General features: G+C 44.4%; 1 protein-coding gene and 1 pseudogene across 3 annotated transcripts; one reads left to right on the top strand and one right to left on the bottom strand.

Annotated features, from left to right (window-relative positions):
• Positions 1 to 181,706: 181,706 nt before the first annotated feature.
• LOC144772966 (F-box-like/WD repeat-containing protein TBL1X) lies at positions 181,707 to 1,134,014 on the top strand. 3 transcript variants are annotated; one of them, XM_078657677.1, is made up of 19 exons: positions 182,858 to 183,272; positions 443,379 to 443,442; positions 461,802 to 461,865; positions 528,206 to 528,289; positions 693,190 to 693,409; positions 857,481 to 857,588; positions 955,436 to 955,581; positions 962,867 to 963,119; positions 1,000,475 to 1,000,607; positions 1,014,379 to 1,014,520; positions 1,015,791 to 1,015,854; positions 1,018,104 to 1,018,201; positions 1,038,771 to 1,038,831; positions 1,066,325 to 1,066,446; positions 1,069,515 to 1,069,589; positions 1,108,894 to 1,109,021; positions 1,114,853 to 1,115,018; positions 1,119,537 to 1,119,638; positions 1,133,413 to 1,134,014. In XM_078657677.1, exons 6-19 carry the CDS (start codon positions 857,531 to 857,533, stop codon positions 1,133,437 to 1,133,439), a joined length of 1,575 nt encoding a protein of 524 aa, XP_078513803.1. In that variant the 5' UTR covers positions 182,858 to 183,272; positions 443,379 to 443,442; positions 461,802 to 461,865; positions 528,206 to 528,289; positions 693,190 to 693,409; positions 857,481 to 857,530; the 3' UTR covers positions 1,133,440 to 1,134,014. The 3 variants fall into 3 exon arrangements, with proteins under 3 accessions (XP_078513802.1, XP_078513803.1, XP_078513801.1); XM_078657676.1 differs by lacking the exons at positions 182,858 to 183,272; positions 461,802 to 461,865 and adding an exon at positions 181,707 to 182,058; XM_078657675.1 differs by lacking the exon at positions 461,802 to 461,865.
• Positions 838,745 to 847,231, bottom strand: LOC144773819 (uncharacterized; annotated as a pseudogene).
• Positions 1,134,015 to 1,153,433: the final 19,419 nt, after the last annotated feature.

Genomic DNA, 1,153,433 nt, shown 5'->3' with positions numbered 1-1,153,433 from the left:
TAGGGCATGGACTGTTTGTTTGGCAAGAGAGGTCCCGTTCTTCAATAAATAACCCTGCCACCACTCGCAGAATTCGGCTGATCTCCGTGTGCGTCCCTACAGGGGGACACCTTGTTGGAAATATATACATATATATATATATATATATATATATATATATATATTCACTGAAAAAACCATAGGTTATAGACCATATATAGTTAGGAATTAGCATTTACAAAACCTTGAAAATTCACTGAAAAAACCATAGGTTATAGACCATATATAGTTAGGAATTAGCATTTAAAAAACCTTATTTTACTCACACAAAACCATTGAAATTCCATATATAGTTAGTTGCACTAACTATATATTGCGCACCCGCAATCCACTGCTGATGATGTCACATATTACATCATTCATGACATGGTCAGTGACATCACTGATGACATCACTGATGACATCTCAAATGACATCACTGATGACATCACTGATGACAACATCCAGTGACTATGTTTCTGTAAAGTTAAAATATGTCTTACATATTGAAGAATGAGTGGATGTATAAGTGTCTGGACGAAGGATTTAGTACGTGCATGACTGAATGTATGAGTGAGTGATTAAATGTGTCTCACTGAGTGCATGGGTTAGTGACTAAACTGTCTTAATTTGTGCATCATTATGTCTGTTGTTCTGTAAACTGCTGCATGTGTTGATCAGTAGCTATATGAGTAACTATATGGGTTATTGATTGATTGCCCAAGTATTTGCATGGGAGACTGAGTGTGTGTGTGGCTGGCTGGGAGGTGTGTGACTCTGTACAGATCAATGTGTACTTGTATCAATGATTGTATAAGAGAGTAAGTATGTGTTAGTATATGGTTGAAAACGTAAGGTGCTCTATGTTTAACTGTATAGAGTAGAAAATGGAAGTGTGATTGATTCTTTACAGGACTGACTAGGTGTGTGAGTAACTCCATGGATGAGTGGCAGAGTGTGAGTGTCTGTATAGGTGTATGAGTGCATATGATTGTGTTGTAAACATGAGTGATTGTATGTATGAATGATTGTATGGGTGAATGAGTGAATGTGTGTGTAGACGTAGGAATCAGTGAGTACGTATGTAGTAACTAGTATTGGTGTGTCAATGGTTTCAAAAATTATACTCTGTTTTTAACACTGGGTGAAACAGAGGTTATATTAAAATGTGAGGAGATGCATTGTATTGTCACATGAATGATATCATCAGTGATGTGGTCATTGATGTCAAATGAGATGTCATCAGTGATGTCATCAGTGATGTCATTTGAGATGTCATCAGTGATGTCATCAGTGATGTCACTGACCATGTCATGAATGATGTAATATGTGACATCATCAGCAGTGGATTGCGGGTGCGCAATATATAGTTAGTGCAACTAACTATATATGGAATTTCAATGGTTTTGTGTGAGTAAAATAAGGTTTTTTAAATGCTAATTCCTAACTATATATGGTCTATAACCTATGGTTTTTTCAGTGAATTTTCAAGGTTTTGTAAATGCTAATTCCTAACTATATATGGTCTATAACCTATGGTTTTTTCAGTGAATTTCAATGGTTTTTTAATAGCAAATATCATAAGCTGTTGAATGTCAAGTACGTGGTAAGAATTTTTTTTTTCGTGTTTATGCACACTGATCTGCTTTGATTGCTGCCCCCCACCCCTCATTTCTATTAGGAGTACTCTCTCTTTGCAGATAGTGAAGGGTAGTTAACGCAGCCCTTTCCCCCTTTGTAATCCGTCGTGCCTGCTTCTCTCTCCATTTGATTGATTGTTCTCTTTGGTTCATTCTCTATTTACAAACAAGCACAGAGTCGCAATACTCTGTTTAGTCTTTGCAGATAGCGAAAAATCGTGTAAAAAAACAAAAGGAATCGAGCAAAATCAGTAGGCCACTAATGGGATCTCTTTTGACCTCGCTAAAATAGAAACATTAGGAACAACCTGTTGAAAATAGCAATGCGTATGTATATAAGCGGCGTTCATTTGTGTTCACAGTACCCCTTGTTGATTGTTTCAATCGAGCATTGAATTGTTCGAAGTTAATTCTCTTAACGATCTTCTCTACCTGCAAACGAGGAAGAATAGGAATATTCTATCTCCCTTTGCAGATAGTGAAGGGTAGGTAACGCAAGCCTTTAACACGTCGTACCTATTTCATTCCTCATTGATTGATTGATTGTCCGAACATTGACTGTTTGGGAATTAGTTCTTTTTGGAGGTATTCCCTGTTTGCAAATAAACGTAGGAAAATCTTTGCAAGTAGTGAAAGGGTACGTAATGCGGACCTTTCTCCCCCGTTGTAATCTGTCATGCCTATCTACTCCCCACTGATTGATGCACCTTTTTCACCCGGACCATTTACTAGAGATACGTCATCTGGCCCGACCAGAGAGCACCCCTAGTGAAAAGGACATATGCAATAATAACGAAGTGATCACTGTATCCTGTTAACAGAAACTTTACCATGAAACAACCTGGAAAGAAAAAAATAGGAAAACGAAAATCAGTAGGCCACTGATGAACATGAACTTTTATTAAACAACAAACAAAGAAACGATAACATAACGTAATGATAAAACCTATTAATGTCCTAGAAACAAGAAAACGTTAAAGTATGCCAGTGGTGAGAGACCAGAAAAACAGTCCGAGAAACCAAATCACCCCTCGCTGTCCCAACTCATGCACTCTGAAAGTTCAAAGTTTTGAGGAGTGCTTGTAACATTGTCTGAAGCCTATTTGCAATTGCTTCATCTTCACTATTCTTAAAGTAAGTGGGGGCTGTTGTGATGCGGTGCCACCCTGAACCGCTTGACGGAGGCCCCCGAGGGACGGTGTCATGTCGCGGACTCGGAGGGGGCGCTTGGCTCCGGCCCCCTCCCCAAGTCGTGTTGCCCTGGTGTGGCCTGAGATCGCCCCCGACATAGGTGGCCGGCTCCCGGGGTCAAGCGGAACTTTTTTCCTTTTGGTGACTCTTCCATTCTTCACCTTGTCCCACAATCCGTTTCACCTAAAGACACGCTGTAGTGGGGCACCCCTTTTCCGTTTCATTTGCCATTCAGCCCGCTTTTGCTACACTGTGCCTCTTCCGCTATTCAGCTGTTTACCGCCCGCTCTTTCGACTACAGCGTCTCGCTCCCCATGTACTTGAGTTGCTCCCGCTCTTGCGGTGCAGCGATAGGCGGCTGCCACAGGACTCTCAAAATGGCGGCCATCTCTTCAGATTTGGGCGTGGTCCACTAAATGGGCCTGCGACACCTTGGAACTCGGACGCTTGTCTGCTAGAGCTTGGGCTCCATTCTCGAAAGCGTCCCCTCATCCTTGAAGATTCTACAAAAGTCTTGGGGGCCCCCGACTCCCGCAGGCTTCTGGTGGGGAGCGCCTAGCATGATTGCTCGTGGAATGGCCACGACGGAGCTACGAAATGGTGGTGCTCTCATGCTAACGCCAGCTTCAGTCTGAAACATCCAGAAACACTGTAGACTACCAATTCGATCAGTTCCGGTAGCGCTCCAACGTCACCCGGTAGAGAAGAACTTGCCCTCCCCTCTTTGACTGATGGTTCTTGTTGCCTGTCCCTTCTGTTGTCATTTAACAGAACTATTTAGCCTGCTGAAAGGGGTTGTGTGCCGTCCGCTGGTTGGTGGAGACATTTTGACTATATTCTGGACCTGCGTTGTCGCGTAATGCGTCATATGACGCGCCGCGTTAGAAAGTTTAATAAATTATGAAACACAATAAACAATCCTTAAAAAAAAAAAATAAAAAAAAAATAATCAACAAAAGCAACAGCTAGGTAATACACATATAATTTTATCTCCGCGAAGCGGAGCGCTGTTACAGATATATATCTTGTTTCTGAACGTTAATTTCTCAAAATGCACTGAAGCACATATATTGAGACCTAGCAAAGGCACATCGGGCTACCAGTCCCTACAATTTTTCCAAGTTTCGTGCAAATCCATTCAGCTGTTCGATCCTACCGAGAGACAAGATGGCGGCCGCTACGGACTGTTTGGAATGTTTACAGACACCGGAGAGCCAATCAGCTTCGCTTCGCAAAGCTCCGTAACGCGAAAAGTACGCGAAGCGGTGCGCTGTTACAGATATATACTTTTTTTTTAACGTTAATTTCTCAAAATCCACTGGAGCACATATATTGAGACCTAGCAAAGGCACATCGGGCTACCAGTCCCTACAATTTTGCCAAGTTTCGTGCAAATCCATTCAGCCGTTCGATTATTATTATTATTATTTTTTTTTGCCCCGCGGGGCCCTTTTAAAACCTCCACATCAAACCTAGGGGGTCAGCGAGGATCTACTATGCCCCCTTATAGTTATTTCCCCCTTTGTTTTGACCTCCTCTTGTCTCTCGATCCTACCGAGAGACAAGATGGCGGCCGCTACGGACTGTTTGGAATGTTGACAGACGCCGGAGAACCAATCAGCTTCGCTTCACAAAGCTCCGTTGCGCGAAAAGTCCGCGAACCAGTGCGCTGCCTGGTCCGCGCTTACAGATATATATCTTTTTTTAAACGTTAATTTCTCAAAATCCACTGGAGCACATATATTGAGACCTACAAAAGGCACATCGGGCTACCAGTCCCTACAATTTTGCCAAGTTTCGTGCAAATCCATTCAGCCGTTCGGGCTAAAAGTGAGGCCAACCGCCCTATGGAAATTAACATGGGAAAAACGCGTTTTGGGACCCCCCTTTTTTCTCGGCCCCCCCTTGACGAACCCCCCCCAAATTTTCAAAGGCTGCTCAGAAACAAAATGTGCCATTTTCCTGAAAATTTCAGCCAATTCCGTCCACAAACGGCAAAGTTATTAGACATAGAATTTTCAAAAAACCCATAGAGAAAAAATCCTAACTATATATACCTACTGGCGACCGCCAGTAGGTAATATATATATATATATATATATATATATATATATATATATATATATATATTCACTGGAAAAACCATAGGTTTTACAGACGTTATAGTTAGGAATTAGCATTTAAAAAACCTTAGAAATTCACTGAAGAAAACATAGGTTTCAGGAACGTTATAGTTAGTTGGACATTTCACTCATACAAAACTATAGAAATTCCCCTGTTATATTTAGTTCAGCTAACTATAACTCGCCCCCCGCAATGCACTGCCGATGACGTCACATATTACATCATTCATGACATGGTCAGTGACAACACTGATGACATCACTGATGACATCTCAAATGACATCACTGATTACATCATCCAGTGACTATGTGTTTCTATAAAATGTAAATATGTTTTATATATATACCAAGGTGTATTGAAGAATGAATGGGTGTATAAGAGTCAGGATGCATGATTAAGTAGGTGTGTGACTGACTGTATAAGTGAGTGATTAGTTGTGTTTTACTTAATGCATGTGTTAGCGACTCATACAGACATTCACACAGTTTAGGTTGTCAGATGGTGTGTATGGGCAATTGATTGTGCCTGTGTGGGTGGGTGGGGGTATGAGTCTGTGCATAAATGTGTGAGTGGATAATTCACTGCGTATATGTGTTCAAGTCTGTATCTGTGAAGGGATGTATGGCTTGGTGAGTTTGTGTAATGGTGTCTTGGTGACTGAAAGGATGCCTCAGTGGTACATGTGTGAGTAACTGCATATGTGAAAGGCAATATATGTGAGCATTGGACTGTATAAATGACTATATGTGAGAGTGAGTGATTGTGAGAGTGCCTGTATGGATCAGTGTGTGCTTGTATTAGTTATTGTATTAGAGCGAAAGTATGTGTTAGTATATGTTTAAATAAGGGAGGTGGTATGTGTATAACTGTACAGGTGAGTAATTAAAGTATGATGCATTATTTCCATTACTGACTAGGTGTGTGAATAACTCTATGGATGAGAGGCGGTGCCTGAGTGTCTGTATAGATATGTGACTGGATATGATAATGCTGTATTGTTGGCCGACTGTATGTATGAGTGAATGTATGGGTGAATGTATTGATGTGTGTATAGACCTATGAATTAGTCAGTGGATATGTACTAACTGGTATTGGTGTGATAATGGTTTCGAAAATTATAGTCTGTAATTTAGAGTTGGTGTATCAAGTGTTATATTAGGGTCTGAGGAGGTGCATCAGATTGTCACGTGGATGATGTCATCAGTGATGTCAGTCAGTCAGAATAACTTTATTTCGCCAACACAATGAAGGCATAAAAAGTATACTACAATAAAAAGAGACATTTGCAGTGTATCACAACATTACAGTATGGATAAAATATATAAAAATGATAATATAAAATACAATTCATAATTATGTACAAAATACAATAAAATCAGTTCATTGTTCGTCATATAATTTTAGCAAATTGTATGCCTCTCTTTTAATGCAGATAGCAAAAAGGACACCAAAGAACAACAAACAAAAGGGTCAGGTAATGATTGGACGTAATAAAGGGCTACACGACTCTGTCTGAACTTCATCTTACGCATAATGGGGATTCTAAATCGCTTCCATGCATCACAATAAAATTTACAGAACAACAAAAAGTGCATGTCATTCTGAGCAGATTGCTGATCACATGGACAAAATGGGAGGTCAGAAGCAACATAAACATTACGAGGAAAACCCAGCATTAGAGGTATATAATTCAGACGAAATCTCACCAGAATGTACCCATGCTGTAGATTAGTGAAGAAGGTTAAATATATGGTATTTGTATCTTTTTGCATTATGCTAGGGGAAGTCAAGTATGTCTTTACTGTTATCAGATGAATATTTTTAGCCTCCCTTTTTATCTGCCGATTCGAAAGCAATTGCATTTTTAGGTCAGTGATGTCATTTGAGATGTCATCAGTGATGTCATCAGTGATGTCACTGACCATGTCATGAATGATGTAATTTGTGACGTCATCAGCAGTGCATTGCGGGGCGTGAGTTATAGTTAGCTCAACTAACTATAACAGGGGAATTTCTATTGTTTTGTCTGTTTGAAATGTCCAACTAACTATAACGTTCCTGAAACCTATGTTTTTTTCAGTGAATTTCAAAGGTTTTTTAAATACTAATTCCTAACTATAACGTCTGTAAAACCTATGGTTTTGTCAGTGAATTTCGAAGGTTTTTTAAATGTTCATTTCATATTTTAATATTTATAAAACCTATATTTTTTCTAAAAAAAAATCGAATATTTTGGAACTCTATTATCCTTTTTTTTACTTTAAAAATTATGTAATGTTTTATATCTTCAAAAAAAGAATATGTATATAACTTTTTTTTTTAGAAAACTAGAGTGTTGTAGCGGTAGTCTACCAAGCTCCATCAGCACGCGCATCCTATCCGCCATATTGAAATGATGCGCATTTCGTATCCGACGGGTTCGTGGCTCTGCGTCCCGCGTAACAACATATACGTATGAGGTTGCGCCAGCTGCTACTTAGGTATGCGATGTGTAAGCAGTACCAAGCCGCGCATTACATCATGTACGGATGGGGTCATGCCCGCTGCGTGTTGCGTATGTGGCGAGTGCACGCTGCCAGGCCCTGTGTTATGTCATAGACGTATGGTGTTGTGCCATGTACGCCATTCCCTCATTTGATTTTTATGTCTCAAAACTATATCTAAATAACTTAAAAGTGTATGAGAGCAAGCGATAATCTAAAATATTTTAAATATTTATATATTTCTAACAGTAGTAAATATATTTTCTCAAAATCGCGTCGGGTACGGCCTCCTTGCATGTTGGGTGTGCGTTGCCATGTGACCTTAAAAAAGCATTTGATTCGTTTATAACAGTTCCCATTGTAGCAGTTGGAAAACGCCACCCATTTTAGTCATTCTCTCTACAGCATTTGAAGAGACACACCTCTTCTGCTTAGAGAGCTTTTTTGAAAACTTTTTGCTATGTACACATATCTTACACTACACACAACATGCAACCATCATCTTCATCAATATTCATGGTCTGTAAAATAGCCTTCCACCTGTGATAGCCAAACACCTAAAAGTTACATAACCAAAGTTTCCCCCACTACCAGAGGTAACATGGTTGCATACGCGTCCACAGCAAAATGTAATGTGGTATAGCCCAGAGGCAGTATCATGCATAGATAATGAATACACAGACACAGATAGATAGTGGAAGTGGATACGGGCACGTGCGCTCAACACCTTTTTAATTTTATTACCAGGGTCACATATCCAGTGACGTCTGTGCTGGATGCATGTGGGGTGAGTGTAAACCAGCCCTCAGGGAATGGTTGCTGCTAGCATCAACTACAACAGTAATCATTGGATCATACACAAAGATTCAATAATAAAAGAGTCAATAGTTTGTGCTGCAGTAAGGTAGGGACAGTAGATGTGAAATAATACACAAAAAATTCTATCGTAAAAGAACCACAACTTGTGGTATACTGAGACACAAGCAATAGATCTGAAATAATACACAAAAAGATTGTATCATAAAGGGTCCATCAATTCTAGTGCACTCAGATAGCCACATCAAAAGCATTCAGCATGTGCACTGCCAGCGATGATGTGTGCTGTGGGCGGGCCGTACTTGGAGCAATGTCTGTTGCCATCAACACTGCATAATCTGCAATAGCAACTCGATATGAATTGTGAACACTGCTGTCTGCAGTGTAGGCCAGAGAGAGCGGTCAGCAAGGGCCCACAGCTACATAATGTGGACTTGAGCTACCCAGTTTGTCATACAAGAAGATACAAAAAGCTTGTGCAGAGCCTGCAATGATGCGTATGTGTGGTGCGGACAGAGCACACTGGAGCAATGTATTTTCCTACAGGACTGCGTCATCTACAATAGCGACTGTAGGCCAGAGGCAGTGGTTATTAACGCCTCACAGCCACGTACCATTGGATTCGAAAGCACGGAGTTGGTTGCACCTGATCGGAGGGGGTACACAGAAATAATCACAGACTTTAACTTCTGACATCCTCAATCATAGAATAAAGACCCTGTTTCACTGTTGGGACCTGCTGTACCACGGTGTACTCCACCGACTGGTGTCATCCAAGCACAATAATCATGTGCAGCAGTTAGCTACAGAAGCACAGATTCTGATGCACCTCAACGAAGGGAGTTGTGTAAAAGCAAACAGCAAGTAATATCGGACATCATACATTGTGGGATCAAGACACCCCCCCCCCCCCTAGGAGTCTGAGGTTTCAGCGCTGGGATACTCGAGGGGGACTACGCGCTCTATAAAAACCTAAATAATAATAATAATAATAATTCCACTGTTGGGACCTAGAGTAAGTTGCACCTGGTCGAAGGGAGTACCTTCATCTCCACTCTCAGATGCAGTTCTAACATCGTCCATTGAGGGATCAAGACACAATTCCACTGTTGGGACCTAGAGTTGGTTGCACCTGGTTGGAGAGGGTACACAGAAATCATCACAGACTTTAACTTCTGACATCCTCAAACATAGAATCAAGACCCCGTTTCACTGTTCGCATCTGTTGTACCGCGGTGTAGTCCAGCGACTACAGTCAACCAAGCCCAATAATCATGTACAGCAGTTAGCTACGGAAGCACAGAGTGTGATGCACCTCAACGGAGGGATTTATGTGAAAACCAAGCAGCAGGTAATATCGGACATTGTCCATTGTGGGATTTAGGCACCGTTCCACTGTTGGGACCTAAAGTTGGTTGCACCTGGTCGAAGGGAGTACCTTTATCTCCATTCTCAGATGCAGTTCTAACATCATCCATTGTGGGATCTAGACACCGTTCCACTGTTGGTACCTGTTCGACTACTGTGTTAGTAGTATATAGAGCACTCCACGCTGCTGGGCCTCAGACTGGGCGCTGCATGCCTTTGTCATGGTAGCCAGTGTTGATCTCAGGAGCCTTCCAAGCTCACAGTCCTCAGCCCAGGAGCTTTCGCCGGCAAGTGGTGGCCCACTTTTTCACATACGGCGGTGTCGAAAGGTGAACTGTGCGCCATATGTGCGTCGCAGCGGCCATGCCGGTTTCTGAGTACCAGCACGCTGAGAGCATCATTCACGCAGCCACCTTCGCTCATGGGGTCAACCTCGTGGCGGTGTAAGCTGCGCAGACCTGACCTGGCAGACATGTTCGCCATTCCGGAACAAAGCCACACGCAGAGAAACGTGGTTTTATTCATACCCCTACGCTAGCCTTGCGTACGCCGAGCCAGCCCACTACGCTAAAGATTTGGGGGGGACGCACGTGCTATGTTTCCGTAATCTTCCCTACTGACTGTACTGTTATGGTTGCGTCCACTGTCTACTTCACTCAATAGACCATCAGTGTATGTTGACATGTACATGGCTGTGCTCTGCATACTCAAGTCTGTCCAGCACATCCCCTCAACACTTTGCATTATATACTTTTATAATCGAGAATCACTTGCCACCTTCGCACATACTTTGCTCCCATCTCCCCCCGCATTCTGCATTGTGTAACAGAGGTGCCATGCCATGTTTGGTTTGTGTACATGGCTAGCCACGGTTTTCACAGTATGTGGTGTTGTTGTGTCTGCTAGGTGTACACGTTGTTTGTCATGTTATATGTGATTATACAAGGTAGCATGTTTATTCATGAGCAGTGGTTTTTCACATTTACATATCGTTGTCTTATAGAGCATACAGAAGTTTTTCTCACAGGTGAAAACTGTGACCACAATAGCAGTCATTCATTACTATCCAAGAATGTTCAATTGCACAACGCTTCTAAGCTTACAGCCCCCAATCTTGCGTGCTTTCTTAAAAGCACGCCAACTCCCACAATCAGACCAACATTCACCCAGCTTTCTATTGGCAGTTATCTGCTTCTCAATAACATGCACTCCTATGAAATGTGAGCTGGTATACTGTATGTCCTTACTCTTTCAAACCGAGTAACTTCCTGTGGCAATGTCTATTCCACCCACAGAAAGTAACTCCCAAACTTCAACTTGGCCTTCAGTTCCTACTTTGAAAACAGATTTCATTAAACTAACCAAACTGAAAGTGCTTTTGTTCAGAACAGAAGTGTCCCTCACTTCTGCAAAAGAAATGTATCGACTGCAGATAACACAAACTTCAAGTAAAATATAGTCCCTTTTAAATACGAACCTCCCATTACACTTTTTGAATTGTTACACAATTTTCAACACATCTCACACTCAAGGTCTGGCACACTTTTTTAACACGGTCTCCTCCGGCCTTGTCACAGGCTTTAAACTGTTTTTGGTGTAATACCAGACTTTGTTAATTCGATCATCTCTGGAATAATAGCAACAGTGCCCATAATTCTCGCTCTCTTTGCAGCCATCCTACTACTATTTTTCCTTGTAAAAAATGACTGCGCTCCCTGTGGTAACAACTATGTCCGACAGAATACGCCTCTACATGAAGCTACATCAATTTCCTGAAAAAAATGGAACAACTTTTCGGCTGCCTGCCTCTATCTCTTATCGAAGCCAGCTACAACATGACATTTATTTATACACATGCAATCTGCGTGCAACGATCTTTTTATTGCAAAACTTGCCCATTCGACTGGCGAATGGATGTATGCCTTGCCAACATCCCAACAATCGCACCCGATATCCAGCTGGTAATGGAGTATCTTGAAAACCATGAACTGATTGTTCAGGCAGTGGAGCAATGGCGGATGCAACACAAAAAGGTATCGTGGCGGAATGGGATTCCTGCGCAGCTCCGAAAGATCTCCTGCAACATGCAACCTTTGACAACATCACAGATTGCCTGCCAATTCAAATTGCCGCTCCAACATTCAAGGAACATTACTGTCCCTTCGAGGATATGAATTGGATAGCTTTGTTTTTTTCACACGATGGCAACAATGACCTCTTGGAACATTACGCATCTCAAGCCACTGAAGAACTTTCGGACTGCAATCTCCAAGACTTGTAAGAAACTCACGTTATTCTTGGATTGATTTTTTCCATCTTTTATTACTTTTCCTTTACATTTTTTTAATACACTTCAATTGAACTACTTTCATATAATAACTTTCGAAATATGCTCAGGCATTTGAACTCTGTTTTAATTATTGTCCCTTATGTCTACACTCTAACCAGGGATGTTAATGTTAATGTTAATGGGTATTTATTGAGCGCACTTACACCGGGTGGCTTCATGGCGCTAACCAGAGAACAGAAAAGAAAAAAACTAAAGGCGAACTGAGCAGACCACAACTGTCAATTATCCCAGATTATAGGCTAGCTGAAACAGCCATGTCTTGAGGAGCCTCCTGAACTGCATAATGTCAGTACAGGATCGAATTTCCAAAGGAAACGAGTTCCATAATTTGGGTACCAGAACCGCAAAACGGCGGCCCCCCTGACGCACCCGTTTGAACTTAGGTACAGAAAGCAGACAGAGGTGAGTTGAATGAAGAGTCCGGTTTGGCACATATCTAGGTAACAGGTTAATGATGAAAGCAGGGCTTTTCGCATACAGGGCCTTAAACACAGTGCAGCCTGTTTTGAAAACGCATCGCTGGAAGATGGGAAGCCAATGGAGTTTCTGAAGCGCTGAGCTAATTGGTTGCCATCTGGGCTGGCGCATGAGCAACCTATCTGCCTGGTTTTGAACCAACTGTAATCGCTTAAATAAGTATTTTGGCATCCCTAAGTATACAGAGTTTGCATAATCCAGATGTGATATGACCGAAGCCATGAGAATCAGGACAAGAGCGTCCTGAGTAAAAAAATCGATGGATTTTCCTGATCTTTCTCACCTGAAAGAAGCATTTTGATATCACACTGCCCACCTGAGTTTTTAATGTTAGATCCTTGTCCATAAAACCCCCCAGCGTTTTAGCTGAGCTGGAAGGAGAAGGAGATGGACCAAGCTCCGTGGGCCAGTAACGAAAACCCCAGAATTTGCCACTGTCCCCGGACAAGACAAGCTCTGTCTTGCCCGGGTTAAGTTTCAGATGGTTACAATCCATCCACTGCTGTATAAACAGCAGTGTTTCATGGAACTCCGCCACTGAGCGATCGGAACCATCCATCTCAAGGACCAACTGCAGATCATCTGCATAATTAAAAACTGTCATATTTCTCAACTTCAGAGATTGAATCAGAGGAGAAATATAGATGTTAAATAAGTGCGGTGACAGTGCTGAGCCCTGAGGACCCCCAAAAGTGATTATGTGTGGGGAAGCAAGGTAAGGCCCTTGGCGGACTGCCTGAGACCTGTCACTCAAAAAAGATGACAGCCAACTGGCAGCCGCCCCCTGGACGCCTGCCAGTTCGACACGGCTGACCAATATTGCATGGTCAACCGTGTCGAACGCCGCTGAAATATCCAACAATACCAGTGCCCGTGGAGAGCCCCTATCCACATGTTCTCTAAGAGTATCCATTACTGCCACTATAACTGCTTCTGCCGAATGAGCTGGGCGGAAGCCCGCCTGGTGGGGGTCAAGATAGCCCGACTCCTCCAAAAAATCAGATAGTCAGTTTGCTACATGGGTTTCCAATAGCTTTGCCACAAAAGGTAACAAAGAGATCGGGCGGTAATTGGATAGCAGTTTAGGATCTGCCCCAAGTTTCTTCAATAAGGGGACAACTATGGCCTTCTTAAAGGCCAGGGGGACTTCCCCCGCAATAAGAGACTCATTCATTAAGGCTAGAATAGGACCAGGAAAAGCCAAAAAACAGTCTTTGAGAACATGCGGCGGACAAAAGTCAGAAGCGGCCCCAGACTTGACCTTCACTAGAAGCTTATGGAAGGTTTCTAGGTCAATATTAGGGAATTGGCTTATCACCTGAGTGTTTTTAAGATGGTCATCAACACTAGGTGCAGCGAGACATTTAGGAATGTTATTTTTAATAGTAATGATTTTATCAATGAAGTAATCATTGAGAGAGTTACATAATTCCTGTGATGGTGCCGCCTCAATAATATCCTATCTGGATTAAACAATTCATTAACAATATTAAAGATCTCTTTTGAGTTGTTATTTGAATTGATGATGCGGTTAGAGAAGTGTGCCGCTTTAGCTGCCAGAATATTTTTCTTATATTCTTTCCTGGCCTTCACATAGGTCAGTCTTTCTTCCTGGCCATACTTTCCACGCCACTGTCTCTCCAATTTACGAAGCTGTAACTTCTGATCTGTGATGGGTGATATATGGCCTATGACACTATTTACTAGCTAAATTAGCCTAAACCCTACATCCATTTTGAAACCATATCTATTCTTTGTGCACACGTCTCTTTGCCTGCCTGTTATCCATGAAGCCCTTTCACACAATTTACTCATCTTCAGCCTCTGCTCACAAGCTGGCGATCAAGATAAAAAAACACGACATTGTTTAAGAACTGGTTGGCACAGTGTGACAATCGTATTCTACCTATATTTTCATTATGGAATTTAGTCATTTATGTCTAATAGCTATTGTTTATGTCACATGGAACTGTAACATGTAATGTGAAATTCACTGATGCAGGCGCTTTGGTTTGAATACAGCAGAAGCGGTTGGAGTTTGCTTCAGCCTGTTGCCTTAGCTCTCTGCACAAGAATGTTTTTTTGAAACAGCTGAAGACAATAATGTATGGTTTGACAAGAAGGGTCCCGAATGTGCCTCTCAGAAGTGCAATGTTTGTGTTCCTCCACCAATTTTCAATGTGGGTAGAACTATTACCAATTCTGACACACACCAAATTGAATCTACTGTACAAGAGATTGCTGACTGTTCTACTGTTGATAATTTTGTGTTACAAAAAAGGAGTACCAGGGTACCTAAGAAGTTTGATGATTACATTTTGCACATATTTTTTGTTTGTTTTCTTAAAGGATACTTGTGGTAATCATATAGTACCTTTATGTTCATTATAGAATTTAGAGTTATTCAAGTCTAATAGGTATTGTTTAAGTCACATGGAACTGTAATGTGTAATGTGGAATTCACTGATGCAGGAGCTTACGTTTGAATACAGCAGAAGCGGTTGGAGTTTGCCTCCGCTGGATGCCTTAGCTCTTGCACCAGAGGGCCCATTTATGGCACTTAAATAAAGACACTTTTTATATAACTTTCAAACTCCATTGCTTTATTACACACAGCCACTTTCTTAGACACACCTGATTTCACCATTTGTCTTCTGTGGCATTGCAACATTCTGCATTATATTCTTCACGATTATTTCTTTATTCCTGCTTGCTAAAACACTGCATTTGAGTCTTCAGACCGGTAGGGGTGAGTACTTCGCTTCCCCCTCCCTGCATAGTATAAATGCATACTAACACTACTTACACAGGTATGCTACAGCGGCCAGTATCCTACAGCACCCACAGCACATCACTTTACAGCAATCAGCTCATGGCTTAGGCTCACTGTTTCATCCCTGAGTCTTCAGACCGGTACCAGTGAGTAGTTTGCTTCCCACTCCTGCTATACTCTAAGCGCATACTAACACCACCTGCACAGCTATGCTACAGCGGCCAGTATGCTACAGCCCCCAGAGCACATCAGTTTACAGCACTCAGCTCACGATTTAGGCGCACGCTTTCATCCCCGAGTGTACCGGCACCTCACCTCAGCACCATCTCACTCTGGGCAAAACAGCACTTTCACACCGGTTGGGGTAAATACTTCACTTCACACTCCCTGTATACCACGCCCTAACCACCCCACACAGGTCGCAGCACTCCTACCCTCCTCTTTCCTACTTTTTCACCCTTTTTTCCCCTTACTCACTTCAACGGAAACACAAAATGGCTGCAAACACTTCCCAGTTGCAATCGTTCAAAGCCAATAGGCAGCAAGCTCGCGCTTGTAACGCCTCAGCCAATCAGATGACAGAATTCCCAAATATCGATATCTGTAAATTTCGATATTTCTCCAAAACTACTGAATGGATTTACACCAAATAAACAAAAGTGTGCTTTCTAGACCAAGACCCTTCTCCCTGCCAAATTTGGGGTAATTCCGTTCACCCGTTCGACTTGTAGCCTTGTCCTATGGAAATTGCATGGAGAAAAAAACGTTTGGGACCCCCTTTTTTCCTGCCCTCCCTTGACAAATCACCCCCAAACTTTCAACATAGGAGCTGATATGAACAAAAAATTTGTTTGGAAAATGTCATGAAGATTCATCAATATGAGGGACGAAACGCATCATGGCTGTTGCATCATGGCTGTTTATCTAAATAAAGATAGCAACTGACAAAACTCGGCGGTCCACGCTCTTTCTTTGTGCCCTCGAGTAATGGCCGAATGAGAAGGAGTTTGTTCAGATATATATATATATATCTATCTATATATATATATATATATATATATATATATATATATATATGTTTGACAATTCTGTCTTCAAACAATTAAGAGGTGTGGCTATGGGGGCAAGTTTCTCCCCCAGCTACGCGGGGCTCCACGTTGGCTGGTGGGAGGAACATGTCCTCAAGGTACAAAATGCCAGTGCATGGTCTGCACACATTGTAAGGTACTGGCGTTACATCGACGATGTGTTCATTGTTTGGCGAGGGACTAAGGAGCAGGCAAATGATTTTGTCAATGGTATCAACGAGAATGAGGTAAACCTCCATTTTACTGCCAGTATAGACACTAAGATGACCAATTCCTTGATGTTCAAGTCCAAGTAATGTCTTTACAGGAAGTCTATGTCAGGAAACACTATATTACACGCTGGCAGCTTTCATCCCCAGCACACCATAGCTAGCATACCATTTGGGGAATTCCTTAGGATCCATAGGGCATGTAGTACTCCAGAAGCAGATGCTGTCTCCTTCCTCTTCTACACCATATAGTTAGTAATATATTTTAATCACCCTTTTTTCTCAATTTTGGGCTTTATTTTTAGTTTCATAGTTTTATGCACATCACCACATAGGACACAATAAGAAGTTGATTCACATGGGGCGCCATAGGGGTATAAGGCAATTGAGATCAGGAGACTATGAACTTAGCCATCTATAAAACATTTGACCATTATATGATACATACCTCTCTTGTATTTTGTTTAGGTCCATTGTATCCTATGTCTTTTTTTTGTGTATTTGTACAGACATTATTTGGTAGATGGGATGACCTAGTCTAGCATATGTGCAGGTATCTATCGTTGCATTAGCAATCAGAATTATCTTGATGGTAATATATCAGGGGATATTTATCATTGATGTTCACTTTCGTATTTGTACGATTATAGTTGCACTAACATACGTGTCCATTCTTGCCATTTTTTGCACATTCTTGGAACAATTTGCATTACAAACATTGAGATTAATTTAAGTTCGCCCGTATTTCTAATAGAATGTTTTTTATCCCATCATAAGCATTCTCAATAGCTAGTAGTTGCCTTTTAACATCATTTATGTAATATATATGAAATGTATTTATATATGTATATATGGTTTTAAAACTGCATTTTGCAATTTATTGAATCGTATGTTTACATAGGCACTTTGCACTTTAATATTTTTTACAAATAATTATTCTTGTTGAAGATATATTTTATATAGTGCTGTTTGATTTTTCGAAAGGGCCAAAATGTTACTTTTATCGATGTTTGTTTTAGTGCTATATCATATGTAGCGCACATTGTTGTATTTTGTAGAATGAGAATGACATGCATTATAAGATGGCCGTCTCCATTCGCGAAACAGTACTACAAGACATGTCTGTTTCTATGTCTATACCTTATACGGTGTTGGCGCCAAATGGGTGTTTAAATTCACAGTTTTAGCCTCCCCGTTTGTTGAAGGAGCAAGGACACAGCCTCGTGTACGAAACGTGTCTGAGGCATGCACCGTTTCACTAATATATTATAAAATAAATAAACTCTGATACCGGCATACTTTGAGTCTGTGTTTCCGTTCTGTGCGACGAGGCACTTGGGAAGCGTGGAGACGATATATATATATATATATATATATGTCCAACACAACTTTCCGAAGAAAAACAATGGGTCGCACTCATAAATAGGTAATGTAATTCTCTTTACTTTCAGCAAATCCCCATTCATCCGGACCGAAAGCAAACCAACACGTTTTGGTCTCACTGAGGCCTTGTTCATGGTAATCCTTGTGATGCATTCTGACCAATTATATATATTGTTGTTCAGTACAAGCTCAATGCTCATTTCCTGTTTTCATATCAGTAAGTATTCTGGGAGATGTAGTTACATGAGAATTTTTTTTTAAACAAAATCAAAAATGATCAAAACACTATCATGTGAAAAAAAATTACGTAAAAAAAAACATTGTGTAAAAATCAAACCCGCTATCAAATTATCCATATTTCACTTAATCAATAACTTATATCGCAAGATATTGTTAATTCATTTTATCGATTAACAGTCTGTCACGTCAAATCATGAGTCTTAAAAACTAATTAAACCCTCCAGTGGGTTAGCTCAAAATTAACAAATGATGTTAATCGACCCCTTTCATCCAACTCTCCAGTGGGAATAGATCGTTCAGTCTTCACAATCACATTATATTAAATTTTCTAATTATACTATTCCTAAGCGGGTTTCTCATGATTGTAGTGCAATGTTCTAATAATGTGAGTTTGAATTAGGTAAACTAAAAGTTAAAATGTGTGAAGCAAAAGGAATGAACATGAAAGGGTGTTTATAGATGTACATATAGTTCTTCACTCTAATTTAACCCATACGGTGTGAAAGTCCGCAGGTCCAAAATGTGTTGCGATTCTCTTTGTCTTAGACTCCTCTCCCTGTCACTGCCTTGATCATGGAGGGCTACAGTTTCAATTGCATAGAATTGTAATCATTTCCAATGCCCACCATGTGTGACTCGATGTGTTTTGCTACCGCATTGCTGCAGTCTTTGTTAATGGTTGCAAGTACATGTTCTAAAATTTGTTTTTTTAAGTCACAATTGGTACTCCCAACATATTCAAGAGAACAAGGACATTAAATTACATATACTACATATTGACTCTTACATGTGATCAGTTCCTAGATTTTCCAGGTTGTATTGTTTGACAATTTGATTTATTTTGTGTATTTCATCAGTGTCATCAGTGATGTCATTTGAGATGCCATCAGTGATGTCATGAGTGATGTCACTGACCATGTCATGAGTGATGTAATATGTGATGTCATCAGCAGTGCAATGTGGGGGCGTGAGTTATAGTTACCTCAACTAACTATAACAGCCGAATTTCTCTGGTTTTGTAGGAGTGAAATGTCCAACTAACTAAAACGTCCCTGAAACCTGTATTTTTTTCAGTGAATATATATATATATATATATATAGAGAGAGAGAGAGATCTAATTTTGATATAAACAGTTTCCAACATTAAGTATCAGACCTTAAAATACGGTCTAGCCAGAGGTCGAGCAATATTGGAGGGATTTCAGCAAATTTGCCGGTGCTGCTTACAAGCCTATGCACCAAGTGCAACACCACTTTTAGTGAAGGAATAGATGTTTGCTGGGCACCAGCCAAGATGACATTTTTGAACTATCATTTGGCTTTGCCCATTTGCTGCTTAAGGACCCCCGTTTACTTGTGGAATGAATGTGAGTTCTGGGTCCAGTATAGATTCACAAATAGTACAGTAATAGCAAACTCTGACAAAGGCTGATTCACTTTCAACAAAAGAGTACCCGCATATTACAGAAAAACAGTTATGCTTTTAATTGTACAGTACTGCGAAACATGTTCAGGTTTACCAACATCAGCAGTGAGCATTCCATATAATCTTTTTTCCCTGGGTGTTGTCCTCCTAGGTTTTGGTTTTCTCTCCTTTAGAAATGCGTGTTGACAAATGCAGAAATGTGAAATAAAAATAAAAATATAGAACTGGATGAGCTCCTCAATCCTGACATGACGCAGTACAGATACTGCATGTAGGCATTGAGGAGATACACACGGAGGAATAGGTCCAGGGCTTGCTAGGAATGTGAACTTGACAGAGGTTTGTAAATGATTACTCAGCCAAGTGCTCACTTACTCATTCATGTACTCAAACTTCAAATCACTTATTCATCAATTCATTTAGCATGTGTGTAATGTATACATCTGTGTGAGTTTAGTTTAATATGTATGCTATCCATTTACCTGCTGAAATCCAGGGCCCTGTTTTAGTCTAATCAGAACACATCCTCCGGCAAGCTAGGCAAATGCTCTCTTATTCATGAACCCACCTACTCATTAATTCACTCATTAATTAACCCACTAATTTACCACATCACTCGGGTACCAGTTTGACCACTCAGCTCAAGGACATACTCTGTATATGTGTTGTGTGCCTGAAATGAAAGCATCTGACTCCTGAAATCAGTATTTAGTCAGACCAACAGCATTATTTGCTGCAGGGCGTCTGTTGTCAGACCCAATAGATCCTGACTTACACATGGAACACCAAACAGATTTCTCTAGATGCTTTTCCTGGCCAGATCAGGGGCGTGATACATATTCTGGTCCAAAAAATAGGCATGAGTGAAACTGCTACAGAGTCCCCAATGTGCGTTTCTGACGAGGATGCTCAAATAAGAAGGGAAGCTAGCAGGTTTTAAGGTAAGTGAACCACCTTCTTGTTCTATAAATGTCACACCCTTGTGGGTCGACAATTAACATAGCACATGCCATAGTTACCAGGTGCAACTATGGCACCTGGTATAGGGCAAGTAATGGATCCCAGTTATGTGTATGCTACGTGTTTTACTGGAGAGGACTACGAGGATGCCTCTCCTGTGGTACAAGCAAAAAGCCCTGTGCTTCTGTTTATGCATTCTACATTTAGTCTCCCGTGGGATGGCCTGAGAGGATAACATCCTCCACTAGGACCCAACTTTGAATAATTAAATAAATATATAAACATTACAGCTAGCCAGCCACACTCTACTTCCAGTACCAATCAGTAAACATTTCCACATTAAGAATGTTTGAAGGCAAATCTGTTTAAAACAGACCAAGAGGAACAGTCAAAGCTGTCGACTTTGGAACTGAAGAACCAGGCCCAAGTCTCTGCTTTGGCTCAACATCCTGTGATTCTGGTCCAATCACTTCATTTTCATTTTTTTGTTTGAATATTTTTATTGTTATTATTATTGCATTTCTTGCATGAGGTTACATTAGGACAACTAAGAAAACAGCAATCTTGTTTAAGTGGTACACTGTTTGTTTTCCCATATATCCATCTCTCGTACCCAACAGGAAGAAAGGAAACGTCAAACATTTCAAGCATAACTGTGCAAGGATATACGTAATTAACAACAGCTTACTGTAAGAATCGCCACTGCCACATGCAACCTGTAGGGCAAATAATCGGGTTATCAATCACTTCATTTTCATGTGCCTAAAAAACTAAAATGTGTTTTTTGTGTGATGTAACTAGTGCTCGTGTAAATTGCTCCAATACCTTCGGGTCGAGTTCACTCTACATAAAAACAGAAAAAAAGAGCCAATTATTTGACCTGGTCAAAAGTTAACATCGTTCTTAAGTGGCCAGACAACTGTGATGTTTCCTAAGGACATAGGTCACCTGACATGGGTCACCACTACTTTGCCTCTTTAATTGGGGATCAGATATAAGAGCACTGGACATCCTCAATCCTGCTTGCACCCCAAAGCAAGTTAGTTTTAATGTATCATATGTACAACAAAAATGATGACTACTGCCATTTCACCAACTTTGTTTTCTCTTAAATGGTTCTATCCCGTTCCCGTTTGGTAAAAATCGATTTTAAGAGATTCTTACACTTTCAAAGCTCACTTATCTAGGGGCAAAATGTGTATTAGCTGGTCATGGATATCACCCCCTCCAAACCAGCTCGTGAAAGTTCTCAATTGTCTCATTTCAATACAATCAACACAATTTATTTGGAATCATCAAATTTACATTTTGAAGGGGGAGGGGGAATTACTGATATAGATTCCATACGTAAGCAAGTATCACTCAAAATCTCAATGTTCAATGTTTCCATATATTTACACAAGAGTTACACTCAGGAGAGGAGATTACCTTGGATTGCGATCGCGACGTTGCCGGTACCCTCCTGGAAACTCAACTTCCCCTGGTTTACCAGTACTGTGGGCATCGGTACCTCCAGTGGGAGCAGTTAGCGGGAAGTACAAATGTAACCATGAGAGTACCCTTTCCAAATCAGGAAAGGTCTGCGAAATCTGTTTTTCAGGTCCCAATTTCCCAATGTTATTCACTTTTTCTTTAACGATGCCCAAGGTGGTCATAACACCCAATCAAAAATAATTCTGAAAAAGTCCTTGCTACTCGCCCTTCTATAAGAAAGGCAATGCGCAATAATCGCCCCTGTTTCTGTAGCCCAAACCTCCTTCCAGGAATGTGAAGCCGACTCGATAATGCATTTCACATACAATGTTGGTGGCGTATAGGGCAAGGACACAGAAGGAGATGCCAAAACAATTCAATCAAATGAGGGAAAGGAAATGCACTTACAATTTTCTAGGAGCTGGATATGCTACTAACATTTAATTGCATTTGCAAAAATGTGTGTTTTTACATATGCTGCCAGGCTCTTTTCTACTGGGCGAGTGGAAATTCAAAAACCTCCACCTTCCTGTAGGGAGATAGCAGCTTTGAGTTTTCAGACTGCACAACTAGTGCAAGGATAGTATGCCCTCTGTAGGCTCAAAAAATGATTTTTTTTTGTTATATAACTAATCGCTATAAAACAAAGGGGCACTAATGGAAGTGTACCAGTTACAAAACCTTACATCAAGTAAGAGATACACTTTCTTATGCGTGAGTTCGCCTCTCTTTCCGACCTATATTTGTTGAGCGCTCTGTAGTTGTGCTTTTGTAGATTAGTATCCAGAGAGCATAAACCACATAACATACTTAAATCTGGTAAACATGTAGCAAGTAACAACATCACTCAGTATCTTCGCTACAATAGGTAATTTCTAAGCAATTGCTTCAAGCGCCATCTGGAGGTCAGGGCACTGGATTACCCCTACAATGTGTGTTACTGACCAGTGAAAAAACAGAGTAATATGCAGGAAAGCTATACCTGGGCACAAGACTGACCTTTTACCTTGTGGATTAGGGTAGGTGGAAGTGTGGTGAACTGGTGATGCTTTTAATATAGTTCTGCGGTGAGGTAATGATACTAGATATTGTGGTATAGTACTGTGTTGGGGCTAGCACGTACATACTATGACACATACAAGCCAATATTAAATAAGCATTGGAAATGCAATAGGTCTCGGATTTATTTGAGTTTGAGCTAATGGCATTGTAAATGGCAATGTCTTTTCGCCATGTGTTATGGAGTGTAGGCATGTGGTGTGTAGCGGAATTATGTGGGTTGGATTTGAATTGTAGCAATGGTGGCATGCTGCGCTTTAGATGAATATGTTTAAAAGTAAAGTGTGCCATACTATGATTGCTACAATAGTTAATTGTGGATGCGTTAACAATTGATGTGTGTACTGATGGCTGGTGGTGTGTGTGCCTGTAGAAATTGTGCACTGATGGCTGGTGGTGGTTGGTGGTGTGCGTGCCTGGTGAAAGCATGCACTGCCGGCTGGAGGTGTGTGTGCCTGGTGGAAGTGTGCACTGACAACTGAGGGTGTGTGTGCCTGGTGAAAGCGTGCACAGACAGCTGGTGGTGTGTGTGCCTGATGAAAGCGTGCACTGACGGCTGGTGTTGTATGTTCCTGGTGAAAGTGTGCACTGACGGCTGGTGTTGTGTATGCCTGATGAAAGTGTGCACCGACGGTTGGTTGTGTGTGTGTGGTGGTGAGTGTATGGTGGTGAGTGTGTGGTGGTGAGTGTGTTTGTGTGTGTGTGTGTGTGTGTGGTGTTGTGTGGGTGGTGGTGTGTGTGTGGTGTTGTGTGTATGTGGTGTTGTGTGTGTGTTGTGTGTGTGTGGTGTGTGTGTGGTGTGGTGTTGTGTGTGGTCTTATATATGTAGTGTTATGTGTGTGGTGTGTTGTGTGTGTGGTGTTGTGTGTGCCCCGTTAATCCGGGGACCTTCTGTGCACTCCGGAATGGAAAGACCTCGCTTAGGTGCTCTCTGGAACCCTTCTTGAAGAGTATCATATATTTCAATTAGATTTGTTGCGTTATTTACATGCCAAAAATATTGATGGGCAGTGGTGCAAAACACAGGAAATATCGCTGTTCAACAGGCTAATCATGGTTCTGGACCCCGGTGCCATGGCACCTGATGCACCAACGGTAGCTGTGCCCTTGTTGATGCCTTGGCTCCGGTTATGACTCTTAAAGCAATGCCAGTCCCATGATTCATGTCTAGCTCTCCCTATTAATCTGGTGGCTTGTACCCCCTTCAATTAAAACATCATGCACTCCAAAAATATAATGTGCAGTCAGGCGCGGTCCGAACATTCAAGGTACAAAACGGAGTGTGAGGTGAGGTGGGGTGGGGGTGGTTGGGGGGGGGTTTCTGGGTGGGTTGCAATGCGGACGATAAAAGACATAACGGGTGGGGGGTGCGCGGGGCAGCTGGCAGGCGGGGGATTTGCTGGGGCTGAGAGCTTGGAAGGGGGCTCAAGGAGGGGGGGTGTCTTGATTGAGGAAATAATTGCATGGAATAGTAGATGGATGGGATGCGGGCAGAGGAGAGAAGACTGGGGCAAGGACTCAGCAAATGGTAAAGAGTGGGGGTGGCATTCACCACAAGCGCAGGAAGGCATACGAAGGCTAAATACATTTAAGGAGACCCCCGTCCCTGCTCAGCGTCCAGCAGACAACCACCGGTGTGGGAGCCTCCAAGGCTGCAGCAGCAGAGAGGGCGAGGGCGCCTGGGGAGGAAGTGCAGACTCCGCAATACAAAGTGTGCAAGAAAGCTTCACGAGGAAAGTGTGGTTGTGGCCTCCGTGCACCGCAATGGGTACGAACTTGGTGCAGGGTGCTGGGGGCCACGTGGTGTGAAGGTGATCAGTGTCCCTGTGGCAGGCAACAATGATCACAAAAAGCGTGGACGGAGTCCTTTGTTAAAAGTGCTGGATGGACTCTTTGTACAAGGCGCTACACCTGTGGGTAGAAATGCTGGATGTGGTTGTGCTGTCGTGGTGCAACATGTTGGAGGCGATCATTGTGCAGGTACAGTCTGCGTGCTCTTGGCCTTTCGTCTGACTGAGGGCGCCAGGGATCAAGGGCAGAGCGGGGTCCGACGCGGTGCTTGCCGCCGCTCGGGGTGGTCAGAATAGGGCGCGTTGGGGTGGACTATGTGGGTCGGGCATGGCAATGGGCGAGTGCAGGGAGATGGCAGTTTGGGCGGCACCGCTAGAGGACTGGCATTGCTCATAAGGAGGTTTGGCGTTGGGGATTGGATGGGTTTGGACAGGCAAAGCGGGGCCCTGGCGTGTTAATGGCTGTGGCGTTTTGAATTTTGGGGGGGCTCATTCGGGTCCCGTTTGTTGACCTGGTTGGGGTGGCAGAGGGGCATGTGCTGGGGATTTCTCGGGAGGTGGCCTGCAGAGCATGGAGCATCGCAAGTTATGCCAGGGTCGGAGCCCGTGGGGTGACAGGCGGCCGCTCCACTTGAATAGCCAGACTGGGGTTGCTGTTGTCCTGCAGGCTTTTCTGGAGCCGAGCCCTAAAAAGCTGGCACTAGACACGGGACAGAGAAAGACTACTCAGGCGTTTGCACCCACCCAAAGAAGGCACTTGTTGACAGCTGCAAAAGATGTACCCCCTGCCTGCGGTGCCTTTAGCGTGTCCTGAGCACCGCACTATGCTAATACCGCACTCATTATCCTCCTCTATACACTCGGAAGCTACAGTTCCAGCCAATCGGATCCCCAGCCCAGTGTGTGCGCACTTCAGTGCATACATGCATTCAGGCTTAGAGGGTGGTCGGTGGCGGCTTTACACAACTATTTCTCAAATACTTACTGCTGGGAGTATACATTGCTAAGTGTGCAACATATTAAATACGCAAATCACTCGTTTTTGCACGGCAAGAAGAGAGGAGTGCTCTTTTAGACTTAATATTATTTGAAACTTTGCCTCCCAAATATTGTTCTGTTCCTTCCTAAACTCCACTTCAGGCCATGGACCACCCGCGAGTTATGCTAGCTTTGTTTCTCTTTTTTAAACTCTTGCTGAGATTGCTGACTGTCAGGGACACAAATCCCATGTGTATGGTCTATTAGTGAGCGCAATACATGCCCACCGAACAGCAGCTGTATATTGATAGAGAGGCGCTATCAGCTGGGCCACCCCAACCCTCGGCCCACACCACACTGCTCTCCTTGCATGGATGGGTACACCTCAACTCCCGATTACAGTCTGACCTCCACCCCACTTCTGATGCCACACTTCCTCTGTTGCTGACCCTACTGTTTTAGAACCACACTGCCCCCTACCTACTGTTGCAACCACAACACTCTTTCTCTTAGGATGAGCAGGGGGCTCACCCTAAGGGAGAGACGGCTTGTTTTCTCCTGGATTTATGTCTCGTCAGTGCATTGTAATAGAATGTTATTTTGAGCGTTGAATTCTAAAGTTATATAAAACTAGACGCGCCCATTAAATTATTTCAAAGAGGTGTATGCACGCCTTTCCCCCAAAGTGAAGGCTTTCACTTCGGCTAAGCATTTACACTCCTCTTTCACTTCCGCCATGTCTACAGCAGACTCCGTACCACACAGCTGAATTCTAATTTTCATAACACTGTCACACATGGATACAAAATGTGATCACATTTGTACTAGCCTCCCAGGTTTAGTGCCTTACGTATATCACACCTTCTAAAATGTTGCATTTACATCGGGGTCGGGGCGGGCCAGAAACAGGGTCGTTTGACACATAATATAAGGGAGGCATAGGTGGGGCGTGCTGGGTGTTTCACATTCCTGGGCCTTGGTGCTACTGCACCTGCTGTCCCCCAGTAGATTTTAAGAGAGCGACAGACTAAATATATTTGAGCAGTTCAATTCACTAAAATTAGCCTTAATTAATGAGAGTTGTGTGTGCCATACAAACTGCATAACAAGGTAGCTAACAGCAGTTGGCGGTGACTTGCAGACGCCACACTCACCGTATGAAGGATATCGGGAATGGACCAATCGCTGAAAAGAATGAAAAAAAAAAAACTACGGAAGGCAAAGCATCATTGAGGGAAACGGTGTGCGTGAGAGAATGAGGGATCATTGTGTTATTGGGCAAATGACATACATAAGTGTGGGGGGGTTGTTGTTGGGGGGCGGGCGTGGCCCTTCTACTATGGGTGTGAGTGTTTGTGTACTTTTTTGCATTACAAATGCAAGACATGCCATTCAGACAAACCAGTATGTTGTGACAACCCGTATATTTCCCCGCACCTAAGATTTGCAGTAACTCAGAGAACGTTGCTTTTAAATGTGAACATTTAGGACCACCTGGGAGAGATGATCTAACCCGGTACTATGTACACTTCTCGGGGGGACAGAAATTAAGAAATGCCTGTCCTCCCAAGCATATGGCAGTGTCCTGCATGCATGCCTATGCGCCGCTGAGCATACGCCGCGTCAGGGGCGCTTACCTTCCCGGGTGGGCAGCAGGTCCTGGTCGGTGGTGGCCGGCGGGATGCAGAGGTCATTGTCCTCGGGAAAGCGGTCACACTCCAGCATCTCGGGCCAGGGGAAGCCGAAGGCGGACATGACAGGCGCACAGCTCTCCTTCACCTGCTCGCAGAGTGAGCGGCGCGGCTGGATGGTCTCATCCAGGTCGTCGATGCAGACGGGCGCGAAGAGCGAGCACAGGAACTTCTTGGTGTCCGGGAGGCACTGCTTCTGCACCAGCGGGATCCAGGAGGAGGCCTGCTGCAGCACCTTCTTCAGCTTTTCATGAAAAAAAAAGGCCTGTGAGTAGTGCACGCGTGCGCGCCACTGCAAGCATATGTTTTGAATTATCGCGGCTGTCAAGCCACGATAATTCAAAACATATGGCCTCTGGAGCGCGTAACAGACACCAATAGGCCATAGGCGGAGCTACGCGACCTCCTATGGCCTATTGCGTGTTCTGTATAAAAACAGCACGCACGCCAAGGCCAATGAAAATTGACCTTGGAAATCCACACACACGAGCATGTGGAATTTTAAGGTTCATTTTCAAATCGCCCGGAATAGGACTCGGAGCTGCGCGACACTGCTGCGCAGTGTACGCAGAGCCCGAGCCCTAAAAACCCCTAGAGGGAGACTTGGAGATAAATAACAAACTTAATTTCACTTCTTAACCTATGACGCTGAACTTGGATATCGCTGCGTTCTCATGTATGAGAGAATTTCCCTATGCATTTACAATGTTTCTCCTATATTTTAATTATGAATGTATTTTCTATTCCATGATTTATAATTTCAACCTCAAAACACTTTTTAGATAATTCATGTCAATAATTCCAATTGTGTAATTATAGTTCAACTGAATGCATTTTGATGCCTGTGCATCTTTATCAGTCAATATAGTATTGTAGTTTGGAAATGTTAATCACAAAAAAACTATTAGCCATATTAATCATTATATTTCTCACGATAATTGGAACTATTTTTGAACTCCACTATCTTTTTTACTCCCATCTCCACAGCTTCATATATTCTAACACACCATCCAGTAAACCATCATTTTATTCAGCATCTTCTTTCAATGTTGACTAGCTGTTATCCTCCTTTTTTAGTCTATATATCACATGAGTCCCTCTCTCACCTTTCAAAGGGCCATATGTAGGTAGGTGTATTGCGATCGCAAAAGTGTGTAATGCGATGTAGGTAAGTATTGTGCCACGCAAAATTGGTATTCGCAAAATTAGCGATTAGCAATTTTGCGTGTCATGGATTCTGCAAATAAAATTGCGAATTCGCAAGCTGCGTCCCAATATTTGCGAAAATTGCAAAAAGCGTCATGCAAAATGCGAATTCGCAATTTACTATGTAGGTAAAAATCGCAAATTGCGATTTTACGAAATTCGCAATTTTGCACTTCTCAAATACCACCAACTCAGAACAGGTGGTAACCAGGTGCAACCTATTTAAACTGCCCCACAATGCCACAGTGGCTTCTCACAATGGCTGGGCTTTATGTAATAGCCAGGAGGCTGCGTATCAGAGAGGCTGAAGAGAGAAGGAGACGCCAGGAGAGGATCTACAGAACACGCATCACCCTCTTCCAGCGCACTGAGGAGGACATCCATGTGCACTGCAGGCTGCACCCAGAAAGTATCCTGGAGCTGATAGAGGAGCTGACACCCATGCTTGAGCACCCCACATACTGGGCACACACCATTCCCACCCACATACAGGTATTGTGCTCACTGCACCTCCTAGCGTCAGGGATTTTTCAGGGGGTAATAGCCACAGTAGGAGGGGTCTCCCAGAGTGCACTTTCGCGCTTTTTTCACATTTTCCTCAATGCTATGATGCATCACCACATCAAATTCCCAAACACACAGCAGGAACTTGACCAGACCAAACAAGATTATTACCAAATAGCTCAATTTCCCCACATGATTGACTGCGTAGACGGAACCCACATCGCACTGTACCCCCATCACACAATGGCCATGTATTCAGAAACCGAAAATCATACAATTTTTTAAACATCCAGGTAGTCTGCAATGCTAAACATGTAATCACAGATATAGTAGCAAAATTCCCAGGAAGCACTCATGATTCCTTCATTTTCCAACACTGTGGTTCAAATCGCAGACTCACAAATGGAGAGTTTGGAGAGGGATATCTGCTAGGTAATTGCATGGCACACACAAACACTAGTATGAAATGTCTGAACTGGCAGTATATCACTAAACATCAACATACTTTATACCTGCAGGAGACAGTGCATATGCTGTGCGGGACTACATCCTCACACTCTACCTCAAACCATCCACAGCAGCAGAGCAGAGGTACAACACTGCCCACAGAGCCACAAGATCCACCATTGAGAGGACCTTTGGAATTCTCAAAAGCTGTTTCCGGAGCCTCCATAAGAGTGGAGGTGCCCTGCAGTACAGCCCGGAGACGTGTTGCAAAATTGTGGTGGCCTGCGCAATGCTACACAACATCGCTACCAAGAAGGGCACCCCAGTGGATCTGACAGATGCAGACAGATCAGATGAGGAGGATCCAGCTCCCCAACGCAGACGTGAAGGTGGAGCGGGGGCAGCTGACGTGATGACATCACACAGAACTACTTCTAGGTGAGAATAAATAACACAATGCCAAATGTTGATGCAAAAGAAATAGGTTTATTCCCTTAACAGCAGGATGTGTAATGTCACACAGTGTGACTGTAACTATGTTGGTAGCACATGTTATTGTCCTCACAGTGTAAAATCAATAAGGACTAGCCTATTTGTGAATTAACATAGACTCAAAAACTGTATAACAGAATGCAAACCCTTATGTTTGTTCATGAAGCCCTCACCCACCAACCTGGTTGGTGGCATGCTTCATCATTGGGCCCACCCAGTGACACCCAGTGTGTCCCGGGTGTGCTTCGACGCCTGGATACAGCGGAGCAGGTATGTTACTAAGAGTGCAGTGTGGTGAAGTGAAGGTGAAAGTTAAAAATCTATACAGGGATCCCAGTACCCGAGGGTAAATTATACTTTAATGACTGGGTCACTGTTAGTATTAAAAAAGGCTGCTGGATGTATTAGGAGTATATATTAGGGTCTCCTGCATCCAAGTGTGGTCTACATGTTTCAGCCAGGCCTTTGTGATTAAAACTGGCTTTCCTCAGGATCAAAAAAGTGGTGGTGCGATTATCTTATTTTAAGTGAGTGTGTGATTGGAAAATGTGAAGCACTCGCTAAGGTGCTTTATGTGTGCGATGGGGGTTACCTCTTAAAGCATCACTGGACATACAGCATGTATGACAATACAAACATAAAGAAGAGAGTCTTAGAATGGTAGTACATATTCACACAACAGACTTATAGCCGATTTCTATTGTGCAGTGTAGACGATAAAAAAGCGGCAAATAGTGTAGCCATATTGGTGGTATGGCCAGAGTAAATGTTATCGTATAAACATTAAAGTTTTGTTGTGGGCTAGGCATCGTCAGCACATCAACCCAAGCAAGGAGTGGTAGGTGCATAAAGAGAATGTTATCCTCACATTGGCGAATTGCCATAAATACCCCATGGAGTAGTCCTGGCAGTGCTATTGGCCCTAGAAAGATAAAGGGTCCTCGGGAGGTTAGTGACCTGCAAAGGAAGTGCTTACCCGGGCCGTTGCTGAAGTGCTAGTTTACTCACGATACTTTAGGTCGGCATCTGCGGTGAACCTCTTGCTGTCTCTGGGACCTCCGTAAGAATGCCACGGCCTGTGTTCATGCCTTAAGTATTAGCCGGTAAATGCGGATCACCTGTGCGTGCAGAGAAACAAAGGAGAGACTATGCGGGTGGCGCTGAGTCATACGGACTAGCTTTCTAGTCCTCTTTCTCTTTTTTGATAAAGATACATTGGCCTCACAGTGCCATCATAATAGTGAGTCAGTTAGTCCTTTTGGCATGTGTTGCCTCACATGATGCCATAGATGCATCAGGGCATGCAAGCCCTGATGCCCCTCCTTCAGCCTGCGCACTTGCCTCACTGTTGTCTTCCCCAGCTCTGGCCTGACGCCCACTCCTGCGCCTTTCAGCAGTGATTGGTGAAGTCGAGTGCTCCTGCTGGACTGCCCATCAGTGTCCAAGCTCCCTGGTGTACCAATTCCACCGGTAACTACTGCACGCAGTTGATCTAGTGCATGTGTGACCTCACCAGGCCCCTGGCGACATCCTGGCAGCAGTGTGCCATCTCATGTAAATGTAAATGTAAAATGTAAATGTAAGTGTACTTATATAGCGCAAACCTGTCACCCAAAGGGCATCCTGGCGCTTGCTTAGGGAACCCGTCCTGGTATTCCCCTGTGAGAAACCCCGGCAGGGTGTCCACAAGGTGAAAGCCAGGCATCCCGCCGCGAGGGGCCGTAGTGGAGATTAAGCAAGCTATTGCCCAGAGTTGCAGAGTGTGACCACGTGATTCGGGTAGGCACCGGAGCGAGAATTGTCGAGTCCGTGGAATTTTGAGCCCGAGACCCGCCGAGGCGGGGAATCGAACCCTGGTCCACGGTCGATCTCAGCTTCCGGGTCTGCCGCCTCTAACCACTGAGCCACGCTTCTCCATATTGCATGCTAATGCATCTCCGAGCTAGCATGGAGATTGCTGTTGATTGGCGGGTGACAGCCCTAGTGAACTGGTCCAGGCGGGTGTGTAGCCGATGATGTTCCCTGCGCCTGGCCAGCCTATCTCTTCTGGTCTCCCTCAGATTAGCCTCTGAAGCTTGTGCGATGGTAGTCACCCTGAGTCTCAGCTCTGACATGTGACAGTTATGTTGTGCAAATTGGCGCTGGATTGACATTATCCCTTTGCCTTGCAGGTGCTGTGCACGCAACATGTTGCCCTCCAGGCCTGCAAAGACCGAGTCTGTTCCCGAGGAGGCATTGCTAGTGGTGGCCCGTGCCCTGTGTTTTGCACCACTGCCTGTTGAGGTTGGTGCGCAGGATTGTGTGGTGCTCTGCCTTGAGATTTGGGTTGGAGCAGCCTGTGAGTCCTCATCAGCATCCGTTGACTCAGACGCCATTGGTTGTAGTGCTGGAACAGGTCTGCGCCGTTTGGGTGGCGCTGATCGTGTGTCCCTTGTTGCACCCTGCCTCTCCTGCACTGCACGGTCCTCATCTGTTGCTTTCTCCCCCACTTCAGCCCCTGTGTCCTGTGTTGTTGGTCCAGCTAGAAAATTAATAGCACACATGAGTTGTGTGTCATGTTTTTTTTACAAGACATTAAAGTTCTTGATACTACTAATGACATGACTACTTATCTATTTTGCACATTGCCAGTATGACTTTTCCCTATGTATCCTTTGTATGTGTCACAGGACCAAGTTTCAGTGCATGGGACTACATTTCCCATAATGCATTTCTGGGTGACCCTGAACACATGGACTGGATTTCTAATCATGCATGGGTGGTTTGGGCTGTGAGTGGGATGGGTATGTTTTGGGGATATTGGCATGCATCTTACCTGCTCTGGTGTCTCTATTTTCTGAGCTGTCAAGATCAGCCACGCCCGTCACTGACTCAGGCATGAGTGTGCCCTCCACCAACTCCTCCAGGGGTGTCGGCTGCGGTGCAGTTGAGGTCCCACCTCCAGTTGCCTTTGCCTCTGCCAATCTGGTGGCCACCCTCTCCTTTGATCTCTGCCTCATGTCATACCACCTCTTCCTTAAGTCCTCAGTGGTGCGGTGTGTTACACCTATGGCATTGACCTTTTCTTGGATGTCACTCCAAATTTTCCTCTTCCTGGCCTCAGGAACACGGAGTGAGGCTTTCCCAAACAGGAGGTCATGTTGCCTCACAACCTCATCTGTCAACACCTCGAGCTCCCTCTCTGAGAACTTTTGCTTTCTCTTCCTGCTGTGTTCCTCAGCCTGCTTGTCCCCACCCTGGGAATCCATTTCAGCTTGTATGAGATGCAGAGACAAAACCACACTACCTCCTCACTGTCTCTCAGGCAGCAACTGACTCAGGAACAGGTGCAGGCAATCAGGTAAAGCATGGGCAGGCACACTTCCAGGTTGTGATGTCATCATTCTGCACCTGAATTGCTTTTTTCCGTTGTTACGATTCCTTAATAGCGAATTCGCTAATAAGGAATCGCTATTTGAGTAATCGCTTTTTTATGCGATTTTTGGTAATCGCTATTTTATTGCGATTTTTTATCTACATCGCGTTTTGCGATTCTGAAAGTGCGATTTGCAGAAAATCGCATTTTCAGAATCGCAAAATTGCATTTACCTACATATGCCCAAAAGCTCGTCTTTCATTTCCTCAGAAGTGCACAAAAAGCACATAAGTCATGCATATCACTGAGTTGTCTCAGACTTAAGCATCTAAAGTGCAATCCACTTTATTTCACTTTGAGCTAGGTGCCTTGTTTGGTTCCCCCTCCCAGGAAGGGCTTTCCATTTCTCATCTAACAGGTCATCAGTTGTGGCCGGCATGGATCGCGGGTGGGGGGGGGGGGTTGCACGGGGAAGGAGTGGGGTGTTAATCACAAGAAAAACATACCTTCGCCTCCGGTGCCGGACTCCCGCGTCACGCCTCCTGCTCTCTGCAAACAGGAACCAGAAGCAGGCAGCCTCCCCCTCTTGCCCTAAGCCAATCACAATGCTGCAATAGCAGCATTGTGATTGGCTAGGATGCCGTCCTTACAGGCGTCTAGTGGGAGGCCGTTTTCTTCATGCATGCTGTGCAGCAGCCTACATGAAGAAAAACTGAGAGTGCTATGACTGGTTTGGTCGGCCCTGGTGTGGAAAAGTAAATTTTGCCATGTTCTGTGTCCCTACGTGTCATCCATCATATGTTATGTGTGCATGATTAAATATGCATATGCATTCCCCATGTTCGATTCAAGACGCAATTATAGTTGTGTCCACCTCTAGTATGTCAGTTTCCAGTTCTCGTGAATACTACGTATATCAGGCCTATGTAAAGCTACGTTGCCACGTTTCTCAGTGTGCACGTTATTCCATTGTAAAGTCCCCGTTTCTAGGCCTCAAAAGGGCCCGGACATCAGATTCAGCTCCTGTCTCCTGAAACTTCGCTGAGGAGCGATACAGCCCCCACCTGTATCCTCGACCCTTCACTTACTTCCTGCCTCGCAGTGCCCGGCTCACCCTGGCTCAGCCTCTGAGTCTGCCAAGAATATGTTATGATTCCAGTTATCAGTTCAGTCCTCCTTCTCTGCATTCCTAAAGCTACTGAATCGCATCGATAGTTTCCGTCATTGTCTAGCCTTCACGTCTCCACGTTAGAGAAATACTGCATTTAATGGTCATTTAATATTCTTCATCACGCACTACATGTAGAATAATGCATGGTCCAGTCTTAGAATCAAGTTAGCCTTTCCCCTCCTAACTTCTAGTTTATATCAACATGTTCTCTAAACATCAGATACTAGATACTGCTTAGGTACATGTCGCCCTGACTCTCCAGACTTCAGTCTCTGCTCCTAGCACAGAGTTCATAGCCCCCAGCTTCTCCTAGTGATACGTCATTGCTAGTTTGCGCGCACCATCAGGTTAGAGGTCCCGGCTCCTTAGGTAGCCCCCTCCATGGTTTCCGCCCCATTCATGACATATTCTGTTACGTTTGCATCACATGTCTATGTATACGCCCTGTTACACCTCTTTTCACCCTTATCTTTCGCGACTGCTACGCGTCACACCTTCTGCTCCACCCACTGCTACGCCTATTGCAATGTAATGATATGTGTTTGCGTTATGTATATATGCTCATGCACTGTTATTAAAAAAGTCATCCTTTTCCTTGTCCCGATCCTGACACCAGCAGCGCTGCTGGGCCTTGCCATCCTATTCCTATGCAGGTTGTCCTGTTCCTGTCCTTTATGCTGTAATAAACCTGCAAAACTCCTACTACCTCGAATTTTGACTCTTATTTATTGAGCTATCTGTTATTCATTTATGCATTCAAAAATAGGGTATTATTTATTTATTTACCACACTGGGGCAACCAAACAGTCTGCGCCCATAACATTGGGCTAGCCACTCCTCCCCGACCTGCCCACCTGCCCGCCCCCAACCAGGCATACTCTCTTCTGCTTTTTCGTAGTGCGAGAAGCAGAAACATAAAGTGATATTTATACCATTTTTCGTTTCTGTTTCTCGCACTGCGAGAAAGTAGTGGGGCGACACTCCGACACCCACGTGGAGGAGCCGCATCTGCAGGTCTTTCTGGTTGACTGAGAGGCAAGAGGGAGTCAACATTCAAATAAAAAAATTTAAGTTTGTGTGAACCATTTGGTCACACAATATGGACCAGGGATCAATAACTAAAATTAACTAAGTTTATTACAAGTTAATGATCATAACGTGAAATGCAAAGATCAAGAACATGTTATAAACGTAAAGAATTGGGACCAATAAATTAAGGCATCAAAGTAAATTCCCACTCAAAAGCATACAGCATAAAGTAACAACAGTTACAAATGCCAAGAACTAGGAAAGAATGTTCAGTAGAAATCTTCTAAAAAGGTCAAATCAGTGTTTAGCTTGAAGCTACATACTAACAAGGAAAGAAGAAAGGAGAGAGGTCTGTACCTTTGTAAGCCAAAAGGGATATACTCTAACTTCTAAAAGTGTGAACACTAATTAAAACACACCAAGAAACTCCATCATCAGCCATATCTCGCACCATGCCTCCAGGAACCAATGGTGTTAAACTCCACAGGCACAATTGCAAAATCTTCAAACTTTTCCATCCTACAGAACTTGGATAGCCTCTGCAACCTTGAGTCTCCCTCCATTCCTTATACACGGTGAACATGAGGGTTGTTCTGCTCATTAAATTGTCCCGTTCTTGCCAAGATTTCTCTTTTCAGGGCTCACTATCTCTAGTACACAATACTCCTTTCTCTAGCTATGAAATCTTGAAAACGCACCAGGAAAGAAAAAGAACATACAGAGCAAGCAAAATGCATTTTATGTTAAGAAATAAAGGCCTAGGACCAGATGTACCAATGGGTTTTACCCATTTTGTGTCTATGGCAAAATGTGTTCGAACATATGCCCCCTAGTTATGCCAACTTTAGTTAAACATTTGTAATGTGTACATTGAATTCATGATTATATGTGCACATATAACTTCAGAATAAATGCAACAAGAATAAATGTGTTCATGGTTACTTATGCAATGTACTTTCAAACGAACGCAATACGACTTGAAACACGAGTGTAAATATATGTGAGAACTATATGTTTTGAGGATTAAAATAAACATTAATATGCACACGTTCAGGAGTTTCATTTTCTACAGTGAATACATTTCAAGAGTACTGTGAATACTTCACTCTATGTTAATAAAGTAAAGGCAAAGAATACATATAGGGTTAATTGCACGTAAATATTGTGCTCTCTGGGACGTGAAAGGGTGGAGTCTAAATTGCAGTGCTCCACCCTTTACTACACTTTAGATTGGAGGTTGATTAAGAAAGAAAAACTAAAATAACATTATATAAAGATTTAAACATTCAGAGTCTCCCCGCTAAATGGTGGGGGGGGGGGGAGTCTATGTACTATGACATGATCTCTGCCCATGCTCACTGATATGTATGATTGATGTGATGTATTTTTAGCTGGCCAGGTCAGTGCATGTGTGCTGCTTGCAGATATGTAAGACATGCCCTAAAGGTCATCCCCCTTCCGTTACTTATTTTTAACATCTATTCATTACTATGCTGAGCCAGAGGAAACCTGACGGGGAACATCCTTTACAACGCAACTTTTACAACGAAGTACCTTTACGACGCAACCATTACAACGCAACTTTTACAACGTCTTGCCCTGGGGGGCGCTCTAGGATAGGGAATAGTTTCCAACACCTTCCCTACTATCTACGGGGACTGGAGTTGGAATAGTAAATTAAACTATTCACTATCCAGCGCCCCCCAACGAAAGTCGTTGTAACGACTTGCGTTGTAAAACTTGCTTCGTAAAGGCATGCGTTGTAATAGCATGCGTTGTAACGTCATACATCCAAACCTGGTATTGCCTAGCAGAAGCACATTGTTCAGAGGCACAGCCCGATAAGAGTGTTTTTTTTTACCTGAGCTTCCTGAGACAGCACATGTTTAAACCTGTGGGGTATGAAACAAGAGTGCTCCAGAAAATTACCCAGAGACTGACATGAGGTGATGTCACTCAAGAGTCTTGGATCAGGATGCAGCCTACGAGCTGCTGAAATGAAAGCTGTTTTATGCACAATATCAGTCCCCATTAGTAGTGTTCGGTAAAATATACAGCACATGTTTATGTGTGCACCTGCATTTCTCAGACTCATACTTCTAACAAAACCAGACAGGAGACGTGTAAGTGATGGGTGGCACCACTGAGGTGTCACCTATGTCTTCAGGCGTGTTGTCCTCCTTCTTTACGCCTGTGTTTGCACTCTATTGCTCAATGTAAGTGCTTTCCCACCATGCCTAGTAGAAAATTACATAGTAGAAGTGCAAAAAGAGCAATTACTTAGACATCGCCATAGAGAACATATTCCACCTTCACACTGCTCCTGGGTCTGCAGCCAGAGACCCCAAGATGGCTGAAGGAAGAGAAAAGGAGGACCCTAACTTCAGCTGCGGCCCCTCCACGATGGCGGAGGAGTGCCGCTCTTCCACTGAGAGAGCAGGAAACATGAAAAATAAAATGGTAATAAAACAAATATAATACCATTTTATTTTTCATGCTGGCAGCAGCCAAGTCTAGGGCAGGGCGGCAGCAAGGAGGAAGAGTGTGAACTTCTGTTTAAAGTGTGCATGTCGCTCTGGCCGGCTGTCTTGCGATGGACAACCTGACAGGCACACTTTAAACACTTCAACCCAAGCTGTATTCAACAGCTGGGTGGAGAGCAAGCACGGGCCCCGAGAACCTGAAGGATCGTCGAACCAGCATGGTCCATCCAATCCTGGTGCTTCTCTAATGCTACCTGAGCAGCATCAGAGCAGTGTTTGGATTGGTAGAGGGGAGTTGCTGGCTGGAGCTCTGGGAGCCTGTGCTGTCAAGATGAAGAGGAGCACCGAGGCAGCAGGCAAGAACATCTTTTTATTTTTTATAAAATTTGCATTGGTTTAACTAACTGACAGGCACTGTGAGAAACTCACAGTGCCTTCAGCCTCAACTCCAGAGCTCTCAATCGTGGACAGTTATAAACACTGTTAAAAATGGACAACGATTGAGAGCTTTGTCAAAAGTCAAAGTCAAAAGATAGCTTAATTCGATTTTTTGAGTTTAAGATCATAACAGCAACAAGATAAAATAAATTACAAACATTTTCAATGTTAAGAACAATTAAAAGGTTTCATATCATAATGGAACTGTATCTAATTACACGTTGCAGTTATATATTACAGAATGAAAAACCTTTAAGAACAATTAAGGGGATTCAATTCATGGAGGATCTACATCTAATAATACATTTCAAGAATGCTGATCCTAGATACAGTGTCATTTCACCTTCCAGCATCTGAAGTTTCAAAAGGGCTGGTCTACACTGTCTCAACCCCCATTTCTTCAGTAGGAATAATATATACTTTTTCCTAGGGTGAGAGTAGAATTTACAAAATAAAACATAGTGAATCGTAGACTGTTGTGATACATCGTCGCAGGGACACAAAATCAGGTTTTTTATCCAGCTATTTGTTTCTGGGAAGGTAACTAGTCTAAAAAAGCTGTCTCCCCTGAATCGTGTTAACAACATCCTTGAGTAACTACTCTGGATAGAAGTTAAATATTGCTGTAGTCCATGAACCTGCGATATTATTTGATCAAACAGACCCCTTTTTTCCCTCAAGCTGCCAGCGTTTATTCTCTAACAATTCAAGACAACTTTCTTTTAAATTTTTCCTGGTAATTAACATCAAGTCAATAGGGTAATCAAAATATTCAGGATGCCCAATCTCTGTTAAATAGCCCTTTACATATCGGAGCCACTTGATTTTATGTGCCCCCTGGAGCTTTAGACAACCCTGTATTGTTTCCCTATTAAACCCGGTTTCTTCAGATGTCCAAACCTTATGCCATAAAAGCACTGGGCTTATTTTAATAAGATCTGAAACGTATTCCAGGCCTAATTCTTTAAGGCATACATAAGTAGATGTTGAACTTGGGACAGCTAATAAATAGCGGAGGAAAGCATTTTCACACAATTGAATTTCCTGAGTATAAGCAATCCCCCATATACCTGCCCCATATGTTACAGTGGAGACACATTTTGATTTGTAAATGTCCACTAAAATGTGTACTGGACGACCCTCCAATTTATTTGCGAACTGTCGTACAGCTCCAATTGCGCGAGCAAAAGCTAATTGCCTTGAAGCGGCTGCTGACGACCAAGTCCCCTTCTTATTAAAAATAATCCCCAAATAAGAAAAGCTATTCGTTGTCTCTATCTTTGACTTTGATAAATACGTGTTGCATTGAACATTAATTTTATTTGAACAACACATGTTAAAAGTTTTCCCAATGTAGATTTTCAGGCCTCTGGCTCCCTGATATTCTTCGCCAAAGCGCCGGGATGCTCCTCGGAGTTGCCGTGCGCTATAGAAGAAATAAATTAACATAACATAACATAACATATAACCTGAAAACTTGGTGAGCACGCATTGTAGGCCTACTTGGGTTCTAGCCATGATTACCGCATCATCTGCGTACAGTAGTATAGGAACTGGGCTGTCTGTAATCTGTGGAAAGTCCAATTTTTCTGTAATGAGATGATTGGCCACATTGTTTATATAGAGGTTGAATAAAAAGGGCGCAAGAATGCAGCCCTGTCAGACTCCTTTCTTTATGGGGAATATAGATGTGCATTCACCCTTAGATCCATAACGTACCTTTGCCCCTGCGCCCCTATATAATTCCTTAATAAAATTCAACATGCTGGGTTCGGCAAACCAGCATAGTCCATCCAATCCTGGTGCTTCTCTAATGCTACCTGAGCAGCATCAGAGCAGTGTTTGGATTGGTAGAGGGGAGTTGCTGGCTGGAGCTCTGGGAGCCTGTGCTGTCAAGATGAAGAGGAGCACCGAGGCAGTAGGCAAGAACATCTTTTTATTTTTATAAAATTTGCATTGGTTTAACTAACTGACAGGCACTGTGAGAACCCCACAGTGCCTTCAGCCTCAACTCCAGAGCTCTCAATCGTGGACAGTTATAAACACTGTTAAAAATGGACAACGATTGAGAGCTTTGTCCTTGAGCCTAAGGGGAATGCTGTTTTTTATTAGTGACTGTCAGTGGGTTAAATATTTGACCCACCCATTTTAATTTCCACTGACCGCCACAGCCTAGCTCTGTTCCAGAGGAAGAAAAGCTAATCGGGGATGGTGCCCTCAACTTTTCCCTCAGTTTCATGGACTTGAGATGGCCCCTGGCCGTGACAGCGCCTTACATGAGTGCCAGATTATATTACACATTTTTAGCCACAGGAGATTAAGGGCCTGATTTAGAGTTTGATAGTCGGAGTGAAGGCAGTCAGGGTAGGGGAGAACTTTACGTCTGCCACCCTGCCTTTACTGTGCCCACCAAATTTAGAGTTCACCGCAGGCCCAGCGGTGCACTCTGTGTTTTGGATGAACCGATGCAGTAGTGATTCATACAAAGAAATTTAAATGATTGGTGTTTATCCATCATTTGTGACGGACTGTACTTTAAAATGTTTTTACTTTGACAAAATCATACTCCCAAAGCGGGAGTTGTTTTTGGAAAAGTAATGACTCATGGCCTCAATACCATGGGGGGAGTTTTCTTCCATGCTGTGGGGGTATTTTTTATTTTTACTGTCTCTCATCAGAAGGGTATTCCTGGCATTGTGGGGAAAGTAAAAAAAAGCTGTTGAACAACCCATGCTAAATAGGACAGACTGTTGGATGTCTTACCTCTAATGGCCTACACTCCCGCAAGCTGTCAGAAAGAAGGTTTACCTCGCAGTTCAACCAACTCAAATTTGGGTGGGCGGACAAAGAGTTTGGGGAACAAGGTACTCCATTGACATTGTGACAGAGTACGATGTCAACCAAACTCTAAATCAGGCCTTAAGTAATTTTCCCAGATTCACAAGAAATCGAGCCGAGAGTGGGACTCAGGGATGGTTCCCCCATTCCAGAATCAGCAGCTCTGGCCGATCATTATTAAATTAAACATGATGTGTACTTAACTTTGATAAGTTTTTCAGGTTTCAGTCTACTCCATACATTTCAGGACACAGGTGACTGGGAGCATAAAAAGGGTATGTTTTAATGAATACCAGTCTTTACGACAGTCCTTTTCTAGTATGTTGTGCATAATCTCATAAAAATAATGCCCATGCTTTAAGAAGTCAGTTGAGACTCTGATCATAAGTACTTATTAGGTAACCTGCAAATCACTAAGATAATATGGAAATCACACGTCATGGAATCATCTCAAAATTCTATGTATTCCTATTATCAACGGGTGCACGTAAAGTCAAGAGTAAGGCACACCATGCTTGTGTTTGGTTTTCCATGGGAAAGGCCTATATTCTAGTGTGGAATGTCAGTGTGGCATGTCATGTGTCAGTGGAGACATCACATTTAAAAATTGTGACATTTGTAACTATGTATATTAGAATGTGGAAAACGTGCCATGGCTGCTCCTTTGTTGCCCACAGTGACCCACTGGCCTAGGGGACATATGAGAAATTTACTTGGGCAGGGGCCTATGGATTAAAGCAGTGTTAATCTATTTAACAGAAACTAATGTGAAAAGGAATCCATGAACGTTGACACACATAAAGTAGTGGACAAATGCAATCATGAGTCTTTCACTCTCAGCAAAATCCTTTGCAGCAGTTAGCCAGTAGCAAGGTAGGGAGGAGCAGGTCCCGTGAATAAGGCTAAAATGGATCCCAATACAACTCCGCTGCAAGTGAGGCACTAGACAATACCAGCAGAGAAGAGGAGGATGGGATTACTCCATTGACATGAGTGTGCCCACCTGCAAAGATCATTGTCTCAATGTCTGAATCAAAGATACCCGAAGCGGAGGCAACAGTCATAAAAGTGAGTGGAAACAATTGACACCACATGCCAGAAGCTTTCAGATGATGGGGTTCCTCCTGGCTATGAATTACCTACGTTATCAGAAGAAGAGGCCCTTACAACATCAGGTGCATGTTGGGAGCAGGCCATCTTGCAAGACATTGACCATGTGGGGGACAATATATTTGCTGCACGCGAATGCAGTGCAAGATGTTCAGCACTGGGAAATCATCTGTTTAAAGTCCTGCAGGATTTTCACCTGGATACCCCTGTCCGTCCACTCCTCCCCACACTGTCATTATCAGTCCCTGTTTGTCAACTGCCCCTGCCTCTCCAGCTCGCTTAGTGCGGCCCAATACTCAGGAGGTATCCATTCTTTCCCTGCCAATTTATGTACCCACAGCCAAGGAGGTGGTAGAGGTGAGCTTCACCACGTATATTTAGGAGACTCAAGAGATTCAAGAGATTCTTCCTTCAACCCAGGACACCGATAAAGAAACCATGTCTGGGTTGTTGGAATGACTTTATCTTTATGTCGGGCAATTTGGGAGTTTTGTTTGCCAGTAACTTTGATGTGGAGCATAGAGACTTCTGTTTAGACTTGTCATTTGGACATTTGACTTCATTTCACCTACCTTTCTCCTTTGGATACTGTCCTCACAACCCTACATTTCTAATTGCATGCCCACATCCTCCAAGTTTAGTCTCCCTACCTGGACTCAGGAGGCATTTTTGATAGGTATCCCACTCCTCAACACATATCCCGAGAACACATGCCCATTATTGTTCACATTTCTTTTTTTTATTCAGATAACTATTTCTGTTCATGAAGCTCAACTTTAATATGTTTTTATTATGCACATTCTCAATGAGAGCCCTATTGATGTATGTATGAGTGATGACCAGAGGGTGAATAGCGCAAGAGAAAAAGCAAGTACTTTAATCACACAACAGGACTAAATACTGCATGTTTCAATTTATGTTGAGCAAATACAGGGTTGAATCCATGATTTCATTCCTCTACTCCAGTAGTCTCTCCTCATTCGGGTGACCCTGCATATTACTTGCTCTTGTATCTGGTGGCAGAAGTATGAATTAGGCACAGGTGCAGATTATCACTGTTAGTTTGTTGATGTTTTGAGTGCTAATCAGTCACTTGTTATCTTTGATTTACTTTGTAAGAAAGTCTGTGGGCCTGATTCACAAAGGGCCAACACACTTGTGGCGGAGGCCCCGCAGTCTTGGGGGAGTCTCCACACTTGAATTGAATTTCTGCAATGAGAATTATCATTGCAGATATTCTGCCAAAGTGCGGAGACTGAGATTACGACTGAGTGTGTAGACTTCCCCACAACTGCAGAGGCCTTTTGTGAATCAGGGTCTCTGTGTTTAACTACATTGGGGCATGTCTTTTTATTGCTCCAGTCACTGTAAAGCCCTGAGATTCCTATCTGCCGGTTGTCGCAAGTCAGGTGGTGAGGCAGCGCAGCCCATAACTTATTACTTTGCGGAATCCTGTCTTTGGAGTAGACAGGTGAAGGAAGCTCAGCTGATTCGGGACCACAGCAAGCATCATACAGGAGTTGCAGCCTTCTAAGCCAATCAAGCTCATGGTACCAAGCTGCAGTTGCAGCCTCTCAGGCCAATTAGGTTCACAGTGACTAGGTGTAGTTGTGGCCTCCCAGGTTGATAAGGCTCAATGTGGTGAGTTCATTTGTTGCCTCTTAGGCTGATCAGGTTTACAAAGGCGAGGTGGTTTGCAGCTTCCTAGGCCGATCTGGCACACAGCGGTGAGGTGCAGTTACAGCCTCCCAGGTTGATAGGCCCCACAATGCTCTTCTTGCAGCATAGGCAGCACCTGTTCACAGCCCACAGTGACTGAATGATACGGTGCAGTCTCTGGGGACATTTTTAAGAAGGAGCCATGCAGAGTGATCAAGAAATCCATTTACAATTTGATTTGCTCCTGGCTTTGGTCTCTGATACTGCCTGTTTTCTTTGGGTGCTTCACACATCAGGCTCCTGAACAGCTTCTCCTTGACAGTCTCTCCTCCTGCAGGACCAGGCACACTCATTTCCTCTCTCAGCATCTAGGGTTTTTAGCACCAGGCCGAACCTTAGCTCCTCCAGCAGAAGATTTAGACTTCAGATAATGTTCCCACACTTCTGGGAGGATGGTTGTCAGGCAGACACTAGACCTGGCTACACAGCCGATCTTTGATTCCTCAGAGGAGAACACTCTTCCTTGTTCAAGACTTGAATCCAAACAAATTGGGGTGGCTTGGATCGCATCTTTATTTAATTTATTTTTCCATACAGTGGGTGTAGATCCACTGTTCAAAACTTGTGAACCAATTTGGGTTGGTTCTCCTTTTAAGTGTCCTTATCAGGCTCCTTTCCAGAGATAACCATTGTGTAAAGTGATGCTTTTCACAATTATGTGACACAATATCAACATCACAATATTGAAATTACAAAATATTGCAAAATAAAATGTAGCTAACCTAAATATTATCATCCTATACTTAAACAAGAAATACACAAATATCAATAACAAAAATATTGCTGTAACAAATATCCAAAATCCACCATACTGAACAAATAATTGTAAAGAGACAGACCAGTATAATGGAATAGGAAGGAATCAACAACTGGAAGTGAACTGTCCTTTAGTTCTGAGTCCTGAGGAGAACCCCATACTGATTACGGGTTTGAAAAGCGGGTTTGAAAAGCGCTGACAGCACAAGAGAACCAGACAGCATGTTAAAAAAGGAAGCACAGGCATGCAGGGAATCTTGCAGTAGAATAAATAAAAGTATAGATCCCTGGTTTACGGATTGAATGACCAAACAAGTGTTTGCACCCCCTCTAGTTGGCCATTAAATTAGAGGCTTCCATGGTTAAAATATGCAGGCCCCAGTTGGTTTTCAAAATACAGAACTAGGACGTTGATTATTTCATGTTCTATAAATGTTAGTTGTGTTGTTTTATGTAACAATTCATTATGGTGATAATGTGATGTTATTGTTTATGTGATGTGGGTTACACAAAAATGTGAATAATTCATGTTGACTGTTGTTTATGTGTTTATGGCAGGTTCATTATAAATTTAATAGAAAACAGTATGTTATAAATAAGGTTGTAAATAAATGGTCATCACAGCAATTGAGTTGTGTGATCACAAATATAATCTTTGTTTTGTTAAAGGACAGTTAGTATTGGCATTTTGTATATTTTTGAATTTTGAGTGTCCTAGCCTTGCTGACGTTAAATTGACCCAACCCCTCTGTTTGTTCACTTTTTGAAAGTCGCCATTTCTCTGCCTTATCCATTTACTGCCTGTACATGTCTCTGTTCACATGACTGGGTGTAGCTGACAGTTGGGCTTTGTGTATTCCTCCTACACAGCCACACACTATAGGAAGCTTAGTTGTGCCTGGATGGGCCATCACTGGCAGGATGGGAGGGAGGAGTTGGGCCCAGCCCCACTTACATCTGAATAGGCTGAGTCCTGCCTACACACAAAGTGCTGTATACCTTTTGTAGTTAGTCTGGGACCAGAGCAGGGAAGGCAGGATGCCGGGGGGCTTCAAAGGGAAAACTCTAGAAGCTTCTCCCCCACTTCAAAGGCACAACTGGATATAAATAATGGACTTCAGGAACCACCACTTCAGTACACTTCTGGACCTGTGAATCCTCTGCCAGGAAGAAGTACCGATGTGCTGCTAAAGGACTGCCACTCTGCTGGACCTGCTTTGCTGTGCTGACCTGCTGGCCTCTTGCCTGGGTGAGAAGGACGGGACAATCATTTCTTGAACCAAAACCCCAGAATGACTCCAAAGGCTAGTTGGTTAGCCTCCTGAACAGATGCCTCAGGGACATGACAGGCTTCCAACAACCTTGAATCTGCACTTGGGCTCCGTCGAGACTGCTCCTCTCCCGATCACGTGTGCAGTCGGGCGGAGCCTTAACATGAAATAAAGATTGCTGCATGGACGGAAGAGCGCTTCACATTCTAGCTGAACATATAATGCAGGAGAATGATTCAGTTGAGGAGTACAGAGGTCAGAATCAGTATACTAACATGTAAATGAACAGAATACCTCTGAAACCATTGATCACAGTATTTCTTTTGCCACACTAGTCCTTTTTATTGACTCTGGGCCTCAATTCTTAATTTTTTTTTTTTCAAACCTTATTTTTATTTAAGAATCCCTTCACCAAGTAGATTTCAACATCTCCTCGATATTTTCCCAAAAAAAGGAAACATTTATGTTAATGTTAATGTTAATGTTAATTGGGAATTTATTGAGCGCTCGTACGCCCGGAGGCTTCATGGCGCTATAGAAAATAAACCAAGCAGGCAGATAATAGAAAGAGCAGTGCTATCAGTAGTGAGCTTGAGTGAAGAGCCAGGTTTTCAGAGAATGTCTGAAACTGAGGATGTTATCGTTGAGTTTTATGTTGAGGGGGAGAGAGTTCCAAAGACCTGCAGCGAGGTGGTCGAAACAGCTGCCTCCAAGGCGTTTATATACCAAACGTATGCACAATATTTGACTGACTAGACATCAAAGCCGACGCGTTTCAACCTTATGTTGGTGGGACCAGAACACTATGTTTATGTAAAGGTCTTCATCAGGGGTGGGCTTGGTTGGAGTAGGACATCTTTTACCTGTGCAAATAACAATATGGCTACTTATAGTGTGTGCTACAACTCATTGTAACTATAAAAATACTTGGATTTAGTCTCTTTACGTAACGTTTTCTGTTACTGCATTGTGGTGCAGTGGCTTTCTGCCTGTTTAAATAAAATCAAGATGACATCTCTATTATACGGTGCCTTCTCATATATTCTTTATAGTACGAAATCTGATATTAAATGTCCATACACCTACCGGGTCAATTGTTGTATGTGGAAAAGGGTTTCAAAATGTTGCCGCTTCTTGGGCTGTGTTTCTTGCTGAGTTATTCAGATTCTGGTGGGAATATATGAGCACAGCTTTGTAATTTTGCCTTATTGCTTACATGCTGGATAAAGCAGGTAACGTGTCTCTATCGATTGTTTCCGACTTTTTTATGAACAAATAGGGAAATGAGATGTTCTCATGCTCGCACTGTGTGAACATGTGCTGTACACTAAGCGAGGGTGGTGTGTCGTGTACACACCCGTGCCGGCAAGTGATGGTGATATTTAGATGTTTACGGGCTCTAAGTGCATGATAGTGCATAAGCGTGCTCCTAATTGTTCCAGGGCTTCATACCTCTTTTCAAGGTGACAGATCCTCGTACTCGATTAATTGCGGTGTTCTTCCTTCTCTCTGGCATCTATCTGTGAGTCACCAAACGCTCAGTCGGATTGGCGTGTGGAGAGTTACTTATTTCCTGTACGCGCTTGCTTTGCGTGTGACGTAGTTGCGTGTGTTGCGAATGAGTGTCTGTTACCTTGGAGATTAAAGATGCTGAAATTTGGATTGGATAAAATGGAAATTACACAGTCCGATACGTCCTGGTTATGCGTTCCTTGCATTCTACGTAATTTTTTGTGTGTTGCTCATGTGGGTCTCCCCTGTTGATCATTGTCAAGGGGTTTGGGTAATCTAGAACTGAGGAACTCTTTTAGCCTGTCTGGTGTTGCATGTATTACTCATGCAGAGGTCTCCAACCGATGGATGAATAGGGAATAACGCAAGTCATGAGGAGGAGAAATATCATACAAAATAAAATAAAATAGACTATGGTGTTTTTTTAAATAACCTCTTAATTATGCACAGTTTGTTAGCTCAGACATTTCATTGAGGCCATTTTCAGTCGTGCCCAGAAACATAATGGTTTTCGCTTCTATTTTGGATAGAAGATTCTCAATATTGTTTCCAGTCATGTGCCTTAGCACTGTCCATTTTATTTCATTCGGGCCATGTCCCTTTTCTATGCAGTGGGAAACCATTGGTGCAATAGGAGTCTTAAATGTAATGCATGACCGATGTTGGGTAATTCGTTTTTTTAATGGGCTGGCTGGTTTTCCCAATATACGCTTTGGCACATGGGCAAATGACGCAGTAGATAACCTTGTAAGTGTTGCAATTTGTAAATTCATCATTGTTTATGTACTTGTTGCCATATATACATTTTGTGCCATCCATAGTACTGTCACATAAAACGCAGTTGCCACATTTACTGTGTCCTTTAATTGATGGTAGGGACAGCATTGTTCGTAAAGAAATATCCAGTTTTTTTGCTGTAGTGTTTGCACGCACAAGCTTATCCTTTATGCTATTGTTCTTCTTCAAAGCAAATATTGGTGTCTGTATAAATGGTCGAGGCTTTTCACCGTATTCCAATTTTTGCTGACAATTTTTTGCACCTCATTGGTGAGACCCTAAAAAGTTGTAACACAGACTAAGGGCATACTCTCTGTCTTCTTTCATGGTGTGAGAAGAGAATCACGGGGGTGTACCATGCACTTTTCATAGCCCTTTTGAGCAATTTTTTGGGATAGTTCCTTGCTAGGAGTTTATTCAGGAGTTCTGCAGCGCTGTCAAAGTAATCCTCCTTCTTGGTACAATTTCGCCTTATTCTAAGGAACTGGCTAAGTGGTAAGTTCTCAGGTAAGTGGCGCTGGTGGAAACTAGAGGTGCCCTTCTTCATGTCTAATCATGAGGTCCAATGAATTAATTTTTGATTTACTAGCATTCAAGGTAAACTGGATGTCCAGATTCCGGTTGTTCAGCCAGTTTACAAATATTTTGAGCTGTTCTTACTTTCCTCTCCAGAGCATGAACACATCGTCGATATAGAGAAGCCATATTTGATGTGTTCATCGCACGGATTGTTGTTGTATATCAACTTGTCTTGAAATAGTGGCATAAACATTATAGCCATCTCTGGGGCGAAGGAACACCCCATTGCGGTCCCCATAATCTGTATAAATTGGGTGTCATTGAAGGTAAATAAGTTGTATTTTGGGCACATCTCAATTGTAGTAGGAAGTTTGTTGGCACATTATGAGGCCTGGCACTTTTATCCAGAAAAACTTGAAGGGCTTCAAGTCCTGCTTCTTGAGGAATATTAGAGTAGAGACTCACTATATCCAATGTTACTAATATTTCATGTTCTTCCTCAAATGGTTGGCCTTCCAGCAGGGTGATGGCTTGCATAGTGTTGACATATTTTGCCGGTCATTCTATTATGGAATTCACACATGAAATTATGGGTCTTCCAAGGGGGTTATCTGGATCTTTATGTATCTTAGGTAAGACATACATTATTGGTGTCCTTGAGTTCTCATTTATTAGATATTGTGCCTCCTTTTTAGCCAGTCATCCTTCCTCTTCACCAATGGATATTAGAACCATCAGTTTTGCTTTTATCTTTTTGTCTGTGTTTCTTGCTGAGTTATTCAGATTCTGGTGGGAATAAATGAGCGCAGCTTTGTAATTTAGCGCTGAATTGCTCTAAGGTGCCTTATTGCTTACATGCTGGATAAAGCAGGTAACGTGCCTCTATGGATTGTTTCAGACTTTTTTATTATCAAATAGGGAAATGAGATGTTCTCATGCTCGCACTGTACGCTAAGCGAGGGGGCTGTGTCATGTATACACCCGTGCCAGCAAGTGATGGTGATATTTAGATGTTTACGGGCTCTAAGTGCATGGTAGTTCCTGAGCGTGCTCCTACTTGTTCCAGGTCTTCGTACCTCTATTCTAGGTGACAGATCCTTATACTCGATTAATTGTGGTGTTCTTCCTTCTCTCGGGCGTCCATCTGTGAGTCCCGCATGCGCAACACACAAAACATTATGTAGAACGCAAGGAACGCATAACCAGGAAGTATCAGAACTGTGTCACTTCCATTTTATCCAACCCAAATTTTAGTTTCTTTAATCTTCAAGGTAACAGACACTCATTCGCAACACACGCAACTACATCACATGCAAAGCAAGCGCATACAGGAAATAAGTAACTCCCCACACAACAATCCAACTGAGCATTTGGTGACTCACAGATGGACGCCGGAGAGAAGGAAGAACACCGCAAATAATCGAGTACGATGACCTGTTACCTTGAAAAGAGGTACGAAGCCCTGGAACGAGTAGGAGCACGCTTATGCACTACCATGCACTTAGAGCCCGTAAACATCTAAATATCACCATCACTTGCCGGCACGGGTTTATACACGACACACCACCCTTGCTTAGTGTACAGAACGCACATAACAACCAACATAAGGTCGAAACGCATCAGCTTTGATTACACAGAGGTTCAGAACAAACAAGGACAATAAGACGCCGATTTTCTCAGCTAGTTGAGCTGTAGCAGTCTTGCTCTTCTATAACAGTTTGAAAATAGTCTCTGACCTTGTGCAGGACCATACAAATAGATAGTTCTGAGGACAAAGAGGAATCAGGTCCCAGCACAACCTATATATAAAATAGTAGGACATGAAAGAAGAAAAAAAAAGTGGTATAAAAGTGTTGATAATATGTATTCCACTGTATGAATCAAACATCATATGAAAGAAAAACAAGCGTTAGGAATGCATTAGGGCTCGGGTTTGTTTGAGTTAGAGATAATGGCGTTGTAAATGGCAATGTGTTTTAGGCATGTGTTTTGGAGTGGAAACATGTGGTGTGTGTTGGAGATATGTGTGTTGGATTGGAATGTTATCAATGGTGGCATGCTGCACTTTAACGCAATATCTTTAAATGGTAAAGTGCAGCATAGTGCGATAGGTACAATATTAATTGGTGGATGCGTTATCAATTGGTGTGTGCATTGATGTGTGGTGGATGTGGGTGCCTGTAGGAATTGTGCAGTGATGGCTGTTGGTGTGTGTGTTTGGTGGAAGCGTGTAGTGGCGGTGTGTGTGTTATGTGTGTGGTGTATGTGTGTGTGGTGTGTGTATGGTGTGTGTGTGTGTGGTATGTGTGTGTGGTGTATGTGGTGTTTTCTGCACACTCACACACTGCCCCCACACATTCACACACTGCTCACCCGCACACTCCCAATGTCACCCTGCATAGTCACACACTGTTTATCCTGCACACTCATTCTGCACACTAACACAATGTGCACCCTGCACCCTTACACACTGTCTCTGCAGTCACTCTGCACTCACTGTCACTTTACACTCACTCTGCACTCAGTCACTCTAAATCTGCACTCTGAACTCTGCACTACCAATCTGCACTCACAATCTGCACTCTGCACTCACAAATGCACTCTGCACTCACAATCTGCACTCTGAATCTGCACTCTGCACTCACAAATGCACTCTTCACTCACACTCTGTACTCTGAATCTGCACTCTGCACTCTGAATCTGCACTCTGCACTCTGAATCTGCACTCTGCACTCTGAATCTACACTCTGCACTCTGAATCTGCACTCTGATTCTGCACTCTCAATCTGCACTCTCAATCTGCACTCTCAAACTGCACTCTCAATCTGCACTCTCAACCTGTACTCTCAATCTGCACTACTCTCAAACTGCACTCTCAATCTGCACTCTCAAAATGCACTCTCAATCTGCACTCTGTACTCTCAAACTGCACTCACAATCTGCACTCTCCATCTGCACTCTCCATCTGCACTCTCAATCTGCACTCTCAATCTGCACTCTCAACCTGCACTCTCAACCTGCACTCTCAATCTGCACTCTCAATCTGCACTCTCAAACTGCACTCTCAATCTGCACTCTCAATCTGCACTCTCAAACTGCACTCTCAATCTGCACTCTCAAACTGCACTCTCAAACTGCACTCTCAAACTGCACTCTGCACTCTCAAAATGCACTCTGCACTCTCAATCTGCACTCTGCACTCACATTCTGCACTCACAATCTGCACTCTGCACTCACAATCTGCACTCTCAATCTGCACTCTGCACTCTCCATCTGCACTCTGCAGTCTCACTCTGCACTCTGCACTCTCACTCTGCACTCACAATCTGCACTCTGCACTCTGAAACTGCACTCTGAATCTGCACTCTGAATCTGCACTCTGAATCTGCACTCTGCACTCTCAGCACACATCACTCTACAGCACACACCACTCTACAGCACACAGCACTCTTCAGCACACAGCACTCTACAGGACACAGCACTCTACAGGACACAGCACTCTACTGCACACAGCACACAGCACTCTTCAGCACACAGCACTCTACAGCACACAGCACTCTACAGCACACAGCACTAAATGGGAAAAGAATGCACACGTTTGAAGGCCGATATATTTGTGACGCGGGTGATCCAGTGGTGCCATGTGCTGGAGTCTAATTGAATATGTTTGAGCAAATTCAAATTTTTGAATGAGAAGCTAATGCTTTTTCTTACATAGCTTGGTGCTTATTTGTGGATTTTCTAATGCTGATCATGGTACAATCTGTTGAGTAATCAGGGTATTGTCATGCATAATTGACAAGAATCTGAAAGTGCTATTTATTTTTTGCACAAATCAATTATAATATTTTGCCTCGACTAATCCGACGCTTAATGTTAGGCTAATCTCATGTAATTTTGAGCACACCCTGATGTTTATTTTGCTGAAGCCTCCTAGTTGAGAGATATCTCTCATTCGGGTAATTTTAGAAGTCAACAGTATCAAATTATAAAAACCTTCACGGAGGGCCTTTTCAACAATTTGTGCCACCAAAAAGCATACCTGTTGCTTTGTCCCTCCCCTCCCCTACCCTCCCCAGTACTGGTGCACCTTTATGGGTGACAGAAGCGTTTTATATTCTCCTCCAAGAATTTGCTGTTCGGTTTTGTTGAATACATTCACAACATGCACCCCGCTCATTGGAAGTTGAAATCTTTTTCAGCCATTATAAGTCACACATTCACGTTATTATCGTTCATGGTGTTGTGAAAGGGCGGCAATACATATATAATGGAATATGGAGCTCTGAAAAGAATGAATTTATTTTTTACTCAGGCAGGGTATTGCAGCTGTGCTGGCTAGCTGGCAACGAGTGCATCACGTTTCCCTGGGCTTCGATTTCCTGTTTACTTAAATCATGAGGCAATTCAAGTTACGCTTCTTAATTAATCATTTTCACAATAGTTATTGGAAGTGGATAGCATGTTTCCTGTTTTTAGCCAAGGATTGCCACAGCAGAAAGTCCGCCAGCAGTCCAAAAGCTAAGGTGCAGGGCAGAAAGGGAAAATCATATTAGCCTCTGCCTCATAACACATTAACAAGCTGTGTCCTTCATGGGTCAATGCAGAGCTGGCCAGGGATACTGCGGATTTAGGAGAGAAAGGCCTGATTCTTTGAAACTCACAAGGTGTCCAAAAACATCTGTTGAAGCTGACAGAGACAGGTGTCTTTAAGTTATAATAATGTGCTCCTATAAAATAAAAATAAAGTAAACGTAGTAGACAGGTGGGTGTATCAACATGGAAATGTCCTTTTCACCCAAATTATCTCACCCTTTTAACAAAAAATACTTTAAAAAACATTATTTCAAGGTGACTATGTGTACTAATAGGAAAGAACTGATCCATGGCAGCTCCACGAAGTACCTGCCCTTCATCATGGAGAATATCCATGTGTTGCATAATGGGAGCCATTTCAAAAGGTACTTCAGCGTCTATTTACAAGTCAATTATTTCTAGCTCTACGGTTCCAAGTAACATATACTTGTGAGCCTGTAAAATTTGAACACTGAAAAAACCAAAAAGACAATTCATACTATTTTGAGGCACAGATGCTAGAAGTACGTTATGGTTCTGCGCAGGGCACTTCTGTAGTGGTCCAGGCCAAAATCTGCTACTTCGAATATCTGGATTACAGAGAAGTGGACCAGCAGATTTCACAGCATTTTCCTATTACTAAATGCCTTTTGGAAACACGCGAAAAGCCTGCCATCTGTCTTCAATTACCGGCACCTCTGACAGCTCGTAATTGAGAATTCATGGCATTCTCCTGGCCGGGGAGACAGCATGCGCGCACTTACAGCTCAACAAAACTACAGACTCGTGAATGCGCGAACGGACCCTGACATCTGGTAATTGGGAATTTATGGCATCTCAGGCGCGTTCTGGCACGGGATATGCAGGAAATAGAGAGAGCAACATTCCTAGGGCCTATTGCGTGAAGCCTTACAAAAACACAGCTGTGAGAGGACGAATTGCCATGCAGATGGCACAGAACACCACGAAACATGCTCGCGCACTGAGAAATTTTTCCTGCTCTATCCAGAAGTCCTAACATAAGGAGCTCGGAGCTCCGCCTCCCCTGCTGACGCAGGAGGCGTAGGCCGAGCCCTAAAAAGTGCTATAAAAGTGTTGAGAACATGTATTTCAGTGTGTGAATCAAATGAAATATCACATTTATAGTATTTGTTAATACATGAGTTTATGTATGTGTGATAACTTGTGAGTTTGTCTAGTCAGTCATATAATGTGCATACGTTTTGTATATAAATGTTTCATGTTTTTGGGAAAGTATTGAGAAGATGTTGAAATCTACTTGGTGAAGGGATTCTTAAATGAAATTAAGGTTTGAAAAAGGAAAAAAAATATGAATTGAAGCCCAGACTCAATAAAAAGGACTAGTGTGGCAAAAGAAATACTGTGATCAATGGTGTCAGAGGTATTATGTTCATTGAAATGTTTGCATTCTAGCTGATGCATGCACCTTCTGCCTTCCACCTTTCAATCACGTGCTTCCGGGTCACAATCCTGCACATCCGGCGGTTCCTCACCAGGTTTGCACAACGCCGGCTCCCGCACTCTGCTACTATGCTGGCTCCCACTCTTTGCTACAACGCCACCCTGGGGAGTTTCTGTTTCTACTGGCACGATCCTCACTGCTGAATGAACCTGCAAAGAAAGAAGGAAACATTGATTTAAAGCAGTGATACTCAAAGTACGGCCCGGGGGTCGCATGCAGCCCTCCTGACCTTTACATGCGGCCTCCTGGGCAGCAGCAGCACTGGGCTGCCGTTTACTCGACTCTGTACTAACATGAAAAAAAAAGTTTAATATACAGCAAACACTTATTTCAAGGATAATTCCAGTTAGGGAAAGGAAATAATTAGGTCCTTAACTTTAGGAACACCTTATTTTGTAAAAACAGCCACTAGATATACATGCTTTGCTTTCCCTACACCCACTTTTCACCGCCATCGGCATTAGTGCTGCCCTCGGTCAAAACATAGACCAAACTTTTCATCCCCAGGAAAATTTTTGTGAGTACCCATGATTTAAAGAATCTATGATCAGACATAATACTAGTTATTTTGTTATTACTTGAATGGGGATATACGTTTCAGATGTGGTTCTTCCAGAAGAGTTGGAGATCTCTTTTCCCCGTACATGTGTCAGCTAAAAAGACAAAAAATTAAAGGATCTAGTTAGTTCTTGAAGTTCAGGAACTCATCCTTATTTGTAGCCACCACCTTTTTGTGCCAACACCTGATTGCCTTTTCGATAAAGATTTGTAATTTGGTTGGTTCATATATTTTTTGATCTCTGATTTTGGGGCACTTTAATCATTCAGGTTTTTTTCAAACCATAGATAATTATCTTGTCTGCATCTACCAACATTGCATATGTAGTGGAAGAGGGGAAATTAACAGACACACATAGGAAGTATCCGAAGTTTACCTATCCTCCCGACGCTCGCCTTGGACAGGAATTTTCTCTTGCCCTCTTCTCCTGTTACACCTTTGTTGATTTAACTTTGTTGGGCACTGAGGTGGGTGAGAGAAGTTGGAACTTAGCATCAGAACTTGCATCTCGCCCCTGTGGAATGTCCAGGTGAGGTTGACAGACTCTGCCATTTGTGAGTCTACCCTGCCAAGTGGTGCCACTCATGGGATCCTCAACAACGATGCAATAGGACCACGCACCGCAGCTTCGCCGCATCTTGGAGCCGACGCATCGCTTCGGCTGTGTAACTCATCTTTGACGCATATCCACGTAACGCTCGGCAACTCAGGATTTAGGCTACTCAGTTTAGCGAGCTACTGGGTCCACGTGGCCAACCCACACTCTTTCGTGGTCATCCTGAACTTGTGACCTTGTCACGGTCTGATGCTGCTACAGCTGACGCTTTACACAATTTGGTCCTATTTTCTCTAAAAACATTCAAATTCAATATCTCCAGAAGTACCAATTGGATTTTTGTCATTTTGGTCTTGTGTTATTTCTAATCAAGCTCTATTTCTCTAATCTGGTGTAGGATCTTTTTGTATCGTGATTTTTACTGTTTTACTGTTTGAAGTGTTACACAAATAGTTTACACTTTGCCTCTAAGCTAAGCCTGACAGCTCTGTGCCAAGGTACCAAGAAAGTGAGCATGGGTTAATTTGGTGGTTGCTTGTGCCTTACCCTGACATGGATTGTGGTTGCTGCATGACCACACCTTACACCCCAGTCAACCAATAACCCAATTTCTTACACAGAGGAAAGGATTTGGTCACACAATAGTTTCAGAAATACTCAGTTCTCTGCCACCACTTTTTTATGTGAATCACCAAGGGCAAGACAGTAATCCTATGTCCAACTATTAGAATCTGATTTGTGTGCCACTTCAGGTAACAGAACAGGTTCTGGACTTTGCACGACCAGGTGCAGATTTAGGCCTCTGTGCACATGAGTAGTGTGGTGGAAGGACTACACATCAAGTCTGGAATCCAATTTGACGTGCAGTCGGGCAGGTGTACATCCCACTTTATAATGCAGGGGACATTCCAGTACCAACAACTATACTTAAAATTGTCTCATTTAGGACTTAGCTTTAAAAAACATATCCCTGTCAATTGTACTTTGAGATATGCACTCTAATTATGTTGTAGCGCACTTAAGTACATTTATGCGTGATCACCAGGGCACTTCGTGCCTCACATAAGTTTTAATTGAACTATTGTAGATTAAAAACCATTATAATGTTGTATGGTCTCCTTATCTAAAATTGATTCCTTAAATACAATTTTTTCTCGAATTAAAAAAATATTGATTATTTTGTACGCAGACAATTGGAGACAGTTTTGAGATGTCTCATGTTATACTTTTAGAATTGTTGACAGGACACACAAAAATTGCTGCCCCACTGCACACATTATATATTAAAATGCAAAACTTGTTGATTATACTATAACGGAGAAGAAGGCAACATTTATGGGGTGGTGTATGTTGCCATTGTAATAACAGAAGTACACCGTGTATTCTTATATACTTGATTAGTAAAAGAAAATACAGTAAAAGTAGTAATTTAAATATAGATTAAGTAAACTATAGTTAAAGTTTGTGAACACCGTTAAGTGAGCATTGCAGAGCTATGTACTTTATTTGTAGCCAAGTGTTTATGTAAGAGTCTATGCGGGAATGGATTTTGTTATTTAAAGTGAGAGCAGATTTTTGATGTGGATGCTGACATGATATTTTGAGGCTGGAGCTAGACACAGAAGATGTGGCAAATGGGAAAGGCAAATAAGGACTAGTTCCGTGAAAAGATTAAATTCAATTGATCGTCTGAATTATGTTGGGCTTTTCAAGGCATATTATTATAAACAACATTATACACAGAATGCTTAATGGACTGGAGTGAAACAGGAAATAAAGCAGCAAGCTAGTTGAGATTTGCAGAACATTTTTTTGAAAGTTTAACGAATGTTGACACTAAGAGCAGCCTTCTATGTTTAATTCGTTCTTAGAATGCCCATTTCCAAGAACTCTAGACTCCATAAGCCTTCACCTTGAACCATGAAGTTGGCAAAGAATGACAAACGAGCCGACAGGCACAAAAAAGGAGTCAGATGTCTCTCTCTGGCTCCTGACTGTGTATTTCCATTATGCATGCACTATTTACGACTGCTCACTTGGCTGCCTGCTGCAGGAAACTGCAAGAATGCGTCTGCTGCAAAAGCTTATCCTGTAAGCTGATCAGGAGACAAACAGATCTCAAGTTCAACGAGGGTCATTGGAGATGCAGCATTTATATCTGCATTGAAAACAATGTGTATATTGAATGCGGTTATAAAATCTGACTTTCCGAGAACCTGACTCACTGCCAATAAACATTTGCTTTTCTTTTGTGAATAATAAGCTGCAGGTGTTAATAATATACGGCCATCTTCTGTCGCACAGATATATTGTCTTTCATCTCAATCTGCCATTTCCTGAAGAGCAGTCACTGAATCTTTTTTTAGGAACCCTTTTCTGTTTATTATTTCAATCAGTACAATTACGAGTCCAGCCTTGCATATGTATTGATCATCCAAAAAATATTCATAATAAAAACCTATAATATGTATGGGGTAAAATATTGCTTCTGCCTTTAAATGTTGCGATTGTGACCCGATTCACAACTTTTTACAGGCTTAGATTTATGACCTGGTAATCAGGGGTCCACAAGGAAGACCGGTGTAATTGACAGAATCAGTATTTGAGTAAGTTTCCATGTGGAAATATAGTTAGTCATGCAGAAAAATATTGTCTACCTGATTGGACGTTTCCACAAAAGCGCCTGGATACCCTCTCGGGTGGTTAGTGCGCTATACAAATCATCAACATAAGTTATGTAAGTTAGGAATACTGCCAGAATGAGGGCGGATATGTGTGTTTTTGGGAGGGAGGGCAAAAATCACATGAACACCAATAAGTTCAGAACTTTGCATCGCCTTTGCCATCCAACATTGAAAAAAAGTACTCTCGTAATAGGAGCGCTTAACTTGTGCCAATGGTTGGAGGTGGTGGCGATGGCACTCATGTTTGGGGACGCAGAAGTTTTTGCATCATCATACTTTGACCAAGAGGAAGCATGAGAAAGACAGAAAAAGGAGGAAGAGAAAGTGAAAAAGAGATAAGGAGGAAGTTATGGAGGTGGAAGAAAGAGACATGAGGTGAAATCTTGACTAGGATGGAACTGTAGGTAGTAACCCAGTATTTAGAATTGGCAACAATTTGGGCCTAAGATAAACTTTGGACCACTCTTCCTTTTCTTCTTCTTCTTCTTCTTCTTTTTCTTCTTGTTATTATTATTATTATTACTATCAGTAGTAGTACTATTGCAATTTAGAAATCCACGAAGGCAGAAGCTGATTTTTCAAGTGAGGGAAATGGATATTTCATCAAGGTTTAAGGAAGAGGGTTCTCCATAGGGAAAGTTATTATTCTTGTGGCCAAAAGACAAGTGTAAAATGTAGGTGAGTTGCCCACCCATACACTACCTGTCAAGTTTAGGTTTAGGGATACATGGGGCTATAGTACATGCAGTGCCCCGAGAGCACAACGAGCATGTGTTGGTTTTCTGTGACCTCGAGGGCACAGTAGTATTACAGAAGAGGCTGCAGCAGCTTGTGTGGTCCCTTCTGCAATACTTATAGTGTCAGAACACATACAGCACCAATACTATCTTAAGAGGGTGTTCCTTCATTTACATGGGGATGTGGTCTCAGGCACATGAGTGAAATGCTTTACCTCTGCACCCATGCGTATTATGGAAAACAGAAGAACAGGCAAATAGTCTGTCAGGAGGCGCTTTGACTGTGAGCCCCTAAGGGCAGTCTTCTGTAGGGGGAAAGAGGTCCCATAGACATTTACGATATTCCTCTGCAGATGGTTGCAGCCACATACTGCACCTGCCAACAGGGGGATGTATGTATCTCAACTGTCTGGATGCCACCTGCACAGTGAAGGACAGAGCAGCTGTTTCAATCATGCAGTCTGTCTTTCACTAATGCGCTTCCCTAAAGCAGCCACAAATGTATATCTGCCCTGAAGGCAAAGTATTATTAGTAATAGGATGCACTATTCCTGCTGCACACCAATTTGAAGGTGGACAGTGTGCCCTATTTGAAATCTGGTCCTTGAAGTACTCCAGGAAACATACAAAGGTTGTAAATTCTGGTTATTGCTCCTGGGGTTTATGTGAATGAGGGAAAACAGACAGAAATCGCAGCTGCAACTGGAGGGGGGATTTACCTCATGCGTTCTGGCGCTGCCCAGATATGGCCCACCTCTGGGAGGGGCGTGCTGGGCCACCTTGAGGGGGTGATAGGCTGGAATATGGTGGAGTAGCTAGGCATTTTGCCACCCCGCGGCCAATCTGAAGAGCGGATGGGGGGTGCTGGTGATATTTCCTGTGTTTGCCACCCCCGCAGAAACATCATGAAAGAGCTGGGGTTCACCGCCCCCAAAACGTATGCCGCCTGGGCCGGACAGCTACCCCCACCCCGAAATCATACTTCTGCATAATACGGATGATGTGGGAGGCACTCGCTATCACAGGGCACTTCTTTGACCGGGACTCATTATGGCAAAAAGGGATATCGCAAGAGCCTGAAAGGGGAAGAAGGTCCCACTTGTGGACACCTGGGCTAAGGGCATGGATCACTGCATGAGGCTGTCCCTAGAATCACTTTAAGATCTGGAAGGAATAGGCTTATTATAGAGGGATTCAGTTGGAGCTGTGCACAGAGATGCCATGTCTGATAGTGGGGTAAAGGGTATGTGTGCGATGAAATGTAATGTGATGTTTTTTCTACCTTCTTGTAATAATGGAATGTATTCTGACTTTTTGCGTTGGTGCTGCGCTCATAGTGCTGCATTTTTCACTGAAAGTTGTCAAATCAACAAAATCTTTTCAAAAAAACAAATTATAGGTGCAAAAGTCCTCAGCCTCCTCCTACTGTGAATGTTGCTAGATAACTTGGTCTCAAAGGGTGAAAGCAAACACAAATTTAGTTTTAATGCAAAATATAGTTGTCAGTTAACCATAACAGAGATTTGAAAGAAGCTGATTTAGTTTGACAAGTGTCAGAATCCCTTTCAGATGGTCACAGGGCATGCAGGAGCTTCTGGGCCCAACCCTGGTGATTGAGGCCTTTGACACTTGATGTCCCGGGGCCCGACCTACAATGGATCCTGGGCGACTGGGCCAAGAACCCCTTCTGCACTTGACTGTCAGTGGTAGCTGTGGAGGAGCAATCGGTCCCCCCCTCGGGGGGAGGTGGAACGTGTACATCTAGGCTGTAGAACACTTCTCATGAGTCAAAGTGCACTCAGTAATGTCAATAATTCAATACAAGTCAAGTACTTATTTTTATATTGAAAATAAGTATTTTATTTCTAACTCTTTTCATTCAAAGAAGTGTTACAACATTCATAAGCAATAACACAATCACCTTGTGGTAGAACGCTAGTTTTTAAGTAAGTCCCTGCCCCACCCTCTTCCTTGTAATGTGGTTGGGGTCATCCCCCATTAACTGGTGGCTGCATCCAGGCAATGCTCACTAGTTGGCCTTACTCGAGAGTCCACTGGGACTCGCAGGAAACAGTCAACAGTCAATTTCAATTATAAATCTTTATTCGGCACTTAGAAAGACACCATAAAAGCACATACACAATATACACACATATAAAAACATTTTTAAAAAAGTTAAAATTTGGCTAAAAACGCATTTCATAAAGATAGGGAAAAGAGGTATTTACTTTACATGATTTAGGGAGCATTAAAATCATTTATTTCTCTAGTGTTCCTTAACCGCAATGCAACCCGGATAAAACTTGTAAAGCAAAGCAACGTATGGGCATCTGCGGCTTCCTGCAGAAATCTCAGAGCCTTTTTTGCTTGTCTGAGTTTCGTTTCTTTCAGGATCCCTACTAAAAATTTACGTCTTGGGGCGGAATAAAGGGGACATAACAAAACAAAGTGAAGGGTATCCTGCGGAGACCTAGTGTCGCAGCCGCAGGTGCCCTTCGCCTCCACTGTAAGAGTGAACCCAGAAGGGACCGCAAGTAAATGGTGAAGCATATTTAGTCTAAATCGGGTCATATGGTAACGATCCTGAGCATTGTGCATGACCCTCAAATATGGTTCCATTCCTTGCTTCGCTGTTAGCTGGCAATAGGATAAAACAGTGGGTTTATGTCTTTCCATCTCAGCCCTAGTCGTAAGGGACCAGTCTGAAAAAAGTTTTTAACCATGGTTTTGTTCTGACCGGTTAAGGATTCTGGGTCTGTGAAGAAATTTTTACAGCCAATTACCTCCAGAGTGTCCTTTATATACTTTAGCCAGGGTATGTGACCCCCTTTGTTACGTTTCAGACAGTCTTTTATAATTTGTCTTGTAAGGGCCGCTTCTGGATTAATCCAGATTTTAACCCAGGCAAGGAGAGGTTTTATTTTAATCCGGTCTTCAATGTGAGGTTCTCCAACCTCCTCGTGAATAATATAGGCCGGAGTGCTCTGTGGCAGTTTCAAGATTCTTCTGAGGAATTTGTTTTCTTCCACCTGAATCTGTTGTAACTTTTTATCTATAAAATCCCATACTTCTGCTCCGTATGTAACCTTGGCACAACAAAATGATCTGTACAAGTTCAAAATTTGCTCTGGGGACCATCTGCCCAGTCTTCTCCCGTACCCCATGATGGCCCCTGTTGACGCCGCCAGCTTTGATGCGTGTTTCTCCACCAGGGGGTTAAAGTTCAGTTGATCGTCAAACAGCACACCAAGATATGAAAAGATCTTAACCTGGCCAATCTTTTGTGACCCAATTTTGTAGGTAAATTTCCCTTTGTCTTTTGCACCTGTTGACATGATGTATGATTTTTCCAAATTTGTCGATAAATCAAGTCTGGCCATAAATTCGACAAAACCATCAATCAGCTTCTGTAATCCCAATGGAGTTCTGGCTAACAATACCACGTCATCGGCATAAAGTAATACCGGCACCGCTCGATGGCCAATTTGGGGCGAATCCACATGTAATTTAAGCAGTTCTTTCTCGAGGAGATTAATATATATAGAGAACAGGAAGGGCGCTAAAATGCAGCCCTGCCTCACTCCACTGGTGCATAAGAAGGGGTCAGCCCTACTTCCCTCTTGGTTATATCTCACACTTGCAGACGTATTCCAGTGTACAGTTTTTAGAACGTCTACAAGGGGTTGATCCACTCCTAGACTTCACAATAACGACCAAAGTTTTTCTCTATTTACACGGTCAAAAGCCGCGGAGAGATCCATGAACCCCATATATATGGTCCCACTGCTAGCGATGGTGTATTTTGCTGTCAGGAGATACAGGTTCAGGCATTGATCAGTGGTGGATCTACCCTTCCTGAAGCCATATTGAACATCTGTCAGGACTTGATACTCCTCCTCCCATTCCTGCAGACGATGTAAAATGACACGTCCCAGTACTTTAGCTGTCACGTCTATGAGGGATATGGGGCGGTAACATTGGGGGTCATCGCGATTCCCATTTTTATAGATCGGGACTATGCTTGATGTTGACCAAGAGCGAGGCAGTCCTGCCACCACAGCCTCGTTCAAAACCCTCGTGAGCAGTGGGGCCCATAAATCTGTGTTGCTCAGGTAGAGGTCGGGCGGTATCCCATCAGGGCCAGGTGCTTTATTCGTGCAGAGTCCCACTATTGCCAATTCCACTTCTTCCAGGCGAAAGTCCAATTTTGTATTTGGAATTAACCTTGGTCCTTCACCCTGAAGTGAGTGCCCTGCATAATTATAGAGGCTCTGGAAATGGGTCTGCCATTGTTCGGGTAAGATCGTGTTAATTATTTTAGGTGCTCCTGGGTCCTGGAAGCATGGGGTATTAATTATCTTCCAGAATCCCGAGGTATCTCGCCTTTCTGCTGCCTCCCTCAGGTCCTCCCAAGCTTGAATTTGTAAACTCTTTTTTCGACCATTCAGTGCTTTTTTATATTCAATTCTGTGTTGTGCAATTTTAAGCTTATCTCTAGGTTTGGAGTGGAGACTAAGTTTGAGTTGTTTGTGCGCCTTAGTGCAAACAGAGTCAAACCAACGCGGGGTGGAAGAAACTTTACTATCTTTAGAAGTCTTTAATAGACTATCCACATGGCGCGCAATGTCTTCAAATGCGCTAACCACTAATGCTCCTTCCACTTGGGGGTCGAGACATGTATTTATGGCGTTTAGTCCCTCTGTAATTAAGTTTCTATAAAATCTATCTCCATCTATCTTTGTCCACTTAATCCTCCTTCCCTGATCCACTGCCTTTTCCATAACATCTGATCTCCGTGTAGATTTTTTAAAATCAAAACCTTTTAGTACAAGGGTCAAGGGGTTATGGTCACTGAAGATGCTTGAATCTATGGCCATGTTACTAATATTTCTCTTTATGAGGGGTGAGACTAGAATAAAGTCTATATACGACTGGCAACCTCTACCTCTGAATGTTGGGTTGAGGTCTCCATTTTCACCTAACTCTGCAAGGTCCATAGTATGGTCCAGGTTGTGCCTGTTTGTTAATTTCTCCAGGTCCCATCCCTCAGTTACATGAACAAAATGTGGCCCTTTTGCTACAGTGCATCTTGACCAATCTCTGTTGAATGGTTTTAAATTATCACAGAGATGACAATTAAAATCCCCCATGAGTATTATACTGGGGGGGTTTGGTGTCTTGTTTGAGGAAACCAACTTTTCTAAACAGGAGTCCAGATCCTTAACAACGGACCCCTTTCCCATCGTGCCTACGGCATTATACCAGTTTATTAAAAAAATATTGAATCTTTTAAAAAGAAACCCCACAGCTTGTCTATTCCGTGAGTTCCAATTATGATTAGTCCAAGTTCCCTGCATGTGAAGATCTACATACATTATCAATCCCCCAATCGCTCTACCCGATAATGACTTGGTAGCTGGCACCGCAAAACATTTATACCCCTCTAAACTACACAAGTTTGGGTCGACCGCCCATGTTTCTTGGAGGCATATAATTTGAAAGTTTTTAATATAATTCTGCCATTCCTGGGATTCAAATTTAGCTGCTAGTCCAGCAATGTTCCAGGATATGATTCGAAGATTTCCGTGATTGCCCCCCCTCAGTTGTTCTGTAGGATCCCTTGCTAGGTGCTCTTCCTGTACTACTTCTAAAGTTGTTATATTGGTACGGGGTTCTGGGATTTTATCACTATCCTGGTTATTTTGATCTAGGGTTACCTTTTTATCTAGGTGTTCTATTATTTTATTTCCCCTTTTTTTGGTATTTAGATTCTTTTTGCTAACTTCCCTACCATCACTGTGCCCTATGGAGCTTAGAGTTCCGATTCCATTTACAATAGGTCCTTCCTCCTCCGATCTTATACGGGTATCTAACACAGTAGATTTCTCTAGTTCAAGTCAGTCGACCTCTTCAAGAGCACTGAACCTATTCCAGTGCACGTGTTGGACTAAGAAGGGGTCATAAACTGAATTGGTTTTATATGGGTTTTGCCTTGAACTGGTCTATACTGTGGTTTCATCTGTGGGCCCCTATTCATGGGAATTCTATTTCTCTGCACCGATCTTTGGGGTATGTATGGATAAAAGTATGACAGATGTAATGGGTGGATTTGTGTATGAGATCTGCTAGGGGGTACATTGCATATATAATTTACTGCTGCAATGTCTCTAAAGTTGACTGTTATTATGTCCCCTGCTATTGTTTTTATTCCTCTCCCAATCCACTCCCCCCTCCTTACTGTAAGAATTTCCCCACAGATGTTAGGGGGTAGGGGTCTATTTATCTGCAACCACTGCGCACATTTGTTTTTTAATTCCACATGTGTTTCCCTTTTACCTTCTTTTAGTGGTGGGACTCCTGTTAATACGACCACAAAGGGCAGGGCTTCGGGTGGCAGATTAATTGTCCTAAATCGAGTCGATGTTTTATTTGCTGAAGCATGCGTTGGCAGGGTGGAGTTTGCCGTTGAATTGTCATTTGGGGGTTGGTCTATTTTCCCATTTACTACTTGAGCTTTTCCTTGGCATTGTTGTTTTGTTTGACCCTGTGTTGTCTCATTGGAACTACAGAGGTTTGGAGCTATTGCGGCTTTTTGCCCAGCCTGGGTATTCATTTGTTTAGCGCTCTTTGCTTTATTTGATGCCGAATCATTTATTGATATTACCTTGTCTTGTAATTTTTTTTTTGGACAAGCCCCTATCATGTCCCACTTTTGATGAAACATTGTCCTGTGCCAATTGTCTTGTTTGGCCTACTCCCTTGTTGTTTATTAGAGAGGTTAGTCTATCGATTTTGGACATAGGGGGTTTGATCAATGCAGTGATTGTATCTTCTAGATCAGCTTTTAGGTCAGCTACCATATTGGCGATCCAGCAAGGAATTCCTGGCGTGGAGGGAGTTATTGGTGCCACTAAATTATGATTCACAGTTTTATTGTGGCCTTTTTTTTTACCTGTTTTGTACATTCTCTGGGCCTTTTCCCCTCCATATTATTTGATTTATCCTTTATTGTATCACATGTAGAGCTTACATTAATATGAGTATTCACGGTCTCCATAGTGTTCTCAATAGGGGCCTGAGCGCACGGAAGATCCGCAAAGGAAGAAGTGACCCCAAGACTAGTATCTTGATCATCAGTGACATCTAGGGTGCCTACAGAGAGATTAGTATCCACTTCCTGTGTATCTTGAATGATAGTCATTGGTGGTAAGGACATCCTTCTCTCTGTATTTGCTATTGCATTAGTCACGACCCCTATAGTCTGCTGTAACATTTTGTCAATGGCGGTAAGTGTAGGTACTGGTTGTGGGATGTCCGCTTTTTGTTTAGTACTCGATCTTAGAACAGGCATCCTATTGCTTTTAGGTAACTTCCTCATCGTTAGGCACCTAACAACAGTACGTAGAAAAATTCAACAGCAGTTTTAACAGGCTTAATCCAATAGTACCTTGTGTATAGCAGTATGGAGACTTCAGGGGGGTGCCCCAGCCCAGCCTCTTCTGGCCGAAGAGGGCCGTAGAGGGCCCGCCCTTTGCCCGCGCTTCGCCTGGCGCTCCCGCGCGCTCCCGCGACGCGGGTGTGGAGCCTTGATTATAAGCGCCGCCTGGCGCGCTGGTTCACTGTCGCCCTTCCGGTCCCGGTGCAAGGGCAGCTGGGTGTTGAAGTTCGGCGCCCTCTCGCTCTCCCTCGCTCGGCGGCTGCTGGTAGTCTGCAGCGGCGGAGGGGGAGCGGTGAGCACACGCAGGACCGGGATAAAGGAGGCAGGTACTACCGGGCAATACAAAATCCTGTGGCATCTATGGGCAAAAGTACACTGTATGCGTCCCTCGCTCCACCGATGTGGAGCCTTGATTATAAGCCCCGCCTGGCGCGCTGGTTCACTGTCGCCCTTCCGGTCCCGGTGCAAGGGCTGCTGGGTGTTGAAGTTCGGCGCCCTCTCGCTCTCCCTCGCTCGGCGGCTGCTGGTAGTCTGCAGCGGCGGAGGGGGAGAGGTGAGCACACGCAGGACCGGGATAAAGGAGGCAGGTACTACCGGGCAATACAAAATCCTGTGGCAGCTATGGGCAAAAGTACGCTGTATGCGTCCCTCGCTCCACCGATGTGGAGCCTTGATTATAAGCGCCGCCTGGCGCGCTGGTTCACTGTCGCCCTTCCGGTCCCGGTGCAAGGGCAGCTGGGTGTTGAAGTTCGGCGCCCTCTCGCTCTCCCTCGCTCGGCGGCTGCTGGTAGTCTGCAGCGGCGGAGGGGGAGCGGTGAGCACACGCAGGACCGGGATAAAGAGGCAGGTACTACCGGGCAATACAAAATCCTGTGGCAGCTATGGGCAAGAGTACACTGTATGCGTCAACAGTCACTATAGTGCAGCAGCTCCTTTAGCAATGAATTCCATGGGGCCCGACAGGCACGTATCAAGTCTTACCCATTCCATCAGCAAGGAAGCGTTCAGCGTTTCAGCGTTTCAGCAGGTGCCACGACCGCAGGTACGTGCAATGCTCAGTCTAGTCAGTCTATGTGACTGGTTTCTTGTTCTTCATTTTCAACAGGTTATTTATTGTTTTCAAATAAGTTAACATTGACTCAATCAGACATACAAGACAATTTCACAATAACACCCCTAATATTAATCACAGCTCCTGCTTGATGCACTTCTGCATCTTAAGCGTTCATTACATCACCCCGTAATCAGAACTGTGGACTGCCAACTTAGTTTGTGGTTACCTCTATAACCACTGTTTCCCCTTCATGTGTCCTTCATTCTTTGTCCATTTCTGACAGCATGCAAGTTCTTTTGGATGATTCTTTAACTTTTTTTTTTTATGGGACCCTTAAGTATTTCTCCCCAGCTGCTGTGTGCCAGCTTGTGCTAGATTATACCCAGGCGGTGCCTCCTGTATATTGATCTTTCAACCTATTTCTCCAAATCCTCCTCCGCACACTTGCCCATCCTCCCTGTCCTCACACGCAACTCCTCTGGCAAACTCCACTTCAGCATGTATTTTTCTATGCCTCCATCGTGAGAGCTCTGCAGGACTACTAATGTATTGGCATTATTTGTTTTGCCAGTAACAGTCCCAGTGTGGTAAATCTATTTTTGATTTTTTGCATTTTGGGCTTGATTTTATTCACAGTATGCAGTGTTTAAGTTTTGTGTCTATGTTAATCTTTGTTAATCCTTTCAGTATCACCACCATATATCTCTTTTGACCACTAGTATCCTACAACTCAAAATTGTAGGAAACTGGGGAGGAGCTTCGCGCGCATCCGTGATGGCCGCGTGAGCACAGGGCTCCCGAGACCCTTCGCCACCTCCCGCATCTATCCTGGATAATATCCTGATTTGACGGAAGATCATTGAGGACACAGCCCGGCTGATGTACTAGCTGCTTTCAGCGACGAAATCGGACTTCGGGTTCCCAAGTTACGCCATCCTGTATTTTGTGGCCTTCTCCATGGGATCGCCTGGGCCTTGAGTTGTGACTCTATCCGGACAGTAATTCAACAACAACGGCTGACAGAGTTCAGCCCGCAGCCCCACTTCATTTTCGTTTCTCCTGCATATCGTATCCCCTCATCGGGGTGAATGCTGAACGCGGCTGGCTCCTATGTCAGTTCATTGGGCTTGGGGCTAGCGACTGTGTGGCTGTGAACTCATATTGATTCGTCTCTGCCTCTGGTGTTCTTGTGGGTGAATTCTAAGGAGCCATTTGGACCAGGTCTCAAACTTCCCTTCGGGGCACCCGGCTCGCCATGACGGGCAAGCCCGAGGGTGACAAACGGAAAGTTAAGACCACCCTCCGTGGAGGCTCAGCCCAGACGAATGTCATGGACCACTACACACTTCCTAAGGGATCCCCCGATGGCGCACCTAAGATCCGGGAGGAGGCTATCGACGATCCTGCTATGTCGGCGAACTTAACACTACAGGACGTGATGGGCGCCATTGCTAGCATCAAGACTTCTATCGGCCAACAATATGAAGCCCTGGCCCTGAAACTGGATACGGTGGCCATTGATGTCAATCTAATCAGAACAGATCTGGCTAAGACAAACGAAAAGGTGAAGTCTCTTGATCTACAGACATCCAGCCTCACGACGGACCGACTTGCAAACAGAAGTCCGCAACCTGAGAACTGCTAATGACTTCTTTGCTCGTCGCTTGGAGGATTTTGAAGGCCGTACACGATGCAACAACGTGCGTATTATTGGGGTCCCGGAGGACTCTAGCTCACTCTCTACTGATCTTCGAGTAGAGGACCTTATCCTCAATCATCTCGCACCCAAGGGCCTGAGCAAATTCTTCGCGGTGGAACGTGCACACAGGGTGCCGGGGGGACAGGCAAAGCCCGGTCTTCCCCCCCGTCCAATCATCGCAAGAATCTTTAACTTCAGGGACCGCGACGCCATCTTGCAGGCTGCGCGGACAAGTGGTCCTACGCAGTTCGAGACCGCTGCTGTGAACTTTTATCCGGACTTTTCCCAGTCAGTCCAGAAGCAACGAATGGGATTTCAAGGGGTGAAACGGCGGCTTAGAGACATGGAGTTGAAATATGCGATGTTGTTCCCGGCCCGGCTGCGTGTGGAATACTACGATCGGACATTCTTTTTTCTCCGGCCTGAGGAGGCGAGTGATTGGTTGGACACGTTGCCTGCTCGTCGTGCTGGCCGAGACCATGCTAGTGGCGCAGAGGCGGCCCTGATGGACCAAGAATGACAATGGTGCCTGAGTCCTGAACACTATCCACCATGGACAGCTGCGGCTCACTGACCTCTTTGATCATTCTATGGGTATCCTGGGGGGTGGCGGGGACGGAGGGACCCTTTCCTCCTCTGGGGTTTCTTTGTGTAGATTAGTTGTTGTTTTTGCTAGGGCGACAGGCACACTGCAAATTGGGGTGGCTTCTGAGTCTGTGCAGGGGTGCAGGGTGGGGGGAAGTTGTGTTGAGGATCATTGGGGGAGGGGGGAATCGTGTGGGGGTTGTTTTCTTTTTCTCTTTTTCTCTTTTTTCAAGGTAACGAACTGTTACGACTTCGGACATTGGTGTGGTGCTCGTTCTGAGATGGGAGTTCATCGTGGGTTTGGATGGGGGTAGGGGGTTGAAGTTACTGTGCTGGAATGTAAATGGGTTGGGAGATCGGATAAAGAGAGGGGTGGTTATGCAGCTTTTGCGGCGCCTCTCGCCCGATGTTGTCCTGCTACAAGAGACACACTTGATTGGGAATACTTGCCACGCTCTCAATAGGCGGGGTTACAGTCTTGTTGCTCATTCTGGCTTTACTTCTAGTTCTAGAGGGGTGGGTATACTGCTTAAGACCTCACTTCCCCTCGTGGTTGATGAAGTGGTTCTTGACGCTAGAGGTCGATATGTTGCACTGGTAGGAAGGTGGGAGGGGAAAACAGTTTCATTGGTATCGGTGTACGTTCCTCCTGGCTTACAATCCACAACATTTGCAGACTTGGGGCGGATGGTTTTGGGTATCCCAGAAGGTGTTCTGATATTAGGTGGTGATTTTAACTCAGTCGTCTCTGGCAGGGCGGATCGCTATCCACCCAGGGACCTTACAGCTGCGCACTCCTGGTTGGGTGAATTTTTGGAGACATTGGGGCTTGTGGACTGTTGGCGGTTAATGCACCCAGAGCAGACGCAGTTCACTTTCCACTCGGGCGCACATGGTTGTCTTTCTAGATTAGATTATATCCTGGTGCCGGCGGCCCAGTCCTCCTCGATTGGGGAGATTAGACACCTAGCTCGGGGTATATCAGACCACTCCCCTCTCTGGTTCTATTTTAACTCGAATGCAGGCGCTGAAGGGAGGGTGGCCCCGATTAACCCCTGGTATCTTCTTAACCCCAAAACCGTAATGAGTTGATTAAATCATTAGATTTGTATTTTGCTGAAAACGTGGGATCAGTGTCCTCGCCTGTTTCATTGTGGGAAGCTTTCAAGACTGTTATTAGGGGACAGGCATTGTCTTTGATAGGGTGTGCCAAGAAATGTAAAATTGAGGCAGTTGTTCGTCTCGAGACAGAAATTACTGAATTAGAGACTGCATTGGAGCGCAACGTTACTCAAGACGCATTGCATATCCTCAATCTTAAGCAATTAGAATACAAAAACCTAGTGACTGATGCTGCCAAGATGATGAGTAGGGAGCAACAGGGACGATTGTATGATGTGGGCGATAAGGCAGGAAAATGTATTGCCTGGCTGGACAGAAAGGAGAGAGCGAGTCGTGTGATTCCTGTGATTGAGAAATCAGATGGTGTGCGTGTGACAGACCCGGTTGACATTGTTGGATGCTTTGCTGATTATTTCCGGGAGGTTTACACCTCGGTGTCCGACAGACCCGAGGAGGATTCTTAGTTGTTGCTTAGTGATATCGCATTAACCTTGATTGTCAGAGTCTGATCGGGACTGTTTGGATGCCACACCCTCGGTGGATGAGGTAGCTCTGGCGGTGCGCTCTATACGCTCCGGAAAGGCCTTGGGTCCCAATGGCCTCCCCATCGAACTGTATAAACTGCGCCCTGATACGCTGGCGCCATACCTCCGTGATATGTTTTTGGCTGCGCGAGAAACTGGCACCCTCCCTCGGGATCAGCGTCTTGTGACCATTGTGGTGAACCACAAGGAAGGTAAGCCACGGGATCGTTGCACATCTTACAGGCCTATTTCGCTCCTGAATGCTGAGCCTAAGATTCTTGCCAAGTTACTCGCTAACCGCCTTATTACGGTGATTAGTGATCTGATTCATCCGGACCAGTCGGGCTTTATCCCACACCGTAACACAGCATTGAATTTAAGGCGTTTGCATGGTGTTCTCGCGAGGGCAGCGACTTTGAGTGAACCGGCCATCTTGGCGTCCTTAGATGCCACGATGGCCTTCGACACAATCGAATGGCCGTATCTTTGGGCCACACTCGCCAAGTTCGGTTTCGGCGCTGGCTTTAATAGTTGGGTTAAACTCCTGTACAATACGCAACTGGCAAAGGTAGTGGTTAATGGTCGGGTCTCCATGCTCTTTGCCCTTGGAAGGGGCACGCGGCAGGGTTGTCCGTTATCCGCGCTTCTCTTTGCTCTTGCGTTGGAGCCACTCGCTGCTTGGCTATGGTGGGAACCCTCTATGAGGGGTATATATTGGACTCCGGACTTTGAAGATCGTATTTCATTGTACGCGGATGATATTTTATTGTACCTCACGTCTCCCCAAAAATCGCTTAATATGTTGTTCGACGTGCTTAACTCCTTCCGGATGAACTCGGGTCTTGTTATCAACTGGTTAAAATCCTATATTTATGTTCTCGCGGGTGGTGTCCCCCTTCTGTCGCGGGGTTGCCCCATCCAGGTGTCGCAGTCTGGTTTTAAATACTTGGATGTGTTTATCTCGCTGGACCCTTCGGTTCGCTATGACCGTAATCTACTCCCCCCACTCCAACGTTTGCACATCTTACAGGCCTATTTCGCTCCTGAATGCTGAGCCTAAGATTCTTGCCAAGTTACTCGCTAACCGCCTTATTACGGTGATTAGTGATCTGATTCATCCGGACCAGTCGGGCTTTATCCCACACCGTAACACAGCATTGAATTTAAGGCGTTTGCATGGTGTTCTCGCGAGGGCAGCGACTTTGAGTGAACCGGCCATCTTGGCGTCCTTAGATGCCACGATGGCCTTCGACACAATCGAATGGCCGTATCTTTGGGCCACACTCGCCAAGTTCGGTTTCGGCGCTGGCTTTAATAGTTGGGTTAAACTCCTGTACAATACGCAACTGGCAAAGGTAGTGGTTAATGGTCGGGTCTCCATGCTCTTTGCCCTTGGAAGGGGCACGCGGCAGGGTTGTCCGTTATCCGCGCTTCTCTTTGCTCTTGCGTTGGAGCCACTCGCTGCTTGGCTATGGTGGGAACCCTCTATGAGGGGTATATATTGGACTCCGGACTTTGAAGATCGTATTTCATTGTACGCGGATGATATTTTATTGTACCTCACGTCTCCCCAAAAATCGCTTAATATGTTGTTCGACGTGCTTAACTCCTTCCGGATGAACTCGGGTCTTGTTATCAACTGGTTAAAATCCTATATTTATGTTCTCGCGGGTGGTGTCCCCCTTCTGTCGCGGGGTTGCCCCATCCAGGTGTCGCAGTCTGGTTTTAAATACTTGGATGTGTTTATCTCGCTGGACCCTTCGGTTCGCTATGACCGTAATCTACTCCCCCCACTCCAACGTTTGCGCTCGGATGTAGTGAGCTGGCGTAAATTACCATTGTCTCCGCTGGGGCGTGCGGCCCTTTTTAAAGTGATGTCCTTACCGCGATTTCTATATGCACTCCAGAACAGTTTTGAAGTGATTCCGTCGAAATATTTCCGGGAGGTGGAATCCTTGCAGAGGCAATTGATATGGGACGGACGTTCGCTCATTGCTCTTCCAAAGTTAACGCTTCCCTGGTATGATGGCGGATATTCGAAGGTATTATTGGGCTTCCCAACTTGCTGCCATCAACCATGGAATGTATGGTCCGGCGTTGAATCCAGCATTTAAAATGGATAGATGGCTGCTACTGGGTGGTGACTATAACAGGGCGCTTTATTCGGGATCCGCCCGTTTAGGTCTCTCAGGACCTACCGCTATAGCCGTGCGTATATGGCATAGCGCGAATGCGGCTATGGGCTGGAGAGATAGATTAACCTGTGCAACTCCACTTTACGCCTCCGCAAAATTGGGTTCTCTGTGGAAGACTAAGGGGTTTGACAAATGGGATACGATCAGTATTAGCAAAGTACATGATCTCTGGGTTAAGGGAGGGGTAAAGACCTTTTCGGACTTGCGAGTGGAATATCAGCTGAGTGATAGGGAATTCTGTCGCTATGTTCAAGTACGTCATGCCTTGAATTCAGTTTTTCCAATGGGAAGTGACGTTCCGGAATCCTCCCTTCTCGAAGATCGTATATTGGATGGTCATGTGCTGGATAGCACCATTTCATTGTTTTATAAAAAGATGATTAATGACCGGCGAGTTTGCTCGACCGCCTTAGGGACACCTGGATTGCTGATGGTATTGAATTAGACGACGAGGACTGGCAGTCCGCGATCTCCTCTCCCAGGGAGGATGCGATTCCGGCCCGCCTCCGCCTGGTCCAGCTCAAGATCCTCCATCGAATCTATATCACCGGCCCCCGCCTGATTCATATGGGCTATTCCGCGGATGGCTTATGTAAGCGTGGTTGTGGTCTCCTCGGCACCTTTCTTCATATAATTTGGGAATGCCCTGAGGTGGTGCGTTTTTGGAACCGTATAAATGATGTGATGAGTGAGGTAACGGGTATTGTGATGATGCCAGAAGCCAGGCAATGTCTATTGAATGTATGGGGACCGAATGATTATGATGTGTCACAGCTTCGATGGGCGACTCTTGCCAATATGATAGCCAAACGAGATATTGCACAATTATGGGGGTCCCAGAGGCCCCTTACAGTGACTGCCTGGAAAGAGAGTATGGACTGGTGCATGTTCAGAGAGAAAACGGTGTATGTGGCGAGAGGTAGACCCAGGAAATGGGTCTACCTGGGGGAAAATTTGGAACCAGTGGAACTCGTACCGGGGAGATATATGTACGCCCCCGCTCACAGAGATCTCTAGTCCTCCCCAATCGCCCTGACCCAGCATTCCGCTATGATGTGATGTATTTTATTGTTCATATGCAATTCTTACCCCCGGACCCCCCCTTACCTGTAATCGACGACTTTTGTCTTTTGTTATTGTGTACCTCCCGTCCTCTTTGAGCACACGCCTGATGATTGCATTATTGTTATATTGCCTTGGTTGTTTGTTGATGTTTTATTATAATAAAAAGTTATAACAAAAAAAAAAAGATTGTTGGAAACTGGAATCTTGTTGCAGTTGTTCCCCCCTTTTTTGATTACTAGATGCTGGTTTTCAACTCTGACAGTGCACTGAGGCCTGCTAACCAGACCTCAGTGCCAGTGCTATTTCCGCTAAAACAAGTTAAAGTCTAATTGTAATCCATTTGGCCAGGACTTTAGCATCACTATAAGTCTGTAGTAAACAGTGCTCCTATTACCTAGGGCATGGGTACTAAAGAGGGTCCCTAAGGGCTGCAGCATATCTTGTGGCACCCTAAAGTTCCCACACACAAATTTCTTGCAGACTGCCATTGGAGGCTGCATGAAATGGTGCAAACCATTCAAAAACATGACATGGCACACTCACTATGTGCCATGCCAAGATGCCCCGCATGTACTATATGTAAGTCACCCCTACAGCAGGCCTTAGAGTCGCAAGGCACTGTGCATTATAGTATATGTGAGGACATATCTACATGAGCAGATATGCCCCTGTGATATCTAGTTCTATTACTAGATAATGCAAGTGCCCAGGGAAGCCTTCTTAATACATTTACATTTACTGCCCCAGGTTTAAATGACAATTTGGCCCTAAGTCGAGTCGAAACGTCAACGCTATTATTCCTACCTTGGACCTTTTGACGCTATTATTTCTACCTTGGACCTGTTTCTTGATATTACAAAGTGCACACTAAGGACATGGATGTCTTTTTACATTGTTTTGAATGTAGTGGGTAATAAATAATTGTGTTTGGCCAGGTAGACTCAATACGGCAAAACTGAAACACCGTTATTGAATAAAAATTAATGTGAATATGTTATGATTATTACTTTGGATTTTCTTTTCCTTTCTTTATTCACTGAACACTCTCTGATCACTCTCTTCTGCACGCTCCTTTGGGCAACCTTTTATCTCTGAAGCAATGAAATATTGTGTAAAATGAATTTAAAAACATGAGACAATGAATTAAATACATTGTTACTCCATTCTTGTTGTAGTGGCTGTTGTGCTTTTTCTTAAAATCATTAGGTATACTTGTAAATTGGAGCAGTTTCAGTTGAAATGCTCTTGAACATTTGATTTAATGAATGAAGATTGATTTCGTCAATTAGTAAAGGAATAGGTTTAGGACCACTGTTTAGTAATTTAGCACAGCAAGGCTTCTAAAGCCCCGTTTCGCCTTTGATACGTGACACCGGCTTCCCCCACACCTGGGAGATGCCATTCCCTGCCCTGAAGCCCATTTGGCAACAGGACAGACTGGAAATTAGCTATGCAGTAGGCGTATTAAATTGTCAGGCTAGTCACACCCCTAAGGTGGGCTACCTGAAATGGACACAAAAAGATGGACTTCACCATCTTGGTTTTGGTGAAATTAGGAACTCTGGGACAGGGTAATGTCCATTCCCTACAGGAAGAGGTCATATAGTGGGTGTAGTGACCACTGGGGTCAGTAGCCCATTCCCCTTAGCACCCCTAAATTGAGTATTTAGGTGGCCACCTGACACCAGGAAAACAGATTCCCATGACTAAAGAAGAAATAGAACAAAGACGCGCCAAAGAACACAAGAACTGTAGTCGAACTGTAGACTTGGCACCAAAGCCTGACTGCTCCTGTCTCAACAATTGCAAAGACCTGACTCATCCTGCAGCTTTGCATCCTCTGAAAACCTTGGAGGTCTGCAAGTACTTTGCAAACCAGCCAGCATCTCCCTTAAGTTGGAGGAGCCACTTCCCTGCAGCCACAATCGCAATGTCCAGTTCACGATCTGCTGACAACCGGTTCCACTGGCACAGCAGCCACCCAGGAGGAGGTTGCCATACCCCAGGAGGTCAGATACATCTCTCCACCATGTTTGGGGATGCCAGCACCCCCAGGAGCAGCCCTGCACCAATACCTGGAGTACGAGAACCTTGCAACTGTCAAGGCTTGTTTAGTGCCCAGCCGGGACACCAACACCTCCAAGATCGACCTACCGATGTCGGACATCAGCATCAGAGAGGCCATCATCAATAGTGGCCCTGCTGTTCTGTTTTGTCCCCATTTCCAGGTGGACTTAAAAAGTGAGAGCCTCCAACGCAAGCGACCCGATGGAAAAACACCTCTGCATCCTATCCCCACAGCCCAAGTCCGAGCCTACTGGCGGTGCACCTTTGCACCAGCGACCATCAAGAGCCAAGCCCCCCTTTGAGTTTTGCTGGACTTATCCCAAAGTCCCCACTTGTAGCCTTTTTGTGCTACAGGTTTTCTCCATAGACGTCAGCAGTAGTGTTCGAGGCTACCCAGGCAACCAGCACCTCTTCACCCGGGCACATCAGGGCAGGAAACCCCGAACTACTGGTAGTTCTTAGGACCTTGGCCCCTACTTACCTTAAGTCCAGAAGAACTACTCTGTAACTCGATTCCAAGTACCCCTATTCAGTGTATGTTTCTCCCATAGGATAACATTACGGCGTTCAAGCCTCACACCTCAAATCTGACAGCTGTATTTTCTGTCATTCTGAAAATCACTAAACTACTTTCTAAATTGGTGTTGGATTTTCTTATTGACTGTGTGTCTCGCTTATTGATTCTGTGTGTGCAACAAATGACTAACATTCCGCTCTGATAAGCCTAAGGCTGCTCAACCACACTACCACAGATAGAGCACCTTGAGATTGCGATAGCAAGCCCCTGTACACTAGTAAAGGATACCTGGACTCTCTGCACAGTGAACCTCATTTTCATACACTATATAAAGAGCCAGCTTCCCACATTGGTGGTGTAGTGGTGGGATATAAGACTTTGCATTTGCTATTCCACGCTGCTAATAAGTGATTCCACTAAGTGATTCCACTAAAGAATCTTCAATTAATTTTAGTCACAAATATTTTTTAGATTTTTCATAATTCTTAATCTGAACTGTCAGGGTCTTGTGATAAGTCCCCCAGTCCAACCAATATTAGAAATGTTAAAGGTCTACTAGTAGTTAGGCCTTTAAAGTCTATTTTAGAATATTTATGACATTTTTTAAAAAGGTCCCAACTACAGTCAATGTGTCAGCCTCAGAGAAGAGAGGTGAGAAACTCAAACTGGCTCCTTACCTGCAACTTAATTTGAGGAAGTTAAAGAACCTCTGTAAGGCTTGCAAAATTGCAACTGGGCCTACACCAACCACGCATACTCCAGGAGATGCTTGCTGAGCTTGATAGAGCCCAGGCAAGAGACAAAAACACTGACAATATTGAACATGAATATGACCCAATCTGTGAAGATGAGACTGACACCCGTACTCATGGAGACAGATCCCCTTCCAATACCCTAGAGGATGATGAAAACAATAGGAACCTCTTCCTTAAAATTGTACCTGGAGGTCGGCCAGCCCCTCCAGGCCACCAGAAGAACTAGAGGATTCAGGCCAGGAGCTGAAGAGACTAGCCAAAAGAGTAGCACTTGAGGCCATAATCCTGGCCATATAAAGAGAAAGGGCTGAAATGGATCTAGCACCCAGAAATGGTGGCAGCAAATTAAATAGAGAGAGAGAGAGAAAACTTTTGATCTTAAAATCCCCAGAGGGGTTGTCCAGGATGTACGTTGTTACCACACAATGTATTACATCGCGGTACTTTACAACGCGTCTTTTACAATGCAAGTCGTTACCACAACTTGCGTTGTAGGGGTGCTGGACTTAGGAATAGTTAAATTTACTATTCCAACACCAGCCTATGTACAGTAGGGAAGGTGTTGGAATAGTAAATCTACTATTCCTTAGCCTAGAGCGCCCTCCAGCGCAAGTCGTGGTTACGACTTGCGTTGTAAAAGACGCGTCGTAACTGCACTGCGGGGTAACTTCCGCGTTGTAAAGGATGTTCCCCGTCCCGAAATATGTTGAGGATGATGATATAACGAAATGGTTCACATCGTTTGAAAAGGTTTGTAGATTAAAAGGGTACACCAGAGGCACTGGGGCTCTCTACTCTGGGAGCTATTCTCAGGAAAGTGCAGCGATAGACTCCTGAAACTCAATGAGGTAGACGCTGGGTCCTATTTATTTATTTTATTTATTTATTAGGCTTCTAAAGCGCGACAGCTACCCAAAAACTCTGAGGAGGGGCAGGAGCAACTTACTGATTAAAGAGCCATGTTTTTATGGCTCTGCGGAAGTAGTTGTAGCGGGTTTCCAAACGTAAGTTCAGTGGGAGAGCATTCCAGAGTTTGGGGCCCAACAGGGAGAATGATCTTCCTCCAATCCTCGCTCGGCGCACTTTCGGCACACAAAAGAGACATTGAGATGAAGATCTAAGGCAGCGAGCCGGCGTATAGGCCTGCACAAGGGATTGTAGATATCTTGGGGCATTTCCCCATTTAATTCTGTGCATAAGGCTCAGTGTCTTGAATTTGACTCGGTTTTCGATTTTCAACCAGTGGATTGCCTTAAGATGTCCAGATATTCGTTCCATTCTGTGACACTTGCAAAGTAGTCTTGCAGCGGCATTTTGGACAAGTTGGAGGCGTCTCATAACTGCCTGTGATGATCCCAGGTATAGGACATTTCCGTAATCTAAACGGGAGGTGATCAATGCGTTGACCACTGTCTTCTGTGTGTCTTCCGGCAGCATCCAGATGATTTTTCTGAGCCACCTCAGAATGGTAAAACAGGTGGAAGTTAAGTTGGTAACTTGGGGCTCCATGGTTAGCCCATTATCAATGATAATGCCCAAGTTGCGTACTTGGTTCGACGGGGTGGGTAATGAACCCATTTCTGAGGGCCAGTGTCTTGAGTTCCAAAGGTTGTGATTTGGGCCCAGTATTAAAACCTCTGTTTTGTTACCATTCAGTTTGAGTAAATTATTACTCATCCAAGTTGCAATTTTTCTGAGGCCGGTCTGCAGGCAAGAGGAGGAGTCCTGATCACCTTTGGAAAGTGAGAAAACAATCTGGGAATCGTCCGCATAAGTAAACATGTTTAAACCTGCTACTTCCGCGATCTGGGCGAGAGGGGTTACATATAGGTTGAAAAGCAGGGGACTCAATACTGATCCCTGGGGGACACCATAGGGGGATAGATGGATTTTTGAGGTCGAGGTATTGGAAGCAATCTGAAAAGTCCTAAGTGTCAGGAATGATGCAATCCAGTCCAATGCAGTTCCCCTGATGCCCATGGCAGAGAGTGATTTTAACAGAATGGGATGGGAGATGGTGTCAAATGCTGCGCTAAGGTCAAGAAGGCTCAGCGCAGCAGAATCCCCTCTATCGACCAGACGGCGAAGATTTTCCATCACCCCGAGCAATGTTGTCTCTATTGAAAAGCCAGGGCGAAAGCCCGATTGGGAAGGGTGAAGTATGTCGTTTATCTCCGAGTACATAGCAAGGTGACCATGGACGTGCTTCTCCAATATTTTGGAGAATGCAGGTAGTAGTGATATAGGACGAAAGTTGGCCAGATTTTTGGGGTCTGCCGATGTTTTTTTTAGCAGTGGTGAGACCATGGCATGTTTCCACATGGATGGAACCTTTGCTGTGGATAGGGATAGATTCAGAGTCTGACAAATTACAGAAAGTTGCGGAGTGTCCAAAAGTTTTAATACAGAGATAGGGAGGGGGTCGATCGGGGAACCCGATTTCAGTTTCCCTAAGATAGCTTGAAGGTCATGGATATTAAGTTCAGGCCAGGATGACAACGGCTCATAGGACAGATCTGTCGAGCAGGAGGTGTTCGCCTCACTTGGGTTGGGTTCTGGGTTTGTTTGAGCCTGTGTCTGATGTTGCATGACGATATCCTGATAGATGGTCTCAATCTTGTTTGTGAAAAACAGTGCCAATTCTTCACATTGAAAATCATTCAGCGGAAGAGGTTTGGCTGTGGTGTTAGAACCCGCTAAATCCTTTACTAGATTGAACAGTATTCTAGATTTGCTTGTGGCCTCGGCAATAGTCTTTGCCACGTAATTTGTTCTAGCTGTGGTATAGGCTTTGTGATAAAGCTTGAGTTCATTTCTATAGATCGTACCAGCTACAGTGGAATATTCTTTCCTCCATATACATTCCAGGCGTTTGCATTTGGATTTTGTTGCCTTCAATGATTTATTATACCATGGCGCTGGAGTGTTGTGGGTTTTACATTTTTTGTGAGCCAGGGGCAGACATGTGTCTAAAGCTCCTAACAGCCAATGGTTAATCTTGGTGGCTACTGTCTCCATATCTTCCGTATCAAATATCTCGCCCAGGGGTGCAGAATCTAAGACAGAGATGAGGTGGTTTATATCCAGCTTCTTCCAATTCCTGTTTCGGGGCAGTAAAGGCGGGCTGGATGACCTGCTAACCGTTGGATTGGGTACGCTGAATTTGATTAGGAAATGGTCTGACCAGTGTAGGGGCAGGGCAGGAGGGCAGTGTGACAGGGAAATGCTGGAAAAAATAGGGTCCAGGAGATGACCTCCTTTGTGTGTTGCTCCCGAGTTCCATAGCGTAATGTTCATGGCAGCAAGGTCATGGATTAAATTACTGCCTAGTTGATTCAATGGGTCATCCAGATGTATGTTCAGGTCTCCTATGATGGACAAATTGTCATAGTTGACCCGGACAGAATTGGGTGGCCCAGGATTGGGCAGGACCTGGTGGTCTGTAGTTCAAAAGACCAGTGAAAGTGAAATTCGGGTGTAATTGTAGTTTGAAAAGGGCCGTCTCAGAGGCATTTAAAGAGATCGATTCCAAAGTACAATGAAATGATTTTTTAAAAATGACTGCTATGCCTCCCCCTGTACCTGTTGCTCGGTCTTTTCTGATAATCGCGTAGTTAGATGGTAAGGCTTCTGCAATATCAGGGCCCGCACTGTCATGTAGCCAGGTCTCTGTGAGAAACAAGGCATCCAGTGTGTCTTCAGACAGAAGGTCGTAGATGTTTCTTTTGTGTTTGCCGAGAGACCGGCAGTTTAGGCTGCCAAGAAGCCACTTATGTATAGGCTGGCAACTTATAGTAAGGTGTCGGCAACGCTGGGGGACCTCTAGATAGAAGTTGCAGGATGGACACGAGATGGAGCTCAGCCTGTCATTCTGTAGGATCGTACAGTTATGTTTGTCGGGGAGTCTCAGAGAGCGTAGCACGTCTGATGAATAGGTCCGCAATGGTGGTGCGTTTTCTCCAGGGGTTTGGGGCCCAGGGCCCGGCCTGGCGCGGACGGGCGCAGACGGGCTTACCTTTGGCGCGCCTTCGGCGCGCTGACGGTGCGCCCGCTGCGCTCGTCCACTGCGCATCCAAGGAATGCACATTGTTATAGGGAGGTGGGAGGCGTGGCCTCAAGCAGTGGGCGTGGCCAGGGGGTTTGGCGCGCGATGGCGGCGCTGTTTGTCCCTACCCGTAAGCGCTAAGATCCGCTGTACGGTGGAATTTCCAGCAGCGTTTTCCGAAGGAAAGTGCTCAGGGGTGAGTGACAAGTGCAATTAAAAAACAATACAATGCAATGTTTTACAAGCAAAATACGAGCAAGTACTCCCGGCTTCCGCCTCAGGAGAGATTAGGTATCTATGACCACATGAAGGATACCCTGATTAAGGGCTTTGGACTCCTCACAGAAGAGTTCAGAATTAAGTTCAGGGAAACTCACAAAACCTTGAGTCAGACCTGGGTAGATTTTGTTGACTTCTCAGTCAGAACACTAGGTGGCTGGTTAAAAGGAAACAATGTGCAGGATTGTGAAGGCTCTATAATTTGATAATGAAGGAGCACACATTAACCAACTGTACATCAGCGAAGTTACACCAACATCTAGTAGATGCATCACTTTCTAGTCTAAGAGAGCTGGCTAAGAAGGCTGATGAGTGGGTAAGGACAAGGGTACCCAAAAAATATGTACCAGGAGGTTACTTCAAGAAGTGGGATCAGGTCCACAAAAACAGAAGGAGGAAAGTGGTCAGCCCACCAAAGAAACGTTCTCTGTACCTCAGATCCCTCGAAATGAGGAGAGCAGCACCCACTACAACTCTGGCAAGCAGAGGCAGGGGGACTCAGGATTTAAAAAGCACTTAGACAACATGGTTTGTCTTACTGTCTGCAGTCAGGTCACTTCACAAGTGACCCAGCCTGTTCCAAGAATGTTGTTAGCACTGGGCTGTCTAGTGTAACCATGGGGGAAGGCTCATCAGATGAAGAAGCCTTGTTAGAATTTTGTTGGGAGACAAGTCCAGATGGGAAGGTAGTGGTCCCTGAGGGTGGGAGTAGGCACATCTATCCCATTCAGGTGATGAGATCCCGCCCAGTGGCATAAGAGTCACATGTGCCAGTTACACTATAGTAAGTGACAGGTTGGTGGCCCCAGACATGTATGTGCCAGGAGAGACAGTGAAGGCAAGGGCACTCACAGGTGAGGTCACAACCAAACCTGTAGCCATATTGCCCCTAGAGAGGAAGGGTGATCTTACCTGGCATAGGGTGATAGTCAGTCGTGACCTTCACTTAGACTGTACCCTGGGCAATGACCTCCCAGGTGTTGGTCTGGGCCCAGATGGGGTGGTTGCCCATGGCACCACCGCAGCCCAAATAACCTGAGAAGCCAGTCCGTGTAGTTACGAAACTGGGGTCCAAAATGAAAAGGGAAAAAAAGAAGAGGAAAGGGAAATCATTCTTAACCAGAGTTTCAGGGAGTCAGTAAGGGTAGAAACCAAAGCTGCCACTGGTGTGACGCCATCTGACCACAAGGAAATCCTGAGCAGTCAGGCAGCTGTCCAGCTACAAGGTATCCCTCCTGCACTGACAGAAGAGTATCTGCATCAGGATGTGGCTGCCCCCCACTCAAAACAGCAAGAGAGGTTCCAAGAAACCACAGTTGGCCCTAAAGCAGCTCACCCACCTGTCAGTGGAGAACTAAGAATGTGGTTCTGGACTCTGACAGCAGTCAGTAGCCTCTGCTGGGTGATGGCCTTCATGGCAGGACTGTGCTTGACATCTTGACATGGGAGGCAGACCCCATGGCCAAAAGCAAAGAAGGGACCCTGATCCTGCTGGTCATGTTGGGGTTAATCAGGTGTTTTATCATCTCTGTAGGTAAGCTAGAGGTTACCCTAATAAAGTGAGTGGGCACCTCACTACCCAAGGTAAAAGGGGAGAAATAAAATGACAACCCAGCAGTGACAGTACAGTTCAAGATGGGTCCTATTGCTGTTGAGATTGGTCAACTGCCCAGAGGCAGTGACTTTGACAGGAAGATGTGAAATAGACTAGGGCCTGCAACAATACAGCCTACTTACTTATTCTCTGCCTCGACTAACCGACTATGAAGACTCTCCCAGTTGAAACTGAGTCTCCTGGGCTGTAGGCTTGGGGGGAGGTTGTGTAGGGAACTGGAATTTTATTGCAGTTGTTCCCCAACCTCTTGTCCCTTTTTTGACTACTAGATGCTGGTTTTCAACTCTGACAGTGCACTGAGACCTGCTAGCCAAACCTCAGCGCCAGTGCTCTTTACCCTAAAACAAGTTCAAGTCTAATTGTAACCCAATTGACAAGGACTTTAGCACCCCTATAAGTTACTAATAAATGGTACCCCTGGTACCTAGGGCATGGGTACTAAAGAGGGTCCCTAATGGCTGTAGAATGCCTTATGCCACCCTAAGGGACCCACACAAAAATTACATGTAGACTGCCATTGCAGGGTGCATGAAATGGTACAAACCATTCTGAAAACATGACATGGCACACTCACCCTGTGCCATGCCAAGGTGCATTGCCTGAACTATATGTAAGTCACCCCTGCAGCAAGCCTTAGAGCCCTAAGGCAAGGTAAACTATAGTATATGTGACGATATAGCTGAATGAGCAGATATGCCCCTGTGATGTCTAGTTCTATTACTAGATAATGCAAGTGCTCAGGGAAGCTATCTCAAGGTATGACTGGGCACTGTTCATCACAAATTAACCAGCTGCACAATGGCTTCACTGAAATCTGTGATGTATGTTATCAAACACCTTGTTTTAATAAATCTGTACTGTTGCCAATACTAGATTTATTATGACATGCACCCAGAGGGCACCTTAGAGGTGCCCCCTTAAAAACCTACCTCTATCTAGTGGGCTGGCTGACTGGTATTGACAGGTAAGCCACAACAGAAAAGTTTATGAGCCCCTGCAGGTGAAAGCCCACACTCTCTGAGGCTAGAAACAATGCCTGCTCAAGAGGAAGGTGTTCACACCTCCTCCAGCAGGATGACCAGTGATTTAGCATAAGAAGGCCAGGGGCTTCGAAGCCCTGGCCGCCTTTGATATGCAACCCCGACTTCCAACACCTGGGAAATGCCACCCCCTTCCCTGAGGCCCATATGCCCCCAGGACAGGTGGAAAATGAGCTATGCAGTAGGTGTGTTACACTGTCAGGCTAGTCACATCCTAGGGTGGGCTGCCTGAAGTGCACACAAAAAGGATTTCCCCATCTTGGTTGTGAGGAAATTTGGAACTCTGGGACAGAGTTATGCCCACCCCCCACAGGTAGTGGTCATATAGGGGGTGTAGTGACCCCAGGGGTCAGTGGCCCATTGGCTACTACCTCACACTCCCCCCTTGACACTGGGAAGACAGATTCAAGTGAATAAATAAGAAGAAGGTCAAAGAAGAGCTGAAGAGCGCAAGAACTGAAGAATAGCTGTGGACTTGGCACCAAGCCCTGCCTGTCTGTTTGCTCCGGTGTCGACAATTGCAAATACCTGAGTCGTCCTGCAGCTATGCATCCTCTAAAAGACTCAGAGGGCTGCAGGCACTTCAGAAGCCAGCCAACATCTTCCTTGAAGAGGAGGAGCCACTTCACTACTGCTAGCAGGCACCGATCATAACGTCTGGTTCACCAATCTGCTGACAACCAGGTCCACCAACACAGCAGCCACCCAGAATTAGGTCTCTGTGCCCCAGGAGGTCAGATCCATCTTTCCACCAAGATTGGAGAGGCCAGGACCCCCAGAAGCCACCCCGCACCAATATCCAGGGTACCGGAGCCCTTGCAGCAGCCAAGGCTCATTTAGTGTCAAGCCCGGACACCACCATGACTGACCTACAAACATAGGACGTCAGCATCAGAGAGGCCATCATCAAGAGTGGCCTTGTTATATTATTTTGTCCCAATCTCCAGGTCGACCTAAAAGTGAGAGCCTTCAATGCAAGTGACTCGCCGGACAAAGCACCTCTGCACCCGAGCCCCATAGCCTGAGTCAGAGCCTACAGATGGTGCACCTTTGCTCCAGAGACCCTCAAGAGCCTAGCCCCCCTTTGGGTTCTGCCGGACTTGCCCCTAATTCCCCACTTACAGCCTTTTTGTGTTATAGGTTTTCTCCATAGACTTCAGCTATAGCTTTTGAGGCTATCCTTGCAACCAGCCCCTCTGCACCAGGACACACCAGGGCAGGTAACCGAAAACTGCTGGGTGTTCTAAGGACCTTCGCCCAAACATACCTCAAGTGCAGAAGAACTATCCTGTAACTCGATTGAAAGTACCCCTATGCAGCGTATATGTTTATCCCACGGGATAACAATACAGCGTTCAAGGCACACGCCACAAATCTGAGACCTGTTTTTTCTGTAATTCTGAAAATCATTAAACTGCAAAGTCCTTACCTAAACTAGTAGATTTTGGTGTCTGAATATAAAAATCTATGTTATTTTTCTAAATGGTTTTGGATTTCCTTGTTGAGTGTGTTTCATTTATTGACTTTGTGTATGCAACAAATGCCTAACACTTCCCTCTGATAAGCCTAAGGCTGCTCAACCACACTACCACAAATAAAGCACCTTGGCATTGCTAGAGCAGGCCCATGTACACTAGTAAAGGATACATGAACTCTCTGCACAGTGCACCTCATTTTGGTACATTACATAGGGAACCAGCTTCCTACAAAGACCCTGTGAGAAAAGGTAGCCACCACCTGTCTACACCTCAGGAAGGCAAAAGACTTGTCTAAAGTTCTGGCTAGCCTCAGCAGGGTCAGGTAAGTGCAATGCAAATAGAGGAAATCTGCCAATTCAAACCTAGCAGTACTTGCAACCTCTTGCATCTAGGCACACTCTGTTTCCCACTTGTCATCCAGCAGAAACTCTGCCAAATCCTCCTCCCATCGGTGTTGAGCTCTCAGGGATGACTTCTTCCAGTCAGTCTTTAGTGCACTGTAGAGCTGTGAGACAAACCTCAATCCCTCGCCTGACTCCACTACAATCTCCAGGGTCAAAGAGGCAAGAAGGTGCATCCATATCTCTCATATCATTTTGTGCACTCAGCAAACTGACTATTGACCCGCCATCACCCCAAACATTTCCTGTGCCTCCGCAAATGTGATGAATGTTTCTCCTGGGTACAGGTCCCCAAGGGTGTTGCACTCATCCTCCCTCCATTGGGTCATCAACATGTGTCTGGTGATTAACCTGAAAGGCTACAGTCACCAAACTGATGAAATCTAGAGATTAAGCGGGAGCAGAACAAGACCCTCCTATTTGCTACTTTCCAAGTTAAAGCCACCTGGTGCACAATACATGGGTATTTTCTAGGCAGTTGATTCCCCACATCAGGCACACCAGCAATTTGTTCTGACCCTGTAACCTTCTGAGAAGTCTCTTTTCCTAGCTCTCCCACTCCATGCAAGACCACGCAGTTTGCTATAGCTGTGCTGCCACGTTGCAAAACTCTTGGTCTAGTAAGTCTACATCTCCTTCTTCTTTGTTCCTCTTCAATGTGTCAAGTTTGACCCTGTTTTCTTTTTCTTGCACAGACCAATGTGACTAGGACTTAAAGGTCAATCACGTAATCGAACAAAGAGGCTTCATGTTCTTCATAGAACCTATTTAAAGCAGCTATGTTTGAGAGGCTGGTCTTTTTAAACCGGCAGGGCTCAAGGACTTCTTTATTCCCTATTCCCGATTGTACTTTTGCTCAGGCTCTCTTTTTCTGTTTCCCATGTCAGATGCACCGATCTAGTTGGGGATGTCTTTTCAGTGCTTTATTTGTAAAGCTTTGAAATCTTACCTGTACTTATAAGGGCTTCCACCTTTGTCTGGTGTTCCCTGCTATTATAGCACCCATGAGCCATAGGGCACACCACAAGCTTACATATACCTTCACTCATTCACTTATTCAGGGCAGTCTTTAAGTTCAGCAGTCTCAGAAATACTGTTCCTTTAACTCTACAAGGATTCGTTTGTAAATGCAAAAGATTAGCAGTAAAATGAATGAAGAAAAAAAGAAAAATAGAATAAGCTAAAGAGAAAAAGAATTTTCTGTGCCTCTTAAAGTTGTTTATCTATCAATGGATCAGGATTTGTAAAGTGCAGCTAATCACCCGTGAGGATATTCAGGCGCTGTGAGCTATGCCTTGAGTCCTTTCCTGAATTCCTGAAGAGAAATTGAGGTCCTGAGATGCATAGGGAGGTTGTTCCAGGCCTTTGTGGTGAGGTGGAAGTAGGAGGGTCCTCCATAGTTGCTTTGGCAGATGCAGGGGATGCATGCGTGGGAGACCGAGCACAGGAGTCTGAGGGCTGGTAGAAGTTAATGCGGTGGTTGATGTAAGCTGGTCTGTGACTGTGGTGAACTGTGTAAGTGTTGATCAAAATCTTGAATTGACAACTCTTCTGAATGGGGAGCCTGTGGAGCTCCCTGAGGTGGGTGGTGAGGTGGGTCAGTCTGGGGAAGTTGAGGATGAATGTGGCTGCTGTGTTCAGTAGGCCCTGCCGTCTCTTTAGCAGGTTTGTGGAGATCCCTACGTAAAGTGTGTTTCTGTAGTCCAGCCGGCTGGTGATAAGGGCTTTAGTGACCATTTGTGTGGTGTTGATGGGGAGCCATCTGAAGATCCTATGGAGTATGCGAAGAGTGAAGAAGCAGGCAGAGGTAACTACTTTGGTCTGGTTCTTCATGGTGAGCTTGTTGTCCAGAATAATGCCAAGGTTGTGGGCGTGATCCGTGGGTGTCTGACAGGGCACTACTCCAGGAGGCCACCATGAGGTGTTCCAGGGGGAGATGTTCCTCCGAAGATCAGGATTTCTGTGTTGTTAGAGTTTTAGACTGTTAAAATGAAATGAAATGAGGAATTTATACAGCGCTACATATACCTGGAGGTGTCTAGGTGCTTTACCAGGGATAGGCAAGCAAAGGAGAGGATGTAGAGACGTTAGTAGAGCCAGGTTTTTTAGGTGCTTTCTAAAATTAAGCAAATTGGATTCTTTTTTAAGAAAACTAGTCAGAGAGTTCCAAAGTTTGGAGGCGGTGTAGGCAAAACATTTTCCTCCACATTTAACTTTGTGAGCCTTGGGGATGATCAGGTTGCCGCTGTTTGATGATCTATGGGATGTTGCAAGAATGTAAGGATTGAAAAGTTGCGACAATTGCCAGGGACCAAGGCCATGTGTAGCCTAAAACACAATGCACAATGCTTTGAAATGAATGTGTTTGTTGATGGGCAGTCAGTGTAATTCAGCGAGGGCCTTGGATACAGAGTCATAGCGAGTTTTTGTGCTTCACCCAGTTGGCGATGCTTGTCATGCAACTGTTGAAGTTGGCTCTTGAGGTACAGGGGTCTTCTGATAGTGAGAGGATGAGCAGGGTATCGTCTGCATAGGATATGATGTTTAGTCTATGGGTTCGTACGATGTTGGCCAGAGAGGTCAGGTGTTGAACAGTGTGGGGCTGAGTGATGAACCTTGGGGAATGCCACAGGCAATGTTCTTAGGTTCTGAAGTGAGCGATGGCAGGCAGAACTATCTAGGTTTCACCCGATGAGGAAGGAAGCATTCCATTTGAGGGTGTCTCCTTGGATTCCATTGTGATGAAGCCTCAGGATGAGAGTTTGGTGGGATACGGTGTTGAATGCTGCTGTGAGGTTATAGAGGATCAGGGTCGCTGTTTCCTCCCAGCCCAGGAGTGTTCTGATGTCATCAATGGCAGCGAGCAGGGCCGTTTCAGTGCTCTGGTTGGAGTGGAATCCGGATTAAGAGGGGTCCAGAATATTGATGTTCTCCAGGTGTTCTGTGAGTTGGAACTTGATGGCCTTCTTGATCTCTTTGGCAGGGAAGGGAAGTAGAGAAATGGGATGGCAGTTCTTGAGTTTGCTGGGGTTGGCAGCGGGTTTCTTGAGGAAAGATGTGACTTCTGCGTGTTTCCAGTCTTCGGGGAAGGTGCCGAGGTAATGGATGTGTTGAAAATGGTAGGTAGCTCCTTGCTGACAGGAGTCCGAGGGAGCTCTGGAGTGGACGGATTTTATGATAGAAGTGGTGTCCTGTGTGGTGAGCTGGTCCTGGGTGGTGAGCAGGTGGTCGAGGTTTGCCGCAGTTGATGCGAGCTGGCTGAGGATGTCAGCAGTGATGGGGTGGGGTTCAAAGTTTTTGTAGATGTTGGAGATCTTGCTGTGGAGGAAGTCCGCAAGGGTATTACAGAGTTCTTGAGAAGGGGTGATGATGTTGTCAGTGGCTGCGGGATAGGAGAACTTTCTGGGGATGTTGAAGAGTTCTTTACTTTGGTTAGCACTGGCTTTGATGTGGTTGGCTAAAGCCCTCCTTTTCGTCTCCTTAAAGAACTGGTAGTATTGGATGAGGGATGTCTTAAAGGCAGTTCGATAAGTTGGCTGGGGTGCCATTTCCCCTCTATGCGCTTGCAGTACTGTTTCATGACTCTCCGTTCCGTGGAGTACCTGCTGACCTGCTTGGTGGATCACTTGGGTTTAGTGAGTTTGACAAAGGCGACTCTGTCAGCGCAATCGGTGATTCAGGCGGAGTAGTTCTTCACAGCCTGTTCAAGTGTTGTACGGGTCATACTTTCTCAGTAAAACTGTGCATTTGTTGGACAACATAAACATCAAAACTGTGCTAGAATGTCTCCACATACACCATCAGGAAATGTTGACCTTAGTTGGCCTCACATTTTTAGCAATTGATAGCCTGAGCAAAAAACACTGAAATAAGAGCACATATAAAAGTTCAAGTCTCAGTTCATAATAGTTTCTTCATGTTTATTCCAAGATCAAAGCATTCTTTTTTTCAATCTACTTAATGTATGTTTTCCGAGCCACAAACAATGCCAACACGTGTTTCGTCTATACGGCAGTAAGCCAAAGACTTAATCAGGGCTAAAACAAACTCAAAGTATCCATATTACATTATATAACACCCTGCACTTGTATAGATGATACATCAAACTACTTAGACAAATTGTCTTAACCATTCATGAACATGCGTTATAATATGCAATATAGTGAAAATCCAAGTCTCCATGCATGGTCCAGTTACTCTGTGGCTTAACTATCAAGCGCCCTGTGTATGTATATACACACTTATATATACAAGTTGATCCTATTCGCATTTGTTGTGTGATTTGTATGGCCGACCTATACTTTAAATTATGCATTCCAGGTAGTACGTGCCGATGTCTCAATAGGATTGTAAGACTGATAATTATTTTGTAGGATCAATATGTATTTCGAGTCTGATAGCCAACTTTTATGTTTGTGTAGTGAGGCTGCTTATAGGACAACCCCTGCTACAGGTACCCAGTAGGCTGACTATCTTTTGTCCTCTTTTAAGGAACTAGGATTACTGAAATAATCTTTTACTTGATGTCAAGACTATAGTTTCTGTTATATCTTTTTTAGTGGTAAGTGTATGGAGCTTTTGCTATGAGCACTAAGTCTTGTGGTGACTTTGGTATTGATTATTCTTCATCACTGTATCTAATCGCATTGTTGTTTAACATGTGAGCATGTACGCACAGTATGGGTGAGTATCTTCTGACTTCATTGCCTATCTCTGCCCTTCTTATTAATTGTTTTTTTAATAACAAACATGCCCCGCTTATATGGAGACTTGGGTTTTCACTATATTGCATATTATAAAGCATGTTCATCAATGGTTAAGACAATTTGTCTAAGTAATTTGATGTATCATCTGTACAAGTGCAGGGTGTTACATAATGTAACATGGCTACTTTGTGTTTGTTTTAGCCCTGATGAAGTCTTTGGCTTACTGCTGTATAGCCGAAACACGCGTTGGCATTGTTTGTGACTCGGACAACATATTAGGAAGATTGAAAAACAAGCATTTACAATGCAACGGTCTCGCCTTTGCAAAAGTTAGAGCTATTGGCATTGTAAATGTCAAAATGTGTATTTGTGTGTTGGTTTTGAAAACCGATAAATAAATTGCATTGTCATTTACAATGCCAATAGCTTAATCTCTTGCAAATGCGAGACCTATTGCATTTGCACCCACACACACAGAGAGCCACACACACACACACACACAGCCACACACAGAGCCACACACACACACAGAACCACACACACACACACACAGAGAGCCACACACACAGACACACAGCCACACACACAGAGACACACACACAGAGACACACACAGAGAGACACACACACAGAGCCACACACACACACACAGACACACACACACAGCCACACACACACACACACAGACACACACACAGAGGCACACACACAGAGGCACACACACACACAGAGTCACACACACACACAGTCACACAGAGCCACACACACACACACAGAGCCACAGACACACACAGAGCCACAGACACACACAGAGCCACAGACACACACAGAGCCAAACACACACAGAGCGACAGACACACACAGAAAGCCACACACACACACACACACAGAGCCACACACACACACACACACACACAGAGCCACACACACGGAGTAGTCAATACCTTTTAGACAGATACATACTGTGGTACTGTAAACCGGGAGCAAAAGGGTTTATGCTTCAGGGAAATGGAGGCCTAATTGTCCAGTGAACAAAAAACATCAGAAGGTGCTGTCCTTGACCCCAAACAGTACATCGTAGATATCAGATGGTAAGCATTCCATACCTCTAACATCCATGTTCACCTTGACCACAGGTGTCCAGCATTATTCCAATCTATGCCATATTTTCAGGATAAGCGCAATGAAAATGAACTCTATTATAATTAAATGTTGATAAATTTATCCTAAGGATATCCTGAAATTCTTGCACGAACAGTACACTTTTACGCCTACTTTAGACATTCCTTGCTCAGACTATGCCCATGGGACGGAATGTGGCTTTCCTCCTCTGAACGTGAACCCTTTCTAACTCAACAAGTTACAACTCTGCACCATAGGGGGGTTATGTGCAGAGGGCCACCCCCTTCACTTATAACAAATTCCCCTTCTGAACCTCACCTTTCCTCTGTCTATAACTTGTTCTCTCATTATGAATGTCTCTTCAGTTCCACCCAGAAGGCAGAACGAACAGGGACCTTATATGGTTAAGCCTAGGATGCCCATCAGACATTCAGCCATCCTAGCTGCTTGACAATTAATGTATAGTTTTGCTCAGTGTGAACCTGAGCAATCGGGATAGTAGAGCTTTTTGTCAGGCATTAAATGCATATACAAATAGAGAGATCAATAATAGAGTTCATAACAGAATAGTGTATAATTCATATAAACATCAAAGCTTTACAATAGCCAAAGAACATGCCTGGAGCAAGATTTCGTGAGGAGAGGTATAATAGGGGCCAAATGGTAAGTCAACATTCACATGCACAATGTCATATTAGAATGGAATATCAAAGGCTTTTCAGCATTCACTGATTGGTTGAACACACATTCTGTGACAAAGCAAATCATTGCACATACATACAGACACCTCTACAGTTATAATTGCAAAAAGAACAATTGATGGACAGAATGCTGAACACGGTCAAACATTCATCCAGTACAGAGATCTGGGTCTAAATCCGTCGTTTATTTGCTCCTCATGCCATTAAAGTTTAAACCTAGCCATATGCAAATCAGTCTTGACCCCACTCCCCATGGGAATAGTCCATTCAAAATTGTCAGCATTCTATGAACATAACACAGGTTAACAGCATCCTACAGCAATACCCAGGAAGACCATTAGATACACAGACTTCAATAGTCAGTCCCAGGCTACTCTACAGACAATCATTGGTTCTATAGTGAAACCCAAGCTGCCCATCAGACAGTGTCCTCTGTAACATCAAAACCAGGCTGTGAGACAGTCAGCACTCTCCAGCAAAGCACTCGACGTGTATTAAACAGCACGATGTTTTATCCACAGCGAAGCACCGCAGCACAGGCATCTACAGCAAAACAAAGGCTGCCTTCGCAACATTCAGGCGTTACACAAGCAACTTCAACTAAGCGAGGCTGTCTGTCACAGGCTCAGTGCTCCACACAGTGAACAGAGGCTCGAGCATGTTTATAAAAACACAGACTGGTTATCGCTCTTCCACCTACAACGCAGGACTGGCGGGCACTGAGCTAGACTACAATAAACTGTGCACTGCAAAGGATGAAAGGAGAGATACATTGTACGTTCACGAAAAGAGACAATGTGTGATGTTAAGTGTAGCACTGGAGATGCTGGTGTTAGCAGCAGGCTTGCTGCAGAGAGGCCTGCTTCCACCCGGCTCACTGGTTTTGACAGCAGAGGAGGCACCGGCTCTTCCGGGTACAGGAGCCGGGCCTCACAGCCGGGGGCAGAGACAGGGCTGGGCCTGGATGGGCGCGACTGGTCTTAGGAGACTGTTTTTAGGAGTGCCCGTAGTGCAGGGGTCAGCCTCGGGGTCGGGGCGAAAGTGACAGCCTATAAAGGGCCTGCGGTACACCCGGCCTTTGCCAGCACTGGGCAGCGCTGCGCTCTCACCAGGGAGGAGTGGGGTCACTGTTGCGGTGTGTCTCTGCTTCCTTGGCGGTGTCTGGGCTACCGCTGTTGTCGCCCCGGGTGTCCCTGCCACTCCGCAACCGTGCTATCAGATTCCTGTCTCGGTTCCTCCGCGTCCCCTCTCCTTTCCAAGATGGTGGTGCTTCCCCCTGCACAGAGTTTCCTGTCACGCTCCCTGTGGCCGCGCACTGGCTGTCGGGGGCTGGCGCGCGCGCGCACGGCACTCCTTGACAGGGTGGCGATTGGCTGCAAGCCGTCGCTGGCCCTGCGGTTCAGTAGCTCCCGGCGTCCCCAGACGTCTCGAGACGCACCGACCGTTTAGTGATCACGTGCCTGTTTCTCCGCCCTTTGGTATCACGCGAGGAGGGCTAAACAGGAAAGAGTGATTGAAACCGGGACGTTGGGTGTTTTAAAAGCCTCGCACACCTTAAAAGCTGTCAAAACAAGCGCTCACGATGTCTGTAAGCCCCGTCCTTTTCAGACTGGGGGGCGTGTTTTTCTTTCTCTCCTCTTCTCCATTGGCTGGAATGTAAACAACGGGCGTGTTTTTGACTGTTGTTGTTTATATTCCAGCTAATGGAAAAGAGGGTAGAAAGAAACTAAAAAACACGCCCGAATCCGAAAAGGACGGGGCTTAGGTCGTGAGAATGTCGTCACTGGGACCTCTTCTCCAATGGCTGGCCACCGTTTAGGAGGCCAGCCAATGGAGAAGAGGGGCGGGGCTTAACCTCGCTACTCAGAGACATTAAATCTCGCCAGCGAGACTGCACATGTGCGCAGCCTACGCTAGCAGAGACCTAAAAAGGAAACAGTTATTAGAAGCAGTTTAATACAATCATTGTTTTTAAAACAAGGGTAGGAACTTGGAATGTGTAAAAATGTGCAGAAAGATTCTAACTCTTCTATAATACCCTATGGAATGCAAAAAAATAAACATGCTGCCATAAATATCTCCTTTCTTCTTGTCAATATGCAGCTAGAAAAATAGCAGAGTAAAGAAAACAACATTCCCTTTTTTGATCTTTAAACTGCTGCTTTAATTATGCTGGTTGACCTGACCTGCCTTTCCTTTTCCCCTCAGTGCTTGCTCTGGTAGCAGACATTGTGACCTCAGAGTGCAACTGTAATAAGTTATTACAGTTGAGTTCTGATGTCATTTCTTTAAAATCAGCGAGTGGGTGTGTCACCAAGTCACCTATTATAAAGAAATGAACAATGGGGTTTTTATACAGGGTTTGCAGAATCCCATATATTATAATCGACTGAATTAAACACAATTAGTTGTTATCCAGCGCACACATCCTAAATTGACGTTTTATATAAGCGATGGCGAAAAAAAGGAAAAATAAAATATTTGTCAAGGGTCACACAATTTGGCTTCTTTCAATGGGCGCACCCTCAACACCCGCGCGATAATCACCCTCTTTGAGTCTCAAAAAGTGGAGAAAAATCAACAGGTAACATTTAGTAGGTGTGTGCCTTCACTGAGTAGAGAAGGGCACTGTCTACAACACACATATATCACCCTCCAAATGTTGCATGAATGAATGAATGAATGACTACACATTTGTATAGCGCATGGCTACCCGAAGGCATCCCAGCGCTTCCAAGACCCATTCATTCCCAAAGCTTTAGGCAAACAGGAAGGTTTTAACATCTTCCTGAACCTAAGATGGTTCACTTCCAGTCTGACGGAATCAGGGAGATTATTCCAAAGCTTTGTGGCCTGTAAGGAAAAGCGCCTGCCGCCTATGCAAACTCTCTTTGTCCTGGGGATTGCCAGTAGGTTCTTATTATTAGATCTTAGGGTCCGGCAGATATGATAGGGGCGGAACATGGGTTGGATCAAGGCTGGTCCCGCATTAGTCACAGCTTTATGAACAATGATCAAGGCCTTAAACTCAATTCTTTGTTCCACTGGCAGCCAGTGAAGTTGGCGCAGTGCTGGTTTGGCCGATGTCCTTTGCGGGATGTTCAATAACATGCTGGTGTGACTTTATAAAAAACACGAAAGGGCATGCGCATGAAGCCTTTCTCGTAGCAATGCTGGCTGTTGCACAACTAGCGCCAAGTCTCTTATGTAACTTTACATGAGGGGAGTTACGCAAGAGTGACAGCCCTTTGCTATACACAGCCAGTGCCCTATAAACACCAGCCTGCCACAGAGCAGTGTAAACAGTGTTGTATAACTGCATCGCCTATGATGGCCGCGCGCCTTCATGTAAACGAGCTGCTCCCGTCCTAGGAGTCTTTTTTTTGGCAAGTGAACCTTTGCCTTCCGGTCACGGACCGACGCCAGCAGCCAAAGAGTTAAATTAAAAAAATTAAAAAAGGAGCGCTGTAAAATCGATTGCCAGAGCCAAAATGAGAGGGTTTAAATGATGCAGCAGCTTCGTGGCGGGAAAAGCGCTAGAAAGCTGGCAGGGGCTCGGGTGACGGCATTTTTACTGTAAGTGTTTAGTAACTGGAGACGCGGCGCAGCCCTGCAGCCCCGCCGGGAGCCTGACACAGAATGTGCAACCCCACAAAACCCTTCATGCCGAGGGGACAGCTCATCGGCGCATTCCTGCAATCTCACCCCAAGCCCGGCGCCCAATCGGCTCAGTCACGCGTTCCGCCGCCAGGACACCTCAAGCGACTTACAGCCCTAATTTGTAAAGAAATAATTCCGAGCCCTCCAGGGCTAGGCGTCTGCGGGATGCCCCGGGACACCTGCCAGCCTGCTCCCCGGGCGGATGGAGAGATAAAAGGTGCGGGGACTGACGGACATGATGGGTGAATCACCGAGCACAGGTCACGGTGATAAAGTATCCGGAAGCAAAACACGGCATGGTCTCTGTCACTGTGCCAAAGTATGAAATCACTGCTAAGGTTGAGGCATGACGCAGCAGCATTACTTGTTTACTGGTCACTGCTTTTCTTGGCAGCGGTACGTCATTTTTATAGTTCCAATCACAGCATTCAGAGGTTTCTGGTGTTAACTTCGCCGGGAAGAAAAATGTTACAACTGAGAAACAGTAATGGCAAACGGAAACAGATGAGAAGCGGAGGGGCGAGGGGAGAAAGAAATAAAAAGTCAAAAGGAAAGGACGAGGGAGAGAATGGGAAAGTAACAAGAATGAAAGTGAAGTGAAGGCAAGAAGGAAACAAAATTAAAATGGAGGGAATAAAAATATATAGATAAGAGGTGGGAACAAGGAAGGATGTAAAACTGGGAGACAAAGAGGAAACAAGTCAGGTCCCGGGCCGGCCAGCCAATCACAGCGCGGCCCGGGGAATGACGTCACGGGGGTGTCCTGGGCCGGCAGCCAATCACAGCGCGGCCCGGGACAAAGGGGCGGGACTTGAAAAAAGACAGAGAAACGCCCCCGAATCGCGTTTTCACGGGGAAAGTGTGATTGACGCTGATGTCTTCCAATGGCTAGCCTCCATTTATGGAGCTAGCCAATGGGAGACAGAGGCGGAACCAAAGCCCCATATGTAGGATCATGAGATTTCGCCCTGGGCGGAGCAACTGCTACGCAGTTGCAACGCCAGGGCGAAACCTAAAAAAGGATGCTTTGATCTTGGAATAAACAAGAAGAAACTATTATGAACTGAGACTTGAACTTTTATATGTGCTCTTATTTCAGTGTTTTTGCTCAGACTATCAATTGCTAAATTTGTTCTATATGTGGACTTTATTCTACATTTTACAATGTGGGGCAGTCATTGTATGTTAGCCTTGAGCACTTACGCTTTTGTAACTTTTAATTTGCGGATATTTGCACACTATCCTGCGCATGATTTCCCCTACTGCCTTACCTTGTTAATTCTTCCAAATTATATCATATGAGTGGGGAACCTCTGCCCACACGAGATATCAAGCTGAGACCTGCATGGGAGGCAGACGTGGGACATGCAATCACATATAAAACTTGGTATGATTGCTGTCAACAAATACGCCTGATGTCTGGCAATCCCTGACACAAACTGATCCACTTCAAATTTCTACGTAGAATATACATTACACCAGCAGCAGTGGCTAGCATAAATCCATCCTGTTCCTCACAGTGCCCTAAATGTCAGACCCCTGATGCAGACTTTTTACATATGACCTGGACCTGTTGCAAGGTGGTAGAGTACTGGAGGCAAATATTCACAGAATGAGAACAAAAGACGCAATTACAGATCAAACCATCCCACCTTCTGGCACTACTAGGCTGCATCACTGATATCCCCAAGGCAGCACGTAGATTTGTTGCGATTGCCTTGCTCCTGGCGAAAAGGGAACTGGCTATACATTGGGGACGCAAATGTACTCCAACGGTGGGAAAGTGGATTGATAGTCTTATGTATTGCAATACTAATAGTGAACGTTAGGCTACAATGCAGCCCCCTACATCTAAACCTAAAGATATTTCACAACCCGTAAGGGACTATTTACAAGCAATAAACCCTGAAGAGGGATCCCAGTAATTTTACATAGATGTTGGTCCTATTTGACTTGGTGGAGAGCCCGCAGTGGTGGGCTATAGGTAACAGGGATCGGCTAGACTTATTACGGGAACAAAACAGTGCAAAACCACTAAAGTTACCCTCTAGGGGAGCTCTGCTTTAACTGATGTGATTCCAGATATACTGATGGATATGATGTTTGTATTATAAATGTACATGGGAAATGTATGACTATATGCTAAGTATCATTGAGAGTACTACATAATACAAAATATTGTTTTTAAAAAAAAGAGGCGTCAGGGGGTCATGGGCACCCCTATGTGGCCTACGTCAATGTTATGGATGGATCAACTTTATAAGCAATTAAATCAAACACAAGAGGTTTTTTGAACAGTACAAAGCCTGAATTCATGTATTTGAAGGTGCCTCATTTGTGATGCCTATTCTTAAAGGTGAAAGCTTCACTTTTTTACAGTTTTTTGAGCAACCTCGACTGGAAAGTATTGGAGCTCTTTTCTTGAGCATCAAGACTGGAACCTGTTTCCCCAGTTCCAATATCAGCAGCACTGGCCGTAATCCCACATCCACACCCTCCCTTTGCAGTTTTCATGCTTTCCTTTTGTTAAGTATTTTTTTACCGGAAGGGAGAGCGTGCTCCCATAGAGTGTCTGAGTGCTGTACTAAGCAAGGTTGCGCATGCACGCAGCCTAGAGGAAACAAAGTTCCTAGCTGAAGCTCTATGATCTTCAGCTGGAGTGCAAGGCCTCTTGTGGTTGTTTTTATGATTGCATTTTGTGGGCTGAAGATTGTTAAAAGAAAGACTCAGAGACATGTTGGATGTATTTTTAAAAAAGCAATGTGTCTTTGAGTCTTTCTTAAAAAAAATTCAGCACACAAAATGCAAAATGAAAAACTATGTTAAACAAAAGACTCACAGACATGTTTTGATATTAAAACTTAAATAAGCATTTTTATAACAATCACTATTATTAAACATGGCATTGTGTGAATTACTGAAATATATATTAGATTCAAAATAGTGGGGATTTTTGGAGACAGATGATAGATCTGCTGCATTAAGGTTCACTTTTGATATTTTGGTGTTGTGACTCTTTAACAAAGTCTACCTGAGTACGGGAAGGACCTATGAGACCAACCACGGTCTGCGCATTCCAGAAAGCTGTGCGGGTCATGGGGTTGTCTACTCGTAAGGGGTTGGATGTAGGACTGGCTTTACGTATGGTAATAACATATTATTTTAAGTTGTAAAAACACTGTGTGAATTTAACTGTGTTTTTTTAGCTCAAAATATTATGTTGTCACTGAAATTTTCACCTAACTATAACATTACTTTAACCTTTGTTTTTTTCCCAGTGAATATATATGTATATATATACATCATCCCTGGGTATCACTAAACCAAGGCACCCATAATCAAGGCTGAATGTTCAAAATAGTTTGCAGTGTGGATATGGGCACAAGACTTTACTTCATCAGCTATAGAGGGTCTTTGCAGACAATAGCATTCCCAAATTTGGTTGATTTGTAATGTCAAACAACAAAGACTAAAAGGAAAGCCTTAAAAAGCTGTCATGTATGTTAATATTAAACTTCAAATCACTTTCAGAGATTAATATAGAGTAATTATGTCTTTGAGTTTGTTATTATGAATGGATCCATGCCTAGAAAAAGAAGATGAATATTCTCCTCCTCAAACTGTAGTCTATATCCTATATAGCAGGACATTGTTAAAAACAGAAAAAATCATCTACAACCTCTGAGAACATTTCTCAATGTTTCCTCTTTTTCACTAGCTCATGAGGCATTTCGGACCAAAGTCTCGCTGTTCCCGCTGGTGAGAAGTGCATTAACCAAAGTTTTGAGCAGTGCTGATCTGGCACGACCTTGTGAGCTTCTGGCCTATGGAAGTGGGTTCCGCAGAAGGGGCCAAGATCTATGCAGTGCTCTCAGTGGCCTTGCTCGGTCACCCTGACTTTCCACCTGGACCTTGTCCTGCAGGTAAACTCTGATGAAATCCTACAGGTTTGGGTGTTGCCTATCAGAGTCTGATTGTGGTGTTGGCCATCTGCAGCAAGTTGGCGTTTTGTCTGCCTGAGTGACAGCAGCTGTAGTGGCTTAGTGAATCCAGACTTAGCCTTGTGAGCAGGTGTGTCCCTTTCCAGGGGATGAGGAATTCCTGCTTCGTTGAAACCTCCTGCCCTGGATCTGGCTTGCCAGATGCTATTAGCAACCCAAGAAAACATCAAGTCTTTGCATCATGGGGTCACAAGGAGAGTAGCAGATTCAATTAATGTTTTGTGCTTTCAGCCATGGCCCCAGAATAATTGTAAAAGTACCAAATGATGGATGGAATGCTGAACAATGCAAGCATTTACGCAAGTCACAAAGATCTGGGTCTAATCCACCCTTCTTTTGCCCACTACGCCACCCCAGTTTGGACCCAGCCATATGCAAATCAGTCCTAACCCTGTTCATTATGGGAACAGTCCAGCCTGAACTGCCAAGCCAGGTCTTCCTGGGACCAGAAACAATTGGAAAATATTGTTGTTATAACACTACAAAAGGATTGTGGGATATAACTTGTTCCTACATACTGTCTGGTGCCTAAACTGTGGTAACTCAGATACAAAGGTTACATGATGGGCAGGTTGTTCCTAGTACCACCTATAAATGCATAGATTTCCAATATAGCACAATTAGTGCTGACTGGAAGAGAATGCTAACATATGCTTATGAAATGAGAAGCAGACAAACTCTGATGGTACATTCCACTGAGCATCTATACTGATATTGCACTGGACTAGAACCCTATAATATAGCTAAATGATTTGCTATGTTTTTCTCTAGTTAATTTGTAATTGCATATATCCCCAAGTCAAGAAAGGCACTTGCTGAACTGCATTCAACTCCTCCGGCTAATGCACACTTACTCCTCCACCTTTGCGCATGAGCAAGCAGGACGAGAGACAAAGTAAGATCGTTCTTGAATCCTTGGGTAAAGGCTCTTAAAGCTATGGATTTGGCCAAACCAACTGGCAAACATGGCTGCATGACCAAGCCCCCTGCAATATCTGCTGATATAAAAAAATGCTCGGTATGATAGGGAGACTGTGTATCACTGATCATAAAACAGACTAACAATATGCCCTGACCAAATGAAGGAGTACTTTGGCAAACATGCTGATAAGTTAAGCATGGCAAAGAATGGAATATCTAAGGTGGATATGAGGTGGTCACCATGTCTAAAATGAGGAAAGAAATGTGTGTCATTAAATCCACAAACGAAGATTTCAAAGTTAAATAACACAAGAAGTTTAATCACTGGCTAGAAGAAGCTGTGGCGGCCAGCCCTCAGCTCCATCACTAATGCAGGCTAATCCACCTTCTGCACCTCCTGCACCTCCTGCAACTGTACCTTTACTTCCCCATATGCTGCAATTAGACGAAACCGAAGAGCTTGTAGCTCACCCTTCATCGGCAAGCGAAGCCTCAAACGGTAATGGCGCAGCTCTTCAAAGTTCAGAGGATGGTAAAGAAACTGACACAACAGTCCAAGGTATGTTCTAATTCATTCTCTCAGAAATTAAAGAGCTTCGGGCATCACAAGCAATGGAAATTGCCTCATTGCACACTAGGCTTTCCCAAATTGAAGACTCTAAGGGAAAAATTCCAGAACGGGCGAGGAACGTGTATCTAATCTTGAAGGCAAAGCAATGACTTTCAATCATGAAATTCCACAAATTAAACAAAATATAGAGGCTCTTGAATCCAAACTGCAGTACATGGAAAACTACAATAGAAGATCTAACCTACGGTTGGTAGGCATTCCTGAGGGGATGTATGACGTTACAACGGATACATTTACATCGCGGTACATTACATTGCGTTTTTTTGCAACGCAAGTCGTTACAACGACTTGCATTGGAGGGCGCAGGACTTAGAAGTAGTATAATTTACTATTCCAACTCCAGTCTACGTCCAGTAGGGAAGTGTTGTATAGTAAATTATACTATTCCTTGTCCTAGAGCGCCATCCAGCGCAAGTCCTTGTAACGACTTGAGTTGTAAAAACCGCAATGTAATGTCATCGCGATGTAATCCATGCGCTGTAAATGATGTTTCCCTCCTGAGGCAATTGAAGGGACTCAGGTGTGAGAATGAGTTGGGTCAATATTGAAGAAAGCAATTCCTGAACTAGAAGGCGATCTAACAATCACTGGAGCCCATAGAGTCCCTTTTCAGCACCCAAAAGATGCAAAAATCCCTCGCACCATCTTGTTAAACTTCTCCGGCTTCCAAAAATGGAGAAGATTCTCACTAAGGCCATTGAGAAAAGAACATTGTCAACACAAGAAGTGCCACATTTCAAAATCTTCTCAGACATGTCAGCTGTGGCAGCAAAGAGGTGCCATAAATTTGTAAGAATGATTGATTCATTTAAATCAAAGGGAGCACAGGCAACTATTGTTCAGCAATCAAAACTAAAGGTCTTGGTAAAGGGTAAATTCTATTTGCTGGACAAGGTGGTAAAAGCACAATAACTACTACAGCAGATCTCGAGTCTAGCCTAGTGCCATCAGAAAGCAATACAATCAGCTAAATTGTAGGCTTGTGGCATAAAGAATCGTTAGGCTTTGATATCGATGATCTTATGTAAGAGCACTTAAGAGAATTGGGCAGTGGGAGCTGGGGACCCGGAGGTAGTTCAGCCTCCGTTGTAGAAACTTTAAGGGCCGGGGGATCACAGGGTGAGAAGGGGAAGCATGGGGGGAAAAATGAGATAGTTCTTCCAAATTTCAAGGTATCCACATTACATTGGGGAAAAAAACTTATAACAATCAAGCTAGAGCCTCAGGTATTACTGTAGCTTCTTTATGCACTTTGAATGCTTTTTGCAACGCATGGCCACTTTACTTGGTCTATTTGCACAGATACCTTAATCCAGTTAAACTAGCTAAATCTCCTGGTACCGTAATGTATCTTAGTCATCTTTTAACTGACTCTAAATGTAGACATTTTTTAAAGAGATCTTAGGTTCCCAATAAAGTTTTTTTAGGACAAATGGACTGCATTTCTTCGGGAAATTATAATATTGTTCAATTTAGCTATGCACTTTATTCGCACTGTTACTTTATATATTTCTTTTTTACAGACTATTTATTTGATCTAGCCTTGTATTAATATATGAAAGTCGCCTAAAGAGTCACAATATGTAGATACAAGCTAAGCTGAATATTTTTTTTTATTATTGATGACGTCTAATCAACAGGCAGCTAAAGAATCTATTAGAATTCTCTCTTTTAATGCTAATGGTTTGAATAACAAAATTAAAGCTCGGGCTTTGGAAGAATGGTTGAAAGCTAACTCCCCAGATGTCATTTTGATACAGGAAACCCATTATGTTGCTAAGAGGGAACTACCATTCAACATGTTCCAGCAGTGGGCAAGCAGTAGCCATCTTTCATTAGCTGGTACGGTTCAAAAAGGGGTAGCAATCTTTTTTAACACATTTTTTCCCTTCCAGACTATATATTCTCAGATAGACAAAGAGGACAGATGGGGATTAGTGAATGTTCAATTAATAATTCCAGGCTGACTATAGCCACGATATATATGCCCCAACAGAGGATAACCCTGCACCTCTTCTGGATTTGTATCATGCATTGCTGCTACTTCCCAGATTGGTCATTTTAGGTATGGACTTTAATTATTTACAGAATCCAGCTTTAGATTAATCTTCAGGGGTCTAAAAACAAAATAAACCATGGTTAGGTGCGGTACTAAATGAATGCATTAAAAATCTAAACTTAATAGACAGCTGACGGACAAGATTCCCAAACAAAATAAGGAGTTTTCGTCCTATTCAGCAAAATACAACTCGCCCGCCAGACTTAAATCTTGGCAAGTGTACCTATACACAAAATAGTTTTCAGACCACGCATTTGTAAACTTGAACTATCTGGAATCGGCGGGGATAAAAATGTCCCAAAATGGACATTTAAGAGAATTCTGCTGGAAGATGAAGACTGGTGCAATGAAATCCAAAGGGAGATTGAAAGTTTTTTTCAGATAAATAGGGATACGGCCTCAGTAAAGAATGTCTGGGAGGTTTAAGACCCCAGACAGTGGCGAGGAGAGTCAGTAGAGCTGTGGCGGGCTGGGCCGGCATTGAAGCCTTGAGCGGTGCTGGGTGCCTAACGCAACGAATCCACAAGAGAAGATGGCCGTGCTGGTGCCGGTTGCCATACGGAGGGTGGAGTGGCGTGGTGGAGTGCGGGTTACACATCAGGGCACGGCAGCGGCGGCTGGGAGACGCCCTACGTGACTTCAGTACATTGCTGTAGAGCCTGGGACACTTCGTGGCCCTGGGGGTGGCCCCCTGCCCCCCCCTCCCCCCTTCACATATATGGGTCTGTGCGCTCTGCCCTCGGGGGCCTGGACGCCTCGCAGGACCAATAATGCAACGGCTCGGTTCCAACTCGCTGCCCCAGTGAGACTAGAGGGGAACAGAGATGTCCTGCTGAGCGGTGGGGCGACCCTGCTGGTTGGCGCACTGGGACAAGAGAGTACCAGAAGGTGAACAGGTCGACCCTGGGGACTACAGAACTAGGCTGGTGTCCACGGCCCTGACGCCTGGCCCTACTGCTGGTCTCGGGGTTGCACAGCTTAGTCCCAGACTACAACACACTGAGAGTCTCTCCCTGCGCAGGACGGTGTGTGGCCTCCGGGCCCTGTCGGGATGGGGTGCACAGATAGGACACAAACCAAATTATCCTTTGACCCTAAAGGGACTAAGCCTGGCGATTCTGGGTTCGGGAAAGACCAGGGGGATCGGGAGCCGACGGAGGAACTTTCCCAGCAAGATATTCGTGGACTATTATTGGCTATGGAAAAGAGCTTGCAGGGGGGAATAGCATCGTTGGGCACCAACATGGATGCGCTCACCTACCGCATGGCAGAGAGGCTCGACAAACAAGCGGAGCGCCTTGACATGTCTGAGCGCAGGCTCACCGAGGTGGAGGAGGAACAGACCTCCTTAGACACGGACAACAAACAGCTGAGCAGGGCGATGCAGATGCTTCAGGCCAAGACGGAGGACTTGGAGGCCCGCTCTCCGCCGTGCAACCTTCGCATTACGGGATTGCCGGAGACCATGCAGACCGGAAATATGGAAGTCTTCATCGAAAATCTCCTAAAGAAACTCCTAGGCGACACCGCCTTCTCCGCCATGTTCGTAGTCGAACGAGCCCACTGTTCTCTCGGCCCAAGACCAAAGCCAGGGGCGCCACCGAGGCCTATCATTGCCAAGTTACTCAATTACAGGGACCGTGATGTGGCATTACGACTAGCGAGGGAAAAACAACCACTTCAATGTGAGGGCTCGACCCTCTCACTGTTCCCGGACTTCACTGCGAGGGTGCAGGAGGCACGGCGCCAGTTTCTACCGATGAATTGTTAGTTACGTGAAATGGGCGCGGATTATGCGATGTTGTATCCCGCGAAGTTAAGAATAAACAGACAGGGGACATCCATGATCTTTACGGATCCAAAGGCCCTGCAGAGGGCCCTTAAGGACTGGCGGAAGGAGAGCCGCTCCTCCCCGAATAGGGCGGATGAAGCAGCGGGAGGATCACTGGATGAACAGGACTAGCTGTGTCTCTTGCAGATAAGCAACATGATTCGCATTGTATTGTACAGGATGGTGGGGAAGGTGGGATACGGGTATGGGGTAAAGCTGTGGTCATTATGCACCTTAACCCAATTGGAAGATCTATGTGATTGCGGGGGGAGGGGGTTGCGTAGTTGTATGCTAGGAGTGCTGACTAAGCATGGGTGTGCACCAGCGGGAGAGCCAAGGATCACAACTGCACTATATTTTTTCCCAAGATCGGGGATGACCAGTGTTACTTGCTTTCAGTTATGTACTGTGGTTATAGATACTTGTGTACTGAAGGACATTTTTAATGTACTATGCGCGGAGAAGTGTGGCTCAGGGGTTAGAGGCAGCAGACCCGGAAGCTGAGATCGGTCCTGGATCAGGGTTCAATTCCCTGCCTCGGCGGGTCTTGGGCTAAAAATTCCACGGACTCGATAATTCTCGCCCCGGTGCCTCCTCGACTCACGGGTTCACACTCTGCGACTCTGGGCAATAGCTTGCTTAATCTCCACAACGGCCCCTCGCGGCGGGATGCCTGACTTTCACCTTGTGGATACCCTGCTATCTCACAGGGGAATACCAGGACGGGTTCCCTAAGCAAGCGCCGGGAAACCCACTGCGGGTAGCTGTGCGCTATATAAGCTCAACTACATTTACATTTACATATGCGCCCGGAGCTCTCCCTGATTGTGTTTTTGGTTACACGCATGCTCTTTTTTCCATTGAGACGGGGGCGGGGCGGGCGGCTATATGATTTGGCCTTACAGAGAGCTTGCATATTGTTGGCTACCTCTGCCCTCGTGTGTATCCCATTGAATTTGGAAAAGGTTTTGTTTGACTTCTCAGAGTTTTGTATTTTTTTCAGCGAGGGACTGAGAGACTAGGAAGGCTTCGATGGGGAGAGGGGTTGCTCGCGGCCTAGTTGGGGTTGGGCAGGCGTGGGTGAGAATGGGGAGGGAATGGGACGGCGCTGTAGAGTCCTGTTGGCGCGCCAAGGGGAATGTTTGCTGTTGGAGGGTGTTTTTTACATGTTACCCCACATGACTAAGGCAAGATACAATGTTAGGATGTTTGATCAGGCATTTTTACTTAGACATGCACACAAGCCACCGTAGATAGCATGACCACAACTGAGGACAGTTTGGACACTTTGACGCTGATAACCTGGAATGTTCGTGGTCTTAATGACCACAGGAAGGTCCAGAAGGTTCTGTAATACTTTGCGAGACATGGCGTTGATGTTGCATTATTACAGGAGACGCATTTATACACAGACAGCCACATACTACGATATAGGGGCTTTATGGGTAATATACACGCAGCTGGGCTTACATCGCACGCCAGGGGAGTGCTTACGTGGATCAACCCGAAGACGCTCTTGAGAATGACGCCCCTAGAGACTGATAGAGACGGACTCTACACGATAACTAGGTGCTGCGGTAAGGGTATGGAGCTCTGCATAGTGAACCCCTATGCCCAATTATGACCATCCGGCCAAGGTCACAGCACACTCGGGAGGGGATATGCTCTGGGGGGGGGGGGGCGATTTTAACATGACCAGACAACCACACATTGATAGATCGGATGGTCCCGACCGTCGTCCCTCTGCTTCTGCTAGAGTGCTAGAGGTGCAAATGGTTAGGCTGGACGTATGCAACGTGTGGAGGCACAGATACCCTACCCAAGGTGGTTACACACATTACTCGGCCCCACATAACATACACACCAGGATAGACTATTGGCTTGCTGCTGCACATTTAACCTGGGCGATTCAGAACTGTACTATACTACCACGTACATATTCAGACCATTCCCCTATACTGCTGACAATAGCTGCGCCGACGCGGCGTATCCCGCCGTTTGCCTGGCGCTTCCCCCCATACTCATTACTGGATGCCAACCAATGTGGGCTCTGTCGATTCGTTCCAGACTATATGGGAGACGTTCAAGGTGTATGTCAGGGGGATCACCATCTCAAAACATTCGGGGTCCTCAAATCGATTAGGGGCAGGCTTCGCACTTTAGAAACTAAACTTACGGAACTAGAACAGATACACTTGCACGATAGCAGCGAGACCCTCTCCCGTGAACTAGCGCAAACATTACGCCAATACCATGAAGAGGCAGACTCCGAAGTCAAGCACTTAGGAAAATATGGAATAGCTAGATCGTATGGTGAAGGGGAGCGCCCTGGCACGGTGCTTGCGCAATTGGCAAAGCAGAGCAGAGGCAGAATGACGACACCTGTAATGAGGTCCCCAATAACTGAAGAGCTGCTTACGGACGCACAAGTTGCGGAGAGTTTTCGGGAGTATTATGCGACACTGTACGCCTCAAGAGGCCCCGCCCCAGAGAACCGCATACTTGATTATCTTATCCACATAGAGCTCCCCAGGCTTTCCAATACCCACCGTGAGTTCTTGGCGCGCCCGATCGAGCGGGAGGAAATAGTGTGGGCATTGTCGGCAATGAAGGCTGGTAGCATGCCTGGAAGTGACGGCCTCACTGTTGCCTTCTACAAGGCTTACTCGGATCTACTGATACCCCATCTGCTTACTCTTTGTGAGGATATGGCGGATACGGGTACTATGCCGTCTACACTGCGAGAGGCTATACTGGTAGCTATTCTCAAACCTGGTAAGGATCCGGGGGACTGTGCTTCATACCGCCCCCTGTCGCTATTAAACGTGGATGCGAAGATCTTCGCTAAATTAGTCTCCAATCGCCTCGCCCCCATGGTAACTACAGTGGTGGCCCCGGAACAGGCTGGCTTTGTTCCCACTTGTAATCTTACGTATAACCTTAGGACTGTCTTTGTGGCGTTCTAGCATACACGCCCGGAGGTCTCTGCGATTGCGGTCTTCCTTGACATGGAAAAGGCCTTCAACTCTGTTGAATGGCCTTTCCTAAGACAGGTCTTAAGACGCATGGGTGTAGGAGAGCTGTTCCTACAGCTGTTGGCCACCCTGTACACCTCCCCGACTGCTCGTATACGAATAGGTTCACTCATCACGGACCCCATACAGATAGGGAGAGGCACGAGGCAGGGATGCCCCCTTTCCCCTATTCTATATGCGTTGGTGGCCGAACCGCTCGCCTGTGCTCTCCGCGAGTACACGGTCATAGGGGCATTCGATTCCCCACCTATAACTTGATCGTGTCCACGTAAGCGGACGAAACCCTCTTATATGTCAGAGATCCGGAAGTACATTTGTCGGCGGTACTCCGCTAAGTTGTCTTATTCAGTTCTCTCTCGGGCATCCATGTTAATTGGAAGAAGTCCCTTATGTTCCCTCTTACACCTGCTACGCGGTCCTTTCCATACAATGGACTACAGACGCGGTACGGTACTTGGGGATCCGCCTAGACATGGATTCGGAAGTAGTCTTGCGGGAGAACTATGGGAAGGCCGTCTCTAAGCTGGAGGAGGATGTTGAAAAATGGATTGCCCTACCACTGTCGCTGCTGGGGCGGATCTCACTGATGAAAATGATCGTGCTGCCACATTTTTTGTTTTTATTTAGAAATATCCCGATGGTGTTATCGAGCCATTTCTGCCGTCAACTGCAATCGTTAATGGTCCGGCTGGCGTGGGCAGGGAAACAGCCCAGAGTCGCATGGAAAATACTGGTGCGTCCGTATGCGACGGGAGGACTGAATGCCCCTGACCAGGAGCTTTATTATCGCGCAGCGCAAAGCACTCACGCTTATCACTGGATACACGGCCCAGTGGATATCCCGCAGGTACGTATTGAATCAATTGTGGCTGACCCGACACCCTTGGTAGCGCTGTTGTCCAGACTTCGGGACCACAGAACGGGTTTCCTCGATTCTCTGAATGAAGTTACCCATGGCTTGGTGCGACTGGCTGTCCCCCCTGTAGGGATAAGGGGGTCATGGAAGCTCTGAGAGGGCTGCGTATACATACAATGGGTGATTAGTTCACAGAGGGCAGGGCCCGCAGCTGGAATGAGATCGAAACAGATGACAATACCCATTCCCTGCTATCGCGCTTCCAGTTCCACAGAGTGAGACACGCTCTCAGGGACCTGTTAGGGGAAGACATGGAAGAACCCACGCTAGTTACAGCTTTTGACTACATTATTAATGCTAAGACTCCCACTAAATGAATAACCTACTTGTACCGTATTGCCCTTTCTGAGAGGACGGCGGAATACGCCAAACCGACGCTAGCGTGGCAAGCTGATTTAGGGATTGACCTAGGGGAAGAGATATGGCAGTACTGCTGTACGAGTACGAGAAGGATATCTTTGAATGGACGCCATAGGCTACTGCACTTTAAATACCTAAACAGAATTTACTATACCCCTGAAAGATTGCATAGACACTGTCTGAGGGACAGCCCTAATTGTGAGAGATGTGGGGATCAACTTGCTGACTTTTTACACGTTGCTTGGTCTTGCCCAAATATCCTAACATTTTGGCACTCAGTGTATAAAGAAGTGAACGAGATCAGGCTGCTGACATTGACCCCTGACCCATTATTAGCCATATTGGGCTATTCCAAGCCCTTACGCCCGGTACACAGAAGACTGGTCGATATGGCCTTCCTTCTTGCTAGACGATGTGTCGCACTCAAATGGATGCGAGGCCCGGCCCCTACACTAGCACAGTGGACCAGGGAAATTACATATTGTTGTACGCAAACGGAGCTCTATAGCGACTTACTGCCCCCTCGTAATAGGCCCAAGAACATTTGGTCCCTGTTTCTTGAGAGACGATATGCATGCGAAGCTGTGGAGGATGGGGACGCACATAACCTGACGAATGGTGGAGTCCTGACTGGGACAGTAGAGGCCAACTCACAGACTGACTAACACTGACACAATACGGACTGTGAGCCGGAATGGTCTTTGGTGGGATGGCCAGCAGGGGGCCCCTCGGACAGTGGGAAGTTTACCAGCTCATTCGCAATAAATGGGCTCCCCGATGCACAGCATTGTGATCCAGATTTTTGTCATGTATAGGTGATGCTTTTTATCTATGTATTCCTAACATTGTTTTTATGAACACAGTCTGTATACCTACTGCTGATGCAAAGGCCAATGAACGTGATGGTAGTTTATTTTCAAAATGCCAATAAAATAGATAAAAAATAATAATAATAAAATGAATGTCTGGGAGGCCTTTATAGCCACATTCTGTGGTGTCACATCATCTAAGCTGATTGCAACTAGACGTGCACAAACCTCAGAGATAAACCACCTAGAACTTAAAGTTAAGCATACTAATGAACAATACTTAAGGGATAAAAACAGTATGAATAAATCTGCTTTGGAGTCAGCCCGCCAGGAGATGCAAGATTATTATTATACTATAGTGTGTACAGCTAACTCCGCTTATCTTCAGAGAGTTTATGAAGAAAGTGAGTTTACTGGTAGATTTTTAGCGTAGCAAATAAAAGACAAACAGGCCCAGAATAGAGTACATGCGCTGACCAATAACTCTACTAAATCAGCATTACAAACAAAAAGGCAATTCAAAGTGCATTTTTAAAACACTATGAATCTATCTATTTTGTCAGGCAAGGGGGGGACAGTCGGAAATTAGATTTCTTTTTTAATGGATTACCAATTCCAAAATTACTCCCAAAACAATGTACAAAATTAACGGCTAATGTTTCAATACAAGAAATGTAAGCAGTGGTTCAATCTATGGCTAATGGTAAAGCATGCGGGGAAGATGGCATTTCGATAAAAACATGTTTAAAAATGTAGTAGAAGCCTAAATATTTACTCGTTTTGCTAGCTAATCATAATTTACAGGGTGGGGGAATACCATCCTCCTTTCGAACAGCTGTGGTAGTCAGTTTTTTTTATAAAGAATAAAGATAAGGAGGAGATCTGCCGGAGAATTTTTGACTATCGACTTCCTTTGGTACTGTGGTGGAGGCGGAGTCTGCTCGTAACCTGAGGGTTATGTTCAGCCCTAATTTACAACTGGATGCTTTTGTCAATAAAACCATTGCCACCTGCATGATGCTGCTTCGTACCCTGCGTAAGATTCTTCCTATGCTTCCGGTGCAGGTGAGGCCAGAGGTAGTGCGTGGTATTATTCTTAGCAGGTTGGATTACTGTAACGCACTGCTCTTGGGGGCACCTGGCACTTTGATTAGTAAGCTACAGCGGGTACAAAACATGGCAGCTAAGCTTGCTTTGTCTAGGCCGCGCGCTGCTTCTTCCTCTTTGGCGCTAAAAGACCTTCACTGGTTACCTGTCTTGCAGCGTATTCATTCAAGGCGTCTTGCCTGGTCTTTAAGGCCCTGCATGATCAGGGACCAGTCCGGTTGCAGAATCTCTTCTCCTGGCACCGCACAGCCAGGCCTTTACGCTCTTCTACAGCATGTTTGGTGGCAGTTCCTAGAGTCCAGAGATCACGGATGGGAGGTCGCTCCTTTGGATATGCTGCTGCCAAACTTTGGAATTCCCTCCCCCTATCCTTGAGGAGCCGGGGGGAATTTCCATCCTTTAAAAAAGGCCTGAAGACTTACTTTTTTCCCAGGGTAGTGTAATTCTGTGATTGTGTATCTGGTCAGGTAGAGTCAAAGCGCCAGGATACCCTCTGGGTGACAGCAACACTATATAAGTGTGCAATACATACATAAATTCTTATAGACCCATCAGCTTGTTGAATGCAGACTATAAAATCATAGCTAAACTACTAGTAAATAGAATTAGCAACTGCACAGGGTCAATTATCCATAAAGATCAATATATTTTAATACTGCTTTTTTAGTTGAGGCCCTGGATTATTTTACTCAAAATAAAATCCTAACTGAAATTATGATTTTGGATGCAGAAAAGGCCTTTGTCCTTGTGTGCTGGGAAATCCTGTACTATTCACTTGCTAAATTCGGGTTTCCCCTTGAGTTGATTGCAGTAATTTCTACATTTTACGAGGCAGCTACAGCTCAAATAATTGAACATTCCAATAAGGTGGGCATTTGAAGAGTAGTTAGAGGGGCAAGGCAGGTTGTCCTCTTTCTCCTCTGCATTTTGCCTGTTTTATAAAGCCCCTCGCCATAGCTATTCGCTCTATTAGTAGTTTAACATCTCCAGTGCCCAATATGACCAACATCAAACTTTATGCCGATGATATTGCTCTTTTTTTAAAACCTAATATTAAAGTGCAAATCCAAATTTTTTCTTTGTTTAAAAAATGTCAATCCATTGGGAGATATAAAATTAATACATCCATGAATGAGATTCTGCTTTGTAACTGTACGTCTGATTCACTATTGACAGAACTGACTCCATTGGTTAACACTCGCTCTAAGAGGTACTTAGGTGTGTATGTCATGGAAAATGTCAATGATCTTCATGCCTTAAATTATATCCCTCTTTATAATAAAATAAAAGACAAATTAACAAAATGGAAAGATCTCCCAATAACAATAATAGGCCGAGTAGCCATAATACGCAAGATGATTTTACCTCTATGTAACTTTCTTTTCTTAGCTATTCCAAATGTGGTTCAAATGAAATTTATAAGGAAGTTCAAGGTCTGTTTTCTACAATTATATGGGCAAATAAGGTTTCTTGGCTCTCAATAAACGCCCTTTTAAACCAGTGACAGAAGGGGGACTAGCTCTCCCCAACCTGAAAGAGTACTACTATGCTAACTTCACACATACCATATACAGAACAATGAAGGTTTTAAATATTAATAGATACAATATTTTATTCTACATCTATTTTATAAAGAATATCTAATCCAAGACTTTATGCATTTAATAAAAACACCCAAAAAAGTCAGATACAAAATCCTACAGAGTGCAGTATCAAGCTAAAAAAACTGCTTTTTGGGCATTACATGATTCCCAATATGAATGGAGAAACTCTCCTCTCCGACATATACATTGTTCAAGATCCATTATTAGATCCAATGATTATAGCTAACTGGAGAAGTCAGAGCGTTTGTAAAATTGGAGGCTTTCTATTGGGGGACTGGAAATCCTGGTCCGAAATAGAACCATTCATTAAATATAGCAAAATTATTTTACAATGGTCTTTCGCTATGGTTAGAGACTTTTTGTTAGAACTTAACCTTACACATATCACCAAAGCCAGTGAGCTAGCAGCGTAATTATTAGATCCTATCCACTGTATTACAATAAGTGGCTGGGCCTCCCTTTTCCAAGCTCAAGGGGCAGGTAAATTATATCAGAAAGCACAGAGAAAGTGGGAAAACCAGGAAGGGCTGAAAATCTCCACTACGGATTGGAGCCAGATAAATAAGTTCAACAGCTCCTTGTTGAAAGCGGCCAACTTTAAACAAATGCAATACTATTCTAAATGGCTGCTGTTTCGATTACCGGACTTTCTGCATAAAATGAACCCCCAAATCTCTGCAAACTGCTTTCACTGCAATTTGGAGGGAGGGTGGAACTGGACCCACATCATCTGTGGGTGCTTGAAGTGAAATAGATTTGGGGAAATGATTAACAGATACTGCTGCGATATACTGAAAGTTCCACAGATGTTAGACACCCAGATAATGGTTCTAGGATACTCTCCTGATTTAACAGCAACCTCCCTACAAAAAAAGCAGATATATATATTGGTGCTGGCAGCTCGGTCGTTGATCCTTCAAAGGTGGAGGTCGAAGGATATTGCAACTTTTGCACAGCTACTCAGTAAACTAGAAAGGATTAAGGAGTGTGAAAGAAAATATGCTCGAAGATCAGGCACCTTCAGGATGTTTTAGATATTATGGGAGCATTTTAGTTAAAATGTAGTAAGTGGCTCTTATGCTGCTGGATTAGATATATTTAATTATACAATATTTATGATTATAAATCTGACTGTATGATTGCTGCTTTGGAATACCGCACTATATAAATCTTGGTGTTTTTATTGTATATGGTTTTAATACTTGCTCAAATCATGGGGATAAGTAGGATGCTGTATGGAGGTATTTATTTATTATAATATTATTGTATTAAGTATTGATGAACTATCTGTAAATAAAAATATAATTTAAAAAACATTTAATCACAGAAGGGTACAACATGGGGAAAGCCAAATTCTTTCCTGAAACCCTTTTAGGGGACTTCATCTGAAAGCAAAAATTGTACACCCTGTTTGTTATAGAAAAGGTGCACCACTTTTTAGATTTCCCATCCCAAACTCTCCCACCCACTCCCCGGGAGGACCTTCCTAAACAATCAAAGCACATTTTTTAAATTAAGGGACACAAATGTAGCCCTCTAATTGGCTCTGGATAAAGACTCTCTTAAGTACAAGTGGTTCAAAATATCGATCTTGCCACAGAGAGTGAGAATTTCACACTAGAGTAAACTGCATATTTTAAGCCCAGCTGAGAACGTCTCTGCATTTGTGAAAAAGAACCTCAAAAAATCATCACTCAATAGGGACATCCCTAAACAAACTGATACAGAAGATCCTACCAGCAACATTGAAAAAAGCTTAAAAAACAGATAAAAATTATATTAAAGGATATCGCTCCATACAAAAACTTAACTTAGCAGTCTCTTTCCCTGAAGTGCACAACATTTACACAACTATGAATATATATCTATATAAACTCTTAACAAGTTGTTGTTTCTATGAATAACTGGCCTTGATAACACACACCAGCCTCAAGTGGTTGGCAATATCGCTGTTCTCCCGGTGTGTTACACCACTTTGAGTTTTATTGTAATGTTGATTGCTAAAGGAATAGGATATTCACTGATGTGTTTGGCTATCAGTGTGAGCGGGTGGTCAGTTCGAGATTACCTTAAAGTTTCAGTTAAGACAGTTTCCCATGCAGCACCTTCAGAAAGTTTTTGCCATTCGTATCACTTTTGTGCAGGATGAGTGGGTGACTGGTGCATAGCTTAACCATTAAGAATTTTGCACGATATATATATATATAATATATATATATATATATATATATATATATATTACAGCTCCTCTGACCGAAATCAGCAAACCAGCACTCGTAGTAAGTTAAACCACATTTGGTTTATTGCACAAAAAGGAAAAACGCGTGTCGGCACTTGCCTTCGTCAGTTTCAAACTGGCGGCGGCGAGGCGAGTGTAAATAATGGCAAGTGAACAACATAAAAAGAGGACCAAGGTCCAAAATCATAAGCGCCATCTTTAAATGGTAAAAATAAACCAAATAATAAAACAATCCATATTAAATAGTTAGGATGTATAACAGTGCCATGACCAGACGATCGATATTCTTTACATGTTGTAATGCCCTGGATGGGCATTCATAACATTTCAATTCATTAGTAGTGAATTAAACAGTAAGTCATGGCAGTTATTTACAATTATCATCCAAGTTCATCAAGTAGTGGAAGTAAATAAATTCTTATAGTATACGAATTCATAAAGCCTTAAGATAGGCACCATTATAGAATTATTATAATTATTGAATCAATTTTCTTTCATCATAATTGCTCTTGTCATCCAATACTCATATACTAAAACGATTCATTCATATATTCTTCCAACATACTGCTGTACTGATACATTCAGGACTTGTCCCTAGCGAACTCAGGTTCCTCTGCAGCTAAACTTTTCTATCATTCTTCAGTCCTACGGGTGTGATAGTAGTTCTTCTCCTGAATTCATACCTCCTGGTGATTTTGTTTGGAGCTCGATAATATATCTCGACTCCAAATGTCTCAATTTACGCTTGTAGTCACCCCCTCTTAGGTCTTGTGTAATGCAGTCTAGATTGAAGAAACTAAGGAGATTTCTATCGCTATTATGATGTGTTGCGAAGTGACGGGCCATCGGATAGTTGTCGTCTTTGTTCACGATGGCACGTTGATGTTCCAGTATCCTTAGTTTGACTGCTTTAGTGGTGCTCCCTACATAACGGTGTCCACAGGGACACTTCAAACAGTAGACAACAAATGGTGTTGAACAGGTTATGAATTTCGGAATTTTGATCTTTGTTTCTTTATGGGGCACTTTATAGGATAGCACTCTTTGGCTTGAACTGCAGGCCTTACATTTCCCACATGGGAATGACCCATGCATGGCCTGTAGTTCTCCTTTGGGTCTCACTCTCGACAGATGACTTCGTACTAGCTTGTCTTTTAATGACTTCGTTTTCCTGAAAGTTATCATTGGATGGTCTGATAGATCCCTGCCAATGACTGCATCTGATTTGAGAATGCTCCAATTCCTAAGCATAATAGCTCTAATTTTATTCGCTGCCACCGAATAATTAGTGATTAGTCTTATTATGCCATTTCCACCGTTGTTGTCCCTGCTCTGTTTTTCTTTCAGGAGAGTTTTCATGTCAGTGTTTGTTACTCTTCCTTTTTCATGTATGAGAACTTTCTGAGAGTAGCCTCGTGATTTAAAACGTTTGATACTGCCCTCAGCTGCTACTTCAAAGTCTCTGTCTAGGGAGCTGTTGCGTTTTATCCTCAACAGCTCTCCATAAGGGATGCTTTTTATGAGGGTTCCAGGATGGTTACTACGTCCATGAGCGCCGGGAAACCTACGGGTAGCTGTGCGCTTAAGAAATGTAATAATAAATAAATGAAGGACGGAATTCCCTGCTGTCTCTTTCCTGTAGAGAGCGGTCTGAATCATACCTGACTCTACAAAGACCCTTAAGTCCAGGAAGTTAACCTCCTGTTTGCTCATGCTGTGAGTGAATTTGAGATTCAAGTCATTGATGTTGAGGGCCGTTATGTATTCCTCAGCCGAGGATTCTGATCCCTTCCAGATGAGGAAGAGATCGTCTATATATCTCTTCCAGCAGAGCACTTTCTCCACCCAAACTGCCTTGTCATCGGCCCAGGCCACCTGCTTCTCCCACCAACCCACGAATAAATTCGCGTAGCTGGGGGCGAAGCAGGTGCCCATCGCCGTCCCCCTTGTCTGTCTATATCTTTGGTCCTGGAAAACAAAGATGTTATTGTTCAAACAAAATGATATAAAGTCTAAAATCATCTTGCTATGTTCCAAATATTTCGCAGAACATAAGTCTAGAAATGTTTTCACTGCCCTCATCCCATCGTTGTGTCCAATACTTGTGTATTGACTGGAGATGTCCATAGTTATCATGATCAGGTCATCCTCCCACTCTACATCTTGTATTTGTCGCAAAAAGTCTTTAGTGTCCTTAGTATAAGAACTTAATTGCGTTACCCATGGGGCCAGGAATGAGTCAATGAATTTAGACATCTTTTCTGTGAGTCCTCCTATGGAGGATACAATGGGTCTCCCAGGTGGTCTAGTGGGGTCTTTATGTATTTTAGGCAGATGGTAAAAGCTGGGTAGTCTTGGTTGTTTGTTTTGCAAATATAGGTGTTCTTCCCTGGCTAGGATCCCCTTGCCATACCAATAGTCAATCAATGTATGGTATTCGCGAATACTGGTTAGATATTCTTGTTCCGTGGTGGGTGAGTAGTTGGTGCGGTCTTGTAACTGATATAGGGCCTCTTTGCAGTAATTCTGACGGCTTTGGATCACAATATTGCCGCCTTTGTCTGAATGCTTGATTATAATTGAGTCATCTCTCTCCAGACTTAGAATTGCGTCCCTTTCATTAGGTGTCAAGTTCCATTTCACAGTGTATTTGTTCTTTTATTCGTCCTTGGACAATTTCTGCAGTTCTCGATTCACAGTCTCTGAGAAGATATCTATGGTATCTATAGGTGTCTGTGGCAGAAAACGTGAAGGAGGTTTAAGGTTGCTATTTTCCCCAATCTGGACAATGCCAATGGCTGTACCTCTATCAGCTGTGTTCATTCGGGGTGGGGGGTGAGGATCGTTTTCTTCCAGTAGCTCTTCCAGTACCGCCATGTTCTCCAGATCCCTGATATTGATATCAAAGGGATCACGTGGATCAGTTTGTCCCTCTAGTGTTGGTCTTCGTGCGTCTTCTTTGAGGGCTTTTTGTTTAAAAAACTTCCACAGTTTCATCTTGCGGATGAATAGGAACAGGTCAATACGTGTCTGCGTATACTCAGTAAATAAGAACAACTCCCAACAGGTATCAATTGGAAGACAATTTCAACAGGTGTATGCAATATGCATTACAAAAGGAAGAAATAAGGAGTCACTGCAATTTTAGGAAATAAGCGGGTATTATTCACCGCTTTTAAGAGCAAGGCGGGTCTGTTGCAAGGTTATACAGTTAAACAGCACTGTACAGATCAATTGGTGTGACAACCCGGTGGCACTTGGTGAAGGTGATATATACATGAATATATACAGTGAATAGTGGTGGTAGTGCAAGTGCTGGGGTGAAACAGCGTGGTCGGCGCGTTGTGACAATAAGTGAAATATACAGAGTAATGGCTCCAAGGATCAAGTTGTAATCACTTAAAACAAGAATGAGTCAATTTTCAGGAGTACAAAACAAGTAGGGCGCCATAAAATTAAGCTGTGTGGTCGACGGCGTTTCGATCCCCGTCAGTCGGGATCGTCATCAGGACTGGGTTGTCGAGGGAACAGTGATGTCCGCCCAAGGCAAAGTCGTGCGGATGGAGGGGCTGGTATGTAGGGTCCAATGCTGAATGGCGATTTGGAAGGCTTGAGGCAGCGGGGGTGATCGGCGTCTGTATGAATCAGGACGTCGGGGCGACTATCGCGAAGGCAGCATCTGGCAATGAATGCGGGAGCTTAGCCACATAATACTTATACTCATAGCAGTTTGTGGGACAGAATATCAGTCCTAATTTCAGCACTTTTTCTTCATTTTTCGTTAGGATCCTTGACGAGAGATTGATTATATTCAAATCTTCTGTCACTTCCTCTTGTTCCTGGGTTGCCGATTCCTCAGCTGCCTGGTTACTCTTTCTGTGTTTCCTCCCTCCTCTTCTCGTGATGCGCCTCTGCTTGTGGTTTGTGGCTTTTCCGGTGGGCGCTTCTTCCCATCCCTCAGCCAGTCTTGGCATATGAGATTGTTACCACCTCTCCATCGTCTGAAGAATTGGAGTCACACTTCACTTGGCTCACGCAAAATTATTTATTAAAATTCATGTTTAGCAGTCCTGACGCGTTTCGTTCGTACTCGAACTTTTTCAAAGGTAAGCCGCACGCTTTTCTCCTGTTCAGTTTCCTACAGCAATTGCCTTTATCAGTGTTCATTTCTCTGGTGGGTTATCGCTCTGGTGGGCTGGTTCAAATCTCGGCATGCTGGAACCTGTAGTATGAGTGAACAGGTTATTTTAAAACCCTCTGGTGGGTGGTGCAAAAATAAATACAACAATGTCACTGTGTTTTTGAGCCTTCGTGACCCGTTTCAGCCCATTTTAAAGGATGACACAGGAGTCATACCGGAGACAGTCTTCGGTGGCAGCCACTTTCCCTTTTCCGCCTTCACGATATATATAATAATGACTATGGTGAGATCTATATTGTGGCAAATAAGAGACCGAAATAGTTCAAAGGAACAAAGACTGGTACTAGGGTACTTAGAACGCCAAAAAATTGAGATTTCTTTACGGCTAAGAGACCAATTTGAACCCACGTAGATCTTCCCATTAAAAGAAAAATAGCCGAATTGCAGGAGGTTTGCATCTTATAGCAACTACGCCGAAGGATTTGGATTCCAAAGACGCACTGCCCCCTTTAAACTTAGATCTGTCATCTCAGACTCCCCTGTGCTGCTATGTAGTTGTTATGGGCACTATATATGAGGCCCTCATTATGAGTTCCAAAATGAATGAATGAAACAACACTTCTATAGCGCATAGCTACCCGGAGGCATCCCAAAATAGAGGTACCTGAATTCTTTAAAGAAATTATGACTACCTGCAGAACCCAAGAAGCGTTAACATAATATGAAATAGACTGGCTGATGACCGGGGGCTTGGATGGCCAATTTCTATTATATGGCAAAATAATGCAAATGCTAAGGCGGCACTGGAATGCCCATTGCCCACTGGAACCCATTTCTCTGCTGCCCTTCCCAATTAAAATCATAGAGAAGGCAGTAAGTAAGACACTATCCAACCTTTTGGAGGGTAGTCAAATCCTGGACAGGGACCAATTTGGGTTCCGCCCAGGGCATGGGACTGAAACGGCCTTGGCCACCATGCTGGATAACCTGCGCATGCGGGCCGACAATGGGAATGCATCTGTCCTAGTGCTTCTCGATATGTCGGCAGCTTTCGACATGGTTAGTCACCCTATCCTAGTAAAGAGATTGGAAAGGATAGGGGTGAAAGAGCAGGCCCTGCAGTGGCTGCAGTCCTACTTAACAGGGAGACATCAGACGGTGTCTATGGTACCGTTTACCTCCAATAAAACACCGGTAGTGTTTGGGGTACCACAGGGCTCAGCGATCAGCCCCATACTATTTAATATCTACCTTCAGCCGTTGTTTCCTATTATTAAGTCTTTTGGAGTTGATTTAATAAACTATGCCGATGATACTAGTTAGCCTTCTCCTTGGAAGGCGAACATGCAGTATCCGTGGACACTTTCCAACGATGCATGCGTAGCACCGCCAATTGTCTCCGAGAGAACTCCCTGCAGTTTAACTGTAGTAAGACGGAGGTAGTTTACTGTTCGTCTGCTATGCTGCCCAACCGTCTTCCTCTCGAGCTGAGACTAACTCCGGAGGAGGAGCCATTGAAACCAGTCGATACAGTACGTAATCTAGGAGTACTAATCGATGGCGACCTCCAAATGGAATCACTGGTTAACCAGACTGTCAGGGTGTGTTTCTCGGTGCTACGTGGGCTGCGTCAGGTGCTTCCACTATTACTGGAAGAATTGTGTCCGACGGTGGTGAGAAGCACGGTGCTCAGCAGACTGGACTACTGCAACTCCCTATACTTGGGGGCTCCACAATATATCATTGGGGGGTTGCAGAGAGTCCAGTCGCCAGCAGCAAAAATGGCATTAAATAGGCAGCGCATCGCCTCATCTACACAAGCCTTGAGGGAACTTCACTGGCTGCCTATTAAGGAGAGGGTCCAATTTAAGGCATTATGCCTAGCCCACAGAGCGGTACATGGCACAGGCCCCATTCCTTTGCAGGAAAAATTCTCCTGGTACCATCCCACAAGACTACTTCGTTCTTCAAGTGCCAGGCTGCTGGTTACTCCCAGATTTAAACGATCTAGGATGGGAGGAAGGTCATTTAGTGTGACCGCCACTCTTCTGTGGAACAAGCTTCCTCAGAACATCAGACAAATGGATTCTCTACCCGAGTTCAGGAAGCACATTAAAACATGGCTCTTCCCTAGGGTTTGATCCTCTCCCCTTCTCTTAAATGCCTGAAACTAGTTGCTGACTGGTCTAACCTCTTTTTGATCTAAGCGCCAGGATACCCGTAGGGTGACAGTCTGCGCTATATAAGAATATATTCCATTCCATTCCATTCCAGATGGAACGGAGCGCCGTACTCATGCGGTCCTACATACAATGCACACAATGGTGGTCGGGTGGAGATTAATAACATGTATGTATGAAGCTATCCTTGAACACACAGGATTATTTCTCCAGCCTCTCAGAGACATATGGGAAGAAGGCTTGCAGCGCCTATAATTACACTGAATAGAGAAGAACCTGGAATACCCCTGAAAGGTTTAAAGAAGTGCCCACATTAAATATATACAATTCAATGTATTGAGCAGAGCTTACCCGACACCCCAACCACCTCCGCTGCATACTCCTCAACACCCGCTCCGCACGCAAATACGCAGTCGAGATTTGGGACCTACTCGACAGAACAGCCCCAGATGTAGCATTCCTGACCGAGACCTGGTGAAACGAATCCTCAGCACCGGACATCGCCATAGCCATCCCAGACGGCTACACGATCACCCACAGGGATCGCGCAAACGGAATCGGAGGAGGAATAGCCATCTTCCACAAGTCCACTCCAGGTCCACACCCTCGCAGACGACTCACTGAACTCCGCCGAACACCTTCACTTCCGGATCCACACCGACCCCAATACCACTCTCAGAGGAACACTCGTCTACAGACCTCCCGGACCCCGGGCCCTGTTCAGCAACTCCATCGCCGACCTCGCCAGCACCCACGCACTCGCCTCCACGGACTACATCCTCCTCGGGGACCTGAACTACCACCTCGAGAACAACAACGACACTAACTCCGCCACCCTGATCGACAACCTTGTCAACCTCGGCCTCCGACAACTCGTCACCGAACCCACCCATGCCGCCGGCCACACGCTCAACCCCATCTTCTCCACAAGCACCCACGTCACCTTCAACCACACCACCGAACCCCACTGGACCGACCACCGCTGCATCCATTTCACATTCAAGAAAGCAACAACGCACCACCACACCCAACAGCTACTTTGCTGCTGCTGGGGAAAAATTACCAAGAACCAACTGACCACCGCCCTTGCCCTGGACCCTCCAACTGACCCCACCGGCCCAGACACCGCCGCCCGAAACCTCAGACAGTGGATCAAAGACTGCGCCAACACTCTCGCCCCGCTAAAGAAGCCCTCCATCAACCACTCAGCAAGAAAGCCGCCTGGTTCACCGAAGAACTCCAGACCTCCAAACACACATGCCGGATCCTAGAAAAGAAATGGCTCCAAGACCGCACGTCAGACAACCACGCTGCCCACAAAGAAGCCATTCGCAGACACCACCAACTCATCAGAACAACCAAGAGATCCTCCTTCAAAACCCACCTGGACAACAACGCACACGATTGCAAAGAACTCTTCAGCATCGTGAAGGAACTCTCCAACCCCAGCGCCAACACCAACGACATCCTGCCCTCGCAAGGACTGTGCGACTCATTGGCCACCTTCTTCCACCGCAAGATCATCGACATCCACAACAGTTTCAACGTACCGCCAGCCCCAACCATGACAGGCCCCACACCGACCGCCACCTGCACCAACCAGCTGACCTCCTGGGCCCACGTCAACGACGACGAGACACGAAAGATCATGAACTCCATCCACTCGAGAATGCCAGCAGACCCCTTCCCACACCACGGGTTCAACAAAGCAGACGCCACCATCGCACCCCAACTACGAAAGGTCATCCACATCTCCTTCGACTCAGCGACGTTCCCGGAAAGCTGGAAGCATGCCGAAATCAACTGTAGTGTAGTTCCTATTATCCCAATAGGCTCTGCGCATTGGAATAATACCTTCAATAGTATAGGCCTAGACAGACGTTAACTAGGTCTACTACTGTCGATATTAGACTTAAAGTTTTGGGTTTGCCAGCTAGCTCAGAGTTCACTAGAAACTTTCTCGAATGTTCAGGAAGGAATTAACTTCCCTGATTAGACAAGAAGGGATTTAGTTTCTGACAACCATAGAACATGACAACTTTGCTCTCCCCTAATCAAGAGTGTATCTCGAGAGTCGTGTGAACAAAAGGCAATTTATTTTACTCAGTCAGTACGTGCATTCTTAGTCTCATCAGAATGTAGAGAAAAGGAAGAGACGGGCGTGTTCAATAAAAAGGTGTTATTTATTGATCAGTCTCTTTTCTCGTACAAGAGAAATGGATCGATATTATTGCAATACTTATAGTTAAGTAAAGTGCATACATTAAAAGCAGAAGTATAAAATAATACTGTAAAAACATTGATATGGTTTCTAAGCCATATGAAGGTTTAAAATGAATAAAATATATTACATACACATATACATTTGACTAAACGTACTCAACTGGTGTTTCTAGATACGCCTACCCCGTGTACCTGACCTAAGCCTAATACGTGGGCGGGAATAGAAAGTTACAGTTTAAGTTAAGTTTGTTTTTGCCAAGTGACTGACTAAAGAATTCTCTGCGAGGGGTTATTCAGTTCTGTACCTGGAAGTTAGGATGAATGAGGGATGGTATCTCTCTTCTCTGCTCTCGATATTCCAGGCTGCCTGCGAGGGCTACCCGGAAACGCCGGTGCTGGATTTCTCGGCAGGAGAAAGCAGCGCGTCTCGTTATCAGCGCGTCAGGAAGGCGGGGCTGCACCAGCGGGGTCTGCTCTGCTCTGGGCTTCGGCAAGTATGGCTGCTCCGTCTCGTCACCACCGCGTGTGTTTGCATAGGGCAATATCGGTAATATTTATACCTTTAAGGTGCCGAGATTGACGTAAGGATGGACATAGATACGTCAATAAGGATGTCATACGACCAGGTCGTTAGCACATTCTTTTGCTGAAGTTCTCGGTGAAATCAAAACAATGGCCGCAGGGTTTTTCCAGGTTGTCATAGGTTTGATTTGTTTTGAGAACTCCGTATGCCTTATCAGGGGCTGGAGGAATATCGCTTGTCTAATTAGATCGCAAGCGTTATGACCTAATCAGATAACACGTTCCTGTGCCGTAGAGTGGCTTCGTCAGATAACGGTATCTGCATCATGGGGTTTTTCTGCCTCATGGGCTGACTGCTAGTTAACTTGTTGGTTTGTTAACCAGAATAGGGTCAGGAATAGGGGGATCGATTCAGAACCTATAGGAATACATCACACAACGCCCTCCTCAAGAAGCCCAAGGCGGACTCCAAGGACCTCAAGAACATCCGCCCCATCTCCCTGCTCCCCTTCCCGGCGAAGGTCATTGAGAAAATCGCCAACATACAGCAGACCCGCCACCTCGAGGACAACAACATCCTAGATCCGTCGCAATCCGGATTTAGACGGAACCACAGCACTGAGACAGCCCTCATTGCCGCCACAGACGACATCCGACGCCAACTAGACAATGGAGAAACCTCAGCCCTCATCCTCCTGGACCTGTTAGCCTCCTTCGACACGGTCTGCCACCACACAATAAGAACACGCCTCCAAGAAGCCGGAATTCGGGAGAAAGCCCTGGACTGGACCACTTCCTTCCTCTCTGGCAGAACCCAGAGTGTCCGCCTCCCACCCTACCGATCCGAAGCAACCAATCTCATCTGCGGCGTCCCGCAGGGCTCATCCCTCAGCCCGACGCTGTTCAACATCTACATGGCCTCCCTCGCACAAATGGCCCACCAACACGACCTGAACATCATCTCCTACGCCGACGACACCCAGCTCATCCTCTCCCTTACCAAGGACCTGCATACTGCCAAAACCAACCTCCACAAGGGTCTGAAGGCCGTCGCCGAGTGGATGAGGAGCAACCGCCTGAAGCTGAACTCGGACAAGACGGAAGTCCTCATCCACGGCCCTACCCCGTCTGCCTGGGACAACTCCTGGTGGTCGACAACACTAGGAACAGCACCGACGCCCGCGGACCACGCACGCAACTTGGGATGCATCCTCGACTCCTCCCTCTCCATGTCCAAGCAGATCAGCGCCGTCTCCTCCTCCTGCTACAACACCCTCCGCATGCTTCGCAGGATCTACAAGTGGATCCCGATCGAAACCAGAAGAACGGTGACCCAAGCCCTCGGCAGCAGCCGGCAGGACTACGGCAACGCACTCTACGCAGGAATCCCGATCAAACACCTACAGCGACTACAACGCATCCAGAACGCCTCGGCCTGCCTGATCCTCAACCTTCCCCGACGCAGCCACATCACCCCCCACCTCAGAGACCTTCACTGGCTCCCATTCAACAAGAGGATCACCTTCAAGCTCCTCACCCACACACACAAAGCACTCCACAACTCCGGATCAGCCTACCTACAGACTCAACTTCTAAACCCCCGCCCGTCAGCTCCGCTCCGCCAGCCTCGCCCTCGTCCCAAGAATCCAGCGTACCACCTCCGGAGGCAGATCCTTCTCCTTCCTCGCTGCCAAGACCTGGAACACCCTCCCCACCCACCTGCAGCAGACCCAGGACCTGCTCACCTTCAGGAATCTCCTTAAGACCTGGCTCTTCGAGCAGTAGCAGCAGCCACCCCACAGCGCCTTGAGACCCTCACGGGTGAGTAGTGCGCTTTACAAGTTCTGTGATTGATTGATTGATTGATATTCCCCAAGGTGTCGGCGACCTGCTCTAGGAGCCGAACAGACCCAGCCGAGCTCTACCACATGATATGGACATGCCAGAAATTACAGAAAGTCACAACTTGTAGAGCTACAATCAGTGCTAGCCCATGCCTTGACACTATTGAACCCTGAATGTTGGGTTTTTACCCTAGTCCCAAAAATGCAAAGGTTGTCACTAAATTCACCGATCTGGTGCTCATCCTGGCCAAAAAGGCAATCACCATGAGATGGAAATCCAACACCCCACCCCCCCGTAGGCAAATGTGTGGCGCAAAGATCTGGAATACTGGGATGCAGCTGAAGATGGCAGGATTCGTAGGGAGGAGGCAAGAAGCCTGGGAGGCACTCATATAGAAAATAAAGAAAGCTGGCAAAGAAGACAAGTGATCACTGTAAAAGGTGTCACTTTCAATAAAATACACACAAAAAGTTAAAAAAATAACTCCAAAGCTCAAAATGGGATAGGACAATGAGTGAGCACTCCCATCACCTTTAGTAGTTACCCTATGGCATTTCATACCACTACCATTTTTCTGACCCCTTTGCTTATGGTAATGCCACATTGCTTGGGACACATCATTCCTTCTACTATATTATGTAGGTGCTTACACTCACAATGTTGGGACATTCCTGAAGGGACAGGGTGGGAGGTGAGCATTTTGTTTTGGGAGAAATTAGGTTACACATATAGAAGTAAGTTTGGCTGTTAAAGGGCTTTGTTATTGTGACATTCATGGACACTCACTGGTTGAACTTTGGTGGCGTCTGAGTATGTGGCCTGAGGGTTGTCTTCATCATCAGGTAGGTGATACTGACTGGGTGGTAAAAATTAGTCTGTAGCATTCATCTCCTCCATATTGCCGCTTCTGCTTGGTTCTGCCCTCTGTATCATGTCCTGGAAGAGCACCTTCCACTATCCCCCACAACCCTATGAGACATTCACCTTCGACATCGACGAGGACCCGTTCAGCTCGCGTGGCCCTACCTCAGTGCCCCGCAAGTCACCGTCCTGTGGCGGTGTGCCTGTGCTGGCCGCAGTGCAAACAGGGCCACTAACTCTGTTCAGCTCAAGTCATTGTCCCTTGCTGTTTGAACTTTGAACTTCTTATTGTCTGAACACTGTTGTAGTTGTTGCCAGCACCAACCACTCCCTGAGGGCTGTCTTACACTCACCCCACACCCATCCAGCACAGGCGTCACTGGGCATGCGAGCCTGGCAATAAAAAAGGCTGGGCGCAGGTGCCCGTAGCCAGTCCCCCAAACTATCTAAGTGTGTCTGTGTGGTCAGTATGTATGCATGAGGGTCCTGGACCCCACTACATCACAGTGTGCTGTGTACAAAAGACGCAAACATGTCACCTCAGGCAGTGGGGTGGACCTGTTTCGTACCTCCCTGTGAGCGTAAGCGGAGTGGACTCGCGTATGACAGTGCAGCGTTGGGGTGTGGTTCATCAACCTGGGGCTTTGGGCGTGGTTAAGTGTTGGTCTTGCCAAGGAAGTAATTAATGCGTGTGTCTCTGTTGTTGTGTCTGTGACACCCATCCCACAATGGACAATGTTGCAATGTAGCATGCCTCAGGACTGCGGGCTCGGCCGAAGGGGTGAATGAGGGAGTGCAGGGTCCAGGATCATACATGCCAACTGTTGTGTGTGTTGCTATTACCGCAGCCTAAGCCAAAGGTCTATCCTCAACTGCATCGCGAGTGCAGCCAGCCATGAACTTCACATCTGTGTCCGTCCTATCCTTACCATAAGCCTACACACACGTGGCCGTCAACCTTCTGCGCACAACATCACTGTGTCATTGTCAGGCGTTGGACATGGCCAGACAGGCATGAAAAGGGTGTGCCGTAGGGGTACAAGTGATGCAACCGCGCTATGCAAACTAGTAAATAGACCTGGGGGGATGGAGGAGCAGCAATGAGGCTACGTAATACACATTGATGCCGCTCATTTGCTATAAGCAATAAATGTCAAACATGAATCACTAAGTCACACATATCACACACCAATGAACCAGTGAGCCTGCCAACACGTCATCCATGATCAACTATTGACTCATGTCTCTCTGCACTGTCACAGACAGGAGATCAAGGAAATGCACTCTGTGCTTAGATGATGACACCCCTCCGAGCCCTGAACAGACAGGCCCAGAGGCAGTACAATGCGGCACACAAACGCACCAGGGGCATCATGGAACGCACATTAGGCATGTTGAAGTCACGTTTCAGGTGCCTGGACATCACAGGTGGAAGGCTCCTGTACAGCCCAGACATCGTGTGCATGTTGTGTGTTGCACAACATATGTGTACGCACCAATGCCCCATGGATAAAAGTGCCAGATGCACCGGATGATGATGAGGACGATGAGGACGATGAGGCAGGTGGACCACACGCCACTGCAGCCGCAGCAGGAATAGCCCGTAGGAACACCATCATTGACAATTTCTTCACATGAGCACGTCACATTGTGACAGTCCTTAGCAATCATGGGACAGTACAAAATGACCACAGGCACAGCATGTGCAAATGAATGCATTCCAAAACACATTACCTGCGTGCATGTCACACATCTGTACAAGCACATCACTCAGATGAATGTAAGTGCAACATGTAGTGCTAGCAATTTCATGCTTTGTAAATAGTTGGCGGGTGTGCCACCTCTGTACAGAGAGGCTGTTTAGGGTGTCACGTATTCGAAATGCCAATTCTGTGTGTCACAGATGGTACGACATTCCACATCTGTCGCACATCATTACATATAGGCTGTCATTTGTGACCAACAGGTGACAACAGGGCTTCTTTTGGGGTCAAATTTGTTCCACCATGATGCAGGGATGCATCCTGTGACTCGAGTCCCACAACATGAGCAACATGTACGTAAGGGGGAGTCACTGCCCCTACATTCGTCCATGCTTTCATACTTGATTGTTCAAGAACATGTCACGTCTGTGTGCAGGAGGTGTTGATTGTCCCTCTGCAATGTGCATGGGCGATGCGGTTTCACAGAGTGTTCCATGCATGTTTCCACATTTGCGCAGTTTACATACAGACTGCATGTCAATGTACATTGTGAATTTTTGTGAGGAGATGCCTATTAGATGCGGGATAATGGACATTTTGTTCTACATCACGGATGTGAGGTTGTACTCGTACATTGTCATCTCACCGTTTTTTTCTCTGCTTTTCTGTCGCATTTTTCCGCATGACACGTGGGAATTACAGGCCTATCACTAGTTATCGCTGAATTTTGCATTGCGGTTTGGGACATCGCCGCTTTTTTCGCGTTTTGCATTTTTACGGCGTCGCTTTGATTTTACCACGGTCATTTGACGCATTATCGAGAGACTATCGCATGGTACCGCCGTGTTGAGAATACAACGTTGAGACACCATTCTTCTCCCACGATAGACTGCGATGTAAAGAGTTGCGTTAAGCTACTTTTGCAATAATTATCACACGCTCTTGAAAATATGCCCCTCAGTACCTTAATGACTGCACTGCAATCCTGACTGCCACTTTTCCCAGGTCCTCAGTCTGCCACTGCTCGTCCGATTGAGCAGAGGGAGCTGGGACTTGTCTCTGCAACTGTTTTACTTTGATCTGACAGCCACCATTTTTGGACGGCTTGCAGGCAGCTGAGCAGCATTTGGGACGCTTATCTGCACCATAAAAGGGCAGCCTGGCACTGACGAGCAGCGGACATGCACAGTAGGTATGCCAAAGTCAAGCCTGTCAGCGCCCGGCCAGGAGCAGGAGCCAGGAAACCTACCCCTTTCATGACTCCCTGAATTGTCCTCTATTCACTTCAACTTAAAGCACTTGACTCAAGCTGTCCAGATGCCTTCCTTACGTCACTTCATCCCCTTATAGCCAATGCTAGCTGTACACAATGCGGTTTCTCTTGGAGTCAAAAAACGATCCCCTTTAGCACTCACAATATGTTCAATGCTCCTCTCTCAGCGGTTGGAGTTGGAATTAATCTGATACCAATGCTGCTGCTATAAACAATTTTAATTTCTATTGCATAAACTGTTGCTCACTTAATAGTCATCAACAGCACATTTATGATTTCCTTATAGATAATACATCTAACACCATGTTCCTGACAGAAACCTGGCTGAATGAAGCATCCTTGCCAGATATTATTACCTCTCTACCACATTACTACTGCATGGCCAGAAGAGATAGTAAAGATACAAGAGGGGGAGGAATCGCCATTATTTATAAAAATGTGTTTCAGGGCAAATCAGAGGAACTTTCCTCTCTGGTTTGTGAAACTTGTCTCTTTTCTCTAAGCCTTACGCCCAACTTCACTTTCTCTTTCACTCTAATCTACTATCCTGCTGGAAACTGGTGCTCCACCATACCTGATATAATCGCTCCATATAAACTTAAATATTCAAATTATATGCTTCTGGATGACCTGAACATGCACTTAGAAGATGAGACATGCAGTTTCAGACAGACCTTGATTGAGCACCCTCAACCTTAACTTGATTAATTCCACTCCCACTCGCACAGCAGGTCATCTGCTGGATCCCATTTTCTCCAACATCACCAGCTTCATCTCAGACTCATCCTTACCATTACTTTGGACAAATCTTTTTGCAGTGACTTCTATTTACCATTTATCCCCGCATATTCTTCTACAGTAATTAAGCCTAAAGTAATGACCAGAAACTGGGCCAAACTGAACATCATTGCTCTCAATACTAGTCTATCGGGTACTCTTCACCAAATAGTATATCAGTCACCTCAGACCTCCCCGTGGTCGACAACTGGCTACGAAGCTCTCTTGACTAAACCCTGACAGCTAAACTTAGAGCTGAGGCCATGAGGCACCCCCCAGCCCCATGGTACAATGAGGCCCTGTAGGAAGAAAACAAATCATGTAAAAGACTTGAAAGAGCCTAGAGAAAGCAAAACGATAATGACACAAGATCAGAATAAAAGACAGGCCTGAATACTTATCATGTTCACTGCACAACCGACCATGTTGCTTTTTATTCTTACAAAATATTAAAGGCACAAAACTGTCATAAGACCCTTTTTGAAGTCGTACAAGACTTATCCAACCCCAGTAATATTGTCCCCCCTCCCTCACTCTCACAGGACTAATATCAAGCCCTGGCCGATTTCTTTGTTTGTAAGGTGACAAACATTTGTCTCACTCGGGCCACGGAAGCAAAGGGCTCCTCTCAACCTGAAACTGCTCACCCATACCCAACATCACACTCGCTGCACATAAGGAAGTAATACTATCAAACATTAAGCTATCACCATCTCACTTACAATATCCCCCCCCGATGCTGCCCGATACATGGACTTATTACGGTCTATTAAATCAGGCTCCCACTTGATCCTCCCTCTAAGCTTAGCTCTCCCAGTCCTTATCTCCTGTCTTTATTAGTGGATCTTCTGAATTCTTCAATAAGTGAAGGTAACCTACCCAAAGCCTGGAAAAACACCATGGTATTTCCTCTACTGAAAAAACCTCACTTGGACCGTTCTAACTGGGTCTATTATAGACCCATCTTAGTACTGTCCATTCTGTCTAAGATTGTAGAAAAACACATCAATAATCAACTCTCCTCATATGTAGAAGCCCAAAATGCCCTTCACCCCTCCCAAGCAGGTTTCAGAGCTGAGCAGAGAACAGACTTCGCCCCGCTAAGAGTCACCAAATGCCTTTGTCAACTCCTAGACAGGGTGGCACGGCATCACGAATTCTATTAGATCTCAGTGCTGCCTTTGAACACTGTGTCTCATGACAAACTTATCGATAGATTGGCTCAACCTGGCACTCAAAACACAGCACTTTCTTGGCTAAAATCCTGTCTGGCTGACCGCACCTTTCAGGTCTTTTCTACCAACACAGCTCTAGTTCACACTCACTCACCTGGAGTGTCCCGCATGGATCTACTTTCAGTCCCATGATTTTTAATATCTACGTCCGCCATGTAGTGGACTTAGTAGAAAGCCGCTGTTTTACTATATTTTCTTACTTCGATCATTTTCTCTGTCGTCAGAGCAGGAAGCCAGCACAGAAGATCTTCACTTCATCTCAGCCATGTTGCCAACAGGACGAATTCTAGCTCCCTTAAACTGAATGGAGATAAGACTGACATGCTAATACTGAGTAAAAGCCCCCACCTCTGGGGTCCCCAGCACTGACCTTCCACTCTGAGTATACTTCCCAAACATGCCAACAAGATTAAAAGTCTGGACGTCTGGCTGGATTCCACTTGTTAATGAACCCGCAAGTAGCCCAGATAACTTTATCCTGTTTTGCCATAATGAAATGGCTCAAAAAAGATTTAATGGATGCCCCCCTTTCCTCCCAAAGAACTGTTGTCCAGGACATGATTCTTTTTAGATTAGTCTACGGCAACATCCGCTATCTGGGCACTGATATGGCAGTAATTAGACATCTTCAGAAGGTTCAAAACACAGCAGCAAGGTTACTCTTCTGGCTTCCTAAATACTCCACAGTGTCTATTCTTCTTCATGCCCTTCACTGGCTTACCGTGGACAAACGCATCAACTTCAAGGCTCTCTTCTTTATGTATAAAATCAAGTTGAACACTGGCCCTCCATTTCTACATAAGTTGGCTGTGCCTTATTTTTCCTCTACATATTGAGTTCTAATAACCAATGTCTCTTCTCAGTGCCTAAATTCAGATGTTTTTGAATAGTCGGTCGCTCATCCTCTTTCTCAGCCCTAAATTATGGAAACACTTTCTGAGTCGATTGTAACTCCCTGATCTCCTGACACAAAAGGTTAATACCCTAGCTATTTTGGGTGACACATTTAGGTTACTGGCCTCTCTACTCCAGCACTGGGAAACCTTACTGGTAGCTATGCGCTATATAAGAATTAAAAATAATTCTGTTTGGCCGTTCAATGCACACCCCATGCCACATGTCTATTGTTCTTCTGTCAGTATTGGATGATGTGCTCTTGCAATACTATAAAAGACTAACAGAGTCATTGCATTATCTTCATCTCCAGGCGCTGCAGGTTCTCCCTGAAGCAGGCACACCACCAGCCAACAGGTTAGACTGGGTAAAGATCCACACCAGACGGCACTGCCTCCAGACCTTCACAGCGCCGGGAGGGACAACAGATCCAGCGACAGCTTACCTTGATGAAAGAGTGACAATAGGGAGCTGTCCTTGCTCCCCCGCCAGTGCAAGTCTTGCATTATAAGGAATTTAGTTCCCCACGGAAATCATTCCAACACATTTCGTTCGGGGAAATTCACTGAGGAGGGTACCTACCCTCTACCCCTGATCAAGGATGTAGGGCTAGAACACAAGGGATCTTTCATATGTGAGTCCTGACGAAATCCGGGGTATTTTGAATCTTTACTGACTGAAACATGTTGACATTTTTGAAGAGTGGAGGGGTAGGAGACTCATAATAGCCTTCTGTACCACCATCCACTGGTCACCTATTTTGACCTTTGTATTCTGGACAGGGAATCTATGATTAAAATGGGATTGGGGATATCCTGTGTCCAGTTTTAACTACTAATTCTGCACCTTCATTCACTTATGATCCCCTTATTTGACTTTATTTATTTCATTTTTCTGTGTTGTACTGTCTTCCCCTCCCTATTGCTCCACTTCCAGCATTGGCTGGCATGGAGGTGTGTTAGCAGCCGTATGATGAAGCATGACACAGTTTACTGTGTGTGAGGGCAGTTTTAAAACCTTTGGTTGTTTTCCAGACTTTGGATCACGGTGATTCTGAACACCTAGTCCCTCTTCTCTGTGTGTGTATTATGGCACTGCCTCCAGTCTCCGTGGAAAGGGCAATACCAGGTCCTCCTGACAACTGCAACAGCTGACCTTTTGGACCCATGGCTCCCACATCAAGAAAGCATTGCAACCACAGCAAGAGCACCAGGCTCCAAATCATCATCCCACGATAGCACAGACAGGACATTGTTACAATCTCCGTTCTACTGAAAGTATCTGATGTGGCTGAAGTCCTGATAACCTCTCAAGCCACACAAAAGATACCATTGAACAACCTTTGGATCTTTGTGAATTCTTTGTTCTTGAATTATTTGCACCTCTTCTACACCACACACGTAGCAACACCTGAAACAATGCCACGCATGATGCAAAAGAAAGACAAGACTTGGCCCAGGATGCTGGCTGCACCCCCATTCCTGGTATAGTCATCAAGACCCAGGTGATACTCTTTGCTGACCACATCTCCATACTCTTCCTCGATGCACCAGAGACAGTCATGAACCATAGTGAAATGCTGTACAAAATGTCGCTACCTAACTCATCAATGGAAGATGGTGTGAGAGTGTCAAATGTGGTCTCTTATCTCATTCTGCCCATGAAAAACCACGCAAGTCTTCATCTTCGTTTCTTAGGATCACCTTTATTGACGGTCAGGAAAGTTGAAGAAGTATCACATGCAAAGACACTTCGAGGAGTCTCCAAGCATATCTGATTGCGCAAAGTGTATATACATTTCATCTAATATTGGGTACAATGGTTGCCTCTTGGTCACATTCTGAAACTCACCACAAGCAAATCTTCTGATCTTAAAAGTCACATCATCCTGTTTGTACTGTGAGTGCCGGTTATTCATGTCTGAGCTAACCACTAACTACCCTCATGGCCATATATGCTCAGCTGAGTACTTAAGTCAGTAGGTTATTTCTTGGAACTGTGTGTGTTCTTTTTATCAAAGTGCACGACCACCAAACCTATGACTAGCCCATGTACTGAAACTCCGGTTTCAGCACATATTTAAATGGTGTGTCTATTTCAGTCTCTTTTGTACGAAAGGGAGCCATTTCACAAGATGGAGTCGCTGTAGGTATTTCTATTTCCACAAGTGTATTGGGAGGTATGGGGGTAAGGAGAAAATGATTTGGGAATAATATGAAGAAAACAGATATGTACAAATGTTGATAATGTATGTGAAGATAATTAATGTATCAGGGTTTTATGTCTGCACACTTCTGCCAACACATGCAGAAGAAAAAACTATAGAATGTAATTCCAGTGAAAAAGTATGCGGGCTGTACCATGGTGAGGGAAATGTTACTGATCCAACACAATATGTCAATAAAAGCATGTCGCACATCTATGGGTACAACTACATCTTCTGCACCTTCTGTGCGTGTTGCCCTGCCAAGTTCCAGCCACCCCACATCTGAAAGGTCACCGTGCATGAACATGCAGCCAAAAAAGGGGGATCAGTTACTGTTGGAGTGATTAGACACAAGCCAAAGGCTAGGGATGGGCAGGGGAACAGACCCAGCGGCTCGGCACTCCCAGGGAATAAGAGGGTGGAGGGCATAGGGATGCCAAGTCGAACAGTGGAGGGCACAGTGACCGCACCTTGGCGCTTAAAGAACACCCAAGACAACACTCTAGTTACTAAAGATCCACCACTTGTACACTGTACAATCGGGAACAAGTCATGGGTGCCCAAGGTCAGAGAGAACGCAGTGAATGCCCATATTCACAGAGCACATTTCATGATATCCTAAGGGGCAGGTGGGAAGAGTGTGGAAGACAAACTTAACTAGGGTTACCAAAGCAGATATATAGGTGATAGCAACTGCACACATTATGCTTACTTGGGAAGGATAAAAAGTGGTCCCCTACAACTGCCGCCAGAGTTAGTGGGATACAAGGGGTTGTTTTTGTATGCTGTAGATCAGCATTCTTTTACCTGCCAACCGGATGGTATAGCAGTTGCTGCCTCTCCTTTGTGTTGCCATGGATGACGTACATCACCACCCTGTCACAGATAGGATCCCAGGTCCACCTAACAGCCCAGCGCAAAAGAACAGTTGCATTGGTGGACAACATGATGACAGGAATTGGGAGTCCTATTGCCCCCAGCATGGCTGGCCTATGCCACCTATTGAATAAGTCTGCATGGTCTGCCTCCGAAGCCATCATCGTTGTTATCCCCAAGGAGGATAAGGACCACTCCGACTCTAAAATGTTTAGACCTTTATCCCTCATTAACATGGAACCCAAAATCTATGCTAAAATCCTCTCAAACCACCTCGTTCTTCTGATTCCCACACAATCCAGCTGCATCAAAGGTTGCCTAGCATGTATTGCCCTAGACGTGGAGAAGGCTTTCGACAAAGCCTCATGGCATTCCTCAAAGCTGTTCTTTTGAGACACGCCCTAAGGGACGAGTTTATTTGGATGACCATGACCTTATACTCCACTCCCTCAGCCAGAATCAGGATTAATGAGCTCTGTCCCAACCCTTTCTGACAAAACAAGGAACCTGACAAGGCTGTCTCTTGTCACCTCTTCTGTTCCTCATTGCAATTGACCCTTTACTCCTAATGCTAAACGAATCACTGGACATCCCAGGCATTTCCTTCAACAACATAACATATAAAACAGCTGCATGCGCTGATGACATCCACATTTTTACAGAATCACCTGACACTGCAATTACAGCGATCCTATCCAGTATCGTTCAGTTCTCCCTCTTCTCGGATTACTCCCTGAACATGAATAAAAAGGTGATCCTTCCTCTGAACTTCCACTGCCATCCCTCAGTTGTTGGCGCCTGCAACTTCCAATGCAAGTCTACCATCAAATACATTTGAGTATGGTTTTGTAGGCATCTGGCTGAATCGGTCTCCATCAATGAAAACAAAATCCTAGATAAAACCAAGGACTTACCCTCAACTTCGTCACCAAAGCATATATCAAGATGATGTTCTCACCTCTGATCAACTTTTTGTCCTGCATGATTCCTACCTGACTTTCCCCATACTTCTTTCTCAAGACCAATGAGTTTGTTAGTACCTTCCTTTGGGAGTACAAAAAATCTAGAATTAGTCTTAAAAAGCTGAGAACACCCACGAAAGTAGGTGGTATAACTTATCTAATTGGTCTACCTATCAAACTGCCAATGGGTAAGTTTCAAACCATTGTGAACCTTGGGCCGCAAGCTCAAGGTTCACAATGGTTTGAAACTTACCCGTTAAAAAAAACAGTATGGCTTGATGTGGAATGTGTCTCTCCTGTCCACACGGACGATGGCAAACTATCCTTATTGCCAATTCAGCACAATATTTAGAGACACCATAGCTGCCATTCTTTCATTTGACAGGGACCTGACAACCAATATCCATTAGTCAACTCTCACTTCTTTATGGTATTTTAAAAAACATTACACATTCCCAACTCTCCACCAATCGCCCCAATTTGGGCAGCCAGAAAGAATTCAACAACATCAGATCTCTACACTACCTTCTAACTGCTTGCATTCGCCTTCCTACAACACAAGCACAACCTCTCTAACATTGACTTCTACCACTTTCTTCAAATTAAAGCCAAGATATCCAAACTTGGCCCCACCGATAAATCACCCCTAATACAGAAACTCCATCTGATAATTTGGAAGTGTCATGCTGCGTCTAAATTCTACAAAATACTTACTGCTTGTAAAACCCTACATTGCCCTCTCAGCACATACATGGGCTTCCTACCTCTCCACTAGAGACCATGCTTTTCCAAGCGAGGACACCTGGACAAAAATAGGATCACATTTACATCGATATAAATTGATACCCACCCAGAACAAATTTTCGCTGCACACTTCATATATTGGACCCCGGCAAAACTATTCCTCCTCAAGCTCAAAGACGCAAACACATGCTGGGCATGTGACTTGTTACCCAGCGACGAAGGACATATATTCTTCTCTTACCCCCATCTAGGCACCTATAGACGGGATATCTTCCTCCTACCACAGAAAAATATGCAAAGTGCCTGTCACGCTATCTTTCCAGCTTATTCTACTAGGACCACATTTTGCAGATCCTCTAACCAATCTCTCTGACACGGATGTTTCCCTCCTTGACCTGATACTCACTATCACCATCAAAGATATATTGATTGATTGGAAATCTAGTAACAGTGTCATACCACACCTGGTGGGCTTGGATCACCTACCTAAGAAGCACACACACAACTCAATCTAGTAACAAAGGTTATCTTCTAACATCCCAACGTATTTGGGAGACACTAGAGCTCTTTAATAACTGCAACACACCATCAAAATGGGAAATCCCCCACCCCTAATCCCTCATGGCAACAAACGCTTTTTCCCATCAATACTACCCATTCTCTAACACCCTTCCTTTCGAACCACATTACACTGACTCTCCCCTCACCTATTCTCAGTTCCTGAACCAGACCATACCTACAACGGTGCTAGGACTCTCATATGCTACTGACACACTCCCTTGAGACTAACCATATCTACTACTGCCTATTGATACATATCTCTCCCACATACCAATGTTATTGTCTCAACCTATAATCCTGTTGCAACTCTTACGAAAGAACAACACCCTACATTTACTTATGTTAATCATAAGTACCACAATGAGGTACAAATCTTGACATTGATCATGATTTCTGCTAGCTGTTTTTTTCTTCTCCCCCTTGTGTTCTTCTTTGCAATAATTTTTGTATTACTAAAAATCCCAATACAATTATTTTGAACAAAAAAAAGGCGCCGTTCGCAGTGTGCTGGTGACATTTGGTGCTCTTCTGGACCTTGGAACTGCTGTGAGGCGCTAGGGGGGAGTTTGCCCTTGGAACCTGTGTTCTTGTGTTGTGCAGCGTGACGGGACTGCGAGGACCAGCAGCCCCGCTATCACCGCAGCTGTGTGCCTCTTCCCGCCCCTGCCTTTCCACGCCCCTACCTGCCTGCATATTACATCTCATGGCCCCCGCTTCGCGGGCGCCGTTCGCAGTGTGCTGGTGACATTTGGTGATCTTCTGGACCTTGGAACTGCTGTGAGGCGCTAGGGGGGAGTTTGCCCTTGGACCCTGTGTTCTTGTGTTGTGCAGCGTGATCGGACTGCGAGGACCAGCAGCCCCGCTATCACCACAGCTGTGTGCCTCTTCCCGCCCCTGCCTTTTCACGCCCCTCCCTCAGTGTACTTAACTTGTGTGGTGCTCCCGCGGCTCGGTACGCGCGCGGTCGTGCGCCGGGAGAAGCCCAGGACAAGCGCGGGACCGTCTGCGGCCGTCCGAGGCCGGTTGAGGCCGGGCTGGGCCCCCTCCCTAACTTGTGATATTCTGGCAGACTTTTCTTGTTGGCATAGAAGGGTTGTATTGTAGTCCTTTGTTTTTAAATTATCTTGTGTCTATCATCTTTTTTATATATCTTTGTTGGTATTAGTGTCACCTGGCGTTTTACTAAAATGGCACTAGGATCAGGGAAGGGAAGACAAGTGACTCTCACAACTAAGGGCGGGGTGGCCACTGGTACCATTGATCAATTTATTAAACGGGCAACACTGGTCTTGGAAAAAGAAATAGCCCTTGCGGAGAAGCGCTTGTCTATAGATCTCTTAACAGGGAAGCGCTCATCCCTAGGTACCATTGGGTCAGCAGTCACCCCTGAACAATATAGACCAACAGACCCTTTAGTCGTCCCCAGTCCAAGTACCAGCCCATTGTTGATAGGGCTTGACAATCTGGTAGCTTGTTCTCCATCAAGTTCAAACTCAACCTCAATCAGTATCGTCTCTGGTGGCTCGTGTCGTAGAGTTGCCAAATCTCCCTTGCCACACAGACCCTCATCAAAAGCTCAAAATCAGGTGTTAATAGCAAATAAAAATCATATAGCTACATTAAAAACAAGCAAAAGGAAAAGAGGGGGCGGCCATGGGAAGGGCGGCTCTGCAAAAATACCAAAAACACAAAATTCGAATCAAGCCCCACCAACTGCAGTCCAGCCCCCCAGCCTGATTATGGCATCCCCGGACTTAAATCAATCGCTTATCCAATGTAGCGTAAACGAGGGGTTTTTGGGTAACATGGAAAAACTTGTTGAATCATTGATGTTACCCCTATGCTTTAACTCTAAACTTGACCAATTAGAAAAGCTAGTAACTGCGAACACGTGTTCGCTGCATATGCTAGTAAAGGGCATAGAGGGCCAAAGTGTTATACTGTTGTGAATGTATCTAGGACCCTAATTAAATATTCCCGATTCATGCCCTTATGTGGTTATAACAAAACATACCCTTATAAAGGCATAAGAATCATGTCCATATTTAGTCATAGCCAATACAGTCCAAATACGGCAAGGCTACTCCCATAGACTCCTAGAAAGCACAACACGTTCTTTAAACAAACGAAGCCTCCAGCAGCCCGGGAATTCCCCCTGCTTTTGTTTTGATTTGCACAAGAACTCCTGGAGCCCAGAAAGAACTGTAAGTTCTTAGTGACGTCTTATGTCCAACCTTACGTCAAACTCGGCACCTTCCAGGTATAAATATACCAACGTTGCCTTAAGCAAACACACGGTGGTTTGGAGCAGAGCGGCTATCTACTTGCCCGACGCCCAGCTGATGCGAGTGCTGAAGAAAGCTGACCCTCCCATTTGACGCACTGAGAGAGACGCTGTCTTTTCTCCTGCTGAGAAATTCCAGCTCCGGTGTTTCCAGTCACCCTTGCGGGTTGCTGGGAGATCGAGTCCTGAGAGAGAGATACAAGACCACCGTCATTCTAAAAACCAAGGTACGGAGCTGATTAGATCTTAAGAGAATTCTTGATTCAGATTCTTGGCAAAAACCAATTTAACATAAAACTGCAACTTACTTACTCCTTCCCACGTATTAGGCTTAGGTCAGGTACACCGGGGTAGGCGTATCTTAGAAGCACCAGTTGAGTACGTTTAGTCAATGTTTTTATGTATGTACATATTTTATCCATTTTAAAGTATCATATGGCTCAGAAACCATATCAATGCTTTTACAGTATTATTTCATAATACTCCTTTTACTGTACGCACTTTACTTCATGATAAGTATTGCAATTGTGGCAATTCACTTCTCTTGCATGAGAAAGAGGACTGCTCAATAAATAACAACTTTTATTGAAAACGCCCGTCTCTCTATTTCTCTGCACTCTGGTGAGACTAAGCATGCACGATTGACTGAGTGAAATAGCTGTCTATTGTTTTCACACGACTCTGGAGATATACTCCTTATTCTGGGGGGAGCAAAGTTGTCATGTTTATGCGGTTGTCAGAAACTAATCCCTTCTTGTCTAATCAGGAAAGTTAACTCCTTCCTGAACATTCGAGAAAGTTTCTAGTGACCTCTGAGCTAGCTGGCAAACCTAATTAAGTCTAACATATTCAGTAGAGACCTAGATGACCTCAGTCCTACGTCTAAACTGCTGTTTGTGTTATTCCAATGCGCAGAGCCTATTGGGAATATAGGAACTACACTACATGGCGCCCAACGTTTGGTAAGGCGATAATCTAACGCAAGATACTAGAGTAACTCAGTCGTGCTTTTCACACTGACCCCTTTTCCCGTAAAAACTCCAATAGACGCCTGGAGTGGGTAAAAGGTTAATATTCGCCGGAACTTAGTAGGAAGAGATTCCTATGTATAGTTTTTGGTTTAGTCAACGTTGAAGGATACAGTGTTCCAAAACATTGTGCACCTAATCTTTGTTTCCTTGAAACTTGCTCTGCAAAGCAAAAAACCTTTCAGTCAGTAAAATGACGGAAAGTGACGACGAAAGGGAAAGAGCTAGAATAGCAGCTCAACTCCTAGCGGATGACACAAGTCTCCGACATGAAGAACCGAATGCTATAATCATTCTGGTAAATGTAAGAAGAACTATAACTCTTAAACTTATAGAAAATGGACTATCACCAAGAGGTGGTACAGTCATATTTGTGGTAGAGGCCCATGAATATCGGCAGACAGAGGTATTCTATTCATGGATACATTTTCCAGCAGCACACGCTGTGACACAAGATTTCCACTATTACAAAATAGAGGAATCTCCAGAGGAATACGCTCCTTTCGAGGGCGTTGAAATTCCACTAACATACCAAGAGCACCTGCTCTGGTTTAATGGCGCCCTAAAACATAAAAATCACATCACCAGGCTCGGTCCATTAGGTAGACCAGGAGCCACGTGACCAGTTCTAGCCGGCTACACACCACATCCCGACATTGAAAAAATGTCAGACCGGGAACTTTTAGCTCAGCTAAAACAACTAATTAAAATTCATAGACAATTGGTCCAATATGTCATGCGGACTTCAACAGTCCAACCAGCAATAAAAATTCCACAGCACACCCCTCACCAGGGGAACACAAATAAAATCACACCACAGAATATACAATCAGCCATTGGCAAAATACCCGCAAAACGGGAACAAATTCCATTCTGGTTAGCACAAAAAATCACTCAAATAGAGGCAGTATTTCCTGATACTACACCTCATGAAAAACACAGAATTCTGACTATCTGTCTTCCAATGGGGATCGCACCACATGTGGAGGACTGTGACACTTGTGAGGAAAATGATATTTTGCCTGACCAAAAATGTCCACTACATACACCCTATGTTACATTCATGTGCATGTCACCCATGCATATTTCTCGTAGTGGCCTGAATCACTAGGCCTCTGCAAACATGTCCTGCAAGTCAAGTCATCAAAGTCTCCCAAACGTTAAGCTAAAATGAAGGCCCATGTATTTTGCATTTTGCATTGTGCACTTTTAAATAAATATCGTACTGAGCCCTTTTTTTTGTGGTTGGAGCCTGAAACCATTTTCTGAAATATTGTTTGCATGACTCCTGGCACATTGAAAACTGCAGTCACGTCAGCAAGAAGCCTGCCAAGACAGTGTTATGAATAACAGTTATCTGTTTTCAGTACAGAGTGGCATCCCTGCCCGGTGAGGAAAAGCAAACAGAACCCTTTTCGCGACAGATAAGGCCTAACTCTCTGTCTCAGCCCCCATGCAATGAACGGAGGAATATATGCTTTTTCTTTATTTCTAGTGATGAACAACCTTTTGCTTCAGACAATACATCCCCTATCATATCAGATTGTACAAGATGTGATTTTCGCCCTGACACAAGAGATGTCTCTGCTAGGCCGAAAGTCAGCTCTCCTGCCAGTTACACATCAATTGCACGCCATGCTCAAGTTGCACAATTAGGGCAGAGTTCCAGCTGGTCATGCAAACTCCTCCCTATGTACAAGGAGTAAAATGTATATATTCTGTTCATTGTTATTAAATGTTAGATTACTCTTCCTGAACCTCAGTGGTGATGGAACATATTCTCCCTTTGACTCAAGTTATTGGAATAAAGCCCATTTTAACTTGGACACCACGGATCCTGTCTCTCATTTGATGCATGATACTTTGTTAATGCCTAGAAATTCTGCCAGGGTAATATTTTATTTACCACATTAATTGGCGCCCTTGAACAGGGACATGTCCCTTTCCCCACTCGCCGGAGTTTGTAGGTCTAGTCTTTGCCCCCTTCCACAGCCGTGACGGACTTTAAAGTGTACACGCCATTGGGATTTCCCGCTACTCCCTCAGGCCCAGGAGGAGGACGGACTGCGACCAGGCATCCATGTGAGGCGGTGAGGAATGCGGATCGTCTCAACCCAGAGCCCAGCCCGTGAAAGAGCAAGGTCCGATGTCTCCAGAGGTCCACCTGTTCCAAGGCGCATGCGTAGAAGTCCGAGGCCTTCAAGTTTCAAGATTCTGCTTCCCGGTGAGTACCACTATGGGGAATGCATCAAGATTCAAGACGTGCCCATGGTAAACGTGGGCGCGGTCAAGACGTGTCTCATTCACGTGAGACCGGTAAAGACGGGCCCACGGTTAAAAGTGGGAACGGTCAAGACGTGTCTCATTTTTGAGACCGGTATGGTTGTACTGTATTTCAGTGCATAAAGTTTTTCAAGTACATGTTTAGCTCTCTGTATCAGTTTAGGTTGTAACTGTTTTAGTGTTTAATATTTGTTTGTGTGTGAATGATTGTTGATTGTTTCAGTCTATTTTTGTGAATATTGGTTTCAAACATGCCACTGTTTTCAAAGTTACGTCAGATAGGGACCAGAAAAGGTATACTAGAAGAATCAGTTAACATCCCGCCTAGAGACACACCTGGTCATTATATGTATAATAAGCATGGATTAGACGCCATTTTGTTTTTAGATTTATGGGTAAACTATACAAAGGACCTGGAGGAAAAGTATAGATGGCCAATCTCGGGAACATGGGATCCTGAATGTATTATGAGGGTGGAGGAAGCACTATGGAAAAGGAAGTCAAGACCCTCTCAGAAAGATGCCATCGAATTGTGGCGCAAAGAGTCACATAGGAGAACAGAGAAAGAATTGAATAAAGCAGATAGAACTAGACAAGCTGGGGAGAAAGCCAGAGAAAAGGAACTGCGGGAGGAGGGGGAACGTGTCAAAACAGAACAGACTGATAGGGAAAGAAACGCCGTTGTTAATGGTATTTATCCCGTTCTGTCAGAAGAACTAGCTAAAGTGACCACCTCAGAAAGATCCAGTAGGTCGCGAACGCCACCACCTGTACCATATAGAGTACATAGAATAAAGCCGACAGCATCTGAAGCATTCATTTCCTCGTATCTAGACGAGTCCCTTCCAGACTACGTTAATGCAGGTTTTCCTCCACCCCCACAAGCAGATCAGCTCCAGCAACTTCAGCAGCAGCTAGCAAAAGATGACGTAGGTCCCGGGGCAGTGGGAGGGGTGCCTACTGTAGATGCAGCCATTCCATTTTGTGTATATGATACAGAACCAGGAAAGGGTTCAATGGTCGTGATTTCACGTAGACTAAGACAAGCTGTTGCATATCTAGAGACATTACCAGACATGAAAGATCACCTAGATAGCATGTATCGTTTTATTAGAACGGGGGAGGGACCAGATAGTATAGCACAAGCCATGGCACAGAGAAAAGTAGGGGTTAATAACCATGTCTTACGTTTTATTATTAACTGCCTGATCAGGGAACAGGACGAAGGGGACGGAGATGTAAAGCCAGGTTTGATAGAATGGAGTGATCACATAGATGCCGGTCGACATGAGAAACAGGGACAGATAGATGCCATGTACAAGAAAATACGAAAAGAAATAATAGAAAGACACAGAAAAGAGTCTGACGAGAAGGGCGAGTCATCATCCGAAGAGGTAGAGGATCGTCAGGATCCGAAAGGCAAGATTAATTATGTAGGAAAAGCGCGACAGTTTGACAGACGCAAGTGCCTTGATTACCGTAAACAGGGGCCAGCTATAAAAGAAAGGTATTCCCCTTGAAGCATTATTCCAGGCTACTGAAAAAGCACTGAAACAATGGATAGGGAGTGAGAGACCTCCCACACAACACGAAATAGAGTTGGCCCGGTCAGCCACCCAGTGGGTGTCCAATGCCAATATATATAGCAGTGATATAGTGGCTCAGACTTTCTTAAGCCTTCCACCGAACGAACAGCGTTTGGCTGGTATTTACATGGTTCAACACTTGATAACGTTGTATAAAAGTCAGCATTCTGATCCTGGTCACTTGCATAAAATACTTGACGACATTTTACTAGATAGATGGACAGGTTTAGGTACTGAATTAATTAATGTAATCCTGGATCAATGACATAAGTACATAGATTCTCTGACTACATACATGCCTCCAGTCTTACACCATGACAGACATAACGTACACATAGACAGACAGAACCCCCTACGAGAGGTTCATCCCGTTAAGAATGCGGCCAATGAGTTACAACGGGTGTATGTTTACACCCCCTTAACGAAATTAGAGATTCTTGAAATGAAAAAGATGTTGCCTTGTCATGATAAAGACCCAGGGGGATTTCACCGTGAATTAAAAGACATCCTCCGCATAGGAGATTATACATACGCTGACATTCTGAAGCTATTAAAAGTACTGTTACCTGCAGGGATTTATGAAAAGCTTAAGGAAAAAGACTGGGAAGTGGGTGAGAAAAAGTTAAGTTGGGATGCATTGGAAACAGAAGAGAAGGGCAGGGCCCCAGGAGTTGGTCTTGGAGAAAGAGCTAGAGAACTACCTGAATTTCTGATACAAGTTTTGCCAAGATTATTGATTACTAAAAAGGAAGATTGGGATGCTATTTCAGCATGTAAACAAAAGCAAGACGAGGACACTAGTGATTTCTATTCTAGATTTGAGAAATGTTTTACTATTAATAGTGGCCTTAAGCCTGGTAGCGAGTCATTTCCACATCTTTTTGTGAGCAAATTAGTAGAGAATTCCTTACCCTAGATCAAGAATAGAGTACTGAAGGTTGAGAGTACTTGGCAAGCAAACAGCCCTTCACAAATGTTACAGATGCTACAGTATCATCAGAATAGGATTAGAGAAGAGCAGGATCATGAAAAGAGACGCATGAAAGAGACAAAAATGAAGGTGCTGGTTGCCCAGACGGTACCGGCGACTTCAAACAAACATAACACGACACCTGTCAAAGGGAACTGTAATTATTGCAAACAACCAGGTCACTTTGTAAAGGACTGCACTGTTCTGAAACACAATATAGCTACAGGCAAGACAAAGGAGAGACAGTACACTCCTAGACAGAATAACACGCAACAGAACACGCAACAGACAGTAGCGAATTATCCTCCACCACCGCCTGTTAATGCCACACCACAAATGTATCAGTACACACAGTCTGACTATCCAGAGTATCAACAGTTCTCATGAAACAGCCTCGAGAGGGAAGTAGGCTTGCCCCTTATTGAGGTTCCTGTAGATCAAGAGGGTCCGTATGTACATAGTCGTGTTCTAGGTCAGGATCGAAAGTTTCTTATTGACACAGGGGCGAGCAGAACTACCATCAGTCATGACGAGGTTCCAGGGGCACCTCTCTCAGGCTCACAGAATGTTTCCCTGGGATTTTCAGGAAAGCCTATTGTTAATGAAGTATCAAAACCAGTCTCCCTAGGGGTTGGTCCACTGTCACGTACCACTGACTTGCTACTTACTAAGTCATGTCCAGAAAACTTACTTGGTATGAAGACATTAAAAGATCTAGGAGCAGTTATCTGCTGTTCTCCAGAAGGAGTACGCCTGTTCTTACGTGATTTTAAGGGACATTATGTACTGACTGATTTTGACCACAGACTCAAGAACGTGCCACAGATCCTGTGGGCACAAGGACCGACTGACGTAGGTTACATGGACATTACGCCTCACCATGTCACACTCAAAGCAGGAGTAGTACTTCCACGTATTAGACAATACAAGTTACCACCTGACGCCGAAACAGCATTACTGAAAATAGTTGACGAATTTATTGCACGGGGGGTAGTGGTAGAGACAGTCTCAAATGTATGTAACTCGCCTGTCATTCCTATCCTTAAAAGATCTGATCCTAGTGTACTGCCAGTGTACCGATTGATTATTGACCTGCGAGAATTGAACAAATGTGTAGTACCGCAATATCCAGTGGTGCCAGACATTTCTTCATTGTTGACTGCTATTGATTCAGAGGCTACTTACTTTACTGTTATCGACTTGAAGAACGCTTTCTTTAGTGTTCCCATTCACCCAGACAGCCAGTACCTGTTTGGATTTTCATTAAAGGTCGTAGCTTTGTATTTACAAGAGCTCCTCAAGGCTTTACAGAAAGCCCTAGTATTTACAGTCAGGCTCTGAAAAGACAGCTAGACAGAATTCACATGCCTACCAACACTGCGTTACTACAGTATGTGGACGATATCCTGATTACAGCACGCTCAGAAAAAGAATGCGAATATGCATCACTGACAGTTTTACATTTTCTGGCAGACAAGGGGCACAAGGTGTCCCCTTCGAAGTTGCAATTCTGTGAAAAGCAAGTAGTGTACCTAGGACACTTGCTTTCCAAAGAGGGGAGACAGCTAACACAAGCACGTATACAGCTCATTGCTAACCTTTCACAGCCCAAGACACAAAAGGAAGTACGTGCCTTTATTGGCCTCACTTCATACTGTAGGCAATGGATTCCCCAGTATGCCTTTCTAGCCAAACCACTCATACAGTTAACTACACAGGAGGCAGGGGGGACTGTCCTCCCTTGGACACAAGAACACACCTTGGCATTTGAGGAATTAAAAAGAGCTTTATGTCAAGCGCCAGTGTTAGCGACTCCATGTTACAGCAAACCTTTTATGCTTTTTGTAACTGAAAGAGAAGGAACAGCGTTATCTGTCCTGTTAGACGGGGACCCTGAGGGTCGGCCGGATACTGCGGGAGAGATCCCCGAGGGGGACCGTCTCCGGCGATCGTACAGACAAGTTACCTCCCTCCCCACAAACAGGCACCACACCAGGTCGAGTTCAATACTTTATATAAGGTTCGTAAGGCAAGGATATCAGCGATACAGGATATCTCGGACCCGGGGGGTCCTCTCACTTCTAGTCTCTGTAGGGAAAGGGGGTAGCGGGACAGTCTTGGTACCGGATCGGTACAGGTAGTGGTAAGAGGCGAGCTCACAATCCTCGAGCTGGAGTGTCTGTGGATCGGGCCGCGGCAGCGCCAGCAGGCCAAGATGATAGTCTCACAAGGCAGAGGGCCGCGGCAGCGCCAGCAGGCCGAGTCGATGGTTTCACGAGGCAGAGGGCCGCGGCAGCGCCAGCAGGCCAAGACGATGGTTTCACGAGGCAGAGGGCCGCGGCAGCGCCAGCAGGCCAAGACGATGGTTTCACGAGGCAGGGGGCCGCGGCAGCGCCAGCAGGCCAAGACGATGGCTTCACGAGGCAGAGGGCCGCGGCAGCGCCAGCAGGCCAGTCACAGATGAGTTCTTCTCGGGTCTCTCGACTCCAGGATACAACTGGCTTCCTGGTCTGGCCCTGCCCCAGTTATAGGTCTGGTCCCCTTTGATGTCCGGACCCTCGCGCCTGGGGGGCCGGGAGGTCCGGGATGAGGGAGTCCAGACACCCAGCAGGGGGGTGGAGCCAGCGCCCAGGGCGGCCTGGGGTGATCGACACCTGGCGGAGGAGAGCCGTTGACGATTCCTTTCTCCCATTGACTCGCCAAGTGGTCACTCTGCCTCCTGGGGGGGAGGTTGGTGCCTCGATGTCGGGCCCGGCCGGGCCCAGGGTGAGGGTCGAGTTGAGGCCACGCGGCCTCGTGCTGCAGTGCCCCAAGATGGCGGCTGGGCCGAGGCCGTGGTGTGGATGGTGCCCCGGGCCAGCTGGGTCCGGAGCTGGTGTCTTGTGGGTGAGGGATTGCAGTGTACTTCGGGTGGTCGTCGGGGACTCTGGCTGGGGATGCAGGGGGAGCCAGGGTCCAGGTCCCATTGCGGGGAGGGGGGCAGCCCGACCATGCGGCCTGTCCAACATGCGTCCCCCCCAGCTGAAGGCGGGGAGAGTCAGCCATCTTCCTGGGGACTCTCCTCGCTGAGGCGGAAAAAGCGTGACAGGCCGTCGGCGTTGGCGTGGTCCTGGCCTGGACGATGTTCTACCGTGAAGTCCATCCCCTGCAGGGAGATGGACCAGCGCAACAGCTTCGGGTTCTCCCCCCGCATTTGCATCAGCCATTGCAGGGGTCGGTGGTCTGTTTGCACCCGGAAGTGGGTGCCGAAGAGGTAGGGCCGGAGCTTCTTGAGTGCCCAGACTACGGCGAAGGCCTCCCTCTCAATGGTGCTCCAGCGCTGTTCTCGGGGCAGCAGGCGTCTGCTGATGTAGGCCACTGGTTGGTCGACCCCTTCAGCGTTGAGTTGGGAGAGGACGGCCCCCACACCATGATCGGAGGCGTCCGTCTGCACAATGAATTCCCGGCTGTAGTCGGGAGCCTGGAGCACGGGGGCCGTGCACATGGCGGCCTTCAGTCTCTCGAAGGCCGATTGGCAGTCCGGGGTCCAGTTGACGGTTTTGGGGCCCTTCTTGGAGGTGAGCTCTGTGAGGGGCCCCATGATGCTGCCATAGTCCTTCACGAACCGCCGGTAGTATCCGGTGAGCCCCAGGAAGGCCCGGACCTCCGTTTGGGTCGTAGGGGGTCGCCAGGCCTGGATGGCAGCAATCTTGAGTTGGAGAGGGGCCACCAGCCCGCTTCCCACTTGGTGTCCCAGGTAGGTCACGGACCCTTGGCCAACCTGGCACTTGCTGGCCTTGATGGTGAGCCCGGCTTGCTGGAGGGCGTGTAGAACCTCCCGCAGGTGGCGGAGGTGGTCGGTCCACTGGTGGCTGTACACAGCAATGTCGTCCAGGTAGGCGGCGCTGAAGTCTTCCAGGCCCGCCAGTACCTGGTTTACCAGCCGTTGGAACGTTGCCGGGGCGTTTTTCATGCCGAAGGGCATTACTTTAAAGTGGTAGTGCCCGTCCGGGGTAGAGAAGGCGGAACGTTCTTGGGCCCTAGGGGTGAGGGCGATCTGCCAGTAGCCCGCTGTTAGGTCGAAGATGCTCAGGTAGCGGGCGGCCCCCATCCGGTCAATTAGCTCATCTGCCCGGGGGATGGGATGAGCGTCGGTCCTGGTAACTGCATTCAGCCCCCGATAGTCCACGCAGAACCGGAGCTCAGGGGCAACGCCCGGGGCGGCTGCTTTGGGAACCAGGACGACTGGGCTCGCCCAGGGGCTGTCTGAGGGTTCGATCACTCCCAGGGTCAGCATTCTGGACACCTCGGTCTGGATGCAGTTGCGCACCCGATCGGGTACGCGGTACGCCCGGTGTCGAATAGGAGGGCTGTCCCCGGTGTCCACATCGTGAAGGCACCAGGGGGTGACTCCGGGGGTGAGGGAGAACAGGGAGGCGAACCGCCTCAGGAGCGTTTGGCAGTCTTGGCGTTGCTCCGGGGACAGGGCCTCGGAGAGCTGGACCCCTTCCACTGAGCCATCCCGTTCGAGGACCCTCAGTAAGTCCGGAAGGGGTTCGGAGTCTTCTTCTGTCCCATTATCGGTAGCCATCAGGAGGCTGAGTTCGGATCGCACAAAATGGGGTTTGAGCCTGTTGGCATGGAGGACCCGTAGGGGGTTCCGGGCAGTCTCCATGTCGATTAAATAGGTGACGGGCCCCTTGCGTTCGATCACCTTGAAGGGCCCGGACCATCTGTCTTGGAGTGCACAGGGTTCAACCGGGGACATCACCCAGACCTGTTGTCCTGGTTCGAACTCAATGGAGGACGTGTGCTGATCGTACCACCTCTTCATGTCCTCCTGACTGGCCTCGAGATTGGCTTTGGCGGTGTCTCGGAACCGCCGGGTCTGGTTGCGGAGAGCCAGGAGGTACCTGTAGATGTCCGGGGGAGTTTTCTGGGGGGGCTGCTCCCAACCTTCCTTGACTAGGCTGAGGGGGCCCCGGACGGGGTGCCCGTACAGGAGTTCAAATGGGCTGAAACCGAGGGATTTCTGCGGGACCTCCCGATAGGCAAACAGGAGGCATGGAAGTAGCACGTCCCACTGGCGTCGAAGGGGTTCTTCTAGGCCCATAATCATTCCTTTGAGGGTGCGGTTGAACCTCTCAACCAGTCCGTTTCCTTGCGGGTGATAGGGGGTCGTGAATTTGTAGGTGACCCCGCATTGTTGCCAGAGAGACTTCATATATTTGGAGATAAAGTTCGTGCCCCTGTCACTGACGACCTCCCGGGGGAACCCCACCCGGGAGAAGATCCCCATCAGAGCTCGGCCCACCACGGGGGCCGTCACAGTCCGAAGAGGGATGGCCTCGGGGTAGCGGGTGGCGTGGTCTACTAGGACCAGGATGAACCGGTGTCCTTGGGCTGTTCGAGGGTCGAGGGGCCCCACAATGTCTATTCCCACTCGTTCAAACGGGGTGGTGACGACCGGAAAGGGTTGTAAAGGTGCTTTGATTTTTCGGCCACTTTTTCCGCTGGCCTGGCAGGTGGGGCAGGCCTTGCAGTGGTTGGTGACATCCTTTCGCATTTGGGGCCAGAAAAAATGGGTCACCAGGCGGTCGTAGGTTTTATCCTGTCCCAGGTGTCCGGCAAGGGGGACATCGTGGGCTAAGTTCAGGAGGAAGTCTCGGAAGCGAAGGGGCACCACCAGCACCCGACTGGCTCCTAGTTCTGCAATTTTCTGCTCGCTGTAGAGCAGGTCTTGGTCCCAGTAGATCCAGTGGGCCCCCGAGGTATCCCCTGTGCCCTGGGCCAGGGCTTGCTGCCGGAGTCCTTCGAGAGAGGGACATGTTTTCTGTTCGGCCCGGAATTGTTCCTGAGTGGGGCCTCCCTCCTGACGCCATTGTGCCAGGTCAGGGACGTCCCGAAGCTGGTCGGATCCTTCTTCTGTTTGGGTCGAGGGACTGGCTTCTGGGGCGGCCTCCTCTGGGATGAGCGTGGGAGGAGGTTCCGGCCACTCGGGCTCTTCTAGACTGGGGACCGCGCGGGCGGTCATGGACCGGGTCGTGACGCAGACCCATTCGGGGAGGCCGAGCATCCCCAGGTGTTCCCTCCGTTCGACAGCTGCCCAGGGAGAGCTTTCGAGGTCGTTTCCTAGGAGGCAATCCACGGGGGCATCATCGCGGACAGTCACCTTTAACATCCCCGTTACTCCTCCCCACTCGAAGGGGACGCAAGCCATGTGGCACAGGCTTTCGGAATTGTCTGCTGAGCGGACAGGGCAGAGAATGTTCGGCAGGATTTGGTCTGGAGTGACGAGATGGCGTCGGACCGCCGTTACACTGGCCCCGGTGTCGCGGAGGGCTCCCGCCCGGCGGCCATTAATGTTGACCCATTGACTGTACTTCTGCGTGTTGGCGGGAAGGGGGGCCCGCGGAATCATCTCTCTCTCCCCTAAGCAGGCCAGTGCCATGGCGGCGGGAGCCCATTCAGAGGGGTCGGTCTCGTACTCTTCTTGGTCCTCCGGGACTAGTTCTTCCCCTAGGGCGGCCGCTGCGACCTGGCGGGGGGTAGTGTTCGGATTCTTTGGGCAGTTGGGATCACTGGCGTAGTGGCCGGGTCGCAGGCATCTGTGGCACATAACGTGGGCCCGAAAACCGGCCCGGATGGCAGGGCTTCCTCGGCCGACCGGGGTCGAGGGGCTCCTGGGGGGTGACGAGGGGCCGGGGTCTCTCCCCCGACTCTGGCCTCCTCCTCCTCCTCGGGGGCGATGGGGCCCTGGGTACGGTCTGGATGATTCGCTGGGTCCGTTCCGGCCAACTCGGGTGCTTTCCCACCGGTCGGCTTCGGCGGCGAGTTGTCGAGGTTCGGTTAGCTTACTGTCCAAGAGGTGTTGGCGGAGCTCCACGAAGCAGTTGTTCGACAGGTGCTCCCATACGATAAGGTCAAAGAGTTGTTCGTAGGTGGTCACTTTGTTGCCCTTGATCCACCCCTCGAAGGCTCGGCTAAAGAAGTTCACGTACTCCACCCAGGTTGTACCCGGAATCCGTTTGCAGTCGCGGAACCGTTGGCGGTACATCTCAGGTGTGAGCCCGTATCGAGTGAGGAGGGCGGCCTTCATGTGGTCGTAGGATGTCATCAGCTGGTCCGGGAGTTGCAGCAGGGCGTCCCGCCCTTCGTTGACAAACCTCCCCCATAATCCGGCTCCCCAGTCGCTTCGGGGAATCCGGTGGGAGGTCATTGCCACCTCATAGGCTTTAAACCACTGCTGTATATCATCGTTCTTGTGGTATTCCCGGATGACATCTTTGGGGATGTGAACCTTGGGCTCGGTAGAGGCAGGCAGGGTCGGTCGTTCGGGGAGCCCGAGGTCTTTATTCTGTTTCTGGATCTCCAGTTCTTTGAGATTGCGCTCATGTTCGTACGCTAGTTTCTTTTCCTCTAGCTCTCTCTGTTTTTGCTTCTCTTCTCGCTCCTCTCGGAGCCGTAAGTGTTCCAGAGTTATTTTTTGTTCCGCCAGCTTGAGTTCCCCATCCAAGCGAAGTCGGGCTAGTTCTAACTCGTGGAGTCTGCTTTTTTCTCTTTCTCGGATCTCTTCCAGGGAGAGACCCGCTCTTCTTTCTTCAGTTGGTGCGGGGCTCGTCTCGGTTGTTTGTGTTCGGGGTACGGCCGTACCCGTTTCCGCCCAAGCTTCTAGGGCTCGTTTGAAGTCTTCCTTTGTGCTCAGACCTGTGGTTGGGAGACCAAGTTCTATGCAATATTGCTTCAGTTCTCGGTGGTTGTAGTCTTCCAATTTTTCCATCTGGAATTTCTCCGTTGTTCCGCTCTCTGTTGTCATGGTGGTCGTGTGCCGTGGGTCGAGTGACTTTCTGTACGATTATGCGTAGGTTCGGATCCCACCGCTGCCACCAATGTTAGACGGGGACCCTGAGGGTCGGCCGGATACTGCGGGAGAGATCCCCGAGGGGGACCGTCTCCGGCGATCGTACAGACAAGTTACCTCCCTCCCCACAAACAGGCACCACACCAGGTCGAGTTCAATACTTTATATAAGGTTCGTAAGGCAAGGATATCAGCGATACAGGATATTTCGGACCCGGGGGGTCCTCTCACTTCTAGTCTCTGTAGGGAAAGGGGGTAGCGGGACAGTCTTGGTACCGGATCGGTACAGGTAGTGGTAAGAGGCGAGCTCACAATCCTCGAGCTGGAGTGTCTGTGGATCGGGCCGCGGCAGCGCCAGCAGGCCAAGATGATAGTCTCACAAGGCAGAGGGCCGCGGCAGCGCCAGCAGGCCGAGTCGATGGTTTCACGAGGCAGAGGGCCGCGGCAGCGCCAGCAGGCCAAGACGATGGTTTCACGAGGCAGAGGGCCGCGGCAGCGCCAGCAGGCCAAGACGATGGTTTCACGAGGCAGGGGGCCGCGGCAGCGCCAGCAGGCCAAGACGATGGCTTCACGAGGCAGAGGGCCGCGGCAGCGCCAGCAGGCCAGTCACAGATGAGTTCTTCTCGGGTCTCTCGACTCCAGGATACAACTGGCTTCCTGGTCTGGCCCTGCCCCAGTTATAGGTCTGGTCCCCTTTGATGTCCGGACCCTCGCGCCTGGGGGGCCGGGAGGTCCGGGATGAGGGAGTCCAGACACCCAGCAGGGGGGTGGAGCCAGCGCCCAGGGCGGCCTGGGGTGATCGACACCTGGCGGAGGAGAGCCGTTGACGATTCCTTTCTCCCATTGACTCGCCAAGTGGTCACTCTGCCTCCTGGGGGGGAGGTTGGTGCCTCGATGTCGGGCCCGGCCGGGCCCAGGGTGAGGGTCGAGTTGAGGCCACGCGGCCTCGTGCTGCAGTGCCCCAAGATGGCGGCTGGGCCGAGGCCGTGGTGTGGATGGTGCCCCGGGCCAGCTGGGTCCGGAGCTGGTGTCTTGTGGGTGAGGGATTGCAGTGTACTTCGGGTGGTCGTCGGGGACTCTGGCTGGGGATGCAGGGGGAGCCAGGGTCCAGGTCCCATTGCGGGGAGGGGGGCAGCCCGACCATGCGGCCTGTCCAACATGTCCTCACACAAGATCAAGCAGGAAAACACAAGCCTTGTGCTTATTTTTCTAGCACGCTAGGCCCAGTGGCCCAGGCTCTGCCTGCATGCCTGAAATCAGTTGCAGCAACAGCCCTAGCCATAAGACAAAGTGATTCAATAGTATTGGGCCACCCTCTGACAGTACAGGTTCCACATGCAGTGGAGGTTCTCTTAAACAGAACTCAGACACAACACTTGACTGTAGCAAGACTGACAGGATATGAACTGACATTATTCCAGCCACACATAGAGATCAGACGTTGTAACATTCTGAATCCTGCAACACTGTTGCCCTCAAGTACAGTAAATGCACCACCACATGACTGTGTGGAAGTTATGAATATAGTGACGAAACCAAGACAAGATCTGACAGATATTGCACTTTCAGACCCAGACTTAACGCTCTATGTAGATGGATCATGCATGAGAACGAGTGCAGGAGAGTTAGTAGCGGCCTATGCTGTGACCACTGCTACAGAGGTCATAGAGACACAGAAAATAGACACATTGTCAGCACAAGCAGCAGAGCTCATCGCTCTGACACAAGCCTGCATAAGAGCTAAGCACTTGAAAGTAAACATTTATACTGATTCACAATATGCCTTTGGCGTTGTTCATGATTTCGGGGTACTATGGAGGGAGAGAGGTTTCCTGACCTCCCATGGGACCAAGATTCAGCATGGCCAGCTTATTCAAGCCCTGTTAGAAGCCATACATTTACCTACAGCCATTTCTATCCTGAAGTGCAAAGCTCACACCAAAGTTACAGACACCATTTCCCAGGGTAATGACCTGGCAGATCGAACAGCCAAACTTACAGCCCAGACAGCCCAGACACCAACAGACACGACAAGGACAGAGGTACCATTACTGACAACATGTATGACAGTCAGGGATCCCACTCAAGACGTACTCGACATACAGACACATGCCACTGCAGATGAGATAAAGAAATGGACTGAACAAGGAGGGGTCCAGACTGACCAAGGTTGGATGACTAAGGGAAAAGGCACATGGTTTCTCCCAGATTCCATGGTACAAGTAATCATTAACACAGCCCATAGTCCAGCACACTTAGGAGAAAAAGCAATGTTAGACAGCTTACAGAACATCTGGTTTAACAAGCACATGCGTGCAGCAGCGAAGCAGAAAGTACGAACATGTATGATCTGTTGTCAGTTCAATCCAGGTAAAGGCATCCCGGTGGAACAAGGCGGATTTCATCCTCCTGACCACCCTTTTGAGGTTCTCCAGATGGATTATATCCAAATGGACAGATGTAGAGGTTACAAGTACGTATTGGTGGTAGTGTGTGCACTATCTAGATGGACAGAAGCTTATCCAGTTCCAGATTATACTGCTGTAACAACAGCCAGACAGTTAGTGCGCGAGTACTTCCCCAGGTATGGATTACCTCGGGTGATCTATTCAGATAACGGCCAGCCAATCTCCTCTGAATTAATGAAACAAGTGTCCCTTCTGTTAGGTTATACATGGAAGTTCCATTGTGTCAGACACCCAGAAGCAGCAGGCCTTGTAGAAAGACATAATCAGACCCTCAAGACAAAATTAGCAAAGGTCTGTGCAGAGAAAGGCGTGGATTGGATGGTAGCCTTGCCGGTTGCCCTTTTTTTCATGCGTATGGTAGCACATTCCAGAACAGGCCTATCTCCGTATGAAGTGGTTTTCGGTAGACCGCCAAATATGTGGGGTACGCCTATGCCCAGAAAGATAACTGATGTTGACAGTAACATGCTGACAGATTACCTGGCTTCCTTGATGTCTGCACTACTCTCTTGTCGTTCACAGGTTGCTGCCGCCTTCCCTGACAACACCCAGGTCAAGGAACACGCCATAGTCCCAGGGGACTTTGTGTGCATCCGGAATTTTGATCGTTCCAGCCCCCTCGAGCCGCGCTGGAAGACCCCGAAATTGGTGCTTCTTACCACGAGGACCGCGCTGAAAGTGGAGGGACGCAAGGGCTGGATCCATGCCCATCACGTTAAGCGGTATTTCGGACAATGTGGAACATTTGCAAGGAACATTGACTTTAATGACGATACAGACTTTGTGCCGCCTTTGCTTGAAAAGACCCCTCAGCAAGAGTATAGGTCCAAATTGAGATCTAGTAAGTCAGACGTACTTTAATTGTTTAAGCCCACCCGGTGGTGAATCGGTTAGACCAGTTTCTGACATGTATAAGATCACATATGAGAATAGCAAGATGAGAGATAAAAAGGAAAAATACTGCAAGACATTACGCAGTAGATGTATTGTTACCTTGATCATTATTTTTATTCTGTGCATTGTTATAATTGGTGTTAGTTTATTGCTACATGTTTTCTTTTTCATTTCCTCACATATACATTCATCCAGTATGCATACGTGACCAGCCAGACCAGCAATGCAACTGATTGCTGGGTATGTGGCCAACTACCCCCTTATCAGGATTTTTTTTAGGAAAAAACGCCCATTGGATAACATGGCAAATCGCACCTCCGCACAAGACATGCTTTTTCCACCACTTCCACAGCTCAGATCCTTTTCAGATTTGGCATCACAGTAGTCCAAGCGATGCCCTACATCCTCACCAAAAAGCAACCAAATCCCTCCACTGGAACGGGTACGAATTTCCGCTCAAAGACACGCCCCCGCAAACAAATCTAGCTCTCTCCTGCCTAACGTAATGTCAACATACTCTGCACAAACCATGACCACATGGCGCTATTCACAAGCCATATTTACAAGAAACTCAGCAAGTTATAATAATGACATGCTCTTCATAAACCATATTTACAAGGAGCTATTTACAAGGAACTTCACTCTCAGAAGGACTTTCTTCTTTCAAAACGTCACGCCATACCTATTTCATTTGCGGTCAGACAGCTTATGTACATCTGCCCTTAGACTGGGGTGGAACTTGTTATATAGCAGACAGAAACAGCGTGGGAGCAATATACAGATTTCAACAAAGGTTTCTTTTTTCTTTGTTGGCCCCGTCCAAAATAGTAAACTGATACGCAAATTAACAAGAACCCTTGAAGCAGTAGTGAATGTGACTGCATCTGCCCTGGCGACTTGATCCAGGAGCAGTTTGCCATGATACTATCTCTGTCTGCAGTGTGGCCTGGCGATTTGCAGCCTTTGTGCCACTGCCTGTGTTCCCCATCCACATGTACAAAGGATAAAGATGAAGAAATGATTCTGTATGATCAGCTATACGGTCTCATGAATATAGATGTATCCTAAAGGGTTATGTAGGTGACAAGGAGGGAATGAGGAAAATGATATTTTGCCTGACCAAAAATGTCCACTACATACACCCTATGTTACATTCATGTGCATGTCACCCATGCATATTTCTCGTAGTGGCCTGAATCACTAGGCCTCTGCAAACATGTCCTGCAAGTCAAGTCATCAAAGTCTCCCAAACGTTAAGCTAAAATGAAGGCCCATGTATTTTGCATTTTGCATTGTGCACTTTTAAACAAATATCGTACTGAGCCCTTTTTTTTGTGGTTGGAGCCTGAAACCACTTTCTGAAATATTGTTTGCATGACTCCTGGCACATTGAAAACTGCAGTCACGTCAGCAAGAAGCCTGCCAAGACAGTGTTATGAATAACAGTTATCTGTTTTCAGTACAGAGTGGCATCCCTGCCCGGTGAGGAAAAGCAAACAGAACCCGTCCGCGACAGATAAGGCCTAACTCTCTGTCTCAGCCCCCATGCAATGAACGGAGGAATATATGCTTTTTCTTTATTTCTAGTGATGAACAACCTTTTGCTTCAGACAATACATCCCCTATCATATCAGATTGTACAAGATGTGCTTTTCGCCCTGACACAAGAGATGTCTCTGCTAGGCCGAAAGTCAGCTCTCCTCCCAGTTACACGTCAATTGCACGCCATGCTCAAGTTGCACAATTAGGGCAGAGTTCCAGCTGGTCATGCAAACTCCTCCGTATGTACAAGGAGTAAAATGTATATATTCTGTTCATTGTTATTAAATGTTAGATTACTCTTCCTGAACCTCAGTGGTGATGGAACATATTCTCCCTTTGACTCGAGTTATTGGAATAAAGCCCATTTTAACTTGGACACCACGGATCCTGTCTCTCATTTGATGCATGATACTTTGTTAATGCCTAGAAATTCTGCCAGGGTAATATTTTATTTACCACACTTGGGGCACAGTCTTTGCTTCGATATACACAAAAACACATGGTGTTCCGTCCATGGCGGTTATACCAGATGTGCTACGACAGATTCAAAATGAATACGGTCCAGAACCTGCTTTAACTCTAGGTATGAAATTACTGAAAGACTTCAAGCAGGTCTCGGCTATATTACTAGCCAACATAAAAGGAGAAGCAGCATCTGTGGCGATCCGCCAGAAATTGAAAGAAACAGATATAGCAGAACAACCTTTTGAACTTGCCAGAATCATAGAAAAATCCTATGAAGAACTAGGTAGAGATAGTTTGGGTGGGAAACCACTAAAACCCCAACTAACTGAAAATCCTGAAAAAACATTTATTAAAAATAATCTGAAAACTCCAAAAAAGAGTTGGGAGGGTAATAAACAATCCACTCCCAGAGAAAAACGGTTTCAGTCCAGAGGAAGGTCTCCTCAACGAAGAGCTAGATCTCCAGAACGAGGAGGCAGGTCTCCCCAGAGGGAGCCCTCTGAAAAAAGATACAACCTTAGAAATAGGCATAATTTGAGAAAACCTGACAGATATCAAGATATTGATACACCTCCCTCTCGATCTTTTCAGAATTCCTCACAGAAATCGGAAAGAAGAGGACGGTCAGAACACAAAGAAGAGCACGTCAAGTCCAAAGACAAGGAACCTGCTCATCAAAGCAAAAAATTACTATTTCCAAAGAAGAAGGTAGCTAGTATTAAAATAAAACATGCCGATGATACTGTCGACGCAACTGAAAAATGGAGAGTGGGCCCAGACAATGCTAGACAGCGCAGCAGAAGTGACCATAGCTCGCAAGATCCTGATGAATCTTCTGAAGACAGTGGACACGAATGAATACATTCAAGTGGAAACTGCAGACACCAGAGTTAGCAAACCCCATAAATTATATGAAATAACATTGCGTATAGAGGGGGACAAGACTAGGAAAGTAAGGGGTCTCTTTTGGGATAACCTTTCAAAAGGCTATGACATCTTGTTAGCTGAGAAAGACTGGCCACCAGAGTTTGTCAGGGAGTGCCCACATGGCGAAGAAATGATTATGCCTGCCTCCTCAAATCATATTCCAATTCATAAAAAATACACATTTGCTAGAAAATGGGCAGTAGCCCAAGCTCCTGCATTATATAAAAATTATGTAGGATGGGATGAGGATTCTCCTCACCACAAAATCCAATTAAAAAATCAACCCACTGCACAAAGGCAGTACCCAGTTAAGCAAGAATCTAAAAAGCAAGTCAGGGAGATCTTAGATCAACTTGAATATCAGGGGGTGATTGAAACATGCACCTCACAAATGAACAATCCTTTGTTTCCTGTCTCCAAGCCAGACGATTCATATCATCTAGTTTTGGACTACAGACACCTAAACTCCTGTTGCAAAACATTTGCAGTACAAAACTCACACAGTGCAGCACTAATGAATAACATCGTGCGCAAAAAATATAAAACGACATTAGATATCTCAAATGGTTTCTTCTGTCAAAACATAGCACCTGAAAGCAGGTATTTGACGGCTTTCTCCTGTATGGGGTCGCAGAACAATTCTGTCGACTCCCACAGGGATTCAAGAACAGCCCAGGATTATTCTCAGCAAGGGTAACAGAATTACTACAAATATATGATGATGAGGCATTATCTTATGTCGACGACATCTATCTCACAGACGATGACCTGGAGACTCACTTACAAAGAGTGAATACCATAATACTTGGGTTCGCAGCTGAAGGGTACAAATTCAACTTTAAAAAGTCATGAATTGCTCACCTAACTGTCCTGTTTTTAGGATAAGAATTATCAAGTGAAGGCAAAAGCCTAGCAGACAACTTCCTGGAGAAGTGTGCTGTACTCCAAGCTCCAAAAACGCTGAAGAATTTACAATCAATATTAGGTTTCCTGAATTTCGGAAGAACATACATTCTAAATTATGCAGAGAGGGTTAAACCTCTCTACGAATTAATAAAACCTGATTTCAAACCAATAAATTGGACTCAGAAACACACAGAAATTTTAAGATCATTACAAACAGACATGTTAACTAAAACAAAACTGCAAACACGCGAAAACGTACGCAACCTTGTAATCCGAGTCATCCCAGGAAGATGCGGATTCACGTACCTGACCTCTAATGAGGGAGAAACTGTACCAATAGCTTATAAATCACACTTGTACACACAAGCTGAAATGAAATTCAGTTCTACTGAAAAAATTATGACTGCGGTTCAAACTGCTGTAGCAAAAGAAAGAGCCCTCGCATAAGGTAAACGAATAATAATCGTTACACCAATACCTGCCCTAGAAGCAGTAACAAGAGCAAGCATTCCAAATGCTAAAGCTCTACATCCGAGATGAATACAATGGGTTAATTCTCTTGCTGCAACAGACGTAGTATACGAATTTGATCCTAATTTAAAAACACAAGAATTTCTCCAATATGAATATGAATGTCTTCTGCCGAGCGAAATCCTACCTCTGGAATATACTAGGCTGTATAATATATACAGACGGTTCAGCACAACCCGCAGTTGGGGGTACACAAGCATACAGTGCTGCATGCGCGATTGTTAAAGGTCGTTGACACGAAGGAAAATTTAGGCCACTGGTCACTAAAACCCAATCTCTAGGAGATTGTACAGCTCAGCGAGCTGAACTACTGGCATTTAAGATGGCGCTTGAAAATACCGATCGCGAATTCCCCACACTAATAGTGTGCGATTCATATTACTGCGTTCAGTCTTACAATGAATACTTGCAGAACTGGGTTCAAAACGGCTTCAAAGATGCAAAAGGTGGCACAATCAAGCATAAAATGCTTTGGGAACAAATAGTTCTTTTACAGAAAGAAATACAAAAGACTCACGTGATACATACACTGAGTCATCAACGTGATGGCGTTCACGTTGCAGGCAATTCATTGGCTGATGAGGCCGCGAAGGAAGCTGTGCAGACGGCTTCCGTAGCTGCCATCACCCGGTCAAAAACAAAAATAGACAGCGATATAATGCAAGCTGTCAGTGCTTCAGTAAAAGATGATAGAAAAACACTCCTGAAAGGCTTTCCAGTAAAGTATTCATACATAACTGATGCGAATAATGTTCCTTTTGCTCAAATCCCTGGAGTGGGGGATAGGGCAATTCCAAACATGGAACACAGGTTAGGACTAATTTTAGCGGCACACGAAGGGCTCTCTTCTGCACATGCTGGTGTTTCCGCCACAGTATCATTATTAAAACAGATATATTGGTGGCCGCGCATGAGAAAACAAACTAGGAACTATGTTCTAGAATGTGAAATATGCCAAAGAATGAAAGTATCAACAGTGAAACGACCAGCACAGACGCCCCTTCTGATCTCAGATAAACCATTAGCATGTGTTTACCTGAACCACTGTGGTCCCTTACAAAGGGATGGCAACTATAAATATACAATGGTCGCAGTGGATTCCTGTACGAGATTCATTTGGATGTGGCCCCAGCGCTCGGCTGACGCCAGAACTGTTATAAAAGATTTGCAAGTCTTTATCGGCACATACGCAATTGGTATGCTACATTCTGACCAGGGTCCTGCTTTTAGCTCTCGAGCTTACAAGGAGTCCATGGCCAGCATGGGCATTGCATTGCGGTACTCTTCTCCCTTCCATCCTGAGGGAAATGCGGTAGTGGAAAGAAAAAACCGTGACATAAAGCAATCTATAACGGCGAGGGTATTAGGTTCGGGTGATGGGTGGGTCAAACATCTAACAAGTGTCCAACGTAGTCTTAACAATCTGCCAAGAAATTCTCTAAGAGGTATCACTCCATACGAACTATTGTTCGGTACTAGAATGATAATCCAGGACTTAGATTGTCAGACTTCAGTGGTGAAAGAAAAATCCTTTGATATCAAAGATCGTTTGGCTGTTTTACAGGACTTAAATGAAACAAGAAGTCTAAGTAACATAAAGTTAAAGCCAACAGCCACTGAAGAAAAACCACCTGTCCCAGCAAGACCTGTCTGGATTCCAAAGATTGGGGATCTGGTCAGAGAAAAGATCGCGGTGAAGAAGGAATTTGGGCCTTCTTACAGAAAAGCAGTACCTGTCTTAGCTGTCAGCAGAACAAGATCAGTAGTACTACCGCCCCTTGCTGGTAAAAAGGAGAACAGAGTTATGTCCATCGACCTGGTAAACCCACAATCATGTGGCCAATAATAAGTAGTAGGCCCAGTGGACTCCCAAGAAATAGCAGAAGACCAAATCTTGCTACAATCCAAGAGGTTCAAACTGAAAGACTAATCACTATTGATAAACCTGCAGTGAATAAAAAAGGACTATGCAACAAAGCCATGGAACTTGTGCCTCTTGAAACCCAAATTGCAACAGTTCGTCAAGAAACACCTGTCTACAACGATGTAGCCTCAGACTATGCTAATGAAACAAAGAAAAATGCAAAGACAAATGAAAATCTGGAAGCAATTCCAACAATTGACAGAACTGCATCTGGCTACTTCATCAATTTCGATGACTTTTCTGATGATCCAAGCGAACATGAAGAAACGCCAGCAACAAAAGCTTTCAAAGAAAAAATGCCTGAACTCTTTCATCAACTAAAAGAAACATATCTGATTTCACCATGGATTGAATTATGGATTGTTAGGTATACTTTTCCTCCTGCTTTTGCTCATCATGGTTTTATGTTTGGGTAGATTTATTGATGGAAAATATAGTACAATGGACACAGCAAGTCAGAAAATCAACTTGGTCCTAAAGCCTCACAGATCCTCTCACATCGAGAAAAGAGAACTGTCATCAGTGAACATCACAGCCAATCCAATACCTGGTGGGGTAGCATGGGACAAAATGGATTATGAAATCTATGGCCCGATTGAGCTCTTGAAATATCCACATCAATTCAAGGTTTCATTAAGTGACTTTGTGACACCAAGTACTTTCTCTGATGATTGGGACTTTGAAAATATTAATAATATGATGTCAGATTTAGTAATGTCAGCTAAATTCACAGAACATGATTACTTACAGGGTTCATCAAACTATGAAGAAGTGTACTGTTATAATCATTTTGGTCATCACTATTTGCATAAATCTGCTCAACCTAGAAATGTTTTTAATTATAATCAATGGGAACATTGTCCAACACCGCCAAAAGGCAGCTCGAAAACATTTTATGAGAAATTCTAATACTTCTCGGGGTTTAACAACAGTGATCCAGAAATGTTTTATTTTAAAATGTTAAATAAGACAGGAATGAAAACAATGTTGACAAATACTAAATTGATTTATTCTGAAAAATGTTATGATAAAATGTCTACATTGGTTTTGAATTTTGGAAAAATCACATTGAGACAAAAACCATCTGGGGTACAAAAGACTAGCAGGTACAAGGTCTAGAAGCATTATTTAGAGCCTGCATGATCCCAGAACAGATAATATTCCTGAATGACACCATTCAACAAACAACCTGTCTTGGCTAGCCAAGATAAAAGACTTAAACAAACCGTCTATTCCAAAGCCCATACCTGATAGTAATAGCACTACAGATGTGGAGATAGACGTGTCCCATATTTTACACCAAAACAGAACAAATCCTGAATGGAAAACATGGTTGATCTGGCCCACAGACACAAATTACTGTCAAGATAGCTTCCTGAACAAAATACAGGGGTTCAAACAGAACAGTCCAGACCCAAGATATTCCCAGAGACAACATCCAGGGATAGTTACAACATATAGTGTAGGAAAACTATGCCTTGAGCGGCTACAGAAATCCACACTGCCAGAAATTAAGCAACACTTGACTTTACTTAAAGACGGTGCTGACTTGCAAGATTTCATACTGGGACCTCGCAAACAGCGTCAAAAACGTTTCATATTCGCCGGTATATATGCTGCTTACAACGAAGCTTGGAAAGTAACGCAAATTGAAACTGCTGAAAAAATACGAGAAATTGGTCGTATAAATTTGGAAAACTCACTTTCTGTAGTGGACAATGGGTTAACGACTCTGTCCTCCAGAATGTATTCACTGGGCAGCATTGTATCATCTGCTATTGATATAATAGAGCAGGACTTACTAATGTTACAACATGGTCAGTCCCAATTACGTTATATTGTACAACTTGGCTGGACGTTGCAAAACCTGCGTTCAGGCTATGTGCCATGGCGTCTAATCAACACAACGTCATTATTTTCTATCTTTAACCTTACTGATAAACAAATCAGTTTGGCACAAAAAGGAGCAGACTATACGATTCTGAGCATTGAAAAACTTGAGAGATTACCATTGACAATGTCAGAGAGACCTGTCATTGAATGGATAATACACGGAACAATTACAATTCCGATAACAACTTTCCAGTTTAAGTATAGCCAAAAATATATACCAGCAGGCCTGTATGAAAGGTTGGGTAAAGGATACATCAAATCAACCTGGAATTTACCTTATACACACAAATGTTATAGTGAAGGGAAAAAATAGGTATTCCTTAGTCATAACAATTGTAAAAAATCACTAAGCGGTACACTTCTGTGTCAAGGTATTAACTTGCATGGAGCCTGCGAAGGTTCATCAAATAACCTTTCATGTCACCTGCACGGCACCCCTGCAACACAGATAGAGGTTTTTTTCAGACAGCTTTCCAACGGCAGCTATGTTATAATAAGTGACCACAGCTGTTGTGGCATGGTGCCAGGAAAAGCCTAGCTCGTAACCGTTACTTCCAGGGTAATTTGCTGTATGCAAGTATTGTATCCAAACAGCAATCCAGACATGGAGGCAGCAATATGGCCTTCTCTGAATATCTCTTCTATTCGAATTGATACTTTAAGCAGAATGAAGTCTATTCTTTTACAGACAACTGTGCCTTTAACTTCGTCCAAAGAGACGTATGATCTGCAAGTTGCAAGGACAGCGGCAGAGATACATACCCTATTATCGACAAATTGCCCCGTGCATTTCATAGAAATGTTAGGTCAAATCTTTTTTTTTTTTTAAAAACCTTTATTGTACAGAAAGTGCTCACAAATACGGGCCTACAACCCAGCGGGCTGGCCACCACATATCAGAAGCATAATTAGCAGTACAAAAGTACCCACAGGATATGACATCACGAACACAGGAGACATAGGCCGAAAGCCATAGAGCAACCAGCATGGACAGGATACGGGAAGGTTGATTTTCTATTATGGGAACGGGAAGTACAGGATCATGACGGGCAGTGAGTCAAGCAAAAAAGGGGGGGGGGCCGTGGTGAGCCGCGAACAGGCGAACATAGAAGGTACAGGATAAATCCGACACGGACTAAACATATTGGTAAAAACAATTCCAACGGAAGCACCACTAGGAGAGGCAATTGCGCTCGCCGTCCAGCGCCCACCCACCACAGCTACAACCTGACTTAACAAACAGACGTAAAAAGAGCCCATCGTATAAATCAATACGTTATACACCCCAATAAAAGGAAAGAAATCCCCCACGAAAGAGGGAGGGGAAGAAAAAAGAAAAAGGAAGGGACTCCTTCTCAAACACGTGCCCCCTGGCGAACGAAGCAGGGAAACCTCAACCGGCACACAGCAACCATTAGAAATCAGTGACAGGAACACGTAGTGAGCCGTAATCACAATGAGACCGGAAGGCCAGTGCATCCGAAACACCCCAGGGGAACACACGACAAGACGGAGTCCCGAAAAAGAGAATACTTAAGAGCCATAGAACAAAAAAAAGGGGGGGAAAAAAAGGGGGGGAAAAAGACCCCCCAAAGTGACAGACCCCCCCACCCACCCGCAAGCCCACCCTGCACCCCTGCAGAAGGCTATGGCCTACCCCCCAGCAGCGTGCCTGTCGCCCTAATTAGAACCCGAAATATAGAAGAGCCAAGGCGAGACGGAAACATAAGACAAAAAGGAGGGGGGGAAAGGGAAAAAGGGAAAGAAAACGCACGGGAGAGGGCCACAGAACAGGATCAACAGCGCCCACCCACCCGCCTGAAAAAGGACAGAGCCCTCGGGAAGTCAAAGAAATATAAGGATACACTCCAGGAGCATCACAAATTCACACATAGTCATACCGTTACATGCCGATCATCCAACCATTACAAGACTACCGTACAGAGAGGCAAGTTCGTCTCATCCCTGTCCTTGTTTGTCCAAAGTTGTAGTCGTCCGATTCACTAAGAACCAGACCGCGAGGAACAGAAGGCAAAGAACAGGGAGATAAAACGGCAGTCCAGACAACATACGTGGAGTAGAACCCGGATGATCCGGAAAAGTCAGAGAACATCGTAAGCAGTGCAGGCACAGTTTCAGGGACAGTTCGAAGAAAGCCGACCCAGCGGGGCCGGCACAGGAGCCAGGGTCGGTCACTCGAGGCAAAGAGATGCAGAAAGAATCATCGAGTCCAGTCCGGACGGGACCCAGCCCCCGGACCCGTGGCGCAGGAGATGGAACAGGACGATGAAGGGCCGCGGAACTCTGCACACCCACTGAAGCAGCAGTCGCCGGGCCCATGCTTCCCAGGATAGTTCCAGCCGCACCCAGCGACGGCGAAGCCGCACCCAGTTTAGGGGGCCCGAACGGCCCGAAGAGAGGATCCACCTCCAGGGCGACAGCGGGTGCGGCCACAGAAGCTCGCCAGGAGTGTAGGGCGGCAAGGATGCCCGCAAGTGTAGGAAAACCTTTACAGTATCCGGCACCCGGGCCATGCGGCGGGCCTCCAGCGCTCGTCCAGGCCCGGCTGAGACATTCAGGGTCGGCTGCCATCTTGGAAGCCCGGCGGGGCCGCGGCATCCGTCAACCCCCGTCCGGGCAGCAGCGAGGCAAATGAAGACCAGCCGACCGGCAGCAGGGCACCTCCAGAGTGGGAAGGGGGGCCACCAGAAGAAGGGGGATCGCCGGCTCCCCCGTGCCGCCGGCCCCGTTCTCCGAGTCCGGGCGGAGGGGATCAAAATGGCCGGACCGGAGAACAAAGGGGGAGCAAGCCGAATGTACGGTCAGCCCCGTCAACGGAAGGCAGCGCCTCCACCCAAGGCCACCTGTCCGCCGGAGTCGGCCAGCAAGTCACAGCCGGCCTAGACGTACAACGGCCTCTACGACCGCGTCCACTGCGCCATCAAGGGCCGATCATCGCGCTCCGCCCCGTCCGGGCGCCGCCAAGAAGATCCAGGCCAGCCCGCTCCGGAGGCCCCGAAGCGAGCGGGAGCGCCGTTCAGGATCCACGGCATCCGAGGACAACCAGAGCCAAAGGTGAGTGCCTGCAAGGTATCTGAACGCTACAGCATAGCAAAGAGGACTTCCCGGGGCAGGATAACAGCAGGATATACGATAAAAACAGGCAGGCGAACGGAGCCGAGCTAAAACGCGGCCATCTCGGACGCGAGCTTGGCTCCTCCCCTAGGTAAAATCTTAAACATGTCTGATACCAGTGGCATCGCACATGTATTTAAGACAATTTTTTCGGGAAAGTTAGCACCCTCCGAAACAGTTCTGAGCATCTTCCCGAATTTTGTGCATTCTTTATTCGGCGGCCTGCCTCTTCTTTTGGGACTCGTAGCAGGAATTTTATTTTTGATCCTTCTGCTCCGATATGGCAAGCCAAGCCACAGACAAAACTCTAGCTACGATGGGAGAAACGATCCTAGCAATACGCTACCGAGACCGAATCACTAGAGTCCTCGGATTAGCCCGGCTAAGAGATCTGAATACAACCTGGTTTCTTTCATTCAGACCAATCTGACAAGATTGCATCTTACCTGTGCTTCGATGTCTGCTATGCGGAGAAGAATGCGTGTTGGACATCTGTCTTACACTACCATCAGCAGTACCTATGGATATCGATACTTTGCTTGGTTCGGGAACGGCTCATGCAACGTGTTGTCCCCAGCGGCTACTTATTCTGATGACGGCATTCGTTGAGACTTCACCATTACGATTAGGTGGCGGTGAAATACGAGATGAAAGCTGCACTACACAGGTACAACCTTCTGTGAGCATTGCTGATCCAGACATCGATGATAGCAATGATTCTCACATATGCACAATTTCAGCTTTTTCGAACTTGGTCGAACTTTCACCTACTGTTCTATACCAATTTTTCGCAAGCCTGTTTGATATGATGTTCTCTCCTAACAACGAGAATAATTTTTAAAACAACGAGCACACAGCGTTCCCTGAACTCTGAATTCGGCCTTCAGTTTTTGATAAACAACACTACTGAAAACAATTGGAACTATTTTTTCCCCTGAAAGCGAAATTATTTTTTCCACTTACAAAATATTTACCCTTTTTCTGGCACATGGTACTCTGCTTAAAGTAGAACTATTCTTAGAGAACAGAATTTCTGTTTTTAGAAACTCTAGAGACAATATTTGTATTCAGCCTCTAGCACATGTACAGTATTGTATAAATATGTGATGAAATGGTCTCGACCTTCTTTTCTGTATTCAGAGCCATTTCATAAATGTAATTTTCGCAATTCATTCAGCCGATATTTATATATGCATTATCTGAATGATAACACTGCTTGAAAAACGTACAGTATAAATACTCATTTTCGTGTATATACCATACACCATTTCAAATGCAATTTATGTATTTTGGGGTGGGTTGGAAAACACATGCATCGTTATATGTTTAGTATTGCTTAGTATTTAGTAATGATGGACATTATACGTGGAGTGGGTGTTGTGAATGTATCTAGGACCCTAATTAAATATTCCCGATTCATGCCCTTATGTGCTTATAAAAAAACATGCCCTTATAAAGGCATAAGAATCATGTCCATATTTAGTCATAGCCAATGCAGTCCAAATACGGCAAGGCTACTCCCATAGACTCCTAGAAAGTACAACGCGTTCTTTAAACAAACCAAGCCTCCAGCAGCCCGGGAATTCCCCCTGCTTTTGTTTTGATTTGCACAAGAACTCCTGGAGTCCAGAAAGAACTGTAAGTTCTTAGTGACGTCTTATGTCCAACCTTACGTCAAACTCTGCACCTTCCAGGTATAAATATACCAACGTTGCCTTAAGCAAACACACGGTGGTTTGGAGCAGAGCGGCTATCTACTTGCCCGACGCCCAGCTGATGCGAGTGCTGAAGGAAGCCGACCCTCCCATTTGACGCACTGAGAGAGACGCTGTCTTTTCTCCTGCCGAGAAATTCCAGCTCCGGTGTTTCCAGTCACCCTTGCGGGTTGCTGGGAGATCGAGTCCTGAGAGAGAGATACAAGACCTCCTTCATTCTAAAAACCAAGGTACGGAGCTGATTAGATCTTAAGAGAATTCTTGATTCAGATTCTTGGCAAAAACCAACTTAACTTAAAATGCAACTTACTTACTCCTTCCCACGTATTATGCTTAGGTCAGGTACACCGGGGTAGGCGTATCTTAGAAGCACCAGTTGAGTATGTTTTTATGTATGTATATATTTTATCCATTTTAAAGTATCATATGGCTCAGAAACCATATCAATGCTTTTACAGTATTATTTCATAATACTCCTTTTACTGTACGCACTTTACTTCATGATAAGTATTGCAATTGTGGCAATTCACTTCTCTTGCATGAGAAAGAGGACTGCTCAATAAATAACAACTTTTATTCAAAACGCCCGTCTCTCTATTTCTCTGCACTCTGGTGAGACTAAGCATGCACGATTGACTGAGTGAAATAGCTGTCTATTGTTTTCACACGACTCTGGAGATATACTCCTTATTCTGGGGGGAGCAAAGTTGTCATGTTTATGCGGTTGTCAGAAACTAATCCCTTCTTGTCTAATCAGGAAAGTTAACTCCTTCCTGAACATTCGAGAAAGTTTCTAGTGACCTCTGAGCTAGCTGGCAAACCTAATTAAGTCTAACATATTCAGTAGAGACCTAGATGACCGCAGTCCTACGTCTAAACTGCTGTTTGTGTTATTCCAATGCGCAGAGCCTATTGGGAATGTAGGAACTACACTACAATACCTCCTGCTCCCCTAGCCCCAGGGTCTAGTAATTTTATTGAGGTTGTTCAATCAGCCACTGTTGTAAGATCTATAAACCAGACCCCGCAATTACACGTAGAGAAGAACTCTGTAGTGAGTAACCTTCCATGCTCTACTGGAGATAGGGGCATGAGGGCGGGTGTGGTCGCTAGATCTCAGCCCATTCCGCATGAAAAATCAGCGGAAAGACAGCTAAAAAGGCATACATCACTGGGCAACGAGGGTCCTATAAAGCGGCTGCCCTGTGTAAATCTTCCCCCCGAATCCGCACCGTATACGATCATATTAACGGGTGTCCCAGGGAACAGGTCCGATCAATTAGAATCACATAGGGAGTTGAAAAATAAAGTCGTTTATTGGCTTAATAAAAACAGAAGACTCCCTCCATCCTCTAACGCAGAGATTTTAAATGTTAGAAGGGTAGGTTGGGTGGGTTGTACCATAAAGGACCTTGAAGGTGATTGTGTTATTGTGAATTTTAGAGATCCATGGGTAGTCGATCATATTCGTCGAGAACCAAGGTTTGGTAGAGTGGGAGATATTCAATCCCTAGGTCTAAACTATTTTTATCCGTGTGTGAATCGTGGTCTATCTCACCCATTATATAATCACTCTAGGAGGAGACCCTATGGTGAAAATCCATTTGACTGGGCGGTGTCGCATCTCCCCCTGAGAAACCGATTCAAGTCACTCAACGGCCTGGAGGGGGTAGACTGACTTCCGTACAGTCTTGATGGGAATTTTAAGTCATTGGGTAGGGCACCTTTTGGAAGGTCGACTAGGTGGGCGATGGCTCACACAGAGGAAGGAATAGCGGCGGCTGAAATGGTTGCTGGTAGTGATACAGATTCATGTGCTCCTTCTTCGGCGGTTTCTGTATGTTATGAAGTGTCAGGTATGGTTATGGATGGGGGTGGTCTGGAGGTTAGTCACACAACATACAGTAATGATAAAGATACGGTGGCAGTAGTATTAAATAATAAAGTTAAACGGATGGATGTCTTGACTAGCAACTCCATGGTGGAAGACGAATCCACACAGCCATCCCATATCATTTACAAGACACGGTCCAAGGGTATAGATCTGGATGAAGATCAGGATAGGGGAAACTATATCCAAATGGGGGAAAGGACAACATTATCTGAGGGAGGCATACACCCAGTACTATTAAGGAATCAATTAGATGGGTGTGTCTTCCGCCTGATTTCATGGAATATAGCAGGTTTCTCATGAAGGTTGAAGGGCGAGGCATGGACAAAATACATAGAAGGTTTTGACACAATCTGTTTCCAAGAAACCTGGAGCAGAAATTATCAAGACCTGGATGGATACCAATCTTTTAACGTGCACGCCGAACCTTCATTGGCTGGAAGGGCAAAGGGAGGACTAATGACCGCTATTTCTGTAAAATATAACGCTGTGAAAACACTTAAATTAGTGGACTCTCCTTGGTATCTACTGCTTTTCATTGAAAATTTGTTCCCAGTCCCTTTGCTTTTGATTATTTGGTACTATAACATCTTTGGCCCTCAAACAACATCTGTTATTGATAAACTACAGGTGGAGATAACTAATGTGTCTGAAAGTGTACCCTCCTTGTTTATTATGTGGGTAGGGGATTTTAATTGTTCTTTATGCAAATTTAGTGGGTCGAGGGCCTGTGGCCTGGTTGATATTAATGAGCAACCAGTGGCCCATTTTTTTTTTTTTTTTGAAAACCTTTATTGTACAGAGAATGCTCACAAATACGGGCCTACAACCCAACGGGCTGGCCACCACATAGCAAAAGCATTAATAGCAATACAAAAGTGTCCACAGGATATGACGGCAAGGAGACAGGAGAAACACCAAAAGCCATAGAGCAATCGCAGGAACAGGAAATTAGAAGGGTAGTTTTCTCTTTTTTAAATGGGGCGGGGAGTACAGGATCATGACGGGCAGTGAGGCAAACCACAAGGGAGGGGCCGTGGTGCGCCGCGATCCGGCGATCATAAAAATACAGGAGAAAACCAACATGAAGGGAACATATCAATAAACACAGGCCCAATCAGAGGTTCACAAGGAGAGGCAATTACGCTTGCCGTCCAACGCTCACCCACCACAGCAACCACCCGACTTACAAACATCAATGAAAAAGACCCCATCGTAAAAAACAATACGAAACGCACCCCGACTAAAGGAAGGAAACCCCCCATAAAGGGGGGAGGGGGAAGGAGAAAAAGGGAAAAAGAAGGGACTCCTACCCAATCACGCGCTCCCCGGCGACAATACAGGAAAACAAAATCCGGTACAAAGTATACAATAAAAGTCGATGATAGAACACATAGCTAACCATAATCACAGTACTACCGGAAAGTAAATACCTCAGAAACACGCCAGGGGGACACATGACGAGACAGAGCCCCGAAAAAGGGGATACTCAAGAGCCATAGAACAAAAAGGGAGAAAGAAAGGGGGAGGAAAAAGACCCCCCAAAATGACAGACCCCCCCACCCACCCCACAAGCCCACCCTGCACCCCTGCAGAAGGCTATGGCCTACCCCCCAGCAGCGTGCCTGTCGCCCTAATTAGAACCCGAAATATAGAAGAGCAAGGACAAGACAGAAACAAAGGACAAAAACGGGAGAGGGGAAGGGAAACAAGGAAAGTGTCACACACGGGAGAGGGCCAAGGGACAGTATTATCTGCACCCACCCACCCGCCTGAGAGAAAGGGGGCCGGGCCCACGGGAAGTCAAAAAGTATCAGGATACAGTTCAGGAGCCCCGTAAAGTCAAACATAATCATACCAGTACATGCCGATCATCAAACCAATACAAGACTATCGCACATAAGGGCAAATTCGTATCAGCCCTGTCCTCGTTTGTCCAAAGTTGTAGTCGTCCGATCCAATAAGAACCAGACAGCGAAGCACCGAGGGCATAGAACAGGGGGATCTGGCGGCAGTCCGGAGAAGAAACGTGGTGGAAAATACTGAAGATCCAGGAAAGTCATGGTACATCGCACACATCGCAGGCACAGTTCCAGGGACAGTTCAAGAGAGGCAGACCCAGCTAGGTCGGCGCAGGAGCCATGGCCGGGCAGCCGAGGCGAGAAGGAGCAGGAAGAGTCATCGAGGCCAGGCCAGACTGGAGCCGGCCCCCGGACCAGCGGCAAAGGAGACAGCACAGGACGATGAAGGGCGTCGGAACTCCGCACACCCACGGATGCGGCCGTCGCCGGGGCCATAGTTCCTAGGATAGTTCCAGCCGCACCCTGCAACGAGGGGGCCACACCCGATGCTGGGGGCTCAAACGGCCCGAAGAGAGGCTCCGCCACCAGAGCGGAGACGGGTGCAGCCACAAAGGTTCGCCAGGAGTGCAGGGCATCCAGGATATCTCGAAGTGTAGGAAAACTATTACAATATCCGGCACCCGGGCCTTGCGGCGGGCCTCCAGCGCTCGTCCAGGCCCGGCTGAGACACTCCGGGTCGGCCGCCATCTTAGAAGCCCAGCGAGGCCGCAGCGGCCGGTCACCCCCGTCGGGGCAACAGCAAGGCAAATGAAGACCAGCCGACCGGCGGCAGGGCACCCCGGGGCAGGAAGGAGGCCCACCAGAAGAAGGGGAATCGCCGGCCCCCCAGTGCCGCCGGCCCCGTTCTCCGAGTCCGGGCGGAAGAAATCAAAATGGCCGGACCGGAGAACAAAGGGGGGATCAAGCCGGATATACGAGTAGCTCCGTCAATGGAAGGCAGCGCCTCCACCCCAAGGCCCCCGGCCCACCGGGGTCGGCCAGCAAGCACAGCCGGCCTACACGCACAACGGCCTCCACGACCACGGCCACCGCGCCATCAAGGGCCGATCATCGTGCTCCATCCCGTCCGGGCGCCGCCGAGAGGTCCAGGCCAGCCCGCCCCGGAGGCTCCGAAGCGAGCGGGAGCGCTGCACAGGATCCAAGGCACCCAGGACCACCGGAGCAAAGGGTAAGTGCCCGCGAGGCGTCGTAGCACTACAGCACAGCAAGGAGGGCTTCCCGGGGCAGGATAACGACAGGATAGACGAGTAAAACAGGCAGGCGGACGGAGCCGAGCTAAAACGCGGCCATCTCGGACGCGAGCTAGGCTCCTCCCCCAGTGGCCCATTTTAAGCATTTGTTACAAGGAGAAGCATTGAACAATATCATTGTGACAAATGATCTCAGTATTTTGGATATGTCATCTTCTACTTTATCCTTGCTGATACCAACTTTTCAAGGGACGGGGGGTCAAATGAGTGTAATTGATTTTGCTACGGTTTCCAGTAGGTACACTCATTTTGTCGATGAATTTAAAATAGAAGTAAACCCCGCTAGTGATCACAATCCACTTGTTCTAAAGTTGTGCCCTATGATTGAGAGGACTGAGTCCTCTGAACAACCGATGAAACATAGTCAAAATCAAGGTTTAACTTTAAAATGGGATAGGGTTGATGCGAGAAAGTTGGAGGAAGAGATTTTTAATGTAAATCGCTTGGAAATAGACACTTGTCTTACGTCCACCTGTGAGCCTGAAAAAATAATTCAGAACTTCGAAACTCTTTGTGGAAGTGTGGCAACGTACCTCCTCAAACCAGTAGGGAAGGGAGAACCAAGGGAATATAAATGGTTTGATGCTGAATGCTCTGCAGCACAAACATCATTAAAAAAGGCATTGCAGCAAGTACCCCGGGATAAGGAACTGGTCAGGAGCATAAGAAAAATTTACAAGGATACTGTTAACAAACGGAAACTAGAATTAAACAAGCACTGGCGTTGTCAATAGGTCTCGCATTAGGAAAGTTTAACCTATTGGTATTGTAAATGACATAAACTTTCCTTATGCGAGACCTATTGGCAACGCCAGTGCTTGTTTTTATTCCATTCCCTCACTGCCTGGACGAGCCCAGAAGTGCTGGGGTCGGAGGCAGAAAATCAAGGAGTGTGGCAAATGGCCGGAGGGGAGGAGAAGCCGCAGAGCGCACGCTGGGCGAAGCCCTTTGATGTGCTGTGCGGCCGGGGGCAGGAGAGCTGAGATAGCGAGTTAGGGGAGGAGAAGCCGCAGAGCGCACGCTGGGCGAAGCCCTTTGATGTGCTGTGCGGCCGTGAATGCGCGTGCTTGTTTGCTCACGTGATTCACGTGAACTTAAAGAAAACCGCAGGGTTTCACGAGTTTTTTGAGCACTTGAATTCTCGCTCCCTCAATGCGCTTGCGCGCATTGATAGGTCGCGAGACCTAAAAAGAAGGCATGGGATGATCTTGGGAAAGCCTCAGACTTGAAAGATAGTAGGCTGTTTTGGGAGGTAATAAATCGACCGTTACTAAATAGCAAAGAAAAAAGAAACATGATCACCATATAACGGGTGAAGTCTGGGAGGCACACTATGCTAAATTTTTTAACCCAAAGGACGTTTGTTTGGCAACCAACAGTGAGGGACAATTGGACCTTAACCATGAAACGGCTTCATTACTTAGTCTTTCACTTTCCCTCCCTGAAGTTGAGGAGGCTTTGAGGAAAGGTATTTTGTTAAAAGCCCCAGGTCCAGATGCAGTACCATTAGATCTTTTTAAAGTTAATCCTGATGTATGGGCACCATTATTACTCAATGTTTTTAAGGCGATTGTGGTCGGGTGTATCCCTTTATCATGGAAAGAGGCGGTAGTTGTACCAATATTCAAAAAAGGTGATAAACGTGACCCGTGCTGCTACAGGCCAATTTCGTTAATAGATGCTTCTTGTAAGCTGATGGGGAGAGTTATTCTGGCCCGATTGGAGACATGGGCAGACTCATCTGGCCTTATTGTGGATTCACAGTATGGGTTCAGGAGAGGTAAGGGGACAACAGAGCAATGCCTTAACTTGGCCCTGGTTATGGGTAAGTACATGAAGGCCAAGGGTGTTTCTATACACCTGGCCTTCATGGACTTATCAAGTGCCTTTGACACTGTATGTAGGGATAAGCTATGGCGGATAATGGAGGCCTTGGGGTTTGAAGAGCCTTTGGTCACCTTGCTTCGCAGATTACACGCTGCTACCACTGTGACCATTAGATATGGCCCGGGGGGTGAAAAGACAAAATCCATTCCATCGACTGAAGGTGTACGCCAGGGCTCTATTTTGGCCCCTTTTTTGTTTTTAGTTTATACAAATGGTTTAGAAAGGTTTTTGTTGGAGAATTGTTCAGACTTCCCTAAAGTAAATGGTAAACAAATACCTTTGTTATCCTATGCCGATGACACTGTGCTAATGACTCTTACTGCTAACAGCATGCAAACTTGTCTGAACGCTTTTAATGGTTTCATGCAGGATTTAGACCTCAGGGTCAATTTTACAAAGTCTTTTGTAATGGTTTGTGGCCCCAGAGGGACAAAAATGCTGTAGGTTTGTAGTAGCAACCTGATTATTGAAAAAGTTGTAAATTTTAACTACTTGGGAAACTTGTTTAATAAAAATTTGAGCTGGAATCCACTAATAACGGCCCGAGTACAAAAAACCACGCAATCTATAGAGGCCCTTTTTCGTTTTTCAAGTAAATTCGGCCAAAAGTCAATTCCCGAATTGAAGACCTTGTATAATGCTAAATGCTTGCCTGTCGCTACTTATGGGGCAGGGGTGTGGGGGATACATAACTGTACCCAAATACAAGTGATGGAAAATAAGTTTTTTAAGCGTCTCTTGTCGATCCCAATTTACTCATCAAACATTTTTTGTCATACAGAGATGGGTATAGAATTTGTAAGCGATACTATCCATGTTTCACCATTACTCTTATGGAGAAAAATGTGGCTATCCGAGGATCTGCAGCTCTCGAAAGATATTCTGAAAGATTGTATAAAGCTTGACCACGCTATGCAGATCCCATGGTTGTCGTATGTGAAGGAAACCTTCCATAATATTGGCTTATTTATGAAAACGCAGAATTCATTGAGCAGGATACAAAGATGGTAATTAAGAATGCTTACCGTAATACCTTGGGCTTGTTAAAAAATGATGATCAAGTGATATATCGCTTCGGTAAATTGCAGCACCAATTTTATTTATCATTTACTACTCATACACAATGGCGTTTTTATTTAACGAGATTTCGACTTAATGTATTGCATTTTCTATTTGCTTTTCCGAAACAAGGGGGTTGGTGTGAGAAGCTACCCCCTTGCCCATGTGATAACAAATCTCAACAATGCACTTTGAACCTTGTTCTTTTTTGCTCTCTTTATAAAAACCCGAGAAATCGGTTCATTAAACCTATCTTAATGGATATTCGACCCTGCAATTACAAGGAAGGATATGAGTACTTAATATCTTTGCATACTGCTGCTATATGCAGTGCCATGCTTAGTTTTATTACACAGGCACTTATTATTAGGAAACGATATTGAAAATATGACCCTGTTTGAAAGGAATTTGGTAGCTTTAGTGGGAACACTAAGAAAACACTTATTTAAAGAGTTCAGGGCAAAATAAGCTGGATAGCGTGAAAGGTTGAATTGGCTTATATATGTGATACCCACATTTTTGAACTGCATAATGCACTTTACTATGGCACATTTTGTCCTTTTTGGATTTTTATGAATTTCTTAATCTGTTTTACATATGGATTGAAATTATTTTGGGTAATGTGTAGAAATGTGGTTGAAATTCACTGTATGATAATAATTTGAATTTATATATTTGATAACCATTTGTTATTCATGTTTTAAAAATGTACACTTTCATGATTCTTCTACGATCCCAGAAAAAAATGTCCTTAAAAAAAAATTACGTGTATTTAGTCAAAATATATTTGGGTGAAAATTAAAACCCGTACAAGATATAAAGGTACCAAGGCATCACAATATTTTGTTACAACCAAGGCATGTAAAATTCCATTTCTCTTTTTCTGCGTTTAGTTTATATAGATAGCACTGGTCTGCAACTTCTCCCAGCTCAATTTTCTAGTGCGCTGATAGTAGACGTGTTATGGTAAAGCGAGGAATGTGTCACAGTAATGCAGAGAGCTGTAATGATGTCAACTTGTTATTTACTTTCCAAATCTGAATGACTGAGCAAGGCGAAAGGAGAATCAATCAGCCACAATGTGACCCAACAGGCGGAAAAAACACTGCAAGTCTTAGAAGCCAGCAATGTGGGGGAAGGGAAAAGCACATGTAACCAGGGCAATGTTGCATCATTTACTTTACGCTGGGTTGTATTGCTGTCTTTTCCCCTCGATTGGATGTAATGTTCGCAGCTCTTAATCTGTCTGAAATCAGAGAAATATAACAACAAATCATAGCGCATGTAGAACGCCGAGGGAGATGACCCCGGGGGCCTGGATTGTAGCGGATTTTTTGCTGAATTCTATATTGCTGAATCACAGCTATGGAAAGATACTGTAAGTGCGCGATTTTCTTGTGTGTCTTTAAAAACTGTAATTGTGTTTCACTGGTACCTTCCTCTCAGTTTTGTGTGGACCTTGGGACCTCTTCTCAAGCTGATTTCCTGGTGTGGTATGAATGTCAGGGTCACTGCGAAGTGGAACATTTTGTCTGTTTACATTTTCAGCAGCAGGGATGTTGAACTTCACGCCCCCTGGCTCAATTGTTTGTTTGGTTTTGTAACACGAAGAACATGCTTTGTTGCTCGTATGGAATGGATGCATCCTTGACTTTGCTGGGTGAATCGTACCTAGCATATAATAATGTGTTTACAAGCTTAGGGCTGAGTGTTTTTCACTTCCTTTCGTTACTGTGTACAAAGGTTATCGGCCAACAGAAACGCCCCCAAATAATTTAATACCGGGAACCAACAAAATGAATTTATTTTGAACTAAAAAAAAATACATGTATCCACTTACTGAAAGCAATGTTTATGTGTTTCATAAAGCGGTAAATGCACATCACAACGTGCCCGTTTCCTGAGGGGGCAGGGCGGGAGTCTGGGCGGGCGCGTCGAGCAGCAGCGAGCACTCCAGCCTAATAATACATTAGCAGACGGGGGTTACTTTAGTGCACTCTGGGCTCAGAGGGGGGCGGGGAGGTGTGTAACCGAGAAGATTTGTCTTGCTTCCTCCCCCTCCCTCAACCCAAATGAGTGACTTGTCTTTTTTCCCCCCAGGTCACTGGCTGAGCTCCTTAGCTTGAGGCTGGTGTGTGTATTAGGAAGATATTATTCAATTTTTAGCTGCGGCTGCTGCTCTTCCTCAGAAACAAACACCCGCTCGCGCGCACTCTCATCGAATCTCCCAGTGAAGCACCTCCTATAACCGCCATATCACATCAGACACTGGTATTGGGGGAGGGGGGACTCCTCTCCGTGTTCCCTTCCCCCTCCGGCTCTGGGACTTCCCTTTCAATCAGTTTAACGTTTCTGTGTCAAAGGGAAACGACCTCCTGGGCAGAGAGAGGGAGTTTGCAGCTGCCCCACCTCATGAATGGTTGACAGGATTCACAGAAGAGTTACCATGCCGGGCAAGTGAAAAAAAAAGAGCCATCGAAAGAGTCTGGGTTGTGCATGAGTGTGCCTTTCTGCAAAGAACGTGACTCCCCCCTCCCACCGCTCCTACAAGTGAAAATCTGGGACTGGGATCCCTCCCTTGGGGTGTGAGAGGTGAGTTTTTAGAGCGCATATTTAGGACTTGTGCTCAGATGCTCGGTTGTTTATATGACGAGTGGAACAACTTCCCTACTGTGCCCCTTTATAAATACTGGGTGTTCTTTTGGATGGTAATAACGATTGATCGTTTGTTGCATCACATGTGGACGTTGGGGCTCCTGTTTCATTTATTGACATATTAACTGGAAAAAATGTCGTGGTTGCTTCCTGTGAGGTCGTTGTGAATTCGTGGGTCGCGCAATTTAGTGCGCGGGGGAAGGGAATCTGACTGCATTCGGAGACAGAGCAAAGGGTGTCACTGTCCACGTTTTGCAAGTAAACTGGTGTATTGTCACTTATCTCCTCACCATTTGGCTATTGTTTACAAACGTATTTGAAGAATGCCCCTTTTAAAGTATTGTCTAATTTCAAGTTATTCACTCTGCTGGTGGTGTGTGGAGTTTCCAGTCACCTGACCTTGGGTGGAGGAGAGGGGTGGATCCGATTTATTTACAGTACCCAGAGCAGGGAGGCTGCTGTCAGAAAGGCAGTTCGTACTAAGCAAACAGGCTTTTTTTGTGGCGGTTTTATACTGCCCTTAAAAACACATTGTATGAGGTGAACTCACTAACCAGCAGGCCAATGCAAAAACTCAGGGCGGCGTTTTACAGACTTGTAAAAGTTTAGTACTTAGATTCACAATTGAGTGACTTGACTGACTGTGTGTTGCTCGGAAGTTGATGTTTCTTACTTTGACAAGGCAAAGTGATTGTTGATAGCTTTGCATGCCCCTTGAGAGGCCTGCGTCTCTTTCTCCATTGTCACAACGTTACGAGAGGTTAGAGTGGCCAGGGTAGTTAGTTTGTTATTGAGTTAACTATAGAACCACACAAAAAGTAGGTTAACATGCACTGACCAGTGTTGACAGTTGACATAGTAGTGTGTGTGGTGGAAGTGACTTGGGTAATGGGTGTCTGTGTTAGTGTCATCTGTCAAGAATGTAGCACTTTATGCCATTGATATGTATTTGATCAAAGTGTTTAAATAGCTTAGTTAAACAGTTGCTTAAAATTTGTGTTGTCACTGTGTCTTCATGGTTGCGGACAATAGTTTAAACTCTTGGGCCTTGTGCTCTACAAGAGTTTGCACCCTTGCTTTGTTTTTTTGTACTTTGCTATGCAGAATATCTTAGCAGTAGCAGATCAGGTGTTTGCAGGCCCTACATGAATTTTTGTCCCATGATGCAGTACTTTTTGTCCAATATAAATATACCTTTACACTTACATAGGGCTTCCACCAAGAGCGAGTGGGGTGCTTATATAATGTGCCTGTTGTTGTTCGATCTGTTTATGAAAGGGAGAGTCTTGTTTCCTTATTTTATGTTTCGACTTTTAGGATAGACCTGTGCTGACCACATTGACATTACTTAGTTTTGATACCATTTGATCTGGTTACCTCCATTCTGCACTTCATTTGAAGGAGTGATAGTTCCTTCTGAAACAGTAGTAATAGGAAGTTGGTCATTTTTTTTTTACTTCAGAATTGACTTTGGGGATGTAATGTATGTTCAGAAACTACTTCTAGATTTTGAGCTGGGCTTTGGTCTGTTCTATGACCTTATAGGATGGGCACTGGGCAAGGATGAGGCGTTTTATAAAATACTTACCTGTTCAAGGGACAGAATGCTTCATTTACTTGTCTTGTAACTTTTCCCATGCATTGAGGTGACAAATGATGGCTCTGTTCTCCTTATATCAGGGCTTTATTACCCGCTTCTACCATTGTTTCTGGGTACAGTTTTGTTTGTGTTTGGATTCTAGCATGGCTTTGATTATACCATCTTTATGATCATACATAACTCCGAACTGTATCAGGGCTCTGTTTTATGAACACGCTCTGCTTAGGCCATCTTTCTGATCAAGGTAGGGCTTTAAAAGTACCAGCACTTTGATAACGCAGATTATAGCAGTGTTAAGCATATCATTGTTGTCTTCATACTGTTGCTCTCTTTTTTTTTTTATTCATTTGTCAGAAAAGAGTCTTGTAAACTGCTTTAGCAACTGTTCTTTTAAACATAAACTTGATTTTACAAAATGTGACTGTACATCCAGATTAGACTTGCAGTTCAGTGCCTAGGTTACAAGCTGAGGGTCATTGAGACCCCTTGCAGTCCGACTCTATACTTGACCAAATATAATTCGTTAAATCGCTTCATCTCGCTGTGCGTCAGTTCTGTTTCTTGCCATGCATGTGAAACTATGGTTTACATGTCTATATTAGACGAATTCTCCGAGGCCTGGTCCGTCAAAATGTTATGGGCTCAATCCTTAGTTATTTATGCATATAAGTTTGTCTTACACCTATAAAAGTTGGAGATGACTATTTTTGTGTGAACGTATCTACTCACAGGGACTGGAATTAGGAAGAATGTGATAGGTCCAGAACTGGAATTCCCCGTTAGTTACTGCACACCTAAAAATTTATAGGTATCCACCAACTCCTGTCCAATTGCTTACCACCATAGGAAATGTACTCCTGATAAGGGCAGGAGCAAACGCTTTTACAGGATGGGAAGTGACCTTATCTCCATCCAAAAACTGTGGGGATTAAAGAAATATGTTTCTTTTTTCCTGCAAGGTGGAAAATATTTCCACCACAGCAGCGGCGGCTCCTCTGCGGTGGCGGAGGAGCGGTATCTCCCCCACCAGAAGCTGCAAACATTGAAAATTAAAATGATAATAAACCAGGTTTATTATCATTTCAATTTTCTCTCTCTGGTGAATCTTGGGGGCGGGGCCATCGCAAGGCAGGGGCAATCATTGAGGGAGAGTGGTGGGCACTGTGATCAGTGTGCATGGCAGTTTGGCCGACCTTATCAGGCCAGCCAAAGCGTCATGCACACCGAAGCTCTTCCCCAATCCCAGATGCATTGCTGTGTTGGAGACGGCAGACATAGGCTCCTAGGCTCCCTGAGAGCGAAATCAAGTACGCTCAGGCCAATCCTGACACTGCTCACGTCAGGATTGGCTGCAGGGGATTCTGGGAGTCTGTGGTGGTGAGGAGAACAGCAGCAATGCAGCAGGACGAACAGGTACTTTTTTTGTTTTTGTAATTGTTGCTTTCCCACCTCCCTCCCCCATGGCCCGCCACTCATCGCGGACACCAGCCGCTACTGCACCACAGAGAAAAACAAGTTTTAACAAGTGAATTTGCACTTGCTCTGCAGATTTTTGCATGAGCAAATATATGCATTTATATTTGCTCAGGTAAGAATAGAATTAATATATGTTTGCTAAGACTATAGTTTCTAGACTTGCCTCTGTAAATTCATGTGAATGTCATACTCATTTGAATTTATGAAAGTTGTAAATCTGCACCCATGAAAGGTCTGATATATGCCAGTGCACTTTTGTGACTGTAAGAATTTTCTTCTTAATATCAAAATTTCAAATTCCAAAGCTTTATTCGGTTTAAAAACAGAAACCGTAAAAGCATACTACATAAACACATTTAAAATTCTTAGAATTCAATTAAAAATTTCCAATCAAATTTACAAGTCCAAAGGTACCATCAACAGATCGTGCAATTTTCATGATATATATACAATTTTGTAATTCTTAGTACTATACAGGAGACAATGTTTAAAATAACCAAGCGGTTTCTTGCAATTCCAAGGATCAATGACCATAAAAGAAAATAAAGTGCAAATGTGCAATAACCACCATTTTCTGGTGGGAATTTGACTCTGAAAGTGCACTGCAAAGTTCAAGAAACAAAAACGCAGTAATACAAAGTGTGTCCTTAAAACAACATCATTTTGTGACCAGTTTGCTAATTATTATCTCCCACATCAGTCTCGAGACATTTAATCAGGTTCTCGGCTTTTCCTTACCCTAAATCATTGTATGTAATTTTGTGACCCAGAGTTCTCATATAACAAGGCCTCCAAACGGGAGTTGTTACGTCTTATTTTAATTGCCTCCTGGATAAAGGCCACAACTGCACTACAAACTTTTAGATTTGCTAATCCACATATGTATTCGAAGGCAGGTTTATAAGGAAATAGCCTCTCACTTCTAAACAGTGGGCTTAAATATTCTTTCCTAATCCTTCTATAAAAATCACAAAAAAAGGATAAAGTGCAACGTTGTCTGGTTTGATATACCGTCACATGGTCACTTTGGCAAAGTACGATTCCACTTGTCCATTTTCGGATAAGCTATTAAAAAATGGGCCAGTCCCATACTTAATCTTGTGAGATAAAATCTATGTGATCAGTTTGTGACCAGTATTAGATAATTTTGTACCCCTGTCCCAAGGGTTCTGTCGCAAAACTCCTTCGTCATTTGTTTTGTATTAGCATCGACTTCCCTCAACCATGTACGTGTGTCGATCAAATTAGTCTCCAACGTTTTTTATCATAATCTTGTATTTGGGAGGGGGTATCTTATTCAGTGTTTGTAGTACATTCATTTAAAAGACTTTTGATATATTTCAGCCATGGGATTTTCTTACCATGTTCTAATGCAACAGAATCTTTGATAACATCCTGTGTAAATTTCGTGCCCTCTTTATGCCATATCCTGTGTCAGGTGTTTATACTTGTAGTGCTTATGAAATCATATATGTATGCGGCACCCAATTTTCTATGAACACTGTAAGTAAGGGTTGAATTGGGTACCAGCAAGCAGCCTTCGGAAAAAAGCATTTTCTTGTGTTTGAATGCTTGTACAATTTGCCGCTCCCCAAAGTGCTGCACCATAACAGGTACCACTGATGCACTTATTCTTATATAATTTCATAGTTTCTTTGATAGGTTTGTTGCCCATATTTTTGGAAAATCTAAAAAGTGCCTCAGTCGTTATAGCTAATTTGTGTTTACATTGCTCGATGTGGGCTCTCCAGCATCCGCTGGCTGTAAAGACTAGACCTATGTATACAAATGAGTTTGTTTGTTCAATAGGGACATTGTGTACATGGTGGATCTTTGTTTCTGCTCTTCCTTGCCCACATACCATTGTGAATGTTTTTTTTCCAGATTTAGTACCAAGTCTTTTTCAGACATAAGAATTGCAAATTTTTCTATGAGGAGCTGAAGCCCGTTTTGCAGTTCTTGATAAGAAAAACAGCGTCATACGCATACAATCAAATTGGAACTTGCGTTTACCAACTTTTCGTGTGTCGGCAATTAGTTATTGTAACTCTTTATCAACCCCATTTATATACAGTGAGTAGAGAAGAGGGGCAAGCACACTACCCTGTCTGATATCCCGGGTTACCCTAAAGCTAGTGGCGCACTCTCCGTCCAACCCATAGAGAACTCTAGCGCTTAAGTGACTATAGATTTGTGAGAGGTATGCAATAATATCATTTGGGGCACCCATGTGAGTTAGTGTTTGCCACAGCTTAGAATGATTAACCATATCAAAAGCGCTCGTAAGATCAAGAAAGCAAAGATGTAAATGGCCCTTTTTTGCGATCGTATATTTACTGATTAGTACATGTAAATTGATACATTGTTTCACACTCCCTATTTCCTTGCGGAAACCATATTGTGTTTCGGTAAGAATATTGTGTTCCTAATAATTCCAGCCTTTCCAATAGGATCCTGCCCATTAGCTCAGAAGTGGTCTCCAAGAGAGAAATCGGGCGATAACATTTGGCATCCATCCTGTTACCCTTCTTAAATATCGGGACGATAATACTTTCAGTCCATGATCTCGGTATCAAGCCGTCAGTAATAGTATTAAATATTTTTAGTAATATGGGGGCCCAAAAACCTATCTTGAATTAAAAAATATCTATAGGAACCCGTCAACTCCTGATGCTTTTCCATTTGCACTTTTTTCTAGGGCCACCGTAACTTAGTTGCTGGTTAGCGTCCGTGCAGTCTGAGTCAAACCAGCTAACTGTTGGGAAATTGCAGAGGTAATGTTACAGAAAACCCTAATAATCTGTTTATTAGAGGAATCCTCCCTGTTAAATATTTCTATATCATTTGTGCAATCAGTCAGCAATCTCTCTACCAATATGTTTGGGTTTATGCCAGACCATTTAATCGAGATACCATTCTCTCCCTGCGTTGTTATAGTCTGTGCAAGGCTTGGCCATGTCTGGGTATTTAATATAATCTAATAGTTAAGATCAATGGATGGTGGTTGCTTAGGCAACCCTTTTTTACCTCCATTTCCACTGTTTGTATTTTGCTGTGTGCTGAGATTAGTTTATGATCAATAATTGAGCATTGACCGTGTCCTACAAAGGTTGGTAGCTCTAAAGTGTCCTCTGATAGGGATTGGTCCACCACTTCTAGATTGTATTTATTGATTATCATATTAATTACTTCACCGTATGTGTTATGTGGGAATGTGTATAATTTTCATCCTCCCTAGCACCATGTCCACATAATTTTTCATCTACGTCACTACATCTCTTGATATTAAAATGTCCAGCCCAAATGAAAAATTCCAATTCCCCCCAAAAATAATCACTCTTAACCTGGTTCAGAAAAATGTCAAGCTCCTTCTCTAGAGATATAATGACTTGGTTATTATAAAAATGTATTACCATAAAAAACTGAGAATCTTTTGAGTATAGCAGCAACATTTGGAAATAGGGTGAGTTGGTATATACTTTCTTTAGGGTTATCGGACATGTAACCATGTAACCGAAAGTAGAACTGTTTTAAATCTGCAAGGAGTGAGTGGACACCAGTGCACAGCTGTGTTTTAAAAAATACATATATTCTAGCATGAACACAAAGAACAATCAAATGTCAGCCTACAGCGGTGGCAGACATGGCTTTGATGTGTGTAGTGTACTTTGGTGGCTGGATGGTGTGCCAGACATCCATGACAGATTTCATCAGTCAAGTGCCTACTTTCCCTGCAGAAGCCAAAACCACTGAACTAGGCTATACAGAGGCATTACTTGACTATAGTCTAATGTTAGGTATTAATGGATGTTACCTGTTTTCCCCTGTTTGAATGGTGGTTCTTTTGGTTTGCTTCTTTGTGAGCCAAACATTGAAAGATGGTTGAGGCTCTCATCAAAATCCCATGGAAAAACTGCTAAACCACCCTTTGCCCTTCCATTTCGTGAAGGCGTTGCTTGCGTTTCAATTATTGAGAAGCCGTCAAGATTAAAAAGGTTCAGTGTGCCAGGTTTCCTGTATACAAATAATTTGTGAGGTTTTAAAAAAATGTGGCCATACGTTAACATTTAATTTTGTATTTACGCCCGTTATGTTCCAACAGACAAAGGCTAAGCTGTGCGGTGTCACTTGATTCGGATGAGTCTGGATCAGGGCTAAGTCAATGTTGCTTGCAAATATGTTTATTTATTAAAGGCTGTATACAAAAAGAAACTGCCTCGGCAACTATTATAGATAATAGAATGCTTTCCATATACCTGCTTACTACTTTGGGAAAAGGAGGAAGAGAAGATATAAAAGCATCAATTATCCATCTCTCATTGGAAGATCTTTGACCTGACTTTTTTTTAAACTTTATCCTTTCTCAACAAATACCTACAGTGAAGCCAGTTACTATAATGGCAGTAAAATAAAAGGTTATTTATGAGGTACAACAGGTTACCCAAAGAAGGAAGGACAACAATATTCGAGGTTAAGTGACACAGGCAAATGGAGGACTACATATAGCAGAACGTACCACAAAAAGGGGGAATAAAAGCACATTCGCCACCATACAATGATGCAGGGGTTGTCAAATACAATAGACGCAGAGGACTTATGACCTATCCGTTGATACATCATTTGCAGAATCAACCATGGACCGCAAATAATTCCGCTGTGGTTTACAACTATCTTTAGGCCATGATGTAATTGGCCACAGTGAAGCTTACAATTTGGAAGTAGTGTCACAGTAGTACAAGTCTTTCAGCCAAGCTGCCACCATGAGGGTAGGGTGGGGGGTTCGAGCATCCTAATGAAGTGAAATATGTTGCTTAGCTTAAAAGTAGAGCAATTACAGTAAAACTACTCCTCTCCAGTGGTAATAACTTAACATATCTGAATAACGCCATAAAGGGTTCAGCCGAAAGTGGTCGTTCAATCATATGAGATAGAGTGGAAAAGCTATCCTTCCAAAAGTTGCTATCATCTCGCAAGTCCATGTCAAATGGAAGAAGTTTGCATGGTCCACCCTACATATCGGACACTTGTGAGATCTGGTATGGTCAAATTTCGCCAGTGTGGCAGGGGTAGTGTAGGATCTGTTTAGATACTCATGATATAATATCTTATGCCGGTGATTACCTGACATGAGTTTAGTCTGCATACAGCAGTAATACCAAACCTTATATAGGAGTACCCAGGTCATGTTCCATTGCTGTCCTGGCTCTATAGGTTAGTCACCAGATGGCAATTTTCTGGTGAGCGATCAATAATGTAAGTGGTGATAAGTCTTTGGGTTGAGGCGGGTAGGTAGGCAGCACTGCCCGTAATGTACTGTGTAAACCATGAAATGTAAATCTATTTATAATCGATGATTAATCTGATTTAGCCAACGTGGAGATGAGCTTGAGCACACCTTCTAGAAATAGGTCCCTCATGACCCGCAGCTGGTGCGCATCAATCGTACGCTGCATTCAATGGTCAATAGTGAGCGGGAGCCAAGGGTTGCTTATGAGGGGAATAAAGAGATTCCCCACTGCGAACCATGCCCAACTAGTTTAAACCATGCCCAACTAGTAGTGGCTAGCGTTTGAATTGTTTTGGGGTTGCGCGGTAGTCCTTGAGGCATTATGGTGTCATGGGGAAGATGTGGTAGTTGTGCTCATTCATGTTTGAGAAATGGCAACCAGGCATCCGGAAGATACCAGTAATAGGCATAATGCGCATGAACTACATAAAAATAGAAGTGTGAGGACCTCCCAGCGGATGAGAGGCCGAGAATCATTCTATATTAGTCGAATGAGCAGCCCACACAGGGAGGTAAAGAAACTGCTAGTGAGGGCCATGGGAATGTTTAAAACAAGATAAAGAAAGCAGGGCTGCACTATCAATTTAGTAATTGCTATACTATATGCCCAGCAGAAGATTAATCCACCTTTCCACCTGTGTCTTAAGTTTCGTAAAAGCAGGTCCATAGTTGCGGCGTATTACTTCTGAATGCTCCCTGTGGATATGAATGCCCAGATATCTAGCAGAGTCTGTGCACCATTGCAGGGGAAAAGTAAGATCACACGGCACAGTGGCGTCTGTGAGTGGAAATAACTCTGACTTACTCCAGTTAAGACACAATCCAGAGAAATCGCAGAATCTATGCATCTCTTACACAAGTGGGGACAAATTGACTACGGGATGCAAACAAATAACATTATGTCTGATGTGTAAAGGGAAGCTATTCGTGTCCCATGGGAGAATCCGAGGCCCCTATGTCTTTCTTGGAGATGACCGACAAGAGGGTCCATGGTGATTATAAACAAATGGGGAGAAAGCACCCCTGTTGTGTACCGTGGGTTAAAGGGAAAGGTTCTGTGAGTGTACCATTTAGGGTCATCCGGGCCAATGGGTCCTGATATAACAGACAAATCAGTTTATGAAAACCGTTAGGTATGCCCAGTTTTGCTAGTGTCGCATGCAAAAAGGCCCACTCGGGGGAATCAAATGCCTTTACGGCATCTAATAGTGCAACTACTGAGGGAGGAGTAGGGTAGATTTGGTTTATCACAGCAAATAAGGTACAGAGATTAATTGAGGTGGAGCGGTATGGTACAAAGCCTGATTGCATGGGGTAGATTGTGCAATCCATTAATAGAGAAAGGCGGGTAGCTAAGACTTTGGCCAATATTTTAGTGTCAAAATTGAGAAGGGAAAATGGCCGCTATGAAGTGCAGTGGTAAGAAGGCTTGTTAGGTTTGAGCAGGATTGTGATGACTGCTTCGCCCGGCGTGGAGGGTAAGTGGCCACGTTCAAGAGACTCCGCATACATTTCTCATTAATGCGGGTCAGTATATATTTATATGCCTGTAAAAGTCGCTGATGAATCCATCCAAGCCAGGCGCTGTGGATCCGCTCAAGTCTATGGCCTTTGAGATCTCCTCACATGTGATTGAAGTGGCAACAAATTACTGTTGGCCAGTCTCAAGCCACACCATGGCAATTTCGTACAGGCACTTAGCCAGCGCCTCTTCACCAGCACCTGGACGGGTCATGTAAAGCATCTTCTAGTAGTCAGTAAAGTCTGCAAGGATAGCCGCTGCATCAATGACTTTAGTGCCTTCTGCTGTTTCGTATGTAACATAATACGGGGGACGAAGCAAACGTGGCAGTGTGTGGCCCTGATGTTCACCTTCACCGTACCAACACTCTCTAGCATATTTTCCCAAATAAGTGACCACAAGTTGAGCAAGGTCATGGAACTCATGCAATAATTTCAATCTATTGTGTAGCGGATAGTCATGGGTCGCGTCCCAGTTAGTAGAGTCAAGCACAGGCATCCTAGCATGCACATTTGCAAGGTCGGCATGCAACTGCGAAGCACCCTTGCATGCTTCAAGATGCACACTCCTCGTTCATAGACCTTAAAGGCTTCCCACAGTGTAGAGGCACTCTCAACAGAGCCGGTATTTGTGGAGAAAAATTCTACAATATAATCTCGAGGCTTTGAGTGAAAAACTGTGTCATAGAGCGTGGTAGAAGGAAAGCTCCACTGTCAAAACATAGGGACACATACGGGTTGGTGTAGTGTGCTCACAACAGGGGTGTGGTCTGACAGCGTGCGGGGGAAATGAGCGATGGTGTGTAACCACAAGAGCACGCTTGGAGACATGTGCCAATTGTCAATGCAAGTCCACATGTTGTGCGGGGTACAGTAGAGAATACTCCCGCTGTTTCTGAAATTTATGGTGCCATGCACCTGTCAAAGGAAATGTGTCAAGGAAGTCTGGGAGGGTCTGTAAAGAATGAGGTCTGGAAATGGTTGCAGAGCCAGTGAGATCAAGCTCTGAATGTCAAGTGAGATTCAAGTTGCGTCCCATTAAAATCTAGTCCGACTGGTATTGGCTGATCTGTGATAACAAATCTAAAGAAATCAGGGGAGTAGGTGTTTGGCGCATAGACATTGATTAGTAACACTATACGACCTGCCAACTCTCCTATTACAAACCGGTATCGAGCAGCAGGAACCGTGGCAGTCCGTATCAGCTGAAAAGGGACACTGCTGTGTATTAGAATGAACACCACACGCAAGTAGTAGCTATAGTGAGAAAAATAGTGATGCATGTCCATTGTGGCTGTGTATCTACAATCTGGACTGGGTGACAAATGCGCCTTCTAAAGAAAGGCCACCAGGAACCTGTGGCGACGCAAATAAGGGAGGACCTGCTTTCATTTACGGGGACTGTTTAAACCCCTAATATTCCATGACAGGCAGGAGAGTGAGAAATCCTTGTCTCTACTAGCGACTGAGGGCATGGTGTTGAAAGCTAATAATATGTGTAAAGAAAGTGTTTAAGGATGAACCTTTTGTGTACCATGACAGTGAAATACAACAAACAAGAATACCCTCCACCCACACCAGCCAAAACATGAGCTGGAGAGCTGGAGTACCCAACTAGCCCAAAAAGAAAATAGAGATACAAACATAGTGGTGTACACCAAAGGGGGGTGACAACGCCCGTAAGAGCAAATCCCGGAAGAAACAGTAAATGTATAACGGTAATAATTATTGAACAAATTGTTGAAAATTAGTACGTTTTGGTGAACATTATCTGCGCCATCTTGCCTCTTCCCCTGATGCCACACTTTTGTCGTGCGCGCCCGCCATTTTTTTAAGATGCCCCGATCAGAGCGAACCCTTTTGCATGCTGCTGGCCCCTGACATAGCCCTTCGCCTTCACTAAGCCTGCACGCTGACCACCCCCTGCTTGCACCTGCCTTGAGTCATAAACCCCTCTTCGGCGCTGCTCTGCCCCAGGCCCTCATCCTGTTCCCAGCGCGACACCACCCTGCTTCCCTTTCATGATCTCCGGCCCTTAGATGCAAACCCCCTTTTTTCCCCGTGTGCCCGTTTTGTCTTCCCCGTTCCCAGGCCGACACCCAGCTCTGCCGATACCATTCCTTGCCCCTCCCCGTACAATAGAAAGCTTCCCCCATCAAAGGATCCCCGGGTTGATCAAAGCCCCCACCCCATGAGATCCGATCAAAACCCCCCACATTCCGTGAATCGGCGGAATATCCAGCTGCGTGATACTCATCACCTGTTGTGACTAGGGTGGGGACTTCAACTGTAAATGTGTGTGGGAACGGGCCCAAAGGGGATTTCCGGGAATGTCTTTTCCATACATCAAAGCTTTAACATGAATGTGTAATTTACAATAAAGTCATAAACCAGGGTATAAGAGGCCAGGCCTCAGAAATGTATCTAGAGCACCTCAGAACGATACCTTCTGTCCGTTTCGTTGTGTTCTCCTCCGGAGAGAATAAAAAACCTTGTTTCCTGCTTTCCAGTCTCCAGCGCCTGCCTCTTCATTGATTAAATAACTAGAGGGTCACAGAGGCAATACCGCCGGGCAAATATCGATTGTCCTCGACCCGCCTCAGGTTTTTACAATTGGCGTCCCAAGCGTGGGGCCCATCAGCGACTCGTGGATCCAGTGGGAGAGGTCCCGACGACAGAGTGAACGACTGCAACGATCGGGAGAGCTCTTGCCCAATAGACCCTCGTCTGGCAACCGATCATCCGAACTTCACTAGTTCCGAACAGACCTCTCTCGAGTGATCTACGGTCCTGACTGGGGACCATCAGGAGTGCCGTGAGAAATACGAGAAAAAGAGGACGATCGGGCGCTGGATTCGGAAGACAAGAAACTGTCCACATGGTCCGGGTAAGGTCGTGTAATCACGACAAGTTGCGAAATAATTGCTTGTTTGTTTGATTGTTTAAAAATACTAGTATTGCTCTTTTTATTTATTTGGAGATTCACTGTCTACAAACGGAGAAACAACGGGCTCTCTCTTTGCAAGCAGTGGAGGATAGGTAGGGCAGCAGCCGTGCTTATTTTTTCTCCCCCACTCAATAATTACTTGAAACTGAACTGTTGTTCGCAAAACTATTGTTTCCTGGAGATTCCCTGTCTGCAAACAGGGAAGAGACCACCCTTTTTGCAGATAGTGAAAAGGGTAGGTAACGCAGATCCTTGCGGACCTACTCATTCTCCCCATTGTTATTTATTGGTCTTTTTATTATTTTTTGATCCATGAGGTATTCACTGCCTGCAAACAACGTTGAATAGAAATATTCTGTCCGGTCTTTGCACCTAGTGATAAGATAGGCAGTGCTGACTTTTTAGTCCCTCGTTACGAGCCGTCATGTCTGTCTTCTCCCCACTGATTAATAGCCTGTTTAGCCCGGACCGTGTATTAGAGGTGGACCATATAGCTCCACTAGAAGGCACCCCTAATAAGGACATGTTCATAAACTATGGATTAGTCACCATAGCCTATAATAAATTGTGGCACAGGTATACCGAAGAGAGTCAAGACAAACAGTGGCCACTGGCAGGATCCTTTGACCTTGATAAAATAGAAACGTTAGAAATAGCCCTTCGAAATAATAAGACAACGCCAATTATGCTCGACAGTCTCGGTATGTGGCGCAGAGAGGCTATGCAACGACAGAGAAAAGACGAGGACAAACCAAGGGGAGAAATATACCGACAGGACAACCCCAGGACATCGCTACCCACAACTTATCCCCCGACACTATACAAAAGACGACCAGACTTAGGGCCAGCCCAATGCGCTTTTTGTAGGTATGTCGGACACTGGAAAGCCCAATGCCCGACTCTACTGAGCGTGAGTAAAGGCAAAGGGCCGACAGGAACAACAGACCGGCAGTACAAGAAAAAGCGCGAGACAAAGAAGAACCCGACTTACATAGACAGACCAGACAGAACCACCACGTTTGATTATGCCCGATGGCACAGATTTCGCCAGGACAATTTCAGCGGCATGCTCAAGTTTTCCTAGGTCGGGCAACGTCAAGACGGGAACCCAGCCTCGTTTCAAATTCACTGACGGAAAGAGATAATTATGACCAATAACTGTTTTATATTCGTCTTGGGTCTTTGTATGTCGTACTTGTACTGTCCCCCGTCTGAGTTTGTGTGTATGTAATGTACAAATCTGCGTCATCCCTCTACACGTGTTTCCGTGTTACTCAACCCCTGTTAGCAGAAACGTAGCATAAAAACAACCTGAAAAGAAAGAAATGGTAAAACAAAATCCGTAGACCATTAATGAACTTGAACTTTTAATTTAACACAACAAACAAGGAATAATAACGGTAAACTGTAGAAAACGAAAGTCAAACAGAACATTCGCCCCCCCCCCCCATTCTGGAACCTTCCAAAGTAGGGCAGGGTTACGGCTACGCCCAACCAACGGCAACCCATATAAGGCGGGCCCGGCCGCCAACTCTTGGTCAGGAAATCTTAACGTATGGGGGAGCCGGAGGAGAGGCAGGAGCCAGCAGCCCGGGCAGTTGTAGGTAGTCCCGCCACATGTCTCTTCAGCCAGCCGCAACGGGCCTGGATAGACTTAAGTAGTCCCGCCACATGTCCAGAGGAGAACGAGGCACCCTTTTTTCCTTTTCTCTTCCGTAACAGCCGCAGCAGCTCTGGACGGCGGGATGTCCTGCACGTACCTCCACAACAATTTGTCCAAGTTGGGCTGGGAGGGAGAGGCGACGCGGACGAGCCTCTCCCACCTCCACCGATAGGAGGTCTCCCAGCCCCCGGCCCGACGCCGAACACCCCCAGTCAGGCGATGGTGCCAATACTTCCACAGCACCGAACACACCATGGTGGCACCCCAGTACTTGCGCAGCACCGAACGTGCAATGGTGACCATATTTTCGGAACACCGAACCTGCAATGACTGCACTGATACTCGTGCCGCGCCGAATGCGCGCCACAGGTGGCCATGCTCCCACAGCACTGAGCACAGGACTTGGGGAACGCCGGATGTGGAGAGACCTTCATGCGGGGCGATGAAAAGGAGCGGCATGGAGTGCACCGGGAGAAGGAGACGATGCGAACGAGTCTCCCTCGCCCCCCCAGGTGGGGGCATCACAGCTGCACCCCAGCTGAACGTCCCGCTTTCACACAACAGGGACCTCTTCCGTTCACTCCGAAGGATCTCTCCCACTCTTGCAAACTCGACGAGAGTGGCCCCTGTAGGGCCTCAAAATGGCGTCTGGGTCCGCTGGAAGGCGGGCCCCGGCCACTAGAGTAACTTTGACCAGCAATATAACTCGAACATTTGCCCCTTGGAGCACGAGCCCCCATCTCCGACAGCATCTCCGCAGCCTTGAAGATCCTACAAAGGTCCCCGGCGGAACCTTCGGCCTTTGCAGGCTTCCGGTAAGGGACGGCTGCCTTGATCGCCAACGAAACAAACATGACATTGCCACTCCTTCTGTTAGCATGAATTCTAGAACTGCCGAAAAGGACTCTGGTCCAAACTGCCAGTAATGGAAACATTTCCCCCTGATGCTGCTTCCGGACTGAGCCGGCCCCGCCCAAAATGGCGCTGGTATCAGTCGGAACTTACGAACACCTCGTGGTGTTCCTTCGCACTAATATAAACTTGATGTTCTGAGATTTTATATGATCCTTTGTACACTTGGTTAGAAAAGACAAGGAGAACTCACTCGACGAACAGTATGAAAGGATCCCCGTTACAAATGTTGATTCCAAATGTACAGTGTATTATATTTTTATGACTGATGTAAACCTCATTTACGACGCACACGTACGGTATGCATATAGGAAATCTGATTACCACTATTATGATTATGCTTCTAAATTATGAAAATAAATGCCCCCCGAACCCCCAGCCAATTAATAGACGTTTTAGTCTCTTACAAATGAATGAGTAAAACTTTCCGATGTTTTTATTGCTGCAAACGACACCCCCCACTGTACGCACTTTAGCCATTGCCACGACCGGCCAAATACGACCGCACCCTCGTAATCCTCATGCTGAAATGATTTTGCAAAATAAAGTTTTTTGAAACTATCGACGGGTATTGCATGCTTTATTTTAAAAAAAAAATGTGGGATCGGTGGGAAAGTTCTTTTCTGTGCACCCTACTCTGCTCTCTCTTTAAGGTTAAAAGAAGATGGTTGCCCAGCCCTGGAGGACGGATCGGATCGACAACACGACACTCCGCCTTCAAAGTACGCGACTGACTCATGAACTCTCGCGTAGAGGAAGACCTTGACTTCCAAGGATGGGTAAAACGAACGGTGTAAATGAGGGAATGTAAAAGGAGGGTGAAATGAAATAATGTAAATGTGATAAGGTACAACGTTCCAAAGTATCAGGGAACGGAGCTGACCCAAGAACCGAAGAACCTTAGAACGCCACAGCGTTGAAAGAGGTTTAAGGATCCCGATAGTGAGATACATCCTTTGACTAGATACCTCGCACTAAGCACCTCTGGTTTCCTTTTTACGTTTCCCCGCACACGACCTATATGGACACACTACCCCCCCCCCGACTCCAGAAACCATATCCCCGGGGACCCTGCCCCGAGGAGGAAAGACGAGTAAGAGGTAAGTAAAGGTCTTATGAATCCATGTGTTTGAATATGCGCGAATGCTGTCTCCCCCACCCCCTTTTTCCTCCCTCTGCAGGTTACATCAGAGATTACAGCCAAGGTGTGGCGAAGATCTGAAGCCTTGCCATGTCTAATACACGAAGCGGACTAGCGCCGCAAGGTGGTGTCTAAGCACGCCTGCAAACTACTCACGTATTGAACAAATCCGAAAAATTAGCACAACCTGATAAAAAGTGATCACCCTTAAACCAGACCGGACGAATGAACCCATGTCACGTATGATGCGAAACTATGAGGGAATGTGTGTGTGTGTGACTGAGGCGTCGGCCTAACTGGTCGAAGGACCGAGAATGCGAGAAAGTGCGACAAAATGGTACCTCCTTTCTTCTTTCCTTTTTCTCAAGGCACGTCCCCTCTACCCTGTCTAATGCTCAAACTGCATGATTACAAGATTCTAACGCAGACCCGTGAATGCCCTTTACTGTGTAATGCACTAAATAGCCTTTCTTGAATACACTGCCACCCTCTCTGTTGCACGTGTACTATTTAGCCTGCCGTTGCGCTCTCTCTCTCTCTCTCTCTCTCTCTCTCTCTCTCTCTCTCTCTCTCTCTCTCTCTCTCTCTCTCTCTCTCTCTCTCTCTCTCTCTCTCTCTCTCTCTCTCTCTCTCTCTCTCTCTCTCTCTCTCTCTCTCTCTCTCTCTCTCTCTCTCTCTCTCTCTCTCCCTTTATTTTTGCACTCCCACTCTTCCGAGTGATTAGCCCCGAAATTGGCAGACTGCCACCCCTAGCACACCACCTAATTGGCTTCAAATACCGTCAGTATTTGCACAAAAACGTGTCTTTAATACAATCACCCTGAGGCCGCGTCATTACCTCTCCTTTTCCGCTAGAAGTCAATGAACCGAGGTTGGGCCGTAAGGGAAAGGACAGGTAAGACGACAGAGGTTCCCTAATCTGGCCCGAAATAAGGGAACTACATGTCGACGGCTCCTATGGTATAAAACAAGGACCTCAGAATACGCGACCCTCCCCTCCCCGAATTGTCGCAATACCCAAACCAGAAAAATGATCACCCCTGTTACACCCCCCTGTATCAGCCGCCCAAAAACTGGAATTATGAAACTACCCCTCATTTCCGGTTGTGAGAGATGGGTCGATTTATACCCTTACCACAAGTTTCCTATGTCCCTGGTTGTTCCCCATAAAACCCCTGTCCCTCCTAACTAAGTAATCGGGCTGTAAAAGGTTACGTAGGATCCAGAGTGATGTTTTACAAGGTTAACAGACTAGTCCAAGATAAAGAAATCATCGAAATGAACCCCGTAGTAGTTGAAAGGCAGGATGCATCGATAGAAAGGAAATGTTTAGCCATGTTCGTCTCTCAGCAAAATACCTGTGTAGTACTATGTTGACGACTCACAGTACCCTTTGTAAATGTAAAACTCTAGAGAACGGCATATCTTTGCCAGGTTCGTCTCACGAAGGTGGGTCACTATCAGATGAACTGTCGTGACTGTAATAAATAATTGTAAAGGAAAGTCATAGTAAATCCAACAGGCCCGTCACCGGTCATTCATATGCCAGTTGTGAACACTAATATAACGGGCATTTTCATTCTTTGCCTGGAGCTGGGAGAGAAATAGACTTTTTGATTATCTTCATCTGCAAATTCTCTAAAGACTGTCTTTTCAAACTTGTTTAAGGGTACTGCTGTTGGAGGAGAAAAGGACCGGATGTGGGAGCACGAGGCCTGACTGCAGACTAAGGAACACCTGCGACATTAGCCAAGGCGAGACCACGACAGAAAAGAGCTGCAGGACGAGGCACTGTTTTCGACAACATGAGAAGAAAGGGTCGACCTGATGCCCCTGCTCGATGTCCAGTGTCTGTCGACAAGTCCCCGCTCTCTGAATTCGGTCACACGCCCGCCTGTTTGAAGTCTCTCGTTCCCCTAGTTTGTTCCTAATTTGGCCTTGCTCCATCCCCCTTTTCCTCTGACCTACCCTATGGACTGTTTCGTACGCTCTTCTTCCATCTGAACTTTCTGACAATCACCTCAAAGGACACAGGGCGAAAAGGACCTTTCCGACCAGAAACACGAGGAAAGGGTCGTGCCCTGCAACGCAGAACTTAGAACAGAGCTGGACTTGTAGCTCCACCGCCGGTGCTCAACAGCGCCAACGAAAGGCAACAAAGAATGATAAGAACTCGTTAAACTTCGAACATTTGACATCCCCAATCGCCGTTTCTGCTAGACCTCATTTCTCTCCCAGCCGCCATTGTATTGATCATGCTCCAATCCGAACCTGATATATATGTAATAACCTGCCAGTATGAAATATGCTTGCTGCTCTCGCTACAGAATCGTTTTTGTATTACATTCCTATGACTTTCCTGCTAAACAAATTGATCAAAGTTTATCAAATAGGCCCACCTCCTAAAAACTAGAAATGTTAAAATGTATTGTTTACAACTCTTTTCCTCTAGGGTTCCTACCGTTTCCTTTCTCATGCCCACCACAATAGAACCGAGTAGAAAATGAACCGGCAAGATGTCTTGAATATGTTAAAGGGAGGACTGTTGAAAATTAGTACGTTTTGGTGAACATTATCTGCGCCATCTTGCCTCTTCCCCTGATGCCACACTTTTGTCGTGCGCGCCCGCCATTTTTTTAAGATGCCCCGATCAGAGCGAACCCTTTTGCATGCTGCTGGCCCCTGACATAGCCCTTCGCCTTCACTAAGCCTGCACGCTGACCACCCCCTGCTTGCACCTGCCTTGAGTCATAAACCCCTCTTCGGCGCTGCTCTGCCCCAGGCCCTCATCCTGTTCCCAGCGCGACACCACCCTGCTTCCCTTTCATGATCTCCGGCCCTTAGATGCAAACCCCCTTTTTTCCCCGTGTGCCCGTTTTGTCTTCCCCGTTCCCAGGCCGACACCCAGCTCTGCCGATACCATTCCTTGCCCCTCCCCGTACAATAGAAAGCTTCCCCCATCAAAGGATCCCCGGGTTGATCAAAGCCCCCACCCCATGAGATCCGATCAAAACCCCCCACATTCCGTGAATCGGCGGAATATCCAGCTGCGTGATACTCATCACCTGTTGTGACTAGGGTGGGGACTTCAACTGTAAATGTGTGTGGGAACGGGCCCAAAGGGGATTTCCGGGAATGTCTTTTCCATACATCAAAGCTTTAACATGAATGTGTAATTTACAATAAAGTCATAAACCAGGGTATAAGAGGCCAGGCCTCAGAAATGTATCTAGAGCACCTCAGAACGATACCTTCTGTCCGTTTCGTTGTGTTCTCCTCCGGAGAGAATAAAAAACCTTGTTTCCTGCTTTCCAGTCTCCAGCGCCTGCCTCTTCATTGATTAAATAACTAGAGGGTCACAGAGGCAATACCGCCGGGCAAATATCGATTGTCCTCGACCCGCCTCAGGTTTTTACAAAATGAGCAATATAAGAAAAAATAGCGTAGCGCAGTACAATACAATACATAGTCCAATGGTGTAAGCCAATGGATGGTAAACATGATAAGCAGGAATAAAAAAGGTGACCCTTTCAGACATCAGCAAAACATTCGTACAGGCTACAATGAGTGTGTCCCAGGTGAAGCAGGCGGTGGGTCTCCGGGAGCTGTTCTACCGGGACTTGCGCCAGAGAGAGATTTTACTGGAGAAATGCGTTTTACAAAAGTTTTCAGCATCTGCATGAGTGTTGAAGATGTGATGTTGGCCATACGGATCCACCCGGAGCCAATCAGGATAGGGCATCCCATATTTTAGGCCCAACATTTGGAGAGTACATTTAACCTCAGTAAACTTGTAGCGGGTCTCTTGTACTACTGGAGTATAGTCCGGCTATAGCGAGATTGCAGATCTGATTTTGTAGGGTGCCCCCTGTTGCGGGTGATACATAGTGCACTATCATGGTCCCTAAAGTTTAAAAGCCTGGCAATGATCTGTCAGGGTATCGACCAAGGAACTGGCCCGCTCGACTATAAAAGTATCTGTAAAGTGCTTCCTATCGAGGAGTTCCCCAAACAGTTGTTTCACAAAGGTATCCATCCGTTCTGCATCAGTGCATTCTGGTATGCCAGCTATATGAATTTTATTTCAGCTGGACCCCACCTCTAGGTCCCTGTTGTTAGCTGCAGTAGTCTTGAGGAGATGCTCCACACGTTCAAGATGTTTTGCTGTATCGGCATTGCCATCCTCGATTTCTGAAATCCTGCGCTCTGCACCGCCAAGCCTCACGTTGTGGCGATCCAGGCGTTCAGAAAGTGACATAAAAGCATTGTGAGCAGCTGCGCTGTTTGTTTTTTGCCGGCAACTGACCGGAGGACTGCTAAGTGAAGGGACTCCAGGTCCCAGAGGGCCATAGGAGAGGACACACCTGCACCGCATTGCCTGTGGTCTACTAAAGAACATCGTCACTACCGCTGCGTGGTACGCGCGCGGGCGCGCGCCAGGCAAAGCCCGGGCCAAGGGTGGGCCCTTCTGAGTCTGAAGGAGGCTGGGCTGGGCCACCCCTCAAACTCTGGTGTACTCGTAAGACTGTTTAGTCCTTGGATTATTGTATTTTTGTTACTGCAGTTTTGACAGCTGATACTTGCCATAATTCTGAGAACTCTATAGTTTGGGCAAGGTTACAAAATTCCAGTATCTAAGACTAATGGCGCAACGCGTAGGGAAAGGGAGGAAGGCAGCATTGGGTGCAATAGGCGGGAGTGTCACTGGGACATTGGACCAATTTTTAATCAGGGCCACATCAGATCTGGAGCGTGAAATCGTGCTGACAGAACGACGCCTATCGCTAGAACCCTTGTACAATAAAAGATCGTCTTTGGGTGCAATTATGCTAGCCACTACACCAGAACAACCGGGAGTAGAAATAAACAATTGCGATATTAATGCGCGAAACAGTAATGACCATCAGCCGCAGGCGTTGATCAATTTATCACCGACTATAGAGGCCAGATGACTCCCTCTCTGACAATACTTCCAAGGAAACTACCCCGCGGTCTCCCGTAAGTTCCATAGCCAAGAATATTCCCAAGGTAAAAAACAATCTTCAGGATTGGGAACAACTGGTAAGAGGAAACGAGGTGGAGGTCCTCAGAAGAGAAGCTGCCCAAAAATAATCAAAATGTCCAATAAAACGTCAAAAAAAGCTGGGAATTCGGCAATGCTGATGCAGCCATTACAAATTAGCACACCCTCCTCGACATTAATCTCTACTCCAAAGGCTTTGTCCGCCCAGTTGCCTGAGGCTCTGATGCCTACGCCCCAAATTTATGATGGCCTGATGGAGAAAGTTGAGCATTTAATGAAGTCCCTAATGTTACCTTTGTTTGAGAGGATTACATTGATAAGTGAAAGACAAGGGATGCTTGAACATGCAATTACAGCCAGTACTGACGTTCTGAACAAATTTGCTGATAGCACAAATAATCAAGGCACAGTAGAACATAATGCAATAAGGGATCCTATAAGTATTACCACCGCATTACCAACTCTGATAACACCTAACTTACCCTCCTTGTTATCTAAAGGAATTAGGCAAGATGAGAAAAACACGGGAACAAGGAGATCAATTCCAGAAGGGGAGGGACGAAACAACAGGGGAGGAGAGGCCGTAAAGGACTCAGAGGATGCGGGACGGGATAAAAAAGCTATATATACAGTTAAGGAAAACCCAAGTGTTGCAAAACAAAAGAGCATCTACCCACGTATTGACTTGCCGCCAGATTCCTCTCCATATACAGTGCTACTGTCTGGGGTACCTGAGATAAGTAATGATAAAATAGAAGTTATCCAGAGCTAAAAAATAAGGTTACCTTCTGGTTGAATAAGAATAGGCCCCTCCCGGCTAACATACATGGTGAAATTTTGTATGTGCAAAGAGTAAGCTGGGTGGGACACAGATCAAAGGACTTACTTGGTGTCTGCATTATTGTTAATTTTAGAGATAGACGGGTGGTTAACCATATCTGCGATTGGTATCATCAAAGAGGAGATGGTGGTATAGAAACCCTTGACTTAAGCTACTTTTATCCTTCTTTTCCTGTCTCACCAAATGTTCGTGAGGCACGGTCTGGAGGTTTTATGGCTGTACATAGAAATAACTTCAATATTCCAACATTTAATAGATTTGATATGCTCAGTGTGCTAGAGTGGGAAGATTGACTTGGACATGGTGACTCCATTATCAAATCTGTCCCTAACCTTGTGAATGAAGTTCTCTTACTGTGAACGCCCTTGAAGGAGCAAATTGCCCTCTGGCAGAGCACAGGGTGAGATCTGGGCCAACTAACTTTGAAGAGTCTGTTGCATTGAAGGAAAGTGGCTTAGTTGAGCACGACCCGCCAGAAAAGGAAATTTATATTCCTGGCACTATGGGTACTGTGGATATTTTAGCTGATACGGGTAGGTGGTCGATAATGTTTTGGAATGTCGCAGGTTTAAAAACAAAAATGTCCAATCAAACGTGGGTTAACCTTGTGAATAAGTACGACATTGCGAGCTTGCAAGAAACCTGGACTACAGAGGCTCACCATTTGTGTGGTTTTAAAACTTTGTTTTCACCGGCAATACGTTCATTACACGGCAGGGCAAAAGGGGGGTTGTGTACTTATGTATCGAACCTGTTTAACTGCAAGAAAATTGAGATAGTTTTGAATGAGAGATATTATCACATGGTTAGGATACATATTGATAATGCGTTCTGCTTGATTATTGTTAATTTTTATAATAATGTTCCTGCAGGGGATATGGAGGAAACTATGAAAGCTTTGGGTATTGATATCAAATGTTTGTTGGGGGGAGAACTAAAGAAGCTTGTGTTATCTGGGGAGGTCATTTTAACTGCTCTCTATGTAAACCAGGTGAAATAGGGACATGTGGCACAATGCTGAATAATGAGATCAGTGTAAGCCATTTTGAACATACTACATGTGGGGACCTCTTGAATGAAATTATTTTCTCCTGCGATATGGGTTTCGCAAATAGAATTTGTAAAGTGGAGGTCGCTTTTTGCCCCACCTTTAATGGCAGAGGAGCCTTCTCAACAATAGATTTCATATTGATCGGCTAGACATGCAGGGCAGGTTCAAACCTTTAATAGTCTAGACACTCCATTAAGTGACCACTTTCCTTTAAGCGTGGACATTTTAAATTTATACAATAATCATGTTAGAGATAAAACGCCAGGGCAACATATAGATAATAATATTGCCTTGAACCGACAAAATGGTTACTCCCTAAAGTGCACCAAAGTGGTTCTTGAGGGTTTCCTTTACAATTTAATTAAGAAATGCAAATCCAGTATTGATGTTTGCCTTGATGAAAATTCGGATGATCTTGTAATTATTAATAATTTTATGATTATTGCCTCAAATATTAAAAATAGCCTTTGGGTAGATACAAAAAACTCTCATGAGAAATTAGTGGGCTGGTTCGATGCATCTTGCACTAGGGCTTATTCTAATCTCAAGCATGCCTCAAACTCCCCCGTTAAAGATCACATTTTAATTAGGGAGTTGCTAATGGTCTATAAGAAGACCTTGAAAAAGAGAAAGCACACCCTTAAAAAGGAAGCCTGGGATTCTCTGTGCGAGGCATCTTTGAACAGAGACACTGCAGCTTTTTGGCAAGCAGTTAATGCCCCTTTTTTAACTGATAAAAACAATGCAAGGGTAGAAATTGCCATTTCTGAGAATTAATGGGTAAAGCATTACGCAGACTTATACAGTGCCCCGAGCCTATTGGAGCAAACATTAACTCAGAATGTAGTGGTTGAAGAGACCACACATACTAATACTAAATTTGATCTGGGTATTACCCTGAACGAAGTAATTTTAAGCATTAAAGCTAGTTCGGGAGGAAAGGCCCTGATGGGGTTCCGGTTGACCTGTATAAAAGTAACATGGACATATGGGGCCCACTTCTTACACAATTGTTTAATGCATCCTGTTCTAATGGTCTGCTACCATCATGGTTTGAGTCTATTATTGTCCCTATTTTTAAAAAGGGAGATAGAGCAAGTTGTTAAGGGAGATAGAGCAAGTTGTTTATGCTATCGCCCTATATCATTATTGGACTCGTCCATCAAGATTTTTGGCCGCGTGATTTTAAATAGACTACAAACATTGGCTGAGGAACACTCAATAATTTGTAATCTCCAATATGGGTTCAGGAAAGGCCTCAGTACTATTGACCAGGGTCTTAATTTGCACATTCTTTTAGAAAAAATACACCAAAGCTAAGGGAAGTCGCATATTTTTAACATTTGTTGAATTGACGTCAGCCTTTGACTGCCTCATTCACAGTAAACTTTGGCTGATTTTGGAGAAACTTGGGGTGGAGAAGAATATTATTAATTTTCTTAGGGAGCCCTGTTTGGGGGCCTTAGCCAGAGTTAGGTATGGTAGAAATGGAGAGTGTACCAAGACTTTCACCATTGCAAGAGGAGTGCGGCAGGGCTGCGTTCTTGCCCCTTTTCTATTTACAATCTATATTAACGATTTGCAAAAAACACTGCTTCGGGAGTGCAGGGACATGCCGATGATGGCTAATAGATCTGTCCCTGCACTCCTATATGCTGATGACGCGGTCTTGATGGCCAGCACGCCCTTGGCCATGCGAGAAGTGTGGCTCAGGGGTTAGAGGCAGCAGACCCGGAAGCTGAGATCGGTCCTGGACCAGGGTTCAATTCCCGCCTCGGCGGGTCTTGGGCTAAAAATTCCACGGACTCGATAATTCTCGCCCCGGTGCCTCCTCGACTCACGGGTTCACACTCTGCGACTCTGGGCAATAGCTTGCTTAATCTCCACAACAGCCCCTCGCGGCGGGATGCCTGACTTTCACCTTGTGGATACCCTGCTATCTCACAGGGGAATACCAGGAAGGGTTCCCTAAGCAAGCGCCGGGAAACCCACTGCGGGTAGCTGTGCGCTATATAAGCTCAACTACATTTACATTTACATTTACATGCAAAGGATGGTCACATCTTTTTCACAATTCATGACCAATCTGGATTTGAGAATTAATTGTACTAAAACTTTCTGCATGAACTGTGGTTCTGGGGCAGATAAAAAGAAAAAAGTAATGTACATTAATTAAAAACCATTGGATTTTACCCCAACTTTCCCATATTTAGGTGTATTGTTTGATCAATCTGGCCTATGGAATAGTGCAATAAAGACAAGGAGGCTGTTAGTCTGCAAATCCATAATGGCCTTGAAAAATTTTAGTAAAAAGATGGGCAAAAAAACCCAATTAGTGAACTTTTAATCGTTTATAGAGCGACTTGTGTAGCAACCGCCATATGTGGGGCAGGAATATGGGGTTAAGCAAATGTTAAGTCATTGCAGGTGGTAGGAAACATTTTTATGAGATACCTCCTAGCAGTCCCTGATAGTGTTTCTACATACGTTTGTCACGCTGAACTAGGCCAACCATATCTAGAAGACATCATTAAGGTAGCACCGGTTCTTCTGTGGCATAGGATCTGGACCACCGAGGAGTGTGCTTTTAATCGCTCCATTGTGAGGGATGTGATGAGCCTTGCTAATGGTGGCAAGATGGGATGGTTAAGCTATGTAAAGATGTTTCTTATAAATATAGGCCTCCATGATTATTATGATGATCCTGTATTGTTGTGTCAAGTATCTAGGAAAGAAGTTAGGAATAGTTGTATGAAGTATTTGGGTGAGCGCAGAACCAATGCTGAAATGATAAAAAAGATCGTGGTTGTGCACCAATCAATAATGACCTCGAATAACATGCAACCATATGTTAAGCTGCACATGAGCGATTTTGAAAGGTTTTTATTAATACGTTTTAGGTTAAACTTGTATTCAGACTTTTTAGTTTTCCTAATAGGAACAATTGGTCAAAGCAACTTAGTAAATGCCCATGTGATGATTTGTCTGAACAATCAGATATCCATATCTTGTTTTTCTGTAAATTTTACACAGTTCCTAGGAAAAGATGGGCTGTTCCCATATTGAAGATCATGGAAGTAAATCAGTGTCATCCTGCTTTTTTAGCTATTCAAAGATTAGATAACATATTAACTGTTGCATCTGTTTCTGTGTTTTTTAAAAATGTTTTTAGATTTCGGAAATCTATTTATTAATGAAATGTAATAAGCTCACTGTTCTGTGTTACGATTGTTTTTCCATATATCTTAAATGTGATTATTAATTGTACTTTTATGGTTGTATATTGTATTATAACCGAATAAAGTAAATAATGAATGAATGAATGACATAAAAGCATTTTGTGGGGTCAAATCTGGAATTAATAGATTTAAAGCCAGTGCATAGTATGGCCATAATAGCGGCCATACCATCTGACAGGGGGAGGGTCTGCCATTGCTTGATGCGAGGTACTAGTGGATTCTGATGGCCAAAGTTGGCGGCGCGGGTCATGGCAGGTTCAAAGGTAAGCTGTTCTTGCTTAGGGTCACCGCGTCCCATTGTTTTATGTACTCTGTTCCTGCCAGGAAGGTGGTAAAACAGCTACCTTCGCTGATAGAGAGTGCAGCAAGGAACACGCAGACGTGAGCTAGTGTGGAACTAGCTAAGTAGCAGGAATGGAGGTAATAGGGGGTGGATTATCTAGAAGACAGGGAGTACAGTACAGGAAATTATCTGTATTGTCCTGAAAATATGTATTTTGTTTTTTAGGATTCAAATCTGTAAATGCAGAGATGAGACTTTTCGTGCTTTCACTGGTGTTCTGAAGCCATATTCCACCTTCAGCATTTTATTGGTGGTTGTTTTGTGCTATGCTGCATGTAGTGGATATTTTTAGTGATATTTTTACTGCATATGGCAAGCATTTTATAAATTTGAATCTACTCTAAATTTAACCAAAGATCTATTGACCCCAACCACTTTTATATTTCAAGAATGTGAAGCTAGATGGTACAGTATAAGTAGAGTGAGCAGAATGCTTGCTCCATATTTTAAACAAGTGTTACATACGCTGGGGGGATTCTAGAGAAGCCTGCCCTGTCATTCAACACAATCCGTTCATGTAAAGTACGTGTTCTATAGATTTCTCCTCTTACCACTATTTTAAGCATAGGTGCACAGATTTTAGGATAAGAGCACCACTTTGGTAATGCACACACAACACCTAAATATTTGCCACATTGCAATTCCGCCCTCTTCCTGCCAAATCCTGCCCCGTAGTGTAGCATGCCACACCTCTGCTAATATGTTACAACTCCTCATTATGAAGATGAGGTGCTATGGAATTGTAATTGCAATACAGTTCCCCAGCAGACCTGCAGCATCTTGCAGGTGGCTTTAAGGTGCGTAACCCAAAGAATACTAAAAGTTCAATTTTGGGTGATTGGAAACCAGTGGAGAGATTGAGTAGACCTATTTACAAACAACTTCAGGAGCCCCTCTTGACAATGCTCCAGCCTTGGCATGCCACTGTGCGTACAAGTGGAAAAGACAATTCAATGAATTCAATTGTAGGTAATAAACGACTTAATGTGCTGAGCACAGTCGGATGTGACCGATGTGTGATGAGAGACTATTTGTCCTTAGATGCTGGTTAGGTCTCGCCTAGACGAAAGCAAAGCGAAGCTTTGCTGTCTAGGGCGAGACAACTTATGTAGTTACTTTTGGGGGAATGTGGACAGCAGAGTTCCACGCGCTTTTCCTGGCCGAGATTTAACCTCGGGAGCGCGCACGTCGCCGTGCCTCATATTCCCATTCGCAAACAAAGCCACTCTCACGCATGCACACATACACACACTGCATACACACACGCACCCCCCCCTTAAACAGACACACGCTGCATACACACACGCACCCCCCCCTTAAACAGACACACGCACGCACGCACAGACACACTCAAACAGACACACGCGCGTACACCCCCACCCTCAACCCCACTCACCGGGCTCCTCTCCCCTTACGCATGGGAAGGCACTGTGGAGCTCTGTGCCAGAAGGAGCGCTGTTTGAAATCACAGCCGCCTCCCACAGCGGCATTGTAGGGAAATTCAAAGTTGCCTCCCCGTAAACACCGCCGCATCCCGGGAACCTCGGGAGCCTCAGAAATCCCGAGCGCAGCTCCTCTGACGTCAGACGAGGAGCCGCGCTGGGATTGGTGCCGGTGGGGCCTTTGCCTAGAAACTGAAGACTCGTCGACGCCGGGCGGGAGGGGCTTCTTCGCTCCTCACCGGGGCAGCGCCTGCTTTTTTTTCTTTAACCTACCAAATAGGCAGTCACATGTTCAACCTGATTATCTCACAATACACACAATTTATTCCCCCAGACCTCAGGTTTGTTTTTCTGTTATTGTATCAGAGCTATGCATATTTCACATGATGGTTCTTCTGCGATTGATGGATTTTACTTTGTACTCGTTTATTTGATAAGCCACTCTCTGAACTGTTTCTTGTGCTCCTGTAGCATCCAGGACTGCAAACACGGAGCTCTGACGGCCGCTCGCTAGGTGGCAACTCTGCAAGAGAGTCATTAGAAACCATCTATAACTGTCCAACTGACATCCTCTCGAGCCGTCCCTCCTAACAGTGCTTGGCTGTTTGCGCACGACTTTGTAAACATCACTCGTGGCTGCCCCTGCCACAAGATGGAGGTCTTTCTTCCACCTCGGTGGGTGGTGCGCCGCGGGCATGTGTCTATGTGTAGGTGGGCTTCCCCATGTTTGTGGCCCCCATGAGCGGGAGACACCTACAGACCTCAACGTGCTATTTGCAGTTCTCTGGTGCGTGTGAGGCAGGGGGGAGCTGAATGCGTCGTTGTCAGGCGGCGCCGTGGGGGGGAGCACGGCGGCCCCCGCTGCCGTTACGCACCTGCAGGTTTCTGGGGAGAGATGAAAGCAGGTGGGCGAGAGCTCCCACCACAAACCGATCAAACGCGAGCAGTGGCCGCCATTGATCTCCGTCGAGGTGTGTGGCCCGCGTGGCAGCACAAGATACGAGATTTATGTCCGGGTTTGCCAGTGTGTTGGTTAATGGCATGGTAAAATAGAAGTCTAGTTTCTGCTCAAACGAATCTCCAGTTTATTTATTTATTTATTTAATGCGATTTTCTATAGCGAACATTACCTGAAGGTGTCGGAGCGCTTTACAAAAGAACCAGTTGCCATACATGAGGATTTAGGATTACGTGAGTTACATAGAAGATACAAACAGGAAAAAAAATTGCAAATGCACAAGTTGTAAAGTCACACAGGGAAGAGATACACATAGAAAAAATTGCAAATGTACAAGTTGTAAAGTCACTCAAGGAAGAGAAACAAATGGATAAACTCTAAGAATCACATAGGAATGAAAGGAAGTACAAAGGTCTACTACATATACTAGTGGCTTTAACTTAATAAAAGGCTAGACCTATTGCATTTTTAATGCTTGTTTTCATCTATTGGGTCTGAGCAGGGAGAAAGAAATATACCAAGTTCACAAAATCGGATCACAAAATGCTTGAGAATTTATGCAACTGTTTCCTGGGTGGACTTGAAATCTTATGTTAAGATGTTATAACACTGTTTTTGATCTTTCATTTTCGAGTACATGGAGGTCTTTCACAGATGTTAATTGAGTGAGGCTATTAACTTGCTGCTTTTTTTTTCTTCTTTTTTACCAAACCTCTGCTTGTTTTATCTTCCACACATAGGTCCTTGGTGAATAATTGAATGAGGCGCTGTTTAGTAGATTGGTTCGCTTACTGAGTGTAAGTGAGATTTTCATAGAGGCATTCAAGTTTTGCTTGATACAAAAGAGCAGACCTTGAGATATGGTTAGCTGTAGATACAAAAAAAAAAGGAATGGGCTTGATAGGGATCGGGAATTATGTATGTAATGTAAGGAGTTGAACTTGGGATCTGCAAGCAAAAAGAAAAAATTGAATATTCAAACTACAATGGAACGAAAGAGAGACTGCTCTAAATTCCAAGAGGAAAAGACCTTATGTTATTGCAGGCTATATGATCACGAGTTTCTAACCTGATATTTCCATTGCTCAAAACCAGTGTTCAGCTGGTAAAATAGTATAATTTGACAACTAAAGCAATGAGTTTTAAATAAGGTTTGTGCTGAAGCATACACAATACTAGAATGATGAGTAAGACCTAGATTATTTATATATCTTACTACTGAATGTTTAAAAAGAATGATTAACCTAATGCAATGTGGTCCATGTTAAGAATCTATTATTTTTGCAATAACCCCCTCCTGTTTTTGTTGCTCTGTTTGGCAGCTCATATTAAAACAAACAATGGTAGCAGCCCCACATGAAAACTAGGTCTCTGTTCTTCTGAAGTGTTGGTATTCTGCTACAAGTATTCAAAATAGCTATCGAACCCCTTTCGGGGTAGACCAGAGTACTGGGCCACATCCATAAAAGGGCTTTAGTTGTTTGCTTCTCGTTCTTGGGTTTGTCCTACAGTGGCTCTGCCAAGCTGTCAAAGTATGCTCTAGCCACACTTGTCTCTTACATTAGCAAAGGTGAACAGTTAAAGGCTTCTCTGAGAGGAATTGAGGGAGGTAAGCGTTCAGAACCCAACAATCAAGCAACAGACACAATAAGTATTGTCCTATAAAGTAAAGCTGAGACAAAGCAAGACGTCTAAATCTCAGCAAGAGCTACTTCATATATTTTGTGTGCTGGGGAGTTTCATATTTGCTCCAGTAAACCGAGGGCCAGCTCTTCGTAGCTGAACCCTAAAACTGCACGCCTGTTGTCTCCTGCACATCGTCATCCAACACACATACGCACTGCGTCCCATAACATGATAACCGCACCTCGATGGTCATCAGGCACTACATGGAAACACTTCCCACATAAGATCAAAACAAAAGCAACATCGAACCGCACATGCTACTCATGTAGACAAGTGCTTCAGCGCCCCACATTGGGTTGGTAAACGCTATATAAATGTTGCAGTACAAAGACTCTGCTCTTCTGAGACCATTTAGTATAGACAGGTACATAGTTTGGGCATTGAGGTTGTTAATGCGAATAAGGAAATGGACTCCCATTCCATCCATTTAGACATGAAAAGACTTCCATAATTGGTGTTTAGGTTACTCCTCAACTTTGATACCCGGTGCCATTGCACCTGCTGCACCATTGATAGCTCCGCACCTGATGAGGCCCACATCCTTATTCTATTTCCGGCTGTTGGCGAGTTGTTTGTACTGTGTTCAACGCAAGAGCTCTAATATTTACTATTTTTAAAGAATTCAAGATCAGTCAGGCCGTTGTGTTTGTTGTTAGCAGCTCAATCAATAGGTGTCGTGTTTTGTGACAGCAGTGATTGATCGGTTTTGGGGTGCTCTTCCTTGAAGGCTGCCTAGAAGGAAACAACCCATTCATAACCAGTGTAAATAACGGTTGCCTTTGATGTGCAAAACCACCAATATATTATTTACGATTTTTTTCTTCTTTAAGGCTTTACTTATTATTTTATCTTTTGTTGTTTGTCCACTTTAACGTATTGCAGCACAGTACTCTAGTGTGTTAAATATTTTTGGTAACTGTGCTAGCTTCCCTAGGTGTTATATTTGTCACGCACTAGATGTGTTTAATGCCGCACATCCGGCTGTTAATTCATTCTACAAGCTTGGACACTGTTCCGATTGCCGCCCTTCAAGAACCGTTTGCAAAGAACTTATAAGTACACAATTAGTTGTATCTTATAAGTCTCCCTCACCTCTTGTGACCACGGAATTGATTCATGTTGTTTATCACTGTTTCTTTTGGTCTGAATTCGAAACAGTCTGTCCCCCCCCCCCCCTCGTCAGCCTTCTGTAATAAAAAAAACACAGAAATCACAAATGAAAATCTTTATATACGTGGGTCAGCTCTCGTCATCCATTGCCTGTTCATCTGTCATTCACAATGTGTTTCATTTTATAACGGTAGGCAAGAGGCAGTTGTTCTGCCCACGTCAGGTATTGGCTCTTGTGCCCTGTGGTTTACAGCAATTTTTACCAGATCACTTCTACATTCGCCTCAGAGGAAGCGCACTTCAGTGCCAGTGGGCCAGTACTTTACTATTACTTTATTCTTTGCTCTCTTATCGTTTAAAAAAATAGAAATTGAGTCACGCTTTTCTATTTTAAGTAGGTCTTTTGGTTAAAATAATTTAGAGCCAATTTATTTAAGCTAATAAGAATCATATTTTCCTGTAATGTGCATTACTTTTTTAAAGGTTTTTTTATAGACCTTATCTGATAGGAAACACTGTGCTCCTTACATTATATACAAAGGATATTTTTCTAAATTCAAATTTGTTATTCCACTTACACAGCTACCATGTTCAGCTGGCAGGAGGTTTTATTATTCTTGATTATTTTGTTATGTTTGTTATAAAAAATGAGGACAGAAATGCTGCCAGACGAAAATGACGCTGGGAGAAAATACTTTTATAAAGACCAGTCAGGGTGTCAGACCAGGCCCACGATAGCTGCTGATCCTCTTAGACAAATACATAGAGAGGCTTCTATGCACCAATTTCAGATAATCCGTTGCCAAGGGTTGTGACATGAAACCTAACCAATACTATATGAAGCTTTCTCGAGTTCTGTGAACACTCAGATCTTTTTCATTTCAGAAATCCCATTGAGTGGGTACTTGAACAAACCAGTATTACTGAATTCTGGTTGTATGTCTTGGCTTTAATCAGGGTTACTGGAATTATGTAGCAGGAGTGGGCCAAATTATGCAGCAGGGTTGAGTAAATTATGCGGCAAGAAAATGCAAATTATGCAGCATAATGTGGAACATTTTGTAATAGTATTACTTCATTGTTTTGTCATTTTAAACTTGATAACACTCTCTTGCACTGGTTGCACCTCAGTAGTACCAGGTCAGCACCCAAATATAGCAATAGGCAACAGAAAGCCTTCCACTGTGCTGCAACACGAGTTGTCGCATTTTTAGTAACTATTGAGCCCTTTGATCTAGAAACTATTTTTTCTGGTTAAAGTGATGATGGACTATGTGGCCAATGCGACAAAGCTATAATTATACGAAAATCGATGCCGCTGCCCAATCGCATAATTCCTGTGGCCCTGGCTTTTTTAGACCTTCCTACCAACTAATATCCAAATAAATCGTTGACCTTTTAGATACCTATTTACTGATCATTTGGTACATCACAATTCTTTCCTGCCCTTGGCTTGATAGCGCTTCCCTCAGACCTGAGCAGATCCTCCAGACTGGAGCACTGCAGGAGTGCCTGTTTGTCAGATGTTTTCTTTGATCACACCGCATCAGCCCAAACTGTATGAGGCAAACCTTGGTAGATTCAAACCATAAATCAGAATGATTTTGCGTGTTGACCTTCAGATAAAGTTCACACATTTAAAGAATGGGACAGCAAGTTCTAGCTGTTCGGTCTAGGTGTAATTAATTTGAGGGAGATGTTTAGTTAACTACATCTCCTGGTTTTATGGATGAAGGGTCTTCTATATAGTAATGGTAGCCTTCTTTACCCATAGGTGCATTGAGTGACCATGTGCCAAGGAGGGCCGGCCTAGGGTACGTGAGGGAATACCTGTTTACTTGCATCCTGTTTCTGGTGTGCAACCTTGATTAATTTTAAGTGGTGCTACCAAGAACACATAGAAAGTACTTCTGTGTGTTTTATCACCATTGTCTCTGAGCCTTTGTGAACGGGGATATATGTTTATCATTCATTCAGTCACTTGTGCCCATTACATTGGCAGGCTATTGCGCACCATCTGTTTCACAAAGCTATTTATGACACAACAAGCTTTGGTGGGAATTGGCATATAGTGTACTTGTATAACAATGTGAGCAAGAAAGTGATGTTAAAGTGAAAATGGTTGTGGTCTGTGGAATCTGTGAAAAGAGTAATCCTAATATTGAAATACACGATATAGTTCAGGAATACATGGTTCAAAACAGATCAGTAGTAGCATTGTTCACCCAAATTAACACTGACTGTGCCTCACCCTGACAACGAGTTAGTGAGTGTGAGGTAGACTTAATACTGTTTGTTTGAAAGTATATTACATCGAAGCACCTGCCACCAAGCACAACACACTAAAATCGCTTTGCAGTGACATATTTGGCAATATAAAGTTGAAAAACAAGTACAAAAGTACTTATACCTGAAAAGAGGAGTAAAGATCTGTGAGAACCATGGTTTTCATGAATTAACTATCCTATAAAAACTATAGCTTAATCTTTTTTCTCATCTATCGCCTTTAATATATAGACAGATGGATGTTGCATTATTAAAGTTATCAGTGGCCCCATATAAAAGTTGTTTTCCTAGTAGTCCAGGCCTTGTATGACAACGTTTTGTTGAACATCCTTGTTTAGAAAAATGGATTTTACACTGTGCAACAATATACTGGCTGAAAGCTTGCCATGCTGTTCTGCTTCAGAGGAATCTTTTGGATGGCCGATTCAGTATGTTTACTATTAGTCAATATCCGAGCATGGCGGTGGGTGATACGTGGTTGAATGGTGGCAATGGCTCCGTTGTTGTATTTCTCCTTTTCAGTCATTTTTCTCAACCAGGACTACCAGTGAGACCTTTTTTCTGACCAAAGCTGTCCATTCCCCCCCTGCTCAGCTCCCAGATATGTATTTATCGTTACTAGGGATAAAATGCTGTGTAGTCGTCATCATGGCCCTATCTATATTGCAAAAGAGAGGCATTTGGTTATAGTTTGCAGGGGTTTCCTCCACCACTGTATTGCCAATGTGCTACATAGATGCGGGTGAAATGCCAGAGGTTATGCAATTGTATCATGCTACATAATTGTGATTTAGTAAGGTGAAAAAAACTATTGCAGAAGCAAAGGAAGAACACAAAAAAACCAGAGAGTGAATGGCTATTGTGTGATTTTGCACTGTTTGCCATAGACAAAATGTGTTTTGGACCTGGGGATGCAGTTCACGCCAACAGAAAAGCAGAAAATTCCATAGCAGCATAATAATGCATATTTTTGTGACTTTTTTAGGCATTTTGCATGTTTTCCGCAAAAGAAATTGTAATAATTTTGCCCAAATCTACGGCACCTCATGTAAGCCAAGATGAACAACAGCAACAGTTTCTTTCTCCCAGCCCATTGATTCATTCATTTGGGTGTTCTGCCCCTAGATTCCCGTTGTTTCCCCAAAACTCTTTTAGTTTGGCTTCCCCTGGTCGCTGTTGTGATAGTTTATCCACTATTCCAGTCACTCCATTTCTGAGTCTGGGGAAACCACTCCTTGTGCCACTAGCCTTACTGAGTACCACTTTAAATAAATCATGTATTGGTTCAGCAATACATCCCCCCCCGTACACTCAGGTCCTCATCACAGAACAAATTTAAAATTCCACGGATCAACAGAGCCAAAATGGGAGGCCGTTCGTTTGCTCTGCTGGCCCCATCCTTATGGAATTCTCTTCCTCAGTCTCTGCGCACGGAATCGTGCTTTCTGAAATTCCGTAAGGGAATAAAAACCTGGCTCTTCAACAACTAATGTCCTTCCCTCCTTTCCACTGCTCAGTTTGCTCTAGCGCCGGGAAACCTCCGGGTAGCTGCGCGCTCAATAAATGTAATAATAAATAAATAAATGTAGCCTCTCAGCTGTACCATTTGGCAGGGGCGGTGCGTCCATTGGGGCGTACGGGCGTAGCCCCCCCGCCCGCAGCTGCTCCCTCGGCGTCACTGAACTTAAGTAAACTCTAAGTTTACTTAAGTTCAGAGACGCCGATGATAACTGACAATCATGTCAGTCAACATGATGCCAGACCGCCCACCCCCTTCAGAGTCTCAAGGGGGTGGGGGGCCGGCATCATGTTGACTGACATGATTGTAAAGGCAGACGTCACCAGGGGCATGCAGCAGCACAAGTGCGCATGAGTGGGGACGGAGGGCGAATTTTTGCACTGTGCCCACTCATGCGCAGTAGTGTCTTCTCTGCTGCCCATTAGGGAAGCGAGGGTTGAGCAAAGGCTCAAATCTCGCTCTCCTAATGGGCAGGAAGCGAGTAGTAACCGTGCCCTCAGCTAATCTTGGCGCTGCCAGCAGCGCCAGGATTGGCTGAGAGGGGTTTGCCACTTGCCAGAAGTGATGCGGCTGTTCCTGTAGGCGCCAGAACTGACCCGAGGCGGCGCGGACCTTGTCAGGTAAGATATTTTATTTTAAAACTATCCCCCCACCCCGGCCCTCACCCCCTTACTGCACCGCAGTCAACTGTGCCTTTTCCTGCCATGGCAGATCTCGCCTGACTATCTGTGCCAGGATGCTACAGTCTTATGACAGTTTAATTTATTTTAAAGGCGATGCCTGTACTTTCTTTTTGTTGGAATGCTGAGTTTACAAAGTGGATTTCTGCACAGATGGTTTACCGCCGCTCCTCGAGAGAAGGGGCTGGGCCTACGTTTTATTTTTATAAACTATCTTGTGATGAAGTGTTTTTTGTAAAACAGCTCGATTAGGTAATGCTTCTGTTATACAGATGGCTGTAACCCGCAGCTCAAGGTTCCAACCCAAGCAGCAGATAGATGTGCGCGGTCGATACAATGAGTGCCATTCAGTGGTGTACTCCGAAGTCTAAAGCACTACAAAGCTGAAGAGGGGGGGGACAGAAAGCACTATAGGACTGAATTGTTTTTACGTCCATCTTAGAAGAGGCACAGAACTACTATTGAAAAAGTATTTATTGACAAGTTTTGTTAAAGTTTCCATGAATGTAAAGGGTGTTGCTCTTATATGGTTCCAGGCCACATAAGGGAGGAATGCTCAGATACCAGCTGGGAAGACCCTAGTACCCTATAGGAACCAGTCCTCGTAAAGTAGGGGAGCTTCACACTGACCAAGCTATGCTCGGGAATCCTGGCATACTAGGGGACCTTGGCACATACCAGCTGTTAGAGTGCAGCCTACTATCTCGACTAGCCATCACAAACCTGCATATGTAGGGCAGCCTCAGAATCCTAAGGGACCTAGCTCTCACAAGCCAGTCAGAAATACCATTGTTCTATGGCCGCTAGCCCTCACAAACAAGCATATGTTAAACCCTCAAATTCCTATGGGACAGGCTCTCTAAGGCCAGCCAGGAGGCAATAATGCAAGAAAATGAAGTATATTTAAAAGAGTGGCAGTGGCTTAGGTAGTGTATGTTAACATGTAGTTAAAGTAACTAAATGTGCTGCTGTGGTCTTGTGATAATTAAAAAATAATTCATTATTGTTTGTTGGTGACTAAGTACGGGTCGGCTCCGTACGCCAATCTTCAAAAGTCACACGGAGATCCAGGTGGCACCGCTCCAAGGGGATGGGGCGAAATCCGAGGTGCAGGGCACAGTGGGTACTTTGGGCCAGCCCACGGCCAGTGTCCGCACAGATGGGGCCAGCCTCTCCATGCGTAGAGGAGTAGGGGGGTTCAATGACCTGGCTACGCATTTATTTAAATAGGTTGCATGTTATGTTGTTTTACACACTACTGTGTTCACCATTTTCACCATGGTCGTGCAATGATTGCAAGGGTCACCCTTCACTAACCCAGCGTGTGCTGCTCTAGTGGTGATCTGTGCTCATTTTAGGGAATGTATGTTGTCAGGGTGAAGGCAGCTCACTTCGTGCCTCGAGGCGCTGCGAGGCAAGAGAGCGCGTCACTTGTCCTTCGTGTTGGGGAGCACTGCTTATATGGTATTGTATATTTCGTTGCGGTACACTTTTTTATGCTCATGTTATTGTACGCTATTGCTATTGTATGTGATAGCACTGCATGTTATTAAAGGCATTGCATGTGATACCGTGAGCTGTCACCATATATTGTATTTTAATTATGATGCTCTTCTGGTACAGTCACACTGAGCCCCTTCGGTATCTAGAGCGGACCACCCTTTTTATAGGTGATCCCTGCATTCCACTCATTGCTCTGGGGTGGGCTGCAGTCAACGGGAGACTCCCTGATATCAGCACGCACGAGGGATGTAAGCATAATGCACTGCCATCATGCACTGGGGACTGAAGCCACTACCCCATCATTGAGCACTGTCGTGAAGTACTGCAGCGCTCAGTGCACTGTGAAGGACGCCATACTGCCATAAAGTAATGTACTGCAGCGCCTATTGTTTTATTAATTCAGTGTGCATGCATAATATATTCAACCTGTGAGATAGGGTACCAGATCTTGTTTTAAAAATGTACATTATATAATTACAAAGTATGCATTAAAGAAGATTTTAAATGGTTACAATAAGCAGGCCTCAGTAGGTGACGTGCTGCCGACCGAGTGGTAGATTTCCGATTTGTCAAGACGAGGGTTACCATTCTGTATTGTATGTTGTGTTGAAGGGTTGCTCGAAGCCTCCTTTTGTTCTGAAGCCCCTGGTCTTTTTGCCCTAGGTAGTAGCAGGAGGCCCATAGATGGTTGAAATTAGTTGGGCGAGCACAAGCAGTTGCATTGTCACTCTACTTTTCTAAAGTTGTCAGAATGTATGAGATGGTTCAAAATGTGGTAGCAAAATGTGGCTTTTAATTTGGCACTTAAGGCTTTGAAATAAAAAATGGACAGTTACATTGTAAATGTGTCCCATTACAGATCGCATGATATGCAATATAATAAATAGTGTGTTCCCTTTTGCAGTGTATCTTTTAAAGACAGAGCATATACGTTCAGGAAAAGTGTTTTTAAAGATTCACATGTCTAAACAGAATACTGAAATTTATGGAGTTGACTTCTCATCTGTGTTTCTTTACCCGGTCTTCAAATGCTTATGGTGTGTCTTTTTGTGTTTCTCTATTACTGTTCAGTTTATTTATTTTTGTATTAAGTGTATTGTGTTTTTATGGTACTCAAGCAACCAGCTGGTTGCTTCAAAGAATTCGTTAAGGGGACGAGGGTCAGGAATTCCCATTAAACAAGGTGAGATCTGCAAGTAGGGTTGGGTGGCCAGCCTATCAGTGTCTAAGATGTGCTGAGATGAGGAACTTGTAGATAAGCCTGCGAGGGCAGTTTAGGCCCAGCATTAATTACTTTATTAACCTTCCTGCTTCCTCAAATTTGCTTAAAAAAGCACCGTTTGTCCACGCTTTTTTTCAAAATTTTCTTGGGGGAGGTGGTTCGAGCTCGCTCGCCGTGGTACAGTACGACAATAATGTTACGCCCTACCACTTTCAAATGTCACCAGCCACCACTGCCATTTGGACTCCATGCTTTGTGGTTACTCGGGTAAAATTGACTCTCCAATAAAAAACCGTTCTAGTTTAAGCACAAGTTGGTAGCTACACCAATCACCCAGCACATCTGTCTGAGTTAAAGTCAATGTTAAATTCTCCTGATGAAAGCAATTTTTCAAATGATACATTTTTGAGCTTGAAACACGTTTCAAAAGGCTCTTTGTACAGATGATGTCTACTGACAAATCATTGTTTGCAATTTTGTATCCCCATAACGCGAATTTGTATAATGTATATTTTTCCATTTATTTGAACCTCTTTTTGTAAAATCGTGTCTTGTATGACTTTTTCCTCAACATCCTCAAATGCTCTTTCTTTCTGCATTTCGCCATTAAAGACAAATGGATAATTAAAACGCAATACAGTGCAAAATGTAGCTTTGTCACAGACTGAAATGCTAAATAAAAGTATTTTTGCTATACTAGCACTAAGACAATACAATTGTAGATATTAAAAAAGATAACATTTATTTCTCAACCAATGCATCTTTATACTAAAAGAATAAGTCACGTATCATTAGACAGTAGTGTATTGCGATTCAATATGTTCAGAAGTATTCTTGAAGAGAAACAAAGATCATTCGTTTTGCACATATTAATCGATCATTATCCCTTTCCATGCGCCCGTCGGCCCATGGCCATCGCGAGCACTAACTTTGTAGTGCTGCGCACGTCTGTTGGCCTACGCGGACCCGCCCACCTAACCAAACCGCTGCACCGCGGTGGAATTCCTGACGCACCGCGGCGGAATCCTGCCTCGGTTAAGCAGTTAAATACTAAAAATTTATCGTGGATAATTAACAATTCATAGCCCCGCCTGCGTGATACGCGGAGAAAATACATATCCTGTCCTTGTACATTGGTTGCTCTTTTGACCATTAAATTAAAAAATCCACTGATATTACACATATTGGGTGCCAATAGGTATAACCTATTTCTTTCGAGAGTGGTAGACGCACAAACTAGTTTATTAGACCGTTTGAGTAGTGTCTATTGGCGGTGCTAGTTTACTTCTTGTAAACCACATTACAAATAAATATTTTGAAACTGCAAATACTATAGCTTTCCTCGTGTCCGTTTTAAAAAATTCTGTATGCCTCATTATGCTGAGAGGTCCCATGGTTCCTGCTCGTGGGAGTTATCGATTTTCTTCTAGCCCTGCCATTACTGGGCAGAAGAAAAGGAACATGAATTTCCACAAGACAGACAAGCCTGCTTCTCAATGGTCTAGGTAGTTTTCCATTTGTAGGTATATGTGCACAGAGGGAGAGTACCAAGTCTAAATTGGACACACAACTTCCTGGCCAAATTGGGTTCAATTTCATCCAAGAATCACTCACATTTATAAATCTGGCTTTGGCAACAGGAAGGGTACCACAGAAGTTTAAGGAAGCCTTGGTGATCCCGTTGCTGAAAAAGGCAGGGGCGGACACCAAGATTCTCAAAAACTTCAGATCCTTTTCCAGACTCCCCTTTCTGGCTAAAGTTCTTGAACAACATGTACTCAGAGTCCTCTCGTCTTTCGTTGAACAACATCATCTGCTACATACTCGGCAAACCAGTTTTAGGGCGCACAACAGAGTTGGTGATGCTCTCAGTGCTGGATGACCTGTGTCTTGCAGCCTATAAGAAGACCCCCCTCAGCTCTAATCATATTGGACATCTCAGCCGCATTTGACACGGTGAATCACGTGCAGTTATTAGCCCGTGTCCGGCGGCTGGAAGTCACTGGTATGGCCCTCCAAAGGATTACCTCCTTTTTGGAGGATCGGTCTCAAAGAGTCCAATTAGGAGATTGCACGTCTAATCAGGGCAACCTACAATGGGTGGGTCCCACAGGGCTCCACACTGTCCCCTCTGCTTTTTAATATTTACCTTCAGCCTTTGATAGATGCACAAGCCAAAACACGCTCGACCTGGGACCTGGGGATCTGGGTTCGAGTCTCGGTAACGACGCCAAAACCTCCTGTGATTCTGGGCAAATCACTTAATCTCCCCGTGCCTAAAAATGAAAGTGTGTCCTCATGTAACGTTACTGGAAAATATGTAAAGCGCTCTGATACCTGATTCGGTTCGGGTATAGTTCGCGCTATATAAAACTCTGCAAAAAAAAAAGATTGTCAGGTATTTAATTACGCTGATGATACCGAGTTAATTGTGTGAATTGACATCTCTTCCGACTCACACCCTAACGTCCAGGATATCCTCCAGTTCACTATGAACTGGATGACCTCTAATTCACTGAAGGTAAATCGAGATAACTTGCTCTTACTTCAGTGGTCTCGCCCTGGTCCAGTTCTTTTTGGCCTCAAGAGCTGGGCACCAGTCCAACACCGGCGCCAGCAGTGTAGAGTCTGGGTATAAAGTTGGACACTGGATTAACCCTAAATAGCCAGGTATCTGCTGTTGTGGGGTGTCTTTTTCCACCATGCAGACTGTCGGGACAGCATTAATCCTGTCACGCTTAGACTATGGCAATGCAGTCTACATAGGGCTTCCCGAAAAACTTCTGGGGAAGCTCCAGGTGGTTATGAATGATGCGGCAAGGTTGATCTATAAATTGCCAAGAAGAGCCCATGCCACCCCTCTCCTGCAGCAGTTATACTGGCTTCCCATCAAGCAAAGGGTTACATTTAAGGGGTTGTGCATTGCACACAAGTCTCAGTTTGGAGAGGCACCCAAATATATCAAAGACTGCTTGAGGCCTTACGTGCCCAAACGCTATCTTTGATCATCAGAGTCTTGCTTGTTAGTCTGCCCACGTTTTAATACAACGACCCTAGAGGGCCGGGCATTCTCAGGTACCATCCCCCAGTTCTGAAACAAACTACCGGACGCTATGTGTAAGATAGCCAGGCTACTACGGTTCCGGAGGAGACTTAAAATCCTTCTGTTTACAGAGGCGTTTGGATAAGTTTACTGTGCTGTGTGTTGAGTATAGCTGCGCGAAAGGATCCTGGGCCTCTGTCTTATGTTATAGCACTTGGAGACCTTCCGGTGATTGGCGCTCTATAAATATAATTTAACATAACATAACAAATCCTTGTGCAAAAACAATCTATCTGTCAATGAGCCCAATGTGGAGCTAGCCAAAAGCAAACTTACGCAAACTTAAGTTGAAATTTTTGTAACTCTTTTTTAGGGCTCAGGCCTATGTCACACTGCGTAGCAGTGTAGGAGGAGCCTAAGAGTCCTTGTGTGAGGGTCTCCGAAAAGCTACCTAACAGATTCCTGGCTGCTCGTGATTTTTCGTCCTTTTTGCCAGCTGCATGGCAATTGGGCCTCGCATGCGTGTTTTTTTAGAAGAGAGCACGCAATAGGCCATAGGCGGTAGAGTAGCTCCGCCTATTGCATATTGCGTGCGGTCACGCGCACCAGAAGGCCATATATCTTCAATTATCTCGGCGTCATGGCCGAGATAGTTGAAAACATATGCCTGCAGTGGGGTGCGCGCGAGGCCAAGGTTTTTTTTTATCTGATTTCGTGCGTTCAGTGTTTTACATAGGCCACTGTCATTTTGAGTCAAAATACGTCCCTCGTTTGTGTGGGTGACTTGACCTCATCAAACTGTGTGATCCTGGACAAATCGACCCCCTTTTCTTACAAGAGAACAATCGTGGGCGCTTAGAAACAGCTTGGGCCCCAGTAACCCGTCATGTATCTGGGGGTGCATTATATTATATTTTACAGCAGTGAAATGGAGGAGGTAATTGTAAGAGCAGCATCTCCTTACAGCAGCTAAGCAGTGGTGCGAGTCTCCGCTTCCTGCCCTGAAACAATACCAGCGGGGGCTTCCTCTCTCGGCAGGAAGTTTACAGAAGATCTCTGAACGGAGAACGGAAGTCGGAGACGTTTGGGCATGAATCCGCCAAGATAACTCAGTGGGCTGAGTGCCTGCACAGAAACATGCAGATCGCAGAAACGAGTCCGGGCAGAGCCCACTCGGCCCTTCATCCTTGCAAAGTCAATGAATGCAACGGAATTACTTAATAGCACCCGTTATTCAAGCGCCTGGAGGCGCCGCTTTCAGGTGTGCACTACATTTCCTTAATTGCGGCTGTATGGCTAGCGGACTACGGACATTAGACACTCTGCAGATATTTTAGTTTGTGTCTTTTTTAATGAGGAACTCACCGTCCTTAATTTTTGCATGCACCTTTATTGCCTACTAGTTCATTCTTTTTAATTTGCAGAAATTCTTGTCTAATTGGGTCTAGCTTCAGAGCCTAATGCGGTGTGTCTGGTAACCTTTAAAAAAGACCTACTGGAACCTCCGCAGAGACCCTCGGGGCCTATCCATCTCGTACAAAGAAGAGCCCGCCTACATTAAAAGAATATTATAGCATATAGATTGGGCTATAAACAGTCAGTAACTCTTTACGTCCTGCCATTAAGCCTCCCATCTGCAGCTTTATGATAACTGCCTTCAGGCCTAAGTGAGCGGTGCTTGAACCCAGGCCAGTTCCTGCTCACACCTTGCGGTTGTCCTAGACAGGTGATTAGTGTAGTGTAATAACGACGGCTCTAAAAAAGATAATGACTTGACATTTCGCTCGCTGGAGAGATCAAGTTGCCCTTCCTTTGGGAGTCATTGGGATCCGTGTCCTTCCGACAACATTCTCCAGCGCACCCCCCCATGAGTGCTGCAGAGTGAGAGTGAGTGCAGTGTGCTGTGTGAGTGCAGTGTGCTGTGTGAGTGCAGAGTGCTGTGTGAGTGCAGAGTGCAGTGTGAGCAGGGCCGGTCTGGGAAACAAAACCGTCCCTGGCAAAGTGCTTGGCCGGCCCCCCCTCACCCCTCGGGGGGGGTTGGAGGTGCCGCCAAGCGCTTTGCTAGTGCCGGTTTTCGGCCGATTTTGTTGCAGAGCCGATTTTGCAGCTATGCTGCAAAAACGGCCCCTGTAACAAAATCGGCCCCCAGGGGCTCAAACCCGGCCCCCACCCTTGCGACGCACTGGGGGATTGCCCGGTGCCCGCTATGGCCAGTCCGGGCCTGCGTGTGAGTGCAGCAGAGTGCTGTGTGAGTGCAGCAGAGTGCTGTGTGAGTGCTGCAGAGTGCTGTGTGAGTGCTGCAGAGTGCTGTGTGAGTGCTGCAGAGTGCTGTGTGAGTGCTGCAGAGTGAGAGTGAGTGCTGCAGAGTGAGAGTGAGTGCTGCAGAGTGAGAGTGAGTGCTGCAGAGTGAGAGTGAGTGCTGCAGAGTGAGAGTGTGTGCAGGGTGAGAGTGTGTGCAGAGTGAGAGTGTGTGCAGAGTGAGAGTGTGTGCAGAGTGAGAGTGTGTGCAGAGTGCAGAGTGCAGAGTGTGACTGCAGAGTGCAGATTGCAGATTGCAGTGCCATTTCCTCTAACTCAAATAAATCCGAGACCTATTGCATTTCTAATGCTTGTTTTATTCGGCTTTGGAAATATGTAAACAGGCTCTATCCCACAGACTATCTTTCCCCATGTTTTTCGAAGTACCTCTGACGAAACTGACCCAAGAAAATTTGCCAGCGCCTGGATGCCAAATATCTTTTCCAGGCCTTGTCTTTTTGAAATCAGTTCAGGAGTAATTCAAACTCTTCTCCAATAGGGCAATCCCCTCTAACATTGGGCACACCCAGTTTAAGTGGGACAAGTAGTGTGCTAACTGGAAGGTTCAACAATTGCCGCAAGAAGATATTCTCTGACAGGCCAAGGGGATTTGCTGGTTTGTGACCTCGGAGCTCCGCCCCATACAATACAACCCTGAACCCTTGATGTATATAGATCTTAATAGCTGGGAGATGGGCTTAAAGAAGGACCCCCGATGCACCTTTAGGAGCCTACCAATATGATTCTTTGCTTAGAGATGTGTGTTGACCACAATCCATCTTATTATCTCGCTTGTCTGGGCCGGGCGTCAGCCTAGAATCGCTCGCAATATCCTCACGCTTCCCTCATCGTGTGGCGGACTGGGTGCCCTAGATTTTCAAATTATACGCCCTTAGCGCCCAAACCAGCTTCCTCCACTTCTGGCTTCATCTGACGCCTTTTCAGCCTCACGTGGCGGTGGAAGCTGATCTTGCAGCCCCCTGGTTGCTCCAGACCGCTATCTTTGCCCCTGCAAAACCACGCACGGTGAGATCGAAACAGTGGAGACCCTGCGCTGGGCCTGGGATGGCCTCCGGAGATACTCTGGTGCTAGTATGCTCTCCGCCAATGCCATGCCCATCGCACATAATCTGGTATTCCCACCTTTGCAAACTGCCGGGATGGTCAAACGTGCAACGCACCTGGGGCTATCCACATTATCTGACCTCTACCCAGCTGGCAGCTTTTTTTCCCTTCCAGCTGAGTCTGGCCCCATTGACACTCTTCTGTATTACCATCTTGAAACGCCCTGCAGGGAGATGCACCCCGCGTTTCCTCAGCCCCTTCCTCCGTTGGCTGCCCTCGACTTCACATACACATCCGCCTCCACACGCAAACTGGTCTCCAAACTTTATGCCCTTACGCTGGCGGCATCCCAGATTTCTGCTGACTGTGCCCGCGCTGCCTGGAGCGAAGACCTAGGCACTGATCTCTCGCAGGAGGTCTGACTGTACTGTTGTAAGCAGAACAAACGTCTGTCCCCTAACTACCGCCTGCGCCTCATACATTTAAATATCTGCATAGACTGTGTCGTACACCTGCCCAGCTGCACAAAATGGGCCTCACTCCCAGCTATAGATGTCTCCAATGCTCAGCCCCCGCTGCTGACTTCTCCCATCTTGCTTGGCTGTGCCCAAAGGTCTCTGCATATTGGCGTGATGTGTGCACCACCATCACTGAGACCACCTCTACACCTGTAGTATCAAACCTGCTGCTCTGTCTTTTAGGCTTTGTGAAATATTGTCCGGATGCCTCCCGCCGGCTCACTGCTATGCTACTCGTTCTCGCACGGCGCAGGGTAGTGATGCATTGGGGACGGAGACCTGCACCCAAGGTTGGCGCTTGACTTGAGGATGCTGCGCGTTGTCAGACGCTTCTGTCTGAATTCTGGGATTTGATGCCGGCAGCTTCCCGCCCGCTTGACATCTGGGCTCCCCTCGTCTCTTACCTCCTGCACCAGAGCGCTTTGGTCTCTGCAGCCTCTCCCACGGCCCCCGCCGGCACTCTGCCCCCGGTGGCCGCTGTTGATGGCTCGTAGAGTGCGGCCTCCCCCTCCATGCTCTCTGCTGGCTCCTTGCGGCCTCTCTCAACAGCACTTGCCTTCCCAGGGTGTTCCTTTAAGCCTTTTTCACTCCATCTCCTTTCACTTCGCTCCAGGTACTGTTATGAGTTGCTTATGTACAATTGCTCCTATGATGCATGTACCAGATGTGGTTCTTGTCTCTGAGTGCGGAATTCCCGCCTACGTACATTGTAACTTAATGTGCAAGTTTATCAATAAAGGTTTTTGAAGGAAAAAAAAACAACCATAAATTTGATTTTACTCACATTTATTTCAAGTCCCCTTAGTGCACAGAAATTACAAAATTTGTTGAGAAACTTCTGTATGCCCATGGGTGATCTAGAAAGAAGGAGGGTATCATCCGCAAACATAAGTGCTGACACTTTCATAGATGTTAACCTTGGACCGTCATTGTCGCATACATTTAAATAGTCGACAAGACCGCTTATAAACAGGGAAAAGAGAGTGGGCACCAGCACACAACCTTGCCTATCTCCCCCATTGACCAAGAAAGGTTCGGTCACCTCCCCTAGCCTACCGCAACACACCTGTGCAAAGATTCTGCTTGTGTAGTCTTTCTATGATGGATAGAAGATAGGGTGGGACCGCCATATCAGACAAGACCTGCCACAAAATTCTCCAGGGGACCAGGTCAAATGCTCACCTCAAGTCTACAAATACTATGTAAATCCTACCCACCCCCCTCTTCAGTACTGCAGTTTCCAATAAAGAAGCTGCAGCCTTCACACCTGATCAATCGTTGAGATATTTTTGTGAAAGCCTGCTTGCAAGGAGCTTAGAATTGAATCTCGTTATCCTCCAAGGCTCTAGAAAATATTTTTCTGTTGTATCTATTAAATTGACGGGACGATATTTTGTGGGGAGCAGAGGTGAACCTTTTTATAAATGGGGATGATTTTGGCTCCAGCCATTGAATATAGTTTGGGCATCCCTTCCATAATGGCATTAAATAGGAGCAAAAAGTAGGGGGCCCCATACCTCCGATTCTGACAAGAATAAAGCTCCGGGTATTTTGTCAATACCTGGTGCTTTGTTGAGGGCAGTCTATTTTTTATAGCCATAATTACTTAGCCGATTGTGAATACAGAATACCCACTTTTAACACATATCACCTCTGAGCTTATCTGGTCATTGGCTTTTGACATGCCTAAAGGCACAGAATCCCCTATAAGATTGCCTTATAAACTTTAAAAATGTGCGTTTCAGACATCAGCTGCTATCTTGTTTCCTATAGTCATGATGCCCTCTGAATTCCCTGTTGAAACCAGATTCCAAAATGCGGCGTGGTCATTACATTTTTTAGGGTTAAGACGGCCTTCCTACCCGCCCTGGTCCTTTTCCTTCTTAGCGGTATTGATGGATTTTTTATAAGGCGCTTGCATAGTTTGAATTAAACTTTTGTCATGGGACATTATCGCATTAATTAATAACAATTTAGCTTGTCCACGCTGTTTGTTAATCCAAGAGTGGGAGATCTTTCTAACTCCCAAATGTTTAGCCACAGCATAGAAGATATCCTTTAGTGCACTGTAGAGAAGGTTGTGGGTCTCGGTAATCCTCTGTAGTAGGTCTGTATCACTCAGTGGATACTCTAGATTATTCAAAACTCTTAAGCTTTTCTCAACCGCCTGATAGATCAGCCTTAGTGATTCTTGAGTGCTAGGATCACTAATATGCCTTAAAACAATGGACATATCAGTAACACAAGGCCAAAGTCTATCATCAACTAAGATATAATCTATCAAACTTGAACTCCCAGTCAGATTGTAGCTATGCATCCCATTCCTATCTCACGGCATTCTCCCATTACAAGCTCACACAAATTGATTAAGCTTAAGTGCGTAGATTTGTAGGGCCAATGGGGACCATTTTTTAATAGGGGGTATAGACCAGTGCGGAACCAGCCTAGAGTTGTTCTCTCTTAATTTGGTGTCCTCAAAATTTACATCAAGGGGTTTAAATTATCAGTTGAAATCACCATCCACTGCCTTGTAAACTGTCCCTGTAAGAGAGGCCAAGTGTGCTCCTAGAATTTCAACTATTGGGGATTCCTGCCCAAAGCCCACAGAAAATATTGTACACAAAGACATTTAACTGGGATGGAAATAACAGATGTGTACAAAGAATACTGAGCAGCTAAGATTAATGTCAATCCACATAATCAAGCTCCCTGACAGTCTGCCCCCTACCCCCCCCCCCCCAATGCCTTTTTACTAAAGGAAGCAAACCCAACTTGATGTGCCTCCTTTGTCTGACAGGTTTCCTGAAATACAAATATCAAACAGGCTGATATACATCCACAGTCGGTACAATTGAGTATCAAGTATCAATTTACATTTTTACCATGACCAGCGACTTTCCAAGCCAACAATCTTACCACTAAGTTGGTCTGCACAGTATTCAGGATGATCTTTGTTCCAGCTTGCCCTTCCTGGCCAGGTGCACTGGCAGTGCTCTCGCACCACAGCTGTCAGAGCACACTCTACTAATATTTGCTATTTCAATTGAGCGTGATTGTTTATCTCCATAACCTGTCTCACCAGTTGCATGAGGCGTCTGCTGTTGTGCAGGAGAAATAGTGAAGTCTGCTCTGGCTATCATGGGCAACCCCTTCAATTGGCTGTCTCCTGGCTCAATATACGTATCCTTTAGACCCGTGTCTTTAGCCTGTTCATGTTTGAGAAGTGTTCTCTTCCCACTGTCCATACCACAAGGACCATCACCATGTGGACCCTCCATTTCCCTCCCACACGTCACAGTGCTATGAGATCCCTCTTTATTAATGAGTCAGTTAACAACATCCAGATCATCAAATCTATTAGCATTAGGGATAGTACAAAACCTAGTGTGGCACACTTATCTAGCGGCGGGCCCCATTAGGAAGGGTGAACCGTGTTTATTATGCAAAATGATTGTTTCTGGCATGTGGCAGAGTTTTGTAAAAGTAGCCTAGTGGTAGAAGAATGATGACTGAACCCTGTCCCTCTTGTACAGTTCATCCACTAGAAGCCTTCATGCCAGAATGGGTTCTCTAAAATTAATAAAAATACAGTTACTCGGATGATCAATCGACCCTTCCTAATCCACCTTACTCTACATGTTAGGAGTATATTTTGGGCCAGTGGAGCCTGTCATTTCTTATTCCTTACTAACCAGTGTAGACACTTGTTTGTCTGTTCCTCCTGTGTTTCTTTTTGGCCTTGTTCAATATGGGAACCCCTGACATGATTGCTACAAAAGGGCAGGACGCTGGCAGCAAATTAATAATCAGTAGATCGTTATTCTGGTCCTGCTTCACCATATTACGACTCTCCTCATGTCTCACCTTGTTCTGAGGTGGGACCTGTATGTGCCTTCCAAGTGAAGAGTGCCATGGTTTGATGAATTTACCCCAGTTATAACGGATGGTGCTGATGGTGCAGTCGATGGGGACCTCCTGTTATTAGAGCATAAGCCTTCGACCCCAGATGGTACAGTAGAATTGCTTTGTGCTACTTCTCCATCAATTTTTAGTCCTTGTGTAGGAGGACGTTGTGAGAAGTTGGCCTGATATATGATGCTCACTAGTTCTAGTGATCACCTTGTATCATGCCAAGCAACCCTTATGGTGCAGGTTGTAAAGTCAACCTTATAGACAAGCTATCCTAGGGGTAGCATGGACTAAGCAGTCTTAGGCTAAACTCTGTAAAGGCATGTGAAGCAAGCTGTTTTACCATACACAATCCCTTGAATACCAAATGAAAGGACACCACACAGATATATATGGAAAATATATATAGATTTATTACTACAAATATCCCTGATACTCTTTATGAGCACAGAAGCAAATGCGTTAAAACAAAACACAGTTTAAATACACAAAAGTTGCACAATATGGATGAGCCCTAGGGGCCACCTAAACCATATACTAAAATAGTGGTATAAGAACCACTATGGGGAAAGTGAAGAGGCCTAGGGCCTGGGGAATCGCTGGAGCTGTTCGGGACTAGCAGTGAAGAAGTCGGGAAAGGCCCGCGGGACTCGGGAGCAGTGCGGAAAGTGCACGCTTTACCAATGCAATGTCAATGGTGCGTAAAAAGTACAAAGTTAGTTAGGAAGGAATCTTCCGAGTGACCTAGAAAGCTGAAACTTGAGAAACAGACACTAGAGGTGTGTACCAGTGTGGGAACACCGGCGGAGCTGAGTTACCTCACCCACAGGAAGCGGGTGCATAGGGTCGAAGTAGTGTCGGGTTTCGTCACGCAGGTCGATGGTGCTTGGAGCTGAAGATGCTGCAGGCGGCTCGATGTGAAGAGTTCCGGTGGATCCAAGGGTGGATCTGAAGAGGTGAAGACCTGAAAGCAGAGGGGACAATGTTCAAAGTCACTAGCCAGTGACTACCGTGGAACCAGAGTGGAACCAGGCGATGTCGGGTGCAAACAGGCGTCGAGGTGTAGCTTCTCTCTGCAGCCACGTGGACACGAGGGGTCGAAGACGTCCAGGAGTCGGTCACGAGCTGTCCCACGCAGGCTTCTCGCTGTTGGCGGTGTCGGCGACTTGATAGAATCAAACAGGCCTTGGCTAATGCAAGCCACGCAGGAATCGAAAAAGGCTTGTTACTCGGACCAGCAAGGTCAGAGCAGGGGCTCCTTTTTACAGGAGCAAGGGCAAGTCTGGAGCAACCAGACCCGCAGTGAAAGTTGTAGGTTTCGTCGCCAAGATGGCCACTAGCCGTGTGGCAAGTGGACGGTTAGGCGCGTCGAGTGGCACGATGCAAAAGGCCCCACGCAGATCGTGGAGATGCTGGGGGCTGATCTTCGGTGCAAGGGCTGCTCGAGGTTGGGGCTTCTCAAACCCCAAAGCACAGCGTCGAGGGTGCCTCTGATGCTGCGCAGTCAGCGTTTCGGGGGTCTTCCAAGATGTCCGTTCCCACGTCTCTCGGTGCCTCCACGGGTCCCTTCTTTGCAGGGACTGTGGATCGGGCGGTGAGAAGTCTGGGAGTCTGGGTCTTGTCAGGCTCTGGGCTCGGGCTCCGGCGGGAGGCGGCGGCAAAGCAAACGTCGAGTTGCTGGTTGGTGCCTGTGTTCACAGGGTGGTCACTCCTTGGCCACAAGGGAGATTCTCTTCTGTCTTCTGTGCAGCAGAATGTCGAAGTCCAGTCTTCTTCTGTATTACAAGTTGATTCAGGATGATCTGAAGTCTCAGGACACAGCTCCCACTCTTATTCAAATCTGGGGGGCCGGATCACCTACTAGGTCCCTCCTCTGGGTGGAACCAGGAAGGGGGGTGGTTACACCCCCTTTCCTTTGTCCAGTTTCGCGCCAGGACTGGGGCTGGAAAGCCCCAGCACCGGTTTGAACTGGCCTATGCACAGGGACACCTTGTGTGCCCCAGGCATGTCTGATTCTATTCAGCCCTGTCCTACCCAATACACAAAATCCTGTCTGGAGTGGTGCTAGCACCTCCCCAGGCAGGAAACCCTTTGTCCAAGCTGCCCTCGCTGGAAGGACTCTCAGCAGCAGGAGGTCAGACTTGTGTCTGTGGTGGCAGCATCCATTTTGGGATGCTAAGGCTCTGTTTAACTTTAACCGGGGTTCAGGCTAGGTACATGTCGTGTCCCTCTAGAAGGGTGGAATGCTACCCCCTTCGCCAGAACTGGCGAGGGGGTAGTATTCCAATTCGTATGACACCTTACTCGACATGTTTTGATAAAGCCAAACCTAAGATAGCATTTAACCGCGAGGTTCATAATGCACTTAAGAGTATATGGTATGGCAATATCATGGAACAGCTAATGGACATGGTTCCGAAAGCTGCAGACAGGCTCAGCTCATGCCAGAGCACCATCTCACATATTTCCAAGCACTCTGCCTCCAGGATTGATGAGGCCTTCCATAGGAGTGGCTGATAGGAACATATGTGTCCATTTTAGGTTAGGTATAGGCATACTACACCTAAGTAAGGGGTGGTTACACCGACTTACCCCAGCTGAGTGATCAGCCAGTTGTGTCAAATATGGAGGCCAGGCCAGGGGTGGCACAATACATGCTGCAGCCCCTGGTAGGCCTTGGAAGCACCTATGCCCTGGGTACCTGGATACACTGTTACAGGGGCCAATAAGGTGAACCCGTTCCAATTTCGTTATGCACCTAAAGTACATGGGTTACAATTTAGAGAGAGAACAGCAGGCTGTGGGTCTGATTAGCAGGCCCACAGCCACATTAAGTCATAAACCAGTGAAGCAAAAAGCAAAAATTTGGGGTGACCATAGGATAGCAGACCCTACTCTCCTACAGACGTTACTTTAAGATATCCTTACACAACTGTTCTACTGTTGCAAGACTGGTTAATAGTGGCGTATGTTCCGAAGCTAAAATAGTTTTTACTGTCTCAGTAATCTTCACCACTGTGTCATCCAACTTGGCTGTAAATCGGCCAGCCATTCCTGTAGAGACAGCATCTAAACTTAATGCCCTTCTCTTATTAGGTTGAGTCTGGGCAGCGCATGGACTGCTCTGCGAGGCATGCTGTATTAGAGTATGCACTTGAAGCTCCGCCCTCTCTCCACCCATATTTTTCATTGGCTTTTGTCTTTGTCCTTTGTAAATGCTGGCTTCTGATTCTGTAATCGGCTTGTTAGTCCCTCCTTAGTACCGCCTTGTTTTCATTTATAACATCCCATGAGTACTGGCCCTTTTACTTCTGTTGTTACACCTCTGTGTTATTTAGTCTGTAAGCACTATTTCTTTAGTGAGTTTTGTCCTACTGCAGCACAACGTTCTTTGAAACAACATTCAGCGCGCTATGCATGCTTTCCCTTTCCAAGCAGCCGGGACACTTGCGGCCACTTCTTTGGAATGCCATAGGTCTCGCATTTAGGAGAGTTTGAGCTATTGGCATTGTAAATGGTAATAGCTTAAACTCTTGCAAATGCGACACCTATTGCTTTACAAATATTTTTTGGGTGGGTTGTTTCCAAGCGCCCCATGCCGCACTTGCACTTAATAGAGGCCATGCCCCTTCGGCCGCGGGTCATCTAAAGAAAGGGGCATGGCCTATTTTAAGTGCAAGTGCTGCATGGGGCGCTAGGAAACAAACCATTTTTGCCTTTCAATAGGTCTTGCATTTGCAAGAATTTAAGCTATTTATAATGCCAATAGTGCCAATCGTAAATGCAAGACCTATTGCATTGCAAATGCTTGTTCTGTTTTTTACACATAGCCTTGCTACTTTTATTTACTATTTGTTGTGATTAAGCACCACTATTATCCAAAATGTGGTTTCCATTGTCTGCAATTAACAGAGGGTTATAGGCAGCCGCGGCCCGTGGAGGGAGTTTGGTGGGGCAGGGAAGTGGTGTGGGGGAGGGGCAGGGTGGGGGGTGGTAAACGACGGAATATGGATAGATAAAATGAACTTCGTAGCGCGCGCTGCATCGCATTTTGCGATGCAGCGCGCTACGAAATTCGTTTCATTTATTAAATTGTTTACTTACCTGCAATTATCCATATTACGTTGTTTACCACCCCCCACCCTGCCCCTCCCCCGCACCACCTCCCTGCCCCACCGAACTCCCTCTACGGGCCGCGGCTGGTTATAGGACACAGTCATTTTGCTTTCCCCACTTCCTGGGGCAGTAGTAGTTACAGGTAAATCTGATGGCCATGCCTGTGAAGGCATTTGTGCACCAGTCCTCAGAGAGACGCCTATCCACCAGCTCAGTTTCCATGGTCACAGCCCCTATTGCCTTTTGCAGCATTTTATAAATCGATGTTGGTTTAGCGGGGGGGGGGGACAGGCGGAGGCCCTCCAGGTCATTTCCACTTCCCTGTTATGACTCACTAACACACACACTAAACACAGGATCAGTAACTGGAAGGTGGGGCAGCAAGGTAAAATATTGGCCCCCTGTCGTGGCAGCTCGACCCCAAAATGTTACTGGAGAATGATTATATCAACCAACTGTATTTTACCTCAGTCACAAAATAGGTCAAACCAAATGTATGATCAGCCACTCACCCTATTCCCTTGGGGCAAAATGTCGGGGAGGTGACCCAGCCCAGCCTCATTCGGCTGCGGAGAGGCCCAGACGGGCCACTCTTCCCCCAGGTGCGTCCCGTACTGCGGGACTAATTGATGCTCTATATATACCGCTGTCAATGATGCCCAGGTGCTGCTCATTGCAGGGTCCCCCTCCTGGAGCCCTGATAGTAGTGCATGTTGAAGTCTCCTCGCATATGGCCACCAACAAAGCTGCCACAGCTCTCGCGCTGCGGGACTAAGTGATGATCTATATAGGCACTGCTCGTTGCCCGGATCTGCCTCCTGGAGCCCTGATAGTTGTGGGTGTTAAAGTCCCCTTTCATATGGCCACCAACAAATCTGCCGCAGCTCCCCAGTTTGATTTTTCAAAATTTTGTTTCTTTGGCTAATGTTAATGTTGGAATATTAGCACAATGACTTTGGCGCTTAAATGTTTTTTTGAATGTTGGCTAATGGGGATTATGATTACCTCTGCACAGGATGATTTATACTACCAACTATATCCCTTACTACATCATTTTGCTTACATGGCATTATTTTGGCACCAGCATTGATTTATTTACCCAGTGCCACCGAAAACAGTGTGATACTAGAACTATGATTATTTTTCAAAAAGCAAAACCAACAATCTTCAGCAGTCTTGCTGTGGAATAGACCTTGGCTTTATCTACTCTCATCGGCAGTCATTTCCTTTTCCTGCTCAACCACAAAAAGTGTAGCATATCAATTGTAACATGTCCTGACAACCAGCATTGCAACCTACTTTTATAGAGGGTAATCCTTTTGTATTCCAGCTATTAGAAGCGCTCACAACACCAGTGTACTAAAAAAATGTTGGATTTTGATACACTTCATTTGTGTAAAATAATTACTCGGCTTCTTCCTAGAGAAATACCACCTTTAGCTGTCTATGTCTGAACGCCAGCAGTTAAAAATAGGCCTTTTCATTGTAAAGGTGTCATCCTTGCAAGAAATCTTGTTTTTCCTGCATTTATTTAAAAAAAACTGATGTGCATTTGATGAGTTCCTCTTGTGCTTATGGTTTGTGTTCATTCTCATGTAAGCCCATCTGAGTCGGCCTTGTGCACCTGGTAAGTTTACCTGTCCTACTTTACAACAGGGGGATTTGAATTCTTCTATTTTCTTCTTCCTGCAAAATATGCTCAGTAGACCAACGAATCGGCACATCACTTTCCTTCCTGAATGAATTTTCCGTTTATGGCCAGCTGTACTTGAATCACGTTTTTTTCCCCCTAAGATTTTTGGGAAATTATGCAAAATGTGATATCGCAAGGGACGATTTCTTCCGAGGGTCGTGTAAGTCATGCGAAATACTACAGGCAAGACAGTGAGCTGAAAATGGCTCTTGAACAAGGCCTCTTCTGCACAAATGGAAATTATGCAAAATTGTGTAAGCTGAATTTTCTGAATTTTTGCGCCGCTTGTGTAATGCAAATGGTGCTTGCCAATTAAAATTTCACCCAGAAGTGGTAATGTGGCCCCTTTTATGGCTACCTCAAAAGTAACTTTGAATTTGGAACTGCCAAAACAAGAGGGGCTTTCGAACCTTGAGATCGAGGGAATATCATTGTGCGTGTACTGTGAGGGGTGGGTTGTCATATTTGATGTTGTTTTTTAAATCACTATTTATTGAATTAAGAATCTGAAGCGACATATTTCATATTTTTTGTTTGTTGCATTAAACTTTTGCAGCAGTTCCGTTTGTTGTTTAAAGAAATCTGATTGCTACAAGCTTCTAACTTAAACTCCATGTTTTCTGTGAATCTTTGGCGTGTTGGTGGTGGTGAAACCACAATAAAATTGTGAAAATCGATGCTGGATAGATTTTCGTTGTATCAAGTGAGTTTGAGTGTTTGGGGAGTGATCATGTAAAAACATGAATTATCTGGCAAGGTAGGACAGGAACAGTAAGTAGGCCTGGGCATGCGAATAAAACTGCCCACCATTCGCAAATGGGCTTAAAAAAGTGGCTCACATTTAAAAATCGGGGCAGCTTTGAATGTGTAAAGACACACCGTATAGGTGTTTTGCAAGGTATGAGAGACTGCATGCAGTTGTGCTTGCTGCAGGCAATGTTTGTGGTAATATTGTGGAAATCAAAAATAGAAGAAAGCCTGCCAGACCTTAAGCAGGCCTATGAGTATCCAAAACGTAGCCCACCTCTCAACCCACACCATTTTGGTACTGCCAGATTGCCCAATAGGCCAATCTGTCCTTGTTCACTGGAGATATAACGACTTTCTCCCAGTCTACTCAGATGGGTTATTTTCTCTTTTTTAGGTTTCGCTGGAGGGCGGAGCTCTTAGCTCCGCCTCCAGAGAAATCTCTTGATTTCCAGTAAGGAGAATGGAATACGCCCCCCTGTCCCATTGGCTAGCTCCATAAATGGAGGCTAGCCATTGGAACAGAGATCTGTCCGTCAAGGCCGGACCAGATTCGGGGGCGTTCCCGAGATTTTTTCCCAGGGCGGAGTTACGTTTTTTCCCGTTCCCTCCCCTTTCACTGAAAGTCTGTCCATTCCCGCCCCCTCCGTGTGCCTTTCCGCCCCCCCTCGCTGTCCTGTGCACGTTTCCCGCCGTCCGTGTCCTCTCCCGCCCCCTCCCGCCGTCCGTGTCCACTCCCGCCCCCTCCCGCCGTCCGTGTCCTCTCCCGCCCTCTCCCGCCCCCTCCCGCCCCCTCCCGCCGTCCGTGTCCGTGTTGTAACCTCTTCAGCAGGCGGCGTCACTTTACTCCAGTGATCTGCGTTAGACTACCGAGTCCACATGCTCTGCTGGTTTGTAAACAGCACTAACTGCTCCCCAGGGCAAGGGCTGCGCTGACTTCGCAATAAAAGATCCCTCGCCAAGTTAGACTCCGCAGGAACAGCCCCCTCCCGCCGTCCGTGTCCTCTCCCGCCCCCTCCCGCCGTCCGTGTCCGTGTTGTAACCTCTTCAGCAGGCGGCGTCACTTTACTCCAGTGATCTGCGTTAGACTACCGAGTCCACATGCTCTGCTGGTTTGTAAACAGCACTAAGTGCTCCCCAGGGCAAGGGCTGCGCTGACTTCGCAATAAAAGATCCCTCGCCAAGTTAGACTCCGCAGGAACAGCCCCCTCCCGCCCCCTCCCGCCGTCCGTGTCCTCTCCCGCCCCCTCCCGCCGTCCGTGTCCGTGTTGTAACCTCTTCAGCAGGCGGCGTCACTTTACTCCAGTGATCTGCGTTAGACTACCGAGTCCACATGCTCTGCTGGTTTGTAAACAGCACTAACTGCTCCCCAGGGCAAGGGCTGCGCTGACTTCGCAATAAAAGATCCCTCGCCAAGTTAGACTCCGCAGGAACAGGCCGTCATTTGCATTAAAAGCCTCAATAACAAACACCACAGACAAACCACCCCCAACCATGAGGTTGCCTGGCAACTGGTCTAGATTCAGAAGCCTCTCATCAACAAGAATGACTCCCCGACGAAAACGCTGCCGCGACACGGAGTGTCATCGGGGTTTGTTCTCTCCTGCCTGCCTGACAGATATGTATGTGAAAAACAGTAAGAGCACTGGTTGCGAGTACGTGGTATAATATATATCGTCCGATGTCACGATTTCAACCCCTCGCTGTCCTGTGCACGTTTCCCGCCGTCCGTGTCCTCTCCCGCCCCCTCCCGCCGTCCGTGTCCTCTCCCGCCCCCTCCCGCCGTCCGTGTCCTCTCCCGCCCTCTCCCGCCCCCTCCCGCCCCCTCCCGCCGTCCGTGTCCGTGTTGTAACCTCTTCAGCAGGCGGCGTCACTTTACTCCAGTGATCTGCGTTAGACTACCGAGTCCACATGCTCTGCTGGTTTGTAAACAGCACTAACTGCTCCCCAGGGCAAGGGCTGCGCTGACTTCGCAATAAAAGATCCCTCGCCAAGTTAGACTCCGCAGGAACAGGCCGTCATTTGCATTAAAAGCCTCAATAACAAACACCACAGACAAACCACCCCCAACCATGAGGTTGCCTGGCAACTGGTCTAGATTCAGAAGCCTCTCATCAACAAGAATGACTCCCTGACGAAAACGCTGCCGCGACACGGAGTGTCATCGGGGTTTGTTCTCTCCTGCCTGCCTGACAGATATGTATGTGAAAAACAGTAAGAGCACTGGTTGCGAGTACGTGGTATAATATATATCGTCCGATGTCACGATTTCAACCCTCTACGCGGCGGCCTTTCAGCTACTTGCGCTAGATTCTAACGCCAACAGGACAGACGTTCCTGTCATCGTATGGAATGAATACGACCCTTACTACCCCTCGGATGACCCTGAGCGCAGCACCTCGGCCTGCAGCCAAACATCACTTCGTGACAGTCGGGTTCTGCAGTTTAATGCGATGGTCATAGCTGCACTAGAGCAGAATAAAAGAGCAACTCCATATGCACGATCTCTGCTGATGGTATAGACGAAATGGAGGAAAGGTATTCTTTCCGATCCATTCATGTTACAAGATAAACATATGAAGAAATAATGCAGTTTCAATAAAATAAAGTTTATCAAAGCTGGTCTCGCTTAATTTATACAATCGAGAACGATTAGCACTGCCAATACTCGTTTTCTAAACCCTTCTAAATGCACAACATCCTCTTTAGAGCTAAAACTGACCTGCTGATAACCATGTGTTGCTAGTGTTTTTGCAAATCCTTCATATGCACTCATCCCGTGGCACAGCACAACTTTGTTACAATAACACAAGAAGAAATGTTTCCGGCAAAATAGTTTTTCACGGTACGGGTGTTCAGTTTCTATATTTTTTTTACTGCCGAACAAAATGTTTAGATAACAATAAAAATGTGACAGATTCTCACATAAACACATTAAAATGATATATCATTATTATCTATTTACTCACGAACAAGTATGCCATTGAAATAAAGTATTTGGCCGTGAACGGGTGGCTTTCACTTTTGTACAAAAGATTGACCCTATAACGCCTGACCTTTTAAAAATCACATGCCGATGACAAAAGACCAACACATTGCACCTTCAAGAGAAAAGATTGAGCAGTAATGAGTTTAAAGGGCTAAATTGCCCTATAACAAGTACCTAGAAATGGCTTGAGTTCCTGGCAAACAACACTGTTCTCAGAAGAGCAAAAAAAGCAAGTTTAACAACAGAGACCGCTTGTAAGCTGGGCTTAAGTGTAGCTAACTTGGCACATGCAGGACTCTATTCTATTGACTGTAAATATTAGAGAACCTGCAAAAGTTTATTCAAGGACACAAAAAATGAAGAAATAAATCAGGATGGGCTGGTGCATAATCACAAAGGAGTAGTTCGTTTGCCCTCCTAACTTAGAATATGGCCTGCAACAAGCTGTGCTTCTACATCACAGAAAAAGAGGTAGAAATCTTGTATCCAGCAGATAATGGACTGTAAAGTTCAGGTCCGTGACCCCTGTGCATCACAACACAAAATTAGTAGCAAAGGCTGCAAACGCACACTTTACAAGTGCTGCATCCTAAAAGATGCTGGCACATCATTCAAAACGAGTAGACAAAAAAAAATGCAAATTCACGAGTTGTTTGATTTAAATTAGAAAAATAAGCTATATTCTCTTTTGTCAATAACAAACAAGCACTGAATTGAATTGAAACTCTTTGTTTATTTAGACCAGTCTTTAACCCCTTCACTGCGGCGGCTATTCCGCCGCAGTGCTAAGGGGTCGGGGCGGCCGCGCGGCGGGCGCATGCTGGTGACGGAACCGCTCCGTCACGAGGGGAGGGGTTAAACACAACGGGAAACCACAATAAATAAATTACAATTTAATTCATTAAAACTTCCTTATAATATATTCATAATAAGAGTACGGAATCCACGGCCTTTCCCCAGTAGCAACAACCTTTTAACCCAAAGAAATTCAATATTGTATATATTAATCTAGATAAATAAGTAACAGTACAATTCATTAAAATACCGTATTAAATATGTACATATTAAAAATGCCATATCCACTTCCTTTCCATAATAGCAGCAACAATTCGACTCATTTCAGTAGTATATACATTAAACTGAGATACATTGCATTGGCTGGGTGAGGGAACCTGAGAAGGAGGGAAAGAATTACTAACCCCCCCTTCAGTCTATCCCTCAGGAACATTTTTATGCCCTTCATGTAATTCCCCAATGCAATGGCAATATCAAGATTTGACATTTCTATAAGCATTGCTATAGCTTGAGCTCGTGACTTTATTCCATACTAGCAGCCCGTCCCGACGTTGTCTGGGTATTAGCTTGTCGTTCGTTATCTGTGGAGTGTGTTGGTTATGTAATTTGCAAGCGTGTTGTGTTTGACGTTATTGTGTGTAGGCTGACATTGCCCGGCGTGCCCCCGTGTTTGCGAGGGCTGCTTTGAGGCCCCGGCTGCGCCCCGGACTAAATTGCAATAATGAAGTTGCTTAGATGGTGTTCTACGCTGCCTGCCGTAAATGTCCGCTGGATCCGTCGGAGCTCCAATGTAGAGGTGAGTGTTTTTTGTTTTTTTCCCCTCCCTGTGGCCACTGATAAAAGTTACGTTATTTAAAGTCTGTAGTCAGTATGGCAAGGTCCATCAGTGCGACACACATTGCTATTTTGATTCTCCCGTGTGAGAAGTGAATGTGCGCGCACATTCGTGTGGAAAGCAGCGCACCTGCTTTTTTGGGCTAATTGTACTGCAGCCTCTTTGAGAAGGGTGACCTCGCATACTGAGAACGCACATTGGTGATGAAAGGCGCGCCCATTTTAATGTTAATTTTGGTGCCGCTCCCTCTGAAGCTCCGCCTCCAGAGAAATCTCTTGATTTCCAGTAAGGAGAATGGAATACGCCCCCCTGTCCTGTTGTATAGCTCCTATATATCCTTATATCGTGTTAAGTTAGCATAGGTACATTTCGGATTTAAACGCCATTTTTCCTTTCTTGCAACTTCTGCACACGACCCTTAATTGTTGACTTAGCTTTCAACCTAGTGGTTTGCCGTGGTGTATGTGAGAATAATATGTTATTGCTCTGATATCAGTTTTGTTTAATAAACCATGTCTGCACGGAGAGTGCTGAAGTTTCAGGAGCAACACGATATGGAATTGTTATGAGGTCTGATCTCCACGCCTTCATAGTCATAACACAAGTGCAGCCTTTGCCAACTTGGGCTTGAGGCGGGATTGATATTGCTTTGCACGAGAATTGTTAACACACTTGATGCGGTGCACATGCAGAGAGAGCTGGTGTATGCTGATGTGATTCCTTCATGCTAGGACACTAAGGTATGGGCCCGCCCTAAAACAACCCAAAGAGACCTTCTTAGATAATAATATAATATATGTGTTAGGGAGGGTGAGATATAAGTGTTGTTAACTCTTATTCATTACAGCATGTTAACATGCTGTCACCATTCGCTTTTTATGTCTTAGTAACTATGCTGATAATTTTGCTACTGATAATAAGTATACTTGTATTATCAAAGATACTGCGCCTGAGAAGACGGCATTAGTAAATAAACATTTCAAATGCACATGTGTCTTCTTTACTCCATGTTCTGGTTTGTAATGATAATATAACGAAAGAGTGTTCATGAGTCCCACGTACCCTGAGGTACTGTAAGTTCATGTTCTGGTTTGTCTAAACATTGGGTGTTTGATATGTCCAATGAGACACTGTAGCTAGCTCGGTAAGGGGTGAGTTGGTTGCTAAGGTAAGTTTTGGGACACCCTAATTTGCCGAGGTTCCACTCCTCTGTGCACAGTTCTGTGTGAGTACAGAAACCCTGCAACATGGCGCCCAACGTTTTCGGTGGTCTTATATCATGACACTCGAGTAGTTTATCGTTCATGCCTTAACCCCTTCATGTCCGTTTCCGGAAAACGGGGTGTTGGTGAAACCTACCTATTTCTTGGAATAGGTCTTTATTCAAGCTTGATTCTTACCTAAACGGTTTCTTTGGATTACTACCCAGTTGTGCTACAAAGTATTCTTTGTTTTTTCTTGTTTCCAGTTCTGTAATGGCGGCAGCGGTGGCTATTGCGCAGCATAGTCGCGTAGCGGTACGCAACCATCTTCAGACGTACCAGGTCCCAGTAGATGGGATGGCTGTGATTTTCGTGGTATGTGCAGATCCGGCGTTTCCTTACGAGTTGTTTTACTCTTGGGTTACGTTTCCGGCTGTGGACGCTAATTCTGGTTTGTTCCACTCCTACACCGCCTCAGATGTCCCAGCTGAATATACGCCGTACAGGGCATTGGAAATACCTATTGATCATTGGCAGCATCGAGTTTGGTTTGATGGCGCCCTCCCCCACTCTATGTCCCCTGCGAGGTTAGGCCCTCTCTCAATTCCAGGTACTAATTGGCCTGCGTTGGGTGGCTTTACCCCGCACCCGAATCACGGGGCTTGCACCCTGGCTGAAATTCGCAGGCTGCATGTAGGTTCCATTTCCGTGATTCGTGCTTTAGTGCAATACATCGGTCGACATCTTCCTGGTGGTCCCCAGGGGGGTGCGGCCGCTCCCATGGAACGAGGCGGTATGCGTCTCAATCCAGTGATGGTAAATTCGGTTTTTGGTGCGCGTCCTGTTGACAACGATGACTTCCCATTCTGGCTAGCAGAGAAGTTTGATCAACTGGAGGCGGTTTTTCCGAATTCTACTCCTGCTGATAAACATAGAATGTTAACGATTACTCTACCGAAGGATATTACTCCTGAACTTGCTGACTGTGACAGCTGGGGAAAAACATTTGCGGCAGTTTATACAAGGTGTTTCGGCACCCCGTCTATGACTGCCCTGCCTGAAATCGTTAGACGTGTTCAGAATGATCACGGTCCAGAGGCAGCGGTTGAATTGGGTATGCGCCTGTGTGGTTCTTTTGAGATTGTAAGTGATCTCATTCTCTCCAATGTTAAAGGAGATGCAGTTAACTTTCAGGTGTCGAATGCTTTGGCTGCTCTGCCCGATGCCGACAAACCCCGCCAGTTAGCAAAAATTGTGGTGGCCGCTTATAAAACGATTGGCCGCACAAGTAGGGGTCTGAAATATTTTCCAGTGAAGGAGAAAAAACAACCACAGGGACAATCTGCAGTGACAGATGCCCAGCCCAAGTCCAAGAAACAAAATTGGCCTAAAAAACAGACACAGGGGAAGCAGACAACGCAGACTCAGGGTACTTTTCCTGCAATACAAGCTCCTGCGCCACCCGAAAAAGTTTATGATTTGCGCGACCGCGCGATGATTAACTCGCCTGATCGTTTTCAGGGTTCTGATCAACGCTCTCCTCGTTCCTTTCAGGACACATCGGCCCCGAAGACCGGTGGAGGAGGAGGGGGTGGACGTGGACGAGGTGGCCAACAAGGACGTGGCCAGTCCCGCCAGACGGACGGCGCAGTGAAGCAGGAGGATTCTACGCCTAGGCGTCCGCAGTTTGCGAAAAAGAAAGTCGCAGCCTTAACAGCGCATCGATATGCCACAGATAGTGAGAACGCGGCTTCGGAATCTGACGTGGGCTCTGACCTTGCTGGACAGCGCGGCGGAGATAACCATAGTCAGAGAGGCGCTGCGTCCACTACTGAGGGTGACAGCGACTGATGTCTACGTTGTGATAGAAACAGCGGATACGAGACTTGCTCCCCCTGAAAGACTATATGAAATTGTCCTGTTAATTGAAGGTGACATACAGCGTACCGTTAAAGGTGTATTTTGGGAGAATCTGTCTTCTACATATGATATTTTACTTTCGGAGGCTGACTGGCCCCCACCTTTTGTGCTCGCGGCGCCGCGAGGGGAGGAGGTAATCCTACCCAGTTTCGCGAACACTGTCTCGAAAGAGCATGCGCAGCATTTTGCAGAAGAGTGGGCTCGGGCTCTCGCGCCGGCTCTGTACCGTAACCAATGTGGTTGGGATAAATTGTCGCCTTGCCACGAAATTCCGTTGCGGTCTCAGCCGCAGCCTCAACCTCAATATCCCATTCGGCGTGAAGCAAAATCTTCCGTCGCGGAAATCCTTGAACAATTGGAATATCAGGGAGTTATTGAAACGTGTGTGTCACCGATGAATAATCCCCTTTTTACTGTGAATAAACCTGACGGATCATATCGTTTGGTTTTGGATTACCGGCATTTAAACTCGCATTGCCGTAACTGTGCAGTACAGAATACCCACGGCTCTGCCCTAGTGGATAGTCTCGTGCGTAAGCGTTTCAAGACAACGCTTGACATATCCAATGGTTTTTATGCCCACAGATTGGACAGCTTTAGCTCCCAATGGACCAGTTTTACAAGCGCTGGAGTCCAAAAGCAATTCCGGCGTCTTCCAATGGGCTACAAGAATAGTCCTGGTGTATTTACCGCTCGAATTGTCTCTATTCTGGAGGCACTCGACCCTGATGCTTTTTCGTATGTGGATGACATATATCTCACAGACGACGATATTTGGGAGCATCTGTGTCGAGTAAATTCTCTTGTTTGCAACTTCGCAGACATGGGTTACAAATTCAACTTTGCAAAATCGCACATTGCTGAACACACAGTGTTGTTTTTGGGCTATGAGCTCAACAATGAAGGTAGAGGTTTGGCTCCTCACTTCTTGGAGAAGTGCGCACAATTGCGCGCACCAACAACTCTGAAAAAATTACAATCCTTGCTGGGCTTTTTGAATTTCGGCAGAACTTACATTCCGGAATATGCCCAGCGTATCAAGCCTTTGTATGCTTTGATACAACCAACTTTCTCAAAATCATGCTGGCTGCCTGAGCATTCAGCCATTTTGCAATCCTTGCAGGCTGATCTGCACGCTTCTAAATATTTACTGACTCGTGATAACCACACCAACCTGGTCATAAGAATAATTCCTGGGACGGTGGGTTTCACTTACCTCACTTTTAATGAAGGTGACACAGTACCTATTGCTTACAAGTCACACTTGTACACCTCGGCTGAGATGCGGTTTCCCACCATAGAAAAGGTTTTAACTGCTGTACAGATGGCTATTCTAAAGGAACGAGCTCTGTCACAGGGGAAACGCATGCTAGTGGTAACACCCTGTCCTCATTTGGAGGCAGTCACGAAAGCGAGTGTACCAAATTCAAAAGCTTTGCACCATCGGTGGATTCAGTGGGCTGCGTCATTGTCATCCTCGGATGTCATGTTTATTTTTGACGCTTCCTTACGGTCGCAGGAGTACTTGCAGTATGAATTCGTTCATCCTGCTCCTCTGGCGATGCGACCTTTGGAGGACTTCCATTGCATCATTTACACTGATGGGTCGGCGCAGGTTGCGCATGGCTCTAAACATGCCTACGTTTCCGCATGCGCCATTGTGGTCGGTGCTATGTTGAATGATGAGTTCATTTCCAGGGAGGTACACACGTTGCCCCTGGGCGATTGCACCGCACAATTGGCAGAGCTTCGTGCTCTCTTACTAGCTTTGGAGTACGCAGATCCAAGTGTTACTACTCTAATTGTAAGTGATTCTTACTACTGTGTCCAGTCTTACAATGAAAACTTGTTCTTTTGGATTCAAAATGATTTTCATGATTCCAAGGGTAGCACAATCAAACATAAAATGATCTGGGTTCGAGTGGCAGAGCTTCAGGCTATGTTGCCACTCGTTTATGTGATTCATACTCTCGGTCATCAGCGCGTGGGAGTTCACGCTGTTGGCAACTCGCTTGCTGATGAAGCAGCGAAATCAGCAGTATCTACATACTTAGTTGCAGCAGTTACTAGGTTGAAAACCAAGATTGATAGCGACATCTTGGCAGCGATTGCTGCCTCTGAGAAGGGAAGTAAACATCCTTCGGGATTCCCTTCGAAGTATAAATACCACTTAAGTCCCGAAAAGGTTCCTTTTGTGACAATACCTGATGTTGGGGAACGGCTGATTCCCAACTCTGATCGCAGAACAGACTTGATTACAGCGGCTCATGAGGGTGTGGCGTCTGCGCATGCGGGCGTCTCAGCCACTGTAACGCAACTACAACAACGTTTCTGGTGGCGGGGACTGTACAAACAGACGCGTGATTATGTCCTTCTTTGTGACATATGCCAGCAGATTAAACCTTCAACTGCTACGCGTCCGCCTCAGACTCAGTTGTACATTTCTAATAAACCACTAGGCTGTGTTTATTTAGATCACTGCGGTCCATTTTCATCTGATACTGCGTATAAATACATCTTAGTAGCAGTTGACTCATGCACACGCTTTGTGTGGTTATGGCCACATCGCAGCGCTGATTCCCGGACTGTCATCAGAGATTTGCGTATCTTTATAGGGATTTTTGCCTGTGGTACCTTCCATTCGGATCAGGGTCCGGCTTTCGCCTCTAAGGCGTATAAGGATGCCATGACTTCGATGGGGGTCCAAGTCAAGTTTTCGTCACCCTACAGACCCGAGGGTAATAGTGTAGTTGAACGAATGAACCGTGATTTAAAGCAATCTTTGACAGCCCGAGTTATAGGCACTGGCAGAAATTGGCTGGCTCACCTCTATGGCGTGCAGCGTGCTCTTAATAATCTCCCTAGAAGGTCTCTGGGTGGGCGGACCCCATACGAAATGCTCTTTGGCATCAAGATGTTCGTCCCTGACCTTGACGGTCTAGACTCGGTGGTTCGCGCCACTTCCTTTGACGCAGATGAACATTGCAATGTTTTACAGAATCTACAAAAGACGAGAGACACTCTTGCAAAGGAACATTTGCCCTCCACATCGGATGATGCGTTGCAGATCCCGGTAGTTGGCTGGCTACCCCAAGTTGGAGAACTGGTTCGAGAGAAGATCGACAACAAGAAAGAGTTTGGTCCCTCCTATCGAGCTCCGGTCCCAGTGCTTGGAGTGAAAGGCACAAGAACAGTCATTTTACCACCACTTCCAGGTCGTAAGGAAAACAGGTTTATTTCTATTGACAATGTCAAGATACACAGAGTGGCCGATTCTTCTTAGCATGACACCGGCTGTTTCCTGTCCTTCCATTGTGAGAAATTCAATTATGCCCACTGCTTCTAATAATGAACCTGAGGTGGCCATCGATTTACCTGCTGTTTCCACTCCATTATTGACTACTTTACCAGGAACTAACCTTGATGAGACAGACTATACATACCCCACTGATTTGTCCATGCCTGACCTGCAAGCTCGTTTAGCCACGGAATCCAGATTTTCATTTGACTCTGCTTCCCTTGCCTCGAAAAAACCCTCTAAAATTGCATTATATGCTAGCCTGTTTAAAAAACATTTTTTGATGCCTCCTTGGATATACATTTGGCTGGTCCTTTTTTCAGTTTACCTTTTTATGTCAATTGGTTTTGTGTTTTATTTTTTTCGGATTATGAATGGACACTATGTCGAGGAGAGAACTTGCATTACTCATTTGAATGGAACTTTGGCCCCACTTTCCTCTTCACATTCTACACACAGATTAAAAAGAGACTTGACTTTGGTTAACATCACAGCGTGGCCTGTTCTGGATGGAATCGCGTGGGATGCAGTTCGTTTTCAGATTCATGGTCCAACGGAAGTCGTTAATGTCCCTAATGTACTAAGAGTTAATATGGGGGATGTGGTGAAACAAAACATTCGTTCTGATGATTGGGATGTTAATGCTGTGGAAAGTTTGTTTTCTGATTTGAAATATTATGCTGCTTTTGATGCTGAGGATTTATATTTAGAATCTGCTAATTATGGTGAATTGTTCTGTTACCAACATTATGGCAATCACTTCTTACACAAGACATCTTCCCGAAGGGATGCGGTTAATTTTACTCAGTGGGAACATTGCCCAGCACCAACACAAGGGAGTTCAGAAACGTTTCTTAAAAAGTATACTTATTTCACTGACTTTAATCAGTCCAATCCGGAGTCCTTTTATTTTAAATTTCACAAACAGCCACTGTCCAAGGTTCGACTTACAAATACAAAATTGTTATATTCAAAGGCCTTCCTGGATCAATTAGTTACTGGAGGGTATGAGTTATGGAAGGATACCATAGACCTTAAATCAGTTTGGGGCTCAAGGGCCTGGCAGGTACAAGGCACTGAGGCTTTGCACCGTGCATGTCTCATCCCAAATCATATGTGGTTTTTAAATGAAACCATTTCCCAGACCACGTGCTTTGGATTGGCAACATCTAAAAGGTTAAACACCCCGTCTTTCCCGGAGTTGGAGGAATATGAGAATTGGAGTAATTTTACTAAATTGTCCATTAGAGATATACAGGCTCTGCTTCTGAATTCCTCCTTTAACATTTCCAGTATGACTCCCAAGGGTTGGCTGCTTTGGCACCGTAGTGCTGATTCTTGTCAAAAAAGATTTTTAAATATAACTGACGGGTTTAAGACTGTTAGATCTGATCCCCGTTTTGATTTGAGTCATACTGTCACCTCTTACTCTGTTGGCAAGTTGTGTCAAGCTTGGCTGCAACATTCAACTTTACCTGCGGTTAAGTATCACCTTTCCAAACTGAATGCAGACGTGGATTTGAATGATTTCATTAAGGGCCCAGCTAGTGGCAGGTCGAAAAGGTGGTTATATGGTGTTTACAATGAAATTTGGAAACTCTCACAGATTGAGGCTGCTTCACGCCTTAGGGCTATTGATCAGGCAAATCTTGAGAAAGTGCTTGCAGTGGTTGACAATAGCATTAACGTGCTTTCCTCTAGAATTTACACATTAGATAATATTGTGTCGTCTGTTGTTGATATTGTGCATGATGAAGTGTCTGTATTATACCATGGTCAAAATCAATTACGTTCAATCATGCAGTTTGCATGGACACTACAGACTCTAAAAATGGGTAAAGTTCCCTGGGGATACATGAACGTTTCCTCTTTATTTGCACCGTTTAATTTGACAGACAAACAACGCTTGCTTTCAATGCGTGATGCTTCCTTTTCTATGCTCCATATTGAAAGATTGGAATCTTTACCTTTTTCTGTGGCAGAGACCACTGCTGCTACGTGGCTTATCCACGGTTTAATAACACTGCCTTTTGCTTTATATAAGTTTTCAAATTGTATGAAATATGTGCCAATAGGTCGTTTTGAACCCTTAGGTAGCGGTTTTCTTCATGAGGTCTGGTCACTCCCATACACATACAGATGTTTCAAGGATGAACAAGAGGTTTATCTAACAGGGGATGAGTGTACTGAGACGCCAGATCATTCTTTAATGTGCAGACACATACAGTTACACGGTTCATGTAACAAGGACCGACCGAATATGGCTTGCGTTTTACAGGGCACGCCAGTTCCTGCTATCATCCCCACGTTTAAATTGTTAGAGAATGGTAGTTATTTAATGCTCAATAATGAAAACTGTTGTGGTTTAATTAAAGGTATAGCTTTCATAGTAACGGTTAGTGAGCGAGTTATTTGCTGCAGAAATGTTCTTTATCCTCCCACACGTGAACATAGGGAGTCTTCCATTTGGCCACAGATACCGACCTTGGGAGCAGAATTCAGCGGCATGGCTAGAATAAGAGCTCTATTGTCCCAGAAAGAGGTGGCCTTGAGCTCGGCCCGTGAAACTTTCGTGCTTCACATTGCTAACACCCGTACGGAGGTTCAGGCTCTTTTAAACACTGATTTGCCTTTGCATTTCGGAGCCATGGTCCGTTCTATCTTTAACGCATCCTCCACAACGGGCCTAGCACATTTTTTTAAAGTTGTTAGCGGTGGTCTCGTGACTTCCTTTGAGAAGATTTTTGGAGTCATCCCTGCTTTCTTCCATTCTATTTTTTCATCCTTGTTTGGAGGGTTCCCGTTTTTGCTTGCATTAGCGGCTGGCGCATTGGTGGTTTTCTGCCTTTTTAAATATGGATGCCCTTCCTGTGCAAGACCACGCACAGTTACTACTGACGCGGTTTCGCAACCGCATGCTTGATTATTATGGCACACTGCCGTTGGCGACTCTAAGCACGGCGTTTGAATTATCTTTTCGGTTCTCCTATTTCACCTGTGTCCAGCCTGTATTTCACTGCCTGACCTGTGATTTCCTTTGGGCCATTGATTTGTGTCTCTGCGGACCAATATCTTCTGACGTCGATTTTGATCAACTGATGAGTCCTATCATTGCTCACGAGTTGGTTTGTTCTGACGAAAGGATTATGGCCTTGGCGGTGGCACATGGACTAATGGGTCCCTGGGATGTGTTGTCGGCAGCGCAAAATTTCTTGGAACGGAGTTTTCTTGACAACCCACCGAGCTGTCCTCTGATGGTTATAGAGGATGCGGTGCTGGAAGATCACGTATGTTCCTTTCATCTTTTAAATTGGATGGCTGAACTGTTTTCGGATGAGGACAGTGACTTCCTCCTGGAGGCTGTTGCAGCTTACTTTTCATATACAGTCTTATCATAGACACTGCCTCAAATTGACATGCTGATTGATAGCATTTCCTTGATTTTATTGACTTTTGGTCAAGACATTTTATTTTTTGCTTGCCTATTGGCTTGAGCCACATTATATTTGTGGGCTATTTTTTGGCATTAATGTTTATAATTGAATTTTTATTCATGCTCGTTTATACATGGATTCTGCTCTCATGTGATGGCACTTCTGTTACCTTATTTAGTCCGTTCTCGGATCATGGGGGGGTGTTGTATAGCTCCTATATATCCTTATATCGTGTTAAGTTAGCATAGGTACATTTCGGATTTAAACGCCATTTTTCCTTTCTTGCAACTTCTGCACACGACCCTTAATTGTTGACTTAGCTTTCAACCTAGTGGTTTGCCGTGGTGTATGTGAGAATAATATGTTATTGCTCTGATATCAGTTTTGTTTAATAAACCATGTCTGCACGGAGAGTGCTGAAGTTTCAGGAGCAACACGATATGGAATTGTTATGAGGTCTGATCTCCACGCCTTCATAGTCATAACACAAGTGCAGCCTTTGCCAACTTGGGCTTGAGGCGGGATTGATATTGCTTTGCACGAGAATTGTTAACACACTTGATGCGGTGCACATGCAGAGAGAGCTGGTGTATGCTGATGTGATTCCTTCATGCTAGGACACTAAGGTATGGGCCCGCCCTAAAACAACCCAAAGAGACCTTCTTAGATAATAATATAATATATGTGTTAGGGAGGGTGAGATATAAGTGTTGTTAACTCTTATTCATTACAGCATGTTAACATGCTGTCACCATTCGCTTTTTATGTCTTAGTAACTATGCTGATAATTTTGCTACTGATAATAAGTATACTTGTATTATCAAAGATACTGCGCCTGAGAAGACGGCATTAGTAAATAAACATTTCAAATGCACATGTGTCTTCTTTACTCCATGTTCTGGTTTGTAATGATAATATAACGAAAGAGTGTTCATGAGTCCCACGTACCCTGAGGTACTGTAAGTTCATGTTCTGGTTTGTCTAAACATTGGGTGTTTGATATGTCCAATGAGACACTGTAGCTAGCTCGGTAAGGGGTGAGTTGGTTGCTAAGGTAAGTTTTGGGACACCCTAATTTGCCGAGGTTCCACTCCTCTGTGCACAGTTCTGTGTGAGTACAGAAACCCTGCAACAGTCCCATTGGCTAGCTCCATAAATGGAGGCTAGCCATTGGAACAGAGATCTGTCCGTCAAGGCCGGACCAGATTCGGGGGCGTTCCCGAGATTTTTTCCCAGGGCGGAGTTACGTTTTTTCCCGTTCCCTCCCCTTTCACTGAAAGTCTGTCCATTCCCGCCCCCTCCGTGTGCCTTTCCGCCCCCCCCTCGCTGTCCTGTGCACGTTTCCCGCCGTCCGTGTCCTCTCCCGCCCCCTCCCGCCGTCCGTGTCCTCTCCCGCCCCCTCCCGCCGTCCGTGTCCACTCCCGCCCCCTCCCGCCGTCCATGTCCACTCCCGCCCCCTCCCGCCCCCTCCCGCCGTCCGTGTCCTCTCCCGCCCCCTCCCGCCCCCTCCCGCCGTCCGTGTCCACTCCTGCCCCCTCCCGCCGTCCGTGTCCTCTCCCGCCCCCTCCCGCCGTCCGTGTCCACTCCCGCCCCCTCCCGCCGTCCGTGTCCACTCCCGCCCCCTCAAATCAGCCCCGCAGGCAGTCAGTCACAAGACACCAGGCTCTTCTGCCTGTATGTGAATTACTCTTAATTAAGTATTTGATTTGATCAGGAGAGTTAAGTAGTGTCAGGAGGAACATGCGCATGCCATACAAAGGCGTAGCGGACACCAAGAGGAAACGAATTAAGGTCTTATAAAGACCATCCTACAATAATGAACAGAAATGTAACTTTTCCGTCCCTGCGCGACCTTCATGCACGCGTAAGCAATTTGTCCCAAAAGGGCATCCTTTCCCAGTCTCACCAGAGTTCTGTACTGGGAACAGTACACCTCCCACTTACCCACTAGTTAGGCCTATATCTGTGCCATCGCAGTACCCGCGGGACAGGCTAAAATACTTACAGAGCTCAACATGTCCTGAACCAGCGAGGCCCATCTGATAACTATGAACAGTAAAGAAGGATTCAAGATAACATATTTCCTAACGACTGAAACATTTAAAGTGCGTCATACAAAATAAAGAAAAATAGAAAATTCAAAATATCTCCGAAGAAAAGTCGCAGCTGGTTTTCGGTGAGTGGCAAACAGCAAATGTCTTTCGTGAGAAGCAAAGTCGGGACCACCCGCTGATCAGTACCCGGCCCGGCCACGGATGAGACCATAGGAGAAGATAATTTAATTATTATGGCGTTTACAGACCAGGGGGACGCAGTAGTGCTACCACTCACCCCCACATAACTAACGTAGGATAGAACATGGCGCCCTCCCTAGAAGAAGGGGAACATTATTTTCGAGCAAGGACGTTACTGTGTTTTTTTTCTGGCCAATATTTACAAGCAGTTCTGGCCACTCATTAATTATCAAGTTACAAGACACGACTAAACATCATTTCGTACCTCGTGCACCCAGAGGTCGAAGTGGGCGGGATCGGAGAGGCACGACGTGCCTTTACTTTTTTGATTCATGAAAAACGTTCCCCGACTTTTGTTTACAAAGATAACCGCCCCGGGACGGTTAATTCCGATGGTTTAAATGCTTCAGCTGAAGTGGGATTCAGCGAGTCTCCTGTGCTGTGAAACTGGCTCCAGAGACACAGCTAAACAAGAAACATGCCTTCTTGCCAGAGAGTCTGCTTGTTTAATGAAATGCAAATTCCTGCAACCAGCGAATTCTGCAAATGTAAGGATGCCTGGAGCGGGTACTGGCTTTATTGATCTAATCTAATCAAATAATGCTTTATTTGATCACTTTTATCATAAAAGCAATATGCAACAAACATACAAAACATAAAAAAATCTGTGGGGGTTCGCATCAAGTTAAAACATGATTAAACTGAGTTTTCAAGTTGCTAAATTTATAAAAGGTTATGCAGTAAGGGAGGATACTAGTAAGGAAAACAAGTTGGAGCCCGGCACAGCGGCTCATTACTGTAGCTGGAAGAGGCTTTTGCCAAACGGGCAGGCTGTTTAAGGCAGATGGCATCTGCGCGCGTTCACATGAACGCAAGCTTTAGGCCCCATGAACGCAAGCTTTAGGCCCCATGAACGCAAGCTTTAGGTCAGTGGGTCGCACTTTGGAAAGCCCCTTTACTATAAGTCGAGCAACAGCCCATGCGCTGTTCTAGCTCGACCTAAAAAGGGCCAGAGTAATGATTTTTCCTTTTGTTAAAATTGTAAAAACAAGAATGAATAAAATCCGGAGAAGGGGAGGCGTTAAAACACCACCAAACAGTAATATGTAAGACGTAAATATGTACAAACTATAGAGGAACTCTCACAAACAAGGGGAATGTATCTCGAAATTGGACACTTTTTTTTTTAACGCATACGTTCCACGAGGGGTTTAACATTAGTGGGCTCCTCAACATATTATGATAGATCTGAAATGAGAGAGGAGCTGCCATTATCACTTTTCACTCGGCATGTGAGAGTCCTTCAAAGCTTTATGTCTGATATTCAAGAACTTGGCCACCCCACAGGAAAACAAGCATTTACAATGCAACGGTTTCGCCTTTGGAAAAGTTTGAGCTATTGGCATTGTAAATGACAAAATTTGTATTTATGTGTTGGTTTTGAAAACAGATAAATAAATGGCATTGTCATTTACATTGCTAATAGCTCTAACTTTTCCAAAGGCGAAACCGTTGCATTGTAAATGCTTGTTTTGTTTCTGCTTTTAAATATTGATCAGCCTTGACATTTCTCTATGAATTGTTCTGACTACTTGTTTTTCCATGCGCTGTAGTTCCTCAGTGTGAAATATAATTTATGAAATATTTTTCACCTATTTACTAAACATTCAACTTCCTGGGTTCTAAAACTGTGTTTCAGTAGTATGGAACCCACATTATGAAAATCAATAGAGGTAAAAGAGCAAGGAAAAATACGAAGAAAAAATCGAGTATGAAATAAGAATTAGCTAGAGAGATGTAGAAAGTGTTTTACAAAGTGGAAAAAAGAAAATTGCCTACAGGTACAATTAATAAATAATGTATTCGATTTAATTAAGCCATAAAAAATATATATATATACAATTTCATCAGCAGTAGAAACATTTCGATGTATTGCATATATACGTACATTTTACTGTCCTATGAATCAAAAATTGCTGATGTCGGTCTTTAATCTCAAGTTTTTTGTTTCTGTAGACATTATCCAGAGTCTGTGTATGCTAATCTCATCATCAAGATGCAGGCCTCCAGGATGTTTACTCTCCGGAGATATTATGTACTCTGATTCTAGTGTACTTGATTTCAGTGTCCTATTTCCACCGCTGATGTCTAGTCTGGCAGTATCTTTGTCATAGTACACCAGTAGCCTGTATCACCTTGATGTTCTGATGAAAAGAACTCGCAACTGGCACATGAAGTCCTTGTTTTTGTTTGCACGTTTATGTTTCAGGATGCTCTTTTTGACCGCAGTTATTGTGCTGCTGACACAGTTCTTCCCACATCAGCATACCTTGATACAAACTACGTAGTCTATGTTACTTGTGATGAAAGTGTTGATACAGGAGTTTCTGGTATGGAACCACATTGTAATAATTTTCGGAACGCACCCATTTACCAGACTGTGCAAAATGAGCTGGTGCATAGCATTAACCCTGGGCCAATTTTAAGTATTAATCCAACGTCCTCCTTGGAAAGGAATTCAAAGAAAGGTCATTCAGTATAAAGGGGTTGAAAACCTTATTGTTCTTTAAATACATCATCTGATTTAAAATTGGATGCTGTAGTCCTAGATATCTAAAAGCATTGTTTTCAATTGTATCAATTTCCTCATGATTAAGTTCGATCTATACTCTATATGTGGCCTGAAAATGTTTTTTGCAAGACAATGAAACGGTTCCTCAACTTGTCAAGAACAAGCTTTCTCACTCTGCCACTGGCACTTTGATCCAAATTATTCTCCATATCTAAACGTTGTGGTTCCTGTAAGCAATTGAGAAGCTTGACTTTAGGTGGTAAAGAGGAGATTTCTACCTCGAGGAGCTCTAAGTACACCCTGCATTAAGCTGTGCAACCTTACTTGGCTAGGGCTCAGGACATTCCATTTCATGTTATATAAAGCTCCACTTAGGCATGGAAATTTTGTTTTGAACATGAACTCTCCATCTTCATTCACAGGACCCAGGTTGCTCAATTGTTCACTTGTAAAGTGCACTTATCAATGTTTTCAATCCTCCAGTATGCTTTCTACACAAATATTAATATTTACCCTGTGATGAACCAAGATTTCACATGGGTGCAGCATTTACATAGGTAGAGTTATTCACCATATGGACATTTGGTACATTGGAGGGAGTACTCCAGAAACTCAACAACTGACCTAGATTTCCTGGAGTCCTCTTGGGATTTTATGTGAATCTCTTAAAACTCAGAAATATATCACACATGTAGAAATATTCTTGTAGGAAGCCACTCTCTTACTTTTAGACAAATAACTTTGTGAATTTGATTTTGCTGTTGGATAAAACCATTTGGCTCATGTATGTCTGAGAAAGGTGCATGCGTGTATTCACCACATATAGCTTCGTCTTTTAAAGGTGGCCTAAAATAACTTTCAATCCAAGACTATGTGACTAAACAAGGTACTTCTGATTGGGAAGTGGAGGCTAATGATTACTATTTGTACCAGTCATTACGGATCCCATTGTTGTGTTCATTACCATTAGGCACCTTCACTGTGTAGCAATTTTAGGTTGTGTAATAAGCTAATAATTAACTGTAGATAAATACTGAAATTTTAGCAAGCACTTTTTTGTTTTTGATAGTCTAGATCAAGCAGCGATTTTAAGTGCACACAGAAAGAAATGAAGAACAATTTTGAACTGGTTTGTTGGGACTTTTGGAATACCTATAAAAAGGATGTTTGGTCCCTGAATGTAAACTTAATTTGTTTAGAGGATTTGCATAGCACCCTTATACTGGATGGGCATATCCTAGGGAGTGTGACAGGAAGCCCAAGAAAAGCAACCTATAATGATGATGATCAGGGTGAACCCCCAAGGGCCATGAGAATTTACTGTCCAGATTTACTAGATGTGTTTTCAATACTCTTTAGATCTTGTGATGATTTTTAAAGCAGAGTCTAGATGCACGAGAATTCCAAAGTGTGGAGCCTCTCACTTGTATCACTTTTTTTCAGATTAGCACTTGCACCTTGTTTTTATTGAAGCAAAGTAAGTGCAGCAAGGTTGACCGACCTTGGGTCTGTGGTTATGTACTAACACTGAAAAGAGAGAATAGTGTCAAGTTATGGAGTACCTTATGAGCCCTTCACCACGTGTTGCAGATTGCTAGTTCCTTGATTGACAGTTTGTGCTGAGACTTCCTTACTAGAGTGTTGTTGCCATTGTGATTCAGACTGCATATGAGGAGGGCAGGATTTGATTCCTTCAAAAATTGTGTTAGCATATTTGCAAGAGCACCATGTCTTCCACAGCAGTAGCTGAGAGTCTTACTGCAGTGTGATCCAGTGCATTATGTCGCCAAGGGTAGATCCTGGGTGGAATTTGTCAGAGGACACCGACAAAATTGAAGAAACTCATATGTCCGGCATTTCCAGGAGTAGATACTGTAAATAAGGTGTGTGGAGTTTTGAATGTATTACAAGCAGAGGGTTTGCAGTAGCACACTTTGGTAAGGGAGCTGATTTTGAATCCCTTGGATTTCTGCTGGTGTGCCTTAATCTGTATGTGAAAGTAGTCCATTGCAAAGCATTTGTCAGAATAGCAGGTTTTAAAGAAATGTAGTTCCTGGGCACATTGCAAATTTAATAGCTGTGAATGTAGTGAAAACCTTGAGGTTGTGTGATAACCTGCATGCACAAAACATGAGGAGGCCATGTTGCATTGGAGAGACAGCAGTTAAGAATAATTAAACCCATGATTCAGAAGTGTGAGGGCACATTTAAGGTCAAGTCACGCCAAGATGCATCATAAACATGTATTGCCTGTTGAGAGCCAACGTGCTTTCACTACTTGTGACATTTTCACGTCCTCCGTGTGTCCTTCCCATGTGAGAAATTTGCGAGTGAGGCATGGGGTGCAATGTCATTAACATGCTCCATAAGTAGACTTGCACATTTTTACATATGGTGGACTCCTAAAAAAAAAAAGTGGTGATGCAGACTAGGCAACACTGCAGTGTTTCAAGAACTTTAAATAGAGCTCTCTAGGATATGGGAAGGTTACAAAATGGCCCAAGGGAAGAAATGATTTGTTAAAATAGAAGGGGATAATTTTTCCCCTTTAATACCATAATGCCAATAGTGACCATAGAGCATAGGCTACGTTCCTCAGAGATGTCCTTATAGGTGTACCACATGCATTAAGGTTCAGACGTGATATATGCCTGGTGAAATGACCGGGTGATCCTCCGGACACTCTGTACCTAGCATTTTGCAGGCACTATCTAATAACATAATTTCTTCTGCTGTATTCTTTTCCTTTAGAATGGTGGCCCTTTGCTAGTGACACCGTCCTTTCTATGTCTTGAGGATGACACTGTCCTGTCCCATATGGAAGTAAACTTCAACATGCAATATTGGGGTGCCATGTTGTGGAATAAAATCTAAATTTCTTACCCTGTGCCTCTGCAGAAAGTGGTGGGAGTTGGGGGGAACTTCATTGCACTCTTTGAAACATTTGTATGTTGTTCATTGAGACCACCTCTTAGGAGTGGTGTGCATGCGGAAAAAGAGCATTTTACCATTATGTAATCATGACTTTAAAGAATCTGACCCTATAGCTCGATTGTGCAGTGGCTGAAAATGTTTTGCAGGCACATTGGAAAAATTGGACATGGTGGAAAGAAGACGTGAATGGTATTTTTCTGCTGGCAGTACTTGAACCTGAAATTTTCAAACATATCCAAATATGTTAACCATGTCTAGTGTGCAAGTGGAGATAGTAGGAATGTAAGACTTAAAAATATGTATTTATTTGATTAATACCTAGAAAGTTATTGGAATAAACTGGAGAAAGAATATAGAGATCAGTAACATTGAGAAAGAAATAAAAAAATCGAAAAACCTTAAAGAAATTGTGAGTGCGTGTGTGTGCTGATTCAGTTACAGACTTTTACCTCTTCACCTTAATCACCATCCTTAGTCCTATTTCATCTCAAAGCTCTATCCACATCTAGAATAATAATTCTAGAGACTTGATCTTGCCAGCACTTGACTCCGCTTTCTCTTTAAATTTTTGTCTCACAACGCTTGAAACATAGTCTATGGTAACTTTCTTCTCACTTACTTTTCACACTTGCTCGTTTAAACAAACTAACTTTGTAGCTCTTTTTAAGGTATTAATAAAATTAACATTTTTAATTCTTACATTCCTACTATCTCCACTTGCACACTAAGTTGGTGTTTTCCTTTTGGGGTCCTTTCAGCCCGTTATCTTTAGTATTTTTTGAATTTCCTTTTCTTTACAGCCTTTAGAAAGCCCTAGCTCAACTTGCCACTTTGGGCACACCACGTGTCGGCTGTCCCACTTTTCTTAAAAACTTTCCACAAAATATGACAAAAAAGAGTGAAATGGATTTACAAAGTGGCAAATTGATATAAAATATCTACCTCCACTCAATCCTACTTGGACTACTGTGTTGTGTCATAAAAATGAATTATTCTAATGAATAAAATAGACCATTTGAAGGGAGGAACATATGCTTACTTACACCCTTACTCCTACTTGTCAATACGAGGCTGAAAGGTCCAGAGCCCTGAGCGACGTTCCTCCAATACCCTTATGAATTCATATCCAGTACCAGATCTCTGGCCCGTCGTTTTCCCTTGAATGTTAACCATTTCTACCCTGAATGGTTAGGAACAACATACAGACCACTGCAATGTCAAATCTGAAGGTTTTATGAAAAGCGAGGGGGCCTCTCTGCACGGTACTTAGGGGGGCCCCCTCCGGGCTCAATCAGGAGCTCTCCCGGCCAGAGTTCAGTGCCGAGGGGGCCCCTCGGAGCTAGGGACGCCCCCTGCACCGCGTGGGCTGCGTGGGTCTGTGTTACGCCCCTGCCTAAGAGGTTGAAGACAACCCAGTGGTTTAGGTGGTTCTTTGGTGGTGAATTTGATAACAGAGGTATGATCCTTATTCTTTGCCGCAAACATTAGGGTGTTTATGGGTCCTCAGTTACATGCTTGGCCAGAGCAGAAAGCTATTTGACAGCAACGGAATTTCTGATTAATAAAAACGAAAATGCACTCGTATCTCTCCACAGGCCGTATGTCACGAAACAGACTTTTAGCTGTATCCAATATGTTTTTCTGGGTTGAATACGTATGGCACAGGTACCATTTGCTGTAAGAATCTGTAAGTGTACACACTTTTAGGTTATAAAGGCTGTGCAGTGGAACTAGGGACGGGTTATTGACCCATCGAATTGCGTGACGGGTCAGGAGGCATGGGATTTTTTCAATCACACAATACAGAAACAGGGAACAGTGACGATACAAATTTGATTTCGGGGACGGAATTAGAACTGATATTAAGGACAGGTGTGACATTCACTACATGAGAATACAGCCATGAAGAAGTCATGGGGGAATCCCTATACGACGAAACACGAGTTGGCTGGGCAAAAGAAGAAACAAAATAAAGATAAAAAAGAAGAATCATTTTGTACTAGCTGTTCGCATAATTTTGATATTTTTTAGCGTGTGCTCAAGGGTTGTGTGTTTCCAATGTGTTACATTCAAAATGTGATCACTTGTCTGGTATTGCACTGTATTGATATGAGGGCAGAAGTGTATAACAAGAAAGCCACAAATGAGAAGTGATATCCTGATTGAAAGTCCTCTTGGTATTGCACAACAGATATTGGCCTTCCACAACAGAAAGCTAACAAGGTGCACATGGAGAACATCTAATAATGGATATAGGTACTGAGTAAATTCAGATACAGTCCAAACAAAATTTCAAAACCTTGGTGTGTGGCGAATAAATGTATTTGTTTTCAACGAAAGAGCAGCTTTATTAGGTGCAGCAATCCCGTTGAAAGGAAAGGGTGGCATTTAAATTAGGCTGGTGCAAAATCGTAATTGTGCTGGTAAAATTCTCGATATATTTAGGTTAGGCAAAATTGTGAACATTTCAAAAATGTCATCTTACTCGCTGTCGTGTAACCTTTTCATTTACCTGAGCGTTCACCTTGCTGGAAAAAAGTCTTGCAAGGTACAGGAGACTAGTTCGCTCAGAAAAGGTCCTGCAGAGGCACAGTTTGTGCTTGAACCAGTCTTCTGCTTGTATCTTGCAAGATGCTTTTTGAAAGATGTACACTAGGGTAAAATAAAGTGATGTGAGATACCAACAGACCACATTTCATCATGAAAAAGCTCTGTTTTGTGAAATTTTCATGGAATTTCTCAAAACTTCACATGAAGAAGTATGTATACTCGCACTCCACTGAATTTATATGTCGAGCTGGTAGAAATGCAGTGATTGTGTATTAAGTCAGCCTAGCTTCCTGTCAAAATAGATGTCCCAAGATACCCTAATCTGTTCCATCTGCAACTATTAAACACACCCACCACTTGCTATAGTATGTGATTTTTAGGTCGAGCTGACCTAGCTTTCAATGCAAAAGCATTGAAAGCTGTCAGCAAGACAACTAATGTTGCCCGTATTTGGGAATGTGGACAGCAAAGTGCCACGCGCTTTTTCTTGCCGAGATTGTACCTCGTGAGCGCGCACGTCACCGTGCCTCGTATTCCCATGCACAAAGAAAGCCTCACTCACGCATGCGCACATACACATCCATACACACACTGCATACACACACGCACCCCCCCTTAAACAGACACACGCGCACACAGACAGACAGACGCACGCACAGACACACTCAAACAGACACACGCGCGTACACCCCACCCCCACTCACCCTTCCTCTCCCTCAACACACTCACCGGTTCTGGCGGTGCTCGGCGGCGGTTCTGCCTCTCGGGCGGCGGTAGCGCTTTGCGGGGCTCTCTCACCACATGAGAGCCCCGCCTTCCCCATGCGCCCGGCCGCTCTTCACCCGGTCCCCCATCTCGGGACCGGGACTCAATCAGGAGCCTTCGTGGCTCCTCGGGTAGCTCTCTCTCGCTCTCGCCGCGATGGGGCGGGACTTCCGGTTGGGGCCGCGATGGGATTGGCTGGCTGGCCACCCGCTTCTGGGTCGTCGCCGGCGGGGACTTGAACAAACTCCTGGGCGCTGATTCGCGCACAAGACGGAAGTCCCGCCCCCACGCTTAGTTTCGTTTTCCTGAGTGCGTGCGCACATCTTATCACTTGTTATTAACACTTGGCCATTTTCACACACTGCCTATACGTTCCCTTAGCATGTGTTCGCGGCTATTTTATGACCCTTACAGACAGCTATCTGAAGCCTTTACCCATTGCTAAACATATCGGCCGTTCATCTACACCGCGCAGAAGTTTTGGATTACCTTCCGTCTGACCATTTGCACCGGGTAAGTTGCTTTACAAACTATGATACATTTCATTTCCAAGATTCGTTGTCTTATATCACCGATATTGGGATATTGCTGCACCTTTCACAAAAAAAGGAAATGCTAACACCTTAAGGCATGCCATCATTACAGCATGGCAGGGAGGCAGCGATCGAGTCGCGCTCCTCGGGAACAGGTCACGACATTTGAATGCGGCGATTTCTTTATTTTTTTCGACGCGCTTTTTCAGCATTTGGAGACATTGGAATGTAGGGGGAATTATCAGGAGATAGCCGCGCAGCAACTAGTAACGTTAAGCATACACTGCTTTTTTGTTAATGTTCACAGGCGTACCTACCTAAAGCGTACCTACAGTTTTCCAGGATTTTTTTACAATTAACAAAGATGAGCGTATTACAGAATTACAATAAGCCGCGTGCTCATTAATGGAGACAGTGAGAGGCACATTTCCTTTTTTTTTTTTACCACAGCGCAATACAGACTTGCAGTACGCTGCGTGTTTAATCATAGTATGTTATTTATTTAATTTTACTCCTTCCGTACGTTTAACTTTTGTTTTCACGCAGCGCATTCCAGGAACCTTTACATTTTTTTAATGACAGCGCATTTATGACTTCCAATGGGCCCTGTGCTCAATAATGGACACACTCACGAAGCACGTTCAGATATTTTGTACCACAGCGTATTTCACATTTATAATAGGCCGCGTGCTTCATCGTGTCATGTTATTTTATTGACTCCTTTGTAAAGCCGCATATGCTGCACTTATCTGCCCCCACCCGCAGTTTCACAAATCAGACATAGAAGTCTAAATAGATATTTCATTTACTGTTATTTCATTACGGTACTTTGCGATACCGGGGCAATGAGGGCATATAGATCAAGCATGTACACACATTCAGGAAGCGCCTTTTCTATTTCAAGTAATACTGTTTGGTTCTAGCATGTCACTTTTAATTTAACCGTTGCGCATCTACAAACTTTGTTAAGTATCAGGAGGCCAATATTTACAGCTACAAATAATGGCATCGACCTCAACCCTACCCCTCTATACACAGTAAAGCAATCCCCAATGCAACAAAGGTCTGCAGAGTCTCCTGTTGCTTGTCCTACTACAATTTATAGCCGTGTGCTCAATAATGGAGACACTCACGAGGCACGTTTAAATGTTTTGTAGCACAGCGCATTTCACATTTATAATAGGCCGCGTGCTTCATCGTGTCCTGTTCTTTAATTTACTCCTTTGTAAATCTGCGCATGCTGCACTTATCTGCCCCCACCCGCAGTTTCCCAAATCGGAGACATAAGGTTGAATACATATGTCAGTTTCTGTTACTTCATTACGGTACTTTGCGATACCGGGGCAATGAGGGCATATATATCAAGCTTGTACACACATTGAGGAAGCGCATCACCATCACTGAACGCCACAGCATCACTCGGCGCCACCACAACATCAACCTACAGGTGCAACCATTCAACAACAACTGGTTCAAATATGTTCTCTCAATGTTTCAAGCTTTATTACAAATGTCACAGAAAGATGTTAATATTTCACTTCTGTTCTTGGATTTTCGTCACAATAAAATACACTGAACATAATCTTCACAAAAGTTATTTACAAAAGTTTAAGCTATTGCTATTATAAATTACAATAACTTTTATTTAAGTATTAATTATTTAAAAGCCATTGTTATTTGTAATAGCAATACATCAAACTCACGTAAATACAACACATATTGCATTACAAATGCTATAGGTGTCACATTTGCGAAAGTTATAACTATTGCCATCGTAAATGTCAAAGCTATTAATTTAGCTATTTTAAAAACCAACACAGAAATAAAAAACAATTGCCATTTACAATACCAATAGCTCTAAATTTCCTAATGCGAGACCTATTGCATTGCAAATGCTTGTTTTAAACCTGCAGTTAGAACTAGGAAAACTATGGAGAGTCCGCCCTAATGAAATAATATTTATCTGCTGGTCGGTTTTAAAATTCTGTATTTTATGTCTTATACCATTTAAAATTAAAATGTTTTATCAATTTTATCTGGTATCTTGAATTTTATACAAATGCTGATTAATGTTTGATTGCTTTGCGTCTTTTATGGCCATAATTAGACGAATAAAGATTAATTGAATTGATCTCACAATTTATGTATTAAACGGCTCGGATTTCCTGAACCTACTGAAATAGCCTTACCAAGAGAAGAACATCCATATTTATTCCCAGACGAGTGTTTTCGTGTTAGTTGATAAATTAGACACCGTCTGCTGGCAGTCACCAGTGATGTGAGGCGACTCCTGACTCCAGCTTTTTTCACCCTTATTAATTCTGGCAAAAAAATGACAGATTAGGGACATCTGTATGGAGCAACAAGCAAATATTCACAGTGCATCAAAACCTGCCAGAATGAGGCAGCTCTATTGTTTTTGCTCGAAAAACAGCAAGTTCATTTGGGGCACAATGGTAAGGAGCTTCAGTGAAAGCACTGCTTGCTACTTGGTGTTTTTGTGTTTTGTATGCTATTGATATGTTGTTTCCTGATTTTTGTATTGGCTCGTTTACTTTAATGGCATTACCTGCATGCGTTGACAGCAATTCTTACGCATCTTTTGCTGCATAGCTGAAGATGTCCCATCTTTGACTTTAAAATATGTTTTGAAGATAAGATCCCAGACGGTTAGATGGCATTGGCCGATGACATGAGTTTGCGTTTATACTCCATGCTGACAGTCTGTGTAAACTTTTATTGAAATTATTTAATGTTTACCTTCCTGAATAAATTAAAGGACCTTAAGTGGGATTTTAGTTATTGAAATAGATGTTCGAATAGTATTAAACTAATGTGTGTACTTTGATATTGTTTGTGAAAGCAGCCTAAATTTCATTACATATATAATCAACCTGATGGGTTAAAATCTGTTTGTTTTGCCTTACATTGTATTTCCTGCAGTGTGTGAAGGAGTCAGTGAAGATGTTGATACTACAGTAATATGGGCCGCGAAGTTAATAGTGGTAGTTATTGGCACTCCCCTGAGTTACGGGCCCAAGGAGCTATATTTTTCCTAATTTCTCTGTCCCCGAAAGCACATATGATGGTCGACTAAGGAATTTAACGTGTTGTCTCACTCTAAGCATTCCCAACAATATGAGAATGAATGGAACAAACAATGCCGCTGTCTGGGCTGGACAGGGAACTTAGATGCTAGTTTCAACAACAGTAATGGCAGAGGCGAAAAGCGCAGCTATACTTGTCGTTCTAATAAAATCTAAAATTCCATAGCTGTGTCTCAGGAGCACGAGCCGCCCGCCTGAGATATCAATGATAACAAATCCTAATTATCTTATGGTTGGTAGGTATCATCACAAAAAAAACTGAAATCACTCCTTACCGCCTGCAGCACTACAGTCCTTTTGACAAGGAATGCTTGATTGCCACAACAGCCTGGGCAATACCACCAAGTGCCCCTCTTAGTTAATGTTTGGTCATATGGTTCAAAGACTGGTTCTGTAAGCTCCATAAAAATCTTCCATCAGTGTTGTATGTTGCAACGGGGGGGGACACCTACTCTGTATGGTCAACGAACTCCTGTGTGACTTGCAGTATCCTTTAAAGGTACGGTATTGTATGGCAGGTGGTACGTTGTCCTATATGTATGGCTCACCTGTCTACAAATTGCCCCATATCAATTGTATTATTCTAAAGTGCCCACTACTCTAATCAAGTAAAGTCAAAAAGTACTTTATTCTATTTATTCAATTTAAACACAATACATCCTAAAAGTAGATAAATACATAGTAATCACAATAAAAACAGCCAGAAAATATCACCAAGCATGTCAACTCATAATGAAAAACCCCAGCTAAAAACCTTGATATATTACAACATTACTTTTCATTCTATAAAAATTGCAAATATAACAAAGCTGGCCGAAATTGATTACAATCCTTATTTATAAAATGAGGGCAAATATACTTGTCGTAAAGATACATACTTGTGGCGTATAAAAAATATGTGTAAAGCATCTCAGAGGGACTTTGCCATCCTACTAACAATTGGGGAAACCAATTCAAGCGAAAGTAAGATAGCAGACGTCTGTGCAAAATTGCCATAGCTAAAGTCAGATGCGTTTCTATATTACTCATAGATTCAACCCTAAAATAGTCTGCCACATTTCTTTAGCCATCATACTAATATATCTTGATTCATGTGCATTTATCAAAAACGTCTCCCTAACCCATGCCACATCTAGTTTAGAGATTTGCTCAGGGTTAGAAAACAAATGTGGAATACCCAGGTGATCTAGGGTACTTTTGACATAATGAATCTACGGAATATGATGACTTTATTCCAATGTCAAAATATCTTTCAGGAGCAATCTGTTTAGGTCCAGTTCATTGTTTAGCCAAGCATTCATCCATAATAGTATGGGGCGAACTGTAATAAGATCTGAAATAAATCTTCCCCTAATTCTGCATGGACCATCTCCATTGGAACACTCTGAGGCAACCGCAGGAAACTTCTAAAAAATGTAGCTACCTGGATAGGGTGACAAGATTTATATCTTAAAACGTCTGACCCAAAATAAACTGATGGGACATATGTTGCTCTATAAAGATATAAAATAGATTTGAATGAACATGACCCCGATATCTTGCAAAGCCCTCAATACTCAGTTCAATGTGCAATCCAAGCAAATATCCAGGTAACAAAATTGATTAGTGTTTTATATAATATGGCTGTCAATCTTAAAAGTCGTTATTTTAACATGTTTAGGACCTATCCCCATAACATCAGATTTTGAGAAATTAGTTTTTAGGCCTAATTTGTCCATGAAATCATGCCAAAAATGTATTAAGAGTGGCAGGCCATTTGCTGTACGTGCCTTTAATACAGTATCATCTGCGTGCAGAAAAGGCCGGAATTGGTCGGTTGTTTACCCATGGGGCATCTTTACAGTTTTCCACAAAAATCGCTCTGATTAATGTACAATATAAAGAGCACACAAAACACCCTTGGCGAATCCCCGACCCAAGCTAACGTGCTCCTTGCATTTTCCCAAGGGACCATATTGGACTGATGCCCTCAGGTCTATGTGCAAGTTGGGCAGGAAAGCCAACCGAGAGATCTCCACTCCCATGTCCCCCCCCCACCCCAGCAAATGCTTCTGCTTCCAGGCAGGCATGTATGTTCACTTTGGCACAGTCCCAGAAATGCCAGTCAGATCTACTGTGAAAATAGCGAGTGCATGAAGACAGCTGTCTTTTGACACTGTATGAAACGATGTTAATCATTTAGCCTCCAACCCAGAAAACTGGTGGACAGATTTTCTATAATTCTTTATTTGAGGTAAAATCATCTGAAATGAGGTGAACCCAACTTCTATACAGTCATGCTTTTTTTCCATACTTTATGTTGAGGTTTTGCAACATACACAATACAATTTAGCTTCCGACTATCGTGCAGTGTAATATCGCAGAGTAATAGAAAAAGAAGAAAAAAAGGGAAACTCAGAGGAGGGCTCTTAAGAGCGAGACATTAAAGTTCATCCTTATGAGGAGTGACAAAGATAATACAATATTATCACATTGGAGGGGAAGCTTTTAGGCTTAAAATGTTTTTATTGCGTTAGAATTAGGGCAATTGATTATTCAGGGTCACTTCTAAAGAGCCAGACATTCATTTATGGGAATCTTTCTCACAAAATCTAGGACATTTTGTGACATTTTCCAGCCCCCAATCTGTGTCCTTATAGAAGTCTTGAATGGTGTCCAAGTGTTTTCAGATTTGGGTATTTTATCTGCCTGTAGCACAGTACATTTTTCTATCATGTAATTGTGCCAGACCTTCCTCGTCCACAAGCCTAATGGAAGCGGGGTGTTCTGCTTCCAGCAGTGGGATAGGGATAATCTACCTATTTAAAAGAAAACATTAAATGGCCACCCCATAGGAGAATTAACAGGGTACACTCTATCCTCTCTGGGATGGTCAAGAAGGATCACTACTGGGGAGAGCATTTTTTGTGATCGCTTTCAAAATGTAACAATGTTGTCTAAAAGTACCAGGATTGTAGCAAAGCCACCAAATGTGGATTATTGTGTGCCTCACCTGACATTCCCTCATGTGTCTGTGTCCGAAACATGGCCTTAAGTCTGACCGGAATCAAATATCACCTGGTGAGTACCTTGAAGACATTTTGTTTATATTTAGTGCAAATAGAAGTTGTTGCTGCTCTTGCCAAATAGCCTCCCGGTCATCTATGTCATTTACCAATTCCTCCTGAAATGTTATCATGTAATTTTGTTGTACTGGATCAAGGATTATGTCAAGCGCTTGTTATAAGTGAGATATGCCCTTTGGTTAGAAGGCCTAATCAACAGTAGAATCCATGTTGGTTATCTCACATTCACCTTGGGCCTTCTGAACAACTGTACCCACCCAGTGTCGAGTTTGAACTCATCCCGTCTTTGTATTTGGGAAGAGGCTTCATAGTCATCTCTGGTTTTTAGGGTTCCAATATAAAAAAGTCACGTAATCTACAAAAACACGACCTCTCATGGTTTTTAAAAAAACATCGTCTTGTTCACCCGATGAAAAGTCAGGGTTGAATGTCAACAGCCACAAGGGGTGTGAAAATGATGTAATCACAGCCATACGTGTCAGGCTATTCCTGTACTCTTGAAATGTACATGGAAATGGGAGAGCCTCCTTGCATGACCTATGATGTGTGGGTAGCCATAGCAAATAATGTAGAGGAATAGGAGAACGTTTCCTTTTATCGCTAGCCAAGGCTTTGTCTTCAGTTGTTGCATCAGTTCTATGGCCGGTCAAATCTGGGTGGCCCTTATATAGTGAGTAGTATTAGGTAGACTAAGGCTTCCTCTTCCTATCTCTTAAAAAGGGTGGCTTTTGCAATTTTAGATTTACTTTCCCATATGGAGGTCAACAGATGAAATGTACATGTTTGTAGGGCTGGTTTGGCAAAGATTAGAGGACCTGCTAACACCACACATAATAGTAGAGGGAGAAAGTTAATCTTAATGCTTTTCATTCTACTGATCCAAGACAAATCTAGCCTAACTCCAGCAATACAGGTCTTTAAAGAGAGTGTACAACAATGGAGGTATATTACAATTATATATTCTGTTGCATTGTGCTGGTAGACATATCCCTACATAATGCTAGAGTCCTTCAATGTATGTAAAACTATCAGTTTTAACGGTAGAATCATATGTTGTGGTCTGATCTACCACTGCTATCCGGAAAGACTTTTTGTAATTAATGCAAAAACCGGATACAGTGGAGAAAGCTACCAGTTATTTTCGGAGAGCCGGAAGGAACTCAGCAAGGTTGATCCGGAAACAAAGCATGTCATCAACAAAGAACTCCTCTTTGTATATCCTATCTTTGATAGCAATGCTTTGTCTTGCTTGATTTTTGGTTATTCTGTGAATTAGGGGGTCCTTCCTAGGCCAGAGCAAATATTGAAGGGGACAGGGAGTATCCCTGCCACGTTCCTTGCTGAAGTCTAATGCTATGAGATAGTTCTTATTTCATTTCTTCCTGGGCTACCAGGTTTACATAATTTGTTATGATGAAAAAATTAATGACTGGGACTGTGAAGGTTTTAGAGAGGACCTTTTGGATATACTGCCAATCAACTCTATGGAAGCCTTTTCTGCTCATTGCGAGTGAAGCACCATTAGGGCTCAATTTTTAGTGGCTATAGCAATGAGATTCACAGGCAGCCTTGTGTTGTTGTGATCATGACACCCTCTAACAAAACCTGATGGGAAAGGGGAAAACAATTGTGACCAAACCCGATTGAGCCTGGTTGCTGAGATCCTTGTGAAAATCTTTGTCATTATTGATAAGGGTTGTCCAGCAATGAGATTCACAGCTTAAGGGATCATTTCCGGGTTTCAGAAAGACCGCAATAACAGTGTCAAGCATGGATTTTTAACCCTTTGCCATGGACTTAAACATTTGCCGATAGGTTCTGATAAAATGCTCTGGAATGATTTGTAAAATGTCATGGGGAAATTCTCTGGGCCAGCAACGTTATTATGCGACATTCCCAGTAGGGCTAGCACAACTTCTAGTGATGAGTATTTCCAGTTCCTGAAGGATTTCAGGATCAAGCTCTGGTAGATTATATTGTAGTAGAAACCTGGCTTGACCATGTGGGTTCAGTTCTTGTCTGGTATATACGGTGTAGAAGTCTGTTTAGAATTTTTTTAACCTCTTCAGAATGTCTGAGGTGAGTGAGCATCTGCAAGGAGCTGTTAATGGCCTTCAGCTTTGTATGAAATTGCAAGCCTGAAGAGCCTTAAGTTTGAATGCTAATACATGCTGTTATTATCCCCTTTTACCCTGTTTATTTCTTTTGCTAATCATTGGAAAGTGGCCGTATGTCAGATCAGGTCACCCCTCGGAACTGCTGTAGCTGCATCTAATATTACGTCATATGGGAGGTCCCCTTTATCATTCTCTAGGAAATAGTATTGAATGGCATCAGCAATCGTTGCTTGGGCCGAAATGTTCCTGAAGGGCATTTCATTCAAGCTCCATGTTTTCGTAGATGAAGGTTTAGGTTCGGAAAGATCCAGACATAGAACCACAGAAGAGTGGTTCGATAGAGTACAGGCCTCAAATTCTGTAGTTAACACCTGTTGGTCTGAAAAAAATCTGCCTTGGTGTGGGTTTGATGTACTCTGGAGTAAAGAGTATAGTCCTTCTCATGGTCATGTTGCAGGCACCAGGCATCCAAGAGTTCCAGGGAGTTGACAGCCTTGATAGTGCTTGTGTGGAGTCTTGTAGGTACCCTGTCTTGGGATTGACCCATCTAGTTCATTTTTTTTGTAAACAAACTTTATTCCTTTACAGCTCATCAAACGGGTACCATACCAAGGATGAAACAGTGCCCACGTATTGTTGAATTAATTAGCAACATTAACGTTAATGTTTATACATTCCTACAAACATCGTCTCGTCTAATGTCTCTACTTTGTAAAGTGCTCCTGTGTTCATCCATCTTAACAACAGTCCCAGGAAAATTGTGATCTATATCTCTATCTTGGGAATCAATTTCAAAATACAAAATACCCCCTCCCCCCTCTAACTCTTCCCACCCCCTTCCCACCATCAAACATGTCGCTCCATCCTCCAACTCTTAGTGTTGAGTATTATTTAATCTTGTAGGGCATCTGGCATCGTAGTTCAAGACAGTAGACATCCGCATAGGGGTAGCCACCATGTAGTACCTGCCTACCATCACCTAAGTCACCCGCTCAGGAAGGGCAATGGTTCAATCCATATATTGTCCCATCTAGTTCATAATGAACTGCATTATAATTGCTCCCTATTATTAGCAAACCTCACAAGAAGGTTTTAATGCATGCTAATAGCGCTTGATAGAAAGTACTTCTCTCCTTGTTGGGGCTGTTATTCAAAAAGATAGTCAGTTCTTTTTTATTTATCCTACATCTAACGGCAACCATTCTGCCTGTGGTAGCAAGTAAAAGGGTGTCGAATTGAAATGCTAAGTCTCTTCTCAGTAGTATTGTCAAGCCCTTTGTTTTGTTGGTTGCATGGGTGTGATATTGCTGGGAAACCATTTTCATTTAAGGTGGAATTTGTCTTGCTGAAGGAGGTGCACTCTTCGGGGAATTAAGGCCTTGGACATTTAATGTAACTATCTTAATGTCTGTAGGGGATTTAGGCTTGCTCAATATCTGTTTAGTAAAGTTAATCATACACATGTAGCTTTCAGAGGCAGTGGCTATCTCATCCCAACCAAGCCTGTTTACATTGTTGTCTTTACAATCATTGGTTCCTGTTGTAACACCCTACTCCCACTCAGCACCTAGTCTGCTCTAACATAACAATGATTGCATAGCATCATTTGAAGCGACAATATAACATTTGTCCCAATATTCAGATCGAACAGAATTTCTAATGGCACCCACACAAAGGTGGGGAGCATCTAGACTAGGCCTGGGTGGCAAATTCCGTTCCGTTTGCGGATTACCCAAAATTCTGCGTTCCGCTACTTCGCGAAATTTTTGCATGTTTGCGTTCTCAAATGTGTGTTCGCGAGATATTTCCCACCAAGCATGCAAACAGCGATTGCGAACAGTAAAAAAGCATTGCGAATAAGCAATTCCGCAGGTTGGCGGAGATTTTTTACCTTTTCGCAGAGATTTGCGTTACGCAAATTCCGCCCACCCCTAATCTAGACAACACAGCTGCAGATCCCCCGCTTGTGACCCTGCTGGACACCACTGTTATTGCAACTCAATTCTGCTGGTGTCGGATATAAGAGGTAAGGATTAATGAAACAAGTCAGGGATTTGGGCAAGCCATGATGTGCCTGTGTAAGTTAACAAAGCAAAATCATCAATAAAGCAGCTTGCTACTGAAGTTTGATAAGATATTAATAGAGGTAAGGGCTCAATCATTTTCTGAGGTAGCCGGGTGTGTGCCCCTGTCCCTGTTGCTTCTCTGACTTCAAGCTTCTCTTTAGGATTTATGGGTTAGTGGTTTCACCCTCAGCAGTTGACGGCAGTGATTATCTGATCCCTCGGCAGCACTGCCCAAAATAGACCTTGAATTCAAGACCGATAACAGTGCATTATTTTCCTTCAAGGGCAAAGGGACCCCCACTGACAATGGATTAGTTTTTTTGAGTAATAGTGAAGTGATTTCGCTGGAAATTTTATGTTTCACAAAGGTTGTCGGAGACAGCCTCCCTTAAATGTGAAGGAGCCTGGTTTTCTTTATTCAGCAATTATGTATTCCTTCAGGTTGTTAAAGTGCACTATGGTGAACCTGTGAAGAGACAGTTTTTGATAAGGTCGGTAGTCCGAGTAAACTCAGTGCCCAAGTAGTATGTCCAAAGACTCATTATCGCATAGAATGTCCCGAAATAGATCCTTGAGGTGTTGTTCAAGCTCTGTGCTAGACGGTTCCAGATAGACACCCCTTGTCCTGCTGTTTCTCTGAACCTGTTTTCTCCATCTTCAAGTTTTTTTAGGATCAGGGTGCATTGGGCTTCCAATGCCGCTGCCCTCTCTTCAAGGAAATACAGTTTGTGGGCCTGCTCTGTAGTGAACGTCTCAACCTGATCTAGTCACCAATCTGCATGTTCTAAGCTCTGTTCTTATTCCAATTTTGACTGTACCAGTTCCTGCTGCAGGGTTGAAATTTTGGTTTTTAATTCTTTGATGAGAAGGTGAATGCCGCCACTAGTGGCAGGGACCTGTACTGCCAGAGCATCCTGTGATGTCAAACTAGGCTGTTCTTCTAAAGTGAGGAGGGGCTCCATGCTGTTAGGCTTTTCTTGTCTGTGATGCTGCATCAAATCTTTTATCTATGACGTTTTGGATGCTTTTTGCCTGTTTGCAGCCATGGCCAAATTTAAAGGAAGGGAAGAGGAGAAGATCTCAAGTTGTCGCCCCCTCATTCCTCCATTGCGTATATGTTTAGTCCTCAATGTGCGGTCTTCTCAACCCCAAGCGAGTGCAGCCAGAATTTTCACTTTAAGGTCAGGGCTCTGTAGGGGTTTGGAGTACCCTGAGTTGGCCAAAGACCAGGATCTTCAAGGAGCAAACACAGCTCCACAGGGTCGGTGTCACGCCTAAGTCCCAGGCCTGTATGCAGGAGAGAATGTTTTGTGAATATCATTTGCATGCCAATTGCCGTGGACCCATTATAGAGGCCCCCAGCCGGTACTGTATCCTCTGCATTGTGATGGGCAACATTTTGAATTTTTGAGGCTCTATGAACCCTGCATTACTAGCGAGAGTCTCCAGTACCTCCGCCTAGTTCTGTCGTCTGTGTGCCTCATAATCACCCCCCTCTGCACGGAAGAAGAGCTCATAGGTGCCCCACAGTGCCCTGGCTGAGCGGCACATATAGAGCTCAGCGAGGACCAATTCTGACGCATCCTCACCTGGCCACATACCTACAGCCAGGCTTTTAAAATGGGCTAAATCATTTTGTATCCGCCAGAACAGTGGGTGTTTGCTCAAGTATTTATCAATGAATGATGTGGAACTTTGTCGGATGCGAAGGAAGGTACATCTGTTTTTCACTGGTTTGTTTTCATGTTTTAGGCTATTGTAATTCATGTTGTGAATTTTCTACTCCTGTTTTTGGATAGAATTTAATTTCTAGAAATGTTCTCTGTAGGTCACATTTTACTTAAATTGTGAAGATCTAAATGTTGGCAGAGAGTAGAAATTTGAACTTGGTTTATTTGTATTCCATGCTGAAGTCTCACAAGCAGCTTAACAAAGTCAATGGTAGTCAATGTATTGATCAAAAGAATGAGCTGCCCACCCCTTTTGGGTGTCAAACATGTGATATCTTCATCTTGGTAGCAGGGACATTAACCAACAGATGAATCACGTAAGGAAGAGTAAGGGAGGTTCAACCTCAAGTGTATCCTCCAAAAGCTATAGAACAGAAACAAGGTCACTTTAGGGGTTTTAAGTCTCCACAGACTTAGTGTTTATTTGGGTTTATTCCAGAGAGTGGGTTGTCAAAAGATTTTTGAGAGGTTGCTTATCCTCAACTTATCGAGGCATGCTTCATCAGTTGACGGCCTCCCACACCAGGGTAGGAACAATGCCACCCTGGCAGACTCAACCAAAGGAAGATAGTTCCACCTGAGAGTTCCTATAAATCTATGATCAGGACAAGCCACTTGGCCCTGTTTTTTGTGGGCCTTGAGAAAAAATTATTTAAAATATACCTAGAGGTGTACTCTAGGGATTCTTTTATTTGGTGAGTACCTCTGGTGTGGTTAAAAGCATTAGAAGGATGTCTGTCAACTGGTTAGTTGCAATGAATCACCTGGCCTGAAATCATTCCATTACCAACATGTTTCGATCACTCTTTGAGCCTAACAAAGTCTAGGGTTCTCTTGAGGGTAATCAAGCTATGGTATACATTCAAACCATGCAAACACAAAGAGATGATGGACGAAGCACTGAAACTTTTCAGAGACACACCCCCAGTCACAGATCTGGGTTGAATCCATTATCTTTCTTTAGCTCATTTCGCCACCCCAGTTCAGACCCAGCCACATGCAAATCAGTCTTGACTATGTTCCTCATAGGAACAGTCAAGCCCGAACTGCCAAGCCAGTTCTTCCCTTGCCTGTGTTACATTCAAACCATGCCGCAAGGGTAAAAACTGTAACCCTGCCAGTCCCTCTGCTAAATCAGCTTCACCTGCAGAGAAGGAAACAAATAAGTGTCAGGGACAAATTAACAAACGATGTGACCCTCTCGGTTACTGGGGCATCTTTCAGTGCCTGTAAGTGTTTATTACATATTGATTTAAAATTAAATTAAAAACCTACTTCGAGCACTCACCTATCTTATGAGTATATGAGGAGATCACCTGGACTCTTTCCACGGGAACTATTCATTCTCAGGTGCCATAACTATTTTTTGTGTGTTTGTTTCAGACTCAATTGTATCATGGCATCCACGATATTTGCAACATATTTACAACAACAGTGGTCTTGCTGTGGTATATCATCTAGTCCTCTTTTGTAGAATGCAAAATAACGCACCCAGCCATCAGTGCTCACCTCGTTATGTTACTCCCTCTTCATTCATACTTCATCTATTTTAGATAGAGCCATAAGTTTGTCTATAGACCTCACTTGATTGCAACTTTTTAGCCCTCTTTTCAGAATACCGACTCTAATCTATATAATTGATGTTTAATAAAAGGGGAGGAGAGTGGATACCCTGCAGTCTGAGCGTTATGAATCAGTGCTACATCATTGAGCTGGCTTTTTGAGACCATCAGATCCATTTCACAAGCTAGGTGTAAGTTGTAAGCAGTTTAATGCACTATTTGTAACTCACAATACCTTCGTTCACATCTAATAGTACAAAAGAAAAATAGAGTTGTTGCTGTCTAATCCATTGCTTCAACTGCTACAATCTCAAGTCCAAACTAGATAGCCACCCGTTAAACTGTGTTTGGATAAACATTTTTCACACATGCCTTATTGGATCAAGAACAATTTTTCTTTCTTTCAAGGCAAGGCGCTTAAGCCCACTAGCAAAGCTCTGCCCACCAGATTAGAATATGTTAAGGAAAGATTGCCAAAAGATTTTGGCATTTTTTTAATCCTGCCGGGATTGTCTGACAAAGCTGGCTGCAGGGCAAGGAGTGCAGACATTATGTACTCTCTTGTCAGGAGTTGGTTGAGTAATGCCTATTGAACTAGTCTTCGAAGCTTCCATGCTTCTTTTTAGGTCTCGCCTACCAGACAGCGCAAGCTATCTGTTTGAAAAAAACAATTTTCAGCCTAAAGTGGGCTTAGAACTTGCCCGTTGGTTACCATCAATTGACTTTATTGTCATCCTTTTGCTTATTTTTATTCATTAGCTTGTGTGGGTTTTCATTCCTCTTGTATTTGTCTATCCTGTAGTGCATGCCTCATTACTTGTGTCTTTCCACTGCTTACTTTTCAGTCGCTACTTTTTAGGTTTTGCGTGGCGTACTGCGCACATGCGCAGTCGAGCTCGCGAGATTCTATGTTTTAGGTGTACTTCAATAGCGAGGGTTAATCCCCGCCCCTCTTCTCCATTGGCTGGCCTCCTAAACGGTGGTCAGCCATTGGAGAAGAGGTCCTATTAACGTTCTCCTTTCTCGCTAAGCCCCGTCCTTTTCAGACTGGCTTACATGACTTCCTGCTGGCGTAAAAGCTTTCTTATCTTCTTTATGGGGCCAACAGATGGCCCCATAAAGAAGATAAGAAAGCTTTTACGCCAGCAGGAAGTCAGTCTGAAAGGGATTGGGCTCAAAGACAAAAGGCTGTGTCATGGAGTGTGGGGGGAGCCCTTCTATCCCATGGGCGTTGCACTCTGAGGAGAGGGCTGTTTATGATTAAATGGGCTCAGCGATCGACTTACTGCCAGTATCTGGCCCTGTGACATGGCTCCCCGTCCTCTGGATCGACTCCCGTCTTCTATCCTGATACCTGAGGCCTCATGTACTCGGAGCTGCCCCAGCCAAAACAGACTCTATTGAGTGCTGCCGCCCCCCCACACCCCCCAGCAAAGACCGCCCGCAGCCTCTTTCCACCATCGCCGGTAGATTAATCTGAAGCGGCGTGCCATTTTGAGGTTGGAAAGGCTCTGAATTTACGAATCTGAGCATCACCGACCGTTAAATGGCATGATACATGAGGGCCTCTGTTCTTTAATTCTGCACATTCCCCAAACAGACATACATCATCATTCTCTGCAGGGCACAAGTCCTAAATAAAGAAGTGGGGGGACGCTCAAATACAGGAAGTGGCGTCAAGACAGGAAGTGACGTCACGAAAGGTAAAAACATAGAAGTGGGGGGATGTTCAAGGACATGTCATGACTCACAGCTGGAAGTGACCTCACAAAAGATAAAAATTAGAGCACTCCTTTCACACATATCTGCACTTCCAAAACACATCTATGTAAATTAGTCCTATAGTGCAGTTACATATATGTTGAAGAAAGAGAGCCTTTATTTGAAAATGTATTTTGAAAAAGAATAAAAAACAAAAGATGTTTCTGTAATTTCACAGGCAGCCTAGCACTGTGGACCCAAGGGTGTTTGGCGGGGTGTAGAATCAACTCTTGCAATGTTATATGAGCAGTCCTATATACATCTGTTAACATGGCATTACATACGCCACCTACGCCTGTCACATTAGTGAGTTAGTTAAAAACGTAAAAACCTGTAGGCTGTTTGAAGAGCCCTTCCCAGGCGAAGAGTGGGGAGGGGATGTAGCGTTTTTTTGTGAATAGCTTCCCATGTGCTTACTATGCTCGTAACTACAGCTTCTATCGGGAACAGTCAGAGGTGGGACCGCGGGGCGTTCCCTCTCCGTCTTTATATTTGTTGTGTTTTTACATGCAGTTAATGGCAAGAATACACGATTCCTCAGCAAGGGCATCTTTGCAGGGGGGACGGCGTCCACCCGATAAAATAATTTAAAATAAGTGGGGGGACGCCGTCCACCTGCGTGGTACCCCGACTCGAGCCCTGATTCTCTGCACACACTGTGGTCTGACATTAAAATCCCCCCAGCGCGAGGAAAGTCACACCCCGTCCTGCCGAAAAGCACTGTGCTGTGATGCTAATTGCAGATTGTGTGCTCTGCAAATGTCCCAAATCGGTAACAATAACTGCATGCCATTATCCAGTAAAACTAGAAAAGCGAGAGCTGGGCTCCGACAACTGAATTCTTGAGTTGGAAGTTACCAAATGACTGCATGGTGGCCAGGTTGACGTCATCTTCCCACATCCAGGGTTTTTTTAACAAATCATTCTAGTCTACATCTCTAGCTCTGCTGAAATGTACTGATACCACAACCAGTGGCGGCTGGTGACATTTGAAAGTGGTGGGGGCGGAAACAGATAATCATAGTGCACCGGAGTGAGCGTAGCGAGCGAGCCCGAACCCCCTAAGGAGGGTTCGGGGGGAATTCCCCCCGAGAAAATTTTCAAAAAATAGTGGAAAAATGGTGCATTTTCAAGCAAATTTGAGAAAGCAGGAAGGTTAATAAAGCAATTGTGAAAGTGCAGGTATTACATTATTAAGGAGCTGTCATATAACATAGGTAGCTGCTTATTCAGTATAACCACAGAGCTTCATAACAGGCTATGCCAATGAAAATACTGGCTGTTATGGCTGACAAATTTGAATAGCGGCTGCCCAAATCTATTTACAAACCACAGGTAATAGAGCTGGAAAATTCAAATGCTTTCGACGGTGGACCAAAACATGGTTTATAGGATGTGGCCTTGCCCTAACAATGGACCACATAATTACTACTGACATATAAAAATAACTATAACAATTTGCACTGCAGGCGAATTTAAATATTGCAAATCCAAATGTGTTTACACGATACAGTTGATGCGCATTAAAATTCCATGGACCAAAACGTAACTGTTTACTAGACCTTAAGAAGTCTTGGTCAGAACAAATTTTATTAATCAGAATTTGTAGTGTAGAAAACAGTTCCTTTCTGTGCACCTTAAATTACACAGAAAGCATTGTAAATGATAAAAGCGGAAACATTTGCTGCTGCTGGCTAGTACTGTGTTTTTCTGATTCGAAAGTGCGTCATGGCTTGAAACACCCATCCCTGGGCAGTGCAGTGGGGCACCTCGAGGCGATTTCAGCCTGTTATCACTCCATATGAGATAGCCTCCCTACCTATCCTCCCCAATCCCCTCCACCGAGATAGAGGACAGATACGGCAAAGCCTTCTGAGACACCAACAGGCCACATAAATACTCTACTGTGAGCCTAGCTCTCTGGAACACTCGTTGAATGTGGGAATGAAATTGGAAGCAACCCAGGAGAAGCAGTGGGAGCTTTTCACAGGCAAGGCCAGGGCAGATATTAAGCATGTATTGGTCCAGTTTCTCCCAGAGGGTGTGCACTGTGTTTGGTTTTAAAACAAGATTAAAATACATACTTTAAAAGTGATCACCTCGACTTTTGCCCAGGCACACAGGCCTTTCTTAGGCCATGCTTTAGATCCCCACAGTTCAGTATTTCCCACATTTATGTTAATTGTTAGTCAACAAACGCAGTAAAATGGGATTTTGAGCCAGGAATTTGCTAACTTTCTAACCTCACATTCATTAACCCACACAGCAACCCTCCATGCATTTTAATATGTCTTACCCAGTTATATTTATGTTATAAACCTCACAAGGATGAAATGTGGAGCCAGGCCACATCTACCTATCCAACTCTGCCAAGGGCCCGCGCCACTTTCAGAATAAGAGTTACTCTTAGAGATGACACCACCCCCACCATCCCATCCACAGGCTAGCCCACCCCTGTCTTATTTTGCAGAGTTGTGCACACTTTAAAACAATGCCGGAGGCACATGTGGGTAGAAATGTGGTGTATAACCAAAAGAGCCTCCAGGAAGCTCCGATAGCTTGGAATTCAAATTGCTTATTCTCGCTGATGCTGTTCTTAAGGCACACAACCCCACAACTTAAAAAAAAATGTTAAACAGTATTCAGGACATTTGCTCCCACCTAGATGTGCCCAAAAGCTAATTCAAAAGCAGCCTACTGGGAAATTGCACGTGTTTTTATAACAATATATCCTTAAAAAGAAGCGAAAATGCAGCAATAATAATAATTTTAAAAAACGCTTTGAAATCCTAATGGTGTTTTCTAGTGTTAGACGTGTCAGAACTTGTGCAAGCAGATGCCGCCTAAAAGTGATTATGGTGTTTTAACAAATTACCAGGGGACTGGTGCTTCACGCATTGCAGGAATTATCCCTTTCCCAGCGTTTCACATCAAAAGCCTGGCGGATTCACCAGCCCTAATCCCTGCTGGGTTCTCTCCGGTAAATATATATAGAGGCACATCGGTCGAAAGAAGCAATACGGGCCACACCTCCTCATTTAAATCTCATCATACTCTGATATGCATCTGCTCTTCTATGAGCCTGTACGTAAGGTATTCTGGGACGTGTAGTCAATTAAATCCAAAGAAGGATGCTTCTTATGGTAAATGCCCAATGTAAGCTCACCTTGAGCCCCAAGGAAAGGTGCGCTTTTAAATTCGGAAAGCGCGCTCCACATTTAAGTCCATATTGAGACTCCGTGGCCCCCTGCAATCCTGTGGTGGTGTGACTTTTATTAGTTGGAATCATCACTGGTGTTTATTCTCTGAGGGTTCCACATAGGCAACAGTTAAAAAAGATGCCACATAATGCGCTAAGCTATTTGTCCAGGATGTGCCTACAATCTTTCTCTTGGGCATTACCGTAATGTTAGCCCCTCCAACAAAAAGCCTGGTCATTGCTATTAAGTGCAGCTCGTAGAAGACGCATTTAGTACAGAGGGCAGTTCTCTACATATGGACAAAATTAAATACATACATGAATACACACATAGACGTCACTTTTCGGATCCCACTATTGATCCCACTATTGAGGTTTACCTGTTGGGGTTAGTGCAGTGGCCCAGATGTCGTGGGTTTATTGCACCAGCTCCTTTAGAGCTGCACGTGAATGAATGAGGGCGATGATAATGATGTAGCAAGAGTATCAGGAGCTGTGAGATTTAAAATTGTTCCCTTATTAGCTATATCTATCATGTGATTGATTGGGGTAAGCAAGGTTCAGAGCTAACAGAGCACTATTTGTAACCTGATTAGCGTAAGGAGCCTGGGATGTCCCAGCAACTTCCAAAATGCATTATGTTCATGCATGTTAGCGCATAACCTTTAACCTAGCACCAGACAATGATGTGACTGGATTGTTCGATCTTGTGTGCAATTGTGTGCAATCATTCTCGTTTAAAACTGAGGCGCGGTGTGTCCTGCTTTGCATTGGCTAGGCATTGGACTTATTTTCCGCTTTTACAGTCCACCGAAAAATGAACCGCTTACAGCTATTAAAACATCGGATGTCCATTTGCCGAGTTCAGCCAGCTCGTGCTCCTCGGAGACCGGCCTAACGTGTACTCCGCTATGGCGCACGGTATGGTCTCTTATTCTAAAGCAAATGTGCTCTCGCTCGGTGACCCGTGAGTTTAACTTCATGTTTATGTAGAAGATGAGGGGAAGCTCTGGGTTTAACTGACAGCATGGAGGAGAGGCAGCAGGGAATCAAAACAAAGGCCCCATAGCAGAACTTTCAGGGCTGTTTGAGGTGCTTAATTTGTGTTAAAAAAAAGGTGCGGTGGCCTAGTTTCATTCTGGAACCTGTCTAGGGAGCTGCTCAATTGCCTAGCAAGACTGCATAACCTTAATTTCCACCTCAGTCTGCACTGCCTATTTCCTCATGTCACTCTTGCAGGTTTTTCTTCACCCTTTGCTTTCTGCATTTGTCACTGTTTTCCTCTCTTTCTCTCCCTCCCGCCTTCATTCTCTCTCTCCCTCCTTTATTCTCTGCTGCTCTGGTTCGAAGTCGAGGGTGGTTTCCAAAATAAAACAGCCCTCTTATGCAGCACTGTAAACCTGTGAGCTGGGGATTTAAAACAGAAGTATCTGGCTGTTGTTACCTGTGCAGAGTTGCACAGTTTACACCGGCACTCTACAACAGTTGTTTTTAACAAAGAAAAGAATGCTGCGGTGGGAAATGTTAGTCAAGGCATTGGAATATTTTCTCGCTGTAAACTGCCCTGCAAACTTGCAAGATGTGGTTTTGAAAGAACAAAAGAATCCTGCAGGCGTTACTTCAACAACACTTGCTTTATATGTGCATTATATGTGAATTAAATATAGAAAAGTCCAGTGGATGCATGCTACCCTTTCAAATATTTTCATATGCTAATCTATAATTGTGACGATCATTTTTATTAATAGAACAATCTAGCTGTAAATGTTGCTATGTTTAAGATTAGCGCAATTTACCAATTATTCAATCATTGCAGTTTTATCTGCAAAATAATGTTGTAGCTGTAGATGTTAGATTGACAAAGATTAGCACAATTTACCTATGACTCGATTTATGGCATTGGACAATAAAATAATGCTGAGGCTGTAGATGTTACTCTGTCAAGGAGCCAATATATCGATTACTCTGGGAATTGGCTTTAACAAGAACAGAATGCTATAGCTGTATATGTCACCGTTTCATAAATTAATCTATATTTGTTGTGACGATCATATTTAAAATATACCAATCTATTTGTACATGCAAATCTTTTAAAGATTAGCACAATGCATCTATTACTCTATCAATCAATCAATCATAGCATTTGTATAGCGGAGGTGTTCTGGATGCGTTGGAGTCTTTTCTGAAGTTTGGCTGTGGTTCCGGCGTAGAGGGTGTTCCCGTATTCCAGTCGGCTGGTGACGAGTGCCTGGGTGACGGTCCTCCTGGTCTCGGTGGGGATCCATCTGAAGATCTTACGGAGCATGCGCAGGGTGTTGAAGCACGATGAGGAGACGGCGTTGACTTGTCTGGCCATCGAGAGGGAGGAGTCCAGGATGACGCCCAGGTTGCGTGCGTGGTCCGTTGGCTTGGGAGTGGTGCCCAGGGCAGGGGGCCACCAGGAGTCGTCCCAGGCAGAGGGCGATGATCCCAGGATGAGGACTTCCGTCTTGTCTGAGTTCAGTTTCAGGCGGCTTTTCTTCATCCACTCTGCGACGTCTTGCATCCCTTCGTGTAGGCTGGTCCTGGCGGTGGCGGGGTCGTTGGTGAGGGATAGGATCAGCTGGGTATCGTCGGCGTAGGAGATGATGTTGAGGTTGTGTTGGCGTGCGATGGCTGCGAGGGGGCTCATGTAGACGTTGAAGAGGGTTGGGCTGAGTGATGATCCTTGTGGTACGCCGCAGATGACTTCGGTGGCCTCGGATCTGAATGGGGGGAGGCGGACTCTCTGGGTTCTTCCGGTGAGGAACGAGATGATCTACTCCAGTGCCTATTCTTGGATTCCGATGTTGCTGAGGCGCTGTACTAGGGTGCGGTGGCAGACGGTGTCGAACGCTGCGGAGAGGTCCAGGAGGATGAGGGCCGCTGTTTCCCCGTTGTCGAGCAGGGATCTGATGTCATCGGTGGCTGCGATCAGGGCGGTTTCGGTGCTGTGGTTGGCTCGGAAACCGGACTGCGAGGGGTCGAGGGATCCATTAGTCTCGAGGAAGGCGGCGAGCTGTCTGTTGACGGTCTTCTCGATGACTTTGGCGGGAAAAGGGAGGAGCGAGATGGGGCGGAAGTTCTTGAGGTCGGTGGGGTCCGCTGTGGGTTTCTTCAGGAGGGCGCTGAGCTCGGCGTGCTTCCAGCTCTCCGGGAAGGTGGCGGTGTGGAAGGAGGTGTTGATGATGTCCCGGAGTTTGTTGATGATGTCCCGGAGTTGGGGTGCGATGATGGAGTCGGCCTTGTTGAAGACGTGGTGGGGGCAGGGGTCGGTTGGTGATCCGGAGTGGATGGTGTTCATCGTGCGGGTGGTGTCTTCGGTGCTGACCGGGGTCCAGTTGCAGAGGGTGGTGGTGGGGGGCGTTGGTTCGGTGGTTGGGTGCGTGGTTGGTGCGCCGAAGCTGTTGTGTATGTCGGCGATCTTGCGGTGGAAGAACGAGGCGAGAGAGTTGCAGAGGTCTTGCGAAGGAGTGATGTCGTTGTTTCCGGCGCTGGGGTTGGAGAGCTCTTTGACGATGCTGAAGAGTCCCTTGCTGTCGTGGGCGTTGTTGTCCAGTCGTTCTTTGAATGCTGTCTTCTTGGTGGTGCGGATCAGCTGGTGGTGCTTTCGGGTGGCGTGCTTGAGGGCGGTCATGTTGTCTGTGGCCTGGTTGTGGTGCCAGGCTTTCTCGAGGGTGCGGCAGTTCTTCTTGGAGTCCTTGAGTTCGTCGGTGAACCAGGGGGCTTTCTTGCTGCCGGGCCTGCTGGGAGGGTTCTTTAGTGGTGCGAGGTCGTCGGCGCAGGCGGTCAGCCACTGTGTGAGGTTGCTGGCTGCTTCGTTGGGGTCCGTTGTGCTGGCGGGGGGGGTTCTGGCTGAGGGAGGTGGTGAGCTGCTCGGCGGTGATCTTGCTCCAGCTCCGGAAGGATTGGCTTTAATAATAAAGGAATGCTATAGCTGTACGTGCTGCTCTTCTAAATATGTTTATTTTGTAAACAACACAATAAGGTTGCAAAGTGTTTTTTTTAAACATAGAAGAATTCAGCAGCTATAGATATCACTCTATCAAAACCCTGCATAATTTATGCAGCACTCCTGATTTGGCATAATGGGGTGTATTAATCTTGCAGCTGCAGACGTTACTGTTTCAAAGTTTGCACAATGTATGCGGCAGCTAATGTTTGTTTTTAAAAATAGAAGACTCTTGTAGCTGTAGACGTCACACTTTCGTCGATCTGCATAAGGTATGCGGCATTTGACCTTGTGCCCTGTGTTTTTAAGCTAGTAGAAGCCTGTAGCTGGACATATTACACCTTTTGACGTTTTGAATAATTTGCGAATTTTGGGCTCTTTACACAATTTACAAAACCTAATTTTTGGAGTCCTCTAAACTGATGTTATGTGGTTTAAAAACAGAAGGCTCCTGTAGCTGGAGATGATATTCCGTTCAAGATTTGCATACTTTAGTGCACTCTGGGATTGCCACCTCGTGGTTGCAAAAATGCAAGTATCCTGTAGCTGCAGACGTTCATCCTTCCCGATAATCATAATTTAATGGCATCATAAGTTTGTGAGGTGCGTTGTAAAAAACACAAGAGTATTGTAGCTGGAGATGTGACTCTTTCTAAGGTTTGCGCACTGAATGCAGGGGGGCTGTGCATTATACATGATGGTGACTGATGAGACCTGCTCTGGGCCCCCAGCGCCGGAGCCTGCTGTCTCGTGAAGGTGAGTTAGCCGATACAACACCTGCCCTATCACTCAGTTTCCAAGACCTTTAGACTGGCGGATCATTAGATTATGGGCCCAGGCCTCACTGCTGCCTCCTGTGCCTTCTCGACGCCCTTCATACTTCATCCCTGACATTTTTGGATCTCTGTACCGTGTGCATACCCAGTGCCCCTGGCGGCCCCTGTGTCCTCTCTGAACTCCTGTGCCTCCCTTCTACCCTTGATGCCTCCTACCTGAACCCCATGCATCCCTCACTCCCCTGCTGCCCTTGATGCCTCCTACCTGAACCCCGTGCATCCCTCACTCCCCTGCCTCCCTGCTGCCCTTGATGCCTCCTACCTGAACCCCGTGCATCCCTCACTCCCCCTGCCCTTGATGCCTCCTAGCTGAACCCTGTGCATCCCTCATTCCCCCTGCCCTTGATGCCTCCTAGCTGAACCTCGTGCATCCCTCACTCCCCTGCCTCCCTGCTGCCCTTGATGCCTCCTAGCTGAACCCTGTGCATCCCTCACTCCCCTGCCTCCCTGCTGCCCTTGATGCCTCCTACCTGAACCCTGCCCCGCGACGTTGCCTCAACAAAGCTTTCAGGAATCCCAGAGGCAGGGCTCCTGCAGCCGCGGTGCGAGCCGTGCGTGTCCAGTCGTCAAGGGACCCCGAGAGCTCTGGTGAGTGGGGCTTGGTGGGGGGCACAGTGCTGGTGCTCGTTCATTGCATGAGAGGAGAGGAGAGACGGGGCCTGGGAGAAGTGGGGTTTTCTCCTAAGCTGCTCTTGGGATGCCTTTACCTGTTGCAGTTTCTTTCTTTTGCCTTGGTGACTGCTTCCTGTATGCTCTGACAATATTCAGCATGTTTAATCCAAGTTTATTTATACCCCAATGAAGACTACCGCTCCCAGAATGCACTCCGTTCATTAAACACCATGTATTTCAGTGACATGGAGTTACCTACAAGCAACATCTATCGGCTTCATAGATGTTCCGATATAGGTCATGACCAATCTATGGTCAAAGGGTCTACACTCCCTTTTAAGCCGAGCACTCATTTACCAGAAAAAGTGTCCTCCCCCCGCACACCTCTTTGTGACATAATCTGCTAAAATGCTTTAAAATGTTTTCAGTGTGTGACAGGAAGGGCGGGTCTGGGAGTAGTGGGGCTTTTTTTAGGTCTCTGGCGGCCTCGTGACACAGGGTGTTTACCTCAGCACTCAGTGATGGACCCCCGGGCGCACGGTAGCAAATGAGATGTCAGCGCCTCCACGGTGCCCGGATGCTTCTTCACAAGTAATTCTTAAACTACATTGGCTCTTGGAATTCTGCTCTGGGGCTCTGTGTATGTATGTGTGGCTCCTCTGTGTGTGTGTGTGTGTGTGGCTCTGTGTGTGTGTGTGTGTGGCTCTGTGTGTGTGTGGCTGTGTGTGTGTGTGTGGCTCTGTGTGTGTGTGTGTGGCTGTGTGTGTGTGTGTGCGGCTCTGTGTGTGTGCGGCTCTGTGTGTGTGTGTGGGGCTCTGTGTGTGTGTGTGGGGCTCTGTGTGTGTGTGTGGGGCTCTGTGTGTGTGTGTGGGGCTCTGTGTGTGTGTGGGGCTCTGTGTGTGTGTGGGGCTGTGTGTGTGTTGGGGGCTGTGTGTGTGTGTGGGGCTCTGTGTGTGTGTGGGGCTCTGTGTGTGTGTGGGGGGGCTCTATGTGTGTGTGTGGGGCTCTGTGTGTGGGGCTCTGTGTGTGTGTGGGGGGGTTCTGTGTGTGTGGGGGGCTGTGTGTGTGTGTGGGGGGCTCTGTGTGTGGGGGGCTCTGTGTGTGGGGGGCTCTGTGTGTGGGGGGCTCTGTGTGTGGGGGGCTCCGTGTGTGTGGCTGTGTGTGTGGGGGGCTCTGTGTGTGTGTGTGTGTGGGGCTGTGTGTGTGGGGGGGGGCTCTGTGCGTGTGGGGGGCTCTGTGCGTGTGTGGGGCTCTGTGCGTGTGTGGGGCTCTGTGCGTGTGGGGCTCTGTGCGTGTGTGGGGCTCTGTGCGTGTGTGGGGCTCTGTGCGTGTGTGTGGCTCTGTGTGTGTGTGTGGCTCTGTGCGTGTGTGTGGCTCTGTGCGTGTGTGTGGCTCTGTGTGTGTGTGTGGCTCTGTGTGTGTGTGTGGCTCTGTGTGTGTGTGTGGCTCTGTGTGTGTGTGTGTGTGTGTGTGTGTGTATGCAAATGCAATAGGTCTCGCATTTGCGAGAGATTAAGCTATTGGCATTGTAAATGACTGCCATGTATTTATCTGTTATCAAAACCAACACATAAATAAAAATTTTGTCATTTACAATGCCAATAGCTCTAACTTTTGCAAAGGCGAGACCGTTGCATTGTAAATGCTTGTAACTCTTTGGTTACGCACTCCATGAGCGTTCATGCATTTTTTCTGTTCACCTCATGTACTTCTCTCCCCATCCACTCTGTGTTGCCCTCTCTTGCCCATGTGCTTCTCTCCTGACAGCCCTCCATGTTGTCCTCACCCAAGTGTGCTTCGCCCCGCAATGCCTTCTCATCAGTATACTTCTTCCCCGCCTGTGCCACAGCACTGTCTTTTGCCCGTGTTCCTGTCTCTTTCCCACTCTACAATGCTCTCTCTCACCCATGTAGTGTTGCTTCTGCCCTTATGTCCTCTATTTCTTCTCCCTGACCTCATTGTTGCCAACCCACGAATGATGTCCATATCACTTCCTTCACCCATTCCTAAAGGAAAAAACATGCTTTTGCACAATTCTTTTCTTATATACTGATCCAAATCGGATCAGGAAATAAAAAGAAAAAACAACACCACATTAATTTGTACACACACAAATGTGTGTTGCATGTTAATACAAAATAAAGCAAGCGAGTCATAGCACCTTTTTAGGTCGAGCCTATCCCATTCCGCAGGAATGGATAGGGGAGAATTTTAGTGTGCAAAATAAGTTCTCAAACCATCGGGCGGATTTCAAACAGTTCCCGTGAAATCACTTGAACACAAGCACGCGCATTTCCCCACATCAAAGCCATCAGCCTCCCTCCCACAGGCTTCCCCAGCGTGCGCAGTGCGCGCTGGCCTCACTTCTCCTTCCCCCTAATTGCTTGCACTTTCACGGCGCCAGGCCATGAGCTACATCAAAGGGTTCCGCTGCCCCGCCCCCTGCTTCACGGCCGGTTCTCATTTCTGCCCGTCATCACATCATCAGCCTCCCTCCCACAGGCAGCTTGTTTTTAAAGAAGACTTGTTACAAGTGCACTCGCTCTACACCGAGCCCGTGTGATCTCTCCAGCGGGTGCACAGCTGTGCATTCAAGCCCCTTCTAAGTCATGTAATCATGGGTGGGCAGAAGACGGTGTGAAGGACGCAATATAACCATGGCCCTTTCTGCAGACTCGCACTGGTGGAACAGTTGGCAGCATTGCCTATCTCTGCAAACACTCTATATGTGACTAGCGTTTGCGGCCAAATAATCCTATTTTTTTACTTTCATGCAAGAAGGGTGTCCAACAAGGGTTGTGATCCATGCCACATTTTAAGGATAACCACTATGTAAATCATTTGCAATTATATCAATTAAATGCATATTTCTCATGTATATGGCTTGTTTAATTCGCGTGGCCGCGCTGGACTCCCATGCAGTCCCCCCACACCCCCTGTGCAGCACCTCCCTCATTGACTCGAACCGCTTTCTTTCCCCTCATTAACAGCCTTGTTCTTTGACCGGCTGTAATGAATGGTTTGTCACACGTGCACAGTGCCTATGGTGTCGCTGCACCTTCCTGCAGGGGCTCACACTCTTATGAAACGGTCCATGCCGTCCCCCGTAAACTTCAGTGCGCAGCGGCTTTTCACCGTAGAATGGCAGATTTTGTGAGTTTTTTTGTGCGTGTCGTGTTTACTGCGGAGCGTGTGCAGCGACAAGACCATACTTCTATGATAATGGCTCTCGGTTCCAGGCACATACATACTTTGTCCGCATACAAGGCGGTTTGCAAGAGTTAGGCCATTTTTAAAACCTTTGGGGGACTCGTATGCAAAATGTAGGGTGTCAGAGCTGCTCCTCCACCCTCTCACTCCACCCTGTGCAAACGGCGTCAACCATCTGTGCGAGATGAATGAGTGTTGCACCCTGCTAGTGTGAAAGCTTCCGACTGTTGCTGCTCCTGCACGGTCGCAGTGTACACTGTGACAAAAGACGATAACAGTTTATTTTAGGAAGTGGTCACGCATTCATCACCTTTGAACAGCTCAACCTACGACAGACTCACTTTAGTATTACATATGTTTATTGAAGATACCTCAGGTGAAAAACAATTAACAGTGGCACATGAAGGAGCCGTTGAACTGTCCTAGGACAGCGCCCCCAAGCAGTGATGAGGAAGACACATATCTCAGGGTACAGCATGGGCAAACAGTCTTATTTATTTATTTATTTTTGACATTTCTAAAGCGCAACATATACCCGTGGGCGTCTTGGCGCTAAACTGTGGTTATTTGTCATTAGGAAAGGTGCGTATCGTAGTGGGAAGGCTACTGCTCAAAGAGCCAAGTTTTTAGTTGTTTACGAAACTGGAACAGGGAAGGGCTTTGCCTGATGTGTAGGGGAAGCGTATTCCACAGTTTCGGGGCAGCCACCAGAAAGCGGCGATCGCCCCAGGAAACTGTTCTGGCCCGTGGAACGGTTAACTGCTGGAGAGTGGCTGATCGGAGCGGTCTGCCTGGTTTATAGAGCTGGAGTTGCTTTTTTAGAAAGTATGGACCTTGATCGTTCAAAGCCTTATATACTATGCATAGGGATTTAAAGTGTATTCTGTTCCTGATTGTGAGCCAGTGATATTCCTTTATGGCTTTTGATGTGGGCTCAAACTTTGTTTTCCTCGCGAGTAGGCGAGCTGCCGCATTTTGAATGGATTGAAGTTTCCCTATGACTCTGGATTGTGCGTTAAGGAATAATCCGTTGCAGTAGTCCAGAGTGGACAGGACTAGTGAGCTGACCAAGGTTTTGATGGCTGTTTCTGGGAGAAAAGGACGAATCTTCCTAATCATCTTCAATTTAAAATGGGCTGTGACTGCTGTTTTGTTAGCGTGGTCCATAAAATTTAGTCCGTCATCGAAGATAATGCCCAAGTTCCTCACCTTGGCTGTTGGGGTTGGGGGGATGCCAAAAGTTTCTGGCCACCAGTTTGCTGGCCAACTTGGGAGAAGGGGTCCAAAGATGACCACCTCAGTTTTATCTGAGTTCAGTCTTAAACAGTTACTAGCCATCCATTCTCCTATATCTAGCAGTCCTTTATTAAATTTCGTTGCTATTTGAGGTCCATCGCCTTTAATAGCTAGTACCAACTGAGTGTCGTCAGCATAGGAGGTTAGGCTCATCCCATGTGCTTTGATGACATTAGCAAGGTCCGACACATAGATATTAAAAAGTGTCGGACTGAGGGATGAGCCTTGAGGAACTCCACATGGTGACGATTGTGGTGTCGATTGATAGGGTCCTAAGGTAACTGCTTGGGTTCTATTGGCTAGAAAAGATGCCAGCAAGTCTTTGGCAGAGTGACAGAGGCCAATCTTTTCGACACGGTCGACCAAGATGGTATGGTTGACCGTGTCGAAGGCCGCAGACAGGTCCAGCATTACCAGGATCGCTGTTCCCCCCTGGTCCCTAATTGCCCGGATGTCATCCGCAGCTTTTATCAGGGCTGTTTCTGTCCCATGATGTTTCCGGAAACCGAATTGTGTGTCATCTAATATTTGATGTTTTTCGATGAATTCGGATAGCTGGGCGTTCATGGCCTTTTCTACTACTTTGGCTACGAAAGGGAGACTCGCAATGGGCCTGTAGTTTTTCAAATCTTGTTTATCAAGGGAGGTTTTTTTTAGTAGGGGTTTTAATATAGTGTTTTTTAGCAAGCCTGGATATATACCGAACCTCTCCAAGTCCGCAACACACGCCGGCAGGGAGCGCTGGGGATTCGCAAGGGAGATCAAGACATCGTCCGCGTACAAGCTTATGGTGTGGACGTCACCCCCGAACTTATACACAGCAAGCCGCCTACAACCCAAACAGGACCGGCCGCGTCGTCAAAAGAGTGTGGGTAAATAATGTCTCGGGGCAAACACCCCGCCCCCAACTCTCGAAGGGACTGGAGCTCAGTTCCATGCTTAACTGTTGCCGAGTGTCCGACTGACCTTCTCCTAGCGCCTTACTGTGCGGCCTTAAGCATCAACCCCTGCAAGGTCCCCTTATTGCCAAAATTCGTAACAAGCCCCAACCTGCCCCGGTAGAAGAAGAGGGAAACCCCCTTTGTAAACCACCCATAACCCCCCCCATGCCCTCAACCCCCAAGTCCCTTCGGTAACCCTCCCCCCCCACAGAACTCCCACCACCCCCCCTCCCCCCGGTCCATGGTCCACTTATCCGCTGTCTATGGCTCTCTCAGTCTACAATGGTAGGTTAACGTGCTTTGGGTGTAGTGCCGGTGTCAGTCAATCTTAACAGGCGAAGGTACTTGGGGCAGGTCACCTCCGTGAACTCAGATGCCAACAGAGACAGGAATGGTCTCCACAGGTCTGCGTACTTCGCTTCCTCCCCTGCCCCAGACAAGGACAATTTCTCCATACCGAGGACCAGCCATAAACGATGAAGCCAACCCTGATATGTGGGGATGTGTTTGGTTCTCCATTGCGCCACTATGTTCTGTACCGCCGACCCCAGTGCTATCGCTATCAGGCGACCCCTCCGTGATTTCAGTGGGTATGTCAGTGCGTTGGGCAACCCCAGGAGCACGTAGGCGGGGAATCGAGGGATGTCCGTTTCGAAGTGAGTGTCTATCTCCTCCAGTATCTGGCTCCAGTATCCTTGTAAGAGTGGGCAATCCCAAAGCACATGCACCAACGTGCCCATCTGACCGCATCCGCGCCAGCACCTGGGGTCTTGCGTGCTATCCATTTTGTACAGGCGTTCGGGGGTGTAATACCAGTAGTACGCTACTTTCGTGAGGGTGTCAGTAAGGCCCATGTGATAGGCTGAGTGACGTGCCCTATAGTAGATTCCCTCCCACTCCTTATGTGACTGTTTCCTCCCCAGCTCTCGTTCCAAGCGCACCCTGCTCGCATTATAGATGTGTGTGTGTTTCTGCATGAGTGTTTTGTAGAGGTCTGAGATCAGTTGCTTGTCAGTGGTGCGGGAGAGCAGCCAATATTCAAATTTGGTCAGGTGTCTGTCAGCCGTCGACCTCACTGTAGTATGGAGCGCCCAGTGCCTGACCTGGCAGTAACGGAGCCGTTCCGTCTCCGGCAGCCCGAATTCCTGTCTTAACTGGGGGAAGGGAATCACCCCGTCTGCGTCATATACATGGTGTAGAGCCCGACAACCTGCAGGCTTCCAGCGCGCAAACGATTTCTCGTCCATCCCTGGATGGAATTCTGGGTTCCCTACGATGGGTGTGAGTGGGGAGGGAAGGGTAGTCAGTTCTTGACTAATCCCTACTCGGTCCCAAATCTCCAGGGGCACTCGCGTATTGTAGGAAGCATAAAGATTGGGAGGCCGGTGTTCCCGTCTCATAAAGGGGATTTCCTGCAGCGTCCTCCCTGCGACGGCCTGGTCCTGAAACAACCAGTGCTTCCCGGATTCCCACCTGACCCATTCCACTAAATAGCGGAGCTGGGATGCTTGAAAGTACGTTGCTAAGTCCGGCATCCCGATGCCGCCCTGATCTGGCGCAAGCATGGCTATCTGACGCTTCATGCGGGGTTTCCTCCCGTTCCAAATGAACTCAATCAATCAATCAGTGACACTTATATAGCGCGCTACCTACCCGTAGGGTCTGAAGGCGCTGGGGGGGGGGGGGGGTGCCGCTACTGCTCGAACAGCCAGGTCTTCAGCTTCTTCCTGAAGGCGAGGTGGTCTTGGGTCAGGCGCAGGTCGGTCGGGAGGGAGTTCCAGGTCTTGGCGGCCAGGTAGGAGAAGGACCTTCCTCCCGTAGTCGCTCTTCGGATGCGGGGGACGGCGGCGAGGGCGTGGTTGGCTGATCGGAGGTGGCGATTGGGCGCGTAGAAGTTGATTCGGCTGTTGAGGTAGCTCGGACCCTGGTCGTGTAGGGCTTTGTGTGCGTGGGTGAGGAGGCGGAAGGTGATTCTTTTGTTGACGGGGAGCCAGTGGAGGTCTCTCAGATGTCCGGTGATGTGGCTGGTTCGTGGGATGTCGAGGATGAGTCTGGCTGAGGCGTTCTGGATCCGCTGGAGTCTCTTCTGGAGCTTGGCGGTGGTACCGGCGTAGAGGGCGTTGCCGTAGTCCAGTCGGCTGGTGACGAGGGCCTGGGTGACGGTCTTCCTGGTCTCGGTGGGGATCCACCAGAAGATCTTCCGTAGCATGCGTAGGATGTTGAAGCACGCCGAGGAGACGTTGTTGACTTGCCTGGTCATGGAGAGGGAGGAGTCCAGGATGAAGCCCAGGTTGCGTGCATGGTCTGTCGGTTTGGGTGCGGTGCCCAGGGCGGGAGGCCACCAGGAGTCGTCCCAGGCGGAGGGTGAAGAGCCCAGGATGAGGACCTCCGTCTTGTCAGAGTTCAGTTTCAGGCGGCTGGTCGTCATCCACTCGGCTACCTCTTTCATCCCTTCGTGCAGGTTGGCTCTGGCGGAGGCGGGGTCGTTGGTCAGGGAGAGGATCAGCTGGGTGTCGTCGGCGTAGGAGATTATGCTGAGGTTGTGTTTGCGTACGATGGCTGCGAGGGGGCTCATGTAGGCGTTGAAGAGGGTGGGGCTCAGAGATGACCCTTGAGGGACGCCGCAGATGACTTTGGAGGCCTCTGACTTGTACGGTGGTAGGCGGACTCTCTGTGTTCTTCCGTTGAGGAAGGAGATGATCCATTCCAGCGCCTTGTCCTGGATTCCGACGTTGCTGAGACGCTGTACTAGGGTGCGGTGGCAGACAGTGTCGAATGCCGCGGAGAGGTCTAGGAGGATGAGGGCCGCTGTTTCTCCCTTGTCCATCAGGGCTCGGATGTCATCGGTGGCGGCGATGAGGGCGGTCTCGGTGCTGTGATTGGCTCGGAAGCCTGACTGTGAGGGGTCGAGGGATCCGTTCGTCTCGAGGAAGGCGGCCATCTGCTTGTTGACGGTCTTCTCGATGACTTTGGCTGGAAACGGGAGGAGCGAGATGGGGCGGTAGTTCTTGAGTTCGGTGGGGTCCGCTGTTGGTTTCTTGAGGAGAGCACTGAGTTCGGCGTGTTTCCAGCTCTCAGGGAAGGTGGCGGTGTCGAAGGAGGTGTTGATGATGTCCCGCAGGTGGGGTGCGATGACAGCGTCGGCCTTGTTGAAGACGTGGTGAGGGCAGGGGTCGGTCGGTGATCCGGAGTGGATGGAGTTCATTGTGCGTATGGTGTCTTCGGTGCTGATCGGGGTCCAGGCGTGGAGGGTGGTGGTGGGGGGTGGTTGTTCGGTCCTGGTGTGCGTTGGTTGGTTGTTGAAGCTGTTGTGTATGTCCGAGATCTTGTTGTGGAAGTATGAAGCGAGGGAGTTGCAGAGGTCTTGCGATGGGGTGATGTCGTTGTTTCCTGCGCTGGGGTTGGAGAGCTCTTTCACGATGTTGAAGAGCTCCTTGCAGTTGTGTGCGTTGTTGTCCAACCGGTCCTTGAAAGCTGTTTTCTTGGCGGCGCGGATCTGCTGGTGGTGCTTCCGGGTGGCAAGCTTGAGGGAGGTCCTGTTGTCCGGTGTAGGTTCCCTTCTCCAGATTTTCTCGAGGGCTCGGCAGTTCTTCTTGGAGCTCTTGAGTTCGTCGGTGAACCACGGGGCTTTCTTGCTGCCGGGTCTGCTGGGCGGGGTCCTCAGCGGGGCGAGCTCGTCCGCGCAGTTGCTGATCCACTTCGTGAGGTTGTCGGCGGCCTGGCTGGGGTTCGCTGAGCTGGCAGGAGGGTGCTGGCTCAGGGAGGTGGCGAGCTGGTCTGCTGTGATCTTGTTCCAGCTTCTGCGGGCGGCCTGTTGCTGGTGGCGGTGGGTCGTCGTTCTCTTGAAGGTGAAGTGGACGCAGCTGTGGTCCGTCCATTGGAGCTCTGTGGCGTGGCTGAAGTCGATGTCTGGGCTGGAGGAGAAGACTGCGTCCAGTGTGTGTCCGGCGAGGTGGGTGGGGGTGGACACCAGTTGTTTGAGTCCAAGATTGGCGAGGTTGTCGAGCAGAGTGCTGGTGTTGCGGTCGTTGTTGTTCTCCAGATGGAAGTTGAGGTCGCCTAGGAGGATGTAGTCAGCGGAGGGGAGGGCATGCGGGCTGACGAAGTCGGCGATGTCCTCGCTGAATTGTGTGCGTGGTCCCGGGGGTCGGTAGATCAGGGTGCCTCTGAGGGTGGTGTTCGGGCTGGTGTGGATCTGGAAATGCAGGTGTTCGGCGGTGGTCAGGGTGTTGTCGGTGCTGGTCGTGAGACGGATGGTGTTCCTGTGGATGATGGCGATGCCTCCTCCCATCTGGTTGGCATTGCGGTCCCTCCGGACGATCTTGTAGCCCTCTGGGATAGCGATGGCGATGTCGGGAGCTGAAGAGGCGTTCATCCAGGTCTCCGTGAGGAAGGCAACGTCAGGGGCTGTGGCGTCTAGGAGGTTCCAGAGTTCGATGGCGTGTCTGTGGACGGAGCGGGTGTTGAGCAGGATGCACTTGAGGTGGGTGCTGCTGGTGTTCGACTTGGCGGGTGCTGGTGCGAGGCTGGTCCGGATGCAGGTGAACTTGCAGGCGTGGCAGCTGAAGGGTCCGTGGGTGCGTTGTGGGGTGGCTTGGTGGCATTCTGGGAGTCGGCCGGTGTTGAGTGCGATGAGGGTGGCGGCGGAGTACGTCAGGCGGGTCGGCCGGGGTCTTCGGGGGCCAGGGGTCCTGGCGCTGGTCGCGATCCGGTCGCGGACGGGCGCAGACGGGCTTACCTTTGGCGCGCCTTCGGCGCACAATCGGCGCTCCCGCTGCGCGTGACCGCTGCGCGTTCGCACGGTCGCCATATAAAGGCGAAGTGCGCGGGTGGGCGGAGCAGCTGGGAGGCGGGAGCGGGGAGGGAACAGAATGAAAAAAGGGGCGGGGCTTGCGGTGGTGGCGGGAAGCGGGGAGGGAAGGCGGCGATGTAGGCGGGCAAACAGGAGGGACACAAGCTGGAAAGATAAACAGGCAAAATATACTTTATCAAGCACAAATGGCGAACAAAACAAAGGCTAAAGAAACGCTAACACGGGCAGGGAATACAGATGGCAAGCACAAATGGCGAACAAAACAAAGGCAAAACAAACGCTAACACGGGCAGGGAATACAGATGACAAGCACAAATGGCGAACAAAACAAAGGCAAAACAAACGACAACGGAGTCAGCCGGCGGCGAGGCAGGCAGCGCGGCAGGGACAAGGCTGAGGGGCACACGCAGCAGCTGGTGGCCGTGCAGCGCGGGGGTGTCCCACAAGTGGGTCACACTTACCTGTGTCGCACGGTCGCCATATAAAGGCCAAGTGCGCGGGTGGGCGGAGCAGCTGGGAGGCGGAGCGGGGAGGGAACAGAATGAAAAAAGGGGCGGGGCTTGCGGTGGTGGCGGGAAGCGGGGAGGGAAGGCGGCGATGTAGGCGGGCAAACAGGAGGGACACAAGCTGGAAAGATAAACAGGCAAAATAGACTTTATCAAGCACAAATGGCGAACAAAACAAAGGCTAAAGAAATGCTAACACGGGCAGGGAATACAGATGGCAAGCACAAATGGCGAACAAAACAAAGGCAAAACAAACGCTAACACGGGCAGGGAATACAGATGACAAGCACAAATGGCGAACAAAACAAAGGCAAAACAAACGACAACGGAGTCAGCCGGCGGCGAGGCAGGCAGCGCGGCAGGGACAAGGCTGAGGGGCACACGCAGCAGCTGGTGGCCGTGCGGCGCGGGGGTGTCCCACAAGTGGGTCACACTTACCTGTGTCGCATGGTCGCCATATAAAGGCCAAGTGCGCGGGTGGGCGGAGCAGCTGGGAGGCGGGAGCGGGGAGGGAACAGAATGAAAAAAGGGGCGGGGCTTGCGGTGGTGGCGGGAAGCGGGGAGGGAAGGCGGCGATGTAGGCGGGCAAACAGGAGGGACACAAGCTGGAAAGATAAACAGGCAAAATATACTTTATCAAGCACAAATGGCGAACAAAACAAAGGCTAAAGAAACGCTAACACGGGCAGGGAATACAGATGGCAAGCACAAATGGCGAACAAAACAAAGGCAAAACAAACGCTAACACGGGCAGGGAATACAGATGACAAGCACAAATGGCGAACAAAACAAAGGCAAAACAAACGACAATGGAGTCAGCCGGCGGCGAGGCAGGCAGCGCGGCAGGGACAAGGCTGAGGGGCACACGCAGCAGCTGGTGGCCGTGCGGCGCGGGGGTGTCCCACAATTCTGACTGCATCTGCTTAATCCAGCCACGGGGTGGCGCAAGAGTGATCGTGCGGAAGAGGTATAAGATTTGTGGGAGAACCGTCATCTTAACAGCCGCGACCCTGCCCAACCAGTACAATGGAAAATATTTCCAACGACCTAGCTCACATCTGATTTTCTGCCGCAGCTTAGAGTAGTTGAGATCCACCGAGGTCTGGAGAGAGGGTGCCAATTGAATCCCCAGATATGGAACCGCTTCTGACGTCCATGGCATGGGGAACTGCGCCTGTAGCTGTGTACGCGTAGTGGGGGCCAGGGACAAGTCGAGAGCTACCGATTTAGTCATATTAACTTTGAAACCGGGGACGTTACCGAACCTCTCCAAGTCCGCAACACACGCCGGCAGGGAGCACTGGGGATTCGCAAGGGAGATCAAGACATCGTCCGCGTACAAGCTTATGGTGTGGACGTCACCCCCGAACTTGATACCCTGCACTTCCGGGTCGGAGCGCAAAAGGTATGCAAGAGGCTCCATATATAGGGCGAAGAGAAGCGGGGATAAGGGGCAGCCCTGCCTGGTACCGCGCTCAATATGAAACCTCGGCGATGTGCACCCGTTGACCCGGACTGTAGCTGTCGGATATTTGTAGCAATTGAACACTCTATTACAGAATTTAGGCCCTATCCCCGCCTTCAGCAACACTTTCTCCAGGTAAGGCCAATGTACTCTATCGAATGCCTTTTCGGCATCAATGGCCAGCATCATGTATTCACCCTCCGTTCGCTCCGCTTTTTCCAGTAAGTGAAAGGCCCGTTTAGTGTTGTCTGAGGTCTGGCGTTCTGGAATAAACCCGGACTGGTCCGGGTCGACCAGTCCCCCCCATACATGGACCCAAGCGGGAGGCGAGAATACCTGTGTATAGCTTGAGATCCACGTTCAGGAGGGAGATTGGTCTATACGCTCCGCACTCCACCGGATCTTTACCTGGTTTCGGTATCACTGCAATGGACGCTTCCAGCAGGTCCATATGGATCGCTCCGTCCTCCGCGAAAGAAGTAAAAAGTCTGGCAAGCAGTGGTGCCACTTGATGACAGAACGTTTTGTAAAAGCTTGCCGGGAAACCATCTGGTCCTGGAGCCTTGCCCAGTTTAAGCCGCGAGATGGCGGAGATAACCTCCTCCGGTCTGATGTCCCTCTCCAGGCAGTCTATTTGCTCTGGAGTCAACCTCGGCAGGGGGATGTCCGCCAAGAATCCCGCCTCCGCCTCAGGGTTAGGAGGGTCCGCGGAGTATAGTTTGGCATAGAAATCGCTGAAGGCTTCCGCTATGGCCTGGTGTCCGCTTGCCGTGACACCATCGTCCCGCTTTATCTCGCGCACCTCTCTGCGCTGTGTGACCTCGCGCAGTTTATGAGCCAAAAGATGCCCACACCTGTCTCCGCCCGTATAATAAGCATGGCGTAGGCGTAGTGCTGCGTATTCTGCCCTATCAAGATCAAGGGCCGCAAGTTGCTGGCGGACTGCCTTCAGTTGCCTCCATATCCTTGGCGCCCCCGTTCTACGATGGATCTGTGCCAGTTGCCTGGTCTGCTGTGTGAGTTCGTTCCTTTTAGATTGACGCTCTGCATTTTCTGCAGTAGAGAGAGATATAAATTCTCCCCTAAGGACCGCTTTCAACGCCGCCCATTGTGTGGATAGTGTGGTGTCACTGTTACTATTATGTGCGAGAAAGTCAGTGATCGCACCCTTGATTTTCGTGACCACCGCTCCCCTATGTAGGATTGAATCCCGGAGGCGCCAAACTCTACTGGGACGCTGTACAGGTGGCCTGGAGAGGGTGACCGTTACCGGAGCGTGATCGGAGAGTGAAGCAGTGCCTATGTCAATACTGATGGCTAGTCACTGGACGGCGGTGGAAGCTAGCAGATAGTCAAGACGCGCGTATGTTTGGTGGGCCGCTGAGAAATGAGTATAGTCTCTCTCCCCGGGGTGTAGCTCGCGCCATAGATCTACCAGCCCTAACTCATGCAATCTGGCTCTGCCTGCCGCTGTGAGCGCTCCCATCTGTGTAGTGCGTTGGCAGGACCTGTCGAGAATGTTATCAAAGACCAGATTGAGGTCCCCGCCCAGGACAATGTGACTGTCTGTTGTGTCGGTGACATCAGTGAGTGCTCTGTGCAGAAAGTGTTCCTGTCCATCATTGGGTCCATATATCGAGCCAATCGTAAAGGTCCTATCGCCTACAGCGAATCAGTACGCCAGTAGGCGCCCCTTAGTTTCGGCCAATCTCCCCAGCACCTTGCCCCTGAACTTCTGCGCCACCTTCTGCGACCCCTGCTTTCTTATCTGGGCATGAGGAGAAAAATTGATGGGGGAATTTACCAGACCTGAGCCTGTGACAGTCTTTATGCAGAAGGTGCGTTTCCTGTAGGAGGCATATGTCCGCCTTCGATTGTTCTAACTGTAGGAGGATCGCCTTGCGCTTGACAGGATTATTCAGGCCACGCACATTCAGCGTGAGGATAGTGAGTTCGTCATTTGCCATCTAAAGGATCCTCCCCGCACCCCGCCCCATGTGCTGCCCTAGAGTACCCAACTCCACCGAACCCCGTTCCATTCCTACGCCATGGCTTTGCCCTCCCCATCTCAGCGCCAGACCCACCAATGTTCGAACCATGGATCAGACATTCACCCCAACTCAAACTCCCCCCCCCTCCCCCAACTGCAAAGTGTCATTGTCCCTCATCCAAGAATGAAAAGGGAAAAAGAATAAAGTAAGATAGTCTTACTAGTCTGTCCGGGAGCATCCTCCCGCCAACGGCCTGGCGGCCAATACGGACATTCAACTCAAGTGGCTTCCTTGAGGCTCTCATCCCGTGGCACCGGTGCCGCTGTCTGTGGCCACTGCATCCACCGCGGCGCGCTGTCCTGCTGCGATCTCCGTCGCCGGAGGCTTCTTGACTCTCTTCCGCCGTCGCTGTTGGCTCCATTGCGGTCTCCTCCCTTCTGTCTCCGGCGCCGTTCCCTGGGCCTCTGCGTCATCTTTCGGTGCTTCTATACCCAACAGAGTGCAGGCTTCCGAGACGGATCGGAGCTGGTACTGTTTGTTCTCCAGTCTGAAAATTAGGCGAAAGGGGCGGCCCTAGCTGTACGGAATATCCTTCTGTTGTAGGTAGGACGTGACTGGCTTGAAGAACCGGCGCTTGTGCAACGTGAGCGCCGCCAGGTCCTGAAACAGCAGCGGTGAGGTGCCCTGGAACGTTATCGGGTGCTTCTGGCGTGCCCTTTGTAGTATCTCGTCCTTGGTACGGTAGTCTTGAACACACACCAAGATGTCTGGCGGGGGCGCCGTCGCCGCGCGGGGTGGACCGGCCCTGTGGGCCCTGTCAAGCTGTAGGGGAGAGTCCAATGGTCTCCCCAACACGTGGTTGAAGAGCTCTCTAGCATAGCGGAACGTATCTTGGGTAGCATCAGATGTGGCCACATTGCGAATGCGGATGTTGTGACGTCTGGAGCGATTTTCTAAGTCCTCCAAGTGGAGTTGCAGATCCACTTGTTGATCGTGCAACCGAATAATCTCCTGTTGCTGAGCTGAGAGTTCCGTCTCCCGTTCATCGCTCTTGGCTTCCAGGTCCGCCACCCGTTCCCCTATGCCATCCATCTCGCGCTGCACTTCTCGAATCTCGCTGGTGAATTCAGTCTTGAAGGTCTGGATGTCATCACGCAGGGAGGCAAAGAGGCCTTCCAAAAAGGCTTTCGTTATAGGCTCCGTACCCCCGTCCGGGATCTGCTCCATTTTTTTCCCCTTCGGGGCTATTGCGTCCTTCTGCGGGGGGGATTGCGACTTGGCAAACATCTCCTTCACTGTTTTGCCTCGGGCGGTCTGCCCGTAGACATCCCTCTTTCCTGGCAGGCCGACCACCCGGAGTCCCGGGACCTCTATTCAGGGCAGTCGGTCACGAGCTTCAGCGTGCCTGTGAGCGGGCGACGGCCCTCGCCGAGTCCAAAGCGCCCTCCAGGGGCCTCCCCTTCACGAGTGTCCTGCTGTGATTCCTTGATGCGTGTGGTGGCGCGCTTCTCTCCCCCCGTCCCTCGGGCCGTACAGCGCCTCTAGCGATGTCCAGGCCGTTGGGGCATGGCGATTCGGGTTGGGAAAATCTCTATGCCTCTACGGGCCACCACCTAACTTCACCGGGCTACGGGTCTCTTCCAGGCCAAAGCGCTCTCCAGGGGCCCCTCCTGCACGAGTGCCCCACCGTGAATCCTCGATGCGCGTGGCAGCGTGCTTCGCTCCCCCTCGGTCCACCGGACCGTGCTGCACCTCCAGCGATGTCCAGGCTATGGGGGCCGGGCGAAACTGGCTGGGAAAAATCTCTATACTTCTGAGGGCCACCGCTCAATGTCACCACACACCGCTGACCACCAAAGGCAACCACGTGGGCAGGGCACCGCGGATCAATGCTGCAGGGCGTCTCCTCAGGCCCTGACCCCGAGGGAGCTCCGCGTCCTCTGTGGTGGTGGAGGCCTCCTTGCCGTGCGAGCGTAGCTCTCACCTATCACTGCTGTCCGGATCTCGTCGCCACCGGCGTAGCCCTCCGTGGCCCCTCAGGGATCTCGGCACCCTCCCCTGGCCGGCGGCGCTGCACCCCACGCACCGCGCCTCGTGGGCCGACCACGCTGGCTGTCCAAGCCGAGCCTCCATTCTCCTAAGCCTGCGGTCGCTCCCCTTTCTGCCCCTCTGATGCCGCTGCGAGTGTGGTCGCTGCTCACCTGCAGGTCAACGTGGGAGGGGGCGGCAGCAGTCTCAAGGCCGCCGCTTCGGATTCTCCAGGGCCGCACCGCCGCCCGGGCTCCGCCGCCGGCACAGCGCTATGGGGGAGGGTCCGTTCGCGGCTCCCGTACTTCAATTGTCCTCGCCGGTCGTGCTGGTGCTCCGCGGGCCAGGGGGGTGCGGGCAGCCGAGGTGCTTCCGAACGTGGAGGTTTGGTGGAGCACTGCGCCTCTGTGTCGGCCCAGCCGCCTCCTGAGCGCCGTGGGGGGAAGGGCGTCCAACGGCCTCCGAGCTCCAGGCCAGCCGTCGATCGCCACCACTCGTGGTCCCTCCGCCCCCGGACGGGTGCTCCAGACTCCGTAAGTGCTGACTGCAGTTCCGACCACCCTGGACCCCGTGTCGCGGGTCCCGGTACGCCAGAACCGGTGCTGCAAATCAGCCGTCGGCGGGAGCAGAAGGTTTATGCGACCGCTCTCGTCGCCATCTTGGCCACGCCCCGACAGACTCACTTTAGATGATGATTGTGACAAAACATGGTAGAGATGTATGCCAGGCTTCACCTCAGGGACAGTTTGTGTGCTCCTCTGCAATTCTGGCTTTGGTCTTTCCTCGCCATCTGCTGCTTGCCCATCCACATCCCTGCCCCCCCTTCTCTGTTACTCTTCCAACCAAATGCTTTTCCCCCCATTTGTTTACATCCCCAACACCCAGCTCCTCCATTGCTGCTTCCTCTGAGCCTCTTCCCACTGCAAAAAAAACAAGCATTGACATAGCCAATAGGTCTCGCTTTTGGGACCTTCTAAGTATTTTCTGATGGAGAGAGAGTCATTTTTTAGACCCCCTCTCTTCTTTCTCTCCCCCTCTCTTGCTCCCTCTCACACTCCCATTCCCTCTTCCTGCCCCTCCTTCCCTCACTCTCTCGCTCTCTTCCTTCTCTCTCTCTTTCTCTCCCTCTCTCCTCCTCCCTCCCTCCCTCCCCTCTCTCTCTCTCTTTCTCACCCTCCTTCTTACCTCCCCTCTCTCCACCCTCTTTCGCCCCTTCCTTCTCTCTCTCTTGCTCCCTCTTCCCTCCCTCCATCTCTCGGCCCTTCCTTCTCTCTCTCTCACTGCCCTCTTGCCTCCCCTCCCTACCTCACACTCCCTCCCCTTCCTTTTCTTTCCCTCACCCTTCTCCCTTTTCTTCTCTCCATCTCTCGTATATTTCGTGCTTTTGAGGCACATTTGCGAAATATACTTTTGTGACCTCCGTCACATGAAACTAGGTTGAATTTTCCCTTGTAGTTGCATACTTGATGTAGCACGTTGTATTCTGTAGTGAGAAGATAAGAGCGCAAGTTCACCGAATGTCTGAGCTGGGTTCTGGGTCTTCCCGGCTGTGATTTGGTTGTAAGGTGGAACACAAACAGAGGCAGAAGTTACACAGTGTTGCCCATATGCCGTTAAATGAGAAGGGGGTGTTGAAGAATATACACATTACAAATCTACCACCCGCCACGCAAATATTCGACACACACGTCGTTTAAATACACAGGGTAACCTTGGGGAGATACTCAAAAAATACACTATTAGGTAGAACTGAGGCGCACTAACGCTTCGCTTTATCGCATGGCTGGGCCTCCTGACCTGAACCCAAGCTAACCCGGAACGGTCATCGGCCCAGGCACAAAGTAACTTTAGGAGAGCCAAATGGACTGCGAGGCTTTCCCTCCTCCACTCACGATGAACGTGCCTATTTACAGCCGCCGTCGCTTAGTTGGGTTTTTCATAAACTAACCCCGCCAGTGTCTGCCACACTGCTTACGTTGTATTGCTATTGCAGCAGTTCTGTATATCGCAAACAAACCTGGTCGAAAGGCAGCTGCTGATGCCATAGCTGTTTCATCACGGGGCTAGCCTCCACGTTCACTTCTCTAAAACATGCATGCACTGAAACTAAAATCCCAGCTATTTTAGGGAAAAACCCTGAACCAACCCATCTGAATTGAAGAGGTTTCAATGCTTTGCTGCTGCCCGTTTGACTTACAACGTGCTTTCTCTTTCCACAAACTCGATGTTTGTGTTCCTTTATTTTGAGATGCTTTTAGCATTACTGTCACACACACGCACACAACCACACGCGCACACAACCACACGCGCACACAACCACACCTTCAGTGCACACTTTCACCATACATAGACACCATCAGTCGTCAGTGCACGCTTTCACAGGGCACAAACACCACCAGCCGTCAGTGCACACTTTCATCTGGCACACCACCAGCCGTCAGTGCACGCTTCCACCAGGCACACACCACCAGACGCCAGTGCACGCTTTCACCAGGTGCGCACACACCACCAGCCGTCAGTGCACGCTTACACCAGGCACGCACACGCCACCAGCCGTCAGTGCACGCTTTCACCAGGCAGGCACACGCCACCAGCCGTCAGCGCACGCTTTCATCAGGCACGCACACACCACCAGCCGTCAGTGCACGCTTTCACCAGGCACACACACACCGCTAGCCGTCAGTGCACGCTTTCACCAGGCACGCACACACCACCAGCCGTCGGTGCACGCTTCCACCAGACACACACACACCACCAGCCGGCAGTGCACACTTCAACCAGGCACACACACCACCAGCCATCAGTGCCCACATCAATTGTTAACGCATCCACAATTAACTATTGTAGCAATCACAGTATGGCCCTCTTTACTTTTAAACATATTCATCTAAAGCGCAGCATGCCACCATTGCTACAAAAATAAACACACATTTTTTTGTCCTACAATTCATAGACTTTTGTTGCAATTGGTGTTACAATTGGTGTTGCAATATTTAGCAATGCCAATAGCTCAAACTTAATTAATGCGAGACCTATTGCATTGCAAATGCTTGTTTATTTTTCCTTTTCTCTTTAGCCATGCTTCACAGCATCGCAAAAGAAGATCAGAAAAGCCAATAAGTCCCAACGGCGAAATCAATTTGCTTTGCCAATTCTTGCTTGTAGTTGGGATCAGAGGCCAGAACTGGACTTATTACTTTTGTACGGTTAAGAAGGTGAAGGACCTTGACCAAAAGTTTCAGGGTCAGTTGCCATAAAAAAAAGTAACACACGTTTCTAGCAATCGATTTCGTGTCCCTCTGTGGTGGACAAAAGGCAAATGTTTTAAAATCTGCCCACATACTAGCTGGTGTATGATTTAACAGAATAGATTACAATCATTAAAAGTATGTAATCAAGTGTTGTTGGACTTGCATTGCTTGATGGCACCAGCAGGAATCCTTTGTTTGAAATGGTCAGAGTACCATTGAAGTGTTAAATCTTTCTAGGTTTTTTTTCTTTTGGCACAGAGGACACTTGTGTAGCCGGAGCCAGCATGCCTTGGCTTGCACAGCAGCATTCCTGTTTTATTTTGGTTCCTAGATCTGTTTCCTCTGTTGGGGGAAGGGGAGCACTGTACAGCTGTTCCTAAAGTTCAAGCTTAAATTACATCGATCAGTGTGCAGACCCACCCACTCACATGCAGGGATTTATTCATATCTTTCATTATTGCCTGCGTTTGCAGTGTCAGGAGGCGTATACCAACATACACAAAGTAAATAAAGCCGTAGCGTAACAAGAGCATTTTATCAAAGATTTTTTTTCTTCAAACACAAAATACATTTTGAGCTAGAATGTTTATCAATACAGTTTATTTTTTTGTTGTATAGAATTTCGGGTTTATAGAATGTAAGTGTTTATTAAAAATTCAGCAGGTTGGTCCGAAATGTCGAGCAGCCTCTTGCCCGGCTCCATGATTCTTTTTGCTCTGGGAGGCCCATGAAGAAACATGGGTGGGTCAAGAAAATGCAAAAAGGCCGCTTTTTAGGACAATTTCTTTTTTTAGACCATGACATTTTTTAAATGTGTACAAAGTGAAACCTGCATATCTTTACTTTAGGCTTGGAGCCCAACGTAGCGGGGTCTACCAGCTATTAAAGGCCCGCTCCAGCGTTAAAGGCCCAAGCTGAATGTGATGGGCTATAACAAGGGAGCGGGCCTTTAATGGTCGGTAGTGCTCGCTATGTAGGGCTCTAAGGCTATTGGAACATTCTGCCCCTAGAGAGCAGAATGTTCTAATTTGTAAACCAAAGGCCTCACACAGCCCGAGGGGTTGAAATCCCCTCTGGCTCCGTGAGGACTTTGTTAAACATTGGAATGTTGATGCTCCGGGCTTCTACCGGTCATTAGAAGGCCTGAGCCCTCAATAGTTTCCAATGGAGCTCCCACCACTTCAGTGTTCTAATAATGTTTAACTAATGGATCTGACCTTTGCTCAGTACCCAATTTATTCTGTGAGCAGGGTTATTGGGAACAACCCAGTCCTATAGGCCTCAAATGTTTAAGACAAATGAAAAGGGTGATATGTTAACATCATTGCAATTCAGCCAACACCGTCAGTGGTTTCCTGGGCTTGGGAACAAAAAGGTCAATTTCTTCTCTTAACTCTTGCTGCCATTCTCTGAGCAGAATTCACCCTCCTCCTCAACTACTTTCTCTAACCCAGATTTGTTTTCCCTCACCCCTTCATCTCATAGTTTTCTGTTTTCACCCTAGCACTTCTCCTTTTTTAACGCCACATTCTGCCCCCTCGCTTCTCTAGACTAATTACCCTCGTCCTTCTAGCTCTTGTTTCCATCTTTAGCCACAGCTCTCTTCCCACAGCCTCCTAAATAATTTAGTAAACTCTGTTAAACCAGGTGCACCTCTTGTTTTCTGTGCTGGTTTTTCTTCTGATTCAAAAATTCAGAGGACTTAGATTGCAGTGTTCCCAGGATTTGAAGCTCCTTGCTGCTTGATGTTCTTGTGAGCTGTGTAGGTTCTATCTCAGCTGTTCTAGTCTGCTGTATGACCACTGATAAGGATCTGGCTGAAAAACAGGTGGCAGTTAATATTGAACAGCTCTTTAACGTGTGATCTGTTTGGCAGTGTAAGCTCCTATTGTGCTGATTGGAAACTGCAGAGGGCCATGCAGCAGAAATACGTGTGCCCCCCCCCCCCGCTCTTTGCTCTACTTGTGAAGCAAAGGGTTTGTCAATCTTAGATGTAATATTCTTCCATGATATAAGGCTCAATCTCCATTGATGAATAACAATATACTTTGTCATTAACAGGACTACATTTTCTTCGTTTTCGATTACAGTGCTGAAACACTTAAGGAAACATAGATCAGATACTGTGGGAGCCATTGTCTTTCCAGTACGTGGAATGGAAGTATGTTTTTTAATTGAACTATTCACCTGCTTAAGCAGAATTGTATTGATAAGCAAATTGAGGTTCAGTAACTTTACAGAGCAAACATTTAATTTCACAGATGGGTAACCATTAGCAGAATAATGATAATCCCATAACGTTTATGTTTAAAGCAATATCTATGATTATTTAGGTCACATAGTTAGATAAGTTACTAACAAAGTTAATATTGCAAATAGAAATTTTGGATGGTTTGGATTCAATTAACCAGATTTATGATTCTGGAGAGAGGGGTGCAGGGTCTTGCAGATGCCAGACTTTAAAAGCTATAATGGTACAGCACAATTGCACAATACACTAGGTTGGACAATTGGCAGTCATGAATAGAATGAGATTTGATTGATCACTAGTTTTGGGAGTGCAGATCCACAGGAAAAATGTCTAGATATAGCTGTGAAGAGAATGCAAATATACCATCCGTCAATTACACATCTACAACTTTAATGCATAGAAAGTGCTTTAAGTGGAGCCTCTTGATACTCTACTTATCTGAAATTAAATACTTTTTGGTGCACAACTTGGTTTGAAAGAATGTATTTATGCATGTTATAAAATGTAAGCCACAAGAAAAAGTCTGAGCTGTGTTGTGAGGAATACCTGCTGGCTTTATAGAAAAAGAATATGTCGCTTATTGGCCTATCTATGGCTGCCTAGTTTGCTACATGTCATTACAGCGTCGGATGAGGACCTGGTTTTGTGCCAGTCTTTAGCACGGCAAAGACTCCTTCCTCTGTAATTCGGTTTGAATTTGGAGTATTTTCAGCATGGACCTTTGTCATGCAGAAACTTTAAACTTGTATTTATTTATTTATCTTGCAGTTCGTTGTGCTTTACCAGTTTCTCACTGGTTTAGATAAAAGTGGGAATGACACCATTCTGTCTCTGCACTATTTGGTTTTCCATACTAGACCCCACTCCTACCTTTTTAGGTCTCGGCCTGCGAAAGACTGCGCACATGTGCTTTCGAGCTTGCGAGATTTAATGATATTCAGTATTTTCCACTAGCGAGGTTAAGCCCCGCCCCTCTTCTCCATTGGCTGGCGTCACCGTTCATGCTAAACGGTGGCCAGCATTTGTAGAAGAGGTCCTAGTGACGTTCTTCTTTCTCTCTAAGCCCCGTCCTTTTCAGAGTGGCTTACTTGACTTACTGGTGGCGTAAAAGGTTTCTTATCTTCTTTAAGGGGCCATCTGTTTTTCCCCATAAAGAAGATAAGGAACCTTTTACGTCAGCAGAAAGTCAGTCTGAAAGGGACGGGGCTGTGTCATGGCGATCGCTTGTTTTATTTTTGTTAATTAATTAAAACATCTTTATTCGATTCACAGAATCATCAAAGCAGTAAAAAACACATCTTTTCCATTAACGCCTTGGCTGCTTGAGCGATTCTCCTGCTGTGCTGAGCCATAATGTTGATAAGTCTGATCATGACGAGCTGAGCTCGTCATGAGCACCCTAGAGGTATACCTCATGACGAGCTCAGCTCGTCATGAGCATCGAAGGTGTTAAAAAAGAATACATACATACATAAATAGGCTAAAAGACAATATATATAAAGTGCAGTATTTTGACAAGGTATACATTGATTACTAAAGTGAAATTCCCTATCATTCAATAATAATAATAATCCACATTTGTATAGCGCACAATCACCCGTTAGGGTCTCTAGGCGCTGGGGCCGTCGGGAAGATTAAGCAAGCTATTGCCCAGAGTCACATGGTGCTGGGCTAACCTGCTGCCGGAGCCGGGGATCGAACCCTGATCCCCAGATTCCAGCGTCAGTCGCCCTGGCCGCGGCGCCACACCTCTTCACATACAAAAGTGCAAGTTTGTTAATTTTAGCAGCATATGATTAAAGGTATGTATAAACCTACAATCTCTTGTTGATTACAACACTTTAAATTTGCAATTCCTCAGGAAAATACTCTTCAACGTCAAGGATCAAAATAAATAACAGGGCTTTAAGTGCATAAAGTGCAGATGCCTTACAGTATTTCAGCATATGTAGGTTTTAACCTTTTAACTACAGGTTATTTAGTGCCAAAGTGTACAGACACAGGTGAATAAAATAGCAATTCCTAACCAAGGCCCTAACATCATACTTTGACATATTCCATCACTTATTAAAATTTTAAACCTCGCTTTAATCTAATGAAGTTGGCTGACAATAAAAATCTACTCATTCCAAATGCAACCAATTTAGAGGTATCTGTTTTCAGGATGCGCAACGTTTCAATATACTGTCTAATGCCGAGGTTCCTGCCCAAAGGTCGTGTCCACCTTTTCCTTGGAATTTCATAAAGTGTACAAAAGAATAAAATATGGGCAATATCTTCTTCTCTTCCAAGGGAACACTCCGTACAGACAGAATTGTTACCCCCACCAACCTTTTTACCCCACCTAGATATGAATTTCTTAATTTTCATAGAACCATATATAAATTTTAGGTAGAGTATTTTGGCTAGTACGGGCTCGATCTCATCCAGAAAAGGTTCAAAGGAGGGACTTGTTTTAAAACTTAAAAACTGACTAATCAGTGAACCATGTCTAAGACTTAGAACAACACTCTGGTCAATAAAATTCCAGAAGATGGTCTTGCATTCCTGTTTTGAGTCAGGGTTGAGCTGGTCCGGGTATTCCCAATACCTGCTCAAGCCCAAACTCAAAAACCACCTACGGATATGAATCAGCCATGGAAATGTGACAAAAGTGTCAAGGGCAATCAATTCACTTAGTGCCTGCCTATATATTTGTAGCTCTTCCGTTGTCCTAATTCTAATCCAGTACGAAAGAGACATCCATATGGCCCTATGCTGGATCCGCTTAATGCCTAGATCGAGCATAAGAGGAATCACCGGAGTATTTTGTGGAAGGGCAGTAAATCTCCTCATGATTTTGTTCTCCCCTAGAGTTAGAGGCAAGAGAGCCCCCCCCCCCCCCCTCCCCATAGCTCAGAACCATATAGGGTGGCTGATTGGGCCCTGGATTTATAGACTAATAATGCAGGAGTAATTGCCTTTGATGTTGTTGAAAAAAGTTTTTTTACAATGGGAGCTGCGTTTTGATTAAGGATAGATTTTGATTTCGCAATCTGGGGGTTCCATGAAAGTTTAGAATCAATAGTCACCCCCAGGTATACGAAATTTGAAACCTGCTCCAGACTAACTCCATTTGACTGCATTTTGTTTTTAATACATTTATGGGGTCTGATGGTCATATACTTTGTTTTTATCGGGTTGATTTCAAGACCATTTTGTATACAATACCCATCCAGCGCATTTAAGAGGTTTTGAAGACCCCTTGAGGTTTGAGTTAGCAGGATGGTATCATCGGCAAAAGTTAGCACACAAATATGTTCACCTCCCAATTTCGGGGAATCATGGTTGGCTTTTTTAAGGGCCACAACAATGTCATTAACGTACACGAGAAACAGGGTTGGCGCCAGGACACAGCCCTGGCGCACACCCCTTTTTATGGCTATCTCTTCTGTCAATTCTCCCGCTTTCCCCCATCGCACTTTTGCATATGTATTCTCATGTAACCTGACTAACTGTGATACAATATTACTCGGAACCCCTTGCTGTAAAAGACTGGCCCAAACACGATCTCTAGGAATAGAGTCAAATGCTGCCTTCAAATTTATGAAGGCTACATACAGGTGACCTTCGCGCAACTTTGTGTACTTCCATGAGATAATTGTCAACCTGAAGACCTGGTCTATGGTGCTTATTTTCTTCCTAAAGCCAGCTTGCAGGGGGAGAGCACATTGTTATCCATTATCCAGTCATTTAGCCTATCTAGAATGTGTTTTGCATAAACCTTTTGTAGTATGTCTAAAAGAATGATAGGTCTATAATTTGCGGTATTGTCTCTGGAACCCTTCTTGTGAATTGGGACGATCTCCGCTCCTTTCCATGAGTCAGGAATGGGCTGACCATTGGCAATACCATTACAGAGGAGATTTATGTAAGGAGCCCAGACATCTATCTCATGCGTAAATAGATCCCCCGGGATCTTATCAGTACCGGGTGCTTTTGAAGGTTTTATATCAGCAATTGCCCTTATTGTATCTGCCATGCTAAACTGGAGGGGGGAGCCTGATTAGATAACATAGATGTATCAACAGTAGCTGAGGAAACTTCGTTTGTTTGGACCAGAACAGCATAAAGGTGGGCGAAATGGCTATACCAGGACTTAGGATCCAGGTTATAATCTTGGGTCGGGATATTTGCCTTAGTGCCATTTGCTATAATTTTCCAAAACAGAAATTGGTCATTTCTTTTAGAAGCTGATAGCAATTCCTCCCAGTTATCGTCATCCCACCGCCTATGTGCAACTTTCTGGGCATTATTGTATGCACCCCTCGCTTCCCTAATCAGAACAATGTTTTTTGTGTCCAGGGCTTTAGATAGATTTCGCATTGCAAGGGCACAATCAGTCAAACCAAAGATTAGAATGCCCAAATTTGGTTTTCAATTTGGTGTTTCTAGCGACAGGTTTAGTTAAATGGGGCTTTATACCCTCCATCAAGATTTGATGAGTTTGGGTTATCATTTGGCCACTAAAACGCCTTTCTATAAAGTGTGTTACTGAATCAACAAAGAATTTATAAACTTGTGTTAAGAGCTCAATGTTACCCAGGATGGATTGCCACTTTAATGCCCTTCTATTATCAGAAACCTGTGGTTGGATCACATCTGGAACCCTAGCTGATTGAGGGGGAGAATGCAGCATAAAGGAGTTCCCCATGAGATCCAAGCACAAAGGGAAGTGATCACTATCCTTCCTGCTGCTATCTACCTTAAATCCCTGGATAAGAACCCAATAGCCAAAGCTTATCATAATGTAATCAATTCGTGAGGAGGATAACCCTCTTGAAAAGGTATATGAGCATTTGCGGTCTAATTGGCTTCTGCCATTACATGATCTTAGTCCGTTCTCAATGGTAAAATTAAACAATTGGGGTGCAGAAACAGAAGGTCTCATCATTTCATCTGTCTCCAATATGGGGATACCTATTGCTAGGTCCTGTTCTTCAATAATCATACTTACTCCCTGCAATGGCTCATAACAGCAATTAAAATCACCTCCAAGTATGACACGATCTTTAGGATGGACAGTATCAAGCACATCCTCTAGCAAAGTGACAATTACTGACTCCTGTGATGATTCCCTCGGATATAGCAAGAAATCTTCAAACCTCCACTGAAGCGGCGAAAGAAGAGGCGGACCCCATGATATCCAGGCAGGTTATCTTTATTCACAAGCCTTCAAAATGCAACATTTCGAGTACTGGCGTACTCTTGTTCACACGAACTCAGACCACCACAGCGATTCAGGCAAGGTATGCGTTTATTTGCGTTTCCCACGCAGCCTGCAACGATGCGTTTCGGGCTTCAAGAGCCCTTGATCACATTCAGCAAAAATTACGTCACCTGTACTTTTTATACATTTTTTTACCTCAGTGTGCACACCCCCTTGTTTGTGTGGACTACAAGTCACGTGATGAATGAACATGAAAGAAAGACTACTAAGTCCCTGTTGGTCTTTCGAAGTTGTGCAAAAAGTACTAACTGCTTAAATGCATTAATAAAATCTTTTTGAAAGATCAAACGTTTGATATGAACCAAATGCAAGATTGTACACATTAATTAAGTTGAACAATATCTGACAGGATTAATCCTTATTTCATATATTTACACTATTGTTCTTTTTAAAAATATATGTTATAATTCAACCGTGAACACATTTGCCAAGATTTATATTAATTAAATGATGTCTTTTATACATTAAAAGACCCCTTCGTTCAGACAGTCACTTAGAGTTCACTTAAGTCCTACTTAACTGTGAATAGTGCAAAATTATCAGAAAGTGCTAAATACTGTGCAAAGGTGCAGAGACAATAAATATAAAGTGTACATTGTGCAGAATATATCAACATAGTCAACAAATTTAAAGTTCATAGCAGGTCAATGATATATGTACACATGAATGTTTTTCGTCCAGTCCGATATCAAAACCAATATTACCCATGTCCATAGGACGTATGTAAAATGCCATGAAAGATATGTTTTGTTATCATAGTCAATATAAATTAAGTTAAAAACAATGAAGAGAGTCATAAGAGTAAAAATGGCAGAACAGGAATGTAGATCTGTGGGCTACAGGTAAAGTGCAAATGCAATATTTCTGTCATAAGCAGCAGTACATACATATAAGAATACTATTTACAAGTATGTATACATATCCTCCGAGTTATTCAGACCCCTTGGCCACTTGCTATCTAGTTCTAAGATACATCGGGTACTTGTTTAGAAATTTAAGGCTAAGACCCAAGATATCATCAGTACCAGTGGGAACAATATCTATAGAAACATTGATATCGTTTTTATCCAGACTAATAGGCCTCCAGAAGGTCTCCCTCTAATGGATTGGCGCCTGCCTGGAATGCGATGTGTTGTGCGTGGTCTTCATGTAGAAACACCTATGTAATCCATTGCAAGCGCTTTTGCTCAGTTGGTAATTTCCACCAGGCAAGTCTTTTAATATGTTTTTGTTCTACTCCAGCGTTCTGGAAACTTGTATCTGATTGACTGAAACTGTAAATAACAGCTGAGATGCTGATGATTAATTATTTCATGCTAGCAGCACTCCTACTGAAGAATAGCTACTACGCCGACCTATTGTGGAATGAACTAACGCTGTAGCACTGTGACCTCATGAACAACCATGCAAAGCATTCGTACTAGGTTTATATGGCAGTGACTATCTTAAATTAGTTTAGGGCAGAAGTTCTTAAACTGGGGTTTGTGACACTATTCAGTAGGGTCCGAGACTGTTTAGAACAGGGTTCTCCAAAGTCGGTCTTGGAGGGCCGGATCTATACCAGGTTTTAAGATAACCACATTCATCTAAATGGAGATATGCTAAAAATCTGGAATGGATCCGGCCCTCCAGAACCAACTTAGGAGAAACCTGGTTTAGAAATTAAATATTAACCGATTAATAAAGTATACAGGCAGAAAAAAGCAAAATGGACAATGCTAGATTATGTAAATGTGAAAGGATTTGAAACTAGAGGCTTTGAGTTGTGGGAGCAGCACAAGTACAGCTAACAGAATGTAGTATGGACGATTGGTGGCCTCACTGATGCGCCAGTAAGCGCAGAGAAAAGGTGCACACACATTAGAAGGAAAAAGTCAAAGTGATAGGATAGCACACTGGTTCTTAATTTGTGGCCGAAGACCACTCAGACTAGACTGATAGTACGAAGTCTCTCATGTTTCGATTTTGTGTAAAAAGCTGTATATTTGCGTTCAGTTACAAAACCTCCTCCTAGGCATGCGTCTCAACCTATTGATTTGCCAGAGTGCGGGTGATAACATTCTAGTCCATGAAAGTCAACACTTTTTGGGGGAGTGATCAAACTTCAGTGGATGAAGGTATATGACTTTGTGAGAGAGGAAAGGAACATCTTTCAAATGATGCTGAGTCTGAGGTTTGCGTCATAGGAGCACACTACACATCTGAAAACTGCCTCATCACCACAAGGTGCTGAATTGCACTACTTTATATCCCTTTTTGAAAATATACAAATTGTTATCAGAATTATCCATTTTGAATTCTCTTTTTAAATCTTCAAAATTTGGGAAATTACTGGTGTGTGGTTTATATAAATGCTAGCCTGTGATAAACTCTGTTAAAGAAAATTTACCACATTAAGGATTCTTGACTGCAACCTGCCTGCATGTGTGCCATTCAAAGTCATTATTTATGACATAACTCTACGCTTCATTTAAAGAAGTGCACACTGTTTCTTATAATTAGTCTTAACAGTGTATATTGTGCTATAATTGCACCCACCCCCATCATCATCCAGTGTGATACAGTCTGACTGCCGGAATGACAGAGTCTGCTCCATTTGAGGCTATTGGGTAGGGATTCATCCAAAAGGTCTCTCGAGCCCAAATTGCTCTTTGATTTATGTTGTAAAGCCAAAGAATAAATTTGCACGGCTGCACCCTCTTTCAGATTTACACCTAGAACCTTCATATGTCGAATAGGGGCATGCACTCGTTTGAGCAAGTGTTTTATTCCATTGCAAAGTTTTCCAAGTTCCCAATTTGCGCCATTTGCAATGACTGCAAAGTTTACCATGGCCAAGCATTTTAATGCCACATTGTGAGATCATTTTCACTGCATTCGGAGACTATTTTGGTCGTAATCAAGAAAACCTAGGAATGAAGAATACGTCTCTGCAAGTTTACCTTTATAAAACCTTTATATGCACAGTAGTCAATGTTTCCAGCATGTGTCCCTTCAAGTTTACCTTTTGCGATTTATTTGGGTCCACCGTGCCATTGCGCAGTAAAAGCATGCAACTGTTTTTTCCAGTATATCCGAGGGAGAACCACTTTGTTAGTGTTCAAATAAGGATATCTACAACATATGTGATCACAAAGTCAAGTCTGTAAAATGAAGTGCCAAAGGTAAGACATTTGCAACCTTTGCCTAGTTTTTTATACATTTTTGCTGAGTTTAATGAGCAAGTCGTTACATAACAATACAGCTGAACGAAAACGAATGCAAGAGTGAGTAGTTAGCGAAAAGTTAGCTTTAAATGGTTTTTCATAAATTGCCGTGGATTTTCACAAAGATTTAGTTTTTTTTTTATTTAGTTTGCCTATTTTATGTTACCCCATTTTACCTCTGCTGCTCTTTGTGCTTATTATATACCCTCACTTCATGCACATTTCTCAAGGTGTCTACTGACTGGATTTTTTTTTCATATAGCTGGATGTTGTCAACATTCTGATATAGTGCTCTTGAAAATGAAACTTGATTAAACTTAGAGCTAAAACATTAGAACAAAATGAAACTAAACTAAAATAGAAATCACAGTAATAGAATGATGTCTATCCGAATCCTTTCTGTATTCCCGCCTTTGCATTCATATATAAATGTGTTTTGCAGTGTTGGGCTTGTAAACTAAACTAAGGAAAACCTGCATCTATCTGCCGGCAGTAGATTGGAAGGTTAATATTTTTATTACCTCTTTATCAAAATCCGCCCACGCTCTGGCTTCATCTAAGCCCAGAACAAGATTCGCTGCAGTTCAACAACACTTTGAAGACGACTCTGCTCCACTACCCTGGTCTCCTCTCATAATGGTGGTGCTTCGAGAAGGCAATAACAACCAGGGCACAAGCCCTAAAAAACAGAAGTGGGGAGACGCTGACGTCACGACCGGAAGTGACGTCATGAAAGGTGGCTTGCACCATCTTGCACCTTGAGACTCATTGCCTCCCCTCGCTCACCCCTTAGATGCGATTGCATCAGAGAAGCCAGCGCGTGAGCAGCGTTCTGAATGAGCTCCGATCTCGCCCCAGAGAGGCCAAAGAGCGAATTTGTGGCTCCATTTGTTCCAGTTATCGAGCTCCTAGTAAAATAATTGGGGGGACGCTGTCTACCCGTGTAGTACCCCGACTCGAGCCATGATAACAACCCCATCAACTTCTCAAGTTGTTCCATCCACTGACGCCTCGACTATAAATAAATAACCTGCTTTTTGTAAAGCACTTACTAATCATCCCTAAGGGTCTCAAAGCGCTGGGGTCCGTCTGGAGGATTAAGCGAGCTATTGCCCAGAGTCACATGGTGCTGGGCTGAACCGGTGCCGGGGCTCGAAGTGTGAGAACCGTGTTCCAGAGTCAGCCGCCCTGGCCGCTGTGCCACACCTCTTCCTCTATGAAGAGGCTTCACAACTGTGAGAGTGTACAAGATAGACACAAAAGTGAGACAATAAATTGTGACTTTGGACCACCTGTGGCAATCAAAGCTGCTGTCGAATTGTATTACGTCCAAATGTCTATACCGGTATTTCACTATGGAAGTGGCACAACCCCAGAATGGCGGCTGGGACTCCAACACGCACCAACACCGGTATTTCGGCATTCATTGCTCAAGGTCATTAACCAAAACGTTAATCTGACATCTATAATTGATTCATGCAAGACAGAAGACAAGAAACCAATTTCCTGCAAGAAAATATGTAAACTTGTTCTTTCTGTGTGGGAGAGAGTACAGGCGAACTTGTACACAGTTGCAGTCAACAATTACTCAAGATTGAGGCATTTTGCAAGTTGATCAACGTTTGGGATGTATCGTTATCAGAGGAGCCTTAGTTTACTGTTGTCCTCTTCTGCAAATCAGACACATTTTGCTGCTGATGATTCAATCAATCCTTTCCCAGCAGATGCTCCATGTTTCTAATTACAGCTGAATTAAAACCCTGAAGATTTTAAGCTACTTGAATCTGCATTCTATGCCAAAATATGATGTGCTGTCTCATATCTTTCCATCAGCCACGTGGGCAGGCAGAATATAAAATGAACCTGTTAAAGCGAATACCAGAAAGAAATTAAATGAGCATAGGCAAAACCAATAGTCTAGTGTTTTCATAGTGTATGTGGAGCTGTATCCCATGAGTGCTTTGAAGAAACAGATGTTGCATCTTAGATTCCTTTCATATCTATGAAATGTGGGAAAAAGTGACTGTTAGTGAGATATGCTGACTGAATTACTTGACCTAGGGATATGTTGATGTGTAGGTTTGTGTTGAAGCCATTATTGGGGAGGTTTTCATTGCACAAGTCATAGTTGATATTCTAGGCATTGTGCTGAAAAGTGAAAACAATGTGAATCACTGTGGCTGAGGGTGCTTGAAAGTTGAAGCAGTTGTTAGGCACTGGGGCAGCATGCACTGGTGTGGTAACAAGCTGTGCAAGGTTTGCAGATTGGCACTTAGATGACAAGGAGCGGAGCGCGCTAGAGAGCTGCATGATGTCCAAGGCACAGAGACAGATAATACTTGATCCTGAATGTTGGAGTTGGAGATTTATAGGCATTGAGGCCCGGAGTCAATGTCTTTCTCATGATACCAATGTTCTGCCTTGAAGGTGCACACAAAAGTCAACTTTTTACTGCCTTAGTTACATTTTGGTGTCTGAATCAGGAGGGATTGGATGCTTCATTGCTTCTAAATCCCTCCTTTAGCAGAAGCCTTTGGCAACCAACAGATCCTTGCAGAGTACACATATACTCTCTCAGACAGTAGGTATAGTCCTCTGCATGGCATCCTACATGAGTGAGCTAAGGTTTCCAATTTTCTTGCATAAACAGTGTTCACCAGTAGATAGCCAGTCTATCTCTCTGTCTTGTAATTTGTTTCAATCAATGAGTAGAAGGCATAAGCGTTTCTTTGGAGTTCTGTTGCCTTTTGCAGTTGGACGGTGTATGGTTGGAGCTTGCCTTTTGTGGGAAGAGATGGATTTCTTGCATAATGACCAGACGGATGCCCCAAACAATGTCCCAAACAAATTCATGATATCTTAGAGGATTATCATGTCAAAGGAAAGTTTATTTAAATTCACCTTGGAATGACATCTGGAGTTCAGTAAAGTTTTAGACACCCATTCTATGGTCTCCCGTCCATGCAGACAGAATATAGTCTAGAATGTTCCTGATTGAACTGGAAGGAAATTGGATCTTTACTGTCTGAACAGAGAATGTTGACCCACTATGGTGAGATTCGTTAAAGCAGGGATTCTAATTCACAGCTCCATCAAGGCACCGTGGTTTCTTCTGAATCTGATCATGAATAGTTTTTTTGCAGGTGAGCTGGTCCCATACCATGAAATCCACAGTGAGGAATAAACAGATATTCATAGAAGCAGCACTACACTAATATGTGTTTACTAGTGGTAATAAATTACGGGGTAGATATTGTTTAGAACACAGCAACTGTAGGTTAACATTCTGAAGAAGATATAAGGAAATAAAGTATTTGTTTTAAGTGTTCGTATTGTTATTATAAATTAAACATCAGAATATCGGATGTCAAATGGCGAATTTAAAAGAAAACGAATAGATGCCATTAAAACACTTTGCATTGCACCAGAGATATTTAATACATATTCTTCAGTTTTTTTGTTAGTCTTGAAATACAAAATAAATAATGTTTATACAACATTTTTTAGTACTTGTATTGTTTTTATCTTGTCTGTGTTGAGAGAAAAAAAGGCAAATGATTTGACCTAGGAATTACATCGTCGTTTTGCCGTACATTCCTATTTGAAACAAAAGCTCAGCAGAAGCATTGCAACAACAATCGTTCATGTAACCTTCGTTCCGAATGCGCTTCGTGACCTTACATGACCCGATGAGCAGGCCTGTAATTGCAGTGGTGGACGATGACTGTACAATGAGAGGGACTCATTCTGCCTGATTTGCTGCTTCAGAACAGGGCTCCTCTGTAAAGTGACACAGTTTGCCAGATGCGATTATTTACAGCTTAAAAAGCCAGAGGGGCGATGGACGCTGCAAAATATATCAGTGCTGGAAAAGCACAAATGCTCTATTTACTGCAATCTACCAGCGGTGAGTGAAGACCACAGTGATGGTACGTGCTTGCTTGTATTGCAGTTAAATGGGCACATTTGGGACTAGTTTTTTACTAGGCAGCTCATGCGCTGCTCTGCATTGGGTCCTCTTTCTGCCCTTGGTTAATGTCGCTTTTGATTGGTTAAATAGTTTACTAGTCCCTCTTTTTGGGCTTTTGTAATCTCCCAAAGTGATTGCCCCTGTTACGTGAGCTCTTCCTTTTATAGTTATTTATGGTACTCTGTGAGCATAATTTCTTTTTTTGTGGCTTGCCAGTGATCCAGCGCTCTCACCAAAATATTGCACAAATGACACTATTTACTACCACAAAACTTACACTACAACACTAGGCCCATAACAACAATAGAGCGCTTGAATCATGAGGCGATAAGATCTAAATATAGTTGTTTAAACCATCTGCAATAATCAAGACCAGCTTGTCATTTTAGAAAGTTTATTTTAACACATCTAGAAAAACTTAGGTTTTGGTATTTTATTAAACAAGCATTAGAAAAAGTCATAAAGAAAGATTTATTCAGTATTAATAAAAAGAGCATAAATCAAAAATTATTATTCATTAGCAAGAATAAGTAAAATTAAGCATTTCCAAAATCCTAACTATATCTCTGTCTCTACCCTCATCACCTAGTAATAAAGTAATTAATAAAAACTCCTGTCCTCACGTGTAAAGTCCATCAGCATAACATCGTCCTCCAGAATTCTCGAGCGTAAGCCAACTATGTGTTCTCTGAACCTATTCTTATACCCTAATTTAGCTGAGCTAACTATTTTTCACATTCCAGCAGACGAATTCTAGTTCTTCATTGGCTGAGCCACCTCGTACCACAGTAAACTGTGACACCTCCTTCTTACATGCCCGGGCAAATTCACTAGTCCATTGTTCATTTAGAAGTCTTGGCAACTTCTCTTTAGGCTGCTACATTTTGTAGCAACAGCTTCCTTTTAACCTTGAGCTAGTCAGCTCTGAACTCCCGTGGCACGTTAGCAAACGTTAGCAAATTTCTCCAAAAAGTCATCTTTTTAGCAGTTCAATTCAAAACCTTTCAAAATAAAAGCTCAGAGGCCTTTTCCATCCTTCTCAGAATTATTTTCACTTGAGCCATTTTCATCATTAGGCCTCTTTTCAAAGAGCGTCAATTTTCTGCGCCACTGTCCCTGCGCCACTTTTAAAAGGGTACTATTTTCCTGCAGCCATCTCTAAGCTTCATTTGTAAAACTATTATATAAACAAACACAAAGAATAATTAATGAAAGAAATACAGTTTGTTCTGTTGCCTCCCATCATTGCTAATAATTAACCCATTAGTCTAAATTACCTAGCAGTAAAGCACAAATAAAGCAGCATTTTATATCTACCAGTCTTCATAATCCATAAAGCCTTATGTGCACCTAGAACAGTAGAAATGACATCACATAGACAAGGGAAGCAAAATAAGCACATGCCATTATTTTAAAAACAGCTGCTATTAGTTATGACATGACAATAGACAAGATTAATTTATTATTTTCCACATATATAAGAATGCAACATAATGCACATTTATGAGCACACATATTAGTTTCCCACGTGTTCTGTAATGTAATGTAACTTTAAACTAGGTTGAATTATTATACACACAGCACAAATTGTTAGCATTATTAATTTATTTATGGAAGTGTGACTTCACGGGTTTAAACAGAATTCTGTTTTCTATCCCGCTCCATCAACTCCCTCATCTGGTGATTAACAAATCACCACACCACCACCCAATATTTTAGCAAAAATTTTATCTAAGATGAACATGATTCAATTTCACCTGTGTTAGTATTTCTAAAGACTTATCTCATCAGTTTATCTACAATTCTCATATTGAGTTTTAAGAAACCCCTCTAGTTCTATTTCTTTCTCTTGTGTAACATACAACTAAGCTTTAATAAAAGTGTTTCAAAAACTATAACTAATAAAATGTCAGTATCTTGTTTGTCATATTAACCTTAAAGTTCTCCTTGTTAATTTCTAAAAGAACAATAACCTAATTTAACCAAAGCAGAATTATATTTTCATTAAGCTTGCAAAGAAAAATAAAACAAAAATTTTAAAAATTTTACCTAAATTTTCTAAAAATTTCTAACACCCCCCTTTTTCAAAATTTATTTATTTTTTTTTTTTTTTAAACCTTCTAACAGTTTTTCTTCGACCTAATGTCACAAATTAATTTTTCAGCTCACAGAATTTCTTCGACCTTGTGTCATCTAACAAGATTTCTTCAGCCTTATGCCAAAAACAGAGAACCTAAAATTTAACAGGTATGTACTTCAATCATTGTCACTTTTGCTTTCAATCTCTTTCTGACTGTGACTATTTACTTCCACTACAGGTATCACTTCTATTTTCTTTCCTGCCTCACTTTTCTTTTTAGAATCTTTTTGACTTGATTTTTCATCAATCTGTTTCTTTGATCTGTATCTCAATTTGAATTTTAGGTCTTCATTTTCTTCTGGCCATTCATCACTTTTTCTTGGTAATTTCTTCTTTTGCTTGGTCACATTACATTCTGTTCTCCAAGCTCCTTTTCTGAATTTTCTTATTTCAGAATCTTCATCACTCTCATCAGTTTCAGTGTCAGAAATTTTCATTCTGGACTCAGGTACTTCTTTACTCAGCAGCTTCACTCCGTTAGGAACGTCATCTTTGTAGCTGGTACTTGGCAATTCATATTCTTCTTCAATTACCTTCAACTTCCCAGTTTCAGAATTCCTGTTCCTGCTTTCAGAGCTACTCTTCTGCTTTTCAATACTCTCCTGGTCTTGAATCACAATCTGATCACATTCTTCTTCTGCTTCTTTTTCTGGCAGATTTCCATTATTTTCTGAGTCTTCAGTCACAACTTTCAAGTCTTCTTCAATCAAGGCTTGTTTTCTCTTCATATTCTCCAGATGTCGACCAACTTGTCGATCTTCAAGATCTGGATTCTCTTCAGGCTCTTCTTCAGAATCTGAATCAACAGTTGTGACACTATCCTCATCAGGATTTTCAGGTGTAGATACACGAAAAGTATGGCCAGTGTCAATCCACCTCTTCAGTCTTTTGCACTTCTCTGCATTTGTTGTGACAAGACTGACTGACCTCCTTTTCTGCCACCTTGGCACTAGAGAATTTCTTTTTAGACGAACCTTTTTCCTGATCCTTTTACCTGGTAACAAATCAAGTACTTGCTCTTTTTCTCTTGTTTGCACTTCAGTTTCATCTTCATCAAACACAGAAATCATTTTATCTGATAAATTCCTGAAATTCTCCAAATTGATGCTATCATTGATAGGCATCATTCTTTTCTCTGGTATGAAAGTCTGTCTCATGACCTTGTCCATCATAATCTCACGTGGACTTAAATCTGTCTTTTTATCAGTAGTGTTTCTCAGAAACATCAAAACAAGTGGAAGGATATCAGTCCACTTTGTACCTGCAGCTAGGCACATTTTTGCATCTCTGTCTTTTATTGTAACATCCTCATGCTCCTCAACATCTGAAATTTCTAGTCTATCTGTACAATGGAGCAATCTGTTTTCAATATGTTTTCTGTTATCTGATAACTTTGCAACAGTAATTTCATCATTATGTCGTATCTGAAATGTTTCAACCCATTTTGTAATCAAACAGTAAATCACAAAAATGTAGCACAGTTTGTAATGCAGTGACATCTCACAGAAATCCATTTGTAATCTGGTCAATGAACCACTCTCCTGTAATTCTGTTCCCAATCTCACAATTGTTCTCTTAATTGTGTTCACTTGCTGATATGTCAGACACCTCTGGTAAAGAAATTCTGCAATTTTATGGTATATTCTGTCCATATCAGTAATCATGCTATTTAGCAAAACTACTCTGTCATTTCTGTATATCCAAATATCATTCTCATCTCGCTGTCTAAAATCTGTTCTCAACCATGTGTTATTCTCCTCATGAGTTGCATCATCTTGTAAGCCTTTGACCACTTGCCATGTTTCAACTACAGATGTTAGTATTAGTGAACTCAAAGCATGTTCATCATTCATTTTGTATGCTGCACATATCACGACAGCAAACTTTTCTGCCAATTGAATATCATCAATCAATCTTTTAATTAATTTTGCATTTCTGAAAAGTGAACCTGTAAAAGTCAATGTTTTAATCTGTTGATTAATTACGTCCTTTACTTTGATGTCTTCACTCAAAAGAACATCATTCTTATTCCAACATTCTGGAAGTGCATTTAATCTTTTTGGACTGTTTTCCTGTTCTTTATTTAATCCTGTATCTGTATTCTCTGTCTGTTCATTAACAAAAATTTGCAATGGCAATGAAGCCATGTCAATCTGCTGAACCATTACCTGTCGCTGTATTTGTAACTCTTCATTCAGCTCATTTATTTTAAACTCCTTTTCATGTGACCATAATTTTGACTCATCAGGCTGTATCAATTTAATCAGGTCAATGTCAGACTTCTCACTTACCAGAACTGAAGTCATCTCTGTTCCTTGCTCGGTTGCAATCCCTACTAATTCAATTTCAAATACAATAGAATAAACTTTTTCAGTTAATGGGACCTTTAAAATTGCGGAATTAGTTTCATCTTTTCCCAGCACATGGACTATCTCTGTTTCCATAATTTTCATGGACTCCTTTAAATCATTTGATGAATTTACATGATCAGGAATATTAATTCCAGATGTACCAAACATTTCATCATGTTTTTCAATCGCATTATTTTTAGTAGAAGTCTGAGCTGGCACTTTATCAATCTGATCTTTGACTTTTGGCGTTGCATTAATCTGTTCTGGGGGTCTTCTTGAATTTCTGTTCTGATCCATATTTACAACATCAATTGTACACTGATCTATATTTTCTACTCTGACACCTTTATTATTTATTTTCGCTAATTTGGGAATTTTTAATTTACTTTCGCATTTGGCAACAACCTTTTTCATTTTCTTATATAAGAAAGACATTTTATTTCTCTAATTTGATAAATGTATTTTTTAAATTTGCCTTGTAGCGTTTGCTGATCAATTAATTAATTAAATACTATCAGGTGTAGAAAACCTTATAATTTGGTCAATTTAATATATCTCCTAATTTACCTGTATTACTAATTTTTATAAACCTGTAAAGAAGAATATCAATTTGCAAAAACAATAACAACGCAATATATTTATTTATAACAATAATACCAACATATAATCACATGTGTTTTAAATGTACTTATTTTTCACTTACACATCTTCTGCAACATATACCTGTAGAAAGAGAAAACCTAATCTGTTTGCCTTAATTTAAATAAAAATATTTTGCTGTAAAACCTTTAGACTCCTTCTATTAATTTATTTAAACTAACAATTTAATTTGACTTGAAACCACAAATCACCAATTTTGTTTGTGATAAAATGCTTGCTAACTACTATAACACACATCAGCCCAATGCTGTGGATCCTATTCTAATAAGCTATTGTTGCCATTATTGTTACTGCTGTAGCTGTATTTGCAGTAGCAGCTTATTGATTTACTAATATTACTCTACTAACAGCTAATGTTACCACTAGCTGTTGTCTTTATCAACGTGTCTGCTATGGTAATTACTATTTGTCAGCTAGTCTCACCTTTCCAATGTGTGATCTATTTCATAACAAAGCTCTAGGCACTAGTACCAAAAAAATCAAAGCACTTGGGGCTACACTTGGGGCTACTATGACGCTCAGCTAATCACAGTCCGCCTTCACTGTGACACACACTGCCACTACAGTCTCTTTTCTCTCTTTGCGCTTAAAAGCGCTCAAAATCAACACTTTATTTATATCTTAAGACACTTACAAATGCACTCGTAAATATTTCAAAGGGGCAACCCACCTCAGCCAATCATAGCGCTATTGGCGATATTTCAACCAACCACAGCACTGTTTACGCCACTACAGCCAATTAGAGCGTGACGACGCATTGGCCAATCACAGCACAGCGGCAGAAAATGCTTCAGCCAATCAAAACGCGGCTTTGACAACACTCGTCCAAGCTCAGCGCGGCTGTTACTGTTGCCATATACCGCTGCTGTTACAGTCCCGCTCGCCTCGCGCTCAAGCCTCTCTGTTTGGGAATATAATTTGAACACAGCGCGTAGTCGCTTTTAATATATTTTGTTTATGTAAAATTTTTAATTATGTATCAACTCGCTCAACCACATCAATTATTATACCCTTCTCCCTTTAAAACTTCAAAGCGTTGAGAAAAAGGGGTTAAAGCAGTATTTTAATTCTATTATAATTTATAAAACACCTACACACAGTCATAGAGCTTTGCCCAATCAGGGCGTAGCTCACGGAGCCTTAACCAATAAGGTCGCGGCCCTTGTATGACGCTGCGCGTCAATAGCCAATGGGTGCGCGGCCTTTTCTATGACGCGCCGGAACTTTAACGAATCACAGCGCGGCCCCTTCGTGCCTAGTATGGACAAACTAAATTAACAAAACAAATCAATGCATAGAAACAACTCGGCGGCTGACGCGCTGACAGCTCTTATACTCGCTCCAGCCCCCCCTCCTTCACAAAATGCTCGCGCGACACACTTCTCCTTTCTACAACAGCGCCTCCAACAAGGAAACTAAACGGGGACTTATTACTATATTTGAGTGTGTACTATAAACTTGGGGACACTTATAAAATATTTATGTTACGGGCAACCACCTTCAAACATTAAAAACGCTGTCAGCGAATCACAGCGCAGTTCTGCTATGACGCGCCGGCATTTCAACGAATCAGGGCACAGCTTTGCCGAGACGCTTAACCAATCAGATCGCGGCGGTTCTCACACACCCACAGTCGCTGCGGATCCAACTCTCTTTCAGCGCTTTCCCTTACCAGGTGTGTTTTCAATAATATTCACTAGGCGTTTATAAAACGAAGGAAATAACTAGATCGGGCACACTTTTAAAATGGGAATAATTCATTTATCTATGATACTGGCATTATTTACTCGTGTATTTGTTTTCAATTTACACCTCTAAAAACGGGGACACTTCAATTTACTAACAATTAGGATAATTATGGTGGTACACATCAACTAGATACACAACCACTTAAATCAATATAATGCTCACTGCTTTGTTGTGAGGCTTTTGGCTTTCAACCAATCGGAGCCTAGCTTTACTATGACGCTCCGGACGCCTTACCCAATCAGAGCGCGGCCACTCTGACGTAGGGAGCTGCTGCAGCTTCAGTCTCTCCCCACACTGTTTTACTCGCAAAACCAGCCCCTCCCTTACAATTTTCGATCGGGGCACTTTTTAATGGATTTAAACTACGGAGAACGATTTATTATTACAATTAAAGTGTGGAATGTTTATAAAATGAATACTGATCGTTTTTTACTTAATTGAAAATGTTTAACAACGTGGGTTACTTTAATTATAGCCTAATTAACACTGAACATTCTAAAATGCTCCTGAATGTTTTAAAATAGCACAGTTCACCTTTTTATACTTTTCAACTATGCTGAACACTTTTGAATTGAATTTTATTAACGTGCAGAGCTTTTAAATGTATTTAAACACTGCACATCATCATAAAAGTCTTAGAATTGTACAGACTTTATCCTAAACTTTCCTAAGTACCTTAAAATTACTTTTGGTACATTTTAGTGAATACATAAAACGAAACTCATCTGTCTGCTTCTCTAATTAGGATAGTTTACATACATTCAAGTATCCACACTTCGGAATAGTCGGCGCTATTCACACTAAGGATAATTTACATTTGCCAGTAGAGCAACTCTTACCCTACCCTTCTAACACGTAAGAATATGAACTCATTTTCCTCTGAACGCACCGCGAAGTGACAGTATCTAAGAGTTCCACTTGAACATACCTTACAAAACAATCACGCACTTTCACACTGAAAATTCCCTAACTTCAGTCACACATGAAATCCGTACAGGACTCTCACCTGTTTATAGAAATCATGCACCGTTAGCAAAATAACACCGTTATCCGTACAGGGCTCTCACCTGTTTATAGATATAAAACATGTACCCGTACAGGACTCTAACCTGTTTATAGATAATCATGCACCGACATTACCCTGCCCTTCACTCAAGCTCGAATATAACTAATACTCTTATCACAGTGAGTTTTATGGAAGGCGCTTTGTCCCTATTCTCATGCTGCTCTAATTTCTTAGAAAACCCTCACTATTACAAGATTCACACCTAGCCCTAAAACTGTGTTGCACGGCGACAACACTGTATTGCACGGCGACAATACTTCTGGTACACGGCGATACCAACAGTGATACTCGGCGATATCACAGAAACAGATCAGATATTCTGCATGACTACCTTCTCATCACACAGTTTTTGTACCGGTACACACATAGCACAAATTAAACAAACTCAACATGTGTTAAAACTTAATCCTATGAATTTACCAACATATATGTATCATGCATGTAACATGTATGTCAAAAACAACATATATAAACCGTCCGATGGCTACCAGAAATTGATCCAGCGCTCTCACCAAAATATTGCACAAATGACACTATTTACTACCACAAAACTTACACTACAACACTAGGCCCATAACAACAATAGAGCGCTTGAATCATGAGGCGATAAGATCTAAATATAGTTGTTTAAACCATCTGCAATAATCAAGACCAGCTTGTCATTTTAGAAAGTTTATTTTAACACATCTAGAAAAACTTAGGTTTTGGTATTTTATTAAACAAGCATTAGAAAAAGTCATAAAGAAAGATTTATTCAGTATTAATAAAAAGAGCATAAATCAAAAATTATTATTCATTAGCAAGAATAAGTAAAATTAAGCATTTCCAAAATCCTAACTATATCTCTGTCTCTACCCTCATCACCTAGTAATAAAGTAATTAATAAAAACTCCTGTCCTCACGTGTAAAGTCCATCAGCATAACATCGTCCTCCAGAATTCTCGAGCGTAAGCCAACTATGTGTTCTCTGAACCTATTCTTATACCCTAATTTAGCTGAGCTAACTATTTTTCACATTCCAGCAGACGAATTCTAGTTCTTCATTGGCTGAGCCACCTCGTACCACAGTAAACTGTGACACCTCCTTCTTACATGCCCGGGCAAATTCACTAGTCCATTGTTCATTTAGAAGTCTTGGCAACTTCTCTTTAGGCTGCTACATTTTGTAGCAACAGCTTCCTTTTAACCTTGAGCTAGTCAGCTCTGAACTCCCGTGGCACGTTAGCAAACGTTAGCAAATTTCTCCAAAAAGTCATCTTTTTAGCAGTTCAATTCAAAACCTTTCAAAATAAAAGCTCAGAGGCCTTTTCCATCCTTCTCAGAATTATTTTCACTTGAGCCATTTTCATCATTAGGCCTCTTTTCAAAGAGCGTCAATTTTCTGCGCCACTGTCCCTGCGCCACTTTTAAAAGGGTACTATTTTCCTGCAGCCATCTCTAAGCTTCATTTGTAAAACTATTATATAAACAAACACAAAGAATAATTAATGAAAGAAATACAGTTTGTTCTGTTGCCTCCCATCATTGCTAATAATTAACCCATTAGTCTAAATTACCTAGCAGTAAAGCACAAATAAAGCAGCATTTTATATCTACCAGTCTTCATAATCCATAAAGCCTTATGTGCACCTAGAACAGTAGAAATGACATCACATAGACAAGGGAAGCAAAATAAGCACATGCCATTATTTTAAAAACAGCTGCTATTAGTTATGACATGACAATAGACAAGATTAATTTATTATTTTCCACATATATAAGAATGCAACATAATGCACATTTATGAGCACACATATTAGTTTCCCACGTGTTCTGTAATGTAATGTAACTTTAAACTAGGTTGAATTATTATACACACAGCACAAATTGTTAGCATTATTAATTTATTTATGGAAGTGTGACTTCACGGGTTTAAACAGAATTCTGTTTTCTATCCCGCTCCATCACCAGCTGCATGAACAGCAAGGTGCTTTGTGCTTATCTCCTCTTATTTATATTTTGTGGGTTCTTTTGTGTTTGCAGTCGCACTCCGTTGCCAGTGCGGCACCTTCATCTTTCTCCGCAGCCCGCCCCCTCCAGGTCGCTGCTTGCCCGTTGAAGATACAGATAAACAAGCATTTACAATGCAATGGTTTTGCCTTTGTTAAAGTTAGAGCTATTGGCATTGCTACTGACATTATTTTTATTTATGTTTTTTTTAACATAAATAAATGGCATTGTCATTTACAATGCCACTAGCTTTATCTCTCGCAAATGACACACACAAAGCCCCCCACACACACACCCACACAGAGCCCCCCACACACACAGCCGCACAGAGCCCTCCACACACCCACACAGAGCCTTCCACACACACCCACACAGCACAAGCAGGCAACAGGGGCACACGGAGGCACAAGCAGGCAACAGGGGCACACGGAGGCACAAGCAGGCAACAGGGGCACACGGAGGCACAAGCAGGCACAAGCAGGCAACAGGGGCACACGGAGGCACAAGCAGGCAACAGGGGCACACGGAAGAACAAGCAGGCAACAGGGGCACGAAAACGGAGGCACAAGCAGGCAACAGGGGCACACGGAGGCACAAGCAGGCAACAGGGGCACACGGAGGTACAAGCAGGCAACAGGGGCACCCAGAGGCACAAGCAGGCAACAGGGGCACACGGAGGCACAAGCAGGCAACAGGGGCACACGGAGGCACAAGCAGGCAACAGGGGCACACGGAGGCACAAGCAGGCAACAGGGGCACGAAAACTGAGGCACAAGCAGGCAACAGGGGCACGAAAACTGAGGCACAAGCAGGCGACAGGGGCACGAAAACGGAGGCACAAGCAGGCAACAGGGGCACACGGAGGCACAAGCAGGCAACAGGGGCACACGGAGGCACAAGCAGGCAACAGGGTCACGAAAACAAGCACAAGCAGGCAAAAGGGTCACAAGCAGGAATTGTAATTTAGACGGGGCTGAAGTGGAGAATGGTCAGTAGGGAAGTAGTGCGGCTGGTGCAGTGGTACCAGGCCGAAAGGTGAGAGGTGCTGTCTGCACCCCAGTTTGGACAGTTTCCACTACCTAACCGGGATTGGTGGGAGGGGGGCGTACTTCTTGCTTGCTTTAGGGCTGTTACTTCGGGGACGCAGTGCACGCTCTTGCCTGCTGCCTGCTGCCACCGGGACACGACAACAGGCAGGGAGAGGACAGGCTGGGAGAGGGCAGGGAGGGGACAGGCTGGGAGATGGCAGGCTGGGAGAGGGCAGGAAGGGGACAGGCTGGGAGAGGGCAGGTTGGGAGAGGGCAGGCTGGAAGTGGACAAGCTGGGAGAGGACAGGCTGGGGAAGGTCATGGAGGGGACAGGCTGGGAGAGGGCAGGCTGGAAGTGGACATGCTGGAAGAGGACAGGCTGGGAAAGGGCTGGGAGGGGACAGGCTGGGAGAGGGCAGGCTGGGAGTGGGCAGGCTGGGAGTGGGCAGGCCGGGAGTGGGCAGGCTGCGAGAGGACAGGCTGGGAGAGGGCAGGCTGGGAGTGGGCAGGCTGGGAGAGGACAGGCTGCTAGAGGACAGGCTGCGAGAGGACAGGCTGTGAGAGGACAGGCTGCGAGAGGGCAGGCTGGGAGAGGGCAGGCTGGGAGAGGACAGGCTGCGAGAGGACAGGCTGCGAGAGGGCAGGCTGGGAGAGGGCAGGCTGGGAGAGGGCAGGCTGGGAGAGGGCAGGCTGGGAGAGGACAGGCTGCGAGAGGACAGGCTGCGAGAGGACAGGCTGCGAGAGGACAGGCTGCGAGAGGACAGGCTGCGAGAGGACAGGCTGCGAGAGGACAGGCTGCGAGAGGGCAGGCTGGGAGAGGGCAGGCTGGGAGAGGGCAGGCTGGGAGAGGGCAGGCTGGGTGACGACAGGCTGGGAGAGGACAGGCTGGGAGAGGACAGGCTGGGTGACGACAGGCTGGGTGACGACAGGCTGGGAGAGGACAGGCTGGGAAGCAGAGAGGGTCTTACCTGAGAAGTCTGCCAGCGCGGAGCTCTCCGGGGCGCAGAGCAGCAGCAGGGCCCAGCAGAGCAGGGGGCGGCAGGGGCTCGCAGAGATGTCTCCTGGGGCAGCCGCCCAGGTCCACCATGGTGCGGCTCCGAGCCCCAAGCAGAGCAGCAGCAGGGCCCAGCAGAGCAGGGCGGGGGCGGCAGGGGCTCGCAGAGGTGTCTCCTGGGGCAGCCGCCCAGGTCCACCATGGTGCGGCTCCGAGCCCCAAGCCTCTGGTGGTGGTGCTGCTGCGCTCGGTAGCCCATTTAACTTACCGGGCACTCTGGCGGGGGCTCCTTGCGATGGCGGCAATCTCTTGGGCACTTCTCCGGTCTCCCTCTTCGGCATGGGAGACCGGCAACGTCCTCCGCTTCTCCCGGGGCTCCCTCCAGGCCACTGGAGCCCCGCGTGGGCCGCCATACTTCTTCTCCTGGGCCGCCGTCCTGGCGGGGGCTCCTTGCGACGGCGGCAATCTCTTGGGCACTTCTCCGGTCTCCCTCTTCAGCATGGGAGACCAGCAACGTCCTCCGCTTCTCCCGGGGCTCCCTCCAGGCCACGGGAGCCCCGCGTGGGCCGCCATACTTCTTCCCCCGGGCTGCGGGTGGGCGGGCACTTCCGGCCGGCCGCGCTAGGATTGGCCGGCCGGCTAGTCACTTCCGGGTCGCCGCGGGCAGCGCGGCGGCCCGCCTCAGCTACTGCAGGCGGGGAGTGAATTCACCGAGGGGTGGGCTCCCTCGAGGTGAAAGAAACAATAGCGGCAAGGTCCCTGGGCGCCTGCCAGGGGACAATTAAATAACAAATAAGCGAGGTGGGCATTTGCTAGGGCAGAAAAGCACTATGAAGCGCTCGGGGGAGAAATATAAGCGCGTCCAGCGCTATGCAGGCACAAATAAAGCGCAATGGGGTTCGGGGGCGTTCCCGAGAATTGGCTTTCGGCTGACGTAGCGTGACGTAGCCAAAAGCCAAAAATTCTCGGGAACGCCCCCGAATCTGGTCCGGCATTGACGGACAGGCCCGTCTTCCAATGGCTGGCCTCCATTTATGGAGCTAGCCAATGGAAGACGGGGGCCGTTCCTGTCTCCCCATCTATACTCATTAGGTTTTCGCCTGCGCGAAAAAGCTGCGCAGAGCGCAGCTTTCGCCAGGCAAAACCTAAAAAGGCATATAAAAGGAAGCCACAGGGGCTAAAATATAATATTCCATAGCACTGACACCAGCCTACATGTAAAGCAATGCCCTGGGGCAGCCACAGCCAGGCCCTGGCTGTGCAGACGCTGCCATCTCTAGATGTAAGCATGGGGAGGGAGGACACAGCAGCCTGTTTTTGCTGCAGAATTCTCCATAGCAGCTACTTGCCACTTCCTCCTCTGTCCCTCTCTCCCATCTTTCTACCTGGTATCCAATGAGCATGTAGGGTTGTGCAGCTCCTGCACTGGTATCAAATGAGAGTGTAGGGTTGTACAGCTCAAGATTAGCCTGTCTCCTCAAACATGTATCGTTCTTGCTCAAGTCCATGTTTCACATCTCTTCTATGTAAAGCAGACAAAGTGTAGACATTTAAATTGAGTCAATCCGGATCCAGTGCTGTAGCTGTTTCTCTGGCCTCATAAGTAATTTCCCCATTGTAAGTCCTCCATACAGTGCTAAAAGCGTCTTCTATGGTCCTATCAGTAACTCCTTCTTTCTAAGTCCTTAAGTCTGTGCTGCTAGCTGCTTCTCTGGTCCCAGTGATAATTCCTCATTCTAGGTCCTGTAGACAGTGCTGTCAGCTGCTTCTCTGGTGCAGTCGGCAACTAATCCATTCTAAGTCCTCTAGGCAGTGCTGCAGCGGTGTCTCTGTTCCAGTGGTAATTCCTCATTCTTAGTCTTGTTATGTTACATGGGTATTTATATAGCGCACGTACACCAACATGTCTCTTGGCGCTGGGGAATCTGAGTGGGGAAGAGTTAGGCAGAGTAGCATCTAATTGTAGCCCAAGTTGAACAACCAGGTCTTAAGTTGTTTCCTGAACCGTAGGTAATCAACATCAAACCTTTTGACACCGAAAGTAATTCAACATGCTTCACCTGTGGACAATTTTCCATTCATCTTAATGAGAGAACCCCCTTAAAGACTTCACGTGATCTGTAATTTTAAGTCAAGATATTGACAGGGATAAATTTGCCACTTGAAAGAAACCTTCTGTCAGGCCCTAGGGGACAACACTCAGTAGTAAAATACACTACACACACTCATGAGTTGGGCACAATGGCATACAGACTTAGAGCCATGCTTACACCACCAGTATGAGATACTCCACCTCCAAGTGGGACACCCCTACCTTCCACATTATTCAATAATCTGCAGTGCCTCAGAATCTTTAGTGAAGTTGTAAAAATAAGCACGCACAGTTTATAAAATATGTCTATGCCACTGTATCACAAGTATTTAACATGGGCACATTGATAGATATCTAGTGGTTAATGTATTGGCAACACCAGTTTTGTCCTTTCTCACAGATTGTTTAGAATAGGCTTTGGGTGTAAGCCACAACCCACTTTTAAATATACTTTTTCAACCCACATCAACATTTTTTTAACATGGAGTATTTCTTCCACCCGAACGTTAGTGATTGTAAATAGTGCACTGTATAACTTTTAAAAAGTCCAATTACTCTTCTCTCGAGTCTTAGTTTATTTCCATGTTATTGACTCGCACGTGTACACTCAGTAGCTCTGTGCTGTATATGACTATGGTGTTATCACTGATTTAATCAGTTATGTCATCAATGAGGTCATTTACATTTCATGAGTGATGTAATATTTGAGATCCTCAGTAGTGCATGGTGAGGGTTCAAGTTCTAGTTTGCTCAGTAAACTAGAAGTGGTGAAATCCAGTGGGAGAGGTGTGGTGCCGCGGCCAGGGCGACTGACGCTGGAATCTGGGGATCAGGGTTCGATATCCGGCTCCGGCGGCAGGTTAGCCCAGCACCATGTGACTCTGGGCAATAGCTTGCTTAATCTTCCCGACGGCCCCCAGCGCCTAGAGACCCTAACGGGTGATTGTGCGCTATAAAAATGTGGATTATTATTATTATTATTATTAATTCCAGAGGTGTTTTTGGGGTTTAAACTTTAGTTTTCATCTTATTTCAACATCTAACCGTAAGTTGCCTTGGGGTCAGTGGGTGCTAAGCCACAGCCTCATGTATTTTTTTTAATTTATTTACAGGACGCAGTGACCATGAGCCCTGTAATGGCTGCCCAAACATATTTTTCAGGTTGTGGCCAGCCAATCAAGATTGACTAGTTATCTTTTTAGCAGCCCGTCTAAGCATATCTGGACACAAGCAGCCCAGATATACCTATCTTTTTAACTCCTGACCACCGAGCACTTTATTAAACACAGATGGCTTGAAACAGCTGAATGCATTTATGCCACTTAAAGAAAAGCACAATTTCTAAGTAAAGTGGAAACATTCTGCCTAATTTCGTGTAATTCAGTTCAGCCGTTCTTTAGGTCTCGCCTACGTAGCGCGCATGCGCTGCATAGGCAAAAGAGACCTGTAGCCATCGATTGCCTTTTTCAGGCTAAAACGTGCACGTGTTCCATTGCCTTCAATGACAACGCGTGCATGTGTGGCGATTACCTTGCGTGAGCGAGCGCCGCCATATGGTAGCAATTATCCCTCCCGCGCGAGGCGGGCGTACTCCTCCCCCTGCAGCCTGCCGCACTTGTAATGTTATCTTTGACTGTGCCTCTGCCCAGCAACATGCTCTCCCTAGACCAGCAAGTGAGATCCCGGTGTAGGTCGAGTCTTCCCCCAGGGCAATAGCCTATCACGTGCCCAGTTGCTCACCCTTGCTTATTATTTAGTGGCTATTAGTCATATTCCAGATTCAGTCAGAAGTGCTTTTGAAAGCTGGAGAGTAAGGAGCCCTGCTTGTTCTCGGGTGTCGGGCATTAAGGGTGTTTGGTGTTTACATCCTGTTCAAGGTCTGGGCCGGATCGGTGGTGGCGGGGAGGGTGGGGGGTGACTGGAGAGGAGGATCCTCCTACTGTCTCAGAATGAGACCCCGTCCTCCCCAGTGTGGTCATTGCAGGGTTTGAAGGTTTCTGTAGGCTCCAGGAACACTGCGTGCCCCAGGGCTCTGGGACATTTCCGTTCCAGAGATCACACATTACCTAGGGAGAAGTGAGATGTCTTCTCCCTCGGGTCTATTCTAAGTTGGAGCGCTGCTTTATGGAAAGAGGGAGGGGGCAGGGAAGCTCTTTGTGTATGCTTTCTCTAGCGGTATCTGTTGTTTGATTTTTGAGATTTTCACCGTAGAGTTACTTTGTTTAGATGGGCACTCTCTTCACCTATGCGGAGATTTTTATGTCAAAGGGTCTCATCCCTAGCCCGGATAGAGTTATATATATATATATATATATAAAGTAAGTACCCAAAAACACTCGTCTAAAACATCAACATGTATGCACGTTAATTAAATAAATCACTGAAAACCGGGGAGTACGTGTTGTAAGAGTAGTTGAGAGAAAGGGAAATATACCAGCACGAATGTTCACATTTCATGTCTTACTACATTGCCATGAATTAAGACCAGTAAAGGCTTTGTGGACACTCCTTACCCTTGTGACCATCGGTGCTACCCCCTGCACATATGTTCTTTCTTAACCTCTTGTCAGTTCCAATTGGCACAGTCTCAGCTGTCACCTATCCTTGGGTATGTGAGTATTGCATGGATCTTTTACCTCTGCGGTCATTAGTTGAGTGTGTAATATGTTTGTTTGGTCTTGATCTCATAATGTGTTTACTTTTCAATCAATTAATCAGTATAAACTTTATTCGGATAAAAATGCATATCCATAAAAGTACAAAGACAGAAAAACAATTGAGACATCCACTAAGATTGAAATTAAAATTGGAACTCCAGTAATACAGTGCACAGACTGATAATAAAACAAATCATTAAAAACATGTGAAATTCAGGTTAAAAACGAATAAATAAAGTGTTATAATTAAGCAGGGGCACATAGAGTTACGAGTGTGCACCGCCGCCTTTAGAAAAGAACCAACCCGAAAGGTTAGTTCATCGTCATTTAGAGCAATGACCTTCCCATAAGCTTCCTTATAATCAATCTCAGATGAAGCTTTGAAATAAGGAATCAAAAACATTTTAGTAAGAAGTAAATAATAAGAACAGAAAAATAAAAAGTGCAGCATTGATTGTTTATGTTGGTTATTGCATGGACATGGCAAGAGATCAAGATTAGGAGTAAAACCCACGGGAAATGAGAGCATACATTTCATAGTGTCAGTCCTCAGCCGGAAGAGTAAACCCCTTTCCCAATGGCCGATCGGTTTTAACAGACAGCTGGAAACCGCGTAAGAGACATTCTCAAGTGCATATATCTAACGACTGACATTTTTTTACGCTCTATGATAAGTCTAGCATTTTTGTACGATGCATAGAGGGAGCGTTGAAGGGATTTGCCGCTAATGGTACCAAGGTCTGAGGGATTTAAAAATACATATTTGTGATTCACACTAACTACGCTTTTGTGAACCGCAGCCAGCCATGGTATATCCACCCCCCTATCACATTTCAGACAGTCTGAAATTATCTTTCTGGTAAGTTGAGCTGCGGGATTTTTCCAGATTCTCAACCAAAATAGGACTGGACGGGCCTTAATGTAATCTTCAGTACATGGCAGGTTTAGCTCGCAGTGACTAGCTTATTTGGATGATGAGATGGGTGTACCCAGGATTTTACGACAAGATCTATTCTCTTCACCCTGGATGCTGCCACTGTTAACATGCCCCCAAACTTCGGCACCATAGGTTGCAATTGGTATGCATTGAAGTCTAAAAATCTTTACAGTGGCAGATACTACCTCTGTGTTCCTCGGCTTTGGAAGCCCACGGATCATGTTAATAGAGTTTGTGAACTTCCTCCTACAATAGGCCACATGATCAGTCCACAACCTGTTAGATGCGAATACCAAACCAAGATATGGGAAAGCGCGAGTGCTCTGTAAACTGTTAGAATTTAAAACTATGGATGAATTAAAATACTTCTTAGACCCACACGCCTTTAAAAAAGATTTTTTTTAATTGGTGCATAGATCCAGGGCTGCCATAAACTCTACGAAACCACGCACGAAGATGCGGGGAGCTTTTGGGGTACACCCCATCAGCACCGCATCTTCGGCATATAACAGTGCAGGAACTTTATTACCATTGATGCATGGAACATCCTGAGTTAATGTTACCAGAGACTTTTTTAAATCATTAATATATAAAATAAATAGGAGGGGGCCAGGACACAGCCCTGCCTGACCCCCCTACCTACCTCAATGGCTTTGGAAACCTCACCATCCCTGCTAATGCGTACCCGGGCGTGTAGCTCTTTGTGCAAATATGCTAAAAAAGATACGAGGGACTCTTCCAGCCCATCATTTAAAAGAGTGGACTACAGCTGAGATCTATTGACAACGTCAAAGGTCGACCTAAGGTCCATGAATGCCAGATATACAGGTGCTTGCTTAGCTATATTGTATTTGCTAATAATCAAATTGAGGTTAAGGCATTGTCCCACAGTGCAGATGGTGCTCCTAAACCCCAACTGACATGAATTTAAAATCTGACATTCCTCTTCCCATGACCTAATCTTATTGAACAAGACCCTCTCCAGAATTTTCAGAGTATTATTGATCAGGGAGATCGGCCTGTAGCAACTCGGGTTTGAGCGGTCCCCCTTCTTGAAAATCGGCACAATAATACTGGTGGACCAAGTGTGAGGTATAGGAGAATTAATTAAATTATTAAAAACATTTAGCAATAAAGGCGCCCAAAAATCTGGGTAGCTTTTAATAAGGTCAATAGGCAAACCATCGGGCCCGGGGCTTTGCATCCCAGGCTCTGGTCGATTAGCCTCCTCAACCTCCGATAAATCAATTGGGACCCTAGTAGTTAGTGTGTACTCTTTAATAGCGGAGGATGGAGCCGGGGCAGCATAGATCTTGCTAAAATGAGCTTCCCAAGACTCACTAGCGATATTGCAACTGATTGGCGATATTGCAACTGATTGACGACATAGGGTAGAGACCTCATGCCTTTAACAGCCGCCAGAAATCCTTGCCATTTATTAGAGTGTTGGCCCGAGCAAGGTTTTCCCAATGCTCTTTTGTAATCTCCTCCTTTCTGATTGCTATAGCTCTTTTGTAACATAACCTAAGAAATTTGATGAGAGAGCTATCTCTGGGTTTATTAGCAAGCGCCCTTCGAAGGGCTCTATTAGCTAGGGAGCAGTCAGCGTTAAACCAACCTGAGTCTGAGTGAATTTTCTTATTTGACCTAGACAACAAGGATTTAATACCGGTACAAAGCTCTGAAAAAGCACCAACTACCTCCGGGTTACATTCTTTGAACGTCAAACAAGTGTTAATCAGATCAGGATAAGATCCCACCATCCTATCAAATACCGCTTTATTATCTATACCACGCCAAACCAATCTAAGGTTGTCAGTAGTGGGGGTCATGTCCCTATTACCCTGCACATTATCATAAACTGGTCTGTACGTGAGACTCCGAGTTAAATTAATCGGATTGTAGTCCCCCTGAACTGTGGGAATCACCTCCGCTTTTAACACACAATTTTCTAGGCAAGGAGTGATAAAATATAATCAATAGTGGAGTTCGAACCCCTGCCTCTATAGGTAGGTTCTATGTGGCCATCCCTCGTTGGCACAGCTGCAAGCTCCATAACATCTAAAAAGTTATTAGAACTTAGGAGATCTAGTAACTGGTCCCCCCCCTGTGGCATAATGGTGCCATATCAGTAGGGTAAATGGCTGAATAAATACCCTTCGAAATTTTTACATGAAAATCGCCTCCTAAGCAAATGCCCTTGGCTTTAACACCACAATTGGCTGTCTGTAAATTAGAAATAAAGGTAAACAACTCGATAAAGTTCATATTGGGAGCATTCTTAAAATCGTTATTATAAAAATGAAATAAATAAAACAAGATCACCTGTGTGTAAATTATGGCCTGAAATTTGTCATTGTTAGTTTGGAGGACCCTGGCACGACCCCCTGTCCTAATATTCCAGGTTGAAAGGCCTCCGGCCGGCCGTCCCGAGTCTGGACTAGGGGCTACAATGTTAAAACATTCAAACCCCTCCAAAAATAACTCCCGGGGTGCCCAGGTCTCTTGAAACATTATGATATCTTGAGTGTGAACCAATTCCAAACCAGTCTGGTAAATTTAATTTAGATGCCAGACCGACGACATTCCAACTCAGTATTTTAAGGGTAGAATCTACATTAAGTACAGTTGGGATGTCGGGTTCACAGGGCGGAGGTCAATTCGGCAGGGTGCTGGCTCTGCTACCTCTAATGGTTCTGGATCTATGGAGGGAATGGGCAGTCAATCCTGGCAATCCAAACCTGATAAGGGCGCAATTCTATTTAGTAGGGGGAGAGGACGAGAGGTGAAGGGCATATCAAAGGGTGATGCCACTGGTGGGGGTTTATAGAAATACCCCAATGGCAGGCCCCAAATGCTGGTAGTTAAATTAGCCTGCTCCTCCTGCAGTACCGTATTGCTTTGACCACAGATGGTCTGCGAAAGTTAATGACTATACAATCTCCCTTGATACATTTTGGGGACAGACCTACCCATACTACTCTGCGTACCATAATAATATTATTTATTAGTGAGGCCCTAAACCCTTTATGTTTGGAAAGCCAGTCCAAACACTTGTGGCATAATTGCTCCCATGATTCTGTTTGGTCAGGCCTTAAAGGTGGCACACTAGCTAAAACCACAACATGGGGTACACCTCCGGAGGTAGATTTAACACCTCCCTATTACCCATGAGGTCTGGCAAACAGGTGAAGTCAGTGACACCATCTCACAGTGTGTTGCCACTTGAGTATTAATTAGAACCGCAGAGGGGATACTAGCAACAGGCGTGATTTGTGTCACATTTCCATCAAGAGTGCGGTTTATGCCGCCATTCACAACGTTCCTGTTGACCCCACCATTACCCCTAGATGCAAAAGACAACCGAATTTTTTTACACATATCACAGGGAAAAGACCCTAGATTCAAGTTAAGCGCATCAGTCGGGGTCTGTTGATGAATTGGGACCTTATTCTGTGGTGTAGTTGACATTCCCAAAGCAGTATGCGCAGTCATACTAGCTTGCGAGGGGGGAACAATATTAGAAAACACAAACTGAGGCATAGAGGGCACAGGCAAACAATCCCCTCAAAGTAACAAGAAAACTATCAAGCGCGCCCTTAACACATTCAGTAATGGTATCCACAATGTGGCTTATGACCGCATCACTTCTACTACTGTTATCAGTAAAAAACAAATTAGTCTGAGTCTGAGTTCCAATAGAACAACAGAGGGGATCAATGACTGGAGTGTGCACCTGGGCTACGACCGTGGTAGAATTAGTAGATGGGCGTATTCAAGAGCTCAGCAATGTGCGAGATGAGCAAGGTCGAGTCTGTTGCTTCCTCTTGGCGCTTACTGCCTTAGCTGGCTTCCTTTTACATTTCTCCCCAGTGAGTGCATCGGTGCTCATTGAAATGTCTGGTACGTTAGTGTCTGATGAAGGGGCATGGGGTATAGTGCCGCCTCTGGGGGCCTCGCAATTGATGATAGAATTGTCTAAATGCGCTGGTGTTCAAATTGGTGCCCTCCACTGTTGGAAATAGGGGGGATGGGGGTACCCCCAAGCCGAGAGAGAGGCGCCTCTTGGTCAGTTTGATTTCATTACTAACAATGCTGACCGCTCTTTCTAACATACTATCAATACTTGTTGTGGCAGGCCTAAATGCCGGCTGGCCCACACGCTTCCCCATAGTCACATTAGCATATATATGTAATAGATAGGGCAAAATATACTTGGATCACCTTAAAGGGGGAGATCAGCAAAACTCCAGTGAAAGGGAGGTGGCCCAGCCCAGTCTCTTCCAGTCTCTGACAGGCGTGGACCGCCAAGGGCCGGCCCGGGCCTTGCCCGGGCACGCCAGCGCGCCACGCCACGCTGAAAAAGAGGGCCACTGGCGCCGCCTAGTGACGCCCTCACCCCCGTGCCATGCAAAGCCCTCTGGTTGTTAAAGTCCGCTGCCCAGCCGATCCCTGGAGGGGCAGGTGAATGCAGAGATAGAAGCAGGCCGTTCCCCACAGGCAAGCGATTAAAGCAGGCCGTTTCCCTCACGGCAGGCGAAGCAAAATCCAGCGCGTTTACTTTTATGAATCCGTGCTGTTTGGTTCACTGATTGCTTATTATTTGATTATCATTTTTGTTGTTGTTTTAATGGTATGTGTTGTATGATTGACTTTATTATGTAGGTATAGATTTTAACACTTTTGATTTCTGTTTTCGTTTTAGAAATGTAGTGAATGATTGGTCTATTGTCTGCTTTCAGTTCTGTGGTAGGATTAGTTTCAGGTGTCATTCTGGGTGTGTGTATTGTTCATTTGCTTAACCTCAGCTGTCCTTACGTTGCTGTACGAGGATCTGAACTTTGCTATCATTTTGTGCTTGATCATATTGCCTTGTCTTGGGTTTACTATCACTGTGTATGTGAATGGTATAGATTTCGTCTCTAGTCCATGGGTACTCGCAGACATTTTCCCAGGGGTCAAAAAGTTTGGTTCGTAGTGTGACAGAGGGCCGTATTGATGCCAGTAAAGTGCAGGGTTAAGAAGGGTGTGGGGGAAGTTAAGCATGTGTATTCTAATGGCTGAATTGCAGTGTGAAATCAGAAAACCTAGAATCAGCCCCGGCCTCAGCACTTGACCAAATTTTGTGATCCTAGACAGTTGTTTTATTTCACTTTTTCTTTAATATCACATATAAGAGGACCTTAAAATACACGACTTCAGAATGTGCACTGTACAAAACCTGCTGTGTTTGATTGAATAAACTATAGTGTTATTCATCTATAATACTAACCCAGGCTACCCAAAGTGTGCACATAACAACTGACTTGCCTCTTAGTTCTCTATTGGCCTGGTTGCCAGAGTGGGAGGAAAGCGTGAATGTTTCTAAATTTATGTTTGAAAACTATCACTTAAAAAAAAAAAAAGATATATAAATATCTCAAAGCACTGATGTAATCGGATGTACTAAGGTGAAACGGCTCTGCATGTTAATGAAGTACATCTCTTCAATTTTGAAGAAACCGTATCATGTTTTCACACTTTCGCTGCAATGTCTTTAAAACTGACCTCCTTCTCCTGAGGCTTACAAACCCAGTAAGCAGGGTGCAGATCAGCAACTGCGTTTTACTTGTTCTCTGGACCAACTCTCTGGTACCAGACCTGCCAACTTGAACAACAAGCATTGGCATAGCCAACAGGTCTCGCCTTTGGGACCTTATAAGTGTTTAGCTATGCAACAGTTGATGTTGTTGCACCAAGGATATTGTGCTGCATATCTAAATACTTATACGTTCCCAAAAGCGAGACCTATTGGCTATGCCAATGCTTGTTTCTGTATTGCTCCCAAATTTTCCTGCAGGAACTAACATGGGAAATCAACATTTTGAGACCATCCCCCTTTTTCTTGGCCCCACTTCACCACTTCGCTTTCCAGGAAGGAACTGAGGTGCATGAACCTTTTTTAGGTCTCGCTTGAGCCAGCGCATGCACTGCTCTGGCAAGACGTTTAGTAAATGGTCTTTAAAAAGCTCACCACACGCTTTTGCTTGTGGTCTAAAGCTTGCGGTTACGCGCACAGGCGCCATCTGGCTTTCCTCTCTCGTCATGGCTCATTAAGCGCATTGCTCGCGGGCAACCTTACAGCGCGCGCACGTCGCACACCACTCGCCAGATGTGCCTCCTTTTAAACATTTTTTTACTTTTAGCGCGAGGCGTGCACCTGTACGCACCACTCGCGTGCTTGTTTTTATTTTGTCCACTCTCCCGCCTTCCTTTCCTTTAATTCCTCTTGTTCGATTTCTTTCTGCCTTTGCTTCCTCCATCCCGATTTCCCTCCTCTTCACCATTCCCCTCTTTCATCCCATTTCTCTCATCCCCCTCCTCTCATTGCCTGCCCGCTTTATCCTAAGCATTTCCTTGCCTCATTCTCCGTACCTCTCGCCTAGCCTCTTCCTTTTCTCTTTCTCCTCCTTTTTCCTTGTTTGCATATCCATCATGTTCATTCTTCCTTACATTATCCCTGTTTCCCTTTCTCTTTCCTGATTTAACACCTCCCCCTCCTTCATTCTTTTTGTCTTTTGCTTTCTTTCTTTTTCCGATTAGTTCTTCTATTCTCGTCCCACCTTCCTTCCTTGGTCAATGTGCGTGCTGTGTAAATAACCACAGTGAACAGATGGAGTGATATAAATACACCTATTTAGTGGGGGAAGTATTTTTTTACAGCACTTTGTTGCATGGTTATTTTAAAATAATTGTCCATTCCGGAGGAAATTAAAATAACCACATGCGTATTGGATTCAGTCCAAGATGGCCCGGTAATTTTACTTTGTGACTTGCAAGGGGCCCAACCACCACAAACGGGTTCTCTTATCATGCACTCCATCAGCTGAGGCTCGGAAGCGCTGACAGAGGTGGCATGATCGTTTGAACGCGATGTAAGAGTACGTTTCCAAGGATAATGTGCTGCATGGGCAAATACTTACAAGTGGCGACCCTCTCCTCATTTGTGCTTAACTTCTTTCTGCGACTTTTTAATAGCACTGCCTAACCCGTTTTTCCAGTCTGAGCGGAAAGCCGAAGATTATGGCATAGTGTGAAATTCTCCCACAATTTAGAGAGCCTGATGCTCACTGGGGAATACTAGGAGACATCACACTGCTTTTCAAGTCCCCAGGCTATAGTGTATAAATTAGCCCAACGATGCACGGCCAAGCAGTCAACACTGCTCCACCCTACTGAACTATTCTTTGGGTGGCTCGTTTTTTTTTTGTTTTACTGCCACCAATGCTGAGCCCACCTTATTGACAATGAATGTTCTCATTAGCAGCGAAGCGGGCAGCTTTAAGGGTAAATATTTGCTGCTGTCAACATTGACTCACTTCTTTAAAAAAGACTGCATTGTGTTGTAATAAGAGTCCGAAAACAAGCTATGTCTTTTAATCCCATATTTAGGGCGTCTTTGCACCTGTGCAGTGCTCTTCTGCCTTTGTGCTTCCTTTCAGCCAGGTTTGCACGTGTAAACAACACCTACCTTTATACACAGCTGAAGGTTTGCGCATGTAAACAGCACATCCATCCGTACATGCTTTCATACACACTGAAGATTCATACGCATAAACAGCACATCCATCCATCGTCGAATATCAATTTCACACATTACAGTGCTTGCCTGTGTATGTCTAGCAAGAGCCTGCACACCCAAACTGGTGAATAGCGTGCTATACAAAACAGCATAACATATGTCCTGCAGCGACTGGTAGTGCGAACGCCAAGCCCACCTGAAATTAGTGTCACTTTTCTGTACCCTTAGATAAAACTGTGACTAACATGCATAAATAAACAATCTATATTGGTACCACTGACGTTGGACCCCTTTCTCATAATCAGCTAAACATAGGAGCATTATTTTTTACTGTGTGTTAAACAGATTTGTTAATAGAGCAGCACGTAATAGTTGCTTCAGAGCACTTTACATATTCATGTAACTGAATGGAATTTTAGGAAATACAGATGGTACTTCTGGAGCGATACTACTTTTAACAACTTTATTTGTAGGCCTGTGAAAATATTAACGTTGCTTAACACCACGTTCCGAATGATATCTATCCATTTCTATGCTGAATATTGCATTATTTCTGCATAGTATTTGTTCATAGAGTTCAGCCTGGGCACTAGACCACATCTTGTCCTTGTTTTGTCTCTATTCCCTTAATGTACACATAGTGAATGGCCTGTGCCGCTTGAAACGTCGTATTTTATTCTATTTATATACGGCATTATAATGCGTTGAAGCACTTGAAAAATGTGTTGCTTCAATGCATTGCTTACGAGTTCCAAATGGTGTTTCACTTACAGGGTATTGTTTAAGGCTGAATGAGAACAGTAGATGTTGCATCATCCAGGATGATGTGCCTCGTGGCTAAATACATAAAAGGTCCCAAAGGCGAGACCTATTGGCTATGCCAATGCTTGTTTGTTTTTGGAAAGTTTTGTGCAGGTTCGTCAAACGACTCCAAAGTTATAAGTTAAACAAAAAAAATGGTCTTCCTATAGGAACTGTGACCTAACTATAACCAAACAGTGGCTACTGCCGCTGTGTAATATACGTACATGTATATGTATGTGTAAATATATATATATATGTGTATGTGTGTTGTGCATGTGTATAGATAGATATATAAATATTACCCAGTGATGGTCAACACAGGGTAGTTATTGTTAGGTATGTGTTTCCATAAGAAATGCTTTTCTTGGTCTGATAATAATTTTAGCGCCCTTTTACGAAACGTTCCATAAAAGTGCTCTTTTTTGGTTAGCTCCGTCCCGAAAAGTTTCAGGGTGATGCCAAGTGGGATCCGAGAACAGGGGAGGGTTCCAAAACGTAAAACCTCCATGCCTTTTCAATAGACTTTTTTGGAGCGCGATACCTCAAAAACTGAATTACACAGAGTTCGGCAGAAGGCTAGAATTTGGTCCAAAAAGCTTGCCTTTTGTAATTTGGTGTAAATCCGTTCAGTAGTTTTTGAGAATTTAAGGTACAAAAATATTTGTATACCTGGACGGTTGGATTCGAGAGACCTTGCAAGAGTCCTGTAAGCTTAACTTAAAAAAATAGAGCATTCTGTTTCACCTACGGGACTTTTTTGCCCTTGGGCCATGTGCCTCCCGGGGAGCGAGCGCTAATATTTCTTGGACGCAACAAGAAAAAAATGTTGGGGCACCTATTAGGAGACTACAGTGACTTAGCCCCCTTTGCTGAAAATGAAAAAAAATAAATAAAATTTAAGAAGGCAAAGGTAGAGATACCCTGTCCCTCTAAACCTTTGTTGGGGTGTCCCTGAGAACCCCCTGGCCCAAAATTTGAAAAACAAATGAGTGTTTTTGCTATGCTCTTACTGTGCTCCAGTGGGATCGCGGCTCAACAAAAGAAAATGACACTACCATTTTTTTCATATAATATGACCCCCAAGGGCCGGCCAGGCCCCAGGGGTCAGTTTAGATTATAATTGGATGTGGGCATCTCTCCACGACTGAATCAATAAATTTGGGGAGGGGGCATGCGACCTCCCTCCCACAGCCTTGTTGAGACTCCAGGGAGCCCACCCGCCCCCCGTCCAATATGCAAATGAAGCAAAAGGGGGCATGCAGTCTCCCTCTCCTACAGTCCCAGAGCACCCCATCCAGACCGCTCAATTATAATTAAAGGAGAGGAGGGCGCATGAGCCCCCCCTTGCAGAGCCTGCCCAGGCCCTTTGGCCCTCATCCCCCAGGGCTCAGTTTATTTTGAAAATGGGAGGGTGGCCACAGGTTCTCCTTCCTGTGCTGGTACCGACCCCTAGAGCTGAATTTATTTTGAAATGGGAAGGCAGCCATGGGCCTGCTCCTTGTGCTGGTATCGGCCCCAAGGAACCCATCCCCAGGGCCAATAATGTACAGTGTCCCAGGGAGGCCACTCCTGGAACAGTGTAATTCTCTGCCCGGAAGAGCAGAGGCATATTCTGCCTGTATTCTACCTGGGCAGGGAACTCAACCTTTGCTTCTGCCAGTGGGAGCAGTTAAAAACTACTGCTTCAGCCCAGGCGAGAGTAAAAAGAAAGTGCTGGCTCCGACCAGCACCCAGTGTAGTGCTGGCTGGGGAGCTTGCTGGGACGTGAGGATGCTGGCGCTCCCCTTGTGGCTCCCTACGGAAATTGAGCTGTTGGTGCCCCAAGGGGGCAAAGGAGCACCCACTTAATAAAAATCATGCCGTCTCCCGCCAGCACACATGATAGGTACAAGATGGGGCTGCGGGGGACCTGGGGTTCTTGCCATGGCCCAAACTAGATTGAGCACTGAGACACCCACAAAAAAAGTTAAATAACGAAAAAGTGAATAATAAATGAGCAGCAGTAGCCGCTTATTTTTCGGTCTCGCCTAGCTATTGCGTAAGCGATGCTAAGCGAGATATTTAGTAAGGGGCTTTTGAAAGTGCTCCCAAAGTCTGCAGGCGGATCGGGTACAGTGCATGTGCGCCGGGCGCGCGCACCATTTGTCAGCCTGCATGATCACTTTCGTGGCCGCTTTGATGTTCTCAGTGAGCCGCGCGGCCACTGAAAACATCAAAGCGCCCGTGAAAGTGATCACCATTTGCCATCCGAGGGATTCTGTAAGTTGCAGAACCACTCGCCTTAAATATCATTCCATTCTGCTCCTTTGAGGGGTGTTGCTCTTTCTCTGCACACGTGTTTCTACCGGCACCGTAATGTGCTCGCCCTTGTGTGCTTTTTCTCTGCACACGTGTTTCTACCGGCACCGTAATGTGCTCGCCCTTGTGTGCTTTTCCCCTACTTTGTTTTCCAGCCTGTATGCTTCTCCTTCAAGATCTACATTGCACTCTCGCCTACATTTGCTGCCCTGTTCATACCTTTAGCCAATTGCTTCCCCCCACGCTACTGTTTTTTTCTGCCTTACCCATATTGCAACCTCCCTGCCCTTTGTGAGTATAACAACTATGTGTTGCTTCCAACAATTTCTTGCACTACTTTTTTAAATTCACTTTTTTAGCCATGCTACCCAGCATGCTGTACAACATGGCTAAAACCATTTGAAAAGCCAATAGGTCCCAAAGCCCTGACCTATTGGCTTTGCTAATGCTTGTTGCACCCTAATGCATCCTCCATCCAAGATAATGTTCATTGGCAGAAGACCCGCAGAAGAAGCACATCATTGCTTTGAAGCTTGGCCAGCTTTATATAAGTAACACTCCTATAATCAGTGAGCCGCTCGGCCACTGAGAACATCAAAGTGGCCGCAAAAGTGATCACAAACAAAACAAAAAATCCAAGTTGCTCTCTTTACTTTTTCTGGTTAAGAGTGGAGATGCAGGGCATAACAATTTTGGAGCATTGTGACATTAAAATCACGTCACAGAGAGAGCGCAATACTTATGTTTCTTTTTACAAATTACTGTTTTTGACTTTCTTATTGCACATCTTTATTTCGGTCTTTGCTTTTCACTGCTACAAACATCCTTTCTTGCTTTTAAAACTTCACCCATATGTGCTGATGCATTAGCGCAACATTTGCCTCTCCTAACGCTGATACTAATCTTTATGATCTTTATGAGGAGGAAAACATTGTTTTTATTCAGCTACGGCAATCTCCCATTTAACCACAGGTAGTAACTGTTCCGACGTTTCACACCAGTGCAGACTGGATGGAGGCTACACTTGGGAGTCTTTTTGAAACATGGTGTCAATGCATGCCAAAGCATTCCACTTTACAGTTTAAACAAATGGTACATTCTCGCTAGTTTCTCTGCTTGCCATTTTAAAAACATTTTTTACATTAACTTTTAGTTCTGCTTTATCAGGTGCATATCAAGTTAGTTGAGACTGCACCTACAGTTTTGAGTGCAAAGTATTATTTGTCTCTCGGGCAGAACATTGTGCTGTAATGCACCTCTAAACTCTCACTCACCGCATTTATACCAACGTTACAGATACCTTTCATACTGAACATTACCTCACTCCGTAAAAATGCATATAGCTCTTCCAATGCACTTCACACATTTTAGTCATAGTGCACACACCTTTAACACTGCACCTCTGGTCTGTCCCTTATAATGCACACAACTTTCCTAATACACTTTTAAGTATATCCCTCACACTTCTTACTGAACTTCAGGTCTATCCACAGTGCACATACATCGCACATTAAATCTTCAGTGGGTATGCACTGCACACACCTCTTACACTGCACATCATATTAATCGGAAAAACTGATACACCACACCCTCCCTAAAAAAAAGCTAATAAGCAAATTGATTTTGAAATAACTTTATTGAACTTGCATTGATTAACACACTACTCAAAGACATATATAGGCGCTGCATACACCGCTCACACTACATCTGACCTAAGTCTACAGTACACAAACTTCTCCCACTCACTCTCAATGACAGACTAACTAATTCACTCTCACTGACACTCTCACTAACAGACTCTTTCACTCTCTCACTATCTCACTAACTGATTCTCCCACTCTCTCTCACTAACCGACTGACTCACTCTCACTGACTAATTCACTCTCTCACTAATTCACTCTCTCTCAATAACTAACTCTCTCTCTCTGACTGACTCTCTCTGACTGACTCTCTCTGACTGACTCTCTCTCTGACTGACTCTCTCTCTGACTGACTCTCTCTCTGACTGACTCTCTCTCTGACTGACTCTCTCACTAACTGACTCTCTCACTAACTGACTCTCTCACTAACTGACTCTCTCTCACTAACTGAAAGACTCTGACTAACTCTCGCAAAAAAATAGACTCACTCTCACTAACTTACTATCCCACTAACTCATTCTCTTTCACTCAGGAAATAACAAACTAACTCTCATTCACTCTCACTGACTAACTCTCACCCTCAGTGACTAACTCTCTCACTCTCACTAACTGACTGACTCTCACTAACTGACTGACTCTCTCACTCGCTAACTGACTCTCTCACTCACTAACTCTCTCACTCTCTTACTGACTCTCACTAACTCTCATTCTCTCACTAACTAACTGACTCTCACTCTCTCACTGACTAACGGTTAAGGCGCTCGACCTCGGACCTGGGGATCTGGGTTCGAGTCTTGGTAACGACGCCAAACACCCTGTGATTCTGGGCAAATTACTTAATCTCCCCGTGCCTAACAAAAATGAATGTGTGTCCTCATGTAACGTAACTGGTGTTATGTAAAGCACTCTGTTACCTGATTCAGTTCGGGTCAAGTTGGCGCTATATAAAACTCTGCAAAAAAAATTAATAAATAAATAACTCTCTCACTCTAACTAACTGACTAAATAACTCTCTCACTAACTGACTCTCACTAACTCTCAAAAATCACTCTCACTGTTGTAAAAAGTGCCTTCACAAAGAATCAACTCAATTACTGTTGAGCCCAAACACACACAACCACACAACCACACACACAACCACACACACAACCACACACACAACCACACACACACAACCACAACCACACACCACACACACAACCCCACACAACCACGAACAGCGGGTCAGGTGTGAACATGCCATAAGATGGCAAGTAGACTCATGATTATCTAGGCCGGACCAGTATGACTTAAAATGTAGTTAATTGCCCTTTAACTGAATGTGTAATCTGTCCATGTAAGGCTTTAGTAGTTAAAAAATATTTTTACAATTAAACTTTCACTTTTTGCAACTATGTTCATGGTTTGTTTTAGTACGTTAAGTACAGTGAGAACATTAGGGGAACAGGTAGTACAATAGTAAGCACTGATTTCTAAAGAAGTGGCAAGCGTTTTTGCCTATTTCCAGAACATAGGTTTAGAGAGAGTGAGTACAGTGTGTCCCCAAGCTTTTGTGGATTTTGTTTTTTTCTCTTCAACCTTGACAGCAGAAATTCCTAGTGAGTACACTACCCCTCTAGTCTTCTACCACTCTTCTACAGCTCAACTCTTCTACCACCCTTCCACACCTCTACTACCCCTCTACCCCTCTTCTAATCCTCTTCTAACCCTCTTCTACCCCTCTACTAACCCTCTTCTATCCCTCTTCTACTTTTATACTCTTATACCACCCCTGTACCACTCTACTAACCCTCTACTACACCCTTCTATCCCTCTTCAACCCTTCTACACCTCTTCTACCTGCCCCTCTACAGCTTTTCTACACCAAATTAACCTCTCTACACCTCTACCCCTCTACTACCTTTCTACCCTGCTACCCCTCTACAGTCCGCTATACCCCCTTCTGACACTTTTCTACACCTATTCTACCCCCTCACCACCTCTTCTACCACTATAACCCTCTTCTACACCTCTATCCCTCTTCTATCATTCTTCTACCCCTATACTACCCTTCTACTATTCTACCATTTGTTTTGAATGTGGCTTCTCACCAATAAGCCACACCCAATCACTGCACTCCCACCTGGGAGGCAAATATATCATTACACCTTTGAATAATATACACTTTTAAGCATGTCTTATCACCCCTGGCACAGCAAGACTACTACACAAAACAAACAGCACCTTTTGAAAAGGAGTTTTATGTATCAAAATGCAAAGACTATCACTTTTAGAATAAGGCTTGGGGTTTATTACATAATACTCTCTAAACAAAGGCTGTCTCAGATACCAAATGCATTATATTCAAATATATGTAGCAAACTTATAATCTAAAGGCATGAATCAATAACTGAGCAAACTATAATACTGATTCATAAACAAGCAATAACTGATATAAGATAAGATACACTGGACGCCCTGCAAGAGATCAGAAAGATATATATACAGAGTAGAGGATCACTCTGGATGTGCACCTCCCACACCACAAAGAAAACACCTCAAACGATCACAGCCACTGGCTCACATCACAGTGTCAATAATCACAAAACTCAATACATCACCTGATGCACACACTTCCCACTTGTGGCCGGGGGAAGTCTTCACACAGCCGGGGATCAGAGCTCAGCAATCAGGGTTCAATCCGAGATAGACACGTCTGCCCTCACTCGGAATCCAAACTCCCAAACTTACACTTCCACCAGACCAGTGGAGGCTCCCCCTTTTAATACAAGTGGAAACATTGGTCGAAGCTTCTAGCAAGCCTCACCTCCTTTTCCCATCAGATTCCGTACAACTCCATGCCAAGGACACAGCATCGGTTGATCAGGCCTTTGCTATGAGTTCGAGAAGGAGCCTGTACATTCCTCTGATAAGAACCAGTTTCTACTAGCACACAGAGTGCAGAAAAAGCAAAACATGCCCTCTTCAGCTCTGCAGCTTTGTGCAGGACAGAAAGGCCCAAAGCAATATGGAATTGAAAAGCAAGATGACATAAGAGCATGTCAAAGGCAATAGTCAGCACTTCCATAAAGCAAGGTAAAGTCAGAAAACAGAATGGTCAAAGCCAATAGTAAGAACTCATTCTCACCAATGCACACACATTCCTGCACACCTTCGAATACACATCCCACACGCTCTGCTCTTGGCAAGACTGTTCCACTCCGTAACAGCTCCCACTGAAAGACAGCAAGATTACAGAACAGGAGAGATGCAGGACCATCCTACATTAAGGAACACACTAAAATCAATTAAAATGGTGGGGGTGATGGTCATCCTAGGGTGCCAAAATCACAAGAGTGGCTCATTTAGTACACCACTCTTCTACAGCTCAACTCTTCTACCACCATTCCACACCTCTACCACCCCTCTAACACTCTATTACACCTCTACTACCCCTCTACCCCTCTTCTACCCCTCTACTCCTCACTAACCCTCCACCATATCTCTTCATACCTAACAAAACCAAACATTTGCTATGCAATAGGTCGCGCATTTATGCACATTTAATCAATTGACATTATCAACACCAATGCCTTTTATTTATGTTTTAAAAACAAAATCATAAATAAATAAAAATTCATTTGCAATGCCAATAGCTCAAACTTAGTAATTGCGAGACCTATTGCATTGCAAATGCTTGTTTAATCATTGCTTCTTGAAGGTCACCCCAGAATGCCCTGCAAGGGCTATTTACAATTTCTTTTTAGCTTGTGATGTCCGTAGAAGAGGCAGGGGCTCAACAAATTTTCGGGGGCTGCAGGGAGGGCAGCAGCCCCTCAGCAACATATAAAAAAAAAAGAAACCATATTCTCCAAGGTCATTAATTCCATAAGCCCCTGTTACCTTACCATATTTTGTCTTAGCCGGACCTTTGCGATGTTCAGCTGGAGTTCAAGGCTGTCTTTTGGCAGTTTTTATGATTGCGTTTTGTGGGCTGAAAAATGTATACAAATAAATGATCAGAAATATGTTGGATTTGTTTTAAAAAAAAACATGTCTGAGTTTTTCTTTTATTTTTTTTCATCTATCATCAAAACCGTTAAAAGAAACACTGCAGACATTTTATTTTATGTGTTTATAGCTAAAACTTTATTAAACATTTACATAATAATCACTGTTGTGAATTACTGAAATATACATTTGATTAAAAAATATTGGTGTTTTTTTAACTAAGATGATCTACTTTTATATTGATAAGCTTACCCCTTGATAAAGCCAATAGGCCCACTTTTAAAAAGTAGTTTTGTGACTTTAACAAAGTCAGTAAGTATACCTTAGTGCGACCAGGACCTTCTTGCCCAGCAGCACACTCCACATGCCAGCAGGCAGTTTGCTGTGGAAGATAGTAGGTGGTTGGGTGCAGGGCCTGGTTTCAGGACAGTCCTTGTGCCTAACCCCACGCTGTGCATGACCAAAGGCTATGTGCAGCGATGGGGAAGGGTACTCGCAGGGGTGGGGCGTGTATTAACGCTGTATCTATCTCAACAACTTGATTCGTCATTTGCGAATACCGCAACCGAGGAAGCAAGGAGAAATAAACCCTCCATACTCTTGCCGCTAAATAAGTGGTTGAGATAGATACAGCGTTAATACACGCTAGAAAGAAATCCATTTAATTGGTGCCAAACAAATTGAGATTACGAAAATCAATATCGTTGGACACGCAAATGCAACATTCCAAATAGTACTGTCCCCAGATATATTGTCCTGATGAGACCCGGTATCTAGAGGGTCGAAACACCGTCGACGAAACACGAAAAGAGACAACTTTGAAAAAAATTTTTTTTTTCTTATCCATATAATTTGTCCTTTTCTGAAACCTACTGATAACCGTTTTGTTGTCTTTGAATATGTCACTTACTTCACTGTAAATATGGTTATGGTCACTAGACTTGGGGCACGATAATAGTTTTTTATGTAAAATATTAAGAATATTATTAAATTGTATTTTCCATTTTGTATAAATAAATGTGCCTGCTTCGGCTGAAGTTAGGTAAAAGTGTTTGAAATTGTTGTGAGCTTGTCTGAAGTGTCTATATGATTATCTGATTTACGCAGTATTATATAGAAGAGCTAACCAGTGTATATATGAATTGTGAATGATTAAGCTTTGCAATTCTTCCAATTGCGAGAATTGCTATTGTTGTTCTAAATGAGTTCCTTGTGAACATTGTTTTTCAGTACATATGTACTTACCCAGTTCACAAGGACATATGTGTTGCTCTTGTTATTACGAACCATGATTAGAATAGGCACCGAAGCGAGAATTGTCAGGTCTGAGGAAATTAAGCCCAAGTCCTGCCGAGGTGGGAATTGAACCCTGGTCCCGGGCCAGACCACTGCATCAGGGTCTGCCGCTCTAACCATTGAGCCACACTTCTCCATAATAAAGTGCAGCTGTGGGAGGCAATGCGGTAGGACCCACCGATGATTCAAACTGGCTCAAGGAGCTTGTCCGACCGTTGTTCAGAATGTAATTCCCTTCAATAAGGCGAGTGCCTGCTCAGGCACCACGATAGAGATTATGATGTCCCTTTCAGAAAGACTTTCAGTGGCTATCTGACCGCCATTGAAAGGCTGTAGAAAACTGACATTAAGGGCCCCTAGCAGGGCCCCTGTCCCTCCGCGGCCTCCCCTATGAAGCCTGAGGAGCACCTGTGATGCCACCCAAAATATCCATACCCCGTGTGCCAGGCAACATTTGGTACCTGGCACACGGCACACGGTGCATGGATGTTTGCAAACATCCATTTTCCCAATGCGGCTTGTGCTGTGGCCCTTTTCCGGTTGCTGCACAAGCTGCCATTGAAAAATGGATGCTTCCGACCGCCTCGGGGGCGGTCGCATCCTAATTTGTCAGATGGAACCGCTGACTACAAGTCAGTTGGTTTCCACCCCGACATGATGCCGGTCGGATGCTCATCCGACTGGCATTGTAATCAGGGCCATTTTGTCTTTAGAAGGAGGAGATTGTTAAATCCGATATCTTCAAGGTTCAGCAAACAATGGAAACTGAATGGATCTCTGCCAATAAGGATGGTGGGCTGCTACCCTTGCCCAATCCAATCTTAATTACTTTCTGGGGTTACCACTAACCCCAAGACTACCCCTCTGGTTCCTCACAGAGGTTAGCAGGCCGCACTATTGGCCCAGTCACCTACAAGTATATATTGGGGTGACTTGAATAAACCTCCAGTCATGAACGGAGGAATCGGAATTGATACTTTGTACCACTCCATACTCTGCATATATACGGGATTCGCTTCATGATCTGATCTACACGCTATTTCAGAGCCCTGACGAAGTTCGAAAGAACGAAACGCGTTGGCTGTGGTTCAATTTAAAAAAAATTTAACTTATGGAATAAAGGATATTTTTGCATACACTTGAAGTCCTCTTTGACTTCGTTCCTGGTGCACCGTTCTTACCCTCACGTTTTGTCTGATCCTCAGTGGAGTGAAAGTGCGGCAAGCTCCCGACGGGTGTGCACGGAAAAAGGACTTTTCGTTATTTTGGAATAGAAGTGCTGAATCTTGGTCAGCGGCATTGGTCTTTTATATAAACAATGGAAACTGATCCGATTTAGATTGCTTAGGTTTTGTTTCCTTTCATGAATAGGTTGTTGATAACACTGTAGGCGATAACTAGGCTAGTGGAATAATGCTGTTATTGAGCTGTGGCATAAACCGAATAATTGTGGATTAAGCACACTTGTCAAATAATTCTCGTATTTCAACAAAAATGTTGTTTCTAGCTTAAATTGATCACAATAATAATCCTTGGAAATGTGCAGCATAATGCCGATTCATTTAATTGTTTATTACTTTAAACTTCTAAATGGAGGGCAACTGTTTACTGCAGTTGATTAAACAAGACATGCATTTTTGGAGTGATTTGATCAGTATTAGAGGTCAGAAATTTGAAAATGTAAACTTTTCATTTGTGTTTTTTTGTAATCTGATGTTGCAATCTCCTTTTCTTTAAACTGATTCTCCCTGCAATATGTAGCAAAATCACATTCCTGTGAGTTTACTAACCATGTCAGAAATTCATGGATAGTTCTCAGTCACAATCAATGAATTTCTGACATGGTTAGTAAACTCACAGGAATGTGATTTTGCTACTTTAAAAATGTCAGGTTTCCCATACATCAATATCAGTTTCAAAAAATAATTCCGCAGCAAGCTATCTTCCAATAACACATTGATTGTGACGGAATTGTGGCCATATAAATATATGGCCAGAAACGACTTTATCTTTAAGGATATCCTCAAGTCATAAATATATATTTTTTAAGTACACTAAGTACAGAGAGAGAAGTGGGATTTGGGTCTGCCCGCTTTGGCCATGGATTTCCATGTGTTTCTCATTGTGTACCATTGTTTGGATGAGTTAGCCATCAAGGCCTTGGCATTTCTTGGATGAATACATTTTCCTAATTGTTTCTATTGGGTTTTGGTTATGTGACATTGAGTACTCTATTTGTTAGACTAAAGATAGTGTGTGGACGTTGATGCATTTGCTTTGCTGCGTTGTAACCTTTTATTTGAATGGCTTTTGGCTTTTTGTTTAGGATGTGTGTGCTGTCTGCATGCCTCAGCCTGACATGAAGATACTGTACTGTCAGGAGCATTAAGTGCTATGTAAATGCAATTACAATTACTATTCACTAGTCCTTCTCACATGTACACATTAGGATAACATGCTTTTGGATTCACTGGTTTTTGTTCACAAATAAAAACAAAAATACTGCCCCTTTATCAATTTACATATAATAATGTGCTGTGTAAGCCTTTTAAGTACACTATTTACAAAGTAAATTTAATCTTCTGACTCCTTTTCATAACACTCTTCTTTGAGGAAACAACTTAACTGTGTTGCTGTGGTTTGTCATGCTGGTGCTTAATCTGTTATGTTGATGCAGACGGTGTTTCTCCTGTAATCTGTATATCTGTATACCCCAAATAGTAAATGCAATTTTAAGATGTAGGACATTACCTTTGCCAGCCAGCACCATCAATCTGTGTGATAGAATCTCTGTCTGCCATGTTTAAAATATCCTTCACAAAGTTAATGTTCAGATGGTAGAATATGGTACGATATAGTGCCATTGAGGTAGATAATGTGTCATTTAACATTTCTCGAGTGATGTTATATGTGGGGTGATAAGCAATGGATGACTGGGGCTCAAGTTGCTTTTCCATCATCACGTTCAAAAACACCTGATTAGTCCTACCCTTCTCACTTCAGCCCATAAAGTTTCCAGAGGAGTCAAAGCAAATGTTTCATAAAGAAGGGCAAAGGGTAATTGGCAAAGGCTGAATCTAAGCAATGCCTATATGAAACTGGTTTATAGTGCAGCAGAAAGGACACGATTTAGGTACCAACCCCATCCCTAAACTATCTGAATACAGATCTCAAAGGTTTATGATGCCTTAAAAAGACAGTTTTAGTTTATGTACTTTGATTCAAGTGGTTTAGTAAGCTGTTGACTTTTAGCAGCAATACTTACTTCGGGAAATATGCTGTTATTCTAAATCTGGTTATTCACTGATAAGAAATAGCAACAGTGGGTAACATTGTTGCTCCGTCATGAAGGAATTCTGTGCTGCTCTGACCAGGCTGGCTGAGAGCCTGCCAGCGCAGGGCATACTCTGTGCTTTGATGGAAAGCAGAGGGCACAGCTTCGGGAGGGCGTGGGTGGGATGTCAGACAGCGTGGTGGTTTGGGTGGCTGCAGGCCTTTATTTGTATGTCTCGCCTAACACAACATACATGCACTGTCACTTGCGACAGATATGGTATCAAATAAGGGGCTTGAAGCCCACCCATTTTTTTTAACTATTTGTTGGCTTCATTGTCCTCTGTCCATGTTGCTTCTTCCCTCTATCCCCATTGTCGTCATTGCTGCTTCCTCCACCACCCCAACCCCCATATCCCGGTTACTTCTTCCCTTGCCACCCCTCTGTTGTCCGTGTTGCTTCTTCCACTCCTACCACCTTTTGTCCCTGTTGCTTCGTCCCGCCCACCATACTGTTGTCTGTGTTGGCCCCTCTCCCCCCCCCAAAAAAAGCGATAGGATCCTGCCATATTTTTTATTTTAATTTTTTTACTGCACCATTTCCTATTCCTTCCCATTCAACCTCCTGTTGTTCGTGTTGTCCTTTCCCCTCCCACCCTCCCTCCTACTGTTCGTATTGCCTGTTAACCTCCTACCCACCCTCCCTCTGTCCGTGCTGCCTATCCCTGCTCACCCTCTGTCCTTGTTGCCCATCCCCCTCCCACACTCCTCCCATTGCCCTTGTTGACCATCCCTTCCCACCTTCCTCCCGTTGTCCTTGTTGCTTATCCCCCTCCCATTGTTCTTGTTGCCCATTTCCAACCCACCCTTCCTTGGTGTTGCGCTTCCTTGGTATTGCCTTCCCCCATGTCCCATGAGAAGAAAAAAGCAGTGTGGTGTGGCCAGCCTGTTGTCAGGGGAGTGCGGGCAGCAAAGTTTGTTGTTCAGGTTGAAGGCAAGGGCAGAAAGTGCCGGACTGTGCATGATTCAGTTTTGTGACCGAAAATACCCAAGTAAACGAATCCTCAGATACAGACTCCTGACGTCCTGTTTGCCGCCTACAATGTGAAGCCTGTGCCGATGTTTCAGAGTGTCTACCCATGCCGACCCAACCCCATACAACATAGCTAAAACACAGGGAATGTGCACCCATACCTACCCTAAATAACCAGCCCCGGGCAGTCACCCTCATATGATGTATAAAACTCCTGTGCAAGCACCAGATAATATAGCTCCTAGGCAAACTCAAGAGAATACCTCATTATGCGGAGGATGGAGAACCCATGCAAACCCCAGAGAATGGAGACCAGTGCAAAACCCATGCAATGCGGCTCTTTTACAAGCTCCAGCAACACATACAGCAAGTAAAAGGAATCCTTTACAACTTCAGAGATATATAAACCAACCCTAGTGCCTCATGCACAATCTGTTAAGTGTGCGTCTCATACAGCTGCAGGAACTGTATCTCCCATTCCGACCTCCTAGACAAAGTATCCTAAGGAGGAGACCCTGGTTGCTGTATCTGAGAAGGTAAGGTACCCCCTCTCAGACCAAAATCTCGTGCAAAGGCTCTCTGCAAACCACAGGAAACCCGCCTAGAGCCTTCCTAATACCCCCCTTGCTGTCCAGTGCCTCTGGTGCTCACTGTCCATACGCCTCCCTTGGCTCCTCATTGTATTCATCTGCACCGGTCCCGCGGAGTCTCTTACCTTGCTCTTCCAGGAAAGAAGACCTATCATACTGTGTGGGAACTCAAAAAAAACCAAACATCCAGGAGATTTTAAGGTCTTGTTGAAATGTCTGTAAGTGGGGCTGGTCTGGACAGCTCTAGGCATTCGTTTTTGATTCCATGACCCTCGTGTGCGCATTATATATCTGAGCCCAGTCATTTTATTGCCTCTGAATTTGCTCTGTGGATTTAATCTTACTCACCAGTGACAGTGTGTGTTTTAAGAGTTAGTTAATTGTTCTGCTATAATGTAGTCTAGGAATGCATTGATTTTATTTTCGTGGTATACTTGTTTTAATCCAGCTGTTGATGCATTTCAGAATGTGTGGTGAACTGTTTCTAGCAATGCCAGTGCTTTGCCACATAAAGTACCACGGAAATGCATGCCAAATTTGGTACGTCGGCTGCCCTCTACTCCGGCTTTACAGCCTCTGTTTATTTCTCCTTCAATGTAAGCGTTCCTCCCATAAATTGAAAACTTGGTGTTATTTTCAGACAATCCCACTTTAACTGGAATTCAGAGACCTGTTGGCTTTTGCTGAGACCTATTGGCTTTGCCTATGCTTTTTTTTTTTAACTGTTAGCCATGCTGCACAGCAGCCGCAGTTCTCGGCCACATTGCTAAAAGACATTGGCAAAGCCAGTAGCTCTCACATAGGCGAGCCTTATTGGATGTTCCAATAATTGTTCCTGTTGGAACCTGGTAAAAAGCCGGATTATGTATGGCTACTATTCTACCCATTTGTTTGAAAGCATGGGCAGATGATTTGGGAGCCATACATAACATAAATGTATTCATGGCTGAAAACATAATAGCAGATTTTATTCAGAACCTCTCAGTGAAAAACAGCCCTGTTATTTACTATTACCCAGCTATAATTCTGAATGCTATATATAATATCAATCACCTTATTCTCACTTTTTACCTCCACCCTCCTCCTCCACCCCCACCTCCCTCCTGGATACATAACTGTGGTCTCTGCGTTTTGCTTTTATTTTGCTGAGGCTTCAGGCACAGCAGGAGGCACTTGCTTGAACTCCCAAGTGCAACAGAAAATAAATAAGAGCCAAGTCCTCCATATTCAAGGAATTTCCCATTGGCTCGAGATGCTTCAGGCTCTTGCATAATATTTTGCTCTTAGAAAACTCTTGAAATTGTCTTCTTGGCAGTTGTCTCTGTCTGCTGGGGTGGCTGCGGTTATCGTAAGTGCATTTCCTGGATCCCAGTAGCTGCACTCTGAAAGCTATGAAAGAGTTTTAAATCATAATGTTGTAATGTAGTCGGCTGATGTACCTTGTGGTAACATAAGTAGCCCATCGTTTGAATATAAGTTTGTTGGTACTCTGTCTGCTGAGAAGACACATCTATCTTCGCTGTCATCTAGATTGGATATATATATATTGGTGCGTGTGTCTGAAGAAATGGCATCTGATATGATTTTGAGTTTGTATTTTAAAAAAAATATATTTTATTTTCTGTCTTCGTTCCAATGTGCTCTTGCCCAAATAGACCTGAAAGCTGCTTTAATTTCCAAGTTGTATAAAAGCTGCATAAGAGAATACCCACAAAACACGAGCACTATGTGCAACTTAATTTTAGAATTTGTCTGTAATTAAATATATCCACCCCAAAACGAATTAAATTAGAAAGTTATTTTTTACACTCTTCTGCAACAATTTTCAGTAACTAACTGCTTTGTCTATCGTTTGTTAAGAGGGAGGAAAGAACAATCTAACAGATCTAACAGACCACTACACTACGTCAATAGAGAAAATTATCAATAACACCATGCCGCTAAAATTGAAAAGAACCACAGAGAAGATAAAAAATCCATGGTTTAATGGACTGCTAAACGAAGAAAGGCGAAAACTGAGAATGGCCGAAAGAAAATGGAGACAACACCCATCGTCTCCAGAGTTGAAAGCTCTCAGGAATATCAGGAACCAATATAACAAAAAGGTCATCAACTCCAAAAAAGAATTTATAAGATCAGAACTTGACAATGCCAAAAACAGACCGAGGAAACTATTCGAAATCTTAAAGCAACAATCAAATAAACTAGCAAAATCTGCCCAAGAGAACACAAATATACTACTTGACTGCGATGAATTCTCATCATTTTTCACAGAGAAGGCCAAAACTCTTGAGAAAGAGCTCAAGAGCGCTGCAGACAACCTACCCTCTCAACCAGTATCGACAAAAGATACCAGCCTGAAAACAAACTGTAAGGAGGCCAAAAATAAGGCACATTGGGACACCTTCGATTTATATGACCAGAACACCATCGCCAAAACGCTCTCTGATATCAAACCTAACAACCACTATCAAGACCCGCTTCCGGCGAAATGCCTAAAAGAAATCAGTCATGTTGTGGTACCAATCTGGACCAAAATTATAAATGCATCTCTGACACAAGGGATCCTCCCGGATTGCCTGAAAACAGGACAAGTCGTACCCATAATCAAAAAACCGACAGCGGATGCAACAGATCCGAATAATTTCCGCCCAGTGACCAACATCCCTCTACTCGCCAAACTAATTGAGAAATGCGTGCAAGGCCAACTGAGTCAACACATTACCAACTTTTCCCTGCTGGACGATTACCAATCAGGTTTCAGAGCAGGCCATAGTACAGAAACAGCGATCCTCCATATCGTTGACGACGCCCTACATGCACTTGATCAAAACCAGGCATGCCTACTGATTCTCCTGGACCTATCTTCCGCGTTTGACACTGTAAATCACGAAGCATTACTGACCAGGCTGCAAGAGAGGATGGGAATATCTGGAAATGTGTTGAAATGGTTTGAATCATTCCTGCATAACCGAACACAAAGATTCCTGGTCAACCAAGCACTATCACTACCATGCCCTAACTCTATCGGAGTTCCTCAAGGATCGACCTTATCCCCAGATCTATTTAACTTGTATGTTGAACCTCTTACAGAAATCCTCCGCAATTCACAGATATCTTATCACATGTACGCGGATGACACGCAAATATACATAAAGATCGTGTCCTTGAAAGACATTGAACGAATGAACGAGACATTAAAAATGACATTGGAATGGCTAACAACCAATCATCTGAAGCTGAATGCAAGCAAAACTGAGTTCCTACTAATCGCACCACCAAGAAACCACACTGAAATGAAGGAATGGACCAAGCTGGTGACTGCGCTAAACTGCACCCCAACCTTAGTTAACTCAGCGAAATCGCTAGGAATCACTTCAGATGAGAACCTCGACATGCAAGCCCACATTAAGTCAATGGCTAGAAATGCGCGTTTCCACCTGAACTACCTGAGGAAACTGAAACCATACATATCAGAGACGGATCTTAAACTGGCAGTCCAATCTTTAGTTGTTTCAAGAATTGAGTATGGGTGCTCCACCTTGGCTGGTCTACCAAAATTGTCCACTGCACCGCTAAAAGCATGTCTCAACGCAGCGGCAAGACTTATCACTGGATCGAGGAAATTTGATCATATTTCTCCCCATCTGAAAGCACTAAACTGGCTACCATATGAAGCAAGAATTCAATTAAAAATAGCATGCATCACCCATAAAGCGCTCCACTACAACACCCCCAGTTACCTAGCAGGGAAAATTGAGATATCAGGGGGAAAGAGACCAGCCAGGAGTGCCAAGGAACTGCTGCTGCGACCAGCCTCTTTCCGGAAGAAAAAAACGTACGATCGAGCATTCTCGGGCGCAGCCCCCAGAATCTGGAACTCATTACCTCCAAACATTAGGAAGATTCGGAATACAGGAACATTTAAGAAGGAAGTGAAAAGCATCTTGATGAGTAAATACCTACATAGTGGAGGCTGATGACCTCTGACTGGAACTATTGTTCATCCTAATTCACAGCATCAACGTGACTATAAGGGAAAGATGCTGACTTGACCAAAGATAATGCAGAACACTGACTCGGATCAGTAGTCTCTCCCGAGACCTAGCTGTATCCTTACTTATACCTTGTGCTGATATTTATATACATAGGTTATATCCTCCTAGTACATCCTGCTATTATGTATACGCTTATTTACCTAATCTACCTCCGATATGTATTATAACTACCTACCTCATAGTTATTCAACGAGTGACCCATATACAATTTATCCTATTTACTAAGCTAACTCTTTATGTAGACGCACATGCTATGTAAATTTGTATATACTCCCAACCCACAATGGCATATAAGGTTCTACCTCAGTATTTTCACACAAGTATCTACCTCATTTATGGACTATGTTAAAAATGTTACTATCTATGTGAACTATAACCGACCTCATACTGTTAAGCGCTCTGATACCCACGGGTCTTGTTCGCGCTATACAAAACTCTATAATAAATAAATAAATAAATAAACAATGATTAATCTCAGAAGTATACTAGATTTCAGTGTTAGCCATAATGTAGCATAGAGGTGTTAGTGTGTGGAAATAGAGAAGTCTGGTAGAATGCAGTCAGCAGAAGTGGCCCACAGAAGATGGATGTCAAATATAGATGAAACACTTACAGAACAAGCATGGGACAAACCTTGCAAATAGGAAAAAATCTAACCAACGACTAGCTGTAGCATAAACAGGATAGCAGCAGTAAACACTCGTCATCACAAAAAGCGCAAGCAACACCTGATCTGTGGGGCCATGCATGCACCCTCATTCCACACAATCAAAGGTGATATACATACCACTCAAGAATATGCCGAAAATAATGTTTAATCATTAAACACACTCAAGACAAGATTACATGGATAAAGATTGCCCTAAATGTCGAATTAGTTTTTGTCTGATAATAGTATCTGGTATGTTTTGTGTAATAAAATCAAAACTAAATAAAAAGATGTACAAAAAAGGATAACTACAGAGCACTCACATTGGTTTGCACCTCACCAATGACGTGAGACAACCTTTTATTATTAGGGCACATGTTCCTCCCCAGCATAAACCGACTTTAATTTGCGTCAATGACGGAAGGCAGCAATGCAGCCATGATCCCTTATCCAGGATCTTATAATTAATATTGAGCCTCAGCAGTGTCTTATAATGTAGCACCTCTTCAGCGTTGCTGGCTGGGCAAGGCATTTAATTCAGAGCATCGGTTGGCAGAAGAGGTATGCCCTTCGATTTTTCTGTGCCATATATATTGAGCAGTTTTGGTGGCAGTTTGTTCATATATATGTTTACAAATTCCACTGGCAGGCCATCTGACCCACCAATTTTACCCATGACCAATCAAGAAATTGCTTTTGAATTTTTTGGATCAAAACTGGGGCCTCCAGCTCCTCAATAAGGTGTTCATCCAAGGATACTCGTCCTGCGTTAGTTATATATTCCATCTGGCTTGTGGTCTGCAGAGTGGAATACTACCTGCTGAACACCCCATTGATCTCTACTTGAGAGCAATATGCATATGCAATAGCATTATATTGAGGCTTATCAGGGGTCCCCTCAAGTCTGGTTTAAACAACCAGGCATTGGTTTCTCAAACACAGATCTTGGTAGATCAAAAAATGCAAAAGCATTATATTGAGCCTTGATTAGGCCTCTCTACCGGAGACGTAAGCTTGGAATTTGTACTCTGAAGATCTCTAGACACGAGAAGAAGGTTTTTAGAGCAACATTAGCACATATGTTTGACTGATTGCTTAATGTACTTTAGAAGTGGTGGTTGGATTTTGCATATGATTATTCATGATATACCCAATTAATTGCTAGTAAACTATGAATAATTGAGGGTCTGCTCTTGTTCCATTAACTTGCTATGAACTTGCAGCTGAATCTGTTGCAGGTTTCCAGACCTTTAATTCTCACAGACATCACCAATCCCCTTCCGGGTATTGCTACTTGTGCAATACAGATCGGGGTAGGCTAATGTGGTCTTTTTCTGATATAGCCTTGCAATGAGAAAAGGCCTCACAGGGCTGTGCAGTATATTTTTACCATTATTGTTCTGCAGGGGCAGTCGATCGGCCGAGGGTAGAACGTTTTTCACACTCATGCCATATAGTGTATATATAAAGTCTGCACTCCCTTTCTCCATTTCAACTCTGATTACTTTATAGCCCACAACAGAAGTGCATTCATTTTCATTAATCTACACATTCTACCCCATAACTTTAATGTGAAACCAATATTCTAACTCGTTCTAGAAAACTAATTAAAAATAAAAACTCCTGATGCTGTTGGGTATTGATTCTGCAGTGGGTAAAATGTAAGGTTTCTAAAATGAAATTGAATATATTTCCTAAAGTGGTGTTTTTTGATACATGTTCTCCTCCTTACTTGAAATGATTTAAGTATTGCATTTTAGTGTTAACCCAATTGTAGCAGTGTGTATCTGTAAAGTTTACTTTCAATAAAGATTAGTTTTGAAATATATTAAAACTAAAATAGCTTTAATGATAATTTTTTATGAAATATTTATTTGGAATATTGACATTGAGTCTGTGGCTCTGTATATAAATATCAATTATTGAGATTCAGTGCTGTATTAATATAAAAGGAAAATATTTTAATAAAGGATGGTACATCTTTTGCATGTATGCATGAATGTGATAATAGAAGAACAATTGTTGTGTTCCACAAGATTGATTGAATGAGCACAAAGGGAATGATAGTTTTTTTCGGTTATTTGAACCCAGTTCCCTTTGTTCGTTTGAAGGGTTACTCTCTATTAGTTTTAAAGTTGATATAGTAATCTTCAGTCCTACCAAGACGCAGTGTAGAAAAGACACTGTCCGTAGAAAAGACACTGTCCCTTCTAATACCCTTCCCAGAGAAGATGCAAAGTGGAGAAAGACAACATTCAGTATTGTCATGGGAAAGTCCATTATTTAGGACAATTATTGTCTGCCTCTGGTCAACGAATAACTCCCTGAAAGAGCAGCATCCATCTTTCAAATGACTGAGCTAGGAACTGTTAAATGAATGCAGAAGTTTCTTAGTCTCTAATTATGAAAGACAATGGGTTTTTGATTATAGCACTTTAATAGCGCCCGTGCCCGCCTCTATGAAACAAGCAAAAGACAGAAATAACAAGGTAACATGGAGACCAGAGATGAGGAAGACTTTTCAGAAATTGAAGACTGAAATATAAATACTCCATTTTTGAGAACTCCTGATTATACCAAGGAGTTTTATGTATTCTGCCATGACAATGGTCAAGTGAAGAAAGCTGTCCTTACACAGAAATGTCCTTTAAGACATAAACCCATTGCATGTTTTAGTGAAGTGCTGGATTCAGTGATGATAGGACATTATCCCAATAAGCAGGCTCTAGCCAATGCAGCCTTTGCAGTGCAGTGGAGCACCTTCATCATTATGGAGGCACCTTTGATGCTTTATGCATAGCATACAGTATTCGCTACTACTCTAACTACACAGAGAGTGTCAGGATATGAGGTGATACTGTCACTACCATCTTGGAAGGGTGTGAAGTTTCATACGGTGAATCTTGTGCAATTCTTTGTTCATCCAATATTAGACTCTGAGAATGATGCGCATGACTGTGCAACTTACATTCCTAATATATTTAGCTAAGCAACGGAGGAGCCTATACCAGGTAGACATTGTAGCATTGTTTATTTTGTTGATGGTTCTGCTAATACTGACCAGAATACAGGAATCAGACACACTTGTGCAGCAGTAGTCAGAGCACAAAAGTATGACTCTTCTGATACACTCCATATAGTAAAGCAGTTGACATTACCAGCGCATCATTCAGCGCAAGCAGCAGAATTAATAGGATTAATAGCAAGTAGCAGGAAAAGGCATTACAGTTTATTCAGATTCAGCCTATGTCATGACCACCGAACTTTCCACCATTCTAAGATGGAGCAGGAGAGGTTTCCTTAAGTCAGATCGAAGTCCTGTTATGCGTGGAAACATTATAGAGGCTCTAATGGAGACACTTCTGTTACCACAGGCAGTGGCAGTCATGAAATGTGCAGCACATACAAGTGGACCGAATTTTGTGTCTCTGGGTAATGTACGATCAGATTTGTCAGCAAAAGATGGAACTAGGCGCACCCCCACCTGTGCCATCAGGTTCAAAACAGGTCCCTGTTCTGGAGGCTCAGACTCTCTCATCGCCTGAGTATGAATCTAATCTTACCACAGAAAATGACATTCTGCATTATGCTGAGACAGCATGTTTACATCTGTGAGAATTGCAGGAAGCTGCTTCACTACACGAAAAACAGTTATGGGTGAATAGAGGATGCACCCAGTCAGGGGATGACATAATATTAAGACAACTATCTACAGGTAAACCAGTGATGCCACAGGCTTTTCTTAAGATAGCTCTTGATCATTTGGAATTACCAGCTCATACTTCTAGAGATCACTTGTCTATGCAAATACAAGAAGACTGGTTTGTTCCCAATTTGCATGATATGCTTGCCTTGTACCTTCATAACTATATTGTCTGTCAATAATTCTCTCCTAATCCCACACCGAAAGTGATACACTCTACATTTAGCGGCCACAAGGTCCTTTTAAAGCCCCCCATATGAACTTTGTGGATATGATTGATAGATGCAGCAACTACAGATACCTTATATTTGTGGTTTGGCCTTTCTCTCAATGGATTGAAGCTGTACCAAGCGTTCATTGTGATGCTAAGTCAGCAGTGACATTTCTTACTTGTGAAGTAATTCCACAATGGGGAATTCCAGAAGGTATACACACTGACAATGGCACACACTTTTTGGAATGCAGTCTTCACATAGTCACAATACAGTTAGGGATAAAACATAAATTATCCTCTGTATACCATCCTAAAAGTAATGGTATCGTTAAGCGCCTCAACAGCATCTTGAAGATTAAGATCAGTATGCTATGTGCTACATTGCACAAGAAGTGATTGTACTGCCCACCATTAGCACCAATTTGCCTTAGGAATACATCTAGTTCTGACCATCAGCTAACACCCTTTCAGGTAGTGACGGGGAGATCCATGAACAAACAAGTCCCTGCCACTACAGGTAATGTTCAGGGAAAAAGCACAGCAGAAATCCTAAATGAAGTGAATCTGTACCTTTATTAATTAATCAAAGCTCCAAAGTTTATTTCAAAACGGGTAACTAAAGAGAAGGGAAAGAGTGCCACCACTGAGGTTGTCTTCCCAGTTATGCATGTAGGAGATACAATCTTTATACAGAACTTTGTCTGAAAATGGAAGGAAAAACAATTTGACAGGCCATACACAGTGACCATGGTGAGCCCCACTGCCCTCAAGGTGGATGTTAGGAAGCCTTGGTTTCATCTCACAGATGTTTGTCTGAGCCCAGCATTCAACAAACATCATAGACAATGTAAATGGAACAAGAGGGGGGAAGAAGATTGTCACCGTAAAGATACCTCCTCCACCTCTGCTTTTGGCCACTTTTTTTAAAAAACAACACGAAAGTCCTGTATTGGTTTTTTTTCTTTTCTTTTTTGTCTCTTAATGCCATTTTTTCTATTTTTGCTCTTTTATAGCAGTGTATCTTCTAGTTCTAGTATTGTACACCTCCGAAGAGAACTTAATGTTCATACCAGACTGTCAGATAATATATGGTATCAACATATGTCAGACAAAGTTTCAGAGAGTATCAACAAATCATGTTATGTGTGCTCCCTAATTCCTCATGCCACAGGATCAGATAGGCTACATTCAATGAAAGAAGTACCCCCACGTACAACTTTATACCTATTGCATCTCTACTTGTGTAGGATTAAGACTCACATGCAATTAACACATGTTAAGGTAGCACATTTGTAATTTAATTCCACAAAATATGACTCTTTAGCTGCAGTATTATACATTCTTACAGATAGACAGATCAGGATATCAAGGATGAGAAGTCACGTATGAGGAAAACAGGTCGTTCTTCCACTGTAGATTGGATCCAGATGGTGTTAGATTTAGGATTTTTAGGGGTAGTACGCCGCCCACTGAGTGTAACACTTAGGTAGTAAATCATTTACCCCAGATTGTGTTAGTAGGCCAGTATTTAGTCACCGGTTCTGTCTTTGCCCATGATCAATGGCATTCTGATATTGAATTTTCCTGTATGTCTTTCTGGAATGGCACTGATTTTAGTCAGGATGCAATAGGTAAGTGTACACCTACCTGGGACGAGAACAATGCGTGTTACACTTGGATAGATAGCACAATAGGTCCTCAGACAGTCATGAGACTAACTTCTGTTTCTTCATGTTTCAGAGGAAATTGCACTGTTAATGTACGACTGAGCATTAAATATATGAATACAATAGATAATGACGACATGCAGGGGGGCACCTCCAGTCTCATGGACTATTATTGGCAGCTTGGACAACTACTGTACACCCAGTTACCATCGAACTGGGGAGGCCTCTGTGCGATTCTCATCTTGCATGGTCCAGTTTTCGTAATTCCTGGAATTAATTTGTCAGCTTAGCATGAACACCCCATGAGTCGTCCAACGACCTTGCTGCATCATTATTTAAGGAAGAGTACTGCACAATATTATGGTACATGCTCTTGAAGCAATGTTCCCCAAGAGTACCGTTTATTCAGTGATGCTCAGTTGTTGTTTGGGAGCATTCTGCCATTTGTTCATGCTAAAGCAACTGCTTAAGGGTTGGTGATAACTCGATGGAAACTTCTCAACACTATCAATACTGCAAAAGATGGATTTAATACCATAAAGGAAGAGCTGTATGCTATGAGAATGATGGTAATGCAGCACTGCTATGTACTTCACCTCATGACGGCCATGCATGGAGGACGTATGCAAAAAAACTGGAACTGCATGCTAAACATTTATTCAAGTGAATGATGCGGACAATGGAACTTTATCAGAGGCCATACAGACATTGCATAATCTACAGAAGAAAATGGTAGATGAAGGAGGTGCCCCAGAGGTTTAGTGAGTGGTTGTCATTACCTCCATCCTGGATTTCGGGGTCTGTTGGGAATGTTGTTGGAACTATTGCAGTCTTATTAGTAATGTATTGTGTTGTAAACTTGATCCTAGCATGTAGAAGAATAGGGCAAAGCTGGGTGTGATGTTTCCAGTTAGGACACCAACATGTGTAGTAGATCCTCAGGGTCGTATATATCATCTAGTGCCAAGAGTAGGCCAAGGTTGAGATCCAGTATTTGAACTGTCAGCTAGAGGGGGGAATGTTGTGGGAAATGTGAGTTATGAAAATATAGCACAACAATGGACACCAGCAGAAAGCGTTGCACAGTTGTACATAGTGAAAGAATAGTTTAGGACTATATCTTGTGCCGACAAGAGAAAAGTGAAGAGTTCACAATAGGACATGATAGAATAAATAACTTGAAAGGTTTGCAGTTAAAGGCCAACTCGTGTTTAGCAAGCTGAAGAGAATTTACGGCTTTAGCACACAGGGTCCCTAGCATTTATTTTGCGTTTCCAAAAAGACTGAAACTTGATGTGATGACAGGAGTAGGAGATTCAATTAGCCAAGCCCACATGGTGGTCTTAGGTACACAATGATAAAGCACACATGCCACTAAAATTGTGCTTACCATGAATACACATGTTTTCAAGAGCAAATAATGGTTACTTTGGTAAGCATTGTTGTAAACTAAATAAAGAATGTATAGAGGATAAGGTTAGAGTTTGGGGTTTCAGGGTCACAGGCATTTTAGTGTTTTTACACTCTCGATCTGTAACTATCAAGTCAATAATTTCTGCTCTTTTGTAATAAATTATTGTCTAATTTTGTATATAAGAAGCTGTCTGTGAAACAGGAAATTGAGACCGGCGGCCTGCCTGTCTGAGGAGGGTCGCTCTCCCTGTTATGACAGCAAAGAGCCATCTGTACATTGCCAGAGAGGAGTCTGTCTTTTTTATTTTTTAAGTTTTAAATTCACCCTGCAACAAGACCATACCACACCACACGTGCTAGAGGCATTTGTTTTTTTAGGTCGTGCCTAGCGGCAGCACGCATGCGCTGCTTGCTCTGCAAGACTGCTGTAGTAGAGTATGGGTGAGAAGCTGCACCCACTCTCCTTCCATATTTTTCATTGGCTTGTGTCACTGTCTTTCGTAAATACTGCCTTCGGATTCGTTAATAGGCTTGTTTGTCCCACCTTAGTACGGCCTTCTCTTCATTTGTACCCTCCCATGGCGACTGGCCCTTTTACTTCAGTTGTTACACAGGACCTGTTATTTAGTCTGTAAGCACTATTTACTTTATTGAGTTTCTCTTACTGCAGGCAGGACATGCACAGCTTCAGCTGAAAATGCTTGTGTTTGTTGAGGCAGCACAGCTGCTACCATAACACGGGCGCCTGCTTTCAATCACTTTAAACCGGCATTATCTTGTGTCTGTTTCAAGGCCCCAAGTAAAATGGATTTAGAAATGATTAGCAAACTAAGTCATGTGAATTCCAGGTACCACATAATCCTGTACTAATGGGCTGAAGCTGACAACAGCACATCTGTGTTACATGTCATCTGTACTAAAGCCACCTGATGGGTTGTTTTCAAAATCCTGTTTTATTAACACCACCACCAGTAGCACCACTTCCACCAATACCACCACCACCAATACCGCCACCACTGCCAATACCACCACCACAGCCAATACCACTAGCACCAATACCACCAGCACCATCAATACCACGACCTCCACCAATACCACCACCACCATAAAATACCACGACCTCCACCACCACCAATACCACCACCACCACCAATACCACCACCACCAATACTAAAGCTACCTGATGGATTGTTTTCAAAAGCCTGTTTCATTAACATCAACACCACCACCACCAATACCGCTAACACCAATAACACCACCACTGCCAATACAACCACCACCACCGCTAATTCCACCACCACCAATACCACTACCACAACCAATACTACTACCACAACCAATACCCCACCACCTATACCACCACCTCCACCAATACCACCATAAGATACCACCACCACCAATACCGCCACCAATACCAATACCGCCACCAATACCACCAGCAATACCACCACCATTACCACCACCACCAATACCATAACCACCACCACCATAACCACCACCACCATAACCACCACCACCACCACCACCACCATCACCACCACCACCATCACCACCACCAATATCACCACCACCAATACCACCACCACCAATACCACCACCACCAATACCACCACCAATAACCCACCACCAATACCACCACCAATACCACCACCACCAATACCAGTACCACCACCAGTGCCACCACTAATACCACCACCAATACCAGTACCACCACCATCAATACCACAACCACCAATACTGCCATCACCAATAGCAATACCGCCACCACCAATACCGCCACCACCAATACCACCAATGCCACCACCACCACCAATACCACCAATACCAATACCACCACCACCACCACCAATACCACCACCTCCACGCCTCTCGCTCACTTGTAATAGCAGGGGCATCGTACGAGGCCGGAGCTGCAGCCAAGACCATCCCTCACTCCCTCCATGCCTGCCATAAAGCACAGCCCTCCTTGAACCAGGAGGTGAAGCCAGGGCCCTACTACAGCTGGAGTGTATTTATTTGGCCAAAGATAGCATTGACATTACTCAATGCCACACTGCGCACTCAAATCACGGCGAGGGCAGGAAATAGCCTCCCCTCCTGCTCTTCCTCCTGAGCCGCAACAGTGTAATCACAGCACAATAGGCGTTAGAGCGCTTTGTTAGTGTTTATAGCTCGGATCATATGCAACTCTCACTTCACACTTTGTGTGTGTAATTTACAACACTTTAAACATCTTCTTCACTGCTTATCACTACTTTGAAGACATCCCAGGCCGATCTCTTCCTCTGAAATTTAAAATCTAACAAGCGGTCGAGAAGGACCTTTATTGCAATGCAATAGGTCTCGCATTTGCGAGAGTTTAAGCTATTAGTACTGTAAATGACAATGCCTTTTACTAATGTTTTAAAATCCAAAACATAAATAAAAGGCATTGTCATTTACAATGCTAATAGCTCAAACTCTTGTGAATGCGAGACCTATTGCATTGCAATTGCTTGCCTTATGTTGACTTGCTTATTTTACTACATTATATCTTGATGTTTTCTGTTAGTAATTCTTAATCTTATCTTGAGCGTGATTTGACATGATGTGAACCTTACCTTACTACATTCTATCAAAAAATTGCCTCCTACTTTCGTCACAATTAATTATTGTATTTTCTATTTTCCACAGGATCATGAAGAGTTAACCACTGTTTTTACATCTGAATTTTATTTGTTTTTATATGTAGAATTTTATCGTTCTATAAAATTGTCTGTTTTATATTGTATGTTTTTTGGATCATGAACCTGGAATAACCAGAAAAAAGAACATGTAAAATGCCTGTAATAACCTCTCGGAGCATAGTGAAGATTATTATTACGAAGTGAAAGGTTTATGATAACACCAAAACTAGGCTACCCCTCCCAACTGGCTGACTAAGCAAGACGTAGTCTAGTCAGGGAAACTATGAGGTGGGCATGGTAAACACTGAAGGAGCTACAGGTTATCAACTCCTGCAGAGTCCCTCATGCCAGTGATTAAACTGCTCTTGTGTGACCTTTTCAGATTACAGAACAGAATCATTCACCAATTAGTGTGCAGGGTGTACCTGTTACCCTCACGCCAAACTTTCAGATTCCTCAGTTGATAGTACAACAGTGGTAGCAGATAGCATTGCAAGCTGTGTTCTTAAAGAAAAAGGTTGTTTGCTCTTCTCTGTGCGTCTGAGTTCAGACTCGCTCACCAGAAAAAGAGCTCTTTTGGAGGTTAATACAGAGTTGAACACTAAACGACTGGAATCATTGTTAGGTTTCCCAGTCAGGTTAAAAGTGAGATATCATGACACAAGAGATGTGTTTAGCCAGGTCGATCCTCAGAATCCCTTCCAAGACATCTAGCTCTGAATAATGACTACCGTTTCTTGAAACGTTAAGAGAACACTGAATGCTGTGCACAGGGTAGGGACTTGTACTATTTCTTTGAGAAGAGCTGGGTTGTTGTGCTACATTTTTGTACAAATTTAGGGGCATATTATCAACAGTTGTATTGCCACATTTCCGGAACTTTTCGTTGGAAAATCAGCGATTTTCCTATCGCACAATCATCAAGGCGTCGCTAACATGCATTAGCGCATGCTAGCTGCCGTTTTTGTAACGCTTCTCATGTTAGTGACATACATCGCTAATGAGATGCAAAATAGGCGTTCCTATGAAAAACAATATGAAAAAAGTCGCAAACATAACATTTCAGTATTTACAACCCGGCCCCAGAACCGCAGAGCGATTTAAAAAAAAAAAAAAGATGCGGTTATCGCCGAATTCTTACGCCTGGTAAAAACATGACTTAAGCATGTTTTGCATGGGAGGTGAATTGTCTGGTTAATTTCACACTCCCCTATTAACAAGCTTTTCATTAGCGCTGTGAAATCATCGCTGGATTTCACACGCTAATGATGATTATCGCAGTCTATCGCTGGATTATACATCGCCTGTTAGCAAAGCATTGCTAATACGCCGCTAACACGGCGATGTAATTCAGCGATAGAGGGCAATAATGAAAAACATGCTAAGCGCGATTTGCGATATATATTGCGTGTTCTCGGTAATATGCCCCTACGTTTTTATCCTCTCTCTCTCACTGTTGTTGTCCTCACAAGTTGTGGTTGCTCTAGTTGATTAGCTGAGTGATTTCTTAATTGAGATAAATGCCTTTCTTTACAATTTTCAGGTGTTATGTGCTTGGATTTTATGTGCCCTGTTAGCTTTTATTTTTACAGGGGTATATGTGTGTGTTTGTATGTCCCCGACATCACTGCAGTGATATTTTTCCCCAGGATATAAAGTTGGAGGACATGTTTATATGATCTAGACTTGAAACTGTGATATACGAAGAACTCATCAAAGTTTGCCTACATATTCGAATGACAAGAAGGAAGTCATCAATCAAGAAACCCTACCATAAATCCTGTTAGTAGTATGAAAAAACACTAATGAAAGTTGGTGGCCATATGGCAAAATGTTTTGCCATCTGACGAAATTAAAATGAACATGTGCTACTTCAATGCAAGCATTGTTTTTGTTGTAAATTCAACAAAGCCTTGATGAAAACTTGCCTCATTGAAGAAGTCCTGCTGTTCTCATCAAGAAAGTTGCAGCGGTCATGGGAGTTCCCTTTTCAGCCTGTCAGTGACTCCTAGCAAATATTTGACTTAACTAGATGGTATCGGAAACAAAAGGTAGCTGCCCTTCAGTGGCCCAGACAGAGTCCTGACTTAAAACTAAAGAAAACTCGAGTCATGACTTGAAGATTGTTTTTCATTAACGCTCCTCAAGTAAGTTCATAGAGTCTGTACAGGTTATGCCGAATGGTATAAATCTTTACCTACAATCCTATATATATATCATTGGATCCAGCCATGCTTCCACCACATTTTAACTCGTGGGGGTGGAGATTTATCCAAAACGATTTTAGTTTAAAGTTTTTAATGTATAGTTTAGTTTCACAATAAAAACGTATTCCCTGTAAAAGGTTGGATGGAAGGTGAAAAATCTTTTCAAATGTGTGGCACTGAACCACTGACAAAATATGAATTAAGTTTGTGGGTTTGTAGTGTTTGCATAGGCATTGCTGTAGAAAGACTAGAAACGGTAGTGTGAACTGGGAAAAGGGACATTTTTCCAGCTATCTTCTGCCCTGTTGTTCATAGTGATCCTTCTGTTACGTCCATTGTGGTCATTGGAAGAATAATTTGGTGGCTTTTCGGGTATCTGGGTAATGTCTATAATGTCTTTGTAGTGAGTATTTTGGGAGAGCAGTTGAAGACTAGGATAGGTGACTTCCCAGCTGTTATGGTCCGGACACCAACGATAGTCTTAGTTTCTACTATATCTATGGCACGAGGACAGTAACTAGTGTTGACACTCCTATCGCTGACACCCTATGTGTTAAAAAGATGATTGTCTGTGACTGATGTTGGATATGAACAGCTGGGAAAATGTGTTTCAGTTGTTCTCTATTCCTTCAGTATGCATAGAACAAAGAGTTTAATATCTCTCACGACACTGTTGAACAATTGTCAGGTGCTCCAATTCTGCCTCCACAGACATTACGGAGAGGCTATTATGTCTATAGCAGACGTAGAGGTGGAAGACCAGGATAGCTGTCAGGTGTACCAATCTTATTCTACCACATGCCTTTTTACTACGTCTTTGGCAGATTAGACGCTGGTTAAATTAAATCCCTTGCTTAATTGGACTTGCCTATTGACCACATTATTCAATAACCCTCTCCGCTCTCACCCCCCCGCCCTCCAGGAGCATATCTAAATGAGGACTTAAGATACATTATACCTTCACAAATTCCTCCATGCACCCACCTAAAGGGATGGAGTGTTCTCAGCAGGAGAGGGGCTTCACATTTTAACCATTATGCGTAAATTAGGATATTACATCTGCCATTATTCGTACCACTTAAATGTATTATGGGCATGTAAGTTCCTTAAATTCCTATAACACCAATGATAGGACTCTAGACCAATTGTGACAAAAGCCTCATGTCCGTGTCTTCTTTTACATACAGCCCTCTGGTCTATTGATGCCTATATTAAAAATGTGTAAACATGGTAAAATGATAAAGTAATACTATCAGAAAATGTGCTGCATTACACCACAAACTTTGCATTTTCTAGCTACGTTATTTAGTCATCTCTGCCGCATAAGTCGGTTTTCCCCATAATATAATTTCAGTGGCCCTAATTATGATGCAGGAAAGTCATAAGGACAGAGTATTCAGACTTTATTTTTCATTGAACTCTTCAGGGATCAAGGTGCACAATTGAACATTTGATAAGGGCTCCAACCATCTGATTGATTTCGAACCTCCCTTTTTTTTCCATTCAACTGTATATTGTCAAATCTTTTTATGCTTATAAGTAACCAAAGGTAACGTGCAACACTGCGCTAAAGTTACAAAAAATACGCAAGAAGAAGAAACATAAAGCAAAAATAACAAAGTAACAGGTTCACTATAGTTGTAATGCACACAAATGTGTGAATCTACTAATACTGATAGCACCGCAAAATATTGACCTGATACTTGGTACTGGTTCAATATGACACAGTGGGTGGGATAATCTTAGGCAGAAAAAGAAAGTCTTGGGGGGGAGGGGGGGCAGTTCACATCTATATTTACACCCACACTCGTTCTGAAAATTCTGTGTTTTTTCCTCCATATGCATGAAAACCACAGATTATACAAAGCATATTACTAACAACAGCGCTTCCTGTTAAAGTACATCAGGAAGGAGTGTGGTTGTTAAATTAGCATGTTAAGATCACACGTCAAGGAGCTGTTAACAGGCAACGGGGGATGGGAGCAGAAGGTAAATTGCTGCACTACATGAATTGTCGCTGAAGTGGTCGCAACGTTTTTTGCTTTCATTATAGATCTGTTTGTTGAATGTGAATGTCTTGTTATGTATGCAGTGTCATGTATCATGGATCACTTACCAGTACTAGTTAATGCCACCACCGCACTGTTTATTTATCTATGTTTTTTGAGGGATGTACAGCAAACCTTGTTGCTAATTAAGAGTAAGATACATTCTTTATTCAGGTAAAATAAATATAACCATGATAGATACATAAAAACATAATAAAAGCACAATAGTCATAAAATTCAATCACAGTACAGGATAAAATCACAGTACATAATGCCCAGAAGAATAAAAGCATATTCAGTTGCTACTTATTTAATAACTCAATCAAGAGGGCAAAGGATGTCCAGCTGACCTCAATATACCAAAAATCTGTCAAAGGGAATGAGAAATAGGTTGACGTTGCTATTTCTATTTTTTGCTGGGTTGTTTTGCTGCTGTACTTAACTACTACAGTGAACAACCCTTTTGTATTGAAACTGCCTTTAAAGGCTAGCAGCTTGTCAGAGTAATTGGAAAGCCTAATGGATAGTGTATTGAGAGAGGAGATGCTCTTCTGTGATGCATTGCAGGTTACCAATACTGTGTAGCTTGAAGGTCCTTGGACAAATAGATTATAATCTTACTCTGCTGGTATGATGACAGTACAGTAGCTTGTGGTAGCATAGTTTTCCAAAACAACTTTTATTAAAAAAAAAAGCATTGGCAAAGCCAATAGGACTCGCCCATGGGCGAGCTACTGGCTTTGGCAATCAGGTGGGGGTGGCTAACAGGGGTAGAGAAGAAACCGAGATGCAGTGGGTGGGAGGGGAGGGAAGGGACAAGGAAGACAATTTAAGGAGCAGGTTGGTATAAGTAACACTGAGAGTCTACACTTGTTTTAGTGTGCCTATTTCAATGACAAACGCTGCTCCACCAGTGAGTCGACTTCAACCTTTTTTAAGAGTAAAGCACCACATTACTATTGCCCCGCCGCTGTGTTTTATAAGCTGAATAAATGGACTCATGTGCAGCCCCTCTGCTTTAGAAGTGCTGGTGGTTGAATCAGCCTGAAAATGTGGACACTCTACCTATATGCTCCGGTTGTTACACATTCAACCTTCCCGTTGGCGTTCCACTGTCCATTACTGGTATTGCTTGCCGCGCCTGCGGAATGTAACGAGCTATGCACAGAGAGTATGTGCAGTGGTCCAGTTGTCAGCCAGCCTCTACCGTGACGGATACTCTCAGGTGCTCTGGATCTGCTAGTGGATTGGGCGTTATCAGGATCAAAATGAGTGAATGAGGTTCATGCATCACATGACAACATTTTAACTAGTAAAAACTTTTGCTTGTTTTCCTGCAGCTCTCTATTAATTGGAGCAATCTCGTTCTTCTAAGATGGTGTCTTCTGTAGTGTCCTTTTTCATCTTCCTAAGTTAAGCTAATCAGGGAGCCCAAACGAAAGTGGGGTAGTTGAAGCCTCCAATAAGGGTGTGCTCAGCTCGTTGCATATAGCCAAGTAGCATTTTGGGAATGTAGGAATAGCTAAAAACAATTGACATTGTGAGACTATTTATAGTTCAACTACACATACTTCTTATATTTCAGTTTGTGTGACTGTCCTAAACTGATTAGTATGCATGGCTAAGATTACAATTTACTTCTCACTGAACCTTCTATAAAGAGTTGGTCTCCACGTTGGGATGTGAGGGCAATCTGGCATTTGTGACGATAAACAGGAACGGGCCAAATGTGATGATAAATGGGAACTGGGTTCGAAGCGACATCTGTCACAGCAAATGATATCTCTAAGACACTGCGCATGCGCTGCCTAGGAAAGACAAAAAAAGTACCTTTCAGCAACATTTTTCCATAACATTTTAGAACAAATTGATTATTGCATTCTATGGCTCAAAAACTAAATGTACCTTTATAATACTTATTTCTAATTTACCAGCACATTCTAAAAGAGTAAAATGTATCCACTTTCACTTAAGAACCGTATATACCTAATTTAAAATAGATTAGTAATATTTTGGAATGGTAAATTGACAACTGAGGATTAATAAAATAAAAGGGGTAAAGGTACATATAATTAGAAATATATGTGTGTATATTTATGGCGAGAGACAGATGAGGGAAATGCACATTTAGCAAAGACGTTTGGGGGGCTAAAGCAACAAAAAAAGACACCTAATTTAAACTAACGTGCGCTCTTTCTCTCTGTTCACTCAGATATGTAGGGAGTACAAAGCACGCAGTACACAAGCGTATTCTACAACATCTGAGAGCGATTGTCAATCAAGACAATACGTATCCGGTAGCAAGGCACTCCAAAGAGCACCATCAAAGCAACAACAAAGGGCTCAAATACTATGTCATAGATGCAGTGAGTTTCAGTAGATGGGGTGGCAATAGAGAAGCTTAACTGCGCAAGTTGGAGACCAAATATATCTTAAAACTTGACACCAAACAACCGGGGGGTCTTAACCTTACGGAGGATCTTCATACTTGCCCGTATTAGCGGTCTGAAGTTTATCAAAGATATTGTTGTCCGTATACCAACACTTCTATACAATAGGGGTTATTTTAAATAGTTTTTACTATTTTTGAAAATCATTTTTTAAATAAAATATGTTGTATTACATATATCCCATACAGACAGCAATCTCCATGCGTAACACATATTCAGTGGACTCCAATAATTCTATCGGACTGGGTCCCTGTACCATTAGATCGGATTAGCTTTTTCCCTAGTCTTTCCCTCCATCATGCTCGACACTGTCTTACTAAGCTACGCCAATCTTAATTTTAACTTTAATTTTGAATTGGCATCTCCCAACTGCTCCACATGTGAATATACTGTAACATTGCCATTTGACACCTGAGTCTGTATGTAAATACAACTATTTTCATATTTATTCTTATTACTTGACTCTGTATTTATTGAATTCTGGTCAGTGTGACTATGTTTAAGGCTGCGACCATCCAGGTTACCCTAGTTAGATAGAACTGGGCTCAGTCTATCTATGAATTTGGTATATTTAGATTTTAACTCACTACACTTAGCACTTTAATTCACATATTTATGGCATTTAGCACTTGTTGAATTGGTCGTAGGCGTGTATTATGCATCAACAGTGTTTTACCTCGTTTAGGGATTTAACCCGAGATTCAACATGTGCTAGAAATAAACATGTGTAGTCTAAGTAGTAGTTCATATTGCAACATGTTTGTCAGGGTGGTTGCCCTCCAATTTAGGGGCCAATGAGTGTCATTACAGTGGTATTTAACTGATCAACTCCTATTATGTCACAATATACAATCATTTGAAATATGACTTTCCGCCCTTTTAATATATATGATGGAAGTTCTGCGGATACCAACATATATATTTTTCCTTTACAATGTATGATTTTTAGTTATGCATGTTATATGGTATTTGTATTGATGATTTGTGATATGTTGCACAACCCTTTGCACTACTCCAGCGTAATTTGCACATCTATATAGGACTAAACTGCTACTCCAAGAGACAGTACTTGGATGATTATGTATTTAACTTTTATACAGCGATTTTATCCTATTATGTTTCAACTTAATCCTTTTATTTATGAGTTGCAACTACGAGGTAATCTGTTCTTTATGTCTATGCCATGTGACCTGTATCATTACAAGCATTTGCACTTTAAAAATTGGTGGTTTACCACATCACCTTGTCATGTGATCAAGGCTCTCCAGAGCCGAAACGTTATGACGACAGCACTAATAAAATAATTGGCATCTTACTACCGTGGTCCGTGTCCGTTCCTGCATGCTGCAAACGCGAGCAGTTCCAGCGTGAAACAACGGATTTCTGTATGTATATATATATCACCATTCCAAATTGCTGTTTACAGCAGATGCACACTCGGAGGCATGTTTGCTTGAAAAAGTTTAGTTTATTCCCAAATAACGCTACGCGTTTCGACACTAACTTGTGTCTTGATCACACGAAATGCTCAGACATTGCCGGCATGTTTAAATAAACACAAACAAAGGGTGGCTACATAGCTTACAGGTCACATGACAAGATGCATTCTTAGATCCGCCATTGCTAAGTAGTGAAGGACCATAATACAATTTATCACAAACGTTCTCAAATGCATATCATAATTGGAACAATTCTGCTAATAAGTGAATAGTGATTGAATGTTCACTTATACTCCATTAGCGATCCACCTATTTGTATCCTAGGTGTCTTAAGTAAATTATTGCCAAGTAAAGTACTTTATCGATATTGCCATCCTTTTGTACCCAGCATGTTATTTGATACAAGAAATCAGGAAATCATCAGAGAGTCAAACATAGCCATTCAAATATTACATTCCACTCGGTATAGTACCCAAAGTAACCCCTATGCCATCCATGCTATACAGGGAGGAGGGGGAAAGGCCCCGAAACAGTTACCCCCGGACTGCCACCAGCTACACCCTTCGTTACAAGTGACTCAGATACGGATGCCTCTAGACAAACGGCTAGTACTTCATCAGAGGTAGAAATAACCAAAAAACCAGCGTCTTTTTTAGACGAGTTCCGAGTTCTAAGAACACGACGAAAGAAGCAGAACAGGCTCAACCGTCTCCATTTCAAAAGAATCGAACAAGAGGACGACCAAGGGGAAGAGAAAGAGGCAAGGGAGATCACGTCGGAGAAGACTCAAGTTCAAGAGAGGAGAAGAAAAGAACAACAAAAAACCTGTGGGAAACAAAAGAGGTGGTTACAAGAAAAGGAAGTAATCATGGATGAACAAATGGTAAACAAAACTATCATTAACCTTTCATCAAGAACTTTAACATTTAAAGAAAAACAAACTTTATGTCTAGGATTGGCCTTTTGTCCCACTTATTAGCAGAATTGTTCCAATTATGATATGCATTTGAGAACGTTTGTGATAAATTGTATTATGGTCCTTCACTACTTAGCAATGGCGGATCTAAGAATGCATCTTGTCATGTGACCTGTAAGCAATGTAGCCACCCTTTGTTTGTGTTTGTGTTTATTTAAACATGCCGGCAATGTCGGAGCATTTCGTGTGATCAAGACACAAGCTAGTGTCGAAACGCGTAGCGTTATTTGGGAATAAACTAAACTTTTTCAAGCAAACCTGCCTCCGAGTGCGCATCTGCTGTAAACAGCAATTTGGAATTGTGGAATTAATTTCACGGCTTTGGGTTCTCCGTGTTTATGCGCCACCTGACTATGGGAGCAGGATCTCAGAGAAAAGAGTGACAGCACTCGCTGGGAGATTTTCAATTCAGTTTATTCTCGACAAACAAAACAGACGCGTTTCCGGTTAGCTTCGTCCGTGTTCACTGTCGACACTGCGAGGGGCCATTTTGAATGCATTACGTCATACATCAGACATCGAAAGTGGACTTGCGATATTTCTATAAATATCATTAGTAAATTTGTATATACGCTCGAGAAAACAGCTGAATCATCTAATTATAGGCTATTCTGCCACCTCTATTTAAACCTCTATGCTTGTTACGGCTATCGTGTCCCGTGTGATCTATCTTTGCAACTACTGTTGTTCTTAAAGTTTACTATTCCACTATCTAGCCATGAATTAATACAATAAAAGATTCTAACTGCAAATTGTTATGTTCTGAGTACTTTTTGGCAACGTGTCTGGCTACTGGGTAGCTGAAGTCCTTGTTTGCAATTGCACGCTGGTGCTCTAAGATCCTGATTTTGACACTATGTACTGTGCTGCCTACATATCGTAGCCCACACGGACAGATTAAGCAATACACAGCATGTGTTGTGTGGCATATTAGGAATTTGTTGATATTCTTTTTCTTTTTTAACCCCGTTATTTCATAAGATAAAACTTTTCTGCTTTTTGCACAGGCCTTACATTTCCCGCAGGGAAAGAAGCCTCTCATGTCTTTGATCCTGCCTGTTTTTTCGGGAATGTCTTGAAGATGACTATGGACCAGCCGGTCCCGTAGTGATCTTGCTTTTTTAAACGTAATAAGTGGGGCCTGTGGGATGTCCTTGCCAATGATAACATCAGTTTTCAGGATGTGCCAGCTTTTTTTCATGATGTTCCTCAGAGTGTTAGCATTATCTGAGTAGGTGGTAATTAGTCTGAACTTAACTCCATCTTTTTCATGATTGGTCTCCTTCTTTTTCTCTTTTAACAATTCACTTCTTGGGATGTTCTTGACTTTTTCTAGGGTTTGAGTCAGAAGATCCTGATTATATCCTCTGGTTTTAAACCTTGTAATACTGTCTTGTGCTGCTGACATGAAGTCACAGTCCCTAGAACAGTTCCGTTTTAGTCTCAGGAATTCTCCATATGGGATACTTTTTACAAGTTTCTCTGGATGGTTACTGTTTGCTTGTAATATAGAGTTCCCTGCAGTTTTCTTTCTGAAAGTTCTGTCTCCAATTTTCCATCTTTCTCAAAAACTCTTAGGTCTAAATAATTAACAGTCGGGGAGCTTATGTCTGAGGTGAATCTAAGATTAATTTCATTCTTGTTCAGGTGGTTGACAAAATCCTCAGCTGAACTTGACGACCCCTTCCAAACTAGGAAGAGATAGTCAATGTACCTGTACCAGACAACAATGTTTTCGGCCCATTTTGGGTATCCTGGGTCCTGTGGTACCTGCTCCTCCCACTAGCCTACGAACAAGTTCACGTAGCTGGGGACGAAGCAGGTACCCATCGCTGTTCCAGATATTTGTCTGTACATGCTCCCTTCAAACAGAAAATGTTATTTGTTAAACAGAATTGAATAAATTCATTCAACATTGTACTGTGTTCAGAATATTTCATTGGTCTTTTATTCAGGAAATGTCCGACTGCGTTAAGTCCTTGTTGGTGGTTGATGCACGTATATAGACTTGTGATGTCTAATGCAATTAATAAATATGATGGTTCCCATTTGAGTTATTTTATCTTCATGATGAAGTCTTTAGTGTCTTTTATATATGAACTCAGTTGTAGGACCCAATCAAACAAGAAGTGGTCGGTGTATATGGATAGATTTTCTGCCAAACTTCCTATGGATGAAACAATTGGCCTTCCGGGTGTTTTTTTTTCATTTTTATGGATTTTCGGTAATTGGTAGAATGTCGGTATTACCGGATTGTTTTTTTTCCAGGAATAGATATTCTTCAGTATCCAACATTGCTTTCATATGCCATTTTTTAATTAGCTCTTGATGTTGTTTGATGCTTTCATTGTTGGTTTTCTCATAGAACTTTTCATCATTAAGTTGTCTTGATGCCTCCAGGCAGTATTGTTCCCTTGATAGAAGGACAATATTGCCCCCTTTGTCTGCCGGTTTGGAAATTATTTCATGGTTCTTTTCCAAATTTTGCAATATCAGTCTTTGTTCTTTGGTGATATTCATTTCGGTGTGTTTTGGAATTCTCTTATTTGTGCAAAACTTTGTCAGATCTTTCATTACAGCGTCTGAGAATGAGTCTATTGCGTCATATGGCATCTGTGGTGTGAATTGTGCCGCAAGTTTAAAATTTGTAGATGGACTCTCTGATTCTACATTTATTTGTATCATTCTTTGTGTTAGGGTCTGTTCTTCTTCCCCGTTTTTTTCTGATCTCAAATTTTCTAGAAGCTCTAACATGGACAAATCATCTGTTGTTAAAATGTCAGTGTCTCTAGACTTGAGTTTTCTGCTCTCTTTAGCCGATGGTTTTAATTTAAAAAAACTTGTGTAGTTTCAATTTACGCACAAATTTAAAAAGATCTATCCTTGTTTGTGTGAATTCCATTTTTTCATTTGGACAAAAGGTTAGGCCCAGTTTCAACGTTGATTCTTCCAGGGGTGTTAATACACTGTTTTCTGTGAAAGATGTGTGAATATTTTTTTAAAATTTCTTTCTGATAAATTTATGATGGTTGGATTATCCTCATCTTCTACCATCTCCCGCCCCTCTTGGCTTTTGCTGACGAGTTGTTACTGCTCCTCTTCCCCTTCCAACCACCTCTCCTTGTTCTTATGAGGATTCCGCTGGCTTGCTTTTTCTCCTCTCAGCCACGTCTGGCGTATCAAATTGAACTCCATGTGAAAAGGGGTTTTGGGGTTTCCGGTTGAGGTTGAGGGGGTGTCATCCCCTGAGTGCTCGCTCTCTGTTATTTCAGACTCTGATGTCTCTACTCTTGCAGGTGGTGGTGAGGTTTTCTTATTGTTGATTTCCTTTCGCGGTGCATCACATTTTTTCGCAAAGGTTAGAACCCTGCCTTGTTGGTCATCTCTCTCATCTCTCTCAAATTTCTCTTGTATCCTTTGCTGTATTTTTATTTCATATTTTTGTAAGCTTTTTTTCATGGCATCTCTCAATTCCTCTTTTTTGTTTTTATCTGCATCCTTCGCAATTTCCTCTTCCGTTGCTTTAATCTCAATCAACGTTTTCTCCCTATCACTCCATGCGAATCTGATTAATAGTTCCGGCATTCCTTTGCTCGATAGGGCTGTGTGTTCTGCCCATAACTCTATTAGCAGGGAGTCTGGGTTCTCATATGCGGGAACCATATATATCCTGAGACCCCTCGGGACTCTCTCCACTTCCACATAGTTTTGTAAGGAAGTGGCCTCCCACCACTTCCTAAGTTCACTCTCGTATAAGCGTTCCAATTTCGTAAACAAGGCATTCAAGCTTTTATTAGTTTCTATGGTTACTTCAGATTTCTTTGATCCATTAGCAGTTTGTCGTTTTTTAAACATTCCCATGGCCACCTCTCTCCGTGTCAACTCGCTAAACATATCATCACACATGTTTGTCTTCGATCTCAACTTTCAATGAGATTCTCCCCTTCGCCCAGTAGCCAGACATTTTGCCACCAAACATGCTAGCAACAGGGAGCAGTTGCAGTATTTTGCCTTAGATCACGTACCAGTAGACCCTAGAGGAGGAGATAGGGTACTTAAATTACGGAGACTAGAGTCCCGTTACATCATTGATCTACAGTCAAAAGTCCCAAATGGACTTAACAAGGGCAAAGAACTGGCGGTACATCTGGGTAAATAAATATACCTAAAGGAAAAGTACTCAGAACATAACCATTTGCAGTTGGAATCTTTTATTATATTAATTCATGGCTAGATAGTGGAATAGTAAACTTTAAGAACAACAGTAGTCGCAAAGATAGATCACACGGGACACGATAGCCGTAACAAGCATAGAGGTTTAAATAGAGGTGGCAGAATAGCCTATAATTAGATGATTCCGCTGTTTTCTCTCATAAAATGGGGCATGGAGCACATTGAGGTAAACAGCGGCTATGCTGATACATGGCTAGATTACGATGGCGGAAAGCAGAGTAATTTATACTAAGATAAATCCGGATGACTATCTGTACAATGTAAATATGTAAATAAACAAGGACAAAATTGTAAAAATGTAAATATTGTATCATACATGTAAACGAGCGTATATACAAATTTACTAATGATATTTATAGAAATATCGCAAGTCCACTTTCTATGTCTTTGATGTATGACGTAATGCATTCAAAATGGCCCCTCGCAGTGTCGACAGTAAACACAGACGAAGGTAACCCGAAACGCGTCTGTTTTGTTTGTCGAGAATAAACTGAATTGAAAATCTCCCCGCGAGTGCTGTCAGGTTTTGGTGATCCGGAGCGAATGAATATATATATATATATATATATATATATATATATATATATATATATATATATATATATTCACTGAAAAAACCATAGGTTATAGACCATATATAGTTAGGAATTAGCATTTACAAAACCTTGAAAATTCACTGAAAAAACCATAGGTTATAGACCATATATAGTTAGGAATTAGCATTTAAAAAACCTTATTTTACTCACACAAAACCATTGAAATTCCATATATAGTTAGTTGCACTAACTATATATCGCGCACCCGCAATCCACTGCTGATCATGTCACATATTACATCATTCATGACATGGTCAGTGACATCACTGATGACATCACTGATGACATCTCAAATGACATCACTGATGACATCTCAAATGACATCACTGATGACATCATCTAGTGTATGGGTGTTTTTGTAAAGTTTAAATATGTTTTACATATTGAAGAATGAGTGGATGTATAAGTGTCTGGATGAAGGATTTAGTAGGTGCGTGACTGACTGTATGAGTGAGTGATTAAATGTGTCTCACTGAATGCATGGGTTAGTGACTAAACTGTCTTAATTTGTGCATCATTATGTCTGTTGTTCTGTAAACTGCTGCATGTGTTGATCATTAGCTATACGAGAGGCTATATGTGTTATTAATTGGTTGCCCAAGTATTTCTATGGGAGATTGAGTTTGTGTAGGGGTGGCTGGAAGGTGTGTGACTCTATGCATAGATGTGTGAGCAGTTTATTCACTAGGTGTATGAGTTCAAGAGTGCATGTGGAAACAGCTACATGGGCAGTTGACTGTGTGCATGAGTGTATTGATGAGTGAATGGATATCTCAATGCTACATGTCATAGTAAGTACATATGTAAAACACAGTACATGTGAGAGTTGGCATATATAAATAACTGTGCATGAGAGCCACTGAATGAGTGAGTAGTTGTATCGATCATTGTGAACTTGTATCAGGGATTGTATAAGAGAGTAAATATGTGTTAGTATATGTTTCAATAAGTAAGGTGTGTTTAACTGTATAGTTGAAGAAATGGAGGTGAGATTGTTTCTTTGCATGACTGACTGGGTGTGTGAGTAACTCCATGGATGAGTGGCAGTGTGTGAGTGTCTGTATACACTGAGTGTATCTAAGGTTATATTAGAGTCTGAAGAGGTTTATCGTATTAGCACAAGAATGATGTCAAATGAGATGTCATCAGTGATGTCATCAGTGATGTCATTTGAGATGTCATCAGTGATGTCATCAGTGATGTCACTGACCATGTCATGAATGATGTAATATGTGACATGATCAGCAGTGGATTGCGGGTGCGCGATATATAGTTAGTGCAACTAACTATATATGGAATTTCAATGGTTTTGTGTGAGTAAAATAAGGTTTTTTAAATGCTAATTCCTAACTATATATGGTCTATAACCTATGGTTTTTTCAGTGAATTTTCAAGGTTTTGTAAATGCTAATTCCTAACTATATATGGTCTATAACCTATGTTTTTTTCAGTGAATTTCAATGGTTTTTTAATAGCAAATATCATAAGCTGTCGAATGTCAAGTACGTGGTAAGTGAAAACATTTTCGTGTTTATGCACACTGATCTGCTTTGAATGGTGCCCCCCCCCCCCCTCATTTCTATTAGGAGTACTCTCTCTTTGCAGATAGTGAAAGGTAGTTAACGCAGGCCTTTGCCCCCATTGTAATCCGTCGTGCCTGCTTCTCTCTCCATTTGATTGATTGTTATCCAAGTATTTACTGTTTTAGAATTAGTTCTCTTTGGTTCATTCTCTATTTACAAACAAACACAGAGTCGCAATACTCTGTTTAGTCTTTGCAGATAACGAAAAATCGTGTAAAAAAAAAAGAAAAGGAATCGAGCAAAATCAGTAGGCCACTAATGGGATCTCTTTTTGACCTCGCTAAAATAGAAACATTAGGAACAACCCCTCATGACAAATACAAAACTAGTGAGATGAACTGAACTCCACACAATGATGGCTGCAAAACAGCTCGGCTCCGCCACCCACCCCGCCCAAAATAACGATAAAGAACGGCTGCCATGATTGGTTGCGGAATGACCACGACGGAGCTACGAAATGGTGCTGCTCTCATGCTAACCCCAGCTTCAGTCTGAAACATCCAGAAACACTGTAGACTACCAATTCGATCAGTTCCGGTAGCGCCCCAATGTAACCCGGTAGAGAAGAACTAGCCCTCCCCTCTTTGACTGATGGTTCTTGTTGCCTGTCCCTTCTGTTGTCATTTAACAGAACTATTTAGCCTGCTGAAAGGGGTTGTGTTCCGACCGCTGGTTGGTGGAGACATTTTGACTATATTCTGTACCTGCGTTGTCGCGTAATGCGTCATATGACGCGCCGCGTTAGCGCATCCGGAAGTCATCCGGGGCGCGCAGCGCGTAACGTAAGCATAACAAGTCATGTGACTTGTTAATAAAACTTTTCATTGGTTCATTTTACTTTTCTTATTGTAATGATGAAAGGCTTGGTCATATGACCTAAAAATTACGCTTTTCATTACTTCCGAACATTATTTTTTCTTAAATATATGTTATAATGTTCCAGGCTAATGTACTTTCCCGGAAATTTTACAACTGTCCTGCAAGTAAAATATATTCTTTTTTCGAGAAAAAGAGCGTTTCTTCGTCCCATGACGGAGCCGTTGAGCAAAAGAGGGTCGACCTGCTGTCTTAGTCGCCGATACGCCTGAATATGAGATTCTTATCGATCACTTTATGTTGCAGGAATAGAAAACACAACAGCCCTTGACCATTTATCTTTACTGCGTTCCTTCGTATTATACCTTTTACCCTTCATGTAATTGGTCTGCTTTATTTCACTTGCCTTTTAATGATTCTAAAACAGTCACTATTATTAAAAACTTTACCAATGTATATACTACTACCATGTTTTCTTTTAAAAACCTTTATTGTGAAAATTTCATTATACAAATACGAGCCTATAACCACGTGGGCCTGCCACAGAGCAAACTGTAATCGTATATGATGAATAGACATTTACACTGTAGAGGAACGTAACGGGCGGGCCATTAGGTTGCAAGAACTAAGGTGTCTAACAGTTACGGAATCGGTGGACGTACATTTTATAATTAAAATACGACAGGGCCAGTTACAATAAAATTATCTAGATATACATTTGCGGGCAAGTACCATGGGTGACGTTAATTCGAACTTTCAACAGTACAGTAATCAATAACACATCAGAACTTAATATCAATAGGGATGTCGAAATATTCAATCAATTCTCGTCCCCGCCCGCCATGTGCTTCAAAACTGCATACGTATCTCGTGATTTCAAGGTTCTGCAACCAGTACACAACAAGGAGTTACGAGTCCCATTTATTCCGGCGCCATTTTGGGCGAGGACGGGCAGGTCCAGGATATAGTCAAAATGTCTCTACCAACCATCGACTATGATGATGTTCATATGCTGTATTTATTAGAGTAACACTCATCTGTCCACATGAAATTAATTTGCCACAATCTAAACATGTCATTTTAATCTTTCCAAAGTTCTTCTAAATATTTGGGACCGTTTCCCTTGCCTCTGAAGCTCTCAGTGCCACTTCTTTGATGAATGTACTAGCAGGTCAGGGGTTCTCCTCCAAATCTCTCTTTTATGCAGCACTATAATTAATTGGTGCCACCTCTCCATATGACGATGCATGGTATAGTTACCACAACTATATTTTTTTTCGGTTCCTCTGGAGAGTTCATCGTGGCAGATGAAGCGTGTAACGTACCGGGCATTTACCTTTTTTTGCATGTACAGGAAAGGAAAAAAAAATCGAGCGTCCGAGTTCTAAGGTGTCCCAGGGCCATTTTAGTGGACCAGGCCCAAATCCAAAGAACAGGCCGCCATTTTGAGAGTCCTCTTGCAGCCGCCTGTCGCTGTAGCATCAAGAGCAGCCGAAACTCAGCTGAATGGCAACTGAAACGGTAAAGGGGCGCCCCACTACAGCAGACGAGCCTCCACCTAGGAAGGCCCATTCACGCCGGCTCCCCCCCCCTTCGGGCACCCCACGCCGTTATTCGGAGCAGTATTGTAGGATGGCCACACCAGTGCGGCAACTTGCTAGACATCACCTCGGTGGTAACCGAATCTCAACGCCTTGTGGTGTCTCCTATTCAGAAAACATTGTTATGCTGCCTTCGACCTATTCGCCGCAAGTGCGCACACAACTCAACTGCATAGCTTGCTAGACACCACCTCGGTGCCATCCTGATCTTGGAATGTCAGCACCTTTTGGTGTCTTCTCTTCAGAAAATATTGTTGCGCTGCCTTTGGCCCCATTCGCACATCGGTCCGCTACTGACGCCATCTCACAGGCTAATGGGGCGCCCCACGCCGAGTTTCAGCATTGTAGAATAACCACACCAGTACAGCAACTTGCTAGACATCACCTCGGTGCCATCCGGATCTCGGCGCCCCACTGCAGATGAAGTGCCTCTCAACTATGAAACCACCACGGTGACATCCGGATCTTGGCGCGTTGTGCTGCCTTCGGCCTATTCGCACATCGGTCCGCTACTGACGCCATCTCACAGGCTAATGGGGCGACCCACGCCGAGTTTCAGCATTGTAGGATGACCACACCAACTTGCTAGACATCACCTCAGTGCCATCCGAATCTTGGCATCTCAACGCCTAGTGGTATCTTCCATACAAAAAATATTGTTACGCTGCCTTTGGCCCCATTCGCACATCAGTCCGCAACTTAGACATCACCTCGGTGCCATCCGGATCTTGGCATCTCAGCGCCTTGTGGTGTCAGTCAGAAAATATTGTTGCGCTGCCTTCGGCCCCATTCACACATCGGTCCGCTACTGACGCCATCTCACAGGCCAACGGGGCGCCCCACGCCGACTTTCAACATTGTAGGATGGCCACAGAAGTGCGACAACTTACTAGACACCACCTCGGTGCCATCCGGATCTTGGCGCGTTGTGCTGCCTTCGGCCTATTCGCACATCGGTCCGCTACTGACGCAAACTCACAGGCCAACGGGGCGCCCCACGCCGACTTTCAGCATTGTAGGATGGCCACACCAGTGCTGCAACTTGCTGGACACCACCTCGGTGCCATCCGGATCTTGGCGCGTTGTATTGCCTTCGGCCTATTCGCACATCGGTCCGCTACTGACGCCGCCTCACGTGCCAACGTATTTTCTCCGCATTTTATACCCTATGCCGCATAACAGGTCATGTGACTTGTTTATAAAACTTTTCATTGGTTCATTTTATTTTTGGTTTCCTAATGATGGAAGGCTTGATCATATGACCTAAAAACAACACTTTTCATTGGATGAAAACTTTTTTTTCCCCCAAACGATGAAAGCCCCACCTTGTTTCTGGATGTTTCAGACTAAACTGGCGTCAGCATGAGAGCACCACCATCTCGTAGCTCCGTCGTGGTCATTCCGCGAGCAATCATGGCAGCCGCTCCCCACCAGAAGCCTGCAGGAGTCGGGGCCCCCAAAACTTTTGATGAATTCTCAAGGCGGAGGGGACGCTTTCGAGAATGGGGTCCAAGACCTAGCAGACAAGCGTCCGATTTCCAAGGTGTCCCAGGGCCATTTCAGTGGACCACGCCCAAAAAGGAAAGAGCCTGCCGCCATTTTGAGAGTCCTGTGGCAGCCGCCTATCGCTGCACCGCAAGAGTGGGCGCAACTCAGCTGAATGGCGGATTTTGACACAGTGGACCAAAAGCGGACGGAATGGCAACTGAAACGGTAAAGGGGCGCCCCACTAAAACAGATGAGACTCCACCTGGAGAGGCCCGTTCACGCCGCCTCCCCCGGGGCGCCCCACGCCGTTATTCGGAGCAGCATTGTAGGATACCAAAACCAGTGCGGCAACTTACTGGACATCACCTTGGTGCCATCGTTCTGCTGCCTTGGAACTATTCGCACAACAGTTTGCTACTGATGACCCACCCCCCGCGACGCCCCACGCCGTTATTTGCTGGGTGGCAACTTACTAGACATCACTTTCGTGTCATCTAGATTTCGGCGCGTTCTGCTGCCTTGGAACTATTCGCACAACAGTTTGCTACTGATGACCCACCCCCCGCGACGCCCCACGCCGGAAATCTGGACGTTGTGCTGCGTTGGGACTATTCGCACAGCCGACCGCTACTTCGTTGTTTTTCCCTAAAAATGTTTATATGTTATTACTATTTTTGTTTTCTTGTATATATTTATAAATTATTAAAGTTTTATAATCTTACTACTTTGTCGGAGTGCTATATATTTTTAATGTGACACATAATTGTAAAAACTTTGATGTACAAAGAGTCATCCCTGGAATCTTCCGCTTCACGCTCGGTCCCCTCCCCAATCACAATACAGGATGGTTTTCAGATAATAGCAACGCTTCTGCTGTGACGGATCTCATCGAGTGTGGGCCTTGATCTACTATAACTCCTTTGAAGAGGGGTGATTCTTTACAGCTGTGGCCATAAACTACATCTGCAGGGCTAGCTGATAGCCTAGGACCGGCCTGGACAATCGGACACAGAGGAAAAGGAGTGTCAGAGGGTGCGGTAGTGAATAGGGCGAAAGGGAGGTGTCGGGCGGGCACAGGGTGTGATTCTCAGGGAAGAGCAGCGCAGAAGGGGGGAGGTTTATTACCCATGCATAAGACAGAGAGCGGGGGTGACCACTGCCTCAGGGTGAGATGCTTGCGAGGGTGGGGAGCCATGCTAAGGATCGACAGCGTGCAAAGAGTGGGTCTGGTCAAGGCATCTAAAATGGCTGCCGTGCACGACAAAAGTGTGGCATTTGAAAAAAGACAAGATGGCGCACACAATGTTTTTCAACAATTCCTGATTTCCTTCGAATCGAACGTTAACAGACGTTGGGGCATATTTCCAAAGTTAAGCGATATTTATCCCTAACGATGCATTGCAAAGATTTTTTTACCGTCAGAAATTATCGCAGATAAACCTTGCTATTATCAAGGTTTATCGCAAATACGATAAAAAACGACCGCAATGCATTAATATCGCTGAAAACTCAGCGATATTCATGCATTACCGAGCTAATGCTCTTAGCCATGTTATCCACCTCCCATTGGATAACATGGCTAAGAACTGCTCAGGGCAGCTGTTACTTTTTGGAGATATTCGCGCTTATCTCGAATATTTCCAAAAGTTGATAATAGGAGATAGCGATGTTAGCGACTGTTTCCAGTCGCTAACATCTTGGCATGCCCACTTTGCATGTCATTAGTGATAAATATCACTCACATGCAAAGTGGGACCCAAGATGGTCGCTATCTCCTACTAGCCGTCGCTAACTGGTGTTAGCAACAGCTAGGTAATACAGATATAATTTTATCTCCGCGGAGCGCTGTTACAGATATATATCTTGTTTTTGAACGTTAATTTCTCAAAATGCACTGAAGCACATATATTGAGACATAGCAAAGGCACATCGGGCTACCAGTCCCTAGGAGATAGCGATGTTAGCGACTGTTTCCAGTCGCTAACATCTTGGCATGCCCACTTTGCATGTCATTAGTGATAAATATCACTCACATGCAAAGTGGGACCCAAGATGGTCGCTATCTCCTACTAGCCGTCGCTAACTGGTGTTAGCAACAGCTAGGTAATACAGATATAATTTTATCTCCGCGAAGCGGAGCGCTGTTACAGATATATATCTTGTTTTTGAACGTTAATTTCTCAAAATGCACTGAAACACATATATTGAGACATAGCAAAGGCACATCGGGCTACCAGTCCCTAATATTTTACCAAGTTTCGGGCAAATCCATTCAGCCGTTCGATTATTATTATTATTTTTTTTTTTTGCCCCGCGGGGCCCTTTTAAAACCTTCACATCAAACCTAGGGGGTCAGCGAGGATCTACTATGCCCCCTTATGGTCATTTGCCCCTTCGCTTTGGCCTCCTCTTGTCTCTCGATCCTACCGAGAGACAAGATGGCGGCCGCTACGTACTGTTTGGAATGTTTACAGACACCGGAGAGCCAATCAGCTTCGCTTCGCAAAGCTCCGTAACGCGAAAAGTACGCGAAGCGGTGCGCTGTTACAGATATATATCTTTTTTTGAACGTTAATTTCTCAAAATCCACTGAAGCACATATATTGAGACCTAGCAAAGGCACATCGGGCTTCCAGTCCCTACAATTTTGCCAAGTTTCGTGCAAATCCATTCAGCCGTTCGATTATTATTATTTTTTTTTTTTTTTGCCCCGCGGGGCCCTTTTAAAACCTCCACATCAAACCTAGGGGGTCAGCGAGGATCTACTATGCCCCCTTATAGTTATTTCCCCCTTTGTTTTGACCTCCTCTTGTCTCTCGATCCTACCGAGAGACAAGATGGCGGCCGCTACGGACTGTTTGGAATGTTGACAGACGCCGGAGAACCAATCAGCTTCGCTTCACAAAGCTCCGTTGCGCGAAAAGTACGCGTCCTGGGCCGCTGCCCAGTCCGCTGTTACAGATATATATCTTTTTTTAAACGTTAATTTCTCAAAATCCACTGGAGCACATATATTGAGACCTACAAAAGGCACATCGGGCTACCAGTCCCTACAATTTTGCCAAGTTTCGTGCAAATCCATTCAGCCGTTCGGGCTAAAAGTGAGGCCAACCGCCCTATGGAAATTAACATGGGAAAAACGCGTTTTGGGACCCCCCTTTTTTCTCGGCCCCCACTGGACGAACCCCCCCCAAATTTTCAAGGGCTGCTCAGAAACTAAATGTGCCATTTTCCTGAAAATTTCAGCCAATTCCGTCCACAAACGCCAAAGTTATTAGACATAGAATTTTCAAAAAACCCATAGAGAAAAAATCCTAACTATATATACCTACTGGCGACCGCCAGTAGGTAATATATATATATATATATATATATATATATATATATATATATATATATATATATATATATACACACACCCCCTTTAAAGAAAAAAGTAGAAGCCACAGTGGGGGGGGGGGTACCAGGGAGCCATTTTATTCTCATGAGTGCATCAGGCCATTGCATTTCGGCCGTGAGGTCTTCTTTGGTGCCCAGTAATGCTGAAATGAACAGGCCCCTTCTCCCTGTGCTGCTATAGTCATCCTGCTCAGTTCTGATAGGTTGTGACCCAATCCCTCCCACTCCGGCCGGAGCGGGATGTCCGACGCGTAGTCCCCGAAAGTTCAATGGACTACACGTCCCAGAATACTCAGTTCCAGCAAAAGGGATCCATAGGGTAGGGAAACACCACGTTGAAAGAAATAGCTGGCAGGTGAGTCAAGGAGCGGAGCGTGCCACCATTTCTCTATATTCTTGAGTTAAAGGCGCTCCCTCGGGTCCCCACATCGCAACAACCTTAAGCACCCAGGTGTCCTTTCCGCGTGGATCCGAGTGGCCATGCACCGAGCCCAGTGTGAGGCGGAATTGCCTCAACAACGCTTCTCCTTCTCCTGGGGTCATAAGGTGGACTCCGGAAAATCTGCTACCACAGAAACGCCCAATCAGCAGCCGGAGCTGCCGCTGCCAATGATTCCGGTGTCACTTGTGAAGCGTGGGCTTCTGTACCGTGTCACAGGCAAAACACGGTGAATTGATATATATATATATATATATATATAATATATATATATTCCTGATGTAACCAATTCCAGTACTTAGTTGTTCAAACGTACAGGGTTTTTCAAGTGTAGCTCATGTAGGGCCTGTAAATTTTGCATCACAACTTTCGGGTTCACTGATGCCTTTGAACTGACTCCAACTAAAATAAAAGGCTTTTTCACTTACAAAATGGATCATGCCATGTATATACTTGAATTTACTTCCCCGTCCTCTGGTGCTCCCTTCCATACGCACACTGAGGTTTGGATCAGCCAGATGGCGGATTTTTTCGTGGATAAGATTAGAGTTATCCACGATTCCTTTCGACATCCATGCCTTTCACTACCGCCGGGCTTTACATCTAGTCCGCCCATATCCATAACTGAGGAAGGCCCACTTTTGTCGGAATTTCCGGTGATGTCTCCCACGGTCTCTCTTGACCTTCTATCCCGGCTTAAGTACGGCTCTCCATCCAACCCTTGCCCGGCTAAGTGTTTAGGGAAAATAGCGCCGGCTGTAAATGCGCTACTTAACCCTTTGCTTAATGCTTCCTTGAGCACGGGTGTTGTCCCTCAAGCGTGGAAGCATGCATTGATTCTTCCACTGATCAAGAAGACCAACCTTGATCCCCTCATCCATGCTAACTACAGGCCTATCTCTCTCCTCCCTGCTCTGGCTAAGGTGACCGAGAAACACGTGCACAGCTCTATTTCCAACTTTATTGAGAACAATAATATTCTTCATGACTCTCAATCGGGCTTTTGCAAGAATTTTAGCACTGAGACCGCTCTTCTCGAGGTCACCGATGCCATCAGAGAGGTTCTAGATGTTGGAGGGAAGGCCATTTTGGTTATGCTGGATCTGTCGGCGGCTTTCGACACCGTCCCCCATGAAGGTCTCCTTTTAAGACTCCAGGAGATCGGTTTTCGAGGGACGGTGCTGAATTGGTTTAAGTCATTTCTGACCGGCCGCCGGCAAGTGGTCTGGACACCTCCGTTTTCCGCTGAAATGCCGCCGCTGGAGGTGGGGGTACCGCAGGGTTCCATTTTGAGCCCTGCGCTTTTCAACATCTATATGGCCCCCTTGGCGGCGGTTGCGGAATCTTTTGGTGCCCAGATCATAACTTATGCGGACGACACCCAGTTGCTCTTTACATCTGGCAAGGGCAGGGACTTTGACGGCTCGAGGATCAGGGACTGTTTGGGAGCTGTCTTTGCCTGGTTCCAACGGCACAGCCTAAAATGTAATTCCGATAAATCGGAGTTACTTTTTTTGGGATGTCCTCCTGATCCTGGCTGGAAGGCTTGGTGGCCTTCTGACATGTTTCCACCGGATGCCGCCTCCTCCAAAGCCAAAAATCTGGGCTTTGTGGTAGACGATGGTCTTGCCTTCGGCCCTCAGATCATCGGGCTGACTGTCAAATGCTTCGGCCTCTTGAAGTTGCTGCGGAAATTTCTTCCGTTGCTTTCGCTGAAGCACAGAAAGATCATCGTGCAGGCCTTGATAGGCTCGCGTTTGGACTACGCAAACGTTCTCTATCTTGGCCTGCCGAAATATCTTTTGGCCCGGCTTCAGATTGTGCAAAACTCGGCAGCTAGAGCCATTTTTGGCCTCCACCGTAGATCTGGAGCTACAGAGCTGCTAAAAAAATTACACTGGCTCCCAATCGCTAAAAGGATCGCTTTTAAGGCGCTCACTTTTGCCTTCAAGTCCCTTCATCGGATAGGCCCCAAATATCTGCAGAAGCGCTTAGCTTTTTATGTGCCTCGCAGGGCGTTACGCTCTGCGACTCTTGCCAAAGCCCTGATTCCGCCTATCCGTTTGTCTAGAATCGGAGGACATTCCTTTCGATTGCTAGCGCCTCAAGGTTGGAACGACCTGCCTGTTCCGCTTAGGAAAGCTGCTGACTTGCTCTCTTTTAGAAAGGGACTTAAGACCTGGCTTTTCACTCAGTATTGGTTTTGCCTCCTCTCTTTTCATGTTCACCGTGTTAAGTTTCCCCTATTCCTTAGGCTCTTTGCCAAAGCGCCGGGACACTCCTAGGAGTAGCCGTGCGCTATAAAAGAGCATTTTTAAAATTTTTTTTTTTTAACATTTAACATGTTCCTGCAAGTCGAAATATGTTGGTAGCACGAAGCTACAGGTATTTACACGTATTTTACAACATCTTCCTGCTATCGTGAACTCTGACCCTAGTTATCCTGTAGCGCGACATTTTAAGCTAGTTCATCAGAACAACCTAAATGAGTTAAGATACTTTGTCATCGATGCGGTACCTAAATTACCAAGAGGTGGGAACAGGGAAAAAAGACTGAGGCAACTGGAATCCCATTACATTTGACTGCTTGACACCAAGATGCCCAATGGGCTTAATACAGGAGAGGATTTGCACAACTTCCTATGAGTTCACAGTGTTCTATGTAACACTACATATAGCTACCATTTTACAGATGAATGTAGGTGCGGGCATTCTTTTAACAGTTCTTTTAGCCAGTTTGTGCTTTGGTTTTAACCTGATGTTAACTGTTTGGTTTTTATTAGGTTTTTATCAGGGTTCGGTTTCTCGATTTTTAGACGGTTTCGGATGCAGCACTTTTATTCAATCTTTTGTGCCCTTTGACTCGTTACCGATTGTGAGTATGTTGGCTTATGGGTATGTCAAATATGCTCTTCGTATGCTGCTAAGTTCTTGCTATTTTGCACATACATCAACTGATAGTAAACCGTTGGAGGTTGCTTGCTGTTCTGCTTATTTGCACTAGTGCACTTGCCTTTTATATGAAATTATGAATATGTGAGTTGTTAATCCCGGGCTGCTCTACCACCTCTTTTGTTCACTGTTCCTAATATTTATATCTATTTATGCCCTAGCTGTTCTGATATTTATTGCACTTGCACTTTAATATTCATCATTATGAGTGAGTGAGTGATTATTTCTATCGCGCAAGAAAACTTAACCCAAAAAGGGCATCAAGGCGTAGTATCACCAACTGTATTATTATGGTTACAATATAGAACCAGTAGAATTAGGTAACGGATAGTAGAGGTATAAGTCTTTTGGGATTTTCAGACTATAGTGCTAGTCTAAGTAGACTAATACATACAGTATTTTGTATGTTTGCAGCAGCCAGGCACTCTTGGCACATCAGCATGGATGTGAGTCTATCCCCCATTAGTTGGCATCTACCCTCAAGCCAGACCTGAGCTATACTGTCTTATATGGTTGAAACCGCTACGGTCTCCCTTTGTTTTCACATGAACTGATGTACCCTTGGCCCAACTATGACTTGATTAGTGGTCGTACGATAAGAAGTCAAACCTCGGTTTTATGAGTCATTATTTTGCAGTTTTGAGCACTTAGACACATATTTTTATTTATTTTCACTAAGCCTCTCTAGTAATCAGTTGTAGTAGTACACAATGTTTTTATGATCAGGATTATTCAGTATTGATTGAATGACCACTATGGTGATATTTTATACTATGTGTATATATTTAACAGACATCAGAATGTATTCTCTGTTAACTGAATTAGTATTTCTTTTACTTGTAAAAAAAGTTTTTCCTGATTGTGGCAGTATGTTGTTTAGGTCCATTGTGTGCTGTTATCGGTTGAGAAGGACACTTTGTGACACTATTCGAAGAAGAAATGGGTCCTAGGGTGTCATGTGATCAAGGTCGTGGCAATACGGCCGAAATGCATCATGACGATCCTCACAGTATAAATAGGCACTGAAATTGAACCTGCAGCACGTTGTGGTCTGTACCTGTGTTTTCGAAGATTCGGGGTTTGGGATTGTAATTTTTAGGTCTCGCGACCTATCGATGCGCGCAAGCGCATCGAGCGGAGCGAGAATTCAAGTAGCCAAAATCCTCATGAAACCACCAGCTTTTTGCTGGCGTTTTCATGAAGTTCACGTGAACCACGTGATCAAACACGAACGCGCATCAGCCTCCCTCCCTCCTAATTGCATTTGCCGCACAGCACATCAAAGGGCTTCGCCCAGCGTGCGCTCTGCGGCTTCTCGGCTTCTCCTCCCCTAATTAGTCATTTTCGCCTCTCTCCCCACTCGGGCCCCCTCCCCTGCCCGCCGTGTCGCATTTCTCCTCCCCCCTCCTTCTCTGCCTTCCTTTCCCGGCGCACGCATTTGTTTGTTACTTCTTAAAACCTCCCAAGGCATCTTAATTTACACAGCTGCCTTCCTTTCCCGGCGCACGCATTTGTTTGTTACTTCTTAAAACCTCCCAAGGCATCTTAATTTACACAGCTGCCTTCCTTTCCCGGCGCACGCATTTGTTTGTTACTTCTTAAAACCTCCCAAGGCATCTTAATTTACACCGACGCTCATAAACTAGGCATTAGTTATTATTCTGAAGTTGAAACAAAGTCCGACTGCCCAGTCGTAGCCAGCACATTCAACTAGTGCGTTGCATTCAGTCGACTGCCTCATTTTAAGTTTGGGAAACATTCAGTCGTAGCCAGCACATTCAACTAGTGCGTTGCATTCATTCATGTTTTCTCTTTTATGGCTTCAAATGTTGTGATCCACAGCCAGACACGCTTACGTGGAGACATCACCTTTCGGAAGCCCAGTTTCCACAGATCAATTCAAAAATAGGGACAATTAAGCGCCGATAGCTCCGTATAACAAACACTCAGTAAAATGTAAATAAAAGGTGGCGAAAGAAAAAATGAAGGGCATTTAACACTCGCCAGCTTGGTTAATAACGGAAGATCGTCAGCCGGATAAACCCTACATACTACACATCTGTTGTTCCTATGTATAACGTCATTTTCAACGAAAGGCATAGTCGGAATTCAATTCACAGTTATTCTCACAGACTACCTGCAAGCAATGTGACTTCTATGATTAACTCCTGCGGTCAGAATAAATCAAGAAAATTTATTCACCCACGGCGCTCTCGTTTCCCTCTCAGAAAATGTTCAACAAGCATTGGCATTGCCAATAGGTCTCGCTTGTGGGACCTTATAAGTATTTAGTTTTGCAGCACAATATCCTTGGTGCAACAAGGATATTGTGCTGCAAAACTAAATACTTATAAGGTCCCACAAGCGAGACCTATTGGCTATGCCAATGCGTATATATATATATATATATATATATATATATATATATATATATATATATATATATATATATATATTAGAAAACAAAGGTTGCCCTTTAGAGATGCCGCACACAGCACGGGTTTAACGCACACCACATCACAGGCAGCAGTCAGGTTTGCAGGCTTTATGTCATCCAACAGCCAAACGCGTTTCGAGCTCCCTTGAGCTCTTGATCACTGGCAGTAAAGAAAGTAGGAGCGGCATAAAGAACAACTTCTTTTATTCAAATGAGGAGTCCCGCCCCAGTGGGCGTTGTGGAAAATGGCATGCTGGTACTGATAGTCCCCTCGTGCAGCCACATAAGACTCTGGTAGTTCTTTAACCAAGTGGTTAGCGTTCCTCCTTCTGAATACAATTTAAAATCCATGTACGGTGAAAGGCATTCAGCAACTGCATTCCGCTGCTAATACAACTGTAAGCGAGGCCCCCTCTGTCCATGACTCGCGCTGGCTGCATTACTAAGTATGATCCATAATATCAAGACAAGGTATACCCCGTTATCTGATTTGTATCTATATTATTATTTGGACTTAATTTACTGTTTCAAGATGGCGCTCACGATTTTGGACCTTGGTCCCATTTCTATGTTGTTTACTTGCCATTATTTACATCCGCCTCGCCACCGCCAGTGTGAAACTGACGAAGGCAAGAGCCGAAACGCATTTTTCTGTTTGTGTGCAATAAACCTACTTGGTTTAATTTACTGGGAGTGCTGGTTTTCTGGCTTTGTGTCAGGGGAGCTGATATATATATATATATATATATATATATATATATATATATCTCCTCCTCGAATCTCTCGGCGTCTCAGGCCCAGCACGGCCTCGTACAAACGCCAGCAAACAAAGGGAGACGGACCACAATATTTCAGCATCAGCAGATTTATTTAGATGCACAGAGCAGCTTCGCGTTTCTGGCAAGTTATGCCCTTGATTCAGCTCCAAAAAAACCCCCTCCCCAGCCAGGGAAGGAAGCGGCCGCACTCGCGTGGAATTTTCAAAGTTATTTTATTGCACAAACAGGACGCGTTTCGGCAGACTTTTTCCTCTGTGCAACAAGCGTTACCGCCATTTAAGCTTGCATTTCAAAATTGATTGCACATTTTTTTCATGTGAATGCATTGACATGAAAGACAGACACATTCTAAATTACGACTATGGCGGCCATTTTAAAGTGGTGTACATAATACTTAATACCTTAATAACCATTGTTACAATCATGAGTTATTATCCTGCCATTTTACAAGTCGTATATAAAGTCAATCATGAAACTAAAATCTAAAAAAATAATTTGAGAACTGAGCAATTAAGCCTTGTATGGGCGAAGACACTTAATTCACAGAATTGAGCCCTATATGGGCATAGAGACGAATGTGACGAATTCATTGAAACAGCTCAAGAAAATGATAATTCTCACAATCATTCATTTACAATTTGTGCAACTCTCCTAAGTATCAAGATCATGGAATTATTCACATTTATATTAGCAGAAACCATTATTTACATGTCTATGTCATCAGAAACATCTAGGAATAAAAGAGTTAAGACCAAATGGGATGACAGTATGTAAATTGATAATATACCTTGATTGCAACCTGCGTAATTTCTGCAGTCTATCACCACCTCGGTCACTCAATGGAATATGATCTATACAATAATACTTCAATTGTGTTTGATCACTGTTGTGGACTTCAGAAAAATGCCTCGCCACTGGATAAGTGGGATCTCTATTTTCGATTGCTCTGGCATGCTCTAAAATTCTTTTTTTGGCAGGGTGTTTAGTACACCCAACATAAATTTTCAAGCAAGGACATATATATATATATATGTGTCTGTGTGTATATATATATGTGTGTGTGTATATATATATGCATATATATATGTACATACATACATACGTATATATATATATATCTGGGAATCTCTACCTATAAAGCGTTCGGATAATTCTGTGTTTCCCATGAAATTGGAGAGATCAGTGGTGTCCGAATCGGTAAGCGGGGAGTCTTCTGGGGCACGGGAGGTTGGGTTGTGGTTGGAACTCATGCCTCAGAGGGGGAGCTTTGAGGGCTCTCTCTCTTTCTTTTTCTGTGCTCTGTTGTACCGCTGACCATCAGAGCAAATAATCCTAAATGTGAAAATCTTTAGCCTCTTCTAGGTATAATCTCGGCCGAGATGTTTACATTGTGACAATTGTGGATCTCTTGAGTGAAATTTAGCGAGTTAATCTCGAGCTGTGTGCATTAAGGGCTCAGAGTCCCATAATCTTTCACTTGGGGTTTTTGAAAAATGTAAACAGTAAACCAGTGCATCGTGTATTCACTAAATAGGAGAAATGAACCATCAACATAAAGTGTACTCAAAAATAGAATAGCAAAGATTGGAAATTATTTTAAAGCTACGGACTACCAGCTATTACAAATAAGTGGTTTTCTACAAAAAAACAATACTTTCTCTTTGGTACAAAATTAAAAATTTGAGAACTATGACTGACATATCTGCAAAAGGGGAATTCATAGCAAATGAAATGTTTGATGATGACAGTGAAAGTTGTGTAAAGAACCTAACCAGTACTGAACGCATTCCGAGAGGGTTACGAATGTTTGTTTTACCAACCTTAAATGACATGGATGCAGATCTTTTAAAGAGGTGGCAGACTGACACCACTGAACGCTCCATGAAGTTGATGGAGACATCTTTCATGCGGAGTGTAAGTTATCTTTTGCCTCAGAGAAAATCAAAGAACTTGAGAAAGCCATGGAAGAATACAGCCAAAGTAAAAAAGGCATTAGAAGAGTTGGGAAAAGAAGTTGGACAGACATGAAAAAGAAGTACAAATGAAGGAACTCAAGAAATTCAACGGAGAGAGGATTGACTATGCTATGGGAAGAGTTTATACTTTTACCGGACGTTTTAACTCCCTTCATAAGTCAAAGAATTGATTATATTAAGGAAAGAACTTAGCCCCCCCTCATGTGTTGAAAGTTCAGAAGTCAGTTCTGGGGATGAAAGAATGTCATCAACATGCACAAGACTGGCTGTTTCCAGGGAAATGCACCTCCTTCAGATGAGAGCACGGGGAGGTGCAGAGGTGCACCAAACCAGGAGAATCAAAAGGAAAAAAAACAAAGAGAGGTAGGAAGAGGAAAACGTGGCAAAGGAAGAAAAAGAATGTAACAACGGAAAGGATCAATATCGTTAGAAGACAATCATAAGAGACTTCTAAATAAAGGTTTATCATTCTATCCGAATGTGGGTATTAATTTGCCATCAGAAAGGATTGTTTTATATAAGTTTAGAAGGAAGTTGAAATTGAAGAAATATTTTTCATTTAAAAATAATAAATCTAAAACTACTGGGGTGTCAACTTTATTTAATTTAATGGAAGAAGATCTACTGCATTTACATAATTTAGCGACCCTACAGGAAGATTCAATTACAGTAGAGGGAGAAACTTACCAGGAGCCACTATCCTATCAAGAATTCTGCATGAGGGTAGGCATTGACACAGGCAAATCAATGACAAGTAGGTGTAAGAGCAAATCAAGATTTTTGTCCACAATTGCCATTGGGAAATAGAGTTCATCTGTTTCAAGAGCTAGTCTCTGAAGGCTTTGGAGGGATAGATGTAAATGAGTATAAATCGATTAGCCATCAATTGAGAGGAAACATGACTGAAGGAGACTAATTAGCTTTGAAAGAACTACAAGAGGATCAAAATCTCATAATAAAAGCACCAGACAAAGGTGGAAATATTGTTTTAGTGGATTGCAGCAAATTCATACAAGAAGCCAGGAGATAACTAAACAATCGGAAACACGATGAAAAATTTGCCTAAAATCCAACAAGTGACATAATGAGCGTCTTTCTTGAAAAACGTACATTTTGGCATGATCAGAATTTGCTTGACAATGAAGAATAAGGATCCCTAAAAGAAATGATCCAATATTGCCAAAAATATATTTTTTGCCTAAAGTCCACATAAACATAGACAATTCTCCAGGACGCCTGATTGTTAGCTCTTGCGATACTTTATTGGAAAACACTTCTAGGTTTGTAGACATTTTCTTTTCTCCATATATATTTGAGATATTCCATCTTATATTTGAGATTTTTAAAACCGAATAAGTCACATCCCGTGGAAAAAAGTAGTACATAATGGCAAAAATGGACGTTGTATCATTATATACATTCATAAAACATAAGGATGGGTTGAAAGCCACCAAATATTTTTTTAAGTTCAAGATCTCTTAATTTAATGGAACACTCAGAAATGCTAAGTGAGATGGAGTTCTGCTTAAAAAATAATGTATTTATCTTTGATGGAAAGTTTTTCAATGCAAAAACATATGCTAATTTAACCATGGGATTTTGGAAGGCTGAAACTGATTTCAAAGAAGCCAATGCAGAGATTTTGAAGAAAGTGGTTTTATGGCTACGTTTTATTGATGATTGTTTTTAATCTGGGAGGGTGAGCAACACGAGCTAGAATTTTTTTTTAAATCACTAAATAAGAATTCCCAAAATCTAAAAATTACATGTGAAAAAGTACCGCCAATATCAATTTTTGGGACCTGTACATCCAAAATAAGATTTGTACAAAAATGTATAGAAAGCCCACCTGCTGCAACAGCATTTTATTTGCAAACAGTGCTCACCCGAATGCTTTAAAGTGGAGCATACCAAATGGACAGTTCTTGAGAGCAAAAAGGAATTGTTCAGAAGAAAAGGGTTTTAATAACCAAGCCAATGAAATGTTTCAGAGATTTAGAAAAGAGGATATCCTGGATCAGAACTTGAAGATGCACTAAAGAAAGCAAAGAAGGAGGACAGGCAGGATTTACTGAGCCCCAAAGTGCAAAAGAATCTCAGGAAGATAAAGGAATAAGGTACATTATGGAATTTAATAATTAGGAAAAGGAAAATAAAAACCTTGATCAGGACTAGTTGGAGTATTTTGGAAAAAGATTAGGAATTAAGACCTTTTGTATTGAATCAGCCAAATATAATGTAGAGAAAAACTTCATCATTGGGTGATATTCTAGTAAGACATTTCATGTCGAGTTCAAACAGCATAACAACCTGGCTTACGTCAAATAGAAGATCTGGTTTTAACAAATGTCAAAAATATAAATCATGCACTTTAGGTGAAAATAGGACCACATACAGAGTGTTGGATGGACACACCAGAGACATTAAAGAGTGTATACACTGCGAACGTATTTTTGTAGTCTATGTTCTTGAATGCTTTTGTGGAAAAAACATACATAGGAAGCACAAGAAATAAATTGAAGCTGCGAATACTCCAACATCTGGGGGCAATATCTAACAAAGACTTTTCCTATGTTATTGCCAAACAAATATGGGATGTAAATGGAGGGGGCAGAAGCGGTCTCTACTTGCATGGAATTCAGCAAGTACAGGCAAACACCAGGGGAGGAGATCTAGTCATACTTAGTGAATTATAAAATCATTATTACAAGTATAGTTATCCATACAGTCACTCACACAATCATTGAGTCGTATGTATACTTATTAATATACAACAACTGACACATACACTGCCTTTTATTTTTCTAGTTTGTTGGACATGTACCCTTGAGAAATATATTTGCTCATCACCACACCCATAAAGATATTCACTCACCCAAACAACTGTTAGAACATGTAGTTTTAACTTCATATATCTAGTGAATCAACTATTCACACATCTTTGGGCAGTCACACACCCCCCCCCCCACCGAACCACACACACATTCACTCTCCCATACAAATACTCAGTTAACTAATCAATAACTAATACAGACTTTCACATAGCTAGTAACCAACTGGAGAACCAGTTTACACAACAACTGACAAAGTGATACAGATATTCAAACAGTTTAGTCACTATCCACTATATTTAGTGAGACACTATAAATTGGTCAAGTAAACAGTCAATTACACTGCTACTAAATCCTCCATCCAAATATTTATTTTTATATATCCACTCATTCTTCAATGCAAATTGCTATATATATAATGCATATTTAAATAACGAAGCAAACCACATTCACTGGATGATGTCATCAGTGATGTCATCAGTGATGTCATTTGAGATGTCATCAGTGATGTCACTGACCATGTCATGAATGATGTAATATGTGACATCAGCAGCAGTGGATTGCGGGTGCGCGAAATATAGTTAGTGCAACTAACTATATAGGAGCAATTTCAATGGTTTTGTATGAGTGAAGTGTCCAGCTAACTATAACACCCCTAAAACTTATAGTTTTTTGAGTGAATTTTAAAGGTTTTTTAAATGCTAATTCCTAACTATATAAGGCCTGAAACCTATGTTTTTTTCAGTGAATATATATATATATATATATATATATCTCGCTCCTCAGTCGCACCAGCCTTCCGCACACATGAATGGTGCCTGCCACAGCGGAGGTCCTCCCGCTTGTAAATAACAGCTCCAAACTGCCAAAGGGTAATCGTTACCTACTCCACAGAACACAGCACTCACGGGGGCAGTTCCAACAATGTATTTATTTTTTGGGAACTCTGGACGCACAACAGATGCGTTTCGGCTAATCGCCTTCGATGTTTTAGCATGAAACGCCAGCGTCGACATAGTTTTTTAAAGCCTGTCTTTGCAGTAGCGTGAAAAAATGCTTTAAAAAATAATGGCAACGGTGGCGTTTTGTGCTAAAACATCGAAGAAGGCGACTAGCCGAAACCCGTCCGTTGTGCGTCCATAGTTCCCAAAAAATAAATACATTGTTGGAACTCCCCCATGAGTGCTGTCTTATGTGGAGTAGGGTACGATTAACCATTGGCAGTTTGGAGCTGATATATATAATTCCCTGCTGTGTCCCTCCCGTTCTTTGAGAATTTGAACGTCCTGTGGCATTAATTTTCACGCTAGCCCTGAGCGCGTTTGAGGTGACCCGCATTTACAAAGAGGACAGAGCCAGCAGGGCAGCTACGGCAACTCTTTCACTGCACCAAGGTATTGGTACGGCTCTGATTCCACCGCATCCTCGCTTGCTGAAAGCGCCGCTGCTCAATGCAGTCCGTGACTTCACGGAGGATTCTTTGGACACTGTATCCTTGTTATTCAGGCCGGAAGCAGGGGGGATCCATGCGGTTGAAGACGTTGGGGACTCGGGACAGGAAATTCTATTTCGCCAACATCGGGCTGCCCCAGAGAATAGCAGCATTCTATAAAGCATCCGGTACCCCAGATGGGACACAAGTGGCTGAGCAAAGGAACTTACCTTACTTCCAATGAGAACTGCATTTTGGGACTTGTAGTCAGCCAATGCGCCTACAAGTCCGTTGGAACTCTTTGACCCAGCCCACCTGGATGGCCAACAATGGCGGAACGACTGTGGTTACATCAAGGACCTGGTGGGAGGGCCTTTGTTGAAGCTGGCATCTGAAGAAGGAAATTGCTCCGAAACGCGTCATGCCTAAAGCTTTCTTAGGGAAATAAATTCCTTCAATGAATTTCCCGCTGTGTCCCTCCCGTTCTTTGAGAATTTGAACGTCCTGTGGCATATATATATATATATATATATATATATATATATATATATATATATATATATATATATATATATATATATATATATATATATATATATATATATATATATATATATATATATATATTCTTTACCACACCAAACTTCCACTTAAAGAAGGCGCTGACTCCGTGAATCTCAATCCAAACGGTTTATTTTATACTCAGTTTCTGCTCAGACGCGTTTCGGCGGCTTTCTCCCGCCTTGTTCACTAACTCACAGGGGCAGTATATATATATATATATATATATATATATATATATATATATATATATAATATATATATATATATATAACCACAGTATAGAGAACCAATCCTCTTGCTGTGCCACCTCATTGTGGATGTACATTTTATTATTAACATCACTGCAGTTGTGATAGCAGTGTGGATCACACTTCCTTTCACAGATCCGTGTTGCCTAATCCCACCGGATCATAAAACAGAGAGTAACATGTGATATGCACCAAAAAAGAATAGTTACTTTCAAAGTGTTCTTTCAACTTAATTGTGGCACAATAAAATCAAGTGTTCAGTTGCAAAACAAGTACAACGTGGTTGGACTCAATGTCTCAGTTACTTACTGGTGGTCTTCTTTATTTCAAGTCTATATCTTAGTCATCACAGTCCTTACTGGTGAGGCACACCCTCCATGTAAGGCATAGTGCCAGTCTTAATCACTGATTGTTCTTAAATTTCCATTAAAACTTTATACAAGTACATGCTTGCTATTTTGTTCTGACTCCTTATCCCTTTACTGTGATAAGCCACAAGACTTCCTGTTTCACACCAGGCCAAATTGTATTATCATTGTCTGGATATGGGAGAGAGAAGGAGTGTATGTATTATCGTCAGGAAGACTTGGACACTATCACAACATTACTTCCTCAACCAAGTCCTTATTAAATTATATATTTAAGATACCTAAGACCAGCCTCCACAAATCTTCTGATTTGGTAATCAGAGGACTTGCAAACAATAAAACCCTTTTTTAATCATACTGAGCCCATTTAGTGATTCGAAAAAGCTTTTCCGAATGATTAAATGGGTTTAGGAAACCATACCCTATCGGTATTTGGAAGATGCGTGTTAAAAACCATCCCTTCCGAATACGGATTCCTTATAGTATGTAATAAAGTTTTGTAATTGAAATCCATTAGCAAAACCTTACTATTCTACCGACACATCAAAGGAGGTGGTTACCCATTTGCAAGTGAGAAAGGGGTCTCCAAAGGATCCACTTTTCTTTGTGTATGCTGAAAAATACATTTTTAGGAGTAGGAAGTGGTCCATCGGAACACTGCTTACTCCTAAGAAACGTTTGGGAAAAGTTTTGTTTTTGTTTTTCTTCTCAAATGCGTCTCATTTTCCTTTAGGGAAAACGAGTTGCATTAAAAAAGAAAGAAATTGCTTTATTTAAAAGCAATCGCAGACATGGTGATCTGCTGACCCCAGCAGGCCACCGTTCCTGTGATGGCAACCAGTCATAGTGTTTTGCAATTTGCGACCTACCTCATTTATACTAATGAGTTGGGTCAAATTGTGGTCCACTATGATTCGGTATTTTATTAATCAACTTATTATGTAGGTCAGTTCACATAATACCAATACATTCGGTAAAAGTTAATTTTCAAGTTGTGATCAAGTTTATCGAATACATTATACGTACATCTGGCCCCTAGAGCCCTGACCCCAGCCCCTGTAACAGACAACCTCTGAAGTCAGCCGTGCTGAAGCACAGGGATTATTTACAACTGTGCTTGATTAGATGCCTGTGACATTCACACTTGTGCCAACAGATTCAGATTAGCTTTATTCTATTTTGTTACATAAAATCATAAAAGCAACATTTCATATATATACACAGTTCATATACAATAAAAACATTTTGTTAAGACAGGATTAAATCAGTGTAAGGTTTATACTAATGAGTTGGGTCAAATTGTGGTCCACTATGATTCGGTATTTTATTAATCAACTTATTATGTAGGTCAGTTCACATAATACCAATACATTCGGTAAAAGTTAATTTTCAAGTTGTGATCAAGTTTATCGAATACATTATACGTACATCTGGCCCCTAGAGCCCTGACCCCAGCCCCTGTAACAGACAACCTCTGAAGTCAGCCGTGCTGAAGCACAGGGATTATTTACAACTGTGCTTGATTAGATGCCTGTGACATTCACACTTGTGCCAACAGATTCAGATTAGCTTTATTCTATTTTGTTACATAAAATCATAAAAGCAACATTTCATATATATACACAGTTCATATACAATAAAAACATTTTGTTAAGACAGGATTAAATCAGTGTAAGGTACTTCGCTAATCACTAAATTCCATTTTCTTAAAACATTTTTTAAAAACCCAGTCATAACCATAGTACAGGTAGCGTTTCCTAGTAGCTGCAAACTAAGAAACGCAGGACGCCATTGCCGACAAGCACCTTGCTTCAGATACTGTTTAATCCACCTTTTACGCTCACTCTCGTATAATTTACAAAACAATACTACGTGAAAGGTGGATTGTACCGATGTACAATCACATGGGCAAGGAGCTAAGGTTCTCGACCAGTCATTTTTACTTGGGAATGTAACTAGCCGGTGGAATAAGTTAAACCTAAATCTTGTTAGTATAAATCGGTCAAAGCCCAAGTTACATAAGGTCAGATATGGCTGAATTGTGTAGGTGGTCAGTGATAGTTGATGCTCACTAACTGTTTTCTTCGTCATCTCTCCTACACATCTAAGAAGTTCAAAGTGAGCCATACATAACCTCTTCAATTCAGATTTTGAAATGTTCATGATTGAGACTGGGTTGCTAAAATACTCAGGCCGTTGTATGTCAATAAATATTTTCCTGACATAGTCAAGCCAGGCTATGCGCTTTGCGTTTTCAAGGGCCATACCATCCTTTATTATGTCCTTATTTAGTAGAAGGGCCTCTGAGACCCATATTCTGCGCCAGAGTAAAACTGGTTGCAGTTTAATCAGATCGGATATATAGTCCATCCCCACTTCCTGATGGCAATTAAAGACAGAGGTACCTTTCGGGAGAGCTAGTAAGTATCTAAGGAAGTTATTTTCTTCAACTTGAATCACCGATGTATCCTGATACCCCCAGATCCCTGCCCCATACAGTGCAACACTTCTGCATTTAGATATGTAAATCTTTAGCATTATTTCAAGGGGTCTTTTGCCCAGCTTTGCGGCGAAATTTTTTACTGCTCCTATAGTGCGTTTAAAAGATAGGGTCCTATTCTTGATCTCGGGCCCCCAGGAGCCAGAGCCCTCGATTATGACCCCTAAGTATAGGAAGGTTTTGGTGTGCTCAATTACAAGTCCAGACGCCTTAAGATGTTTACAACTTGTACGTCCCTTGCCACACTGCATCACGTAAGATTTTTTTGCATTTATCTTAAGACCCCTTTCTTCCATAAATTCAAGATATTTTGTTAGGGCTTTCTGCGCTCCCACCTTAGTTCTCGCCATCGGTACTGCATCGTCTGCGTACAAAAGTGATACAATTGGGTTATTACCATACCTTGGGGAGTTTATTTTACAAGCACCCAGTTCTTCCTCAAGTTTGTTCGTATAAAGGGTAAAAAGAAAGGGGGGCAATACGCACCCTTGTCTTACCCCTTTTTCTATACTGAAAGAGCCAGTGCACTCTCCCCTCACCCCATATCTGACTTTGGCCGTTGCCCCCGAATACAGTTGCCTTAGGAAGAGTGCAATGGCAGGCTCGACTTCCATTTCCTCAAGGATTTGCCACATCTTGGAATGTATCACGCAGTCAAAGGCTGCAGATAGGTCAACAAAGATGGCATATAGTTGACCTTCTTTAGCCCGGGTATATTTAGCTTGTAACAAAACGAAGTTTAGAACCTGCTCAACTGTATCCATCCCTTCACGAAAGCCATACTGCACAGAGCTCAATATGTCGTGTTCCTCAGCCCATAGTTGCAATTTATTTAAAACCACCCTCCCCGCCATTTTCATAAGGGAGTCTAGTAAAGAGATGGGTCTATAATTGGACGGGCATTCCCTGTCCCCCTTTTTGTATATCAGTATAATAACCGATTCCGACCAGGTACCGATAAAGCCTATAACACAACAAGCCTGAAGAACCCGGGTAAAAAGTGGGGCCCATAGATCTGTATTTAGTTTAAAAATGTCATTAGGGATCCCATCCGGTCCGGAGGCTTTATTATTTTTACTAGCTTGCAGAGCCACCTGGACTTCCTGTAGGGTGATCCCCATACTAATAGGATGACAATTACTCCCTCTCACTGGGCATCCTATAAAATTGTCATCTGTCGAGAGGGCCCCCTGTTTGTTTGTGTAGACCTTTGAGAAGAAGTCAATCCAGGTTTTTTCATCAATGGCAATTTCCAGCCTTTCTGCCTCCTTTTTTGTAAAGAAGGGTGCGTTGACTGCCTCCCAAAAGGCCCTGGCATCTCTACACTGTGAGGCGGTAAGCAGATTCTGCCATGCTAGGTTCTTAATTTCCTTTTTCCGTTTACACCTTGCCTGGGTGTACATCTTCCTGCAATATCTTATTGCCTCATGGTCCCTTGGTTTACAACTCAAGGCGTCCTTAAGAGCGGTATACGCCTTGGTACACCTAGAGTCAAACCAACCCACCCCTTTATTGGGCTTATCTCTCTGCACCCTAGTTAGGTTATCTCGAATGATCCTTGTTATTTTGCCAAAAGCCTCCAAAGTTTGTTCTTCTAGGGAATTCTCATCCAGACAAACCAGTATATCTGTAAGGGCCAAGGTTATTATTTCTTTAAATTTATTGGCCACGTCTACAGTGCTCTATTTAAGTGTCATCCCATTATAGTGAGCTATGGCAATGTTTTGAGTCCAAGTTAGTGACTCAATAGTAGTGGTACTAGTTAGCTCTCCTATAGTTATGGTCAAACTAAGTGGAAGGTGGTCACTTAGGCCAATTGTTGGAATCTCAAAATTTTCAACACAATGTGTGAAACTATTTGGCACAATAACAAAATCAATAACGGAGTGACAACCTCTTGCTAAAAACGTACCACTAAATTCTACCTTGGGTGTACACATTAAGTTTGCAAAGCCAAGGTCAAAATTTGCCATAATATTATTTAGTACCTCTCCCTTATCGGAGTGCATAAAGTGGCACCTGCTCACATTTTCCCCCCTTCCATATTCCTGAAATCCACAACTTTCTTGGTCACAAATATTCAAATTAAAATCCCCTACCCAAACCAACATTTTGTTCCCCCCCCCTCAATAAATTCTGGGCATTTAGTTCCCCTGTCAGGCTACTTAGAACCCCTGCAAACTCCTCATTTTTTAAATTGTTATAGAAGTTAACTATTAGTAGCTCAGCCCGATTGTTAAGGGTAACAGAGACCATCTGGTAATAATGTGTGTAGTTACTTCTCATAATTTTAACAACTTTTAATAAGTTGGAGATATAAATACAAATTCCTCCTTTATGTCTCCCAAACAGAGAGCGGACTGAGGGGATATGAAAAGTTTTAAAACCTAGAAGATGTTTCTCATTGATAAGCCATGTTTCTTGTACACATAAGATATCAATGTTTTCGATGAAGTCTCCCCAAATTGTATTGGGCACTTTGCTCTCTAACCCACATACATTCCAGGAAACAATCCTCACTAAACCTCCCCGCTCCCTGGGTAATTTCTGCTTTAACAGTGATTTCTCCTTACTAGTAATCACCCCCTGTAATTCTGGGATGGAATCGAGTCCGACATGTTCTTGCTCATAATTTGACTCTTTATTCCCAGCTGGCATTAGCTCAGTGCCCTCACAGTCCCTGGTATTAATTACTGACACAGGTGGGATGTCGTGTAAGACATCTTTAGTGATTACTGCTTCCTGTATGTTGGAGTTTAATTGATCACACGTTAGCCCTATTATTCTATCTCCCTTGGTCTTTTGATCATGTGGGTTATTTGATGCAGGGGGCTTCCTCCCTTGCAAAGCATCTGCGTGTATCATTATGACTTTATCTTTTCCACCACCCAGTCAGTCACAATCATTTAAACCGGAAAGAGGTATAAACCGGTTTGGTCCTATCAGGATAGGAGCATATCCCAGATTTCCCCTTCGATTCCAAGATGGGTGGCGTAGATGTCTCTTTTTAGGATATTCCCAGGGCTGGCTTATTTGTGAGTACGGTATCCTATCCTCCCGATTTTGATATGGGGGCCTAGAGTGACCATACTGGTGTTGAAATAGCGGCCTAATGTAGTTGTCCTGGAGTTGGGATGGATGGCTAAAGTAGTCATCCTGCTGTTGAAATGGGGGCCTAAAACAATCATCCTGATGTTGAGACGATTCCCCAGAGTGATCATTTTGTTGTTGAAATAAGGGCCTGATGTGATCGTCCTGGCGTTGAAATGTATACCTAAAACGATCATCCTGCTGTTGAAATAAAGGCCTAGAACGATCGTCCTGATGTTGAGGTAATGGCCTATAATTGATTACAGGGGCCAGTGAAATTCTGGGGTAAAAATAGGGCAATTCGCGTGGTGTAATTGCTTTGCTACCAACTTGTGGGTACCAATCTAAGATATATCTAACTGCTCTTTCGTCTCTGAAGTTAATTATGATGATATCCCCCACTATATCTTTTACTCTATGTCCCAGCCAGGAAAGACGCCTCACGTGTAGAATTTCACCATTTATATTCGGTGGGAGTGGTCTGTTCTGCTTTAGCCAAAATATAACTTTGTTTTTTAACTGGTATTGATCTTCTCTCTTAGTCTCCTCCAAAACAGGCACACCAGTAAGAACTACCACCAGTGGAGCTGCTTCCGGAGGCAGTTCTACGTTGCACCCCTTTGGAGGAATTAACCTATCAAGATTTTCACAGGAGTTTAATTTTTGTGTATTTCCTGGGTGTCTAAATTTCACACCTGTCAGTGCCTCTTTATCACTGATTTTGACATTTTGTCGTGGTTTTTTGGGAGGTGGTGGTGTCACAGATTTCAAATTATCTTGTTTAGTGTTTTTTACTCCCGTTTGGGCCGTGCTGCTTGAAGATAGTCCAGTGATCGTAGACACCAAGGGGGGCTTTGGTGTATCCTCGATAGCCCCTTTAATTTCTCCAATGGCCTGCTCTAAATTTCCCAACTGCTGGGCTAGTCTTTTTAGTCTCTCCGTTAATGGCAATATGAGAGACCTAATTAGGTGTTCCATACTACCCATAAAATCAGTAGTTGATGTTGCAATTTCTGGGAGATATAATGGAGTAGATATAGCGGGTGTTGTGGGTGCATTGGGTGAAGAGCTCTTCGAATTGTCAGAGTTAATTTGAATGATCTTATTTCTCTGAGATCCACTCCCCCTCTTTCTCCTTCTTTTCGGGGGTGGACCTTGGGCTCGGGGATTTTTAGGAGATTTATTTGATTTTTGAGCAGACTCTACAGTTAACTGCGGTGAGTCTGTCAAGGCTACTACCTCTGGTATCAGATTGCAGGGAGATGCTAAAACATTTGTATTCAGTTTGTTACTTGCATCTGGTAAGAAAGTTCTGTCTTGGAGGAGTAGCGGGATGCTGTCATTGAAAGTTACCTCAAGTCCCTCACGTTCAGGTGGTGTATGCACGTGTGTGCCAACATGTGGTGAAATAACTAGTTGTAGCGGACCCAAGGATGAACGTCTGTTCTTCATTAATTCAACTGAGCGGCGTCTATCAGCCCGCCTCTCGGCAAGTGCCATTTCCCTGTCAATACCCGCTGTAACCCTGATGACATAATTGTCTAGTGTTCCATTATTTCCTCCACCTGGCAATACAGTTTTTACTTTGGGGAGGGTTGACGACATGGTGCGTGCAAGGGCAATGAAATGCTAGCTAAATCACACTAAGCCCTTGCAGTTACCCCGGGCAGTCTAGCAGGCATATGATGTCCACAGAAAGCGGTAAAAGGGAAAAATGTCAAATACTATGTTAGTAATGAGTACGCTTACTGAAATGATGTTCAGAGGTCCATGCCAGGATATGAGCAAAAGGGAGGTGGCCCAGCCCAGCCTCCGTTGGCCTCTGAGGGCCTAAGAGGGCCCGCCCATTGCCCGGGCTTCGCCCGGCTCGTCCCGCGCACGTCCCGCGGTGCGCGGGTCCGGTGAGGATTTTATTCACCTGGTCAACTCTGGGCGTGGCGTGGCGGGTGGATGTAACTAAGCCGCAGTGCCTTTTGGGAGTCGTAGTCTTTCCCAAGCTTCTCCCGTTGATGTCGTCGGGTGCGAGCGTTTCCCGCGAAGAGGGAAACGCGAGAAGTTGCTTGCTTGCTTTGTAATCCTCAGGGGGGGTTTGCGAGTCAACCCCAATCCGTCTCTCCCACTGGTGCTACTCAGGGTTAGCACAATCTGCACTGTCCGCACAGCAAAGGTTTCCCGCGGTGCGCGGGTCCGGTGAGGATTTTATTCACCTGGTCAGCTCTGGGCGTGGCGTGGCGGGTGGATGTAACTAAGCCGCAGTGCCTTTTGGGAGTTGTAGTCTTTCCCAAGCTTCTCCCATTGATGATGTCGGGTGCGAGCGTTTCCCGCGAAGCGGGAAACGCGAGAAGTTGCTTGCTTGCTTTGGAATCCTCAGGGGGGGTTTGCGAGTCAACCCCAATCCGTCTCTCCCACTGCTGCTACTCAGGGTTAGCACAATCCGCACAGTCCACACAGCAAAGGATTCCCGCCAACAAGTAAAGGTTATGATTCCCCTCTCACTACACCAACAGTGTATAGAGAGATGCTCATATGTGATGCCAAGTTCCAAGATCTTGAAGAAGCATTGCAAATGTCCCTTTAATTCCTCCCAATGTCATATATTGACTCACCATGGTATTTGTGGGTGGCTATATTTTTTCTTCAAAATGTAGGAAAGCTTGTTATTTTCCTTAACGTTTCAAGTGGGTTGGTTTAAGCACCTTGGTCGTTGGTCCTCTGCATACAATATAGTGGTTCGTAGGACATTCAATGTTCAAGCTAGAATGGCCCAATCATCTGTGAACAGTAAATCTGGAGATAATGCAGTGTGGTGGCACAATAACACTATGAGGCTATCTTCCCCTATTCAATGTGCCTATTGATCGTTTCCTTAACACCTTCCGCGCTCATGACGAGCTGAGCTCGTCATGAGTTGTGCCGCTCGCACGCTCATGACGAGCTCAGCTCGTCATGTAACGCGGCTTTTTTAAAAACGCCGCACAGCGCGAAAAAAGCCGCTGCACGCATGTGGTTAAAAAACAAGTGCTTGTGCTCTCCTGGTCCACGAAAAACGGGAGAGAACACAGAATACAACGAACGACACCACCATTTGTATAACAATAAAAATTTCAATATAAAAATGTGTGTATTGTTGATGTTGGGCATATAATGTACAATGATAATTTTCACTAGTACTTTTATTGCTGGCCTACCTTATGCAGCAAGGACTAATATATCTGGCTGTATGAAGGTATTATTTCAGCTGACACAACAATGATGTTATAGCTCTTAGTTTCAATATTATTATTATGAAATTTAAACTCTGCTGACAGTGTAGTTGGTGCACGATTCATCCACATGAGCTCTTGTTTCTATGGTATTTATTTTATATCCGTTATTTTCATTTCCTTTGTTGAGTTCGATTGGAAGCTTTCTATATATTTCACATATGGTCTTTTATGAGCTGCTGTATTCTCAGCAAGAAATCCTTGACTCTACAATGATGTTGTAATTCTGAGGCTCACTGAACACTCCAAGTAATTTCTAATGGATACTTTTAACGATAGGTTCCTCACCTTTAGAATAACCATCCACAGGTGCCAGAATTAATGCAGATAATTCTCCAGCAGTGCTCTCGTAAGCCACCGAGTAGCACCATATGTCTTTGCCGTGACGCTTGAAGTGGAGATCTGCATATAAGTGCCACTTCTGTGTTTTAATGTCAGTTCCTTTGTTTCTGTACCCCTTAACAAGGGTCTGATGCTCCACTCTCAATTTTGCTGATCTTCCGACTACTTCCAAATTCTTAAGTATAGTGTGCTAGGGAAGATGTCTCCAGCAAACGCAACAGGATTCCAACTGCACTAGGAATGCAGCAAGCAGACGTCAGTGTTGAACCCTCACAAGGTGATTATATTGCATGGGCTCCTGTCACGACTTGTAGTTGTGCAATAAGTGTGCCTCCATGCTCCTGAAGGTGTTCCGGGAGCAGGAGGCAAATCTCTGTCACTTAACATAAGAAGAGGTTGCTCTTGAACTTGTGGGTCCACTTACCATCTAGGTCAAGAGGTTGACCCCGCCTCAAGTCTTTTGGTAAATCACAGTATAATTTGCTAAAAGTGCAAGAAAGCCGAGTGGGACTCGATCCCACTCAAAATAAGGCATCATTCAAAAAATCTTTAGTGTCCCCTGACTCAGACTCAGCCCAGCAACTTGTTGCAGTGTACCTCAATTCCTCTGGGTGTTTGTTTGGAGAGAAAGATGATTTGGCACTTAAACAATTTAAAAATGCCTCAGCACGAACTTTGGGGTTGCTAGCCCCAGCCCAGCAGCTTCACCAGCAGAAAATAAAATTAATGGGCTGTTCAAGAGGCCTAGCTTACTGGCACTGTCAGCCATCCCAATCTGCCATTAGTAGCAGACCCAAAACCTTTCGAGGCAAAGGGCGTAGTAGTGGCTGAGACTGTTCACACCAACAGGGGCCGCAGTGTTGCAGCTCCTCCTCTCTTGCTGAATCATCTTCTCAGATGCTTTGATTCACTCTCACACAAATATCCACACCCAGCTGGTCAGTGGCAGGTTATGGTGTTACCTCCCCTGTTGTATATCCATCACATTAAACGCATAGGGTATAGTCCCTTTGAATATTTTGTAAAACATATCTTGTATTTCTTCCCTCCCTGTTCCCCACCCCCCAACTGATCAACTTTAGGGTATCACTTTGCAAAAAATATTTTTTAACGTCTTTGTTTATGGACAGTTCAGTAAAAGACAGATACATAGCATAAAGGCTCTCTGGCATTTCGATAGATTGAATAAAAATCACTACACTCGATATACCCAACAGAACCCACTTCCCATCCACCAACCCAGCCGACATTTGTGAGGGACACAGATGGACCTGACAGCATCCCCACCAGACAAGAAGAAGCAATATCATTGCAAGTATTGCCCCTGTAAGCATTCCATGTCCCCCACATTTTTGTCCACTTTCAGGGGCAAACCATCATCGACCAATCAATATCACTTTTCCAGTTCCCCAGCTGTGGCGGATGTTCTGCCCCCCACGGTCTTGCAATATTATGTCTAGCAACTATTAGTCCCTAGGTCCACCATATTTGTTCCATGCGTTTCTGGTCCGTGGCGCTCCAGACATTGAGGAGACACCATTTTGCAGAGGCGTTCATCGTGCCCCCAATCACTTCACATGCATGCCACCACTGCTGTCCAAAGGTTTTGTGGTGCGGGTCTTACCCACACAATATGGTAAAATATGCCTATTTGCCCACAATTACACTGACACTGTCCACCCTTGCTCTACCCATTTTAAGCAGTGTAGTCTGGGCATAGTAGGATCCATGTAGTAGTTTAAATTGAACCAATCGGAAACCTGTTGTTATGGCCACCTCCCTCTGGGATGCCAGAGCTTCCGCCCACTCATCATCTCATAGCTCCTCAGGGTCTTGAATGCATTGCTTCCTCAAGTGTTGCAAGGCATTAGGTGTGTTGTTGAGCAACTTTTTATATGTCAGGGATGTCGCTTTCCATGGCACGATCCTCCAGGGGCAAAGACTTTGGGAGATCCACTCCTTTCGGCAACACAGCTCTAAGTGCGTGACACACCTGGATCTAACAATCTCATCAATAAATTAGTTTGGTCCTTCAGTATTCACTGTAGCATGATTCATCTTTTTTGCCAATTGTAGTATTCTTTTGATGCAAATCGTTCATGTATCGGAATACTAATGCCATCATCCCTTGGGTGCTATTATTAACAATTTGTCAAATAGCCACCAATTCCTGTTCTTGCTATTCCTCACCTATTACACTTTTAATTGCTTTGTTTGTCTTACTGTGAATGATCTTTTTTTTTTTACATATTCCCTTTTGTAATTAATGTTGCTTTATTCTCTTGATGTAACTCTGAGAGCAGTCGCAGAGAAATCCTAGGTATTTGTTTCTCTTCGTGAGACATCGTACAGGTGTCGGGATACAAAATTGGACTTACATGATTCGGAGTGTGGTGTTAATTTGTTGCCACATGAGAAAGTGCCCCAATGTCTTTCTCCGCATAAACCTTTTAACAATGTATAATATAAAAGCCATTCTTTAATTTGCTTTTCAATCTTCATTCTTTCTACTCTTGCTAGTCCATCCCCAAGTTTGAGTACCATTTCCTACTTCTTGAAGACGTTTTTCAAATTTGTAACTCTTGTCCTATAACCATGTTGTTTGTCTACCATGTATGCAATCCTTTTCTGATGAAGGAACTTTTCAGTAACATTGATGTTGGTATCAAAATAGTTGCCTTTACATCATCAATAGACCATCAAAGCTCACCGGTTTCATGTTTTAACCATTAGTTGACATTCCTGCTCGAGAGAGATTGGAGTTTTGTCTAGTGGTAGTTTGACTCATCATAAGTAGCACAGAGAGTTAATATGCCTGCTGCAAAAAACACATACCTTGCAGATCACAGAACAGCTTTATATGTTGATAGCTCACTGGATCACTGATTTTATCACAGAGATCCTTTTGAAACGGCAGTTTATAAGTCACAAACCTAATATAGGACAGTGACTTAAGAACTGGCATCAAGGAGATGCATGCAAGCTGCATAATATATAGGTTAGGACTGTTTTTCCACAGTTTTTATCTAGTCCTAATGTTGCTTACAAGGGTTCTTTTGCGTAGATATACATTCTTATTATTAAAGCCAACGCCAACCGGTGCTATAAAACAAATGAAATGTATGTGAGAGAGGGGCTATAGAGAGATGAGGGGCACTGTTGGATAGGGTAGTGATTGAATGAGAAGGTAATTGGTAGGAGGGCTGCACGCCAGAAACGATTGTCACACCGGGCGCCACCAGCTCTAAAGCCGGCCCTCCCTTGGGGTTACTGGAGCCCTCTGAGTGAGTTCCTAAAACATTTGAAACTCATGCATCAACACTGATCTCTTTTATCAGTTATTTCCGTTAGAAAGTACACATTTCTGTGGTATCTGCAGAGCTTAATTTATCAAATAAAGTGCATGGGGCTCACTTTTTTCTTAGAAGCCTGCAACCAGAGTTGCTGAATGTTAGTGCCTAATACCAAGGTTGCCGAGTCTTGATTCCAACTCCTGCTTCTTACTTCTACCAACCGACACTTCCTGTCTCTCATCTCATTTTTACAGGTTCTTTTTTATCAGTGCCTTTTCCCTTTCTGATTCCTTTCCTATCTTTCTCTTCCTCCTGCCTTTTTTCCTCTCTTACTGTCAGACTAGCTTGTAGGACAAAATTTGCAGTCCTTAATTTGAGCCGGTGGTTGCAGGTGGGGGGCATCTGCACTTATTGTTCCACATCAGATATTTGTAGAGCAGGAAAACACACAGATCAGGAATATGGAGGAAATGAGAGGCCAAAACCGTGACATGGGGTGGAAGCAGAAACCTACAAGAGTGAGATACAGGGGCAGGGAGTGTCTGGTATTTAATTAAAGAGGCACACGGTGGTTTTAAGACTAGCAGCCTTGGGACTCGTCCTGCCGTGAGATGCAGAGCAGATCTTTTGGCGCAGGCACTCTTTCTTCTACAAATTAAGCGCTGGCAATCGGACAGGTCAGTGTGTGGGTGGTGTTTTTGGCTGTTTGTGGGACTTTTTGCGGTCTCTTGGGCTGGTTCCTACTGTTTATTTCCCTGATATTATCAAAAACATTGCCTGCACAAGCATTAACGCATGGATTCTCATACCTTTCAAAACGCCTATATGGTGTGTCTTTAAAAGATTCAAAACTGCCCAATTTGCATATATTTGTCCTTTTTTTATTTTTTATTTAACTCATTTGCTTATAAGGGGCACTTTTATTTTGGTGCCCGAGTCTTTTTTTCTGTACCATTCTAACTCTGAAGTCTGATGGAGGAAAAACAACCCCGTTACCGCCTAAAAATGATTGTTTATGCACACCGCCTGCAACAACTGGTACAAACTAAGAACTGGTTACGTGTTTTTGGCAACCTCATTGTTTTAGCTTTTGCTTCGAGATGCTACGGGGAAAAGTGCTCCTGCGTTTCTGCCTAGTCACGTGCCAAAGGCTTGGATCCAGCGGGCGACTGGCGGTCTTTCAGAATGGAATCAAACTGGAGGAAAGCCAGACCGGACGTACTTTCCTGCCAATGCAGAGCGGTTTCACCTTGACAGCAACACGGGTTGCTAGCCAAAATCCTACAGCCCCGGCCTGGATACCATGGAGACTGTTTAATAAGCCACTCGATGAAGAAGAAGTGCGACATTTTCAGTCACGATGCGCGCGCCGCATGCAGAATTCATCAGGAGCTTTCTGTCGATGATCTCTCTGCAACTTAATCCCCTCAGGCAAAAAGTAAAAATTCTCCTCCTCGGTACTGCTGAGCGTGGATGTTTTCGACACTACAGATGATTACTGGCACACGACGCAGAATGTTAACTCTTTGCTGTGCTTCCGGGACAACTTTCCTACGCCTTAACCCTCCTACGCCGGGCTCTTCTAGTGCATATGGCGTGCTTGGGGCTACTTGAGCACGGAGGCTTCACTTGGCAGAAATGGAGCCGGGTGTAGAGGGGTACTTACCTATCCTGAAAGCAAGGCCGGCTCTAGGTTCAAGGTGGCCCTGGGCAGGGAGCGTAGGTGGGGGGCCCCGGAAGAGGGGGTCCGGGCGGGGCGGAGCGCGAGGCCAGTGAAGAGGGGGTAGGGTCAGGGTGTTTGGAAGTGGTACAGAGCCGGAAGCCACCAAATCCCTGCCAGGGGCCGCCACAAAATATGTATCCATCCTCAGGATTATTATATTAAGGATATATATTGGCGTGGTGGCCCCTGGGGTTTGGTGGCCCTGTGCAGGTGCACAGCTTGCACATGCCTAAGGCCGGCCCTGCTGAAAGGACATTTATTTTTCAGAGCCACTACTCTTTTAGGCCAGATGGCACGGAACTCATAACGTCTTGGGTTCTGTGATGCGCGAATTTGATGTTAACCTTTAGATCAATTCAGAGACGTTAAAGTAAACTGTTATCTGTAATCCAGTTCCGTTTCTTGTTTTATTTTGTCTTTAGCATCTCCAGGGCTGTGGTTATCAGAGGTGCAGTAGCGGAGTTGAGCGTGTCCCCCAGGGATACCCCAGTTATAGCTGTCTTTAATAATCTAGCAGAGAATGGAGGGTCATTATCCTTGCTTGAATTAGGTCCATTGGCATCCCTGCTACACAATTGAGCATCATAAACCTAAACCATGCCTGGCACCTCGATATGCAGGTTCGCCCCCCCTTTAGTGCAGAGGTCACCTGCTGAAAGTTCATCTGAAAAAGTAATGGTGAGAAGGTTTGTGGTAGATGTTTCTTTAAAACCCTTTTCATCGTAAACTGTGTTAATTTACCACCATTTTGATCTGATTGTCATTATCTAACATGGTGGCTATCGTTGATCGTGTTGTAGCTTTCCTTCACAACAGTCTCTTCGGTGTCAATACCGCACAAAAAAAATATTTGTTGTGATTGTACCTCCAGAAGAAAGCATGTCTCTTTTCACCACTCTACTGGTTTGTCCAAAAACTTTTTCCCAAAAGGTTTCATACTTAGTTAAGAATTTATGGAAAGAAAAAGTACTGCAAAGCGATCCCCTTTTAGTCAAGCACTATATTGTTTTTCTAATAGACTTCTAGCCACAAATTCATCAACTTTTGAATATTCCCCATGTATCAGACTGGATCCTGAAACTTTTCAGCAGTACCTCTATGCCATTTGGCTCCGCACTGATGCCATTCCATATAGAAATGATGTGCGGAGCCCATATGAGTCACACCTGAATTCTAACAACAGTTCTTATCTTTCGGCGCCTCCAGCCGTGGATCCAGAACTCCAAATGTCTGGTACGGAGCCCCACTAGGTATGCCTGTGGCGTCTGAGTCTAGCCATGACTCTTAAGGCATGCAGCGACTGTGCGTCGATGAACCAGAAGGCCATTAGTGACCATGAGTTGATGCTTTAAATGTCCAAGCATAAAAAGACTTCTCGCCAAGGCTGCTCCAAGTCGTGGTCTGCATTGAAAGTTCGATCTCAGTCCTATTTCCAGCACCGACAAAGCTGCCCTAGAGGCCAGTCTTCATCGCGGCCCAATATATTTAAATACGTGAAAAAACGGAAGCACAAGAAATCAAAGTGGGATTACACCCCCTTGTGCCACTTGAGTTTGTCTGAACAGACATGAGGTCAGTGCCACAACTCTTGATCTACTCCTGAATACTGACGACTTCAGGAAGGTCACGCAGATGTGTTTAAAAAAAAACTAAGAGTCTGAGGCCAACAGCCACACCACACCACATCGAAAAGTTCCGCACCGCTATGCACCAGCTCTTCATATCCATGCCCAACACCCTCTGTTGCAACTTCAAGGCCTAAGAATCCGAAAAGTCCTCCATCTGGAATACCTCCAGTGGGTTTTCACTGTGCTCCAGTTGGCCCCTCCTAGACCATCTTGCCTCCGGTTCTAGTCCTGACCCTGATTCCCAAGTTACAAACCATGCTGGCCCCAGGCAATGCTGATTCCATTCACTGCGGAAGTTCTGATAGATCTCTCTGATTCCGATTTGATGCCGGTTCGACCTCGACCGAAGTGGCGCCAAAGTCCACCGGAAGCATCACTTCACCACACTCAAATTACTGCTTCCACAAGAGAAAACTTGCACACTACCTTTCTGTTTAGGTATGGACTTGGACAACAAATATAACCCAGATGATGAGTACACTCAGCCCTACCAGGATGATAATTGGTGTGATAACTTATTGGAGGCTAGTGGTCTCAATACCGGTCCGGATATGGTCCTACTCTCACCCCTGGATGAGCCACTGAGGAATCCATTTCCTATGCATTGACCAGCATTCCGCCCATCAATTGTTTATTTTGCATATGTCGCCCTAAGTGGGAAGGGTATGCCCAGATGTGGGTCCCTTGCTCACTACACCACTGGATTGAATCTAGCCCGGCTGAAGAAGGGTGATGCTCTGAAAGGATCTCAGGATGCTTGTTTCCGGTCCAGGGAGGACCTGACTTGGCAGTTCGGGCTGGACTGTTCCCACAAGGAACAGGGTCAAGACTGATTTGCATATGCCTGGGGCCAAACTGGGATGGTGTGGTGAGCAAAAGGATGATGGATTTAACCCAGATCCTGGTGACTGGGGTGAATGTTTGCATTGACCAGCATTCCGTCCATAAATTGTTTCTTTTGCATATGGTAATGATTAGAGCACCCAAAGTGCTTAACTTTTAGCTCCCCATCTTGGATGTTAGGACGAAGGTATTTTCAGAAGTCCTCCAACTGGTCCAAACATCTTCTTTGCCCCTTGTTTCCTTTCCTTTTAATGAGACACTGACAGATAGCATATTGGGGGCTTGGGCCAAACCTTCTTCTTTCCCCCAATTACCAGATGCCATTGCCCTGCTCCAAGCGACCCTGCTTCTCTCTCGCAGCATCCTAGCCCTGAAAGTCTGGTTATGCTAGCCTCCATGAGCATGTCTAACCTCAGCACCTTCAGTACCGCTCCTCCCAACAAGCTCTTTAAGTGAGTGGAAAGGTTTGGGAAGCAAGTGTTTTCCTCTTCTAGCCTGGCACTCCGATCAGTGAATTCCAGCTGCCTGTTGGGACACTATTCCCATACCTTTTGGGACTTGGTGGCACAATTGCTCTCTGATGTGAGAGTCCAGGATATTCAAGCCATGATCCAGATTTTTCAGTCTTGGTCCTGGAGTCCAGTGAGGTCAATTCGGAGGCTTCTGGGACTGATGGCCTCTTAGATCCTGTTGATCAAGCATGCCAAGTGGCGTATATGGGCTCTGCAGTGGTATATGAAGTCCCAGTGGGCCCAACATCAATGGGATCTCTCCAACCACATTCAGGTTTTGAGGGAGACCGCAAAAGACCATGCAGTGGTGGTTGTTGGACCGCGATTGAGTCAGAGGCAGGCCCCTCACTCTACCCCAACTAGAACTGACAGTGGTGACAGATGCATCACTTTTGGGTTGTGCCAGCCAGCTGGGAGAGGTGGAGATCAAAGGGCTCTGGTCTCAAACGGAGTCCCAACTCCACATCATCCTCCTGGAGCTGAAGGACATCAATTTTGCACTGAAAGCCCTCCTCCCACCCATCAAGGGGAGGCTGGTTCAGTTGTTCATGAATAAGGCTCCCTGGTTTCTGTTTGTACTGATATTTACAGATAAATGCAGTCAGAAAACATTAATTTTCTTGTGTGTATTTATTTTTAAATGTGGATAAAAACGGAAATTGGGCTGCTTTTTGAGTAATTCTAAATACTGTCTGCCATGACTGCCAGGCCAATAGATGTGTGGATTGATAGAAAAGGGGTTAAAAACGAAAAGAGTTTTAGCAAAGAGGCTTTAACAGCAGTAGCTATGCACAAGATTGATACTGAAATTTGCATATTTTCATATAAGTGCATTGATTTTGTCTTCTGCGGGTGTTCACAGCACTGAAACCTGGCAGATATTCAAGAGTGACTGCATATTTATCGTTAAATAAATGTGTAAATATACTAATTTCAGATTTTTTATTTCAACAAAACCCAAAATAAATATGGATAAATACAGATGGAAATGATAAAAAAGAAAATACCATAAAACCGGGAGCCCTATACTTAAACAATCCCACCACCTGAGGTGGGGTCTCAACCCTATGCTAGGAGACGCTGTGCTTCTAGAAATTGCCAGACCACCAGTTAATTTTCCAGGTGACGAACCACCTGGCGGGCTTTTTGAATACCAGGGCAGATGATCACAGTCAGCATCTAGTGTGTCACGAGTGGCAGTTATGGTCGGGGGTGGCACAGGGCCTATTCCGCAAATGGGGAGAACAATGGCCCAATCTATTCACCACCACCGAGAACATGCAATGTCAGTGATGCTGCACATTGGAGTTTCTGTCGCATCTCATACTCAGAGGTGCTTTTTGCCTTAAGTGGAACTCAGGATTCCTGTATGCCTTTCGGTCGATACCACTCATTCACCAATTCTTCAAGAAGATCAGGACTGACCAGGCCCCTGTAAACCTAGTGGCCCCGTATTGGGCATTGAGAGTATGGGGTATGGTACCCAGAACTCTTGAATTTGAGTATCTTTCTTCGGATTGGGCTGCCCCACTGGTAGGACCTGCTATAAAAACAATCTCCACCGTCATGCTTTGAGATTGAGGGGTGACAGCTCAACACTTTAGACCTTCCTCCAGAGATGGTTGATGTCATCTTGGCAGCCAGGTATCCCTGAACAATAACTGTATACACCTGTCTTTGTGACAAATTTGTGATTTGGTGTAGCACACCCCAGATTGACCCTCTTCAGGCCAAGTGATCTGATGTTCTGTTGTTTGTTTTGTCTCTTTGCTTTGGGGCACGGTTAAGGGATATATTTCACCCTTTCGGCCTTCTTATGGTTGTCAGGTTAGCCCTCGTTGTTTAAGTCACCAGCGGTGATGCCATTTTTGAAAGAGCTTCAACATGTGTTTCCCCCTTCTCCCTTTGTTATACCCCTATGCGGCCTTAATCTGATTATCACTTTTTTGGATGAGCACTCTCCCCTACAGCTCTTCACGATTAAGATGATGTTCTTTGTTGCTGTCACCTGGCATGGCTTGTGAATAAGCTTCGGTCTATTTGTGTCAATCCACTGTACACTACCTTCTTCTCAGACAAACTATTTCTGCTTACATTTCTACTAAAAGCTGTCATGCCATTTCACGTCAATCAAGCCATCACCCTGCCGGTGTTTTATGCTCCACCTCACCCCTGTAAGGAGGAGGCTTCATCTTTTGGACCCCAAGACTGCAGAGTGCTCAGCTTTTATATTGATCGGACCAAAGAGCTGGACGATCAGCTGGTTGTGGGACTCTTTGAAGTGCAAACAAAAGGCAAGGCAGTGCAGATGAGAACCATCTTCTGCTGGATCATGCTCTACATTAAAATCTGCTATGTATTGGTCAAAAAACAGCCTCCAGAGGGATGTATGCTCATTCTACTATTACCTTATACTCACATAGATTACACCATCTATTAATGGTTTGTCAATTATTTATGTTTCATTAGTTTTGTACCCATCACTGACTCTTTTTCCAAACTTGTTTTTTTTATTTTTATGAGTTTATATGCCATTCTAGTTGTCCCTCTCCACTGATATGAAGGAGCCATTCCCTGACCTGTCTTACCTTTAACTAGAAAAGTGAGCCAATGGTTCCTGCTGGACAATAGTGTAATTGTTTGGGAGTTGTGAGATAGTACAGATATGTTGGCCAGTACAGGTATCTTGGCCAGAGGCGTGGGTGTGCCAATTGATGGATGGCCTGTGTGTGGACATACCCACGACAGCAAGCTTTGTTGGAGATACTTTAGGATGTTCACCTACCGGCATCTATGCAATCCTCTGCATGCTAGGGTTGGTGGATTACCTGCAAATAGAGACATAATGCCGGAGTAAGGAAATTGCGGCGAACCCACCATGGCCCTATTATTTTTTTTTTTTATTCGCTGCAGGGCAGCATTTCACAATATATTCATTAGCCATTTCCATGTGTCGGACAGCCCCCGGCCATCCAACGTTACAGTGGGCGTGTGTGGAGGACGGCCGGGGGCCGTCCGAACCCTGCCACTCATTAAAACGCTCACACAGCGTTAAAATTCACGCAGCTCAGAAGGGTTTAATAGGAGATACACACAAGAGATTGGACTACAGCAAATCACAACAGTAAGTATACAAAATAATAATAATATACAAAACAATTAGTGTTGCCTTTTCTTATTTTCTTATTTTCTCCTATTGAAGAATATGCTAAACGGGGGAGAGGTGGATAAGAAATGGAGAAAGGCATAGATAAAAGGAAGCAAAGAACCCCCAGAATCAACCCTCGGATACTTGAGGCGACAGGCAACCAGGGAGGGTAACAGCAGTCACAGGCGGTTCTCCAAATGATGTGTTATGCCGGAGGCAGTAGGTAATAAGTATCATTAAGCTGTTCCACTTTCGGTGACCTTTCAAGTCTGAACTAATATTCAGGAACATCTTGTTTTCAATCCTCACTTGCTACAAAACTTTGTTCTTAGCAGAATCAATTGAAAACCTGTCTCTAAAAAAGGCATGTGTCACATCAGCAGAATTGATGGTATTTAATTGTTATGTACAGTAGTTTGCAATAATTATTCGGTCAATTCCTCTCGTGGATGTGTGAGTAGGAGCTTTTTCTGGCACTAGCATTCATTCCCCTCTATGGAACTTTGTGATATCTATTTATTTTTATTATTTTTAACCCCCTCCTCCCCACCCTGCCATTGCGACCCCACACCAGCCGCTACTGCTCAAAAGCCTCCTAGCTATCTATAACAGCCCTACATGTGAGCGTTTGAGCGTTTTATATCAATTGGTCCTTATAGAAATATTTTGGAATCCGGGAAACAGAGTCATTTCGCTGGGTCTGAAAGTTGGAACAATCAACAAGTCCTGCTACAGTGCATGGGGCAATGGTCACCTTAGTGACAGGCAATCCACCCACACGGGGTTTCTCAGTTACCCAGGCATACCTGTGACAGAATCAAGAAGTGGTACATTTCAACCACTTCACAATGAGACCGCTGTATTTCGGTGGTGTTAAATACCTTACAAGACTTTTCCAACAGAAACAACAGGGGATATATATTTACTAATGTACGCGTGTATAGCCTTTGGAAAGTTTATGGAGTTTTATTGTCTCTTTGACAGCATCTTCTAGGTTCTCAGTTAGCTAATCACACTGTTGTGCTGTTGGAAATGTCCTTACCCCCTGCTGTTCGTCCTTGTGGAGCATTCTCTCTGTTTCAATCCAGTATGTTAGCAGGCTGTACCATTTGGTAACAGATTGGGGGGCGGGAGTTGTACTTTCCCAAGTGATGGCAAGGTTTCTTTCGGCTAATAGTAATGTTAGATTTTGAAATTTGGCCACTATTTTATCTTTTTTTAAATTGTTTTTTAGGCTGTTTAAATGCAAAAAACGTCAAGCTTCCTTTCGTCATTCATTTTGAGTATTGTTCATATGGTAATATGGTAATGTATTCATTTGTTTCAGCTAGTGTTCAAATAGCATGAAATATGGATTATATGGAAACTGCGCATGTGCGTATCTTTGTGTACATTCCGCCATTCATGATTTTCAGTTATGATGTGTTGGGTCCCATAACTGGTCTACCATTGTCCTACAATAGTGAGTCCAGTGCATTAGGCTATGATATGCCTCAAATCTGAAATTGATGATCACAATGCTTGATGACTGGTGGAGTGGAGGGGTTGTATTTGTGCCTCATTACTCTTTTGCATGCTCGTGTCCACCTGGAGTCGAAGTTGCAGTTTGCCAAAGTATTCAAATTAAAATAATTTTCCTATTCACCAGACTTTCTCAGTTACTCATTTTAGTGCCTTGCTTTTATTTGTGGGGTACGTGGGAGAAGACTCCATGTTTGTAGCAGTAAGGAAATTGAAAGAAAAGAAACATTAGAGCACCACCTTAAAGTGCCTGCAAGACCAGCCCTTATTACCTACATGTCTTTAATGGCTCTCTTTATAATTGTCTATTCTGCTCGCCTTAGGGTTGTCTATTCTGCTCTCAAATTTTAAATTGATGTTGGTTGCACACTCAAATAGCAGTTCGGTTTCCACAGTCCATAAATAAACTCAGAGTTTCTTGATTGATATTCGAGTACAATGACATTGGTCCATACATTGATTGAATAAATACAGTTGTGTAGCCCTTGTTACCTGCAATCCCCACTATTATACAGAGAAGCCCTGAGTGGCCTACATCGGTGGCAGACATGGCTTTGATGTGTGTAGTGTACTTTGGTGGCTGTATGGTGTGCCAGACATCCATGACAGATTTCATCAGTCAAGTGCCTACTTTCCCTGCAGAAGCCAAAACCACTGAACTAGGCTATACAGAGGCATTACTTGACTATAGTCTAATGTTGGGCATTAATGGATGTTACCTGTTTTCCCCTGTTTGAATGGTGGTTCTTTTGGTTTGCTTCTTTGTGAGCCAAACATTGAAAGATGGTTGAGGCTCTCCTCAAAATCCCATGGAATTTTATTTGTTTTGTTAAAACATTGAACTATGAGTGCTTGCTTTAATCGAAGCTTGTGAGCGTGCCAGGCAAAGCAGGCCAAGTCATCACCCCATACCCCTCCCTTGATCTTTCCAGATGTTGAAAAATGGCAAGACTGGATACTAAAAACTGCAAAAAAGAGAAAACTAGAAGACAAGTCTCATGTTATACTACTACCTTGGAACTAGAACAACAATGCCACACTCAATATCAGAAGTAACCCAAACCATCTGTAGTTAACAAAGGAGTTGTAAACCCACCTCTTCCGAGAAAACAAGATAATTAAATTATAGTATTCATCATGCTGGAACATATCATACCTTGGGACTCCCACACCTCCTTAATGCTCTGTTGTTCTCTAGCTAGGTTTGCACTTTACAAGATATGCGGCTGCCTTGTTCTGGGTTCTGTTGAAGATTGAGAACTTGGGATTCAGTCCAGGATACTTGTGTGTCTTATTTGCTTTCTCTTCTAACTGAGGATGGGTATGGGACTTATATGAAGTGCTTGTGAGCTGAAATGAGTTGACTTCACCCAGTATGATTAGAAGATATTAATTAATTAAGTTAATCACTAGAGTGGCTAATTCCTGGAGACAACAATTTGGTGATCTTCTGGTTGAATCACACCCAAAATCTGTTAGTGATTTCGTTATAGAAGTACAGGGTCCAATAATGACTTCAGAAGGCGGTTAATTCCCTTGAAAGAGGATATTTGGGAATGTCTTTCAAAACTAACAAAATGGGGGAAATGGGTGCATTATTAAAGAACATATTTGTTTCATCCCCAAATTGAATGTTTTAGAGTGTTCACCAACTCCTATCCTTCTGGGAATGCATTCCTCCCATTGCTTACAATTGGCTTTGTGGTTTGTAACTCACATTTACTGGCTTTCTATTTGCTGGCTTTATTTGTTTTAGGATGTCCAGGGTGAGTTTAACTCGCCCAAGGAGCAAAGCCTTTTCAAAACAACTTCCCTTATATTCTTCCATGAGTGCTCCTTTCTGTAAACAGGTTTGTAAATCTTGTTCTTATCTTGCCACATTTGATCTGCATTCAAAGACAGAGGTCAAATGTCAGCCTGCCTTCCAAGGGAGCTTGGTATTTACTTTTCTTTCTCTGACTTCAAACTAAGAGGATTTATGTGACAATCTTGCTGGAAACTCTGTGTAAGAAAAGTTTTTTTTATCACACAACAACATTCAAATGAACTTTACAAGCATAGTTGCAAGAATATATTAGAATTAGAAACGCACAAATGAAGCACATTTTTTTGTTAATTCTGAAGTGTTGAAAATAAATACTTTAATGTGATCAAAACAAATCAGTGCACTAGGTGATGCCATTTCTACACATTATGGTTTGTGCGCTGTATATATTTGTTAGTACAACTGTAAGTCTGTGCAAATGTAATGGTCATTTCAGTTGGAAATAATGGTAGCACAATACCACACCATGCATACTCCACTCTACTCTGCACCACTCCACTTTACACCAAACCACACCCATTGCACTCTGCGCTGCTATACTCTTCTCTGCACCACTCTAACCTATGCCAATGCATTCCTCATCACTCTACTCTACACCACTACACTCTGAACCACTCCACTCTAGGCCGTTTCAATCTACACTGCATGCCACTCTGCAACACTGCAGTCTACACCACTGCACACCAATGCACGTTACTCTGTAACACTCAGCTGTACACCAATCCACTGTATGCCACTCTAATCTACTCTGCACCACTGTTCTCTATGCCACTCCATTCTACACCACCTTACATTATTCCATTACTCTCTATGCCACTCTACACCCAGTGCTGTGGATACTGAGATCATCATTCTAAGAGACAGTTGGCACCATTTTGTCCTTCATGCTGTTGTTGGATGAAGGAAGCTCTTTAAACTTTATTTGGGAGGAGCCCTTTGCTATGCCAGCATGGACATACCCTAATAATTACACGTTGTTACCATGGAGGTGTCTCAGATGTCTCACTGTGTGTGTCAACTCGTATTGCTATGTTCATTGTGATAGATAACTCTCCTTGTGCGTTTTTAATTCTCTGTGACACGAATACTCTCTATGGTTCAAGACACCAGGGTGGAGAACAACGTCTCCCATATAGGGAGTGGCAGTGCTTGTGCATATATGCATCACACAGACTACCTCCTCTTCACACCTAGTCCAGACATAGGTGGATTATATGCTTGTATTCATGGCTGCTTTGGTTCATAGAGGGGGCAGGAGGTGTCGCTTCCTAAAGCAATCTCAAATTTTGTGCTGAAAACTCTGCTTTACCTGCCACAGCAGCCCCACCCAGGACTTTTAACATAACATGTGTATTTGTAATGTGCACGTTCACCCAGAAGGGTATCTTGGCGCTGAATAACAGATGTTTATTGTTACCAAATTAATGGTACTCATTTTATCGACTTCAGAAGTATGAAAGGCTGTGTTGACTCACAGGGATTTGAAGCCGTGACCACGAGGTCGAACACATACTCCTTCAGTGGACGCATTCGTCCAGTAAACCTCCAGACCTGGCTAAAAAAGGTGGTACCCCCACATGTGGGTGGGTATAACACACTTGATAGGAATGGACTAAAACTGTAACTGTGTGAAAACCACACTGATTATGCATTGACTTCACATGGTCCACGTTTTGACCAGTTCCTCTCCTGTACTATAGGCACATCCACGTGTGTGGGGTACAGGTATCATTAGGAGAATTGTGGTAATGCAGGAAAGTATTACTTTTGGTTTTGGCTGCAAGTTTCAGTATTTTCTCAAGTAAATTTGAGAAAATGTAGTATTTTTTTACAGAAATTAGACTTATTTTCGCCATACTCATGATATACAGACATTTGATTCAAGAAAAGGTACTGGGATGCTTGACACTTAAAGCACATTCTGGGCAACACAAGCATTGGCAAAGCCAAAAGGTCTTGCCTGTGCGAGAGCTATTGGCTTTGCCAATTTTTTTAGGCATGTTGTACACCAGCGTGGCTGCTGTTCAGCTAGTCTAAAAGTTAGTGGTGTGGAAGAGACTGGCGTGGAGCGTTGCAGAGTGGTGTGATCTAGAGTAAAATATAGTGGCGTAGAGTGGGGTAGTATGGCATACAGTGTCATGGAGTTTTGTAGAGTGGAGTGGTGTAGAGTGGATAAGAGCGTTGTAGAGTGGAGTGTTAGGGAGTTTTGCGGAGTGTTGTTGGGTAGTGGTTTTTAGAGTATTGTAGAGTGGTGTAGAATGGAGGAGTGGCATAGAATTGAGTGGAGTAAAATGGCATGGAGTGGTGTAGAATAAAGAAGAGTTTCATGGAATGGTGTAGCGTGGCGTAGGATAAAGTGGAGTGGAGTGGAGTGAAGTGGGGTAGAATGGCATAGAGTGGCATACAGTGTCAAGGAGTGGCGTAGAATGGTGTATGCATTGTGTTGTACTGCGCTACCATTACAGACAACTCATTTTTAATTGAAACTTCTATTACGTTTGCGCAGACATACAGTTGTACTGATAAAACTATGCAGCGCACAAATAATAATGTGTGGAAATCTGTTACACCTACTTTATTGATTTGTTTTGATTGTATTACAATATTTGTTTCCACACCACTTTAGAATTACAATAAAGTGTGCTTGATTTGTTCTTCCCTCTTTCCTAATTATGATATATTCTGAAATATTTGTACAGTTAATTTACTGTCAGTTAAATTTTGTTGTGTGCTAGAAAAGAATAACATCCTAAAGCCTTTTCTTTAGAAAAGTAAACACCAATCTTCCTTAGAAGGCAGAGCCTAACATTTGACCGCTGTCTCTGAATGCACAGCAAATGTAACAATTTAAAAACGAATTTTAAAGGCCTGTTTAAAGCTCACTTACATCTGAATTCCAGTATGGTTATTTTAGGGTTTCTTCAGTACACTCACCCATAGACAGAACAATGTTTCTCACAGACATGCGAGCTTGATGAACTGGTAGTGGCAGAGGTTAGTAGAATCCGTCAAGCAGAAAGATAGGAGGCAGAAAAACCTTTAAAAAAAATACAGCACCCTTTCTACTTCCTGAGTACAGGGGAGACAACAAAAAACCCAATAACTCTTGCGGAGTGCCTTGCAAAAAAGAAAAAAAAAAGAAGAGTGAGCATTCCTGGAAGATTACAGGGAGACAGTCAGAGAGGTGGTAAACCGATTATACTCCATAAGAGGGCCAAATATATACTGGGCAGACTAAAACAAATAAAGAAAATCAATAGAAAACAAGCAAATGTGAGTTACAAAACACAAAGACAATGGTAAGCAATGTGTGGAAGGCATCCCTAGGGAAGCTTTCTGCATGTCCCCAAACCCTCTTTGCAACCAGATAGCTGTGCTGTCTGGTAGGCTTCTACCTAAACAGGTAGTGTGATCCATGCATGACAAATTACCCTGCAATGCCCAACGTCTAGTTTTCAGAAAGATCTTATGTTGGTAGGTTTCCCTGGAATCCGGCAGACCCTGGGTACCCGATCCAAATATTGCTACCACTCCTATACCCATAATGATCAAAATGCAAAGAAAAACATCTTGATGAAATGTTGCATTGTTAGGCCTATCCTGGCCCAAGTGACAGTCCCATCCTCACAAGTGGGGTCGTATTTTTATCAGGAGAAGTGTGAAAACTCTGGGTGTTAGGTCTTCTGTCAATTTGCGAAGTTTGCTGAACTTTTCATCACAGAAACGTGAGGAAAATCTGCTGTACCTGTAGAAAGTTGTGTTCCGATTGTTGCCGATGATATTGAAATATGTGAATAATTGTTTCTTGAACTTATACTTACTTGCTCTTTTTTCTCATTTGTCTGCTTCATAGGTGACTGATGATTGGAAACCAGCCTGGAAGGAAATCTGGGAAACCGGCCACATTCGCCCCTGGAGTAAGTAGCAGTATGTACTAAATTAAATCTTCTGCTAGGTAAATGGAAAAAAAGCCGATCCGTGCGCTTGAGTAATACAAATTAATTGGAATGGCTTGATCCCTGGAAACTATGAGGATGATTCAGGCTTTCCTGGAAAGAAAAGTGAGCAAGTATGTGGTTGCAAAAAACATGCTCATGTAAATTAGTGTTTCTTGACATCTGTATTTTTGATACGTTTTAATCCATGAATGTTTTAAATATGCAAGGAGTGAGTGGACACCAGTGCACAGCTGTGTTTTAAAAAATACATATATTCTAGCATGTACACAAAGAACAGTCAAATGTCCGCAAAAACCCCCGGAGAGGCAAGCCAAACTAACACTGATATGTGTCTATAACTGCATGTGTTTGCATGTACGTATAGATAAATATGGGTATATAGTAGCCTTTTTTTAAAACAACCTTTTATTGTTTGAAAATGAAGTTCTAGGTTGCATTTGTTACGAGTGTTACTTAAATATTGCTAATTTTTTTTTTTTTGCAAAGACTCTTGCTTTACAACATTTTAATTTTATTAGTATTGTATTGCGCTTTGGCTTTCCACTCTAAAAATCAAACTTATATAATTACTAAAAACATCAACAGTTTTACCCAGTACCTGGTCTCTGTTTCTTATTGCTATTTGTGCATTTATAATGCTAACCAGGGTATCAACTTAGGGTGCGGATAGTGGTTCTGGATGTAGGCTATGCTGTGTGCATTGTGCATTCGGATACGTGTATTGCTTGGTAGGTGAGATTCTTGATCATTTTTAGGTCGAACCTTCTAGGCCTTGCATGCGCTGTATGTTCTGTAGTAGGGGATCTCTGTGTATAGTCATAATCTAGTGAATAGTCCCGCCCATGTGCGTGGACCCCGGAGCAATCAAAAATAATCTCTTACAGTGTCGAAAAATGCAGAAATGCACATACACTTAAGAGAGAATTTAAAGACAGATAATGCAGCCTAAAAAGGCTACACTGTCCAGTACTTCAACTAGAAATTCCACCATAAAATCCACAAAAACAGCAAAGCCTGTACAGATTTCCCTTGCTTCAACAGCAAAATCCCTCAAGAATGATAGAGAGAAGGACCTGGACAGACAAGCCCCATAGGCTGCCATTATGTGGCTCATAACAGGATACTGTGCCTTTAAGAGAACTTTCCAGAACTTCACAGTATCCCAGAATGCACTGCAGGTCCCAATTACTTTCAGTTCTTTTTTCCGGCTCCTGCAAGCAGGACCCTGGAGCATTGAGCTCTCCCTTTTTAGGGTTGTTTAGTGTTTTTTCATTGAAATTTCGTTTTTGGGTACTTTTAAAGTACTTTGTGACTTTTCTTCTTGGTGTTTGCACTCTTTTTTTGTCGAATATGCCTTCTTTATTCAACAAATGCCCTGAGTGCTACAGGAAGATGGCTAAGTCAGACCCTCATGAGGTGTGTATCCTCTGCCTGCCCTCTTCCCATGTTCCAGAGAAGTGTGAGATCTGTAAAGGCTTCTCTGGCAGGACCCTGAAAGACAGGAGGAAGATCAGACTTCAGGGCCTCGAGGAAAGGAGGCTGAAGGCTCAAGGTGGGTCTGCTGGGGCTTCATCTGCCCATGCTGAGGCCTCTGGGGGGCTCCCCAGGGGCAGGAAGTCCAGCAGCCGTCCTATTTCTCCGTCTGGATCGGTGGCTCCGACCATGACGTCGAGAGGAAGGTCCACGGCCAGTTCCCAGTCTCCCCAGGGCTCTGGGTCGAGAAAACGTTGACGTCGAGGAGCTTACACCGGCCGCCGTCGAACCCTGTGACGGTTTCTTCGTCGTCGGCGTCGACGTCGAGTGTACGGCGTCGACGGGCCAGGCGTCGGCGCTCGCCTTCGAGGCGACACCGCCGTTCGCCGTCAAGGACGAGGACATCGTCGTCGTCGAGGGGATCCTCGTCGTCGAGGCCGCTGTCGAAGCAGAAGAGATCGCCGTCGAGGCAGAAGGGGTCTCCGGCGAAGAAGAAGTCGACGTCGAGGCGATCGAGGTCGACGTCGAGACAGTCGAAGAGGTCGCCGTCGAGGCGGTCGAAGAGGTCGCCGTCGAGGCGGTCGACGCCGAGGCACAAGCGATCGTCGTCGAGGTTTCGAGGATCGTCTATCTGGTCAGGATCGACGTCGAGGCATAGAAGCCGGTCGACGCCGAGGCATATAAAACGGTCGACGCCGAAGGGACGCTCGACGTCGAGGGACCTACGCTCGACGTCTGGACACCGTTCTTCGAGGTCAAGGGGGCGTGAGGGCAGACCGAAGACTGTGGGGGGCTCCCCTCAGTCCGGAAAGGATGGTGGGTCACCGGGATCGGTGTACTCGGAGGTGTATACCCCGAAGAAGTCTGTTACACCTCCTCCTCCTTTGCCCAGAGGTCCTCTACCGAGGGCTCCGACTCCTCCGCCGTTGCCTCCTCTACCTCCCCTTCCATCGGGACCACGGGCCCCTGCGCCTGTCGCTCCTCCTCCTCCGGTTCCACCGAGATCGGTGTCATTACCCAAGTTTCCGACGCCTCCTAAGAAGACTCCTAAGTCTAAGGACCCTCCTAAGCCCAGGGCGTCAGTCCCGGGAAAGCCGGCTGAACGTCCCAGACCCAGGAGGTCGAGGTCTCGTTCACGGAAGAGAGACGAATCTAGGAGCAGACACAGGTCCTCCACTAGATCCAGGCATCGCCATAGGAGGCACAGGTCCAGGTCCCGTTCCACCTCTAGGACCCGTTCATATTCACCTACGTTGTCGGACTCACCGGAGACGCGGGTGTCTCCGATCGATGACATTGGCACGTTCCAGGAGGTTCTCCTGAGGGGGGCTGCGAAGCTGGGGATCACGGTGACGGCTCCTACACCTACGACGTCCGTGATCTTCGAGACCTTACACAAGAGGCATCTATCTCGCCCTCTACTACCTTTGGTGCCAGGGCTGGTTGAGCCTGCGGAACAGCTCTTCCTTACACCAGCGGTGGTGAAAGCCGCTCCCTCCAGGCTTCTAAAGAAGTACAGGGCTCCCGACTCGGATCCGGCCTTCCTCCGGATGGATCCAGTGCCAGATTCGGTGATTGTGACGGCGGCTAGGAAACTACACGCTACCTCCCCGTCCTCCACGGTGCCTCCGGATAAGGAGAGCCGCTGGATTGATTCGGCTGGAAGGAAGGCGTGTGGGACGTCTTCCACGACAATGAAGGCCTCCAGTGACTCGGCGCTGCTGGGGCGGTACGACCGTGCACTGTGGGATTCCATGAAACAGTTCGCGGAACTTGTCCCGCGTGACAGGAAAGAGGACTTCATGGAGATTGTTCAGGAAGGGATGCTGGTCTCGAACCAGGCCATCAGCGCTGCGGCGGACATTTCACTGTTGGCTGCGCATGGATACTGCCACGGTATCAATCAGCGACGCCATGCTTGGCTCCGGCTTACGTCGCTCAAGCCTGAGGCGCAGCAGCGAGTGGCTAATCTGCCGTTTTCCGGAGAGACTTTGTTTGGGAAACATGCAGATGATGAAATGGCCCGGATGAAGGCCGAGGCGGAAACCCTGACGGCTGTGGGCTTGGAGAAGCCCAAGGACAAGAAACCCTACCGCCAATTCCAACGACGGTTCGGGTCGCAGGGTAGCGGAAGAGGCCAGTCTTCTGGGCAGCAGCAGCAGCACCAGCAGCAACAGCAGCAGTACAGGAGACCCTTCCAAAAACGTCAGAGGGGTAGAGGTGGACAGCAGTCCTCTACCGCGAACAAGGGCCCGGCCGGGTCTCGACCCTGAGCGGTTACTTCCCCTTCATCCGTTACCCGCTCCGGTGGGGGGAAGCGTTCAATTTTTTCTGGCAGAGTGGAGAAAAATTACTCAGGACAAGTGGGTGCTGAATATTGTTTGCAATGGATACAGTCTTCGGTTCACCAGCCCGCTTCCATCGATTCCTCCGGTCAGCTCGCAGTATCAGCTGCGCGAGCTCCAGGTGGAGGCCGATATCCTGTTAAGGAAAAGGGCGATAGAAGACGTGCCTCTGTCTCAAAGAGGAAGAGGTCTGTAATCCCGGTTCTTTCTGGTCCGCAAGAAGGACAAGAACGAGTTCAGGCCCATTCTGGACTTGCGGCAGGCAAACAAGTGGATTCGCAGAGAAAAATTTTGCATGCTGTCGTTGTATCAGATTTATCCTCAGCTGCAACAGGGGGACTGGCTTTGCGCCATGGACCTACAGGATGCATACTTCCATGTGCCCATTGCACACAAACACAGGAAGTTCCTGCGATTTCAAGTCGGCGCCAATCACTATCAATACACGGTACTTCCGTTCGGGCTGAAATCTGCGCCCAGGACGTTTTCGAAGTGCATGGCAGTGGTAGCGGCACACCTGAGGAAGAACAAGGTGTTTGTCTACCCGTACCTGGACGATTGGTTGATCAAGGCCTCCTCCTTCTCGGAAGCTCAAGCACACTTCCAGAAGACGTGCGTTCTCTTGAACAAGCTGGGGTTGCACATCAACATGTCCAAGTCTGTCCCGACTCCGGTCCAGTGCATCCAGTACTTGGGAGCCTCCATCAATACGCTGTCGGCAAGCGTGTCTCCTTCGGAGGAACGACGATTATCACTCCTTCGAAAGGCTCAGGCTCTCATGTCCGCTCCATCTACGACAGTGAGGACGGTGTCTTCTCTACTGGGATCGATGGCCTCCTGTATCTTCCTGACGCCACATGCGCGGCTGCACATGAGACCGCTACAGGAGTGCTTGGAAGATCAGTGGGACCAGAGGAGAGGATCTTGGGACGACAAGATACGACTGTCTCTATATGCTCTTCAGTCTCTGAAGTGGTGGTGTTCAGCGGAGAATCTCCTGAGAGGGGTTCCCTTCCACAAGGACATTCCCACTCAGGTTATCGTGACGGATGCTTCTCTCCAGGGATGGGGAGTGCATTCCGGAGACCTGCAGATTCAAGGGACGTGGTCCCCGACGGAGTCCACGTACCACATCAATTTCCTGGAACTCAGAGCTGTTCACTTGGCACTGAAGGCCTTTAATCCGTCCTTTCAGACCAACTCTCTGCTTGTACAGACGGACAATACGACCACGATGTATTACATCAACAAGCAGGGGGGCTCGAGATCACGCACCTTGTCACAGGAGGCGCAGGCGATCTGGCACTGGCTTCTGGCTCGAGGACTGACGATAACGGCCACCCATCTGCCAGGTGTGCAGAATGTTCAGGCAGACGCACTGAGCAGACTGCTTCAGGAAAACCACGAATGGGTCATAAACGACGGAGTACTAGGAGAAGTCTTCCCAAGGGGGGGAACTCCAGACGTGGATCTGTTCGCCACCGCCGAAAACAGCAAATGCCGAGACTTTGCCTCCAGGTACCACCAGCCGGGGACGCTGGGGAACGCGTTATGGATCAACTGGTCGAACAGCTTTCTGTACGCTTTTCCACCCATTCCCCTGATTCCGATGGTTCTCATCAAGCTGTCCCAGTCCAGGGCGAGGATGATTCTGATTGCCCCGGAATGGCCCAGACAGTGGTGGTTCACGGACCTGCTTCACCGGTCTCTCCTTCCTCACATGAAGCTGCCGTGCAGGCCGGACCTTCTCACGAAGTTCGGGGGGCGGATGTTGTACCCCAACCTCTCGTCTTTGAGTTTGGCGGCATGGCTCCTGAGATAGTGCAATATGGCCATTTGAATCTCCCAGAGGATTGTATGGACATACTGAAGGAGTCTAAGCGACCTTCCACTAGGACTTCGTATGCTTATAAGTGGAAGAGGTTTTGCATCTGGTGCAAGTCTAAGAACTATGACCCTACGACATGCAAGGAGGATGTCATCCTTCCATATTTGCTACATCTGGCGCAGTCTGGCCTTAATGTTCATTCCATTAAGGTTCATCTGGCTGCTTTGACTGCCTACAGGAAATGCCCTTCACAGACTTCCTTCTTCCAGATCCCTGTGATCAAAGATTTTCTGGAAGGCTTGAAGAAAGTGTTCCCTCCTGTCAGGCTTCCTTCGCCATCGTGGGACTTGAATGTGGTGCTGTCCAGATTGATGAAGGAGCCTTTTGAACCCATTCATAAGGCTTCGTTGCAGCACCTGTCCTGGAAGGCGGCGTTCCTTGTGGCCATTACATCGGCCCGCAGGGTGAGTGAAATTCAGGTGTTGTGTTGCCAAGAACCTTATACTGTATTTCATGCTGCTAAGGTTGTTATGCATACTCACCCTAAGTTTCTTCCCAAGGTTATTTCTGATTTTCATATCAACCAGACTATAACTTTACCTACGTTCTTTCAGAATCCTTCATCTCCAGCGGAAAGGTCTTTGCATTCCCTGGATGTGAGGAGGGTGCTGAAGTTTTATCTTGATAAGACCAAAGATATTCGTAGGTCAGACCAATTGTTCATCAATTATGGATCAGTCAGGACAGGTCTTGCTACCTCGAAACAGTCCATCTCGAGGTGGATTGTGTCCTGCATACAATTGTGTTACTACAAAGCTAATAAGACCTTAGGGGGCAAACCTAAGGCTCATTCCACCAGGGGCAAAGCTGCCACGACAGCTTTGCTTCGTAACGTGCCTATTGCTGAAATCTGCAAGGCAGCCACTTGGAAGTCCGTTCATACCTTTGCTAAGCATTACTGCCTGGACTCTGATGCCAGGGCAGACGCTCAGGTTGGGCAGGCTTCGCTGCGAAATCTGTTCGCACAATAGTGGTGATATTTCTCGTTTCTCCACCGCCGCTTTGGTGTGGGGATGGGCTTGCCATTCTATTCACTAGATTATGACTATACACAGAGATCCCCTACTACAGAAGGAGTAGTTTCTGTCCTGTAACTCCAGTTCTGTAGTAGGGGTATCTCTGTTATAGTCATAAGCGCCCGCCCTCCTCCCCGGTGGAGAGAGATGTTTACGTACGGAATGCTACAGGTCTGGTGTGTTACGCCTTCAAAAAGAACTGAAAGTAATTGGGACCTGCAGTGCATTCTGGGATACTGTGAAGTTCTGGAAAGTTCTCTTAAAGGCACAGTATCCTGTTATGAGCCACATAATGGCAGCCTATGGGGCTTGTCTGTCCAGGTCCTTCTCTCTATCATTCTTGAGGGATTTTGCTGTTGAAGCAAGGGAAATCTGTACAGGCTTTGCTGTTTTTGTGGATTTTATGGTGGAATTTCTAGTTGAAGTACTGGACAGTGTAGCCTTTTTAGGCTGCATTATCTGTCTTTAAATTCTCTCTTAAGTGTCTGTGCATTTCTGCATTTTTCGACACTGTAAGAGATTATTTTTGATTGCTCCGGGGTCCACGCACATGGGCGGGACTATTCGCTAGCTTATGACTATAACAGAGATACCCCTACTACAGAACTGGAGTTACAGGACAGAAACTACTCCTTGTGAGGCATATTGTGGTTTATCACAAACACAGAGAGCTTGGAGCCCAATCATGGCTTACCACTGGGTGGATTACCTTGTCACTCTAATTTGCCTACTTCTTATTCGTGTCTCAAATTCTCAGCCTTGTTTGTGCCTCCCAAGGAGCATTCCCTCTTTACCAAATGTGTGGGGTCTGTGAACGATTTAAGGAAAAATCTTTGCTTTTTACTTTTGTGTAAGTAGTCACAGAGAGGTCATATGTTTTCGAGCCATCTCCCTCATGTACTTCTTCTCCCCCCTCACCCCAGTGTGCTGCTGGCTATCCCCTTGTGCTGCTAACCAGCCCCTCCCTGTTAGGCTCACTTGTCTGCTTCGGAGTGTTGCGTCCGCTCCCACCCTCCCTTTGTTACTTCTGTGTCCCCCTGCCCTCCCCTGTGTTACTTCTGCATCTCCCGCCCTTCCCTTGTTGGTTCTGTGTAATCAGTGTTGCTTCCCTATCCCCACGCTCTCCCCAACATTGCTTTCACCCACCCCACTGCTTCTCCCCCTGTTGCTACTACTCTCCTCGCTCCTACCACTACCCCACACCGTCCGCTTACAAAAAAATGATAAATCAAAATCATTTTGTGCATTTTGTTTCTTTTTAAATTACTGATCTGACTCGAATAGGTAATTGAAAACAACCAAAAAGACTGTCATTTTGTAGGCATTTGCATGTGCAGTGCAAATGCCTTCAAAATGACACGGGCTGCCCATAAACCTTTTTTTTTTAATTTCACTTTAAACATGCTGCACAGCATCGAGGATGCTGTGTGACATGGCGTAAAACTATTGGCAAATCCAATTGGTCACAAAGACCAGTTGGCTTTGCATATGCGTGAACCTAATTTCCTTTTTCCCTGCTCCAATTGGATTAGGGTATAATCAATGATCGGAATTTTAATCATCAGTGCTATTGCCTCTAAATTCGGTCATTATCGTATCCCATGCTTGTGCAGGCTTCTATTTTCTCATTCCTCCTTGCATTTCCACGTGGAGGAGGGTGCTTTCGCATTCGGTCCATTTCAGTACTTCATGTTGCCATTTAAGATTACAGGTTGGTTCCCTAGCTTTCCAGTTGTTGATGTTAGTCTTTTAGCCAGAACTAGTGCAAGGTCTCTGGATTTATTGGTGACTCATTTATTCCTTTGGGTGTGCGTAGGAGCCAAGCTATCTGTGCCTCTGCAGTGCAGTCCTTATGTGGTGGTTTTAACAAGGCTTCTAATTGTGAGAAGTTAGCCTGGCATATTATGTCCACTAGTTCTAGTGGGCACCTTGTACCAGTCTAATCGACCCTTATTGATGGTGGTTGTAAAGTCAACCTTATAGAAAGCTATCCTAGTGGTAGCATGAACCAGCAGTCTTCAGGCTAAGACTTCAGTAGGCGAGTTAAGCAAGTTGTTTTACCATATATAATCCATTAAATACCAAATGAAAGGACTCCACACAAGGTATATATCAAATATATATGTATTTAATCTAAACACAACCCCTCTGGTCTCTTTATGAGATCAGAGGTAAAAATACAATACGAGTCACACAGTTAATATACGATAAGTTGCACAGTATACGTTATGCCCTAGGGGCCTCACAAACCCTTTACTAAGAAAGTGGTATAAGTACCACGTGAGAGTTAGAAAGCAGGCCTAGGGCCTGTAGAATTGCTGGGGCTACACTAAACAACCGAAGGTTAGGAAGTAGGAGACCCACGGGAGCCGCGTGCTGTGTCTAAACACAGGCGCGGGTTCCCATTGACTTTCTATGGAGTTCGTAAAAGTTACAAAGTTACAGTTTAAGGACACTTCCGGGTGGACTAGGATGGAACCCTTTTAAACTAGGACACTTAGAGAGTCAAGACCCACGGGAGCACCGGAGTACTCGTGTTACCTCACCCAGGGAAGCCGGGTGCATAGGTGTCTTTTCGTATCGGGTTTCGTCGTTGTTTTCTATGGAGAGCTGCAAAGAAGTGCTGCAGGCGACCAGAGGAAAAGTGTCCGGGTGGATCCAAGGGTGGATCGGAGATGTGAAGAACCTGAAAGCAGAGGGGTCAGAGTTTGGGTCACTAGCCAGTGACCAGGAAGGAACCAGGAAGGAACCCGGCTATGTCGGGTGCTTTAAAGTGAAGAAGGTGAGTTTGTCTCTTCAGCCACGAGGTCCAGGAGCCATCGACAATGACCAGGAGATGGATTCGGGCTGTCCCACGATGGATCTAGAGGACTGCAGCGTCGGTATCCGGATTGGACCCAGCAAGCCTTGGCAACCGCAACCCACGCAGGATGTCAAGATTGGCTCTGTTGCAGACCAGCAAAGTCTGTGGCGCTTCTCCTTTTTAGGGAAGCTGGAGCAAGCCTAGAGCAACCAGGATCGCAAGTTAGATTCAAGATGGCATCTTCAGGGGGCTCACTAGCTAATGGGCAAGGAACCGTGAAGGCTCTTCAAGCACAAATGTAAAGGCCGGGCCCACGGGACACTCGCGGAGTGTGGGGGCCTGAGCTTCGGTTCAAATGATGTTCGGGGCTGGTACTTCTCGTATCCCAATGCACAACTTACTGAGGCTTCAGGAAAGGAGTGCAGGTATCAAAATTCAGGATGTCCAAGATGTCCGGTCCCACGTCTCTTGTATCCGCCACGAGTCTCAGCTGTGCTGTGGATGTGGATCGGAGTCAGAGAAGTCTGGCAGTCCAGTTCTTGAGTTGCAGAGTCTTCGAGTTCCGACGGGAGCCTTGAAACTGCAGACTGGCGAAGTTGCTGTTGGTGCCTGTTTGCACATGGTGGTCACTTCTTGACCACAAGGGAGATGTCTTCCATCTTCCAGTCAGAATGGAATGTCGAAGGTCCAAGATATGTCTTACAAAGATTCGTCCAGGATAATCTAAAATCCTGGGGACACAGCTCCAATACTTATACTAAGGATGGGGGCTGGATTACCTGACTAGGTCCCTCCTATGGGTGGACCTGAGAAGGGGGTGGTTACACCCCTTTCCCTTTGTCCAGTTTCGCGCCAGAGCTGGGGCTGGAGTGCCCCAGCAACTGGTTTGAACCGGGCTATGCATGGAGCACCTTGTGTGCCCCAGGCAGTGTCTAGATGCGTTAACTGAATGCAGCCCTCCTTGCCCCAATACACAAAACCCCTGTCTGGGGAGGTGTTGGCACCTCCCAGGACAGGAAACCTATTGTCCAGGCCGCCCTTGCTGGAGTTTCCCCCAGCAACAGGAGATCAGACTCTTGTCTGTGGCAGCAGCATCCATTTTGTGATGCTGAGGCTCTGTTTAACTTTAACCGGGTAAAGCAGTAACTTACATGTCTTTTCCCTCTAGAAGGGTGGAATGCTACCCCTGCTGCCAGAATTGGCGGCGGGGGTGGGGGGTAGTATTCCAAAGTGTTTGACACCTTACATGAAATGTTTTGATAAAGTCAAACCAAAGTTAGCATTAACCGCGAGGATTATAATGCACTTAAGAGTATATGGTATGGGTATATCATAGAACAGCTATAGGGAGATGGTTCCGAAAGCTGCAGAGGGGCTCAGCTCATGCCAGAGCACCCTCTCACATAAAACCAAGCACACTGACTCCAGGATTGTCGAGGCCTACCATAGGAGTGGCTTATAGGTGTATATGTGTCTATATGTAGAGGTAGATATAGGTATACTATATCTAAGTAAGGGGTGATTACACCACCTTACCCAGGCTGTGTGAACAGACTTGTGGTGTCAGTTTGGAACGCAAACCAGGGGTGGCACAATACATGCTGCAGCCCCTGGTAGGCCTAGGGAGCACCTATAGTACATTATACAGGGGCTCACAAGGGTGACCTAGTAACCAATCTGGTATGTACCTAAAGTACATGGAGTCCATTTTATAGAGAAAGCAGATAGTCTGGGGCCCTGAATAGCAGGGTCCCAGGCCAACTAAGTCGAAAACCAGCAAAACACCAGGAAAAAAGTTGGGGTAACCATATAGTCAGATTCCACCTTCCTACACTAGTTGATTCTCAATATATTTTTTAGGTCTGAGCAGGTTCATATCATGTAGTAAAAATCTGCATCGCTCTCTACATTTAGAACATTGCGCCTGAGATCCTGGGCTGAATTTGTTTTAAATCTCTTTTGGGTGTAATGTAAGTTATTTCCCTGTAGTTTAAATGTATTCATTTGAAACTGCTTTTCTAGAGACTCCCAGTGCACTGGCCAGTATATGCTCCCATTAAGTGCCCTCCTAAGGTCCCACTTGTCTTTCAGACCCTTCTAAAGTTCCTCTTGCCTGCTCATGGATGGCTTTATGTAATGTTGTATTAACGCTATGTTTGCATGTAGTCGTGCAGATTTCTGGCATTCCCTTGTTTATAGGCAGTTTAGAGCATCCTGCGTTCCATGCATGCTTACTTGTGGCTCTAACTTCGTCATATAATAGAAACATCTCGTTTTATACCCTGCAGCCACTAACCAGTTTGCAAACGCCCTTTATATACCTTCTTCGTAATATATTCCCGTCTGGAACATTCCCATCTCCTCACATACCTGAACCCCTCCATAATCACCTTTGTGCTGTAGAGATTTTAGTCCATAAAAAGGAATACCTAGAGCATTGGTAGACTTCGCCTTTGTTGACAATGGTCCCAAATATGTTGGAGGGCTTAAAGTAGGTTGGGGCGTTTTCATACTTTTTTCATAGTTCTGATAAGTATGGATGTTAAATCTGAAAGCTTGAGTGTATTGTTGCGTCCCAATTCCATACTTGCTAGCCTTTTACTCTTCCTTCTTGTTGCTAATTGTACTTTTGCAGCTATCTAATACAGCTCATTGTCTTGATTCCCAAGCCTTCCTCCGTGACCTGCAATTTGAGTGTTGTTAATACTTCTCCATCAATTTGGACCCATATTGGATCTAGGAAAAGGTTGCCCAGTTCATGAAAAATGTATTTGGACATTTGTATTGCTAGTGCTGCAAAATAATGAATTAAGCGCAGTAGCGCCCCCATATTTGAAATAGCTGTCTTCCCCACTATTGAGAGGAGTAGTGCTTTCCAGAAATAAATATCACTTTTTGTTGCTGTCTGTGTAAGTCTTAAATTCTTGTCTAATAAGTCTGTTTCCGGCCAGCAAATTTGTACATCTAGGTATCTTATTGTAGTAGCCTTTCAACAAACATTGAGCTGTTTTGCATACTAGCTTTATATTAATGTCTGTCTGCTTCTCATATATCTGTAACTGCCTCACAAGAATCCAGATATGGATGTCACACAATTAGCTTAGCCTTAACCACTTCCACGCTAGCGGTTTTCCCGCTGTGTGCTGGAATTTCAAAAACAACATGTTGAGTGACGAGTTCACCTTGTCATCCGCACAGGGTAGGTAATGCTGATGACGAGCTGAGCTCGTCATCCGCATGGAAGGGGTTAAATCTGAAATTCTATACCCCTTTCACTCTACCTCTGTCTGGAAACTCCCATTTTGGTCATATGCCCTCCTCCAGAAACCTAGGCCTGCACAAAGCATCTGAAATCTGGACAAAAAGCTTGGCATGTACTTCACAATTGGAGGACTGAGTCCAGTCTTTTGAGGAGATCCGTTTTCCTCTGTTGTGGTCTCTGAAACCGATTATTCACTTATTTCTTATACTGCGAAAGAGTTCAGAAAATACTTCTTTTATTTCTGCTGTGTTGGATTACTCCAGTGCTCTTTCTCCGGACCTGCCTACAAAAACATTCAACAAGTCTCATCTTGTCCAAATATAGCAGCCAGGTTGATCCTGAATCGCAAGCAATTGGATTAATCGTCCCCAGACTTGCTGAATTACATTGGCTTCCTGTAAGTCAAAGAATAATGGTCAAGTCACTGGGCCTGGTGCACAAATCACTTTATGACCTGCTGCTACCCTCCTTGTAGAAGATTTTTGTTTTGCAAATCAAGTTGTAGCCTGAGGTCTTTTTGCTTAATGTGCCTATATACTGTCGCCGTGCTAGGAGGCAGAGCGTTCTCCGTTGCTGCAGCTGGACTCTGAAATAGAATGACTTTGAAGTTTGGAGCAGAGCCGTTTTTGTTGAATTTCAGAAAGCTTCTGAAGACTTGGATCATCGGATATGTTCAGGTGTTGACGGTTTTATCCACAACATTTTATACAGCATACAGCACACAGCCCCATATGCACTTCCATGTCAAGGTCTATAAATGACCACTAATGATCCATGTATAGTTTCCTTTCAATCAAAATAAACACATTTTCCCCAGGTTAGAGTTGTGTTTAATCTCCAGTCAACCACCATTCCTCACTTCACTATTCAACTATATTCATCTTCTTTATGCCACACTAACAGGATTGTATATTCTGAAAGCACTGTGAATACAACCCACATAAAATTCCAAAGCTATTAATTAAATATTTATTTCATTTCATAAAAATCATCCACCTATCCATTTTAGATAAGATAAAAATACACATCTAACACAGGAAAAGGCTCATATTTTACTCGTTTAAAATTGTACACATCCAACATATATGTTATTGTGCAATCATGAATTGATCACTCATATCCAATGTGCAGTGCTGGTGGATTATGTCACTTTCTAATCATCGAGATGTTTCAGTGGCCAGAAAACCTTCTTAAAAGCACCTTCTTCAGGATGTTACACATTTATACTCTTTCCCCATCAATATTGTTGAAAATAATTAAATACAAAAATGTACTTCTCCCCAGATATTCCATAATTGAAAGAACCGTCAATTTCTTATCTGCACTTATTGCATTTCAATCTTTTACATGCCTGATATTCTTTAGAAGCCTACAATGAGTATAGTATGGTCCACAATGAACAGCTACACTTGGTAAACCTCCCACAAATAGAACAACCGAGGATTTTAATGATTGAATTTACTTTGATTTCCCTGTTATTTTTCTTTTTTTCTTTAAGATACAAGGACTACCTAGGCCATGTTCTAAACCTCAGTAGCCTGCCCTTGGTTTCTCATATGGTACTACAAAATAGTTGGTATTATATAGGTCCTCATGGGCAAGGCATAGGATGGCTCAAGGGCCAATATCAACCAGGGGAGAGGCAGATGAGTAATCAAATGTACAAATGGTAGACATAATGTTGATTAGCTTTAGCACCTCTCCTATATTTAATATCTCATCTTACACACTGTATCATGATGAAAGGCTGGTACTTGAACACGGTTTAGGCTTAGTTTTAACAGAACACCCCAATATTTTCAAGATAAAAACTGAGATCTATAATTTTTTTAGGAACATTAGCCTCTGGAATTTTTTCAAGGACAAACGAAATTTTGATGGGAGTATCGACACTGGCCTATGATTGCCCTCCACCTTTTACCCTCCCCACCCCTGTTTGATGGCTGCGGAAATACGAACATTTGAGGATCTTGTTATGAAACAAGTCCAGGCATTAGAATGGGAAAATAAGTACATACATTACAATAAATCTAAAGAAGTGAGGAGAGCATTGTTGAATCTCTGCAAGAATAGACCGATCATGATAAAACCTGCTGACAAAGGTGGAGCTATAGTGACACAAGACACTATTACACAAGTAATTGAGAGACAATTTAGGAAACAAAAACATTACATCAGATTAGTAACGAATCCCCTTAAAGATATCCATGAAGCTATTTGGAGCATCACGGATATAGGCCTTAACATGGGAATAATTATAGAGAAAAAATATGCATTTTGAACGAAGCATTCACAAAGACACTGGTTATGTACACTGTGCCAAAAATACACAAAAGCAATCCAGAATCGCCTGGGAGACCAAAAGTCTCAGGATATGGTTTAGTCTTTGAGCCATTATGCAAATTTGTAGATCACTACATAAAACCATACGTACCTAAGATCATTTCCTATCTCAAAGGCATTATTGATTTTATAAATCTTATTGAGGATAGTGATTTTGATGATAAGACACAGATTCTGATGGCACGCAACATAAAATCACTGTACACCAACATACTACAGCGGACAACCCTTGATATTATAAGGAAAATATTGGAATCTGATCCAGAGAAGCATCGTCCCATTAAAAATATATTAATCAACATCTATCCGCCCATGTCGAAAACAATGGCTGTTTGGACCTCTCTCAATCTGGTTTTAGGCCCAATTACAGTACGGAGTTGGCCCTACTGGAGGTCACGGATAACATCATATTGACCGTAGACTGTGGCCACTCCACTATTCTTGTGCTGTTGGACCTCTCTGCCGCGTTTGACACGGTGCCAAACCAGATTTTGCTTAGGAGACTGGAGGAGATTGGACGTAGAGGACCTGCCCTTTAGTGGATTAGTAGCTTCCTGTGCTCCCGTACTCAGACCATCAATTTAGGACCTTTTCGGTCTAAGACGATGGAACTGACCAAGGGCGTCCCTCATTGTTCAACATCTACATTGCCCCCTTGGCCAACCTACTTAGGTCCTGTGGCTTCCTGCCCATCTCTTATGCTGATGACACCCAGCTCCTCTTCTCCTTCAACAAATCCTCCTCGTCGGCTTTGTCCACCTTTTCTGAAGGAATGACTGGTATATCAGACTGGATAAAAAGTAATTTTCTCCAACGTAACGCAGGAAAAACGGAGATAATGCTTTTTGGAGTTGCCCCTCTTCTTTGGACCCCAGATTGGCGGCCGGCAGCTCTCGGCACTCCTAACCTTAAATCCCAGTCAAAAACTTGGGCATTCACCTAGATCATGCCTTAACATTAAAGTAGCATGCTGCCCACACTGCCAGCACCTGCTTCTATGTGTTGGGCTTGCTCCGACAAGTCTTTCCTCTCCTGCCAGACTATACCCGAAAAACTCTCATTCAGACCATGGGTATGAGCCGTCCCGATTACTGCAATGCTCTCCTGGTCTCTGCGAATGAGTCATCCCTCAGGAGGTTGCAGGTGGTCCAGAATACCGCTGCGTGACTCGCCACAAATTCTCAGTTTCAACCCCTTCCCTTTCCCTGCTCCACAAACTTCACTGGCTTCCAATCCGCAAGCACTTCAAATTCAAGGTCTGCTGCACAGTCTATAAACCCCTGCACAATAAAGGTCCTCTCTATTTCCAGGAAACTCAAGCCTATGCCCCCTCTAGGACTCTTAGGTCAGGCAACAAATCGTCTCTCCAAGTCCCCAGGGTTATGAAAACAAGACTAGGTGAGAAATCCTTTTCCTACCTCGCTCCTCTGTACTGGAACCGGCTTCCCACACACCTGATGCAATGTCCTGACTATCTGCGCTTCAGGAAACTTCTTAAGTCCACCCTATTTTAACAGAGGCCATAACACAGGTTTGGGGTTTACAACCTGTTATCAGCCATTTTTGGTGTGGGAATTGTGTGGTTGGCAAATTCAAGAATGACACTAAAAAAATTGAAGTAGCAGGAGTTAGAATTCAATTAAGAAGTCTCTCAAATTGTAACAGGATTGTTGTATGCCTTCTCATATACCCGCGTAAACTGATTTACTTAGGTTAAACCACACAAATGGTTAAACTGAGAATCTGTCAGCATCGAAGTCACATTAGATGCAAAACCGAACGAGCACCATTAGTCAAACATTACAGGGAGGCACAACATACAGAGGATAAATACTATGATGACAGTTCTTGGAAGCAGTAAGACCAGACACAAGAGGTGGGAACCTACAAGATGTATTGGCGACTCAAGATCATTTTAAAAGCACATAAAAAGGATAGACTGATATATGTGAACAGAGAGGGACTGCAGCTACTTTACCCTAGGAGCCTGTATATACTTATGTTTTCCCTCCAATACTCTGTGTTGACCAGGCCACTAGGTTAAGTTATCTAGAAAGTTCCATGTTTGCTGATGTGTCATGATGAAATGCAGAAATAGAGATTTGATCGCTACTGTTATCTTCTCTAGTACATCTTAATGAAATGATACAATGTTGCAACTGATTGTGATATAATATCCTGAAGACCGTAAGATCCTACATTTATACTGTCTTGAATAGCTGCATGTTTGTCTGAACGACTAATACCAGTTACACCATATGACAATAGGATCATAAATATATATTACCATCTCAAGTACATTTTCATGCTATGAAGCAGTTTGCCAACTGTGCACGACATGCGATCCTATAGGCAAAGTGATACAGCAATATCATACATCTGTATTGGCCATATTATCTACATATGCGTGTGAATGATTTAGACGATGCTAACACATGAGAATAGGATCATGAATATGACAAGTAAAATGGTGTAAGCTTGTCCTGGATATTGTCGATAGCAATGCGGGGGTCCATGGAATAGGAGTATGTACTATTATTGATCAAGACGGAAGACTGCGATCCACAGTGGTTATATTCTATTTGTTTCAAGTATGGCTGAGAAATTTGGTGGTGTGCTATGTATATACTCGATTTCTAGGTAGTCAGCACACCCAATATGGCCTCCGCAGTTAGCAGTCCAGTCCTTAAAGAGGACTGCAGGAAATAGAGCATGCTTCTCCCTGCGCATCCTGTATGTCTTAGAAACGCTTGCATGCAGACGTGCTGAACTGTCTGCGCTGCTCCTACACAACACCTTTTGGGGTGTGATAGACAATATATGTCTATACAATTAGAAGGTGAGGGTGCATTTGGGTTCTTTTTAGTGGTAACTGGATTGGGATTTATTTCATTATGAAGTAGAAGAGTAGGACTCAATAGTGTCCGATCCTGATGGGTTTTCCTACCTGTGTTCACATTACTGGGGTTTCTGCCCACCAGTACTATTTATAGGACTAAATTATGATGAAATTGGTTATGGGCATCAGTTACTACAACATGTGAACATTTATGATTTAATATACCATTTAGTTTGTCACATAGTTATGCTTTGATCTCCCCTACATGGATGTGTATTTTAGATATGAGATGCAGGCAGTAGTACCCACATTTCAGAATACGTAATATGATTTATCTATCTATTTTAGTGGTGATCCAGATATCTACTATCATTGACCACCCCAGCACATGAACAATGTACACTGTTTGGAGGTAGGTCTTGGTTTATTTAGTACATTTTTCATTAGAACAGACATGTCTGATGCACATTGTAAATTAGTCTCTCTACTTGTTTGCCCTGATGGGTGATGTGCCAGACAGCACGTCTTGTCCTGAGGAGACCCTTGTAAATTGTATGTAGGGTCGAAACGCCGACAATTTTAGAAGGAATTGTCTGTTGCGCAATTACATTGAAGACAGGAACCAGTGAATACATTTCAGAGGGTTTTGTGTCTATGGAATGTTGGAGCCATCCCGCCTTTACATACATGTGCATCATTGTAAATGTTGCACAGCACTGTACCTTGCGTACTGAGCTGTCTGCTCTTAAATAGACTTTTTCTATGTGATTATATAAGAAAAACCTTTTGTTTGTTTACAGTTTGTACCCTGGTTCCGTTATTGGTCATAAGGTTAGTTCCTGTGAATTGTTCTTGTGAGAAAGATTAATCATCAGTTGCAAAAATGATTGGTCTTCACAATTAGTTGCTACTCCATTTTGTAGTGGTGGGGTGTCAAGTTACTAGGCGATAGGTAGATGGTATGTGCAACAAACAGCAACCTGTCAGGTTGTCACCTCCATAGCGAGCGCACTGGGTTCACTGAATGTTCTGGAGTTGAACATAGGGAGAGAGAAGGGTTCAGGCTGAAGCTGAGGACTGAAATGGTATTTGCTAACAGTCCTCTTATCTATAAGTGTGCATCAGTGAAACAAGTGGCATTCTGTGCTGAAGTACAAACAAGCTTTCTGCGGCAGGGCGCAGCAGAGATGTTTGGGAGTGGAGCATCAGAAAGCTTCTCCCTTAATGCAATTGAATGGGCGTTTGTTAAATAGAGATATAGAAACTTGTTTGTTGGGGCTTTTATCAACAAGAGCCACAATCACGCTGCTGGTCACAATAACAATGCTAAAAACAACAATTAACAAAACAAACACTGGATCTAGCACTGGGTACATGCCCTTTTGATTTATCAGCTCTTGTGTTATTTGGTCATGGCATTTCTTTTTTTTTTTTTTTTTTATGTTTGAAAGCTTTATTAGAATAAAATCAGATATTACAATTAAGGTGACATCAGCAAAAATTAGAAAAAGTTAAAGATTGGGATAAATTAAACATAGGCAGCCAATATCACAGTGAAAAAACCAAGCATTTGGAATTATTTTACGGGGGGAAGGAGGGGGAGGGGAGGGAGGTAAATAAAAGCATGGTAATAGGATAAGGAGTGAGTAAAATAGAGAATTCAATAAATGTAATCAAAAGAGTACAGTAAAATACGTAATATTTAGCAATTACTTGAAATAAGAACCTTTAGCGAAAAGGAAACAAGTATAACGATAAAAAGAGAAATCACAATAGTGAAATGGAAATATCATAAAACTGCAGGCAGAGTACATGTATTCAAGGGGGTTTGAAATTATCCGAGGAAACTGGAGAATATATCTTTTTGGCAGATTGATCTAAATATAAAGTGAGAGGTAACCAATAAAGTTCAACATTGCGGGGGGGTTTACAGGAGGAGGCAAAGGCAACATCAAGTCTATGTGATTGACATACTAGATTCCACCAACAATTTAGAGACAAATTGTTCAAAGATTTCCAGTTAGATACAATGTGTTGTAATGCAAGGGCTAACATGAGGTCAAAAAGGCCTTGAGAGTGTGGAGGGAGATCCAGATCATCTGAAAGGCTACCTAGAAATACAGTGGTAGTGGAGAACTGGGGAGAGATGTTGAAAATACAGGAGAGGCGAGAAAATATCTGAGTCCAAAAAACGCGAACTGATGGGCAAAGGAAGAAAAGATGTGAAAGATCTGCATTGGGAGCGTTACAGGTCCAGCAAGTAGGGATAGAAGTGGAGTGAAAGCGAGATATAGAAAGAGGAGAAAGGTAGAGTCTGTGATAGAAGAAAAATAGGGATTGAGTGAGAGAGGCAGTGCGGGAAATCTTCAAAGATCTGGCCCATATTTTGTCCCAAAGAGAAGTGGACCATAAAGAGCCCAAATCCTCCTCCCAAGACAATTCTAACTTCGATTTAAGACGGTGTGGATCAGGGGCGGAGAAGTGGCGATAAATAAGAGAAGCTTTAGGAACAGTAGAGAGGACGGTAAGTAAAGAGGGAGGTGAGGCTGGCAGGTCTTCAGACGGAAGAGAATAATAGCGCTCTAAAATGGTTTCCATAAGAATGAGGAATTTTTTTGCAAAAGAAGGAGGGCAGCGGAATTGAGACTGGAGTTGGGGAAACGAACAGGGGGATGAGCCATCAAACAGATGACGTACCCAGATGATACCTTTCGCTCTCCATGAGGGCCATGCAATAGGTCTGTTATTTATTAGTATGAGTGAATTATACCATATAGGTAATAGTAGGAAGGATTCCTGAGTGACCTGGGCAGAAGAGACTAAAGGTCGTAGAAGAGAAGAGGTATGTTTGAATAAAAGGGGATTAAGACATGGGGCTTTAGAAGTGAAGCGGATAACCTCTTGTAAAGAGTAAGGAAGCAATAACTCTTGTTCGACAGAGAGCCAGAGGGGAGAAAAAGGGGAGGTTTCCTGAGAGAGCCAGCGGGAAGCTTGTCGAAGTGAGAAAGACTTGTGGTAAAGTCGAAAGTCTGGGAAGTTGGTTCCACCATTGAGTTTAGATTTACGGAGGCGCAAGAGAGAAATACGAGCCTTTTTCTGTTTCCAGAGAAATTTGGACAAAACCGAATCGATGCGGCGGAAATAAGAAATAGGGATACGGATTGGAAGCATGGATAATAAATAAATCAAAATTGGGGCAATCATCATCCTGATGGAGTCAAGACGACCCCACCAGGAGAGAAACAGAGGATTCCAGGAAGCGAGTAATAATTCTATTCTAGAGATAACTGCATTCATGTTGAGTTGAATAGAAGAGGAAATAGAGTTAGAAAAAAGAACACCAAGATATTTAATTTTCTTAGAGTTCCAAGCAAAGCCTGTAGCCGTAAAGAAGTGGGGAAGGCAAAGTTTAGTTAACGGAAGAATTTCAGTTTTGTCAGAATTAATTTTATAACCTGAGACCAAAGAAAATTTTTCGAATTCACTTAATAAAGAGGGAATAGAGGTGACTGGGTTTGAAATAAATAAAAGAATATCGTCAGCATATGCAGATAATTTAAGATGATGAGCTCCATAAGGGAATCCGGAAATGGAGGGATTGTTACGTATAGAGGTGAGGAAGGGTTCAAGTGCTAAAATAAATAAAAGAGGTGACAAAGGACAACCTTGACGGACTCCACGTTGAAGTGTGAATGGGGAAGTGAATTGACTATTGACGAGAACAGAGGCTTTGGGCGTAGAGTAAATCAAAGAAATATAAGATATGAATTTAGGGTTGAAGCCATGCCATTTTAAAGAAGCCATGAGAAAGGACCAGTCAACCCGATCAAAGGCCTTCTCAGCATCGACTGAGATGGCGGCAATGGGAATTGATAATGAGGGGGCTTTACTTAACACATTAAGGAAGAGTCTGGAATTATCTGAAGTAAGGCGGCCTTTAACAAATCCACATTGTTCTTTCCCTATGAGATGTGGTAAGAGCGGGTCAAGGCGGAGAGCTAATAATTTTGCAAAAATCTTATAATCCACATTGACTAAAGATATAGGGCGATAATTTTTACAAAACTTAGGGTCTCTACCATCTTTAGGAATAAGGCATATGGTAGCGTCCTGAAATGAGCCTTGGGCCGATCCAGTAGAACAAAAAGATTGAAAAAGAGATAGAAGTTTAGGTAAAAGGAGATCCGAAAAATGTAAGTAAAATTCAACTGGAAAGCCGTCAGGTCCTGGAGTCTTGCCTTTAGTGAGGGAGGATAAAGCAGTGGACAACTCAGAGATGGTGAGGTCAGTATCAACGGACGAAAAATCAAGATGGGAGGTATCTGGTGTAGGTAGGTTGTCAAAATAGGATTGAATAAGGTCTGGGGTGGGAGGGTTCTCAGGCGTGTATAAAGATTCATAAAAAGAATGAAATTGTTCCAGGATTTCTGCATTTGTATGTAAAAGAACATTAGAGGGGGAATAGATAGTCTATGTGAGTTCGTTCCTTACGCGATTTGAGGTAGTTAGCTAATAGTTTGCCAGATTTATTTCGGCCTCCATAGTATCGTGCGCTGCTCCTGAGGAGAAAAGAGGAGGCTGAGTCTGTAGTAAGCTTGTTAAAAGCGATCTTAGCTTTAAGAAGTTCAGGAGACATATGCTTATTAGAGGAGGTATAGAATTGATGTTCCAGCGATTTAATGTGGGCAAGGGTAACTTTACGTTTGTGAAGGAATTGTTTCTTCTTCTTAGAGACAAAATCAATAATAAAACCTCGGGCTGTGGCCTTGAAGGAATCCCAAAGAATATGAGGAGGGGTATCAGGTGTAGAGTTGAGTTGAAAAAATTCAGAAGCGAAAGAGCGAAAAGAGGAGGGGAAGAGAGGATCAGTAAGAAGAGAAGGGTTGAAACGCCAACGAGAGGATTTAGGAGTAGGTGGAAGAAGGTCAAAGACAGTAATAATAGGAGCATGGTCAGAGATAACAATAGGTTCAATAGAAGAGGATATAAGGTGTTGAGAAAGAGATGAAGATAGAAAAATGTAGTCTAAACGAGAGAAAGAAGCATGAGGAGAAGAGAAGAAGGAGAAATCCACAACGTCTGGGTGAGTGAGTCTCCATGAATCCACAAGATGTGTCTGAGTGATAGTGTCAAGGAATTGCTTATGTGGTTTGTGAGGGGAAAAACGAACAGAAGATTTACGGTCTAAAAAGGGGTCAATGATCTGGTTACAATCTCCACCCAGTAGGAAAGAATCATCTTTATATTGAATACATTTCGCTGTAATGGAGGGCCAAAAGGAGGAGTCAAAACCTGTGGGTCCGTACACATTGAATACAGTAATTGGGATAGCATTAATGAGTAGTTTAGCCAAGATCCAACGCCCCTCATCATCTTTTTCTTCTAACAATACTTTACACTGGAGGCGTTTATGAACCAAGATAGCCACCCCATTCTTTTTTTGAGAAGCAGGAGAAAATAAAACAGTGCCAACCCATAAACGCTTTAGTTTTAAGGATTCAATATCTGAGAGATGGGTTTCTTGAATAAGAACAATATCTGGATTGAAAGAAGATAAATGTGAAAGTACTCTATGCCTTTTGATAGGGTGATTAAATCCTTTCACATTCCATGAAACAACTTTGAAGGTGAAAGAGCAGTAAATTGATCAAAATTGAAGAATGCAACAACATACTGTACAATAAGTAATTCAAACTGTAGACAAATAAGAACCATATAGATCATCAAAAAGGTAGAAGGAAGGATAGATAGAAGATGAAAAAGAAAAGGAAAAATAAAGGGAGAAAGGGAGAAGGATAGGAAAAGAGAGAAAAGAGCAGCAAAGGAAGGAAAAAGAAGAAAAGAGAGAAGGCATAGAAGACAGTACAAATCCAAAAGGATGACTGTATTGAACATACCTGGAGGGGGAAGTACACAAAGGGGAAGGTGGGGAGGTGGTGATGCGCTACAAGACGGACGAACCAGGGTCGGGAGCAGGACCACGCCAAGACCGGACAAAAGGAATACAGGACGGGACAAAGTGGTGAAGGAAGCGTCCGACAAATATCCATCTGGGAAAAAAAGAAAAACATTATTGACAGACATACGAAACAAGTGACTTAAACGTAGAGCTAGAAATACAGAGAGGAAGAATAAATAAATGTAAGAGATGCAAGAGAAAGACAATCAAAGAGGAGATAGGGGAAAAAAGGATGTTAAGGATAAAGTAAGGAATACGGAAAGGAGCACGTAATCAGAGAAAGGTTATGAGAGAACAAGACATGAATACAACAAAAGTCAAAGCTCAGCCACTGTTCGAAGCAGAGGAGGAGGCATCCATTCCTTCTTCATTTTGCAAGAGGAGAAAGTTCCGTAGTTCTCCAGGTTCCTGAAATGACCAAGTCTTGTTCCGATAGGTGACTCTGAAAGTACAAGGGTGAAATAGGCCATATCTTGCTCCCATAGAACGTAGAGATGGACGCATAGCCAGAAATTCTTTACGTCTGGAGGCAGTAACATTAGATACATCTTGGGATAAGTAGACTCGTTGACCTTGCCAAGACACTTGTTTTTTGTTCCTTGCTGCTGAAAGAATCAAAAGAAGATCTGTGTACTTCAAAAATAGGATGATCACTCCACGAGGCTTGGAAGAAGAGTCAGTTCTCGCCCCCAATCTATGGGCCCTCTGTATACTGATGGTTGTAGAAGGGGGCAAGTCCAAGAGTTTCGGTAAGAAGGTGGTAAAGAAAGTCACTGGATTGTCACCCTCAAGATTTTCCGGCAAATTATAAATACGGAGGTTGTTCCTCCTATTGCGATTTTCCAAATCTTCTGTATGCTTTTGCAGGGAAAGGACAGTCTTCTCCAACGCCCCAATACGTTGCGTGTTGGATTGAAGTTCAGGAATATGGAGCTCAACAGTAGAAATACGGGCATCCATGGATTCCCATTTGTCTTTCAAAAGCTGCATATCTGTACTCGTCTTCTCAATAAAGGGACGCATTGCTCGTAGTTCCTCCAAAATCTGATCAATAGGCGAGGCAGGGGGGCTATCCTCTGGTGTAGGAGAATTTTGTTTGAGGCGCTTGCCTGGTGTAGCCGGTGAAGAGGGCTTACCAACAGATGAGTGAGCCAAGGATGACTTCTGAGTCGTCATTTTGACAGAGGGATTCGACTTAGGTGTACCAGATGAAGAGCCCACCAGAGTTTTCATAGAGGGTGTAAAAACAAATTGAGGCTTATGTAACCAATAACGTACCTCAGACAGGTAAAGTCAAGTTTGAAAAGCCACTTGCACATGTAGTGATTATGTGAATAGATGTAAAGTATTCATCAGATGGACAAAGGACGAGAAGGTATACTGTAGTCCTCTCGCGCTGAGGTAAAAATGAGTTGCAGCATAAGATGAACCGTTCCACTAATGGCGCAGGCGCACTGGTTTGTTGATTCGCGCTTTAGATGAGGGGGCGCTAATCCATGATGAAGTAAGTGGCACAGCGCAGTATGAAGAACGGTTATAATAAGGCGCGCTAATGACAAGCGCCCGTAACTGAGATATCCAAGTTAGTAATGATGATGGAGTCAGTGTTCATGAGACAGTCACCACAGGGAAGTGCACAACATGAATAGGAGATATGTGTCGAGTCACAGCGCCGTCACAGATAGCAGAAGAGAACATAAGGCGGCAGTGCGCAGATGAGAGATGTAAACATCATGGAAGCGTGAGGAGATGAACTTGGACCGCGGTGCGCAGTCAGTCGCGGTGATTTGAAAATGGCGGACACTTGACAGGAGAGGGATAGCGGTGTTAAGTGGAATAGGGGCATAAAGAAATAAAATGCGCCCAAACGCTCCCCTTTTAAGACGAACTCGCGTAAGTGGCCGTTGGTGTGAGGCCGGTAATTAGAGGCGCTAAAGAAGAGCCAGTCTGTAAGCGAGTCGCCGGCGCTGAGGCAGTTCACAAAATGGCGGATTACGGTGACTGGAGAGTTAATCAGGCTAAAAATCCATCAAAGTCACGGAATACGAGCAGGAAAAAACACACCTCATGTTGGCGGTATGCTCCGGTTTCCAAATCCGGTGTTTTGGGCGAAGTCCGGCTTCCTTCACATCGGTAAAAGCAGAAGAGGCTGTCCCGGCGCGACGGAGCTCCTCACCTAGCCGTCCATCTCGCACGGCGTCCAAGCCACGCCCCTCTGGTCATGGCATTTCTAAAACTTAATTGTTGGGGGAGCTGCTGCACAGTCATTAAAAGTCATTAAAAGTTTTTTTTAAACGGCTAAAAGCAAAAAAATGTTTGGGTCTCAAAAACCATACAATGTGATAGTAGTCTCTGGCACTGAATACAAGTTATTTTTGTGCATATGTGCACCTTGTGAAATGCAGACATCCACCATCACAGTGAAGTTAACCAATGGTTGAAGTGGGCTAATCCATTGCTCCATGCTGTATGCTGTATGCTGTTGTCAGTGGAAATAACATGTGAATGACAATAACAGACCAATGGCTGAAAAAGCCTGCCTGAAAGCCTCCATAAATAAATGTATTATACATATAATTTTCATAAATGAACAGGTCTGGGCTAAAGCCAGACTTAAAAGATGGTGACTTGCATTTGATTGAGCCCCATCATGTGAAGCAAAATGTCTTTTTGTGACACTGATGTGCTGCTTTAGTGTTACTTTGACAGCATGAACCTGGACCCGCACACGTAATTACTTTTCTTGTTTACCATATATTGCTGATTATATATTTCTAGAAGATATACTTAATTCAGGAATTCAAGACGTCAGAACTGCACTCTTTTTAAGAGGTCAACTGCTGCTCCACACCCAATGCTAAAAGGAATAAAGCTGGGTGGCAAAAATGTATGCTGAGCTTTTCACAGTGAAGTGTGAAATGAGCTTTTTTTTTTTTTAAAGTAAAAAATAAAATATATAGATATATTTTTGTACTTTAAATGCACATGATATATAATATCAAGAAAATACCCTTTCATGCTTAGAGTGCCACACAAATAATGCAAAAAATGATGCAGTTCAGGTGAAGAGCAGCTCCTTTATATGGAGCACCTTTATATGGAGCACCCTACAACACCACAGACACAATGAATCTGCTGAACTCAAATGTATGTTTTTGTAGCTGTGTTTTTAAGCATAGCCCTAGCACAGTGTCATCCATGCTGAGCTAGGAAGTGAGAAAGCTGTTTGCTATTTTTACAGCAAAGTCTTTAAGCAATATATATTTTATGTAATCTGTATATATATTACCCAGTGGTGGTCGCCTCTGGGTAGTTCTAGTTAGGTTTCGGGGTGATCCATCAAGTGGGAGCCGAGAAAAATGGAGGCAGTTCTAAAATGCGATTACCCAATACAATTTTACATAGGAACTATAGATACAACCACAACCTAACCTACTGAACGGATTTACACCACATTAGGCAGAAAGCTCGATCTTGGTATAGAAAAGGTGCTTTTTGTGTTTTGGTATAAGTCTGGTCAGTAGTTTTTGAACAATTAATGCTCAAAAACAAACGTCGTATATGTAGGGAAGCAAAGCTCTGCAAATCTACGACAGATCTGAAGCTGAGATTTGATTGGCTGACACCACCTTAACCAGGAAGTGGTGGCAGTCATCTTAGGACTCCATCCCGTGTCCTGAAAACATTTTTAAAAAAGACATAAGGGGAAGGGCTAGGGATACCCCAGCCCCTTGGACCTGTTGGAGGCTTATTTTTTAAAACTCTGCTCGCCGGCCCAAGGGTGGGCCAGGGTCCGTTGGAGGCTTTTTTGAGGGGCGGCAACATGCCCCTCTCTCCAGGTGGATTATGGCTCCAGGAACCTCACTCTTCAGGGCCTACCAGCTTATTTCGGGGGGAGGGGCATGTGGTTCCCCCATGCGCATTTCAGCCCCAGTGACCTCATCCCCTGGAGCCCAACATCAGGGGTAGGGTGGCACACAGCCCCTGTCCCTGGGCTGGTTTCAGCCTGGGGACCCCATCCCCCATCCCCCAGGACCAATATCTTTTTTAAGGGGATAAGGGCATGCAATGCTGCTCCTGGAATTTCTTTTGCCCTGGGTACTCCATCCCACAGTGCCTAATAAGTCTCATGGAGGGGGTTGCAGCCCCCTCCCCTTTAATTAGAAAATAGCCCTGTAGGACGGGGTCTCAATAGCCTAATAAAGCCCGGGGAAGTGGCCCACTTGAACTCCATGTTCCTCACAGGTGTCTATCCGGAAATTTGGAAAAAAGCAGTAATTAACCCTCTGCTAAAGAAACCATCCCTTGATCCCTCAGAATCAGCTAATTACAGACCCATAGCTTGCCTTCCCTTTCCGGCCAAGATATTTGAAAACCTTATGAATCAGCAGCTCTCTGAATATATTAATCAATATCAACTCTTGGACGACACCCAATTTGGGTTTAGGCAGGGACACAGTACAGAAACCACACTGATAAAAGCATCTGACGAGATCAGGGCTATTCTGGATCAAGGTGGGGCGGCGGTCCTCATACTCTTAGACCTATCCGCCGCCTTTCACACAGTCGACCATTCCACCCTTATCGACCTTGTCTCAACCCTGGGGATTAACCACCTGGCTAAGGGCCTTCTTGCTTCCTTCCTGGCTAACCGCACCCAGTCTGTGAAACTGGGTGCTTTTTACTCGGCCATTTTCACTCTCCCGTGCGGGGTGGCCCAGGGATCATCGCTGAGTCCGACACTATTCAACATTAATGTGTCGGACTTGGGGAGGGTCATCAAAGCACATGGGCTGAGTTTAACCACCTATGCAGACGACACCCAGTTGGTGTTGGCCGTGCATGAGGACGGGGCAGCGGTTGCTTCTAGATTCCAGGAGGGTATCCTGGCCATAAGCTCCTGGATGTCAAATAACTGCCTAAAATTAAACTCGGACAAAACCGAGGTCATGACCTTTGGCAACCTTTCCCCTGGATGGTCTTCCACCTGGTGGCCAAGTGAAATTGCCCCCCCCGCCCCAGAACCGGTTGCCAAGGTCAGAAACCTCGGGGTTATGTTCGACGACAAACTGCTATTCCATCATCACGTGAACACAGTGGTCTCCTCCTCCTTTTACATGCTCAGGAAAATTATGAAGCTACTCCCATATCTACCACACCCTCATTTTTTCCAAATTGGTTTACTGCAATGCCCTTTTTCTCAATGCACAAGAACAGATTTTACATAAACTTCAATCCATTCAAAATGTGGCAGCCAGAGTCCTACTCGCCATTCCTAAATATAACTCCACCACTGCAGCCATACGTCAACTTCACTGGCTGCGGGTCAGAAGTAGGATTAAATTCAAAGCACTCTGCATTGCCTACAAAGTCATTCACAACTCAGGACCACGATTCTTGAGGAATGCTTTTCTTATTTACACCCCCAACAAACCCCTCCGTTCATCTTCTACCTGCCTCTTACCAATCCCACGCACCAGAACCTCGTCCTGGGGAGGCAAACGTTTCCTAGTGACTACTCCCAAGCTCTGGAACACCCTTCCTCTGTCCATCAAATCTAGTCCTACCCTCACCATCTTCCGAAAACATCTGAAAACTTGGCTTTTCAATCAATGACTGCCCTTCAGCGTTTGTCTGTCCTACTAACAATCCTATGCGCCGAGACACCTCAAGGTATTTGCGCGCTATACAAAATCACCTAAACATAAACATAAACCTCCCCTTAATAAAAAAAGGCCCTGGGGAATGGGATACGGCTTGAGGGCCATAATAGGTTCAGGGATGGGGGCCATGCCACCCCTTTCCTTTAAAAAAAAAAATATGCAAAAAAGAACCCTGTGGGATGGGGTCCCTAGGGCCAGGTCCTGTGGCCAACCCCCACCGCACACATCTGACGGCCATGTGCAATGTTGGCCACAGGGTTTGGCCACGCCTTGTGGCCTAGCCCCCACCATGCCTGACTGAAGCAGTGCACAGCGCAGTGCACAGCGCAGGGTTGGCTGAATGCGTGAGTTGGCCGCAGGCCCCTTGCCCTGGATGTCCAACGGCTCTGTTCAGTGTGGGGTTGGCTACCACCGTGCAGCCAACCCCCGCCATGCACCACCAAAGGCCCTCTGCAGTGTGGGGTTGGCTGCCTTTATGTCCAAGCTTTGTGGCCAACCCCCCAATGCGCACAGCCTTTGGCCATGTGCAGCATGGAGTTTGCTGCATGCAGTGTGTGTGGCAGGCAGTTGCGATTACATATGGTAATTAAATACTACTTGTAAAAGAAAAAATAGAAACAAACAAAGGTAAAGTAATGTTATAGTTCAGTGAAATGATCAGTAACAACGTAACATTTTAAACTCTAAAAAATCACTGAAATAACCTCAAGTAACTATGACTCGTGCCCTAAGTTAACTATTGCATGCTCCCTGACCATGCATTCCTAATTGCCCAACATATTACATCACTCATGACCTCTTCTATGACACCATTGATAATATCCCTGCAACAGATGCATGGAAATTATTGATGAGAAAACTGTGCATGGCGGGCACTCGAGTTATAGTGCCTATAGGGCATGAATTATAGTTGCTTGAGATGACTATAGGTATAGCTGGTGAATTTCAGTTATGTTGTTGCTGAACATTTCACTGAACTATATCTTTACTTTAACCTTTGGGGGGAGAGGGAGGGGGAGGGGGGAGGGAGGGAGAGAGAGAGAGAGAGAGAGAGATTGCAAAAAAATATCACTTTTATTAAACTTTGTAATGTGTGAGTTTTTAGAATATAGATTTTTTTTTAAAGCATTTTATCCAAATAGCCATGCGTCACATACCCCGCCCCATAGTAAGGTAGTTGGAATGGAATTCAACTTACAAAACCAATGTCTTGGGATATCAAACATGACATTTTGCAGTTGGTAAAGGAACCTAGACAGTGAGACCATTTTAAAGATCGCTGGCCGACCGGTCAAGGACAGGGGAAGTCCTGACCACACCTTTGGCTCCTCATTTAACAAAGCTAACACAGGATCTGCATTGGCTTTCGATGCAATGTCGGCACCCGGAGAGACAAATGCACCTTAATATTCGAACCCTTCCGTAGCCACCTGTATACCCGCCTCCTAGTCCAGTTTGTGTGGGCCCAGTCCCAAGCCGTACAACTTTTGGAGGGATTGAGGTGGAGGCCCAAAGTTTCCTCGAAAATGTACATTATCTGCAACAGCTTGGGTCCCCGTCATGTTGAGCGCTTTGATAAAGAACAATGCATAGTCTGCATATTAAGCGATCTGTCTGACTGTCCATTACCCCATTCGAAGCCCTGAACCTCCGCGTCCATCCAAACCCAATCTGACAATGGTTTAATGGCGATGGCAAACAACAAGGAGGATAAGGGATTTCCTTGCCTCATGCCCCACTGTATAATGAAGATATCGGGCCTAGCCCCGCGACCCGCACTGTAGCTACCAAGTCAGTATATAACATTCAGAGGTGTGAGAGGAACCGCAGGCCAAAGTTGGGGTGCCCAAGTAGGTGGAACAAATATGTTTAACTCACAGAATCAAAAGCCTTATCTATGTCTGCGAGGAGCAGCATCACAGGTTCCCTCTGCCCATCAACCATCGCCAATGCATTGTAGGCTCTACGTATGTTATGGCGGGTCACCCTATGGGGCATAAACCCTGATTGGTCTGGGTGGACTAAATCCTAAATGTGGGCAATCAGTCTGTTTGCCAGAGCCTTGGCCAATATTTTTGCTTCTAAGTTGAAGAGGGAGATCAGGCAGTATGATGCAGAATCACCCACTAGGCACCCTGGTTTAGGAAATACTACAGTCACAGTATGGTACCAATATAATGGCATGGTCCTCGCATCAGCCACAGACCATATCGTCTCCAGGAAGTGCGTCCGAAGCTTAGGCATGTAAACTTTGAAAAATTCACTTGAAAAGCCATTTGGCCCGGATCCTTTCCTAAGTTTGTATCTGCCACAGCTTCCTCACCTGTGAGCTTAGTATCCAGGACTTGGTGAGCTGCTGGAGACAGGGACTTGAGAGGCAGCACCCATAAAAACGCCTCAATTTGTGTCTCTGTAATGACCTCTTTCCTGGTGTAGACCCCTCAAGGCAGATCCATCTTAGGGGTATCAGCCTCACCCATTAATGGAACTGGGGGTGCGCAGGAGGTAGCCTGGCATAGCCTTTGAAGTAACTTACTTGGTTTATCCTCCCACTGACAGATACAGCTCTGAGAAGCATGCCATGCCAATCTAGCCTTGCCCATCGGAGCATGGTGGTCCTGCTGCTGTGCTAGGCCTAGTTGTCTACGCGCTTGTTGGACATCCGGTTGGTGGCCGAGGTGAAAGAACGCTGTAATCGCAGTCTCCAAATTTCGTATGTCCTGCGGTCTGCATCGACGCTCCCCTGTGCAATGGTATCTACCCCCGGAGTGTGGGCTGGAGGGCTTCCCTATAGAATGTAGATTTGATTATAGTTATTGGTGACTTTTTGACAACAACAATAGGTAAGTTTTATGTATGTTGATATGATGGCCCCTTGATAAAGTAAATAGGTCTGACTTCTCCCATTTTCTTCCAGAATCAGCTTGTGAATCCGTTTAGGTTTCAAGTCTTTACTGTTCTTATTCGATGGCCATGGATATGTCAAAACACAGATTTCTTTTCTGGTCAGGTAAGTAGGATGTCATTTAAAGACTGACAAAGCAGTGCTGATTCAGAGCTATTCTGAAGTGGCCCAGGGCAAGACGGGCTAGCAAGTTTCATAATTCCAAATATTAAAACGTCTCCACAAGAAGGCTGTGGCCTCTAGCAAGACAAACTGAGATACAGTAAAACACACAATGTTAAGTTTGAGTGTACATGGTAAGCAATCATGGATTGCAAATATCATGCAAATGCATGGATTTATCTATCATGCTTATTAGGTAGGTTAAAATGGATGTTAATATGGATGAATGGACACGCGAATGTTTGAAGCACAAAGTAGATGCTTTTAGTTGAACCCGAGGAGCAGTCAGGAACTTAATCATGTCTGCTGACCAACATCTCTGGTTGTATAGTTCTTTCCTTCATTCCATGTATGAATTTGCTAAAGCTGATTTGATTGAGGTGGATCAACACCAGATCTGATCATAGCTTTCATTTGGAAAACAACTGCGACTGGTTGGCTTAAAAATACTGCTTGATGGCGTACCTCAGCAACAGGAAGCAGGCAATCACACTCGGAAACAGTCCACCAAAATGTCTCAATTACATTGGATTGAACCAATGTTTAGAATGTGCGTTTTGGCACTGCTGTGCTTCAGAGTAACAAAAACCATTGACCATTAATTTTCATGACATAAAAACTGAAGGAAATGTAGTAAACATGAAATATATATATATTTTTATCTTAATTCAGACTCAAGAGACTTTGATTATAATATGTGCTATTGAGCGTAAGCAGACATTCCTGGAGTAATATGACCAGATATTACACCCAATAGAATCTTTTATGTATGTCATTGTAGAGGATATTTTGTTGATTTCCTGATGGATTTCAACTAGTATCCATTTGTCATGGTGCTTTGAAAAGGATGCATTCATAGGGTTTGAAGGATTGAGTTCAGTGGAGGGGAGGAATGAGGGAAGAAGACTGAGTCATCAGGTGACTTTTTAACTGCTTATGGGAATGTTGGAGATGCATGAGAAACTCATTGGAGAGAGTTCCTCACCATAGAAGGAATACTAATCTGTCTCTTCCTTGTGTGCATAGAAGAGTTCTGCTGGTGGAAGCCCAACCCAGGGACAGTGAGCAGTGTTCTTGAACGGTGTGTATTCCTCTTGAGATTGTGTATGCCTGATATGAGAATGTTCTGTCAGACAGGCACACAGCACTAAAGCTTTCTAGCATTTAGAGATGGGACCTAGAAAATGCACTTGAAATCTTCTTAGCACCCAGGGAAACTGCAAATATAACCAAATTTTAGTGTGTCATTTCAACATGCCTTTAATTTATGTTGCTGTTTACTTTGGCACTGGCATTGCGGACTTGCTACTATTTATTTGCGTTTCACCGAGGTCGTAGCTCAGAATGACCACGGTCAACATATGCAAAAGACAGAAACAACAGATTGGCAATTCATCTATCCAATCAGATTAAAACTTCCCATTCACTTTGTCAGTATCCATTGTTTGGGTGGAGGTGCAGAAGTCAGACACCTCTCTTGTCAATCGACATGCTTTTTTCACTCAAACCACAAATTAAATAATATTCCACGATATTCATGCTCCTGCAGTCTACTTGTGAGTAAGATGAGGCAGCAGCCGGTCCCTTTTGAATTCATCGGTCAGTCACTAACTGAATACATATTATACATCGGAGCTGTCACTGGACTCTGACCACAAACATCTCATCCAAATCCACCAGGAAGCACAGCTACTTCGAACTGATGGTAATTTGTTGGTGAATGGAGATGGGTGTGGGTATGTGGCAGGAGATGAGAGAGGAACTAGGGGGTTTGAGGAGATGTTAAACACGGGTTCATAGAGTCTGTACTAAATTTTGATTAAAACGCAGTGTATGCTGAATCACTGGATTCAGGTTGGAGAAAGATTGTTCATGACATTAATGCAGACAACTTAGTGCACATCTCTGAAAGTTGGTGCCCTGTGCATGGCCCCAGTTCACTCATGCCAAAGGCTGGACCTATATGTAGCTTGTGCAGGAAGATGCTATTTGGCAGTTCTGCCAAATCACTACAGGAAAAGAACATATAGGTATTAATAACTTGCAAATGGCTTAAAACTAATATCACTCAAAAGGCACAAAATTGCCAGCACTGGCAAAGCCAAGTTGGCTTGGTATTGGCTGGCAGCTTTGTCAATGTTTATTTTGTTTTGTCATGTTTTTTGTAAAACTATTGTTTGGTGTGCTGGTGGGTCTTGGGTCTTTGACAATATTATATATATATATATATATATATATATATATATATATATATATATATATATATATATCCAAAATCCAAGTTTTGCCTGCTGTAGGGAAGCCCACACACTGAAGGTAAGGGTTCAGCTCTTTATTTCACGAAGACTGCCACGCAGTACAGAACACACTGCATCATTTGTATAATTATTGTTCACCACATGTAACATGACCCACTTGGGTAAAACGAATTGAAAATACCTGCAGACGGCATGAAACCCACTGGGGTAAGAGTGAAGCACCACAGGTTCCAGAATGCCGTATGAGCCACGCCCACTGAGGCGGGGAACGAACACTGGTTGGTAGCTTTAAAACTGCTGTGCCGGACCTGTAGACAAAGATTGTGGCCCATGAGGAAGTGCTTTTCCAGCACGAAACGCGTCGGGGTGAACAATAATTATACAAATGATGCAGTGTGTTCTGTTCTGCGTGGCACTCTTCGTGAAATAAAGAGCTGAACCCTTACCTTCAGTGTGTGGGCTTCCCTACAGCAGGCAAAACTTGGATTTTGGATGTTTAGCGGCTTGCCTGAGCCGCAGGTGAAGCCCCGCTGCACTCCAGTGCAGCCCTGCCACAGCGTAAAACTACGAGGCGGCTTATGGACATTGATGATGCCCACGAAGAAATTAACGGAAGCGGAGTAACAGTTCCCACATGTAACATGACCCACTTGGGTAAAACGAATTGAAAATACCTGCAGACGGCATGAAACCCACTGGGGTAAGAGTGAAGCACCACAGGTTCCAGAATGCCGTATGAGCCACGCTCACTGAGGCGGGGAACGAACACTGGTTGGTAGCTTTAAAACTGCTGTGCCGGACCTGTAGACAAAGATTGTGGCCCATGAGGAAGTGCTTTTCCAGCACGAAACGCGTCGGGGTGAACAATAATTATACAAATGATGCAGTGTGTTCTGTTCTGCGTGGCACTCTTCGTGAAATAAAGAGCTGAACCCTTACCTTCAGTGTGTGGGCTTCCCCACAGCAGGCAAAACTTGGATTTTGGATGTTTAGCGGCTTGCCTGAGCCGCAGGTGAAGCCCCGCTGCACTCCAGTGCAGCCCTGCCACAGCGTAAAACTACGAGGCGGCTTATGGACATTGATGATGCCCACGAAGAAATTAACGGAAGCGGAGTAACAGTTCCCACATGTAACATGACCCACTTGGGTAAAACGAATTGAAAATACCTGCAGACGGCATGAAACCCACTGGGGTAAGAGTGAAGCACCACAGGTTCCAGAATGCCGTATGAGCCACGCCCACTGAGGCGGGGAACGAACACTGGTTGGTAGCTTTAAAACTGCTGTGCCGGACCTGTAGACAAAGATTGTGGCCCATGAGGAAGTGCTTTTCCAGCACGAAATGCGTCGGGGTGAACAATAATTATACAAATGATGCAGTGTGTTCTGTTCTGCGTGGCACTCTTCGTGAAATAAAGAGCTGAACCCTTACCTTCAGTGTGTGGGCTTCCCTACAGCAGGAAAAACTTGGATTTTGGATGTTTAGCGGCTTGCCTGAGCCGCAGGTGAAGCCCCGCTGCACTCCAGTGCAGCCCTGCCACAGCGTAAAACTACGAGGCGGCTTATGGACATTGATGATGCCCACGAAGAAATTAACGGAAGCGGAGTAACAGTTCCCACATGTAACATGACCCACTTGGGTAAAACGAATTGAAAATACCTGCAGACGGCATGAAACCCACTGGGGTAAGAGTGAAGCACCACAGGTTCCAGAATGCCGTATGAGCCACGCCCACTGAGGCGGGGAACGAACACTGGTTGGTAGCTTTAAAACTGCTGTGCCGGACCTGTAGACAAAGATTGTGGCCCATGAGGAAGTGCTTTTCCAGCACGAAACGCGTCGGGGTGAACAATAATTATACAAATGATGCAGTGTGTTCTGTTCTGCGTGGCACTCTTCGTGAAATAAAGAGCTGAACCCTTACCTTCAGTGTGTGGGCTTCCCTACAGCAGGCAAAACTTGGATTTTGGATGTTTAGCGGCTTGCCTGAGCCGCAGGTGAAGCCCCGCTGCACTCCAGTGCAGCCCTGCCACAGCGTAAAACTACGAGGCGGCTTATGGACATTGATGATGCCCACGAAGAAATTAACGGAAGCGGAGTAACAGTTCCCACATGTAACATGACCCACTTGGGTAAAACGAATTGAAAATACCTGCAGACGGCATGAAACCCACTGGGGTAAGAGTGAAGCACCACAGGTTCCAGAATGCCGTATGAGCCACGCCCACTGAGGCGGGGAACGAACACTGGTTGGTAGCTTTAAAACTGCTGTGCCGGACCTGTAGACAAAGATTGTGGCCCATGAGGAAGTGCTTTTCCAGCACGAAACGCGTCGGGGTGAACAATAATTATACAAATGATGCAGTGTGTTCTGTTCTGCGTGGCACTCTTCGTGAAATAAAGAGCTGAACCCTTACCTTCAGTGTGTGGGCTTCCCTACAGCAGGCAAAACTTGGATTTTGGATGTTTAGCGGCTTGCCTGAGCCGCAGGTGAAGCCCCGCTGCACTCCAGTGCAGCCCTGCCACAGCGTAAAACTACGAGGCGGCTTATGGACATTGATGATGCCCACGAAGAAATTAACGGAAGCGGAGTATCAGTTCCCACATGTAACATGACCCACTTGGGTAAAACGAATTGAAAATACCTGCAGACGGCATGAAACCCACTGGGGTAAGAGTGAAGCACCACAGGTTCCAGAATGCCGTATGAGCCACGCCCACTGAGGCGGGGAACGAACACTGGTTGGTAGCTTTAAAACTGCTGTGCCGGACCTGTAGACAAAGATTGTGGCCCATGAGGAAGTGCTTTTCCAGCACGAAACGCGTCGGGGTGAACAATAATTATACAAATGATGCAGTGTGTTCTGTTCTGCGTGGCACTCTTCGTGAAATAAAGAGCTGAACCCTTACCTTCAGTGTGTGGGCTTCCCTACAGCAGGCAAAACTTGGATTTTGGATGTTTAGCGGCTTGCCTGAGCCGCAGGTGAAGCCCCGCTGCACTCCAGTGCAGCCCTGCCACAGCGTAAAACTACGAGGCGGCTTATGGACATTGATGATGCCCACGAAGAAATTAACGGAAGCGGAGTATCAGTTCCCACATGTAACATGACCCACTTGGGTAAAACGAATTGAAAATACCTGCAGACGGCATGAAACCCACTGGGGTAAGAGTGAAGCACCACAGGTTCCAGAATGCCGTATGAGCCACGCCCACTGAGGCGGGGAACGAACACTGGTTGGTAGCTTTAAAACTGCTGTGCCGGACCTGTAGACAAAGATTGTGGCCCATGAGGAAGTGCTTTTCCAGCACGAAACGCGTCGGGGTGAACAATAATTATACAAATGATGCAGTGTGTTCTGTTCTGCGTGGCACTCTTCGTGAAATAAAGAGCTGAACCCTTACCTTCAGTGTGTGGGCTTCCCTACAGCAGGCAAAACTTGGATTTTGGATATATATATATATATATATATATATATATATATATATATATATATATATATATATATATATATATATATATATATATATACATATATATATATATATTTATTTATTTATTTAACTTAAATTCTTTGTTTTGTTGCGTTCCATTTCAGCATGGATCTAACAGGAACGGACTCCACTTTTGCTTGTGCATAAAAAAAATTTCAGCACTCCTCCATGATGCGTTTAGGCCTTTGAAGGCCTTGATCATATGACGCGGTTACGGAAACTTTCTCATTTTTACAGTGACAAGTGCATAGTAAATACTGAAAACAGACTTGCGTCCAATTTCAAATTATTTCTATAAATAGCAGCATATTAGTAATTTCATCTTGCTTAATTTGTACAATTGCTCACACAGTATGCAATGTTCACATTTAAGTATTAAGACATTTCTGAATAGGTAATACGGTACATATGATTGTAAACATGCTGGATTAAAACTGATAATCTTAACATCTAATACTGCGTTTTCCACCATATTGCATTTCTTCTCATGACCACCAGCTAGCATATGGATTACTTTATTAAGTCTATTGCTGTTGTTACATACTATTGCCCACGTGGGCCTACTTTGCTGCTATTTCTAAAGTGCATACATTAAAGTGCTATATATAATAGCTATAAGCAAAGACATATTTTTTTGTTTCAACAAACACACATAACAGTTGTAGTCCGTGGCAATGAAGGGAACTACTTTGTGCATGTGCTCCTTGTGAAAGTACACAATGCCGTTACAGTGAAGTGCGCCAATGACTGAAGTGGGTTAACTAATGGACCCATGTTGTAAGCTCTAGTGGGCGGAAGAAAAATGACAATGATGTGGAAACAGACCAATACAAGAAGGGGGTGGCTGAAGTCCCTTGAAAGCAAAAAGATTATGTATCATTTTAGTAAAATCAAATGGTATGGGTAAAAACACCAGACCTAAAAATATTTTCATTCACTCCCAGCTCACCCTCAAGTATGACATATCTACTCCGTTGATATCCAGGGGCAAATTCAAGTAATGAAGGGCACAGTTTGTTCTGTTGGGTTATTGTAATTTGGAAATATGAGGGGTACTTTTTGGTAGCCATAGCCTTTGTGAGGAGAACCTGTTTAATGTCGAAACCTCTTCAAACTAGAAACCCTTTATAGAAATCACTCAAAAAGCACTTAACACTTGGTGTCAGATGGGCTAAAAGCAAACTCCTCAAGAGGACCAGAAGTGCAGCTTCGTGCAGACCAAATACCTGTTAAATGTAATGCAAGTTCTTTCGATCACGGCAATGAGATCTGAACTTGTTTCCCCAGTTAGGAAGTGCTTTACCAACTTCGCACAATCGCTTGTGAGAGTTTGCAAAATTAGTGACTGCCTATTAGCGAAAAGTGGAGGAGAGTCAGGGAAGATACTAAATATGTTTGCCTGTGTATGTGCATTTGCTTGGGTGAGTGACCAAGGAATATATTTAGATCTCGCCTACGCAGTGCGCATGCACTGCATAGGAGCACTGCATAGGAGACCTTGAGCCGTAGTGCTGCTCTTTTTACAAAGTACATACTCATGCTTGTGGCGGCATACGCCTTGCAGTACGCCACAAGTACGAGTATGTGCTTTGAAAAAGAGCAGACTGCGCGCGCACAAGTACGAGTGTTTCACGGCTCTTGTTTGTTTTGCTTTCAGCGCGAGGCGTGCGCGCTTGTTCTAGGCATGACTTCGCTTCGGGGCTGGAAAACTTGTCCCATATATATTTCTGTGCTTATAAAAGATCACCATTAAATGCTCCGTTCCCTGTCAGGCCCGCTTGTAAATGGTATATTTGGCGAGTATTGATTTACAGCGGATTGAAATGCAATCTTCTGTTTTAATAGAATTGTGTTTTCAACTAGTAATGTAACTTGATATGGGGGGCAGCTTCATAAAGAGCCTTGTTGGAGTCTGAGTCCTGCAGTAAATCCCACGTCCCTTTTCTGCGCTCAGCTCTTCATGAATTAAGGGCTTTCCTTTCTTTAATGACACCAGTGGTGAAAATCAACACTGTTGTAATCTTAAGTCCTGATTTACAAACTATCTCCAGAAATGTTCAAATTTAAAAATAAAAGTTTTCAGTAACTCGGCTAAAAGCATAGTATCTAACTTGGTATTTTCCTTAAGACAGTTGACGTCTCACCTGAGACTACGTGTGGCTACATTGCACACTTGATTAGGTGATAAAGTGATTTTTGTTTATTTTTTGTGTTTTTTACAATTGCACTATTCATAAAGGCAAATATTACAGGCAGATATTTGTAAATCAATAGGTAACAGTAGGGCAGGTCCCGAATTTATCGCTGCAAACAGCTTTCCTTAAGTGTTGCTTTGTAATTAGAATTTATTTAGTGGCTAATGTGCTTTACTACCACGTTAAAAACGATTGAATTATTTTTATATACCTCCTTCATTTTAATCAAGATTTATGCTTGTTTTAACACATTTTCCAACATTTTTAAAATTGGGTCACTGCTTTTAAATGCCATTCGTAATTTTCTTGATCTATAATCTACACCATTGGAATACATTTTACCTCCTGGAGGCAATAGTTATATTATTGTTTTCAGTGTTTTATTATTATTATTTTTTTAGCTGCATTTCATTGCTGATAAATGATTGCATTTGTTTTACTTGATTATTAACATTTATACATACGTTTTAAAAAATATATTTGTTTTATTGGGTTTCCAGATATAGCAATACAGCAGACACGTAGAGTTATGTGTTGTGCACCTTTTGGTTTGTCTGTTCAGAGCATTACAAAATAAACTGATCCTGGAGCATCTCAACAGACAAGTAGCATTGATCATTGTCACATTTGAATATTAACAACAATCACACAGTTTCCAAACAGGTGTTTTTACCAATAATGGCATGTATGCATATTGATGTGTACGTACAACACTGGGAAGAAGTATCAATCTCTGTTTTGATTCATGACCGGAATCTAAAGGGCTTCGAAATGTTATGTGAGTGGGATTGGGTATCTGGATCTCTGCATAGTTCTCAACTCCTTGTCTTCTCTGGAACTTCCTGGATAGGGTGAGGCAAGCGCCGGCTTGTTTTTTTGAAGATCTTTGTAAAGAATGTATTTTTAAAGTTCTTTTGTAGGCTGTAGTCTACAGCTTGTATCCTGAAGCAAGTGGTTGTTTAAGTTGATTGTGAGTGAGTTTAACTGGAATGTTGTACTATAGTGATGTAAAGCTGTCCCTGTGTAGATGGCTACTTGTTCCAATAGGTCCTAGGATTGTTTACTCACTATATGTTTAATAAACCGAGTTTGTGTCCTAGAGGAGTTGAACTTTTTGGAGGTGTCATCATTTTATTTTCCAAAATGTTTACTATATTTATGGAAGTCTGCCAGTGGTCTTCCACATATGCATTAGTATGTAGTGAGTGAAATGAGAAGAATGCCTATGTCCTGAAGAGATGGGGTTGGACTCTGTTTGTTACTGGAATGAACAAGCATTTGCAATGCAATAGGTCTTCCATGTGCGAGAGTTTAAGCGATTGGAATTGTAAATGGGGATGCCTTTTATTTATGTTTGCAAAACAAATACGTAAATAAAAAGGCATCGTCATTTACAATGCCAATTGCTCAAATTCTCGCAAATGCAAGACCTATTGCATTGCAAATGCTTGTTTCGTTTGTATTTTATAACTTTAGCAAAACCTTAGGATGTGTATCTGTTGCTTGAGAGAGTGCTAGAGTGGGAGCTCTGAAATCCTCAACAGCAGCGTACATACACATCATGTGTTACCTTCTCACCACTGTGAATTGTAGTCTGAGAAAGGAGCACAGTTTAGGCTCCACGCTCATTGATTCCTTGGGCTCTCAGCAGTGACAGCTGGGTGTGTATTTTAATCCAGTTTTGATGGTGACTTAGATAACACGACAAATGGCAGAATAAAAATGAAATGCTAGACAGAGAACATCATCGTGGTTGTGGACAGAGGTTGTGGGACCCATTTAGAGAAGTCGTTCTGAGTATGCGGGTGGCCTGCCCAGTCGTTAAGCCACAGTCAACCTTTATAGTGCGGATGAATGCTACATTTTAAAAGACATTTGAGAGACAAACAGGCCTATTTCCGGGATGGGTAAAGCATGGAATTAGGGCCTGATTACAAGTTTGGTGGTCCCACAGCAGAAATTGCAATACACCGTCTGCTGTGGGACTGCCAAACCCATGGTGAGACCGCCTGCCAGATCAGGAGTTCTATCCTGGTCTGATGGGTGGTCCTGCGGTGGTCTGATAGCGGCGGTCTGTCATGCTCATAAAAGAGCCTAAGAGGCAGCACTCCACTCTACGAGTGCTGACTGCCCCGTCCTGCATGGTGCCTGCATATAGGTGTCCAAATCAAGGGGGTGGGGGGGGTGCTACAAGTGTCCCCCCATATGCACCCCCAGGCCTAAATCCAGGGCGGGAGCCTTTCTTGCCATTCTGACCCTCCTTTTCACGGCGGGCTCACAGCCGTGAAAAGGGCAGTGAACTGGCAAGTAGGAATATGATCCCTGATATACTCCTGCCGGGTTGAAGACTGTCGGCCCAGCAGGATCCTTGATCCCGGCAGTGTTAGCAGTCTCATGGCAGTCCGACCGCCGCAGTTGTGCTACTGCAGGCAGTCCCGCAGTGCTGTGGTTGTTGAACTGCCACTGCAAGTACGGCAGTCCTATGGACCGCCGTAGTCGTAATCCGGCCCTTAGACTAATAAAATGTTTTGTAGTACCATGTTTCTGAAGCAGCTAGTAATCGATGTTGGCACAGAAATGGTGATCGGTGTGAGCCATTGTACTTTTATCCAAAACACACCTTACTGATGAATGCTGGATTTCATTATGAAATAATGGTGGGCGTCTGCTTATTGGCTTAAGTACAATAAATGATCAGGGCCACCTCACTGATCTACAATCCACCTAGTGGCTATTTGCAAGTAACTCAGGTGCCCAATGGGCATATTGGCACAATTTTATGCAGCACTAGCTAACTTCTGTATAGCCCGTCTGTTTCTTGTCTGAAGCTGCTTTGTTCTACAGCAGATGTAATCTCAGTGAAAAGATGGCAGCAGTGTGAAGTCAGCATGGGAAAGTAATGTGCAGAAAATATCTGATTTGTTGGCCTCAGTCAATTGTTGGAAGTCTCGGGGGGGGGGGGAATTTGACGGTAAAGAGCAGGAAATGAAGAACAAGGGCCATGAGTTTACCTCTACAGCTCGCACGGCAGATGGATGACTTCTAGAGGTAAAAGAAATACAAATGTAATGTCTGGTTAAACATAAATTAATTATCCTGTATTAATTATTTAGAGATTAAACTCTTGAGATTAATATGAAAGTAATTTAATTGATCCAACATAATCACGGGATACCACCTCAGGAGATCAATAGTATTATAAGATTCTTACACTGCTTCCCTCAAAGGGTATTTCTGGTTATATGCTCCTTAAATGCTTACCATATTTGCCCAGATTATCACTGTAATAACCATTTTGACCCAACTGAAATGATATTTTTTGTGAGAAGTTTTATGGGGAAATGAACGATGATAAACAAAAGGTAGATGGAGAATGCTTAATGATCTTAACCACCTAGCAACCCCTTTTCCAGAACCTCAACTTTGAAAACGGTATTTTAAGAAGAAACCTGGAATTCATTGTCTTTAGTCATGTGGCCCGCATTAATTTTGTTGTAAAGTGTGGTAAATGACACTCGATCGGATTAGCAATTGTGCACAAAACTATAGCATCAGTGAAACATGATTGACTTTGAGAATCCCTCTGTCCAGGCTGTTACAGCTATGGTTATCCTGACACTCCAGCATTGAATGCGCTCCTGTTTGAGTTTGTGCTTCTCCATTCCAGCTACAAACAGATTATCTGAAAGGAAGTCATTTACTGGTCCATTGGTCATTTTGCGTACAGCACAATGAGACTAGCACGCCAAACAATTGGGGTTATCCTGTCTAGAAGCCGCTCCTATCTGGTTTATGCATGTGACCCTGTATGTGTCAATGTTCCTGAACCTGATATTCCTTTTTATCTAGCTTGAGTGGTATGTAGCCTATTGGCTTGAATGATGCATAGTCTGGCTTCAGGCCTTGCTTCAGAAACGGACTGATGGTTATCCACATTTTAACTTTTTATTCACCATTATTTTGCACCTTTACTGCGCTTTCAAAGCTTATAAACGTTTGGCGATCAGTATTGAACTGAAGAATGGATTTTTAAATAAATTGCTTGCTTGTGGTATTGGCTGTGATATTTCTAGTATAGACCTCAATTGTACGTGTTCACTAGCATCCTATTTTCTGTTATATGATTTTCGCATAGTGCTGTCTTTGCCAGTGATTATTTATATAGTGTAGTGTTTGCCAATAACTTGGCCTCTTGGCACATACTTTAGTCTGTGGCTGTGATTAATCCAGCAGATGTTTCCTACTGTATTAACCCCTGAACCACACTTTTTTTCCAGCTCTTTTTATTATTTTTACAACATAGTTGAGGTTCACATTAGTCATACAAATCATATCATATCCTTGGTGACCCTTCTCCTGACTCTCTGTAACAATATTCGTACACAGGGTAGCAATCACTAGATACATGTCTCATTGTTTGTGGAGGAGGCTTTCTAGGTGCGCCAGATCTTGCTGTGTTTTTAAGGGCAGCCTCTCGATTTGTATACATATTCCTTCAGCCCTGGTGCAATAGTCTATACCATTAATCCAAGCCATCCCAGAGGGACCCTGCTCAGTTTGGTCTCCGCTATCACCAACCTTTCCACTACAGACGACCGTATGTTGCATATATACACCAACACCTTTGTATCGGGGGCATTCCCAAATGGTGTGTACGAAAGTCCCCACCGCCTTCCTACATCTCTTGGAGGCAGCTCAGTTCCCAGGTTTTAGGATCACTGAGATGGTGGCACCCTGTAGGTCAAAAGGTAGTCAGCCTGAAGTGAGGGCCTTAGTGTACATTCCCATCATCAACACCATCAGATGTGATGCATATTTCTTGAAGAATGTGAGCGGGTATCCATTACGGCCAGAGGTTTTCCACCCTGGGAGTGATTGGACCACTATTCCGATCTTATGCGCTATCAGTGGTTTCTCCAGCCCCTGCCTGTCCATATTGGAGAGTCCAGGTATTAAGAGATCATTTATCCCTGAATCACATTTGATGTATATGGGTGATTTGTAGAGTGAAGGTTATCCTTATGGAGATGTTCAGTGGTCTTGCAACCTTGCAATGCAACCATTGTGAATGTGGAGTTTGTGATTAATCTATGTGGCGGTTCGAGTCTTGAGGTACTCTGCCTAGCCCATGCCAATTGACTTTCTCCTGATAAAGTTTTATTTCACATGGCCTTGTTGCCGATAGCAGGTGTTGTATACATCATAGCGCAGTGTACTGTATTAACTTTAAGGTGGCTCTACCTGCTGTTTTAGTCCAGAATTTAATGATCCCGACCATCCACTGCCAAATAGTTGTGTTGACTAAAAGCAGTATTAACTTTCCATGCAGTCATTGCTTATGAATTCTCCTAGCCTACTCAGTTATGTTCTATTGAGTGCAATACAGCTGCATGGCAGCAAAGATTATGTTACCAGCATCTGTATGTCTTCCCTGATGGTTCTGGAATTTCTCAATTGATTTCTCTACTAATCTCTGCCAGTTTAAAACCCAATGGACAGTGGTGACGCTGCCAAGGCTATAACTTGTTTCTCCAGTGGAAGCTTGTGAGGGGAATATTTGTAAGGTGCTTGGCCATCTGCAGACATGCTGCCTACTGCCTCTCCACCCTACACATCTTTTGCACTGGCCACTGAGCTTAAGACAAACTGCCTGATGAATTGGTCTGTACCTGGGTTCAGTACTACAGATCTGTCGCCTCACAATAGGTCAGTGCTTTGTGTATTTTGCAGATTGTTTCTAAACTTATGCTGAAAGGTTTGTTCTGTTTACGTGCACTATTTGCTTTTTTATCTATTTTTGTATATCTGATTCAGCTGAATCCTCTCTTTATTCAGCCCTGTTTGTTCCTATCACATGGTTTAACTTGGTATGCCGTATATTTTCATCTGCTGTCTGTTTGTAAAGGTTTTAATTGACTGTACAACAAAATTGACTATGACTACTTGGCAACTTAAATTACTGAATCAAAAGAACCATAGTTTTGCAGAAGCGTTTCCAATTACAGATACATGGGGGATGTGCTTACAGCACAGTGATTCAGGAGACTTAACCCCTTGCGCGCTCGTGACGGAACCATTCCGTCACAAGCACAGTGCCACTGCGGCTCGTGACGGAGTGGTTCCGTCACGAGCCTGGTGGCGCCGCTCGACCTCCCCACCCCCTAGCGCCACGGCGGAATTACCGCCGCGGCCAAGGGGTTAAAGCAAAGAGCTTGTTTAGAGAATCTATATCTGAGGTCTGTGTCAAATAACATGAGGCACTGTGCAATAGAGAAGCCTGTTCCTTGGTGTATTTCTCTGACAGCCACGTGTGTTGACATTTGCTGGCCAGAACTCCAGAGAACAACGTTAGGTGTGAACACCTTGAGACTTACTTGTTGGGGGGGAGAGCTGCAGCAAGTATGGCAGCAGTGTCCTAATTGTACAATGTGATACTGATCTGGGTAGGAAGATCCTTCCCTGAAGAATGTGCGCACTTCTTTACAGGGAACAAAGAAGTTCCTTATCAATACTTGAAAGGACGTTCAAAATAATCATAAACCATCTTATTCATGAATCCAATCTTCTTTATTTACGGAAATTATTCAAATGCTTAAATATATTCAAATCCAATCATCATTTTGTGTACATCACATGAATTCAATCACCCAATGCATTTCGGGTCACTCCACGGACCCTTCCTCAGGGGTCTTTAAAACAAAGTCCGGAAAGACATAGAATCCCCTTTCTAAGCGGGCGCGGATATAAAAAAAATAATAATAAGTAATTGTACAATGGCCGTGACTTGGGGTGACATTTGAGAAGAGTGTGCTGCTAATTGAATGTTTTCAAGCGAAAGCAGGAGGAATGGTGAGACGAGGAAAATTATTCTTAGAGCCTCAGTCAGTCAAACAGCATGAAGAGCACAGAGAGTTATCATCTAGCTGATGTAAAATATCTATACATGACCACAGGTCTGAGATCGAAGACTTAACCAAACCCATTGACATAACCCACTGGAGGTGCAACATTAAGCAAAAATGCAGTATTTGCTTTTTCTGAAGCGAAAGGTGTCTGTTTTTTTTCAGATCTTTGGTACTTCTCAAATTAAAGTTTGAGGTAATGTTATCAGGTTTGGAGAAGTCTGAGGTAGGAGGCTCAAGGACTCTGAGTTTTGCCAGGCTGTTGAACAAATGAGTCTGGCAGCTGCTAGCGATTCGGAATCTATTTGGATGCAATCGGCAGAGTGGTCCATCCGCTTTACATCTTGAAACACAAGAAAATCACTTCAGAATGCCAAATAGGACTATGGTGAAAAGGCTAAACCAATACAGCAGATAATAGGATGGAGGGTTGTGAGTGCTGCACCAGGACCCAGGCCGAACGAATAGTTAGATATATGAAAAGCAAAAGTCAGGGATGGTTGATTTCTATGGAATGAGGTGACCTGAGTATGAAGATGGTGATTGTATTTGGTATGGCCATAGAGGTCCGAGTAGTCATGTGAGAGTGACATGGCTTGAATATGTAGGGAGTTTATAAGGTGTTCTCTGTTAATAGGGTGTGAGGTTACTGGAGTCATTTAGGAGAGGAGCTGCCAAGCAGGGAATTTAAACAGTGTGTTAAAAATTAAATATGCCATGCAATTTCCTCACTGTTCCCCTCCCCCTTTAACCATATCTACTTAGTGAGGGTGAATTTGGTGAAAACCGTAGAGTGTAACTTTTAAACCTTGCTGCTTCAGTAAAAAGGGTTGAGGAAAAAATACCTTAGCCACTGTTCTTTCCCTTGTTTATATTATAAAATAATATTTACTTGTGAGCATTCCATACCTATGAAGAGTTTTTTTTATAAAGGGAACACAATAAATGTTGAATCTAACTGTTAAAATGAAGATCAATCAGTGAGTATATGAGTAACACCTAAATGTATTCTTTTTTCGTTCTCTAAAAATAAATTCGAGTTGATGTTGTTTATTCTTAGATTTTAGTTATTCATGCTGTCGACTGTTATTGTAACAATTGCGTTGTTTTTGTGCAATTTAGGGTGTCATTTTCTGTTTGTAGCAATTTGTGTTTCAGGTCAGGAATAACATAGCTGCCAAGGTTTCAGATTGCTTACGTGTGACATTTTCATAATTTCAGTGTAATTATGAGTGACATTCAACGACTGAGTGACACTTTCTCACAAGCAAAATCAAGCAATGAAGACGAGGGAAACCTATAAATATCAGAAATTACACACATTTGAGCAACGAGAAACTCGAAGATCTTAAAACTGCTGTAAATCACCAGAAACTGGTGAGCACTAACCCAGCAAAAAGCAGTAACTCACAGATAATCCTCATAAAATACATGTTTTGTGAACATGCCTGGTTCATGTTGGATGAGGTGTGTGCTAGAGAGGCATCTATAACCTTCCAGCCCCCCTGCAGTGCAGTGGCAGTGTGGGAGGATCAGGTACACAGTGTCCTAATCTTGGAATTAACCCAAAACGGGTTCAACACTGGTGTGACAACAAGGGCACAGCAAGTGAGTGCACCCCAGGTCACCAAATAAAGCTTTGTCATCTTGAGAACAGGACAATAGAAAGGTCCCCAAAAACTTGATGTTCCCATCAAAGTGAAAAACATGGGTTTGGGGCTGAGAAGAAAACTGAATGGTTCAGCCAGAGCACGTACTGCAGACATCTGAGTCCACAGGACTTTTCACTGTGAGGGAAATTAGGGATTTCAAGCTAGCACTCTTTCTACAAGTACAGGCAAAGAATCAGAAGTAAATGAGACTAAACAAGACATAAAACTATGATGTTTTATTTAATCCAGAAACATCCAAACTACGTGGATCGAAACAATAAATTTGCCAGTGTACCAGAAATCTTCCTCCTGTGTGTTTTCCCAACCTTGTGTTACAAATAAATCTTTATTTGGTATGACAGTTCAGCTCTTTGAAATCGACTCGGATCCATTCCATTCCAGGGCAAGCTCATGTCCTCCTGCAGTGACAGACACTCTGCCAGTCCCACCCACTCCCATGGACCCGGTTTCCAGCGTGCTTCCAAGATCTATAAATCCCCGATATGTGCACCTTAACAATACAGAATATTTTGCCCATTAAACCATAATTCAACCTAATCTGACACTCACACTGACATCACATTGCACTACTTCAGTACTCTCTCACCTGTGCCCCCATGACGTGTCCTCCTGCAGTGCCAGGGTGAGCCAGAGCATCTTTTACCAGGTTGCAGTGAAGAGGGTCACCCAAGCTGCAGGCAGTAGTGCTGTAGACTGACTGAAGGTGGCTGTCTGTGCTGTTAACAGGGTTGGCCTGCCTGGTTGGTGCTGTGAGCCCTCACTGCCACCGCGCTGAGCTGCTCTCTCTCTATTTGTGTCCCCCTGATGGCCTTGGTCCGATCTGACGTTCTCACTTGGGAGCTATGGTGTAGGCAGGAAGCTGGAGCTTTCATGTGTGCTTGTGCCGAGCTCTGGGGCCGCATTGGTGAGGGCTGCTTTTCACAGGGCTTGGCTCGCAGGAATGGGGGTCCTGGGTTATGATTGTTAAGTACTTGCAGCTCCAAGATACCCATCGAGTGAGTCACGCTGTTAATTAATATAACAAGGCGGGCAGCGCGGGAGCGGCTACCGATGTCTGGTGGCCACAAGCACGTGGGCTGATGGTGTTGGGGCGGCAGGCCTGCCAAGTATCACGCATAGGGCGTGACTCTAACGTATTTCTGTGTGGTGTTCCGCATCACCGCACTGAAATGCATTGTCATGAATTTTAATGCCACTGTGGCTCTCTGCTGTATCAGCGCTGAAGCCAGCCACGCCAGGCTGCTAGCACGCCTGCTCCGGCTCTGCTGCTTCCCACAGACAGACTTGCCTGCCCGGGCACTGCCACCAGCACAGGCTCAGTATTGTAACAGTTTACCACTTTGCTGCGACAGTGTATCTTTACAGCTGCAGTGCTGCATTGAAATTCGCTTTAATTTTAAAATCGAATAAACATTTGATTTAGAATAAATAGCGATCCGAGCGCTGATAAGCCAAGCCAGACTCTGCCTGGCTTAGTCGGAGTGTTGAGTCCTATCAGAGATTGCAGGGCAGTAGATGTCTATGAGAGACATACTCACAAGGAGCAAAGAACACGTCAAAGTGACTGATATGACTGGGTCGTCGGTGCAGATGAATTGCATACAATCAGTGGCCAGTATACAGTTGGCACAGTAATGGTTCAAATGGTACATGATTTCAGCTGTTTGCTGATGAGATTGTTACTCATACTTGGCAGTCTGTTCATGAGTCATTGCTAATGTTTATAATTCATATCACCTAAATTCCACCCCTTCTATTAGGCAAATACGGGATGTTGATGAAGTAATTGTGCCAGGGAGTTGAAAGAGGGGTTCACAGATCGAGACCATTCCTATAAGTGTGACAATCTGTGTATTAAAAATGTGTTGTAGAGGACGAGAGTCTTTGCATAATGTTCAATATATGTTGTAAGTGGTATGCAGCTAATGTGTTTCTTGTTTTTGGCATAGTAACATACTTTTTACTTGGCTACAAATTGATTGTGTCAGTTGCATGAAGAAATTGAATGTTTAAGCTAAAACAAATAGTTATATTAGAAGTGTGAATTTTAGGGGCATTTGTATTTTGTTATTTACGTGTTTTTTAGGTCGAACCTACCAGACAGAGCAAGCAAAAGATATATTAGGGGCTTACATGCACCCATTGATTGCCATTGGTTGGCTTTCCTGTCTCTTATTGACTTGCTTTCTATTGAATCGTTTTCCTTGTTTCATCCTGTCGATCTTGTTTGGCCCCCTATGGAGCATAACTCCTATCCCATCTCTTTTGGCGGCCTCTGTGCTTCCTCTGTTCACTTTTAGGTAACTGTTTTCTCTTTTTGTTTAAACACTCTATTAAAGTACATGTGTTTTCCATCTGTCTCCCTCATGTGCTATTCTCCACCCCTAGAGTTGCAATCTCTCTCTCATCCATATGCTTCTCTACCCACCTGCACTCGTGTTGCTCTCTCTTGCGATTGTGCTTATCTCTCCCTGGCAAGGTACACGTTGCTCTTTTCTGCCTGTACTTTTCTCCCTTCCCCCTTTTTCTCTCCCTTGAGTTGTTTCTTCCCCAACTGCCATGTTGTCTCAAACTACCACTGTGTTTCTTTATTCACCAGCAGCTCCCCAACCCGTGCTTTAAACCTGCTCATCTGTTTTATTTTTTAAAGATCTTTCAAGCGGTTTAGAAAAAAAGCGCGTTCATGCTACTTTTCTTTAATTTGCATGTGTTTTAACACGTATGTGTGCCTATAAAATGATGAGAAGGTAATGTCATTGTAACTTTTTGGCTTTTTTTCCCCATGCTGCACAGCATCCACGATGCTATACAACATTGCTTATTAAAAAAGTCGGCAAAGCCAGTAGGTTTAATAGGCAAGACCTTTTGGCATTGCCAAAGCTTATGGTGTTTCGTTGGGTTGAATATGTGCATAGCTTGTTGGGCACTATGCCTGGTTGTGTCTGTGTGGTACTCTGGTTGAATAGTATGCTGTCCAGTTTTGTTAGTGTGATTTGTATGCCTTTAAAATCTTAGTCAAATGTATATGTTGCCCTATTCTGTTCTCTGTGTATGTCATTGTATTCTTTTAAGGTTGCAGACATTTGGGAGACCAGGCACACCTTTGCTGTAGCTAACTTCAGGGTTAGTTACCCTGTCCTGTGATGGAGCGAGATAGAAAACAAAATTTTGTTTAAACTCGCGAAGTCACATTTCCATAACATGAATAAAAATATTAATGATTTGTGATATGTTGTACTAATACAACTTAGATTAAACTTTACACGTGGGGGGACTAACACGTGTGCTCATAAACGTGCATAAATGTTGCATCTTTTTGTTCGTGCAAAATAATAAAATAATTTATTGTTTTCGTTTTTGTCATTACTAACTGCTGCAGACTTAAAAGAAGCATGTGCTTGTTTTGCTTTTCCTTGTCTGTGTGATGTCATTTCTACTATTCTAGGTGCATATGGGTCTCATGGAAAAATGGAGACTGGTAGATATAAACGCTGCTTTATTTGTTTGCAATGGCTAGGTAACATTTTGATTAATCGGGTGGATTAATTAATTAGTAAAACTTGGGGTGGATACAGAATCTACATTATTTCTTACATTAATACTTTTCTTGTGTTTGTTTTATATTAGAAATCATAAGTTGCCTGCTTTTGGGCCTAGTCACTTGAGCCGCAGAAAAGAGCTGACATGTTATTCTGCAGAAAATCACGAGACGCCCATTCTGAAATAAATTATTCGTCAAAAGCTGCGTTCACAAAGCAAAAACTAATGCTGTCATCATTCTGTCGGACATGGCCAAGGTCGAAAGTGAACATTTTGTCAGTCCTTAACTTGGCATCCGCGGAAGTATAATGAAAGTCAATGGACGCTGCGAGAATGACTTAATACATTTGTTGCAAACTCAGGAAGCTTCTGGCTTCACGTGGAAGGGACAATGGTCTCTATGAAACGTGATTTAATGGAACTTTTTGAAAACTGGGTGACATGTCACTTGTCACTCTCAGCCAATGGGACGTCGAAGATTTCTGAAAACTTTCCTTTGCGTAGTTTAGTTAGCATAGAAAGGTATAAAAAGTCATGCCCTTAGGGATGGGCTGGCTGCTGCTTTCTGACTTTCCGATGAGGGTGAAGTGCTGACGGACTTTACTTGGAGCACGTAAGAATCCTCATAGAACTTTACTTTAATTTCTATCTTTTTAGCTCAGTTAGGGAATTAGAATTTAGAAATGCTAAACTTTATATATTCTCTTTAAAATTGATTTACTTGCTTAAATTGTATTTTCTCATATTTCTTTACAATCATGCTTGCTTTATTGCAAATAAAATTCATTTATAGAACTATCAACTTATATACCATAACTTAGTAAATAAAATCTTACTTTTGACAAACAAGCTGGTCTTGGTTATTCAGAAGTGTAGGTTACTATTAGCTAGATCACGTCGCCTATGGTGGTCATTTAAATGGTATAGTTTTATTCTAATGACAATATTCTTTCCGCAAATGTATAAAATGTATATAGTGTGTAGATAATGTGTATATAGATTTTATCTGACCACCTGATTCAGTAGGCCCAAAATATGTCAGGTTTATAAATGGGTCCATATTTAGTATAGAATTTTGTTTATAGGTTATAAAGTTGGGTAGCGTTGTTTATGATATATTTTCTATAGGCCGCTGGATCAATTCTCTGGTAGCAGAAATTGATGGTTGCTAAGGGGTAACCAAGGTAATATGTTGGTTGCTAAGGGTTACGTTATGGTATGGAAATAGGATCGATGTTTTAACACATGTTGAGTTCGTTTTTCGTGCTATCTGTAAACTATACCGGTATAGATTGTGTGGCGAGAAATTAGTCACGCAAGCCATCTGTTCTGTTTGTAGTGATATCGCCGAGTATCACAAGAGGTATCGCCGTGTACCATAGTGTTGTCGCCGAGCAGCACAGTTTTAGGGCTAGGTGTGAATCTTGTATAGTGAGGGTTTTCTAAGAAATTTGAGCAGCATGAGAATAGGGACAAAGCGCCTTCCATAAAACTCACTGTGATAAGAGTATTAGTTATATCCGAGCTTGAGTGAAGGGTAAATTAGCGTCGGTACATGATTATCTATAAACAGGTTAGAGTCCTGTACGGGTACATGTTTCATATCTAAAAACAGGTGAGAGCCCTGTACGGATAAAGTCGTTATTTTGCTAACGGTGCATGATTTTCTATAAACAGGTGAGAGTCCTGTACGGATTTCATGTGTGCTTGAAATTAGGGAAATTTCAGTGTGAAAGTGCGAGTTTGAATTGTATTTTATGTTCAAGTGGAACTCTTAGAACTTTCACTTCGCGGTGGGTTCAGAGCAAAGCGTGTTCATAATTATACGTGTTAGAAGGGTGGGGTAAGGTTACTCTACTGACAATTGAATATTATCCTTAGTGTGAATAGCGCCGTCTATTCCGAAGTGTGGATACTTGAATGTATGTAAACTATCCTAAATAGTGAAACGAACAGATGTTGTCTTTATAGTCATTGTTAAGAATTAATTTACACTGAAAAGTGTTCTTAAAATGGCGCTGTGAAAAGATTTTGTGAAGGAGGGGTAAGCGCTAGGAGTGAGAAACGAGAAACCGCAGCTGCTGTGTACGTCACAGAGCCGCGCTGGGATTGGGTGACCTACGTCACAAGCTATATTCTGATTGGCTCTTGAGTCTCTGACGGCCTGTGAGCTGATTGGTCATTCAGAAAAACTCTAAATTTATTGGTTGAGCAGAAAAGTGACGTAGCTCAACTGTCATTGGCTTGTTGGTGTGTTTCGCGCACGGATTGGTTGTTGTACGAAACATCCCGGAAATATTTTACGAACGATTTTGTGAATTAGATTTAACTCTTAAAAATGAGTTATCATTTTAAACATGTTGAGAAAAAGTCAACATTATTTCAGAAATTCAAGAATTTATTTTCACCTGACAAGAAAATCGAAACGCGAGGTGGTAAACTACTTCATAAGTATAAAACACCTGCAGCGTACATGGAAGGTGAATATGGATATCATACTGTCTTATGGTTCGACAGTTGGAAACGTTATACTAAAAATGACGGTGTTTTAACTTGGCCTGATGAAGGTTCATTTAATGTAAGAGTCTTAAGAAACTTACGAGAGAAAATGAATGCTCTTGTTCCCAAACCGAGACCAACTCAATTTGAAGCTTTAGTTGAGTGGGAAGACGAGATGTATCAGTTACAAAGAGAAGCTAGTGGAATTAAAAGACCTTCTAAAAATCCATCTTGGAAAAGAGAAACTCATGAAGATAGATTGAGAATGTGGAGACAGGGAAACATGAGTGAAGGATTGTATTTAATTCATGAAATGGTAATGGGTTCTCCTACAGGGAAATCTATGGAAAGTGAATCTGAGGATGCAGTTATGGAAGAAATATATACAACTGCTAGAAAGAATCAGCCTAATCAGCCTTTGAGACCTCCTAGATCATGGTCTACTCCGGTGGTTTCTACTGAAACTTCACCGAGTGCACCTCCAATTAGTGAAGCTCCTAAACTTTATCCAAATAATTGTGAAATCAATGAAACTCCTAGAAGACCAGAATTTGAGAATGCTCGAAATGAAGGTAGACATTTTACAATGACTCCAAGAGCAAGGGAACCTCCAAAAGATTATACAAGAGAGGCAAGAAATGTTGAAGATGTTGATTATAATGAATATATAAGATCAAAGGAAGAACTAATAAAAAGAATGACAAAAGGTATGGAAGCTGTGACAGTTCCAGTAACAATTGGTCCTGTTCAGCCAGTATTTGAACAAAGAGAAACAAACAAAACTGGATTAACTATTCCTTTAAATACAGAAATTCAAAAGGCTGCTGAAAAATTTTATTCAGATTTATCTGAAATAAACACTTCTAAATCGAGAATGCCTGATTTAACCTTTAATGAGGATTTATCTCCAAAAACACCTATGGGTGCTATATCAGATATAGGGAGTCCTGAAGTCAGAATAACCACACCAAAACTTGATGTGGCCAAATTAAAAGCGAATATCGAAGAATTGATAATTGGAACAATTGGTCCAGATAGTTTAAATTACTATCGGGATGATGAACTACTGTTCATTTGCAAAAGCATTCAGTGGAAAACGAAAAATAAATATGATCAACTAGAGGATCTAGCAGCAGAACTTGAAATCGATGTGAGTAAACAAAAGAATTTTGCAAAACATTACAGATTAGACTTTTCAGAAAGTGACATTGAGAGTTTGAACTCAATGGGAAGAATAGTTCACATCAAAGATTTGATTGTCTATATCAAAAAGCTAGGAGAACTGAATAAATGGAGAGTAAAATGGACGAAAAAGAAGGAAGATGAAAGATTGGATAAATTGTCAAAACAATTTCCAATGAGAGAAGTTGCAGGTGGAGGATATGTTCATATCCCTTGGTCGAGACAGGACATTCTGTTATTCACAAATGACTTTCCAAAATTGAGGGAAAAACCAGTTGAGTGGTACAGGCAAGTTGATAGATTCATCAAAGTGTCAAAAGTTCTGTGGATTGATTTAGATGGATTTTTTGACATTGTTGTTCCATCTGATCTTTGGACAGAATGCAAAATATCGATTAGTTGGCCAAAAGCAGAACCTGAACGAATAAAAGAAACAGGTGCTCCAAATCCACTTGTAATGGATTTTTATGAAAAAGTAATTGTTTGGATGAAAAACAAAATTCCACCCAAAGAAGTCGATTGGGTTAAAATAGAAAGAACAGAACAGGAAACAAAAGAATCAGTTCATTCTTTTTATGAAAGACTACTGTTAATCTTTAAACAATACAGTGGTTATGAAAAATTAGATGAAAAGGACATGAGTCATTTTGTCTATAGATTTGTTTATGGACTAAAACCTGAAATTGGAGAAATGATCAGAACTAGTATTGTCGGATGGCAATCACTATCTGTAGATGATATTCTAAGAAAAGCAAAGTATTGCAGTGATGAAATAGAAGTAAAACAGAAGAAGCTGAAGGAGAAAGCCATGTGGGCTCAGGTAAAAGTGGCTGAGCAACAGATTGCCAGCATGGGTAATAAGAACACTAATTTTGTTCAAACTGGAAATACAAACCAGATACAAGGAAAGTTTAAAGGTAATAATTTCCCAAAGAAATTTAGCCCAAAGATTGAAGAGCTGAAGCAAAGATTACCTTGTTTTAATTGTGGCGAAATTGGACATTGGAGGGACGAGTGTCCTCATCCTCCTAAAAACTTAAAGAATCCCTTATTGAATCCACAGATGCAGAATGGTGTTGACCTGCAGCGACAGCTACAGATGCAACAGGGGTTAAACGAATTTAATATTCAGCGACAATTACAGCAACAGCAACAACAACAGGTGAATAATCGTCAAGACCAATTGCCACAACCACCTTTTCCGAATTGTGGGGGAGTTCAAAAATATAATCCAAACGTGGGATTTCAGGGAAGTGAACAGGTAATAAAACCACAAAAACAGCAAAAGCAGCAAAGGGTTCAAATGCAAAATGCTTCACAACAATTCTTATTAACAGAAAGTCAAGACAGCGATTCTGATGATTATTGCTGACGGTGCCCGAGAGAGGAGGAAGAGTGTGTCGTTGGAGCCACTCTCGAGGTTGACCAGTCTGGTCCTTATGTAAACGGGAAAGTTAATGATGTAGACATCACTTTTCTAGTGGACACTGGTGCTACCCGTTCTACTGTTAGATCAGTGGAAATTGAAAACCTACCTCTCTCTGGGGATACCATCCAAGTTGTCGGAGTAAGTAATCAACAAATTAAAACTGACTTAACTGATCCAGTACCAGTTGAAATTGGAAACTACAAAGATAAACACAGATTTGTGGTTTGTAATAGTAGTCCAGTAAATCTATTAGGCAGAGACATCCTATGTAAAATGAATTGTAGAATATATTGTTCTCCTGATGGAGTTGAATTACAAACAATGGAGGAAGATGGTTTATACAGAATGACAATGATGATGATAGAAGCAGAAGAAACAAAATTGTTTCCTGCATTTGAAGAAAAAGATCTACCTGAAGAACTCAAAGGAACAGTGAAATCTGAAATATGGGATTTTACTGGAAATGAGATGGGTCTGATGAAAAACGTAGATCCAGTAAAAATTACATTGAAACAGGGAATAGAATTTCCAAACACTCCACAATATAAGATGAAAACAGAAACAATTGAAGGTATTACACCTATAATTAAAAAATTAATCAAGCAAGGTGTATTAAAGGAAATGAAGAGTAGCTCTTGTAATTCACCGATTATGGGAGTTAAAAAGTCTAACGGAACATTTAGAATCGTACAAGATTTGAGAAAGGTTAATCAAATTGTCGTTCCATGTTGTCCTGTGGTTCCAAATCCAGCAGTAATTCTATTTCAGATTCCACATGATGCTGAATGGTATACAGTCATCGACCTTTGCAATGCATTCTTTACTGTTCCCTTACATCCAGACAGTTATGAAATATTTGCTTTCAGATTCCAAGGTAAGACCCTCGGATGGTCAAGAATCCCACAGGGCTATACAGAAAGTCCTTCAATTTTTAACGAACTGTTAAAAAGATCATTAGAAGACCTAGACTTACCTGGTAGGTCTACGTTAGTGCAGTATATTGATGATTTGTTAATAGCTGCAAAGACAAGAGAAAATTGTGTAACAGACACAATAATCCTGTTAAATCGCCTTGCAGAAGAAGGACATAAGGTGTCCCCAGCAAAACTACAGTTTTGCAAACAAGAAGTAAAATATCTTGGTCACAGAATTGCAAAGGGAAAAAGACAAGTAACAATAGAGAGAATAAAAATGATTCAAGCAATGTTACCACCAAGAACACAAAGACAAGTCAGAATGTTCTTGGGAATGGTAGGTTACTGTCGACAATGGATAAGTGGATTTTCAGTAATTGCAAAACCACTACAAAGACTGACAAAGTCAGATGTAAAAGATCCAATTATTCTCAATGATGCTGAGATGGAATCTTTTGAGAACCTGAAAAAGAGCTTATGCCAAGCTCCTGCTTTAGGAATGCCAAATTATGAGAAAGATTTTGAACTGTATTGCAGTGAGAGAGAAGGATGTGCATTATCTGTGTTAATTCAGAGACATGGAAATTTAAAGAAACCTATTGCATACTTCTCTGCAGTTCTTGATCCAATTGCAAAAGCATTACCAGGTTGTTTGAAAGCAGTTGCAGCTACAAGTATCAGCCTTGAACAAAGTGAAGGAATCATTATGGGATTTCCTGTAAAGGTTTTTGTGCCTCATTCAGTTGAAATATTACTGACAAGAGGTAAGACTCAACATCTAACAAGTAGCAGATTGACAAAGTATGAGAAAATCATACTGGGAGCAGATAATGTTTCGATTTCAAGATGTTTGAATCTGAATCCTTCTACATTACTGCCTGATTCTGAAATTGTTGATGACATTGAAACAGAACATGAATGTTTAGATGTCATGGAATTTTGCACTAAACCAAGAAAAGACATCAAAGACAGACCTTTGTCTGAATCGGATTTTGTCTACTTTGTAGATGGCTCATGCTTAAGATCCGAAGGAGGTGTCTTGAAAGCTTCATACTCAGTTTGTACAGTGGTAGATGTTGAAGAAGCATCATGTCTTGAAGGAGTTCGTTCAGCACAAGTGGCTGAATTGATTGCTTTAATTCGTGCATGTGAAATATCAAAGGATATAAGAGTTACCATCATTACTGATAGTCAGTATGGGTACGGAGTTGTGCATGATTATGGACAACTCTGGTCACAGAGAGGATACATGACATCAACAGGATCACCAATTAAAAATGCAGTTTTCATTAGAAGATTAATTGAAGCAATACAATTACCAAAAGAAATCGCCATTGTTAAATGTGCAGCGCACACTAGAGGAACTGATTATATTTCCAAGGGAAATGCCTTCGCAGATGAAACAGCTAAATACTGCGCAAGGAAAAATTATTCATACAATCGGGAGAGGAGTAAAGAAACTGATTCAAATTCATTAATGCTAACAACTGTTGTAGAAACATGGCATGAGATTAGAGATTTACAAAACGAAGCAGAAGATGAAGAAAAAGACTTATGGTTAAGATCAGATTGTAGACCACGTGAAGAAGATGGAGTGTGGGTTTACAAAGATGGCAGAGTAGTCTTACCAAATTGTTTGATTGCTGATATGGCCAGATTATATCATGGTCCAGCACATCTAGGAAGAGATTCTATGGTCAGACTTTTCAGAGAAACATGGTTCAATACCAAATTTAGAACTATTGCTGAATCTTTTTGTCAAAGGTGTTTGTCATGCCAACAAATGAATCCAAACAGAAAATCAGTGGTGGGGACAGGAATAATTGGTCGAGAAGGTGGTCCCTTTACCAGGTTACAAATGGATTTCATTGAAATGCCCTTACACAATTGTTTGAAATATGTACTTGTAATTGTATGCTTATTCTCAAGGTGGGTAGAGGCTTTCCCTACACAACATTGTGATTCAATTACAGTAGCAAAACTAATGCTAAGAGAAATCATCCCAAGGTACGGTTTTCCAGTCACTATTGAGAGTGATGGAGGAAGCCATTTTGATAACAAACTGATGAAATTAATTTGCGAAGCTTTGAGCATTGAGCAGAAAATACACTGTGCATACAGACCAGAGGCATCAGGAGTAGTTGAACAAATAAATGGAACAATCAAAAACAGAATTGGAAAAATGTGTCTTGAAACAGGTATTAAGTGGACAGATGCTCTTCCACTTGTTTTGATGTCATTAAGAAGTACACCAGATAAAAAGACAGGTTTGAGTCCTCATGAAATTTTGATGGGAAGAGTTATGAGACAAGCATTTGTACCTGTAGGTAAACTGTTGAGCATAAATGACAGTGCAATTTTGGATTACTGTAAAAGGTTATCTGATATGGTAACTTCTGTGTCTAATCAGGTGGGAACTGAAGCACAATCAAATGAAAAGATTTTGACTCATGATCTGAGACCTGGCGATTGGGTCAGAACGAAAGTGCATCGGAGAAGGAATTGTCTAGCTCCTAGATGGCAGAAACCTAGGCAGATAATTTTAATTACTACTAATGCTGTAAAGTGCAGAGGATTGAAACGTTGGATACATCCTAGTCATACTATTCCAGTACCAACTCCTGAGAGTTCTGATGTTGAAAGTGATACCACAGATGATTCTGATTCTGAAGCAGAAGGCAAAATAGAAGGTGAAGTAATTCCAGATTCTGAAGATCGACAAGAAAGTCGACATCTGGAAACTGTGTCAGTGAATGGAAATCTGACGAGAAAAGACTTAGAAATAATTGAAATAGATTCTGAAGGTGAAGAGAATCTGTTAAAAGGAAAGATAACTGAGGATTCGGTTGTCTCCATTGAAGACAGAGAAGCTGAACAAAAAGAAGTTTCAGACCAGGAGAGTATCGAAAGGCAGAGAACAAGCTCTGAAGTAAGGAACAAATATCCGAAATCTGGGAAGTTAGAGGTAATTGAGGAAGAGGAGGAGAACGAATTACCGAGTACCAGTGATGGAAGACAAAGTGAAGTTCCTGAAGGAGTGAAATTGCCGAATAGAGAAGTTCCTGAGTCAATTGAAATTTCAGACTACGAAACTGAAGAAAGTGACGTGGAAGGTGAAAGTGAAAACAGAAAGAAAAGGACTTGGAAGTCAGAATCAAATAATTCTGAACCAAAGAAGAAGTACGTGAGAAAAGCAGACTATTGGCCAGGTGGAAGATTGAGAGTCAGATTGATCAAGAAACCAATAGAACAAGTTGAAGAAATCAGTAGTCAAAAGAGTCCTGGAAAAGAAGTTGGAGTTGGAAGGAAAATTGAAGTGATATCAAGAAAAGGGAAGAGAATAATAAGACCAAACCAAAAATACAAGTCTCCTGAGTGGACTTACTTAGTAATTCCACCTGTAATTGACATATATGATAGTAGTGAAGAAGAAAACGAAATCCAAGAAATTAGTGACAATGATTGAAGTACAGAAATATTAAATTGGCAAAAGGCTGAAGAAAATTTGTTAGTTGACACAAGGTCGAAGAAAAACTGTTTAGTTGAAGAAAACTTATGTATGACATAAGGTCGAAGAAATCTTGTTTAGGGTTATAAAAGAAAAATATATTTTAAAAGGGGGGTGTATATAAATTTTAAAATTTATTTTTATTTTTGAGGCTAAAACTAACCAAAAATGCCTTATGTTAAGGAGAGCACTTCAAAGTGTTCTGTTTTTAAAAGATGCTGTAAGATGACTCTGGTATGTCTGCTCATTTTAGTTCTGCTCTGGTTGGTTCTAGCTGTGATTATCCCTTTAGAAATGAATAGAGAATTACACAAAGTTAATTTAACAAACAAAGCTCTGGTTAGTCAAACTAAACATAGTGCGTCTACAAAAGTTATTGATCATCAGCCTAACATTCATCAAGATAAATCAATAGGAGATTTTTCAAGTAATACTTTCACAAAGCTATTGAGTGAATATGTTAAGGTAATGGATGCAAAAGACTGCTATGTCTGTGTTAAGTTACCTGCTTCTGTTTCTGAGGGAGTAACATATAACATGCTTCCTCTCACTTATGCTGTAACATGTAGTGTATTAACTAGTTTATTTTATCAAACTGGACGTTTAGAATATTATTATTCAAATTATGATGAAATTTTTGCTAATATTAAGATTGATAACGCTTTAAATAAGCATAAGAAAGCAAAACAAATGAGAGAATTTTTCCTTGTTACTAATGAACTCACTTATGAGTATGCTTACAAGAATAATCTAACATGTAAATTAAGTGCTGAAGGAAAGAAATTTTTGAACATGGTTGAAGAGAGAAGAGCAATTTATAAGAGGAATGAATTAGTCAAGCAGACTAAGTCAGCCTTCTGGCAAAAAGAGGATGAGAAATTAAATGGCAAAATGCTTGAAAATATTGCAATTCACATAGACAAACCAGTTAGTGGAAAACTTTGCATTAGAAGAGATAATACACTTTTTGATAATTACTTTGTAGGTGCAAGTAACTGTGAAGATACTTATCAGATTATGGGAGGTTGGGGATTTAAAGGTGGAAAGGATCCTATCTTTCCTGGGATTTATTTTGTTTGTGGTGACAAAGCCTACTACAACCTTCCAGACCATTGGTATGGAACTTGTTATGTGGGAATTGTTTTTCCTAAAGTGTTTCATGTTGACAGAGATTCAGAAGGATTGTTTAAAATTCATAATTATGTAAATAGAGCTAAAAGAGAAACTTTTACTGAAGTTTTGGGAGATATTTTTCAAGCTGTAATACCTTTTGTTGGTATAACCCTAAATGCAGGGAGAATCAGAAAATTGTCCACTATAGTTGATAGATTATCAACTGACACAGCTGATGGGTTTCAATTAGTGAATGTTGAAGTTATTGCAATTAGATCTATGGTAATTCAAGATCGTCTTGCTTTAGACATACTCCTAGCAAAAGAGGGAGGAGTCTGTGGCATTTTACATGTTCAACATTGCTGTACATATATACCTGATGAAAGTAAGAATATTGAAATGTATATTAAGAATATTACACAAATGCATTCAGAGATAATTCCTTTAGAAGAAGAAGATTTTACAGGGAAACTTTCAAAAAGGTTTCAAGCAATTAAAAACTGGTTTCATAATATCGGAAGTTCAATTCTTGGCAAGATTCTGGCACCTTTGATTATAATAGTATTCATTTTTATTTTGACCAAATTAGGTTGTTTGTTACATAAAAGAAAGAAACAGTTGAAAGAAAAGAAAAGAATCTATAAACTCGGAAAAGAAGAAGAAAGGGAGATTGAATTACAGGAGTTACATAGAGAGCGTCATGTTAATTGCAAAGATTATGCAGAAACAGACTTTTAGGTTTACTGATACAAATGAATTTGAATCGATTTCTTAAAAATTTAATTTACCAAAATTTTGAGTGCTGGTGTGGTGATTTGTTAATCACCAGATGAGGGAGTTGATGGAGCGAGATAGAAAACAAAATTTTGTTTAAACTCGCGAAGTCACATTTCCATAACATGAATAAAAATATTAATGATTTGTGATATGTTGTACTAATACAACTTAGATTAAACTTTACACGTGGGGGGACTAACACGTGTGCTCATAAACGTGCATAAATGTTGCATCTTTTTGTTCGTGCAAAATAATAAAATAATTTATTGTTTTCGTTTTTGTCATTACTAACTGCTGCAGACTTAAAAGAAGCATGTGCTTGTTTTGCTTTTCCTTGTCTGTGTGATGTCATTTCTACTATTCTAGGTGCATATGGGTCTCATGGAAAAATGGAGACTGGTAGATATAAACGCTGCTTTATTTGTTTGCAATGGCTAGGTAACATTTTGATTAATCGGGTGGATTAATTAATTAGTAAAACTTGGGGTGGATACAGAATCTACATTATTTCTTACATTAATACTTTTCTTGTGTTTGTTTTATATTAGAAATCATAAGTTGCCTGCTTTTGGGCCTAGTCACTTGAGCCGCAGAAAAGAGCTGACATGTTATTCTGCAGAAAATCACGAGACGCCCATTCTGAAATAAATTATTCGTCAAAAGCTGCGTTCACAAAGCAAAAACTAATGCTGTCATCATTCTGTCGGACATGGCCAAGGTCGAAAGTGAACATTTTGTCAGTCCTTAACTTGGCATCCGCGGAAGTATAATGAAAGTCAATGGACGCTGCGAGAATGACTTAATACATTTGTTGCAAACTCAGGAAGCTTCTGGCTTCACGTGGAAGGGACAATGGTCTCTATGAAACGTGATTTAATGGAACTTTTTGAAAACTGGGTGACATGTCACTTGTCACTCTCAGCCAATGGGACGTCGAAGATTTCTGAAAACTTTCCTTTGCGTAGTTTAGTTAGCATAGAAAGGTATAAAAAGTCATGCCCTTAGGGATGGGCTGGCTGCTGCTTTCTGACTTTCCGATGAGGGTGAAGTGCTGACGGACTTTACTTGGAGCACGTAAGAATCCTCATAGAACTTTACTTTAATTTCTATCTTTTTAGCTCAGTTAGGGAATTAGAATTTAGAAATGCTAAACTTTATATATTCTCTTTAAAATTGATTTACTTGCTTAAATTGTATTTTCTCATATTTCTTTACAATCATGCTTGCTTTATTGCAAATAAAATTCATTTATAGAACTATCAACTTATATACCATAACTTAGTAAATAAAATCTTACTTTTGACAAACAAGCTGGTCTTGGTTATTCAGAAGTGTAGGTTACTATTAGCTAGATCACGTCGCCTATGGTGGTCATTTAAATGGTATAGTTTTATTCTAATGACAATATTCTTTCCGCAAATGTATAAAATGTATATAGTGTGTAGATAATGTGTATATAGATTTTATCTGACCACCTGATTCAGTAGGCCCAAAATATGTCAGGTTTATAAATGGGTCCATATTTAGTATAGAATTTTGTTTATAGGTTATAAAGTTGGGTAGCGTTGTTTATGATATATTTTCTATAGGCCGCTGGATCACCTGTCATAGTATTGTACTGTATTGCAGCATTTATATAGCGCTTACTACCCCCTATGTTGGGCTCTGAAGCATTTGCCTACTTGGGTAGCATGCTACACCTTGTGGGATTTGTGTTTGGAAGCATGTTGTCTGTGTTTTGATCTATGTGGGGAGTGTTTCCATGTTGTAGGAAAGGGCCACCAAGGTGCAGGTATTGTGTTATGGGCCGCAGTGTGGTGGGCGATGATGTGTCAGAGTCAGATGGTCAGTTTGATGGTTTTCAGTATGCTACCAGCTTTGAACAGCTCTGCAGATTCCTTTATTGTATTTCTTATAATATACTTCAGTTAACTGGTTACTGCACTGGGCTGTTTAGTCTTTTTTTGTGTATAGTTGCGGTCCAGAACCCGCATCGTTGAAGGGAGAGAGAAGTGGAGAGATCTGTTGGGGATGGTCATTGTTATTATCATCCCATATTTGAGTGTCATTGCGAGATGTAAAGAAACGGTCAGAGTGTATAGATATTTTGGACCTGCAATAGTGGACTATATTAAATTCCTGTCAATTGTCCAGCAGTGTGTGACCGATCTCTTCAGATCCTCCATGCCTGTTCAGTTGGTGATGTCTATTCTTTTGTCTGTACAGTGCTTGTGATGGATAACCTTTGTAGCAAACATGTCTTGCCTGAATGTAAGAGGTATAAGTTACATTTTGCTGCTGACTGCTTCGTATTATGGTCTCAGTATTATTGTGGGGCACACCTGTCACATATGCAAGTACATAAATATATAATGTCACTGCAAACCATAGATCAACCATTCATTGCTTACCTGCATATTGAAAGCAGTTTACTAGTGCTGTTTCCACTCTATGGTTTGTAAGCTGAGGATTACACTTGAAGGTGCAACTGTTTTCTAGGCTCATTTGCTGTGATGTGTGGTCGAGCCGTTATCTAGGAACTAGCCATGTTTTCAACTGTCTTCAGAAGTGTATATTTGCCTGTGGCTTCTTATGCTGGCTGGTAGTGAGTTCACTACCAGCCACCAAGCTTGGTGGCTTGTACTGACAAAAGATTGCCTTCTACGGATTTCTAGTGGTAGGGTGGTATAATAAGTGGTGCAGGTGCTCCTCGAGAAAGAATGATCATGTTTAAAGTGAATGGGATTATAAGGTTTCTTGTCATTTGCACATTCATTTGCTACAGGTTCCATATACCAATCAGAAAGAGAAAATTCAACAAAACGACCCAATGTCTACACCAGAGAAACGGGAGGGTTGCCTCCATAAGCAGGCAATCTGAGAAGCGAATATTGTGATATAACATGCGGCTTAACATTCTTCTGAGCATATGCAGACCTTCCATCTTAATATTGGGGATCACGCTCTCCGCAGCACTAGTTACTTTCCCAAATGTTTAAGTACTTTAATAATGTAATATGTCTAAGTTTCGGGGGCAAACCTTTTACTGTGTAGGCACCTCAGATGCAAATTTAGATGTGCATGTAAAGATCTTTTCACTGCCACAATGGAGCAAGATGAGGTACTCTCCTGCAAATACTTTTGCCCCAGTTAGAAGCTAGGATTACATTTTGATCCCTCTGAAAACGTGCTGAAAGAAAAGGCAAAGGATGAGAATTTGGTGATTTAAGTACAGATTCTGCAGGTTATACTTCAATTCCAAATGAGAAGCTTGGGAATGTAGGTATTTACCAGATCTGATAAAAATGGCATCCCAGCATAATGGTATTTTCGGGCTGAGGTAAATACATCACTGTGTCAGCCTACATGTAATTGGAATCTTTCACTATGGCCTCTATGGAGGGATATTTGTTGCTACATCCCCTGCACTATATCAATGGATTGCTACATTGATGCCACTACATCACCAGGTACTACCGCTCTGAGATATTGTAAATTTATTTACCACCACCTTTAACACGTTATCCTGATGCTAAATCATCTTGTTTAAAGTATAATTATACTCATTTGTTTGTAGCAAATACTGAATCTATTTACAATCTTAATTTTAACCTTGGCTTTTAAATGATATTTATTATTTAATGTAATTACTTATCTTATTGTAATCATTGTCAACCCTAAACCTATTCCCCAATTGATTTAAATTAACAGAAATTTAAAAAGTATCCGTAAAACTAAGCCAACGCCTCAATAATTTTAGATTAAAATAATTTAAAATAAATATTTTTCGAGAAGCAAGACATACTATTGCTAACCCCTGAAATCATTTTACATAACTTTACCATAATATTAACCATGTCCCCAAATTAATGCAAATGAAATCAAGTTAAAGGAAATCTGTAAACCTCATATTTTGTTTCTATTAAAAATTAATTGAAACCCGAATGCTTAGTTAAAATAAATAAATATCTTTAACCTGACCTTATTACCAACTTAAACCCCTAAATTCAACTGGAATGATCCTTAATGCAAACTCTTATCCTTTACTATAATTAAACTATTGCAGTAAGCATTGGTCTTCATAATTTTAAATCATTTGAAATCAACCATTTGTTAAATTAATTACTCTATTAAATATTATATTTTCCCTGATCGATGTAGTGGTAATCTACATTGAGGTAGTAGGCGTCTGTCCTGCTGGGACTTGAGACACTAGTTTCCTCCAGGATAGATCCTAGTTGCCCAGGCATCTGAGGCCACATGTTGGCTGCCTTGACTGTGAAAGAGAAACTCCCTCTTTGTTGTTTTTTTTAAAACGGGGGAATGAGTAAGCCAGCGTTACTAGAGGGCAATTACCTCCCTGGTCTATATTCTTTAATCCACTATTTCTAATAAGTGAGCCCATTGGTATGGAGAGGGCTTGATGTGTCGGTGTCAAAGCCTTGTACTTAATGCGCTTACGGACCGGTAACCAATGAAGCTTTTCACGAACCCAAGATACTGATGCGTGCTTGTGTAGTTTATAGAGTAGGCAGACTGCCATGTTCTGGACTACTTGTAGACACTGAACCAAATATTCGGGAAGATCTAAGTCCAGAACGTTGACATAGTCCAGCTTCGAGTAATTTGTGCATCATGAGGCAGGAAGTTGAGAAATATCCTGATCATGCAGCAGATCCAAAAGCAAGATTTAACTACTGCTCACACCTGGGCATTGAAAAGGATAGTTGAGAGTCAAATATAACGCCCAGATTTCTGGCCAGTGTCGTTGAATGGGGTTTGGGGGGGGCATTGTTGGGCCAGGCTCATGTCTACCCAGGGAGGGGATTCAACCCAAACAATAAGATCTCAGTTTTGTCTAGGCTGCTTGGTAATTTATTAGCCCTGAGTCACTGAAGCAAAGCCTTCATGCAGAGGGCAAAAGCTTCTGATTGAATTCCCGTTGTAAGTAGGTGCTGCGTATCATCGGTGTACGATATAACCTTGATTATCGAAGGATGTGACCAAATATGCCAATAAAGTTATATAAATGTTGAAAAGAGTAGGGCTTAGACATAGTTGTTCTTGCGATACATACTAAGAGTGGGTCTGTATTTTGTTCAGTGAGAGTTTGTTATTTTTATGGCAAAGTTATCGAGAAACATTTCATTTGTCGCTGTTTCTTTGTGCTCATCTTTGTAGTTGGCTTTTACGGTGTATGCATGTTGTTTGTTTTCTCCGGTTATTTAATTATTGTGTTATGTGTGCTGTGTCCTTAGAGGTCTTGAGAGTGCCTGTTATTAATAAATAAATCTTGGTCTTGACTCTATTAAATCAATGTGCCATCAGTGTTGCCTTCTCGCCAGCATTCCTTCAACATCAATAGTAGAGTATTGCTGAAAAGGGCTGAGCTTACAACATCTAGCGCTTCTGGGTGAGGTGCATTAAAAGAAGTACCTACGTGTTCTTCAACACTTGGCTCATGTAACATGACAGTCTAATAGTGCCTGGTGCACTAAGAACCTACTTCACTGATGGAGTTTGCTGCATTGTAACTTTTCTCCCCATCAGTGATTTGCTCTTGAGGGAACCCTGTATGCAGGCTTTGACTAGAAATTAGATGGCAAGGCATAATATTTGCTCTGCCAAAGGATTTGGCGACATCATCTGTAGAAAAAAAACAGCATTAAAAAAATGCTAAATGCATTTAAGGGAAACAACCTTAGCGATTATTGAACGTTGCAAATAGTTTTGAAATATTGCCCTTTAAAAATCTTTAAAATGCAAGTAATCATGTGGAATTCCGGTGACAATCTGTTACAGAGAATGGTGGGGGCGATAACACATTTCACAAAAACGCAAAGCAATTACCGGTCCCCTGCTGCGTCTCTGTGATTGTTTTGCCGCGCCCCTTAAGGTCACTGACGCAAACAGCAGTGTTCATGATTAAATACTGTCTGCCCACTAACAGGAGCTCTTGTCGACATAATCAACTCTGAGGGTGATTGTTCTTCCTGTACCCGCTGCTGCAATTTATTCCAGGGCTTGCAGCGCACTAACCTGCTGTCTATATCGCAAATTAAATGGTGTATTATGCACAACATAAATCAAATGTAGTTTTAGAATGCCAATTTTGTAATAATCATTATTGACAGCAGAAAGAATGCCTTCCTGTTCAAATACCATTTCAATAAAGAATATTCGGTTTGATAAACACATGCAAATCACGTTTTGTAATGTTGTGTACAAAAGATTCTTCCAAATAGAATTTGTAAGGGCTGCCATTGAATATGGATTTTTTATCAACTACATGCTCTTAGCAATAGCTACTCTTGATTTTTACTTTATGCAGGGGCAGCTAGTTAAGTTTGAAAATGGTGGGGCGTAAATATATACTCATGTTCAACTGAGCCAATAAGGCACAGCGAACCCCACTTCACCCCAAATTATTTACCCCAGGGAAAATCTTTGCCAAAAATGAGGCCACATGTTACATTTTGCTGCCCATTTTTGTATATCCGGATGAAAAATGAGAGATTCTGAAAGGGCATTAATACGTTTTTGCAACATGCTAATGTTTGTATTACTTAATTTGCTCTCCCCTTACTAACTCTAGTCACAGTTCAAAAGGGTGGGTTTTGAGTGCCCAGCAAGCTATAAACTTAAAGACATCAGTGGCCTTCTCTGGGTGCTACAGTGCATGCCTGGAACACTCCCATGATACAACCAGTGTAAACACTTTAAAGAGGACACAAGCACAGGTGGAAGCTTCTCCATGGAAAAAGCACGTTATTGATCCGACACAGTTTCTACTTTAATAACGATTAAAGTGAACATAACAATTCCTTTGTAGGGGAAGAAGCCCTATTGGGTGAAAGTACAAGCTAGCACTGTAAATGCAATCTACTAATCAGGGCTGATCAATTTGTGGATTTGTAATTAGCAACCATGTCTGAATATGACTAGTGCACTGTTATAAACAGAGAAAACGTGCATCTTTGTTTATAGATGCACTTGCACCAAATAATAGCGTAAATACTGTTAGAAATGGGGGTCTCTAGGTGGCAGTGGTTTGCACCCTGTTAAAGTAGGGACCGTTATTTTAGTTAGGTTAAGGGGCTTACACTGGTGATAATCCCTGCTCACCCCCTGGGTAGCTAGGCACGAGAAGTCAAGCTTATCTCAGAGGCAATGTGTAAGGCATTTGTAGATAAACTACCAGATTAACATAGTGAGAACACTACAAATGGACACCACACCATTTTAGAAAAATAACCAATCTTTATCTAAGTAAAACAAGACCAAAGCTACAAAAATCCAATATACATAAGGAAAAATATCACTTTTAAAAGGTTTAAAGTAGTTCAGCCATAGAAAACTATAGATGCATCACTTTTAGCACAAAGTACCTGAGATGCAACAAAACCAAGGAAGAAAACAGGTGCAGAGGAGGTGAGGCGCTGAAAAACAAAGCAATGTGTCTGTTCCTTACTCCCAGGGGAGACTTTGCTTCAGTCCTTTACTGTCAGGGAGGTGATGAATCGATTTCCGGACACACAGCCTTGGTTCCTTAGCTGGGGTCGATGATTTGGCGGCAAAACAGGCGCTGCGTCAATTTCCCCAGCTGCGAACAGGTGATGCGTTGAATCTTGAGGCGCATATCAGTACCTGCATCAGAGTTGGAGCAGGTGTCTCGGTTGTCGGAGACACGGGACTCGGACCGCGGTATTCTTGGAGCTGTATGACAGGCGCTGCATTGATTCTTCTGTCGCATCTCAGCGATGTGTTTTTCAACCACATGGCAAGCTTGCACCAGGAAAAACAGCAGTTGAAGACCAGTGCATGGATTTTCTTCTTTTCTTCCAGAAGACCAGTGCATGGATTTTCTTCTTTTCTTCCAGCAGAAACCACCTTCAAGGACCCAGAACTGGAATTGGCCGCACTTGACAGGTCAGAACTTCCAGCAGAGGAGTTTGGGACCTGCAGGTGAGGTTTTAGAAGGCCCTGATACTTCTTAATAGGAGGCAAACACACACAAGCCCTTGGAGAACCTTGGTAAAGCAGATGATGAAAACAATGTTCAGTCCTTTCACTCTCCAAGACAGAAGCAGCAAGCAGCAGACCAACACAACACAGCAACAAGCAGAGTGGCAGTGACCCCCCCCTCCCCCTACAGCGTCTCCAGCTCTTTTTCTTGGCAGAATCGCCTTTTAGTCCAGAAGTGTTGTAAAATGTGGAGCCACAGGTCCATTACTTATACCCCTTTCTGCCTCTGAAGTAGGCATACTTCAAAGGATAGTCTTTGTATTGTACAGATCCTGCCTTACCCTGACCTGGCTTCACGGACTACATGGGGTTGGAGACAGCTTGGTGTGAGGACAAACACAGCCCTATTCAGGTGTCAGTGACCACTCCTCCCACCACTCTCACTCAGGAGGACCCATCAGCCTGGTGATGGGTCAGGATATGCAGGGCATCATTTGTGTGACTGTCTAGAGTGCACAAACATCCCAACTGTCAGACTAAGCAGATATGGATTCCACAGGCAGGCAGAGGTACAGGGTGGTAAAGCAAGAGAGCATATGTACTTTAGCACTGATCAGAAGTGGTAAAGTGCCCAGAGCTCTAAAACCAGCAAAACGAAGTTCAGCACACAGTCAAAAACAGGAGGTCAGAAGCAAAAAAAGACAAAAACACCCCAAAGGTGCCTGGTCCAACACTAACGTTTTAAGCAGAGAACTGGTCCAAAGGGATAGTGAAGTTAAGAAATGGTACAAAAAACATATTTAATTTTGAACCAGTGAGAGAAAACCCTCACACCACCATCAAATGTGTCTCCACAGACACATTGTCATGTAAACTCAAAAATAAATAAAATTATGCTTTACAGACTTGTGAGTGAAGTCTATGCTGCTTTTCACTGCCATGTCCGCCCTGACCCTGCTCTGTGTGATTAGATGCTTCAAGTATCCTTGCCTCCCACTGGTCCTGAAAAAAGTCAGCCGTTCCTTCGTTTTATCCCTCAAGATTGCTCCTTTCTGTTCAACAGGTCACGGCTGACGTGGAGCTGACGATATCGCACGAGGTTGTTGGAATACACACCCACTGACATTTTCTCATAAAGTGGGCATTTATGTAGCTCTTTCTCTCAGGCAGTTTAACAAGCTGCTTGTATTTTATTAGTGATGATTCGAATGACGCACTTATGTGGAGGCCACAGCAGACAAACGCGGTTTACTCACTGCAGAACACTTCAGGAAGTAGCATAACATTGCAGAGTTTGCTTAATGTTATGCGCTTTACGTAAACAGCAAGATCGTTTGTTCTTTTTTTGTGGGGGCTGCAACAGACCTGTTAAATGATAGCAGGGGGTTGTCCCAACTCTTTCTGCCGAGCTGCTTCTGATTTTATGTTTTTGTTACTACTTAAAACTTAATTGTAAGAACATGTGAATTCTGACATCTTGCACCCATCCATAAGTCATCACCAAAGAATATAGCGCAATCATACTTGGCGTAATCTGGGTAATATACTCTGACCTCACGTGTTTATTTAGTACCATAAAGTAAGGAAATAGTTAGGCAGGTCAGTGTTAAAGATCATACAGGACGCTTTATCTTTCCGGTTTAAAAAATGTATTCTGTAAGATGTATTATTTTGACATTGAATGTATAATGAAGAAGTCCACAGAAACAGGCTGTCCAGGGCTCATCTTGTGAATGATGTCACCGTGCTTGAAAGGGAATATGAGTGAGGGTTGCAGATTGAGTGATGGCAGGCAAACTCTCCCTGCTGATTGGGACTTAGGCCTTGCAGGTATAATAGTGCCTTGCAATGCTCCATGGGTGCTGTTGGGTGCCATTATAGTGGTGTATAGACTCATATGGAGCAAATCAAAATAATTCAATATACAACTGAATCAATTATAAGTGAAGGCGCAGTGCAGGTGCTGCCGTGTCAATTGGGTGTAGGCAAGGTTGCAGGGATACAGTTTGTACACCTAACTGTGCGTCCAGTGTGAGTGACTTATGTTGTAAATGTTGCGCAATGCATTATCTATATTAATGTGTGGGGAAGTTTGAATTAAGCAGTGGTAATATAGCCTTATAGCCCGCCGTAGAGGGCTATACCGGCTATTAAAGGCCCTCTCCAGCGTTAAAGGCCCCGAGCCGAAGGCGAGGGCCTTTAACAAGGGAGAGGGACTTTAATAGCCAGGTCCTTTTTAATCATCACTCACTTTATAACCTCACCACTCACGCACATAATTTCAAAACCCTCACACGCACCACACATAGCCATCAAAGTAAGTGCTCCCGCGTAGTCGTAGATAGTAGCACGCCGCATCCCGTAGGGTGCGAAGACCCCAATGATGAAGCATGACACCAAGGGTCCTTTTGGTGTGTGAGGGGTATTTTACAAACACTGAGTGCTCCCCACCACTGTAGGGAACACTCTCCTCTTGCAGGCCAATAAGGAAATACGCCTGCTCAGTTGCGGTCAGAGCTCAACTAGTCTAGGTGATGGGGCAAACATGCCCAGCTATCTTGACATGGCTAAGGACTGTTCCTAAACTGAATAGGCTGGCATGCACTGTTACCTCTGTACCTCGATCAGGGTCATAGGATCGGGAGAGCAGCTTGAATCTACAAACACAAAGTATCAGTCAGTAAAAAGGCCTCTGCTGAGTACTCGCTTAATGTGGACCTGGAAAGGACTCTGTCACTACTTTTTTGAAATTACTTGTTAGTTTTCACTCTTCTCAGTCAATATTGTGACCACATGACAGTTTGAGCTACTTTCACTACCTTCAGTTAAGCGTGAGCATCTAGGAAAGGCACACTAACCTTTCGTGCACCTGCTCTAGACTTGAGTTTTGGGTGTGGAGGACCTTAAGCTTATTGTGATGCAGATTGACACCCTCCAGACTAAAAAAGATAAAAAGTGAATATATTATATATACAAGGACAACAAATTTGGATTGATGGCGCGCATAGACATGAATCGGTGCCGTGCTGAATAATGGAAGTAGTGTTCTTAGATTTCAGCGAGCCATAAAACAAGTTGCATAGCACTGGTAGCAGTTCCAAGGATAAAGGTAATAGTTCAAAGTGAGGTGACAATAGTTTTCTTTAAATAGCTTTCACTTGTGAAAGAGATACCTGACTAAAGTGCTCCTCTGCTTTCACTTTTAGGATTAGTTCATCCAGGAATTTTGCTGAGTGTTCTGCAGCTTAAACTAGATTGAAGAAGGTGCTACACGTAGTTCCTCAAGATAGGGACGCGATAAAAACAGCCAGACAAACTCACAAAAAGGTTATTGAACAGAGAAAAGACGAATTGAGAAAGCAGGCTTGGGATGGCCTCGAAAGAGCAAGCACTCAGAAGGATTCAAGGAGTTTCTGGGAGGTATTAAATCGCTCGATTTTTAGTGACAAAACTAGGACCATGGATACCAACATAAAGGGGGTCGATTGGGAGGCCCATTTTTCCAAAATATTCAACCCAAAGATGTCCTATTAAGTGAGTGCGAGGATGACATAACTTTTAACATGCAGACTGCGCAACAGCTTAGTTCATCACTTTCCATGGGTGAAGTAGAGGAGGCATTGAGAAAAGGCATTCCCCTAAAAGCACCAGGGCCAGATGGTGTGCCCCTGGATTTATTTAAAAACAAGACACAAATTTGGGCACCTTTGTTACTTAATGTTTTTAAAGATGTAATTGTGGGTCGCATTCCATCTACATGGAAAGAAGCAGTGGTGGCGCCAATTTTTAAAAAGGGAAACAGAAATGACCCCAAATGTTATTGGCCGATTTCCCTAATAGATGCATCTTGTAAGCTGTTGGGGAGGGTAATCCGTGCACGTTTGGAGTCACGGGCCAATACGTTGGGTATTATTGTGAACACCCAATATGGCTTCAGGAAGGGAAGGGGAACAACGGAGCAGTGCCTCAACCTGTCTATGATTATGGGAAAGTACATGTCGGCCAAGGGTGTTTCGATCCATCTGGCCTTCATGGACTTGTCTAGTGCCTTCGACACAGTGTGTCGAGGAAAGCTGTGGGCATTAATGGACACTATGGGATTCGAGGAATCGCTTGTCACCCTGCTGCGTAGATTGCATGCAGCTACCTCTGTAGTCATCCGGTATGGCCCAGGTGGCGAAAAGACCCAGCCAATTGCCTCAACTGAGAGCGTATATTGGCTTCATTCCTATTCTTAATATATACAAATGGTCTGGAAATTTTTTTATTACAACAAAGATTGGACTTTCCAAGAATAGATGGTAAATAGGTACCCTTATTGTCCTATGCGGGACGACACAGTGCTGATGACTCTAACGGCAAACAGCTTGCAAAAATGTTTGAATGCTTTTAATGAGTTCATGTCAGGATTGGATCTTAAGGTCAATTTTAGTAAATCTTTTATCATGGTGTGTGGCCCAAATAAAACTAAAACACGTAATTATATGGTCAACGACACAGCTATTGACAAAGTATCACATTTTACTTATTTGGGAATCTTTTTAATAAAAAGTTGAGCTGGGATCCCTTGATTACATCTAGATTGCAACAAACTAGTAGAACCATAGAGGGACTTTTCCAATTTGCCAGTAAACTTCGCCATAAGCCGATAGCTGAAAAGAAAATACTGTACAAATCGAAATGTCTGTCAGTAGGCACTTATGGTGCAGGGGTGTTGGGATATCATAAAAGTGCCCAGATTCAAATATTGGAGAATACATTTTTAAAACGCCTCTTATCTATCCCCAACAGTTCTCCAACATTATTCTGCCATTCCGAGGTGGGTTTAGAATATGTGAGTGACAGAATCCACATTTCCCCATTGCTTTTATGGGGGAAAATGTGTACTTCAGAAGATCGGTTATTTTCAAGAGGCATTTTAAGAGACTGCATGAACCTTGTCAATGCAATGGCGGTTCCATGGCTACGCTATGTCAAGGAAACATTTTATAAGATAGGCCTTGATCATTTTTATGAAACCCCGGAGTCTATCCAACCTAATATGAAGATGGTCATTAAGAATGCATATCATGGGGGGAGGAGCTTCGCGCGCAACCGGAATGGTCGCGTGAGCACAGGGCTCCCGGACCTTCGCCGCCTCCGCCGTTTATCCTGCATCTTATCCTGTCCACGACGACGAGTCATTACTGGCACAACCTTGCTGACCTACTAGCTGTTTTCGGATTTCGATTTGGATCTTGGGAGCCGAAGTTACGGGCTCCTGAACTTTTCTGGCCTGCTCCTTGGCACTGGCCCGGGCTCGATTTCTCTGCCAGCCGGGCAGTAATCGAACAACAACGGCTTGCCCGAGTCTCCTCGCTCTGCCATTCACTTTCGGTTTTGTTTTGGCTTTGAGACCTCTCTGACTCTGGTTTGCCCTGACCCGCACTGGTCACATTCTGCCCTTCTGCTTCAACTCGAGTTCTGCGCTGGCCTACTGTGGTTTATCGTGTAGTGTGAAGTGCCCACTTTATCCTGAGGACCCGTTTTGGTCGCATCGAGTGTAGCCATTTTCACCAGGTCCGAGGCTCCCCTCCGGGGCGCTGAACCCAAGATGGCCACCAAGCCCGAGGGTGAGAAGCGCAAGACCAAGCCGGCTCTCCGTGGGGGCTCCGTACAGTCAAACGTTATGGACAGATACACTCTTCCTAAGGGCTCTCCGGGGGGACCGAATAAACCCCCGAGCAACGTCGGAGATGACTCCTTGATGGGTGAGGACCTGACGCTGCGAGATGTTATGGGCGCCATTGCTGGCATGAAGGCCTCTCTGGGTCAACAGTACGATGCCCTGGCCCACAAACTGGACACATTCGCTATTGATGTCACTCTGATCAGGGCAGACTTAGCGAAGACCAATGAAAAGGTCAAATCTCTCGATTTAAAGACCTCCAGTCTCACCACCGATGTCTCTGATTTACAGGCGGAGGTGGGTAACATGCGATCCTCGCATGATTTTCTCTCCCGACGCCTGGAAGATTTTGAAAGCCGTGCACGACGGAACAACATTCGTGTGGTCGGTGTCCCTGAAAAAACGGATGCCTCTTCGGTTGACCTGCTTGTGGAGGACCTTGTTGTGAACCACCTCGCTCCCAAGGGTCTCAGTAAGTTCTTCGCTGTGGAACGGGCTCATAGGATTCCGGGAGGGATGCCCAAGCAGGGGGCCACCCCGATGCCCAAGCAGGGGGCCACCCCGCGACCCATTATTGCTCGGATTTTCAACTTTCGGGACAGAGACGCGATTCTGCAAGCGTCGCGCCAGAGTGGTCCCACTGCCTTTGAAAACGCTGCAGTGAGTTTTTACCCAGACTTCACCCAACAGGTACAGAAACAACGACTGGGGTTCCAAGGGGTGAAAAAGAGATTAAGAGACAGGGGCATGAAGTATGCTATGCTCTTCCCGGCCCGGCTACGTGTGGTGTACGAAGACCGGACATTCTTCTTTAACCATCCTGAGGCTGCAGGAGACTGGCCTGACACACTGCCAATGCGACAGGAACACTCTGAGTATTCAGGAGGGGCCGAGGGCGGCCCGGTGGAGCAGGAATAGGGGGTGAGATCGGCTCCCGGATCAATATATTGACTTTTGGCAGCGGTTTGATGCTATGCAAATTTGTTTGCTAATGTACTGTCTTTCGGGGGTATGTGCGGGGGGTGGGTGGGTCTTTCCTCCTCTAGGGTTCTTTTCGTAGATTAGTTGTGTGCTAGGGCGACAGGCACACTGCAAGTTGGGGTGGCTTTTTAGTCTCACGCAGGGGTGCAGGGTGGGGGGTGTGATGTTGGGGATCTGTTGGGGGGTAGACGGGGCGAAGTTACTGTTTTTTTGTTTCTCTCAAGGCAATGTACTGATGTTCTCCTGTAGTTCTGTGTTGCATCTGTTGTGGGATGGGGGTGGGGTTGGTTTCTGGGATGGGGGGTAGGGGATTGAGGTTATTGTGTTGGAACGTTAATGGGTTGGGAGATAGGATAAAACGAGGGGTGGTATTACAACTGATACGTCGTTTATCTCCTGATGTGGTGTTGCTACAGGAGACGCACTTAATAGGCAATACATGCCATGCTATGAACAGGCGTGGTTATCGTCTCTTAGCGCACTCCGGATTCACCTCTGGCTCTCGGAGGGTTGGTATTTTAGTCAGGAACTCCCTCCCTCTTCAGGTTGACGATCTTATGCTCGATGATAGAGGGCGGTACGCCGCCATTGTCGGGCGCTGGGAGGGGAGGGTCATCACCCTCCTCTCTGTCTATGTTCCACCTGGTTTGCAGACTACTACTTTTGCTGACTTGGGGAGGGTGATCCTGGGAGTTTCGGAGGGTCAGCTGGTGGTGGGTGGTGATTTTAATTCTGTGGTGTCTGGGATGTGCGATCGCTACCCTCCCAGGGAAATTGCGAAGTCTCAATCCTGGCTGGGTGACTTCTTGGACACTCTGGGACTGGTCGATTGTTGGAGATTGCTCCACCCGGGGCAGTTGCAGTACACGTTCCATTCCGGTGCCCACAGTAGTCTCTCCAGACTAGATTATGTGCTGGTGCCCTCTCCGCAGGCCTCCTCTATTAGCGAAATTAAACATCTGGCCAGGGGCGTATCGGATCACTCCCCTTATGGTTGGTCATGGATACGAAGCTGGGAACGGAGGGTCGGGTGGCTCCGATTAACCCCTGGTACCTCCGGGACCCTAAGGTGCGGGCGGAACTGATTAAAGCACTAGATCATTACTTTGTGGAAAATGTGGGCTTTGTGTCCTCCTCTGTCTCACTGTGGGAAGCGTACAAGACTGTCATTCGGGGCCAGGCCCTTTCCTTGGTTAGCAATGTTAAGAAAAGTAAACAGGAGGCGGTTGTTCGAATTGAAAATGAAATAACTGCTTTGGAAGGGGAGTTCGATTCGGGGGTTACCCAAGATAGGCTGCACCTCCTTAGTCTTAAGCAACTCGAGTATAGAACACTGGTTACTGATGCTGCGAAAGTAATGAGCAGAGAGCAGCAGGGACGTCTGTATGAGGTGGGTGACAAAGCGGGGAAACTACTCGCGTGGTTGGATAAGAAGGAGTGTGCTAGTCGTGTGGTTCCGGTGCTTGAGAGTGCGAGTGGAGCGAGAATAACTGGCCCTGTTGAGATAGTGGAGTGTTTTGCGGAGTATTTCCGGGATGTCTATTCCCCAGTGTCAGATAGACCTGAGCAGGACTCTCGGCTTCTTTTGCGGGATATCGCGTTGCCTTGTTTGTCGGACCCTGAAAGGCAACTCCTCGATGCCACGCCTACTGTCGAGGAGGTGGCGAGTGCCATCCGTGCGGTTCGGTCGGGGAAGGCCACGGGCCCGAATGGACTCCCCATTGAGCTCCACAAGCTTCGCCCAGATGTGATAGCCCCTTATCTTAGGTCGATGTTTTTAGAGTCGTTGGAAACGGGTTCCCTCCCTCCTGATCAACGACTGGCTTCTATTGTTGTAATACACAAGGAGGGGAGGCCGCGCGACCGCTGCACCTCATATAGACCCATATCTCTTTTAAATGCCGAGCCTAAGATCCTGGCCAAACTGCTTGCTACTCGCTTAATAACCGTCATCGGCGACTTGGTTCACCCCGGTCAATCCGGTTTTATATCACATCGCAACACGGCACTAAACCTCTGGCGCCTGCACGGCGCCCTTGCGAGGGCGGTGACGTTACGTGAGCCGGCCATTTTGGCTTCTTTGGACGCCACAATGGCGTTTGATACGCTGGAATGGCCATATCTTTGGGCGGCCCTCGCGAAATTCGGTTTCGGCCCGGTATTTATTAACTGGGTGAAGTTGCTTTACGCTGATCCTTTAGCTCAAGTGGTAGTGAACGGCCGAGTTTCCGCTCCATTTACCCTTGGCAGAGGGACGCGCCAGGGTTGCCCCTTATCCCCGCTTCTTTTTGCTCTCGCCTTGGAACCCCTGGCGGCCTGGCTGAGGTGGGAGCCGTCTTTGAAGGGCATTCGATGGACCTCAGACTTTGAAGACCGGGTGTCTTTGTACACGGACGATATTCTGTTGTATCTCACGTCCCCTCGGAAGTCGTTGATAGTCCTGTTCGACGTCCTGACCTCTTTCCGTAAAATTCCGGTCTTGTCATTAACTGGTCTAAATCTTGTATCTATGTTCTCTCGGGCGACGCTCCCCTCTTGCCTCGTGGATGTCCTATACAGGTTGTGCGGGAGGGATTCAAGTATTTGGGGATCTTTATCACCGTGGACCCCGCACTCCGTTATGAGCGTAATTTGTTGCCTCCGCTTCAGCGCCTCAGGTCTGACGTTGCCGCCTGGCGTAGGCTCCCTCTCTCCCCTCTAGGACGGGCGGCGTTGTTCAAGATGATGTCGCTGCCCCGGTTCTTGTATGCGTTGCAGAACACTTTCGACACTGTGCCTGCTAGCTACTTTCGAGAGGTTGAAAGTCTACAGAGGTAATTGCTATGGGGGGGGTCGTCCCTGTATTGCTCTCGCGAAGATGACACTCCCGTGGTATGATGGTGGAATCGCGCTTCCTGACATTCGTCGTTATTATTGGGCCTCTCAGATGGGGGCGATTAACCACTGTACTTATGGTCCCGCGCCAAACCCGGCGTTTGAGATGGATAAGTGGTTTTTGCCCGGCGGGGACTACAATAGGGTTCAGTACGCATGATCCGTGGGGAGGGCACTCACGGGCCCCACCAGGATAGCAGTACAGGTATGGTATCGCGCCACGGCCGCCCTGGGTTGGACGGATTAATTCGACTCGAGCGATCCCGTTGTATGCGTCTGAGAGACTGGGGTCCCTATGCAAAACGAAGGGATTCGATAAGTGGGACGTAATCGGTATCTGCAGGGTAACTGATGTGTGGACCAAAGGTAGGGTCAAGACGTTTGAGGAACTGAAGGTAGAGTATGATTTGAATGCTAGGGAATTTTTTCGTTATGCGCAAATTCGCCATGCGTTATCTGTTTTTCCAGTGGGTGTGGATATTCCGGAGGCATCCCCGCTTGAGGACCGTATACTGGACGGGTATGTCCCGGATAGCACAATTTCGCTAATATATAAAAAGTTGATAAATAACAGGGTTGACCTCCTATGTCGCCTCCGAGAGGCTTGGACTAGTGATGGCTTGGAGCTAGACGATGAGGATTGGCAGGCGGCGGTGTCCTCTCCTAAGGAGGTGGCAATTCCGGCGCGCCTTCAGTTTGTTCAACTCAAGATTCTTCACAGGGTCTATATTACTGGGCCGCGTCTGGTGCACATGGGATTTTCTCTGGATGGGCTGTGTAGGCGTGGTTGTGGCCTTGTGGGTACCCTTTTCCACATAATCTGGGAATGTCCTACGGTGGCGCGCTATTGGACTCGTGTGCATGAAGTTATGAGTGAGGTGACGGGTGTGAAGTCGATGCCTGAGGCTAGGCGGTGCTTGTTGAATGTGTGGGAGCCGAATAATTACAATGTGGCGCAGCTTCAATGGGTAACCCTGGGCAATATGATTGCTAAGAGAGACATAGCCCAATTATGGGGTGCCCAGAGGCCGCCCACGGTTCTGGCATGGAAACAAAACATGGATTGGTGCATGTTCAGAGAGAAGACGGTGTACGTTGCCCGTGGCAAACCTCGAAAATGGGGGAAGGTCTGGAACCAATGGAATTCGTATCGTGGTGAGATATGTACTCCCCCCCTAAGCGGACTTAGACACTGAACTGCTTCCCTCCCAACCTGATGTTTCCTCCGCAACCCTTTAAGCATTTCTCCTGTTTCAGATTCCTCTCCCCTGCCTCTCCCGTGATTATGTTGATTGTATTGCATCTGTATGTCCCTATCCTCGCATTGATGTGACACATTTATGTATGTACTGCCTTGTGCTGTTTTTTCTTTCATGTTCATTTGTTTTTCACTTTAATAAAAAGAAATATAAAAAAAAAAGAATGCATATCATACTGTTTTAAGTTTGTCTAGACAACATCATAATACAGTGGAATATGTAGTTTTGAAACAACAACAATTCTACTTGTCTTTTACCACTCAGGTTCATTGGCGTTTTATAATGACGAGATTTCGTTTAAATGCACTGCACTTCCTTGTGGCTTTTCCGAAACCGGGGGGATGGTGTGAGAGACTTCCCCCTTGCCCATGTTATAACGCAGCTCAACAGAGCACAATGCACTTTATGCTTTTTTGTTCACTTTACAAAGACCCAAGAGCCCGCTTCATTAAACCAATTTTTTCAGGCTATTAGCCCCTGTACCTACAAAGAAGGTTTTGAATATTTGAGGTCATTATCAACTGCCACTATTTGTAGCTCTGTGCTCAGTTTTATTAGAATTGCTCTTTTAATCTGGAAACAATATGAATTATGAATAGTTGTATTGTTTTTTATCTATCTTGGTGCTAATTTTTGTGTATTGCCTCCTAAAAACTTTCTGTATTTTAAAATATCTTGTATTTTAAAATGATTGTATGAATTTCTTGTAAACTTTTCAGATTCTTTTGAATCGGATAAAGTTAATTGAACTGAACTGAATACGTTATATATATACAAGGACAACAAAATTGGATCGATGGCGCGCAGAGACATGAATAGGTGCCGTGCTGAATAATGCAAGTAGTGTTCTTAGAGTTCAGCAAGCCAGAAAACAAGTTGCATAGCAGTGGTAGCAGTTCCAAGGTTAAAGGTGATAGTTCAAAGTGAGGTGACAATAGGTTTCTTTAAATAGCTTTCACTTGTGAAAGATATACCCGACTAAAGACGAATTTGGAAAGCAGGCTTGGGATGGCCTCGAAAGAGCAATCACTCTGAAGGATTCAAGGAGTTTCTGGGAGGTATTAAATCTCCCGCTTTTTAGTGACGAAGCTAGGACTGGATACCAACATATTGAGGGTCGATTGGGAGGCACATTTTTCCAAAATATTCAACCCAAAGATGTCCTATTAAGTGAGTGCGAGGATGACATCACTTTTAACATGCAGACTGCGCAACAGCTTAGTTCATCACTTTCCATGAGTGAAGTAGAGGAGGCATTGAGAAAAGGCATTCCCCTAAAAGCACCAGGGCCAGATGGTGTGCCCCTGGATTTATTTAAAAACAAGACACAAATTTGGGCACCTTTGTTACTTAATGTTTTTAAAGATGTAATTGTGGGTCTGAACTGAATACATTATATATACAAGGACAGCAAAATTGGATCGATGGCGCGCAGAGACATGAATAGGTGCCGTGCTGAATAATGGAAGTAGTGTTCTTAGATTTCAGCAAGCCAGAAAACAAGTTGCATAGCACTGGTAGCAGTTCCAAGGTTAAAGGTAATAGTTCAAAGTGAGGTGACAATAGTTTTCTTTAAATAGCTTTCACTTGTGAAAGAGATACTTGACTAAAGTGCTCCACTGCTTTCACTTTTAGGATTAGTTCATCCCGGATTTTTTTATCGACCTTTAAGTGGGTGCTTTTACCTCCCTTCTTGTAGGTATTAACTTCCGCACAAGTTTTAGTGCAAATGACCATCCTAAATGTATGTGACATTACTGTGCAGAGAAAATGTTTTCTTACCTTCAGCCCTGCTTTATTTCTAATTTAATGCAAACTGTGTCTATTTACAGAGTACATCAGTATCGATAATCAGCTGGGCAACTTTGGAAGAATGAAAAGAATGCAAAGGAAGATATTTGAGCTATGCTTATGAGGTTTGTAGAGTTTGGAGTTAATAATTAATGTAAAAGGGCACATTGTCATAAATGTGTAAGAGGAAAGTATACTATGGAATGGGGTCTGCAGGGGAGTGGGTTACTGATTGTCATCACGCAGAGGAGGATCTGGGACACGCGAAAAACTCAAGGTGACCTACTTGTATGGAAGATTTGTGCATGCATGGAGGACAAATGCAAAACAGAAATATAGACTGTGTGATGGTTTGTGTAAATAACTATTTAGGGTCCAAATGGAGAACTTCACTTAAGTCTGCAAACCATGACCTTATAATAAGGCCTGGGCAAAATTTCTGTCAAGCTAGCGTACATCTGCATAATTTTGTGTTATGCATGTTATGCAAAATTGTCAATTACACTATTATGGCATGATGTGGCTTAATCATGCTGTGTAAACAGGAAAATGTTCGCACTGGAGCATAGTAATAAAATGAATGACTAGAATGTAAGCGGCTGTTGTTCATGGCACTTGATTTTTTGGACAACTTTTCCTGCACAAAATGCTTCCTAGAATCCAGACGCTCTTCATGCTTAGATATAGTACTTAAATGCTTTTCAAATAATGTCCAGTTATTTTTGATGAATATTGCTTAATCGTGCAAAAGCAAATTACAAAATTTTCGAACTATAAATAGCAGTGGAAGAATAGAGTAGATGGAAGCAGGTGACAGTTACATTGGAGGGTTTGCACTCCACTTCAAAGGTTATGATTAAGGGCTCTACCTCGAATTTCATTGAGGAGTAAAGATATATACACATATCTCCCAGCTGCGCTCATTTGTTGATGGGTTGATGGGGGGGAGCAGGTACTATAGGGTTCTGGCATGGAACAGTGGAAAGATAGAGTTGTCATTTGGCTACACTGTACCAATGATATTTTCGGTGTATGGAACAGGTCAGAGGAGGATTTGAAACTCTTTTCTACACCCACGCAGTTGCCACCCACCTAGCCTGAAATGGAGCATCCCATTTAGTGAGTTCCTATGTGCAAAGCGCAACTGCAGCGCGGAGGAAGATTATCAAAGGACCAAAAATGAGATGGTTGGAAGGTTAAAGGTGAGAGGTTATCCCAACAAAGCCCTAACAGACAGGGCCGGACTGGGAACCCAAAGCAGCCTGGGCAATTTTGACGGACCAGCCCCTCTGCTGCTTTTGTTACTGGGGGCTGATATAGCAGCACCGCTGCAAAAATGGCCCCCACCGCTGCAAAATCGGCCCCAGCCACCCGGGAAAATGCCCGATGCCCGCTACGACCAGTCCGGCTCTGCCAACAGAAGCCATTAGGGATGAGGCATTATTTTGACCTATAGCCAGACAGGCACAGAATACCAATCAACCCATTCGTTTTATCACTAAATATATAAAAAAAAATCAGTTGAGAGAGATTTTGAGAAAACTATGGGATGTACTGATGCAAGATCCTATCTTGGAAGATAAGATAAGTACACATCTGGCTGTCACCTTCCAAAGAAATACATCTTTGCTGGACTTGGTAGTCCATAGTCTTCTTTCACCTAAATGAAAGAACTGGCTGAATCAGATACAGGGGTTTAAGCGTTGTGGCCAATGCAAAGCTTGTAACTACAGCAATAATGTAAAGGGGATTACATTGGCCTGAATACACAAAAATGGTATATAACTAAGTTGATCACATATAAAACAGATTTTGTTGTTTATGCGATTATGTGCCAGTGTGGGAAGTGGTACATTGGCTCGACCCTATTTCCAGTAAAAAGAAACAAATTCTGGAACATTGACGAGCCAGAACTAACAATGACCAAAGCTACAGCATTGCTAAGCACTTTTAATACTTGCCTTGATAGAAATTAGATAAAGGTAAAGTTCTGCGGAATAGGCACAGCCCCAAAAAACCCAGGGGCGATAGGGTAGCATCCTTAAGGAAGTTGGAATCAAAGTTTATTTTAGAGGCGGGATGCATAGCAACAGTAGGGATGAACATGGATGAGGAGCTCCATGTCCATCTATAGTAAGTGGTTTAAGAAGGAAGCTCCCTTAGGGCCCGTATGTAGAAATGAATGACTAGTGATGTTTTTTTAGAATATGTGTGTGTGTCTGTGTGTGTGTGTGATAGGCCTCTAGGGGCCACTAATTAGAGGCACCTTTAATGTGATTGTATGATTAATGTCTGTTAGGGATAAAAAAAAAAAAATTGATATGTAGGTTGTCTTTTTTCCCGTACAGACTGTTTCAAATATGTAACATGCAAATAACGTGATTTTTAATGATGATTGACCCTACCACTATGGAATTATTTACAATATTCTGAAAAGTATCTAAGAATGTATCATTCAAATAATGTGCATATCAAATTGAACATGCAGGATATCTGCAGGGTTTTGCGGTGTGTTTTTATGCTTATGATGCAATTATGGCAATATAAAGTGCTGGAAAATGGCCAGCTGATCCTGTGACCAAGACTGAGAGAGGACAAAACACATATTTTTCTCTTGTGCTGAAAATAAAACAAGTTTGAGAAGCAAGCTTTGAGTGGAGTGGCTTGTTTGTTGTTTCTCATAGACACTGAAAGTCTAATTGAAATAATATATATACGCACACACATTTTATATATACACACATACATGTACATATATATATATTCACTGAAAAAACCATAGGTTATAGACCATATATAGTTAGGAATTAGCATTTAAAAAACCTTATTTTACTCACACAAAACCATTGAAATTCCATATATAGTTAGTTGCACTAACTATATATCGCGCACCCGTAATCCACTGCTGATGATGTCACATATTACATCATTCATGACATGGTCAGTGACATCACTGATGACATCACTGATGACATCTCAAATGACATCACTGATGACAACATCCAGTGATTATGTGTTTCTGTAAAGTTTAAATATGTTTTACATATTGAAGAATGAGTGGATGTATAAGTGTCTCAATGAAGGTTTTAGTAGGTGCGTGATTGACTGTATGAGTGAGTGATTAAATGCGTCTTACTAAATGCACGGGTTAGTGACTAAACTGTCTGAAAGTGTGCATCAGCATGTCTGTTGTTGTGCAAGCTGCTGCATGTGTTGATCAGTAGCTATATAAGTAGCTATATGGGTTATTGATTGGTTGCACAAGTATTTGTATAGGAGACTGAGTGTGTGTATGACTGGCTGGGAGGTGTGTGACTCTGTGCAGATCAATGTGTACTTGTATCAGTGATTCTATAAGAGAGTAAGTATGTGTTAGTATATGTTTGAAAATGTAAGGTACTCTATGTTTAACTGTGTAGTTTAGAAAATGGAAGTGTGATTGATTCTTTACAGGACTGACTAGGTGTGTGAGTAACTCCATGGATGAGTGGCAGAGTGTGAGTGTCTGTATAGGTGTATGAGTGCATATGATAGTGTTGTAAAGATGACTGATTGTATGTATGAATGATTGTATGGGTGAATGAGTGAATGTGTGTGTAGACGTAGGAATCAGTGAGTGGGTATGTAGTAACTAGTATTGGTGTGTCAATGGTTTCAAAAATTATACTCTGTATTTAACACTGGGTGTAACAGAGGTTATATTAAAGTGTGAGGAGATGCATTGTATTGTCACATTAATGATATCATCATTGATGTGACCATTGATGTCAAATGAGATATCATCAGTGATGTCATTTGAGATGTCATTTCTTCATTTCATTTCTAGGTTTGGTGAAGCGCAACAGCTACCCCAGCAATGGGGCGTCCCGGCGCTAAAAGACAGACACATACCTCTAAGGCAGGGGGGGAGGCTAAAAGCCCTAGGTGGCAGGAAAAAGGTGGGTCTTGATAGCTTTACGAAAGGTTGAGAGACAGTCTATGGAGCGGATACTGAGGGGGAGATTGTTCCATAGTTTAGGACCGAGAACACTAAAGGAGCGACCTCCAGTGCGACAGAGCCTAGTTCTGGGAACAGCCAGAAGAAGTTGGTTGGAGGAGCGGAGTTCGCGACCGGGGACATAGGGTCGGGCCAGGTTTCGCAGTAGGGGGGGATTTCCCTGTTTGACGATCTTAAAGATCGTGATAAGAGCTTTAAATTTAACTCTGTGTTCCACGGGCAGCCAGTGGAGTTTGCGGATGGTAGCTCTAACTGAGCATCTGCGTGGGAGACCAACCAGCATTCTGGCCGCCGCGTTCTGGATACGTTGGAACCTAGCTGTTTCTGCTTTGTTTGTTCCCAAGAGGAGGACGTTAGCATAGTCCAGGCGTGACAGGATAGTTGCCTGGATAATTAGCTGGCGGGCCTTAGAATCAAAGAGTCCAAGTATAGGCTTGAGATTCCTTAGGAGACCGATGCAGGTGGCCGCCACCTTTTTAGTATGTGACTGGAAGCTGAGTTTAGCATCCATCCAGACTCCCAGATTTTTTACACAGTTTTTAGGGAGTGGAATGGTGCCCAAGGATGAAGGCCACCAGTGCTCGTTCCATAGGCTGGTGTTCCGGCCCAGGAGGAGCACCTCGGTTTTCCCGGCATTAAGTTGGAGGTAATTCTCCGTCATCCACTGTGCCACCGCTGCCATGCCCTCTGTAAACTTGGATGCCGCGATGGACGGGCTTTCCGAGAGGGTGACGACCAGCTGGGTGTCATCGGCGTATGAGACCAGCGTGAGCCCCCACTCTTTGGCCACGTCCGCAAGTGGCTGAACATTTAAGTTAAAGAGGGAGGGACTCAGCGCTGAGCCCTGGGGGACTCCTTGTGCTATGGGATGGGTTTTAGAGAGGAATGGAGGGGCTGACACCTTGAAAGACCTGTCCTTAAGAAAGGATTGGAACCATAGCAGAGCAAGGCCCGTCACACCGGCCATCTCCAGACGTTTCAGAAGAATGTCATGGGATACCGTGTCAAAGGCTGCACTGAGATCTAAGAGGATCAGTGCAGCGCTTTGACCGGCGTCTAAAATCGTCCGGAGATGTTCGGTGGTAGCCAATAAGGCGGACTCAGTGCTATGGCCCGCTCGAAAGCCATTTTGGGAGGGATCCAGGATTCCATGACGGTCCACATGTTTCGAGAGGATGCCATTAACATGGGCCTCTGCTATCTTGGATATCCAGGGGAGGAGGGAAATTGGCCGAAAGTTTTCCGGTTTGGAAGGGTCGAGGGCAGGTTTTTTTATTATTGGTGATACCCATGCCTGCTTCCAAGCTATGGGTACCGATCCAGAGGTAAATGAAAGATTAAGGATATTCAGCATGGGGGGTAAAAAAAATTCAATTGAGTCCAGGAAGTGGGAAGGACTCATAGGATCAGCTGGGGAGCCAGACTTCACTTTCTTGCATAGTTTAGTTAGGTCAGCGGCCGTGATAGCGGGGATTTGGGTAAGAGGAATGAGGGTGGAAGCTGGGGTCTTAAGTTCCTCAGAATGAGAGGGGTTCTGCAGAAAGGTCGCATAAATTTTTTGGACCTTTTCAACGAAATATGCTGCTAACTGCTCGCATTGTTCGTTGGATGAAATTTTTGGAGGAGGCGCTCTAGGATTTTGGAGTTCTTTGACTAATTTAAAGATCACTTTAGAAGGGTTCGGATTGGAGCTGATTTTGTTAGCGTAAAAGGAGGCGCGGGAAGATCTAATGGCTTTGTGATAAATCTTAAGCTTGGATAGGTATTTAACCTTATCCTGGTTGTCAAGGTGTTTCCTCCATTGACGCTCGGCTTTTTTACAGTCCTTACGCAACGCTTTAAGGGTATCATCATACCATGGATTAGAGGGTGTGTTGCGTCCTTTAGTCAGCTTGGCAGGGATGAGAGTGTCAAGGCCCTTAGTAATCCAGGTAGTGAACGAAGAGTAGGTCGCATCAATCTCCTGATTAGCTTCGTAGTGGAAATCTCCTAGGGTTTCATGGAGAGCGGGAATGGAGAGTTTGTGCCAAGGTCTTTTTAAGCGCCGGTTGGATTCAGTTATGTACTGACGTTGTGGTACAGGAACCATAAGTTTGACGAGGTAGTGGTCCGTCCATCCCATTGGGGTGGGGATCTCAGTGACTGCTTCTCGGATGTTAGTGAAAATCGGGTCTAGGGTATGGCCAGCTATGTGTGTAGGAGCATGGACCAGCGGGTTAAGTTGTAGTGCCGAAAGATCTGCAAGAAGATTAGCGATTGTGTGGTCGTTAGTTGAGTCAAAATGCAGATTAAGATCACCTAGAATGGTGAAGTTAGCAGATTTGGTGATGAGCGCCGTAGATGTCTCAAGGAGGGCGTCAATGAACCTTGAGGCCTGGCCTGGTGGGCGATATATGTATAGGCCGGATAGCGTAGACTGAGGGCTAATACTGATTTTAAATTGGGCACATTCACAGTCTGGGAGTGATTCTTTAATGAACGAGCAGGTAAGGTGCTTTTTATAGATTATTGCGATGCCACCGCCCCGTGTTTCACGGTTTATGGTGGCCAGGTGAAACTCATCCGGGAGCGTCAGGTTGGGGATGGTGGTTACGCCATCTCGAAGCCATGTTTCGCACAGAAACAGGACGTCAGGATTTTCATCCTGTAAAAGTGAATTTACCTCAAGATGGTGTCATCAGTGATGTCATCAGTGATGTCACTGACCATGTCATGAATGATGTAATATGTGACATCATCAGCAGTGGATTACGGGTGCGCGATATATAGTTAGTGCAACTAACTATATATGGAATTTCAATGGTTTTGTGTGAGTAAAATAAGGTTTTTTAAATGCTAATTCCTAACTATATATGGTCTATAACCTATGGTTTTTTCAGTGAATTTTCAAGGTTTTGTAAATGCTAATTCCTAACTATATATGGTCTATAACCTATGGTTTTTTCAGTGAATTTCATTGGTTTTTTAACAGCTAATATCTGTAGCTGTAAAATGTATTCTTCTTTAAATCCAAAAATATATTTTATATGTTTATGAATAATTTTTTTTTTTAAATATTTTTTTTTCTTCGTTCCCGCTTCGCGAATCGGGAAGCTTCCCGTTAGCTGACCTTGATGCCGCGAAATAGACCGCGAGCCGGTAAACGTTTCTTTACCGCAACTGCCGCGTTAGAAAACAACATCGTGACGCCTCCCGTCCGCATGACGTTTCGCGTTGTCGCGTGATACGTCATATGACGTGCTACGTTAGCGAACTCGTACGCTTACCGAGTCGCAAAGCACAGGTTTCTGGAAGCAAACCGGGAGGCCCTGCAAAGCGCGTAACGTAAACACAGCAGGTCATGTGACTTGGTAATAACACTTTTCATTGGTTCATTTCACTTTCGGTTTCCTAATGATGTAAGACTAGGTCATATGATCTAAAATGAACACTTTTCATTGGTTGAGAACTATTTTTTTTCCCAAATGGTGAAAATCCCTCCTTCTTTCCTCACTCAGACTTTCATCATTGTGAGAGAAAGACCCTTTGTTACCAGTGAGCAATGGCTTCTTTACTAGCTTCAGCTGGTGCTTCCCCACCACCTCCACCACATCCAAGGAAGAGTGGACCACCTGCTAAAGTTATAATTCAGCAAGAAGAGGAAGAAGAGGAACAGGACGACCTAGATAATCTCCCTATTATGGCCAGAAGATCTGTTGTACCGGAAGTAACGGGACCAGAGGGCAGGGAGATGGTGCCAAATATACAAACGAGATTTCGTGAAGTAAAACAAGTCTGCGTACATTGCAGTGGAATCATTTGCTACGCAGAAAGTAGCATCACTCTGATCAACAGAGCTATTAACAATCATGCTCATGTTTGTCCGAAACTCACCAAACAATAAATTCTTTTTTTTGTTTTCTTCCTCCTGTTGAGCCCTTTACAATGAATCGTTTTCGTTGCCCCCTCCGAAAAAAAAACAAAAAAAATATAAAACTGTTCAGAAAAATTCAAAAAAAGTAAAAAAAATGTTCAGAAAAATAATAAAAAAAATATAAAACAACAAAAACAATTTAAAAAAAAGTTCTTTTCAGAACTACCTCCCCGTTATAAAAAAATTGGTACAATATTTGCAACTGTGCCAACCTCTATTTCTCTTAGTTCGCTTCCCAGTTCGCTCCCCGGTACGCGAACCGGAAGCGAACCAAAAAAATTTTTTTATAAAAAAGAACAGTAAGTATAAGGGAAGGAAACAGACAGTTATGTTAAAAGAAAGACAGCTATAGGGGAGTAAACTAGAGATACTATTACCCGTAATCCACTGCTGATGATGTCACATATTACATCATTCATGACATGCTCAGTGACATCATCAGCAGAGGATTGCGGGTAACAGTATCCCTAGTTTATTCCCTATAGCTGTGTTTCTTTTAACATAACTGTCTGTTTCCTTCCCTTATACTTACTGTTCTTTTAAAAAAAAAATTTTTAGATCTGTCAGAAACAGTGAAAGTAATGAAATATAAAAGACTACGTAGAATATGAGCACTGTATGCAACAACTTTGACACTGACAGAAGCCTCACCTTCTCCATGCCTCCTACACAGTTCTACATGTACATCATAAATGCAAACAGAACAGAATTAATTATACATGTTAAATGGTTTATTTTTGCTGTTCTCAGAATGTATCAAATTTCACTAAAACAGTGACTTGAAGGTATTCATCATATAACAGCGGGGAAAAAAAAACACAATCAAAATGATTGTGTTTAAAAAACCCATACATTACAAATCAGAATTCAGAACTCCTTAAAGTTAACTTACTTTCCATGACGGCCAAGGATGTCCTATGAACAGCTTACACTCTGTTGTGCTGTTATTACTTTCAACCCGCCACTTTCTGAAAGAAAACCTCCATCGTTTTCAAAAACATGTTACATACAATAAATGACTTCTCGCTCTCTACCACACGATTCCACAAGGCCAAATCGTGTCAGAGCCATGTATAACTCTTGGATTTCTTGTAAGCCAATCCCGTCTTTTCGCATTTCCGCAACTTTCAGAATTAAAATGTTGAAGATCATTTACACAATCCTGGACTAGTAATATCTTCCCCTTCTTGCTCAATCATGTTCTACATTTCCTATCACACTGATACTGCTTACTATGAAGCAGACTTACACTACCTTTATGACTAGTACAATTATTTAATTCTCTACATCACTTTTAATCACAAAGCAATGTAAAACAGTAGACAGCATTGCAGACTTACATTCCCTCTACTCCATGTTTTGATTCGCTGCTTCAATTAGCTTATAAAAAGAAATAGTTTTTCTGAACTCATTCAAAGTGCAGTTATTTTTCCATGACGTCCAGTCTTATGGTTAGAAGTTATGTCTCTGTACTACACTTATCCTCAAGGCCAAATAGTGTAGGAGCCATAAGAACTTCTTGAAATTCCTCAGAGCACATCCCGAGATTCTTTCCCTAAAATTTTGGTTTTAAAAACACCAGGTAAGAGTTTTTAAGGTCATATGGCAATTTTTTTTTGAAAATTAAAACAGAATCATTGCAGAATGACCAGCCATTTCTACACTTTAAATAAGCTGTATAATGTCCTGATGTTATTGAAGGACCATCATGATATATAATTGCTACAGTTACAAAAGTCCTTCCTGATATTGACAACTGTGAAGCCACAAAATTTTTAATTAAAGTTGTCAATTTTGTTCCATCAGGCCTACATCGTTGGAACATTAAAATGACATACTGGCCATATGTTCGTATAAATAAAGTGGACATCATTTCAGATTTACATTGGCTACACTCCATGTTGTGATCAGCTGCTTTTACTAGCTTTTTAAAAGAGACTGATTTACTGTCTGGCAAAGTTAAATATATAAATCTTTCTGAGTCTACACTAGTAGTAGCTGATACCCTACAGTTCTCGCAGTCATGCTGCCATTGATAAGAAAGCCCAAACAGGTGATCTACATCTACACCTTCATCATGCAATACATCAAGCATATACATTAAAAACTCCTGACAATCTTGCTGACTATTTTGAGAGAATTGTGTTTGGCCTGAACATCTGTCTAACAGATTTCGAATTTCAGACACACTTTCTATGTTTGTTCTATCAGTGCTACATTTCTCTAACACAGAATTTAACAAACTGCAAAATCTTTGATCCGAATTGACCACAATCTGTTCTTTTAAAGTTTCTAGAGAAAAGACAACATTAACCACTACATTAGCATAGCAGTTGACACCAGAACTGTTTTCAAATTGAAAACCAACAACATCTTCAACAGAATCCTTTTTGTTTCTGCTTATAATTTCAGGTTCATCAACTTTTCGTCTTTTTGCTACAACCTCCCCAGTATTGGTCACATTTCTTCGTTTCCGGCCTACCACACATTTCTCAAACAAAGGATACTGAGGCAAATGTGGCGCATACTCTCTTCTCAACCTATTGTATTCCTTAACACAATCTAGATCCGCACAAATGTTTGTGACATCACACTCAATCAAGTACAATCCCGATAAAGTCCTAACTCGTGACAATGCCACATATGCCATACCCTCCTTGAACACAGAACTGCCAATATTCACCAATGCACAGTCTACACTTAAACCTTGCGATTTATGGATTGTCACCGCATATGCCAAGCAAACAGGAAACTGCTTACGACGAACATATAAGTCTTTTACAAGCAAAAATCTAGCAGAACAACGAGCAATTAGCTGTACTTCCTCAATGCCATCAAATTTAATTTTTAAAAATTCAATTCCATCTCTATTTCTGTATTTCACAAAATCAACAACATTACCCATTGATCCATTTACCAGACCTCTTTCAACATGTAAATTCCTTCTTAAAATTATACGGCAGTTCAAGCACACATTCAGAGTCTTTTCAAAACCCGCAGTTTTAGATATACTCTTCTCTAATGAATCCAATTTTGTTTTCAGATTCTCAGACAAAATAATTGTTGATCCCATATGCTCTACTCTGTCAATAGCTTCCAATTTCACAATCTCTTGCTTTTCTAAATGCAACATTTTGTTGTTGAATTTGGCACATTCTGCAAGAGTTGGCATCAAACATATTCCAGATTTTTTCTCAGTAACTTTCTGAAAAATATTCTCAGGCACAACATCTTCGTCTGGATATAAATTTGTCAGTAATCGTGCATGTAAAGCTTCTTTCCCATGCTCGGTCACTTTTCCAATTCTAACATCTTGTAGAATAGTCTTGTAAACTTCATCCTTTGCCTGACGCATATTTTCATGCAGTTCAGCATAATTGAAGTTTAACCATATATTGACGTTGCCAATACTCCCTAAGCACTTCCTGGTATCTTCATGCGTGAGCATTTTGAACACAGGTTGCCCTTTCACTGGTGTCAGCTGCAGAAGATCTCCAAAAACAATGATGTGTTTGCCACCAAATAACACATCATACTCTGTTTTGAGAACTTCTTGCATTCTCAAATGCACAAAGGCAAGCATAACATTGGAAACCATGCTTACTTCGTCAATGATAAGAAGTTTCATTTTCCTCAAGACTCTTGAAACTTCAAAACAAGCATCTCCAGATAGCTTGTGATATTCTAATTTGTTGTCATGCTCCACTGGCAGCATCAGTAAACGATGTAAAGTAATCCCTTTAATGTTATGTGCTGCCAGTCCAGTTGGAGCGGTGACAACACAAGACAGCGATGACTCTGTCCTTTCCTGCAAATAACATGAAATTGCTTTAATAAGGAAACTTTTTCCAGTTCCCGCTTCTCCACTCACGTACAGTCGGACAGGCTTCAACGACGTACATGAGCACTCTTTCTTATCATGACTTAATCCATGATCAATTTGCATGGTAAGTTCGTCATATATTTTCCTCTGCTCAACGTTGAGTTGTCTTTCCAACTCTTCTAAGTTAACCGCATCCTCCTGAGCATGTGCCATGGCTCTTTCCACTTCATTCATAGCAGTGGCAGCTTCATTTTCGATAAGAGGTCCTCCTAGTGGATCCTGACTCAATGAAGCAGAACTCTGACTGTCCTGAGAACTGTCTCTGGCAATCTCGGCTGCAATCGTTGCTTCCTGCTCAATTTCCACATTCAACATTTCTACATATTTGGGAAAAGCAGGACATTCTATGGTCTCCTTGGCAGCATTGAAAGAGTCTTCGTAACAGAGGAAATCTCCAAGCAGTTCCTCTTCTGCACGCCAAGGCTTAAAAAGTTGCAAAAGTGCTAAATAGAAAAACTCCTTTTTTTCAGGAGATTCGCCACTCAATTTTCGATGGTTTATCAAGTGGCATTTTCTTTGCTTGACCAGACATCCCTCACTTCCTATTACAGCATACACTCCTTTCTCAGTATCTTCTTTGATGTTCCTCTTGAATATGTAATTTTGCAGAACCTCATACAGACAAACATTCTCGAGGTGACTGCTTCGATTTGGATAATATGTATCCAACATGTTGCTCTTCAAAATGTCGGTACTGTTTGGCTCCTTTTCCGCCAAATACTCAATTTCCCGCACAGGTTTCAGAACTCGATTACGCGTTGCAGCAAGACCAACACTCGCCCAAACGATACTCCTGGACTTGGCATAGAGACTTGCTGAAGACAACCGGTCAGAACATTCGTAAGCTCCGATTTCTCGATGCGACAACATCTTCAGACTGAAACTGTACAACTTCTTGCTGAGGCTCTTTTCATGGGAAATGTCCTCCCACATATCCTTCAATTCTGTCTTCTCTTTTTTGGTGATGTAAGATGTCACATACCTAGCCACAGCCATACAGTTATCAGCCACAAACTGTATATCCATGTTAGCATTCCACATGGACAAAATCACCGGGTTGTAGTCGTTGATGTACTTAGACTCTTCGTTCCTCTTCAAATTGTATGTGTTTTTAGGTGATTTCTTCATCACATTATGTCGCAGCGAAGACATCAAACTGTTCACTCTTCCTTTAGAAATCACCGATCGTGGAAAGCCGAAACGACATTTGGTGTAGAACTTGTCTTTGTTCCGGAATTTACGACGACAGTACTTTCCACATCGATGGCTTTGGAAACGTAGAACTTTTTCTCTTAGGCTTTTTTTCTCCTTTGCGTTTGGAACAGCACACGTAGAATACTGTTCTATGAAACTCATCACTGAGTCGTCTGCATCCGTTCCAAATTTAGGTGCATCCTTGATCCACAGCAACATATGTATATGAGGAGCACCTCTTGCTTGGTACTCCTTCCTCCAGAAGAAATCCAACACCTCTCCAAGAGGTGGATTCTTCTTATTCATGATGAAAGACATCATACCTTCAAATCTATGATTGAAGTACCTACATACATTGACTGGATCCAAAGAGCACAGTTCTCCGGGTGTCTTGAATTCGATGTTTTCTACGTTAGCATTTGCCTCTCGTAGAAATTCAAGTAAGTCTTCCCAGCCATACTCAGCACAGCTCAAAGTGAGGAACCATGTGGGAGTTCCTAAGTTCCTCAGCATACATTTTAAATCACCATGACGACGGTACCAGTACTCATTAGTACCACGCTGACACGCCATGAGATTAATCAGGTGAGAATCCAAAATGCTGTCTTGGACATTGACTTTATCCATAAAGTCACTTGCCGAGATGTTTTGCATGTGTATACCACTTTTCAAGATGTGGTTCACTGCATATGACAGTCCAGACAGATCGCTTTCAAACAGGAGATGAAACAAATAAGGAATGCATTGTCGAAACCTAGGATCTCCTGCATACAATCGCAAAGTCCGGTATTCAGAAGCAGGAATTTGATGAGGTCGCTCATCATATCTTCCTCCCTGACCTGTTGGAAAAAGCTGTGGGAAACACCGAGCTTCCAAACTTTCCTCCCAAACACTAATGGGACTCCCTTTCGCTTGTTTCATTTGAAACAACTCAATAGCATTCCCCATGACTTCCTTGGAATGCAAAGGATGAACACTATAATGTTCATATATTTCTTCACTAGTACAGGGTTCTACTTTCTCAATTTGACCAGCACACAAATCGCTATCCTCTTCCTCACTTACTTCCTCTTCTGCAACATATACATTTTTATAGTATTTATTATATTTTTTCAAATACAATGTTGCCCTTTTGACTTTCCTAACATCTACTAAATCTTGCCATATTTTCTTATTCTTTGTCGGAACCCCATTAACTAAGATAACCAGAGGTTCCTCTTCCACTTTTTCTACTCCAATTGTGTTAATGTTTTTCTTCAAATCTAGAGGCAAATAAACAACTCTTCCCTTTAATCCTCTCTGTAAATCTGATGGAGGCAATTTCCCTGTCTTTGGCTCCATTCTTACAATAGCCTGAAAGGGATGGATACTTTGAATCAAAATAGATTCATAAGTATTTAAATCCTTCAATTCAGAAGGAATTTCAACCAATTCCAGATTATTATGAACTGCTCTAGCAGGCATCTGGTTTTGATTTAATTTGTTACAACAATAAGTACACACACGTTGATCCAATCCCAAATCAAAACAATTTTCTACCATCAAGTATGTTGTAAAATCCTTCCATTCACTATTATTTTCCCTTTCACTTTTTCCATATAAATCCACTAACTTAGTCTGATTCTTATAATAAGTGCGTCGACAACACACACAAGTGAAATTTGGCCTCTCACTTGATTTCACCTCAAACGTCGCAATTTCCCTCTGGAAATTATCTGTACTGGAAACCTGTACACTATCTTCCACATTACTCTCTTCTTCTTGGTCAATTTCAACATTCTCCTCTTTACTTCCAAAGTAACAAAACTCAATTTCTTCACATATATTTTTCACATCTATTTCAGAACCATGCAAAAGAGCAGCGCATAATTGTTTTAGCATAATTGCTGGACTCTTAGCATAATACAACATTCTAACTAATTTCCTCACTTTATTATGATGCACTGCTAGCATCCTGAAATGATGAAAAACACTCTGGCATACTCTCCTGGAAAGACAAGCCAGTGAATGACCATGCAAACCTATCACTTCTCTCACTCTGCAAGGATCTAATTCTTGCAACAACTTCATTTTCTGCTTCAAACTTTTCTTACTAAATGACCGTATAAAATCACAAAGCAAATTGATGGAATCCTGTCGTACACTGCAAATACTACTACACTTCCAGGTGTACACAGGACCCTTAGGACGTCTCCCTAAAACCTCATTACCTAACACCTCTTCTATCTCTGTTCTCACAAGTTTTTCTTTTTCAACTGGACAACCATCTTTCACTTCATAAGCTCGACCACTGGTGTCAACTGCATGCACCAAATCATTATCCTGGAAATAACTCTCCTCATTAAAAAATGCCTCAGAGCTTGAACTATGCATCCATTCTCCAGAAAAAACTTCACAAAAATTACTACGATTAACTATTCTCTTCCATCTACTATTTCTTTTGAAATCATAAATTACCTTGTTTAGCTTCCTAATTCTATTGATTGTCAAAATAAATAACTTCCGTTTAATTTCAAAGGCCTGATCAATAACTTTCTCAACTATTTTTTTTCTCTTATAAAAAACCACTTTCTGCTGACCTTTCTTAATATTTTTTAACAAATTCCCAATTATCCTGTTGCGGAACATTCGTTTACGAATATCCCTAAACTGTTGTTTCCTTCTACTTTCATGCATAGAGTTATCTCTTACTCTAGCAGTAACATTTCTCATTGGCCTTTCCTTACCATTTGAATTCGGTCTCCTTTTCTGGAGTGAAACATTTTCTGTAGTAATATTTTTTTTACTAGACATATTTCTTATGACTGTTTTTCGACTCTTACCCGGTGCTTTCTTGGTGACTTGACAAATCTTTTTGTTAGAGGACTGCTGCAATATTCCATGCTCCTGCTGTCTTTGACGTTTTCCAGCCTTTCTTACTCTTTCTTTGCTAGGCATCCTAAAATCTTGAAATAATGTGCAGTTGAATCTGTGGTAAAATATAATAAAAAATGTTATTAACCACTATTACCCAACAGTAAATTAATAACAGTCATCAAAAACTTAACACACTACTTAAGTATATAATATACTGAAGCCTATCTTCAATTTTTCACTGAACAGGACTCATCTCTTCTTAACCTTGGATAAACCTCACCTACTCTGTGTCCCCTGCACATAATTAAATGTAAAGGGGCAGATTTATATTAACTAGCACATCCCCAGGGATGCACCAGTTAACGTGCACCGCTGCTCTGCCACCCACGGTGTGCCGCATTTACAATCAGATAGGACAAAGCTACATCAAAACCCTGCGCCTGCTTGAAGCAGGCATAGATCTTGACGCAGGTAGGCTGAAAGCTAAAGCAACAACTAAGTGTCGTGTGCAGAAGTTACAAAAAAGGAAAAATGGCGTTTAAACCAGTAATGAGACCATGCTAACGTAATACAGAGTAAAAATATCCAGGATCTACATCAGTTTGGGGTTCACGAACCTGGCAGGTACAAGGCACTGAGGCTTTCCACCGTGCATGTCTCATCCCAAAACATATGTTGTTTGTGAATGAAACAATTTCCCAGACCAAATGCTTTGGATTGGCTACTTCTAAAAAATTAAACACCCCTACTATCCCGGAGTTAGAGGAATACGATGGTTGGAGTAATTTTACTCGTTGTCTATTAAAGATTTACAGGCCCTACTCCGTAATTCTTCCTTTAACATTTCCAGTATAAATCCAAAAGGTTGACTGCTTTGGCAACGTGCCTTATCCACGGTTTAATAACGCTGCCTTTTGCTTTATATAAGTTTTCAAATTGTATGAAATATATACCAATAGGTCGTTATTAACCTTTAGGTAGTGGTTTTCTTCATCAAGTCTGGTCGCTTCCATACACATACAGATTTTCAAAGATGATCAAGAACTTTATCTGAATGGAGAGGAATGCACTGAGACGCCAGATCATTCACTAATGTGTAGGCACAGACAGTTACACGGTTCATGCAACAAACACCGACCAAATATGGCTTGCGTGTTGCAAGGCACGCCAGTTCCTGCTATCATCCCCACGTTCAAGTTCTTGGAAAATGGTAGTTATTTGATGCTCAATAATGAAGATTGTTCTGGGTTAATTAAAAGTATTCATTTTATCGTAACAGTAAATGAACGGGTTATTTGCTGCAGAAATGTTCTATTTCCTCCCACACATGAACATAGGGAGTTTTCAATCTGGCCACAAATACCAACCTTGGGAGCACATTTCAACAGCATGGCAAGAATAAGAGCTCTTTTGTCTCAGAGAGAGGTGGCCTTGAGTTCGGCCCGTGAAACTTTCGTGCTTCACATAGCGAACACCCGTACAGAGGTGCAGACCCTTTTAAATACAGATTTGACTTTGCATTTCAGCAAGATTACCCATTCATTTCCATGCAGCAGGAGGCCCATAGGAATGAAGGTGCAATTTGCGATTAGCAATTACCTCATCGCAAATTACGAATTTTTCCGACGGTGCAGGGGTATCTCAAGAACACCCTGCTGCACCCCTGAAAAAAAAATTTGGGGTCATATGGCGCACATAAATTTTGAAAACATTCCTTTACCTCAAAAACGATTTTCAACTCATAATTTGAAAACACTGCACATGGGGAAATGACTTAAAATGTCCTTAAGACACATAAAAGCATTTTTTGATTGCCTTTGCAGCATGTTTCAGTCACCTTTAACATGCCTATGTAACGGAAACATTCAAAATCTAAATTTGCCATGCACAGGTGGGAGCATATTTACAAGCAATTTGCTCCACAGACAAACTTCTTACATTGAAATGGGAAAGACTCTCAATTACCTTATAAAGAAGCAGACACCATTATGTCCTTCTCATCAATATTAAAACCATTGCTTTTTCTCAAAAACGATTTACAAGTCATAATTTGAAAACACTCCACAGCTCCTATGCACATAAAAGCCCTGTCAGTACTAATACTTCACATTTTCTCCAATTACAATTTCTCAAACAAACAAAATCTATTTGTGAAACACTTGAGACAAAGCAACATTTGAAAAACACAACTTTCTTCATAATTTTCTCCTTAAAGCACACTATTTTCTATCTAAATTAAAGAAATTTTTTCTCACCTTAGCAAGTACTTTGAGTTTCAAAACAGTCTCAGAAACACACCAATTTGTCTTCAGCAGAGCAAAAGGTATGCACTCCAGAGTCTGCAGCTATCAAAAGCACAGAAATGCTGTAATTCCTCACACAGATCTCTCATGTCACCCAATCAAAACTCTTCCCTCACTTTTTTTCAAAGCAAAACCCTTCCCCCCTCTGCCCCCTCTCTGCTTTTTCTGCATAGCAACCACCTCTTGCAAGACCTCTCACACAACAATGTTGCAATTGAACTCTGAACTCTCAGTGCACCTGCATATCCAAAGCATTCTTTCATTTAATGATTTTTTCTTCGCCACTCAAAATACATCTTTCAACGAACTCATCCATGCACACTAACTTTCTGTTTTCAGCAATCAAAATCCACCAATCACTCTTACTGCTTCATTAACACAGAAACTCCTCAGTTTTTTTCATTTTACACTCTCATTTTTTCAACTGCCATTTCATTGCCACACTTCATCTGACTGCAGGAGAACCTTCTCTCGCCATGTTTTCTGTCTGGATTGTTGGACATAGCTACATCTATTGGGCTCAAAGGTACGCTGAAAACAGGAATTTACCTAACCTCAATTTACAAGATGTGGAAATTAAGTGGTTTGGCCACAGAGGATTAAAATGTCACCAATTGATACCATTGGTGAAAACCTTTATGCATTTGCCAAAACCTGACCTGTTAATTGTGCACTGTGGAGGTAATGATTTGGGCACTTTGACTGGGGTAGGTCTGGAAATGCTTTTAAAGGACACCTTTGAGCAATTGATGGCACTTTTTCCTCAGACTGCCTTGGTATATTCAAATATATGCCAAAGACAGAAATGGAGGTGGTCGAACCAATTTTGTCCACAAATTGAGAAATCGAGGAAGCATGTAAACAAATCTGTTTCAGCTTACATGAGAGACCATGGAATGGGCTCCCTGTACAACAATAACTTGCGTTACTACATGCAAGATATCTACAGAGGAGATGGAGTTCACTTCTCAGATGAGGGCAACAGAGTTTTCACTCTGAATTTAAGAATGTGCATTGGTACCTACTTATAAGTACCTAAATGTACCATAAACCCAAAAGCTCTTCTCAGAGCTACCCTACATCTGATCACTCACAATTATTATTGTACTCTAACTTTTTTCACTAATTTTCAAGAAAGTACGCTCCCCAGAACGCTTCCCGGTTCGCGAACCGAGCGCACTCCACGCAAAAAAACTAAAAAAACGGTATATATTTTTTTGCCCTGCGAGAACCTTTCAAAGCCTCCACATCAAACCTAGGGGGTCAGGGACGATCTACTATGCCCCCTTATGGTCATTTGCCCCTTCGCTTTGGCCTCCTCTTGTCTCTCGATCCTACCGAGAGACAAGATGGCGGCCGCTACGGACTGTTTGGAATGTTTACAGACGCCGAAAAACCAATCAGCTTCGCAAACCTCCGTAACGCGAAAAGTACGCGAAGCGGAGCGCTGTTACAGATATATATCTTTTTTTGAACGTTAATTTCTCAAAATCCACTGGAGCACATATATTGAGACCTAGCAAAGGCACATCGGGCTACCAGTCCCTACAATTTTGCCAAGTTTCGTGCAAATCCATTCAGCCGTTCGATTATTATTATTATTTTTTTTTTTGCCCCGCGGGGCCCTTTTAAAACCTCCACATCAAACCTAGGGGGTCAGCGAGGATCTACTATTCCCCCTTATGGTCATTTGCCCCTTCGCTTTCGCCTCCTCTTGTCTCTCGATCCTACCGAGAGACAAGATGGCGGCCGCTACGGACTGTTTGGAATGTTGACAGACGCCGGAGAACCAATCAGCTTCGCTTCACAAAGCTCCGTTGCGCGAAAAGTCCGCGAACCAGACCGCTGCCTGGTCCGCGCTTACAGATATATATCTTTTTTTAAACGTTAATTTCTCAAAATCCACTGGAGCACATATATTGAGACCTACAAAAGGCACATCAGGCTACCAGTCCCTACAATTTTGCCAAGTTTCGTGCAAATCCATTCAGCCGTTCGGGCTAAAAGTGAGGCCAACCGCCCTATGGAAATTAACATGGGAAAAACGCGTTTTGGGACCCCCCTTTTTTCTCGGCCCCCCCTTGACGAACCCCCCCCAAATTTTCAAAGGCTGCTCAGAAACAAAATGTGCCATTTTCCTGAAAATTTCAGCCAATTCCGTCCACAAACGGCAAAGTTATTAGACATAGAATTTTCAAAAAACCCATAGAGAAAAAATCCTAACTATATATACCTACTGGCGACCGCCAGTAGGTAATATATATATATATATATATATATATATATATATACATATATATATATACATATATATATATATACACACATACACATACACATACTACATATATATATATATATATATATATATCAAAACAAAACCCTTTCAGGCATAGAGTGACGCATAAATTATGCAAAAAAACGCATTGGATTAGCACAGTGCTATCCACACCGAGATAGAAAATGACAAAGTCTTTTGCCATTTAAACAGCAAAGTCTTTAAGCATTTTACTGTGCTAATCCTATGCTTAAAAACTTTGACAGAAAAACAGACATTTGAGGTGAGCAGATCTAGAGCGTCGCTGTTGTTGAGAGTGCTCTAACAGGAGCTGCTTTCCACCTAAACTGAGAACTACCCAGAGTTCTCTCCTTCTTTTTTGCATATATATATATAGTTCAATAAAGAATGTAATCACGCTCTCAGGATCGGTACACTACAAGAGGTTTATTCGTCAGTAATGTAATGCCATTATGACTTTTGTTTTCACTTCGAGATTGTACACTTGATGTCCTATGTTTGCTTCCATGATTGTATATTCAAAACTGACGCTGTCTCTACATGCCAGTGTGTGAGCAAGGCTGCTTGACAGCTGGAACGCGTTACTGGCGAATAAACCTCTGGTAGTGTACCGATTGTGAGAGTGCGAATACTTTCTTTATTGAACTTCATTAGTTGTCCAGTGGGCTTCGCTGGCATCTCGCACCACCTCGCACCACCTATCGAATGGTTGAGGGGGCAGAAAGAAGCAATTTGAGCCGTTGGAAAAAGGAAAAAAATTACTTATATATATATATATATATATATATATATATATATATATATATATATATATATATATATATATATATATATATATATATATATATATATATATATATATATATATATATATATATATATATATTTCAATCACAAAAATTCTTTGTTTCAAGGGAAGACCGGCATTCCAAAGGTTACTCTACATGAAACTTTATTTGTTTAGTGATGGCATTATTGATGCATTTCAGCTACCGCCAGTATATATATATATATATATTCACTGAAAAAACCATAGGTTATAGACCATATATAGTTAGGAATTAGCATTTACAAAACCTTGAAAATTCACTGAAAAAACCATAGGTTATAGACCATATATAGCATGGGTACTCATAGTACGGGCCGCGGGCCAGCTGCGGCCCGGCAAGCCTTCCCTGGCGGCCCGCCGACCTTCCAGACATCGTACCCGTGCATTAAAAAAAAATGTCATCGTGTCTTCAAACACTGCTGGTTGCAGCCGCGCAAGTCTAAGAGACTCTGCTGCTCTGTGGGGGCCGGCCGCCGGGTGATTCCAATGACAGTCACAGTGGAGCTGCAGGGGTCTAAGAAGAGGTTAAATACAGCAAGGCCTCATTACCATACAAATGGTCTTGTGAAGTGCTCGGGTGGGGCTGTGTGTGCCAGGAGGCTGTCTCAGCCCGGGCTGACACACAGCAGGGTGAGGTGAAGAGGGTGACGGAGGTAATGGGACGGAGACAAAGGGAGAGGGAGGGAGGGAAAGAAGACTGTAACACCGGGGCTTGTTCCATTAAATATGAGAGCAGCAGCAAGTGCAGAATCCAGGAACACCGTCTGGTGTTCAAATCCAAAAGGTTTCTGAGTTATGTAGACGCATTCCAAACTTGCCTGTAGTCAGCACATGTTGAAGCGCTGGTGTGTTTTGGTTCGAGTAATTATTAAGTTATTGCTGGCAATTCCTGCAGTGCAGGAGTATTGGGACCACTCAGTCCAATGCAGGTAAGCAATTGAAGGTGCCAAAGTATTGCGGTACTTCAGACAAGCAGCGCTAGTGCTTAGGGCAGTGTCTTTAGAACCCACATTGTTTTAAAAACAGGCAACGTTTCTCAGTCCTGGCGTCGCAATGAACAAGATGCAGGCACTCCCGTTTAAGGGAATTATGGTAATGGCAGCCCCTCACAGATAAATGTGCTGGGGCACTGGGAGGGAGGAAAAGGGGAGGGAGACAGAGGGGGAGGGAAAGGGGGGGAGAGGGAGACCGAGAGAGAGACAGACAGAGGGAGGGAGACAGACAGTGGGAGGGAGAGGGAGGGAGGGAGAGGGAGACAGAGAGTGAGACAGAGGGAGGGTGACAGACAGGAGGGAGACAGCCAGAAAGAGGGAGACAGCCAGAAAGAGGGAGACAGCCAGAAAGAGGGAGACAGCCAGAAAGAGGGAGACCGCCTGAAAGAGGGAGACCGCCAGAGAGAGGGAGACAGCCAGAGGGAGGGAGACAGCCAGAGGGAGGGAGACAGCCAGAGGGAGGGAGACAGCCAGAGGGAGGGAGACAGACAGTGGGAGGGAGAGGGAGGGAGGGAGAGGGAGACAGAGAGTGAGACAGACAGGAGGGAGACAGCCAGAAAGAGGGAGACAGCCAGAAAGAGGGAGACAGCCTGAAAGAGGGAGACAGCCTGAGAGAGGGAGACAGCCTGAGAGAGGGAGACAGCCAGAGAGAGGGAGACAGCCAGAGAGAGGGAGACAGCCAGAGAGAGGGAGACAGCCAGAGGGAGGGAGACAGCCAGAGGGAGGGAGACAGCCAGAAAGAGGGAGGGAGACAGAGGCAGGAGGGAGACAGACAGAGGAAGACAGGGAGAAGGAGGGAGACGGGGAGAGGGAGGGAGAGGGAGACAGAGAGTGAGACAGAGGGAGGGTGACAGACAGGAGGGAGACAGCCAGAAAGAGGGAGACAGCCAGAGGGAGGGAGACAGCCAGAAAGAGGGAGACAGCCAGAAAGAGGGAGACAGCCAGAAAGAGGGAGACAGCCAGAGGGAGGGAGACAGCCAGAGGGAGGGAGACAGCCAGAAAGAGGGAGACAGCCAGAAAGAGGGAGACAGCCAGAAAGAGGGAGACAGCCAGAAAGAGGGAGACAGCCAGAAAGAGGGAGACAGCCAGAAGGAGGGAGACAGCCAGAGGGAGGGAGACAGCCAGAAGGGGGGAGACAGCCAGAGGGAGGGAGACAGCCAGAGGGAGGGAGACAGCCAGAGGGAGGGAGACAGCCAGAGGGAGGGAGACAGCCAGAGGGAGGGAGACAGCCAGAGGGAGGGAGACAGCCAGAGGGAGGGAGACAGCCAGAAAGAGGGAGGGAGACAGAGGCAGGAGGGAGACAGACAGAGGAAGACAGGGAGAAGGAGGGAGACGGGGAGAGGGAGGGAGAGGGAGACAGAGAGTGAGACAGAGGGAGGGTGACAGACAGGAGGGAGACAGCCAGAGGGAGGGAGACAGCCAGAAAGAGGGAGACAGCCAGAAAGAGGGAGACAGCCAGAAAGAGGGAGACAGCCAGAAAGAGGGAGACAGCCAGAAAGAGGGAGACAGCCAGAAGGAGGGAGACAGCCAGAAGGAGGGAGACAGCCAGAGGGAGGGAGACAGCCAGAAGGGGGGAGACAGCCAGAAGGGGGAGACAGCCAGAGGGAGGGAGACAGCCAGAGGGAGGGAGACAGCCAGAGGGAGGGAGACAGCCAGAGGGAGGGAGACAGCCAGAGGGAGGGAGACTGCCAGAAAGAGGGAGACAGCCAGAAAGAGGGAGACAGCCAGAGGGAGGGAGACAGCCAGAGGGAGGGAGACAGCCAGAGGGAGGGAGACAGCCAGAGGGAGGGAGACAGCCAGAGGGAGGGAGACAGCCAGAAAGAGGGAGACAGCCTGAAAGAGGGAGACAGCCTGAAAGAGGGAGACAGCCAGAGGGAGGGAGACAGCCAGAGGGAGGGAGACAGCCAGAGGGAGGGAGACAGCCAGAGGGAGGGAGACAGCCAGAAAGAGGGAGGGAGACAGAGGCAGGAGGGAGACAGACAGAGGAAGACAGGGAGAAGGAGGGAGACGGGGAGAGGGAGGGAGAGGGAGACAGAGAGGGAGACAGAGAGGGAGACAGAGGGAGGGCGACAGACAGTGGGGGGGAGACAGAAAGAGGGAGACAGACGTGGGAGACAGACAGTGGAAGACAGATGGAAGGAGACAGACGGAGGGAGAAGGGAGACAGAGGGAGAAGGGAGACAGAGGGAGGGAGAAGGGAGACAGAGGGAGGGAGAAGGGAGACAGAGGGAGGGAGAAGGGAGACAGAGGGAGGGAGAAGGGAGACAGAGGAAGGGAGACAGAGGGAGGGAGACAGAGGGAAGGAGGCAGAGGGAGGGAGGCAGAGGGAGACAGGCAGAGAGAGACAGACAGAGGGAGACAGAGAGGGAGGGAGACAGGGAGGGAGACAGGGAGGGAGACGGAGGGAGGGAGACAGAGAGGGAGGGAGACGGAGGGAGGGAGACGGAGGGAGGGAGAGGGAGACAGAGGGAGTCAGAGGGAGTCAGAGGAAGGGAGGTGGAGACAGAGGAAGGGAGGGGGAGACAGAGAAAGGGAGGGGGAGACAGAGGAAGGGAGGGGGAGACAGAGGAAGGGAGGGGGAGACAGATGGAGTCAGTGGGGGACAGAGGAAGGCAGGGGGAAACAGAGGAAGGGAGAGGGAGACAGAGAGGGAGAGGGATGGAGACAGGTAGTGAGACAGGGAGGGCGACAGAGGGAGGGAGAGAGAGAGAGACAGACAGAGGGAGACAGAGAGGGAGTGAGTGAGACAGAGGGAGAGAGAGGGAGAGAGCTAGAGAGAAGGAGGGAGACAGAGAGAAGGAGGGAGACAGAGAGAGAGAGAGAGAGAGAGAGAGAGAGAGAGACAGAGACAGAGAGAGAGAGAGAGAGAGAGAGAGACCGAGAGAGAGAGATGTGTGTATGCCGGGTCTGGTGGCTCAGTGGACGAAGGCGTCCGCTGCAGGGACCTGTGATCAACCTCATGGTAAGAGTTTTTTTTGTTGCTCTAGCCCCGCCCCCTACCCCACTGACCCCGCCCCACCGGTGCGGCCCTCGGACACAAACCACACTATAATTTTGGCCCCCGAGAGAAAGTTTGTGAGTACCCATGATATATAGTTAGGAATTAGCATTTAGAAAACCTTATTTTACTCACACAAAACCATTGAAATTCCATATATAGTTAGTTGCACTAACTATATATCGCGCATCCGCAATCCACTGCTGATGTCACATATTACATCATTCATGACATGGTCAGTGACATCACTGATGACATCACTGATGACATCTCAAATGACATCACTGATGACAACATCCAGTGACTGTATGTTTCTGTAAAGTTAAAATATGTTTTACATATTGAAGAATGAGTAGATGTATAAGTGTCTGAATGAAGGTTTTACTAGGTGCGTGGTTGACTGTATGAGTGAGTGATTAAATGCGTCCTACTGAATGCATAGGTTAGTGACTAAACTGTGTGAAAGTTTGCATCAGTATGTCTGTTGTTGTGCAAGCTGCTGCATGTGTTGATCAGTAGCTATATGAGTGGCTATATGGGTTATTGATTGGTTGGCCAAGTATTTGTATGGGAGACTGAGTGTGTGTGTGGCTGGTTGGGAGGTGTGTGACTCTGTGCAGATCAATGTGTACTTGTATCAGTGATTGTATAAGAGAGTAAGTATGTGTTAGTATATGTTTGAAAATGTAAGGTGCTCTATGTTTAACTGTATAGATTAGAAAATGGAGGTGTGATTGATTCTTTGCATGACTGACTAGGTGTGTGAGTAACTCCATGGATGAGCAACAGAGTGTAAATGTCTGTATAGGTGTATGAGTGCATATGATAGTGTTGTAAAGATGAGTGATTGTATGTATGAATGATTGTATGGATGAATGAGTGAATGTGTGTGTAGACGTAGGAATCAGTGAGTGCGTATGTAGTAACTAGTATTGGTGTGTCAATGGTTTCAAAAATTATACTCTGTATTTAACATTGGTTGTAACAGAGGTTATATTAAAATGTGAGGAGATGCATTGTATTGTCACATGAATGATATCATCAGTGATGTGGTCATTGATGTCAAATGAGATGTCATCAGTGATGTCATTTGAGATGTCATCAGTGATGTCATCAGTGATGTCACTGACCATGTCATGAATGATGTAATATGTGACATCATCAGCAGTGGATTGCGGATGCGCGATATATAGTTAGTGCAACTAACTATATATGGAATTTCAATGGTTTTGTGTGAGTAAAATAAGGTTTTCTAAATGCTAATTCCTAACTATATATGGTCTATAACCTATGGTTTTTTCAGTGAATTTTCAAGGTTTTGTAAATGCTAATTCCTAACTATATATGGTCTATAACCTATGGTTTTTTCAGTGAATTTCATTGGTTTTTTAACAGCTAATATCTGTAGCTGTAAAATGTATTGTTCTTTAAATCCAAAAATATATTTTATATGTTTATGAATAATTTTTTTTTTTATATATTTTTTTCTTCGTTCCCGCTTCGCGAATCGGGAAGCTTCCCGTTAGCTGACCTTGATGCCGCGAAATAGACCACGAGCCGGTAAACGTTTCTTTACCGCAAGTGCCGCGTTAGAAAACAACATCGTGACGCCTCCCGTCCGCATGACGTTTCACGTTGTCGCGTGATACGTCATATGACGTGCTACGTTAGCGAACTGGTACGCGAAGCGAGTCGCAAAGCGCAGGTTTCTGGAAGCAAACCGGGAGGCCCTGCAAAGCGCTTAACGTAAACACAGCAGGTCATGTGACTTGGTAATAACACTTTTCATTGGTTCATTTCACTTTTGGTTTCCTAATGATGTAAGACTAGGTCATATAATCTAAAATGAACACTTTTCATTGGTTGAGAACTCTTGTTTTTCCCAAATGATGAAAATCCCTCCTTCTTTCCTCACTCTGACTTTCATCATTGTGAGAGAAAGACCCTTTGTGATCACTGAGCAATGGCTTCTTTAGTAGCTTCAGCTGGTGCTTCCCCACCACCTCCACCACCTCCAAGGAAGAGTGGACCACCTGCTCAAGTTATAATTAAACAAGAAGAGGAAGAAGAGGAACAGAACGACGAGCACGAAGAGAGGCAGTTTTTGCCTGAGGAGCCCAGGACGTCTCACCGGAAAGAAAACTTCATTTGGCAATTTTTTAAAATTCCCAAAGGTCAGAAAAAAGTAAATGCAAGATACGTAACTTGCCTTATATGTCAAGATAGACTGTCCAGAGGAACCGAGAAAAAATACAGTTTCGGAAACTACACAATGCATCGCCATATGACTAGGTGGCATCCTAACAACTACAGTGCTGCACAGTTTCGGAACGACCTAGATAATCTCCCTATTATGGCCAGAAGATCTGTTGTACCAGAAGTAACGGGACCAGAGGGCAGGGAGATGGTGCCAAATATACAAATGAGATTTGGTGAAGTAAAACACATCTGCGTATTTTGCGATGGATTCATTTGCTACGGAGAAAGAAGCATCACTCTGATCAACAGAGCTATTGACTATCATATGCAAGTTTGTACGAAACGCCCAAAATAATAAATACTTTTTTTTGTTTTGTTGCTCCTGTTGAGCCCTTTACAATGAATCGTTTTCATTGCCCCCTCCAAGAAAAACCCAAAAAAATATAAAACTGTTCAGAAAAATTCAAAAAAAGTAAAAAAATGTTCAGAAAAATAAAAAAAAAGTTCTTTTCAGAACTACCTCCCCGTTATTAAAAAATTGGTACAATATTTGGAACTGTGCCAACCTCTATTTCTCTTAGTTCGCTTCCCAGTTCGCTCGCCGGTACGCGAACCGGAAGCGAACCAAAAACAGTAAGTATAAGGGAAGGAAACAGACACTTATGTTAAAAGAAAGACAGCTATAGGGGAGTAAACTAGAGATACTATTACCCGTAATCCACTGCTGATGATGTCACATATTACATCATTCATGACATGCTCAGTGACATCATCAGCAGAGGATTGCGGGTTTTTTGGCAACGTGCCTTATCCACGGTTTAATAACGCTGCCTTTTGCTTTATATAAGTTTTCAAATTGTATGAAATATATACCAATAGGTCGTTATGAACCTTTAGGTAGTGCTTTTCTTCATGAGGTCTGGTCGCTTCCATACACATACAGATGTTTCAAAGATGATCAAGAAGTTTATCTGAATGGAGAGGAATGCACAGACGCCAGATCATTCACTAATGTGTAGGCACATACAGTTACACGGTTCATGCAACAAACACCGACCAAATATGGCTTGCGTGTTGCAAGGCACGCCAGTTCCTGCTATCATCCCCACGTTCAAGTTGTTGGAAAATGGTAGTTATTTGATGCTCAATAATGAAGATTGTTCTGAGTTAATTAAAAGTATTCCTTTTATCGTAACAGTAAGTGAACGGGTTATTTGCTGCAGAAATGTTCTATTTCCTCCCACACATGAACATAGGGAGTTTTCAATTTGGCCACAAATACCAACCATGGGAGAGATTTCAACGGCATGGCAAGAATAAGAGCTCTTTTGTCTCAGAGAGAGGTGGCCTTGAGTTCGGCCCGTGAAACTTTCGTGCTTCACATAGCGAACACCCGTACAGAGGTGCAGACCCTTTTCAATTCACATTTGCCTTTCAATTTCAGCAAGATGGTTCGGACTATCTTTAACGCATCCTCCACAAAGGCCCTGGCGCACTTTTTTAAAGTTGTTACCAGTGGTCTCGTGACTTCATTTGAGAAAATCTTTGGAGTCATCCCTGCTTTCTTTCATTGTATTTTCTCCACTCTGCTTCGTGGATTGGCATTTTTACTTGCATTACCAGCGGACGCTCTTGTGCTTTTTTACATTTTTAAATATGGATGTCCCTCCTATGCAACCTCCCACCCTGCAGCTGCTGACACTGTTCCGCAATCGCATGCTAGAATATTATGGCACAATGCCGTTGGCGATATTAAGCACGGCATATGGATTATCTTTTCGATTCTCCTACTTCACCTGTGTCCAGCCTGTATTTCACTGCCTGACCTGTGATTTCGATTGGGCCATTGATTTGTGTCTCTGCGGACCGGTTTCTCCTGACGTCGACTTTAATCAGCTGATGACTCCTATCATTACTCACGAGTTGGTTTGTCCTGGCGAAAGGATTATGGCTGTGGCATTGATGCATGGACTATTTGGTCCCTGGAATTTACTGGCGGCAGCACAGTCTTTCTTGGAACAGAGCTTTCTTGAAAACCCACCGAGCTGTCCTCTGATGGTGATAGAGGATCCGGTGCTGGGAGAGCACGTATGTTCTTTTCCGCTTTTAAATTGGATGGCTGAACTGTTTTCGGATGAAGACGGTGACTTCCTATTGGAGGCTGTTGCAGCTTATTTTGCATACACAGTTATGTCATAGACCTTTTTCATGTTTGATATGCTGAGTACTAGCATTTCATTGACAATTCATTGACTTATTTTTCAAGTTTTTATTATTTACCTTGCCTATTGGCTTAAGACTCGATAAAGTACTTGGCTGTTTTATTTTTCTTTAGCATTAAATTTTCCTAGTTTTTAATGCTTTACCTTGCGGACCGTCCACATATAAACTTGCAATCTGCTCTCATGAGATGGCACTTCTATTATCTTATTCAGTTCGTTTCCGGATCATGGGGAGGTGTCATCTAGGTCCTGGATATCTTTACACCGTGTTAAGTTAGCATGGGCTCATTACCGGTTTAAACGCCATTTTTCCTTTTTTGCAACTTCTGCACACGACACTTAGTTGTTGCTTTAGCTTTCCACCTAGTAGTTCATCGTGGTTTACATGAGAATAATATGTTATTGCTCTACTATCTGCTTTGCTTGTTAAACTATATCTGTACAGCGAGTGCTAAAGTTTCAAGAACAACACGATACAGAATTGTTATGAGGTCTGATCTCCACGACTTCATACTCATAACATAAGTGCAACTTCTGCCAATTCTGGGCATGAGGCGGGTTTTATATTGCTTTGCCGAACACACATACACAACAGTTGATGCGGTTCACATGAAAAGAGAGCTGGTGTATGCTGATGTGATTCCTTCAAATCTAAGACACTAAAGTATGGGCACGCCCTAAACCAACACAAAGAGACCTTCTTAGCAAATAATATAATATGTGTATTAGGGAGGGTGAGATATAAGCAGCCGCGGGCCGTGGAGGGAGTTACGGTGAGGCAGGGAGGCGGGGAGGGGGAGAAGCAGGGTGGAGCCCTCTCTACCCTGCCCCTCCCCCTCCCCGCCTCCCTGCCCCACCGTAACTCCCTCCACGGCCCGCGGCTGCTTATAAGTGTTGCTAACTCTTATTCATTTACAGCATGTTAACATACTGTCACCATTCGCTTTTTATGTACTAGTAACTATGCTGGTAATTTTGCTACTGATAATATGTGTACTTGTATTCTCCACCCTGCTTCTCCCCCTCCCCGCCTCCCTGCCCCACCGTAACTCCCTCCACGGCCCGCGGCTGCTTATAAGTGTTGCTAACTCTTATTCATTTACAGCATGTTAACATACTGTCACCATTCGCTTTTTATGTACTAGTAACTATGCTGGTAATTTTGCTACTGATAATATGTGTACTTGTATTATCTAAGGTACTACGCCTGAGAAGACGGCATTAGTAAATAAACATTTCAAATACACATGTGTTCTTCTTAACTCCATGTTCTGGTTTCTAAGAAATATATAACGACCGACTGTTCATGAGTTCCACGTATCCTGAGGTACTATAAGTTCATATTCTGGATTGTCTAAACATTGAGAGTTTGTTATATCCAATGTGACACTGTACCTAGCTTGCTAAGGAGTTTTTGATTACTAACGTGAGTTTTGGGACACCCTAATTCGCCGAGGTTCCAATCCTCTGTCCACAGTTCTGTGTGAGAACAGAAACCCTGCGACAGGGGCACCCCCGACCCTTGCTGGAGCTTCATCACACTTGCGATACAACTCCAGCAATGCGCCACCTTTACGGCACAGATACATCACGCATCTGTGCTGTTTTTGCCCCATGATGCGCCGCATTGTAAATGCAGCACACCATAGGTGACGGAACGGCGGCACAGAATGACTAACACATCCCTGGTGATGCGCCAGTCATCATAAATGTATCCCTATGCTTCTTATCTTGTTAGAGATGAACCGCCATATGTATCATCAAAGTTTTTTGCATTTCCTAAATAGCGAACTTTAAGGAATAAATAGCGATTCTTTACCATTCCTAGTTTGCGATTAGCTATTTGCTAATTACAAATTACCCATTCATTTCCTTCATTTCCATAGGGCGGTTGGACTCACTTTTAGCTCGAACGGCTGAATGGATTTCCACGAAACTTGGCAAAATTGTAGGGACTGGTAGCCCGATGTGCCTTTGCTATGTCTCAAGATATATGCTCCAGTGGTTTTTACGAAAATTAACTTTGAAAAATATATATTGGGCTACATTGGCCTATATATATGTTGGAGCCCAAATGTAGTCCAATGTAGCCCAATGAAGCCCAATGTAGCCCAATGTAGCCCAAAGATGGCCGCCAGACACACAAAAAAACAAATGTAGCCCAAATATCAGCCAGATGTAGCCCAACTATAGCCCAGTGACAGAATGACCAATCAGCTTCGCAAACCTCCGTTACGCGAAGCGGAGCGCTGTTACAGATATATATCTTTTTTTGAACGTTAATTTCTCAAAATCCACTGGAGCACATATATTGAGACCTAGCAAAGGCACATCGGGCTACCAGTCCCTAATATTTTACCAAGTTTCGTGCAAATCCATTCAGCCGTTCGATTATTATTATTATTTTTTTTTTTGCCCCGCGGGGCCCTTTTAAAACCTCCACATCAAACCTAGGGGGTCAGCGAGGATCTACTATTCCCCCTTATGGTCATTTGCCCCTTCGCTTTCGCCTCCTCTTGTCTCTCGATCCTACCGAGAGACAAGATGGCGGCCGCTACGGACTGTTTGGAATGTTGACAGACGCCGGAGAACCAATCAGCTTCGCTTCACAAAGCTCCGTTGCGCGAAAAGTATGCGTCCTGGGACGCTGCCTGGTCCGCTGTTACAGATATATATCTTTTTTTAAACGTTAATTTCTCAAAATCCACTGGAGCACATATATTGAGACCTACAAAAGGCACATCGGGCTACCAGTCCCTACAATTTTGCCAAGTTTCGTGCAAATCCATTCAGCCGTTCGGGCTAAAAGTGAGGCCAACCGCCCTATGGAAAACTCAATGTTAAAAACACGTTTTGGGACCCCCCTTTTTTCTCGGCCCCCCCTTGACGAACCCCCCCCCAAATTTTCAAGGGCTGCTCAGAAACAAAATGTGCCATTTTCCTGAAAATTTGAGCCAATTCCGTCCACAAACGCCAAAGTTATTAGACATAGAATTTTCAAAAATCCCATAGAGAAAAAATCCTAACTATATATACCTACTGGCGACCGCCAGTAGGTAATATATATATATATCTCCAATTGGGGGCATTGAGCCGAAACGCTTTGGCTGCGTAAGATTTTGCTTGCATTTTATAGCTAAATAATTGGTGTTTACCAATAAATCTTTCTGCCCCATCGTCTGGCTGTGAATGAGGCGAGTCGTAGAGGAGATTGTGTGAGGGTGTGCGTGTGTATATATATATGTGTATATATAATGTATATATATTACCTACTGGAAGTCGCCAGTAGGTAGTTATAGTTAGGACCTATTATCCATAGGAAAACCGCAACATTCTATTGGCAATAACTTTGGCGTTGATTAATGAATCTTCTTCAAATTGTCCTAACTTTTGGCCAGCTCAGTTCCGCTCCTTCCCTGAAAGTTTGGGGGTGATTGGTCAAGCGGGGCCAAGAAAAAAGGGGGGTCCAATACTTGTTTTCCCCATGCAATTTCCCAAATTCCCCGAACGGCTGAACGGAATTACACCAAATTTGGCAGAGAGGTAGTCCTCAGTTCCGACTTGTGCCTTTTGCTTATATGGTGCCAATTTGTTCAGTAGTTCCTGAGAAAATTACGGTTAAAGTCATTTATATATCTGTGGGCGCGGTGGATTGGAGGATTGTGCGAGGATTGGCATCGTAGCATAAGCGCACCGTCCCAATCATGCTCTCAATGCTAATTGGCTGTCAAGCGGTTGTAAACATTCGAAATCCGGAACTGTTGGCAGCCGTTTTGTGCCTCGGTAGAAGCGAGGCTGAGGAAGTCAGTGGAATAGGTGTTCAAAACGGAGAAAGGCGGCAGGGTAGAAATAATTTTACCCTCTAGACCTGCTTAGGGGGTCCTAGAAGAACCCCCAGGGCCCACATTTCTTTTTAAATCCGGGATGCTTGTAGGGTGCGTGGACTGTGCCGTAAAATAAATAAAATTAAAAGGTTTTTTAAATAATTTGTCTCCGGGGGGTTAAATTCCGGGGGCATACTTAATACATTTTATGTGTGGCCCAAAGGGGCCCCCCAGCCTCGAGGATCGTCCGCGCCCGGGGCTAAAAAGAAAAAAAATGGTGGGGGGAGCGGTCGAAGGTCCTGAAAGCCGCGGGGACCATCACCCCTCGGGGTTTATGTATTGTGGGAGGGGGACTACGTGGCTCCCCTCCTGGAGCACTCGGGGGCCCCGTTACCCACTGCGGCTGCAAAAAAAAAGTATGGCTAGGGAGGGGGGGCTGTAACGTCTCTGAAGCCCCGGGGACCACCACTCGCGGGGCTTTATGTATTGTGGGAGACTGGTTCCTGCAGTGTTTCGGGGTGTCCATCCCGCACTCCCATAGGAAGGAAATCTGTTCTCTCTTTCAAAATCAAAATCAGATTGCTTTTCCACATGGGGAGTTGTATGTTAGTAGCTCGTGATATGGAAAAGTAATGCAGAGTCCCAAACGCGTAGAAATTGTGCATCAAAGGCGCTGGAGTCGCGCACCCTACAGATTATGAGTCGTGCTTCCAGCGCGAGCACACCAGGGGGCTGCACTGAGCGCTGCGCTGCACTGGGTGTGCGACTTGTAATTTTACCATAACAAAATAGCCCCTATCAGTAATTTCTAATATCTCGGGGGACCCTATCCCCTGAGTTTTATAAAAATGTTGGGGACCGTGAGGGGAGCTACAATGCCCCCACGGTCCCGCCGGCTTCCCTTGTTCTTCGGAAGTCGGCATTGCTTTTCCGCAAGGGGAGATGCTAACTCGTGTATAATCTGCTTTTTATTTTGAAAGTGAGAACATATTTCTCTGCTCTGTCTTTCAAAATGCAAACTAAGGGCAGATTAGGATGGCGGACGGACAAAGTCCAAGGGACCTGTCGTGGCAAAGGACCGTCCACCATAATGGCGGAGGTCCTGTGCGCCGAATTATGATGCACCCACCACAGTGGTGGGTGCATCCCGCATTTTTAACATTGCAGCGGGCGGTGCTGAAAGCACCGCCTGCCGCAATGCAAAAAATGCATGTTGTGCATTTCAAAGCACAACATGACAGGCACCGTGCGGTGCCTGCCATGTTGTACTTTGAAACGCAGGGGGTATCATAGGTACCCCCATGTGCACCCGCCCTTCATCCTGGGGGCCCGCTACGGGCCCCCAAAGCAAAGACCGTTTGCCTGTCCGTGCATTCCCCAAAGCCTATCCTAATATGGCTGGCGGTGTCTGACAGACACCGCCACCATATTAGACCTTTTCCGAAAAGTGGCAGAAGGGCTTCCCGTCTGCCGTGGACCCCCAGCCATCCTAATGTGGCAGGGGGTCATATCAGGGAGGATGGCGGACGGATTGCCCCCGCCGGGCCGGTGGTGGCTACCGCCAGCCCGGCGGGGGCAATCCATCCGCCATCCTAATCGGCCCCTAAGTTTGCTATGGGATGGCGGGAACCGTGAGACTTGCGCCCTCTCAAAGCAAACAGCAGTGTCCCGGGGTAGACACCCTGGGACACTGCATGAGCCGGCCATCAGGCGTTGCGGTCTCGAGGGCTCTAGGCATAGGGTCACCAGCCTGCTTCTCACAATACACAAATTTCTGGGGGCAGTGGTTCCCGGGGCTTGAGGGGGGTCGTTGAGGCCCACACACTTCTAATTTTGTAGGGGGGCCTTGGACGCAAAAGTGGTGCAAGGGGGTTGTAAATCTGGTACACAGGGTTTTTGAACAGCCAGTACCTTTCAACTCTACCCCCAAACGGCTTTCTACCTGTTACCATAGTAACAGTTCATGTAACACTTAAATGAGCACAGAGGTTAGAAGTTCACCACACTATGTTGGTAATGGAAAAAAGTTAATGTGCTGGAGTTTTTAAACTTTTCCATACGAACCTTAGTCGTAGGTATAGGCTCTGGTAATGATCTGAGATAAGAGTTAGCCTCAGAATTATACTTCAAATTATAAATATCATTTCTATTGGGGACCGCTTACCCCCGCCCCAAAAAAAAAGTATATACTTTTATTATTTTATTAACTTTTATTAAAACAATAAATAACTGGAAACCTAACTTAAAGATAACAATACCAAAACAATATAATAAACAAAATGTGATATGGAGTCCAATAGAAGTATGGTAGGTAATCTGCAAAACAAAAAAGAAAATTAGTGTTTAAAATTAGATCGATGTGACTAAATGAGGTCAAACATTACAAGTCAAATTAACAGTTGAAGATATTTCCTTCTTTTAACGTGTGCAGTGTGCCTGATACATTTCACTTGTCTTTTAGGCTTGCGTTCAAGCGGTGTCTGTATGGAAGAGCCTACTGCATCAGATTTACATTACAGATCAACAGGTCTTTAAAATGATACAGAGATGAGACAGAATTAGGTGATGGATCAAGTCATTATGCAGGACCATATTCTTTAGGGCTTATTTACAAGACTCTTGCGCCAGTTTTGTGTTACTTTTCTCATGTTGAAAGTGATGCAAAAGTGGCGCAAGGGGCTTGTAAATAAGGTCTTTCATTTCTAAAGAATTTAATCGGAGGCATTGTATATCTAGGTCGCTCTGCTTACCTTGTGTAAACACGGTGGCAAACAGAGTTCACAACTTGAACTCAGCTTTGATTGGTCACGGCAGAGTGGACATAAGCGTCCATAACTTTAAAAGAGAAAGAGAAATGATGTGAGAGGGAGAGCAAGAAAGAGAGAGAAAACAACATTAAAACTGTGAGAGAGTGAAAGTTATAGATGGAGCAGTTAATAGTGGAGAAAATACTCGTAGCTCACCTTTTGCCTTAGTTGTGTGTCCAAGTATTTGCTGGTTCATAGTGCACCCTCCAGTTTACTGATCTGAACTACAGTATATAGAGTTAGTCATAGTATAGTACATACAAAAGTGGCGCAAGGGGCTTGTAGATTTGCCTCTCAGACTGTTGTAATCTATCTATTGTCACTGCTCGGAGGTAATTGTACATTCCTACGCAGTGAAGCTGCTGCACACTACCCACTCTCTCCTTTCACAGATGACTTGTCGTTTCGGAAAAAAGCTTTTTTGCTCACCTCGTGCCATTGGCATGATTCAAAGAGGGTGCACCACGTGTTATAGCAGCCTTCTCAAACGTTGTTACGATGGCCGCGCATCATCACAGAATCCTCAAACGTTGAGTTTTAGAGGTGTTGGGGGGGGGGGACGCCAATTTGTGAAACACATCCTGTAAGATAAAAAGAAAGTTAACATTGTGTGTAATGTTTTTATTAAAGGAGAGAGGAAGTGAGAGAGTAACTGCAAAGAATATTCGCAGCTCAACTTTCTGTCACCAGTGTGTTTTTCACCACGGGCTGGGACATAATGCACCCTGAAGCTCTACATCTAAAAGATAGGGCCTACATGAGGCTTTGGAATCACTAGGACGGGCTATCACAGCGCTTGGGATGGGAGCAACTCTAAAATGGCGTAGAGCACGTGCGCCCAGTCTTTTTTATAGGTACGGTCACGTGTGTAGTGACGGATGCTCTGGATGCGTGTGGTGTGGGTGTTTACCAGCCATGAGGGAGGGTGTATGTGCCGTTCTGACAACTAGACCTGGAACTAAGAAATCACTACAATTAAATCTGGGCAATGTTTCCTTGTTGTGTTTTCCTGGAAGCGTAAGTGGAGTGGGCTGGCCTGACGTATGCCAGTGCTGCGCGAGGCTCTGAACCATGATTCCGGAGCTATGGGTGTGGTCCCATCGTGAGCTCTATGAGAAATCAAGTGATTTGGGTGTCCGTTTTGTAGTGCTGACATCACCCAGGTCTTAAAAAGAAATGTGTCATTATATCTGTAAAGTCCCACAACTTGGCCAACATGGAAGGTACGGGGTTTTACTGACTCTATATTCGTTCATAGTTGCACACATAAAAGATGGTGGACATGACTAATTTCTGCGATTATGAATGTTTGTTGTACATTCAGTGGAGTCTTGTAGCTGTAGTAATACAGGGCTGTGAAAGGTTTAAGTTGCTGTTTTTGGCACATGAAGGGCAGCTATATATATATATATATATATATATATATATATATATATATATATATATATATATATATATATATATATATATTTGTATGTACTTATTCAGGTACACTGTAGAACTTGGTGCTGGAAATCATTGTTCAAGCCTCGGCGTCCACATCCTGTTATTCTGTTATTGTAGAGTAATGACGTAATGTACGCGTGCCTGAAAATGTATTAGTTTTGGGTTGATTTTGCGCTATGTAAATATGCTAAAAAAACAATTACAAAAAAGGAGGAATAGCCCACAGATAAGATGCTTGCATACGCTATTTATAGCACAATATAATGTGGTAGGGCGGAGGAGCAGTATCTTACAAACACAATAAATACACAGACACAGATAGATAGTTGAAGTGGGTACGGGCACGTGTGCTCGACTCCATTTTATTACGTTGTTGTTGGTAAGAAGTAGAATAGTAATCTACTATGTGGAGAAGTGTGGCTCACTGGTTAGAGGAGGCAGACCCTGATGCAGAGGTCAGACCCGGGACCAGGGTTCAATTCCCGACGCGGCAGGGTCTTGAGCCCAAATGTCCACGGACTCGATAATTCTCGCCTCGGTGCCTACTTGAATCATGGGTTCACACTCTGCAGCTCTGGGCAATAGCTTGCTTAATCTCCACTACGGCCCCCCGCGGCGGGATGCCTGGTCTTCACCTTGGGGATGCCCAGTAGGGGTAATCTCGCAGGGAAAGCCAGGACGGGTTCCCAAAGCAAGCGCTAAGAGACCTGTCGGTGATTTGGCGCTATATAAATCGAAATTAACATAACATAACATAACATGATATATACAGATATTTAATCATAAATGGTTTATGACTTCTGCTGTTCAAAGGTAGGAGCATTTTATGTCAAATAATACACAGAAGATTCTATTGTAAATAGTTCATGAGTTGTGGTGGACTGAGGTAGGGGCGGTTTGTGTGGAGCCTGCGATGATGCGTGGCCCAGGCAGGCCGCACTGGTAAAAATGTGTTTTGACTATTGAATTTTGCCTTAACAAGGGCACGTGGCGTTTATTTATGGTGCACTGAGTTAGTGGTACGTCTAGTGTTTATCGTGTGCTCACCCTGCGATGATGCGTGGTCTGACCGGGCTGCACTGAAATCATTCACTGTTGCATACTGGACTATATGAACTTTGAGGGGGGGGGGGAACTAGCATCGATGGTCATCAATTGCTGTGAAAACTAGGTGTACTGATTGCTCTTCAGAACAAATTAAACAAATCCTCTTCACGCAGTGCAAAGGAACTTTCACAAATTGGGGACGTATGTCTGGTGGCGATTTTGAAGGTGATACCCCAGAGGTACTTAGTATTGCTGGTGGTGAAGGTACATTTTGGCGCAATCTTGTACATTGTTTGTTATTATAGTTCACAAATGCAGCTATTGAAGGTGCTTGCACATAATAGCAGTGCAACAGCACTATTTTTTTCTCTGCTTTAAATAAATTGAGGCTGAATTTAATGCTGACTGTAGCGTAGATGAAAAGGTAAATTCAAGTTGTGAACCCTACTGTGCACAGTGTACATAGAAGCTAGTAGTCAGTACTGTTAACCCCCTTCGCTGCTGGCCCGTTTCCGCCGCTGTGCGGTAAACAAACGAACAGGGCGGGGCCGTGACGAACCCCAGCCATCATCAGCACACGAGCACCGAGGAGCGTGACGGCTGGGGTTCGTCACCTGCATGCAAGGGGTTAAAGAACAATGTTTTTTTCACTTATTTTAACAAAATCTGAATTCATACAGTATAATTGTCTCTGCATTAAATAAATCAAGGTTGAATTTCCTACTATCTATAGTGTAGATGCAAAGGTGAATTTAAGTTGTATACCCTGCTGTCTGCAGTGTAGATCTTAGGGTGGAGTGCATCATCTGCAATTATGATTGAAGTGGAAGATAGAACATATATGCAGCGTGCATTTTATTATTCAACTAAATGTATTAGTGATATAAAACTAAGTTTTTCAAGGAAGCATAATAAAGGGATATTGTGTAGGGTTTGATAGGTGTTATACTTAGTTTGGTTTCTACTGAGTTAGTGGTATCTAAGACAAGAAGGTTCTGTGGAGCCTGCGATTATGCGTGGTCCGGGCAGGCTGTACTGATAGTAAAGTTTTTTGTGTTGTGAATGGTGCCTTTTTAAGGCCATGTGATAATCATTTTTGGTGCACTGAGTTACTAGTACCTTTGGTGCTTAACGTGTACATATTCTGCAATGATGCGTAGTTGGGGGGGCACAGTAATTGGAGTAATGTCTTTTGTCGATTGGATTCTGCAGGAATTCCACTTAAAAGTGATAGTATACCTCATTGCTGACATAAAACTGTTCACTCTTCTTTCCGATGATCTATGGTGCACTGAGTTAGTAGTATCTTTGTCGCTGAGCTTGTACGTACACTGCGATAATGCGTAATGCAGGGGGGCTGTACTGGGAGCAATGTTTTTGCCTAGTCAATTCTGCTTTAATAAGGCTGCGGGGAAATGACTTGTGGTGCAGTGATTTAGTGGTACCAAAAGAACTCAGCTTGTGTGTACCCTGTTATGATTCGTGGTTCGGGGTGGTATAATGTCTCTTGTCTACTGGAATGCGTCATGTACAATCGTCATTCTATCTGAAAAAATCTGAACACATACAATACAATTGTCTCTGCATTAAATTAATCAAGGTTGAATTCCTTACTGTCCGTAGTATACATGCAAAGGTGACTTCAAATTGTGAACCCTGCTGTCCGCAGAGTACATCGAAGGCTGTAGTTGACACAGACATTGAGGAATGCTTTTTTTTGTTACTTACTTTAACAAAATCTGACGACACAGTACTTTTTCACTGCCTTAAATAAATCGAGACTGAATTTTATGTTGTCTGTAGTGCTTATGTGCCACTGGTATCAAGCGGTAAACTCTTTTGATCGCAGTGTACATTTGAAAACAGAACTCACTACAGTCATTGAGGAATGTTTTTTTGTGGCATCCTTTAACAAAATAATCTTTGCTTTACATAAATCAAGGATATCTTGAATGCTGTCCGTAGTGTAGATGGAAAGCTGAATTCAAGTTGTGAACCCGGTTGTACCCAGTGTAGATTTAAGGCAGTAGTCGACACAAAGATCGATGAATGCTATTTTGTCACAGTTAACAGAATCTGAGGACGCACTACAATTGTCTCTGCCTTAAATAAAGCAAGGCTGGATTCAATGCTGTCCGTAGTGTTGATGCAAAGCTGAATTCAAGTTGTGAACCCTGTTGTACGCAGTGTAGATTGAAGACAGTAGTTGACACAAAGATCGATGAATGCTATTTTGTCACAGTTAACAGAATCTGAGGACACAGTACAATTGTCTCAGCCTTAAATAAAGCAAGGCTGTCTGTAGTGTTGATGCAAAGCTGAATTCAGCTGGTATCAAGTTGTCAACTCTACTGACCGCAGAATAGATTGAAGGCAGTTCTCAGCACAGATACTCAAGATAAATTTAGATCCAAAGTGGAATTCAAGTTGTGAACCCTGCTGTCCGCAGTGTCGATGGAAACCACTAATCGGTACAGACATAAGTCTGCGGTGCTGTGGCGCTGAGTTCGTAATCGGCCTGTATCAAGGAAGCACGCGATCGTGGTGGCAGCCACGTGGCAAGGTGGGGACCTTTGCTGTGGCGCAGTCTCTTCTCTTTGCAGAAGTGAACCATGCCCAAGGCATAGCCGAATTATTTATAGTTGTAAGTTGACGTTGTTTACGTTGGACTAGCCTACTCCGCTTCTGTTTTAAAGGGGGGGGTGAACACAGCTACATGACCAAAATATTCCCCAGTGTCTGAGATAATATGGTTGCATCACAATTCACTACACTACACGTATCAATGGTATATCTACACATTGAAAAGTTTTTGAGCTCTATAGTGAATTGTGTATAGTATTTCACAGGTAGTCTTAGCGTTGTGTATATTATTGGCTATGTCCGAGTTCTTTCCCTTATATATACTTGGTTGCCACATCTCTGTAGATTACGCTAGTGTGCTGTTGAGGAGATATATTATTTTGGAAAGGTTCATTGTCCTGTTTTGCGCTGCCTTTGAGGTAGTAGGAAGGAGAGGTCCGTGCGGGTGATTGTAGTAGTAGTGTCGCTGAGTATTGTGATTTTGTTGGGTGTCGGAAGTGTAGAATTACAATCTCTAACACATATTGCTCTTTAAACATGGCTGTGAGTTGGATGTAATTCACATAGTACATGTTCGACGTTCTTATAGTAGTTAAATGTTGATGTTAATTTGTTAGTGGTAAGTGGAACTATTGCCCGATTTATTTAAGTAGCATTGCAGATTTGGTTTCTGGTTGAAAATATGGGGAAGTGGTCAACATAATAAGTAGAAATTGTCATTTAAAAAACCTTTGAAATTCACTGGAAAAAACATAGGTTTCAAGCAGGTTATAGTCAGGAATTATCATTTAAAAAACTTTTGACATTCACTGAAAAAACCATAGGTTTCAGGCAGGTTATAGTTAGGAATTAGCATTTATAAAACCTTAGAAATTCACTGAAAAAACCATAGGTTTTAGGAATGTTATAGTTAGCTGGACATTCCACTCCATTGAAATTCCTCCGTTATAGTTAGTTGTACTAACTGTAACTCTCGCGCCTGCAATCCACTGGTGATGATGTCACATATTACATCTTTCATGACATGGTCAGTGACATCACTGATTACATCTCAAATGACATCACTGATGCATATATATATATATATATATATATATATATATATATATATATAGAGAGAGAGAGAGGGAGAGAGAGAGAGAGGGAGAGAGAGAGGGAGAGAGAGAGGGAGAGGGAGAGGGAGAGAGAGAAAAGCAAACCAATGGTGAGCAATGTCTCTAAGGCACCTGTACTTTTTAGGGCTCGGCCTACATCCCACAAAGTGGGTGTGGCTTCAGAGTCTTTTTGAGAGGACTTCGAAAATCTAACCTACGAATTCCAGAGAAGCGCGTGAATTTTGTTCGTTATTTATTGCAGCTGCATGGCAATTGACCCTCGCATGGCTGTGTCTTTACAAGGCAGCACGCAATAGGCCATAGTCTGTAGAGTTTCTCCACTTCCTGCATATTCCGTGCGGACACGTGCAGCAGAAGGCTATAATTCATCAATTACCAGCTGTCAGGGGCCGCGGTAATTGAAGCCAGATGCTGGGCGCGCATTCAGCACTCTCCAGTTACTTGCATTTTTTAAAATTTCTTTACAATACGATCGCTTGAAGTGCCGCTTACTTTTAACTTCTGGTTAGCAGATGACCGGGCTTCACAAGCATTGTTGTGAAGGTGTGGCGAAGCCGTGTGACAGACTCTAGTTTTATTTTCTTGCCAACAACGTGTCTGTCGCAGACGCTAGTTCTTGGTGGTTGAGGTGGGTTTGGTGCGGAAATAGTTTTTTGCAAGGGCACACGGGCTATTTTAACAGAACGCTTGTATAGTGAGATTTTATCTCCTTTAGATTGTTTAATTATTCAATTTCTTTCATTAGCACTGTATGCAGAGGAAAATATTTTTTTTCTTTTGGGGGGCGAGATGCTGAATGGCATAGGTGGCCTGCAGAATCGTTGATTTTGGGGAACAGGAAAAATGTGCCTCCTCTGTCCCTTAAATTAAATATGTATATAGTACTTCAGAGCTTCGTTGGGGCCATGCCCTCACCATCTCCTTTGCTGCTCTCCTTGTTCTTTCTCTGGGTCTACCAATCTGCCCTCGCCCCCCGCTACTCCCCCCCCTCCCTGTCTCCGCATACATCTGCCATTTGCCCATTCACTAGCCCCAACGCTGTGAAGTGCAAAAAAAAGGCGCCCTCAAATACAGTGCGTCGCCGTTTCAGATCGTATTTTTCAGCCTGTCTTGGGTTCACATTAGATTGACGTGCAGCGCCCCATGAGACCAGCAGAAAGTACAAGTGCCGCCCCCCAAAGGACTGCTACTTCCCCAGGCGTGTGATCTGACGGCTAAATTACTTAAAAGCGGATGCCCTTTGTGGGGAATCTGCCCATCTGTTAACGCACCTTAAGGGTTCACTGGTGACAGCTGGTGTTGCAGCGCACGGGGTCAAACCCTGCAGGGGCCAACTAACCCTTTCAGCCTTCAAAGGTCGACAAACTGAGTACTAAGACACTGGGTAGTAATAACACCTGTTAACCACAGTGCTTAGAAGTGGCGTAGTAATTGAGCGCTACACAGAATCAACATCCTAAAACCCGGACAGGTAAAGTCGCACATAACATTTTTTTTATTACGAATAATATTAACATATTAGACGGAACTGAAAGAGCACCACAGTATATATTATGCGATCCTGGACAAAATCACTTTATTTTCTGCACCTAGTTCCTTTATCTGGCAAAACTGTTAGCGCTTACATACTGCAAAAGGCCGACATTGGGCGCTACACATTAGTTGCACATTTACTAAAAGGAGACTGGGGGCATTTGGCCGTTTAAGAAAACAGGCACACCTTTGAGAAACAGACTCCATTTGCTACCAGCACCAATTACCAGGGTTGTAGTAATTATGCGGTAATATTAATGCAGCGTTTTCAGCATAATTATGGCTTTGCCACATTCTGCTGTACAATTATCATTTTCGACAGACATAGTTTCTAGCTCAATAGATTCAACAGTTACTAAAACTCGAGATGCCACTTCAAAGGTTAACTGTTCTCCTTTTAGTAGCCGATTGGCAAAATTGTGAGCCGAATGCATAGCAATGAGCTGAAACGTATGCCCAGACAATACTACTCGTTGTTCCAAAGACAACAAAGCGAGATTAGATTGACACAATGTGCCGCCTTATGCCATATAATGTGCATTTCCTTGCAATAATGAACACTGGATTTATGCGGCAAATCCACATAATATCAATGCCCACGGCTAGAAATCAGAAACACATATACCACAAACGGTACTGTTAAAAATAGTTATATACTCCTAGAATGCGTCTATCACGAATCACTCCTACAGACTACGGTGCATTGACACGAAAGCGCAGAGACAGACAGACACCTGACCCATCCCGCTCTCAGGCTGCTGCCATATTACAGCCACATAAACAATAGGACACCTCGCTCCAGTCCTGCAATCCTGTCCGGGGCTTCCAGCGTTAAAGCTGGTCCTCGCTCCTTGAACAGGCACAATTGTTTGCTTGCTCAAAGTTTGATAGAAACTTTAATCTGCCGACCACGCCTCTACTGTTTAAATATGTCATTGCAAAAATAGACTTCGGCACACCACACCAGGCTCGTCAATATTCAAAACATTAAAATATCTTTAAGAGGAACTCGCGAATTGTGCCTATTTTTCATCGTCTAATGCCTTCAATATTTTTTAGGATAATGAGCGGTTTCAGTCAGCGTGTCCAAGCCTCTTTTGGTGCTGCAGAGTGTGAGTGAATGCTGCAGAGTGTGAGTGAATGCTGCAGAGTGTGAGTGAATGCTGCAGAGTGTGAGTGAGTGCTGCAGAGTGTGAGTGAGTGCTGCAGAGTGTGAGTGAGTGCTGCAGAGTGTGAGTGAGTGCTGCAGAGTGTGAGTGAGTGCTGCAGAGTGTGAGTGAGTGCTGCAGAGTGTGAGTGAGTGCAGAGTGTGAGTGAGGGCAGAATGAGTGCAGAGTGAGTGCAGAGTGAGAGTGAGTGCAGAATGAGTGCAGAATGAGTGCAGAGTGAGAGTGAGTGTAGAATAACTGCAGAGTAAGTACAGAATGACTGCAGAGTAAGAGTGAGTGTTCAGGAAAAGACCACACACATTAGACCGCACACACAAGACCGCACACATAAAACCACATACATAAAACCACACACATAAGACCACACACATAAGACCACACACATAAGACCACACACATAAGACCACACACACACACACACACCACTCTCACCACCACACACACCACCACACACTCACCACCACACACTTTCACCGGGCACACACACTACCAGCCGTCAGTGCACGCTTTCACCGGGCACAAACACCATCAGCTGTCAGTGCAGGCTTTCACCAGGCACACAACACTAGACATCAGTGTACGCTTTCACCAGGCACACACACCTCCAACCGTCTGTGCACGCTTTTACCAGGCACACACACCACCAGCCATCAGTGCACGCTTCCACCAAGCACACACACCTCCATCGGCAGTTCACGCTTCCACCAAGCACACACACTACCAGCCATCAGTGCACAATTTCTACAGGCACACACACCACCAGCCATCAGTGCACACATCAATTGTTAACGCATCCACAATTAAGTATTGTAGCAATCGCAGTATGGTGCACTTTAGTTTTAAACATATTCATCTAAAGCGCAGCATGCCACCATTGCTACAATTCCAATCCAACCCACATAATTCTACTACACACCACATGCATACACTCCAAACACATGGCTAAAAGACATTGCCATTTACAATGTCATTAGCTCTAACTCAAATAAATCCGAGACCTATTGCATTTCTAATGCTTGTTTGGTATTGTCCGCAAGAGGCTTTTGCTTACAGACAGACATACACTCCTTCTCTTGCACACTCACTCTCACTCATCCTTCCACTCACTACCACACATTCCCACTCACCCCAACTCTCTCACCCACTCACTCACTCCCCTCCCACCCTTTCTTCCTTCCTCCTGTAAAGCACCCTAGAAGAACCCACACCAACTGAGTTTCCACTGACCACTCCCCCTACACACATGGACACACTCCTTTGCTGGGTTAGGGGCTATTTGCAAGCATTGCCATCCCTTAGCGTTTTCCTTGCTTGGTTCAGTTCACAGACCAAGTAACCACAATCATACGGAGACTTCAAAGAATACAGGGCTACCCACATCCCTTGAAATTCCCTCCATTGGGGGTCAACCTGCAGCCTGCAAAAAAAAGGATTTATAGACCATTGATTGTGTAGTAATTGTATGGGTGTGTGTATTGCTAGTGTGAGTGATTTGGGTGAGAGTCCTGAGGCGGAAGCCGGGACCGTGGATGGTGACATTGCGATTGCTGCCCTGTTTACCATACTCTGTTCGTCCATGTTATTTCTTAATACTTGCTACTAATTTTAAAGACTTGCTGCTAATTATAAAGACTTGCTGCTAACTTTAAATACTTGATGCCAATTTGCACTTTAGCTCATTTGCACATTACCGGATACAGCTCTCCCCGTGGGTCCCGCCATATTGGGTGAGGAGCCGGCCGACCAGTCTAGTGCTCCGCCCTTCCCGCCCTTTCTTCCATAAAAACCCGAGAATCTAAACACACCTCACTGATTGCTAGTGTGAGTGATTTGCGTGAGAGTCCTGAGGCGGAAGACGGGACCGTGGATGGTGACATCGCGATGCTACCCTGTTTACCATACTCTGTTCGTCCATGTTATTTCTTAATACTTGCTGCTAATTTTAAAGACTTGCTGCTAATTTTAAAGACTTGCTGCTAACTTTAAATACTTGATGCCAATTTGCACTTTAGCTCATTTGCACATTACCGGAGACAGCTCTCATCGTGGGTCCCGCCATATTGGGTGAGGAGCCGGCCGAGCAGTCTAGTGCTCCGCCCCTCCCGCCCTTTCTTCCATACAAACCCGAGAATCTAAACACACCTCACTGATTGCTAGTGTGAGTGATTTGCGTGAGAGTCCTGAGGCGGAAGCCGGGACCGTGGATGATGACATCGCGATTGCTGCCCTGTTTACCATACACCATACTCTGTTCGTCCATGTTATTTCTTAATACTTGCTGCTAATTTAAAGACTTGCTACTAATTTTAAAGACTTGCTGCTAACTTTAAATACTTGATGCCAATTTGCACTTTAGCTCATTTGCACATTACCGGAGACAGCTCTCCCCATGTGTCTCGCCATATTGGGTGAGGAGCCGGCCGAGCAGTCTAGTGCTCCGCCCCTCCCGCCCTTTCTTCCATAAAAACCCGAGAATCTAAACACACCTCACTGATTGCTAGTGTGAGTGATTTGCGTGAGAGTCCTGAGGCGGAAGCCGGGACCGTGGATGGTGACATCACGATTGCTGCCCTGTTTACCATACTCTGTTCGTCCATGTTATTTCTTAATACTTGCTGCTAATTTTAAAGACTTGATGCCAATTTGCACTGTAGCTCATTTGCACATTACCGGAGACAGCTCTCCCCGTGGGTCCCGCCATATTGGGTGAGGAGCCGGCCGAACAGTCTAGTGCTCCGCCCCTCCCGCCCTTTCTTCCATAAAATGGCTCCCTTTACTAGGAAGCGCAGCGGGCGCGCCAAAGGCGAGCCCGTCTGCGCCCGTCCGCGCCGGACCCGCGCCCAGGGCCAGACCCCCTGTTCCTTTAGATACCAATCCAACCCCCAGATATATCTATGACAGGGAGGCGCTCCGGGCCTTAAAAAGCAACACCTCGGCAGTGGGATGCATAGTCATGGAACCGGGGGCCAACGCTCGAAACAACCCACCCCAATGTGCCAACTGCCTACAGGCCCTGCCCAAACTGCTCTGGCAACCTATCGCTCCCCAAAGGAACCACAAGGAGGAACCTTCGAGGAAGGATCATCCCGCGGTCAATTGCCTTCTTCTCAATGCGAGGTCATTGGTCAAACACAGCACTGAGGTAGCGGACGTGATTCTGGACTCGGGTGTAAAGATAGCATTTATCACCGAGTCCTGGACGGATGCGGCTTCAGGTCCTGACATCGTTAAGGCCACCCCGCCGGACTACGTGTGCCATACTTAAAATCGGGACTAGAGGAAAGGGGGCGGCTTAGCCATCATTTATCATAAAGCTATTAGAGGGTCCTTTCAACCCGGACCCACAGGCCTTGAGGAGTCACTTCTTTTTAATTTTACCCTTTCCGATCATCAATCCCTTAGTGGCTGTCTTGTATACAGACCCACAGGTTCTAAAGCCCCATTCGTACTAGCCCTGAGTAAGGTTCTCGAAGCAGTAGCCTCTGCCCAAGCTTTCACTCTGCTGGGCGATTTTAATTTTCATCTAGAATGTGACTCAGACACAGACACCCGTGATCTGATCGACTTATTGCAGGGGGTGGATTTGATACAATGGGTGTGCGGTCCGACACACAAGGCAGGACACACCCTGGACGGGATTTTTTCTAACCATCCCAGCCTGAAGGTATCATCGGTACTGCCGGTCCTCTGGTCTGATCACTCAGCAGTCCATTTTAAGGTTTTTCTAATCACCCCCATGAAACCACCTAGTACCAGAAACGCCCCCAGACAGGTCAGAAAATGGAACACCATTAATGGTGAAACGCTAGATGATGCATTAAAAAAACTCCCTGAGACCCCTCGCTGACAATGTGGAGGAAGCAGCCGCGGCCTATACAATCTGGCTAGAACGTGCCTGCCTACTTCTGGCTCCCCCCAAAATTACTTACTCCACATGGGCAAATCCTGCCGCCCCTTGGTTTTCCGAGCAAATCAGGGACCATAAAACACGGTGTAAAAAACTTGAGAGAATTTGGCGCACAAACTACAGTGAGACAGATAAAAAAATTCTCAATACAGAGCAAAGAGCCTACAAAGAAAGAATTTTACAGGCAAAAAGGGCCTTCCTCACGAAACGGATTAAAGAAGCCAGCAACACCCCAAAAGGAATTATTCCAAACTGTTTCATCCCTGGCAACCCCTAAAACCATAGAAATTCCCCCCAGTCTTCCACTCTGTGAGAATCTCGCCACCTTTTTCCGGGAAAAAGTAGAAAATATATTTTTTTCCCTTGACAGTCTAGTCAGGTCCCCTCCACCTAGGGATGGTGCGGAATCAGACAGTAATCAGGAAAAACTCCTACATTTCCAGCCCATCCGTGAAAAGGAAGTAGTGAGCCGTCTATTGAAGATAAAATCTGGCTCCCCACACGACCCATGCCCAACTGCAATAGTCAAATTAGCTCCCGCCATCATTGCAACCGGACTCACTCCCCTTCTCAACCAGATGCTGGATAAAGGGGAATACCCCGCAAGATGGAAACGAGCCTCCATCCTGCCCCTTCTAAAAAAAAATAACCTGGACATCACCGAGATGAACAACTACCGGCCGATTGCACGATTACCCCTCCCTGCCAAAATCATGGAAGGCAACTTAAACGCGCAACTAAGTGCCTTTTTGAAGACAGGAGAACATCTTGATTCTTCTCAACACGGTTTTCGTGTGGAACACAGCACGGAATCCGCCCTGATCAAATCCGTGGAAGGCATCAGAAAAGTGAAGGACGCAGGAGGCAGAGCTGCCCTGATCCTGTTGGACCTTTCCGCGGCCTTCGACACGGTCCATCACAAGCTGTTGGTGGACCGGTTGAGGGCCAGTGGAATTCAAGGAAAGGCATTAAAGATCCTACAGGCCTTCCTTTCCAACAGAACTCAGTCAGTGGCCCTGGGAGACTTTGAATCACAGCCGTTTGTGCTCCCCTGTGGAGTTCCCCAGGGGTCCTCACTTAGTCCCACCCTTTTTAATGTTTATGTAGCTACCCTAGCCCCGGTGATTCGATCGTTTGGTTTTCACCTCACAGCATATGCAGACGACACACAGATAGTGGTGTCACTGCTACCCGGCAACACAGATAGTACAGCAGACAGGTTTAGAGGATGCATGCGTGAGGTGGGTTGCTGGATGGCTCAAAACTGTCTTAAACTTAACTCCACAAAGACAGAAGTGTTGCTCTTTGGTTCTAGGGACAATTTTTGGTCCCCTAGATGGTGGCCGAATGAAATGAGACCCCTCCCCTCCCCAGTGGCAAAAGTTAAAAATCTTGGTATACTGGTGGACGACTCTTTGTCCTTTAAGCCTCAGATCAATGCACTGTCCTCCTCTATGCACTACATCCTCAAAACAATCAGGAAAGTTCTTCCTTATCTGGAGAGGGAGCATAGGAAAACTGTCGTTACTGGTCTAGTCCTCTCACGTTTGGACTATTGTAACAGCCTGATGTTGAACGCCCAGCAGGGCGTACTTAACAAACTCCAGCTACTGCAAAATGCAGCCGCCCGCCTGATCACCGACACTCCTAAATTTGCCTCGGTAGCTCAGGACTTGGTGAACCTCCACTGGTTGCCAGTCCGCAAGAGAATTGTTTTCAAAGCACTCTGCATGGTATTCAAGGCCCTGCACGATATGGGTCCTAGGTGCATGAAACTGCTCTTCCACTGGCATAAACCAGCAAAAATTCTGAGATCTGGGGAACTGGCGTTGGTAACAGTCCCCAGAGTTAAGAAAGCACGCTGGGGAGGCAGGAGTTTCTCCCTCGGTGCGGCAGAGGCGTGGAACAGACTGCCACTTGATCTCAGACAATCTTCGGACCTGATGACTTTCAGGAGAGGGCTCAAGACCTGGCTCTTTACTCATTAAGCTCTCAGACACCCACATACACTGGTTCAATCACGCTAGCGCCAGGACACCTCCGGGTAACAGAGCGCTCTACAAATGTGATAAATAAATAAAATTAAAATAAATATGTATATATGTATGTTTGTGTGTGTATGCATATATACATTATTGTTTGATGTTGAAATGAGATAAGAATTGACTTTTAGAAACGGATAAACTCAAGTTCAACGGATATAGTTTAGTGAATGTACTATATCTTGGGCCCCATCATACTCTTCATATGACCTAATATATCATTCATAACATGTTAAATGACATAATTGACAACATCTCAAATTGTATCATTGATGACACTACTGGTGCTATCATCCAGTCATTGTGACAGCATCATACAGGAATTGTGGATTTGAAGTAATTTACAATGCTGCACCTGTGTATAACTGGCATATTTCCAGGGTTTTCAGTTTTTAAATGTTAGTTCTTATCTCATTTTAACACCTAACTATATCACCACGTTAACCCTTTCTTTCAGTGAATATCTGAGTTTTCTTGATCATTTTTCGAGCTGAACATATGCCAATCCCCTCTGACAACCAGCAGAAGGCAACCCCCCACCTGCATTACACATGACTATCAGCTGTTCACAGCAGGGGATTGCCTGCAAAGACTGGTCTCTGGCCAGGCTAGTGCCCAAATCCTGGAGACACCCTGGCCCACCTGCACATGGCCTTGAGCCATGCTCAATTTTGTGTTGGCCTGCCACTCAACCCATTGTAGGCAGTCAAGGCCCTCTACTCACAACCTTATATGTTTTTTAATGTATTTTGGTACTACGGTACCTCAGTGGGGAGTCTCGCTGTGTACAGATGTACAGAGTGCTAATACCACAATTCCGGGTTGACCACAGGCCCTTCGCCTGACTCCCTGCAGGCACGTAACCCTCAATGGGTGCCGAATCTCCTGCCATGCAGAACGCCCATCCCAATAGGCTTCCAGCACCCAACTGCACACGAGGGTTGGCCACTGAGCCTGGGTTCTGAACAGACTCTGCAGCTCATCACAAAAGGTGCTCAGTTGCACACATCCTTCAGTCATGTACAGCTGTGGGTTGGCCCTGCACCCAACCTACTGCATGCGACCTGCCACCACTGCAAAAGGCCTAGGCCTGCAAAACCACTGTTGGCCTCTGTGTCTGGTCTTGGACCAGTCCCCTTTCCTTTTTTTTTTTTTTAAACAATACAGTACTGTGGTACCACAGGAGGTACGTTACTGGGTACTGTGGTACCATGGTACCCTCAGCCCAGATTATTATTTGTTTATTTTGTTTTAAGGGGATGTCCTTAAGGACTCCCTTCCCATTCTGCTCACATGGCCCTGGGTGTATTGGTGTGCCCTTCTTGACCCCTTAAGTGGCCTTACATTTTTTTTCAGGACTCTAGGAACAAACCCTAGAGTCCTGTAATGGCTGCCACAATATATTCTCCATGTTGCCTTACCTACTGAAACTCAGATAAGTACACATTGGCGAAAGCCATTGAGTAAAATGAATACATCTAAAAGTATATATGTATTACCTAGTGGTGTCGCCACTAGGTCGTTATAGTTAGGTATACTTTTTCATAGAAAGAGTGTTACTTTGGTTTATTAATAACTATGCTGAATCTTCACTAAACATTTAAAAAATAAAAAAAAGTTTACCCACCTCAGCTCTTTCCTGGAAAGGTTTGGGGCAAACAAAAAAAGCGGGGGTCCCAAAACATTAAATCCCATGAATTTTACAAAGACTTATTTAAGACTGGCTAAAGCAAAAACTCCTGAATGGAATTCCACCAAATTTGGTAGAAAGTTAAATCTTGGTCTGCAGATTTAGCTTTTTGTGATTTGGTGTAAATTCATTCCTTAGTTTTTGAGAAATTAAGTGTAAAAAATAATTGTATATTTGGTTTTGCGAGAGTCTCAAGAGACTCTTATAGAAGCGGCAATAAAAACAAATTGAGGATTCTGATTGGCCCAGGGAGCTTTATTTTCCTTGGGCCGTTGTGCTACAGCAGGAGTCAGACTCCCGCAGGCACAACCACTCTGATTGGCAACCAGCAACATGAGAAAAATGTTGCTGGTAGTCATTACAGAACTCTGGGACTAAGCCCCCTGTCCTGAAATTTGATTTTTTTTTTGTATAAGGTGGCAGGGTACGTTACACTAACACCCTAGGCCCCAAGGGAGGGGGAACCAGAAGGACCTCCACTTGGGCCCCAAACAATTAAGGAATCATCAAAAAATGCAGTTGATCTCACAAGAATCTCACAGGATTGAAAAAACCATAGGTTTTAGGAATGTTATAGTTAGCTGGAGATTTCACTCGTACAAAACCATCGAAATTCCTCTGTTATAGTTAGTTGTACTAACTATAACTCTCACGCCCACAATCCACTGGTGATGATGTCACATATTACATCATTTTTGAAATGATCAGTGACATAACTGATGACATCTCAAATGACATCACTGTATAAGCCCCCGGGGCTTATACAAAACAAAGCCCGGGAGCCCACACTTAAATTTTTTTTTGTTTTGTCAGCCAGATTTGCTCACCCAGCACGAATTCAGCAGATAAAAAAAAATGTTTTTTTTTGGACCTCAGCAGGCCTAGGGGGACAGGGTGTTTCTACCCTGCCCCCTTTTCTTCATTTTTCACTTTTTTTCTCCTTTTTCTTGTGACTCGGTTACTGAGTCACAAGATGGCTGCCAACACATTCTGGTTTGGAGTGTTGGCAGCCAATCAGAAATCAGCTCGTACTCGGAAGCAGTCGCGACTCCTCCTCGGTGCTCTGATATCGATATTTTTATTTTTTAAATTGCTCTGCCACTACTGAACGGATTTACACCATTTGAAGAAAAAGGGTGCTTTGTGAACCAAGAGCTACCTTTTTGCTAAATTTGGTGTAATTCCGTTCAGCAGTTCGTCCTGTAGCCTCTTCCAAATTTTCCTATGTAAATGAACATGGGGAAAATGCGTTTTTGGACCCCCCTTTTTTCTCAGCCCCGCCTGACAAATTACCCCGAAACTTTCAAAACAGGAGCTGACCGGAGCACCCCACTAGTTGTGAAAATTTCACGGTAGTGCAGGGAGGGGGTGTGGCCTGATATAAGACGTTAGTAATCCTGCTGGGTGAAACTTACTGGTGGTAATAAAAGGGATAGTTGGCCCCCAAGGTTGACGTTGGGGGATAACTACTCCTCCTGTAACCTTGAGTAAATCCCAGACAGTGGGATTGCTAAGAGGTGTTACGTCACATATTACATCATTCATGACCTGGTCAGTGGCATCACTGATAACATCACTTATACATTAGTGCCACCAGTTCAAATGTAATGATTTGTTTTAGCAAATACGGTTACTAACATGAAACCCCAGCAGCACACATCAGTAAGTGACTGGACCATAACTTCTGGTGGAGCTGTAGCATCAGGAAAGGTCTGCCCAGTTTCGGGGTGTTTCCTCAAGCGGGGGCCGAGAAAAAAGTAGGTCCCAATGAGTGTTTTCTCAATGTTATTTTCAATAGGAACTTTATTACAGGCTATAGCCCGACCTGCTGGACGGAATTACACCAAATTTGTCAAAAAGGTAGGTCTTGGTTTAGACTCCGTCCTTTTTAGGTCGAGGTACTATCCGGTTCTGCCAAAGGCAGAACCGGAAGTAGAGAGATCTTATGTTTCTTAGAGGGGCTCTTTATCCCGCCTCTAATTTTGGCTCTCTCCCATTGGCTGGCTTCCTAAATGGAGGCCAGCCATTGGAGGAGAGAGCCGTCACTCCAAATAGGCTCCGTCCTTTTCGGATTTGGAGGTGTGTTCGGTGTTCTTCTTTCCACTTTTTAGCCACGCCCACCGAACACGCCCCCAAATCCGAAAAAAAGACGGAGCTTGCCGGCCGCCATTTTGTTTTGTTCGCAATGAAGGTGAGCCTCGCTGTCCTCTTGTGTTCACTTTGTTCTGTCTTTAGCCTCACCGTTGCTGTCTTTGACCACCTCTTTTTCTTTTCCTCTTCCCTTGCACGTTATTTGACCAGTCTCGTGTTCGGTTTGCCTTTGTGGCCGGCGGGGCACTATTTTACTTAACTCGTTGTATTTTATCACAAACTGCAAGGGCAGGTGTCGAATAAATGGGAATATAGGCTTGACCGTTGAGCGCTGGGAGCACTTTACTTTTCCGTTCGCGGCTGCCCACGCCGCTTTTTGCCGTTTTTGAGTCCCCTGGCAGGTGCCCACCCTGCCAGGGACCTTGCGCTGTTTCTTGACTAGCGAGTGCCCACCTCGCTGTATAATCTAATGAAAGCCGGTGCCCACCCGGCATTGCCCCGCTCAGTGCTGCCTTCATTTGCCCCGTAATTCACTGAATCCTGAGAGCAGCGCGGCCCGGAGCCTGGAGGCTCGTCCAAGGGGCCGCGCTGCAATTGGCTGCCCAGCCGGAAGCCAGGCAGCACGAGGGCGGGACTAGCGGACAACCGGAAGTCTAGGTGGCTTCCCCCCGGGGCTCCGAGGAGCAAGGAAGAGCCCCGGGGCTTACCGGCAGGAGAGCGCTGGGTCCGCCAGCAAAGCCCCACCCGCGGCACCAGAGGAGAAGCCAAGGGAGAAGAGAAGAGCCGCCGGGCAGAGGAGATGCGCTGCTCCCTCCGAGCCTCCGCAGGAGTCCACAGAGCCCGGTGAGTGTAGACGGGCAGGGGGCACTCCTTCAGAGAGTCTGAGAGGCTCAGGGGCAGAGTATAAGATAGAGCCCAGCGAGGCTCCAGTATCTTGGGGGCATTTTGTTGTCTAAGAGCCCACGAGGCTCAAGAAGGCACCACAGTTCTGTCAGAGCCCTGAGAGGCTCGAGGAGGCGCCATTGGTTTTAAAAGCCCACCAGGGCAAAGGCGGCATTTTGTATGTAGAGCCCCGTGGCTCACCGCCTGCATTGCTTAATTAGAGTCCGTAGAGGCTCTGGGGTGCCACAGTTGTTCGTAGGACTTGTGTTGTATTGTCTAACTGAACTCGTTGTATTCTATCACAAACTGCAAGGGCAGGTGTCGAATAAATGGGAATATAGGCTTGACCGATGTAAAACCTGGCACTGGGTCCGGGGACATTTACAGCCGTGCTCCCTGCAGCTAAGTCTGGTTTGACTTAAATTACACTAGTAATCGTATGTTATTAAAACAGCTAGTTACGTCTCTAGCTAGTACTAATGGTCGAAGCGTTGTTTTTGAACGTACTGAAGCCATAAGCATCACATTTGCCATTTACGATGTAATGTGCCTGAAGGTGAGAGATATGTAATACAATCCCTTGACAGCTATGAAAAACATAGGGCCACAAACCGCTTCACAGCCTTGCCTCCGAGCTGTGAGCGACATGAATTCATGAATGCAATTGCACAACGCTGTGCTGCCTCAAGGCGCTGTGTGGTAGGAGAAGTGAAGGTGGTGAGTCACAAATGGATCAGAGAAGCGGAGTTGTTTCCCTGCCCCCTCGCTGTACTTGCTGCTCTGTGTGTGTATGTGGCTCTGTATGTGTGTCTGTGGGTGATACACTTTGTGTGTGTGTGACTCTGTGTGGGTGGGTCTGTATGTGTGTGTAGTTGACTCTCTCTCTATCACTACCTCACTCTCTCTCTCCCTAACTCTCTCTCTCACTACCTCACTCTCTCTCTCACTAACTCACTCTCTCTCTCACTAACTCACTCTCTCTCTCACTAACTCACTCTCTCTCACTACTTCACTATCTCTCTCACTACTTCACTATCTCTCTCACTACTTCACTCTCTCTCTCTCTACTTCACTCTCTCTCACTAACTCACTCTCTATCTCACAGCATCACAATCTCACTACCTCACTAAATAACTCTTTCAATACCACATTACATCACTATCTCTACATACATCACTCTCTCACTACATCACTCTCTAACACACTACCTCACAACTTTACTCTCTCTCTATCTCACTACCTCACTCTGTCTATTTCTATCTCACTCTCACTACCTCACTATATCACGACTCACTCCCTCAAAAATTCACTACATCACTCTCTCACTAACTCACTCTCTATCTCACTACCTCACAACTTCACTCTCTCTCTAACTCACTACCTCACTCTCTCTCTCACTACCTCACTCTCTCTTTCTATCTCACTAAGTCACTTTCACTCTCTTTCACTACCTCACTCTCTCTACCTCACTAACTCACTCACTGTTTCCATCTCACTACCTCAGAACATCCCTCTCTACCTCACTCTTTCACTACCTCACTCTCTCTGTCTCTCACTACCTCACTCTCTATCTACCTCTCTCTCACTACATAACTCTCTCTACCTCACTTCTCCACTCCATCTATCTCACTACCTCACTATCGCACAACTTCTCTCTCTCAAAACCTCACTACCTCACTCTCTCACTACCTCACTCTCTAGCTCACAACCTCACAACTTCACTCTCTCTCTAACTCACTACCTCAATCACTCTCTATCTCACTACCTCACTCTTTCTATCTCACTAACTCATTTTCACTCTCTCTTTCACTACCTCTCTCTCTATCTCACTACATCACAACATCACACTCTGCTTATATCTCACTACCTCACAACATCCCTCTCCCTCACTACCTCACTCTTTCACTACCTCACTCTCTCTATCTCACTACCTCACTCTCTATCTACCTCACTCTCTCTCTTACTACCTCACTCTCTCTCTATTTCAATACCTCACTCTCTCTCTGCTAATGCAATAGGTATCACATATGCAAAAAAATAAGCTAATGCCAATAGAAATGACAATGCCATTTATTTAGGGATACAAAAAAGATAAAAAAATAATGAGCAATACCAATAGCTCTACCTATAATATTGCCGAGACCATTGCATTGTAAATGCTTGTTGTTAAATGGTATAAATCTGTTCAGTAGTTCCTGAGAAATTTCAAAAAGACAAATATTGATACCTGAGCACCGAGGAGGATTCGCGAACACTCCCGGGCATGAGCTTCACTCCGACTAGCTGCTAACACTCCAAACCAGGAACTGTTGGCAGCCATCTTGTGACTCGGTAACTGAGTCACCAGAAAAAGGCTGAAACAGAGATAAAACAAGCATTGGAAATGCAATAGGTCTCGCAGCATTAGAGTTAGTGCTTTTAGAATTGTTTATGGGTTTTTTTGTAAATCTTTAGCATTTTTGTTTCCTGTAGCCAATGCTAAAGAATTAAAAAAAAAAGCCATAAACATTTCTAAAAGCTCTAACTCAAATGCTCCGAGACCTATTGCACTGTGTGAGGGTGAGGGGTTGAGGGTGAGTGAGGGTGGGTGAGGGTGGGTGAGGGTGAGTGAGGGTGAGTGAGGGGTTGAGGGTGAGTGAGAGTGAGGGTGAGTGAGGGTGAGTGAGAGTGAGGGTGAGTGAGGGTGAGAGTGGGTGAGGGTGAGAGTGGGTGAGGGTGAGAGTGGGTGAGGGTGAGAGTGGGTGAGGGTGAGTGAGGGTGAGTGAGGGTGAGGGTGAGTGAGGGTGAGTGAGGGTGAGTGAGGGTGAGGGTGAGTGAGGGTGAGGGTGAGTGAGGGTGAGGGTGAGTGAGGGTGAGTGAGTGAGTGAGGGTGAGGGAGGATGAGGGTGAGTGAGGGTGAGGGTGAGTGAGGGTGAGGGTGAGTGAGGGTGAGGGTGAGTGAGGGTGAGGGGTTGATGTTGAGGGGTTGAGGGTGAGTGAGGGAGTGAGGGTGAGTGAGGGTGAGTGAGAGTGAGGGTGAGTGAGGGTGAGGGTGGGTGAGGGTGGGTGAGGGTGGGTGAGGGTGAGTGAGGGTGAGTGAGGGTGAGTGAGGGTGAGGGTGAGTGAGGGTGAGGGTGAGTGAGGGTGAGGGTGAGTGAGGGTGAGGGTGAGTGAGGGTGAGTGAGGGTGAGGGTGAGTGAGGGTGAGTGAGGGTGAGGGTGAGTGAGGGTGAGTGAGGGTGAGTGAGGGTGAGTGAGGGTGAGGGGTTGATGTTGAGGGGTTGAGGGTGAGTGAGGGGTTGAGGGTGAGTGAGGGTGAGGGTGAGTTAGGGTGAGGGGTTGAGGGTGAGTGAGGGTGAGGGTGGGGGGTTGAGGGTGAGTGAGGATGAGTGAGAGTGAGGGTGAGTGAGGGGTTGAGGGTGAGGGGGTGAGTGAGGGTGAGTGAGGGTGAGTGAGGGTGAGTGAGGGTGAGTGAGTGAGGGTGAGTGAGGGTGAGTGAGTGAGGGTGAGTGAGAGTGAGGGTGAGGGGTTGAGGGTGAGTGAGGGTGAGGGGTTGAGGGTGAGGGGTTGAGGGTGAGGGTGAGTGAGGGTGAGGGGTTGAGGGTGAGTGAGAGTGAGGGTGAGGGGTTGAGGGTGAGTGAGGGTGAGGGGTTGAGGGTGAGGGGTTGAGGGTGAGGGTGAGTGAGGGTGAGGGGTTGAGGGTGAGGGGTTGAGGGTGAGGGGTTGAGGGTGAGTGAGGGTGAGGGGTTGAGGGGTTGAGGGTGAGTGAGGGTGAGGGGTTGAGGGTGAGTGAGTGTGAGGGTGAGTGAGGGTGAGGGAGTGAGGGTGAGTGAGGGGTTGAGGGTGAGTGAGGGTGAGGGGTTGAGGGTGAGTGAGGGTGAGGGTGAGTGAGGGTGAGGGTGAGTGAGGGTGAGGGTTAGTGAGGGTGAGTGAGGGTGAGGGTGAGTGAGGGTGAGGGTGAGTGAGGGTGGGTGAGGGTGAGTGAGGGTGAGTGAGGGTGAGTGAGGGTGAGTGAGGGTGAGTGAGGGTGAGTGAGGGTTCAAATCGGTATTTGGGGGGTAGCATGGGCTGCCACGGTATACAAAAAGAGAATGATAGTAGGAGACTCGTAAGTCTCCTACTATCATTCTCTTTTTGTATACCGTGGCAGCCCATATCCTGCACTGGGAGCTGCTGGCTTCCCGGTGCTTCTCTCGTTCCCTCCCTGACATGGTAGCTGGGGCAATAATCCCGTAAGCTCCCAAAGCGTCAGTGATAGAGTGTCTGATTTGGGACTAAGAGCAGTGTTTAATTTATTTTAAAAACAAAGGCATATACGCGCACAGACAATTATATCAAATCGGTGCACCAATGGTGCCAAAGTAGGAGATTGCGAGGGCGTTAAAGTTTGTGGTCATGAAGAGAGCACTTCCTCCTCCCCACGGGGTCTGTAGAAAAGAGCAGAGGAGGGAGAGAGGCTTGAATGGAGCGAGGGGAACCTGCATAGATAATGAGGCCCATTCACAAACCAGGTCTTCAATATTCCTTTACAACAATATTTAAATGCCATGATCAACATGACTGCGGACGAATCGTTTTAAAAAAAATATTATCAAGGCGCCGTGTTTAATAGACACTGGCTTTCCGTAATTTGAAGCACTGTTAGCCATGGCCACTGGGTGTCGCATGTCCTGCAATGATAGAGAAATGCATGAAAGTGACAGCAACTCACCTATGATGATCCACGCTACAAGACCCGCTGAGAAAATTTCTACAAAAACGTTTTGTCCAATAGGCCTTTATTTATGAGTTGCTTTTATGGTGAGCTATGTTTATTTTGAGTTGGAATGACGCTATTCTAAAGTTATTTCCGCGAAAAAATCAAGCGGGGAAAAAAATAAAAGACGACACTTGCAGCCAAACTCACTGATGCCTATGCCTATCAGGTGAGAGGCTGTTGCATAACCTCCAGAGCTGCTGACTATGGGAATTGAGAGCAATATGTGTATAAATAAAAAAAGGAGTAGTACTCACCCCCAGAGTATGGACCCATGCTCGGGACACACAATTACACGTTATGTAGGGAACGCGTGTAAACCACTCAGGATCGGGTGAACAAACGTGGAGCATTAAAAATACAAATGCATCTTAAATCCGAAGCGGGAGAGGGAAGTGCACTGAACAGATGCCCTTGTACCGCTTTGATGAAAGTAAACAAACAAATGCTGGTGGTAGCGGAAGGGGGAATTGCACGGGAGACGCAAGGCTAATAAAAATTATGCAATGGAGGGTGAGGCGCGTATTTTGTAAATAAAGGCAAGCGTTATTCACAGAGCTTATAAATGCATAGTGTGAAAAAAAAGGAATATTAATCATCCCCGGAGTACGGATCTATTATCGTGATGCACAATTACACACGATGTAGGGAATGCCTTTAAACCATCCAGGATCGGGTGATCACGTTGTGGAGCATTTAAAACAAAGGAGTGCAAATGTTGCTCAAATGGGAGGGGAAAGAGCAGGGAACAGGCACCCGTATACCGCTCTGATGAAAGTAAGCAAAGACATGCAAATGCTGGTGGAAAGCCAAAGCGGGAGGGAGAAGTTCACTGAAGAGGAAAGCCGCCATCAAGCTCTCGGCATTGCGTGGCGGGAGGGGGCGGGGGGAACGTCGAGGGCAGGCAGGATGACGGTGATCACGTTGTGGAGCATTTAAAACAAAGGAGTGCAAATGTTGCTCAAATGGGAGGGGAAAGAGCAGGGAACAGGCACCCGTATACCGCTCTGATGAAAGTAAGCAAAGACATGCAAATGCTGGTGGAAAGCCAAAGCGGGAGGGAGAAGTTCACTGAAGAGCAAAGCCGCCATCAAGCTCTCGGCATTGCGTGGCGGGAGGGGGCGGGGGGAACGTCGAGGGCAGGCAGGATGACTCAGGGGAGGGGGCGGAGCGGGGCAGAGCGGCATGTAGGTGTGAAGAAGCCGGGCCTTTGAAGTGAAGCTAAGCTTCACTTCAAAGGTGTCGGAGGAATGCGGGCGGCTGTGCACGCGCTTTTAAGCTCAATGCACATGCGCATTGAGCTTAAAAGTCACGGGCACTGCAAGGAATCGCCACGATTCCTTGCAAGTTAGATAAAGAGTCGATGAGCCCCTATAGTCTCGCTTGCTCGATGCGCATGCGCATCGACAGGCGAGACCTAAAAACATTTTAAGCGGGCAGGGTACAAACACCCTGATTCTCTAGGCCTGCTGAGAGGGTCCCTCAAGGACCCCAGGGCAAAAAAAAGCGTTTTTTTTGATCTGCCGAATTCACTCTGGGGTTGCCAATCCAACCAATAAAATAAAAAATTAAAAACGAAGTGCGGGCTCCCGCACTTTGTTCTATTTAAGCCCCTGTGTGGGCCAGGTCCCGGGGGCACTCCCCAATTAATTTGCAGGGGCCCCCGGGGACCGCCCCGGGACTAATTTAATTGTATGCGAGGGCACTGTAGCCCTGGGGACCGCCACCTCCCTGGGGCTTTGAAAAAATGCTTGGTTGGTCCCAATACCCCCACGCTGCCCCGGGGACTGCCAACTGCCTGGGGCCTTGAACATGAACCACGTGGGGACATGGCCCCATGCACCCCCGGGTACCGCCACCACCGCTCTGTTTTAAATTGAAAATGATGTGTGGGGGAAAGAGCCCCCCCACACACCCTGGGGACCACCACCTCCTCGGGGCACAAACTGATTTAAAATGTTGGGGTCGGTAGCGGACCCTCTGGCCCCCGGAACCACCACCTCCCGGGACTTTGAAGACTTGGAAGGGGGGCCATGCGGCCCCCCCTCCAGGAGCCCTTGATAGCCCTGGGGACCGCCACCCCCCAGGGCCGGCTCCTGCAATGTCCCGGGGTGCCCACCCCTGGGACATTGCTGTTTGCTATGGCAGGGTGGGCGCACGGCTCCTGCCCTGCCATAGCAGACACTGCTTTGCTTCATTGAAGCGAGTGCAGGAAATCCTGCTCTCGCTTCAATGAAGCAAAGCAGATTGCTTTTAGGCAAGGGGAGCTGCATGTCAGCAGCGCTACTTGCTCAAAAGCAGATGCCGGCTGCCTCAGGAGGCGGGGAGCCGGCGGGACCCTGGGGGGATTGGGGCTCCACCCGCGTTCCCCTCAGGACCTCAGGACACAAGTGGACTTCATCCTCCGAGCAGCAGTGCACCAGAAGTGGCCTCGGAACAGCTCTCTTCAACGCAGCTCTGTGGGGCTTACGGGAGGTAACTGGTGGGCTACTTGGCCTCCAGGGAACCTCAAGATTCAAGGGGACTTAATCCCCCAACTTACAACGCACCAGGGGGCACCTTTGCACAGTGGTGCAGGGAGGTGGCGGGCCTGATAGAACAAGTTAGCAATCCTGCTGTATGGGACTTTCTGGAGGTAATAAAAGGGGTAGTTGGCCCCCAAGGTTGACGTTGGGGGCTTACTAATCCTCCTGTTACCTCCGCTAAATCCCACACATTGGGATTGCTAAAAGGTGTTTGAAGGCCACGCTCACCTTTCTCCACCACTCTGCAAATGCGACTGCTATGTTATAGTTAGAAATTAACATTTAAAAAACCTTTGAAATTCACTGAAAAAACATAGGTTTCAGGGACGTTATAGTTAGTTGGACATTTCACTCGTACAAAACCTGAGAAATTCCGCCTTTAATAGTTAGTTCAGCTAACTGTAACTCGCGCCCCCGCAAAACACTGCTGACGACGTCACATATTACATCATTCATGAAGTGGTCAGTGACCCCACTTATACATTAGTGCCACCAGTTCAAATATAATGATTTGTTTTAACAAATACGGTTAATAACATGAAACCCCAGCAGCTCACATCATAACTTCTGGTGGAGCTGTATTATCAGGAACGGTCTGTTCCGGGTCAGTGGATTATATAAACAATGACGGTAAAGTCTTGTGGGTCTGGGGGTAGAGTTTATCCGAAGCTAGACTTTTGATGAAACACACACACACTCAAATGTAACGTTGTTGCTTGTTTCAAGAGTAGTGCCGACAAAGCTTTCTTTGGATAGGACTGTAGTCAAAACTGGGCCGACGAGGCCTGTGCGTGAGCATCCGGGTTCTCCTTCAGCTGAATGAAGGTGTATTTAAGCCTGAAGGGGCTTCAGGGACAGATGGAGACTGAATTGGATCTTGGTTTGAGAACTGCTGTGGTTTGTCCCAGGAATTAAACCATTCTCTTTACTGTTGGGCATTTCAAATTAATATGCAGGTAGGTTCTGAAGAGGCTTCTTCCTGGCAGCGAGGGATGTGGTTCAACTCAGCCTTTCATCCTTCCAGTGTTAGGACATTGAATGGCATCTAAATAGGTAATAGCTACTGTTCTGTGCGGTGCTTAGTAGAAGTGAAATGTGCTATATGAAACGCTGCTCGTATTGTTCTTAGAATCATTCACGTTGCAAGCAGCATGTAGCTCTATATCCTGTGTGCTTCCCAGTCATTACTCAACTCTCTTCAGTGTCTCATCTGGCTGGATCTAGCTCCCATCCCAGTAGTGCGTGCACTGTTAGTAAAGTACAATAGTCTTCAGAGCGCTCTTATACTGAAGGCTTTGTTGCACATATTTATTTGCATTTGCAACCAGGATTTATTTTTCTCAATTGATCCTTCCAGTCTCCATGAGTTAAATCATACTTGCCCCTTAGTAGATTCCAATTAAAAGTATTGTGCCTCTGCTTAGGTGTGCAGATACTCCGTACCTGAGGACACCTGCCCATTTAATGCACAGGATGCAGCGACTGTAGGAAACCGTCAGAGCCTCGTGCTTTCTCAAGTAATAGTCAAAGTTCGTCCCAGGGACCCTTGTGGCCCTCCGGGGGTTAACCCCAGCACTGGGCTGCTCTGCTAACTGAAGTAAAGGAAAAGAATCTAAGAAAGTAGCCTGCAACATTTGACCACCCATAAAGCCACTCTCCCATCCTGTTACCATCAATGCAGCCCGCAAACTCACCACAGACTATACTTTGCGGCCCCTCTGAAATTTTTTGTATCTATGCCCTCGACCATGGGTACTCACAAACTTTCTCTTGGGGGCCAAATGTACAGTGTGGTTTGTCTCCGAGGGCCACACCGGTGGGGGTGTGGTCAGTGGGGGAGGGGGCGGGGCTAGAGCAGCGAAAAGAACTGTGACCATGAGATTGATCACAGGTCCCTGCAGTAGACGCCTTCGTCCACTGAGGCACCAGACCCGGTAACACACATCTCTCTATCTCTATCTCTCTCTCGCTCTCTCTCTCTCTCTCTCTCTCTCTCTCTCTCTCTCTCTCTCACTCCATCTCTCTCTCTCTCACTCCATCTCTCTCTCTCTCACTCCATCTCTCTCTCTCTCCGTCTTCCTCTCTCACCTTCCCTCTCCCTCCTTCCCTCTCCCTCCTTCCCTCTCCCTCCCTCCTCCCTCTCCCCTCTGTTTCCCACCCTCTGTCGCCCTCTTCCCTCTGTCGCCCTCCTCCCTCTGTCGCCCTCCTCCCTCTGTCTGTCTCCCTCTGTCTCCCTCCCTCTCCCTTTCTCTGTCTCCCTCCCTCTCCCTTTCTCTGTCTCCCTCCCTTTCCCTCCCTCCCTTTCCCTCCCTCTGTCTCCCTCCCTTTCCCTCCCTCTTTCTCCCTCCCTTTCCCTCCCACCGTCTCCCTCTCTCCGTCTCCCTCTCTCCGTTCCTTTGTCTGTCTCCCTCCCTCCCCTCCCCCTCTGTCTCCCTCTGTCACTCTCTCCTCCCTCTGCCTCCCTCCTCCCTCTGTCTCCATCTGTCTGTATCCCACCCTCTGTTTGTATCCCTCCCTATTTCTCCCTCCCTCTGTCACCCTCTCTCTCCCTCTGTCTCCGTCCCTCTGTCTCCCTCCCTCTCCCTTTCTTTGTCTCCCTCCCTCTCCCTCCCTTTGTCTCCCTCCCTCTCCCTCTGTCTCCCTCCCTTTCCCTCCCTCCCTCTCCCTCTGTCTCCCTCCCTCTGTCACCTCACCCTGCCTGTGTGTCAGCCCGGGGGCTGAAACCGCTTCCCGGGCACACACACACAGCTGCACCCCGAGCACTTCACAGGTCTTTAAAAGACCATTTGCATGTTAATAAGGCATTGTTGTATTTCACCTCTTCTTAGGACCCTGCAGCTCCACTCTGGCTATCGCCCAGCCCTCACAGAGCAGCAGAGTCTCTCAGAGTCGTGCTGCTGTAGACACTCTTTAAAAAAAAAAAACTTAAAACACAGGTACGATGTCTGCAAGGTCCGCGGGCTGCCAAGGAAGGCTTGCCGGGCCGCTGGCGGCCTGCGGGCCGTACTAGGAGTACCCGTGCCCTAGACCATTTGCCTTCACGTGGACATACCCAGAATTCAGAGGTGACCACCTGCATGTCTAAATCTGTTCCGACTTCCAAAAATAAATGCATTGCGCACTCTGTTAATTTCGAAAGAGAACAACAACACCTACTTAAACTATTCTTCATATTCATTTAATTTGAGGCCCTTTACGCTTTTGCTAGTAAGTATATTTCAAGTGTCCAGGAAAGTAAAACAACCCACTGTTCTCAAAATAGTTCCGCCCAAACAACCGCGTTCCCTTTCTTTACATCTCTTTTTAGGAATTTTCCCTTTTTCCAGAGCACTTTGCCCAGTCCCCATCCATTTTAATTTCCGGTCTGCTTCAGCACTTTGCTAGTGGTTTGAAGCACTATATTCATGCCATGCAATATATTTTTGTGTCCCGTCTCGACTTTATAAACGATTGCTCAGCTAATGTTGTCTTCATACTCAGTAGGCAAATGCATATTTTTTCATTCTTTACTATATCTTAACTATGTGGCATTTGTTCACTCTTTCCCTTTTCTCTTACCCCCCACCTTTATTTTTTCCATCCTTTAGCCTTTCTTCCTTGTGTTCATTTTCCATATTTCATGTTATTTCATTGTCCATAGCTGTCATAGATATACCCCCTTCTCCTCCCTTTCTCTCCTGACTTTTCACTTCCTCTCTCCCCTTTTAATTACTCCTATGCCTCCATTGTAGTTGCACAATATTTGTATCCTAAATATGTGCCTCTCTTGTATGTATCCATTTTAGTGTTGTTTTTGTTTGAATATCTATCTGTAGGTCTTACCTTATAGGTCCGGCTATGTGCTGCTTGCTCCTGCATGTGTGTACATGCGCCATAACAAATATGTTTAGCTTTAATTTTATAGTGCATGCAGTCACAAACATACACAATTCTGTTTACTTACATTATCACATTAAGCAGAGACCTATTGGCTTTGTCTATTATATTTGTTGTTCAAGTTGCTGTTCAGAATCGACTGGGGTTGGCTCAAATCAGTAAGGCTGAGCCTAATCAACAGAACAACAGAGAAAAATTGCCAATACTGATAATCTATTTAAAGACACTGGTTCTCTACCAAAAGAAGACTCCTGATCAAAAATGGGAAATGCTATTTAATAGCTTTTTATTTTACAAAAAAGATTTTTTGAAAGAATATTTATTTTGACTTTCAACTTTAGGCTGTCAGTGCACGATACAATTGATATACACAATGAAAATTAACAAGTGAGGACACAAAACAGGGCAATAAAAATCACCAGGCATTCATGGGTCAATCACATCACAGTCATACAACAACATTCATACATGCTATAATGGTCAAATTGCATATAGAATAAACAAATAAGCCAAATACTAGGTCTGCTGGATTAATCAAGAATATTTTACAGAAATTATCAAATACATTACTGTATTTTCGGTTAAATCCGCTCAGTTGTGAAGCCTTTTTGAACCAAGAGTGTGGTAGTGTAATTGATTATTAGCTAGTGTAGAGAAGAATTAAACACTAAAACACATGTAGAGGGCAGACACTAGAAGAGGGGGGGGCCTACGCGTTTCGAATCCCTATGGTTCAAGCAGGGATTCTCCTCAGGGCCAAATACACTCTCTAAATGAATATATCCGGTGGCAAAAGTAAAAGAGGATGGAAGTGACCTCTAGGTTATATATTGGCGCGTCCTGAAACCTGGGAGGGACTGGACGTGGCTGACCGGAGGGCTCTGGGGCCACGTCTTATACCAGGAACCTTGTTGTTTGGCGTATGCAGTCACTCAGTATGCAGCGTTTTAATCATGACCGGGACGGTGAGTCGATTTTTTTCACGTTTTCTATCTTGAAAAGTTAAGGTCGGCACTGTACGTTGCTGGCTTTGTCTATTATATTTGTTGTTCAAGTTGCTGTTCAGAATCGGCAACAGGAATTGGCCAAGCCAGAAGACCAACTAACAAAGGCATGTCTTATTGGCTTTGCCAATGCTTTTTAAAAAAGTTTATGGAGTACCGCAGTGCTACCTAGGAAGTACTCACATTTTTTTTTTTTAAGTTAAAAAGACACGTACTTGACTATATTTTTAAATAAGTTTACGGAGTGCCCACCAGTACTACCTAGAAAGGACTACGCTGCTTACAAACATTAAAAAAAAGTATAAAAAATTATTTTAAAAAAACACTGCTACCTTCTATTTAAGGGAAAAGATACTGTAGTACAGTTTAATTTTTTTTTACATAATTATATTTTTTAATTTTACACTTAACCTGCATTCTGTTTTTTTTTGTAAGTTTATTGGTATTTACAAATTACATATTGCAAAAGACATACAGATAACATATAGCAGGTTTCGCAGTTGGTCATATAGGGCAGCAATCGTTGTTTTATCAGTCTTTGCTTGTCCGCCCCCTGTAGACTAGCTCACATATAACATAAAACACATAGTTTGTTGCGATTGGGCGCATATCTAGTGGGTACATAAAACTGAATGGTGGTTATTTGGTGACAGGGCGCCGGATCCTTGAAGTTGCGTTGAGCTGGTTTGGCTTATTTAGACATGAATTCGTTGTCAATGGGGGTTTGTAGGTGTTTAGGAATGTGTCTGCTTCGACCACATTCCTCTGTTGGAGTACCTCCAAGGTGTGTGCCTGAGTGCAGTGTTATCGGCTCCTCTGAGGAAGGTCACCCAGTTCAGCCACCCCTTGAATGTGGCTTTGGAGGTGTCCTTCCATTTGGTTAGTACTGTTTTGACTGCTGTCGTAAGGAGGAAGTCCAGGAGGTTTCTGTTCTCTTCTGTGGCGTTGTCTGATGTAATGTGTGCCGTGATAGTTGTGGCAAACGTTTGTTTTAAGCTGCAGCCTAAAGTTTTGTATATGAAGTCGAGCACCTTCTTCCAGAAGTTTTTGACCTTAGTGCAGCGAAAGATAAGGTGCTCTAGGTCACCCCTTTCCGTGCCGCAGTTCCAGCAGGTATCGGTGTCTCTTAGGCCTATCGAAGCGAGGCAGGCTGGCGTCCAGTATGCTTGGTGGAGTAGCCACAATTTAGTTTGTGTCAGCACTGGGGATATCATAATTTTTGATCTGGTCGCCCAGAAGGTTTATAGCTCCTGTTCCGTGAGTTTGAAGCCTATTTGGGTTTCCCAGTAGCTGGTGTTTTTAGCATTGAATTTGGTGGAGGCAGGTCGGAGGCGTTTGTAAAGGAGTGACGTGGCCCCAGAGCCCTCCGGTCAGATGCCCTGACTAGTTTATGGTTTCCATATACTGAAAGATTGATGGTTTATTTTTGTCTAATTTTGACTTTTTAAGGCTGTTTTGATTATCAGGAATTGTACAGTTCTATGTCAGGGACGTCGTGTCATGTTTTCAAGCTGTTAAAGGTGTAGGGTTCTCCTTCGGCTTCCAGTTGAGCTGGGTACAAGAATCCTAGCTTCCTCCATGAATCTATGTCGAGTGTTTTCCCCCTGTATTTAATCTTGGGGTTTGCCCAGAGTGTTTCCCAATGCGAATTCTTGATGCTGTCTTCGAGTTCCTGATCTACTTTGAGCAGCGCATACCTTGTGATCCTGAAGATCGGGTTGTTCTTAAGTGCTTGTTTGTTGGATGTGAGGAGTGTTAGTGGGTCTGTGTTATTTAGAATGGCTTCCTCTACGGAGACCTCAAAGAAAGGGAGGTTCCCCTGTCATATATATCAGGGAGGGGGATATTCAGTCACGGAAAATTGGAAGTCCCTGTTTGTAGCAGACTAGGATCGCTGAAGAAAGCTAAGGGGAGGGTTTTGGTTTTATATCTTTTTATAAACTAATAGGGATGTTACAAAGCAAGCTACATAGCTAAATACAATCAAGTCACTAAAGTACACAAAAGTAAATGGCACTGCCACCAAAATTATAAAAATATGCAAAATTTATTTTTAACCTCCCAAATGGGTTAAATTCTAAAACATAATACAAAGCATTTAAAATACCACCTAAAGTGGTAACACAATAAAAAGACAGTCAAAGTGTTAAAAAGTCGACGCGGCGTTTCGGTGCTAATCAATCTTGACACCTTCATCAGGACATTAAGGACATTTGACTCCGTATCTATAAATAAATAACAGTGTTTTAGCATCATTGTGTACTTTGTTTTCCATTTTATACATGCCCTACTCTTTAAGGCTATTGTCTAGACATTCCACATTATGCTAATCCCTTTCTTCTTCCTAACCCCAGTTACAGACTTATTAATGTTATCTACATGGAACCACGGTGTTACTATTAATTACCCCGTTCCATTAAGTTAATTCTCAAAGATATGGCCGAATGTACCTGTATCTTGGGTTGAGAGAGCTTTTCAATTACTTTTCAACCTGATGTGAACTTCTCAAAAAGTTATCACCGGTATTTTTTAAAAATTCTATAAAGGATACAGAAACAAAAGTGTCCCTTTATTTATTGCTCGTACTGGGACTACCACAAGTGTTGTGCCAGAGGCTAATTTATTTACCTTGAAGATAGAAAACAATGTTTTCTATCTGCACGGAGGAACCACCATTGACGATAGAAGTGGCTTATTTTTAGACAGTTTTGATCTTTTCAAATGATCTTTCCTCTTGACCTGTGTACAAAAAGATCACGTGTGATCAGTCTCATGTTCGTTCTAACTAGTTAACAGACCTAACATTCTCCTCATTTTACTCAGTGTCCCATAGGTGAATACTCACCAGCTTAGTCTGAGATAGGTCTATGGGTACGGTTGGGTTAATCAATCTTCACCACCCATCTGGATATTTTTCATAAACGGGTATTTAGCTATGCATAAACCATAACTAGAGTTTTTCCCTACCTATATCCATAGATATCGAAATTCCTGTTTATGAAATGCGTTGTACTGTACCCCCTCCCACCCCACTACGACCCCAGGACAGCTTAATACGTTAGTCTAGTTCGGTTATATTTCTCTTGTTTCATTAGGTTGGTGGGCGTATCTAAGGCCCCCCTCTGATCAGTAATAGTTACTTTGCATAGAGATTTAAAGGATACCCTCCCTGATCAGTAACAGTTACTTTGCATAGAGTTTTAAAGATAAAGGTGACCTTTTACATTGTCTTTCCGTGAGGTAGAATCTCATCATCTACTGGAAGTTTTTCTTTCTGTTAATGGCAGTAGGGTATTCGAGTCTAGTCCGTTTCGTTATGAAGGTCCGGCGAGGCGCTTCTTTTTGCTTGACGTGGCTGTCGTTCCCATTTCTTGTAATGTAGGCCCGCTAGGTTTCGTGATAGTTCAGCTGGGTCTTCAAAGGTTATCATGGTTCCTTTATTGTTTATCCTGAACCTTGATGGGCCGCTGAAGGAGAAGTTGATGTTTTCTTTCCTTAGCTTATCTCTTTGGGCTAGGAAGCCTTTCCTGATGTCTACTGTTGTCTTCGAGTAGTACTGCGTCAGTATAATCTTGTGTCCATTCCATTGCAGTTTGGGGTCTTCCACCCTACTCCAAAGATGGTGTCTGTTTGGTGCGAGGCGCAATGGTTTGCATATTATCGGCCTTGGCCCTGATCTGTTGGTTTGTTTGAAGGCCGGGACTCTGTAGGGTTGTCCAGCTCAAAGGGGTTTTCAAATTTAAGATTCTTTAGCTTTGGTATAAGATTCTGTAACATTGTAACGCACGAGCCAGCTTTATCCTCTTCTCCCTCCGGTACTCCCAGAATTCTTATGTTTCCCTTTCTTTGTCGGTCTTCAAAATCTGCTGCTTGTTTCCAGAGGTCTGTTGTTGCCTTAGCAATGTTGCCAATCACCTTGCCTGTGAGCTGTGACCTGTCTTCTATGTCACTGAGTCTTTGTTCCACTGTTGATATTCTATTGTTTGCCGTATGGATGTCTGCTCTGACTGCTGCTAGTTCGAGTTGTATGGCGTCAGTAGTTTTTTTTGTCGATTTGGCCAAGTCGTGGACTTCAGCAAGTTTTTTAAGTATGCTGTACAGCGTGCTACTAATGTCCGACTTTTGTTTGAAGGGGTATTCTGGGTGTCCTTCGGGTTTGGTTTTCTTTGGTTGTTGTGTCAGCTTTCCGTCCTTTCCTGCCATTTTTCCTAGTCCTCTTTTAGCTAGTAGGAGTTCGAATCTCTTGTTATTGCACAGCGGTGTTAGCTTGGTTGCCTGCTCTTGTTGGCTGGTTTCGCTCCACACGTTTGACTTTAGAGCGACTCCTGGTTTTAGACTCTTCTGCTTGCTTTCCTTTGTACCCCCTGGTCTGTTTGCTCTTTTGTGCACAGTGTTTCTTAGAGGCCTTCCCTCCGCCGTGATTGTGTTTATAATTTTTATTGGTGTTGGCAGTATTGTCTGTTATTTTGCGGCACTCTTCTTATCCTACTGTTGTCGGCTACTTTTTTTTCCTTAGCTCTTTTCGTGTTGCCGTTTGTCTAGCTTTAGTGATGTGCCTTGGCGTTTTGCTCTCTTTCTGTGCTCTCTTTCGGGTTGCTGTTTGTCTAGTTTTAGTGAGTAGTTGTGGGTACTTAAGGTCTCCTCCTTCAGCCTTCTTTTGTTAGGGTCTTTGTGGTGGTGTCAGTGCCCTTATTTTCGTGTTTTCTCACCTCGTCTTTTTTGTGTGTGTGATGGAGGGCCTCTGCTTGGTGGGTGTTTTGCCCTTCGTGCCAGTTCTTCTATTTTGTCTTCCCGCTCTGCCCTTTTGTGTGCAAGATGGTGGCGCTTTGCAGTTTCGCTCGACTGGCTGCTTTCCTCTGAGCTTTGCACGTTTGTACTTCACTTCCGCCTACCGGCAGGTCTTTTGTTCTCCTCTCTTCCGCGACAAAGTGTTGTCCGCCTGGCTTGTTTTGCCTCTTCGTGCCAGTTTTTGTTATCGTGTGTCCATCTCGCGCCTTTTTTTTTTTTCCTGTGCAAGATGGAGGTCCTTAGCTTGGTGAGCTGTTTCACTTTCTCTCCTCTCTTTTCCCTGGTCAATTGATTGCCTTCCTTTGTTCTTCTTCTCTGTCCCCGCCCTCCTTTCTGTGTTAAGATGGCTGTCCCGTAGGAGTAGATGGTTTCGCTTTCGCTTGCTCAGAAACAGCGGCGAGGACCTTGGAGGCTTTCCCGCTTCTCCCGTAGGTACGCTGTCGTCTCAGAGGGGAGGATGTGAAGCTGTGAGGAGGCTTTCCTCTGACCCCCGCGCGTCGGGTCTTCTGTTCTTCTTTTTACCGTCCCCCGCCCTGTGCTAAGATGGCTGCCTCCGTAGGAGTGGATGGTTTCGCTTTCCCTTACTCAGTCACAGCGGCGAGGACCTCGGAGGCATTCAAGCATCTCCCGCAGGTAGGCTGTCGTTGCAGAGGGGGGATATGAAGCACTGAGGGTGCGGTCACTGACCTCGTAGGTGTGCTGGGTTCGCGCTATGTCCTTGATCTTTTCTCCTTGGCGCGTTATTGTCAGGGCCTCATCTTGCAGCCGCCATCTTGCTGGCTTGGGTCTTCAGTTACGCTGCTTATAACTTTATTTTCCTCGTCGTCTGGCTGGTTCTAATTTCTATCTTGGTCACCTCACTTGGAGTTGCTCGGGTTCCGATTGATACTGCGCTGGTTGTTTCTACGTTTAGACCGCATTATCGCGCTGTTTTCTCTGGTTGCATCCCGAGTTGTAGCGGAGCTCTGAACTCAGGCAACTCTACCCATTGCCGTCCAAGCCACGCCCCCCTGCATTCTGGGTTTTGAGAGGAAATATAGTGTAGTACAGTGTACTAAAAAAATGCAAAAAAAGAGGTTAAAAATGTTTTTAAAAACACCATACTACTCTACATCTGCCATTTAAAGCCCAAAACCCACACTAATCATGCTGTTAAATATATTTTGCACTTTCATTTTTGGAAGGGTGAAGTATTGTTTAGCCCAAATTTATTCTGCATTCTAAAAGGAAATATAGTGCAGTACAGTATACTTAAAAAAAACGTGTATTTTTGAAATACTGTACTAAACTATATTTACCATTAAAACCCAGATTGCAGACTGTGTGGTCTAAACAATTTGGTAGTACTGCAGTACTCTGCATTAAAAAAATATATATAAAGTAATAAAACACCTTTTACCTACCTTTAAATACTTATATAAACTGACTCCTCCCTTCCTATAAATTATAAAACTTAAGGACACAGTATTTACACTTAAAAGCCAGAACACAGCCAAAGAGTGGTCTAAACAATATGGCTGTCTTCTTCCTTTGTAAGGGCAGTCATTAGCCAATCATATAGTGTTTTGTCATCAGCATGTACCTTGGTATACTGCAAAATTACTGCGGTATACCGCAGACGAATATTTCACTAGGTTTTTGTGCCTTATAGACCTGATTTACCATTGTTTGCTGTTCACTAAGGCATTTTAATGATAGTAGCTTTACGACTGCTGAGTCTCCGCACATAAAGAGATAGGACTATCCTATGTTTTTATATGTGGCGTCGCCGCAATTTTAAAAATGCAACTCTTACAATACCTTTGTGAATAGCAAATAATCGTACATTTACACAAAAGTCTAACTTTTCATTTGTGAATAAAGCCCTATGACTTTAATAAAACTGCAAAAACAATTTAGATCTACATCCAAAAGAGACCCTTTACACCACATAATCTATATTTCTAACTCATTTAATCTACTTTCATTAAGCCATTTTCACACTACGTCTCTTTAAACCATACTCTACGACACAGCACTCCACCCCACTGTACAACACTCCACGCTGAGAGATCGCCCCACTCTACAACACCCCACTCCACTGTCCTGTACAACAGGCCAGTCAACTCTGACACTCCTTGCCACTCCACTGTATGACACACCATTCCACTCTTACCACATGCCACTCCACTCAACAACATTCCACTTCTCTGTACTCCACTCCACTCCACTCTATGACATGATGGTTCACTCTATGTGACTTCACTCTAAGACACTGTGCCACACGCCACTCAGACACGCCACACCTCTCCACAGTACAGTATGCTACTCCACTCTATGATCACTCCATTCCATGACCTCCACTGTATGATACTCCACGCCACTCCAATCTACTGTACGACGTGCCACTTCATTGTACAATATGCCACTCCACTCTACGACCATCTACTCCACTGTATAACACTCCACTCTACAACATGCCACTTTAGTGTACCACACCCCACCCCACTCCCCTCTACGACATGCCATCACACTCTACGCCACTCTATTTTACACCCCTCCACTCTAAGGCACTGTATGACATGCAACTCTGACTCACCACTCCACTCTACTGCATGCCATTCCACTACACTGTATGTCACTCCACACGACTCTATTTCACTGTATGCCCCTCCACTGTACGCCACTGTAACATGCCACTCCACTTTCCATTACGCCACTCCACTCAACTCCACACTATGACACGCCTCTCTACCGTAGACAAGCCACTCCACTCCACTCCACTACATGGCACTCCACTCTACAACATGCCACTCCACTCTACGCCACTGTACGACTATCCTCTCCACTCTGACACTCTATGCCCCTCCACTCTACAAGACATTACTCCACTCTGTGTCACACTGCAACACTGTACTCCACTCTGTGTCATGCTACGACTCTCTACTCAACTGTACAGTGCTTTTTGCTACTCCCTCTATGCCACTTTACTCCACTGCACTCTACTCCACCGTACTACACTATTTCATTCTGCATCATGCCACTCTACACTACTGTATGCCACTTCACTCTAAAACACTATGTGCCACTCCACTCTAACACACTGTACAACATGACACTCCACTCTATGCACCTCCACTGTACCCCACTCACTCCACTGTTAGACACGCTACAACACGTATGACTCGCCACTCCACTGTACAACATGTCACTTCAATCTAAACTCTCCACTCCACAACACTCTACAAAACGCCACTCCACTCTACACTACTCCAGTGTATGCTGCTCCAGTGTACACTGAAACTCTACGCCATGAAATTCTATGCCACAGCGGTCTATGGAACTCCACTCTATGCCACTCAATTGCACTCCATTTAATACTGCACTCTAACCTATCCCATGCCACTCCACTGTACCATATGCAACTGTACTGTATCAGACCCACAACACTCTGCATCTATGCACGCTGCGACACGCCACTCCACGACTTGCCACTCCATTCTATGGCACTTCACTTTACATCCCTGCACTCTAAGGTACTCAACGCCAAGCTACTCTAGAACACACCACACTGCTTTACTCTATGACATGCTACTCCATTCTGTCACTTTATTCTACGCCTCTCCATTAAACACTATGACACTCTACGTCAAGACACTCTACGACAGGACAGCTTACGAGACGAAACTCTATGACACTAAATTCTACGGAACTCCACTCTATGCCACTCTACATCCCCACAACACTCTATGCCACTATACAACACTGTGCTCCAGTCTACAGTAGTCTATGCAGGTCCCTCTGTAGCACAGCAAGCCACTTTACTCCACTCTACTTATGACAAACTACTTCACTCTACTCCACTACACGCCACTCCACTCTAACATACTGTACAACATGCCCCTCTGACACACCACTCCACAACATGCCACTCCAGTGTATGCCACTCCACTGCAATCTACACCACTCTACGACATGCCACTTCACTCTACAACACGCCACTCCACTCTACAACACTCTCTCCACTCTGTGCCCCTACACTCTCTGCCACTCTACTCTATGACCTGCCACTCCACGACATACCATTGCACTATATACCACTCCACGTCCCTCCACTCTCCTACATGTTTCACCATTCCACAGCATTTTACTACACTCTACGCTATGCCACTTCACTCAGTCGATTGGTGTGGCTCAGTGGTTAGAGGTGGCAGACCCGTAAGCAGAGAACGGCCCAGGACCAGGGTTCAATTCCCGACGCGGCAGGGTCGTGGACCAGGGTCAAAACGGACTCGATAATTCTCGCCTCGGTGCCTACTCTAACCAGGGAACACACTCGGCAACTCTGGGCATTAAGCTTGCCTCATCTCTACAACGGCCCCCCACAGACTCCGGGGATGCCTGGTTTCACCTTGGAGATACCCAGAAAGGGACTATCTCACAGGGAAAACCAGGACGGGTTCCCCAGCGGTCTTCAGCGCCAGGATACTCCATGGAGTCGCAGTGCGCTTTACAAGTACACCCACATTTACATTTACTCCCCTGTACTCCTCACTAAACCGTATGGCTCTCTCCTCCACTGTACTATACAACACTTCAATTAACGAGAGTCCACTCTGACACTCGACTCTACAATTGAAAACACATTTTTATTTAAAAATAAAAAACATTGAAATTCATTGTAAAAAGCTAAGGTTAATGCTTAGTTATAGTTAGGAAAACCTAATGTTCGAGGCATATGGGCGGCAGATGGTACATTTATGAATAGATCGCCATCTTGTGTTGGGCTCGGATGATTGCACTTTGTTTTTCTTCTGGAGAAGTCTTTTTCGTCATAGATGACTCCTCCTCTCGGTGTTAGTGCGCATGGGCATCGACTCCATCCTTAGATTGTTTTTTTCCGCCATCGGGTTCGGATGAGGATCGAAGCGTTCCGGACCGACTTCAACAAAGAAGGTTATAACCGGCGCATATTCCTTTCCAAATCGACGGTATTGTTATCGAACGCGACTTCCCTCCATACCGACGCGGTTCGAAGGACGACGACTACGAGAAACTCGACGTAGTCCAGCCCGGGGTCCATGGAAAGGACTCCATTCAAAAAATGTCCAACGTGTGGTGCTAAGTTCCCACACAAGGACCTACACGAGGTGTGCAACCTCTGCTTGTCCCCTGAACACGAATCCAGGGACTGTGAGGCCTGTGCAGCGTTCTCTTCAAAATCGACGATTAGAAACCGTCGAGCCAGAAGACACGAGGTATCGAGAATGCAGTCACAAGCAATCCCGGAGCTGTTCGAGGACCAGCACCGAGAAGAGGAGGAAGAAGAGGCCGATGAGGCGGGGTCTGAAGTGGACGAGTCCGACGTCGAGGAAATCGACGTCCAACAAACCGTGAGTGACGACGTCCCTTTACCTAAGAACAGACCCCGCACGGTGTCGACCCCGCCCTCGAGCCCGGTCAGACAACCGAAAAAAGTTTCCAACGTCCCGCCTTCGAGCCCGGCAACGAAACAGAAACCGAAACACTCGGTCTCCCATCATGGTGGTTCCGATTCCGATAAACGGACCACATCGACACCAAAGCTCCAAGTCAAGGAAAGCTCGAAGTCGAAGCAGTCCATGTCGACACCGAAGCACGTTTCGGCGTCGAAAACACCCTCGACACCGGGGACATCTTCGATACCGAAGAAATCGGATCCGAATAAAATCTCGGTACCGAAAATACAAATGGACATTCAAAAGAAAAAACACCTTTCGGACCCGAAAACTGCGGTACCGACACAGGAACACGGGACTGATCCTAAACAAAAGACTCTGTTTATTGACCCAAAGACTGGCAAGGTAGTCACAGAACTACCTAAAAAGAGGAAGAATGAACATTCGGACGACAAGACTCATCCGAAGAAGAGAACAATGGGGACGAATACAACTCCTCCCTCTTCTCCCAAACCTAGACACACACCATCTTCTCCTCTTCCTCACAATAGGCCAAATATTCCTCCCACACGACCATCTACACCTACAACAGATGTAGAGAGTGACACAGGGGAGGGGGAACACCCTGGGGATGATGAAGACACAATCCCAGAGGAGGCAGACCCATGGGAAGAGTATAATGTAGGGTCAGATAATGATAACGACCCTGAATTGTATCCCTCAAAACCTTCACCTCCTGATGACAATACGGGTTTTGCACAACTCATTAATAGAGCAGCAACATATCATAAGGTAGAACTACATGCAGAACCTCAAATAGAGGACTTCTTATTAGAAACACTACCTACTGCACAAAGAACATCAGGAACACTACCAATGCTTAAGGGCCTTCTCAGTCATACATCAGAGATATTCAAAGACCCAGTGAGGGCTAGGGTATTGAACCCAAGAATCGATAAAAAATATAGGGCAGCTCCAAAAGACCCAATATACATTAAAGGGCAAATTCCTCTAGACTCATTAGTGGTCACAAACGCTCGTAAGAGAGCAAACTCTTTATCTACAGGAGAAGCTCCACCTCCTGACAAAGAGTCTAAACTAATAGATGCCTCTGGCAAGAGAGTAGCATCTCAAGCGGCAAACAGCTGGCGCATAGCTAATACGCAAGCACTAGTTGCAAGGTACGACAGAGCGCATTATGATGAGTTAGAAAAACTCATCACACATCTCCCTAAAGAACATCAAAAGAGGGCAGATCAACTCATACAAGAAGGGAAGTTAATTACTAACACTTCAATAAAGTGCGCCCTAGACGCGGCAGACACTGCAGCAAGGTCTACAAACACAAGCATCATGTTAAGGAGACATGCATGGCTCAGAGTATCAGGGTTCAAACAAGAAGTACAAACATCGTTACTGAACCAACCTTTTGATGGGAAAACACTTTTCGGCACAGGGACAGATGAGGCCCTAGAAAAGATGAAGAAGGATACCGAAACGGCTAAATCAATGGGAGCATTGCAACAGCCGACACAAAGAGGTTCCTTTCGTAGATCCACCTATAGAGGAGGATCCAAAAATACAGGTACAAGCCAGCAGCAAACCTCTTTTACACCTACATCACCCAGAGGTAATTCTAGAGGTGGATACAGGGGTAACAACAACAAGGGTAGAGGTTGCGGAAACAACAACAACCGCAACTCTCCAACCCCAAAACAGTGACTTCATACAGCTCCCCCCAGACCATATAACACCGGTCGGGGGACGCCTATCACAGTTCCTACCTGTCTGGGAAAACATCACATCAGACAGGTGGGTGAGACAAATTATCCAACATGGTTATTGCCTAGAACTCACAGCTACCCCACCAAACATCCCCCCCAAACAGCGTCCAATGAAACAAGATCACCTGACACTGTTAAAACAAGAAGTACTATCCCTGCTAGAAAAGCATGCCATAGAGAAAGTTCCACAGCACCAACAAGGAACAGGAGTATACTCCCTATACTTCCTGATTCCCAAAAAGGACGGGTCTCTAAGGCCAATACTGGACCTAAGACCTCTCAACGCATACATAAATTCGGAACATTTCCACATGGTCACGCTCCAACAAGTACTGCCTTTACTGAAGAAAGGGGACTTTCTTTCTACACTGGATCTAAAAGACGCTTACTTTCATATCCCGATTCACAAAGCCCACAGAAAATACCTCAGGTTTGTGGTAGAAGGACAACATTATCAGTTCAAAGTCCTTCCGTTTGGTGTCACAACGGCACCAAGGGTGTTCACAAAATGCCTGGCAGTGGTGGCAGCTCACCTAAGAAGACAACAAATTCATGTCTTCCCATACTTGGACGACTGGCTAATAAAGGCCAGGTCACAAGAGGAATGTCTTCAGAACACACAAAAGACAATTCAGCTACTACACCAGCTAGGGTTCACGGTGAACTACACAAAGTCACACCTACAACCAAACAAAGTTCAACAATATCTGGGGGCTACTATAGACACAGAAAAAGCCAAAGTGTACCCCAACCCAGTCAGGATCCAAACAATGCTTACAGTCATTCAAAGATTTCAGCCACAACACTCACTACCAGCAAGAGTGTTCATGCAGCTACTAGGGATGATGTCATCCTGCATACTGCTAATACCATATGCCAAACTACAAATGCGTCCGCTACAAGAATGCTTAGCGACACAGTGGAATCAGGCTCAAGGGCAGATTACAGATCTGGTGTTGGTAGACGACCGCACACACCGCTCTCTGAAGTGGTGGAACATAACAAACATTGCCAAGGGGCGGTCGTTCCTAGAACCAATTCCACAGGTGACAATAACAGCGGACGCATCGCTCACCGGATGGGGAGCACATATGGACAAATACACAGTACAAGGAAGGTGGAGTGTGCAGGAAAGAAGACTGCACATCAATCATCTAGAACTACTAGCAGTGTTTCTAGCATTGAAAGCCTTCCAAATACATGTTACCAACAAAGCAGTCCTGATCAGAACAGACAACATGACAGCAATGTATTATATTCAAAAACAGGGGGGGACGCACTCTCTCCAACTATCCAGACTAGCACAGGAAATTTGGAGATGGGCCATTCCTCAAAACGTCTATCTGTTAGCCGAACACCTACCAGGAGTCCAAAACCAGATAGCAGACATCTTAAGCAGACAGTCGGAACAAATACACGAATGGGAACTGCACCACCAAATACTGCAGCCATTCTTCCAAAGATGGGGACAACCAGAGATAGACCTCTTTGCCACTCATCAGAACGCAAAATGCCAAAGCTTCGCGTCCAGGTACCCACATCACCTGTCGCAGGGCAATGCGTTATGGATAAATTGGTCCAGCAAATTTGCATACGCTTTTCCCCCTCTCCCACTAATCCCATTAGTGGTCAGGAAGCTGCAACAACATTCAATGACCATGATACTAGTAGCACCCACGTGGGCAAGACAGCCGTGGTTCACCACGCTCCTGCAACTCTCACAAGTGCCACATCAAAAGCTACGAATTCTACCCATGCACCTTACACAGAACCATGGAGAAATAATGCACCCAGACCCAACTCAATTGAACTTAGCGATCTGGCTCCTGAAATCCTAGAATTTGGGTACTTAGATCTACCCCCAAATTGCATGGAGATAATTAAACAAGCGAGACGTCCAACCACCAGAGCATGCTATGCAGCTAAGTGGAAGAGGTTTGCTATACACTGTACTAATAACAATATCAACCCTCTGGACGTGTCAACAAAAGAGATTATTTGCTACTTATTACACTTACAGCAATGTAATCTAGCGTACACATCTATCAGAGTACATCTAGCAGCTATAGCAGCGTACCTACAAAACAGGCAACACATATCACTGTTCAGAGTACCAGCGATAAAAGCATTCATGGAAGGCCTTAAAAGAGTCATTCCACCAAGATTACCACCTTCCCCAGTCTGGAACCTCAACGTAGTACTCACCAGACTAATGGGGCCACCCTTCGAACCTATGCATAGGTGCGAAATACAATTCCTTACATGGAAGGTGGCCTTCCTTATAGCCATTACCTCACTCAGGAGAGTAAGTGAATTACAGGCATTGACAATACAAGAACCATTCCTACAGTTACACCAGAATAAAGTGGTTCTTAGAACAAACCCAAAGTTCTTGCCTAAAGTAATTTCAGCATTCCACATCAATCAGCCAGTGGAATTACCAGTCTTCTTTCCAAAGCCACAGACGGTGGCAGAAAGGGCTCTACATACACTAGATGTCAAAAGAGCCATTTTGTACTACATAGAAAGAACACAAAACTTCAGGAAAACTAAACAACTATTTGTAGCATTTTCCCCAACACATAAGGGCAATCCTATCTCTAAAGCAGGCATCGCTAGATGGATTGTAAGATGTATACAAATATGTTACATTAAAGCAAAGAGAACATTAACTGTTCCTCCTAGAGCTCATTCTACACGAAAACTAGGAGCATCTATGGCATTCTTAGGGAACATTCCCCTAGATGACATATGTAGAGCAGCAACTTGGTCTACACCACATACATTCACAAAGCACTACTGTGTTGATGTACAGGCTGCACAACAAGCCAGAGTGGGCCAGGCTGTATTAAAAACTCTATTTCAAACAGTTGCGACAGACACTGGTGACCACCGCTAGGGAGGTAACTGCTTTACAATCTATTCATAAATGTACCATCTGCAGCCCATATGCCTCGAACGGAATATGCTACTTACCAGTATGCATCTGTTCTTGGCATAGAGGGCTGCAGAGTGGTACATGCCCTCCCTGCCTCCCCGGAAACCTGTGTCTGTCCCAACATTATCTTATTTAGATACACTTACATGGGCATATCTTTATGTACTATACTACACTACTCCATCTAACCCTACTATGGCAAAACAATCTAAGGATGGAGTCGATGCCCATGCGCACTAACACCGAGAGGAGGAGTCATCTATGACGAAAAAGACTTCTCCAGAAGAAAAACAAAGTGCAATCATCCGAGCCCAACACCAGATGGCGATCTATTCATAAATGTACCACTCTGCAGCCCTCTATGCCAAGAACAGATGCATACTGGTAAGTAGCATATTCCTTATTCTTTCTATACATACCCAACTTAAACTACACAAACATTGGAAATTCTAAAGTTGTAGCTATAGATTTTATTTATAATTTACTCTTACCATTCAAAGCCAACTTAAACTAGACAAACATGAGAAATTCTAGTTATACTTATAACTTCATTTATAATTTATACACCACCCTCAAATTAGTATAAGTCGTGCACCTCTGTACACAGTGTTGTCAACTTACTCATCACACTGCATAACTAGAACTCGGCACTCTACCATGCACAGTGTTCTTACAAATGATGTCATTTGATATGTCATAAGTGTTGTTATGAATGCTATGATTTCACATGGTATAAGGGATGTAATGTGAAAGGGTATAAGCAGTGCATTGTAAAGGAGCACGTTATTGTGGATATAATGTTATGTACGAGTAAAGAGTCGAAACTCAAAAGATGCAGGTACTAGGAAAGAATAGGGACTGAAGGGGTGATGTAAAGTAAAATAGCAGGGATCCAACTGGTTATGATGGATACTGGGAAAGAATAGTGACACAAAAGATGGCAGGTACTCTGAAAAAGTGGGGGCACATAACAAAAGTAGAGTTGCAAGGGATGTACACAGGGAAAGAGTGGATACCTAAGAAAATAGTGTTGTATACAGGAAAAAGTAGGGAGCAAAAACATGAATTTTGAGTTGGAAGCTATTTGATTCAAGTGCCTGTGCTAATAGATACATGTGATCATTAAACAGGAAGGGTATATCCCTTATCACGAAAGTATGCACAGTTCCTAGGTTAACATTTCAAATTACCTACAGTAGGGCAGAGGGTCTACTTGCATATTCAGCACAGGTCATGCTAGAGTCAAGTATGTTTTAGATAGAATATTAAAGATATTAAGTGTATTTTTATGAATTGTGCCTGTAAAAATATAACATAGATTTTCCATTTATAGCACAGATCTGAACTTGAAATGGTAGGCAAGATAGCTAGCTGTGATTATGACATTGCACAAAGGTATGCTTAAGGTTACTGACAGTGATTTTCATTAGGATTTGTGATTTATTTTCTGCTATTTTCTGGCTTTCCCTACCTAGTAAGTTGTTCCTTGTAAAGTGTTGTAACTCTGTCCTAGGAGGATGAAAGAGGTGGTTATTCCACTTCTCTGACGTCGTGCCATATGCAAGTTAGGAGGACGTCACTCACTTTTCCACTTTCCACCAAGGCTCCAAGAATCGTATCTCTGGCCATATATGGAGAGCCTGGGCTGGAGTTACCAGATGCTGCAGGCAGGGCACACAGAGCAACCAGAGGGATGTGGGAGTCACTTGACACATAAATAGACTCTTACAAACCTCCTTGAATACATCCCGCCCCCCCACCTCCCTAGGGTGGGAGAACAAGAGTCACTGGAATGCCCTCACCAAAGGCCGAAGAGGAGTCAAGGGGGCGGGGGGGCTTGCGGGTCTGCAATTTCCGCCGTAGGTTAACCAGTGGGATGTCAGTTGACTATAACCCCAAGTGGACTCACCACTACAGAGCCTGTCCCGTACCCTGCTGTCACCCCTTTCTTTCCTGTCTCTTTCTTTCTCTCACCCTGTCCCTATTTATCCTGCAAGCCATGTAGAGGGGTTCAGCTAAGCATTTATCCCATGTACCTGTAATCACCGTAATACACGCTAAGTTTGGCTAACCCTGCGACAGTAACACTAATGTATCTGTTAATCAAAAATCAATAAAGTACTTTGAAATCAAAAAAAGAAGTCTGAACTCCATAAAAATTAAAAGTCCATTATACCTTCATCAAGTAAATCTTTGAAGAGTGCAGCATGTACCACATTGTTTTTAGTCCGCTCTTGGGCAAACAGATCCTCTAGTGAGGGCCAAAAATTAAGTCATACAGCTGAATATTTTGCTATGATCCAACATGACGCTTGCACTCAAAAACATTTGAGGTATTTCGCCAATGTTTTATCGGAAGGGTTAGAGTAGCGCTGTTGTTGCTAAACGTACAATTTCAACCAGTAGAGAAAGGTTTTTGAAAGTATTGTGCACACGTGGTTTACTGGAATGGACAATACGGTCATATGGAGAAGGAAACATTGTTTTTAATTCTAGTCTTGGTGCATTTCCTATTCACATTCCTTCCCAATACATTTTGATATCCTAATTCTTGAGGAATACAAGAATGAGCGCCATCATTTCTCCTTTTATGTAAATGAAAACGCCACAGTATTGTTGAGATTGATAAATTGAGGGCCATTAAATTAGGTGGTAACCGCACCTAATATAGCGTTTTTAAATAGCAAAACTGCAATACTAATAATTTTCATGTTTCTGGAATTCTAAACAAATCGAAAGAAAGTCTTTTGTATCCGACTCTAACTTGTAGAGTGTGTGTATAAAGTCATCTCCGAACTGAAAGAAATTAGTTACGTTTCAAGAAGCCCCAGAAAACAAAACTAAATGTTACCTTGCTGCATTCAGCTAACACTATCTTTGCTCAGAGGAGGGAAAGATACCTTCCCGTATATCCGACTCGATTCTGACACCCTTAATATTCAGTTTCTTTTTGCTCCTAGGGAGACTAAAGTTACCTCTCATTGCTGTTTAAAACTTTGTATAAATTAAAAATGTGAAAAGTTACTGATAATCGGAAAACCGTGAAAGAAGAATCCTTACACACGCCTGGTATCTAAACACCAAGAATGAACAGGAAAGTACCCTTTGGTTTGGGTTCATTGGAATGTTCCTCTGTGATGGATAAAATATACAAATAAAAATCATTTACTCTGATGTATCAAAAAGATCTCATTGCCAGACCCCAAACGCATCAGAACCAGACAGCCAAACTGCCTCTTAAGCTTTATGGATGAGACCACATTAAAGAATTCCTCAACGTATTCCATTGGCTTTCAGTAGCTACCAAAGGATTGTGCACTGTTCACAAAGCGTACTGCGGCAAGCACCTTATTGAGACCTCACTACGTCCACATGATAGAACTTGGCCCACCTGATTTAGTTGACATTAACAATAGTACAAGCGGCTTAATGAAAATAAATGAGCTCAATATATATGTATAAAGACCCACTTCATTAGGCGACAACCCTTCAAACTAAACACATAGAGAAACACATCTTTGGGTGCACGAAGTCCAAGATTCTGGAATAGCATGAATTGAAGCTTGCAGCCCCGTTAACAAGTGGTTCAGTCAACATTTGAAATCAAAGCTATTCAGGCTTGCTTGTAATTGTGGTACAAAAGGGGGTGGTGATGGACGGAGCATCTGAACCAATCAAACACTCACACCCAGTCAACAGATCTGGGTTTAATCCATCACCGTTCTTTAGCCCACTCTGCCACCCCAGTTCAGGCATGGCCATATGCAAATCAGTCTGACCCTGTGCCTTTCCGGTCCAGGGAAGGCATGGCCTGGCAGTTCGGGCTGGACTGTTCCCATGAGGCACAGGGTCAGACATATTTGCATATGATATGGCCATGTCTGAACTGGGGTGGCAGAGTGGGCTAAAGAACGGTGAGGGATTAAACCCAGATCTGTTGACTGGGTGTGAGTGTTTGATTGGTTCAGATGCTCCGTCCATCACCACCCCCTTTTGTACCACTTTGCTTGTAATTGTTCCAGTCGATGAAGATGCTTTGTTCAAAGAATAATAGATATGGCTTTTCACCATACATGATTGGTCTCACACTTCCAGTCACAAGTACTTAGTCATCGTTCTCGTTCTCTGTCTGCCTTCTGAGGTAGCTGGACAGTGACCTTCTAGCGATTTTCAAAGCGACTTAATAAATACATTTTATTTCAGTGATGATTGATGCTTGACTGGGGACCAGAGAGCAGTTGCTGGCATTGCTATTACTTCATGATTCATGTGGCAGCTTTTGCACATTGACATTTCCATAATATCCTGCATATGTTTGTTGTCTGAACTAGTATGTAACTTGAAGGATAGTGCTTACTGCCTGAGCTGAGGTTGTGAGATCTGCGTCATTTAGCATTTGTTTCTAAGCTGCCTCTTCTAAGAAAATTAAATCATAAAAATATGACTCAAAATCTACTTGGACGAAGCTGAATGAAAGTGAAAGTTAAAAGTGAAGAAAAGACGCTACCTACATTTTGAAAAATTATAGACCATAGCAAATGTCACATGCTGATTTTGTTTTAACTGCCTGTAAATACTATGCATTTTAGATGGCATTCTATCCAATTTTTAGAGAAGTTTTCCTCAAGAATGCTTTTTAACCTTTATAAACTTTGTTTTCGATCACTGAGATCAGACAAGTATGTCATACATACATAAATAAATAGTACACATTTAAAATGCCTACAGTCAACTACAGTTGGTGCTTCAGAAATAAAATACCAGTTTTGCCACAAATTGCAATAGAATAGGGGCCAGATGTACAACCCGATTTGGCATGCGCAAACGGGTTTGCGACCCATTTGTGCATACAAAATCTAATAGGGCCATGTACAATCCCTATTTAGCGAGTCACAATTTATTTGCAACTCACTAAATAGGAATTGCGAGTCGCTATTAGGAAAGGGCGTTCCAAGGGCATCTCTTCCTAATAGCGAGTCAGAGGCCTATGTAAGAATGTTTTGTGACCGCAATTGCGGTCGCAAAACACTCACAATTTACCGCCCTTTTCAAGAGGGTGGTAAAGCACTCACAAATAGGAAGGGGTTCCTTATGGGCAGGGCCGGACTGGGAACTGAAAGCAGCCCTGGCAAATTTCTGCAGACCAGCCCCCATCTGGTGCATAGCGAGCGAGCGCAGCGAGCGAGCCAGTTACTAGGGGGTTTGGAAAATTTTGGAAAACGACAGACCAAAATGGTGAATTTTGCAGCACATTTTTCATTACATATTTAGTTGTATCAACTTTCAAAGCACAGTAAATAGTAGATGATTACCTTAAAGGGCACCAGGTTACCCACCAAGTCATATGTACCCATAGACATTCTTTCAGAGAGCACCAAAAATAGACACAAGTAGTGAATCAGAGAGAACAAAGTAAAAGTGAGACCAGCCCCCCACATGGTTTGTAGCGAGGAAGCGCAGTGAGCAAGCACTACTAGGGGGATTTTGGTGGGTTGAATTGTCCCCCCCAAGAAAATTTGAGAGACAGAAAGGCCAAAACTAACCATTTTTCATTACATGTTAGATTTTTAACTTTTAAAGCATAGTAAATTGTCACTCATGTTGTCACATATGAGCACACAGGCCACCGACTGAGGCCATAATACTGTGGAAATGTCGCACAGAAGCACCAAGGCACTGACCCAGGCCTGGTCACACCACCAGGCCAGTAAGCATGCAAACATCACACATAAGCACCCAGGCCAGTAAGCATGGCATTGTCACACATGAGCCTCCAGGTCACTGAGGCCATAAACTATGGAAATAGCACACATAATTAAGCACCCAGGCCAGAAAACATGGAAACGTCACACATAAGCACCCAGGCTGACAGAAGGCATGGAAATGTCTCAAATGGCACCCTGGCCAGAAAGCATGAACAATTAACACGAAGGCCCTGGCCTTGACATGACACATCTTTAAATAGCCTACTTAAGTGGGTGGCACAATAAGTGTTGCAGGCCCACTAGCAGCATTTGGTGTACAGTCCCTGGGTACATATAGAACCACATTTCTAGGGACTTACAAGTAAATTAAAATTGCCAATTCGGTGTAAGCCAATTTTACCATGTTTGAAAGGAAAGAGCGCAAGCACTTTAGCACTGGTTAGTGGTGGTAAAGTGCACTGAGACCTAAGAGCCAACAACAATTGCTTTTTTTGATGTAAAATAAAGCAGATGAAACCGGATTTTAATTTGGAGGAATCTGAGTCCAACAGGGACTTATCTAACCTTGTCTCAGCAGTCAGTATGAACAATATTTATCTAAAAAACATTTTACACGTGCTAATGTCATAGACAATTCCTGTGGGGTAAGGGGATGTTAACACACATCACTAATCCGGTCTTTTGTTACAGTAAAGTGAATCCTTCATCATCGTTCGCAGCCCACCGAAGTGTTTCGGCAAAAAAGTCTGCTAAAAATAGAATGTCTGAGTCCTTGATGTACCACAAGCAGCGGCCCCAGCCAGCAGCTGCCACCAAGTGGTTAGAAAAATACAGCCATCTTTGGAGTGCAGAGAAAACATATGATTCTACAACACCACCTACAGTCCCAGCCCTGCACAATACAACCTCCCACACTGACCCACTCCAATTCCACACACCACCTACTGTCCCAGCCCTACACAATACAACCTCCCACTGACCCACTCCAATTTCACACACCACCTACTGTCCCAGCCCTGCACAAATCAACCTCCCAATGACCCACTCCTATTCCACACACTACCTACTGATCCAGCCAGCACAATGCCAACTCCCGCTGACTGACTCCAATTCCACACACCACCTACAGACCCAGCCCTGCATAATACCACCTCCCGCTGACCCACCCCAATTCCACACACCACCTACTGTCCCAGCCCTGAACAATACCACTTCCAGCTGACCCACCCTAATTCCACACACCATCTCCTGTCCCAGCCCTGCACAATAACACCTTTGAAACATGTGCAGCAGTTACCGTTAATTACCTAAACTGCCCATTGTCATAACTGGCATGGCTTCAGTAGCTTTGCTCCTACCACCATCTCACTTCCTGTTGTTTCACATCTAGCCTTTTTATGGCTTTCTCACACTCCTTCCAACACGTCCAGGATCCTTTCCAGGCCCTCCACCCTGATACTACTCATCTTGCCCTCCCTTTCCCCTGCTCGGTCTAATCCTACCTCCTTTTTCACTGTCTCCTCCTTTTTCTCTTCCTTGTTTTCTTTGAGGCCCCTTCGTGCTCCAGCTCTGATTCCACTACTACCTCTGTCTGCAGTCCTCCGCCTCCTTCTAACTTCCTGCTACATGTGCCATCTACTGCTTTCCTTCCACACCAACTCCCTCGCTCACTCTACAAAATCCCCATATCCCCTCTTCCTCAGAGCTACTCTCTGACATGTTCAGAGTCTCCACTTCATTCCACCCTTCGCTCTTTCCGTCTTTTTCATGACTTCATCACCCTGGCCTGTACACCCGACAAGACTTCCTCTCCTCCCAAATGCTCCACTGATGGATTCTTCCACGTATATCTCCTTTCCCCCACTGACTGTTCTGCCTTTACTGTGCCTTGCCTCTGCCTTCTTTCATGTACCTACGCACCCCATCCTCCTCTTGCTCCAAAATCAGTCATATTGTCACTGTCTTCTCCCCCTCTAAATTTTCTAATGCCGTCCCCACTCCTGTTTCTTCCTTCCCCCACATCCTTCCTTCTGACACGGGCCAAGTCCTCTTCCTTTAGCCCCTGCCACTCCTACTCTTGATTTTCATCCATCTAATCTCTCCAACCACCTTTATACCTTCATGTGATTAGCCCTCATCGGTGCCATGACCTTCTGATCAGCCTTAATTTCTGCTAACGTAGCCATGTGCAGTAACATCAACTGCTCCACACCCTTCACTTAGCCACTTTGCCAGCTTCACTTGTACCCTCACATCCCTCCTTCTTCTAGACTCCATTATTCTAGCCTTGAGTGCAGTACACCTCTTTACACACCAGCAGCACTGCCCCCTTTTTCTCTTGCAATGCTCGCTGACACTTCCCCTATGGCCCCAACTCACCAGAGACACTTTCTCAAGTCTTTTCATCCAGTGGCCTTGGGACCCTCCCCGAGCGCTCCCTTTACCGCTTCCAACTTGCAAATATTGCCTCAGTGGTGTAGTGACCTCTGCCCCCCAATTTTCCTGTCAATTCCTATGTGGTAGACCCATCCCCACCCCCACGCCCTTTTCTCCCTTCTCCACCTATTATCTTTGTTTGCCCAGTCTCGTTTTATCCTTGGAGGCTGAGGGGCATCCCCTTCTTGTCAGTGCCCCTCTGGTACCCAAGCAACCTTGAACTCTCCACCCTCCTCCCTATTGTCCCCTCCCAATGTCATGCACTAACCTCACGCTGCTCCCGACTCACCTAAGGGAGAGGAAAGCTGTCTCATGTTCTTGATTACTCATGTGCCAGTGCTGTCTCCTTTCTTGGCAGCATGCCACAGGAATCAAAATAATCCCTGCTTCTGCCTCAGGGTTTTTTAATGATGTGACAGGAATGTGCTCATCTGGTCTAATCGGTGTCCGCACAAAATCAGACTAGGGCTACAAGCCCTTCCCCGAGAAAGCATGCCTCTTTCCGCATGTCTGCTGCTTCCTACTGTACATGTGTGGCTATGAACACAGAAAAGTTAAGAACTTCTGTTTGATCCAGAATTCAGGTAAGTGCAAGCTGACAACAGTTTAGCTCTGCTAAAGCAGTCAGTTCAATAATGGGGTCGGGGTCCCAGTTTTTATATTGATGTAGCCCAAGAGGATGTTTCATTATGGTATTTTCTATATCACATTAAAGTTATCATCAGCAAATGTGTACGTAGTGTGCATTTTATTCACTCTAGAAAAATTTAAGGAGCGCGTTGCTGCAGTACAATATTAACCCTTCACCTTCAGGTTTCTTCCAGCTTAACAAAGCTAGTACATTCACCAGAAAGGGCCCATTCACAGTAACAATGGTAAGAAAGTTCAAAGTGTGCAGGCACAAGTGGCTCCCACATTTTAAAGTGTGCAATGTGCCTCCAATAACACAGGAGTGAGCAGAAACACATGATGCCTGATATTCCCCATTAAAAAACATGCATCAGTGCATGTGAGATATTTACTTTCATGGCGTTCACAAGGTTTACACGTTTCAAATGTTAGGGGCAATTAAATGTGATTTACGCACTCACTGTAATATAATTGTTAGCGAAATGCGTGTTTGCATCCAAAACGTAATCAGGTCTAACTTATCCAATCAGCTATATCCGCTAGTCAAGGGTATTTGCTGTAATATGCCCTAGGAATAAAGTACTGCCTATCTGTATACAGCAGCTCTCAGTAAATAACTATGCATGTGTGTGAATTTCATTACACAGGTGTAATTTTGCATAATTTCTCAATTCAAAATTGCACCGGTGCGTAGGCCCAGCACACCACCTACTTACTTGAGCTGATCCTCCGACCAGTCCAGCCCTTTTGGACTCGGCTGAGTGAGCCAGCTGCATTTGGTTCACTATTTCAGCAACGGGGTCCGGGTGAGGAGGACTCCGGAGACTGGTGTGAATACTGAGCCCTGTGGAGAGCCATGGGGCCCGGTAGCAGCCTGGCTGCTTCCTTAAGTTTTCCCCAATCGGCCGGAGCAGGGCAGGGCGATCGGCTCTAGAAGGGGAGGGGACTGACTATGAACCCTGGAGCGGCGCAGTATCACGCGCACTTTTAATGCGCATGTGTCACCACAAACAACAGCCACGCCCGCCCACCCCCCCCCCCAAGGTGGGTGAACATAACAAACTGTAGCAGACTCAGTGATGCAGACATCTGCGCGACCCGACCCACCTCCTAAATTAGCCCTGAGACTGCTGCTGTATTTATCCAGCACGGAGATTTATTATCCCCACGGTGCGAGGAGACAGTGAAAATGAGCAGATGCAGCCGTACAACTCACTAGTGAGTAAGTGACTAGTGAATGACTACTGTACTGAGTACAGTTAAAAAAAATCGGCCCCCCGCCCCACCCAGCAACAAAACCGGCCCCCACACCTGGCAGCCGACGGGGGATTGCCCGGTGCCCGGCATTGTCAGTCCGGCCCTGCATATGGGGACCCCTTCCCCTTTGCGAATGCAGGGGAAAATATTTTTTAGGGCCAGGCAGTGGTCTCAGGGACCACTACCTGCTACCTGCCCTTAAAAAATAAAAAGGGAAAAAAAAGTAAAACATTTCATTTTTCTTTCTTTAAATGCATCCTGTTTTCCTTTAAGGAAAATGGGCTGCATTTGAAAAAAAAACCTGCTTTACTTAAAAGCAGTCTCAGACAGTTAACTAACCTCCTCCTAATCTGGACCCGTGGCTCTTTTCTTGTCTGACATGCCATTTGCGACCCCATTAGAAATCGCTAACAGTGTCTCAGACACTGTTGTACATGTCATTTTAGCAATTTGCAAATTGCGACTCCCAATTGAGTGCAATTTGCGAGTCGCTAAATGACATGGTCGTACATCTGGCCCTAAGTATCCGGCAGCCCATGGCAGCAGTACACTAGATACTATTTCCATAAAACTTGCTGCGCGGTGCCTTTTATGAATATGCTGCAAATCCTGTGCAAAACAAATCCCTACCATAGAAGCATTTGCAACACACGGCATCAAGCTACCCATGGTGGCAAAGTGTAAATGATAGCTCCATGGAATTGCCAACTCTGGGGAATATTTAGTCAGAGATAGCACTGACATTCTCAATACAATAATTACAAACTACAGTTTCAATTAAAGTGACCAGTGCATTTGTGGCTAAATGAAATCGCCCCTTCCCTCTTATTACTCATTCTTAGCATTGAATTAGAACACATATACTCAAATCACATACAAAATATCCCACCAGCATTTAAACACTACCCATTATACTCTTGGTATGCCTTATCCATAATGCTATTAGGTATTTAGCCATACCGAACACCACTACTCTGCTTGTGTTGGTGCTCAGGTTTCTAAAAGCCTCTAAATACCTCCTTCTACCCAGGTTTCTGCAAAGGGGTGCAATCCACTTAACCCGAAGGCTGCGGTAGCAAGGGTGTCAATTATTCTGAGTCCCCATAACATACTCGGCACAAACATCGACCTTGCCCTTTTCTTGCCATTTACTGCTGAATGCTTTACTGGGTAAGGTTCTGAATCTAAATTGGAGGTACAACTTGCATGCTAGGGTGGGAACAATTTAATTGATGGTCAGTTTGTTCTACCACATGGTTTTGTGTCTATAAAAGCTAATGATAGCATTCCTTTGCCCTTTATCACAATTTAAACGGTTACACACTCCTAATAGTATCATGTGATCCTGTCTCAGGGTTTGGTATTCATCATCTCAGGCAAGGACCAACAGTTTTCCAACCCCAATTTCTGCAGTAGTACCTTTAAGGCTCGGGACCAGGGGATTTTCTCGGTACATTGAGGTACCATAAGGTCTCTGAGGCCCTCCCGATAGGGTTCTAGTGTTGGAGAGGTCCACAGATTACTCCAAACTGAGAACACTAGTAACATCATTGCGTGACCCCTTGGTTGAAACAGCATCAGGAAAGTTATAAATGGAGTTTCTGGTTGGCTAGGGAATGCACCTAAGCCAGGCAGAACCCACCACTCTCGTCAGGGCAAGGGAGTTACACACTGAAGATAGCCCCTGCTTACCCCCTTGGTAGCTTGGCAGAGATGGGAGGCTTATCGCAGAGGCAATGTGTAAAACGTTTGCGCAACACACTCACACAGCAGTGACACACTAGACACACCACAAAAAAAACTCCACACAAGGTTATATAAAAATATCTGTTGTGTTATCCATAAAAATACATTAGATCACAATCACATATATCACTGTGCCACAAAGCACTTGTCATGACTTCACAGGCATTACATAAACCACTTTGACAATCGGGCAATTGTCATAAACATCACAGTTAGGGTGACCAGTAACTACTGGTAGGGTTACACTTAGCATAAAACATTATGGCTAGACATCATCAGCAGTACACTATGGTCAATACTTGTTGAGTGCACACACTAGAAAATGACCATCACATTGCACATTTATAGAGGTCCTAAACATGTATTTGTTATCATGTACATATACAGCCTAACCACATCCTACATCTCTCCACCAGAGTATTTAGATGAGGCCGTTTAGGGACTAACCCAATACATATACCACCATCATGGCCTGAAATGCAGTATGTGAGGTAGAAACACATAACCCTGGACAACACTAAGAGCGGCACATGCGCTCTTATTACAGGTTATGCGGTAGTTCTGTTCTTTTCCTGGTAGGCTTCTGGGCCTCTTGCCCGCCTACACCAGAAAATGAGGGTACTTGCGGTGATTCCTTCCCCTTAGGGATGCCTCCATTGAGGTACCACCCCCTGATGCAAAGACAGTGCTCCTCAACAGTAGGTACGTGTGCAGCTGCCCGCGACCACGTGGTTCAGCTGCGAGGAATGACTGGAATGCGCCAGAGACCTCCGTCGGTTTCGTGCGGTGGCTTTGAGTGGGGCCGCAACCTAGATTCCGCCCACTAGCAATGCAGCCCTGCCTGCAGTGGGACCTCCGACAGAACACCACTGCTTTGCTGAGAGCTCTCTGTTAGCTCTCCAGTGTGTAAGACACGGATACCCGCTCCTTGCCCCTGGTGCGATCTAGCAGTGCCTTTGCAGCTAGGGCGGATCTGAGATTCCTGCTTCGGGAAACCGGACGGGGTCGCACTCCGCATCAGTCGGTTGCCAGGCCAACTCCTGATTGCCTCACGGCCGTTACAGGCAGGGAGAGCACTGCTTCCCTTCAGCTCTCCCCTGCCGTCCCTTCAGAACCCTTGGGGTAAGGCCGTACTGCACGCAGTGCCGGGTTACTTGAGTGCCTTTCTCTGCATGCTTTCTCTTCAATGAAGGGGAAATCACCGTGCTCGTCCTGCGCTCCCTGTGGCCACAAATGCGCTCACCTCGCAAACTTGGGTTGCAGGGTCCATGAAATAGTAGTCCTCATTACGGGCTGAGAGGTAAACCGGGGGATGAACACAGCGCTCACCCGAGCTGTTCTCAAGTCTCACAGAACAGGCACAAAAGCCCTGGGAGATCACTGGGGACCCCTAGCAGAAAGCAGGCTCAGGCCAGCATATAGGCAAATTCCGGATGGCGGTTCCCTGGTAGCACAGCAATCCCCTGTGGCAGCAGACTGAACCAGTACTTATGGTCACAAGTCCATGCAGTGTCTTCTTTTTTACATGGGGTCACAGCCTCTTTACTTATAGTCCAAATGTCTTTGTTCTGAGGGCACTTTAAAATACAATTACAAGTGCACAACACCCTCCCATTCACAGTGTGAGCCTTGGCCCCAGACACACCACAGTGGGGCGGAGCCAGCATTGTAGAAGTCAGGCACAACCTTATTCAGGTGCAGGTGCTACTCCTCCCACCACTCCAAATGCAGACCAGGCCTACTCAAATGCAAGGTAAAACTCCTCCCACTATTTCAGCAAAGGTCTTTTCAGCCTAGTTGCAGACATGGCAACCACTTTATATGCCACATCACAGCAGCAGTAAACCCGGCATGCAGGCCCTGCAGTGGCAGAGGCCTGAAACAGGTTTGAAAGGCTACTTCGGTGGGTGGCGCAAGCAGCGCTGCAAGCCCACCAGTAGCATTTAATTTTCTGGCCTTGTGTAGATGGGATACCACTGTACAAGGGACTTTCAGGTCAATTAAATAAGCCAAACAGGTGTAGACCATTCTTACCAAGTTTACAAGAGAGGGAACACACACGTTATCACTGATCAGCAGTGATAAAATGCCCAGAGTCATCAAACCACCAACAACTAGTCAGAAAAAAAAAATACAGGAAGAAGGCAAAAAGTTCTGGGATGACCCTGCAAAGAGGGCCAAGTCCAACGAGGATAGAGGACGGAGAAGCAGTTTAGGCCCACAATTGCTTCTATATTACATACATTTGAGGGTCTCTCCAGATCATCAATGGGAGAAGAGTCCTTAATTTCCCCCATTGAAGGCATTCCAACACACACCTGTGATTTACTAAACATTGGAGGTATAGGCTTAGTGGGCACCGCTGGCATAACTTTGGTAGACTTACTTCAAGAAGAGGGGTTGGGTTTAATGATGTCTTCACATTGAGACAAAAGATTAGCAAACCTGTCCATTACTCAGTTGCCAGCTGCCGAGTATAGATTTGTTTTTTTACTATTGATTACCCCCGAAGCCCCTTCCACTGCCCTTCTTTTTGCCAATTGTTTAGCTAGAGTATGGTGGCAAATAACAACACACAAACTTGCCTCTGTAACACGAAGACACTAACTACAAAGAAATGTAAAAAAGCAAAGAAAAAACAAAAGCAATTACGCCAGACCTCTCTTCCCACTGCATGGGTTTGCCTTATGATAGACACTAGTGCTGGTGTGTGCACTCTGCTTTCCTGGGCCCGCAAGAACAAAGGTAAACAATCAGGGTATTCCTTGACACCAGAACTGTACCAACACAGACCAGTCTCAAAAATCCCTCTCACCCCACAGCCTCTCCACTCTTAAGTACTTAAAGTGTGAGGTGAGACCAGAGATCGGCAGCGAGGTCCCATCAGGTGGGGGGTTGACGAGAGCCCCCGTTGATAGCAACTTTGCCCACTCGTCTTACTTGCAGCCCTTTTGGCCTCTCCTCTTTTGAGAACTCAAACAAGTGCAGGAGAGGAAGAGGTTTTAACAACACAGTGGGAGGCCACAAAAATAAGAAAACCTGGATTTGGAGCAGAACTGGCCACAGTACTTAGTGGGAGTTAATAACCTTTTGAAGAGCCAAGGGGTGTGGCCCTGCACTGACTCTTCCTGCTGTTGACGGGCCCACGCACAGCAGGAGGAAACTCTACACTATATAGCACTGTTGGTGATGCAGGACAGGTGATGGTGAAGCTAATGCCTCCCTCCTCGCCCTCAGTACAGCACGGGACTCGTAGTTCCCGATGCTAGAAGGCTTCTATTTGTGATTTTCTATTCAAAGTTTTCTTGCAGAATATCCATCATCCATAGGCACAATCAGACTAGCTAGACTTGCACTAAAACTGTTGGAATATTTCATGTTAGAATGTGTCAGGAACTATGGCATATGCCAAAATTATGCTAGCAAGTGTATACATGTTATCTCTTATTTTTAAAAAAAATTCCTTGTGGATCGCCTGTCCCTCAAAGACGCTTCGAGAAAGACCAAGTCACTCTAGTGCAGTTCAAGGTGGGTATTTAGGACAAGATTTTCAAAGCTCGCCAGTTGCCAGTATAGCAATCTCGCAAATGTTAGTCTGGAAGGCCCTCCTGCAAACAAATCCCGAAAGAGCAAAATTGTCCAAGAGATATGTAGTATGCGCTCTAGTCTATGAGCGTGAACGCGATGACGCGTCACGCTATAGACGAGAGCGTGAGGCGCGCGCAGGCGCAGAAGGAGTTGGTGAAGGCGCGAAGGGAGAAAACGGCAGTTGGCGACCGGAGCGATTGTTGGTCAGACGCTCGGCGCCCTAATGCTCGATTTGCTTTATAACTAATGCAAATAAAGAAGTCATCCTTTACAGAGTCTCAGCGTGTAGTGTGGGGGCAAAGGAGGAACATTACAGTGGCGACGAGGATGGGATCACGAACACCAAGGAGCACAGTGGTCAAGAGCAGGGACTCTACAACAGCCCCACACCAACCAGAGGGACAAATAGCAACAAGGACGAGCAGAGGGCGTGGCAGTAGCGAAACAGCACTAATATAAGTCACAATACAGCCCCAACAACCAGGTCAGTGCTGGGATAAGGAACGAAGAGTACAGCTAGCACCCTGGCAGCCAAAGGCGTCACCCCCAAGACAGAGGAGGGGGCACAAACTGACAACCCCACGCAGGCCATAAGGGATAACACCCCAGGTAGTCCCAGAGGGCAAGGTGACACGGCAGGGAGTGCAAGAGCATCCGGTGTACCCATTCAACAAGGTGCCCAGGTGGTAGACCCCAGAGGTGAGGCCAGGATGGCGAATCAAGCGTCGGCCCTGATGGCCCCCGTCCCATTCCTGCCTAGACCGGGAGAACCACAGTTAAAATGGGAAGATTGGAAGGAATACTTTCAAAATTACATTGAGGCACTTGAAGATGAAAATGAGGGGGCATTCACCCCGGAAAGGAAGAAGAGACTGTTACTCCACAACCTGGGCCCGGAAGGGGTGAGAGTGTTCAAGAACCTGGTGCCCAAGGAGAGGGGAGCGACTGAAACAGATGTCTTTAAAAACGCACTAGATGACTTGGACAGCCATTACCGTCCAGCAGTTTGTGTCTCCATAGACAGGTATAATTTCCAACAGAGGAGGCAGGAGACTGGTGAATCGATTGATGATTATGTGGCAGCACTCCGGCGCCTGGCCATCACGTGCCAGTATGGTGCTCTTCAAGAGGAGTATATCAAAGACCAGATTGTCATGCATACCACCTGCAGGGCTGTCCAGGACAAACTTTGGGCGCAGAGCGAGACATCACTTAAAGAAGTTGTTGCTATGGTCAAAAAGGCTGAAATGTCAAAACGCGGCGCTGATGCAGCCAAACGAGAGGGCGCACCGAGACAGATGATTAACAAGATAGACGAGGCGCCCCAGCCCAGCAAACCTAGAGGGATGTATGGAGACCAGAGGAAGGATTCGAGATGGACAGGGAAACAGACGGTCCGCCCCGGCTCAGACAACAAGTTTGCATGTTACAGATGTGGCAGCACGGCACATTCGGCACAGGATAAACGCTGTCCCGCGTTCCGTGCCAGATGCTCGTTTTGTGGCCTGGTTGGCCACTTTGAAAAGGTATGCCGCAAGAAGGGGAAGAAGTCCACGGTCAAGTGCGTCGATGCGGCCACAGCAGACGTCAGCGAGGAGGACGACCTGGAAGATGGAGATTTGGTGCTATGCATCGAGGACCAGGTGCTAGAAGTGGCGGGGAAGCGAAGAGATAAGCCTCGCACGGACATGCTGATAGGGGGAGTGAAGGTACATGTGGCCGTCGATTCAGGATCCCCTTGGACTATCGTGCAAAGATCCATTTGGGAAGAAGACTTCGTGCCAGTAGTGGGGCCAGACCTATGGCCGCCGGACATCAAACCAATCTCGTATACCGAGAATGCCATTCCACTTGTGGGGTGCCGAGACTTTGCATTTGAATTCAGAGGGAGGTCAGCCACGTGCACCCTGTATGTGGCAGAGAGAGGTCCTTCAGTGCTGGGGTGGAGAGACGCAGGAGATCTAGGAATCATACTCAACCCAGGTGGAAAAGAGCAGATTCTCTTGACGGACGAGTGGCCCCTCACGAGAGATGAAGACTGGAAATCTGCATACCCCAAAGTTTTCGATGGCTCAGTCGGAAAACTGGACAAGTTCGTCCACAGAATGGTCCTCAAGGAGGGTGCAGTACCAGTGGTGCACAAAGTCAGAAACATACCCATATCCACTAGCGGAGCGGTACAACAAGAACTTCGGAGGCTGGAAGAGCAAGGCATCATAGAACCGGTGGACAGTGCGGAGTGGCTATCCCCCTTGGTGGTGGTCAAGAAACCCAATGGACAGGTTCGTCTCTGCGTTGACCTCCGCGAGCTCAACAAAAATCTCTCTAGTAGAGAGATTTCCCCTGCCCAGGATCGAGGAGATGCTCGCCAAGACGAAAGGTGTAACCCACTTCTCCACCATAGATCTCACATCTGCATACTATCAGATTGAGCTGCATCCGTCGAGTAGGAAGTACACAGCCTTCATTACACCCTTTGGGTGCTACCAGTTCCGGAGGATGCCCTTTGGCCTGGCATCCGCAGCGGCTGTATTCCAGAAGCTAATGCATCGGCTGTTCAAGGACATTTCGGGGGTACAGTACTTTCAGGATGACATCCTGGTGATGGGCTCTTCTAAAGGAGATCACGACAGCAAGCTGCATAGAGTCCTGGGAGTACTGCAAAACAGGGGGCTAACAGCGGAATGGAGCAAATGCAAGATTGGGACCCACACAGTGACATACTTGGGTCATGAGATTGGCACGCTTGGAATTTCACCCAAGGAACAGAATGTGAAGGCCATAAGAGATGCCAAGGCTCCCAGCACCAAGGAGGAAGTGCGGTCATTCCTTGGAATGGCCTAGTATTATAGCAAGTTTGTGAGGCACTTCGCCACCAGGACATATAGAATGAGGCAACTCATCAGAGACAAGACAAAGTTTGAGTGGGACTCAGAAGCGCAATTGGAATTTGATACGATAAAAGACTGCATCAGCCATGCTGTTCCACTGCAAGGGTATGTCCCCATGGGCAAGACCGTGGTGACTACAGATGCCAGTGATAAGGGCTTAGGAGCGGTGTTGGCGCAAGTGAGAGAGGATGGAGCTACTGAAACAATCAGCTTTGCTTCACGAGCGTTGTCCCCGACGGAGCAAAGGTACAGCGTCATTGAAAAAGAGATGCTGGCAGTCACCTGGGCCTTAGGCAAGTTCCGACAGTTTGTTTGGGGCACAAGATTCAAGCTTCAAACCGATCATAAACCCTTGATCAAAGTCTTGACGTCCTCGGGTCATGAGACAGCGACCCCGAGAATAGCAAAGATGACTCTGAAGCTGCTCGATTACACCTATGATGTGGAGTACCTACCAGGAACGCAGAACAGGGTCGCGGATTATCTCAGCAGAGCTGCGGCGATGGAAGTGGCGCCGGTGGATGCCCTGGATAAGGAAGAGATGGTGGCCAGCATGGAGGACCATGAGAAGTCGATAAGTATCCAGGAATGGGCGGCAGCCTATGATCAGGACGTGGAAAAGGTAGAGATAAAGAGATATCTGACGTCGGGCTGGCCTGACAAAAGGAGGCTCACCGATGGAGTACGGAGGTTCTATGAAATGAGAGAGGAGCTGTCCCTGAGTGACTCGGGAGTGTTCATCTACAGAGGTGAGAGGGTCGTGCCTCCAGATTCACTAATACCCAGATTATTAACTCTACTTCACGAGGGGCACCTGGGTATCGTGAAGACCAAGGCACGTGTCAAGCAAATGTATTGGTGGCCAGGCATGGATGTCCACATAGAAAGACAAGTAAGAGAATGCGGCCAGTGCCAAGGAGCGGACAAAGTACTGAGACCACTCCGACCCGCCTTAGGGAAGTTTGACACGCCACAGGGCCCCTGGGAGAACGTGGCCATCGACATATTAGGACCTGTACTGGACAGCAAAGGTGTGAACAAGTATTTATGTGTGGTAATAGACAAGTATTCTAAATGGCCTGAAGTGGACATTCAAGAATCCATGGATACGGACACGATTCTGAAATTTCTGACGACGGTGTTCTTAAGAGAAGGTATTCCCAAAAACATCCTCAGTGACAATGGCCCGCAGTTTGTCTCGGACAAATGGATCAGGCTCATGAAGAGGAATGGGATTGAGTCTAAACACACGGCAGTATATCATCCAGCATGCAATGGTCAAGTGGAGCGGTTCAACCGCGTGCTAATGGGCTCCATACAGGCGGCCATCACGCAGGGAAAGGACTGGGAGACCGAAGTGATGAGTATGCTGTGGGCCTACAGGATCACCCCCACGGCTGTGGGGTACAGTCCATTTCAAGTGCTGAGAGGACGGCATCCGTTCACCCGGGACAATGTAGTGTGGAGGGAGAAGACCATCACTAGCAAATGGTCCCCAGCGGTGGTTCAGCACAACTTGGAAAAGGCCCAAAAGATCTATGCTGCACACTATGACAGACATCGCAATGTGAAAGAGGCAGAGCTGGAAGAAGGAGAGTGGGTCAGGGTTAAACTCCCTACCCTACAAAAGAAAGGTGAAAGCAAGTATAGCCAGCCGTTACAGGTCAAGGAGGTGCGAGGCAGGGCAGCACTCCTCAGCGACGGCAGGGTGTGGTCACAAGACCGCATGGCCAGAGTAAACAAGATAGTTGTGTGGCCCAAAATGGAGGAGATAGAGACACAAGTGGATTCCCGTGAAACCAGGCCTCGACCAGAGAAAAGTGATGAAGTCCTGCCCGATGGAACAGGAGAGGACAGTGAGACGGAAAACCCAATCACAGGGTTTACAGCCAGAGATGGTGCACTGACCGAGGTAACACTGAGCGGAGATCAGAGAGACGGTGCGAGATCAGGAGGAGAAAGAGAAGTGGAAGAGAACATGCCGGTAAGACACACCCGTAGTGGCAGGGCGGTCACTGTGCCCTCTCGATATAGAGACTTTGAAATGAGTGGACACTAGTCATAGACATCCAGACATGAGTGCCCTCCAGAGACTATTGGGGACCATGGACACTCAGTGAGAGTTGGGAAAAGGTTATTTTGTTTATTGTTGAAAAGGGGAGATATGTAGAATGCGCTCTAGTCTATGAGCGTGAACGCGATGACGCGTCACGCTATAGACGAGAGCGTGAGGCGCGCGCAGGCGCAGAAGGAGTTGGTGAAGGCGAGAAGGGAGAAAACGGCAGTTGGCGACCGGAGCGATTGTTGGTCAGACGCTCGGCGCCCTAATGCTCGATTTGCTTGATAACTAATGCAAATAAAGAAGTCATCCTTTACAGAGTCTCAGCGTGTAGTGTGGGGGCAAAGGAGGAACATTACAGGATACATGCCCAAAAATCTTTAAAATACTTATCGATATTAACTTTCGCTTTCACTTCCTTTCTTTGAAGAGATCAGAGCGTCGCAGGATAGGCGGAAGCACACTAATGCTAACAAACAAGGGTAAACTGCATGATTTACAGAGGAGGTTGCCAACCTTTTCTGTAATGAGAACTACTTATGATCAGCAAAACTCACTGAGAGCTACTAAAGTTATCAGTGTTGCAACAGTGTCCGTATCAGACAAGATTACAATAGTCAAAAGCAAGCCCCGCATTGTTTGGTGAAATACGGACTCATTTGATTTCTGCTCAAAAGCTACATTTCACTGATCGCACACAGTAAAGTATTAACCAGAACACAGGTGAAATAGAGGTCGGGCTTAGTCAGGTATTTCCAAGCAGCACTGCTAGGTAATCTCCGGGAATGACAGAAAAACAGAATCTAACAAGATGTGGGAGTTGTTAAAATCATATCCAGCAGAAATCCATTAAAAAACATAGCTGTGGCTCCTGACGTGCTGCTTTTGTCAGCGTTAAGAGAGATGGGCCATAAATGCAACATAGATGCTTTTCAATAAATATACAGCTTTATACTGAAAAGTTAGCAGCAATAATAGAGAGCAGCAAGAATAAGGTGCATTTGTGCTAATGGCTGGAAGACAATTGCACTTACTATTATTAACATTTTTTAAAACCATTTGTCATAAATCTGAAATTTGTTTGTCCTATCACTGTAACAATTTCAAACCTCTTGAGACTTCAATTCGAAGTTATGTACAGAACTTTTAGAAGCAGATTATCATTTTAGCATTAAAGTCTGTAACAACACATTCCTGTTTTAACATTCAAATCTCTGCACACAACGCCGGCTACCTTTGGTGCACACTGCTGCTTTTCCTGACGGGCTCCTGACATCCGCCCTGGTTCCTCGCGGCTTCGCTCCCTGCTCGCTGTGGGCTGTGGTAGGGCTCCTGACATCTGCCCCGGTCTCCCCCCGCCGCCAGTGATGCCACACCATCCCACGTCGCGGCCGCCGAGAGGGGGGGACTACAGCCCCCAAGAGCCTTTGCGCCGCAACCTACACCTGGCGCCCGGAGGCGCATAAAACGGCCGGACTTTCTCGGCAAGGTGGGAAATCTCTGTACACAACGCCGGCTACCTTTGGTGCACACTGCTGCTTTTCCTGACGGGCTCCTGACATCCGCCCTGGTTCCTCGCGGCTTCGCTCCCTCCTCGCTGTGGGCTGCGGTAGGGCTCCTGACATCTGCCCAGGTCTCCCCCCGCCGCCAGTGATGCCACACCGTCCCGCGTCGCGGCCGCCGAGAGGGGGGGGACTACAGCCCCCAAGAGCCTTTGCGCCGCAACCTACACCTGGCGCCCGGAGGCGCATTAAACGGCCGGACTTTCACAGCAAGGTGGGAAATCTCTGCACATAACGCCGGCTACCTTTGGTGCACACTGCTGCTTTTCCTGACGGGCTCCTGACATCCGCCCTGGTTCCTCGCGGCTTCGCTCCCTGCTCGCTGTGGTAGGGCTCCTGACATCTGCCCAGGTCTCCCCCCTGCCGCCAGTGACGCCACACCATCCCGCGTCGCGGCCGCCGAGAGGGGGGGACTACAGCCCCCAAGAGCCTTTGCGCCGCAACCTACACCTGGCGCCCAAAGGCGCATAAAACGGCCGGACCTCTCCTGCGACGCGGGAGCGTGCGGGAGCACGCCGGGAGAAGCCCAGGACAAGGGCGGGACAGTCTATGACAGTCTATGACAGTCCGGGACAGGACGAGGCTGGGCTGGGCCGAGGATCCTGGACTGTTGCCCTAAGAATTGTGAGGACACGTAGAACTGTGAACTGGACCCGGTAATTGTGAAAAGTCTCCCAATATTTTACCTCATATATTATTTGGGTTTTTTTAGTATAAATTTCCCCTTTTTGATTACTGTATGGCAATTTCTAGGATTGCTTCTTTGATCCTTATGTGTTAGGGTTATTGTCATTTCATAAATTGTGCTTCTCGGAATTTTATATTTTTAACTTAGGTATATTCATTTGCTCCTGGGTAGGGCCATCTTTGTATATTTAAAATGTCTAAAACCAATGGAGGGAACATCCGACCCGTTGTAGCCACTCTTGACAATTACCTTGTCAAAGTGGTAGACAAAATTAACAAGGAACGCCGACAATCTTTAGGACGAGGGAGTTCTTCAGACCCCCTTCCTATTCCTATTCAGGCATCTTTTCCTCTATCTACACCCTCTGTGGATGTTAGTTGTGTAATAAGTACCCCAGATCCCTTTATCACGCTAGCGCCTCTTGACTTAGAGTCCACACCGGTGGTGAATGAGACCCTTAACGACTCTGTGGTATCATGTTCACCGGCCCCAAGAGTGCAGAGGGTGTTAAGGTCTGGAAGAAATGCAAGTAGGCCTGCTTTGTCTAAACGGGGGGGGGGGGGGGGGGGGATCGTAAAAGTAAAAAAAATATCGAAACAACTCCCAAAGGGACCACCAATGACTCTGACACTGTTTCAAACATTACCTACTTGAAATTAGCACCTGAGCAGTTAGAGATGCTGATTGGTATTATTGATGACAAGTTTGTTAAAATTATACAACCCCTACTTGACAAACTTGATATTGTTTCTGGGGAACTGAAACGGCTAGGAGGCCTCGTGCAACCCATCCTGGCCTGAATAATTGTATGGTATCTGCCGAAACGGCTCAGGGTAGCACCAGTGAGCCGTTGAAGTCGCCTAATGGGGGTCCAAGCATTGATACGGTAGTTGTTACTAACCCTGTGTCCCCAACTATACCCACTACTTTGACTACAGGGAATACACCGAGAATTAATGTAGCTAAGAAAAAGCGGTATGGCTATTCAATGCCTAATCTACCACCTGACTGCGCACCATATGTGGCAGTCTTGACCAATGTCCCACTAGTAAGGGAGGAGGGACCTGAAGGTATCTACGAAACACATGAATCGTTAAAGAACAAAACCGTGGCCTGGCTCAACAGAGAATGTGGTTTTCCAGCTGCTTTGGCAGACCAGATCTTGGTAACCACTAGAACCAACTGGATAGGTACTTCACATAAGAATATTTTGGGTGATTGTGTTATTGTTAACTTTAAAAGTCCCCATCTTGCTACCACCGCTTTGATTAGAGCCACCTCTCGCCCACCTAACGACCAGGGTATTTCACTCCGCCCCCTGGGCTACTTTTATAGACATCACACTGGCCAGTCTAATAATGATCATGGGTGGGGCAGAGCGAAAGGTCCCAGTACGTTTAATATGCTGAGTGGGTTCCAGGTGGCTACCTTCAATCGTTTTCAATGTTTAAGTGGGTTAAACTCTAACGATTGACTGGATTTTGGTTTGGCCCCCTGCTTACCCTGTGAGGATTTTGTTTTTCAAGGAGTTGAACCCATTGTAACAACTTCAGGGCCTGTAGCTAAAGAAATTCTGCTTTATACGCCGCGGCCAGGGCGACTGACGCTGGAATCTGGGGATCAGGGTTCGATCCCCGGCTCCAGCGCCAGGTTAGCCCAGCACCATGTGACTCTGGGCAATAGCTTGCTTAATCTTCCCGACGGCCCCCAGCGCCTAGAGACCCTTACGGGTGATTGTGCGCTTTACAAATGTGGATTATTATTATTATTATTTTATGCAGATTGTATGATAGCCAATATAGAGGGTGAAGCAGGGGTATGTAACGAGGATTTGCCGGAAGATGATTGTCAAAGTATTACAAACCCGTCCATAACCAATTTACGGGGTAATCAACGTATCAATGTGGCAACTGAATTTTCTAGTTGCCATATTGCTAGTTGGAATATCGCGAATTTAACGTCCAAATCTGACTATCTGGGGTGGTCAGAATTTTTGGCCCTTTTTGATATCATCTGTTTCCAGGAAACGTGGTGTAAAGATTTTAAAGGTTATAATGGATTTGTTTCTTATCAATTACCTGCTACAGTATCCACCTTTGGAAGAGCTAAGGGCGGGCTCTTGGTTTTGATTTCTGTCAAGACCCCCTTCATTGTAAAAAAACATGTACTGGTTGGGGCACACGCACAGATTTTATGGCTCTCCCAGAAGAAGGGTAGAAACATTCTTTTAATTCATTTTTATAATAACATTTTTGACAGCACCAGGGTCCTGGTGGTTAATGCTTTTGCAAGAGCCCTGGATGACATCACAATGGGTTCCAATGTTGTTTTTGATTTGCTTTTGGCAGGGGATTTTAATATGTCTGTTTGCCTTCTTTCTAACCTTAATACATGTGGGGTGGTCAATTGCCACGGAGACGGAGATCTCCATTTTCAACATAATCAGTACGGGGAGTCTCTAAATAATCTCCTAGCATCATATGACATGGACATTTTGGTCAATGAGAAAAATGTTCTAGGTGAGGTAATCCCCACTTTTACAGGCCGGGGGGCAAACACTGTGATTGATTTTATATGTACTTCCTCTAGCCTTGTGCCCTGGATTTCGCCCCCTAAAGTCGTTGACATTTTTCTCAGTGACCATAACTGTTTAACCATAGAGACTTTTCTCTGGAAAGAGAATAGGTCAGCTAGTACGGGGCTTATTGATAATATCGAACCCTTTAGATCTAATGGGACAAGACTTAGATGGAAAGGGGATAAAGCAGAAATGACGTCTGATCCTATTATAAATAGCTGCTTATCTGAAATTACTGAGATCCTAGAAGATGTTGACGTCACTGCCGAAATTATTCGGCATTTTATTCGAATTAATTCTGTTATTGATTGCAAGCTTACTATCTCAGTTAAGCGCAAGACAGACCTCTTAAGGGGGTGGTTTGATCAAGCATGCACCTCTGCGCTAAAAGAGCTAAAAAGGGCATTGGCAGCCAAACCTAGAGATAAGAGCCTGTTTTGTAAACTTAGAGCTAGCTATAGGGTTACCTTAAATAGAAGAAAACTGGAACTTCAGCAGGAGGCCTGGGATAACTTGGCCAGGCGGCCGAAACTAATAATTGTACCTTGTTTTGGGCCACAGTGAATAGTCCGTTCCTTAAAGATGAGAAGGCCCCTGAACTAACATCAAAGGTTAACAGGGAAACACGGGTCTCTCATTTTTCTACTATCTTTGATACGGACAAAGCTATGGGTCATGAAGAGGACTGTTGGCCCATTGTCCCTTTGGACATTACTGTCACCGAAGTTTTAGACAGCATTAGGGCCAGCAAAGGGGGGAAGGCACAGCAACGGGACGGGGTGCCTATTGATATTTATAAATTAGTTCCAGAACTATGGGGCCCAATTTTAGCAAAAAATTTTAACGCAGCCGTTTGTAATGGGGTGCCCCCTACTTGAGAAGAATCGATCATTATCCCGATTTATAAAAAAGGAGACCGGGGTGATGTGAAGAACTATCGCCCGATCTCCCTGTTAGATTCTTCAGTAAAAGTTATGAGTAGGGTGCTTCTGGTCAGGCTGGAAGAATGGGTAGAGGCCAATGGCATTCTGTCAGAATGTCAATTTGGATTTAGAAAGGGGCGGGGGACGATCGAACAGTGTCTAAATCTTGAACTGTTGATCGGAAAGTATACGCAGGCCAAGCCGGGCACTATCTATCTCTGCTTTGCAGATTTGAGTAGTGCTTTCGATTTGGTGGACCATGCAATCCTTTGGGCCAGGCTGATTGAAATGGGGGCACCGGAAGGTATTGTTTATTTTTTAGCACGCCTTTACAACAAATTACGTACTTGTGTACGATACGGTACCCATGGTGAGTGTACAACCAAGTTTAGGATTGGGCGGGGTATTAGACAAGGGTGTGTTCTTGCCCCCTTGCTCTTTACCCTTTTTATTATTGAAGTGGATTCCGTCCTAAAAACCATTGCAGCAGATGCCCCTAAAGTGAATGATGCAAACGTCCTAGTTTTACTTTACGCGGATGACGCTGTTTTATTGTCTCGCACCCCGATAGGCCTCCAACGCCTGATGGATGGGTTTTCACAGTTTATAAAAGGGAGAAAGCTTGTGATTAACAAATCCAAGACCTATATTATGGAATGTGGGCAGGGGCGTAAAAGGAAGTCATCTTCTTATTTTATTGATGGACATAAGGTTCAACAAATTGAAAACTTTTCATACCTGGGTATCACATTTTCTAACAATAACAGCTGGATTAGCGAGCATACAAATGTGAGGGCCAAGATGGCGAAGAGTGCTCACGGAGTGTTTACATTAGCCATAAAACTAGGGGATAGGCGGGTTAGAGACATGCTTAAAATTTTTCAGTCCAGATGTCTCTCTACCGCTTTGTATGGCGCCGGGGTTTGGGGCTTTGCCCCTGCCGGGAGCTTACAAGTGGAGGAGAACGTCTTTTTAAAAAGACTTCTGGGTCTACCTAAATCTGCCTCTAATGAATTAGTACATAGAGAACTCGGCATTCAACATCTTACCGATTTGATTCTCCTTAGACCCCTTATGTTATGGCGATCAATCTGGATTAAAGAAGAAACATCTCTATGTAGAGCCATCATCAATGACTGCCTCTCTATGGATAATTATTTTAAGATCCCATGGATTAAATACAATCTAGATAGCTTCCAGGTGATCTATGGCCTCAATATCAAATTAGACAATTGCGGGGCCTCTGATTTATCTAAATCCGAAATGAAGAAGTCCTGTTTGAATCTTCTTTCTGAGAGGCGGCTTAGTAATAGTGGCAACCTATCCACCTGTGTGTCATATAATGGTTTGAATGAATTTGTGGGCTATCAACCATATTTGACCCAAGTGACTAGAACATCACACCGGTTTGTATTAACAAGATTAAGGATTGGGATTGTCCAAAATTTGGTGGCTTTCCCCTCCCAGAACAAGCGCCCGGTTGGACCATGTCCATGTGACAATGTTTCAGCACAAAGCACTATGCACTTTCTTCTGCTGTGTCAAATGTTCAGGTATTTACAAATTGTCTATTTAAAACCTATTTTTGTGAAGATTGGAGTAAGGACTGTAAATGACTCCATGAAACTGCTCTTTAACTTGCATCATCCTGATGTTTGTTTTTTCTCGGCTACCTTCCTCCTTAAAACAATCAATGCAAGGAAAAGTATGAGTTTAAAATTATTTATTAACCCCTTGCCTGTATTTTTTGTTTTGCTTTTAACACTGGATATTGTCTAAAATGTTTTTTAACTTTTATGTGCTTTTATGGACATTGTTCTTTGTTCCGAATAAAGCCTTATGAATTGAAATGAAACATTCATTATCAGTTTGGTTAATATTTTTTTTGGCAATATAAATAGACTTTACAAATTGTGGGATTAAGCCGGGCATATTCCCATTGAGACAGATAATAATGGCGTTTCAACATGATCTCACCCCAAGGTCGTTAAAATTGGGTCTCAACAGAGTCTTCAACTCTTCTAGCAGTTGGGGGCACGTAGTTACTATATGAGTTTAATATTCGTCATGGAAGTCACATAACCTTCAAATTTTTGTGGACCAGTTTTTTTCCCATTTGGGTATTCCATCCTTTGTCGGGTATCTCCCAAACCGCAATAACATAAATGTGTTCCTTAGAAATGGTTTTAAGTGAGTCATCAGGTATGATTGAGGTTCTAATTTAATAAATGAATTGATAACTGATCAGGAGTGATTATTTTTTTTGAGCTCATCCTTGTCCAGAAGAGTCGATAAAAGAGTAACTGACGATTTATTGTTTGTTTAAAAACTGCTTTGCTCCTAACTTCTTCTTCAAAGGATGGGCACTTAAAATTGTGTAAACTCTCTCTTAAATAGGCTCTCTAACTCCTAGCATGCTCATACCTCGATATCTCCTGCCAGCATTGGTTTCCAAGGGTACCCAGTTCTGAGCGAAACAGAGAATATAGCATTTTTAGAAAGGCTGATTGCCGTACCAGAGTTTGTCTTTTGCAGACCAAATTCTAATATGACATTAGCGTGTCCTACATGCGTAGGGATCCCAAAGACTGATTTGAAGACTTTTATTTGTAGGTCATCAAGAATTTTAGCGTCTTTACCACGAGAAATCATTGAGCCTTAAGCCAAAGATGGATTCAGCTTTGCTTTCATGACCTTCAATAAATGTTCATGGTTTGGACATGACAACTTGATCCTCAACTTTCTAAAAGCAAAAGAAAAAGGCTGTTGCCTTTGCTTTGAGGTTATTGAAATGCTGTCTAAAGGACATTATGTTATTTTATGTTATTCCTAGGTATTTATAATATTTCACGGTTTCAAAATGTAACCCGTTGATATTCGATTCTTTCTTATCTGTTTTTGTACCACCTATTGTCATTATTTTTGTCTTTTTAGTGTTCATTTGCAAACCAATAAGGGTAGTATAATGATTAAAAGAATCAACCAGTCTTCTTAGGCCTATTACTGAATGGCTTAACAGTATGGTGTCATCAGCGTATTGTAAGTATTTGATGTCTTTGCCTAAGAAGGTAGGTGAGTGAGCATTAACTTCTTTAAAATGTATTGGTAGGTCGGCCATAAAAAGATTAAAAGGGCATGGAGCCAAAACACAACCTTGTTTCAGACCAGTCTTAGTTTCTAAACGGCGGGTTGTACTTCTGCCATCTCCGACTTTGATCTGAACCCATGTATTAGTATATAATAATTTAATCATGTTAAGCAATTGGTTTGGGATTCCCCATTCCAAAAGTTTGGCCCAACGTAGATTACGGGGAACAGAATCAAAGCGGCTTTAAGATCGACATAACAGATATATAACTTTTGCTTTCTATATTTTGCCCTTTTGCCCAATAAAGTCAGTAAGGTCAAGTTTGTGATAGTTGATTCGCCTCTTCTAAAGCCGGTTTGGAAAGATGGAATTAGATTTTTTTTTGTGGCCCATTCTTCCAAGTCCTCAAGCAAGCAGCTTGCAAAGATTTTTGCCTCCACGTCTGTTAGGGCAATTAGCCAATAATTTGCGGGATTGTCTTGTGGACCACTTTTGTATATCGGCTGAATTATGCTTCCTTGCCATGCTACTTGGGGACTGATTCAGATTTAATAACATCATTAAATAAAATTATTAAAACCTCTGGCCAATGCTCCAGATTTGCTTGAAAAATTGAATTTGGAATTCCATTTGGACTGGGTGCTCTATTCGATCTGATCCTGCTTTTTGCCTTTTTAACTTGCTCTGTAGACCAACACTCCTTAACTTCTTGCTCAGCCAATGTGCTGGCCATTACAACATTTTCTACCTTCTTCTCTGTTTGACTTGTTTGTCTTTTGGCAAACAGTATTGATGTCAAGCTGTGGGTCTGAGGGTGCACTGTGATGATTATAGATGAAAGATGCCCAGCAAGATTCAGTGATATTAGCACTATTCCCTTTTTTGCTACCATTTTCAAGATTGTTTATTGTGCCCCAGAATAGTTTGGGATTTTGAGTTTTACATGAGAAGTGTAGTTTGGACCATATTCCCTTATAGTAGGATTGTTTGGCCATCCACATTTCGTTTTTATATTGCTTTCTGAACCTTTTTGATTTATGAAGTTCCACAGTTTTTAATACTCCATTAGTCTTTCTGTAGATCGCCCTCATGGCTCTATTAAGTTCTCTTTTTAGGCGGAGCAGCCAATTGGTGTACCATCTTGATTTTTTTGTTTTCATGATGGACCCTTTTGATGTCATAGAAGGGAGAAAACGATCCAAAAGGGAAACACACAAACAAGGCCAAATATCAACCATGGACTTCCCTTCATTTTTCTCAATCAGTACTTTGACGATTGTGAGTTCCAGGAAATCCAGTATTTCCTTTTGGTTTCTCGTGTTCCACACTAGTCTTTTAAGGCTAAAGGCTGTTGGAACAATTTTCATGGATCTTGCTTTCGGCAGATAAGCGAATGATGATTGTGGATTGTGGTCGGTTTCTTTCGTGAGTATTACTTGATACTTGTAGAGGGAGGATGTCAGCCCCAATGAGATGATGGAATTATCAATGATGGAGAATTGGCCTGTTTTTTTAATGTGGGTATTTGGCCCTCATCCTGTACTAACACAAGGTTATATTTATTAAGCTGGGAACGGCACATCTGTGTCAGTGCTTTGGTTGGTTTATTATCACAGTTTTGACTAAGGAGGTGCATATTAAAATCTCCTGAGATGATTATCATTGCGTCTAAATGGTCGTGATACAGCACTTTGACAATTTCCCATATGACAGTAAATTGAGAAGACTTGTCAGAGTTTTTTTAACTTAGGTAAACGTTTAGGAGTATTATGGGTTGTTTAAAAGCTAGATTGATACACAAAAGCCATGCCAGTTGAAAGTCAATTTCATAATGTTTGACGTCCAAACTCAAAGAAACGTAGATAGATGGGCCTCCCCAGGGTTCAAATACTCAAAATAACCAATGAGGGGTTCCTTTCCCCTGTTCCATGGTTCCTGGAACATTAAAACATCAAAATCCCTCAAAAAGGTTACTGTATCCGGATCCTCTTTAAGGGTTTTCAGACCGTTGGTATTCCACGAGCAAATATTAAAAGGTTGTATTTCTTTATATAAGCTCTTTAAGCATCATTTGCGCATTTCGGCTCTCCCTTTTGTTAGTATTGTAGGGAGCCAGCTCCAATCATCACTGGGGGCTGTATCTTTCTTTATCTCTTCACATACAGGAGTGCCTGGGTTGCAGCTTGTAATCTTGATTCCGGATGTCAGATCTAAATTAGTCAGTGGCCCTGAGGCTCCTTTCAAAACCCTGAAATGTCCTCTTAATCTTGAACTTTTAGCAGGATCCCTTGAGGCTGGACTTTTAATTGATAACGTCTGGATCAGCGAGTAGGATATTGACTTTCACTGATTTTCCATATTTTGATAACCCATTTCTCAAATTGTATTTTATTTGCTAAGATTTTTTTAACTATGTCTTCGCGATGCCAAATGTAAGAGTCATCTCTTTGTTGGAATTGTTATGATCTTCTCTGAATTCAACGGAATCTAAGTCTTCTGATGTTAGGTCATTAAGGTCAGGGATTGCGTTTAACAGTTTCAAAATATTACAGTGATTCAGAATATCGTGTGAAGCTTTCAAAGTATTATACAAAAATGATTGTGTAACCTGCACACCACTTTGATTCACAATACTAATCTACCTATTGATAATCGGTGCAGACCCGCTTCCTGACTCACCCCTGTCAGGTTCTAATACAACTGCAAAAACAGACACAACTGTGTCCTTTGCCGGAATGCACTGTTCGAATTGGCTCAAATGCCGGGGTACTATACCCTTTTTCTTAAACAATATTCAACATCCGTGTCAAGATTTATATGCATTAAGTAAACCATCAATGCCTTCACAAAACATTTATTACTCAAATGCAAACATATATAGTATTTCCAAAAAGACTTTACTTTGCTTGTTCGAAATTCTTCGTTTTTGAGTTTTACTTATTAGCAAATCATACCATAGTCACAATTCATTTTCATTGTAAACATAATACAAATTGATTTGATAGCTCAAAACTCATAATGCACATCATTTTCATGTAACATGATAAATGTATCACAACTTGCGACGACTCCCTCCCAATGCATTTCGATGCCGAAGCATCTTCGTCAGGGGAATTGCTCTATGAAAAAAATGTACATCTCATGTAAGATAACATTAACTTAACTTCACAAATACCATCACCTTACTTATTCATGCTTCACATGCTTTATCCATGCCTCGCAAATCAATGTCATGCAGATAATAGTGTTCCAATACAACCAAGCCTACTAGCAACTTAAGCAACATGGTGCAGCTCACGTGGTGTTCCCTATACATGCTATTCAATTTCATGACAAGTGCAACCTTTGTTTACTGTCTCCTAAAACGTGATCCCATTGTAACAGACACCAAACCATCATGTGTATAATTTAACCAAAATGACCTGCTCGTGACGAAATATTAATACCTGAAGTGCGTTGTAAAAAACCGACTCTCTCTGGAATGACAAATGTACACGTCTAATGAGTCTTTTCGTTGTATATATGGCCCATAGCCCTTTATGTTACCATTACACCCCCATGCTTACTTGTAAGTAACGTTGCGCTCCACGCGAAATGGTTTCCTGCTACGACTATCCCGTCTGCAAAACGAAGACAATGCTTGTAACTCTCCCGTCTTCAACCAACATACTCACTGTGCCCTCCCCACTCTGACCCTTACCTCGCTTCTTAGCTCGTTCGTCCTCTTCTCCTCTACGCGCTGCAAGTTTGCTAAGTGTCTACTGCGCATGACCGGACGTGTTTTAAACGTCTGTCAACAACGCGGGACCCGCGCCCCGCCCACCCGTTTCAAGCCGTCCCTGTATTCTATATTCCTGCGTAATCGAGCATAATCCAACAACGTTATCTTCAAAGAAAGTATTCTAACTGTTAGCAAATTTTTAATTACGGTAAATAATAAAGTATATTAAATTCGTCAAGTGCACCTAAAAAAATGCTTTTGTAACCAATACTCATCCGTCACGTCATGTGTATAGTAAAAAGACTATCAAACATATAACTCTGCTGTGAACCCTCAGTTCAAACATTGTTGAGATTCCCATAGAAAATCACGATGAATACGTGCTGGTACACAAAGAAGTCAGTTACATGAAAACTAGGCTGTCACACACCCCTGTGTGCACCTCAAACCGCAAAAAATGTGGTGCTGTACAAAAAATTAGTGCTATACAGAAAAATAGTGCTATGCAAAAAATTAATCCAGTCCATAAACATTGGTTGCGCTCCTCAAAAAATTAAATCCTGTATTAACAACTGATTAATCACCACAAATACAGATTTATACGTCAGTTCTCTCATAAATAGCATGAAAATTCAATTTTGTCATTTAGCCCCCCGGGTTTAACGGTCTGGAGATACCTCATCCAGAATGTTTCTCTTTGGGCAATTCTTACATTAGGATCCACATGGGGTTCAACCAATACCTGCTCTAATACAGTATATCTAAGTTGAGGAATCGTGTGTTGCCTCTCTTTCCAGTGTTGCGCAAGACTAGATTTCTCATTACCTGTCCTGATATTAGACTTATGCTCGGTGATCCTGATTTTAATTTTCCTCATGGTGCGGCCCACGTATACTAGGCCGCACGGACATTTAATGGCATATATCACTGAGCTAGTGTTACAATCTGACGTGTGTCTCAGTGTAATCTGTTTACCTGTGTGTGGATGAGCAAATGTGTTACCCGATAGTACATTACCACAATGACCACAGTTAAAACATTTCTGCATTCCTTTAGTTGTTACTACAACAGGCTTCAGTTTTTTGCTCTTTAACAGCTCTTTAAGGTTCTTAGATCTAGATAATGCTAAAATTGGCGTTTCAAAGAAAACGGTTTTAAAGTCTTCTTCTTGCTCAATGAGTTCCCATCTTCTCAATATACATTTCTTGATCTTCGATGTGATTGTCGAGTGTTTCAAGACGCACACCTCTCTTTTTGATGTCGATTTCTGTGCTTTTTGAAGTAAGGTTTCTCGTGTTTTTAATGACACCTTTCTTTTAGCTTCTGTTAGAACTTGCTCAGGATAGCCTCTACAGCTATATTGTTGTGCCACATCCTCTATATCTGTAGTTGCCTGTGCTTCATCACTGCTAATCCTCTTGATTCTGATGAACTGTGAAAATGGTAAATGGTTTTTTAGACTCTGTGAATGAAAGCTGGAGTAGTGTAACGCGTTATTTCTGTCAGTTGGTTTCTTGAATACTTTTGTGTTGAGTTGATTACCCTGCTTTGATATCGTGATATCTAAAAAATTGATGATGTTCTGATCAATAGTGTAGGTGAATTTGATTCTGGGATGACATACATTCAAATTCTCTATGGACTTCTCTAACTGTGTCTTGGAACCCTGCCACACAATGAGAATGTCGTCTATGTAACGTGAATACATTTTCAAATGTGTCGTCCACTCTGGATTCTCCAGTATGTGCGCATGTTCAAACTTGGCCATGAAGATGTTCGCGTAGGTGGGCGCCCCCGTAAAGCCCATTGACGTGCCCGTCTTCTGAAGGTAGAACTGTGATTGCCAAGAAAAGTAACCATGGTAGAGACAAAATTGTAAAATCTCCAATAAAAAGATATTTAGGGATTCCTCGTACTCGCTCCTCAGCAGCATCCATTCCACCGCTTCTATACCTTCCTCGTGAGGGATGGATGTATAGAGGGCTGTTACATCAATGGTAGCTAACCATGTCTCACTTTCACCTGACATTTGTAGACTTGCCAGCTTGTTTAAACAGTCTGTGGTGTCCTGAATATAAGAGACCCACTGTTGCACCAATGGCTGCAAATAGTAATCCAAAAATTTTCCTATTGGCTCGTGTATCGAGCCACATCCTGCCACAATCGGGCGAAAAGGTGGATCATTCGCGTCCTTGTGCAGTTTGGGCAACATGTAGATATGAGGTCTGTTAGGGTATTCAGTTATTAAGTATCTGTAGGTCTTTTCACTAATCCAACCCAGACTTTTTGCCTTCTTCAAAATGTCAACGAGAACAGTTTGAAACAACCCTGTAGGATCTGTATCCAGAGCTATAAATGTATCGGTGTCCTCCACATGTGCTGTGACTTTTCGATTATAATATGCAGTGTCCATCACCACCAAGGCGCCTCCCTTGTCTGCTGCCTGAAATGTCAGCTCCTGATTCTCACTCAATGTTTTGAGTGTTGTCCATTCTTTTTTAGTCAAATTGGTACTCGCTGATTCCTTCTTGTGTATATCAACCAGATCCTTTTTTACAAGTAATTCAAATAAATCCAAAGTCTTATGTGAGGTAGGTGGAATAAAAGTACTTTTTGGTTTAAAAACTTTAATCGATGTCTCCTTTTCTGGTAACTGAGGTAAATTATGAAAGAACCATCTGAGTCGAAGTTTCCTCATGAACTTGTATAGAGCTACTTCAGTCTCTAATGAGTTAGTTCTGTACGTAGGTACAAAAGACATACCTTTATTGAGAATGCTCAGTTGACTGTCAGTGAGATTAGTGCTGGAGATGTTTACCACCAAATCTCCTACCGGTTTTTCCCTCTTGTTTTGGGCTTCTGTTGTTCTTTTTGAGGCTTGTCCCCTTCTGACCCTTTTGCGCTGCTTGTACTGTCCCCTTGAGGCGGATGATCGCTCCTCTGGCCTGCCTCTAAAAAAGACTCTCTATCAGTGCCACTGGTGGATGCTCCTTGCTCTGTCATTGAAGTAGGGCTCATTGTTGGTGCCGGAGGTCTATTTGGTCGGGTATCCTGTTCAGTCGCCACACTCTCCTCAGATGAAGCTTGTGTTTTTCTGAATGGGCGTCTCTGGGCGTACACCTCAGCCCAGGTGTACACCTCATCCAACTTGTAGTCAATAGTATCCCTACGAAATTTCCTCAATTTTCTCTCATGCACCTCTTTCTCATGTGCCTCTATAGTTTCATTAATGTCTTTCATTGCTTGATCTAGGTCTTCTTTTGTCATACGTGCCTCCAAATCAGTCTTTAAATCTTGAATTTCTGTCGCCAATTCTTTTAATATATCCGCTAATTCTTCTATTATTAGAAGTATTAGGTCAAGCGAACACTTGTTTAAAATCGAATACCATTTGACCATGAATGGTTTATTAAATTTGAAAAGCATTGGTTTTAATGCAATCCTTAATCCTCGTGGGATCCGTTTCACCCGGTGGTACTGGATCAACGTTGAGGCATGTAGCCTCTGGTTAACCTCTTTTCTTAGAGTGTACTGAAGTTGCTTAAGTGCTTTGCTAGTTGAGCCCGGAGCTGCTTGGAAAGCCCTAGCTTCCTTAATCAATGAATAAATGCTGGTGGCTTCATCATCTGTGTAACCTTTTACCTCAGCTTGGTTTGCTGTCAAGTGTGATATTTCTTCAAAATTCATAATGATTGTCTATTCTCTATAATGTTTTTTTCGGGTGCTGGTCACTGGTGGGGGTGTGAAGTAATATACAAAAATGATTGTGTAACCTGCACACCACTTTGATTCACAATACTAATCTACCTATTGATAATCGGTGCAGACCCGCTTCCTGACTCACCCCTGTCAGGTTCTAATACAACTGCAAAAACAGACACAACTGTGTCCTTTGCCGGAATGCACTGTTCGAATTGGCTCAAATGCCGGGGTACTATACCCTTTTTCTTAAACAATATTCAACATCCGTGTCAAGATTTATATGCATTAAGTAAACCATCAATGCCTTCACAAAACATTTATTACTCAAATGCAAACATATATAGTATTTCCAAAAAGACTTTACTTTGCTTGTTCGAAATTCTTCGTTTTTGAGTTTTACTTATTAGCAAATCATACCATAGTCACAATTCATTTTCATTGTAAACATAATACAAATTGATTTGATAGCTCAAAACTCATAATGCACATCATTTTCATGTAACATGATAAATGTATCACAACTTGCAGCGCGTAGAGGAGAAGAGGACGAACGAGCTAAGAAGCGAGGTAAGGGTCAGAGTGGGGAGGGCACAGTGAGTATGTTGGTTGAAGACGGGAGAGTTACAAGCATTGTCTTCGTTTTGCAGACGGGATAGTCGTAGCAGGAAACCATTTCGCGTGGAGCGCAACGTTACTTACAAGTAAGCATGGGGGTGTAATGGTAACATAAAGGGCTATGGGCCATATATACAACGAAAAGACTCATTAGCCGTGTACATTTGTCATTCCAGAGAGAGTCGGTTTTTTACAACGCACTTCAGGTATTAATATTTCGTCACGAGCAGGTCATTTTGGTTAAATTATACACATGATGGTTTGGTGTCTGTTACAATGGGATCACGTTTTAGGAGACAGTAAACAAAGGTTGCACTTGTCATGAAATTGAATAGCATGTATAGGGAACACCACGTGAGCTGCACCATGTTGCTTAAGTTGCTAGTAGGCTTGGTTGTATTGGAACACTATTATCTGCATGACATTGATTTGCGAGGCATGGATAAAGCATGTGAAGCATGAATAAGTAAGGTGATGGTATTTGTGAAGTTAAGTTAATGTTATCTTACATGAGATGTACATTTTTTTCATAGAGCAATTCCTCTGACGAAGATGCTTCGGCATCGAAATGCATTGGGAGGGAGTCGTCGCAAGTTGTGATACATTTATCATGTTACATGAAAATGATGTGCATTATGAGTTTTGAGCTATCAAATCAATTTGTATTATGTTTACAATGAAAATGAATTGTGTCTATGGTATGATTTGCTAATAAGTAAAACTCAAAAACGAAGAATTTCGAACAAGCAAAGTAAAGTCTTTTTGGAAATACTATATATGTTTGCATTTGAGTAATAAATGTTTTGTGAAGGCATTGATGGTTTACCTAATGCATATAAATCTTGACACGGATGTTGAATATTGTTTAAGAAAAAGGGTATAGTACCCCGGCATTTGAGCCAATTCGAACAGTGCATTCCGGCAAAGGACACAGTTGTGTCTGTTTTTGCAGAAGCTTTCAAAGTATGCAAATTTTGTAGCTGTGTCTGCATATTCATTATTCTGTAATTTTTCTTTTATTATATTACCAATGATCTCGGATGGCAGCTGCATGTCTTGAATGACCCCGTTGACTAGCCCAGTGTCATCCACAACTGTTTGTTCGGAGGATACTGTATGCTTGATATTGGTTAAAATAATTTCTGAAAAGGCATCATTGTTAGCACTTTTCCGTTTACCAACATTTTGCTTCTCAAATTGTTGATCGATTCCTTTTTTAGCCTGATCTTGTCCACTCACTTGTAGATTAGATGTTGCATTAGTTTGCGACCTTATGCAGTCATGGAACACTTCGGAGGGAGGTCGTATTGGGGCTGGCCCAATTAGGCCAGTCATAGTTTTGCTCCGGTGAGATTACAAGGGTTTGAAAATTGGATAGACTTCTTTCGTAATAAGCTCAGTTGGTAAGACTGTAATTGTAGATTTTTTTGAATTTTTTATTTTCTTGTGAACTTTCCTTAGTCTTTTTCTTGCTCTTTTAGTTAGACCATCTGAGTTTATATTAATGGATAGTGCTTGGTTTGGAGTAATTTGTGGGGCATTAACTTCATCTGCCGATGTTAAATCAATGGATATGTTTCCTTCATTCAAGACCTGAGTTTTCCTTGGCAAGTTTGATGGAATCTCTTCCTTTAGAGATTAGTTTTCCCTTACTGCAACATTCCTTGTTGATGGAGCTATATTATGTTGATGAGTTTTACTAATATTAGAGCTATATTTATTTTTTGTTGATTTTCTTCTTATCGCGGTTTTTGCCTGTAGACTCCTAGTTTCATCTGATGGTCCCACAGTTGTGGTTTTAGTATACGGGTGAGAACTATGATTATGTACGTTCAAGACTGTTTTGTTTTGTACGATTTTGTCTGACATCGCCTTGACCTCTTGCACCATGGAACTCATAATAGTCGGTAACTTTGAGATTTCAACAATTAATTGCGCAAAAGGGCATGTTAACAGTTGATTGTCTATGTCTGATTGGGCTTTGGCTACCCGGTTTGATAAGTGAAGCCATTTAGCATCTTTCCCAGCTAAGTAGAGGGCCAATGTGTTTAATAAATCCACTTGAATGTTCAGTTTATCTGAGTGAAAATTGAGAGCTTTGGTGATGTTATCCATTGTGTTAAGTAAACTGCCCCATATTCCGCTTTCCGGGCTATTTAGTTTATTTTCTAAAACACAGGTTTCATCCCGAAAATTTTCATCATATTTGGCTAGCAATGATAGGTCAGCTGAACTAAGCGGATCAATCAAAGAATCAGCTTGCACAAGCTTGCTTTGGCCGTTTAAAGAAGGTACATTCTCTGCGGTAATTTTGCCTGGGACAATAGTTGACTTATTGTCCTTGTTAATTATATTAGTTTCCAAAATTATGCTTGGTGGGTGCATATTAAATTAATTTTTACTGCCATTTAGGCTGGAGGATGCCTCTGGTATGATGGTATGGCAACCCCTGGTGGTTTCAGACTTAGACAGAACAAGGGAGGGGTTCCGAACAAGGGGGGGACATAAAGACCTCGTCACATGAGTTTTGGTCCGGGTCAGACGATATATTGATCACAGAATTGGTCGCGCTGTGACTAGAACCTTGTGGTATTTGCATAATTGCGCCTTTGCGCCCATCAGATATTGCCGTAGAAGCCATAGGGGCCATAGAAGCGTGAACTTGCGCTTTTACCAGAAGCGGATATGTCGTTTGTGGTGTTGTTGATGAGGTGATCACAGTGGCCGCTGTAGAACAGATCCCAATGCTATTGACTGCTAATTGACAATCACTGCTGGCTTTTATTGTCTCCGGGCAAGGTAGGACATTATCAAACTTACACTCTGAGTCAGGGCCTGAGCCATGCAAGAACGCTGTGTTGATCTCAGGTATTTGATCAGATATTTGATCGCCATTAGCACCTATGGCTGCTGATGCTATTCCATTATCCTTATCCTTGATTACAGATTGTTGGTGCTTGAAAAATCCTGTGATGGGTGGTTGACTAGTCCTGTTACTGGGCCTGTTACAGGCTCCAGAGTATCGCGCTTCTGCAGGAGAAGTTGTATCTGAGGAAAGTACTGCTAAATTGACTAGCTCTCGAGCCTTATCTCCTATAAGATTGCTCAGATTGCTATGCAGAAGATCATCCCCAGTCTCTAGACTCTCCTCATTCTTTTGCCGCCGTTTTAATTTGGGTCATGGCAATGTACCCCGCAGACAACTTGACCTCCTTATAAGGCGTGGCGTGTTGATGGGTACTAGGTACTGGATACTGGGTGCTGAGACAAGCGGGGTGCAGGATGCAGGGTGCAGGAAGCAGGGTGCAGGGCACAATTGAAGAGGCACGCCACTCACTTCTGCTTCCCTCCTTATGACTGAGTGTTCAGCTGTCGCTAGGTGGGGAGGCGGGCCCAGAAATCAGGCTCTCACTGCTCACCACCCTCTCCCCCATTATCTCTGCTCACTACTGCTGTTGCTGGGTGCTGTATGCTGGGTACTGACTGCTAGGTAGTGCTAGGTGGCCGATGGTAAAAAGAAAGCAAGGTGCAGTTGTATTCAGAGCACCGCTCACTTCTGGTTTCCCTCCTGCTTGGGTGCGGGAGTGGACTCAGGGTCAAGTTCTCTCTCCCGACCTCTGGTCTCGACCGTGCTCCTCTGTGCCCACCTCTGCTTCCTCTGTGCCTTTCCCGGTGCCGGTACCTGGGGGCGTTCAGAGATCAGGAGGAGCTCAAACTCTGACTTCACTGTCAGCACGCCACACACCTCCGCAACTTCTTGCCTCACCTCCGCCGCTATACCGCTGCTGCTATCACTGTCTGCAATCCACTATCTGCAATTTATTTTATTTTAATTTTATTTTATTTAAAAGGTTTTATATAGCGCTGGTTAGACCCGGAGGTATCAGAGCGTTTTACATGGGTATCAGACAATAAATTGCAGGTTACAGCTTTACAAAGGTTACACAGTTATTAGAGCATGGCCATTCTAATTACAAGTAAGGTTGAGACAAACAGAAAGGAACATATAGGATGGGGAAAAATCTGGCAAGGGGAGATATTCCGGTGAGTGGAGGGGTAAGAGCAGGGGGAAGTAGACAGAGAGTGGAGGAGGGAAAGAGGAGTGGAGGGTTAGGGACAAGGCATGGCAAGAGGAGGGGGAGGGTGACAGGGGCACAAACCAGTAGACGAGTCAAAGCTGCGCCCAAAGTCCAGAAGCTGTGATCCCAGGGGGAGTGGTATCATTTCCCCATCTCTGTTGCGGAGGCTCCCTTGGCGCTGTGGACTCTCTCAGCGGGTATGCTGATACTCCAGCGTATACAACTTGGATCTTTCCCCAAAAAGGGGAGAAAGAGTGCTTAGTCAAAGGGCACAAAAGGACTGGGGGCTAGGTGGTGAAAGCTGGCAAGGGGAGATACTCCGGGGAGTGGGGAGGTAGGAGCAGGAGAAGTAGACAGATAGTGGAGGCGGGAAAGAGGAGGGGAGGATTAGAGACACGACACGGCAAGGCAAGAGGAGGAGGGGGAGGGTGACGGGGCCACGGCCCCCCGCCGACCGCTAATGAAAGCGGGGTTCGAGCTGAAGTGGCAGGAACGAGACAGGCAGCGAGCCGTCAGCAGGAGTGTCAGCAGGGTGGGGCGGGAGCTGGAGCAAGGAGTTGGAGCAAGGAACAGGAGCAGGGGTCGGGGAGCTGGGGCCAGCCGGTTGGCGACTTCCTCGTCTTTTCGGCTGCTACCGCTGCTGCCGCCGTCACCGGTCATTGCGAAACCACGGAATGGAATGTGTCGCTAGTCTGTGATGGTTTAAATCAAAGACATAGGTATGAGAAAAAAATCACATGTGTAGGACTGAGGAAGAGCAGCAAAATATTGTGAAGCGGTCTATATGACTTTCCATAAATGGTGTTTAAAACCAGACAAAATGCATGCTGTTTCCAACATCAAGCCAAAACATGCTGGACAGAGCCACATGAACACAGATTGAAATGTTCAGAAAATGACAGAAACTATCAACATTTAGAGATGATTTATTTAAGAGAATTACAGCGATTATAGGAATAACTTTCCTGGTTCACCGACTGGAGGTTCCCTTGAGAACACCCATCTAGTAATCAAAACCTCTGCACTACCACCATTGCTCACTCATAACACACCTACTGGTAGCTGACAAGAATGCAGTTATATCTTGCGGGATAAAACTAAAGATTACCAATGATTCTGCTGGCTGTCAAGAACCTGTACGTGATATCATCTTAGGACAAATCATTTTAGAATCAGGGCATCCAAAAAAGTTCGACAATACTTGGTACACATTTATTTGTTCCACGATATCAATTAAGCTAAGTTTAAAGAGCGTTCCCTGCAGGTGATCTGTATTTACAGGTAAATCCCCATAAACTTTTCAGTTATTAAAAAAAAATATGTAACAGGATACCACTTGAAGTAAATGTCCACTCTGTTCGCAACACAGAAGAGAAATAACAAATGTCATGTGCCTAGTCATTCACTAGATTATCTGCTCTGGGCCTTCAGCAGAAGTAATTGTAGGCGTAGATTAAACAAACACATAACCTTGCATCCTTTATAGGCAGTGATGGTGGCCATACATTTACAATGAACACAAAACCTTGGATCCTATCTGGGAAGGTTCACTGCTCCAAGCATTAGGAAGGGCTTCAGAAGAGATTAGTTGTCCCCACGGTGCTCAGGGATTGTCTCCATGAACTACGTGCTATCTTCCTGGAAATGTCAATGCCATAATAACAAAGAAAATCAAACACTGCTAGGCAGTGCATCCTGTAAGTTTCTGAAGTGGTGTTTTGTATTTCATAAATGATTTTCTACAATTTAAAGTTGTGTAGAACCCACCTACATTTGGGTCACTGAACGAGCAAATGTGACCAGGCAAAAACACGGCTTTGATTGTCATTTTCAGGCCGTCGGTCGGCCTGTATCTTAAAACATTTCATTATTCAAATGAGGCCTAGGTCGAACCACCAAAAAGTACATGCAGATTGATGAGTAAACATGAACGAAAACAGATCATTCAATACTTTAGGACCTAAAACACTTTGCAGGGTGGTTTACTGGGGTCTCACCATTGTTGGTTACTCGCTTCTACCCGCTGTGCTAGAAATTCAAATGTGTGGGGGTCAACGTTCTCGGGAACACAAAACCTTCTATAATTGGCCCAAGATTATACTTATCCATTGTATTACTTCACTGACTTGCTAATAAAGTTGTTTACATAAAAAATGGCCTTGAACACACAAAAGATTCACCTGCTCCTAAACACCAAAAACCTTTTAGGTGTTTCATAGGCCTGCAATTACTAACTGTGCAAATATTGACCACTCAATAACATTAAAATCACTGAATGTCTGAGCAACTCCGATTGTGCAGAGGAAGGTGGCAAAAAAAGTGAAAAAAGGTTTGTATTTATATATTGCATTTATATAGCGCTTGTTACCCCTGATGGGGTGTTGAAGCACGCTACTCCGGAAACCCATAAAGGATTACTGGTGAATTAGTATGGTGAAATATGAAAGTAATTTGAGTGGTGGATATTAGTCAGTTATTTGGAGTGAGAAGGATAGCGGAGGGATGGAAGGGGAAGAAAGGTTTGCATTCATATAGCACTTGTTACCCCTGATGGGTGTTGAAGCACTTTTCTGGCAAGTAGCATGCTTCTCCAGAACCCATAAAGGATTAGTGTCGCAAATTAGTATAGTGAAATATGAAGTAATTTGAGTGGTGGATATGTTATTCAGGTATTTGGATAGAGAAGGGTAGGTGGCGGGATAGAGGAGGGAAAGAGGTTTGTATTTATATAGCGCTTGCTACCCCTGATGGGGTTTTGAAGCGCTTTTTTGGCGAGTAGCACGCTACTCTGGAACCCATAAGGATTAGTGTTGAATTAGTATGGTGAGAACATGAAATTAGTTTGAGTGATGGTTATGTTAGTCAGTTATTTGGATTGAGATGGGTTGGGGAGTAGAAAAGGGAAAAAAAAGTTTGCATTTATATAGCGCTTCTAACCCTGGTGTGGTGTTGAAACGCTTTATTGAGTCGCTTTATTGTGTGGCTCACTGGTGAGAGGCGGCAGATCCGTAAGCAGAGAACGGCCCGGGACCAGGGTTCGATTCCCGACGCGGTAGGGTCATGGACCAGGGTCAGCGGACTCGTAATTCTCGCCTCGGTGCCTACTCTAGTCAGAAACCACACTCGGCAACTCTGGGCATCAGCTTGCCTCATCTTCACAACGGCCCCCCCAGACCGCCGGGGATGCTTGGTCGCACCTTAGAGATACCCATCAGGGACCATCTCTCAGGGTGAGCCAGGACGGGTTCCCCAGCGGTCGAAGCGTGGAGATACTCCTCCGGGAGTCGATTCCTAGCGCTATATAAACCCATAATTAAATTAAATTAAAATTTATTGGCGAGTAGCAAACTACTCTGGAACCCATAAAGGTTTAGTGCTGAGTTACTATAGTGGAATATGGAATTTGAGAAGTGAACATGTTAGGCTGTTATTTTGATTGAAAAGGACAGTGGAGGAATAGAAGAGTGAAGAATTTTTTTTTTTTTTTTTTTTAAGTCATAGCAGTAGGAGGAGGCTTTTGGATGATACTGTTGTATCAGCTTCGGAATGATTATAAAATATAAAACTGTAAATTATGAAGGAAAGAGAAACTCTTTTCTCCAGGCTTGATCCCTTTGATGTTGCAGCATTGTTTGTTTTGAAATATATTTGTCACGGTATGTCTCTACATGTTGCAACAAGCATTTGCAAAGCCAAATGGGTCTCTTCTTTGGGACCTATTGGCTTTACCAATAGTTTTAGCCATACTATACAGCATCCCAAACAAACAAGTGTGATGATGCAGTGTTTGCATCACTTGGTAGGCGCAAACACTGCACATATGCGCACCTACAGAGTTCTGTAAGCGTTTTTTTTAACCAAGGTGAATCAGTAAAAAAAAAAAAGCACAAAAACTAAAAATATTAAATTAAAAAAAGCACTGATTGAAGGCAGGCTACATAGAGTGGGTGGGAGGCGAAACACGGAGGTGGCAAGAAACAGAGGGCGCTGGTAGGAAGAAGCAAAGAGTGGGCACTGAAACAATATAGAGTGCAGGGGCGGGGAGTAGAAGCAACAGGAGAGGAAGGAGGTTGCGGGTGGTGGGAAGCAACATGATAATGAGGGTTGGGGAGAAGAAGCAAGAGGGGATAGAGGAGGAAGCTGCCGGTGAGGTAAAGCAATGGGTGAGAGCAACTTGGACTGAATAGAGGAAGCACATCGGTCGAAAGCAACACGGTGAGTAAAAGAGGGCGAGCACGCCATGGGGGGATGGGACGGAGGACACAGGCATAAGACATAGGGCAGGGGGAGAGAAGTACACAAGAGAGACAGTTAGAAAAAGTATGCATTCTCATGGAGTGTTTACCACAAAAGAAAAAAGTTGTGCTTGAAAAGCAAGCAGTGGAAGCATAGAAGACAGCCAATCAAAACAGATGGTAAATAGATATGCTCCGTGGGTGGAATAAACTCAAGACAGACTAACTAGGAGGCAAATAACAACAAGCATTTGTAATGCAATAGGTCTCGCATTTGCCAGAGTTTAAACTATTGACATTGTAATGACAAAGCCTTTTATTTATTTGTTTTCAGAACCCATACATAAATAAAAAGCATTGTAATTTACAATGCCAATAGCTCAAACTCTAGCAAATACGAGACCTATTAAATTGCAAATGCTTGTTGTATATTCTTCTTATCCGTTTACCTGTCCCAGGGTCATCTTGTCTTCTGTGTTCTTGCTTCCCTATCCCTTTGCCTTCATCTCAAAGCCCAGTGCCCTGCTCTGTGTACCCTTGTCAGTATCCATGTCTCCCTGTCCTAGTGAAAGTGCCCAAATGCTTCCTGGTCAAGCCTCATGGTTGAGATGTGCAGTCTCTGTGTGTGAGTTTTGCAATTTTAGACTATGATCCACTAAAATATGAGACTGGTAAAATGTGATTTTTACTACAAAATTAGGAAAATAGCGATGTCCAAGTTAATTACCTTTGCGCAAACTTTTGTCACCCGGGAAATCTCTACGCTGCCCGCCTTTCTGTACCACCAGCTATCCCTCGCTCACATGCCTCAGACTCGCTGTCTGGAATCTGAAGAAACAGGCCTTTTGGATGGGTGCAGGGATGCTCTCACATGACTAGCTCCTTTAAAATGTGTTTTTAGATTAGACGAACTTCCACCGACACCTGCTTTCCCCAGTTCTCCTCTCTGGAGCAACTTAAACAAAGTAGCGTCGTACATGCAAAACGGGAAACCATCGATGCACCGTACAAACAATCTTATTTAGGCTCGCCACGGCATCCATGCGACGGCGAGGTCAGGCAATATCGAGCAAAAGAAAGTGAAAGCGCAACAAGTGGGCGCTGTGCTGAAACGCTGTGTTCAAAGAGAGACGCCTGCAAGAAGAAAATGGAAGCGCACCATTCGCGGGCACATCTCCAGTCCGGGCAGGCACGGCAAACAGAGAACAGGGAGGGTACAAACATGCCTCACTTCAATTAAAAGCGCGCATGAAAGGTCTTTTTCCTATGCGGCGCATGTGCGCTGCGTAGGCGAGACCTAAAAAGGGGTGATTGAGACCTAAATAGGATTTATTGAAACTATGACATTAGTATTCTTTACCACGTACATCCTTGAACACAAAAACAATTTTTCATAACTTGGAACCAATGGGCATTTTAGATTTTTCAGGTTTGGGTTGATAGCTTAAGTCACTGCAATACCTGTTGTTGCCAATTTTTGTACGTATGCATGGGGGAGGGGATTTTGTTTGTCTAGATGCATATGTACCTCTCACCAAATGCTGCTGGCTGCTTTGCGTTTCATTCCGCTTCCTGTTATGTGCTTACATTACAATGCATCAGGGACATACTTTCAACTCGAGAGTTGTTTAAATGATGACACATTACTTTCTTTATCTCATAGATATATTTTATGCAGAAAAAAATCGTTTTATCTGCGTTTCTTGTTTTTACTGCAGCAAGATGTTTTTCATTGTTGTAGTTAGGACTCAAAATAACAAGCAAGACCAATTGGCTTTGCCAATACTTGCTTGGCTGGCTCATATCTCTTAGTGTCATCTTACTGTTTAGTTCAGTTTACACCAATGTAAATCCATTCATTGAAAAACTCATCAAGAACGCCGTATGCTGCCCTACGAGTTTGCCCAGTGTGTGGTACCTGAGGAGATGCTCGAACTGTTAGTTCTGTATTTCAGTTATTTCTGTTACATAGCCAAATCGATTTGAGCTCAGATCTGGTTATGTTGTGCAGATTACTAGTTTGAATCTCAGGCGGGCCGGCTCAACCTTTCATCCTTCCATTATCCATAAAAGAAGAGTACCATTAGGACAGTTGCACCGGTAATCAAGCTGCAATTCACAGCATTACAAAGTGACGTCTACAGGAGCAAGGCAAGCCAGATTCTGTCCTGGTTTTTAAGTCTGGCTGTAGAACCGAATGTCATGGCTGGACCGTTTAGAACAGTGCCTCCTTTATATGGAATGTCTTGCTTGTAGTTATACATAAACGTGAGTTTGCCAGAACAGTTTTTTAAGTATTGCAGAGGCTCAGCTCATCCACTTTATTCCTGAATCGGTTCAGCACGTCAGGTCCTACACCAGGGTTATTAGAAAATGTTATCTTGGAGCCAGAAAGTGTGATTCGGAGTTTGATTGACTATAACATCGATGCTGCAAGATTCCAGAGGTGTGAGAAATTTAGGGTGTCGGTAGACCTCTGTAAATAACCCTTTGAAATGTATTTAAAAATAGAATTATTGTCAAACTTGTTGGTGTTTGACTTCCCAACTTATCCACGTACCCCAGCATGATCCGAATTTTAAGAGGTTATGCGTAAAATATGCATTCTTCAAGTAAATTTGACCCAGAAGATTAGCAAAGTCTCCCCTATCAGAATCACTGCTAACTTTATGGCATCATTTGGAAGAAATATTTATTTTTCATGAGCAAACACAAAGGGTGCCTAAGATCCATGTCCCGTGTACATAAGTCAAGCATAACAAAAAAAGGTATGATACCGAACAGTTTGGGGTGTTAAAATAAATCAGAAAGACAGAAGGGCAGGGCAGTGCCCAGTGGGATGAGGCGTCCCCTTGTAGGGTCACATACATGCACTGCACCATAGCAAGAATGGGGGCAATGTCTAAGGGAAGAATAATGTGGTACTGGATTAGCAATAGACAATGTTGCTGGGTAGCGCACACTTGTTGTAAAGAACTAAACTGTGGATAAATCAGTATGTGTGCTATGTTAGAAACTATACCTGCAGAGCATATTTGTGAACCCTAGAAAGTGGCCTATTCCCTTGGTGGCGATTGGATTGGCAAGACATGAACATGAAGTCTGGTTTAGGTAATGGTGTGACTTAAAAGGATGCCAAGAAGTATGGGAAATATCTGACGAGCAGATATCGTAGAGTTAAGAAACCTGGAAGGTGGGAATCCAGCATGACGATTGGGAAAAGGAACAACAGAAAGGAAGTCAGGGAACGAGGATGACACAACTTTGGGTAAAGGTTTGGGACAGAGTATCACGAGCAGTTTTCAGGCACTATGGGGTCAAATGTGATTGTAAAATATAGCGGGGGTTGGTTTCTAGCAGTGGAGAATATCAAATAAAATTGGTTTGTTAGGTTGTAGAGGACAGTGGGTGACTATATAGTGCTGGCAATGTGTTCCATGCCATTCCAATCATTTGTTGACCATCTGTTGGTATTTCCTTTTCCTTTACATTTTTACATTTACTTCTGCCCAGCTTTTTAGGGCTCGACCTCTGCCAATGCGCTTGCGCATTGCAGATGTCGAGACATATTGGGGCTTATCCAGAGCTTAACCAAACGGGCGATTTGCTGCTGTGCCCGTGAAAAAAGCGCGTGCACGCATCAAAGCCACCAGCCTACCTCCCACAAGCTTCCCCCAGCGTGCGCTCTGGCATTTCTCCTCCCCTTTGATGTGCCGGCCGGCACATCAAAGGCTGCTGCTCCCTGTACGTCTCGTCACCCTTACTCTCCCCTATTCTTCCCTTCTTGCCTCTCCCCGCCCCCCCTCCCCACCACAGCAATGCCGAGGGCTTGTTCAAGTGGTTGTCCAATAAGTTTTTAAGACTAAATTTATTTAAAACTGAATTTCTTCTGATTTAGTCCGAATTGTCTCCCTCTTTCGTTCTCTTGTTTTCCTGCTTCTTCACGGCCTGCTGCTATCACTCCATCCCTTCTTCCCTTGGTGAATTCACTGGATGTCACACTTGGCTTAATTTCAATCACACAATAAAATGGTCCATGCTTTTATATTTAATATTTGGTGAAAACGATTAAGCCGTTTCATGGCTCTGATGTTTGTAACACAGTCCCGGCGTTTGTTCTTTTTAGAGTGGCCGATTGCAGTGCCATTCTTTTACTAGTGTACCCGCTTCTTCTCTATCTCCAAGTAAGCAGTGCTGCAATACACAACCTGTGGGATTGCTGACCCCCGGAAATGTGATTACATCACTCGGATTCATATTTGCTTTACTCTGGTTAACCTCCCAATTTAGTAATGTGTTCAAAATGTTCTTCGTCATGTCCAAGGCACTTGGGCCTACCTCTGCATATATCTGATAAATTATTTCTTGTGGATCGTGGATAAAAAGCAACAATTTTCTTTGTCTTGATAGCTCCATGTTACGTTGTACTGAGCTTTTTATTTTATTATGTATTTTGATTGTCAGAGGTCCGTGTGAAGCGCACAACTAACTTTTCCGGCACTGTGCCCCTTTATACAGTGTATAATACATCTCTGGTGTCTGACTTTCAGATGCCTCCATTTAGAACACTGAGAATCAACTCTTCCCACCCCTTTTATTTAGTACCCACTCAATATTACCGTGCCATACCCTCCACAATACTTAATAATAATTTCATTAAATGCCATAGGGAACAATATAGCTTGTCCTCCCTTTATTTCTTTTGTTTATGCCCTCCAGCCAGATCACATTTATTCTAAATGAGCTACTATCCTCAGTGCTTTGAAGCATCAGAGGTGACCGTTGAAGCTTTTTTAAAACGCGTCTTAATCCGTATCGGTCATGTAATCTGCGAAATTATGTAGTGTACTTGAATGTTTTCAGAATTTTCTTCAAAGCACAGAATTCAGACAACTCATAAGGTGTAGGGTGTCGAATAGTAAACTAGGGTCCTTGAAAGTACTGGTCTGATATACTGACTATTCTTCTTAGGATGTTAGCTTTCCTACTTTCTTACGTGTGGTTTGTTTTTGCTTTTTTGTGAACTCTGACAAAAGTATTTCATTTGGCTCCCAGAAGATGGGGCTAAATATCCTTAAATGCCTGTTGTGAGTGCAATCATGTCTTTTTTAGGGCTCTCTGAAACAATGGATGTGTACGGGGGCTGCACTCACTTAATCAGTGTTTTGAATGTTTAACCAATACGTGTGCTGCGCTAGATTAGTGCCTGCTCACTGCATAATAACAAAGTATATGGCCTGGTACAGAAACCAGGACTCTAGCACGCACAAATAATAATTCCAATTCTCCAATACCAAATTCAAATTTGACTTTATCTTGTCATCAACAGTATATCATCATACACATTTACTTGAATATCATTCAATGCCATATAGTTTCATGTATTCGAATAACGGATAGAATACTCAGTTATACAATACATAAATCATATAATATATTCCAAAACAATTCAACGAAACCCAATGCATTTCGGGGCAAGAGCCCCTTCGTCAGGAGTCTGTAATAAGAGAAAGATTGAAAGAAAAATAAAAAGGAAAGTGTGTTACTTCTGATGCTTATATGGTCTATATCATTTCTGTGTGCTGAATTACTTGATGATTCTTACCATAAATATAGGATCTCATAGCCAATCGTAGATTGGATGATTATGCTTGATGCGACTGCGAAAGGTCTAGAAAGTAAATGAATGATAAATAAAGTGAAATAAATTAAATGAACGAGCCACTACTTATGGTTGTGTAAACACAAGTACCCTTGAGTACTTATGGGATATAGATATTACCTGAGTTTTCGCGTGTGAACAAACTGTAATAAAAAGTGCACAATAATCAAGGTTAGAAGAAACCTTAAAGAACGTGCTCTACGCAATGTTCACAAAAATATATATGGTAGTGCTCACCTGGACTGAATTGATTCTAGGCAGTCAATCCTGTGAAAGTTAAAAAACTAAATGAGCATTCTGAAATGCGTTAGCAGTTTCGGTTTGTAACTATGCTCTCCTAAGTTGAAAAAACGTGTTTACCTGCTGACCTTTAGGCAGCGTCTATCTCCGTCGTTTAGTTGATAGACCCGTCTTTAAACTGCAGATAGAAAAAACATGAAGATCTTCAAAAAACGGTTCCCTTAAGCTCGAGTTATTGTAAAAGGCTTAAGTGCCTGCTCTAAAATTAGAGCTTACCGTTTATCGTGAGGGAGTCTCCGTGTATGTAGTCTAACCGCGCGTCCACATCGGCTGAATCCGAACCTTTCTCTGTTGCTTATTTACTCGTTAGTGTGAGTGTAACGATAGAAGAAGGACTATTGAATGTGATGTTTAAACCGACGCCATTACTAAACGTTGTATAATCATATTCGCTCGATAATAAAAGCTGCAAGATCTCACTTGGGTTCAAACGATAAGTGTCAAGAGTATGATTATAGAACAGAGAAGAATAAAATGAAATGAAAAATTAAAGTGAAATTAGAGAACGGATCGTGACTGTTATACAAAATACGAAAAATATTAATAACATAACACAGCAGTCATTATTTGCATTTTACTACCTATTTACAATCTTATACAATCAAGAGTAATCCCACAACAATTTTCACATTTACTAACTCGGTGTGATTTATTAATGTATTATGGATCAATGTGTGGTTGTGTGTATTGAGCGCTCGTATCACTGCGAGGTTGAATCCCTCGAGAGTCTTGTAGTTTAAATATTTATAAAAAGCAAACCATTTCCATTTTGTCATTGAGCCCATTGGGGGTCAAGGTTTGTAATTTGCGGATCCAAAAGGCTTCCCTCTGGAGGAGGGTCTTAGCAAGTAGTGGCTCGTTCATTTAATTTATTTTATTTCACTTTATTTATCATTCATTTACTTTCTAGACCTTTCGCAGTCGCATCAAGCATAATCATCCAATCTACGATTGGCTATGAGATCCTATATTTATGGTAAGAATCATCAAGTAATTCAGCACACAGAAATGATATAGACCATATAAGCATCAGAAGTAACACAGTTTCCTTTTTCTTTTTCTTTCAATCTTTCTCTTATTACAGACCCCTGACGAAGGGGCTCTTGCCCCGAAATGCATTGGGTTTCGTTGAATTGTTTTGGAATATATTATATGATTTATGTATTGTATAACTGAGTATTCTATCCGTTATTCGAATACATGAAACTATATGGCATTGAATGATATTCAAGTAAATGAATGATGATATACTGTTGATGACGAGATAAAGTCAAATTTGAATTTGGTATTGGAGAATTGGAATTATTATTTGTGCGTGCTAGAGTCCTGGTTTCTGTACCAGGCCATATACTTATTTTTTTTTTTTTTTTTTTTTAGGGCTCGACCTCTGAAAGCCACTAGCCTCCCTCCCACAAGCTTCCCCCAGCATGCGCTCTGGCATTTCTCCTCCCCTAATTATTCACTGCCCACGGCCGACCGGCACATCAAAGGCTGCTGCTCCCCCTGCGTCTCGTCACCCTTACTGTCCCCTATTCTTCCCTTCTTGCCTCTCCCCGCCCCCCCTCCCCACCACAGCAATGCCGAGGGCTTGTTTAAGTGGTTGTCCAATAAGTTTTCAAGCCTAAATTTATTTAAAACTGAATTTCTTCTGATTTAGTCCGAATTTTTTCCCTCTTTTGTTCTCTTGTTTTCCTGCTTCTTCACGGCCTGCTGCTATCACTCCATCCCTTCTTCCCTTGGTGAATTCACTGGATGTCACACTTGGCTTAATTTCATTCACACAACAAATTGGTCCATGCTTTTATATTTAATATTTGGTGAAAACGATTAAGACGTTTCATGGCTCTGATGTTTGTAACACAGTCCCGGCGTTTGTTCTTTTTAGAGTGGCCGATTGCAGTGCCATTCTTTTACTAGTGTACCCGCTTCTTCTCTATCTCCAAGTAAGCAGTGCTGCAATATACAACCTGTGGGATGCTGACCCCCGGAAATGTGATTACATCACTCGGATTCATATTTGCTTTACTCTGGTTAACCTCCCAATTTAGTAATGTGTTCAAAATGTTCTTCGTCATGTCCAAGGCACTTGGGCCTACCTCTGCATATATCTGATAAATTATTTCTTGTGGATCGTGGACTTTTTAGAAACGCTGCAAACAAACAGGACGTGTTTATCCGATATTTTACTTCCTGAGGCGTAAAATCTTCTGCGTAGAAACGCTTCTAATATTCTTTTTTTCAGTTTAAGAAAGTTTTTATTTTTGTTTAAGAAAGATTACATCATAACAACAGTATACAAAAAGTCAGAACCAATGTGAAAAGACAAGGAGAAGGCAATGAAGAGGAGAGTTGGTTCGGAGACTGTGAGAAAAGGAAGAGAAGGAAATAAGAAAGTAGGAGGAGAGAAGAAAGGAAAGAGAAAGATAGAGAAAGAAAGAAAGAGAAGGAAAGGCTAGGAAGAGGGGGGGGGGGAGATAAGAAGTTAGAGAAAGGAAGCCAGGTAAGATCGGATTTAATTTTTAAAGAGACAGAGGAAGAAGAAGCAATTGCAATTCTATGCTCATCACATATGAAATTCCACCATGTATGAACAGACAGTTTAGTATTATCCTTCCAACAAGACAAAATTACCTTGAAAGCAGTTGTAATGAAAAGATCAAATAGTTTAGCATTATATGAATGTAAGTCTAAAATATCAGATTGGGAGCCTAAAAAAACATGTAGCAATGAAAATGGAACAGGGAGATGAAAAATACGCATGCAAAAATCCCAAACTGAGTTCCAAAAAGCAAGAACAGAGGCGCAATCAAACAGTAGATGTTTGAGCGTGCCGGGGAGAGAGGAGCAGGACCAACAGAGGGGGGAGGACGTGGAAGAACATTTTGTGATGCTAACAGGGGTGATAAGAGTTCTATGGTATATAAAAAAAAGTGACTGAGTAAGGCGAGCTGAAATCGATGTCTTAAACAATTTGCACCATAAGTGATCCCAGACATCAATGGAGAGTGAGATAGATAGATCAGTTTCCCAAGCAAGTTCAGTGACAGTTGTAGGTCTAAGCGCAGTATTAGCTAACAAAAGTTTGTAAACTAAAGCAGCTTTAGGTACTTGTTGGGAAAACAAAGGGTATAGAGGAGTGGAAGGAGTGAGGGAAGGGAGGGAATCAAAAGTAGGAAGGGTAGACAAATGAGATATAATAGCGGAAGTGATAATGTCATATTCTTTGCTAAAATGAACAGGCAGGTCAAACATGGTTTGCATTACAGGAAATGAAATAATGGATGAATTAGAAAAAAATTGGTATACAAATACAATGTCCTTTTCTTTCCAATACTTGAAATAAAAAGATTTACCCTTATACTTAAGATATTTGTTGTACCACACACTTGATGAGAGAAAACATTGCAAGGGGGATAAATCTTTCGAGAATACAGTGTGCAGCAGAGTATGTGAATATTTCAGTACAGGGTGGTTAGTCAGAAATGAACAATTTGACATAAAAAGAGATTGTTGGAAAGAAAAATCTTTTAACAAGGACCGTTCAATGGCGATCCATTTGGGCAGAGGGGTATCATTGAAATTGAAAGCCAAAGAAAAAGATTGCTTTATTAGAAAGGCAGAGTGGTATGATTTAAAATCAGGAAAGCGAACTCCACCTTCAGATTTAGGGCGTATAAGCTTACGTAAAGCAATACGGGGTCTTTTATTATTCCACAAAAATTTGGAGCAAATGGAGTTCAGCCTGTTAAAATATAAATTAGGGATCTTCATGGGGAGCATTGAAACAGTGTACAAAATATGAGGGGAAATCATCATTTTAATGGTATCTAATCGACCCCACCAGGAAAGGAAAAGGGGGGGACCAGGATTGAAGGAGGGATTGAATTTTTTGAGTAAGGGAGGCAAAGGTCAATTTAAGGGTTTCACCCAACGAGGAGGAAAACCAAATACCCAAGTATTTGATCTTGGAAGGACACCAGGCAAAATCAGTTGATGCAAACATATATTGGTAACAAGTTGAATTTAAGGGTAAAACCTCCGTTTTGGAGAGATTAAGCTTATAGCCAGATACAGAGGAGTACAAGCGAACCTCTTCCAAAAAGGGAGGGAGGGACGAGACAGGATTAGCCATATAAACCAGGATGTCATCAGCATAGGCCGAAATTTTCGTTTCAATCGACGACAATTGGAACCCATTAATTAGTGGATTTGAGCGGATTCTAATCAAAAAAGGTTCAAGGCAAAGAATAAATAATAAAGGGGAAAGAGGGCATCCTTGTCTCGTTCCTCTAGATAAGGGGAAATATTTTGAAAATTGATTATTGACAAAAACACTGGCACGTGGAGCTGAGTACAGGAGTTTAACTAAAGAGATAAAAGAGGGGCCAAAACCAAACCATTGTAATGATTTAAACATAAAGTTCCAATTAATGCGATCGAAAGCTTTCTCAGCATCCAAGGAGAGTGCAGCTAGGGGGGCCTTAAAGCGTTTACTGTGTGAAATAACATTGGCAAAAACACGGGCATTATCAGCAGCAAGTCTACCCTTCACAAAACCGACTTGATCCGTGCTGATTAATTGAGGGATAAGGGATTCGAGACGGGCAGCTAGAATTTTGGCAAAGATCTTACAATCGTAGTTAATCAGGGAAATGGGGCGGAAGTTTTTACATAAAGAATGATCTTTGTCAGGCTTGGGGATTATGATTATCAGGGCGTCCAAAAATGAGCCAGAAGCCTTAGCGTTCAGAATGAAGGAGTTGAAAAGTTGTAAAAGGTGGGGGATAAAAATAGAATGCAAGGCGGAATAGAATTCAATAGGGAGACCATCTGGGCCAGGGGCTTTCGATTTTTTTAGAGAGGTGATTGCCTTGAGGATTTCCTGAGGTGTAATATCAGTTTCTAATTGGTGAAACTCAGTAGGGAGAGATGGGGGCGGAGGGAGATCTTTGAAAAAATGGGAGAGGTCATCGTCAGTAGGATGAGTGTCATCAGTATAGAGGAGTTTGTAGTAGTTATGAAAGACTTCTGCAATATCCTCATCTGAAGTAACGAGTGTGTTGGTTGCGTCATTAAGAATGGGTCCAATCGATTTTCGTTCAGACTTAATTTTGAGATAATTTGCCAACATTTTACCAGCTTTATTCTGACCCCCGTGTAATTTAGATTTAATCTTCAACAGGGTGTTACAGGCTTCAACTGTGGCAATTTGATTCAATTCAGATTTGGCTTTGATAAGTTGGAGGAGAGCGTCAGGATTTTTGGAGGAGAAGTAAGAGTGTTCTAGTGTCTTGATAGTGGTGAGTTGGGCAGTATATTTAGAGCGATTGAGTTTCTTCTTTTTAGATACATAGGAAATTGTGAAGCCGCGTAGGATAGCTTTAAAAGCATCCCAATTATTCGAAATCGATGTGTCATGAGGTAAGTTAAGGGAGAAGTATTCAGAGATAAAATCCTTGACTTCAGACATAAAAACAGAGTCTGAGAGGAGGAAAGTGTTAAATTTCCATCGGCTAAAGCATGAGGAAGTTTGGGCAAGGTCAAAAGTGGCATAGACAGGGGCATGATCCGAAAGAAAAATAGAACCAATTTCGGACTTCTGAATCGCAGGAAGAAGGGACTTGCTGACTAGAATATAGTCGATTCTGGACCGGGTGTGGTGAACATTCGAATAAAAGGTATATTCTAGGGAGTGCGGATTGCACGTTTTCCAAACATCAAAAAGGGGACGGGAGGCAATGGCTGACTATTTGTGCGTCTTATCAGGTTGGAATTTGCTGGATTATAACCTATTTGAAAATGGATCTAACCATTGGTTTAGGTCACCAGCTATGACAATGTTGGGGCAATCAATGGAGGAAATGAGGATTTTGATGGCAGACCAAAATTTGGGGTCAGGACGAACAGGACCATAGATATTCAGGAGCACCATAGTTTTGTTTTGTACGATAACCTAAGTCAGAACCCATCGACCCACATCATCAGCTTGAGAAGAAAGAATTTGAACATTTAAACCTTTACGAAACAATATAGCAACACCACCCTTTTTATCAACAGCAGGAGAAAATACAACTTGACCTACCCAGGCCCTCTTAAGTTTCAACGATTCAACATCTGTACAATGAGTCTCTTGAAGAAAAACAATCTGAGAATTCAACTTGGATAAATGGGACAATACCTTTTGACGTTTAACAGGGTTGCCGAGACCACGAACATTCCATGTTACAAAATTACACATGACGGAAGGCAGGAGAAGGGGATAACATCCAGGTCCAACACACTGCAGGGAAACAACTACGAGGGAAGACAATGCAAACAAATACATTACAAATGAAAATCGAGTATAATAGACATACAAAAGCAGGGAAAATCAGGTAAATAGAGAAAAACAGTGAATGGGTGAACATACCGAGCATACAAAGAAGAAAAGGGGAGCAAGGAAAAATACGATGAGCAACAATAAGTAAGGAAAAGAGGTAAACAGGAAAGAGAAGGAAAAACAGAGGAATAGGGGAAAAACACGCATGGCCTGTGAAAGGAAGGAGAGGAAAAGAAAAATAGAGAAGAAGAGAAGAAACAAACAGATCAGGGCACAGAAGCCAGATCTGAGAGAAAAGAGAGTACCAAGACATCAGGAGCATGGAAACGCCGGCGAAGGCGCCACCCGCAAGAGCGAGGCAAACGCGGGAAAAAAAAGTAATAGGAGAAAAAAGAAAAGAAAAGTCTTAGGAAAGAATTACATAAGAGAGACCAGGACAAGGCCACAACAGTCGTCAGAACAAATTATAAGTAAATGCAGGGAGTAAAGAAGAATCATTTTCAGTCATTGGTGTCCATAGTGGAAGCAGAGACACTTTGAAGATATGCTCGAAGTTTCAGAGGATCATCAAATGTACGGGAACGACCGTTGTGAGTTATTTTGCAGAGACAAGGGTGCAGAATTCCATATTGGATGTTCAAGTCCCTCATATGAGGGTGAAGATTCAGGAACTCCTTGCGTTGTGCATTCGTAGCGTTTGATAAGTCTTGGGTAATGAAGATGTTATGACCCGACCAATTAAGGCGACGTTTTAGTCTTGCAGCTTTAAGAACAGTCATCAATTCAGTGAACTCAAGGAATAGTAGGATAATGCCCCTAGGTTTGGTCGGGTTGGATGTGAGACGACCCAGACGGTGAGCACGTTGGATGTTTAGAGGATTGGAGTCTGGTTGGAGTTCCAAAAGATCATAAAGGAATTTGCGAATGAAGGACACCATGTCAGCCCCCTCAAGGGATTCCGGAATGCCATAAATACGTAGGTTATTCCTCCTGTTGCGATTTTCAAGGTCCTCTGTGTGTAGTTTCAACTGCAGAATTTCCTTTTCAAGAAGGGGAATTTTGGTGGACGAATCCTGGATGTCACTGACTCGTTGCTCTAGGTCTACGACCTTGCCTTCCATGACAACCCACCTATCTTCTATCTGCTTGAGCTTCTCATTAGTTGCAGACATAAATGGTTGCAAACCACAAACCTCTTCTAGGATGGAATCCAACACAGGGTTCGAGGATGAACGAATTGGAGACGGAGGGTCGTTCTTGAGGCGTTTTGGTTTGGTACCAGTGACGGACGATTTCACGTGGCCCGCGTCCAGAGACATTATGCCAACAGAGGGGCACCCTAGAAGGGACGCAGTGATGGAAGCCACACCACAAAAACCAAAAAGCTGAGACCCTATATGTAGAACTGAGGAGGTCAATAGCAGGAAGATGTAACATATATGGTAAAAAGGAGCAATGGAGAAGCAATATCTCAAACCCACAGGGCAGGCGTCAAAATTAAGCGAAAGTCAGTGCAATATGCAGGCAAAAACCATTCAGTAATAGGGCAATAAGGAAACAGCAAAGCGTCCATAATATATGAGGCCCAGGAGGGTCAGTTGATAATTCACAGAGGGTCGTAGGCATGAGAGAAAAAGACGTTGAGCATTGCGCAGGAAAAACACCACAAAATTGCCGCCGTTATGAAGGAATGGTGAAATCACAAGCTATGAAGATAGTCGTGGCGCAAAAAGTCATGAATATAGAGCAGAGTAGCATGCCGTGGTAATACTACGACATACCTTGTGAAAATATGCCCACACAATGAAGCAGGAGGAATACTGGCTGTTGAGGAGACAGATACGAGAGAAGAACGGAACGCGAGCTCGGCGGCACAAAATGGCGGCCGCCCGCGTCCCGTAACAGTTGTGGAGAATAAGTGTCAAAAACTGACCAAAGCGGCAGTTAAAACATCCGCTGCATCTCGCACCACACGGGGACCATGTTCCGACGTGCGGTGAGGCGTGTAGCTGGTCTCCGGGTCCGGGGAAAGTATCGGGAAAGCGTTGAAGAGTCCCGCGTCGCCTCGGAGCTCAAGGAGGAAGCGCCATCACTCGCCGGCGCGTAAGCCACGCCCCCCCCGCTTCTAATATTCTCACCAAACAATAGTGAGTAAAGATACTCCACTGCCCACAACAGAAGAACTGAAATGAGGGATGCGCGGCCCCTCTTATCTCTCCGCTCTCCTTACTCTCACCACTCTCCCCTCCCTCTCTCACCTCCCTCTCACCTCAATCTCCCCTCTCCTCACTATCCTCACTCTCCCCACTCTCCTCTCACCACTATCCCCTCTCACCACTCTCCCCCCTCACTCCCCTCTCTCCTCCCTCTCCCCTCTCCTCACTCTCCCCTCTCCTTACTCTCCAATCCCTCTCACCCCTCCCTCTCTTTCCGCTCTCTCCCCACTCCCCTCTCTCCCAACTCCCCTCTCTCCCAACTCCCCTCTCTCCTCACTACCCTCTCTCTTCACTCCCCTCTCTCCTCACTCCCCTCTCTCCTCTCCATCTCCCCTCTCCTCACTCAACCCTCTCCTCACTCAACCCTCTCCTCACTCTTCCCTCTCCTTACTCTCCTCTCTCCCCTCTCTTATTCTCTCTCACCTCTCTTCTCCTATCTACTCTCTACCCTCTACCTCTCTCCTCTCGTCCTGCTCCCCTCAGCACCATCACAGCATCACTCAGGGGCACCACAACATCACTATGCGCCACTACAGCATCACTGAACGCAACAGCATTACTCATCGCCACCACAGCATCACTCAGCACCACCCCAGCATCATCCCAGCATCACTCAGCATCACCCCAGCATCACCCCAGCATCACTCAGCACCACCACAGCACCACTCATCATCACCACATCATCACTTAGCGCTACCCCAGCATCACTCAGCACCACCACATTATCACTCAGCGCCACCCCAGCATCACTCAGTGCCACCCCAGCATCACTCAGTGCCACCCCAACATCACTCAGCACCACCACAGCATCACTCAGCGCAACCACAGCCTCACTCAGCGCAACCACAGCATCACTCAGCGCAACAACAGCATCACTCAGTGCAACCACAGCATCACTCAGCACCACAACAGCATCACTCAGCACCACCACAGCATCACTCAGCACCACCACAGCACAACTCAGCACCACCCCAGCATCACTCAGCACCACCCCAGTATCACTCTGCACCACCACAGCATCACCACAGCATCACTCAGCACCACCACAGCACCACTCAGCACCACCACAGCACCACTCAGCACCACAACAGCATCACTCAGCGCAACCACAGCATCACTCAGCGCAACCACAGCATCACTGGTTCAAATATGTTCTTCCAATGTTTCAAGCTGTTTTCAAGCTCTCACGCTTTATTACAAATCACAAAAAGATGTTAATATTTCACTTCTGTTCTTGGATTTTCGTCACAATAAAAAACACTGAACATAATCTTCACAAAAGTTATTTACAAAAGTTTAAGCTATTGCCATTACAAATTAAATAAATTATTTAAGTATTAATTATTTAAAAAAATTAAAAGCCATTGTTATTTGTAATATCAATACATCTAAGTCGCGTAAATACAAAACATGTTGCATTACAAATGCTATAGGTGTCACATTTGCGAAAGTTATAACTATTGGCATTGTAAATGACAAAGCTATTAATTTAGCTATTTTAAAAAATAAAACATAAATAAAAAAAATTCATTTATAAGACCAATAGCTCAAACTTTCCTAAAGCGAGCCCTATTGCATTTCCAATGCTTGTTAACATAAGCACTTCATCCTCCCTTCAATCTGAGCATACCTTTCACTCTCTCTTTTATTGAATTGTCTAGCTCAAATTCTTGCGCTCTTTTTTTCTCCTCCCACTGTCTGGATTGTTTACTGCCACTCTTGTCTCTCCTTTGTTTCTGTCTCTCTGAGCATCTCCCCCCCCTTATCATGCTCTTTCTTTCTTTCTCTGTTCTGCTATCTGCTTATCTCTCTCCTGCTAGTCATGTCTGCCTCCCTGCTTGTCTCTACACCCCTTCTCCCACCCTGTGTTTCCTCTTTTTAGGTCTCGGCCTGCGAAAGACTGCGCATATGCGCAGTCGAGCTGGCGAGATTTAATGTTGTAGGGAGAGTTTCACTAGCGAGGTTAAGCCCCACCACTCTTTTCCATTGGGTGGTGTCCTAAACTGAAGCCAGCCATTGGAGAAGAGGTCCTATTGACATTCTTCTTTCTTTGTAAGCCCCGTCTTTTTCAGACTGCCTTACTTGACTTCCTGCTGGCGTAAAAGCTTTCTTATCTTCTTTATGGGGCCAACACATGACCCCGTAAAGAAGATAAGGAACCTTTTACGTTAGCAGGAAGTCAGGCCAAGTCCGTCCAAGTGGGACGGCAGGCAAAGAGAAAATAAAGGCCTCACTGACAGTGCTTTTTATTTTTTTATTTATTCTTTCTGTTGTTCCTCACTTTCGAAATATTCACCTAGCCCAAAAATTTACTTTGTAATATGTAGCCTATGACGTGGCTCCATACCAAAAGCCAGGGGTGGTTTGGGAAACATGCATGGCCGTAGGATTGCGAACAGTTTTGTAGAGAAAGTAATGAAACAGGCCAGTATCTCAGTGGCCGGTACAGTGGCGAGCAGCTTTATTTCTCCGAAGCAGCAAGTCAGGTACGGCCGGTAGACAGATATATGCTGCTCCCACAGGAGGTCTTGCGTCGCCCACGTGGCCCGCTGCGCAGTGGCATATACTACGAGAAGATTTCTTATTACACGTCGAAGCAAAACCATGAGCTTCAGAGGTGGTCGCGGAATAAATAACCCGAGGAGAAGGGGTGAAATCCACACATTTCAATAAAATCCCCATTCCCGAATGCTGCTCTGGGCATGTTAAAATAGACCCTAGCCACGCCAGGGGTGCAGCTGACGGACAGGGCATCCCACGTCAGCACGTTTGCACTGGTCAGCGGGCGGCGCGCGGAGCCTGAGAGGGCGGATTGTTCTAGGCCCTGAATAGTGCAAGTTTTGCTGCAGGGAGGGCTACCAGCCTCCCGCCGTTGCAGAAGGAAGTGGCGTCACAGCTGCTCTGCTTTGCACCAACGAGTGCCTGGATGCCGCTGCCTAGCTAACATACACCGAGTGGGGCTGATTGCTGAACAGCTCCTGCCCAACATGGCCGTCATCACGGGGTCCTATGTCTTGGTTGTGCGCGAGGGAGGGGTGAGACTGAAGAAAGAGGGGAGGCTCGCACAGAGCCCCCCACCCCCCTTTGCTCCGAGCACCCCGCACTCCTGCCCTTTTGAGCTGTCCTCATCATCAGTGGCAGATCTGCTCGGATCCGTGATCCAGGAACAAGCGCCCATCCGGATCTAAGGGGGCTGTGCACCGCACCATGGGGGGCACAGGTATGGAAAACTTGACTTTTTAAGAAAGTGGGATGGGGAGCTGGTAGCGCTATGAAGGGGCAGGGTGTGGATTGCTACGGGGGGTGTCATTACATGAGCCAATATGTGGAATATCTCGTCTGGGAGTCGTGTAATATGACGGGGAAGGGGTGAGTATCTTCTGGGTTTTCGTGACAGAGCCATATATGACATGCCTGATGCACACAGCACAGTAATGTGTCGCTTATTGCACCCCCTTCCCCCGTGTTCATTGTATTAACAAGGGGAAGATTATTTTTTTAACCCAACCCTTCCTTGCCCTGCACCCCTTCTCACCACTTATGGCCCAGTACCCTCACTACCCCTGAGACTTGTAGCCTCCACGCCACCCTGTCTCCCCCCACTCTCCCAGTAGGTAACCTCACCACTGCCATCCGTGGAACTTGTCTTTTTCTCCAGCTCCTGCCAGCAGCACTTCTCATACCCCTAATACTGCAAGTCTACTTTTCAGTAACACTGCACTCTAAACAATGCAACCTGCCACGTTGATAGGATAATTCTTATTGCTCCACCACCCCTGGCACTTACATAAAGTTTGCCTGCGCGTGCTGTTCGCGTTCCTAAAGCTTGGCTGCACGTCCTGTTCTAGAAGGATTCTACTCTGCAAGGCCACACAAGGGACATAGTATAGACCAAAGCTCTGGGCCAGGTAAATTGCAGTGGGTGGGTGGTCTAAGGGCAAGGGTGCAGAAGTAGGGGTGCGAGAGGTAGTGCAGTGCTTATAAGATACGGAAGAAGCTGCGCAGTGTCAAGTGTTTTGTAATATTTGACAAACTGAAAATGCTTGCAAAATAAATTTGATAAATATTTCAAAATATTTCAGTAGTAAGTAAAGTTCAAATGAAGCTCGTAATTTTTTTGTGATTCTAAAGTGTGATTGTTGCAAAAGACACTTTACATGTGTGATGCACACATGAGAGATATGCACAGAAAATCGATTTCCACGTCTTATCATTTATGTGTCACGCAGGGTTAGCAGTAAAGCTGCATAATTGATACAAATGTAGTGCCCAATTGTGCTCTCTGTAAAAGGGAGTGCCCTCGCACACCATGCTTCAGTCATACACTTTGGACAATGGGCTCCCCACTCGCCCACCATTCTCATGTCCAATCCTTTCTCTCTTCCCCTCGCCTCTCCCTCGCTCTCTCTACTACTCAATCACTCTCTAGCACTCACTCTACTACTCTACTACACACTCTCTACTCCTCTACTACGCACTCTCTACTACTCACTATTACTCACTCTACTACTAGGTGTCGCATTTGCGAGAGATTACGCTATTGGCATTGTAAATGACAATGCCATTTATTTATCTGCTTTCAAAACAAACCAACACATAAATAAAAATGTTTTCATTTACAATGCCAATAGCTCTAACTTTTGCAAAGGCGAGACCGTTGCATTGTAAATGCTTGTTGTTTTTACTCTCCTCAGTGGGAGCAGATATAGGCCAGCCCAAAGAGCCTCTCCATGGATCAGACTACTCTAATCCCGGCTCACCACTTGACAAGATTGTGTGATCCTTGCGAGGGTTTTTTTCTCCTTGTGTATGCATTGACTGTATTATCAACGAAGGGACAGGCCGATTGCAGGGACTAAGACCCAAACAACAATCTGGGCCATTCTGCTCTGCCGGCAAAGCGACCGGCGATGATTTGGTTTGTGTTTTTTGTTATATAATTCTTAGAATAATTTTACAGCTACTGTGTGCTATTAGGAACTCGGAGGAGTCGAGAAGTGTTTGTCAGTGCACTTTAGTCTAAAGAATGGCAAACACCTTTTCCATGCCCTTCTCTTTTCATTTAATGGAGACCTAATTATCGATCGAAAGCTTTCAAGAGAGTTGAGTTGCCAAGTGACCTGACTTCACTGACGTGGGTGGAAGGCAAGAGAAGCTACTAATGTGCTCGAGGGCATTATGCTTCTTTGAGTGGCAAGCCGAGGGCTTTCATCCATTTCAAAGAGCGCACTTAGGTTTAGGGCACTACCAGGTGAGGATGGGATGTCAATATCTATACACAACTCTCCCAGTTAGCACTTACCACTGGCAAGGGAGAGATACCGCCCTCATTATCCATGAGGCACAGCACTTTTCTTTGTTTATTAGATGGTAACAAAGGGTCGTCTTGGGGTGTGTGACTCATTGAAGCTCACAGAGCTGCCACTGGAGGTAAAGCGCCGAGAGTCCTAAAAACAACAAAACCATGGTCAAAAAAAGGAGGCCAAAAAGCAAAGAGTTTGGGGGTAAACCTGCTGAAAAAGCCAAGTCTAACAGCCACAGAGGGTCGTCTTGGGGTGTGCGACTCATTGAAGCTCACAGAGTTGCCCTACTGGAGGTTAGGAGTTAGATCGCATCTATCAAGTATCATTTTCCTGCAATGTATTTAGTTTCCTTCTGTTTCTCCCGTTTATTGGTTTATAACCGTAATTGGAAGCCAGTCCTTTTGATTTGTGTATTGGAATAAAATGCCCCTTGATTGTATGAAAAAGTAATATTTCCCCATGTTTTATTTTGTTGGACTTACAAAGGGTGCTAAAGCTAACTACACTGACTCACCATTGGAAAGTGCATTTCTTTCATGTTGTGTGCTCCTTCATTGTCTCCTACTCATTGTATCTCCCAGATAGCTCAAGATTTTCCATCTGCAAATAGCACATTTCCTTTGCTTTTACGTTTAACCTAGCAAGCTACCTGTGTAACATAAGAGGCAGTAAATGTAACTGATGGGGAGGATGACTAGGTGGAGACTTGATCACTTGCTCTAAACCATTTTCACATTGGATAGTCGAAAACATGTCTGGGAAGGTGGTTGGACTGCTGGCCCTGCCGTTTTGCTCAGCAGTCCGCTGGACTATGGGGCAAAAATGTATCTTCTCAGGAGAGGAAGCTGTGTGGGTTCGCACACCCCCTCCCCAATCCACTTTAGTCCCTGAGGACCCCATCCTTGGGGGCTTTTTAAAAAAAATGTTTTAATTAACAGAAGGAGGGGGCGAAGCTTGCTCACGACCAAGATGGCCACTTGAACCTTAAGCTCCGTGACACCGTCAGAATATCCGGCAATTAACCGACAGCAATGCATTTTTAGATAATTATAAATATGAGGCCTGCTTATCGTTGTACGCCAGGAACCCTGGGATCGAACTCCGGCGCTTCAACGATCAAAACTGACAGCGCTGCGGAGCTCGGAAGGCGTCCGACTTGCCGGGCCTGGATCCCCGAGCTGGAGTCTGGCTGGGTGGCTGACTTCGACCAGCGTCGCACTGCTGTGGCGCCGGGAGCACGCGTGGTGCTTTCGAATCCTGGGAGGACTGCCGTGATCGTTGCCCATGACGGCCCCAGCTACCTGAGACAGAACTGGGAGGCGGATTGCACACCGGGCGCCCTGCGACTCGAAGAATAAAGACTAGTAGGAACTTAGGGCCGTCTGGGTGATCAGTGGCAGGTGGAGGGGCAGTTCATACGCCCGTAATACCGGAGCGACTGGTACCCGCAGGATCCCTGACGCATGTACCGGAACTACTAGATGATTATTTTATGGTGTGTGCCCCTTTATGAAGCGCTGGTGGAACTGAGCGACTGAGGAAGACACGGCCTCTTGGGCCCGCCATTTTGCTTCGCGCGAGTAGAGCGCGCACTGCCCTGCTCTACATTGTGACACTGAAGACAGGAACTGTGAGTGCTGAGCCCGGGTGCAAAGAGAGCGGAGTGTTTTAAAAGACTTCCGGAGTGTACAGACTGTGGCATCTACAGACTGCGACGTCCACTGCTTCGAGACTGAGGTAGAACGGGCTCCCTGGGACTGTGTCTGTCTCGTACATGGCCCATGCCCAAGCGGTGTACTTGGAGAGGAGCGGCGCCCTTGGGCTGGGTTTGACTTGTTTATAACCCTGTGTGGCTCAGTCCCCTGCAGCGGTACCCTTGCTCTATCTTTGGCTGCGAGTGGGGTGGTAATTGGAGTTCTTGCAGCAACCTGCAGGCCTGAAAGGAGATAACCGGTGATGCTTAGACTACGGCGGTGTACTGTTCGTTGTTATCAGAGGCCTGACCTGGGCGCACACTACTGGACACGCTGCACTAACACACTGGCCTGCGCACAAGTTTGTGTGAGCGACAACGGTTGCTGGCACCGGGGAACAAGTCTCTAGCGCCTCTCCGCCCAGGGTTCTGCCCTCTAGGATGGCTGGATAACAGAAAGGACTGGAGCTAACTGCACCACCTCACGGTTGCTCTTGCCTTTGTGTGCTGGGCCCTAGTGCTGGAGTGTAAAAGAACCTCATCTGGTGGACTAGCACCATTCTGCACAGGGTACTGCTTCATAGGAAGGCTAGGTAGCGGCGAAGACTGGTACCACCTGGAACACCCTAAGGCTACACTTGCCATTTGGAGTTCGCACATCTTTACTAATCCAAGGTCCTTGCAGAAGGCCCTAAAGGATTTGTCCAAGGAAAGTCGCCAGAGCTCGGAATGGCAACTTCTTGATGAGGCGACTGGGGGATCTCTGGAAGAACAAGACTAACAATGGCGGCCTACCGCTAGGCAATAAGTATGGTATTGGGGTTGGAGAGAATGGGGCGGGGTAGCTCTGTGAGTGGTTTGGGTACTGCCTAATGTGGGCCGTAGCTGCCTATTCATAATGGATGCGTAGGGAGGGGGGTAACACTTGTTTACCCCGAGATTCATCGCAGTACAGATGTAGGGGTCGTCGGACATGATGTTGAAGGATGACGACGACAGTTGTTGGATGAGGTGGATACACAATGGGACACATAGCAACTGCGCCAGAACAATTGAAGGTGGTTAGCCTAGACCCTTGGGGCACTGAGACCTGGTCATGGAGGGGCAGCTGCCAAACTTGTTCCATATGATTGTTAAGGCCTGAGTGTATTGGTTCTGTGAGGCTGTATTATTGTCCTCTAACGGTGCATGGTGGGCTGTTCAATGTTTTCGCTGTATTCCTTACTGGGACGAGCAAAATCCGCCCACGAGTGAATCACACAAGGGGAGGAAATTTGGTTTTGGGGGGTAGAGGGAGGGTGATTGGGAGCTCTAGGGGATGCACCGGGCTGAATTGGGGGAGGGCCGTCGTGGGTGGGGGGAACATGGGAGGAGGGGAAAGTTTTGTTCTTGTGGTTGGTTGAAGCTTTACGTCAGTTTTTACATGGTGTGCTTATCACTTATTTGCTGCATAGGTCGGGATACATAATGTGCTCTAATACGTACAATGGTGGGACCTAGTTAGGTTAACACGTTAGAGACGTTGGACACCCTCCGCACGCTAACTTGGAATTTTCGGGGTTTAATGACCACCGAAAATTGCACAAAGTGCTGAACTATTTAAATCGACAGAATATTGATATAGCCCTAATACAGGAGACGCATCTCCCACTGAATAGCACATTGCTACGCAGTAGACGACTGCTGGACAACATAAACGTCTCAGGTTTCACCACACGTGCCCAAGGAGTGCTGACATGGGTTCAATCCCAGGTCAGCTTTCACAATGGTCCAATTGGACTCAGACAGAGATGGTCGCTTTGTGATCTCCAGATGTCAAGGGAAGGGCTTTGAACTAATTATAGTGAATGTCTATGGCCCCAATTACGATTGCCCGGAGTTTTGCACAACACTTGCAGGCGCTGTCACTAAGCACCCGGAAGCACAGTACCTTTGGGGTGGGGACTTTAACCTAGTCAGGAATCCAAATTTGGACAGATCGGGGGGGCGGGCGACGAGGCGACCCTCTACAGTGGCTAGAGCACTTAAGGGCGCCATGGTGGGCATGGATCTTTGCGATGTATGGAGAACAAGATACCAGGATAGGGGAGGCTATACACATTACTCTGCGTATCATAATTTGCACACTCGTATAGACTACTGGTTGGTTTCTTCGTCTCTCATGGGACGCACTCGGGAGTGCTTGGTACTTCCTCGTACTCTGTCGGATCATTCTCCTCTTCTGCTGGTTCTTAACATGCCCAGGAAGAATATCCCGCCATTTACTTGGCAGTTTCCCCCTTACTCATTGCTGGACCTTGTCCTTAAGGAAGACATAGCAGAAGCTATAGAAACGTTTTTCACCATTAATGTGGGGTCTGTGGATAATTTCCAGGTCGTATGGGAGACCTTCAAGGTCTACATTCGGGGTGTGGCTATGGCCAATCACTCAGGGGTTCTCCGCTCTATCCGACAGAGATTGGCTGATCTAGAACGGAAACTGGGCGCCTTGGAAAAACACCAACTGACGTGTAACGTAGAGGCTATATCGAGTGAAATCAAAGAAATGTTGGGAGAATATCAAGATACTGCTGATAGCGAAATCAAGCATCTAGGCGAATATGCCACGGCACGTGTATATGGGGAGGGCGCCAGACCGGGTTCCGTATTAGTGCAGATATTGAAAGCTTAGCGTGGCAAAACGATGGTCACAGAACTTAAATCGGCCGAGGGTGAGATACTAACTGAAGAGGCAGATATAGCGGATAGGTTCAAGCAATTTTACGCGGAATGATACACAGCCCGGTCTGCCGGCTAGGAGGATGGTGTTTTTATGGTGTCGACAATGTTTCGATCCAGCAAGGGGATAAACGGATCATCATCAGGACAATTGATTATGCCTGATTATGTGTGGCACCTTACGTGGGATTGACAGAACACTGCTATTCAGCCTTTGTCCACGGAGCTGGTGATCGTGTCGTTCAAGTACGCCTAACGACTAACCCCCTATCGATCAAGTTAACTCAACTCTCCTGACTGAGGAGCCATAACCCATCCACCTTCATTCCTCCACGGAGCCAAGCCAATTGCCCACGGCCCTCGGCATATGATGCTTGAATTACTCAGGCATAATCAATTGTCCTGATGATGATCCGCTTATCCCCTTGCTGGATCGAAACGTCGTCGACACCATAAAAACACCGTATACGCTGAAACTCTGTGTATTTTTGCTGTAAAGGTGTAATTGGCGATTTGTTTTTGTGATACTGTCTATTCCATGTGTGTCACAAACCCCAGTTTTGCCTGAGCCCTGTCTGTTGTCTCTGTTTCCCCCTTGTTCCGTACTCTATTGGCTAAGTTGGGCACAAGTTTTTGTCCCACTTTATGTATTGTTATGTATTATCCTATCCATCACTTAACAAGTAAAAATTGACCTCTGGGTGGCTGGACACGTCCTTAAAATATAGCAACGATTGTGTCTTTATTGAAGTATTTGCTTATGCATCTCCCTTTCTGGGGACCACTGTTGTTCATAATAATTAACTCCCAAGGTCCCTGGACGGCTTATTGGGTTCCCTAGTTGTTTCAAAATATATATATATAAAGTTTTAGAGCATTAATTGCTCAAAAACTACTGAACGGATTTACACCAAATCAGAAAAAGCACTTTTTCTGGACCAAGATCTAGCTTTCTCTGAAATCAGGTGATTTGAGAACCCCCTCTTTTATTAGGCCCCGCCTGAGGGATCACTCCAAAACTTTCCAGGAAGGAGCTGGGGTGAACATTTTTGATTTTGGAAAGTTTTTTGATGATTTATCAAATAGGGCAAAAAATCTAAGCATACCAAAAAAAGTATCTCCTATGGAAACACAATTCTTACTATACCTACTCAGTGGCGACCGTGTGTGTGTGTGAATATATATATATATATATTTTTTTTTAAATATTATTTATTTATATATTTTGTGTTTCACATTTTACTTCTGTCCACTAAAGACAGCATGTGGCAGTGGTACAGCCCAATTCAAACATTGGCTGACTTCACTGTGAAAGAATACATTCTGCTCTTTCGCAAGCAGCAAATCCTCACCCTGAGCAATTCCCTTTATTGACCAGGAATACAATGGTAATGCCTGCATTTTGGGCCTTAACAGATATTTATGTTTTTAGCCAATATTTTTTTTCATTGGCAAGGGTCTGGCAGCTTACCCAACAAGAACATTTTTCCAAAAACTACAACAAAACAAAGCAAGCTTTTACAGAGCCAAAGGGCTGAACTCAAAGCAGACATTTTGGCGTTGCCAGTCCTTATTTACTCTGACTTTGGTCTGTAAGTCACTTTGAAATTACTATTCTCTGTAGCTCCCCCTTCCCAATTTTAAACCCTGCTTAGACCGCCGAATGCATATTAAACAAACCCTAATTGACCACCAAGCCTGAAAGGTACTTCCACAAACAGTTACTGTGAAAGGATACGTGCCATTACCTTTTCAATAGTAAAGACACAGCAAACAAACCAAACCTGGAACAAAAGTATTAGTTAATTTGTATTTTCTCTGTCTTTGAGGTTGTTGATACAGGATTATCTTACCATAATTCCTGTCCTGATGTTCCAAGAGTGGTGCATAATTGTACATTGATTTTGGTACTGAGTTTTAGGTTTCGGTTTTTAGTAATTTAGCGCTTACGGTCAGGATTTCAAGTGGTGTGCAAAGTCAATTTTTAAAACTTTACCAACTCGTGATGAAAAAAAAATCTGCGAAAAATTGGTTTCTGCCCTAGAAACTTTTATAGGGAGAATTTTCCATAGAATTTTAGGTGTAAGCCAGGAGAACTCCTTACTTACTCCTGACATTCATCATTAAGCCAGGAATACTACAAGTGTAAGTCACACCTACTGATCTTTGTGAATCCTATCTTCTTTCTCTCTCTGTGCCTCTCTTTGACTTCCCTCATTCCCTTAATGCTCAGAGGTACTCAATGATTTCAGAGAGAATGTGTTTGTGTTATAAATGACTACTTTAATGTTTTATTTTGCCTGTTTGGTATACTTTAGTTTGTATATTTCATGGAACACATTGTTTCTAAGCACTTCCTGTCTCAGCCTTTAAGTCGCCGCCTAACTCTTTAAACCTTCACTGTTTTCTTTGGAAAAGCAGTCTATTTTCAACTCCAAGACCACATTAGTGCTAGCCATCTCCTGCATAACTGCCAGTTTGGCTTTAGATAATGCAGCAGCTCGGATACTGCTACCTTGCACATCGTAGACAGTGCCCTCTTGACCTCAGACCACAAATAAAGATGACCCCCTACCTCCTGATACTGCTAGGTGTTTCATGGGGCCGTCACCACTGTCTAGCATCCCATCCTCATACACACTCTAGAGTCTCAATTGAGATTCACCTGCAGTGTCCTGCACTGGGTCTCCTACTACCACTCTGACTGACTCCATTTTTTTCACAAGAGCACCTCCAGGTCCCAAAAGATCACTGTCACCTAAGGGAGCACTCCAGTGTTCCATATTGTCCCCGGTCATCTTCAACCTCTACGTGAAACCACTTGGTGTCCACTACCCAATAACAGCATCAAGATTCACAAATATACTGATAATGCACAACTCTACTTGCAAGTCTGATTTGCTTCAGGCATCCAACACCTCAAACTTTCCTGCACATCCTCCAGACCTGAATGTCCATTGCTATCTAAAGCTCAGCCTAACCAAGACAAACTCCCTGTTATTTTCCTGGCTCAGTGGTGAGAACCTTGATGTATTTGAACTCCAACGTTCACTGAGTGCCAAGTCAATTGGATTTACCCTGGACACCAACCTCAAATTAGAGATGGCTTGGTATCAGCTCTCTCTTCTGAAGAAAGTGAAACTGTTTGTTCTAGAAAGCGACTGCAGTAGTGCAGAACTGCCTTGTACTCTGGTATCAGGATGGTGATAACGCCCTACTCCGTGGCCTCCCTGACTCCACTTGGGCACCCCTTCAGGGCAAGAAAGGAAAGAGGGCCCCTGAGTAGAATAAATGACGGGGGTAGATTCAGGGGAATTTAGACCAATACAAGAACAAACAAGCATTAGAAATGCAATCGGGCTCGGATTTATTTGAGTTTGAGCTAATGGCATTGTAAATGCCAATGTATTGTTGCTATGTGTTATGGAGTGTGTTCATGTGGTGTGTACTGCCAGTGATTTCATTGTGAGTGTGAGAATATTGCACCGTTACTGCCTGTGTTGTCCTTCTTGTGAGTGTGAGAAGCTTGCACCTCTGCTGCCTGTGGTCTCCTTGTGAGTGTAAGAAGCTTGAACTGCTGCTGCCTGTGATGTCGTTCTTTTGAGTGTGAGAAGCTTGCACAGCTGCTGCCTGTGAGTATGAGAAGATTGCATTGTGCATCTCTGTGCTGTGCCTGTTCTTTATAAGGGACTCTTGCTCTGTTGCTGCTGCTGCTTTGGCACAGTACCTGCTGTGAGTGTGTGAGGGAATCTTGCACCGCTGCTGCTTGTGATGTCCTTCTTGTGAGTGGGAGAAGCTTGCACCTCAGCTGCATGTGGTATCCTTGTGAGTGTAACAAGCTTGCACAGCTGCTGCCTGTGATGTCCTTCGTGTAAGTGTGCACTGTCATCGGTAGCATGTAGAAATGCACTGTCATCGCTAACCTGTAGATATGCTCTGTCAATGCTAGCCTGTAAATATGCACTGTCATCGCTAGCCTGTAGATATGCATTGGCTTCAGTAGCCGTAAGTTATGCACTGTCATCGCTAGCCTGTAGATATCCTCTGTCATCGGTAGCTTGTAGATATGCACTGTCATCGCTAGCCTGTAGATATGCATTGGCTTCAAAAGCCTGTAGATATGCACTGTCATCGCTAGCCTGTAGATATGCTCTGGCATCGGTAGCCTGTAGATATGCATTGTCATTGCTGGTCTGTAGATATGCACTGTCATTGCTAGCCTGTAGATATGCACTGTCATCGCTAGCCTGTAGATATGCCTGTTATCGCTAGCCTGTAGATATGCAGTCATCGCTAGCCTGTAGATATGCATTGGCTTCACTAGCCTGTAGATATGCACTGTCATCGCTGTCATTATTTCAGCCACTCTAGGGCATCACCTCTAGAATTCACTGCATTACAGCCACTGTAGTGCAACTCATTGTGGGTCACTCTCTTAGTGCTGCGCTGAGAAGCAGCGCTTGTTAAATCAATGCAGTAGTTCCACCCTTAGGAAGCACCTCATGTAAAGTGGTAGTGGAGAGTGGTAAGTGGTAGTGGAGAGTGGTAGTAGTGAGTGGTAGTGGAGAGTGTTAGTGCAGAGTGGAGAGTGGTAGTGGAGAGTGGTAGTGGAGAGTGGTAGTGGAGAGTGGTAGTGGAGAGTGGTAGTGGAGAGTGGTAGTGGAGAGTGGTAAGTGGTAGTGGAGAGTGGTAGTGGAGAGTGGTAAGTGGTAGTGGAGAGTGGTAGTGGAGAGTGGTAGTGGAGAGTGGTAGTGGATAGTGGTAAGTGGTAGTGGAGAGTGGTAGTGGAGAGTGGTAGTAGTGAGTGGTAGTGGAGAGTGGAGAGTGTTAGTGGAGAGTGTTAGTGGAGAGTGTTAGTGGAGAGTGTTAGTGGAGAGTGTTAGTGGAGAGTGTTAGTGGAGAGTGTTAGTGGAGAGTGTTAGTGGAGAGTGTTAGTGGAGAGTGTTAGTGGAGAGTGGTAGTGGAGAGTGGTAGTGGAGAGTGGAGAGTGGTAATGGAGAGTGGTAATGGAGAGTGTTAGTGGAGAGTGTTAGTGGAGAGTGTTAGTGGAGAGTGTTAGTGGAGAGTGTTAGTAGAGAGTGTTAGTGGAGAGTGTTAGTGGAGAGTGGAGAGTGTTAGTGGAGAGTGGTAGTGGAGAGTGGTAGTGGAGAGTGTTAGTGGAGAGTGTTAGTGGAGAGTGTTAGTGGAGAGTGGAGAGTGGTAGTGGAGACAGCACACAGCACTCTGCCCTCAACAGCACTCTGCCCTCAACAGCACTCTGTCCTCAACAGCACACAGCACTCAACAGCACACAGCACTCAACAGCACACAGCACTCAACAGCACACAACACTCAACAGCACTCTGCCCTCAACAGCAATCTGCCCTCAACAGCACACAGCACTCTGCCCTCAACAGCACTCTGCCCTCAACAGCACTCTGCCCTCAACAGCACTCTGCCCTCAACAGCACTCTGCCCTCAACAGCACTCTGCCCTCAACAGCACTCTGCACTCAACAGCACTCTGCACTCAACAGCACTCTGCACTCAACAGTATTTTGCACTCAACAGTATTTTGCACTCTGCCCTCAACAGCACTCTGCCCTCAACAGCATTCTGCACTCTGCACTCAACAGCACTCTGCCCTCAACAGCATTCTGCACTCTGCACTCAACAGCACTCTGCACTCAACAGCACTCTGCACTCAACAGCATTCTGCACTCAACAGCATTCTGCACTCAACAGCATTCTGCACTCAACAGCATTCTGCACTCTGCACACAACAGCACTCAACAGCACTCTGCACTCAACAGCACTCTGCACTCAACAGCATTCTGCACTCTGCACTCAACAGCACTCTGCACTCAACAGCACTCTGCCCTCAACAGCATTCTGCACTCAACAGCACTCTGCACTCAACAGCACTCTGCCCTCAACAGCATTCTGCACTCTGCACTCAACAGCACTCTGCCCTCAACAGCACTCTGCCCTCAACAGCATTCTGCCCTCAACAGCATTCTGCACTCAACAGCACTCTGCACTCAACAGCATTCTGCACTCAACAGCATTCTGCACTCAACAGCATTCTGCACTCTGCACACAACAGCATTCTGCACTCTGCACTCAACAGCACTCTGCACTCAACAGCACTCTGCACTCAACAGCACTCTGCACTCAACAGCACTCTGCACTCGACAGCATTCTGCGCTCAACAGCATTCTGCGCTCAACAGCATTCTGCGCTCAACAGCATTCTGCGCTCAACAGCATTCTGCGCTCAACAGCATTCTGCACTCTGCACTCAACAGCACACAGCACTCTGCTCCCAACAGCACTCTGCCCCCAACAGCACTCTGCCCCCAACAGCACACGGCACTCACCAGCACACGGCACTCACCAGCACACGGCACTCACCAGCACACCACACTCACCAGCACTCACCAGCACACAGCACTCACCAGCACACCGCACACAGCACTCAGCACTCAACAGCAGTGTTTCATGCGTTTTTGCCTGTCTACAATGGAGGCGGCAGTCCCAACTGCAGGTTTGTAATCCTGGAGGGGCCTGTTGCTGGTGAATGCACAGGCTGCTGAGGTGTTGAATCATCAAGAATCAAAAATTCAAAGCAGTCGCTGGGGAATCACCGGGCCGTATGTGGCCAGGAAACCTCCCTTCCGATCCTGGCTGCTCTCTTGAATAAACAGTTTGATCCTGTGCACACCCTCATTCTTTGTTGAACACACCGGCACAGCCTCACTCAGCGGCTCACCCCCTGGAGCTTGCCTCACCCCTGTCCGGAACCGGTTGCTCTGGAGCACTCTCGCCAAGGAGACTGAAAACCGCTTTATTTACATAAGAGACTTTAACAATATGTATATAGAGATACATAGAGTGACTTTACAACTTGTACATTTGCATTTTTTTATATTTGTATCTCTTCCCTGTTTGACTTTACAACTTGTACAATTGCAATTTTTTTTCCTGTTTGTATCTTTGATGTAACTCATGGAATCCTAAATCCTTATGTAGCGCAACTGGTTCTTTTGTAAAGCGCTCTGACACCTTCGGGTAATATTCGCGCTATAGAAAATCGCATTAAATATATAAATAAATAAATAAATGAATAAAGAATTGTAAATCGCATTCCAACTTTAGCATTGCAGTCCTGCAGGAAACGGGCCACTGGGCGGCCTCAGGCCTCGAAGGCACGTCCTTGCAGGCATGGCCTGCCGAGGACGGACAGACAGCGCCTTGAGGTGGCCAACTGCAGGCATGTTGCAATAACGGGCAGCTGTCAGGCTCGTCCCAGCGCCCGGCCCGGACAAGAACCGGCAGCGCTAGCACGGCTCGCCTGGTAGGCTTCGAAGCACTTCATTATCTGTATTTTATTTAACTTTTCGTTGTGATTTATGAGTTGCGAACACGGCCTTTATTAAGAGCGCTTTACTTTTCAAACAAAGTTACAGAAGTGAGTGGCAAAAGTACAAATGTAAAGGTATTTTAAAATAAAATCAGCACAAACGTACCGGAAAACTAGGGAGAACACAACAGGAAGCTGTTACTGGCGGAGAGGAGGGCCTTTCAAATAATTTTAAAGCCGGTCTAAATGGCAATGCATTAAGGCAGAACATAAACGACTACGAAATAAACAAGAACTACAGTGTGGACGAGCATGTATGAGTCATCTTCTGTGAGCCTCGCCTGCTGCCTCTCGTCATTTAACATTGAACGCGCTCACCGCTGTGAACGCGTTCGCATCATCTGGCTTGCATTACACGGGCACTCTGACAGCTCGTAATTAAGATTAATCACTCTGCCATGCTCGTTCTCGCACACAAAATGCCACATCGGGCACGCGTACATTACTTACAGCCTATCACTTCAAGGCTACTACATACACAGCACAGGGAAGACGAATCACTGACCAGATGCCAGAAAACGCTAAGGAATGTGTGGAATTCCTCTCACCAAGGCCCTAGGAGATACTTCTTCTTTTTTTTCTCCTTTAACATTAGTTCTCGAAACTCCTCCGAGGGGAGGAGTCCGAGCCCTAAAAACGCCTACCCCAAGTATTTACAACTGCATACGTCAACTGATAAGTATTTGTTTAAAGCATATATTTTAAGCCCAACATGATATATGCATACACAGTGTATATTTTGTTCACTTTTTATTTGTTTTTCGAACAACATATTTCTTTGTATCTACACAATTCTTCTTCTGTGTGCACTAATTATTACATAACAGTCTACAAAAATATACTCGGAAATTATTTCTACAAGGCTATACAGACCCTGCTCCACACATTATACACTTAAAAACTTACCCTACATTCATACGCTTACTCAATCATAATTCAAGCATATCTTTGTCACAACCAACCATCACAATAATAAAAAAAGGACTTCTAGTTGGACACAAAAAGAGAAAAGTTTACAAGTCAGCTACTTCATTTTTGTTATCAAATGCTAAAGACTTACATTTGCACATGCTTCTACCACTCTTTGCATTAAATAGTATCCTTTGTACATCAGTATATTATTATTTTGTGTCATATCCACATTTGAAACATTCTTTAACGATGATTTGAATTCAAGATCCTGTAATGTAGGATCATCTATATCTTCTTATGTACATTTCCTTAATAGCTAATCTTCAGATCCCCACTTTGTTAGCACTGACGTGCGTTTCCGTGTGAAACCAAAATGTGGTCAGCCACTTTCCTTAAGGGCATCCTACTCGCCGTAGCACAACTGTGTCCAGAGCAGGAAGAAATATGATCACATTACCACCATTGTTATGGGACTCCTTTGTCTGACCTTGCCGGCCTGCGTCATCTTCAAAACCAGCTGCATCATTTACAAAGTCATGAAATCCAGTACCCCTGCTTATCTTTCAGACAAGCTCCTTCTCTCTGATGATTCTTGGCACACCCACAACTGGACACTATCAGACTGCATATTAAGAAGTGTAAAAAAGAAGACAAAAAAAAACGAAGCAATATGCTTTTTCCATCCATCCACCCGGTACCTAGAACAACATCTCGGTATCCATCTGGACCTCCCCATCACTCCTCCAGTTTAAGACAGAGTTGAAAGTGCGGCTCATTAATGAGCACTACATCACAATGTATTAACAGTCACCAAACCAGCTACCTCTCCTATCACTTGCTGTTGTATGCTTCTCTTGACCCTGTACAGTGCTCCACTGCCTTTTGACTAGATTTTTGCTATAAAAAAACCCTACCACATGTGCGTGCTATCTCCATTTCTCCCTGGCTTTCCTTTGTGGATTGAACTTGCTGGAACTAAATGAACTGATAGGCCTAATATCCATTTCAGTAGTGTTAAATAGAGCTCTGTGCAACCAGGCAGCATCTAATAATAATAACATATTCATTAATGGTGTTAAATACAGCCATTTTAGTAATCTAATGCTGCTTTGAAACCACATTTCTGTTTCCCAAGGTTATGTGTCCAATTTGTTGACCTAAAAAAGGATATAAGACTCATTTAATGCTGGTAAGGTTCAAACGTATGATCTATGGAGCACGCAAGGTTACTTTGCTGAATCAGCTGTTAATACCCTACCTCTTGGTGTCATATGAGAAGCTTTTACATGTTACAAAGTTATGCTGTTAAGAAACTTTTCATGCCCTGCTCACCGTGGGCTGATGCAGAATTCCAGTGGCCAATCCAACCTTTATAATGCACTGCTAACTTTTGGCAAATACTGTCAACATTTAAGTGGAAGTGTCCCATTATATTTTGATTCTGGATCCCTGCACTTGGCGCATTTCTCAATGCTCTCAATGTTGATTGAGACATAATCTGAAGCAGAGGACTTAAATTGATTTTCCATATGTTGTTACTGAGCTCAGGTCTGAGCTGAATGCTAGAAAGGGACAGTGCTGGACCATATTTGGCCCAGGCTTGTCTGGTTTCTTAGATGTGTTCAGGTTAGACTTGCCGTGCTATCAGCCGAGTATAGGGCCGTGATGTTAACTGACTGGTGCTTGATTAGTTTGGGCTCTGAGCAGAACTGGCTTTTAGGCTGGATAATGACGACCTTGTATGGCCCATGTGATCTATCCACATGGCCACATGACAGGATATCTCAGAATGACCGCCAAAACAGGCCAGGCAGCTGCTGGTAAAGAATGATGCACAATGAGCGGCAGTCCACAGACCTGTATGCCGCAGATGCATGTTGCGGGATGGCAACTCATGAATTCATCTTTCTAAGGTGGATACATTCTGTGTCAGTGTGTTTGATGATGATAACAGCGTTATTTGCGCGTCTGTGTACAATTCAGATAGAGAAGTCTGCCAGCTAAATAGTTTTTTTTTTAAACGCTGAACGGTTCAACGAGCATCAACTAATCATTTAGGCAGGATTCCAATTGGTCAGGAGGACCATGAAAAATGCATATTAATCTCTGTACAATGAAACATTACCCATTTATAATAATTTATCAATAAAATTGTGCTTAATTTTGGCATTTGTAGAAGTTAAACTTTGATTTGTCCAATAAGGAGTTTTTGAAACATTGAAGATACCTCAATTATGGGAGTAAAACAGACTCTGTGTCCTTCTCCACTTCTCTTTTCCATTGTACTTTGCCTGGATTGCTAGAGCCCTTTATCGCACACAAAGCTAAAGGCTATGCAATTTCTCGTTGTTTTGAAGTGTCAGTCTTTGAATTATTCAGCAAAAATCGTACTCTTTGTCAACTAACACTAGGACATTATTCACGCGATTCAGATCAAACCATCCCTGTCAATCTTAGATATGAATAGGGCGTTGGGGGACAGTCGACCTAAGGGAGGTCTGTCCTTCGGGGGTATTGGGGGAACCAGGCGCAGTCTAGATGACTATGCAGGTTTTGGGCTACATCCGGTAAAGGATGTAGCCCAAAATACTTATGAGACTCCGTTTTGGGCTGCCACCCATCATTTTGTGAATAGGTGAACACGGTGGCAGCTCCCTAGAGCAGGAAAGAATTTGTCCTGTCCACTCATCCGCCTATTTTTTTGTTGTTTTTGGGTTAAAAAATAGCTTGTTTTGTTGGCCAGGAATCGGGCAGGATAGTTGCAGCAGGTGCGTAAGGGAAAAGATTTAAATTGGTTGTTGCTTGAATCAGGTACAAGTGACGGTTGGCCACAAGTGTTCAGGCTTTCACTTAAGGTTATTTTGGTTAATATAGGATAAGCAAGCAGGCAGGAACTGAGTCTCAACAAGCCCACTCCTGAAGTCCAAGAGTTAAAATGTTATGTTAGAGGAATAACAAGTTGAGCACAGGTTTATTAGTTCATGGCTAAGCAGAAGGGGAAGTTTAAAGTAAAACCATCAGGCAATGTATAGTAGAATATAACTGGGGCTCGCTGTTTTTCGTTTTTACTGATTTTTACAGCGAAATACAGTCAGAAAATATTTATTTTCGTGTCTGTATTTATTTTTAATAGTGGATTAAAACAGAAATTGGATTGTTTTCCGAGAAATTCTAAATTCTGTATGCCATGACTGCTAAGCCAATAACTGTGTGGATTGGTAAGAAAAGGGGGTTAAAAAAGAAAGGGAGTTTAGTAAAGAGACTACTGCAGTAGATGTACACATGGCTGATACTGAAATTTGCATGTTTTGATATAAGTGCATTGATTTAACTTTAGTGTGTGTTCACAGCACTGAAATCTGGCATGAGTGCATATTTATCAGTTAAATAAATGTGGAAATATACAATTTTCAGCTTCATTTTTTTTTACAAAGACCTAATTAACATGGATAAATACAGATAAAATTAGCAAAAAAAGAAATATGGATATATACAGATGGAAATGTCAAGCAAATAAATACCATATAACAGGGAGTCCTAGTTATAATGTTAACGTGTGAAGGGTATGTATATGGGGAGCAGTATTTGGGGGGATAAGGAAGGGTAGGTGTTTTATGTATAGTGAGGTTTTAGTTCTGTAAGGCCGTTGATGGAAGAGGTTTATGTGACATGCACCAGTTTCAATAAAGCCACCTTTTCCACACTTACAATGAGTCAGTGGTCTATATAATGCGCCCCATTGCACCCAATATCGTACACTAGCCAACATATATTTTTAGTTTTGCAAATCCGAAGTGAATGGCCAGTGCCTCTCCTGCAGGATGAAGTAGCCCTGCCACATAAACCTGCATTGTAATTCCAAGAACATGTGCTAAAGGGCTGACATGCAGGGAAAGGTGTGCTTCACGAGACAACAGAAAAGTGCCTCTTGCTTTTTTTGTCACCACAAGGGTTCTGGCGTGCGGCAAGCGCATGCGCTTAAAGTGTTTTATTACTGTAATGCACTATTATTCTGATATTATTATCCGTATATATATCGTGCTGTGAATGTGTTTGTAATTCGAATATTATTCTGTCGCAAAGAAATAATTATGTTTATTTACTTCATCCAGTTACAAAACAATCACGCTGCCTTTTGAAGTGATTTATGCTGGCTGGCCACGTTGCGGCCGGCTTGCCTGGAAACGCCAAACAGACAGTTGAACATTAACCCGGACTGGAATAAAGCCAAAAACAACTGCAGCTATAACAGCATGAAGATTTGGAGGCATTGTCCTGTGAACCTGGATGGTGACCTGTGACCAGCCAATGGCAACGGTACCACTGGCCAAGGTAGCTTTTGTGTTGTGCGCGCGCGCGTGCGTGTGTGTGTGTGTGTGTGTGTGTTATGTAACCTGTGCACTGTGAGTTGTTTCATACAGAAAATTCAGCTGTTGCTCTATGACCTTAAAACACATTGAGATAATTCCTGTCTGCTCTTAGTCATGCTAATTGAGAGAATGTATCGATTATAGTTAATTCTATTTTAATTGTAATTTTCTTTCTACACACACACACCACACGTTTTGTACCATTGGCCCTCGTTAAGCGTTAACACGCCATATGTCGGGTTAATCTACCAATCACAGTGCCTTATTGTATTCAGTACTTAACTTGTAAAAGATAGTGTGTCAGTGCCCGATTCTTTGCTCAGAAGACCACAACCCGTGCAATAATACTTATGCACAATACCAAGGCTGGTAGTCTTAAAACCACGTTGTGCTCCTTTAATCCACTGTCAGACACTCCCTGCCCCTTTATCTCACTCTTTCTGGTTCCTGCGTCCTCCTTTTGTGACAGTTTTGCCGTTTTATTCTTATTCTGTCTTTCAGATCTCGAATTTTTCAATTTCTTACTCTGTGTATAGGAGATGCAGAAAAATAAGTGCAGGTTCCAGAAAATAAGTCCCGGCAGCCAGGGCCAGACTGGCCGTAGTGGGCATCCGGCATTTCCCCAATGGGCCGGAGGGGTGGGGACCGGTTTTGCGGCTGTGGGGGCCGGGTTTGTCACTGGGGGCTGGGTTTGCAGCAGTGCTACAATATCGACCCCTGCTGGGCACGAGTTGGGGTTCCACGCTGGTGGACGGCATCCCTCCTGCCCCAAAAGCTAGACTTTCCATGATGGCGTTACTTGCCCGCACGTCCGCAACAAAATCAGCCGAAATCCGGCCCCGGCAAAGAGCTCGGCGGTACCAGCTCGGCCGTACCAGCTCGGCCAACTTCAGTAGGGGTGAAACAAACACAGAATCGCTCCCAAAAACACACAGAGAATGACGCTACATTCCACAGTGGGTTAACATGGCCCCCCAAGTTAAGCGGGACTCCCTGTAATAAGAGAGGACTACCTTTCGTGCCGTCACTTCCTGTCGTGCCGTCACTTCCTGTGACACCACCTAATTTGAAGAGTACCCCCACTTCTTTTTTTAGGACTTGTGCCCTAACCCCCTGTAACAAAATAAGTGTCAGCGATGCTCACAACTAGAGCTTCTCAGTGCCACAACCCCCCCCGCCTTGTGGGTGAAAGTTTGTTTGTTTCCAAAAGGATGAATTTATTCAAAGTCAGTTCCCGTTTATCTCGAAGAGAGCGATAGGTTTCCAGACAGTACCCATTCCATCTCCAGGAGGATAAAAGTTTCACCCAGCTTTCAAAATGAAGACTTGCTGGCAATTCAGTCTAATTTATTTCATAAAAGGATGAAATCAATGATAGCTGGCCTTTCTTCCAGGTGAGATGAAATGACGATAAATTGCTGAGCATTCCTTGACAAGAAGTGAGGACCCATTGATTTTCTCAAACTTCTTTTGGTAATGAAATTTAGACAGCTAAAAGCTAAAATATGGGAAAGTATTTATTACACACGTCTCTCTTAACCTGGACACTTTAATGCTCAGTGAATCAGCACTAAAATGCAATACTTTTTAATTTCAGAGTGTTTTAACATGCTTAATGATTCATACAAATACTTTACAGTGATGAAAATCAAATGTGAACATGGTGAAACAACTTTTCATAAGAAACTTCAATGCAAGTAATGTGGGTCTTCTATGACTCTTTACTGTAAATGATTCTTTCATTGAGATTAATTGTAATTGCATTTTTATAGTGTTTACTACCCCTGACGAGGCGTCAAAGCGCTTTTTCGGCAAGTAGCAATCTGTTCCGGAACCCAAACAGGATTAGTGGTGATTCAGTGTAGGGTGTGAAATATGAGATTCATTTGAGAGGTGGGCATGTTAGTGTGTAGAGTGCAGATAGGCAGGTAAAACGCCCTTCATGGAAGGAAAGGGGTGACACTGCACTATATCAAAAGCCCTGGTGCAGTTCTTAGTAAGGAAACCGGTCAGACCTAAATGGCTGCATTCACAGAGCTGACCATAAACCAAAAGCAACATCCATTAGAGATACAAGCAGATGATGGAAAATAGCGAATTACTATAATTTATCTTATACGCAGATTTGTTAAAAATTGTTATATTGTCAAAGAAAGCCTTTCTAGTGTACCTTTATTCTAGGATTCATTAGGTACAAGACAGACATGATTGCATTGTGGGTCACAGCTCACCTGTAACTCATTTGAGATCATCTCAGGTTATCGCCATGAATGCTTCATCTTGAAAATACCTTACACTGTGTGTACTTGTAATCCCTATCCCATTTCAGACCCAATTGAGACATTTGATTTTACCTGGGGCATTGACAAGATTTCCTTTGAGTATGTGATTGTACGTTTACATGTGATAGCTGCTCTTGAAGGGAGTGCTATAGTACCCAAATGCCAAGCTTGGATCTGGCATTAGCAGACTCACACGATTAAGACCTTGAAGTTTCTTGTTGCATTGGCAACAAATTATTCCTGTCTGAGGAGCAGCACAAACAAATGGGCGGGTTGAATCACATGCTCCTTATTCTTCTGTGAAAGTGTGTTCAGAGAGTTGTCCAGCTCATTACCAGTGGATCTGATGTCAAACCCCAAGTAGACTCTTTGTCAGGGGAGCTGTACTTTCTTGTAGGATGTAGTCCACATTATTCCTCCTAATTAACTCTGACAAATGTACTATAATATAGACAGGCATGTCTGCTGTCTCTGTTGAATCCACATCAGGGTCTATGTTGGGAAGATGCTAACCATTCATTCATAATAATTCATCTATATATCATCTGTCAAGGGCGTGGCCCAGAGAGCAATTTAATTTGTTCAACACAAAGAAGCAGAAGTGGCCATATCATGATGACCTTCCTGCAAAATCTAAAAAAAAAGAATAATATGGGCGAAGGTTTCATTTTTGAGATTGAATACGCGCCCGAAAAGGACCACATCCTCATTTTGATCTTTGGACCACATATAAATGAGGGAAGCAATTTGAAGAACTTCCAGTCTGAATTTTAGTTACTGATATGTAGTGAGCCTGGGCAGTATATAACCAAAACAAATTTTGTACCCAGTTATTTTCTTTAATAGCCATGGAACTGGCCAAATTTTCCTTAGAATTCCACCCGTGTCCCCACCTTTCACCCACCTACCCTGTTTTAGGGCTTTTTAACTCTTTGATCTTTATAGGGTGGATCCCAAAAATAGGGGGCTGCTTAATTTGTATCTGCATTTTTTGACACAGTTTATGTAACTAATTTCAATAGCATTTTTAAATCCTAGAGAGTCCTTCAGCTTATGTTTATGCATTTGTCCTTTTACTTCCGTCCTTAACCTGGCATGAAATTACAAAACTTTCACACACATAATTGTTTTGTGAAAAACAATCAAAATAATGCATATTATGTGGAAAGCACAAGGCCCGCATCTCGTGGCAAAATTGTACAGAATAGCATGCCTCATGTGCAGAAGTTACACCTGATACAGGTGGGTGTGAGACTCATTTGAACAGAAAACATATCACAGGTATGATATACATCAGCTTTACAGCTCTCACCATTCTCCTAAGGCATTTCTAACTTTAACCAGAAATAGGCGAAACCCTATATCTGGGAATTACGTGTGCATGATCAATATTTAATCGAGGCCTAAACTCTTGTCCCACATAAGGTGCTGGAATCCGTGCAGCCGGATCACGTCCACCCTTAAACATTTTTTTTCAAATATATTTTTATTGCAGAATTTGAAATCACAGGATACAATCAATCAACCAGTGCACTCGTGACATCCCCTCGTCCACTAAGAAGTCCAAACTGTACACAGCCATTCAGCCCGCATCCCGGGGGCCGGGCGGCATGTTATTACATTCAATAGGAAAAGCACGGTGCACGTCCCATGGGGACCATGGTCGAAAAGTCGTTGTACGTATCTGCTTTTATCCCCCCCACCCACAACAACATCTCCGTCAGCCATCCCAGAGGTAAAGCAGTGACACCGCTCATATCGGGGCCTGCCCTAGGTGCTATCGTTCTATCTCGCCTGGCTGCTCCCTCCAGCCCTTTCATACTCCACACTGTGCCAACCATCCTAGTAGAGTCAAGGCACCCAGGCGGCTACCATCCAGTGGCTTCCGTCCCACCCCGAACCCCCATGAACCAGTCCCCCCCAAGGCCCCCCCCCACTGGCAACTGCTGGGCGTACGCCTCGTCCTGTCGAGTTAGATGGAACCACCACAGTGCGGAATATAGCACTTCTGTGTTCGCCCCGTGGTGTCCACCGGCTTAGTTCTCCCCATCCTCGTCGTCCACAAAAGAATCACGCAAGGCCTGCACCACTAGCTCCCATGCACGCGCCGCTTCCAAAACCTTCTCATTCCCCATCTTAACAGCCTGCCGCATCCGGAGCACACTCTCGCAGGCAGACCACCGCAGCAATTCATTCTTCCATCTACGCAGCGAGGGCCCCCCCCTGGACTTCCAATGCCACGATATCTCCCTCTGCGCCAATATCAGACCCAGATCAAGGAACTTGCTCGTCACCTTGGTGCGTTTAGTGTGCGGGAACCAGAGCAGCAGGCACGCCACCATATCGAATTCCACCTCCCTATCTGTCACTGCATTCAGGAGTCCCCCTACCTCCGCCCAATAGGTCCCCAATTGCGGGCACTTCCAAAACAAATGATCCATGTCTGCTCCCAGAGACGAACACCGTGGGCATCGGGCATTCGGCACCTGGAAGTACCGCTGTAATTTCTCTGGAGTTAAATAGGCCCTATGAAGCACATAGAAATGCACTTGCTGAAAGCGCGCATTTCTCGTGCCCTTCCACGTGCGCCGCAGGATGTGTCCCCAAGCCGTATCCGGTATGTGCCGGCCCACACTCTCCTCCCATTTAGCCTTGAGCCCCAGGAGTGGCTCCAGTCCCTCATTCAGCATCCTATTATGGAGGCACGTCACAGCTTTGACCGTGCCTGCTGCCATCACCACATATTGGCACGCCATAGTCGTCGTGGGTTCTACGAGCCCCCCTTTCCAGTGCTTCTGTATGGCAGCCACCACTGCCGCGTGCAGGAGGAACCCCCCGTCGGGCAGCCCGAACTGGTCCCGGAGCGCCTCGAACGGTGCCAAAGCCCCATCTATGTACAAGTCGCCTAGTCCACCCTTAAACATATGGTAAAAACATTTCTCTACAGGATAATGTAGAATGAGAGATTGACATAGAATTATTTGGTCACTATGTTGATGTGCTGAAAAAGGATTCGACCACAGTGACCATTATTATTTTGTCCGCTATGCATTACCTCCATATGACGATAAATAGTTGTTCTTGATGGAAATATGCACAGGTGGAATCAATGAATATTATAGTTGGCACATTCCAGTAGACATATATGTTCTCTCTCAAATGTTCATCACAGTGCTTTCTTGGTATCTCCTGTATTTTTACATGCTTGGTATAGATTTGCCTTGTTGGTTAAGACTAATTTGTCAACAAAGCCACATTGAAACACTGTGTGTTAAGTGTTTGGCGTGAGCGATTTCAAATGTGAAGTCATTTGTGCACATGTTCCTCTGTGTAGAAGGGTTTCTAGATCAGGGAATCTCATTTGCTAATCTGGTAAGTGATGGCTTGGTGTCCTCAAAACTGATCTTGAAATGTGGGTTTGACTCTGTGGACACCTTTGCCTAGTCTTTTGCTACAGCTGTTATGCTGCATTAACATGTTTGGCTTTGTCAAGGGATGTCCAGTCTGTGCTTATGGACATGGCCTGTGAACAGCTAATATGAGAGAAAGACAACAACTTATGGGAACGCTTCAAGACTAAAAGGGCTACAGCCCATGCTCTGGGCCCGGTCTGCACATTAGCTCTACCAACAATATTGAAAGGTCTCTGGTTACTATAGGTCTGTGCAGTCCTAATAATGGCAACATTCTCAACCTGTTCAAATCTCCCAGGAGGTGTACTGCTGTTATTGAGATAGGATGCATCTGGAAGGTGTTGTCGTTGTCATCTTTATCATCATCATTGGCGTCGTCTTCTTCTCCTTCTCCTTCTCCTCCTCCTCCTTCTTCTCTATGCCTCACTGACCTCTGTAGGCTCGTCTCCCTCAAGATCTCACCGATACCACTCCCTTATCTCAGTATCTTTCGGTGGGTGCAGAGTCTCCCATGTTGTCATTAATTTGGAGATGACAGACTGTTGGGTTATCCAGTTGATTAACCGGGGCTATACTTCCGCCAAAGGTTGAAGAATCAGTCTTAGAGGTAGAGGTCCTTGCTTTGCAGGAAAATGGAAAAGATTCACAGAATGAAGAGCAAATCAAACATTCACACTCAATAGATCTGGGTTGGATCCATTGTTCTTTAGCTCACCATGCCACCCCAGTTTAGACCCAACCATTTGCAAATCAGTCTTGACCCTGTGCATCATGGGAGCTGTCTAGCCTGAACTACCAGCCCAGGTCCTCTCTGGCTTGGTGAGCAAAAGAATGATGGAGTTAACCTAGATCTCTTGACTGGATGTGAATGTATGATTTATTCAGCATTAAGTCCATCATTTGCTTTGCATAGCACTTTTCGCCCTAAGTGGGATGGGTATACGCAGACGTGAGTCCCTTGCTCACTGTGCAAATCCTGCCCAAACTACCAGCCCAGGTCCTCCCTGGCTTGGTGAGCAAAAGAACAATGGACTTAACCCAGATACCTTGACTGGGGGTGAAGTTATGATTTATTCAGCATTCAGTCCATCATTTGTTTGCATAGCACTTTTCAGGAAAATGAGGCCTTCGTAGTAATGCCTCTGGAAGAGAGGGGCACCTGATGTTATCTTCTTTACTTCCTGGTCCATAAGAAGGACGGAGGACTAAGTTCTATTCTGGAGCTCCACCTTCTAAACGTGTTCATCTGGCAGGGTAAGTTCAATACGTTTTCCTTAGTCGGGTCCTGTTGGCCTTGAACTCTGAAGACTGGTTGGTATCCCTTGATCTCCAGAACCCCTATTTTAATTTTTCAACTTTCCCCACCCACACAAATTGCTTGAGGTACACAATGGGTCCCAAAATGTTCAGTTTGTGGTCCTTTTAATTCAGACTGATGGCAGTTCCACACATCTTTACAAAGAAACTGGCGGTATTGACAGATGGTACTGTTGCAGATGTCTGGAGGACATATATTTACTTACTTGGACGACTCTCTAGTGAATGCGAAGTCTATTATGCACAACATGAACTTTTCCATCAGCGTTCAGTAGTCCCACTTCTCTTTCACACAGAAGCTGACTTTTATTGGGGTAGTGCTAGACACAGTCCTTATATAAATGCTTAACTTCATCTGAGGAGGATCGCAGCTATTCAATCAATGATTCCAATGTGTCTGTTTTATGTGTGGATCCTGGTCCAGCAGGTGCTGCGTCTGCAGTCCCTTAGTCCATTGGTGCCTCACGTCAGATGGTGAATAATAACCCTTTAATGGTGTCTGAGGAGGTAGTAGTTGAAATACTAGGGGGTATCTCAATTCAGGAAATGTTCTTATAGTTGGTGAATCAGGATTTGCACTTGTGGAAAGATCCCTGAATCTCCTGAGGGTTTGCCTTTTAGGACACTCATAAGCTTACACCAACCAGGTTGTGGAAATGTACCTTTTGTAGGGGTACACTGGTGCAGGGTCACCCTTTTGTCGATGGGTTCAAAGACCAACAAAATAGAGATCAGCACTGTAGTTGGAAATAAATAACATGTTTATTAATCACTCATGAGTGGGACCGCATCCACACAGCACTGTCAAGTGATGCAAGGAGGTAGTACACTGACTTCACAAACCAGTGCCCTTTTATACAGGTGTTGTGCAGTGTAAGCACATGAACAGAAATAGGAAGAACAGGTTTTAGAAATAGTTATCAGCAAACAAGGGCAGATGAATAACTAAATGGTCAGCAAAGTGGGAGCAGAAATGCTTATGGCATCAGTAAATGATTGACAGTCAACAAGTGTACTGGCAGTACAAACTCTCAGCACGTACATTGCTTTTAGCTGAGTCAGGAAGTTAACTAAAATAGATAACACATGCACAGTAAAAAGACGAGCAGCAGAGGGCGGAAGAATTACGAAGGAAACGAAATGGACACCACAGCCAAAATGGCGGTCACTTATGCCAAGTAAAATATTACACATTTTCCACAAGATGAAAGATGCTCCTTGCTAGGCAGGGGCACTCATCTTGGTGACATAATGGCATTGGACCTTTGTTGTGTGTTGGAACAGAACTTGAACGTAAATGCACCCAGGTATCCCTTGCCAGTCTGTCTTGCCCTCAAAATGTTTCTCCCTTTTGTCTTAAGAAAAAGTGCCTTAACTCCTCTGTCTTAAGGATCAATGTCCAAAATCTGTCGGTTACTACATAAGTTGTGGGAGGATTGAGCAAGCACAGCTGATCCTGATAAGCCCACACTCTGCAAGGAGGATCTGGTATTTTGATCGGTTTGCACTCAGCATTCAGCCTCCCCTTCCTGCCAGAGGGATAATGGAGCTGCTTTCGTAGCAAGATGCCCTGATTCTTCACCCCAGTCCCCAAATGCTCTGGCTGCATGCATGTTTGAGTGCTAGAGTACTTTTTAGCCATCCTGATGACACCGCAGCCATCATCTTGGCAGCTATGGAGAATGTTTAACAAGATATTTATAAAGAAAGAAAATAAAATGGGGTGTGGGACAGGGAAACGTTTTGCTGACTGGCTTCTCCATTTACAATCTTTTTTTTCACATACTGGCTACGATCATTGGTAGTCTTGCAGCAAGGATGAGCCTGCAAGGCTGAGCTTTCCAGGTGGTGCTGATTAAGGGTTTGAGAACAGCACCATCTTTGTGAAAGCATTATTGACCAGCACTGAAGGAAAGACCTACTACCATATTTAACTTTTTTATTTGTTTAGGTAAGCTAAATATCATGCAAATGCATTCTGCACTGCGAATAACGTTAAACCATTCACAGTTAGACCTTTTCTTTGTAAAATAACGTACAATAAAAAGGATTCAATCAATCATAACACTTGTATAGCGCACTACTCACCCGGAATGGTCTCAAGGCGCTTGGGGGGGAAGGGGTCCGCTACTGCTCGAACAGCCAGGTCTTGAGTTGTCTCCTGAAGGTGAGGTGGTCCTGGGTCAGCCGAAGGTGGATGGGGAGGGAGTTCCATGTCTTGGCCGCCAGGTAGGAGAAGGATCTGCCTCCGGCGGTGGCTCTTCGGATGCGTGGTACGGCGGCGAGGGCGAGGCTAGTAGACCGTAGCTGGCGGGTGGGCGTGTAGAAGGTCAGGCGGTCGTTGAGGTACTTGGGGCCCAGGTCGTGGAGAGACTTGTGTGCGTGGGTGAGGAGCCTGAACGTGATCCTCTTGTTGACGGGGAGCCAGTGCAGGTCCTTCAGGTGGCCGGAGATGTGGCTGCGTCGGGGGATGTCCAGGAAGAGTCGGGCGGAGGCGTTCTGGATGCGTTGGAGTCTATTCTGTAGCTTGGCTGTGGTTCCGGCGTAGAGGGTGTTTCCGTAGTCCAGTCGGCTGGTGACGAGGGCCTGGGTGACCGTCTTCCTGGTTTCGGTCGGGATCCATCGGAAGATCTTGCGAAGCATGCGAAGGGTGTGAAAGCACGATGAAGAGACGGCGTTGATTAACCATGTACCATACATTTACGTATATATATGTTTAGTTGGACATATATTTGTTCCAATACAGTGGTCCTCATTAGAATGTCAGTCGCAAGCCACAATGGGAAAAGCTAGGATTCTGACCGCCTACACGGCGGTGGTATCGTAATTTGGTGGGTGGGACTGCCGAATACTTGTCGTCGTTCCCAATCCCACTGCGATGGCATCATAATCGGGCCCATTTTGTTGATTATGCCTAAATTCCTATTGGATGCCTGATTCTTAAGTTTAATCAATTAAATGTTTGATCTAGCATGCACATATGTAATATCAACCACCTTTAGCTCTTTACCTCCCCTGTGTTAAAATATTTCACCCCAATAGTTTGAATTTGACCGGTGCTTGACAACACCTACTGATCCTCATCCTTGGTATCATAACTTTACTTTTAATCTTTGATGCCTACAGATTTGGCAGTTGATCTACTTGCCCAATGTGTTTATTTATGTTTTTAAGGCAATTTCTTGGTGGTTAAAGTGTGCTACGCTACCTATTAGATGTAACTTACCAAAATGTATGTTGTTTATTTGATTATATAGCCTCTGTTTTTACTGAACATATCTGACTGTTCAATATTGCTTTAGAAGAATGGGGAATGTGTCCAGCGAAGCATTTGAGTAGGGGTGTGCAACATTTGAATACTTTCCTTTTGTGTATTAACCCAAAATTTCAGAAACATTATGGAAAATGCAAATCTGCATTTAAGCACTATATTTTTACACAAGTGTGTCCTTTATCCTTTTAGTGGGTGAGGACACTTGTTAGTCTTGAAACAAAAAAAGCAAAACAAATACAAGAGATGTAGAAAACTACAGCCACTCGTGTTCTGCTCATTCATGTTGTTCCTGTGCTTCCATGATAAATATTTTACTGGAAAAGCCCTGAAATTATGCGACGTGGCATAGCAGCATCATTTCGAGTGTAACAAGCATAACAAAAGATGTAAAAAACGATTACGCAAGATTACACTCACAAAACGAAAATGTCACCCAGGCCTAAGTTTTGTAGGGGCCAGACTCATCACAGGCTCCGAAACATGATCACATTACACCTGACCTTGTGCAACTTAAATGGCTGTCTATTGAAGCGAGGATTCGTTTTAAAGTAGTTTGCCTCGCGTATAAAGTCTTGCATCACAACACTCCGGCCTATCTGGCGAACAAGCTTGTTCTTTCTGGCTCGGGTAAGAACTTAAAAAGTACGGCCACACTTTTCTTGAATCTGCCAAAGTTAAAGAAGAAAAGTATGTACAAACGTGCTTTCTCTGGCCTTGCGCCTAGAATTTGGAACACTCATCCTACTGAGATTAGAGCCAATCCATCCACTGCCTACTTCAAGAAACAGGCCAAATTGATTTTCCTGAGTGATCACTAACTGTTTCATTGTGTTCTTTTTTACATGTCCCCATGTTGACAGACTTGACATTTATCCCAACATATCGTTCTCCATTTATTTTATATTAGGTTGTCAACTGTTATTCTACCCTAGGGCCCTCACCCTACAGTTTTGTCACCTATTTTACTATGTTGTAAAAATGTTATCGAGCTCACTTGTGCTTATTTTGCTGAATGTTACAGGAAATATTTTACACCCTAGGAGAATTTGTTCCAATGTGGCCTTATACCAGGTCCCTGATCTGGAATGTGTACTCCTTGTTGTTTCACTGTGTTGACCTCTATTGGATAGAGTTTATTCATGCCCTTTCCTTTTGTACAGCTCTCTGATATCCGTAAGGATCATGTTCATGCTTTATAAAACATTCTAAATAAATAAATAACAAAAACTGTGTCAGTCTCATGTTTCCAGTCATTCTACTGGCTATTCAACACTAGGCCTGGGTGAAATTTAAATTATGACAGCGTATGTAGCATTATTTTGGACATTTTGTGTTACACTTTTTATGCAAAATTTCTGCAATTATGCCATTGTGGCACTCACTTAATTATGTGCCATTCATGGTAAAAATGCTCTAAGAACGTGACAGTCACAGTTAAAATTTACTTTAATACACAGGAAAAACAAAACACAAGGAGCTGTTACTCACAGTGCTTTTCACTTGCACTCTTTTTTAAAGCACAAAATGTGCCCATGCATCAAAAGTGATGCATGGACTCCTTTTACTTACTTAATTTACTTTACTTTGAAGGTTTTATAGAGCGCGAACAAGATCCTTGCGGATATCAGAGCGCTTTACATTAGGCACTGCTAAGTATACAAACAAATAAAGCTGCCAAAGTCCCCTTTAGATAGAAATGTTAACCCTACACTTCCTTTAACTAATAGATTCCTACCTCAAGCCGACGCCCAGGGCCTTGATGCAAACGACTCACTAGCGACGATGGGAGGAAAAATACAGGCTAGGAAGTCGCCACCGAAGGCTCTCACCGAGCCAATTGTACCTACTCCCTCATCCCAACCCCCACTGGTTAATGACCCAAATCCCATCCTTACCTCAACTATTCCAGAGTATTCTCCCACAAAGGTATTGTACTGGAATGTCCTATTACTTACGGTAATCTTCATTACTCCGGGTCCCGTAGTCCTCGACACCTTCCTAACTAATGAGATGATACTATCTCTGTCAGAAAAAAGAAAAGGAAGGAATGCTGGACCTACCCTCCCCCTCCCGCCGGGAGTACATAAGGGTACATGTCCCAGCATTCCCCCTGAAATACCAAGCCAAAGGATGAAGGCCGGCAAACAGGGCGGGAGGGAGGGAAGCCAGGAAGGTGTCGAGGACTACGGGACCCGGAGTAATGAAGATTACCGTAAGTAATAGGACATTACCCCCAGGTCCCTACGTCCTCGACACCTTCCTAACTAATGAGACATACCAAAGCAAAACCCGGCATTCATCCCAAAAAACACAAAAAAACAACCAGTACAGCAAAGAACCAGGCATTTAATGTGCACAGAACAGAAATCATGGGCGAACACAACCCAACACCCCCAAAGCAAAACCGCCCTCATCACCCAGCAAATTGAGAAGACGGTAATGCCTGATGAAAGTATTGGAAGAAGCCCAAGTGGCCGCCCTACAAATCTCAGAAAGAGGGACACCCCGGACCTCAGCCCAGGAGGCCGCCACCCCCCTCGTAGAACGACCCTGAACACCCACAGGAGGAGGGGCCCCAGAAAGAGAATAGGCCAAGGAAATGACCTGCTTCAGCCAGCGACCAATGGACACAGACGAAGCCTTACGCCCACGGGAAGCAGCCCCAAAGGAGACAAACAGGGAGTCAGTCAACCGAATAGCCGCCGTGCGCTCAAGATAAACACGCAAAGCCCGGCACACATCCAACAAGGACCAACAGGTACCCCCCGGGGAATCCAGAACAGAACCCAACGCAGGCAAGACCAACTCCTGGGACCGGTGAAACTGAGAAGCGACCTTAGGCACGAAGGAGGAATCAAGGCGGAGCACCACCCCGCCCTCCGAAAAGGACAGGAAAGGTTCCCGAGACATCAAGGCCCCCAACTCGCCAAGGCGCCGGGCAGACGTGATGGCCACCAAGAACACAACCTTCAAGGTCACAAACTTCAAATCCACCTCCGACAATGGCTCAAAAGGAGGAGCAACCAAGGCCCGCAGGACCAAGGGCAAATCCCACAGGGGAAAGGAAGGCCGGGAAACTGGACGAGAAAGAGAAAAACCACGGAGCAGCCTGGAGACCAAGTCCTCATCATCAGACAGATTCCCCCACGGGGAACGAAAAGCCCGGACAGCCGCCCACTGGGCACGCAAGGTGGACACAGCCCAACCCTTCTCAAAACCCTCCCACAAAAACTGAAGCACAGCCTGCAAAGAACAGTGCAAAGGGGAAAGGTCCAAGGTCGAACACCAACGACTGAAATTACCCCAGTGGCGATCATAGGACAGGAGAGTAGAAGGTCTACGGGAACCCTGAATGGCAACAGCTAAATGTTCCGGGAACCCACGCCGCCGCCACCCCTGCCTCTCAACCTCCACACCGACAGCCGCAAGCGGAGAAGAGACAGGGGATGGGAGGACCTCAAGGGAGACGGGGAAAGAGGGAGAAACCAAGGGCCCCGCACAGCCAGAAGACGAACCGTCGGAAACCAAGACCTCCGAGGCCAAAAGGGCAGAACCACAACCACCTCCCGATCCTCCAGACACAGACGGGACAGAAACCTGGGAATCAGAGCCAGAGGGGGAAAGGCATAGAGCAGGCGGGAAGGCCAGGGAACCGACAGGGCATCCACCCCCCAACAACCCTCCTGCCGAAACCTGGAGCAGAAGCGGGGAAGCTGCGCATTCAGCCGGGAGGCAAAGAGGTCCAGAAAGGGAAGCCCAAACCTCCCGCACACAAGCCGAAACGCAACCCGGGTGAGAGACAACTCCAGAGGTGCCGGAAAGCAGCGACTCAGGACATCCGCCGCACAATTGTCCACCCCCTTGATATGAATCGCAGCCAGAGACAGCAGATGACCCTCCGCCCAACAAAACAAGGGAACCACCACTGCGTTCAAGGAAGCCGAACGGGCCCCCCCCTGATGGTTGAGATAGGCCACCGACACCATATTGTCCGACCTCACCAGGACGTTCCTGCCCAGCAAACACGCCCGAAAACCCATCACGGCACGGGACACAGCCGTCAACTCCCGCCAGTTGGAAGACCTGCGACTCTCCAGTCGGGACCAACGACCCTGAAGGGACCGAGATCCCAAGGTCGCCCCCCACCCCAAAGCGCTGGCATCCGTCGTCAAGACCAGCGACGGAGCTGGCTGCAAGGGGAGCCCCTGAGACAGATGGACCGGATCCGACCACCAAAGCAGAGCAGGCAGGACCACAGGAGACACGGGCACAAGACATTCCCAATCGCGGGACAACGGATCCCAGAGAGACAGAAGGTAACTCCACAAGGGGCGGAGGTGAAAACGAGCCCAAGCCACCGTAAAGACAGTCGCTGCCATCAGACCCATAAGACGCAACCAGAGGCGCACCCGAAAGGAACCCCCCGCTCGGAACCTTCGAGCAAGGGACAACAGGGACACAACCCGAGGATCCGGCAGGAACACACGGTTGAGGTCTGTGCGAAACCGAGCCCCAATGAACACCAGATCCTGGGAAGGAGTCAGCTGGCACTTCGGCAGATTGATCAGAAAACCGTGCCGCCGTAACTCCGCGCACACCAACTCTCTCGCCTCCAACAACAGGACCCGAGAAGGAGCATGGATCAACCAATCGTCTAAATAGGGATACACCATCACCCCCCGGAGATGAAGCCAGGCAACCAAGGGGGCGACAACTTTCGTAAAGACCCTCGGGGCAGAGCGAAGGCCGAAGGGCAAAACCCTGAACTGAAAGTGGCACCCCTGAACACAAAATCTCAGGAAGCGACGGGACCTGGGATGCACCGGAACATGGTAATAGGCGTCCTGCAGATCCAGGGTACACATGAAGTGACCCGGTAGCACCAAAGGAATAATCCGCTGCAAGGTCTCCATGCGGAAGGGAATCCGCAACACCCCCTGGTTCATGACCCTCAAATCCATGACCAGGCGGAAACCCCCGGTATTCTTGGGCACCAGAAAAATCAGGGAATAGAATCCCGACCCCTCCTCCGAAGGAGGAACTGCCTGAACAGCCCCCTTCCGAAGAAGATCCTTCACCCCTTGGACTAGGTGGGCCCTCTTGGACCGGCAAGCAGGCCAGGGAGTCGGGCGGAGGCCGGAATCTGGAGGGGGAACAGAAAACTCCACCTCGTAACCCTCCCGCAGAACATCCAACACCCAAACGTCTGAACATGACTGAACCCAGGCATCCAGGAAGAAGTGCAGCCGCCCTCCTACCAACAACCCAGGAACCACAGCCAATGAGTCAGGAGCGAGGCTTCGGGGGAGGAGGAGACCTAGCCTTACGGTCCCGACCACCGCCAGAAGAAAACTTCCCTCGGCCCTTCCCAAACTTCCCACGAAAGGAAGGCCGAAAGAAAGATTTAGACTTATAGGGGGCAGAAGAAGCAGCAGCAGAAGCAGAACCCTTAAAAGAAGAGGAATGCTTCTTCTCTTTAAACAGCTTGTGCAGTTTGGACTCCAACTCCCCCCCAAACAGCATAGAACCCTGAAAGGGCAAACGCAAGGCACAAGCCTTCTGCGCAGAGTCAGTCTTCCAGTCCTTAAGAACAAGACTGCGACGAGCCGCCACACAGGCCCCACCAGAAAGAGCAGCAGCGCGCACCACATCAAAGGACACATCGGACATAAGTTCAACCTGTCGCTCAATGTGTTCAAGAAGACTCGAACAGTCCGTGGCATCGTCCATCGACTGGTAAAGAGACTTAATGTCCGCCAGCAGAGACTGCGACAAATAAGTACCATAAACCCCGGCTCTCAAGGCCAGATGAGAGCCAGAATAAACCTTCCTCAGAGCCCCGTCAGCCTTCTTATCCACAGGGTCCTTCAGCACAGCGTCCTCAGACAAGGAAGTGCGACCCACCAAACTTGCAACAAAGGAGTCAATGGGGATCGAATCAGGAAGATCCGTAGCCATATCCCGGAGGGGGTAAAGACGGGCCATAAAGCGTGGAACCAGAATGCGATCTGGATCAGCCCACTCCCTCTTCAGGACATCCTTAATAAAGGGATGAACAGGAACATCCACCGTGGCAGAACTCTGGAACTGGCGGAGCAAAGAACCGCCCGAAGTACTGGGAACAGCGTCATCAGCAAAGCCCATATTCTGCTTCACGTGCTTCAGGATACCAGGAAGAGCGTCCTTGTCTATATACTTCCCCTTCAGCATAGAGTCCCCAGTCAAAGCCGACTCGTCAGCAGAAGAAGCAGAAGAACCGGAATCCGCAGCATGAGCCTTGCGACCTGCACCACCAGAACCCATCTCTGAAAGGGTCTCCCTGATCAAGCGCTTCAAGCGCGCATCCCCACCTCTACCACGGCGTCTGGACCGGGCAGGAGAAGGAGAACGTGAGTCACTGGAAGAAGAAGAAGAAGAGGACCTCTCCCTGTGATGCCTCTTCCTCGAACTTTTCCCCATCCTGTACAGCAGAGGAACAACACAGGCTGCAGTATCAAATGCAAACAGCACAACGAAGGAAAAACCGCTACGCGGTACTCACCAGCTGCCCTCGTTTATACCAGCAGAAAAAACGACCGGACAGAAGCGCCTGACTACGTCCATACCGGAAGTCAGGCAGCGCCATGACAGGAAGGCACACCCAACCCAGCCAACCAAAGACGCGAAGGCGGCCGCGCCCCCTAACAAGCCCGGCAGGCAGGAGGGGCGGCCATCGGGCAGACGCGGGGCCCACGCGGTCCAACATCCACGCGCGGCCCAGAGGAGCGTCAGACGCAGCCCGCGCCACTCCCCCCAAGCCCAGCAGGGAGGGAGAGGACATCCAAGCCGCCGAGGACAACGAAGCCCCAGCGGAGGTAAGTTCGGCGCAGGAGCCTATCCCAAGCTCCTCGCGCCCCAGCAATCCCTGTCAGAATGACAGAAAAAAGAAACAGGGGGAATGCTGGGACATGTACCCTTATGTACTCCCGGCGGGAGGGGGAGGGTAGGTCCAGCATTCCTTCCTTTTCTTTTTTCTGACAGAGATAGTATCATCTCATTAGTTAGGAAGGTGTCGAGGACGTAGGGACCTGGGGGTAATATAGCTGGCCTTAGGTCAAAGAAGGGCAATATATCCTGTGAACACTTTCTTGCTACACACCATATTATTGCCTTACAAGAAACATGGGAGCCCATTGATTATTTTTATCTAGATGGCTTTATTTCATTTTGCAAACATGCAATCCCTTCGAACATGGGAAGAGCTGGGGGGGGGGAGGCTTCTTTTAATGTTCTCTCTTAAATTTTCCTACCAAGCCAAACTGATTGCGGTCCCCCCCCCCCCCCCCTCTGTTATGCTGGCTGAGCATCTGGGCTCGACCAATCCCAAACTTAAACCAACTTATAATTTCTGATTGCACTGCACTAGAGGGGGCTTTATACATTCCCTGGTTGAAATACATTAAGGAACAGACAAGATGTATTGGTCGTCCCGAGCTGTTCCTGACCCTCTGGTCGGGGGCAAGACCGTCATTAGAGATTTTAAACAGCAGTTTATAGACAGGCGGCAAGGGCTTAGGGAGGAGACTGAACTAGCCAAACCCTCGGTGAGAAGGTTTGTCACATTGAGCCTGGGTCCACAGATGCAACCATCTTTATCCTATGTCAACATAACATGTTACCGTTTTGTTCTGACCAGATTTAGTCTGAATATGGTTCCCTGGTTACTGGCATTCTCCAAAGGTTACTCGAAACCCGAAACACTAAAACCCAGCCCTTGTGAAAAATTTCTCTGAGCAGGATACCCTCCATTTAATGTTCTTCTGCGCCTATTACGATCCCCTGCGCAGGAAACACATTTTTCCCCTACTCAGAGATTGTCAATTTGTCCAAGTTAGGCTGGCTTTGCTTTATCTTTAAATGCTAGCTTCTCCCAGGGTCTGTTTTGGGGTAGTATGTTTTCTAATAGGGGCCATCAGACACAGGACCAAGCTGCCGTTGCAGTAGCCATCCTGTGTTATCAGTCAGTGTAAATATGTTTTCCCAAACCATGCAATGTATTTTAATAAGACACTATTTATGGTCTTGGTTCACGGTTTAGCACTGCTGCACCCTTTTTAGGTTTTTTATGTGACCATTAAAACAGTAATGTTGCACACCTTTTATCTTTACTTTCAAATATCGCACAATTTGACATATTTGCATTGCAAGTGATTATGTGTTATTTTACCGAAATTTCACGTAAATATTCAAAAGCAAATTATGCGAATTCCGCACACCCCTAGCAAACATTGTTAAGGCGATGCGAGGAAAGCTTACATATAGTCTTCCCACTAATGAATCGCAGGGTACCATTGCAGCCCATCTTTCGCCACTTTAGCCAGAGGCTTGCCATATGCAAATAGGTACTGACCCTGCTTCTCATAGGCACAATACATCGCAATCCTTTCTCATCTCACCCCCTTCACTGTGCGGCCCACTGATTTTTCAGTTGGGAAGTTTGAGATTCACATCACCCGAACCTCGATGACTAAGTTATGCCCCTGATACGCCCCATATAGTGTATTGTTAGTTATCCCAAAATTCTCATAGACCTATATTTAAAGATAACAGTAAAGACCATTGCTAACATTTTATGAAGTTTTTACCTTTGAGTTATTGGCAATGTGCCAATCAAACATGGAGTAAAACAAGCCAGTGTGCTGCGGATCTTAAGCTAAACCAGAAGTTGATGCACCTTTATGGCTTAAGGTGAATGCTGCTCTATTAAGGTTGTGAACAATCACATATATTTCGTTTTATTTCCTGATATGTATGTGAAATTCTTTACTCCAGATTTATCAATATGTTACAGCTTTGTTTATATTACCAAATCAGTATCTCCCAACTTTTGAGGTAGTAATTTATATAAAATGGTACCTGACAAAAACATCCCTTCGACCAGGGGCATATTGCCAAAAAATGCCTTTTCTAAAATAATTATTGTGATCTCTCAGTCTGATAAATGATTCTGTAAATGAGATGTTCTAAGGGTAACATTAGATGCTCAGATCAGTCAGTCAGTCAGTCAGAATATCTTTATTCGACTTTTTCCAAGTCATACAAAGAAACAAACACAATAAAAACATCACATAAAATACATATTCCTAAATTGTCTTAAAAGCAGCAGTCATGCTGCACATTTAGAAAAGCTATATACATAATTTAAACAAGATTTACATTTCATATAGAAAGGAACATTGTAAAACCATTGGATTTAAGGCGAAATTTGGCCGGCAGCTTTCGCCCTTGCAGCGGCCACCAAAAAGTTAGCAGTGCAGAAGGTAATGCGAGGGTTTGACAGAAGTTGTAGAAAGAGCAACGCCGGGCGCACCTGTGTGAAGCCGGCTTCTTTCAAAATTGGCAGCAAATATTTTTTCCTCTGCTCATGGTACAAACTGCAAAACATGACGAAATGCATTGTATCCTGCACGGAGAAATGGTCGCAGCTACAAGGAGGAGCTAAGTCTGGTTTCTGCCAGCTCTTAAAAGAACCTAAACAAAGATGTAACAGGTTAAACCTAAACTTAGTTAATAAAAACCTGTGGTAAGGGAAAGTGACGAAGCTAAGGTAAGGTGCAAGCGAGGATGCGCTAACCAGAAGGCTATGTGCCCTCACTGCTGGTTTCAGCAATCCGTGTGCCTCGCGGCGCACTTCCTTCCTTTCCCTAAATGACTTTTTTTTATAGTCTATGTCCTGTACCCTAATTTTCTCTGGGGATGAAAAAAGTTCAGGACGACCCAATTCTGTGAATGATTTGGCTAAATGCGCCAGCCATGGGATGCTGCTGTATTTGTCAAGCGCTAGGACGTCATGTAGAATTTTATGGTTTAAAGGAAGGTCTTCATTCAACCACGTTTTCAACCACAGGGTCAGGGGGGCTAGGCTCAATGTATCTGACAGATAGGGTAAGCCCACCTCTTTGTGAATAGAATAAGTTGGGGTTGACTGCGGTACAGAGAGCAGGGATCTAATAAATCTATTTTCTGCTCTCTGAATAGGGTCAAGATTTACATACCCCCACAAAGGGGACCCATATAGTGCAATAGCCACAGGCTTACTCTTATAGATTTTTAAAAGAGCTTCCATGGGCCTGGCTCCTAGCTTGCCAGCGAAACCCAAGAGCGCTGAGGAAGATCTAATTACAGCCAACCTCTTTGCTCTTATCTGTGGGCCCCACGATCCTTTCTGGTCGAACAATACGCCCAAATAAGGGAATGTGGTTACCTTAGAGACGGGAACCCCTCTGCAAAAGAATGTTTTGTGTCTTTTTTTAGTGCACTCACGCCCCATTACCATCGTGTGTGACTTAGAGACGATAACCTTGAGGTCCAAATTATCCATATAAGAACCAAAGGCGTCCAGGAGGAGCTGAAGGCCAACGCCAGTTCGAGCAATCAACACGGCGTCGTCCGCATACAGGAGTGCCGGCATTTGGGCACCTCCTGCACGCGGATTGTCCGCTTCCTGGCTCCGCAGATGTTCCCCCAGGCCATTAATGTAGATGGTAAAGAGCAAGGGGGCTAAGATACAGCCTTGCCGTACCCCCTTTAGAGATTTAAACAATGGGGTACATCTGCCATGATTTGACACTCTAACAGCTGCAAAAAGCTCCTGGTGCAAAGTGGCCATGAACACGACCAAGGCTTCATCGATACCCATCTCCAACAAGATCAACCATAGTTTTGACCTATTGACCAGGTCGAAGGCCGAGGAGAGGTCCATGAAAGCAAGAAACACGGAACCCTCCTTAGCCACAGTGTATTTAGAGATAAGTAAGTGCAGATTGATACATTGTTCAATGGTCCCTTTTCTCTCTCTAAAGCCATATTGTAATTCGGACAGCCCACCACAGCCCTCAACATTCTCCCTCAGTCTGGATAAAAGTACTCTGCCCAAGATTTTTATGGTTGAGTCCAAAAGGGATATGGCCCTGTAACACGCGGGATCATCCCGCTGGCCTTTGTTTTTGAAAATAGGGACAATGGTAGATATAGCCCACGAGGCAGGGGCTTGATTACCACTGACTACGTTGAACACATTTGACATGACCTCCGCCCACAGGTTTGGTGAGTACATAAAAAAGTCAGCGGGGACTCCGTCAGGGCCAGGTGCCTTATGTTTTGTGGTTGCCAAAAGAGCTTTTTTCACTTCTTCGGGATTAAAGATGAAAGGATGTACCGCCACGATGGGCAGTGGGGCCTCTTTATTTCCTTCTTCCACGCCCCCATAGACGTTTTTAAAGTGAGACAGCCATTTTTCATCGGTAATCACGCAGTCCATGGGTGCATTTTTGTCTTCAGAGAAAAGGGGCTGTTTAATGATCTCCCAAAATCTCCTACTGTCCTTCAACACTGCCGCTGAAAGGAGATTATCCCATGCCTCGCGTTTGATGGTATCCTTACGATTCTTTATGGCTACCTTCTAATTTTTCCTTAATCTAGAAATATCATCTTTAACCCTGGGAACCTTTTTTAGAGCTACCAGCAGTTCTCTATGGGCATTCGAACATGCGGAGTCAAACCAACGCTTATTTCCTGGGGTTCCCTTTATAGGTTTGGCTAGAAGATCCTTTGACACCTGGTCACATATTGCCTCATATGCTGCTACTATTTTTTTCCCTTGAGCGCCAGGTTTTTTACAGAACTCTACCTTGTCTTTAATTTTTGGAAAGTTTATTGCATAGAAGTTTTCCGGGATCACTTTGGCCCATTTCACTCGTCTATCATTATCAGTGGTCCTCAGGGGTTGTACAGGTTTTGCTGTAATTGGGGGTACCCCCATCTGAGCTCCCCATGCCACTTCGAGTAATACGGGGTTGTGGTCGCTATGATGTGTTAAAACTGTGCGATAATCCGTGGTCCGGCTTAAGATGCCTTGTGAGACAAAGATGTAATCTATCACTGTTCCATGTTGGGTACCAGAAAAGGTTGGCCTTCTCAGGCCCCAATCAGGTTCGTACAGATCATAATTAGCGAGTAGTTCTTCAAGCTCCTGCCCCTCTACGGAATGTTCAAAGTGAGGTCCCTGTAAGGCCGCATCGTCATCCTCATTAACGCTACTTCCCTTACATGCAAGGTTACATAAATGAATATTAAAATCGCCTAATAAAATAAACTCAAAAGCAAACTGGATATTCTGAGATACTGAATTTAAAATACTATATAGGTTAGCAATATTGCGACCTCTATAATCGCTATTCCCAGAGTTATAAAAATTGACATATAGGGTCCTGCTGATATTATTGATCACCCTTTCGACCATTAATCAATGATATTATCAGAGTCGGTGCTGATCTGCCTATAGCTACCTTTTAGGTCTAAGGAGAACAAGATAACCAAGCCGCTTTTAGCTCTACCCGCTCTGCTGGAAACTGCAGGTTTGGTGAAACTGGTAAACCCATCCCACCAAAGATTGTCGGATGTGTCCCAAGTTTCCTGCAGGGCAATGATGTGATGGTTTGAGATAAAACTCAACCAGGCGTTATCCTGACGTTTTGCATTTAAACCTGCTACGTTCCAGCTTATGATCTTGCAGGAGTCAGTGGGTAACCTAGGTTCTTTTACCCCTTCCAAATCCCCTTCTACTATACGTTGCGTTAATGATCCCTCATTGAGTTCCCCCTGAGGGAGGCTCTGTAAATTCTCACTGATTGGGGTCGGCAAGGCGCAAACCTCCATCCGATATAAGATCGGGGGCTGGTCGGAATTTGACGGCTCTTGAGACCCCGATGCTTCCTTGTGACTAGGTTTGCTGGGGTATTCGACAATGTTATGTCGACCACTTTGTAATAATGGCATATTCAGTGCCTCACTTTCTAGATCGGCTCCTACATTAAGTCAATCACAGGTATTTAGGTCAGATAGAGGGCCATACCTATTTCCCGTACCAAATCCCCACCCAAAGGGGGTAGCTACCTGGCCCTGACCAAAAGCTGGTGTGTTCCACATAGGTTGTGGTGTATTTGGACGTGTCCGAAACTGGTCATTTCTCATCAGATGTATAAACCTATTGCCCCGTCCATGATGATCGTAACCCGAGAGGCCAGTGCCCCAACCATTTATACTAGGCTCGTGTAGCATGGCAGGCCTGATGTATAGCTCATTCGAGTAGTTAGATCTACCTGTATCTGGGTTAGTTGTGGGCTGGAAATGGTCGTTAGAATATCGAGGTCTGGTGTCCCCTCCCTAGCTAATGATGTTAGTAGATCTCTTATAGCTGGGGATATTGTGGATGGTAGCAGACTGAGATTTGCTATAGAAAAATTTAAGGGTGAGGGGGATTATGGAACCACTGCGGCGTTGGGGTGGGAAGATATTGGTCAGAATGTCTGGGAGGACCTCCGCGTTGGCGAAATTTAAGATTACACAATCCCCCTTAAACTTTTTTGGGTTGCTCCCAATCCAAGATACCCTCCTGGTCATAATGATATCCCCTGCCAGTTTATCAAACCCTTGATGTGCCATGTGCATGTTGTTAGTGAGCCAATGTAGCGCTTTGTCTTTCAGACCCTGATTGGACTCTATTTTGTCTTGTGATAGAACAGGGACGTTTGCCAGTACGAGTACTACTGGTGAAGCTTCCAAGATGAATTGGGCTGAGACATCCTCTGGTTGCAGATCCGCTTTAGCAGCAGTTGTGCTGATGGGGAGATCTTCAGCTTCTGCTTCCTGTCTAAGTACAGGTAATGATGGAAATGATGGCAACGGCTCTTGTAAGATGGGCTGTGGATTGCTTTCAGTTGGGGTAACCACCACATCCGTAGCCGCCATGTTTGTAACGAGGGAGGATAGATTCTCCACCTCTTCAGCCAACTTGCTGTGTACGCCTCCCAACTTTTTAACCTCAGATGTTAGTTTGTCCAGTTTCCCGATCAGGGGCTTGATTATAGTCCTGATTTTAATGTCTATCATGTCTTGAATCCTATTAAATAGGTCATCATCAACAATGCGTCTAGACTCTACATCAATGTCGAGCTCGACATTTTTCCCTTCACGTCGTGGAGGAGGGGTGGCGGGCTTTTTCCTACCTTGTTGTTTCCCACCCCGCTTTGCTGGGTATTTTCTACAGGCTCTGACCGCCCGTGTTGCGGGCTGCAGGGGTGATAATACTTCATCCGCTGTGGCTGCCTGGTGATTTGAATCAGCAACAATATTATCTGATAGATCTATTAGATCTATTAGTGGGTCGGAGTCATCAACCTCGTTGCCATTAGCTTGAGGAATAGGTTCAGATCATTATATTTAAGTCTTTAGTACTGCTGGGAAGCAGCATCTAGGAAACAGCTAAAAAGCCTGATGCCTTACCTGAAACATATATTCAAGAACTCATTACCCTTTCATTCTTTGAGTTGGCCGAGTTGTAGAAATCAGATAATAAAAGGATGGCTGGAATCAATAACTGTAAATATATTTTCTTCCTCCTTTAATCATCTTATTAGTCAGCATCTTCTAGTAATACCACTGTAAAGTCTATTTGATGCCTGATTTTAATAATATACCTTAATTTCTTTGTAAGCATCTATTTAATAAAATAGCAGGATATTTTATTTTAGCATCATGTTTATTGGGATTTGTAGTTAAAACGTTTTCATGTAGTAATTGTTCTAAACGGGTTATCATTCCAGAAGGTTGTATTCTTCGACCTATCCAGGATCCTTTTAGTCATTGTTTGCTGTTGTGTTAGTTTGCACATGTTCAGTCCTTCAGTGCAAACATATTATTCTTTTAAATGCAAGCTATAGATAAAAACAGTTGTTGCATGCTCAGTTCTTACAATAACCATTTACTATTAATGAAGCACAATGATATATCAAGTATTGAAAGATGGTGTCTTGCTTTTTCTTGAGAACATCTGAGCCAGACTTCAAAATACCTGAACACAACATGAACACTTTTCAAAATATGACTCTACACACTTTAGAATTCCAAAATAGAACACAGACAAAGCTCAACGCTTATTTGCCAAGTAAAGGGGAATATTTATTTCTGCAAGTTCCCATATATCAAATTACAATAATGCACAGGTAAAATAAATGCATACAGTGAATGTCTACACACAAGAATACATGCATAGAAAGATAAATGCATGTACACAAGAATAAGTAATTAGTACATGGAATACCTCACCTGCTGTCTTTTTAGCATCATCCTTGCCAGCACGACTAGGGAACCCATTGACAGTCTCAGACAAAACGTCTCTACTGGGCACAAAAGCCCTGGGCAGCACGTCCACTTCCAGGAGACTTCCTATCACAGCACCAAGAGGTCTGCATCTTTTTATGCTCTTTACTAACATGGAGAGAGACTTCTAGAAGCTCCCGCTCCATTTATCTGCACTGCAGATGCTAGCTACACCCTCTGCGTCGAGGTCACTCAACAGAGCTGGCTATGTTCTTATGAGAGCTGAGGCAGAATTTTTCACATTCTCCTGCTTGGACTCTGTACTCATCCCACACGGTCATCTCTCCTGCTCGGTTCTGTGAGATCATAAACAATCAATGTGCACCAGTTACCTGGGCGTGTGTATTACTTCACCCTCACAAATAATAGAAAATTCTGCACTCCCACACGGAGACACACACACGGCGAAGCAATTAAAACACATGGGAAGGGATTTCGCTCGCATAAAATGAGGCACATCAAAAAACAGTTTTCAAAATAAAGCTTGGGGTTTTATTTGTGCAACACTCTCTAACAGAAAGGCTTTCCCTGATGCCAAATGAAACAACAAATACATGTATATAGATATATATGTGCAAGCAATAATAACACATTTATAAGTAAGCAAATGCAACTGTTAAATGCATGGTTAAAATACAAGCCGATAATATTACTGGACGTCCACTGCGAGACATAAACTATGTTAAAGGCAAATAATCAGACACAAGGAATAAACCTTGTCAAAGGAAAGATATAAGATATACACACTAAATACATCAGACACACGCACACATCACACTGACAATAATAAAAAACAATATATCACAGCAGAGTTCAAGAGACTCAGCAAGCCAGGAACTGCTAGGCACAAGTTGACGTGCCTGCCTTCATTTAGGTCCAAACAAAATCCAGCTTTCCAAGTCAGCAAACCCCATTTTTATAATCTCAAAGCAGTAGAAGTTTCCGAGAGGACCTTCTCTGCGCCAAGGAAACTTACTGGAGTTGGCCACTCCCCATGCAACCATTCCAAAGGCAAAAGAGTTCTCATGTATTCTTCTGCGCTCCCACATATTCCAGCCCCTTATCTTAGCGAAACGTACGAAAGTACAAAACATCTCCAAGAGTACAGGAAACAATCTTGTACGTGAATATCTTAAACAACTTGAGTGATCTGGGGGCCTGCCTGTGTGCGCAAAGCTGAAGGTAGACAGAGTCAAAATTCAAGATGGCATGAGGGCATGTCAAAGCCAATAGTAAAAACTTCTAAACCTTCCCAATGTACAACGCAATTCACATTTGTGTAGTTTTTTTGTTGTTGTCCTTATTAGCTTAGCACGGATCATTTTATTTAAGGGCATCATTTTTCTAGTATGTTTTGATAGGTGAAATAAGTGTTTCAGGGTACCAGTATATCATCTTTATTAGGCTCACCCACTTTGGCCAAGGGTTTTTCCTATGATTTGACAACTGAAACTTCCTAAGGGCGACTAATTTCTTCTATATGTAATAAAATAGTTTTGGTTTCTATCCATTTATGGAGTTTCTGTTTCCATCACTTGATGGGGAGGGACACTGTGGCTTCCCACTGCATGAAAATCATACATTTCACTAGTAACAGTGTCCAAAAACCTGGAGGTGGGTGACTCTTCCAACTGCAGGTCGAAGAAACTGTTCCGGTAGGCAGCATTCAGGATTGTGTGTATTGTTATGCTCTATGATCAATGACGATGTCCGTGTAATTTGTGACCAGTATTCTGTTGCATCTAGAAAGTCTCAAAATATATGTCAAAACCCAGCCTGTCTTGTGAGCATCTTGGCTACCAATATGTGGTATTGGGGTAAATCCTAACCAGATATGCTCTATGTAGGATAGTGAACGGAATATATTTAAAAGCAGCATTTCTGGAGACACTATAGGCATAAGCTGTTATGCCATTCCGTTCCTTGTCATTGATACATATTTCTAAATCATTGCTCCATTTAACTATTCTCAAACAGGTCGTGAATAGTAAATATACTTGCTTCATTCCAGTATGCTAGGTCTTTAATGCTGAAGTAACACCTTGTTTTGGGGCGTCCTCTAAGGGGGGCAGCTTTAGCGTCAGTGGCGTAGCTAGTCCTAATGCCACCCATGGAGAACCTTGCGTTTGCCGCCCTGTGTAGGTAAGGGGGGTGGCGGCCAACAGATGGCTTATTCTAGTTGGTGTAGATGTGGGGGGTCTGGCGGCTGACAGGTGACTTGTTCTTGTGGGCAGGGGGATGGTGGTAGTCAACAGACATGACTTGCTCATCTCCGCTGCCTCCAAAAACAGTGCCACCCTGTCAGGGTCCCCAACATCCATGGCTCCACACACCTCAAAATGCCCAGTAAAAATGTATGCAGGTTCATATGTAAATTCTTGGCATACAACGCAAAGCAAGCTGTAGAAGGGCTTTTAGCACAGCAGAAGTATATGCAATAGCAAATTACATGGTTATTTATGAATTAGAGTGTCTAGTTACAAATGTTTGTGTGTGATTTAGTGCGTTTAGCAGATGATTTTTTGTTACATTATATAGATTTGCATTTAGGGAGTTTTCAAAAAGTGTGACTCTTGCTTCCCTTCTTAGGGACTATTTATCCACCGTAGATTTGGCCGAGCCACTGAAAGCTTGAGCCTGAAGCCTGGCTCTAGCTCAGTTCGAGGTCCTGTTGGAACCTCGAGCCCAAGACAAGCCAAACCTTCATATGGCCTCTGCCTGCCTGCCTCACTCGACCCATTATGACATTACTGTCAGAGCTGCTGACTGTGGACCCAGGGAACCAGGTTTGAGTATCTGTGTTGGCTCGACATCCCGTGATTCTGGGCACATCACTTAATTTCCCTGTGCCTACGAACAATGCATGTGACCTTATGTAATGTAACCTGGTGTTCATGTAAAGCTCTAAGCCTTTGGTTCGAGTTTGCACTGCATTTAACCCCTTCGATGCTCATGACGGAACCGTTCCGTCATGAGCCGGTAGGCTCATTAGAACCTTCAGCACAGCGCAGGAATCTGCGCCGCGCTGAAGGTGTTAAAAACTGCAGAAAATAAACTCAGAGGGAAAAGTAAAACATTTCCTTGCTGATTTGACTAAGTGAAACCAAATAACATGGATACATTGTGGTTTCCCCGCTTAAATTGCGTGCTCTCTAGCAAATACTTTATTTCTTCATTATCGTGTATGAAAACACTTTCAAATATTTAAGCTCATACCAGAGATCGAAGTGGGAGGGATTGGAGGGGCATGATGGGGCGAGACAGCTAAACAAGCATTAGAAATGCATCGGTTTCGCCTATGTAATGAATAAAGCGCTAGTTTCATCAATCTTTGTCCAGGAGAAGGAAAGAGCTCCCTGACAGATAACACACGAGTGGAGAGATTGTGGCTCAGCAGTCAGAGCTGCTGATTCGAGAGCTGGGATCCCGGTTAGAGTCTTGGTGGCGCAGCACACCATCCTATGATTCTATGCAAATCACGTAATCTCTACGGGTGATAAAATGTTATGTAAATATGCTGCAAGAGTAAAAGGCAAAACTTTATGAAAATATAGTTCCACCAAAGCGGATTTTAACAGTATTTCGGCGGCGGGAAACTGATTAGAGAAGCATATGAGGAACAATCATTGGTAAGTGCAGGAACATATGCTATAGCCAATAGAAATGGAGGAAAGGTAAGTGGCACATACAGGAATCAATAAGAAGCCAGGAAAGAGAGGAGCCAGGATGTAAATCCCTTTTAAGTTTATATTTCAACAATAGATTTCTCAAGCAAAATGCAGGTGAAACCTAAAAAGTCTTCTTTTCAGGGTGCCTGCTTGCCTGAAAGAAATGCAAATGTGCGCAACTAGTTAATCTGCAATTGTAAAGGGTGCTAGGAAGCTGGTATTGGCTTTAATTGATGGAATCACTTGACACTTTGTGATAACAAAGATTTATTCTTTTTCAATGGTAGTGCAAAGGAGTTACCAGCTGAGCTGTGGAGTGCGTGCTTTTAGGGGACAGTTATATGAAAAAATGTGTGCAGTCAGGGTATTACTAAAATCTAAGTTTTGGAAGCACTATTTTATCTTAAACCTGTTTGCACAATTTGTAGCAGTCGATCTTACACTTTTTTTCAACTTTATTTTAGTTTAGTACAGTAAAGAGAAAATAGTCATGTGTGGTAGCTGTCATTGAAATGCAATTGTGGTAGAAGATATGGAGCGTCATACGATAGAGCAATAATGAACAAATATAATAATAAATAATGTATACACATTAGCAGAGCCAGATAGAAATATAGACCCGAAGACCCCACCAGCCATATACAGAGCAATCTCCACCACGCTATAGCAAGACCGCAGGATAGCCCCGTCCCACCACCTAGAATCAGACAACACATTACAACACAGAACCAGAAACCATTTGTGGTAAAATGACATAGGAATTAAATCAGCCAGAAAGATTGCAGTTAAATTACCCAGCCCCCATAGGGACAATGCCCCGTTCCAGCTGGGAGTCAGTGGCCCGTCTAGCTGTTTCCACATAAGACCTGTAAGGACCCCAGATATCCTTGGGGCGGGAAGAGCCAGGTAATGTGTTGGAATATATTTTGCTATTGGCATTAACATAGGCCAAACTGTTCAGCCAGTCTTGCAAAGTGGGAGTTGACTGACGGCCCCAGTGGATAGCAATTTCCCTCTTGGCAAGCAGTAGGCTGAGAGATGCAAACCTCCTGATGTTTTTAGGAAAATTAACTACATACCCCAGTAGGGCCACTTCAGGTGTGGTTACGAGGGACAGCTCAGTCATGTCGCCCAGTGTGGTGTGGACCCCTTCCCAGTATGACTGTAGTTTTGGGCAGGTCCAAGTGAGGTGAGAAAAATCTACCTGTGGAGCATTGCATTTACGGCAATTGTGAGGTCTGGAAGGGTCCAGCCTTCCAGACCAGTCCTGGCAGGAGTGTTGTACATTCTGCAAAGGAACTTGAAATGTCGCAGCTTATACCTGCTGTTGAGAGACACTTCCTTCGTCACCTTGCAGCATCTAGCCCATTGGTCGTCAGTGATGGAATGACCTAGGTCTTCCACCCAAAGCTTGCAGACAATATTGTCGTTAATCGGGATCAACGTCGCGCATGCCTTGTATAATTTAGATAAAAGATGAGCCCCACTTTAGATTTCAATAATAAGCGAGAGTGGTGTGAATGAGTCCGGTTCTAATGGGAAACCAGGAAGAGTGACACAAAGTGCCAAGCGGATTCGTCCAAGAACAAAGCTGTCCATTAACGCAACATTGTGGAAGCGAACATCTTCTGTTACCGAGAAGATATGGCCATTTCGGTATAGGTCACCAATTTCAGAGATGTCAAATTTGGTCAGAGTGCGCTGAACTAGTTTTTCACCGGGGATTGGCAACCAACGGGCATTGGGGATGGGAAGAGCCGTGGAATACAGTGTGGGGGCGCCCAGGACATGTCGCAGCTTATCCCAGGCCCGACTGGTAGTGGAGATGGTCTGTATGTCATTAGGGTCTCTGGGTATGCCCTTAGGTAACACAGTTGCTAACTGCTCGGGCTGGACAAAGTTGGCCTCCGGGCAGAGAAAGGGAATTCTGGCGTCCGGCTGGTACCATGCAAAGACATAGCTGCATTGGGCCACCAAGTAGTACAAATTGAAATCCGGCATGCCAAGCCCACCCCTATCGTATGGGAGAGTGAGCACCTGCCAGCGCACACGTGCATGTTTGCCCCCCCAGACCAATATGATAAGGTGAGATCGTAATGTTGAGAAGAAACTGTTGGGGAGGGGTATGGGGATATTGTTAAAAAGATAGATTGGTGGTAGGAGGAGCCAACTCTCATCATGGCTGCTAGGAGCTACTGCTCCATTGTGTACCCTCCTACAGCCCCCAGAACGGTGTTTCCACCGCTTTTTTTCACCACCCGCTACTAAGTTTCCGAACTGGAATGTAGGCGGCTCACATCGAGACCAATTCCGCCTTTTTCTGAGTGATTTCCGCAGATATATTTGCCTCGACCTCCCTCCCACTGAATCAGCCAAGATGGCAGTCGTCATCATGAGGGCAATGCTGGACACCTGCAGCGTTTACTGAGTGGCGCTTTTAAATGCGGACTACTTCAACGGAATCCAGGCCTGCTGAGGACATAGCTGGCTGAGGTGAGAGAGAGCGGCCCGCAATACTGCGCGATTGATGGTGAGGAGGCCGGTAATGATCTCTGGAGCCCGATGAGTGGAGCGCGACCGGCGGTGTGCTGGTTGCCGTGAAGGGTAGCGGAGGTGCCACTGACTGCGCTGCCCCCCTGCAGACATTGGCGATCTCACTGTGCGATTCACATTGACAGTACTGGCGTGGAGCTCCGGTACACATTTGCGAGGTGTATTAGAGGCCCACACTGCTTGTGAGAGCTCGAAGGAGGCCTGCTTGCGGCAGCAGTGAGGCTGCCTGTTTTGCATATTCGTCTATGGCTGCACCGGCTGATACATCGAGCTCGACCATATTGATTGCTACCACATACCTGCATTGGGAGGCTTGATATGGCACGATGATGAGTTGGCAGGCCTGCTGACATCTATCAAGGCTGGTGAAAGTGTCTGCGGCCACCATTTCGAACTTCTGCAGCCGCCATTTCGAACTTATGCAGCCGCCATTTCGAGCTTCTGCTGACCCAGTACCTGGCCTCTGCTGGCATAATCACTTTGTACGAGGTGCACTAGGGAAGCAAGGTAGACTAATGCATTGGAAGTTATGAAGCAGTTCGCACCGTGATGATACTCTCTGCACATTGTCTGCAGCATGCTCTTATATCACTGCACAAGTTTGAAACCCTCAAGCGGCCTGCCTGACTTCAAAATGGCGGCCGCTGGGACTAAGACTGGCATCAATACCTCCGCGAGTGCCATAGACAGCGTGGGAGGCAAAACATGTGCAGGAGAGAAGTAGCAACCTAGACCCTGATGAGATTGAGAAATCCGGCGGTGCCTGACCTTATAATGTTTATCATGCTGATCCTCTGCTTAGTTTGCACCCCTTTCATCTGGATTATAGAAAATTGTGGGAACCCTCTTAATTCGTACATCAAGGACTCACCTCCCCCCGCCTGACGTCAAGATGGTCGCCTCAGTCATTGAATCTGCTAACACTCCATCGACAGCTGAGACCCAGCCATTTGACTGATGCCCAGTGGAGCTACCTCGCGAGCTAAAGGGGAGATGGGCTATGGATTCCCTCCTTGGCCATCACCTACCCAGCCAGTCTTTGGGCAAACTCTCCTGCGTCTCTCCTGAGCGTATCTCCCTCCACCCCCTCCACCCTAACCCCTACCGCTCTACCCTTCTCTTCTTTCCTGCTATTGACCTCTTCCCTCACCCGTCCTTGCTCTTAGTTCCCACCCTGTTTATCCACTGGACTTTCTTATGTGAACTTTCCCTCGTCAGTTGAGACCTAGCTATTTGACTGATGCCTGATGGAGCTACCTTGTTTAGCTAAAGGGGAGACGGGCTGTGGATTCCCTCCTCGGGCGTCACCTACCCAATCGGTCTTTGGGCAGACTTCCCTTTGCCTCTCCTGCCGTCTTTTACCTCATCCTCCCCTTCACACTTCCCCCCTCCCGCCTACTTCTCTCACCTCTCTTTCCTCTTTCAATGTCTTGCTTATTGGCATAATGTGTAACCTAATGTAAAGCGCTCTGATACCTATGGGTCTAGCCAGCACTATATAAAACTCATTAAATAAAATAAAATAAAATTAAGGTAAATAAATTGAGAAATTTAGGGCGCACTACCATTTTGATGATAGCCAACCGTACAGCAATCAACAAAGGAAGCCGTAGCCATCTGTCTACGTAGTTCTCAAGGGTGCTGATTGCCCGCCCGTAGTTGAGGCGTATAATCTGAGCGGTCTCCAGGTGAATGTGTATGCCCAGATACTTAACTGAGTCAGTACACCATTCGAGGGGGAACTCGCAGTCCCATGAAGTGGTGGTAGACATTAAGGGAAAGATAACTTACTTTCCCCAGTTGATTCCCAGGTCCGAGTGCTGACCGAAGCGGATAATCTCTCGAATGAGAGGCTCCAAATTTACCTGGGGCTCCCTGACATAAAGGATGTCTTTTGCGTAGAGCAAAACCAGGAGAGGGCCGGTGTTGAACTGTAGGCCTCTCTGAAGATGCTTATCCTGGAAATAACAGAGCATGGGGTCCTTTGCTAAAATTAACAATAAAGGGGACAAAGGACACCCCTGCCGGGTGCCGCATGAGAGCGAGAAGGGACGGGAAAACGTTCCATTCAAGCGAAGTCTCGCCTCGGCAGCAATACAATGGGGCCGTGGTGGCTATAAATCCAGCAGGCATGCACATACGGCGCATGACCGAGATGAAAAAAGGCCACTCTAAGGAATCAAAAGCCTTCTCGTGTCTAGAAGGATCGTTGCGGAGGGACCTCGGGGCTAATCCTGTCGAGGACAGAGAAAAGCATCCTTAGGTTCAGGAAGGTGGATCTACCGGGGGACGAAACCGGACTGGGCCGGTGAAATGATGAATTACATCAGTTGTGAGAGGCAATTGGCGATTTTTTTGGCTAAAATGTTATAGTCCAAACTCAGGAGGGATAGGGGCCTGAAGGACCCACATAGGGACGGGTCCTTTCCTGGCTTAGGGAAAAGTATGACCACCGTCTCACGGAGAGTTGGGGGGGGGGGACAATTTGCCTCTTGAGGGCCTCTGCGTATACTTCAATAAGTTGCTGGGCTAAAAGGTCTTTATACACTTTATAGAACTCCCCTGTAAAGCTGTCCAGCCCAGGGGCAGAGGAACATCGCAGATTATCGATGGCACCAAGTACATCGGCCTCTGAGATTGGTTCCCCCAGGAAGTCCTGCATGTATTTCTCCAGGTATACCAATGCAGTCTCCGATAGGTAGGCTTCCTGGGCAGAGGCGTTACTTCCCACCCTGGAGGTGTAAAGAGATGTAAAAAAAATAAGAAATTGTTTACAAATTTCCAGGGTGCCGGAGAGCATCTGATCTGTGGAAGAACGGACCTCATTAATGTTGGCCCTACTATACGGGGGCTGGAGCATCTGGGCCTGTACACGGCCAGGTCGCTCGCCTTCGCCGTATCTCCTGGCGGTCTGATATTTGCCTAGATAGTGTATCTCGCAATCCACAGTGTCCCTGTACTTGGTAAGAAGTGCCAAACATCTACCCGCACTCCGCAGTGTCCCTGTACTTGGTAAGAAGTGCCAAACATCTACCCGCAACCCGCAGTGTCCCTGTACTTGGCAAGAAGTGCCAAACGTCTACCCGCCTTGTCAGTGTCATGGGTGGGTGTGGAAGTGGTATCTAGTGCTGTCATGTCACGCTCTAAGTGGAAAAGAGTAGCGCGGAGATCCCGAAGCACCCCAGCTTGTTTGGCGATGCAGACACCTCTGATGTACACTTTGAAGCCCTCACAAAAGACCGCCCAGGTGTTGACCGAGCCTGTATCGATAGCGAAGTATTCTTCAATGACCTTGCACACTTCTGCATGGAATAGGTCGTCGTATAGGGCGCTATTTGGGAAGTGCCATTGTCGCTTGAAACAATCAGGGCGGGGAATCTTGCGAAACAGCTGAACCGGGCGTGGTCTGAGTATGTCCGCGGAAGAATCATCAGGGACTGGACCCACCTGGCGTTGCCAGGGGAAACGAACCAGTATGTAATTCTGGTCCAGTTGTTGTGTTGGCCGGTGTAATGTGTATAGTCACTGTGGGAAGGGTTGCGCCTGTATCCAGTGTCTAGAAGAGAAAAGTGTTCGTAGAGTTCAAGGAGAGCGCGGTGCGCACGTGCCTTAGTGCCGGGAGAGGAAGGAGTGGTGTCCAGTGCGGGATTCAGGAGTAAATTAAAAACCCCCATACTAAAAAGAGAATGGGGTCTAGCTTTGATAGCCGCATGTGTAGAGAGTGGAAAAATTCAGGGCAAAAAGTGTTCTGGGCATAGATGCAGACCAGAGCTCAACTGTGACCCATGAGAGACCCTGTGATGATCAGGTATCTACCGCCAGCGTCCGTTATGACAGAGCAGGGGTGGAAGGGGACTGTCTTATGTATAAGAATAGCTGTGCCCCTGGCATAGTTACTGTAATTGGCAAAGTACCTATGCGCGCCCCCGCTGGAAGCGAAAGTAACAGTGTCTGACTTAGGTAAGTGCGTTTCCTGTAGGAAAGCAATATCCACCTTGTGACGCATAAGATAAAGGACAACATGCCGTCTTTTACGGTTATCGTTGAGACTCCTGACATTCCAGGACACCAAGAACAGGCTGGAGGGGCCCACGATATTACCCAGCTGAGCCATCTGCTAGTAGTGGCATAAATGAGAAAAACAAGCTCCAACAATTACATGAGAACAATGACAATGACAATATACCAAACTAAAACAAAACACAGATGGAAATACAATAGCAATTATCCCCTCCACCCCACATCCACCCTCGCTACCAAAGAAGCTTGTCAACCCCATGGCAAGCAACAATATGTTAAGTACCAATTGACTTTGAAGTGGAACGAGATATCCCTGAAACTGTACATCTGTATAAGCATGAACAAACCTAAGGTGTACACCAAGAGGGGTGGCAACGCCACGTCAGACAACCAGCTAATTGCAACAATTTAACATGATGAGTAATAGTATTCCAAGTCAGTCCTGCTAGGAGAAAAAGAGACAGTACTGTTATATCAGCCCGTCCCGGACCCAGAGAAGGGTTCAATGCTTGCATCGGAGCCACTGTGAGGGAGGAGGGACCACTCCTCCTCGCACCCATCTGTGTGTTGGCTTGTTTGTAGGAACGGCATAATTCCTGCACCTCCGTGGGATTATCAAAGGTGCGTGATCTGCCATTAACGCAATTCGCAGTCTGGCAGGGTATAACATCCCATATTTCAGACCCAAGTTCCTGAGAGTGGCCTTGACACCATTATATTTGCACCAGGCCTCCTGCACCATGACGGTAAAGTCTGGATAGAGGGTTAGCTTGGAACCCTGCCTGGGCGTGTTGCCTCGTTCTCTGGCGAGGCGCAGTGCTGTATCGCGGTTCCTGAAGTTCATGATGCGGGCGATTATGTGTCGTGGAGGGCATCCCGAGTTGGGGCGGGGTCCCAAGGTGTGGTGAGCGGGTTGGGACCCGGAGTTAAGGAGTCTTTCCCGAACATGTCAGTCAGCAGTGTCTCAACAAAGAGTTTGAGACAGCCAGTAGAGGTGGACTCCGAAATTCCCAGGATGCAAATATTATTGCGCCGACTGCGCGCCTCGAGATCTTCGTTCTAGATCGCCACATCTTTGGGGATATGCTCAATTCATTCCAACCTCTTGAGGGACTGCGCAGAACCATCCTCTATGTCTGAGATGGGTACCTCTGCCACGTCTAGGCGCCTGTCATGCACCTGGATTTTAGCACCCAGGTTCTCCAGATTCTTGTCAAGGGCATCAAACCACCCATCCAGTGCCCTGAAACCCACTTTCATCTCTTGTAATAGGGAAGAGGATGGGGCAGAAGAGTTCCCGACATGATCTGCCACCTGACCGCCTGCCGCCATGCCGCCACTGTCTTCTGGGACCTTTTCTATGAGTTTATCGAAAGGGAGGGTCTTTTGCTTTGGATCTTTGCGGTCCATGCCTCAACGCGACCCAACATGTGCAATGGCAGTGGAACAGCCTAAGCGGGTGGGTGCGTATGGAGGACTGGGCAAAACCAGGTGTCAGCGACAGGAAGTGAAGGCAGGGCAATGTACTGGGCCCTGAAGGCCGATGGAATAGAAAGGAGATTGCCACTTGACTGCCGGCCACGAGCCCACCAGTCAGACCAGGACTTCAGCAAGAGGGCCTAAACGGAGAGGCACTCCGTATCGTCCAGGTATGATGCCCGGTATAGGAGAGGAATGTAGACTCCGCGGAAGCTTGTGTCAAGACAATGGCTAACGGGGCAAGGAGCGCAGTGCGGAACTATCAGAGAAGTAGTACACCAGAGAAGGACCCCAGGCAGGCGATGGCTGACGGGTTCCAGTCAAGGCGTATGAAGCAGATGGTGCCCCTATGCGGACCTGTGGCACGCAGGTGGCAACCAAAACATAGGGAGCATAAACTGGTAACTAGTCCCTCGCATCAAGGAGATAGCTTACCCACAAGGCCACAGGGAAACAACCTGAAGTGAGCAGGAGGCACGGAGTCTGCGAAGCAGAATATCCCTCCTCAGTACAATCGAGCAGGCGGCCCTGCTAACGGAGTAATAATTATGAATCTGCCACGGTACAGAAGGGCCCCAGCAGTAAGACCAGTGATTGGACAGCTGGTCATCCTAGCGTGTGGGAGCCCGGGCCATGCCTACCTCGTCAGCCCCTCCGCCGTTGTTGGTGGGGGCGTAGAAACTGTTGCAGAATAGGGCGGGGATCCACCACGGGCTTTGAGCCCACCTCAGCGCCCACAAAGTAGCAAAGTAGGGTGCCAGCGGGTCACGGGTCCCAGGAGGCCCTGTCCCCGTGAGTCCTTAGGGAGAATACAGGCGCGTGTTAGGGAGCCAGGGCCGGATTGGAGCGGCCAAGTCCCGGCAGATGGAGAGCGGCTATGCAGGCTCTTACCCAGTCCAAAGATCAGGGCTTGATCCATCACCGTTATTTAGCTCACTGCCCCATCCCAGCTCAGAACCTGGCTATATGCAAATTAGTCTGTCCCTGGCCCAGTGCATCATGGGAACAGGGCAGACCAAACTACCAAGCCAATTCTTCACCAGAAAGGAGACAAGCTTCCGGGGACCGGTTTCTGCCATTTCAGGCGTCGTCGGCCCGGCTTGCTTGAATCCTGATGGAGCAGTGAGCAAGGGACTCATGTTTGAGTATACCCTTCCACGCTTATGGTGGACAAAATGATTCAGAAAAGGGGGTGGTGATGAACAGAGTGTCTGAATTAAGCAGACCACTCTCATAGCCTTATAGCATATAGCCAGGTTCTGAGCTGGGATGGTGCAGTGAGCTAAATAACGGTGATGGATCAAGCCCTGATCTGTTGACTGGGTAGGAGTGTTCTGATTAACTCAATGTTACAACATTGTTGCTTTGTGACATGCTGATTGAGCGTGGCATTATTAGACCAAAGGTCTGGAAGGTCGGCATGCACTAAATAGAGTCATTTGGTAAAAGAAGCGTAGCAATGATGTCATGGGCCCTGGGGCAAGCAAGCAAAATGGCCCCTCTGACTGCTGTGGGGATAGTAAAATCCACCAAAACACATTAACCCTTAGGGGTAGGGTTTACATTAGGAATGCATCTATGCCCAGCCCCCTGTGCTGGTGGGAGTAATAGGAGTATATTAGCTTTAATTTCTTGTTACATGTATGTTTATTTGTAGATATTGAATGAATTATTTCTATATAGAGGGAGAATTCTATTGTATTCCATTGTCCTGAAGAAGGTGGTTGAATTTTTTCCTATTCTACCAAAACGTGTAGATGTATCTCTTACACTGCATCTGTCTGCAACGAGGGACCATAGATGAAGGACCTTAACTTCATCAGGAATCGTGACTGATGGCGATAACGGGTTATCACATATAAAAGATGCAGTAGTACCGCCCTTTAGGGTGCTCACATTTGATTTTAGTATTTTTAACCTTTTGATTATACATCTTTGAATTGTTTGTTGCGCTGTATTGGGGGGGGGGCAGGGGGTTCAGTCAGTGAAGGGTCTATTTTAAAATCAATGTGATATGGTACATATTTTTAACTACATGGAAGTGTGAAATTGTATTATGCTCTATGTTGATATGATGTCATTGTGGGTACTTATATGTGATTTTCATAATATTAAAGCTTTATGCAACTCTATATCTTGGTGCTACTTGTTGAGGGAAGAGGACCCATATTATTTGGGGGGACGATTAGTGAGGTGTTGTGAATGATTGAGCCATTATTGGTGTGCCATACAGTGTCTCCAAGGGGAGCTTTTATCCTACTGGTTTTGTAGTGCCCTGTCCCCTTGTTGTGAGGGGCCCTTCTCCTTTTCCATTTTCTTTACTATTGATAGTAAAATACAACAATTATCATGGGCCCCAGTGCTGCTGCACCAATGGTAGCCACGCCTCTGTTTGGTATCTCCAGCCAAGCCGACACCCGTGGCCCAGGTTCACCATCATGGCCTAAACTTCATTCAGCATTTGTTGCCATGTGTGTGTCTGTGCCAAATTATGCAGATTTAGGTAATGGATCACAAATTTGCATGCCATTCTGCCTATTTGATTTATTGTGAAAGATGTATATTGCAGTTTTGTTTAAAGGCGAAGCGTTCATTACACTGCCTCAAGTTCTCTGTGATATTACAATCCTCATCTCTCACAAGGGTCTGTACCACTTGGCACATCATCTCTCCCAGCTGTTTTGCTTGCTTTCTAACTTGTAACGAGTGCTGAAGGTTCTCAGGTGGGTGGCCTATCTGGATATTGGTGCGCTGCCTTTCACGCCTCGCTGCTGTTGGCAAGGGCTATGATGGGCTCCTTGTGTCGCCCACGGACATTGCTTAAGATTTAGAACTGTGAATTGTCTGGAATGTGTGCTTTTTGTTGTGGTCCATTGCTTGCATTAATTGATTAGTGAATATGGATTCATTTCAATCTTGTGAACATCCGTGCATTGCAATACATGTGTGCATCTTTAGAGATAAGTTTGTATGCATCCAAGCTGGTTACATTAAGATTTTGCAGGTCAACTACGCTATTTTTCATTACTGAACTTTAAATGAATTTGATGAAAAAAGACTGTCTAATGACGGCCCTCTAAGCTGAATTCCTCATACCTCCCAATCAATTGGAAATACTGACACATTGCATTTGGGGTAGGACTCTCCCGGCCTCTTGAAGGCTTTGCTATCCCCTGTCCTTTCTTACTTATAGATGTGGGGTATAGCCAGGGCACTGGTATTGGGTATTTATGGCACACTACTTTCTGAGCATATTTCTGAGCTTGTCGAAATGGCAACAAAACCCTGTTGGCAGACAGTCTTGGTTTGTTACTGTGATGAGAAATGTGCCTCCTTACTAAATGGATACGAGAGACAACCAAAGGAAGCCAGTTTAAAATGTGCTTATTTCAAAGCACTAAGCAAATGGTGCTGGAAACCAGCCAAGTTGCATAAAGCACAACTGGGATTGGATGGTTATTGCTGGAATTGTAAAGCCATAGATCACTATTTGGTGCTTATACTCTGGTCATGCCCTACCTTGGATCAGTATTGGCTGGAGATATGGTGTACACTGACTTCCACCAGCGTTTACACATTCAAACACACAGCTAAACTTGCTTAACTGCCTGACACAGCGGATCTGTTCTGTTATGTTAAAGAGATCTATAGAGCGCTCGGCTACACAAGAGTGTTTTCCGGCGCGCTATACGGTAAAAGTGAGAAACAAAGAGAAATGACAATTACTGTCAAAAGAACCAGGTTGTGAGGTTTTTCTTACAAACAGATTCATTCTTTAATTGACGCAAATCTGAAGGAAGCTTGTTCCAGTCAACCAGACCCAGAAAAGAGAAGGAACGGCCACCTGCAGTAGCCAGGCAAACTCTTGGGATGTCGGCCAGATAATTATTCAATGAGCGCAACACTTTAGCCGGACTGGAAATGGCAATCCTGGCAGAAAGATCGTCAGGTCCAGACTGACGGAGAGCTCTATGCATTAAGGGCCTTATTTATGAGAAGTGACGCATCGCTGCGTGAAAGCAGCGATGCGTCACTTCTCAGTGAGCCCCCCTTGCGACATGATGAATGCGTCTTATTTACTGTATGATGCATCATGTCGCAAGGAGTTACAGATACGTCAGTATTTCTGACGTATCTGTAGGCGCAAAAGTGACGCATTGCTGGAGTGTGTCACAAAAGTGACACAACTCCAGCAATGCATCCTTCCACATGGGGCAAGCCCCATGTGAAAGGGACTGTGTCAGTCTTACACCTGCTGTGAGGCAAGCGTAAGATATTGACGCATTTGCGTCCTAGAAGTGACGCAGTAAAATCTCATAGATTTCACTGTGTCACTTCTACGAGGTTCACTTGCGTCAGAACGCCCACCCTGCATACATTATACCTGTCGCAGGTATAATGTGGCGCAGGGGTTTACAAAGTGACGCATCTAACCAGATGCGTCACTTTGTAAATATGACGCAGCATGGCGCATGTTTTACCCTGCTGGTGCGTCACAAAAAGTGACGCACCAGCGGAGCAAAAGTGACGCAAGGGCTCATAAATAAGCCCCCAAGAGAGCAGATTTTTTTAAAAAGACAGATGTCTTGTCCTCCCACTGGTTTAGGAAGATGTCCGCAGCGCTATCCACTATGAAAATATTTATCCACATAGATGTTGGAGGTCAATCCCAGTACCTACCCATACTGAAGAGTGCTCTGAACTCTTCCGACTGACCTCTCATGCGTGCATCTGTAGGTTGCAAAATCAGGTACACATTTTTCCGACTTTGAGACCCTGCCTGAAAGAGATCAACGTATAAATTAGAAAGACTGAGCCGTCCACCTATTTTTTTTTTATAGCAAGTTTAGAGTGCTCTCATATCCACCCTTTAACATCAACCTCACTGCTCCACCCTTCTTTTCACCTCGCCATAGTAATTTATAGTCTGACGAGATATCGTTATGGGTGTGCCGGTTCATTTTTCCACCCACATTGACTCGCCTTTGGCTTCCCCTTTGATTGTTTATACAGATGTAGCCTTAGTTTTCTTTTATAGTTCTGCACTACTCGTTAAAAAATGCTGCGGGTGAGGTATGAATCTGGAACATTATAAAGATCAGCAGTTCCATTCACCTCATATGCCATGAATTGACTATATCATCTCGCGTAATACAGGATTCAGAAAATACAGAATTCTCAAAGTTTAAAAAAGAATGTAATTATGCGCATCATGGTATATTTAGTCCAACTAATCTGTGTGTGCCAGCATCCTTGAACAGAATAACAGATAGCTCTTGGGCACATCTATGCAATTAGTCAATGGTACATCAACACTCATTCACAGGAAAAGCTTGGCTGCAAAACTGACATGCTTCACAGTGTGAAAGGACCAACAATTATCTCATAGCATGCCTTCAAAGGACACCACAATGAAGAAATGCTACAAAATGGTAATTTGTTGTGCCTCCTCAGGTGGATAAAACTAAAGTAAGGCAGGCTTGTGAATTCTGAACTCTTTGTCAATGAGCTAACAAGAGTGTTTTATGCCCATTAAATTAGATATATCGTCCCATTTAAACCGCAGAAATTTTCCTCCCCATGCCTGGACACCATTTCCAACACATTTCTGGGAATTTCTTATTGGCCCACTGCCAGTCCATTCTACAACTTCTCCACTTCTGTCGTCTGGGGCGTGGGAGGGCCTTTCGTAAATATTACTGCAGGCCGCAAAATCTCACTTCAAAAGTATTAAATGTGTTCACTGACGGTTATTCTGGAAGGACAGACGTCCTTGTTCTGATTGGAGTCAAAGTGTATTGTCCGGCTACTCGGCAACGCTTCCATGACTACTCTACAGTTCTCATAACCAGTGGCCGTGTCTGGCAAAGCAGAAACCAAGTTTACATCTCACTCTGCACAAACTAAAAGTCAGTACTTTGATTTGGCCATGATCTATGAACTCCAGTGATATTTAGTGTCACATATCCTTCCTTCTGCAGGAAAGAGGAGGGATGCATGTTGTGACTTATCCATTTCAAATTTCTGATTTCATCATTTACCCCAGGGAATAGCTTCTACTGTCTTTACCATAGCACTGAATTTGACAAAGTTGAATTGAAAATGGGGCAAATCCATCTACCTTCTGAAGCAGGCATTTATTGATATAATTTGAGGTCAGGAGTAGGGAATGTGATTTGTAACCAGCATGGGGGATAATATTAATTACATTTGAGGTTGAGCCATTATGAAATCTAACATACTGGATTTGTTGCAGCAAAATTGTCTCACTGTGGACTCTTTAATGTACCTGTCACATATATATAGTATCACATCTACCGAACTTTATTTGCGTTTTTCTGTGGTGTTTGTTTAGGTTAAATATCAGATAGCATAGCATAGCTGTGTGGTTGCGAAGGACTTCATGTCCATTTTTAAGTCCTGCTTGGCCTGTCTGAGTGCCGAAAGAACGTAGAACTCTTGTTTGGGACCAGTGTTTGTGTTTCGCTCGAAGGTCCTGCCTTCAGCCAGCCATCTGTTGTATCCTCGTACATTTCCTCGCGTTCACCGCATGCACTGGATCTTGGAATCCTTCGTACTCTAGATTCCATGTATGCCAGTGCAGCGGTTGGCGTGGGCTCCTGTACTCTCTATCTTAACGAAAGAAATAAACTATACTAATTCAACCTATGCTGTGTTTCGTATACCTTCCTTACCTGGTCTCATCACTGGCGACGAGGGAGAAACAAACTCACGCGATTTGGGAGCCTGGAGCTTGGAATCCTTCGTACTCTAGATTCCATGTATGCCAGTGCAGCGGTTGGCGTGGGCTCCTGTACTCTCTGTCTTAACGAAAGAAATAAACTATACTAATTCAACCTACGCTGTGTTTCGTATACCTTCCTTACCTGGTCTCATCACCATCTTGTTGTTGCTTTGATTACTAATTGAAACCACCCAAGGCAGACACTGCAGTTTTGTGACTGAGGAATTGGTGCCAAACATCTAAAGGGCGCATGTAGACTGCTTTATGAACAAACAGTGGAAAATACCAGAGTTAAGGCAGAATCACTGGCCAATACTCACTGGGCTGGACAACAAGCACCATTTTGGAAAAGGCGGCTGATTCACTTATCACTGGCCAGTTTGTAGTCAAGTGGTCATGTGGCCTGAAATGAATAGTGCTCGCGACACTCGCTAACCTTAGATACAGTGTTTGGTGCTATACATGGTTTCGATATACAAACCTCTGTGACAACACATTTGCCATTGACTGTTGATCACCTTCGAGGGTAACAAAAACTAACCAAGTAATTGGGCAATTAAATTAACACATCTCCCACATTTGGAAAACCGAGTAATGCTGCGAATCACCTCAGCCGAATGCAAGGTGAAATTATTATATTTTAAAAGGTAACTAATGAAAGAAAGTATCCTGTGGAACCAAAACCTAACGTCCGTTGTCCGGTTTTAGTCGGTGGCCACCAGCTTCCTTCTGTTTTACATGAAACCCGCGGGACGAGGTAATTTCCCAGTTGCCCGCTCCTGCTGTCCACTGTTTCTTGAAAAGGGCGAGTGCCCGGGGACGGGGACGATATTCTTGGCCTCTAGAATGTGGTGCTGTAATTACCGCAGGAGCTCCTCTGAAACGAATGAATGTCTTGTCATCAGATCAAGACAAACACATTAAAATACTTAACCCTTGCCTGGAATAAATACCGTATGAACATTACAAATGGATAACACCAATCCAGTGGACATTTGTCTCAGGTGAGCAGTAATTTAATATAAATAGAACTTTCAGAAAGGGTGGCTTTCAAATAGTTTCTAGACCTGAAAGGTGGATTTGTTTATATTGATTGTTTGAAGTGATGTCTGCTGTTCTCTTTGGGCCTATATCTCGGAATTGTGAAAATCATTTGCACAGTGCTCTTTAAAATCCTCACTAGGGTGCGATTTTGAGAAAACTAAATGTTTACACTTAAAGAAAAAAATTAAAGTGCGAGGAGTTGGAGGCAGACTTTTTAAGCCATTTATTACGGTAGCGAGAAACACCATACAACTCGCACTCCAATGAGGCAATTGTACAATGAATCAAGATGCATCCCTAGACCAAACTTAGAAGCAAAGAAGCTTTTCTCCTGAAGGGGAGCTGTATTTTGAGTTGATCGACATTTGTAGGCCTATAATATGAAATGAATGCACTTTTAGTTCATGCTATAATCCATGTCCTATAACCAATATTTTACAGTTTAGTCAAACAGGTGAATTCATTGGAGAAACCAAGCTGCTTGGACAAGAGCATTTTTTGTTTTGTCTTGGAAGGGCTCAGGTCTGACTGCATGTCCATGTCAAACAACATCCTATTACTGCACAATTACATACCTGACTGATGACAATTACTCAACAGCCTATTCAGGTCTTTATCCAACAAATTCACCCACTCACTCTTGCCCCCATATGCCTCCGTCCACAGTAGGTCAATAACATGGCACTCACCACACCAGGGGTAATTGATTGATATTTGTGCTCTGCTACACAGATGTTTTTAACTGATCAAGCTAAAGTCTTAAGTCAAAGAGAGTCCAAACCTTTGTCTTGAAAAAGATGGTGGTATAAGATATCCATCGAAACACGTCGACGCTTTGAAAACAACACAATCCGTGAAAAGGACTGTGGCCATCGAGTATCTAATAAATAAAAAAGTTCCAGGCTCCATGCCCATGAAATTGTATCACCACGGATGAGTATCACGTAAATGACATATTGTTTTTGTCTATGTTATGTACTCTCTTTTTTAACTTGATTGTAGTTTTATGGTTATTATTTTGTGACAGTGTACATTGTAACAGAATGTTGTTGATTAACGATGTTATGGATTATGTTAACCGTCTTTTTCAAAACTGTTTTTTATGAGTTTTTAATCAATAAATCGATTTGTATTTTTCTATAACTTTAGGTGTTCAGATTATCTGTTGGGGATATATGGTTTAACTTCTTGAGTATGTATTATGTGCAATTGGATGAGAGAAACCAGGTTTGAATGGAATATGTAGAATAGATGATGTCTACAAGATTATAATATTATCCAAAGGAAACTGTTTTCTCATTACTCACCACACCTCTCTCTCACAGAAAGAACATTACAACTCATGTTCTTCAGTGCCCAATCAGCCACTATCCACTTCGCAGCCATCACTACATCACCACACAAAATGTAGATGCACTCTTTGTCAAGGGAACAAGCCACACATCTCTATGTGGTCACATGCTCTTGACGTTCTCTAGATAAAACAAAGAGCAAACAGCACAGTGGCTAAACACACATGGTCAGATGCAGTCTAGTAGTCATCTCAAATGAAACATTACTCTCCACAGTCAAGAACTACTTTGTCAACTGCTCTTCCCCTTTGTGCCCTCATACGTGCATTTCCTCTCAGCTACACACCAGTAGAAGCCAACAGCTCCTTTGAGGACTTCATAGACCACATCTTTCAACCACGCTAATAGCATTTACCTCTACTTCTTCCACCTTCTGTGAAACTATACTACAAAGAGCAGAAACAAAGTCCTCCCTGGCAATCTAACACCTGCAGTCACTCAACAACCAACAACACAGCTCACATCATAGAAAAAAGTGTGAAACCAGCCATTCCTGCTTAGCATGCGTACACGTTGTTGCCAGTTCAAACCCATCAAGCAATATTTCCACGCTCATTGGAATTTTCTAATAGAAGTCCAACAAATTCCTCATGGACCAAAACCCTCTGCCATTTGCTTGCAAAAATAACACAAAAGCAAAAAGCTCTTCCTCAGGTAGATAACAAACACATTTCCATCAAGAAGCACTGAAATCCTAACACCTCCCTTAGAAAAGTTCACCTACTATCAAACCATCTCTATGGAGGCAAACCGCATAAGTAAAGCTCCGTTTGAGGGAGCAAAACAATATATGAATCCACTGTAAGACACCCTAATTGACTTTCCTATTTTTTTTATTGAAAATGGCAACATAAATTATGCATTAAAAATGCATCAGCAAATTAGCTAGGTCTTCCTGTGTAGCACACACCACAACTGAGATACCTGATAGAAAGTGGCGGGTGATATGGACCAGAAGTGGTGAGGCAGTGGGTTTGGGGTATGGGGGACAGAGAGGAGTTGAAAAGAAAAACCAAAAAACCTCACTTATCTGTGTACATTACGGCCGCTACCTCTCCTCCATCCTCTTCTGCTCCTGACTCCAGGCAGCACACAGGCTCCCAAACTTCCCTAACCAATCACAATGCACAATAGTATTACCAGCATGACAGCAGCGTTGTGATTGGTCTGAGCATCCTGGTTTGCTGCTCAGACAGTGCTTGGGACTGGTCTCTACCTGGCTGACCACCACAGCCGGGTGGTGAAATGCTCAGTGTGTGTGACCGTTTGGCCATCCTAAGACGGCCAGCCAAACCATCATGGGCACTTATGGTGCCCTCCACTCCTCCTACCTGCTGGCTGCTGCTATCTGCCGGTTTAGCACAGCCCATCCCAGGCTCAGTACTGAAAAATACATTGGTAACACAATGTTATTATCATTTTATTTTCCCATTTTAAACTGCTCAGAGAGCAGTGGGGTGATTCTTCTCCACCTTAACGGAGGAGCCTCTGCTGCTAATAGACAATGTTGTACACCCATAATTAGACACCCATACAGTCTTTCATGCATACCGATATCGCAACTAAGTAACTTATGGATTGCACTGCTTTCTGGGACATGATTTTGCTCAGATAAGTTAATGACAAGTCTTGGAATTTGATTCCGTGCATGATTAGGAATAAATTACCCATCTGTATCTTCTCCATCCCCTTTGGTATCGCTTTGTTCGCCCTAAGTTGGCAGGGTATGCCCAGGTGTGGGTCCCTTGCTCACTCTGCCACTTGATTCAAGATTGGCTGATGAGGGTTATGAACCCGAAACCGGTCCCAGGATGCTTGCTTCCGGTCCAGGGAAGACATGGCTTGGCAGTTCGGGCTGGACTGTTCCCATGAGGCACAGGGTCAGACTGATTTGCATATGGCCATGTCTGAACTGGGGTAGTGGAGTGAGCTAAAGAATGAGGATGGATTAAACCCAGATTAGTTGACTGGGGGTGAGTGTTTGATTTGCTCAAACGCTCCGTCCATCATCCCCTTTGGTATCGCTATCTGCCGGGAACGCACAGCCCAGCCCCGATACAGTACTGAAAAATAAATTGATAACACAATGTTATTATCATTTTATTTTCCCATTTTGAACTGCTCAGAGAGCAATGGGGTGATTCTTCTCCGCCTTAACGGAGGAGCCTCTGCTGCTAATAGACAATGTTGTACGCCCATAATTAGACACCCATACAGTCTTTCATGCATACCGATATCGCAACTAAGTAATTTATGGGTTGCACTGCTTTCTGGGACATGATTTTGCTCAGATAAATTAATGACAAGTCTTGGCATTTGATTACGCGCATGATTAGGAATAAATTACCCATCTGTATCTTGTTTAGTTCCCATGCAGTCAGGAACCTGTAAAATCGCGTTGAGCAGTGACAACAGTTAAATTGAGTTGTTTTTATTGCAACAAGAGTGCATATTGAAAGTAGCACACACACAGCTGTAACTAAACTGTTATAGCCACATTTAGTTTAAAGTAAAACGTTTGTTTCACAATTTAGTTATGGAACCCTTAGTAAATTGAGCAAGGCTAAGAGAGAAACCTAGAATAATAAATCTCTTCTTTGCCTGTCGCCTAGTGTCTTAGTTTGATATGGAAACACAAAATGTGGTACATTCCATTATGCAAATATATCAGCGAAAATTATCCTAAAGAGTTGATTTATTACATCTTGCGTTAGAACCTTTGATTTTACTAACATTAAATGTATGATATGCTTACTAATAGGCCAGCCATATTCACTCACTATTCTGTTATTGTGTCATTCATATTTTTCTTCTGCTCGCTGTAACATACTGCATGAGGCAGTGAGTCGGCCCACTTCATCCATTGGCTAACTTCAGAGGGAATTACAACATTCAGCCTGTTCACAACGTGCACATTCACAAACAAAAGAGTTCCCTTCAGTGTCATGGACTACTATGGCAATGGGTTTTTTCGGACAAAAATATTATTTTTGCTTTTAGCCAATGTGTTTTTTCAATATATTGATGAGGGCCCTCCTGTTCACAAAACAAACACTCACAAAGCCAAAAAGGAAGGCAGGGAATACCAGACCTCGTGGCTTTTCCAATGATTGTTGTACCCGGTGTTTGGATTTCAGGCATACTTTATTTTCCTGCTGCCCGTTTCGCATGCTATGTCCGTAACATAAAAATTCCTGATTTGTATCTTTCCTTTTGTTTACGAACATGTTGGGTATGTCTCCAGTGCTCAGGGTTTTGTTCCTTGGCACATGGGGCGCATCATAACGAGGCTGAACTGGCACAAGAAGGCAACAGTATTAAAGAATTTTGATAGGGAAACAAATTTATAAGTAATTTTTCGGGGGTCTCTTAAATGCTGAGTAATACGATGGAGGTGTGGTGGTATTAAGCTGCTATACAGCACGAGAACGTTGTTTTAATATTTTTTTTTATTGGCGCTTACAGTATTACAAAAATAGAAAGAGAGCTTCCGTGTCACCATATATACAGGACGAGAAAGTTATCAGTAGTTCACCGTGCACGTTAATTGAGTGTCTTCTAATTGACTTGGCATGTTCTCTATGTTTGGGGTTTACCTTGACTTTCAGAAAGTTATCTAAAATCTAGACCAACGTCCGAAATTAACGTTGTTCATTTGAAATGAGACTGAGAATCGTAGAGGAAACGTAAACTAACACCAATAAAGTAGCTGTTAAATAAAAAATAAAAAAAATCATATCACTAAAAGAATATTTATGGAAATGAAACCTATATAGACCTTAAAGTAAAAATAGGAGATTCCAAGCATATGATTAATACTCTGTGGACTTTATTGTTTTGGAAAAGGTAAAGCCAAGTGCTTCTAGGTTCGCCTTTAAATCCGAGTTTCAAGTTCATGGCCTTGCGGCTAACGCTCTACAGTCGCCTTAGAGACTGGGGCCCCATATCATTTCCTGGTTTGCCTTGTATTCATACGGTTGGTCAACTGTGCCATTGTACTATGTGAATATTGACCTCTGCACAGCTTTTCCTAACATCTGTAAAAGTCACCTGTAGAAGAAGCTGCACGTTTTATTCGCTAAGTTTATAATGCTAGTTCCATGCAAAATGGAGGGTTTGGAAATCAAAGTCTGCTGTGGCAAAAATGTTAAGTCGAGCCCCATCTGCAGGAGGCCGCGACTAGACCAGGGCCCTGGAGACTTTAATGGTTGTGTCCATGGCAGCCCATGCATCTTTGAAAGCAGCCTTGTATACCACAGCCCACTGGGAAAATGCCAAAGAGGTTGAATAGACAGTCCAGCCTTTCAATGCTGAACCGCTCATTTGTAGACTAAACTAAAGACATAGACGGCATAGAAAGAGCCAGGCTGCAGAGAGCCGGCACACACAGTCTGTAAGCATTTGCTAAGGTTTTTCTTTGAATGTCTTAGCACATTTAAGCCAGAGCTATTGACTTGTTTAATGACAAAGGAAAAGTAACACATAACTAATGTTGTTGTAAAACGGGGAGAGGATGTAGCCTTACGGCTAGATCGGTCGACCTCGAAGCTGGGGAATCAAATTCGAGTCTCGGCAACGACGCTCAACAGTCTGTGATTCTGGGCAAATCACTTAATCTCCCAGTGCCTATCAACAAAATGAATGAGTCCTTCTGTAACGAAACTGGTGCTCAAGTAAAGCGCTTTGATACCCGGTGCCTCGTGTCTAGTAAGTGCTATATAAAACTCTAAAAGAAAAAAAAAATAGTAAATGTTTTACCGTTTTAGAATCAATCATATCTTTATGGGTTGTAGACAGGTTTCAATGTCTCATAATTTGCTATAGCTAATGCTAAGCAACAATCCACAATGCAGCTGTGAAGTTTGTCGCTGACGTTTGCTGGTTTGATTTTTGTGACCTCACAGTAATGAATACATGGTGTATAATCAGGTTATGATTAAACAAACAAGTTGTAGGAGTTTAAATATATCTTTATTTAAACAAAATGGAGAACCCTATATAGGCCTGAGCAGTCTTGCAGTTTGTCTTCGTAATGAGTACGGCACAGAGGGTTTGTGCCGCAAACATCTCTTCCCTTTTTGAATTTATATCTTAAACTTCAGTCTATGTGAACAAGTTGGGAAGGGCCCTGAAGTAGATATGCACAAGCTTTCCAGAACTTCCAAATAAAGTTTCTGGTAAGGTCCTTCTACTTAAAGTGATCACATATTGATAAATATTTGAGACTGCAGTGGAAATTTTCCACTAAAGAGTGGCTGTGCTCGATGCTAATCTATCCAATAAATTCTGAAAACACAGATGTAGACTTCCAGTTTGAATGCTACACCACTCACTCCTCAGAAGAAGAACTCTTTTACTGACTCATGAGGTCTTTCCAAATGCCAAAATTCCTATTGTCTCATGCGCAAACGTAAGGAAAGCAGCAGATCGATACCGACAGGGTCCTAGCCGTAATTATTATGAACAAGGTACTTGAAAATGATCACATTCAACTGCGTTGTTGGGGCTGCATGATTGAAGCCCAAACAAACAGCTAATGGCGAACCGTGTGGACATTTGTCAATTACTATTCAGGAAATCTTTGCCCTTGGTATGTGGTGTGTATCAGTGGGGTAGTTCCGGGCAGAGAAAATAGAATTTGCCAGCATTCACATTAAATTCTGGGCTATCACTTCGACATATTTGAAAATAATTACGCATGTCTTATATTAAGAATGATAAGAAAAAAAGAACAGATCATAGATTTAACACAGATCTGTGACAGGAGTGAATGGTTGATTTGTTCAGCATTCCGCCCATCATCTGTTCTTTTTTAAATTAAATAAAGGCAATCTTCCTCTCTGACCACCAGGTGAAGATGACAAGAGGCCTGGTATTCCTTCACTTAAATTACTGTAACAAACTTTACACTGGGCTCCCAAAGAAAGTCACCAAGCAGGTGCGGCTACTTCAAGCACAGGCCATTAGAATGCTGGTACACTAATATCTCTGCAGCAGGTGACTTACTTCATAAAATATTTTAAAATGCAGCCTGTTTGTGTCCAGTAAAGTAATCCAGAAGAGACATAATTTCACATTTGTCCTTGTTGCTCATTTCTTTGAGGGCAGAGTTTTTCAAAAGTAAATTTATAGATTGACTATCCATCTCTTCACCTTATGACCCCATCCCTCGTGGCTCTGCCCACTTGTTACTGCCACCCCTTTACTTACAATTTACGGGGCTCCCGAGTAAATTTCTTCCTATTCCAGCATTTCTAAGAGGTTACAGACAATCAGGGTCGGACTAGGACAGAATATAGGCCGGGGCACGAAAATGAAAGTCCCCCTATTAGTGAATTAGAACGCTAAAAATGCAACACATTTTTGCAAATTGGGACAGTTTTGAACTTGTAAAGACAGATGTATATGTGTTTTGTAAGGTGTGGAAGACTGCGTGGATTTCAGCTTGCAGGAGGCAATGCTTGTTTTAATATCTGGGATATTTACAGTAAAAGCCCGCCCAGTAGACCATAAAACAGGCCCACAAACAGACAAAAACAAGCATTGGCATAGCCAATAGGTCTCGCCTTTGGGACCTTATAAGTACTTAGTTATGCAGCACAATATCCTTACTACAACAACATTAACTGTTGCATGGCTAAACACTTATAAGGTCCCAAAGGCGAGACCTGTTGGCTATGCCAATGCTTGTTGTTTTACATTACTTAAGTAATTTATTTGTGTTTGTGGCGCCGCAGTGCTGGGCATCCAATCTTCATGACAAATGGTTGGAGCCAGGAAACCGCGCCGCCGCTTTAAATATTACTGTCTCTAATTTCCAAGACAAACATAATGCAAAGGATTAGAAGCAAACAGATGCTGGCAGCGCTGAGAAATAAACCCGGCTGCAAATGTTTAAAATTGAATGTGTCGAACATATGACTTGATGGCTTTCTGCGAACATCCATCAACAAACGTTGTTTGCAAGTTTGGAATGATGCATAGTCTCCTCCCGGGATAATTACACTGAATTACCGCACTGTACATTGTGTGTATCCTCTGCCCCCCGGGTGCAATTTAATTATTATTTCCTCGGAAAAATGTAGGAAGCTTAAACCAACCATGGTGGGATCTGAGTCGTTTACACAGCACCAATTAAAATTTCGTTCTTTTAAAAATGTGTTTTGTTATGTTGTTTTCATATGGCGCCTTGCACACCTTTTTCAAAACCTCTTTGCACTGTTTGGAGTGTCCTAGAGAATTGGCCATAGGTTATCCTAAGGTAGCAAGCTCCTTGGGGGAGATGGACGGGGTTAAGAGATCTGATCTCATAACTCTGGGATGGAGGAGTTCGAAGAAGATGGGGGCACGAGGGGTGAATAGGGAGAGGGTAGTAGAAAGCTGGAAAGGGCGAGGGACGGTACAGAGACGGAGGGAAAAAGCACAGAAAGAGGCCACTGAGGATTGAAAAGAGCCGAAAAAGGGAGATAAAGATAAAGGGGCCACACCAGCAAGTAGGCGAAGGTACTCCTAAGCAGCGCATGCGCGCTGTGTAGGCGAGACCTAAAAACAACCCACACAATTACTTTCCGACCACTGGCTGATTGCCCTATATGGCAGCCCGAAGGCAGCTGCAGCAATGGATGACGCATGAGAAGGGAAAGCGCTTCAGATGGATGTAGGTAACTTGGCAAAAATGTGTTCGCCAATAAACGTAAAGCACGCGCCTCTAAAACTGAAAGACCAGCAGCTGCTGCATTACTGGATTATGACATCTTTTTGGCATTATCCGAGCTAAAAGCGTCAGTTAGTAACCCTACCAAACACGAACCATCGAGACATGCTCAGCTCTGCCAGTAGAGCAGAAAGGCATTGTGTTCCCAGACATTTTTACTTGAGGCCACAATATTGCAGTCATAAAATGTAATTCTCTTGTAAGACGTTTCTCAGAGCAGTCGGTCTCGGAATAATGCAGTATTAGTCGCCTGCTGCTTTGTTTGTGTTTTTAATGACTTGTATAAATCAAGTCCTCACCCCCCACCTTCTAACTGCCTACTATGGTAGTTTGGGCATTTTAATTGTCTGTGAAGTGACTTTATCACTGTAAGTGATGCATATTGGCTTTTTGAAAGATACGACAATTATATTTCAGCGGGATATCATTATATCATGCAAAATATCGGTGCAGGATTCACCATTTTAACGGCCTTCTATTTTTATCCTCTGTACCGTATGCAATGATACTAATGAGCGAGGAATTTTCTTATTACGCTGCTGCCTTTTGCTTGGTGTGCCCTATAGAAATACTATATATATATATATATATATATATATATATATATATATATCCCACAGCATCACATATAAACAGCTGCCTGAGGATGCAACTTGGAACCATCACAAGATTTATGCTATAGATTTTTTTGTTTCTTTTGGCAACATCAATTTGGGTCATTTTCTCCAAGTGGTGTCTATCAGCGCTTACCAGGATAGGGTGACCAGTTGTCTCCATGTCACCGGAGACCACTGTTCCATTCCTGGAATTTGCGTTTACATGTCAGTGCATCCTGGAACAACACTATATGTAAAACAAAGTCCAGGAATTGAAAAGTGGCGTCCCAGTGACACAGAACCACCTTGTCACTTTATAATTGTGGGGAGTTGTCAAAATGTTTGACATTCTTGCACTAGGATTGTGAATGCTGTTGCTCTCTGGACACCCTTATTTTAAGTGTTCACTCAAGGTGTAAAAGTTGTTGCCTTTTGGCCACGTAACACTTGAGTACAGCTTGAGTTGTCTGGTTGCATTATGCTTTGTTCATTACACGTGCTACTGTGGGTAGTTTATAATTACTTGTGGGACAGTGAGTTTAGGATGGCAGGTAACACCTTTTTTAAGTTTGAAAAAGAATTGTATTAGTCAACAAAAAAAAACAAGGTGTCAATACATAGTACATGAATAATTCAAAGGTAACTGAAGGAAAGGGGAAAAGAAAGCAATAACAATCAAGTAAAGTAGAGCAAAATCGACAACAAAAATTAATCATGGGCTTTAAAGTTCAATATAGGATATACAGTGGTTGCAAAACATGTTCAGGCAAGAGTATATACATAATAGGTAATAATGAAGGAGAAAGGAAATGCAAAGGGTATTCAAGGGGGCTTGGAGACTTCTTGTTGGGTAGGCTGTGGACGAAATGAACGATCAGCACATTTATCAAGATACAAAGTAATAGGAAGCCATTAGTCCGCATGTTTCACCGCCATATGAATAGGGAAGACAAAAGTAGTGTCTAGCCTATGATTATGACATACATTGTACCACCATGCTTTGAAGGCGACATTAGATGAAGTTTTCCAGTTGATAGTAATCTGTTGAAACGCAACAGCTAACAATAGGTCAACAATAAGAACGTTAAGTTCAGATCCCTCCCAACAGGGAGAAAGGCTTCCTAGAAAGATGTGAATATGAGAAAATGGAATGCAAGTGTGGAAAATTACATTGATTTGAGCCCATACCTGTAGCCAGAAATCATGAACAGATTTGCAAAGGAATAACATATGAAACAAGGTGGCATGTGGAAGGGAGCAGGACCAGCAAATGTCAGGAGTGGTAGAAAATCGCTTATTGAGGTTAGAGGGTGTAAGAAGGAGTCTATTATATATGAAGAACAGAGATTGCGTCAAGGTTGCCGCTCTGGATGATTTGCGAATCTTAGTCCATATCTTGTCCCAAAAGGATATTGGCCATGATGTGGCAAAGTCGTGTTCCCATTGCTCCTCCACCTTAGACTTAGACCTGATAGGCAGGTAACACCCTCACACAGATTAGCTTTGCAGCTCAGTGCTAACGTGAGGTGTGACTTCCATCCGCATTTTGGAAATAGCTTCACACAGCATTCTGTATATTAACCTATTAATACTGCACAAGGCCACTCATGTGGCTAATGTTCTGATACAACTTACAAACATTGAGCAGATAGTGGCAAAAGTATAGAGATTCACAATATGGTATGGAAGCAGAATTATCATAACTGTATTTCTGTCGTAACTTTTTTGTGGGAGGCAACACTCTGTCCAACAAGTTACCAGTAACTGTCCATTTAAGGTCTTCTGGCGTTGTATGCAGTCTGCATGAAGGGTAACTGTTCTGAAGAAATATTTTAGGATCTTGTGTTCAGACCAGTGCCGCTAGGTTCAGCCCAGCTCCTCCAGGCGTTTTCAATTTCTTTTGTAGGCAAACTCTGCCATAACTCTTTTTTAGACCCCCTTTTCGGCCATAGCAGTCCACACTACATGTCAATTATGCTCAGTCTGTTTTTCTAACACATTTCCTTATTGGGCATTTTCCACATTCACCACTGTGGTGGTTGTGGGTGGTACAGTACGAGTTACTGCACCACCATATAATACATGTGGGTAACCTTTATTACCTAGTATGTATTTATTCATTCTTTTTTTTTTAAACTCTTTTTATTATATATAAAGAAAACAAACAAACAAGGCAAAAAGAGCAATACAGAGCAGGTGCATTCCTGGGTAGGAGGGAAAAGGCAATAAAATCATAATGCAAGTCAATTAACGAGAATCTGAGGGGGGGCATAATCGGGGGAAAGGACTCAAGATTTTAAAACATTAAAATTAGAACAAATCATGGAATGTCGGATCAGGGAGAGTGTGGGACATCGGGGACATCTGGAAGGGGTGGTGTGCATATATCTCCTCTGTAGGAGTTCCATTGACTCCAAACTTTACCCCATTTTTTGGGCCTACCTCGCGCCACATACACCGTCTTCTCTCGAAACATACACCAATCCATGTTCTCCTTCCATACCGAGACTGTCGGCGGGCGATGAGCGCCCCACAACTGTGCAATGTCTCGTTTGGCAATCATGTTGGCCAGGGTCGCCCATCGCGTCTGAGCCACGTCATAGTCATTCAGTTCCCTATTTATTCATTCTTAGGGTGAAATCATCCAGGGACATATGCATCCGTCCATTCATTTACTTTGCTAAGTTAGGCTGCTTCATAATATCTTTATATATTCAATGGAGCTTTTTCTTCTTCACGAGTTGATTTCTGAAGTATCCTAATGCAGTTCTTAGGAAGCTGAGTTTGGTAGGGTAATCCGTAAGAAGGAATGGTCAAGGGCATTGTGATATTTACACACCTTCTCTCGGAATGCTAGGTTCAAATTAATTCAGTTCTTTATTTTGCGCCGGGCTTACCTTCCCCCTGACAGGATTAACAAGATTTCTCCAGGAGCTGTTGCTTCTTGTCCACGATCTTCGTTTCCTGATGCTGACTTTCGGCTCATGCCCTGGAGATGCAAACCTCTTTCTTCTTTCTGGGATGAAATCTTCTGTGCATTGGCCAATTGTACCATAATACATTTACAGCCCACCAGAGAAGAATACACATTGGGGGGTTTTCAGTGCCTGAAGAGTTTTAGGACTGCAGCACATTTCCTAGATCTCAGCCTCCTTTTGGGCTAAGAGAGCCAATTCTTGTAAATGGAAGTCACCCTCTTTTGAATCATAACACCATGTGGTTTTATGTTGGGCCCAGGCAGGAAGTAAGGCGCTACACAGAGAAGATAGTAAATGCCTTTGCATGCATTTGATAGCAGAGGACTGGGATGGGTTATGGGCGGCCCTGTGGGAGGTACCCAGGATAACACCTTACCCCTCTGAAGTGTCACCCCCAGGGCCCCACCAAAGACCCAACATATCCTACCTGTGAGAAGTCCACCCCCTCCTTTTTAATGCTCAAAGAGTCCTCTGCCTTCCCTTATTGGAGATATGAATAGGAACTGATGCCCCATCGGACTCACGTCTTCTTGGTGTTTTTCCAGGTACATGTTCAAGAGACCAGGGCCTGGCAGACTGCTTTCCCCTTCCCTAGCTCGATTACTAGACATGGAGGGCCCATTATTGCCCTCTTCTCTAGCCCAGTTAAGCCTTCTCCTCTTTTATTCTTTAGTAAACCAGCTATTGTCCTTTAACGACCTTTGCTTATAAGTACAGATATGTTCTCGCCTCTACCCTTGACTTCTTTGAAGCCAGCATTTCCCAGGCCTGGGATTATGGTCGCTCTTACAAAGCGTTCCAAGGAACATTTCAGTTATGTTTTATGACAAATTCTACTCGTGTTATATATCAGATGTGCTTCTTTGGAAACACTCGTTTAAACCAAGAAACCTAATAGAAATGAGTGTCCAAAAAATGCAGTTCTTGGGAAGCCACCTGCCAAGAGCAATGGTCTTGTCATATCATCCAGCCTCTTAGGGAAGCCCTCTGTTATGGGGTATCATGTGTTATGTAGCATGTATGAGAATTTTGGGAGCATCATCATTTTATTTAAGGTAGCTCTTCCTCTTAGTGAGAGGAGCACCCAGTAATGTGCAATGTCACCCCGAATTGTCGCATTCCACCAGTGGCTCATTTGGTAGAGTGAATGGTATTGGCGACAGGAGCCTTATTCTGTGCAATGAATTTTAAAGGTTCTAGACTAAGTACCTTTGTCACTTACTTTGGCCAGTCGTTTGCTATACCCTAGCCAGATCGATCCAGGATTGTAAATGAGGTCAGAATCTTTTCTGCTATACGATCTAGAAACATTAATTGTCATTCTGTCGAACTGAATACGTTTTTTGTACGTAGCGATGTAACTGTGATCAGTTCTTCTTTTGTGGCAAAGGCCAGCAGGTTAGTTTGCCCTCTCAGATTGAGTGTGGTGGAGCTCTTTCACAATCAGCTTTGGTCTGAGTGGACTAATTTAGTAAACCCTGGGATTAGTCTATTGGCCAGTATTTGGCTAGTAGTTTTGTTTTTCTGTTTAATATTTAAATTGGTCGGTGAGATGTGAAGTATTTGCTGGATTTCCCTTCCTTACAAATTAACACTTATTGTCACTGCTCACAGGGCGACAGATAAAATGCATTCGTATTTAACATCGGTGTTGCCCTCACACCATTTTGTTATGGTATTCTATATGTAATACATTTCGGCCCTGTGTTTTGCCATATTGCAGTTGTGACAGACTTGTATTAACTTCAGCTATTATGATGTCCTCTTCTAATTTTCATATATGCTCTTTGGCTACATGTAGCGGTCCGATATGAACTCCTTAAAATTGCTATCTTTTCAAGTGAATTTGGATAATTGAAAGGTATGGGAGTATTCTGCAAATGTTTCTGCTGTAGCCTCATCTTCTTCAGCTAACTCACCTGTGGGGGGTGGCTCCCTTCACATGTCTTAGTCCCTCTTCTCTTTTGCTCAATCAAGCTAAAGGTTTAAATGCATTATCTTCTGTTTCATACAGTTTCCTCTGTTTGCCCGGATTCTGTGCCCTTGCTGACTAAGTATCAATTTGTGTTTAATATAAACATCACTGTTCAGAACACAGCTTAAAGATAAGACCTCAAGTAACTTCAGTACAAGAGAATCTGTTCGGAATCGTCTGTTGTCTACCTTTGGACGTCTCAGTAGCAGCTTCACACTTTGTTGCCTGAGAGTATACTTTTTTGTTTATAAAAAGTTCCTTGCAGATTTTAGATCAGAAAAGGAGCAATCCCTCACTCCACATTTCAACCTGAGCTTGACTGGAAACCGAAGTAAGGCACCCAGCCCCGCTTTCCACAACTCCTTAATAACTTGGAGCATTGCACCTGTTTACTTAAATCGAGAAACATCAATGCTTTACGTATTAATTGTTGATTAATTTTCAATCTCGACTGGCAAGCTGCTTCAACACACTTGAGTGATGGGCGTCATGCAATCTGCTAATATGTGAAAGCTTGTGGTGTCCCTAGAATAACAAAGGGTGCCATGTAGTAATGTTTTATCGATGCATCTACATTAGTAGAAGTCTGAGCTATCCTGATGAACTATTTTCTCCTTTCATTCATTTTAATCTTTCAAATTGATCAGGATAGAACAGGTAGACATTTACTTGAATAGTAGAGTATCTGTTTGTTTATGTCCCTTGCTGAACCAGGAATTTGGTTCATTGTACTTACACATTTTTCTAAAATGACACATTTTAACTAGAATGGAATTTCAGATTCAGATCAATTATTTTGAGTTGCGAAGGAGGAGTTTAAAGCAGTCAAAAACAAGTAAACTCCATAGTGAAGACATAAATTATGTTCAAGTACACATTGTGTGAATCACTGTGTTTCCGGGTTTTCTGTGGAGAGACAAAGTTGGATACATTTGAAAAGGAAATTCTGCTAAAGCATTTACACCCTCTGATCAAACAATCGATAAAATGTTAATATTTGGATATTGTGAAAGTTAAATTCCAAACTCTACTCAGTCGTTTACACATATACTACTGGCACAAGATATTCTTCAATATTCATTGGGACTCAAATAAACATTGTTTTGGGATTAGCTGTTCTCTCTGAATACACTGACGAAATAGATATCATACTGCAGCAAAATAGATCATTACATTTTGTAGAGATGTGGAGAGCGATTCCAGATTTTTGGAACCACATATCCATTAGTGTCTTTTCTGGAGCTTGTAAGGTAGCTGCATGGGTGGCACCAAGAGTAGGTGGGTTATTAGTTTGGTGCTGGTGTTAATCCCTCCCTTGTAGATAGTGTCAAAGGGTATAACTGATGTGTCCATAATCGTAACTCCACTACGTCTTTTATGCCTGAAATAATTTTCTTTCCAAGAAGTGTTTTCCATGTGACACGATCACCACATATAGAATAAACCTCTCACGCCCAGGGATCCCCTATTGAAAAAGATTATCTTTGCAATTGGTGTTGCAAATGGTGCGTTTCATGTGACATGATCACTACATGTGGAACATGCCTTCGAGGTGAACGCACCCCCTCCTGTGTGATGCACAAAAGCTCGGCTACAGCTATATGTCAGTTAGTGGAGCATATTTTAATGAATTGCATAGTAAGCTAGTGCTGACACACAGACAACGTTTTTTCAGTCTACTGTGTCCTCAAATAACTATGGGCCTCATTACGATGGCAGAACAATGAGTCGACGGTCTCACCTGCCCGATTAGGATAGGCTCGCCAGTACAGAGGTCAGAATGAGCCTGTTTGTTTTGTGGCTTGTGCTGCGGCCCAGGAAAGGACCGACCCATTCCATGGTGGTGCGACTGCCATGAAAAGGCTGTGGGAAATGGACATCCTAATGTCTATGGCAGTGCCTACATTGTAGGGATTATCGTCTGACCGCCGCCCCAAGGGCTCCTTGAGCCTGTCTGAGGCGGCAGTCGGTCCCACAGACAACTGCAGTCTGACCGTCCGCTTCATAATGTGGCGGTCAGACCGATGACCCGGATGTCGGCCGTCGTTGGCGGTCCCACCGACATCAAAATAAGGCCCTATATGTTGATTATATTGTGTTTTGTAGTTCATATCACTAGGACATGTGTTGATAGTTAAGGCACTGTTTACTGGTGCTCGATTGCAAAAGGTGTTCCGTTTATGCAGTCTACTAAATCTTTATTTTTGGGGCAGTGCTATTTATTGCTTTTGAAAATCTTTAGTATATTGCACTTTCTTTTGAATGTTATTTGAATTTTTTTTTACATTATGCTGAAATAGTGTTAATTATTATTTTTTTTCTGTCGATTGCTTGATCTAAAATAAAAATTGATCATTGAATGCAGACACTTCATATTCAAGAATCCAGTGTATTTTTAGGGTAGTAAATCTGGAAGACTTTTAGTCTAATGCCTGCAGCTGAAGTGGTGTCAGACTTAGATGAAAAGTGTGTATTTAGCCAGGCAGCCAAATGTATTATATTTTTGTTTACATTATTTTTAAGAATTCGAAAGATGTGAGTAGACTCTGTGCTTTGCTATCCTATAATACTCTTTAAGTATGCAATATATTAATCAGAAACAATTTTGGCAGGCTTTTCATTGAGGCACTTTTAAAATATTTGGGAATGCAATGATTGTAGTGACCAATTTTACAATCTCATTGTCTCTTTACAAGATGTGTGCAATTAAAGATTTATTTTTAGGCCTTGCACTCTCACTTGCGAAATTCAGATTCTACAATGGGCTTGGAACCAGCCCATTACTTACCATTCGTTTGCGGCGTTGTCACTCTTCTTTGTAGCTTTCTAATTAGGCAGCGATTGCCATGTCACTTCCTTTGGTTTCAATGGCATATGAACCAATCACAGATTACATTAATGCAATTACTGTTACTCCGATGGCCATCCATGACCCCTGCTGTGATTGAGGTACACATTTTGTTTAGAGTGCAGTGACGCGGTCGACCCTGGCTGTGTCATTGCAATTTTGTTTTACCCTTCCCCACTCACCCCTATGCTGGTTCTTTGCATACGTCTCCCCTGCTTTCCCGTCACTGTTTCTTCCTCCTAACGCCGTCCCTCACTTCCATCCTTATGTTTTCCCCACCCTCCCAGAAGTAAAAACAACAATATGAACCGACTAGCGCTGGTCACTGAATAGTGCAATTTTTTTTTTAACTGTCCTATCACCTCTTCAGTATTACCAAAGACAATAATTCGCCCATAGGCTAGACTTATTAGCTTTGCCAGTGTTTGTTGTTATTTAGCAATCCAATCTTTTATCAGAGTTCCATAGGCGGCAAAAGATAGAATTCTTAGCTACACATAGAAGTTCCACATTTGAATGGAGACGTGAAAATATCGCCAGCATTTGCCTGACCAGAGCCATTCCGTATACTCTGATTTTGAAAGGAAACCCTAATTTGTTTGCAAAAATACTTTAGATGTGTTATAGCAAAGGATTTGCGTATTTGATCTGAAGCATTTGCCTGACCAGAGCCATTCCGTATACTCTGATTTTGAAAGGAAACCCTAATTTGTTTGCAAAAATACTTTAGATGTGTTATAGCAAAGGATTTGCGTATTTGATCTGACGAAGTTTTTCTAATCCCACACATTAAAAAGGCCTTTGGCAATATTAAATGTCTGAGCATTCAAAAGAGCTTTGTAGAAATGGGATTATGCAGGACATGTTGTGATATATATGGCTGCTAAAGTCTCAACCTAGATAGGGCAATTAGAACACCAACTTTCATGGTAGTGGAATCAGTCAGGGGCTTCTTTTCGTTGCATTTATTTTAAAATACATAATGTGACCCAAAGGCGTTGTCCTGCTTTATTATTTGTTTTCCAGAGAAATGTCTTGTGTCTTGCACACCCTCCAGAAGTGCTTCAATTTCATGAAGGGACATGTTAGAATGCTACTAACTTACCGCGCAGAAAGAGCATTTTTTTAGGATCAAGTAAGCAATGCTTTTCTGAAAAATGCAATATGCCATCCAAAAATTGTTTGCAGCCAGGGCACAACTTATTAAAGCAAGGACCAGAACCCTTAATTTTTTTGAAAAGTATTTTTATTGATTTTCAACACACACAAACCCCCACATATAAATCACATTATCGATAGGGGCACACTATTCGGTACATTGCATGAGTAGTTTCTGTCCACTGTCGAGCTCGTATTCACGTTCTTAATCATTATCACAGTAAACTTCCCAAACTCCTCGCCTTCCAGCAGTATCTACAACATTACATGCATTTAGCAACATCCCACAACAGAATAAACCAGAACCCTTAATGTTGTTGGAATCAGGGGTGGGGAGGTGTTTGGGGGAGTCAGTTACTAATTCAGGCTGGATGGAGTCTTGCAATCCCAGGCAAGTCCTCAAAGAAATAGCTATGTCTGTTTTGTGACAAATGGAAAGACATGAACTTAGACGGTGATGTTTCTGTAGCAGAAATAGAAAGAACTGTTAAGGAGCTACAGACTAATAAAGCACCGTATCTGATGGTCTCCGCAATTCATTTCATAGGTGATTTTCCTCACTTCTAGCAATGTAAGTGTTCACAATTGCTTTCTTAATTGTAGTGAAATAGCACCTTCAATTAAATAAGCAAATCTAGCACTCGTTCCAAAGACGGGTAAGCTTAAGGAAAATAGTGGTTTTTCGGGCTTGTTTTCCAAGGCTTTGAACTGCCGAAGTCCAGTAAAGGGCATGAAAACACCCCAGGACATTCGCATCCGTCAGAGCAAGCTTCTTCTTTTTTTAGGTCTCGTCCATTCCATCCCGTAGAGATGGTAGGCGAGATTTTTAATAAGGCTTCCGAAAAGTCTAACCAACTGCGGATTGCGTACAGTTCATGTGAGACAGGCGCGTGCACAGGAATTCGCTCCCCCTACCCCTCCCACAAAGCAAGACAAGACAAGAACATCAAAGCGACCGCGGCCGCTCTGTTTCCATTTGCCACCAGCCACTTCACGCGCTCCGCAGGTCATAAACACGACCATCTGCTCGTCAATCTGAATGCTGGCATGGTTGCCCAGCCCAGCTCCCAGCGCTGCCTTTCCTCTGCCATTCTATGGGTTCCAATACGTCTTACTAAAAGTGCACTTTCCCTGCTCCCTAACACAGGCTTCTCCACTATAACCCTCTTTTTGTTAATTTTACTCAGCTCTCATCTTTAACCCAGCCCACAGACACACACACACACACAGACAGACACCCTGCTCCCTCCCCCGCCTCGCAATGCCAAGACCTTCACTGACACTTTCACTTTAAATCGGTTCTGTAAACGCAAAATGTGTTCATTGACTGTAACATGTCTAATAGTATTTTAAGGTAAATTACACACCGTTTTGATTTAAAGTGGAACAATGCATGTGCCTAAATAGTAGTACAGCTTTTTCGGATGAAATTGGTGGCGAAAACTCTCTGTGAGAAAATTGGTCTCAAGAACCAAGAAAAGTTTCGGTGACGTCATTTTGCAGCACTCATTTTAAAAAATCGTAAATCCTACTTGCTAAAAATAAATATAACTTAATTTGAGCACGAATTGTGAAATGTTAAAAGTCACTCTGACAACAACAATACTTTTGCTAGGTGGAAGTTCAATGTGTCACATCACGGCACGCAAGAAACATTTTTCTTTGGGGGGAATAGTTGTGCAAGCACGAGGTGCCTAATTGACAGCGAGCTCTTACCGTGTGAATGGAAACATAACATTTTGCAATCCCGAATGTATAGGAATGTACGGAGTGAGCGCTCGGAGAGCAGACGTCTCGCGGAATGACAGATGAGAACAGCATGGGGGAAATTCTCCTGTTAACTTTAAAACGGCTATTGGGATGGCTTCAAGGCGGAGGAATGCGCCCAGCCCGTATCATTTCATTCTATCGGAACCTGAACCCGCGCCAAGTAAATGGAAACAACTGCTTTCAGAGACACTGTGGTCCAACCTCACTCACCCTCACCCACCCCACCCCTCACCCTCACACCCTCACCCCCACTCCACCCTCACACCCCACACCTCTCTCCCTCACAACCCTCTCACCCTCACTCACCCTCACACCCCCTCACCCTCACACACCCTCACCCTCACACCCCCTCACCCTCACACCCCCTCACCCTCACACACCCCAACCCTCACCCACCCCAACCCTCACACACCCACACACCCTCATACACCTTCACACCCCCTCACACCCCTAACCCTCACACCCCCTCCCTCACCCTCACACCCCCTCACCCTCACACCCCCTCACCCTCACACCCCCTCACCCTCACACCCCCTCACCCTCACTCTCACCCACCATCACTCACCCTCTCACCCACCCTTTCCCACCCTTTCTCCCTCACACACCCTCACTCACCCTCTCACCCCCTCTCAACCTGACCCTCACACACCCTTTCACCCACCCTCACCCACCCTCACACCCGCCCTCACACCCCCTCCCACCTCCTAACCTCACTTCCCCTCATTCCCCCCCCCACCCCCTCACCCCACACCCCCTCACACACACCCACACACCCCCCCTCACACCCCCCACCCCACCCCCACCCCACCCCACACCCCCACACCCCTACCCCCCACTCACCCCCCTCACCCCTCACTCACCCCCTCACCCCCCCTCCACCTCCCATCACACCCCCACCCCCTCACACCCCCCACCCTCACTCCCTCACCCCCTCACCCCCCTCACCCCCTCACCCTCCACCCTCACACCCCCTCACCCCAACCCCCTCACCCTCACCCCCCACCCCTCACCCTCACCACCCCTCACCCTCACCACCCTCTCACCCACCACCCACCCTCACACCCCTCACCCCCACCCCCCTCACCCTCACCCCCCTCACCCCACCCACACCCCCTCCACACCTCACACCCCACCCCCACACCCCCTCACCCCCACACACCCCCTCACCCCACACCCTCACACCCCCTCACCCTCACCCCCCTCACCCCACACCCCCTCACCCCCACCCCCCTCACCCTCACCCACCCCCTCACCTCCCTCACCCCCTCACCCTCCCCTCACCCCCCTCACCCCTCCCCTCACCCCCCATCCCCTCCCCTCACCCTCACCCCCTCACACCCCCTCCCACCCCTCACACACCTCCTCACCCCCCTCTCACCCTCACACCCTCACCCTCACCCACCCCTCACCCTCACACCCCCCTCCCTCTCACACCCTATCACCCTCACACCCCTCCCTCTCACACCCCATCACCCTCACACACCATCACACACCCTCACCCTCTCTCACCCACCCTCTCACCCTCTCTCACCCTCAAACACCCTCTCACCCTCACACACCCTCTCACCCTCACACACCCTCTCACCCTCACACACCCTCTCACCCTCACACACCCTCTCACCCCCACACACCCTCACCCTCACATACCCTCAAACCCCCTCACCCTCACACCCCCTCACCCCCTCACACCCCTCACCCCCTGACACCCCCTCTCACCCTCACACACCCTCACCCTCACACCCCCACAGCATAGCATAGCAGAACAAAAAGCATAGGGTAGCAAAACAAAACATAGCATAACAAAACATAGCAAAACACAACAAAGCATAGCATAGCATAACAAAACACAACAAAGCATAGCATAGCATAACAAAACATAGCATAACAAAACATAGCATAGCATAACATAACAAAACATAGCAAAACAGCATAGCATAACAAAACACAGCATAGCATAACAAAACACATCAAAACATAGCAGAACAAAACATAGCATAACATAACAAAACATAGCATAACATAAAACAAAGCATAGCATAACAAAACAGCAAAACACAACAAAACATAGCATAGCATAACAAAACACAACAAAACATAGCATACATAACAAGCATAGCATAGCAAAACATAGCATAGCATAACAAAACACAACATAGCATTGCATAACAAAACAAAGCTTAGCATAGCATAACAAAACATAGCATAACAAAGCATAGCATAACAAAACATAGCATACCAAACACAACACAACAAAACATAGCATAGCATAATAAAACATAGCATAGCAAAACAAAGCATAGCATAATAAAACACAACAAAACATAGCATAACAAAACATTGCATAGCATAACAAAGCATAGCATAGAAAAGTATAGCATAACAAAACATAGCATAGCATAACAAAACACAGCATAGCATAGCATAACAAATCAAAGCATAGGATAGCAAAACAAAACATAGCATAGCAGGTGGTGGCATTATGCATTTGGCGATCGCCTCCGGGGAAGCCTGGGTCACATTGGAGTGCCCAGCATGTGTCATAATAACAGTGAGCTAAACCACTTTCCACCCTCTCTCCCACACCGGGCCCCAATTGCCCCGTGGTTGTTGCTTAAGAACCCCAGCCAATCAAACGCTATGCAAAACATAAACAGTAGCAGTGATAAGTAGCTAGAAAGTAAGATGGCACCTTGCCTACAGGGATCAGAGATAAGACAGTCATGCAATAGGTTCCTGCAGACGGTGAGAAAAAGATTAATAGCTGAATGCAGTTATCGACCACCAGGCCCATTCTTGATGATAAGTCACAGGTCTCCACTCTTCGTGTTCAGTACGCTGTAGCAACTGCATTCATTTATGCACGTTATTGTTGGTGCGAGATAGATCTCGATGTGACTCTGCGGTCCAAAGGTGAAGCACTCTTGTTTTTGGTCAACTTGTTAAGGATAGAGGCCACGTCCTTTGGGTCCGTAAATATCAGTGTGTTGCCCTGCAAAGAGACCTGGAGCTAAGCTAGGTTAACCACGGCATATTGGATCCCCATATCCTGTAGTTTCTTCTTGACGGAGGCAACTTTTTGCCTTGCGTTCTTTATTCTTTGTGTAAAATCTGGGGAGAATGACAAAGACATACCGTCATATTGGATGTTAGGTTTTTCAAGTGTCAGTTTCAGGACAGTCTCTCTATCTCTATAATTGAGACGTTTTGCAAACAGGGGGTGTGGTGGAGCCCTGGAATTGACTTTGGGACCAAGGCGCAATGAGCTCTCGCCACCACCAACATGCAGGAGAGCGGCTCTGTACCAAATATGCCTCGGAGCAGTTATTCTATATAGTCTTTTATGCACCCCATCAATGTAGTTTCAGCCATGCCAAGTATCCTGATGTTGCTTCTATGCGATCTGGCCTCTAGATCTTCATACTTTAATCTGATCTTCTCCATTATGGTCTCCACCTCCTTTAGCAGTGCAGTATGTTGTACCACATCGTCCTCCATATCTGAGATCCTTCTCTCAGTCATATCTATGCACACATTTTGGTGATCCATGCAGTCCTTAATGTCATCCAGCCTGCTGGTCAGTGAGTCAATTATAGTGTCATTTGTTGAGAGGAGGATTTTCATCTCTCTGAGGAGAGAGCCGACTTCATGTGAGGATATCGATTTACCTAGTGTCGATTCCTCTTCCGACCGTCACGTTGGACAGCAAGTTGCGGGTGTGTTAGGCTTCTGCAGGCTTTAAAATTCAGGCATAGTTGTTTATCCGTTTTGACCATTGTGTGAGTAAGGATGGCACTCGCCCGTTGCACCGTATCAACCCAACAGTTTTAGGGGACTAAGCGCATGGGGGCTCCCAATATCGCAGTTCAGGGCGGTCCACCAAGCCGCCAGGGGTTCATAGTGGCAAGAGTGGTGATAGTGATGAAGTTGTTGCTAGTCTGCAGTTCAGGAGATCGCTATTAAGGGCTATTGCATGTATTCTTTGCAGAGAGCAGAGCGATGCATTGGTGTCTCATTGAGGGCCTCACTAGGGCATCGAGGGACAATCGGTCAGCCTTCATGGTCACGCAGAGTCTTAGTTCTGGGCCTCAGCAGGTTTACACCCCCTCAAATCATACAGGACCTTCCCGGGTATGACTGCCTCACCTTGTTGCACCCTGACACCCACGACCGCGCCCAGCACCCGCCCACAAAGCGTCACTGCCCTTCGAGAATGTCATGTATCCCCTATGTGTCGGGTAGAATGCAGGTGGGCCATGTATCAGGCAGCAGCGTTGGGGCACAATCACCTCCACGTGGCCCAGTGCCGAGTCAGCAGTTCTGCACAGTTTGCTTCCCCAATTCTTCTCATATCTAATTTGGCTGCTGACATGGCGCAGCTAATCCTTCCTCCTGCTGGTCTGTCGTCATGGGAGTTCCCGGTGGCTGCGCGCACCGGCTATTTCCGCGGCGCTGGCCTACCGCTTGGGCCACTCAGTCCAGCACACCTTGCGGCAGGCATTAGCTGCGCTGCGGTAGTACTGCCTCCGGCTGTACTGTGTCTCCTGCTCGTCAGAACCCAAGGACGGCACAGTCGGCTGCTCCATCACCTCACTGTGCTAAGCAGGCAATATCTAGGCAAAAAATGTTCAACTAGGTAGATATTTCTGAAGGATGTTTGCTCCAGCCCACAAAGCGAGTTTAAAGAGCCACAGTCTTGGTGCAGGCTCTCTGGCGCCCCCATACCAAATATGTTGAGGGTAATCTAGACTAAGAATGCTTAAACATGCTAGAGACTGCTGTATGACAGGTGAAGAATTACGTAAATTATGGAAATGCTTGAAACTACAAATATATTTGAAAGATGTCTTTAATCATAGTAGGGGCACTCTAGGCTATCTGATCACTTTGATCCATCCATCTAGAGAGGTTTTTTTTTAAAAGTGACTTGACGATCCGTGTGCTTGCAGCAAAACAAATTATAGCAACTCATTTGGAAAAAAGCTTTTTTTGTGGGATTTGTCCCGAAGATTGTAAAATGTAGTGGCTCACCTTTGAGTTTCGAGAGATGAAAGTTGTAGCACATTCTGCCAAACTTTGAGTATTTGAAAATATTGTCACCATCAGTGTTTTGTCCCAGGACATGACAGTCTTTGACAATCTAATGAAATTAATAGGTATTGTGAAAGATTATAGAAATTAACATGAGCGGAAAATAAGATGTATTGTGATACCAAAGGTGTAGATGGTGTTCCTTGTTAAGTGCTGATATTGAAGATGTGGATCCCAGGGCCCTTTCCTTCTGGTCTGAGGTGAGGGGAAACAACTGAAATATGCATTTAACTGTTCTCAGAGACGCTTATTCTTTAGTTTCTGATGTTAAAAATTCAATGAAAATGTTATGATAAAAGCAACTTGTTGTGCAGTCATGAACACCAGTGAATAGTAATTAAACTTAGGTTTATTTAATGCGACAACAGGAGCATTGTTCTCCCAAGCCAGCCAGCGATCAACTGCCTAGCTCAGAGCCCTCACCCTCCAGGGCGAATCTAGAATACTAGCAAACATTCAGATTCCTATAATCTGCATTTAACTTAAATCTTCCAGTAAGAATATTGCAAGATGCGCTACCAGACACTCAAAGACCCCCCCCTTTACTCTCAAACTAGATTGCTTTCTGGTTTATGTTGAAAAATATAAATACATGCAACTGCCCTATTATTGTTTTTTAATGTCATTCAGATAGTTTAGGACTTACCTAAGGAATCATTTGCTCGCCACTTGTTTCTTTAGGCATACTAGGTCAGACTAGGCCTGCTTAGCTTTTGTAAAACTGAGTGTGACATCATATGCAACACTGCACAGCTTGCACTTTTTAGCGCTTGCACTTTTTCGTTCTTATACTTTTCTTTATTATTGCGCCAACATAAATATATATTTTAATGAATTTGAGATCTGTTCACGTTAGTGCCCATTGGTAAGCTATTTGCACATGTGAAACGCCTCCCTCTTTACTACCTAAAAGTCAATCAATCATTCAATCAAGATTTATAAAGCACGGCTAAGGTATCCAGGCGCTTGCAGGCCACAGAGGCGTATTCGAACAGCCAGGTCGTGAGGTGATGTCTGGAGTTGTGTGGGGAAGCTGTTCAAGGTCTTTTCCTGTTATGTGGAAGAAGAAGAGTTCTCCACTTCCGCTTCTTGATGGTTTGTGGAAGTTCAGACGGAGTTAATGTTAGCGGGCCATTGGTTGTGTAGAGCTTTGTGTGCGTGGGTCGGCAGCTTGAATGCCATCTCTTCTGTACAGGGAGCCAGTGGAGGTTCCTGAGGTGGGATGTGATGTGGGTTTATCAGGTGAGGATGAGTTTGAATGTGGTGTTCTGTATGGTCTGAAGTCTCTGTAGGTGTGCGGCGATTCCTATGTAGAGGACATTGCCGTAGTCCATTCGGCTGATGACGAGGGCTTGTATCACGGTGCATCTCGTGTTTAGTGGTAGCCACTTGAAGATCTTACGTCAGATTATTTATAGCAAAATGGATTTGGATGAATCATTGGGCTGTTTGTTACAGATGAGTAAGAAGACATTAAAACTGAGAGTTCAAACAAGAGTCCTGACGGTTTGCGGGAAATATTTTCTGTCATGCATTCTAAATGCACTTTTAGTCACCAGAGGAGGATTGTCTGACGAAATCTAATTTGAGGAGTTTATTGAGACATATATAGTCAGCAGCTGCTCTTAGGCGCGGGTCCAAAGCGTGAAAGTGTTGTGCCATACACCATTAATAAACACCCACCATGCTTTTGCTGCTTTACTGTTGTTGGAACAATTAAGCAGTGGGTGGTTGCTTGCTGATATTTAGTAGGATGGTTACCTGTGCAGATAACACAGACTTGTTTTGAAGTTTATTTTGTGAACACTACAGAGTTTTAATCGGATTCTTTGCTCCGCCGAGGTTCAGTGCAAGGTTTCTAAGGCTAATTTGTTCTGGCCTTGCTTATATTATGCCAACTTCTTGCTATCCGATTCTGAATTTTCTGGATCCTGTCTCCGTTTTATTTTAGAGGCCTGTCAAGATGCAGTTAAATTAATCCAGTCTTCACCAAACTTTTTGTGAAAAGCTCTGTAGCTTACCATGCCTGCTGGGTAGGGACCCCATCCTATGTGACGTTTGTAGAAATCACGTTGGATATAGTTGAGGCTCTAAGGGATAGATAAACAGCAATTTAAATATAGACAGGACTCCATGTCACTTGTTGCACCTTACTGCTGCCTAAGTATGCCTGTATCTTTTTTGAATGATTTTTATATAGTGCAGACGATGCGATTGTTGATTAACAACATACCACTTGACATATCCTCAGACCTGTACACAATTTCAAACATCACTGCATCCAAGTAATACATCTACACATAATAAGAGTGCATAGAAATATAGCAGAATGCAGTTTTTTTGTCAAGAGTTGCGTACATCTTTGGTTTCATCATGACCATTGTAGGAAGAAAAGGTTATTTTAGCGTAACTTTTGCTGTGTTAGTTCTTCTTGAAAGTTATATATGGTGCCCAAGATTCAGAAGATTGATCTAATGTGAGCACAATGGACAGTTTAATAGGGAATCATTTGACTGCTTCTTGAAGGTTATGTAACAGTTTGATGTTCAGAGGGCTGTGGGATTGCTCTCCCAGGTTCTTGGGATAGCTAGCACCTGCGGAGGACTAGCTCTGCATTTTCTGGCATGGCCTGGAGACAGCTTAGGTTTTTTGCCAGTCTCATTGTTCCCCCCCGAAAATCATAATAAAAATACTTATGCGTATGTAGACGGGATTTTGATGCATCCCCTTCCTGCATTCATCTGTTCATGCTGTTGAGGCTTCAGCCCACCAAAGCATACATTATGGGCCATGGATCTGCAAACTTCATCCACCGGCTGCTTGGACTGGGAGGGTTGGCATTTTGCATGCGCGTCAAAGGAGTGCAGTGCCGTGCTATATATATATATATATATATATATATATATATATATATATATATATATATATATATATATATATATATATATATATATATATATATATATATATATATATATAGTTATATATATATAGTTATATATATATAGTTATAGTTATATTTCATGCCAAAAATGTTTTGCTTATGTTTGCATAAACAAATAAGTAAAAACCCAATGGCATGCTTGCCATGGCCCACCCTACTGGCTTTGCCATTGCCTTTTTTTCTTGAGTTCCTTCCTTTATTACAATTGAGAACTCTTTTTGTCCTTGAGTTTCTGTTTATATTTTGGATGTTTCTATTATGTGATAGGTATAGCCGAAATGTATGGTGCAGTGCATGTTTGACTTCTAGAGCAAGAAAGTGTGTTAAAGGTCCAACAAATCTGCTTGTGTGCTGAAGTAATTTCTCACAATTTACTGACACATTTTGTGAAGGCATATCCTCTGCCTAAAGACCTCATGAATAACGATAACCTTGTCTTCTGAGATATAAATGAATAGCAGTTTGGCGTCAACCCATTTACACAGATTAGTAGACAGGGTGACTCATGAACTGATGCAGCCAGACCTTTAGGAAACCCATTTGTTGATTGTCACTATTGTTCGGAGAAGGCCAATAGGAATAAATGAGATGTCTCTGTACTGTGACACAGTGATGAGTGAGATGGGAAAAATCACCTGCACATTTGAATAAATTATTCATTGCTTCATTACTATTGAACTGAAATCTATATGTCAAAGGCTTTTAGAACCATGATTCTGCCAGAAAATGCCAGATGCCATGCTTAATTCTAAAACGGAAGTCGATTGATGTTTATTTTATCTGTGCCTCCTTCCCTCCACAAGAACACTTAATATTATTAAACAGCGCCCCACTCTACCCGAAGGCCAGTAAAGGTATGACACTGAATCTAGATAAGAAGTCTGATTAATTCTATGTTATACAAACTGTCAGAGGTATTGTAGTTTATATGAATGATGCCTCTCAAAACCCAAGCTGGAAATAAAAGTATCCGCAAAGTCATTTAGAAATGACGGCTGGTGAGCAGGCAGACACTGCAACAGTGTGGTTATTACTGATCTAAGACCACATCTGAAACACTCAGCATTTCTTGTTTTCCATTTCTGGTATTACCCAGGAAATATATTTTACCTACAACAATATTGATGTAATAAGTAGCTCTTATTGTAATAATGAAAAATGTGGTGAGAAACTGATATAATTGAGTGAGGTATGTAGAGGTGTTTGGAAGTGCGCCAAATGGCAGTGAGAAATTCAGAACATTCTATTTACACAATCATACTTTTAGATTATATATAATTAATAAATTATGGTTTATTACTGTATTGCATGGTATAGGGCAAGCAGAGGGTATAATTTAAAAGTCTGTGCACAAGACTGCATAATTAGGCTGTAAATTACCTCTTGAAGTTGATGCTTGGTTGCCTAATGGTATGTGCCTATGGGGTGTTTTACCCAAACATTCTCTTGCCTTCCCAATTTACGAGGCACTATTGAGTAGATCCACGCTGATTATTATTAATTCATCAATCACATGTTATGATGTTCTCAGATGCTACTCTAAGTGACACAGACAAGCCCAGGCATGCGGCCAAGAAGCTTGCTGTACCACAGCGATTTGAGCAGCATGTCACTCAGTCTTGGCTGCTGCCCATTCTACATGATGGGGCGCGGGCAGCGCGGTGGAAAATAAATAAATATACTCTTACCTTCTGCTCCTGCCCGGTCCCACACTGCTCCTCTGTTCTCAGCACTGCAGTTCCCATGAGCACAGGCTCTCAGCTCACGCGCAATCCCATCACTTCTCTCATGCCATTATACTCAGCAAGTGAAAAATGCTGTGATTTGGAGGAGTGGGCTGATTTCACGCTCCATCAGGGACTGGGAGCCTGTGTCCTGAGCGCTGCAGATATCTGCAAGGAATGGCCTGGCTATATCCAAGTGTGCATGTTGGTTTGGTCAGCCGTGGATGGTTGGCCAAACTGACATGCGCACTTTCCATGCCCACAACTCCTCCTGCCACAACCTGGCCCTCCCCAGACTTGGCGGACTCGACAAACTCGGTTGAGTCAATGAAAAATAAAACGATAATAAAAGTGTTTTATTATTTTATTTTACATTTTCTGCCTTTAAGGAGTGGAGCGATGCTCCTCCGCTGTGGCGGAGGAGCCGCCACTGACGTCACTAGTGATGATTACATCAATAAATGTAAATAAATGTCCAGTATTTGTAAAGTGTGAACAATTACCCGAAGGTGTCAAGGCGCTGGGGCCCCTCGGGAAGATTAAGCGAGCTAGTGCCCAGAGTCACATGATGCTGGGCTGATCTGCCACCTGCACCAGGGATTGAACCGTAAGCCCCCGGGTTCCAGCGTCAGTTGCCCTAGCCGCTGCGCCACACCTCTTCCTCATAATACTGCTTTCCATGTTTTATTTGATGTTTGAGGAAAGTGAATTAAGTGGCTGGTTGCTTCACAGGTCATCAATATAAAGAGACTTCAATGGGTGAATAGACATTTGAAATCCGTAATAACCAAGTTTTACTAACTGCAAGTCCCACTTAACCTTCCCTCCTTCCAACCTCGGCAAAACGAGTACCAGTAATTTGAGTAATAATAATATTAATTTTTACAGGACGTAGAAAACACAAACGTGTGTTTTGAAGCCCTTATTGAAGATTTTCTTTTGTGCATGTGGCCCCTAATCTGTGCATTAGTATATCGATATTCGAGGATTACATTTAAAAAAAATAATAATTGTGATCCAACTTTGGGCCTTGCACTGGAGATTATGGGGACACTGTGACTCTGCACTGACAATATGTTAGGGTGTGTTGCATAGCCTGGGCAGTGAGCACTAATGCCCCCTTGAGGCCCATTAGCAAATCATCAATATGGTCAGGTATGAATCTGGTGTCCTAAAGCTGAAAGTTCAAGTCTGTTGAGCTAATTAGGGAATATGTCTGCACATAAATAGAGGAGATTCATTAGGAGAACCGAATGTACTATACTCTTTTGGTAATAGGGTACCACTGGGCCATGACAAAGTAGTAGAAAATAAATCATGTTTTGCCAGCTCCAGAAAGAGTAAAGCAGTTGCATTGTGGATCCCCTGAAATTGAGCTGTAAGGTAGTTGAGAAGTAAAAAAATGCATTTCTGCAATCAGTTTAGGCACAATAACTGCCTGGATTGTGCCTTTGTGAAAGAATAAAGGAAGGAGCGCTCGGGATTCTTCCTAGTACTCTGAGTCAAAGTTTCCAGGTGTACATACATTTGTAAACTGCGGCTTCAAAGAAAGCTGATAATCGAATGCAGCCCCCAGTTTCTGAAGGCAATCTCTTGCACTGATGGGATACCCAGAGAAGAAGGCATACAGCTATGTCATGAGGGAGAAAGGATGTCCACATAGAAATAGTACTTAAGCTTTGTCACTGCTACTTTTTAGTGAACTCGCTCTTATCCTATCACTAGAAGGCGTTTAAAGAACTGGTGTAATGAAAAATAAGAATATATAATTTTCTAAATATATATGCAAAGAACAATTAGTCAATTGAAATAATATTAATCCACTGCTTTTCTAAATATTGTTTAAAGGCAAGTCAAAGTCATCAAAGTCTTGGGTACGAGTCTTATTTTCCTACTATATTAAACTGCCACTTGATGTTTTCGAAGCACTTTGGAATTTGAGATAGAAAGTGGGCAAGAGAAATATAAAAAGGCTACTGGGCAGCTCAGTAGTGAAAGTATTTGGTGTATAATGGTGAAATATGGATAAAAGTCTTGTAGAAGAGTAAGCGATTAACACTAACAAAGGACTGCCCAAAGAATGTCATCAACACTTTGGACTGAAATGAGTGCCTCTCCCCTTATAGGTGGGATGTGCTCTTGAAATCTAGTGTGGGGAATGCTTTTAGTCATGACTGATTGGTGGGAGATAGGCTGGTACGATATACTCGTATATGAGAACTCAAAAAATTCCACAATTGATGAAAATGTTGACTAAATAAAATAAATAGATTATTGATGGTGTGTTGACACATATTTACAAATGTCATTTGACAGACCTTTATGGATTACTGTGGAATAACGGAGTTACCATTCAACACAACAATTCAATTTCGTGTAACCCATTTGGCTACAAGAATTTGTAATTGGAGTCAAGTCGGTTTATTACAAATTAATAATAAATTCAAATCAATGCAAATGAAGCATCATTTAAATACAGAACTCAAAAGGAGGCACTAGTCAACAAAGTAAATCCCGCTCAATAGCATCAATATGTGAAAAGCGCAGCCACAGAAGTACAAATGATAAAAGCCTTAAAATCATCTAAACAGGGCTCTAAATTGGATTGGGGATGGTTCAAATGAAAAATCTCCCCAAAAAATTAAAAATCTGAAGGTGAAACAGAAAGGTGTCGTCATAGCGAGGATTTCAATAGAAAACCTCTAATAGGGAACACATGTTTAGGATATAGCTTTACACTCTCCAGAATTGGGTAAGCAGAGAGGTCTGTACTACTGTACTTCTAAAGCGATCTGCTGTGAATTCTAACAGTGTATATATTAATTAAAACAGAGAAGTACATTTGTATCATTCAATCCTTACACTTCCCTTCCAGGAACTAATAGAAATGCATTTCACATGCACAGTGGCAATGAGAAAGCTCTGAGCCCATCGATTTTTCTTCTTTTCGGTTAGTTGACCTTTTATCAGTTGCCTGAGAGGTAAGAGGGAGTTGGCATCACTTCCAATTATCAGAACACATGAATGAATGTAGTCATGCAATAAAAACCACCTTCTTCAGGGCTCTAACTTTGTGACAACAATTATCTATTGAAAAATGTATAAAACATAATTACTATTATTTATAAATAAAATAATCACATATAGAGTTCAATTTTTAATAGAACATCCATGCACTGAATCATTTATTCACTCCTGTTACTCTTCACTCATCTAATAGTACAAAATAATTCTTCAAGGAATGGACTCAAGCCTTATGTCTGTTCTTAATGGTAGTAGTATTTTCTTACATCTACCTACTATTCATCCTGTAGCTTTCTTATATTATCTGCTATTTTGTTTTATTTACATTGTGGATATGGGTCCAATTTCTTTAATAATTTCTAACAACCTCACAAACGAAATGTTTGGATACCTGTTTTGAGAAATAGGGTAGTGCATTGGATATGCTGAATTAGAAGAAAAGTAATAAATATATAGATCCAAAGGTGCATAAAAGGTATATAGATGCATAAAGGACAATAGTAGATGTAGATTAAAGATGCATTAAATAAACTCTGGCTTTTGAGTGTTGTTGTACTTTAAATTAATTTTATTTATATATATATAGTTTTTGAAAATTCAATAGTGAAGCAATTGTAGATAAATAGTTATGATAAAAGATTTACTTATTTATGCAGTCACTTATATACATGTTAAAATCATAGATTAATGTAATTCTCAGTAATATGTACATTTGTTAAGCAGAACTAATGAAAATATATTATTTTATACATAATTATTCTACTCGTTTATGCAAAGCTATGCACATATATAGGTACATATCTAAAGTACAAATAAATGCTTATATACAGAGGGGTATTCTGTATATTCCTGTTTGCGTATGGTGGGTAAGAGACAATTCTTGAGTAGTTCTCTGAAGATAAGATGGTTATCCGTGGATCTTATGTTGGGAGGTAAAGAGTACCATAGTTTGGCAGCTTGAACGGAGAAGGATGTGCCACCCATGTTTTTTTTCTTGTATCTTAGGATTTTGAGGCGAGGTGCCACTCTAGAGCAGTCCTGTTTCATGTATCGCGTTGCGGGTGATACAAAGCAGCTCAAACGTGAATCTTATGGCAACCTATAACCAATGCAGGGCTTTCAAGGCGGGTAGATCTGGTCTTGATGTTTTATATATGAGTGGTCTGGCAGCAGAGTTCTGAATCTGTTGTAGTCTTTTCATGGTTGTTAAAGGTGATCCGTGGTAGAGGCTATTGGCATAATTGAGTTTGGACAGAACAAGGAAAATGGTAACCTGTACTTTGTGAGGAAATCCCAAATGGGGGGATATTAATCGCAGAGTTTTTATACTAACAAAGCTTGATCTTGCTAGAGTGTTCACTTGGACATTAATTAATAGCTTTGGAGTCCATGGTCATTCCGAGGTTTCTTACTTTCTTCAACACTTTACCTAGTGTTCCCAGATCATCAGCCCACGTGGAGAGTGGGTCATAATGTTTCTAATCGCCACACATGAGTATTTCTGTTTTGGAAGCATTCAATTTGAGAAGGCTTCATGCCATCCATTGATGCACGGCTCTAAGACAACTGAAAATGTGTGAGTTTCCATGGACGTTGGGCCATTCCAGTTGAATGAGTATTTTGTGCATCTGCATAGTTATAGCACAAGGTGAAATGAATCGATCACTGCCGGTAATGACTTCATGTATATGTTGAAAAGCATGGGCGAGATGATAGAGCCTTCAAGGACCCCTGCATTCATGAACTATGGTTTAGACAAGAAATGGGGGGTATGGATGACATTAGTTCTGTTGCGTAGGTAGTATGTGATCCAGTCTAGAACAGTCTCCTCCCCCTATGCCAGCTTTGTAGATTCTTTGTATCAGAGTGTCACGGTCAACCGTGTCAAATACAGCTGAGAGGTCCAAGAAAAGTTGTGCAGCAACTCCTTTGCGGTTAACCGTGTTCTCCAGTTCATCCCAGATGGCAAGGAGGGCAGATTCTGTGCCTCTTCCTGGACGGAATCCCATTTGGAATCTGAAAGTATTGCGTTATCTTCAATGAATTGTGACATCTGGGCAAATGCTGCTCTTTCTATCAGTTTGCTCAAGAAAGTTCCATTTGTAATCGGTCTGTAGTTGTCAGGGTTCAGCGGTTCCAAGTTTGTTTTTTATGGTACTGGGCGTATGTAGGACTTTTTGAGTTCTTCAGGAAATATTCCGATAGTGAAGGAATTGTTGCTGATTCTTCTGACTGGAGTGGCAGCAGATGTTAGAAGAATTGTCATGATAGTTTGCCTGTGGACAAGGGTCAGAAGAGCTGCCGGCAGGCCTGCTTGCTTTGACCAGATCCATAAATTCATAGTGTGAAATGTGAAGGAACGGAGAGGAAGGAACTTAGAGGCTAGGTTAGAGTATTCTTGGATTGTTGTTTTGGAAAAGGGTCAGAACTGGTGCTTTGTCTTTGTTTTAAGTAGGAGTCCAACATGTCTGCTTTGGCTGTCTAATGATTTGTCAGTTTGTCTGTGTCTTGAGTTTCAGGATGAGGTTCTAGGCAATGTGGTTTAAGAAATTCAGTGAGTATTTTGTAGAATTCTTTATTTGCACATTTAACATTTTGAATTCTGACTCAATAGTGTTTTTCTTAGCTTTTTTGATAGCTGACATGTATAATCTGTTAATTTTCTATAGGTGAAGTTTGTCTTGATTGGTGTTTGTTTTGAGCCAGGCATGTTACATCTTTCTAATTTGATGTTTTATCTCTGTATTGTGCTTGTTTTCTTTTGTTCTGTTTTGTGGTTTTTAGTTGTATCAGGATTTCAAAAGCTTCCTGTAGCCACTCATATAGTTTTAAACAGAATGTATTGTGTCTAGATCTGTACTGGATGTTACTTGTGTTTCTAAGTGTTCCAAATTGAGTTTGTTATACGGTCGATAGGGAGATCCCTATAGGGTCGTTTTAGGTGCATCATTTAGTGTTGTTTTATTTTTAAAAGCAAACAGATGGTGGTCTGATTGTGTGACCGGAGTAATTGTTTGAAAGGTGACTAGTTCTGTATTTGAAAAAATGACATCTAGGATGTGTCCAGCGATGTGTGTGGGTTTGTGGACGATCTGATGCAGGTTCAGTACTTCTAGGCCAGCTTTTGATTGTTTTCGGATGGGACATATTGGGTTTGTCAAACCAAATATTGAGGTCACCCAGAACGCATTGGTTGGAGTGTAGTGTTGTGAGGTTTGAATCTGTGTCTAGAAGTAAGGCTGGGAATGGTGTATTGCTAGGTGGAGGTCTGTAAAAGAGCAGGAAGTTACAGGAGGAAGACGGTGTATGATTGCGTCTGGTGAAAAGAGCCTCACAATCTTTTATGGAGACGTTACCCGCTTTAGTGATATATAATGTTTGTCTGAACACAACAGCAAGACCACCTCCTTTTTGTCTATACGATTTTGGGAGGTAGCCTAGAAGAACAACTTCATGCAGGACTGGAGCCATATCATCTCCCAACCATGATTCAGTAATGTCCGGTTTTGCATTAGTGAGAAGGTCGTAGATGTGATGTTTGTTTTTAGAGAAGAGAGCAATCAACCATTTATTAGTAGAAAGTTTAGTGAATGTACTTTGGTGATAGTGTGATTTTGTTTTGTGGAAGAGTGAGCAGTATTTTGTTGGCTGGCAGCAGGTGTCTTTAGTGTTGGTATTAGCTGTATGAGCATAGTAATAGTGTAGCTGTTCTGTATTGTGTTCCTCATCCAACTGGCTAAGAAGGTATTTTGATGAGTCTGTGTGTGTAGGTGGTGAAGACGGTGGTTGAGAGTGAGTTGAAGTGCTGTATTGTTTTTTTAGTGTAAACTTGTTGTACAGTAGACATGAATAGGCAAAGTTGTGAGATGTTGCACGTTGCTTATTTGGTTTGTGTCTGTTTAGGGCAGAAGGTGTATGAGTTAGGGGTAATGGCGCAGAATGTGGGTCATGTAGTAAGGTTCTAAATTGTCCAATGGATGAGAGGTGGCTGCTGTATATGTGTTAGGTGGGGTGGAAGAGAGAAAGCTTGGCATTGGAGTTTATTTATTTTTGTAGTCTGAAATATGGGTGTGTGTTTGTAGTTAGTGATGGAAAGTATCATGAAGTGTTGTGTTTGAGAGATTTTGTTATGCTGGTGTGTGTTTACGTTTTGTATTAGAGGAGTAGTGAATGGAGGTGCTGATGTATTTGTTTTATGAGATGGATTTGTTAGTTTAGTATTTGTGAGTGAAAATTGTGAGGTAAATGGGGTAGTGATGTGTTTGTGAGTAGAGTGCATGTTGTGTGTAAGAGGGGATGAAGTAGAGTTGAGAGTGTTTGTCTCTGACTTGATTGCTGCAAGAGGTAATGTGTGGTGCAGTTGAGTGTGAGTGTGGTTGTGTTATTGTGGTAGAAAGAAGAGGCGGGTGTTAGTTGGATTAATAATGGAAGGCTGAGTATAGGTTTGTTAATGACAAAAAAGGGTCTGTTAGGAGTAAATAGAGTGGAAAGTGTGTGGCTGGATGAGATGTAGTTAAGTATGGTGTGGATTTGGGTTGCGTTAGTGATGAGTGAATTGGTTAGTTTTATAGGCTAGAGTTGTTTACTGTTTGTAGGTGATGGTGGACATCTTCTAGATACAGGACCTCTGTCAAACAGTAATGCAACTTGTTTAGGGACAAGTTGTGCCCATTCTAGGCCAAATGGTTCAGCAAGGCTTAGTATCAGTCTTGCAAGCTTCTTGAGTGTTTGAAGCAGTCAGTTTGTCATCAATGTACTGGGCCAACACTGAATTGCAGGACATTACCAAAGAGTCCAGATTTTGTTTCAAGACCTGGTTGAAGATTGAAACACTCTCCGTATTCTCTTAAGGAACTCGGTACCATGCCACAACATGACTGCCAAACGGGAAAGCAAAGAGAAACTGACTGTCCTCATTCAACGCTACAGAGGAGAATGCCTGAAAAAGGTCAATTACAGTGAAGCATTCAGCTTCACATGCAATTTGGAATAATATCACAGCTGGATTTATGATACCATTGATCTTTCTCAGGTCCTGCACTATGCTGTACTTACCGCGTGGTTCCTGAAGGCCCATAATGGGTGAGATACAGGGACTCCCCATGATCTCCTTCAAGATCCCTTGTTGGATCATGTTCTCAATCACCGGAGGGATCACTTCAGGGGTTACATTGTACTGTGGTGTTCTTGGGTATTCAACATTAGGCTTTACTTGTATATGGACAGGCTCAACTCCTTTAAGGAGTCCAAAGTCCTTCCCCGAAAAATCCCAGGCTTCCATCCTCACAGAGTCTCTGAGATCTAAGGGCAACTCGTCAACTGTCATCATTCGGTAAATTGTAACAGCTAAATTCTAATTTGCTATCTTGAAAGCAATGTCCTCATTATTTGCCTGAAGTTCTATGCCTCTTGGTGTGCAATAAATTATGGAAATTAACTTGCACAAGTCACAGCCCAAAAGACACAGAGGACTTGAATCGTACACCACAAGCAAATGATTTTTAGCAAAGCACCCTATTTTTACAGGTACCTCTTCTGTCGAGGAACTTGACATCTGCTTATTTGCCAGACCTACAACTTGGATTCTTCCTCCCAAGAGAACTCAAGGGTGCTTGCATCACTTCAAAGCTAACATATCAGCATCACTCGTGCTCCGCTCACCCGCGCTTTAGTAATGGTAGCCGCATGCCTTTTTTTCTACTTTGTAACTCGCCAAACTCGGTGCGGTGTGGCAAACAGCACTCAGCCTTCAAAAATGCCAGCAGCTTGCCTTTCTTTTCATCGGCGTGGCAACGCGCCCACATGTGGACAGATGAGCAGTCTCGTGGTTCTCCTGCTCTCTGTCACACTTGACCTCTCTGTGTGACTCCACTTCCCACCCGTAACGCCAGAGGCAGCCCAGCTCACCATGGCAGCGTACGCACACCCAGCAACTTCTCTGGCAATGTCAATGCGCCCAGAGCAAGGTTTGACTTTACACATGCTAATATGTGCAGGTTTATTTTACTCTTTTTGCGTCTGCTTCTCTACTTTCTGTCTCACCGTACTTTACATATGCATACATTTGATGATTTTACTCTGGGGCGTTGGTGCTGGTGGTGCCTGGTGCAACAATGTTTTTGGGCACACCCCAATGACCTTCTTCTCCACGGATTCCCTCTCACCACCCTTTACAGTTCCACTCAGGTCTCCATAGCCACGCTCTTTCACCTGCATTTCTGCCTGCAGCTCTTTGATGACGGGTAAAAGCAGGGCCGGACTGGGAACCGAAACCGGCCCTGGCCATGTGCTCGGCCACCCCCCACCCTGCCCCCCGGGGATTGGGGGTGCCGCCGAGCTCTTTGCCAGGGCCGGTTTTTGGCCGATTTTGTTACAGGGCCGATTGTGCAGCTATGCTGCAAAAACAGACCTGTAACAAAATCGGCCCCCAGGGACCCAAAACCGGCCCCCACCCATGCGGCGCACTGGGGGCTTGCCTGGTGCCCGCTACGCACAATCCGGGCCTGGGTAAGAGCTCACTGGTCCCCAATACAGCTGTGGAGCAACTTTCCTTTTTGCTCCCAGGCCACCAAACTTTTGGCAATCATTTATTTTTAGGGAGATCACACATTACTGCTGCAAATTATGCCCTATGAACCGAAAGGAAAACATTACACAATGGCACATATCATTTACTTGGTTGAGTAAATGCCGCCTTTCTAATGTCACAAAATACCATGAACAATACATGTATTTCTCTAAAATCCATTCTTTTTTCTTGTCTCTTGTTATGTTTTATTTTGTTTGCAAGAACAGAGCATAGTCCAATATTTTATTATAGTGTATATGATAAACATGAAGTCATCTACTTAAAAATAAGTCTAACAATAGGTAAGATAACAAGCATTGGCATAGCCAATAGGTCTCACCTTTGGGACCTTATAAGTGTTTAGCCATACAACAGTTGATGTTGTTGCACCAAGGATATTGTGCTGCATAACTAAATACTTATAAGGTCCCAAAAGCGAGACCTATTGGCTATGCCAATGCTTGTTACATTTGGCTACCTAGTCACTTGGCTCTTATTTCATCTGCAGCGCCTTCCCTCCTGCATGGCCAACTTGGAATTGTATTGTCCATAGTGCGTCATTGCTTTATTATTGAACAATGGCTTTATGTTACATCTGTGCTGAAAACAGTACCAAGAGTTCATAGGAAGAAACTGTTCCACGCAGTGCTCATCACCTCAATTATAGATGCTGAGATCAGCTCATGGCCGGGTGACCCTGCAGCCTTAATTGCAGGGGTGTCTCCACACTAAATGTTACCTACAGGAGTTTTCCTTGTTGAGTGCAGAATAGGGGGGCTGCAGCAGGACTACTGAAGTCAACATGGCATGAAGGATATCTGACCTGGGCTGCTTCCTTGTTCTTTCGGCGTATGCTAAGAGTTTCAGGAAAGAGATGAGGTCAAAGCTTATTAACATCCTTTTCCAAGGCATAGTCTATCCATAGGAGGGTGTCTGAGGTTCCCACTCTAAAATGCAGTAGAGTATTTTCCTGGGATATTAGTTTCTGTTCCCAACATATAAAAATTAATTTATTACCAAAGGAAGTTACGTTGCAACACATTCTTTCCTGATTTTTCATCGCAATCTTCACTCCTTACTTCTAATTCTCTACCTGATTTTTGCTTCAGGTGGTTTGCATCATTCTTCTGGAATCTATACCTGGATTTCCCTTGCTGTTTTCTTCTTCCTGATATCGAGAGAATGTGATGCCTTTCTGATTATGCCAGTGAGATCTTTGTCCAATCAAGTTAAAAGAATCACTACAGAGGTTTTTTCCTTTTCTTTTTTCTCCTCTTCTTTTTTCTCCTCCTTACTGGGACCATTTTAACTAGGCAACTGACACCTTTCACATGTTATGCTGTGTTGGGTGGCACCATGACTACTGGAGGGGAGGGGAGGGGAGGCTGTCGTACTTTCTTTGGACAATCAAGAAGTGTACTCAATAGACCATGTCTGCATCCAGGCCTTGATATTGCCTCATTTAGAAGCATAATGTGAGCCATCCTGGATCTGTACAACAGTTATACACTATGCACAGTACAATTTCAAGATGGCTGTCCATTGCAATGTTTACTGAGAAGCCATCATGGAATGAATTTGTGCATTGTGCAACATGTTTCCCTCCAAGGTCGCAAACATTTTGCTTGCAAATGTGGCAGACATGCTGGATATTTAAAACAGCAATAAATTATGCGCAATACCACTGCAAGATTGCCTCCAGCTGCTATGTATAATTTATTTTTTTAATAAAAGCATATCCCTGTCACCTTTAGGTGGCCTCATACTTTCTTTATCTTTTTTTCTTTTCATCTATCTTGCATATGGTGGTTGAGTTTGTGTCTGTGTGTTTTATTGTGGCTGGGCAAGTTGATGAATGTAGGACCCAGTCAGTTAGTGAAAGAATGGATGTATGAGTGCACGCATGACTGATAGAGAGCATCTCTGGCTTGTTCAGTGCGTATACTCGCCAGTGACTGAAGAGGCACTTTCAATTACAAGCAAGACCTATTGACATACCCAATGCTAAAGTTCTTTCAACACTTTAGTGAGATGAGTGGAAAATAAACAGTTTTTGAATAAGTATTAGAACATTGGAATGTGGAGCACTCCATGATATACAATGAAGTGATCCGAGCTTCAACTGACTGATAAAGGCCCGCAAAGCAACATTCCAATGTTGTTTTCACAAGGCCTTTCGGAGCCCGAGGGGATTCCCGAGGGGATTTAAATCCCCTCGGGCTCCGAGAGACCTTTGCTTTATTTATTAGAACATTCTGCCCTCTAGTGGCAGAATGTTCTAATAGCCTCATGGCCCTTTGTAGGTGGGCTATACCGGCTATTAAAATTCCGCGCCCTTGTTAAAGGCCCTCGCCTTCGGCTCAGGCCTTTAACGCTGGAGCGGGCCTTTAATAGCCAGTATAGCCCGCTACGGCGGGCTATAAGGCTATATTATGTGTGTAGTGATTTTTGTCACAATTGTTTTTAACAATGGGGCAAATATTTACTCAGCCGGGTGCTGGTGGGAGGCAAGAGGCTGGTGATGTTGTAAAAGGAGTGTTAATGATGCAACCAGGTATGGACTGTTTGGGGTTATTGTATTGTGAACCTTGGATTTTTTTTTAAAACTCTGTACATTTATTAACTGGATTGTACATTTTATCAGGTTTGTTTCAATGTTTGTATTCTTGTTGCACATGCATTTCTATGGTCTATTCGACCGAAATACAGTATACAAAGAAGAAGAAGAAATTTCTATAATTTTGTTACAAACCACAAATACTGTTTTATAGCATTACAAATGATGAAGCTGCATTTAATCGTATTTGACTTCTGTTCCTAAGCATACTCTGCTTGTGCTGCGATAGGCTTTACATTCCAGGTATTAGTTAATACCAGGAGCCGATGAATTGCTTAATAAGGGCTACTAATTCTGCATGCCCTGCTTAGATATGTTATTAGTAAGTTTCCAGGAAGAACAATACTTTTCTGGAATTTGTATGCACGATTTCAACTTCATCCTTGTGGTATCTTTCCAGGCTTCATTGGGAGTCAAAAGTACAGACTAAGTAGTCTACCTGAGCTGAGTCCATCGTCTAAAATCCATTACAATAAACTTCGCCTCCCTGGATAAATATGCGAGGTCCGACCAGCCCCAGTCCATTTTGAAAGCGGTGTGCTGTTGGTGCGGGTTGCCCTTTTGAGGGTCATTTTATTATTTCATTCTTGCCACCATTGTGACTTTTGCAGTAGTTAAAAAAAATAAAAAAATTGGAAATGCTGCCTGGAAGTTTTACATTTCTTTTCCTGGTTTATCTGGTTACAACTCCTAACGCAATTATAGTGAAGAATGTATATATTGGGTTACTTCAAAAATGATAAAAAGCACTTTACGAATATCCAGCATAACAAATGTGGCTCATCACTGCTTCCCAGAAACATTGATGAAATTGTCAGTCTGTTGTAATGTACTGTATGTTTCCTCCAGCTCTGGGAAAGTTCCCCCATAATCATGGCAGAAGTGCCCTGTACAGAATTTGCGAAGTTAAGTTGTGCATTAATTTCTGGATTATAATTATAAATTTTTTTGGTCTTCTGCTTGCTTTCAATATAAATTAAGTGCTCTAATTGCTGAATTTGGTCTTTTTTGAAGATTGAAAAATAAAAAATAACCGAAGCTGCAAAGATTTGACAGTCATTTTAGAGAAAATGTATCTAGTATCCAAGGCAGATTTTCATTCCGTTGCAGATGTGGTGAGAGGCAAATCGAGAGACAACACTTGTACTTCTCACATTGCCAGATACTAAAAGAATCCTAAAATTCTTCTGTTCATTTTACCTACGGGGTTCTAGGTAGCAGTTTGTACGTTCTACATGGAAAAGGGTATTGGCTTTCTTTAGACTGAGGAGTGTTTATGTAATAAGTACAAATTGTACACACATTACATTTTATATAATCTGATCATTTCTCAATTTTGTGGTACAGTGCTAAAATATGGAATGATTAAATATTATATTGATTTTTTTTTGCTACGGGTTTTGATGTTGCTAAAATCATGGCAATGGTTGTGCAAGTGAAAGAAACATTGCCCCCAATATGCTAGAACCTAATGAAACTTGATAAACTGTACCTTGCTCTGTATCTCTGCTCATCTTTCCATTTTGTCACATCTTGCGTTATCCACCTACGCATGTCATTGCAGTCTTTACTCTGACATTTACCTTTGGCAGAATCCATCTTCCCACACAGTTTATTTTACCGCCTGTGGGTAGTCGTTTTTGTATTGTTGAACCTTTAATTCAATAACAGTTGGGTTGCTTTGTCGCTGGGATTGCGCTCTCTACGTCATTGTGACAATGTGACCGTGCCAATGAAGTTGAATATCCATGTTTATCCGTAGAGGAAAAAACACTCAAGACCAGTGCAGGATGCCCTTTGCCGGGAGACCGCAGCAACTGACATGACGTTACTGCAAACTCCTTTTATTCATTTAATTTTGCAGTTTTAAATGGCGCAAACTCGACCCGGAGGTATTGGAGCGCTCTACATGAGCACCAGTTATGTTTCACAAGGACACATCCATTTTTGGTAGGCATGAGGAGATTAAGTGATTTGCCCAGATGTGAGAAAGTGCCATCTTTCTTGCATTGGTATGCCCCCACTTTTTTCTGAACTGCTGATGTGCTTTGACTGAGTGTGCCCTGGGTTCCTGCCAACCAGGTACCCAGGGCCTGTGTTCCTTCCCTAAACTAAAACCCAATTGGCATCTCCACCCACCTGTCAGCCCCTAGTAAATGGTACCCTAGGTACCCAGGGCATGGTGACCAGAGAAGACCCCTGAGGACTGCAGCACTTATTGTGCCACCCTCAGGGGCCCTGTACCCTGACACCCACACACTGCCTTTGCAGGCTGAGTGTCTAAGTACAGAACTAAACAAAGAGTCGACATGGCACACATCCCTGTGTGCCATGTCCACAGAACCCACTGCCCTGGCATACTTCAGTCACCCCTCTAGCTGGGTGCCCTATGCCAGAGGCGTGGGCGCAGGTGCATGAGTCCTGTGCCCCTACAGTACCCAGGGCCATTCCTGGGCACTGTAAGTGCAGTGATGCCATTAAGAGTATATGGTGCTGGGAGGTTGTCATTACGAACTCCACAACACCATAATGGCTACACTGAAGACTGACATGTTTGGTACCAAACTTCTCAGCACATTAAACCCGCACTGATGCCAGTGTGGGATTTAATGTAAAATGCACCAGAGGGCATCTTAGAGATGCCCCCTGAAAACCTAACCTACAATCCACGTCTCGGCTGAGTGGCTGCAGAGGCTGCCACACAGCAGACCTGTTGCTGGACCCCTGGGTGGAGAGCCCCCCGCTCTCCTGGGCTTGCAACAATGCACATCCTGGGCGAGGTGCTAGGTCTCCTCCCCCAGGATGGGCAGGGGGAAGCTTCAAAGGCATGCCGCCTCTGTGAGCTTCTCCAGACTATTTGCTGTACCCAGCAACTGGCCCCCACCACTCCTGACCCCCACTCTGGCAGGAAGACTGGCAGGAAAAACTACGTCAGGAGGGGGGGGGGTGCCAGCCTGTGCCAACCCCACCCCTCATGTGGGGGAGACGAGGTGAAGCACGACCCCGACCTCCGGCCATCTTGAAGATGGGGAACCCTGCCCAATCACAGCTAGGCTCCTGCCCCTCTCCCACAGGAGAGGAGCAGGCTAGGGGGTGTACCCACCCCAGGACAGGGACCTATTTGTTCCTTCCCTTGTCCTACCTGTAACGCCCCTAAATTCAGTATTTAGGGGCTCCCTGAACCTTCCTTCCGCAGATCCCGATACAAAAAGAAGAAAGAAGATCAAGAGGAAGCAGACCCGCCGTGCAGCTGCTAACAACAAGACGACCACAACTGACTTGGCCCCAGCCCTACCGGCCTGTCGATCCTGGAACCTTCTCCTGCCTAAACCCCGGCGACTCCAGCGGACTGCAACCTTGGGACACCCAGAGAACCTGCCTGCCTTGACCCTCTTAAAGACTGGGACTCCCATCAGCAGAGGCTCAGCTGCAACAACACCCCTGGTGCCAGCCAGGAAGCTCCGGACCAGCCCACTCTTCACCCGCCGAACCTTGGCCCGTGCCCAAGTGATCTAAAACCACAAGGACGTCCCTGCGGCGACTGGGACCAGAAGTCCAGTGCCCAAAGACCCTCCTCGACGAACCAGACGACCCCCGCAGACTCAGAACCAGGGGCCTCTCCAACCGCGACCAGCTGAGGGTAAGCTTTCCCGACAGCTAAAGACACCCCTGCACCCGGTGCCTTCCTTTGGGGTACCTACCTGTGCTCCAAGATCCCAACTTACCTCTCGAAGTGGTGGTCGCCCCTGAAGAGTCTCCATCCCCGAGCCTGCAGCCTTTGTTCGTTTGTGACCTTTCCCATTGAATATCATTGAGCACCCGATGGCTCAAAAGCACCCTGCACCCAGCCGCCCGAGTGCCGCTGGCCGTGGCACCTTTGCCCTATCCTACTCCCCCATTTGCCCTGAGCAAGTAACCCGGAGCCCCGCTCCCACAGCCGCGTGGTCTGCTAGCCAGCAGCCACCAACCGGAGGCCCCCTGCCCCTCTTTGGATAACATTGGGCCTAATTACCTCTGCACCCGGCCGCCCCTGTGCCGCTGAGGATGAACCAACTGTACCTACCTGACCCTGGGGGACCCCTGAGTCTATGCCCAGAACCCTAACTTCACCAGTCAAGTACTCACCTGGAAACCGGTAACTCACTTACCTGCAATTGGATAACATTTTCTGGCTTGGCTCGAAAAATCTTCTAAGTGTGAAGTTTTGGAAACTTAAAATATTCATATAAAATCAACCTAATTCCGAATTCCGAAGTACTCGCCTGTGATCAGGAGAGAAGCCCAGTACTGAACCGCAAAAGTAATCCTTATCAGGTTTACTAGTAACCTGTATTTTCTCCATAGGAATCCATTGTCTGCTTTTCTATGAAATTTCTTCTAAGTGCCTACTTTTGAAAACTTGAAATATTCTTTAAAAATCATACGAAATACTGAAACAAAATGACTTACCTGTTTTAAGTTGAGACCCCAGTGCTGGACCTAGGAGCCCACTACTGGATTACAAAAAGTAACGAGAACGTACTTTACCTGCAACCTGAATTTTCTCCCTTTGGATAACATTGCCAGATTTCTGTTGAAAAGTTTCTAAGTGTGAACTTTTAAAATAGCTTTATATTCCTGAAAAATCACGGCAATAACTAAAACGTTTTTACTAAATTGTTTTCAGCTTAGACCCCAGGACAGTCCGCCTTGTGCTTCTACTTGCTACACTCAATTCTCCACTCAAAGCACTTTATAAAGGTCTACCATGTAAAGAGGTAGAGGGGTATTTCAGGATTGTCTGTGTTACGTACTTGATGTTGTACCAGACAAAATAACTTGTTGTCTTACATCGATTTTAACTCTGTGCTTATGATGTGAAAGCATGTATTGTAACGGAAGAATACTTTTTTTGCAGATTATTGATGAATGAATGAAAGGACTTGTAGAGCGCAGCGATTACCCAGAGGCATCTTGGCGCTATGAGACTTGGAACATTGAATCCTTAGTTGTCAGTTTGCTGGATAAGTAGCCAAGTTTTCAGCGAATTCCCAAATATGGAGAGCGAGGCAAGAGAGTCGATTCCAGCGTAGTGCCATAAACCTGAAAAAACTACTACCACCCACATTTGTAACCTTCGTAACAGGTGCTGGAAGTGAACCCAGATCTGATGGCCACCATGCAGGGGACCAGAAAGAACTGTTATTCCCGAAGAGAATAACCTCTGTCCTTGTTGAATTAAGTTTTAGACATTTTGAAGTTTATCCATTTGCTTACTGCGCTCATACAATTCCTAAATCGATCCCTTGAGTGAACGTCATTATTTGAAATAGATACTACTGTCTGCTAATCATCAGCCTACAATGCTGATAACAAACAAAAAGATTTTATGAGCCCAGCCAAGGGCGTTACATACAAATTGAAGAGTGTTGAGCTCAACAAAGATCCCTGTGGGACTCCACAGGGCAAAGACTAGGGTTCTAAAGTAGATTCTCCTGAGGATACTGATTGAAGTCGCCCATTGAGAAAATACTGCAGCAGTGCTAATGCAGGGCCATTTATTCCCAGGCTCCGGATAGGGTCAAGCAAGAGATCTCTATCAAAGGCTGCTGACCGATCTAGCAGAATAAGGGTAGCAATTCCACCCCCATCCATAGCTGCTCTAATTTCCTCGATGGTCACTATCAATGCAGATTCTGTGCATGGCCCTGCCTAAAGCCGAACTGAGTTTCGTCAAGGAGCTGATTCTTGTCAATGAAATTAGCCGTTTGCTCATTCATTATTTTCTTCACCAGATTGGCTGGGTAGGGGAGCTGGATAATAGGTTCATAATTGTTCAAGTCCTGCACATTTAGATTGGTTGTTTTTAATGAAGGGAGAACTGACGCAGACTTCCAATGGGTAGGAAAAAGTCTTGCCTCAAACATAACCATAATGATCTCAATGATGTATAGTGCTACTGCTTCTGATGCTAGATGCACTACTTTAGGAGGACACGGCCCATGGAGGAATCCAGATTTGGATGTTTTGGATGACAGCGTTCAGTTGCTCCTCTGTAGTAGCCTCAAAATGGCCAAAGCCTACCCTTCAGGAACAACCTTCTAATGGCCGATTATTGTTATGGCAGTCCAAGCCATTAGCATTAAAGTTATTAAAAGTAGCCATTACTTTATCCTGGAAAAAAACCCGCTGATGAGTCATAGAGCTCCTGGCTATTTGCTGCTGAGTTACCATCAGACAGCGATATCAATTTTTTTATGGTCTGAAAAAAGTTTGATTTGAGTCACTTGCTGATTTTATTTGGTCCAAATAGTATGCTGGTTCCCGGCACTGGGTGAGGTCCAGGCGTGGATGGGCACAGGCGGGCTTGCTTTAGTCTTGCCTTCCGTGTGCCAGCGGTGCGGACTATCAGCTGACTTAATCCCGTCATGAGAGGGGCATGTCAGGGGACGTGCCAAGCACTGCACTTGCAGAGTGAGCCGAAGTGAAAACAGGTGAGAGAAAATACAATTTCTGTGGTCCAGCAACCCAATCGTTAAACACAGGCTCCACTGTGATTAACAACTACTGGTGATACAATGTACTATGCTAAACTGCGTACTTTAATATGTGTAACAAATATAAAGAATTGTATGTTTCTTTTATTTTGCTTTGGCTTTGTTAATCTCCCATCATTGATACTGTGAAGTACCGTAACTGATCCTCATGAATATTTAATCTGCAGAAAGCCTTTGCATTCACCTTATTATGTGGTTTATACCATTGTGAATGTAGGTTGTCAGGAAGAGGCTTGCAGGAGAGGTCTGAATAAGACAGTCAGTGACGACAAGTCAGCCACCTGTTTTCTGGTGCCCTCCTCTGAAATTGTGTCAAGGGGAGTACATATGCACACACCTCCTTTAGACACTCTCTGGTTGTTCCTGGTATCTCTGGAACACAGACCAGTCAGTTCTACCTCTTCTAACTGTTACACAGCCCATTCCTTTCATACCCTCTTCTGCACTCTCCCTTCACGGTGGACAGACGCCTAAGACCAGTACCCTCAACACACTGTCAACCATTTGATGAATTGCTGGTGACCTCAAGATTACATTTCATCCACAAGCGTTCTCTCTTATTGTTTCCAACAGGTCCACACCTTTTTCTCATGGTTCTCTTTTTCCTTCTTTTTGGCATCGCTATTGGCACTCACTGGAGTTGCCTAAAAGGCTCTACAATAATTAGTAAACATTTGGTAATGTTTCATCATGCATTCATACAGCTAAACACCGTAGATGCAAAATAGGCAGCTAAATTTTCATTTGGGAGGAAGTCCTTTTTATCCCGTTATTACTCTGGATCTATGATGTCCAACATTGGGTGTCCAGTGCCTGATCTGTGTCAGAGTTTTAGGATAGCCACATGAGTTAAAATCTGCATGCAGTGAATGTTAAATGCGAATAATTGAACCTGCTATTGGGTATCCTGAAAATCTGGCATTGAAATGTCGTCATGGCCCAATAGTGGATACCCCTATGTGTACCATCATGGGTGGAGGTTATCAAGTACTTCAGATGTATAAGGTAATTTTTCTCTTTCGTCATTTCCTATGGGAACATTTCAAGGCACTATAATCTAGGCAAACCTGGAAACAGTAATCATGCTAAATACAAACACAGCAGATGGTCTTCGATTTTAATTTCCTTCCTGGTGTGTCTGTGTCTACAGTTATAGGTTAGGTTCAAATTCCTAGCCTAGAGAGATGGAAACAGGTTGTTAAAGACTCCCTGTTATCCAATCTACAGCACCCTACAATTATCCAGCTGCTTATTTGTCTGAAGCCTGCCTACAGGGATAACCTGAAAAGACTGGCGGGGGCAGAAAAAAAAGTAATCAGAAGGAGTGCGAAAAACATTCACATCACAGCTGTGCATTGCTTAAGGGTTGGGCTGGAACAGAAAATAAGCGTGGGCATCAAAATAAAAGTTGTCCACATCAGTTGTGTAGCCAGTGTGTAATGGACCGTGGTGCAAAGAAGGTGATGTATCCCCTGGCTGCCGTTTAAACTTTGAAATACAGCAATAATCAGGGCCTCTCAGACCCCTGGATCCTGGTGCCATTGCACTTGCTGCACCAGGGGAAGCTACATCTTTGGCCCCCATAAGCGAATCAGATAGCTAAAAAAGTGGCCCACATTTGCAAATCCGAGTGGCTTTGAACTTGCTGTAAAAGTGTTATGCAAGGTATATGAGATGCATGCATTTGTGATTGCTGCAGGCAATATTTGTGGTGATATCAAGGAAATCAGTTAAATTCGGCCCACCAGACCATAAAACAGGCCTAAAAAAGCCAAAAAAACAGCCAAAAAAACAGCCCACACACTGACCTGTCAGACTACCCATTTGAGCATTGCCATATTGCCCTATAAGCCAGTCCGACCATGTATTGCTTGAGGCAATAATAAACTACCTTTGTATACAATGTTGTAGATAGTAACCACTACCCTAATTAAGTTAGATAACTTCAGTAGTTACATGCTGTACATATATATGTGTGTTCATGATTTTAAAAACAGTTTTTTCCAAACAGTCTTTCCTGCATCAACGTAGCTGTAGTTATAGTTTGGACCCTCGTGGTGGATGAAATGGGTTAGCCGGAGAACACAGGATTTATAATGTGTGTAAAACAAGGAACCAATCTGTAGAGCATGTCCGGTTTGTATATTAACAGTTGAAAACAAAACGAAGAGTAGAATTTAAACCAACAACTCTTAGATTGGGAATACTTTCTAAAAAAAAGACAAGTTGAATTAATATTTGCCCCTACTTGACCTGGCGAGTTGTACAAATTATTTTCTTTTTTTTTATTCTCCTCTTAAATGTGTACTATTACAAAGTATATCCTTCCTGAATTTGTTAGTTATTGTGATGTATTGGTATTGATTTTGCTTAATATTACATTTTAGTCCTCGAGGAGGGATGTTATACATATTTATTTTTATAAAATACATACGAGTATAAACGTTTTTGCTTTCAGTTGACGGGTTATAAGTGTTACACTGTTAAGTACAAGAGACGAATTGTGGTGAGGGTGCAGGAAGGAAACTGGAGGGCAGATGCACTTCTCAGACTGTCGACTTGATCAAATGAAGAACTTTTTAGCATATGTGTGAGTTCAAATTGCAGGCATCTGACTTCTGGCTCTCAAATTCAAATGAACTTTGTTGGTCTGACCAGGAATTATTTGACAATGTGAATATATAACCTATAACTGATCAACAAAAAGAACAAAGTAGAGTGTGTACATTGTTACTTTTCTCTTTTGACACAGGCGTGTGCATGTTACTTTTCTCTTTTGACACAGGCGTGTGCATGTTACTTTTCTCTTTTGACACAGGCGTGTGCATGTTACTTTTCTCTTTTGACACAGGCGTGTGCACATTAACATTAATATATTCAGGAAGATATGATTTGAGCACGAAGGGCTGTTAGGGTCACAGACCTCACCAACAGTTGTTCCTTTTCTTCTTGCTTCTGGATGTTTCTCTTATACATGTTTTATAGGAGACTTATGTGAATTGCTTATAAAACAAGTTTATTCAGCTAAGTCTATTTTTATCGGTCTGTGGTTTCCCTTCTTCTTCAAAGTGATTTTACCTGTGTAATAAAGAACTATTTTCTGCTACAGGCTATTTAGCAGTGCCAAATCAGTACACAAGAGAGGGAAGGCCTCTGAACTGATGAACTCCTAACGTTTTAAGAGGTCAAATTAACTGGTCTCAAGATATATATATCAAAGTGGAAAGGAATCTGCACCCAGGTAAATCAGTGCGACCCTTGCATCACATTGATATATTAGGAGGATCCTCACCCACAAGTGCCACCAGTGGCATGCTTCATCATTGGATCCTCACCCATGGCACCTAGTGTGAATAGGTGGGCTCAACGCGGTTTGTAAGCCGAGCTCTTACTAAAACCTAATTGCAAGTTAAAAAAGCCTTCAGGATCCGAATTCTTGTTTATTAATAAGGTCCTTTAGCTGGGATAAAAACAGTGTGATGTTCTATGAGTGCAATGACCCCTAACATCTATAACTCAGTAAGGTCAACGTGTTTCAGCCTGTTACAAGTGCCACTCAGGGTCAGCACCTAATGCTGGTTTACACAGTACGCTAAATATGAAGCATGCAGTCATAAAGACCATATATGACATTTTCCCTCTAGTGGTCTCTGAAATAAAAAAAACGAAAGCATTTTTGTTAAGGGGTGAATCACATCCCTGATTATGTAATTGTCTCAAGCTTGTGCATATGTAACTGTCTCAAGCTTGTGCACACTTAGATAATTGTGTGCCAAACGGGGCATGCAGACACATGAGTTTGCTCCCAGGCGACAGGCAAGACTTATAGATACACAAACATAAAAAGTAAATACAATCAAATTATAATAGCCAGTAGTATTAGCATGCACACGCTGGTGTATATCAAAAAGGTTTGTCATGTTTATGACACCTACATGACTCCTAAAAATTCAGGCTCCATGAGGCAGTGGGGGTGGGGCGATCCGTGTCGTCACACTCTTTAAGAGAATAGAAAACACAGTATTTACCCTTTGTTTCCTAAGGAGAGGACTCAATTATCCTGTTTCCCCAGCACTTACTACACCAAGGGACATCGTCCTCCCTTGCACCTATTCAGCTCCCCACACTCCTCCGACGATGGCTGGCTCTGAATTGAGCTATCATTTATGTTTAGGGAGGAAGTCATGTGACCAGGGAAACATGGTCCCTTAAAGAGGAGTGGTTGGTGCTAGCATGCTGTTGGACTGCTGTGAAATGTAGTCTCAGCTCCAAATTTCCATTGGTTCCTAAAGGAAGGCCAAACTCACCTATTGGTGGAGAAGGGGTCACCTGTGTATGTGTTGGGGGGGGGGGAGTGGGAGATGGGAAATGTAGTCCCATCTCCCCGTATCTGTGGTCTTGTAGTAGCAGTCAATGACAAAAAGAGGGGAAGAGGAAAGGAAAAAACACTGTACTATAGGGAAAGATAAAAATATTTTTGCGATGCTATGATGTGAATAAAATGGTGAAAAATACACCTTTTTACAGACCCAGTGACAGACAGCAGTCTGTATTCACTATTGTTAGCTAATGGATGGTGAGCTGCAGTAAATAGTATTGTAGCACATTCCACTATGGGATGTCATCATTCATCTTTTTTTTTTCTACGTGGATAATTTATAAATCCAAAGTGGATAATTTATAAATCCAACGCTGTTCCTCAAATAAAATTATTTACAGATTCCTTGTTTCCGTTACGACATGTTCTAGAATGACCCATTTGAGGTCTTTTACAGAGTGTCCAGCGGCGATGTAATGTTCTGCCATTTTGGTGGTATTTTGTCTACACCTGATGTTACACCTTTGTGTCCAGATTCTTGTACTTATTTTTCTAGTCGTCATGCCTAAATATCTGAGTTTGCATGGACAGGTTATCAGGTATATGACCTGTTTAGTGTTGCAGTTTTTATTTCTTTGTAATTGCCAAAGAGGGTATAAGCCTAGGTCAATTTCTTTCGTTGGTGTGGTCAGGTGGCATACGCTGCCTTGACCACACTGATAGTGACCTGTTACTTCTGGAATGCCTGGTGCACTGTGAATCATTATCTCTGATTTTAATTTGGATCTGGGTCTGGTGTTGACCAGTGTATTCCGTAAGTTTTTTGCTATTTTGTTAGAAAAGAGGGGATAGTCCCACTTTGTGAAACCTGTGTTTGAAATGAGCCAATTGCGTTTAATGATCTTTTTAACGCAGTCTGAGGCGAGGCTGTATGTGGTGACACATACCGGAGGAGGTTCTATTTTTTCTTTTGCTGGTGTTTCTAGTAGTACATCTTGATTCTGATTCCACACTTTTTTTTGTTTTCTGAATGATTTTCTCAGGGTAATTACGTGCCCTCAGTTTGTCTGACAGATGGTCTGCTTGTCGTTTAAAGTTGTTTATATGGCTGCAGTTCTGCCGCAGTTGGAGGAATTGGCCATAAGGAAGATTTTCCCACAATAGATTCGGGTGAAAACTGTTAAAGCGTAACAAACTGTTCTTAGCAGTGGGTTTCTGATGGGTCTGTCTGTAGTGTCCCTCTCTCAGGGAAGATATCCACATCTAAGAATGTAAGTGATTCTCTACTGATAGTATGTGTAAATTTAAGGTTCCTATCCAGGTTGTTGAGCCAAGTAATGAAGTTGAAGGCAGTTTGTATGTCCCCTCTTCATGCCACCAGAATGTCATCTATATATTGTTCACAAATGCAGATAGCACTCCCGTATGGGTTGGTCTTATGTAAGATGTTTTTCTTTTCTAAATTGTGTACATATAACCATGCCACACTAGAGGCGAAGGATCTCTCCATCGAAGTACCATGGGTTTGTAGAAAAAGGGTACCTTCAAAGTCAAAGTAGTTTCTTTTCAGAGCTAGTTGTGCGCAGTCCACACAGAATTTCTGGAGTTGGAATAGGCCCATTCTGCAATCTCAAGTACACTATTAATGACCTCTAGAGTTTCTTCTTGGGGGAGGCTTGTGTACAGACTCTACATCTAAACTCAGGACATCTAGTTGGTCATGAAATTCAATATTTCTGATATGGACTGTTGGAAAGGGGAGTCTCTGGTTGGCGCAGTGCAGCACTGGCGACAAGCAGGGACCCTCTCTTCCACGTCAGGGCTAAGGGTTACCTTCAAGAACAACCTCTGCTTACCCTCTAGGTAGTGTGGCGCAAGCAGTCTAGGCTAATCTCTGGGGCACATAGGGTTAAACATTTGCAGTATCACACCCTTCACCACCAACCCACCACACAATGACACCAAACTGTATTGTAAAAATATATTCTCTTTATATATTTGTTTTAGAATCAGGCTTGTAATTATAGTCTTGGTTACTTAAGAAATGCGAGGTTCCAGTTACTCTTAAAAAGTCACAGTGTCTTCAAAATGCAAGGTTTTGGGCCTTCTGCCCAGGTTTAGCAAGGTTCAGTGTTTTCTAGCGCTTCAATGTGCTTTCCTCCGTCTCCGCTCACTTCCCTGGAGAAAATCGGGCCCGGCCTGCCAAAGCTCACGCTTCCCGCGTGAGCGGCGAAAGGCACGGCCGGGTCCGCTCTTGAGATGAGTCACCCTTCTGTGTGCGACTCGAGTGGAGGGGGCCGCGGGCCACAGGGAGTGTCAGGAGGGGCCTCGGGGGCCAGGAGCAGTGCGAGCCTCTGAGACAGGGGCGGCTCATGCTGCAGGGCAGACAGCAGCTGCGGGGCTCCCGGGGTGCCCAAGTTCACACAGCGCGGTGCGAGCTCAGATTGCAGGACGCTCGCACCGCGAGGGGGGGCAAACACAGTACCTTGGATTTGAAGGGTCCAGCGGCGGGGGTCAGTCTTGATCACGTCGCGATGCTCCTTGGAGGCTGGGCGAGCTACGGCTCGTCAGACGCAGGCACAGGGCACTTCAAGGACGGTGCGTTGTGGGGCAAACAGACGTACCCGCAGCGTACGCTTCGACCCTGGAGGGGGAGCGGCTGCAGGCGGGGCTGATGGGGGGTACGATTCGAGGAACCAGACGCCCCAGCCAGGCGCAGCCCCGCAGCACTTCACTTCACAGCTGCGGGGAGCGTGTCTCAGCGCCCGGGTCACAGAGGGCACAATTCCAGGCAGAGTCCGTCTTTGCTGGGCAGCCTGCAACACGGGGATCAGCAGGCGGCGATGCTCGGACCGGACAGGTCCTTCTTCACGATGTGAGCTACGGCTCAGGACAGGGGCAGTCACGGTGCTCGGACCAGCGAGGGGCTGGTCTTCACGTTGCAGCTGGCACACAATCAGGCCACAGTCACGGTGCTCAGGGGACACAGCTGCACAAATTGGTAGAGAGCGCGGCGTAGCAGCACGACGCTCTCAGCTCTCCTTCACTCGGCGCTGCAGGGACAAACAGCACACGCCAGCAGCAGCTTCCTTCAGGGGGGTAGCGCCCACTGTTCCTGGGGCGCTGGTCAGGGGGCAAGTTCCACAGCAAGCCCTTGGAGATCTTTAGCAGAAGTTTGGCACAAAGTTCAAAATAAAAGCAAAAGTCTCTTGTAGTCTCTTCTTTTCCTCTCCTTCTGCAGCAAGGCACCAGACACAGGCCAGAGACAGCACTCCTCCTTGTAGTCCTTCCAGGTCCTTCTCTTCGGGCAGAGTTTCTTCTGTAGCGCAAACAGGATCTAATTTACAAGGAGCAGGGCTCCTACTTTTATACCCAGTTTCTTTTGTTCTTACAGGCCAGGGGGGCCTTTGCATAACTGCTCTCAGCCCCTGAGCACTTGTGGTGGGTACTTCTGCTTCTGCATTCAGTGTGAGGGCAGGCACATCAGCCGCTCCCCAGGGGGGCGGAGCCAGCATTGTGTGGACAGGGGCAGCCAGGAGCACTTTGTTGACAAGCTTCGGTCCTTCCTGGGCCAGGTGCAGGCTGAGTCATCAGTCGCTCCCCAGGGGGGCGGAGCCAGCATTGTGGAGGCAGAGTACAGCCTGATGCAACATTCAGGGAAACTCCCACCCCCCACTAAGGTGTCATCCTGCTATTCACCACCTGTCAACTCCCAGCCCTGTCACTCACACAACTCAGACAGTCAGATACACACAAAGCAGAGGCGGGCTGAAATGGTTAGACAAGCAAATGCTAGCTTTCTAAAAGTAGCATTTGCAAACACAGGATATTAAAATAAACTTTACTAAAAGAAGTATTTTATTATTCTGAGTTCAGGCATACTAAACATTAATTTCTACCATGTTCCCTGAGCCCGCTGGGATTATAGAGTGTAATAATTCCAGCAGCCCATCTGGCCTAAAGGGAACTGGTAGCCTTACAATAGTGAAAAACTAATTTGGCAGTAATTCACTATTAGGACATGTCACACACATCAGAGCATGTCCTACCTTACACTTACAATGCACCCTGCCCTCAGGCCTACCATAGGGGTGACTAATATGAAGTTAAGGGAAGGTTTTAGGGGCTGGCAAGTGTGTGCACTTGCCCAGCCAGCATGACAGTACCAGACTGCACGCAGGTTCTGCAATGGCAGACCCTAGACACATTTTAAGGCTGCTTCTGTGGGTGGCGCAACCAGCGCTGCAGGCCCACTAGCAGCATTGGCATTCACAAGCCCTGGCACTCCTGGTGCCCTTTACTGGGGACTAACAGTAAATCCAATGAACCAATCATGGACATCAATCACATGTACACTTTACAACAGGGAGAGCATATGCACTTTAGCACTGGTCAGCAGTGGTAAAGTGCCCAGAGTCATTAAACCAACAAAAACAGGTCAGAGAGAGTATTGGAGGAAGGCAAAAAGTTTAGGGATGACCCTGCCAAGAGGCCCAGGTCCAACATGGACCAGTGGGTCCTTTGTGTCTTTTATGTAGGTCTCCTTCTTCTGTAGTATTGGCTTTAGGAAGAAATCACAAAATAGTGACAAAGGTTCTAGTAGGGCAACCTATCCCTGATACAATTGGCCTTCCGGGAGGTGGATCACAATTTTCTGTGGACCTTTCGCAGAGTATAAAAATATGGTATAAATGGATTGGTATTTCTCAAAAAATCCCCTTCATGCTTTGTGATACACCCCTCACTCTCTGCCTCCTCTACCATGGAGTAAATCTCTGATTTTAGTGTGGGTATGGGATCAACAACAAGTGCCTTGTAGTTGTGTTTGTCTGCCAATAATCTAAGGCATTCTGTTCTGTAGGCTGTGGTGGACTGTAAGACAACCCTTCCACCTTTTGTCGACAGGTTTAGTGGTGATATCAGTGTCAGCTTGTAATTCATGTGGAGCTTGTTTTTCTACATAGCTTACATTTTGGAATTTTTTCAAAGTTTTTGTGTCAGTGCCTTCAATTTCTTAATATACTGCCTCTTCAAAGGCCACTAACTCCACTGGGGTGGTAGGAGTAGGTGGATAAAAAGTTGAATTCTTTTTCAAGCCAGTGGAAGAGAGATCTTCTGTGATCTCCTAATCCCCAAAATGGGCTCTCAGGCATAATTTGCAAAAGAAATTGGCCAATTCTCAATGTAAATGGAATCCTCAAAATTGGGTGTGAGCCCAAAACCCAGGCCTTTATTTAGTACCTGGAGTTGTGTAGTTGCAATATTTTTGCCAGTGAGATTATTTACTAAATTATTTGTGTGTCGGGCCCTGTTGTGCATTGGTCATGCTCCTTGTATGTCTTCTGCTTCCTCTGTGTCCCATTGTACCCTTTTCTTCTTCCCCTGAGACCCTGGCCCCTGGATAAAAAAGGCTGGCGTTGGTTTTGCTGGAAAGGTGGTGGGACCCTAGAGTTAAATGTTGGTCCCCATGGCATCATCTGTTGGCCTTGTGTCTGGAAAGGAGGCTGATAGTGAAGTGGGGCTGGTGGGTAGTTATTGTGACCCTTCCAAAGTCGTGCTCAACGTTTATCCTTGCAGATACCTGCATGTTGACATGTAGTAAATAAAATGTACCAGACACCCACAAAAAAAAGATATTATTCCTGATATTAATACAAGGATGCACCATCTCAATGTTATTCAGTATAGAGCATTCTGCGGTGTAATTTGCATGCCATGTGATTGTTTTTTTGAAGGCAACAAAAACAGTTTTGTAGCATGACAGGATCATTCCAGATTGAAAGGCTTCGGATCCGCTTGGTTTGTATCATTTAAGGCTGTCATGCTGCCTGCTGTGCTATGTTGGCTCATATGCTGCCAACATACAAGTCTGTTTCACAAAAGTGTCATGGTTGGGAATTTCCGATAAAGCTGCAAAAAGCGATTGGTCCATGGTACTCCTAAATCCTCATTCACACAGTCATGATTTCTGGAATTTGTGTCTCTAAATTCTATCCTCCCCATCAACTGCTATGCTGCTGTACAACATGGCTAACAACATCAACAAAGCCAATACCTCTCGTAGGTCTCACCTACGAGAGGTATTGCCTTTGTTGATGTTTTTAGCCATGTTGTACAGCAGCATAGCAGTTGATGGGGAGGAGGGAGGACAGAATGTGGGAGCAATGCGAGCAGTGGAGGGAGGGAGAGAGAGTGCCGGGGCAACATGGACAACAGAGGGAGCGCGGGTGGCAAGGGCAACATGCACAGTAGAGAGGGAATGTGGCGGGAGCAACACAGACAACAAAGAGATGGTAGGTAGTAGGGGCAATATGGATGAAGGGAGGGTGGTGAGGGTTATACGGACAATGAACGAAGGGCAGGTGGTGGGGCTACAAGGGCAGTGGAGGTAGAGCCGGTCGAAGGGGCAACACAGCATGAGAGGGATTATGGGTGGGAGAGCAACATGGAAAACAGCAAGAAAAACATGGTCAATGGAGTGAAATCGGAGGGCTACTCGATGGATAGTGGAGGGTTGCTGGATGGGAGAAACACAGGGGGGAAAGAGCCCAAAGAAACACAAAGAAACCATAGTCACTAAAATGAGTAGTGGAAGAACACAAATAATCCTCTCATGATTCATGTGAGAGACAAAAACATAAAGTGAAAGGAAGCCTATGGCATCTGGCCAACAAGAAGAAAGCAAATAACAGTGACAGTTAAGCTAACCAGTGACATGCAATAGGTGGCGTCTAAGCTCAGTGCTAGAAAACAATATATCTTGCAAGAGACAGCGAATGCACTCTAAGGCAAGCACTAAAAAGTCTTACAATATGACCAGTTTATTCCTGTCATCATAGATTTGTGTTTGCAGTATGGCAAAGTTGTTATTTTGTGAGTATTAGCAAACTGTCTTAATATTTTATTTTACTCACTTTGTGCGTTTAACTTTAGTGGTAAAAAAATGTTGGAATAAGTGTGACAGTGTCCCAAAAAACTGCATATGTATAGAGCGATTCTCTGCACAAGTAAAAGTTTTTTTTATTAAAGTAGAGCAAAGAAGGGAAGAAGTAAAATTAGTAACTGCACATCATTTTCTTCTGGAGAAAAAAAATAATTACAGGTGCAAGTGGTTAATTTATTCATTGGAAATATGTGCTTGTTGGAAATTCCTCTTGAATACATTTGGAAAATTGGAATACTACTGGCAATCTATATCTTTCCTAGATTTCAAGGAGTACTTCTCATATTCATTATGGAGCCTGAAAAGGTTGTAAGTCTACTGCAAATGAAAGGTTAATACCCTGTGAGTGGATTAGTAACTTCAAACATTGCATATGTGAATCTGACCTACATTGTAAAAAACATAAATGCTATTCATTTATCAAATGTGTATTCATAGTCCTTATGGTGGGTACCCCAGACTGAATAAGAATGTTTTGTGAGTGGCAGTAAGTGTTTTCCAGCTGGTGCGATATTTCAGCTGATCCAGGGTCCGCACTACCCCTACTCTTGGATCTAATACAGACTCTTAATCTTAATTAGGGCTCCCGGTTTTATGGTAACATTTTTTTGCCATTTCCGTCTGTATTTATCCATATTTATTTTTTGCTAATTTCATCTGTATTTATTCATATTTATTTTGGGTTTTATGGGAAAATTACACTAAACGTGGTATATTTCCACATTTATTTAACCGATAAATTTGCACTCAAGCTTGAATGTCTGCCAGGTTTCAGTGCTGTGAACACCCTCAAAAGATATAACGGAGCACTTATATGAACATATGCAAATTCCAGTACAAACCACGGGCATATCTACTTCTGTTAAAGCCACTTCACTAAAATTCCTTTCTTTTGTAACCCCCTTATCTCTCAATCCACACATCTATTGGCCTGGCTGTCATGGCAGACAGTAATTAGAATTACTAAAAAACAACCCAATTTCCATTTTTATCTGCATAAAAACAAAAAACAACAGACAAGAAAATGTATGTTTTCTGTCTGTATTTATCTGTAAAAATCAGTAAAAACGGAACCTTAATCTTAATAGACACATTTCATATATCATTATTGTAGGGTGTAGTGAGTGGATCTCTAAATGGAAACATGGTGGGGCAATTGGGGATTTCATGAGTGAAATCAACCTCCTAATTTCCGATTAAATTGCCCTAAACTAATGACTAAAAGCCATATAACAATAAATCTTGAAGTATATGTACAAAGATGGTGAGTCCAAGGTGAAGGGTTTGTGCAGAAGAAACAAAAGACGTGCTTCTGTTGTTATCTGAAAAACTAATTTTAAAAAGCAAAGCATTGGCAAAGCCATTCTATCTCGACTTTGAGTCCTATTCGTATTGCCAATGTTTTTGGGTGAAGCTCTACAGCTTTGGACTGTTTAATGATGCTCTGTAGCATCATCAAAAAAACATAATAAAAAAAAAAATGCATTGACATGACTGCTGTGCACGCATGTGTCATGATGTGAATGTATACTTGCACGCATGCGTCAGAATGTGTGCACACCAGCAGAATGTTGCAGGTGCCATTTGCCCTAATTTTTTGTTTACCAATCCAAGGTGGCAGATGCCAATTGCATCGGCTATTTATAAAAAGAGTTTTTCCCAGAGAAAATGTTATTTTTTTTTTTCTTAAAAGGCCATGGCAGTTGGGGAGGGTAATGGAGAAGTTAATGGGCAGAGTGGGTGAGGAAATTGCATGATGGAGAGCAACTATGGGGGTGGGATGAGAAGCATAAATGGAGTGGCCACACAGTGCGTGGAGCGAGTTAGAGAACAATACGTGAATTGGGGGAGAACAACATCGAGAGTCAGGGTGAGAAGTACTCGGAAAGAAACAAAGCATGAGGGGGTGGAGCACCAGTTGGAGGGGAGCAGAGGGAGCTGGGAAACGTATGCACCCTCATGGAGTGTCTAACCAAAAAGTCAAAAACATTTCCCGAAAATTGGGCTATGGAAGAAGAAAAGGTAGCCAGTGAGAGAGATGGTAAAGAGGCAGTGCTCCAGGGGAGGGACTGACACAAGATGACCTGTGAGTTCCAATAAAGCCAACCAATGCTAAGCAATTTTTGGTAAGCCCACAATAGTTCTTCTGCGTGACCTACCTTGTAAGCTTGAGCTAAAAAAGGGTATATTTTACACTGACTGATCTGTCCCTTTTGGTGTGCATGCACCAGGTTCTGATTGGTATTAGGCTGATACTTTGGTTTGCCTATCAGAGAGCTTCCTGGAAAAGATGAACAATGATGTTTGCCTTTATGATGGCTTATTTATTTAGTGTCTTGCTACTGGTATTTGCTAAGACGTGCTTGTTACGCCTTTAATTCCTGGCAAGGCTAGCACAGACTTCCATGCTTCTTAAGTCAGTAAAATGAGTATCATTTAATAGGATATTTGTAACCCCAGTTGCGTATAGTGCTTAGAAGCAGCAGAAGCTGTATATAAAACATGTTGATAGTTGAGCTGAAATTCTGGACATATGAGCTTCAGAACGTCTGGAAAATGTGCTAAAACCTGTAATTTCCCCTTGATGGAAGATTATTTTTGTCCTGAGTTCTAGGTCTGGCATGATTTTGCTGTGCACCCATTTTATTGTTTTACATACTGAGTAATGTAATTGAATCTATAATTAAACTAGCCCCCAGCCTTCCTAGCAGAGAAGGCCTACCCTCCCCCCCCTCTCCCGATGACCAAAATCTAAGTGATTTACATCTGTAGGGTATGGTCATTTCATGCCAATTTATTGATTCTTTCTTTTGAAAAGGTTGCTAGTTTTAGCTGAAGCTGGGAATAACGACTTACGGTTGCTGAAGGCAGTTATTTGATTTGTCCTAGGTTGAGTAGCTGACGCATACAGTTTAATTCCCTGATAATAATATAACAATTCCACATTTGTAAAGCGCAAACTTATCACCCCAAAGGGGTATCCAGACGTTGACCGTCGGGTAGATTAAGTGAGCTATTGCCCATAATCACATGATACTGAGTTCGGCTGCTCCCGGTGCCAAGGGTTGAACCATGAGCCCCATGCTCCGGAACCAGCTGCTCTGGCCCTGCGCCACACTTCTCCCTGTATATATGTGATGACTAGCCTGAAGAGCCACCTTCAAGTTCAGGGCACTAGAGAATGCATGAAGGTCACAGAAGGAGAAATACCAACAAGGAATGTCTGTCGACCTGAACCTTAATAGGGTAGTTTTGCAACACCCTAGGCTTCAGTCTCAGTGCCTAGGGACAAAAGAAAGGAACCCATTGACTGCTTCTAGACATGTTTTTTAGGTCTCACCCACGGCTTTCACCTGTCTGATGACATATTTGAGATAATACCAATATTTAGAGTGGGCTTTGGGCCTTCCCATTGTCTATCATCAATTAACTTTATTGTCAATCTCATATGCTTGCTTCATAGTCAATTTGTTACCTTTCTCTTCTCCAGTGGTTAATTTGTTTAAAAAAATGTTTTGGGGCTCTCGTCAGGCGGCAGCTTGTATCAACATATTTCTCCTGTTAGCGCATCTTAAAACAACACCAATGAACCACGAAGGATGTGACTTAAGGCCAGATCTGCCAACTTTGTAGCTGGGGTACCAGGTTCGAATATCTGCGTTGGCTTAACATCCTTTGATTAGACTTCCCGTAAATTAATGTGTCCTTAACTGGTGCGCATGAAAAGTTCTGGTGTTGATGATTAAGTATCAGTGCTGAGCACCAGAAACCACAGGCTCAAATTGAGCACTGCTCTTGCCTTGTTTGACCCACCGCGTGTAGGAAAGCTTCTTTAGCATTCTTGTAATTGGATGACCGCTCATATCAGGAAACTACTTTGAGTACATCATGGGAATGCATGGGTTTTCTTGCTCTCTCTCCCATCTGCTGCATCACCCTCAAGATCACAGACACCACACTTTTTCCTGGGGATTCACTTGACTGGACTTTGCAGGGCTTGTTTTGGTCTGTCTCTGCATTCCACATGTTGCATGAAAGCCCTGGCCTAGACACACAAGGGCAACAGTTACTGCGATTTGAAAGGGATGGGCGGGCTGTTTCACTCACTCTGCTGGTGTTTGAGGCAATAGATGCATTTATTGTGACAGGAAAGTAGAACCATCTTCTCCTGGGGGCCCATAAATATGCTCCCTGGTCTGTTGCATGGCGGCAAATGTCAGAAGCATTTGTTACAGTTGCAAGTCTCTGGGAAAAATAGCTAGGCCTTGACAAGTGTTTACTTTAAATTCTCACACTTCCTTACGCAGTGAGCCTCAGACAGCTGTTGTGCTCTTTTAAGTACCTGCAACTAATCCTCTGTGGTATTTTTAATGCTGGGTCATGTGAAAGGGCATTTTGAAATTGTGTCACGTTTCTTGCCTAAAACGTTATTTGTAATATAAACTTAGCTATTTATAAAGTTTGAACGTCGATGCACCTATAAGGGCATGTGTTTGCATGTGCTTTGCTGTTTGAAACCTTTCTGCTTTTTGGTAGCAATGTTCTACAAACAAGCATTGGCAAAACCGATAGCTTGGCACTCGCATTATAGGGGCGACATCTGTCAGCGTTGCCAATGCTTATTTTTCTTTTTTGCTATTCGAACTTTTGTAGTTCCCTGAGCGTTGTCCACTAGTCCATAGTGTGCACTATACTGATGACATTATGTTTTGTGTAGCACTTTCTGTGACAGACGTGTGGACCACTGAAGCTATGAATAGCATGTGCTAATGTAACCTAGCCAGGGCTTTAAGTGGGATGAAAAAACTGAGGGGGCGGGTCTCTCAAAGGGTCGTGGACAATGTAATTTAAGAAATGAAAGTAGGGAGCACCATTTGTGCTCCACTCCCAGTCGCACAGCGGTGAAAGGATGTGTCATCCAATTTTCTGTTTCCACTTATCGGTTTATTCCATTTTAGTCCAAATATATTCCTTTTAATCTCTCAATATTTTCAAAACTTCACATTTTCAAATCCATAAACATGCTTATCCTGCGTTTTGTATGCTTCCCATATTCTAAATGTGCCCATCCAGGCCTCCTCAAGAATACGAACAAAACGAAAGATTTTTTCAAAACAGCATCTCTTTATTGGCACCCAATGCATTTCGGGCTTATACTAGCCCTTCGTCAGGGGTTACTGCAAAAAACATTTCAAACAGGACACATCGTTACTATATTGTTTTCATCACTCAATATTTACAATTCTTTATATTTGCAATTACTTAATGTTGTGAAACAATATCACCCTCCATGTCACCAAAAACCGCCCCAAATGAATCTTAATTACTGACCCCTGTGTACCTAAACAGTGAAACTTACCCCCTGGACTGTACTCTATTCCTTAAAAAATAATACCAAGCATTTGCTTTTAAACATTCACATCCGTGTTACCAGCCACACACTCTCTTCCTTGTTTCCTCAACAAGCACATGTAAACTCTTTAAACATTACCGACACATTTTACCAAACACCTCCTTGCTCTTACCGATCCTTCTCCTTGCTCACTCTCTCATGTCACCCAATATTCACACCATACTCGCGTTCCCTTTACTAAACACTCCATCAATCACTCGAAAACACACCCTGCCCATTTTTTCCTTTACCCGATTTCAAACAGGAAAAACTCACATATTCATCAATGCATACCTGCCAAATGACGCTTTCCTCCTCAAAAACATTTCCGTGCAACTGTTAACAACCCCTCCTAACTCAATCATTTAAACGTGACTCTCCTCCCCCAATTCACACAAACAGACCTTTCGCTCAGACGACACCCTGCATTCATCTCTTAAACTACTAGTCCCATCATTCACTCTGAGTGGATCTTAATAAGCCGAGGAAACAGAAACTGACATTGAAACAAAAACTTATAAAACCACAGTGCAAAAAACGTCACAATTGCGAATATGTTATCACTATATATAGTCCATATGTCCATCCTCAATTGTATCACCCTTATAGAAATTCGACTGGTGTTCATTTAAATCGTGCTGTATAGTTATTGCTTCCACAAAGTTTTTCTTCTTCCTCCGGGTGCACTGCCAGCATTAGGGCAATCTTTAAACATCAAACAGAGGGGTGGTGTGCACACCGACAATTGCCATTTCTTTAAACATCGCTTAAACTTTCCACTTTTAAGATGCGTGCGTGAACTGGATCTAGTGCATTGCCCTGTATTGCACAAATAGTTAGAAATGAAAGTGGGGAGCACCATTTGTGCTCCACTCCCAGTCGCACAGCGGTGAAAGGATGTGTCATCCAATTTTCCGTTTCCACTTATTGGTTTATTCCATTTTAGTCCAAATATATTCCTTTTAATCTCTCAATATTTTCAAAACTTCACATTTTCAAATCCATAAACATGCTTATCCTGCGTTTTGTATGCTTCCCATATTCTAATGGTTACTGCAAAAAACATTTCAAACAGGAAATATCGTTACTATATTGTTTTCATCACTCAATATTTACAATTCTTTATATTTGCAATTACTTAATGGTGTGAAACAATATCACCCTCCATGTCACCAAAAACCGCCCCAAATGAATCTTAATTACTGACCTCTGTGTACCCAAACAGTGAAACTTCCCTCCTGGACTGTACTCTATTCCTTAAAAAATAATACCAAGCATTTGCTTTTAAACATTCACATCCGTGTTACCAGCCACACACTCTCTTCCTTGTTTCCTCAACACGCACATGTAAACTCTTTAAACATTACCGACACATTTTACCAAACACCTCCTTGCTCTCAAGAATATGGGAAGCATACAAAACGCAGGATAAGCATGTTTATGGATTTGAAAATGTGAAGTTTTGAAAATATTGAGAGATTAAAAGGAATATATTTGGACTAAAATGGAATAAACCGATAAGTGGAAACAGAAAATTGGATGACACATCCTTTCACCGCTGTGCGACTGGGAGTGGAGCACAAATGGTGCTCCCCACTTTAATTTCTAACTATTTGTGCAATACAGGGCAATGCACTAGATCCAGTTCACGCACGCATCTTAAAAGTGGAACGTTTAAGCGATGTTTAAAAAAATGGCAAATGTCGGTGTGCACACCACCCCTCTGTTCAATGTAATTTAAGGGCGTGGCTTAAAACACGTAAGCGAAAACTCTGTGCTTAGCCTAGTGTGCCGCCCGACTGGCATTTTGCTGCTTCTGTCATTGCATTCAGATATATAATACAACAAGTAACATTACACCTTCAGCAAGCCAAAAATGTTGCCTTTGTCAATCGTTGTTATTTGCATAAGCAACAACTATTACTTTGTTGAGTATAATGTGACAATCCTTCAGTTCTGAAATGATGAGGTTGTGAAAGAACTTTAATGAGTCTCTTCGAAGTTACCCCAAAGGCAGTTAGGGCTGGCACTACTGCAGAGTTAGGATTTTGATTTCACCCGGAGGGTGATTGCAAAAATGGAGAGCCCGAAAGGGACCCATCTTGACACCTGCTATTTAGAACTGCCCGTGCTCAGCACCTGCGGGACCCGGCCCACTTAAAGCCCTGAACCTAGTTATGCTAGACTTTTTAGAAATGAGTTGGCTTTCAGCCATGATCTGCCGGTTACGTATGGGTTTCTGTAGACCAAGACCATGCACTAACCCCCTGCGGTGGCGTAATGAAAAATGAAGGTCCCCTGAGACTTCAATATTTCACAAATATTCATGGGCCTTGGGCTGCATGGGAGGCCGCTGAAGGCTTGGGGCACCCCGGAGGGGTTGTCCCCTCACCGCCATGCGCAACAGGGGCTGCAGCAGTCTTTGTGACCCCCCTGAGATCTTTCAGGGGCTGGTCATTTGTTGCAAACGCTTGGTCAATGTCTTGTTTTCTTCAAGCCTACATGAGGGCATCTCGAAGTTTCAGATACGTGGATCAGTTTCAGATTGTTTTACAATGTATTTCTTTATTCATTAATACTGCCAAGTAGTTGTCCCTTCACTCTCAGTTTTCTCCTTCCTAGCATTAATACAATTCTCTGTTTCCTGGCGAGATGTGAGTGATTCACTTTGCCTGTGGTGTTGAACGGAGTGGGAGGAGGCTGGGGGGGGCTCAGACGGGATCTACTGCAGCGGAACACATAATTTTATCCCATTTGCTAAATGTGTTTTTCTTTTCATTAACATTATTCTTTGTAACACATCTTGTAGAAAGTGGCAGAACCTTCACGCCTAAGGACTTGTGGCAGGGAAAGCAATGACTAACATGTCTTCTTTCATTATCATGTGTTTTTGGGAGATTACTGTCCTGAAACCTAAGTTATGCTTGCTGAAGGCGATGGCTTGCTATACGCATAAGGGACAGTTATTTTTGGCAGGGACTGCGATTTATGGATATTGAGGATAAAAGAAAATGGCAATCAATACACAAAAAAATGTCACAGCCATATAATATGTGGTTTGCAATGATTCCTGTTTTACTCACTACCTCTTTCAACACATGAACTACATTTATCTAGCAGAAAGAATTGTTTTGTCTTTTATGCACATTTCTGTGTGTATAACACCAGCATTTGCGTGAAATATCTGTGGTTTGAGCATTTCTCATTTAGTAGTACAAAATTGAGCCTTTTTTCATGAAAATTGTAACGAATTATGATTGTAGCGTGAAATTGACTTTGCAATTATCGCTCATGATTTTTTTTACTGGTTGGCGTACTTCACATAAGAGTCATTCTAGATATTAATGAGGTGAATTGTGTGAAATTGCGTAGTGTGAAATTTCAAGAAATCTTTGGGGTTTCTTGTAATGTTAAATTTAGAAATTTTGTAACTTTCATTTCTGTAATTTACATTTCACTCAGGCCTACATTTTCAATACTTTGAAGGTATTCGTTCTGGTATAGTGAAAGACCACAGCAGGTTTGTACAGCATAGCTTGTTCTCTTTAAGAAAATTGAAGTTTCGGTGCATAGGTTTGTCTACTTTGACACGCTCTCAGCTCCAGGCCCATGCAAATGCTTCTAGAGTTCAATTACTTATGCATGAGAAAACTAAAGCTCACACATTTGTCTGGATGTAATATCTATAAAAAAAATATATATATATACTGAGACCGCCCTGCAGGGTCGGGGGCCCCGGTAAAATGGAGCCTTTTCTGTATATATATATATATATATATATATATAACACCTACTGGCGGTCGCCAGTAGGTAGTTATAGTTAGGATTGTTTTCCATAGGAAATCCGCAACATTCTATTGGGAATAACTTTGGCGCCGGTGGACGAATTTTCGCGAATTTCTCAAAGAAGATGGCCCGCTCCGCTCTGCTCCTTCCCTGAAAGTTTGGGGGGGATTCGTCAAGCGGGGGCCAAGATATTTGGGGGTCCCAAAACGTGTTTTCCCCATGTTCATTTCCATAGGGTGGTTGGACTCACTTTTAGCCCGAACGGCTGAATGGATTTCCACCAAACTTGGCAAAATTGTAGGGACTGGTAGCCCGATGTGCCTTTGCTATGTCTCAAGATATGTGCTCCAGTGGATTTTGGGTAATTTAGGTTCAAAAAAATATATATATCTATAAGCCCGCCCCGGTACACGCACCGGGGAGCGCACCGAGCGCGTAACGCGAGTACGCAAGCGGAAAGCTGATTGGCTCTCGGGTGTCTGTCAACATTCCAAACAGTCTGGAGCGGCCGCCATCTTGTGTCTCGGTAGGATCGCAACGCAAGAGGTGGCAAAAACAAAGAGGGAAATGACCAAAAGGGGGCAGGGTAGACCCCCCTGACCCCTTAGGTTTGATGTGGGGGCCATAAAAGGGCCCTGCGGGGCAAAAAAAAGAATACATTTTTTTCGATTTCCGCGGGGGGAGCGCCCGGTACACGCACCGGGGAGCGTACAGGGGAGCGTACCCTGGAGAAAAAAGAATGACAGAGTTTTTAAAAAATGTAGCATTTTTTTATAAATTGGAGGTAGCTCTAAAAAGAACTGTTTTTTTTTATTCTTTTTGTTGTTTTATATTTTTTTATTGTTTTTTTTGAACATTTTTTACTTTTTTGGGGTTTTATGAACAGTTTTATATTTTTTTGTATTTTTTATGGGGAGAAACAAAAAACAGGGAATTGTAAACGGCTCAACTGGAGCAAAGAAAAATCAGGAAAAAATTAGGGTTTTTTGGGGCAATTGTGGTTGTCACCAGCAAGGACGATGAGCTTTACGCTCTGCTCACCATAGCTGATGGTCTTACCACAAAAAATACATGTGACCCTGAATTCACCAAACCGTGGTTGTATGATTGGCATCATCTCTCTTGTCTCTGGTCCTGATGGAGTGGGTTGCTTTCTTTTGGAGGTGCTGGGTGAAGATTGGGGAGGGTTACTGGCCAGTTCTCTCATCTCTAAGCAGCATAGTTGTTGGGATGCTTGCGCTGCATATGCCGAATCATGGTGTAATTGCCAAATGAATATTTCTTATTAGGGTTCCCCCTTGAAAGTTCCGAGCCACAGATTCGGCAAGTCACCTTTGGCGCATTCACTTTCTTCTTGCCCTCTAGAATGGAAAAAAACTCCCATACAATGTGCTCCTTTGGCCTATATGGGGTATTGTCTTCTGGCAGGAATGTCCTTCTTCCCTCCTCCTCCTCCTCCTCTTCTTCTTGACCACCAATGTGATGTTGTGGTGGTCCTCTTGGTGGTGGTGGTGGTGGTGTAGATGCTCCAGCTGCTGCTGCTACTGTAGTCATTTTAAAGTACAAAAGATTAGTGACAGATCTCCAAACAGGTCTTCCTCAGTCAAAGGACAAAGTCAGAATAAGGAAAAAAGGTGGGGGCTTTCATCATTTGGAGAAAAAAACTGTCCTGGACCAATGAAAAATGTTATTTTCAGGTCACATGGCCCGGACTTTCATCATTTGGAAACCAAAAGTGTTCTGAACCAATGAAAAGTGTTATTTTCAGGTCACATGACCCGACGTGCTTATGCTACGAGCCCCGGGGCGCGCTCGGGGGCACGCCCCGGGGGCGCTTACGTTGCGCGATCGTATGCGCTCGGGCGCTTCCGGGTGTGCTTACGCCGTGCGTCATAAGACGCATCACGCGACTACGCGATACGTCACAATGATGTTTTCGTTCGCGGCAATAGCGCTAATGGGACGCTCACTGGTACGCGCCGCGACTGCGCTTACCGGCGCGCTCACCGGTACGCGCACCGGGAGCGTACCAAGGCAAAAAAAATTTTAAAAAGGGAAAAATATATATAAAAAAATAGTATTACATAAATATACAATATAAAATTCATTATAAAAAATATTATATTTCATACCTATAGAGATTTGCTATTAAAAAACTTTTGAAATTCACTGAAAAAAACATAGGGTTGAGGCCCTATATATAGTTAGGAATTAGCATTTACAAAACCTCTGAAATTCACTGAAAAAAACATAGGTTTCACACCAGTTATAGTTAGGAATTAGCATTTAAACCTATTAAATTCACTGAAAAAACCATAATTGTACTGGCATAAAACCATTGAAATTCCCACGTTATAGTTAGTTGGACTCACTATAACTTGCGCGTGCAATGCACTGCTGATAACGTCACATATTACATCACTCATGACATGGTCAGTGACATCACTCATGACATCACTGATGACACCATCCTTGTGACATAGTGACAGACCTCCTTTCACTGTAATGTAACCCTTGAAATACATATTCAAAAATAGAAACTAAAATTTTCAAAAAAATGGAGATACCCATATCAGTTACAACAACCAATTCAGTAATTCCACCATCTATATACACATCCACTCATTCACAAACAGTTCTATATAGTCACTCATACATATACTCACTCATCATATGTAGTGATACACCTATACATCCTGTTACACACCGACAGTCATCCAAAAGTTACTCACACACATACTCACACATGCAAATAAACTATTGAACATCCATTTATTTGCATATAGAGCTATACACACACTACCACCTTACTTCTAAGGAAATTTACACATATTTATTTTCTTAAACAATCACTTATAGAAACACATACTTATTTAAACAGGAACTCTTACAATCTCTTACTCTCACATATACTCACTTATATACATCAATATTCACATATACTAGATTAAAACATATGTAGTTACTGATAAAGACACTAGTGAGACAGTCATTCACTCACTAACATACACATATAAACACTCATCCACCCATACAGTCCTGCACATATGCTGTCTTCAAAACACATACAAACAGAGAGTCAGTCATTCATGCATCTATGTGCTAAGTAATACCCCCACCAAACCATATAGACACTCATACTGATATTAAAACAAACATCTAATAACCCATATACCTACACATGTAGCTACTCACCAACCCATGCAGCCACTTCTACACAAAGTGAAACACTAATCCATATATTTAAATATTTAAACATTACTCACTAATATATGTATTCACTAAGATACACTTAATAAGCAAGTTAACCAATCAATTTTTTTTTAAAAAAAAACATCCATGTAAACACTTATTTAAACATTTATTCTTCCATCAACTTTTACATATACACATATAAAACATATTTATTTTTCAGAAAGACACACATTCACTGGATGGTGTCATCAGTGATGTCATGAGTGATGTCACTGACCATGTCATGAGTGATGTAATATGTGACGTCATCAGCAGTGCATTGCACGCGCAAGTTATAGTGAGTCCAACTAACTATAACGTGGGAATTTCAACGGTTGTATGCCAGTAAAATTTCCAGCTAACTATAACTGGTGTGAAACCTATGGCGTCCTTGCTCACTATATATATATATATTAGCGTCTAAGCAAGTTCTCGTGTGTTTACTTGTTTGAGCTCCAATGGATGATGCATCCATTGGAGCTCACAGGGTAGTCTGGACCACAGGGATGGAATGTTGCCCAAAAAAAAGAAGTACCATGGAGTGTTCACCTACCCATGCAAACACAGTGAAACAATCCTGTGGACTGGGGAACTGCGGGCAGCGTTCAGGAAAGCATTGAATTGGCGATCTTTACCCCATCTGCTCCAAATGCTTAACCGATGAAGCAGCAGCACTTTTCTTTTAGTTAAATATAGGATTTGTTGATGTGGAGCAATAATGCCTCTGGTTGTGGAGTCAGACTCTTTAGTATTAAACATCTCCTAGAGCTTCCTTTCAAGAATGCATGGCTTTTACACCATGCTGTTGAAGCATCGTGCTGTCAATGAATACCTAGGCCCCATTACTAAAAACTTTTTCTTGAACGTTAAACCCTCCCCCCAACCCCACAGCTTACCGTCAGGGCGTTAACTTTCTCTGTAACTCTTAAATGGTACATAAGATTTTCCAGTGACGTTTTTGGCTCACAGCCTAGCCATACCAACAACAATAATTATAACAACAGTAAAACAGTAATAATATTAACATGAGAAATATAAACATGATAGCCCTCATTCAAGCGTAGTGAGTGTTGTTAAAGGCACTGAACCCGAAATATAGGCTAGAGTCAGAGGGAGAAGGCCTTTATTAACCGTTATTGACTGAAGCAGACGGGCTATAAAGCTATTAGAACATCCCACCCACCTGGGGTAGAATGTTGTGATTAAAAAAGGGAGAATCAGAAAGATAATCCGAGTAATGTTGTAGGAGAAGGTCTGAACCAGCATTATTGACCCTGAGCCACTACTTGGTCTTCAGTGGAGCTTCCATTATTCCACTGTTGTAATAATAACAACAACTTATCTTTCAGAGAAGGCTTTTACCTAGTTCCCATCTCAAGTCAGCTTAGGGCATTTACACCAATCGGCATGCTTCCTTAAGTTTGTTGTTTTCTAAGGACACTCTGGGCCTCCAGGCAAACAACGGGTTTGTTGTTGTTTCAACCTGTTGTTTTCTAGAACTACCTCAACCCTTTTCCTTGGGGACCTGTGTGTGTTGTGTGTTTTACTGGCGCAGGGGTGGTAGTGGCACTAAGGCGATGTGGCACCAGCTGCATCGAGCTGTGGACGGGCTCCGCGCTTCAGCACCGTTCCAGGGTTTTCTTAACGCTCTGAGGCTGCCTGTCCTGCTGGGAGACAGTAGTAACCATAACTAATGCTTGGACTGAGTCCAGGTGTACAGAAATAGGCATGCCAGGTAATAAACAAACCATTTATTTATCACTGCATTGACTCTTCTAATAACCACCTGGAATATTCTTCATCTTTGTCTATTGGTTAAAAAAAAGAGAAAAAGAAAGAAAATATAATCAGTAGTGCTGGCTAGCAGGGTTAAAAATCTGCTAATTCACAGAATTATGCATGTGCTTCCTTGCACATTTTTGTTAAACACATTGCAAGGCCTAAGCACTTTGGCAGTTTTTGTTACATAAATAAATACAAGCGCCACATACTTCTCTCAAGGTTTACATATTTCATGGGATTCACAGTCCGAATTCCGAAATCTTTGCAAATTGTAGATTTCAAGTCGCACATTTGGTGGCCCAAATCAGACTCTTGCACATTTCCCCCCCAATTGTTTTTTTTCTGCATTGAAAACATTTTTTTTCTTGTGGAGAAATCTCTTCCCCCTACATCTCCCTGAAAAAATATAGGTGCACTGGGGACTTTCATCCTTTGAATGGCACTTACTCCAACCACTGTTTGGAAGTAACTTGTAGAGTACATTTAAGGCTGGCCATGCCTTTGAGAATGTTTGCGAATCTCCACAAAGCTATGACTGTTTGTGTGTGTTTCCAAAGTTCAGAACGACTACCCTGGGTCCATTTTCTCAACACAGAACCATTCTCCCACTACTTTGCTACTCTTACAGCTGTGATAAATCTTGCCACCTGGTGGACTTCATGCAAATGAGTGTTTCATAAAGGTCCCCTGACCAGGATCTGTCATTTTCAGTTGTGGGGACACTTTTTGCACAGCTAAATTGTGGATCTGACCAATAACATCTAACATAATTCAAAGTATGTTCTTCTAACTGAGAAAGAAGAGGAACTTGCCTCCTCCTTGTACCCTGACCACCAGACCACTGGGGTTGGCCGTTACTGTATTTGGAAGTAGTTGGTGGTCGCAATGTTTGCTGTTGCGGCTGGTGGGACACCCTTTACTATTACTGATGTTATCATCGCCGACTGCTAGTTTGCCTTCATGGAGGATAATACAGGACTAGGGTGATGAAGGAATATGTAATCTGGTGAGTCTGAATGTACACAACGATACTGGTAAGTTATTGCAGTTTTTATTAAGACTTCTCGAACCATCCCCAACGATCTGCTTCCTGCCCACAGTCCCCGTCCTCACACTCCAACGTGTGCACTCCTAATTCTCTTCTCAATCTTTTCTCTCTCAAGGATCAACCACTACTTGGCCACTTTCGCCCATCAAAATTCACAAATAACTAAATGTGCAGTATAATGACATAAAGAGCCCAAAATCAGTAGTGACAATGCAGAAAAATGGATTTGGACATTAAAATGCAAAATTGATTAAACAAAATACAAGGTTAAATGGCTTTACCATGCAATCCATCGGAAAATACAGGTAGTAAATAAGTCAATAACATTTCTAACAATGAGAAAATCTATATGTATCAGTTAGTACAATGGTGATTGCGTTTATTAAAAGATCACAAAACATGGTATACAATGACATACACAAAAAATGTACACAGTATGATAATAAGGATCTTAGACGAAATTACATAACAACCCAGGCTTCCTTCGGTGTCTACTGAGAAGCTCACCACTCTCTACTTTTACATTCTTCACCATGTGGTTTCTTGGAGCTCGCTCGGACATAGTCACTCTCAGAGTCATCCAAAGTAAGTAGTATTATCACCCCTGTTTGTTTTTTCTGTCACCAACTGTGACATATTCCACACATAAATCAATGAACCAGGAGTTTGTATAGTGTGGCTACTCACCCGGGACGGTCTCCAGGCGCTGTTCTTCACCAGTGTTTAAAATAACTACATTCTTTTTAACTCCAGCAATTTTATAAGTTCCCATAACATTTGTGGTGCCCTTCTTTACAAATCTAGATTTCTTGATATAAACCATGTCTCCCACATTCCATCTTTCACTCTTCCCTTTATGAAAGGAATAATGTCTTTCTTTATACCTTACACTGATGGTCTTTAATGCTCTCACTGTTCACATCACCAGCTTTAACACCAGTTCCATGGAACCACACAACTTAACATTGCTTGGTTTTAGCTAATCTACCCCTCAACCCTTCAAATGGGGCTATCTCAGTCACACTGTTAGGAGTAGTCCTATGTGCCCACAGGGCCTCTGTTAATGGCTCTACCAAGGATACCCCATTCCACAAAGCTCTTGGTACACTGCTGTTTCAGTAATTTATTTATTACCATTAGCGTGGGGGTGGTTGAGTGCTGTATGATAATGCAATGTAGGAAGGTGGAGTATTATGTAATGATGCTGGTTAGGCTTCACCATGCAGTACTCATATATCCCAAAGATGGTCCTTGGATACACAATAATAAATCTTTACCTCGGTCCTGGTAGTGTGGTAAAGAGAAGCCAGGCTTTACTAGAAGAATATGTACGATAAGTAATTGACACAACTCGAAGTAATCCTGACACCTATTCATAAAAATAAAGTGTATTTCTATTGTTCAAAATATTTTATTGAATTTTTATAATAAGCAATCAACAAAGACAATACAAAAAATATCATTGAAAGAGAAATACCCAATTACAATATATAGGTATCAAGAACATCAATTAATTTACAGTAGGTAACAGTAAATATATATTCACTGAAAAAACAAAAGGGGAGGGAAAGGAAACATCTATAATAATATTGCAATAACTATAAAATAGAGCTACTATAACGTGAATATTGGACTACCAGAATAGCAATAAAAAACTAGATATAAATATTTATTTATGAAGATAAATATATATCAACAGGTTTCCAAAAAGAGTGATAAGATTTAGAATTATGATTAATACCATTCAAAGATAACTGAGCTCCTCTTCTGGTAAAAATAACCCAAGACCTCCAAGCGTGAACTGACAGTAATGAAACATCTTTCCAACAGGATGAAATGGATTTTCAACCTCTTTTTCTACTGATACATGAAAAGATATTTGGCTTAATAGTATTTCTGGTTTGTTACCTGTTTCACTTCATCAAACTAACTCATATATTTTATACAACTGTTTATGGTCTCCATTACGTTTATTTCAAGCTAAACTTCTTCCCTCTTCAACTTTTTGGCACTGTAAATCACACACTGGTTCATTACAACATATGCTTTTTGATTGGCCTTTTTAAAAAAAATTTGGATTGAAGTTTGGGATATTATAAAAAAGATATTTAATATTCATGATGATTCATTTAAAATGTTAATCTGCAAATCTGCTGTTCTTTCGCAAAATGTAAATGACTTAGAAGGCAAACTTTTTCATTTTCTTCTATCAGCAGTTTTAATAAAGTGTATTTCTAACTCAATTTGGACACCAAAATTAATGTAATCAGATACATATAACCAGAGTTATGGATTTTAGAAGAAAACATCAATCACAGCAGTTCAGTACTGCAGAACATCTGCATTGTGAACAGTGGGAAAAAGTGGTAGTGACAATCAGTCACTTGCAGCTCGAGTTGCATACAACCCAAGGAGGGTAAAGGTAATCCACATCCCAGGACCAAGCCACAACAGTCAATTCAATTTTACCTGGCCCTTGGAGCCAGAGTCGAAAGTTGTCCTGGCTGTCCCTGGTGCTGAACGGGAGCTGAGGGAGAGCTGCTTTTTACCACTTACACAGTGTTGCAGGGAATACGCTGCAAAAACACAATCACAGGGTGGTTGCTGATGTCAGGCGAAGGTCGAATGGAGTCCCCCCTAGGTGCTGCGTCGACTGCAGGGGTCGGTTGCTGGACTGGTGACCAATAAGGCTTGGCAATGGTAAACTTTGGAAAAAGGTACTTCGACGTCCAGTGGTCCCGGGGAACACAGTAGCTGCCTGTACTTTTGTGGAAGGCAGGACTACAGTCCCAACAATGCTCTAGACCATCTGGATTTGGGCAACATCTTGGAAGGCTGATGGCCAGTCATTCTTCAGATCCATAGTGTTGTTTTACCTTCAGTTTGCAGGGGACTAATAGCACTAGTCTAGGGGAGTCTGAGGGTGCTTCAGGCACTCACAGGGTTCCCTCTGTCTGGGGAGCTGAGAGTTAGCCTAGGACGAGTCTTGATCAGGCATTTCCAAGAGCATTGCCACAGGTGCAGAGTAGCCATCTTGTGGTATGTGGAAGTCCCATTGTCGCAGACCATGTCTATTCTTTGTCCTCTTCGATGCAGGTTGTTCAGTACTGAGGTTCTGGTGTCAGGGGTAGCCCTTAAACCTAGATTAAGGGGTGCCAGGGGTGTTTGCAAGTGGGAAATTGGCTTCTTTCCCCAGCAGCTAATACTGCCTGAGGTGAGCACATTCAGAGGTGTGGGTCACCTTTTCTTCCTAGAACCCACCATTTCCCCCACTTTTAAAAATGGCAGAAGTCTTCCTTAGCTGTACAAACCTACTAGCCCAACCTAGAGGTGTGGCTAGCCTCCCGTGCGTACCTTATGCATACCTAATTTCCTGCGTGCCTGGGAACAGATGTACCTGGGGTTAAGGGGGGCTGTTTCCTTCGCTGGGAGTCGGCCCTGATGCATATCAGTGATAGTGTAGCCTTTGAAGCTCACTGCCTTGATGTGCCACTTCACTAGCTTTCTGTTAGGAATTAGAAACCTTGACATGTGGGATTGGTGCAGAATCACCGGTATTTAGACCATAGCCCTAACCACTGTAAATTCATAGCATTTATTGATGCTCCCTAGCGCAAGTAAAGAGACGCGTCGGTACGTAGCCGTTGCTTGGCTTACTGTTCCAGTACCACGCCCCCTTTCCACTTCCTGGTTCCCGATCGCGTCCTCCGTGGCGTGTTGCAGATCCCTCTGGGCGTTTGTGGAGAAATTCCTTCCTGCATCCTGCTGCCGTCCCTTGCTGCAGTGCCCCCCTTTCCTTGTGCGCAGTGAGAAAGTTCTTGCCGGTGTTCGGCATTTCTCTATTATTGCGCTCGAGCAAGCTTTGGTTCTTTCCCTACCTTTCCTCACGCATTGTGCGGGCGTCCTGCTCGACTCCTTTTCTAAACCGCCAGCTTTGTGGCACTAAGCAACCTTATTTTCTCCCTTTTACATCTTGATTCCTTCTGAGAGAAAGCGCTCCGCCCTGGTTGTCCCTAAGGGCCGGGTGTCTCTCCTCCTGAGTGTGTTACCACTCCGCTGTTCACTCCCCTACACCCCTGGGACACCTCACTCCTTATCTTGTTTTCTTTTGTTTGTCTGGTATGTGAGTCCTTTGATAGTTCTGTCCTTCCTGGCCTGTTATTTTGGGTCTACTGAATTCCCTCTTCACAGAACTCATCATTACGGCGATCACGACCTTCATTTGGGGTAAGAATACCTGGTACAACCCTGCATGTCAATGTTTTAAAAGTTACAGTGATATCTAGAGAAGAGTGTATATTACCTAGTGCTACCTGGTTTTGTTTCCTAGCCTGGACCACCACCTGAGACTCTTCCTACTACAAGCTGACCCCCTCGTATGAGGAGAGTGGTGGACACTCCTTGGGTTATTCCCTCATACTATTAGGGGACAGTAGACAGGAGTGTGTTTCATATCGCATTCTTGCTTCTGTGTCCTGGAGGTGGAGGGATTCTTCTTCGTTCCCGTGGAAGTTGATCAATTTGTTAACACTTTCCTGGGAAGAAGGAGGCGGGACCTCCTTTACAAATAATAATAATAATAATGATGGAATACTGGAAAAGGTGTGGCGCCGCGGCTAGGGCGACTGACTCTGGAATCTGGGGATCACGGTTCGATCCCCTGCACCGGCGGCAGATTAGCCCAGCACCATGTGACTCTGGGCAATAGCTTGCTTAATCTTCCCGACGGCCCCCAGCGCCTAGAGACCCTTACGGGTGAGTGTGCGCTTTACAAATGTGGATTATTATTATTATACAAAAAGGGCCCTTGTCTACATTTATTCCTAGCGCAAAAAAGAAATCTCTAATTTCATGTGACACAAACTGCACACCTTTATCTGTCACCAAATTTTTTTAAATGCCCCCTAATTTTTTTCTTTTTACTTTTCTTTTAATAACTCAATGATGATCCTGGAAGTGACATTATCGAAACATTTACCTGTTACTCACTTTGTGGCATAATCATCAACCAGTACCTCAAATCTCTCTGAAGGCCTCAACAAATCAATAGGCCCCCATTATATCCATTCCTAACTTTTACCAGGGATCATTGGGAACTTCTGGTGGTGAAAGGGGAGCTTTTCATACTTTCCTCCCTTCCGCATGCCAGAGCCTCCCTTTCCACAACCAAGTACTGAAATTCTGACCCTTTCTGTGTCTTGGATGCAAAACCAATCACCTTTTCTTCCCTATTATCCAGCTAGGACAAGACCGCACCCATCCCAGATATCACCACGTGGTGAGCCTCAATGTACACAATGACATGGGTATGTTATTGCAGTATTTATGGAGACTTCTGTACTATCACCAACTGTCTGCTCCCTTCCCGCAGTCCCCTTCATCACACTCCAATGCCCGCACTCTGCATTCCATTCTTGAGCTTATCTCTCTCTCAAGACTCAGCTACAACATAATCCAACAGTGGTTGTTTACAGCCCTTGCTGTGTCCATCTTTGAAGCAATGAACCTCCCTTATAATAGGTATTATATCATAGGTCTTGTGAAGCATATTGGTCATTGGCGTTTCTCTTTACAGAGGAAAGCATGCAGAGTAACGTCTTGATATTGTAGTATAGACTCCCATTGTGTAGCCCTGATTTCCATTTTTCACCAGTGATAGCTAACCCTCCTGCACCCACGGTTTGCTGTGATTTCATAATGAATTTAAAATACCCAAAACGCTGACACGGAAAATTTAGAGGTGAAGTATTGTAATTTTGCAGTATTTTATGTTGAAACGCTGAGGGTCTGATGAAACAAAATTGCTGATATTTGTAATGATTTTTTGTCATCAGTTTTGGGCCTAGAATTACCAATAATCTTGAGGGCAGGGTGCAAGGCCTGGGGTATTTTTAAGGGTACAATTAAGCTGACTGTCTAATGTTAGTCATAAAGTTAGGATTGACTCAGAGTCGGGGCTAGATGTAGGTTTAAGTTAAAAGTTAGCTTAGCTTCAGTCTTGGGGTCAGCACACAAGGATAGTGTTAGCACAAGCGAGTGTCTGGGCTTAGCATTAGTCTTTGAGTCTGTCTAATGGTTAAACTTACTCTTGTGAGAAGCACATAGGGATATGGATAATTTCAGAGTTGGCATTACACTTAGGCGCAGGCCATTGTTAGACTCACGGCTAGTTAAAGTGTGACACCCTCTACAGCATTGACAAAGTTATGTTATGTTATGTTATGTTATGAACATTTATTACGCGCTCAGCTGCTCCAGCGAAGGAGCGTCCCGGCGCCTGACAAGGTAACAACATAACACAAGCTTAAAAGAGTGGACTGATAAGAACAATAGATCTAGGGAAACAAAAAGGTCTTAACTGCCCTACGAAATGATAGCAAGTCAACAAGGGTACGTATTTCCAAAGGGAGGGCATTCCACAAGACTGCAGCACGTACACGAAAAGAACGCCCACCGGCCCGACTACGCTTGAACCGTGGAACCACTGCCAATTCGAGGTCCGATGAGCGTAGTGAGCGGCTTGGAACGTAGGGAGACAGAAGATTCAAAAGAATCTGAGCAGAGAAGCCCTTAAGGATCTTGTGGGACATACACAGCATTTTAAAGTGGATCCTCTGCTTAATCGGTAACCAATGAAGAGAGCGCAGGGTGTTGGTGACAGAACAAAACCTAGGTAGACCTACGACTGCTCTGGCGGCCGCATTTTGCACGCGTTGAAGGCGAGTGAGTTCGGCCTGATTTATCCCTACCAAGAGGGAGCTGGCATAGTCAAGCCAAGACATCACCGTTGCCTGTACCACGAGCTGCCTAGTCAGGGCATCAAAAAATGTAAGCACAGGTCTCAGGCTGCGCAGAATACCAAAGCAGCAGGCAGCAGTACGTTTAGTGTGGCAAACAAAGCTAAGGGTAGGATCTAACCACACCCCTAGGTTTTTTATCTCCAACACCGGAGTAGGAGTGGGGCCTAGCTCTGAGGGCCACCACATGTCGCCCCAGAGTTCCACTTGTTTGCCAAAGACCATTATTTCCGTTTTTTTTGCGTTCAACTGGAGACAGTTGGAAGTCATCCAGCTGGCAACCGCCCGTAGTCCATTCTGGAATCTTGGGGCATCAAGCCCTGAATCCCCGCTGATCGTGACCGCCAGCTGAGTGTCGTCAGCGTATGACACCATAGTTATACCCCACTGCTTGACGACCTCAGCCAGCGGCCTCACGTAAAGATTGAACAACGTGGGGCTCAGCGAGGATCCTTGAGGGACCCCAAGGTCCAGAGGATGAGATTTGGACTGATAGGGCGGAGCAGCCACGCAAAAGGATCGGTCAGCAAGAAAAGAGCGGAACCACTGAAGAGCGGAGCCGACAACGCCCACTTCCTCCAGGCGCTGCAGAAGAATCCCGTGCGAGACGGTGTCAAAGGCGGCGCTCAGATCTAATAACACAAGCGCCGCCGTTTGACCCGCATCAAGCACAGCACGCAGATGCTCCACCATAAAAAGGAGGGCAGTCTCCGTGCTGTGGCCGGCTCGGAATCCATTCTGCGTGGCATCCAAGATGTTAGTGCGCGTGAGATGATCTGTGAGGGCAATGTTGACATGCGCCTCCGCGACTTTAGCCGGCCAAGGAAGGAGCGATATCGGGCGATAGTTCTCGGGTTTGCTGCTGTCCAAAGACGGCTTCTTCAGAATGGGCATAACCACTGCCTGTTTCCACTTAGAAGGCACCAGACCAGATGTAAGCGAGATGTTAATCAGGGCGCAAACCGGCAAAAGGTTGGAAGATGCTGAGTCTCTAAACAGCGCCGGTTTTAACGGATCTGCCGGAGACCCCGACTTAACTTGTTGGGCCAGTATCTTAAAACTTTCCGGGGTAAGGCAGGGAAAAGAATCTAGAACATCCTGCCTTCGAGGGCAATGAAACCCTACACCAGAAGGCATGGCCGTAGGAAAGGCACGATAGATGGTTTGGACCTTTTCCAGAAAGAAAGCCGCCAGAGTTTCACAATGTGCATTGGAACAGATTACATTCGCAGAGGCCTTTTTAGCCACAAGGTCCTTGAGGGCTTTAAAGATGGTTTTTGATGGATTCGTGCTGTTACGAAATTCAAGAGCATAAAATGCCGCCCGAGCTCTGCAGACAGCGCGATGATAAGATTTGACGGTAGCCAAATACATGGCTTTTTTGCTGATGTCATAAGTTTTCCGCCAATCTCTCTCAGCGCGTCTACATGAGCTTTTGAACGCACGCAAAGAACCATCATACCAAGGACTAGGGTCCCGCGGTCCACTGTTGCTCGAGGTCATCGGAATAAGAGAATCAAGGGCCCTGGTGACCCATTCGCAGAAACGGTCGTAACCAGATTCCGCATTATCCACCGGGCCCAGTGGGTCCTCAGATAAAAGATGATGGAAATCATCCAGTTTTAATTTATTCCATTGACGCCTGAGGACAGTGCGAGTCATAGATTTGAGAGGAGGCTCGGGCAATGAACACTGGATCATCACCAAATAGTGATCCGTCCAGGCCAGAGGAGAAGGGAAAGAGACCCTTACCTCTGCTAGATTTGAAAAAAAGGGGTCCAGGATATGTCCACCTACATGAGTGGGATGTGAGACCAATTGGAACAGTTGAAGAGCCTCAAGATCGGCCACGGTACCACTCACAGCAGGCAGAGTCAAGGTGTCAAAATGGAGGTTCAGGTCCCCTAAAATAGAGAAATTAGCACATCCTGCAGCCAACGAGCTAATGACATCGGGGAGAGCCTCCCTAAATGCCACATTGCTGCCCGAGGGACGGTATATCAGCAGACCCGCACAGGTATCCTCAAACAGATTTTTAGTTTCGGTAATTTAGAAGGTTGTGCAGTAGTTGAGGGTACGCAACTAGCCACTCCATGTAACAAAGCCCTCAGCTTTAAGCTTAAAGCATTAGACTTAGGGTTGGCTCATTAAATATTGTGTTTATGCCTTTTGCCATCACATTTTACAGGATTGTATTCTTTCATTGTAATTGTATTTATATAGCTCTTACTACCCCTGAGGAGGCATCATAGCATTGTGCTCATGTTTTTAATTAATTGCTCTTTGGATTTTGAGTTTAAACATAAATGTTTTGAAAGATGTATATTGAATCAATTATATATAACCTGTAACTTTTAGTTGCCTCCAGTATTCAGATGAAATCATTGTCCAAAGCATTTTAGGTCTGGCGTTAGTTTTTTTTCACATAATCTTTATTGCTTTTTCATGCTATACAATCACAAGACATTGAACATGGTGAGTCCACAAGGCACCATGGTACATAATGTAGTAGAAGGTAGTACATACAGAGTATATACAAAGCCATGGCTAAAGTAAATAATTGAGAACTATAACTCACAACCCATCCCTCCCTCCAAACTATGAACTGTGCTACCTAGTTGTAAGAGTGCAAATATGAAGTGTCCTATGTTGGAGTGAATGTGAAAGTTTGCAGATAATCACTCTGTGTAAAGGGTCCCGGTTGCGGCGCGGGGTTGTGGCACAGGGGGTGGTTATGATGTGCTTGTCTGGGGTTAGCTAACACATTTTCCCCCACATGCATCATCCCGGCCGTTTGCGAATTCCAAATTGCGAAAAATAGCGAATCGCAATTTGGAATTCGCAAAACGGGATGCATGAATATTTTCTAATAATATTAGCGAATCGGTAAAAATCGCATTTTTTACCGATTCGCAAATATTATGCGAATCCTAATTTGTTAATTTGCATTTCCCATTGATTCCTATGGGCCAATAAGTAGATGAGGGTATGGAAGCTTCCTGGACAGTTTTGCAGAAACAGCCCCAGTTTTACAAAAACTTTGATAAAAGATCAAGTACTTGATTCTATTAAAATTATTTATCATAAAAGTACAGCAGCACAAAATTAATCATAGACCAATATAAAGAGCATTAACTCTAAAAGATGCAACAAATGAATAAAAAAATTTAAGATACATTCTTCCTCGACAGCTCATTTTAAAAAGGAACCCACGGCAACACAGGTGGAAGAGCCTCTTAATGTCAGGTGAAAAAATAAGGCAGGCCTAAATGATCTAAAATTAAACACTTACAAATTAAGTTTGAAAACAACCTTTATATGTTACATGAAATTTATACACAAAAAAGTGTAGTAATACATATTCCACCACAAAAAATCAAAAGGCTAGTGGCCTACGTCAGAAGCCTTGACTTTGCCAATGAGTATTACTATTTTGTTTTAATGGTACAGCCCAATGAAATTTACTTTGTTCCTATTTTCTGAAACCTTTCGTGTGGTTTTCTTGTTGGTGTTCTTCTCCATGCCTAGGGTTTGATTAACAGAAATAGCAAACCAAATGCTAATAATTGCTGGATGTTTTAAATTGTGACTTTGTTTTGCCTTAACTCCCAAAACTAGCCGTATCCATGAATGCCAACTATTGACATGTTACGTGAACAAAAAATGCACAAAGGATCTACGTAACACCGAACTTGGTGGCATTTCCTTACCTTTTGTTGTCCATCTTGACAGCACAGCTGTCACCGGACCATATGTGATCAATAGCAAACAGCTTTAAAAGTACACTTGAGATAGTGGTCCTGGCCCCTCCCACATTTTAGTTCCCTTGAATAAAGCATTTGATTGGACAGATGTTATGTGCTTCCATGGAAAAAAGTGTGTATGTTGCACTTTTTGCCTTATTGGAAAGCTTATACTCAATAATCAAATGTGTTTGATAAGGTGATATGCCAGTGATGATGGCTATTAGCCTAATCTATTTACTATAAAATGTTACAATAAAGACAGTTGGCCTAAAATATTTATAGTAAAAAGCACATCTTACAGACAGCAGATAATAGTGGATTGTAAATACTCTGTATTAGAACAATGGAATGTTGGGGAGCTCCTTTGAAAACAATGGAGTGCTCCGAGCCTTTAATGGCAGAAAGAAGCCCGGAGCTTCAACATTCCAATGTTGTCGTTCATAGCTGTTGTTGTGAACAAAGGCCTCATGGAGCCCGATGGGATTTGAATCCCCTTAGGCTCTGTGAGGCCTTTGTTCTGATTTGTTAGAACATTCTGTCCTCTAGTGGTGGAATGTATAGGAGTACTGAATTTGGCAGTATGCAATTCAGACTTAGCCTCAAGCTCGGGGCACAATATCTAAAAAAAAAAAAAGTGGGAGGACTAACCAGATGAGGCAGTAAGCAAGGGGCATCATGGTGAATGCCGTCACAGCATGGGCCATCACACGTGGCATCACAGGAAGTGGTATCACAGCCCATGACCTCACAGGACGTGACATTACAAGATTACAAGAAGTAACATCAGATCTTAACACCACAGGCATATGTTAAGCAGTTCTATCACAAATACACTTGAGTGCATTCCAAGATTTAACAAGTGAGACTTTATATTGGGAGTGTGCAAAAAAACTGATGCAACTCCACACAAAATCTGAGCTTCTATTTATAAATTTTGTTAAAACTCTGCTACAAAGAAATTGGCAGCAAGTGAAAATGTGGCAGTGAAGTTAACGTTATTGGTTGCAAAGTCTGCATTTTAAAATATCTTATGGGGTTAAGGCACCTGGTGCAGAGATATTTGTGTGCTCAGTAAATTGCAGGGAATAATACAAATGGTAAGAATACTCTGGAAGTTAACGTATTTGCTGGAGAGATCTGTATTTTGCTATTTCCAGTTTTCAATCAAAGTACCACCGTACCACTGAGGGTAAATGTGTCGCAAGAAAAGCACATCATTTAGCATGCATGTGACAGATTTTTTTTATGTAACTAGGGAAGTGGGTTACTGCTTTTAACACAAAGATCATTTTGTTACATTTCACAAATTGTATTCCTTCTAATATAACACAGTGAGCTATGAAGGACATGTGATTCCTACACCATGTAACCCTCACTGTTTTATATAACACCTCCTGTACATTCATTTACACACACATGATTTATTGTCAATGTATAATGTTTATGTGCAATGTAAAGTGCTATGACTTTCTATTGAGATGACTAGTGCTATAAAAGAAATAAAACAAAATTGTTGTATTTAAATTGTTATTTGTGTAAATACTGGGACAGACCAACACATCTGACGTTCTAACAGTGCATGCGTATCTTATATACATGGACTGACCAAAGTCAAAAGCATGCCTCTCCTGACTACCTGTGAAGTGATTAGCTGTGTGCCCTTGTTTCCCTTCCATTGCATTAGGTGTGATGCTCCAGATACCTCCCACCTGGGATACTCTAACTAAGGGAGGCCTGACATCCCCTCAACTTCAGCTTTTGTTTTGGGCCAGCTGGAATTTAAAATAACAAAGCCCCTTCCTCACCTCCACGTTGCTGCTCATAATAAAAGCAGACAATGTGCAAGCGCTGCTGAAAGTGTCCTGGTGTCTCAAACCTTCACTGGGACAAATCCAACATATTTTGGTGGGACTCAACTTATTGGCAGGTTGGTCGGTGTCTACCCTGTGAAAATAGCGGGTAGACCCCGTCTATCCTCGTGTAGCCTTGACTTGTGATCTGCACAAGCTAACATAATGGGTCCTGTGGTGTGAAACAGTAAGAATTACGTAGCTAAAACTAAAATAACGGTGAACGCCAAAATACCCCTGCAAACAAATATGTCTGATTTCAACGTACATGAATATGGCGCCTACATTTAAGAATGTAAGAAAACATACACAAGAACCGAAAAAGAGGTCAAGTACACAAGTTTCCATTTTGAAAACCCCCAAAAAATAATGGTCTGAATGCTGGATAGGAAGATTAAGTTTAAATAAATATTTTATTGGACACCTGGACAAATGAGTTGTTAGGTGGTTTGATACTCCGGCTCTGACGTGATACAAAATGCCCGTCGTACTGTGCAATATTTAACCACATGTCGACTTGCGCATAATCGTCTTGAATATTTTGTGTAGGACAATAGTCTACTCGTTGCTTTCTTTAAAAAAACAGTGAAAAGAACATGTTTTTGCCTATGCAGCTTGGTTGCGGTGACATGTATCATTGTTAAAACAAGGTCATGAAGGAAAGTGGCACTGTCAGGCTTTATTGGGAACAGAACAATATTTACCAAAGAAGTGGGTCCTAGTTTTACTGTCTGCCTAGTAAAAGTCTGACAGAGAATGGGTTAAATGGTGTGAGAATCACTGTGGCAACACTGGATCCCCCATGCTATTCCCCCTTAATAGTCAGGAGCTATGCTCATGCCACCCCACTTGAATTATGAATGCCACCAGTATCGATACTTATGGGGTCGAAGGAGTGTTGGATACCTGACCGAATTCCAGCCAACATTTAATTAAGCTGGCCGTTCTGGTTATCTGCACAGGGCTGATGTTGGGCACAGAACAGGGCAGTATTTATGGACGCCAGATTAATTCAAAGCAGACAATTCACTATCAGAATACTGATACATTTTCTTTTCTCCGATGTTTGAACACATGGGGCCAATTACGATGTTGGTCGGAAAGGCTCCGAATGGCATTCGGTTTGTCCGAATCCGATTCGGAACTCGCGTTTGCAACCAACTCGGAAACACATCCGACCAACCGATTACAATAGTCGGAAACCGTTAGGTCATTCCGACTCGGTTCCGATCGGTATTTGGAGAAACAGAGTCAGTCAGAGCCGAGTCATACAGATCTAATGACCGCGTGTTCGACCGATGCATTACGTTGTAGGATTCGGACAGGTTTTCCGAATCGGTTTGGCCGACATGGATAGGCTGTCAGAATCTGGATTTGGGGACCCTTAGCTGGCCCTCCCTCACCCGAAGACCTCCGGTTGGGGCCTATGGGGGTACCCATGGGTCCCCTCTTTCTAACCATGCACAGTGTGGCAGGCACCAAGGGGTCCCCGCCTCAAGGTGCAAGTTTTTCCGCGACCACCCCTTTTCCTAATGGGAGCTTGTGTTGTCCGTCAGGACACAGCCTCCCATTGCAGTCAATGGGAGTCCGTCCGAAAGGTGTTTGGAAACATCGTAATCTGTTGGTCAGAGTCTATCGGAATGCTTTCTGAACTAGGTCCATCGTTTTTAATTTCTTAAAGAGCCTTTATTTTAAATTAACTCTGTATTATATTTTTTGACAGGGTATATCGCAGCATTAATTAAGAAAAAAATACTCCTCTGCAATTATGAGAGATTTCTCACTGTTGTCTGTAAAATATTTATTGAGATGCCTGATAATGCTTTACTTTGTTATATTGCTCAATTGAACCTACCTTTAAGATGCTGACAAACCAGGGCTTCAGTATTTTCTAATATTTCCTTTTGGTATGATCCCACTTCTGTAATTGTTATTAGGATGAGCAGGATTGGTTTGCAGACAGTGCCGAACACTATTTTGAAGAAGGAGTTAGTGGCAGAGTGGTATTTAGTTCCACTGTGAATGCCACACCTCTTTGGGACTCTCTGGCCCTTCATTTGACCAGGCAATACCCTTCCTTTTGGATGCCATTAACGGTGCATGTCTCTTGGCAGTTTTGCAGTGGAATATTCCAGTGAAGCATGCCACTATTAGAGTCAGTGAGGGTCATATAAAAGAAAAGGTTTATTTTCCTTGGCTTTACATCATTGGTTGGGACCTTGAGGGGTAGACCAGGAGTGGTCTTTTTCTGGGCATTTCAGTATATTAATTGTGAGTTTTAGAATATTCCAAAAGACCACACACTCCATGGTTGAAGTGGGGACAAATGAGGAAAAATGTGGTACTATGCGGTTAGAGATCACAGTGCTACTTAATTATTTGCAGCACAACATAGAGTAGCAAATGGAAGGCAACGTATACAGTCACAGGGGACTGGGCAATGCACATGGCAGTGCTGTCTCTGTGATGAACCATTAATTACAAGTTCATATGTATATCAGATCAATGCCCAGCACTTTAACTTACTAGAGTCATTTCTCAAAAATGCCATGATGGCTGACAGAAGAGTGTCCTAAATATTATTTGTAAAATGTTATTTCCAACTAATAAAAAATGATCACTTTCTTAAATATGTATTTCATGACATTGCCAAAACTCTTAGTCACAAAGTTAGGTGATTTCCTGCTAGGCCTTAATTTGTATGTGGCCTTTTGGGTGAAATTCCACCTTGCGTCACATTGGGGTTTTGTCTGGTTGTGATTCTCATAAATATTTCTCCAATAGACAGTATAGTATTGATGAAAATAACACAATCTATCTTGTTTTTGATCATATAATTCGTTTTTCCACACAACAAGTTATGAAAATGCACAATGAAAGCTTTCAATACATGATGATACTGAAGTGGACACTGTTACACAGGTCGCATGACTAATCCCTGTATTACATATATCTGAAAATTGTGATGTTTTCCAGCATTGTTTCAATGGCCTTTTTCTTATCGCCTACATGCTCCCTTCTACCTCTATTGTATAAATGTATTTTACCTCATCAATCACTCATCCTCCCCTCCCACTTGACTATTAAAATGGACAGAAGATTCCCTCCATAAACGTTTTACTTCTTTATTAACACATTCCTTTCACTCATCAAATCTGGTTAAATTTTCTGGTCTAGGTGCTAATTTTTCAAAGGTTCATGATATCTGGCAGGACACAAATATTGAAGGGGCAGAAGATATATAACAGTGTGTATGATTGGACGCCATCTTGCAATGGTTGTGTTATAAACTATTGACTTTAAAAGCGATTGAATTTTACGTCTCAGAGTAAGGTGTTTTACACTTTGACTCGACACCATTGAATGAGTTCTTTTGTAGTTCAGTGGTCTGATAGTGTGAATGATCATGGAATGCTCTTCATCATGGCAGAGCGATGTTTGTACGCAACATCTGCAGCTCGATTTGCTGCACCGGCTTTACGTGGTGCATATTGTTAATCAGTCAGCTCATGAAATATTGATAAATTTAGCTTTTTAATTATGCAGAGACATGAATACTAAAAGAGTTAGTCCTTAAATCATCAGTTCCACGTATCGTAAAAGTGCAGAAGAGAGCCAGCCTGCCGCAGGCAAAATGTCTGAAGTGCATAATAGCTTGCATAAATCCCTTCAGAAGGCTGACAATATAAACTTTCATATCATATGAATATTTCCTTTCTACCAGTAACTGCCTGGTTATAAAAACATTGATTGTTGCAAAGACTTTACCACCTTCATTTGACGTAAAACTTCTGACTGGACCCCACATTTGTAATATATTAATTGGCTGACAAAATATATTCCAGATAATTTATAGTCCGGATTCATTCCAAAACGTGGATGAAGGCGCAGCGCCAAAAACAACTACTTTTGGCGACTTTCTACGTTTGAACCCATGCACATTTTAATACAAGAAGGTTGCTTAAACTGGTGCCATAGCTCATTGGGGTAATGCACTTGTTGAAGTCTTTTGAATGTAATTACCTTTCAATGTTGGTGGGTGTCGTAAAGCTGAAGTTATTAATACTTTGAATCCTGTTGATTGCATTTTAAGAAAACGTATATTTAAGTGGTGCATTAGTGAATTAATCCATCTCCTCTATCTACCAAAGTACTCAATGAGCACGACGTGTTTATTTTCAACAAATTAATTCAGGATGTGTTTTTCAAAATGCATCTCAGAATGCTACCTACAATAACTCGCTATTATGCTTTCATATTTTTCTCTCAAACTTTTTTCCGATGACCAGTCCCTTCGGTACAGGCTTGTGGGGACCACTGCTTTCGGGGATGATGTTAAGAGAAACTCGGCATCACATATGACTTAAGAACATAGCTAAAGAAAACTGCTAAGGATCAAAATGGGTGTTGTGAAAGTAGGACCAATTAACTGCTATAACATAAAGTCGGTTCATCTGTTTGCCAACACCCTGCTGAGATTCTAAAGTTCTGTGGGCACTGGCTTTCTCTGGGAGACATACCAACAGTAAGTGCAGTAATTTCTTTAGGGGCAGGATTCAGTACAAATAAAACCATTTGTTTGTCAAGTTGTCAAAGTTTTTTTTAGTTGTAAAAGAGCTCCATGCCGAGGTTTCTCTTTAATGGCGGCCGCGCCCCTTTCCTTAGACACGGCTAGTGTAAGGAAAGGGGCGCGATGGCCATTAACGAGAAAATGCAGCATGTGGTAAAACAGAAAAAAAGGCGGCCGCGTTCAACGCCACAAATCAACCAAACGTGTTGACACCACGTGCTATGGGAAAAAATAATAAAGCGTTGCGAGAGAGCGTGTCCTGCCATTTAACAAAATAGTGCTTGGAGGGTATAATTAAAGACGACAGAGTAACAACACATGTAACAGAAGGTGTCGCATATGGAGGTTACAAAATGAGACAAGGCTGTGCTAAGGAGGGCCTACTAAGCCTATTGACAAATGCGAAGTCTCGGTTTCTAAAGGACAATGACACAAGCCAATAAAAAGTATGGGCGGAGAGAGGGCGGAGCTTCAAGTCCATACCTGAATACAGCATGCCTTGCAGAGGAGTGCAGGTGCTGCCCAGGCTCGACCTAAAAAAATCACATAAGAGGGGAAAAAGGAGGTACTGAAACATTGAAAAACTGACAAAAGGAGAAAGCAGGTTTGAAAATAAAGCTACCAGAGTGAGATAAAGGGATAGGAGTGTTAGCAAATGGATGAAAGAGGTCTGAGAATGTATCGACTACACAGCCGTGGGAATTGGCACCCCAGCCTTCGGTAGTGCCAGCTGCAGGCTTTGAGCAACATTTTGAGCCCCGTACTTATTCTGTTACAAGCTAACCACTGGCGAGAGGTGTGTGTTTGGGACTGCACAGTGCATATGACATCAGTGAGTTACACAAGTGCCTCTCTCACCAACATAAAATATTGAGCTGAGGAAACTTGTTTGAGTGTGGCCATCTTGCCACCTTGACACACTGGGTTGCAAATTTTCTGGCATAAAAAGATTAGTAACTTACATTAGTAGATTTCTCAGTGAAAGAGTTGACAATCAGAAAAAGGCTTAAAGTTACTGAAACGTGCTTTTCTAAAAAGGCATTTTCTCTCCTACATTTGAGGCCTGCCTTGACAGTGCTGCTGTTTATACCTTATGTGATCAAACTAAAAAAAGACCTTTTAGGAATATTGCAGAGAGGGGAATTAGTGCCAACCACGTGTTACTGGACAAGAGTACACGTTTTGATTGGGCAGAAGTAGTGTGCTTCTCCTCCTTGCAGCTATGATTATCTTGCTTATCACGCTGCCTGAGCCAGTAGCAACGCGCCCTCCTTGATCTTACCTTTCGAGGGCACACACACATAAGGCACTGTAATGCTGTTAAAGTGTCGTAGACAAGTACATCATTTACAATTTGACATAGTGAAAACCTTTTTGCCTCATTTGGATTCGTATTTGGATCAGCGATTTTGGCCTAAGCACGAGCTGTCGGAGCTTTCCAAACACAGCAGAAAATAACTGTTGTAGCTCTGCTGGAACATGTTTCATGTGAATTGGTAACATATTTTGGGGCGCCAGCTAGTTCCGGTTAGGAGAGCTATAATGCCTGCACTTAATTAGCCTAGATGGCACCCAGCTAATTCTGAACGCAGCACAGGAGCAGCTCCTCTGCAATGGCGTAGGAGCCTCGCCTCACTGACCGGCTCAGAGCTAGCAAATGTCAAATAAAACAATGTTCGTGCATCGTTTTAGTTTGCATTTGTCGACTCTTAGCTAGCGCTTTAGGGATGGGAGGGGCCTAGGCATGGGAGGGGAGGAGGAGGGTTAGGTGCACTACACTCCCCAAGTGCTTATGTGTGTTTGGCCGGCTGTCTCAGGACAACCAAAACACACATGCGTACTTAGGTTTTCTCCAGCCCGGCTGTATTGAGCAGCTGGCCAAGAGAAACCCCAGGCTCTCTGGTATTAGCAGGGAATCTTTCCTAACTGCTCAGACCAATCCCAATCCCTGCGCTGCAGCACAGTGATTGGATGGGTGTCTGTCCCAGGGGCTGCCGGGAGCCAGGAAGAGAAGGGGCGGTGAACGCGACATGGGAGTCGGCTTCAAGTACGTTTATTTTTTTAATCTATCATTTCAATCCCCCATATGACCCCCCGCACTTTCCCCCTCCTGCTTCACCACCCTTTATTTGTGGCGGCCGCCACTGATGCAGCATGTAGGGCTCATTGAGTTAAATGCTCGCTGCTGAAACATTTGTTTATCTGCAGGTCACAAGTTTGAATCCTGGCATGGCCAACTCAACCTTCAATTCTTCTAAGCTTGCTTAATTGAGTTCTGTTAATTAAGGTATTGGTAACTTCTGTTATTTTCACGCTTATCAACTCTAAAAGTGTGGCATGGAGCCTCACAGAAAAAAAGCTACCTTTGTTGTTATTTTATAATGCATGGGATTTTATAATCCCTGTATAAACAGCAGCCACTAATTTTTTATATAATTGGCGACTTGCACCAAGTTGCCAATTATAAAGAAAAGACGTCAGAAATTATAAAGTTATTACAGTCGAGTTCTGACATCAGAATACCTGCTGACAGAGGCAGCAGTCAAAGTGAATAGCAGGTCAGGTCATGGAGCACAATTAAAGCAGCTGTTTAAAGCAACAAACAGAATGTTGCTTTTCTTTCTTCCTCTTTATTTTAATAGTTTAGAATGACAAGCAGAGAGATTCTTGATTTTTTGCGCTCCTTAGAGAAAAGGTAGACTTTTTCTGCATGTTTCTACACATTCTGAGCTACTGTAGCAACATTTCTTTAAGTGACTTGTATTGAACTGTTTCTAATATCTGTTTGCAACAAATATGGATAATATTGATGTGTTTCATTTTGTACTTAAGCTTTTATTTTTATTATTCATGTTTGTAAACATGTTCACTCTTTCATATGAAAGAGCTACACACCAAGGTTTTAAGTGGTTTGTGGGAAAGGTGATGGTGTGACCAAGTATTATGAGGATTAAAGTACCCCCTGCTGTATGTGATGATTATATTGAAAATCACTGAGGAGTTCCATAACCTTATAAAGGAACTCAGCTTTTGGCTTCGTCCCTCTATATGCTTATGGAACTCCTTGGTGGCTTGCAATATATTTATAATGTACGGCAGGGGATACTTTATTCCTCATGTATTGATAAGATGTGACAAATCCAGAGGTTCACAACCAGTGGTGTGTTGGATGCAGTGGTGTACAGTAGCTGCATTTAGTGATTGCATGTAGCATAGCCTGTGTTGTAAGAGACAACCTGTAGCAGTGTTGATGATGAAAACAGCCCTGGAGTAGAGCAGCAGTGATGGGGCCCTAACCTGCATGTATATTGGAATTCCACGTATGCCCGCGCTTTGCAGGCTGGCCACCCCTGCTCCTTCAAACCCCTACTTGGTAATTCACCGTGCCTGGTGTATGCTTTTGAAGCAAAACCGTCCACCTGCAAGTTCTGCTCCAGACTTTCACCTGGACCAGCGGTCACTTGGGATTGCACCATTGGTTTCCGCATATTTATGTAAAAATGGTTCCTCTTCAGGTGGTTTTATGTATTCCCTTGCTGCTTCATTGTGTCAGCTGCTTGGAAGCTGAGCGCATGTCGCTCTCTGCAAGATTCCGCTGGCCATGGACCACATCTTATTTCTAGAAAATAACTCCCATAGCGTTTTGCATAGTAACCGCAGTCACTCTCTGATGGACTTTTAAGCCCCCTGCAAGATTTGCTGAAGGTGCCCCTCACACTTACATAAGTAGGGGCTGAGAGGGCCCCGTCCAACATGGGTAAGCCTGGGGGCCCACTGCCCGCGGAGGCTGCAGGGCCGTTTGTTAGACCCCTGGAGTCCTACCATACTAGGGAAAGCATGGGCGAGTCTTACAATACTAGGGAAAAATGGGGGAGTGTTACGATACTAGGGAAAGAGACCATTATCCTACCCCTGGGATACCAATCGAATTGGAAACGTAATTCCTATCACTGTAGAGCCATATAGAGAAGTAGGAGCCTCTACTTGCCATTAAAAGGGAGTTACTTAGATTCGGAAGAAGTTCAGGATTCATGTCATTGGTGAAATACACCCACAGGGAAGTAGCCCAGTATCCGTAGCACAAGCGCCTCACACACAGCGGGAAGGGTGCCTTCTATTAAGCAGACACTCCTCAAAGGTGACGAATGACAACATTTTGTATTAGTAAAAAAGTACACCAATGGGAAAGAAAAGCTTTTAATTCTGACGATTGCAGAGCAAGACATGTAGAATGGGAGCCCTAATTTCCTGTCAGTACCAATGTCAAAGGTGAATGGGTGAAGAGCCCTCCTTTCAATCCGCAGTGAGTTACACCAGTGGAAAATAGCCCAACAGTTCTACCATTAGTGAGTTACATCAAAGTTTAAGGAGCCCAACATGTGTTCTATTAGAGGGTTACATCAATGTGGAAAGAGCTTAACAACCCTACCATGAATGAGTTAGTGCGGAAGGCGCTCAAAATTCCTACCATTAGTAAGTTGCATCAGCTCATAAAAAGCACACCATGTTAGTGATTTGCCTTAGTGTGGAAGGAGACCAATATTCCTACCACTAGTGAGTTGCATCAACTTAGGAGTCCAACATGTTTACCATTAGTGAGTTACAACAATGTGGAAAGAGCTCAACGTTACTACTATTAGTGAGTAATGTTTGTTTGGAAGCATCTCCACATTCTTACATTATTAGTGAGTTGCATAAACTTATATGGAGTCCCACCAAAATGTGTATCATTAGTGAGTTACAACAGTTTGGTAAGAGCTCACTACCCCTGCCATTAGTATGTCACATCAGTGTGAAAGGACCCCAACGTTTCTGCCATTTTAGTGACATCACTGTGGAAGTAGCTCAACATTCCTACCATTATAATTTACTTCAACGCATGAGGAGCCCACTTGTTTAACATAGTGAGTTACATTAGTGTAGAAGGGAGCCCACATTCCTGTTGTTAATGAGTAACACCTAGAAGAAAGAACAAACACTGCTTTCTTTAGTGAGTTACAGTGAGATGTGAGAAATTAGACTTTACCAACACTGCTGAGTGACACCAATGAGAAAGGAGCCCCTCGCTCCCATCATTAGTGAATTACACAAATTGGTAATGGAGTGCACCATTGCTACTCTTATTGAATTAAAACAATGGAAGAGAAGTCCAGCCTTCCGTCATTAGTTACTTACATCAATGTGGAAGGAGACCAACATTCCTAACACTAATGAGTTACACCATTTGACCCAGCGGGGGAAAGCGCCAGGGATGGACCTTATTCTTGCCGATTTGCTTAAATGTAAGCCCGCCCTCTGGGTGCCTTATATAACCAAGATTGCTAACGCAATAGCCAAAGGAGCTAGAATTCCCAAGTCATGGAAGGGGGCGGAGATACTCCCAATACATAAAAAAGGTGACAGGTCTAATCCGGGCAATTATCGCCCGATTAGTCTCATCGACTCCATTCAAAAAATCATTGCACGCATGGTTCTGGGCAGGGTCCAAGGTTGGATCGAATTAGAGGACATACTATCTCCCATGCAGGCGGGCTTCAGATCGGGAACGAGCACCATCGACCAGGTGTTCAGATTTTGTCTGATCTACTGGAAGGTGGTCCTGCTTGGCAGTGGTACCATCTTTGCAGCGTTCATCGATCTGAAGTCCGCCTTCGATCTAGTGCCGAGGGACAAACTATGGGGTGTCTTGAGGGAATTAGGAATACCCATGGAGCTACTTGATCTAATAGTTAAAATGCATGAAGACAACTACGCAAGGGTGAGGTGGGGTGGTCAGGGTCAAGTGACGGAATCATTTCCCGTAACTCGAGGCGTCCGTCAGGGGTGCGTCCTGGCGCCTACACTCTTCCTTCTATTTATTGATCAGGTAGTCAAATTCTTCGCGGACACTCCCACCGATGCCCCTCTGCTGGCAGGGACAAGGTTCCCAATGCTCATCTTCGCTGATGACACCCTACTCCTCTCAAGAACACGTAGCGGTCTACAGCGGGCGTTGGACCGCTTTGAGGAGTTTTGTGTCATTAACGACCTTAAGGTAAACGTGGGCAAGACCAAGTTTATGGTCTTTACAAGGAACCATCTTGTCCGGAGCTCTGTAAGCATGAGTGGAGTCAACCTGGAACAAGTTGAGACAACGACATATTTGGGGGTTACTCTTGATCGCCGTCTGAGATGGAAAGACCAAGTCGGTGCCCAACAGCTTAAGCTCGCCCGACTTACTGGTTGTCTATTAAATGAACAAAAGAGATCAATTACAAAACGGGTTACCCCAGCACTTAAGATCTACGACACAAAAATTAATTCAGCAATCTTATATGGTGCCGACCTTTGGGGTTACATGGATCTCTCTAGTTTATTTAAAACTCAGTGTAAGTTTTTACGGAATTTAATAGGATTACCCCAATCGACCCCATCCAATCCCCTTTGTTTAGATCTGGGGTGCCTTCCCATTAATGAGATGGCCAGATTTAGATTGGTGGCCTTTTGGAGGCGCATATGGACCTCTCCCGATCTTACCCTTTTTGCAAAGGAACTGGCTGAAGTAAGGTCTATTGGGGGTTCCGGGAGAATTCCTTGGCTCCAAATGGTAAAAAACATTCCAGTAGACATGGGGTTGGAACAGTTGTGGATTTCTCCGAGTACTAGCGCCTTTCCTTCCAAACAGGAATTCAAGGCACTATATTGGGCCTCGCTCCGCCAAACACGTGTTTCTGTCTCCAGCTCCTCTAGTCTCACGGGTAGGTTTCTGACCTTCAAATTGGATCCCTCCCGTGAGTCATATTGGGATGTTATTACCAAAACACTGGACAAGAAACTCTACCATCAGTTTCGGGTAGGAGCTTTGCCATTAAACACCTTCACAAATAAGTGGACTAATGGTGCTACTGAATTCTGTAGATGGTGCCCATGTCATAAGGAAACCGAGGGCCATTTTTTGTTTGCTTGTCCCATCTACTCAGCACCGCGAACTAAATGGCTAAAACCCCTGTCTCAGCGCCTCCCCCTTAGATAGACAGCAGAGGCCATTTGGGTTCTAAGAACCAACACCTCAGAGGTGATTGTGGTGAGCCTAGCCAAATTCTTAGGGTGGGCTTGGATTATCAGGTTAAAAAGCAGATAAACTCCTTGATAGATCCTCCGATGCCCCCACTTTAAGACCAACTGTTTCCATCCCCCTTTAATATAGGATAATATATTATGTATCTTGTATTAGGAATGGTTTTGCTAAATTGTATTTATTCGAATCTCTCGAATTCTAGAGATTTCTTATGTTTTGGACAGGTCTGTCTTTGCATTTCTTGTTGTTTAATAATATTTTAAAAAATGGTATGTTTTGTTTTGTTCTGTTTTGTTTTGTTTTGTTCAGTTCAGTTTTTTTTTCTTAGTTTTGTATTAAGTTGATGCTGTGTTGTTCTTAAATTAAACACTACAAATGCACATTGTTAAGATAATCAAATAATTTTGAATTTTTTTTATAATATGTTATAATGTGTCTTTTATGATGTGTTTTAAATCGAAATAAAGACTATAAACCTGAACCTGAACCTGAGTTACACCATTTGAAAATTAGCCCTTTACTCCTTCACTGGGCGTTAAACTCATTTGGAAGGAACTTTACATTCTTATCATTGCTAAGTCACACCATTGGATAAGGAGTCCCTCCCACCTTTATATTCTCTCTCTAGGGGGGGTTAATGTGTTATTGCTGTGTATAGTGGGTTTCACCAATTTAGAGGCAGCTTCTTACACCACTGCAGAACTGTATCTGTGGGGTAGGCAAAAATGAAGGACTGCGTGATTATCTGTACCAAATAATTTACAAAGGGGAACAGTGAAATAAAGAAGAGGTTCTAAACATCCATATAATTCCAGATACTCTATTAAGAGAAAAGGAGACACTGTTCCCAACACCTGCTGACAGACTACAATGGCAGTTGAACACAGTCCTATAACTCCAGCCACAGACTGGGCTCACCTGGCTCGGCCATGCTAACTGGATCGACTTGCTTCCGCTCCAGACCTCCTCTCCAGTCTCAATCCAAGGCTCCAAGCGGACTAGTCCAAGCCTTTGATGAAATGAGGCCCTCTGTCCTATCTGGTTCTGACTCACTTGAAAAAGGGTCTCTCATCCAAGATGACCTAGGACCTCTTGATGCCTGAGCGCTTGTCCGTGCTGACCACCTGTCTGCCTCAGCTGCTGTCTGTCCAGGATCGGGACCGCTGGGGGTCTGGGTTTCTGCCCCACCAGGTTCCGGTGGGGAGTGAGGTTTGGCCTCCAATGCTCTGGAAGTGGTCCCTTTATTGGTTCCATCCAACTGTGGGGGTGTCCTGGTTCCTGCACCCCATGGCTCCTGGCAGGGTTACAAGTGTCCTCATATCTGATTCTGAGGAGGCTTCACCTCTTGTGTCTGGTGGTTCTGATAGGTCTGGGTCTCTTGGCTCTCCTGACAGATTCTCAGCAGGCCTTGCTGCTCCTTGTCCCAGTACATCTAAACCCAGAGAGCTTCTGGTTGCACCTGATGCACTTGTCACTATCACCATCCTTTCGGAACGGTTCAGAGCTCGAACTCCTTTCCATTCTGATGGGGATTTTGTTCTTCCCAGTTCAGGCGGGGTCTCAGTGTCTTGGGTCTGAACAGAAGAAGCATCTTGTTCTTGGAAAATGTGATAGCCAGCAATTTTGTTACGAGGTGACCTAGCATGTATTAATCAGCCTCGAGATCCACCACCATCTCTGTCAGGTCTGACAAGCCTCTGGCCTCTAGGGTTGCGAGGATGCCAGATCTTCAGATCGCCTTGATTCTGAAGAGACCAGCTCCTTCAACATCTCTGATCGTGGTGGGATGCGAGTTTCCGCACTCATTGGTTCTGATAGGATGTGAGTTTCTGGTACTGCTCTCTCTAGTTCTGATGGGATATGAGCCTGGGTATATGCTCTTGCAACTTCTGAAGGGGTGCTGGCCTGTTCTTTTTGTCTTCCTGATGCTATGTGAGTGTATGTTTCTTGTCTACCTGATTCATATGGAATATAGATGTGTTCTTCTGCCATCTCTGGTTCTGCCGAGATGTGAATATGTGCATCACGTCCCCTTGGTTGAGATGGGATGTGAGTTTGTGCTTCAACCATCCCTGGTCCAGTTAGCATGTGTGTCTGTGCTTCTAGCTTCACTGATTGAGATGAGCTGTGAGTTTGTGCTTCTGTCGTCTCTGCTTCTAATGGGATGGGAGTTTGTACTTCTCTACTTCCTGGTTGAGATGGGGTGTGAGTTTGTGCTTCCTGTCTGTCTGGCTCAGATAGAATACCTCTCGCCTCCTTGCTTCTGTTGAGACATGAGGGTGTGCTTTCCTCGTCCCTGGTGTAACGTTGGCCTGCATGCTCTCCTGCGTGGATGGGTCTATTATTTGCGAGAGGTGGTGACCTGACCCCTGTACTGAATTCCAATCGGTCACGAATGTTGTCCTCTCTATTTACGATGGGGTGTACTTAGTTACCACCCCTCCAGGGTAAGCATAGTCCCTTCACCTCACTGCTGCAGAGATCGGCCCCTCTGTTTTCCCTCCCTCTCTCCGGGCCACCGGCTCTGCCACCCCTGGACTGTGAAGCATCCTCTCTCCGGCTCTCCAGGATGCTCTTGCCATCTCGCTGTCTTCCCAGGCATTTCCCAGGCTCGGAGGTGAGGTTCTAACGAGGCTGGAGTTGAAGACCCTCCAGGCCCCGATGCACCTGGGTTTGTGGGAGAATAGGAGGGGGGCGGGAGGGGTTAGAGGGGCGCTTCCCGCCGTTTGTTCAGCCTTTGGATTGCTGGTTCGTGTCTGTTCAAGGAGGGTCCGATGTCAGTAGAACCACATGGTCAGCGACTAGCTGCCGCCTCCCCCCCAATCCGGCACCCAATACCCAGGAACGAGGACACGAGACGTCTTTACTTTTTGGAAGGCGGGCGCTAGTCGCCCGGCCGTATTTATTAAAGTATGAAATTAAAAAAGGTTTTAATTGCATAATCAACAATTTATACAAAAATTCAGCAGGACATTTAGGTACATACTCTTAGCAACAAGTTTGAGAGCCTGACTTTAACAAAACTCTATACATGTTGTTCCTAACTTATACTAAACATCCTCATCTAGAATTTTTGTACATTTCTGGCCATATGGCAGGGTCACTACCGGTGTCAGGTCCTACAAGCTGCGCCTCCCCTCTGGATGTGCGCATGCGCAGTGTTACCCCGGGAATTGCCCGGTCTACGCCCTGAACTCCATTTACCCACTAAAGGAGGGCCCTTACTCTGCGCCGGTGGCGTCATGAGTCCACGCGCGCGGGGTGGCTACCAGCCTAAGGAAAGCGTGAACTACTCCTACCCGCGCTCCTTTGCTTTGCAGCATCTATTACCTTGCCCCTGGAGTTGTGGGAGTGGCCCGCAGGCTCCTCCCCCTGGGCGGGAACCTCCATAGGATGATGCCCGCCCCCTCAGACCTCAAAATATGTGCTCACCGATAATGACCTTACCGCCACAGGCCAGCATTGTTAACCGACGATCTGGCCTCCCCCTGCCTAGGTCTACCCTACTAGGTTCTCCCTTTAGTAACCCCTTCCAGCCAGGCCCCGACATCATCAGACCACAGGACCCTCCCTTCCTCCGTCACATGGACTCCCGTTACCAGGCAGAGCCAATACACCCATTACCAGGTAGAACCAATACACCCATGTTGGATCATCTGCAGGCCGAGTGGGGGCTTGAAATAATTTGTCCCACCGTGTGTTGATCCCCTTTATCGAGTGATTCAACACCCTGACCGAGTCCCTGCCACCCCGGGATAAGTTGAGACCCTACCACCGTGCCACCCAAGTCCTGAAGACCCACCCACAGTGGAGAAGAACCCATCAATGAGTATTCGCCTCCTTAGTTTGGCCAAATCAGCCCCCCCTAGGTGAAGTATCACCGCTGACAGGAGGTCGGGCTGCTGAGCTATAAGTCCCTGAAAGAAGCTCCTGAACTGACCATGGCACAGACCCTCCAACCAACTCTTCCCTGTCCTGCGTCCAGCTTGTTGTTTGTGCTGGCCCATTGTAGCTCCACCACCTCTGGTGATGAGTCCCTCCCCTGCGTGACAGGTTTGAGAAAACTGCAGCAACCAGGAAAAGACCAAGAAAACATGTGTGACAAATTCCCACTTCCACCGTAAGGAATGGGTAGCACTTACACCTGCCAGGAATACCTGGGCCCTTGGTGTCCTCTTTCTCGATGTTTGCTTCCCTTTTTTGTCCACCAGCTGTTGATGTTGCGGTGTGGAGCACTCCTCCGATATCCGCCCTGGACCCAGCCGTGACTGACGTAAGCATCCCTTGGGCTGTCCACCTGTTGCAGCCATTGTAATGTGGGGCACTCCAGGTATTCACCATGGACCCGGTCATACATAAATTGGAAAGATAGACACACACCATTAGTGTTCCGGCAATAACTGCTGTACACGCATTAACTTACATTACCATCAGTCGCTAGTTTTAGATAATCTTAGTGCCAGGTCACCACACATTAACCCGTCGATGGAAACTGTTAACCCTGGTAAGCTGTAAAATTGGCCTCCAATTTTCACAATCATTGTTCCACGAGAGAGTTGTGCTGCGGGCGAGGACATCGCCTCTTAATCCTGGTTTTCTACCCACGTCTTTATGCATAGGATCTTATGTGTAAAACAAGACAGCCTACTTAACAGTGCAGCATCCCAATCTTTAGCTAAAAGAATTAGCACAGCCCCATCTCCGCCAGGCCATACGCTGGCCCCAGGACCGTTTCCGCTCGCCACTTTAGCTTCTGGGAGATATCATCCCAGCCAACCGGACATGATCACATGGATCCCCAGAACTACCTGATGATGCCGCAACCAGGCTCTTGGGCCCCTTTTAGGTGCGACACCAGGGAGCGTATCGCTATCAGGACCCCAAGTAGTCTGTCCAAAGGCTCTAGGCCCCGTCTCTATGCCATTCGTGGTTCCCCCACCATGTTATTAATACGTGGCTTTGGTACCCCCCTAGAGCTCAACGTATATGGTGCTAAATTACAGTGTGCTAAATAAGTTTCCACACTGTAAATATTCGCCTCAATTCTCATCATAGGCTCAACGTATCTTGTGCCAATTTACTTGTGTGTGAAATAAGTTTACTGACTGAACTAAAAGGGGTGTGTTTAGTACAAATACTTCTATTTGTTGGCATACCCCTGTTCTTTTCCCCTTATTCATCCATGATTTTAAAGACTGGTAAAACAAGCTGCTCTATATTCCCTCATGATGTTGACTCCAACCTATCATCCATGAATGGTCGTTTGGACAGGTGCAGTGATTAGACTGGTGCAATGTCCCCCCTAGGATAATGAACAGCACCACCCATGGTAATCACCCCCAACAATGTTCGGCTTTCCGCTTTGGCTTGCACAGGGAACTGGGACCCGGGAAACTGGCTCTCTGCCTCGTCAAGCCTTACCTTTAGATGTCGTTAATCCCCAAGTTGACCCCAAGAGAGGATGGTATCCCTATTCGTGAATGGTTCCATGACTGTTCTAACTATCACCTAGCAGACACCAATGATAGTCGTTCTATAGTGTCAAAATTTGACTTATGTCAATAGCTGTTCCTTGCGTAAGAGAAATCAGCAGCAACCATGGCTTGGATAAAGTATTGCAAGTGCCTAGAGGACATCAACGAAGCAGGCCAGGACTGTCAACATCCCTCTGATTCTCCAGGTGAAATTTAATGTCACCCATGTAGCCTGAGCTCTAATTTAAGCAACGAATGGTCCCAAACTGAAATCATCAACTGAATGACCTGACGTCTTGAGCGCCGACAAAGCACCTTTTGGATAACCCACGATGGGGCCCGTCCCATCAGGGAGCTGCGTCTGCCTTGTGAATTCTACCAAAGCACAACCCGAGCCTTTTAAAAAGCCCAAGCTCCATACTGATGACTCCCCCCCCAGCATGTGGATGCGATCCAGTTGAATACAGTGAATACTGCCAGTGTTAATTTAAGATAGAGTAAGTGCCCCAGTTTTGAGCTGACTGGACTCTTAAATGCGTGAAAAGCTGGGTAAGTGCTATTTTACCACATTTGTGTTAAAATGGTTACCGGTGAAAGGAACTTTTAAGGTACAAGTCTAATTTCGGCTAGAAAGGCAGCAGCGTGCCCCCTAATATCCTTAATGTAAACAATAGAACACAATAACATACACAAAGTAATATAACAAGAAAATTAAATTTAACAGGGCACATCCTCACGAAATAGTCAAACTGAATCCAACCCAACAGCTATAGGCCAGCGCAGTAGTTTGCAATAATGAAGTACAAACTCCGCAACACAAAAATTAGCAGAACACATCACCCTCACCTTAAAAGTCACACACTTTGGTAACAACAAACCCTGCCTTAATTTACAAAGGACATAACCATGTTCTGTGATCTGGGACATTCTGGTGTGTGTTTAAAATTACTTCACGCTGTCTCACAGATTTATCTTAAACGAAGGGCATTTACATGTGCTTCAGCCTCCCCCCCTCTCGCAGTGCGTATGTCTTCTCTTCCCGCGCATTTAACAATGGGAGTTTTGACCTTGAGCAGACGTTTGGATTTCAGAATTCCCTGCTTTACGCTCCATGTTTCGCTCAGAGGGTCTTTAAAATTGTTTCAATGTGGATCCGGGCCATCTGAAAACGAAAAGGGGGCTGCGGTGCCTCGATGTAAAACATTGTATTAAGAAAACGCTCTAAAGACTTAAACAGCACCTGGCACTCAATAAAATATTATACCGCTGGAAAACGTAGCCCGCAAACCCCCCCCCAGTGCTGTACTTGTGCTCTCGCACCCCGCCCACACAACCATTTTTCCAACTATCAAAACATGTGGGAAGAAACAACAAGTCCATGTGTTAAGGTCCGGTACATCTATAGCAAGCTGTTCGCAGAACCCCTTATCATAACGAGACACCCACCCCCGAGGGTTTAGCTCGTCCTCGCTGGGAAAGCGGGATACTTCAGTTCGAGTTGTAATCCATCTACTTGTATCTGCATTGATGGAATGGATTTTTTGCATCCAAATAATTAAGGGAAACGATGTCGCCGGAACGTACTATCCCTGCTACAGTGTCTTTTAAAAGACGTAGCTGGTTTATGTATTAATAGGTCATGAGCGTGTTAGTGCCGGCAAATTGCGCACAGAGGCGAGAATGAAAGGAATAACACTTCCACACAGGTCGTGTGAGGCTCGGGCGTCATAAGTCAGCCTGTAAGAACTCATCATTTTACCTGGTGGCTCACACAGGCTTCAGGGAGCAGGCCACCCGTTGTATATGCAAACTGTGCCCGCAAGGGAGGGAACTTTGCAGAAGCAGACAGCAACGTTCATGCAAACGGTGCCCCGAAGAGCGTTGAAGAACCCAAGCGGAATTCACACAACCGGAATTCACACAAACCCGCTTCAAAGAGCGGTATAGGATCAAAGAGCATTTACCTGACCGGCCGTAAAGAGCGCTGTAGTAACTGACCGCAATGCTCATACAAACTGACCAGCCGAACTTTTACACAAACAGACTGAAATGCCCGACCACTTTAAAGTGCACATCAGAAAGTCGTGGCAATTGGAACACACTACTGGATTGTTTCATTTGTAAATTTCATGCGCACCGACCGGCTCGGATGTTCCCCTCCGAGTCACTTACTTCGCGTGCTCCCACCTTAATAAATTGTGTTCATTCTGCAACAGTCTTATCCTTCGTATTTTACCATACTCCTCAAGTTACATTCACAGATCTCCCTGAATTGTTTTCACTGTTATTCCCAAAAGTTTGTCTGCCCAGAGTTATATAGGGTTGCATCATTTGAATGTAAATAACCCACAATTTGAACACCAGTTCCCAACTACAAGGAGGCTGAAAAAAGCACTTACCAAAACACACGTGCTCAAGGAGGGTTCGAACACCTGTCTCCTTGCAGGCACGGCATACGCTCTACCCCTGCACTAAACTATGCTGCCGAGTAAATTAAATGTTCTTGTATTCAGAGGTCGGAATCATCTAGGTAAGTGTTGTTTCATTTCGATGTAAATAAACCTTTCAATTTGAACTTGTATTCAGAGTTCGGAATAATCAAGGTAAGGGTTGTGTCATTTTGATGTAAGTAACCCACAACCCACCATTTGAACATCAATCCACAACTCTAAGGAGGCTTGCAAGGCCGCTACTAAACACACGTGGCTCAAGGAGAGTTTGAACACCAGTCTACCTGCACTAAACCATGCTTGCGGGGTAAATTAAATGTTCTTGTATTCCGAGGTCGGACAACTCTAAGGAGACTTGCAAGGCCGTTTCTAAACACACGTGGCTCAAGGAGGGTTTGAACACCCGTCTCCCCGCACTAAACCATGCTGCAGAGTAAATTAAATGTTCTTGTATTCCGAGGTCGGAATAATCGAGCTGAGGGTTGTATCATTTAGATGTAATTAAACCCTCAATTTGAGCAACGGTCCACAACTATCAGGGCTTGCACGGCCGTTCCTAAAACACTCATGGCTCAAGGCGGGGTCGAACACCCTTCTCCTTGCTAGCACGGCATTCGCTCTACCCCTGCACTAAACCACGCTGCCGATTGAAATATATGTTCTTGTTATTCAGACGTCGGCTCGGTAGAGAGCTGTCTTTAACAGTGGCCGCCGGAAGTTGCAAAGCGCAGCGCAGGACCGCACTACACGTCCACGCCGCCGTAATGGGGGGCACCTTTCCCCCTTTATTCCGCCTACATGAGCACCACATAGGCGCCTAGCATGCGCAGGCCCACAGCAAGCTCACCTTTGTTTCGCCCCCAGACCGAGTCGTGCCCCTGCTGGAGCCCTATTCTGGGTTGCCGTGTTGTTCTTGTTCGCCACGGCACTCCATGGACGCCTCCACACCCGCCGCCTCTTAAAGACGATCATTTCCCGGCGGCTGCCCAACGACGCTGGTCTTCCCGGCGACACTGCTGGGCGGCTGCTCCTAGCTCCACGCTGCCGACTCACGTCCCTGAAAAACAAAGGGAAAAGATTAACAAAACAAAGCAGCCCCGAGCGCGGGGCACACCGTTTCGGCGAGGGAGCGTCCAGGGACAAGGGGGTCTCCTGGGCGCTCCCTATCTCTTTATTCCTGAGGGGCCAGGTGGCCCCTCCTCTAGCCCGCCCCCCCTGACCCGGACCCACTTCCCAGGATCCGGGTCAAGGGGGCCGCCAGCCAATCGGCGGTGGGCCGCGCCCCCCAGGGCACGCCCCCACCGCCGAGTGGCAACAAAGGAGACAGTGGGGGCGACGGTCGCCGCGCCGCCATGCGTGCGGGGGGGCCGAGGGCCCCCCCTTTTCAGAGGGGGGTAGAAGAAACAGTAGCATCAGCAGGGCAGGGGGCTGCCCCGCAGTACAGGGGACCATGGTGCTGAGCAGCGAGCTCAGACCTGGGGCATGGCACAAAAACACAATACTTTCACCAAGGGGAGGTAAAACACGAGCTTAGGGAGAGCCCAGCCAAGGGCACGGGGGCATCCGCATGAGCAGCCGGGCTTTGCAAGTTCTCCTGTGGCCAGGGGCTGACAGTTGCAGGGGTTGCTCGCATCTGTTGAGTCCGAGCAGGGGCTGGAGCCAAGGGAAGCTGCCAGTGACTGGTTGGCTGCTTCACGCTGATTCTACGGAGCCCAAGCTGGGCCTGGCAGGGCAACTTGGCAAGGCTAGCCAGGCAGGGCATTGGGCTATTAATAATGTGTAAAACATGGCCGGTCGCTGACGGACGTCGTCGGACCTAGGATAGTCCTTCTCAGTGGCGTCTGGTCTGCCTGGGTCTGACCTGGTATCGGTATCGGATCTCCGATCTTGGCACGAGTCACACCACCACCAGCCCCTGACCCACCCCTGAAACCCGCGCATGCGTGTTGCGGAGACAACTCTGTGTGGCTCGCACCCACTAACCATTTTAGCTTCAGAGGGCAGAGGCCCAGCCGGGCCCGCGGTGTGCACCAATAACTCAAGAGGCTCAGACTGAGGCCCGGCTGGGGCCCACACGTGCGCACTGCACAGCAGTTGCGCACCATTAAATTAATCAAAGTCAAAGAGTGAGCCTCTGAGGACCGGGCGGGCGAGTGCGCGCACCAACATTTAATTAGAAGAGCGTGCGTGCGTGCATGCTGTTTGCTGCCAACATCACAATAAAGTAAGTGAGGGGGCCTCTGGAGCGCCCCCCCCCCCCTACCCACTTCCCTTGCAACTGTGTTATGCCCCTGCCGTGTGCACCCTTTAATTTATTGAGGTCGGCCTTGCCGGGTGTGCCGTGGGCAATGCGCACCATTAAAATCATGCCATAATAAATAAAGGGAGGGGCCCCTGGAGCGTGGGGGCCCCCCACAACGCAGGGGCTGCGGGGGCCTGTGTTACGCCCCTGCTTTTAATGACATGTTTGTACACAGAAGGGACTCCTTGGATGTTAAATTGCAGCATGTCTGGTAATTGACGATGCTGCCTCAGGCTTCACTTTTAAGTTATGCGACCGACTGACAACAGTTTTTGATTTGTAAAACAAAAGGCCAGGGCCCTTGTCAAGAGGCTACTGCAGCTTCCACCACCCATTGCCTCTGCTATTGCTGCTAATGAGAGTACAAACACACCTACCAACCACCACACTCCTATAGGTGTGACAAATTAGACTATTCTAAGCCCCCAAAGCTATAATAATGGCCTGGGTGGAGGTAATTGAAATGTTTTAATGCATATTGAATTAATAAATAACTTTTGTTGTGATCATCTCTAAATAAGACAAACAGTGACACCATATAGCAGACTGTAATAAGTGCCAGTGTTGGCAATTAAGTACACGTGCCAAGCACCGGAAACCACTGGCTCAAATTAAGCAATGACTGACACAGATTATTGTAATTTAGCTGTCATGCCATATGACACGTGCTGCCACTGTGCAGAAAAATAGAATACTTTGGAGATTCTTTTACCACTAGGTTAGGTGCTTCAAGCTAAATTCAGGGAACGCTTTTACTTTACACACAACATTGTTTTATAATGCAGAAAATGGGAACAAATTAGGTTAAACTTGACCCTGCTACACAGCTTCTCAGTAAATCTTAATTTTAATGGGTACAGTACGCATTTTAGTAAGAGAGCTCTTTAAAAGGCAGAAGAGTACAATTTAATATATGCACTGAATGGCCAGGCACAAAGTGCTGCGTCAAACCCTTACTCCAGATTAGTAATTTCAAAGCATGCTCAAATGGTTTATCCACAAGTTTCTTTGCCGAAAGTTGAGAAATGACCATTTCCTAAACTGACTTTGTAAGACAACACCATTTCAGAACATCTTATCCTTAATGTATATTTAGCAGGGACAGCTCCCCGGCTAAGGCTAAGGAGCATTGCCCCACTGAGCTGGTCATAATGGAAAAAATAAAATGATAATAACTCATTGTTATTATCATTATATATTTCCGTTGTTGCTGGGTAGGGGCGGGCGGGGCTGCCTGGCCGGCCGTCTCGGGACAGCTAAACCATCATGCCCACTATGCATGTTCTCCACGCAGACTGCATTACAGCCTGTTCCCGTCTTCTGAGCGCCAAACCATGGCACTCCAACCAATCACAACGCTGCATTGCAGTTTGGAAGCCTGGTACGTCCTGCTCCTGATTGCTGTCCTGGAGTCCTGGAAGCAGGCAAAGAGGACTGAGAGGCGGCGACACACAGGTAAGTGTTTATTTTTTTCATTCCCTCCCCTACCCACTCCCCCTGCGTCTCGCTCAGCCCCACCAACACCGCTGTAAAATAGCAGCTGCCACTGATATTTACCTTCACTGTCAGATCATATCATATCAAAATTATTTGGTTTGGTTATTGGGTGTCCCAAGTATACAACAAACACAGCAAAAACAAGTTCTTAAATTCAACTCATTTCACATTGATTTAACAAATCCATTGTAGCCTTATGAAATATACAGTTAAAATCCATTATTCATACTAGGATTATTAACAGCCTACAAATTCGTAATCCTCTTCCTGTGGTTCTGTAATTCTAATATAAAAATTGATGTAGAAATGTAAAATCATGTAACAATCGGTTATAGATGATGGAGCCAGTATAAACTCAGCTGTTTGTGGGTTATTATAATATTCCCTGAAAAGATAATATTTTAAATATTTGCAGTGCATTTTAAGCATCCTTTGCACACAAAAATCACGATTCAGATCATGAATTTCAGTGTTACAAAGAAGGCAATAACACTCTGACCGACTGATCACTACCCACTCACTACCATGCACACCGAGTTTGTAAGTACCATTCACACGACACATACCAACAACTACAGAGCAACAAACTACTCTCCACTTAAATACACATAATCCAGACCTTGCATTCTCTGCTCATCCCCTACATTCACACAATTAGTCCATCATATTAACATTGCCATACTGCTTCTTTCATCCCTAGTCTCCCATCTCCTTTTCCTCAACTTCTACAGTAACCATAACACCACTCAACATTGTATTGCACCTTCCCCCTCTCGTCAGTATACAACATCTCCACTTTCCACTTCTGCACATTACATATGAATCAAACGACAACAGTTTTGCAATACCTGGTCCTCATGAAAGTCAAAATACTGCACTACTCTAACATCATTATAAAAAAAAGTATATTTTGACTCTTTAAATCATGGGCTTTTATACACCGTATCATATCCCCCTACACCAATGCACAATATCACAAGGCCCCTCAACACAGCTCACAACCCTATACTATCCATAAGTGTAAACAGCTTCAGTAAGTGGTAATTACTAAAACAAGAATAATATAAATAAAATTCGTTTTTTAACAAATGGCTGACCAATAGTTGATCAACTTAAGATCCCTCTCTGCATGTTAGGATGTCACGAATTTAGGCTAGACTGCAATATTTCAACCCGTCTTCTCCACAGACTTTGATCTGATACATAAACAGCTGACCATCCATACATCAGATTGTACAACAGACTAGGAACTACACCTCCGAAGACAAGACTTTCTGATGTAGAATGTATGAAGTGCTGAAAATACCAAATATCTTATCCAGTATTTAGAGGGTTCCATTGAGTGGGGTACTCTCATATATGGCATACTAGGGGTACATACACACAGGAATAGGGTGCTAGGACCATACCCAAATACATATGATATTATGACTCATTAAGGACCTCAAGTAGTAGCCTGAGAGCATAGGCCGATCTATCTCAAGGAGAACAGGAGATCAGCCGACATGACTAGATGCTGACCCCGGCAGGCTAGAACAGCTTCTAAAGCCATTACAGCTACTCTCTGCAATGACACATAGCCAGTACAGTGATACAACACCTGATAGCAGCAAGAGTTCCATATGACTGGACTTGAATCACGTGAATGTTGGCTTACACAAATGACTATAGGAACTCAGTGTATCTGGGCCCGCCGGAATAACTCTCCCACGACATTCAAGTGACCCAGAATGAAAGTTATACAGTAAACAATAATGACCAATAAGTTATCCTACCGAAATGTATGTACTTATTTAATTACTTATTTTATAGTGTTAATAATTTAAGCATTAACATGCGACTATAGGTGCTGTGCATAATTTTAAGATACAATTTGTTTTTTTTGTAAAACATTTTTTATTATTGAGAAATAAACATCAGCAATACAATGACATTTCAGAGGAAGCAGTACATTAGGCCTCGTGGGAACTGTAGGTGAATCACAATATACAGAATAGAATGTGGAAAGTCTAGGGTGAAGGGGGATCTTCGATATTGGGCGTCAGGGGAGGTTGACATATATCTCCTCAATAGGAGTTCCACAAGCCCCAAACACGAGTCCATTTTTTGGGACATCCACGGGCCACGTATGCAGTTTTTTCTCGAAACATTTCCCAATACAAGTCTTCGTCCCTGTCTCACACTATAGGAGCGATCAGCGCTCCCCATCGCTGGGCAATGTTTCTCTTGGCTAGCATTAGTCCCAACGTCACCCATTGTATCAAGCAGACATTCAAATCTGTTGGCTCCCAAATGTTTAATAGGCACCTGCGGGCTTCCATACGAAGTTGCACGGACAAGACAGTATTAATGATGTCATGAATATTGCGCCAATAGGGTTGGATCAGCTCGCATTCCCAGACTATATGAAGGAAGGTTCCCAGCTGGCCACATCCTCGTCTACAGTCTCCCTCATCTGCACCAATTGAGTCCCTGATACATATGCCCTGTGTAGGATTTTTAGTTGGACAAGTCGGAGACAAGCTGGTATCGCCACCACTCTGGGAGCGGAGATAGCCTCCTGCCACTCCGCGTCGTCCATCTCAATGCCATCTCTGGTCCACTTCTCTTGGAGAGCCTGGAGAGGATCCGCGATGTTGTTGACCAGCATTTTGTATATCAGTGAAATGGTTCTGTCAGGAATGTGGCCGTCTAATATTCTATCTTCTAATGGGCATGATTCCGGTAACTTGATCCCGGGCTGTAGGTGAGAGCTTAAAGCGTGTCTGACCTGCGTGTAGCGGAAGCGTTCCGAGTTGGCCAACTTGTACTGTTGCTGCAATGCGGCGAATGACTTAATGTCTCATTTTTCCCACGGATCGCCTATATGGGAAATACCTATGAGAACCCATTTGTCGAACCCCTTACTCCTCTACAGATTGCCCAGTTGTTTGGAATCCCATAGTAGTGTTGCAAGTGTTAGCTTATTCCCCCAACCAAGGCATTTAGTGGCCGCGTGCCAGACGTGTACTGCGTGTTTAGGGGAGCCCGTAAGTGGATAGCGCTGGGGCCTGGAGTAGAGGGCTCTGTTAAAGTTCCCCCTAGAGAGGAGACATCTATCCATGCTATAACCTGGGTCTCCAGGCTGGGCGTAAGTGCAGTGGTTAATGGAGGACAGCTGAGCCGCCCAATAGTACAATTTGATATTGGGAAGGCTGATGCCCCCATCATACCAGTTCAAGGAAAGCTTACCTAGGGCGATACGTAGTTTGCCATCCCACAATATATCCCTTTGGAGGCCCTCTACTTCTCTGAAATAGGACGCGGGAATCAGGTCCAAGGAGTTCTGGAGGGCATGCAAGAACCTGGGTAAAGACATCATTTTAAAGAGGGCAGCCTTCCCTAGCAGGGAAAGGGGGAGCAACTTCCATCTATCAATATCTTTACGCAGCCTAAGCAAGGAGGGTAGAGGTTTTGAGAGTAACAGAGAGAGGGATCTAAGGAGAGGAAAATACCCAGATATTTAAAACCGTCTGTACAGGTCGGTATAGGACACCCACGTGGTGGGATCGGCGGTTCACCCGCCACCACGAACAGGAGGGACTTGCTCTAGTATATGGAGTAGCCGGAGTATCTACCAAAGATCGTAAGGATAATGCGGATGATTTATTAATGTTTTTGAAGGACGCGGGGGAGGCGCTAGAGGGAGCGGCGGGCTTACTATCAGCGTTCGGCGATGTCTCAGGATTACGGGTGAATTGGGCTAAGACGTGCTTGTTTCCGATGAGGCCCGGGGGGGATGCCCCCTCTTGGGTCCAGAGAAGTGCGCTGGGAACCAACGTGCTTGGTATATTTAGGAGTACGTATATATCATGATACTAAAGACATGCTAGAAGGGAATATAGGAAGATGCGTGAGAGCCTTAAACTTGTGCACTCAGGTTATATTGAGCTGTTATGTTTGTACTAGTTGATTCAATGCCCATTAGATTCCCCATGTTAGACTAATGTTCTGATTTGTTACCTTTGCCTTAAATTGTAAAGCGCTCTGATATCCTTCGGGATCAAGTTTGCGCTATATAAAACTTTATAAATAAATAAATCTAAAACCACAATCAAGGATCATCTTGAAGAGGTCAAATACAGGAGAATGTCGTCAGCGTAAAGGGAAATACGGTCCTCCCATTCCGGAGACCAGCGCATGCCCCGAATCATCAAGTCCCTGCGTATTCAAGCTGCCAACGGTTCTAGCGCCAGGGCAAATAGGAGAGGGGATAGGGGCATCCCTGACAGGTCCCCCTACCCAACTCAAAGGTGGCTGATTTTTTTATAGTTAACCACCACCTGGGTCAGAGGTTGAGAATAGAGTAGCCGCACCCATTGTATGTATTTAGGGCCGAACCCCATTTTCGCCAACACTGCCCACAAATATGGCCATTCGATGGTATCAAACGCCATGGCAGCGTCTAAAGAAACTATGGCCGCCGGCTCCAATATGGAGGCCGCCCTGCCCAGAACACCATGCACCCTACGCAGTTTAAGTGTGGTGTTGCGGTGGGGTATAAAACCAGACTGATCCGGGTGAACCAGGGTCTCAACCACCGAATTTTCAGATACAACTGATGTAAAACCTATGTGTTAAGATTACAGTACCATCCTAAGGTACAATAGTTTTAATTAGTATAATGAATAAGTCCCCAGACTAAAGACTAAGCAAAGGGCTGGAAACTAGGCAAAGCTGCAAAGTAGAATGTATGTGTGCCTTGAAATTGGGAATGCAGTTCAAATTCAGGCACAACATAATAAAGGTCTATGGACCTGATTTAGAGTTTGAGAAATGGGTAACTGTCACAGACATGACGGAGATTCCACCAGCATTATTTCAACTGCATTATATCCCGAGGCACTTCTAACACGACGAATGGGATATATGTCACATTTGCAGTGCTTAATTTGAGCCGGTGGTTTATGGTGCTCCGCACCAGCACTTAATTGTCAACACCGGCACTTATGATAGACTGCCACATGGTGGCACTGTTTGACTAATTTTAAAACATGCACAACAACAGTTGTTTCTTAATTCAGAATATCCAATGCGATAGAAGTGGGCCACATTATGCAGCAGGGTTGAGTGTAAAAACAGGTCAGGGACAATCAATATTTGCCCGGCGGTATCGCCTCTTTAACCCACAAAATATTAATCAATGAAGAGGCAGGCGCTGGAGACTGGAAGGCAGGAAACAAGGTTTATTTTCTCCGGAGGAGAACACATCAGTTCAGACAGCCAGTATCGTCACGAGGTGCTCTAACCGCATCTCAGAGGCCTGGCCTCTTATACACATTTTCATGATCTTTATTGCAGGTAACACATTCTTGTAATGCCTTGAAGTATGAAAGGACATCCTCTGAATCTCCCCTTCAGGCCCGTTCCCACACACATTTACAGTTGAAGTCCCCACCCTGGTCACAATAGGTGATGATTATCGCGGTTGGACATTCCGCCGATTCACGGAATGTGTGGGGTGGATCGGATATCATAGGGTGGAGGCTTTGATCAATTCGAGGGTCCTTTAATTGGGGGAAGCTTCCTACTGTACGGGGGGGGGGGGCAATAAACAGTATCCGCAGAGCTAGGTGGCGGCCTGGGAACGAGGAAGACAAACGGGCACACAGGAAAGGGGGTTTGTATCAAAGAGCCTGGGACCATGAAAGGAATGAAAGGGAGGTGTCGCGCTGGGAACAGGATGGGGTTCTGAGGCAGAGCTGCGCTGAAGAGGGGGTTTATGACCCAAGGCATGCGAGAGCGGGGGGGTTGTCAGCGTGCGGGCTTTGCGAGGGCGAAGGGCTATGCTGGGGGCCAGTGGCGTGCAGAGGGTGGTTCTGATCGAGGCACCTAAAATGGCGGGTGCGCACGACAAAATGTGTGGCATCAGGGGAAAAGGCAAGATGGCGCAGATAATGTTTACCAAACCGTACTAATTTTCCACATGAGTAAATTATGCGGCAAGAAAAGGCAAAATACATAGGATAATGCGGCACATTTTGTAATAGTATTAATTTATTATTTCATCATTTTTTAAATTGGTAATGCTGTCTTGTCATTGGTTGCACCTCATTAGTACCTGTTTAACCCCTAAACATGGCAATAAGCAATAGAAAGGTGACCACACCAGTTTTGCAAAGGGACTTCCACCGTGCGGCAATATGTGTTGCTGCATTTTCATTAACGTTTGAACTGTTTGAGCTAGAAACATTTTTTGGGGTTAATATATGCAGATTATGTGGCAGACGATGGATTATGTGGCACATGCGTCAAATTATAATTATACAAAAACCACCCCGGCTGCACATTCACATAATTCCAGTGGCCCTGAATATATCTTAAAAATGACTAATACCTGCCTCCCAAGCCATTCTGATCGCTTTGGGGACTGGAACAGTGTGACTTGTCACACTTGGAGGAGTGCGACGGTTAGTTGTTGTGTTGGTACTGATATTGGCAGCGGCAATGGGTGGTGCAAGCTGCAAACGGTCTCCTGACAAGCGCCCCAGCACTTATTTTTTCACAAATTAAGCACTGCACATTTGCAATAGAGTAACCAATCCGCTACACTCTAAATCAGGCCCTAAAACCGGTTGTAGTAGATTGACTGGATTGAGTAGAGTGGTAAAACGATGGTATTAAAACTGCCATGTATCCCCGTGCAACTGAGTGTAGTCTGCAATACATGGCATAGATTTGTGAAACAAGCACTATATTGGTGATCACAGAGAAGTAGCTTTGTTATGAAAAGTGTAACGTTGGTACTTACAGATATTTATAAAAGGGGTATTCAGAAATGCAAGAGCATTGGCAGTGGGGTATGTTTCCCTTCAATCCTCTTGCCAATAATAACATTTGTTCGTTCATGGACTACAATAAGCCTATTTATTGTATATGTGAAATACTTAAGTATAAGAAAAGGCACGGAAAGGCACTATAGAATATTCTCGGTACAAAGTGTCTTCTTACCGTTTAAAAAGAGCCATTATCAGTGCATAATTAGCTGTCAATGACAGAGATAATGGAATCCCTAAGCGAGGTAATTTTACCTTTAATGAATCAGATTTTTCTATTTACCACGGGGAACAATATAGGTATTCTTTAATAGATTATAGGTTAATTTTATCTTGCTTTGATTGTTAATCATTGTCAGGCTTTTGGATGTTTAGGTGAATAAAACCTTTTACAAATCTGTGCTTTTGTTCATTTTTATAAGAGGAAGTGACACATGCGAATGACACATCTTGGCTTTATGACCTTGGCTTTATGACCTTTGGGTTTGGTGAAAGGCAACAGCATATCTTTTTCGTTGTAATAATCATACTTTACTAGTATGCTTCCTGAAAAATATCAAGCATTGGCAAATCCAGTAGGTCTGGCTTATAACTAAGAGTGCACCTTCACTGACTGTTAAGTTTGCATGTGCGGTATTGTGAATAGGTGGCGGGTGAATGGAAGAAGGAGCCAATGGCTGGATGAATGTTTGCTGCTATCCATGCAGTTACTCATCCATGCATGCCACTCATCCTGGCATTTCTCCATTGAGTTATTCTTTCATTCACCCACTAATTCAAACATAACATGCCTACACACACAAACACACACACACCACACTCACTCACAGACCTATTGGCTTTGCCAATGCTTGTCTTTTATTGTCAGCTGCACTGTTTGGTCCTCTTACAGTGCTTCCAAGAATCTGCAGGAAAGACTCCTCATAAAACGAATGAACATCTGTAGTGAAACATTGAGACCCATAATGATGTCTGGCCATTAAAGACTGTTGAACTCGTTTTGATCTTGGCGTTGTTTCCTCCAATAAAGATTACTTTGTTGCTGCTAGCTATAGTGTGACCTAAATATTGTATTTTGATTCTACAGAGCGGGGAACACACTTCCTGAAGACCTCATCAGGCTGAGGTGAGGCTAAGATGAGCATAACCAGCGACGAAGTGAATTTCTTGGTGTATCGCTATCTTCAGGAATCAGGTACCTTGTTAACCACAGTTACTCTTTTTTATGTCTCAATTCTTTATTAATGTTTTTTCAGAATCAACCATACAATGATCAGCAATCAAATACCTTAATAAATACAAGGAAAAAATAAAAAGAAACACCCTTTGAACAATATTAGATGTGGGCAATGACATTGATAACAAAAAGAAATAATAACAAAAAAGCACACAAAAAAACAAAGAAATAGTACAAATACCTTGATTACACGAGTATATGGCCACAGTTACTCTTACTGCAGATCATCTCACGTAGGTAAGGTGTTACTTCTTTCCCGCATCATTGAAGTACAGTTGTGTTTTTGGAAATGCATGATGGTTTTTTTTCTCTTACAAAAAGCCATGTTGCATCCGAGCCACATGTTTCAAGAAAGCGTTACACAATGTGTGACTCAAAAGTCTCACATACAACCTAAAAACTAGCATTGAGATGACTATTGTGCCGCATATGAATAGACTGCTGGGCAAGGTTTACTATAAGCAAGTGGTAACTTTGCTACCCTGAGCTTGAGACAGCAGGCCTAGGGAATTGAATGGGGCAGCCCACGCAGACCCTGAAACTGCAATACAGTAGGGGCAAACAGAGGGTGTATCATGTTCGACAGAATGACGTAGTCTAGTCAAACTGTGTGTGCACTGCTGCAGCCTCACCCATACTGTAGAGGAATAAAGGTTGGAGAGGAGCAAGGGAGGTTGATCGCTAGTGATTGACTAAAAAATACACGTCATGAATGTTCTATCGAAGCACATAGTATGATAGTATTAATATACACTCAGACTAGGGGACACTTGGATTGGGGTTCGTCTGTTGACCATACCTTGAATTTGAATAGCGCTCTCCTACATCCAAAGCATGGGATAGAAATTATTTAGCATATTTTTGTGGTTCTAATATCGTTTAGTAAGTATGTAATTAGAAAATAAAATAAAAAAGATGCATGTCTATCCTTGCCACTATGGCCCACATTCAGAGTTGGAGAGGAAAGTGGGGTAGTAATATTTGGCCAAGATTCTATCCCATTTGTTGGCCATTGTATGTTTCAAGGCCGAAATGTGAAATATGCCCAAAACAATTCTCCAGAATTCCAGGTCTATTTCCTCTCACTTTTCCCACCTGCTTTCAAGTGTGAAATTTAATCAGAAAAGCAGGTGATTTTCCAGTTGCAATTTTGAACCTGGTAAAACGTTTGATTTCCTGGCTTGATAAGTGCACAGACAACCTGCAAAAATTACCTCATAACTCTGAATGAGTGGCTAAGTAGAAGATCCCGGCTATTATTATTATTGTTGTTATTATTATTATTATTATGATTTTAATGGTTTCTGGAGATCATGGGCATTCATGCCTTCGGTACAGCATTGGGTGCACGCTCAGCTCTGAATCACACATCAAACTATGTGTCTCCTGTTGCGTTCACAGCACATTGATCTAAACATGTTGATTTGAGCATTAATAACAGGGCTAGTTGTGGATATTGCATTTAATGTCAAATAAAGCACCACATTAGTGCTTCAACCACCAAAGAGATACTCCTTCGGGAGTCAATTCTAGCGCGGTACAAACCCACAAATAAATAAATAAAGAATGTATTTTGCTTGTATATATTACACAGAGCACGTCTTCCATTCCAACAGTTATCCATTTCCAAACTTGGGGCCAGATGTACTAGAATAGTGGTCCCAAAAAAGCCACCAATTACATACCTACCTTTTGCACCCAGTATTTTATTTTTGCAAACTGAACTATGTACTAATAGGTCGCAACATAGAGTAACAAATCATAGGTGTCACAGAGCAATCTGCCTAATTAACATTTATGAAATGGGTCAACCCCTTTGTAGTTGGTTGCAATCACAGAGATGGTGGCTTGCAAGGGACAGCAGACCACCATCCTTGGGATTGTATTCCAAAACTGTTTTCTGTTCTAACTAACCAGAGTTCCTTAAAGGAAATGAGGCTGCTTTTCCAACAAAAAAAAGAATTTATGTAAAGCTTCATTGAGAGGAGTCAGAGGTTCCCTTCACCACTATCTTTTCCCCCTGAAGGTGCCACCCCGATTCTCAGAGGAGAAGGGGTTCAAAGGAGACACATCCCTATTTGCGTATCTGGTGCTACCCCAACTCGGGAGTCAGTAACTGAACAATGATTTGTGACTGAATTAGGGGTGCAAACCATTGGTATATTATTGACTCGTGATTTGTTGTTATTGTTCTTTGTGATTTGTATCGCGCCCAATCACCTGCAGGTCTCTAGGCGCTCGGAAATCGATGGTAAGAACAATAACTCGGCAATCACAGAATAAAAAGGCATCCACTAGCCTATATAGCCCTCATAATTCTTCTGAACAGCAGTGTTTTAGCACCTTTCTAAACCGTAGGAGATTCCCTTCCCTGCGCAGCGTCTCAGGTAGTGTGTTCCATAGCTGAGGAACTAACACAGAGAAGGCTCTCCCTCCCTTGGTTACAAGTTTGTACCGGGGACAGACCAATAACTGAGAACCTGAAGATCTAAGAGTTCTCGTTGGACTGTACACCACCAAGCGATCTTTTATATAGGCGGGTGCCAGACCGTAAATTGCCTTGTGAGCTGTGCACAGATTCTTAAATTCCACTCGCTCTTTGATAGGGAGCCAGTGCAGGCTCCGTAACAGGGGAGATGCTTTAGTTCATCTTGGGAGCCTGAAGATGAGACGTGCAGCATCGTTCATGACGACCTGTAGCCTATTTGTCAGGGTTTTCGGCAGGACGAGATAGAGGGCATTCCCATAATCAATCCTCGAGATAACAGTGGCTGCTACGATTGAGCGCATCATGGATTGAGAAAGGACGGGGGCTAGCTTCCGTAGCTGTCTGATGATATTGGTACAGCTTCCCACCACCGAAGAGATCTGACTAGCCATTGATAGATCGCAGTCCAGTTTGATCCCCAGGCTCTTTACATTCAAGCTAGGTTTTGGAGCAGGGCCTAACTCTACAGGCCAGTAAAGGTCACACCATGGTGAGGTGGCAGATGGAATCACCAATACCTCAGTCTTATCTGGGTTGATTTTCAAAAGATTTTCCGTCATCCATTGTACAGTGTACCTCAAGATGTTCTGGGCTTGGAGTTGTGCGGCGCTTGTGTTATCGACACTCAGCAATAGCTGCGTGTCGTCCGCATAGTTGAATACTGTGCAGCCCATGCACGCCAAGGAAGCAATCAGAGGTTGCAGGTAGAGATTAAATAGAAGTGGGGACAGGGCCGAGCCCTGAGGCACCCCACAATCTAGAGTCCCCACCTCAGAAATTTCGTCCCCAAGTTGTATCCTTTGAGTCCTTCCCAAAAGGAAGGATTGCAACCATCTGAATGCCAGGCCTTTGATCCCGAAGTCACCCAATCTCTCCAGCAGCAAAGTATGGCTGACGGTATCGAACGCCGCTGAAAGATCTAACAAAATCAGGGCGCTCGGTTTCTTACCGTCAGCCATGCCTCTCAATTCATCCAGCACCGAGAGCATAACCAACTCGGCGCTGTGATGAGCTCGGAACCCTGCCTGTCGTTCATGAAGTAGGTTGTGAGACTCCAGGTACATGGATAATGATTTTAATACATGCTGTTCCAGTATTTTTGAGAGGAATGGCAGCTGAGAGATCGGCCTATAGTTCTTTAGCACTGCGGGATCCGCGCCTGGTTTCTTCAATAGGGTCTTACACGTGCTTCCTTAAGTTCAGCTGGTAAATACCCTGTTTCCAGGGATCTGTTAAGGAGGGAGATAATGCATTCCTCCAATAAGGGGCGAGCTATCTGAAAAAACCTGGGTGGACACGGGTCTGCTGGAGATCCGGATTTATTTCTGCCCATCAACTGCTCCAGACTCAGTGTATCAATCTCTGGGAACAGTGCGATAGTACAGTCAACCGGTTTGTGAGAGGCTGTTGGCATAGCCATCCCATTTGCCAAGCCACTCTTTATTTCCTGGATAATAGTTCTCACTTTCTCCAAGAAGTACCCCTGGAAGACATTGCAGTTTATGGGAGACTGAGAGCTTTCGGGTTTTTTACTCAGCTCCGACAAGATCTTGAAGGTCTCTTTCTGGACATTAACTGCCTTGCTTAGGCGGGACTCGTAGTATTCAGCTTTAGCTAGAGTGATAGTTTTTTTGTATAGATTCAAAGAGTTTCGATAGAGGTACCTAGCTGTGTCCTGTCTGGTTTTCCTCCATCCTCTTTCCAACGCTCTAGGCTTCCTTTTATGGTCCCTCAATGATGACGTAAACCATGGAGCCCCTTTACCAGGTCCTTTTATTCGCTGTGTTCTTGTAGGTGCTATCTGGTCAATAGCCTGAGTCAAGCTCCGCGTTAAATCCGCGTATTCCCGGTCCAGATTACAACCCGGACTCGAAGGCTGATCCATTGGCGAGAACACCTTGGACAAGGTTATCAAATCGACCTCTGCCCATTTACGGGTTCTCCTAACTTCCGGTGGTAAGTTATTTATGTGGCCGTTAATACGTGCCTCGCAGAGTACTAAATGATGGTCAGACCATATGCATGGGGCAACGTCTTTAAGGGTCACATTTGGATCTGTGGTCCACACCAGGTCAAGAACATGACCTTTAATATGTGTGGAAACCTCCACGAGTTGTTTGAAGCTTAGAGCTGCCATCATGGTGTCCAATTGGCGCATAGGCAGGTCCCAATGGGGCTTATTCCAATGAAGATTAAAATCTCCTGTTACTACGATTTTTGTATATCGGGTAGATAAGTCCGACATAATGGGCCAAAGGAGTCATAGAACAGTGGGGTTGCATTGGGTGGGCGATACACTGCTAGCACCACCCAACAGAAGTTGTTCAAGGTGACTTTTACCCCAAGCAAATCAGCTAGGTCGACTGTCTCTGACAGCAGTCTTTCCACTAACAGAGCCTTTTTAAAAAGGACCGCTACCCCTCCCCCGTGAACTTCCTGGACGGTTATGCCATATAGCATCATAGCTGCTAGGGAGAGCGGCAATGATGTCAGGCATCGAGCTATCGCCCATCCAAGTCTCTGAAAGGGTCAATATATCTATATCGCTATCCTGAAGCATATTGTAGACTTCCACATGGTGGCAGTGGAGCGAACGGGTGTTTAGGCTAGCTATTTTTAGAAAAGAGTGCAGCCCTGAGGGGGTCACAATATGGGGTAGAGATATCGCGTGCTTCCTGAGATTCATCAGGGTTGCATGATCTAAGCGTGGCTCACCTTTGTCCAGATTGCGCAACTCCTCCGAGGAGTATATACGCCGTTGGCCAGAGGTCCCCGCCCCCGGGCCCGTCCGTGCGCGGACGGGCGCAGACGGGCTGGACTCTGGCGTGACTCCGGCGATGCTCTGGCGAGTGCGCCGCGCGTCAGCATGACTGGCTTAAGTACCGGTCTAGCGTCCTTGTGACGACTAGACCGCTCAAATCCTTAGCCCTCACACAAGATGTCCGCCGTTCTGACGGTGTAGTGCAGTTTCGAAGGGAAAAGGGACCCGCTCCAAACGCGGTGATCTCACAGAATTAAGTGCCGGTATGCGGCAGGTGAATGATGAGTTTTAAAAACAAGGTACAATCTTAAAATCAATTCCAACTAAACAGACAAAACAGGGATTTTAAAACATGCTGTAATGCTCCTAGTGAGCGCGCTGGGCTCTACGATCTAGCAGAGCTTCTCTGTGATGCCAAATAGCCAAATGGCAATTTCCAAGTGTTCGGCCGCCTAATTTACCTGGCTTAAGTACCGGTCTAGCGTCCTTGTGACGACTAGACCGCTAAGGAAATCCCTTTTCAAACTGTTATGCAGTTTTAATTTCTAAACCCAATTTATGTTTCTGAGAAGCTTCTCGGTATTGCAAATTAGGCTTAGTACATATATAGAGGTTGTAATTCCTGTATTTTATGGAAAGTGTCATGTATTCGACATTGGAATGTTGAGAGCTCTGTCTAAGGCAGTGTAGTAGCTCCAGGCTTATAATGGCTGGTATAAGCCCAGAAGACCAACATTCCATTGGTTGTCTTCATGTTTCCTCCTTTTAAAATTCGAATATTCTACCCTTTGTCTGTGAAATGTTTCTTATAGACCTTCTGCCTCATGCTATGACGGTTGTTAAAAGCCCTCTCCCTCATTATAGGCACTCACCTGCGGTACAGGCCCATAACTTGGGTTCAGGGCATTTAACAGCCAGTGTAGCCCTCATCAGAGAGCTATAAAGATATATTGTACAATGTGTAGTAATCGTCCGAGAGTGGTTATAGACTTACCAAAGCTTTGTCCATATGCAGAGTTTCTCGTGCTTAAGAGAGTGAATTTTTCATTTGATATAGTTTGAATAAATTCTTCATTCATCAAGGCCACTATTATATTTCAGTCGGGTTTTATATACAGTACATAAAATGTGTCTAATAGGTATTTACTAGTGGCATGGTGTAGTGGCAATAAATATGCAGAAGTGACATAGTACAAAATCATGAATCACATTCCTGACACAATTGTTCTCAAACTGTAGTTAGTGAATTACAATGCAATAATTATATATGGTGTTGTGGCAATGTTTTAGAAATCATATCAAACTGCACACAGTCCAATTTGTTACTGATGTCCACACACAAATATCTACTGGGACTCTTATTCAGAATGAATAGTGCAGGAGCATCCTTCAGATTTTAAAATTCCTTTATAGAGTCTTGTTACTTTCAATAATTGACTTTGCTTAACAAGCATGTCCTTGCTCATGGGGTCTGTGTATATCAACCTCATTTTTGCATTTGCAGGGTTTTCATAAGGACTTTGAAAAACCCTAAATTGTAGCTCAGGTTTAATTATTTCCCTTGTGTGTCTTCTGTGTTGGAGCTCCCTTGTATGAAGGGTGGGCCGTTAATTCATATATAATTGTACGCTTGGTGTCGGGGTGGGATGTAAGCTTCAATTTGGCCAGACCACTGTGCTTCTTCTGGTTAGAGTAGGAAAAAACAATGATTTTTATGCTCTGTGACTATGACTCAATGTCTTAATTCCTGGCATTTTCTTTACGTTTGACAATTTAATTGTGGTTTTGGTTGCTGTAGCGTAATTGGGCTAATTTTAGATTTTAATAGTTTAATCATTAGGGCGGTGCATTTCCCATGCCTTTTAGACTTCATCAAATGCTCATTTTGACCTTGTTGCCATCTGAAAATAATATGTTGTGTTAAAGATGATCTGCAAAGTGTAGAAACTGGTTAAAATTAGATCGAATCGAATTTAAATATTAAATATACACAGCAGAATGTGTTGTTTCATGTTTTTATGCTTTCATATTGACTGAATTGTGTAGAGAATGGTTAAGCATTTACTGTGTAATGAGAGTGTTTTTTGGCGTGGTGTAAATTTATATGCTTCCTTTTTTTATGTTGAGAAGGTGGAATGATTCTGGATGGAAGTTTGTGTAATCTTATTATCTTAAGGAAATAATTATTTTTCTATGCTGTTTGCAATCCTACATTTTAACCGTAAATACCTAACTCCAGTCTCGGGCTTGAAATTTTGGAAATACCATGCCAAAGAGCAAATTATAAATTATAAGAAGTGTGGAAGTCAAGGAGGAAACCATGGATTAAAGAATGCATTATGTTCTTAATGCTACTTTCTAAGTATGCGCGAGTTCAGGGTCAGAGGGGAATGTACAGTGAGGTATCCACTTAAATGAGCTTCATTACGAGTGGTAGGTGGCTGCAAGGGCATGCATTGATTTTTTCTGACCTGTCTACAAAAAAAGAAAAGCCACCCTTTCATCTTCTGGCCCAAACAACTGTGGCCCAATCTCTTCCCTACATTCTTAGCTAAAATCCTTGAAAAAACGGGGTTCAGAAGCTGAAATCATTTGTTGAGACCAACAATCTGGTTCACCCCTTTCAAGCTGGCTTTGGATTTGGGAACTAGCACAGAGTTAGTCATAACATCTAACCGCTCTAGTACATAACCATCGATTGTATGGCGACAGTGGAGTCACGGGCATATTAGTCTTGTGTGCCTTCAATACTGTTGACCATTCCATGCGATTCTTACCATTCCATCATTGGCCTAACTCCTCTACTTATATATGTATGCAGACGACATGCAGCTCATATTCAAGCTCTACACTGCACGGGTATCTCAGCCAGTTCACACCTTAGCTCAAATGTCTCTCTGTAGCGTTTTAACAACAGAATGACACTGAATGGCTGCATATTTCTTAAAGTTAAAACCTGCAAAAACCAAGCCCCCTAATACCAAACATTACAGCTACAGATGAAGCTTTACCGGTTGGTCAGAGATTTATGTAGATTCACAACTTTCTACGGAACATCAGGTCTAACTTCTGTCAACTACAGCTTTTTAAGAAGATTCTGGATTAAGTCGACACTGATCATCACACTGTTGTCTTGGCCTTGGTGCAGTCCTGACTTGATTATGGTAATTCTTGACCATATTTCACATATTCTGGAGCGCCTTCATTGGCTTCCCATAAGAAAGTCTTCTTTAAAGCTCTGCTAATCGTCCATCTGGTTATTCATGGGAAAGTTCCTCGTTTTGTGGCTTTGAAATTTCATCTTCACCAATCACATCACACCGTGATTTTCATTTTCTCTCTGATTTTCCCAAAACCAGCTCTGTAATGTTTGGTGACAGAACTTTCTCATTGTAGGTGCAAAGGATTGAAATAAACTCCCATGAAACCTTTATTTTATTCTCTTACTATGCTTTTTTAGGTTGAAACGTACCAGACAGGTCAGCTGTCTGGTTTGCTAACAACTTCTTGTCGGCAGTCTGAAAGCTTCCCTGGGATTACATTCTGCCCATTGCTTATCATTGGCGCTGTGGTTTGTAACTTACAGTTGCTTGCTTTCTATTTGCCCTCTTTAATTGCTGTAGGATGTCCTGCTTGAGTTCATCCCTTCCATGGCCCATACCCTGTTTACTGTATTCATCCACAAACTTGCTTTCTATAAACATGCCTTTAAATATTGTTCTTATCTTGTCACATATGCTGTGAATTAAAAGACAGAGGTCAAATGTCAGACTCTATCTTCAGCGGGAGCTTGGTGTTTACTTTTTTTTCTCTGACTTCAAAGTGAGAGTTTTATGTGATAATCTTGCTGTGAAAGACAAAGGCTTTTTTCTGGCACAAAACTACATTTAAATGTCTGTAAATGCTGATATTTCAGAATATATCAGAATTGGGAAAGTACAAATGAAACACATTTTTCTTTGTTCTTCTGGTGTATGCTCGAAAGAAATATTTGAATGTGATCAGAACACATCAGTTCATTAGGTGATGACATTCGCACATATTATTGTTTGTGTGCAGTAAAACTGTATGACTATGCAAATGTAATGGTCATTTCAATTGAAAATATGTTCTCTGTAATTAGCGGTGCACTACCACACCATGCATGCTCCACTCGACACCACTCCACTGTATAACACTAAACTCCACTCTCTGTCGCTCCACTCTACGACACTTCATTCTGCAACTATTCACTCCACTCTACGAGACTCCACGTCTTTCCACTTCACTCTACGATACTCCACTTTAGGATAGGCCCCTCAACTCTGTGCCCCTGCAATCTTAACCCCTCTAATTTAAGACACTCTACAACACGCCACTCTACTCTATGTCCAGCCACTCTACACCTCTCCACTCCATAGCACCTACACCACTCCACCCTTCCCCAGTCTACCCCACTCCAATGTACACCGATCTACACAACTCCACTCCTCATTAGTCTACCCTACTCCACTTCAATCTACCCAACTCCACTCTATTCCACTCCACTCCTGACTGCCCTGTTTAGTCCTTCGAAATGCAGAAACTGGTAATCATAGCTCTGGTGTTATCCAAACTCGATCACTGTAATGCAGTCTGTATGGGACCCCAACAATGACTTTTGGACAAACTGCAGGTTCTTCAAAATGCCACTGCCTGCCTCTTAATGAGAATTCCTAAGTTTAAATCAGCCTCACACTTGGTGGCAGAGCTACATTGGCTTCTCATTAGAAATTGTATTGCCTTTAAGCCTTATGTGTACTACACATAAGCTGATCAACGGATCTGGCCCTGCGATCCTCAGAAAAATGATCACTCCCTACACAGCAGCCAGACCCTTACGATCCCAGAATGAAAACATGGCTAGCGTTCCTAGATTCAAACGATCTCGGACAGGAGGACGACAATTCTCCGTCCAAGCTGCCACCGGATGGAATGCTCTCCCCCGCTCCCTCAGATTAGAACCCAACTACTTGCCATTTCGTAAGAAATTAAAGGCACATCTATTCCCTAAATAGAAGCCCCTCTAAATATCTCTCCCCTTGCCCTCCCCCTCATCAGGATTACAACTCTCACAGCGCGGGGATGCCCTTGGGTCACCAGGCGCTTTAGAAATCGCTAAATAAATAAATAAATAAATAAATAAATATGCACTGTCCATAAATCACTCCAGGATACAGGCCCGGAGTACCTTAAAACAACATTCAAATGGTACACCCCCAGCTAAGCTCTTCCGTCTTCTTTGTCAAAAACAGTTGAGACCCCCTAAAATACATAAAGCATCCTGGAATGGCCTAAGCTTCACCTCCACCACGTTTAAACTTTACAACAAAATTACTAGGCACCTCAGCGGAAAACCTTACCATCCAACCTGCCTTTTTACATCACCGACACTCTACTAATTAATACACTATGACATCTAGCAGACAAAAGCGCCAAAAGACTATGACGCCTAGCAACCAACAGCGCCAAAACACCTTCAGGCAATTGTGCTCTTTATAAACACTATAAAATATCAAAAAACACTATCAAATGCCACTCCAATCTTCCCCCACTCCACTCAACCCACCCCACTTCACTCTAATCTACCTCACTCCACTCCAGTCTACCCCAATCTACCCCACTCCAATCCATTATAACCTGCCCCAATCCACCCCACTCTACTCCAGTTCACTCAAATCTACCAGAGTCCACTCCAATCTATCCCACTCCACTCAAATCTCAACTCCACTCTACCCCAATCCTCTCCAATCTACTCCAACCTACCCCACTCCACTCTGCCCCTCTTTACTCTCTCCTACCCCTCTCCACTCCAGTCTACCCCACTGCATCCTAATCTACCCCACTCCACCCAAGTCCCAACCTAGCCCATCCAACTGCATTCCAATCTAATCTACCCAACTGTACACCTCCTCGCTGTATCCCACCTCAATCTATCCCACTCAGGTCTATCCCATTCCAATCTACCACAATCTTCCACACTCCTCTCCAATCTAATCCACCCCAGTCTACCAACTCAACTCCAATCTAAGCCCACTGTACTCACGTTTAATCTACCTCAATCGCATCACTTCAAACTACCCAAGTCTACCCCATCCCAATCTACCACACTCCACTTCACCCCAATCTACCACACCCCACCCCAGTCTACCCACTCTACTCCAGTCTACCCCAATCTAGCTCAGCCTACCCCATTTCACTCCAAAAGACCCCACTTACTCCACTCTACTCCACTCTACCCCATCTATCCCACTCCAAACTACCTTGTTCCACTCCAGTCTACTTCAGTCTACCCAACTCCACTCCAATTTGCCCCAACACCCCACTCCTGTCTACTCCAATCCACTTCACCCCAATCTTCCTCAGTCTACTCCCCTCCAGTCTACTTCACTCTACCCCACTCAAAACTACCACAGTCTTCCCCACTCCACTCTATCAGAATCTACCCCACTCCCCTCAACCCCAATCTATCCATTCCACTATACCCATTCTACCCCAATATTCCCCCTCCATTCTACCCCACCCCATCCACCTTTTAGCATGCTAAACAGCAGCCACACTGGTGTACAACATGGCTAAAACATAATGCCATAGCCAATAGCTTTTGCATAGGCGAGACCTATTGTCTTTGCCAGTGCTCGTTTCACAAGTCATGAATGACTTTACTTTTTATTCAGTTCTCATTAAACGCCAAGTAGTTTTGTGTTCATCGTGTTATGTTTCCAAAAAACTTTGGTGAACGTGCGCTTTATAAATACCAAATAACATACCCTATAACTTTTTAGGCTGCAGGTTAGCTCTCTTAAACCTTTGGCTGTCTTGTACTGCACGGTTGCTGAAATTATTTTTCCTTTTTTTAAAGTCATGTGCCAGGTAAACGCAATTCAAAGCGAAAATAACCTTTTTTGTGCCGGTACGAACTCTGTGATGTGCTTTAAAACAAAACATGGTTTCTGAACCCGTTCTCAGGCCACGTTTGCTAGTAAGCAGGAATACTGTTCTAGTAAAATAATATGAACTGGTTAATATCTTTATTTAAGTTTGTATTTCAAGCATTTGGCTACCACGTTTAAGGGGTGATATTTTGTTTTCTTCTTTTTAGTTTTGTTGCATACTATCGCACTTACTTGCCAAGACCAGAACCATTGACTTTGCCATTGCTTTGTATTATTGTTTTGTGTTGATAACACTTGTAGCTGGTTTGAGTTGTTTTGGGGCTGGTGTGGGCGATGTGTATGTGGCCATATGTATGAGTTGTGGTATTCTTCTCTTCATATATTTACTTTGGTTAATTGGTGTGTGTATATTTACCTGCATATTTGTGCTTATATTAAGAAAATATATGGACGAAGTGTGGCAGGGAATGTTGGCTTTCGATGACAGCAAAACCCGTTCCTCCAGTTTGCTTCCATGGTCTGATTTTTTCCAAACAGGGCTTTGTATGCAACCCATAAGAAGAAAGATAAGCTTTGAAGGCTGGCTAGGGATTTAATATTTATTTCAAGCCATAGTTTTGAGTTCAATCACGCAACCTACTTTGCGGGTTGCTGTTCCTGTGTCAGTTTGGAATGATCTTTGTTGAATAGGTACAACCCCGAGTCCCATATTGTATATTCCCCATCCGCAAAATATCCTTAGTGTATTTATTTTTTTATAAATACTTCCCGCACGATTAACACTTTCGCAATGTGTTGTGTACCCTTACCTCACACTCGAATTACAAAGCATTTTTGATGCACAAAAAACTGTTTCAGTAATCTCTTGAAAGAGGCCTCTGCTCTGACTGTTCTATGTGCTTCGATCCAGTTTATACAATTATACTCTGTGAGGTTCCCAGAGACGTTTTAAGACATGGGCAAAGTGGGTACTTCCGGCCCAGGGCCCCAGTCTTTCAGGGGGCTCATTTATAGAGCCAGCTATGTTATGCAGAGAATCTTACCATAATGACCGTGGGTAATTCTTAAGCCAATTGTTTTACCTGCCGTTTTCCTTTAATTTATTTTTAATGTGTGTGATGTGTGAGTTTAATAGGGACCATTTGAGAAGAAATGCTGTGTTTGTTTCATGCAACATCCATAAAAAAGTTTATTTTAGATGTTATGTTATGTTATGTTATGTTATAGATTTTTATTGTGCGCACAGCTACTCCAGCTAAGGAGCGTCCTGGCGCATTGACAAGGAGTAGCATGAGAAACATAACACAGCTAAAAGAGCCAAAGGGACCACCATAAATGCATAGCACAAACTGAAGCTAAAAAACTAAAACAGGAATGTTTTCAAGGCTTTCCTAAAAGCCATAAGATCTTCTAACAGGCGCAGTTCCACCGGGAGGGAGTTCCAGGCTGATGCCGCCTTTACTCCAAAGGAACGGCCACCCATACGGCCAAGCCTATATCTAGGAACTACCGCCAGGGCCTGGCCCTGGGAGCGAAGAGTGCGCGTGGGGACATAGAAAAGAAGAGAGCCAGACAGAATTTCAGGTCCCATGCCTCTCAAAACAGGACCTCACCTATGAGAAATAGGAGGGTGTCCTGTGATTATTTGCAGTAATATTAGTGAGCTGCTGTGGTAAATATTGAAAGCACATGTCAATATATTTAAATATTATATGCAAACACATTTAAAATTTGGACGAGTGTGCATGTGCGCTGTCAGTGACCTGGCCAAAGAGGTCGTGAAAATCTGAAATCACATCTTAAATTAAAAGATGCTCTGAGCAGGGCCCCCCAAAATTCGTTTGGCCCAGGGTCCCAAAAATCCTTAAGATGTCCCGGGAGGTGCCCTTGGTGTTGTAACCCACAATGGAATGTCCCTTGTCCCCCCCCCTTCCTCTCTGCCCTTTTGGTCTCGTCCTAGAATGTTGAAGTGAAGGCTGCTGTAGAATGTTGACAGCCTTCACTGAATGATCCCAGGCACCACCTAGCAGAGGGTGCGTCCTTTGTACTATAATAAACTACAGCTTACATTTAATTAATTGTGGACTTACCTTATAATATATTTGGCGACGAGGACGGGATGCTGTGACAGGGACAGCGACGCATCCTCCCCTGTGGACTGTCCGGCTGGTTGGTGGCCTGAGGCTGAGGTGGGTCATTTTCGTGCTCATTCAAGGTGAGGCACAGGACCAAGGCTGTTATAAGACGCTGTCATAGCGAAGAGTGGACTGTCCAGAGAACTTCATCGGTGATGCTTAGGAGTCTACCCGTTACTGCATGGGGCATTGCGGGGTGAAGTTCACCGATTTGCCTTAAATTGTGGAAGTGTGCCGTGAGGCTGTGAGGTGGAGGAAAAGCTTCTATAATCCGGCAGTTATCGGCGGACAAGTAATTAAGGTGTGAGGGACAGCGGTGGAGTTGGCAAGGCATCGCGGCAGCGTGTGAGGCGAAGGGCTCTGCTGAGTTGGCAGCGTTGAGGTGAAGGGCTCCATAGCGGCGTGCTCGGTGCTTTGAGTGGCAGTTCCCCTTATCTCCGCTCGCAAGGAGGTGGCCTGAATTTGTAAGGAATTGGAAGAGGAGTGGCGCATGAGTTGAGGCGTTCTGCTGTGGTGGTCTCTGAGGCGTCTCCAGCGATTTCCTGGAGCTGTGTGCAACCAGCGGCGGCTCGAGTTCGTTCTGGAAACTTTAAGCCGGCCTCTAAAGAAAAAGAAAGAGGGAACAACGTGTGGAGACCACAGGAGTTCTTGTGCCAGTTTACTATGAGGTGTTAGCAGGGTTTGAAGCGAGTTGTAGCACAAAGCAAATTTGTGTGAGGAGAAAAGGGTAGCTGTGGAGAATTCTGCCCTGTCGAGTCTCTCACAAAGGAAGTTCCTGCCCACAATCATTCCAGTGTGTCAGGAAGGAGACTCGTGGGAACAGACACAGAAAGAGGACTGGAAGCTAGCCCAATTCTAGCTAAGGAGTATTTCTATTGTCAGAATGCACTATTTCTAAAAGTTAAAAGTCTACATTAGGATTTTTATCTGTAAAGTATTCTTTATTCACCATTGCATAAAGTTTTTTTTTCAGGACTTTAAGGGAGTTGTTTCGAGGAAAGGTCCTGGTGGTGAAACTCCTCATACATTAGTAGGGGTAGATTGTAAAGTGTGCAGATTTACATTTTATTACAGCTATATTTAGGGCATAATTTCCTCCTCTAACCTTTCACTACACAGTACCTGACATGGCAGGGGCAGGCATGAACCAACCACCCCCTTTTTTAAACGAGCTAGGGGAGCCAAACATACCAAGGAGAAGGTGGGAAGGGATATTTAAATCATATCTGATTGCAATAGGAGGAGGGAATTTCTCAAACGTAAGGAAACAGCACATATTGTTTCACAATTTAGGAATCCAGGGTAGAAAAGTCTATGAGGACATCACGGGGAGGTTAGTTGAGGATGAACCTTCTGAGGAAGAAAGTGGGGGAGACATGTATGAGTACACTTTAAGGAAGCTTGAAGCACATTTCAGAATTAAGGTAAACGTGGTTCTAGAAAGACATAAATTTTACAAAAGGGTTCAAAAGAAAGATGAAAAGGTGTCATCATATATTGCGGTACTTAGAGGAATGTCAGTTACTTGCGAATTTGGGGCATTGACGGATTCATTTATAAGGGACCAGTTAGTCAGATGTACCAATGACCAGAAGGTGCACGAGGAGCTACTCACTAGGAATCCTGATTTGGAAGAAGCAATTAGCATTGCGAAAGGGTTAGAACACACAGCGATGTGTATGAGAGAAATGAGAATTTCAGAAATATCCAAGGATAAGAGTGAGTCTAAAGTGACTAGTAGTGATGAAGCTGTTTGCAAAGTAGGCTTAAAGAACAAAGAGGAAACTAAGAAGACAAATTAGAGCTTTCAATGCTTTAGATGTGGGAGTGGTAACCACTTAGCAAATAATTGGAAATGCCCGGCCAGGAACATGATGTGCAGAAAGTGTAATAGGAGGGGGCATTTCTCAAAAGTATGCAATGTCTTGGGTCCAAAAGTGCATTGGGTAGAAAATCTAGAAGGGGAAAAGGAAGAATCTAAAAGTTTTATTTTTCAAATTAAGGAGTCGGAGTCCAAGGAATACTTGGACTCCGACTCCTACCTTCCTTTTAAACTCCTCCCTATTGATTGTTACAGACTCTTTTGGACACAACCAATTGGGAGACACCTTTGAGCCCGCCTTCCTTCCTCTTAACAGCTCAAAAGGTGTGTAACCTGTGCTAAGACAAGGTGTCGTATGATACCATCATAACATGTCTCTGATGGTTCGTTCCACCCTTTTCCCTGATCTCACAGCCAATTGTATGCATTCCTTCAACATTCTGTTTGCCCTTTCCACCTTGCCATTAGCCTTGGGACAGTAGAGTGGAGTGCGTATATGACTCACAGCCATGTCTTTAAGAAATTCCCTCATTTCCTCCAATACAAATTGTACACCATTGTCTGTCACTATTGTAGAGGGAATGCCTTCTTTTGAGAAAATGTCACTAAGGAACTCTATGATAGTTTTAGTGTACATATTATTTACAAATTTGCAGGAGATCCAGTTTGAATAATAATCTACCATCACTAGCAGATACCAATCTAGCGAGCCCTTGACCTGTATGGGCCCTGTAATATCGAATCCTACCTTGTCCCAAGTTGCCTCTGGGATCTGTACAGGACTTAGGGGAGCCTTCCTTATAGTTCTAGTCTTGTCACTCAGACCACATGCATAACAATCTTTCACCCTCTCTTCCATCAACTGATCCATTTTCGGGAACCAATACTCCGACCTCAATCTAGCCTTGCAGAGACTTCTTCCCAGATGTCCCTCGTGTGTGAGATCAATAATTCTACTTTGCAAACCTTCAGGAGGAACAATTCTCCCTGCCTTGTACAGATTATCCCCCACTATAGATAGGTCATCTCTGACATACCAAAATGGTTGTAAGTCACTGGACAGTTCTTTACATTTGTCAGGCCACCCCTCAATAACATATTTTTTAAAATTTTTGATTACATTACCATTTCCCAAATTATCACTCCAAAGTTCCTTATTGACCGCTGGTAATCTTATTTCCAAAACTTTTTCAACATTCTTGATCCTCTTGGACAGGAGCCTTCGACAAGAAATCAGCTACTTTATTCTGTTGTCCTGGAACGTGCACCATTTTGAAGTTGAACCCTTGAAGTCCAATAGACCACCTTGCAATCCTGGGTGTCATGTTTTCAACCTCCTTTTTGATGAACATCGACAAAAGAGGTTTATGATCCGTGTGAATTTCAAAAGGTAGTCCCCACACATAAAAGTTGAAGTGTTTTACTGCCCAGAACACTGCCAGAGCCTCTTTTTCCACCGTTAAATAATTCAGTTCAGCACCTGTGAGTGTTCTTGATGCAAACGCCACTATATTAATCTTGGACCCCTGCCTTTCTGCAAGAGTTGCCCCGATGCCTTTTGCACTGGCATCTGTTGTTATTACTGTGTCTTTCTCCACATTGAACTTTCCAATAAATGGCGCTGAAATAATGGAATCTTTAATCCTTTCTAGAGCCTTCCCTTGGTTTTCTCCCCATGTAAATTCCACATTTTTCTTTATTAGATCTCTGAGTGGTTGAGAAATCATAGCAAAGTCTTTTATATACTTTGACATATATTCTGCCAGTCCAAGGAATGCCAGAATTTCTTCTTTGTTTGTTGGAACTGGAGCTCTCTTTACTGCTTCTACTAAGTCTATTTTGAGTTTTATCCTATCTTCTGAAATTGTATGACCAAGATAGTCAACTGAAGATACACCCAATTTGCATTTACTTTTTTCGTTGTGAACCCAACATTCCTTAGCTCCTTCAGAACATTGCATGCATTGAGATTGTGTTCTCTTTCATCTGAGCCATATATCAGTATATCGTCCTGAAAGCATAATGTCTTTTTGCAATCCTTTAATACATGCTGCATTGCCCTTTGGAACGCCGAAGCTGCCGAAGCCAGCCCAAACGGTATCCTCAAAAACGGAAAATGTAAAGTATCAATAGGGAGGAGTTGAAGGCTGCTGTAGAATGTTGACAGCCTTCACTGAATGATCCCAGGCACCACCTTGCAGAGGGTGCGTCCTTTGTACTATAATAAACTACAGCTTACATTTAATTAATTGTGGACTTACCTTATAATACTTACCCTTTGACACACTACAGAGGCCTCTTCCCCGATACAGCGGCGAAATCGCCAACAAATAAATACTCGGACATAATTAAACGCAAATTAATCATGGAGTCCCTTCCTTCCGGTATCATGCTCTTCTTTACCGCGTGAATTGAATTGCTGCTCCTTTCATTTCAATATTGTTGGAGTCTTTTTTCTTTGGTTTCTCTTGAAGTGATGTAACCTTGTAAGGCAGTTTATACATCTTGTTGACCTCCGTTCTTTATATGGCTCGTAAACCTCCGGGGTTCAACGCTCAAAGAGCTGCCCCTGTGCTTCTTTTATTCCCACTGTTGTAACATCATTAGTGGCTCTCTTTTTGCAGGCATGACTGTGCCCTTTCGGCCTTCGCTGCTTTCTTGTAACAAGCATGACCTATAAATGTGGCTTCTGTGCACTGGGCTTGGTTTCTCAAGTTATCCTAACAATTCCAGCTTCTCGCACAGAATAGGATCAGGAGCGGTGCAGACAGAGAGGGAGGACACAGACAGCAGTAAAACCCATTTTGTAATCTGTTCTACCCTTAACCTCCATTTCTAAACCTGAAACTCTTATCTCTTTGGCAAAATTCTTATCATTTATACAACACTTTTCTGTGTGAATATTGTTGCTTTGTTTATTTTTCATTTCTTAATCCACCACCTGAAATTGTGCTTCACCACCCAGTGGTGTACCAGCATATGAGCAGCACTTTCTCTTATTTGCTAGACAGAAACACCAGCAGGCTGCAAGCTTTATTGCACATGGGTGTGATTCTATTTTTAAGATTACAGCCACACTTACAGCAAGCAAGACGTGTTTAAATGTAGTCCCATTTCCATCTCTACACCAAGAGACCTCCACGGATACCACAGACCATAAATTTGCACTAAAGGCCAGATGTCCAACCCTTCAGACCGTGGGAGGCATATTTGTCTGAGATAAGTCTGATACACAGTAGGGTGAGACATGGTGGATGAAGGGACAGCAAGTAAAGTCATTTAACCAGATGTAGATTTAAACTGCCATGAACGGTTACATAATGTCAGAACTATTTCACAGAGTAAAAGCCAAATAAAAGCATAGCTGAAAATAACGAAAAATGCAAACATAATTAAACAAATAGAAAATGGGGCTTCTCAAATATGCACACATATTTCTTGTGAAGTATTTATTTGACAAAAAAAAAATCAGTGCTCCATACTTTGGTAGACCCATCAACTGATTTAATAATTTTGATGACCGCACGTTGCCTTTCCGTAGCAGTGATCATGCAAGATTGCATTTTCTGTAACAATATATCCATCTTTTAGTTTTCTACAGACGAGCTGAAGCAGGTTCATTTGAGTTGTAAAATCCTGTTATGTTTTTATCTACCTTCAATTCCTGTCCACCTAGGTTACGCTTTTTAAATCCAGTTCTATTTCCTTAGAATAATACTATATAAAAATAATAAACACTATTCTTTACAATCCTTTTGAACTCCTGGACTAGTGCCTCAGTGATGGAGGTGGGTTTTACTCATCAATTTTTCTTTCTCATTGATTTAAACAATTTATGATTTTCAATATGTGGAAAAGCTGACGCGTTTCCAAACCTGTTGTTTATTCCCGGGTTTGGAAACACGTCGGCTTTTCCACAAGATTTATTTCATATACTCACAAAGGGATATTGAACCGACAGTGCTCATCCTAGTGGTGGACTCGTACAATAAAGCTACACTAGTGAAAGGTCCCTTATGAGAATAGTCCTAAAAATATTTGAGAAAATCAAAGACAGGACTATTGTGATAAAGAATACTGGTGTGCTGATGCAATGCATATTTTGACTATAATGTATTATTTCGTGTAATGTATCGCATATTTTTGATGCACATATTGTTTGTTATTTATTGTCTATGATTGAAAAGTGTTTTGTGGTGTGTCAAACTCAGACATATTGAAAATCATAAATTGTTTAAATCAATGAGAAAGAAAAATTGATGAGTAAAACGTCGGTGCTTATGAATACATTTATCAAAGCACAGAGTCTGCTTTAAATAAAGAGCAGCTTTAAGAAAAACCGAGACCAGGTAATTGGTTTTTAATTGATTATGATGTCCTACTTGGTCTCGTATGGACATGATCCCTTTTTGATATAAAATGATATACATGCACGTCACGAAAACAGATTTCACATAAGCCACACTGCACATTGCACTTTATATCCATCCACACTAGCATCTACTTTGTAGATCTATTATTTTTATTTTCCAATTAAAAAAAATCTTAAATTATTTTTTATAAATCATGCTTAGCATCAAAGGGTTTTATATATATTTTACACAGGTTTTTTTTAAGTATCAAGCAGAAGTCTCTGTTATATGGCTTGTAAAAACGGAAAACAATTTTAAATGTTGCTGGCCTGATGCTTGGAAATGAAACAGAAGTGCAGTGCTTCGGTTAATGTGGTGCAAGTTCTGGGAAAAGCAAGGCACCTGCAAAACATGTCCATGATGTAACTTCCCCTTTGTTCCACTTGAAAGGGAATAACCTCCAGCACATGTCTTTGTTGACGGCATGATTGATTCTCTGTGGGGCACACACTCTAGAGCTACTATTCTGCTTGGCAGGACTCCAGAGCCTTTTCAAACACATCCCTCCTTCCTCACAATATCTTTGCAAGACTTCATAACTCTGCATAGTCTCTGGGGCCTTTGGTTGTATAAATAAAGACCCTGTTATTGCCTGAGCACAGAACCAGAACAGAGCCATGTGCTAGTTCACATTTCGATGTCTACAGCCAGCCCGTTAACCCTTACCCTGAAGACCACACAGCTTGACACGGCATGGGTTGAAACCTGTAGTTTTAGGAGGGAATATTGTTCCCTGGCAAACAAAAGGGCTGTTCTCTTTCGTATTCTGAGCTACGATGTCCAGAGCATGTGAACTAACGGGTGGAGTTAAGGCATTGTGGTAGACAGGGTATTGTTGACCGAAGCAGGAGCATAACTTCCTTATGCACCTGTGTGCCGGTGCCACCCTCATCACATGCACCTACCTTGACTAGGGAGCATATGCACAATAGCATAGAAAATGTGCTATTTCTTTAGTGCATGCGTTGGGTCTGCCCTGGAGATGGGGATGTAGTGAAACATGGAATGGCACGTTAAACTGCAGCTCCATGTTTAACTGCGGGCAAAGCCCACTCTACGTTTGCTGAGGGCCAGGATTAGTGGCAGCACTCACCTGTGGGGTAGGGGGGAAGGGCCTACAACCTATGGGTCCCAATCGCAAAGTCCACTCTACATTTGGCAAGCTGTGTGGTGGCTCTTTGCCCATGCGTTTGACTGCAATACTGCACAGACTCATGGGCAAAAGGTGAGATAGCAACATGCAAATGATGGAACAACCTCTCCCAGGGGCGAGCCCCACTCCCCCTTTCTGCACACTTAACTGAGTCCCTTTGCCTTTAAATTACACCACTGACAAAATGATTTGGTGCCTTAAAAGGTCGCAGTTTATTCAAACATAACATGGATGTACATTTCGCAATTTTATTGGTCACTCATAAACGTCCATGTTATCGAATACTTTCATTGTCTTTGTAATTGTCTTTGTTCATTCCTTGTCTTTATGCGCTCCCAGACAGTCATTTTGTGTAGTGAAGCAATGGTCTATTCGTGCTCTAGATCTGGTGATTGTCTTCGGATCCATGGGTAAGTTCCCTGGTTCCTGGGATCACAAGTAATCAGTGTCTGCTGAGGGCACTAGGTTCGGGAGCCAGTATTTATCCAGAGCATGGCCCGTCACAAAGGTTCAGAGGTTCTCGAGATCCTTGCACTGGGTTTTATGGCTTCTCGGTTTTGGCTCTGGTCTCCTGCATTGGCCATCCAGAGCTGGGATATACATCTCTTGCAGTGTCTCATGTGATGTCTGCCCCAGGGGTGCTGTATATTACATACATAAAGCCCGGGCTTCATCTCCTTTGTATTGTTTGGCCTGAAATACATGCCTACGAATATAAGTTCAGTAGCATTCCCTTAGATTGCACAGGCTGGACCTCACAAAGCCCCATGGGACATAAATTTCAAGGCGGCGGTGTAGAGAATATGCACATGTATGTAACCTGCTGGATTATAGGAACTTGTAGTAATGTGGTTCCTTTAACATTACAGAATATTGAACCTTTGCTGTGTTCTTGTGTTGTCCTGGAGAGGCTGAGATTCCACTTGTGTCAGTTGAAGGTTGGCTGGCTGGGGAAGATCACGTCTCTCCAGGCTGTACAAATAAAGTAATTCAACAGACAGAGTTGGCTTCGTTTGGTGAACATTTTGGTGAAGAGGATGCAATACGAACCCATGCAAGAGGGAGCAGTTGCGTGGCTGTCTGATGTAGAGGAGTGTGCTTGTGGAGCTTTCACGGAAAAGGAATGAAAAGACTGTGTGGAAAATGACTAGGTGTTGGCAGTGGGCAAATGGATGGTGGTGAAAAGTGGACGTAGGAAAAGTACAGTTTCTTCTCCGGTGAGACTATTTATGAAGATTTTGTAAGAATTGAAAATGTGTGGCGAAGAGTTAATCATGAGAAATGACAAGTTTGTGCCGGCGGGGGATTTGGAGGAGAGGATTTTTAGATTTGCGCATAAAGGGCATCTGGGGAAAATGCTAAAGAAGAAAAGAGCAAGGGAAAATATTTAGTGGCCAGGGATAGACAACCAGATCACATCATGGGTGAAAGAATGTGGAAGTCGCAAGGAGAGTAAGAAGAGACTCAAAACCGGAGTGCAAGCAGTGATGGGACATATTGAGGATCCGGGTAAAGCATGGAGTACATTGCGCATGGATATTATTAGTCCCATACAAGGCGTGTGTAGTGAAGTAAAAAACACTTTGGTCATGGTTGATGTGCATTCCAGATGACTGAGTGTTAAATTCATGAAGGAAGTGACCACCAAGTGTCCTGTTGATGTTTTTGAGATGGTGTTGTTTAAGGAAGTGTTTCCTCAGTTGCTTATCATGGACAATGGGACACAACTCACTTCATTTGAAATGAACTCTTATTTGGATGGGTGTAGTGTAAAAACATCATCGCATTCGCTCTACAACCCCCAAGGTAATTGGATGGTTGAGAGGGCCAACAAGTTGCTCAACTGAGCCATTCTCATGGGTATCCAAGCTGGGAATAACGTGGAGAGTACTGTGAACAGTATGGTGTGGGCCAATTGCACTACAGAAAATGGTGCAACCAAAATGTCTCCTTTTGAAATCGTGAGTGGAAGGAAGCCTTGCACTAATCTGACATCTGCTTGATTAGTTAATGGTGAGGCATTGTGTAAGAATAGTGAAGAGAAGACTGTACCTAGAGGGATCATAGGAGCGGGTAATTGGGCGGAGGTGAGGCATGGTAGAGTGAATGGGGGTTGTCTACGTTTTGCGGACCATTTAAAGTGAAGAAAGTGTGCGACGAGTATGTTGAACTATGCAATGGCAACAAGTGGAATTGCTGTAAGGTAGCTTTGTAACAAAGGGGTGAGAATGTTAAGGATGAGGTACAGATCAAAAGTGAGGGTTCCAACAGCTTCATGTTGCTTGATGATGCAGAGCTATGTGGGAACTCTGTTGAAACTGGGAGATGTGCTGACAATGGTCCAGGGACCAGAAGTGTTAGCCAGATGGGTACTGATGTGTCTGGTGTGGGGAAAAGTGTTAACTATACCCAAAGGTCTTAAAGAACTCACAGGCCTCTGGTATATTTGAAGGACTAAGTGCAGGACCAGTAATATGTTTGGGGTGATTCTTCCTGTATGCGCATAGTTTTATTTTATTGTTATTGTTCTATTTATTCATCGTTCTGTGTTTTTTTTGTTCCACATTTTAAGCCTTTTGGAACTTTCAATTTGCAGTTAAGTAGTTTTGATTTGTCTATTTGCCTTGTTGGATAGAAAGGGATGAGATGTGTAGTAATGTGGTTCCTTTACCAATATAGAATATGGAACCTTTGCTGTAGGAGATAAGATTGACGATTAAAGTTCTAAGTGTTCTACCCTGCTTGCACAGTGTACGTGGCTAAGAGAAAATCCATTGTCAAGCCCATAATAACTTAATGTTAGGATTGTGTTTTTCAGACCACGCTTAGGGGCCACGGAGCAGTCAGTGGCTACTGGGACTCCTACTATGGCTGTGCATACCACACCAAGTACAGTCCACTCTGCACCTGAGTGTCAGGGTAGCAAGGCCAAGAAGTCGCTAGCTTCTCAGGGAGGTAGTGCCTCAAGCGCAGAGCTCAACAGTCAACCAATCACCCAACCTGATAAATTAAATGTCCAGATCAGTGCCTAGGTGTGCAAGCAAAGTACTTTATTCTCACAGTTGTAATAAATGCTGCACACTTTTGATGGATACTTCTAATTAAAGATTATTCACCTTGGAATACGGTGCAGGCTCCAGACTTGAGTCTGTGCATGTTTCACAGACCCTGTTTCCAGCAAATCTCCCCCACACCGCTAGGTTGCACCATGCGGCTCGGCACTGGTTCCACAGCTCTCCATAAGTAACAGAGTGGAACTGCATCTTAAACAGCTCCCATGCAGGCTCACGTTGGTTACTTTCTGTATATGCTGTCCAACTTTGATCCAGAGTTCGGCTTCCGACTTTGTTGGCCTCCAAAGAATACTAAAATGAAATCAATTGAACAGTGTCCTCTCCTAAAACTACAGGTTTCAAACTTTGCTGTGACTGTAGAAAACAGATGTGGGTCACGGACCCGCTCTAGGAGTGCCTCTGGTGTTTGGGTTTTTTGACACGACTACAAGGTGTGCGATAAGTGTACCTATATGCATACGAAGGTGATCCTGGACCAAGAAACAAAGCTGTATGTTGCTGAACATAAGAAAAAGTTGAATCCCTTGCGAAAGTCCTGCTTCAGCTCCAGGTCACAAGCATGGACTTGTTCTTGCCCCCAGAGCCATTCCCATGAGAGGTCAACCTTGCGGTCAAAGTCCAAACAAAAACATAAAATAGAGAAGTGGGACTCAACCCTATCCCACCACTCTGTATCCATTGTGAAGGCAAGAGTGCGTCAAAATGTCAGTCACCTCGGGGTCCCTGGTCGCAGAGCCGATTCATCCAACTGATCACTGTGTGCCCTGCATTTCCTGGGCCATTGGTGATGAAGGGGACACTTCCACTACCTACCTCACCCCACCTCTATCCCGCTCGGCTTGCTCCATCGCCGCTCAGGGATATCTTGCAGACCTACTCTTTGTCCATGTATCGAACTTACCTCTAACCATCTCTACCTCAACGGTGCACCTTGGACCCCCAGACCTCCCGACCTCAAGGACGCACCCCGGATGCTCATCACAATTGTATTCTTTTGAACACCTATCAACACGCCTATCCTCCACTTAAAAATGTCCATGTATCGAGACTACCTCTGACCCTCTCTACCTCAACGGCGCACCCTGGACCCCTAGACCTCTCTACCTCAATGGGGCACCTTGCACGCATCACAATTGTTTTTTTTCCGTGAACACTTATGAACACATTTATCCTCCTCCCAAACTGAATATGTTTGTTTTCTTCCCCTACTGTTGTAAAGCGCTCGATACCCCCGAGTCTGGTCAGCGCTATAGAAAACTTCTAAAATAAAACAATAAAAATAAGACACGCTCCCAATTTTTCGAACACTTCCAGCTGCCTTCGCCATGCTTTCATGCCCCAAGGAACCAGAGGGCCCTCGAGTCAGTTTTCCGCCGATGGGTCTGTCTCCTGCATCATCTGAGCTTTTTAGACCCGTTCCAGGTCCACAGTGTCAGTGAGTGAGTTTTGAAAATGATGAGGGGTAAATACATATCTCATGTTCAACTAATCCAATAGGGAAAAACAAACCCCACTTCACACCGGATGATTTGGGGAGTTCTTTACCTCAAAGAAAGGTTTTGAGGAAAATGAGGCCAAACTGTACTTTTTACTGCACATGTGATTAGAAATATAGGAATTCTGAAAAGGCATTAATAAGCTATTGTCAAGGTGTTGATGCACATTCTGCTTATTTGGTCTTCCCCTGGCCAACTGCGGCCACAGTTCAGAAGTGTTATCTCTGCGTGTCCTGTAAACCGTGCATTTCAAAGCGTCTCTGGGTGCTACACTGCATACCTGGAACACTCTTATGATACAGCCAGTTCATACAATTTCAGGAGGACAGGAGCACAGGTGGGATGTGCTTCCCCATGGAAACCGCACAGTATTGATCTGACACATTTTCTATTTTAATATAAATTAAAGTTAAACTAATTTTTTTGCCAATTCCTGAAAGCATGTTCTTAAAATAAAATGCTTAAAAGGGTATTAGTGAGAGCCCTTTTGGATCAACATACAAGCTAACACTGTAAATATAATCTACCACTCAGGCCTGAGCAGTGTGTGGAAATGAAATAACCAGTCAGGTCTGAATATGCCTAGCGCTATTTAAAAAACGTAGTATATTCGCAAGAAGCATTTGTATCCTTATTTATAGAGGTAATTAGACTAAATACTGACCTAAATAAAGACATCTTAAGCAGATAGCGGAGTCCAAAGGGATAGTAACGTTTAGAAATGTAACGAGCATAATTAAAAAAAAAACTCATTTTGACAAGTGATGGAAAACATCTCAAAATGCCAACAAATTTGTTTCTCTCAGATACATTGTCATGCAAGCTAAAAAATAAGCAATTATGTTTTACAGACCTGTTAATGAAGTGCCGCTTCTGACTGTCATGTCTGCTCTAGCCCTGGTCTCTGTGATCAGATGCCATGTATGCTACTGCCACCTACTGGTACTGAAATAAAGTCACATCTTATATCCCTGAGGCTTGCTTTTCTCTATTCAACAGGTTACGTCTGAAGCTGAGTTGACACAGACAGTATCACGCAAGGCTGTTTCAATATACGCCCATTAAAATTTTCTTGTTAGGTGGGCCTTTCTCTTTCCCGTTCTCTCAGGAGGCCAAACAAGTTGCTGGCATTTTATTAGGGCTCGTTTGAATAATGCCCTTACATTTGCAGCCAAGAAGACGAGCACTGGTTGCTGAATGCAGAAAATTTCACCAATTATAACATTACAGGGTTTGCTTAACGTTAACGTGCCTTGTTTAAACAGCAAGATAATTTCTTCTTTTTTATGTGGGCTGCTATTGGCCTGTTCAGTAATGGCAGGGCGTGGCCATAAAGCTCGCTATGGCAATCTACCCCTGGAGTCCAGTACCGATTCTACATCATAGGGCCCGATTCACAGAACTAACTTAAGACAAAATCCTAAACTTACTACCATTTTGGTATTCACAGAAGGCACTTACTCATTTTGGTATTCACAGAAGGCACTTACTCATTTTGGTATACACAGAAGGCACTTACTCATTTTGGTATTCACAGAAGGTAGGACTCCTAACTTTAGAACTCCTAAATGCCTTCTGTGAATACCGAAAGTCTTAAAGTTAGGATTTTTCTCAGTTTAGGAGTAGTAAAGTTAGGACTCCTAACTTTAGGACTGGGCGGCATATGGTACCTAAACATTGTGGTCCTACTGGCACGTAATCCAAGAAAGATGCAACATTTAGTTTGCAATGTAGGCGAGGGAAAAACATGATCAATAAATGAATCACATTTACTACTGAGTCAAACAGTCACATTAAATTTCATGTATCAAAAAGTCATTAATAATATATTAACACAAACTCCCAGAGTTTATTTCATAGTGGTTGCTCCAAATAGAGTGAGAAGAAAAAGTGTTTGTAAGAGTGCTCATGTGCGCTGTGATCAGAAAGGAAAAAATAAATTAATAATGATCCACAGAGTAATCATAGTTCAATGGCTCTGGCAATGAGAAAATCTAGTTAGCCAGGGCCAATAAGCCTGTCTGAGGAATGTACACAATCTTTCTTAGCCTCTTGTTCATAAATGGTTGGTACTTGATGGAACCCACAAGGGTATCCATAGTTAATGCAGGCCTCTGATGATTAATATTGTTGAAGTTTCAACTCTACTGTTGCACGTGGTCAATTAGGTCCTAGTATGCAGGTCTTCATCAGGACGGGGTGAGTTATAAGGCAACCTAAAAAAGACACACTTAATTAGTTCTAAAGTGGGTCTCATTAAAAACATTCACATCGCCAATGAATACAAGTAGGTACTAACCTCACAACGGTGCCGTCGCATCATGTGTGGGGTAGGTGTAACTGCACTGTACATCCTTCCTTCTTGATGAATAATAAGTTGACATTATTATTATAATAACAGTTTTTACATGGACTTGCAAGAGGCTTGTGGGCTTAATACCTCCCCTAATAAAGGCCACTCGGGCAACCATTAAAGAGAGTGCATCATTTGCGGTAGTGGTGCGATGGGCAGCTAAGGTCCTGGCATTGCAGCTGTCTTTAGTTGGGACCAAAACTGATGTTCTTACAGAAACTTTGCCGCCTGACCCAGCCACATTTTAGCCATTGCTTTTGTTCCAACAAGACTCTCACTGATACCTTGATTGGCACTTGGTCAAAGCCCTGTTAATGCCCACTGTGAATAGGCGAGTGGCAAGGTGTCACAGACCAATGCCAGAAATCATGATTTTCTCACTAGACACCCTACTCCAGTGAGCCTGGTGTTGCAGGGTTTTTCCAGCAGAATTAACCCCAATGCTTTCTCTTTGACCCCTCCAGACAGGGAGTTGAAAAGGATTGAGGCTTTTGATGAACCAATGTTCTCTTCGACTAGCCCAGCATTGAAATTGGTCATATCTTTCCGGCTCAAACAATTCATGTTGATCAGGATGCAGTCAAATACATGATTCGGGCTAGCCTAAATACTACAAATAGCCTGGGAACGGTGATAGAGACCAGTGTTCTGCTTCACCGCCAGGTACTGATGCGTTCCACAAGATTTTCTGGAAATGCCCAAGCCTGTCTCACGGATATGCCCTTTGATGGCTCACATTCTTTTGGTGAACACTCTGATTCTTCCCTTGAGTGTTTTAAGGGCAGTAGAGCCACAGCTCTGTCTAGTGGGTCTTTTGATCCCTACTAGACAGTTCCCATATTAGTTAAGAAAATTCAGAGGCTACTCCTTGGGGTTGGGGTATAGACAGCAGCAGTCGCTAAAGAAGTCACCACAGTCCTTTTTAGGACTGAGAAATCGGTCTGGTAGACAACACGCAGGCCAACAGGGACACCGGTCTGTTCGGTCCCCATGCTGTGTAGGAACAGCCACTTAGCCACTTTAGTTTCCCCTTGGCAGCACACACTGATCTTGTTGGGGGCCGACTATAGTATATACTTCCATAATTTCTGACAAATGGGTAAATAAATAGAGACATCTAGCCGCACATTCCTTATCTTAGAATCCTCCCCAGGCACCAGACTGGATCTGGAATTGTTTTGCAGCAGTACCTCTGCTTGTCGGTAGAGGGCGTTGAGTGACTTCGCAGCGACGTTGTCTCCCAAATGTGACATCAACGGATACCACATAAGCCCTCCCCTGAAGTGCTGACAGCAGTTCCTTCTTTTCCACACACTGCAGTTCCTCTGGCAGTTTTTTGGCCTATTTGAGGTTTTCTCGTCGACCGAGCAGTGTGCCCTTTTTCCACCCTTCTTCAATGTCCTTGGGGTTCAAGCCTTGTGAGTCCTGTGGATGACAGATGTCCTCCACGGACCCTCACTCAGTTTGCATGTGGTGCCTGGTGAGCACCATGACTCTGAAGAGTGCGACTCCTGTTGCCAGCTCTGACCGAAAGCACGCTAGGGACGTCGCATGAAGCTCCTTGTGGTGCAGATGGCACAGTCATCAAGGTCTCCTCATCGTCCTCGGTCTTCTATGTGCTTCATGGGCCAACCAATCGTTGGCACTAGGAGCCGTTCCTGCTGGCATCATTCCCCTTCAACGTCCGGAGGTAAGTCTTGGTGTTGGCAGTCGAAGTGGTGTGCCTCTCACCTTCATCGCCTACTGCTGCCCCCGCTCTTCTGTTGAAGTGTTGGGGCATGAGTCCCCTCTGCTATCCCCACCTATCCTGGGGCCAGGGCATCTTTGCCCCAGATGAGACAATATTCTCAATCTCTTCATTCTATTCTAGGATAATCATGTCTCTCTGGAGTGCCTTTGGGGCTCATGGAAGTGCATAAGGTCATGCCTGTGACCCTGCCGGGTGGGTTCTCCCCTGGCTTCAGGTCAGCCTCATGTGTCTGGCACCATAGCAACGCCAGAGCACAGCCAGTCGAGGCTCCCACCTTCAGTTCCTGCTTCTAGTTTGGCGACTCCAATGTCAGTGTCAGGTTCTTGTCGGCTGGCTCCTATAGTGGTGCCATCAGCGCGGATCAATGCTCCTTCGCCTTCTCAGTGTTGGCGAGCTTCGGTTATGGCACCTGATGCAGCGCAGATGGAGCTGATCGTCTCAGACTCCCTTCCTCTGGTTTTTCCTTCTGAGGACCATGGCTGTGGAAGTACTACAGGTGGAAATACCCCCCATTTCGGACACAGTTCCAGCCCATATGCAGTCTAGCTGATTACTTGTCTTGGTTTTTGATGGTTGTGCAAACTACTTTAATTGACATACCTTTTGATGTCACCTCCGTTTTTGGTCCGCATGCCGACTCAGCTTTATGCCAGTTCAGTGATAGTCATGGTAGTATGGAGTCTTAACTCTGTTGTTATACTAGGGATGTCGAGGACAGTTTGTTTACCCTTATTTTGATTTTTATCCACATTCATAGAGCAGAGTACTTCTCTCCCTTCAAGGGTTACACCCAGTATGGTGTTTCTGCTTTCTGCAGGTACTTTTCTTCTCATTTATGCAGTCATTGACAGGTTTTGTTTCCTGCCATCTGGAACATATCTTGCTTTTTTAGGTTTCGTGGGAGTATGTTCGAACAACTTCTTTTTGCCACTTGATTTTTCCTACCCGAATACTTACTCTGTGACGGGTATTCTGTTTGTGTTGTTCAGATGCACTATAGCCTTGTTACCCATTATCGGGGACCTGCTTTTGTATGGCGTAGAGGGGTTTTGTGAACTATCAATGCACTTCGTATCCCTTATAGGGACTTTGACTTCATGTTTTCTCTGCCCCTTACGCCCATATGGGTGACGCTGGTACCACAGGCAGGCACACTTTGGCCTGGTTAACTTTTGTTCTGGTTTTTGACCCTCTTTGGTGTGGACCTTATCTTTGCTCTGTTTTACTCTGTGGGACACATGGATTTTCTCCTAGTTATACTTGTGTTCTTATTGGTTTGGGCCTGGGTTCCATGACTCCATCTATCTAATGCTCTTGTGGAATCACCACCTTTTTTGACGTATTATTTTGAATTGTGCCTGGGCACTGCTTTCTTGTTTCGGCTATTTTGTACTCTATCATACTCCTGATGCTGTTTATATTCAGCAGTCTGGTGTGCTTGTATGTGTTTTTACCCTTTTGGTATTATACCTACCTACTTGGGTTACAGCCACTGCTGTTGCCTCCTGCAGTATTTTTTAATACATATCTGCCGTCACACCAGTGGGGTAGCTGTTGTATCTGCTGTTCTTTCGGTTCTCTTCACCTGGGACACCAGTCCCCTTGATTGTTTGGATCCTTGTCCTTCACAAGAGACTGGGCGTTGGACCTGGCCTCGTGGCGTGGTTCCCTCCGTTCCTCAGCACCCCGTTAGCCTAGCCCTGCACCCAGAAACCCCTGGTCGTCCCGTCCCCTGTCCACCCCGCTCCCTACACGACCCTACCAACAGACGACCATCCCCGCATTCCACCATCCCTCTTCCCGGTACCAGGCGCCCAGAACCTGCAACACCCCACAGGGCCCCACGGCCGCCATTACCCTTCCCGAGGTCCCCGACTCCCTGGGCCTTGCCTGACCCCGGCCCCAGCGAAACTTAGGCTTCAGAGCTTCCTGAGTGAGATAAGAGCCAGGAGTTTCGATTGCACCTCCGGCCTCCCCTGGGAGACTGGTTTCTCTCACACCTCTGGCCTCCCCCTTTGGGCCGGTTTCGATCACACCTTTGGCCTCCCCGAGAGTTGGCTCCAGACCCTGCTGGGCATCTGGGAATTCCCGGACGCATCTTCTAAAGGATCAAAGGGCCATCCGACGGAACACTCCAACGACCAGCCCCGAGGCATGAGGTCTCCACCTGCGAGGGTCCGGACATCAAAGGGCTGCTGCACTATATCAAGGTTCGCCCGAGAACTAGCGGGCAGTTGTATCCTGGACAAGAGAGCCCTGCTGATCTGATCGCAGCTCAACCCTTGGGGAAAAGACTGAAACTTGGAACCTATCGAGCCCTGCTGACACTGTCGCGGCTCATCCTCGTGAAGAAGGAACTGGAACCTCGGAGCCCTGCTGACCTTGTCGCGGCTCATCCTTGAACTCTAAGGACATTCGTTGAACACCCTGAGCCCTGCTGACGTGGTCGCGGCTCCTCAAGAACTGACAGACACTCTGTTCACTCCTGATCGAGCCCTGCTGACCTCGTCGCGGCTCGAGGAGAACTCTGGTCCGGCTGGACCATCGACGCTACAAACACGACCTGGTTCGAGAAGAAGTGAGTGGAGCAGCCAGTACGATCGCCATCTTCCGTATCCCCTGGCTCGAGGATTGAGAGCTGTGCGCAGGGTACGCTTCGTACTGGCCTAAAGATTGAGACTGTCCCGCTTCCCTCTTCCTTATCACTGAGACTTTACGATCCCTCGATCTCTTGTAAATACGTGTTCATTTTGCCTAAACCTCTACTGTGTGATAAAGAACTTGCTTACTGAAATCCACGGTGTGGTGTCCGTTCATAAGTGTGGTGTGAGCTCAGTGTGTACGATCCTAGACTCGAAGTCCTCCCCGGCGAGGACCTCACGTTAATACTCTGTAATATTTGTGGGAGAGGTGGGTCACGGAGTGGTCAGGAGAGTATATCCTGGCCCTCGGGGATCGCCCCTTCTAACATTGGGTTTCCCTTTCTTTCCTTTATCTTTCCTCCCTCCACTCCCGACTTTGTGGTGTCCCCCCCCCTTTTCTATGGGAGCAGTTCCAATTAACCCCTTGTTTGCTGGGGAAATTTAAGTACTTTTTCTTGGACTGTATGGACTATTGTCCTTGGTTCCTCAGTATCCCCCTATCATAGGTTGTATCCCTTTTTGAGGCTGCCTCTTTTACTAGATCTATACTGTGTTTCTCATGGTCTTGTATCTTTCCACTCTCTATAGGCTCCCAAAGTCTTTCTTGGAGATCAGTCCTTCAGTGGGCATCTTTACTTCACTTATCATTTTTCAGGTTGTCCGGTCCCTTTCCGTATTTTTGACCAGTTTTTCCTGTTTTGGGATCTTTGTGGAGGTCAGTTTGCAGCCCCTCCTCCAAGGATGGCATTGCTTGGATATCTGATTCTGAGATCAGGAATCTGCAGTTAGATGTATCTATCAGATGGACAAGTTACTTACCTTCCGTAATGCTTTATCTGGTAGAGACGGGATCTAGCAGCAGGTTCCTTATCAACCCATGCATCCTCCCCACTCTGTGAATTGAGCGCCTGATGTTTCCTAGATCCCCACTACAGTTTTTTTAATCTGTAATTGTTGATACAAGAGCTTTCCGTTTTTGCCACACTGTTTCCTCAGACATTTCCTCTATGTTGCACAGTGTTGTTGATGCAGAAATAGTCACAAAAGAAACTGACAACAGCACGTCGGGGAGGGCTTATGTGCACTTCGTTGAAATCACATTTGGGATACTACGTCACTGCGGAGTCGCTCAATGCCCTCTACTGAAGCACAGAGGTACTACTGAAAAACCTCAGGATCCAGGCTGGCACCTGGGGCAGGGCCGGACTGGGAACAGCAACCTGTTCTGGTAGGTTACCGCTCGACCGGCCCTGGGAGGGAGGTGGAGGGGTGGCAGCTGTAAGGCACTGCTCCTGCTTTTCTTACAGGGGGGCGATATTGTGGCACTGCTGCAAAACTGCCCCATCAGAAAAGCACCCCTGTGGCTACAAAACTGCCCCCCATCCCTCAGGCCCACTGGGAAAATGCACAGTGCCTGCTATGGCGAGTCCGGTTCTGACCTGGAGACTATTCCAAGATAAGGAATCTGCGGCTAGATCTGGTCTCTACCAGATAAGGCGTCACCAAAGGTAAGTAACTTGTCCTACAGATCGTTCAGCATGGCTTTGCCCTTCCCTTACTTTTTACTCCATCAAGTCTTCCTCCACGTCCAACTGACTTTCAGGGCTTCACCTCCCCATCCTGTTACGGGAAGTGCATATTTTGCCGTCCAAATGTGCTACTGAAAGAGTTCAAGATTCAGGTAGAGGACAGGACTGTTACTCTTGCTATTTCTTTGTGCTGAAAAAGGACAAAGGACTCGACCTAAGTTGTACCGTTGACCACTGAAAGCCTTCCTGTAGAAGGACAAATTGAAAATGCTCGCACTGGCCCAAATTTTGGCTGCTCTGGACTTGGGAGAATGCATGGTGTCCTTAGACCTGTGGGACACAATTTTCTATATCTGTCCTACAGACCCACAAATATTACTTGGCTTTCAAGGTCAGCCAGGAGCATTTTCTGTATGCAGTGCTGTCCTTCAGCCTCACCAGCCCCATTGGGTGTTCATGAAAGTGATGGTGGTGGTCGAGGCACACCTTTGTAGGTTGGGAATACCAGTTTTCCCCTACTTTGACAACTGGCTGTTAAAGGTGGACCACTTCCAGAAAACAGTGAATCTATTGACATTGTTGGGTTTCACGATCAACGAGCGAAGTTACACCTTACTCCTTTGCAGTTGCTGCCATTCATTGGATACTGTGCAGTTCAAGACCTTCCCTCTGCCGGAACAAGTCTTGGATGTTTAAGCTAGGATCCTGATGTTTCAGCCCATTTCCTGGATCTAAGTGAAAGCAGCTCTGAGGCTTATTCGCATCTTCACCTTGTACATCTTCCTGGTCGACAATGCCAGGTAGCACATGCAGGCACTGCAATGGAATCTGAAGTTCCACTGGGTCCAGCACTGAGGATATCTATATAGCACAAACCTGGGTGTGAGGCAAGAGAATGCTGTACATTACATGAATGTTAGGGAGACAATTGTAGATCATGTACATCAAGTGGGAATTACTGAAGTACATTCTATACATATTTAAGCACTGGGACATGAAGGGATTTGCCCCCCCCCCCCGCTCACCCCCTAGAATTACAAGATGTGGCGCCTAGCAATGAGGCCAGGATTCAGTTGTAGCCCATGTGAAGGCTCACTGGACAGCAGGTGTAGCCCCCAAATGGTTATTCAGCACTTAGGTGGATGCAGCCATGGATGAGCCTTCAGCACATCGGAAAATATAGGCCTGTTCTTTCCTTTAGCAATTTGGCAGATGCAACTTTGCATGCACCTTCAGCAGTTCGGTAGATGCTAGCCCTCACAGGCACTCAGCAGTTTGACTGGGGCAGCCGAGCACAAGCATTTAGTGGTCACACAATTACAGCATTGACCAAGCCTATGACAGTCACAGGGTCTCTGTTCTCACCAGGAACTGAAAGAGTCTTGGGTGGCCCTCAAACCAAAACACATCATTGAATATATGTATGAGCACTCTCGCCACTTCCCTCAATTCATTGTTTAGGTCTCCTTCCTCCAGGTGCAAGAGTATAAGCAATGTGCTTTCACTGTCTGGGAGTATAGGCCTCACCCTCCATCATGTGCAGTGCCAGGCCAGTGACATCCGAAATGGATGCCACTGGCCTCCGTTACTCTGGCTTATTCACACTCATCATGCATGTGCTACACTGAGCACTCATAAACCATGCCTAACACACACACACTGTGTGTTAGCTCAGAGTACTAGGCAAGTGCATAGAAGCAAAGCTTAACATCGATGGGGAGGTAGGCCCACTACACCAGTGACCTAGATAAAAAGATCCGGGAACACTGTTGATCCTTAAAACATGGTATGCTGACACCATTGCTTTATGTACTGAGCCCATGGCAGGGGCAATGGTTCTCTGTCACAATGAGGGCACTTTAGTACACCCATCCAGTTCACATGACAAGTCCAGATCTATTCCTAGTCAGGCACAGGCCTAGGCCTTTGCGCACATGCTTATATTAGCGTGACATCAGAGCTACAAACAAAAATGATACCCAATAAAGCCAGTCAGGCAACCGTGGCAGGGAAACATGCCCTTGTACCATGCAGATTAGATTCCCATCCCAACAGTGTTTTTGCCTCAAGTTTGCTTATTGCCCCAGTGTGTGATGAAAAGCAAGCCAACTCATAGCATATGTGCTCTACTTAAAAAGATGCATGAAGACAGTGGATAACTTAGTCAATTGCATTGCCTTTTTCGTGCCTGAAAAAAGAAGTTGCATTGCTCCAACTCTCTGCAACTACTGCTACTTCAAGTGGTTTAGTATATTGCAGCATAATATGTACCGTAACAATTTAGGGCTTTGACTAGCACTTATCAATTTGAGTAGAAGTAACACATGCGTTTTTGGGATCCACAAGTGCTAACTTGTTGAGAAATAAAAAAAAAATGTGCCTCCTTCCTCGAGCTACCTACAGCTTTGACTTTAAGCTCCATCTCCATCTATCGGGTGCTTAAAGGCTGTTTCGTTTATTGGCCTTTCTTCTGTATCCCATCTTTAAAGTCCTCTTTTCCATCCTTGAGAGTAACCCATTTCCCCCTTCTTTGATCATCTGGTTATGAGCCTTATAGTCCTAGACCGAGGTGTAGGCTTCTCTTTTGGCTATTTTTCCATCAACAATACTAAAATATTAAGAGTTTCTGCTGTCTAAGCTCGTGCTAGTGACTGCCATTCCCGCAGGACAGCACTGCCTGCAATATTTACTTGCCAGACCATAATTAAACTTTGGAACCCAGACTAATTTCTGAAACCATTCTAGAGCTGGTGTAAACATATCCAGTGTCTAGAGAGTGGATGTAACTCTGAATGTTTGTAAATTACTGCTCCAAGAAAATCCTTAGTTTAATGAGAACACATAATTGGATCTCTCTGTGGAAAGATTGGTCATGCCCTTACATGTATTTAGTGGATTGAATCGGGTCATGGATCTTCCCAAATTTACATAGGGCCTGATTTACATCATGGTAGGATTGCCATCATCACGACATTGCCAAGTACTCTATCAAGTTGGTGGTGGTCTACAGCAGCCTTCTCTGCTGGCTGACAGTACTCTGCCACCGGAATTGCACCGGGCCGATTTAGATGGTCCTGTTGTGCTGGCCGTGTCTTGGCAGAGTGAGGTTCATGGGGTGTGGATACAGGTAAGTACAACTTATTTATATGTCAATACACATTTTCATATTAACTATATGGAGGCAATGTGATATACCCCTTTGTTTTTGCATGCCAGTCACACAACATACACACACTAGTGAATGCACAGTCACAGACATCACTAGCACAACACCCCGAAACACCATAACAACAAATATTTTTTCTTAAGTGTCATTACAGGTTTGTTCAATTTACCTTGATTAGTAGGGAACTGAACAGTACTGCATGGCACCTAAGGAAAATATTGCATGTAAGAGTAATGCAGACAGGCCATTGCAATTATCAATACATGATACATAGGACAAATGTAAATATAGCTTACCCTAGGTCTCGGTAACAACAGAATTGTTTGGCGTTGAGGTGGAGTCAGTGCAGCAAAAGAGGGACCTGGATGATGGGATAGAAGATGGAAATGGAAGCGGGAAGCAGAAAAAAAGGTATGTTTTTACCTAATTTCTTTCGATTGCACCACCTCGAAGTCGGATGGGTTCCCGCCATAGTTGCCGCAGTGGAAAGGTTCATTGTAATTAACTTTGCTGGAATGCGGTTGGAGTCCTGTCAACATGGTTGGGAAATCCTGGAGAATTCGGTTGGACCGTAGTGGTCTTAATTCGATGGATCCACCAAGATCTCAATAGGGTGGGCGGGAAGACTGTGGTAAAAGTGATGACAGAAAACGATCCACCAAGATCTAAATCATGCCATTAGTCTGTTACACAGATTTGAAAAGGGACATGGAACAATTTCGATCTCTATTTGTATCATTCACAAACTACTAAAGACTGAGTCCTGGAGCAAAGAGTAGATGATGCATAGTAGCAGTTTTTGAAGTTAATCTTTATTTTTATTTTATTTTGGTCTGGTCTTGATACATCTTTAGCAATGCCACGTGACTATTGTTTTCCCCCAAACAAATCAACCATACTTTCATACAGTTTGGGGCTTTTAATCAGCGGACTTAATCCATTTGTCTGTGAAGTTGTCATTTGTATTTTTTGTCCTCCCGCCACAACATACACTTTTGGACAGTGGTAAAGCCCTCCTTACCCATTGTTTTCTTTCACTTTGAGTAACTGCACAAGGTCTGTTCACATCCCCTAAAGTAGTTTCTTTCTATTCATTTGCAAAGCTGCTTCAAAATCTGTATTTATTACTGGCTATTTTTTTGACTGCACTTCTTTAAAGTTTGTTCTATAAAATTTGTTTTAGTGACATTCGAACATTGTAGCTTCTGAGATTCGAGTTCTTGTTTAGTTGGTAATTTATTCTGGTCTCCTACACAAATAATAAGAATAAAACCCACGCACAAATGTAAGCCTTGTGGTTTAAAAAAATCACTAGTAAAACAGCTGCATCAGTGAATGTTGTTTACATTTACACATTTTACTGCAAACATATGACGGCCATGTTTAGGTGATGGCATATTTTGTTTCTTTCCTTTTTTATGATTGTCTCATAAGCTACCAATAAAAAAAGAAAAGAAAAATAAATTAACCATCGCACAAGCTTTCCAATGCCAAACCTGTTGATTTTGCCAGTGCCCATTTACCACTTGCATTGGTTTCTCTTGAAACATGTACCACAATGTGGAAGAAAATGCCTTCTTCTTGTCATACAATGTCCATTTATTTGTTTGGCATTGCCCACCATTTTACCAATGTTTGATGTTGATGATTGTGTCAATTTGTTCAATGCACAGCAATCAAGGTAGTCATTGCATAGTTATGTGTTAAAAACTCGTATGAAATGGCGAGAGCCGTTGTCATTGTCTGCATTTCAGATAATCTCACCATTTGGGGAAGCAATCAAGTATGTCTTTTTAGGGTGTGTGTTTGAACAGTTTGGGTGAGTGAATCTCTTTATGGGTGTGGTGATGAGTAAATATATTTCTCAATGATACATGCCCAACAACCTAGAAATATAAAAGGCAGTGTATGTGATAGTTGTTGTATATAAATAAGTATACATAAGACTCAGTGGTTGTATGAGTGACTGTATCGAAAACTGTATACTTGTAATAGTGATTTTATAACACACTAAGTATGAGTTACTATCTATATGAATAAATAAAGTGGTGTTTGTATAAGTGTAGCTTAGTAAATGTGAGTATGATCAATTGTTTGCATAAGTGAGTAGGATGACTGCATAAGTGAATAGGCTGTGTGCTGGTGTGTAATGTCGATGTAGGTGTTTAAGTATATTTAATAGTGTTCTATTGATCTTTGTTAGCATGTATGAGTGAATCTATAGGTAAGTGTTTAGCTATGTATGTAGATGTAGGAATCACTGAGTGGGTTTTTAGAAACTGGTATTGGTGTGCCAATGGTTTCAAATATGGTACTCCATATTTTTATAATGTGTTGAATGGTTATACTAGTGTATGATAAGATGTATCATTGTCACCTGGATGATGTCATCAGTGATGTCATTTGAGATGTCATCAGTGATGTCACTGACCATGTCATGAATGATGTAATATGTGACATCATCAGCAGTGGATTGCGGGCGCACAAGTTATACTTAGTACAACTAACTATAACAGAGGAATTTCAATGGTTTTGTACAAGTGAAATATTCAGCTAACTATTACACCCCTAAAACCGATGTTTTTTTTGTGAATTTCTAAGGTTTTTTAAATGCTAATTCCGAACTATAACATGTCTGAAACCAATGGTTTTTTCAGTGAATTTCAAAGGTTTTGTAAATGACAATTTTTAAATGTATTAATTGTTATATTTATTTTTTTGATGCAGATTTACTACATTTATTTACACTATAGGAAGAGGTGTGGCGCCGCGGCTAGGGCGACTGACTCCGGAATCTGGGGATCACGGTTCGATCCCCGGCACCGGCGGCAGATTAGCCCAGCACCATGTGACTCTGGGCAATAGCTGGCTTAATCTTCCCGAAGGCCCCCAGCGCCTACAGACCCTTACGGGTGATTGTGCGCTTTACAAATGTGGATTATTATTATTATTATTATTTATTTTTAGATATTTTATTTTTTAAATTACATTATAATTACATTATACATTACATTACAAAATATACTTTCTCAGAATTAATTACTTTAGTTTAAATACTTTGAAATAGGCAATAGACTTTTAAGTACAGTAGTTACAGTTGTTGGAATGGGCAACACAATTTCAAACACAATGCAACATTGAGCTGAATGGTAATTTCTAGTTAAATGCAATTAGTTACATTACAGATTACTTTTCCAACCACAGGACTGGATCCTAGATTCAGTCCTGGGACATCTCCTATAAACAGTTGAGTAAAAGCGTTTTGGTTACAGTAGTGATTTTTAAGGATTATTATTGTATTTTGAAAGTTAACACTTGGAAACTTTTTCACATAGAATCACCAATGTTATCCTATGGGAGGAAATTCACTTAGCAGGTATGTAGTGTTATCGTTACTTTTTCTTACTCAGTGGTGGATCCTGGATCCAGCACTGGTGCATCTCCTGTAAACAGTTGAAAGAATGCGTTTAAGTCATACAGTCGATTTTTAAGGAATATTTGTAGTTTGTGAAAGTAGACACTTAGAAACTTTTCTGGACTAAAAGATGCAGCACTGGGTTCTCTCCTTATAACAGGTGAGTAAATCGGAATTCATTATTCGGATGATTTTAGGTGAATATTTTAAAGTTCCAAAACTCCACACTTACAAGAATTTCCAAGTGAAACGGTTCAATGTTAGCCTATTGAAGGAAATTCAAGTTACTGGTAAGTATGTTTAGAATTACTTTTCAGGATCAGTACTGGGCTCAAATATGCAGCACTGATGTCTCTACTGATAACAGATGAGTAAATCGGAATTCGTAGTTCGGCTGATTTTAGAGGAATATTGGTAATTTTAAAAAATCGACACTTAAAAACGTTTTCAGCAAAAATCAGGCAATGATATCCTATGGAAGGAAATTGAAGTTACTGGTAAGTACGGTTAGAATTACATTTCAGGATCAGTACTGGGCTCAAAGATGCAGCTCTGAGGTCTCTCCTGATAACAGTTGAGTAACTCGGAATTCGTAGTTTTGGCTGATTTTACTTTGGTCCACTATATATAGAGCCACTTTCCTACACCATCCCCTCCCTTCACCACTGTCTAAATGCACCCTGTGTCTGTTTTAATTTGAGAGATTAAGTCCCCTTGAATCCTCAGGGTCCCTGGGGTCCAAGTACCCGACTAGGTTCCTCCAGTAAGCGCCACAGAGCTGCGTTGCAGAGAGGTGTAGAAAGGGGCACGGCCTGGGCCACCTCTCTGCAACGCAGCACAGTGGCGCTTACTGGAAGCACCCAGTGGGCTAGTTAGCCCACAGGAGCCCTCAGGATTGAAGGGGAATTATTTCCCCAACTTAAAACACGCCACAGGGCGTGTTTGCACATGTCACCTCAGGCCCGCCCCCTCCCTTAGCCCCTGTGTAAACGCACCCTGTGTCCGTTTTTAATTTGGGAGATTAAGTCCCCTTGAATCCTGAGGGTCCCTAGGGTCCAACTAGCCCACCAGGTACCTCCAGTAAGCGCCACAGAGCTGCTTTGCAGAGAGGTGTAAAAAGGGGCGTGGCCTCTGAACACCTCTCTGCAACGCTGCTCTTTGGCGCATACTGGAGGTACCTGGTGGGCTAGTAGGCCCCCAGGGACCCTCAAGATTGAAGAGGAATTAATTCCTCAACTTAAAACGTAGCACAGGGCACGTTTTAAGTTGAGGAATTAGTGATGTCATCAGTGATGTCACTGACCATGTCATGAATGATGTAATATGTGACATCATCAGCAGTGGATTGCGGGCGCACAAGTTATAGTTAGTAGAACTAACTATAACGGAGGAATTTCAATGGTTTTGTACGAGTGAAATGTCCTGCTAACTATAACACCCCTGAAACCTTTGTTTTTTTTTAAGTGAATATATATATATATATATATATATATATATATATATATATATATATATATATATATATATATTCACTGAAAAAAACCATAGGTTTTGGGGATGCTATAGTTAGAAATTAACAATTAAGAAAACCTTTGAAATTCACTGAAAAACCATAGGTTTCGGGGACGTTATAGTTAGTAGGACGTTTCACTCGTATAAATCCTGAGAAATTAGGCCGTTATAGTTAGTAGAGCTAACTATAACTGGTGCCCCCGCAATGCACTGCTGATGACGTCACATATTACATCACTCATGACATGCTCAGTGACATCACTGATGACATCTCAAATGACATCACTGATGACATCATCCAGTGACTGAGTGTTTCTAAAAACGTTATGAATGTTTTGTGTATATATGCCAATGTATATTGAAGAATGATTGCTTGTCTGAGAATCTGTATAGGCGCCTGAGTGGGTGGGGGTTGTGACTCCCTGCATGGATGTGTGAGTGGGTGACTCACTGGGTGTATGAGTGCGTGTGTTAGGGAGTGTATGGGTGAGTGAGTGTACATATAGCAGTGTTGGTGAGTGAATGTATGTGTTAGTGGTATATGTGTAAGTAATTACTTATGTGAAAGGCAGTATTTGTGAGAGTTGGAGTATATAAGTGAGTATATGTGATAGTGAGTGGTTGTGACAGTGGCTGCATGGATAAGTGTGTGCTTATTTAATTAATTGTTAAAGACAGTACGCATCTGTATGAATAAGTGACGTGGTGTGTGTATATCTGTATTAGTGAGTAAATGGCAGTGTAATTAATTGTTTGGGTGACTGACTACGTTTTTGAGTAGCTCTTTGGGTGAGTGGAAGTGTGTGTGTCTATATGAGTGAATGAGTGGATATATCAGTGGCTGTATTGATGAATAACTGGGTGTATGAGTGACTGTATGGGTTAGTGGGTGGATGTGTGTGTAGACGTAGGAATCACTGAGCAGGTGTGTACTAACTGCTATTGGTTTGTCTATGCTTTTAATAGTGGTAGTCTGTATTTTAGAGTGGGTGTATAAAAGCTTTTATTGGGGTGTGAGGAGGTGCATCAGATGATGACGTGGATGATGGTATCAGTGATGTCATTTGAGATGTCATCACTGATGTCACTGAGCATGTCATGAGTAATGTAATATGTGACATCATCAGCAGTGCATTGCGGGGGTGCGAGTTATAGTTCGCTCTACTAACTATAACGGCCGAATTTCTCAGGTTTTATACGAGTGAAATGTCCAACTAACTAGAACGTCCCTGAAACCTATGGTTTTTTTCAGTGAATTTCGAATACTTTTTAAATGCTAATTTCTAACTAAAACGTCCCTAAAACCTATGGTTTTTTCAGTGATTTTCTAAGGTTTTTTTAAATGCTGATTCCTAACTGTAACATGTGTGAAACCTATGGTTTTTTCAGTGAATTTCAAAGGTTTTTTAAATGACAATTTTTAAATGTAATAATAGTTATATTTATTTTTTTGATACTGATTTTCTACATTTTTTAAAACTATTTTACATACTTTATTTTTTAAATTTCATTACATATTTTTTATATAAATTGAAAAAAAGATGTTTTTTAAAATATTGAAACTAATATTGTTTTTTTAAATCTTATACTTTTAAAAAATATATTTATAGTATTATCTTTATTGGGTTTTTTTCAAACTTTTTTTGGGAGCGGCGCACTCAAAGCGTACCTTTCTTGATCACTGGGCGGAACCTAGCCGCCATTTTAGGATTGTTGTGTAGGATCCGCGTAGGGTGTGCAATGGGGGCGTATTTTCATGCGCGATCGCTATGCGACTGGTGCGCGACTTCAAGCGCATACGCGACATATAAGTATTACGTTACGCTCGCACGTTTCTGCGTGACGTCTTATACGTGTTCAACGCGATGAGTGCGTGGCACCCGTGACATTTTTTAATGTCTAAAAAGATATATATATGTATTTAATATACATATTAGGGCAAGACATTATTTAAGCTAATCCTAACAAAATATACTTTACCTTTTAATAAACCTATATTACTTTTAAATGCAATTTCGCGAAGCTACGTTGGGTGCGTGCTGCCTGTGCGCATGGTGCGCGAACCCCAGGTGACCTAAAAAAAAGAGATTTGATTGGTTCGTAACACTTTCTATTCTAACTATTGAAGGACCCCACCCATTTCAATCATTCTTCTGAGACCTTCTTTGGAGGAGCATCTCTCAACTGAGAAGAACCTTTTTTTGATTCCTTTCCTTCGTGCTATGTACTCAATACTGCACAAAAGGGCTTCAGGACAGCAACAACCATCCGATTCAAAGCACTCTTCAGATCAAGAATTTCTTCCTGAGCCTCCACGCTGATCCCAGATGGCCCAAAAAAGTAAATGCAACTAAAGTGACCTGCAGGATTTGTGAAAGGGTGCTTTTCAGAGATGATCCTACCATAAAAATACTCCTGTGGTACGGCAAGCATGTACAAACACCTGAAGACGCTGCACCCCGTGAACCTGGCTCATGAGGAGTGCAGAAGACTTCGCAAAAACCCTCCACCTGCAGTTGCAAGTACTTCTGGTACATCGCCAAAACATCCGGACATACATCTACAGTTTGCTCAACTGAAGGTGCATTGTATTAAGTACAACAAATTACTGTGTTACGGACAGCAGTCCGTAGATCTAATCTGCAGAGCACAGGAAAATCATCGGTGCTAGACTTTTTTTTTCTGAAGTTGATTGTTTTGTTCCTCCTGTTCAATTTTTTTCATTTTTTCTTTTGAAAAAACCCCCAAAAAATAACAAAATTGTTAAAAAAAAAGCACCAAAAAAAATATAAAACTAAAAAAAAGTTAATTTCAGAACTAACTTCTCTGGTTAGAAAAAGAGCTATATTTGTATGTTAGTGTGTGAAAGTTTGGTTTAATGTATGGGTAGTGCATATTTGACTGAAATAATTCATTAGTAGTGTATGGTGAATGTATAAGTGCAGAATTATTAGGAAGTGCTTCAGCATGACACTGTAAGCTCTTTAGCTGCAGTGTGCTCTGGTACTTCTGAAGCACAGGGATGCAACATATGTACATAAATATATTGCAAGCCTATGCCTCCGTCTGCACTGCTGCACAAACAGCAGCCATGAGGTGACACAGGCACCCTTGCACCATGGTGCAAGAATATCTGTGTCATGTGGAGTTTGTTTTTGTGCAGGAAGACACACCTTCCTGCACAAAAACAATCAGTAGAAACATTTTTCTCCTTCTATGTATGCTGTGCAATGCAGCATATATTGAAAGAGAAAAAATGAGGAGAAATGACAACAATTCTTCTTGTTGTGCCTTGGTACACCAATTGGAGGATGGTGCAGCATTCACACACATGTCCAGATTTATGATTTATGATAAATCTAGAGATGTGTCTTATTCTACTAGTGTTCTGTGCAAACACGCACAGCAACACCTATAGAACGCCCCTTCAATGCAAAGTGGTGTTTATGATGAGGTCATTTTTACATGGAGAAGAAAAGCTACACGGAGTACCTTTTCCTCTCTTAGTAAATATGAAAGAGTGTCTTCTGCCATCACTATGTTACAAAAAGTGACATATTGTTGGCACAGGATGCTTCTAAATTTGCCCCATAAGTGCTTAGGTATTTGCAGACTGTTACAATAAGAACATATTGCTTGTTCATTGATTGAAAAATTGCATGAGAGTGACAAGAGGTAAACACAGAGTTATCTCTCCAAAGATGCTCAAAGAACAATGATTGAAATGATTGCAGTCGTTTAATAGGTACAATGGGAAATGTTATAAACCAATCAAATCTTTTTTTTTCAGGTCACATGGGATCCTATGACAGAGTGATTCCAAAACTACATAGGTATAAACTGGTATTTTGTAGACTGTATTAATACTTTGTAGCTTCTTGCAGGACTGCATGCATAGTATATAAAGAAATTGACTTGTACTAGGCTTAGTGGCTAGGCCAATCCTTAACTATATGTAATAAGTAGAGTAATTTCCGTACTGCAATGAGAGAACAAGATACATTTATAAGTACTTAGGTATTGGCAAAATGATAGGACATGTTTATAGAGTGGTAAATGGAAGGGATGGGGCCCTCATATGACATATTCTTACACACTCTGTGACGTGTTTTAAGTTGAGGAATTTAGTCTCTTTTAATCCTGAAAGTCCTTGGGTCCAACTAGCCCACCATGTCTCTCTATTGAACACCATACAGCTGCGTTGCAGACAGATGGTCCAAAGCACTGTCCCATTTTATACCTCCCTGCAATGCAACTCTCTGACACTTTCTGCACATATCTGGTGGGTTAATTGCCCCCCAGGGACAGTCAGAATTCAAGGCAACTTTATCCCGTAACTTAAAACGCCCACAGAGCATCTCTCCACACTTATCTATTCCGTCCAACCCCCCCTTTCTTCACCAGTGTGCAAACACAGCCCATTGTGCATTTTAGTACTTACTTACTCTTACTTTCACAGTAATAGATCTAAAAACACTAAACATTTTTTCAGTTATTTTTTATAATTTACATTTTTGAAAATGTCATATTTTAGAATTAGGATCTGTGAAAGAGAAGAAAAATACAGTTATAATATATAATACATTTTTTACAACACAACATAATTTTAACATTTTATAAATACATTTCTTTGCCTTTTTTGCTGTTCTTAGAATATATTGAATTTCACTACAAACAGTGATTTCAATCTTACTCATCACAGAACAGTGGGCAAATAAAACCATTCAATAAGATTGTTTAAAGAAAAACAAAAGTACGTCTAACATATTTTTAATATACTCAACTATTTCTGAACATTCCTCAAAAACTGCATCCTCAATAACAAACCATATAATACAAATCACACTTATATAAAATGCTTTCTTCTAAGAGAATTTTCTTCCTTGAATATGAAAGAACTTAAATAATAATACGATGAACAATTATTTTTAGTTTTCATACCCTGTAAATAATATTCTTAAAAAATATATGCTGGAGGAGCTACGTGCCGGTCAAAGATGCCCGCGTGAAGGCTCGGCTTCTCCGGACCTGTCCCCCATCCCTAATATCCTGCAACAAATCCTGATCGCTGACCCCACCGCTAGTCGGTTGAAGGTGAGCGGTGCCCATTCCAGCTGCTCTGACCCCGCTGTGACATCGGGGGCCGGAGAGAGACAGCGCGCCCTGTGAGGCCTGTGTGCTGGCTGGAGCCGGGGACTAGATTCGACGAGGGAGCCGGCCGCAAATTAAACAACACCGGGGCCGCAGACTGGAAGTCGTCGGTCGGACCCCGGTGCGGATCTACTGTTGCCAGTCTCTAATGGAGAGTGGCGGAAATGAGGTGAGCGGCGGTGTGGGCCCCCCTCCCGGCTCCGTGTGAGTGGTATCGAGGCTGCGGAGGAGAAAGCTACGGAGCGTCCTCCCAACCCGGGGCTTGAGCGAGGAGGAGAGGTGGCGGCCCGGGGAGCGCGACTGCCGGCTAAGAGCAGCGGGCAGGAAGACACTGAGCGCCCCCGGTGCCAAAGTACATTTACAGGCGCCCGTTTTTTCTTTGTTTTTGTTATCCTGGCAGAGTAACCTTTGAGATTGAGACCCCCCCCCCCTCCCCCTGCGACCAACTGAGGGGGCCCCCGGTGTACAGCGCTAGAAGAGGTGGCACTAGGAGACGCCTGGCCCCAGATGAAGAACTGTCGCCTACAGGGCTGCCCCTGAATGAGTGATGGCGGTTGGAGGCCGGGGCCCCCGGGAGTGAGACCTGCATCTGCCTTTGTCGCTGGACTGGCTGGGCACTGATTTTTTTTTTTTTTTTAAATATATTTTTATTGCAGGTTGTTATAGTACACTCATATGCCAGTTGCCATCGCCACCAACAGCGCTCTCTGGGCATATGCCATCTGAGTTATTAGTACACGGCCATTTAGCCCACAACCCGGAGGTCGGGCGGCATTACTCAGGAAAACGGGCATATGCATGCATGATAGATATAAATACCAACATCGACCAAATATGTCACAACATTCCTGCTTTTCTTTTACTCCCCTCCTCCCAACCAACAAACTTGATCCAAGCACTGGAGTCAGTACTAATTTAGCAACACTAACCTTCACTGACTGCGATGTTCCTACTGTCCTCCTCCCAGTTTGCAAGCAACAAGAATCCTATCATAATGGGTAGCGCAATCATCCTAGTGTCACCTATGTTAGCTTCAAGACCCATCGCCATAAGTAGCGTGCCCACTCTAACAGTGCCTAGGACCCCCCCCCCCCCGGTTCTCTCCCCCCCTATAACAACAGCGGTGTGGGCGTTTGCAAATTCTCAGAATCCGTCTCAACCATGTCACTGATAAACTAGCGAGGCTACCCTGTGTAAATAGCAATCACCTGAAAGTGGAGCCTTCAATCTTCCCCCTCTGGCACTTGCTGATCCTTCAGGGATTGAACCAGGGCCTCCCACGCCAGGGCTACTTCTAGTGCTTTATCATTACCCGAACGGGTAGCTTGTCGGAGTCTCACCGTGCCTTCGCAGCTCGCCCACTTGCAGAATTCCCGTCTCCAGCGTCTACTCGATGGACCTTCCCTCGCCTTCCAATGCCATGTAATTTTGCGCTTAGCCAATAGAAGACCTAGATCGATAAATTTACTGGTAGCCTTGGTCTTAGCGGTGTGTGGGAACCAGTGCAGCAAGCAGGTGGCCATATCGTATTCTAGCTTCCTTTCTGTCACTGTGTTCAGGAGTTCTCCCACTTCATCCCAATAACCCTCCATTCGCGGACATAGCCATAGCATGTGTTCTAGCTCAACCCCTTCCTCCTGCCATCTCGGGCATGCTGCGTGTTGGACCTGGAAGTATTTCCGGATCTTCCCTGGCGTCAAATAGGCCCTATGTATTATAAAATATTGAATCTGTTGGAGCCGAGCATTTCTCGTGCCCTTCCAAGCCCTCTTCAGGATTTGTTCCCATACAGTATCAGGCATCGGTCGGCCTATGCTCTCCTCCCATCTCGCCTTAAGAACCTCCAGTGGACGTAGGCCCTCTCGTAGCAGTCGGGATTGGAGGCACGTCACTGCCTTAATTGTCCCCACCGACATCACTACATATTGGCAAGCAAGGGTTAGTGTCGGTTCCGTCTTCCCTGTCCTCCAGTGTATTTGAATCGCGGATGTGACCGCAGCATGAATCAAAAAGTCCCCGTCTGGTAGCCCATACATGTCCTGTAATACTGTGAAGGGCGCCAATTCCTCACTCACATACATGTCCCCTCCCATCTGAACACCCATCTGTTCCCAGTTCGCCAATGGAGACCAGTCTCCGCCGTGTGGCAGCGCTGTCAGCATGCCCAGTGGGATCTCCGGGGCGTACGGGCGAGGGGTCCCTGCCCTACGCTGTGTCCTATTCCAGCACAGGGTCCGCTCCTCCCCGGTCAGGTCCTGTAGTACGAGTTTCTGTTGCATAACTATATAGGCCAATACGTGACGTGGTATTCCCCGCCCCCAGCCGACCTCCGGACCCCGATATTCCCGCGCTATATTTCGTGTCAGTACCTGCAATTGAGTCGCCAGATAATAGAGCTCAAAATCCGGCACTGCTAGGCCGCCCTCCAATCTCGGTCTCAGCAATGTCGTCAGTGCCACTCGTCTCCGTCCTGTGCCCCACAAGAAGCCCACTACCAACGATCTCAGTTCTTTAAAGATCCTCGGCGGGATCCATATCGGTAAGGTACGAAAATAATACAGCAATCTGAGGAGCGCTACCATCTTAAGCAGTGCCACCCTGCCCATTACCGACAGTGGGAGCGTCGGCCAAAAATCCATGCACCTTTTCAAGGCTCTAACACACCGGCCTATATTACCTTCTAACAAGTCCCTCTCCTTATGGTAAACCCGCACCCCCAGATAGGTGAGGCACGTCGGTTCCCATGCTAGCTCTCCCAGAGACTCGGGAGGAGGCAGTCCCTGTCGAGTCGGGAAGAGGCACGTCTTAGTCCAATTGACCCTGAGTCCGGAGACCCTCCCGAAGCGTGACAGCATGGCAGTAGCCCCCTGCAAGTCAGCCCCAGCCTCCCGGAGAAAGAGGAGTAAATCATCCGCATATAGGGATATGAAGTGCTGGTCTCCCCGGTGCACCATCCCCCTATACAGCTGTCCCGATCTAGCCTGTACAGCGAGCGGTTCGATCGCCAATGCGAACAACAGCGGCGATAACGAGCACCCCTGCCGCGTCCTCCTCTTGATTGGACATCGAGCAGATATCACCTCACCGATCTTTGCCGTGGCCATGGAGTACAACACTGACGTCCACCTCACAAACTGCTCACCCAGCCCAAAGCCACTCAACACCCTTCGCAGGAATGCCCATTCCAGGCTGTCAAACGCCTTCTCTATGTCCACTGAGAGGACCGCTGCAGAGCCCTGGTCTTCCTGGTTCTCCGCCATGACCCGAAGGAAGCGACGAATACTCAAAGCTGTACATCTTGTGGGAATAAACCCCGTCTGGTCAGCGTGGACCAGCGTCGTCATGTGCGGCAGTAAGCGGGTCACCAGAATGCTACTCAGTATCTTGTAATCTACCCATAACATGGAGAGAGGCCGGTATGACGCCACATCTGAGTCCGAGCGTCCCGGTTTCAGAAGAGGAATTATCAGAGCCTCACACATCGACCATGGCAGGTGGCCCGCCGTCCCTGCTTCCTGGTAGATCTCCACCAAGGAGGGCGCCAACGCATCAATATACTGAGCGTAGAATTCGATTGGCAGCCCATCGGGTCCCGGTGTCTTATTGCGGGCCATGTGTTTAATTGCACCACGCACTTCCGCCAATGTGATATCCTGCCCTAGCAACTTAGCCTGGCTCTCATCCAGCTGTGGCAAAGGAGTCCCCTGTAAGTACTCCTCTATGTCGGCCTCTGATTCCCCCCTTCGGCTGCTATATAGTGCCTCGTAATACGAGGCGAAACGTGACACGATCAGTTCCTGCGAATAAGTCAGGACGCCAGTTTCCAACGTTATCTGCATAATGGGGCCACTCCGCGGCACCGGGTTCGCCAGTTTGGCCAACAGAGTACCAACTTTATCCCCCTCCGCATGAACCTTTGCTAAGTAACCCTTATGTTCAAAGCATCTTAGCCTCTCAATCTCAGCCGCCACCTTCTCTTTTGCTTCTACCAACTGCACCTGCAGGGTCGGTTGTTCAGGTCACTGCTGCTCCAATTCCCTCAGGTCCTTTTCCGCTTTAGCCACATCTTCCAACACTGTTTTCCTAGTCCCAGAATACTTGGTGATGCAGATCCCTCGGATGACCACCTTGAAGGCATCCCACTCAAGCACCCTCGAGGTCGCCGTACCCCGATTTTCCCGGAAGTAATGGTCTATCCCTTCGCCTACATCCGTTCGAAACACCTGGTCTTCCAGGGTGTCAGGGCGCAAGCGCCATGTCGGGATCGCCGTAGTAGCCCTCTGCCAGTTAAGGGAAAGCAACAGCGGGTTGTGGTCAGAGACAGTTCTAGCAAGGTACTCGGAGTAGGCCGCCATTCGAGCTATCAGGGGGGAACACAGGATGGCATTAATCCGAACATGAAGTTCATGCACAGATGAAAAAAACTAATAGTCCCTATCAAAAGGATGCTGAACACGCCACACATCAAGCAGCCCCCAGCTCTCCTGCCAGTCGGTTCTAGCGTTAGCCAATTTTCTAACCCGGGTCGCCGCCAAAGGCGGGTGCGATCTATCCATGTCAATATCAGTAATAGCATTAAAATCTCCCCCTATAATGGCCGGACCTACCAAAAAGGGTGCCAAGGCGCCTGACAGATTATCTAAGAAATGGGCCTGGCCGATGTTCGGTGCATAGAGACTGCATAGCACAATATCCCTGCCATAAAGTCTACCTTCTACTGCTACATATCTGCCCTCCTGATCCAAGACCTGCCTGGTGACCTGAAATGGGACCCCCGCCCGCATCCAGACGAGCACTCCCCTTGCAAACGCCGAATAAGCTGTACTAAAGACCTGTCCCGTCCATCTACGCTGTAGCGCTTGACCCTCCGCCTTAGTAAGATGTGTCTCCTGCAACAGTGCTATGGGTATTCCTCTTCGCAATAAAAAAGCATGTACTTTGTGGCGCCTAACCATAGTATGTAAACCTCTCACATTCCAAGTGATACATTTCAAATCACGTAATGACCCCATCATTGCAGCCTCGTCCTGCCGCCGTCTTCTTAACAGCAACGCCCACACCAATGGCCAACCCCCAAATCTCAACACCCCAAGGAAAAACTCCCACTCCCCACCCCCCCAGAACAGGACCCAATAGTAGCCTATCAGCCCCCATCCAGACTACCCAACAATCTGCCCAACACTAATCTGTGGTAAACACCACAGGCAGCCTTATTCTACTCTGCAGTAGCCACTGCAGATTGCCTTAAGGGCAATAGGAGGGTGGTTCAGGGCCAACGGGCGGCAGGACTCGCCCCCACCCCGAGCCCCTTGATCCCACGTGCCAGTTCGCCACAGTACCTGCAGTCTTAAAGGTTCGTATGTACATCAGCTCCGCCGGGGCCCATTCATAAGAAACACATCCCTGGGGGCGCTAGTCGCCGAAGATCCCATCTGCTGTTTGAGGAGTGACCATCGGGCCCTTGGCACTGTCCGCGTCTGAGAGTTCCGTGCCCGATTTTCCTCCCTCATCTCCAGTTTCCGATCCCAGCGTCAAACTCTCTCTTTGTGACCCAGTTATCACCGCTGTTGCCGCTAGAGCTCCTCGTCTGTCTGCAGCCATTTGGATGTGCTGTTGCGTCTTTTGGGTTCTATTACGTTTGCGGAGGCGTTGTGACTTGCGTATCTGGATAGGCTTTGACTTATCATGATCTCCTCTACCTCTACGATCTGTGCCAGCCCTATATGATTCAAGCCAAGTCCAGGCTTCTTCAGGAGTTTGAAAAAAGTGCGTCGACCCATCCAGAATGATTTTCAGCTTGGCTGGGAAGAGCAGAGAGTATTGTATCCCTTCATCCCTGAGCTCCTTCTTCACATTCAAATAAGAGGCCCTGCGCTTTTGCACCTCTTGGGTGTAGTCCGGAAATATCGTGACCGCACTATTCTCCACCTGGAAAGGCCCCGCCGAACGCGCCCTCTGAATCAGCAGATCTTTGTCTTTAAAGTGAAGAACTTTAACCACTACCGGCCGAGGAGGGCGACCCGGTGAGGGCGTCTTGGCTGGAACCCTATGCACCCTCTCGATGGAGAAGAAGGAGGACAGGCCCTCTGGGGCAACAACTGATTTGAACCAGTTCTCCATGTAGGTGATCATGTCAGCCCCCTCTGTATTTTCGGGCAGACCCACCACCCGGACGTTGTTGCACCGATTGCGGTTTTCGGAATCCTCTGCCCGCTTTTCTAATATCGACAAGCGGTCCAGCACATCATTCAGCTTGTGCTCGGCCGTCACTACAGCCGGTTTCAGATCCCGAAGCCCCAGTTAATTTTCCTTCGCCCTGTCCGCCAATTTGTAGTGATCCGCTCTTAGGAGCCCCAATCCCGTTGCAACTTGTGCTATGTCTTGATGCAAGGATTCCTTTGTCGCCGATATGGCTTCCAGAATACTGTCAAGACGTTTATTCAGTCGCTGTTCTTGGATCGTCTCCTCAGGGTCTGCACGGGCATCACGACTCCCTTCTTGCCCCGTCTCCCCTACCTGTCCCGAAGTCGGCTTCATCTCACAGCCTTGTGCAGCTACCCGTGCCGCCGGTGTCACCCCCTCCGCCACAGGTAGTCCCAGTTCATCCTCTGGTGATCTAATGCGCGATCCGCGCCGACCCAGTCGGCTCTGTTTAACACTCTGGTCTTCGTCTTCCACGCAACTGCACCACTCCGGGTCCACGAGCTCCACACGGAGGGCAACTACAGCCGTCGCTCCACCCACCACCAGTTCGGTGTCCACCTCAGTTACTCAGGGGCAAAACGCCGGTCACGCACTGCCCCTCCGTTGTCGCATATCCTTCCGCGACCAACACCTTTCAGGAGGTCATGCCGGGTCTACTGGGGCCCAATGCAGTGTCGCTCCACACAGTCATTCAGTTCCGGCTGAGCCGGGGACGCAATTACTGTCTACACACGGTTGTTCCCCAGTATTCAATGGTTCCCTCAAAGGGTGGACCGAGCGCAGTCACCGCAACATGGCCTTCATATCGCCTCCCATCGCCAGTATCTCAGGGCCCACAGCCGCTTCTGCCTCTCCCAATTCGCGCTACGCCTCAGACCTGCCCCAAGTCTCTCCTCCACTGTACCGGGCGCAGGCCCGCAGCGCAGCACTCACCAGGATCTCGGGGTCCCACCTTTTCGCGGCTTGCCGACCTCAGCCCGGTGTCCTGCATTTCACGTGCGCCGCTTCACTCCCCGGTGCCGAGAGGTCGCCCAGAGGTTCGGGCCGAAAGCGCCCTCCTGCCCCCACTCCAAGGCCTGGGGCTGTTCCTTCTGGGGTTCTCTGGCCTCTATAATTCGGCCACCACTTCTCTGCTGTCCCGCTCATCTCCAGCCCTGTTAACGCCCGCACTCGCCAAAAGATTCACAATCGCCGTCCTAGGTGCGGCGCAACCCCCGGGCTCTCCGTCATGCAGCCGCCATCTTAGGTCGCCGTCTCAGCCACTTCTTCATGACTCCGAGGTGTATCAGCGAGGGTCCCTCCTTCGGTTCGCTGCTCTCCGCTTCCGCTCAGCAGGCCGGTCCGTAGTCAGCGCTCACTTCGCGGTCGGGTCATCTTGCGGATCACTCAAAGCGCTGCCACTGTCCGATCACATATAGCGGGCGGAGGTCACCGCCATCTTGACACCGCTTCCCGGCTCCTCCCGCAGATCCACCGGCTCTCGTTGCGCTGTTGGGCCCCCTGCTTCCACAAGAGTGAGCGCTAATGATGCCCCCTACGTTCCGCCCGATGGTCCGGCACTGTGGACAAGGTACAGGGCTTTTTGCAGGATAAATTACGGGATCGGGCGCGGAGCTACAGCCTCACGCCGCCGTCCTCATCGGCGCCCAAGCGACGCCCCCTGGCTGGGCACTGATGACATTGAATTCCGAGTGGGCAGAGATCGGGTGAGCAGTGGAGGTGGCACAGTGGTTGTGACTGCGAGTGCCAAAGCCAGCCACAACAATCATCCTTTGGTGGCAGAGGGGACGAGCTTGCCCAGAGTGGTCCAGGATGTAGCGATTCGGAATAGGCGGGGCGGCGCCTCGCTGGCAGTGTACTTTTACCGAGACCGAGGGCTCACTCTTAGGAGTTCTGACTAGCCCTTTGGGGGGCTGCAGTTTTGAGACTGAGCCTGTCTGCTCGCCTGTATTGGGGCCAGAACCGACTGGGGACACTACTTGATTGCCCGCCCCCCCTTTGGCTGGGTGACTAATGAGCCATTGTTGCGTCTGGGCAGAGTGGAGTGGCCCGGGGTCCACAAAGGAGGCAATTGAGATGGCGTCAAAATTCTAAGGTGATGGGCAGCAGTCAAGAACCTCTAAAGTGTTGCGGCAGGTCCAGACCAACAAACCTGACCGGTACACGATGCCTCAGGGATTGCCGCCAGATTTGAGACTCATTCAATCAAGTGGAGGGGAGTCTGTTGACCCGCCGGCTGAACCAACCCTGATTGACGTGATGGCGGTTATAGATGGTGTGAAGTCCTCCCTGGGTCTAAAAATGGAGTCGCTGGACAATAAGTTAGATGTGGTCACCATCGAGGTCAATCTCATACGGGTTGACTTCACTAAGGCGAGTGAGAAAGTTAAGTCTCTGGATATTAAGACCGCCAGCTGAACGGATGACGTTGCACAGCTCCAGCAGGAAGTGCGAGACCTTAAGGCCTCCGGCGCACTGACCAAACGGAAGCTGGATGAGTATGAGGGGAGGGCTCGACGCTATAATGTCCGCATTATTGGTGTTCCCGAGAAGGCCAAGGGCCCGGCCCCAGACCTATTCGTCGAGGATATCATCCTTAATCATCTAAATCCCAAGGGGCTAGGCAACTTCTTCATGATTGAACGAGCACACAGAGTGCCGGGGGGGAGGGGGGACCCAGCCGGGGGCCCCCCTCGCCCAATGATTGCGAGGCTGGTAAACTTTAGGGACAGAGACACTATCCTGCAGGCTTCCCGATTGGGAGGTCCCCTTCGATATGAAAACGCCACGCTCTCTTTCTTCCCAGATTTTACTCAGACTTTTCAGAAGCAGCGCTAAAGTTTCTTCGGAGTAAAGAAGAAGCGCAGAGATGCAGGACTGAAATACGCAATGATGTTCCCGGCCCGGTTGAGGGTGGAGACTGAAGGGAGGGTTTGGTTCTTCGACATCCCAGAGGTGGTTTCAGACTGGTTGGAAAGCCGTCCCCCGAGCGGACAAGAGAGGCAAGACCGTGATGGAGGTGGCGGACCGCAGGGAGAGGAATGATGGTGACCGCAGACTATCTGGGACTTTTTGAAAGCGTCAGGTAGTGGGTTCAACCCACATGTCCTGTTTTGATTTTGGTCCCAGAACTACGGGTGGACATGGACACAGAGCGGGGTGGTTACTCGGAGGGGTGGGGGGGGTGACTGGGTCCTGACCTCCTCCTTTTTTCTACTTCTAGTTAGTCAGTAGTTTGGTTTATGGGGCGCCAGGCACACTGCCAGTTGGGGTTGGGCGTAAGCCATGAGCAGGGGTGCAGGGTGGGGTGGTGGTGGTTGGGAGCCTTTTCAAGCTCTATGTCTAAGGAGTTATTTTTGTTTTGTTTTGTTTGGTTTTGTTAGCATCAGGTGACAAGGATGTGAGTATACTGTTTCCATACCAACACCATGTCGAAAGCTAGACGAGGATCGGGGAGAAGTGTGCTTAGCAGGAATGTAAACAGCTTGGGGGACAAGATTAGGTAATGGTCAGCCAATTTATTTGAAGGCACTCCCTGGATATTGTGCTGCTACAAGAGGCACATCTCATTGGGAACCGTTGCATGGCCTTGCATAAAGGAGGCTATAAATTAGTGGCACATGTGGGGTTCACTTCAGGGTCAAGGGGGGTCGGTATCTTGGTTAAAAATTCCTTTCCCCTGACTGTCCAGGCTACCTTGGTTGACGAGCGTGGCAGATACATCTGAATATCAGGACAGTAGGAGGGGAGGACGGTCACCTTTGTTTCCGTTTGTTCCGCCAGCTCTGCAATCTGACACATTCCATGATTTGGGCTCTATTTTCTTGACTCTGCCCATGGGCCTCTTAGTGATGGGAGGTGACTTTAATGCAGTTCCCATGAGGCACAGGGTCAGACTGATTTGCATATGGCCATGTCTGAACTGGGGTGGAAGAGTGGGCTAGAGAACGGTGATGGATTAGACCCAGATCTGTTGACTGGGTGTGAGTGTTTGATTGATTCAGATGCTCCGTCCATCACCACCCCCTTTTGTACCACTTTGTTCGCCATAAGTTGGCAGGGTATGCTCAGACGTGAGTCCCTTGCTCAATTTGCCACTGGATTCAAGCAAGCCGGGCTGAAGACGGCTGAAATTCCAGAAACCGGTCCTCGGAAGCTTGTTTCCGGTCCAGAGAAGGCATGGCTTGGCAGTTAGGGCTGGACTGTTCCCATGAGGCACAGGGTCAGACTGATTTGCATATGGCCATGTCTGAACTGGGGTGGCAGAGTGGGCTAGAGAACGGTGATGGATTAGACCCAGATCTGTTGACTGGGTGTGAGTGTTTGATTGGTTCAGATGCTCCGTTCATCACCACCCCCTTTTGTACCATTTAATGCAGTAATGGGCGGTGAGGTTGATTGGCAGCTCGCTCTGGCACTGCGGCCGGCACAGCAGTGGCTCACAGACTTTCTCGAGACGACCGGGCTAGTGGATGGTTGGATGATCCGTAGTCCGAGTGAGATGCATTACACACATGTCTCCGCTGCACATCGTAGCCTGTCAAGGATAGGTTACGTGCTGGTGCCAATGGCTCAGGCTTACACTGTCTGGGACGTGCGGCACCTAGGGGGAGGTATCTCGACTATGCTCCGGTTTGGCTCCGGTTGGAGATAAATTATTTTAATGTAGGCAGAGTTGCCCCCATTAGCGCTTGGCATCTGAAGGACCCCGCCACTAAGAAGGAATTGATTAAGGTCACAGACAGGTATTTTCAGGAAAACAAGGAAACCTTGGATTTGGCTCAGACTCTGTGGGAGGCATATAAGACGGTGCTCCGGGGGGTGGCCTTGTCCCTGATAGTCAAGAAGAAGAAGGAACGAATGGCAGACTTGGAAAAGGCGGAAGAGGAAGTGTTGAGATTGGAAAGGGAGGTAGTTCAGACAGCCACACCGGAAGGATTGCTTCAATTAAAGATGAGGCAGTATGAGTTCAGAGGCCTCGCCAGGGACAAGGCCAAAGCGCAGAATGAGGAGACACTGAGTAGAGTGTATGAACACGGAGATAAGGCGGGGAAGCTGATAGCTTGGCTTGAAAAGGGTGAGTGGGCATCGCGGCTGGTACCGGAGTTACTGAGGGAGGACGCCTGTAAAATCACAGACCCACAGGCGGTGGCAGACAGTTTTGCGAAGTACTATAGTTAGATATATACCTCCGTGGAGAGATATACCGAGGCTGAGAATAGTGCAATGATCAGAGACATCCAATTGCCCGAGCTCTCAGAAGAAAATTAGAAATATCTGGACTTGCCGTTAACGGAAGACGAAGTGCCACAGGCCATAAGGGGGGTACAATCAGGTAAGGCCACGGTCCCGAAAGTAATTCCCATCGAACTGTATAAGTTGAGCGCCAACCGTCTTGCTTCGTTCCTCCGCTCTATGTATGAGGAGAGCAGGGAGAGGGTACAGCTTCCGTATGATCAGCGGGTGGCCAATATTGTAGTCATTCATAAGGCGGGCAAACCCAGCACTAGTTGTTCGTCTTATAGGCCTATCTCTCTACTGAATGCCGAGCCTAAGGTTTTGGCGAAGCTATTGGCGACAAGACTGGTCAAAGTTATCACCTCCCTGATACACGCGGATTAGTCCGGTTTTATGCCACAATGAAATACAGCCCTCAATTTGCGCCGACTGCATGGGGTGCTGGGCAGGTCCCCCACGATTCAGGAGCCGGCGGTATTGGTGTCCTTGGCTTTTGATAGGGTTGAATGGAATTATTTATTTGCTGTATTGGGGAAGATGGGTTTTGGTCCCTAGTTTACTACCTGGGTGCATCTCCTATATGCGGCCCCTCTGGCCAGAGTTGTCATGAACAATCAAAAATCCTCTGACTTTCCCCTCGGCAGGGGTACGAGGCAGGGTTGTCCCCTGTCCCCACTCCTTTTTGCTTTGGCCCTGGAGCAGCTTGCGGCTTGGGTTAGGTGGGACCGGTCGATTCGTGGCCTGTGCTGGACGCTGGACTGGGAGGAAAAAATCTCGTTATATGCAGATGATATCTTGCTTTATCTTACTAATCCGAGGGGATCACTGATATGTTTTCTAGTTGTGCTTGCAATTTTTGGGAGATCAGGCTTCACAATTAAATGGTCAAAGTCGGTTCTTTTTGTACCCACCGGGGACCCCTGGTAGTTCCACATAATTGTCCGATACTGTTTGAACCGGTGGGGTTTAAATACCTCGGCATTTATGTTATGCTTGACCCAAAATTACTATTTGCTAACAATCCGAGGCCCCCGCTGACTCTGCTCCGGGGAGAACTGGCACACTGTAAGGCGCTGCAGCTCTCCCTTCTGGGTAGAGCGGTGCTTTTTAAAATGTTGTCCCTTCCCCGGTTTTTGTACGCACTTCAAAATGCGATGGACCCGGTTCCAGCCTCCTACTTTAAAGACATAGAGTCCCTGCAGAGGCAGCTTCTGTCGGACGGTAAGCCCAGTATCGCATTCACTAAACTTACTCTTCCTTGGTACGACTGAGGGATAGGACTACCGGACCTACGGAAATACTACTGGGCCTCGCAGTTAGCAGCGATAAATCATGCTGTCTACGGTCCCCCCGGAGACCTGGGATACGCCATGGACCACTGGCAGGTGCCAGGGGGCGACTTTATGAGAGCGCTCTATGCCAAGCCTTATTTATTTATAACGTTTTATATAGCGAGTCCCTTTCCGCTAGCGGGACCCCACAGCGCATGCTGATCAGGTGTGGCATGCGACCAACCGATATCTGAAATGGGAGGGGAGGCTTACACTCGCCACCCCGTTGTGGAGCTCGGAGAAACTGGGCAGTCTGTGGAAGTCTAAAGGCTTCGATAAATGGGACCTCATTGGGATCACACAGATTAAAGATGTCTGGGGAGGGGGCACGGTCCATACATTTCAGTCTCTTCAGCACCAATATCACCTACATGACCGGGAACACTACCGCTACCTTCTGATTAGACATGCACTACTCGCACATATTCCCGAAGATACACTGCTCCCCAACGCCTCCCCCCTTGAAGACCGGGCATTGGACGGTCACCTCCCTGAGAAAACCATCTCTTTAATATACAGGAAGCTCATAAACAATATGGAGGACCCGCTGGCACTTATTAAAGCGCGCAGGTCATATGTTATGCGGCCGAGTCTCAATCGGATGGGTCGATCGGAGGGGGGGGGAGTGCAGGAGGGGATGTGGGGAACTTCGAACATTTATGCATATCTTGTGGCACTGTGCAGCGGTGCAGACATATTGGGAGAAGACCCACGATAAGATGGGGGAGGTCCTGGGGGTAGAGATGAGGCCCGCAGGTGTATCCTGAATGTTTGGGAACCCACAGATCTGAATACATACAGAAAGCAGTGGGTGACGCTGGCATGCATGGTAGCGAAGCGTAATATTGCTCAGTTGTGGGGAGCAAGCCAGGCCCCCCGGGTAGAGAAATGGGTGGAGGATTTGGATTGGTGCATGCTTAGAGAGTTCTCAGCATATGCAGCTAGGGGGTGTCCTGCAAAGTGGGGGAAAGTTTGGAAGAATTGGAATCACTACCGTGGGGATATCTGTGTACTCCCGGTACAGCAAGAAGATGTAGAGGTGCACGAGTCCCCTTGATCCATTATCACTATTCTGTAGCGTATTTTTTTTGATGTATAGAAAGTAATGATGAAACCTGCAAAAGTTTAAACTGTCACCTGATGTTTACTTATTGTTGATGTCTTAATAAAAAGATTTTCAACAAAAAATATATATATATGCTGACAGAATGTGCAAGGAAAAGTCCTTAATTCAAATATATACTTGTCCTCTAGGCCAAATATTATTCTTGAAATCCTTTATATTGAAATTGTCCAATAGTAATCATAATAATACATATTAATAAATTCCTCAGAGGCTGAATTATGTTCCTAAAACTTTGGCTTTAAAAATATTAGGTAGGAATTTGGTAATTCATGAGGCAAACGTTTAAAAATCAATTGAGCATCATTACAAAATGTCCATCCTTTATCGCATTTTAAATAGGCAGTGTAATGTCCAGATGTTGCAGAAGGACCATCATGGAAAACTATTGCTACTGCTATAAAAGTTCTTCCTGATATTGATAGTTGACTTGCTACAAAATGTTTAATTAAAGTTTCCAACTTCTTTCATCAGATGTACAACGTTGCATCATTAAAATTATATATTGCCCATATCTTCGTATAAATAATGTTGATAACCTTTCTTATTTGCATTGGCTACACTCAATGTTTTGATTTGCTGCTTTAACTAGTTTGTTGAAAGACACTGATTTATAGTCTGGTAATGTCAAATATATAAAGCTTTCAGTGTCTATGTTAGTGGTACATGTAAACATACAATTTTCACATTGATGTTCCCATTGATAACAAAGGCCAAAAAGATTTTCAATTTCTATGCCTTCATTTTCCAATACGGTAAGCATATACATTAGAAATTCCTGAGCATCTTGTTGGATATTCTGCGTAAATTATGTAGAACCAGAGCATATATCCAAAAGATTACGAATATCAGAAACGCGTTGCATTTTACTTTTATCAGTTCTCACTTTTTCATAAACCAAATGCAACAAGGAACAAAATCTTTTTTCCTGATTTTCCATAATTTGCTTTTGCAAACTTTCAAGAAAAAAAACAACATTGACCACTACATTAGCATAGCAGTTGATACCTGAACTATTTTCAAACTGATAACCAACAATCTCTTCAACAGTGTCCTTTTTCTTTTTGCTTGCTATCTCAACATTATCTTGATTTGTTTCCTTCTCTATAACTTCACTACAGATCTTCTTTTTTGACCTACCACACCCTTTTCAAATTCAGGATATTGACCTAAATTGGGAGGATAGGCTCTTCTTAAACTATTATACTCTTTTACACAGTTTGCATCTGCGGTAATCTTTGACTCATCAAATCAATCAAAAACAAACCAGATAAAGTTCTGACTGTTCACCAAAGCACTGTCTACACTTAATCCTTGAGATTAATGAATAGTCGCTGCAAATGCTGGAGAAAGTGGAAATACTTGTCCACGGACATATAAATCTTTAACAAGCCAAAAACTAACTGAACAACAACCAATTTGTTTTACTTCTTCAATCTGATCAAATTTGATTTTAAAAAATCCAATTCCATCTCTATTTTGATAATTAACAAAATCCACAACTTTACCCATTGCTCCATAAACGAAACCTTTTTCTACATCCAAATTACACCTTAAAATTACCCAACAGTTTATACATGCATATAGATTCTTTTCTAAACCAGCAGTTTTAGATATCGATTTTTCTAAAGAATCCAATTTTGTTTTCAATTTTTCTGTCAAAATAATAGTGATTCCTTCATGCTCTATTTTATCGATGGCTTCCATTTTTAATCTTTCTTCCTTTTCTAGCTTCAAAAGTTGTTCATTGAATATAGAACACTTGCGCAGTGTTGGCATTAAGCAGATTATAGATTTATTTTTCAGCTGCAATAGTAGCTTCTTGATCAATTTCATTGTTCAACATTTTCACATAATTTGCAAAAACAGTGCATTCTATGGTATCTTTACAAGCATTGAAGGAATCTTCGTAGCTCTGAAAATCTCCAAGTAATTCCAATTCTGAACGCCACGGTTTGAACTGTTGCACAAGTGCTAAATAGTAAATTCCTTTTTATCAAGAGTGTCACAACTCAGTTTTCTGTGATTAATCAAATTTCCTTTCCTTTGATTCACCAAACATACTTCAGAACCAATCACTGCATATTTTCCATCATTGATGTTTTCTGTAGTATTCCGTTTAAAAGTGTAGTTTTGCAGCACTTCATTGAGACATATGTTCTCAAGATGATGACTTCTATTTAGATAATATGTGTCCAACATGTTTGTTTTCACAATAGCTGTACATTCCGGATATTTTTCTGCTAAATATTCAATTTCTTGAACAGATTTAAGTACACGATTTCGCGTTGCAGCAAGACCTAGACTCACCCAAATGATTCTTCTAGATTTTGACTATAAACTTGCAGATGATAACTGATCTGAGCATTCATTCGCTCCAATTTCTCGATGGGATAACATCTTCAAACTGAAACTGTATAATTTCTTACTAAGACTCTTCTTGTGAGGAATTTCTTCCCATATTTCTTTCAATTCCGTTTTTTCTGATATTGTAATGTAGGAGGTTACATACTGAGCGACAGCAATGGAATTATCTGCTACGTACTGAATATCCATGTTAGCATTCCACATTGAAAGAATAACCGGATTATAATCATTTATGTATTTTGATACTTCACTTCTTCTCAAATTGTCGTATTTTTTGGAGACTTTCTAGGGATGGTATATCTCATAAATCTGTTTACTCTTCCTTTGGATATTACCGAACGTAGAAATCCAAAACGACATTTGGTATAAAACATTTCCTTAGACTTGTACTTCTTCGACAGTATTTTCCACATTGATAACTTTGGAATCGTAAGACTTGTTGTCTTAAGTTGTTTTCTTCTGTCCTTTTTGTGTAGCACATGTGGCTTATTCTTCAATAAAAGACAAAACAGTATCATCTGAATCAGTTCTGAATTTGGGGGCATCCTTGATCCATATCAGCATATGTATATGAGGAGCACCTCTAGCTTGAGACTCCTTTCGCCAAAAGAAATCCACAACTTCTCCAAGAGGAGGATTCTTTTTATTGCAGATAAAATACATCATAGCTTCAAATCTATGATTGAAATATCTGCATACATTAACAGGATCTAAAGAGCGCAATTCTCAAGGTGTCTTGTATTCAATATTTTTTATATTCGAATTTGCCTCTCGAAGAAATTCAGGTAAATCATCCCAAGCGTATTCAGCACAGTTTAGGGTAAGGAACCACGTAGGAGTTCCAAAGTTCCTTAGCATACATTTAAGTTCTCCATGACGATGGTACCAATACTCATTAGTACCACGCTAACATGCTATCAAATTAATCAGCTGAGATTCTAAACGATCATCTCTCTGATGTACTTTATCCATAAATTCCTTTGCCGAAACATTTTGAAGATGTACTCATGTTTTCAATATGTGGTTGACTGCATATGAAAGTCCAGACAAGTCACTCTCAAACAAAAGATGAAAGATATATGGGATACATTGTCGCAATCTTGGATCTTCTGCATACAATCTTGTTGTCCGATATTCTGATGCAGGAATCTGCACTGATCGTTCATCATATTGTTCACCCTTTCCTGTTTGGAACAACTGTGGAAAACAACGAGCTTCCAAACTTATTTCCCATATACTCATGGGACTTCCCTTTGCTTTTTTTCATTTGAAATAATTCAATGGTATTCCCCATCACTTCTTTTGAATGAGGTGGATGTACACTGTAATGTTCTTCGATTTCTTCACTTTTGGACATGTCCACTTTTTCAATTTGACCAGTTGACGTTTCAGTATCATCTCCTAAAACTATTTCTTCTTCTCTCATATACACAATTTATAGTACTTATTGTTTTTTTATCAGATACAATGTTGCCTTTTGCACTTTCCTAACATCCACTAATTCTTGCCAGATTTTCTTACTTTTAGTAGGAACACCATTAACTAGAATAACTAATAGTTCACTTTCTACATTCTCTACACCAATAGTTTCAACGTTTTTCTTTAAATCTAGAGGTAAATATACAACTCTTGCTTTTAATCCTCTCTGTAAATCTGTAGGAGGCAATTTACCTGGTTTAGGCTCCATACGAACAATAGCCTGAAATGGGTGGACACATTGAATCAGAATATACTCATACGAATTTAAATCTATCAGTTCTGGCGGAATAGTTACCAACTCTAGATTATTATGGACAGCTGTAGCGGGCATTTTATTCTAGTCTAATTTGTTATAACAATATATGCGAATACGCTGGTCAGAACCCAAATCAAAACAATTCTCTACCAACAAATACGTTGCAAACTCCGTCCACTTATTATTTTCTCTTTCACTTTTTAAATATAGATCAACAGTCCTAGTCTGATTTTTATAGTGAGTTCGCCGACAACAAATACAAGAATAATTTGGCCTTTCACCTGAAATCACCTTAAACTTTGCAATTTGTTCTTCAAATTATTTTGTAGTAGTATGTTGCACTTTCTCTTCAACATGTTCTTCTATTAATGTGTCAGTGTCTGCACTCTCTTGTTCAGGACCAAAGTAACAAAACTCCATTTCATCGCAAACCACCTTCACATCTGATACTGACTCACGCAAAAGAGCACTGTTCAACTCATTTAATTTTAGTGCTGGACTTTTTGCATAATACAATCTTCTGACTAACTTCCGCATTTGAGAATGATGTACTGCTAACATCCTGAAATGATGAAAAACACTTTGACATACTTTTTACTAGAAAGACAAGCCAGAGAATGACCCTGCAAACCAGTATTTTTTCTCACTCTGCAAGGGTCTAGTCCTTGTAACATCTTAATCTTTTAACGCTTTTTTTTACTGTATTCTCGTAAGAAATTTCATAAAATATCAATAGATTCTTGTCGTACACTACAAATACTACTGCAATCCCAAGTGTACACTGGGGCTTTAGGACGTCTTCCTAGAACTTCATCAGCTAACACTTCTTCTGCATTTCTGTGAACCATCATCTCTTTCTCAATTGGACAACCATTTCTAACCTCATAAGCTCGACCATTGGTATCAACTGCATGCAATAGATCATTGGTCTGAAAATAACTCTCTTCATTAAAGAAAGGCTCTGAACTTGAACTGTGTTTTCATTCTCCCAAAAACAAATCACAAAAATGAGTTCTGTTAATTACTCTTTTCCTCTTACTTTTGGCCTTCATAAAATGGATTGGTTTATCTAGTGATCGAATTCTGTTTAAAACTAAAAAAAATAATTTCCTTTTTAATTCAAAAGCTTTTTGAACAATGGATTCAATATGTTTCTTCTTTTTATAAAATAGTGCTCTTTTTTTTATATTTTTCCACATCTTGTAGCAAGTTGAAAACCACTCTATTATAAAAAATCTTTTTCCTGATTTCTTTATACTGATTTTGCCTTCTTTTACCATTCATTGTGTCTTGTGAATATAATTTTCCATTTACTCCCTGCTTTTTACTCGTATTCTTTTTTCTGGTCGAAGCATTATTTGTAGTTTGTACAATCTGCACACTATTTCTAGGCTTTGAAAGTTTTTTAATGAATTCTTTAGTTGTCTTACCGGAAGACTTTTTCTTTTTACCCACATGATTTTGGTCATCCAATACTTGTTCTGCAATTTTCTTCAAATAATTATCCTTTTGCTGTCATTTTCTCTTTCTTGATTTTTCAGGCATGATAACTTTATTTTAATGATGATAAACAATATCTGTAAAATAAAGTTATAAATAAATGTATTGTAATAAATATATACATTATACTTTTCTATTACTATACACATTGCATTGCTAAGGCCTAGCTCACTGTATGAGTAGTTGGGTAGCAAAACAATCATTAGAATACTACAAAGAGAGTGCCTGGGTCAAATTATAAGTGTTTCATTTTTGTCAAAGTGAATGGATTAGTACATAGTGCTGAATGGGCCACTACAACAGTGCAAGCACAGTAACAGGATGATTGCTGGAGTGTATGGATACTGCCTGGGGGAATTGAAGGTGTGTAGGATAAGTGTGTAGGTGATTAAAGGACTGCATGCATATTTGATAAAGATTTGTAGCAGTCCATGTACTAAAGCCTGGATCACTGCATGAGTACTTGCTTACTGATTAAATGATTAGAGTACTGCAAGGAAAATGCCTGGGTGAATTTATAAGCAGTTGGGTTTTGGCAGAGTGAATGCATGAGTACATGGTGCAGAATGGGTCAATACCGGATTGCAAGGGGAGTGACAGGGTCTTTCCTGGAGTGTAAGGAGACTGACTGGGGAAATAAAGGCCTCAAACACAAGTGCGTAGATGGTTAGAGGACTACATGCATAGAGGATAGGAGTTTGAAGCAGTCTATGTGGTAAGGATCTAAGTCACTGAATGAATATTTGGGTACTAGCTGAATGATTAGAGTACTGCAAGGAGGGTGCCTAGGCGATTTTATAAGTGATTGGGTTTTGGCGCAGTGAATGGATTAGTACATGGTGCTGAATGGGTCACTAGAGGAGTGCAAAGGGAGTAACAGGGTGTTTGCAGGAGTATATGGATACTGACTGGGTAATTGAAGGTGTGAAAGACAAGTGTGTAGGTGTTTAGAGGGTTGCATGCATAATGGATAGGCGTTTGAAGCAATCCATGTTGTAAAGCATGAGTCTCTCACAATGGGTGCCCCACTTGACAGGTTTTAAAGCAGCTATCTGTCTGCAAAGACATGAAGTAACCAAATGCTTCTCTCACAATGGTTGCCCAAATGCACACAGACTCACAGTGTGATTCTAAACAAGCAACACTATTCCTTGGACTTTACCAAAACACATTCACTAGTCTGGAAGGGGTAAGTTGACTGCACACATTCTACATATTTCAAATCTACACTCTAGTGTGAAAGCCTGACTCCTTTTGGGAATGCATAAGGAATGACTGGCTTCTAATACTACTAAAACTTGACATGACAGGTTTTAAAGCAGGTATTTGTCTGCAAACACATGAAGTAACCAAATGCTTCTCTCACAATGGTTGCCCAAATGCACACAGACTCAATGTGATTCTAGACAAGCAACAATATTCCTTGGACTTTACCAAAACACATTCACTAGTCTGGAAGGGGTAATTTGACTGCACACGTTCTACATATTTCAAAACTACACTCTACTGTGAAAGCCTGAATCATTTTGCGAATGTATAAGCAATGACTGGCTTCTAATACTACTAAAACTTGACAACATGACAAGTTTTAAAGCAGTTATCTGTCAGCAAAGACATGAAGTTACCAAATCCTTCTCTCACAATGGTTGCCCAAATGCAGACAGACTCACAATGTGATTCTAGACAAGCAACACTACTTCCTGGACTTTAGCAGGAGAAACACATTAGTCTTATTAAAAACAAAGGGACCATATACAACCCCTCACAAATGAATAACTCACCTTTCAAATTGATTTGTAGATTAAGAAGTATGTCAGTTACACACCAGATTTTCTTATACAGAATGTCTGTACAGCACTGCTCTTAGCGAAACCAAAACATGTCAAACTTTCCCTCTCATTCTGCACACATATACATGTAAATAATAAATCACATTGCTTCCCACATTAATTCAAAAGCTAACACACATTTATATTGGTTACACATTTCAACCCTTTCCAATTGACATAACTTTGAACCCTACCCCCACTCTTCTTAATGCCTGTTACTATAGTAACAGTTCATGGAACACACAGGTCACAAGTTCAGCACACAATGTTGCAAATCCAAACAGCAAGTGTGCTTGACTTTTCAAAATATCAGCTTATTCTATGTAATGTTTTATAAATTGTCATTTCATTTCATTCATTTCATTTCATGTTCCTTTCAAACTGTTTTCATTAACCAATAAGAAACATGCTTTTAAAACACAGAAACATGCACCCTATTTTTCAGTCTATAATGTTCTCAAACAGCCAATCATGTCTCTGTTGTTTTTAAAACTGCATCTTATCCACCATTCTAGAAAAATCTTAGTTTTCAAACTGCCAATTTCACATACAGACACTTTCTGAGTGCATCCAGACCTCCCTTCAAGATGCTTAGAGGGTGGATTGTGGGACACAGCTATATTTTCTGGAGCCAAAGGTATGCAGAAAACAGAGGTATTGACAGAGACTTAGCTTTGCCAAATGTAGAAATTAAATGGATTGGACAAAGAGGATTAAAGGGGCACCAATTGATGCCATTGGTTAAATCCATTTTGCATCTCCAAAACCCTGACCTCATCATTGTGCACTGTGGTGGCAAGGACCTAGGCACTTTGACTGGGGTAGGTCTAGAAATGCTTATGAAGGACACCTTTGGAGAATTGATGTTACTTTTCCCCCAAACTGCCTTTGTCTATTCTAACGTATGCCAAAGACAGAAATGGAACTGGTCCAATCAATTTTTTGTCCAAAGATTGAGAAAGCTAGGAAACATGTCAATAAAGCTGTTTCTGCGTATCTCAGAGATTATAGACTGGGGTCCATTTACAACAGCAATTTGTGTTTTAATATGGTCGCGCACCCAACGCATTAGGAATCGTGCACCCAACGCGTTAGGGGTCGCACACCTAGCTCGTGCACACCAGGGGGCCGCGCTGATCGCCGCGCTGGGTGCGCGACTCCTAATTTTACAGTGAAAAAAAACCTAGCACCTTACCACTAATTTCTATTGTCCCCGGGGACCCCATCCCCTGGGGCCTATATACAACGTTGGGGACCATGGGGGAGCCCAATGCCCCCACGGTCACAGCCGGCTCCCCGCGTCCTTCGGGAGCCGGCATTGCTTTTCCACATGGGGAGCTGCTAACATGCAGCTCGCCATGTGGAAAAGCAATCTGGTTTGCATTTTGAAAGAGAGAGCAGGTTTCCCTGCTCTCTCTTTCAAAATCCAAACCAAGTTTTCTATGACAGGGCGGGAGCCTCGGCTCCCACCCTGCCATAGCAAACAGCAGTGTCCCGGGGGTGGGAACCCCGGGACACTGCAGGAGCCGGCCCTGGGGGGTGGCAGTCCACAGGGCCATCACAGGGCTCCAGGAGGGGGGCTGCGCAGCCCCCCTCGCAACATTAGCAAAGCCCCAGGGAGGTGGTGGTCCCCAGGGCTGAGGGTCCATCACGGACCCCCCAATTTGAATATTTAGAGTCCCGGGGAGGTGGCTGTTCCCAGGGTCCGTGGGGGGGCTTGAGCCCCCCCCCACAGGCTATTTTTTTTAAAAAGCTCCGGGGGTGGCGGTCCCCGGGGCTGTGGGGGGGGAGTGTGCCCCCTCGCAATAACAATTAAGTTGAGCCCTGGGGGTGGTGGTCCCCAGGGCTTGGGGGGCCTTGGAGGCACCCCAACATAACATTGACAAGCCTTGGGGGGTGACGGTCTCCAGGGCTGCGGGGGGGGCTGTGTGTCCCCCACAACTAATAATGTCTTTGCCCCGGCGGTGGCAGCCCCCGGGGCAGCGTGGGGGGGAATTGGACCCCCTACACACTTTTTTTGAGCATGCCCCCGGGACTTGGCCCCCCTGGGGGCAAATTATCTTCGAAGCGCGAGAGCCCGCGCTTCATTTTTTTTTTTTTTCATGGCAAAACCCTGCGCGGATGTTGCCGTTATTTATTAAAAAATTTATAATTTTCTGTCCGTGGGGACCCCCCAAGTAGGCCTAGGGGGACAGTGTGTTTCTACCCTGCCCCCTTTTTGCGTTTTGAGCCCTTTTCTCAAGGTTTTCTTGTGCCTGGGTTCTACCGAGGCACAAAATGGCTGCCAACACTTCCTGGTTTGGAGTGTTGACAGCCAATTAGCATTCAGCTCGTGATCTGGAGGGTGCGCGCAGGGTGCGCTCAAGGTGCGTGGATCCACCGCGCCCATAGATATATGTATGATTTTACTTTTGATTTTCTCAGCTAAACAGATTTACACCATTTAACAAAAAGGCACGAGTCTGAACCAAGGACTACCTCTTTGCCAAATTTGGTGTAATTCCGTTCAGCAGTTCGGGCTGTAGCTGATACTAAAGGTTCCTATGGAAAATTGCATCGGGAAAACATGTTTTGGGACCTCCCTTTTTTCTCGGCCCCTGCTTGATGAAGTACTAAGTGCAACAAGTAGCATCAGAACCTACAACATAAGGAATTCATGTAATAAACACAGAATTGTGCATGGGTCTTGATCAACAATTGAGCTGAGATGGAAACAAATTCCTTATTGATAATTAGACCGGTAAAATGTGAAAATGAGGCTCTGGACGGTGATCGTGATGATGATCCAGCCTCACCACCTGCATACCAATATCGTGTAAATGGGCTGCTCTTCGGAGAAAATAGTTTCTCTATCAGAATTTCTTTAACTTATTCACAATATACAACAAGCATTTACAATGCAATAGGTCTCCCAGCTTTAAAGTTTGAGCTATTGGCATTGTATATTACAATGTGTTACATTAACTTGTTATCAAACTCTGAATTGTTGTATAAAGATGATTTGCAAACTGTCAAATGTTGCTGAATAGTAAGCAACGTTGTGAATAATATTGTTTGCTAGTCATCCTTGGGTACCAGAGTACTTCACTTGAGGCAGCTCACTACTCTGCACTCACTACTCTGCACTCACTACTCTGCACTCACTGCTCACTACTCTGCACTCACTACTCACTACTCTGCACTCACTACTCACTACTCTGCACTCACTACTCACTACTCTGCACTCACTACTCACTACTCTGCACTCACTACTCTGCACTCACTACTCACTACTCTGCACACAGTAAATCTTAGGGCAGAGGGCCGCTTACAACAGAGCTCAGGGCAGTGTAAGATCTCACAGGTTGTAAGTGAGGTATAACAGACGGTCACAATATAGTAATCTCTCTAAAAGAAATCCATTTATCTGTGTTTCCGCTTTCCTCTGGACTCAACACAAAGAATGGATTGCATTGTCTATGTGAACTGCAATGCTGTAGTGGTTCAATGTTCTACAATGTGGGCTAATTCCAAACTTTTCTTACCTCCTCTGTGGTGAAATTTTTATCAGTCCCCAGCAGATACGGGGTTATAAAGCTCTCTCCTGGTCGCAGCTGCGTCATGAAGCCATGGAAACAGAGGTAGCAAGCCAGGAACTTCCAGCGCTTGCTTTCCACATCACGCACTGGCACCTCTGGTGGCGGTGCAAGTGGAGGCTGGGGAGCAGAGTCCTCATTATCTACAGCCATTCTCTGACTGTTTGTTACTCTAAGGCTACAGCGCCCTCCTACTGGGAAGATAAAATATGCATCCATTACCCTTGGACGTGCCTGGCAGGAGCTGCTGTTTAGTACATAACCTGAGTCCAGTAGATGAGATCAAGCTTGCAAGCACCAAACCTGATACTCCATAACTCCTTGCTAAAGTTGCACAAGCACCATTCGGCGAAAAAGTAATCAAAGATTTAAAAAAATACCACCAAATAAACACTGTTATACTTAAAACTTCTCAAAAAATCAAGGGTTCTGCAACCAATCAGAGTGTGCCCAACACACAGTCAGACGCAGTAGCATCAAAACACACTGCACCTTAGTGCGTCCAAATGGAGATCCTGGTCCAGGCCCATCAACTTCACGTTCCTTCCGTTCAGCTCCGCACTATCAATAAAAGGCCTCCTGAACCAATCCAAAATGCGTGAAACCTCTAAATTTCATCTTAAAATAGTGTTCTCACCAAAATGTCTTCTTTCACCTGCTACAACTAATGGAGGAATTCTACATTCCTTACCGCAACCCACAAGACTTCTCTGTGTATTACAGTCACAACATTGCACCTTGGATACCGCAATGCCATTACAATCCGACTCTCTGCTAAAACCATCGTTCAATGTGACGGGCTGGGGCCTATGCGGCGCAAATCATCTTTGGACCTTGCTGGTTGGACATCACCCTGATACAGGTTGCCTTGCATCAGTTACAGATCAAACGACAAGAAAAACAGAAGACGGAAAGAATCCACGGACGGAATACACGGAGGACGGAATACACGGAGGCCGCCCCGGAAGTCAGGCACGGTCGCCTGTGACGGGGGCGGGGCCACGTCCAGACCGGAAGAGGAGGCAGGCGGAGTCGATGCGTCTCGCGGCCCGGGGCTCCTGTGAGCGGTGTGGAGACCCGGGGCCGCGCTAGCAGGAGGTTGGGCGCCGCGTGCTGAGAGAAGAGTCCCCGACATTGCCCAGGTAAGTTTCAAAAGGCTGGGGGGGCGGGGGGGCCTCGGCGCACTCGTGTGTGTGTGTATGCATGGGAGAGTGTGAAGGCTGGGGGGGCGGGGGGGCCTCGGCGCACTCGTGTGTGTGTGTATGCATGGGAGAGTGTGTGTCTCTGTATGTATGTATGTATGTATGTGCGTGCGTGCGTGCATGGGTGCTCGTGTGTGTGTCTGTCTGTGTGAATGCGCATGCGTGTGGGAGCTTCCCAGGAGACAGCAGCTGGCCACAGCGCTCGTTCGCGTGCGCGTGGCCAGCTCTAATCGCCTCCTCGGAGACAAAATGCGCGCGGCCAGTACTGTCTCCTGGGGAGCACAGTCAGTGACAAAAGATCTCCTGGCGGACACAGCGCTGACGCGCTGTTAAACGCCAGGAGACCTAAAAAAAGACTGTGACTCATTCCCAAACCAGCATACCTGTCATAACATTCCACACATTCCACCCCAAACTGCAGTACAACCATCATTGTATTTGTTCTCATCATTCTGTTTAACCTCTAATCCCAAATAAATCGATGTGAAATGCCCCTGCTTAGTCTGGATAATTTTTGATCCTTACAGGTCGTTTGCCTGGGGCGAGCAACCAGAACATCAGGCCCACATTCAGAACTCCTGTATAACTTGGACTTTCCTGTTCTGAACATTGTATATAGTTGACGAAGGGCTGCTGTTCCGAGCACAGAATAGGGTCATTTGAGAATGGAATCGATACTGGCATTCAATGAGACTTGCAAGGGGTGCCAGGGAGTCTCATATGCTTCCACCCGTGTCATCCATCTGGCGGGTGATGGTGAAATGTGACAGCAGGACAGTCGAAGATACGCCATCTTATAATATTAGTTACCCACTAGCACATCAATTGATGCATGCCCTCTGATTGCAGGCTTCATATCTCTGGTCCATGATGGTTTGGTTTATGAAGTGAATGGTTTGGACCATCTTCCTCCCATTCTCCAATATGCCCTGTGCTTGGCATCTGTCAGAAACTGGTGTCCTCTAATGAGCGTAAGCGCCATGTTGCATGTATTGCTTGCGATACTGAGTTTGCGAGGTGTGTAATGTTAAACATATTACTATATCTCCCCAGCACTCGGGTAATAATTATTGTTTATGCATGCGTCATCCATCGCATTGATGTCAGACAATATCTCTGCATCCAATTCTTGTATTCGAATTCATGAGCTAAAGGGACAGACTGCACTTTGTCTGACTTTGAGCCAGACAGGAGTCTGGTCTCTTTTCAAATTTAGACTAAGGGCCCTATTTAGAGTTGGGCGAATGTTGCACATCCCACCAAAAAATGATGGATGGCCCGTCCTTGACATTTAGAGTATCGTGTACATCAATTCACTCTTAATGAGGAGGATGGGACATCCTGCAAACATCTGCCTATCTCTAACTTATGCCCAAACGTGTTTACCTTGACCGCCCATTGACATCTGTGAGCTCATTGAGCTATTTGGGAGTTGGTCCATGGGATAGAGAAAGTATCACGGTTGTTGATACACACATGCAGTTAGGTGTGACCTTGTAAATTAGGGTTTAAATGTAGGACATTGTAATGCCCTTCCCTACCCTGTGGCTTGCCAGTCTATTTCAGCTCTTGCCATCCCATGGCAGTTGACATATTAATCCCTTGATGTAGCTGCAGCACTGGGGCAGGGTGTTTCCCAGTGGTAAAACTGTCCTAATTATAAAATAATGCTCTGGCTCTTTCGAGTCTTTATGTGGCTTTTCAGGTCATTCTGCCTTTTGTGCAAACCTTTGATGATCCAATTATACAGATGCCACAACATGTATTTTGTTCATGATTACCTGCCACACCCTGGTTTGGGGTGGTGGCAATGAGACGCCGAAGAGCCGGTTGTATTCCTTGACCAGCTCCTCTGTCAGCATCTGAAAATATTACTCATTTAACTTGTACTGCACAGTCTTCGATTTATGTGCTTGGTGTTGGATTGTGCCCTGCCTGTACTATATATTTGTAAAGCGGCAGCAGCAGGTGGTGGCAGCGAAGCGATCCTTATGTGTTCCTGCAGTTTGGAGTAGTAGACTGTGGCAGTGCCTTTGATAAGATGTCCTAATGTTGCATAGTGTGTGCTGAACTGATTCTCGGGCATCTATAACATTGTGTGCCAGTCCGATGCTTTCTGTTTCTTATGCAACTGCTGTGCATATCTGGTGATTACAGCATGTGGAAGTGACAGCCCTTATACTGTAATAAGGGCCACTTTAATTATGCAGCAGTGGAGGGCAAAATTATGTGTCAGAGTCAGCTTGAACATGTGGCAACAATAAACAAAATTCTGCGGTACATTTGGCTCTGTCTGTGGAAGTATTATTTTATCATTTTAATTCAAATTCATACTATTTGGGAAAAAGTTTAACTTCAGTTAAAACCAGTTTGCCATCTGAACATAATAACTACCACCTTCTGAAATTTGAACAGTTAACCATTGCAAAGGACCTGCCACGCGTGGTGAAACGTGTGGCACTTTGTTTTTTTATTTAATAACGTTTTTCTTATTTGATCTAGAAACATTTTGTTGAAATCTGCTAATAGTGCATCACAGGGTGAACGGTGTGGCAAGTGTGTTAATTTCATAATAATGTGAGCAGCGCATAATTCCAGTTTCCTTGACTAATGTATACAAGTTTAGCACATTTTGTCACAATTTTGGCTAGGCTTTTTAAAACATGCAGTAGATATAATGCTAAAGTACACTGTAAACGAAGTATAGGCACCCCAACTTTTACCTATAATTACTGTTGAATTATAAAATTGGGCTATCCCAACTTTTACCTGTAAGTACTGTTAAGTTCTAAATGAGGGCTACCCACCCAACTCTTACCTGCATTTCTTTTTTAGCTCTGAATTCGAAAGTATTTGTCCTTCCAAAAGCACTGGTTATCACAAAGTTCTTAAACCTTAAATGTTTCTCATCCCTTCGCAGTCTCCATCCAAAAAAAGTTCTCATCCCTTTGTTGTCTCCATCCAAACATAAGGGCCTTATTACGATCGCGTTCGGACCAGTGTCCGAACGGCATTATTTCGGGCACGGGACCATGTGATAAGGATTTGGAGGTCCGACAGCCCATTTACAATATAACTGTCATGCAGGTGGTCGTAAACATGCCTTTTTCTATTGCAGCTTGTGCTGCAGCCCGAAAAAAGGGATGCTTTCAAACATCCATGCACTGTGTGCCAAGCACCATATGGTGCCTGGCACACGATGCATGGATAGTTATGGGCCACGTGTTCTCCCCTGGCCCTATATAGGTGGCCCATGGGGAACGGGGACCCTGCTAGAGGCCCCCAAATCCCTTTCCATCTGCCTTTACATGGTGGTTGGACCGCCATGTAAAGACAGAAGGAAAGGAACATCCTAATCCCTACCAGCCCCATTCTACGGATTAGGCTCCGACCGCCACCCCGATGGACTCCTTGTGCCTGTTGGAGGCAGCGGTCTTTCCCCAAATCGCTCCGACTGCCGGCATGGATGGACCGATACTCTGGATGTAGGACGGTGGCGGTCCGCCCTACATCCTAATGAGGCCCTAACTGATAGAATGGCGGAGGCTAATGTGGATCAGGGTGCAACCATTAAGCTCCTTGAATACGTCATGGTCCACTAGGCAGTAGATGATTAATTTGCAAATTCGAAGCATTGAAATAAAAGAAAGACGAGCTTTCACTTCATTATCACAAAATGAGGGACCCGTTTGTAGAAATGAAACTGAAAACTATGGGTCACTTACATTACAACCTTTCCAGTACAGGTACTCATCTACCCTGTTATATCTAGATAGTTTCACATTAAACATATTGAGTCACCGGTTGCAAATTAGTTGAAGAGTGTTATGTGTGGGAGATTCCTGCTTGTTTCCCACAGAAAGAGAAAGATGCTTTATTTTCATATAATTTTATATTCATAGATATTTAAGTATTGTTAAATTAGCGCATTTGAATCAGCCCATTAAATACAATATTCTATGTCAGAATCCTTCTTGCAGTAAACCAGAAAAAGTTTTTCAGCAAACTATTGAACCTGTTTAATGTTTACAGCATGTTTCAAAAGAAACATAAAGGGTATAGGTACGCCCTCCAGAGAAAAGTACCATTCCCTGCGGTTTGTGGAAGTCGCTTGGCCGAGAACAATAATATATTAATGTATGTAGCATTTGTGAGGTCCATGGGGTGGATATGTACCCTGAAAATGTTATTTAAAGCAGGTTGAAAGGCATGAAACTTTTACATTTGCATATGAACATATAAAGCTACTAATGCTTAGAACCTTCTTTATGTAGATATAAAACACTCTGACGTTGTTTGGGGAATATTTTGTAAGTAAATTTAACAGCACTTAATCCCGCAGACTACAGCTGTTCTAATTTCATAATGAATATCCAAAGAATATTTTTGGAAAGCACAAGAAAACTATTGAACGTAGTCGGTGTTTGTAATTAAGGGATATATGGGTTCGGAATTAGTTCAATATATATTGTATCGGTTGGAAGTTTGTTGAAAGGATAGGTACCCCGCCTTTCATCCTTCTAGAGACTGACAATTTTGATGAGGTTACATTTTGGGAATGGTGACAATACTTATTTCAAGTGTTTTAAAGAAGCAGATCCTGCGATTGAAAAATACTTGATATTTAGGAACTATTATTATTTGCTTCTGTTGGTTAGTATTCTGTAAAGTGTTATTGAGGTTTCGTCAATTTCACATGCCTGTTGACACAGTGTTGTGACCAGTGGCGGCTGGTGACATTTGAAAGTGGCGAGGCGGAAACTGATAAGCATACTGCACCGTAGCAAGCGAGCGTAGCGAGCGAGGCCGAACCCCCTAAGGAGTGTTCGGGTGGAATTCCTCCCGAGAACATTCTGAAAAAATAGTGGAAATATGGTGCATTTTCAAGCAAATTTGAGAAAGCAGGAAGGTTAATAAAGCAATTGTGAAAGTGCAGGTATCACATTATTAAAGAGCTGTCATATAACATAGGTAGCTGCTTATTCAGTATAACCACAGAGCTTTATAACAGACTTACAGGGTAATCAAACAAAGACTGAGGGGGGGGGGGGGGACATAACGGTACAATTTTAACCTTGCAGTTTTCAATAGTTCACTGTTGTATGTTAGGATTTTTACTTACGAACTGATTTATCTGAGAAATGCAGTGACTCACTGACCTATTTACAGCAGTTTGTGATCTGCATCAGGTACATGTTCTTTGCAGCAGGCACATTGACCTTCTCTGCTACCTTTCCATGAGTCAAAACTTCCATACACAAAACTCTGCTCTCTCTCTCTAGGAAAAACATTAACAATATCCTTGGTGCAACAACAAGTGTTGCATGGCTAAACATTTATAAGGTCCCAAAGGCGCAACCTGTAGGCTATGCCAATGAAAATACTGGCTGCTACCCGCTGTTATGGCTGACAAACTCTAATAGCGGCTGCCCAAATCTATTTACAAGCCACAGGGGTAATAGTGCTGGAAAATTCAAATGCTTTAGACGGTGGACCAAAACATTGTTTATAGGATGTGGCCTTGCCCTAACAATGGGCCACACAATTACTACTGACATATCAAAGTAACTATAACAATTTACACTGCAGGCAAATTTAAATATTGCAAATCCAAATGTGTTTACGCGATACAGTTGATGCGCATTAAAATTCCATGGACAAAAAAGTAACCGTTTACTAGACCTTAAGAAGTCTTGGTCAGAACAAATTTTATTAATCAGAATTTTGTAGTGTTGAAAACAGCTCCTTTCTGCGCATCTTAAATGACACAGAAAGCATTGTAAATTACAATGCTTTCTGTGTCATTTAAGGTGCGCAGAAAGGATTTGTAAATGATAAAAACTGAAAAATGTGCTGCTGTTGGCTAGTACTGTGTTTTTCTGATTCAAAAGTGCGTCATGGCTTCTAACACCCATCCCTGGGCAGTGCAGTGGGGCATCTCGAGGCGATTTCAGCCTGTTATCACTCCGCATGAGATAGCCTCCCCACCTATCCTCCCAATCCCCTCCCCCGAGATAGAGGACAGATACGGAAAAGCCTTCTGAGACACCAACAGGCCACATAAATGCTCTATGATGCTAATAAATGAAGATCCCCCTTTATTAGAACAATCGTGAGATGTTTATCATGGCAGACTTCTCACAAGAAACAAACGTAATAGCAATACATTCTCAGCCTTAAGTCCACAACTGAGAAAATCGGACATTTAATTCGCTTGTGCCAGCAACAAGAACCCATGTCACCCATACAGCAAAATCAATGAGAATTCAATCCACTGAACCCAATGAAGGAATGGGTCAGACAGTGACTACACTTTGGACTGCCAAAGAATGACCACAGAACAGCGAGAATCCTGAGCATAATGTTACAGAGGAATCTAAAACCCTGCTTTACTGTACGTACTAATCTACCGGCCTCCAGTGAATACTCCCATCATAGGAAATATACCAAAGATTAGAAAGTATTGCATAAATAATGTACACTTAACATACCAGGAGTAATTGAATCAACACAATAAATGGAGGACAGCTACTGGTAACAGCTAGAGATCTGATATTGGTGGATTGGTTGTATATGGCATGGCACTCCACTCACGACTCACCTACTCATAGAGCATAAAATAATTGTTACAGTAGTTAGGATGGCCTTTTTTTGCCGTTTTACACAGAGCGAACTCGACCAGCAGGTATCAGACTCGGAGAGCTTTACACCAGTAACAGTCAGACGGACAGGTTCATATTTTTTTGTTAGGTAGGGGGGGAGATTAAGTGATTTGCCCAGAATCACAAAAATTGTTTCAGCCTGTTGACAGACTCGAAGATAGTTCCCCAGCTGCCAAGTCGGCCGCTCTAGCCCTTAAACCACATGATTGCAAGTTGATGCAACTAATGTTGTAACCTGTCTGTGACATGGCGTTTACACTTCCTGCAGATAGGCTTTCCAGCCCGATGGATCTGCATTAAAAAATAAAATATAGTTGAATGCAGTGGAAAAAATACGCACTCAAAATACTGTTACGTTACGTATGGCCATTAGAGTCACCCCTATGAAAAAAGACAGTATGTCAACATATCTACTGCTCAAGAAAAGAAAATGGTTAAAGAGATTGCATCCAAACAATGAAGAACAAATGGTAATTCAGACACAAGACTAAAATGAGCCACCGTAATCACTTAGAACGAAAGCATTCTCCTGGCTATTGCTATAAATGTGCGAGGCTAATCAATGTAACCTACTATACTCTACTTCTGACATTTTGGGCTTGCTTTAGAACCATATGACAGCCTTTCAAACGACCACTTGTTTACCCAGGTTGGACAGAGCTGGAAAGCCACAAGAACAACACTTATCTGACCTGGTGGAACATGACCAAAGCCCATAACCAACTGCTCGCAGGTTAGAAGTTACAAGTTAATAAAGTTAGTTTGAGATTGTCGAGACCCTGAGAGTAGGCATTACAATTTGGCACTATTATTACACCACATGTAAGTCTAAAATCCAGGAAATTGTTGCAGAACATCAGCCAAGCCCTGAAGATATTGTTTACTGTGTGTGCTAGAACCTTCATTAAATGCTCTATGGAAATGTCAACATATTTGTAGTCCAAGGGTGAATCTTCAACACGTAATGATGCTTGGAAATAAAAGCATATATTTCCATCTCACAGCTGTCTCTTTGGACTGTACATGTTTATCAGGTGATACTGTAAGTGATTTACTGAAGTTATTTATACGTCCCAAAACATACTGACATCGCGCAAGACTCGAGCCTCGTCCACCGCTCCACCTTCAAAGTCGGCCGCTCTATCCGGTAAGCCACACGCCTGCTGCAGATAAATGGCCAAACTGAATATGAGTGCAACTCGGCACAAGCGCAAGCGGAGAATATCAGCTCTGTGCTCCTCTCATGTCATGACTCATGGGCATAACTAAATTAAAGTATCAATAGCAGTGGCACTAGGGAGAGGGATGTGATGGGCCTACTGTGTTCGCTGCGGTGGGCGAGCAATTTCCTACCATGGAAAACTTGCTATTCCACGGCCCAAGGCAACGTTACCCAAACACTCCACTGCCCCAGTGTCGGATAGCATGCATCCCCATGGGCCACCATCAGTGCAACATTACCAAGCAGCAGAGTGCCTTTGAAAGGGGAGCCCAACAAACACCCGACCAGAATCCCTGCGCGGGCAGGTCAGGACCATAGCGCCGTATGCAGCAGTGTTTCCTTCCTGTTGGCATCCGTCCCTACTGGCACTTAATAATGTACAACAGCTTCCCGATACAGTGTATCGGGAAGCTGTTGTACATTATTAAGTGCATACAGTGCAGTCGGGCTCGCGGCTCGGGTACACAGTAGTATGGCCAAGGTAGAGGTAGGTAGGTTTTCAATTCAAACTGTACCATGAATCTGCCCGCCCTAATGAATGGCTTCCGCTTCCTCCTTTGGGTATTTTTTACTGCCATTGACCCAGTGAATCTTCCATAAATATAGCCCAGGTACTCTCACTCATACGTCATACCTATCTCTAAGGTTAGGTTACTAAATGGGCCTGCAGTGCGACAGGTCAGACAGGAGGGTGTAAAGAATAAGAACAGAAGCATTAACAACAGTAACGTTACTAGTAGTTACATTACCATACGACGTCGACGAGTCAGGAGTCAGTCACGCGCTCTCCTCTCCGGATGGATCGACTGGACTCTCAGTACTGGTCTGGTCTGGACTTTACTTCTACTCAACTTTCAGTTTCACTATCAGTCACTTGTTGTTGTTGTAATGCGCCACACGCGGTCACGTCACTGCAGCTTTCAGAAATGGCCAATCACCTCAACATGGCTTGATATAGCCATATGTGATTGGCCATACTGAACAGAGCAGCAAACACCCACGCGCGGCACCATGATCCTGACCCTGCTGTCTACTCAGCCAATCCTGTGCAGGCTTAACAGCGCCACTGCGCCAGGATTGGCTCACGAGCAGGAGAAAATCTGCCCATATTGAGACCGGGGCCCCGGGTCCCTGCCAGTGTTCTCAGTGCTAGAGGGGGGGGGGGAGGTCTAATAGGTACTACGCATGCGCAGGCCAGTCTCAATTATGAGTACTCCTGGCTGTCACATGCGTAGTCACCCTGACCCCGCTGCAGCTGCTTATGCTCTCTGGCTGCCTGCCTGTGCGCACTGACTCACTCTGCCGCAGCCCCGCCCCCCCACGGCCCACTTCCATAGGCAATGCCCGATTCTGTCGGGCTCGTCCCGGCCCGGTAGCGCTGAGTCAGTGCGCTCGGATTTATTTTAAACAAATGTGTGTTTGAACTTTTGTTATGCATGTTTGGCACCAGCGGCGGTCGTCCATGGCTAGTGGGGCAACGCCCCAACGTCCCCAATGGACGCACCGCCACTGGTTGTGACAATGTCCATGGCCTTGCTCGGGCTACCCGGATTGCAGCAGTGACAGCTCATTGGTATCTCTGGCCTTGCTTGCTGTCATAGGGCAGGGGAATTCGAAATGGGGGACCCCCCAAGGGAGGTGTTGAATTGACAAGAAGAGCATTTATTATGCGCCTATGGAACATATGCAAACATCATCCTTAAAACAGTGCTGTGCATTTAGTGACATAAAACTGAGTGGTTGTGATCCGCTCTGTAACTAGCCATCAGTAATATCTTTTTCACTCACTGGCTGGAAGTAGGTGCCGGAGGATGGGGTGGAGTTCTCCAAATACCCCTCAGTGTCCCTCCCCCATTTCTGATTACGGATCACAGTGTGGATACTTCTACAGTTTTGGGCGTCGATGCTGACAGCATGCTCGCTATCATGTTTTTGACTGCATCTTTAAAAGGGATTGCTGAGCGTAGCTTTGGTGTTTGGATTGCTAAATATGTTCAGAGCTGCACATTTTATAGAATAATTACGGGGAAATGTGCTTCTCATTCTGCGGGTCTCTGATAATACTTTTTTTAAAACTGTGGCAGCATTAAAAAGTTTGAAGACCACTGTCCTAGGGTTTACAGCTATTCGTCTGTCTGCTCCTTTGAGCAGAAGGATTGATCAGGTAAACCATTAAGCCCGGTAAAGACCTACATGGGCAGTTCATGTCACCCACGCTGGTTGTGAATATCATCTTGATTAAGTGAGTCACAATGTGGGAATGGACACTACCTAACCTAGCAGCCATCTTGAATTGCTGGTAGGAGGGTTAAAGAACATTCAAATACATTCCAACAAGAGGCTTTTTTCTTCAAAAAGGCAATCCTTTAAAGAAAAAGAATTAAAACAAACATATTACACCATGCTTTGCAGGTATGCAAATATATCTGTTCAATCTGCCACTTCAAGTAAAAAAAGATGGTTGACAGCAGTTGTCTTCCTTCCTGGTCTTCCCTTTTGTGCTAAATTCTTGGGTTTCATAATTTGACATTTTGAATGCTGTTTCTTTTGCATCCGATATACCGGGCCATCCCAGCTCCTGAAATCATGAACTGCTTCTCCTTACGCTGCACCTTTTACCTTTCTCTTAATCTCTACAAGCCAATTGTCAGAGTTTCAATTGAAGATGCTCGCTTTCCGGCAACGGGAACACAGTGGTGACACATTTAACCGTGCTAAGCATACATCAAAATATTACAGCCTGAAATTTGTTCACATTATTTCCCGGATAGTGCAAGCTCTTTGTGATTCCTTTGGAACCCAGAGTGTTGGTGATCCGAGTTACTTATGTTCTTCGTATGTCAGGCTGCACTGGAGAAGTACATTCATGGTTCTACCTGTGCATTAGTATTTTAAGAGGAATTTACACCTAGCATAATCTTTCTACCCTGTTGATTTAAACATTTCCCTTTCCACCGCTGTCACAAATCGGTACATGAACTTAACGACCTGTGGTTGTCTTGGTTTACGCCCTTCTCTCCATGCCTATCACCTACTAAAATCCACCATATCCACTGTGCAGTGTATCTCTAAGGGAGTATACCTCCAGATAATATTAGTTCATATCGGCTTCTCATTCAGGGGCCTATTCTGATCCTTGGTTTCGCCTTTTATATCTAACAGGCTAAAGGTCTGGTGCCAACCATACTATCATGATCCAGAGTCTTTCCATCAGTGTACTTTCCACATTTATACACACAAGACTTTGTATGCATCGCCATCTCCATGCTGCTCTCTCTAGGGCTCTGCTTCATAAAACCCAATAGGTGTCTGAGTGAGCTTACAGAATATTCATTCAGATCCTTTTAGACTCTATCTTCCTTGTTACAGGGCCATCATCTCCCATCCCCCATGTCTTTGTGTAGCAACCTAAAGGACTTTACCCTAACCATCTCGTTGCAGTTTGCATGCTTTTGACCATTTGGCTACTGCCGTTCACTCCATCCTATGGAAACCACTGATAATGACGATGAAGACTTAAGAAGATGCCCTCTTCAAACTGATGGACTGTTAAAGAGTAAAAGGTGGTCTTACTTTGGTTGACTCTGTCTTCTCATTCCGTACCAAATGTAAGATAAATGCTGGGCTTCTTCACGCTATCTTTGTAAATTGTCTGCACATCAGACTGAGATGCTTTGTATCTCCCCTCAGATGTTTACCAGGGACAGCACTCAGCTTGTGATTGCAATCTGCCTGGGATAGGCCAGGGCCAGGCCTCGCAACAGAAGAGACCCCATTGCTGTAACTTGCCTTCATAGAAGACTATCATTTACTGCCTGTGTATGGGGAGGATCAGCCACTTAAAAAGGGCAAGGCCCAACTTAGCCGCTGTATAAGTATTGTAGTGGCACTTTCTACCCCTAAGTTAGATACTGAATCCATGACCATGTCATTAGCACGTTAACTTTTGCTGAGGGCCTGTCGTACTGAGCCATGCCTTTGGTTCAAGGAGAAAAAAAAAACAACTAAAGCGCAAAACAAGTAAACCAGCTATTCAAGGAACTCAAACAGAAAAAAGCTCCAACTGCAGAGCTCTCAAATGTAGTGTAGAATCTCAAAAAATATTGAAGAAACACGTTGACCTTAAAAAGAGAACAGATGCCGCTAATAGCAGCAACTCAGTTTGTGCACAAACTTGTTTACTGCATGCATTGAAAACAAACATTGGTAATGCTAATATTTCTGGAGTTGACTGGCAGCCTTTCGGATTTGCCAATGCTTGTTTAGTAATGGTTTTTGTAAAACGTTGTTAGGGGACCTACCAGGTCCTTGCAGGTATACAAAAAAAGAAATTGTCTAAAAGCAAAAAATGTTTTAGCCTCAAAAACTACCACATTACTACACATTGCCTTAGTAGTCCCTGGCACTTTGGATGCAGGTTTGGTCTTGTGAAAGAGCAGAATACCACCACTTACAGTGAAGCGAGCTAGTGGCTGAGGTGGGCTGACTAATTGCCCCCATGCCGCATGCTGTAGTGAGAGGAGAAAAAATGTGAGAGGAGGAAAAATGTGTATGGCAGAACAAAAGACCAATTGATGAAGCGGGCTGCCTGATAGCCCCTAGAGTAAATATATTATATGTATATATAATTTTAATAAACTCAAAGGTCTTCGCTAACGCCAGACCAAAAAAGGCAAATGTTAGTAAATTTAGATCTGGGCTTACAGAGCTCAAGCCGATCATAATTGCATACACAATTAAGTGCCTTGCCTCATTCATTGAAAATGATACCAACAATTTCCACTATATGACTGTGGAAATAGATTCATATTTCCGATGGCATTTACTAACGACAAACTAGCGGATACCGACCATGAGAAAGGTCTCCACAATCGAACATATCCCTTGGAAACATATCTTGGACATTTGTCTCTTCACATATATTGACTGATATAAGTATTTCTGAATTTAACCAATCCTAAACCTTGGCAGCTAAATTCAGACACATAATACTTCCCACAGGTGCCTTAGGGATCACTCATTAAACTTTTTGTATTGATACCCTTTTTTGGCACTTTTAATTTAAGTTAATTTTTCCTCACAGCACGCCCTTCTCACACAACCAGCTCCGCAGTCTTTCTGGCGTCGAAGCACACCGAAGAGGCACTCGGCCTCTTTGGTGGGGCCCGATGATGAAGCATGACACTGACTAGGTCGGTGTGTGAGGGCTTTCCTTTCCACCCAAAGCGGGTGTGTGATTGTTACCTTACTCCGTCTCTGTGTCTTATTTGAGTTTGATCTGACCTCTCTTCTTCTGTTTATTTGAATTTAACCGGGGACTGAGAGAGTGTCCTTGAATCTCCCTACCTCTCCCCTTGTTGTTTTGTATCTTCACATATATTGTCAATCATGCTGCAGAAACAGCTAGAAAAAGAGGATCTTTTCAAACTGATATAATTTTTTTGCATGTTTTTTTATTAAAATTGAGATTATCTCCGCCCTTGTGTGCTGCTTAGAAAGTTTGAAGCTAAATATTTTTTTACCTCAAATATAACAAACGTAAATCATCTACCTTGAAATGTCGAGTACATGTGAATGCTCCAGTCAATGCATTCATAAATTATTTTGGACAACGCCTGTTTTGTTTTTATAGCAAAACTGTTCCAGTTGACTTGATAACTTTTTCATGAGAGCTCAGTGCCAGTCAGCCAATAGATTGTCTGCAGCTGTTTAGATTCTTTGGTTTGCTATGTCGTTACCATGGCTACTCTGTCAAAACTACAACATGAGATGGTGCAGTTCTACTTCGGCACTAGTATGATGCTCCCAAGTGACTTGCATTTGTGGGTGGAGGCTGATGTCCCTCCATTGCAGTGCAAATATATACATGTGCCTGGAAAGCCTTTATTTGCCCTGCGTTCAACTTTGCACAACCTACTGGCATAACGTGTATATCCATTGAATGTCTAAAATACGGACTAACCCGGAAACGCACTTCAAACTTCTTACTAAAAACAACTAGATTATGTGTCTTTTCTACGAACACTGGGGCACTAAATACAACAAGCATTTGCAATGTAATAGGTCTTGCATTTGCGAGAGTTTAAGCTATTGGCATTGTACATGACAATGCCTTTTATTGACCTGTTTTGATAATTAACACGTAAATAAAAGACATTGTCATTTACAATACCAATAGCTCAAACTCTTGTAAATGCGAGACCTATTGCATTTAAAAGAAGGAGCTGCCATTGTCCCGGGCTGCTTGGAAAGTGCAAGCGCTCATGTTGCAGGAAAGCATGTCATGCCTGCAGTAGAAGAAACTCATTAAAGAAAATAGTGCTTACAGACTAAATAAGGCATTCCGTGTAACAGAGGTAAAAGGGCCAGTCCTCATGGGAGGTTACAAATGAAGACAAGGCGGTACTAAGGAGGGACTAAAAAGCCTATTAACGAATCAGAAGCCAGCATTTACGAAGGACATGACATAAGCCAATGACAAATATGGGCGGTGAGTGGATGGGGCTTCAAGTACATACACAAATACAGCATGCCACAGAGCAGCGCATGCGCTGCCCAGGCTCGACCCCAAAAAGGATGTCAACGCACAGCAGAGGCCTTGAGATTTGCTTTAACACCTTCAGCGCGGCGCGAATTTTCGCGCTGTGCTGAAGGTTCTAAAAAACAGGCGGGGCTGTGACGGAACGGTTCCGTCATAAGCACAGCCCAACCGGCGCTCATGACGGAACCGTTCCGTCACAAGCATCGAAGGGGTTAAGTGGTGAAGGTTTACCGATGCCGGCGAACCTAGTCCAATTTATAGACGCAGTTTTGCTCCGACCAACAACAAAACACAACAACTTTATTAGTTCCCATTCTAAGTGATTCCTTTATGATGGGGAAAAATGGCGGGGTTTGGTCCTACAGAAGGGAACTCAGTCTTTTGGGCTCGACATTCTGCTTAATTTTCCAATATTTATATTCTATATATGTTTATGCTCAAAACTCTATATGGTCTTTTATATCTGATTGTGATTGATGACACTTTTATTGTATCGTTTTAAATAGTTGTTAGATACATTTCCTATTTGATAGATTGCCATCTCACCCAACCACACACTCTCCCTCCCTGCTGTACTGGCCCTGGCCAGTTATAAGGAAAAGTGCATAGATTTGATGTTATATTTGCATGTATGCTTTGGAGACATAAAGTAAAAGATGGTGACATAATTTGTTGGTTCCAAATGCAACAAGTTATAGTCAAGATTTGTTGAAAATTCATTTAATAGCGTTTTGCAGCAAGGGGATAGACAACGTGGGAACAGTAACCCCCAGGCTTTTCGGGGGGATGGTGCAGCCCAGGCACTGCAGAGGTCTCATTGGGCTAGAAGGCAACGTTAGGTGGGGTTAAGAGAGGAGGGCAAAAGGTATGGGGTCCTCTTTTATGGTACTTGGCGGCAAGCTGGCTACCTAGAAAGGAAAGGCAGGTTTGACTAGGTTAATGTTGTTAAATTAGCAGTTCACTGAAGTACTAAAACGTTTCATTTATTTAAAACACCAGAAAATTCGCTCTGGTCTCTGAAATAAATAAAATGATTTTGTATTTTTGTGAGCTATTGATTTAACTTTCAAATTAACCATCAGGGACATTGGAATTATGCGATTCTGGTGTCAGTGCTTTGCTTATAATTATGGACTAGCAGATTTTCCCACACAATCTTCCATCTGCTGCAGAGTGTTTAGACTTCAATTAAAAATAGTACCTGGCACAAGAATTACTAATAAAGCTGATACGGAAATCAGTTTGTTAAAGTTAATTGATCAGCTCTCTGTTGTTGACTGGTATATCTAGGCGTTAAAAAAATGAGAACTTCACCCAGGCAAGAGCGGCTGGCTCCAGAGCGCAGGATCACGGTTCGATCCCGGGCGCAGGCGGCAGCTCAGCTCAGCATCGTGTGACTCTGGACAATAGCTCACTTAATCTCCCCGAGTTCCCCCAGTGCCTTGAAACCTTTAGAGTGACATGTTTGCGCTTTACAAATAGGAATTAAATATTGCACAAGTTGCAGCCGTAGCCGGTGCAGGTAAGAGCATTTGGGCCCTTTTTTGGGGGAGGGGGGGGGGGGGGGTAGATTTCAACGACGATGACGAGGGAACATGAATTATTTAATTTTCCCTCGTTATCGTCCGTTGAAATCCCCCCTCCCCCACAGGGCCCCACCGGCTCACCACTCTCACCTGCACGGGCCGCTGCTGCCAAGTCGTGCTAACATCCCCAATAATTGATTGAGAATAATGCATGTGTCTGTAGCAGAAATCAACCATCACCTACAGGTCTAAATAGAATTCACCTAAAAAAAGAAGTATTGATTCATTATTTGCCATGAAATTAATATTCTGCTGTTCTCTAAGTGGAGGTGAAAGCTCCTCCGTCCCAAACATATTATATCTCTTTTTAAGTTTTATTGCCTTTAACCTTAAATCGCCTCATAGTAAGAGACTTACATAACAGTGCTTTGCATGGCATTGTTCTGTAGGTCTGCATGTTGTTAATCGTGCTTAAAGGTTACCCTCGATATGAACATAGAACACAGCCAACATAAGCTTAATGAGACTGATCTTAAAAGTAGACGGGAAGCCCAAAGCTATGCCTTTTACTACAATCAGCGTGTATATATGCAAGCTTGTGTTCCACTCCTTGTAACAAAATATATGGTTAGCACAAACTGTTGTAATGTGAGAGGCAAGGGGACACTATTAATGCAGCGGTGTTCCTGTGTGTTAATGCAAGGAAATAATAATTAATTGTTGGTGAATCATAACTTGCGTGGGATATACTGAATTGGTATAGGTTTATTTTGAAGGAAACCTATTTCTTTTGTTATACAAAAGGGGGTGGTGATGGACGGGGCATCTGAATCAATCAAACACTCACACCCAGTCAAAAGATCTGGGTTTAATCCATCACCGTTCTTTAGCCCACTTTGCCACCCCAGTTCAGACATGGCTATATGCAAATCAGTCTGACCCTGTGCCTCATGGGAACAGTCCAGCCTGAACTGCCAAGCCATGTCTTCCCTGGACCGGAAACAAGCTTCCGAGGACCGGTTTCTGGCATTCCAGCCGTCTTCAGCCCGGCTTGCTTGAATCCAGTGGCAAAGTGAGCAAGGGACTCACGTCTGAGCATACCCTGCCAAACTTATGGTGGCCAAAAGCGGTACAAAAGGGGGTGGTGATGGACGGGGCATCTGAATCAATCAAACACTCACACCCAGTCAAAAGATCTGGGTTTAATCCATCACCGTTCTTTAGCCCACTTTGCCACCCCAGTTCAGACATGGCTATATGCAAATCAGTCTGACCCTGTGCCTCATGGGAACAGTCCAGCCCGAACTGCCAAGCCTTGTCTTCCCTGGACCGGAAACAAGCTTCCGAGGACCGGTTTCAGGCATTCCAGCCGTCTTCAGCCCGGCTTGCTTGAATCCAGTGGCAAAGTGAGCAAGGGACTTTATTTTGTTAGGCAGTAGGACCTGTCTTTGTTAATAATTGTGAGTGGTGAAATGTACCAGGTACGCAATATTTCCACTGAATATTCTGCTTAATGTGCCTGTTGTGTCTGGAGAGTTTCTTGCATCTATTTGCTTTGCATTGTCTCATAAGCCAGTGCCCCCCATGCGGCCCCACTTACCCACCGCTGTTACCTGCACGGACCATGGCTGTAGGGTTTTGACCTCAGGAGCCCCCTTTGCATGTAGGAGGAGTATGCGATAAATACAACCCCTGAGGAAGTTGAGACTACGGGTGGATCCAATGTTGGATCTAATTGCCACCTCCCATAAAAAACGAATGCTCGTAGTTATTAATATTTCACCCTCGGTTTAGGGTGAAAGAAAGAGTTTCAAGAATGTAATGTGGGCATAAATTGGCCGATTATCCAGTAAGGGGAGGACTGTAGACGAACAAGAGTAGCAGACCGTAGCGGCTTGGCAAACAGTATATGGCGGAAATATTAGCCTGATATGCTGACAGCCTGTTAGTACCACTTCCATCTTGTCCTTTATTTGATTATCTTCATTTGTAACCTCCCTTGAGGTCTGGCCCTTTTACTTCTGATGTTACACTGTCTGTGTTATTTAGTCTGTAAGCACTATTTCCTTAGTGAGTTTTGTATCACTGCAGGCACAACGTGCTTTACACCAACATTCAGCGCGACATGCGCACTTTCACTTTTCAAGCAGCTGGGACAATGGCGGCTGCTTCTTTGGAATGCTATAGATCTCGCATTTAGGAGAGTTTGAGCTAAATGCTGCAAATGCGATACCTGTTGCGACACTTGATGTATTACAAATATTTTTGGCGGGTTGGTTCCAAGCACTGTTAAACAAGAAAAGAGTGTTCTATGGTTGACAAAAAGACCACAAAAGGAGCAAAAGAAACTAGCCTCACTTAGGTTAGTTAGGAAAGCCCTCACTCACCAACCTGGTGGTGACATGCTTCATCATTGGGCCCCTTCGACGCCAGGTTTACTGCGGAGCAGGTTATTTTGTGAGTTCAGGCGTGCAGTGAGGATAAATGAAATTAAGTGGTGGTGAGGGATTAAAAAATGTCTTCAGTGTATCCCAAAAATATTTATTTAATGATTACTAGGACATAAGTAAAAACATTTATTGTAGGAAATTAGTCCACAATTAGTTGTGTGGTTATTTCCAATATTATCTACTGGCAGTCAACATGTTTCTGCCTTGAAACGGTGTAATTTTACCAGGCAGTCATCAGGACTATAGAAGTGTACTAAACCTTGGCGGTATGAGCGCGCTAAGGCCCACCCTAACCTAGGGACGTGAATAGTGAAAAAAAGAGAGTGATAAAAAAAAAAATTGCAAGAAGGAAGAGGGATCTCCTCCTATTTACTCCTGGTTTAGGAGGCTTACCAAATGTGGTTTCTGCACTTGTTAGGTGTATTCAGGGTACACCATGGGTCTCGGGAGGGGGGTGGAAGGGTAATTGGCACACCGCCCTCAACGCCAGGCACCCTCAGTATACCTGCTGCACCCTCGAAGGGACCCCGAAGATTGGTTCCAAGCACCCCATGCCGCGGTTGCACCTAATAGAGGCTGCACCAATTCTTTTCTTTAGACACAGCTCGTCTAAAGAAAGGGACGTGCCCTCTATTAAGTGCGAGCGTGGCATGGGGCGCTTGGAAACAAACCATATTTGCAATTCAATAGGTCTCGCATTTGCGAGAATTTAAGCTATTGACATTTACAGTGCCAATAGCTCAAATCCGAGACATATTGAATTGGAAATTGGAAATGCTTGTCTTTTCTTATGACCAAGCCAGGGCATTGGCCACAATTTGCATTAGGGCCCATGGCGCTCTTGCTAGGCAACTGAGAGGGTTTGTTTTAATATAAATTATAATCATCAGGTTGTCCCTTCCTGTACATTCAACAACATTTGTCACATTCCACTGCTTCTCTGTGTTTTTAACCTGGGCCAATGGAAGTATGTAATTGTGTGTCCTTCCTTTTCCATATAATTGTGACTTTGCTGCTCTTGCCATCATTTTCTTCATCATTTTCACATTTTCACAAACAAAATTTGTATCCAGCGCAAGCGGATAAAAAGTGACTAAAAACTCTACCACGTGTTACTGTGCAGCGGAAGGCCAGATCACATTTCAGTTGCTTATGGCTGTATTTCGATGTTAAAGTGATATTAATCGAGGTGAAATCTTTGCCCTCACTGTGTTAACGTGTAAAAATGAGAAAATAAAGAATGAATGCCGTGGTGCGATACTTCACTATCATAACTATTTATTTGGAAGGTCTTCTGCCAGAAGTACATAGAAGCTCATCAGTATATTGATGGAGGTTTGTGATGTAGACACAAAAACAGGAATGTGGTGATGAAATTGAGACAGATCAGCACGTTATGTTTACATTGACATTCACAGTATGTGTGTACATATGTAGATCAGGGCGCGGCCTCTTTTATTGGATTGCTAGTCATAGTCGTGAGGTATGGAGGGCTGGGATGCAATTTTATGACTGTGTTTTCCAGTCTTAAGAGGTAGATCATAAGGTTGTGCTTGAACCCAGGCGGGGAGGTGGCAGTTCTGACCTGGCGGGGTGTGGTGGGGGATTGGGGCTTTCAGTGTCCAAGATATGAGAAAAATTAGCGCCCAAAGGGTACCTTCCTTGTCACAAGGAAATTGAATTCTAATCTCGAAGAATTTAGTCATCAGCACCAGTATCATTCTAAAACAAGTGTGTTCATGCACAGAATGAAAAAGCTGTTATCCATGTAGAGGTTGCCCACCTGAAATTCATACGCTCCTCCAGTGTGGAAAAGCAAGCAGAGTGCTTTTACCAGGTTCACTGTGAATGTCCTGGGTAACCCTGGGCGTAGTTTGCGAAGTAGCGCTACGTGTAGCTACGCGAAGTGCACCTCGCACGCTATGCGTAGCTACGCGAACTGCCTAGTGCGGTAGGGAAAATGCTGTTCGCACTGATTGCACAGTGCCGGATGATTGTCCGCACAGTGCAATCATTGCAAACGGCATCTTGCACAGTGCAATTGGTCATTTTCTGCCGCTTGAGTAGATTTGTACACGAGCGGCAGCTTTCTCGAAGCGGACTGGTAGTTTCGCATTGCGAGCGGTCGGGAGCATACACGACCACTCGCAATGAGAAACCTGACCTCCCCACGTTGAGAATCTCGCCGGGAGGTGTATTTTCCATGCTCGCGATCGGCAACTTGATGTTGCTGATTGCGAACGAGGAAAAAGTCTCGCCGGGATGTTGATTTTGCTCGCTCGTGGTCGCAAACTTGACGTTGAGGACCGTGAGCAAGCAAAAAATGCCCGCTATGCGTTTTTTCACTGTTCTACGTGCAATTTGCGCAGTGCGTGGTAGCACAAACTATGCACGCTCCACGAGCGAGGCGTAGTCCTACGCCCAGGGTTAGCTCTGGGCTTGATGGATATTGAAAAATGTGACCATATATATTTGTTGACCTCTGAGAATTAAGAGGAATTTTTGGTCTCTTGGCTCTGTGCGTATGGCAAGACCATGGACGATTAATGTGGCTGGTACCCATATTTATTGGCACAGTTACTCCTACGTAAGTCAAAGTCTGGGGGTTGTGGTGCTGTAAAGCACCTGAAATCTGAAATTGTGATCATGAAAACCACATTGATAAAGAGGAGTACATGATTATAAGAAACTGTCTAGGTGGCATACTTAAGGGAAATTACCCCGTTCCGTGCTCGCGTCGGCCAATGGTCGACGCGAGCACTACCTTCTGGGTGCTGTGCACGACCGTTGGCCGACGCAGCCCCGCCCACTCAGTAGAACGCCAGCACCACACCGCGGTAAACGGGTTAATAAGAGAAAAATGTGATGGGTGAAATACTTGAGCTAATCTCACCCACTTGTAATTACTGTAAATGACAGTCCATCTTCAGTTGCTCACTGTGCTGTTACAATTCTCAGCCTAACAGGGACACTCCAGCCGGTAATGCAAGCTACGGTTTTCGGTGAATGGAAACACAAGCAACCGAGACAGACTTCTGCTTTGGTTCCTGTGGCGCATAGAAACTAAAGCTAAAAGAAATAGGATGTGATGATGAATGCTTGAATTGCTCCCAGTCAGTGTTTAATTATTTGAGATACATTCAAGTCCCTCATTTTATTTTTTTACACCAACCCGAACATGCAAATCCATTCTGGCCTCTCCCCAAAAGCGACATCCCATCCCAAAAATAGCAGAAGCAGTACTCAACAGTGTAACACCAAAGAAAGTGGTATCACAGGAAATTATGCTACAACCCTATCAACCCCTTACTCGATCTGACATTGACTTATTCTCTAGTTTATTCTGTTAAATGTATTTATTTAGGGTTCATTATCCTATAATCCTGTTTTGTTTTTTTAACCTTGAAATTATGTGGAAATAGACTGTTGAAACTCAGTGGGTAGGTGCAGACATCTGTTAGCTGAAACATTTTCAAATCAGCACAAGTTTAAATCCTACCTTAGTCAGCTTGTTCAAAAACACAGAGTTCAAACATACTACTTGGAAGATGGCAGGGTCACCTCACAGCACCCAGAGGTCAAACAGTTGGCCCACGCTCTCCCAGTTAAAAATGTAACATGACATATCACTTTTTTATGCCACCAACCTCCGATTTCGCTCATACAAAACCAGTGAAATGCTGCAGTTATAGTTGCCTGAGCTAACTATAACTTACGCCCCTGCAATGCACTGCTTATGAACTTGGATATTACATCACTCATGACATGGTCAGTGACATCACTCATGACATTACTGATCAGACTAATCAGAGGTTTGCGACAGCTTAGAAAATTAAATATAAACAGATTAATAAAGAGTATACCAATATATAAGTAAAATGTACAATGAACATTTTAAAACAATAATAAATATTAAATTGGATGCTATACATTAGTATACATTAGTATTCTCAGGATTATTTGCGAGAGCAGTGCAAATATATAAAACAGAGTATATATAGTAGGATGATTGTGATGAGCGACCTCAATTGAATTTTGGAAAGCTTCCACCTTCCTTTTTAAATTAAAATTTCATTTTTTTATATTTGTTAATTAAATACAATATTTCATCATTGTTGTATTTGTTTAAGGAATGCTAATTTCTGTATTTTTTGTGTATTGATTTGCAATTCTAATCAATGAAAATGCTTAGGTTTCAGGCTTCCAATAATGACTCAGTGGGATCCCCAGGCTCCATTATTGATTAAGTGGGCTCCCCAGGTTCCAGTAATGATTAAGTGGGGGTCCACATAAGTGAAAAGGTTAAGAACCACTGCTCATTAATATAAGTCAAATGCGTGACTAGATTGCACCCACATCTTCCCAACAAGCGCATTAACCGCCAGAGCTATCTTATCGCAGTTCCTGGAACGTTCTTCGGTCACAAAGTACTTTAAAGCAGGCGCCTTCCATCCCTTAGGATATTTGAAAATGCGGCCTGCTTGTGACCAGATAAGTAAACCAGGCCGATTTACTATTACGCCCTCCTTGTCTAATTTGGAGTCAGGGTTTTTAAAAATAAATGCATAGGGTGTAAGTCAGTCTGTACTCCTCATAACTCCTTTCTTCACAACTCTTCCACCACATTTCTGCTATGACCGCCCCAGCCCACTAATTCATGGGTTCCAAGTTTTTTGGTAATTTTTTTTATTTTTTTTTTATTTCCGGCACGAAGTGGCCAAGGTGAACGCAAAAAGCACAGCGAATGCAAAGGGGCATATTGGATACTCCTGCATTTCATGTCAGTTTTACACTTTAAACCAAGTGTGCAGAATTTTGAAATGTGCTGCAAAATTACTAAGAAATGTTGCCAAATGGGTCTGAAATGTTTCCCATCTGGCCCTCAATTTATTTAATTAATGTGAAGGAGAAATCAGTGTTCGCTGCAAATGCGCAAACACTGCTCATGACACGTAGGTGTCAGATTAAACAACTCACTCAGCATATAGTGAGCTCATGAGAAGGATGCCTGCACTGGAACTCTGTAAAATAGCAGGTGTTATGGTTATTCCACTCTAGGATACTTATTTTACCGACCTGGGAAGGTTGAGTCTGCCTGGATTCAAACTCGTGGCCCGCAGATTACAGCAGATGTCAGCAGCGAGCGTTAACTCGCAATTTTCCTGCTGCCAGTGAAGCGTAATTGCCGCAACTTGAGTTGCAAATTTACTTTTTGATGATGCATATTTTATAAATGTATGACTCCTTATACTTTGAGCAGAATGGAAGAACCGTCTTTCTGACCAGCATTGTCAAACTGTCTTTAATTTTACGTCATGTTCAGTAAACTTAGTAATGTTTACAAATAGATTTCCCATGCCAATTAATTTAGGTTAGCAACTTTTTATTGATTTTAGCACAAAAACTGTTACAGCTGTGCAATTTTCCCTTAAGTCGATGAAACTTGGTGCGTTGTTGTGCGTTCCTCGTGTATGTTTCTTTCCAGTGAATTTAGAATCTAACGTGTTTGCTCTTTTCGTATCAACAGGTTTTTCACATTCAGCCTTCACATTTGGTATTGAAAGTCACATCAGCCAGTCTAACATCAATGGAACACTAGTGCCCCCTGCTGCCCTCATCTCAATCCTGCAGAAAGGCCTGCAGTATGTGGAAGCTGAGATCAGCATCAACGAAGTGAGTATGGAAGCTAAAGTATATTGAGTTGTTTTTCGATAAAGAGTGGGACAAGACATTTCTGTTTGCGACCCTGGATTGCCTAGGGTCGCCGGCGTGTGAGTGCAAAAGTGCGAATGCGTTCTTGTGTGTGTTTGGTGGCCAGGGGGTCGTTTGTAGAATGGAGTCAGGTTATTAATTGAAAATATTAATATTGGGTTCAGAAAGAACAGATCATCTTTTTATAGCAAGGGTTGTTAAAACAGCAAGCTAGAACCACATTTTTAGGTCTCGCATAGACAGCTCTTGCGCTGTCTCTGAGAGACATGCTGTATTCTGGATATAGGCTTTAACCCCTTTGCCGCGGGGCTAATTCCCCCGCTGTGCTGAGGGGGGTGGGGGGAGACGCGCCGCAGTGCTCGTGACAGGCTCAGCTCGGCACGGTGGCGCTGAGCTCGTCACGACCACGCCCGTTTCATAGAACGCTCAGCACAGCAGGGGAATTAGCCCCACATGTGAGCGCTGCGCAGGTCGGGACGAGCTCAGCTCATCATGAGCACAGCGCCACCGTGCCTCATGACGAGCTGAGCTCGTCATGAGCATGGAAGAGGTTAAAAGCTCCGCCCATTTTCAAGGTTGGCCTCAGTTACATGTGTTGTTACTCAGAGCTTGTGAGCACTATTTCTTTCTTTAAGTTGGAGCAGTCAAGACCAGTGCTCATGGTTTACAGAGTTTTGTTGTAAAGAAGGCTGTAAATCTTGCTCTTGATTTGCCACATTTGCTGTGCATTCGAATACAGAGGTGTGTTTTGGCTGCAGTTGCCTTCTCCTCCTTCCGGCTTTTGAAACGCAGGGCCTAGCATCATGGTCTTTGCCTTCCTTTTGTTGCTGGGCTGGTGTCACAGTCCCTGCCTTCCTATGGCTGCTGCTGCCTCCCTCTCAGAGCTCAACAAGCATTTGCAATGCAATAGGCCTCGCCTTTGCGGGAGTTTGAGCTATTGGCATTGTAAATTACAATGACTCTTATTTATTTGTTGTGAAAACTTTTAAGCTGTGCTCAAACACGCACTTTGTACTTATAGTCGTTGCTTACGAGAAGTAAGAATTAGTAAGCGTTGGAAAGTAAGGGCCTCATCTTTTTTTATGTTATTTTATTTCCATGGTTTTCCACATGGGCCTAACATGACCTATGCCTTGTTAGAGTCTGCCCTCAGGAAGAAAGCAACCTTGCGAAAAGTAAATGCTGTAGTGTTTACCACGAGTCTACAAAACCCACCACCAGCACCTTCAACCTTGATTGAATTATCCATGCCCGAATAGATGGGTCCATAGACACACACCCTAAGTCTGCCTTGGGAGTGTTCCAGTGTTTAGGAAAAAAAACCTGGTGTTTGCCAGCAAGAGGTGCGTCATTAACTTTAACACCACGTAGAAAGCTTCCCAAGCGTTCATCCATCACCTTTTAACAGGTCTCTGGGTACACTCTTACATCCCCCTGCACACACATATCCTCCCTGCTCACTTTCCAGGAAGGAACACCATTGCTCAGATAGGAGAAGTGTAACACACGTTGGTTCCAGTAACTGTGCTGATGTAGAAACCCTTGCAATGAGGGTATTTCTTGCCAATGAGACATGGTCATAGCTCTTTGTGGGGGTTTTAGTAAATTTTTGTTGTATAGCTTTTTTTTTTTATTATGTGTAAACCAATGAAAGCTATACATGGGGGGAATGCATCCCAGAGTGCAGTATCACCGAATATCACCGTATTCTGAGTTTTTTTGAGCAAGGCAGACCTTTACAAGTTAAGTAGGCCTGAGATGAAACAATATACTTTAGAACATGGGTACTTACACGCATTTTCCTGGGGGCCGCAAAGTTTGGTCTATGGTATGACCGAGGGCCACCCTGATGCCAGCGGGGGCTGTAAAGTGGGCGTGGGAAGCATTGCATGTATATCTAGTGGCTGTCTTGGCATTTCCTAAAGGTAAGGGCTTAGTTAGTTCCTTTTCACTAACTGCAAATTAACCTTAAATAAGTGTTTTTTTTCATGTTAGTGCTGAGTCGAGAAAACAGTAGCCCGATGCTGCTGCTGTCCAGGGGGCCACATGTAAAGGTCATGAGGGCCGCATGTGGCACCTGGGTCGTACTTTGAGTATCACTGCTTTAGAACAAGTGCCTCCAACTGTTTCTGTAGTAAGAGCTATATATGTTTAATGAAAATCACCCAGAGCTGGTAGTAACATTTATGCTCTGATAGTAACCGAAGACAAAATAACATTAGTGGCCACACCATGCAAGATTGTCAGCAGTGATCCCCTCAGTGCATCAGGAAAGGTTGCTATAAGTAACGTGAAAAAAAGGCTCTATCAATCTGGAATACCAATAGATGGTCCACACGTAACAGCCATCACTGCAATGCCCTTGGCACCATGTAATAATATGAGCAACAAGTCTACCCAACACATCATGATTCATTGCTCCTATGTCAGGCTTAAATATATTTAGCAAATGTAACCTTTTTTTCCAAACACCATCTTCTGGCAAAATTCTGAAAATACATACCTTTTCATTTCAAAACATGTTTTTCAATTGTGTTGTACATATATTAATCATACCAAACAAAAGCTTCTTATTTAGTATACTGGCCTTCACACTGGAGAGGTACTTACAGGTAGCTGAAGAGCTATGAGTAGCTCACGAGCTACTGATCGGAGATGCCTGCTTTAGAACCCATGAAAATCATCGTTCTTGAGCCTGAAACACTATTCTCCACTCTAAGAGACATGGTTAATCTTTCCTTGGAGACTGGTACAGTGTCCCTCTCCTGGAAACCTGTGATCGTCAGAGCTGACCTCAATAAGCCAACCTAGTCCATGATTGTTTAGGGAACTATCTGTCCCAGGCCTGAACGTATCTTCAGGATCGAACCAATGCTCTTAGGGGTCCACCTCTCCACAGCCCCAAGTCTGGATATGAGTACACACAGACTAAAGGGTGGTTTAGCGGGGGAAGGGAAGGATGGGGACAGCAGGGAGGGAGACCTGTAATGAGATACAAAAAAGAAGCAATTACTACCTGAACCTATAACCTCTCTCTCTTCCTAAATCTCCCTTTATGCCCATACTTCCACTAACCTGTAAAGAAAGATAAGGTTGCCGGCTAACAGGGGTGTTGAGCTGGTCACCTCTAATCACCATACAGTATGCTGGAAAACATAAAGGTTCACTTTCTCCCTCGCAAGAGCTCAGGCAAGGTATAGGAAGAGCGTCCCCAACGTAGGGAAAAATACGATAAGTACACTCCAGCCTCGAAGGTCCAAAATGGAGGGAACAGGTTTCAAGAACTTCAAATGGGTAAAAGGAACCAGCGGTGCCAAAGGCACCCTTACCCAACCAAGGACAACAGGAGAACGGCCAGCGGTAATCCAGGTAACAACAGAATAATCGGTAGCGTCCAACCCCGCTATTTCTCTGCTTCCGCGTCATGTGTGACGCGGCGTCTGACGTCCCGCTGAGTCCGCTGGGAAATGTAGTCTTTTTCGCGCCTCAGCGCTTGCCTGCGCATGTGGAGCTGCCTTGTCCCCTGACACTATCGCCCAATTTCCCTATTCCCAGGTCTCAGCAAAGTGGCAGAAAAAATATGTCAGCAAATGTCTATCAGACTTCCTGTAAGCCAACTCCATTCTCCACCACATGCAAAAGGACTTCCAGCCCAAATACAGCAAAGAAACTGCTCTTCTGGGTGTGGTTGAGGAGGTTAAAAGGACACTGGATCAAGGGGGCCACCGTTGCTATCATACTCCTGGACTTCAGTGTGGCCTTACATACCGTGGACCACCCCACGCTCCTAGATAGGGTTGGTATGGTTGGTATCACATGAAAAGCCCTGGAGTGGGTAAGTTCCGTTTTGAGGGAAAGAACATTCCAAATCTCTGATAAGAACCTTTTATCAGAAATCATGTTGGTTATTTGTGGGGTCCCTCAAGGGTCCTCACTCAGTCCAACACTCTTTAATGTATACCAGCAACCATTGGTGGATGTTATAGCTACCTATGGGAGCTCAATAGTCTCCTATGTGGACCACACCCAGCTGGTCTTCTCTCTTGCTCTAAACTCGGATACCTTTCCATCCACACTTGGACCTTGCTTGGAGCAGGTGGCCAGCTGGATGAACAAGTCCTGCCTTAAGCTCAATGGATCTAAAAAATAACTTATGATTCTGGAAACAACTCCGCCACTCAACACGCTCTAGGCTGGCCTACTAGCATTGACTCCCCTCCAGTCTCTAAAATGGTTATAAAAGTCTAGGGGTGTGGCTTGAAAACACTCTAATGATGGAGGCTCAGGCCATTAAAATGTTGGCTAGTTACTTTGGATTGTTAAGGATGCTGTGCCAGATCCTGCCACTGCTCCCAAAGAACTCTAGACGAGTAGTCGTAGAGGCACTTGTTCTCTCGCGTTTAGACTATGGCAACTCACTGTACCTAGGATTTCCTAAAGGAGTGACATGCAAACTACAAGTCATGCAAAATGCGGTCGCACACACATTACTTGGGGTCCCAAGATGGTAATAATTCAGGCAGGGCTTCAGAGACCTTCACTGGCTCACCATTTTGCAAAGAATAGAATTTAAGTCACTGTGTATTTTCGATCGTGATTTGCAGGGACAAGGCCCACCTATTCTACACCAGTTTGATTACCCCTACATCCCCAATAGATCTCTTAGATCTTTAAATCTCTATATGGCTACAGTCCCCAGGGTTAAACGAGCCAGAAGTGGCGGACGATTTTTCAGCTTAAATGCAGCCAAGCTCAGGAACTCTCTCCCCCTAGCTATTTGAGTAGTAGATAAAGTACTATGCTTTCGAAAAGCCCTCAATACATGGCTCTTCAAATAGTCATCTTCCCTCATTGCCGTCTTGTTCCGAAACAACGCTGGGATGCCTTCAGGTCACCAATAGCTCTACAGATTCTATAGTATTGAATAGTCTTCACTCTGGATAGCAATCTTAGTCTTGATCACCAAATAAAAAAAAACACTGATAGATTTTAACGTAAGGTGCTCAATAACATCATACCCTTCCCTACGTACATTACTTCAGAGCTGCTGTACTGGCACTGTTGATATCATGTATTGAATAAGGACTGCCCAGACCCACACAAACCTCAGTTTGCCCTGCAAAAATGCTGCAGAAAGACTTATAACCCACACAAAAACATTAACAAAATGTATCCTGCCCTAAACTCCCACAAGTTGCCAGTAATTGAATTCTGCTCCAGTTATAAAACCCTTGTATCATATACAAAGAGATATATCTTGCTAGCTCCTCCTACCTTGAACAGAAACGGTGACTATCCAGTAAAACATGTCCACAATCAAGCACACCTTCTCAGGGAGTACACCGAAGATCTTGAATACCCTTTAACCATTGTAAGACTTGCTCCTTCCTTGCACCTCTTTAAACCCAAACTAAAGGAACAACTGTTAAGCCTTGCCTTACATTGCTCATGCACTGCTGTTTGACTGCTGCTGACCTCAGATGTATAAATCCTGCCCGTTGCACCACTACTTGAGCTGCTGTGCAACACGCGATCAAAGAAAGAAAAGCGCTAAATGATTCCAGTGGCTCTACTGAAAATGATGCCACATATTAGCAAAATGGAGGAAGGAGCGTTTAACATGCTGGATGGCTGGGACAGAGGAGGGCAAGTCTTGTTGTCTCAAATGAAGAAGCATTTGCAATGCAATAGGTCTCGCATTTATGAGAGTTTGAGCTATAGCCATTTTAAATGACAATAGCTTAAATTCTGGCAAATGTGAGATCTATTGCATCTCAAATATTTTCTTTTGTTTACAAGCGCCCCATGCTTTGCTTTTATGTTAAAAGAGGCCACGTTCCCTTATTTAGTCGAGCCGAAATAAAGGCGTGCGTCCGCCATTAAAGTGAAAGCGCGGTATGGGGCCCTTTTACAAAAAAAGTATTTGTTTGTCAAGTTGACAAACAAATCCTTTTTTTGTAAAAGCGCCCCATGCCATGGTTTCACTTTAAGGGCGGCTGTGCCTCTTTCATTAGACGCGGCTCGTCTAAAGACAGGGGCGCGGCCTATATTAATGTGAAATCACGGCATGGCGCGCTTGTAAATAACAACAAAAAAAGTGAATAAATAGTGAAACAAAACATGCTCCGCGTTTGGCGGCACAAATAAATCTAAGGCGTGGCCACCACCGTGGCGTGCCATGATATAAAAATAAATAAAGCGTTAGGAGAGAGCGTGTCTTGCCTGTAACAGAAGGCAGGTGAAAACAATTTAAGGAAATAGTGCTCTGAGGCTGTAATTAAAGCCTACAGAGTAACAATACACGTAAGGGGGACAGCCCTAATGGGAGGTTACAATATCAGACAAAGTGGTACTAAGGAGGGACTACTAAGCCTATTGACCAAAGAAAAGCTACAGTCTATAAAGGACAATGACACAAGCCAATGAAAAATATGGGCAGAGAGTGGGTGTAGTTTCAAGTCCCTACCTGAATGCAGCATACCTCACAGAGCAGCGCAAGAGCTGCCCAGGCTTGATCTAAAAATAGCAGCACAGGTGTCTGCCTTTCACAGTACCTGCTTGGTGGCATTTTTCCTTTATATTCATCTGAAGCGGGTATGGACTTACGTTTTGTGCCAGCAAGGAGAGCATAAACCGTACCGGTCAATTGTATAACTGATAACAACCTTCCACATTTAGAAGCTTGAAAACTGAGCTACATTTGAAGCAATATCAAAAATATTTTTTTAAAATAGCAATATAAGCAAATTCGTCCTGTTTCTCTGTACGTTAGCATAATGCACTTGTAGTTTCTTAATATTGAATGTCAAATAAGTGCCCCAAGCAAACAGCTTCAGTTAAATAGAAAAAAGAGAATTCTAGAGGTTTAACAGTCGGTGCACACTGCCACGCGACTTCTGTGTAACATCACACAAATACAGCTGATAGAACAGCCCAGGCCAACGTGTTCACATGCACAGGGAACAATGGATACGATAACAAGCATTGGCAAACCCGTTGGGTTTCACCTCTCCGAAATCTGTTGGTTATGTCAGTGTTTTTTTTTTATTCTACTTATACCACACAAAGTGTGTTACAGTTTCTCCTCGTCACCCAGAAGGTAATGACTGTCAGTTGCTTTGAGTAGACTCTTTATCGTTTTCTATTGGAGAAGATATCCTTGTCTGTTTGTGTGTTACCATGATTGATCATGCTATTTCCTCAGAAGTGAAAGTGTGTTAACTTTCAGTTATATTTTCATTTTCAGGATGGCACCGTGTTTGATGGTAGGCCAATAGAATCCCTGTCCTTGATCGATGCTGTGATGCCAGATGTTGTACAATCTCGCCAGCAGGCGTTCCGAGAAAAATTAGCTCAGCAGCAAGCCAGTGCCGCAGCCTGCACCGCCACCATAACGACGACGACTGCTGCCGGAGCAACTACTGTCACATCACAGCAGCACACACCAAAGAATGGGGAGGCCACTGTGAACGGGGAAGAGAACGGGGCACATGCATTAAGTAAGTGAACGAGCCACAACGTGTATGTCAGTTTGGCAAAACTTTAAAAACATTGACAGTTGTTTCCAAATAGTTGCTTACTGCATCATATGGTCTGACTTGGCATAACCAATCTTACGGACATGCGTGGTCTTCTACATATTAATTGAAAACCATACTGGTTCCCTATGGGCTGCTGAGGAGCAGCCGCCGTACGTGCAGGTAAGAGCGGTGGGCTTTGTGTGGGGGGGTAGTTTCGACAGATGACAAGGGAAAACTAATTATTTAATTTTCCCTCGTCTTCGTCAAATTCCCACCCCCCCAACCCATGCCCCACTGCTCTTACATGCACGGGCCACGGCTGCTGAGGTGTGATTACCGGCCGCACACTAAAGCGCATTAGTGGACAGGTATCACGGGTGGGGAAATGATTGGTTGTAAGAGTGTAGGAATTGCTTGGTGGTATGTGTGAAGTTTCTGCTCTCCTGCTAGAGCAGCCATATTGGTACTCTTATGTTGCCTTAGCTCAGTGTGCCTAGGCACCTGCAGTTTATAGTAAAGTGTTTTTGATTCTGCTTGATTATACCAGATTATGTCCGACTGTCTATCCTGTAGACCCACAAATGAGGTGGAGTAAATAGTGAACACTACATTCAGGAACTGTGGTCAAGAGATTAATTAATGCACCTTGAGATGAGATAGACGTGCAGACATACGAAGAATGAAGCAGTGTGTGAGGGATCATTTCATGCAGTTCTTGGCTTGCATTGGATACAGGCCACCATGTGTAGGATCTATGTAACCCTTTTGGATCAACAGGATGGCAACCAGGGTCGGATTGGTAAGGCAGGCACTCGAGCAGTGCCCGAGGGGCCGGTATCGAAGTTCCAGCGGTGCGCTGCTTTTTTGGAAGCCTGGGGTGCCGATTTCGGGCTTTGTCGAGTTTGTTCAGATGTCGCCAGCGGCCCAGTGGGGCCCTGAGTGGCCTTTCTGGAGGCAGATGGGCATCCATTACCTCCCTTTTATCAACGGGCAGAGGTGTCGCTCACTTTCTCGCGCTGGGCCGGCCAATCAATGTGTGCATAGTGAGCTTGGGCCTGAGCAGAAGTGGCCTCACTTGTTTTCAGGTGTTTATAAAACTTTGCTGAAGTAGTATTTTGAGGAAAAGCAATATGCAAATGTGGGCCACTTTTTTTTTACCATGCCCGGGCCGAATTCTCAAGTCACGATCTTAAGGAGTAAGATCTGTATAAGTCAATTAAAGTTTATCTACATGGTCGATCCGAGTAAGAACCAGAAAGAGAACCCTGGGCTGCAACAGGAATCACATCCATGTTAACTTTTGTTTGAGCGAGTACTCATAGACGTCTGTTACGTGTGTAACTGTTGTGCAGAGGCAGCTTGATTCCATACATACAGTGAGCACCTGTCGAGTTTGGTTGAGAGATACATGTTGTTACGCACTAGTTTCAGGAAGAGCAGATGTCTTACAGGTAATCATCCCAGATATCACTAGGACCCCTAGTGAGGCCAAGTTGTTTATGCGAATTGAAGGATCAATAAGTTTAGGACCTTAACCAGTAAGTATGTGTAGCAGAGGGGCTGGAGTTGGAGGTGATTTATTTTTTGGGCATCAGCCCAGACTACCTTATATTTATCTACCTGCAAAGTTGCTTCCGATGTAGCCGGACCCTCCGTGACAAGATGGCTGTTGAGTCCTCCTCCATCTCAGGGCTGAGTGACACCTCTTCATCAGAGGATTGAGGCTCTATGGAATGAGGAACATGTATGGTATGCCTCACTGCCTTTAACTTTTGGCAGGATTTCATGTTATGACTTCTGGAAATCGAAGGGTGGAAGACTGGCAATCTACTTGTCTCCAAGACCCTCAACATCGAGAAGGACTTTAACGGAGAAGAACACCTTGATATCAAGAGAGTGGCTTTTGTTGCCCTCGACATTTAATGTGTTTCCATTGAGCATGTAGAGGTGAAATGTATCATCATCACACCCCTCAACCAGGAGCACTGGTGACCCATGGAGTGGCTGTCGGTGCAGGAGCAGTCCTGGTCAATCCTAAGGCAGAAGAGAATAGTTCAAGGCCCCTTCACCCTTCTGGAGCTGTGCACTGACAGGCAACTCATCCCATTTCTTCCAGAACCGAGCCTTCTTGTGCTGACATAAAATCACCTTAAAAATATGCAAACCATCAATAGACGTTTCATGACTCAAAAATAAATCCACGAAAATTGAGTTTCCATCCAACAAATATTCAGAAAGGCAGTAGTGTTAGGGGTTCTGCTCAGTTAACTGGAAGTCATGATTTTTCCCAGTACTGCATGGTGGATAGAGTCAAGTCTTCTGGATCCCCCAACAATGCCTTGCCCGCACGAGTGTGCACCATGTCCTTTCAGAGACTGCAACTTCAAAACGGGCAACAATAGTGGTGCTTCCAATGAAATACAGTGTTACTTTGATCTGGCTATTTCAAAAATAACTCTGCAACCCCCATCATAAAAAAAAAGAAATGGCTTCCTTGTGTAGGTTTGTTCTCTTGTCTGACATGTACCTTCTCAAATGAGGAAGAACTCTGCAGTAGAACTCTAGAGTCTACAACGGTGTTCCCAGAACCCCACAGGTGCGTGGACACATTCAAATGAATTTCGCAGGTGTGTGCATACATCCTAATGCATTCTGCAGGTGTGTGAGGACGTTGCATTGTTGAGGGATACCACATAATCCCCTGACCGAGAATCCAGTGTGCTCATATTGGTATAGTCTGTGGCATCCTGGCAGAAGAACGTCTCGGGGCAGAGAAAAGGGATGCCATGTGGCGGAGGCTTCCACTTTTGTCCTTCTAGAAGATGAGGATCTGGAACTTCTAACTTAGGGCTCTTTCTTATGCCGTTTAGTGACTCAGCGTTGCTTCATTTGTTTTAAATGGGAGCGTTTTCTGCACCTGCACTTCCATGCTTTTGATGCCTATGCTCTAATCTCTTGTCTGTACGCGGAGGAGGAGCTGGGGCAGGCAGAAAAAGGACATGCACATCAGTTAGAGGTTCGGTTCCTTCTGGCGAAGGCGATCTTTGCAGTCGGTTTCTGATCCTCGATCAAGCTTTCCACAGGCTCCAGAGAGACAGTGATCTGCCTGAAAGTCTTCCAGCTGGAGACCTTGGTTGCTGGCACAGGAGCCTCTTGATGCTCTGCTGAATGCAGAGACTTGCATCAAGAAACGGTGAAGAGTGCCTAGACCTCGAGTGGGCAGTCTAAGACATCCTAGACAACACATTGATCAAATAATGCTGGCCGGGCAACCAAGAAACAGGCTGAGAACGAACTCAAAGAAAAAGGTGCTAAAAAAGACATTTACCTCAGAGCAAATGATATCTGAGCTGAGTAAACCGCAAGAGGCATAGAATGAAACCAAACGCCCCACAGAGACAATGCACCCATAGACACATTTCCCGGGAGTTAACTTGTTGTGTAGATCAGTTTTAAACGCACACGTACTTTGACTTGACAACGATGGGATATCTTTGAATGGGTTACTGCTCTTTGCTGCGAAACAATAACTCCCAGAAAATGTCACCCAGCGGATATGAGAGACAGCATCCTGAGTAACACATTGTGGAAGGTAAGCTAATAAATATTTCATGGCTTGTAACAGACATCTGTCGAGGGATCAGCTGCACTAAATAGATGCCTCGCTGTTATTTTCCCAGTTGTACCTTCTGGATATATTTGAACCAACGTTTAACAGTGTGCTCACCATGTTTCAGTAGGGAAACAGGTGGTAATTACTCTCTGGGCATTACGCGGTTTTGTTTGATTCTGAAATGTGTTTGATTTAATCGAATCGTAATTCGGGCACTAAAGAAACTGAAAAACACAGAATACTTCCGTACAAAACATGAAGAATCCTACAGTCAAATTTTTTTTCAAGTAAAGTGGTCCGAAGACAAATATGTTTGACACTATATTGAAGATATGAAATACATATTTTGTGCTTACTAGAGTAGTGTTTGCCTGATTTTATGAAATCTCTATGGAAACATTATGTTGGCCTTAATTTGACTAAACATCTTGCATGTTCTTATTTTTACATAATTGGCATGCGAAATTGGAATTAATGTCAGAAATGGGAGCCCATCGTAAAAAGGAAGAAAACACAGACAAGGCTAATATGACTGAAATACTGTAAACCCATGTGTAAAAAACAACAGAAGCTACTACAACCGAGGATGAGTTACAATAGGCGATCATCTAACTCAAAAAAACGAATACTAGCCTGACAGCATTACTTTAACAAAAAAGGAAGACATTATAAAAATGGTGTGAGAAATTGAGAGATCTCTTTGCAAAACTTCGCATGCCAGCTGTTCCAAGACATTTCTAATGCTACCCTTCAGAGGAGACAATCTATCTAACATATCACAGACAGCAAAAAATGTAAGGAATTTGATAGAGACAGGACTTCCTGTTTGGAAAACTGTTAAAAAACACTGACGGTAGGTTTAACTGTTTTCTGACAAAAAATGAAGCAGAATTCTCTCAAGAAGGTAAAATATACACAGGAAACAAATGGAGAAGAAACTGTAACCAACAAACAGTTCAGTCATTCTTCCGCACAAAGGCCCAAAAACAAAAAGAAAACCAATAAAAGGAAAAAATGCTGACTTGATGATAGAGATATAGCTAGAATATATGGTCGACTTAAAGTCGCTCAGCGAACTCATGTAGGTCCCTAGATTGGACTGAGAGGGATACACCATGGACACTTAAAAACCACAAATAGTCAAGCTGCTCAATAGAGAGAAGACAAACGATAATGGTAGCCTCCCACGGAGAGCTCTAAACTGGTGTTAATATAAATGTTCTTAATAATTGGGAATATTTCTAAAGCAGTGACGTATGCATTCCTCTAAGAAAAATCTGAATTAATATAAGTGGTGTGACTAATAAGGCTAGTTGGATGCTATAGCTTAAGGAGCTTTCATAATGAATCTGCTACTTCAAAAAAACAGGTTATAATAAAAAAAAAAGCCTATGTGGTTGTTATCAAAATTGAGTCTAGAAGAGATGTCTAGAGGAGTGATGAGGAGATGAGAAAATGTAACGAATGTGGTTGGGGGGGTAGAAGGGACGAGGGGTAGGAACAAAGTGGTAGTCGGGAAGAGAGCAAAAGCTTCCTGCTTCATTACATAGAAGACGCTCTCACGGTCAGAGGATGTCCACCGTACATTTACATATTCAAGAGAGGTAAAGGGGAGGCCTTCTGGTCCTCCAGCTGTCTCTAAGTGGAATGTACAGAAATGGTAAAATTTATCATAAAGTATTGTATTGGTAAGCTTGGCGAGACTGGCATTCATTTTTTGTTGTCTACTAGGATTGGTGGGGTAAGCGGTGCACTCAAAAAACAACTAGGAAAATATCTTGTATGATGCAAAGTTATAATATCCAGTCAATGAGAACTTTACATATCCGCAGTCCCAGTCCAGAAAAAGCTGCCTGGTGGTCAGTAACTTGCTCCCGTGGTTCAGCCTTCTAAAATAAGACAAATAATCTTTGGCAATGCCCCAACAAGGATATTCCTTGACAAAGGCACTTGGGAAAAAGGGTGATGCAAATTGCAGTTACAGCCCTCCTCTGATGGGACTCAGTACTAGAACAAGAAGTTAAAGAACATCTGGCTGAATATGTCTCTCTTAATTAGGGGACAGTGATATCTGAGGCGGTGTTTGAGAGGTGTTTAAGGCCATATTCGGGTGGAAGGTTGTCTCTTTAATGACCAACTTGTGGCGGTTTTGGAACTTGGAAACGAAAAAGCTGACAACAGAATTGAAAGACGTAACTCAAGCATTCGAACAGACTCGCTCCTTAATACTCCTGTGGAAAATAACTGCACCGAGAGGAAGCTTGACAGTTATAACTGTCAAAAGAGCAGAAATCATGATGCTACATTTAGAGGCAAATGAACATGTTATGAAGTTGGAACCCACTAGCGCGTCAATTACATGAAAAAAAAAATCCCCCTTGTCAAGGAATTAATGTCAGAAATGGGAGCACATCTTAACCAGTGAAACAAACTTACCCTCACTCCCGTGCAAGGATAATACAGTGCGTGCAGTTAGAGTCGTAATTGCTTTTATTTTATGACATAATAAAAAATAATTTACTGCTGTCACTTTCATCGTATGTGCATTATTATAGTGAACTACAGGGCATATGCCTTGACGACTGACTTCCCAATCTGTTCATGTGCGAATGCACGTTTGCAGTGCAGAGGAAGCAACGTGGCTGTCATCCGCACGTGCGCGTCACCGAGAAGACGGCTACAAATAAAGCGGTGCACTGTTGCTACTTAGACACCCAGCCTCTACTGGCACGATGTGCGGGCTGGAGAGGGAATAGTTTCTGCCAGCGAAGATGCCAAACAACTTTTGTTTAAATCTCAGGACACTCAACAACCTGTAGTTGGGCGTGAACTATTAAAGGAACTGTACACGCATGGTTTTGTGTTTGCACTGTAAAGTGTTGTACAGGCGCGGCAGACACACAATACACAGTGGCGTCACTAGGGGGGTGCGGGGGGTGCGGACCGCACCGGGTGTCACCCCATCTGGGGGTGACACCAATTTACAGTGACGAGTCCTTTTTTTGTGTGCAAGAAGCGCGCCACCCCGGCCCGCCGTAGCTACGGGCACCATCCGCCATCTGCATTCTGCACGTGCACGGAATGGATGGGTCACAGAAGTCAAAGAGCCAAGGGTTTGGGTTTGCATTGTTGTTCTGTGACGAAAGTCGAAACGAAACCGAAGCCAAACCAAATCCAGTTATGCATATACCAGGCAGGCAATGGCATCGTTGACTTGCAGTTTGGTTTCACGGACACTTGCCCAGCAGTTTGGGTCCCAGGGCCAGAGGGAGTAAGACAGCGAGAGAGGGAGACAGAGGGAGATAGAGGGGGTAAGATAGAGAGAGGGAGCTAGAGGAGGTAAGACAGAGAGAGGGAGCTAGAGGGAGTAAGAGAGAGGGAGCTAGAGGGAGTAAGACAGAGAGAGGGAGCTAGAGGAGGTAAGACAGAGAGAGGGAGCTAGAGGGAGTAAGACAGAGGGAGCTAGAGGGAGTAACATAGAGAGAGGGAGCTAGAGCGAGCAAGACAGAGAGACAGGGAGCTAGAGGGAGTAAGAGAGAGAGAGAGGGAGCTAGAGGAAGTAAGACAGAGAGGGAGACAGGGAGCTAGAGGGAGTAAGAGAGAGAGAGAGGGAGCTAGAGAGAGCAAGACAGAGAGAGGGTGCTAGAGGGACAAAGAGAGAGAGAGGGAGCTAAAGGGAGTAAGACAGAGAGAGAGGGAGCTAGACGGAGCAAGACAGAGAGAGAGAGGGAGCTAGAGGGAGTAAGACAGAGAGAGAGGGAGCTAGGGAGTAAGACAGAGAGGGAGACAGAGGGAGCTAGAGGGAGTAAGACAGGAAGAGAGGGAGCTAGACAGAGAGAGGGAGCTAGAGAGATTAAGATAGAGAGAGAGGGAGCTAGACGGAGCAAGACGGGAAGAGGGAGCTAGAGGGAGTAAGAGAGAGGGAGCTAGAGGGAGTAAGACACAGAGAGAGGGAGCTAGAGGGAGTAAGAGAGAGAGCTAGAGGGAGTAAGAGAGAGAGCTAGAGGGAGTAAGACAGAGAGAGAGGGAGCTAGATGGAGTAAGACAGAGAGAGAGGGAGCTAGAGGGGGCAAGACAGAGAGGGAGCTAGAGGGAGTAAGAGAGAGGGAGCTAGAGGGAGTAAGATAGAGAGAGGGAGCTAAAGGGAGTAAGACAGAGAGAGCGGGAGCTAGACGGAGCAAGACAGAGAGAGAGAGGGAGCTAGAGGGAGTAAGACAGAGAGACAGGGAGCTAGAGGGAGTAAGACAGAGAGACAGGGAGCTAGAGGGAGTAAGAGAGAGGGAGCTAAAGGGAGTAAGACAGAGAGAGAGGGAGCTAGACGGAGCAAGACAGAGAGAGAGAGGGAGCTAGAGGGAGTAAGACAGAGAGAGAGGGAGCTAGGGAGTAAGACAGAGAGGGAGACAGAGGGAGCAAGAGGGAGTAAGACAGGAAGAGAGGGAGCTAGACAGAGAGATGGAGCTAGAGGGATTAAGATAGAGAGAGAGGGAGCTAGAGGGAGCAAGACAGGGAGAGGGAGCTAGAGGGAGTAAGAGAGAGGGAGCTAGAGGGAGTAAGACACAGAGAGAGGGAGCTAGAGGGAGTAAGAGAGAGGGAGCTAGAGGGAGTAAGACAGAGAGAGGGAGCTAGAGGGAGTAAGACAGAGAGAGAGAGAGGGAGCTAGAGGGAGCAAGACAGAGAGGGAGCTAGGGGGAGTAAGAGAGAGGGGGCTAGAGGGAGTAAGACAGAGAGAGAGGGAGCTAGAGGGAGTAAGTCAGAGAGAGAGGGAGCTAAAGGGAGTAAGACCGAGAGGGAGACAGAGGGAGCTAGAGGGAGTAAGACAGGAAGAGAGGGAGCTAGACAGAGAGAGGGAGCTAGAGGGATTAAGATAGAGAAAGGGAGCTAGAGGGAGCAAGACAGGGAGAGGGAGCTAGAGGGAGTGAGAGAGAGAGAGAGAGAGAGAGAGAGAGAGAGAGAGAGGGGGAGCTAGAGGGAGCTAGACAGAGAGAGGGAGATAGAGGGAGTAAGACAGAGAGAGAGGGAGTTAGAGGGAATAAGACAGAGAGAGGGAGCTAGAGGGAATAAGACAGAGAGAGGGAGCTAGAGGGAGTAAGACAGAGAGAGAGGGAGCTAGAGGGAGTAAGACAGAGAGAGGGAGACAGAGGGAGCTAGAGGGAGCAAGACATAGAGAGAGGGAGACAGAGGGAGCTAGAGGGAGTAAGAAAGAGAGAGGGAGCTAGAGAGAGCTAGACAGAGAGGGAGTAAGACATGGAGAGGGAGCTAGAGGGAGTAAGACAGAGAGAGAGGGAGACAGAGGGAGCTAGAGGGAGTAAGACAGAGAGAGGGAGCTAGAGAGAGCTAGACAGAGAGAGGGAGCTAGAGGGAGTAAGAGAGAGGGAGCTAGAGGGAGTAAGACAGAGAGAGGGAGCTAGAGGAGGTAAGACAGAGAGAGGGAGCTAGAGGGAGTAAGAGAGAGGGAGCTAGAGGGAGTAACAGAGAGAGGGAGCTAGAGCGAGCAAGACAGAGAGACAGGGAGCTAGAGGGAGTAAGAGAGAGAGAGAGGGAGCTAGAGGAAGTAAGACAGAGAGGGAGACAAGGAGCTAGAGGGAGTAAGAGAGAGAGAGGGAGCTAGAGAGAGCAAGACAGAGAGAGGGTGCTAGAGGGACAAAGACAGAGAGAGAGGGAGCTAAAGGGAGTAAGACAGAGAGAGCGGGAGCTAGACGGAGCAAGACAGAGAGAGAGAGGGAGCTAGGGGAGTAAGACAGAGACAGGGAGCTAGAGGGAGTAAGACAGAGAGACAGGGAGCTAGAGGGAGTAAGAGAGAGGGAGCTAAAGGGAGTAAGACAGAGAGAGAGGGAGCTAGACGGAGCAAGACAGAGAGAGAGGGAGCTAGGGAGTAAGACAGAGAGGGAGACAGAGGGAGCTAGAGGGAGTAAGACAGGAAGAGAGGGAGCTAGACAGAGAGATGGAGCTAGAGGGATTAAGATAGAGAGAGACGGAGCTAGAGGGAGCAAGACAGGGAGAGGGAGCTAGAGGGAGTAAGAGAGAGGGAGCTAGAGGGAGTAAGACACAGAGAGAGGGAGCTAGAGGGAGTAAGAGAGAGGGAGCTAGAGGGAGTAAGACAGAGAGAGAGGGAGCTAGAGGGAGTAAGACAGAGAGAGAGAGAGGGAGCTAGAGGGAGCAAGACAGAGAGGGAGCTAGGGGGAGTAAGAGAGAGGGAGCTAGAGGGAGTAAGACAGAGAGAGAGGGAGCTAGAGGGAGTAAGACCGAGAGGGAGACAGAGGGAGCTAGAGGGAGTAAGACAGGAAGAGAGGGAGCTAGACAGAGAGAGGGAGCTAGAGGGATTAAGATAGAGAAAGGGAGCTAGAGGGAGCAAGACAGGGAGAGGGAGCTAGAGGGAGTAAGAGAGAGAGAGAGAGAGAGAGAGAGAGGGAGCTAGAGGGAGCTAGACAGAGAGAGGGAGATAGAGGGAGTAAGACAGAGAGAGAGGGAGTTAGAGGGAATAAGACAGAGAGAGGGAGCTAGAGGGAATAAGACAGAGAGAGGGAGCTAGAGGGAGTAAGACAGATAGAGAGGGAGCTAGAGGGAGTAAGACAGAGAGAGGGAGACAGAGGGAGCTAGAGGGAGCAAGACATAGAGAGGGAGCTAGACAGAGAGAGGGAGCTAGAGGGAGTAAGAGAAAGAGAGGGAACTAGAAGGAGCAAGACAGAGTGAGAGGGAGCTAGAGGAAGTAATACAGAGAGAGAGAGAGCTAGAGGGAGCAAGACAGAGAGAGAGGGGGCTAGAGGGAGTAAGAGAGAGAGAGGGAGCTAGAGGGAGTAAGAGGGGGCTAGAGGGAGTAAGACAGAGAGAGAGGAAGCTAGAGGGAGTAAGACAGAGAGGGAGCTAGAGGGAGCAAGACAGAGAGAGAGAGGGAGCTAGAGGGAGTAACACAAGAGAGAGAGGGAGCTAGAGGGAGTAAGAGAGAGAGAGCGGGAGCAAGAGGGAGTAAGACAGAGAGAGGGAGCTAGAGGGAGTAAGACAGAGAGAGGGAGCTAGAGGGAGTAAGACAGAGAGAGAGGGAGCTAGAGGGAGTAAGACAGAGACAGAGGGAGCTAGAAGGAGTAAGAGAGGGAGCTAGAGGGACCAAGACAGAGAGGGAGCTAGAGGGAGTAAGACAGAGGGAGAGGGAGCTAGAGGGAGTAAGACAGAGAGAGAGAGAGAGAGAGAGAGAGAGAGAGAGAGGGAGCTAGAAGGAGTAAGAGAGGGAGATAGGGAGCTAGAGGGAGCGAGACAGAGAGGGAGTAAGACATGGAGAGGGAGCTAGAGGGAGTAAGACAGAGAGAGAGGGAGACAGAGGGAGCTAGAGGGAGTAAGACAGAGAGAGGGAGCTAGAGAGAGCTAGACAGAGAGATGGAGCTAGAGGGAGCTAGACAGAGAGAGGGAGCTAGAGGGAGTAAGACAGTACCTAGCGCCGTACATTTTGGTAGAGGTGGTCCATGCGGTAAGTCGTGGGGGGGTGACACCATGAGTTACCCGCACCGGGTGACACCAACCCCAGTGACGCCACTGACAATACATGTTTTAATTATTAGCATTGCTCGGTCCGGTGGTCTTCACTCTGCACAGACCTTTATGCTATGCTTTATTCCGGAATATGCCGGATTCAAGACACTCGAATGTTCTGCAGCGACGAGAAATGAAGGGAGAATGGAGAAGATTTGCCCAGGGTCACACAGTTAGAACACATGGCGTAGCAGTGCAGTTTAAAAATAAGGCATGCTCTATTTCCAGCTAACAGATCAGCTCCATGGCGGATATTTCAAAGTGTTTGCGCTCGGGATGAAATCCGAAAAATACATTTTGTATCATAGTTGGTATATTCCAGAGTCAGGCGTGAAGCAACCAGATTTTACATAAGTACACAGTATACAAAGACATTTGCACCTATTCAGAAAGGTGGGTGCTCTGTACAATCTTGCCAGCTTGGTAAACAAGAACGGGCCAGACACAGTCTGCTAAACATCTAGTACCAAAGGGAACTTCCAACTTAATAGTGCATGAAGAAACTGGCACACCTTTTATTAGTGATACCCTAGCACTACGGCCACTAACCTTTTGGCTAAAATGCTGGCTTAACAAAGATCTGGCCCTAAATCATTTGCTTTTAAAGGAAGTATTGTCCATCGATTGTATGCTTAAAATCCCTTGGTTAAAATACTTAAAAGCCTGTTTTCTTGTATTGGGGCGCCCAGAACTCTTTTTAAATCCCGATTCAATTATTCTTGCCGATGTGGAGATTGTGAAAAAAACTTTTTCTGTATTACAACAAATGAATCGAGATGAGTTGGAACTAACTAAAACTAGTGTCCGCAAACACGTCATGTTGAAATCTACACCTTTAATGGAGCTAATGGAGCCTTATTTATCATGGCCCATATCGGGCTATGAGCGGTTTTTGTTAACAAGGTTCCGATTGGATTATTATCATCTTTTATTAACTGTTCCAAGGGGCTCTCATAGAGGTCAAGTGTTACCGTCCTGCGGCTGCGACAATGAGTCTCCGCAGGATTTGGTGCACTTTTTAATGATTTGTCCCCTCTATGATGCACCCCGGAGGTTTTTCCTAAAGCCCCTTTTAAAAACAGAATTTTACCCAGGTCCGACCAGCCCTTTGTTACCTGCAATTGTTAAAGCCTGAAAGCACTTTATTTCTGATTGGTTTCCTAAAATCAGCCCTAAAACTTAGAAATAGCTGGGAGAATTAATTGTTCATTAATGCTGCTATTATTATACCTGCTTACCAGTGGCTGTTGTTAATAATATATATTTTAACAGAATCCTTTTTTTAACATACGGGTTTTTTATGATTGTATACTAAGTTTTTATTGTGTAATATATATTAACTGTGATATTGTGCTTTTATGGGGTTTTTTTGCTTGAAAAACCGAATAAAGATTTTCTGATCTGATCTAGTACCAATGTTCGCGTTTGGAAAGTGGGGGAAGATAATTGCTCATAAGTTTACTAGCAAAACAGCAGCAGGATTACAAAATTAGTTTAATGAACGTTGCCCTGGGGCAGTAACATGCCTAGTTTGAGGCATTTCATGTTATACACAGAACAACATCCATGCACAAAATGACAGGTTTCGGGATTTGCACCTGAGAGTATTTTACATCTTTTAAGTCTTGCCATTAAAAGTAGAAAGTGGGTTTAATGAAACACTTCAAGAAGTGGTTAATTTATTTAGAAGGGCTCTTAATCTAAAGTTCCATTTAAATTACTATAAAATCACAAAAACCAGGGCAGCTTGGCCCTACCTGACTTCAAAGTCTGTTATCTAGTTTCATAAATGAGAGTAGGAGTAGTGATAGTGGAATAAGTCAAGACAGTAGTAAAGTGGACAAACATGTAAAAAGCAGTAAGGATGACACCACCATCGGATGTTATTTGGGTACCAAAGAGAGCCGTACCCGTAAATGCTCAGATAAGCACACCAACATAAACAGCTTTACAAGCCTGGGACACTTGATATCTTGGGAGCAGCTCTACCCCTTGCTTACAAACATTATGGTGGGACTCTCAGTCCGAGGGTGCACCAGTGTTTTTCCAGCCTTAACGTAGCTGCCGGGAGGGGGTGGGGCATGGCCAACATGCATAAAAGTGCTGCTGTATCCCCGCGGCGCAGGACATGCCAGGCGAAGCCCTGGCCAAGGGCGAGCCTGTCCTGCACCCGTTGCAGCCAGAAGGAGGCTGGGCTGGGCCACCCCACTTGGTTTTGGCCATTTTTCATCCGAGACGAACCAAGAACACCAGCATACCTCATGCAAGGTATTGTTAGGTTTTCCTTTGCCTCCAGTAGCTGTTGGCTATGTTATATATGGACTCCTCTTTCTGTAATTGCTAATGATGCACGGTGAACTCTGGCATTGTTGATTTTTGTTCTATTTCAGGGTTCTATTCTTGCTCCCTTGACGCCATAAGTATTGTAATTCTTGGGCATATCTGATAAGGCCTTTAATAATATGAGTAAAAAGAAGGCCAAAGGGAGTCCTATTGGTGTTTCAAAAATGGCCAAACAGACTGTGTCCAGTGCGGCAGAGAACTGTGTAGTCAATGATATTGACACACTAATTGATGAAGTAGAGTCCTTGTTGAATGGTTGCGATAAATTGACGGGCACTCGCAACAAACTAACCAATACAGAACAGAGAGCAGCTGACATTTTTTGAAGAAGAACCCCTAGTGGAAACCTCTACTTGTGTTACCTCTAACTATCACTGCCATCCCAAATGGTGCAGCAATATTAATTCCAGAGACACTGCCAGTGACAAGCCGGGGGTGTTCAATTCTTCAATAGCGTGGCTGGTAATACAAGACTCTAGTCCTAGTTTTAACAAAGTCCCGGCAGGCCAACTGGGGACCTGTGACATTAAATGTTCCAATCAATATGAGCCCTTGATCCATATGATTACTGAAACGGAGAATCCTGGCAGTGAGGTTATTGCTGAATCATGTATTTCAGGGGCTATGGAGGGAGGGCATGGGGGTTGCACAATGAACACGGACAAGTGTGTCTGTCTAGGTGAACTAATAGACCACAAAGTGATCGTTATACAATTAGTAGCTGAGGTGTCGAACCTGAGAGTCACTGTGGGAATACTCACCAAGCAACTCAATAGTCGCATCTCACCTAGAGAGGGGAGTGATATTGCAGAAGGCACAGCTTCCCAATATCCTAACAGAGTATTGTCTGTGATGGGACATGCAAATAGTAATTCATTCATCGACCCATTATCCTGGGGTACGGCATCCTCTAAGGCTCCTATAATTCATCATGACCCCATGCAGCATTTTTCTAATAGGGAGGTGCCTATACCCAAATCTAGGAGAGCAGTGCAAGGGTCCCATCACATGCCATCCCTTATCCTGTACCATTGACGCCAGCGGGAATCACCACAAGAGGCCTGATGCTGGGGGGAGCAGGGTAGAACAACACAGTGAAGGCTCTTAATGGGATGCCTGGTATTTACTTGCAGGGGGGTGGCTATCGAATGGAAGAACACTGTAGGACTAGGTCTGGAAAAGGATGGGGAGACTTTAAGAACACTCATAGTGAAGGCAGGTTTCACAATTTTATGGAAAATGTCCCCACATTGACAGGTGATGTTGAAGAAACAAGTGAATCCTTTACAAACAAAGTAATCCATTGGATAACACAAGTCCACTGCCTCTCAATAATAACGTCTGATATAGTAGTGGTAGAGCACTGCACTGTGATGAATGAGCATGATTACATTGTGCTGGATTTAGCTAGTAGGACACTTGGGGAAGGATTGATCAACCTAGACCTCCTTACGCTAGCATCAAACAGATCCTTAATCAAGTTTGAATATACACCCCCTCTCAAAAAGGTATTCATAGTCGACCCAGAAACTGTGAGGCCTAGGGCCTATCAATCCGACCATCAGACAAAATGTTATCAATGTAGGTCGGTTTGTAAAAGAGGCCAGAGATGGTAATATATGACGGGTAAAGGGGTTGCCACCCGGAAGTGCTCAAAGCACCTTGATAAAGGGATAAAGGAAGGCAATCCTGTCTAAATTAAAAACATATTAGGAACCTAAAGTTACTATCCTGGAACATATATGGCTTTAAGTCTAAATTCAATCATGATGAGTTCGGGAAGTTTATTGACACGTATGATATATGCCTTTTTCAGGAGACATGGGCCACAGTTCAGTTCTGTAGTTTGGGCTTAACTAATTACAGCATAGAAGCCCTTCCGTCACCTAAGAGCCGCCTAGCTGGAGGCCTTATTATCTGGATCAATTCCCATTAATAATGCTCCTCTAAATGGCTTGACACAAAATCCATCGATCTCCTAGCTTTGGCTCTTAAAAATACAATTACTAGTGACTCGTTCCTCATGGTTAACATTTATAATAGATTTCCTCCACAACATCAGGACTCACCTACTGTAGTAGCACTTGACGAATTCATAGAAAGAGAAAGGGTATTTAACAACTTGGTGATCGCCGGGGATATGAACATTACTTATGAACCCCTAGTGCCAACCCTGAACGTCACAGACGAGGAGGATGCTGAGAGGGCCATCTTGAGCCTAGGACAAAGCAGACTAGCCAAGAACGTGAAGGCAGCTTCCCAAGTAGCCTTTTTTACTATCAAGTATAGCCTCAGGGCCCGCAATGGCTGTTCATCTTCCAATAAGGAGTTTAGATATACATTTAAAAGAGCCATTAGTAAAACCAGGATTGATTTCATCCTGTTGGATGTATTCTTATGGTGCAAATTTCTCGATATGGAGGTCATTGAGAGACTAGTTCTTGACCATATGCTCTATCTTTATAACTGTTGGACATATGTATTCCCCTCCAGCCCCCACCCCCGGCAGAACACTTGATGAACTCAATAGTTGTTAGTAATGATAGGAAGAAGGTCAAGTGGACCATGATCAACGAAATGGATGATATCTTGGCACACATCTCCACCATTTTAACTGAGCCATTGGTGATTCTAAGTAAATGTTCCATGGAAGCTCAACCCACATTTCACGTATTCATTACACTAAAGACACAGATTAAGAAGTTTTTCTTTCAAGCCAGGGACACCTAAGCTACCTAGTTCTAGCAAAAAACGAGTGGTATGACAAGCACTGTAAGACTGTCAGGGCAGAACTGATGGCAGCTATTAAAACAGGTTGTAGGACCATGATTGCCATAAAATTGTAAAATTATCACTCAGCTCAAAATGAAGCAAAAAAAGCTGGCATGAGGGATTTAGGAGAGACCTGTATGCTTCTTCACTGATTAAGGACAGTAGACAGTTTAGGCACATATTAGCCAAGGCAACAAAAGCTCTTACTGTAGCAGATTAATATATCCAGCCACAATCCTGGTAAAACGACTTTAAACTGTTATATGCATGGGACAACAACACAAGATTAGAGAGTACAGAATTAACGTCAGAGGTCCTTTCTGAAAGTATAAGGTATGTAGACTTGATCAACTTTACCCTGGAAGACACCGGGACAACACTTGGAAATTATCCTATTTGGCGACATACAGGGGAAAACAGCACAAGACTAGAGAGTAGTGAATTAACATCCGTGGTTCTTTTAGACAGGGCAAGGGACACATATCTGATTGATTTTACCCTGAAGAAAAACCCAGATCGCACTTGCTAAAATGAAGAAGGAGATTTGGAGCGTGATTCGTAATCGAAATTCAATGCGATCTTAAAGGGCGCAGTTTGCCAGACTCCTGGTTGGGGGCGGAGGTCATACCAATATTTTAAAAAGTTAATTAAAGTGACCTAGCGAACTATAGGCCTATTAGTCTGATTGACACGGCACAGACACTATTTTGGAGGCACTTACTGGAGAGACTCGAAGACTGGATAAGGGAATGGCAAATACTGTCTCCTTTGCAAGCTGGCTTTAGAGAAAACATGATCACTGTTGATCAATTGCTTAGTTTTTTTTGATTCTGTGGAAATATGTGATTATCGAAAAGGAACATGTATATGCTGTGTTCGTGGACTTGCGAGCTGCTTTTGATCTAGTCCCCAGGAAAAACTTTGGGAAGTCTTACATGAAATAGGGGTCCCACATTATCTAGTAGTGATTATCATTAGACTACACTGGGAGAATTATGCCCAAGTGAGATGGGGGAAGAATGGCGACCTGACAGACAAGATAAGGGTGAAAAGAGGAGTGCGACACGTATGTGCATTGGCGCCCACTCTGTTCACCCAATATATTAATGGATTAATTGAAACATTGTCAGACTGTAGAGGTGATCCTCCTAAATTAGCTGGTCAAGCAGTGGCATCTCTGCTTTTCGCTGATCACACCCTACTTATTGCTAGGACACCAATAGAGCTCCAAAATTTACTGGATCGCTTCTTAGAATCGCATGGGAAATTTGGCTTGGAAAATAATGGAATGAAAACTAAATTTGTGACCTTTAATCCCCACAAGTCGTTTAGGGGGACGGTTAAAGTGGGGAAAACTTCACTAGAGCGGGTGACACAATTTGACTATCTGGGGTTGATGAACTCATTAATATGGGCCCCACAAGTTGCAAAATGCCATCTAATACTGCAAAATGTGAGTTCTGCACAAATACAAAAATGAAACTGTCAGCCTACAGGCCTGTTGCCCCACTTGTTAAAGTTTATCAAGCCAAGGACGTTGGAGCCGTGGCATATGGAGCAGAGTAATGGGGTCACATTGTCAGTTTGATAAAAAAACTGAGAATGTTTTTATGAGATCAGTCCTGGAACTCCCAAGAAATGCCCCTCTGATTCCCATGCGCCTGGATCGTGGGCTCAAAAATGTAGTCCAGGTATTTGGCTTTAGGCCATTAGCCTTTTAGATTCGAGTTTAGCCAAACAATTCCCCACTTCCCCTTGAGAGACTCACTGATTGATGTGATGGCACCAGACACGAAAGGTAATAACCCGTGGCTAAAGTACATTAAGGACCGACACCACAGTGTCCGGCACCGCAGGGGTTTGTTAGAAGAACCCTCACACACCAACCTAGTTAAGACCTGGATGCCTAAATAGGGATTGAGTGAGTTTTGGACCAACCTGGAGAGCAATGTGAAAAGATCTCTGACACATTTAAAAAATAAATATTGGGACCATATAAATAATTTATAGATTTTTGGGGAAGAACCGGGGACCTAACAAGGAGGTTCCCTGGTTTTAAAGATTATATGTACCAAGAGGAGTTTTTGAATACCATAGAACCTCAGCTAGCAAAATCCCTGTTTTAAAATTTTAGATATGGCATTTTGCCAGTCAGTGAATTCTGCAGTCACTGGACTGCTGCTAATGTTTCGCCCATTATTCTCGCCTGCACTGCAATCCAAGAAAATGAAGTACAAATTTTATACAATACAATAACAACTTTATTCGGTAGTTTTGTAAAAGCACCATAAAAGTTCAAAGAGAGAAAAAGACAATTACAATTTTAAAAAATAGTTAAAAAAAACAGTTAAATATGCATTTTGTTTAAGAGAAAACTTATTAAAAGTAGCAAGTGCTTGTCAGTTCCATTTGTGCAAGATTTTTTTTCGACTTTTACGATAGCGTACAATTTTCCTATTATCTCAGTTACTTCATTGATGTGAAATAGCAGTGTTGTTCATACTTATAAATTTGTGCGATGGCGTATGCAGAATTTCAGATAAAATATGATCGCCTTTGCATAGTTTTCATTTTCAAGGTACTGTAATGCTAGGTACGCTGGGCGACATTGTCGAAGACCCCAGAAATTCAAAATAGGCAATATCCAACGTTTACGGGGCTCAGTAAAGAATTTGCAGAATAACGTTGTGTGTATCGTTGATTGTGAGGACACCGAGTCACAGGGGCACATAGGAAGTGTAGATGTCCTAACATTTTGCTCTGGGAATGCAACTAGCAAATGGAACAGGTCAAGTCTAAATCGGGTAAGCAGCATTCTTTCAAAATGTGTTATTTTAAAATTCAGGTAAGGTTCAACAGTAAACACAGTCTGGACTAATATGGAGTGTTGAACAGATGGTTTATGGACCTCAGTTAATAAGCGTAGCTGACGTAGGTGAGTTAGACACTCCCTCTTTAGTTTTTTTTTGGGGATTTCCTTTATCAGCGATGGATAATCGAAGTACTTCCTGTATCCGAGATCTGTAAGTAGCGCTTTGACATATGACAGCCATTTGATTTTCTTAGAGTAGTCTAACGTTAAGATGTCTTGAATAATCGTCCTGGTCAGATGGCATTGCTCGGTAACCCATATTCTGCGCCACAGCATTATTGGTTGCAGTTTTATAATATCTGTAATGTAATCAATGCCCAGCTCGGTGTGGCAGGCATAGGTGGAACAAGTTTTAGGCACCGCTAACAAATATCTGAGGAAAGAGTTCTCTATTCTTTGAATTGAATCCACGTTTGTAAAGCCCCAAATCCCCGCCCCATATGTTGCTGTGCTTACACATTTTGAGTTATATATTTGGACTAGTTCTTTAATTGGTCGCTGCCCCAATCTCTGCGAGAAGGTTTTTAGCGAGGATGTCTCTCGAAGGAATACCAATTTTCTTGCGTTAATAGCTGGAGTCCATTTGAATTTTTCGTCAATGACGATCCCTAGGTAGGGGTACGTTTTGGTCCTATCCAGATGTTCACCCTGTGCCAGTAGCTTCCTATTTTTTGCATTTCTTTTCTCCCCTGCGTGCATTATGTAAGTTTTTTTTGCGTTTAGTTTCAGATTTAGACTTGCCATAAAGTCACAGTATCTATTCAAGGCCATCTGTAGTTCGTTGGGTGTTCTTGCTAAAATGACAGCATCGTCGGCATATAGGAGTGCTGGTATTTGCCGGCGAGCTGTTAACGGGAGGTCCTTGCTGCCTTGTAGCATGGCAGCCTCCAAGCCATTCGTATAGAGGGTGAATAGAAAGGGGGCCAGTACGCACCCCTGCCTGACCCCCTTTACCACCCTAAAGGGATTAGTGTGCTCACCCTTTGTCCCGAATCTTACCCTACCTGTGGTGCCTGTGTACAATTCACGGAGAAAGTCCACAATTGGCGTAGGAGCTCCCATTTTCAAGATTGTACTCCACAGCGTTGAGTGTGTCACACAGTCAAATGCTGCGGAGAGATCGACGTATGCCATGTGGAATGAGGACCCTTTAGCTTCCAAATATTTGCCCGCCAGTAGGGACAGGTTTAGGGCCTGATCAACTGTTCCTAGTCCCTCCCGGAAACCGTATTGTAAGTCTGAAATGATTTTGTGGTCAGTAGCCCACTCCTGGAGGCGGTCAAGGAGTATTCGTCCTGCCATCTTGCCTAATGAATCCAGGAGAGAGATCGGCCTATAGCATGTTGGACTGTTTCGATCTCCTTTCTTAAAAATAGGTACCAACGTTGAAGTTTTCCAAGACTCCAAAATACCTACTTCAGTGGTGGCGTTCAAGACGTTAGTTAGTAAAGGGGTCCAAAGATCTGGGAGGTGTTTAAAAACGTCAACAGGAACACCATCCGGGCCTGGGGCTTTAGCTGATTTTGAGGATTTTAAAGCTTTTTGGACCTCTTCATGGGAAAAGTGAAGATTTAAAGGATAGGCAATATGTGACAGAAATTCAAGCTGGTCTGTATCTTCAGTCGGATCTTTCGCAAAGACTTTAGTAAAATGGCTCACCCATTCGTGTTGACTTATAGCTACATCAATTGATGGAGAATTGTTTTTCTCTGTTAGAAATGGGGAACGAACTACCTGCCAGAACAAGGCGCTATTATTTTGTTCCGAGCTTTGGATCAATTTTGACCATAGTTCAGCTTTTACTTCTTTTTTCCTGTTGTTTAAGGCGACTGTATACTCCTTTCTGAGTCTGATGATTTCATCTCTGTCCCTATGATCACTATTCAGAGCTTCCCTTAAGCGTGTAGATGCTTTGGTGCATGCTGAGTTGAACCAACCTTTCTTTGGGTGGGGCCTTTGTTTGTGCCTCCTGGTTAGTTCTTTTTGTATACTTGTTGTAATTGTCAGGAAGCTTGCTATGATTTCGCTTGGTTGTATGTTAAAATCCAAGCAATTTATAATATCCGTTTGGTTATTTACGACTATTTTTTTTGTTATTGCTTCTTTGTCAATATTACCCCACTTCAGTGTAAAACCATTCAAAGAACCTAATTCTAAATCGCTTTGATTTAGAGCGATCAGAATGTCATATGGTTTGTTCGTTATTGTTCCAGCAAGAACCATAGTGATGGGGAAATGGTCGCTTAGAGGATTGCTAGGGACCTTGAAGTCTTCTATGGTGAATCCTATAGGTGGTGAAATCAATATAAAATCAATTAGGCTTACTAGACCTCTTCCATTGAACGTGGGCTGGAATTGAACAGGTAGAGTCTTTATTTCATTAGCGAAACTTAGTTCTAGTTCAGCCATGATTTCGTTCATTACTTCCCCCACATTAGAATGCGAAAAGTGCGTAAGGTTTGTATCAGCCTCATCACTAATACCACACTTATTGTTATCGCTATTGCTACATAGATGAAGATTAAAATCTCCTCCCCAGATTATTGTGCATGTCTTTTTAATATGTTTAGTTCGTTGCTCTTGTAGTGTTAAGGAGATCTCTGGGAGTAAAGTACTTATATCAGAGTGAGAGAGGTTATTGTAAAAGTTTATAATGATATATAGTCTTTGTTTAGTGACCTTTACCACTATAATCTGAAAATTCGTGTCTAATCTTAAGGGGATTATCTCATCCACGGGAAGGGTGTTTTTAATATAAGTAGCTAAGCCTCCGCTGTTTCTGCCAGAGGTTGATTTCTTCGCAGGTGACCAGAAGGTTTTAAAGCCCAGTATGTGTATTGGCCTTATAACCCACGTCTCCTGTAGGCAGATACAACCGCTCAAATTGATCTGACTCAGGAAATCGTGGTCGTTCTTCTTTGCGGGAAGGCCTGCGATGTTCCAAAAAGTAAAATGAATCTGCAGAGTATCTAAAATGGGATCAACAGAGTTGTCTATGTTAGCCAATCGTTCAGCGGCTTCCCGGTTAATTGGGGGCGATGTTACAATTGGCATAACTTCATGATTAATTTTTGAACAATTGAGATTACTGGAAGTTAGAGGCAAGTGCGTTGGAGGTGTTTTAAGGGTAGGGCGTGAATTAGATGATTGGGTCAGCTCCGACTTGTCTGATTGTGAGAATTCCCCGATGGAATAGGAATTGGGAAGTCAATCGTTGAAATCTAAGCCGGAGAAGGCATTAAATCTATTAAATGTTGGGATATTAAAAGGAGTAGCTAGTAGAGGGGCTGCTTGTCTCCATCGATTATCTCCGTTCTCTTGCTGCGGGGTTTCAGAGAGATAAGGATGGATAGGTGGCGGTATGGGCGTTTGGCTTTGATGCCACTGTACCGAGCCTGTTGGATATAGGAACTTAGGATTCTGGTAGGAAATGGGAGGGTAGGAAGTGGAAGGGTAAGATCTTTCTGAGAAAGGATTAATAGAGGTAGGCGGAATATTATTGTTTGTATTTAGTAGGTGCCTATAGAAATAGCCCAATGGGAGGAGGGTTGTGTTGAATTCCCATGTGGAGGGTGGGGGTGCCTTAGGTAGTGTCTTTTCGGCCCACTGGGGGTTTCTGAAGGTAATAACTACACAGTCCCCCTCGAATTTTTTACGTAGAGGGCCTATCCAGCCTACTCTTTGCGTATGGGAAATTTCCCCAGCACATTCTAGTGGGAAATTGCAGTTCAAACTTAGCCAATGGAGTACCTTGTTTTTCAGGGATGATGTTGTTTCACTCTGTTCCTGTTTAAGTGTAGGTACATTTACCAATACAAGGACGTAGGCTCCGCATTCGGGTGGAAGGGTGATGCGTGCCAGGATCTGTCTAGACCTATATGGTTGTTCGTATGGTATCTTTGGTTGCTGGGACTTTGCAGTAAACTGATTAAGTTGTGTGGGTTTCTGTGTTGATTTTTGTGGTCCTTTTTGAGGTGGTACGTATATGCTCGCCGGTTGTGCATTAGCTAATTGGGTGTTTGTATTAGAAGTAAGTGATATAGTATTGGACATTGAAGAATTGTTTACAGCTATTGTGCTATTGCTTTGGGGATTCTGTTTCGGAAGAGTTATTAGCGTAGGTGTCGGTTTTTTTACTGTGGCTGCCTTAGGATGGGTGGTAATCGTGGGAGCCAAGGACGCTAGGGTGGTAATAGGTGGTGTAAGATGACTAGTATTCTTAATTAGTCTTGCCATTTGTTTTTCAATATTGTTTAGGGTTCGCTCTATTGGTGTTAATTGAGTTTTTATAAGGTCCTTAATTACATCTAGTACTTGTGAATTGAGCTCAAGATAATTTGAGTTGGCAGCACCATGACCCCTATGGACGTCGTCAGACGATGCAGCTAAAACAGAGGGGTCATCCGCATTGACCATTGATGAATGACTTGTGTTGTTCCGGTAGTTAATGCAGGGCGTTTTTTTCGACCTTATACGCTTTGGTAAAGTTTTTTGCTTAATCTTATTCTTAACTGCTGATCTTGTGTTGTCTTGGTTAAGAAGGGGGCCCTCCCTTGTCTCCTTGTCGGTTTTTAATGGAGAAACTGCTATTGAAAGTGGGGACTCGGTTAAAGATTGTGACCCAGTCAAGGTTAGCAGGGGAATTTGGGTGATTTGAGTGGGACTAATCACCAAAGTAGGTGTTTTTTCAAGGTCGTCCAGGGTATCTTCTCCAAGTGATAGATGGGTGACAGATAGGTCGACACTCGTTGGAATGGTGTGAAGATCGGCGCGGGTTTCTCGCAATAATGGGACAATTGTTTCCTGATGAGTGGGTGTTTTGGCTAAAGCCAAAAGGCCCATTGAGGATCTTCGTGCTACTGCTAGGTCCTGAGAGACACGTCTTTCTAGGAGTACGATCCCCTGATTGATCGCGTCATTAGCTTTGTTGATAAATTGGTCAATCGGCCCAATTATCGGACCCACTCCTTGCGCCGTCTTGTTTCTCATTGCCCTGGTTGTCATAGTGGCGCTGTAGCACAGATGTAGTCTTAGGTATTATGTTTGAATCGGCACCAAGATGCAATATGGATAGCAATGTGTAGATGAGGATGTAAATGGGTTGGCCCAGACCAGACTTGCCCAGGCTTGAACGGGCCCGCCCTTTGCCCGGGCTTCGCCCCGGGCTGTGACCCGCGCGCGTCCCGCGATGCGCGTTGCTGGCCTCGTTTAAATCAGTATGGAGTGAAAGGGGGCGTGGCACTGGGAGGGGGCGCGGCTCACGCGGGAAGAGGAAACAGCTGATGGACTTGACGCTGTTCCTCGCAGTCCCGGGGCCGCGCCTCTCACCTCCTCTGCGGCCTCGCGAAGGCTTCCTCCTCCCTCTGATGGCACGATGGTTTGGGCAGATGAAAGCTACTCCTGTAGCGTGAAGCAGGTTGCAAGGGAACACTCGGTAAGAGCCTCAATACGAGCGGCTCCCGCGCAGCGGGGGCCGCGAGAGGTTTCGAAGTCCTTAATGGGGGCGGGCACTGGGAGGGGGCGCGGCTCACGCGGGAAGAGGAAACAGCTGATGGACTTGACGCTGTTCCTCGCAGTCCCGGGGCCGCGCCTCTCACCTCCTCTGCGGCCTCGCGAAGGCTTCCTCCTCCCTCTGATGGCACGATGGTTTGGGCAGATGAAAGCTACTCCTGTAGCGTGAAGCAGGTTGCAAGTGAACACTCGGTAAGAGCCTCAATACGAGCGGCACCCGAAGTACATGAAGTACATTTCTTGTTCTCTTCTCCTGAATGCACTGTGATCAGACGAACTTGGCTATTTCCTATTTGTCGTATTTCTTTGCCAAATCGCTTAAAAGATACTATTCAAATTCTAAGAACTGATCGCACTGAATTGTTAGTTTTTACCCTATCCAGATACCTGTTGCATGCTTGGAGACTAAGAATGAGGAAGATGAAATCCCTTACAAGACAATGACCATACACCGCACCGGCTGGTGGCGGTTTATACTATGTTATCTAATGGAAATTCATATCTTATGTCAGGATTTCCAGTACATGCCAGTTTATTAAGATAAACCCAAGCCCCTATAAGGATACTTACTAATTATTGTGGATATGAATAAGATAACTTGCTTTTAGTCAATTTTTTGGGTTTTATTGTTTAAAACAGTATATTCGGCAGGCTTACTATTTTATAATACTCTTAAAGTATAGGCTTTTATATGACTGAATGAAGGTTAGTAAAAATATTGTAGAGGCTTGTGATGAGCTTTTATGGTTTTTGTATAAACCGAATAAAGATATTTTACTACCACTACAAGCCTCGGATTATGTAGTGCCAACCCAGAGACTCACTATCTACTGATCACCTCATACCCAATATGCCTAAACCCAGATTTTACAACGGCACTACACCAAGGGGCAGTTGAAAAACGACTAAACAGAGGTTGCGGGCTAATTTCAGATATGCTTCATTAAGGCACTATCAAATAGTTTAATCATTGTAATCAAGTTTTTGGAATAATTGAAACGTAGCGGCTACCATATGCACAGATCAGATATTGGCTAATGCAGCTGAACATAAAGAATGCAGCTACTCATGATAAATCCGCAAACCTCATCTAAAGGCCTAATTTCTAAAATCAATGCAGTGCTATTAGACGTCGAGGAGCCACTAAATGTGTATATTAAATCAAATGGGAGTAAGCCAAGGGGAACAGTTAGAAAACCCTTTAGAGCCTCTAGCCTTCAGAGCCTCCGTCTGTCAGCGTCATGAAACCTCTGGGTGTACGAGCGCTATATAAAATTTTGTTAACATAACAACACCCAAAAAGGTGAGATTTTGTGGAGAAAAATACAGAAGAGCTCACTCACTATATAGAACAGGAAAATCCATTGTGAGGCTTTTTAATGGTGGCATAGTGTTCCTACCAGGATGCATAAAATATTCCCTTCTGCAATTCCCAAGTGTTGGAGGGACTGCCAGCAATAGGCACCCTTGCTGGGAATTCCGCAAATTGGCTGAATTCTGTAAAGAGATAAATAAAGCCTTCAGAGAAATATTGGGATACATGTTAACAGACTCCTCAGAAATTTGTGTACTGGGTCTTTGATTCCCAAACATGAACTGTATCAGAAAATCAGATGGAATTCTAATGTAGACTGTCTTGGAACTACTAAACTAGCTGTAGCATTTTGGTGGAGGAAAGTGTCACCGATTACGGAGCACACTAGCGGCGAAACATTTGATTCATAATGTTATGAAGAGTTCATTGGATTTGAAGAAAATGTGGTCCGTACTTAGAGTATATCTCTTAGAGACCTCTAAATGAACCATTGATCAAGCTATGGTAACCTCGCAATTGGATTATGCCAGCTCTTTGTACTTGAGACTCCCGGCGGCTAGGGGCATCTTTCTGGCAGGCCCCATGAATCATATGTCCCCTCTTCTGTGATCCCTGCATTGGCTTCCTGTTCAGAAAAGAATTCACTTTAAAGCTCTGATTCTGGTTTTAAATCCTTTAATCAGATTGGAGCCCCTTACCTTAGACAAAGATTTCCCTACTATATCCCTCAACGTACTTTGAGGTACTCTACTTAACTCCTGATCCCTGTTCCTAAAGTTTCACGTACTCGGATCGGGGGTCGTTCTTTTCAGGTGGTCGCCTCCCGTCTATGGAACGGCCCTCCATTGGCTCTCAGACAGGTTCAGAACCTGCTCACCTTTAGGAAAAAGCTCAAGACATGGCTTTTCCAACTCTAATCTGCTTTGCTGGTGTCTGCCTTTTCAATCCATCAATCAGAGTACTTGTAAAGCGCGTGAGGGTCTCAAGGCGCTGAGGGGAGGGGGTGCCGCTACTGCTCGAAGAGTCAGGTCTTGAGGAGTCTTCTGAAGGCGAGTAGGTCTTGGGTCTGCCGTAGGTGGGTAGGGAGGGTGTTCCAGGTCTTGGCGGCGAGGTAGGAGAAGGATCTGCCACCGGAGGTTGTTCGTTGGATGCGGGGAACAACTGCGAGGGCGAGGCTGGTGGAGCGGAGCTGGTGGGTGGGGGTGTAGAAGCTGAGTCCGCTGTTCAGGTAGGCTGGTCCGGCTTTGTGGAGTGCTTTGTGTGAGTGGGTGAGGAGCTTGAAGGTGATCCTCTTGTCGACGGGGAGCCAGTGTAGGTCTCTCAGGTGGGGTAGATGTGGCCGCGGCGGGGGACGTTGACGATCAGTCGGGCGGAGGCGTTTTGGATGCATTGTAGTCATCGTAGGTGTTTGACTGGGATTCCTGCGTAGACTGCGTTGCTGTAGTCCAGTCTGCTGCTGACAAGGGCGTGCATCACCGTTCTTCTTGTTTCTGTCGGGATCCACTTGTAGATCATGCGGAGCATGCGGAGGGTGTTGTAGCAGGAGGAAGAGACGGCGTTGACCTGTTTAGACATGGAGAGGGAGGAGTCGAGGATGAATCCTAGGTTGCGTGCATGGTCGGTGGGTGTCGGTGCTGTTCCTAGTGTGGTCAGCCACCAAGAGTTGTCCCAGGCTGAGGGGGTGGGGCCGAGGATGAGTACCTCCGTCTTGTCTGAGTTGAGCTTCAGACGGCTGTTCCTCATCCAGTCGGCGACGGCCTTCATTCCCTCGTGGAGGTTGGTTTTGGCAGTGTGCGGGTCCTTGGTGAGGTAGAGGATGAGCTGGGTGTCATCAGCATAGGAGATGATATTGAGGTGTTGGCGGGCCACTTGTGCAAGGGGGCCATGTAGACATTGAACAGCGTCGGGTTGAGGGATGAGCCCTGGGGGACGCCGCAGATGATGTCGGTGGCCTCGGATCAGAAGGGCAGGAGGCGGACGCTCTGGGTTCTGCCGGAGAGGAAGGACGTGGTCCAGTCAAGGACTTTCTCTTGGATTCCGGCTTCTAGGAGGCGCGTCTTTAGAGTGCGATGGCTGACCGCGTCAAAGGCGGCTGACAGGTCCAGGAGGATGAGGGCTGATGTTTCGCCGTTGTCTAGTTGGCACCGGATGTCGTCTATGGCGACGATGAGGGCTGTCTCGGTGCTGTGGTTTCGTTTGAATCTGGACTGGGACAGGTCCAAGATGTTGTTGTCTTCCAGGTGGCGGGCCAGTTGCATGTTGACGATTTTCTCGATGACCTTCGCCGGGAACGGGAGCAGGGAGATGGGCCGGAAGTTCTTGAGGTCCTTGGGGTCCGCCTTTGGCTTCTTGAGGAGGGCGTTGATTTAGGCGTGTTTCCAGCTTTCCGGGAATGTCGCTGTTTCGAAGGAGATGTTGATGACCTTCCGTAGTTGGGGTGTGATGGCAGCGTCTGCTTTGTTGAATATGTGGTGTGGGCATGGGTCTGACGGATATCCTGAGTGGATGGAGTTCATGACCTTGCGTGTCTTGTCGTCGTTGACGTTGGACCAGGAGGTCAGGCGGTTGGCCCTGGTGGTGTTCACAGGGGAGGTGGGGTCTGGCGTAGTTTAGGCGGTCATGGTGTTGAAGCTGTCATGGATGTCAGCGATCTTGCGGTGGAAGAAGATGGCCAGTGAGTTGCACAGTTCTTGTGAGGGCGGTATGTCGTTGGCGTTGGCGCTGGGGTTGGAGAAAAGCTCTTTGCTGTTGTGTTCTTTGTTATCCAGGCGGTCTTTGAAGGAGGATCTCTTGGCTAATCTGATGAGTTGGTGATGTCTGTGGGTGGCGTCCTTGTGGGCTGCGTGGTTGTCCGGAGTGCGTTCGTGGAGCCATATCTTCTCCAGTTGGCTCTCTTGCTGGCGTGGTTGTTGGAGGGTTTCATGAGTGGGTCGAGGGTGTTGGCGCAGTCGTTGATCCACTGTCTGAGGTTGTGGGCTCCAGTGTCTGGGTTGGTGGGGTTGGTGGGTGGGTTTTGGGCGAGGGTGGTGATCAGCTGGTCTTCGGTGACTTTGCTCCAGCAGCAGCGAGGTAGCTGTTGGGTGCGGTGGTGCGCGGTTGGTTTATTGAAGGTGAAATGGATGCAGTGGTGGTCGGTCCAGTGGAGTTCGGAGGTGTGGTCGAGGAGACGTGGGTGCCTGCGGAGAAGACGGGGTCCAGCGTGTGGCCAGCGGCGTGGGTGGGTGCGGTGAGGAGTTGTCTGAGGCCGAGGTTGGCGATCAGGGTGGCGGAGTTGGCGTCATTGTTGTTCTCGAGGTGGAAATTCAGGTCCCCGAGGAGGATGTAGTCCGTGGAGGCGAGTGCGTGGGTGCTGGCAAGGTCGGCGATGGAGTCGCTGAATTGATCTCGGGGTTCGGGGAGTCTGTAGATAAGTGTTCCTCTGAGGGTGGTGTTGGAGTCGGTGTGGATCCGGAAGTGCAGGCGTTCGGCGGTGCTGAGGGTGTCGTCTGCGTGGGTGGCAACCTTGAGGGTGGACTTGTGGACAATGGCTATTCCTCCTCCGATTCCATTGGCGCGATCCCTGCGGGTGATCTTGTAGCCATCCGGGATGGCTATGGCGATGTCGGGCACCGAGGAGTCGTTCCACCAGGTCTCGGTCAGGAAGGCCACGTCTGGGGCGGAGGTATCGAGCAGATCCCAGACCTCGACGACGTGTTTGCGTGCGGAGCGGGTGTTAAGGAGTATGCAGCGGAGGTGGTTGGGTCCAGTCCTTGGAGGTTGGGTGGCTCTGTCGCAGGTAAAGCTGCAGGTGTGGCAGGAGAAAGGTCAGTGAGTCCGTTTCGGGGCGGCTTGGAAGCAGGTGTGGTTTCGGCCGGCGTTGAGTGCGTAGAGGGTGCTGGCGTCGTAGCGGAGTCTGGTGTTGTGGCGTTCGCGGGGTCCAGGCGTTCTGGCGCTGGGCCGGGTCCAGGCGTGGACGGGCGCAGACGGGCTTGCCTTTGGCGCATCTTCGGCGCTCCAGCGGCCTGTCCGCTGCGCACGTCCGCTGTGCAGCCTCCATAAGAGGGGGATAGGGAGGGAGGAGCAGCTGGGAGGTGGGAGCGTGGTGGCCAATGGGGAGCAGGGGGGCGGGGCTGCAGGGACGCAGCGGCGGGAAGAAGCGGGAAACGGCAGGAAAACAGGCGGGTGGCAGGGAGCAGGTACGAGGCAGCTGGCGTCTGTGTGGTAGCATGGGGAGCGACCTGCCTGTGAGCAGGGTCAGAGGTCGCTCCTACACCACTGCGTGGCCTCCTTAAGAGGGGGAGAGGGAGGGAGGAGCAGCTGGGAGGCGGGAGCAGGGTGGCCAATGGGGAGCAGGGAGGCGGGCCGCAGGGACGCAGCGGCGGGAAGGAGCGGGAAACTGCGGGAAAACAGGCGGGCGGCAGGGAGCAGGTACGAGGCAGCTGGCGGCCGTGTGGTGGCGTGGGGAGCGACCTGCCTGCGAGCAGGGTCAGAGGTCGATTTTATGCTCTCTTGTTCCTTGGTTGTTATGTGTTTTTTTTGTTAGCGCCGGGACACTCCTGGGTGTAGCCGCGCGCTTTATAAATACCAAATTAACATACCATAACATAACATCTGCCACAATTTAAAGTTCTAAACTGATTTACATAAAATCAGGATAGTAAAATGTTTTTGAATAATGAAGACATCTGGAAGTTGAAAGCTTTATATCTGTGACCTAGGGGCCTATCGGCTCATGTCTAATGATCTTGATTATGAAATATGACACACTAAGTGAAAGTGCAACCAAGGGGGAGGAGAAGGGGAGGGGTTTGTCCATTATTGAGGCACGTTGTGTTTTTTGGTTTTAATTTTCTTCTCTAAAGGACAAAAACGTGTTTTTTGTAAAATATGTGGCTTGCTGTTTGGTCCAAAAGGATCACAAAATTGATTTGCCGTTATAATGCCAGCCCAAAAATAAAAGGGTTTTTTTGTATTAAAAAAACAAACACATTTCCCAGTCATAACACCCCAATGCATTTCTCCTGATCGCCTACATAATGTCACAGATGACACCACCAATGGCACTTTTGAAGGTACAACTTAATATAAAACTTCACTGAAATCATAACCTGCATTGCAGAAATACCATACACTTGTCATTTTTTAATGTGTTTAGTGACAAAGGAATCCGATCAATTTTCGGCATATTATTTCCACATAGACCTTTGACTATTGACAGTGATAATGGAGGCTAAGAGCAGGATTTGATGTGCTTCAAGATTTTTGTTGCTTGTGAGCGTAATGGCAACATTTATTACAGATAGAAGTTGTGCTGGGGCATCTAGATATTGCCAGTGCCCTGGAGCTTTGCAACTGCATTTTATGTCTGTTGGTTTATTCTATGAACTGTGAGTGCACTTGCTGCAGCTGTCCACCTCTGTATGTGTCTCATGCAAAGACTTTAGATGTTGCCTTACAAGTGCATTTAGTGTGTATGATGATAAGTATTGCTTGAACATGGAATTCAGCTGCCTGTTATGCCCATATTTGTAGTGTGGTGACCTCTACATCCTGGCATTGATACAGCAGATATACATTACTGTGTTTAATGCTTCAATTACTTACCTATAATTGCATAATCCTTTCCCTTTCTTTCCTTACTTAATATATTGAGGCAGTCCTCCCTCCCTAGATTGCGAATTGCAAACTCCAATCCTCAAAATAAAAAGGCCCCCGCCCCCAACTATCCTCCTGTCTATACCAAGCCCTTAGTATGTATGCAGGTGGCCTGAAAACGGGAGGTAGGACGTGAGATTACCAGTAAGTAATTGAAGCATTACCCACACTTTCTTTCCTTACTATTGTGAGCTCTACAAAGCAGAGAAAAAGAAGACAACTGTAATTTATATGCTTTAGAAAATAAAGTTTAATCACAAATACACAAAAAGTGTACTGGTAGAACACTCGTTATTACTTCATAGAGGCTACGAATTTTTAACCGAAAACATCATCCAACTCTGTCCAGAGCAACCCTACAGTGATTAATGAAAGTGGATGGCGAAACCCATGTCACCACCCTCCAAATCTCTGTAATAGAGGTCCCATGGATTTCAGACACAGAAGTAAACATACCACGAGTCGAACAGCCGTGAAAACCACTCGGTTTGACTTGTAAGCCATCACGATTAGAGATCTGACCAACAACTTACTGAAGCTAAAGTAGGTTTACAACTCTTCCGAGCATGACCACAATGAACAAATGATCGCTTAGACTGTCTAAAGGATGGTGTCTTTTCAAGACAAATTAGGGGGGCTCTTCTAACATCCAGCTTGTGAAACGATCTTCCTGTAAAGAAATTGGAGAAGGAAACAATTGAAGAACTATTACTTCCTGGTCTTAATGAAAAAGTGAATTAACCTTTGAACAAAAAGTGGGAAGAGGACGTAAAACAATCTTATCTTCAAAAATCCTGCATAAAGGGTGCCTGTAAGAGTAAGCTGGCCATTCACCCAGTCTTCCAGCTGATGTGATTGGAACTAGGAAGAAAGCCCTCACTGTTGACGTTTTAAGATTAGTTTGACCCAGTGGCTCAAAGGGGGAAATTTGAATGCGTCCAAACTAACATTGGCTCCCAAAACGAATACTGATGAGGAGGGTCAGAATGGAGATTCAACACCTCCATAAAGAACCTGGGAACCAAAGCAGTTGGATCAAAAGTGTACCACAAGAAGCTCTAAAAGCTCTGATAGAGACCCGTTGGATTTTAAGAGTGAAAATTCCTAAACCCAAAGTCGCCCCATCCTTCAAAAATGACATAAACTGGAAAAAATCTGCAATGAACGGGTCTAATTGCCTCGCCACACACCATTCATTAAAGGAAACCCAGTGTCTGGAATTGGCTTTCAAGGTGGAAGATTGCCTAGCTGCTTGTAAAGTAGGAAGCAAAATGTCAGGAAGACCACTCATCCTCATCCGCCTTTTCTCAGTTTCCAGACTTCTAGCTTGAGTCTCATTGAAACCTTCTGTTGCAGAATTGGAAAGTCGAATGGAGATGGATTGGTGGGAAGTCTCAATTCCTTCTCCATTTTCAGAAATGTCAGGAGAGGAAACTAATATGTGCGGGCCTTTCTTGGCGCAGTCAAAGTACTATAATGCTCTCCCTCCTGACTCTTGGAAGAAACCTCAGCAGGATAGAAAAGGTGGGGAAGAGCAAATAGAAGACTGGGGAGAAGGGGGCACTGGCAGGTTAGAGCATCCCTTGCCCAACCTCGATCCACCCTTGTTCTGGAGCAGTATCTGTCCACCAGCACCTTTGGTTAGGTTTCAAAGAGATCTAATATTGGCAATTCCCATCCCCAGACAACTTTGGAAAAGACTGAGGGATGAAGGCAAAAGTGTGTTGACGAGAGAATGTTTCTGCTCCATGAGTCTGGTATGATGTTCAGAGCCCCTGCAATGTGATTTGCTGAAAGAGATGTGGGGTGTCTCTCTGCCCAATAAAAACGTCTGTCTGAAATCTTCACCAGGGATGGCAATCATATTCCTTATTCCTTGTTGAGATAAGCTTTGATGGTTATATTGTCTGTTCTTACAAGAACCACTTTTCCTGAAATTTGAGGAGAGAAAGATTTCAGAGATAGTCAAGCAGCTTCTAATTTCCTCCAGTTTGAGTATCTCCTGCTCTGTGTAAGTGGCTGTACTCCCTGGTTTTGATGAATACCTATCCAAGCTCCCCACCCCGAGAGACTAGCATCTGCTGTGATGATCAACAGGGACTGCAGAGAAAGAATATTCCCCTTGAGGGATTTGAAGGACAAGCCACCATTGTAACTGATGTTGCACTCTGTGAGACAGAGATTTTCTGGCTGAGACTCAGAAAAAGACGATCTCACAGAGACAGAAAGAATCTCACAAACTGCTGAACTGCTGAAGATGGAACCTTGCCCATGGTTCTGGGATAGCGCAATTTTCATGTGCATCATTAAACACATTCATTAACAAAGTATTATTTAAAACATTAATGTGTGGATATTAGTCATATAATTTGTAGTAGGTGACCTCATTTAACCATTAAAAGTGGCATCTGAATTAACATGCATGTATAACTTAAGCTTAGCCTAAGGATGCCATTTTGAATATTGATTTAACACATGAAAGGCTGAAAGGCCTGCAAATGCTGAATTTGCTTGCTTTGCTCATTATGTTTTTTTCTTCTCACTGCAGATGCTGTATTTTTCTGGGTGCCTTTTTATTAGCTAGTGAATAGACATTTGTAATGAACTATTCAACTGATAGTGAGGTTCTCATCTTGAGGAGGGATGACTCATGGGAAGAGCTGACTGTACCTAACAGATTGTCTGGTGTAACAACTCAATTACGTAGCTATGCATGGGTCATTGTTTAGACATGAGAAAACGGAATATACCTGCTCCCATAGTTTGGAGAAAACGGATTGGGTCTCAAGGTGGGAACGAGCTGAAATGTTGCAATAGTGATTTTGTTGAAATATAATAGTTTGAGTTCCATAGACAAGGGTATCATCATCATTGCTGGACTGCCCTTTTCCTTGACTCATGCACACTCTTTTGCTCTAGGGAGATGATTGCTGACTTCGAACTGAAAAAATCCCTTTTAAGTTAACCCTGCTGATCTCCGCACTATGATTGCAAAGGCTTTATGCCTAGGCCTTTTTATTCTCTCATCAGTAACCTTATTTGTTTTTTCTGAAGCTGACACTTTATTAATTTGCCTAACCAAATGCACTTTTTCAACATATTCTTCTTAATTTAGATGAGGAGTTTTCCTGTTTGGAACACACTTTCTGGATTTTATATATTCTAAGTGTGATTTTTATTCCCATTGTTTTATCTTGTACTAAAATATTGTCTACTTGGCAATTTAAATTTGTAACACTACTACTTAAGATGTAATTACCTGATTATCAATGACTTTAATCTCACCTCAATTTCTTAATAAAACCATTAACCTCACTTCAATTATCTTTGTCATTTCCCGTGGAGCCCCAATGGTTCTCACTATTTATGGTAATGCAAACAAATGATCATATCACTCTAAAACCCTCTCCTTGTTGATGAAAAAGGTCCATATGACCAGTAGAAGGCTTGAATGATGATTACACCAGACGTTTGAGATTTTAAAAAGCCCGCTCTGTCAATACCAACAAAATGGTTGCAGAATGATCTCTCTGCACCTGTAGGCTTGGGAAATGGCAGTATTCCTCTGTGCCAGTAGATTGTGCAGCCTTGTCTGGAGTTTTACCAGTCTTGCTTGTGGAAGATTTGCTATCTCTTGGTCTGTGTGAAAGCACCCTCCTTTGAAGAGCTTGTCCGGATATTGAACTGCCTCTGATTTTGCCCAATTTATCAGAAACCCATCTTTTGCAATAAAGTGAGGAGCACCTGAATGTGAGAATGGGCCATATCTTTTGACGGTGCATCAATGAGCAAATCGTCCGAATCATCTGGCCAAACTGCACTGAGGTGAAACAAAGCGATCAGAGTGGCCAGGACCTTTGTAAATGCCCTTAGAGCAGATTTGAACCTGAAGGGTAGAACTGAAAACTAAAAGTGTTGACCTCTTATAGCAAAACTCAAATGTTTTTGAAAGTCTGCTGTGAGGGGATATGGAGATAGGCATTTTCCTAATCTTTTGTGATGAGAGAGTGTACCTCCTTTACCATTTGAATTACTGATTGCAAGGTAACCATTTTAAATGAATTTTCGAATCAATGTGTATGCCATTTTCAGATCCAGCACCAGCATTTATGCACCTTAGGCTTTTTGAACCAGGAACAGGATGAAATAGAAGCATTCTCCATGTTGTGATGGAGGAACTCTCATCACAGCTCTTTTAAAGACTAGACCCTGATTTCCAGAAAGGAGGGCTTTGTGTTTCATATAATCCTTGGGAATGGCAGTGGAAAGGATCCCTGCCATGGCAGGAATGCTTCAAAAGTCTATCCAGTAACTGTTCTGAATGACCCTTGGTACCTGTTTGCCGCTGAAGACTTGTACCCAAATGTCTGCAAATAAATGAAGTCTGCTGCTAACATGTTCTATTGATTTTGAGTGCCCAAAATAGGCAGGATTTCTGTGTAGATGTTCCAGGCTGGAAATCTTTTTATTTGCTTCTTGAGATGAAACCTCTTGTTGTGATAAAGATGATTTATACTTTCGCCTGAGTGGGGAACAAGAAGAGTGACCCGATGATTTCTGATTGGAAGAAGATTAAGAATACTTATCTTAATAACAGAGGCCGTGCTTTCTATCTCTAAATGCCCTTCAAATCATCTCATCCAGCCTTTCACGAAACAGCTTGCTGCATTCAGAGGGAATTTTTATTAATAAAGAGGATTTCTCCGCTGGATCCACTTTCACCTTGCACATTCATTGGCTATGCCTAGCGGCTACAAGCATTGCTATAACCACCAAAGATGCTTCCAGGACATCTGAGGAGATGTTAGCAAGAAATGTTGCTGACCTCTCCTCAGATGTCATGGGAGTTGCTTGCTTTTCTAAGGCCAAAAGAAGATCAATGCAGTCTGAGCCCATCTGCTAGCCCACCAAAATCATTCAGCAATAACCCACTCTGTGGGTGAACAGTCCTGGATTCAAGGATGGTCTAACTATAACCACTCTTCACCTGAAGTGTTTAAAAGGGAATTCAAAAAATAATAATAATACATTTAAATAATGATGACTAGTTATTGATTTTATTGGACAGCCACAATTATCATGTGTGATTTCTTTCTGATGATATACTTTAGCAACTGCCTGCAATTACCAGTTACTCTGCGTTTAGAACCAAAGGACGCACATGTTGCTGACTTAGGCCACGTCCTTCACCCTCGCCCCTCCCCCCCCCAATAGAGAATGGCCTTTGTCCACGCACAGCAAGCTTTTGCTTTGTCAATGCCCTGCTCCCAATCCCTCTGCCCCACTGCAGGCAAGCTGCGGCCTTAGTCCCACAGGTCCCAGCCTTCAGCATATCCTGTGGGTGGTTTGTGCGGTGTGAAGCTTGCTGTTGTTTGAATACTATACAAATACGCAGAAAGGCTGGGGTATGCTTTATAATGAGATTCTGTTTTGTTGGTTTTTTCAATATACACTGTTTAGTGGATTTTGTTAATTTTTCAGTTGACTGGTAATATTTAGCCCACCTTCTACTTCAGCCTGCTACGGTACTACCACTTTCTCTGTGGAAAACAAGGGGAAACGTGCCGCCATGTTGTGTAGGGCACAGCCACAGACTTCAGGCTGCAAGTTTGTTTTTGTCTCCCTGACAGTGTCCCTGGCTGACTACAGAGACATGAGACATGAGCTCGCCGTCTGCAGAAAGCATTGCTCTAGGTATCAAGTTGTGCCTTGGCAATGCACAGAAGATCATGTGCATCTGATGTCTCTTGCAGATAATCATTCAGAGCCCATGGAAATCGATGGAGATGTTGAAATTCCACCTAACAAAGCGACGGTGCTTCGAGGGCACGAGTCCGAGGTGTTCATTTGTGCCTGGAATCCAGTCAGCGATCTCCTAGCTTCCGGGTAAGACATTTGTTTGAGGACATTTGCTTTTATCATCACCTGTTTTGATGGAAATGTGTGTCATAAAAATCTGTGTAGAAGAAAGACCATTATAGTTTAATAGGGGGCGTAGATGGGTGGTATTTTAGGTCAGCATGGGTGTCTTTAAAAGAGGTGTGATGGAGTATTTTTTTAAAGCAGGAACTCAGTGGTAACTATTTGTTTAATTAGTTAAGTAAAATTAGAACAAACATACTCATTATACCAAGACAAGATCATTGGTCCAAAGCACTGCATAAGCAGTGCTCAGGACTATTTATTTTTACTTTTTTTTGTTTAAACGATATTAGTCATTTTATAAACACACAACAAAGCAGTTCCTCAATAAGGCAGAATATTATGGCATCAGAGCCACTTCTGTCCCACATCAAATTAGAAATAACAGTAGGAAGATACAATAGGGGAGACAAGGGCCACACTTTGTTACCACAGAGAATATCACAAGCCCAATGTGTTCAAGTTCTGTCCACTCGGTCGCACCCACACCCCACACGGTTATATTTACCCCTCACTACCTGTGGATTCGTCCCTGGAGACTCTTCTCTCTGGTTCCAAAAACATTCAACAGAGCAAGCCTTAGGTTTCCAAATCAGCTGGAAGTTTGGTATCGGACCTGGCACATCGCATTTGAGTTTCTTCTGCCACCGCCCATTCCGAGACACCTCTAACCCATAGCCCCTCCGAGGACTCTAACCCCATCCATAGGATGGCAACTCACCTTATCGCCAACAGAAGTGCCAATTTCCAAAACCAGACTGTCATTTTATGCTTCTTGGGTAGAACAAGATGACCCAACAGGCACAGCTGAGGCTTGAGCTCACATGACAGGGCAGCTGTCCGATTTATTTGCACAAGTACCTTCTCCCAGAAGGCACTGACATGCAAGCAACCCCACACAAAGTGCATAAAATCTTTCTCCATTGTTGCACAACGGGGACACCCTCAGGATTATTCCTTTTCAAGCCCACAATTCTTATAGGTGCAATGCATGAAGTTCAAGTGAATTCATTTGAACCGGGCATTACCGGTCACACTCTAAAACAACTCGCATGTCCAGACCCATGCCACATCAGAAATAGGGGTCCCGAGATCTGCCTCCCAAGCGTTCCTCACTCCTAAAGGTCCTCTAATCGTGTCCGCCCGTGATGCCTTATTAATTAACAAAATGAAATGTCGCCCAGACCCCAGCGTCAATATCACACCCAATATAACCGAGGTGGTCAGAGCTGAACGATAAGACGGCCAGAGAACTCTTACCGGATCTGAAACAACCACATAGCGTGGGAATTGTCCCAGGTCTATCACAAACAGATCCTGAGCATCTTCAAAATACATACATAAATAATTTGGATACAAGTGCCCACCAACTCACAACCTGCCTCGTGTCAAGATTCATATGACATAACCTTTTCTGGCTAAATTGTGCCAATATCCATATTGGCAGCTCCTGATGAAAACAAACCTTCCTAATCACCACTGTCACTGACCTGTACCGCACCTCAGCAGTCTGATGCACCACATATGGGGCCACGAAGCACCCACAATGACCCCACCTCTATCAGAAATGCAGGGATCTCAGCCCCTCCACCATACCCACCAGAAGATCCTTCTCCCAATTGTTGCCCTCGTCCATTCTTTTCGCCACATGCTGCATGTGGGAGGCATAATAATAGTAATATTTCAGATTAGGCACACAAAGTCCACCATCCTCATACCCCCTCATCTAAGTCAGGGGAGCAACTTACTCCGTTTCCCAGCCCGACTGAGCGCAGGGAGGAGGGAATTCAGATGACGGAACACACTAGCAGGCAGGGGACATAGTGAATGTTGGATCACGTACGGGCATCAAGGCAACACCATCTTGGACACTGCCACTCTACCAATAAATGATAAGGGGAAAGTGTTCCAAAACCGGATCAAGTCGGCAACGTTGTACTGTAGCTGTTTCCTGTGCGTATTCGCCACCATCATAGTGTGATAACAACACTTCTCTGTCTCCCATCTCAACCCCAAATCCGGCAACTGTTCATTGGGCACTCGAACCAGAACCACCAGTGGAAACACTAGGGACTTTCTTTTGTTCATTTTGAAGCCAGACACCTCACTAATCTCCCACAGCTGCTCCAATTAAACCGCCATCGAAGTACCAGGCTCCTAAGATAAAACCATGCGCCATCAGCTTAGAGTGATATGATATGCATAGAGTACCCCAACTCAATCCCCCACTCAAGCTACACCCGGCGGACCCAACCGCTAATGGCTCCACTGCCAGGGCATATGAAAGAGGCATCCCTGCCAGGCATCACATTCTGTATCCGATCAGTCAGACCTATACTGGCTCACTCTAACCCACTATCAAAATTAACATTAGGGTCTGCCATTATTGGTTTTTGACCTACATGTTGCCTAGAGATCTAGTTCTGCTATTTCTACTCTTACCCGTGCACCAGGGCCAGTGTATAACCGTTTAATCCATGTTCTAAACTTGGCCCAAACACCATGACTCATAACCTTCAATAGATACCCTTAGTCCACTATATCAAATACCTTTTTAATATCAATTGAGGCCAAAACCATGTCCTCCTGACTGTCCTTCACTTCATGAAGCACATGCAGAAGGCACCTCAGATTCAATGTCTTGCTGTGGCCAGGAATTAACCCACACTGGTCTTCATGAACCAGTCCAGACACCACTGGACACAGACAAGCCTAGAGCTTACAGAGTATTCTAATATCAGTGTTTATCATCGTTAGCGGTCGGTACGATGCAGGATCGTTAGCATCTACCCCCCCTCCGGATTAGGCAGCATGCATATAAGGCTTTCACACACTCTAGGCGGGAGTACCCCCATCTCCTTGGCTTCCAAGAAGACCTCTGATGAGGGCTGAGTCAGTGTTACTGTAAATCCCTTATAAACTTCTGCTGGGAAACTGCCCCCAACCCCGAAGACTTGGTTGTGGATAGCAAGTGCAGAGCCACCCTAATCTCCTCCAGTGTAACCTACATATCCAGTTCCCCCACTGCCACTGTGCCTAGCTGGGGCAGCTCCAGAGGAGACAGGAAGCCCAGAGTCTAATCCACTTAAATAGGAGTACGCTCTTATATACCCCCTCGAGGTGAAAGGCTGCCAGAAGGTCCACCAGCGAGGTTGCAATCACACTGTCTGGTTCTATCAGATGAATGACAGGGGGCAGTGCCCTTTCCCTTTGAAGTAGCCAGGCCAGCAATTTACTCGACTTATCTCCTTCCAGATGCAAGCGCTGCCTGTGCTGTGTAAGCGGGTATGCTTCCAGCCTATCTCACTTTTCCGCTATACTCCTCAGTGCCCTCAACTGTTCCTGCTGATGCTTTGGGTCTGTCAAGCCGAGCCCCTGCATGCCCGCTAGTTCCTCTGCCTCTTTTTGCAACTCCCTCAGCAATTGCCTAGTCATTCCGTATGTCAAACCCATGAACTGCCTTCTGATCACTTCCTTCATAGCATTCCACTTGTCTGCGCAGGCAACGGCTGAGTCCCAGTTGTCCTGCAGACAGTCAGTCATTGGCTGCGTTTTTCTGCCCTCCATGTCCAACAGGACATCCACAGTAAAACACTGGTGGCAATTTTGTGCATCAACCCCAACCTCCTTCACCATCCAACTCAATGAGCACCAGTGTATGGTTCAACAAAAAAACGGGCTAAGCGCTACTCCAAAATCCAGCAGCCAGCACCCTAGCCAGTAAATTAAAAGTGTGGTGGGTGAGCGAATGGCAAATGAAAACGCTGTCCAAAGGTCAACATGCATTCCAAACATCCAATAACCCAAAATTAAGCATCACTTCATGCAATGACACAGTCATTTTGCAGCTTCGTGTCAGCCCTGGGAGGTTGCCTAACCTGCTCCCTGTCCATGACACAATTGAAATCTCCCAAGCAAATGAATGGGCAGTCAACATCAGAACCCATCAGATCCTGATGTAAAAGCAGAGGTCATCAACATTAGGCGCCACTTTATCAATCTCCACATCTGTGAGGTGTGTCTCCTGGAGACAGACAATTTTGACCCTGTGACTCTTCAAGAAGGAGTGGACACTATACCTCTTAACATAAGTGCCCAGTTTCCGGGCATTCCCGGTAAGTATCCAGTACCGTCCTCCTATATGTATCATATGCCAAGGGGTGAATACCCACCCTCCCCAGTTTCTCAGCAACCTGCCTAGAATGCTGCTTGAAAAACGGATCAACCAACAAAAAAAAGTAAACAAAGCCACCCTCCCCAAGACAAACATAGTAGAACAGTCATGCTAGGTAAGCCCACCCGTACCATGTGCCAGGACAACATAATATCCCCGACTTATCCAAACGGGATAAAGACTCCAACTGCCGACTCCCCCTCCCAGTTCTCATCCATTCCATTGCTGCCCCATGCTCCCATCTCCAAATGTGCAAATCTCACACCTCTGATAGAACTGTTTCCCAGAAAACACCACAGGAAGATCACCCCCGGCCACAAGCACTGCACCCTGCAATCTACAAGAAAAAAATTATAAGTCAGATAATTACTCTGCAGTAAGATTGGTCTCTGGTACAATATCAGATGGATGGAGCGGAGAGTCAATCAGAAAGAAGGTCAAGTCCGCAGCTGGAGCCCCTGTGTCCACACACCCCAGTGTCCTGGGACTCACCCCTCCAACCCCATGGCCCCCGAATGCGTCTCCCGACTTCCAGTCCACGAGTTGTTGCACCATCTCCTACCTCCAGCCAACCACATATGTCTTGTTGTCGCTCAAAAAGTGTGCCTTACTGTTTGAGAGAACCTTCAGTTTGTAGGGGTAAGATAACGTACTTTAGATTCATAGCGCGCAACACCTGTTTGACTCCAAGGACTGATTGCTCTGCTTCTGAACTTTCCTCGTGTGATCTGGTAAAATGGCTATAGTTTGACTGTCATATCTTATGGATGCCATGTTCCCTAGCCGCTCTAAAGATACAGTCTTTATCCCTTTAATTCAGTATTGTGGTTATAATGACCTGGGAGAGGGTGGGGGGCAGGTGGGTGACTCCTCACCAGAGCGCTGTGTGCCCTCTTGACCACAAATATGTATAGCAGCCCATGGGGTCTTATTTTGCAGTTTGATCCATTGTTCCAGTAATGTTTCTGCAGATGGTCCCTCCACATGCTCCGGAAACTCCAGGAATGGCAGGTTACAGCGGGCCCCCTCTGTATCCTCCACCCGAACCTCTAACTCCCCTGTCACCATTGTTATGCTGGCCATCTGTTGCTTTAGAGAGGGTACCTCACCCTGAAGTGACTCAGTGTTATTCTCTGCTGTTGTCACATTCTTAGCCACTTTCCCTTAAACCAGCCCTAATCAGGTTCACATCTCCAAATACCATCTCAATCTTATGTTCATGTATAGCTGCCCATAGATTAGCATGCAATGACTCACCCTCATGCTCTGGGGAGGTGCTCTTCAAGACCACCCCTCCCCCTCTCGATCACCTGCTGCAACTATTGTTGAAGGGTGGCTTACTGCATGATAGTCTTAAATGCAGGTGTCTTGGAATGTTTGTCTTTACCCATATTTGAACCTACACACCGCTGCACAATTCATGCACAGGCTCCTGAACATTGACAGACTGACTTGCTGGATCAATCAACCAATCCATAAGGCATCCAGCAAGCAGCTTCCAGTACAGCGGTGCTCAGTACAGACCCCCTAGTCTCTAGAGTCATACGCAGTCAACTGCACTTCCCCAGTGCTCACCAAAACTCAAAATCCATGACCAAGGTCCATGCAGGAGAGGCTCCGCCCATGTGCCTCCTCTCCTGCCACCCAGGGCGGACTCACCTCAGCAGTCACCTCCTCGACCACCTCCTGCATGCATTCTGGTCCCCCCAATGGCCAGGTCATAGTTTGCCTGCAATTGTGGTCCTCTGTAAGCGCTCAGGCCATTGTTTTCTCCAGCCTGTGCAAGTCTGTCTGATTAGGTCCACTCTTCACTGGAAATAGGCAGCCTAATTTCTGCTCCCCTCAGAGCTCCCTCTCATAACTGGGCCACCGCAGGCCCCCTCACTGGAGCGGATGCTGTCTCCTTCTTCTGTACCCCAACCATAGAGAGGGCACCCGCGACAGGGGCAGCCCCACCAGGCAGCAACAGCAAAAGCTTAAACTTTGAGGCAAAGGGAAGTCAGCGCAGAAAGCAGGCAGGTATTTTCTCTTTTAGCAAGGAGCTCCTCGTCTCCAGTACTGCTCCGGCAGTCAGTAATTGCCTGCAAGGCCCCAAGGGAAGCAAGCACTGGACTACTCTCTCGCACTCCTGCGGCATCTGTAAGCAGCTCCACACTGCCCCACCAGCCTTCGGCAACACCTTTCTGGTGTTGCTTCGCAGCCAGGCCCCATGGCCTAATATACTGTCTTCAGTGCCCCCGCTCCTGGTGTGTGGCATATATAGGATAGGCAGGCACCCCCTGAACACAGGGGTCCACTCAGGGCACCAATAGCCGCGGCCTCGTCCAAAGGCAGGTATCTGCGCCACGTGAAAGTCAGGTACGCTGGAAAACTCTGCACTTTGGCTCCGGGCTCAGCCACGCCCAACAGTCCCACCAAGGTCACAGCTGCACAGCTCACTGCGCTGCTCAGGATTTCGACTCATCAACCACATAGGAGCCGGTAAAGCAGCTTTATTCAATCAGTCCTCCCTGTTGGGCTTTGCAGTGCCTGGCGCACGAGGAGCTGCCCGATGATGAAGCATGACACCCCTTGGGGTGTGTGAGGGCTCTTGCTCCTAAAGGAGCTACTCCCCATCTGGCCTTCTTTCTTTGACACCTGGAACAACGCACCTTCCCCCCATTCAATACTCAAACCCTTGCTGCCGCCATTAGGTACTGCTTACCCTTGTTCTTTCAATTCACATTGCCTCAAGCCACTGGCTGAAGAGGCTGATCAAGTAAACCAGTGGTTGAAGGAGGTTGACCCAAAAGTCACTCGATATTTATTGTAAACAGCAGCACTCGCAGATAGCTGTACTGTTAATCCAGACATAAAATGTTCAATGCAAATAAAACTAAGTGTATTACCTTTCAGATTTTAAAAGAATTGTTCATAGCCTATCGTTTGCAAAACAGTAATCGAGAAAGTTTATTCAGTGCCTAAATAAAAGTAGACATTCTCTTGTCTGACTTTTTACTGGGGTCCAGAGGTTAGTATGCCTGGGCCATTTGAATGGAAATGGCAGGTTTTGGGCCTGCTAACCTGTGTACAATGAAGGCTTCAAGCTAGAGCTTCATTCTGATTCTAAAGAATTTGTTTGTTGGAAAATGTTTTATGTAAACTGGTTTGAGTCCACACAGTACATTTATACTGGCCATTAGTGTCCATATGTATCACCCCTCACCAATAATTCCTTGAATTATATTTTGGTTTAGGGCAATGCTGTGCCTGTCTGCACACTTTTCTGTGCTCTGAGTCATACTAGGAGAAACTATGTGAGTGAGTGTGTTACCTCTTAAAAAGGGAACACCTCTTTTTAATTTTTGGAAGAAATGGGCTGGAAGATAAATTCTAAATATTATTTGAATTATAATGGCTAAAATGGCAATGGCTTTTAGAGAATGTTCCGGATAGGTGTAGTGGGGTTCGTAAAATAATCCTGTAGTTAAAGAGCTGCCTCCTCCAAGTATTATTGCTCTGAAGCAGAAAACATTTTAATTTATTCCTTCTAGATTTTTTAGCAACCACGCCAAGAATTTCCCTGACACAGCAGGGGTTGGAGGCAACCTTACAAGTCTAAAGTGGAGGATTCAGAAACCTTCCATAAATACTAAGTAAAGAAATTCCACCATCTAGAATCTTGGGGTACTCAATCAGGATAGTAAAAAATGAATTAAGTAAGTAAATACATTTATTTGTTGATTAATTAAAATCATTACAAACAGGAAGGGCGAAGGAAACAAACAAATATACACAAAACTTTTAACAACCTCGGAAAGATCCACCAATCATGAGATAATTATTGACGATTTTAACAGTATAATAAAAACCTTCCATAATAAAAAAATAAAGTGCGGTATGCTTACTAAGGTGCCTTATGCTAGCAGCAAATACTATACTTGCAACATCAAACTAAAGTGACTTATGTTAGCAGCGGGTATTATAATTGAAGCTATTTGCCATTATCAATTTGCGGGCAAAAACAAAGTGCAATGTGCATTCAATACCAAGGGTAATTTTGCAAATATTATACTTGCAACATCATAGCTAAAGTGACTTATGCTAGCCGCAAGTATTATAGTTGCAACGATTAGCCATTAACAGTTCGCAAACAAAAACAAAGTGCAATGTGCATTCAATACCAAAGATAGTTTTGTTGACACTTCTAACAATTTGATAAAAACGTTCCACAACAAAAAAGTAAAGAGCATTATACCTACGGCACCCAAACTAAGGTGCCTTTTGCTAGCAGCAATTAGTATCATACAACATCAGAACTGAAATGGCTTATGCTAGCAACAACTATTATAATGTCTACAGTTAGCCATTAACAATTCGCAGACAAAAACATAATGCAATAAACATTCAATACCGGATGTGGTTTTATCACCAAGAATTGTCAACAGAGTCCTTAGATTGATAGTACTACTGGCACCCTAAGCTAGTATCACAGTTTTCTTCATATAACCTATAACCATGCGACCAGAACAAAGTGCATTGTACATTCTGTGCAAAGAGAATACAATTCTAACAAGAGAATTAAAGTGACATGAGCGATACTTTAAAATAGAATCCACAATTATAGGGTAATACTCAATACTAAACAATTATAAATTACCTAAAAACAGACTCCCTTAAAAACTTTTAAGAACCTTATAGCCAAACCAGTTTTATCTAAGTTAATTTACCACGAGAACTCATTTGCTTAAAATGTCTAATTTATGGAATTTCTTTCCCGCAATGGTGATAAACTTAACAAAAAGATGAATAAGTTTAATATCACCCCCTCTTAGACAGGCAATAATTGCATTCCTACATGTTCTAACTCCCAATTCATTGAAAATCGGTTTGAGTATAGACTTCCGAGCCTCTGTCGAGATAGGGCATAGAGTTACAATGTGCAATAAGGTTTCATCACTCAGCCCACATAGCCTACAGATACTCGTTGGCCATTTGTTCTCCCATTTTGGAGTTCCGTCTTTAGTCGGATATCTCAAAAATCTTATGTACTTAAATGTATTCTTAATCAAAGGTCTTAGGTGATATGACAGATAAAGTTGGGGTGACAACCTACCAAAAGTGTTGGCTATTGACCAGAAGTGATTTCTTTTCCTTAGTTCCTCCTTATCCGCTATAGTAGACAGTAATGCAGCCGTTTGATTAATTACTTTCTTGAAGACTATTTTACTCATCGATTCATCTTCTAATTTTGAACATTCAAAATTACATAGACATTCATTTAAATAAAGCTGCCAATTCCTCGAGTATTCCCCATTTGAAATTTCGAGCCAGCACAGCTTTGCTAATGATCCACCCTCTGCTCGAACTAATGATAATAAGGACTTTAAAAATGTAGATTGACGGGCCAATAACTGGTTCTTTAAACCAATTTCAAGTCTTACATTGGCACGACTAATATATCTAGGGATCCTAAAAACCGATTTATATGTCCTTATTTCTATGTCGCCGAGCAGTTTCGCATCTTTGCCCCTAAAGATGATGGAACAATAGTCCAAAGATGGAATTAACTTTGCTCTCATCACCCTCATTAGATGTTCATAATTAGGGCATAATAGTTTCTCCCTCAATTTTCTAAAGGCAAATGCGGGAGAGGAACCCCTAGCTTCGAGATTATTAAAATGCTGCCTAACTGTCATATCGTCATCAAATGTAATTCCCAGATATTTATGTGATTTAACATTTTCAATAACCAGACCGTTAATATTCTTTTCTTTTATTCTTGGTTTGCCTTTTCCCATTGTCATTTTTTTTTTTTTTTTTTTTTTTTTGTAAAAAATGAATTAGTCTTTGAGGGGAAGGGACGTTTGATCAGTTTGTGTGTATTACGTCGCACAGTGAAAGGTGTTTGCTTGCTACTTCTGCGCATGGTCTTGTAGAAAGTGAGGAAAGGATGACTAATACCAGAGATGGAGTGATCATATTGAAATTAGCACGCCAATTTCAAGTATTCTGAAGGTGGCGGGAACCGTCTTGGTTTTCATGCTCTTGACTTAGACATGGTGAATATGTCTGAACATCAGACACGCAAAAGGTGATGTTAAGACTGTTTGCAATAAGCCTAACCACGGGCGATGGTTCCGGGTAGCATTCCAAACCATTGTTCTTTTGTCCACCATGCTTCCTCAGATTGTCGTGGCCCTGCTCTACCAGGAACATTCCACCCTGAACTTCCAAGCCAGGTCCTTTGTGAAATGGAACACAAGCAAACCAAAACCAGTTTTTACCTTATTAGTTCTCTTGAATCTGGTGTAGCTGGGTTGCAGTGGCACAGTGAGCAAGAGACTCACGTCTAGGTGCACCCATGGCCACATAGGCTGTTACATCAAACACATGAACGGTGATGGGAGGAATTCTTGCAATAATTCTAACCACTGACAATCACTTGGTGCAGCACTCCAACCCATCATTCTTTTGCCCACCTTGCCTCCTCAGATTAGACCTAGCCGTATGCAAAACAGTCTTGGTCCACCTCCAAAGTGCGCACACAGCACCAAGTTTTCCAAATAGGCCAAGCTACAATCAACATCATTTCAATTATAAACCCAAATGGCATTCAGGAAGTTGATGAAAATCAGAGTGCTCAAGTGCAACAGGGCAACAAAGCACTGTATAAATTATACATATCAAGAAAGAACTTCAGACTTTACAAGAAGTATGAAAAAGTCCTGTATGGATACCCATACAATATCAAAACATAAAATGTATATGGTTATAAATGTGAGACAGATTACTGATGCAAAATAAATAAATGCTGCAAGAAACACAGCAGTGCTATGCTAAAGCAAAGTGGTCGTCTATGGCATATGGACTTTGTGCCGTATTTTCATTGCCGACAAACACTTCACTTCCTGCACTGTAGTGCCTTATAAAATAGCACTGCAGTTGAAGGTCGAGAAATGCCTTTGGGCAGTGTAGGGAAGGGAGCAAAGGAACATGTGAAAACCCCACCCCCGTAAAAAAAAATTAGAATCAAAGATAGCAATCCCTGTGAGGCAAACACTGGCGTCGAGGGTGTGTCTGTGTTTGCCTTGCGGTGAAATGTCCACAAGTCGTCTAGTATGTCTGTTACACACATTTGAAAAGATTCTAAATATCAGCTAAGGATATTTGGGAAAAACAGAATGTCTATCTCTGTTTTTGCTAAAGTAAACACCTCAGAAAGATGAAATAGCAAAAATGTGTATAGTGTTACCACATGACTCCATGTCAGCAAAATGCATAACTTGGCCTTTTCTTTTACCGACCATTTAAGGGAGAGGTGTGGCGAGGCAGCCAGAGCGGCTGACTCTTGAGCGAGCCACTCGCGGTTTGATCCCCGGCACCTGCAGCAGCTCAGCTCAGCATCATGTGACTCTGAGCCATAGCTCACTTAATCGCCCCAACATCCCCCAGTGCCTTGAAACCCTAAGGGGTGATATGTTCGCGCTTTACAAATATGGATTCTTATTTATTATTATTATTAGAGCTGTGGCCTTGAGGCCAGAGCTGCCAACCTTGGGTTGGTGAAACCCGTTTTGAATTCTCAGCTGATCATCCTGTGATCCTATAAAACTCTTTTTATCTCCCTATGCCTTAAAAGAATGTGTAACATTTTCTGATGCTCATGTAAAACGATCCAGTGCCCTTGGGCTGGGTTCGTTCTGCATAAAATGACACAAAAAATAATAATTTTTCCAGGTGTTAATTCTAATTGATCAAACAATGTGAACCAGGACCATATCTCCCGGACTGCACAGCATTGTTAAATGAAAATCCAGCTTTCAGCATTTCGATGTAATTTACAAGATGTGAAGGCTTTGGTCTCTGAAAACCACACAGTACTAAGAGGGAGATCTTTGGTATATACACTTTTTTGTGTAATTTTACTCTCATCACGCGGGTCTAGATCTAAAGTGAAACTAATGCATGTAAGAAGTAGAAAGGTAGAAACAGACCATAGTCTATGCTGAAAAAAGTTACTATTTGTAATGTGTTTATACTTACTTGCTTTTACAGTGCTCTGCTTGCTTGATTGTAGTCGTATATGTAGCACAATAAACAAATGCTACAACAGTAATGGTACATTGAAACTAAGTAAGGAGAGCCTTGGGCTGTTTCTTGTATGGCTGTCGCCCTGTCATCGTTTCTTTTCAGATGGCTTTCACCACTTAAGTATCCAGGAAAGAACTCTCCTGCTGATACACTGGAAGTCCATTTCTAATGCGTGCTTCTGTGGGCCCCCTCGGTGGAGATAAATGTGTCCACCTAGGTCAGGGTTACACTCTATAGCAATGATCTTCAAAGTTTTTAATGCCGTGCCACCTCCCCCCATTGGAACACAAAATAATTGGGGGCCCCCTCTCAAAATTTCTCGCAATTATTATTTTAAACCGGCAATGTTTACATATGTTTAGACTTATTTAAACATTGCTGTTAAGTTCTGTACCGTTTTAAAAATGCAGTGAAATACATGATTGACAAACATACTATTCTGGTCAGACAGGCCTTACTAACATGTAAAAGTACCCACAGTGTGACTATTAGAAATGGGGGTGGGGGGTTTGAAGAATATTGGGGGTTTGAAGAATATTGGAGTCCCCTCCCTTTTGACACCTTCTCCCAGCTAGCATATAAATGACAAAAGAAGTTAGCGATGACCCATTACAGAATTGCTTCCTGATGCTCATCCCCGCCCTTCCCAGGTGCGCCTACCCCAAACCCCACACTCACTGAAAACAAAGCACTGTTATCAGCATAATTCTTTTTTTGGACAGAGGATGGCGCCCCCTCTACCATCACTTGTGGCCACTCTGGGGGGACCTTCCCCCCACTTTGAAGACCCCTTCTTAAAAGGGAACAGTCCTCCTCACTCTCACTTGCCACACCCGCTTTTGTAAAGAATGTTCCATGTAGCAGCTGCCCCTCAGTAGAGAGGCATATTTTAAGAAAAGGAAAGTGAGGTTTCCATAAGTAGCGTGATCCAATGTAGATAACCCAAAAGTGGTTCATCAGTGACCTCATTTGGATTTGGGTAAGGAAGGATTATTCTTTGTTTTGTGGACACCATAAATACTCTTGAACCGTATAGGATAGACCGGGCGCATCATCTAGAGCCCTTCGTGATCCCATGATCACCATGTTATCTTTGTATAAATGTTTGAGGCCTCAATAAAAATAAATCTAGGGATCTCTCGTCGCGTTTTGTAGTGAGAGACAATTTTGCAATAAATGCGGAGGTGTACAGGATATAGACTATACGCATTGGGCCAGTTCACAATGGCATGATGTCAGTTACCGTGCCTTCTACCTATTTGTTTGCCGTCAGCGGATGTATTTTTCGGCTTCAGAGACTTCATCAACCATAGTATTGCAGGTTTGATGTCCAAAATACATTACTAACTTGCAATATAAGGTTCCCCTGCTTTAGACTCCATGTTAAATTCACTCGCTGCGTGATTGGTCACGAAATAAGACATGTTGGGCCAGTCCCCTTGGATTGCAGAGTTGTAATGGGTTCTCTATTCTTCTACCCCTATTTAGATCAGGTGACTCTACTGCAAGAATATGGAATCTAAATGAAGGCAACAACAGTGGTTCCACTCAACTCGTTCTACGGCACTGTATTAGAGAAGGAGGGCAGGACGTGCCTAGCAATAAAGACGTAACGTCATTGGACTGGAACGTAAGTTTTCTGCTGCCTCCATCATGTTGGTTTTACATTGTTTGAGTTCATTTTAACTCTCTGCTCTTGTGCATACGGATGCTCCCCTGAAAGCAAATCTACCCACAGTTGTTGTATTCGCATGTGCGGATTCCTTCCAAACCATGGATATGACATCATTCATGATAGTATTATATGACACTATACTATACTATTTGATACTTTATACTATATGATAGTATAGTTCGTCCAAATTAGGGTTTTAGGGTCTCATCACCAATGCCCCGGCAATATTCTGTGTATTCTTCCTACATAGCACCTCCCCTAAATTACCCATCCCTGGGGGGCTTGATTTGGATCCCTGATGCTGCCCTCAGAATTGAGAAATTAATGGAGTCATCTGTAATTAATTCTGTGCCCGATCCTCCTCGTTTTCAACAGAGATTCACCCAGAAATTTCGCCTGGAGCAGGGGCGGCCTTAGGCATGTGCAAGCTGTGCACTTGCACAGGGCCACCAAACCCCAGGGGCCACCACGCCAATATATATCCTTAATATAATAATCCTCTGAGGATGGATACATATTTGCGTGGCGGCCCCTGGCAGGGATTTGGTGGCCTCCGGTTCTGTTCCACTTCCAAACACCCTGACCCCCCCCCCTCTTCTTCACTGGCCTCCGCGCTCCTCCCCGCCCAGACCCCCTCTTTCGGGGCCCCCTACCTATGCTCCCTGCCCAGGCCTGCATGAGCCTAGAGCCGCCCCTGTCTGGAGCAGGCTGTGTCCCTGTTGAAACATGTAATTTACACAGTAAATTCGCAGATCTTGTAATTGCGATCGGACATTAGTTGCTGTTTCGACCCCATCTGAATTACAGGGGCACGGACTATTATAAACTAAAACATACTCACGATACAGAGGGTTGAAATGCATGTGCCACATCTCAGTTTCGCCCTCACCGCCAGCGATATTGTATGTTAATGAAACTGAACCTCAGGGCATCTGAAAGCAGAAATGAATATTTAATGATGCGCCTGTCGTCTTCTTTGTCATAGCCCTTGTGACCTCTAAAACTGAGTCCCTTGTCGCAGAGCTTGCGTCTGTCATTCACTTGTCGTATTTTCATTTTGTGAAGCAATTAGTCTTTAGAACTACTGTTTAGCCTCGACATATTATCATTATAATAAACACAGGTGGCTCTTTAGTAGCGCTCGCTGCCACAGGCTTGCTGCTTCGTAGCGCGGAGAAACACTTATTTTCCATTAATGTAATTGTTTTTGCTGTTTCCCCAACAGAGTGAAGGGACGCTGCTCGCGACCGGATCTTACGATGGCTTTGCTAGAATATGGACCGAAGATGGTACGTTTCGGGGCCTGTACTGTGCTTGTTGGGTCTAAAGCAGCGGTTCATTTTCACCTTCTGGATACATTTTTCATTCTAGTTTTTTGAACCCATGCATTCCAAGGATGTATTTTTTCCCAAATGTTGTTTTCCATAGAAGAATCTGTTTTAGTTGAATGTTAGTAAAACAGTAGAGGTTTATTAATCGCTTCTCCCAATGGGACAGAAGAGAGTATTTTTCGAATACTCTCAGATAATTTTAGTATTAAATCATTTTTATTGAAGGATTGTCACACAGATAGTCACACATTACTGATAGAGCCAATACATTCGTAGGTGCAACAAAAACGAAGGATCAGGAGGCCAATGAGTCCATCAGTACTGGTGTAAATTTAAACTAGCGAGAGAGGCAGGTATACGCAATCCTCTAATTGGAAGGGAAACGAATAAAACCATAACCAGAAACCCTGCCCACTCTCCACCCATGTTCAATGCCCACCGCCTATCCTCAACCAAACCCAAACTGCCCTAGCTGGGCTTCAGCTACTCCGTGTCAGAGAGGCGCAACAATCGGAGATATCTAGGGCAAGTGACCTCGTGGAATTCCGAGGCCAGTAAGGACAAGAAGGGTTGCCATAGCTCTAGATAATTTTAAATGATGCAGTTAGAACTAGGCCTGGGTGGTGCACTCCGGCCGCGGAGTTTGCAGAGTTTCCTGCACTCCGCGGAGCACACAGAGTTCAGATGTTTTTTGCTGGCTTTCTAAGAGCAAGTTGGCGAGAGAGGAAAATCCACCTCCTGGTGAGGTTTCTCACGTGGGCGGTCGCGGAGGGTTGCAACTGAGATGCCTTCTGTTCGCATTGAGAAAGCTGCTGCTCAGGTAGAAAATCTACTCGAGCAGCAAGAAAAGAAACAGCACACTCTTGCGCTGCACAAGGTTGCGTACTGGCTGATTTTATAGCGTGGGACAAACACCCAACGCTGAAAATCTATGTGAACGGCATGACCAAACCCCCCTCGGCCGCTTGCGGAACTCCGCATAGAGTAGAAGAGTTTTTTGGCCACTTCACCGAACCCCCCTCGGCCGCTTGCCGAACTCCGCATAGCGTAGAAGAGTTTTTTGGCCACTTCACCAACTCCACCCAGGCCTAGTTAGAACATTGCTTCCTTTGTCTGCAGAGCCTTATTACTCCAGTGCACATGCACAAGTGCAAGAAAATGCCAGTTTTTTTATTCATATGCATTTTGTTTTTCATTCAAACATTCGGTTCATTATGTTCGTTTTCATTTGAATTGTTTTGGAAATATCTTGTGACTTTTCTTTTCAAGAAGGTGCACTCCGTAGATCTGTACTTTTTCTTTCTCCCAGACCTGTTTGCTCTCCCCTGTAGCCTTCAGGACAGTGCTAAAGAGAATGTTTTCTCTAGTAAAAACCATTTTTATGGACCCTGATACATCATCCCATCTGGAAATTGTTATAAAATTAATTGCACACTACAGTGAGATGGAAGAGAATACATGACAGACATATTTTATTTAATAACACTGTCCTTCTTGAAATATTACTTTTAGGGATGTGTGCAAAATTATAATTGGATCATCAAGGTTTTGTGCAAGGGACAAACGTTGCAACTTTACGAAGTTGCCAAGTTTAACGACTTTGCAAAACTGAGCCCATGTGCAATGTTCCCCACAAAAAACGTTGTGTGGAGATTTTTTGCACAAAACAACCTTCCCATAAAAAATGACATGTTAAAAAAAAGCAGGCTTTTGGGGGGTTTTCTCCGAAAAAAAGTGTGCTGGATATTTCACCTTTTTAAGAAATACATATATTTTTGTGCATTTCATGAAATTGTGGCCAGTTTTTAAACAAATTCACAACATTTACAAAAGTCTACTTCACAAAGTTTGAACTTTGGAGGATAGTATTTCTTTTTTTTTTTAACTATATATATTTTTTTATTACAGCATTATATTGTTTTTCCCTCCTATATTACAGAGCAGAATAGGGCCACAAAAGAGGAGTGGCCTAAATTAATGAACCATGTAATTGCCATTACAGATTTAGTCTCTCAGACCCAATCAGTACACTGACAAGTATCATTTAATTGTAGAATCTAAAGTAATTACCTTTCAAACTTAGGAACATTCAGCCTTCCTGTTTACTTTGACTGGCCGAGGAAAAAGTTTCTAGCATTGTGAAGTGCTCGCATATAGCAGTTTCTGCCACTCAAACACCTTTGCTATTTGTGTTTTTTTCATTCCAGGTAACCTGGCAAGCACTTTAGGTCAACATAAAGGTCCCATCTTTGCACTGAAATGGAATAAAAAGGGCAACTACATCCTCAGTGCTGGAGTGGATAAAGTGAGTATAAAAAAGGGCCTTCCTGTGGAGGGTACTGTATCGCTTGAGGCATACACGTGTAGAAAATGGGTGTGTTCTGGGAAGCTGGTAGATCAGAAATATGTGATAGTGACAAAGATCCCAAAGAAGTTGTTTCACCAAAACCACAATTTCATGGATAGCCTTATTATCAAATGAATCATGTAATGGTGAAAATAACTAATATGCTTCTATATTCAACCCTAATTTCATCTTCTGTGTGCATATTAGCTTGGAGGCAGGAATTTGGCTACTAGATGCCTTTATGGGTACTTCCATGACTGAGTATTGGGTGACTGGTGTTAATGGCCTGCTAACGCCTATTCAGACAACAATTAAAAGTGGTTGGTGGGTCTCTCTTTAGTTTGCTTTTGCGTGCAACAACATAGCAAAGGTGCAGCAGGAGTGACTTGCAGCATAAAAAAATCATATGTCTTTGCCCAATAGGACAAGCCGTTACATTATTACTAATGGAATATTCTTCCACTAACCACAAGGACTCAATCTAATCTGTTACAGTTTAGGAAACCGATGAAAACCATAGTTTTCCTTGGGTGAACATAACCTAATCGTAGGCCTACTGCAAGATGTGTTACTCTTCGTTATTTCTGGCCTGTATACTTCTTACGAGATGGCTGGATGTATGACGATACAACGAGGGCCATTTCAACGCGGTCTGTTAGATCGTGATTTTCACAACGCATGTCGTTACATCGACTTGCGCTGGAGGTGCGCTGGATTTAGGAATAGTGTGAATTACTATTCCAACTCCAGTCTACATACAGTAGGGAAGGTGTTGGAAACAGTAATTTACACTATTTCTTAGTGAACAGCGCCCTCCAGTGCAAGTCGGTGTAACGACTTGCGTAGTGAAAACCACGATGTAATAGTACCACGTTGAAATGGATGCGTGGTAAACGATGTCTCCTTTGTGGCTTCTTCTCCGTTCCTGCTTTGCAATGATTTGCAAGATGTCAGATGTTGTCCTTTGTGGGCAATGCAGCGTTTCCTATGGCTACTTATGGCTCTTTGCATCTGCTTTGCTGCATAATAGAAGTGTTTTTTGCATAGAACCAACTATTTACAATTGTGGGAGCGATCACCTTATATACAAAGGTGTATGTGAGTAACTAAAGCATTATGCATTGTATTTATTGTCGGTGCAGTTGAAGAGAGTACAGGACAGCAGCCTTAGTTATGAACTGCCTGATTTTGACTTCTATTACATTTCTTGCTTCTGGGTTCACAACAGGGAGACGGACTGAGTTCATCATTGCTGACATCCAGGGACAGGTGCTATATTTTATGGACACAGGTTGTTCAGAAATACAAAACCTCATGGAAATATCTGCACCTTATAGCATTTGCGTCTTATAGCATCATGGATCACAGAACATGTTTGATGCTCCTAGGGAAATGTGCCAGGGACTCCAGAGCAGCTATTCAATGCAGTCTTTCTTTCTTGTCTAATCAAACCTATCAAACGCAAGTTAGTTTATAATTGTGGTAAGTGAAATCCATCGTATGCCATGTCCTGCCAGGCTTCCACATCTCCTTTCTGATTTCCGCATATACATGAAATGCTGATCTTGCATTGCCAGTTATATTCCCCAATGTTAGTGGATGATATCCAACTACAGATCTGAGTGGGCAGCCACAAGGCGCACTGTAAAGAAAATCACAACTTTCCTCAATTAAATTAAAGGTGGTGGAAGAAGAGGTACCTCTGCCTGCAAGTGTTGAAAACTGTAATTGTGTGAGCTGCAGACCCGCCAGTCACAGTCTTCTCTTGAACTGTCTGGAAGATCGCATCAAAGCCGACCCCTGCTAAAACAGTTCCAATCTTGGCCATATGGTTTGACTTGGATCTCTCATGGTTGCCACACCGCAGCGGTGATCAAAGACATCCTGCCCCATCTCATGTTGCTGAAAAGGGTACCGATGCTGCTGCAGATTCCACACCAGGTTGAGCTGACCAGTGCCCAGGTCAGGCGAGCCTGAACTTCTGCTGTGTTTAGTTTGGAGCATCGTAAAAAAGCGGTATTGAAACTGTAGACACTGTAAGATTTAAGAGCCAGACTAAGTTTCATGTTTAAAAAATCAGCTCACATTTCACTCGTTTTTAAAGAACTCCATTGGCTTCGAGAGGCGCAAAATCCTCTGCACCATCTTCTACTCACTCAGTTTCTGAGGTATACTCTGTTGCGTAGCGTGAAATCCAGCAATACAGATCTGCTAGGTCACGCCAGAGATAACACTCTGTGTTTAGAACTGAAGCCAACGCAACCTGTTGAAATAAGCCTTTCCGCCCATTTAGGCAATCTCTGGGATTCCACCTCAGCACTCCAAGAAGGAACAGGGCCCTATGTGAGCCCTGGTGAAGATCCGATCGGGAACTTCTTCCTCGGGATCCAACCCTCTACGACTTTGTATCCTGCTACATTTTCTTACTTTTTTTATTTAGTGCATTTTTATAAAGCGCGGACATTACCCGAAGGTGTCAATTTTAGGGGTCTCATAATCTTCTGTACCTTTTGCCTACTCTAACAATAGCGGCAATCCATCTCCGGTCCACTCATGGGCACAACAAAGTAAATCAATCACCTGAATTGGGATTTTGCCCAGGATGTGCGTGAGGTTAGTTATGGGGCAAGATTTGCCCCGCTGATCCCTGCTCTGCACCGCTCCCTCCCATTTTCTCCCAAAGAGTGCATCGCTCGTGAGCTTAGTAGAAACTGGTATCCGTGACATGGACCTGCTCCCTGAATGTTTCGTTTTATAATCTGTGTTGTGTTTGTTTTTATCATGGAACGTATTGCCCCAAGAGCCACAACAAGTCGTTTTTGTGTGATTTTTTAAATCATTTTTCAATATTTCTTTATATTTTTCATTTAAAAATAAAAGCAGCCATCCCTTGTGTCTTCTTTGAAGGTCAGTCTGGCCTGAAGCCCCCGCCACAAAGTATTGTAGTAAATGTACATAACTCCTTCTCAAGAATCAGTTGTTCCTTTCCTTTTTGTGCTCTCCTTTATATGGCTGTAGGTGTCGGTGCAGTCACTGCTTTGGCGGATTCTGAAGCTGTTCAAGTCTCTGTTCTTTGACCTTCAACAAAAGCCCCTAAACCTTTCTAATTTGGTTCGAGAATCCGAGACTTATGAACTGCTGTGGTTTGGCGCACACTGACCTGCTCCTTGCCGGCTCACCTTCTGCTGCAGGAGTTATTTTTGTATCCCTTGACATGCTTACAGAGAGCCTTCCTAGCAGCGCGTCTGTGTGCAGCATTCATTTCCTGGAAAAAGGAGGCGATAAAACACTTTCCATGCGTGAAACGTTCCAAAGAGAGCGTGCCGTCTCTTCAAACTGCCTTTTGGAAGGATGGTTACAACCCTGCCCGCTTGTATCGAGGCAAAGACTGCTGATGTTATGGGTTATTTCTCCTTGATAGGCAACGGGCCTGATCTGGTAGCTAAAAGCAGCCTCACATAATGTTTTTTAGCATTTTGTTTTATTAAGTCATCATCAAATCAATTCTGTTCGGCTGGTTTATAATCATAAAAGTGCATAAATATATAAACATCACGTTATTAAGTCAATTTCCAGATGGGTTAGTTGGAAGTCAGATCAGCGTGAGCAATACATCACCTTTTCAGAAATGATGACATTGGTTAAAATGCATTCTTAAAACTTCCTGTGTCTATGTACTACCTGTGCGCTCTTTGAGATGCCTTTGCCCCAGTAATACAGGGGCCATCTTAGTCGCGATCCACCACCTAGTCGAACCTCATTGTCACTCCGGTATTTTAGTTAAGGTTGTGTATCGCCCATTTACCGCCAGTGCTTAATTTGTAAAACATGAAGTGCAGGAGCTAAATTTTTTTTAGGAGGCCACACCCACTTCCCTCTGCTCCGCCCACTTCCACCAGTGGCTCCACCCACTTACTCTAGTTGCTCCAACAACTTCCTCAATTGGCACTGCTGACTACTTGGGAGGTCATTTTCTTCTCTGGATTATGGCCCGGGAGGCCCAGGCTACTCACTGCACCTTTACTCTCCTGGTGACATTTGAAAGTGGGAAGGTGTAAATCAATCGTTGTACTGCACTGTGGCGAGCGAGCCTGAACAATCTTTGGGGGCTAGAGGGGGTTCTCCCCCCGAGAAAAGTTTGAAAAAAGAGTGGACAAATGGTGCATTTTCAAGCAAACGTTCTTGCTTTATTGGTTGGAGACCAGGGGTATCACGTGGAGTCCATACTATGGGATCAGTGGTGTCTGCTGTGCTCAATTTGTGCCAGTGGTATATAACAACAATAACTACAAAACTACCAAATGCGATTCCAATCACTAACTCGCAAGTGCCTTGAATACTAGTGTCAAGAGGCAATGTGAGTGCTGCATAAAAACAATAACACATAAATGACTACCAGAGGCAATTACAATGATTGTTAACTTCTGTCAGTATTTGGTGACCTCAACCACCTGTGATGCAAGGCCTATTCCGCAGACATATGTTAATGATCTAGAGTGCATGTGGAAATATCAAAAGATAGCCCATTGGGGGCAGTAAACAATCAGTGAAAGAAAGCACAAGTTCCTGATGAAACTGACGCTGCCAATTTTGGGACACAGTGATGCTTTCCCTTACTACTACCTAACCCCAATTTATGTTAAGGGGAAGATACTAATTAGATTATGCATTTTCTCTGCCAATCACATTGAAAATGATCTCATAATCTGAGCACGGTGGTAGACTCCCTTGTTCTGAAGATTCCCCGTAAGTGTACACTAGCGACCGGAATATTTATCTGAGTAAAACACCAGCATGATCAAACACATAGTGATTTACAGACAGTTATGTAAACACATACACATGACACATCATTTGTAATCAGGTTTAGTAAAGGCATCTCAAAGTTCTGTTGACATTTACACACGGTTTAGTGATCGCCTTTGTTGAGTGCAGGGAGAGGTCATGAAATGCTAGCAGCGGACATTAATGGGTTAAATTAGTTCGGTGTTGTGGAGTACCGTGCAGCATAGGCGTAGTACTCCTTAAAGCCATTACAGATGTTTATTTAAGTACTGCCTGTCCATATTAATATGTACTTTAGATAACCAGGTCAGTACGAACTCCAGTGCATTAACTATCAGAAACAGCTGGAATTGAGCACCAACAAAAGCTCATCTTCAAACACATAATGGTCATTTGGACTAAAGCGTGTGTTTTGACTCCAAATAATGTATAGCAGCTTGTACAACCGGGCGTAATGCATCACAGGAAGCACAACACACAAGAATGTACATCCGGTCCAAAGTCCAAATAACAGAGACAAATTTACATTGTTCTCATAGCAGCGCATTCACATAAGTCAACACAACATGTAATAGGTGAACAGACCGCAAAGGACAACTTTCATTCTGCGGTATATCAGACATGCAAAGTACTAAACAGATGGGAAAGCAGCACAAGTCAAGAGCGACAACTGTGGGATGTATTACATAACCCTGCATGCGAATTCACTGGCAATTACAGTCTGCCCTGGGCACCTCTGCAAAGCCAATGCAGGTACCGGAGAGGGAGTGCGATGGAGGGGACAGGGGACCAGGGTGAGGGTGGACTCTTGAAACGGACAAAAAAGAAAGGCTGTGGGGCAGAGCTTGGTGGGCAGAAAGAAAGGGGATTAATCAGAGAGATGAAGCTAGCAGTAAAAGCAGGTTGTAAGGCGCATTACAGAAGAGACTTGTGACTTTAGCCCGGAGCTCCATACAGTGCCATGGAACGGAGGAGGGTGGGGTCCTGTGTCATAGTTGGAAAGCAAGAGTCATGGAGAGGAGCAGAGAGTGTCTGTCAAGAGCCTGCGATGCAATTAGAGTGTCTGTGGGTGTAGGGAAGGGCCGGGTCAAATGGGCTAGGAGTTCATGCAATATATACCATGGGCTAACAGACAGCGGAGACAGGCTGGGAGTTCATGTGACATCTGCTATGGGTTAGAAGGGAAGGCGTAGACAAACTGAGAGTGTGTGTCCCGGGCCTGCAGTTTTGCGCATATTGAGTGTGAGAAAGTTTAACTGTTTTAGGGCAGTGGTGTGCTGGGTGAAGAGCACTCCAAAGTTGTGATAATAATGGCTGCCCGAAAATGCTTTTGCTGTAAAAGCTCTCCTGGTGAGAGAGCATTGGGTGTGTCAGCTTTGGGTGTGCGAACGAAGCAACATGTATGTACTGCTCTACCACCCAGATTGCCAACACCACCACTGCGAGAGCATGCTGGCTGTGAGAGTGCAGGTTTGATTGAATACTATTGAGTGTGCTGGGAGGTTCAACAGCTTACCCCGTCCCCCCAACACACAGTCACACAATTAAAACCAGCCTGCTTAGGCAGGGGGATGAAATTCAGTATTCACTACGAAGAGCACCTCATTTTTCCAGCTAAAATTTGGGTATGTCCAAAAATTGATGTGCGCAGAGGACAGTGGGAGGCGGATGGATACTAGGGTCAGAGGGGAATTTTAGCATCGCCAGCGGCTGTGCCTGCTCCTACAACCACCTGGAGCAGGGGTTGGAAAGCATCCTAGGACAGGCAGAAAGCAAACAAAGGTCGCAGAAAGAGGGTGTATGAAACAGGAGAGAGAGAGGGGATGAGAAGATGGGGAGGAGGAAAAGTGCGCCACGGAGAAAGAAATGATTAGGACAAAAGAAGATAGAATTACATAATATATATAAATATATCGTCCTTCTAGTTTGTGCTGCCTCCGAGCAGGGGACCCTGAATAAGTCATGCATCCTTTTGAAATATTTGTCCCAAGTTGGGGATCTATATCGAGACAGACTCCTCTACAAGCCTCTGTGCACTGAATGTGTCTAGTTTTCGGAAATGTGCAATAAAATCAAAAAGCTCCGGTTTCTTGTTGCCAGTTCTTTAGAAACCATGGCACTCCAGCCCTGCTTAATCACGGCCGCTGAAGAACGATGGCTCGGTAGAGGGTTGCAGCCGTGCGGGTATGCTGGGGCTTGGCAATGCAGCAAATACACGCGCAATCTCAAAAAATCTGCCCCGGCTGCAGCGCACAGCCCCATCCCCCCACAGATTCATAGAACCAAATCCAGCCCAGGCCGGCAACAACACCCAACTAAGGGCTGCGGCTGCCACGCCTTCAACATAAATGCATCCATGACTTTTCTGATGACCAGACCCAGACCGTTGGTCTGGCCACCACGACACTCCCCCCCCCCCCCCCAAAAAGCGTTGGTTTAGCATGGTGATGATGTCATGGTATATGATTGGCATCGTCGATCATGACTATTACTTATACTGTCAGTGTCCATACTTAATTAATGTATTTTACCTGTAGTCTTGAACTCCACTGCCACTGACTGACTGGTTTCATTAGGCGGGCCCCTGGAGGTGCTGCTTCCTGTTAGTAACTAACAGATGACTCACGCTGGAGTGGGGTGCGCTCATGCGGGTAAGCAGGGGCATGACAATTTGAAAAAAATCTGCGCACGCTGCCTGCTGCCCTGCCTGTGTCCTCCCCCTGCAGAACCAAAATCTTGATTCAGAATCCAGCACTAATAAATGAATTAGTGTGTCCCACGGCGCCGGCACGCCCACAACACCAAACTAAGGGCCGCGGCCGCCATCAATACATTTAATCCAGTGATTTCATTTCATGAATCTTTTATTGGCATCGTCGAACATGACCACTGGCTACTACTTAAAGTTATACTGTCCGTGCTTAATTAATTTACCTGTACTTGGTGGCTTGGCCAGGACACAAACTGAAACTGCACTGTGACTGGTTCGTGGTTCCGTTAGGCGGCCCCTGGAGGTGCTGCTGCCTGCTAGTAACTGTCTGTTGAACAGATGACTAACTCATGGTGGAGTGGGGTGCGCCCATACAGGTATGCTGGGGCGTGGCAATTAGAAAAAAATCTGCCCAACAACCAAAATCCAGATTCCAACACCCAATGATGAATTAGAGTGTCCCACTGCGCCGGCCCGCACACCACCTGCAACACCGAACTAAGGGCCCGCCCAGGCCGCGGCTGCCATCAATAAACATTTAAGTGTGATTTGATTTCAGGAATCTAAGTAACTGGCTCAGCAGGCTCTCTATCTCACAGCCGCAAGGCCCGGCCGCAACACCACTACTAGTCTGGGACACACACGGACACACACTCGGGACTGGAGAAGTGGAGTGTGACCACCACGTGCAGCAGATGGGTGTGTAGAGTGTAGACCCGGCCCTGATAAGAAAGTGCCGGTGCTAAGCACCGGCAAGCACCAGCACAAATTAAGCCCTGTTTACCGCACACCTTTTGGAATTCGTGAGGGCGGCCACTGCTCTTATATGTGGCATGTTCTGCCACACTGCAGCCTTGGAAAATGTTTAAACACCAGTCCAAAATTGCACCAAGTGCAGCAGGCGAGCGAGCCTGACATACTCAGATGAAGTTTACTAGACCGTCCCCCCTTTTTTACCCAAAAGGGACACCATTGATTCATGTTATAGGACAATTTTGCATATGTATATGCTTAGAAGCCATATCACCCTACTAATTCACCACTAATCCTTTATGGGTTTCCGGAGTAGCGGGCTTCAACACCCCATCAGGGGTACAAGCGCTATATAAATACAATCCTTTTTTTCCTCTTCTATCCTTCTGCTATCCTTCCGAATCCAAATAACTGACTAAGAAACCTAACTGACTAAGAAACTAACAAAGAAACCTGGATGAATGCCTCTTCAGCTCCAGACATCACCATAGCCATCCCGGACGGCTACAAGATCATCCGTAAGGACCGCCCCATCCAAACAGGAGGAGGCATCGCCATCGTCCACAAGAACACCATCCGCGTCTCTACCAGCTCAGATGACAACCTCGCTATCGCCGAACACCTTCACTTCCAGATCCACACCGACCCCAAGACAACACTTAGGGGCACCCTCCTCTACAGGCCACCAGTACCCCGTACTAAATTCAGCGAAGACATCACTGACTTTATCACCCCACACGCCCTCCCTTCAGAAGACTACATTCTACTGGGAGACCTCAATTTCCATCTGGAAAAGAGCAACGACAGTAACACCACCACCCTCCTGGACAATCTCGCCAATCTCGGACTCAAACAACTTGTTAACACCCCCACACACTATGCAGGACACACACTCGACCCTATCTTCACTTCCAGCAAGCATATCTCCTTCACTCATACCACACCCCTCCACTGGACGGACCACAGCTGTATCCACTTTATCTACAATAAGACCTCGACCCACAACCACCCTCAACCAACTCTGCGAAGAAATTGGAACAAAATCACCATCGACCAGATCTCCACATCGCTTCTTCAAAAACCCCCTGCCTATTCAACGAACCCTAACCAAGCCGCCATCAACCTCACACAATGGTTAACCCAGACCGCCGACAAATTAGCACCTTTGAAAAAACATCAAACCAAGCAAGGTAGCAAGAACGCCCCCTGGTTCAACGACGAACTTAAGAAATCCAAGAAGCTCTGTCGTTCCCTTGAGAAAACTTGGAAAACAGACCCAAACACTATCACCCAAGCCGCCTTCAAAAACGCCACCCGCAAACACCACCAACTAATATGGACAGCCAAGAAATCAGCACTCAAAGACCGACTAGACAACAACGCCCACAACAGCAAGGAACTTTTCAACATCATCAAAGAATTCACCAACCCCACCGCCAGCTCTAACGACATCACCCCCTCTCAAGCCCTCTGCGACTCCCTTGCCTCATTCTTTCATAACAAAATCGCCGACATCCATAACAGCTTTGATAACACACCTGTAAACCAATCCACCCCACTCACCTCCGAACCGTCACCCCCTCCGAATATCCTTCTCGAATGGAACCCAATCACCACAGAAGAGACCATTCGACTGATTAATTCCATCCACTCAGGATCCCCTACAGACCCATGTCCCCATCACATCTTCAACAAAGCAGACTCCATTATCGCGCCCCATCTCCGAGATGTCATCAACTACTCCCTAAACTCCACCACATTCCCAGATAGCTGGAAACACGCCGAACTCAGCGCCCTTCTGAAGAAACCCACAGCTGACCCCAACGAACTCAAAAACTACCGCCCCATCTCGCTCCTCCCATTCCCTGCCAAAGTCATTGAGAAAGCCATTAACAATCAGCTCGCCACCTTCCTCGAAACTAACAAATCACTCGACTCCTCACAGTCTGGCTTCCGAGCCAAGCACAGCACCGAGACCGCCCTCATCGCAGCAACAGACGACATTCGAACACTACTGGACAACGGAGACACAGTCGCCCTTATCCTCCTTGACCTCTCCGCGGCCTTCGACACAGTCTGCCATAGCACCCTTATACAACGCCTCAGAAACATCGGAATTCAAGGAAAAGCATTGGACTGGATCATTTCATTCCTCGCTGGAAGAACTCAGAGAGTCCGCCTCCCCCCTTTTAAGTCAGAGGCCACCGAAGTCATCTGCGGCGTCCCGCAAGGATCATCACTCAGCCCCACCCTCTTCAACGTCTACATGAGCCCCCTCGCAACCATCGCACGTCAACACAACCTCAACATCATCTCCTACGCTGATGACACTCAGCTGATCCTTTCACTCACCAAAGACCCAACCATCGCCAAAAACAACCTACACGAAGGGATGAAAGAAGTAGCCGAGTGGATGAAACACAGCCGTCTAAAACTGAACTCGGACAAAACGGAAGTCCTCATCCTAGGCTCATCCCCTTCCGCCTGGGACGACTCTTGGTGGCCAACGGCCCTAGGAAAAGCCCCCATACCGACGGACCACGCACGGAACTTAGGCATCATCCTGGACTCCTCACTCTCGATGACCAGACAAGTCAACGCCGTCTCTTCTTCATGCTTCAACATTCTACGCATGCTCAAAAAAACATTTCGCTGGATCCCCACCGAAACAAGAAAAACGGTCACCCACGCACTGGTTACAAGCCGTCTGGACTACGGAAACACCCTTTACGCCGGTTCCACCGCAAAACTACAGAAAAAACTCCAACGCATCCAAAATGCTTCAGCCAGACTCATACTAGACATCCCCCGCACAGACCACATTTCTGTTCACCTGAAAGACCTTCACTGGCTCCCCGTCAACAAGAGAATAACGTTCCGTCTCCTCACCCACGCACACAAAGCCCTATACGAACTTGGACCTGATTGTCTCAACACACGCCTTTCCTTTTACACCCCCACCCGCCAGCTGCGTTCGTCCAACCTAGCCCTCGCCGCTGTTCCGCGCATCCGCAAAACCACCATGGGAGGAAGATCCTTCTCCTACTTAGCGGCCAAGACCTGGAATTCCCTTCCCATCCACCTCCGTCTTACTCAAAACCACCTAGCCTTCAGAAAACAACTTAAAACATGGATATTCGATAAGTAAACCTCCCCCCCCCTTCCTCAAGCGCCTTGAGACCCTGCGGGTATGTAGTGCGCTATATAAATTCTGACTTGACTTGACTTGACTATCCTATCCACCACTTAAAATGTACTTGCATGTTTGACTATACTAATTCAACACTAATGCAACACTAATCCTCTTTGGGTCCTGGAGTAGCGTGCTACTCGCCAAAAAAGCGCTTTGACGCCTCGTCAGGGGTAGTAAACACTATATAAATGCAATTACAGTACAATACAGTAATACAGTAACTGTTTTTAATTTATAAATCTCTCTCGGTCGGGAAGCCTGCAGCAGTCCCAGAGGAATTTTGTACGGTGGATAGCTGCAACCGAGTAGCAGAGTTCTTTGCTAATAAAGTGGCAACTATCTACTCGGCTTTCCCTAGTGAAGCAACCATAGCCTCTGAGATTGTAGAGAATTGTGGGGTAAGGGAGGGACATCAGGTGTTAACTGCATTTGTCACCCCGCCTACTGAAAATCTCATTCAGATCTGTGGTTCGATAAAATCAGGCTCCCCAAAAGATCCTACCACCCCTAGGCGCTTGGTGGGCAGTTTGCCTACGTTGGAGCCGTACATCCGCCATCTTCTGAACATCTCTTTTGGGACTCATTCTGTCCCTGAGGCCTGGAAGCGGGCGGTAGTCCTTCCGCTTCAAAAGAAGCCCAATATTAGTTATGATAGGCTGGACAATCTTCGCCCTATTTCTCTTTTGCCTTATATGGCAAAGGTTGCTGAAAAAATTGCGAACCTTCAGCTCATGGGCTTTGTCGAGGAAGCCTTCTTGCTCCATGACTCGCAGTTCGGATTCCGCCCGTGGCATTCGACTGAGTCAGCACTATTAATGGCAGTAGAATCCTTACGGCAGGGAGTGGACGAGGGCCAGACTATGGCCCTGATCCTCCTGGACCTAAGCGCAGCATTCGACACTGTAGCTCATTCCACCTTGCTACAGTGTCTGAATGAGGGAGGAGTTTCAGGGGCTGCGCTTGGGTGGATTCGATCTTTCCTGACAGGCAGATGCTTCCAGGTTCGCCAGGGAGAGTGTTACTCCAGGGAGATTGGATTGGGCCAGGGCGTGCCGCAAGGCTCATCCCTGAGCCCGACCCTGTTCAATCTGTATGTCTCCCTGTTGAAAAGTCAGCCCATATCGCACCCGATGCCCAGGCCGCTGGTGCAGGGCGACTCTTCGTTTGCAACTTGAATAGCTACCAAATAAAGAGACGGGCACTGGAAGTAGGAAAACAAGAACAGGGTTTATTACTCATGAGGAGAGCCTGTCCTTTGGTACACTCGCATAGTGTCTTCGGGAGGTGCTCTAACAAGTTTCTCTGAGGCTTCGTCTTTTATACACAGGTTTATGGCACACAGGCATCCTTTATTACAATCAACACATTGTATAGTATGGAGGTATTCCAACACGTGGCTACAGTAGGGCCCTTATTCTCCATGCAAATAGGAGGGGGCTATCATGCGGCTGAGTGTCCTGCTGATTCCATTGGAATGTGTGTGCCTGATCGAGTCTCAGGGGGTGGGGTGGCCATGATCAATAGTAGCTTCTTCCAAGAGAGACGAGTGCATAAAGTAGTGGGCAATAAACTGTATCCTCAGGCTAAGGGATGACCAGTGGTCAGGGCTGACGTTCAGGCTCAGAGGAAGAGGTCATCAAAGGAGGGGTATTCATGGAGGGACAGGAGGTGTTGGTCAGGCGCGGGGTGCGATTCTTAGGGACAGAGTCATGCGGGAGGGGTGGGCTCATGACTCGCGCATGTGGGAGAGGGGGCAGCCAGGGTGCATGGGGGAAGCTTGCAGGGTCAAGGAAGGGGCGCTGGCGATCGACCGCAAACTGAGAGACCATGGTGCCTAAAGTGGCTGTCGTGTACGTGTGTGCATGGGTCTATGCTAGTGGGACAACACAGTCAGAGTTTTAACGATATCCTATTCTGGTTACACCAAGGGGTACTGTGAACATAAATGAACGCCGCTTATGTACATACACATTGCTATTTTTAACATCCCCGCTGGCGACCGTAGTAGAAAGCTATGGACTTCGTCTGGTGTCCTACGCCGATGACACGCAGCTGGTCATCTCCCTCTCGCGCGCACCCGGCCTGATGGCGGACAATTTCAGAGTGTGCATGCAAGAACTGGCAACCTGGATTTCCGCCAACTGCCTGAAACTTAATGGCAGCAAGACCGAGGTGCTCGTGGTGGGGGGATGCCCATCAATGTGGACGTCGGCGTGGTGGCCGCCCTGCCTAGGAGAGACGCCTGTCCCCTGCCAGGAAGCTAGGAACCTTGGGGTGTGGCTGGATGTTGACCTTGCTTTCGGCCCCCAGATTGGACGTGTGGTGGGGACATGTTTCGGAGTCCTAAAAACTCTGAGAAAGGTATTGGACTACCTGCCCATTTCTGCTCATCGGACGCTGGTGCATGCCTTAATCACCGCTCGTATGGATTACGGCAATCTGCTGTATCTAGGGGCCACGGGAAAGGCTCTCAATCGCCTACAGGTGCTGCAGAATGCTGCTGCTTGCCTTATCTTGAGGCTTCCCAGAAGATCCTCCTCTAAGGCAGCACTCCAGGCCTTGCACTGGCTTCCTGTTAGGAGCAGAGTGGAATTCAGAGCCCTGGCCACGTGTCATCGCATCTTGGGTGGCAAAGCCCCGGCCCCGCTACAGAGCTTGGTGACCAGGTATGAGCCCACAAGGTCTCTGCGCTCTTCCTGCACAGGTCTTATGAAAATTCCTAAAATTAGGAAAGCGCGTATGGGGGGAAGGTCGTTCAGATATCTGGTAGCGAAGCAATGGAACGGCCTTCCGTCAGAGTTACGCTTGGAGTCATCTGAACTTTTGTTTAGAACAAAACTTAAAACGTACTTATTCAGACGGTTGACGGTTGTGCTGGCTGCTTGACTGCTTACCCCACTTTTTATAGCACGGGGACACGCCTGCAGGCGTACACCAGGCGCTTTACAAAACTCCCTAATAATAATAATAATATAATCTAGTGACAAAACTCGCTCCTCTAATTCATTAAGACTTTATTTAGGGTTTCCACCATAAATCCAACCCCTGTCCACATCAGAACATGTGCTCGTGGATACCAGATCGTTAAAATGCAAATTTCGGTTTATAATAAGGAAATTCGATTCTCAGCTCATTGGGCTTTCACTTCAGTTTCTTTTCTACAAAACCTTGTGGTTGAGTATATTGTGCGCAATGAGTTTTGTGCTTAGCACTTCTTCAGAAGCATTTGGCATCCAAACTGTACAAACAGTCAATTTCTATTGCGAGATGAAAACTCCACTGTGGAAAAAAGAACAGAGTACCCGATTTTACTTTTTATATTTGCCGCTTTCATCCCAACATCAAAGTCTGTCTTCATGTTACTTTATAGTTACCTTTGTACAACAATCTTTTGTATTCTGTGTCATCATTTAGCCCACCATGATGTAAAGTTTCCAAATTGAATGTGCAAATAATTTTCAGAATTCATATAAACTAATGTAATCTGAATCAATGCCTTACTTTGCCGCTTGACCATGGGTATAATGGATGGAGCAGCAGGAAGTTGATCCTCCTATGTTCGCCTTAGCAAAGCTTGATTCTGTCCTGCATCATATACCGTATAGATGCTTCAGGATGCTCCTTTTGTGATCTTGTATTAATCTGAGAATTGTTGTAAGACCCTTTTTCAGAGATCTCTTACATGCTTTTTTAAGGTTCTCAGTACATTTTTACACAGTTCTTATGCTGTCAAAATTGCTGCAATGAAAATACAGAACAGACTGTACTCAAGTGTGAGGCACGTAGTATATTCTGCTAAAGCATACCCCTGGGTATATGTGTGTGTGTCATCACAAAACATTCCCAAGAAGTTCATTCACCTCAGCTCCTTCCTTTAAAGTGTAAGGGTGATCTGTCATGTGGTGGCCGAGAAACAAAGGGGGTACCAAAACTCAAAATCCCCATTTATTTTCCATAGACTTCTTTAAGACAGGGTTTAGCAGAAAACTCTGAACAGAATTGCATCAAATTTGACCGGAAACTAGATCTTGGTTCGCAGTTTTGATTTGGTGTAAATCTATTCACTACTTTTTGAGACATTAAGCGCAAAAAGATAATTGTATATTTTAGCATTTGGGCTGACAAAAGTCCTGCAGGCATCCCGATACAGTGCAAGATCAAAAATGGAGGCCTGTGATTGGTTGAGAGCCAATTTTTCCCATGAGCCTTTTCGCTGTCATGGGAGCGAGAGGCTCCAGTGAGTCTTGCGAGAGTGAGCAATCTGATTGGCAGGCTGTTGGAATGTTACAAATGAGATGGTCGCCATTACTGTTTACTGTGAAATATTGGAGGTGTGGAAATGGAGTTAAAAAGCTTAATAAGGGGGCAGCAGAAAGGAATGCTGTCCCCCTAGATTTAGAGAGGAGGTGTCTAAGGGATAACTTCTGTAAAGATATTAAATGTATATTGTTTTTAACTAATTTTTACGATCTTGAGGAACTCTTGCAGGATTGTGAATAGCAAAAATTGGTAGTAGATGAGTTCTCAATACCCTCTATTAGTATGAATGCATATTGTGGTCCTTATTTTTTTAAAGGAAGTGTGTGAGAGATTAGTACTATAATGATTAGGTTAAATCTTTTTTTTTGTTCTAAATGTCACAATCTCGCAATACTTTCGAGGGATTTAGAAAGTAGGAAGAAGAAGGCGATGTTTGAATGCACTCTGCTATGCACACTTGTTACGGTATGAAGGAGTCTTACTGATTGATTGATTGAGTCTTACTAGAGATAGTGTTGATCAGACTCTACTATTTATGCTCATTGGTTTGAGAAGAGTTGTGAGAAAAGAGTTATTTCTTGTTGAAACTTCCTACTACGCACACTCATCATCTGAGCTTGAGATCTGTAAGGAGGGCCCTGTCCTTCCCTACACCCTACAATACACACCTATCATTACAGAGTGAGGTCTCAGCAGAGAGGCCAGTACCTCCACATAGCCTACTATGCACACCCATCATCTATGAGAGAGAGGGCTAAAAGGGAAGGGCAGTCCCTTCCCACTCCCAACTACAACACACCGTTCATTTGAGAGAGAGGTCTGAAAGGAGAGGCCAGTCCCTCTACACATCCTACTATGCACCCATATCATTACAGAGAGAGGTCTCAGCAGAGATCCCAGTCCCTCTAAACATCGTACTATGAACACCTGTTGTTGCAAGGGTAATGACACTTCAAAAAGGATTGCTTTTGACATGGCTTGATATATAAGAGTTACAATAGCTGAGCAAATAAACAGTTTCATTTGAGTAATCATTTGTTTAATACACACATTTTACAAAGAATTTGCAAACCGTGAACCATATCCTGTTTGTTACAATAAAAAATATATTTTACTAAAATAATGTCAGAACCCAACATGTATTATAAAATCACGATACGATACATACACTCCCAAAAATTATTAATTTTCTTTAAAAAAAAGAAAAAAAGCCTTTGAAATTCACTTGTAAAAATCAAACGTTAAATTAACGTTACAGTTAGGTGAATTTGTCAGTGTGAACATTAACATTGTGAACTAAATAAACCCACAGAAATTCACCGGTTATTGTTAACAGCTCTAACTATAACTTGCGCCCCCGCCGTGCACTGCACTGCTTATGACCTGACATATTACATCACTTGTTGCATGTTCTATTACATTTATGACATCACTAATGACATCTCAGATGACATCATCCAAGCTTTGTGTTCCCACATATTGCTGTATACGTTGCTATGGTTTACATCTAACATAGTTCACATTAACAATCAACCACAGACATATGGGAAACTCTCATTGAAGATGGTGTTAAATCTATATACAACTGTTTAGAGAAAGGCAAAATAGTGAATACCAATTCCAAAACAAATGCCCTACTATGGGCAGCTTTTATCTATATCAAATCCCTGACACACACCAAACATACACTAAGAAATGAAGTTGATATCAGTAGAGAATCAAGTACTGTAAACAGTGTTTACTCTATAGAGGGAATTTATTTGACCCTTTTACCGTGGCGTAGACTTTGCCGCAATGCGGACACTTCCATGTGTGGGCTGGGCCGTGTCGGCCAACGGACGTGCGTAGCACTACGAAGGTAGTGCTCGCGACGGCCGTTGGCCGCGCACGCACGCAACAGGTTAATACCACACTGTTAGCAAACGCTGACATTTTCATAAGAAATTCACCACAGACTTTTAAAACATATCTACTAAGAATAGTACATACTCTATGCAACAGCTGTAAAAAAAATACACTATTTGCTAACGATAACCACGATCTGAAGATGGTAAACATTCTACTACCTGCACCATTCATACTTTAAAGACTTTACAGATAGCCCATCTTCTGAAGCAAAACAAGCACCTGACATTGGTTAGTACCTTTGTGCACAGTCTTCTGTTTTAGGTAGAAATTGTCATGCTGAGACAATTCTTCAATAACTCAAGGCTACTTCCTATACATAGTGTAGTATGTAGATTCTTTGCCCTGCTTGAAACCTTTCTGCATTGCCAAAATACTTATGTGGAGCATAATGAACATGAGTCAGCTGTCACTTGTACACAGAGTTACTCTTGAATTGAAAGATTTAAAACATGTTCAAAACATCTACACAGCTATGGTGTGTTAGGAGTACATGTGTTTTCTAAATACTTACACCCATTATCTGGACCCAAACTGTACACAATTAAGTGGAAAAGCAATACGGTAGTTATCTGCCACAATCTAAACTATAAAACAAATGAGCACACTCATCGGATGATGTCATCATTGATACCATAAATGAAGTCGTAGAGCATGTCATGAGTGTTGTTATATATGAGGTCCGAAGCAATGCATGGCAGGGTGCGCAAGTTATAGTTAATGCTGCTAACTATAACTTGTGAAATTCTGTGATTTTGTTCAGTTCAAAATATTAATGTTCACACTGAAAAATTCACCTAATTATAACATTAATTTAACCATTGTGTTTTTGGTGAAAAAAACCCCATATAAACAATTGCTTAAAAATGCATCCATTATATGCACTTCTGTATTCTATTTATGACATATTGTCGACTGTATAACAGTGTGTTCATGTTTGTTCCTCTTTTCTCCAAGATGGATGCCACGTGCCATAATGCCTCATTGCCTGTTGTCCTTTAAAAGGTTGAACCCCTGTCATTAATAGGTTTACTTAACTTAGCATCCAAACATTTGAATCTCTTGATACTAAAATCAACATTTAGTATTGTAGCCATCTTGATCCTAGTCTATAGGTGCTGTGGTTTGCATATGAAAACTGCCAATCCATCCCTCAAACTCCTTTTCACATTGTTCGTCATGTGTAAGATGCTTCTACACGCTTCTAAGGAAAGTCTGGAGCACATTCTATGGGCCTTGCTCACATCTCGATGGACACAGGACCTGCTCCTTTAATAAATCCGGCCACCAGGCCTCCAAGCTCTATCATCTTATACAACCAAAGTCCTCCACCACATCCTCTAGACTCCAAGCTCAATGGTACCCCAACGAAACGATTACGTCACAATCTTGACACCAGATTTGGAGGTCAGTGGTCTCATATAAAATACCCCCCTCCCTTGCACAGACGAAATTCTGGTTACTACACAGGACCTTCTGGACCCTGGCACGCCTTTATAAACTCTCCCTAAGAGAGACTCAAAGTTGCTGGAACTGTAATGACCCTATGGGTGGTCTCCCTCACCTTCTCTTTTACGGTAGAGCGGTCGGTCATTTTGATATTTAGTGTTTAGCTTTATACACTCTATCTGCGGAGTCCCTCTGGAGCTATCGCTTTTAACACTACTGAAGGGATTTTTAGATCTGAACATCAGATCCCGCAACAACAGTCTATTAATTGATATCCTTCTTACTGCTGCCTGCAAATTTATTTTAACTAACTGGAAGAACACAGTCACCATCTCCTTCCGCCCCTGGATAAACTGGATCTCCTTTCTCTAAGCGGGGCAGATAACACCTCATTACAAAACTCCCTGGGGATTATACGCAATACATCTATCTGGAACTCCCTTAATAACTATTTTGCCCCTTCCAAACCACCGCAATTCTCTTTTTCCCACCCCCTATACTCCTGTACATCTGCCCTCTCTCGCATGGGTACACATATGAGAGATATTCAGAACCGATACCACCTCCTCCCAAAATCCTGAATTGAATTATTGGATTGAGTAGAGCATATGACCTGGAATGCACCTGCACTTATATGTATTAGGACCACCTTGAATTTTACACTCTGATACATGTGTTTTGTCTCTATACCTACTAGTGCCCCTCCTTTTCCCTTTTATCTTGCTTCTTTTACTTTACTTATATCGCCTAATTTCACGCCATATCATGCCTCCTATGGGATTATCTAATCTCCATATGTGGTTTTTCTCTCACTTACCATCTGCTACCTGGATTTTGCCCTGTAATCTAGACCCTCCGGTCCCGATCAACCCTTCTGGACTCTAAACACCAACTGTATACCTTAAATTGGACCCTTGTATCCTCTGATTGTCCTTTTTTCTCTGTTCATTTGCTTATGAAAAATTGCTCAATAAAATTCGCCTGAAATTAAAGAAGCATCTCAATGATATATAAGTCATAGGCCACACCTCGTCCAAAGCTCTTCCAAACATACACAACAGAGTAGCTATTTGCTCGAGTGACTGGAAAGAGCTTTGGGGCTTTGTCAATGGATAGGAAACGGTTTGGAAATCATACCTTAGAAATGAATACCTAATCTTGCCCCCCCCTTGCCACAGCCCTGCACTATGTCCTTCTTTTCAGTTTTCTGTACTATTACTGTCTCTGCACAGAAGCTCCCACAATCTCTGTTGCAAAATGCATCATTTAGCTGGCAGTATTGTATCATAAGTTTCCTACGTGCAGCATCTCAAAGTTAGAGGGTGAAGTCAGTCTTCTGACTAACATGGCACAAACCACAGAAAGAAATACAGTATAAGCAAAGCCTCTTAGAAACCAAATCAAATATCGGATGTGTGGAGAGGTTATAAATGTACAAAATTAATAATGTATTTTTTTGCCCTTTCAAATAGACAACAATAATCTGGGATGCTCACACGGGAGAAGCTAAGCAGCAGTTCCCATTCCACTCAGGTAATCTATCTAAATGTTTTTTTGTAGCATCTGGAAGCATATTTCACATAGATTTACTTCAAAGTAGAATATGGCAAAGTAGGTATAATGCCCCAAATGCATTTCACTCATCGTCATGACTACTTTTTATACTCTTCCATATCACAATCAGTACAGTATGGGGGTGGGTACTCGCATAGTGAGGAATGGGATGAGGAAGACTCTTAATGTGATAGTTGGGTGTTTAATAGATTGAGAATAACAAAAATGTGATAGGTGGAATACTTGAGCAATTATCAGCCACTGGTAATTACTCTCAGTAGTAGTGCAGTCTGTTATTTTTTGCTCAATGTGTCACATCAGTCAAGGACCAATCTTAATCAATTCAGCCTTGACAGTGCTCCAATAGCTCCTATCCAGTGTGAACTGTCAGGCCACGCCCCCTCTACACATGAACAAAAGCAACTGTACCTTTTTGGGCCTCATCAATGAGAATACAGCTTGAGTCCTATTGCACAGCTATCCCATGGCCCCCCACGTTAGGCATACCATTCGCAATTCAGTCATTCCACCCATCATTTGTTGTGCTGTCTAAATTTGGCCTAGATTGGACATTACTAACTGACAGTTGTTTTAGAGTCCATCACCACTCCTCCCGAATTCCGGAAATATATTTTTTATGGTTGTGTTGGACATAAAAGTGTGATTCAGTGTTACTGTTCATTACTGGAAGTCAACGAATTTGCAGTCTATACTTGTTGGAAAACGAGGCATTATCTGTGATGCCTGCACAAATAACATGACTACATATGTCCTTCACTGGGAACTAAACACCCCATTGTAGCGCTTGACCCTCGGAGGGTAGCATTGCAGAGCAGTCTAAGGCTTACTCAAGGTAAGTGGTGCAGGGCTAGTAATCGCCGTTTACCAGTACGCAGGAAAAACACTCAAAAATTGATTGTACGGCCTGTGCTTTGCTTTATAAAAGGAAGAGTACATTTATTACACACACATACTACTCAATACTATGCAACAATTTACCAATGTACAGAAGCTGTTGGAATTACTTTGTGACATTGTGTAAAATTTTCACCCATCCTGCGGGGTAAGAAGTGGGGTCTAGTACCACCACTCCCATGTATGCACTTCATCTTGCCCCCAATGCAGCAGGTTGAACATAACCTGAAGTGAGGGCTTTGCTCACTGGCACCATCCCAGTGGCGACCCACACCCTTTATCGCAACAAGCATTTAAAATGGGCACCTGCCATGGTGACACATAACCCTGACTGAGCATCTCATACTGACCATACAGAATACACCTCTACATTTTAGGGTTTAAGAGTCTGGGTTGTTCTTCACCTAATGCAGCAGCAAGAACACATGTTTAAGCATCACTTAAAATTACAGTACTTATCATGCTTGATAAGTTATAAGGCATTGCAATAAAAGCCCCAAATAGGCATCACAATTATAATCACAAGATTGAGCATATACAGCCAGGCACCCTAGCAGGAATGTCCAGCAGCATAACCCCGATTGGCTTATGACCTCACTTTACACATGTGGCTTTCAGTTCCTCATAAGAAATATCAGTAGGTAAATGCACTTGTCGTGCAATTGTACCTCTCCACCTCCAGGGGATTCCCTTCTCCAGACATCCCCAGCTCAGCCTTCAATACCTTGGTGCAGTCCCAAACGCAACCCCAGCTGAAGAACAAAAGTTCCAGCCACAGAATGCTGTTGTTACCTGGCTAAGCCCTTGAGGGGTTATTTCTTTCAAGTGCCCAATAGTCTTAGGAAAGGACTTAACAACTTCATGCTGGGAGAGTCTGCGTTGCTCCTGCAGCTCCCCCTGCACCTTTGCAGGCATTTAGTGGTGACCCCGTCCTCCTGGGGCCACCACAAGCCGAAATACGGGCATGTTTTCAAACAGTCCTTTACAGGCGCTGCAAAGCGTTATGGGGAACTTCTCTCCAGTGGGTGCATAACAGAGCAGTGCCTCCCCCCGCTGCTTTGGGAGAGCCGTGCTTCTCTTGCAGGCAGCCTCATGCTGCTTCCGCCCTCTGTTGGGGGGGCGTGGTCCCAGGTGAGTTGATTGCAGCTCGAAGAGCCGATTCCCGGCTGCTCCTGTCTCTTCTCTGGGGCTGATCCCTTCCGGGCACCCCGCTGGTTAGGCATGTTGGAGGGTAGCACGGGAAGCCCAACCTCGGCTGCCCTTGCCGGCTCCCCGACTGGCCAACACCCTTGTGTGCTGCTTCGGAAGCCAGGCTGTCATTCTGGTCTGCCCGCTCCTGCAGACAGAGATGGAGGCTGTGTCCTGCTCGGTGGGTCCTCGGGGGAGTGCTGTCGCACTCCCCCGCCTTCCAGCAGCTGCGGGAGAGTGTGGCAACACTCCCCCGTCCTCTTCCTTCACGCTGGGGCCCGGAGTTGGAGTCTTGGGCCACGTTCAATCTTTGCAGGGAGTGCAACGGCGCTCCCTGGCTGGTCCACACGACTTCGGGCCCGGAGATGGGGTCCTGGGCCCCAGGCCAAACCTTCACGCGGTGTGTGACGGCACCCCCCAACTTCCGCTCTCTTCGGGCCCGGATTTTGGGGTCCTAGGCCCCTCCTATCTTTCCCAAGGGGGCGCGACGTCGCTCCCCTGTCTCTGTTTTTGTTGGGGGCCAGGGTGGGCTCATGCACCCCTCTTGGCCAGTTTCACGGGGAGCGCGATGGCGCCTCCTGATTTATCTTCCTTGTGTGGGGCTTGACTGCGCTCCCCGACTTTGGCGGGGCCCGGAGTTGGGGGTCCCGGTCCCTCTCACCATTCCCAGGGGGGCACGATGGCGCTCTCCTTTCTCTATTTTTGTCAGGGGCTAGGGTGGGCTCCTGGCACCCTGCTGGGGCATTTCCACAGGGACTTCTTGTGGGGGCAGCCCCGGGAGCTAACCCACCCCGGGGGCCCAGTCAAGTGCTTCGTCATGGGTATGGCCAGAGGTCAAGAGTCGCCTACCTACTGGAGGGCATATCTCAGCCCCCAGAGGACCCATTCTCATTATCTTGGCCTCTTCTTGCTCCTGGTGGTGAGCCCCAGCCACTGGGAGCACTTTCCTTTACCCTCCTGGTCTCAAAGAAGGTGAATGCAGCTTTCGTCATTGGCTCCCTGCGCCAGCCTTTCTCCTGGCTCTCCTCTTGGGCATCTCTTCTCCTCGTGCAGAGGCCCAGACTTCGGCTCATTGGTCCTGGACTCCCCTCCTGGTGCAATTCAGGGTTCTGGGACAGTCAGGCTGTTCTTCCTTCCAACTGCCCATGGCACCAGGCTCTAACACCAGTCTTCCTCAGCAGACCACACCCCAGAGAGAGCTCCTCTTCCTGTGCAAGCCCTTTTAAAAGAAATTGGAGGGGGCTGGCAGGAAGGCTCTCTGCCCCTGCTCCCTCCTTCCTGCCCAGACCTCTGGAATCGTTCAAAATGGCGTCGTCCAGGGGTCTCATGTCACATAGTCTCTGAAAAGCCCCCTCCCCCCCCCCCCCCTTGCTGCCTTCCCTCCAGAGCAGCTTGGTGCCTGGCACCGGGTGACAGCTGCGGATGGATAACCTGCAACACCACCCACCTTCTCTCCCTCTTGGAGACTAGACCTTCACCTTAGGCTCTGATGCTTCAGTTTGGGGAGGAAGGTCATTAATCCAACCTCGCAGGGTCACACCCAGCCAGGCTCTGGTTATGAGGTGAGTCAGAGGAATATGACATTTCTGGATGACCCACAAGCAGTACAGATATGGCTTTGGACTCAGCAGAATACTTCTTCTCACATAAGTTACAGTGTACTCTGGTGCGTGTCTGGAATTTGTAGGCCCTAGGGAAGTGAAACTACCCTGTGATCCCCATCTTCATAGGCGAATAATGGAGTGTTCCTTCAGTGAAACCAGTAAAGCACACTGACTTTCTCTTACATGTGTTTTCCCATTGTATAAAGCCTATTCCATGTCATCATCCAACTCTGCATAATTCCTGCCACACCATTCTATCTGTACCTTCTCCTGGGCTGCGCACACCAGGAATCTCCCCGCGCAGCCCCTACATGTGTGCACACGCATGTACAAACATGTCTGCATGTAACCAGCCCAGTGCCCTTTACTCAGGCTGCAGCGCAGCGGCCTACTCTCACCAGTGGGACACCGGTAAAATCCACATGCAGTCTTTTTCATCATGAGTTCACTGTGGGTGAGTTCCAACGTATGAGGCTCTCCCACAGAAAAATCTCAACAATTAGTTGTTCGAAAAGCTAAACCTCCGGGTGGCTAAGATGGTCAGGACCACTTTCTAACAATACTTTAATGGTAGTGTTTGGTTTTGGGAATCCAAAATAATCAAACTGATTTATTTTGTTCACTTTGCAACGTGGATACACTAGTTTCAAAACAATGTTTGTGACTACCTGACTTAAGAAGCAAGCAAAACACACCTTCATTGTATGTATTATCCAACAAGGGCACCAGTGGGCTATCAAAAGTTTTAAAAAAACAGTGAAGTAAAAGGCCCTAGATAACAAGGTCATATTTGGTTTTACATCAAGCCAGTGATAACTTTGCCTGTTAAAAAAAAATAATGTTTTTTGTACACCACTGTATGTGGGGTAGAATAAGGTTTTATTATTAACCGAAACTATCCTTCCAGCCTGTTCCCATGATGATGTTAGGCAGTCCTATTAATCACACAATGCCCCAATTAGTACAGATATTTATCTTTCACTAAGACCAGTGAAATCTGAGGGGGATATTTGGAAAATATACAGAGAGACCCTCTAAGGGGCCATCTTGAATTAGTGAAGTTTGAGTGAATGTATATTGTAGGCTTGCACTTCCAATACTGCCAGCTGGAAGCCCCCTTTCCTTGCAGTAAAATGCTTTTGCTGTTCGGATTTAAAGGTCAAAGTTGTAGGGCAGTTAAGCAAACAACTTTCTTCTAATAACTATACTGGTTACCCAGCTTCATGGATGTATTTCTCAGTATATAGACACATTTGTTTCTTCAGCCTCAGTTTTACTTCTGATCTGTAGATTGTTTTCAATCTACGGGGGAGCACAGTACCTTTTAAATCAGACACCTCATTGCCTCAAGGCCTTCAATTGTAAGTATGTTTCCAACAATGTTTCATGCTGGTTATTTGTTAACATCTCATGCAACTAGCTTTTACCATTCTTTACCACAAGTTCCTGATGAAATGTGGTAATGCCCAGGAGCAAGTATGTCTTGGGCTTAATATGGTGGTGATTGATAACCCTCCTCAATGTGTACCCTTCTGCCTTTGATTTCCTGCTGGAAGTATAGCATGCCGTGGAGTTTGGGAGCTTTAAACACAAACACAATATCTATACCTTCAAGACTGCTAAAAGGAAGAGAGAGACACCCGGCTGACACAATGGTTCCATGTGCGGGTCTTCAGCACACTTTCAAAATAGTACAGAGGCTGAATATAGGCTTCCATTCATCTTTTGGAAAGTTCACCACGAATTGTGCTGGGAACCTGTGATTTTATTGGATTTACACCAGAAATGAAAGACATGGAGTTATATGTAAATTATTTTCAAACGTTTTATTTCATTTTCTTACACACTGTGATTCCAGCTTCACAGATTAAATGATTCTTATTAAATGGCTGTCCCATTGTTCACTGGGCATCTTGCTGCAATGCAGATTTTCCTTACTGAATCGAGATAAGGAGTTTTGATTTGACTAAGTGTGTGGAGGTATTATACTGCTCAAACCTGGAATTGAATTTTTCACAAGTCAAGATATTTCAAGAAACATTTTTCCTCATACTCCTTGGGAAATAAAAATACCTGTGAACGCCCGCATTACTGATTTATTTATTTTAAATCTTTTCATTAAACAGGCTCACAATATCTCATACAATGCATTACAAGCACACATAATTTATCGTTTCTATTCCTTGGTGTCTATATAGTTTCTTTATAGTTAGTTCCACATTTAAAGTACACCCCAGTTTTGTCGGGTTATCACATCCTTAACATGGGTTAGAACAAACAGTTTAATCTTGGGATTGCCTCTATACACAGATTTCGCCAATTCCCCCTGACTCGCACCCTGGCACTATCCCTTCTGAGTTTCTATACGTCTCCCATGGGGATCATATTATATCACATTTTTTCTTACATCCCCTGCTGTCGTATAAACACCAACATTATTAAGTACAAGACAGCAGTTCTGACAGTGCCCTGCTGTAGCCATCAGGACATCTTTCCTGTACGATGCCAACTAACTTTGTTTGAGTAGAGCAAAAGACGTAAAAGAATTAGCAGGAATGTGCTGAAGAAATGTGTACAAGACTTCCACTACATCCAAATAACTGCATTGCCCCTCAGGTCATATCATTAAGTGGTGACCTTAATGCCTGGTGATCCCCAAACCTGAAAAAAACACCATATCTGTTGTGTTACCCAACTGACCTATTGTGCAAAGGTTGGAGATGAAACAAGAGCATAGACTTTGCCAAAAGAAATCAAGAGCTGACAGGAAGAGGACATTGCTCAGGATTCTGCTGTGTAGACTCTTGTATTGTCACATCACAAAATGTGTGATAATACAAAATTTCTTTCCAAATTAGACATAGTCCTTCTGAAAATAAAGATGTGAATTCCCATAAAAGCAAACAACCTGCATGCAAAGTCTAAAGTTCTAACATCTGAAAACCTCACAAGTGAAATCAGGCACAAGAGCTTAGTAAATTTAGCTGAGATGGCCTACGGAGTCCCAATTCATTATCCAGGCAACTGTAGAGGAGATCCAGCATTAAGGTAATGGACTATATGTTGAAATGTTAGAGACATTTATGAGAACCGCAGAACCCTGTATCTCTCTAGAAAATTATAGAAACTTGCCTAAAGGTTGAATGCAAGAGTTCCTCAAACACACGTCTGGATACACTGGTTAGGAAAACTAATCACAAAGTGTCCACTTTTAAGAAAAGGAACCTATAGTTCAGGCACATTTACATCACATAAAAACGTATCTCAGAAGCTCAGAGAGCCTGGCAGGATGATCCATCAGATATTAGAAATCAAAAGTTAAATAACATTAAAGAGTATAATGTAGCAATAACTGATGCCAAAATAATATTCTCTTCAATTCAAATCAGAGAGGCAGAGAGTGTAGGTAGAGACTTTTTCAGGACTCTAAAGGCTAGTACTGACCTGAATGGTAAAGGCACGGCAAACATGTGTGCAGAGGGATGGTGTTAAGAACTTCAAAAGTTTAAGAACAATGAAATCATATACCGAATAGAACAGCTTAATATAGGAATAATTCAGTTAGCTGAGAAGGATTCAATCATTCTATTGGTGGTGTGTGACCGACTAACCACAAAGCAGTCATCCTTTTGATGGTACCCTTGACAAAGTAACTTTGTAACTTAACTAGGCAAAATCATGCAAGGGTGATACTTGACCATCCAACTTGAATGTGGATAAAGTGGAGATTATAAATCAATGCTTCTTTTCAAGTTTCTTCCCAGTCAATTTGAGTAGAAGCCTTGTTAAAACCACTTATTAAAGAATCAGATTTGAACCCACTGATCTAGGGAACTACGGATTATTATCTAATGTATCTTCAGAATGCAGATCTAGGCAGTTACATTTTTGCATCAATAGATGTACAGAATGTGCCATTCTTGGTATTCTTGTAAATACACGACGTGGTAAGGAAGAATCAATATATAGTAATCTTTTTCAATAGGGGACTATTAATTCCCAAATTATTGGAACAATATCCTGTCATTCATTTGATATACTTTAAATAAGAAACAATCACATACCATTAAATGCAGGATTACATATTTTAATTATTGTAATCCAGAATTACTTCATCCTGTTTTGCGACGCTATTTTCAAATGTACAATATATACATACATATATATATTACCTACTGGCGGTCGCCAGTAGGTATATATAGTTAGGATTTTTTCTCTATGGGTTTTTTGAAAATTCTATGTCTAATAACTTTGGCGTTTGTGGACGGAATTGGCTGAAATTTTCAGGAAAATGGCACATTTTGTTTCTGAGCAGCCCTTGAAAATTTGGGGGGGGTTCGTCCAGTGGGGGCCGAGAAAAAAGGGGGGTCCCAAAACGTGTTTTTAACATTGAGTTTTCCATAGGGCGGTTGGCCTCACTTTTAGCCCGAACGGCTGAATGGATTTGCACGAAACTTGGCAAAATTGTAGGGACTGGTAGCCCGATGTGCCTTTTGTAGGTCTCAATATATGTGCTCCAGTGGATTTTGAGAAATTAACGTTTAAAAAAAGATATATATCTGTAACAGCGGACCGGTTAGCGCTCTGGTTCGCGGACTTTTCGCGCAACGGAGCTTTGTGAAGCGAAGCTGATTGGTTCTCCGGCGTCTGTCAACATTCCAAACAGTCCGTAGCGGCCGCCATCTTGTCTCTCGGTAGGATCGAGAGACAAGAGGAGGTCAAAACAAAGGGGGAAATAACTATAAGGGGGCATAGTAGATCCTCGCTGACCCCCTAGGTTTGATGTGGAGGTTTTAAAAGGGCCCCGCGGGGCAAAAAAAAATAATAAAAATAATAATTGAACGGCTGAATGGATTTGCACGAAACTTGGCAAAATATTAGGGACTGGTAGCCCGATGTGCCTTTGCTAGGTCTCAATATATGTGCTCCAGTGGATTTTGAGAAATTAACGTTCAAAAAAAGATATATATCTGTAACAGCGCTCCGCTTCGCGTAACGGAGGTTTGCGAAGCTGATTGGTCATTCTGTCACTGGGCTATAGTTGGGCTACATCTGGCTGATATTTGGGCTACATTTGTTTTTTTGTGTGTCTGGCGGCCATCTTTGGGCTACATTGGGCTACATTGGGCTTCATTGGGCTACATTCGGCTAATTAGCAAATAGCTCATCGCAAACTAGGAATGGTAAAGAATCGCTATTTATTCCTTAAAGTTCGCTATTTAGGAAATGCAAATAACTTTGATGATACATATGGCGGTTCATCTCTAACAAGATAAGAAGCATAGGGATAGATTTATGATGACTGGCGCATCACCAGGGATGTGTTAGTCATTCTGTGCCGCTGTTCCGTCACCTATGGTGTGCTGCATTTACAATGCGGCGCATCATGGGGCAAAAACAGCACAGATGCGTGATGTATCTGTGCCGTAAAGGTGGCGCATTGCTGGAGTTGTATCGCAAGTGTGATGAAGCTCCAGCAAGGGTCGGGGGTGCCCCTGTCGCAGGGTTTCTGTTCTCACACAGAACTGTGGACAGAGGATTGGAACCTCGGCGAATTAGGGTGTCCCAAAACTCACGTTAGTAATCAAAAACTATTTAGCAAGCTAGGTACAGTGTCACATTGGATATAACAAACTCTCAATGTTTAGACAATCCAGAATATGAACTTATAGTACCTCAGGATACGTGGAACTCATGAACAGTCGGTCGTTATATATTTCTTAGAAACCAGAACATGGAGTTAAGAAGAACACATGTGTATTTGAAATGTTTATTTACTAATGCCGTCTTCTCAGGCGTAGTACCTTAGATAATAAAAGTACACATATTATCAGTAGCAAAATTACCAGCATAGTTACTAGTACATAAAAAGTGAATGGTGATAGTATGTTAACATGCTGTAAATGAATAAGAGTTAGCAACACTTATAAGCAGCCGCGGGCCGTGGAGGGAGTTACGGTGAGGCAGGGAGGCGGGGAGGGGGAGAAGCAGGGTGGAGAATACAAGTACACATATTATCAGTAGCAAAATTACCAGCATAGTTACTAGTACATAAAAAGCGAATGGTGACAGTATGTTAACATGCTGTAAATGAATAAGAGTTAGCAACACTTATAAGCAGCCGCGGGCCGTGGAGGGAGTTACGGTGGGGCAGGGAGGCGGGGAGGGGGAGGGGCAAGGTAGAGAGGGCTCCACCCTGCTTCTCCCCCTCCCCGCCTCCCTGCCCCATCGTAACTCCCTCCACGGCCCGCGGCTGCTTATATCTCACCCTCCCTAATACACATATTATATTATTTGCTAAGAAGGTCTCTTTGTGTTGGTTTAGGGCGTGTCCATACTTTAGTGTCTTAGATTTGAAGGAATCACATCAGCATACACCAGCTCTCTCTTCATGTGAACCGCATCAACTGTTGTGTATGTGTGTTCGGCAAAGCAATATAAAACCCGCCTCATGCCCAGAATTGGCAGAAGTTGCACTTATGTTATGAGTATGAAGTCGTGGAGATCAGACCTCATAACAATTCTGTATCGTGTTGTTCTTGAAACTTTAGCACTCGCTGTACAGATATAGTTTAACAAGTAAAGCAGATAGTAGACCAATAACATATTATTCTCATGTAAACCACGATGAACTACTAGGTGGAAAGCTAAAGCAACAACTAAGTGTCGTGTGCAGAAGTTGCAAAAAAGGAAAAATGGCGTTTAAACCGGTAATGAGCCCATGCTAACTTAACACGGTGTAAAGATATCCAGGACCTAGATGACACCTCCTCATGATCCGGAAACGAACTGAATAAGATAATAGAAGTGCCATCTCATGAGAGCAGATTGCAAGTTTATATGTGGACGGTCCGCAAGGTAAAGCATTAAAAACTAGGAAAATTCAATGCTAAAGAAAAATAAAACAGCCAAGTACTTTATCGAGTCTTAAGCCAATAGGCAAGGTAAATAATAAAAACTTGACAAATAAGTCAATGAATTGTCAATGAAATGCTAGTACTCAGCATATCAAACATGAAAAAGGTCTATGACATAACTGTGTATGCAAAATAAGCTGCAACAGCCTCCAATAGGAAGTCACCGTCTTCATCCGAAAACAGTTCAGCCATCCAATTTAAAAGCGGAAAAGAACATACGTGCTCTCCCAGCACCGGATCCTCTATCACCATCAGAGGACAGCTCGTGGGTTTTCAAGAAAGCTGTGTTCCAAGAAAGACTGTGCTGCCGCCAGTAAATTCCAGGGACCAAGTAGTCCATGCATCAATGCCACAGCCATAATCCTTTCGCCAGGACAAATCAACTCGTGAGTAATGATAGGAGTCATCAGCTGATTAAAGTCGACGTCAGGAGAAACCGGTCCGCAGAGACACAAATCAATGGCCCAATCGAAATCACAGGTCAGGCAGTGAAATACAGGCTGGACACAGGTGAAGTAGGAGAACCGAAAAGATAATCCATATGCCGTGCTTAATATCGCCAACGGCATTGTGCCATAATATTCTAGCATGCGATTGCGGAACAGTGTCAGCAGCTGCAGGGTCGGAGGTTGCATAGGAGGGACATCCATATTTAAAAATGTAAAAAAGCACAAGAGCGTCCGCTGGTAATGCAAGTAAAAATGCAATCCACGAACCAGAGTGGAGAAAATGGAATGAAAGGGAGCAGGGATGACTCCAAAGATTTTCTCAAATGAAGTCACGAGACCACTGGTAACAACTTTAAAAAAGTGTGCCAGGGATTTTGTGGAGGATGCGTTAAAGATAGTCGGAAACATGTTGCTGAAATTGAAAGGCAAACCTGTGTACGGGTGTTCGCTATGTGAAGTACGAAAGTTTCACGGGCCGAACTCAAGGCCACCTCTCTCTGAGACAAAAGAGCTCTTATTCTTGTCATGCCGTTGAAACGTGTCCCAAGGTTGGTATTTGTGGCCAGATTGAAAACTCCCTATGTTCATGTGTGGGAGGAAATAGAACATTTCTGCAGCAAATAACCCGTTCACTTACTGTTACGATAAAAGGAATACTTTTAATTAACTCAGAACAATCTTCATTATTGAGCATCAAATAACTACCATTTTCCAACAACTTGAACGTGGGGATGATAGCAGGAACTGGCGTGCCTTGCAACACGCAAGCCATATTTGGTCGGTGTTTGTTGCATGAATCGTGTAACTGTATGTGCCTACACATTAGTGAATGATCTGGCGTCTCAGTGCATTCCTCTCCATTCAGATAAACTTCTTGATCATCTTTGAAACATCTGTATGTGTATGGAAGCGACCAGACCTCATGAACAAAAGCACTACCTAAAGGTTCATAAAGACCTATTGGTATATATTTCATACAATTTGAAAACTTATATAAAGCAAAAGGCAGCGTTATTAAACCGTGGATAAGGCATGTTGCCAAAAAACCCGCAATCCTCTGCTGATGATGTCACTGAGCATGTCATGAATGATGTAATATGTGACATCATCAGTAGTGGATTATGGGTAATAGTATCTCTAGTTTACTCCCCTATAGCTGTCTTTCTTTTAACATAAGTGTGTGTTTCCTTCCCTTATACTTACTGTTTTTGGTTCGCTTCCAGTTCGCGTACCAGCGAGCGAACTAGGAAGCGAACTAAGAGAAATAGAGGTTGGCACAGTTCCAAATATTGTACCAATTTTTTAATAACGGGGAGGTAGTTCTGAAAAGAACTTTTTTTTTTATTTTTCTGAACATTTTTTTACTGTTTTTGAATTTTTCGGAACAGTTTTATATTTTTTTGGGTTTTTCTTGGAGGGGGCAATGAAAACGATTCATTGTAAAGGGCTCAACAGGAGCAACAAAACAAAAAAAAGAAGTATTTATTATTTTGGGCGTTTCGGACAAACTTGCATATGATAGTCAATAGCTCTGTTGATCAGAGTGATGCTTCTTTCTCCGTAGGAAATGAATCCATCGCAAAATACGCAGGTGTGTTTTACTTCACCAAATCTCATTTGTATATTTGGCACCATCTCCCTGCCCTCTGGTCCCGTTACTTCCGGTACAACAGATCTTCTGGCCATAATAGGGAGATTATCTAGGTCGTTCCGAAACTGTGCAGCACTGTAGTTGTTAGGATGCCACCTAGTCATATGGCGATGCATTGTGTAGTTTCCGAAACTGTATTTTTTGTCGGTCCCTCTGGACAGTCTATCTTGACATATAAGGCAAGTTACGTATCTTGCATTTACTTTTTTCTGACCTTTGGGAATTTTAAAAAATTGCCAAATGAAGTTTTCTTTCCGGTGAGACGTCTTGGGCTGCTCAGGCAAAAACTGCCTCTCTTCGTGCTCGTCCTCCTGTTCCTCTTCTTCTTCTTCTTGTTGAATTACAACTTGAGCAGGTGGTCCACTCTTCCTTGGATGTGGTGGAGGTGGTGGGGAAGCACCAGCTGAAGCTACTAAAGAAGCCATTGCTCAGTGATCACAAAGGGTCTTTCTCTCACAATGATGAAAGTCAGAGTGAGGAAAGAAGGAGGGATTTTCATCATTTGGGAAAAACAAGAGTTCTCAACCAATCAAAAGTGTTCATTTTAGATTATATGACCTAGTCTTACATCATTAGGAAACCAAAAGTGAAATGAACCAATGAAAAGTGTTATTACCAAGTCACATGACTTGCTGTGTTTACGTTAAGCGCTTTGCAGGGCCTCCCTGTTTGCTTCCAGAAACCTGCGCTTTGGCACTCGCTTCGCGTACCAGTTCGCTAACGTAGCACGTCATATGACGTATCAAGCGACAACGTGGAACGTCATGCGGACGGGAGGCGTCACGATGTTGTTTTCTAACGCGGCACTTGCGGTAAAGAAACGTTTACCGGCTCGCGGTCTATTTCGCGGCATCAAGGTCAGCTAACGGGAAGCTTCCCGATTCGCGAAGCGGGAACGAAGAAAAAAAAATATTTAAAAAAAAAATTATTCATAAACATATAAAATATATTTTTGGATTTAAAGAAGAATACATTTTACAGCTACAGATATTAGCTGTTAAAAAACCAATGAAATTCACAGAAAAAACCATAGGTTATAGACCATATATAGTTAGGAATTAGCATTTACAAAACCTTGAAAATTCACTGAAAAAACCATAGGTTATAGACCATATATAGTTAGGAAATAGCATTTAGAAAACCTTATTTTACTCACACAAAACCATTGAAATTCCATATATAGTTAGTTGCACTAACTATATATCGCGCACCTGCAATCCACTGCTGATGATGTCACATATTACATCATTCATGACATGGTCAGTGACATCACTGATGACATCACTGATGACATCTCAAATGACATCACTGATGACATCACTGATGACAACATCCAGTGACTGTATGCTTCTGTAAAGTTAAAATATGTCTTACATATTGAAGAATGAGTGGATGTATAAGTGTCTGGATGAAGGATTTAGTAGGTGCATGACTGACTGTATAAGTGAGTGATTAAATGTGTCTCACTGAGTGCATGGGTTAGTGACTAAACTGTTTTAAATTGTGCATCATTGTGTCTGTTGTTTTGTAATCTGATGCATGTGTTGATCATTAGCTATATGACTAACTATATGGGTTATTGATTAGTTGCCCAAGTATTTGTATGGGAGACTGAGTGTGTGTGTGGGTGTCTGGGAGGTGTATGACTCTGTGCATAGATGTGTGAGCAGTTGATTCACTAGATGTATGGGTTCAAAAGTGCATGTGGAAACATCTGTATGGGCGGTTGACTGTGTGCATGAGTGTATTGGTGAGTGAATGGATATCTCAGTGCTACATGTCAAAGTAAGTACATATGTAAAACACAGTACATGTGATAGTTGACATATATAAATAACTGTGCATAAGAGCCAGTGAATGTGTGAGTGGCTGTATGGATTATTGTGAACTTGTATCAGGGATTGTATAACAGAGTAAATATGTGTTATTATATGTTCCAATAAGTAAGGTGTGTATAACTATATAGTTGAGGAAATCGAGGTGTGATTGATTCTTTGCAAGACTGACTAGGTGTGTGAGTAACTCCATGGATGAGTGACAGTCTGTGAGTGTCTGTTTACACTGAGTGTATCTAAGGTTATATTAGAGTCTGAAGAGGTTCATTGTATCATCACATGAATGATGTCATCAGTGATGTGATCAGTAATGTCAAATGAGATGTCATCAGTGATGTCATCAGTGATGTCATTTGAGATGTCATCAGTGATGTCATCAGTGATGTCACTGACCATGTCATGAATGATGTAATATGTGACATCATCAGCAGTGGATTGCAGGTGCGCGATATATAGTTAGTGCAACTAACTATATATGGAATTTCAATGGTTTTGTGTGAGTAAAATAAGGTTTTCTAAATGCTATTTCCTAACTATATATGGTCTATAACCTATGGTTTTTTCAGTGAATTTTCAAGGTTTTGTAAATGCTAATTCCTAACTATATATGGTCTATAACCTATGGTTTTTTCTGTGAATATATATATATATATATATATATATATATATATATATATTCACTGAAAAAACCATAGGTTATAGACCATATATAGTTAGGAATTAGCATTTAAAAAACCTTATTTTACTCACACAAAACCATTGAAATTACATATATAGTTAGTTGCACTAACTATATATCGCGCACCTGCAATCCACTGCTGATGATGTCACATATTACATCATTCATGACATGGTCAGTGACATCACTGATGACATCACTGATGACATCTCAAATGACATCACTGATGACATCACTGATGACATCTCATTTGACATCAATGACCACATCACTGATGATATCATTCATATGACAATACAATGCATCTCCTCACATTTTAATATAACCTCTGTTTCACCCAGTGTTAAATACAGAATATAATTTTTGAAACCATTGACACACCAATACTAGTTACTACATACGCACTCACTGATTCCTACGTCTACACACACCTTCACTCATTCACCCATACTATCATTCATACATACAATCACTCATCTTTACAACACTATCATATGCACTCATACACCTATACAGACACTCACAGTCTGCCACTCATCCATGGAGTTACTCACACACCTAGTCAGTCCTGTAAAGAATCAATGACACTTCCATTTTCTTGTCTATACAGTTAAACATAGAGCACCTTACATTTTCAAACATATACTAACACATACTTACCTTGTTATACAATCATTGATACAAGTACACATTGATCTGCACAGAGTCACACACCTCCCAGCCAGCCACACACACACTCAGTCTCCCATACAAATACTTGGACAATCAATCAGTAACCCATATAGTTAATTATATAGCTACTGATCAAAACATGCAGCAGTTTACAGAACAACAGACATAATGATGCACAAATTAAGACACTTTAGTCACTAACCCATGCACTCAGTGAGACACATTTAATCACTCACTCATGCATTCAGTCATGCACCTACTAAATCCTTTGTCCAGACACTTATACTTCCACTCATTCTTCAATATGTAAGACACATTTTAACTTTACAGAAACATACAGTCACTGGATGTTGTCATCAGTGATGTCATCAGTGATGTCATTTGAGATGTCATCAGTGATGTCATCAGTGATGTCACTGACCATGTCATGAATGATGTAATATGTGACATCATCAGCAGTGGATTGCAGGTGCGCGATATATAGTTAGTGCAACTAACTATATATGTAATTTCAATGGTTTTGTGTGAGTAAAATAAGGTTTTTTAAATGCTAATTCCTAACTATATATGGTCTATAACCTATGGTTTTTTCAGTGAATTTTCAAGGTTTTGTAAATGCTAATTCCTAACTATATATGGTCTATAACCTATGGTTTTTTCAGTGAATTTCAATGGTTTTTTAATAGCAAATATCATAAGCTGTCGAATGTCAAGTACGTGGTAAGTGAAAACATTTTCGTGTTTATGCACACTGATCTGCTTTGAATGGTGCCCCCCCCCCTCATTTCTATTAGGAGTACTCTCTCTTTGCAGATAGTGAAAGGTAGTTAACGCAGGCCTTTGCCCCCGTTGTAATCCGTCGTGCCTGCTTCTCTCTCCATTTGATTGATTGTTATCCAAGTATTTACTGTTTTAGAATTAGTTCTCTTTGGTTCATTCTCTATTTACAAACAAACACAGAGTCGCAATACTCTGTTTAGTCTTTGCAGATAACGAAAAATCGTGTAAAAAAAAAGAAAAGGAATCGAGCAAAATCAGTAGGCCACTAATGGGATCTCTTTTTGACCTCGCTAAAATAGAAACATTAGGAACAACCCCTCATGACAAATACAAAACTAGTGAGATGAACTGAACTCCACACAATGATGGCTGCAAAACAGCTCGGCTCCGCCACCCACCCCGCCCAAAATAACGATAAAGAGCGGCTGCCATGATTGGTTGCGGAATGGCCACGACGGAGCTACGAAATGATGCTGCTCTCATGCTAACCCCAGCTTCAGTCTGAAACATCCAGAAACACTGTAGACTACCAATTCGATCAGTTCCGGTAGCGCCCCAATGTAACCCGGTAGAGAAGAACTAGCCCTCCCCTCTTTCACTGATGGTTCTTGTTGCCTGTCCCTTCTGTTCTCATTTAACAGAACTATTTAGCCTGCTGAAAGGGGTTGTGTTCCGACCGCTGGTTGGTGGAGACATTTTGACTATATTCTGGACCTGCGTTGTCGCGTAATGCGTCATATGACGCGCCGCGTTAGCGCATCCGGAAGTCATCCGGGGCGCGCAGCGCGTAACGTAAGCATAACAAGTCATGTGACTTGTTAATAAAACTTTTCATTGGTTCATTTTACTTTTCTTATTGTAATGATGAAAGGCTTGCTCATATGACCTAAAAATTACGCTTTTCATTACTTCCGAACATTATTTTTTCTTAAATATATGTTATAATGTTCCAGGCTAATGTACTTTCCCGGAAATTTTACAACTGTCCTGCAAGTAAAATATATTCTTTTTTCGAGAAAAAGAGCGTTTCTTCGTCCCATGATGGAGCCGTTGAGCAAAAGAGGGTCGACCTGCTGTCTTAGTCGCCGATACGCCTGAATATGAGATTCTTATCGATCACTTTATGTTGCAGGAATAGAAAACACAACAGCCCTTGACCATTTATCTTTACTGCGTTCCTTCGTATTATACCTTTTACCCTTCATGTAATTGGTCTGCTTTATTTCACTTGCCTTTTAATGATTCTAAAACAGTGACTATTATTACAAACTTTACCAATGTATATACTACTACCATGTTTTCTTTTAAAAACCTTTATTGTGAAAATTTCATTATACAAATACGAGCCTATAACCACGTGGGCCGGCCACGGAGCAAACTGTAATCGTATGTGATGAGTAGACATTTACACTGTAGAGGAACGTAACGGGCGGGCCATTAGGTTGCAAGAACTAAGGTGTCTAACAGTTATGGAATCGGTGGACGTACATTTTATAATTAAAATACGACAGGGCCAGTTACAATAAAATTATCTAGATATACATTTGCGGGCAAGTACCATGGGTGACGTTAATTCGAACTTTCAACAGTACAGTAATCAATAACACATCAGAACTTAATATCAATAGGGATGTCGAAATATTCAATCAATTCTCGTCCCCGCCCGCCATGTGCTTCAAAACTGCATACGTATCTCGTGATTTCAAGGTTCTGCAACCAGTACACAACAAGGAGTTACGAGTCCCATTTATTCCGGCGCCATTTTGGGCGAGGACGGGCAGGTCCAGGATATAGTCAAAATGTCTCTACCAGCCATCGACTATGATGATGTTCATATGCTGTATTTATTAGAGTAACACTCATCTGCCCACATGAAATTAATTTACCACAATCTAAACATGTCATTTTAATCTTTCCAAAGTTCTTCTAAATATTTGGGACCGTTTCCCTTGCCTCTGAAGCTCTCAGTGCCACTTCTTTGATGAATGTACTAGCAGGTCAGGGGTTCTCCTCCAAATCTCTCTTTTATGCAGCACTATAATTAATTGGTGCCACCTCTCCATATGACGATGCATGGTATAGTTACCACAACTATATATTTTTTCGTTTCCTCTGGAGAGTTCATCGTGGCAGATGAAGCGTGTAACATACCGGGCATTTACCTTTTTTTGCATGTACAGGAAAGGAAAAAAAAATCGAGCGTTCGAGTTCTTAGGTGTCCCAGGGCCATTTTAGTGGACCAGGCCCAAATCCAAAGAACAGCTATCTCACAGGCTAATGGGGCGACCCACGCCGAGTTTCAGCATTGTAGGATGACCACACAAGCACAGCAACTTGCTAGACATCACCTCGGTGCCATCCGGATCTCGGCGCCCCACTGCAGATGAAGTGCCTCTCAACTATGAAACCACCAGAAAACGCTTGAGTCAGCTTTGTGTGAAGCCGCCATTTTGATTCAATCAATAGCGTCCCCCTGCACACATTCAGGGACCTGGTCGTGTCTTCAGGTCAAACGAATTTGGGACAAGATGCAGAAAGGAAAAGGAAAAAAGTTCCGCCGGACCCCGGGATGTGGCCGCCTATGTCATGGGCGATCTTAGGCCACACCAGGGCAATAGTGAAGCTGCAGCAGGTGCAAATAAGCTTCAGACAGTGTTACAAGCGCTGCTCAGAACTCTCAACTATGACACCACCTCGGTGCCATCCGGATCTTGGCGCCTTGTGCTGGTTCCGGCCTATTCACACATCGGTCCGCTACTGACGCCACCTCACAGGCCAACGGGGCACCCCACGCCGACTTTCGGCGCAGCATTGTAGGATGGCCACACCAGTGCGGCAAATTGCTGGACACCACCTCGGTGCCATCCAGATCTCGGCGCGTTGTGCTGCCTTCGGCCTATTCGCCACAAGTGCGCACGCAACTCAGCTGCATAGCGAGTGAAACACCAAGGGGCGCCCCACTGCAGCCGAGGAACCTCCATCTTGGGGGCGACGCACAGCATCACATTGCTTTCCAATGCAGTCAGATCCTCAAACAGCCCCCACTGACTGACGCGAACTCACAGGCCAACGGGGCGCCCCACGCCGACTTTCGGCGCAGCATTGTAGGATGGCCACACCAGTGCGGCAAGTTGCTGGACACCACCTCGGTGCCATCCGGATCTTGGCGCGTTGTGCTGCCTTCGGCCTATTCGCACATCAGTCCGCTACTGACGCCATCTCACAGGCTAATGGGGCGACCCACGCCGAGTTTCAGCATTGTAGGATGACCACACAAGCACAGCAACTTGCTAGACATCACCTCGGTGCCATCCGGATCTCGGCGCCCCACTGCAGATGAAGTGCCTCTCAACTATGAAACCACCAGAAAACGCTTGAGTCAGCTTTGTGTGAAGCCGCCATTTTGATTCAATCAATAGCGTCCCCCTGCACACATTCAGGGACCTGGTCGTGTCTTCAGGTCAAACGAATTTGGGACAAGATGCAGAAAGGAAAAGGAAAAAAGTTCCGCCGGACCCCGGGAGGTGGCCGCCTATGTCATGGGCGATCTTAGGCCACACCAGGGCAATAGTGAAGCTGCAGCAGGTGCAAATAAGCTTCAGACAGTGTTACAAGCGCTGCTCAGAACTCTCAACTATGACACCACCTCGGTGCCATCCGGATCTTGGCGCCTTGTGCTGGTTCCGGCCTATTCACACATCGGTCCGCTACTGACGCCATCTCACAGGCTAATGGGGCGACCCACGCCGAGTTTCAGCATTGTAGGATGACCACACCAACTTGCTAGACATCACCTCGGTGCCATCCGAATCTTGGCATCTCAACGCCTAGTGGTATCTTCCATACAGAAAATATTGTTACGCTACCTTTGGCCCCATTCGCACATCAGTCCGCAACTTAGACATCACCTCGGTGCCATCCGGATCTTGGCATCTCAGCGCCTTGTGGTGTCTTCTCGTCAGAAAATATTGTTGCGCTGCCTTTGGCCCCATTCGCACATCAGTCCGCTACTGACACCATCTCACAGGCCAACAGGGCGCCCCACGCCGACTTTCAGCATTGTAGGATGGCCACACCAGTGCGGCAACTTACTAGACACCACCTCGGTGCCATCCGGATCTTGGCGCGTTGTGCTGCCTTCGGCCTATTCGCACATCGGTCCGCTACTGACGCAAACTCACAGGCCAACGGGGCGCCCCACGCCGACTTTCAACATTGTAGGATGGCCACACCAGTGCTGCAACTTGCTGGACACCACCTCGGTGCCATCCGGATCTTGGCGCGTTGTGCTGCCTTCGGCCTATTCGCACATCGGTCCGCTACTGACGCCGCCTCACGTGCCAACGTATTTTCTCCGCATTTTATACCCTATGCCGCATAACAGGTCATGTAACTTGTTTATAAAACTTTTCATTGGTTCATTTTACTTTTGGTTTCCTAATGATGGAAGGCTTGATCATATGACCTAAAAACAACACTTTTCATTGGATGAAAACTTTTTTTTTTTCCAAACGATGAAAGCCCCACCTTGTTTCTGGATGTTTCAGACTGAAGCTGGCGTCAGCATGAGAGCACCACCATCTCGTAGCTCCGTCGTAGTCATTCCGCGAGCAATCATGGCAGCCGCTCCCCACCAGAAGCCTGCAGGAGTCGGGGCCCCCAAAACTTTTGATGAATTCTCAAGGCGGAGGGGACGCTTTCGAGAATGGGGTCCAAGACCTAGCAGACAAGCGTCCGATTTCCAAGGTGTCCCAGGGCCATTTCAGTGGACCAGGCCCAAAAAGGAAAGAGCCTGCCGCCATTTTGAGAGTCCTGTGACAGCCGCCTATCGCTGCACCGCAAGAGTGGGCGCAACTCAGCTGAATTGCGGCTTTTGACACAGTGGACCAAAAACGGACGGAATGGCAACTGAAACGGTAAAGGGGCGCCCCACTACAACAGATGACACTCCACCTGGAGAGGCCCGTTCACGCCGCCTCCCCCGGGGCGCCCCACGCCGTTATTCGGAGCAGCATTGTAGGATACCAAAACCAGTGCGGCAACTTACTGGACATCACCTTGGTGCCATCGTTCTGCTGCCTTGGAACTATTCGCACAACAGTTTGCTACTGAAGACCCACCCCCCGCGACGCCCCACGCCGTTATTTGCTGGGTGGCAACTTACTAGACATCACTTTCGTGTCATCTAGATTTCAGCGCGTTCTGCTGCCTTGGAACTATTCGCACAACAGTTTGCTACTGATGACCCGCCCCACGCCGGAAATCTGGACGTTGTGCTGCGTTGGGACTATTCGCACAGCCGACCGCTACTTCGTTGTTTTTCCCTAAAAATGTTTATATGTTATTACTATTTTTGTTTTCTTGTATATATTTATAAATTATTAAAGTTTTATAATCTTACTACTTTGTCGGAGTGCTATATATTTTTAATGTGACACATAATTGTAAAAACTTTGATGTACAAAGAGTCATCCCTGGAATCTTCCGCTTCACGCTCGGTCCCCTCCCCAATCACAATACAGGATGGTTTTCAGATAATAGCAACGCTTCTGCTGTGACGGATCTCATCGAGTGTGGGCCTTGATCTACTATAACTCCTTTGAAGAGGGGTGAATCTTTACAGCTGTGGCCATAAACTACATCTGCAGGGCTAGCTGATACCCTAGGACCAGCCTGGACAATCGGACACAGAGGAAAAGGAGTGTCAGAGGGTGCAGTAGTGAATAGGGCGAAAGGGAGGTGTCGGGCGGGCACAGGGTGTGATTCTCAGGAAAGAGCAGCGCAGATGGGGGGAGGTTTATTACCCATGCATAAGACAGAGAGCGGGGGTGACCACTGCCTGGGGGAGATGCTTGCGAGGGTGGGGAGCCATGCTAAGGATCGACAGCGTGCACAGAGTGGGTCTGGTCAAGGCATCTAAAATGGCTGCCGTGCACGACAAAAGTGTGGCATTTGAAAAAAGACAAGATGGCGCAGACAATGTTTTTCAACACTTCCTGATTTCCTTCGAATCGAACGTTAACAGACGTTGGGGCATATTACCAAAGTTAAGCGATATTTATCCCTAACGATGCATTGCAAAGATTTTTTTACCGTCAGAAATTATCGCAGATAAACCTTGCTATTATCAAAGTTTATCGCAAATACGATAAAAACCGACCGCAATGCATTAATATCGCTGAAAACTCAGCGATATTCATGCATTACCGAGCTAATCCTCTTAGCCATGTTATCCACCTCCCATAGGATAACATGGCTAAGAACTGCTCAGGGCAGCTGTTACTTTTTGGAGATATTCGCGCTTATCTCGAATATTTCCAAAAGTTGATAATAGGAGATAGCGATGTTAGCGACTGTTTCCAGTCGCTAACATCTTGGCATGCCCACTTTGCATGTCATTAGTGATAAATATCACTCACATGCAAAGTGGGGCCCAAGATGGTCGCTATCTCCTACTAGCCGTCGCTAACTGGTGTTAGCAACAGCTAGGTAATACAGATATAATTTTATCTCCGCGAAGCGGAGCGCTGTTACAGATATATATCTTGTTTTTGAACGTTAATTTCTCAAAATGCACTGAAGCACATATATTGAGACCTAGCAAAGGCACATCGGGCTACCAGTCCCTAATATTTTACCAAGTTTCGTGCAAATCCATTCAGCCGTTCGATTATTATTATTATTTATTTTTTTTGCCCCGCGGGGCCCTTTTAAAACCTCCACATCAAACCTAGGGGATCAGCGAGGATCTACTATGCCCCCTTATGGTCATTTGCCCCTTCGCTTTGGCCTCCTCTTGTCTCTCGATCCTACCGAGAGACAAGATGGCGGCCGCTACGGACTGTTTGGAATGTTTACAGACACCGGAGAGCCAATCAGCTTCGCTTCGCAAAGCTCCGTAACGCGAAAAGTACGCGAAGCGGTGCGCTGTTACAGATATATATCTTTTTTTGAACGTTAATTTCTCAAAATCCACTGAAGCACATATATTGAGACCTAGCAAAGGCACATCGGGCTACCAGTCCCTACAATTTTGCCAAGTTTCGTGCAAATCCATTCAGCCGTAAGATTATTATTATAATTTTTTTTTTTTGCCCCGCGGGGCCCTTTTAAAACCTCCACATCAAACCTAGGGGGTCAGCGAGGATCTACTATTCCCCCTTATGGTCATTTACCCCTTCGCTTTGGCCTCCTCTTGTCTCTCGATCCTACCGAGAGACAAGATGGCGGCCACTACGGACTGTTTGCGGCCACTACGGACTGTTTGGAATGTTGACAGACGCCGGAGAACCAATCAGCTTCGCTTCACAAAGCTCCGTTGCGCGAAAAGTACGCGTCCTAGGCCGCTGCCCGGTCCGCGCTTACAGATATATATCTTTTTTTAAACGTTAATTTCTCAAAATCCACTGGAGCACATATATTGAGACCTACAAAAGGCACATCGGGCTACCAGTCCCTACAATTTTGCCAAGTTTCGTGCAAATCCATTCAGCCGTTCGGTCTAAAAGTGAGGCCAACCGCCCTATGGAAATTAACATGGGAAAAACGCGTTTTGGGACCCCCCTTTTTTCTCGGCCCCCCCTTGACGAACCCCCCCCAAATTTTCAAAGGCTGCTCAGAAACAAAATGTGCCATTTTCCTGAAAATTTCAGCCAATTCCGTCCACAAACGGCAAAGTTATTAGACATAGAATTTTCAAAAATCCCATAGAGAAAAAATCCTAACTATATATACCTACTGGCGACCGCCAGTAGGTAATATATATATATACACACACATATATATAGATATATACACACACATATTTACAACAATTATATAAAATAAACAAGAAGGACAAACAACTTTCCTATACAACTCATAAGTAATAAATTGTTCCTTTTCACCCAATTAGTCAAAAAAGGGAAACGTGTCCACCTACTCCATACAGGAAGTACCTTCTGAGGTAGTCCTTCTTGTTTTTTGTATATAATTGTTGTATATATGTGTGTATGTATATATGTATATATTGTGCATTTGAAAATAGCGTTTAAAACAGGATGAAGTAATTCCGGATCACAATAATTAGAATATGTAATCCTGCATTCAATGGTAATTAATGGGAATTAATAGTCCCCTGCTGAAAAAGATTGATATATATTGATTCCTCCTTACCACCTTGTGTATTTACTAGTATAGTGTTCCTTACCCAGGTAGAGGAGGGTAATTTGGGTACACTTCCACAATTTTCTGAACATTCTTGGTATTCTTGGCATTCTGACAAATTTGTCTACCATTCTAAATAATTAAGAGCCAGCATTCTTAATGCTATTGGACTTATCACCTGCTTTCGACATCCTAACTGCTGAATCCTATTCAAATGTTTGGGATGCAAGGCAGCACGTAGTACGTACTGGGTAGATGGTACTCCCTCATTCTTAACAAAAAGCAGCAGGAGTGAATAGTAGGAACTAAGAGATTGCCGAGAAGACTGTTCTAGTTGGAAGATTCTTAGACATGTTGTTTACCTCCTCTCTTCTTTAATATATAAGTCATGCCTCTTCATGTCCTGTTGAGTTTGCTTGGGCAGTCTTGACAACGAGGTGGTCTTTCCACTCACCAACAATATCAAGAAGGATATTGAATTTATCAAACAAACATTAAAACAAATACAAACTTGGATAAATACCAATTTGCTCAACTACAAGTGAAACATTTACTGTTTGGTGGAACTGACCATTCCCTTTAAATGTCTAACGTCAACTACTGCATGTTTTGGTAAGATGAAGAAAAAATTCCTCCGAAGGGCAAGAGCAAAACTTTGGACATTTTCCTAGGTGGATGGATGTCCCGGATGGCTGTCCCTTGATTAGCACGTAAACTCAATTATTTATTCATCTAATTATCATCTAACCCTTCTAAAAAGGGCCTATTATTTCCTGTCCGGGTCCAAAAATTGTATTATTGCTAATCAAAGAATGAGTGCAAAAGAAAGGATATAAATGCCGTTCTTCTTGGGACCTCTCGGCAGAATTGTAATAAGCTACAGATTCTTCATGACACAGCAGCTTTGGAGGTCAAAGCTCTTCCTCGTAAATGTCACATGCCAGATTTTCAAAGATCTGCACCAACTGAAGGGGTCAGAGACACATTCAAAGTTTTGCCTTTGTCGCAGATCACCGGGATACCGTAAATTGTTGATTAAACAGTATCAACCAACCAAAGCATCTAGTTCTCAGAACTGTTTTCAGGTATCTACTGTTAAGCCTCCAAACTAGTGGCAAGGCTTAACCATGTCGGGGGTTACAGTTTGGCGGGCAGGTTACCTGGGGGTTACAGTTTGGCTGGCAGGTTACCTGGTCAAAGGCGTAGTGGATGCCCTGTCTGTGTTTAGAGTACTCGTGATTATAATGCACCTATATTACAGTAGGCACAAAATCCATTAAGTTCCTTACAGAGTAACCTTTCTGCCAAGCTCTAGCTAAGCCTCTAAATTCCATGCAATATTAGTGAAATCAACAACAAAGAATAAATATTAAATTGTCTTTCTAGGCTAGGCATGAGCTATTGCAACATAAATCAGGCTGGACTTTACTGGTGAAGTGGGTTTGCATTTTGAGGGATTTCCGTGCTCATGAGAACTGGCTAGATTCCTGATACAAGCAAGTATAGGTTGTGTTTGAGATTCCTTGGAACATATATTGGATCTGTGCAGTGGTATCCCCCTCCCCCCCCCCCCATTGATTCCAGAGTTGACATTCTGTCTGTAACTCCCGAGCCACCGTAATGCAGGAAAGATCCATTACCTACGTACTTCTGAAAGGAAGTGGTGACAGTCTTTTTCAAGCATTTCAAGTATAACCCTTCCACCCGGTAAACCTCCTTGTCCTACCTGCATCTGCTAGCTCTCCACTCCTTGATGCCAGGGCTGGCGTTAGGCATGGGCAGCGTGGGCAGCTGCCCAGGGCCTCACACTCAACTCACCAGCATGGGGCCACGCACTGGTGATGCGTCCTGTCGGTTCCCTGGCGATCCATTTCAAAGAAAGGTGTCACCTTTCTTTGAAATGGAGGGGCGCCCCTTCCCGGGCCTCTCAGGGATGGTATCTGGATATATAAGGGAGGGAGACGCTCCCTTCAATTGAAAGGAGACCCATTCACAGACACTGTGGGAGGCCCATTGTCCATCATTTTGGCGCCCCCATAGTTTTAACTTTTAGCCCACAAGCAATTCTCACACCTATCGGACTGAAGGTGTGAGAAATGCTTGCGGGCTCAAAGTTAAAACTGTGGGGGGCGACAAAATGCTGGGCAATAGGCCTCCCACAGTGTCTGTGAATGGTCTCCTTGCAAGGGGCCACTTATCTACATTAGAGGGGCCTCGCACATTGATTTTTAGCCCAGGGCCTCGCAAATCCTAGAACCGGCCCTACTTGATGCTCCACCCTGCGTCCCCACCCAGTGTCTTTACAGGTAGGTTCATGCTTTATATACATTTCCAAATATACAGTTCAGTGACAATAAAGTGTTGCATGGCACAGAGAGCAAGAACCAGCTGACTATTCATTCATAACAGACTGCGTCTGCAGAGATTACAGTTATATTGGTCAATTAAAATGTAATCAGGAAACACCGTTTTCCTCTGTGCTGTTCCCTTCTCACGACCCGGGTGTAAATAAAATGTTATCGTTTGATTTGCTGAAAAGCTTTCATTTCCATTCACTGGCCTAGTTTTGGCTGTGGTGTATGCAGGTAAACAAGGCTTGTAACCAGGGGGGACCCCCCTCTGATCTTGCTCTTACAGCCCCGGCCCTGGACGTGGACTGGCAGAACAACACTACCTTCGCATCCTGCAGTACTGACATGTGCATCCATGTGTGCCGGCTCGGGGCTGACCGCCCAGTGAAAACATTTCAAGGACACACAGTAAGTGACACAGGCTGGTTTCATCCAGGTGGAGAGCATGACTAGCATTTGATTCAGCTCAGATGTGCTCGCTTCCTGTCACAATGCATGAGTATTAAACATAAAGGCCTTGCACTTTACATCAAACCCAGGTTTACTCTAAAATGTATTTTATGCAAGTGACTCATTTTTTTGTTTGTTTGCTGAGCGGTTCATGCAGTCGTTGTAAAGTGGCATAAAGAAAGTCACTGGTGGGCTCTCACTGGAACACTGGCAAAGTATTTTCAGCCAATCGGCTTTCTGGAGAGTCATGGCAGATGCAAATCTTAACCCCTTCCAGGCTGATGACGAGCTCAGCTCGTCATGAGCGTTACCTGCCGTGCGCTCATGACGAGCTGAGCTCGTCATGAACCGCGGGTTTTTTAAAACCGCCGCGCACAGCGGGAACAGCCGCCGCAGCGATGCGGTTAAGTAATTTGGAGTTTGCCCGTTTAACTCCTTCGCTGCGGTGGCTATTCCGCCGCAGCGCTAAGGGGGCGGGGCGGCCGCGCGGCGGCCACATGCTGGTGACAGAACCGCTCCGTCACCAGCCGCGGTTGAGCTGTGCTGATGACGGAGCGGTTCCGTCATGGCCCGCCCCACTCAATAGAACGCTCAGCGCAGGCGCGGAATCCGCGCCGCGCAGGCGTGCCGAGCGGGCCATGACGGAACCGCTCCGTCATCAGCACAGCGCCACCGCAGCTGATGACGGAGCGGTTCCGTCATCAGCATCGAAGGAGCTGACTGCGTGCCCAAACACAGGCCTGCCTACAGGGCCGGACTGGCAACTGGGTGTTTTGGTCAGCTGCCAAGCTGGGGCCCGATTTTACTGCCTTGGGAGCTTATTTATGTTGCTGGGGTCCTTTATAACCCAACGGTTTTCCATTCTTTACTTAGAAAGGTCCGGTAGCCAGTCTGGCCCTGCCAACTCACAGGATGTGACCGCGTGTTGCATGTTATCATCTCAGTTCAAAGTGGTCTGCTGATGAAGAGCTGATTCCACACAGTGGGAGACAACGTGAGCTGGAAACCCCTGCACTGAGAGAGTAGCAGGCTTGAAAATGTTTGTCTTTATTGGATGGGGGGCTGGGGGTATGGCTGAGTGTAGAGTGGCGCTGTGGAAGTGTTTGTCACAAGGTTCACGCCTCCCATGACCCTGGCTCCTATGAAACCCCTCTTAGTTTGTGAGAGTAATGGGGCTGTAGGACCGGCCGCACATCCTGCAGACCCCACCCTCTCCTCCCACAGTGAGATTTTCTGGGTCGAGCCTGGGCAGCGCAGGTGCTGCTCTGCGAGGCATGCTGTTTTGAGGTAGGGACTAGAAGCTCCACCCACTCTCTGCCCACAGTTTCCATTGGCTTGTGTCATTGTCCATTGTAAACTGTGGCTGTTCATTGGGCAAAAGGCTCAGTAGCCTCCTTTGTACCGTCTGGACTCATTTTGTAACCTCCCATGGCGACACCCCCTGTTACGTTTGTTGTTGCTCAGTAGGCTTTAATTCCAGCATCTGAGCACTATTTTCTCAAAAACCTCTTGACCTACTTACATTGATTGCTATCTAACACATCTCTCCACCCACTGGGAAGACTGTATCCCCCTCTCTATGCAGTGGTGGAACAAAATTTGCTCCACACACTGGAGCAAAACCAAACCGGCAGAGCCCGATCCCTTACAGGAGCGGTTCTTAACCTGCGTCCAGGATCCTGGGGGTCCACAATGCCTACTATGAGGGTCTGAGACTGTTTACAAAATAAAATATTATTAATAGATGAATACAGTATAAATAAAGAAGCAAAATGTTGAAGCATTCTGTATATATGAAGGAATTAGAAACTGGAGCCTAAAAATTAAGTTGGTATCTTCAGATTGATTTGTGGGAGCAGTGCAAGTGCATAAAGGAGTAAAGGAGAATACGGTATGAATGATAGCTGACCTCAGTTGAATTTAGAAAAACCTTTCCAGTAAAATTAAAATGTTAATTAAAAAAAATATATATCTGTTTTTCAAGAAAATAATTCAACATTTGTTTGATGACTGCTTGTTTCCGTAATTTTGCGGGTCAGGTCATCAACATTGCTTAAGATGTGATCACTGGTTTCCAGTAATGATTCAATAGGGTCCCCTTATTCCAGTAATGATTAAGTAGGGGTCCAAAAATCAAAAGGTTAAGAACCACTGCCCTAGACAGTAACTTGAGAGCTGTGGGCCCCAGCTGACTGACTTCTATTCTAATAAACTTACAGATGTCTGGTCCATACAAGCGAACTTTAATGGTCACGAGCTCTGAAACAGACCCTACTTGAATATTCACTGTACCTATTCCCACTCACCTATGTATATTGTTTCTGGTTTACTTGAGAAGTATATTGAGGTGCTGGTTATCTTTATCTCATACATACATTTTCTAAATTCGAATCAAATTATTTAACTCAAAAGAATATTCCTATGTCGTATATTTTACAATATAAAAAGTTTTTTTGCATTATGTGCTGGTTATTATTTTTTTTAAATAAATGAATGGGTTGTGCTGTTCTGTTGGCAACCATGTTTTCTCTGTCGTTTTATTGCACGTGTAATTTACACGTGATGGCAGCACACCGAATGTTGAACACTTAAAATACCGAGTACTTGTTACCAATGACCTCATGTGTGAATTAGCACATTTTAAATGCACCATCGGAGCCTTAAATAGTGGCAATGGATTAGAATTAAAAAAACACTGCTATCCGACGGAGTTTCAGCCTCGTGTGTGCCCCATCGCCTTACCCAGCCTGCTGCCGTCGCAGCTTACCCAGTGCCCACACATCATAATTTATACCATCGGATCATATGTTTGGTTTATTTATGTGACTGGTGAATGACTGACTAGAGTCGCTCGGGGCTGAATTGAAATAGTCTGCAGTTACATGTACAGAAACGCCGACTCCATGTTTGTCTAAAATGCAGTGCAGTCAAAAGTGTGCCCCTCGCGCCCTCTGTTGGTTACCTGCGAGATTACACTTCGTTTAGAGCCCTCGTTTGTGTTTAAATAGACTTTTTTTATGTTTCAGAATGAGGTAAATGCCATAAAGTGGGACCCCTCTGGCATGCTACTTGCATCCTGCTCGGACGACATGACATTAAAGGTGAATATATTGAGCCTCCTGGCTTCATTGTGATTTCTCTTTCCTTTGTGGTTGAGCATGTGTTTAAGATCTGTATTAAGTATATTTCTAAAGTATGTTGGTATCTTTATTTTGTGTTGTTTTTGCACTTCAGCTCATCCTTTCCGGTGAAGTTCCCTCCTCTCCTTCTTGTCTGCCATCTCTTAAGTTAATATTGCCATAGGTCGTTTCCCAGTGACAGATATTGTGATAGCTATTGTTCTTAAAAATTTAGATTTTCATATAGATAGGTTATTTTTGCTTTTGTCTTTATTTGGTATATGTGCTATGTTAGGAGAAGTGGGATGATAAGAGACAATAAGGAAGACAGTATTAATGAGAGGAGGAGTGAAAACATGACAGCATAATGTGTACATTTAGAATTGGATTTGATATATATAGTTTTTAATTGCGCTAATACACTGAATTCTTTAAAATTGTTTATTGAATCTTTTAATGTAATTTTTTATATTGATCACTATTTAAATCTGGATGAGAACAAATATTTGGATTTTACATTTTTTTGAAAAAAGGAGACATAGTAATATTTTAATTTGATTTACATTTATGTTTGATGCATTATTACTGGGTTGTTGAGTTCCACACAGATTGCAACAGCACAGAATGGAAACCTTTTGTCCTTTGTAGACGCTGTCCTGTCCCTTTTGGCTTGAAAGGGTGACTCTTCTTTTATGTGAACGCTTCACGGTAATGTCAGCGTATCATGGGTCCTCCTTGTCGTCTCGCAGCCACAATATAAATTTAATGCATAAGTTAGAGGCTGTGCAGCTGCTGCTCGTAATATTCAACTCACACTTTGACTGCACAAATGCTCAAGTTTTCAATACATTCATTAGGCTGGCTGTCATAACAAAACATGCTAGAGAAGCTGTCCCGTTGCGGGGTTTGCATAGTGTGCGATTTGAACAGTATTGCAACAAGCACACATGAAAGCGTTGAAGACTAACAAAATACAATCCTTTAAACGTATTAGTACCTACTGAAGTAAATTAAGTGCAAGGGCCCAAAGTTCTTTCTGAAGAGCCCACTGCTTGCCATGCTGAATGCCGAGGTTGGTGAATACAGGGACACATAGTCTAGGTCCCACCCCATTCCTCTTTCTTCCGCCACCCTACACTTGCTGGCTCTTCTTCTCACTCTGTAGAAGCAATCGCAATGGAGCGCACACCGCTAGCCCCTCCTCCGGATCGCCCCTAGGAACTCTGGTACATGGAGTTCTCGAGTGGTTCACCCCAGTGGGTGCAAGTAGGTACTTGTAGAACTGATGATCTCTAGACCCGATACATGTCCCGGGTTTTTGGATATCGCCCGAGACATGGCTCGGGATAACTTCCCTCATCAGTAGAGAAAACAGTTAGGGGTGGAAGAGAAGGCCACCAAACAACCGTCAAAGGCCTCGATGCCCGAACCAGCACGCAGGTGCGTCGTCCAGGAGCCCGTCGGCTCAAAGCTCAAGGGAGCCAATTTGTAGAAGCAATCGCAATGGAGCGCACACCGCTAGCCCCTCCTCCGGATCGCCCCTAGGGACTCTGGTACATGGAGTTCTCGAGTGGTTCACCCCAGTGGGTGCAAGTAGGTACTTGTAGAACTGATGATCTCTAGACCCGATACATGTCCCGGGTTTTTGGATATCGCCCGAGACATGGCTCGGGTTTCGGGATAACTTCCCTCATAAGTAGAGAAAACAGTTAGGGGTGGAAGAGAAGGCCGCCAAACAACCGTCAAAGGCCTCGATGCACGAACCGGCACGCAGGTGCGTCGTCCAGGAGCCCGTCGGCTCAAAGCTCAAGGGAGCCAATTTGTAGATGCAATCGCAATGGAGCGCACACCGCTAGCCCCTCCTCCGGATCGCCCCTAGGGACTCTGGTACATGGAGTTCTCGAGTGGTTCACCCCAGTGGGTGCAAGTAGGTACTTGTAGAACTGATGATCTCTAGACCCGGTACATGTCCCGGGTTTTTGGATATCACCCGAGACATGGCTCGGGTTTCGGGATAACTTCCCTCATCAGTAGAGAAAACAGTTAGGGGTGGAAGAGAAGGCCGCCAAACAACCGTCAAAGGCCTCGATGCACGAACCGGCACGCAGGTGCGTCGTCCGGGAGCCCGTCGGCTCAAAGCTCAAGGGAGCCAATTTGTAGAAGCAATCGCAATGGAGCGCACACCCCTCGCCCCTCCTCTGGATCGCCCCTAGGGACTCTGGTACTTGGAGTTCTCGAGTGGTTCACCCTAGTGGGTGCAAGTAGGTACTTGTAGAACTGATGATCTCTAGACCCGATACATGTCCCGGGTTTTTGGATATCGCCCGAGACATGGCTCGGTTTTCGGGATAACTTCCCTCATCAGTAGAGAAAACAGTTAGGGGTGGAAGAGAAGGCCGCCAAACAACCATCAAAGGCCTCGATGCCCGAACCGGCACGCAGGTGCATCGTCCAGGAGCCCGCCGGCTCAAAGCTCAAGGGAGCCAATTTGTAGAAGCAATCGCAATGGAGCGCACACCGCTAGCCCCTCCTCCGGATCGCCCCTAGGGACTCTGGTACATGGAGTTCTGGAGTGGTTCACCCCAGTGGGTGCAAGTAGGTACTTGTAGAACTGATGATCTCTAGACCCGATACATGTCCCGGGTTTTTGGATATCGCCCGAGACATGGCTCGGGTTTCGGGATAACTTCCCTCATCAGTAGAGAAAACAGTTAGGGGTGGAAGAGAAGGCCGTCAAACAACCGTCAAAGGCCTCGATGCACGAACCGGCACGCAGTGCGTCGTCCAGGAGCCCGTCGGCTCAAAGCTCAAGGGAGCCAATTTGTAGAAGCAATCGCAATGGAGCACACACCGCTAGCCCCTCCTCCGGATCGCCCCTCGGGACTCTGGTACATGGAGTTCTCGAGTGGTTCACCCCAGTGGGTGCAAGTAGGTACTTGTAGAACTGATGATCTCTAGACCCGATACATGTCCCGGGTTTTTGGATATCGCCCGAGACATGGCTCGGTTTTTGGGATAACTTCCCTCATCAGTAGAGAAAACAGTTAGGGGTGGAAGAGTAGGCCGCCAAACAACCGTCAAAGGCCTCGATGCCCGAACCGGCACGCAGGTGCATCGTCCAGGAGCCCGTCGGCTCAAAGCTCAAGGGAGCCAATTTGTAGAAGCAATCGCAATGGAGCGCACACCGCTAGCCCCTCCTCCGGATCGCCCCTAGGGACTCTGGTACATGGAGTTCTCGAGTGGTTCACCCCAGTGGGTGCAAGTAGGTACTTGTAGAACTGATGATCTCTAGATCCGATACATGTCCCGTTTTTTAAATTTTTTAAAAAAAATCTTTTTATTAAATGTTTTTGCTGTTACATACAGGGCACGGCATTGTTACAAAAAGAATATATCGCATTGAGAGAAAAAACCAACAGTACGAATAAGATCAGCACCCAGCTAGAAAATAATCAAAAATCACAATCCATGTTCTAAAAACATTAATCTAATCAAAAGAAAATTCAATTCTATAATGTTCCATACATTCACTTATATACAATTAAATCATACTCATCTGTATAGTATCCGCCTTTTATTTCCCTCACAATATTACAATAGTATTATTTGATACCCTATATGTTGTCCTAAATCAGCCGAATTTTACTCGCATCTAATTTTTATTCTATTTCACCCTCTTTCCATCGTGTAATAGGGCCCCATATTAGCTTACCCAACTTCCTTCCCCTTTTCCCTTTCCGTGCATAGATCTCTTTCTCCACATTATATATTGTTATTAGTTTGGCCAACCAGTTATGAAAAGTAGGGGGAATAGGATCGATCCATGCAGACGCTATGCATAATCTCATAACTGATAATGCTACAAATAAGAATTCCCTCCCGGTTGATAATTGTTGTTCATCCTCCACATTCACTCCTAATAATATAGTTCCGGGAGTTAGGACAATTTCAGTTCCTAATATGTTGTTTATAAAGCCTTCTATATCTTTTTTAAGTGTATATAGATGAGGACACGTTGCAAATACATGTTTTAAATCAGCTTCCAAGCTTCCACACCTATAACACTTAATACCCACGGTGCCTCCCCATTGTGCTATTTTTGCAGGGGTATAATATAAATGATATAACGTTTTATAATGTTGCGCCTGCAATGGTGCCGAGCATAACAGAGAATATCCATTTTCTAAAGAGATGCCAAAGCTTTCCCCGCTAATATTAAGATTTTCTTTCCATTTTCCATTCCATTTGTCATAATCATCCTGTTTTGATTTTATCAGTTCAGCATAGAACCTCTTGATAGTACAGTCTTCCCCTAATTGAATCAGTTCCATAATCAGATCTTGGCTAAATCCCAATGGACCTCCCTTTTTGCTCAGCAAGAAACTCCTAATTTGTTAGTATTTAAAAAATTGCCTGGTGTGTAGGTTGAATCTAGCCTGCAATTCTGAAAATTGAAAAAAACCCTGATGTCCCATTACATCCCCTATACTTCTAATTCCCTTACTTTCCCACTCATTAAATGTGAAACCCGAGAAAATCTCTTGTGGAAGATTTGGGTTATCTATAAATCTAGTGTATACATTATATTTCCCCAAGCCTACTCTTTTAATAAAGCTTTTCCAAATTGTGCATGCTGCTATAAGCGTCTTAAACTTTGTCTTTTTGTAGTAACTAGCCTCTGTAAACTTCAAAAATACATTCTCCACTTCTATTCCCAGGGTTAGTCTATAAATTGCCAGTGTTCCAAATTCACTCCAGCCTTCTAACTCTGCCCCTCCCAGAAAGCCAGTCATATTTTGAAGAGCTGCCGCCCAATAATAAAGCTTTAATTCTGGTACTGCCCAGCCTCCCCTCTCTCTCGGGAGTGTCATAAATCTAAGGGCTCTTCTAGTTTTCCCCTTTGCCCAAATGAATCTATTTATAATGTACTTTTAAATAATTTGACATCAAATAACAAAGGTATGGCTCTAAATAAATATAAAAATTTTGGGAGAATCAACATTTTTATTATATTCGTCCGCCCTACAATTGACATGTGTAGGTTGTCCCATCTGTCTAAATCTTTCTCCACTTTCTTGATTAAAGAGGAAGTATTCTTCTCTACTAAAGAATCCAAATCTGCCAAGATAGTTACCCCTAAGTATATGCCTGTCTGCGTCACTCGGTTATCTGTACAAATAGTATAAGAATTTTTAATTATCTGTGTTTTCGATGTATTTAATTTATAGCCCGATATCTTTCCAAATTTTAATGCCTCAATTTCCACATACTCTATAGATTTAGTAGGATTAGGAGTGATTACAGCGACATCGTCTGCATAGGCTAAGATTTTACAGTGCCCAATAAGTGTTGTTAAAGGTATAATCATCTCAGACGCCTCTATTCTACGGATTAGTGGGTCCATATATATAGCGAACAAAAGCGGTGAGCAGGGGCACCCCTGTCTTGTACCCCTTTTTATTCGAAATTGCCGCGTATTACCAGCATTCACGCGTACAGTTGCTACCGGGTTTAAATATAGAATCTGTATTGCTTTAAGATATCCCTGTTTAACACCTGTTCTCTCTAATACAAACCAAAGATAATCCCAGGAGACCCGATCAAATGCTTTTTCTGCATCAAGTAACATTACTGCCATCGGGTCTCCTGTGACTGTTGTAACATCAAATAGAGTTATTAGTTTGCGTATGTGATGAGTAGTCCCTCTTCCAGGTATAAATCCATGTTGAGCACAACTAACTATTTTGTGAATTACTCTGTCAAGTCTTGATGCTAGTGCCTTGGAGAATACTTTCACGTCTGCATTCATTAAGGTGATGGGCCTATAAGATCCTGGTTCCTCCGGATTGTTCCCTTTTTTCAATATTACTACCACCTCGGCACTCCCCCATGATTTGGGTGCTAAATCACCCAACTGTGCCAGCTGCATGATCTTTATTAGCTCTTTTTCCAAAATATCCCAAAACACTTTGTAAAACTCTATAGGTATTTGGTCAGGGCCCGCTGATTTCCCTGAGGGAAGTTTCCATACTGCCTCCTTAATTTCTTCTGTCAGCAAAACCCCCTCTAAGCCATCTGCGTCATCCTCATCCAATATATCTACCCGGATCTCTTGTAGGTACTCCTGCATGTCTTCTTTAATTCTCTCTGTGTCTCCCCCGCTAATTCATCATCATATAACTTCTCATAAAAAGTCCTAAATACTTCCCTTATTTCATTCGAATCTGTATGCCCCCTACCTGATGTATCCCTGATTTCTCTCACTATTCCCGCCGCTTCTTCCTGTCTTGTCCGTGTAGCCAAAATTCTCCCTACTGACTCACTCAGTTCATAACACTTCTCCCTTTTAGTAGTGTAAATTTTCGCTGCTTTGCTAGCTATATGACTCTCTGCCTCGCCTTTTGCTTTCACAAGTTTTATCAAGGCATTATCCATTTGACTCCCGGTTAAAACACATTTTTCTAGATCCTCCTCTGCTTTGAGTACCTTTTCATATAGCTCTAATTTCCTCAACTGCTCCTGCTTCCGTTTATAAGAATTAAAGCTCTTCGTTTCCCCCGTACCCCTGCTTTAAAAGCGTCCCAGACCACCCCCAGTTCTGCGCTATCCCTATTAATGAGGAAAAAATCACTAATCCATTTATTTATATGTTCTATATATTTCTCCTCTTTTAGTAGCTCTCTTTCAAAAGTCCAGTTTGTATATTGTCTAGCATTAGTTTTTGTTGCTATTGTAAGTACTAAGGGATTATGGTCGCTAAGAATCCGTGGCAGCCTTTCAATGTTTGCGTTCGATATGTTAGTACTTGAAACAGAAAAATAATCTAATCTTACACAAGTTCGATGGGGGGCTGAGTAATATGTAAAACCTTTGTTATCCAGTCTCTTTTTCCCCCATACGTCTGAGAGAGCATTATTTAAGATTAAACTGTGTAATGCCTGGTTAACTCTCCTTTTCCGACCTTTATATTTTCCAAAAGAGCCCAATCCTAATCCATCTGCCCCATTTATGTTGAAGTCGCCTGCCAATATAATTTTTGGTGCCCAGGTAGCTAACTCCACATCTAAAAATTGAAAAATTTCGGGGTCATCCTCCGTTGAACCATAAACAGTTACGAGGGTTGTCCACTCCCCATCTATCAGACACTCAACCATGGCCCATCGTCCCCATTTATCCTGTGCTTTCTTCCTAGTCAAGGTATTTTTATTTCTAGCTAAGATAGCTACCCCTCTTTTTTTTACCCCTTGACTAGAATCTACTAGTAAATGAAATCCTAGATGCCTAAGAAGGTATGCTTGTGTTACCATAACATGTGTTTCTTGGATACATACAAAATCCACATTCATTTGTTTTAAGGCTACTGATATTTTTGATCTTTTTTGAGCATCGTTCAAACCACATACATTCCATGTTACACACCTAACAGCCATACCTTAATTTATAGTATAACTTTTCCCACATCTGGTCTCGTGTACACCCTAACCATCCAACATCTTATAAGCACTCTAGCATCGTTATTTCTTATCTTTCTTTCTTCATATTTTCGCCTCCCTACCCATTCTCCCATTTCTGCTGTTTCCACTTCTAAAATACATCTCTCTCTTATATGTCTTGCCGTGTCCTGTGCCCCCCCTGACTCCCCCCCAGCTCCCTCCTCCCCCTCCTCCCCCCCTCCCTTACTGGCAAATAGGTCAATCCTGACCTATATGTGACAGCCGAGCCCCCCCCAGGGGACTTTCCCTCAGCCACTCTCCCATGATCCCTTTCTTAAAACCTTTATTCAGGATGTAAAGAACTTGTCTCCCCTTTTTCTTTTAGCATTTTTATTTCTTTGTTATGCAAGCTACTTGTCTTGTGTCTTCAATCTGATTGGATTGCGTGTTCCGTTCCCTATGTGCTCTCTCTTCTCGAAGAAAGGTCAAATACTCCTGTGCAACTATTTCAGAGAAAAATAGTCTGAACTGACCATTACATCCTACTTTAAGGCGAGAAGGAAACAGCAGATATACCTCACACCCTAGATTTTGAAATGGTATTATAAGTTGCCTCATACGCCATCTTCTCTCGACTGTTGTGTGGCAAAAATCCGGACGAGCAAAAAAAGTTATGTCCTTGTATGTACGTTTCTTCATTGGTTTGGCCTTCATAATTACTTCCTCTCTTAACAAATAGTTTCCGACATACACAAGAATAGCTCTTGCTCTTGGGCTCACATTACCCTTTTTCTGCGACAGGGGAAATCGATGCGCTCGTTGCACTTCCTTATCCCAGTCCCAGTTGTCCATCTCTGGAAAGGCACCTTTCAGCAGCTCCACCACAAAAGCTCTTACATCTCCTCCCTCTTTCCCTTCCTCCACTCCAAGCAACCTTATGTTGTTACGTCTCTGCCTATTTTCAAAATCTTCAAGTTTCCACAATATATCAGACTCTGTTTTCTCATGCCCCTGTCTAAATTCCTGCATCTTTGCCACCTCATCTTCCATTTTGCCAGTCCTCTGTTCGACCTCCGTCAATCTACCAGTGACTTCAGTGTACATTTCATTTACTTTGTGTAGAGATCTCTGTATTTTCTTATTAGCACGCTTTGCCCTTTGACTTTCCAATCGAGCTTCCCCTTGTATTTGTTTCAATGTAGAGAGTAAAAGATCAAATCTGTCTGTGTGTGACTCTGAAAAACCTTGGTGCTGGTCCTGAGCCTGCTCCCGTTCCTTCACTTCCTTCACTTCCTGTAAGCCAGCACGCCTATTTCCATCTTGGTGATTCTGTGGAATGGGTATCTTATCCCAGTCAAGCTTTTTAGCCAGTCCCCTTTGTGGCGTACTCCCTACTCTACTAGTTCTCATGCGAGACCTCCCCCTGGGTTTATGATTTTTGATTTTCGGATTTCTTTTTAAAGCAGTGTTCTGCTCCATCTCTAATGCTGACGAGTAATTGCCTGATTCTCCGGAACCGCTTGACAAAGAATGGTCTGTCTCTGGAGACGAGATGGAGCTTAAATCCGTTTCATCACTCTCCTCTTCCTCCTTATCATCATCGTTGCATGTTGAGAAACACTCGTCGCTAGGGGATCCTGTAACAGATAATTGTCCGATGATATTTATATTTCTATCTCTTTCCCGATTTGACCTCCTAGAGTCTGGTAATAAGACATCATTAGATCTAAGAGGTCTAGCCGGTCTGAAAGACTTCATTTTAATACTTTCCTTGGGGATAGCACCACTGCTTGGGTTTATTGTTGCATTTACTGTAACCGCTGTGTTTGTCTCGCTTACTGCGTTTACTGGAATGCCAGTGGTTGCTTTTTGCTGCATGAGTATTTTCCTTTGTTGATCATTATATTCAGTTCCATTTTTGGTTGCATATGAGGCTCCTGCTTGCCTAGGGGGCGCTTCCCCTCCCCCCTCTGTCAAGTCCGCCTGTATGCTTAAATGGTCAGCATGCCCTGTTATTTCAGTCAGCCCTGTAGCTAACCTTTCCCCTTGCGGGTCACCTTGCTGATCAATCACAGATTGAGGCACTGATACATCGAGATCGCTCGTCTTCAGTAGTGACTCCGTTTCCCCTTCCTTGGACAAACAGTCTACTACTTCCTGCAATTGCTCAGTTGCCTGCACACTTAATTCTACATCAAGTTGCATATTGGATTGCACATCAGCAGCCTGCTGCGGATTGTATAACTTCTGTGATGCGTTGGTCCCGTCATTAATCCCGCCTTTCAGAGCATTGCCTCCGGCCCCGCCTATAAAGGGAGATCCAGTCATACGCTCTGTAACTTCAGCTGGAGCAGGGCGCACCGCGATCTCTGCCGTTTCCGCTGTCTCCGCTCCTACTGCTGCTCCTGCCACTGCAGCCCCCCCGTCAGACATCGACATCGTCGGCTCTGCAGTTAATGCTGGAACAGGGTACACCGCGATCTCTGCTGTCTCCGCTCCTACTGCTGAACCCGTCATCACAGTAGCCTCGCCTGACATCGTCGGCTCTGCAGTTAATGCCCCATACTCTGATGAGACCAGCAATGCCGTCGGCTCCACTGCATCGATCCTCTCGCCCTCCGCGGGTCCAATCCCCGCCTCCATCACCTCCACCGCCTCCACCGGCCGGACCGCCAGCGCTGTCAACATCGGCAGCACCCGCTCCAGACGCGGCGAAAAGGACTCGAAGATCAAAGGCTGCCGCAGGATCGCCTCCCTCAAGGACTCAGCACCAGGGTCCACGGGGGCCCCCCAGGTAACTCCTTGCGCCGATCATCTCTTCTTTTCTCGCTTGCTATGAAGCGTTCTTCCTCACGCTTTTTTGCAGCCTCCTTCCGTGCCTGAGCTCTGTGTCGTGCCTTGGCCCTTAGATTCGCTGCAGGAGTATCAGATTCACTTTGCAGTCCGGGTTCTTCCTCTCTCTCCCGAGTTTCTTTCAGTTCTTTCAGTTCTTTCACTGGCCTCTGCGTTTTCGGGGCCATGACACGCTTGACGCCACTGTCCTTCCGGGCAGGTCACCCCCCGAGGACACTCCCCGTGAGTGAGCCCGTCCCCTGGTGCCGCCTCTGTCCTGAGCTGTGCCCTGTGCCGCGCGCATCTCTGCCAGATCCGCTTCCACGGATCTCCAGTGCCTCCTGCCACCAGCTGTGCCCTTGGCTGGGCCTGACCGCCGGATCCGCTTGGTCCGCGGAGCTCCTGTGCCCCCTGCCACCTGCTTGCCTCGCCGCCGTTTTGCTTTTCTTTCCCTGCCGTTTCTCCCTAGCCCCCAGTGCTCCCCCCTCCTCGACCAGCCCCGGCCGCGTTTCCCGCCACCTCCTCGCCGCTGCCCCCCTGCGGCCCCGCCCCCTTACCTCGCTCGCCATCCCCATTCGCCACCCCGCTCCCCCTCCCAGCGGCCCCTCCCTCGCTCCGCCCCCCCACTCTCCTCATATGGCAGAGTGGCCAACGTGCAGCGGGCACGCGCAGCGGGCGCGCCAAAGGTAAGCCCGTCTGCGCCCGTCCGCGCCTGGACCGCGCCCAGCGCTCGAACCCCTGGCCCCCGAGGACCCCAGCCCACCCGCCGGACGTACACCGCCGCCACCCTCAACGCACTCAACACCGGCCGAGTCCCGGGATGCTACCGAGCCACCCCGAGACGCACCCACGGACCCTTCAGCTGCCACGCCTGCAAGTTCACCTGCATCCGGACCTGCCCCGCACCAGCACCCGCCAAGCCGAACACCAGCAGCAACCACCTCAAGTGCATCCTGCTCAACACCCTCTCCGTCCACAGACACGCCATCGAACTCTGGAACCTCCTCGACACCACAGCCCCTGACGTCGCCTTCCTCACGGAAACCTGGATGAACGACTCCTCAGCGCCCGACATCGCCATCGCCATCCCAGAGGGATACAAGATCACCCGGAGAGATCACGTCAACCAGACTGGAGGAGGCATCGCCATCATCCACAGGGACACCATCCACATCACGACCAACACCGACGACACCCTGACTACCGCCGAACACCTACACTTCCAGATCCACACCGACCCGAAGACCACCCTCAGAGGCACCCTGATTTACCGACCCCCGGGACCACGCACACAATTCAACGAGGACATCGCCGACTTCGTCAGCCCGCATGCCCTCCCCTCCGCTGACTACATCCTCCTGGGGGAAATGAAATGAAAAATTATATTTATATAGCGCGCACATACCCTAAGGCCTCGCAGCGCTTGAACTGAATAGTGTGGTGAGCAGATAGCAAGGTTAACACATTTTGGCGAACAGGTAAGTTTTTAATGTCTTCCTAAAGACCATCAGATTGCTGATTTCCCGCATATTTGGCGGGAGCGAATTCCACATCTTAGCTGCTAAGTGTGAAAACGCCCGGCCTCCCCAGCGAGCCTTATTGACTTTAGTTGTCGTGGCAAGATGAAGGGCGCTGGAACGAAGGGTTCTCGATGGAACGTAAGGTACGACCAGAGGGCGCAGAATGGCTGGGCCTGTTCGGTGAAAAGCTTTGTGCACAATGCACATAGCTTTAAAATGCATTCTGGCAGCTATTGGGAGCCAGTGGAGTTCTTTTAAAGCCTTCCTTGCTGATTGGCCACGGGGGATGCCAAACAAGAGTCGAGCAGCACAGTTCTGTGTAACTTGAAGTCTGTTGATCACTGCTACCGGGGCACCCAAATATAATGCATTTCCATAATCCAGGCGGGAGAGCATCAAGGCCTGAACCATGATTCTCCTCGCCTGGAAAGGAAGCAATGGGAGAATCTTCCGGAGCATTCTCAACAGACCAATGCAGATGGAAGCAGTTTTAGTGGCCTGCACAGAAAAATCCAATGCTTTATCAAGCCAGACTCCAAGGCTTTTGATGTGGGGTTTCGGCAAGGGAGGAGCACCAAGACAGGCGGGCCAGATGGGAACCAGAATGGTCGGTGCGGGGTTGCCCAGTAGCATAATCTCCGTCTTCTCCCCGTTGAGTCTGAGACATGAGGAATGCATCCACTTGGCTACTGCCTCTAGACAGGGCCCTAAGGTGTTGGATGAACCCTCCGTGTGATCCAGGGAGACCACAAGTTGGGTATCATCCGCGTAGGGGATAATACGCACACCGAAGGGCTGTACTATCCCTGCCAGAGGACTCATGTAGACATTAAAGAGCGTGGGGCTCAGGGCCGAGCCCTGAGGAACCCCGCAGCTCAGAGGGTGTTTCGAGGATGCTACCTCGCCCTCAAACACCTGGAAGAAGCGCTCATCCAGGAAGGAGGTCAGCCATTTCAGGGCCGCGCCCGACACGCCCATGCCTTTTAGACGATGTAATAATGTGGCATGGTTAACCGTGTCGAACGCGGCACTGAGATCTAATAATATAATGGCTGCCTTCCCTCCCTGGTCCAGCACAGATCTTGTTTCTTCCGTTACTGCAAGTAAAGCAGTTTCGGTGCCATGTTGAGGGCGGAATCCCGTCTGGGAGGCACAAAGTAGGTCATTGGACTCCAGATACTCTACCAAGATGTTATTGATGTGCCTCTCCAGCAACTTACTCATCCAAGGGAGAAGGGAGATGGGGCGGAAGTTAGCCAAGTTGTTCTGGTCTAATGAAGGTTTTTTAAGAAGGGCCCTGACCATTGCACATTTCCACTGGGCAGTGACCACGCTGGAAACAATGGACGAGTTTAGGACATCTAAGATAACAGGACATATTGCCTCGCTGACTTTAAGGAGGGTCTGAGGAGGTGCAGGATCATTGGGAGATCCTGAGGTGACTTTAGAAAAAATTTTCTTCAATGCAGTTGAGTCAAGAAGAGGGAACTCCTCGAGCGAGCTGTGGACTGGAACGTCCGCTTTAAGGTCAGCAGTAATGTCCCGCTTCTCTGTATCAGTAGGGAAGGAGGAATAGATGGCCAAATTTTTCTGAGAGAAAAAAGTTGCCAAATTATTGCATCGAGCTAGCGCCCCAGCAGAGGAGACGCACTCAGGGGGGGAGAGATTAGTGACTTAGCTATTTTAAATATTTCTCTGGGTGAGTTAGCAGCTGACTTGATTTTAGAGTCATAAAATTGGATTTGTGCGCTTTTCATTTCACTCTTATATGATTTAATCGCAGCTCTATACTCGGATTTCTTAGATTGTGAGTATTCTCGCCTCCAGGCTCTCTCCAGCTTACGACACGATTGTTTCATGGATCTAAGGGTGGGGGAATACCATGGGGCCACTTTGCATCGTTTAATAGACTGTAGAGATTTTTTTGGGAGGACCTGATCCAAAGTATCCGTGATCCAATTCTCATAGTTAGCCGTGGCTATACTAGGATTCATAGATTTGGAAGGCACATGCTCATTAAGTGCCAATTCCCATTCAGCCAGAGGCAGTGAGGCCCATTTCCTGCCCCGGTGCTTGTTCTTATTTTGACACTTAGGGGGAGTGTTAATAGGCCACGTAAAAGGTACTAAGTAATGATCAGTCCAAGGCAGAGGCCTAGGAGTTTCCACTGTTAGACCATCAAGATTACTAAAAATATGGTCTAGAAGATGGCCTTTAATGTGCGTTGGATGGAAACCTTTTTGCGACAGATTAATGGCTTGGAGATTAAGTCGAAGATTAGTGGCTGTAGTATCCTGGGAGTCATCCAGGTGCAGGTTCAGGTCGCCTAGCAGTGTGAAATTTGCTGCCAGGAGCAACTGATTGGCAGCCGCATCTGTCAGCTCAGTAATAAAATTATTCAGCGGGCCCGGGGGTCGATAAACTAAAATGCCCGAAAAGGTGGATGTTGGGGAGAACTCCAGAGTAAAGTACAAACTTTCACATGCTCGCATAGCCGGAATGGAGATGCGGCAACGGAAGATGTCTCTGTAAATGATGGCCAGCCCTCCACCTCTGTGTATCTTACGATCTAGTCGTTTTAGGGTGTAACCATGGGGAATGGCCCATACTACGGTGGGATCCATTTCCAACTGGAGCCATGTCTCTGTTAAAAAAAGGGCATCAGGGTTGAGTTCCTCAATCAACATGGCTAATTCGGTACAGTGTCTGGGTAATGATCTGCAGTTAAGAAGATACATTTTCCGATCATGTCCAAGAGGATGTATTGGAGTGCTCGAAGCGGATGCAACCCAGTTGCAGCTTTTACAATGAGCCTTAGGATTGGTCGGAATAACAGAATGCAGGCATGAGGGGCTGATACTAGGGCGTACATTCAGCAGAGAGGAAGCGCTATACGTAATACAAGGGCCTACCATGATGCTTGGTAGTAGCAGAGCGCCAGGCGCGTCAGGACGCGGACTGGCGCAGACTGGCTTCTCTTTGGCGCCTCTTCGGCGCTACTATGGCGCTCCCGCTGCGCGTCACCGCTGCGCGGCAAGAACGAAGTTTATATAGATTAAGGGATGTTAAAAACTAGAGCGTCACCCTCCTAAAGATGGCCGCCCTGCGTGGGCTAATCAGGAAGTGAAAAACGCTTTTCCTCCCTCCACATCAAACAGCATGACAGCTGCGGTGGACCGGGGAGACAGCGTGTAGGTAGGCACAATTAGCGGTATTAGCAGTATTAAAAACAGTTTCAATAATCACACAGTTTAAAATTGTCTGCTTGCAGAAATGCTAGTTTCCTGCTAAGCGCTAGCACAACGATGTTCCAAGTTCAACAGTTGTGCGCGAGTGCACTGAGCCCTTTAGTAGTCCGAGGGACGCTAAAAACTAGAGCGTCACCCTCCTAAAGATGGCCGCCCTGCGTGGGCTAATCAGGAAGTGAAAAACGCTTTTCCTCCCTCCACATCAAACAGCATGACAGCTGCGGTGGACCGGGGAGACAGCGTGTAGGTAGGCACAATTAGCGGTATTAGCAGTATTAAAAACAGTTTCAATAATCACACAGTTTAAAATTGTCTGCTTGCAGAAATGCTAGTTTCCTGCTAAGCGCTAGCACAACGATGTTCCAAGTTCAACAGTTGTGCGCGAGTGCACTGAGCCCTTTAGTAGTCCGAGGGACGCTAAAAACTAGAGCGTCACCCTCCTAAAGATGGCCGCCCTGCGTGGGCTAATCAGGAAGTGAAAAACGCTTTTCCTCCCTCCACATCAAACAGCATGACAGCTGCGGTGGACCGGGGAGACAGCGTGTAGGTAGGCACAATTAGCGGTATTAGCAGTATTAAAAACAGTTTCAATAATCACACAGTTTAAAATTGTCTGCTTGCAGAAATGCTAGTTTCCTGCTAAGCGCTAGCACAACGATGTTCCAAGTTCAACAGTTGTGCGCGAGTGCACTGAGCCCTTTAGTAGTCCGAGGGACGCTAAAAACTAGAGCGTCACCCTCCTAAAGATGGCCGCCCTGCGTGGGCTAATCAGGAAGTGAAAAACGCTTTTCCTCCCTCCACATCAAACAGCATTACAGCTGCGGTGGACCGGGGAGACAGCGTGTAGGTAGACACAATTAGCGGTATTAGCAGTATTAAAAACAGTTTCAATAATCACACAGTTTAAAATTGTCTGCTTGCAGAAATGCTAGTTTCCTGCTAAGCGCTAGCACAACGATGTTCCAAGTTCAACAGTTGTGCGCGAGTGCACTGAGCCCTTTAGTAGTCCGAGGGACGCTAAAAACTAGAGCGTCACCCTCCTAAAGATGGCCGCCCTGCGTGGGCTAATCAGGAAGTGAAAAACGCTTTTCCTCCCTCCACATCAAACAGCATGACAGCTGCGGTGGACCGGGGAGACAGCGTGTAGGTAGGCACAATTAGCGGTATTAGCAGTATTAAAAACAGTTTCAATAATCACACAGTTTAAAATTGTCTGCTTGCAGAAATGCTAGTTTCCTGCTAAGCGCTAGCACAACGATGTTCCAAGTTCAACAGTTGTGCGCGAGTGCACTGAGCCCTTTAGTAGTCCGAGGGACGCTAAAAACTAGAGCGTCACCCTCCTAAAGATGGCCGCCCTGCGTGGGCTAATCAGGAAGTGAAAAACGCTTTTCCTCCCTCCACATCAAACAGCATGACAGCTGCGGTGGACCGGGGAGACAGCGTGTAGGTAGGCACAATTAGCGGTATTAGCAGTATTAAAAACAGTTTCAATAATCACACAGTTTAAAATTGTCTGCTTGCAGAAATGCTAGTTTCCTGCTAAGCGCTAGCACAACGATGTTCCAAGTTCAACAGTTGTGCGCGAGTGCACTGAGCCCTTTAGTAGTCCGAGGGACGCTAAAAACTAGAGCGTCACCCTCCTAAAGATGGCCGCCCTGCGTGGGCTAATCAGGAAGTGAAAAACGCTTTTCCTCCCTCCACATCAAACAGCATGACAGCTGCGGTGGACCGGGGAGACAGCGTGTAGGTAGGCACAATTAGCGGTATTAGCAGTATTAAAAACAGTTTCAATAATCACACAGTTTAAAATTGTCTGCTTGCAGAAATGCTAGTTTCCTGCTAAGCGCTAGCACAACGATGTTCCAAGTTCAACAGTTGTGCGCGAGTGCACTGAGCCCTTTAGTAGTCCGAGGGACGCTAAAAACTAGAGCGTCACCCTCCTAAAGATGGCCGCCCTGCGTGGGCTAATCAGGAAGTGAAAAACGCTTTTCCTCCCTCCACATCAAACAGCATGACAGCTGCGGTGGACCGGGGAGACAGCGTGTAGGTAGGACATCAACTTCCACCTGGAGAACAACAACGACCGCAACACCACCACCCTGCTCGACAACCTCGGACTCAAGCAGCTGGTGTCCACCCCCACCCACCTCGCCGGACACACACTCGACGCCGTCTTCTCATCCAGCAAAGACATCGCCTTCAGCCACGCCACTGGACTCCACTGGACGGACCACAGCTGCGTCCACTTCACCTTCAGAAGAACGACGATCCACCACCACCAGCAACAGGTTGCTGGAAGAAGCTGGAATAAGATCACAGCCGACCAGCTCGCCGCTTCCCTGAGCCAGCACCCCCCCACCAGCTCAGCGAACCCCAGCCGGGCCGCCGACAACCTCACGAAGTGGATCAGCAACTGCGCGGACGAACTCGCCCCACTGAGGACCCCGCCCAGCAGACCCGGCAGCAAGAAGGCCCCATGGTTCACCGACGAACTCACGAGCTCCGAGAAGAAATGCCGAGCCCTCGAGAGAGCCTGGAGAAGGGAGCCAACACCGGACAACATGACCACCCTCAAGCTCGCCACCCGGAAACACCACCAACTGATCCGCGCCACCAAGAAAACTGCATTCAAGGACCGGCTGGACAACAACGCACACAACTGCAAGGAACTCTTCAACATCGTGAAAGAGCTCTCCAACCCCAACGCCGGAAGCAACGACATCACCCCATCGCAAGACCTCTGCAACTCCCTCGCCTCCTACTTCCACAACAAGATCGCGGACATATACAACAGCTTCAGCACTCAACCGACGCACGCCACGACCGAACAACCACCCCCCACCACCACCCTCCGCGCCTGGACTCCGATCAGCACCGAAGACACCGTCCGCACGATGAACTCCATCCACTCCGGATCTCCGACCGACCCCTGCCCTCACCACGTCTTCAACAAGGCCGACGCTGTCATCGCACCCCACATGCGGGACATCATCAACACCTCCTTCGACACCGCCACCTTCCCGGAGAGCTGGAAGCACGCCGAACTCCGCGCTCTACTAAAGAAACCAACAGCGGACCCCACCGAAGTCAAGAATTACCGCCCCATCTCGCTCCTCCCGTTTCCAGCCAAAGTCATCGAGAAGACCGTCAACAAACAGCTGGCCGCCTTCCTCGAGACGAATGGATCCCTCGACCCCTCACAGTCTGGCTTCCGAGCCAACCACAGCACCGAGACCGCCCTCATCGCTGCCACCGATGACATCCGAGCCCTGATGGACAACGGAGAAACAGCGGCCCTCATCCTCCTAGACCTCTCCGCGGCATTCGACACTGTCTGCCACCGCACCCTTGTGCAGCGCCTCAGCAACGTCGGAATACAGGAGAAGGCACTGGAATGGATCATCTCCTTCCTCGACGGAAGAACACAGAGAGTCCGCCTACCACCGTACCAGTCAGAGGCCACCGAAGTCATCTGCGGCGTCCCTCAAGGATCCTCGCTGAGCCCCACCCTCTTCAACGTCTACATGAGCCCCCTTGCGGCCATCGCTCACCAACACAACCTCAACATCATCTCCTACGCTGACGACACCCAGCTGATCCTCTCCCTGACCAACGACCCCGCCGCCGCCAGAGCCAACCTTCACGAAGGGATGAAAGACGTAGCCGAGTGGATGACGACCAGCCGCCTGAAACTGAACTCGGACAAGACGGAAGTCCTCATCCTGGGCTCCTCGCCCTCCGCCTGGGACGACTCCTGGTGGCCCCCCGCCCTGGGCACCGCTCCCAAACCAACAGACCACGCACGCAACCTGGGCTTCATCCTGGACTCCTCCCTCTCCATGACCAGACAAGTCAACGCCGTCTCCTCGTCGTGCTTCAACATCCTGCGCATGCTACGGAAGATCTTCCGGTGGATCCCCACCGAGACCAGGAAGACGGTCACCCAGGCCCTCGTCACCAGCCGACTGGACTACGGCAACGCCCTCTACGCCGGAACCACCGCCAAGCTCCAGAAGAGACTCCAGCGGATCCAGAACACCTCAGCCAGACTCATCCTCGACATCTCACGACACAGCCACATCTCCGGACATCTGAGAGACCTGCATTGGCTCCCCATCAACAAGAGAATCACCTACCGTCTCCTCACCCACGCACACAAAGCCCTACACGATCAAGGCCCGAGCTACCTCAACAACCGCATCAACTTCTACGCTCCCAAACGCCATCTCCGATCAACCAGTCACGCCCTCGCCGCCGTCCCCCGCATCCGAAGAACGACAACAGGAGGAAGGTCCTTCTCCTACTTGGCCGCCAAGACCTGGAACTCCCTCCCTCCCGACCTGCGCCTGACCCAAGACCACCTCTCCTTCAGGAAGAAGCTCAAGACCTGGCTGTTCGAGCAGTAGCAGCAGCACCCCCCCCCCCCCCCCCCCAAGTGCCTTGAGACCCTCCGGGTAAGTAGTGCGCTCTATAAATGTCTATGATTGATTGATTGATTGACGGCTTCCCAGCTCACAAGAAGATGTGCAACCGCCTCTTTAATTATAGATGCTGCTGCTTCCCAGACACTGCTCTGCTTTCTCTCAAGCTGTGCCTCCACAGGCAGCCATACAGGAGTAGTCACCAGCCTGTGAAAACCCTCGATCATCTCTGTCTGCAAACGTGCCCAGTTGTTGCAGCTCACTTTTTCATTTTCATCAGATAGAATAATTGAAGGTCTAACGTGGGCAAGATCAGTACACCATTACTTCAGGTTGACATAGGGAGAGTGACTCAAGGGCTTCTGCCCCCTACGGACTGCCGGCGGCCATCTTGCCCCTCGAAAACAGGAGAGTGACCGGGTTTTTGGATATCGCCCGAGACATGGCTCGGGTTTCGGGATAACTTTCCTCATCAGTAGAGAAAACAGTTAGGGGTGGAAGAGAAGGCCGCCAAACAACCGTCAAAGGCCTCGATGCCCAAATCGGCACGCAGGTGCGCGATGTGCTCTTTCTAAAAATACTGGTTGTTATCTTATTCTTATCAATTGCTACATGCACATCAAGGAAGTCTGCCTCCGTCCTACTCATGCTGGCTGTGAACTTGAGATTGATCTGGTTGTCATTGATGTTATTGACAAAGTTCACTGCTTCTTGTGTCGATCCCTGCCATATAATAAATACATCGTCAATATACCTCCAGTACTTTAGGATGTGATTTGAACAGATTGTGGCAAAATGGACCCTAAGGACTTGTTCCTCCCACCAGCCCACGTGGAGCCCCGCGTAGCTGGGGGAGAAACATGCCCCCATTGCCACCCCTCTGAGCTGTTTGAACAAGGAGTTGTTAAACAGGAAGATGTTATTGTTCAAACATTTATCAATCATCTTGAGTATCATGCAATTATGTTTGTACATTTCAATGGGCCTTTTGCTTAGATACAATTTTACTGCTCTAGACACCCACATATACTATGGATGTGAAATTAATGTGGCCAATAAGATACTATTTAGAGAAGCTGTACTATTGAACACACATTAGCAAATGTATTGGCACAGTGCAGAGATTAAGTTTCATGCAGAGGACAAAATAGGAAAATAATATTTACTGCCTGAAAAATTGCAAATTGTAATTACTTCACATAGGGAAACAACTCTCCTAATAGTCACAAGGCTACAATGATCTCTCCTTACTCCACAAATGTAACCTCCTTTATCCTGTTTAAAAAAAATAAATGTTTAAGGCATGGAAAGAAATGCATTGGCATAAACAATATATGCCGGTGCATAGAGTGTGATTTGCTATATAATACCATTGCACAGGGAGTGACACTCCTGGCGCATTCAAACCATATATAACTAAACTGAAAAAAACTTTGAAGTTTATCCCCTAGGGCCTACATTATAAAAAAGGGGAGGGTGGCGCACGCGACCATCCTCCCCGAGCCTGGAAAGGCCATGGGGCACCCGTCCCCCCAGGGCCGAGTACAACTTAAAGGCCTCAAAGAGTTCCCAAAGGCCTCATCCCTGGGGCCGCCATTATCATAGAGGGAAGGGGGTGCATGGTCCTCCCCCCCCCACCCCTCCACACCTTTCAAAATGGAAAGGGGGCACACGGCCTCCCTCCCAGAGCCATTCAACTTAATTACATTTTTTTACACTGATATTTATTAAACATTGCACTGTGTGAATCAACACAAATACATTTCATTTTATTTATTGGTCCTTTTTTTGAGAAAGACAGTGAAGGCCCTTTATCCTGAAATAGAGGGTCAGGATATCCCGACCTCTTCATAAAGCCAAAAGGCCCAATTTTTATATATTGGTGTTCTGACCCTGAGACAAAGTGAGTAGTTCGGCCTTGCCTAAATTGGAACACAGGCCATGTGCCCAACCCCCTGTTGTGCATGGCTTGTGTGCAGTAAGGGGAAAGGGTTTGGTTGCAGGACTGGGCCCGCGTCCATCCTCACGCTAAGCACGGCCAAGGCCACACGTCCCCCTGGCCCCTTCCCCAGTGCACAGTCTTTACCTGGGCACATCGGGGTTAGCTGCATTATCTGGCCTGCAGCCAAGCCCTGTGCTCAGCACTCCTTTGCTGGCCATCCCCCTGTGCACGGCATCCCCCAGTGGATGGCAGGAGCATATGGTCAGGCCCTGTTTCCAATCCCCATCAGCCTGCCAACAACCAGCACACAGCATTTGGCTTTGTGCTGCTTACTTTGGCCTTAGGGCCTATGCTCAGTCCATTTCTGACAAAAAATCCTGCTTGAGGAACTCCAATCTGGGTTTGTGACTCTTACAGACTCATTGGCCAGTACTGGACCTCTTCTAGATTTTGTGGGCCTGATACAACGTTCATGACCCAACGGAAGTCCTTCAGCCCTTGGCAGTGGGTTCATGGACCTTGACTCAGGGCTTGTGAACCATGGGGGTAAAGGGGGGTTGGGAGTGAAGAGAGAGAGTGAACATTTTTTTTTCTTTTGCAGAGAAAAAAGATTCTAATCAGACCCCCAGGATATAGCGGCATGGATTAGGGAATTTAGCGGCACAGATATGGAAATTTAGCGGCACAAATGTGGAAATGTAGCGGCATTTTGCGGCACTTTATTTTACTCATAATCATTCATTTTCAGCCTGAAATCAATGGAAACTCATTTAGAAGAGTATTCCAATTTGAAATAGGCTTGCAGCTTTAGGATGGACTCATGCCCGCTCCTGCTCATGACATTACCTAATGTATTTGAAGTGGTCTTTAAATACAGTTTACATTGTGTAGAATATGGGGCAGGAACGTGTCCAGAGATGAATGGTGCTACCCTGGGCAGGTTCGAAGCCAGGGCCACATTTTTGCATACCAGGACCAATTTTTATCGCAATCCGACCCTAGAAATCTGTAGGCAGTGTCAAGTTCAAAGATTCAAATCTCACTGAGGATAACCCAGCTTTTCATCCTTCTCATGTTTTCAAAATGAGTGCCAGTGATGTAGGCAATAACAACACCTTTTATTTACTTTGATAATTACAGCAAGATTGCATTGTTAAAGGCTGATAGGGGTACTATATTAACTGCTAAATACGTTTGTGCTTACTGATTTCAGGTATTATCCATTTAAATGAAAGCCCCGTTATCTAGTAATGTCTCCATAGCTCAGTCTACTTAATATACTTTCACTGCCATGCATTTTTAAAATGTGGGTATACGTATACGCCTTTGTTCATGTAGTCTGTGGCTGTGGTTTCATTCCTAATCCATAGATGTAAATGTTATTTGAAACATGGCTCAACAGACTCGAGTTTCTCTGCAGAATGATCTGCAGCGTAATTCTTTAAATAACCACTTTTTGGCGAAATACTGTGTAATGCATTTTAGCTTGTTCGAGGGCTCGGTAGAAAAAAAAAGATGACTCATTTGTATAGAAGATTAATAGCGATGCAAATGTATTTTTACTAAGGAAACAATCTATTATGGAAAGAAGATCTACTTATTAAAAAAAAAAAACTTATATAGCGCACAGCTACCCTGGGGCATCCCGGCGCTATGAACAGTGCATCAACCGTGAACCATGAGATGGTTGGACCAGCTCACACAGGAAACAAGTGTGTTTTCAGGCCCCTACGAAAGCGCACGATGCAGGTCTCAGCACGAAGTTTTAGTGGCAGAGAGTTCCAGAGGGTTGCTGTGTGCACAGAAAAACGTCTCCCGCCCGTGCGCGATCTTTTTACTCTCGGGACGTGGAGCAAGCATTTCTGATCGGACCTTAGCGCTCTGTTCGCTTTGTAAGGCACTACCAGGTTCCTCAGGATAGATGGTCCGTTACCCTGAAGAATTTTGTGTGCGGTGCAGAGTGCCTTAAACTTCACTCTCTCCCGCACCGGTAACCAGTGCAGAGCCTTAAGGGCGGGTCTGGCAGATTCTGTTCTGGGGATGCCCATAAGTAGTCTGGCCGCCGCATTTTGCACCTGCTGAAGTTTGTTAAAAGTGGATTCAGGGGCGCCTAGAAAAAGACCATTGCTATAGTCAAGGCGAGATGTTATCAGCCCCTGAATCAACAACTTCCTCGATGAAAGGGGAAGGAGCGGGAAGATTTTCCGAGCAGCCCGCAGCAGGGCAAAACATACTCCCGCAGTTCTTTTGGCATGAGTTCTGAAGGAGAGATCTTGCTCCAGCCAGAAACGGATTAACAATCAAAATATTTCCTCACATTTAAAATATCTGTGCCATGTATCTGGATCACATATTCCAAATTTCGCGGGCAGTTTTGTAAAAATCGCAGCATTTTTACACAACTGCCGATTTCGTGATTTTTTTGCAAATCGCTAAATCCTGGAGGGTCTGTCTAATGGGAGTTAAAATAGGAAATTATATATATATATATATATATATATATATATATATATATATATATATATATATATATATATATTACAACTTTTTTAACTCCCAGGGGGAAAAAAACGTTGGTCACACCTGGAAACTCTGTTTCTGCTCCTTTATTAATGGAAAAAACAGCGGCGGCTTGATAATTCCGACATGTTTCGTTCCAACATGGAACTTCTTCAAAGGCAAGCCTAGCTCTGAGAACAACCAATGTCCGATGTTTTAAATTCATTTCGTTTGCCCCAATGGCATTCTTTTGAGGAATCACTTCCGTTTTTGAAATGGCTTGTGGGACTTGTGGTTGCGCTTTTTGCCGTTTATTTCGTTTCACAGTTCGATTTATTTTGCATCACTTTCCCTTTATTTTGTGTCTCTTTGCCGTTCTTTTTCCATGTTGCCTTTTGATTTTGAGACCTCTGTACGAACCTGTGATCCAAAAGAAACAGTTTTTTAATTACAACCCTCCAGTGGGTAGAGCCTTGTGCTGTGAATTTTTCCAGCGCGTGTTTGCGCTGTATGTTTGTTCCAGTCCCTTTGTTTCTCCGTCCGATTTGTTTTGAGTTTCTTTTCCTTTTCTTTCATGTGTCTGCCCATGGCGTTCTTTGCCCATGTTGATTTTAAGTTTCAAGACACTTATTCGGATCCGTGATTCAAAGGGCTGATTGCTTCCATCGTTTTGGCAGAGAGTTTTCCCGGGTCAGTCCACGTTTGAAACTGACACACTCCAATACCGAGATTCAGTCCTCGGCGGCACCAATCTCCCTATGTTCGGGTTTACCGAGTCCAACAGCAAGGTTCAAGGCGGGAGAAAAGAGGCGCTCTTGTGGTGGTGAAAGACCTTCGGCAGAACCACGCCGATATATATTACAACTTTGTTTAACTCCCAGGGGGAAAAAAATGTTGGTCACACCTGGAAACTCTGTTTCTGCTCCTTTATTAATGGAAAAAACAGCGGCGGCTTGATAATTCCGACATGTTTCGTTCCAACATGGAACTTCTTCAAAGGCAAGCCTAGCTCTGAGAACAACCAATGTCCGATGTTTTAAATTCATTTCGTTTGCCCCAATGGCATTCTTTTGAGGAATCACTTCCGTTTTTGAAATGGCTTGTGGGACTTGTGGTTGTGCTTTTTGCCGTTTATTTCGTTTCACAGTTCGATTTATTTTGCATCACTTTCCCTTTATTTTGTGTCTCTTTGCCGTTCTTTTTCCATGTTGCCTTTTGATTTTGAGACCTCTGTACGAACCTGTGATCCAAAAGAAACAGTTTTTTAATTACAACCCTCCAGTGGGTAGAGCCTTGTGCTGTGAATTTTTCCAGCGCGTGTTTATATATATATTATATTACCATCAGCCCCCGACGACTCTGTATGAAACTTTTTTTCTACTTTGAAAAGTTTTGTGCTGATTAGTCAAAAACCCTATTTAGAAAACAAGATTGGCTTTCCAATCGTTTAGTAGTTATCATATCTATGGTTAGTTATTCAGTTAAGTTTACATCGACGCTCTCACATGGTTAATTTGTCAACAGCAACGGTCCTTCTTATTTCCTTATTTGAATACCTTATAATTGGAAACTGCTACTAATTGGTCATATTACCTTGTAAATGATATTTTAACAATTTCACGACTCGTGGAAAGCTGCTTTGCCTTGTATCCAGATCTTCTATCACCTAGACAGTATGTCTCTCTTTCCGGCCCCTAGGGGGGAAAAGGTTGATTGCATGTGAAAATGAAGTAAGTGTCACTGCTATAAATGTTGAGGTTAGTGCCAAGTTCGAAAGTATTTAAACTGAAACGTAGAGTAACATCTGTATGACTTTGCTGCTCTCCAGTGGTGACTGTATGACTTTGCTGCCCTCCAGTGGTGATCTTTAAAATGTACATCTCCATTTAAACTGAATAACAATTGATTTTATTTGTTCACTATTTGATTGGAAAAAATAATGTTACCTTTTATGTAATTTTTATTTTGAAAGTTATAGACGTACCAGTAATTGTGAACTGCTGGTATTATTATTAGGCAATCTAAATCATTACCTAAGTAACAAATGTGATGCATACATATAGTTCTTCTACAATAAATGTATACATTATTTGATTGATTACTGATAGAGATACAGCATTAGTCACCTGCAGGACACGCCATGTAGCAGACTCTCCCAAGGTGCAGTAGTTACACCTACCCCACACCCATTTAACAAAGTCATCACGAGTCCTGTGACCCTATTATTAAATGGTTCCAGATGCACATTCTCGTGTCCATTTGCAGTAAAAACACATGCAGTTTCTGTGTTGTCTTTACATTTCCATGCGGACCAATCTGCGATTCGGTAACATGCTACCGAATCGCAATTTGGAATTGCGAAAACATACCGATTCGGTTTTAGGAAGGGGCGTATTTAGGGCATTCCCTCCTAATACCAAATCGCAGCGGTATGTAAGGAGGTTTTGCGACTGAAATGCTGTTGCAAAACATTCATATTTTACCACCTACTTCAAGAAGGTGGTAACCCGTTCGCAAATGGAAAGGTCCTCTTTGGGAATGGTGGGGAATTTTTGTTGTTGTTGCAGAGCAGGCAGTGGTGCTACGAACTACTGCTTGCTCTTAAAAAATGAATAGAAAACGTTTTCATTTTTCTTTCTTAAATGCAACCCGTTTTCCTTCAATGAAATTTGGCTGCAGTTTTTAAAAGAATTATTGCTTTGTTTAAAAGCAATTACAGACCCGGTGGTCTGCTGACCTCTGCAGGCCACTATCCTTGCGAATTTAGCGATTCCTAATGGGTCGCAAATTGCGACCATCCTCATTAATATTCGTGAGGAAGGTCAATTTGCGACTCTGTAGCTACCCAGTAGCTGCGAAATGAAACTCATGGAGTTTCATTCATTAGGAATAGCCACTGCCTAATTGCGATTTGCAGAGAATTGCAATTAGATAATTGCTATTTCCAGTAATTATACATATGGCCCCGTGTGCCAGCCTAGGGAGAGAAAGGGACTGTTCATCACCCTCACCACGCTGCTCCAACTGCTATCTGCCTAGTGACACTTTCTAAAAGTGCTGTTTTCAAACACTGGATTTAAAAAACATCCTTCCTAAAAGATGGGTTATTAAATTCTGAGTTCAGGGATACCAGACTTCAATTTTCTATCTTGCTCCTATGGGAAGATATGCAGGTAAACATTATACACAGCATTCCCCTTTCTAGCCTATGGGCAAGCTAGCCTTTCTATAGTGAAAAACGAAATTGGCAGTATTTCACTATCAGAGCATATCACCCACACTAGTACATGATCTACCTTTCACATACACTGCACCCTGCCCAGGGTGGTCCTTGGGCCTTCCATAGGAGTGTCCAATGTGTACAAAAAGGGAAGGGTTTAGGCCTGGCCAGTGGGGACACTGGTCAGGTCAGTATGGCAGTTAGCAACTGCACACAGAATCTGCAGTGGCAGGCCTGAGACACCATTTTAGGGCTACTCATGTGGGTGGCACAATCAGTGCTGCTGGCCCACTAAGTAGCATTTCCATTCCAAAATCTTTATTTCGATCACAAGATCATAAAAGATATACAAAATAACTGCATTTAGTTAAAATTCAAGTACAAATAATCATTGATGTTAAAAACATTAAAGATTTAGGCAATAAGTCAAAGGGTGGCAGTTTTCAAGATTCTAGAGCCATGTTAAGCAGTCGGTTTCGGGTGTACCACATCGCAGTTAAAAATGTTGCCACAGCAAACACGATTGGCGGAGATAAGTCTGTCTTTAAAATTCTGTACGCTGGTGAGAATGATCTAAAACCCAGGTTTTTGAGGAGGGGGACCAACCAGAATTTCCTGCTTCTCTGGTAGGCTCGGCAAAAGAAAATCACGTGGGCCTCATTCTCCTTTGCATGGCCACATGCCGGACACTTCTCTGTGGGCGGCCGACGTGACCATGCTTTAGTAAAGACGTTAGAGGAAGGGTCCCGTATCTCCATTGCATGAATAATTTTCTGGTTAAGGCGGGGGTCATGCCATCCAAGACACTTTCCAGGTTGTAGAAGTCTTTAGTTTTAATGAAACAAAATGTCAGAGAACCCTCGCGCGCACTGTCCAGAGTTCGAGAAAGCATTTTATCATAATATACCCTGGACAGCGCTTTCCTTGGAATCCTGATGGATGTACTTCCCGGGTCTGACCATAAGTCCGGTAGTCCGAGGGTCTCACAGGTTGTCTTAATATATTTTAGCCATGGGATCTTAGTGGCGTTGGGTAGAGATAGAAATTCCTGCAACTCAGATCTATAGGGAAGAAGATCTTGGCTACACCAAATGCGACGGCAAAATGTTAGTGGCCTGAGCCCTAGTTCCTCCGTAATGGGCCTCACTCCCAATTCCAGTCTCAAAGGCAACAGTGGGGAACTTAGTGGGAGAGCAGTCAACTGCCTCAAAAATGTGTTCTCTGTGGTTAACAAAGAGGGCGATGGAATATGGCCCCACATCTCTCCCCCGTAAGTAACACCCCCCGTGCCTGTGCTTTGTAAATTTGGATGACAGGGCTGAGAGTGCGGTGTGATGACTTGGTCGCAATTCTCATAATACCACCTGCCTTCTGGGCCAATTTCATGTTTGCCTTTATCTGATGTTCCGCCCACGTGAGATTTTGGTTAAGTGTTATTCCCAAATACTCTATTGTGTTAACTCTTTCCAAGCGCACTGTGCCAAGCAGGGGGTTTGGGCGCTTGAAGGGCGTGGGGTTTAGGATCATGAATTTAGTTTTCTGCGGGTTAATTTCAAGTCCTCTTTCCGTGCAGAATTTCAGAAAGCCGTCTAACACCCGCTGTATACCCATTGGGGATTTGGACAGCAGCAGGGTGTCATCCGCAAACATAATTGCGGGCACCCTGCTGCCTGTCAGTTTTGGGGCGTCGGTGTTTGCAATCCCGGCCAGGTGCGCGATTACCCCGTTCAGAAAGAGGCAGAACAGGGTCGGTGCAAGCACACAGCTGACCACCTTTCCTTCAGGAAGAAGCTCAAGACCTGGCTGTTCGAGCAGTAGCAGCACCCCCCCCCCCAAGCGCCTTGAGACCCTCCGGGTAAGTAGTGCGCTCTATAAATGTCCATGATTGATTGATTGATTGATTGTCTCACCCCTCTGCGAACGGGGAATCTTTCAGTTAGATTGCCACTTCTCCCGCACCTGACGCGTGCAAAGTTGTTGTGGTGTAGTCTTACCAAGATTGCAAGAATGTCATTAGGAACACCTAGCTCTTCCATTACCCTCCATAGTTTTGTTCTTGGGACCAGATCGAAGGCGGCACGTAGGTCCACAAAGACCGTGTACAAGGTGCCGCCCTCGATCAATGCTGTCTTCCAATACATGAGGTTTAATCTGAACAATTGGTCAATTGTGGAGACCCCACTCCTGAAACCTGCCTGGTATGGGCTCAGGGTATCTGTTTCCTCGAGCCAATTCTGAAATCGATCCAAAATCAGCCTACCGAACAGCTTCTGCGATACGTCGATAAGGCTTATTGGACGATAGTTGGCTGGGAGCAGAGGGGAGCCCTTTTTGTATATTGGGACCACCTTTGCGCCCAGCCAAGTATCCGGGACGTCCATTCCCCTAAGGATTGCGTTAAATATTAGCAGGAGATATGGAGCTCATATCCCTGGCTCCTGCTTAAAGAGGTCTCCAGGCACTCCGTCGAGCCCCGGTGCTTTACCTGCTGCCAGGCCCGCAATTGCTGTCCGGACTTCCTTTTCTGTAAAGGGTACACCCTCCTCGCCACTAACTAGAGTGCGGTAAGATGTAGACACAGCCGCATCCTCTATTGCATATAGAGACTGGAAGTGATTTTGCCAAACGCTCGGGGCAATGTTGGATTCAATAGCCGACGACAGGTCTACTGATCCGTTGTTGACTAGGCGCCAAAATTTACAAGAATCTTTGGTTGCTATTGCTCCAGAGAGGTCCTCCCAATATTGTTGGTCCCACTCGGCCGTGGCATTTTCCAGTACTATCTTATATGCCCGTCTCCTGGCTTGTATCCCCTCCCTGCAACTACGCACCTTGATAGCGAGTAGGGGTGCACGTTTCGAGTCCCGGCATGTGGCATTATACCAGGACTTTTTGTGCATCCCGCTGGGTCTAACAGTGCCGTTTGAAAAGAGATCAAACTTCATGGTGCTAATTACTTCTCCATGGGTTCGCCATAGCTGGTCTCTATTTTCCGCATTCCCCAAATCTGTGCCGATATCAAAAGCTTTTTCCAGCACGGGTAATTCTGGCGTAGAGCCTGGGTAACTTATCGCCACTTGTAACCAGTATCCCCCACCTGACTCTTCTCCTGTTATTCTCCAGGAGTAGCCCTGTCTTTGGACTTTCTTTGTCCTGTCCCAACTCCTCGATGCCTGGTATGGTGTATTCGAGTTCGAGGGCGTTGTGATCGCTGTCCCCTCTATCCAATACCCTGAAATCGATGATTCGTTGCCAACAGGACAATTGGACTAAAACGTAATCTAATCTAGATTCCCTTCCTACCTTGTTGTAGGTGCATTTACTTGGGGTATCTGATTTAGTGCGCCCATTACAAGCCCTTAGACCATGGTTGAGGGTAAGTGCGGTGATCTGCAGTGTGAGAGGGGTCCAAGCTCTTGGAGGAGGTGCCACCGTAGCGGGTATCAGCCATCTTGAATCCTCCTCTAGGGAGGGTGCATCAAGAAGGCCGGGCAGTGGCTCATAGTGCGAGTTCAAATGCCCTCCAACCACATATGGGAGGTCTCTTGGAATTTCGCTCAGAAAAACCGAGAGTTCCTCGATGGTATTAGATTCGCGTTGCAAAGCTACAGCATTTGAATCACCAGCCCTGGCACACTCAGTGCACTTTACTAGAGACCTACTGATGAGACAAATCTGCCAATCATGGACAATCAATCACAATAACAATTTATACAGAGAGCATATTCACTTTAGCACTGATCAGCAGTGGTAAAGTGCCCAGAGTCCCATAGCCAACAACCACAGGTCAGGAAAAATAAGGGAGAAAGAAGCAAAACGTTTGGGGATAACCCTGCAAAATGGGCCATTTCCAACACTCACCCTGCTGCTCCAGCTTCTATCTGCCTAGTGTGACCACTCTGCTGGTTAGCCTCGCCAAGTATGTAAAAGCGTGAGCCTGGGCCTGATTCTTCAGACAGGGCACCCTGAGGAGGCGGAGACGAGCAGTACTATGCTGAAGGCTTTGAGGGGAAAAAAGGATGTTGAGTTGCAGCACCACTACGAAGGCGCTCCTAGTTTTTCTGGTGTGCTGTCACAAGTGTTTTTCCCTACCCTGCCTGTCCTCACTTACTCGGGCGGGTGAAAAAGTGAGCTGCATCTGTGGTTCAGTGGAGGGGACATCCCAGGCAGAGTCAGCAGGCACTAATAAGTGGAGTGGGCCGATCCTATTTCTGCTGCGGTATCGGGACCCTGCCACTGCTGTGCATTGAAGGGAGTCAGCACATTGTGAGGCATGAAGGAACATGCCCAGCCCCGAGAAAGCAGAGAATATCTGCACAGGTCCTACCCCTGTATGTATAGAAAAAACTCTGGGATGACCACGCTCGTATGGGAAAGTACAGTGCAGTGGTGGACACTGCCCACTAAAGGGCACATGTGCCTTACAAGAAGAAAAGAAAAAAGAGTAATGAAGGACCAGGAGCAGCACATGCTCACCTCCGGGTGGCCATCTGCACCACCTCTTGGAGGAGAGGAGACTAGACTATTTCTTTTCCTGTGGCACCCTAGAGCACCAGCAAATAACCTCTGAATGTGAGGAGCAAGCAATGGGTGAACTCTGGCTCTTCAAGGTAGGAGATTACCTGTCAAGTACATAGGCTGGCTGGCCATCCTACAGCCGCTCTCCTGGGTGGGAGTATTCCTGGTCAGTGGGGTGCTCGAGCCAGTGCAGTGTGCATGCAAGACAGACACACCTGGGCACTCTCAACCCAATGCATGAAGAGGTTTCACAGCAAAGATATGCCCTCCACACCTCACAGCATATCCCTGAGCCAACTGCGCTCAGTCATAAAGATAGCGTTACACCCACAGCTCACCACTAGAATCCACAATCTGACTAGCCCACAATGCTAGGAGAACCAGGTGAGGAAAGAAACCCATCTGGGCTCTGCACTCACACAAATAAGAGCTCCACTGCCTCCAACCTACAGCCTTACACAGACAGTATTGCTGGGGCATTGCATTCCCCACTGGTGAGTAGCGATACTACACCAATTCATCATTAAAGAAAAAGTGCTACATCTCCAGTATGTGTACAGAGAGACTGAGAGAATAAAAAGGGAAACCATGCTTGCTCTGCTTAGAGGTGGCATGAACAGTCCACAACAGAGGCCAAGTCCTGACTAGAGGTGCAGCACGCTACAAGGCACAGAGCTTACAGACTGGCAGAGGCAAAGCAGGGAAACAGCCAGGCCGAGAGATCCAGAACATAACCAGGCCTGAAAAGTACGCTTGAGAAGACTCAAACTGCTTACACATTGCATCAAGACACACAAGTAAGCCACAGAGGTGAAAAGAGTACGACATAACAGCAGGCCAGCAAAAGAACCAAAAGTAAGCTACCCGTGCGAACAGAGTCTCTGCTCCACGTTTCCCACTGCAACGGTCCAGAAACAGTAATCGATGGCTCAGCAACCCAGAGCATCCAGGCTAAAAGATGCAAATGCCTCCACAAAGAACGGATGTAAGCACCTTGCCACCATCAATCCAAGTTGTTGATGACTCAAGAAAAAAGGCCTACAACCATTAAAAGCGTCACCACCTGTTGTACAAACTCATCGCATGACTGGCAACCTCATCATGCAGGCCTTGTGTACGGCGTCTCCTTTAGTCCAGCACCATCCTTATACCAACAAGCAAGTAGCGCCAAGGACACTCCGAAGAATCATTTGACCAGTGACTACTTACTTACCTCGTCTGCATCCTGATTCTGGTGGTTGGAGCTCATCTTGACTATTAAACATCTACTCCTGCGGTTATATGAAGGACTATGCACTGGCTTCTCGACAGCCCTGCAGATGGGGCACTCACACAGCTCCAGCACAGACCACATGCAGTCCTGTGCCAACCCATCCAAGGGCCCGCCACTAGTGTGAGAGATGGACTTGACACTGTTTCGCTCACAGATTCCAGGAGGTCATAGGGTGTCAGAGATGAGGCTGCTACAGATTGCAGCACAAAAAGACTGTCTTCAGTGAGTCCAGCAGCATCACCAAGGCAAGATTCCCAACAGTCTCCAACAATGCTCCTGATGCACTCGTTTTGAAAGTTTGACACTAACCACAAACTATCCTGCACACCAGCTGAGTGGACCAAGTCTATTCTCCATGGACATGACTCCTGTGGGTATGCTGCTTGAAGTTCTGAGAACTTCTTTGCCCCAGTGCTCGCGTCTTATCTTACACCAGGTTAAAATATTAATCCGAGTGAAGCTGTTCCAGTGCAGCCAATTTCATCCATCGACATGTCTTTGCTGTCCTGCTGATTGACTCTAGAGGCTGATGGACTAAATGGTATCCAGTTTGTTTTGTTTCCACAGGTTGGACTTGTACTTTCATTTGGATTTTGGGAGGAAAGTAGTGTCCTGCAGGACACCCCATGTAGCAGCCCCTCCCTAGGGGCAGTGCTTACACCCACCCAAAACAGGTGTCAACAGTCAGGTTATCCATTTAACAAAAGGGCCCGGGCGCATATGCTCTTGGCCAGTTGCAGTAACTCCATATGCATTGTCTGTGTAGTCTTTACATTATCGTCTGGGACTAGGGCCCAACAACACCAAGAGAAAGGAGAATTGGATGCCTGTCATGATTGAAGACAATTTCTATGCAGAAGGGGAAACAATGGCACTCATTTTATTGGATTTGAGCTGCTTTTTATATGGTGTTTCACTTAGTTCTTTTAAATGTACTCCAGTCCATTGGGATAGTCGGGTCAGCAGATTAGATAAAAAAAACAGAGTTTCGCCTACTGCCAGCTCCAAGACCTATACATCTCCTTGTGGAGTACCACAGGGCTCAATTCTTAGCCCGGTGCTATTCATTCTCTATGTCAGCCCTCTAGCTATTATTAGGGAAGAAGCTGGGTTGTCTATCTTTTCTTATGCAGATGACATCCAGCTTCTCTTTTCTCTTTCCTCCGACGAAGCCTCCGCTGTGTCATCTCTACAGGTAGGGCTGCAAAACAAAGCTAGCTGGATGCATACAAACTGGCTTAAGTTAAATCATGGAAAGACTGAGGTTCTTATCCTGGGGAAAAATAAAGATCTCTGGGGCCCACTTCATTGGCCACCAGAAATTGGCAAACTAAACTAACCGGTGCAAGCTGCACGCAATCTAGGCGTGATGATCGACGATCAGCTGTCTTTGAGACAGCAAGTAGTCAAGACTGCATCAACTTGTTTTACCATCTTAAAATGGCTCCGTAAAATACTTTGGATGTTGCCTGGTCCCACCCAAAAACCGTGATCCAAGCCTTGATCATGTCTAGGCTGGACTATCGTAATGTCCTGTATATAGGAGCCAACAAGGAGATAGTTCACAAATTACAAGTGGTTCAGATCTTGGCGGCTGGAATGCTTTCCCATGTGCCTAAATCATCGTCCATCTCAGGTGCTCTCCGGGATCTTCACTGGCTTAGGATAGAGAACTGGACCAAATTTAAGGCCCTATGCTATATGCACAAAATCAAACCAGGCATAGCACCCCTGTATCTATGTTCCTTAGTCCAGTCCTATCTTCCGACACGTTCGCTTCGCTCTTCATCGCAAGTCAAATTTCGAGTTCCAAGGTTTAAACTGTCACGTATGGGCGGACGATCCTTTTCCTATCTGACCCCTGTATTGGGGAACTCGCTACCTTCATCTCTTCGGCATGAAACCAGCCATAAGATCTTTCGTAAAGGCCTTAAAACCTGGCTATTCAACCAGTAGATGTGGCTCTCTCTGTTGCATTTGGTCCTATGGCACCGGGAAACCTCCAAGTAGCTGAGCGCCTTATACATTTAATGTAATAATAATAATAAAAAGTATATGTAATTGTGCTCTGATCGAGTTAACAACAGGTAGTATAGTCCAGTATTTTACAGGTAGAAGCGAAAAAGAATGAATCGTGTTTTTCTAATTATAGACATCCGTAACAAATGAGCTGAAGTTGATTTAAATGCTTTAACGGGAAAAAGTCACCACTTGGGCTGACTGATACATTGTTGGACCAATCTATGACAAAATATGTTTCACTTGATAATAACCTGGACACGTTGTGTCGAAAGTTCCAAAACAAAGTAACATTTAGTAGATCTTTGAAGCAGTTTGGCAGAAGTGTGGGGGGAGAAAAAAGTTAGTAGGCAGTCTGTAAACGTGATTTTGCCATGTTAATTTCTATATGAAGTTTTGGAATCGGCATCAAAAAAAGGAATGGCAAATTAGGGATTCGCAGAGAAACCATCTTGCGTGTTCTTTTTCAAAGTTTATATCAATCTGTTCAGTAGTTTGTTGTTGTGAAAATATAACATTTGTTATTTATATTTGAAGATATACTTCTGACCGACAGGTTTACAAATAGTTGTCAAGCTTTCAGAATGTGAGCGTCAATGTAAAAAGTATCTAATTGGCTGAGAGAGCTTTTTCCCGTCATGCATTGTACAGTTTATGAACATCAGGAAGGTTTGCAAAACACCCGGAATCTGATTACCTGTTTTAGATTGAACGTCCTTCACCATTACATGATATGGCAGTTCATTAAGGGGGTCTTTGTCTTTCTATCAGTCAGAGGCTTGAAATGAAGTTTCCTGACGTCGGATGATGTGATGTCCCAAAAAAGAATTGATTAGATTCACTACAGTGGCTCACACAAAAAACTAATACTATCAAAAGCTGTTCAAACACATTAATACTAAAATAAATATTTTAATTAGGTTAGGTTTGTGAACAGAGCAATGATCGCAAGTCCCTCCTGAATGTGATGACTTTTGGTCCACAGACTGGGCCTTGAACAGCATCAGGTACCTACAATTATTTACTGAGAATGGCTATTAAAGGCTAGGGGCCAGAGCATACTGGGCATGTCCGGCAAATACATGCCAGTGCAAACCAACCACAGTCAGAACCTTTGGCAAGAGCATATAGCCAATGACAGTGGTTTAGCCCATTGTGCTTTTGAAGAAGGGGTGCTGAGTGGGTGACCTAGATAAAAGTGAGGGCGTGCACCCTGTCTACTGGGCATATACAGTTCACAGTGCACTCACTATAAGGGGACGACAGGTAAATTGGCCAAAGATCGTGTCCTTTGCTCACAGCCAGGTAATGGGTTCCAGAGTAGTACTTTAAACACTATTTAGTTTTATTTATATATTTTTACATAGTATAAGTAGGAATTCCATTTCTGGGCCTGACGGCTTACTGGACTAATGCTTCCATTGTATGAGCTGATGTTCGACCTCATGGTCATAGGTTCAAATCCCGACAGGTCCCCTCAGCCTTTCATCCTTCTGAGGTCGATAAAATGAGTACCCAGGAGTTGGGTAATAATAAATATATTTTATTCAGTGCCACAATACCCATGGGTGAACATGCGCTTTACAAATAAATACACATTATGTTGTGTTTTACATATAGCCTTTGAAATAAAGTATTCCAGTTTTACTTCACCAACCAAACAGTCCTGCTTATCTGTCTGCAGTAGATGACACAGGGTGGTGTTTATCAGGTGAAGTACAGGCTCTGTGCATCAGGGGACAGGCGGTGATGTGCCTCAAGGGAGTGTAGGTTGAAGTATCTTTGTGGAGCCTGAGGTGCTATTCTGTTCTCTGGCCATCCTTTCTTTTTGGTGTTCTCATTAAAAATATCTGGCTGGGCATCCTTGTGCATTGTAAAGGGCATCATTTACTATACTTTAAAAGTTAATACTTTTGAATATGTAATGAAGAATGTGTTGTAAAATGCGCTATGTTTGCATTTCCCCCCATATTTTCTTGAGGGAGACCCCCCCCCCCCAACTCCTCTTGCAGGGGTCATGCTTGCAGGCTCCGTTCGCTCTCTATGCACTGTATGGGGGGTGGTCTGATCAAATTTGCCTGTGCTGCTCTGGGTTCCTAGTCCGGCCCTGCCCCTGTCACCGTGCATTAAGGAAGCACTGTCAGATGTGCTGTGTGTGGGCACATGTACTGTGCATTGTGGCACTGTGTGCTGTCCAGTAGGAAGAGCAAATGGTGTGAATAGTACCATGGGACACCATTTGTTGTGCAGTAGGGGCGTGCAAGGTGATGGCAGATAGGTGTCACATTGGCCAATACGCCATCAGTGGCATCCAGTCCTGTGTCTTTCTGCCCATTATGGTACTTGCAATATTTTGATTGCAGGTACCTGAATATATAGAAATATATAAATAGAACCATATCAGGTATCCAGCTTGCTATGGTAGCAGGGGCGAACATTGTGGAAGCTAAAAAGGATGGTCTTGTGTGTTTGTTTTTAAGAGAGCAAGAAACTATTCGCACTTGGTCCCATGATTAAAAATGCCTACTTGTGCCCACATTATGGGCAGTCAGATGCTGTAACACATTAACTGTTTTGGAGCAAGATGTGTGATGCGCTTTCTTTGCATTTAACATGTGTACTCCAGTTCCTTTCTCCCCTCACCTCCATGTACAGAAGTGCTGTGACTGCCCAGTGTGTACTGTGAATAATAATTAAAGGACCAGGCTGCATGTTGTAGAGAGACTGCATTACTTTACCTTGACGATAGCAATTTGATGTAATTCACGATTACACTGTTGATTACAGTAAACACTAAATAAACCACCACTTGCTTTGTATATTTTGAAAAATTACTGTTCTTAGCTCTATATCAAAACAAGTCCACATTAAACTGTGTTTTAGTTCTCGTTTACTTATTATAACATTCACTGTTTCTGGGCAGAGGATGCTGTTGAACAAGTTAATGATATAGGGATATAGAAATGTTAGCGCTGGCTGCTTGAGTCTGCATTTCCTGAGTGCCTTCTACTTGTATGATCTGTATGATGTGATAAACAGAATCTAGTTCCAATATTGCGTTTCTCTGCAGACGATGGTTCTTCTAGCATGTGCTTTGCCATCTTTAATTTCCTACACAAAGCATACTTTAGCTCTTTGTTAAGCTGACAATTCAACTTATTTGTATTTGCCTGCTTTCTAAGGAAGTATATTTGATGTATTATTGACATTTTATAAAGGGGAAGATGTAAAAAAGCAAACATGCCTCATGCAGTCATTCACCGTAATCACATCTTATGTTTTTTTCTCTGTTCTGTTTACCTTTGCCTGCTGCTGGGAAGGTTTTTATACTAAGCCACTTTGAAGTCGATCACTTATTGCAATCAAGCAATGTAGTATTATGAATACCGGCTGTTAAACATATGCTTTGTTCTAGAATGATTTCTGTACAGACAGGATCTTACTCATCCATATTCAAGATATGGCTTAAATGACAGCTGCAAGTACAATTATTTTAGCCAATGCTTTTGGGTGGGATTTCATTTCTGTGAAAAGAGAGTGTGGCATGAAGATTATAACCTTATTGCTCCATAGATGAAATGCCAGTATATATATATATTTTTTTTTATTTGTTCTTTAGGTTCTATCTCTGACAAGGTAAAACAGTGGTAAACAAGGCTAGTGTAGGAATTCTCACGACGGAGAGAAACACTACATGATGGATGTATATACTTAGTGGCTCTTCATCTTTGAGAATTCCTACACTAGCCTTGTTTACCACTGTTTTACCTTGTCAGAGATCGAACCTAAAGAACAAATAAAATTATATATATATATATATATATATATATATAACAAATAAAATATATATATTTTTTTATTTGTTCTTTAGGTTCTATCTCTGACAAGGTAAAACAGTGGTAAACAAGGCTAGTGTAGGAATTCTCAATATATATATATATATATATATATATATATATATATATATATATATATATATATATATATATATATATATATATATATATATATATATATATATATTGAGAATTCCTACACTAGCCTTGTTTACCACTGTTTTACCTTGTCAGAGATAGAACCTAAAGAACAAATAAAAAAATATATATATTTTATTTGTTATATATATATATAATTTTATTTGTTCTTTAGGTTCGATCTCTGACAAGGTAAAACAGTGGTAAACAAGGCTAGTGTAGGAATTCTCAAAGATTAAGAGCCACTAAGTATATACATCCATCATGTAGTGTTTCTCTCCGTCGTGAGACTGGTGAAATTAGTTTCGTACATGGTTGCTGACTGGTCCATTATGGAAAAACTGGAAAAATAGGGGTCTTGCAAATGTATTTTGTGCTGTTTTTCAGATATGGAGTATGAAGCAAGATACTTGTGTGCATGATCTTCAGGCGCACAGCAAAGAGATTTATACAATCAAGTGGAGTCCTACAGGCCCTGGGACTGGTAATCCAAACTCCGGCATCATGCTAGCAAGGTAAAAGAGGTGGTTCTAGTTTTAGATAATATTCACTTGAACAATGTTTTATTAGCCCCAGCATAGCTACACCAACTGTGTATATAAATACAAGACCATGTACACACAGGGTTTGCGACAGTGCAAAATGTTAGACCACACATGTTAATTGTGGATGCAAAGCATCAGGCCTCTTCTGGCACTTGTTGGTGTAGCCACAAGTTTATTTTGAGGTGAAGCTTAAGACAATCTTAGCAAAAGTTGGACAATTGGAATTGGAAAAGTAGAGGAAACCTACAATATGAGATTTGAATCACTAACACCGAAAAGCTTTATCTCAAGGTCTTCTGCAAAACCATGTCACTGTTCGCAAACTCTTCCTCCTAAAACCTGAGGATCACCAGACTGATTTGCATAGCGTACATGGGAAGCTGTTGACGCTATCCAGCCGAATACTCTTTCTCTGTAATAGTTTGCCGTTGTGTTCAAACCACCACCATTGAAGCGGGTGTCAAGCCATCCTGTTACAAATTATACCATTTATCCACACAGTACTGACATTATGCGTGTGTACCCAAATACTATCTAAAGTTGACGTATACATATTTTTGTCTCAACCAATGTTTTGCAGTGAAATGTTTGGTCAACGGCATATGAATATATATACAAATACACCATTGCCTGCCGCTCGAACAAGCTTGCACTAAATGCACAATTAAACAGCTCGATCTAAACTCAGTGCTTCTGCGGAACTCTTTTCATCAAAGCATGTTTTAGGCCAAACTTCCCCTGATCTCTTGAAGGAATTATGTCAGACCCTATTGACGAGCAGATCCCACTAAGTCGACTTTGCAAGCAAAGCCCTTAAGCCTCCACAACATTCCCTTTGTCCTTTGGTAAATACTTAAAATGGTTGCATCTGCCAGTCCCCACTTAACAGGCTCTTCCATGCTAAATCTCCCTGTACTATTAGCAGGAAAGAGAAAGTCATAATAACATAAAGGTCTGATAAACTAAAAGAGCAAATTCCCGGCAAATTTTGTCTGCCCTTCTCTGGGTCCCAAATGCAAAAGGAACAACTGATGGACGGAATGCTGAACAATACAAACATTCACCCCCAGTGACAAAGATCTGGGTTTAATCCATCGTTCTTTTGCTCACCACGCCACCCCAGTTTGGACCCAGCCATATGCAAATCAGTCTTGACCATGTTCCTTATGGGAACAGTCCAGCTCGCTATGCCACCAGATACAAGCTATCCTGGCTGATGAGGGGTGAAACCCAGAAACCGGTCCTAGGAGGCTTGTTCCTGGTCCAGGGAGGACCTGGCCTGGCAATTCAGGCTGGACTGCTCCTATGGGGAATCGGGTCAAGACTGATTTGCATATAGCTGGGTCTAAACTGGAAAGGCGTGGCAGGCACAAAAACAATTAATTTAACCCAGATCTGTGACTGGGGTGAATGTTCGATTCATTCAGCAATCCGTCCATCATATGTTCTTTTTGCACTTCTCTGGCCCCAGCTGCTGACTTCTCTTGTTCACAAATTTAGAGGTGGGCAGAATAAAGCTAGTCTCTTCTGTCACAAGCCCCTCCATTTCTGTGGTACAGTCTCTGCATGCCTGGGGCACATTCTCACTCTTTCAGATGCCTCCTGTATTTAAATGGAAGCCCTTAAACGACTTGTTGCCAGAATGTCTTGGCCAGTGGGGGAGGCCATCTTAGTAATGATAGTTGGTGGTTTGCCTGAAATAAGCACGTTTAAAATGAGAATCAGAATGACTGTGGGTATTTGCTTGGTATAAGATAAATTGATTTTTTTCTCTTTACTTGGTCATGGACAGGCCTGATTCAGGTGGGATGATAAGAACAAGTTGGATGTTAAGTATTGTGATGTTTCTCTCGAACATTGTGGTACAAGTTAACAATGGTCTCTTTATTCACAAAGGAAGCAGAGCATTAAAGCGTAATCACAGGTACTTACTCAGGTGGACCACATAAGTATTCCATTTAGCTACGAGATTTAACTTTTGCACCTTAATTCTACTCCTTTCTCTTTAAGCTAGTAGGTTCTTACATTATTTTTATCTTTACTATTCTTCTGGTTTTTTCTTCCATTTGTCTTCTTTCCGGTTGTGGCGCAAAACATAATTATTACATTAAACAACACAGGCAATTGCACAATATATAAAAAGTAACACCAAGCTTGCAACCAGGATACCACAGTGTGTGGACGGTTCCTGTACTTTGGTAAACATCATAGTCGTTTTTGGATGACTATTTAGCCTTCCTCCAAATTGATAAACTGTTGCACATATTTACTGTAGGAAAGTATGATCTGCTTCTTATGGTAACCCCCAATTTTTGCTTGGGATGTGATGCTGTTTTGGACTAGTCTAACTGGGATCCTGCTAATCAGGGCCCATGTCTACTTGCTTTCTCCCTAAATTGTAGTGTGCAGTACTTAGGTACATCTCAGGTTGGTACTGTACTGGGGTACCCTTGTTAATCCCAAGTGTAGGATACCCATGTACCCAGGGCATAGGCCCCCCAGAGGTCTCACATGGGCTGCAGCATGTTATATGCCACCCATGAGAGACCATTAAAAATTGAACTACAGGCTTGCCATTGCAGCCTGTGTAAATTGATGCATACACCACTTACTAAAGATATAGGTTTACTATATCTAAAGGTCACTGCACTTAAAACTATAAGTTACCCCTATAGTAGGCCTTTACAATCCTGAAGGCAGGGTGCTTGGTTCTAAGTGAGAGGGTGCCCTCGCATGAGCAGGACACCCCTTCAGCCTACGGAGTCCATCCTCGCCGGTTGTCAGTGAAGCAGCCATTTACTATATAGAGGGGCACTGCGTAATCGCGCAATGACCATCTCAAAAACAGCTGCAACGAATCCTATTGTGTGGTATCAAACATGTTGTAATCATAACCCCACACCGTAAATGGTGTGGGAGGTATGCTTCCAAGCACTGGGAGAGCCCTCCTTTATAGAGTTCCTGGTACCAGCCTTCTTGAGCCAGACAGCACAGAAAAGTTGCTGCCAACCAGAGACACATTTCTGCTGCTGCTGAGCCAAGTTCGAGCAGAGGAAGGTGGAACAATAGGCATCCTGTCACAGGAAGGTGTGACCACCTCCCAGACTTTATTAAGTGTACTAAGGCTGGATGGGTGCGCTTGCCAGCGCCAGGAAGTCTGCAAGCAGAGCACATTTGTTGCCCCTGTGCACAGTTCAGTTTAAACCAGTGCTGGGAGCCATTGGCTCCTGCTCTGGCGCGAAACTGGACAAAGGACATGAGTCACCTCCCCGTCCAGAGTCTCCCCTGGGAGGGTCCCCTGAATCTTCCTAACCCTTTCCTTAGGGTACCTAAGGGCTTACCTGGGTGTAGGTCTTTATATTCATCGTGGGATAAGATTCAGAATTGAAACCACTGCACTTCTACCATCTGGGCACTCTGCACTAAGTTTGCGCAAGAATTCGTCTCCCTTCCAGTCTGCTGCATCGTCTGTGTACCATACAGGATCCATGTGGGACCTGTGAAGCATCCAAGACACCTGAGGAAATTTCCCTTAAGTGAAGGAGTCCCTTCCTTTCATTCACAGGCACCTCAACACTGTTGACCGGTCTGCTGATCCCGAGCTCCTGCATACTCTGAAGGGTTCAACAACACAGGTGGTGGTTTCCTACGCCACTCGAGTCCTGAGCTGCCCTCTCACCAAGTTTGAGGTCAGAATCCCTCATTGGGACTGCATTAACTGAACCCCTGTGCACTGCATACTTTTGCAAGTGCAAATGCTTGTTGGGAACTTTGCGACAAGTGCATTGGGCTCCAAGTAGCCCCAACCTCCTGCAACTTCTTCCACCAAGATCTTCAGCCACACGCCTTGTGGGCACTGTGGCCTGCTCCTTTTGGTGAGCTGCTCGAGGTCCTCTTGTGACTCCTGTGCCTCCGGCCTGTGGTCCATTTGAGGGTTACCTTTGTTTTCCTTGTGATCCCCTGATTGCTTGGGGCCTGCTCTGACTCCCCTGCTTGCGGTGAGTCCCCTGGACCTTGCTGGTTCCAACGTTGCAACTTTTCGACTTCCTGGGGAGGTTGCATTTGCTAAGGCTTGTTGGTGCTCCCGCTGGACACCGACCCATCAGCACTTGACATCCTTCGTGGCACAGCTCGTATACGGGGTCGTGGTCTTCCTCAGCGTCACCTGGTCCTCACACCTGCAGAGTCAAGTTCTTTGACATCTTCCCTAAAGCACCCGACATCCAAGGGCCTTCCTCTTCCAAGTCTCCTGGTCACCCCTGAGTGACATAGACTCTGTCCCCTCTGCTTTCAGGTACTCCTCTTCAAGAATCTATGTTTGGATTCCTCTGGACACTTTCTCCTCTTCCAGCAGCAGCACTTTCCTGAAGTCCTCCATTGGGATCGACTGTGGTTTCCAACGCCACTTCACACCTAGGCACCCGGCTTCCCTGGGATAGGTAACTTGGGTTCCACAGTATCCACGGGTCGGATGGCTCTCCAAAATTTTGTCTACCAAGGGGTTTCTTCAGAGTCCACTGGGAAGGGTCCCTAATCTTTACAAATCCAACCACGACTTGCACATAGACTGCGGCCGTGTTCACACGCTCTCCGTGGGGACCCTATCTACTTACCTTGGGTAGTGCTGTGGGTCCCCAACAATTCTACATCCTCTCGACATCGTCCTGACTTGGGTCGTGGTTCTTATACCACTTTCTTATTATATGGTTTGGTCCCCCTGGGGCACACTGTGTATTAGTGCTATTTACTGTGACTTATTTGCTAAGGCATTGTGTGCTTTGTGTCTATCTCTGTGTGGTAGCTACTGTAACATACTAGATAGTGTTATATAATAAATACATATTTCCATAGATACTTTGTGTGGCTCTTTTTAATTTAATCTATACTACGAGATTGCATTCTTGTAAAACAATCTGCTTTACACTCCTTCAAGACTAAGCCTGAAGGCTGCTCTCCACAGCTACCACTTGGATAGCTTTGTAAGGTTGTCTGAGACCGCCTAAATCATCACAAGGGATGTCTGGACTGGTGCAAGGTGCCCACATACATTAGTGGACATCATATACCAGGCCAGCTTCTTCACATTTACCTTTCCTGATCCAGAGATCCCGAGAAAAGCGTACTAACACCATCCTCCATTCCCCACTCACAGTAGTTGTACAATATTACTTTTTTACACGTTTACAAAATACAAATTTCATTGATCCTTATTTCTTCAGTAGATCACACGCTGTGCATATTTTCATCAACGACAACACCATCTCATAGAGCCAACACCTTTGTTCACTGTAGCTCTACATGCTGTGAGTTTATGTATTATTTTTCAATGATTTAGGGATGTCTTTGCTCAGTTGTGGTAGATTGGCAAACCAATCTTAAATGAAACTCATAGTGGGGCATCTTGGGCTTACGGTTGACATCCTACTGAGTCATACTGAGTTAGTCTATGATTGGCACATCAGTAAAAACCTTTTTTACTGTAGAGGAAATGGATGGACCCAAGAGTTAGATCATGGTGGAATAATGCACTGCATGTGAATCTTAAGTTCCATGCTGCAACTATTGTAACAGGTAAGTAACTAGTTTCTTTACTACTGCCAGACTAACAAAATATTAGGCCATTATAGAGCAGAAAGCTGGCCTTCCTTTAATCCACAGGTAAAGTGAACTTTGCATATTTTGTTTTGTTTTAAAAAGTTATGATTGCAATTTGATGAAATTCCTAAAATCACAGGTGAAAATGAAAGTTTGTATGCTTGAAATCAGCAGTGTGTCTCATCTGATGTATGTCTCTCTCCTAGTGCTTCGTTTGATTCCACTGTCCGGCTATGGGATGTTGAACGAGGAGTTTGTATCCATACATTAACTAAACATCAAGAGCCAGTCTACAGTGTTGCGTTTAGTCCTGATGGGAAGTACCTGGCTAGTGGGTCATTTGATAAATGTGTTCATATATGGAACACTCAGGTAAGAACAAATCTGCTCATTCTCATTACAGTGCCAAAGCTGATTTGAAAGTGATTAAAGCAAATATTTACCATCCACCTCCCATTGTCTTTCACCCTCCTCTCAATTTTGTACACCATCTTTCCTCTTTTTAAGACCCAGTTGTTATCCTTCCTATCTCCTGAGTTCCTAACCCTCTCCTAAATAATCCCACCATCTCAAACTATCACCCGAGCATGGATCTTTTATAAGGTCCAAACCACTAAGCATTTAAAGGTGACAATCACTATACCATAATATAAAAGACATTGATTACATTCCCATGTTCAGGTTGCTAGAGGATATTTCCTGACTAGTTCTGAACAGTTTTGAAAAACACGTGAACATCTTTAGAGAGCCTTTGACCCTGATTTTGTACTATGCAACATACTCCACTTCAGTACCAGTCTACGATTTTAAAATCTATCTCTATGGTCAGTCTGGGAATCTGTAGCGCAGTGTTTTGTTTTGCAATGATTATTATTAACTCTCTGATCAAGCCTTGCCTCAATGCTGCTTTTGAGACATTGATCAACCAGGGATGGTTCCTCCACTAGTGCGTATGAGTGTCACCCCTACTTTCTCGTAGTGCAGTGATTACCATTTTAGGTTTGGTTGCGGGTGGGCGCTGCTGCTCTGCCAGCAGGGCAGGGGAGGAGTGGTGTGCCTGCCCAGTCCCTAGTGCACTAAGACTGTTTGGTCGGCTCTCTGGGGCCACCCAATCCAGTCATGCGAACCCTCCCGTCTCAGCCTGCATAGAGAAAATGGCCTCCCCATACGCCTTGGCTGGGCGGAGTCCCGACCAATCATAACGCTGCCTGCAGCCTTGTGACTGGCTTAGAGGAGGGAGCCTGGCTGTCTGCGTCCGCTTCCTGATCCTGCCTGAGGCAGGAGAGCAGAAACAGAGAAGACGTGGGACCCGGCCAGCGGAAAGGTACGTTTAATTTTTATTATTATTATTAAATGAAACTGTCCCATCCCCCCACGCAACCTCTCTGCCCGACCTCCACTCCCCGCATGACCTCCCCCCCTCCGATAGCGACAGTGATCAGGTGTAGTTTCATAAAAGCAGGAGGGTATTGGGCCACGGTTATTAACTTTGTATTGATTCAGCAGTAGGATAATTTTGATCATGAAATTATAAGCGGCAAAATGATGGCACTCCAGGATTGACTTTTTTGCAGTATCTACAGTTTTTACTGTATTTGCATACCTTCTTTTGACTTTTCTATGTTGAAACCAGCATATGTTTCACACCTTGAAATGTGTTAATCACAGATAGGTTATAAATGGGTGCCCTACCTAAAACTAGCATGCTTAAAACATTTCCCATTGCAGAAATATTCAAGGAAGAGCCTTGACTTTCTGCATTGTACTATGAATCATATTTACTATTATAGGCCACTTTCAGCCCCCTCCTACTTCATCTTTTCTTCATGGTGCTCAGAGCAGAATAGGAGTCTGTCGCAAACCCATGCTACAAAGCAAATAAATACATGCATAATGTGCTAGCTTTGCTGCTCGAAATGTGTCACACTGTGAGGCAGTAAAATATTATTGGGAAGTGGTGGTATAGAAGGGTAACAGGTATCAGGATGGAGGTCTCTCTTAAACAGTGCCTTCAGACAGCCGCGGCCCATACATGTAAGAGCAGTGGGGCGGGGGGGCTTTCGTCAAACGATGACGACGGGGACAAATTAATTATTTCATTTTCTCTCATGATCGTTTGTCGAATACTCCCCCCTCCCCAACCCGGCCCCACCGCTCTTACCTGCATAGGCCGCTACTGCCTTCAGGGGAATTATTAAAAAAAAGCCTAAGAATGGTAAAATCTGCGATAGGTTGGCAACACTGGGCCTAGTGCTGACAAAGTGATGCATAGCTATCAGCTGGTTTCTACCTCAAGGTGCTAAGGAAAGTGACTGACAAAGAGATGTACTTGACTATGCACTAGCTGAAGAATTACACCTGAAAGCTACTAGGAGCGAAGATAAGAGTGACTGAGGCTCTGACAGTGGGGCAGGGGAGGAGGGTCGTGGGGAATATGTTGCGGATTGTGGCGACCACGCATGAAATTGAACAATAGGAAATAGTTCATTTAACACAGCTGGTAGTACATGCACAGGTAGTAGATATCTAGACAGCAACACATGGGAGCATGGAAATAAACACCCAAGAAAACGTCTGGATAGTGTGTGCCTTCCCCTATAGAATACACTCACTCTGTCACTCTGCCTTTTCTACGGAAAAAAGGTGTGGTAAACCATCATGCTCCTGCTACCTATTTATTAATGGTGGGTGCAATTTCGATTGTAAACATTCACCCTGAGGTGGTAGCAAATCTTGATTACTTTATTAAAATCTATAATTTGTCTGTTTTTCGTTTTTAATTTCGAGTAGGCTATTTTTTTCCATATGAAGTAGATTATATTAAGGTGATTTGATCTGCAACCCACTGCATGGAAAACCTTCATTTCAGTCTATTTATAGAGAGGGGCGGTGGTACGAGCAGAATATGTATTTTATGGCATAGGACCATCCCAAGTAACTTGTGCTGTAGACAAGGCACATTTTATTTCAGCCCCACCTCTTTGATTTGCATGTGCCTATAGCATATATTGTACGAATTATGGCAGCTGCTTTGGCAAAACCTGAGGAGATTTAAAAACCACTTAACAGGGAGTTTCTTCACCTAGGAATTGTCGGATAATTCATGCATATGATGCATTTTTTAGGCACACTAGGCCAAAAACATCAGTGAAAACTGTCTAGAATTTAGAGACTGCTTTCCAATGTGTTTTTTGTGGAAGCGGTGGGGGCACTACAGCAAGGATATTTTGGGAGGCGAAGAGGTACATTTTAAACCCATTGAACAATTAGGATTTAAAGGCTACACTAAATGGGGTCTCAGTGGACTGTTTTACATCGAAGTTAAAGATCATCTCAGATAAACCAAGGGTTGACAGTGGGTCTCATTTTTAGGGTTCAACCACAATTTTTCTGGTGGTTATGTGGAGACCTTTGCACCAGACACTTACTCGTGCAGCTGTCTTACTGAGATTGAAAACTGTGAGTTGGCGGCTACACATGGTCCTCTGGGTAAAGGCCTCTCTAAGGCTTAACCCCATCACCTATATTATTTCAATTGGAGCCCTCAACCTAGAGAATGCCCAGATTTATTTCAGTCTCCAGTACACTTCAGTGAAAAGTTAAGTTCAAATGAATGTGATGCTTCAGAATTAGATATCCATGATGTGACAGGAATCATCAGTCAGCCAGCAATAAATTATTTTTTACTTACCTGCTTATGAGACCCATGCGAAATGGGAATATTTTGGCCAGATCTCACTTTTTAGCCAACTCCACTTTGGATTCTGGGGCTTGCGTTTTAACTTATGTCTTTATAAACTTTTGGATTAAAATCCCAGCATTCAAAGTGCTTTTGGTTAAAAAGCAGAACTTACTGAATGTATCTCACTTGGCAGCTGTGAATATGTTACATGAAAAACAAAACGCACATATTTTTCAAGACAGCAGGTATTGTAAGTGAACCTAGGAGCTAGCAGTTCATTCAGCAAGTATGCAAAATTATAAGTGTTTGAATTCAGAAAATATAAAAAATTATGTTGTTGAAGTGTATTGCCATGTGAGGTTAGTTCAGTTGACGACAACAAAGAGCAGATTTACTGATTAGTTTAGAAAGAATAAAATATAATTGCAGGTCTCACTCTGGACAGTGCAGGTAAGATGGTGAAGTTGACATCCAACCGGCACCCAGCAAGTGGCACTACAGGCGACTGCCTAAGCACCTGGGCCTGAGTTCTGTCCAGAAAATCAACATGCCCTCTTGTTTAGGACAGGCATGACAGTGCTTGTGTGCTTTAGGTATTATTGCCAGGTCTTTAATACATACAAAGAGTTGGCCTTGACTCCATCGAGAACAGTTTTAGTCGCTCACCACATAATATTGGTTATTTCTGTATCATTCCACCTTCTAGAAAGTTCATGAAATGTAATGCATGATGGACTATATTGTGTCTCATTACACTCTTTGTCATGTTAAATTCTTTATCATCAATGTGCATTTTATCCAGTAGGCAATCCATTTTGCTACAGTTTCCAGCATGTCAAAGTCCAATAGGGCAGGCTTCCATTGATAAACAGCATTTGTAGCTGCAACAAATGTAACCAGCAATTGTGAATGCCAGTGTTTACTTTTGTTGCCACATTAAAACCGGGCCTGTTCTCTTTGCCAGTGCTTTAGATCTAATTACAGACCTCCACGTTTTTCTGAACTTGAGTGTTTCATTTTCTCCTGTGACAGTAAAACAATAGTCATCCTCCCAGGAGGTAAGCTTGTTTGTCCTCCGAGCTTGAGTTTCTTCTCCATGCTCCTTTGAACATGTTCTTCGCCATATTTGCATACTGTCAACCAGGTAATAATAAAAAAATACATGATGAAATCAGTAGTTACTGACTAAAGCTATTCTTTCGTTTTAGAATGGAGCTTTAGTACACAGCTACAGAGGCACTGGAGGAATATTTGAAGTTTGCTGGAACGCTAGAGGAGATAAAGTGGGAGCAAGCGCATCAGACGGCTCGGTAAGCATTATTGCTCACTTGTGTTTCTCTGGACTCCAATTAGTATTCATAGAAAATGTTGTTATGGATCATGCAATATTTGAATTTGCGTGGGTGCCAATGTACTAAGAAGTAATAACGATTTGCCGTCTTGCGGTACATATGAGACCACGACGGAATATAGCCTTAGAGCTCAACATAGCAGGCTCTACCAGCCATTAAAGGCTCGAGACGAAGTGAGTGCCTTTAACAAGGTAGCTGGCCTTTAATGGCCAGTAGAGTCTGCTCTGGAGGGCTCTAAAGCTATTCAAATATTCCGCCTCTAGAGGGCAGAATGTTCGATTTAAAAAAAAAAAAAAAAGAAAAGGCCTCCCTGAGCCCAACCGAGTTTAAATCCCCTTGGGCTGTGGGGGCTGTGAAATTGAAAAACACATTGAAATGTTGTTCTCCAGGTTTCTACCAGCCATTAGAAGCCTGGAGCACTCCATTGTCTTCAACGAAGCGCTTAACATTCAATGTTATAATTGGATTCAAATACCACTTTTGTGAGCACTGGTGGTGGAAGCAATGTTTTACTTAAGCTTTTTGTTGTGCCTTCCGCCTGTTAAGATTCAGAAATATCTCATGGCACACATGGCAGTTGAAAATGTATTGATCCTGCAGGTTCCAGTATTTCTGCCCATTGCAAAATTGGAGAAGGGGTATTTTTCTACAGAAACGGCTGGAAGAGAAGGAACAAGAGCGGGTACAGTGCTATCAAAGAAGAAGGGGGCTGAGGAACATGAAAAGAATCATAATGACCCAATAGAGTCACCTAGCAGAACCAGACCTTTTTGGAAGAAGTTTGAAGTCTATCTAAAAACAAAATGAGTGAAGTCTTGTATTAAATTGTGTGAGCCGTGGTGTTTGATTGATGGCTTTATATACGAAACGTTGGATTTAGGCATATTGGAAGTTCCTGATCTGCTTGGGGTTTTCTGGAGTTGCTGCTATTGAAATGTCACTCTTTACCAATGATACAACTGTTTCACTCATGAGTACTCGCTGGTACAGCAGAAACCCCTCCCAACACTGAGATACTTGATTTGCGCCTAAGGGTAAGGCCTCTCAGACCTTTTTGGCCCTCTTCACTTTCCCACAATAATAAGTATGCATTCCCCTGTGTTGAAGAACCTATTTCCTGGTGTATACTCAGACCACGTTGTCTGATGCAGTTGGCGATTGTCTCACCAGGACTGAGGCATGGTTCTACATGTGCTATTGGGCTTCTTAAAGGTCTCACTGAAATAGAAATGAAGCCTTCAATAGTCATTACAAAGTGAGGCGTTCCGGCACCATTTAAAAAGCCAAGTCTTCCTCCTGTTTTCAGATGGAAACCAGGGTACAAAGATGTTCCTGCTTTGAAACCAAGGTTTTCCATGCTCCTCTAATGCGAATGACTAAATTCCTGAAGGAAGGCAAGTTTTATGCCATCTGGTAGTGTACATTGACCGACACCTGCCTTGCAATAATTCCTGACTTATTCAGGCCCTCCTCTGGACGAAGACTTTCCCAATCCTTAAAGTTGAGCATGATAAGCTCTAATACCTTGATACCCTCAGCCGAATGCATTGACCACCAATCCGGAAAAGGGTATCTTATGCACTTTCCTATGCAGGTACTTTTTCATCAGAGTAAATAAACTCTAACGTTTCTCGTGGTTCAGAATGAGCATTTCAAGTCACATTACAGGCTGACGTTGATGGCATCTAAGTGCACTAAAAAAATATAATCTAAAAATACATTGACCAGGTCCCTGCTGAAGCAGTGCTCCTGGATTAGTGCCACATTCAAATGATTGGCCTCCCTCTCTACCTTTCTATATGTGTTTATTATAATTTTTTATGATTTTCTTTTTTGATGCGGCCAGGTCAGCTCTGGTATCAGAGCGCTGTACAGAAGCAGATCAAGACAGAATAACAATTTGAAAAGAACAGTCTGCACATTGACATTGGTCAAGCTGCAGTGTGCTGGAGTGGGCTAAAGAATAAACCTGCGCTCTACATATCTTCTTTATTAGCTAAAGTCCAAACCACCCAAAACATCTCTGGTGTCTTCAAGGCCATTGCTAATTTACTTTTGTCACAGATAATTGAAAGCACATTAGTCTCACTCTCAGGATGTGTGGTCACAATTCACCTGCGTGTGTGATATGAGGGCTCATAATGAAAAAGGAGTGGAGGACTAAAACGAATGCAGCACAATCACCATTGGAGAAGTGTAGTTCAAGTGAAATTTGGATTGGGTAATTCTTAGAAATTAATTGACTTTCATTGATTTGTGCCACTTTGAAAGCTGTGCATCTCCCGATTCAGTGCTAATTGAGAAACCTTGAGGATCTCCTGGTGTAACATCCCCTTAGTCTGAGTATTTAATCCCCTCATATTCTTGGTCAGACTTTACCCTCATCTATGAGATGTCTGTACTTTTCAGGATCAATGCCAAAGAAGTGGTTTGGTGCCATAGTATGCTGATGCAAGAGGCACTGCTCTCCATACCATGTGAATAGAGATTGTCCTTACCTGTTTTTTAATTTTCTCCAATTTTACTGTACTACTCAATAAAGATTACTGTCAGAGGGCAATTGGGGTGGTACATGAGGCCACTAGGCATACCCAGTAACCTATGATTCTGTGACTTGCATTCCGTTGATTTTAAGTGTGCCATTTGTGAAAATCCCTGCCTTCCAGGGTATTTGAATATATGGAACAAAGATATTAGGTGTCGCCTCCAGTAGTACTGCACACCTTATAGATGGATGGCAGTACAATCCATTTCTAAGAGTCTTTTAAAATTGCAATGTTTTTTATTAATTTATAAATATAAACAATTCCTATGTATTCTGATGTTAAGGAAAATTAAGAATTGTTTCCTCAATGAACAATCTGAGCGGTCATTGACACGTTTTGGGATAAGAGCCTTCATTAGGAGATGATTTTTCTAATTTATCTGTAACATTAAAGATAACAAAGTATATTTTCAAGAAACATAAGTCTATAAAGTTCTCAACTGTGTCTATATCAATTCAGGTTTTATAAAGTTAGAATCTGTTTACTATCATAACTCTCCTTCCCTCCCCCTCTCTGGCCCCGAGCATACCTCTCAGGATTCACAGTGTATAGGGAGACCCAAGCAATGTGTTTGCTACTGTGGGAAGAGGTTCTAGTAGGTATTGTGTTACCTGCAATAGTGACTCGTAGTCATGAAAGATGCATAAAGGTTAGATTGCAACACCACCACTCCCCTCCAAATATTCATAGAACTGAAAAGATATTATTGAATGGAAATCAGAGGGTCCAGTAGTGCGTGTTATGCATATCCGAGTTTGAAATTCTGACGACCACCTCACGATCCTCAACTTTTGAAAGCCACTGCTATTCCTTGGAAATGCAGATTGTCCAAATTGGAAAGATCTATTTTTGAAAGGGTCCTCTCTGATGTGCAGCAGGGTCTTTGTATCTTCGAGTAGTTGTATTTGTTATTCCACAGATTGATCTACTTTTGTCTCTCTTCACTTCTAAATGGTTGACCATATTCTAAACTTTTTAGACATTGTTGGCTATGTTCATCACTAAAAATACGTCTTAATTCAGTGAGGCCAACTCTATGGGTTTTTTCACTAGTAGAGATGAGAATTCTCTCATAGTGGGTTGACTAGCATTGGATTTTGTGTCCGGGGCCGCTATTATGGCAAGAGATGGCAGTATCTCGGCTTGTGCATTGCATGGCGAGTTACTCTGCTGCATGCATGTCTTTTGTGTTAGGGGGGGCTTGCTCCTTGGCGTTAGAGTTTCACAAGGGCCTTAAACATTTAATGAGAGCCCCACAATGTGTTAGAATTGAGATCAGTCTCAGTTATGTGGATTCCCAACAGCTAAAGTTCTGGAGTCTGCACATCCACACTCAGATGACGCAGCATGAAATGCCAGTGGTCAGGCACCACACTATGCACTCTAAGAATGTGTTTTTGAATTACAGAGCATCAAGGGAGGACTTGAGTGAGTCACCAAATTCAGACCCCTCTTCCAAGTGTGAACGGCATATTTCTCAATATCATGGGGAATGGTGGTAAACTACACTGCATGTACCAGCACACCACGCCAAGATGCTATGGTGATGCTAGATGGGAAAATTAATCCTCCTCTCATTCATATGTGAACGAATCTCAGCACTCATATCTGTTCAGTGATAGATCTCAGGCTGATATCATTATGGGGAGACCTGTACCACACTCTTAGCGGGTCACCTCTCAGCACAGTCCTGCTTCTGCCCACTAATCATTGCCCTAACCCCTCTCACTCAGTCACCTCACTCCCTCATGTTGAGCCGCTTGCTTTCTGTGAGTCACCTTTCTCTGTCATTGCTTCAGGGAATGGATTCCCTGCTGTAGGGTGTTCCTCAGAGCCGCAACCAGGCAGGTGTCTCCTTTGAGGTCTTGCATATTCTTCATACTTGTAAGAGGACGCCTGACCTCACCAAAGGCACAGTCCCAATGCTTTCCTCTTTAGAGCTGTGGCTTCACCTCCTCCAAGGTGACTGACCACATGCTTGGCTGCAGTCCAAGCGCCTCTGTTTCTGGCACACCACAAATGGGTACAACATTTTAGAGATCTGAAGCCTAGCTTGCTCCTCACCCTCGCACATCCCTAGTCACTTTTCACCCAATGCACCATGTTCTCAAAGATATAACACTTTGACTGGGGCAGTAGAAGGGGGATGTTGGGAGCTCTCAGCGGCCGGGCATGACAAACTCAAGGCTTAATCTTGCCAGATGGATCTAACCGTACATTTAACGTTTTTCTACATATGCTGGATTGGAGTTAAGGGCAGGTCCCAAAAAACACTCAAAAAGGTACCACTGACCCATTTTGACCACACTCCAGAAACACCTTAGAACCTCCCCCTCCCTCAGGGACTTCGGAAAGAACCTCAAAACATGGCTCTTTCAGACGAAACAGGCCTGATCTCCTCCTCCCATCTCAGGCCTGCCCTACTCAGTGCCTGGATACGGTTGATTAGCTGTGCTCTAGAAATTAACATAACAACATTTACTGGGCTTATCCAGAGTAAAGGCTTGAAGGTATGCACCCACAGTCATAAAATATTACTGTATTCATTGAACATCAGGAGCAGAGGCACAGGCAGGACATGTGGTGTTTTAAGTATGTAGGAAGGTTCTAATCTCTAACATACGTGCAGTGAGGACCAACATTATTTTATAGTATATGCATAGCATTAAATACACATTCAACATCTTAGGTGTGTCTCATTGTGGACAGGATCTTTGATGACGTCCACTATTTAAAAACATAGAGAAAAGCAGCATTTTCAATCTAACTAAGCGACGTGAGGCTGTAATATAGTTCATGTTGCAAAACGGTTTCTGCAGATAGTAACTCACTTATTGCTGGTGGTAGTTGCTTCTACTTGTTCAGCATGTCTTAGAGTGTTTCAGGTGCAAACTTAAGTATTGCACATGGGCCGCAAAAACGGCATGTGTCTGGTCTGTGATCATTAGAAAAAGTCAGTAGAAAACTTGAATATTTGGTTTTTATATTACACACAAACTTTGATGCGTATCTAAACAAACAGGAGTATCCCCTGCCACAAACTGTATATAAAGGTACCGTTAAATGAGGATGGAAAAAAACATGGAGCAACCCTTTCCTGCACCAAGGTAAGACTAATATTGCATGGTGCTTTTTAAGTCGAGCCTGGACAGCGCATGCGCTGCTCTGGGAGGCATGCTGTATTGGAGTATGTACTTAAAGCCCCGCCCACTCTCCGCCCATATTTGACATTGACTTGTCATTGTCCTTCCTAAATGCTAGCTTCGAATTCGTTAATTGGCTTGTTAGTCCCTCCTTAGTATCGCCTTGTCTTTATTTGGAACTTCCCATGACGACTGGCCCTTTTACTTCAGTTGTTACACGGTACATCTTATTTAGTCTGTAAGGACTATTTTCTTAAATGAGTTTCTCCTACTGCAGGCAATGCATGCTTTCTTGCAACATTCAGCACATTTAGTGCGCCATGTGAGCTTTCACAGACGCTTTTACAAAAAAAAGCATTTGTTTGTCAACTTGACAAACAAATGCTTTCTTTGGTAAAAGCGCCCAATACCACATTTTCACTTTGATAGCGGTTGCAGACCTTTCTTTAGAAACGGTTAACCTAAAGAAAGTGGTGTGGTCTCTATTAACATGACGCTCTTCTGTGCACGGACGCACTTGGCAAATTGCATTACTCACGGCGGCATTTCCAGGCATTTCAGGACTCCACCCACTACATGCCGCACCCGCTTCGCGGGTGCCGCTGCGCGCCTCTGGACACCGGGACACGGGTGAAGGTCTGCAACAGGCTACCGGGTGAGTGTGGTCAGCGGGGCTGCGAGCGTGCAGGGGACTCCATTGCCCAGGAGTCCCTGCAAGACCATTTGCCAACTTCCGGTCCGCTCTCCCCGCTGCCGCCACCCGCCCCTCTGCAGCTGTGTTAAAAACCCTCACCACTTCTCTTCCTGTGGGACTCTCTTCTGTGCACGGACGCACTTGGCAAATTGCATTACTCACGGCGGCATTTCCAGGCATTTCAGGACTCCACCCACTACTTGCCGCACCCGCTTCGCGGGTGCCGCTGCGCGCCTCTGGACACCGGGACACGGGTGAAGGTCTGCAACAGGCTACCGGGTGAGTGTGGTCAGCGGGGCTGCGAGCGTGCAGGGGACTCCATTGCCCAGGAGTCCCTGCAAGACCATTTGCCAACTTCCGGTCCGCTCTCCCCGCTGCCGCCCCCCGCCCCTCTGCAGCTGTGTTAAAAACCCTCACCACTTCTCTTCCTGTAGAGAGTTTGTAATAAATAAAGCGGTGGGTCCATCTAGCCCCCGGTTTGTAGGGGAACCCTCCACATCTGATACAATTAAAGTTCCTGACAGGGAAGATTGGCGGTACCTACTTTATAGGTCCCACTCTGAAGCTATCCCTATCGAAGCATCAGGTCCATCGTCTTCTGGTTGTCCTGTGACCTCTAACCAGCAATCTGAGCTATCCGCAAGGTCCCCTAAACTTGAGAATACGTTTGTCTCTCCCAGGCCTATTGTTCTTTCCAATGCTTTTTCATCTGGTGACTTTGCCTTAAAAATCTTAAGTTGGAATGTGGCTGGTCTTGATCGTAATTTTAACAACCCTGAATGGAATGATTTCCTGGAACCATATCACATCTGTCTTTTCCAGGAAACCTGGTGCATGGAGCCAAGACACCGAGTGGGATTTTCTACTTTTTTTATCTCCGCTGCCCAGGAACAAGGTTCCAAAGGTCGCCCCTCAGGCGGCCTAATTATCTGGATCAATGTTGCATTGGACTTTAGAACAAAAGTAAGAAACACCCAGTCACCTGATCTCCAGTGGTTAACAATAACCCACAAAGGGGGAAGAAGTTTGGAACTCTTCAATATCTACCTGAGGGGTGCCAAAGGTGGCGTATCCCATCTACCCTCTATAGGCCTAGACTACAATTTGGCAGCCTGCAGTGTGGACTCTTATGTAATGCTTGCAGGCGACTTCAATTGTTGCTTCGAACCCCTGGCCAGAGAAGACATCTTGGACACTTTTGAGGAGGATTCTAGGAGAGGCATCCCTATTCTTAGCCTTGACCCGATCCCTAAATGGACGCAAAATGCCATCGAGATTAATGCTCTTTGTTTGGAGCACAACTTGCGTGCAGCAAATGGGCGCTCCAAATCCGACCACTCAGGTGCCCACACCTACAACAGACCAGGCCACACTTCAAGGATTGATTTTGTGATGCTTAACTATAACCTCTGGCAACATCACCAAGACATGGAGGTTATAGCTTCAAGCGATAGTGATCATAATCCCCTATCACTAACTATTTTATCTCCTTGGCAGGGTGGAAACCAAGGCCCTTTGGGCCATAACTGGAAATCTACCCACGAACTAGCCCCCACAAACTGTAGTAGGCGACTGAAGTGGGCAAAAGTTTCAGCAGATGAAACAAGGATGACCCAAGCCGGGACTATCTTGGAAAGAGTAGAGTCTTGGATGGACACTCCAGAACGAACTGATACTAAGATTCTACCCCTATACACCGAGACTGTTTTGGCATTGAGTAATTTATTCATTGTTCCCCAATCTACCCGTAGGGGCCCCGCGAAACAATCAGCTAAGTGGTTTACAGGCAAATGTCGCGTAGCTAAGAGGGAACTCGTGGCCACATTAAAATCCAAAAATGCAGCTGATATTAGGGCCGTTAGGAAAAATTATAAAAAAACCTTATCTGTAGCCAAGCAGGAATACGATTCTAATTTTTGGGGAGAGCTAGTAGAGGCAAGTATCAGGAAGGACGCCAAGGGGTTCTGGGACCTTCTAAGATCCAGGGAAAAGCCGATTGACCAACAGCTCACTTGTAACATTCCAGGGGGCATATGGTTTGACCATTTTTTGAAACTATATTCTGCACCATCTCCAGGTCCTTTCCAGTCAGGGGTCCCACCCATGGTTTCACTGCCTAAATCTATTTTTGCTCCCTTGTGCCAGGCCGAGCTTTTTACTAGCTTGGATGTTGAAAGAGCAATTCAATCCATCGTTCCAAACAAAGCGGCAGGTCCTGATGGGATCCCAGGAGATCTAATCAGGAATTACCCGTCTTCCTGGAGCAGATTAATTTCCTCCCTTTTGAATGAGGTTTTACTGGGCGGTGCTTTTCCAGATTCCTGGAGGGGCGCTGAAGTCGTACCCATTTTTAAAAAAGGTTCTAGGGACGATCCAGCGAACTACCGGCCAATCAGCTTATTGGATTCTTCCCAAAAGGTGGCAGGAAAAGTGGTACTGGGTAGAATTAGTCAGTGGGCCGATGAAAACAATATCCTGTCAGATCTTCAAGCGGGTTTCAGAGCAGGAACAGGCACAATCGAGCAGACGTTCCGCCTTCTGATGATTTATTGGAAAGTGGTGGTGCTGGGAGGGGGCAGTCTGTACTTGGTCTTTATTGACTTGCGGACTGCGTTCGACCTAGTGCCACGAGCACTTTTATGGAACGTCCTCGATGGGTTAGGCCTTCCCCCATACCTGCTCTCGCTCCTTGTAAAATTCCACGACAGGAATTTTGCACAAATTAGATGGGGTACTCAGGGAGAGAAAACATCTCGTATACCTGTGGACAGGGGCGTTAGGCAAGGGTGTGTGCTTGCCCCCACTCTTTTCTCTCTTTATATCAACGGAGTGGTGGAGCACTTACTTCAGCAGCCATCAGATGCACCCACCCTTGCTGGTAGGAAAATTCCAACGCTCCTGTTCGCGGACGATACCCTCCTTATTTCGAAATCCCCAATGGGCATCCAATCGCTGCTCTCCAGCTTTAAGGCCTTTTGTGATGAAAGGGGTTTGGCCATAAATATAGGGAAAACTAAATTTTTGATTCTTAATCCACCCAAAAAATCTGTCTCTCCTCCGCTCCTAGATTCTGTTCCACTTGACCGCGTTAAAGAATTTGATTACCTGGGAATACGCATCAGTGACACTATGAGCTGGAAGGCACATCACCACAAAGTATTCTTGACGCACAAACGGGTGGCAGGCGCCTTGCTCAAGGAGCAGCGAGCCTCATCATTAAAACCTATTGGGGCGCCCCTGGACATCTATAGGGCAAGGGTTGTGAGCGCGGCACTTTATGGTGCCGAACTGTGGGGCACTCATAAAGTTGACACTCTGGCTCGTCTTGAGAATAACTTTCACAAAGACCTTATGGGGTTGCCCCACAGTACACCAACCATCCCATAGCTCCTAGTTGCAGGTACCCGGGCTATTTGCGATCAAGCGAAACTACGTCCACTACTGTTATGGTCCAGAATCTGGAACGTGCTTGAGCTTCGAAGTTATGCAGAAGCCCTGAACGACATTATGTCGCTGCCGGGCTCGCATAAAATCATCTGGCTCAGAGAAGTCAAGAAGTTGTTGCACAAATTAGGATTAGGAGAGGCTTGGGCTAATAAATCTGCACCTTTGAAACAACAGCTCAAAAAGGTCTATTGGGCATGGGTAGACAGTGAGAGGGTTTGCAGTACAATCCATTGCAAATCTGTATCACTGTTCTTGTTGATGAAAGAGTTACCGTCCAGGGAACCTTATTTGGATATTATCCAGAGCTCATGGGACAGATCATTGTACATCAAGTTTAGGGTGGGGGTGCTCCCATTATGTGAGTTTACGTCCACTTGGAAACCGCCGGCCCAAACTGTACCCTACTGCCCTTTTTGTGACCTAAGGATAGAGTCTGTGTCCCACATGCTGTTTGAGTGCAATGTTTATGCAGCCCCGAGACGTAGGTGGTTGAAGCCCCTCTGCAGGTGTTTGGGAACTCGTTCTTATCTAGAAGCACTGCGTATTTTACGTACAGATGCTAGACCTTTCTTTTCTACCTGTATGGCAAAAATTTTGGGCTGGGCCTGGCGTCTTAGGACTGTAAGGAAACTGTTAATCCAATGACTGAGCCTTCACATCTAATATGCTGCTATGAAATGTTCTTATGTTGATGGTTGTTATTTTAATGCTTTTAAAAAAAAAAAAATGTGTATGAAATGCTTTTATGATATGATTTTTTATCGAATAAAGCTTACTTACTACTACTATTAACATGAAAGCGCAGCATGGGCAGCTTGTAAAAAACAGGCATTTGCAATGCAATTGGCTTTGCATTTTAGAAACTTTGACCTATTGGTATTGTAAATGAAAAAGCCTTTTATTATTGCAGGTTTTTTAAACACAGAAATAAAAGGCATTGTCATTTACAATGCCACTAGATCAAAATCTCGCAAATTGTGAGACCTATTGCATTGCAAATGCTTGTTAAACGTTTTTAAAAGCTTAATTAAAATGGCTGCAACATCATTGAATGGCAGGTTAGTTCAACGTGTGCTTACTTCATCAGTGCTGCTTAAAGGACATCAATTGTTAGTTATGGATTATGGTGACAAAAATTCTGAGCTAAAATATGAATCTTCCTCTACAAGTCATTATAGAACAAAAACACTGATGCTTTCACATTAGTTATGATACTGTTCATGTTTTTTTAGGAAGATGCGTTGACTCCTGAGTAGTCCTCTAGCTTTTATGTCGACTGCGAGAAACAATTGCGAATGCTTGGGATTTTGCCTTTATTTTCACAGTAAAGAAGGGGATGTTTATGACTGAAAAAGACACATTCCTTTGCAGCATTAGTCATGATACGACAGACACAGCATTCTATCTATCCTAAGTCAGTAAAATGACTACCATTCAGTTGAGCAACCATAGGTGCCGTTTTTCAAGTGTTTAGCAGATGCACTTTGCTATATAATTGGTTACCTTTAACATTATTATGATAGGTAGGTGGACTTAGCCCATTGTAATGTTTGACTGTCATAGCCTTTGAACAGTTTGCTCAGTAGGAGGTATGATCCTCCCGCCTGGTCTATCAATCCACTAGTATTTGCGACAAAAAAAACTTAAATCTGATCCTGCAGTTTAAAATTAATTCTGTGAATTTTGCAGTTAAGTCAGTCCTGCTTTAGTATTGCAGCTCAGTGCTAGCAGATAGTGCTTATGAATTTAGGGCATTTTCTGTGTAAAAGCCTCACATAATTGATTAAAAATGTAAAAGTCACGCATTGCCAGAGGCTTGCATCAAAGAGCCCAGTGCATAGAGTCGTTTTGGAGATTAACAAAAATTCAACCCTCAATCATACGAGAGGATTCAATGAGTAATTTGTTTGCTGACAGCTGTGAATGCAAAGATGGAGAACACCAAAGGACAGCAGAACTCCATCTCTGCAGCCATTTGTATGTGCTACATGCCTGTATTGCAGCCCCTGTGCCTCAGATGGACCAGGACGTTTGCTAAAACAAAGCAGTCTATTGCAAAAGAACATTGAGGAAGCATGCAGTGGTTCATGGAATCGATGTCTTGCTCCCCCATGCCACCCTGCCATACATGCTGTTCACACGGTGTAAGCTGTCCCTCATGAAGACCTTTCACAATACGAATGCTTACCAACTTAACAAGCACAAGCAGTAACAGTTGAATACTTTGATACCACATGAGTGATAACAAATCATTGACGAGTGTACTTGTGGTCCCACTAGGACTAGGGGAATGCGACTGCGATGCCCTCTTTTCCTCACAATTCGCAGATAATGCATTGTTGAGACTGTGTCTCTGTGACCTTTGCGTCTCCGAATTCATCTTTAGTAAATTATATTTTTGTTTATATCCTACACAATGAATGTGCAGTACTAGCTTTGCTAGGGAGAAAAAGCATTAACATTGGACGTAGTATCACAGGCTAGAGCTGGACATGGCACATGCACAGCCTTTGGAGGTATGGGCTGTTTCTCATGGTCTGGCATGATGAGCTGGGATCACTTATGGCTGTATTATAAAACAAAACTTACGCAAGTGGAGTTCACAATGGGAATTTTCACTAAGGTCAGTTTTCTCAACACAAATATTTAAACTTCCACACCTGATCACTCAGGGCCTAATTACGACTTTTGTAGGAGCGGTGGTGCAGTGGTGCCAACCTCTGTGCCACCGCTCCGCTGAAGGTCGCTGCCGCCCGCCCACCAGATTACAGACAATTTTGTTAGCTGGCGAGTGGGCGGGGTGGAGATCCTGCTACAATGCGTCTTTCAAAGGCGGCGGTCCCTTTGAAAGAGGCTCCGCAATGGGAACACCACACGGGGTTCCTGCACTCTATGGACTTGAAAGTGTATGTCGTTCAGAAACCTGGGTGCATGCACTGAAGGGAGCACATGTTGTGCCCTCCTGCATGCATCCTCTGGCTGAGGAGGCACAGCGGACCCTGCAGGGCTCCCTTTGTTTCAGCCCCACCAGCATTTTCGTGGAGGAAAGACCTCCATGAAACCGCTGGCAGTCCTGAAACTTGAAATATATATTGTGGTACAGCAGCAGTACTACCTGCATATTACATAGCCCCTGACCGCCGCACCACCACCAGTTAACGGAGGTCCAATTATGATCCGACTGCCCAAGTCGTAATAGGGTGGTCGGACCTCTGGTACGGTGGTGGATGGACCGCCACCGCCTTGCCACCACAGGTCTGGCGGTCCTCGGACCACCAGACTAGTAATTAGGCCCTTACTGTTTTGCATCCTTACTCAGAATTCCTTTCATGAAAAATGTAAACCTTTAACTTACCCCCCCCCCCCCCCCCCACTGCTGACCACTTCAAATCAGCTGGCTGTTGAGACATTTCATTTTCTGATCTAGGACCTAGGTTTATAGAAATCATAGCCTGTACCACAGATGTATAGGCAAGTCCAAGTAGAGTGCCTTTGAGCATAGGATTAGTTAATCAACATGATCCAGCATCTACGTTTTCCCTTCATGGATTCTTCATTGTAGGTTGGAAATAACTAATCCCAGCAAAAAAATGGTATCAAGCAAACACACTACTACTACCACAATTATGAAACACAGAATGGAGTTAGCAGCTACTGTAGCACACCATCAGCCAAGATAATGATGGATGAATTGAATTTGGATCCAGTATGAGTGGCTTCTCCTCTGACAAAACACTACTTATTGTAATGCACTGTGTTCCAGGAACATGATTGGAAAGGGGCATTTCCTTATAATTAAGAGTGTTGCTTCATTACAGTTAGTCAACAACACGTATCTGTTAAAAAGTGTAAAGAAACATTCTTTTAACACATTTATAATTGTTCCTTTTCTCTTCTTTTAGGTTTGTGTTCTTGATTTGCGGAAGTGACAATGGAACTTTTCTACAAGATGTTCAAAGATGGACCACATCAGTGTGTGTGGGATTAGACATTCAACTTTTGCTAGCCTCCCAGAATCGTACAAACTTGACTAAGTCAGAATGTACAATTCAATTTTCTGTCTATTGCAGAGAAACCTAAAGTATTTTGTTCATGATCTTTATGGAGGTGACATCAAAAAATAAAAAAATAGACTACAAGTCATTTCACAGGGGTGGTAATGACACCACCTTGGACCACGCTCTAACTTTGAAGCCGGAAATGCATCATCTTCAGAAATTGCACTTTTTTGGTTTCATATGGCAGAACTTGCTCGCTCACTATGACAGCCTAAGTAGCTGTGCCAAATAAAAAGAAGAAAAATGAAAATAAAAAATATAAAAACTGAAAAAAAAAGAAAAACAACGCTGTGATAAACCAAAAGGGAAACTTCTCCCTGTTTGTGCTTTCTATTTCTTTTTCTCTTTATAATGTGGACACTACACTTGACATCCCAAAGGACTTTTCAAGCTCACTTTGTACTGTTGGAATATGTGACTTTGTAATCACAACACTTTTTAGACTACTTTTTGTTCCATGTTTTTTTCTTTTTCTATGAGAATGTGGTGGCCTCAAATACAGTAGGCTTTAATATTGTACTGATAAATTGCTTATAAAGTCTGCAATAGAAGGAGCCATGTTGACAACAGAATTTTGACAGAGTGCTTCCTCCATGCCTCTTCAACCTAACCCTCACCTGTTCCTTCCCCCAAATTCTCACCCTCTGATTTTTAATAGCCATCATTCAGATTTTAGCACCTCAACAGCACTTTCAGCATATTGTGTAACAAGTGCTCTATGAAAGAATGCAGTGCTAGCTAAGCTTTTTACAGAAAAATATGAACTTTAAAATAGTGATCCCATTGTATTTTTTGAAAAACTAAATATTTTTTATGTTTAAAGCTATGTTCTAAAGGTATAACACATTGTGGAATGAAGATGCAGCTTGTGTCTCTTTTGTAAAAATTCAGCAAACATTGAGAAGGTTTAGCAGTTTGAGGACTTTCGTTGTAACCTCACTATGTAGCGACTCATAGGTTAAAAGTACTGTTTAAATGGGGAAGCAATAGGAAGTCTTTGCAGCAGTTTATGGAGTGATCACAACCCGCAAGTGCCTTGGAGCAAGGCTGATTTTAGCATTTTAACTTAATAGGCACCTACTAGACTGGCTTCATGTTGTAAGGCTGTGAATTTAGCCATAACTGATAAATAAAGAAGGTTGCTGGAAATACAGCGTTTGGTATAACCAAACGTAAAGGAATTGAGTTGAAGGCACAGCCCGAACAAACCTTCCAGGTACTAAAGGCCATACTTAAATGTCCCAAGTTCAGCTTCTTTCATGAAGTCTTATTAAACTGGACGGCAGTGAGGGCTCAAAAAGTAAATACCTCTCAAAATGGCAGATTCCAAAATGGAAGATTCCTTTAAATGGACAATGTTCCAAAAACGGCAGATACAATTAGGCCTGCGTCAAAGATATCAATTAAATAGTAATCCCTTGAATATTTTTTAATTAAAGATTCCTTTGTCTGTAGTACCAAAAAGTGTGTGTTATGGTAGATTTGATGGTGCCTGTAATAATAAGAGGTGGAGATGTTTGAAAACCTAATTAGTATTTGCCCTAAAAGTTCCTCATAAAGGTGATCTTTTGTCATTGCCCAGTAAATATATAAGGGCCAAAACTCAAGACCTAAATGTTCTTCTGACCCATAAGTGGTGGCATCGAACATATTTATACGTTTTCTTTATTGTAATTGCATATTTGTTCTGCTTTCAATCTGTTCATACTTTTTGAATTTCTGGGGCATTAAGAACCCTTTATTTGTCTTGGTAACGTACCTTTTGGGTTGAATAACTTACTTTAAACCAGAGAGCTCCATAAGGTGCATTCAAAAAGGCAAATGGGACTAAATTGATTCACATGACAGCTCACACCTTGTGTCACAAGTCGATAACATGATGCCAGTGCCAGAGAAAAGACATACCCCAGCCTAACGAATGCAGACATACCTTCTTTCGTCTTGCACATGAGCTTCTAGTGATGAAAAACAACCGTGGAGAATTAGGCCTTACTGTGGAGCAGAGGTCCATCGGTATGTCTCCCCACCCAAACCTCCCCAATACCTTACAATAGGGTAGCATTCTTTACTTCTTTTGCATACTCCGCTGCATGAAGAAGAAAGTATAGTAGCATGCAAATTGAAATATGGCTGCACCTCTAAAAAAATGTGCATCTGTGAGCACAAGTCGGTGTTTAAAACTGATACGCTACACAGCAATTGCCCATCCAAATCAGTGGTGTGGTGTCGCTATGCCTTGTTGACTATTTCTCAGTCTGCATATTGGTGGGAATCCAAAATCTCTTTTTACTTGTTTCACATTTTTGACATCAGATCAGATATTCTGCTCCATTTGTCTCATATAACGAAGTTTATTTTTTTTAATCTGATATTGACCAAAACCTTTCTGATGTGTTGGTTTCTATTTATTTCAACAAATGCCTTTTTTTGGCAGGCTTCCATTCTTGCAGTTGTTTGAGGCTGGTAAGCTGCTCTTGATCTTTGCACCCGGCACGATTTATTTTGGACAGGCGCATTTTGTACTAAACTACCTATTCCATTGGCTGCTATCTCAGCTCCCTTTCCTGATCAGTCTCTCCAGTTCAGTAGAGGATTTTTCATCATTGTAAAAAGCTGGCTATGACGAGAGATCCCATGCTGTTTCTAAGGGCCAACCAGCTGGATGAGCTTATGCTGGTTAGTCCTCATCTATGCTCTGCAGGACATTTTCTGCATGCTCACTAAGTCATAGTCTTTTGCAATCAGCATAAAAAAAGGTTATAATAAATAAGTGGTTCAGTTCCATGACAATTTATCATGTGTGAGATCTCGGCAACAGTTTTCTCCCTAGGAATGTGAAGGTCAGATTTTATCAGGGGTGTCATTTAGGGTACCAGAAAAAACTGAAAAACATGGTTTTAATGTTTTTGAAACACCTCATGGCTTGGTAGACGGCACCGGGTGGATTATAGCTTTAATTGACACTCCAAAAGGTATATGAATTTGTGTCTTGCATAGTCCATGTCCGTAATCTTGTACAAAGAAGATCTCCAACTAAAAAGTGTTTATCTTCTGAAATTATCTCATCTGATGGGCACCGGTTTACTAGGCAAAGTTAAGACTGGCTTCTTAACTGCAAAGTGGGTTGGGACAGGGCATTTCTCGTCAGAGCTGAGACCCTGCCCTGATTAGCAAAATTTCCCATTATTACTGCAAAGCGTGTTATGTATCCAGACATTCTCCCATTGATAAATGATTAGTTGCAAACCATTATTTTCCCAAAGTCTTAAAACGCTGCCACTCTTTACACACCAGAAATGTCCAACTTATTGAGACTCCTTGATACGAAGATAAAGGTGAGGGGTCAGCAGTTCTTATATCTTGTGCTTTGCCTTCTACGTAGAGACGTGGTCTCCATTTTTAACACCATTGCACAATCATCAAATGAATAAACACAACCATCAAGGAAATCTATCCTGTTTCATTCTAGACCTCTCTATGTACCAGAGGACTCTCGCAAGATTATCTAGAACTTAATTAGTGGCAAAGAAACTTCTCTGACTACAGGTTTTGATGCACCCCTCCTCCTTCAGATCCATCAGATGTTGCTTTTCATTAACTGTTTTAACGTCACAAAGAGAAACTACAGTATTTTTCTCATTGTAACTTCCACAGGCTCAGTCAATTCTTGTTCTAGAGCGTTCTTCTATCCTCCTCCTCCTAAGTAGACTTGCAAAATCCACTGATCAGTCACATTTTGGAAAGAAAAAAAATATTTTGGTATGCGATAGAGAAAAATGGTTTGTAGACAGGACTCTTCTTGCACCTTATTGCTTTGCCCAGATTCCTGTGTGAGGTTTCCACAGACACAGAAGGTACTCCTGTGTGGGCAGGACATGTTAGTGTGCACTCGGATATGTGACTGAGAAATAGACTTTCTACCTGTTTCTTTGACAATAGAATCCACTAGTATCTGCATAGCAAGTCTGTTCATCGGAGTGAGTGCATTTGCATACCACACATGTGAAATTAGATTTGTTATACTCAGAAGTGTCCATGTTCACTTAAACAAAGTCATAGGAGCTGATTTAGAATTGGTAGTAATAGCAAGTCTGCCGATTTGTGGTTAATTGGCTAGTACGCAAGTGTAGAGTCCACTGACCTCAACAAGGATTCTGCTGCAGGATTCTCCCCAGGAGGGGTATCCTGTAGTGGATGACTTATCAATTGCTTGCGAAATTTGTGGAATTAGTTTGAAGCCAGCTCTACGTTAGATACATAGGATGGAGTGGTTAAAAATTGACTTATAAACTGAAGGAACAAATCGCTGCAGGTGTTTGACGCTCCGTGACTAGGTGGTTCCTTGAATGAGTCTTAGAGGCTTAAAAGAAGAGTTGTATTCCCAGTTTGCTCGAGAAGCAGATCCAAATTTCTTGAAATTTCGGCTGCTTCCATCACATGGATAGTACTTGTGCCAAATCCTTTTCGAGTTAGGTTCTCTTTTTATATATAATTATGTATGTTCACTTTCACAGAATCCTTTATTTAGGGTTGGGATTCTGTCCTGAGCAAAGGCAGCTTTACTGCTGTGGCCCCTAGAAGTGCAAACATTACACAGAAGTGTGGTTGTTTCCAGGGTACTTTTTTCTTCAATCAGAGGTCTTAGCTTAAATGCCACAGATGAATGCCACACCGGTATTCCAAGTAAAGAGGAGCCACAAAACCCATCATGAATTCTACAAGTGACTGCCTCATGAGGTATGAGCGGGACATTCAAAATCAGTTTCTTCAGATCATTCTCATGTTGTATTTGGATGCTAAGCTCCTTGGCCACCCAAATGTTTTCCCCCAAACTTTTGACTATTGTGGTAGTTGCTGTCAGGTGAATGGAAAGCTGGTACCTGCGTTATTCGAGTACATTTGAGCAGAGCTGAGTTCAGTTTTTTTTTTTTTTTTTTTAAATCGTGCAGTAGGCTGTGCAGTGAGCAGTGCCGCCTTTCCATGGCCTTTGTCTGTGAGTAAGGCTTAAACCTGATGTACTAATTATCATGAGTCGCTGTTCATATCCTTGGGGGTTATTGTCGTGAAGAGCTGAACATAGGTGAGAAGGACCAATCCCTGACTAGCTACAAGTTCGTTGGAGTCTTCTCCAGCCATTGGTCTCTTATGGCTTCTGACGTTTTGTTTTTTGTTCTTTGCATTATCTGACCTGAAAATAATGGCTCATTTCACACGTATTTTCATACAGAATTTAAAAATCTAGGGCGTCCCAGGTCAATGCTGCTTGTGTGTTTTTTCTTTTTGTATAAATGTATTTATCAGTATTTAGACTGGAAACACAAAAGTGGAAAATACCATGCACGCTTATCAGATATTACATAGAATAAATCTCAGCACGTTCTTGACTAGTATGAGTGACAATTCAGGTAATTCTCGCAGGAATAAATAGAATTGGGACTTGGTAGGTGTAATTCTTGCCCTCGTGTTGTCTCATCCAAGGATCAGTCCATCTGAAAATCTTTTTTCCAAGGGCCACAAAGCGTATGTTTAAGAGGACACTGTCGAACTTTTGATATTGGTCTTTCAAGGAACATACATTTGTTCATACACTGTATGCAACCTCATAAAGAGAAGGGATTGGTAGGTCTCCAATGTTTAGCTATATCATGGTGGATTATATACACGGATACAGTTGTAACAGTGGTTTCACATACAGGTAATTGTTGGTGTCATCAAATATATATTAAAGGGTTCTTTTGAGTCGGATAGGGTTGGCCAATCCCGTACTCGTGCAATAATATCCAGGACTTTTCTTCATAACACCTGGATAGGCAGACATTCCCAGGTGGCATGAAGCAAACTAACACATGCGGCGAGGGAACCAAGCCATGGCACGTCATTGTCTGCCCCTCCCCCTCCCCCCACAATGAATAGTCAAGCTTGTATATATTAATCTCTATGGAGGAACTTAAATTTAATCAGTCCGTATTGGGCTGAAATGTTCGTTTGCAACATGTGAGTGTTTCTCCTATCATTCTCAGACTGATAGTTTGCATCACCAATCCAGACATGTCGGAGTGCAGCAAATGTATTATGGGAGTTAATTGCCAATGATAATAGATACATAATTTTTTCCTGTCCTCTCACGCTCTGATCATGAACTTGACATTGTGTGCTGAAGTCCACAGTGTCCCCCCGTCTGAGTTCAGGCATAATGACATGATGCAGTTGAGTTGGCGATAGCAGAAAAACAGAGTTGAGGGCAGCAAAGTCATGCTTCTATGGTTTGCAATATATTTCAGCCATATGTAGTGCTTCAGAAACCCCGGTTCCTATACTGTCCAGTAATCTTTGGGGAAGAAAACTTTAAAAGTAAATGGTCAATACAGGAAAAGCTAATGATTGGTAGCAGCTTTGTCAGTCCTGGAAGGATGGAAGAAACTTTTTGTTAAAATAAGATGGAGTCCTCAAATTAGAACCACCATGTCATCCCAAATATGATTTCTCTGACTTCACTTACATATGAAAGGCTGAGATTCCAAGACAACATTTACAATAAAAAAATTACTGGTAATGTTTTTCCCTGGGTTTTATGTCCATTGGTGTCTCAAAATGATCCTTCCCTTCTATATTAGGTGTACACTACACTGAGTTTACGAATCAGTGGGTTTGTCATTCGTATTCCCTGATTTTAAAACCAATGCTAAGTCAAACTATAAGTGCAGTTACCTATGTATTTGTTTTGTTTTTGCATTTTTATTTAAAGAGACCATTACTGCTATGATATTTTGTGAGGTATTTGAAGTCCGGAACAAGAGCAATTCTTAAAAACAAAAGTCCTAAGTCCCAGAATTAGTATTGGTGAGTGGGAAGTATTGATAGTTAAACACACCTTTCATCTTTGGAGTTTTATTTTAATATCTTAAACTGTGGTTAAGTTTAATGCCAAGTGAAGTGCACTTCGTCAAATGTAAGGTTCCGCTTTGTTTTATTTTTTCAGTTTTTGCTTTTTTGTGTGTGCCCACCTGCCCCCAAAAAACATGAACTTTTTGCATTCTGGTAAATGCGTTTTTTATTGTCTGTGTCAGACTTTCAGCCAGAAGCAGTTCTAATTTCAGAAATTCCCAAGTTTCACTTAGATAACGTGTTCGGTTTTCTCCTACACACCCCCTCCGATTTACTCCCCCCCCCGCCCATTTGTCTTAATCTGCCTAGTGTGTTGTAACTCGCCTGTTTCAAAGACAGAATTGAACATCATATTCAGTGTCTTGAATAAATTGCTATATTTTGATATTATAAACGTGTGAGCAAGTTGTGTTTATTCCTATGCTTGTTTATTTTATGCTTGGTGTTTACTTTTTTAGATTGACGTATACAGGTCCCATTATCGGGAGTGCTAGGTTGGAACCGGGCTCAAAGTGGGCCCACATATTATTATTTTTTTCCTTTTGTTGAGGCTCAAACAAAAGGCCTATGTTATCAGTATGGGCCTGAACAGCTGAGACCAGCATGGATTCTCTGCCTCGAAGTGTGTGTTGGCATCAGTCCAATGTTTCAATTATTTATAGTCCGAAATAGAATTTTAGACCTGTTGTACGAGTGTCTTTGTACCTGTTACTTTTCTCATTGTATGTTCATGCATACTGCATATGTGAGGCGTTTCTTGAGTCATGCTTGTGTTTTCGAGAGTTGACGGGCAATTTATTAAAATAAAATACACGTTATCATGGGTCAGGAAGGGAATGGAAAGGAATGGGGTGAAGAAGCAGCATGTAAACCATGATACAATGATCCTAACATTATAATGCTTACATTCCATGCACTTAACCAGCCACACATAGGAAAAGATTATAAGCCCAAAGTTTAGTGCTGATTCGACTGTATTTATTTGAATACCCGCAATCTGTTGTTTGTGTATTTAGGATTTTTTTCCAGTTCCTGCTTGTTTTTTCCCTGTCCTTGAAATCCTAGGGCAAGTATGTACTACGCGGGATTGAGCACCGATATTCCCTGCTAGCTATGATTTTAAGTACTTGGTCTATGGCGTAAAGTTGACAACTAATCTGACATGACTTTCTATGTAGATAGTGATGAGCAGTCAAGACATAGCTGGTCCGCGGTGGGGGCGCTGGTGGTGGGGGTGGGTTTCGAGCCGGGGTGGGGGCAGGGTGAATTGAGTAACAGTTCAACACCGTTACAGCAGTTGCAGTATAGAGGTGAATGGAATGTCAAGCCAGTGTTGTGACTGCACAACACTTTTAACCGCATGCGTGCGGAAGGATTTCCGCCCCTACGCTGAGATATGCGAAACCGCATGTTACGTGACGAGCTGGGCTCGTCATCAGCGTAGCAGGAGGCTACTTCATGACGAGCCCAGCTCGTCATCAGCGTCGAAGGGGTTAAAATGTTTCAGAATATATTATTCTACCTCACTGGGTATTACTTAGGTGCAAATGCTTGATTTAGTCCCCTTTGACAGGCCTGGGAATCCTCTATAAGTGCTAAGACAGCAGTGTACATGAACTTTTGTTACACCTTTTGAAACTATTTACCTCTTTGCAGAACCCAAACGCTGGTCAGTGAGGTGGAGAGCTTTTAGCATTCTACCTCCCAGAGCCTTCCATAGCTCAAAATACATACCAAGCTCAAGAAGCGATTCTCGGAAGGTTTTCTCTCACTTGACAGCATGTGTGTTTTTTTGTTTACATTCCTTTTTCCTGGGACTGCGTGTTTCGTCATCCACTCAACCCCTCCCCCACTCCTTTTTTAAGAAGTAAAAATCTATCATTTCACCTTGAGATTTCATCCAAGGTGAACCTGATTCTTCTGTTTGGTTCACATCTCTAAGAAGTATCTCTTTAAAGCCAATTCTACATGTTGGGCAAAAATAATTATTACTGAAAACCCGCCTTCTCAGTGCATCTGCTGCTGGCAGCCCAACCACAAATCACAAAATGTTGACATTTGCAAGATAATTTCATCTGAAACCTTGAGGGGTGGGTGCCCTGTCTTCACTATTTAGCCGGCTTCCTCATGAGAATGGTTGGTGCATAGAATCTCTAACCTACCCATGTGGCGTTACACATCAGGGTCCACCAAGAAGAGAAAACGGGAGCTGATGAGCACTGTAGAGCGAGGTAGATCTTATTTGTGGAAGTTACGCCTGTGTCACTTGAAAAACCCTCTTCACCTCCTCTAGGCACTCAGAGTACCGATTAACATCTCTGCCACGTTGAAGGCACCTCTAGTCAGTGTGAATGTGCTGATGTTGTCAATGCCCTAATTGACAAAACAATCGTTTGATGAGTTATTATTAAAAAACACTCTGCTACCATTGTCGATGAAGACTTTCTTGTTGTCAAAACCACACTACACATTTCTTTGTAGACAACTGCATTGTTACTGCCGGGACATTATTGATGTCAGTCCCAACAGCACTTCTGGGTATGCTTATTAGGCCAACCATCCTGTTTCAGAGACTATAGGCGTCTCTAATGACCATAATGCCACTGCCTTGAGCCCAGATATTAGGGGAGCCTGCCTCCTAGGAGTGGGTTGACGAAGCAGCAGAGGAATAAGAAGAGGTAAAGTGGGAGCAAATACATATCTTTAGCAAAGGAGCCTAAGAGGAAGAAGTCAGAAGGATGGATGCAACCATGCCCCATAATCTCAATTTACATTTCCTCCCAGAAGGTTATACTGACGAGAAGAAATAGCAGGTGGAGTGATTACATCACTTATGAACATGAGCCTTTTTCTCTACTACGGATGGTCCAAGTACTAGGCAGATTTCTGTGACTTTATAAAGAATATAATGCAGGGGTCCTACCACTGATTTTCCCTACTGGAACGTTTCTTATATAATAACCGTCTACTCCTTCTCCTATACTGTAGGTTCCAACAAAGCCTACTCCAGTCTTGCCCCCCCCCCCCCTCCCGCCACAAACACACACAAGTAATATTTGCTAGTGGACACCGGTTCTGACTGTGAAGTTGAGAGAAGAAACTGGAGAGGAAAAAGAAGAAAACCACGATGATGTCCCAGGTAATGGTCCTCAGAAGTCCTGGACACTGCTAATGAATATAGGGACCGATATACTTTTAAGAAATAATAAATAGCACCAAATAATGATTTGCATTTTGCGATTTCTTATTAGGAATGCATTAAAATGGATTTGGTAGAAATGGGTGCAATTTGCACACTGACTTCTACCGAATGCATTGATATTTTGTGAACCAACCTTTGTATTAATAGGTTGGTTTGGAAAATACTGATCGTAGTGGGTTACAATTCGACATACCTCATTAATATGCATAAGTTAGGTCAGAAATTGAGACCTTCTATGATTGGTTAAAGTCACAGGCATTGTGGCCTGCTGGGGTCAGCAGACCACTGTAAAGCAATCTTTTTTATTTAATGCACCCCGTTTTCCTAAATAAAAATGGGATGCATTTAAAATAGACAACGAATACTTTTATAAATATTTTTTATGAGAGGCAGTTGTCCCAAGGACCACTGTCTGCTCGTTAAATTGTTTTTTTGACATTCACAAAGGGGACGGTGCCTCTTGGGGACCCCTTCCCATTTGCTAATGCTTACCACCACTTTTGATTTGGTGATAAAAACAGTTTTGCAGCTGGATTTTGGTTGCAAAATATGAATAGATAAGCTTAAGAATCTGTATTTGGAACGGACGCCCTTTACACCCTGCTTCCAAATACCAATTCTGTATTTATTCTAAAACCTAAATTGTGATTCAGTAACATGTTACCTAATCGCAATTTGTGCTTTTTACATTTAGAAATTTTTTTTGTAGCTGCAAAGGCTCAAATTTCACCTTTGTAACGACAGAATTCGTTTGGTACATCAGTCTCTTGGTGTTTAAGTGGAACCGAAAGATGCTTTGTCTGATCCAGCATCAAGTGGCTCTCCACTCAATGATATGGAATTTTGTGGGCAAGCCCTTCTCAGAAGAATTGACTTGGCAATGGCTCAAAAACCCTATTTTCGGGGGTGTGGCCAAGCCGCAAAGCGAAATGGCCACGGGCTAGAGGAGCTCCGGCACCCGTGACTTTCTCCTAACTAGCCGCTACACTGATCCGGCTCCACCTGCGTTAAGAAAAAGCATATACCCTCGCTGCCACCACCCCTCTGTGCGATGAAGGCTTGGGCAGTTCATAGGTCGTAGTGAAGCCGACGGAAGACTGAGGTCCGATCGGCCTTCCCCTGCCGAGGGCTGCAGTGCGTGTGACTGCGCGTGGCAACTTGGGCTGGAGTGAAGTGGGGCCCGTGATCTGCGGAGAACATCAAAACCTCTCCGGCGGCGGAGCTGGGGAAGTGCTGGCGGCATCGGGAGGCCAGTGCACACACCCGCTGTCGTGCCGATGCCCTGTTGTCTCAGGAGTGCCGCGGAGCTTGTAGTATAATACCCCACTTCACCCCTATCACCCCTCGATGCCAGGAATAACACTGGTATACAAGTGATAATCAGGGGGAAATGGGGGAAACACAACAAGGAAAGGTAGGGTAAACACAGCCTCCAGCAATCTTCACTCTGGTCAGGATCTTGAACAGCAGAACTGTGACTAGAATACAAAGTAACACGTTAATAAGTTCCCTCCCTATGCCTACTGTGATATGTAAAGGGAAAGAGTATAAAACATATGTGTACCTAGAATATGCCGGGTGTCTAGCTGTTCCCCCTTTGTTTTGTATTAAAGATGCACTGAAAACGTGGTATGTTAAACACTCTGAAAATAAGAAGAGGCAATCAATACTTATAACTTTCACTATCTCGTAGATGGGAATCAGTACTATTATAGAACACACCTCATGACCAGAAACTAATGCCAAAATGAATCGTCTCCAAGAATAATGAGCTCCCAGTTATATTCACAAGGAACGCTCAATTGGGACATAAATATCAGGATAGGACCTTGCCCTGTTTGAAGTAAAAAACTGAACCTCTTCAAAGAAGCCAGAACAAGGTGCCACAAAGCGCTGAGCTCACCGAACCCAACAAACCGGAAAAGAGCACTGACCTAGGATATCAGGGCAATCCTACAGTCGACAACTATACCGAAACCAAGTAACAAAGAACAAAGTTTGAATAACGGAAACACAATAATGTCACACAGACAAATAAACAGGATACCGAGAGACTCGCAACAACCTGTACTCACGGCACCGCCGAAACCAAGACGCCACCTCCAACTCCTCGGACGGAACCCCAGTGACCCGGAACGGAACACTGACTCTGGCTAAACGCGAAGCACTTCCTGGAGTGCTAGGCGGGCCTAAGTATGTTTACTGTCCTTGATGCGCATGCGCGTATGCGCGCGCATCCTCAGGGACTGTTCCCTTGCCAACCACGGTCTGTTCTCTTTTGCCAACCACGCATCCGAACGCGGAGTGCGCGGAGGAGTGCAGCAAGCAGGCATGACACCCGCACAGAAACAAGGTGACAGCCCCCGGTCTAGCTGCCGATGGGGCTCTGTACCTTCAGGCCCAGCAGGGCTGGGTGCGGTTACCAGGTGGGCAGCCCGGCCGGAGTGTGGCCCTTGACTCTCCTTCCGCCCTTGACCTCCGCTGCCATCTCCCTCAGAGACTCTTCCAGGACGCATGACTCCCCAGCCGGGGGGGGTGCGTGGTCCCACTAGCACCGGCCGCGAGGATCTTTGATTGTGCCGGACTGGGGAGAAGCTGGACAACTATGAGGGCGTACCCGTGGCAACAACATGCACATCATTGGGGTCCCAGAGAAAGCGTAAGGGCAGGCGGCATGTCTTTTTGTGGAAGATCTTATCCTTCTGCACCTCCGGCCCAAGGGACTGTCCAAGTTCTTCATGGTCGAAAGGGCGCACAGAGTCCCGGGTGGGAGGCCAGAGTCTGGAGCACCGCCCCGGCCGATATTCGCCAGATTATTACACTTCAGTGATCGAGATGTAATCCTTCAGGCCGCCAGGAATGCCCCGCCACTCCTCTATGAGAACTTGGATATCTCCTTCTTCCCGGATTTTTTCCTCAATGTGCAGAAACAGAGACGATCATTTTTGGCAGTCAAGAAGAAGGTCTGGGATAGGGGGGTTAAATATGCAATGTTTTTCCCAGCACGGCTCTGGTTGAGGCGAATGGTAGCCCTGGCTTCTTTGATCATCTGGAAGTCAGTGCAGACTGGCTTGAGGGCTGGAGAGGGGCGAAGGAGCATAATGCCCACTGATGAGTGCCCCCGAGCTGCCCTTGGTCTCTGACTGTCTCCGAACTGTGAGATGCATATACTGAGAATCTTGAAGGGAAGGTTGGGCCTATGCTGGGAGGTTCTGGGCCTGGAGAGGCCCGGGTGGGGGCTTGTTCTTACTAAATGGGGAACTGTATTCAAAATGCATAATTCTATCAGTTTGCAAATCTAAAATAGGAGCCTAATTGTTCTTGTTGTCCAGGGGAGGGTTCATGTGGAAACTGCCTCCGCCCCCAAGTTAAACTACAGTAAGTTACCAGTTCGGGCGACAGGCACTCTGCATAGTGATTGATAGGCAGTTTTAGGCCCAGAGTGCATGGGAGCAGGGTGGGGGGATGTTGAGTTGGAATAGGGGATTTTAATTTGTTTTTCTTTGTTCTTTATCTACACATGTTGACAGGTCAATTCTTCGAGCTGGAGCAAATAGGTATGAACTCTTTTCATAATGCTGGGAACCCACCGTGGTGGTCTCTTCAGACTGTTAAGCTGGAATGTAAATGGTCTGGGGGACAAGCTCAAACGCAGCAGAGTCCTGCAACATGTCAAACCGCATTCCCCTGAGGTGGTGCTCCTCCAGGAGACACACCTGGTTGGCAACTCCTGCAAAGTGCTGGACAGATGGGGCTATAGACTGATAACACCCTCTGGGTTCACAACTGGGTCTCGGGGAGTAGGTATTATGATCAAAAAATCTTTTCCACTTGCTGTGCAGCGCACATGGGTTGTTGATATGGGGCGATATGCGGCAGTGTCCGGACGTTGGGAGGGTTCATCCCTTACTTTATTGTCGTGTATGTCCCCCGGGACTTCAGAGCCTGACGTTCAAAGATCTGGGTGCGCTCTTACTCTCATTCCCTGAAGGTCGTTTGGTAATGGATGGAGACTTTAACTCTGTGGTCTTCAGGCTTCTAGACCACCACCCCCCACGGGAGACTACATCTTCGCAGAGGTGGCTCCCCGACTTTCTGGATGCATTGGAATTGGTGGATGTGTGGCACACATTCCACCTGGATGCCCTCCAACATACAATTTCTTCTGGCGCACATGGAAGCCTCTCTCGTATTCACTATCTGTTGATCCCTGCAGCCCAGATCGCGGAAGTGCAGGAGTCTAGACACATGGCAAGTGGTATATTGGATCACTCTCTGCTCTGGGCACATCTGGTCGTAGGGTAGGGGCAGGCTGGATGGGTCACGCCTATCAACCCCTGGTACCTCTGTAATCCAGCTGTTAAGAAAACACTCCTCCAGACTATTGTTAAGTACTTTCGTGATAACGAGGGCACGGTCCAGTCTGCACAGGCCCTGTGGGAAGCGTTTAAGACAGTGCTCAGGGGGCAGGCCCTGACCGCGATTGCTGGGACTCAGAAGGATAAGCAGAAAGAATTAGTGCAGTTGGAGAGTGAGATTCTCCGCCTTGAGGAAACTGCGGCGGAGGACTTCGCACCAGAGACGCTCCACACCCTGCAGCTCAAACGAGATGAGTATAGAAGCATTGCCACAGTCTTGGCCAAAACACTAGGAAATGAGAAAGCCGGTAGGCTGTATAACCTTGGGGACAAGGCCGGTAAACTGTTGGCCTGGTTGGATAAAAAAGAAGTGGCCAATTGGCTGGTCCCTGAATTGACAGACGAGAAGGGGTTGACTGTGACTGACCCACAAGCAATCTCACATTTATTTGCCGCCTACTACAGCTCTGTGTACAGCTCAACCTCCGCTCTCTCCGTTGCTGACTCGGAAGGGCTGCTCAGGGATATTCAGATGCCAACGCTCACTCTCGACGAAAGGGATGCACTCGATGGTGCCCTCATGAATGATGAGCTGGCACAAACTATCCGGGGCCTTCACCCTGGCAAGGTCACAGGCCCAAATGGACTACCAATTGAGCTCTACAAACAGAAACCAGATGCTGTTGCTCCCGTCCTCTGCTCTATGTTCAATGAGAGTCGAAAGAAGGGGCTCCTACTGTACGACCAGCGAATAGCCACAATAGTAACGATCCATAAGGAGTAGAAACCCAGGAATCAATGCTCCTCTTACAGACCTATCTCCTTATTAAATGCCAAACCCAAAATCCTAGCCAAAGTATTAGCAAGCTGCCTCATCCGTGGGATCTGTAAGCTGATACACCCCGATCAATCTGGTTTTATGCCTCATCGTAATATGGTGTTGAACCTCCGGTGCCTTCACTGTGTCCTGGGAAGACTTGACACAGTTCGAGAAGCAGCAGTGGTGATCTCATTGGATGCCTCCATGGCGTTCGACACAATAGAGTGGTCTTATCTCATCGCTGTCCTGATGAAGATGGGCTACGTCGGTTGGGTACGGCTCCTTGTATTCTGAGCCTCTGGCGCAAGTGGTAGTAAATAATAAAAATCGGAGGCCTTTTGCCTGGGCCGGTGGAACCGTCAGGGATGTCCCCTTTTGCCTCTCCTTTTCGCCCTCTCCCTAGAGCTCCTAGCGGTGTGGATCCGTTGGAATCCCTCCATCCGAGGACTCAAGTAGACGGTGGGATGAGAGGACCGCATCTAACTATACACAGATGACATCCTCTTATTTCTGGCCTCCCCCAAGTCGTCCCTTCGAGTCGTGCTCGACATCTTCATCGTCTTCGGGAGATATTCCGGATACAGGATTAACTGGGGTAAGTCCCTCCTGTATGTTCTCAGCGGCGATCCCCCCCACTTACCCCATGATTGTCCCATACAAATAGCAAAGGAGGGCTTCCGCTACCTGGGCATCTTTATCACAGCAGACGTCCGGCTCCGATATGAGCGCAATCTACCCCCCCCCCCCCCCCCACTCAAAAGTCTAAAACGTGATGGCACCAAAAGGAAGAATCTTCCGCTCTCGCTATTAGGCAGGGCGGCATTATTCAAAATTATGTCACTGCCACGTTTTCTGTACGCTCTGCAAAACTCCCTTGATTTAGTTCCAGACAGATACTTTGGTGAGATTGAGAGTCTGCAGAGAGATCTGCTATGGGACGGACGGCCGCGCATAGCGCTACAGAAGTTGGTCCTGGGCTGGTACGACGCGGGTATTAGTTTACCAGATATAAAACTATACTACTGGGCCGCACATCTGGCAGCCATCGACCACTGTATATATAGACAAGGGGATGACCCGGCATATAGAATGGACAAGTCATTGTTACCGGGAGGCACTTACTACCGAGCTCTCTACTCTAGTCCCCAGAGATTTCATCTTACGGGACCGACCAAGCACTCAGTGGCAATCTGGCATGTTGCCAACAGGAGCATGGGGTGGGAAACAAAATTCACTCTGGCTACCCCTCTATGGGACTATGGACGTTTGGGCACACTGGGCACCACAAAAGGGTTTGACAAGTGGGACCTGATTGGAATCACCACTAGTAGAGACCTTTGGAAAAATGGTGCGATGATACCGTTCTCCGCCTTGCAGCAGAGCCATGAGCTTGCAGATTCGGAGCTCTTCCATATCTGCAAATTAGGCACGCATTACAGTCTAACCTACCCAAAGACACCCCCCTCCCTGACGCTTTGCCCTTTAGAGGACAGACTCTTTGACTGTTACCTGCCGGATGGGGTTACATCATTGACATATAAAAAACTGATTAACAACACTCCAGATCCTCTGATGCTCTTGAGGAGCTGCTGGGAGGGAGACGAGCTAGGGATAGATGACGAGGAGTGGCAGGAGGCCCTAGCCTCATCGAGGGAGGTTGCAATCACTTCCAGACTGCGCCTGGTCCAGCTAAAGATCCTCCACCAATTCTATGTCTCTGGCCCAACCCTGGTTACAATGGGAAAGGTAGAAGAGGGCAGCTGTAGACGTGGATGTGGGCAGCTTGGCTCATTCATGCACATTTTTTGAGAATGCCCCCTTATCCAGTCCTACTGGTCACAAGTGCACAATTGTATGAGTCATGTATCGGGGGTAACCATACGGCCAAAGGCCAAAAGGTGTTTTTTTAATATTTAGGAACCCACTGACCTCAATAGCAGGGACAAACTCTGGGCTACGCTGGGACAGATGATAGCCAAATGAAACATTGCATAGCTGTGGGGTGCGGGGGACCCACCCAGGTTCGACTCCTGGAAAAATGACATGGACTGGAGTATGTTCAGGGAAAAGATGGTCTATATCTCCCGGGAAGTCCCAAGAAATGGTCCTCTATATGGAACAAATGAACCTAATACCGTGGGAGTATCTGTGCTCCCCCCCCCTTGATCCTGTGTCAGATGACCAACTTACACCATAGTCATCGTTGTTAGCCACATTCACCTGTATATGTATGCTTATGATGGCTCTAAACTCGAATTAGGTGTACTTTTTCAATGCTTGTCAAGTCGACTCTGAGGGTTAATAAAAATATATATTTTTTAAACCTTATTTTCCTACTTGCCTTCTATGACAAGTTGGGGAAATGAAAACATTCTATTGCCATCCTGTATCATTTTTGGTTGAAAAGTCTCCTCTCAATGACGAGCTCACCATGCAACAGTCAACAATAACGGGGCAAGAAATACAAGTCAACAAGCACTTCACAGTGCAGCTTGCTTAAGCCCATTAAAAAGGAATCAGTCCTCTCAGGCGCAGCAGAGAATTTCTCAGAAATCCTGTATTGCTGTTCATAGTTTATCCTGCCTGATGTGATAATGTAGTGATACTATGTTCAAAAGTTTGAACACCTTTGAGGCCACCTTTGTTAAGTAACAATCACAAATATTCTCTCAAAGTCATTTGTAGCATGTTTGCTTCTCTCCTGAAAAAAATCAATAATCAACCAGAACCCTTCCTAAACAAGGGAAGCACTCCTCATCTATCGTTATTGACACCTCAATGGATGCTGAAATCACCTGTTTTCATTAGCTGGCTAGCAGTGATTGTGCTTAGGTGGTATTGTCGGCTGAGGAGTACATCCTTCAGGCCCAAGGTCCAATTGAAATATTGTACATGTTCTCTAATGGCTAGAGCTTGTTTTTCAAGAGCATGAATGATGCCCTTTAAGTCCTAAAAGTCATAAAGAAAAAACAGCCATTAGGCATGCTTCAGAGGAGTCAAATAGTCCTCTTACGAGAGGCAGATATAAGTACATACCGAGGAAATCGGTAGCCTGGTATTTTCCCCCCACACAGGCAGTGAGGTTCATCTTGGACATGCCAGCCCTCTACCTAATGCCAAACGCCTTAAAGTAATTAGGAAGGCTTGCCTACCCAGAAGAAGAGAGTTTCCTCATCCACCTATTTTTAGGAGCAGGGTCAGTGCATCGAATATTTCATTGTCTTCTTCCCTGATTAATGTTGCTAGTGGGGGGCAAAATTCTATAACATTTACCTGATTAATGTTGCCAGTGGGGGGAAAAATTCAAAAACATTTACCAAAGAGACAGGACATTTATTCAGAGAATTGGGGTCTAAACAGTATCTAGTTCAGTCATTCACTGTAGTTTGTCCATTGAGTGTCTCTCAAATTACTAGAAAAGAAACACCACCAGCATTTGCATGCAGTGCAAGGCAAAATCCAAAAGTTACTGTTAAAAGCACCATCAAGAAAGTGGAGGAAGGTTTAAGAAACAGATACTTTGACGCTTAATCCTTCAAGATAGACCCATCTCATCTTGGACCTCAGGAAGATAATCAAGACCCTCAAGAAGCAGGGTCTAATGATGGTCCCTCTGCAGAATATCTTACAATACATAGACCAGGGCAGCTTCCTAGCATTCACAGATCTGTAGGACTCATACTTTCACATTCCCACCGACCCTCAGCGCTGGCAGTTTCTGTGGGTTATGATCATTGGCTATCAGGTTTTCACCTCATATCTTGAGGGAGTCCATGGTGCTAATGGTCGTCCATCTACTATGCTTGGGAATAAGCATGAATGCCTTGCCTGGACAAATGACTTATCAAGACCCAAAACAAACTGGTACACGATGGCAGGGTGTCTAGCTTGATGCACTGCTACCTGTGTTCACTAAATATACCACAAATTTGCTATGTCTTTTCTTGTCTCCAAAACAGTGTCCATCTCTCAGAACCAGCCACTGTAAGTGGTCCTCAATAAAACATTCTGACACAAATATAGAGAAATGCATAAAGAACTATTGATGGACAGAATGCAGAACAATGTCATACATTCACCCCAGTACAGAGATCTGGGCCTAAATCCATAGTTTTTTTGCTCATCATGCCATTCCAGTTTGGACCCAGCCATATGCAAATCAGTCTTGACCTTGCACCAAATGGGAACAGTCCAGGCTGAACTGCCAGGCCCGGTCCTTCCTGGACTGGAAACAAGCATCCTAGGACCGGTTTTGGGGTTTCACCTCTCTTCAGCCTGGATAGCTTGATTCCAGTGGCATGGAGATGTTGGACTGCATTTTAAAATTACCTTTATGACTCCATTTTGTGTTTCCATGCTCTCGGCAACTTGGTGAAGAATTGCTTTTCACGTCCCTGTCAAAACTTGCCCAACCCTCCCTGCTCCTTGTGGTTGGGCCGATTCCAAGAAGCTGCCTGTGTGCCTCACACCCCCACAGCTGTGTCAGAGACTCAGCCACATCCTGTCCATTGTTGGTAACTCAGCCTGTCACACCAGCTGCCCTGTGACCACCCCAACTGATAGAGGAAGCACAAGGTTATGCCCTGTGACCACACCAACT

Source organism: Lissotriton helveticus, chromosome 8, assembly GCF_964261635.1.
Source record: "Lissotriton helveticus chromosome 8, aLisHel1.1, whole genome shotgun sequence".
Classification (NCBI taxonomy): Eukaryota; Metazoa; Chordata; class Amphibia; order Caudata; family Salamandridae; genus Lissotriton; species Lissotriton helveticus.
The sequence above is the reverse complement of the archived record's forward strand: the minus strand, read 5'-3'. Positions and strand labels throughout refer to the sequence as shown.

What these genes read in the sequence shown, in the direction of transcription:
- LOC144772966 (XM_078657676.1), top strand. Translation starts at nt 857,531, where the DNA reads ATGAGCATAACCAGCGACGAAGTGAATTTCTTGGTGTATCGCTATCTT. An exon ending in TAGAATATGGACCGAAGATG is followed by an intron (nt 1,015,855 to 1,018,103) that starts GTACGTTTCGGG and finishes TTTTCATTCCAG; the next exon opens with GTAACCTGGCAAGCACTTTA. An exon ending in GCAGTTCCCATTCCACTCAG is followed by an intron (nt 1,038,832 to 1,066,324) that starts GTAATCTATCTA and finishes TTGCTCTTACAG; the next exon opens with CCCCGGCCCTGGACGTGGAC.